At 40.5% G+C, this 1,150,674-nt stretch overlaps 8 protein-coding genes, 1 long non-coding RNA gene, 1 other non-coding gene and 1 pseudogene across 22 annotated transcripts; 6 read left to right on the top strand and 5 right to left on the bottom strand.

Moving 5' to 3' along the window:
- The first annotated feature begins 3,223 nt into the window (after positions 1–3,223).
- Positions 3,224–23,658, top strand: KBTBD2 (kelch repeat and BTB domain containing 2). Of its 3 annotated transcripts, XM_032871935.1 has the most exons (5): positions 3,621–3,796; positions 13,640–13,841; positions 13,956–14,147; positions 17,584–17,749; positions 20,938–23,658. In XM_032871935.1, the coding sequence occupies exons 3-5, from the start codon at positions 13,978–13,980 to the stop codon at positions 22,471–22,473; spliced, it is 1,872 nt and encodes a 623-aa protein (XP_032727826.1). In that variant the 5' UTR covers positions 3,621–3,796; positions 13,640–13,841; positions 13,956–13,977; the 3' UTR covers positions 22,474–23,658. The 3 variants fall into 3 exon arrangements, with proteins under 3 accessions (XP_032727818.1, XP_032727826.1, XP_032727808.1); XM_032871927.1 differs by lacking the exon at positions 3,621–3,796 and adding an exon at positions 3,224–3,285 and having other exon boundaries at positions 13,640–14,147; XM_032871917.1 differs by having other exon boundaries at positions 3,682–3,796; positions 13,640–14,147.
- Positions 23,659–25,728: 2,070 nt separating this feature from the next.
- On the bottom strand, positions 25,729–40,264 carry LOC116876075. Its single transcript, XR_004384319.1, has 4 exons — positions 40,001–40,264; positions 28,917–28,958; positions 27,659–27,717; positions 25,729–26,032 (listed from the first exon to the last, which is right to left on the bottom strand). It is a non-coding gene; the product is annotated as an uncharacterized LOC116876075 (long non-coding RNA).
- An 8,326-nt stretch (positions 40,265–48,590) lies between these two features.
- On the bottom strand, positions 48,591–109,952 carry AVL9 (AVL9 cell migration associated). 3 transcript variants are annotated; one of them, XM_032872063.1, is made up of 16 exons: positions 109,623–109,950; positions 85,457–85,577; positions 83,749–83,834; positions 80,910–80,981; positions 77,759–77,848; positions 76,373–76,439; positions 75,521–75,561; positions 74,753–74,791; positions 68,985–69,054; positions 68,143–68,678; positions 59,885–60,023; positions 58,567–58,782; positions 56,191–56,308; positions 52,758–52,811; positions 52,192–52,280; positions 48,591–49,731 (listed from the first exon to the last, which is right to left on the bottom strand). In XM_032872063.1, exons 1-16 carry the CDS (start codon positions 109,713–109,715, stop codon positions 49,616–49,618), a joined length of 1,947 nt encoding a protein of 648 aa, XP_032727954.1. In that variant the 5' UTR covers positions 109,716–109,950; the 3' UTR covers positions 48,591–49,615. The 3 variants fall into 3 exon arrangements, 2 of the variants coding, with proteins under 2 accessions (XP_032727954.1, XP_032727945.1); XM_032872054.1 differs by having other exon boundaries at positions 58,567–58,786; positions 59,889–60,023; positions 109,623–109,949; XR_004384327.1 differs by lacking the exons at positions 48,591–49,731; positions 52,192–52,280; positions 52,758–52,811 and adding an exon at positions 56,438–56,532 and having other exon boundaries at positions 56,262–56,308; positions 58,567–58,786; positions 59,889–60,023; positions 109,623–109,952.
- On the top strand, positions 94,891–95,620 carry LOC116872712 (annotated as a pseudogene).
- Positions 109,953–115,544: 5,592 nt separating the features above from the next.
- On the top strand, positions 115,545–118,550 carry LSM5 (LSM5 homolog, U6 small nuclear RNA and mRNA degradation associated). 2 transcript variants are annotated; one of them, XM_032872149.1, is made up of 5 exons: positions 115,545–115,649; positions 116,774–116,869; positions 117,130–117,157; positions 117,807–117,879; positions 118,298–118,550. In XM_032872149.1, exons 1-5 carry the CDS (start codon positions 115,604–115,606, stop codon positions 118,328–118,330), a joined length of 276 nt encoding a protein of 91 aa, XP_032728040.1. In that variant the 5' UTR covers positions 115,545–115,603; the 3' UTR covers positions 118,331–118,550. The 2 variants fall into 2 exon arrangements, with proteins under 2 accessions (XP_032728040.1, XP_032728041.1); XM_032872150.1 differs by lacking the exon at positions 115,545–115,649 and adding an exon at positions 116,468–116,564.
- Positions 118,551–243,481: 124,931 nt separating this feature from the next.
- PDE1C (phosphodiesterase 1C) lies at positions 243,482–739,257 on the top strand. 5 transcript variants are annotated; one of them, XM_032872082.1, is made up of 19 exons: positions 243,482–243,566; positions 329,813–329,863; positions 358,558–358,729; positions 631,952–632,065; positions 633,935–634,117; positions 635,082–635,148; positions 640,198–640,314; positions 642,483–642,623; positions 651,051–651,151; positions 653,664–653,792; positions 654,900–655,001; positions 655,556–655,676; positions 665,141–665,222; positions 668,587–668,707; positions 669,610–669,785; positions 678,001–678,231; positions 684,163–684,240; positions 720,978–721,046; positions 738,858–739,257. In XM_032872082.1, the coding sequence occupies exons 1-19, from the start codon at positions 243,482–243,484 to the stop codon at positions 739,025–739,027; spliced, it is 2,310 nt and encodes a 769-aa protein (XP_032727973.1). In that variant the 3' UTR covers positions 739,028–739,257. The 5 variants fall into 5 exon arrangements, with proteins under 5 accessions (XP_032727973.1, XP_032727984.1, XP_032728002.1 ...); XM_032872093.1 differs by lacking the exons at positions 243,482–243,566; positions 329,813–329,863; positions 358,558–358,729 and adding exons at positions 431,807–432,139; positions 432,775–432,877; positions 452,615–452,641; XM_032872111.1 differs by lacking the exons at positions 243,482–243,566; positions 329,813–329,863; positions 358,558–358,729 and adding exons at positions 432,173–432,195; positions 432,775–432,877; positions 452,615–452,641.
- Positions 478,722–519,676, bottom strand: LOC116876102 (60S ribosomal protein L35a-like). Of its 2 annotated transcripts, XM_032872142.1 has the most exons (4): positions 519,665–519,676; positions 500,396–500,781; positions 494,273–494,280; positions 478,722–478,732 (listed from the first exon to the last, which is right to left on the bottom strand). In XM_032872142.1, the coding sequence occupies exons 1-2, from the start codon at positions 519,667–519,669 to the stop codon at positions 500,412–500,414; spliced, it is 375 nt and encodes a 124-aa protein (XP_032728033.1). In that variant the 5' UTR covers positions 519,670–519,676; the 3' UTR covers positions 478,722–478,732; positions 494,273–494,280; positions 500,396–500,411. The 2 variants fall into 2 exon arrangements, with proteins under 2 accessions (XP_032728033.1, XP_032728023.1); XM_032872132.1 differs by lacking the exons at positions 478,722–478,732; positions 494,273–494,280 and having other exon boundaries at positions 500,364–500,781.
- LOC116879069 lies at positions 576,748–576,854 on the top strand. The gene has a single exon (XR_004384951.1). It is a non-coding gene; the product is annotated as a U6 spliceosomal RNA (small nuclear RNA).
- A 32,879-nt stretch (positions 739,258–772,136) lies between the features above and the next one.
- On the bottom strand, positions 772,137–790,822 carry PPP1R17 (protein phosphatase 1 regulatory subunit 17). 2 transcript variants are annotated; one of them, XM_032865621.1, is made up of 5 exons: positions 790,735–790,822; positions 784,970–785,076; positions 780,812–780,964; positions 779,142–779,294; positions 772,137–772,561 (listed from the first exon to the last, which is right to left on the bottom strand). In XM_032865621.1, exons 2-5 carry the CDS (start codon positions 785,049–785,051, stop codon positions 772,482–772,484), a joined length of 468 nt encoding a protein of 155 aa, XP_032721512.1. In that variant the 5' UTR covers positions 785,052–785,076; positions 790,735–790,822; the 3' UTR covers positions 772,137–772,481. The 2 variants fall into 2 exon arrangements, with proteins under 2 accessions (XP_032721512.1, XP_032721502.1); XM_032865611.1 differs by having other exon boundaries at positions 780,797–780,964.
- A 48,642-nt stretch (positions 790,823–839,464) lies between these two features.
- ITPRID1 (ITPR interacting domain containing 1) lies at positions 839,465–923,535 on the bottom strand. Its single transcript, XM_032872151.1, has 14 exons — positions 923,502–923,535; positions 911,220–911,401; positions 909,882–909,930; positions 909,509–909,552; positions 899,892–899,943; positions 896,988–897,074; positions 894,528–894,730; positions 890,767–891,341; positions 885,927–885,984; positions 848,839–848,921; positions 847,165–848,445; positions 841,211–841,338; positions 840,339–840,450; positions 839,465–839,862 (listed from the first exon to the last, which is right to left on the bottom strand). Exons 2-14 carry the CDS (start codon positions 911,377–911,379, stop codon positions 839,557–839,559), a joined length of 3,138 nt encoding a protein of 1,045 aa, XP_032728042.1. The 5' UTR covers positions 911,380–911,401; positions 923,502–923,535; the 3' UTR covers positions 839,465–839,556.
- A 155,148-nt stretch (positions 923,536–1,078,683) lies between these two features.
- On the top strand, positions 1,078,684–1,082,139 carry NEUROD6 (neuronal differentiation 6). Of its 2 annotated transcripts, none has more exons than XM_032872161.1 (2): positions 1,078,684–1,078,984; positions 1,080,449–1,082,139. In XM_032872161.1, exons 1-2 carry the CDS (start codon positions 1,078,967–1,078,969, stop codon positions 1,081,340–1,081,342), a joined length of 912 nt encoding a protein of 303 aa, XP_032728052.1. In that variant the 5' UTR covers positions 1,078,684–1,078,966; the 3' UTR covers positions 1,081,343–1,082,139. The 2 variants fall into 2 exon arrangements, with proteins under 2 accessions (XP_032728052.1, XP_032728048.1); XM_032872157.1 differs by having other exon boundaries at positions 1,078,695–1,078,984; positions 1,080,308–1,082,139.
- Positions 1,082,140–1,150,674: the final 68,535 nt, after the last annotated feature.

Raw genomic sequence — 1,150,674 nt, forward strand, 5'->3', positions numbered from 1 at the left:
CTGCCTCTCTGCCTACTTGTGATCTCTGTCTGTCAAATAAATAAATAAAATCTTCAAAAAATGTTAAAACTGATGCTTCAAGTATTAATGAATTCGCAGACTGCTATTTGTCTGATGCAGCATCCATTCCCAATGCTTTTCTGTCTTACAACTTTGAATTAGAGCTTGGAAAAAGTTAGGTCTTCATAGCTGCATTTGGCCAAATTATGGTTCCAGACATTGAGATGCATATGGAAGTCTGCTGAGTTGGGATATGAGGTGCTGTCTTGAGAAGGCTTCTACTTTTTGAAAAAATAAAAATAAGCATAGATGGGTTAGGCCACTCCTTTCCCTATCTTCCTGTCTTCAGTAAAGTATGAAGGCTAAAACTGCTGTGGCCATCCCACAACCATGAGAAATGTCAAAAGAATCACAGAAATTATGGCTCTGTTGTTTTTGAGCTGTTCAAACCAGGGTAGCTGACTACGTATAGACTTATGTGACCAAATAGTTTCTTACTCAAGTCAATGCGATGAAATTTTTTATTTGTAGTCAAATGCATCCCTAACTGTACAGCTATTAAAATGGCACCTTTTTAGTCCTCTCTTTCATCCTCACAATTAGCTACACTTCTGTAGTGACTGATATAACTGTCTAATCACCAAAACTAGAAAACTCAGCCATACCTCACTTATTTTCCCTTATCCTCTTATTAACCAAGTCTTGCTTATTTTATTTAGCTAGTTTTTTCTTTTTCTTCTTCTTCTTTTTTAAGATTTTATTTATCTGAGAGAGAGAGAGAGAGAGAGAGAGAGAGAATGTGCACAGCGGGGTGGAGGGGCAGAGGGAGAGAGAGAACCAGAGTCCCTGCTGAGCAGGGGGATGGACTTGGGGCTCAATCCCAGGACCCTGGTATGGTGACCTGAACTAAAGGCAGATGCTTAACTGACTGAAGCTTAACCCTGGCCACCCAGGGGCCCCATCTAGCTAGTTTCAAATCCATCTCTGCTTCACTATTCTCACTGCCACTGAGTTTGGACACTCTCTCCATCTTCTGTCTGGGCTATTAACAGCTTCCTAACTAGTTTCGCTACTTCGAGTCTGATTACCCATCACGCTTCAGAATGATTTTTCTAAAATTTTATCAAGATATTCTGCTTAAAAATCATAAATTGTTCTTTTGTCTACAGGATGAAACACAAACTCTTTTCTTTTTTATTTATTTATTTATTTATTTATTTATTTTATTTTTAAATTAACATATAATGTATTGGGGGTGCCTGGGTGGCTCAATGGGTTAAAGCCTCTGCCTTTGGCTGAAGTCATGATCCCAGGGTCCTGGAATCGAGCCTCGCCGTATTGGGCTCTCTGCTTAGCAGGGAGCCTGCTTCCCTTCCTCTCTCTCTGCCTGCCTCTGCCTACTTGGGATCTCTGTCTGTTAAATAAAAGAAAATCTTAAAAAAACAAAACAAAACATATAATGTATTATTAGCCCCAGGGGTACAGGTCTGTGAATCGTCAGGCTTATATACTTCACAGCACTCACCATAGGATATTCTTTTCTTCTTTTTTAAAGATTTTATTTATTTTATTTTCTAACATTTACTTATTTATTTATTTGACAGAGAAAGAGCGAGAGAGGGAATAAAGCAGGGGGAGTGACAGGGAGAAGTAGGCTCCCTGCTGAACAGGGAACCTGATGAAGGGCTCAAACCCATCTGGGATCATGACCTGAGCTGAAGGCAGACGTTTAACGACTGAGCCACCCAAGTGCCCCTATTTATTTATTTTTTAAAAATATTTTATTTATATATGTCAGAGAGAGCACAAGCAGGAGGGATAAAGGGAGAGGGAGAAAGAATCTCAAGCTAACTCCAGGGTCAGCATGGAGCCCAATGTGGGCTACATCTCATGACCCTGATATCATGACCTGAGCCCAACCAACAGTTGGTCCGTTAACCCACTGCACCATGCAGGCGCCACAACACAAACTCTTACCAAAGGTATCATTTGTGGTTTGTGCCTTCTTGTTCAGACTTTGCATCTCCAGGGTCCAATGTGGCACAGAATAGGTGCTCAAATGTGTTAAATGACTGAATCTGTTATATAGCTTCTCTGCTGTTTAATAGCAAACCACTTAAGCATTTAACCAGACTAAGCAGAATACCATACCTGGCACTCAATAAAGATTTGTTGAATGAACCTATTTTCTAAACTCTTCTGTAAAATCCTTTACCAGTATTCCCAAATACACACATCTTGGCGTACATTCAGTTGATCTAACCTAGCCTACAGGAAGAGGCTCTTTGGTAACTAAAGGCTTTTAGTTTATAATTAGTCATGTACATAGTCCAGATTGGGCTTGTGCCGAGAGTGTAAATTACAAAGGTAGGTGAGGTCTGTGTGGGCATTCCTGACAATTTTGCATCCATGAATAACTTCTATCAAATGAGAGAGCAAATCTACAACTTTCTGCTTGCTAGCAAGCTGTACCAAGTTAACCAAACCAGCGTGGGCCACAGCCATCTGCTGCTACAAAGGCTTAAGCTTGTGAAGCTGAAGGCGCTCCTTTGGAACTTGCTGGGGTGGGATGGGGTGGGGTGGGGTGGGGTGGGGTGGGATGGGGGGAGCAGGTAGCCACCGCATTGCAGCACAAACCTATCCGAGGGATTCATATACAGCTGCTTCCCTCCTCACCCTGACAACGGTTTCCTCCACTGAACCGCGGGCCCTTTCAGGTGCTGCTGTGAGGTTTTCCTTGGCCTTGAAAGACCTGGACAGAAGCCTTTCTAGATGAGATCGGGAAAGCCGACCCTGCTCTCAAAGTGGAAGGCGCATTTTGGAGAGCAGGGACTGAGGAGACAAAGCCCATTCAGTCAGCCTCCCAACGTCTCTCTTCTACCCGTGGTCTGACGTCTAGTCTTCCTCTTTCCTTATTCCTGACCCAACCTGAACATTTCTGTATTTCAACGGGGGGGGAAACAGCCTATGGCATAAAATTTCGTGCTTTGGTGTCTGGGTTTCCTATCACCGAATTTCTCGGGCCTCTCCGTGGGGCAGGCCAAGCCTAAAACCTCCGGCGTCCCAAGGCCGCCGGTCTCGGGGGCGACCACCACGCCGCGCACGCGCCCTCAGCGGGCTATCGGCTGACCTTCTCCGGGAAACCCCACCAAAAGCTCCTCCGCGTCACCTCGCACCGCCCCCTCCCTTCCTCCCTTTTCCGCTTCCTTTTTCGCGCTTGCGCGGACCCAATTGTTTTGGCTTTCCGGTGGGATCCAGCAAAGGAAAAGGGCGGGGGAAGCTAGGGTAAGGGCGGGAGAACGGGGAGGGGGATCCTCAAGAACCCGGGAAACTGCAAAACTGCCGCATGTGCCGCTGGGCGGGCGCGAGCGGCGGGAATTGAAACCTGGCGAAGCCTGGCTCACGGTCCGCTGGCCGCGCGTTCCCGGGCCGCGAAAGGGGCCCGCGAAGGGGGCGAGCGCGCGCCGCAGGGGCGGGGCGGGAGCGGCGAGCCGGGCGTCTCGCGGCCCGGCGGCTCCCGGGGGAGGAGTCTGGCGGTGGTCGGGCCGTGAGGAGCGTGCGGCGGCGCTCGTAGAGGACGCTGCTTTCCGCGCAGGACGGGCCGACAGAGGGAGGGCGCGAGGGGAAGCCGGAAGGAAGAGGCGGCGGCGCTAGGCTTCCTCGGGGGAGGCGGAGGCGAGACCCCGGCCCTGGCCTGGGCGGGAGGGCCACGCCCCCGCCGCCGCGCCCGAGGGGCCCAGTGTTTTCGGGGTCGCCGGCCGCACCGGATCCCAATCTTCCGGACCTGGGGACATGGGTGAGCAGGCGTCGCCAGCGCCGGGCGAGAGGGAGGGGCGGGCGGGGAGAGCCCGCGAAGACCTGTGGAGGAATTGGGGAAGGAGGGCAGCGGTGGGAGGGGGCTCGGCCCTTTGTGGCTCCGTGGGCGGGGGGGGGGCGCAGGGGGCGGCGGCGGCATCTTTCAAACCCGAGACGTTTCCGCCGCGGGCGGGGGAGGGGCGCGGGCAGCCGGCGCCGCCCTCCGCACCCTGCGGCGGCCCCTCCGCAGCCCGGCGCCGGGCTGGTGTGCGGGGCTGGGGCGGCGGGGTGCGCCGCTCGCGGGGGCGTTTCCGGCCCCGGGACCCCGGGCGGCGCCCTGGCCCCGGTTGGCGCCCGCCCTTGCCAAAATAAAGCTGTTTCCCTTAACGCCTCGCGACGGGTTTGCGAGATGGTGGGCCGGGGAAGGGCAAGCCCTTCCTTACATTTTTTTTTTTTTCCTTTACCGGTGCATCTGAAGTAAGCAAGAGATGTGTAGATTAACAGAGAGCCCATTAGGATCTAACGATTTTTAAAAAGCAGAAGCTGCCCTTTGAAACAAAATTGTGTACGTGTTTACTTCAGACTGTGAAATCGTTAACTTATTTGAACTCGACCACCTCCCTCTCCCCATGAATTGACAAACCATTAAGTATAAGAATATCCCTTGGTTTGACTTGAAGCAGTTATTCTGAGTTAACGTCTTCCCCTCCCTTGCCCCCCCCCACCCCCCGGCCCCCCCTCAGTTTAGCTATCGTAGGTCTTGTTTTACAGCGACCTCAAAGGGAGAGGAATGAATACACTCTTCATGGGCTACAGACCCTTAGATTGTCCGTTACCTCTGGTCCCTTCACGTAAAAATGGAAAACCCAAAATGTAAAATGAACTTTAAAAGGGCATGTTTGTATATAGTGCTTATCTTCTATATCACTCAGCCTTATAAAAATGTAGGGTACAAGGCTGGTCACGTGTTGTTTATACATGAATCTGTACGTCTGGCTCACTGAGCATTCAGGCATTCGGAAACAAAACCTGATCAGCAATGTGGTGTGACCAAAATTGTATTTTCTAATATTGAGGCAGCTAATAGGGTGGAATTTTTTTTTCTCCTTCCCTCCGAATTGTGACTTTTTGCCTGAATTTGGGTAATAATGGACTTCAAATCTCTTGTGATTGTGACTTATTTTAGTTAGCCTTTGGTAACTTTTTTTTTTTTTTTTCCCAGAAGGATTTTCTTTTCCCCTGACCTAAAGTAAATTGAGAAGTCAAACCAGTCTTTTGTTTTCTTGTCTTGAAATGTGAAATTTTGCTGTTCTTTTCATCTGGCAGCTAACTAATGTTAAGCCTACTTCTTCACTTTCACCTTTCGTTGGTCTAAGTGCTCATTGAAACCCCTTTAGTTTGGGTTCTGAAATCCTCAAGTCTGTGGGTAGACTGTATAGTACTATGACATTTCTGTTGAGCATCCCTTATAGTCCTCACTTTTCCACGTAGTGCTGTTTCCTCTGCACGGAGTTTTGTAGGAAGAGTTCAGAGTGTTGTAACTCTTCTCCCCTTTTTGTTTGCTGTTATAGGAAGTGTAAAGTCTGTTAACTTTATTCATGGGGCCTATGAGGAGGAGGGTGGGAATAGCTGTGTAATAGTTCCTAAGCCCACACAATTCTGTAGATTTTCTTTCTCCTAGTTAATGGAAATAATGAGCTATTCCATAAGAATCAAACATTGAACAGTGAATTCCTAGAAGTTTGAACGTAATCTGAAAAGCCAAAAGATTTTACACATTTATTTAGACGAGTTGTTTTTCTTATTGCCTAGCTTCCTAAGATTGGGGAAAAAGGATTTGTCCTACAGTCATAAAACACATGAATGAAAATGTCGAACTTCATTATATCTCAGTCTTATCGTTTTCAGTTTTGTGGAGTTTGAATAGAACAGGTAGTATTTGAGTATTAGAAATGACAGGTTGAGGTCACCTGGCTGGCTCATTTGGTTAAGCGACTGCCTTCCCTCAGGTCATGATACTGGAGTCCTGGAATCCAGTTCATGGGGCTCCCTGCTCAGTGGGGAGTCTGCTTCTCTCTCTGATCTTCCCTCCCCATGCTCTGTCTCTCATTCTCTCTCTCAAATAAATAAATAAAATCTAAAAACAATGAAATGACAGGTTGATTACAAGTAATTTTTTAAGTATTTGAAGATTACACCTGGTTTCCTTGCCAGGAATTTGCAGTACCTAGATTTCCTCAGTGTGAGAAGAAGGGATTGTTGTGGATTTGGAGAAAATGTAATTTAATGAGAGAAGCTTTTAAAATCTTGGCTTTCTTTGCTCTACTTCCATACCTCTGACAAGTGGTGACATGTAGTAGCTTCCATGGTAGGCAAAGGATTCTAAATATTCCTCAGTTTACTTTTTTTTTTTTTTCTCGGAAGAAACTGAGAAACTTTAGTAGTCATAATCATTGTTAACTGACTGTACCCTTAATGACTACACCAGTATGTTTGAATATCTGGGAAATATTTTCTTCTGCTGTTGTGATTGAAAAAAATAATTGACTTGGTGGAAAACGAAATCCCAGTGAGAACATTAAAGTCAGTTTTGCTTTGGTCTGCATTTCTCTAGTTTTCTTAAGTCATTGCAGAGCTGAAGAAAGAACGAAAAGCAATATCCAAAATAAAAGGACATACTATAATCATAGGATTATTCTGTCACGGGTGGCATCTCCTTTATGGTCTTGTATAATATTTTTGAAGTGAAATAACTTACTGATCATAATGTAGTACAGAAGCTTATACTTCTGATCTGAATTTACTTGATGGAGCCCTATAGAGTTTTCATTGTGGTCGGAAATGAAGAACCTAGGAATAGACCTGAGGTCTGATACTTGGTTAGAGTAGGGGAAGCTATACTGACATTTACCAAACTTGATAAATTCTTCAAAAGGCAAGGTGTTTGTTTTTTAATAGATGTTTGTCACAGCTCCAAAAAATTCTGTGTAGTGGTTGACCGTCATTCTAAAGACAGAGTACTTTTCCAGACATTCTCAACTGTCAGGGTGGTTTTGATAATTTGAAAGCAAACTTGCTGGCACCAATATTTTGTCCACCTTATGGAGAAACCTATCACTTCATTAATACGAACAGTGTTTTACTTTGTCACTGGTGCTTTCCGGTTCTCCTTTAGTTTGTTTTGTTTTGGTTTTGCACAGGCATCAGCCCTTTGAAGATTAGCCTTTGTTGAGCCAGTTTCATGATTTGTACCATCAAAATACTCCCTAAATCTTTGAATGTCTAAGATCCCTTTCATCCAGGGTAAAAAGAGAACTGTGTTTGAGTGCTGAGACCTTTTAACTGGGACGCCTGGACCTGGTACAGGTGTGGAGATTCAGGAGTTGGGAAAGTGCCACAAAAAGCCTAGCCAGTGAGTGCATTAATAAGTACAGCTGTAGATGTTTATGTAGTAGTGTAATGTGTCAGGCACTGGTCCTAAGATCTTTATGAAATTCATTTAATCAACTCATTGAGAAGAGTTCCATTTTTATCTTCCATTTCACTGATTACCATACTGTGGCACAGAAAGTAACTAATTTACAAAAGGTTACACAACTAGTAAGTTGAAGAATTGAGCTTTCACGACTCCACAGCTCATGCTCTTAATTTTTTGGCAATAACTTGACATTCAGAATGCCTTGGATCCTTTCCAAGAAAAAAGTTTTCTATCTTCTGTGTTGGCGATTGTGGCATTGAAAGATGCAGCACCATCTCAGTTAATGTGCAGTTGGGAAGCACTTTGTCCGGATGATGACCTACAGTCCGCTGCCCTTCCTCGATGTTCTTACTTCATCCTTTGTAGAATTTCTTTGCAGTCCTTCTTGGCAACCTCCTTCTCCTCTTTTTATTTCATTTAACATACACAGCTCAGTTAATGGCAAATTAATCTCATTTTTACATTCAGCAGTTATTTAATACTTTATTCTTTCCTTGATCTTCCAGGTTTTGCCTGGTTAACATTGGAAAAGCTTGCTTTCCTTCTGTTTGTGTTTCTGTGGCTGCTCAGTGGGAGGGTACTACAAATGACACACCTATGGGATGAAAAACTAGGTATCAAAGTGAAATTAGACACCCCTCACCCCCAATAAAATCCACTGCCATCAACCTCTGAAATCTTCGTGTTTGGAGTTATTTTTTAAAATTTCAACTTTTTCATGCCTTTCTCCAGTTAATCTTGGTTTCTACTCCTTTAATAACAATGTTCAGAATCTGTAAAATATATAGCTTATTGTTACTATTCTTTAATTGTGGTTAGCAGTATTTACTTTGTGTAGATTTTCTTTGTAAATACAGTTTTGGGTAAATTTTGACTTTTGAAGCCTGTGGACTTAAGCATCTTTTTTGTAGTACTGTTATTTTATAGTCACATTGATTATTTGAGGAAAACCTGTTGGAATAAGTTCCCATAAGAGGTGTTTCAGATTTTTAAATAGAGTTGTGTATATTAATCTGGATTGTTGACTGATTTAATCCTGATCACCTAATAGCTGTGTTTGTTTTGAAGCTGTTTTATGTGGTAGAATTCACTCAATAGAGAAAAAAAGTATTAGAACCCCAATTTTTTTTTTCGTTTTTCTTTCAGTCATAGTTTATAAAATTTCCTACTTCCATAGGTAGTCCTCAGATTTAAAAATAAGGTGGACTTTGTCCTCTAGTGTTTTGCAGGAAGTCAGTGGGTAGAGAATAGAAGAAGGGATCTCATCCTGTGTGTGGCATTCTGACTTTATTCAGTGCTGTTACTCTCTGCCATCAACCAGATCAGTAAAAACCATTGAATTGAGCCCATAACTTAGAAAAGGAAGTTATAATACCCATAATTTTTATATAAAAGTTCGTTGCACTTTTTCTGAATTTCATTATATTATGTTTGTACAACTCCCATTTAATTCTTACTCTGGTCAGCATTTTTCATTGTGGAATATGTTCTGATACTCTAATGACCAGCTTTAAAATACAGGATTTTAAAGCATATCTCTTGACACAAAAATTGTCTCTGACACATCTTGTGGTTCTCAAATGTATGCAGTTATTATTGTAGTTGATAAAATAGAAAATAGGTTGTGTTTCTGATTCTATAATATTTTTTCTCATTGTTTTTTCTTTATTTTTTTCAACAGATTATCTTGTAGAGGAATGTCCTTTATGTTTTTAACCTCAATAAAGGGTACTCACAGTACATAAAAGAGAAAGTGTTTCAGAAATCCACTAAACCTGCAGTAGGTGGAGAAAGCAGTTAGTTGTGTGATTAGGTAACAGTTCTTAAAATATTTTAGGTGAAAGTGGAATATATACAGGTTACATTAAGAATTACATTTAATTTGGGGCACCTGGGTGGCTCAGTGGGTTGGACCTCTGCCTTCGGCTTGGGTCGTGATCTCGGGGTCCTGGGATCAAGCCCCACGTTGGACTCTCTGCTCGGTGGGGAGCCTGCTTCTCCCTCTCTCCCTGCCTCTCTGCCTACTTGTGATTTCTGTCAAATAAATAAAATCTTAAAAAAAAATTACATTCAATTCAACTTTTAAGCATTTTAAGGCTTGTGCTTTTCTCCTGTTTTTGTGATCTAAAGGGAAAATACTCTTCTAGGAAAAACAACTTGAGTTATGCATTTTAATCACATACTCTTAATATTTGATCAAGAGGCAGTCTGAAGCAGAGATTGGTACATGTGGTCTGTAGCCTGTTTTTGGAAATAAGTTTTACTGAAACACAGTATGCCCGTTTGTTTACATACTGTCTTTTGCTGCTTTGGGGCTATACCAACAGAGTTAAGCATTTGGGACAGAGACTTTACAGCTTGCATATTCTCTAGAATATTTTGTCTTTGTTTAAGAGGAGAAAGTAGTATACCCTTTAAAAGTTTATTTTTCTAAAATAGATAATCATTGCGTATGTAAATTTAGAAGGCTTAAAAAAGGTCTTTAAGTTTTTCTGCTTTCTGTAGTGTGAACCACTGTTCGTAGTGGAGCCAAGTGCTAGCTACCTCCTTTGCTCATTTTACTTGTATTGCAATTTTTCTTATGATAGAGAATAAAATTTCTTATTCTTGTGTTATCAGAAGTTTGGACATGAAATTTCAAGATAGCTAGGTTTGTTTATTTTTTAAGATTTTTTTTATTTGTCAGAGAGAGCACAAGCAGGGGGAGCAGCAGGCAGAGGGAGAAGCAGATTCCCGGCTGAACAGGGAGCCTGATGCAGGACTCCATCACAGGACCTTGGGATCATGACCTGAGCCGAAGGCAGACGCTTAACTGACTGAGCCACCCAGGGGTCCCAAGATCGATAGATTTTAAGAAAAACGTTGTTTAGTTTTTTCTTTTCCTCTATATTTTGCACTTTTTAGTTCTTAAAATTCCTTACTTTCTTAAAAAAAAACTTTACATGACTTGTTTCACCTATTTGCTGCCGCCTTTTTAGCTTTTGTTTAGAATAACTAGTTTTAAAACTTTTTAAATGATAATCATGGTTTGGGCTATAGTCTGTAGTAAGAATAAATGCATATGGTGTTTTGGGGCTCTAGTGGTTGGCAACTCTCGGTCTGAGTACTTAAGAGTACAATGACCAGCACTTAATGAATACTCAGTAAACATTTGTTGAGTTAAACTTAAGCAGCCATTAATTTGTGATAAAAAATAATTTCTTGATTCCTGGGAATTAGTCTGTGGGTGCTAACTTCTGCAGATAACAGGATGTGTGACTTATTTTGAAGCTAATTTTAGGTATAACAGAATGGTATGTGACATCATACATTTATTAAAAAGGGAAAATTCATAAAATATGTCAAATCACTGATAATATAGTACAGACTGTAAAATATTTTTAGGATATTGATTTCAAGTTTTGTTTTTGGGAGAGGAGGAATCTTGTTATAGTAAATGGTTATGTTATGGTCATTTGAGGGTTGTTAGTTGATCATTTTAAGCTTTGCACCTTTTCACGTTTTTAGTTAATATATTTTGAAGTCTGTAGTCTCAAAAGTGACAGCTTTATTTTGAATTGTACTAGATACAGATCTGTTTAAATTATTAAACTTAATTACTTGATTTCTAAATTACTTACCTTTTCTGCCTCCTTTATTTTTATTTTTTTTAAAGATTTTATTTATTTGACAGAGAGACCACGAGAGAGGGGGAACACAAGCAGGGGGACTTGAGAGGGAGAAGCAGGCTTCCCGCTCAGCAGAGAGCCTGAGTGGGGCTCTATCCCAGGACTCTGGGATCATGATCTGAGCCGAAGGCAGCCGCTTAATGACGAAGCCACTCAGGCGCCCCTCTGCCTATTTTAGTATTAAGATATTGTAAATAAAAATTACCTTATCAGGAAGAAAGTGAACCTTAGATTACAAAGTAAGGCCTGGGAAATAAGGGTGCATAAAGCAGTCATAATGAGGATTACATAAAGTTGGCTCACAGTGTAATTTTTTAAAAGCAGACTTCACTTGTTTCAGTATGGTTTCCTGAGTAAGATTTTAAAAACTCAGATCTAGTAAAACCCAGACATAACAAATGAGCCCTGAAAGAGTCACAGCAAGAAATCAAGTCCCTACAAAAAATCAGGTCATGTTATGAAGTTAAAGAAATGACCAGAGGGAGAGGCTGTTCAGCTAATCTGCAAGGAATTCTGGGGTCTAGCAGTGTGATCCAAATCCATCCAGGCCCTGGCTACCAGTTCCTCTCACCTGGGGTAAATATGGATGAGGACAATTTTGGGTCTTGCAGCTAGGGTTAGGACTTCCCAGTTTATCAATGCATGCATTTCTGTAAGATAAATTTCTAGAGGTAGAATTGATAGATTGAGATACTGAACATTTACATTGCCAGATATTCTGCTTTCTGTAGTCATTCACTTGCAGTTCTGAAATTCAGAAAGCTCTTAAAATCAAGTTTGAAGAGAAGACTAACAAAACTCAACCTGAAGTAACATGAGGCTATTTCTAGTATTTTCACACTGTTCGTATTTCTCATAGAAAAGATCGTAATATGTTCAGTTATGGAGTGCTGCACCAGATTTCTTGAGAACGTCCGGAAATACATGATATATATACCATGTGTATATATCCGGAAATACATGATATATATACCATATATACCAGATATATTTACCTCTGTAAAACCTGAAAAATTCTAAATTCCAGAACATATCTAGCTCTAAGGGTTTTGAATAAGGGCATGTAGGTATGAATTGGCTTACACTGCTGTGTAAGAATACTCATTGTCCCACACCGTTACTAACACTGGATCTTGCATCATTGATAAGTGAAAACAGCCCATGATTTTAGGTATTATTAGCCTTAGAGGTTGTAGTAGTAGATGAGATTTATAGTGTAACTTCGAGATCTGGAAGAGCAAAGTCATTACCTTAAATGACCCAAAGTCTCACTCTGCCTTTGCACCTGTTTTAGTTACGTTTAGAATTAAGTTGGCTGGAAATTTGACAAGTGTATATCAAGTTAGCAATTCATGTAATAGTATAGTTTGGCAGGAAGTACAATGTGATCTTCTCTTTGACATATGGGAGATACTTTGTGAGAAAAAGTGTTAGTGGTAATATTTATAGGTTTCCTGTGAGTAGTACTTGATTTTTTGATTATGGGAACTAAGAGTTCTCTAATTAGAGAAGAAGTGATAGTTTTTAGCTATTTATTAATTCTGTATGGGTTTTACCTCTTTTCCTGATTTGTAACTCCTTTGCCATATGTTGTAATTACTGATTTCCAAATAATTTAAATAATTTAAATTTTATTTCAGCTGGAATTTCTTTTAATGAATGCTTTGCAATATAACATTTTTTCCTCTCAGGTGGTTAGTGAGTTGTTCCAACATTATTTGTTGAAATAAGGCAGTCTTTCATTTTAAAATGCTAGAGTTTAGTCTGTCTAATTTCTTATATTTTCTTGGGCTTTTTGTAGATTTGTAATATATATATATATTTTGTAATATATTTTAATATTTGATAAGAATCATGAGGAAAAACTTGCCCTCCCTTTCCCTCAAATATCTTGGCAACATTTGTGCATTCTTTTAGACAAATCTTTTGCAGATAGGATTTAGATTGGATTTGTCTTAAAGTTACACATTTTGGAGAGCGTTCATGTTTGTATAATATGGAGTCTTCCATGTAGTAACACATGTCTCTTTATCATGTTTAGTTTAAAAAAGTCTTTATCCCCAGTAAAATTGTATACTCAAAAAGATTTCTAGGATGGAACCACTGTGCAAAGATATATTGCATGTACTTCCCTTACTGGACTGAACTACACATATAAAAAACATAGTGTATGCTTTGGAAATAAACTAATGGAATCTATTTACCATATAGTTTAAGTAATTTAAGTATAAAACCTTTGTAAGTACATTTAGACTATATCCTGAAAATAAGGTTCTCCATGCAAGAGAAAGGGTTGTTGTTGTTTTTTTTGGTGTGTGTGTTTTTTTCCTCATAAATTATGGTCCTGTATTGCCACTAAACAATTATGAGATTTGGCTTTGCTGGTAATTTAAATTCTTTATTTTAAAATAACTTTAAAAATATGTGCTTATTGATGTGCTCCTTATTTTCTAGAATGTTTATATTTTGAAGAAAAGACAAAAAGTTCATTTAAAACTGTAAATGTTAATTTTTCAGTCTTTTTTATTTTAAATCTAATAGACTTTAAAATGGCCCTTTTCTCATGGTTCATTTTTATGGTAGTGTCTGTAGTTGAACTTCAAATAAATACAATTTATATATAAATCTGCCTTTTAAGCATTGTATCCTAAAAATGTACTGGCCTGGATACGCTGACCTTTTTTTTTTTTTTTTTTAGTTACTCCAGAGGATTCGCAGAACATAGGATGTTACTGCAAAATCTACCTCGTGTGTTACTCTCTTTAACTCATGAGCTGCACAACAATTGCGAATTTGAGCAAGACGGCTGCAGACCGTGTTGAAGAACTGAAGAACCTAATTAACACAGGATGACCTAGGAGTGATTCTAAGCGTATAACAAGATACTCATTAGCGAATGTGTCAGTCTTGATTCTGAATGCTGCAGATAACAGCAAGCAGAGTTTCTCCTTTTTTTATTTCTGAAGCATTCACTTGACCTTCCATCAGTGACTGACTTTTCCAATCTGTTCCAGGAGATATTAATGGAATACAGTCATGTCCACTCAAGACGAGAGGCAGATCAATACAGAATATGCTGTGTCCTTGTTGGAACAGTTAAAACTGTTCTATGAGCAGCAGTTGTTTACTGACATAGTGTTAATTGTTGAGGGCACTGAATTCCCTTGTCATAAGATGGTTCTTGCAACATGTAGCTCTTATTTTAGGTAAGTACTTTAATCTTACTTGGTTTTTAATTTCAAATGCAGAATGTCAGCTTATTTTAATGTTTTAGTAGGAATTCTTTTAAACGTTTAAGTTAAAAAGAAAAGATGTCTTAATGTTTTACTTAATTTTTCTATCCCAGTGGTGTAGTGCTTGCCAGATCACTTCCTTGCATGGAAAAGACAGGTGAAAGAAGTTTTTACAAAGGTTTAAATATAAGAAATTTGTTGAAATTAACTCAGGTGAAGTTTTAATTATGGGGAGTCAAAAAGATTGAAAGAGAAAGAAAAATTGAATAATTTTTATTTACCATTGAGATTTTAAAATACTACATTTAGAAAAGAGTAGTCATTGTTGATAGATATAAGTAGGCTTGAGAATAACTTTTAGAGGATCAATGTTGCTATTCAGATATGTTAAGGACTTTATTTCCTTAGGAAAAATGTTTTTTTTCATTCTTGGTTATTGTTATCATTTATGATATTGGCCTTACCAGACTCCTTGCCAGATTTAAATATTTAGTAATTAATAACATTGTTCTCTGTGCCTTAGAATTTAGAAGCTGATTATTTGTAATAGCAAATAAGTAAGTAAAGCATAACTTTACATTTTTATGATCTTCTGAAACTTTTAATCTTTTTTAGGGAGGTTTCTATTATGTGTTTTATGAGAGGAATAGAAGCAAAGGCATAGAAATTCTTTTGTGGTCTGCCCTTAGGTTGAATTTTTTTTAATATCTGAAAGGGACAGGGTGAGTAAAGATGAGTTAAATGTAGACCAGTATAATCCTTTCACAGATATTAGTGGCCATAAAGTGGAGATCAGCAGTGAAAGTTAATTTCTGCTGTTCTTTAGTGACAATTGTAGACAGGATTTGATTTTTTAAGGTTAACATACATGAAGGTGTAGAAATGTTGCATTTCTTAATGTAACATATCTCATGATTGCAGAAGCTGAGGCCCAAATGCTAATTACCTTTGCTGTGCCTGCAGTTGTTGCAGGTTAAACTGTGGAGTTTTCATGCAGTTTCAGACACTGATTTTCTTAGAAAGCTTAGCATATTTGCAGACAGGGGTTCTAAAACTTGGTTGATCATCAGACTCCTCAAGTGCTTCTACAGAGATTCTTGGATTTCAAACTAGAAGTTCTGATTTAGTGGGTCTGGGTTAAAATTTCAGAATTTTTTATGCTTAAGAGCTTCCTAAATGATTGTGATAGTTTCTTCTTCAGATCTATTGGCTTAGTTAGATGGTATTAGAAATTGGAGGTTATAGGTTGAGTCAATACCTAGGCTTATTAGCTCTCCCCTTTTGAAGATTTTTGAGAGAGAGTGAGAACGGGCACTGGGGCGGCGCGAGGGGAACAGAGAGGCTCTCCAGCAGACTCCCTGCTGGGTGCGGGGCCCGGTGCGGGGCTAAACCCAGGACCGTGATCTGAGCCAAAATTAAGAAAGATTCATCGGAGAAGTAAGAAGCAACAGTCGTACCGTGCTGCTTAAGACAAGAGAGCTTGGGTGTCAGAAAACTGGAACCAAGGGCAACACACAGCACAAAAGCAGTTAGGTAGTCACTGGCGTAGCTTAGAATGAGGAATAAGGACAACCTTTTCTCATTCTTTCTCTTTTTTTACCCTCACTGAACTTTACCTCAGGTTGGTCATTGGGATTCTTGGTGCATTTTTGAGTGTTTTAGTCCCCCTCAGATAACTTACTCACCTTTAACACATGTCACTTTGTAAATATAATTCATAGCCTGTTGCATTAATGCTTGACCTTCTCCAGAGTTTCAGTAATATTTAAATACTTAACTGATTGTTGATTATTTCCTTACCTTAAAGGTATCCAAAATTTAACTCCCCCTTTTCCCAGGATTAACTTGACCTTGCAATTCCTTGACCTTAAAATTTTTCTCTCAATGACTAGCAGTATTTTTTCAGGCACATAATTGGAAAATAAACACGTAGCTTTATTTCCCTCTCTACTCTGTTCATTTCCTCTGTTCAGAAAATCACTGGATCTTGATTCATTGTGATAGCTTTTGTATCCATTTCTGCCACCTTGGGGCAGGTTCTTCTTATTCCTGTTGCAGATTATTGCAGTAGACTCAGTGTTTTCCTGTCTCCAGCCTTTGGCCCTTGAGGTCAGTAGAGTAGTCGTCCTTAGAATACATTTTATCCTGCCGATAAATCCAGGCATGAAACCCTTCAGTGTTCTCCACTGTAAGGAGAAGCTCAGACACCTCCGTCTCTTATTAAAAGCCCTGTGACCTGACTGCCACTCATCTTCCCAGCTTGCTTTCCAGTCTCCTGCATGAGCTCTTACGTCCCTGGAAAAAACGGTCATGTTCTGCCGTGATTCACTAGTTTATCCATGTTGATGGCTTTCCTCATCTTGTCGTTGAGGAGCCTAAGCTAGGGCTATTGTGATACCCACTTTTGATCACATACAGATTTTTTTCTTGTATGCATGCAGTAATATTCTTCGCATTGTTCTTTTCATCTCTCACCTGTAGTGGGTGTTCTTTTTTTTTTTTTTTTAAGATTTTATTTATTTATTTGACAGGCAGAGATCACAAGTAGGCGGAGAGGCAGGCAGAGAGAGAGAGGAGGAAGCAGGCTCCCTGCTGAGCAGAGAGCCCAATGCGGGGCTTGATCCCAGGACCCTGGGATCATGACCTGAGCCAAAGGCAGAGGCTTTAACCCACTGAGCCACCCAGGCGCCCCAGTGGGTGTTCTACTTTTTCTCTACACCACCAGTTGCCTTTTTGGTATAGTTCCCTGTGTATAATACTTTTAGGAAACTACCATGTATATTTTTAGGGAATCATTTGAGCGAATGACATTTTTAACAGCTTTATTGAGTTATAATTTACATATCACAAAACCCACCCATTTTAAATGAATTTTAATATATTTACAGACATGCAGAACCATCTCTATCATCTAATTTGAAACATTTCACTCACCTTTGTGCCCCCTCACAGTCAGCCACCATTCTTACCCACAGTCCTGGGTAGCTTCTAATCTCTCTCCTGTCTCTATATTTGTTTTGGGGGGTGCTATTTCATATAAATGGAATCCTACAATATGTGGTCTTTTGTGTTTGGCTTCTTTCTTTGAGCATGTGGTGGAGGTTCATCTCTGTTGTAGTACGCATCAATACTTAGTTCCTTTTTATTGCTGAATAGTATTCCATTGTATGAATATAAAGAGTAAATGAATTTTGATGTTTTCACTCAGAATGGCATAACAGAATAGTCTGATACATCTTTGGCACTGAATTGTGCTTTTTTTTGCTGTCTCCCTCAACGCTTTCCCTAGAACATGTTCTTCAGCAAATACTCTAAATAAACATCCATGTTGTCTCGTTTCCTTTTTATGTCTGTGTTGGTTTTACTCTAAACCCTTAAGCTTTGTTTTCTCTCTCTCTCTCTCTGGTAGGGCCATGTTCATGAGTGGACTCAGTGAAAGCAAACAGACACACGTGCACCTGAGGAATGTGGATGCGGCCACCTTACAGATAATAATCGCTTACGCATACACGGGTAACTTGGCAATAAATGACAGCACTGTAGAACAGCTTTATGAAACCGCTTGCTTCCTGCAGGTAAGTAGGTCTTCCTGTTATATACATAAACTGTAGTTTATGTATTCAAGAGACATTGTTTCATAAGTGTTGTGTTACATCGATGTAATTTTCTTACTGCAGATTTTAGAAGGTAGGTTTTCTCTTTTTAAAATGTACAAGGGAGGGCGCCTGGCTGGCTCAGTTGGAAACACGGGCAGCTCTTGATGTCAGGGTCCTGGGTTTGGGCCCCATATTGGTGTAAAGATTCCTTAAATAAATAAATTTTAAAATAATGTATAAGGGAAAAACAATAGGATTTGATCAGCCAGTAAACTTCTTTAGTTTTATGATGGGAACTTAATTAAAAGATGGGTGAAAATTTCATACTGGTTTCACATTCTAATATACCTGAGAATATGGATTTCAAGTAAAAATTAAAAAAAAATTTTTTTTTTTAGGATTTATTTATTTGACAGAGATCACAAGTAGGCAGAGAGGCAGGCAGAGAGAGAGGAAGGGAAGCAGGCTCCCTGCTGAGCAGAGAGCCGGATGGCTGATGGCTCGATCCCAGGATCCTGAGATCATGACCTGAGCCGAAGGCAGAGGCTTTAACTCACTGAGCCACCCAGGCGCCCCTCAAGTAAAAATAATTTTTAAAAGTACTTACTAAAAAGTACTTATTAAATTTAAGCACTTCAGGGGTGCATTGGGCTCTCTGCTCAGCAGGGAGTCTGCTTCCCTCTCTCTGCTTGCCTCTCTGCCTACTTGTGATCTTTGTCTGTCAAATAAATAAAATCTTTTTAAAAAAAAACCCAAAACAAAACTGTAAGGGCTTCAATTTTTTTTTCCTAAAGCCAGAGATGTATTAATTTTTGATGGTATTACTTTTCACAGAAAATCTGAAATTTTTTAAAAAGGTTTTATTTATTTATTTGACAGAGATTACAAGGAGGCAGAGAGGCAGGCAGACAGACAGGAGGAAGCAGGCTCCCTGATGAGCAGAGAGCCTGACATGGGGCTTGATCCAGGACCCCCAGATATGACCTGAGCCGAAGGCAGAGGTTTAACCGACTGAGCCACTCAGGCGCCCCAAATCTGAAGTGTTTTTTTTTTTTTTTTAAAGATTTTATTTATTTATTTGACAGGCAGAGAGGCAGGCAGAGAGAGAGAGGAAGGGAAGCAGGCTTCCTGCTGAGTAGAGAGCCCGATGCGGGGCTCGATCCCAGGACCCTGAGACCATGACCTGAGCCGAAGGCAGAGGCTTAACCCACTGAGCCACCCCGGTGCCCCAAATATGAAGATTCTTATGGAAATTATCAGACTTTAAGTATTTATAATAGCCATGTGACTATATTTGAGCTATTAAGGAGAACTATTTAAAAAAGTGATCATTGATCCATTTACAGATGAACTATTTTACTCTATTTTCCTCTCAACATTTAAAAAACATTTAAGAGGAATATTAAAAAATATATTCCTCATTCCTTTCTCTTGTTTTGAAAGAACAGTTTGTACTTCAGAAACAGTTTCTCTGAGGGGAGAACCTTGACCCTAAAGGTTGTATTTGGGGAAAACAGGTCATGATACCTAATAGGTACTTCATAATGTGTGCTGCATTGAGTATGAATGACACTGAGTGAAATTCTGGGAACCAGAACTCAGTCCATGTTTTATACAGTGTCCTGCTGTACTTAAAACTCGGGAAATTGAGGTCCATAGTAGCTTCCTGGTGCTTTAGAATTAAAGGCATACATAACCTAATTCCAAACCTGAAAGGAGCAAATGCGTACAGTCTGCACGGTCTTTCCATAGTTTAAGTTTTCAGTAACCTTTTTTAGAACCAGAAGCTGAAATCAGGTATTTTTTAGAATTGCTAAAAAAAAAAAATTGAGGAATTTTAGAAAATTTGGGTTCCAGGGTACTTTATTACTGTAAATAGTGACACTGTTCCTTACAACTTTTTTCCTACCACGTTAATGAACTCTATATGCACATAGTTACCAAATGTAACACAGGACTCTCTTGGACTGGGCTGTCCTCTGACAAGAGGCTTTTTGTGACTACCAACATGACTTTCCATATTAACCAAAGAGAATGATAATGTTTTTATATGCCTGCTACTATTCTAATTTCTAATGTTTTATCTAGGTTAGAGGTTGTGCTTTATCTATAGATATATAGATATCATTAATCCTTATTATAATCATTGGTAAGGATCTCCCCATTGTATACAGGAGAAAGCTGAGGCTTAGAGGAGTAAACCTGCCTAATACTGCCTACGTACTGACCATACAGTCTAAGCACCCTGACTTCTCACTGTAAACTATTTCTAGTTACCTTGCTGTGGTATTTTAAGTAGAGTAGGTAGCACTCCTGTTTCAGCTGAGATCTACTTTTCCTTCTTAAAAAAAAAATCTAGGAAACAGAATGGCTAAGGTGGGTTATTTAAATATAATTTATAACGGCATATTAATGTATTTATTCCTTTGGTGACATAATCTTTCTAGGTAAGAAAGGCAGATAAGTACTTAGTCATTGTGCCTGGTTTTCTTGTTCTATGGTACTATCTTGTTCATGTTGAGGAAACCAGATTCTACTCAACAGTAATCATTTATAATAAATGATTATCATTTATCATTATAAATTTATGTACTGTGATTTACATTGTTTCCATTTGGTTTTATTAATTACATATTTTTAAAGCCTAGAAAAATACAGAACTTATGCATACATTTCCATACTTTTCCTTTAAGACCATTTATTGTTTTTTTTTTTTTTTAAAGATTTTATTTATTTATTTGACAGACAGAGATCACAAGTAGACGGAGAGGCAGGCAGAGAGAGAGAGAGGGAAGCAGGCTCCCTGCTGAGCAGAGAGCCTGATGTGGGCCTCGATCCCAGGACCCTGAGATCATGACCTGAGCCGAAGGCAGCGGCTTAATCCACTGAGCCACCCAGGCGCCCCAAGACCATTTATTGTTAAGAGCCTATTTTTAATGTTACACTGTTAGCTCCTAAATAGGATACTTAAGTAGGCCACTGGACAAGTAGTAGAAATGCAAAACTATTTTATTATTACTGGAAGGCATTATCTCTTTGCCCAAGCATACATATCTAAAAATAGAAACTATAGTATAGGAATTTGATTAATAATACTTGGATTTAAAAAAAAAAAACTTGCATTTTACATAAAAGTAAAATTTGTCTTTATCACCCCCCCATTTTAGGTAGAAGATGTATTACAGCGTTGTCGAGAATACTTAATTAAGAAAATAAATGCAGAGAATTGCGTGCGATTGTTGAGTTTTGCTGATCTGTTCAGTTGTGAGGAATTAAAACAAAGTGCTAAAAGAATGGTAGAGCACAAGTTCACTGCTGTGTATCACCAGGAAGCATTCATGCAGCTGTCACATGACCTACTGATAGACATCCTCAGTAGTGACAATTTAAATGTTGAAAAGGAGGAGACTGTTCGCGAAGCTGCTATGCTGTGGCTAGAGTACAACACAGAATCACGATCCCAGTATTTGTCTTCAGTTCTTAGCCAAATCAGAATTGATGCACTTTCCGAAGTAACACAGAGAGCTTGGTTTCAAGGCCTGCCGCCCAATGACAAGTCTGTAGTGGTTCAAGGTCTGTATAAGTCTATGCCGAAGTTTTTCAAACCAAGACTTGGAATGACTAAAGAGGAGATGATGATTTTCATTGAAGCATCTTCAGAAAATCCTTGTAGTCTTTACTCTTCTGTCTGTTACAGCCCCCAAGCAGAAAAAGTTTACAAGCTGTGTAGCCCACCAGCCGATTTGCATAAGGTTGGGACTGTTGTAACTCCTGATAATGACATCTATATAGCAGGGGGTCAAGTTCCTCTGAAAAACACAAAAACAAATCACAGTAAAACAAGCAAACTTCAAACTGCCTTCAGAACTGTGAATTGCTTTTATTGGTTTGATGCACAGCAAAATACCTGGTTTCCAAAGACCCCGATGCTTTTTGTCCGTATAAAGCCATCTCTGGTTTGCTGTGAAGGCTATATCTATGCAATTGGAGGAGACAGTGTAGGTGGAGAACTCAATCGGAGGACCGTGGAAAGATACGATACTGAGAAGGATGAGTGGACGATGGTAAGCCCTCTGCCTTGTGCGTGGCAGTGGAGTGCAGCAGTTGTGGTTCACGACTGCATTTATGTGATGACACTGAACCTCATGTACTGTTACTTTCCCAGGTCTGATTCATGGGTAGAAATGGCCATGAGACAGACTAGTAGGTCTTTTGCTTCGGCTGCGGCTTTTGGTGATAAAATTTTCTATATTGGAGGGTTGCACATTGCTACCAATTCTGGCATAAGGCTCCCCTCTGGCACTGTAGATGGGTCTTCAGTAACTGTGGAGATTTACGATGTGAACAAAAATGAGTGGAAAATGGCAGCCAACATCCCTGCTAAGAGGTACTCAGACCCCTGTGTTAGAGCTGTTGTGATCTCAAATTCTCTCTGTGTGTTTATGCGAGAAACCCACTTAAACGAGAGAGCTAAGTATGTCACCTACCAGTATGATCTGGAACTTGACAGGTGGTCTCTGCGGCAGCATATATCTGAACGTGTACTGTGGGACTTAGGGAGAGATTTTCGGTGCACTGTGGGGAAACTGTATCCATCCTGCCTTGAAGAATCTCCATGGAAACCACCAACTTACCTTTTTTCACCAGATGGGACCGAGGAGTTTGAACTGGATGGAGAAATGGTTGCACTACCACCTGTATAGCCAGCGAGTTGAGGGAGTGCACGCCTGATGTCTGTGCTTTGTCATTTTCTTTGCTAAACAGGAGAGGCTATGAAAGGACTAAATATGAGTACATAAAAGTCTATCTTTGATAAATTTTATTTTTATGCCCTACTTAATATTTGCATCAGTATAATATATATCTGTGAGTCTTACAGAAAGATATGCTTCCGTAATATGAAATAGATTATCCAATAATTGAGAAACTTCTACGTGTATCATGAGAGCATAAGAATCTGGATTATCTAATAACATTGTTAGCCCTGTGTTATGTACAGTTCAGAAAGTTCACTTATTAAAGTAGTTTCCTGTTCCTAGTGTGGTATATCACAAATTGTGCCGAGGTTATTTTAGTATATGTATTTCATTCCCGTGCTTCTGTTCTGAAGTCCTAGAATACTTTTTTTTTTTCGGTGTAATTAATTCAGCTGCACTTGACACTAGTGTCCATGTTGGTATAGAAATGTCAAAATCCTATACTATAGTTGAGGAAGATCTTCCATTTTATGGTATTGCACAGGGAAAGCTATGACTGCAGGATCAGTCTAACTATACTATTAGGTGCATGTATTCTCTCTTCACTAACTTATACTTGTCTATCTAGAATACAGGTCTTCCAATTAGCTGGTCATTTACCAGGTGTGGACTTAAGTTGCTGGGCTTGCAATAAGAATTGCTAGTCCCTCGTCGTGCGGGTCTGTGTGGAGCTTTAATCAGTAAATGCCTCCACTTTATTACATTAACATTGGCTCATGCATATAACTACCTGCTGCTGTTGTATTTCTCCATCTTAAAGATTTAGAGTGGGTTAACCAGGTCATTACATCCTAATTTAATAACAAGCATTACTGTAGAGTGACTGTGTATAGTTACCCATTAGCTGTCAGGGTGTGCGTGTGGTTTTTTTTTAACCTGTCGTGTGCGTGTGTGGGGGGGTAGGAGTAGAAAGGTGAACTGTTCAGGAATTCTCTGCACTAGCCGTGCAGATGAGCAGGTAACTAGTGCTGCTCTGGCATTAATCCAGGAACCACTAGCAGTAGCGGGGCGCCGCCAATCTAACATGAGCACAGGTGCTTCATGACAAACCTTACTAGCATGTTCAACTGCATCATGTTCTGGCACTGTATTTTGAATGACATTAATTTATTAAATAAATTGTATATATTCAATATCTGTTTTTCTTTTGTGATGGGAATGGTATAATGGTGTGCTTTTAGTTTTAATTTTGCTGGGTCAGTTTAGCTTGTTACAGGTGGTTCCCCCCCCCCCCCCGCCCAGAATTTAACATACCCATCCATCCATCTATCCTGCTTTCCTTTATTACTGTCTGATTTGAGCCTTACTGTATCAACATAAACTACACAGAAGAGACCATGCCTTTCAACCCTGGTCAGATTAGGATCCTCTGGAGTACTTTTAAATGCCTGAGCCTCCCCCGAACTGAAAGGGACCACAATTTCTGGTGGGTAGACCCATCAGGTATCTTTCAAAGCACTCACTCAAGATGATTCTTTTGTGCAGTCTCATTGAGAGCCGTTGAGTGAGGCCTTAAATAAGGATTGCAATAAGGATTTCCTTCTGGATGGCCAGTCTTCCTACAGCACATCTCAGTCATGTTCACAAACTGCCTCTCACTGCCTAGTGAATAAAGTCCCCAATTCATGAGCACATTTAAGCCTCTCTAATTTGAGTTTAAATTATTTTCACAGCCTTATCTTACATTATTTTTCCATAAACCTTAACTCCTAATCAGGCTTTTCCTATACTCTGCTGCCTTTGCCTGTGCTACTGGTCTACTCACAATAGTCTTTTCGTCCCTATTCTGCTTGTAGCTGTCTTTCTGTATTTAAGACCTACTTGGGGGAGTTTTTATATGAATGTTTCCCTGATAATCCACCTTTTACCCTGTGCTGAAGAGCGTCCCTTCTCACACGTCTTTAGTGCCTTTCACCGTGATGTGTTGATTGTTGATATAGCAGAGAGATTAGCACTCTCTGCTATAAAATGATCCATGTTTCTGAGAGTAGGAATTTTCTTACATACAGCTCCACCCCCCTACAGTGTAGCATTGTTGGTAATAAAAATGAACAAAAGCTGGTCCTATAAAGGCCTTATGTTTGAAATAGTCAAACCCAAAATATACCAATTTTTTAATTCTCATTAGGAGTTCCACTAAAAGTCATCTTCTTTCTTCACTTATCTCTCCATCCAGCTTAGATCCGTCCTCTTACTACTTCTGCCCCTTTCTTGGCAAGATCCTAGACTCCTTTGTTTTACTGTCATTATTTTATAACTGTGTGGCCAAACCCGAATCTCAGCTGAGTTCCGCTCAGTCTGCCTCTGTGTTGGGCTGCTGAGCATGGCCACAGAAAACCACATGGGGGCACAGGCTGGCGCCACTACAGAATTGGTGGTCCCCATCCTCAAAGGTCCTCAACAGGAGCAAGACACCCATCATTCAAGGCAATGTGAAACCTCCAGTCTTAACAAAATCTTCACCTTCCCCCAACTCTACAAGCAGATTAGTTCACAGGAAAAAATGGAAAACCTCCTGAACTGCATCACCTAATCTGTCTGTACCTGCCCCCACTACAAGTTCTTCCTCAGACTCCAAAAGAAAAGAAAAGAATCCAGGTCTGTACTAGAGACAACACCCTTTCCAAGCTCCTTACAGAGTCTGCTCTGTGGCTCCCAAACTGGCTTGTGCACCAGCATCCTGACAGGAACTGAAATACTCCCAGACTCTACCCAAACCTTGAACTTGAAGTAATCCTCCCTGAGTCTTACATAGCCATTGCGTTCCTTCACTATCTTCAACTTCTCTAAATGGGTCCTTTCCTTTCTTTAGATAGGACCAAACTTTTTTTTTTAAACAGGACCAAACTTTTTTTTTTAAACATCTTTTCATCCTCAACCCTCTTCTTTCTTTTCCCCCTCAAAAACTAATTCCTTGGGGCGCCTGGGTGGCTCAGTGGGTTAAAGCCTCTGCCTTCGGCTCAGGTCATGATCTCAGGGTCCTGGGATCGAGGCCCGCATCGGGCTCTCTGCTCAGTGGGGAGCCTGCTTTCTCCTCTCTCTCTCTATGCCTGCCTCTCTGCATACTTGTGATCTTTCTCTCTCTGTTTCAAATAAATGAATAAAATCTTAAAAAAAAAAAAACTAATTCCTTGCCGTTACTGTCTTTTGACACGGCATCTCACCATTTACCAGTGAACGTATGTGAGATTGGTTTCTGCCATTATCACGTCACTGAAACTTTGTAAGTTCAGATTCCACTTTGTTTGTTGACACATACTACTACTTTAAACTGCTGAATACTTCATTTGAAAGACTCTAAACTTGATTTGTGACGTTACACCCCTCTGGTTTTTTCCCTTACCTCTGGGGCCTTTGCTCAGATGCGGATTTCACCTCTAAGCAGCTCTTAAATCTTGATCTTATATTCATGTATCTTAAACAATGCTGTTTACTTCAATGACTTAAGTTGATTTTCTCTGGCCTAGATCTTCACCTTAGAGCCACATTTGGAATAGCTTGGTTGCTAAAACAAAGTGCCATTGACTAGGTGACTTATAAAGAACAGGAATTTGTTTCTCACAATTCCGGAAACTGGAAGTCTGAGATCAGGGTGCCAGCATGGCCCGGGTCTGGTGGGACCCTCTTCTGGGCCATACAGGCTGCCAACTGCTTGTATCCTCACATGGCAGAAAAAGATAAGGATACTAATGAGATCATGAGGGCTCCATCCTCATGACCTAATTACTTCCCATGACCTAATTACTTTCCAATACCATCAGGTTGAGATTTAGAGTTTCAGCAAATGAATTTGGGGAATGGGGGGAGGGGACATACTCCAGAATAAATAATCCAACTTAAATGTCTCAATGTTAGCTCAAATTCAGCATGTCTTAAGATCTTTCCCCACTCCCATCTCTCATGTGTATGGTTGAGGTTCCCTTAGTAAACAGCACTGTCATCCATCCTGCAGCTTAAGCAGAATCTTGGAAGTTAATTTGGCTTTTCCCTCCCTCTCACCTCCGTATCCTGTGAGTCACAAGGCCTTACAGTTTCCCTTAAAACATCTCTTGAACCTCTCCTCATTTCTAACACATTAATACAGAGGCCCTATCATCTCACCTGGAGAACTTAATTTCCTAAATCTCCTTTAAAAAAAAAACCAACCTGCTTCACTGAGCTCTAATTCACATGCCAAACAATAATTCAGTGGTCTTTATATACACAGTCATAGTCATGCAGTCACACAATCAAAGAACATCTCATGATCGCAAAAACCCATACTGAACTCTCCATTTCCCCCCCCAAATGATCTCTGCTGGTACTCTTTTTTTGCTCACACTTTCACTACATTGCAATCAACATAATCTTTTTCCAACAATTATGTCATATTTTTGCTTGGAACTTTTCTTGTCCTTGGAATGAAGTCCAAGATCCTTTCTGATTTACAGGGCCTTTAGAATATGATTTCTCCATACTCTTCTGGCCTCCATTTCTTCCTTACAGTTTACAAACTCACTAAATGGAGATTTTTAGTTATTTTAATAGACCGAGTCCTCTTTCACAAATGTTTTTATTTGCCTCACTCTTCCCCTTTGGTTAGATCTAAGGTAACCATATATTCTAATTTATACTTGTTTCCCCCTTGACTTTTAAAAAATTTTCCTGTTTGGGGGCACCTGGGTGGCTCAGTGGGTTAAGCCTCTGCCTTTGGCTCAGGTCATGATCCCAGGGTCCTGGGATTGAGCCCCGTATCAGGCTCTCTGCTTAATAGGGAGCCTTCTGCCTCCTCTCTCTCTGCCTGCCTCTGCCTAGTTGTGATCTCTCTCTCTCTCTCTCTCTGTCAAATAAATAACATCTTAAAAAAAATTAAAAATTTTCCTGTTTGGATGATAAAATACTATGGTAACCCCTGCCTAAATTCAATTTACATGTCAAGTAATCTTCTTTAGGTGACTGGCACATGGTAGACACAAAATAAAATCTATACAAAAGAGTGCATTAGGCACAAAGCGAATTTGAATTCAGGCCACTATTTTGGAATTGTAGTAATTGGTAGTAGAGTATTTCTGACACTATGGAGAAAGGATTTAACAAATTAACATCAAATGAGCTGGCATTGAAAAAGAAAAAGAAAGAAGAAAAAACTTACCAACATAAAGGATTTGACCAAGTAGATTTTATCCCAGGAATGAAAGGTTGATTTAACATCTGAAAATCACATAACATAACCTTATTAGCAAAATAAAGGAGAAGAATCATATGATCATCTCAGGAGACATAAAAATTTGACAAAATCCAATATCCATGTATGATAAGAACTCAGCAAATTAGAGAAGGATATTTGCTCAATCTGATAAAGAACATCTATGAAAAACCCAGAGCTAATACACTTAATGGTGAAAGACTGAAAACTTTCCCCCCTAAGATCAGGAACTAGACAAGGATGCTTTTATAACTTCTATGTGGAATTGTACTAGCCAAGGCAACAAGGTAAGAAATGGAAAAGGCAAACAGCTTAGAACTGAGAACAATAGCAACTAGAGTAACGGCAAGTATCCTTAAGTAAGGATGCAAGATCAATACATAAAAACAAAAATCAGCTGTATTTATGTATTATCAACCATAAAAATTCATTAACGATGACATAACAAAATTAAGAACAAATTTAACAGAAGATGTGTAAGACATTGATAACTACACAACATTGCTGAGCTTGACGAAGAGCTAAAGAAATAGAGCATGTTCACGGACTGAAAGAATCAATATTATTAAGATGGCAATTCTCTTTGAACTGATCTACAGATTCAATGTAATCCCTATCAAAATGCCAGTACACTTTTTTAATTTTTGATTTTAAAATTCTTCCAGAATAGCAAGGGAACTACAATAGCCAAAACCATTTTTACAAAAAGAACAAAGTTTGAACACCTACACAGAAAATTTCAGGTGTGCCTGGCTGGCTCAGCTCAGATAGGGAATGTGAATACTGATCTCAAAATTGTAGGTTTGAGCCCCACATTGGGTGAAGAGATTAAAAATAAAATCTTAAAAAAAATTCAAAATTTTACTATAATGAAGACAGTGTGGTACCGGCATGAGGACACAGAATATAACAGAACCCAGAAATATATTTTCATGTGTTTATGGTCCATTTTTTTTTTTAAAGATAGTATTTATTAGAGAGTGAAAGAACACAAACAGGGGAGGCCCAATCCTAGGACCCTGAAATCATGACCTGAGCCAAAGTGCAGATGCTTAACTGACAGCCACCCAGGTGCCCCTATGGTCAATTTTTTGACCAAAGTGCCAGGATAATTCAACAGGGAAAGACAGTCTTTTTAAAAAATGGTGCCTAAACAATTTTTTTCCCTTTACATTTTTATATATAGGAACATTCGCAGACTTACCAGAACATGGATGAGTTCCTCTAGGTCATATTGTGACACCTGCTGGTATATAAGAATACTTCAAGTTGTCAGTATTTCTAATACCTTTAGAGAGCTTTTATTTATGTATTTTAAAGATTTTGAGAGAGAGCGTGCATGCATGCATGAGTGGGGTTAATGGGCAGGCAGAGGAAGAGGGAGAAGCGAGCTCCCTGATGAGCAGGGAGCCTGATGTGGGCCTCAATCCTAGGACCCTGGGATCAATACCTGTGCCAAAGGCAGATGTTTAACCAACTGAGTCACCCAGGTGCCCCTCTTTAATGAGCTTTTAGAAATAAAAAGACTGGGATGCCTGGGTGGCTCAGTTGGTTGGGTGTCCAACTCTTGGTCTAGGTTCAGTTTGTGATCTCATGGGGCTCACACTCAGCAGGGAGTCTGCTTTAAGATTCTCTCCCTCTGCCCCTCCCCTACTCATGCATGGTCTAAAATATATTTTTTTAAAAAGTTAAAAAATTTGGGACACCTGGGTGGCACAGTCGGTTAAGCATTTGCCTTTGGCTCAGGGCATGACCCCAGGGTCCTGGGATTGAGTCCCACATCAGGCTCCTTGCTCAGAGGAAAGTCTGCCTCTCCCTCTGCCTCTCCTGCTCCTCCTGCTTGTGGTCTCTGACAAATAAATAAAATCTTAAAAACAATAAGAACTAGGGTGCCTGGGTGACTCAGTGAGTTAAAGCCTCTGTCGTCGGCCCAGGTCATGATCCCAGCGTCCTGGGATCGAGCCCTGCATTGGGCTCTCTGCTCAACTGGGAGCCTGCTTCCTCCTCTCTGCCTGCCTCTCTGCCTACTTGTGGTCTCTCTGGACTGACAGCCACCCAAATAAATAAAATCTTTAAACAAATAAACAAATAAATAAACAAAATCTTTAAAATAAATAAATAAAATCTTTTAAAAAATAACTAAAAAAAAATTTTAAAGACCAAGGGCTCTATTAGAAGTTGATCCTGTGAGATAAACAATGAACAGGGAAAGAAATGGCTAACGATATGGAAACATGCGCACCTCATTCATGTTAAGTGAAACAAAAAGATAAAACCAACAATGAGATAACTATTTCTCATATATTAAACTGGCAAAAATCCGAAAGTTTGACATACTGTTGTTGGAAAAACACTCACACTCATACATTGCTAATGGTCCTGCAAATTACCACTGCAGTGGTTGGGAATTTGACAATACTGGTAAAATTACTAATTCTTTCGACTAGCAATCCCGCATCTAGTGCTCGCTCCCAAAAACAAACTGGCAGAAAATGTTTTTTAAATGTAAATATGCACAAGGCTGTTATCCCTTACAACATTATTTGTAATAGCAAAAAGACCAGGAACAACTCAAATTTCTATCAGAAGAGGATTGGTTAAATAGTATCAAATCCATAGCTCCAGATTAAAAAGCAAAATGGAGAGAGAGTGTGTGTGTGTGTGGTAAAATATATCCTATTTTATGTGTATTTGCTTGTGTGTTTAAAGCAGAACAATAAATTACAAACGTTTTTAAACAGTTAACTAGAGAGAAAAGAAAGGAACACAACAAGGGACAAAAATTAAGTCATTTTGATACATCTAGTTTGGTAAATTTGACTTTGGAACTAGGTAAATACGTTACATAATTATAAAACAAAATTAAATTTAAAAACTTGAGGATGAAGCTAATGAATCTAAATTAGTATCCAGTGGGTGGCATAACCACACAAAAAGTAACTCTTAAAGCAGTAACTTATGCATCCCTAGTGGTATAAACCCTAAGGAAAAAAATCTCTGGGGTACCTGGGTGGTTCAGTTGGTTAAGCATCTGACCCTTGATCTCCACTCAGGTCTTGACATGAGTTCAAGGTCCAGGTGAGGCTCCATGCTGGCTGTGGAGCCTACATTAAAAATAAACAAAAATCGTTACCCGTCGTTAGCCACATTATCAGTGGTCGTGTTAGTATCCTGAGACTGTTGGGTATGTACCATGTATTAAAGTAAATGAGTAATAATCTAACTTGTTATTACTAGAATCTCTACAACTGGGATCCTCTGCATGGGAGAAGGAAATACCTAGGTACAATAGGGGGTAAGTCAAATCCTTGTGGCCTGAGTTTGCAGCGCAAGTACTTGCCTGCACTCACAATGCATCTTAAACAAAACCTGCTGAATAGGCCTGCAAATAACTTACCAGTCAGTGAGCAACTGATTCGCCTCTGGACTGAAGTTTTGAGGTAATATTTCCTACTAAATGGAACCACAGATTCTTGGAGAAAAGGTGGATTCTAGATATGCGGCAAGAAATGTACAAAGGAGGCTAGAAATCCCTTATACCAACTAGCGAGTTAGCGATCAGAGAATGTTGCAGTCATGCCAAAAGACTTGGGAACCAAGCAGCCAACAGGAACCACTGGCCAGGCCTGACCAGGGCACTATAGGATGGGAAACACCTAGGATTCAAGATAGCTGGAAAGGCCTGAGGGCCCACCAGGACAGCAGGGGCATTTGGGGTCTGCCAGCAGTCACCACGCAAAACCTCCTCAATGCCAGCCATAGGAACGTGGCTGGATGGCTGAGGGCAGGCCTCATCCCACTGGCCGGAAGGGCGGATGCCTAAGGGAAGATGTGGGGAGCAAGCTACTGCGTGACACAGCTCCTGGGATCAGTCCCTTGTCTGGCTTGTAGGGAGAGATGGGGGCCATAGAATTTCTTAAAAAAACAAACAAACAAACAAAAAACCAACCACTGGCCAAAGAGAGGAAAAGTGAGCAACAGTTAGAATAACTCCAATAAGAGGACGATAAACACGTTAAGAAATTTTTGAAAAATTAAAGCTTCTGAAACATAACACATATACATAACACATGGCCCTTCACATACTGTGGTTAATTTTCTCGGCCTTTTATCATTGTACTAGCAGCATTATTTGGGGGGGGGGGCAGTAAAATTCAAACATCAATAAATGTATTTGAAAGCAGATATTTTTCCCACACCAACCATATACTGTGTCATATAAATGTGTTGAAAACATTTCCTCGGGACGCCTGCGTGGCTCACCAGCTAAGCGTCTGCTTTGGCTCGGGTCATGATCCCAGGGTTCTGGGGTCAAGTCCTGCCTGGGGCTCACCACTCAGTAGGGAGTCTGCTTCTCCCTCTCCTTCTGTCCCTCCCCCTACTCTCTCTCTCAGAATCCTTTTTTTAAGAGTTTATTTACTTGACCGAGAGAGACACAGTGAGAGAAGGAACACAAGCCGGGGGAGTGGGAAAGGGAGAAGCAGGCTTCCCGCTGAGCAGGGAGCCCAAAGCAGGGCTCCATCCCAGCACCCTGGGATCATGACCTGAGCCAAAGGCAGACGCTTAATAACTGAGCAACACAGGCGCCCTCTCTCTCAAAATCTTAAAAAAATGTAATTTCTCTCTGTGAGGATGCCAGCTGTTTAATGGTACATAAAGGGACCTATTTTACCCTTAATCTACTGAAACTCCTACAGGACACCACTATATGTCTGTTTTTTTCCTGCTAAATGGTCTACTAAATATTTAACCTCTTTATCTTCTTCAGAAATTAAAACATTAGCATGAAAATTTTCAAACATTTTGCCTTAACTTTATTTGGAAAAAGTGTACGCATATTTGAATTATTAAACCCTAAATGACTTTATAGCAAAAGAAATATCATTAATCATCTAATGTGATGAATGTCAAAGACTCTATTCATGAGTTCCTGCCAAAATGTGGCAACTTATTAAAAAAAAACGCTTATGTAAAAGAAAACAAAACAAAACAAGAACAACCAAAAAACCGCACTCCAGTGGAATATATTAAATATGTTTAATCCACCAATTCATTTTCATAACCCACAAATAGTTGATCATTATTAGAGGATAAAACAAAGGGAAAAATTGAAGCATTTTATCCTTCTTTTTATATACAAACTAAATCATGCAGTAATAAAAGAATTGAGGGCAAATTTTTTCTTTATATTATATTCCAGCAATACATAAGGAAGAAATGACAGCATGAGACTATCATTACTTCTTATGGCAAAATGGACCTGGGCAATGATGACCAATGGCTGCTATTAAAAAAAAAAAAAAAGACAATTAGGTTGGTAGGGTAACAGCCTACCTATAGTCACCTTGCCCTTCTCCATCAAGACTGAATCTGATATAGTTTCTATACCCAAGTACTGGTTTATGAAAGCACAGATGTTAAAAGATCATGTTAAATTGTGCCAAGAGGATGCAATCAACAAAATCCAGATTTTGGGAAACTGCAGGACACAGGACTCAAATATCTTTTTTTTTTTTTTAATATTTTATTTATTTATTTGACAGAGATCACAAGTAGGCAGAGAAGCAGGCAGAGAGAGAGAGGAGGAAGCAGGCTCCCTGCTAAGCAGAAAGCCCGATGTGGGGCTCGATCCCAGGACCCTGAGATCATGACCTGAGCTGAAGGCAGAGGCTTAACCCACTGAGCCACCCAGGTGCCCCCAGGACTCAAATATCTTAACGAACTGAAAAAATATATAAAGTTGTGGAAGGAAGAACCTATAACAGAGACTTAAAAGATTTATCCACCAATAGCATTGTGTAGACTTTACCTTGGTCCTGATTCAAACAAAAAATAAATATGGCTTCACAAACACTTGCACACAAATGTTCATAGCAACGTTATTTATAATAGCCAAAAAGTGGGTAAATAAAATGTGGTATATCCATACACTGAAATTTAGAAAGAAAAAAAAAAAAGAATCAAGTAAGGGGTACCTGCGTGGCTCTGTTGGTTGAACGTCCAACTCTTGATTTCAGTTTAGGTCTTGATCTCAGGGTCATTGGTTCAAGCCCTGCCCTGGGCTCCACACTGGGTGTGGTGTCTACTTAAAATAATAATAATGAAGTACTTATTCATCCTCTAACATGGATCAGCCTTAAAAACTTTATGCTAAGTGGAGGAAGTCAGACAGAAAAGGCCATATAGTATTATTCCATTTATATGAAATGTCCATAATAGGTGAATCCATAGAATGTATCTTAGTGGTTGCCAGGGGATGCTTGGAAATGGGAAGTGACTGCTAATGGATACAGAGTTCCTATTTAGGGTGATGGAATTAAGATAGTGATGATGACCATACAACTTTAAGCCACTGCATTGTACACTTTATTTCTTTTTAAAGGATTTTGTTTATTTATTTGACAGAGAGAGATCACAAGTAGGCAGAGAGGCAGGCAGAAAGAGGGTGAAGCAGGTTCCCTGCAGAGCAGACAGCCCAATGCGGGGCTCGATTCCAGGACCCTGAGATCATGACCCAAGCCAAAGGCAGAGGCTTAACCCACTGAGCAACCCAGATGCCCCTGAATTGTACACGTTAAATGGGTGAATTTTACGCCATCTGAATTGTAGCCCAATAAAAAATAAGGCATTCATGAGACAAATGGAAATTTAAATACCGATTTGCTATCTGGTAACACCGTTATCAGCTTAAACATTAAAACATTTATCTTTTAGAGATACATCTTAAATATTTATGGATTAAATAGGATGCTAGGGTTTGCTTCAAAAATAATACAGGGTAGTTGGAAAATCAGGATTTTGCAGCTGTCAGAGTAAGAACTGAATCAGGCAAGAATCATCAATGGATGCAGTGATGATCCTAAAATATGACCGCAAATTCTTTGATAGTCTCCCTTCAAGAGTTGGTACTTAAAAAACAAAAACGTTGGAGCTTAATTCTTTCTTGTTAGGTGGCTTAGGCTTAGTCACTTCTAATGAGTAGACTGTAGTGGAAGTGAGTGTATGACCCCCACAACCCTCGGGGTCCGTCACAAAAGGCACTGCTCTCTCAGGATCACCTGCTCTAGAGGAAGCCAGTCCATGCCATGAGGGCACAGAAGTAACACTAAGGAGAGGTCCCTGAGGCAAGGAGTGACAGTTACAGCACCAACTTGCCAGATGTGGGAATGTAGCATCTTGGAAATGGATACTCCAGCCCCAAGCAAGCCTTCAGATGATGGCAACTTCTGGCCAACAATGAAATCTAATCTCACCAGAGCCACACATTGGGCTCCTTGCTCTACGGCGGAGCCTGCTTCTCCCTGTCCTCTGCCCCCCAACCCCGTCCCTCATGAATAAATGAAAAATCTTAAAAACAAAACAAAACAAAACAAAACCTGGGATACAAATGGGGTGGAGATAAAATTGACTCAGTGTTAAATTTACTGAAAGTGGTAACTGTACTCAATGGTATGTAAGAGACTATCCTTATTTTAAGGAAATACACAATGAAGTAGTTCAAGGTAAAGGACCAGGATATATGTAACTTAACCCCCAATAGGTGGGGAAAAAAGTGTGGGGAGAGGTGCATATGTGAGAGAGGCTGAGAAAGAACATATAAAGAAAGCAAATGAAATGTTAGTAACAGATGAACCTGAGTAAAGGATAGTAGGTGTTTGTTTTTGCTTTACTGTTTTCATTTTTATTACTTTCCTATATCCTTGAAATTACTTCCAAATAAAACGTTTTAAAAAATAATTCTGTGGGATGGAGGGAAAAAATGAGGGTAAAGACCAATTTAGATTGGCTATAAACTGACAACTATTGAAGCTGAATTGTATACTGTAAAAGGAGGTTCATTAAACTCTTCTGACTACTTCTGTGTTTGAAATCTGCCATAGAAAAAGGTGAATGGTAAGAGAATTGAACTGGGAAGATCCCAAGTGTCTCTTCCAGTGGTTCCATGGTCTAAGGGCATTAAAAAAATAATAATTATACATATTTTTTAAGCACATTCACAAGGTGTAACCATCAGCACCATCCATCTCCAGAACTTTTTATCTTGCAGAACTGAATCTCTGTACCCAGTCAGCAGTAACTCTCCCCCCCGCCCCGCCCTACTGCTTCTGGCAAGCACGCTTCTGCTGTCTGTCTCTGGGACTGGGACTACTCTAGGTACGTTACACAAGCGGAATGATACAGTATTTGTCCTTTTGTGACTGGCTTATTTCACTTAGCACCATGTCTCCAAGGTTCATCCACATAGCAGCACATGCAGAATTTCCTTCCTTTTAAAGGCAGAATAATATTCCATTGTGTGTATACCGCACATTTTGCTTATCCATTCAATCAGTGAGTGGACGCTGCTCGCTTCCACCCCTTGGGACTATCGTGGAAAACGCTGCCCTGAACATGGTACATGTGTACCTCCTGGAATCCCCACTTTCAATTATAAGCCTGGATTTTTACAAATTGTTAGAGAAAGAAAGTTATATTTTAAATTCCTCTTGCCATCTGTGATTTAGTCTGATGTTCTTAAGTGATCTTTAAAGGGGCAGTGATAATGCTTTTCCTGATAAAACAACAACACAGTCTTGACCACTGAAGCTGAGCTTTGGTTTCATTTCCAGTGAGTTCCTTCAGGTGCAGTGCTATTCACATGACTGTTTGAAAGTTGTTTCTGTTGGATTTGATAATAGAAACCTTGTTGTAGGTTTTGGACACTGGGTAAGCACAGGGTAAAATGACCAAAGCTAGTCAAGTTCATGAGAAAGGGCATGTGGGCCTGGTTTCTCTTTAGCCGCACAGTCCTCTCCTTTGAGGCCCGAGAACTATTCTCCCCGTGTACCCCAGGATGGTGGCACTTCTTCCCACTCGCCTCATGGGCTACATAATTGCATAGACCAGCATCGTGGGCCCTTTTCCACTTGGACGGTATTTTCTGGAACTGCTAGATTTCCAGATGAGAACTGTTTATTCTGGATCGGACTTAATTTGGTCAGCTGAATTCTCTTGGGTATGGAGAGTTTTTCTTACCCTTGGCCTACTTTCTGTGGTACTAAATATCCTTTTACAGTTTCACCCAGCACTTTGTAAAATAGAAACAGTTGAAATCACTGCTTTATTTTGCTTCCTGAGCTCCTTTTGCTCTTTCAGTACTCAATTACACTGCGCTTGGTAAGCTGTAACCACTGAGCCTGGCACTGGAAAGGAAGGTTTTGCTCATGTCACAATAGTCATCCACTGCCTCCTGTGTGCCAGGACCGGCCCCTCCTCCCCACCACTGGCCATTAGAGCACTAGCTAGTTAGCCCCCAGAACAGTAGTCATGGTGATGGAGACGCATCCAAGGCCTGAGAGGCTTCTACTCACAGGCAGTGTCTTCTCTACCTCCATATGTGCTTGGATCGTCCCCTCCCTCCAATGCAGTAGCCAGCTTCTCACACCAGTGTGGGGAAAACGGAGAAAAGATACAGGAAGAAGGAAGAAAAAATGCAGAGGGAAGCAAGTCAGATTCCTGCCCCCTATGAACCGCCTGTCTTTGGATAAGTTTCCCCCCGCCGCCTCTGTATTTTCATCTCTGCACTACCCCACTTTTCAGTGATTAACAGCCGTCTAACGTGACAGTGAGCACCGCACTTACTAGTATCACACTTAAGTATCATGGTTGTTTCCAAGTTTTCATTATTCGTTATAATGACACAGAACTCCATACACATACCTTTTCCTCCTCTTGGATTATTTCTTTGATATAAACTTAGGAACGGAATGTTGACCAATCTTAGGACAAGATTAAGTCCATTTAAAATGAGTTAGATGCTCACTTAATTAAGTTACAGGGCCATAAAAATGTTCACTCCAGCTTTAATGCCTGATCCTGCTTCTTAGAAGAGCATTTTTCTTTTCCTTAAGTAGCCTCCATGCCCAGCGTGGAACCCAGTGTGGGGTTTGAACTCACAACCCTGAGATCAAGAGTTGGACATTAACCGACCGAGCCACCCAGGTGCAAGGGCATCTCTTTCAAAGCAATGAAACAAGTATTAGCTTAACATTCAAACACACTCAAAAAAGCACTCTTTTGGAGTGTGGGAGCCTGATATTCTACAGGAAGCGTGGACACCTAAGGAAGGAAGGAATGGTCAAGTGCTGTGGGGAGGTGTCCACTTCAGTCAGAGTGGCCTTACTCATCACTCCTCCAAGACTTCAAGCAATTTCCCATCGGGGAAAGTAAGTTGGCCCTTGAACAGGAGTTTGAATTGTGTGGGTCCACTCATACATGGAGTATTTTGATATAGCACAGAACTGTAATGTATTATCTCTTCCTTATGATTTTCTTAATAATGTTTTCTTTTCCTTAGCTTACTTTACTCTAAGCATACAGCATACAATACATATAACAAACAAAATATACATTGATCAACTGTTTATGTTATCAGTAAGGCTAGAGGTCAACAGTAGGCAATAAGTAGAGTTTTGGGGGAGCTGAAAGTTAACACAAATTCTTTTTTTTTTTTTAAAGAATTTATTTATTTATTTGACAGATGGAGATTACAAGTAGGCAGAGAGGCAGGCAGAGAGAGAGGAGGAAGCAGGCTCCCTGCTGAGCAGAGAGCCTGATGTGGGGCTCGATCCCAGAACCCTGAGACCATGACCTGAGCTGAAGGCAGAGGCTTAACCCACTGAGCCACCCAGGTGCCCCCTAACACAAATTCTTGACTGCAGGGTGGAGGTGTCGGTGCCCCAATCCCTGATTTCTTCTTTTACTTCCTGTATTTGCCACTTAGGGGATTTCCTCCTCCTCACTCTCTTTTCCTTAATCCTGTATTCCCCAGGCACCTGGGTGGCTTATCTTTAAGCATCTGCCTTTAGCTCAGGTCATGATCCCAGGGTCCATTGGGCTCTCTGCTTGGCAGGAAGCCTGATTCTCCCTCTCCCACTCCCCTAGCTGTGTTCCCTCTCTTGCTTCGTCTCTCTATGTCAAATAAATAAAGAAAATCTTAAAAAACAAACAAACAAACAAACAAACAAACAAACCCCTCCTGTATCTCACCAAGAGTAACCCGGGTGGTTTTTATGCATCTCAGGCTCCTTCTGGCTTTAGCATCTCCAGAGACTGATTTCTTTCTTAGCTCTCCTCCATTATCACCTCTTACCCCTTTCTAAAGCTTTACTCACTCTTACCTGCTCCTTTTCTGCATCACAGGCCATGGGCCCCCCTGAGGGTGGGCTAAAAATCTGCTCTTACCTTTACTGCCTCTATTGAGAATCTTATCTTCTTCACTCACTCAAGAATAGAGAGAATGCCACTTCCTCCAGGAAGCCTTCTCTGGTTGTCCCAGCAGAAAGGAACGCCATGGCACTTTACTGGACCTCTTAACTCAACACTTTATACCAAATTTTTGAGCAGGTCTCCTCTTGTCTTCTGAACTTTAGACAGGATTATACTAAGTGATTTTGAATCTTTACTTGCTGCTGCTAGGGCTGTAGCAGAGGGGAGTTAAGTTTTTAGCTGTTAGGTTGTAAGTTAACATTTTTTTTGGACTCTTATACAGAGCATTTCAGTTCTCTAGCACCTTTATACTATGTCTTCATATATACACTGGCTCTCTGACATGTAGGTTTCTATGAACTGAGACAAAGCCCCCATGAACGACATTTTCAATACAGGAAATACATCCGCATACCCTAGAAATTGTGTTAGAAACTTTAGAAGCACAGCCTGCTCTTTAAGGGAGAAGAGTCACAGGATTTAATCTGGTGACTTAAAAGGGAACAAAAAACATGTTTCCCAGCCAGAGCAGTAGTGACTACTATCCTTCATTTACAACAAAGACCCAAAAGGAAAATTCTACGGATTCATTAAGCCCAGATACTCACAGCAGAGGAATTAATAGCACTCAGGATAAAAATGTTTTAAACTCTGAGTCTCAAAACAAGGGAGCTGTCACTAAGAGAAAAACATGCTTCAAAGGTGGGAAAACACCTTTAAGAATTTAAGATTTAAGAATTATAATCCTCCTGTCCCCGTGATTTTAAATAATAAAGTGGGTGAAACATGGGCGCCTGGGTGGCTCAGTGGGTTAAGCCACTGCCTTCAGCTGGGGTCATGATCTCAGGGCCCTGGGATCGAGTCCCGCGTCAGGCTCTCTGCTCAGCAGGGAGCCTGCTCCCTCCTCTCTCTCCGCCTGCCTCTCTGTCTACTTGTGATCTCTCTGTCAAATAAATAAATAAAATCTTAAAAAAAAAATAAAAAATAAATAAAGTGGGTGATACAAAGAAATGCTTTCATCTTTATCTGTTACAACCTTACCTGGGAATTTCCACTCCAAAGGCATCTAGTGGGCATGAATGATCGACGGAGGCCACGGAGGCAGTGCTGGTGTCTCATGAATGACCTTGCACAGGGGGGCCAGCACAGGGTCACTGCAGCTGAGGATGGTGTGGTTTAACTTCGGCCTCAGTGGATTCTAGGAAGTATGGCGGAGGGACCATCTTCTAGGGCACAGCCAGGAGGAGCAGGTGGAAAGGCTACTTTTCAAATTCTCTGCTCTCCTACTTTGACCTAATTATCCCACAGAGCAAAGCATGTGGTTCATCTGGGGAGTCGATCAGAAAAAAAAAAAAAAAAATTCATGAAGTGAATAGGAATGAGAATTCATGACGCAGATGGACTTTTCAAATATAGAAAGCACTCCCTCCCTGCTTGTAAACTGTGTGGAGGAAAAGTGAGTTTTACCCAAGTCTAAACCTATCCACACAGAGCTGGTGAGGCAGGTCTCTGGGTCTCCTGGTAGCCAAGAAGAGTTAAGTTAGATGCTGGAGTGTCCCCTGCACACCCTGAAATCAGTCAGACTTGCTTTTTCCTAACAAGCCCTACTAAACTTTGGCTGAATCAAAGAAAAACACATGTTCTCACGGTGATTGCTTTTTGATGGAGGGCAGCATCACAGGGCAGCATAGGCATACTTGGAAGAAGTGAATGTTCTTTGGTGTGCCTGGGACCTTAATGGCCAGGTCAGGATGGGGAGAACCCTGTGAGCCAGGAGAAGGGGTATAGACTGGTTCGAGAAGGCAGGGGGGAAACCTGGAACCGCTTCCTTGCTGGCCAGAGGCAGGTTGGGTGAGCCCTCTGTAGCTTACCACCTCTTCCCCCATCCCCACCTCGCCCCCACAACTTATCACCCAGGCTACAGGTCTCAACTTGGGCTCCCAGGGGAGGAAACTTCTACTTGTACCTGTCAGATGCAGCTGGCCATTGTGATGTGCTTGAACATACCCTTGCTTATGCCTGATCTGGCCCTCTTTGCCCTCTGTGGTAACTGCTCACCTGCCCTGCTGAACACCAAGCTCCAAGAGGGCCAGGAACCACGTGTGTGGCACGTGCTATGTGCATGCATAGTGGGCACTCAAAATACTGGATAGGGAGAAGACAGGGTTTAAAATGCAGTGTGGGGGTGCCTGGGTGGCTCAGTGGGTTGGGCCTCTGCCTTTGGCTCACGTCGTGATCTCAGGGTCCTGGGATCAAGCCCCGCATCAGGCTCTCTCCTCAGCAGGAAGCCTGCTTCCCCCCTCTTTCTGCCTGCCTCTCTGCCTACTTGTGATATGTCAAATAAATAAATAAAATCTTATAAAATCTTATAAAATCTTATAAAATAAAATAAAATAAATAAAATGCAGTATGAGTATGAGGGACTTTGGTTCATCTTAATAGTGGCTTCCCAGGGCAAGTAGCCAAAGATGTACAAATCTTGAGTCTCTGTGGAGGCCAGTGTGCCTCTGATGCAGTGTTAAAAGTTCTTAGGGTCTGTGGCTGCCCAGGACAGCTCGGGAAAACACTGGACCTCTATGTGATTGTAAGACTTGGGGAATGTCAGCCCTTCCGAGGAAAATAATGGAAGTTCCTTCATCCATCTCCATAAACCGGTACACAGAACCTGTAACAAAATGAGAAAAATTAAGACCCATTAAATTAGTACAACTCAGTTAATTATTTGATTTAAAAGATTCTCCTTTCCTCTGACCCTATGCTCTTCCCATGTTTTGGTATTAAGATGTCTTTGTATAAAATGATAATGGTAAGATAAATTAGTAGTCCTTACTTGGCAAAAGAAGAAATGCCAAAACTTTCTAGCCACACTGGGAAGTCGGGGTGGTGGGAGGTATTGGACTTCTACTCGAGATCACTCTAAAAAAGAAATTCCAGGTGTTCAGGTGAATAAATATGAAAGCCAAATTTTAAAGGCTGCTAGAAGATTATATAGAATATCATGACCTTGAGGTAGAGTAAGGTTTCTTAAATAAGACACAAGAACATATAATTTCCTCTAATCATAAGAGGAAAGATAGATTTAACTACATTAAGAATTCTAGTCATCAAAACATATCATAAAGAATGAAGACAAGACAGAATGAGATATCTGTAACATGCATAATTGACAGAGAAGTAATATCCAGAATACATACATATATATACACACAAAAACTCGTAGAACACTTAAGCAAATAAGAAACAGACAACCTCATAGATAAATGGGTAAGAGACGGGAACAGGCATTTCACAAAAGTAGAAATCTATATGGTTAATAAATAGATGAAAAAGTACTTACTCAACCTTATTAGTACTCAGGAAAATGCAAATTAAAAACTACAATGAGATAGCATTTCACACCCACCAGATCGGCAAAAATTTAAATTTCTTGTGATACCAAAGCGTGGGAGACACTGAAAAAATATCCAGCAGTTTCTCTCTCACATTTATACCCTAGAGAAACAGGTGCGCTGGGAATGCAAACCAGAACAGAGCAGCACCGCTGTTTCCATCAGGCCTGAACAGGAAACAGACAAGCCCGCCTACGGCAGACGATGAACTGTGGGACAGCCGCACAATGGCATGGGATTACAAAACACTGAAAGAGAAAAGTCCCCCCCAAAACAAAATTAACAAAGAAAGACCTAATACAAGGGGTTGATTCTATTTATGTAAGTTCAAAAATAAACAAAAAATAAACTATGCTGTTTGGGATACACACATAGGAAGGAGGGGGTACAATTATAAAGAAATGATTATCTCGAGAGTACAAAATACTTCGGGAGGAGGAATTATTATTACTGGAGAGACATGGGCTGGGTTTTTTTTTAGGTGCTAATACTCGGTTTCTTATGTGGGTTGTGGTTACATGAATGGTCGCTTTAGTTTTATTTTACTGTATGTCCCTTAATCTTTTCTGTATGTGTATTTCACTTGAGTTGCCTCTCTCTTGTTTTAAAAAGTGTTTTACTAATTGCAAATCTCCAAGCCTGGGAGCACCTATTCAGGTAGTGCTCAATAAATGCTGACCCCGAGTGTTTCAGAAAGGACTCAGAGTAGCCCCAGGGAGACTTTAAGGGAGAGAGGCTGGAGCTGGGCCTTCAACTGTGGGTTCTCTCAATAATGCTTCTCTGACAATTAGGGGGTGGGAAAGTGATACACAGTGAAGGTTTCAGTTGGCCAGGGGGCTTGAGGAGGCTAGGGGAGCAGTGGAGAAGCTAACAGGGCACGGGTTACCGTGTTCTAGGCTCTGCATGCCTCACTTAGGAATCTGGCCTTCATTCTGTAGACAGTAAGTAGACATTGAAGGTTACCATGGAATAATTAAAAATTCCATCACGTTTTAGGTCTCTGGGTGTGGAGGGAGGACTGGCAACAGGGAAACCAGTTAAGGGTCAGACACAACCCACTGGGAATGTGGAAGCAGAGGTAGGAGGAAATGGGACTGAGACATAAGACTCTGAAAGAACAGTGAGAACTTAGAGTAACTGACTTTTCCAAAAACTGCTTTTCTGTCCTTTTCTATTCTAAGCTAACTCTAGGGGTACAAAGAGGAACTCAAGATAGATTCTGCTATCCTCAAGATAGTTCTTAAGGAACTCAAGATAGATGCTTCCACCATGGAAGAGGAGGACTAGCAGACATCCTGCTAGGGCCTGACCTAAGTCTTTAAATTCCCTACAACTACTGAAGAGAAATGCCTGGGCAGGAAGCAGCAGGAAAAGGACAGGATGGCGGTCATAACCCAAACCAGACGAGCAGTCTAACGAACCCCAACATAATCATCACCTGGCTTCAACAATGATCAGTATTTCATCATGTGGCTTTCGTCATTCTCCCACAGTTTCAGTCCACATCTGTGTGCTCCAGGAGTGTGGCCGGGTCCAGTGAAAGATAAGACACATACACTGAAATGATCTCAATCTTGGTTCTTGTGTTGTGTTGGGACGTCAGCAGTTCAAACGCAGGTGTTCACCAGAAGAGCAAAGAGCACGACCATTCTGATCTCTGGCGCCAGGCTACTCCCTAGCTTCAGACTCCAGAATCACACAAAGTGTGTTTATGTGCAGTTCCCTAACCTCGTGGAGATGAAGCCCAGGCAGAGAAGACCTCTGTGAAGGGTTGTTCCTCGGAAAAAAAAACTGGCTCCACGACCATAGTTGTTCTAGATGTTACCAGATTAAATAACTGTCACTCCCATCCTATCAGAGTAAAGAAAAGGCAGTTGTGACCTCGGAGGTGAGGGGGAACTGTCCGCCTCAGCACCGCAGAGCCTGACGCCAGGTGACAGAGGTCCTTGGAAAAGGGGAGATGCCGGCAGTGCCCAGCTCCACTGTCCCCAAATACCTCATCATCTCCGGGGTGCTAATGGTCCATGTCAGAGAATACTGGGACCTTAAACTTAACCCCACACTCAAGGAAGGGCACCTTCCCCCGGGCGGGGGGCGGGCAAAGAAACTTATCTGCTTCTGTGAAGCGAGTCACAAAGCTCCTCTTTTGTAGAAGAGCTGTAAGAAAATCACAGTACATGGAAATACATACGAAAATATGCCAGGAGCCCTCAGTGGAAATGCCAAGGGCTATTCTGAAGCTTACCAGTCCAGGTGGGAAAACAGGCTGCTCTTGACAATGTTCTATTCCCCTGGGGGTTTCTGTCAGTGAGCATGGGATGGGATATTATCATGCCACCAATTGTGTGATAATAAAAAGTGTACTTTGTGCACTTAGCATTCGAGAGAAACTAAGGGGTTCTTCCCACAGGGGCCATCTCCTTAAAAACAGAGGCACCACCATAAGCAGTATTAAAATGAGCCATTAAATGAGCAACGGGTCCTCTGGTTCAGTCTGTGTGCTGGTTTCTTACATAAAGCTGGCACTGCTGTCCAACCGAGAAGCAGGCCAGAGACCACACTGACAACATGAAGTGCACTTCTAGAAAGACAGGCCAAGTCTGACTGTATGCAGGACAAACAGGATAATTTTATTCTTATTTTTCCTTAAAATAAAGATACAGTAGAAGTTTTACATTTCACTATGATTAGATGTGATTTATAATTTTAACATTTTTTTAAACAAATGACAACAGAAACAAAGAACTAGTACAAATTATAAAACTACTGGAGCAAAGAGGAACTATTTTTCCGATCAAAACATGTGCCACAGCTAAACCTCCTCAGAAAACTTTCTAAGATTTCTTAGCTAAACTTTCTTAGAGAGGGTTTGTGGGAAGCCTCTAATCTCAAATGTTTAACTGTTTTTGTAACCACTAAATGCCTTCACCAACTTGTTAATCAAATGCTTCTTAAACTTAGGAAACAATGACCAAGTGGCCTGAAACACATGTCTTGATCCCGTTTTTTTCCAGCTATAAATTATTAATATTTCAAGAAAACAAATATTTTCTAAGCACAGCAGCTGTCTTAAAAGACTTCAATTACCTTTTCTGGCTCAGTGCCTGGCTGAAATGTTCAAATGTTTATACTGCACATGAAAGTCTGAGCAGCACACTACGTGTATGTGAGAAGCCGACGAAAAGTAAGACTGGAAAAAGCCCCCTCAATTGTATCCCATTTACATGATTTAAATATATAGTTTCTATATCTTTAATTAATATAAGTAAAAAGGTAAACTTCAGAACAGCACAGAAATACAAATCATTAGAGTTTTACAAAATATACTCAACCCCTCTACGTGCACAATCGTTTAATTCTGGAGTTACCACACAAGGGAGGAGCTAATTTCTTCCCCTTCATAGGAAAGCAGGAAGTCATGTGTACAAAGTTATTTATACGAAAAGAATAAAGGTCCACATTCCTTTTCTTTGTCCTTGACAAATATTTATGGAATGTTAGAAATTATGACAAAACAATTCCAATGTCATGAAGTCCAAAGACCTGGAATGAAAAACTCCTAGCGGCATGCTGTGTCGCGTAGAAGGACAATCATCTTCTAGAAGCTGGGACTGCGCTCCCTGTCAGCCTCAGGGGCTACCACTGATTTGGGTGGAAAGGCCGCAAATGCTATGCCACCTCTGGTCAAAGAATCAGAGCATGCAAATGGTGATGTCATTTCAACAGTCCCAACCAACTGCCCAATGAAACGTGGGTGATATTTAGCAGCTACCATTCTAAAAGGCTACCTCCCGAAACTGCTGACACAGATAAAAGTTCATGCGGTTCAAGATCAGCTCACTGCCCCTCACAGAGCTGACTGCTCCCCAACTCATCATGAGGCCCAGATGGAAAAAAAAAAAAAAACCACTGGCTGGCTGTAACTTCCACAAAACAAAGTAAGAACAAAACCTGCCTGTCAGGGAGATAATGTTATAGCTTCATTTTAAAACCTGTAGTTAGTAGATTAAAATTCTAACTTCTTTGTAAAAGAATTCTTATAACCTTTAGCACATTAAATACTGCTCTCAAAATACCTTCATTCAGATTTTAAGTAACTTGTTTCTTAGCCTTGCAACTTCTAACTTGTCTACTTGTCTCCCTTCTAATACGTTTTCTCCTTGCCTTTCTAAAGTAAACTACTCTTAAAAAAAAAAAAAAAAGCAATGCTTAATATAGAACTCAGAAAGCAAGATAAGGTTGAGGAAATCACGTCATTTGCTCTGGTTCGCTGCCCGTGTATATTTCTGCTGTTTCTTAGAGCAAAAAGTAGATGAGGACTGTTTTAGAGCCTGGGCGCCAGCACGTCACTAGTGGATCTGGGGACGGGCTATTCACCCTGGTGACAAGGGTCAAATGCATACTCAAGGTAACTAGCCTCACTCTGACGTGCAACTTTTTCTATTCACTTAGCCCACGACAGGCAGTCGGTAGCCTTAACTCTTTTCCTTCCCTATGTAATCTGTCATTACAATGCCTTAGCAGGAACTAACTAATGCCAGGGACTTACTGCCAGCACTCCGTTGACTTACCTAGATGGCAGTGAGGCCAGCAGCAAGCTATAGATGCAGTCCATGTGCCTGGCACACCTTGGAAAAGCCTGGCTGACCCGAACTCCCTCAGGCCTACTTACAAATACTCAATTCTTAGACAGAAAAGCACTGGAGCAAGTATGGCCCAACGAAACATCCACCTTTACTACTGAGATGTCCAAAGATGGCCTAAGGTTGGCTCCCATCACTCAAAGAGCCAAAGAGGCTACAGCCTCTGGGGCTGGCCACTTAGCTGACACCTGGAATCCAAGGGACAAGCATGCAGGCTCATGCGACAAGGGCCAGGCTTCCTGACATCAAGTGTGCTGGCTGCCCCCGGGCCCCTGCCAACAACATATTAGCTTATGCTCCCTGAAAACTCCAATGCCTCCCAGAACCTGAAGGAAATATGGTTCAGTGTTTTGACTACTTCTCCAACAAAAGTTCTATCTTTTGAGATATTCAATTTATGTTGAAAGCCAGTTAAATAACCACCTTAAGAGTTGAACTCTTAACCAGAAACATTAACAGAAAGCTCATTAAAAGTATACATAAAAATGGGGAACAAGTGATCCTAAAGTGAAGTTAAACTACTTTTATTTCAGTGGGGTTTCAAAATGTGGATTGGCCTGCTTCTGAACAGTGAGAGATGGGAGTTTACCCTAAGCCCTCACACCATCCAAACTGGAGGATGGACGAGCAGTGTGCTGGCTCACCTGTCACGGTGCTCTCAGCTCTGTAAACTTTGGGCAGGTGAGAGGTAACAACTGCATACCAACACCAATGGCACAACCACACTATGACACTCCAACTAATGATGTGGCCTCATGAAACAAAATGTTAGAATGAATTCTTTAAGTGCAACACTGATTAAAGTACCTTTTAAGGTTTTGTTTGGTATTATTTTCTTCTCTTCAAATAATATTTCCTGAGAAGGCGGTTTCCCAGCAGAAGTGGAATTAAGAGAGTTCTCACCATAAACCCTTTCACTGATGATCACTGAATTTCTGAGTTATTGTCTCAAATGGAAATACACTTTCAGATTTGCTGGACTTGTGTTAAAACACAAATTGGAAAATTCAGAGATATTTAGAATTACGTCCCTATGTCCATTCCACATGCTCTAGAAAAATTTACTTCTTAAGTAAACACTTAATTTTTTAAAAAGATTTTATTTTTTTAAATAGGCTACACATCCAATGTGGGCTTGAACTCATGACCCTGAGATCAAGAGTCACATGATCTACCAACTGAGCCAGCCAGGTGCCCCGTTCTTAAGGGATAAATCAAATATAATCAAGTGTTCTCCTTAATTAAATGTTTTCCCAATACTCTATCATATGTAGATCATACTCACAATGTATTTTCCAAGTGTCCTTTGTTACTGAACAAGCAGTTTGTCCCCTGTTAAGTACTCCCTGAGAACACCCATCCAAAGTCCCCTTGAAAAGCAAATGAGAGCTGAGCACAGCAGATACAGGAGGTCCAGTTGTGTAAAAATCTTCAGTAGATAGCACACATACGCATGTATCTAAAGTGAAACCAGAGGTCCTTTGTGAAAACTGTGGCTGTGTTTTTCTTCTCTTGCCTCTTGGTTTTCTAAGCAAAGATGAGCAAAGATGAGATTTCTACTTAATATTTATGGATCATCTTGTTTTTCTTTTATAAATACTTTCATAAGGGGGTAGGGACTGATTACAGAACGATTTTCCATCAGGGAGTGGGAAGGCCAAATGCCTTGAAAAGCTGTATGAAGAGTAAGACTAAGAAAAAAACCTGTACATCTGTAAACACCCATGGAAAACTGTTCAAAAGAAGAAACAGAAGGCACAAACTGTGGGTTAAAAAAAATGCTTGTAGAAGACTGCAACATAATTAGGGTTGACAGAACTAACACCGAGGTCTTCCAGAGTCTCCACTGTAAATACACTCATGTTAACCTGCTTGAACACCATTGCAACTGGCACCATGCTATTTCGCTGCACACCCACCTGCACAGTTGGGAAGAGGAAGAAAGCACAGTGACACTCCTTGACACCTCAGAGCAAGTGTTTAGGACTGGGAAAGAATAAATTAAAAACATGAAACAAAACACTCCCATCCTCAGAACTACCACCTCTGGTTTTCATGTTTCTGGGAGGAAGTGAACTGATAAATATATTTTGTGGGCAGAAAACCAACAAAAAAAATCATCATATAACTCAGCAAAGTAATAACAAAGGGCTGGATTGTATGGCCCCTTAACTTTATAAACACATTTTAGGGCCAACTTGAGAGAAATTAGAATAGTAATATAACTTAATTTTAGCACATATAAATGACAGTTGGCCATCTGGATATTCAAACAGGAAAAGAGAACAAAATTTACATAAGTAAAAACTTGTCTAAAGTAAACAAATGTACACTATCAGAACTGAAAATTCATTAGAAGTTTCACTGTGTTTTAATCAGGCTCAGACTGAAATAAAAGTAGTCAATTTAAACCCCAACCTGGAAAGCCATCCCTGCTATGGCTGCGATTTCATCTTTCCAGCATCCTGCGACATTCAATTAGACAGAGGACAACTGTCCCTGTAAACAGTTCGACATCCTGGTCCCCTTGTGTGGACCTGTGGCCGATGAAGAGAACAGTCTGGGAGCAGCAGATGGGAGACATTTAAACCTAAGGAAGCGACAGCAGCCTCTGGACGCCTTGCTCAGGGCTTCCCGTCGGGGGGCTCAGTGAGACTCTGGGGGGCGGGACTGGTGAAAGTAGAAAGCCACGAAGACATAGCTGTCTTCGCGCTGGAAAAAGCTCCTCCAACTGACTGGCCTGGATGGAGAAGAGGGAAAAAACAAAAGGAAAAAAGTCTTCACTTTTATTAATAGATAGTGAAAGATCAATGCTAATCAATGAGTGTTAATTTACTGTAACATCAATATGTTAATAGTTACTAAAATACCATTTACATTCCTAGTTTCAAAACAATCCCTGTCTATGATGGTCTAGAAGGAAACTGGGTAACTTCGGGAAAAGAGCCTCCTCTCCTAACCATTCTGAAGGTGGTCAGCCGACCCTTCCCTTAATACCCACCAGGCTAGGCCAGTGGTTCTCAGCCCTGGCTGTGCATCAGAACCACTTGGGAGAGCCGAGAAAGAACCATGCACTCTGTAGCTTAAATCCGAGTTGATAACTGATAACCACCTACACAGGGAACAGTGGTTAGGCTACTTTCAGGAACTGTGCTTTTGTCATCTGAAATGATACTGCAATAAATGAAGATGTCAACTGCTCTATCTGCCTCAGGTAGGTTTTGTTTTAAAAAACCTTATCTCCAGGGGCGCCTGGGTGGCTCAGTGGGTTAAGCCTCTGCCTTTGGCTCAGTTCATGATCCCAGGGTCCTGGGATGGAGCCCCACATCGGGCTCCCTGCTCAGTGGTAAGCCTGCTTCTCCTTCTCCCTCTGACTGCTGCTCTGCCTACTTATGTTATCTCTCTGTCAAATAAATAAATAAAATATTAAAAAAAAACCCTTATCTTCAAAACTGATGCTTTAATTATTTAAGTTGAATCACATATTCCACTATTCTTAGAGGGAGTGTGGAAGAGAACTGGCCTTAGAACATAAACAGCAGGAGCATCACTAAAAATGAAGTAACGATTGACATCATACACTTATAACGAAGGAGAATTTTTCTTTTAAAAAAATAAGAAATCAAAAGAAATTAAATGCATAATATTATATGGAAATAAATGCTTACATATTAGATTCCATTCCCTTTAATGAAACGAACCCACTGATGGAGCTATGTGCTGTATGTCATTTAAAGGGATGGAACTGTATCACATATGTACTGTAGAGTACATATGTGATTCACTCACCCTGTCTATCTCTAGGGACACAGAATGTTAGAGCTAGGAGGCCTGCAGAGATCCCCGAGGTCCAGGGCTTTTGAACTGTGATCAGTAAGGGTTAGTCGACCTCTCCCAGAAGCTAAGGAAGGAGATGGCTCCTATTTTTACATATCGATATGACAAAGCAAATGTGGCAAAATGTAAATAACTGGCGAATCTGAGATAATTGGGAGCTCCTTGTACACTGTTGCACTATTTAAATTTGAAATTATGTAAAAAAAAAAAAAAAGTTAAAAATGTAGAAAAGGAATTAAGACTTTTTTTTAGAATGGATATGGAACAAACTTCAAAGTATTTTAACTGAAGAAAGCTAGATGCAGAAGAATGCATACAATAGCACGATACCATTTGTCTGGCTTTGGTTCTCAGGGTAATACCGGCCACATTAGAAGAACTGGGAGGGATGCCTGGGTGGCTCAGCCAGTTTAAGTGGCTGCCTTTGGCTCAGGTCATGATCCTTAGGTCCTGGGATCGAGTCCTACACTGACTCCTTGCTCACTGGGGAGCCTGCTTCTCCATCTGCCTGCCACTCCCCCTACTTGTATGCACGCACACGCTCTCTAAAATAAATAAATGAATAAATAAATGAACTGGGGAGGGCTACTTCTCATCCACTACTTTCTGAAAGAGTTTGTATAAAATTGGCATTATTCCTTTAATATTTGATAAAATTCATAATTGATGGCATCTTGGCCTGGATTAAATTAAAAAACCTGTGGCATGATTTTTAATTCGATTTATTTAAGAGATCTAGGACTATTTAAATTTTTGATTACTTATTGAATCAGTTTTGGCAATTTGAGTCTTCCAAAGAACTTGCATATTTCATCTAAATTGTCAAAAAACTGGCATAAAAATTATTCACAGTATTCCCTATAATCCTTTTAATTTCTGTAAGATGTATAGTGATGTCATCTTTTCCACTCCCAACACTGGTAATTTGTATCTTTTCTTATTAGTCTATTAAGGTTTTATTAATACTGTTAATCTTTTAAAAAATGACCTGTTAGTTTCACTGATTTCCTTCATTTTATGCTAATACCTTAGAAGACAGCATTCTCAGTGCCTACTTTATTACAGTGCTCTACTACTTATAAAAAATTGCAGGAAATGTTGAATCCTTGTAAACAGAACAGGGAACACATCAGAAAATTGGTATCTCCATCAGGTGTGGCAAAATTTGCTGAACTCAGATATTATCTGATGTCATAAGAATTTTCAGGAATAAGGTGAAAACGAAACCTTTGTATTCAACCATCTTGTATTATTATATGATACAAAGATTTCTACAACTTTATGATTTTATCAATGACACGCTGAGTACAGAGAAGAGATGTGTTACGATTCTAATCGGTTTCTATCTAAAGGCATGTCTTACCAACAGCTTTTCCTGTTTGTACAACATTTCGGCTGGTTGTGACCATGACGTTTCCAATTTTTTTGCCACGTTCACTGTTTTGAACAGAACTAAGTAAAGCAAAGAAGTTTTAGGTATATTACAAAAATTCACATATACCACACCCTATAACCACCCCCAAAATTGGATTATTGAGAAAAGAAGCTAAATTACTTATCATGCATCAATTAATTTAGTAAGCTTAGGGACGTAAACTTTCAGAAAATACTAAAATAACGTGCAGACGAACCAAAAAAGGCCATAAGGATGCATGGTTAATTCTTCCTACAGCTATGACTTGCTAAAGTTACTCCACCAGAATAAAAATGGCAAATTCTGTTATTAGTTCACACCATTCTCTATGAAACAGCAGTGTTTTCACTCTGAAACATACACACTGCTGAGCTAGAGAATGTTATGCACATATTTGGTTACTATTTGAAGCACAAGTCTATCAAGTGGAGAAAAACAATTCCTAATTAGCAATGAAACACATGGCATAAACTCAGTCATAAAAATTTTCCTAGTTTTTTTTCCTAAATACTCACTGTGAGAATCTTAACTTCATGTCTGACACGGAGTACTGGCCTTGAAAAGGATGGCTGTAAAACAAAGTTTGAGACTATTAGACTATGAATTTTACCAATAAAGCTGCAAAACAATGCTGTCACAAGGAAGCATCAGTAAACCTTGCAGGGGTGACTCAGCTGGATGGGTGTGTTCTGCACATGACAGCAGGAAATGGGGCTTTCAGCACAGATCATTACTCACAGTCTTGGGAGCCTCTTTGAGCTTATTTCCTCCCTTGTAAAATAGGTGTTTCTTTTCTTGGAGCGGGGGGTGAGAAAGAGGTTTGTGTTAATGCTACGCTAATGTTCCGATTTATTTGGTCTGGGGCTGGGGCTTAATCATCAGTGTTTTTAAAAAGCTCCCCAGGATAGTCAGGGTTAGTCACTACCTTAGGCCACGACCATGGACTGTACCTTGATTCTGGCTGTCTTATGAATGCATGCTATTGGTCATCTGGAGATTTGTGTACATCAGTAAAATCTGTACTTTCAGGAGTACCTGGGTGGCTCAGTGGGTTAAGCCTCTGCCTTCGGCTCGGGTCATTATCTCAGGGTCCTGGGATCGAGCCCCGCATCAGGCTCTCTGCTCAGTAGGGAGCCTGCTTCCCTCCACCACCCCCTGCCTGCCTCTCTGCCTGCTTGTGATCTGTCAAATAAATAAGTAAAATATTTAAAAAAAAAAAAAAAAAAAGAAATCTGTACTTCCTATCTGGAAAGCAACTAAAAATTTAGGTCTTAAAAATGTACAAAATGGGGGGCGCCTAGGTAGCTCAGATATTTCAGCGTCTGCCTTTGGCTCAGATCATGATCCCAGTGTCCTGGGATCAAGCCCTGCTCCCTGCCATGCAGGGAGCCCACATCTCCCTCACCCTTTACTGTTCCCCCTGCTTGTGTGCTCTGCTCTGTCAAATAAATCTTTAAAAAAAAAAAGGAGAAGAAGAAGAAGTACAAAAGGGAAGAAGTGTAGGTGTGCATATATAAATTCAGGCAACTAGACCAAAGTTGTACTGTAAAAGGAGTCAATAAATATCCACATTCTTATTTCACCCTGAGAGGTCTCTCTCAATGTCTAACAAAGACAGTGACCCTAATGAAATCTATAGCTACACTTATAAAAACACCAAAATGCTATTCATGGCTTTTTAAAAGACAGTAAGTTTCCTTATTGGCCATATTAAGCATATGGGATGCATTTACGTTTTCTGGATTCCTGACTCACAGGCTGACAGAACTGAGAGGACTTAATCGGCATTTCTTCATATTCCCAGGAAGCCCTGCCTCAAGGATGAAGCATACGGGCTGTTCACTAAGTTAGAGGACTGCCTCCTCTCCTCTTCTGAAGCTGGACAAAGGGTTTCATAGATCTCAAATCTTACAATTAGTTTGGAATACGTCCAAGTTATATCCCCTGACAAGTGAAGACTATCATTTCTTGTTTTTAATTTGGTGAAAATAATGAAAAACTGCTACTATATCTGCGTAATTTCCTTACCTATATATATCAGGTCTTTCTTCAGCTTTTTCTTCAATCTAAATAACCCCAATTTATTTACACATGTTTAAAAGTACAGGTTTATGTCCTTTAAAACCCATTCAGCTAAGCCTCTTACAGATCGGCATTAAAATATGACCAGGTTATCAGTACAGAGCATTGGGGGAAGAGACCTTCCAGGCTGCACTGTGAACAGTAGAGGTGGACCGTCAGTCACTACTCCCCACCCCGCCTCCCCCTCCTGCCCCGTGACAGTGAGGGCCACCAGGCAAAAAAACTCACATCTGTTTTTCTTCATCATTCTTTAAAACACAGACCTTGTGGTTAGTGAGGGAGAATACTTTGAACTCTAAGCTCTTTCATTTAATACTATTAAGATTTTTTTGCCTTTTAATTCTCTGTTTTTACCACATTCAAATGCCAATAGAGATTTTTGCTATAGCCCAGTGTGACAATTAAATTCACCAAAATCGTTGCTGAACCCAGTCATTTTTCTTGATAGATGATATAAAGTTTAACAGACATGTTCTTTAAAACCCGGCTATATTTCATCCTTGCAGATGCTTCCCTAAGTTACTTATGACATAAATATCTGGATTCTGTGTGGGGAGAGGGAATAGTCTTTATAGAACCGCTTAAATCATATCCGCAGTCTAGCTAAGTTAACCCTAGCTCCTAAATAATAGTCAGGACAAAGCTGATTTTTGTCCAACTCTCACCAAGAGGTATAAGTTTAAAATACAAATGAAAACATTCACTGTATACTTGTATCACTAAAAAAAATCATTTTAATCATGTAATTTAGAAAATAGGTCCCTAGGATGTATAGTAGTTCCCCCTTAACTGCGGAGGACACATTCTGAGACCCCAATGAATGTCTGAAGCCACAGACAGTACTGAATCCTATATGTTTTTTCCTATATATACATACCTACAGTAAAGTTTAATTTATAAATTAGGCAAAGCAAGAGATTAACAACGAATGATAACATACAACAATAACAGCAATACTCTATAATAAGTTATGTGAATGTAGTCTTTTCTCTCTCTTGGGAAATAGTTCTTACTGCACTGTACTCACCCTCCCTCTTCTTGTGATGATGTGGAATGGTAAAATGCCTAGCGATGAGATGAAGGGAGGTGAAGGGCATTTACTGTGATGTAGCGTTAGGTTACTACCGACCTTCTGATGATGTGTCATGAAAAGGATCATTTGCTTCAGGATTGCGGTTGACCCCAAGCAACTGAAACCGCGAAGAAGGGGAGGGATACTACGTACACATTCTATCAATGGAGAGACCTCCTTAGACTCTACTCTGTTCCATTCAAACAAGGCAACATGGCTTCATAATGGCCCCACTTCACAGCATGTTTAAATGTCTTTTGTGCCTATATGGATAAAGTCTGTCAACATTCAGTATTCTGACAGGTATTAAATTTTGCCGGATTTTAGAATCTGAGTTGGAAACTAAGTTTGACCACGCATCTAGGAATTCAAGTACCAACTTTAGTCTTTTCACACTTCATGTTTTAAAATAACCTCTCAGTCTCAACCAGTGGTATTTCCTTCAAGGGTTCTATCTTGTTTGACCATTCTGCTAAAGCAAAGATCCAGGGAAAGGGAGAGAACTATCATGTACTGAGCATCACCATGTGCCAGACTTCCTCTTCTGAATTATGCCAAGAGCTGGGAGAAATGTTAATCCTTCCAAAAATGTCTTGCGCTTTTTGTGTAAAAAGTAAGAATAGGGAAGCAGTTTTCAGCTGCTTCTCTGTATCTGGGATTTTATAATCGACTTAAGGAGATTTTTGGAGATGTTCACGTTGTCATCTAAGTTAAGATACAATCTTCTTTATACCGGGGCATACTTCATAAATCAACCATGTTATGTACCATCAATCCTCAGAGGATGTGCTTACTTCGGATTTATTTCTGCAAGTGCTGGATGCTTGTTGCTGTTCCACACCCTGTAGTTGTGAGTGTTTTTCCATGCCATAACAAAGGTTGTCCCATAGTCCGATAGTATCTTTTCATTATCTGTCAAGTAAATATTTGAAAGTTGAGCTGGTCTGTAGCCAGTCAGGGATATGAAGACTCCTAACCAAAACAGGTAAAGGAATGGCTTTATACCCCCCACCCCCATGCTTTTGGGGGGAGATAGCCTACCAGATTATCAGGAAACTTGGGTCTAGTTCCAGAAATCCTGTTAAGAAGCTATGTGGCCTTTGGCAAGTCACTTAATCACTCAGAACTTCATTTTCCTAACCAGAAAATAAGAGGGTTGAGCCAGATATATTCTAAGGTTCCTTACAATTCCAAAATATTTCCATGTTCTCCTTACCAAGGTTAGGAGGCATAGTATTATTTATGAAATGAAAACTGCAGACTGTGCAGTGAATAAATGTATTGATGTATATACATAGGGAGTAGGCAATAAGAGCACCTTTCTATCTTGCCACAAATGTTGTATTTCTTTGAAGAAAAATCAGAATGCATACATTAATTGGTTCTTTCAGTCACTGTTTTTTCTTCCTTGAATTTTTTCTTACTATTTGGTGAAACTCACTCTTTAATCCCCATGCATTTCACTGTCAAAATACTTAAGTAACAAAGGAATTTTCATATTTAATGCTGAAAACTTTTCGGCTTTTTCATTATCATGGGGAAGTTTTAATGCAGAGCACTTCTTCTGCTTGGAAGAGTAGAAAAGGTTTGGAGAACAGATTCAAATGTCTTTTGTTTCATATACTAATTGTAAGTTGCTTGCTTTGAAGGTGAAACAGGACTTTTGTTGCTGGGAAAGGAAGAGGATACACAGGATTCCAAATGCAACATTAAGGAACTACTTTTAAGAACATATTCCTCAAAGAGCTCCCTGGGCTGAATCTCCTTTGAACAGCAGCATGGGCCTGAGCCAGATTATACGAGTTTGATTCACAGCTCAGCCTCCACCAGAGGGATGATGAGTAAGCTATTTAACCTTACCAATGCCTCAATGCCTCTCCTGTAAAATGAAGAGGCCATGGTCTCTACCTCTCTACCTCCAGAATTGTTGTTGAAGATGAAATGAGTTAGTAGAAATAAAGTGTTCAAAACAAAACAGGTCCCTGCACATATGCAAAAAACAAAAAAACAAAAAAACAAAAAAAAACACCCAGTTACTGTTATTACTCAGCATTTATAGCTACCTAGGCAATTAGGTTTAAAAAGTAAATTACTCATGAAGCTAACATGACTGGTGGAGACTGGGGTTTCCTTCTTAGATTACTGAATGATTCTGAACTAGAGCATTTAATCTTGGTGTCTCAGCTGTTACATCTGTAGAAGAGGCAGATATTTAAAAATATCCTATTAACAAATAAGGAGTTGCTCCAGGGCTTTCCTTTACAGACGAAGCACACACCCAAAGCCTTGATTTCAAATGCCACACACACTTCATGAAGAACTAACCTGGGAGGGCACAGCACTGATGGGACAGTGTAAACACACCGCTACTGTGGAATTACATACTTACAGACGGCTACAATGGTAAATTTTAGGTTATGCGTATTTCACCACATTTTTAATAACTTCCCCCAAATAGTGGTTAATTAAAAAAAAGGAAAACCAGAAGCTTAACAATTTAACAGGAACAACAACAACCACCACCTACTAAGTATTTGCTACATGTCCACGGTGGTAGGCAACCATGTGCAAAAGCTCACTGTAGAGCTTCATTTTCTCTTTTTAGTATAGATTTCTTTCCCTATGGAAATGAAATGGTTTTAATACAGGAGTAGGTCTACCTTCACCTGCTCTATTTTAACTATTTAATAGAAACAGGATTTCTCAGAATGGAAAATCTGAAGGTTTAATCACTCGGAATGTGATTTCCAGTGATTTCTTTCATATTTCTTTTCTCCCTTTACATATCTTAAAAACATGTAAGCAATGTTTATAAACAGCCCCCAGATACTGACACATCCTTCTTTCCACATGGTCCTAAGCAGCCATGTAAAAGTGACCTGCTTTTACTGTCTTGATAGTTTTTCTTTGTAAGAGAAACATAAACATCAGTTTCAAAAAATATCTGGAATAGGATCCATTTTTGTAAAAGATCACCACAAATACCACAAAACTAAAATCCAACACCTATGCATAGAAAAAGGTCTGGAAGGTTATAAAATACTCAAAATGCTAATAGCAGTTATCTCTGTGTGAAGGAGTAACAGATAATTTTATAATGAAATTGTTTTCCTTATGCAATTCAAAACCTCATAAAGATTACAAAAGGAAAAAGCAGCTGTGCTCCTTACCTAACTGCAGTGTGGCAGCCAGGAGTGCGTGGATGTAGACTGCAAACTGGGCTCGGATCCACTCGTCACCTCCCTCCCAGCCTGTGCCATCCAGGAAGACATCATCCCGGTTCTCTGTCACGTGCCTCACTAAGTAATCTGCGAACCTGAGGTCTGCGGTGGTTGGGTTAAGCAGCTTCCTGAGTTCTGGATCATGGATCTGGATCAGAGCTTCTTCTACCTAGAGGGTACCCAGGTACAAGTCAGAGTCTGGGCATTCACGTGGACATCCATGCCATACTTTAAAGAGTAACTACTGGGAAGTTGAAGCTGGAAATAAAAAATATGAATAACAGCATTCTCAAAAAGTGAGGCTAAGAAAGAAACAGGTTTTTACACTGAAGTTTTTTTCTTTCTCTATTTAAGAAATCCTCATTTTCTTTTTAGAAAATATATGCACATTTTATTTTGAATTATAAAAGTAACTCGTTGATTGTAAATATCTTGGAAAACAGTAATGTAGAGTAAAAATCACCTTCGTCACACAACCAGAAATGAATACAATTAATAAGTGCAATTCCTAAAAATTCTTAAGTACCCAGATACTTTGGAATATTATTATGTAATATTTGATATACAAAGAGAAGTATGTAACATACAGGTTAGTTTTGAAGTAATATACACATATCCAAACAACTTCAGAACTAGAACGTAACCAATAATGTTGAGACAACTGTGTGGTCCCTCCATCTGTATCCTCTGCCTTGGAAGGTATCGACCTATTTTAATTCCTCAAAATTGGGATCCCAGATTTTTCATTTGTGATACTAGAAACATTTTCTGACAAAGCATGTTCTGGTACTTTTGACTAGAAACTATAAAAACCTAGGATGGGTAAAATTTCCTTTTTTTAATTACGTCTATTGTAAAACTAAACACGATCTAAATTTTTATCAGTTGATATCAAATATTTATCTGTAGCGCCTTCCTCCTGATATCAGGAACATATTAAAGGGGCTAAAAGTATTTAAACAATAAACACATTTTAATTATGAGATCTTAGTAGGACCAGACTGTCTGGCTTGCAACCTGGCTCACCCAATTACTAGCCGTTTGAACTCTCTGCTCCTTAGCTTCCACACGTGTAAGATAGGAAAAGCAACAATGCCTATCTCACAGGCTATTAGAATTACATCAGTTACTATACCTAAGGTGCACAGAATGCCTGGCACAGGAATTTTTACCTTTATTAGTGTTACTCCTATGCTGTCAGAATTCCAGTTAAGAAAAAAAAAAAAACAAGGACCAGCAGTGTCAAGGACACTGCTCATACTTAAGCCCACCTCCACAATGGCATCACTGAGGTGCTTCTGCTGGCGGAAAAGGATGTTAGTAGCCCCAGCAACGAATCCACGGACGGTGACATCGGAGAGAAGATGATGCTGCTGCAATGCCATGTAAGGCAAACACAGATATCCCTAAGAATCACAAGAGTGAGAGACAGCATCAGGAAAGTAACGGACAGCCACGCGGCTCTCTCAACTTCTGAACCCTGCCCACTGCCGTACCATCTCTAGTACAGTCCATCTCTGACTCACTTCAGTACTATTCCAGGGAAACCTCATGCTTTGACTACGCCAGTTAATTGCTTCTCTTTTCCATGAGTGGTGGTCTAACATTAAAATTGTCTTACTTTCGGCATCAGGGAAATACAAATCAAAACCACAATGAGATACCACCTCATACCAGTCAGAATGGCTAAAATTAACAAGTCCGGAAATGACAGATGCTGGCGAGGATGAGGAGAAAGGGGAACCCTCCTACACTGCTGGTGGGAATGCAAGCTGGTGCAACCACTCTGGAAAACAGCATGGAGGTTCCTCAAAATGTTGAAAATAGAACTACCCTATGACCCAGCAATTGCACTGCTGGGTATTTACCCTAAAGATACAAACGTAGTGATCCGAAGGGGCACGTGCACCCGAATGTTTATAGCAGCAATGTCTACAATAGCCAAACTATGGAAAGAACCTAGATGTCCATCAACAGACGAATGGATAAAGAAGATGTGGTATATATACACAATGGAATACTATGCAGCCATCAAAAGAAATGAAATCTTGCCATTTGCGACAACGTGGATGGAACTAGAGGGTATCATGCTTAGCGAAATAAGTCAATCAGAGAAAGACAACTATCATATGATCTCCCTGATATGAGGGAGAGGAGATGCAACATGGGGGGTTAAGGGGGTAGGAGAAGAGTAAATGAAGCAAGATGGGATTGGGAGGGAGATAAACCATAGGTGACTCTTAATCTCACAAAACAAACTGAGGGTTGCTAGGGGGAGGGGGGATGGGAGGGGGGGTGGGGTTATGGACATTGGGTAGGGTATGTGCTATGGTGAGTGCTGTGAAGTGTGTAAACCTGGAGATTCACAGACCTGCATCCCTGGGGAAAAAAAAATACATGTTTATAAAAAATAAAACAATGCAAAAAAAAATTGTCTTACTTTATTATTATTTTTTTAAGATTTTATTTATTTATTTGACAGAGAGAGATCACAAGTACGCAGAGAGGTAGGTAGAGAGAGAGAGAGAGAGGGAAGCAGACTCCCCGCTGAGCAGAGAGCCTCATGCGGGACTCGATCCCAGGACCCTGAGATCATGACCTGAGCCGAAGGCAGCAGCTTAACCACTGAGCCACCCAGGCACCCTTACTTTATTTTATTCTCAGGTCAGCTTAAAAGCTTCCACAGTAACTAAGGAACTGGACTTTTTCATTTGTGAAATGACATTTTAAGCCCATGAAATAGTATGCTATCTAGCAGAAAGCTGTTAGTTCTTCCAGAAAAATTTGAAAACACATAATCACCAACATATTGTTATGAGAATACCAAATGGCATTTGTTTTATTGCCCTATTGTTAGAAATCATGCACAAATATTTCAAGATATTTGCTCTTACATGTTTAAGGCAAAACAAAAAAAAAAAGACACTAGCAACAGTTGTATATTTAATTAACTTCTATTTGAACTGTATTTAAAAATACTGCCCTGAAAATGATAGCTGAACTGCCAAACCACAGCTGGCAATTAAGTGGACAAAAAGCAGCATATTTCCTGAGAATAAAGGTGTTAACACTTCAAAGATGCAATGAAGGAGGATATGGCTGGAAGAATCTTCTGCTGGAAGATTCTAAATTAAGACAGATTTCCAGTAAGTGGCACAACTTGTATATGCAGCGAGGAGGGCACACTTGTTAAACCCCTGAACTTGTTTTCAATCTCAAGTCCTGTGACAATATTACTTACTTCTTCTCACTGTAAAAAAAAAAAAAAAAAAAGAACCAAAGGCACTGAGCTAGAGAGCTTTATCTGGATGATGTGTTACTAATATTATGAGACAAATCTCTGACTATAGGAGGAGACATCTCTTTTGCTACTTCATGTTCTTCACTGTATCCTAGAACATGCATTGTACCTAACAGGTGGTTGTTAAATAAATACTTAATACGGGAGAGGAGACTTCCAAAAGTTGGAAGACAGGTTTAGTAACCTGATTTTATTCTTTTTCTTGACAATATCTTTCTCTGTTCAATAAAATGCTAACTAACAGAGGCAGCAAAAATAAACCCATGTCTATGCATTAGAGATACTCAATACAGTGCTTCTCAATCAACGCCCCTCTTGGGATTAAAGGCTGAAAGGACCTGGGCTCCTCATTTAACATCACTCAGTGGCTTTAAGGCTCAGGGTTCATGCTTTACTTTGTGAGCTACGTATTGAAAAACAACAGACTCCCCTTGTCCCCAGTTACCTATTTCCAAACATAAATATTATAATGTTGAAGGCTCTTTATATAATAGCATGAAAACAAAGAAGTGTTTTTTTTTTAAAAGATTTTATTGATTCATTTGTGTGTGTGAGTGAGAGAGAGAGAGAGAGAGAGAGCGAGCGAGCATGAGAGGAGAAAGGTCAGTGGGAGAAGCAGACTCCCTGCTGAGCAGAGAGCCTGATGCAGGACTCGATCCCAGGACTCCAGGATCATGACCTGAGCTGAAGGCAGTCGCCCAACCAACTGAGCCACCCAGGCGCCCCAGAAGTTTGTTTTTTAAACATCAATAAACACTTTTTAAAAAATTATACAAAAGTACATTCCCTAAAAAACTATACATATGCTCTTTGACCAGCATTCTACTTATAATTTATCCAGGTACAACTGCTCACATGTGAGATCTGTAGTTATTTATTGCAGCATTGTTTATTATAGTGAAAGACTGGAACCCTAACTACTCATAAGCGGGAAACTGAATAAATCACTCGTCTGCACAATGGAACATCTGGCAGCTATAAAGTGGGAGAAATTCACTTCCAAGGAATATTTGGTAAGAAAGATTAAAGGTATAAAAGTGAGGAGGGATGTCTGGGTGGCTCAGTTGGTTAAGCGCCTGCCTTCAGCTCAGGTCATGATCCCAAAGTGCTGGGACTGAGTCCCGAATCTGGCTCCCTGCTCAGTGGGAAGCCTTCTTCTCCCACTGCCTGCTGCTCCCCCACTGCCTGTGCTCTTTCTGGCAGATAAATAAATAAAACTTAAAAAAAAAAAAAAAAAAAGTAAGGAATAGTCTGCTATTTTGTATATAAAAGGAGGGGGAAATATCTACACATTTATGTATGCATAAAATACCCCCAAAGAAAGACACTGATAATGCTGGTGACCACTGGAGGAGAGGGCACCTGAATAGTAGGGGATGGAATGAGAGGGAGACTTTTTTATAGATGCTTTAGAATCTTTTGAATATTGAGCCATGTGAAAGTATTACATATTTATAAAATTAAGAGTTCAAAATGGCCTTAAAATTATGTCAATTACTTCTAAAAAATTGTAGTGTGTGTGTATATATGTACATATATATATATATATATATTTATATATTTATATATATATATATATAAAAGATTTCTATTTATTCATTTGAGAGAGAGAGAGAGAGAAAGCATGAGCCGGGGTAGGGGTGGGGGGAGAGGGAGAAGCAGAACCCCATTGAGCAGAGAGCTCAATGCGGGGCTTGATCCCAGGACCCCGGGATCATGACCCTCAAGAGCCGAAGGCAGACACCCAACCGAAAGCCATCCAGGTGCCCTGTGTCATACTTTTAATGATGATCTATTTTTCCTAAATTGTTTAAAGTTCCCTATTGTATTATAGCAGCAAGAGCTCAGGTCCTTTCACATAAAACAGCCTCCATACCCAAGCTTACTTCTGACTTTTCACTTTTCTAGGGTACTTTAATTTCCATATTTGGAGCTGTAGTGTAAGAGTAAAAAAAAAAACACCAAAAAACCCAAATAAACAAAGAAAACAACACAACAAAAAAATAACCACCAAAAAGGGCCTGAAACAGTATCTGCACATCCATGTTCAAAGCAGCAGCATTCGCCAATAGCCAAAGCGTGGAAGCAACCCAAATGTCCACTGACAGATGAATGGATAAACAAAGTGTGATATATACGTACACCAGATTATTATTCAGCCTTGAAAAGCATGGAAATGATGACATATGTTACAGCATGGATGAAGCCTGAGAACATTATGTTAAGTTAAATAGGCCAGTCACAAAAAGATTAACAATGTATGACTCCACTTAAAAAGGTGTTAGAGTAGTTAAATTCATAGAAACGAAAAGGGTGGTGGGCAGGGGTTGGGGGAATGGGGAGTTATTGTTTAATGGGTATAGAGTTTCAGTTCAAGATGAGAAATTTCTGGAGATCTACAGTACACCGATGTGAATTAACTTAACACTACTAAACTGCACACTTAAATATGGTACACAGGGCAGGGTGCCTGGCTGACCCAGTCAGTTAAACGGCTGACTCTTGCTTTAGGTTCGGGTCATGATCTCAGGGTCAGGAGACATAGCTCTGCATCTGGCTACAGACTGCATGTGGAGTCTGCTTGAAATTCTCTCTCTCCCTCTCCTTCTGCCCCTCCCCCCTTTAAAAAAGAGATAAACAGAGTAAATTTTATACACACACATGGATTTTTTTTAACCACAACTAAAAAACAAAAACTCCACACCTCAGCTTGGTAAACCTAGCAAAATTGTCACGAGCTAATTTGCTAAAGAGCTGCAAAAGCACACAGTGGGCCTTCTCTCTTGTGACCTGGAAGGGGGTAGTGTGTGATTAGGACTGGATGCCATTTTCTCAGCTCTCCTCTGGTCAGGGATGATAAACATGCTCATGAACTGGAAGCCTCCCTGTTACAGGGATGTCCCTTCTCTCCACAAGTTATCCAGAGTTTAAAGGTAATCCCTACCAAAATCTCAACCTGTTTGAGAACTTAAATTAATCCTAAAATTGATGTGGAAATGAAAAGGGCTAAGAAATGTTTACAAATCAATAGTAAGAGGCAAAGCCTTTTTTCTGCCTGACAGGATATACTTACGGGGGGAACTGCCCCAGGGATGGACAAATAAATCTACAGTACCAATGAAACAACAAGAAAAAGTCCAGAAAGACTCCTTCCTCAAACATACAGAGATTAGTTCCAGTTAATAAAAACCGAACTGTGAAAGTCAAAGCTATATAGCTTTAAGAGATAACCTAGTACACCGAGGTAGAGGGGGCTCCTTAAATAAGACCTCCAAGGCACTAACCATAAAGTAAAAAATGATAAACAAAAGGGTATTTAGAATATATGAAGTCCCTCAAATCAGTGACGAGGACAATCCAGTAGTTTTGAAAAAATACCACACAAGGGGGAATCTGAATGGTTAATAAGAATAGGAAAGATGTTCAATCTTAACAATAATAATTTTTTAAAAAGATTTTTATTTATTTGACAGAGAGCACAAGTAGGCAAAGTGATAGGCAGGGGGACAGGAGAAGCGGACTCTCAGCTGAGCAGAGAGTGGGGCTCGATCCCAGGACCCTGATATCATGACCTAAGCCAAAGGCAGACGCCCAACCAACTGAGCCACCCAGGCGCCCCTCAACAATAATTATTGAAAAAAATGCAAACCAAGAACTACAAAATACTGTCAGATTGGCTAAATATTAAAAAGTCTGACAATATCAAGTGTTGGTAAGAATGCAGAGCAGTTCCCTGTTGTGGGAATGGTGGAAATTCTCAGAACCGCTTCAGTAAACAACTGGGAATTTTAGTTAAGCTGAAAGCACTCATTCCACATGATCCAGTATTCCTGCTTTTAGGTACTGAATGCTCTACAAACTCTGGCATGTGTCTAGCAAGATTTCTGAAAAAGAATTTCAGAGCTTCTTTAGATGAATGGATAAAGAAGATATGGTCCATTTATACAATGGAATAATATGCCACCATCAGAAAGGATGAATGCCCAACTTTTGTACATGGATGGGACTGGAGGAGATTATGCTGACTGAAATAAGTCAAGCAGAGAAAGTCAATTATCATATGGTTTCACTTACGTGTGAAGCATAACGAATAACATGGAGGACATTAGGAGAAGGAAGGGGAAAGTGAATTGGGGGTAAATTGGAGCGGGAGACGAATCATGGAAGACTGTGGACTCAGAACAAACTGAGGGTTTTGGAGGGGAGAGGGGTGGGAGGATGAGTGACACTGGTGGTAGGTATTAAGGAGGGCACATATTGCATGGAGCACTGGGTATGGTGCATAACCAGTGAATCTTGGAACACTGAAAAAATTAAAAAAGAAAAAAAAAAGAATTTCATAGCAGCATTATTTGTATAGCCAGAAATTGGCAACAATGCGGTTGTCCACACAACTGATAAGCTTCAAAACAGCTAAAAATGAAAAACTACATAAGAATAATAAAATGCAGTATCATGCAAAAACATGACTGAAACTAAAAACAATGTCAAGAGAAAAAAAAATTTGTGGTTACACACACACACACACACACACACACACACACATATAAATAAATAATTTTATTTATTTGACAGAGACACAGTGAAAGAGGGAACCCAAGCAGAGGGAATGTGAAAGGGAGAAGCAGGCTTCCCACCGAGCAGGGAGCCCGATGTGGGGCTTGAGTCCAGGACCCTGGGATCATGACCTGAGCCAAAGACAGACATTTAATGACTGAGCCACCAAGGCGCTCCTGTGGTTCCACTTAAATAAGATTCATAATTTTTGGCTGGCCAGTAAAGGTATCTTTGATAACCTAAATTTGAAAATGGGAAAAGCTGCAAGCAAGCAAACCAAATATAAACTCAGAAGCGATACTTAAAGGAGATTAATACATGTGGCAGATAAAAAAAATCTGGTTTCTAACGACATATATTTTTAATTTTTTCATAAATTTATTGTTTTACTTAAAAAGTTACAAACTGATATTAAGATTTCTAAATTAAGTGATCTTCTTATGGAGGCAATTATATATTTAAAACACTGAAGGTACTAGATACATGTACTTTAAAAAAACAAAAAACAAAAAACAAAAAAACAAAAAACCTGGGGCACCTCAGTAGCTCAGTTGGTTGAGCATCTGACTCCAGGTTTTGGTTCAAGTCATAACCTCAGGGTCATGGGATCGAGCCCCACATCAGGGTCCCAGCTCAGCAAGAAGCCTGCTTCTCCCTCTATCACTCTCCCTGCTTGTGTTCCTTCTCTTGCTGTGTGTGTGTGTGTGTGTGTCTCTCTCTCTCAAATAAATAAAATCTTGAAAGAAAGAACAAAAGAAAGAAAAGAAACTTCATTATTTCAGTCATAAAGCAAATTAAGATAATTTCAGAATCCCCCAGCAGGCCATGAAATGAACAAAGCATTCTCTACTAACCATTCAGCAATACTGACTTGGGGCAAATACTTATTTATAAAGCTAGATAAACACAGGAAGAATTTATTATAGAGGAAGGAATACATACTCCAGTCACACTACCCATCTTTCTTTTCCACATAGTCTTATTTCATGCATAAAGGACAGTATTTAGAGAAAACCACAGAACTTTGCCCAAGTTACCAGAAAGATGTATCTGTCTTTCATGGTAGACTGCAAGATCACAGAAATAGATCACAGAAATAGAATTTAGAACTTAGCATGGCACCTGGCATATGTGACACTAAGGTCACAGATAACCACAGCACTATACATTATGTATTTTACAGTTTGAAGGAAAATTTTTAGACCTGAAAATGTGTTCAACACTATAAGTTAAATTCTAAAAGGGTTGTTGGGGACACCTGGGTGGCTCGGTCAGTTAAGCGTCCAAGTCTTGGTTGACTCAGGCCACTCAGCAGGGAGTCTACTTGAACATTATCTCCCTCTGCCCCTCCCCCTACTCTCTCTCTCTCAGAAAAACAAATTTTAAAATTTAAAAAAAAAATGGTGGTCAGATTCTTTAAGGGCCTTAGTAAGGAGGAACACTAGGGGCATCTGGGTGGCTCAGTTGGTTAAGCGTCCGATTCTTGATTTCAGCTCTGGTCACGATCTCAGGGTTGTGAGATTGTGCCCTACACTGGGCTCCTGGCTCAGTGGAAAGCCTGCTTGAGATTCTCTCTTCCTCTCTCTCTCTAGCCATCTCTCCATTCCTGTGTGCACTCTCTAACAAATAAATCTTAAACAAACACACACACACACACTAAACTTTACCTTTGTGAAGATGGCCAGGGGCATGCCATATTGGTCTTCTTCCAAACCAGAAATTAGCCCTGGTATCAGTACCACCTGGCCTGTATTAGCTTGAGGTTGTACAGTAATTGGAGGACTGTCTGAGGGCACAGACTCCTTTGGAAATGAGTTTGTCTGTTCTGACCCCTGTTCCCTTTCTTTCAAGGTAGGGTCCTCTAAGATGCTAGGATCCAAGGTCTCCCAGTCACTTTCTGAAGACTCTGGAGATGGGCGAGAAGGAGGTTTCAAATATTGACTGGTTTCATTGGGTTCCTGTCCTTTGCTGCTGTCATCTTCTACTTGGAGCAATGGTTCTTCGGTCTTAATGACAGCATCTCCTCCGTGGTTTCCTGTCATGATTTTCTTAACAGTTCCTGAGTTGGTATTTGAAATGTCAGGAACAGACATAGAAACAAAATCATCTGCAGGGTGATTATTTTCGTGAAGCCCAGCATCTTCAGACATACTCTTTCGGGGTCTGTACTGAGAACAGTCACTGAGACCATGTTCAATCATGCCTACGACATACAATATTGGAGAACAGCTTGGCTTCAATCAAGTGGGAAAAGATAAGAGTTGCATATTCCATTCTAAACAGTAGAACTCTCCTATAAAAATTTTAGTAAGTTCTGCTTGCACACATTTTAATTAAAAAAAAAAAAAAAGAAAAGAAAAATCTCATATAAGAGAAACCCAATGTCAAAAGAAAATCATGTCAAAATAAAAATGTTATCCCTAGCAAGTTTATTCTTAAAAATTTTAGCACTGAAAAATTTCTAATGAAAGTTAAACTAAAGAAAGAGTAGATACCGTTACCCTCTTACCTGGAAAAAGGGATAACACAGTCATCAGGGCACCCACCAATTTATTCACTGGAGAAATATAAAAGAGAACCTGAAATGGATTAAGTCAAGATTAAATTAGAAAATCCATGAATCTACAACATAAAAAAAGGGGGGGGGAGAGATAGAGAAGGAAAAATTCTTCTTTATAGAAGGATAACAGCTAAGACAGCATTAATGAAAGAATCAAAGAAATCACGCAGCACCTACCATGATTCAGTTGAAAATTACCAATGGAAACGAAAACTAATGTGAAAGGTTGCTGGGCAACAGGATATTCACATAGCTTCAAATTTACCATCCCACAGATTAGCTATTAGTGGCAAAGGGAAACACAAGTACCTCATTATGAAGAAATCTGGGGATTACCACTTTAATCAAATGATCAAGTTTTCCATTACCAATAATACTACAAATAGTTATGGATATCCTGGTGTGATAACTCTGAGAAGGACACACCTGTATAGTACGCTTGCCACACAAGTTTAATCTGAAACTAGTCAAAAGAAAATAATCAGACAAATCTAATAGGATTCTTTAAAAAAAAAAAAAAAAAGCCAATGCCATGAAAAACAAAAAGAAACCAAAAAAAGAGCAAGGTGGTAAAGCTGTTTGAGATTAAAGGATTAAAGAAAATTATAAGGCAAACATGATGCTTGGCTCCCTAGAAACAACCAGTTTATAGGACATTATTATAACATCTGAGGAAATTTGAAAATGGACTGCATTTCTTGAATGTGAAAACGGTATTTTGGTTATATGGAAATATACTTTTTTTTTTTAGGATTTTATTTATCCATTAGACAGACAGAGATCACAAGCAGGCAGAAAGGCAGGCAGAGAGAGAGGAAGGGAAGCAGGCTCCCCGCTGAGCAGAGAGCCCCATGCGGGGCTTGATCCCAGGACCCTGGGACCACAACCAGAGCCATAGGCAGAGGCTTTTTAATCCACTGAGCCACCCAGGCGCCCGAATATATTCTATTCTTAAGAAATACATCCTGGGGTGCCCGAGTGGCTCAGTGGGTTAAGCATCTGCCTTCAGCTCAGGTCTTGATCCTGGGGTCCTGGGACGGAGCCCCTTGTCAGACTCCCTGCTCAGCGGGGGGCCTGCTTCTCCTCAGTTGTTCCCGTCTTTCACTCTCAAATAAATCAATCAAATCTTTAAAAGAAAAAGGAAAAAAAAGAAACCTAGCTTAAAGTTTTTAGGAGTAAAGTACCATGACTTTAAAATTATTAGGATTGGCAGCAAGGTGGGAATGAACATACACAAAGCAATATAATGCAAAAGTGGCAAAATGTTAATCGTCAATATTGATCAAGTGTGTAAAAGTTCATTACAGTGTTTTTTCAACTTTTCTGTAGGTTTGACATTTTTCAGAGTAAAACTTGAGATAAAAATCAGAAACAGGATTAGATGTCTATTTTTATTTTATTTTTTTTTAAAGATTTTATTTATTTATTTGACAGAGAGAGATCACAAGTAGGCAGAGAGGCAGGCAGAGAGAGAGGAGGAAGCAGGCTTCCTGCCGAGCAGAGAGCCCGATGTGGGGCTCGATCCCAAGACCCTGGGATCATGACCTGAGCCGAAGGCAGAGGCTTTAATCTACTGAGCCACCCAGGCGCCCCAGGATTAGATGTTTAAAAGCAACATTTGGTAATCATTAAATTAGTTGGAAAAAAAACAAGCAAAGATTTGCTTAGGCGAGTTTTTTTTTTTTAAACAATTAAATCATTCAGTGACACAGAAGTGCTATTTGAGAGAAGAGAGCACCCACAATTGTCTATGCTTTCCTTACAGATGATCTTATTTAAGGAGTGCTTTCCAAATACAGAAAAACAAAATGTTGCATTAAAGGACATCCTTATTTCATCAATTCAATATAAAAAGAGTGTATCTGTGATTTGCCACATTAGATAAAGTTATATGATCATAAATGCCCTACATGTAGCTAGGCTAAGTACTATTTTGGAGGATTTTTGTTTTAGATACATATACCCATGTGTGCCCTGGGTTGCAATGCAAAATACTTTTTATTATCAACAGCAATAACAAAGTTTGAAACCTACAACTCAACAAGTAAAGAAACAAACAAAAAAACAAAAAAACACCACCAAAAAACCTGATTAAAATGGGCAAAGGACTTGAACAGACATTTCTTCAAAGAAAGTACACAAATGACCAATAAGCATATGAAAAGGTGCTTAACATTACTAACCATTAGGGAAATGCAAATCAAACAGGAGATACCACCTCACACCTATTAGGATGGTTACGATCAAAAAACTAAAAAATAACAAGTGTTGGTAAGAATGTAGAGACACTGGAATCCTTGTATACTGCTGACAGGAATATAAAATGGTTGCAGCCATTATGGAAAACAGTATGGTGGTTACTCAAAAAAAAATGAAAATAGAATTACCATCTGGCCCCGCAATACCACTTCCAGGTCTATACCCAAAAGAACTGGAAGCAGGGTTTTGAAGAAATGTATGCATACCAACATTCATAGTAACATTTTTCATGAGAGCCAAAAGGTGGAAGCAACCCAAGTGTCCCTCAGAGGGCAAACAGATAAACAAAATATGGTATGTACATACAATGGCTATTACTCAGCCCTTTTTATTTTTTTTAGAGGATTTTACTTATTTATTTGACAGACAGAGATCACAAGCAGGCAGAGAGGCAGGCAGAGAGAGAGGAAGGGAAGCAGGCTCCCTGCTGAGCAGAGAGCCCGATACGGGGCTCAATCCCAGGACCCTGAGATCATGACCTGAACCAGATGCAGAGGCTTTAACCCACTGAGCCACCCAGCTGCCCTTGCTCAGCCATTTTTTAAAAGGAGGGGAATTCTGACACATGTTATACAGGGATGAGCCTTGAGGACACTATGCTTAGTGAAGAAGCCAGTCACAAAAAGACAAAAACAGCATGATTTCACTTTTATAAGGAACTCAGACTAGCCAAATTCATAGAAACAGTAAGTAGAAGGGTCACTGTCAATGGAGAGGGAAAAATGGGAAGTTACTGTTTAATGAGTACAGTTCTAGTTTTGCATAATGAAGAGATTGTGAATGGATGGTAATGATAGAACACAGTGAATGTACTTAATGCCACTCAACTATATACTAAAAACTGGTTAAGATGATAAATTATGTGTTTTATGTATTTTACAATAATTAAAAACATTTTTAAAAAGTTAAAACATTGGGGTGCCTGGGTGGCTCAGTGGGTTAAGCCTCTGCCTTCGGCTCAGGTCATGGTCTCAGGGTCCTGGGATCGAGCCCCGCATCAGCCTCTCTGCTCAGTGGGGAGCCTGCTTCCCTTCCTCTCTCTCTCTGCCTGCCTCTCTGCCTACTTGTGATCTCTCTCTGTCAAATAAATAAATAAACTCTTAAAAAAAAAAGTTAAAACATTGCACGTATAGTATGTTAGATTCATCATTTTAAAAATTACCTTTTTTCTCTTTGAAGAAGAAATACATACTCATTAGACAAAACCAGCAAAGGATTTCCTTCTTAAAAATATAATCTAGGCTCACTTGGGTGGCTCAATCAGTTAAGTGTAACTCTTGATTTCTGCTCAGAAATCTTAGGGTCCTGAGATCGAGCCCTTTGTCGGGCTCTGAGCTCAGTGCGGAGTGTGCTTGAGATTCTTTCCTCTCCCCCTCTCCTTCTGCCCTTCTCCCCTGCTCATACTTTAAATAAATAAATAAATATATCTTGAATAAATAAAAATATAACCTATATTCTCACCAAATTGCTCATGTCTTTCCTTCCAGTCTCTTTTTATTTTTTTAAAAGATTTTTTTAATTTATTTGAGAGAGAGAGACAGAGAATGAGAGAGAGAGAGAACATGAGAGCAGAAAGGTCAGCAAGAGAAGCAGACTCCCTGCCGAGCAGGGAGCCGGATGTGGGACTCAATCCTGGGACTCCAGGATCATGACCTGAGCTGAAGGCAGTCGCTTAACCAGCTGAGCCACCCAGGCACTCTCCAGTCTCTTTTTAATGAATATATATTAATTTATAAAATTGGGATCATGGGCTTGATATGTACTTGGACAAACTTTCACATAACATTCAATGAAACATCTTTATAATAAAAAAATTCTCAGAATCTCTTTAGTCATTTGGAATCATACACAATATACAAGATGAACCAGTACTTATTCACTGATTACTCATTATTATAAATTATTCTGTGACAGAATGTCTTAGATGGAGCTTTGTGTCCAACTCACATTAATTCTGGAAAATCTCTAAAAGAAGAACTACTGGACCAAAGGAATAAACATTTTTAAGGTAACAAACCATACTGGACATTATAAATGGCTGACTTTCCAAGATCCATTCCACCCCTACTCCACTTAGCACAGTAATATGCTATAAAAAACTGGCCACAGATCCAAGGGCAGCTCCTGATTAGTCTAAACCAGAGGTCAGCAAACTTTTTCTATAAAGGGTCAAATATTAGGAATTCTTCCTGTGCAGGTGATATATATGGTCTCTGTCACAACTACTCAACTTTGCCACTATAGGGCAAAAGCAGCCATAAGCAGGAAGTAGAAGAATGGGAATAACCGTGTTCCAAAATAAAAATAGATGGTGGGCCAGATTTGGCCCTGGGGCCTAGTTTGTACACCCTTGGTCTAAAATCATGACAATCCAATCTCTTTGTACTAGAGAATGGCCTGGAAGCAGTTTAAACCAATTAGTATATGTACCTTTTTTTTTTTTTTTAAAGTATATGTATTTCTTTGGCAACAATTATTTGTCACTTCAGGTACATGGCTTATAGGTCTAAACAAACAGCAAAGGAAGATTCTTATTAAACGGTTTGGGAATAGGTATTTTTTCTTCCACCAACACCAATTATTATTGTTGTTTTTAGATTTCACTGATTGAAGGTTTTATTCATTTTAGAGAGCGAGCGAGCGAGCGAGCATGCTAGCAAGCAGGGGGAGGTACAAAGGCAGGGGGGGAGAGAGGGACAAGCAGACTTCCTGTGCTAAGCACAGAGCCCAATAGGGGCACTGGATCCCCCAACCTTGCAATTACAATCTGAGCCGAAATCAAAAGCTGACCACTTAACTGTGGTCGGCTGTTCAACTGACTTAGCCCACCCAGGCACCCCAATTTATTTATTTATTTGAGAGAGGGAGAGTGCACGTGCACCAGTGGGGGGAGGGGCAGTGGAAGAGCCTCTCAAGCAGACTCCCCACTCAGGAAGGAGCCTGACCCAGGGCTGGATCTCACAATCCTGAGATCATGACCTGAGCCAAAACCAAGAGTCTAAGACTCAACTGACTGAGCCACCCAGACACCCCTCTACCACCAGTTATAAGTGAGAGAGCATACAGACCAATTACTGTTGGCAGTTAACCTACACTACAAGGGACACCAGGCGCAGGATAAAGCTAGCACTGCAGACTGTGGAGCAAAGAGATGGAAAAAAATCTCAATAGTTAATTATACAGTAGAACCATTCAATCAATCAGCCATGAAGTCTGCAGTAACCTAATACATCATTTCACTATTATTTAAGTCTGTTTAAATTGGTTAATGTCAAACTGCCCCAGAGAAGACTAAACAAATTTATACTTCTGTGGTAGTAAACAAGAATATGTGCTTCAGTTTACCAAAATATGACAGGCAAAAAAGTCTTAATTTATACTTTACCATTAGTTTTAATTCTACATAGTATTTAAGGAATGTCAACCCATGTTAAATATTCCGTTCCTTCAAATCTCACCTTTTTTTCAAGAAGAATTAGTTTAAACAGGATTAAGACCTAAAGAAAAAATATTGTATTAAAATAAGAAACTCAAGCCTATTACTCATTTGCTTTTTCCCTTCCTCAAACACAACCATATATCATTTAATCAATAATATTAACTACAGTGCTTAAAACTACACTGAAAATTATGAACTTATACTGAAAATTTTAAAATTTTGTATTTACTAAGAACCACTTAAATCTCTAACAAATTATGCTTTTTGGAAGGAGTTATTGTTATTTTTCCTTGAAATATCTGCAAGCTCCTTCAAGGGAAGGGACTATTCATTGGATGTCCAGGGCACTGACACAGCAGATACTCAATACATGTATGTAAATGAATGATCAATGTGTGTATGTCCCAGTCAACATATCTTTAATAATAAAGATCACAAGACATAAGTATAGATATTTTATTAGAAAATCTTTCACTCTCAGAGCAACATATAAACTACTCTGTAAAATTAAAACATGTTCCTTTCTACTCTAATTTCATGACATCTGAAATTACAAAGACAAGAGAAAAAATAATCCTCTTCTGCACAGAAATAGACAGTATTCCTGTATTTTTAAAAACGTCTATCAGTTCTACCAACATTTTCAACTTTTATCATTATGAGAACTGTCTTAGAAGAAATAAAATATGGTATGCTACAATCTGTATTCAGCCTTGCAGCAAGAGAATATGCTCAGTTAAATGAACACAGGTTTAGAACATTATAAATTAAATAAAAGGTATCATACCTTGTGTCGAAAATGAAGCACAAGATCTCGAGGAGACAGACCTGCAATGTTACCAAAAAAGCTAATCTGTGATGACAACATATGGATTTTGTCAAAGAAAGTTTCTTCCCACCAAAGGAAAGGTAGGTAAAAATAGGAATAGTAAGAACATGGGAATATTAAAATATTTACATAATATCTGATTATGTAACATTTATGCTCAGCATTTATCAAATAACTGTTAACAGTCAAACACAGCAGGATCACAGTAACAGAAATGTTCTCATCCGCACTGCCCAACACCGCAGATACACATGGCCAATGAACATCTGAAATGCAGCAAGTATACTGACAAAAGGACTCTTTACCTTTATTTAACTTTTATTGATTCTAATCTAAATGTAAATAGCCACATGAGGCTAATGGCTACTTTATTAGCTTTTCATCACAGAAAGGATATTTACCAAGTACCTATTGAGCACCTTGGATACCAATGAATATTCTGGATTACCAAAACAGTATAAATCAAACAAAACCCCCAACTTGAACAATCTTAGCATGAAAAGAGCTGAGCAGTCATAACAGGGAACTGCATTACCATAAGAAAAAGAAAAAACTTCCCTTATTATTCTGAGAAGCAGAAATTTGCTTTATAGGATAATAGTTCTAAAAACTGCTACAATTATGTTATAACCTTTCTCAGTAGAAATAAAAAGAAGATATTTAAGGTATCAGCAACATCAAACATTGAAGAATTTAAATTTATATCCCATACAGAAATTTAACTTTGATTATGAAGTTTTACATGCAACTCGGTTTACCAAATGTAAAGAAATGAAGGCGTTTCTTCTGATTTGTAAAAAAGCAACTTACCAAGATATACTTGGGATCCTTCTAATGAAGTTCCTCCCAAGGAACTATTCATATGCTCATAAAGCTCCTATAAAATAGATTCAACTTAGAACATTTTACAATCATTTCAGACACTAAATTAGAAGTATGATGACCAGGAAAAAATTGGTTCTTTAACAGAGGCTGTTTGTTTTGACACTAACAATAGAAGTCTCTCTCCGAAACCTTACCAGTTTCCAGCACTCCCCTTCCTCTTCATTTTAGGGCTTATGAGTTCACTCACATGGTGGTATGGATTCTAGGCTAAGTTCCCTCTACTTTTCTTGCTAAACACCTAATTGTCCTATACTCACTAAAATCCAGGCGAGATCCATGTTCTGTACATTCATAGGAGCCCAAAGAAAAACATGCTAAAACAGTCATGTAGTCTGTTTTTTTTTGTTTGTTTTTTGCTTTGGGAGACTGGAACCAGAAAACTGATAAGCACATTGTGTAGTATATTAATAAGACAAGCAAATTTAGAGAAGCAATGCCATAGCAAAAGAGGTACTATCCACTAATAGAAACACTTATGTTAATTATAGTCATTTGTGGTCATTATTTCCTAATTAAAGGCAGTTTGGTTAAACTTAATAAATCTCAACTATACATTTTGGGCAGATCCTTGCCTTTCAATGTTACTTCCTTTTCTTTTCTCAATCTGCAAATCTTTGAGGGATTTTTTTTCTTTTTAAATTTTTATTTAAATTCTAGTTAGTTAATATACAGTGCAATATTGGTTTTAGAAGATTTCAGTGATTCATCATTTACATACAATAGCCAGTGCTCATCACAACAAATGCCCTCCTAAATACTGGGTACCCATCTAGCCCATCCCCCACGCACCTCCCTCCATCAACCCTCAGCAGTTTGTTCTCAATCCTTAAGAGTCTCTTATGGTTTGTTTCCCTCTCTCCCTTTTTCCCCTCCCCTTCCCATATGTTCTTTTGTTTCGCTTCTTAAATTCCACCATGAGTGAAATCATATGGTATTTTTCTCTGACTTCTTTTGCTTGGCATAATACATTCTAGCTCCATGCATGTCATTGCAAATGACAAGATTTCATACCACATCTTCTTTATCCATTCATCAATCAATGGACACCTGGCTCTTTCCATAGTTTGGCTATTGTTGATAATGCTGCTATAAATACATTTGGGATATACATACCCCTTCAAGTCTGTATTTATGTATCCTTTGGATAAATAACCAGTAGTGCAATTGCTGGATCATAGTAGGGTCAATGTTACTTTCAAAGAAGAATGTCTTTCTTAAGCTAACAAGATTATCTTCACAGTATTACTGATGAGAGTAACTGATTCATGAATCTGTTTTCAGCCAAATATATCTACAGAGGGATATAGTTACCTTTAGAATGGAAATTTGGGAAAAATCCTTCTCTTCAAAATATGCATGTGTAATGAGCTGAAGTTTTGCTTGAAGTAAGCCATAGAGAGGCTTAGAGAAAAAAAAATACTATTAGTTTGATAATAGTAACAAACAGACATCTTACAACTTTGTAATTGAAAGAACAGGGAGGAAAAACTCACTTCAACTTTAGTATCTTTATTATTCACAGCTAAAAGCTGTTAAATCACCTGTTCCAGCTCTATGGCTGCTGCCAGAAAGTGCCTGACACACTTCTGCTCTTATCACTCAGTGACATAACCTGGGCACAGAACCTCTTCACATTTGCTTACTGATGTTAACACTGACATATGAAAAGACAGTACATCTCATGCGGTTGTTTCCAGAATTAAGTGACACAGGTGAAAGCACTCAGAGTATCTGGCACTTGGAAAGCATTTAAACGCTGGCTATTACAAAATTTCAAGCATTCTAATTCTGAACTGTTCTGCTGGTGTGTGGTGACACTTAATCATCCTTATAATGGCCAGTTCTTGTTATCTAGTTGAACATTCATACTTAAACTAAGTTCATTTCCCTTTTTTGCATTCTACAGAGGCTTGGAACAACTAGTCTGTGTCCTTTATGAAAATATTCTTTTTCATCCTTCAACAAAATTATTCCTTAATTCTTATTTTTATTTAAGACCCTCTTCTACTATTTCCATCCTTTTTATTTTCAATGTTCTTTCCTAGATGTTTCCTGATTTCTGTGTTCTTCTAAGAATGCAGAGACCATGTTGTATATATACTCTAATTAATTAAAACAATACCGGAAGAGCTCCCCCCACCAATATCCCTGTTAATATATTATTACCATCTAAATTATTTAATATATGGGCATGTGGGTGGCTCAGTGGGTTAAGCCTCTGCCTTCCGCTCAGGGCATGATCTCAGAGTCCTGGGATCAAGCCCCCATCGGGCTCTCTGCTTGGCAGGGAGCCTGCTTCCCCCCCTCTCTCTGCCTGCCTTTCTGTCTACTTGTTATCTCTGTCTGTCAAATAAATAAATAAAATCTTAAAAAAAATAAAGTATAGTCACATTTTATATATTTTAAATATATATTTTATATATATTTCATGTTTTTATATATAAAGACTATAATCACTATGAACCACCAAACGCTTTTGCGTGAGCTAGCTCCCCCATCCCTTATGCTGTTTAAAGACAGCTAAAATCAGATTTTCACCCCAATTTTATCACATAATAAGTTTATGAGAGATCTATTTTCTCTCATCTTTATTTGTAAAATAAGAGCAATAAATACTTAGATCTCACTGCTTTTATATGAGGATTCAAATGACAATTACATCTAAAAAGTATCTGGTATAGGATTAATACCTGACCTACAGGGACCTGATGAATGGTATTTACTGTTATTATAATTCTTCTTTGAAGAAAGATTACTCAGGATGTCTTTCAGCATGTCACACTTGCTTTAATATCTGGTACTCCTATACCTTGATCATCTGGCCCAGTATAAAAAAAGTATTCACTGATGTCTACTTTTTAGGCTATCCTTCTGGAAACTATCTAGGTGCAATCTACCAATGTTCTGATAGTGGGGTTTTTAACAACCATTTTTTTTAAGAAGTCTATTCTTGTCCTCTATTTAAAATTATGATATTGGAAGCAATATCTGATCCTCAAAATCTTATTATTAAGTCTCACAGTATAAAACTATTATTATTTAGGGTTTTTTTTTAAACTTAGTAGTAAAAGCCCAAAGAAATCCTATTTTGCAAAATTCAACATATATTAAGCAAACTACATTTAAACTGTCTGTGGATATAAGAAATTGGACAAGACAGGGGCACCTAGGTGGCTCAGTCTGTTAAGCAACTGCCTTCAGCTTGGGACACGATCTCAGGATCCTGGCATCGAGCCCTGTCTTGGGTTCCCTGCTCAGTGGGGAGTCTGTTTCTCCCTCCCCTCTTCCTTCTGCACCCCCTCCCCAAGCTGTCTCTCAAATGGATAAAATCTTAAAAAAAAAAAAAAAAAAGAAAGAAAGAAAAGAAAGAAACTGGGAAATATAGAAGAAATAATTAAAACCTACATACATTTGGTGACTAAGCAAATCAAAGAGTCTCCATTTTGATTTAGGTTAAATGCAGAAACGTCTGTATTCAGTAATCATATAGCTATAAGATAATTAATATGACTGAGATCTAGATTTTCTCCCCATAAAGGAGATTTGGGAGATTATATTTACATGTAGAATTAGTCATTTGATGTTATTTGTAAAGGTGTTATTATCCCATTAGTTAAAAAAAAAAAAGGAACATTACAAATGATTTAACAAAGAGCTATGAAAAATAAGAGATGTTATATATTTTCTTCAAAAAATAAAAGTTAAAATATACACTTGCATCTGATCAACCTGTACACAGATGAAACAATTTTAAAGTACATCATTGTACAATTCATTATGTCATTTCTGTTCCTCAAAAATTTTGAGTTTTTTAAAGATTTTATTTAATTTTTAGAGAGTCCAGAGCATGCCCACAGGAGCACGGGGAGGAACAGAGGGACAGAGAATCCCAGACTGACTTCCTGCTGAGTGCAGAGCCCCACCCTGAGTTCAATCTCAAGTAATTCTGAAATCATGACCTGAGCTGAAATAAGAGCCAGACGCTTAACCCACTGAGCCACCCCAAGAGCCCCCCAAATTTTAAGTTTTTAAAGAGCAGGTTAAGGTTACAATTTTTCATAGCAAGAGTCATGTACTTTTAAATCATCAATAAAATCTGAGCGCTTATGATAATTTTGAGTTTTAGTAATACATTATTTACCCGAAGTCTTAAAAACAAAATAAAAACAGATAAATGAAATATATCAGCTACCTCATTTTGGTCAAGTGTCAACCTCTTTTCCGAATACCTAGCTAGGAGATTTCCTTCGTCTTATCTAGTTGTGGATAGAGGGGCAAATGAGAATAACACTGCTGAAAGGCAAAGAGAAAGAGGAGATGCACGACAATAAATAAGAGCCCCTAATGAATTTTAATCTATTACTGTTTCCATAAATCTCTTATTCTAATAGTGCCTTATTCTCATGTAAAAATCTGCCATGAATTTTTAACAAACACATTAACAAGTTATTTGGTCTCTTACCAACTTGCTTAGAACACAGACACTTTTCTGAACGGTCTCTCTGGTGATATCTGCTTGCCGTACTTTCAATGCCTATGTGAACAGTCATTATTAGAAATATTCCATAGAGATATTTTAAAATCATCATCTTTCAACATAATAGCAGGAAGATAGAAAAAATTTCTTACCTTTAGTTAAACTCCAAATATATTGAGAATCTCAGAAAATATTTATTGACTGAGTCAGCCAGGAAACTTTGTGCTAGAATCTGGTAGGCACTAGGAATGTAACCGTGAGAGATAATCCCTACTCTCAAGGAACTTACTGTATGATGGAGAATACTTTCTATGTAAGTTGCCACACCCATAATGCAAATCAAATGTCCTTGATTCTGGTTTGAAAATGGGCACCCTTTCAGAGACTACTCTTCCTGTGAGAAGAGGTTAGTTTAAGACATGACAAAAACTCCCAAGATGGAAGAACTGGCAACAGTTTTGTTAAGGTGGTTGTTCTTTTTTTCGTGTGCATTAGCAAATGCTACCCTGTGGAACACTAAACTTTATTCACTTTATTTATATATTTAACAGTTCTAAAGTATTTACTTCCTGCTTTGACCAAAAATGAAAAATACAGGAGCACTGACTGACTCCTCTTTAGGAGAAAAGGGTTATATGTGCAGCTACAGAGAGTTACGTTTCCTCCTTTACACACAAAGAAAAATATTAATAAAAAAGTGCTTCATTGATCGAAAAGGGCTAAGAGCTGCAAGCATTTATTCACACTGTACATCAGACCCAAGAAACCTGTATCATAACCTCTTGGCACCTGTTACTAGGAACTGCACAATCTTTAATTAGACTGACTTCTCCCCACCTGCACAGCCAGGCCATACAGAGTGTGGAGAAGATAAGGTGGTTATTCTATGCTGCCCGGACTTTATCCTGGCAAACTGGTACTGCAGCCCAGCCCTGAGCCTTGAGGATTCTGAGGATGACCACATGAGATGTCTATAGTTCTCTGCTAGTAAGGAACAAGCCTTCATTTGATCAACCTCAGATAATTCTTTGAGGGAAGTAAGAACTATTCTTCCCCTCTGTAGTGTACTACTGCCTGACACCTCCTTGGACCTGTCCTAAGGACAAAGGAACCTCAGTGTCTTCAACTGGCTGATGACTGACGACTCTTCATTAAACTAAGTCAAGGACGAGAGCTTTCCCTCAATCTGTTTTCTACCTCTCTGCCTTGATCGGACTCATCCATCAGGTCTCACTTTCACTCAAAGGGAATCAGTCTTTCTCCTACACTCTAGGTCCTTCTGGTACCTGTCTTATCCCTCTGGTTATCGGATGAGGATAGAAAAATTTGGGAGAAAATGGCAACCTCCATATACTGCGAGTGGCTCTGACCCAGGGGGTGAGGAAGACGGGCAGTATGAAATGCCATTTAAAGGCTATGCAGAGCATGACAACTGTTGTTAATGTTGACAGCTTTGGAGAATTTTACTAGTGCTTACACAACCTATAGGAGATGACGGTAAAAGGAACAGATATCCAAGAACAGGACTGGGTGGGGGGGCAATTCGGTTCATCTCAGAGAAACATTAAGGGTAACATTATACGAAGCAATCAAACATACAAAGCTATCAGACTAACTCTTACTCTCAGGTTTATCTTTATCTTTAAATCCAGTTACTCATTCCATAAATATTTTACTAGGTGTGTCCAACGTTCCAGGCCCTGTGCATGAAGGGCGATTTTACAGTCGTTAACTACTTTAAGGTGGAATTTACACCTGCCATTTATTTTGAAATGACTTAGGGAAAAATACAGACACATTCTCAAAGTGCTGTGCTAGAATGCTGACATTTGTTGAATCTAGATGGTGGGCATACAGGTGTTCATCATACAATTCTTTTATTTGCATGATTGAAGTGGTCATTATAAAAAGCTAACATAAATTTTTAAAAGATGAAGTTAATTATTCACCTGAGGAAGCTTTTAAAACTTATAATTGCCTAAGCTCTACTCCCATATATTCTAATTTAGTCACAGCAGAAGGAAAGGCCAGGTGTGTATTTAAAAAGTCTCCAGGTAATTCCGGTTAAAAATCACTGTTTTAGAGCAGTGGTGTGCAATATTGGCTACATAATGCAATCACCCGAGGAGCTTTTAAAAACTCCTGATAACCAGAACATTAAATCAAAGTTTCTGGAGCTGGGACCCAGTCAGCTCTAGTAGTTGAAGCTCTCCAGGTGACTCCAATGTACAATGACGTTGAGAAACACTCACTACTTTAGAGTATTAATGATGTCATGATAGGCAAGAGATTTTTACTCAGAGTATCTTCACCACAAAAAACTAGTGCTGCTCAGGAGCAAACCAGCATGAAAGGGGAAGCTACCCATCTTGGCTTAATTTATTAATTAGAGTTATTACAGTATTCAGGAATTGGCTGGCAGGTAATTTAAGAATCAACAAAACCATAGGTGTAGATAGTTAAGACAAAATGCACGTATTTCAAAGCTACTAAAGTACCTTCCACTAATTGTAAACAGCTGCTTAAAGAACAACATACATTATCACTTCATTTTTCTAAAATTATATACCAAACACTAGAAAAGAAAATTCAAGAACACTATAAAAGTTTAAATACAGTATTTTGAAGACAAATGGATAATTTAGGTATTGCTATATAAAAACAATGGGCAAAATGTTTTTTGGTAATTATAGTTACCCATGTCAACTTACAAAAACAGTAATGTGAATAAACTGGTACTACAGGGAAAACAACTTCAAATTGTTTATAAAAATCTAAAATAATATCAGTGTTTTGTTGTTATTGTTCATTGTAACTATCATACCTTGGCTTCAATTTGTCGATAGCAGGAGATACCATATACTGTGGCTCCATTTCCATTTCTGGGTGGCAAGTGAAAAAAGACAGTATCTAAGAGATACAAAGAAAAATGTAAATACCAAAGTGAATTATCCTTATTAATAAATAATGTAAACTGAAATATTATAATACAGTTAATTATAACCAAAATGATGATGTAATAAGGAACCCATGTCATACCTACTTCTAGCATCACTGGTTTCTTAGAATTCATCTTATTGCTTTACTATGTATTCAATCATGCACATTCTCAAAAAGCTCACAGGGCTGAATTATACAACAGGTTAAAACTGAAACTACAATTATTTATCTCAGAAAATACTTTATCAAACCATAAGAGATTCTTAATCATAGGAAACAAACTGAGGGTTGCTGGAGGGAAGGGGGTGGTGGGGAATGAAGTAACTGGGTGATGGACATTAAGGAGCACATGGGATCTAAGGAATACTGGGTATTATATAAGACTGATGAATCAATGACCTCTACCTCTGAAACTAATAATACATTATGTTAACTGAATTTAAATTTAAAAAATTTTAACAAAAAAGAATATACTTTATTTCAGATTGAAAGAGGCAGAGAATCATACAAACAAAAAGTAACACATGAATCTTGGATAGATCCAAGAAATTCTTAGAATAACTGGAGATATTTGAACACAGATTAGATAATTAAGACGATTACGGAATTACTATTAAATCTCTTAGCTGTCATAATGGTACTGGAAATTATCCTGAGGAATGAGCTTATTATTCTTAAGAGTGCATGCTGAAGTATTTAGAGGTAAACTGTCATAATGTCTGCAACATGGTGTTAGACTTTCAAATAGGAGAGGCAAAACTGTACACACACATAAATATAATTTGTGGGATATCCACTATACTACTCTTTCAATTTTTCTGTAGGTTGGGGCACCTGGGTGGCACAGTGGGTTCAGCCTCTGCCTTCGGCTCAGATCATGACCTCAGGGTCCTGGGATCGAGCCCCGAATCGGGCTCTCAGCTCAGCGGGAAGCCTGCTTCCCGCCCCCCTCTCTGCCTGCCTCTCTGCCTACTTGTGATCTCTGTCTGTCAAATAAATAAATAAAATCTTTTTAAAAAAATAAAAAAAAGATTTTATTTTTAAGTAATCCCTACACCCAACATGGAGCTTGAACTTACCCAAAATCAAGAGTTGCACGCTCTACCAATTAAGCCAGCCAGCCACGCCTTGCATGTTAACTTTTAAGCAGAGCATTGTAATAGCGGTGGTTCCAGGGTGGAGAGGTAATCCCAGGTGGGCACTGGAGTACTAATCAGTATGTCTGCAGCTAGAGCCCTAGTCAATTGGTAGCTAGTACAGCTAAGCCCTTTAGTTTCCCTCTGAAAGGAGTCTGAGGATAAATGCAAGAAGTGCTACCAGTAGCACATGTCCTAATCTGGCCACTTACTTTGCTCTCCTGGCAAAAGAATAGCTAATGCTCATTAACATTACCAACATAAACCCAGCACTCCTCTGGAAATCTTCTAGTGCATGACTAGTCATCTCTAAACAAGCATTTAAATATTTTATGTGTAGTCACAAGAAGCCAAAGGCCTTTCATTTACCAAAATACTTCGACTCTAAGATGTCTTGGTAAATTAGGAAAAAAAAAAAAAAAAAGGCACCTACTAATTGCTCCATTGTTTACATACCTTCCTGGTAGTTGTGTGCGCCATCTGGTAAGGCAAGGAAGGGCAAATACTTCCATTCTTCAGGTAAAGTGGGGCTGTCATGACCATCTCCTGGAATCAGGGGCGGGTAAGAGAATTCAACCTAAAATAGTAAGGAATATTAGCCAAAAGGTTTTATCATGACCAAGGGAGCATTTTATCCTGATAGGCAAAAATACTTTAAGAAAGATTGTTTAATTTGAGAGAGAGGGAGAAAACTCTCAAGCAGATTTCCCGCTGTGTGGAGTGCAACACGTGTGATCATGACCTGAGTCAGTATCTCAAGCCCACACCCACTGAGCCACTTGGGTGCCCTGGCAGCAACAATTTTTTAAGATTTATTTACTTTAGGGATGCCTGGGTGATTCAGTTGGTTAAGCGTCTGCCTTTGGCTCAGCTCAAGATCCTAGAGGGTCCTGGGATTGAGGCCCACACATCAGGCTCCTCGCTCAACAGGGAGCCTGCTTCTCCTTTTGCCTACCCTGCTTGTACTCACTCTCTCTGGTCTCTCTAGCAAATAAATAAACAAAATCTTAAAAAAAAAAATTTTACTTTAGAGAGAGCAAGAGAGTGCGCATGGGGAGGAGGGCAGAGGGAGAGAGAGAAAATCCCAAGTGGACTCCACATTTAGCTCAGAGCCAACAACAGGGCTGGATCTCATAACCCTAAGATTTCGATATGAGCCAAAATCAAGAGTCCAGTGCTCAACTAACTGAGCTATCCAGATGTCCCCTGGCAAAAATACTTTTAGACTGTGAATGACAGATGTAAGGATAAGCTACACTTACTGATGCCATTTGGCATTTTCAGCAAACCTACAATACATAAGAAGAAAAAAGGAGTAAGAGGAGGAAAGATTTGTAAGTCCTTTCCCCTGATTTAAAGGTGTTCAGATTTTAATATGCATAGGAGGATAGCAGGTAAAGTGGTAGTGACAAGACTGGAGATTTACATTTGTGAATTATCATCAAACAGCCATGAAGCCCTGAGAAAAACCAACATCCTACTAAATTGAATAGAAGAGATCCAACAAAGACGAATGAGAAGTTTGAGCCGAGATCTAGGTTTGCTTCTCATCAATTGGCTCCCTTGCTCATAATACTTGTAGCTCTGAGCTATATATGTATATTTTTAAAGATTTTATTTATTTGACAGAGAACACAAGTAGGCAGAGACACAGGCAGAAAGAGAGAGAGGAAGGGAAGCAGGCTCCCTGCTGAGCAGAGAGCCCGATGCGGGGCTCCATCCCAGGACCCTGGGATCATGACCTGAGCCAAAGGCAGAGGCTTTAACCCACAGAGCCACCCAGGCGCCTCTCTGAGCTATATTTTTGATGATGGGTTGGCAGGAGAATGGCAAGAGAATGGGTGGGCATTAATCAACGTTTCAGATAATTTTTTAATACTGAGAATTCATCAATGAAAAGTTCAATGAAATCTTTCCAACACTATGTCATTTAGAAATAACAGTTTTAGTACACTTTCAGTTTCCAATTACCTGAGTTAATCAGCATTTTCTCTGTGTTTCTATTTTTGTTATTTCAATGAGACTTTTGGAGAGGAAAGAAGAATTAAATGCACGGGATTTGGATTATTATATTGACTTAGAAGTTCTAGGTGATTTACATTTAATTTTCTTTCAAAATATATTTATACAGGGGCACCTGGGTGGCTCAGTGGGTTAAGCCTCCGCCTTCGGTTCAGGTCATGATCCCAGGGTCCTGGGGCTCTCTGCTCAGTGGGGAGCCTGCTTCCTCCTCTCCCTCTGCCTGCCTCTCTGCCTACTTGTGATCTCTGTCTGTCAAATAAATAAAATCTTTAAATATATATATATATTTATACAGGAATTTATAATGCAATAATAATAATACACGGTTGCTCCTTGAATATAGTTTTCAACCACACAGGTCAACATATAGGCAAATTTTAATATAGTACAGTACTGTATTTTCACTTCTGTACGATTTTAACATTTTCTTTCGCCCCCTTTATTGTAAGAATACAGTATATGACACAAATAATATCCAAAATATGTATTAATCAACTGTCCATGTTGTCACTGAGGCTTCCAGTCAACAGACTATTAGTAAAATTTTGGAGGAGTCAAAAGTTATACATGGCAGGGCGCCTGGGTGGCTCAGTGGGTTAAGCCTCTGCCTTCAGCTCAGGTCATGATCTCAGGGTCCTAGGATCAAGCCCCGCATCGGGCTCTCTGCTCAGCAGGGAGCCTGCTTCCCCCTCTCTCTGCCTGACTCTCTGCCTACTTGTGATCTCTCTCCCTGTCAAATAAATAAGATCTTAAAAAAAAAAAAAAAAGTTATACATGGCATCTCTAACTGCCACTTCGTTCAAGGGTCAATTGTATACACTAACGAACGTGAGATTAAGAATCACTTTTAGATCCTACCTTTAATGTGGAAAGATACGATGGTTTATCTTCCCACACTTTAGTGGAATGAATCAAGCTATCACTTGAGTCGCATGAGAATTACAAAAGGGCTTTCAAAATGACTTTTAAATAGGTGACCTAGTTCCATATTTACAATCCTTAAAGATACTCAAAATCCTTAATCCAAAATCCTTAAAGATACTTCTTTCACTGAGAAGACTCCCTCCCACCCCTGACACTACCACTCTAGCCATCTAGTCATCTTCTTGCCCCCACTTTCAGAAGAAATCACTGTTTTCAGTTTGAAAGGATTTTTTAAAGGTTTGGGTTATGGACGGACTAACTTTTCTCTCAGAGATCAGTCATTTAAGATTAATTGGCTGAAGGCTGAGTATAGATAATCTCAAATTACATTTCATGTTTCTCTGCATATTTTCTATGTATCACAGAGGTTTCACATATTGTGTGGAAGAAGGTGCAATGTGACAAAGAAGTAATGGAGACATATTCAAAGTTGATACTATGAAGCTGGTAGTTACAGAGTTAAAAAAAAAAAAAATCCCAATTCAGAATTACTTCAACACCAAAAAGCCAAAACAAAACCTAGAAATAAGGAAATAAATCATTATATTTTATGTAATCAACAACAAAGCCCAATATACACTTATTATTAAGAAGTCTGGGTAATTATTACAACATGTTTCCTTTTGGGAAGCCACTAACCTTAATGTATAGCTAGTTATTTAAAAAATGTTTAGTATAGTGTAAATATGCTTTTAAGTAAATACAAACATTCTGGACCCAAATTCTCACAAGTCCATCATGAAGTACGTTGCTCTTTATGTCCGAATGTTTAATATGAAATTCCAAAAGAAAGTAGAACAACAATGCTCAACCTCACTTTTAATGATGGAAATGCAATTTGGAATAAAATTTTTACTCATATATTGAAAAACATGAAAAAGATTATTATTTTGTGTTTACAAGAGTATGGGTAAATAAATAGGCTTGGCTACAGGAATGTGACTTGGTGCAACAGTTTGGAAGGCAATTTGGCAATACTATCAAATCAATAACACATACACCCTTTGATTCAGCAATTTCAGTTTTAGGAATTTATCCCACAGATACATGGATATATTCATACAGATATGTACAAAAATGTTCCTAGCAGGACTTATCATCACATTAAAATTGGAAACCTAAATATTCATAAGAGTGATTACACAAATTTTATATCTGTTCTATACAGTTGTTAAAAAGAATGTTAGAGTCACATATACTGATAAAGCAAGCTAGGTATGGTATGTAGTGTGGTAGGTAAAATAAAAGCCCTCCAGAAACGTCCATGTCTTATCCCTGAAATCTGTCTGTATGTTACCTTACAAAGCAAAAGGGACTTTGCAGACACAATTAAAGATCTTAAGATGGGGGTTATTGAGGTGGGCCACTGATTTCCCAAAGGTCTTTTTAAGAGAGAGGTGTCAAAGATATCTGAAGATGCTAAGCTTCAAGATGTTTTGAAGACTGAGGAGGGAACCATGAGCCAAGGATGGAAGGAGACTCTAAAAGGTAGGAAAAAAGCAAGAAAATCGATTTTCCCTAAGTGGCCTGAAGAAACACAGCCCTGCTTGATTTTAGCCCAGAGAAACCCATTTCTGATTTCTAACCTCCTGAATTCTATATTTGTGTTACTTTAAGTTGCTAAGTTTGTGGTAATTTATTACAGAGCAACAGAAAACTAATACATACTGTTGTTTAAAAAGCAAACACAGGGGCGCCTGGGTGGCTCAGTGGGTTAAATAAAGCCTCGGTCTTCGGCTCAGGTCATGATCCCAGGGTCCTGGGATCAAGCCCTGCATCGGGCTCTCTGCTCAGCAGGGAGCCTGCTCCCTCCTCTCTCTGCCTGCCTCTCTGCCTACTTGTAATCTGTCTGTGAAATAAATAAATAAAATCTTAAAAAAAAAAAAGCAAGCACAGTATCAGTAAATATAGTATAATCCTACATATACGATGATTCCATTTTTTTAAAAAACTGTACTACTGTATCTTTCTAAATCAGTTTGTTAAAAACTTGCTTGAGGGGCGCCTGGGTGGCTCAGTGGGTTAGGCCTCTGCCTTTGGCTCAGGTCATGATCCCAGGGTCCTGGGATCGAGCCCCACATCGGGCTCTCTGCTCAGTGGGGAGCCTGCTTCCTCCTCTCTCTGCCTGCCTCTCTGCCTACTTGTGATCTCTGTCTGTCAAATAAATAAAATAAATAAAATCTTAAAAAAAAAAAAACTTGCTTGAAAAGATACAAGCTTAACTGCTAACAGTTTACCTCTGGAGGGTGAATAGGGTTGGGGATTGGAGATAAAGGATATTCCTGATTTCTGTTTTTATTTAATGTCCATCTTCCTTTTTAGAAAAATTTCAAACTTACAGAGAAGTTGAAAGAATATAAACAACCTTATAAACTTCATCTATATTCACACACTGCTAATTTTTTGGCCACATGTGCTTTACAAACTGTGCTGCATGTGCATACACATAATTTTTCTGCATCACTTGGCAATAAACTGAGATTATAATTTACTTTTAAGTAAACTAGTATTTATTTTTAAATGGATATGCATTGCTTTTCGAGTTAAAAAAAGAAAGAAAGAAAAGAAAACCACAAACAGCTTCTAGCTTTTGAAGAAATCTTATTTCCATCCTAGACTCTTGGGACACAAAGATACATATACAGAGATACAGAAATCTGTCTTCTTTTCTGAAGATTTAGTTAACAAGTACCAACTTGTTTAAGCCGGAGTTTGATATCTGATGCTTTGCTATGTTCAATATATTCTTCCAACTCCTCATTCTACTGAATGAAGATGGTTTTTTTTGTATGACTCTAGCTGGAACTTAAAATGAAATCAACTCATAAAATTGTTGTTAAGTGTTGATACTACATATACTCCAAGAATTCCATGGCTAAAATTAGGTTGACTTTAGGCTGACTTGGGCCCAGAGTTCTTATAATACTGTTTCTTTGAGGTGTTAAAAGGAAACCCCCAGGCCCAAGCCACTTAGGCCAAGTCCTCAAACCGGGCTTAATACCTAACCTAATCATAAATTTCAACCTCCCTGAAAATGCAGTCTTAACTAGCGAGTCTGGAACTTTCTGATCATCACTCTTTCAGGTAATCTGTCATATCGGCCCTCTCTATCCTGCAAAGGAAGATGAAGAATTCACCTAACAGAACACCCTGCCTTTCTCCGAAGGGAAAGTGACCTGCCCTGGAATAATCCTTCCTTTTCTTTTGCGAATAACTTCCTTGCCCTACCCGCCTTCTATAAAATCCTTCCATTTTGTAAAACTCTTTGGAGTTCTCCACTACTTACTAGATAGGATGCTACCCCATTCAACAAATCGCTTAATAAAGCTAATTAGATCTTCACATTTACTCTGTTGAATTTTTGTTCCTTGACAGGGAGAATGTATTCAAAATTTCAGTTTTAGCATATGTGCTGCCAAAGCGAGCACTATATCCAAAATTTCAAACAGCTAACTTTTGGGACACAACTTTTTCATAAATTGTATACTGCCTGTACTGTGTTGTCAGCTCTCTCGAATTCTTTTCTTCGGCTGTGTTATCTGCTACCAACAAATTCTTGCCTTCGGAAACTGCTGAAGATGCTCATCAAGTTCAAAACAATTCACACAAACTCTGTTCTCTGTCTACACATACACAAAATTTTCATGGTGATTTAGTATCGTTTCAAGATTTAATCAATCCTCTATTGCTGAACACTTTTTTCAGGGTTTTTTTTTTTTCTTACATCTTTATAAACTGTTTAGTACTATTCAAGTAAGTCATAATAAAAAATATATACTGGGTCCTGTCCTTGGTTCTGGGCCTACAACTCCTAAAACCCTGGAATTTCATGGGTGAAGGGAGCACCTTTTGTTATTTACAAGACAATTTCAACTGTATCTGCGTTTATCTAACGAGGGGACTTTGTGGTGGTGGGTCTACTAAAAAGCCTAGGATGGGGCCTGGTCACCAGAAAGATAGACTTCCAGGAAGGACAGAGGGGCTAGAGATTATGTATAGTCACCAGTAACTAATGACTAAATCAATCACGCCTATGTAATGAAACTTCAATAAAATCCTCTAAACAGTGGGATTCAGGGAGATTCTGGCCTAGTGAAGACAATGAGGTACCAGGACGGTAGCATTTCCAGTGAGGTTATAGAAGCTCTGTACCCCAACCACCACACCTGGTCCTATGCATCTCTTTCATTTGGCTACTCCAGAGTTGTGTCTTTTATAATAAACCAGTAAAGGTAAGCAGTTTTCCTTAGTTCTAGTTGTTCCAGCAAATTACAGAACCTGAGATGAGGGTATGAGAACCCTTGAATTTGTAGCTAAACTGGAGAGAGGCACAGGCAGCCTGGGGACCCAGGACTGGCATCTCAAGTGAGGGTATTTTGGGGGACTGAGTCCTTAAACTTGTGGAGTTTGACACTAACTCTGGGAAGTTAGTGCAGAATAGGATTGAATTGTAGGATACCCAATTGGTGTCAGGGGAAAAACAAAACAAAAAAAGAATGTTATTTCCCAATCAACAGCTTAAGTCGTATAATCTTCATATTTTGAATACTGACCACTCTATATGTTCCCCTTTGGATATGTGCAAAATAATCCAGACAGACACAGTTCATGGCACAGAGGCTTAAGAGAAATTCTCCTGGAAGTTACCTGAGATTCTCAAGTAGTTGAATCAAAATGCAATATAGACAATAATGCTAATTAAACTAAGCAATACCATAAAAAGTAAAGGTAGCTATAGTAAGCTGTCTCAATGCGCAACTCTGGTGGGAACGACCAACAATACAGTTTACATGAAGGGCTCTCCCTGTAGCTACGTTGTGCAAAGTCTGTACAGATGTACATGACAGCCCTAAGTCTATGTGAAAAATCATTGACAAAACCAAAGTAAATCTCCAAAGACTAAAAAAAAAAAAAAAAAAAAAAAGAAAAGAAACAGAATGATTAATGATTATCATCCAGTAGGGTTTTACTATTAAATAATGACTATTTACAGCCCAAACTCTTAAGTTAAATTTAAGGATCAAAAAAAAGTATCTGGGGGCGCCTAGGTGGCTCAGCTGATTAAGCATCTGACTCTTGATTTCGGCTCAGGTGATGATCTCAGGGTTGTGAGATCTAGCCCTGCCTCTAGTGGAACTGGGCATAAAGCCTACTTAAGATTCTTTCTCTCCTTCTCTCTCTGCCCCTTCCCCACCTTAAAAAAAAAAAATGATCTAGTAGGACATCAGAACATACAATGCGTGACAGATATACCAATGTCTCCCCAAAAGGTGATGTTATTAAATCCTGCATATTTCAAGTATCTCTTTTTTTGTCAATTCCTGTTCACATGACTGAATTTATTTTTATCCCAATTAGTAATAGTAGTAGTTTACATACTTCCATGGTTATAACAGAAGAGAGGGAAAGAGACAACAGCTGATTTCTAAAACGTGAAAGCGGAATAAAGATGCTCTAATCACAGGGCGCCTGGGTGGCTCAGTTGTTAAGCGGCTGCTGTAGGCTCAGGTCATGATCCCAGGGTCCTGGGATTGAGCACCACATCAGGCTCCCTGTTCAGCAGAGAGCCTGCTTCTCTCCCACCCATTCCCCATGCTTGCGTTCCCTCTCTAACTCATTCTCTGTGAAACAAATAAATAAAATCCTTAAAAAAAAAAAAAAAAAAAGATGCTCTAATCTCAAGGAATAAAAAGAATTTTTCTAAAGGCTAAATGAACTGTGTAAGAATTGGTAATGTTTGTTCACACCATGAATGGTAAAAAATTACCACCCAAGGGCGCCTGGGTGGCTCAGAGGGTTAAGCCTCTGCCTTTGGCCTGGGTCATGATCTCAAGGTCCTGGAATCGAGCCCTGCATTGGGCCCTCTGCTCGGTGGGGAGCCTGCTTCTTCCTCTCTCTGCCTACTTGTGATCTCTGTAAAATAAATAAATAAAATCATAAAAAAAAAAAAATTACCACCCATTTTCAGAGTTTATAAAGCAAACTGTAAAGGTGTCCCCTCAGGACACCTGGCTGGCTAAGTCAGTAGAATATGTGACTCTTTATCTCAGGGTCATAAGTTCTAGCCCCACAATGGGCACGGAGCCTACTTAAAAAAAAAAAAAAAAAAAAAAAAAAAAAAAAAAGGTGTCCATTACTCAGATTGCATTCATGTGGTTCTCAGTATACAAAAGACTGAGAAAACAACAAAACAGTAACACAGTACCCTGGTGTGAACTCTGAGTACTTCAAAAGTATCCTCTGTTTGCTTTCTAACAATGAAATATCCATTCCACTATCAGGGAACGGTCCAACTAATAGAAGCCACCATGCCATACAGCACACAAATCAAACACATCTGTAGTGCTCACAGATACTGACGGCACAGAGGTATGCTTCCTAGAGATGCTGAGTCAGTGCTCTGCCTCTGCTCCCTTTCTAGGCACCTCAAGGATTCCACACACCCTTCACTCAGAAGCATGGGTGTTTGTTTTCTTAACAGTTAAAACACTTAGGCACCAAAGTCAAGGCCTTGTCCTATTTTTCTCTTTAAAGAAAAACATGTCTTCTACTAGAAGACATGTCTTCTCAAAGTTATTTGCTTTGCCAAATCTCTAGAAGAGTCAACATTACAAGAGAACTGGCACTTTACCTCTTTTAGTCTCTTAAAAAGTTGGCAAATGACTATACTTGTCATCTGTTTATTTCTGAAACAGACTGTGCTTAGCACTCTTCTACCTCAGCATGATACATTATTTTATAGTTTATAGTTTCATGAGCACTCTGGATGCCTAGAAAAATAAAGTGTATACTGTAAAAATGCAATGGTACTATTGAGCCCTAACAATTAAAACTAAGTTTTACCATTTTTAAAATTAAATGGAAACAAAACAAAAATTAAATGAAACAAGTATCTTAGTTTAAAATATGTGCTTTTTTATCTTTAAGTGAATAAAGGCTGCCAGTTCTATTTTTCCTAGAATTAAAGAACTATTATACTATTCCACATTCCTTTATTTAAGATGAGATACTTGGGCCTTTCAACTGGAACAGTCATCTCCCAGTAATTCACCAAAATGACTGACACAAAGGGAAAGAAGAGAGGCACCAGCTCTATTCTCTAGGCCTTTCAAAAATGCGGAGTTGTTCCTTTGGCCACATACATGCAAATCTACAAGAAAGGTGATATTGTGGACATGAACGGAATTGGCACTATTCAAAACAAAATGCCCCACAAACATTACCACGGCAACAGTGGAAGAGTCTACAGTGTTACCCAGCATGCTGTTGTCATTGTAGACAAACAAGGGCAAGATCTTGCCAAGAGAATTAATGTAAGTATTGGATATATATTTTTTCTTTCTAGGTAGGCTCTATGCTCAGCATGGAGCCCAATACAGGGCTTGAACTCAAGACCCTGAGAACTAGACAGGAGCCAAAATCAAGAGTCAGATGCCTAACTGAGGGAGCCACTAGGCGCCCCTATGTACCAAACATATTGAGCACTCAAAGAGCTGAGATAGCTTCCTAAAGCATGTGAAGGAAAATTATCAGAAAAAGGAAGCCAAAGAGAAAGGTACTTTGGTTCAGCTGAAGTGCTAGTCTGCTCCACCCAGAGAAGCACACTCTGTGAGAACCAATGGAAAGGAGTCTGAGCTGCTGGAACCCATTCTCTACAAATTCATTGCAGGATAAGTGTAAAAAAATTAAAAGACCTCAAGACTGTAAACAAAACAAAAAACAAAAAGACAGTTGAGGTACTTGGATTACTAAAAAAAACAAACAGATGATGTGTATTTTAATTTAAATAGAGAATTTTTTTAGGGGTGTCTTGCTGGCTTAGTTAGCAAAGCATGTGACTCAATCTCGGGTTCTTGAGTTTCTCTCTGTATCTCAAATAAATTTTTAAAAACAAAAGACTATTATATGGAAGAACAAGATATTTTGCTGGTATCAATATTAACTACATAATATGTGGGAAGCTGATTTTCATACTAAAGGCACTTAAGATTTCATTATCCTGTTTTTCTACTTTAAAACTACTGAAACTTTACATAAACATACACATTCATTAACATGAAGCTACATACACAGCCAATTAAAAGTCTATAGTAGACTTTACAAAGCCATGCTCTTTTTAAAATTATTTCTTCCAGAAAGGAAAAATCTTTAACTATATATAAAGAGTGAAATTGAGAAACTCTACTAGTAAATATTCATCTCCATTCACCTCAAATATATCTGAGAATATATAGCCTTATTATAGGGATTTGGCATTCTTTGAAATACCATTATTTGCAGATCTACAACTCACAAATCAGAAATGCCATCAGATATGGAAACAATGAATTTGTGTTTCAGAAAAATAAAGTGCCATTTATTTCCAATAATACCAGATTACTTTTGCAGTGCTACTTTATGTAAAACTTGGTAGGGACACCTGGGTGGCTCAGCTGGTTAAGCAGCTGCCTTCAGCTCAGGTCATGATCCCAGCGTCCGGGGATGGAGTCCCACATCGGGCTCCTTGCTCGGCGGGGAGCCTGCTTCTCTCTCTGCCTCTGCCTGCCATTCTGTCTGCCTGTGCTCGCTCTCTTTCCCTCTCTCTCTGACAAATAAATAAAATCTTAAAAAAAAAAAAAAACTTGGTAAAGATAGCTTCAAATGTATTTGCTAATTATGAGGTCTTACTCAAAAGTAAAAAAGTTTTGAAGGACCTGAAACATATTTTACTCTCTAGGATCCTTTTACATTACAGAAATCTAGAACTCCTATATTATCCTAGGTTCCAAATAAAATAAACACTTTGGTCATATAGCACAAATGTGTATAACTACATGGAAAAAAAACCAACTTTCATAAACTTAAACCTGATAATTAAGAAAAAAAAAAAAGCACTTAAATTTTAAAGTAAAATGTTTTATTTGTAATATCCCCAAACTGGGAACAACAATTCACATGTCCTTTAATAGGAGAAAGGGTCAAGGATGGCATACAAATACAATATTATACAGAAATTACTGACAAAATCAACATGGATCAATCTTAGACATAACACTGAGTGAAACAAATCAGACACAAGAGACACAAATCTATGGTGACATAGGTCAGAAGAGTGGTAACCTTCAGGCAAGTCATGACCAGGAGGAGGCGCCTGCCTGGAATTTCTGAAGTGCTGGAATTAATTGTCTCTTGATGTGGAGGGTGATTACACACGTGTGTACGTAAAAATCAATCAAACTGCACCCAGAAGTTGTGTGTACTTTATTGTTGATAAATTATACCTTAAGAAAATCAAATACTGCTAAACCTCAATTTACTTATCTATAAAAGAAGGCTAATGAAACCTTGGTGCATTGAGAGGAATAAATGGGATAATAAATATTTAATAGTACTCAGTATATAGCAAACATTCCATAAATGGCAGCTAATACTATCGCTAACGATATTTTCATAGAAGAGCAACGATAAATGGCATGGTCACTAAACCTTATATTGCTATAAATTCTTACTAGCTTTTTAAGTCATTCACAAAGGCAGGAATTATATTTAGGGCACGTTTTATGGAATTTAGAATTGTTGCTACAACTTGATTACACAGAGTGGAGGAAATCACTGTACTTAATGGAAATTTAGGCTTCCAGTTATACTAGCATCCAAGAGATATCTGGGTTTTTGTATTAAGCTATAGCTTTTATATTTCTGAAGATACCATGTTTATTTAACATAATACATAAAAAGCGGACATAAAAAATGAGCCAGTTTCTTTGAGCTATTCTTTTTCTCAATTATACTCTTAACACTCAAAATTCAAAGACTGCAAATGGAGAATTTTTGCTAAGTCTTAGCTCTGCACAAGTAGGAGTTTAAATGAAGAAAATCGTATGAATAATAGTTTTTGAAATAGCTTTTTTAAAGATTTTATTCATTTGAGAGAAAAAGAGAGCACAAGCATGGGGAGGGGCAGAAGGGGAAGGAGAAAGAGACACCCTGCTGATCAGGGAGCCTGATGAGGGACTTGATCCCAGGACCCTGAGATTATAACCTGAGCCGAAGGCAGATGTTTAACCCACTGAGCCACCCAGGCACCCGTGAAATAGCCCTTTCAAAAGTATTGAAGGATGCAGAATGGGGCACTTGGGTGGCTCAGTGGGTTTAAAGCATCTGCCTTCAGCTCAGGTCATGATCCCAGAGACCTGGGATTGAGCCCCGCATCAGGCTCTCTGCTCAGCAGGGAGCCTGCTTCTCCGCCTCTCTCTGCCTGCCTCTCTGCCTACTTGTGATCTCTGTCTGTCAAATAAATAAAATCTTAAAAAAAAAAAAAAGATGCAGAATTTTGTGGTTTTTTACAAGAAGAAAAGTTAAAAAAAAACCTTATTTTTAGGGATTTATTTTTAAGTAATCTCCACACCAGCATGGGGCTTGAACTCACAATCCCAAGATCAAGAGCTGCATGCTCTGTAGACTGAGCTAGCCCTAAAAAATAACTTTTAAGCACTTAGATTTGTTATTAAAAAGTATAAAAGGCTAAGATCTTAAGTGTACAGACTTCATTGATTTTGATGATTTATACAGCTCCAGGCAACTACTCCATCAAGACACAGAATTATTATCTCAGAAAGTTCCTCTGTTCAGACGGCTATAAACAAACACTAGTTCTGCCTGTTGAATTGAAGCATGTTTCTGAATGTAGTCTCTGATGATGGGTATTTAGCAAATGTTTTATTTCATTTTATAATAATGTAAGTGAAGGGGAATCTTAGCAATCACCTACTTAGAACCCTCATTTTATAGACAAAGAAACTGAAGTCCATAAACATCAGGCAACTTGCCCTAGGTTACACATCTAATAACCATTAGGGCCAAGCTAAAACTCGGGAATCTTAATTACCAGATACACTTTTCTATTACTCAAACAGAGAGTGATAAAAGAGAATCTATCAGAGCTGAATGTACAAAGGAATATTAGAAATATTATATACAAAGTTCCTCTATAATGGAAGAGATAGGACAAGGATTTGTATAAAACATGGTAGAATGACAGAAACCGGTCTTCTTTTTTTTTTTTTTTTTAAGATCTATTTGTTTATATCGGGGTGTGGGAGAGCAGAGGGAGAGGGAAACAGTCTTAAGCAGACTCGGGGCTGCGCGCGGAGCCCATGGTGGGGCTCAATCTCAGGACCTTGGTTCATGACCTGAGCAGAAACCCTGTTGGCTGCTTAACCACCTGAGCCACCCAGGTGCCCTGATACCACTTTTTTGGATGAGAGGAAAAAAATAGAGCATTGTTTATCTGTAGGTTATTGAAAATATATACAAAGATGATATCACAGTTTCAAAAACGATTTTCTTGCAGGAAAAAAATTACTTAGAAACTTCCTAACAAAAGATTTAAATAAATTTATTTTAATGAACTCTACCTTAACAATCTTTTATATGTAATTTTATTTTTTAACATTTTTTATTTTTATTTATTTATTTTTTTAAAAGATTTTATTCATTTGACTCAGAGAGAGAGATCACAAGGCAGAGAGGCGGGCAGAGAGAGAGGAGGAAGCAGGCTCCCTGCTGAGCAGAGAGCCGATGCAGGGCTCGATCACAGGACTCTGAGATCACGACCTGAGCCGAAGGCAGAGGCTTTAACCCACCGAGCCACCCAGGCGCCCCTATTTTTTTTTTTAACATTTTAAAAAAGATTTTCTATTTATTTATTTGACAGACAGAGATCACAAGCAGGCAGAGAGTCAGGCAGAGAGAGAGAAGGGGAAGCAGGCTCCCTGCGGGAGCCCGATGCAGGGCTCAATCCCAGGACCCTGAGATCATGACCTGAGCCGAAGGCAGAGGCTTAACACCCTGAGCCACCCAGGTGCCCCTAACATTTTTATACTGAATTTTCACATGGTAAAAAAGATTTCAACTTGTGGTAGTGCACTAACCCCATCAGAATCTAACAAATTACTGATTATCACCAGTGAAAGCCATGGGGGCAGGAACAGGTTTCATTAACAAACCTGCAGTAATTTCCTCATATATAAATACTTAATATACCCTGCAACAATGAGCATCAATTGGATGAAGAAACTGTAAATGCAGAAAACCGTATCTGAAATCTAACCCAAACATAGTTTATTCAGAAGTCAGACTTCTGACAATTACCTAGACCACTGTAAAGAACCAGAAATAAGCAAGAAAAGCAACTAACCAACTATCATAAAACAAGAAGGCTTTAGGTCTTCTTTAAAACCTATGATTAAGTCATTTTATTTCAGACACAGTTCTAATATATTTAGAACTGTGGGGTTTCTAATATATTTAGAACTGTGGGGTTTCCCAGTCTATGGAAGAAAAAAAGCAACAAGTAAGAAAGCAGGGAGGGAAAGCTGAAAACTGCAACTTCATGTTTGGGTCAACATTGAAGAGTGCCTGCTAACTTCTCAGTCATCAGGGCGCTCTATCAAAAACCCAGCAGGAGTCAGAAAGCATATGCTAAATATGTTAAAATAAACTGGGAATGCCACAGTACAAGTAACATTAGTTATGAAGGCAGAATCATCCAGACTAACTTATAACTTAAATTGTGTTCAGCATGTTCTGCTTCAAAATCTGTTTTACCAAGATCTCCATGAAAAAAAGATGGCTTAAAATGTAATCTCCATATTCAGGCAAAAAGGAGCAATGATTCCACCACAAGGATGTTCTTTGTAGCATTATTCAAAATAGCAAAAAAAGTGGAGTACCACCTGTGTTTCTAAAAAGGAGAAAAATTTAAGATTTCCACAAAATACTATTTAGCTACTTTAAAATGCTATAATTCAATATTTACTAATATGCAAGATACTAATGGCACAGTTACATAACAAGGCAGGTCATAGAACTTGATTACAGTATAATGTTTTTAGAAAAAGTTATGTGTATTTGTAAGGAAAAAAAAAGGAGGGATAGTCACCAAGGTCTTAAGACCAGATTTCTTTAGGATACAGGACTTTAAGTGTTAGTTTTCTTTTCTTTTTTTCCTCTTTTTTCACTTTTTTCACTTCTTTATTGGTGAGTACATATTATTTCTAATCCTAAGAAATGCTGTTTTTTTTTTAAACAACTGGAATGCTTTAAAAATTGCCCAAAATATCAATTTAAATAACATCCTCTAAAAATATCCCAAGAACAAATCACGCTTTTAACCTGATGGTATCTTTTTTTTTTTTAATTTTTAATTTTATTTATTTATTTGACAGACAGAGATCACAAGTAGGCAGAGAGACAGAGAGACAGGCAGAGAAAGAGGAAGGGAAGCAGGCTCCCGGCCAAGCAGAGAGCCCGATGCAGGGCTCGATCCCAGGACCCTGGGATCATGACCTGAGCCGAAAGCAGAGGCTTTAACCCACTGAGCCACCCAGGCGCCCCAACCTGATGGTATCTTAACCAAAGAACATAATAGGGCCAGTCTTTCTCAAAATTATGAAGACTCCTCTTTCTCTATGTCTTCATCTTCCTCTTGTAGTGCTCAACCCCCAGTAGACCATAGCTCTTCTGTAGACTTCCCTCATCTAGCAAAAATCCATGCTCCTCAAAGGATGTGAATCACATTATACCATAAGGAAGAAGGTTATTCACAAAACAAGCATTTTACTAGGGAATCGAAGACTTAAGCCAAAGAAATTTAGGCCCTATTAGGCACTTTCTAGCTACCTGGGAGGAATTAAAAGAAAACAAAAGAATCTTCCACTTATTTCTAAACTTCCATTACACAGGTTGACACCCATCCTGGTTAGCTAGGATGCCAAGGCCTAAAAGAAACTATTCCACTGCTAAGGTTCCAGCCCTGCAAAGTCATAGATTTTCACAATTTTGGTATATAAAAGCATGACTAAAATCAGACAAAAACCTCTACCAAACTAAACAAGTTCAAGAAATGAAAATGCCAGCAGAGGCTAGAAAATGAAATCTTGTTTCAGGACAGTTTCTCTGAGTAACTAAAAAGAATCTTTAGATTAATTATTCCTTCCCTAACCTCTAACTCCCCAAAAGTTTGTTCTTTCTGTCCCAAAGGGCTTCTATTCCAACAAGAATCACAAACAATACTCCAATGTTTCAGCATGGTCACCACAGGATTCCATCAACAGCAGGTGCCAAAACTGCACGCTTGTTGGGCATCCATTTGTCACCAAAACCTCAATGGGTCAGGGCTTGGCACTCTCACCCTAACATAAACCAACAACCCTCCCCCAATTTCCTCAATCCAGCCCTGAATCTGCAATGTAACATTCTGCTACTCATGGAGATTTTCCCATGGTCAGCCCACCCAGACCAAGAGGAAAGTGTCCTTTTCTCTTCCCTTCTTCAGTTGCTTTATTCACCTTGGAACTAGTATAAACATGAGTTCTAGTTCTTTCATAATTCTATTTTTTAAAGAAGTATAGCCAGGTAAATCAGGTTATTCAAGAATTTAAAACAGCTAGCCATGGGGCGCCTGGGTGGCTCAGTGGGTTAAAGCCTCTGCTTTCAGCTCAGGTCATGATCTCAGGGTCCTGGGATAGAGCCATCAGCCATCTGGCTCTCTGCTCAGCAGGGAGCCTGCTTCCTCCTCTCTCTCTCTCTGCCTGCCTCTCTGCCTACTTGTGATCTCTGTCTGTCAAATAAATAAAAATCTTAAAAAAAATAAAACAATAAAACAGCTAGCTATGTATACAAAACTATGAACTCTATCAGAACAGTGGTAAAAAATCAAGTAATAATTCCAACTTTTTATGGTACCACTTTGAAAAATAACGATTCCCTATTAATTTCAGTGTTTAAAAAAGTTCCAATCTGGGATGCCTGGCTGGCTCAGTCCATTAAGGAACCAACTCTTGATTTCGGCTCAGAACATGATCTCAGGGTTGTGTGATCAAGCTTGGCATGGAGTCTGCTTGAGATTCTCTTTCTCCTTCTCCCTCAGGCCTTCCCTCTCTTAAAAAAAAAAAAAAAAAGTTCTAATTTATTTTTGAAAGAACCTAAAAGTCTGATATTTATTTGGTTATTTTGCCAAAAGTCATGCTAATCTGACAAATACATTTTTCATATTTACCACCACAAATAAGGAACAAAAGTCTGGAACACATAATCTGTAACAAACTACTACAGATAAAGTGTCCATAAATTACACCACATCAAAAAGTTTTTGTTCTCTTATTATCCCCCACCAAGGTATTGCAGGTGAGCTTTTAAGGAAGACGAGTCCTTTAAAAAAAAAAAAAAAAAAAAAAAAAAAAAGGGAGGGGGTAAGAAGAGTCCTTTGCCAAATGATAAATTAAAAATAAAAAAAAAAGTTCAGCAAAAGAGTTGGAATGGATAAATACTTCAAAAACTATTTTAAATATCAGGTTAGTACTTTCACTTAAAATGATCTAAATGCTATGATCTAAATACTAGGTATATCAATAAACCAGAATAATCATCACTAGAAACTAACCTGTTAACCTATAGAATTCACTCCCACAAATCTAGGTGAAAAAATGATCAAGTGATAAACTTAGATGTTCATTTTAACTTAAAAGAAAGAATTTTTCGTTAAGATACATCTGAAGAGGGGAGCCTGGGTGGCTCGGTTGGTTAAGCACCAGCCTGAGGCTGAGGGCATGATCCCAGGGTGCTGGGTTCAAGCCCATATCGGGCTATCCACTCAACAGAGAGCCTAGTTCTCCCTCTTCCTGCTGCTCCCCCTGCTTGTCTTTCTCTCCCTCTTTCTGTCAAATAAATAAATGAAATCTTAAAAAAAAAAAAAAAAAAAAACCATCTGAAGGCCTGAAAGGCGGAAAAATGCAGGAAACAAGATGAATGATCATCTTCTATGTCTAGTTTGGGGATCTTCAACACAACTGTATTAGAAGATGCCTTTAACCTTGTGGTTCACGTGAAACTACCTGACTTCTTATCATATCACTACTGAGTACCTTTATAACAGAAGAGTCTACGAAGATTTATTTAGTACATCCTCCCATGTTAAGTTATCATGCTTATTAACCCAGCAGACTGCTGAAAGGCATTATTTTTAAATAAAGTTTTACTTCAGTGCACTTCAATGTAAAAATTACAATCCACAACTGAGTATGGGAATTTTCACCATGAATAATCTCAGGGCATGGAAAGAAGAGATCAACAAGACCAACAGCATTCTGAATACTTGGAAGAGTAGTTTAACAAAGCACACTTACACAGCCTAAAATAATCTGAAGTCAGAATCACAATTCAATGAGCCATGCACTTTAAATCCTTTACACCTGTAGTAAAATCTTAAACTGGAGAATAAAGTGGTTGATTAACCCATCCTGGGAGAAATCTTACGTTATAAGAGCCTCTGAAACACTATGTTGATTAAAGAAACAGCAGTCTCTAGAACATTCTAAGAATGCATGTAACGCACTCACTTTCCAAAACAATTGGATTTTAAAGGATTAAGAAAGAAGAGTTATAGGACATCTAAAACGACACTGAGGGGTGCCTGGCTGGCTCAGTCAGAAGAGCATTTGACTCTTTTTGTTTGTTTGGTTTTTAGATTTTATTTATTTGACAGAGAGAGAGATCACAAGTAGGCAGAGAGGCAGGCAGAGAGAGGGGGGGAAGCAGGCTCCCTGTTGAGCAGGGAGCCCAATGCGGGGCTAGATCTCAGGACCCTGAGAGGATGACCTGAGCCGAAGACAGATTATTAACCCACTGAGCCACCCAGGCGCCCCAGCATTTGACTCCTGATCTCAGGGTTGTGAGTTCAAGTCCCATGTTGAGTGTAGAGATTACAAAACAAAAACAAAAAACCTTAAAAAATAAAAAATAAAGACACTGATGTGCAGAAGTGAGGAAAATCCTCAAGAACAAATATTATATATACTTGGAAATTTTAGTACACTTTTTTTTATAATACTTTTCCATCTGGCAAAATCAACAATGTTCTCAATATTTTATAAAAATAAGACAAGAGGAAGGGCAATCAAAAAATGAAAAAAAAATACAGCTGAACTAGATTCCTATTTTTTGCAATACTATTACACATTTATTGGACAAATTAGGTCTCTGGCAAAAGTTTCATAGTTTTGACTGAACTGACCTGTCAGTTCTGTTGTCTGAGTGGACTGTGTTACCATTCCCTACACCCAACCTGGCTATACCACAAAGGGTTTCCAATGAAGGTTTTTTAGATTATACACTCACCCAACCTTAACTCTCTTTAGAGTCCAGAAATCACCTTGTCACCTATCCTACAAATCTTCATTAGAGGAATAAAAGAAAATTAACAGAAGATTACTAGTAAGCCAAAATTTTCCTGAGAAACAGAAGTTCTACTAAAATGTGTGACTCCTGTAAAAGCTAGAGAATACTCAATGTAAATCTAAAAATCACCTTTTTACTCACTGTGCATTTTGACTTTGACTACATATAGCAAATTCTTATCTGATTTGCAAAATGAGGTTCTTAGGTCTTTATTTTCTGCTATAAGAGAGGTAAGTAATTTTTAAGAGCTGCATTCTTTCAGTCAGCAGTAAGAAAATAACCTATTGGGAATGCAAACTGGCACGGTCACTGAAAACAGTATAAAGCTTCCTCAAAAAATTAAAAATAGAACTACCATATGACTTAGTAATCACATTACTGGGTATTTACCCAAAGAACACAAAAACACTAATTTGAAAAGTATTTGTACACCTATGTTAATTGCAGCATTACAACAACCAAATTATGGAAGCAATACTGATAGATGAACAGGTAAGAAAATGTGGTATATACATAATGGAATATTATTTAGCAATAAAAAAGAATGAAATTGTGCCATTTGCAAAAATGGATGGAGCTAAGTATATAATGATAATAAGTGAAATCAGACTGAGAAAGACAAATACCGTAAGATTTCACTCATATGTGGAATTTAAGAAACAAAACAAACAAAGGGGAAAAAAGATAAAACAAGAAAGAGACTCTATTGTAGAGAACAAACTGATGGTTACCAAAGTGGAGGTGGGTAGGTGGGTAAGTGAATAAAATAGGTGACGGGGATTTCGCTGTATTATAAATCCGGAACGAATACAACACTGTGTATTAATTATACTGGAGTTAAAACTTAAAACTTTAAAGAAGAGAAGAAACTATGCTAGATTTCTCATCTTTCAATGCACTGTGGCAGAATTCTTTATATTTTCTTCCACTCTATCAGCAACCCAGATGAACAGACACTACTCAACAAGTATATTTATTAAAAAATCATTGCCCTGGTCTTTGTGAAATATCATGTGCATTACAAAAAAAAAATACAAACATATATTTTTCCTTTTTCCTTTCTACTAAGCGCTTACAACCTAAAACTGCTATTAGAAGAGATAAAATTGATTACAAAGACTAGGGACATCCGGGTTTCAGTGTTATGGCTGAAGAGTCTCTCCTTAACCCAAATTTCCTTAGACTCCTCGGAACTCTCTCCTTAAATAGTGCCTCACTTGTTGGGCTTCCTTGTTTTCTGCATTATCTAATTTTATTTATTTTTTTTAAAGATTTTATTTATTTGACAGAGAGAGATCACAAGTAGGCAGAGAGGCAGACAGAGAGAGAGAGAGAGGGGAGGAAGCAGGCTCCCTGTGGAGCAGAGAGCCCGACACGGGGTTCAATCCCAGGACCCCGGGATCATGACCCGAGCCGAAGGCAGAGGCCTTAACCCACTGGGCCACCCAGGCGCCCCTGCATTATCTGATTTTAGCATGAATCCTTTTAGCTAGTTATAGCTAGAAACCCCCTTTACTCCTGATGTAGGAATTTTCCATCCACTGACCCTCCAACTCTACTCTTTGGCCATAAATGTCTCCTTTTCTTTGTATTCAGAGTTGAGCCCATGTGCTCGCTTCAGAAGCACATACATAACTGAGCCCAGTTTGTTTTTTTTTTTAAGATTTTTTAAAAATTATTTTGTCAGGTACAGAGAGAGAGAGCGCTTGCACACACAAGCAGGGGGAGCAGCAGGCAGAAGCAGGCTCCCTGCTGCTCGAGAGCCCAGTGTGGGACTCCATTTCAGGGGTCCTAGAATCATGACCTGAGCAGAAGGCAGACACTTAGCCAACTGAGCCACCCAGCTGTCCCAGTTCTATACTGAGGCCTCTCTTCCCCTATTAAAATAGCTCTCCTGAATCAAATGTTTTCATTGCTTTAACTATTGTCCAGTTCTGGTTTTTCTGACAGCACCAAACTAGCTAAGTGTTCTTAAGTTGCTTAATATTTTTGGGTTTCAGTTTACTCATCTGTAAACTGAAGGGAGATGAGAGTAGAATGAACTCTAGGGACCCATGCCAGGTCTAAAATTCTCATGAAGAAATCTGGTAGAGGAAAATGAGGTACAGCAAAACTGAGCGATCTGGACTTGCTCGAGGTCATGGGAGCTGTGAGGCCAGAACGTCATCCAGGTCTCCCGACTCCCACAACAGTGTTCATTTAACAAAACCAGCTGTCTTTACCTCAATGCTGAAACCAAAAGGCTAACAAATCCAGTGAAAGGCCATGGCATCCAGCAGTGCTACTTCAGCTGAAAGTGCCTCCTTCATTTTACAGTCTGTTGTTCAGTTTTCTTTAATCTCTAAGCAACACCACATTTGTTTCCTAAAATAATTTTTCTTTCTGGGAATATAAGCAATATTCCTTTTGACAATAAAACTGGTATAAAACATAATCCCGAATTTAGATGACAGCAAAAAATAAAAGATTTTATTCTCTCTCTTACCAATATTTCCTTCCTGTTTTTGGGATTTTATTTATATGCGAAAGAGAGAGAGAGCATTGGGGAGGGAGGGTCAGAGGGAGAAGCCAGCTCCCTGCTCAGCGAACCCAATTTGGGACTCCATTCTGGGACTGGGACTGGATCCTGGGACTCCAGGATCATGACCTGAGCTGAAGGCAGTCGCTTAACCAACTCAGCCACCCAAGTGTCCCTTTCTTCTTGTTTTTAAAAGTCCCAGTTTGGTTTGGAAGTGGGCCCCTACTTTTTTATCCTAAAAGACTCCTAAATGCCATACAGCTCAGCAGAATGAACACACTGATGGCAGAAGCAATTCTACATTTGACTCCAGGACTGTTCTGCAATGTGACATCAGCAAGATCAATTTACTTCCTCCAAGTTTCAGTTACTTCACCCATATCCAAAGTGAGTTATAAAATGATAATTAAGATCAAAGATGTGAAGTTTTAAAGTACGAAAAATCTTTAAGAAACAAAAAGAAATAAACAAGGAAAAAAAGAATCAAACCAAAAGGAAGAAAAAACAAAAAACAAAAAACAAAAGTCCAGACTCTTACCTACAGAGAACAAACTGGTGGCTATCAGAGGGAATGTGGGGGGGGGGAGGGGGGGATGGGTGAAACAGGTGAAGGGGATTAAGAACACACCTATATTGGTGAGCACTGAGTAGAGAATTGTGGAAATCACTGTATTGGACACCTGAAACTAATATAACACTACATTAATCAAATTAAAAATTTTAAAAGTATTAAAAATCTAATGAACATGGTGTTTGCATGCCAAGATACAATCTCAAATATCCACCCTCTTCTAAATATAAGGCCATGTTTTAAAAACATATACTCTACAGCTGCTACTTGGAATTTTTTTTAATACCACACTAAATAATGCCACTTTCTCTTCGGTGTCTTTCTATGCCATTTTCCCCTGAGAGACAAGGAACAAAATACCATACTACAAAGTTAAGCAATGGTTAGAATACATACAATCACAACTATCTATTCACTCCACTTTCCGTTACCATCCTCTAACGAATTTAAATTTTGCCAGCAAAAGTCTTCTAAAATATTTTATTTTCTGTGAAACGCAAGAAATGAAATGCTACATTACCTAGTAGTGGCAGTCAGTATTTTTAACACATTTCAATTTCCTGTTCGCTAGTACATTATGACATCATTGCCTTCCAGCGTTTGAGCTCATGAAATAATTCTGTTTGTTTTGTTCTCCTACCTCCAATGTATATACTGCAAACGTCCCATTGTTCCCGTTCACTATTTCAGTGAAGAAGCGTGATAAAAATGACTTTGTATTTGCACACTCCTCTGCCCGGTAAATATACCATCTCTTATCGCAACTGAACTGGAAAGGTCAATTTCTCACCAAAAGGCAAGATTTGGACAAGATCAAATAGCAAAACCAAGGCCCAGTGGGAAGGAGGGGGGGAGGAGTCAACACACCACCCAAACAGGACGGATTCTAGGGCTTCCACAGATCAACAAAGGAAGTTGATTTTCCCACGACGCCGCCCGGGCTTCAACCAACCCTAAACATTTGTGTGGAAGCCCACTGAGCTCATTACCTTGAAAATGAAGCCCAAGAGCTGAATTCTTGTAAAGGCTCCCATTACAGGTGGACGCCCGGAAAGTCAATGGAGGCTCAGATGAATGAGGAACTGAGTAGGGCTGACCTTCGATTCATCCTCCGACTCCACCAAGGAGCCTGAACACCTACCAACCCCAACATACCAACACAGAACTCCGCTGCTCAAAACAATTTCGGGGGCAGGAGAAAGAAGGGAGTGTGGGGAATGCGCCTCAGGTGCGCCGAGTGCGAGGAGCAGGTGTGAAGTTCAGAAGGGCCGAGGGCGCTTAAGACAGCACCGAGCCAAGCGGAGGGGAGCGGGCACCAGCGGCGCGCGACCGCACGAACGGCCGGGGGCGGATTCGAACCCCCTCCTCACCTGGCAGCCCTTCTTGTGATGAAAGCCGACCACCACGATGTGCAGTACGGGCCCCCGGGGGGCGCCATCGCCTCCCCGCCCGGCCTTCTCCATGGGCGGCCGCCGCGGGCCCGCAAGCCGCCGACTTCAACCGCCAAGGGCGGCGGGCCCGGCGAACCCCGCGGTCCCCAGGAGGACGGCGAGCGGCGGGTTTCAGGTGTCAGCAAGGGCGCCGCATGAGGGCCGCGCAGGCGGCCCGGAGGAGGCCGAGGCTCCCGCAGCTCCGTGCCGCCCCCCAGGGCCGCGGCCGCGGTACCCTCATCCGCTTCCGCTGCTTCCGGGCTGTCACCTGATGCGGCGGCCGCCGCCGGCGACGAGGGGCGGGGCAGGCCCCGGAGGGAACCTGACGGGGCGGGGCCTGGGTGTGGGGCGGGGTCCGAGAGGAGAGGGCATGGGGCGGGGGCGGGGCCTGCGGGGCCACAGGCACCTCTGTCGCCTGCCTTTTCCGGGCGACCTTAACACGCTTTTTTCCCCTTTGCCCTCTCTTTTTCCTCCTTAAAATCTCCGCCCCTTCCGTCCTCTTTCTTTAGCTTTCCTCCTTTTTAAACGTCTTTTCTTGTTCACTCTCTCTTATCCAATTTCTTCATTCATTTCCTTCGCCTCTCTGGCTTCGGTAACAGGGAGTCATATTGGTGGGGCTCTGTAACTGTGTATTCAACCTTTAAATTACTTGCTTCTCCAGGTTTTTTTCTTTTGCTTCGTTCTAGGTTTTTTTTTTCTTTCTTATTTAAGTATTATGTATAGGAGACTGGAAGCGTCTCAAGGCCTGCAGTAAAATATCCTGGACAATAAAGGAAGTTTACAAGGAGACCTGTAAATGATTATTCTGATTCCGATGTTTAAATATATATATATATATATATATATAATTTTCATTCTATCTTTTTTCTGGCTTTAGTACTGTGGTCAGTACAAAATATACGTGGTCTGTTGTCACCAGTATATCTAATGTCCTAACTGATTGTACTACAATTTTATTTTTAAAGACTGAAGGATAGGTGCCTGCTTCAAATAGAATTCGAGATTACTGCAATAATTGGCTGTGAAGTTTACCATTACCAGTTGCCTCTTAGTTTAGACAACCTTAGCAGGTGTTATTTTACACTCCTGGCCTTGTAATTTAAGGACTTGCATTCTAATTGAAGTATAGCTGAGAAAACCAGTAGGCTTCCTATAAAAGAATTTAGCTTCTATGATTCAGCAGGAGTGTGTTAATGCTAATAAAAATACTGTAGAAATCTTTCAAGGTGTTTCTACCATTTCCTTACTATATTAGAAAATTCTTGGTGTTGGTTCAGAACTGTATGTGAAATTATAGTATTCCCTGAATGCAGAATATCTTACAGTTTTTTTCCACCTGCCTCAATATTTTCCACAATTGGCATACCCCAAATTAAAGTCTAATAGAACAGTCTTTTTAAAAAGATTTAAGGGTAGGGCATTGGGGTGGCTCAGTCAGTTAAGTATCTGCCTTCTGCTCAGGTCTTGATCCCAAAGTCCTGGGATCTAGCCTAGCCCCCATTCCCTGCTCAGCGGGGAACTTGCTTCTCCCTCTCCCTCTGCTGCTCCCCCTGCTTGTGCTCTCTCTTTCACTGTCAAGTAAAAATCCCTTTAAAAGAACTTTATATCTACAGTGAATTACTTAATTCATTGTGCAGGAAACTCAGTTACAGCTTAAAAAAAAAAAAGATTTTATTTATTCATTTGACAGACAGAGATCACAAGCTGGCAGAGAGAGGGGAAGGGAAGCAGGCTCCCTGCTGAGCGGAGAGCTTGATGGGGGGCTCGATCCCAGGACCCTGAGATCATGACCTGAGCTGAAGGCCGAGGCTTTAACCCACTGAGCCACCCAGGTGCCCCTCAGTTACAGCTTTATAAAAATCTGTAACGCTTTGCATCCTAGACCTTCCAACTAAGATTAAATCATTTATTCATAACTATTATGTTGCTCAAATGCTTGAAAAGTATGTTATCAGGAAAACTGGGAGAGAAAGTAAACAAGGGAATTTCCAGAAAATTTTCCATCTCTAAATATATAGGCTGGTCACTTAATAGTCTAGAATGACAACCTTTACATTGTTTTTGTTTTTAAAAGATTTTATTTATTTATTTATTTGAGAAAGAGATAGCAAGAGAGAGCACAAGCAAGAGATGGGGAGAGGGAGAAGCAGACTCCCCACTGAGCAGGGAGCCTGACATGGGGCTTGATCCCAGGACCCTGGGATCATGGCCTGAGCTGAAAAAAGATGCTTAGTTGACTGAGCCACCCAGGTGCCCCTTACGTTGTTTTTTAAATGAACTGTATTAATATAGAATAAATTCACGAACAAGATATCATCTTTAGGGACAAATAGCTGTTGAGGAAAAAAAATAGAAATTTCTCCTTACTTTACATGTTGGAAGATTACCAAGATTGTAAATAACAGAATATTTTCTGAACATTATATTAAAAGGAAGCTTTTGCATGTATTTTTATGATGACATTTACCACCAGGGAAAAAATTAGAAGTGCTTCTCTGAACACATAATAAATTGAAGAGCCTCTTCAAGTTACCTACATTTTATTATGAATTATAGATTCTATTTTATGTCAGCTCTGTTAGTAAAAGCTAAGGGGAGAAAAACCCTGGAGACACAGAGCAATGACATGTTTTCAAGTTCATTAAAAATTCTCCATCTGGAATTGGACTGTTGTTTCTTTTTGTATTTTGCCTCAGGAGAGAACGTGATAAAATAAAACCACTCCGTGCAATCCCCATTAACTCTACTGTGTAAATGAACTATATCTCCTTTTTCAGAGTATAGAGAGACTTACTTCTTTATCAATAGTATTGAAAATTGCTAATGGAAAACAAAGTATTGATTTTCTGAAATTATATTTTTCCTGAATTTTAAAGTCTATTAAGTAGCGAGAGTGCTTTGAATTTGGTCCCTACTCTCATTATGGTGTGAAAATAAAACAAGAATAGAAATAGAAAAGAAAACCAGGAAAAGAAAAGGGCTTTACAAACAAATTTGGCATTACTTAGTCTTTAGAATCTTATGAAGATTAAGGAGAATATTGATGAGGATGAATAAATAGTGAGAATCAATTTAAAGAACATTTATTAGACCCTACAATACACCTGGAACTGTGGTAGGCACAGTGCATCAAAAGAAATTAAAGGGATGCGTTGCTCAGTTGGTTAAGCATCCGTCTTTGACTCAGGTCATGATCCCAGGGCCCTTGCTCAGTGGGGAGCCTCTTTCTCCCTCTGCCTGCTGCTCCCCCTGCTTGCCCTGCTTGTGTGCTCTCTCTTTCCTCACACAAATAAATAAAATCTTTAAAAAAAATTGTTGCCTCATCTATGTCTGGTTATGAAACAAGATAAATGTGAAACCAGCTAGCAATGCCAGCTTTTGTAGCACCTACTCTAAGCCAACCATCATGTTAATAAGTGTTAGAAAATAAAGATAAGCAATAACAGCTTACATTTAACAGATAGGCACCGTGTGTCAGTCTGCTAGCCATTTTTCATGGATTATTTCATTTAATCATAACAATCCCAAAGTAGATACTATTATCCTCATTTTTTTCCAGTGGGTAAATGGACACTTAGAAAGGTTAAATAACTTGCTGAAGGTCAAATAAATAGAAGGAATTGAAGTAGGGATAGGATCTGAACCAAAGTCACTTAACTTCAGAAAAAATGAATGTAATTGCTGTACTCTACTCCTTACCAAAATTCTTGACACTGAGGAAATCATGGTCTTTGGGGAGGGAGGTAACCCCCTATAAGGATAATTACAGGAGAATACATTGAGAGAATTTTAAGAACTGTTAACATTGTTGTGAAACAACGAGAAAGCTTGCCAAGTCTTCAGGTCAGAGAAACTTCACAGACGTGGTCACGTTTGAGCAGGTCTTGAAGGATGAGCAGGATTTTACCAGAACTTGGGGCTAGACCATCTGAAATGCAATAAAGTAAGATCATTAAGGACTGGAGTTAAAGGAAAACATTTGGGGAGGCAAGAGTTTTATGCCAAAGTTAGAAGAAGTATGTAAAATTGAAATAAAAGTGCAGCAAAATAGGTTTGGTGGTGGGCACATGCCAACTGCCCACGGTGTTCCCTCTGCTTGAAAGGCAGCTCCTGCCCCATTTCTGCCTATCCAGTTCTTTAACCCTCCAAGACTAGACTTCTATCAATTCCTTTGTGAAATTTCCCAAACTGCCTATGTGGGCAAGTTATCTAACCTCTCTGAGCATGAGGAATTCCATTTGAACACCTGTCTCACATGATAGTCATAAAAATTTTAATTAAGTGTATCTGTAAGTTTTCAGCCACACAGGAGGTGCTCAGTAGGTATGAAATGCAAACAAACAAACAAACAACACCCCAAAAAACCCAAAAATACAGAATTGGTTTGGTGTTTAGAAGTCTGAACCCTAGGAAGTTTAGAACTGAAGGAGCCATTTGTTAGGACTTCTGAATCTTGTTACCGACATTTCCTTAAATCATACCATAAATCTCTAGTTCTCTGGGGTCCCTGAAACTAAGAAGTCTTTTTGCTTTATATGCTAAATTTCATATGCCTTGTACATAATGTTTGGTAGTAATCTTTCTCCCCCCATTCATCCTTAAGCTCCTACAAGGGCAGAAGACATTGTAGTTGTTTTGTACACTGTTTTATACTCAGCAAAAATGCCAAATAGTGTGTAACTAAATGCATATTTGTTCAATCAAAATGATGGAGGCATTACAACTATCTGTTGTATGAACGAATGATGCTCTTTCTGGTCTCCTGTTTAGACTCTTCAGCTTTATGTTCCTGGGATACAAATATAAAACATACTTAATGCAAAGAATTTGCTTTCTATTCTTTTTAAAACAGAAGTGCAAGGGCGCCTGTGTGGCTCAGTGCTTAAGCCTCTGTCTTCGGCTCAAGTCATGATCCCAGAGTCCTGGGATGCAGCCCCAAATCCGGCTCCCCGCTCAGCGGGACGCCTGCTTTTCCTTCTACCACTTCACCTGCTTGTGTTCCCTCCTCACTGTGTCTCTGTCAAAAAAAAAAAAAAAAAAAAAAAAAAAAAAAAAATCTTGAACAAGTGCAGAAGCAGGTTTTCCTAAGTGCGAAGACATTAACAGAGAGTGACATCTGCTGGTTGCTTGTTAGACAAGACAGTGAGTGTTGAAAGTGAATACGTAGTCTGTAATAAATTAGACTCCTAGATATGACAAGGTAAGAATGATAAATAAGGTAGTAGAAAGAAAAAGAAAATGTATTTTAAATTTCCACCTTAGAAGAGTTAAAAAAATGCTGGTTGTGGGTTTTTAATTCACTGGACGCTTAAAAGAAGCCATAGATTCTTAGTCTCTCCTTATTTAAGTAGGCTGCACACCCAGCGTGGAGCCCAACTAGGGACTTGAACCCACAACCCGATATCAAGACCTAAGCTGATATCAAGAGTCGAAGGCTTAAGCTACTGAGCCACCCAGGCTCCCCAGGAGTAGATTCTTTCAAAAATGGTTTTTACAAAAACTGCAACACAGTGAATTGGTCGCGGAAAAAAATGAATCGGTTTGGTCTGCAGAAAGATCCTGGCTTGAGGTGAGATGCATCTTCATAGGGGGCAATAAGACGACTCAAAGGTTGCTGTGGTTTGCAAAACCTGGGTAACAGGAAGACTTTATTCACAAGGCAGGATATCTTTAACGTCTGTCGGAGCCTGGGGAAAGCGGGTAACTGCCGAGACTACACATTGTTCAGTGGACAGAAACTCTTCCCGGGAAAGAAGCGGCTGGGCGCGACTCCGCGGGCTGGTTGGATCGCACGTTCGGTCTCAGATTGGTCGAGCCTGCCCAGGCTGCGGGAAAGGTGGGGCGGGGGCGTGGAGCGGAAGCGCGCTCTTTCAAACTCGCCGTGCAAACGTCGGTGCGGGCAGGCCACTTCCGGCGTAGCCATGGCGGCTAACGCTACCACTAACCCGTCGCAGCTGCTGCCTCTAGGTAATCGTGGGGTTGGGGACCGGGCTGTTCAAGTTAAGTTTTGGGGGCCAAGGGGCTGAGGCTGAAGTAGCCCCTAGCCGAGTGTTGGGGGAAATGTGTCGAGGAAGTGCTTTACCCTCCGCTGCTAGTCCCTGGGCTCCCGAGTCTCTGTGGCCCCGGGCCGCCCAAGCGTTTTCAGCGTGGGTAGGGGTCCTTGAGGCGGGGACTTGTGACTCCCCAACCAAACGTAACCGGAAAGGTCCACGCTTAGTAATGTGTCGTCAGCCTTCCTTGTTGTGGGCTTGCCTCTACAGTCATGGGTAGCACACGCACTCCTCCACCTGGCGTTTAAGCACCCCAGGTAAGATCCTGTTGTATGGCTGGTTATTGAGAGAAGCACTGGCGCCTGGGATGAGCCTAAAAGAGATATCTGGAAACTGGTTTTGTTACTCAGTTAATGAGCCTCTGTGCACTAGACTCAATGGCTGGGCACTATTCGACAAATTTAAATCACACCCATTGTCTTCACATGGCACACAAACCATTGGAGGAGCTAGAACACTGGACAAGTAAACGTCATGCCAAGTAATGCTAAGCCAGCTAAAGAGATGTTCAAACTGCTGTCAGAGCACAGAAATAGTGACAGGAAGAAATCTCTGGTGAAGACAGCTGTGCCTAGCAAATTTGTGTCGATGAAGAGTTGATTGATTTATTAGAGGTGGCTGTGACTTAGAAGTTTTCATTCCTTCATTCCACAAACTCTTTTTGAATGCTTGGTGTATGCCAGGCATTGTCCATTGAGGATATAGTTATGGGAAAACAACCGCAGCCTCGGCTCTCATGGGACTAGACTCTGATGGTGGGGATTCATATGTTAATTAGGTAACCTAAAATAACATAAAATCATAAACCGTGATAAACTTCAACAAAGGAGAGGTAAGTGGTATAAAGAAAATTTTCGTTAATTATGCAACAGGGATATGTGCTATAAGATCTAAAGTTTTTGAATGAATTCTTGGTTTATCTTTCACCATATGCAAGTAAGAAGTGCCAGTAGCACTCAAGTATTTGTTGAAATAGTGAATAGGTAAAATAATCTTTTTCCTCCCCCCCTTTTCCCTTTTTTTTTTTTTTTAAATATATAGAGCTTGTGGACAAATGTATAGGATCAAGAATTCACATTGTGATGAAGAGTGATAAAGAAATTGTTGGCACACTTTTGGGATTTGATGACTTTGTCAGTATCCTTTTGAAAAGTGGTGGTGTGGGATTTCCTTGAGTATTTAAGAACAGAAGTAAGAATATCGACAGTATTTGCTGATTATTATAATAAAAATTTACTCTCAGCATGATAGTGTTCTAGGAGGTGTGTGTACTGAAAGAAGATAAAGTTCCTGCCAATTACAAGTATTTTGTATTTGAGCCATTGTATTAAACATTGTAATTAAAACTGAATAAAGGTAGAAGCCAGAGCAAATTTAACCTTGACAGCAAATTTCAGATATGGTACTGGAGGATGTCACTGAATTGTGAGTAGTATTAAAAATTAAAGAAATGGCTGGGGGGGATTTCTCTTTAAGTCAATTTTAGTATTAGTGAATTTAAAATGATTTATGAGAAAACATTGCCTGTTGGAAATACCTTAGAGATAGAAATTTTATCTACTGACTCTGGTAAAGTTGGATCCTGCAGTTATTACCATGTAATTATTAATGAGTTGTTAGGAAGTTAATGGAGACAGAGCTTTAACACAAAAGAAACTAAAAACAGCCAAGAATGTTTGGGCTCAGGCAAATCTAGGTACTGATAGAGCATTTAACTATAACATAAAGTATAAATGATGGCTCCATTATATTAGTTATAAAGATCACAACCAGTGTCTGCTTTCAAAATTGGGTTGATTACAGATTGGTTTAATAGTAAACATTCCATTTCATGTTTGATCTCCTTGGCAAGTTTCAGCTTCTTTTATGAAGATTGGCCCTAGTGGGTATGGATCTTAGGCCAGTCAGTTCACTATGTTGCTTTTGGTCATCCAGTGGATGACCTTTGTCCCCTAAAACCACAGATAGAATTGCTTGACCTCACATTTATTTATATTCAAGAATAACTTTTTAGGGATTAGAATGTTGACTTTGACTTTCATTGTTTATCTTGATTCTATTTTATTTCTTTTAGTGAAATCACACCAGAAGGAAGAAGGATCACTAAATTAGATCAAATTTTGCTAAATGGAAATAATATAACAATGGTAAGACAGTAAAGCTGTTTTCGTTGTTGTTGTTGTTGTTTTAGACATTAGCCCATTTTTTGTGAGGCAGGTATTACAGATTACCTGCCTCTACTAAATAAGTGTTCATGGCCCAGTGGCCTTTAAGTTGGGAAGAAGATGCTCTTGTGATCAAGGCTCTAAAGCTGAGCCGAAAATGACAGTAGGCTTGGAGATTAGTTTGCTTGGGCTTTTAAATCTTTTAGTTTGCCAAGAATTATTGTTTAGACGCTAAATATTAATTGATGATGTTGGGAATTGTAAACAGAAGCAATGACCTAGAGAAAATGGGAATGTGAGGGAGGAGCAGAGAGGCACAGTGGCTTTGATGGATGAGGAGGGGTTTTTAGATGGTGTGGGTGGTGGTGTTACTAATAAAGCTCTTTTTCCTTCTATGCAGCTGGTTCCTGGAGGAGAAGGTCCTGAAGTATGAATGGATTTCCTTGACTTAACTGTTTTGTGTTATAATGACAAGATGGAAATTTTTTTTTAACCTTTTAATGTTTGGATTCTGTAAAGCTAAGTTTCCCGTTAAAGGGAAATGTTTTGAAGATGCATTGTAAATGCCCATTTTTGTAAGTTAATCATTATTCTCTTGGAAAAAGAAGAACAGTTTGTTCTTTGAAGACTAAAATAAAAGTGTTTTTGGTTAACTGTCATTTTATTTTTTGTACTGCAATAACCAGCGTAACAAAGATTGTAGTTATTTTTTTTATTTTAACATACAATATATTATTTGTTTCAGGAGTGCAAGTCTGTGAATCATCAGTCTTAAACAATTCACAGCACTCACTATAGCACATACCCTCCCTAATGCCCATCACCCACCCACCTTATCCTTCCCATTCCCCTCCCCTCCAGCAACCCTCAGGCTGTTTCCTGAAATTAAGAGTCTCTAATGGTTTGTCTTCCTCCCTGTCCCATCTTGTTTGATTTTTTTTCCTTTCCCCTGCAACCTGCCCTGCCTCTCAAATTCCTCATGTCAGAGAGATCATATGATAATTGTCTTTCTGTGGTTGACTTATTTCACTTAGCAGAATACCCTCTAGTTCCATCCACATCATTGCAAATGGCGAGATTTCGGGGTTTTGATGGCTGCATAGTATTCCATTTGTGTGTGTGTGTGTATCACATCTTCTTTATCCATTCATCTGTTGATGGACATGTAGGCTCTTTCCATAGTTTGGCTATTGTGGACATTGCTATAAACATTCGGGTGCACGTGCCTCTTCAGATCACTACATTTGTATCTTTAGGGTAAATACCCAGTATTGCAGTTGACTGGATTGTAGGGTAGATCTATTTTCAACACTTTGAGGAACCTCCATACTGTTTTCCAGAGTGCCTGCACCAGCTTCCATTCCCACCAATAATGTAGGAGGGTTCCCCTTCTCTGCATCCTCACCAACACCTGTTGTTTCCTGACTGGCTAATTTTAGCCATTCTGACTGATGTGAGGTGGTATCTCACAGTGATTTTGATTTGTATTTCCCTGATGGCAAGTGATGTAGAGCACTTTTTCATGTGTCTGTTGGCCATTTCGATGTCTTTTTTGCTGAAGTGTCTGTTCATGTCTTCTGCCCATTTTTTTTTTTTTTTTGAGATTTTAATTAATTATTTGACAGACATGGTGAGAGAGGGACACAAGCAGGGGGAGTGGGAGAGGGAGAACAGGCTTCCCACAGAGCAGGGAGCCTGATGTGGGGCTTGATCCCAGGACCCGGGATCATGACCTGAGCTGAAGGCAGATGCTTAACAACTGAGCGACCCAGTGCCCCCTGCCCATTTCTTGATCGGATTATTTGTTCTTTGGGTGTTGAAATTGATAAGTTTTTTTATAGATTTTGGATACTAGCCCTTTGCAAATAACCTTCTCCCATTCTATTGGTTGTCTCTTGGTTTCGCTGACTGTTTTCTTTGCTGTGCAAAAGCTTTTGATCTTGATGAAGTCCCAATAGTTCATTTTTGCCCTTGCTTCTGGTGATGTTTTTTAGGAAGAAGTCACTGTGGCTGAGATCAAAGAGCTTGCTGCCTGTTTTCTCCTCAAGGATTTTGATGGATTCCTATCTCACATTGAGCTCTTTGATCCATTTTGAGTCTATTTTTGTGTGTGGTGTAAGGAAATGGTCCAGTTTTATTCTTCTGCATGTGTCTAATTTTCCCAACACCATTTGTTAAAGAAGCTGTCTTTTTTTCCATTGGACATTCTTTCCTGCTTTGTCGAAGATTAGTTGACCATAGAGTTGAGGGTCTATTTCTGGGCTCTCTCTTTTGTTCCATTGATCTATGTGTCTATTTTTGTGCCAGTGCCATACTGTCTTGATGATGACAGCTTTGTAATAGAGCTTGAAGTCTGGAATTGTGATGCTGCCAACTTTGGTTTTCTTTTTCAACATTCCTCTGACTTTTGGGTTTTTTTTCTGGTTCCATATAAACTTTAGGATTATTTGTTCCATTTCTTTGGGAAAAAAAAAAAAAAACAACTGATGGTATTTTGATAAGGATTGCATTAAGTGTGTAGATTGCTTTAGGTAACAGACATTTTCACAATATTTGTTCTAATCCATGAACATGAAATGTTTTTCCATTTCTTTGTGTTTTCCTCAATTTCTTTCATGAGTACTTTTTAGTTTTTTGAGTACAGATTCTTTGCCTCTGATTAGGTTTATTCCTAGGTATCTTACTGTTTTGGTTGCAATTGTAAATGGGATTGAATCCTTAATTTCTCTTCTGTCTTGCTGTTGGTATATCGAAATGCAACTGATTTTATTTCTCCAGAAAGAGATTCTCTAGCATCTTCCATACTTTTTTCAAGCCCAGCTAGCACCTTGATTGTCATTCTGAACTCTAGATCTGATATCTTACTAATGTCCGTATTGATTAGGTCCCTAGCCGTCGGTACTCTCTCTTGTTCTTTTTTTTTTTTTTTGAGGTGAGTTTTTCCCCCTTGTCATTTTATCCAGATAAGAATAGAGGAATGAGAGAACAAAATACTAAAATGGTAGCAATGACCCCAGAAAAATATACCCTAACCAAATCAAGAGACCCAAAACCAGGAGAAGAAAGGAGGAGGGAAAAAATATATATCTCTATATCTATATAGATAAATATATATGGTAAAGAGTGTGATCAGACTGGTGACTAGAACAAAGCCATGTACTAGATTTAGGATATACTTTGATCTGTTAGGAGAAAGTGTATCCCAAAATTTTGAAGAAAGAAAAACCTATATGTATACAAGAAAAAAGGTTAAATACAATGAAGGGATAGAATATGACTTTAACAATGAACATTAAAGATTTTTTTAAAAGGTACTGATAAGATAAAATAGTTAAAAAAACATTAAAATAGGAAAGTGGAAAAATTATAAAAAATAGAATAAGAAAAAATAAAATTAAAAAAATTTAACTTTGAAAGACTAAAGAATCATTGGAAAAAAGCCGTGAATTCCATATACTGTATTCCCATATTTCTGAGGTTTTACAGTTCTCATTGATCAGTGAACTTGGTCTTGGCTGGATGTTCTTGCCTATCTTCTAAGGGAGAGAGGCCTGTTGTAGTGATTCTCAAATGTTTTTGCCCAAGGCGGAATTGCACCGGCCTTGCCAGGGGCCAGGCTAAGTAGTCTCTTTGGTTTTGCTCTTAGAAGCTTTTGTTCCCTGAACGCTTCCCGTAGAGCTGTAGAGCTCTGGAGGATGGGGAATGAAGATGGCGGCCCCCCAATCTCCAGCTGGTGGGAGCTGAGAGCTAGGGGCCCAACTCCTCAATGCACCCTCAGAGAAAAGCAGTCAATCACTCCTTTCTCCCTGGTCTCTGGCCACACTCTGTGCTCACCCAGCTTGTGACTGAGCGTTTCTGTCTCTGGTGGCATGGCCCGTTTGGAGATTCCAAACCTTGCAGATTCCTGGAGGAGGAAGGAGGGGATCTTCTTGGCATTTGTGGAGTCCCTGCTCAAAGAGTAGTGGCCAGACTGTGCCTCAGATCATGGTTTAAGGTAACTTCGAGCTGAGAGCCCCTCCTCGGCTCCATCTCTGCAGCCGGCTTCCCCACTCTGACACCTTGGGGGGGGGGGGCTCTGCCACACTCAGACACCCCTGCTCTTTCTGTGACACCATGGGTCCTGAGATCACACTGTCCCTGCAAGGGCTCCACCCCCCATTTAGCTCCTGGACCCACGTCCCTCAGTGGAGCAGACTTCTAAAAGTTCTGATTTTGCGCTCCGCTGCTCCACCACGTGCTGGGAGCCGGCCCCTCCCCCGCATCTAACTTCCCATATGTCACCTAGGATTCATTTCTCCGCATGTCCTACCTTCCAGAGTGTGGTCACATTTCTGTTCCTAGAATCGCTGCTCTTCTCCTCTATCTCCTGTTGAGTTTGTAGGTGTTCGGAATGGTTTGATAATTATCTAGCTGAACTCCTGGGACCTGATGATATTAGGTCTCCTACTCCTCCGCCATCTTGCTCCTTGAGATTGTAGTTATTTTGTCACTTGTTTTCCTATAATTTTATGCCCATTTGCTTCCTCATTTACCTGACCATTTGATTCTCAAAAATTGTTCCAAACAAAATGACCAACTTTGACTTAAAACAGTTGCATTTAAAAAACTGTTACTTACAAAATTCAGTTTAAACTCTGGTGCCTTGAGATGAAGATTTTTCTACTGAATTCAAGTTCCATTAACTCCAATTAAAAACAAGCAAACTTTTAGTTATAAATAAGTCTTGGAGATGAAAAGTACAGCATAGGGAATATAGCATATAATATTGTTATGATATATGGTGACAGATGGTAACTACACATATTGTGGTGAGCATAGTGTAATATATAACATTTTTGAACCACTAAGTTATACACCTGAAACTAATAACATATATCGACTGTACTTCAATAATAAAAAAAGGCAAAATATATGGGTAATATACATAGATTGAAGAAATGGAGATAAGTAAAAAAGGAAATATTCATTACACTTTGCTGTATAGCCTCTTAGACTTTCTCAGTACACTCAATACATATTATTTTTACAAAAACGTGCTCATCCAGAATATACTGTTTTCTAGCCCCATTTAAGACCTTAAAAAATTTAATTGATGCACATCTTTCCATGTCAAATATTTCAATAATATTTGTGTTTGCATCATATTTCATTAAATGGTATACCATAATTTAGACTATTTTTAGTACTGGCCACAGTAGTCTAACTCTTTTTATGCTTTTATTTTTCTTAGAAGAAATTGATAATGTGAGGTTAAAGGGTACAGTAATGTTGCCAACAAATAGTTTCTATCATCCTGTACTTTATCAGCAGTTTTTCATGGTATTCTTCTTCTTTTATTTTTTTCATAGTGCTCTTTACATACTTCCCAGCATTGGCTATGTTCTGCCTTCTCCTCGCCTTGCTACTGTGATAGGCAAAACCTGGTATGTTTAAAGTTTTCTTTTGTACTCATTTGTATTTTATGAATTATTTATATGAGGCTTTGCCATTGAGATGCTTGTCTTTTTCTTACAAATTTGTAAGAATTGTTAAGAGGTTACTCATAGTCATGTATTTTGCAGGTAATTTTCCCAATTTATAGTTTGCCTTTTATTGGTACCTTTTTTTGACATAATGTATTTTTATGTAGTCATATGTTGACCTCATCTCTTAGGATTTTTGTTATTGGTACACATGGATTAGAAAGACCTTCTTGGGTATGATTCTATTTTTTGGTGCTTTATATATATATTTTTGGTATCTTTTAAATCTTGCATCCATCTTCAATTTTAGGGTTTCCATAACAAAAAATGATCCAGCTTTCTTTTTTCTTTATTTTTTAATCCAACTATATTTTCCAAAAAACAAAGCACGGCTTTGTGGTTTTGTTATGTTTTGTTTTGTTTCATTGTATAAATACTCCTACTGTGGCTGATTTCAAGCTGCCAATGGTTTAACAGCTAGCTTGCAAGGTTCCCCAAAGATACAAGGGTTGGTTCTCAGGAGCTACTAGGAGCCTATTTTGTTCCTTGCTCCCCCAACCTCTGACTCTTGCTAGAGAATATTTTCCTCCTGTTATTTCTTTCTCTTTGGAAGGGGATCAAATATAATAGTGCCCTCTTTTCACCTTTTTACTTATCACCCAATGGGAAATGGGTGGTCATATTCAGCTCTTAATTTTTTCCCTAGGAGTTAGCTACAAGGAGCTCATTTTCTTAACTTCAGCATGCTAGGAGTTTTAGAGAAGCCTGACTTCACTTAGGGAGGCATACAATTACTTTTGCAAGGTGGATGAGTCTGCTGGGGTTCTTACCTACAGATAAGTGGTATCTCTTAATCTAGTCTTTAACAGTAATAAAGATGATAGTATGACTCCCATCTGCTTCTGCTTTTGTCTTATGCTGCAGTTTGTTTAGAATGGGTACTACCGTAAATAAGGGTCTCTTGACCTTGACACTATTGACATTTTTGTCTGGATAATGCTTAGTTGTGTGGACCATCCTGTGCATTGAAGGATATTTAGCAGCATCCCTAGCCTTTACCCACTAGATGCCGATAGCATCCTTTCTCTTCTTCCCCAGTTGTGACAAAAATGGCTCCAGATGTTACCAAATGTCATCTGAGGGCAAAATAATCACCCGTGGTTGAAGATCACTGTTCTAAACAATAGGGATAGTAGTTATTGGACCCTTCAAAATTCCCAAATGTTTGGTGCATGGGTGAGGAGTACTGCATCTAGACAATAAATAAAAATTGGGAAGAAAATGCTGTGATTGAGTATTCCAGTGGGATAAAATGGGTGGTTTGAAGCTGAAATGATCTTGTATTAGGTGCTGACCATACAGGATTTTCACTTTGGCACGTTGCTGGTGAGTGGCTGTTTTCCCCCAGGTATTGTTTTCTCTCTGGAGGCACGGCTGCATGTGCTGGGCCCTAAAGTGGTGGTGAGGCCTCAGCAAAAATGAGAGCAGCAAAGGCAGAAGGTTTGCTGGCACTGATGACTTGTGTGAGTTTTTCCCTCAAATTTTGGTTTGAAAAACTATCAGAATCACTCAGAGACTAGCAAAGAACACCATGCTCCAGGCTTGTTGAAGGGCCTTGGGCCTTTGTAATTTTATAGTGGGTTCCCAAGTTCCCCTGATAATTCGAATCCTCACCAAAGCTTGAACTCCACTGTTTTAGAGTATAGACTGCTGCAGGGATAGTTTTTAAAGTGGGTATGATTGAAACATGGTTTGATGATAGAGATGAAAATCTGTATATGTTAGTGAATGGAACAGTTTTTGCTGCATTTAAACTGCAAGGCAGCCAAGTTCCTTGTGTACTATGGAGTACTAGTGGAGTTCTAGTTTACATTGTTAGTGCCAAGCCTTGGTAGGCAATGATTCATCTGCAGCCTCCAATGCCAGACTTTGGTCTGGACCAAGGAGGAATTTGTCCATAGGCAGGGGTAATGCTGTTCTTCCCCATACATCTCATAACCTTGAGTTTTGATGATTGCCAGATTTCTCCATTGTAAAGTTACAATTTCCTCCATTTTTACTAAATGTTCTGTGTGGTGATTATACAAGACCTTGCAAATACCCTGTTAGTCATCCCACTATAACCCACCAGTTTTTGTATTCATCAATGTTTCGTACTGAAATTAATTAGTTATTATTACTTAATAAGTAGATCATGTATTAGAAGGCAAGGTAGCAGACAGACTCACAGGGATAAGACAGGAAACTACTTGAAGGCGGTTGTTTCCAAGTATCACAAACAGAATAAGGACTAAATATTGAAACATTTTGACAGACTTAATCTACTTTATCCAAGACTGACCCTGACTCTTTGGTTGGTGCCCATTTTATTTTTAAATTTAAGAATGATCATGAATGACATAAACTGACCAGCAGAGGGCACTGTGGACCAGGCAGCGAGTTGCTGAAGTCCATGCTTCCAGGCTTTTGCCCTTTCCCCAGATCCTGCTTTTGGATTCAGATTTCTGGTCTTCCACTCTGTTGTACTTACTATTGGATCATACTTCAAGGGCAGGTAAAGGGTTGAATCCTTAATATTTTGCACTTATTTTTGACAAAGAAGAATCTTTTCACTCATATTTTCTATATGAGTGCCTTTTTTACTATAAAAATTATCTTTTAAAAAAATACTTATTTGAGAGAGTGTGTGCACGAGTAAGGGTGGGGAAGAGGGAGAGGGACAAGCAGACTCCACTGAGCTTGGAGCCTCATGTGAGAGCTTGATCTCATGATCCTGAATCATGACCTGAGCCAAAATCAAGAGTTGGATGCTTAACCAACTGAACCATCCAGGTACCCCTATAAAAAAATTATCTTTAAGTATAATGTTGTAGATAAAAACATGGGCTCCAGAATCAGACTTACCTGGACTCTAATCCCAATTAATACTTTATTAGTTGTGTGAGTTTAGGCGGCTACTTAATGTCTTTGGCCTCAATTACCTCATTCATAAATTGGGATTATGACCTCTTAGAGTTGTAAAAAATTAAGATAATATATGTAAAGTATCCAGTATAGTTTCAACCATATAGTAAGTGCTCAATAAATGGAAGTATCACTATTGTTTAAAGAGCTTCTGGATTAACTTATTTTTATCGTTTTCCATCACAGCATTTCCATTTCAACAATTCAGTCCATTTGCCTCTTAGTCTATAAAATTCTCTCTGAGAATTGAGCCTTTAGTTCTCTTTGAATCTTTAATCACAAAGCACAGTGCTTGGGCAAAGAGGCTCAAGTGCTACTTGTTGAATTAAGAGACATCAGATTAGAAAGCTTTTTTTTTTTCTTTAAGAATGAGATTGAGAAAGTGGCCTTTATTAATCAGAAAATGGCTGACCTTCCAAAGCAATTAGCTTTAAGTTTTAGAGGGAATAAAGGAGGCAGGGAGATTTCAAATTTTGTCCATGGTTATCATTAATTCATTAATAAAGCAATCATTTATCAAGCACTTACTTTGGGCCTGCCTTTCAGAAACTCACATCTTGGCCAGACAGCTAGGAGAGATCTCCCTAGTGTGGTACAGCATGAGGGATGCATTAGCTTTTGGAGTTGGAGCATGTGGAGAGGGCAGGGGTGGATTTGCTTGTGTGGGAGTGGGAAGCAAGAAAGGCCTTTTGTCTCATAATTGCTGCTCCTTGAGACATGGGTCACATTAACATGTCCTCATAGTAACCCTGTTATTTGTTATTAGTTTCAGCCAGCTTCATGGGTCAACATCTCATGAGGGTAGTACGAAAAGAGAAGGACCTTATTTTTCCCTTTACTGAATTGCCTGGAGAGCATCTCTTGGTGATTGCAGCTGGAAGTGTGACATTTAATTAGCGGAGTAAATTGAGTCAGGCAAGAGGCAGCCTGTGCCAGCAAGAGGGTGAGAAAATAATGGGGAAGAAGTGATATGCTCAGTGGGACAGTTTGGTTCAGGTTTTCATGTAGGTCCAGACTGGGTGTTCATATTGCCACAGGTGGAGATTGCAGAAGCTTAAGGAGTTTTCCATAGTGATAGGAACCACAAATGAACTAGAAATGGACCCCTAGAAATGGAGTGGGAAGAGGGGCTGTGGGTGCAAAAAGGAAGGGGAGAGTGATCACCTCCACTGCAAGTAGTCAGGAAAGGCTTTCCAGAAAAGATAATCATTGAGCTGAGTTTCAATGGTTGTTTGCCTGCTAAAGGGGAAAAACATTCTAGGTAGTGGGAATAGACTATGCCAAGGCACTGTAGCTTTCTTTTCTTTTTTTCTTCTTTTCTTCCTTCCTTCCTTCCTTCCTTCCTTTTTCTCTTTCTCTCTCTCTTTCTTTCTTTTAAGATTTTATTTATTTATTTGATGGAGAGAAAGGGGAGCAGCAGGAAGAAGGAGAGGGAGAAGCAGGCTCCCCACTGAGCAAGGAGCCCGATATGGGGCTCAATCCCAGGACCCTGGGATCATGACCTGAGCCGAAGGCAGACACTTAGCCAATGGCAGACGCTTAACGAGCTGAGCCACCCAGGCAAGCCAGCACTGAAGCTTTCTAAAATGCCCCAAAGATCTGATGCATCAGTGTTTTAAAACTCATATGATGGACGGCCACTTATGTCACCCAGACTCTAAAACTTATTCCACCTGTGGGCAGAATCTCTCCACTTAATAGGTGCTGAATTTCTGTAATCCCTATCTCTGAAAAATGAACCCCCCCCCGCCCCCCGCCGAGAGGGAGGTAACATGTTAAGTTTCTGCCCTGTGGCTTGTTCCACATCAGTCCCTCCTCATAAACTCAAAGCAGCAAAAATAGCTGGATATGTAAAAGGTTTGTGTTGAGTGGGTGTGTATTAAGGAGTGGTTTACATGGTTCAGGTTCAGGTATGATTTCAGGATAAGATGTCTTGCCAGACAGTCAGATTTATTTCACCCAAAGCTCTAGGAGGACTGGAGCTTTCTGAAGTTTCCAGGAATTTTTTTAAACATGGGTCCCTTGATCTAAGGGAAATATTTTTCCTGAAAGGTGAAGAGGCTCTGGTTTCTCCAGGAGGTTTTGGAGTTAACCACAGTTGGTTTTGCTCTTCTCTGTGTCACTTCCTAGCCATTTGAGATGAAGTGAGTTTCTTCTCTCTCTAGATCTCAGTTCTCATAGGTATGTGTATGTGTATATGTATGTAAAATTGGGAGGATATTATATATGACATAGGGCTGTTTTGAGCATTATCATGAGTCCATGTATGTACGGAACCTGGCCTATTATGGATACTTAGTACATGTTAGGTCTTGTCCTTTCCTGAACTATTGCTAGGGGCTGGCCTAATACACACTGTGGGGAAACCATTCCCCACCCGGTTACTGTTTGAATCCAGATAAAATCTAGTTAAAATGGACACCAGGAACATCTGAGAGAGGACATTGTGTTTGAGACGTGGAGGTTGAGGAGTCTGTGTGTGGATTGGATTCTGGGAACTGTAAAGGATGCTGTCAATGCCCCCTGCGATAGCCCTGAGGCCCACCATGGAGGTCATTTGTAACTTGGGTGGATGGTTCCCATGTCACACCAATGACCCAGTCAAGCACATGATTCTGTTTGAAGGTTTTCTCCAGCCTCATGAGCATGCTGTGCCTGGAAGTGCTGGGGAATTACTGTCCCCAGGAGTGGCTCTCAGCTAATGGGAATGGGAGTTGATGGATAAAAATCCAAGCTCTCTTGCTTCTAGGTAGGGACAATTCTCAGGTGTGCTCTGTGCAGTCTTTTGGAGGGTCCCCAGTGGGATGGAGCCCCAGTTGTCATAACAGCATCAACACATCCTGTCACACCAGGTAACACACTTCTCTGCTCCCCCACTTGCTTCCTGGGATGACCTCCAGAAGTACTTGTATGCAAATCATTCTGAGTTTCTACTAGCTGGGGCAGATCACATCATTCCCGTGGGCCTTCATGCTGCTCAGATCCAGGGCTTCTGTGTTATCCCTGTGAGTGACTCACATATAGAACCAAGAGAATATTGCAGACTAGAGGAACTGTCATCATTGCCCCCAAAGCAGGAGGCTGTATCATTCATGGACAGACTGAATGTGGCATTTGCCTTGCAACACAGAGAAAGAAGGAGAACCATGGAGATGGATGAGATGATTCTGGTTGGTGATTAATTAAAGATCAGGTGGCCATCCTCGTGGATGACATGATGAGCACAAAATGCTCTACTGCAGGCAAGAAAGCCACTAAAGTTTATGCCATTGTTACTCATGGAATCTTCTTGGGGGCAGCTATTTGCAGAGTTAGTAATGCCATCTCTGAGGCTGTCGACACCACACACACTGTTCTACAAGAGGACAGAACGGAACGCTGCTCTAAGATTCAAGTTATGGGTATTTCAATGATTCTGGCTGAGGCATTCCGAAGAGCGGACAGCAGTACCTGTCTCTTAGCCATGGCCCTTCATATCTCCAGAATATTGTGATTTCACCCATGATACTCTGAATCAAAGTTTTTTTTACTTTAGAATTCAGTAAAATACAGAACGATGACTATTAAAGCATCAGATTTCTGTTTTAAACTTTGGAGCACATCTCTGTGGTTTTACGATACAGTGGTTAGGGCTAGAGGAAGGTTTGTTTTCTTTTTAATTGAACTTGTCTTGAATGAGAAGTTTTGATGTCGTTTTGCCTTGTGGTGAAGGGGAAATTTTACCTTTGTTCTTATGAATATATATATATATATATATATATATATACACACATATATATACTCTGAAGCCACAGTCATAGAATTATGTAATTTTCTTATATAATCCCTTTGTGGAAATTCATAGTTTACATATTTCTGAGGTTGTCAAAGATAACTTCCTATTAAAGCACTTTGTGTATTAGTTTATGTGTAATTATAATATTATTTGGATAAAAATGATATTAGCTCTTTCTTTTTGAGTGTGCATTAGAAAATCATGAGATACCCTGAATATTGACTTTTTGAGTTCAAGTAAACTAGTTAGCAATTTTGCTTAATTTAAAGAGAATTTTATTTAGCTAAAAATGCCAATGAATCATTTATTTTCTAATAGACAAATCAGGGGCAATTTAATCATAACTAAATGCAGTTTTATGAATTGCCTCTAATGCAATTAGGACTATCACCACAACTTTTAAACTACCACGTCTAAAGACATGTGGTAACTACCCACACTTACATGAACTTCTGAATCTTAAAATTCCAAAGTTAAGTCCAGCAACAGAACTATTCTCTTCAAACTTACCGTCATATCGATGAACAATTTCTGATGGCCTTAGTGGGTTGCAAATTAAAGTTGGAAGACATACAGAACTCCCAGTTCTTTGAGGTGCACTGTAATATATCCTTCTGTTTTGTATTGTTTTCGTTTTGCATTGTATTTGACCCCCATCCTTCATTTTCCCCTCAATAATCTTATGTTGTAGATTTCCCTCAAAATAAAGACTACCTTAAATCCATTAGCACTTATTCAGTCTGATCTTCTTTTTTTTTTGCTTTTTGATAGAAGAAATGGGTAAATCTGCTATGAGTGCCTCTGAATGCATATTTAAACACTATCTTCTTTCTGTATTTATTTTATTCATATCAAATATACTTTTGTTTTTGTATTCTGAAGCAGCAAGTCTGTCAGAGAAATGATTATTTTAACTGCAGTTTTTATCTGAAAAATATAGATAAGAGAATGTCAAGAAAAAGGTATTGATAAGTAAATCTTAATTGTTTCATTAGGATAATGTTCAAAAATTGTCAAAAGTGATGGTGGGGAAAACCTCACTGAAGATTATGTTACCCACAGGCTGATAGTTTACTACAGTTCCCTAAGTGAGATGTCCTGCCACCTAGACAGCTAAAGAGAAGAGTTGAACTTTAGATAAACATTGGGTGGAATATCCAATCTGAGTAATTCAGATCAAAAATAAATGTGGGGATTTGCCTGGCTAGACAGAGCTTGGGAACTTCCATTCTGCTATATTTTAATAAAGGGAGAGAATATTTCCTCTGATCTAAATTCTGAATTGAAAATCAAAGCTATTTATCTAACAAATTTGAATAACATTTCCAGTTTTAATCTCTGATAGAGTAAGGTCAGAGTTAAAGCTAGTAAGTAGCATTTCGTTATTACTGAAGAACCAGTGTAGCGCTTTCAAGTGAGAATTTCTTTTAAATCTGACAAGCATTACGGTATAACAGCGCATCTCTGGAAAGAACTGGTTTAGCATGATGAAAGGATGATGGTTTGAAGCTGTGTAGTTTCTGTTATTTTTGAGAAACCTATGAACTCTGCATTTGGATATCTTTCCTTGGAGAAATGGAAATGTAGTTTTTGATCTATTTATGAAGACATCTTGACATGCAAATACAGACATGTTGACATGGCTATCACCAGTTGATTTAAAGATAAACATTTGGCTTTGAGTCTAAGAATATACTGAACTAGTTTTACAATAATGATTCTCAGACAGAAATTCTGACTTAAAAATCTGCACTGTCAGGTGCCTGGGTGGCTCAGTCAGTTAAGTGATTGCCTTCGGTTCAGGTCATGATCCTGGACTATCAGAATCGAGTCCCAAATCAGGATCCCTGCTCAGTGGGAGTCTGCTTCTCCCTCTGACCTACCCTCCCCATGTTCTCTTTCACTCTCTCTCTCTCTCTCAAATAAATAAAATACATTTTAAAAAAATCTGCCTTGTCTTTCCCTGGTTTGAGAATTTATTGTTCTACCATTACTTTACATTACTTTTGTATTCTGAGTATTTTATATACACTTGTGAATTAATTAGTATGGATTTGGCCATACTCAGGCCAAATTTTAAGACTTAGGGATTGTAATCCAACCAGGTTGATAAAGATCCTCTGTAAGCAGCTGATCCCAGGACTTCCCCAACTCTTGTTCCTCACTGGTCCAGAAGACCAGCCACATTTTCTGTTCATGTCGAACTCTGTTGAATTAGGAGAGACTCAGCCTCCATCTAGGGATGGGAAATATGAACATGCAAAACTCATTGAACCCCAAACTCAAATTATATAAAAAATTTATAGACATTCTTATTAAACCATATTATATGATGGCAACATCCAGGCATAGTGATTCCGTGGCGTCTGTATGGAATATGATGCTTCTCCAGTACCATGCTAAAGGTTTTTAATAAAATCATGTAACGAACCAAAAAAATGACAAAAAAGAACATCCCTTTCTCCTTAAGACTATCTTATTCCTTCTTACTGAGGGTGTCTTGGAAGTTGTTCCAGTCAAATGTTCTTCGTGAGTTGAAGGAGTGAAGAGGCATGCAGAACTATCTGGGATCTACACAGAAATCTGTACAAGAATGTTCATAGTGGCATTATTCCTAATAACCAAAAATGGAACAGCCCAGATGCCCACCAACAGATGATTGGATAACAAATAGTATATCCACACAATGGGATGCTACTGAGCCATGGAAAGGAATGAGGTGCTGATACAGGCTACCACATGGATGAACCTTGAAAACATTGCACTAGGAGAAAAAAGCCGAACACAAAAAGTCACATGTGATTCCTTTTATATAGTATATCCAGTATAGACAAATCCAGAGACAGAAAGCAAATTAGAGGTGACCAGGGGATTCGAGTAGGGGTGACTGAGGAATGACTTCTTAAATGGGTCCAGGGTGTTTTAATGCTGGTTGGAAAAGTTTAGAAACCAGAGAGAGCTGGTGGTTGCACAACATTGTGAATACACTGACTATAACTGATTATATACTTTAAACCAATAGTGCTTTTTTTTTTTTTTTAAAGATTTTACTTATTTATTTGAAAGAGAGAGAGAGAGCACAAGCTGGAGAAGGGGCAAAGAGAGAAGGAGAAGCAGACTCCCTGCTGAGCAGGGAACCTGAGGCAGGGCTTGATCCCAATACCCTGACATCCTGACCCGAGCTGAAGTCAGATGCATAATTGACTGAGACACCCAGGTGCCCCAAAACTGATTGTACACTTTAAAATAGCTAATTGTTTATTATGTGAATTTACCTCATTTAAGAAACAAAACAAAACAAAACAAAACAAAACAAAACAGCTTGGGAAGGTGTTCAAAAAATCTAAGCCTTGACCTTTCCCAGCCCCACATTGTGATTTGGCTCCTAGGGAGCATATTGACGTGCAAGCTCATGTTGTAAGTGACGTGAGGTGACTACCTGGCTTAGGGTGACTCATTATCATTTATTAAGCAACCTGGAGGCTTGAGAGCAGGGCATTTCGGGCAATTTGCTGATTCCTTTAGGCACTCTTAATGCTGAGCTCTGTGGGTAGCAAGAAACAGCATGTGATTAGAGCAGAAGCAATTACTCTTAGAAAAGCATCATTAATTTTAAAAGCTCTTGTCCTGAGCTATGTGGCTAAGTGGAGACAAATTAGGATGCTGTCTAGAAGAAAGAAAGTGTTTTCCCCTCTTGAGGAAAGAAAGGAAACTTAAAGTCATCTGCTCAAGTAGTTAATTCTTCAGGGGGTGGGAGTGGCAGGTTTGGGGTCTTGAGGGAGATTGGTGTTGCTTTAGTTGTAGGAGGCTTCGGGTTTGTGTCAATTCTACCGCAAACTGCTTCAGTTCTTTGTTGCTTTGTCTCTGTGGCAAGAAAGAGGAGCTGTTCCCATTTCCCACTTGCTTCCCACTTTCTGGAAGACAGACTTCCAGAGTCTTTCTTAGAGTCTAATTGGTAAGGAGGAAAGGGCAGGGAACCATTCTCAAAAGACCTGGTTTGTAGGGTTTGTTCTGGGATCCCTTTTTCAGGCCTTGCCCTTCAGTAAAGCAAAACAAAACAAAGCAAAACAAGATAATCTCCCAGGTTCTTATTTAGAACCAGATCCCGACAGGGTGCCTGGGTGGCTCAGTGGGTTAAAGCCTCTGCTTTTGGCTCAGGTTATGATCCCAGGGTCCTGGGATGAAGTCCTGCATCAGGCTCTCTGTTTAGCAGGGAGCCTGCTTCCCCTTCTCTCTGTGCCTGCCTCTCTGCCTACTTGTGATCTCTGTCAAATAAATAAATAAAACTAAAAAAAAAATAAAAAAAATAAAAGAAATGTTAAGGGGATGTCCTCATGTAGATGGAAGTTGATAGCAGAGGACATCTTGGAATGCCAGGAATGAATTAAAAAAAAAAAAAGCCATTTAAAAAAAAAAAAAAAAAAAAAAGAACCAGATCCTGAAATGCAAATTCTTACTAACAAGGAATTCGAAGCACTTGGACAATTGGAACTTTTACTCTTCATTTCTGAAATCCCAGCCTGACAGGATGTAAAAACCAAACCAAACCTCAACGAGTCTTTCTCTGAGGCTTAAAATAGTACATATTGAACACATAGTGTGTCCTAGGATTTGTGCTATGTTTTATAAAGATTATGTCATTGAATGATATTTTGAGCTATTACCATACCTACTTTACAGAACTAAGGTCCAAAGAAATTGCATAACAAACCTGAAATCTCGTAATCAGTATTTGAATGTAATTTTTTTTTTACTCCAAGTCTAGTGCTCTTTCTACATCACAATATAGCTGGCTTTGCTTTGGGAAATGACTGAGCTGCTGTATTTACACTTTTTCTTCCCACCCTTCTCCCCTTTCTAGTTCTAAAATAGAATTACGATTCCTTTAAAAGAAAAAAAAAAAAAACACCCAAACATCCAGTCTCTACAGTTCTATACCTCCTATTTCATTTTATAGCCCATAGTAACATGACTTCTGCCTCTTTCTTTCCAGTGTAACACTGCAAAAGAGCATTTCCAAAACACATGGGCATATTTAATTCCTATTCTTGCTGGACCTTTCCATGGTGATTGCATTGTTGGCCACGTCTTCCTCCTCCCCTGGTTGTCTGGTCTTGGTCTCTTCTGGCTTCTTTGCTCTCTGAATGTTCTTCCTCAGCCTCCTTTGAGGGCTCCTCTTTCATTAAAAGAATGATCAACAGTGGAAATATCCTGGCACTCTGAGGGAAGCCCCATTGCCACTCATAGTTACACAATGGTTGGACATCAGTGCATTTCCCAAAGTCTGGATGATTCAAGGTAGATAGCACACATACAGGACAATACCCAGGTTAGGTTGAGACCTTGTCTTCTTCGCTTCTGAATCATCATTGCTTGGCACATTATTGGTATAGAAAGGAATATATGCTGAATAAATAGAATGATGGGTGTAAGGGCCTATTTAGCCAGAGCAATTCCATCCGGTTAAACAGTGATTTTGTTGTTGATGCAGTAAAGCTTAAACTGACCCTGCCCCCCGCCCCCCTCAGGGAACTTACTTAAAAGCAAGTCCGGGAAACCAGTCCCAGGTAACAAAACCCAAATACAAGGGTGGGTCAGGCCAGGTGGAGACATCCAATCAGTGGGGCATGCATAGTGTCTCCCTAGCTACCAAGGAGTATGGGCCCCACGTTTTGGGCACCAATTCTGACCAAGGTGATAGGCTAGTTCAAAAATCTACTATAGGGTAAATTGTAACTCAATTGGTCACTTATGTGCGACCTAGCATGACTGTGCAGCTTTCTCTGTGTGTTATAATCTCATTGGCCACCTGTGTGTGGCCAGGCCCAACCACATGGCCTTTGCCCCTAAAAGCTAGTCTATAAGGCAGAGAGGGGTTGCCTCTTTGGAAGAGATGGCCCCAGCCGGTTGGTTTGATTCTCGATGCTTGGCACGAAATAAAGCTTTGCTTGACCTTCGCTTTGTATCAGTCTCACTCCTTTGATTACGGACCTAGCAATGGGTATATCACCAAACAGAGAGTGGGTCCATTCCATGTAGAGGGTGCAGAAGGTGCCTGTGAATGTGGCCAGAAGTATGTGGGGCTTTCCTAGGCAACTGTGAAGAGCACAGTGTGGCAATAACAGGGGGAAGGGCTGAAGAAACTGTTGATGATGAGGCTGGAAAGTATATAAAAAATGGTCAGACTTTGAAAGGGGAAAGAAAAGAAAAGATTACTGAGTATCTTTTTTTTTTTTTAAAGATTTTATTTATTTATTTGACAGAGATCACAAGTAGGCAGAGAGGCAGGCACAGAGAGAGGAGGAAGCAGGCTCCCTGCTGAGCAGAGAGCCCGATGCGGGGCTCCATCCCAGGACCCTGGGATCATGACCCGAGCCGAATGCAGAGGCTTTAACCCACTGAGCCACCCAGGTGCCCCGATTATTGAGTATCTTATAGAATGCTGGGCATTGTCCAGTGCACTCTTCCATATTATGTGGTTCTATAGTGGTCTGTGCCTCTCGCTCTCTTTGAGTTATTTCCAACCCTTTAAGTTATGCAACTTAAAGAGTAAGGCAAATGATTCTTGTCTATAGAAATGAAAATGAATTTTGTCAGGTGGAGATGCAATTGAATGCCCATCTCCTTCAACCCCAAAGGATACAGGTGGAAGGAAGCATCCAGTTTTGCTTCTGTTAACAAATTCAAAAGATACGCCTTTGGACTGGATTTTATTTTATTTTATTTTATTTTATTTTTTAAATAAATAATTTTTATTTTATTTTTTAAAAGATTTTATTTATTTATTTGACAGAGACACAGCAAGAGAGGGAACACAAGCAAGGGAAGTGAGAGAGGGAGGAGCAGGCTTCCTGCTGAGCAGGGAGCCTGATGTGGGGCTTGATCCCAGGACCCTGGAATCATGACCTGAGCCAAAGGCAGATGCTTAACAACTGAGCCACCTAGGCGCCCCTGGACTGGATTTTAACACCTTACCAGTTCCTTATTAATTAGTGGGCTGAATAAAATCTTTGACAGGTGTTCATTTGGTATTTGTATGAGAGTCATGATTTTACCCTTCATAAAAAAGTAATTTTAGTAAAAGTAGATGGGAGTTAAATTCTGAAGGGTCTTGAAAGACATTCTAGAGGGTTTAGATTTTATATAGTATTAGAGGCTTTTTAAAAAAAGATTTATTTACTTGAAAGAGAGAGAACAGGGTGAGGGACAGAGGTAGAGAGAATCTCAAGTAGACTCCCCACTGAGCGCAGAGCCTGATGCAGGGCTCTATCTCACGACCCTGAGATCATGACCCAAGCCAAAATCAAGAGTCAGATGTCCAACTGACTGAGCCCCAGTGTCAGAGCCTCTTAAAGCTAAAAGAAAATGGGTTTTATTTTGTGTTTTTGGGCTTTGGAGCACATGTGGTTGGGATGGAGAGACCAGCTCTTGGGCGATTCCCAGAGTCCAGGTAGGAGATGGTGAGAGATGGAATAGGACTGAGCACAAAACCTTAGCGTGTAGAATCATGCCTGCTGTTTTGTAAGCCCTTAATGAAAGAATAAAGAAATGGATAAATTAAGTACTAACTTTAGAAAAGAGACAGATCAGAGAAGCATTTCTGAAGATAAGTTTAATTAGACATACCCATTACCTTCCAGACTCAACAATTTAAAACTTCTGATTAAATTCTTTGGGTTTATATTTTCACTGACCCTTATTAATATGATTTTTTTTTTTTTAGGTAGCACCAAGTAATAAATCTTCTTAAGACATATTCTGACCCTCTTTACCTCAATTCTTTTTTTTTAATCTCATATCATTTTTTAAAAAAGATTTTATTTATTTATTTGACAGAGATCACAAGTAGGCAGAGAGGCAGGCAGAGAGAGAGGGGGAAGCAGGCTCCCCACGGAGCAGAGAGCCCGATGCGGGGCTCGATCCCAGAACCCTGGGATCATGACCTGAGCCAAAGGCAGAGGCTTTAACCCACTGAGCCACCCAGGCACTCCTCTTTACCTCAATTCTATATTCACTGTTACCAGGTGGTTTCTGGTGACTCTGAGAGTCTTTAGGCCATAGGGTATCACAGTTGTCCTCCATGAAGAGTATTATGCTCTTCAGAGAGATAAATGAAGAAATTGGCACTTTGATGTCTTGGTAGACAGTGAGCCCCCAGTGAACCCGGTGAACCACTTGTGGACTCTCCTCCCACATTGGCCTTGTGGCTTTTTTTTTTCTTTTTAATTTTTAAAAAGATTTTCTTTTTAAGTAATCTCTACCCTAATGTGGGGCTCAAACTCACAACCTTGAGCTAGAGTCACATGCTCTATAGACTGAGCCAGCCAGTGGCCCCTCCCTGTGGCTTTTTTGGCCAATAGGGAATTAGTAGGCATAAGAAAGGCAGAGGCTAGATACACAGCAGTACCTTGGGGCTTGTCCTCTGGACCACTCTGGCAACCGTATACCATGCTGTAATGAACATTAGGCTGCTCTGTTAGAGAGAATCCTCATGGGGAGGAGCTAGATTTGGAGATGTCACATGGAAAGAAAGACCATAGGAAGGAGAACCAGGGTCCTTAACTGAGTTCCCCACTAAATGTAAGCTGCATGAGTGACCCCAGCTACAGTCTCCCACAAACTTAAGAGAAATGATAAATTGTTATAGCTTTAAGTCAGTATGTTTTGGAGTGTGTGTGTGTGTGTTTCATATAGTGATAGAAAACTGAAACCAGGTGACAGCAGTTTGCCTAGAGGGCAACCAGGAAGAGTACATCTGACTGAAGTTCACTGTTTGAAATATTCTCAATCAGAGGCCTCAGTGATTCTGTTCAACCACAGTTCCAATCTCCAGGATGGCAACAAGGGCACCCTGTTTGTGAGCTCTTCCAGCTTCAGCACTCAGGTGGTTGAGGTCAGAGGGTCTTTGAGCACCTCATTTACTTTGTCCCCTGCCTTGTTCGGCCTGGGTCTCTCTGGAGGGAAAAGTAGCATGGCAAGCCCTGAGATACAGCAGATTCTAGAGGGATCCCAATAGTTGGCTGTCTATGTCAGACAGATGCCAGTAAAACTGGTTTCACCATAGCAAGCTCTCGAGGAGTTTGGGGGAATTGGGTCCATTTGGCTAATTATTCTTTTTTATTTATTTATTTTTATTTTTTAAAAAGATTTTATTTATTTATTCGACAGAGAGAGATCACAAGTAGGCAGAGAGGCAGAGAGAGAGGAGGAAGCAGGCTCCCCACCAAGGAGAGAGCCAGATGTGGGGCTCGATCCCAGGACCCCGAGATCATGACTTGAGCCGAAGGCAGAGGCTTTAACCCTCTGAGCCACCCAGGCGCCCCTGGCTAATTATTCTTGATATTTCTCTCTCGTTCTGTCTCTAGCTCTCTAACACACACACACACACACACACACACACACACACAGAAATTTGGAACACAAAATTAGAAGTAATGAAAATAAGGTATGACAGCCTGAAATGATTTGTCTTGTTCTTACTTTGAGTATATATTCATCTCACAGAGGTGGGAATTTTTAAAAATGATTTTATTGTTTAGATTAGAGAGAGAGAAAGCAGGGGGAGGGGCAGAAGGAGAGAAAGTCTCAAGCAAACTCCACACTGAGTGCAGAGCCCAACATGGGACTCGATCTCATGACCCCGAGATCATGACCTGAGCCAAAATAAAGGGTCAGACACTTAACTGACTAAACCACACAGGCGCCTAGACAGGGATTTTAATTGCAAAAGTTAGCTACTCTTGGGTGACCTAAAATGTGAATACGTGTCCAAAGATATAAAAATCAACTCTCTCTTTACAACATTGCCTATTAGGAATTACTCACTTTAATTTCTACCTTTTATTCCTTGTTCTCCTACTCACTCTACTTATCAACATCTATAATATTGAATGATAATTTTAGTTGCTTTGTTTGAAGAGTAATATTTGGTTATAGGTCCATGAATGGCTGTTGAGCCTTTGGCCGGGTGGATAACGCCAACTGAAGCAAAAGCAGACTACTCAGGGCAGTTTTGTAGAGGATCTGTGAAGGAAGGGCAAAGAGGGGAAATGGTGAGCTCCCAGAGTAGGTCTGGAAGTGTTAACCAAGGGAGAGTTGTTGGGGGTAAAGTCTGTGTGCTGAACCTCTCCACAAATCTGTTTCCATTTCTATGGACTCTTCAGTAAAATACCCTTGGCTAGTAAATTTGTTGTGGAATCAGTCTGTTTTGAGATTTATTGAAGTGCTGAGTCCTTGGGTGTGGGGTATAGCAGAGACTGTCCATGGAAATCCACAGCATCTGGGTGCCAAGGGTAATGTTTGTGGCAAGAACTCCAGTGGTGTAAATAGTAGAAACCGGTGCTCACACAGTGTGCCTACCCACTCTTTGAGAAGAGCACTCCTCTTCCGTGAGCAGGCCAAGAAGATTTGATTCATCAAGGACCAAGGTCTTACGGAGAGGGAGGGATAATGGGTAGGTTGGGAACAGGAGATGGAGCCACTGTTGCTTGTGTAATCTTGTTAAAAGAAACCTGATTTTGTTTGGAAGGCAACCACAGCCCCAAGACTGGCTTAAGCTGATCATAGCTAATCATGGGATTCATGGAATTCCACCCCTGCAACTTTTTTTTTTTTTTTTTTTTGCTAGTGATGCTGTTTAGGGAACTGGACACAGGACATGGTTCCAGCCAGTGAGTCATAAGGGGGGACATTTGCTGGGTGAATTCTAGGGTGCATATTTCCTCCCTAATATAAAAGAGAGATCTGTACTAAGAGAGGGACGCTTCCCACTAGTCCTCTTCCTTTCTGCTTGGATTGTTACTGTGTGAGGTTGCAATCCTTGGAGCTTTGACAGCGATCTTGTAACCCCAAGAAGAAGGTCAACACAATCACAGAGAGGCTGAACAACCTTGGAACTACCCTGCTCCAGACATTTTGTTAGGTGAGATGAACAAATATGCTTGTGGTTAAGCTACTGTTGATCAGGTTTTCTGTTACGTGCAGCAGATACAGACCCCAGGGAACCCCCACCCCTACCTTTTGTCATGGGCGAGATGACGTTGGGTGCTTTGGTGTTCTCCCCTTGCATGCAGAGTTGGGGATTTCCAAGTTGCAGCCAGAGGCAGCTGCAGAAGGGAGGTAGTGTCTGGGGCTGTGAAGGGTTTGCTGTCCTTGCTAGGCAGCAAACCGCCGACTAGTCCCTACAGGGCTCATGCCAGCACTCGTCACCCGCTTGTTCTTTCTCTCTCTCTGCTTCCTTTACCTTCATCTACACTCTCTCCGTTCTTCCTCCAGGAACCACATATGCCTGTGGGGGCAGTAGCCTCCAGAGAGAACCCTGAAGCAGCTCATGCTCCAGTTCACTGGAGTGTGTCCCACTTTGCCTAGGATCTTTTCAACCTAGACAAGGCTCCGTGACGCCCCCTTGGCTCATGGGTGTAGGGGCAGTGTATCACTTGCAAATCCTCAGATTCTGTCTGAGGAATGCCCCATGGTGTTGTGGTCTGGCCCCTTCTTTCACTCCCTGGCAGGTACCTGAAGCTCTAATGCGAGCTCTGGCTATAGCATCACCTAAAGGGCAAGTCATTTAACCTCTTTCCGTCACAGTTTCCACACAGCTGGCTAATTAGACCTCTATTTAATTGTTATTGTGGAGATGGAGGGGAGTGGAAATTCCCCCCTCTCAGTGGGGCATTGTCCTTCCTCCTATTTTGGCCTCCTGTACAGGTTTGGTGGCCCCTGGACTCCCTGCTGATGGCTGCAACCCAGCCCTCTCCTCACACCCTTGACCTGGTGACTCATCCTTTGTTTTTTAGGCCTTGATAGGGCTTGATAGTCTGTCGTGACCCTAGTTCTATTCTGAATGAACAGCTCTTTAGATAAACTGGCAAAAAAAGTTCTTTAGAAGTTAAAAAATAGAATAAACGCACAGAGATTCAAAACAATTCTGTCATTTTGAAAATGCTGCAGATTTGATAAATGGTGGGAGTTTGGCATAGCACAGTGGTTAAGAACATGCGTGGGTCTGAGTCAGAAAGACCTAGATTTGAACTTGCCTAAACTTGGACAGGTAGCTGAACCTCCCTGAGCCTGTTTCCTTGACCATAAAATGGGATTAGTACCAAACTGACCTTGCCATATTGTAGTGATGACCCGAGATGATGTATGCAGACGTGTTAATGTTTTCTATGGGCCAGCGCTGTACATACAGCCGGCATTGTACAGGTGAAAGACCTGAAGTGTAGAGGTGAGATAATGCCCCAACATCATGCAGCTGGTAAGTCATGGCACTGGGCTTTGAATCTAGGATATCTGTCACCAGAGGTTCTGCTGTAAACTGTAAGTCAAGTGCTGTATTAATATCCCCCAGCACATAGGAAGTGCCCAGGAAAGACTATGTCTGGGGCACCTCGGTGATTTAGGCAGTTAAGCATCTGCCTCTGACTCAGGTCATGATCCCAGGGTCCTGGGATCAAGCCCCACGTTGGGCTCCTGGCTCAGCAGAGAGCCTGCTTCTCCCTCTCCCTCTGCCTGCTGCTCTGCTGCTTGTGCTTTCTCTTGCTGTCAAATAAATAAAATCTTTAAGAAATAAAAAGAAAGACTACCTCTTATTATTATTATTTATAAATGCACATTAAGTCTGAAGTGTCATTAGATGAATTTGTTCAGAATTCCTTAAAATACTCCAAAGATGGTACAATAAGAATAATACAAGCTAGTAGATGCAAGGACACTGAAAAAAATGTTAAAAATTAGTTTTAGCTTTAAAACTTAATTTGTAATCATTTGCAAATCATTGCAGACATACTGAGGAGAGTCCCAAGGTCCTATGGTCAGATGTGGCCTGCCTGTTTGTTCTTGTGTATATCACTTTCTCCTAGGCTCTCAAACACCGTGTCAATGTTTCTGCCTTCCTGCTGGGCCCCACTCATGCCCATGATGGAGCCTGGTAGGTAGGCCCTGGGTGATAGACCGTTTCCCCCGGGGGCAGCTCTCTCCCTGGGCTGGTCACTGGCTGGGCCTGCCCCCTACCAGTCGCATGTAAGACCCGACCTGGTTTCATTGGTTCCACTTTTAAGTTTCTGTTCTAATGCACACTTGCATAAATCTTAGTTTATGATTTTGATAGCCAGTCTCAAATATGTGAGTTTATTAGGTGTAATTGCTAACTACTTCCTAGGCAGTAGCCCATTTAATTTGTACAATGAGATAGATACTCTTATTAAATCTAATCTTAATATAGACCTTCAAACTCTTTGTTTAAAATAAAAAAAAAACTAGCTAGAGTCATAGGTTTTAAAATAGCTTGTGCATGTGGGAGAAAAGGAAAGTGCCATTATTTTTTTTTTTCCTGGCTTAAAGAAAATTTACAAATATTTGTACCTCCCAGAAAACAAAGCTATCAATTTAAATATCATTACCAAGGCAATACATTATTAAGAAGGAAGACCAAGTAAAATTACAGACTTTATGAACTGAAAGCTTACTTTCACAATCTAGCTGTCTTAGAAGACTCCTTTGTTAGAAAAACCATTTGCAAAAGCAATTTTGTGATATAGACTCTTCATTGCTTTTCTGCAGCTGGAAGGGAGGCCAATCTTGTGGAGATTTCTTTCACCAGCTGTTGAGGGCATTTCTTTTCCACAGCCATGCCTGGTATTTTTCATTAGTCAGTACTGAGAGAAATAAAGGCTGGCCTGAGAAGCTTAGAGCCTATAATGAGCTCAGGAAAATGGTAGAATAGGATTATTGGCAAAGGGAATTTGGGCACTGTGCTGAGACAAAAATAGTCTCATTTTGCCCTTCCAGATCCACTCTTCCCTCTTTTTCATCCTGCTCTATGCTCTGGGATATCACGTTGCCCAATGAAATATAGGAGGCTCTGTTAAATTTGAATTTCAGTGAACAAATCCCTTTTGAATGAAAGTATGTCTCATGCATTATTTGGGACATACTTATACTAAAAACATTACTTGTTATTTATCTGAAAAGTTTTTAAAGATCATTTATTTGAGACTGAGACAGTGAGATGGAGAGAGAGAGAGAGAATAGAGGAAGCGGTAGAGAGAGAATCTTCAAGCAGACTTCCTGCTGAGCGTGGAACCTGATGCAGGGCTCCAACTCATGACCCATGAGATCATGACCTGAGCTGAAACTAATAGTTGATATCCAGCTGACTGAATCACCCAGGCACCCCTATTTATCTGAAATTTAAATTTGTTTGGGCACATGTAATTGTATTTGCTAAATCTGGCAACCATACTTGGGAGGCTGTTCTGTCTTTGCTCATTGACAGACTTCTGTTCTCTGGCTTCCCATTGGGTTTGATCAATGGGAAGCACTGGCAAGAGTGGGGGACGAGAGGAAAAGGAAGGAGTTGGGGTATTATTCTCCTCTGGCTTACTGCAGATTGACTGTCTCCCTCCAATGAAGCCACAGCTCTGAGGTTCTCTTTTAGACGTAGGATCCCCTGGTCTTTCTCACCCTGGGATATTGCACTATCCCTTGTTGGTTTCCCTGTACAGCTCACACCTTTGTAGATGAGAGCCTTTATTCAACTCTTGTTAAATTGTCCAGTTTGAGAGTGCCATCTGCTTCCAGGTGTACCCCAACTGATGTAATGTTTTACATCTAAAGAAAATACTGTTATTAACTCTATTTTGCAGATGAAAGCAATGAGGGTCAGAGAAAGGTTAAGTAACTTGCCCAGGGTTTCAGTGCTATAAATGGTGAAAACTAGGTAACAAACCTAAATTTGTCCTTTCCAAAGCTCAGTTTGCTACTATGCTGTGCTTTATTAATGAGCTTGATGTAACTCAAGGCCAGAGCTATGGGACAGGTTACATGAGCTTTATTGTTTATGCTTTTATACTAATATGCAAAATCAGAGACAGATGCTGTGAGGTCACTATACCCTTGGCCCTGATACTTTTCTCCTCCCTGTGCTGGGGGCCCTACTTTCCTGCCTTCTTGACTTGGGTTTGACCATATGACTTGCTTTGGCCCATAGATTGAGTCAGAAGTGATGGACGCCAGTGATAAAACTCAATGAACCCACAGGTCTTGTAAGATTCAAGAAGGACATACGTGTGGAGCAACCTGAAGTAGAGTAGGGAGTGAGAACCAGGCTCCAGGTGGAAGATTGGAGGTTCTGTCTAATCAGATTGGCACAGAGGTCTTCCCATTGCCTGGGATATGATAATTGCTGTTTTGCTGGTGTCATTCAATATTCATGAACATTTTTCTAAAAAGTCAACAAACTGGTTGTGGGAAGATGTTGCATCTTAGTTTAGTCTCTTTTTTATAGTTTTCACTTTTCTGGTTTGTAAGAGTGCAAGCAACAGTGAATCAAAGAAATCCTTAAATTAAAAAAAATAAGAAATTTCTTGGATTTATCATTTTGCTGGGTAGACTTTGAGAACTTTATCTTAACTGTCAGCAGAACAGATAAAAAAAACATTTCCTCAATCCAAGAGCCTTGCACTGCCTATGAAGGCATGAAATCTCTTCAGGAAGGTTATGTGTCAACAGCTCTTTGTAAGAAGCTCTAATTCCATCTCTACAAGAGATAAGGGATATCTCTACAAGAGATAAGGGATCATTGTACACTTTGTATGTACCCGTCTCCCCCACAGTGGCCACGCCATCTTTATCTTTTATTCAAAGCATCTGATGTAGTTCCTGGCATGTAGTGGTTGTCTGATGTCTGTGGCATTAAAGTGAATTGTAGTCTTTTGCATTTGAGAGATTAATATACAAACAGACAATGGTGAGACCATTTTTAAAAATACAACTTGGACCAGTTGTGTATAGCAACCAGTCCAGGAAACCAAATGACAACTCTTGTAGCAACTGGCCCCAAACAACCAAGACTTGATTAATAACCGCCAGCTTCTCTACTTTTTGCCCCTGCTTCTAATTCAGGACCAACTGGAGATGGCCAGATATGTTCCCCTAGCCAGTCACATAGGACACCCCATTTCTCATTAGCCTGCCTACAGTCTGAGCATGCAATAGCCTCCAGTCGCGCACAGCCACAGCCTTCCCCTTTTTCTACCAAAAGGCGTCTCCACTCCCTTGCCTGTTTTTTTTGTCTCTCCAAGGGTAAGTGATGGTAGCTGATGCCTTTGCTATAGTGAACCCTGCATTAATAGCCTCTGCTTATTCTCATATGGGTGCCCTTCATTTATTTTCACATATTTGGAGTAGCTGCTTCATTTCATGAATTGAAATAGGAAGATTTAAACTATTTTAATTAAAAGTAACAAACATTTATTGCATGCCCAGTATTATGTTGGGTGCCAGGCGTTTCCTCTTTAACAAGAAAATGGTTACTGTAATAATTTTAATTTCTAAAATTTAAAATTTAAAAAATAATTAAAACTTAAATATTTAACAATTTTTAGTATAATAATCACTGTGTTTTGTGACTTTATAAAAAATGTAGACTGATTTATCATTTATTAAATTATTTTATATTAAGATCTATTATAGGGACACCTGGGTGGCTCAGTGGGTTAAAGCCTCTGCCTTCGGCAAAGGTCATGATCGCAGGGTCCTGGGATCGAGCCCTGCATCGGGCTCTCTGCTCAGCAGGGAGCCTGCTTCCTCCTCTCTCTCTCTGCCTGCCTCTCTGCCTACTTGTGATTTCTGTCTGTCAAATAAATGAATAAATCTTAAAAAAAAAATAAAAAAGATCTATTATAATAGAAGTGCATGGGTAGGAACAAACCCCAAGTCACTTGAAATTTTACTGGCTTTTGGATCCAAAATATAAATTGCAATGCTAAATCTATGAAAGAAACTATATCTTGGATATGATCATGGCTACTATCCCTTAGTAAACTATTTCTGTAAATGGCTAGATAGTGAATATTTTTTGGCTTTGTGGGCCATACAGTCTCTTGTCTAAATGGCTCAACTCTACTGTTGCAACTATAGATAATATGGAAATGAATGTTGTTTTATTCCAATAAAACTTTGTGGACCCTGAAATTTGAATTTCATATACTTTTCACATGTATGAAATGTTCTTCCTCTTTTTATTTTTTCCCAAACATTTAAAAAATATTTAAAAAAAATTCTTAGCTCATAAGCCACATAAAAACAGATGACAGACCAGATTTGGCTCTGGGTCATTATTTGCCATGTAACATAGAAATACACTGAATTTCTTTCTTTTATTTTTTTTTAAAGATTTTATTTATTTATTTGACAGACAGAGATCACAAGTAGGCAGACAGGCAGGCAGAGAGAGAGGTGGAGGCAGGCTTCCTGCAGAGGAGAGAGCCCAATGCGGGGCTCGATCCCAGGACCCTGGGATCATGACCTGAGCCGAAGGCAGAGGCATAACCCACTGAGCCACCCAGGCGCCCCTACACTGAATTTCTTTTAACGTAATAGGATACAGATGATATTGAGATTAATCATTGCTTTTCCTACATATTTCTGCTTTTCCTATGTATTTCTACTTTTCCTATGAATTTCTGATCTTATATATCTTTCTATATGATATACTATAAAAGAATCTATCTTAGGAGGGATTGATTTATACACACATGCACATTTCATATAAAATTAAAAAATATTTTCACATACATATACTTCATATAATATGTATAATTAAAAAACATTATCATAATGTTTTCCTCTATCCATTGGTGTTCTTTAGAATTACGTTTCCTCTTTCTGATTTAGACTCTGGCTCACAATTGGGTGGGTAGGGATGAAACAGAACTATCAGCCCAGCACATGCAGATGTCCTTTAAAGTCTGAGGGAATTACAGACATTAGATTTCCTTTTCTAGCTTTATTTCCTACTACAGGGTAGCGACAACTAAGAGAAAGTGAAACACTCCTGCTAATAGCGTTTGGATTTCAATCATAGGACCTCAGGCAAAAATTCAACCACAGTAAAACCCATGGGTCCTTGCTGGCAAATTGGTGGCATACTGGCCTCTCTCTCTCCTTCCCTCTGTCTTTGACAGACACCTTTAATCTATTACTGTGTTCTTTCCTGCTCTGCGTGGATGTGGCTCCAGATTCCTGCTAAACACCCTGCTTCAGGCAGCCACTGCCAATCAAAAGCAGGCATAACAAATGAAACTGATTGGCCATGTCTCCTTTACTTTTGTCTCAATCTTGATCTAACAAAAGCTCTGTTGTTAAAAGTTTATCCTGTGAATGGTTGAAGACACTGGGAAGGAAGGCTCCTATGACTTACAGAGTTGGTCTTTTTTATTTCAGATCATGAAATCTAGTGTGTTTAGTTTGGGGTTTTTTTGGGTAGTTTAAAAACATTTATTATTCTTGGAAGTGATTCGATTTAATGTAATTTAACACAACTGAGGCAAAACATACGAACTTAAATAGAGTAAGAATAGATTAAAAATTCTGCATTTAGGTTCGAAGGTCCATGTACCAAATGAGGGAAGCAGCTTCCAGAAAACGGACTTGGAGTATTAGTACATAAGGATCTCAGAAGCCATTGTTGAAAGTCCAGGGTCTGCTAGATTATAGGAAGGAACAGTTCCAAAGTTTTCTATCTCGATTAGACCACCTCCAGATCATGGTCTTCAGTCTGGGAATTCAATTTTAAGAAAAACATTAAACAAGAAAACAATAACAACAACTAGAAAGTATTGAAAGGAGCACAACAAAGGAGGAAAACAAAGGCTCTGAGGAAAACAAAGGCTCTGAACAGCCTATAGTATGGGGAAGAGCTGAAGAAGTAGAAAACAGTTCACTTGAGTGAGAGAAGGCTTATGGAGCACAGCTGCTGTCTTTATCTATTTATAATTTTACCATCTAGAAGAAGGCACAGATCGACTTTGTATTGCTCTGGGAAGTCGTCCTTTGCTTCTTTTTTCTAAATAATCGCATTTAATAAAAATTGTAGTAAAATACACATAAAACGTACCATCTTAAATCATTCATAAGTGTGCAATTCAGCGGTATTAAATATATTCACATCATTGTACAATCTCCAGAACTTTTTCATCTAGTAAAACTGAAACTGTTCTCGTCAAACAACTCCCCAGGCCATGTTCCTCCCAGGCCTCGGCAACTGCCATTCTACTTTCTGCTCTGTGAGTTTGACTATTCTAGGTTCCTCATATAAGTGATATTATACAGTATTTATCTTTTTGTAACTGACCTGTTTCATTTAGCATAGTGTCCTCAAGGTTCATCCCTGTTGTAGCATATGTAAGAATTGCCTTCCTTTTTAAGGCTGAATAAGTCCATTGTCTGGGGGCGCCTGAGTGGCTCAGTGGGTTAAAGCCTCTGCCTTTGGCTCAGGTCATCATTCTGGGGTCCTGGAATAGAGCCCCGCGTCCAGCTCTCCACTCAGCGGGGAGCCTGCTTCCCTTTCACTCTCTGCCTCTGTGTGTCAAATAAATAAAAAAATAAAACTCTTTAAAAAACCCAACCAAACAAAAACCACTTCTTTTAAAAAAAGGTCCATTGTGAGTATATAGTACATATTTTTAAATCTATTCATCTCTTAATGGACATTTTGGTTGCTTCCAGGTTTCGGCTATTGTGATTAATGCTGCTGTGAACGCGGGTGTACAAATATCACTTGGAGCCCCTCCTTTCAATTCTTTTTTTTTTTTTTTAAAGATTTTCTTTATTTATTTCACAGACAGAAATCCCAAGTAGGCAGAGAGGCAGGCAGAGGGAGGAGGGGGGGAAACAGGCTTCCTGTCGAGCAGAGAGCCGGATGCGGGGATCAATCCCAAGACTCTGGGATCATGACCTGAGCCGAAGGCAGAGGCTTAACCCACCGAGCCACCCGGGCGCCCCCCACCTTTCAATTCTTGTGGGTATACCCCCAGAAGTGGTTTTGCTGAAGTGAAAAAAGTGGTTAACTTTTTTGAGGAGCCACAATCCTCTTTTTCATAGCAGCTATCTCATTTTACATTCTTACCAACAGTGCACAGGTTCCAATTTCTCCACATTCTCATTCGTACTTGTCATTTTCTGTCAGTTTTTTTTTTTTTTTTTTTTTTTTTTTTTTTTTTTACTAGCATCCCTCCTAATAGGAGTGAGGTGATATTCCAGTTGTGATGGGGAGTGTTTCTTAACCCATGGAACTCATGCTTCATTTGAAGGAAAATAAAATCTCAAGCCCTTTAAAATGTTACTTGGAATTTCAAAATTAATGGAATATCTAGTCCCAAAACAAATCCAAGCAATGGTCAATTTTAATGTGCTTTTCCCAATCACACAGACTTTTAAACCCCACCAGGGTGACCTTCCTCCTTCCCACAATAAACCTCTCCAGTAGAAAAGCTAGAGCAGGGTTTGGCAAACTATAGCTCACAGACCAAATCTAGCTTGTCTTCTGCTTTTGTACAGTTCTAGAGCTAAAAATAATTTTTTACATTTTTATTTTTTATTTATTTTTATTTGAGAGAGAGAAAGAGAATGAGCAGGAGGAGGGGTAGAGGGAGAGGGAGAGAATCTTTGCGCAGATTCCTGCTGAGCACGGAGTAGGAAGCGTGGCTCAATCCCATGACCCCAAGATTGCAACTTGAACTGAAACCAAGAGACTCAACCAACTGAGCCACCCAGGCACCCCTGATTTTTACATTTTTAAATAGTTAGGAAAAAAGAATCAGAAGAAGATTTTGTGACAAGTGAAAATTGTATGAAATTAAAATTTTAGTATCCATAAATAAAGTTTTGTTAGAACATAGTCATACATATGAATTGATGTATTGTGTATGACCACTTTTATGATCCAATTGCAGAGGTGAATAGCGTGACAGCAATTCTATGGCTCATGAAGCCAAAAATATTTGCTATTTGGCTCCTTACAGAAAAGTTTGCCGACCTCTGCCCTAGAGGAATGCTTTCTAAAGAATTTGTGCTCTAATCTGAAGTAATATAAATATAATTTATGTTGTGATCTGGGACATGGACACACAGCACCCTTAGACACAGAATGAATCAAAAGATTCATGAAACAGTTCCTGACTTTATTTATTGGGATACCTTCTAATTCTATTCTATTCTATTCTATTCTATTCTATTCTATTCTATTCTATTCCATTCCATTCCATTCCATTCCATTCCATCCCATCCCATCCCATCCCATCCCATCCCATCCCATCCCATATGAAACAAAGCCCAGTGGAAACCCACTAAATTCATTTCATGACCCAATGGCGGATTACAACTGCTTGAACAATTCTGCTGTAGATAACAGAACCAAAGCACAAAATGAAATGAGACTGATTTCAGCACAGTATCAAGACCAGCTTAAAAAACCTTTTTGTTATGGAAAATTTAAAAATATACAAAAATAGGGAGAATGGGATTAGTAACTCTCATGAGCCTATTACCCTGCTTCAATAATTACCCATTCACAGCCAATCTTGTTTCATGTCTATTCCCTTCATGCCTTCATCTGCGTTATTCTGAAGCAAATCCCAGACCTATCGTTTCATCCGTGAATATTTCAGAAGGTATCCTTAAAAGATAAGGATTGTTCATGGAAACGTAAGCATAAAATTTATGTAATCTAAAAAATTTACAATAATTCCTTAATACCATCAAATATCCAGACAGTTTTCATAATTTCCCAATTGTCACAGAAGTGTTTTAATAATAGTTTATTTGAATCAAGATCCAAATAAATTACATTACAATTGTTTAATTGTTTTAAAAATAGTTTTTATGTATAAGATTCTGCCCTACCTCCACTTGTAATTTATTTGTTGAAGAAACCAGTTGCTTATCCTGTAAAATTTCACAGTCTGGACTTTTGCTGATTGTAACTTTATGTTGCCATTAATCATGATCCTCTATTCCTTGTATTTCCAATAAATTGGTAGTAGATCTAGAGCTCTCATTAGATTTAGGTTTGATATTTTTGGCAAGACAGCTTCCTAGGTGGTGCTGTGAACTGACGTCAGGAGGCCTATACTGTTTGTTGGTCTTGTTTCTCTTGTACTCTTAGGGGCCACTGCAGATTATTGCCTAGAACATTAATAACGGCTTTTTAAAACATTTGTGCTAATTGGTAAGCAGACTACCTCAGAAAACAATAAGAGTCAGTTAACCAGTTCTCCTTAGGTTAATCTGTAACATTGACTGCATTTCAAATAACATTTCATCTTTTCAGGGGAAGTGATAAAAAGGTAAATCTAGAAAAAAAATTGTATAAGAAAATCGAAGGAGATTTTAGAAATTTATTAAAACTTATTAAGTTGCAGTAAATAAACTGTTCACAGGAGCAGGCTAGTAAATTAACATTTGTCCCATGTTATTTTTATAAAAGTGAAAAATGGCAATAACTTAAATGAGCAACATTAAGGTAGAGGTTAAGTATGTTATTGTGTGTCAAGAAATGAATAAACATATTATAGACATTTTAAGTTGTGTTTTATAAAAAATATAAATTAAGTATGAAGATGATATATTAAGGGAGAAAATCTGGTCTCAAAGTAGTATGTAATAATCTGATCCTCACTTCATAAAATATAGATATATTGGACTGGATATCTATGATTGGATGGGTATATATGATTGGGAGACACTATCCCAAAAATAATATAAGTCATATCTTAGATATTATCCTATGTAATACCACTAAAATAATGAACATATACTTTATGTTTTAATGGTGAGAGTAAGATAAAGTGTGGTGGGGTTAAATTTTATTCTTTTTTTTTTTTATGCTTTTCTGTAGTTTCTAAATTTTATCCCATGAAGGTATATCACTTTAATGATCGGTGAAAGAATATATTATAAAAAGTAATGAAAAAAAATAATGAACCCTCCATTACGGAGACATTAATTAGGGGCCTAAGTTGTGTTTTTGGTTTTTTTTTTAAAGATTTTTATTTATTTATTTGACAGAGAGAGAGAGAGAGAGGGAGCAAGTGAGAGAGGGAATACAAGCAGGTGGAGTGGGAGAGGGAGAAGCAGGCCTCCTGCTGAGCGATGCAGGGTTGTGGGGGCTCGATCCCAGGACCCTGGGACCATGACCTGAGCCGAAGGCAGACAGTTAATGACTGAGCCACCCAGGCACCTCAGGGACTGTAAGTTTTAATTTTACTTTTTTTCTTGGAGCCCTATAGAAGGAAGTCCTTCACTGGATGGTAAATGGGAACAGACAGATGGAATAGATAGGAAGATCCAACTTAAATTTTCTTTCTGATTTTTACAGTAGACAGAACAATTGTTGGATTCAGAGACCTGAGAGCCAGAGCTAGACTTGGGTCTTTTCTTACCACCACATAGGTTTGGGCTATCCATTTCAGCTTTTCAATTTTTATATTGTTTGGATCTAGAATAGGGTAGATAGTATCTTTAGCCTTTCTAATTTACTAGGATCCTACCATGACAAATGAAATAATGGAATATCTAGTGGGAAAACATCCTGTGTGTCATTGTTTTGAAGAACAATACTTGTGATGTTTATTCCTGTATTGTACCCAGAGGCTTAGCAATGCTGTCACAGTGCCAGTGCTCTGTGTCCCAGCCCTTTTCCACCTCTCACATTTCCCTGGAGCAGATCATCCTCTGACCTTTCAAGGTTGAGTTACGTGAATTTTTCCTTTTATTTGCCAATGCGTGTGGTTACCGCTCAGGCTTCTAGCATTGTATTATATTTCTATAGTCCCCACTTCCAGCATTGTATTATATTCCTATAGGCCCTCCTCCCACCCTGGGCAGGAGCCATGTCTAATCCTGTGTTTGGCTGACCATAAGAATGCTGTTGGTACCCCATCAATGTGAAAGGATCCTAGCTGAATTGCTTCTTTGCTCCTGTGTGTTCTGACTTGACTTGAATCATTCAGTTTCATGAGTTTGGGACCTTCTCTAGAGTGCTCTGAACTTTCTTGGGAATTGTTTAGGCCTCCTGAGCAGAGAGCAGTTAAAATAAGGCTGACAACACAACTTCTGTGAGTGAAGCTGGTGAAAATGTTAACTGTTGTGTTGGGATGAAATGGTGGCTGGGGTGGAAGATTTGGGCTCTACCTTGGGCTCTGCGACCCCTAACATGCTGCTGGCTCTAGTTACCCCAACTTGACCAAGGAGGAGGCTGGGGGCTATTGTCTGTCTAGAGCCTATGATTTCATTTATGACCTGGGTTCCATCTGGCCTTCGTAAGGTCTTGGGGAAATAATTTTCACATTTCTGAGCCTCAGTGTTCTCATCCGCAAAATGAGGATAATATTATTTATATCATAACATTGTTGTAAGGATTAAATGAGACAAACTATATATATTATCCAGAGTTGTGTCTAGTACCCGGTGGGTTCTCAAAGTATTCTTTCCTACCCTCTTTCCTACTTTACTCAGACAGGGGTATATTAATCTCCATAAAAAGCATTAACTAACTAAGGCTTAAAGTACTCTCTCATAGGGATACTTATAGTCTACAAGGGATTCTTTTTTCATTTTTATTATTTTTTAAAGATTTATTTACTTATTCATCAGAGAGAGAGAGAGAGAGAACTCTCACGGTTGATGGAGAGGGGCATGGGAGGGGGAGAGGGAATCTTAAGCAGATTCTGAGCCCATCACAGGGGTTGATGAGGGACTTGGCGCCAGGCTTCATCCAGAGTTCCACACATGGCTCTTACGGGGCTAGATCCCTTGACCCTGAGATCACAACCCAGAGATTACCACCTGAGTCAAAACCAAAAGTTGGGCACTTAAATGACTGTGCCACCCAGGTAGTCCTCCACAAGAGATTCTTAAAGATGATGTCAAAGAAAACAAATCTGAACTTAGTAAGGAGAGGCTTTATTTGAAGGATTGTTGCAAGCGGGGAGGGATTATTGCAATTGGGAGAATGCCCTGACCGTGAGATCTGCAAATGTCTAGAGTTAGGCAAAAGGGCTTTTTGTTTTCGTTTTTGGTTTTTTTTTTTTTTTAAGATTTTATTTATTTATTTGACAGAGAGATCACAAGTAGGCAGAGAGGCTGGCAGAGAGAGAGAGGGAAGCAGCTCCCTGCTGAGCAGAGGGCCTGATGTGGGGCTTGATTCCAGGACTCTGAGATCATGACCTGAGCTGAAGGCAGAGGCTTAACCCACTGAGCTACCCAGGTGCCCCTCATTTTTGTTTTTTAATACAGAGGAGTAAACAAAGCCAGAAAGAACTGGATGTAGTGTAGTGGGATGAAGGGGTGACAGTATCGGATAGTAGATCAGAGAATATTTTACCCTGAGCCCAGCCTTTTCTCAGGAGGGTTGTGTGCTGGCTCAGGATGAGAGCAGGCCAAAGTTCAGAGGTCTGGAGAAAGGAGGGAAGCTTAACTAAAGTTTGGTTAAGAAGCATTTTGTCCAGTTGATCAGTGGGAATGAAATAGTTCAGCTAATCATTTATGTGGCAAACAATGGAAATTTGGGGGATCAGTGTCCTAGCTTTGTCATAGGTAAATGAAGAGGCAACCTTGGGTCTTATCGAAGTCATTTGAAGAAGGGTGATTTTGTAGTAAGCCATTTTACAGAATATGGTAGGGCAGGGGACTTCTCAGCCTTCATTATTTTACAGGAGCACAGGGCTCAGGTAAAATTCAACACTGCCACTACTAAAACCTTCAGGATCCGAAGGCACCTAGTTGGTGTCATCTCTGCAGGATTTTGATGGGTAAGTCAGAAGGTCTTTCCAATGCTCCTCAATGCATACTCCGCAGAGCATCCACCAGTGGAAATCTGGAGGGAGACCTCCTGTCTTTCATGAATCAGGTCAGAGGCCTGGAAGAGGAAAGGCAAGGGCCATGAAAATATCACCTATAGCTAGCACATTCTCTTAACAGTTTCCTTTAACCATACAAAGCCCCCTTTTTTGAAATGCACGTGGAAAAAGAGGACTGTTTTAGTTTTCCAGGCTCATCTCTTCTCACTGACAAGAGAACTGGGAGATTCTGGTTATCAGCAGCAGCAACATCAACCAAACTCTGTTGATCTGAACCTCCCTCCAGGAGAAAGGTGTGTGTGTGTGTGCTAATGTGTGTCCTGGGAAAGGCCTGGGTTAGCTGGTATGGCAGAGAGAACTCTGGAGGCTTAGGGTAGCAGTTCTTTACCATCCCATTCAGAAATACTATGTTAGGTACTTTCACAAGAGGCACAGCCAAATGGAATATGTCACTTAGCCTAAGTCCAGAACATCTTACCTCTTTCCACACCTATCTTTATACTATTGCTAATGATGCCTATGTCAGGTTTGCGAGAAAATCAAGTCCAAGTGCAAGAATAGGGGAGGGGGGTGGGGTTAAGGACATTGGGGAAGGTATGTGCTATGGTGAGTGCTGTGAAGTTGTGAACCTGGCGATTCACAGACCTGTACCCCTGGGGATAAAAATACATTATATGTTTATAAAAAAATAAAAAATAAAAAAATAAAGATTAAAAAAAAAAAGAAAGAATAGGGAATGTCTACCCAGGGAGTTCCCTTTCTAAAAAGTCCTTTGCCCAGAGTGAGAATTTATACCAGGGACTATTAATCCATCAGGTGAGCAAGAGAAGAATGAAAAGTGATTAAAATTAAAAAAAAAATCAATATAGCCATACAGACATCTGGGTAAGTAGACCCTGTTGCATTCCTTTTGACTGCCCTGAGAAGATGAATTTGTAGTGTTAGGAGAGGTGAGAGGACACTGCATGGTCCTTATATGGTATGGGGATCATAGTGTGTGTTTCCTTAAATGGTAGAGGGTCCATAGATTTCAGCTTTTGCCCTCCTCACAGCAAACAATGCTAAGAACAGAGGATTGTGTTAGACCCAAAGGTGTCCTATTCAAGTTAATTCCCTGACTTATCTTCTCTAAATAGCAGTTGAGGATTTTACTTTACTTTATTTTATTTTTTAAAAAAAGATTTTATTTATTTATTTGTCGGAGAGGGAGGGAGAGAGCACAAGCAGGGGGAATGGCAGGCAGAGGGAGAAGCAGGTTCTCCGCTGGGCAAGGAGTGCAATGTGGGACTCAATCCCGGGACCCCTGGGATCATGACCTGAGCGTAAGGCAGATGCTTAACTGACTGAACCACCCAGGTGCCCCACAGTTGAAGATTTTAAAAACTTTTTTTCTCTTTTCATCTTGGGATTCATTGATCTGGAAGCTACCTCTGTGCTAATACTACTTTACATATACTTATTTGTATGCCATTTTACAGATGACAATGTCAAGTGTCATGCTGTCACAGAAAGGGCACTGAATGAGGAGGAAGGGAGGATGGATCCCAGGCCAATTGTGGAATCACTGATAAAGTCTTTCTTTTCACACACTTCAACCTTAGATATGCTGTGTATCACGCAGTTGTTTGACTTCACAGTTCAATGCTTGAAAACCTTTGAAATGGGAAGCAGTGTGGTAGGAGACTGGATCTAGAAAAAGGAGTCCCAGGGGCACCTGGGTGGCTCAGTCTTTAAGCATCTGCTTCGGCTCAGGTCATGATCCCAGGGTCCTGGGATCAAGCCCCTCATCAGGCTCCCTGTTCTGCGGGGAGCCTGCTTCTCCCTCTCCCACTCCCCCTGCTTGTGTTCCCTGTCTCCCTCTGTCTCTCTCTGTCAAATATAAATAAATAAATAAATAAATAATAAATAATAAAGGGGTCCCAGACATAAAACCCAACCCAACCACCAACTGGCTGCATAACCTTGGGTAAGACCTAAAACCTATCTGGGCAACAGGATTTTAGCTGAAACATAATACCAGGCTTCCCTTTCTGCTTCTGGTCCCACATTAGGTCTCACCACCTTTCCACAGCAATCAGAGAAAAGCTGGGGCCAGCTGTGTAGGCCTGTTAATATGGCCCCTGGATACTCTGGCTTCCCGTGTTGAAAGCCTCCAGGGCCAGCTGGCGTCTGCCTCCCTGGTTCCCTGCAAGGAATTATCTGAGTGGTCCCCCCTTGCGCCTCCACCATCCTCTGAGACTTCAAACCCTCCAGCCCCCAAAGTCTTGGTTTCCACAGAGGAAGGCGCCCAGGGTGAGGGCCAAGGGAGGAGGCATGCTGGGGAAGGGGACTGCCAAATCTTCAGGGACAGCTGCGAGCAGGGCTCCTCTAGAAAACACAGTCTGGAAGTGTAGTGACATTGGCTCTAAGAAGAGTAATTGAGAAGAAAACAAATGTAGGTTCCTCCTCTACCCTCACTAAACCCTCCAATCTTCCGGGGGGCAAAGGAGGCCCAGAAAGGAGCAGCAAGGACATGCCAGGCCCTTGGCCCCAGGTGAACCAACCAAGTACAGAAAATAGAGAAAAAAGTATCTCTCACTTTAATGCCACGCCTCTTCCTTCCCCCACCCTTCAGTAAGGTCTCTAGACTGCAGCTGCCCTCCGACCCCTCCAAGTTTCCTCATTTACCAGACTGTCGGGCACAGAAACGCCCAGATTGTTCTGGGTCCACTCTGGAGCACGCCTTCCCTTCAGCCTTCTCCTCCTCCGCCAGAAGGGGCTGCAACCCGCGGGGTCAGAGGCGGAGCAGAGACTGGGGGCGCTCCTGCTAGAGGAAGGTGTAAGTCTCTGGCAGGGAAGGGGTGTGGGTCCCTTGGGGAGACGTGGCCGCTCACCTGGGCCCAGAGTGGCCCGCTGAGATGGGCTCCTTCTCCTCTGCGCTGGCTCGGTCCCGCAGCTCTGTGGTGCACTTGGGCTCGTCGCCACCGCAGCGCGAGGAGCCACCCGCTGCTCCTGCTGCTCGAAGAGACACATTCGCCTTTCCCAAGACCCGGAGGCTAGGACCCCGGCGGGTAGCGACGCCCTATCCGCCGGCAGCCTGGGAGGCTCAGGCCGCGGCGCCCAGCCAGGAAGAGTGCGCGAAGTTAGCGAGTCCGGAGCTGTCCCCGGTGCTGAAGCGTGCAGAGAGTATGTCCCAGCCGGGCTCGCCCCGAAGCTGTAGCGCCACGGGTAAGTCCTTTTTTTGTATAGGGATGTAGGGAACGCAGGGAGCTGCTGCCTGGAGACCTGTGGGGTTCTTCTAACCACCAGGGGAAGAAACAAAGGCTCTGTTTCTCAACAGTACTTCCCTTTCCTTGTTCTCTTGCCCATAACTTTTTTTCTTTTTTTTTTTTTTTAACAAGTTAAGATTCATTTCTGGTTCAACAGTTATTTTGGAAGGACCATTTTTCACAGGGATTTAAACAATATATGCAAGGCAGTTTACACTGTAAGGATCCCTTTACCCAGCTTTGTACTGTCACCAGAATCACGCAGAGACGTCTTCCTTGTTGTCTTGGAAAGATAAGGATAAATGAGGCTCATCTTCCCATCTCCTTCCAAGAGAATTGGGAAAAGGACAGAAGATCCCTGTTTGTTTAAGACTTTGGTTCCATGTGTGAAGAAGGAAACCAGTATTTGAACTAGTCTCTTCTGAAGTGGCATGTGGTGCATGGTTGGGGGAAGACGTTGTTAAGGAAGGCATCAAGGGAGAGGTGGAAAAAGCACATAAGATTTGGGGTCAGGTGGACCTGAGTCTCCATCTGCTGCTTTCATTGTGATCTTGGGAAGGATGCTCTCTTTTAGCCTCAATTTTGTCATATGTGACATAGGGATGATAATAACTCGAACTCACTAGATAGCTGGAAAATCTAACCAAGACACAGTGCATGTAGAAGAACTTTGAAACTGCAAAATGCTATGCAAATATTCAGTATTATGCTGGAACCTGATCTCTGAACTCTTCAGCTGAAACTGAAGGGAATAGTGAAACTTTTCAATTTTTAGTTTAAGATGTTCAAAGACTCCATTTAATAGGACAGGTGCTATTGTGTGTAAATGGGCATAAAAGTCTTTAGTTGGTACATGTATTAAAAAAAAAACTCTCACACTAGTAAAGTTACTAAATACATCAGCTGGCCTTTTGTTTCATATGAATTCCCACTTTATCCCAGGCAAGGTTGTGATTATTCTCATTGCTGTTGTCTGTTGAGTTTTCAAAAAGGATTCAGTGTAATCAGTGGACAATGTTGCTTCCCCTAAGAGAAAAAGATGAGGTTGGTGGAGAGGTAGATTGGCTTACACATTGACTCATGAGAGGTAAGGATATGTGTATTCCTATTCCTTTGTGAATTTTCTTCTAAAAAATATTGTGAGTTTATTCATTAGCTTTTATTTGTTCTTAGGTCATTCAAACAACGTTCCTAAACAAAAATTATGAGAAGATATATACATACTGTCCTTGCAAGGACGGATTTATCATTTTAAAATATACTAGTCTTGGGACGCCTGGGTGGCTCAGTGGGTTATGCCTCTGCCTTTGGCTCAGGTCATGATCTCAGGGTCCTGGGATCAAGACCCGCATGGGGCTCTCTGCTCAGCAGGGATCCTGCTTCCCCCTCTCTCTCTGCCTGCTTCTCTGCCTACTTGTGATCTCTCTCTCTCTCTGTCAAATAAATAAATAAAATATTTAAAAAATAAAATTAAATATATCAGTCTTTTCCATCCATAGGACCTGTTTTTGTGGTATTAATGGAAAGAGAACCAGATTTGGAGTCAGGGTACCTGGGTTCTGCTAAGCCCTGCATCCTAGGGCAGGAGACCTGTAGTCTAAGCCTGTATTACCTGCTCTTTTAAAATGAGTACAATTAGGGGCTCTTGGGTAGCTTCGTTGGTTAAGTGCCTGCTTTCAGTTCAGGTCATGATCCTAGGGTCCTGGGATCAAGTCTCGCATTGGGTTCCCTGTTCACATTATCTTTCTCTGTCAAATAAATAAATAAAATATTAAAAAATAAAATAAAATGAGTACAAGTAGAGTTGTACCAACTCCCATGACATGAAACTCAAAGGAAATTATGGAGAAAAAATAATTTGTAAACTGTAAGTGCTATACAAATGTAAGGTATTATCAGAGTATCTGGAAGCTTAGTATTTTCTAATGTATAGGATGCAAACTTAATTTTTTATAATCTCATTATGGTCTATCATAGTTACATTGGATGGAATATGGAAGTCTGCTGTGAAACTCTTCAATATTAATTTGTGTGATATTAGTTGAATTACAAATATATATCTCTACAGAAGAATATTACCATATTTTTTTCCTCACACTTTTGATGATGTGGACAGAATATTTGGGTATCACAATTAATTCACACATTTATGGTGCCTGCAGACCAATTTCTAGGAATTTGCATTCAATTAATTTCTGCTCTGGTTTGATGAAAAAGCCTATAAATACTACTAACTTTAACTTTGATTGTATAAGAATTAATTTTTTCCATTCCTTCCATTTTATTTCATAAAGAATATCACCAATTAAAAATGATATTCTGAGTTTTATATCACCTAGGATATGTATGCAAAGTTATTCAATTTCTATATTTTGCTCTTTAAAAAGTTGGTATTTGAGCTTAAATCTTTGAAGTGTGGTGGGTTTAGATAGCTGGAATTGCAGATCAGGCTCAGTTTTATCATCTCTAAAAATGAAGGAAAAAAGACAAGGTTTATTTACATTCGCTTTAAGGGAATATTTAGTAACGAGTAACTTTTCGAGTAGCCAGAGGTAAAGGTTTATATACCAACTTAACAACAGCAACAAAAAAAGAGGGGTAGTTTAGGGCTTTAGTGGGCAAGTATGGAAGTTTCTACTGTGCTTTTTCGGTGCTAGTGGGCAGCACAAGAATTTTCACACTTCCCAGTGTTAAGTGTCAGTCTTTTCCTACTCTGGAAATGCCCTCAGAAAAGGAGGGCCAATTGCAACTATACTTTTGGGAGGCTCTGCTTAAGTTTAGACAATGTTTCTTACTACTGCCACTGAGCAGATGCTTTTAGTTTAAAGTAAATTTCATGTCATTTTGGTGGGCTATTAATTTCTTCATCAGCATTTGCCTAGAACTCAGTACTCTCATGTGTTAGAACCAGAGGTTCTCAAATTTTGGTGTTTATTATAATCACCTGGAGACCTAATTCTAGAGGCCCAGGTTTATAGGTATGGGATAGAGCTGGGAAGGGGGCGGTGGTTCTTAGTACTTTAACCAAATTTCCCAGGTGATTCTGTTACCACCAAAGTGTATATTACACTAACCAGGAGGCTGGTAAAACACAGAATCCTGGGCCCCTATCTCCAGAGTTTTTGATTAGTCAGTCTGGCAGGCAACATAAGAATTTCCCTTTCTAACAAGTTCCCAGATGCTGCTAATGCTGCTGGTCGGGGACATTTTTGAAAATCACTGGTCAATGCATAGAAACCACCTAGAAGGGTCACTATTCTTAGGTGTATCGTATTAGCCATAATTGAGTTCTAGATTTTGAACCTTGATGCGTACTATGGAGGAGAGAGAACATGGATGCGAGGTAGCTTTCATTTACCTAATCTTTCTGTTCTACCTGCCTAGCTCCTTAGTGCCACTGTCTTGTCAATTTCTAAAATATCAGGATAATTATGATTCTTTATCAGTTTAATTTGGATTTTTGTTTTTGGAATTTTTTAGCTGAATGAAACGGACTTACTGAGGAGGAAAATTCTTTACTTTTTAGGATTTTTCTGGCTAGTCTAAAAATTAGATTGACATGAGACAGATTAACAGGAGAAAATCACATTTAATTATGTACATACAGGGAATTCACATAAACATAAAAGATTCCAAAAACAGGCAAAATGATGTGTATATGTCACTCTGGACTAAGAAGAAAGGGGTAGGGTACAAAGGGAAGGAAGACAATTGAAAATGAACACAGTAAATGTCTGATAAACAAATGATTACTGGGCCATCTAGAAACAATGGGACATAGAGAGGAATTCTAACAAACAGATTTTTCCAGGATCCTCCCTGTCTACCATACCTAGATCATATTATACTGTAGTTATCTATGGTGATAGCTCCATTCCTGCAGCAGGTCATCTGTCTAAATTATTTTGGAAAGTTAGGAGGAGAGGTAAGAAATAAGAACTTCTTGGGTCTTTTATTTTTCAAGAATAATCAGCCTAAATTAATCCTCATTCTAAAGAGACACATTTTGGGGTGTCAAATTTTCTCCCCTGCAGATTGAGTAATGTGAAAATAAAACAAAACTCTGATCATTTTATTTTATTTTATTTTTTTTTAAGATTTTATTTATTTATTTGACAGAGAGATCACAAGCAGGCAGAGAGGCAGGCAGAGAGACAGGAGGAAGCAGGCTCCCTGCTGAGCAGAGAGCCCGATGCGGGGCTCGATCCCAGGACTCCGAGATCATGACCCGAGCCGAAGGCAGCGGCCTAACCCACTGAGCCACCCAGGCGCCCCAAAACTCTGATCATTTTAAAGATCAGTGGGTGGGTGGTGATGCCACTAGTGTCTTAATCTTCAACACTTCAACAGCATCTCCTTGGATATGTCCCTGTTCCAAGTTCAATTCACCGTTCAACCCAGTGGGGTGTGTGTGTGTGTGTTTTAATCTGCCTTCTAGGAGTGAGCAGTTAACATTAACACCGTTAATTTAAAGTTAATTTAAACCCAAGTTTATTTAAACATATGCAAGCAGCCTTCTAAAAACTTAGGTTAATGACAAGGAATACTGGTGTGCTGGGCGAGTGCTGGCCCCCATGGATCTGGCATTACTTTCAGGAATTGTCCTCCTCTGCCATACTGCCTTCCACTTCGGGAGGCAACCTGGGTCCCAGTGTCCTATCAAGTCTAAGAATTCTCCGAACCACTTTCCTTTCATTCTCTTTCCTAATAGTTACCGGAAGCATTGCTTTCAAAGGCAGTTCTTACCTTAGGTCAGAGTTGAGTAACCTCTTTATCCCTGAGGCCCTAGCAGTGTATTTGCTCCTGTTGGGTGGAAGACTTGGGGAAGAATGCTTCACAGCTTAGAAAACCCCTAGAGTGTCTTTATTATTTGATCTTCAGGACAAAGGTCCTGAGGTTGATGGGACAGATGGCCTTATTGTTCCCCTTTAATAAAGAAAGGGAATTGAAATAAACTTTTTATTCATTATTGATGACATGCTTTATCCTGGATCACTTGCAGTTAGTTAGATTTTCAGGTGGCCCATTGTTTCTTCCAGGAAGCATGGTGCCAGGGAAAGAGGTTCTGGAATCTTTTTTTTTTTTTTTTTTTATAATTTTATTTTTTATAAACATATATATATATATATATTTTTTCCCCCAGGGGTACAGGTCTGTGAATCTCCACGTTTACAAACTTCACAGCACTCACCATAGCACATACCCTACCCAATATCCATAACCCCCCCCCAACCCCCCTCTGCCCAGCAACCCTCAGTTTGTTTTGTGAGATTAAGAGTCACTTATGGTTTGTCTCCCTCCCAATCCCGAGGTTCTGGAATCTTAATCCCTGACCCTGACACTTCCTGGCTACCTGAATTGAACTTTCTCAGAGCCCATTTCCTTATGTGGAAATGGAAATAGAAATGGTATAGACCTCATTTCTATAAGGTAATTGATGTAAGGCATTTAACCCATGCTTATGATAATCATTTAGTAAATATTGACTATTCTTACAGATAAACGGACTCCCATAGCACAGGCAGAGCAAAGATAGAGACCTTTTGATTTCTAGTTCAGTTCTCTTTCCACAATGCCATATTGATTCTTCTGTGGAAATAGAACAATTAAGTGTGGTGAGGAAGGTAGGGAAAAGAAGGGTATAGAACCAGAGAAAGATTGAGGGCAGAGGGGAAGCAAGCCAAAAAGCACAAAGCAGTTCATTCATTTGATGTTAGAGGGTTGGGGTCCTAGCTCTCCCATTTTTGGGATAAGGACATAGATCCCACATACTTCTGTTATCCTTGGTGTTATGTTGTGTGTAATTTACTGTTCAACCCAGACAGTGATATGTGTGTGTGTGTGTTTTAATCTGCCTTCTAGGAGTGAGCAGTTAACATTAATACTGTGATCAGAAATAATAAGTATATTCCTAAATTCTTCAATTATTCCTTGAATTGCTCCAGCTATGTTATATCTAATTGCATTAAAGGATTTTAAAATCAGTGTAAAGGTTATTAGAAGTGATTTTTCATTGGTCAAAATGGGTAGTGCTTAAAGTATGTCAGTTGGTAAGATACATTGTCAGGCACTTCTGTGCTTTCATGAGTGAGGGATAGGAACATGGAGAGTCCACAGATGTGTACCAGCTCAAGTGGTACCCTCTCCTAGGTTTCTGATTTGGTTCTGTATTTTCCTCTTTGGCAGGAGATTTAGGGTTTGATCTTGCTTGGACTGCCATCTGGTCCTCCTGAAATATGGCTCATCCATGTGCAGTGGGTCAGAAACATAGTTTTCTGTGTGTCCAGGATGAGGAGCAGAACTGTAAATGTTGCGAGCACTGAGGACATGAGCCCATTTCAAGTTGTTTTTCCTTGTTTTAGCTGAGGAAACAGGTTCATGAAGACCAGATGACTTGCCCAAGATCGCAGAGCTACTAAAGAGCAAAGCTAGGATTTAAACTTGAAATTTGGTTGGAGAGATGATAAATCTAGGTGAAATAAAGGTGAACAGTGTCAGATGGACTTCAGTTAATTAAGTTGCATGGTATAGAACATAGCAATCTTTCTCAAAGTACGTTCAGAAACCCGTCTCAGAATTACTTGGGGTTTTTGTTAAAACACATTCTTCTGGGCCTACTGAGTCAGAATCTGACAGTGGAGCCTAGAAGTCTGCATTTTTACACACATACCGGGGGAATCTTATTTATACTAACTTTGAAAGCTGTTCCCCTTTGGTGTTCACAGCACCCTTTGGAGAGTCTAGGCACCTTGCTCATAGACAGATTCGGGCCTAACTGGGACCAAGTGAGATCATCGGTGTTTGAGGGCTTTGAAAGAGTGTGCATACATCAGACTTTGATTTGATTTTTGTGGAAGGGCCCAGACTAGGAAAATAAATGTGTATATTGGGCCAGAGCTGGCAGTAGCTGGACCTAATGAGCAAATATCACAAGAAAACTGCTGTGGGCTTTGTTCAAACTTGCCCTTCTCTGATGTCACTTGTGCTTCAAAATCCCTGAATCCGAGTAGAAGAAATAACATCATCTTTAGCAAGTTACTGATTTTAGTTTACAAAGGTTTTTTTGTTTTGTTTTTAGTGAAAATTGCCTGCTGAGGGAATGGAAGCTAACCTCCAGAGGAGCTTTCCTGAGTAGGAAGGGAACTCTTAGAGAGGCTGCTCTTTGCTCAGTTGCTCTCTGTCATGATCTCTCTCCACATCTACTATTTTTTTTAAAGATTTGTTTATTTATTTTAGTGGGGAGGAGGGGCAGAGGGAGAGGAGAGAGAGAGAATCTCAAGCAGGCTCCTCATCAGTGTGGTGCCTGATGTGGGGCTTGATCCCATGACCATGAGATACATGACCTGAGTGGAAATCAAGAGTTGGGGGCTTAACTGACTGAGCCATCCTGGTGCCCCTCACATCTACTATTTTTTGAATATCATTTTAGCTAGATGTATCTTACTCAACTTTCTGGAGGATACTAGAAAATTACTAATTTGAACAATATATGAATTAGAAGTCCAAATTCAGTGACAGACTCTTAACTCCCAACCCTTTCCACTCCCTAGGTTGCAGATTTCAGGAGGATTCCATCATATTGCCATTTTTTCCCTGCTACTTAGAGTGCTGGGCTTGTTACTGATGTCACATCTTCCTAATAGACCTCACTAAAAATGAAAGGAAACCTTAATAAACCTCAGTAAAACTGTGCAGAAGAAAGGAACCATAAAGATCAGTACATGTACAACCTATTCACTTAATCTTCTTGGTATCATGGCAAATTTTGCCTCTAGGCCAAATACTCCAAAAACTGGGTGGACCTCATTTCCATGCTGTTAAGAAGACTCAATGGGAGGGCTGTTTGGAAAAGGGTCTTCTTGACTTCTTAAGACCTATCTGGCTGTTTTTGTTGAATTCGTTCTTGGACTTTGACACCCTAACAATGAGTATTTTCTTCCAGTCACCAAGGCAAGAAGTGTTACTAATCAGAGAGCACCCCCTCCAGAATAAAGCCTCTATTGTGAAGGAAAAACTGAAGCTTAGTCTTAAAATATACGTGTTGCTTTATCTTCCTGTGTCTGAATCTTGTTATGTAATGGTGCTCTTTGGACAGCAAGCAATGAAGTTTTGTTTTGTTTGTAAATGATTGTCAATGTGTGGAGAAAAAAATTAAATCATTATATTTTATTATATTGGATTATATATTATTATATATAATCCAATATAATAAAATATAATATTTAATTTATATAATTATATATTATATAGAATATATAATAAATATATTATTATATATTATATATAATCCAATATAATAAAATATAATGATTTAATTTTATTATATAATATATATATTATAAATTATATATATTATATATTATAATATGTATTATATATTATACATATTATATATTATATTATATGTTATATATTATAATATATATTATAATATTGTAATACATACTATACATATACATATGTATACATATATATGTATATATGTATACATACTATAATATATAATATATATATTATATTATATTATATTGGAACAATAGAAACTAACATTTATTGATTACTATGTGCTAAGAAACTGTCCTATGCATTCTTTATGTACCAGCATTACACTACAAGGTGAGTACTGTGTTATCTCCTTTTTATAGATGAGGCACTAAGGCTAGGAGAATTAACCAAGGTCACATATTTAGTGAGTTCACACATCTGATGAGATCATGCATCTAGTGAGTGCTGGGGATGGGATTTGAACCCAGGTCTTAAGCACTGTGCTAAACTTTTAGACCAAGGCATCAGCAGCTTGAGGCTGATGAAAAAATTTGACCAATTTGTTATTGCCATAGTAGCAAATAGTATGTGAGGAAGACAATAATGCTGTAAAAGTTTCCCGAAGTACATTTATCATTATCTTTCATTATTGTATTGTTGTGGGCTAAATACAATGGTGAATATGTTGATAGGTTGACTATGGATAACATTCAAATTACTATGTTGGCTCAGATGATTTCTGGTTAAAATTAAAATAAGAATATAAATCTGTCTTATAGATATATATTTTTGATTATAAGATTATAAATTTATGATATCAAGAAAAATTTGAGTTAAAAGAAAAAGCTCCTAAAATATCATCTCTTTAATGAAACAGCTATTTTGGCATTTGTGTATACCTTCCTATTTTTTTGTTTATGGGCATAATATGACTTTTACCTAGTTGGGATTATAGTATTTTTTTTAAATAAAATTTTTCTTTGGGAGTTAATATTATTTAATTGTTAAAAGACCAGGCTCTAGGGGAACCTGGGTGGCTCAGTGGGTTAAAGCCTCTGCCTTCAGTTCGGGTCATGATCCCAGGGTCCTGGGATCGAGCCCCGCATCGGGCTCTCTGCTCAGCAGAGAGCAGGGAGCCTGCTTCCCCCCTCTCTCTCTGCCTGCCTCTCTGCCTGCTTGTCATCTCTGTCTGTCAAATAAATAAATAAAATCTTTAAAAAAAAAAAAAAAGAAAGACCAGGCTCTAGAGTGAGAATCCTGGTTCTCCCCTTATGAACTGTGTGGTCCTTGTCAAGTTACTTAAACTCTTTGAAGCTCAGATTCCTCATCTGTAAAATGGGGAGGCAAACAACTGGCTTTACTGGGTTGTTCTGTGGGTTTAAGGGTATAAAGCAAAGCTCCTTGCATGGTGTAAGGCACTGCTCAGTGGATATTAGCTATTATTTTTATTATTAGATGTTGAGGAAAAATTATTCTGCTACTTGTTAAAATAAAGTAGAAGGATTTTATTCAGGACTCTTGCAATAAGAATATTACAATACAATAATACAATATTACAATTGCACTAGGAATATTACAATTACAATAGAGAAAGAGTTCACTCCCAACTCTGGGTACAGCAAATATAAATGGGGATTTAGAGCTAACTAGCAGAGTGAGGGGTCAGTGACTAGAAATTACTAACTTTTACCAAATTACTACAAGGAGACATCAGGGGTAAGAGGATTTTTGTTAAACTGACCTAACAGGATTCTTGCTAAAGGCAGGAGAGAGATCTGGACATCAAAGAGAGGCATAAAGAACTTGATCAGATATCAAGAGTGATCAGCTATCAAAGGTCGGGGGATTCTTGCTAAAAATGCACTCTGCAGGCCTGGCAAGGACAGGAGGAACAGGGAAAGCCAAGGGTGAGACCTTATTGAGATAGAGACTCAGAGACGCCTAACTAAAGTTTGGTCAAGAGGTAAGTCTTCGACAATGTATGATTTTATTAGTAGGAGTGATGCATTTTTAGTACAACTTCCTTAGATCAATACTAAGCAGCAGTCAGTGCTTAAGAAAAGAAAAAAGCAGTGCTTTTGAAAGGAAATCAGTCAGACCTAGGATTAACTCCTGCTTTGTATCAGCCTTGCTGGGTGCCTCTTAGCTTTTCTCCTAGATGTGGGTGCCTATGCCACAGAAATGGTGGTTCCAGCTGGGAGCCTTGGGGCTCATGGTGAGAGCTTCTAGACTGAGTGGAACAATACAGGGCCTGAGGTGCCTGATGCTCATTAGAGGCCCAGAGCATTGGTCTTTTGGAGCTTCTACCCAGGTCATTCTGCCCTGAGAGGGGGCGGCAACATTTTCAAACATTCTTGTCCTTCTGACCCTTGGGCGAAGTGTGTTGGCCAGGAGAGTAAGGCATGGGTGGGGGTTTAAGGCTAGCTCCCATCTGTGGCTCTTAGTCTCTAGACTCTCACAAGTCAGTAGTTGCCCCTCCGTACCCCCCGCCCCCGCAACCCCGGGGTCACTCCTTCCGCAGCTCTTCATCGTCGGCGGATCCTTCTCACTCATTCCCTCACTCCACCTGTCCTGATTTACAGACATGTGTTCTGAGTCTATCATAGTGTGACTTGACCCCCCCCAAATATTTTTTTTCCAAAGAATATGTATAGACCCCCACCCTAAGCCTGAACCTTACCCCGTCTCCTGCCTTTTTCCTGGTGCGTCTTAGTCCCTGACAGTTTCCCTGAGCCTGTCATCCCAAGCCCACTTTCCCTTTACACTTTGAAGAAAATATAAGCTGGGTGAGGGTCAGGAATGGGTGGGGGCCGAGGGATGAGGCTAGATGATTAAATTGTTCATGCTACTTAGTCATGCTTAGTTAAAAAACACCTGGTCACTTCAATACAGCCACATCAAAATGTCACCTGGTTTCTCAGGAGGGAGTAACCACTTGGCCATATCCCTCTAGGGTTATATTTTGAGTTTCCTGGAGGAGCAGGGCAGGGATGTTTCCACATCTCTCCCTCCCTTCCAGGCCATCTCTCCCTATTTCCAGGGAATGTCCAGGGGTTCTTCTCACCCCTACCCATGAATATAAATCTCCAGGTCATTCCCAAGCACACTCTGAGCCTCTGCATCCCAACAGGAGGGAGAAAGAAAAGGAAGAAAGGAGGAGGGTTCTGGGGGGGACCTCTTGAACTTAGATCAAAGATACTCAGTGTGTCCTGCCAGCAACGCCCAGGCCCCCGTGTCCATATCAGCACCTGTCGGTGTATCTGTCTGTGCATGCCTAGAAGAACTCCAGGCCCCGATCCCTGGTACATCAGGTCACATCACAACCAAAGTCTGTGGGAGTGGAGCCGTTGGACACAGCACTGCAGGGGATGTGGCAGGGATGGGTGTGGACAGCACCACTCACTGGCCATACCCCCTTGCCCCTACCATCATCTTTTAGAAGTCTCAGATCCTTTCCCTAAGAGCAGTCCCTGCCTAAATCAGGGAAAAGCTGTTCTGCTGGGATTTTCACCTACCACATGACCTTGGAGATGACTAACCTGTAAATCAGTCATCAAGACTTTTTGCTCTTTCCGCTCTGTCACTTTTTCCACAGCCACACTAATTGTGGGCTCCCCAGGGAGAAGGAAAGGAGGCATGTCCTTGGTGCCCCTGCCTCTCCCCAGCCTCCTGCCTTTTGCTTTGTTATCATTAGTCCTGGGTTTCAGGCTCCACTGGGTACAGAAAAAGGAGAGGGAAAGAGGGCCAGTTAAGTAGGGGCCCCGGATCTCTGTTTCCAGACCCACACTGCTTCTCAAGCTGTCTTGGAATGGAAAGAAATGATAAGGCGAGTCCTTTTTTTTTTTTTTTTTCTTTTTGGGGAGGAGGCTGTAGAAGGAGAGGGAGAGGGAAAATCCTAAGCAGTCTCCCTGCCCAGCTCAGAGCCCCACATGGGGCTCGGTCCTTGGACCCTGAGATCATGACATGAGCAGAAATCAAGAGTCAGAGGCTTAACTGACTGAGTTACCCAGGTGACCCAGGAGCGTCCTCTTTATCCCCTTTAAGAAAATTCCTCAAAAAAATATTTTTTTAAGTGGCTTCCTTGGACATACAGACTTTGAAGGGCCTAGGAAAAAGTAACATGTGTACTATTAATATAGTTTTTTGTTACATTTATTAAAAATCTCGGGATGCCTGGGTGGCTTAGTCAGGTAAGCATCTGCCTTCGGCTCAGGTCATGATCCCAGGGTCCTGGGATGGAATCCCACATTAGGCTTCTTGCTCAGCATGGGAGCCTGATTCTCCCTCTGCCTGCTTTTCCAGAAGGAGGTGCCTGATGTCTACTGCTTCCCCTGTTGTGCTCTCTCTGTTTGACAAATAAAAAATCTAAAAAAAAAAAATCTCAAGTTGCAGAAAATTTAGAATATTACTTTTTCTACTGTTATACTTCATAAAACAATTTTACTTAATCTTTTACATGCATTTTTATCATTAGTATCATTGTGTTCTTTAAAGCCATTTTTGGGGTCATTTGACATTTTTCACAGCACATCATCTTTCCCCATGTCTAAGTTTCTAAAACAGAACTCTTTGAACCTGTAAATAGTGCTGTCGCTGGAAATTTGACAAGGCAGGCACTGACTGAAGTTTAGGTTTCAGTCACTCAGATTTATGTCTTTCCCCTTTTTGTGAAGTCTGAGTTCTATTCCACTGGGAAGGAGAGGCTGGAGAACTCAATTGTCAATCCTTCTTTACTGAGGACTAATTTTGTGCACGCATGAACAAAATCCTTGTTCAATAGTAGGGCATTCACAGCATTAATTTTTTTTAAGATTTTATTTATTTATTTGACAGACAGAGATCACAAGTAGGCAGAGAGGCAGGCAGAGAGAGAGAGGAAGGGAAGCAGGATCCCTGCTGAGCAGAGAGCCCAATGCGGGGCTCGATCGCAGGACCCTGAGACCATGACCTGAGCCGAAGGCAGAGGCTTAACCCACTGAACCACCCAGGCGCCCCCCCAGTAGTTATATTTATAATTACACTTTTATTACCCTTGGGACCAGGTTAAATTATAGCAGTGACGATGAGCCTTCTTATTTCTGACTTTATTATATTGCTGTCTTTAGAATAAGTGTATGTATGTGTATATATAATATATATGTGTATATGTATAATATATACACACATATGGAAAAGAATATTTGTTATATTAAGGAATATAATATCATATTAAGAATATATATGTGTGTGCATATATATTTATGCATCTCTCTCTATGTATATATGTATAAATACCCCCCCACAGAATTATCGAAGATTCCTATTTTATTAGGCTATTTATTTATCTTTTTTTCTCCACATTTTTATTTGAATTCCAGTTAGTTAACATGCAGTGTAATACTGGTTTCTGGTGCAGAATTTAGTGATTTATCATTTACATACAACCCCCACTGCCCATCACAACAAGTACCCTCCTTAATACCCATCACCCATTTCACCCATCCCCCTGCCCACCTCCCTTCTAGTAACCATCAGTGTGTTCTCTATACTTAAGAGTCTGTTTTTTGGTCTGTCTCTCTTTTCCCCCCCTCTATTTTCATTTTCTTTGTTTCTTAAATTTCACATATGAGTGAAATCATACGGTAGTTGTCTCTGTCTGACTGACTTTGTTTAGCATAATACACTCTAGCTCCATCCACATCATTGCAAATGGCAAAATTTCATTCTTTTTATGGCTGAGTAATATTCCATTGTGTGTGTGTGTATATATATATATATATATATATATATATACCACATCTTCTTTATCCATTCATCAGTTGAGAGACATTTGGGCTCTTTCCATAATTTGGTTATTGTTGGTGCTATAAACAGGGTGCCTATATCTCTTCAAATGAGTTTTTTTAAAAATATATTTTGGGTAAATACTCAGTAGTACAATTGTTGGATTATAGGATATTTGGCTTTTAAAAAAATCAAGACTACGGGTAGATGTTTGTCAAATGCCCTTTTAGCTCCTAAGAAATCAGTATGGCTTTTCTTCTTAGATCAATAAATTTGAATAATCAATACATCTCCTGATATTAAACAATCTCTGCTTCCTAGAATCAGCTTTACTTTGATAATACATATTATTGTTTTGATATGCCTTTGCCTTCTGTTGGTTAATATTTTATTTATGATTTTTGCATTGATATTAAGTAAAATTTGTCTTTAGTTTTTACTGTGTGTGGAATATTGAGTAGGTTTTGATATCAATGTAATACTCTTTTTACAGAAATAATTTAGAAATTTTTACTTCTATACTCTGGACAAATTTAAATACCATTGAAATTACCTGTCTTTGAAAGTTCGTATAATTCTGCCAGAAAAACCTTGGTCCTGGTGCTTCTTGGTGGGGGGGGGGGCTGTTTTTTGACAATTTCCTCTTTCTTCTCTAGAAACTAAAGCCACTCAAGATTTTTGGTTTCTTCTGAGAAATCTTTAGGCAAATTTTATTTTCCTAGAGAATTCTCTATTTCATTCAGGTTTTCAATGTATTTATTTAGGCTTGAGTGGTGTGTTATTTCTCTTTGAATTTTACTGAATGCTTAAGCAGGATGGGCTTGAGCTTCCCTACCAGTTTAATTAGTGGGCCACACACATTGCTTCCAGCCACCCCAAATTTCTAGTGTCCAGAGTCTGTGGACCTGTGCGTTTCTTCCCTCTGCATGCTGTTGCCTGCACATCACACCACTGCTGTCCCAACGAACACAGCTCTGATTCCATGGTTCCTTGAAGTACCACTAACCAAAAATTGTGGATATAGCAGTTTATAGAAAGTTTTTTTTAGAGATTTTTTTTTTAATTCATTTTGAGAGAGAGAGAGAAAGAGAGAGAGCGTGCATGAGAGAACATGAGCAGAGGGGTGGGGTGGAGGGAGAGGGAGCGGCAGATTCCCTGCTGAACCATCCCAGGGTCCTGGGATGGTGACCTGAATGGAAGGCAGATACTTAACCGACTGAAACACCCAGGCACCCTAGAGAGGAGATGAGCAACCTTGATCTCAACACAGCAAACAACTTAAAATTGTACATTAAACTCCTCTGTTATTTCCTTCACATCATCTCTTGGCCTACCTCTTGTTGTTTTGCTCTTTTCTCTTTCCAGCCTGGTATCATCTTCCCTGCCCATCAAAATTTTCCTACTTATTAGAGTGGGTTTTCTAGTTCTTTTAATCTCTCTCCTCTAGTTTTTATGGTAGAGCTTATCTTTTCGCAGTTAAGTACAACAGAACCCAGCAATAATGGTGCCCTGGGATGAAAAATTTCAGATATAACACAACTAACAACTTTCCTCCCTCTATGGAGCTGGATTTTAAATTCCAGTTACCTGGGGTGGGAGAGTGTGATGGGGGGTTGGGAGGGGAAGGGGGAAGTGACTCCTCTGTGACCATGTTGGATGTCCTCCGTTCAATGTGCACTAGCTGGTCAGGTACAGAGTCGGGGTCTTCCTGCCCTCTTCCCAGCCAGGTTACCCCCACCCTACACAGGGTTTTGACTAGACGGTGTTTTTTCCTGCCTGTCTCAGTCAAGAAAAACCAAACAGTTCTTTTTCTTTTTTTTTAAAGATTTTTATTTATTTATTTATTTATTTATTTGACAGAGAGAGATCACAAGTAGACAGAGAGAAGGGCAGAGAGAGAGAGGGAAGCAGGCTCCCTGCTGAGCAGAGAGCCCGATGCGGGACCCGATCCCAGGACCCTGAGATCATGACCTGAGCCGAAGGCAGAGGCTTTAACCCACTGAGCCACCCAGGCACCCCAACCAAACAGTTCTAAGGAGTACCTCTACAGTCCCATACGCATATGCATTATACGGTAACTGGAAACCCTTCTGAAAAATACTGCTTTTCATTAACCTTGCAATAATGCAACTTTAGCATTTCATGCAATTGGATTTTTTGAATTCCATTTTTTTTTTCATTATGGTGGGGTTTATTGTAAACATCAATACGTTTTGCTGAACAAGAGGAAGTCTGCAGCCAGCTTTGAATAGCATTTCTCCCCCCTCCTTCATACACTAGAAATAGAGGTCATCAGTGGCATCTGGGCAAGTTTGATGTTCTCCTCCTTAATGTTCTCTCTACAGTTTGTACCTGAATGTATTGTATTCGAGGATTTACTTTATTTTCCTTCTGCTAACCTAGGATCCCCTAGGAAGGGCTTTCTTTTCTTCAGTTTTTCAATCCCAGTGCCTGGTCCTGGATCTGGCTCACAGTAGGAGCTCAAGAGGTGTGGTGGAAGAATGCATAAGAGGCTGGGAGATTAATCAGTCTTTGGCTGTGAGAGGAGCTTGGTGGTGGAGATCTGGAAAGGCAATGAGTGGGTGGAGCCCGGATGCTTCTCCTGGTTTGGCCCTTGGGGGGGTAAGACACTTAGCTTCTCTGAGCCTTTATTCCTTTTTTATAAAATGAAAATAAAAATACCTGGAGTATCTATCTCATGGGGTTGTTGAGATTACCAAAGAATGTAATGGACATGAAAGGCACTTTGGAAAGTATACTGAGCTGCAGAAGCGTGATGACTCAATCGTTTGATGCATGGAAGATGGGCGTGCCTCTAATGGGTATACAACAATGCTAATAGGCTTCTGACTTCCGTCCGAGCTTTATGGCAGAATATGGATTCTGAAAAACTCATCTTATGAATTCCTAGAATAATTGATAAAGCACAGCGAACATCTCTTAAAATGCAGAGCTGAGCTTGTGGGAAGTTAAGAGAATCTCTTAGGGGAACCAAAGAAGTGCAATGGGGTTGCTGATTGAAGTAACCAGCCTTTAACCCCTCTGAGGGGAGGAGGTGGCAGGAGACAAGACCTCGGGCTCGGGTTAACTTGGGAATTGGGACTGAAACCCTGTATAAAGCAAGGACCCTCGTGACTGAATGTGCCAGAAGAAATTTTGTTCACCAGCAATAAGAAAAAAAAAATATAACAACACGTTATCTATTTTGTCCTGGGCTTGGGCAGAGGAAAAGAGCAATCTTTTTTAAGCCTTTGTTTCTGAAGGTCTGGTGTTGTTTGCGTTTGACATTACCTGTGTGCTCTGGGACACTATAGTGTTTGTAATACTCAATGTGTATAATATAAAAATGTGTACATTATAAAAATGTGTACATTCTTATAATATGTGCTAATGTGCAAAATAAAGTAGACTTGGTTGCTAGTGCCCTGGTCTCCAGGCAAAGGCAATGTAAGACCTTGCTTAACACAAGCCTGTGGGGCTCCCACAGATAAAGTCCTGCTGACATAAATGCTCTATTTAAAGTTGTAGGTACACAAACCATCTTTAGCTGAGATATTTCAAGTGAGTAAAGCAGGATGGATAGAAATATATTATTGTATGATCCCATTCTCAAAAGAACACCCTTTCTCGTCTCTCATCCTGTATGTACTCACATACAGCCCCTCCCTGTAAGTGTGGATATGATTCACTGAGCATAAACAAAGTACAGGCAACATATTGGTTGTCAGCAAGGGTGATCTAGAGTGGGTATATGATAGGAAGGGGGGCAAGGGGCAAGCCAAGATGGAAAAGAGGTCTACGCAATCCTGGTTCTTGCTTTCTTCCTCCCACCCATGCCATAAAACCCTCTGCAGGGTTTTGATGGGAGAGCGTGTCTCCCTGCTTCCAGAAAAATGAAACAAATCCAAGGAGCACCCCCAGCCCCTTGCCTATGGAGCAAATGGGCATGAAGAATATGTAGAGTCAGCAATGCCAGTGAACAAATAAATAACAGCTATTGGACATGAAGTTAAACACTAGTGTGGATGCTGTAATTAACAGTACCCATTTAGGGACTGCTTGCTTTGTGGCTGGCACTTTGTAAATCCTTTGCATGTATAACTCCTTCAGCCTTCATAACATAGGGATCATCCTGGTCCTATTTCAACCATGAGAAAAGGGAAGGGCACAGAGTCCAGAGAACGTGTCTAAGGTCACAGGGCCACCTCCCTGACTGGAGGCATCAGGATTCAGACCCTACAGCTCAATGCCCTATGCAGGGCCTTGGTCATTGGGCTAATACCTGTATGAGCATGGACGGCTGTATGCAATAGTGAAGATTTTTTTTCCAAGTTTTTATTTATTTATTTGACAGAGAGAGACACAATGAGAGAGGGAACACAAACAGGGGAAAAGGGGGAGGGGGAAGCAGGCTCCCCGCAGAATAGGGAGCCCAATGTGGGGCTCGATCCTAGGACCCTGAGATCATGACCCCAGCCAAAGACAGACACTGAATGACTGAGCCACCCAGGTGCCCCGACAGTGAAGATTTTTGTGTCGAGGGTGGTAACATGGGTACATTTTGAATTATTGTTGTTGTAATTTAATTTTTCTTAAACTTTCTACCTTTAAAAATAAGGAAGAAATGGAAAAAAGGGCATCTGTCATCTTTCACAGCCCTTTCCCCCACTCCCAGTACCTACCACAGTGTCTGGGAGGTATTATGTGAGAGTAGTTACCATGTGCATCATTGAATCTGTCCATATAAAAGGTGATTTAGGGGGCTCCCTGCCAAAGTATGGGGGTAGCAGAAGCGTTTATTGAATGGAGTCAGATTGAATCATGGAGTGGTTTCCCATTGATTGCGAATCAAATCAACAGCCGTGAAGGGCAAACCAAGCCAATAATCCTACAAATTTAGGGAGGACAAGAGTGTGATTGTTGCAACCTTCATGTTTCCATACCTCAGGCTGCTTTGAATGATTAAAGTGACGAGTGATTTTAGTGCTAGTTTACATTTATGATATGGCTTCTTCCTTCTGAGTGTCTCCAAGCCTTGAAGTACGTCTTGCTGGGTCTCACTGCTAGGGAGCAAGAGGGAAAGTGGCCAAGCAGGGGAGTGAGTGGTTTAGAACTCAGATGTAGAGTTCAGAAGAGGGCAAAGGGACCTTATGGATTTGGGGAAGTAGCATGCTGTCTCTGGCGGAGAAAGGGGGGAAATGAGGCCTTCAAGTCACACCGCCATCCAGGCAGCGTGGGACCCAGGTCTGCAGGTTTGCAATCTTCCTTCCGTGTCTTGGAGTTTCAAAAGTGTCAGTTTATTAATTTAGTTGCCATGTTATAGAACATTAATGGTCAGTAAATTCTCTCCTACACGGAGAGCTGAAATGTTTTCAGAAATTTGTGTGATGACCAAATTTGCGTGAAGTTCTAGGCTCCCACCTCTGCTTCGGGTGGGTCCTCCAGGCAGCTCTGAAACCCCTGCCCCCAAGGCCATGGGGTAGGGCAGGGCACAACCCACACGTTGTCTTCTACAGGCTCCCAGCTTTTCTGAGTACCTACTTTTCTTAGACGGGGCCCAACATGGTTAACTCGTTCTATAGCCTTATTCTGATGACTCACTTTTTAAAAAAAATTTTTATTAGCATATAATGTATTATTAGCCCCAGGGTTACAGGTCTGTGAATCGCCAGGTTTACACACTTCACAGCACTCACCATAGCACACACCCTCCCCAATGTCCCGAACTGATGACTCACTTTTGACACCTTTTTGGGGACTTACTGGAAGTTGGACAATAACTGCTGATATTTGCTGCGCCCAGGTGCTGTGCTTACATTTTGCAAGTGCTATTTATCTCCTTTTCGTAGATAAAACAACAGAGGCTCAGAGAGGGTGAGTGGGAGGCAGTAGAGTGCGGTCCTCAGGAGTCTGGAATTTAGAGTCAGATAAGGGGTTCATTTTAGGCAAATTATGCAGCCTTTTACTGTCTTGGTTCCCTGAGTTATTAAATGGGGATAATAATATCTCAATTGCATGACAGACATAAGGGTAAATAGATCATGTGTATCAAAGTGCTGAGCAGACTGCCTGATCCCTAGGAAATCCCTAATAAATGAGAGACACTATTAGTACTGAATAGTATGTGCTAAAGTCACATGCCAGCGAGATGATAAAATCAGAACTGGAACCCAGGTCTCCTTCAAGCTGAAGCCCACTGTGCTGAAATGCTGAACCGCTGCAGATTCTCCGACAAAGTCTAGTCACCCCCTCAGAAGCAGGAGTGGCCCCTTGAGCAGAGCTGTCTGCTCAGCTTGGGAGCTTTTTTTTTGCGTTTTGCTTTTTTTTTTTTTTTTTTTTGGCTTTTGCTCAAACCCTGAAGGTTGGTCTTCAAAGAGAGGGTCATGCACACCAGGGGAGCCCCAAGCAACCTGCTGGGGGTTGTACGAAAACATTAGAACTTCTACTTATGTTTATTTTGTTTTGTTCATCTGATTTACATTTCCATCTTACGAGTTTTATGAAGGTCATATTATGTTAGGACAACAGAGTGTGCCCATAATTTACAAATAAATGAATAAGGTATCTTGGGAGTGCATTCCAAAATATTTTTACAGGTTGGGGTGTACAATTAAAACCCTGGGGAGGCTCCTTGTTGAGATAATGGTGCAAGCAAGGTTATGACCATAAATTAGGTCAAGTCTATGGCAATTTTCAAAGGGTGAGCAACTGGGAAGTCTGTGTATACTGGGACCTCAGATGGAAAATTGATGACATTTTATCCAAGAACTACTTAGGCAAAGTGAAGGTGGGTTCTGAATCACAGTGAGGAGCCCAGGACATGTAGGTGACTCTGGCTTGGAAAGTACATGCGAGGGTGGGAGCTGCTCAGGAGTGACCCTAGAAGGGGACCTTCTGCAGTACGGCCCTCCCAATACATATGCTAACTAATAGCACATTCATGATCTCACTCAACTAACATTTGTGATTTGATTTTCACTATCTTGCTTGGAGTTAACCAACCAGTTGAAGCTATTCTGTGACAAAACCTTAAAATATCAGCAGGAAAGAGCTTTGAACACCTTTCTAGTTCAGTGGTTTCCAACCTCCCTAGTTCCCTGAAAAAAGGAAGGTTTCCATGGCCAAATTCTTGTTGGAATTGCTGGCAAGACATAGACTGGTTTACCCATTGCTGGGCTTCTCAGATGCATTGTTCTAGAAATGTGCTCTGTGACTCCAAGAGCAGAATCTAGCTTGATTTTCCCATTATTTTCCAACTCTCTTAATCACAGAGCACCCACCTACGTTCCCCCCACTCTTTTTTTTTTTTTTTTTTTTTTTGTATAGAGCATCTCTGTAGGAAACACTGGGGAAAAATGAACGAGGACATTCAGGTTTAGAGAAAGAAACTGATTTGTCAAAGGTCATGACTTGAGTAAGGCAGATAACTTCTGTGCCAGGTACTGTGGTATAAACCTGAGTAAGGCAGAGTCCTTTCTGTTGAGGGCTTCCACTCTTGTTGGGGACACAGTTGTAATATGGTGTGATTTTAGAGACACACACAGTGTGCTGTGCTTCTCGGAGGAGACAACAGTGAGCTCTCCAGGTTTAGAGCTCTGTCTAGGATATCAGGCGATTCCAGGACTTTAAAAAAAGAGTATCTTGTTCAGTTTGTATAAGGATTCCACGAAGTACTTGTGTCTGTTATTCCAATCATTCTACATCCACAAATTTAAAGATATAATGGGGAAAAGGCTTTAAGGAGAAGCAGTGGTGTACTGGAGATGGCTAGCAGGTTTGTCCAAACTAACTGTGCACCTGTGTCCCCAGTCCCTCCTTCTGTGACTTTCTGTGGGGGCTAAAAATCAGCCATGCCAAAGTACTTACACCATGGAAAACACTAGAAATCAAGGCCCCCCCACTCAGTTGTTAAACATTTGCCCCCATGCCACTGAACAAAGATGTTCACTATTTATAATAGTTACGAACTGGGTATAAACTAAGTATCTAGCAAGAGGACACATTAAATGATGTTTTTTTGTTTTACCTGAGGATGCTTTTCCAGTCATTCAAGTCAGGAGTGTTTTGAAGTTTTCCTCATAGAGGTTTTTTTCCCCTGGGAGTCCTTCTTATTACACCCTAACAATTTTTTTAAAAAAGATTTTATTTATTTATTTGACAGAGATCACAAGTAAGCAGAGAGGCAGGCAGAGAGAGGGGGAAGCAGGCTCCTTGTTGAGCAGAGAACCCGATGTGGGGCTTGATCCCAGGACACTGGGATCATGACCCAAGCCGAAGGCAGAGGCTTTCACCCACTGAGCCATCCAGGTGCCCCAATAACTTAACCATTTTTATTGTTACCAATTTTATTGTCTCTCAAATATCAATGGCTGTTCTTGGTGTTGATCATATTCTGCAAAACAACTTCCTCGTTGTTTTGCAGAAACAGTTCTAGCTAATTAAAATGCTTTTCCTTATATTGGCCCAATATTTTTTCCCTATAATTTATGACTTCACCACAGTTTTTAGTTTAGCTCAATTAGAATAACATATGAGAACTATAATTCCCCTTCTCAGCTTGCCAATAGGAGTTTAAGCCCATCTTTTTCAATTTTTAAAAAAAGATTTTATTTATTTATTTGACAGACAGAGATCACAAGTAGGCAGAGAGGCTGGAAGAGAGAGACAGGGGAAAGCAAGCTCCCTGCTGAGCAGAGAGCCCGATGCGGGGCTCAATCCCAGGACTCTGGGATCATGACCTGAGCCGAAGGCAGAGGCCTTAACCCACTGAGCCACCTAGGTGCCCCTCATTTTTTTAAGATTTTATTTATTTGGGGCACCTAGGTGGCTCAATGGGTTAATAAAGCCTCTGCCTTTGGCTCAGGAAGCCTGCTTCCTGTTCTCTCTCTCTGCTTGCCTCTCTGCCTACTTGTGATCTCTGTCTGTCAAATAAATAAATAAAATCTTTAAAGAAAAGATTTTATTTATTTATTTGAAAGAGAAAGAGAGAGAGAGAGAGAGAGAGCATGAACAAGGAGAGGGGCAGAGGAACAAGCAGACCTCTGCTGAGTGCAGAGCCTTCCTCGGAACTCAGATGCTCCAGACCTATCCTAATTGGCCTCTGTGTACCTGTTCACCTCTTCTACCTCTATTTCCTACTCTTACTATGCACCCTGGCAGCGTGGAATCACATAATTCCCCATACATCCCCTCCCTTTTCATGCCTCTGTGCTTCTCCTTATGCCTCTTCCTGTAGTCCTTGCCTCTTGATCTTTTTTTTTTTTTTTAAAGATTTTATTTATTTATTTGACAGACAGAGATCACAAGTAGGCAGAGAGGCAGGCAGAGAGAGAGGAGGAAGCAGGCTCCCTGCTGAGCAGAGAGCCCGATGCGGGGCTTGATCCCAGGACCCTGGGATCATGACCTGAGCCGAAGGCAGAGGCTTTAACCCACTGAGCCACCAAGGTACCCCGCCTCTTGATCTTTTTGATAAACTTTGAGTTCTCTCAGTTGAACAGACACCTCCTCTAAGAAACCTTCCCTGATTTCCCATCATATATCTACTTTCATAGCATAGTCTTCCCTTGACCTGTTTTGACTGGCACTTATTACATTGTGAGGTAATGTGTACTACATGTCTTTCCTTCCATAATGCTAGTTTCTCTCCATTCTTTTATTACTAGCATCTAGTACAGTTCCTGGTACATAGTATATACTCAAATTTATCTCCTTTTCCATTTTCTTCAAATTGTTGGAGATCCCTATCATGCTTCTCCTTCAGCTCCCTCTCCTCAGGTCTCTCTCTCTCTCTCTCTTTTTTTTAAAGATTTTATTTATTTATTTGACAGAGAGAGAGGGGAACACAAGCAGGGGGAATGGGAGAGGGAGAAGCAGGCTTCCCACTGAGCAGGGAGCCCAATGAGGGGCTCAATCCCAGGATTCTGATATCATGACCTGAGCCGAAGGCAGACACTTAAAGACTACGGCACCCAGGCACCCCTGTTCTCAACACTTTTAACAATTTCCCTTATGATATACATTCTGGATAATCTCCTATTGTTTGAAAAAAGAAATTTAACCAGAGAGACATTTCATAGTTTTCCACAACCTTTGCATCACTAGCAGACAATACACCTTAATTACCAAAACCCAGGGGTCCCAGTGGAGGGCCAGATAACCCAGAAGCTTTTTGTTACTTATTTCTCAACAATTAAATTTTCCACAAATAGCCTTGTACAAGGTCAGCTCTACACGATGTCATTTCTGAGTAATTAGTAACCTGCATCTTTTCTTGTATCATTATTAAGAAAAGCCTAACAGGTATACATTTCCCATAAGTATTGAATTGTTTGTGGCATTGGGAAAGTAGCTCATAAAACATTGGTTAAGGGAAGACATAAAATGGGGTGAGTGTTTACGATCTCCTGGCAACAATAAAGCAAAATATATGATTTGAGTGTTGGCACAAATTCAGGCAAAATTCTTGGCAGGAAATCTGAAGAGGCCTCCCAAATCAAGTTGCATTAGGGTTACGTTTTTAAATTTTATGTCTAGATGTTCTAACCATTATTGAGAGTGGTATTGAATTCTCCTTCTACTATTGTTGAGTTGTTGGTTTCTTCAATTCTGTCAATTTTTCCTTCATGTATTTTAGCGCTTTGTTTTTAAGTGAATATATCTTTGTTTTCAGTGAATATATCTTCTTGATGAATTGATCTCTTTATCATTATAAAATGTCCTTTTTTGGTTATGATAATGTTTTTTCTTAAAGTCTATTTTTGTCTGATGTTAGTATAACCACTCCAGCTTTTTCTGTGATTACTGTTTGCAAGGTATATCCTTTTTCCTCTTTATTATTTTTTTTCCTTACCTTCAACTTATTTGTGTTGAAAGGGAGGAAGAAATTTTCCTCTAAAATTCTTCTAGCTGGACTAAGAACCAAATTTACTTTTTAAGATTTTTCTCTTTAAGTTTAGTGTTTTATAGCTTGACTACAATGCATTTGGTATGATTTTCCTTCTGTTCATTCTGCTTAAAATTTACTGGTCAACCTGGAACCACTTTAAACTTAATGTTTGACTTAGGGTTTTTCTATCCTCACAGGTAGTGTAGATTCCAGTTCTGAATCCATATGAGTAAAGTCTTGTGATTAAGAATTCTCTAGGGTGGGGCGCCTGGGTGGCTCAGTGGGTTAAGCGTCTGCCTTCGGCTCAGGTCATGATCTCAGGGTCCTGGGATTGAGCCCCACATCGGGATCTCTGCTCAGCAGGGAGCCTGCTTCTCTCTCTCTATCTCTCTCTCTCGGCCTGCCTGTCTACTTGTGATCTCTCTCTGACTAATAAATAAATAAAATTTAAAAAAAAAAAGAATTCTCTAGGGTGATCCCTCTGCCCCTTTTTCATGATCTACTCAGAGTCAGGATCAAAACATTGACGATCTCCACTGTCTGCCCATGCTATGGGGAAGGTTTTTTTTCGTTTCTTTTTTTTAAAGATCTACTTCATACCATTGAGGATGGTGTTTTTTTGGAATTCCTGGTTTTCAGTGAGACCTCTAATTCAGCCTTCCACCTCATTCAAGTTCCATGCTTTATTTCCTGTACTCCTGTGCTCAAGAGGCCCATTAAAATCAGTCCGTAACCACCAGGGATGGACAGATGCCTCCAGAGAAAATGCCAGTTTTTAGTACTTGCATATCTCTCTGGATTTATGGTTTCTCATTGTTTCTAACTTCTGAGAATTTCTTTTACTTTTCTGCCAGCTCAGCCATGTAAGTGAAGGAGATTTAAAAATGTTTTACTAGCATTTTAGGTGTCCTGTGCTAGGAGTCTTTTTCCTTGACAACTACATCAGTCATATTGCAGAAAATGAAAGTCGGTCTATTCATTCAGCAGAATAGTCTGGCTATTACATGTGGATATGATCTTGATATCACTCCAGTGCAGCAGCCATGTGAGACTAACCATCTATTGAAGGGGCATAATATATACACATAATAAATTGATGTAGAGGGTATGATGGTTCTCTATAAAGAGTAAGAGGGGACACCAGGGCAGAAGTGGAGAGTCCAGGAAAATCTGACAAAAGCTGACTTGAGCTGGGATTTGAAAGGAAAGGGTAGAGAGACAAAGGAAAGAATGAAGGGAGCTGGGTCAGTAAAGGCATAGAGGTATGAAACAGCATCTTTCCAATCCCAAATCCAGAGCTCCTTGGCCATTCCAGTCTCTGGAACAGGTCTCAGGCCTGGTTTTGGGTGTTAAGGAGTTCCAGGCCAGGATGTGTCAGCAAGCAGTAACCTCATGCTTGGCCTGTTTGACTTTGTGCCTTGATTTCCATAATTAGTCTGATGCACAAGGCCAGTTTCCTTCTGTATTTGTTTTTAATTATTATTTTATTTTAAAAATTTAGATATAATTGACATATAACATCGTGTAAATTTAAGGTGTATAAGGTGTTGATTTGATCATATTGCAACATGATTATTACTGTAGCATTAGCTAACACCTCTAATATGTCATGTGAATTTTTGTGTATGTGTATGTGGTGAAAAAAATTGCGATCTGGTCTCTTAGCAACTTTGAAGTTTATTATACAGTATTGTTGACTATAATCCCTATGCTGTGCATTAGATAATTCTTGACTTATTTATCTGGTAGTTCTCAGGCTGTGTCCTTAGCAACCTCTCCCCAGTTTCTCTACCCACCCAGGCCCTACCATTCTACTATCTTTACAAGTTCAGCTTTTTTAGATTCCACATATAAGTGATATCAGGCAGTATTTGTCTTTCTCTGTCTCATGTACCTTACTTAACATAATACCCTTAAAGTCCATCCATGTTATTGCAAATGGCAGGATTTCCTTTCTCATGGCTGAATGATACTCCTTTGTATATACATATAAACCACATGTTCCTTATCCATTCATTCACTGATGGACACTTGGACTGTTTTTATATCCTGTCTATTGTGAATATTGGTACAATAAAAATGGGAGTGCTGACAATATTTCTGACATCTCTTTGAAATGTTTTCATTTCGTTTGGATATATAGCCAGAGGTGAGAAGGATGAATCATATGGTAGTTCTATTTTTACTTTTTTGAGGAAACTCCCTACTGTTTTCTGTAGTGATTGAACTATTTTTCATTTCCACCAATAGTGCACAAGGGTTCCCTTTTATCCACATTCTTGCCAACACTTGTTATATCTTCTCTTCTTGATGATAACCATCCTAACTGGTGTAAGGTGATGTGTCATCGTGCTTTTGATTTGCATGTTGCTAGTGATTAGTAATGTTGAGCATCTTTTCATGTACCTGTTGGCCATTTGGATGTCTTCTTTGGAAAAATGTCTATGTAGTTCCTCTTCCCATTTTTTAATCACATTGGTTTTTTCTGGTTGCTGTTCTGAGTTGTATTAGTTTTTTAAATATATTTTGGATATCAACTCCTTATCTGATATATGATTTACAAAAACTTCCACCCATTCTGTATGTTGTCTTTTCATTTTGTTGATTGTTTCTTTTGTTGTACAGAAGCTTCTTAGTTTAGTATAGTCCTATTTTTGATTTTTGCTTTCACTACTGTGCTGTAGGTGTTATATTAAAAAAAATCATTACCAATGTCAAGGAGCTTCTTCCCTATGTTTTCTCCCCAGAATTTTGTGGTCAGAACTTATGTTTAAGTCTTTAAAAAATTTCAGATTAATTTTTGTGAGTCATGTAAGATAGGGGTCCAATTTCATTTTTCTGCATTTGCTTTTCCAGTTTTTTCAACAACATTTGTTGAAGAGACTATTCTTTCCCTGTTGAGTGTTTTTGGCTCTTTTGTAAAATGTTAGTTGGCTATACATGCAGGGGTTTCTCCTGTATTTCTTGTTTCCCATACCTGCTCCTTTCTGGAGCTTATCTGACCTTCTGGGATTTAAATCCTGGCAAGTTCTTGCTGGTTCCCTCTGGGTATAGTACTTCATGTGACTATAACCTAGCTCCTTCTTTTTACTCTCTGCCAGGCATAGTGTCAGATAGCCTTTGTAATCTTCTCTCATTTCATTTTCTCAAACACTCTATGAAGGAGATTGTGTTTGGATTTCAGTGGACAGAAACAAAGTGCCAAGATGAGCTTCCCACCAGAACTCTGTCAGGGAGCACTCATGTTCCTAGCACACCCCTTCATGTTTGCTTTTGGGGGACCATGGGAGAGCAATGGTCATGCTCAAGAAGGGAAGTGCCGTGGAGCCGCCTGCCCCCTGCGCCTCACATTAAAGGTCTTTTGAAGGCTGTCAGAAGAAAGGAATCTGTAGCTCTAGTTTCTTTGGCATTATAGAGAAGCAAGAATAAGATCTACCTCCTGCTGGCTCCCAGATATATGTCTTTAGTCTAGAATTGCCTTCTGAACTACTGATCAGTATATTTAACTGCTTACTTGGTATCTGTACTTTGAATTTTCTGAGGAAGCTCAAAACCACTATGTGTATAAAGATGAGTTCATCTTCTCTCCTAAATTTGGCTTCTCCTTCTGGGTTTCAGTGTTGGTGAATGCTACCTTGATTCAGTCAGATGCCCAAGCCAGGGATCAGAGCAACATCCTTGCCTTCTTCTCCCTACAAATCCTGCAATAGTCCATTTCTGCTCATTTATTTCTGTTCCATTAGCCACTTCCCCAGCCCATTTCCCCACTATCATTCATCCAACTGGTGCCCCTGCCTCCTTTCTCCTGCTCTCTTCTCATCTCTTTTCCAAAACTAGCTAGAGTCACCACTTTAAAATCTTGGTACTCAAAGTGTGGTCAGAGGACCAGCACCAATGACATCACCTGGGAGTTCATTAGAAATGCGTTATCTTAGAATCCTAAAATCCCAGGCCCCACCTCAGATCTACTGAATCAGAATCTCCATTTAACAAAACCCTGAGGTAATACCTAAGTACATTAAGATTTGAGAAGCATAGCTCTAAAATGACTATCTAATGATGTGTCTGCCTTTTAAAAGGCCTTAAAGGCTCCCTACTGCCCTCAGGAAAATCCCCACTCCTTGAATGACCCCATAATGCCCTTTAAGAGCTCCCTGAGTACTTACACAGATTTGTCTCTCTCTCACTGCGTGTGACCTCTGAGCAACAGTCATTGAACTGCTCTCAGTTCTCTGGTAGACTGAAATCCATGGTTTTCCTTTGTATTTGCAAGTGATTTTTCTCTGTCTGGAATATTCTTTCTTTGAAACATTTCTTTCTCAAGGAAGCCCTTGTGACCTTCCATATCTAATTTGGTTTCCCTTTTATGTGGTCCCATGGTACTCTGGATTTCCCTTATCTTGCTAATTAATTTCTTTTTCAAATAACATTTATACAGCACCTGTCTGCATTGTGCTGAGATGCAAACCACTGAGAATATCTTGGATTGTAGATGCTTGTTTTATGCATGTCTTCCCCTCTAGACCCAAGGCTTGGTGTAGATGGAAACCATGTTTATCCACTTGTGAATACTTAGACCTAGCAGGGCAACTGGCATGACAGGGTACTCCGTAAGAGCTTATTAAATGAATGGGGAGCTCCAACTATACTGATGACGAGTATGGGATATAAAAGACCTATTCTGCGAGTTAAGAAGCTAATTTTGGTTTTTGAGCAGTCCTTTGTGGGTCCGAGCTTTTCAGATTTGTGCGTGACAGACTTTTATTTCCTTTGATTTGAGTGTGTCTTCTCAGTCTTTGGGAAACTGGTAAATGGAGGCAATGGGAAATATTATCTTATTTTAAAGATGCAGAGGGGTGTCTGGGTGGCTCAGTAGGTTAAGTCTCTGCCTTTGGCTCAGGTCATGATCTCGGGGTCCTGGGATTGAGCCCCGCATCAGGCTCTCTGCTTGGTGTGGAGCTTGCTTCCTCCTTTCTCTCTGCCTGCCTCTCTGTCTACTTGTGATCTCTCTCCTTTAAAAAAAAAAAAGATGCAGAAACTGAGGTTCAGGGAGGTTAAAAAACTTGCTAAAGTTTTTACTGGCTGTAAGAGTTAGACCTGGGATTCCCTCCCAGGAGGGGCTGACTCCAAAGATGAGGACTATTCCCAGAACCAGGACTTGAGTAAAGGTCAGGATGGCTGTTTCTGTCCTGAATGAATGAGTCAGTGAATCCATCATTCTGATAGTTGTTTTACTAGATCAGATACTTTACATTCAAAGGTCAACCATCTCTAACATCTGGTCTTTTCCATTAACAGCAGACTTTCCTTTGGCCCCTGCCATGTGGGATCTGAAGCCTCTTTTTCTCTCCATAGAATGCCAGATCTAAAGGAGACCTCTCTAAAGTCCAGTTGATTCCATTCTTTCTTTTCACCAAGGCTCAGAGACACAGAGAAATTTACCCAAAGTCACACACCAAGTGAGTGACAGAGCTGGTTTTCAAACCTGGACCTTTGAGTATTTAATTCAGAGCTCTACCCCCAGACTTTGCTACTTAGTTTGCAGTAGGTATGGCACAAATGCTCGTGTCACAGTGCTTGATAGTCTTGCGGTTGCTGCTCAGTGCTGGCAGCTCCTGCAGTGGATATAATGACTCAAGCCTCAGTCACAGGCAAGTCCCCTATAAGTTTTAGTAAGCAAAAGAGACGTTCATGTCTTGAGCTGTAATTATCCATTCAAATTCCTGCAATTAATGTCAAAGATAATAACTTGATAGTTATTATTAAATATAAATGTGGATAGTCCTGAGATGCCCCAGTGTAGCTGTCTATTAATTTTGAGTGGAGACATCAGCTGGCTGAGGTCTTGCCTCATGACTGTGTGTGCGCATGCGTGTGCGTGTGCGTGTGTGTGTGTGCACGCATGTATTTGAATGTAGCACTTAGACAGCCAGAGCAATGTATTTTGGAATTTCTATCCCCTGTTGTCTTTGAGGGGCATGAGGAGCAAGCAGACAAGTCCTCAGGCTAGAAGAGGTCTGCCTGGTGGCCGTGAGGAGGAGTAGAGAGAACACAGGTGCTCGCGTCAGACGGACTGGGTTCATATTCCCACCCTGACCTTTGGCAAATTTCTCAACTTTGTGAATTTGTAAAGTGGGTCTTAGAATGCCTGTCTCACAAGATTACGTAAGGTAATGTGTGGGAAGTTCTGTACACAGTGTCTGGCAGTTTCTAAGTGACGCAGGAATGGTTAATGAACTGTTGAGGAGGAACTGGTAATGTTACCCAGTAGGTAGGGGCTTGTGGAGGGACTTCTTCCCAAAGGCCAGCTTTGGAGGCAGTCATGGGCTGCCAGCCACGTTTCCAGGGGTCAGCTGCCTGAAGCTTGTCCTGATGCTCCTGGGATGGGCTTTGTTCAGACAGTCCAGATAGCACCCAAAGGCCTCTGGGTCTGTGGCACACTCAGAAGCCTTCTTGTCTCTGGGAAGGGGTCTGGCAGGACCCACTTCTGGGGACAAGGATTCTGGGCAGGTGGGCCAAGACAGAGACTTAGGACCCTTACTGAAGAGTAAAACAGATAAAACTACCAGAATTTGGGCCCAGGTCTCAGCAGGGCAGAGCCATGCAAGCAGAACTGGGGCCCAGATCAGAGGCACGTGCTGGATGGTGAGTCCAAGCAGGATGGGTCCTCAAAAACTCCTCCCGATTAGACACTGAGATCCTTAAGGGAGGCATATTGTGTGTTAAAAAGCAGGTGCTGGGCCAGACTACCTTCTTTCAAATCCTGGTTCTGCCATCTACCAGCTTTGAGATTTTAGGCAAGATACCCCACCTCTCTGTGCTTCAATTTCTTCTGTGAAATGGGAGTGATAATCATATCACTTATCTTGCAGTCTCTTTGGAGGATTGAATCAGTTCATTTATGTAAAGCACTCAAATCTGTGCTTGGCATATGGCGGTGTTCAGGAAAGATTTAGAAGGTCTTCTGTGTGCCAGCCACTGTTCTAGGCTCCAGGAACATGGCAGAAGACTAAATAAAGTTGCTTCTCTTGTGGAGCTGACGTTCTCCCGGTGGCAGTGGCAGTGGTGGTAGAAGGGGTCTGACAGACAATAAACAAATATACAAATGAATTTATACTGTTAAGGAATAATCTGTAAGGCAGGTAGGCAGGGCAAGAGGGTTGAAGAGGGGAGATATTTTAGGTAAAGTGGTCAGGGAAAGCCCCTCTGGCTAGAAGACTTGAAAAGAAACATGGGTAATTGAGAGAGTCGTGTGCACATTAGTTTTGTAGGCTAAAGAAAGAGTAACTGGGACACCCTGAGGTGGGAGCATGCTTGGGCATTGAAGGAACAGTAGGAAAACCAGTGTGGGGCAGGAGTGGAAGGAGCCAGCAGGATAGTGGGGGATGAGGCTGGAGAAGGTTGGAGCATGTCACACAGAGAGTCAGGGTAAACCACAGTGAGGACATTGGACTTATTATAAGGGAGATGGTATGCTTCGGTGGGTGGCAGGCAGTTAAGCAGAGCTGTGCAGGTTCATGTAGGGTGTACTGATAAACGACCTCTCTGGGGGGCCGAGTGGCCAGGAGACTGGTGACCTGGGGAGCAGTGGAGCAAAGTTCAATGCTACTGCCATAGAACAGGCAGAGAGAGTGGTGACTTGGATGAGAGAAAAGCAGTCGTGGGTGAACAGTACTCATTTTCTGCATGTAATTTGAAGGTAGAGCAGATGTGGAGAGAGAGCAGAGTCAAGGATGACCCCAACACCTGTGGTCTGAGCAGCTGGAAAGATGGAGTTACCATATCCCTCTGGAGTTGAAGAAGGTGGAGCGGAGGTGGGGGGAGGAGAAGGTGCTGAGGGGAGAGCATCCCTTCTGCTTTGGATGTGTTACATTTGAGCTGCCTCTGAGACATCTAATTGAGGTTTGCCAGGAAGCTTATTCAGGGGAGAGACTGGAACTGGAGGCGTGGAACGGAGACGTTGTCAGCGGTATGTGGGCAAGTTCACCTGGGAAGTGAGAATAGAGAGAGAAGAGATTTCCGGGGACTCATCCCTGGGGTACCCCAAAGTGGGAGGTCAGAAAGATAACAAGTCCTCAAAGGAGGCTGGAAAGGAATGGACAGTGAGGTGGGATGGGGAGAACCAGGCATGAGGGGTCTGGAAGGCAGTGGAATGCATGTTTCCAGAGGGAAGTAGAGATCAAACGGGTCACAGGCTGCTGGAGGCCCAGTGGAGTGAGAACTGAGGTTGACTATTGATGTGGGGTTGGAGTCATTGTTGAACTTGGTAAGAGGGTGTCAGTGGAGCCGTGGGGATGAAAGCCCAGTCAGGGCAGGCTCAAGGGAGGAAGGGAGGAGAGGAGAGGAAGCAGATCATTGGAATTCCAGTAACTGGAATGGTGTGCAGTTGAGCAAGAGAACTTTTTTTTTTTTTAATTAAATGACAGGGCAAATAACAGATTTGTGTGCTGCTCAGAATGATCCCGTAAAGAGGGGATGATGGTAATGCAGGGGATGGGGGCAATTGATAGGAGCCAAGTCCTTGAGTAGACAATAGAGATGGACCTGTGTGCCCCAGGGAGGGGCTGGCCTTAGACGATAGCTCACACCCCGCAAAGGAGGCCCTGGGGTTGGCTGGGTGTTTCCTGGGTGGGGAGAGACTGCCGTGACACAGTGAGTTCTGCAGAGAATGTTGGAAGACTCGTTCCAATGCTAAATTCTTTTTATAGCCTCAGATTTCTGGTCTTAGACGTACAGCGAATTTGATGAACTTATTACCGGAAACCAGACAGGGCAGCCACTAAGAGCAGCTGCAGGAAATTCTTGGCTTCCAAATTATGCAGTTGTCCATCAACAGCTCAATTAATGCTCTCAGGCAGCCAAGGGTTCGTCAGCTGTGTTTGCATTAAATAGGGTCAGGGAGAAACCCTCAGGAAAATGAATGAGATGAAAGTCCACTGTTGGGTTTATTTTCAGTTATTCTAGGCAACTCTTATAAGGGTGGGATCTTGGGCTGCTTTATTTCAGCATTGCTGAGAATTGACAGTCTGAGAGGATGGCCCTTCAAATAACGGACAACTTCCTGAAGCTTCAGGGACAAAAGTCTTGCTTTTCTTTCTTCTTCTTTTTTTTTTTTTTAAATTGGAAGGAAGGCAGTTTCTTTTTTTCAGGAATCCTGAGTTGTAGGAAGTTTCCGTTCACCAGCCCTAATTATGGCTTATAATAACATCGCAGGCCAGCTGGGTTAGCTGAGTGTCATTGTCCTGAAACAGGACATTTGGTGATTTTGCTGTGGGTGAGAATGCCTCTATGTTTCTGACATTGTTCTTTCTCACTGCAAGCCAGACCTCCCTTCTATGTCCTTTTCGTTTACAGCCCTAGTGATGGTCTTGGTTAGTGTCTCTGATCCTTGGGTCTTTGACTCAAGGGGTCTCTAGCTGTGGTATTCTTAGCTGTGTCCTATCAACTGGACTTGGGCCTCTGTGTGTCCTACCTACACGCCTCTCTCAATATGGCTGCTGAGTTTCTGGCTGCCAGTCCTATAATCTGATTGGCAGAGGGACAGTGCCCCAGGCCCCACCTAAGCCCTGATGAGATCCACCTGACTGTCTAGATCAGCCTCCTACCTGTATTGAAATTCTATACTGGGCCAGGCCTTCTGCTTGACAGAGGGACCAAGAGATGACTGGGACAGTCCCTCAGGGGGATCACAGGACAGTAGAGAGACCAGCCACAGGGAGAATTCAGAGAGAGAGAGCTTTTTCAGGGATCTGCAAGTCCTGGGATGGGGCTGGGGCTGGGGCTGAAGAGCACTGGAGATGGAGCTGGGAAGGAAGCAGGCCAGAGTCTGGACATCTTGCTGAGGGCAGTGGGGAGCCACTGAAGTTTTGAGAAGGCAAGTGACATGTCAGATTTGCATTTGAGATTTGCATGCAAGAATCTCTCTGGCTTCTGCTGCCTCCAGGAGTGTAGATTAGAGGGGGCAGGAAGACTGGTGAGCAGGCTTTGTTCATCTTTGCCTCTGCCTGAGCCAGGGAGGTAGCAGAGGGGATGTGGGGGCTGACATCAAGGAATGTAAATGCACTCCATTGGCAGGACTCGCAACTTGGCTTTAGGACATGATGCCACTGAGGTAACTTGCACAAATCCAATTACTTCCAGTCCCCATACAAACCCCTTACTCTCCCAATCACATGGGCTGAGCAGCCGTGTGAATTTAAATATTGCTTCTCCCTCCTAGAAATATTCTCTCTTTGTAGAGATTGGGGGATAGGATTATCTTCCTTTGTGGACTCTCGTGCACTAGAAATCATGACTCCAGTCTATGGGAGGTTGAGATAGAATGGAAGAGGAAACTCACATGCTGTTTGCTTGGTAAGAGGCAGTAGAATATGGCATTGGAGAGCATGAATTTTGTACCTAGAATACCTGGATTTGAATCCCAGCCCCACCACTTATTAGTGATTCTGGGTGAGTAACCTACCCTCCCTATGCCTCAATTTCTCCATCTCTAAAACAAGGATAATAATTGTAACCTATTTTATGATATTACCCCGAAGATTAAATGAAATAATACCTGTAAAATAGAACAGGGCTTTGCAAGCTAGGATTTAATACATTGTAGCTATTATTATTGGTAACTTGAAACATTTCAGGACAGGAGGCAAGCATGAAATGCTACTCAATGGCAAAGTAACTATAAAGACACCCACCAAAATAGTCCTTCCCCACTGGGGTACCAAAGAGGCAGGGCACGCCCATAGACTATTTAAACGTAGCTAATAGAAAGTGCACATTAGTCTGGGGCGAGTATCACAGGCTAACCAGGATATTGCAGTACACTGTGGTTATAACAGTGGTAGGAACAAAGTGCTTTGGGAAAATAGGAAGACATCAGTGCTGTTCCTGGTGGGAGGGCTGGGAACAGGCAAGGAAGTTAATCAGACTCCCACACTCCTTCCCAGAGACCTGCCTCACACACTTGTGACTGGATGGACCACCTCTGGCGAGCTCCCACTTTGCTCAGCTATTGAATGTCCTGGGGTCATTGTCTAAACCTTTCCATTTCACTTTCTAGATTGACTGGATAATGGGAAGGTAGGGGGAGGGATGGCAGTATCAAAGAACACAGTAACTTGTAGCTGGGTCCATGAAGGGGTGCCCAAACTACATGAATGCTTATGGGATCTTTTTTCTTTATTAAAATAAAAATTTTTTAAATAAGTAAGCTCCATGCAGGGCTCAAACTCATAACCATGAGATTGAGACCTGAGCTGAGATGAAGAGTTGATGCATAACCAACTGAGCCACTCAGATGCCCCTATAGGATCACCGGAAAGAAGTCATCGTATTTTTATGTTTCCACAAAGAGGCATGGGCTCAGGAAGCTCAAATGCTGATTTAGCCCATTAGATTAGCTGCCAGAGAGGGTGCCCCATGGAAAAGAGATGGCTTGAAGGTTAGGGAGAGAGAAAGGGCAGAGAATTCTCTGGCATGGTGGGTCTACCAAGAGCAGCAAGCATCCCTTCCAGGGGTAGAGGGCTCTGTGGTTAAAGACCTTGCCTGACCCTCCCTCCCAACAGCCCCAGGGGACAGGGGAGGGCAGAGGCAGAGGGCACTGCGTTTTATGAGAATTTGAGAAAGCATGATATAAAATATTACGAAAATCTTACTTTATTCATGAAATGAATGTGATTCTCTCAAGTGTTAAAAATCTATCAGGGATCCCAGAATTTCAAAGCTGGCTGGCAGATGGAAATGCCAGTGGTATTTATGCTAATGACCTGTGGCTGCCTGGGTTCAGCTGGTAAACAGAACTACCCACCACTATGCGTAAGGATTGGTTTGGAATTATTCAAGATTTAAATCATATCAGGTCTTCAAGATTACTGCCTTTGCATAAAAAAACAAGGTCCTATATTATCAAGATCCTAATTTGACAGATGTGAAAGAGGCTCGGGGAAGTTGTGTCTCGGGTGCAGTACATAAAGCTGTTGGCAGCAGAGCAAGGACTAGAAGCCAAGTTGCGTAACCCCAATACCAGGGCTTTTCCAAGGACAGCCTATAGCCAGGTTCCTCAGCCTGCACTATTTGATGTTTTGGGCTGGATTCTTTGTTGTGGGATCTGTCCTGGGAATTGCAGGATATTTGGCAATATCTCTGGCTTCTACTAGATGCTGGTAGAATGGAGACCCCTTCCCCTCTCTCCTTCACCCTCTCCAATCCCTTTAAGCCCTCCCCAAATTATCCTTTTTTATCATTTTATTTATTTATTTGACAGGCAGAGATCACAAGTAGACAGAGAGGCAGGCAGAGATAGAGAGAGGAGGAAGTAGGCTCCCTGCCAAGCAGAGAGCCCCATGCGGGGTTCTATCCCAGGACCCTGGGATCACAACCCAAGCTAAAGGCAGAGGCTTTAACCCACTGAGCCACCCAGGTGCCCCCCAAATTAACCTTTTTATCATCTATTTCCCCAAGGGACTCAGGAGTTACAAGGACTTTTGTAACCTGCCTGGTTCCTGGGAACTCAGTGGTGCTTGTCTACTATCAGGGATGATGTGTGCACTTATTGCGATAAGGACTGGGTAATGTATGGAATTATTGAATCACTATATTGTACACCTGAAACTAATATAATGCTGCGTGTTAATGATACTAGAGTAAAAATAAAAGAAAATTAAGGGACTTTATTTACCAAAAATTTGAGTTCATGTGATGTCAGGGATTCAGAATGTTTTCTATCTTGCTCAAAACCTTCCATCAATGGGGTTTACCTTTTGACATCTGTTCTGGTGACTATTGGTATATAACAAAACACTCCAAAACTTAGTAGTTTAAAACAACCATTTTATGATTCAGTGGATCAGGAATTGAGACAGACACAGAAGGCATGGTCTGTCTCTCTTCCATCATGTCCTGGGAGGGTCTCAGTTGGGAACACATGAAAGCTGGGTGACTCTTGACTGGAGGCTGGAATCATCTGGAGGCTCATTCACTTGCACGTCTGATGCCTGGAACGACTAGAAGACAGACTGCCTCTCCGCGTGGCGTGGGTGCCAGCATGGCAGCCTCCATGTGGCTGAACTTCTTTTTTTTTTTTAAGAATTTTTTTTTAAGATTTTATTTATTTATTTGACAGACAGAAATCACAAGTAGGCAGAGAGGCAGGCAGAGAGAGAGGGTGAGGCAGGCTCCCTGCCGAGCAGAGAACCCGATGTGGGGCTCGATCCCAGGACCCTGGGATCATGACCTGAGCTGAAGGCAGAGGCTTTAACCCACTGAGCCACCCAGGCACCCCAATGTGGCTGAACTTCTTACACAGTGGCTCCAACACCACATGTGAAGGCTCCAGCCCACAATCAGCTGCCTTTGATCTAGTCCTGGAAGTCACACAGCCTTACTTCTATGACACTCTATTAACTGAAGGAGTCACCAGTCCACTCAGATTCAAAGGGAGAGAACATTTCACTTTTCCATGGAAAGAGTGTCAAAGAGTTTTGTGGCCATTACTGAGGTATAATTCACATACTAAGTTATTCACCCACTTCAAATGTACAATTCAGGGGGGTTTAGTATATTCAAGAGTTGTGCAATCGCCACCACAATCAATATTAGACTATTTTCCTTACCTCAGAAAGAATTCCCTTATCCATTAGCAGTCACTCCCCATTTCCTCCCGGATTCCTGTTCCCTCTGCCCTAGGTAACCACCAATTCCTTTTCTGTCTTTATTGATTTGTCTATTTTGGACACCTCATAGACATGGAATCGTATAATATGTAGTCTTCTGCGACTGACTTCTCTCATAACATCATATTTGCGGGGTTCTTCCATGTTGTAGCACGTGTCAGCTCTTCATTCCTTCTCATGGCTGAATAATATTCCATTGTGTGTATACACCACAGTTCTTTACCCACTCAGTGCCTGGTGAGGGTCTGCTTTCTGGTTCATAGATGGCCAACTTCTTGCTGTTTCCTCAGATGATCAAAGGAGCAAGGGAATGCTCTGGAGTCTGTTTTCTAAGGCCATTAATTGCATTCATGAGGGTTCTACCTTCATGACCTGAGCACCTCCCAAAGGTCCCATCTCCTACTGACATCATGTCGAGTTTCGGGGGACACAGACCTTCAGGTGTAGACACAGACCTTCAGGTGGACACATCCACCCATGCCGTTCATTCAGTGAGTGTTGGCTGTGTACGTACCATAGTCAGGCATCCCACCAAATGCTGGGAATATAATGGGCAGCAAAAGCAGGTGTGATACCTAACTTCCTGAATATATAAGCCCAGGGGAGAGCAGGCATGTGTCAAATAATGACTCAAATGGTGGTTATTCACAAACTGAGAAGGGCTATGATTGAGGTTATGTAACAGGGAGGTTTAAGCTGGCTTGGAGAATCTGGGAAGACTTCCCAGAGGAAGTGAAATTTGAGTGGAGGTTGAAGGGATGCATAGGCGTGTGGTAGGTGAAAGCAAGTGATATTTTTTGGGGGGGAAGGAGAGCTAGGGTAGAGGATAGTATTCAAGACAGAGGAAGCTTTGTAAACAAAGAACCAGAGACTGAAAGGGGCAGAGCAAGGTGACGCGAAGTAATGTCCCCAGCATTAGATGAAGTGTGGCCCCTTTCTGAAGGCGGAGTCTGGTGTGACTACACCTGCTGCACACTATAAGCCGGCCCTGGGATTTTCCTTGGCCTACAAAGTTTTGACCTCACAGCATTCGAATGCACAAGAATCAGAGCAGTGCGGAATTTTCTCCCACAGCTTCCCTTTGAAGCCAAGTCAGATTACACAGGTTTTCAAAACAAAACCCGAACATTTGAGGAAGAGGTGGGCAAACTGATACTGCCTTTGTTGTCGTGTTTTGTCCTCTCCAAACCCACTGGATCCGTGCTGTTACCGCCTTTGGGAATGCTCACCATGGCAACAAATAGGTTTGTTTCGGGTCACTCCTCTTAGTAATCATATTCTATGCCCAGACACCTTATAGATCACAACTAAAATTAACATTTAGTGGACAATAGGAATGGCTCACTAGTTTTTTCTCTTCATTCCAGGTAGGTCAGTGCCCGTGTTCTAGCGTTGCCAGGCCAGGAAGGTGAGCTGAGAGGTTGGTCTTTTCCCTGTAAGTGGTGGTCACAGAACACCTAATGTGTGCCTGGTCCTTGCTGCACTCTGTGTGGGGTTTAGAGTCAGGAAAGACATCATCTTCGTTCCCACCCACCCACTCCCCAGGAATTTGCCATCAAGTAAGGAAACTCTATTTCATTAAAAAAATGAAATACCAACGTAAGTTCATCTGTAATTATAGCACAATTCAGAGGCAAGATGGACATGTGTGGGCCAGAGGATTGGAGAAGAGTGGCTTGCATGGGGTTTGAGTTGACTTTGAGGGATGGGTGGGTCGGATTTGGATGGGTGCTGGAGAGGAAGGAAGGCATTCCAGGTAGAAGGGACTGCATGAGCAAGGGTTCTGCAATGGGGAGGACATAGTTATGCCGGCGACAGTGAGGAAATGGAGCTGAATGGAGCAGAACAGAACGCAATGGTTTGGGTCAAAAATAAAACATTCAGTAACAATCCTTTACATTTGTACAGTTTACATTTAAATAATGTAAAAAGAATGGCCATTCATAGAGAGGTAGTATGGCACAATGGTTAAGAACGTAAGCTTTGGAGCTAGATTCTTTCATTCATTCTTTAACTGTTAACTGAGCCCTTACTATGTGCTAGGCACTGTTACAGGTATTGGAGATATAAATGTAACAAAACAGGAAAAATTTCCTGTTACAGAATTTACATTTTATTTTTATTTTTACAGGTGTGTTTAATTATTTGAGAGAGAGAGTGAGTGCACAAGCAGGGGGAGTGGGAGAGGGAGAAGCAGGCTCCCTGCTCAGCAGGGAGGCTGATAAGGGGCTTGATCCCAGGACCCTGGAATCATGACCCAAGCTGAAGGCAGACGCTTAGCTGATTGAACTACCTAGGTGCCCATAAGTTTCTGTTATGGAATTTAAATCCAGTGAGAGAGACAGATGATAAAAAAGTAAATAAGTATATAATATATACAATATGCATATAGATAACATGTATGTTATATACATGTGCACACACATATGTCTAATATTAAACAATGAAATATGCTATGGAGAGTAATAAAGCAAGTGTGCTGGATCTAAATCCCTACTTTGCTACTTACGAACTGTATGATCTTGAGCAAATTACTTAACTTTCCAGTATCTCAGTTTCATCCTCTGTAAAATGGGAATAATAATAGTCCTTGCTCATAGAGAAGTGAAGCTTCCGTGAGTTAATGTGTTAGCACTGAGCCCTGTACCAGGGGATGCTCTACGAATGTTGGCTGTGCTATGTGCCCAGCTCTCCTCTAGGCTCTGGGGGTGCAGCAGTCATCCATGCAGACCCAAGCCAGTCTCTGTTCCCCATGCAACCCCCCAGCACGCCCAAGTCTAGTCTTTTTACAGAGCCCAGCACGTCCTGATTTGATCCTGTGAAGCGGGAGTGGTCCAACTGTATTATCAGCTCCTCTTGCTACTGAAAACACTGCAGCTTGAGGAGTAAGCAGGTAAATGTGCTGGAGTGCAAGCTGGGAAGGGATAGGGGCTCTGATTTGATTCCAGTTATACCGTGCTGCTGCTCAGCATATAAGAATTGCTCCTTTCTGGGGAGCTCAGTCAGCTGAGTTTCAGACTCTTGATCTCAGCTCAGGTCTTGATCTCAGGGTCCTGAGGCCAAGCACCGTGCTGGGCTCTGTGCTGAGCATAGAGCCTACTTAAAAAAAAAAAAAGTTCCTTTTTGATCCCCACTTTCTCTGGCCTTGGAAGTTAACATTAAACTTCAAAAACTAAAAATGCCTGTTGGGATTGCGGAAGAAAAGATGCTGCTGTATTTGGTTAGCTTGTTCTAGAGAGTGTTGGCAGTCCCTTGATTTGGTTCGGGGACCTCTGAAAGAGACGTACTTTGGTGGTGGGCAGACACTGAGTGGGACGTGAAGGAGGAAGAAAGAGAACGAAACACAATACAAGATAAAATAAGACAGGAGTTGTGTCAGGCAGGTTCTCCTAGGGATGTAGGATGGCTCTGGTCAATGGCACAAAGCCCGTGGACTCCTGGTGGGGCCACTGCCTCTTCCCTGTAAGTGCCTTTGGGCAAATTTGAAAACCTGAGAATTGCTAATTAGAGACAAAACAGAAACTCATAATCACTGGAGGTCCCAGACGGAGCTGGACATTTCTGACATCTCGGGCATGAAGATGCGTATCTTCCCCAGTGAGCAGGATGAAAAGCCTGTGTAGACAAATGCCAACATTGCATCAGTCCTAAATCCCATGGAGTGCAGCCCTGAAGGTCCAGGCTCCAAAGATCTATGTTCTGACTGCGAAGGTGGGTCAATAAAGAGATGCAGGAGTCAGAGCACTGAAGTTCTTTCCAGGGAAGCAAAGGGAAGTGGGACCTGGTTCAAGTGAATTTGAAGTAAGTTTCTGCTGATCTTGGAACTTCCCCTAAACTGGCCACCCAGAATGGTCCACCTAATTCTGTTAGAACACCCCATTTCTATCCCAGCCTTTCCTAACACCTAAATTCCTCAAAGTCCACGAAGTTGAGTTTCCTCTTGCAATGTTTCTACTGAAGCCAGTGCCCAGAATCAATGACAGAAAGAAAATAATATGTATTTTAAAAGATGGGTCAAGTTTAAATTCAAGCATATGTTTTATTTTACATTTTCTCTGGAATACACACTATTAAGCCACATCACCATCTCCTAAGTTGTTTATACACAAATGATATGCTCCAAAGTCAAAACTGGCCTGGGGCCCCTGGGTGGTTCAGTTGGTTAGGCATCTGCCTTTGGCTCAGGTCATGATCTCAGGGTCCTGGGATGGAGCCCTGCATCAGGCTCCGTGCTCAGTGGGGAGTCTGCTTCCCCCTCTAGCACTGGCCCCTTCTTGTGCTCTCTCTCTTTCCCAAATAAATTTTTTTAAAAAAGTGAAAACAGGCCTTTGCATATTAGGATGTTTGTGTAGATCTTGACAAAGAAGATGTGTCATCCGGGGAGGGAGGATGTCCCCTCTAGGACTCTCCGTTCTGTGAGCATCCTGTCCTCTCCCATTTCTAATCCAGGCAGGAATTATTCCCTCTCTTAAGTATGGAAATGAGCCTAGAATACACTTATTCATCATTCATTTGTAAAGTAAATGAGTTTTCTATTCTGAAGTAGCAGGTGTAATTAATTCAGTATAAATCTGAGAAAACAAGGCTGGAATAACAGAAGAAGATGATTAGGTAACCAGGACACATTAAGTATAATAATTAACAAGCCATCAGCTAGTTCACAGGGGGAGGATTCTCAACAAACTGTGCATGGCACTCCTGTTGTGGATTTCTTTCACATTTATAGAATTTCCATGATAATTTGTGAGTATGCTCCTAGACTGTGTCCATCCAAACAAGATTCCGGATAATTTAAAACACCTAAGATAAGTACAAAGGACTTCAGTTTCCTCAGGGCCTGTGTCTTCTGGCTTTTGTGCTCAATTCATGTCCACTTTTTTTTTTTTTAAGATTTTATTTATTTGACAGAGATCACAAGTAGGCAGAGAGGCAGGCAGAGAGAGAGAGGAAGGGAAGCAGGCTCCCCGCTGAGTGGAGAGCCCGATGCGGGGCTTAATCCCAGGACCCTAAGATCATGACCTGAGCCGAAGGCAGAGGCTTTAATCCACTGAGCCACCGAGGCACCCCTCGTGTCCACTTTTAACAGCTTCCTAGTTAGCAAGGTTTTTTTTTTTTTTAAGATTTTATTTATTTATTTGACAGAGAGAGAGAGATCACAAGTAGGCAGAGAGTCAGGCAGAGAGAGAAGGGGAAGCAGGCTCTCTGCTCAGCAGGGATGCTGAGGCAGATGTGGGGCTCGATTCCACGACCCTGAGATCATGACCTGAGCCGAAGGCAGCGGCTTAATCCACAGAGCCACCCAAGCGCCCCAGCAAGGTTTTATTTCACTAAGCAGGCACTTATCTCTTGAAGTCATCAAGGCAAGATCATTGTAATTAACAAGGGGCAGAACGTTTTTACTTTGCTCTCCCAGTGTGTGGGGAACACGAGGTTTCCCAGGGAGACATTTCAGGGTCATTGGCAGTTGACCAGTATCTTGGATGAGAATACCTCTGATTTCCCGGAGTTCCAAAGTCGGAGGGCTGGCTGAAGCCCTGGTGATCATTTGCTCTAACATGCCATCCCTTTCCTCCACGATGTCCCTGACAATACCATCCACCCACTCTGAGATGGAACAGATCATTTTCCCCCATCTGATCTTGGTCCCCCAGTTATCCCTTCTGTGTGTCGTGGGTCCCAGATCTTAATCATAGTCATGTTTCAAGATCTTATCGGTGGAATTCCTTTCAATGAGGAACATATCCCAGTGAAATAAAAAATGATGGCCGTGGATTATACTATAAAATCAAGAGTATCGTGGGGGAACTTCAGAAATAAATTTGTGTCTTAGCTTAGATGGGACCTTCAAGAAAAGCCATCTCTATTACTTATAAAACCTTGAAACTCCTTTAGGAAACATCTATCTCATAAATTCGCAGTGATGAGCTTTAAGGTGTAATTAAGTTTCGTTTTTAATTCAGGTGACATTTGTTTTTGCCAGGCCCTGGGATCAATCAGGAGGCTGCAAAGAGAAATAAGTCATGGTCCCTGTGCTGGGTCTACCTGGAAGGCAGATGAATAAAGAGACGACCATAATACAGCATACTGGGAGATTCCTCCAAAGAGGAACAAAGGGGGAAGGAAATTCAGATGAGGGCGCATTCGTTCATCCAGGTGTGGATGGTCAGGGAAAGATGAGAGGTAGCCCTATTGATGTTGGAACTTGCTGTGTCCTGACGTGTCAGCGGGAGCTGTCCGGATTTGGCGAAGAAGCAGGAGCAGGGGAAGAGGACGGGGCCAGAGCGAGAACGCACTGTGATAATGCGCACGGAGATGCCTTCTCTTCGTTTTCAATAGAAATGCTTTCAGGCTCAAGGTGCTGCAGAGAGTGCCTGGAGCACGACTACCCCTCCTGCCCCTTCCCGCGTCTCCTGGGAAGTCGTGCGTGTTTTCCATTTACTGGGGATCTGCGGTTCGGGGTAGGGGAGGCTTAGCTTGCCGCAGGACGGGGATGCACCTAGAATCGTACCTCCTCTACATCCTAGTTAGTCGAAAGTTCAGAGCTCCCCTTATTAACCGCAAGTGCAGTTTTTCTGGATCAGCCCGTGACCTTTCTGCCATATCTAGAGTTCTCCCAGGAGGCCACAGGTCACCTTGAGGGCTACCCCCCTGGAGGGACTTGGAAAGTTCCTTGACATTTGAAAGTGAATTTGCCAGCCCTTGGAGCAGAGGGTTCGCTTGTTGTTTCTTTGATCGCATGACTCCCCCTGGTGGTTCTCTGTTAGAATAGCATCTTCGAGGAGGTGCGGGAGAAAAGGATTTAGAATTCATCTTTGTCACAAGTTCGCGCAAATAGCAGTTCTTGCTCACTTAGTGCTGTTTAATGTGGGAGGGGACAGTACAAGTGAGCTCACCTGCATATGACAGGGCCCATTTGATGGCGCACTTGGTTGAGTCGGGAACTTCAGGGTGTCACTGGTTTAGGATACATCCTTTCTGGCCTCCTACGGAGTCCCCGTCCCCCAGATATGGATCTGAAGCTGGATCCATTGTCTTTAGAAGACCGCTGTTAAAAAGCACACTCACGTTTTGGGTTAGACAGAAAGGGGGAGTCTTCATATGGGTAGAATAAAATCACATTTATTGAGCACCTATTATTGCCTGCCAGATACTGTTCTAGACTCCTTCCCATATCTTCCCATCTTTAGCTACCTATGCTGATGTTCCTGGGATAAAAATGATTTCAGACCCAGGCCCATTTCCCTGTAAGGTCATTTGCAGTCTTTAGACTATGGACGCTGATTTCAGTTCAGTAAACCCAGTTGCCATGTGTGCAGTCTACTCCCATGAACAGAGCAGCTCAGATGTTTTTATTATATTTAGGGTTGGACAAAATTAAGGATGCCTCCTTTGTGTCGCATCACACAAAGTGTATAGTTTTCAAGTGTATAGTCAAGTGTATAGTTTTCTCTTTTATAACCAATTACCATAAACAGAAGTTAAAAACAACATACATTTATTATTCCCCAGTTTCGGTGGGTTGGGAGGTCCCACTGCTGAGGATCTCATGAGACCACAGTCTAGATGTGGGCTGGAGAAGTGTCTGCTTCTGAGCTCAACCAGGTTGCTGGCAAAATTTATTTCCTTACGGCTTCCTGAAGACTCTGGCATTTTGCTGGCTTTCAGCTGAAGGCTGCCTTCATATCCTTGAAGCTACCCACCGTTCTTTGATATGTGAATTTCCTCAACATGGCGGCTTACTTTATCAAGCCCTCAAGGCGGATCCTTAACCTTAGGTAGGGCTCTGACCTGATTAAGTCAGGCCCACCCTCAATAACCTCCCCTTTGATTAACTCAAAATTAGCAGATACGGAACCCTAATTACATCTGCAAAATACCTTCATCTTTGTCATATTCTATTGGCTAGAAGAAAGTCACAGATTCTGCTTATAGTCAAGCAGATTACACAAGGCATGACCATGAGGGAGTAGGCATCCATGGGGGCCGTCTTAGAATTCTGCCTACTGTAATAAGATTGTTCTTTATTCTTTCTTATTACAATATCACGAAAACTGCCAGTCCATAAAGACAGACTAGCCCATAGAGTTCCACTCTTCCTCAGTTGTTCAAAAAATTCAGTATCTTGCGCTACCCGGTAGCACGTGTATTGTTCCACCTCTTGGCAGAAGCTGCCAAGGTGTTCAGTTGCCCAGGTGTTCTCAGCTTCAGGGCTAATAGTGTTTCCTTGGTCATAGGCCAAGGGGTCCTTGTGCTATGCAGCTGAGTCTCTGCTGCCTAACCAGGCTCCGTTACAAGATGTGAGTGTGGGTTATGGGAAATAGGGGTGAGGACTTTAGATACTCTTTTAAAAAACTTTATTGAGATATAATTTGCATACCATTAAAATTTATCCATTTTAAGCACACAGTTCAATGGGTTTTAGTACATTTATACATTCAAACCATCCCCACAAGCCAGTTTCAGAGTATTTCCATTACTATAAATGTTCCCTTGGGCCAATCGCCTTCAGTCTCTGCTCCTACTCCCCAGCTCCAGATCACTGCCGAACTGCCTTCAGCTCTACAGTTCTGCTCCCCCGTACCCCAAAATACAGAGATGGAGTCATGCACTATGTGGTCTTTGGTGCCTGGTTTCTTTTACCAAGCAGAATGTCTGTGTGGTTCGCGTTGCTGCATAACCATTACTCTGTTCCTCTTTATTACTGCATAGTATTCCTTCCAGGACTGGCTACATAATTTGTGGCCCAGTGCAAAGTGCAAATGGCAGATCCCTTATTCCAAAAGCAGGAAAAAGAGCCATTACAGCTTTTAAAGTGTACAACTTTCTCCTCTCTTCTGCAGTCTCTTTCTCAGCCTGTTGTGGTGTTTTTTATTTGCTATTGAGTGTTTGTACTGTGTTCCCTCAGGCATGGGGATACTGTGTCCCTGTGCACATGGCCCACTAGCAGCTGGTTTGCCTTTCCCATCAGCCATTGGACCAACATGCTGTGGCTTGGCTGAGGAGCAAGTTGAGGCAGGCATCTCTGTTTTGCATGGGCGCACTGCCTCAGCCTATGGTGACAGGTGACCCCCCAAGGGTTGCATTACCTCTCTGCTAGGATGAGCTAGGTACCTAGATCTGAAGCACGTTCCATTGGACTTCACTGACTGAACACAATTCAAGGATAAGTTTACTAGGAATTTCAAGAGAGTGACCATAGAACATTGAACCATAATTGTGGGGCCCTTCTAAGTGCGGGGCTGCATTCCCATGAAGCTGGCCCTCATTCCACTGTGTATTCTGTCATTTTGCTTATCTGTTCACCAGATGATGGACATTTAAGGTTCTAGTTTGTAGTCAATATGGGCATTTGCCTATGAAAGTCTTCGTGTGGACATATGTTTTCCCCCCTCCTGGTGGATACCGGGGAGTGTAATTGTTGGGTCATATGCTAAGTATGTTTTTAACTTTTTAAGAAACTGTCAAATTGTTTCCCTACATGGTTGTGCCATTTTACATTTCCTTTAACACTATCTGAGGGTTTCTTCACATCCTCACCAACACATACTATCTGCTTTTTAAAAAATTATTATCATAACCTTTCTGCTGGGGATGTGTGTGGTGGTATCTCATTATTATTTTGATTTCCATTTTGTTAATGACCAGTAATACTGAACATATTTTCATGTGTTTGTTTGCTATCCATAAATTTTCTCTGGTGGAATATCTATTAACATCTTTTCCCATTTGTTTTTAAAATTTTTTAAAAGATTTGTTTATTTCTTTTGGAGGGGAAGGACAGAAAGAATCTCAAGCAGACTGTGCACTGAGTACAGGGCTCTGTGCGGGGCTTGACCTTATGAGCCTGAGATTATCACCTGAGCTGAAGCCAAGAGTCAGACACTTAACCAGATGAGCCTCCCAGGGATCCCTCCTATTTGTTTTAAAATTGGGTTGTTTGTCACCTTATTGAGTTGTCAGACTTCAAAAAAGATATGCTCTGGATATAAGTCATTTCAGCTCTATGATTCGCAATTTTCTCCTGGCCTGTGACATGTCTTTATTTTCTTAATGGTGAATTTTGAAGAACAAAATTATTAATTTTAGTGAAGTCCAAGTTATCATTTTTTTTTCCTTTATGGTTCTTACTTTTGATGTCATCTGATTATTTATTACTCTTCAAGGAAGAAAATGGGGGCCAGAGAGTCACCATTCTTTTACTTGATTTGGGGCCCTGAAAGAGAGATTTCTCTTGATTATGTTATAGAAACGCACAGAGAAAATGAATGTAATTTTTAGATTAACACAGGCTTCACGGCCATCCTCTGTCCTCCTCCCCATTGTGGGCATGCTGCATGTACTTTGGGAGAGTCTCAGGGGTAGGGTAGGCTTAGGGGTGATGGAGAAGAGCCACAGTCTGACAGATACACTCTATGCACACAAAAAGGGAAAACATGTGGGAATTTCAGGGATTGGGGGATCCTCAGGTTCTGGATGAAGGATTTTTTTCAGCATGATCGTGTTAGGAGGGGAATAGTTTGAGGTGGAAGCTCTAGTTACTCTTTGTTTCAAAATCTAAGCACCATTCAAGGCTACTGACCAGACGCAACCTCATTTAGCTAAACACACACGTGGACAGTAGATGCAATCCTTGTAATGTAAATGACTGAGAAATGACTCAGGACATTGTTAGACTCTTATTATCTTCCTGTTAGCTTAAAAAATACTTACTGAACACCACATATACCAGGCACAGTTCTGGGCCCCAGAGATGCCTAAACAGGACAAAACAGACAACAGTCCTTGCTCTTGGGGAGTTCATATTCCGGGAGGAAGGAGACAGAGAAAACATAAAAAGGAGGGAAAATGATACAATGTAACAGAAGTGATAAATGTTGTGGGAAAAGATAGTAGGGGATGGGGGATCCGGGAAGCTGGAGACATTTAATAGTATACAGACAGGGTGGTGAGGGGAAAACTCAGCGAAGGGGATGCTATTTGAGGTGGGGAGTCCTATCTGGGGGAAAGAGCAAGAAAGGAGACCCCAAGAGGTGGTATGCCCTTCATGTTCAAGGCCTGATGCAGAGGTCAGGTAGAATGAGCAAGGAAGAGAGGAAACAACGAAGCAGGAGGCAAGCCAGAGAGAAACAGAACCAGTTATGGAGCCCTCAGAAACTGGCCAGACTTGAGCTCTTACAGAGAGTGAACCAGAAAAAATTTTGTGCAGCTATAATATCCACATTTCTGTTCCCTTCAGGGGTATAATAGTTACATTTTCCTCAAATGATTTCCCCCAAACAATATAACGAATTCAGTATGTCATTGAATAATAGTTAACATCTTAAAATGCAAAATGATACGGTGTGGATAATAACACAGACCAAATGGATCTCAAATGTTATTACAGAGCTGCCAAAAAGAAGAAAATACCAGCCTATGTACAAATGAATAAAACCAAAATACAAAAATGCATCTATTTTCTTTGAAATGGGTTTTAAATGGATTAATTAAAAACAGAGACTGTGGGAAATTACTAAAGATAATTTATTACAAAGGAGGCTATAAACGGGGACCCACTGTCTTACCACGAGGACAGATTTGAAGAGCAACTCAGCAGGGTGTGCAATGCAATTATTAGATACAAATAAGATGCACGCTTAAAGATATTTTTACACATACTGAGTAATATGGAGAAATGTGGATGGTAATTCAAACACAGTGTCTTCTTGTGCGGGAAAAGAGGTGTATCATGAACGTGCTAACTCTCCTTGAGACGCTGGCAGGGCCCACCCTTGGTGGCTTGTGAACCCAGCTCGTGGTCTATGAGAGAGGAAGAGGCTTGGCAACAAGCTCTAAGTCAGGAGGCAACATTACTGTACGGAAAAGGCGTAATAACCGATACTATCAGTTATTTAAATCAGAAAGGTCTCCAAGCTAGGGGGTCCTAAATTGCCAAAACTGGATCTTTAAATGTAAAGAAAAATCCTGTTCTAATCCGACTGGAGTAGACCCAGAAGTAATTCAGGTACAAATTGACCTGGTTTTGTCTTCCCTGACGTTCACCTTTGCCCAGCTTCGTCAGAAACTGTTTGTTGGCGCCCTCTGGTGGCAGGACCAAGCCGCAGACTAGTGACTGGCAACACTCTGGGGTTAACATTCCCTAACAGACCTTATATGATGAGGGATGCCTGGATCAACTTATCTCATGTAAAATCTAGAATTTCTCTTTGCTAAAGATGCATATTACAGAGTTTAGTAAAATCGCTCAAATGATAAATTGGGCTTAAGCACATAATGGGTTAAGTACAAAAATTTTGGTGGAACATTTCTCCATGATAATAATAGCTAATACTTTAGGTTCTTACTATTCTTTTTCTTTTTAAGATTTTATTTGGGAGAGTGAGAGAGAGAGAGTGAGAGCGCGCAAGCATGAGCAGGGAGGAGGAGCAGAGGGAGAGGAAGAGGCAGGCTCTCCACTGGGGAAGGAACCCAGTACAGGGCTCGATCCCAGGACCTTGGGGTCATGATCCTAGGACCTTGGGGTCATGACCTGAGCCCAAGGCAGACAGTTAACTGTCTGAGCCACCCAGGTACCCCTAGGCTCTTACTATTCTAAGTACTTAATATTTATTAACCCATTTAAGCCACACAACAACTCTATGAGGTCTATTATATTCCCATTTTACACAAGAGAAAACTGAGACCTCATTTTCACAAAGTCACACAGCCTAGTGAGTGGGAGAACTAGGATTTAACTCAGGAAGTCTTGTTCCAGACCCTGTGCTCCTAACCACCACTCTACATCATTGCTTATGTGGCTGAGCATACAAGTGGTTTTATGTGATGCCTTGATCTCTAGCATTGACTATCATTCTTTAAATAACTTTTCAAAAGCAAAACAAGATGATGTATTTGTACATATATTTTTGTGTATATATATATATATATGATTATATGTATGTATGCACACTCATATATATATATAAAACATATTTTAAGCAAAATATATCACCTAAAGACAGATACATAAAAGGGAGAATTATATATACAAACCTAGATAGCTTTGACTTTAATTATAAATTTTTAAAAATTTTTAAATTTTTTAAAAATTTATTTATTTATGTTAGAGAAACATGTAAGCATGAGTGGGAAGGGCAGAGGGAGAGGGGATCCTAAGCTGACTCCACATGGAGCATGGGGCCCCACACAGGGCTCGACCTCATGGCCCCAAGGTCACAACCTGAGCTGAAACCAAGAGTCAGGTGCTTAACCAACTGCACCACTCAGGCGTCCCATGACTTTGACTTTAAAAGAAAAATATTTGCAGATGTTTTTCTTTTTCTAGTGATGCATATATTCCCAATAATAACATTTGTTATCAATTTTTTGTTATCAATTATCTTAATGCTCTTCACATTGAGATTGATAATTGAAAATTCTACATGTCTTAATCTCTATTAGTCTAGCTTCTAGAGAGCAGAATTAGGGTATGATTCATCTCCGAGTGCTAGTAGTGGAGACTGTTTGCATTTGTTGAATGAATGAACAATGGAATGGACGAATCAATATATCTGCCAAACTTTTTGCACGGTAATGAGTATTCACAATACTGATAGCAAATGGTCCTGTAGTGTTTATGGTTCACAACTCTCCTAACTAGTTTATATACACTGACTCACCTTATCTGCAGCAACCTCATGAGGTAGTTACTATTATGCTCTTCATTTTATAGATAAGGAAACTGAGGCATGAAGGTTAGATAACTTGTTCAAGCTGGTAAGTGGCAGAACTAAGATTCAAACCGGGCAGTTTGGTCCTGGAGGGCATGAGGTCAGCCATCATGCCGCATGACTCGTGTAGACAGACTTGCACAGGCCTTGGCTGTGATGAGCGTGCTTATAGAGCTGCAAGGCTACACACCCAGGGGCTTTCTCTGTGCTTTGTGCTTCTGTGGGAAAAGTCCTGGGCAAGGACTCCCTTCAGCTCTGGGAAACTCAGACTTCCCATCCGCCCCCCCCCACCAAACTCACTGTGCACTTCTCATCCCCAAACAGACCCCTATTCTGTGTCCCTGTCTCAGCAAGTGGCAATAACAGGCTCTTGTCTGGGCCTCCTTTCTCCAGGGTTATCCCTGTCCCATTCAGGTTCCACACAGCATTTCAGAGTGATTAAAAAAAAAAAAAAAAAAAAGGACTTTTTTTTATCAAGCTGTTTTACGTTCACAGCAAAATTGCCTTGAAAACAAACACAAAGTGGGTAAAGCCAGGTTAAAGTCAGTAACCCCACACCTGCCCCCCTCCGAGCCACTGTGTTGCTGCTGGAGAAAGGGTCACAACCATGCCAGTGGGACCCATTTTACCTAGAAGATTGCAGACCCCAAACAGCCCCCCTTTACCCCCAGAAAGTCCCACGGTTCCCTATAAGCATTCTTCAACCTTGCTCATCTTCTCTACCAGCCTTGACCCCACAGCCTCCTCCAGCTGTGGCCTCGTCTCTATGGTCCTATTCAAAGCTAAAATTTGAAGTAGTTAGGTAGCTTCACTAGTGCCATTTCCTTACCCTGCATTCTCTCTTCTATCTACATTTCCACTGGCTTCTGTAGCTCATTCTACTGAAATGGCTTTAACAAGTCTCCAGTGCCATGTCTTACTACACACAGTTACTTAACTTATCAGCAAAATGTACAAAAAAATTTAAATGTTTTTCTTTCTTTTTTTTTAACTTTCCAAAAAAATTTTTAAATGTTTGTGAAATACACACAATACACAATTTGTCACCTTAACCATTCTAAAATGTACAGTTTAGTCATGTTAAGTACATTCACATTGTGCAACCAATATCCAGAACTTTTTGTCTTGCAAAACTGAAACTCTGTACCCATTGTTGTTGACTTGTATGACTGCCTTATATATGCTGGACTTTTTTTTTTTTTTTGCTCCTCCTCCTGTACATCCTGGACATTAACCTCTTTTCAGGTACATGATTTGCAAATATTTTCTCACATTCTTTAGGTTGTCTTTTCACTCGGTTCGTTGTCTTCTTTCATGCACAGAAGTTTAAAATGTTGATGTAGTACAATTGATCTATTTTGTTGTTGTTGTTGCCCATGCTTTTGGTGTCATATCCAAGACACCATTGCCAAACCAACGTCATGAAGCTTTTTTCCTGTATTCTCTTCTGAGAGCTTTGTTGTTATAGTCTAGCTCTTTGATCCATTTTGAGTTAATTTTGCTATGTGATACAAGACAAGGGTCCAGCTTCACGTTTTTTGTGTATTTTGTCAGTTCTCCCAGCGCCATTTGTTGAAAAGGCTTTACTCCCTCTTTTCTGAATCCTTTCTCTTCTTCTGCTCTGTGACTCCTCATGCTCCTGCTTTGCCTCTTACCTCAAAGACTCTTCCTTCTCCATCCATATTGCTGGTTCCTCTTCTTTTTGACCTCTGATCTACATAGGCTCAGTACATGTCTCTTGCCCCCTCCCTTCTCTGGGTGATCTCATCCAACCCTATGGCTTTAAACAGTGCCACCCTCCCTGCTCCATTCTCTCTGTCAATCCCAGATTCTGGACTTTAGGTTCACACATCCACTTGCCATTTCCATGTTTTTATTCTGATGTCTAATAGACATCATAGCCTCACATCTATTGATTACCTCATAGAATTCTGCCCATTCTTTTTTCACTCCCTTCTTTGCTGATTTTCCTCCAAGAAAGAATATGTATAGCAGTGAACGTTTTTAAATACCACCCCCCCATTTTACTGCTATAGTTTGGGTCTCCCAGCTGCCTGCCTTTGTAGCACCTGCTCTCTACTACGAAAGCACTCAGAATGTTAGCTGATTGTAATGGTTTGTTTCCAGTGATTGGCTCTCTCTCCAACTAAACTATTAGCACTAGGGTATGTGCCCACTTTGTTTGAGGTTGAATCTCTAGTGCTCAGCATAATGTCTAGTCCATAATAGAGGCTCCAAATGTACGCATCAATTGAACAAGTGAATTATTTGGCGGTGGGGTATGGGAGGTCTACAGGTTAGGAGACCAGAGTCAGGGAGCCTGTTCAGGAGTCTCTCTCGGTCAGAGGTAATAAATACCTGGGCCAGGGAAGTAGGAATATATTCTTTGGAAAGGAAGAAATATATCACGAAACATGAAAGCAGAATCTATGGAACACAAATGTCCAGGGATGGGGCAGGGGGGACGAGGACGCAGGACACTGGTGCTGAAAGTAGGCTTACAGGATGGGGTCAGGGACTTCTAAATCATGCTCACCAAAGTCGTTTGTTCCCGTGCTTCAGTACAGAATTCTCTTCTTTTCTATGGAAAGTTCCCTATAGGCAGTTCCTGGGAAAGTGTACTGGTGTCCAACATGTGAAGATTGCACAGGATATTTAAGTGTTGCTTGGGCAACTCTGTTCTCTGAGAGCTAACATGCACTTTCCGATCCCAAGTTATACCTTGTCTCTTATGTCCAGTCTTTGAGCATTTGGTTTTGGAATTTAGTCTACGTTTTTTAGCTTTTTTTCTTTTTTCTTCACAGATGTATACACATCAGCTTAAGCTCAGTGAACCCTCAGTTGAGAGAGTCCCTGATTCCAGCCCACATGATCGTTCCCATTTCTGTGTTGATTGTAGTAAGGTGATGAGACGTATGTTTCTAATCACTAGTTCCATCCTGTCATTTTCCCATTTTCTACACACTTACTTGACATAATAAGGGCAAAATGCAGTAAAATATTCAAATAAGTGCATAAACAATCTCTCTTTAATGGATACAAGTGGGGGTGCTGCTAAAATTGAACTATCAGCTGAAAGCTGGCATGACAACTTGAATGGTTTGCTTGTTGGATAATATACAAGAGATCCCCCACACTGAGGGCACCTTTGCTAAGCAGTGACCTGCTAGAAGGGAGTGAGGGAGTGTGGGAGATGGAACTCTACCTATATTTTAGGAAATTTGCTGATAGTTCCATATCATATCATTAATGGACTCTTGCTATTCTCAGACCCATTCCTTCCACTCACTGTGTTCATTTCTTTTATAAGAACTTGTTAGGGGGTGAATTGTGTCCCTCCAGAATTCACGTGTTGAAATCCTAACCCCTAGTACCTCAGAATGGGACTGTATTTGGAGACATGGCCTTTAAGGAAGTAAGTAAGGGAAAATGAGGTCATACGGATGGACCCCAATCCATTATGGCTTAGAAGAGGCAAAGAGAAGTCTTCTTCTTCTACGTGAAGACACAGGGAGGAGATGGCCGTCTGCAAGCCAAAGAAGGGGGCCCTAAAAGAAACCATCCCCGTCAACACCTTGACCTAGGACTTCACTATTTGAAAACAAATTTCTGTTGCTTAAGCCATCCAGTTGGTGGTACTTTGTTATGGCAGCTCTAGGAAACTAACACAGAGCTCTTTGATAGAATGTCACCAGCCTTGCTGAGACTTCTTGGCCAACTTCTGAGTCTCACAGGGTCTCTGCAAAGAGTGGTAGGGGAAGTGGAAAGGCAGCCCCTGCAGGGCCCATGTGAGGAACAGAGGTTGTGAGCAGTAGGACTTGTCCAGGGTCACATACAACGTAGAGGCCAGACTGTAGACTTAAGGTCACTCCGTAGAAGATTTGGATGGGTCAAATTTTAGTATGTTTGAAGAGAGGCTACTCAAGGCCTCAAGTCTTGAGTATGTCCATGCAACCACTTATATGAACAGGTGTTTATTTTTTCAGATTATATGATAATGTTCATCAACGTTTCCCAAGAATGGTCCAAATGCAAGAAGTTGTAAGGGAGAAAACAATGATAGAAGAGAGAAGAGTTTATGAATCTACCCTCAGATTTCTGCCAAGATGTAAAAAAAATAAAATAAAATAAAAAGAAGTAAAAGTCAATTACGAATCATTTTTAAAGAGAAGACTATTTTCTTGTCTCATTTTAAAAGTCAAGATATTTATGGTGTAAAATTTGAAAGGCAAAAGTTTAAAGAAAGAAATGTGTCTCCCTCAATCCTGCTGTTCAAAGATATCTCTTCTGAACACTGGAGTAGCTGTCTGTTCAAAATCTTATTCTAAGGCTGTGCAAATACCTATCTCTATCTTTGTATATCTCACAAAAGTGACATTACGCCTAGTATATACTATATTATAGCCTTTGTTTTTGCAGGCTCCACACTGGGTAGGGCCCAAAACCATGACCCTGAAATCAAGACCAGAGGTCAAGAGCTGGATGTTCAATTGACTGAGCCACCCAGGTCCCTGAGAAAACCCTTTTTAAAGGGTGTATTGTCTTCAGTTACCTTGAAACTAAGGATCTCGATTTAGGCAATCGCTACTGAAGTTATTCTTTCTCAGTAATTATATGTTGTCACTGGAGGTAGTTTAGTTTTACAGAAAGATAAAGTTTTTAATATTTTATTTATTTATTTGACAGAGAGTGAGATCACAGGTAGACAGAGAGGCAGGCAGAGAAAGAGGGGGAAGCAGGCTCCCTGCTGAGCAGAGAGCCTGATGCGGGGCTCGATCCCAGGACCCTGAGATGATGACCTGAGCCAAAGGCAGACTGAGCCACCAGGCGCTTCTACAGAAAGAAATCTGATTAAAATATGAAATTAAATAAAATGTATTTGATGACTTCTACAATTTTTTACTTCTTTTTTCATTGATTCGTTTATGGATGGTTCATCTTATTTGGACTTTTAGTGTGTGTACCTGAAAAGGTGTCTGTTCCATGAATTCAAATTTGAGGTTTCAATGCCCTTCCTCCTCATCTTTGTCTTCTTCTCCTTCTGAAATACAGGGCCTGTGGTATTTCTAAACTTTTTTGTTGTTGAAAATGTCCAGTCTATGAAGCAAGTTCAAAAGGCCTGACCTTTTGTTTTCATTAAATTATGGAGGAAATAGAGAAAGTTAATGTGTTTACTTTAAAATGAGAAGAGTCACAAGACAAAAAGCCTGCTGCATTGCTACGGTTGTTTAGTATCTGTTCAGGGCTGACTGAGTCCCTGCCCCGCACGTCCCTCTAAACGATTTCATTCAATGCTCACTGTAGTCTGACAATTTAGGTTGCATTTACTCCATTTTCTCTGGGCAGAAATGGAGTGGAAGAGGTTGACTCACTTGTGCAGGGGCACACGGGTGATGAGTGGTGGGTGCCAACGCATGTGTTTTTTCCATTATACAGCGCCATTTTTTCGATGACCAGAGCAGCTCCTCAAATAGTTTCGGGATGTCTTTAATGAGCATTTGGTGGTAAGGAGCATGTACACACAGGCCAGTAGTGATGATAAAATACTCAGGCTCATTTTGTGGGTGGCTATGGGAATCATTCTCATTGTTTTATAGTCATGAAACTGTATCATGTACAGTACATATCATGATGAGTAAATGCATGTGTGCGAACATAGTCTATATACGTGTACAAAAGACTGCCCTGAAAGGGACACAGCTATGCCTTCACAAACCTTCAAAATACAGCCAAATCCTATCGCCGAAACAAAAATTTGCAGCCAAATGCTGTAACAATAATATGTCAAGGCCAAACACTTAAAAAATGCACAGAAAATTAATATTCATAATTACAATGATTTTACTATTTATTATTGTTTTTTTATCTTCACTCTTTGGACTTGATGTTGGGCACTGATGGGCTGTGACCTTGGTTTACCTTGACTATGATTTTGGTTATTTGTTGCAGCGGTATCTCCTTTGACTGCCAGCTGTTTTTAAAGTCTATTTTTATTGATGTATAGGACAAATATATTTATTTTTTAAAAAGAGTTATTTGTTTATTTTAGAGAGAGAGAGAGTGTGTGTGTGTGTGCGTGTATGCAAACGCAGTGAGGGAGGGGCAGAGAGAGGGAGAGAGGAAGTCTGAAGTGCACTCCTCATTGAGCCCACAGCCAACTTGGGGCTCGATCTCATGAGGACTCTGAAATCAGGACCTGATGGGAAACCAAGAGTCGGATGCTGAACCAACTGGGCCATCCAAGGGCACCCAAATATGTTCAAATGTAGACAAATCACAAGGCACAGGCTGACAGATTTTCATGAAATGGACTTCACAGTGTAGCTGGCACCCAGATTAAGAAAAGGGATGTCACCAACATCAGAGAAACCTTGTACCCAGTCTTAGTTTCAACTGCCCTGCCTCCAATGGATTCCACTGTCCTGACTTTTGTCACCAGAGATTAGTTTTGCATGTTTGTAAAAGTCACATAAACTGAATTATAGAAAATACTGTTTTGCATTTTGTTTCATTTTTTTCTTTCTTTCTATCTTTCTTTCTTTCTTTCTTTAAAGATTTTATTTATTCATTTGAGACTGAGAGAAACAGAGAGAGCACGAGCAGGAGGAAAGAAAGAGGGAGAGGGAGAAGCAGGTTCCAGATGTGAGACTCGAGGTGGGGCTCCATCCCAGGACCTGGAGATCATGACCTGAGCCAAAGGCAGACGCTTAACTGACTGAGCCGCCCATGCGCCCCTTGTTTCATTTTTCCACATGATGTTTGTGAGATCCATCCACATCCTCTTATGTAGCCTATAGTCCTTTCTAGGTAGCATTCATTTGTTTCACTACCTCACAATTTGTTTTACCCATTCTCTTGTGGATAGACATTTGTGTTTTCCCCAGTTTTGATTGTGATGAATGGTGCCCATAAAAAATCCTCGTACATATCTTCTGTCACAAATATGTCCATATTTCCTCTGGATAAATGCCTAGGAATGGCTTGCTAAGCCAGAGGGCATGTGTACATTCAGCTTTAGTAGATGCTGGCAGATGCTTTTTTCCCCCAAAGTCACTATCTGTTTAAATCCTATAAATAATATGTGACTAATTTAGTTGCTTTGAATCTTTGTCAACACTTGGCATTGTTAATCTTTTTTATTTTAGCCATTTGGTGGGTATGCAGTTGTAGCTCATTATAGTTTTCTCTTGTGTTTATCTAATGACTAATGAAGTTGAGCACCTTCTTCAGAAAAAAAAATGTAGTTAGCATACAATGCAATACTGGTTGCTGGAGTCCAGCACATTTTTTCATATGTTTACTGGCAATTTGAGAATCCTTTTTGTGAAATGCCTGTTCAGATCTTTTGCTTACTTTTCTATTGGGTTGTCTACGTTTCTCTTATTTATTTATTAAACCATAATTGGCATATAATATTATATTAATTTCAGCTGTGCAACATAGTGATTTGATATTTCTATAACATTACAAAATGATTACCATGATAGGTCAAGTTATCATCTGTCACTATACAAAATTATTACAATATTATTGACTATATTACTTGTGCTGTACAGTACTATGTTTTTCTTACTGATTATAGGGATTCTTTATTAATATATACCCCAGATAATGTAGTGGCTGGTGGTAGCATGAAAGTCCTGAGATTCTGAAAGGTGTGGTATGGCGGGGGGTGGAGAGAACAGAAAGGGAGATTGTGGCCCCAGAATAAAACCTCACTTTCTTCTCCTCTCTGCCCTGACAGCCCTGATATTTTAGGTAGCAATGCCTTTAGTGCCTCTGGTGGCTCTGTGCTTCACCAAGGGGTAGGCTGGCCCTCCCTCTCGTCCTGTTAATCTGGGTTTCAAAGCCTCATATTCTGGGAATCTCTCCAGTATTATAAATTCACCATTTCAGGTGATTTTGTCTATTCCCAAACTTGGGAGTCATCTCCTTTTTTCTCACCTCTCCTCCAAGCTCTCACCTCTCCAGTCCCACTGCGTCCTGTTGATTCTATGTCCAAAGTAGGCATCCAATGAGATCACTTCACTCCTCTTCTACCAGCAGGACTTGGCTCAGGGCACATCATCTAGGCCAATGAGATGGCTTCCAAATGGACTTCCACCTGCTACAGTGAACTGTTTTGAAACATAAAATTTGTACCTTTCTTTACTGTTCTTTATTCTCTCTGTTATTATTCCTCATAATGCCTTCTCTTTCCTTCATAGCACTTATCATGATTGGTAATCACATGTTTCTTTCTGCCTCTGTTTTCGTGTCTTCTCCACCGACCTGTCAGTTCCATGAAGGGATCAGGCCTACTTTGTATATCAGGCATCTCAGTAAATAATTGTTGAATTTGAACATGAGTGATTGAATTAATGCCACATGTCAAATCTGAATCAAGCCCCCCGTGCTCCCTTCAAGAAGTCATCCATACTTCAAGGGTTGGAGCTCTCACTGCCCCATGGCCACCTACTCTATATTTGAAAGGAATGCAATTATACCTACCTTCAGTGTTCAGGAAGGAGGCAAAGTATGTAAGTTGAAGGAAGCCTAGGTCTTAGCAAGACTGAAAACAGGAAAACCGTCCCAAGGCACCAATGTCCTCACTTAATTAATTTAGTTGGAAAACTCCTCTCGGTTAGCAGATGCAGTTCTCTGCTCTTAGGCCTTAACCTCCCTCCCACCCATAGTGTTTCTAGGGAACTTGGTGCACTTCTGTTCTGGGGACAAAACAAGCTTGGGGGTTGATCCTGTTCCCATGCCCTGCTTCTGACCTCTTTTCTGGGACTGAGGTCTAGAGTGGAACAAATTATGGCCTGGTGCTCTGGAATGGGCTTCACCCGTCTCCCAGTGGCTCATCTCCTTACCCAAGTGTGTACTTAACACCCTCTCATCAAAGGTGCTGGCAGGGAAGGTAGAGGCTTAACCCACTGAGCCACCCAGGAGCCCCCAGCAGTGAATTCTTTAAGGACTGAAAGAATGCTGGCTATTCGCATCAATACCGTTGTCTACATTTGCACAATTACTGGTTTTACATGTTTTCAGATTAGTTGAGGCACCCTAGGGAGTCCTTCTAATTGTTCTGATCAATTACAAAATTGGTGGAGTTAATTTAGGGACATTTCCCAAAAGTGATTCCAGAGGAAAAATAATTTTTTCAATCAAGTCAAAGACTTCATAGCTGGGAAAGCTGATATAGGCCTATTTGTGCAGACCCGATAAATATAGATAACTAGGGTAGAGTAGTTTGGTCTTTAATTCCTGCTTCTCTACCCTCCCCCCCCCAAAAAAAAAGGTGCTGGCAGGGAGCTAGATATCCAAATGCATCGCTGGAAAGAGACAAGACTGCAGTTTGAAATTCTGGCTGTATTGAGGCCACGTCCCCAGTGTTTAGCTAGTCTATTAAGTAGTAATCTAACCCTGTGGTGATCTCAATTAATTTGATGTTTTCCCCAGTCCCCTTTAGATAGTCTGTGTTCAGTGCTGTGGGTTCACGAGCAATTTGAAATCCAGCACAAGAAAAGTCCTCCTCTGTTCTTTCTCCTTATACTCTCACAGTTCAAGGTCAAGGTGGAATCTATCAGTGTTACTAAACAAGGCCATGAGGCCAGAGAGATCTGGACTGAAGCTAAGTGGGACCCTGGCCAGCCACTTACTTTGCTGAGCCTCAACGTCCTCATCTGCAAAATGGAGAGAATACTTATCTCCAGGGCCATTGTGAAGATTAAGTAAGTTATAGAAGGTGTCCAGCACTGTGGCTAGCAGAGAGCAGGTGTCCTATTTGAGACAGCTCTTTTCCAGTCTCCCATCTTCTGGTAACAATGGCAAAGATGGCTTCTGAATCGATATGGTTGTTCTAGGAGATATCATATTTACTCTTGATTTCAGAACAGTATTTGTTGAATTGGTGTGGGTAGTGCCAGGCTCCTTGATGTCTCTGATCGGGGAGACAAAGGCAAGGTGTGGAAGGTGATTTCAGCAAATGAGCTAGAAACAGGTCCAGACCCTGAGGCTCTTAATAATCTATCTCCACTTTGTTCTCAATTCATTTCCACCGGTGTGGGTACAGAGGGCTTTAATTCCCTCCTACCCATAGCACAGGCCTGAATAATTAGAATCCCCCAAATACCCTACTTTATGTAGTAATTTCAGACATGTTCTTATCTGAGCCTTTTGTACAACACTGACAATAAATGAAAAAAGAAAAAGCAAAGATTTGGAGACAATTTACTGATTTTTCCTGAGTAGTAGAAGAACGGATGGCTATTTTTTTTTTTTATCAGATATCCACATGTGGCAAGTGATAACTTATTCACATTACTAGTAGAACTTCTCCCTCCTCACACAAACGTGCTGAATTAAAACACTGGGCAAAGTAATTTAAATGTTAAATTTAAATGTTACTGCACCTCTGAAGTAAGGGTGAATCTATATATAGTGGTCAAAAGTAGAAAGCAGAAGGCTCGAGGCATCTCAAGTTATCCATACATAAAACCTAATCAACAATTGAGAGGGAGCATTGATGTGTTTTTGGTTGCAAAATAGACAGGGATTATTCCATTCATAGTAGGTGCTCAGTAAATAGGGTCTACGTTGATGAATGATGCTTCTCTTCTGAACATCTCAGAATATTTTGCTTTATCTATTTTCCTCAGTGAGGAAGGGTTTAGATCCTCCCAAAACAGGGATACATTTATTAAATCCATCAGCTGATAAAAATTGATTGAGTTTCTCTTATGTGCTGAGCAAGGAGCCAGAGGCAGGGCTCAATCCCAGAACCCAAGGATCATGACCTGAGCCAAAGGTAGAGGCTTAAGTGACTGAGCCACCTAGGTGACCTGAGTCTGGGTTTGTTCTGAGTGTAATGGGAGCCATTGGAATGTTTTAAGAAGGGGAATAGTGCATTCTGATTTGTGTTTGAAAGGAATTTTTCTGGCTTTTATTTGGAGAGTGGACTGGAGGGAAGCAAAAGAGGAAGCAGGGAGATTAATTCAAAGGTTATTTAACAAGAACCTTTGGATGCCTGGGTGGCTCAGTAGGCTAAACCTCTGCCTTTGGCTCAGGTCCTGGTCCCAGGGTCCTGGGGTGGAGCCCTGCGTTGGGCTCCTTGCTCGGCAGGAAGTCCGCTTCTCCCTCTTCCGCCGCCTGCCACTCCCCCTGCTTGTGCTCTCTGTCTCTCTGTTCTTTATACATAAAATAAATAAATAAATACATAAAATCTAAAAAAAAAAAAAAAAACCACACACACACCAAAACCCTCCCCAAGAACCTCAGTGACGTGGCATTACATAGCACTTGAATGGCTAAAATGGAAAAAAGAGAATATAATATCAAGTATTGGCTAGGATGGAACTCTTTATACTATGATGAGAGTGTAAAATGATTTAACCATTTTGGAAAGCTGTCTGGCAGTATCTACTAAAGCTGAATGTATATATCACTTAGGAACCAGCAATTCCACTCTCGAGGATATGCTTAATAGAAATGCCTACAAATGTCTACATATGTGCACCAAGAGATGTGAAGGAAACATTCATGGCAGACTATTTCTAATAATCTCAAACTGGAAGCAATCCAAATATTCATTACAGTAGAATGGAAAAATAATCTGTGGCACATTCATCCAAAGGTATATAATTCAGCAGAGAGAATGAACTGTTTCTACATGTGAACAACATGGATGAGTCTCACAAGTAGAATTTTTTTAAAAAATCAAGTAACATAGAGTGTGGTGTTAGTTTTCAGCCGTAGAATCTAGTGATTCATCACTTACATGTAGCTCCCAGCACTCGTCCCAACAAGCACCCTCCTTAATGCCCATCACCCATTTAGCCCATTTCCCTACCCACCTCCACTCCAGAAACCCCGTTTGTTCTCTATAGTTAAGAGCCTCTTATGGTTTGCCTCCCTCTCTGTTTTTTATCTTATTTTTCCTTCACTTTCTCTTTTTCATCTGTTTTATTTTTTAAATTCCACGTATGAGTGAGAGCATATGATATTTGTCTTTCTCTGATTGGCTTATTTTGCTTAGCATAGCTTACTGTAGTTTTGTCCACATTGTTGCAAATGACAAGATTTCATTCTTTTTGATGGCTGAGTAATATTTCATTATATAATGTACACACACACATACACACACACACACACACACCCGTATCTTCTTTATCCATTCATCACTTGGTGGACATTTGGGCTCTTTCCATAATTTGGTTATTGTTGATAGTGCTGCTGTGAACACAGGGGTGCATGTACCCTTCGAATCAGTATTTTTATATACTTTGGGTAAATACCTAGTGGTGCAATTGCTGGGTCCTAGGGTAGTTCGATTATTAACTTTTTGCAGAGCCTCCATACTGTTTTCCAGAGTGGCTGCACCAGTTTGCATTCCCACCGACAGCATAAGAGGCTTCCCCTTTCTCTACATCCTTGCCAACAACTGTTGTTTTCTGAGCTTTTAACTTTAGCCATTCTGACAGGTGTGAGATGGTATCTCACTGTAGTTTTGATTTGTATTTCTCTGATGATGAATGATGTTGAGCATTTTTTCATGTGTCTGTTGTCCATTTGTATGTCTTCTTTGGAGAAGTGTCTGTTCATGTCTTCTGCCCATTTCTTAACTGGATTATTTATTTTTTTGATGTTGATTTTGATGAGTTCTTTAAGGATACTAGCCCTTTATCCGCTATGTCATTTGCAAAATCTTTTCCCTTTTTGTTGGTTGCCTTTTAGTTTTGTTGATTGTTTCCTTCACTTTGCAGAAGCTTTTTATCTTGATGAGGTCCCAATAGTTCATTTTTACTTTTGTTTCCCTTGCCTCTGGAGACGTGTCTAGCAAGAAGTTGCTGTGGCGGTCAAAGAGGTTGCTGCCTGTTTTCTCCTCTAGATAAACAAAATTTTGAGCAGAAGAAACCAGATGCCGAAGAAGCTGTATGATTCCATTTACATACATCTAAAAATAGTTGAGGGGCACCTGGGTGGCTCTGTTGGTTAAGCGTCAGACTCCTGATTTTGGCTCAGGTCATAATCACAGAGTTGTGAAATTGAGCCCCACTTTGGGCTCAACGCTGGGTGTGGACCCTAAAGAAGATTCTCCTTCTCCCTCTCCCTCTGTCCCTCCTCCCTCCTCTCTCTCCCCTCCTCTCTCTCCCTCTCTAAAAAGAGAGAGAGGGAGAGAGAGAGAGAGAAAAATAGTTGAAACTAATCTGTGTTGAAAGAAGTCCAGATTTTGGAATGGTGGTTCTTCACAAATTCCTATGACACTTTCCCAGTCTGTTGGTCACCCTTCCTAGGTGTGCTCAGGCAGATCACACTTTTGTGTCTTCTTCTGATTCCACATCTGTCTTTACTTCAACTGTGAGCTCCTTGAATGTGGACCTGTAGAGGCAGCTTTAGAGTAATGATTAATTGCCAGGGCTCTAGAGCTAGGCTGTCGGATCCAAATTCTGGTTCCATCACTGATGAACTGAGTAACACCAAGCAAGTTACTAAGTAACTCAGTTTACTTTATCTGCAGGGTTGGGTAACAGTAGGACATTCTTCATAGACAGCAAGGACTCAATAATGCAATATACATGCAAGTGCCCAAAATAATATTTGCCCTTAGTAAGGATTCACTGAAATCAACTATTATTGTAATCATGTTGTCTTCAAAACCCATCAGATGTCTGTCTGGCACATGGTTGTCTGGTACTGGTACATAGTTGATACATTTACTGTGTATATAAAATGCTAATTATATGAGCAGAAGCATAAATGGAGGTAGAGAAGAGAGTGATTTTTGTGAGCTGGGGTAAGGGGATTTGAACAACCGACACAGTTTGAAATGGGTCTTGAAATATTGGTAATGTGGACAGATAGGGAAGGTTAATGGTTAATTCAGCAGGCATTCATAACCTGTTCTCACAAAGTTAGGCCATTTGGTAAATATAGAAACTGAATGTGAAAAATAATTAGCATTAAGCTGATTTCATCTCAAGTTAGTAGCAGACCTGGTATCAAAATTCCATTTCTCTCTTCCCCGGTGTCTGCTGAGGTGTTACTAAGTGTTTTGCTCTAGGAATATAATAGATTTTAATTATTGGATGATGCACTTGAGAAAGCAGAAAGAAGTCAGGAACATTCTGTAACTCTGGGGCATCTACTTTACGCATCCTGGAGAAATTAACATAATATGCTTATGTTTCCACAGCCACCCAAAAGTAATTTTATGGTGACTTAGAGATTGCTTCCCTCTCCCACATCCATTGTCACTTTGCTTTTTGTGAATTATTTTTCCTTTTGGAACTCACCTGTGCTGTCTTCTGGCAAATCAAAGCCAAGCTAACAATGCATGGCTCTACTCTGTGATTGTGTTAAAAGAAAGGCTCCTTCACAGAAGAAGAGAGAGATATTAATTTGTCTTTTTGAGGATGTGCACACTGATTGTGGTTGACATAAAACTCTTTGAGGTTTTTATTCTTTTGTCGTTGGGCAATTGTTTCTTCAGCTAAGAGTAGATGAGGACTGCTGTATAAGAGGGATCAGGACTGTTCTGAAATTTATCTTAGTCCTCCCCCACTCCAAAATTCATAGCCTCTGGGGCAAGATGGAATTCACTTTGGATAGGACTCTCTGTCACTTGGTAGTGGTGCACCTTTGATTTTGAGCCTTACTTTCCTCTTCTGTGAATAGGGATTATGACCTTGTAGGTGGAATGGGTTTCAGTGAGATTGATTGCTGCGGTGACAGTATGAGGCAGAGCCCCGGAGGGGTGTAATAGGTGCTTAAGAAATGCTTTTTTCCTTGCTCTCACTTTCTTTTCTCCCTTTCTTCCTCCCTCCTTTCTCCTTCCTTCCTTCCTTCCTTCCTCCCCTCCCTCACTCCCTTCCTTCCTTTCCCTTCCTTCCTTACTTCCCTCCTTCCATCCTTTCTCTTTTCTTCTCTCTTTATTTTCATTTATTTATTAATTTTTATGTCATCTCTTTCTCCCAGAAAGTGTGTTACATGAACACATTTAAATCAACAGACATGTAAAAATTAACATGCAGATGAGACTCTCATTTCCTGAATGTGTGCAAGACTGTGGATGGACATGTTTGCACGTGTGAGCTTCCGGAGGGCATGCAGGTGCAAGTGTGGCAATATTCCTAGGATAATATCTTGCGTAGTACCTTCAAGACCACCTTTTTCTTCTCTTCTACTAAGCAAGCAAATCCATTAACCAAGAACAACAGAAAAAAGTAGCAGACTGGTCTGAAAGTGCATTGGACAAGAAAAACCCATTTTATTCTTATAAAATCTTTGATATTTGTGACACACATGATACCTGAAATTCAAAATACATAAAGGGTTGTCATTCTGAAAATATGCTATACACTGGGTGGTCTTAGTGAAACCCAAACCTCTGTGAACTGTACAAAATATTACTATACATAAGGTATGGTTAGTCAATAACCCATCAATTAGTAGGTTGAAGATTCTGTTTGGTAAATTTGAATTCATTGAGTTGACCTCAAATCACCTTGTCTTCTCCCCTCCAACCTCCACTTGGCTGGGCTGCGTGTAGGGAAACTTACTCTGTGTCCCAGGCTATGGCATTCTAGGGGATCTTTTATCTAGCCTCTTCATTTTGGTTTTGGGAATAATAAAATGTATAATTGTGTTTTATTTATTTATGCTCAGAAAGCATAAAAACTATATGAAACTGAGGGAAATACTTTTAGTCATCATAAAATATGTGCAATTAAACACCATATCAAGAAACATTTCTGCGGGAGTATTTTCACTTTAGAATGGACTTCTTAACTTTTCAGACTTTGAACCCACAGGGCTGGCAGTGGGGAGCAAGAATGTGCAGCAGACCTGTTGAAGGCTTGTGTTCAAATCCTGACTTTGCCACTTACGAGCTCTCTCATCTTAAACTTTCTAAGGTTTTTTATTTCTTTTATTTATTTATTTTTTTGGGGGGGTATTTGAAAAATGGGAGTCATTATAACTACCCAACAGAGTCGTGGCAAATGACATTCTACAGCAGAGTTTGGCCTGGTTTTCTATTCCTGCCTTCTCTGGACCAGTGCTCTCAGGATGCAGGAATATTTCCCACATGGTGTTCTCCAGGTGTCTGAAGGAAGCTCTGTTCACTTTCCCAGATGGTCCCTTTTTCTGGAATGGTTTGCCCATTGTCCATATGGCTCGGTCCCTTCATGTGCTGGTTGAAGAAACAGAAGTCGATAGCACGGGGGTGGGAGTGGGTGGGGGGGGGTTGGGGACACAGATGCCATCACCTGGAGAGAAAGAAGAAAAAAGGAGCCTGTAAGGTTTTATAGGCGAGATAAACACGACACCAGGTGAAGTGGGTGCAAGGCAAGATTTATTAAAGGCACTCTCCCACGAAGTTTCAGGGCTCAGGAGAAGGGGAGCCAGGAAAGTTGCCCCGGGATGAGATGGGCACCCTCAGGCGAGGTTCCTCGACTCTGGAAAGGGGAGTGGGGGAAGTCGCACTGGGAGGGAGTTGGTGGGGGTCTTTTATCTGTTTCCTGCATAGGTATCGGGTTACCTATGGAGACGTGACCTGGGCATACATCCTTTTGGCGGGAGAGTCAAAGGTTAAGGAAAGGTGGGGGAGGAGGCTGGAAGATGGGACCTGGCGGTCATTTCTAATGTTCCTCCTGCACTCCCGGAGCCCGCTGACCCAACAGAGCCTATAACAGAACACTTGGGAACAGCAGTGGTTAAGGGGCAGAGGGAGGGAGGAAGGCCAGCCAGGGGAGAGCAGGCATGGGAGTGCAGGAAAAAACAAAGTCAAAGGCCAGGCAGAGACATCCAGGATGTCCTCCTCTGGTTATCACCTGGGGCCTGACGAGATATTTCTTTTCTTGGCTGACAGAAGCCAGGAGTACAGCATCTGCAGAGGAGTGCCATAGCCCTGGGGAGACTGTGGAGAAACTCAAGGGTGCAGAAGAGCAAGGTAAGCCCCACAGAGCCGCACCTGACTTTGTTCAAAATCCTCCAAATGCTCTTCCTTCTGCTCTAGCCAAGCTCAAGGGAGCAGGACAAGTACAGTCAGTTCCACTGAAATGATGGCTCAACCAAGACTCAGACACAAATGCTTTTCTCAGCCGTTGCGGAGCTGGGATTTGAATCTAGGTGTCCTGAACCTCAGTCCTGAGCTCTTTGACTGGACTGGTTGTATCTTTCTGGAGACTTCTAAGCGTTTCCTGTTCGCAGGGAGCAAGGCTGCGCCTCGTGCTGGTATCTTGGCCTTGCCAAAGGCCTGGATGCAGGACTCTGCACTGTTTGTTTTTGTGAGAAAATACCCAGGCAAATGTGGTCCATTTTAACATTCTCATAGCCAGTCTCTTGATGATTTTTCGCCTTTACTCCTGGGCTCACTGCCCCTTTCCCTGGTCACTTCTGCCGGGTAAGTGAGGGTCCTTTCCTCCCAGTGAGAAGAAACCACAGGCAGCCCAAGAAGGTGCGTGCACTTCAGAGAACAGAGAAGACTCCTGCTCGCATATTACTTTCAGTCGTCCTCATCCTTGGTCACTTGTTCTCTTAGCATTTCCCCACTTTGTGTTCCTGCTGCCTTTCTGGTTTTTTAAAAAAAAATTATTTAAATTCAAGTTAGTTAACATATTGGTTTCAGGAGTAGAATTCAGTGATTCATCACTTCCATACTATGCCCATTGCTCATCACAAGTTCCCTCCTTAATGCCCATCACCCATCTACCCCACACCCTGCCGACCTCCCTCCAGCAGCCCTCAGTTTGTTTCCTATAGTTAAGTCTCTTATGATTTCTCTCCTTCTCTGTTTTTACCTTATTTTATTTTTCCTTCCCTTTCCCTATTTTCATCTGTTTTGTTTCCTCAGTTCCATATATGAATGAAATCATTTGGTATTTGTCTTTCTCTGACTTGTTTCACTTAGGATAATACACTCTAGCTCCATCCATGTCTTGGCAAATGGCAAGATTTCGTTCTTTTTGATGGCTGAAGCCTGTTGCGTTTATGTTAAGTGACCTTCCCAAGGGGTGCGGAGTGGAGCCTTGCCAACACACAGGCGCCCCCCAGCGGTGCTGGTGGGAGGCACAGCCATGAGGCCCATGTCCCCAGAGGCTCCAGTGTGGGGAAGAAGAACATGTGTTTCCCAAAGTTCCTGAGGCTGTGGGTAGTGGTGGTTTGGGGAGTGCTGGACACAGGGACACTGTGAGAGTTTGGAGTGTGGAAGGATTTCATCACACTCAGAAGGAGACTCGGTTCTGAGTCCAAGCATCCCTGAGTTAACCCCAGGTGTAAGGTCCTCTGATGTGTTCAGTGTTGCGGGTCACGTTGTCTCCTAGTGCCATTCCCCTCCTTGTTTATGTGAAAGGAGCACTGCAGTCATTCAGGCTTTTCAAGGAACTTTCTTCTGAGAGGTCAGGGTTTGTAAACAACTGAAGAAGTGTGGTGAATGCTGGAAATCACATGGAAGATCAGAAGTCCTGGAGGGACAATCGCACTACTAGTCATTAGGGCAGTCTATACCCCTCTTTGACCCTGTCCCTTTACCTACCACTTGCCACTCTTCACAGATGACTATGTCAGAGACTCCTGCAAAAGCATAGTGAAATGCGTATGGCTTGAAAACAAGGGGGGACACCTGGGTGGCTCAGTGGGTTAAGCCGCTGCCTTCGGCTCAGGTCATGATCCCAGGGTCCTGGGATCGAGTCCCGCATCAGGACGAGGAGCCTGTTTCTCTCTCTGCCTCTGCGTGCTACTCTGCCTGCTTGTGCATGCTCTCTCTCACTCTCTGACAAATAAATAAACTCTTTAAAAAAAATAAAAAAGAAAACAAGGGAATGGTGACAATAAGAACAGATACACTTACTGAGTCATTCCTACAGGCTGGACACTGCTCTAAGCACCTTTCACGTTTTAAGTCATTTATTCTCACAACAGCCAGATGAGGTACTGTGATCAGTCATGAGGAAACTGAGGTCAGATGGCCAGTGAGAGCAGGGCCAGAGTTGGACCCTGGCAATGGAGCGTGTGCTGTTCTTTGCAGTATTTTACTGTATGACTGTGAGGACGGGTGGGATGAAAATGATGCAAAATGATTAGGGTGAAAATGACACTAAGAATCTAAAAATAAATCCTATCACTTTTGTTTATAGTCTTTTATCACTCTATTTAAAAAAGGAGACTAGCATTGGGGTGCCTGGGTGGCTCAGCCATTAAGCAGCTGCCTTTGGCTCAGGTCATGATCCCAGTGTCCTGGGTTGGAGCCCCGCATGGGGCTCCAAGATCAGCGGGAAGCCTGCTTCTCCCTCTCGCTCTCCCATGCTTGTGTTCCCTCTCTTGCCGGGTCTCTCTCTGTCAAATAAATAAATAAAATCTTAAAAAAAAAATGAGACTAGTGTTAATGTTATCTCCTCCAGGAATTTGTGGGCTGAACTAAGAGTGCCCATCCTGTATCCCCCCCCCGCCAACTTCCCTCTGTCTTGGCACCGGCTATGACTATTTGTCGATTCATTCGAGGGTCAGCAGGTGTAAACTGTGAGCTGCCTGAAGGCAGGGACCAGGGAAGGTGGACTGTGGGGTTTAGATGTTGGACCTCTGGGCACTCATACAAATTTCTTCTAATTTTTCTTTCCCTTCCTATTTCTTCGAGACAGCTGGATGTCCCTCCCATGTTCCCAGGAGAGGCCCTGTTGAGAGGTTTCAGGGGTCCATCCGGGTATCAGGGATGGTGGTCTGTAGTCCTCTAAGCAACTGCTGATTTTAGGGCAAATCATCTTCATGGCATCTGGGATTTTCTCCTTTATTTTGGTACAGCAGGAAGCTGCAGGTGGTTAGTGCTAGGGGTCTGTGACGGTGCTGTGGAAGGGAACCACGGCTACTAATGATACTTGGGGGTGGGGGAGAAGCTTGGGAATTAGGTAAAGGCCCCCTCCCCCAGGGACGGAAACCTCAAGGGCAGCTCAAGGGCAGTTAACCTCAGGGACACAGTTCTGTATTCCAGGTGTGGGACTGGGAAAGGAAGAGGCCTCTAACTAGCCCCAGTCTCCTCCCTGCTTAGTTCTTTGGATTTTGTGAAAAAGGAAGAAGTTGAAAAAGTAAGAATGAGTGGAAGGGCCCTCAATCAGATGGGAGTGTCTGGAACTTTACACCTTTCAGAAGAAGAAGAGAGGCAGCCTAGCATGGTGGATGGAGGTCTGGAGAGGAGTCCGATTGGCCCCCATTTACATCTCACATCCACCTTGCTGTGGCTGGCCTTCATGTGCGAGCTGGGAATCATTGTGAGGGCTAAAGGCAATGTGGACCGGAGAGGGTCAGGCACAGTGACCTCAACAAATAGGAGCTGAAAATGAAGACAACTACTAGAAGGACTTGTTGGCTTTTCTCTTCCTTTTTTCAGTTTAATCACTGAATTACCACCTCATTTTCACCCTTTTCCATTTATTATTTCCAACACGTGCTTTTGCATTTCCAGTGCCCTTCAGTTTTCCTTGAGAGGCAATTTGGTTGTCACACATTCTTAGTTGATCCCATAACTATGTGCTCAGTGAAGGCTACGTGTCAATGACGATGCTTAGTGGTTTGCAGGATATCTTCAAAGTTGGAGAGAGAGAGTTAACGAAGCCAGGAGGCAACTCGTGGGAAAACAAGAAACCCAATCACCTCCATTCTTCTAAATGCCCTTTGCTGTCTAGAGAGGTGTTTTGTAAAAAAAAATTGGATTCCCAAATAGATGTGCAAGAATTTGTCACAATGGAAAAAAAATACCTTTTGGTAACTTAAATAGCTGACAAAAGCCTCTCAGCATAAATCATTAATACTCCCACCTGCTGCTAACTGTAGCTGCTTTTCTTTTCTCATGATAATAGAGACTGATTCTCTTGTAGAGTTTTGGGAGCAGCAACATAATCAACATCTGGAAAAATCTGCTTGTGACTCTAAGATTTCAGTCGTCTTGTCAAGATAGAGATTTGTGCTTTCCCTACCCTTGAAGAATTTTTTTAAAATTCATGATCACAGTTTACAATTTCAACCATCCAGGTGCGTAATCTATGTCTTTGGGCATCAGCTTGCCTTGTTTGGTGAACATGCCTGATATTTTATAAAGTACCAACGTAGAAGATGTTGCATTACTGATGATGTGGTAGCAGGATTTTTCCATTAGGTCCTGGTATGATGGAAAAATGAAATACCTTCTAAAAAGAGGAGCCAGAAGTTTTTAGGCAATGAACATGAATTCTTTTTTACCAATTCTTGTGGTAAAGATCGACCATCTTATCCTGGTCCATGGAGCATGTGGAGAGCATATCTTTGACTTAGAAGGCTGACATGTTCATTCCCATATTTCTGCTTGAAGCTACTGTTAGAACCAAAATACTCATGTATTCATTTAACCAGTATTAACTGCCTGCTAGGTGCTAGACGTTGTTCTAGGTGTTCGGAATGTATCAGCCAATGAAATAGACATTGACCTCATAAAGCTTAGGGATGGGTCATTGATCTGGCTCAGGATAATTTAGTTTAATATACATTTTATTTTATTATTATTTTTTAAGATTTACTTATTTATTTGAGAGAGAGAGAAGGGGAAGAGGGAGAGAGAGACTCCACAAGTGGACTCACTGCTGAGTGCAGAGCCCAACATGCAGCCTGATCCTAGGACCCTGAGATCATGACCTGAGCCAAAACCAAGAGCTGGATGCTTAACCGAGTGACCCACCCAGGCACCTCTAATATACATTTCAAATTATAAAATGTTTTAAACATGAGAATACTGGAATTAATTTAGATATCCACATCTGTACTGACAACTGATTTTAAAATGTATATTTTTCTTTCTTTTGTAATTATGGGCATAGTATAACATTTAGAGGACACATCAAAGAAGAAACTATATTTCACTGATGTTCCTGGGTGGGAAGCCACCAAGGGTGCAGCCAGCCTGTGTACATATGAACTAGGTCAAGCCTGAGCTCACCAGCTCTGGGAAACCAAGTTACCTATGACCCCAGCACCAGAATATAATCATCAGTACCATTTTGGTGTGTTTTCGTCCTGTCTTTCCAAAGTATGTTTTTACCTAATTGCAACCATATTGCATCCTACTTTGCAGTTTTTTCTTTTTTCTTAATGTAGTTAATCTTTACTCTAACTGTGTTGGTCTGTCACATTTTCTCCAAAACACCAGCATCCTTATCATTAACAGCAGCGGAGTCCACAAAAGTGGAGTGTGTGCGTGCGTGCGTGCGTGTGTGTGTATCTAGCTGTGTATATCTGTGTGGGTACATGTTTACTAGTGACAAAGAACATGTTTGCTATCCCGTTGGAGGTGAGTTACTAAGCTGGAAGAAAGTACGAGATGAATTTAGCTGCCAGTGAGCAACAGATGGAGGAGAATCTATTATAAGTCATTTTGTACTTGTAGTACGAAATAGTTGGATCCAAATTGGTGAACCCATTTTGGTGTCGGAAATCCTCTTTTGGGCTGCCTGTCTGTTTTCTTTAGTTCCAGCATTCCTGGCGCTCTTGATAATTCTGTTGCCAAGGTTGCAACTGAGAGGAGTTACTTTCTCCGGGGATTTCAGAACTGCAGTGAGACATTCTTAACTCCATAACACATTCTTGTTATTGGAGGTCTTGAAATGAGATGTATGCATAAAGTCCTTAGAACAGAGCCTGGCGCATGGTGGCCTGAGCCATGTTAGACCCCTAAGAAACTGTGCTCCCTTATCCACGTCCAAGTGCATATGGGAGCAGATTCTACCTATAACAGGTTGTCATTTGGGACCTATTGCTGTGCAAGTTGTTACCTTGGATGCTCTGTATTTATTCTAATCCCCTATTCCCCTGAGTCTCATCAAGCATGTTTGATGTGGCAAATATTGCTGGCCTACTAAGAATCATTCAGCAACTCTCTGTTATTCCTCTTGCCTCTTAACATACTGGCATTTTTCTGTTTTTATATATTTAGGTTTTCTAGTTACAGAAAGAAAAAGTCATATGCCACAAGAATCATGTCATTTTTAACTACTAAATGAATTATAATTTTGGCTTGCTTTCTAAAGTCAGAGCTATAACATACTATTAGAACTGTTTGTACTCTTAAACCTTCTCTAAATGATAATACCAGCAACAGAACACATGAAAAAGAGGTGTTTTTTCTGGGGCAAAACTTTAATTTATATGGTGGTGGTGGGCTTAGGTGCTTTGGTCAAGTGAGCCTCATCTTTATTTATTTTTTTTGAAAGATTTTATTTATTTATTTGACAGACAGAGATCACAAGTAGGCAGAGAAGCAGGCAGAGAGAGAGGGAAGCAGGCTCCCCACTGAGCAGAGAGCCCGATGCGGGGCTCTATCCTGGGACCCTGGGATCATGACCTGAGCCGAAGGCAGAGGCTTTAACCCACTGAGCCACCCAGGCACCCCAAGTGAGCCTGGTCTTAAGATTGAAATGTTATAACTCTCATTTGGGGGCAGATTTTTTTCCCTCAGCCCTAGCACAGGGGTATAAACTGTGTTAGCACCTGGTGACTTGGATGTCAAATTTGGTCAAAACAATGATAAGGATAGGGTTTCAAAGGATTCATGTTTACCAAACCCTCTTTTCTTTCTTAATTTCATTTCTCAGATACCCTCTTACATGTTGGTGGGGCCATATGACTGATTTTTGGCTAATGGAACGTGGGAGGAAGGGATATGTGTTTCTTTCAGGCCTAGTCCCTAAAATTCTTCTTCATGGTTTTCCATCTTTTTCTCTCCCTTCATCTGTCAGCTAGATGTGGGGCATCCATTGGAGGACCCTGGGAACCTAGGGGTCAGTGGAGTGACCCGGTGGAAGGAGTCTGGGCCCCTGAATCAGTCCAGTCCACAGTTACACACCTTCCCTACTCACTGTTGGGCTTTGTAATGAGCAAGAAATGAATCTTTATTATGGTGCCGGGCCACTGAGACTTTGGATATTTGTTACAGAGATTAGCTATGCAAACTAATTCAGGATGTGGCACATAGTAGGCACTATATATATATATATATATATATATATATATATATGTCATATATATATAATAGTCATATAAAGGACTATTATATATATTTATATACATGATTATTATGATTATTATTATTTTTCCTATGGGCCTCCAAGAAGCAACAGAATGTCAGATCCCTCTCAAGGAAGTCTGAAATGAGAAGAGTTGATAGGGTGTATCTAAGTGAAGCCCTTGAGAGGAAGTGAAGAGTCAAGAAGGAAACCCAAATACAGGTGGGGTTTGCAATGGAAGACATGGCCTTGAGTCAGGAGCCAGATGGAACCATCATGATGGAAACAGGTTGGAGTCGGACGCCAGATGGAACCATCATGATGGAAACAGGTTGGAGTCAGATGCCAGATGGAAACATCATGATGGAAAGAGGTTGGAAATAGACCAGGAATGTTTGGGATGAATATTGCAAACCAGTAGTGGTTTTTATCCCTGGCTTCTCACTGGAATCATCTAGTGAGCTTTTAAAAAATACCAGTGCTTGGACTTCCCATCCAAGACCAGTGAATCAGAATCTGTTTTGATGAATCTTGGTATGAATCTCTGTATGATTTCTAGTTCCAAGGTGATTTCAGCATGCTATTGGCATGAAGAACCACTGTTTTAAGTGGCAGTGAAGTGTCTGTGTTTTGCCTTTGTTGAGCAGTGGAAGTGGGTACCGACTAATCTTATAGCACACTAAATAAAGGTCAGAGGTAGTTGCAGCCAGAAGAAACTATGGCTCAAACACACCATTGCCCAAGATATCTATAACTATTTTTCCGGCAGAGATATAGAAGCTCAGCCCATGGGTTTGCCATGGTGTCTTCGGGTTCCACTGGGTCTGGGTGCTCTGGTCAGGGGACCAGACTTTGTCCCCATTCCATAGTTGTCATGAGCCATGTTCATGCTGTCCTGGGGAGTGATGGAGCTTCATGTCTATGAGCCTGGCTTTGTGAAGAGACAAAACAGCATGGAGTCAGTGGCCACTGTGGACCATGGGGCATAGTGACTGCTAGTAAAATATTATGCTTTTAAGGGTGTGGGCAATCACTTTCCTGAGCCACAAGGCATCTCTTTCCAGCAGCTGGAAAAAGATACTGGAGAGCCATTAAGGGAGCTCTCCAGAGTGAAGAGGATTGTTCAGCCAGAGAAGGAAGAGTGTGAGGAGATAAGAACTTCCAAGATGAGGGGTTTCCTGGTTACATGACAGTAAATGTATTAGCCAGAAAGCTGAGAAACAAATCAGGAGCAAGCTGTGTCCTGGATGCCCAGGAGCAAGAAGACATCTTAAGGAGACAGCTGTGGTCCACTGAGTTAATGCTGCCCGGAGACCTAGAAGATGGGGGCCACAGCACATCTACTAAATGCCCAGGTGTGCCAATGTGCAGATGACGGAAGTGTCGTATAATGGGGAGGCCACTGGACGCTGGCCTGTGTGCATGGGTGGAGAGTAACTGAGCATCTCCTCAGGTGCTGTCTGAACCACGCCTTGTCTAAGCTCCGGACTCCAGCTCTGAGGAGCCCTGCGAGTGTCTGCAGCTCAGCCGAGTGATAGAGGCCTAGAACCTATGGCTCATTGCTCCTGGCGTGACTGATTCTCTGGAGCTTGGACCCAGGGGTGAGAGGACCCTAAGCCTTGTTTCTCTTGCCTCCAAGTATGGATTATCTCAAACACTATATGTAAAAAACAAGCACAGAAGGGATCTAGTGTCCTAGTGATGAGGATAATGTTAAAAAAAATTTTACTGAAAGTTTACCATGACTCAGGTTCAGGGTAAGTCTTTTTTTAAAAAAGATTTATTTATTTATTTTGGAGAGAGAGAGAAAGAGTGCAGGAGGGGCAGAGGGAGAGGGAGAGAGGGAGAATCGTAAGCAGACTCCCTTGCTTAGTGTAAAGCCCTAGGTGTGACTCAGTCTCAGGGCTCCGAGTTCATGACCTGAGCCAAAATCAAGAGTTGCATGTTTAACGGACTGAGCCACCCAGGTGATCCTCAGAGTAAGTCTTTAACATAAATTATCATATTATAAATCACCTATTCCCTATGAGGTAAGTATTATGTCTCCATTTTACGGACTCAGTGTGGCTAAGCAATTTGTTCAAGGTCACACAGTTAGCAAGTAGAGGAGTTTTTGCTTTAGTTTATTAATTTTAAATGTTGCTAACCTGTTCATTATGGAGCTGTGTTTTGAACTGGCTCCAAATCTCATCATAGAGGAAGATAGATAAATGGCAGAGGGAGGGAATGCCTGGGAATGAGTCTCTTACCCCCATCATGTCACCTCTTGGCAGGAAACATTGCATATTACATCTGTGTTCACTCTTTAATTCGTTAAATCTAGTGAGGGCCTACTCTGGGCCAGCCATTGTGCTGGGCGTGGGATGGAAGATCCAACCCTGCTACCAGCAGCTCGTATCCTCACGGGATGACCAGCGTATAAAAAAGCAGTATGAATGCAGCATGATGGACATGCTGAATGGGGTCCTGGGGAGGCTCTGGGGACCGGCCACTCCCAGAGTGGCCACCTCCCTCCAGGAAGGACAGGCAGGAAATGCTTTCTGGAGGACCTAGGACATCAGTGGAGTCTTGAAGTTTGAGGAGGAGGTTTCTAGGCAAACCAAGTGGTCCGAGGGGAAAGAATATCTCAGGCTTGTATTCTGGATTATGTAAAATATATTCAAGACAGTCTTTTATGTCACTCTCATTCTCAAAGTCTCCAGACTACAAAGGCTATTGGAAAGATTTCCCCAAATTCTCGTTGCAAAAAATAATTTTTTTTTTTTTTTAAGATTTTATTTATTTGTCAGAGAGAGAGGGAGAGAGAGCGAGCACAGGCAGACAGAATGGCAGGCAGAGGCAGAGGGAGAAGCAGGCTCCCTGCAGAGCAAGGAACCCGATGCGGGACTCGATCCCAGGACGCTGGGATCATGACCTGAGCCGAAGGCAGCTGCTTAACCAACTGAGCCACCCAGGTGTCCCTGCAAAAAATAATTTGAATTTACTCTAATTTGCTACTTAATACTTTCTGACACTGAAGAATTTTTTGACACTGAAGGCAGGTACTGAAAAATAGTCACTTTCACAACTGGACTAATAACATATAAAACTAGAAAAAAGAGTAGACAGGGGGTTGTCCCTATCACAAAGCAAAATTGCCTTGTTGTGCAAATAGAATTTTGTAATCTCCATCAGGGCCTTCCAGGTGTCTTTCCGGTATGTTTCTTGGACCCTCAAAGGTGTAGGCACTTTCCTTTTTTTCTCCCTGTTTACATAGATGGTCTCTGCCATCCCTGGGCCTAATTCATATGAGAAATAAAGAATGGGCCCTAGGGAAGCAATAGGGTAGAAGCAAAATGAAACTGAGAGGGGTGTTAGTGACAGCTGAAGAGGACTTGCCTCCCTACATGCAGACTTTGTGAGGCTGCTCTCTCATTCAGATGCTCTGTTCCTGAGACTGTCTGGAACTTATTTTTCACGTAAAGTCCTCAAAGCCAGGGACCACTTCTTGGTTAGCATACTGCCCAACACATAGTTGGCATTCAATAATGATTGATTGATTCCTCCTTTTCTCTGTTCATTTCTTTTTCCTCTGTGTTCTGCTTTGAAGGAAGTATGTTTGGTGGACTAGTGAGCACTGCTGGTTGCAAGCAAGAAAAACTCCCTTATGCTGGGTCGTTCACAAAAAGGGAATATAGTATGAGGTATTTTATACCTCATAGGGAGGTATAAAAGGTATAAAAGGAAATATTAGTATGAGGGCATATTATGGAACTTGGGAGGGGTTGATTTTCAGATACTGGCTGGAATGGGTCTTGAGTGTCCTGAAATTAACCATCTTCCTTCCTTCCTTCCTTCCTCTCTCCCTCCCTTCTTTCCTTCCTTTCCTCCTTTAAAGATTTTATTTATTTATTTGAGAGAGAGAGAGAGTGAGTGAGTTAGTTCTTGTGGGCACGTGTGTGTGGGGAGGGGCAGAGGGGAAAGAGAGGGATAAGGGCCCTGTGTCATTCCCACAATCCTGAGATCATGACCTGACCCAAAATGAAGAGTCAGATACTTAACCGGCTGAGCCACACAGGCACCCTTGGAATGTGCTGGAACTTTCTTTTCACCTCTCATAATTCCTGTTCCCAGCAAATATACTCATTAGCTCCATCTAGATATTAGCAATTACAGCCCAAGGAGCAGGATTGCAGTTCAGAAACTTCATTGCCTACAGCTGTTTCTGTGATCATGTGAAGGCGAGGGGGGCCTCTCCCAGAATTTGGAATAGCTGTCAGACAGCTCAGTGGGCGTTCATGAGGGGTATTGGGGCAACTTGGGTTTACAATTCTTTGACCATTGGCTGTTGGGAGAATTCCAAATGGTAGACAGCCTCCTACCTGAGAATGGTTGAAATGTATTAACAAAATGTTGAAGAGCTGTCTTTTCTTTGGTATGACAGATAAAAAGTTATTTTTCTGGAAAGCTGACTTTTTGATAACATATGCTACATGCAGTGTCTCATCTTTTTCTAGACATTTTGACCAAGGAACAATAAATACATGCTATTAGCACTCTTTCTCATAAAAACCCCTGCACAGCGAGTTTCCAAGGACATGAGAGTAGTACCTGTGTCAAAGGAGTATCCCACCAGATTTTTACTATTTCGTATGTAGTTGTTACATTTTGAAGGACATGATTTCATCCATGAGCCATGAGCTGATTTAGGTACTGAGTTATTAAGATGAAGTAGGGTCATGCATTACCTCTTGGGAGAGATTCATCTTAATATAATTAATATTGGCCAAATACTGGATCAAGCTATGAATGTGTATATTGTTTTTTCCTTCCTTCCCTCATGATACATTTGTTGCTGTACCTTCCTCGTTAGAATCCACTCTAGTAGTTTAAAAAAAAAAAGATACTTCCTTTCCAAACTTATTTTGTTTTATTTTAGATTTAAATTTTATTTTATTTGAGAAAGAGTCTGCATGTGCACAAGCAGGGGGAGAGGTAGAGGGAGAGGGACAAGCGGACTTGCTGCTGAGCAGGGAGCCCCATGTGGCGCTCTATCCCAGGATCCTGAGATCATGACCTGAGCCTGAGGCAGACACTTAACTGATTGAGCCACCCAGGTGTCTCCCCTCAATTTATTTTAAAATAAATGTAATAAAACTAGAAGTTATCCAAGTCCAGACAGGTGTAGGATATTTACTGTAATCTAAGAGCAAACATTTTCTGTAAAGGGTCAGATAGTAAATATTTTTGGTTTTGCATGCCATACAGTCTTGGGCACAACTACTCAACTCTGCCTTTTGTTTTAAAAGCAAGCCATAGACAATATGTAAGTAAAAGGGTGTGTCAATGTTCTAACACTGAAATTTGAACTTCATATAGTTTTAACATGTTGGAAGACTTGGTCTTCTTTTGAATTTTTTTCGCTCACTTAAAAATGTGAGAGCCATTCCTCGCATGAAGACCACACAAACAGGTGACAGGTTGGATTTGTCCTGGTGGCCTTAGTCGGTCAACCCCTGCTCTGACAAAGGTTGCAGCATCCGTACATCTGCTTAGCTGTTTGGTTTAGTTTTCTTACCTCATAAGCATTCTTGACTGAGCATTTCTGAGCAAGCAAGTGAAAGCAATGCTTCTTCTGATCTTAGTCTCAAGCTCATTGTTTCTTGGCTTATGTAATGTGAGCACTCGGCTTCACTTGGTTTGTTGTGAGAGCTCCACACTGAGAAGGCTGCTTTGAGACTTTGCACTTGAAGCAATGCATTTAGTGGTTCTGTAGGTGTGCAATCTCTAAAACCAGGGAGAGAGGTAATGATTCTGGGGAGAAGCAGTTTAAAGACAGTTCTAATTGTTCAGGCAAGTTATTTTTACCAGTCTTTAGGGGACAGATAAATGATCACGTTGTTATTATTTTTATAGATTGTATTTCAAAAAGCTTTTCTGCTAAGAGTGATTAAATACCAAGTTTTAATTTCGCTCACTCAAGGAAAAATTTCCATTGCATTAGGGTTTTCTTTTTTCTTGATAATTTACTATAGGAGACTATCACATAGGGCTTTCAGGCTCCTCACTCCAGGATTTACAGTGACACAAAAGAAGGCAGGTGCTTCTGCTAAAGGTTTGGGAAAGTTCGAGAAATACAGGGGAATGGGAACTATTGGAAACTCCTTTTCATTACTTAATTAAAAAATATATCTAATATTTTAGGTAATATACATAAAAATGTTATATGTAAAATTTTCCTTATTTACAAAATTAATGGTGATAGCAATAACTAAAATATATTGTTGTCATGGAGAAGAAATTTCCAGTGTCTACATAATGAAAGTCGGGAGCCACCTGGCAATTGTAGTAACTGAATGCCCACTGTATGTCTGGGTTTCATCCTCTCACTTAATCCTCATGATAAGATGAGGAAAGCAAGACTCATGAAGGTCTAGCATCGTTCTCATGGTCACATAGCTGGTAGATGGTGGAATCAGATTTCAGACCCAAGTCTGTCTGTCTATAGATCCCTTTTGATGCTTTCATGTTGTAACCATTTCCGGTCTCAAGGAGTATCTTAGAGTCCAAGCAACCCCTGGCATCCAAGCTGAGATGTGTCATTATGTGTGACATGAGGTCCTTGTCACCTGTTGCCTTGTGGATCAATTAATCTTGCTATTGATCTAAGGATACTATCAATATGAATGTGGGTCTAGGTGTCTAGGTCTTTCCTGAGATAATTTATAACTGAAGTTCCAAGACATCTGACATAAAGAAAGAAACACCTATGTCTCTGAGAGTATATGGTTAATTGAAAGAGATTCAGTTCCCTGAGACATTCATTAACCTGGGGGCTTGAGAGTTTTATGAGTCCCCTGAAATTGTGTGTAGAACACTGCACATGTGTATATATGTGCCTTTTTTTGGAGAGGGTTTCTAATTTTAATTAGGTTCTGAAGACATGTGGACCCACTGCTCCCTCAACTCAACTGGAACCAATTAGGAACAAACCTGATTGCCTCTCTAAATATACTTGATTCTCTCTGATGGATAAGTGTTTATTAATTGTGTCAAATCCCATCACAGCAAATGAAGTTAAATTAATTGTAGTCTCCCAATAGTTTGAGCATAGCACTGTCATTCTACATGTGACACTGGGTGGACTCCACCGAGGGACTGGGCTCTGGTCTATTCACATGAGCTCCCTAGTCCCTGACATAGAACAGTGCAACTCTAAATCCTCAGTAACTGTTAGCTGGTCATTTCAGGTACTGGAAGGGCCAGTGATCGGTGTCAGAAAGTGATACTATGTCTAACCGCTGCAACTTTCTATCTGTAGGACCTTAATCAAGCCAAGCCTCTCTGAGGCTCAGTTTCCTCATCTGTAACAAGAGGGTTAGCTGTAGAACTGGTAAAATCTCTTACCTCCCTAAAGACCAGGAGTTAATTATTTGGCAAAGCCATACTGGAGAGAGCTGGGACGTGCCCTGAGGAATGGGCTAGAACACGGTTGTAAATCGAATACGTTCGAGCCTCTGTGTGAAAGCACGTGGCCACAAATATGGGTTGCTTTGATAATCATCTCTAGTGAGGGACCGCTGAGCAGTAATCTCCTGGGGCTCCCGGCTAGTTGAGGGGACATCTGCTGGGAGGAAGTGGGCGTGGCGATTTTCCTGACTTCCTTGTTTGGAGTAAACTTTGGCAGCATCTGACCGGCTTAGATGTTTGCTTTTCCATCTGTTGATGTGCTTTTTGGGAGCTCTGCTGCCTGCCAGAGAAAACGTCTAGAAGGAGCACGACGCCAGATCGGAGCCATTCCCTTGAGTCCCCAAACCCCACCAGCCCCCAGAGACGGGAAGGCGAAGTCGAGAGAGAAAACAGGGGAGCGCGCTGGCTTCGGCGCTCACAGAGAGTAGGGTGGAAAAGACAGGGATTTCCGCACCCGCTCAGCCCCCGTCCCCACGCTGGGGCGCGCGTCGCCTCCCTTTCCTAGCGCTCCACGCGCCCTATCTGGAACTTGGCACCGGGGATGGGGCAGTGGCGCCGCGCGCTGATCGCGCGGTGCGTCTAAAGCCTCGGCGGACTTGCAGCCACAGCGCCCGCTCCCGACGCTTCGGGCGGCAGGCGGCGGGGCTGCGGGGACCGTGCGCAGCGCGGCCGGGGGAGGGGACATCGCCGAGCGCGGGGCGCGGGCGCGGGGTTGCGCGCTGCGCGGCGGGGAAGCCCGGGACGCCGCCGGCCGAGCCATGACGGACGCCAGCAACAGGAAAGAGGGCTTCAAAAAATGCCGGAGCGCTACTTTCAGCATCGATGGCTACAGCTTCACCATCGGTGAGAACTTTGTACCCTCTGTCCGACTCCTGGCTCCTTTCCCCTGGCTGCGAGGGTCCTTCCTAAGCGGGGGCGGGAGGTGGTCAGGGGTCCGGCGGGGCCCCGGGGCTCTCGCGAGGGGAGCCTCGGGGAGCGGTGACAGGGCCAGGGAGCCGCGTGAGTGGGGGGTCGCCGCGCCCGGGGCTGTCCCCGCGGCTGTCCCCGCGGTGCCGCTCCCACCGCTCTGAGCCGGCAGCCTGCTGGAGCTGGTTTTCAGGGTTACCCCTTTCTGAACTGCTCCATTTCCTTGCTGCGACTTTAGCAACGTAAATCAGAGAGGAGAGATAGAGACAGGGATGGAGGCAGAGAAATGGAGAGATGGATCTAGAAATACTAAAAGAGGGAAGTCAGAGAGTGACAGAAAGACGTGGACACCATAGAAACTGAGACAGAGATACACAGAGACATTATGGAAACACCTAGATATCAGGTCAGAAACAGAGACAGAGACTAATAGAATGACAGAGAGGTGGGGATAGTGACAGAAACAAGAGATGCAGAAGCTGAAAGAGACAGACGCATAGAGATAAGAGTCAGAGACAGACTGAAGGACGGTTTTTACAAAAGTTTAAAGGAGGAGAAAGGGGCACAGGGAAAGGCAGGTGAGGGAAGTAAGGATGTATGTAAGAAGGCAGGGAGAGGGAGAGGGAAGAGGGGAAGAGAGAACCAGTCAGACAGGCACGGAATCCAGGCAGGGAGGGATGGATCATGTTACTGAAATGTTTGAGCAAAAGGGGTTCCCTGTCCTCTGGACTCGCTGTGGCTCTCTTTTCTTCGCTTCTGAAACCTGTTACCAAGAGGAGTGCTAGGGGGGCTATTAGAGGTAGCAGGATTAGCAGGCTGACCCTCTTGACGCTGAATTTCAAGAGAACAGTTCTGGATGCTTTCACTACTGGTCCCATGCTGTGCACTGTTTTGAAAGAACTGGCCAGAGATTGGCCCCTCATCTTCCCAGGAGGTGAACAAAACCAGGGAGGCTTCCTTTCTGGAATGTCAGAATTTGGAGAAACAGGGCAAAGCCAGGTGCCAAGGAGCTACTCCAGCATTTCTACTTCTGGGTATGCTCTGGTCACTGTGGCTTTAAATCTGAACTTAACCCCAAAACCTTTGAAAATGAGGTGGTATGTTAATTTGCTTTTTGGTGGGCTGCCCCTGCTTGCCATTGCAGCCGGAAATTGCCAGGGGCAAGAAGGTACCAATGGAGAGGAGATCATTTTTGGAATACTTTGTTCCTTTTAATGAAGTGGCCCAAGATTTCTGGGCCATGGACTGAACACGTTCCTTTCAGAATTAACTCTGAACTCCTTAGCCTGCTTCCCAGGGCTCCCCATTCTGGCTTGAGCTAGGGTTTCCTGCCTCAACTGTCACTTCAAACGTGTATCTTCCCCACACTCATCATTACTTGCCTTTACCCAGATTCCAGCCCTCAGAGCCCTTGCTCTGTTCAGCCAGGAATGCCATTTCCCTAACTCGGCTTTGAGAAATCTCATCTATCCTGTCTCTCACTGGCCACCTCCTGTGCTGTCCTTCTCCATCAGAAAGAAGTTGCCCCTCTGCACTCCCTTGGCCTCATTGTACTTTGTGAGAGCTCACACACTGTCCTGAGTTACTTAATTAGGTGCCTATGAAACTATGTCTAATTTATCTTTCACCCTCTAATGGTGATGGTGACTGCTTGGGAGTTTTTGTGAAAACGAATTTAACCTTGCCAAGGTCAAAGGGATTCATTAACAGGCAATTGTCATGTTAATGTTAGTTTTCTTGAATCTGGTAAGAAACCTTCTAAAAGTGATTTTTAAAGCTTTACTTGGTAGTTCCCTCTGAGATCTTCTAAAACGTGTGGCTTCTAAAACTCAGGTTTCTAGTGTGGTCCTTCTCCTCCTAACCCCTTTTGTCCTTTTGGTCCGGTCTTCAGAAGGAGAAATGATTTGGCACATTGGTATGGCCTGCAAGTTATAAGGGACCTCAAAAGTGAGCAGGTCACTTCCTGGTGAGAGAGCTGCCAACTTATTTCAGATCTTTGGACATTTATTCAGTTATTCCTTTCCATCTGTCCTCCTTCCCTCCTTCTTTCGAAAAGTGCTTACTGAATTTTACTATATTAAAAGATACAATTTAGTACAACACCTAGCACATGGTGCTCCTTCAATAAGTGGCAATTGTCATTCAAGGCCCTAAGTTAATATCTTGGGGGTAGTTGATGAAGATAAAAAGACTTAGAACCTGGTATTCAAGGAATTCGTACTCTTGAGGTGATGTGATCTGTCCATATATGACTTTTTACTAAGTAGAAACTTGTATGTGACTTTAGAGATATTTTAGAACTTTTAGGCCAGTATAGACATTTGAGAAAACACAGATCATCAAAAAGGAAGAAGAAAATCACTTGGGATTTTATCAGCAAATGCTAAAGATTATTAATGTATTTTTATATACTCCCAGTACTTTTTGTTGTATATACTTTTTAAAACAAAATGCAATGATAATATTTGGTAATCTATTTAACATCTTATTAGCTTTGCTTCATGTTATATGTAAAGCATTTGTTTAATCAATCTCCTATTGTTGGTTATTTAATGTCTTTTGATTTTTTTTCATTTTTCATAATAATGAAAAAGGACTAAATCTTAGAGAACATCCATAAGTACTTTTGAGAATACATTTCTAGAAGTATAATTGCTTGGTCCAAGACTATGTATATTTTTAGGGATTTAAAAAAATACATTTATTGCTCAACTAATCTCTGGAAATACCTACTTACACTCCTACCAGCAGTTTATCAAGCTGCTCATAGACTCTCATGAGTACCAGACACTTATAATTTCAAAAGAAGTTGCTGGTTTGAGAGTTGGACAGGAGTATCTCAATTCCATGTTATTTCACTTCTTTTGTAAAATTGTATTTTTATTTCCTTTGTCTATATGTTTTTCTTCTGAGTTATTTATCATTCATTTTAATTTGCAGATACTTTTAATTTATAGTGTATAATACATGTTAATTATACATATAATTAATATATTAATGATAGATAATATGTAAGTAATGATATAACATACAATTACTGTATATCAATCAATCACATAATTATATAATTAATATATATTAGTAATATACATTATACACGCACATGTCATTTTTTCTTTTAAGTTGGCTGGGCATGGAGCCCAAGATGGGGCTTGAACTCATGACCCTGAGATCAAGACCTGAGCTGAGATCAAGAGTCAGACACATAACTGACTAGTCATCCAGGTGCCCCAATGCATACATATGTGTCTCTGTGTGTGTATATATATACACCTATATACATATCCAGGTGATCCTTGAACAACATAGTTTTGAACTGCACTAGTCCACTTATACATGGATTTTTTCCCAATAAATACAGTTCAGTACTGTAAAATATATTTTCTCTTCCTTATGATTTTTCTGATAACATCTTCTTTTCTCTAGCTTACTTTATTGTTAAGACTATATTATGTTGTATATATAACATACAAAATGTAAGTTAATCAACTGTTTATCCTATCAGTAACGCTTTCAGTCAACAGTAGGCTATTACTAGTTAAGTTTTTAGGAAATCCAAGTTATATGTGGATTTTCAGTTGTGTGGTACATTGATACCTCTAACCTCCACATATTCAAGGGCCTTTCTCCCCACTTCCTCTCTTTATGTGTGTGTGTGTGTGTGTGTGTGTGTGTGTATGTATATATATACACACATAACTTGTGAGTGCCATATCATGTATATTACAAATATTTTTTTCAGGTAGGAGGACTCATATTCCTGCAACATCAGTATGTGGCAGTTAAGACTTGCTTTGAAACATACAGATATCTTGTAGTCCACACTCATGGTTGCCAGTGTTAGGGAGAAAAAATTTTTCTCTACCATTTAAGATTCTTCTAGCCGAACTAAGAATCAAACTGACATGAGACAGATGAACAGAAGAAAATAAAATTTAATTATGTACATACTGGGAATCCATACAGACATGAGATTCCAAAGACAGTCAGACAAAATGAGGTATATATGTCATCCTGAACTGAGGAGAAGGATGTAGGGTCTGAAACTTCAAAGGGAAGGAAAGCAATTCACAAGAAGATGGGAAAGAGTAAATGTTTTCCAAACAGATGTTTGCTGGGCCATTCAGAAACAATGGGGCATGGAGAGGAATTTTAATAAACAGACTTTGCTAAGTTCCTCTCTGTCTATCATCCCTAGTTCATAAAATACTGTAGTTATCTCTGGCTCTCTTCCTGGAGCAGGTCCTCTAAATTCTTTTATGTAGGGGGAAGGTCAAAGTTTCTTTCTAAGTCTTTTGGGCCTTGATTGTTTTCAGCTCAAAATAATCTGCATGCAAAAGTAGCTCATTTTGGGGGTGATCTGCCTTGGCCCCTACACCAACTAGTCACTTGGTTTCTGCAGGGTGGAGTAAGTAGACAGCCCCTCTCTCACCATGTGAGAGAAGATTCTTAATGAGATCTTGGTGCCTCCCAGATTGTTTCTTTTCAAAAGTGTCTGACATTGTCTTTGGGAACCACCTCCTGTTCTAGTCTAAATTAATAAATGCAGAATTTCTAGGTCAAGGGACTTTACTAAAAGAATTCATGTTATGGTACTGGCAACTCAAAAGATTCTTACTAGGGGAAGCTGATGAGGACAGTGGAGGTCTTAGGAGTTCTGTAGGAGGGGAAATGTGACCCACCCTGTGATAAGGTCAAGAATAAAATTTGGGGCACCTGGGTGGCTCAGTGGGTTGGGCCTCTGCCTTTGGCTCGGGTCATGGTCTCAGTGTCCTGGGGTCGAGTCCCGCATCAGGCTCTTGGCTTGGCGGAGAGCCTGCTTCCCTCTCTCTCTCTGCCTGCCTTTCTGCCTACTTGTGATTTCTCTCTCTGTGTGTCAAGTAAATGAATAAAATCTTAAAAAAAAAAAAAAAGAATAAAATTTGGAGGGCTACTGACAAAACTCTCTGTTGAATGGACATTTCTGCTCTAAGGGGAGGCATTGACTTCTGGTTCAGACTGGCAGGGAGAAGGCTTCAGCTGTGGTTCTCCATGGGGGTGATATACCCTAGGGGGTGTTTGGAATAATATGGTGCGCTTTTGGTAGTTGCATGGAGGGCGGCTGTGGACAAGCTCTAGAGACAGTGAGCAGAGTGCAGAGGAGTTCAATGTTTTACAGAGTGAGGTACAGCTCTTCACAATGGGGAATTTTCCTAAACACCAACAACACCCCCATGGAGAAAAACTATGAGAATTCCCTCTGATATGGAAGCCTGGGGCTCTTAAACAAGCCTTTTCCCTGGCTTTGGGACCTCTGGGACATTAATGGTCAAGGCGGCAGTGAGAACAGGTGCTGCCATATATCAAGCGTAGCTGTGCGGTTTGGACCAGGCTCTGATCTAGGTGCTTTACTCAGCTCATTTGATCACTTTTTGTAATTCTGGAAGTTATCTGTTATGACCCCATTTTAGGAGAAGAAACCCCTGAGAGACTCTGAGAGGGATAATTTGCTGGAAGTCACAAGCTAGGAAGTAGCGCAGTTGGGTTCAAACCACATCTGCTGTGACCCCTCAGCCCAGGGTTTGCCCCACACCATGCTGCCTCCCACAGTGGACTTTATTTCTGCCTACACCTTGGAACCAGCCTGTCATCCTGATGAAGAGAGACCAGGGAATTTGCCATGTCTGCTGGACCAGCCCAGGCTGGGGCAAAACCAGCAAGTATTGGAGCATTGTCACAGGTGGGGCAGGGCTGCTTCTGGGGGGAATATCAGGTTGAAGAAACAGGTGTTGTTAATCTGCTTCCCACCAGGGTTCCTCTTCAGCCTCATCATTCTGCATGTCATGATGCAAATGTTCTTATGTCCTCTTTATATAATTTTCTCAGGTCATGAAATCAGATGTGCAATCAACTGGTCTTGGAAATAAGACTATAAAGTTAAACATGTGCTATACCAGAAAGCCCCAACTGTCATCCGGCATTCGTGCTTTGAAAGTTCCATCCCTAGGAAACCACTGAATTTTCAACTGTAGCAAGTGATTATAATGATTAGTATTAATTCAAGCTGTATGTTGAAGTTCAAGCTTATTTGACTCTGGTGAGGTACTTGTGAACTAGCATTTGAGTATGGAACAAATGGGAGGAGTACAGTATTCGTGTTTTCCAGAAGAACTCTCCTGGTCTTTTGGGGCTTGGATATCTATTTGGGTTTTATTAAGGACATGCACAGAGTTTTACATTTCCCATGAGGCTGCCTAAAATATAAGCACACAGCCTTCCCCACAAAGTGAGGTATGTCTGCAAAAAACAAAAGCACTTTTTTTTTTTTTTTTTTAATGCTACCTGAGTGGGCCTCACTTAGTCTCTTTTGGTACTCCTTACCACTTACTCTACAGATGAGAAAATGGGGCTCCAGGAGGGCCCTCACTTCCTTTCTCCCCTCAGTGATGACCTCTAGGGTGTTGTAAGAAAATGGGTGAAGCCATGGGCTGGAAGGATGTGAAGTTGGTGGGGTATATGGCAAAGAAGCTGCTTCCTTCAAAAATGAATCTGGTGGTGTGGAAAATTCTAGGCCTGTACTGAAGCGGTGTTGCTAACAGAGGGATGTGCTTCCTGTAGCAACTGCCGCTGGCTCCCTTGCCCCTATGTTTCTCTCTGTAGGGTTGTCCCAGAGGAGGAAACATAAGGGGCCCCTAGACAGCAGAGGCCCAGGGGGCTGGGAATGAGGGTTCCTGTTCTGCCTTGGATTGTCGGAGCTGGGAGCCCATGCTAAGTGGAAAAGGTCTGCTGGTGGATGCTCCTATCACAGGGCTTCTTGGGTGGGCAGGGGTCTGTGGGAAACGAGCCAGGGTGACTTGGCTGTATGCCCTGGGGACGGGGCCCACTCTCCAGCCAAGGCGTAGAGGCCCCTGTCCTCCCTTGGTGCATATGGCTCAGGATTTTGTCAGTCCAGTGTGGTCTCTGGGGTCTCTTGGCTGAGTGTCCTGTCTCTTTCCATCTGCCTGCTGTCTGTCTGGGTGGAGGCAAGACTTTTGGGTATTGCCTGCTTGGCTGGGGGTGACAGTAGGAAGCAAAGAATTGAATAAGGATCCAAGGCAAAATACTCTACAGCCACTTCCCAGTACCCATGGCCCTAATTCCCTCCTCTTCCCATCTCTGAGAAGGCTGGAGCAGAGTGAGGGGAAGGGGTATGTGGAATGAGGGGTCATGCTGCCTGGGCCTTGCCATCTCTGTTCTGCCACCCATCTCCCGGACCCACTGTGCCTCTAGGGCAAATCATTCTCTGAGCCTCCGCTTCCTCGTATGTGAAATGCGGAGTGTGAGTCTTAGATATGGAGCTGTAGTGAGGATCAGGTGAAGTTATGTGAGAAAAAATTGCTTTAACTCTAAAATGCCATTCAAATGCTTCTTATTATTAAGGAAGACTTCATACTGGTTAAAATTTGTGCACCCCTCTTCCCAGCATTTATACTGCAACAAAGGGCAGCTGTATCTCTGGCTTGAAGAATGAGGCTCTTATGATGGGGTTCTGATTATCCGCTAGCAATAGGAGTACACAGTTTTAGGGATGGGTGTCAGTGGGGAGGTTGCATTTGTAGTGAGAAACCCTGGGCTTTGGGAGTCGTGCAAAGACTTATTGTCCTGGCCACGCAAGTTAGTTAGCTTCTCTGAGCCTCAGTTTCCTTCTTAGAACAAATGAGGTAGTACCACCTTCCTTGTGGGTAAACCATAGCATGGAGAGTGAGGTGCCATGCATAGTGCCTGCCTGTCACACTGTGTGTCTTTGCTTAGTGTCCCTTCCCTTTATCTGAAATCAGGCTGTGCCTAGAGCTGGCTGTGGCCGGGAGTGGATGCAGGTTGGTGGTATATGATCCTGAGGGTTGGTGGGTACCGTGTGGCAGGCTCAGTGGTGGGTCTGTCTGTGCTGGTGTGGGAATGAACACTAGGAAGAACAACCGTGCTGATCCCCAGCATAGGAACAAGAGCAAAGTGTGCACTGGGCACTCCTCTGCCATATCATGGACTGATGCCCCTCCCTGGGCCATACAGTGTACCTGGAATGTCTACCCAGCTTCCACGCATCTGGCAGAATCCACCTGGGCCATGGGGTAATTGGAGTAGTTCCAGAATTGTAGGAATGACCTTCTGAGCCAGGCCTGTGGATCTGTCCTGGGACATAGAAGAAAAAGGGGAGCAGGATGGTTAAATTGGACTTATTTGAGTGCAGAATATGACAAGCTCTGGAGTTAGACACTGGGTTTCATATTCTGAACCCCATCTTCCTTTTGTTGCAATCTTAGAGAGGTGACAACACATGGCTAAAGTTCGGTGTTGTAAGCTATAAGTAGACACGATAAATAGTATCTACCTTGCTGGGTTGGGATGTCAAATGAGATAAAATGCAAGTAGAGTTCCTAGGTGTTGTCTTAGTCCATTTGGGTTGCTGTAACAGAAAACTGCAGACCTGGTGGCTTCAACAACATGACTTCGTACAGTTCTGGAGGCTGGGAAGGTAACAGTGGATTTGGTGTCTGTTGAGGGCCTACTTCTCGCTGTGTCCTCATATGACAGAAGGGTCAAGGGACTTCTCTGGGTCTCTTTAAAAGGGTGCTAATCCTATTTCTGAGGGCTCCACCCTCATGACCTAATTAATTCCCAAAGGCCCCACTTTCTAACACTATCACATTGGGGATTAGTGTTCAACATATGAATTTTGGGGAGACACAAACACTCAGTCTATAGCACTATTATTATTGGAAGTTAATAAATATTTGCCAAATATAGCATGAACTAGACACTGTGGAAGAGCGGGAGAACCATGGGGGGAAAATGCCCAATTCCGGACTCAGAATTGAGAGCTGAGGTGAGTTTCTTACTACCTTGCTCTTTCATCCTGTGTGAGTCACTTAACACGGGCATCCGTTTGTCCATCTGTAAATGAACTGGTTGAGTAAGGCAATCTCTGTGGTTCCTGCCACTCGAGAAGGAGGTGAACCTTGAGTCCTAAGGTCCACCATAACTTACCCAGAGTGGGAAGGTGCAGGGGAATGGCTAAATGAGGTTTACTAGATTTCTGGTGAAAGATGCTTTGCAGAGTTCAGAACAAAGCAGGATAAATTGGATGTAAGACTAGTAGAGAGTTGGGTGCCTGGGTGGCTAAGTGGGTTAAGTCTCTGCCTTCAGCTCCGGTCATGATGCCAGGGGCCTGTTGTCGAGGCCCACATTGGGCTCTCTGCTCAGTAGGGAGCCTGCTTACCCCTCTCTCTTTACCTGCCTCTCTGCCTACTTGTTATCTCTCTCTCTGTGTCAAATAAATAAACAGGAAAAATCTTAAAAAAAAAAAAAAAGACTAGTAGAGAGTTAAAATTATTTTTGGAGTTAAGTAGCCTAGGTTGTGTGTGTATAATTTTGTGTGGTAATTCTGATTCACAGTGAGTCTGATGACCACTGAGGGAATCAAAGGCAAGAGACTGTCTATGCCTGGGCCTTCCAGCCATTCCACTTTTATGATATAAATCCTCGTGGGAAATGGGGCAAATGAGTGGAGATTTCCAAGTGTATGTTTATCAGTAGGGTTGGGTTTATTCTGATGGTATAGGAAGCCTTCATGGCTTCAATTCATGTTCCTAGATTTGTTTATTATGAACCATAAATGTGATAATAGATTTGTAGTTATGGGAGCATCTATCATGGGTTCTGCTTAATAAATGCTTGCTGGATTTGAGAGGCTCTTAACGGAGGTTAAGAGCATGGATTCTGGAACTTGACTACCTTGGTTTGAATTTTGGCTTCATAGTTTATTAGCTGTGTGATCTTGGACAAGTTACTTACCCTTTCTCAATGTGCTGCTCTGTTAAATGGATATAATTACATTACCTGTCTCCTGGGGTGTTAGAGGATTAAATGAGTTAATGTACATCAAGAACTTCAAACAGTACCTGGTACATAGTAAGTTCTGTATAAATGGTTGTTATAATATTGTTTTTGTGTTATTATTATATTCATGATACATATCCATAATGATGATATATTTCTATAATAATATTATCATGAAGATAATACTAATAACCAACTCTAAGTCCGGTTTCATCAAACACTTGTATATAGTGTTCTTTGAAAAGCTGTAATTATGACCTCGATCTTCTGCTTTCTGATATTCAAATTTGGCATATCCTGCCAAAAGGCATTCATTCACTTTTGTGTCCTTGGGCATTGGTGTCCTGATGCAGTACAGTTATTTTCAATGAATCCATGGTGGACCTACAAATTCTCCCATCTTTTCAACCAGTATCATATTTTAGGATTTAGTGTGTCACTTGTGATGGCTTTGCACGTGAGTCCCTAATTTCTAGGCCCTTTTTAGATGGTTAACTCTCCCAGGCCAGGATGGTAGGTGGAAAGGAGCGTGATGCAGGAGACTTGGGCTCTAGGCCCAGTGCTGACCTGTTCTGTCCCTGTGACTGTGGGAAAGATCACGAATCTCTTTGAACCTCGGGTTCTTCATTTGTAAATGGGGTTGGCAATTCCTTCTTTGTCGCATTGGGAGAATTCAATAGGATGAAGAATGTAAGAACCTAGCTCACTCTAGGTGCCCAATAATTGGTAGCTATTGGTTATGATGATGGAGAGGCCCTGCAATCAGGGAGCGGGCAAGGCTCCCAGGCCCACAGCTGCTTCCCTGGATGGTGCTCACCAGTCCGCTCCCTGGCTGCCTCCCACAGACCCCCACCAGCCACTTATGTTGAATGCTGGCAGGGCTGCAAGTCTGTCTTTGTTTTAGTATAGGGTTTCTGACCAGGCTGGTATCTGAGACTCCTGACTTACCCCAGCCGAGTGCTGGGTAATTGATGCCAGCTGCTCTGGGGAGAGCTGGTTGGCACTTCCTGTGCTGTTTGGCAGGCAGGCTCTGGAGTGTGTGGTGGGAGCTTGGCCTGAGAACCAGGCCTCCCCCAAGGAGCCCTGGGGAAGTGGGTTTTGGAAGTAAAGTTGTTGGAAGTTGGTTTTTACTTATGGACTTAAGAGTTTCTTCTCTTAACTCTTTCCTTTTTTTTTTTTTTTTAAATAGTCTTCATGCCAAATGTGGGGCTTAGTCTCAGGACCCTGAGATCAAGAGTCACATGCTCTACTGACTGAGCCAGCCAGGCACCCCTCTAAACTCTTTCCTATGCATACTTTCCCTTCCATCTCCCCTCCCTTAGTTCAGACCCTTCCCTTCACTCACTGAGTCTATTGGGATATTTCCAATTGGCCTCCCCTTCACACTCTTCTCAAAACAGCAGCTAAATCTTCTTTTGGAACATACAAGTGATCTCTTTGTCCTCCAGTTTAAAACTGCCCAGTAGCAAATTTCTGGGGAAGATGGCAGATCCTGTCCCATGGATACAACTAGAAAACACCCACATCAGTGTAAATAACCCAGAAAAAGACCCAAAGATGGACAGAACAGATTCCATAGCTAAATGAAGAGAAGCCACCTCATCAAAGTGGGTAGGAAAGGCAGAGATGTATTTGGGAGCTAAATGGACCCACAGGGACTGTCTACAGGAGGGAGAGATACTGCAGACTGAAAGAGAGGAGGGAAACCAAGCCTCACATCAGGCACCCCAGATATGGGGAACTTGCATGGGGTAGAGGAATCGCCACAATATTTGGTTTTGAAAACCAGAGGAGCCAAATTTCATGAATTCTTACAATCAGCAGGGCTTAACATTTGGAACTTTAAAAAATCAGTGGACTTAATTTTGGGAGAGCTGGATGGTGGTTAGGAAACGGGATCCCTGCCCTTAAAGAGACAGCACAACAGTCCTGGAGATACAGCATAGAAGGAGCAGTTTGGAAAACATCTGGTGTATACAGGTGGGAGATTTGTTTACTTACTCAGAGCATGTGTTGGAGGGACAGGAATCATTCAGAGACTCCTCCAGGAACTGAAGAGCTGGTCGGCACCATTTGACTCCCCTGCCCCCAGCCTAGACACACACAGACACCTGCAGGAACTAGTGTGATGCCAGTACTCACTGCCTAACTTGCTAACACTGCTTGCTCTGCCCCTGTGTGCTTTTTTTGGACAACGCCTCTGGACCTTTCTAGCACCATGCACTTTGCCCCCATGCTCTCCTGAGAACTCGCTCCCTCCAGCCTTGTGGTAGAAGTTTTTTTAAAGTAGCTCCAGTTCTCCTCTCACAAGAGACCTGTGCAAACCTTGCTAACACTGCACATTCTGCCCCCATGTTCTCCTGTAGTCCCTCCAAATTCCCCCTCTAATACGCTCTTGGCTAGAGCCTATCCAAAGTGGTACCCTAAGTCTGGCAGTGTGCAAGCAGCTCTAATGGGGGCCAGCACTGCTTTAAAGTGTCTCCTGCCGTGGGGAGATAACTACACACACAAGTCCAACTGCAGCCCCATCCGTGGGCTGGGGGCAGACATTTGGTCTGACTACAAGCACTGCCCCCAAAATGAAGGCTTCTCAAGAGACAACACAGGGAAAATGCCTTGTAGTTCAGTGCTACCGCATCTCTGGCCTGGTCTGACTCAGGTCAAGCCCAAGTGGCCCCACGCTGGCCCAGTAACAGCTCAGAGACCAAACCCTGCCTAGATCAGGCAAAGAGAGACATTGCACTCAACTGGACTGAAGGCAAATGCAACTCAGCCAGAACAGTGGGGTGCACACAACACACATAGGAGACATCCCTGAAGCACCAGGTTTGGGTGAACAGGGGACATTGCTTTGCAGGGCACTACAGGACCTCTTCTTCATAAGGCCACCACAGTAAAAGCAGAAGAGGTAGCTGACTTTTCTAACACAGGAACAGACACAGAGATTTAGACAAAATGGAAGACAGAGGAATAGGTCCCAAATGAAAGAACAGGACAAAATCACAGCAAGAGAGTAAATGGAAGAGAGATCAGTAACATACCTGACAGAGAATTTAAAGCAATGGTCATAAATATATTCACTGGACTTGAGAAGCATGGAGGACCTCAATGAGACCTTCAACAAAGAGACTGAAGACGTAAAAAGGAACCAATTAGAGATGAAGAACTCAATAACTGAAATTAAAATACACTAGATGGAATAAATAGAGTAGAGGAAGCAAAAGAATGGATTAGCAACCTGGAGGATGGAGTAATGGAAAAAAAAGGAGTGAGAAAAAAATAATAAAAAATGAAAATAGACTTAGGGAACTCAGTGACATTATCAAACATGATAAGATTTGGATTATAGGGATCGTAGAAGGAAAGAAAGAGAAAGATGCAGAAAATGTATTTGAGTAAATAATAGCTGAAAATCATCTGAATCTGGGGAAAGAAACAGAAATCTAGATTCAGGAGGCACAGAGAACCGCCAAAAACATCAACCCGAAGAGGTCCATATCAATACACATAGTAATTAAAATGGCAAAAAGTAGTGATAAGGAGAGAATTTTAAAAGCAGCAAGAGAAAAGAAAACAGTTACATACAAGGGAAACCTGATAAGGTGATCAGTGGATTTTCCAGCCATAACACTGCACACCAGAAGGGAGTGGCATGATATATCCAAAATGCTGAAAGAAAAATCTTGCAGCCAAGAATATTCTATCCAGCAAGATTATCATTCAGAATAGTAGGAGAGATAAAGAGTTTCCCAGACAAAGAAAAGTTAAAGAAATTCATGACCACCAAACCAATCCTAAAAGAAATGTCAAAGGGGACTTTTTGAGTGGAAGGAAAGACCATGAAAAGGAATAAGAAAATAGGAAGCATGAAAGCAGTAAAATTAAGTATATCTATAAATATCAGTCGAGGGATTCACAAAATAAAAGGATGTAAAGTAGGGGCACCTGGGTGGCTCAGTCATTAAGCATCTATCTTCAGCTCAGGTGATGATCCCAGAGTCCTGGGATCAAGCCCCACATCAGGCTCCCTGCTGAGTGGGAAGCCTGCTTCTCCCTCTCCCACTACCCTGCGTGTGTTTCCTCGCTGTGTCTCTCTATCAAATAAATAAGTAAAATCTTAAAAAAAATGATGTAAAATATAATACCACATATCTAAAACTGGGGAGAGGAAGAAAAAGAGTAAAGAATGGGTTCAAACTTAGGTGACCATCAATTTAATATAGATTGCTATATGCATAAGATGTTATATATAAATTGAATGGTAACCACGAATCAAAACCCAGTAATACATAGGCAAAAAATAAAGGGAAGGGAATCTGAGTGTATCACAAAAGAAAGTCAGCAAACCACAGCAGGGAAGAACAAGAGAAGAAAGGAACGGAGAACTACAAAACAACCATAAAACCGGTAATAAAATGGCAGTAAATACATACCTATCAGTAATTACTTTGAATGTAAATGGATTAAATGCTCCAACCAAAAGACATAAAATGAGAGAATGGATAAAATAGCAAGACCCAATTATATGCTGCCTACAAGAGACTCATTTCAGTCCTAAATATGTAGTTTGAAAGTGAAGGGATAGAAAAGCATTTATCATGCAAATGGAAGTGACAGAAAACCGGGATATCAATATTTAGACAAAATAGACTTTATTTATTTATTTTTTAAAAAAGATTATTTATTTATTTGTCAAAAAGAGAGAGCACAAGCAGGGGGAAAGGCAGGCAGAGGGAGAAGCAGGCTCCCTGCTGAGCAAGGAGCTCAATGTGAGACTCAATCCTAGGACCCTGGGATCATGACCTGAGCCAAAGGCAAATGTTTAACCAACTGAGCCACCCAGGCATCCCGACAAAATTGACTTTAAGATAGACCGTAATGAGACAAAGAAGGATAACTATATAAGAATAAGGGAAACAATCCAATGAGGAGATAAAACAATTGTAAATATTTATGCACTCAACATGGGGGCACATTTAAAAAGATCAAAGTCATTCCTTGTATCTTTTCTGACCACAACAATATGAAATTAGTAATCAACCATAAGAAAAAATCTGGAAAGAACACAAATACATGAAGGTTAGATAACACACTCCTAAACAATGAATGGGTCAACCAAGAAATCAATGAGGAAATAAGAAAAATAAAGAAATACATGAAGACAAATGAAAATGAAAATATAGTAGTCCAAAACCTTTGAGATGCAACAAAAGCTGTTCTAAGGGGGAACTTCATAGTGATACAGACCTCCCTCAAGAAGCATGAAAAATTTCAAATAGATACTCTGACTGTACACCTAAATGAGCTAGAGAAAGAAGAACACACAAAACCCCAAACCATCAAAAGGAAGGAAATGATAAAGATCAGAGCAGAAATGAATGAAATAGAAACTAAAAAAACCAGCAGAACAGATCAGTGAAACCAAGAGCTGTTTCTTTGAAAAGATCAATAAAATTGATAAGCCTTTAACTCACCTCATAAAAAAGAGAGAGAGAACTCAAATAAACAAAGTCAGAACTAAAAGAGAAATAACAACCGACACCACAGAAATACAAAAGATAAGACAATATTATGAAAAATTATATTCCAACAAGCTGGACAACTTAGAAGAAATGGATAAATTCCTAGAAATATATAATTTCTCAAAACTGGGTCAGGAAGAAATAGAAATTTGAGAAGACTGATTACCAGTGATGAAATGGAGTCAGTAATCAAAAAAGCTCCCAACAAACAAAAGTCCAGGATGAGATGACTTCAGAGGTGAATTCTACCAACATTTAAAGAAGAGTTAATACCTATTCTTTTCAAACTATTCTAAAAAATAGAAGAGGAGGAAAGCTTCTGAATACATACTATGAGGCCAGCATTATCCTGATATCAAAACGAGAAAAAGGGGCACCTGGGTGGTTCAGTGGCTTAAAGCCTCTGCCTTCGGCTTGGGTCATGATCCCAGGGTCCTGGGATCGAGCCATGCATCGGGCTCTCTGCTTGGCAGGGAGCCTGCTTCCTTCTCTCTCTCTCTCTCTGCCTGCCTCTCTGCCTACTTGTGATCTCTATCTATCAAATAAATAAATAAAATCTTTAAAAAAATGAGAAAAAGACACTACAAAAAAGGGGAATTATAGGCCGACATATCTGATGAACATAGACGTAGAAACTTACAATAAAATACTGGCAACCTGTATCCAACAATATATTTAAAAAATCATTCACCATGATCAAGTGAGATTTATTCCCAAGATGCAAGAGTGGTTCAATATTTGCAAATCAATCAACATGATACATCCACATCAACAAGAGAAAGAATAAAAACATATGATCATTTCAATAGATGCAGAAAAAACATTTGATTAGGTACAACATCCATTCAAGATCCATTCAAGATAAAAAACTCTCAACAAAGTAGGTCTGGAGGGAATATACCTCAACGTTATAAAGGCCATATGTGAAAAACCCGCAGCTAACAGCATACTCAAAGTGGAAAAACTGAGAGCTTTTCCACTAAGATCAGGACAATTCAAGGATGTCCATTCTCACCACTTTCATTCAACTTAGTACTAGAAGTCCTAACCACAGCAATGAGACAAGAGAAAGAAATAAAAGGCATCCAGACTAGTAAAGAAGAAGTAAAACTGTCACTATTTGCAGATGACATGACATTGGATATAGAAAATCCTAAAGACCCCATCAACATACTGATAGAACTGACAAATAGATTCAGTAAGGTAGCAGGATACACAATCAATATGTAGAAATCCATTGCATTTTTATGCACTAATAATGAAGAAGCCAAAAGAGAAATTAAGAAAATAATCCCATTTACAATTGCACCAAAAATAATAAAATGCCTTGGAATAAATGTAACCAAGGAGGTAAAAGACCTATACTCTGAAAACTATAAAACAATGATGAAAGAAACTGAAGACAGCACCAACAAATGGAAAGTTATTCCATGCTCATGGATTAGAAGAACAAATATTGTTAAAATGCCCATACAAAAACAATCTACAGATTTAATGCAATTCCTATCAAAATACTAACATCATTTTTTCACAAATCCTGAACAAATAATTCTAAAATTTATATGAAATCACCAAAGACCCTGGGTAGCCAAAGCAGTCTTGAAAAAGAAGAACAAAACTGGAGGCATCACAATCTCAGATTTCAAAATATACTACAAAGCTGTAGTAATCAAAATAGTATGGTACTGGCACAAAAATAGACACATAGATAAATAGAATAGAATAGAGTGCCCAGAAATAAACCCATGCATGTATGGTCAATTAGTCTTTGACAAAGGAGGCAAGAATATACTATGGGAAAAAGACAGTCTCTTTAACAAATGGTGTTGGGAAAACTGGACAGCTACATGCAGAAGAATACTGGACTACTTTCTTAACCATACACAAAAATTGGCTCAAAATGGGCTAAGGACCTAAATGTGAGACCTGAAACCATAAAAATCCTAGAAGAGAGCACAAACAATACTTTCTCCGACATCAGCTGTAGCAGCATTTTTCTAGACAGGTCTTCTGAGGCAGGGGAAACAATAGCAAAAAAACTACTGTGACTACATCAAAATAAAAAAGCTTCTCCACTACAGAGGAAATGTTAACAAAACAAAAAGACGATCTACTGATGGGAGAAGATATTTGCAAATGACATATCAAAAAAAGGTTAATAACCAAAATATAAAAAGAATGTATACAACTCAACACCAAAAAACCCAAACCCAAATAACCCAATTAAAAATGGGCAGAAGACATGAATAGGCATTTCTCCAAAGAAGACATATAGATGGCCAACAGACACATGAAAAGATGTTCAGTGTCACTAACCATCAGGGAAATGCAAGTCAAAACCATAATGATCTATCACCTTACACCTATCAGAATGTCTAAAATCAAACCCCACAAGAAACAACAAGTGTTGGTGAGGATGTAGAGAGAAAGAAACCCTTGTACATTGTTGGTGGGAATGCAAACTGGTATAGCCACTGTGGAAAATAGTCTGGAAGTTCCTCAGAATATTAAAAATAGAATTGCCATATGATCCAGTAATTCCACTGCTGGCTATTTACCCAAAGGATACTAAGACACTAATGCAAAAAGATACATACACCCAGGTGTTTTTTTTTTTCTTCAGCATTATTTGCAATAGCCGAATTATGGAAGCAGCCTAAGTGTCTACTGGTAGGTGAATGGATAAAGAAGATGGGAGATATATATAATGGAATATTACTCAGCCATTAAAAGGAATGGAATCTTGCAATTTCAACAGCATGGATGGATCTAGAGAGTATAATGCTAAGTGAAACAGTCCAGTCAGAGAAAGACAAATACCGTATGATTTCACTTATATGTGAAATTTAAGATACAAAACAAATGAACAAGGAAAAAAGGAGGCAAACAAACAAACAAAAAAACCAGACGCTTAACTATAGAGGACAAACTGATGGTTACCAGGCAGGAAGTGGGTGAGGGATGGGTGAAATAGGTGAAGGGGATTAAAAGTACAATTATCATGATGAGCCGTGAGTAAGGTACAGATTTGTTGGAGTTTTATATTTAAATGGGATCATACATGTTTTCTGTTACTTGCTTTTTAAAACATAGTTGTTGGGCACCTGGGTGGCTTAGTTGGTTAAGCCTCTGCCTTTGGCTCAGGTTGTGATCCTGGGGTCCTGGGATCAAGTCCCACATTGGTGGGGGGTGGGTCCCTGCTCAGCGGGGAGTCAGCTTCTCCTTCTGCTCCTCCCCTCAACCCTCACACTTGTGCTCTCTCTTTCTCAAAAATAAATAAAATCTAAAAAAACCCCAAAAAACACACCCCCAAACCTAATTGTGTATATGGACATTTAAAACCATTCTGCTTATTCTCTAACTTAGTACCTAGGTCCTCTTTCATGCTTATCTCAGTTTTCCTAATGCCCCCACTTTGTGATACCCCCAAGCCAGGTGAAACTTACCTGAGCATTTCACAGCATGGCCTGTTTGGACAGTGATGTCTGACCAGTTTTCTCTCTCTCTCTCAATCTCTCTCTCTCACACACACACACACACACACACACACACACACAAATACTCCACATACACTGATTCTCTCTCTCTCTCTCTCTAATTGAGCATTTGTGGTTTGCTAGGTACTATTCTAAGGGCTTTACAAGTACCTGCTCATTTAATTCCCTATTTTCTGATGAGGCAGGGAAACAAAGGCTCTTTCCTGGGAAGTAGAGAAACTAGGACGAGTCTGGGGTTTCTGAAGCTGCGGTGGTTATGTGTGAACCTGACTATACATGGGCAATGTCAGAGGAAGGGCTCTTCCTGTTCCTGTGGCGCATACCTTAGGTAAAAATTCAAAGCAGTTTGGGACATCTACCATTTCCTCTTCTCCCAAAGAGAGGGTTTATGACCTTGTAGGCTGGTAGACTGATACTAAAAAATAACATCCCTGGGCCAAGTGTTATCTGAGGGATTTATGAAGAATGAGGCTAACACAGGTAGGAAGGTCTCACTGCCTGCAGGAGTCAGCAAAGGCTTGGACTCAGTTTTTTTCAGTCTTGTCTTATCTTCCCCGCCCCCCGTCTTGTCTTATCTTTTTTCCCCCTTCCCTTCATTCAGTTTTATTGAGGTGCAATTTACATACCATAAAATTCACCCATGTTGAAAGTACAATTCATGATTTTTAGTAAATTTATGGAGTTGTGCAATAATCACTATGTATAACTACTCTACTGTTTTATTTTGAATAGTGTTCATTATATTGATATATACATTTGTGTATCCATTCGCCGGTTGATGGACACAGGTTATTTCTGTTTTTTTGTCTATTACAAATAATGTTGCTCTAAACATTCATGTACAGGTGTTTGTGTGAATATAGGTTTTCATTCTCTTGTGTGTGTTCCTAGGAGTGGAATTGCTAGATTGTATGGTAAATTAATGTTTAACTTTCAAGAAACTGCCAGACTGCTTTCCAAAGTGGCTGTACCATTTGACAATCCTACCAGCAATATATGAATCCTTGAGTAGAGTTTTAAAGAAGTAGGAATTAGCTAGATCTGTGTTTTTCAAATACTGCAGGCGTAGGCCTGACTGCAGAAGAACCAAAGGAGGACTTTGTTAAAGATTTCTGTTACCAGGAATTGGAGATCCTGATTTCTAGTTATGCAGTGGAGCCCAGGCATGCACATTTTAGAAAGCTTTCTAAGTAACTCTGATGTGCAGCTTTGTTTGGGAATCACTGGATTGGATGAAGTTAAGGATGGGATGGGCATGGGAGAATTTTGGGACATTCTAGGCAGAGAAAATGGCATGCAAAAATCCAGCATAATATGTCATTTAATGATTAGCAGCAGGAGTCTTGGGATTTCATATTCATTGTAGGAGAATTTATTTTGCATTCTGATATTGCAATTGATTCTCTCTGGCTTGCTGGGCAATCACTGCTATTTACTCTTCTTTTCTGTAGGTTGGAGGTGTATTAGGTTTTCTCTAATGGAAATGACAATATTTAAACATTCTAGGGAGACACAATATAGATCCCGTAGTTAAACACCTTGAGGCTTTAGTTTATGTCTGCTTCTGTGCAAGTTGCCTGGCTCCTTCTTCCCCCTGGTCCCTGTTAGTGGAAATTGCATTTACTGTCTGTGCCGACACTTGACCCCAGGTCTCTGGTGGCTGTCAGTCTGAGCTCTATAGAAGTGGGAGATTAAGGCCCTTTGTGAATAAAGAGCTGGAGTCTGTGGTAGGGCTGTTTGCAGAGTTGGATGCATGACGAGGGGAAACTTGTAGTAATTACTGAACAGATGCCCTTAATGAGGTCTCTGCTGGGTTTCCAGCTGGCAGTGAGAGCCCTGCATTGGGATGGGAACATCGCAGTCACTGGATCATTATGTGACATCACATCCTCCCCTTGTTGTCATAGCAGCTGTAATCATCCCCCTGAAAGTGTCCCTCAGGGTGAGGGCAAGACACATCTTTTTCCATTAATGGGAATCCATGGTGCTTTCTTCCATGTTAAGGAGAAAAAAACTAGCATGTTCCTGCTCTTTGAAAGGAGAAAAAGCTTAACAATTTTCAGCATGATTTTACTACTATTATTGCTACTATTTTAACAATTACTATGCATGTCATACATATTGATTATAGAGACATTTACAAAATAAAGAATGGCAAGGAGAACACAAAATCCTGCTTGTAATATCAATATGTACAGACAATCACTGTGAACATTTTGGTAATTTTTTTTTCTGCTTGAGTTTTAACACGTATGTACACTTACTATTGTTTAAATATGAGACCATTGCTGTATGGTTGTTTACCTTTCCCTAACAATGTATAATTAATATCATTTCATAGCAAAATCTTCTTCTTCAACAGAGTTTCTAAGGTATAGTGGTTATTTAGCTGATATCTGCTGTTGGATGTATATGTCCTTTCTGTTTTCTTGCCGTCATGAATACCATTCAGTGACTCTCATAATTTCTACATCTTTGTAAATCATTTTGCTTAAGGATTAATTCTTTGATGAAGTTGTTGAGTAGAAATATTTTTGAAGGTTTTGAAATGTATAATCTAACCTCCCACAATGTTGATCTAGTTTACAATTCCACACATAATGTGTAAGTTTGCCTGTTTACCTTTACTTACATTGGATCTTAACCTTTAAACTTGTACTCTGATATGTCAAACAATGGCGTGTAACTCTTTCGTTAATTTATTTGATTATTTTTGGGTTTGAACCCTTTTTTCTCATGTTCTTTTATAAGCAGCATCTGTACTTCTTTAATAAATATTCATAAAAATATTCATTTTTCTATTTGGGTTTCTCTTTTTTATCTTTAATAAATATTCATAAAAATATTCATTTTTCTATTTGGGTTTCTCTAATATAAAGCTTTTATATATTAAGGCTATTAAACTTTGGTGATATTTGCTGTAAGTAATTTTCAGCACTCGTAAATATCCCTTTTAACTTGATGTTCAGACATTATATTTTACTTATTTATTTATTTAAAAAAAATGTATTTATTTATTTGACAGACAGAGATCACAAGTAGGCAGAGAGGCAGGCAGAGAGAGTGGGGGAAGCAGGCGAGCAGAGAGCCCGATGCGGGGCTCGATCCCAGGAGCCTGGGATCATGACCTGAGCCGAAAGCAGAGGCTTTAACCCACTGAACCATTCAGGCACCCCCAGACATTATATTTTAAAATAAACCAAACAGGGGTGTCTCGGTGTCTCAGTGGGTTAAGCCTCTGCCTTCGGCTCAAGTCATGATCTCATGGTCCTGGGACTGAGCCCTGTATCCGGCTCTCTGCTCGCCTGCTTCCCCCTCTCTCTCTGCCTGCCTCTCTGCCTACTTGTGATCTCTCTCTCTGTGTCAAATAAATAAATGAAATCTTTAAACAAAATAAAATCAAACAATTTTTTCACTTATGTTCATGTTTAGAAAAACCTTTTACACTGAAGGGATTAGGAAAATTTGCATCTCTCTTTTCTTTTAGGACTGTATTTATCGCTTTATTTTCATAAAATCTTTAATTGAAATCTCTGAATCCATCTAAATTTTTTTTGTAATAAGGTAGAGATTTAATTTTTCCCCTCCAGATTATCCATTTTTCTCTGCACTAATGTAAAACATTAATTTCATAATATGATAATATTGACACACATCTACATATACACATTTGAGTCTTGTTTTGGAATTTCTATTTCCTTTTTCTTCCAGTCTTTTCCTATACTAGTGTGATGCTTTTTAGCTATTATAACTTTGTGATACATTTTAAGATCCAATATGGCAAGGCTATACTCATTCATCTTTTTCAAAATGTTCATGACTATACTTGCTCATTTTTTTTTTTCCTTGATGGACTTTAAATTTCTAGTTTAAAATTCCATTTAAGAGTCTTTAGGGGAACCTGGCGATTCACAGACCTCTACCCCTGGGGATAAAAATATATTATATGTCTATAAAAAATAAATAAATAAAAAAAAAAGAGTCTTTAGGGGAGTGCCATGGTGGCTCAGTCGATTAAGCATTTGACTCTTGATAGCTCATTTCTTTCCTTTTTAAAATATTTTATTTACTAATTTGTCAGAGAGAGAGAGAGAGTGAGCACAGGCAGACAGAGTGGCAGAGGGAAAAACATGCTCCCTGCAGAGTAAGGAGCCCGATGCGGGACTCGATCCCAGATTACTAATATCATGATTGGAACCGAAGGCAGCTGCTTAACCAACTGAGCCACCCAGGCATCCTTTCAGCTCATGTCTTAATCTCAGTTTGAGCCCTGTGTTGTGCTTCAGGCTGGGTGTGGAGCCTACTTAAACAAACAAACAAAAAGTCTTTAGGATTTTTAATAGGGATGTAGTTAAGAGCATGACCTAGCAACTCCCTAGGTGGTCTGATTCTAAATAAACTTTAAAAAATGTTACATGGCCACTGAGAAATAGAGCCTATTTTCTGTTTTCATGTATATCATGAAATATATTTATTAAATTAATTTAATTATATTGTAATTATATAATCCTAATTACCCAGAATAGTAAACATATTACTGCAATTATTCAGATCCTTATCTATTTTTTGACTTCTTGAGCTGATGAAGACTACTTGTTTATCAAAGCCTTCTCATTATTGTATCTTGTTCTTGTAAGTTTCTCTTTGCTTTTAGCTTTATATGTATTTTGGTACACTGTAAATTGTTTTGTAGAATTAATGAGAATTATATATTCACTTTAGTTTTACTCTTTTTCAATATAGATGGTTCTCTGGATATGTACCACTAAGTGGTTTTACCATTGTCTTTTTCAATTTTACACTATCCTTTGTGTGTGTGTTTGTATATGTGTGACTATATAATATTCTCATTATCAAAAATTCAAGTTAATCAGTCCTCTCCCATTTGCTTTCCAAAAACACAAAACTCCCTAAATTTATATCTGACATCTTGGTGAACACCCTTTACTTTATTGGGTGTGTGTGTACATGAACATACACATTCACAGTGTGCTCTGGGGTCATTCTGTACATGTTGGTATGTAATCTACATTTTTAAAAAAAATTTATTTATTTGACAGACAGAGATCACAAGTAGGCATAGAGGGAGGCAGAGAGAGGGGGAAGCAGGCTCTCTGCTCAGCAGAGAGCCTGAATTGGGGCTTGATCCCAGGACCTTGAGATCATGACCTGAGCCAAAGGCAGAGGCTTGACCCACTGAGCTACCCAGGCACCCCTGTAATCTACATTTTTTTCCACTTAAAACTATGTCATATTTTGGTTGCCATAAATAAAAAAACCTTTTTTTTTTAAAAGATTTTATTTATTTACTTGACAGACAGAGATTACAAGTCGGCAGAGAGGCAGGCAGAGAGAGCAGGGGAAAGCAGGCTCCCTGCTGAGCAGAGAGCCCGATGCGGGGCTCTATCCCAGGACTCTGGGACTATGACCTGAGCCGAAGGCAGAGGCTTTAACCTGCTGAGCCACCCAGGCGCCCCCAGGTGCCCCCCCAAAACCTGTTTTTAAATGAAGGTCTTGGTTTGAAATGTTTCTATTTTTCATCAGATCAAGAAATTAACTTTCTCATTTTTTCCCTTATCCTTTTTGTTTTACTCTATGTAGTATTTTGTTTTTCTTGCTCCACTTTGATCGTTTTAACACTTTAAATTGGGGAAATTTAATATAATTATCATTATAATTGTTATATTTGCCCTTTCTGACATGAACAATCTTTCTACTGAAAGAAAATGACAGGTTTCTTTTTTTCTTTTTTCTTTTTTGGTATATGGACTATATTTTCTTTTTCTTTTCTTTTCTTTTTTTTTTTTTAAGATTTTATTTATTTGTTTGACAGACAAAGATCACAGTAGACAGAGAGGCAAGCAGAGAGAGAGAGGGAAGCAGGCTCCCAACTGAGCAGAGAGCCCGATGTGAGGCTCAATCCCAGGACCCTGAGATCATGACCTGAGCTGAAGGCAGAGGCTTTAACCCACTGAGCCAACCAGGTGCACTGGACTCTATTTTCTTTACCTTTTCTCTAGTGTTTGGAAGACATGTTATAGTATTAGTTACCTTTCATTTTTCAGAAGCTCCTTTAATCAGCTTTTTCAGATAGGGTCACATGTGACATGGCACCTTTGGTGATAAGGTCCCCACTTCTTAGGCTATGTTGGTACAACCTGGGGCTTAAAAATCCAAATAGTTTTTTATATGATTCTTTTTAGCATTGTAGCTTTTTCTCTTTAGGTAAGTTTTATATCTGATTTTAAAAAAATAAGGTGATGGTTAATTTTATATGTCAACTAGAGTAGGCTAAATGATGCTCAGATAGCTCTGGGGGTGTTGTCTGTGAGGGTGTTTACAGAAGAGATAAGCATTTGAATTCATAGGCTGAGTATAGATCACCCTCCTCACTGCTGGTGGGCATCATTTAATTTGTTCCAGATAAGAAACTTCTTATGTTCATTATTGTGTGAGCCAATGCCTATAATAAATCTCTTACATATATCTGTATGTATCTAGTTGGTTCTGTATGTCTGGAGACCTCTAATACAAACCCCTTGAGATATAATATACCATACAATAACCTGCTTAATTAAACATTAAATTATTTTTTAGTAAAATTACAGAATTGTGCCACTGTCTTCACCATCTAATTTTTGAACATTTCCATCATCCCAAAAAGAACCCGTATACCCACTGACAGTCCCTGAACCCAGTTTCATGGCCAGTTTTCTGCAAATTGTTTATCTCTTTTAACTAGTTTTATTTCTCACGGCTGGTTACTTTTGTGCTTTTCTGGAACTCTTGTCTTAATCTTCAAATTGTTGGATTGCAAATTCAAGAAACTTTCTAGAAGCTCCTGTGTCTCTTAAGAGCTCATACATATCAATATACTTTCTTTCCTTTTTTTTTTTAAGATTTTATTTATTTGTCAGAGAGAGAGAGCAAGAGCGCACAATCAGAGGGAGTGGCAGGCAGAGGGAGAGGGAGAAGCAGAGTCCCTGCTGAGCAGAGATCCTGATGTGGGGGCTCTGTCCCAGGACCCTGGGACCATGACCTGAGTCTAAGACAGATGCTTAACTTACTGAGCCACCCAGCTGCCCCTCAAAATACCTTTCTGACAGAGCAGATAAATGGGTGGCATAAAATTGCTGGGTGGTAACTTTTTTCTTCTTCAGAATTCTATAGGCATTGATTCAGCATCTTTGGATTTAGCCTAGCATTGGAGAAATCTGAAGCCTGACTGATTTTTCATACTTTATAGGCAATCTGGCTTATCCTCTTGAGTGCTTATAGTTTTTTTTTTTTAATTAAAAAAAATATCCATGTAGTTAAATAGTTTTTAAGTGTAGGGATAGATGTGGGTCTCTCTCTCTCTCTCTCATTTTTTTTTTAAATTATGTTATATTAGTCACCATACAGTACATCATTATCGGTCTCTTTTCATGGACTTTTAGAGAAAGTCAAAGTTCTGTTTGATCTGCCTATGCAGTTCTTCAGGTTAGGAACGATTTCTTCTATGTATCATTGGTTATTACTTGTCTTCCATCTTCAGGAACACCCATTATCCCTGGACTGGCTTCCATTCTCTGTTTTCCATAACGAGAATCACTTTGATTTCCATGTTCTTTCCCTGACTTCCCTTTGATTTGACCACCAACTGGATTTTGTACATACAGTATCTGTTTTGTTTTTTAACTGTTTCTGGTGTGTATTGCTTCTGCTATTGAATTTTTATTTTCTCAGGGTCCTTCTTTTCCCTTCTGCACTTGTTTTCTTTGCAACTTTAATTGCATTTTAATTTCCATCTGCTCATGTTTATGCTTTCTCTCTCTTTTTTTTTTTTTGTCACATAGTCCGATCCCCTTATCATGCATGGGGCATGTTGGTGTTATTACTCCCAGCCCAGTTTCCTAATTCCATTAGGCCGTTGTCTGATGAGTCCTGCCTCGCTGCAGGGGCATCTTTCGTCTCCTCTATTGCTTGATTCCTTGGCACTCTGAATGTGAACAGCCACAGCCATCAGTGTGCATTGTCATCAAGGTTCATCCTGTTGGTGTACGGCCTTTATCTACAAGGAATTTACTGCGCTGTCACCAGGTCTCTTCTCACTCTCTCAGTGTTGTACTTTCTAGAATTTGTGTTTTCTGATTAGATTTGGAAGCAGTAGGGGGTGGAGTTGGTGATGACGATGAGGGAACAGAACCTGAGGCTGAGAGATGGAAGAGGAAGTTTGAAGCATCTTTATTTCTGTCCATCTCTTTCTCTCTCTCTGGTCTTATGGTCTGTTTCATTCATCAGAGGCAGGCTGTGTCAAGATCCTCAGGAGCTGTGCTTTCAATCCAGTGCCATCTACTTTATAATCCTCATCATTGCTCCCAGGTTCTGATACTGGGCTGTGGTCAGTTTTAGTTTTGTTGTGACTTTTTATCTTCTTCTTATTTGCTATTAGTGAGAATTTGGAGGCATCTGCATTGTGGCTCTATGCCATTTTGGGCCAGAAACATCATAGCCAGTTTCCTAAAACTTGTGCAAAAAATTTTAAATGCCGATTGGCAATTGTCGAAGACTGCAAAAGTGAGGTCTAGAGAGGATTAAAAAATATCTCTTCATATCTGAGTGGTGCCATATGTTGCTTATTGCAGGAAAACGTGGTGTGTATGCAATTTTTAAGTGATGTGTGGTGTAGGGATTTTTAATTTTTTTTAAAGAATGAGTCCAGGAACAGAATAGTGAACAACCATTTTTGATAAAAGCTAGGATTTTGTTCTCTCTGTGCTAATCAAAGTTTCATTTCCTAGTGCTTTCTTTCTCCAGTGGTGGTCGTAGGGGTCATAATAAGAAGTAACTGATGTTTGTTACTTGGTTCCTGTGGACCAGGTACTGTGTGAAGGCTTCACAGGTAGTAGTAGATCATTTAATCTTCACAACACTCTGAGAGGGCATTCTTCTCACAGAAAGGTTAAATGATTCGCCTAAGATCACAGAGCTTACGAGGGGCAGAACCAGAGTTGGAATCCAGCCTGTGTTGCTCAGGATCCCCAATTCCTAACTGTCACACAGCACCACCTCTCAAAATAGCTGTGTTTCCTGTAGTTAGCCAACCCCCTTCTAGATCCTGAGGTTCCATTTAACCCCTAACTGTAGGGCTTAATGTCTGCTTGCACTTGCGTTAAAATGCCTCTCATCTGTGTTAACAGAAGACCTGAAGATGATGTTTGAGAGGTTTAAACTTTTTCTCTCACTTGTTTTTTGAGTCGTGTTTAGATACCCATTAATACCTAGATAGGAAGAGACAAATGCTCATTTTAGTCTTGTTTGTGCTTGTTTTGTCAGTTCGGATACCTCCTTTCTTGTCTTTGCCTTTGTTTACTTTCTGTAAAGTGGGGCTGAGAATAGAAGTTACAGTGAAAATGAAAGCGCTCATGAGTCTAGAGTACTTACAACAGTGCTTGGTACATGGTAAATGATCAACAAACTTAGCTACTGTTGATAGTATTATTGCAATAAAATTTTCTGCTCTCATTATGGCCATTTATATTCCAAGTAAATGCAAATATGTTTGCATTTTCACAAATTGGATATCTTGCCATTTGTAGATAAGGTTTGCTAACTCAGTGAGCTGTCATCGACAATTAGAGGCTCTCCCTAAGTGAGCGTGGTTAGGTATCTGTCATTACGTCAATGAATTTGCTAGTTGTTTTCATCTATGCAAACGACTTCTTGTCTTGGACTTTTAGTTACACTAATGTACAAGTGATTTATCAGCTCTCTGTGGTCTTGAGGTTTGAGAGCGAGTGTATAAGTGAACCACTAGGGAAGCTCTACACTTTATTTCATTGCCCATTCCAGGAGCTGTTTGCAGGGGCAATCCAGGAAGACTTGTGGCTTTTGTTTTATTTTTCTTGATGTTCCCGCCAACTTGCAGTAGGGAAGTCTTAGGCTAGAGGCCAGGATACAGAATAGGGTTTTGGAGGATTCTCATATGAAAGATGGCTACAGTCAAATTGAACTGTTTGCCTGCTGTGGTATTTCTTTGTTTGATGCCAAATTCTTACTGTGAAATATGTTTCCAGGTTGACTTGCTTTCTCACTTTTGGTTCAGTAGGATTCATGGAGGAAGAGGCCATTTGTATGAGTGGCTGTGCAGATCGTGTGCCCACAAGAGGAGCTTGTATGACCTCCACTGACATCAGTGGGAGCAGGGCATGGGCATGTTGCAGAGAAGTTTTTATTTAGAAGTTTTTTTTTTTTTCTCATTTTAAACTCTGAAATATACATCAAGGAATAAAAGCTGATGAAATATATGAGCTTACTTTCCTTGCTAGAAATAAAAAGTGTGCTTATGTGGAAGAGAAACAACTTTTTTTTTTTTTTTTAAAGATTTTATGTATGTATTTAGAGAGAGAAAGTGTGAGTAGGGGAAGGGGCAGAAGGAGAGGGAGAAAATCTCAAGCAGACTCCCTGCTGAGTGAGGAGCTCCTCACGGGGGTTGATCTCAGGACCCTGAGAACATAACCTGAGCCACAACCAAGAATCAGTCTCTTAACCAACTGACCCACCCAAGCGCCCCAAGGAACAACTTTTTGAGCAGTAATCTCCCCAACCTGAGCTTGAATTCGTCATCTATGAAATTGAGGAATTTAGGTTGATCAGTGGCTTTTCAACAATTGGTAGAATCCTGGCGCTTAGAAAAGGTGCTGTAGGAATCAAGCAAATGTTTGATTAAAACATCAATTGTAAAATACACTTTTAACTTTTGAAAAAACTATTAAATACATTCACTTGTTCTACCAAATATACTAATTTTCTCAAACACGTTAACAATTGTAAACATGTTAATTTATGTTATAAGATTAGCTACTTTTCTAGTAGAACTTAGAATAAAGCTTCTGATATTTCAGTTTATTTGAAAATTATCCTGAGATTACAGGGTGAAGAGAAAAGCTTGTCCTTATTTATAAGTACAAATCTGATTTTTTTAAAATCCTGTGTAACCAATATAGTACCTGACAGAGAAATGCACTGGATACTGAAGCTCATATAATCCACAGGAATCCTCCTTAAATCCCAATCTGAAATTTTCACACCTGAAAACACGGCATCTAATTGACTTCATTGACCCACTTTATAATAAATATGTGAGTTTTACCTTTTAAATAAAATTATGATAATTAAATACCATTATATCCTTATTGGGGTTCTGGATACAATTCCATTTGAATAAAAGGTTCACTGCTAAAAATGTTTGAGACATTGTACTAGATGTTTCACAGTGTCCTTCTATTCCAAAACCCTCTTCAGATTTAACTTTACTGTAAGCCTTGCTGTTGTCCTTTGGCATATGTTCATTAAGTACACAATCCTCCATAACTCTCTTCTATAATGACAGGAGACAAGCCTCGGATCATGTCTTGAGATCTCTAGAAAAGAGAGAGAAGCATGAGTTGATATTCTAAGTGTATTATTCTCCTTAAGAACCCAAGAAAGTGGTGATACTAGGAATCAGTGTCTTTAGATTTGGGATACTGGCATATACGACTTCTGTGATCTAAGATTCTACCACAATTACAGTATTGATGCAACTGATTTTGTTAAGAGTCAGTTGGCTTCATGTTGACTAGAGACACAGCAATAGCCATGATACCCTCACAGATTGGTTATACTTGTCTTCAAAGGCAAAATTTGAATCCCCTGTTTTTCAAGGTTGTCCTCCTCTATCACCATGCCCATCTGTTCTGGCGACTGAGCCCTGAAATGAATTCCACCTAACTAACAAACAAATGCAAGGGGCAAAAGAAGAACTCCAGTGTATTCTGAAGTCGAGTACCAGTTCCCACTCTGACAACACTTTGTCCACTGTGGCTAAGGAAATAGTTGTGGGATGACATGTGTCCTCTGCTGTTACCCCAACATACTTTAAGAAGTACTGTAATTACAGGAAGTTCTTGGTTTATGTTTATGCACTGGCTCAAAGCACAGGACCAAGACTTTACCAATTAATTTTTATGGACAGCTTTGTTTTCCTCTAATATGTTTTGCAGAATGCTGGCTGCCTACTCCCCGGTTTATGGGATAGGCTGTGTACCCTCAGCCTCTGAGTAGGCACCCTTCTCCGTGTCTGTCATTGCTGCTGCTGCAACTGCTTTTGTTTTTTTGTAGCTAATGTTATTTGAGAGAGTCACTTCCTGGATGTGGTCCAAGCTTAAGTAGATTTCTTCATTGCCAGGTGTTGAGACATGTTCTGCTTAATAACCTAAAGACCACCAACCATACCTCCATCTTGAAGCAGATGCTACAGAAATTACTGATGAATTATTCCATACCTAATAACATGGGGTTATCTAAGCATATGGCATATGCTTAATAAATACTTATTGAAATTATAGGATGGACCTGTCCTCTTTTGCCCAATGTATTCTTTTACACTGTCATGTTTGAACTGTATGCCCAATGAAAATAGCTTTTATAAGCACCTGGGTGGCTTAGTCAGTTAAGTGTCTGACTCTTTTTTTTTTCTTTAAGTTTTATTGAGGGAGAGAGAGAGAGAGAGAATGAGCATGAGCTGGGGGAGGGGCAGATGGAGAGGGCTAGCGAGAATCTCAAGCAGACTTGGGGCTGAGCATGGAGCCCCATCCCACAACCCCGAGATCATGGCCTAAGCTGAAATCTAGAGTCCAGGATGCCTGAATGGCTCAGTATATTAAGCTTCCCACTCTTGATTTCAGCTTAGGTCATGATCTCAGGGTCCTGAGATGGAATCCTGCATGGGGCTCCCCACACGGTACAGTCTGCTTGAGATTCTCTGACTCCCTCTCCCTTTGTCCCTCCCCACCATGCTCACTCTATCTCATAAAAAATAGCTTTGCATTTCCGTTTTTGTTCTCCAGCTCATCGCTTAATGTGGCCATATGGCTGCATCAGCAGTTACTTCCTTAAATCTCATTGGCTAGAAGTAGGTCACATGCATAGACCAATCACTGGCTTCTTTGAAAGGCATTGTTATTGACTTAGACCATTCATGAATCAGTTCTTGGGCTGGGTCCAGTGCACCCAAACATAATCAGGATTCTGTCTGGTAGTCTTTGCAGGGAGAATGGCTGTTGGTTAGTCTAAAGTCTGACACAGGCAACCTAACTGACTGTTTTGCTGGTTGAAAGTCAAGATTTTTCCTATGTAATAAATCTTACTGCAGGCCATGAACTATGGCCATGAATCTTACTGCAGGCTTTGAGACTCTATTGATTTGTGCAAATAAGTGTGTTGAGTTTTCAGAATATAATTGAATGGGAGAATTCTATCTTCATTTGTTCAGTGAAAAATAACTTATCTTTTGCAATCTCCTCGTGAAACAGGTACCTGTTTATGTATATGGTCTGGTCCTGTGGGATGTTCAGAATGTTTGTCTTGGATGTGTGAGAATGTAATTGTTTCCTGGTCCAGCTGCATCTCCCAGCACAGGTCAGTCAAGCTGGGTTATGCAGTCTCCTACTGAGTCTGGGCCTCATCGTGCTTGGATGTACATCTTATTCCTTGCTGGTCCCGCTGTTCTAACCTGTAAGGCGAGTTTCCATTCTCTCTGGGCATAGAGAGCTCTCCAAGTTTCATTGTGCATTACTACCCTCCCCAGTTTATTAACTCAAGCTAACAAGCATCTTTGTATCTCAGGCAAGGTCCCTCCCAGGCTGAGATGCTGCAGGGATGAATGGGTTAAGACACAGTAGAGGTAACTTAGTGGCACTTGTTGCAGGTAGACCAGTGGGAGAAATGACACGTCTGCAGCACCCAGGCATTTTCCAGAAGAGGGCCTTGTGTATCTTGTCAGATTCTTCCATTACGGCTCCATCCTTTTATTTGCAACAGAAAGGCACCTGAGAAGCCTCCCCAGTCATTCTTGAAGGTGGAGCTAATAGACCACAAAAGGCTGTTCCCCTGACTGGTGTTCGTTTCACTTGCAAGCATTTTTCCATTTACCGTTATCCTATGGTGGAGGTCTTGGTGCGAAGTCAGGGAGGCATGGTGCACAACCTCTGACAGGTGTGCCAGCCCCTTCGTGCCCTGCCTATTTGTCAATAAGGTGAATTGGAGGAAACTGATATAGAGAGGTTATAGGCCTTCTGCTTTTATTGCTTAACAATATGTCCTAAACTCCCTTCCATATGAATGTATATAGATCCACATCATCATTTTTAACAAGTATACATTATTCTAATATACATTTATTATAGTTTAAGCAAGGCCTTGCTACTCAAAGTGTGGTTTGTGGGCCATATCGGAAACTTCTTAGTAATGCAGAATTTTGCCCCTAGCCAGAGACCTACTGGCTCAAAATCTGCAGTTTAACACAACCCCCAAGGGCTTCGAGTCACATTGAAATGGGTGAAGCATGGGTTTAATAAAGTCACCATTGTTGAACATTTAGGTTGCTTCCAGCATTTTAACTATAAACAACAACATGATAAACATTTAGCAGGCATTTTTATATATACTCATATACCGCTACTGTCCCAGCTGTCATGACAACCTGACTTTGGCAAGGTCGGGTTTCTAGTGTTTTATAACTCTTGGCCTCTTTCAGATCTCATGGGGAAGAATTCACAAGATATGAGAGGGTCTCTTCAAGTGAGAATAACAAATGGTTATCAGGGGTGCTGTCTGGTACTGCTCCCTCTCTTGGCCCCTCCTTGACCATCACTCAAGAATCCTTTCACCTGGCATGTGTTTGAGGATAGAGAGGAGGAGGAAGGTTTAGTTCAATGCTATTAATTATAAATAAATTATAAATAAATGTTATTTGAAATATCACCCATTATCCTAAGTGCATTAAAATACTAGATTCATTTTCCCCATTCCAGTGAAACGCTGGAATTCAAATCATTGATATTAAAAACAAGCTAATAAATTGCATTATAGGCAATTTTTTCCTTAATTTTTTTCTCCAGGCTTTCTTTGGGACATCAAGCTCATTAGTCTTTATTTTACATGAACCTAGTCAACAAATATTTACTGTGTCCCAGATGCCTTAACTCTCTTTTGGAACAAGGCAAGGTAGAAATAAATAAATGTAAAGCCCCCACATTTTAAAAGAAAAAATTACTCAGTAGTATTTTTCTGTTTCCTTTATATTCTATGCTTTATATATTATTCAATCCTTTTATCATTCCAGAAAGACAGGTGTCATTAGTCTCATTTTCTTTCTTTCTTTTTTTTTTTTTTTAAAGATTTTATTTATTTATTTGACAGAGATCACAGATAGGCAGAGAGGCAGGCAGAGAGAGAGAGGAGGAAGCAGGCTCCCCACTGAGCAGAGACCATGACTCAGGACTTGATCCCAGGACCCTAGGATCCTGACTTGAGCTGAAGGCAGAGGCTTAACCCACTGAACCACCCAGGGATACACCCCCCAGCCCCCCTTTTAAAAGATTTTATTTAGTCTCATTTTCTAGTAGAGGAACTGAGACTGGAGAAGTTGGTGATTTGCCTATTGCTATGGGTGGGGCATTTGGTGGGGCCAGGGTTTAGACCCAGGTCTGTCTCCAACTCCACTCCTCATCCTGTCACCAGGCCATACTGAGCCAGGCACCTTCCTAAGCCTTTTGGAAAAATGTAGGGAAGAAACATTTGGACACATCAAGACTGAACTGAACTTAAAATTTCCTACATCTGGTCTTACCCTAACTTCCTCAGTGCTGAGTCTAGGAAGGGATCTGCACAGCGTGGGCTCCTGACCTGGTGAGGCCCTCAGGGCCAAGATGACAGCCCCAGAAGCCTGCTCCTTTTCTGATCTCATTGGACCTACCACATCCATTGTGCTTGTCCTGATAGCATGCGAGCCTGACTTCCTTTACTGACAGGCACACTCATTACCTTTAGGACAGTTGTCCTCCCTAAGTCTTTCTGAGCCTCTGTTTCCACTTCCGTAAGACAGGGAGAATAATCCCTAATTTCATGGATGCATATAAAGGGCCTGAGAGCTCCATAAACTGGAGGCATCATAATTGGTGTTTGTGGTCAGCCCCTGCTGGGCAGAGAAATGAAGCCTGGATCAGGAGAAAAAGAAACAATTTCAGAAGGGATTTTCTCCCACTGTGACATTATATCCCTTTCTAGTCACTGACAGGGGTGTGAGAAGAGATCCCAGTTCAGGTGGATGGGGGTAATTTGCTGCAATGTTAGAGCATGAGAGAGAGATAGAGTTGGGGGGGGGGGTATTTTTTCTGTAGTTTGAGGGGAAAAGCACCTTTTGTTTTCTCCTTCTCTTCCAAGACATCCCTGCCTCCAATGCTTGATGGGTTCCACCCCTCCCCACTTTTCTCCACCTATTCTTTGCATGGAGATGCCCTCGGGTTTGGGTATCAGCCAACCCTGCTTTTCACAGTACTTGCTCTGAGTGTCCCAGTCATTCCAAGGTATTTGCGGCTACCCATATGCCAAACATTCCCAGAGTTTTCTCCTGAGCCCTGAGATCACTCTAAAACTCGGAAGCCATGCTCTTCACTGTTCACTTGACATCTCAACCCTACTGTCTCTAGAGGCATCCATGCCCCAAACTGACTGCACCCTTAACTCCTCCCTCTGCCCTTAGTTGAAAGAACCACAGTGTGTGATCTGGCCTGGGCACCCCTTTCCGACCACATCTTCTACCTGGGAAAGCCCTTCGGGTCTCTAACTTCGGAGTGTAATTGACCAGGACCTCTCTGCCCAGCTTGGCTTGGCAGGGGAGCTCAGGCTCCGCCCATAAGGCCTCTGGCAGCCAATGACTGGGTAGCAGGGAGGGAGCTGTGGGGCTCTTACTGCCTTTGGGGCTGGGTACTGGCCTGCCACACTTCTTTCAGATTATGGTGTAGCTCAGGGTGCTTTCAGCACTCCTTCTCTTCCTGCCTGCTCCCCACAGGTTGTGGTCACCTTCTCCAGCTCCCTCCCCCATTTATTCACAGGGATCTCAACTTGCAACATTCTTGCCCATATATCCCATTTTTGCATGGAGGACCGAGGCTAGCACACTATTATTCGAGCTCATTCTCCTCGCAGGGTCTTTGCCCTTGTAGTACCTTCTGGCTTGGATGTTCATTTTATCTATTATAGATAGGTATTGAAGATTTCATTCATGAAATGATGTCGGCAGTTGGCTTCAAAATCACGTATGCTTTTGTTTCTTTTGTTTTTCTGGCTTTCTCTCTTGCCATTCCCCTCCTCCCCTTGGAGAGGAGGTTCTCCAGATACTCCTACATATCTTTTAGGAGCTTGCTCAAATACCACCTCTTTCATGCAGCCTTCCCTGATGGTTCCATTAGATATGATATCTTTTTTCTGGGAACACACATAACATTGTATGTTCTTAATTTCTGACAGTATAATTCTGACCCATTTTTCAGTTATTTGGATATGTATCTATCTCTGCTAGTCAGGATTCTTTTAGTGATAGTGACTCAATTTAACTGACATCAGTGAAAAACTTTACATAGGGACTCATAAAACAGAAAACACCAAAGAGTAACCTAGATTTAGGCACAGCTGGAGTCCATGGCTCAAATTATGTCCTTGTGCCTGGTCTCTGTCTCTGTCTCTTTCCATCTCTTGGCTCTACTTTCCTGTGCATTGGCTTTACTCTTAGGCTAACTCTGTCTTGGTGGTGGCTTTCAGTTACATTATCCTTAAAACAAAAGAGAAAGAACATTCTTCTCTTTCCCTCTTATTTCAGGCCTATATCCCTATGATGTCGTATCTCTATGATAGAATTTTCTTGGCTTGAATTGGATCATGTGCCCCTCTCTCAATGTCTTCTGTCTGGGGAACATTTGGATACACTGGTTGGCCAAGCTTAAGTCAGGTTACCACCCCTAGAGCTGAAGGATGGGACCAGATTCATTCAGGCCTCAGCAACTGAGAGGAGTTCAGTGACTTGCTCATTAACTATTAGCAGCAATGTAATTATCTGGGCAAAAGGGCAGTGAGACAGAACAAGGTACTGATGAAATGAGTTCCCTTCTTTCTTATTTTTTCCTTGCTAATCTCGGTTTCCCTGGAGTGGTCCATCTTTTCAGTTTTGTTACCTGCTTAACTCCATTATTATTCTTAGAATTTTTTTAAAATTTATTTTTTATTGAGATATAATCAATATAACATTTTATTAGTTTTAGGTGTACAACATCTGTTACTACTCTTAATTTTGTATATCTGAATGAGTTCTTCATAAACTGGACTATTGCCCTTGCTTCTTGGCAAAGCCATCCCAGATTCCAGAGGGAAATGTAATTTGGATTAAAGAACAATAGGGGATATTGTAAGTGTGAGCTGGCAGAACAAAAAAGCATCTGTTTGGGCATTTTGGAAAAGCCTACTTGAAAAGGAAGGGAGAAGTGCAAAAGGCTTCTAGGCAGAATGTTAGTTAGAACTGTATGGTTGGTTTTTTTCTAGCTCCATGTTAGGCCCCCTCTGCTTCATCAACTTTAGGACAGCTAGAAGGAGGATAGGATCAATGTAGGCACTGAATGAGATCTCCCTTCCCAGCGGGCACAGTGTGATGAGAGCCCTGACAGCTTGGATCCGTTTTTGAGGAAATCAGAAACAAGTTTTGAAAGTAGCTGTGTAGAAAATGCATGGGTTTGGGAGTCAGAGGGACCTACATTCTCAGTGCAGTCATTTAGTAACTATTTGACTTTGGGTGTGTTAGCTAATCTCTTTGAGGCTCAGCGTGTTAATCTGGAAAGAAGGTGGTCATGAAGGGTCATTGAGGTATGTAGATAAAGGGCTTGAAGATAGTAGGGGCTTGATGAATGTTGGCTTCTTTTCCTTATTTGATAAACATGAACATCTTAAATAACCTCTGCAGTTTGCACACTAAATCTTCAACACCTGTCAGTGTTTTGGCGGTTCTCTATTCAGTGGTTCTCAATTGTTTGGAGTATAAAGGTATCCTAGCGATCTGGGGGCCATTTACAATCATCACTTTGCAAACATCATAGTAAAGTTTGGATCAGTCAAAAATGATTGGTGGATACTAAATCTAGAGGGTGGGTAGGATTTTGAGGAAGAGCAGGATATTTGCCTGGTCCTCAAACTTCTTGCAAGGAAGGAAATAAAACAGTAGGGATATTGAGAAAAATATTACATTACTTTTGACCAAGTGACCAAAATTAAAATGACCTGTGAGAGACAGATGGACATTGTGTGCCTCCAAATGTGAGACCGTAAGAAAGAAACACCAACTTTTCCACTGCTGTTTGCTTTGTTCAGTTACTCTCCTTCCCTTCACTCCCTCCCTCCCCGACCCTGACTCTGATTGTCACAGGCTTCCAGCTTTGGGCCAGACTCAAAGCCAAAGTCCTAACCACTGAAGTCTTCTCTGGTGAGATGACCATTGTCAGTGGGCCTGGAAATAGGAAGAAGGGTTAGGCCTAGTCCTCAGGGTCTGATGACACTTTTTGGGGGGACTAACCCAGTATTTAGGTGGAACAAAGGATTTCTGGCTGGGCGGAAGCTGGGCCATGCTGTGGTTTGTGTTGTGTGTTTATGCAGTGACATTGACAGGCGTGTGTAACGGAGGTTGTTGTGAAGAAAGCATGTGGGATAAATGGACTCACCCTCTTCATGCAGGCTGGAGGAGCTTGTTACGGTGACAAGTAGCCTCTGTAGACAGTGTTCTCTTTCTCTAGATTAATTGGATCTACCTAGGCTACTGTAGCAAGATCACAGGGTGGAAATGTGATGTTTGCTTCAGGAATTTCCCTTGGGGTGGATGAGAGAACAAATAAAATTCTGTAAGAGCAGTGTTTTTGTTTGTTTGCTTTGCTTTTAAAAGTTTCAGCCCAAGAGTAGTGAGAAAACCATTTTAAGTCAGATCCAGATTCAAGTCCAGGAAAGCCTCAGCACCCCTATGAGGACATGTAGAGTTTTGGGAGCTTGTCCAAGGTTCCCCAACTGTTGAGAGGTGGAGTTCAAGTTGAATCCACTGTTCTTACTCCAAGGCAGTGTCCTGTCTAGAGCAGAGACTTGGCCAGGCCCCGAGCACATGAGGCATTTGTCCTGTACCTTTGGGGCATTGTCCAGCTGTGCTCACCTGTGCTAGGACGCAGGTAGAATTTATTTATTTATTTTTTAAAAAAGATTTTATTTATTTATTTGACAGAGAGAGATCACAAGTAGGCAGAGAGGCAGGCAGAGAGAGAGAGGGGGGGAAGCAGGCTCCCTGCTGACCAGAGAGCCTGATGTGGGGCTCAATGTGGGGCTCGATGTGGAGCTCCATCCCAGGACCCTGGGATCATGACCTAAGCCGAAAGCAGAGGCTTTAACCCACTGAGCCACCCAGGCTCCCCATAGAGTTTAAGGAAACACTGATGAAGGCAGTGACTTGGGGTCTTGATGCTGCCCCTCACCAGCCTTGGCCTTCTCTTCCTCCCCTCTTAGAATGTGGGAAAGCAGTTTATCAAAACTTCTGTTTGGAGGAGAAAATTGCTGATAGCATCTCTGGGCCACAGGGAGTTAGGAAGCACATACCATATGAAATGTTACAAATTCAGGACTTCGTATGGAGAGGGTGGTTGGGTAATGGACCCTGGGGAGGGTATGTGCTATGGTGAGTGCTGTGAAGTGTGTAAGCCTGATGATTCACAGACCTGTACCTGTGGGGCAAACAATACATTGTATGTTAATAAAAAAAAATTTAGGACTTCAAGAATATCTTTTTCCCCTTGATAAATTTTACTGACTGCCTACCGTGTGCAGTGATCCATCAAGGTCCAAACTGTGGGGTGAGATGGATGAAACCTGCAGAACCCGCCATGTGCTGGGGGCACGGAGGATGTCCCCGTCTTCAGTCCTCAGAGTGGCTCCAAGCAGTAGATCCTTTTGTTTTCCAATTCACCAATGTGTAGACTGAGGCTCCAAGGGGATAACTGACTTGGGCCTACCAGGCTTTTCATAAAGCAAGAGCAAAAGCTGTTTCTGGAAGGAGCGGAGCCTTTCGAAGGATTCTTAAGAGTATGAGGACAGATGTTCTTTGGCTTGAATGAAAAAAACCGAAGGCTGCAAGCTTGTCCAAAATAAAGTTTCAAAAAGTTGGCTGCCTTATCCACTGGGCTTCCTGGAGCTTCTATGTGAGCCAGTCCCCAAATTGAGGCACTGACCTGGCTACTTTTTTTTTTTTTTCCAAACATCATTGTTCCTCAGGGACCCCAGAGTCTTAAATTCCCTTGCTGGCACAGGGCATGCTGGGCACACAGCTTGTTAATTGAGAATTCGCGAGAGGCATGCCCTTGCCCTCATCCCTCTGCATACCAGCCATCCCCAGGTCATGCCACATGTGGGGACCCAGCTCTCATGGGTGAGAAGGGAAGCACGTGGAAAATGTGTTGTTGAGAAACTGATTGTCAGGCTTTGTGTCTCGAAAAGGCAGGTTACCAGACAAGACAAGGGCTGATCTTGATCCCAGATTCAATGTAGACTCCATTGCATCTGGTTTGGAATGACTGTGATGGGTCGGCGCTTGTGCTAGCATATGAGTTAATTCTGAGAATTAGGTTTTATTATCCCATTATATAGAAGAGGAACACAGATTTTAAGTGGTTAGGGAACTTTACTGAGGTCCGCCAGCTGGTAGGAGACAGATAGCAAATTTGAATTCAGAGGCATTTGTCCTCTATCTTTGAGGCATTCATTAGTTCATCTGCTACCTCTGGAAACTCTGCTCAGGGGCCTGGTGTCTTTGAATTTGCCCATCTGGCTCCTTGGAGATCATCCAGCTTGCCCGAGCAGGTAGATGGAATGGGCAGCATGTATCCATCCCCATGGCTGTGGAACAGCCCTGGTGAGAGCTGGTCTCTGCCTGTCCCTCACAGAGGTGGTGTCAGGATGCAGTGAGGCTATTTGGTTCCACTCTCAGACACAGGAGGTGGCCAAGCAAAGTCAGAGGGCACCAGACAGAGCTTTACTGGTGAGTTGATGGCCAGGAGCAGCCGCTGTTCTGGGGCTCTAGCCTCATCAGGAGCCTATGCTGCGTTTGGGCAATGGAATGACATGTGAACTTGAGTGAGATTGTCTGTCCTGCTGCACAGCAGAGAGCCATGACCTCTTCTATGTCATGATAACATTATGAATTAGTAATAATAGTAATAATAGTAGTAATGGTGGTAACAATAATAAAAACCACTCATAGAATGAAGACAAGGTGCCAAGCACTGTTCTAAGCATCTTAGAAATATTAACTCATATTAATCCTCACAACAACACTTTAAAGTAGGTACAATTTTGATCTCTTTTGTAGATGAGAGTACTGAGGCACAGAGATGTCACATCATTTGTCCACGATCACACAGCAGATGAGGGAGCTGGGATTTGAGTTTAGGGAGTTGGTTTCTGGCACATCATTGAGGTGGCTATAAGTCTTCATTGAGCCACTGTCTTTCAGGCACCTGTCCAGGCCCAGAATAGAGGCGAAGCAGACACAGACAGCGACAGCAGGTGGTGGTAGTGCTGTTCCTCTTTCTAATTTGTTTGTTTTCCTCCGTGACCTGCCTTTTCTCTAACTTCCCTAAATTCTTATCTTTACTGTTTCTGGGTCCTCGTTCTTGCCTCAGTTCTGCATTGGCACAGGGTAGCCGGCCATCAAACTTGGGTTGGGGTGGCTTGTGTGTGAGTTCTTGGAAGTCAAGAACAGTATGCCTGATAATCCCAGCAGCAGCATGAAGCCCGATGCATAGAATATGCTTGTGGAGCGGAGAGGTGGATGGATGGACAGATGGAATGATGAATTTCAGCCCTGCTATTCAGTGAGCAACTTCAAAATGACCTTTCCTGGGTGAGGGAGGGGATGGACTGGCTAAAAGAAGGTAGAGACAAAGCAAGACACTGAAGTCAGAGACTGGGCTGAAATTGGCAAGAATGGCAGCTCTTACTGATTTGCAATTCATAAATTTGCAGTTTAGGGGCACCTGGGTGGCTCAGTTGTTGGACGTCTGCCTTCGGCTCAGGTCATGATCCCAGCATCCTGGGACTCCCTACTCAGTGGGAAGCCTGCTTTCCCTCTCCTAGTCCCCTTGCTTGTGTTCCCTCTCTTGCTGTGTCTCTCTCTGTCAAATAAATAAATAAAATCTTTAAAAAATACATTTGCAGTTTATATACACTGTCATATTTAATTCTCACAACAGCACATGCTAGAGGTAGAGCAGATGCTGTTAGTTCCATTGTACAGATGAGGAAACTGAGACCAGGAGGAACAGTGACTTGCCCAAGGTCACATTACTGTGTATTCAGTGTTTCTTTCACTGCTCCATGGGACTGACCCAGAGTAGGACAGGGGAGCCAGCTGAGCCTGAGTGGGGAACAGGAATTCCTTGGCAAGGCTGGTAGAGATGTTGGCAGAGAGAACTGGCTGCTTGTGGGAGAAATATAGCCCCTGGTGAGCTGGCTGCCTTTAGCCCCAGGGCTCATGCTCTGGAGAAAGGGAAGCTGGGATGTGGATGTCCAGGGCTTTTCCTCCAGACGGTGTGCTCTACTGTCCTTCTTCTGGGCCTTGCACTGCAACACCTGGCAGGACAGTCAGACTGCCTGGCCACGGTGGGAGCCCCTTCTCTATAACTCCAAACAGGATGTCTGTACTGAGCTTTGGGAAAACTCCATTAAACAAGCTCTTACACCTTATTTCCACTTGAGTGAAAGCCGGGAGATGTCTGGTTATTCAAGTTCAGATGCTCAGGTCTCTGAGCTGGACTTTTGCTGGGAACCCTACCTCATGTCAAGTGGCAAAACACGTTGGAACTAGGCTGGGCAATTCTTGTGAAATGCCTTTTGATGTCTTTCCCTCATCTTCTTCCTTGTGAATCACTCTGGGTCAGACTTTTACCAGCTTTTGCCTCCTGAGTGGTTTCCTTTCTTCTAAGCCTAGTCTTCCCATCCTTCCACAGCTGCCACAGAGATGACTGTGTCCCATCTCTGTTTCAGGTTTTTATGTTGCCTTATGTCCCTCATGAAAGATTGCTCACCATAGCCTACTAGGCCCCTTTGGCCTCGCCTCTCCCATCCATGTGTACCTAACTCTGGGCCCACAGTCATATGAGCCACGTCTCTCCCAAACTTGCCATCCATTATCCTGTGTCCATGTTCTTGTTTCTGTGGGGATGTCCCCTGTCTTCTTTCTCTGTTTCCTTCAGGGCTCACTGCAAATGTACCATCCTCAGTGAAGCTTTTCATACCTTTTACCTCCTGGCAGGCCGGACAAACATCCTTCCCTCTTCCATTTCCATAGCATTCGTAATATTTCCAGTGTTATATTTAAAATAATGCATTTTAGTCATTTGCTTGTGTCTGGCTCCCTGGATTTTCTCAGGGGCAGGAGAGAGGGCCTGTTCAGCTCAGTCCCTGGCCAGCACAAACCACAGCTCCTTCTGATGATGTTTCATAACTGATGACCGTGAAGCTGGATGCCAGTAGGGCAGTCCCCTACAGCTGCATTCTCTTTCCTTCTTCTCAAGGGTGGTGAAACGTCAAGGAACCCAGAGAACTGAGAATATTTCAGTAGAGGAAGGTGTTCATGCCTCTGTGTGTATGTGTGTGTGTGTGCGTGTGTGTGTGCCTGCATGTGTGCATGTGATACTTTCTGAAATTTGGGTTTCAGGACACTGGGATTCTACTTGTTTTACTGTCTTGGGAGCTCTTGGCTCTCTTAGTGCAAAGCTCCAGATTCCGTTTTTATTCCTTATGTGCCAGTCACTGAAAAACAGGTTCTCTTGAGCACTGCCCGTGGTGACTTTAGGGAACAGGTATTATTCTCATTGGAAAGATGAGGAAACTGAAGCCCAGGGTTGTTAGATAACTTGGCAGAGGTCACAGAGCTAGTATGTGGTGGCCCAGGGTTCATAGCCTGGATGCATTGGCCTCACCTGGAAGCTTGGGCAAAATGCAGATTTGTAGGTATGCACCAGACTCACTGAATCAGAACCTGCACAGGAGGCCTAGGAATCGCCTTGCAATAAGTTCTCCAGGTAGTTCTGATGCACACTCAAGTTTAAGAACTTTTGAGTATGGTCTAGCTGTATTCAAACTAAGCTCTTCTCCAGGCCTCTCCAAGGCCTGTCCTCATTCTCCTGCTTCCTTAGTGAGAAGGGGGAAGGGTGTGGGGCCAGACACCCAGACACAGAAATAAATCTGGGCAGGTTATTCTGGTGTCTTCCATCTGAGTGGCCTTGAATCCCATGAACTCATTCATGCTCTTAACAGCTTTGTGAGGTGACGTCAGCCACCATGGGGTCATGCTCTGGGCCCTTGCCAACCTCTGGTACCTCTTGTTATCAAGGCAGATAATTTCCAAAGCAGAGAGCCTTGGGTTTCATAACGTTTCTGGGAATAATTTGGCAATGGGAAAAGATTCAGTGTTTCGGCCACTTTAGACTGGCTGCTTTCAGTAGAGTCCTGAGGAGAAAGGGGAATTATTTCTTTGATTTTTTTCCTGGTCAGATTTCAGGATGTGCCTTTGACTTTGTGGGGCAGCCATGATGTCCTGAGAGAATTTCCTTGGCAGGAAAGTCCTTTTTGGAAGCATAGAGTTGATTGTAGGGCCCTAGAGCCCTCTCTAGGGCAAGACTTCTTGGAAGTAGGTAACTCCTTCTAGCGGGGATTTCTGAGGTCTCTTCTGCCTTCCTCTTGCTCACATGTGCATTTGCATACACACACGTTCACATGTGCACACACACACACGTGCACAACATACTCACACACCACATTCACCCAGTCTGGATGGATTTGCCCAAGTTGGTGCTGTCTCCGATGAATAGTAGAGCAAAAGTCAGGATCTTTCTCTTTGTCATCTGCCTAGAAAATAGCATTTATTTATTGCTTTTGGCCTATGGTGATACCAGTGAAGGAAGCCATTGGACATCCTTGTTTCATTTTAAAGTGTCTTCTCGTGAATATATGCAGAGGCCCTATTTCCCGGACTTGTCAGTACGAGTGAGATTGCAGTCGCAAGTGTCACTGGCTTTTGTCCCCACCTACGTAACATAGGACTTCCAGCCTCCTGAGAGTCTCACTGTTGATTCTGGAGATATCCATGAAAGAGTGTCAGGTGTATGCAACAATTTTTTTGTTCTTTTATAGTCATGACAACTGTGACTCACATTCACATGTGTTCTTGGAGTTGAGTCCAACTCAGATGCTCAGATATGGTCTCATTTCCTTGTTTCACTGGTGCACAAGGCCCTCTAGGGTTCCCCTATTCCTGTCCTGCCTTATACCCTTGCCCTTCTTTTTCTTTTTTCTAAGTAGTGAGCTACCTGTGGTTTCCAAAGGCATCATGATAATCCCTGTCTGTATGATGGTATTCTTAGACTTGTATGCTTGGGAATTTTTTTGATTTGTTTTCAAAGACCAGCTACCACCTCATCCAAGAATCCTTCTCTTACTCACTGACCCCCGGCTCCCAGAGCGGACACTGCCTCTTCTGGGTGCTCCAGTGTATATGTGTGTGTGTCTCTGTGTATGTATGTGTTTGTGTGTGTGTGGGTGTATCTGTGCAGCATTGTGTTTACCATGCAGCATTACCTTTAGTCACTTATACTTCATCTCCCATGTCTGTGACCTCAGTGTGCAGCTCAACACCTGGCCCATTGCTTGTGCCAGAAATGTTTGTCTGAATGACATCGAAACCAACTTTCCCTCAATCCTGCAAGTGAGCCAGAGGAGATATTATTGGCTCCATTTTGTAGATGTGAAACTGAGGTTTAGAGAGATGGCTTGATAAACCCTGGGTCTTCTAGCTGATACGTGATGCAGGTGGGTCCCAGGTACTTCCTGCCTAATGCAAAGGCCTCCGTTCTTGCTCCTGAGCTGAGCTGCCTCCTGGCCTTCCTTGAGCCCTTTCCTTCCTCAGCTGCATAAACTCAGTTGTCTTTTAGAAGTCATCAGGACCCCTTGGAAATCTGTCATTTTAAGAGAGATGAGAAAATACTAAAACAACAGCCCATTATAAGCAGATTCTCATTCCAAGTCTGGGGTTTCATTCATTACAGAGCATTTGCATGAAGAATGGCAGCTGTGTTCTCTGGCAGTCTGGGTAACACTGATCAGTCATCATGGGGTTTCAATAAAGGCCACTTTGGCTGTGGATGGCATAGAAAGGCTTTTTACAGAAATAGTAAAAAAGGGTCTTGTTATAAGGTCACCAATAAGATGGCCCTAAGGATTGTATTTAAATAAGATTTTGGAGTCTGGACGTATTAGGTTTTTGGAAGTGTGAATCCTACCTCCAAAGATGACCTTAGATCTCACTGAGCAACCTGTTTATAGGTTGATGCAAATATTAAGTATCATTTTTCTCTAAGGTATATCGTCTCATACCGAGATGCCTGCAGTAGCCCCGGTTGCCCCTCGCACCCAAACCTATTCCCCTTTCAGCCACGAGGATGATCTTTGAAGAACTCAATTCTGAATGTACCTTACCCATTCTTAAAGTCCTCTGATGGCTTCCTATCCAACATTGCTACTCAAAGTGTGGTCCCTGGACGGGTGCCTGTTTGTTATCAGTAAGCCATGACAAGTGACACAAATTGAGAGCAGGCATTTAAAATCTTTTATAGTAACTGGCAGAATTATTTTGTGTCTGTTTGGTCGTGAAAAAAATGGGGCTTGCATTTTGTATGTCTTTCAATTGTTAATTTTCTGGTAGTAAACTTTTATTGGTTTTAACAAAAGTATCAGCACATGACATACTGGAAATAATTTGAACAGCACTGGCCTGCTAAGCCTGAAGCCTCAGGCCCTGCCTGCCTCTCTAGATTTGGTTTTCGGTCTTCTCACATCCTCCCCACATGCATTTTCCCTCCACGTGGAGCTTTGCGAACGCTGTTCCTCCTGCTTAGAATGCCTCTTCCCTGCCTGTCCTCACAATGGATTTAATTTCTGCTTGTCCTCCACTCACAATTTTCCAAAGAAGTCTTTTTTCTTTTTCCTCCCAGACCAACTAGTCATATGCTCTCATTGTCCCTGGTTCTTCTTAGTACTTTACGAAACCATCATCAAATAATTGTACAATTTGTTGCTTAAAGCCTGTTTTTCCAGGAGAATATGTTCCATGAGGGAAGGAGCTGTGCCTGTTTCATGGTTTGTGCCCTGTAATTGTGAGATATTACACAGTGCCCCGCACAATGAAGAATCAATGGGAAAATGTGCTTGCTACACAATTTATATGATTGTATTAGCATAATTTTAAAACAAGAGAGGAGTTGCCTAAGCAGACAAATTAGACAGGAGGGGACACAGGTGATGATCTGTTTAACATAGAATTAGATGGTCACCCTCAAATAATTGGCAGTTACCTAAAAGATTCATAATCCCTAAGTGTCCGCTATATGGGGAAATACAAAATGGAATGCTCTCTGGAGACATTAGCCATCAGCTGCATTGTCTTTCCAACCCTGGGGCTGATTACATCAATCAGATGCAGTCTCAACTAAAAGAACTTCACCTTGGGGTGCCTGGGTGGCTCAGTGGGTTAAAGCCTCTGCCTTTGGCTCAGGTCATGATCCCAGGGTCCTGGGATCCAGTCCTGCATCGGGCTCTCTGCTCCCTGGGGAGCCTGCTTCCTCCTCTCTCTCTCTCTGCCTGCCTCTGTGCCTACTTGTGATCTCTTTCTGTCAAATAAATAATAAAATCTTAAAAAAAAAAACAGAAACAAAAAACTTCACCTTGGTTGGAGTGCAGAGAGGGAGGGATGAGGGAAGCAGCAGGTGACACACCTGGAGAGATGACTAGGACCAACCTTTGAGAGCAATCACAAGAACTCTGGACTCCATTGTAATAGCAAGGGGAGCTGCAAAATTTTAAGGGGTGTGGGGTAGAGAACAGAGAATGGGGAAAGGGCAAGAGGTTATAAATATTTTAATTATGCCTTTCTTATTCATGGGTGGATGGTTTAGTGTGTATATTATCCTCCTCTGAGCCAGGCAGCTCCTCTGTGCAGGTGCTGGGGAGAGAGCAATTCACTGACAAGGAAGAATCTTGAGGCTGGAGAGCAGTTAGGAGCCTGCTACAGTGGTCCCAAGAAGGAGCATGGCATTGGAATAGGAAACCAGGAGCATGCTGGCAGTGGTGGACTGGAAGTAGGCAGGCGGATGACAGGTAGAACCGACAGCATTTGGCGATGGATTTGTTGTAGAAGGTGAGGGAAAAGGAAGGAAGGATGATGGTGACCAGGTGCCCGGCCTGGAAAACCAGGTAAATGAGTCAGCTTTCCCCTGAGCTGAAGCTTCAGGCTGCTTTTGCTATGTTTAGATTGGGCCAACCCAGCTTCAGAGGTGCAGGCAGAGGTGGGTGGGTTGGAAGAGGGCCTACGGGGCATAGTCCCAGGCTGCCTGATTTAGGCCTGGGTCTGCCTGGACTGTGGACGTGTCAGCTGCAGGTGGGTGAATGCCAGCTCTCTCCAGCTGTGAGAGGCTAGGAAGGGCAGAAGCCACGGAGCAGAAATGGGCTGCTGGGGAATCTGCTACTACAATTTAAAGAATTTAGCATTAGCTGTGTGTGTGTTTGTGTGTGTGCATGCTGATAATCCATCATTTTCTTTATCTGCATCATGCTTCACTAAAGCACTTGACTTAATCCGGCTTGATTTATACAAATGTCACCATCTGGCACTAGATCATGCGTCTTTTCAATCAAAAGGAGCGGAATGATTCCATTCAGAAATGCAAGTCCATGACCAGACGCCTTCGTGGTGCGTTACAGCCAAGAACTTGTCATCAGCCTTTGAGGTATTTTTTAAGTAAAAAGCTTATTTGGATTAACTTTGAAACAGATTTCATGCAGGAAAAGGTCTCAGCAGTTTTAGGGGCTGTACTCTGCCCCGAATCGTCACGACAAACCCCAGGCAGCTGGGTGTGCTTAGGGAGGGACGTGGGTCATGCCGCTTTGGAGATGAGCCGTAAGAGGATGTGGCTACAGCATTATCAGGCGTAGTCATCATCCTCCAGCATTTTGTTAATAGCCCTCCCCGCACTGGGCAGGGAGCATGGACGTGGTTTAACAGGAAGTGCATCAGGCAGAGGTGATAAGCCGCTGGCAGGGTTTCTCACAGTGTGGTCTGTGGACCATCCATACCAGCATCAGCTGGGAAGGGGGCGGTGGGGTTCTGAGTTGGCCGGTCTAAGATGGACCACGGAAACTCTACTTTTAACAGGTGTTTCTGACACAGAGAACTGGAGAATCACTCCGAAAAGCCCACGCGTTTGAGTCAGACAGACCCCGGCTCCAGCCCTGCTCCTTCTTGACTGTGTGTGTGACCCAGGGTTACCACTCACTCTCAGCCTTCATCTGTAGAATGGGGACAGTAGCAGTGACTTACCCCAAAAATCAGTAGTTGAGAGGATCCAGTGAAGTACTGAACACAGACATTGGCAGGTGAGTGCCAGTAAGCAGGAGCTCTTGGGCCATTATGCAGCTTCTGCTAGGCCAGCTGACCTAGGGAGGCTCCTGTGTCTTACAACAATGCTGCAGAGTTGAAGATGCTGGGCGCATGGTGGAGTGGTAGCAAAGGCTCGTTTGACTTATGTATACCTTAATTCCCCTCTCTCTCTTATGTAATTTAAAATTCTCCAAGCTTATATTTTGCATATGCATTCTTTATTAAACACTGTCTTACTGCGTGCATTTACCTTGCACATTGTTTAGGACGGTATAGAGAAGACCAAAGAGACTGTACTTTACAATTGACTTAAGGGATTTTCAAAGGCAATCCTTGAGCACATGTGATCTTTGCTTTCTGAGCTAACTTTAGAGCCTCACCCCCACAGAAGGTGTGACTCCACTACTATCTTAAGACGCAATGATTGACTTATTTTTGTGCCTTTGACTTTTTTTTTATCTGCAAAATGGAAATAATCTCATGGATCGTTGGGTGGATACATGAGAGAGCGGTTGTGAAAGGTACTTAGTTCTTAAAAAGAAAAAGTTTTAAATTACTCCAAAGTAGAATTGACAAAAATAATCACCAGAGTAGTGGGATGGCTCTTTAAGAGCAACTCCAAGATGCTGTGAAATGTGTAAACCTGGCGATTCACAGACCTGTACCCCTGGGGATAAAAATATATTATATGTTCATAAAAAATAAAATTAAAAAAAAAAAAGCTGAAAAGCAATCCAAGAAACTGGGATTTTCTGTACCATAGTCAATTCTGTTCCATAACCTCCCTGGTATGGTTAAGACCCAGGTTATATACTTCCAGTGATGAAGGAGAACTTAACTGTCCCCCGTGGCAGCCACTTCCTTCCAGATATCTTTGATGATTGGACGTCTTTTTTTTTTTTTTTTGATAATGTTTTATAAAACATTAGACTCCCAACGGGCTCTCATGCATTAGCATTCAGAACATATACCCAACCCCTCTTCTGTATGACAGCCGCGTATATTGGAAGACTATGGATGCTTCTCTTCTTTACCATAAACCACTCTGCGGAGACTCCCACTTAACATGTCTCATGTCTGCTCTTCACATATGCAGTAGCAGTTAGGTACAAAAGGAAGCTTTTCATAAAGTCTTTTCTCTCCAGTTATTGTGTTTTCCAAGTGCTGGTGACATTTGGCCCATTGGTGTGGTTCAAAGTTAATGATGGTGCAGCCCCTGGGTCAGAGTACTGGCTGCAGCAGAGGGTCCTGGCGTGTCTGTTTGATGAGAGGTAGTACAGGTTGTTTGCAAGGGTTGCATTTTTCCTTTTGTACGTCTTACCTGTCCTTCAGGTCTTGGTAGAGCTTACCTTCTCCAGAGGTCTTCTGTCAGTCTGTTGTGTCCTCTGGCTTTTTATGTTCGTAATTCACTAGGTAAGCTTTTCTCCAGGTTCTAAAAAATCCCTTCTGCGACTGAACCAAGCTGTTGTTTTGGTTTTACATGTTTTCATTCTCCATACATTTATTTCTCAACTCCCCCACTACACTGTAAGTTCAGTTAAGGCCAGGACTCGGGCTTGTGTGTGTAAGTATTTCTAGTCCAGTGATTTTTCACGTTTTTGGTGTTCATTGATATGCTATGGATTTGAGGACTATTTGGTCTTTCCTTTGATACTAAATTCTCTTCCTCGGGGACCTCAGCCATTTGTTTCTGAGCAGTGGTTTCTGTGTGGAGTTCTTTATTATCTATAGCAAACTCCAGACTCCTATGTCCCATTGCCAATTGAATCTCAGATACAACATGTACAGTCCTAACTAATACCTTTTACTCCCTCACCCAGGCCACCCAAGCCTGCTACGAATGGCAGCATTCTTACTTCAATAGCCAGTGCTTGCCCTTGCCCACATAATATATTCAGTCTTTTTTTTTTTAAAGATTTTATTTATTTTCTTGACATATCACAAGTAGGCAGAGAGGCAGGCAGAGAGAGAGGAGGAAGCAAGCTCTCCTGGAGCAGAGAGCCCGATACGGGGCTTGATCCCAGGACCCTGGGATCATGACCTGAGCCGAAGGTAGAGGCTTAACCCACTGAGCCACCCAGGCACTCCTATATTCAGTTTTTGAACTGACTCAATTCAACTTTGGAAATGTCCGTGAAATCCATTCCCTCTTCTCTATCCTCCCTGTCATGCCTCCCTGGAGGCCTGCATTACTAACACGTAATTCACACATTCTTTTTCTTGGGTTTTCTTTTTGGCTACTTGTCATGACTTGAGCTCAGTGCTATCAATCTCCACTCTTGGTTTCTTCAAGTCATGTCTTTCCCAAAAGCCATCTGTGAATTCTTAATAATTTTGGAAATCCTGGGTTCAGTGTTTTTCAGACATAAGCATGGATCAGAATCTTGTTGGGGCGGAGGGGTGGCTCGGTTGGTTGAGCAGCTGCCTTCAGCTTGGCTCATGATCTTGGGGTCCTGGAACGAGTCCTGCATCCAGCTTCCTGATCAGCTGGGAATCTGCTTCTCCTTCTGCCCCACCCTGCTTGTGCTTTCCCTGTCTCTGTCTCTCTCTCAAATAAATAAATAAATAAATAAATAAAATCTTAAAAAAAAACCCAGATTCTTGGGACCCCCATTCCCTGAAAATCCCAATCCAGAATGTCTGGGTTGATCTGGGAATATGCAAGCTTCTTGGGTGATTTCAATGCAGGATGTGGGTTAATGGTACACTGAGAAATATTTGCCTGCTCCCATTTACAATATTTTTATCCACAGAGTCTTCTAATTCATGTGACATTTCTTAATCCGCAGATTTATGGAAACAAATGTTTGCTTTGGAGAACTAGGTATAAAATAACTATACTCACAGCGAGGTCTAAGATAGTCTCAGATGGTGGTTAATGGTTTTAGATATTCATGTGACAGAGAGGAACTTAAAATTGACATGATCTTCATGATGCCTCTTTCTAAAAGGTTTAGTGGACTGCCTGGGTGGTGCAGTTGGTTAAGCTTCTGGCTCTTGGTTTCGGCTCAGGTCATGATTTCAGGGTGGTGATCGAGCTCTTCCTCGGGCTCCGAGCTCAGCGTGGAGCCTGTTTCAGACTCTCTTCCCACTGTCCCTCCCCACCATGCAAGCTCTCTCTCCCTCTCTCTAAAGTAAATAAAAACATCTTTAAAAAGAACAGTTTTTGGTTTAGCACTATTATCAAGCTTCCTCTCTTCTGAAGTCCTATATCATCTTGTTTGTACCTCTTTTATGATGCCAACATCTTTTAAAAAAAAATCATTACATTCTCCATGTGTATTTGTAGGATGAAAGAATGCAACATCTCTTCCCTTTTGAGGAGTCCAAGTCTTTAGCTTAGGTCTGTTTAGTGGGTGACTGGGCAATGAAACTGTGAGAGTCCCATCTTTGAGGTTCTCCAGGAAAACACCACTTCTAGGGGGTGTGTTTCATGTATGGATGCGAAGAGTTTTCTAGTCATGTACATTTTAGAAACACCATATTTATTAGGTTTCTGTACAGCAGAACATTATGAGGCTTTTGTATGCCGATGTGCCCTGCATGTCTCTGGGATGGGAAGGCTGTTTGCAGGGTTAGCCAGAGTTATCTGGCAAAGCACTTTCCTATATGGACTACCTTGCTGCTACTCTATAGAATGTCTATTAGAAAACAGTGCTTCAAAGAAGACATCCAGGTGGCCAACAGACACATGAAAACGTGCTCCACATCAAGGAAACACAAATCAAAACCACAATGAGATACCACCTCACACCAGTCAGAATGGCTAAAATTAATAAGTCAGGAAACGACAGAGGCTGGCAAGGATGCAGAGAAAGGGGAACCCTCCTACACTGTTGGTGGGAATGCAAGCTGGTGCAGCCACTCTGGAAAACAGCATGGAGGTTCCTCAAAAAGTTGAAAATGGAGCTACCCTACGACTCAGCAATTGCATTACTGGGTATTTACTTCTAAAGATACAAATGTAGTGATCTGAAGGGGCATGTGCACCCAAATGTTTATAGCAGCAATGTCCACAATAGCCCGACTATGGAAAGAACCTAGATGTCCATCAACAGATGAATGGATGAAGAAGGTGTGGTGTATATATACAATGGAATACTATGCAGCCATCAAAAGAAATGAAATCTTGTCATTTGCGATGATGTGGATGGAACTAGAGGGTATTATGCTGAGCGAAATAAGTCAATCAGAGAAAGACAACTATCATATGATCTCCCTGATATGAGGAAGCTGAGAGGCAATGTGGGAGGTTTTGGGGGTAGGAAAGGAATAAAGGAAACAAGATGGGATTGGAAGGGAGAGAAACCATAAGAGACTCTTAATCTCACAAAACAAGCTGAGGGTTGCTTGGGGGAGGGGAGTAGGGAGAGGGTGGTTGGGTTATGGACATTGGGGAAGGTATGTGCTATAGTAACTGCTGTGCAGTGTGTAAACCTGGTGATTCACAGACTTGTACCCTTGGGGATAATAATATATTATGTTAATAAAAAAACAACAATAGCAAAAAAAACAGTGCTTCAGACTGAGGGAGCTGGTGTAGGTGAAAATACTAAATACCCACAAAGGAAAAAGGAACTAAAGTGGATTCCTTTTTCCACATTCAGTATCAGGGCTCACAGGCACCTGCTCTCAGAATGCTGCTTCAGTTCAGGACCAGCTAGACCAGACCAGGGCACATGGTTCTGGAATAATGAGAGAGCTCTTGAGGACAGGTTTCATGTGTGAGTTGGGCTTCATTGCCTTCAGGTGTACCAAAAGCGTTAAGACCAGCCTGGGCTCTTGCCCTGTTTCTTGTAATCTAGCACTACTGCTTGTCCCAGGCCCAGGGACTGGGTCCCCGACTGCCTCTGTGCTCCCTCCTTGGGCCTTACATGGCCACTTTTCCATGTTATTGTCCTTTCTCTTCCCCCATCTCTGCACAAAGGAAAAACACAACACTCATTCATTCCACAAATTGTGGGGGTTCTGCCTTTGTACCCTCCTTTAGGCCTCTTCCTCCTACATTTCCATCATTTGTCAGAAGGCAGAAGGAGCGTGCTGAGCGCGGGAGCGTGATGTTATCTTGTTTCTGTAAAGGAAGTGTGTCTCATAGTAACTTTTGTAAAATCTGTCTCCTTGGAAACCCACAGACACATAAATCCTCATCTGGAAAGGCTTTTGAGACATGCTTCATTCTTTCACCATTTCCAAAACTCTTAGGTCTGTCCTTCCTGATCAGGAATACTGAGACTTTCTTGTCCTCTTTGTCAGGTTGTAGTCCCCAGATTTCATGATTTCTTTTTGGGAAAGAAGATGATCAAGAAGACTATCACAGATTTAGTCCTAAAAGCTCAAAGGACTTTGCTCTTCACAATTACTCTCAAAAGCTGGTATCACTGTCCCCCATGTGTCCATGAAGAGGAACTAAAATTAGATAGATGACATCCTCCCAGGATAGAGGCAGGATTTGAACCTACTGACTCTTATCTCCAGCTGTTTGATCCTTAGAAGGACTCTTCCAGGCCCCACTATCACCACTTCCCACCTCAACTGCAATGTTGTTGAAGACCCCAGTGTCCTTCAGATCTGTGTGATGGATGGGGGACTCTATTTTGGTATTTCTAGTGTGCACTTTAAACCATTTTAAGTCCACCAGCATCATTTCCCATGACATGTGGGTCAAGGAAGGTGTGGATCATGAACACCCATTGATAATTTCCATATCCCATTTTAAACTAGTGTCACCAGCTTCCTCCTGCTCAAAAATGTCATCCCAAACAGGTGAACTATGAGGGCTCAAAGGACTAATCTGAGTGTTCCCCATGCTCCCTGCCTTGTGGGCCATGTGTGTATATCAGCAGAGGAAGACCAGCACTGCCAGCGTGTGGGGCCACCCCCCCTTCCCATGTTCACTGTAGGAAGCTCTTTATCTCAGAGCCATCTCCCTAAGAAATACATCATGCATATGTCCTTTGTGCAAGTGTGTAATGCCTGTGTGATCCAGGTAGGCCTCATTCTTCCTCCTCCTAACATTCTTCCTTTCCACTTCAGTTGCCCAAGAGATGATCTCTCCACACTTGTCCACCAGGAGTAACTCATTTGTGTCAGGCACTTTGGAAAGCCAAGATCCCAAGTCACCCATCACCTTCTTCCAGACACTCATCTCCATATGGCTCTTGTATCCTTTAACTGAACCAGTGTCTCTCTTCTCCCTGTTCCCTTCAACCTTCCACAGGGCCCAGTGGAACCCTCATTCTCCTATTTGTAAAAATCCCCTGTGTCCTCACTTTTCTCTGAATGGCTGGCTGCTTTGCCTCTTTGCTCCATCTAGAACTGAGCTGTCTTCAGAGGACATGGCTTCCACGGGGTGTTTTATTCTCCCATGCCCCACCAGGCCCAGAGGTGTGTACGTGAACAACTTCCTCCTCATCGCTGCTTCAGGCCACGGTTCTTGCCTCCTCCTGAAAAGCCCCCAGGTCTTGGGGAGCTCCTGCCTCAGTCTATACTACCCACGACTCCTTGTTATAATCTTGGGTAAACCATCTCCAGTCATTCCTTGAAGACTTTTTTTTTAGGGAACAGTTGGATATTCATTTGATTTTGCATTTCACAGCTTATAAAACCTTCATGTTGTGTCTCAGTCCTTATCAGAGCCCTCTAGGTGGGGACTCCTAGTTTACTATTTAAAAACAAAGATATTGAGAGAAAATGGTTCACAGCAGATTACAGAAATAGTCAAATAGTGGAACTTCAAATTCATCTTCTGTTTGAAGAGCCAGTGTGCCTTGTGAGACCCATGGGCTCTTCCAGTAAGGTGAATGCCTCATCTTTTATTCATGCATGTTCCCTCGCTACTAAACATAAGTGAAACCCAGAGTCCTTGAAATAAATACTTGTTTTCCTTCTGCATTTTTTCTGTTCGTTGTGGATAAAAGCTGCAATAGAGGGTGGGTGGGAGAGGTGTATGAACTGAGAAAATCTTAAGGAAGAGATTTTTGAAAATCACAGGTTTAGATCTGTCTTAGTTGCCATGCCATTACTTTAGTTACTGTTTATTAAATAGCATCATGTTATTTCTGATAATCTGACAAACTATTTGTAACCCCCGGTCCAGGATGATCCCCTAATTCTTCATTGTTTTTTTGCAAATATAATAGAGGAATATTTTTCTGTGAATATTGGATCTACAAATTCTGTTATTCTTCTCTTTTTTATTTTTTATTTATTTTTATTTATTTTTAAAGATTTTATTTATTTATTTGTCAGAGAGAGAGAGAGCGAGCGAGAGAGCACAGGCAGACAGAGTGGTAGAGGGAGAAGCAGGCTCCCTGCGGAGCAAGGAGCCTGACGCGGGACTCGATCCCAGGACCCTGAGATCATGACCTGAGCCGAAGGCAGCCAGCCGCTTAACCAACTGAGCCACCCAGGCGTCCCGATTCTTCTCTTTTTTAAAAAAATTATTTTTTATTTCCTTGAAGACTTTTATACACTCACTCTCATAGGCATACCCTAGGCTTTGTCATTACTGATCACTGTGTATCACCCCTCCCTCCATACCCCATTAACAACATCCTATTGCTTACTAATTCTTTTTTCCTTCCAGACCACTTCCAGGAGCAAGCCCATCTTAAAAAATTATTCAAGCCATTAGGAACGCCAAACTATTGACCCTACCTTTTCACTGACCAGCACCGTGTCAGGTCCTCTGTCCCCTTCTTACTCATCTTGTTTCCGTCGGCCACCATTGTAATCACTCCTTTGCGCTCAGCCTCTATTTCACTTGTTTGGCAACACCACGTAGCCATGTAATCCACTACGTCCGCCTACTCCCTGGCTGTGGAATGTGGATGAGAAAACATAACCATGCTGACTGTCTTATTTAAAAATTCATGACTGGGGCACCTGGGTGGCTCAGTCAGTTAAGCATCTGCCTTCGGCTCAGGTCATGATCCCAGAGTCCTGGGATTGAGCCCCGCATGGGGCTCCCTGCTCAGTGGGGAGTCTGCTTCTCCCTTTCCCTCTGACTCTGCCCCCCGCTCATGCTCTCTTTCTCTCAAATAAATAAAATCTTTAAAAAAAACTTAAAAAAATAAAAATTCATGACCATGTGAATCTCATATTGGACCCTTTTCCTACCTGGCAAATCTTAACGCTTATCTTCCCTTTGAGAGACAACTGTTGTATATCCTCTCACGTCTTCTCAAAATTTTTGCAAACCTTAGCACCTCCTCATTATCTACTGATGACCTTGCTTCTTATTTCTCTGAGAAAATAGAAGCAATCAGAAGAGAACTTCCACATGGTCCCATTGCCACATCTTCAACCTTTCTTGCATCGGTACTTGCATACCCTGCATTCATACTTTACACTTGCTGTTTCTCCGTGAATGCATTGTTTTGATACAGTGGATGGACTGTGTCTAAGGCCACTATCTCTACAGTGCAATGGTCCCTATATTCCCTCTGCCTTCTCAAGTACTTTGCTTGCAATTATCCCCCCTCCACAGCATCACCAATTTTTCTTTTTCTTTTGGATCACTTTCACTCGCATGCCAACATGCTTTAGTCTATCTTAAAAAAAAAAAAAAATCCTGTATGGACATAACGTTCTCCTCCAGTAATCACCCCATTTCTTGGATCTTCTTGATGGGAAGATTTCGCAATATAATTTTTACACGTGAGGACTTAGTTTTTGCTCTTCAGTCTGTGCCAAACCCACACTCCACCACAACTACAGTGACACTGCTTTTGTCAAGGTCATCACTTCCACATTGACCTCCACATTGGCCAAATCCATCCACCATCATATTTCATCCTCAGCAGCATTTGACATAGTTGCCCACTCCCTCCTTCTTAAAGCTCTCCTCCACCTGGCTTTGTATGCATGAATGAGTGTGTGTGTTTGTGTGTGTGTGTGTGTGTTAAAGATTTTATTTGAGAGAGAGAGCACAGGAGCAGGGGCAGAGAGAGAGGGAAAAGCAGACTTTTGATCCTTTTGAGACATGTGTCAGAGCACATCCTTGCTCAAGGCTACCTGATGGCCTTCCATGGTCTGGAGGGTCTTGTTCCCAGATCTCTCATTCAGTTCCAGACAAAGGGATTTCCTTGCTCTTTTTCTCCCCTCAGTTTCCCTTCTCTTCCACCTCTGCCCCGACCCACTGCAAGTCTCCATGTTATGGATCTCTGCTCAGATACTCCTTTATCAGAGACTCTCCTGACCATGCTATTTCAAATAGTACTGTTTCTATTTCTATCCCTTTAACTCTGTTTTGTTTTTCATTAGAGCGAATAATGCCATCTGATTTATTAAATATGTATTAGTTTGTTTTCTGCTTTCCCTTTATGAAGCTTCACAAGAGCTTTGACTTTTTTTGTTTGTTTGTTGTTGAATCCCCAGCCCCTGGAGCAGTGTCTGGTACATAGTCAACCCTCAGTTGATATTTGTAGAATGAGGGCAGGATCTTCTATCCTTAACCTAGATAATGATTCATTACCATCACATATTCTTTAAAAATTATGAAATATTTTAGGCCTACAGTGTATAGTGAATAATATAATGAACATCTGTATGCCTACCGTCAAATTAAAGGAATAAAATGCTACTCTGTTGGGATGGGCGCGTTTAGGTTGCTATATCAAACAGTTCTCAGATCTAAGTGGCTTAAGACAAAGAAACAAACAACAGGTTTTACCTCTCACTCATGCTTCACGTCCATACATGGGGGACAGAGGCCCAGTTCCAGGATCCAGGCTGTGGGTGTTGTTGTCAGTCATGCAAAGGGAGAGAAAGAGGACCAAGCACAATTTTACTCAAAGGCTGCCACCTACAAGTGACACTTCTGTATACATTTGCTTGGCAGAAGCAAATCACACATACCTGCCTAGCTCAACGGAGCAGGGACATGTGCTTAAGGGAGGAGAACTGAAATATTTGTTGTCAGTAGGCCTAGTGACTGTCAGTTACGCATTTTGTTAAAGCTCTCTGTGAACCACTTCCTGGCCCCATTTTTTCCCTATCTCTAGAAAACATCACAATACTTAGTTTGGTGGTATTTCATTGTGGTGTTAATTTTCATTTCCCTGATTATTAGTGAGATTGAACATCTTTTTGTGTTTATTAACCATTTTGGTTTCCTCTCTTGTGAGTTGCCTGTTTATATGACTTTACGAATTTAAAGAATTATTACATTATTTGTTGCTTTTGTATTGTTTTACTCGAATTCTTTGTGTAGTTTGGAGGCTAGCACTTTGCTTGATGGCTTATATTGTACTTTATTTACAGAATCTTTGAAACACTGTAGTTTCAAAATGCTTTATTATTTTTAAAACTCTTTTCTTTTATGGTTTGTGCTTTTTGCATCTCACTTAAGAAATCCTTTCCTCCTCTGAAGAAAAAACTTTTCTTTTGAAAGTTTTGCTTTTCATGTATAGGGCTTTATTTACCTGGAGATGAGAGTTGTAGATGGTATGAATAAGCCTTACTTTTCTCCAGTATAGAAAATAAATAGTTTCAGCACCTACTAATTTGCAATGCCTTTTCTGTCTGTCATATGTCAATTTTCCATATAGCAAATATTTCAGGACTCTTTATTCTATTCTATTCTTTGTGTCTCCTCTTGGGCCGATAACACATTCTTAATAGTTTCATAATTAAGTTCTAATATCTGGTAGAATGAGAATTATCTTCCCTCCCACCTCTGTTCTTCAAGATTGCTTTGGCTGTTTTTGGGCCGTTGTTCTGTTTTAAAAATTTTCGAACATGCTTGTCAAGTTCTATGGAAAACCTTGTTGGAATTTTGATTTATTTGTTCAACAACAATTATGTATCACTTACTCTATGCCAGGCACTGTTCTAAATGCTTTGCAAATACTTATTCAGTTAAAATGTATACTTTTATTTGGAGAGAACAGATATCTTTATGCTGCTGAGTTTTCCCATTCATGAACATGGCAAAGATCTGGCTTTCTTAAATATCTTTTAATAAAATTTTGTGATTTTCTCCATAATGCTCTTGATGTTTCAACTAGATTTAGTCCTTGGCACCTTGTAAATTTTTAGTGCTGTGGTAGAATATACCATTTGAAAAGTTACACTTCCTAATTGTCCATGGCTGGTGTAAAGGAATTCAATATAGATTCTTATTGTTAACCTTAAATCCAGCAAGTTTACTCAACTCTCTTACTAGTTCTAATTATTTGTGAATTTTCTAGGATTTCCTACGTGAAAATTATAACCTGTGCTGGTAGGACTCCTAATTGAGCCGACGTGGCGATAGTGGGTATGCTTATCTCATTCCTGACTTTCTTTCTTTCTTTCTCTCTTTCTTTTTTAAAGATTTTATTTATTTATTTGACAAAGATCAAGTAGGCAGAGAGGCAGGCAGAAGAGAGAGAGGGGGAAGCAGGCTCCCTGCTGAGCAGAGAGCCTGATCCCGATGCCAGGCTTGATCCCAGGACCCCGAGATCATGACCTGAGCTGAAGGCAGAGGCTTAACCCTCTGAGCCACCCAGATGCCCCCTCATTCCTGACTTTCAAGGGACTCCTTACTTTTCACCACTGAGAAGAATGTTTGCTGTCAGTGTCTGGTAGATTTGCTTTACCAGTTATGTAAGTTTCCTTCAATTTTTGTTTGTGGACAGATTTTTGTTTTTTGTTTTGAATTTTATTTTTGAAATTAGCACAGAATATTTCCTGGTGTATAGTTCTAGGTATTTTCACATGCTTAGATTTGTGTAAACACTGCTACAGTAAGGGTATCAAACAGTTCTATTACCCCCAAAACCCTTCAGCTATCCTTTTATAGTTAAACCTTCTCTCTAACCCTCACCTCTGGCAACCACTGATCTCTTCTCTGTCATATAATTTAATTTTTTTTGAGGATGCTACACGAATAGAATCATGTAGCATGTATCCTGTTGGGCCTGGCTTTTTTCACTCAGCAGAATGCGTGTGAGTTGTATCAAAGTTGCGTGTATCAGTTGCTTGCTGCTTTGTGTGTTTGAGTGGTATTTCTGTTGTATGGTCCTAACAGTCGCCCATTTACTCACTGAGGGGCATTTGGGTTGTTTCTGGTGTTTGATGATTGTGAATGGAGCTGCCATAAACATTCGTATACAGGTTTTTGTGTGATGTATGTAAATTTTTGTTCCTTTAGGCTAAATACTTATTATAGTAAGTGTATGTATAGCTTTGTAAGAAACTGCCAGAATGTTCTCCAGAACCATTTTGCGTTCTCACCAGCAATGTTTGAGAATTTCAGTGTTCTGCATCCTCACTAGCATCTAGTAAAGTCAATTTTTAAAAAAATTTTAGCCATTTTACTCATCCTAAGAGGTGTGTAATGGTATCTCATAATGGTTTAATTGCATTTCCCTGATGGCTAATGAGGTTGACCATCTTTTCTGTGTGCTTTGTAAGCTTGCTATATATTGTTTGCAGTGTAATGTCTAACTCTTTTGCCCAAATTTTTGTGTTGTTTCTTTTCTTACTATTGAATTTTTAAAACTGTGGTAAAATTTACCATTTTATCATTTCCAGAACTTTTACATCATCCCAAACAGAAATTTTATTCATTAAATAATAACTCTCTGGAATGCTTAGTCAGTTAAGTGTCTGCCTTTGGCTCAGGCCATAATCCCAGGGTCCTGGGTTTGAGTCCCCATCAGGCTCTTTGCTCCATAGGGAGCCCGTTTCTCCCTCTGCCTGCCACTCCCTCTGTTTGTGCTCACTCTCTCTCTCTGACACATAAATAAAATCTTTAGATAACAACTCGCCATTCCCTGTACCCCCCAGCTCTGAGTAACCTTTATTCTCCTTCCTATCTTTATGAATTTACCTATTCTAGGTTCCTCATATGAGTGGAATTATACAACATTTGTCCTTTTGCGTCTGGGTTTATTACTTAGCATAATTTTCAAGGTATATCATTTTTAAGGTATGTACGTGTTGAACCCTGGATCAGAATTTCATTGCTTTTTATGAATGACTAATTTTCCATATTATGCATAGTCCACATTCTGTTGATCCATCAACAGATGAATAATTGTGTTGTTTCCATCTTTTGGCTATTGGGAATAATGCTACTATAGACATTGGTATACAAGTATCTTGAGTCTCTGCTTTTAGGTATATACCTTGGAGTGGAATTATTGGGTCATGTGGTAATTCATGTTCAACTTTCTGAGGAACCTCCAGACTTTTCCTTAGTGGCTGTACCATTTTGCATTCCCACCAACAACTTACTACTCAGTTTTGAGAGTTCTTTTTTTAATATAGCCTGAATACAAGTCTTTGTTTGGGATGTGTCATTTACAAATATTTCCTTTTTAAAAAAAAAAAAAGAAGTTAAAAAATTTTTAAAGGGTTATTTATTTATTTATTTTAATTTATTTTATGTTTTTTTATACATGGTTTATTTATTTTTTTGAGAGAGAGAGAAAAAGACAATGTGTGAGTTGGGGGAAGGATAGAGGGAGAGGGAGAGAATCTCAAGCAGACTCCTTGTTGAGTGAGGAGCCCAATGCAAGGTTGGATCCCAGGACACTGAGATCATGACCTGAGCCAAAATCAGGAGTTGGACACTTCACTGACTGAGCCACCCAGGTGCCCCTGTACTTTTGGTGTCATATCAAGAAATTATTGCCAAGACCAATTTCAAGAAGGTTTTCCTCTATGATTTCTTCTAGGTGTTTCATGGTTTCAGGTCTTACCTATGACTCTTTAATTCTTTATGTGTTGATTTTTGTGTATGGTATAAGGTAAGGATCCAATTTCATTCTTTGCCTATAGATTTCTAGTTTTCCCAACAACATTTATTGAAAAGTCTATCCTTTTTCTATTGCATATGCTTGGCACTTTTGTCAAAGATCAGTTGATTGTATATTCATGGATTTATTTCTGGGTTTACTGTTCTATTCCATTTGTCTATATGTTTGTCTTTATGCTAATGTTCTTCTTTATCTCTGGTCATTTTCTTTTTATGAAGTCTGTTTTGTCTGACTAATACAACCACTCCTTTTCTAATGTAATCAGTTTTCTCATGGTATATCTTTTCTCACCCTTTTGATTTTAGCCTTTCTATAGCATTACATTTAAAATAAGTTTCTTGTAGACCTCATGGAGTTGAACTCTTTTAAAAATCCATTCTGGGGCACCTGGGTGGTTCAGTTGGTTAAGTGACCAACTCTTGGTTTTGGCTCTGGTAACGATCTCAGGGTCCTGAGATCAAGCCCCATGTTGGGCTCTGTGCTTGAAATTGCAATCTGCTTGGGATTCTCCCTCTCCCTCTGCCCCTCCCTTCACTGGTGCTCTCTCACTCTCTAAAATAAGTAAATAAAATATTTTAAAAAATCTGTTCTAATGATCTTTTTTAATTGGTGTATTTAGATATTTTGTACTTAATATATTATTGATATGTTTGAGTTTAAATCTATTTTATTATTTCTTTGGTTTGTTTTCTCTGTTTTTCTTTTTTGCTTTCTGTTTTCCGCTTACTTTTGCGTTATTTGAACACTTTTAGTCTCTCATTTTGTTTTCTCTGCATTGTTTTACTGAGACTGTCTATCTTTCTATTATTCAAGAGTAGTTGCCCTTCCTTGTTGGAGAATTTTCATAATAGCTGCTTTAAAATTTTTGCCAGATAATTCCAACAACTTATCATTGCAACATTGATGTCTGTTCATTGTTTTTACTCATGTTTATCATCATATCCAGAAAAATGTTTGAATTTTATCCTAAATATTAGAATATTGTGTGATGAGACTTTGGGTCTTATTTAAATCATAGGAATACTTTAGATATTTTTATTTTGGCAGATGGAACCAAGTTGTGTTCAGACTTAAAGTTCTGACTTGTTTTCTGTGGGTTGTGACTAGAATATCAGCTCTGTTTCCAAGCCTTGACAGTGTTACTTGGATTTGTCCCATGTGTACCACTCAGCAGTCAGTCTGGGTAGGTACTGGTCTATTGGTTCAGCTTTTAAGGTCTATACTAGTCTGTTAAGAGTCAGATTCATGGGCACCTGGGTGGCTCAGTGGGTTAAGCCTCTGTCTTCTGCTTGTTGGGTCCATGGTCAAAGGAACGAGTTTGATACAAAGTGAAGGTCAAGCAAAGCTTTATTTTGCGCCAAGCATTGAGAATCAAACTGACCAGCCAGGGCCATCTCTTGCAAAGATGTGACCTCTCTCTGCCTTACAGACTAGCTTTTAAAGGTAAAGGCCATGTGGTTGGGCCTGGCCACGCACAGGTGGCCAATCAGATTGTAACACAGAGAAAGCTGCACAGTCCTGCTAGGTCACACATAAGTGACCAATTGAATTACAATTAACCCTATAGTAGATATTTGAACTAGCCTATCACCTTGGTCAGAGTTGGCACCCAAAAGGCACCCAAAGGGCAGGGCCCATACTCCTTGGTAGCTAGGAGACAGCGCCCCCATTGATTGAATGCCTCCACCTGGCCTGACCTACCCTTGTATTTGGGCTTTGTTACCTGGGACTAGTTTCCGGGACTTGTTTTAAGTAAGTCCCCTGGGGGAAGGGTGGGGGCAGGAACAGTTTAAGTTTTACTGTATCGCTTTGGCTAAATAGGCCCTTACAGGCTCAGGTCATGATCTCAAGGTCCTGGGATGGAGTCCTGCATCGGGCTCTCTGCTTGGCAGGGAGCCTGCTTCCAACTCTCTCTCTCTCTCTCTCTGCCTGCCTCTCTGCCTATTCGTGATCTCTCTCTGTCAAATAAATAAATAAAATCTTAAAAAAAAAAAAGAGTCAGATTCATACACGTACTACTCAGAAATGAGCCTGGAAGCTCATACAGCTTTCACTGGTTTGTTTTCCTGAACTTCTCCACAGCTCCCCTCATACTTTATGGCTTCTTTAGGCTCCCCTTTTAGGTCTCTGGTGAGAAAGCTGGAACTTAATATTTAAGTTTCTGTAGTACTCACATCCCATGATTGCACCTGAATCCTAGGCCAAGGGGCGGGCAGGAAGGTAGAGGGAGAAAAATAATGCACTGGGGGTTTTATCACTCTCTTGGGACCACAGATCCTTTGATCAGAGAGGTAGATACTCCTCTTTTAGAGTTGTAAGGGCTTATGAGTATCTAGGGTCTGACATACAAGAGAATTCACAAAATAAGAAAAAAGATACATGGATTTTCCCTACTCAGACTATTAGAAGACTCATTTTCCAATCCTGTTCCAGTCCTGGAAGTATTCACCTAGAGTTCTCTTTTTTCATGGTGATGTCTACTTTGTATTCATTCTGATATCCACTTAACTGCCTTGAGGCATGGCCAGAGGACAATGCAAGAAAAATAGAAGAAAACCGAGAAAACTTACCACTGGTTTGGTGGTGCTTTGAATTGTTTCTTTTAATTTGCCTGCTATGGTTTACTTTTAGCATCCTCAGATAGGGGCTCCGGCATGTTACCCAGGTTTCGTAGTTGCCTCCAGTGGGAAAGGTAAGCTGGAGGGTGGGCTTCTTCCATCTTACTTACTTACTCATCCTTTTTGTTTTATTTTTATTTGTTTTCTTTTAATCATAAGTAAGCCTTGAGTTTTTTTTCAAAGTCTTTCCCTTCATCTGTTTAGATGATATTTTTGTTTTCTTTTTTTTTTTTTTTTGGATATTTTAATTTTCTTATATAATCTCCTAATATTCTAAAAGAGAGAGATTATGAGATGACTAGATTCTCTGGTATTATTCTTACAGTTCTTTGATAAGCATAATTCATTTAAGCTTTATAATAAAAAGGACATTTTTGTTTTCAGTTTGCTAACTGGTTTGAGTCTGGTGTTTATTTACTATTATTTCACCCATGTCCGTGTTCGTGTTAGTAACATCATGGAAATATTCTATTTTCCCATATTATCTTCCTCTTTTAAATAAATATTCCCCCCTGCCAGCTTTAAGATTTACTTAGCTCCTGTGAAATGGTAGGTTGGTTTGTACTTTACAAAAATTGGACTCTAAGTGTGAAGGAAGAGGTCAAACTAGAAGATAGCTGTGCAGAAACATCTGTTAGTGGTCACTAGAGCCCTTGTACAGATGTTGTGTGACAGCTCCCAGTATCAGTTTGCAGGTAATTCAATAGTCTCTTCTTTCCTGGGCTGTGAAGTGTGTGGAAACTGGGAGTCTGGAGTCTTGGGTTCTCCTCCTGCATGGTTCCGAACCAGCTGTGTATGGGAGAAGACTCAGGGACTCGTGTAGCAAAGTATGTGGACCAGGTTCACATAAGGTGGGAAGGACCATTTTCAGGGATATTTAAAATGTCATCTCCTGAATGTGGTTGACCCAGGACAGACCAGCTAAGTGATTTTAGGCAGTCATCCTGTCTCCCTGAACTCTGGTATCAAAGTGGGGATCTCTGTGACTCTAGAGGTCTTTAAGGCCATCATGCCTTTGAGCCTAAATTGGGCTCCATTGTCTGGAAAGGAAATTGGGAGGCCTTGTCGGGGTGGGAGGGTAAGAAAGGACCATTCATGAGGCAGCCCAACAGGAGCAGGGCCAAACAGCAGCCCCAAAGGGTGAAACACTTTAATTGGCATCTTCCACAGAACAGCAAATTGAGTGCTCGGATTTCCTCCCTGTGTTCTTTCTCCCTTGACTCCTCCTGTCACCCTGGCGGGAGCCTGGGCAGAACTGAGTTGCTGCCTGGGGGCCATCGCTGTGGTGTTCATGGGCTCCCACTGAGGCCTGTGCAGAATCTGAGCTCTCCCTTCAAGGTGGTTGCCAACTGCCTGGAGGGCCACTGGGGAGCACCTAGAAGCTTCCACTTAGCAACACTTTCCCTCCCAGGACCAGAAGGCCTGCAGAGGAATGCACTTCATGCTTATTCTGGAGAAACTTCTGAGCTCTGGCCCTTTCAGTTCCTACTTCCTTCCAACCCTCTTTTAAGCTTGGGCTTCAGAAAATTGTCTGGTGAGGGACACTTCCTTGAGATCCTTCACTCTCTGCCTCCACCTACAATCAAAAAAGTGATACTGATTGAAAAAAGAGTTGAGATGACTAGCTTAGATAATATAGCTCTGATTCTCTATGGTTGTTCTTAGAACAGCTTTCCAGTGGGGCCAGACCTACCTTCAGCTGCACGGTTGCAAGCCCCAGCTATGCTACAGCCAGCGGTATAATCTTGGGGAGTTCACTTCTCCTCTCTGGGCCTTGTATTCTTCCAATACAGAGGGAAGTTCTTGAGGTAGGTTATTGATTACCAACATCTTTTCCAGCAGCGATGGTCTAGAGGTCTGTGGCACCATCTTTGCCGGTTGAACTGTGAAGAACTTGATATGGAAATGCTTGAAGCTATCCCAAGGAAGGTAGAGGTCTGGTGGAAAGAGCAAGGGTTTTGGAGTCAGGTAGATGCAGGATCTAACCACTACTGACCAGGAGGTTGGTAGTTATCTTGTAGAACCATATATGCCTTTGTTTGAGTTGGAAAACTATACCTCTTCTGAAGTCACTTTTTTCTGCTCCCTAGAATTATGCAGTGCACATCCTGTCCAGCTATACATAGCTTTTGTCTGTGTCCCAGGGCAATTTATTTAACCTCTTTGGACCTCTGTTTACTCATCTGAAAAAAGAGGATAGTGATGCCTATCTTACAGGATGATGGTGAGGATAGACATATGTGTAAAATGCCCACAGCTCATACAGAGTAGTTGCCCTGGAAGTATAAATTTCCTTTTTATTTTTCCAGGAACAGTCTTCCTGAGATGTGGGCTTCAGGGCCCAAGGCACCTCCCCCTTCCGAAAGAGCAGCCTAGTGTTTCCAAGGTGGATTTGGAGCTTGGAATCACATCCTGTCAGTTTGCCTTAGATTCTGTGCTGTCTTGGGTGTTCATTCCAGGATGCCTTGGGATGCTGCCTCTGTTTGCCCTGAAGGAGAGAAAGGGGGCCCCCAGTGGCAGGGTGATCACCTAGGCACAGAGTAGCGTCACTGTTGCGAGGTAATGGGGAGGCTCAAGAGAGCAGAGGCCAGAAAGGAAGAATGGCACAGACCATGAGGAATTTCCCCTGGCCGAGGGTGGCCCTGGAGAGGAAAGACAGAGGCTGTTCATGCCTCCTCCTGTTCCACCTGGCAGGCAGGGCAGAAGCACTGGGTCACCCACTGAGTCGGGAGCTGGGATGGAGGCCACTGTGGCGCCTGGTTGAGGGGTCATGGATTTCTCCTAGCAGAGGTGTTGGGAAGAGTGCCAGCTCTGGTGTTAATTCGTCCTGCTTTGAATTTGGGGACTGCCACTTTTGTCCTTCCAAAATTCAAATGCTGAAGCCCAAAGTGATGGTATTTGGAAGTTTGTCTTTGGGAGGTAATTAGGTCATGAGAGTGTAGACCCCATGATTGGATTAGTGTCCTAAGAAGAGGAAGAGAGCAGCTTAGCTTGGTGGGTTTTGGCCCACAGTCTCTTTGAGGCCACATTCAAGACCGCAGCTGGGATTATAGGCCCCTGAAGCCTTCACTGGGGCTGGAGGACCTGCTTCCCTGTGGCTCACTCACGTGACTGGCCAGCTGTTGTTGGCTTTTGGTGGGAGGCCTCAGTTCTCCACCGTGGGGACGCTCTCCACAGGGCCGCCTGAGGATCCTCACGGTTTGACAGTCTGGCTCCCCCAGAGCAAGGGATCCATGACAAAGCAAGGTGTGAGTAGCGATGTTTTATGGCCAATACTTGGAAGTCACCCAGCACCCATTTACAGTAATCTGTTCATTGTGTGGTCTGTCCTGATGCACTGTGGGACGAGAACACACAAGGGTGTGAGCACAAGGAGGCATGGCTCAGGGGAACCATCTTGGAGGCTGATAGTGTGTTTCCACAACAGAATGAAGTGTTTTGGTGTTCAGCTGCATTCATTTATTTATGGTGTCCTTCTGTGCCCCAGCCACATGCCAGTCCTGTGTTAGGTGCTGGGAATGTGGCTGTGAATAGGACAGACAAGGTCCCTGCCTCATGGGACCCAGAGTCTAACTAGGAAGATAGATATTAATCCCCCAAATCATGATTCTATCACAGTTTTCATAAACACTGTAAAAGAAGGAAAGGAACGGAGTTCAATGAGAACATATGACACGGGGCTCATGTAGCCCGGGGCAGGGATGGAAGGTGTTTGTCTCTGAGAATGTCCTCCCCTCTGTGTTTCTGGGGCACTTTGCATTGAGGTCCACTGTGGTGCTGCTTCCGTTTTTTTTCTCCACCCCTAGCTCCCCAGCAAACAGTGAGCTCCTCAGGAGCAAAGATGTCACCTTGATGCAGCTCCGTGTCCCCAGTGCCTGGTCCCAAGCTGAACACACACTAGGGGTTCAGCGCGTGTGAGCTGAGTGACTGCACGATCTGACGCCTGCAGAGCCCTCTTCTCCTCAGAGGCTGTGTTTGGGGCCGGGGAGAGGGCAAGTGTGGAAGACGTAGGATCCAACTGAGGACGAAATAGAGCGAATCTGCCGCCCTCCTGTGCAGGTACTACTCTTTAATGGCCTCTGCCCCCTTGTGGCTGTTTCAGGAGCAGCATGGAAAGAGCCCCCAGAGTTGAATTCTGACTTGGAGACTAGGATCCGTTGGGGCCTAACTAGCGTCTGCTGTGGTGCATTGGGTTTTCTTGGCTTCTTCAGCTCATCCATCAATGGAAACTGGCTGTTTTGGCAGCAGTGAGAAGCATAGTCATTATCACTGAGCTCCTGCTTGTTGCATGCTTATTATGTGCTGGGCGCGGCAATGTGCGTTCTTGCCATCACGTTCCACTGCAGGGCCTTTGCATCTGCTGCCTGCTGTGCTTCTCTCTGGACATCCCCACCTCCTGTGGGTGCCTGCTCAGATTTTCTTCTCATCAGAGGCCCTACCTGACCATCATGTCTCCAGGTGCACCCTTCATCTTCTCAGCCCCCTTCATCATCAGGCCCCCTTCATCTTCTCACCTGGCTGTATTTCTAACCTTTATTGTACTAATCATATCTACTTATTTTAACTATGGACTCTGGGGGGCACCTGGGTGGCTCAGTGGGTTAAGAATCCAACTCTTGGTTTCTGCTCAGGTCATGATCTCAAGGTCCTGGGATCAAGCCCCACATTAGAGCTCTATGCTTAGCAGGGAATCTGCTTGAAATTCTCTCTCTCCCTCTCTACTCCTTCCTCCACTCATGCTCTCTCTTTCTAAAAATAAGTAAATAAATCTTAAAAAAATACGAACTCTTAGTCTTAGTCTGCTTAGGTTTCTATAACAAAAAAGCCATAGACTGGTGGGATTTAAACAACAAGCATTTATTTCTCACAGTTCTGGAGAATTGCACTTGGCTGGGAGTCCATGATCAAGGCACCAGTGGGTCCAGTTCTTAGGAAGGGCCCAGTTCCTGATTAGTAGATAGCTGCCTTCTTGTTGTATCCTCAGATAGCCAAGAAAGAGGGGGTGATCTCTTTTCCTCTTCTTATAAGGTCACTAATCCCATCATGGGGGCTCTACCCTCATGACCCATTCACCTCCCAAAGACCCCACCTCTATGATAGGGCTTCAGTGTATGAATTTTTGGGAGACACAAACATTCAGTTAATGGCACATAGAGAGATAAATAAAGGGGTCACAATGTTTGTCCAGGGGAGTGAAACATTAGAATTCTTTGTTTTAGTTGAAATATAAAATTTCATAGTGGGAACAGAAATTGTGTTGAAAGCCTCATCCCTTTATAATTTACAGAGTGTTTTCTTTTTCTTTTTTTAAAAAAATTTTAATTTTTTATTAACATATAATGTATTACTAGCCCCAGGGGTACAGGTCTGTGAATCGCCAGGTTTACACACTTCATAGCACATACCTTCCCCAATGTCCATAACCCCACCACCCTCTCCGCGCCCCCTGCAATCCTCTGTTTTGTGAGATTAAGAGTCTCTTGTGTTTTCTCTCCCTCCCGATCCCATCTTGTTTCATTTATTCTTTTCCTACCCCCCAAAACCCCCATGTTGCATCTCCACTTCCTCACATCAGGGAGATCATATGATAGTTGTCTTTCTCTGATTGACTTATTTCGCTAAGCATAATACCCTCTAGTTCCATCCACTTCATCACAAATGTCAAGATTTCATTTCTTTTGATGGCTGCATAGTATTCCAATATATATATATATATATATATATACCACATCTTCTTTATCCATTCATCTGTTGATGGACATCTAGGTTCTTTCCATAGTTTGGCTATTGTGGACAGTACTGCTGTAAACATTCGGGTGCACGTGCCCCTTCGGATCACTATGTTTGTATCTTTAGGGTAAATACCCAGTAGTGCAATTGCTGGGTCGTAGGGTAGCTCTATTTTCAACTTTTTGAGGAACCTCCATGCTGTTTTCCAGAGTGGTTGCACCTATAGAGTGTTTTCTTATGAGGTAGCTCATTTAGCCCTTTCTTAAAACAACATGAGGAACACGGGGCATGTATCCTGCCTTTAAAGCTGTTTTCTAGAAGCAGCTCTGGCCCTTAGAAGCTGAATGAGGGAGTCAGGACCAGGCAGAGAGAGGCTGGCATTCACATCGAGCCCTGGAATCCTGAATCCAGAGCTTTGTCTCTGTACCATGATAAACCACAATGACCATCAGGGTCTGCAGTCCTATGAAAATGACTCTCATGACACAGCTTTGCTAACACCCTTCCCAAAACAAGTAGACACAACTGTTGCCATTGGCTGTTCCCATTCCCTCTGTCCTTTCTTTCTAGGGTTCCCTTTTGCAGGGCTGTGCAGAGGCTAGCTGAGAAATAGGGAGAGGCTAAGGCAGTGTATTTTTTCAAATCTCAACACGAGCTTATATTTAATTTCGTTAGAGAGCTCTACTCTACTTCCCTAATCTAAAATATACACCCCTACAACCTTCCTCTCTCTTGAGAGTACCCTGGACTTTTCTGTCACAGTGCTCATTCGAATCCTTAACTAGACTCCAAGCTCATTAGCAGAAAAACCTTATGCGGAAGAAGGTGAAAACTACCACAGTCCACCAGGCAGTTGGGGGATGTGAGCTCAGTGTGTGTGCTGGGAAGAGTAAGAGGGAATTGTATAGGGAACAAACTGAGGGCTGCTGGAAGAGCGGTGGGTGGGGGATGGGGCGACGGGCATTAAGAAAGGCACTTGAAGTCATGAACACTGGGTGTTATATGTTACTGATGAATCACTCAATTCTACCCCTGAAACTAATAATCCAGTATATGTTAACTAAATGGAATTTAAATTAAAAAAATAAAAAAGGAATTCTGTAGAAACTACAAAGGGAGACAGAAGAAAACACATCAGGCTTGTCCCTTGAAGGTTTGTAATGTGCGTTCTAGAAGCACAGCGGCCACCTTTCCTCCCCTTACCGCAGTATGTCCTCTTAGTGGGGATGCTGTGGAAGTTTCATCCAGCCAGGCGGCCATGACGTGCTGAGCAACCGCCTTCTCTGAAAACGAGTAATGATCGGTTTGCCCTTAATGCCTCATCTCTTGCTCATTCACCAGTAGACTGTAGTATGGTTTAATAGTTTTTTTTTCTTAATTAATAGAGCTGGCCACCAACGGCCAGCTCCCTGGGAGTGCTCTTCATCTCCAGCTTGTCCTCTGCTACCTGCCCCCAGAGACCACAACTGGGTCCTCCTCGCCTCCTTTTCTAAGTCAGTTCTAACATAAGATCCCGTTAGAACATAAGTTCTAACATAAGACAAAAACACAGTTTTTGTCCATCTCTCAGTTTTTTCCTTATTAGTACTAAAACAAAAGGACCAGAGCAAGGTTTTGACCTCCTGTGATCCCAGAGTTATCTGGAACCAGAATCCCAAGATACCATTCCTACATTTCTGCAGAAGATGGTTTACTGAGATTCATGTGTCATGTGTGCACTTAGCTGTGAAGATAGGAAGAGGATTAAGAGTGTGTCCCTACTTTCATAGAACACACATACTGTTGGAAAGGTAGGCCTTAAAGAAATAATACTGACCCCATAATCTGCCTTTCATTGGGCGTCTCATCATGACTGTGGGCTAAGGTGGTGCTGAGTGTTTCCCACATTTCAGCTTTCACCTGGACAACCTTGAGAATAAGTGTTGTGACTTAAAAGTGCGCGTGAGGAAAATGACTTGGAGAGGTTTGGTAACACAGCAGAGGGGCCAGCATTCCAGAGGAGGTCCGTCTGACTGGAAAGCCTGCAGTCTCTCCACCTGTCATGACAGGAAGCTGGTGTCAGGAGGACAGGAGCTGGATCACAGAGTGACTTGTTCTTTCGGGGCAGTTGCATTTGGCTCGTGATGCGTGAATGGGCATCCGTTAGTTGGAGAAAGGGGAGAAGGACATGAAAGTCGAAGGAGGGCATGAATAAAAGCCTGAGGTAGAAAAGCGTCCAGAGTGGGACCCCAGGTAGCGAACTCAGGATGTGGGAAATGGTGGGGTCTGAGGCCAGAGCAGGGGGCTGGGGCCACAGTGTGTGGGACCTTGGCACCCGGGGTCGGACTCTATCCTGTGGAGCAGGCCGTGGGGAGACTACAGGTAATACACAAGATACGACAAGATGGAGGATTGAAAACTCAGAGGACTTCAGAAGCCAGGCAGTAACAAGCTAGGCAGTGGGCTGGTTCATTATTGCTGAGGGGGCTTTGGGCCAGGCATAATTCTGAGTTCTGGGGGTACAGAACATAAAGGTGCTGGAAGCTTCCTTCCGGGAGCTTATATCCTCTTGTGTCCATGTTTGTGATGGAGAAGTGTTTCAACTCTAGATACCGACAGGTGCTTGAGAGAGGGTGAGGGTCTGAGAAGGCTCTGGGGCCCTGCCATTGGGGTGGAGACCTGAAAGGTGAGGGGCTGCTGTGCAAAGGATGAGATCTGTAAGAGGCAGGGTATGAGGTAGCCCAGAGCAAGGCCCTGGAACTAGACTGCACAGTAATGAATCTGGTTCTGCCACTTACAAGCTATGTGGCCTTCGGGAAGTCACCTAACCTCCCTGTGCCTCAGGTACCTCTTCTGTTAAGTGGAGATAACAACAGCACTACCCCTTAGGGTTGTGAAGAGAACCACATGAGTTAGCACCTGTAAAATGTTTAGACTGGCCTCTGGGCATGGAAGGTCGTGGAAGGGGAGCGACGCTATTGGAATCCTTGTTACTGGTATAGCACAGCATTCCAAGCAGGAGGAGCAAGTGAGAAGGCACTGACGTGGGAGTAGCTTTGGTGGCTTTGGGAGGGAGAAAGGAGGCTACGGCAACGTGGTCAAGTAGCAGATGAGAGGAGATGAGGTTAGATCAGGGAAGGATGAGTAGGCAGTGATCTGAACACAGTGAGATGTGCTGGAGGGATGTAAGCAGGGAAGCCATGCAGTCTGATGGACTGGTGGCAGACGGAGAAGGAGCGAGAGTTGAATGGGAGAGCCTACGATGATGCTGGGGTCATCTAAACAAAGAACCCTGGGTGCTTGGGCCCCAGTTTTAGGAGAGGGGCTGGAAGGAGTGGTAGGAGTTAGGAGATATTTTAGAGGTAAGCACTATAGGCCTTATTGGCAGAAGGGCTATGGGTATGATGGAAGGAATGGAAATTATATAACTTCACACATTTTTGTCCTGATCAACTTTGGTGGGGAAAGGAGGGCCGAGGGGTGGTGGTGGCATTTACGGAGCTGAGAAAGCCTGGGAAGAGCAAGATTTCCGGGAGAAACACAGTCCTCTTTGGCCATGTGCCGTCTGAGAGTCCTAATGCACATGTAGGCAGCTGGGATGCAGCCCGGCTGGTGTGAGCATCAGGGATTCATGCCACGGTGGCCAGCTGTTCCCAAGGGAATTTAGACTTTTTACTTTTGAACACTTGCTTGCCAAACTCAGTACACCTGCCTCCAATTTGTGACTCTCCCTACCCCAAAGGGTTCCCAAACTTCCATCCAGTCAAGAAGATAAATTGCCAAGCCAGGAGCCTTTTCTGGGTTGGAAGTGGGGCTCTTTGGCGTCTGCAGAGGAGGAGAGGTCCTGGCAGCCTGCCGGTCTCTGTCCCAGGGCCTCTGTGGCTTCATGGCCGGACCTGGCTTCCTGCGCTCCTTCTCCAGCCCTTCACTCAGCCGCCATGTGTGCAGCAGGCCCTGCGCGAGGCTGGAGGGAAATCGTCTGGGCAGATATGGGCTCCACTGTGGGGAGCTCAGCCCAGTGGACATCTGAGTTCCTGTCCAAGGGTACAGTGACCTGTGACTAGTTTTATTTGTTCGATGCCTTTGATCGGCTCAGCCTGCAGCTGGTCAGTAACAGCATGATGATCTATGCTGCTGGACAGAACAGTGCCGGCAGCGTGTGCCTGAGCCAAGCTCGGAGCTGAGTGTGCACGCCAGTCCTTCGGGGCTCAGGGTCCTGCAAGGACCATGCATGAAGACGGAGCAGCTCCAGCGAGTGCCACCTGGATGTGGACTTCTTACCTGGGAACTGGGGAGCTCTTGGCTCATTTTGGGCTTTGCACCCTGCTGGCAGCATGCTCGGGGTGGGGAGCGGTTTTCTGGTTCAGCTCTGTTCTTTGTCAGGCCCATGGAGGGGTCTGAGCTTCCATCTCCCTCTCTGCTTGGGCCCCTTCTCACATGCATACCCTCAGCGTCCGTCCTTCAGTAGGTTTCAAAGTCACGCTGTGAACAGTTCTTTCTCACAAAACTGCTGAAAGAAACCGAGGGAATTGGACGTTAGATTCCATAGTGTATGTTTTCAAAACCATGCTGGCGCTTTCTCTTAGAAAGTGTGCTTGGCTGTTCCTTTTCCAAGTGGGCTATGTCCTTTAACGCCTCCCTATTCAGGGTGCGGTTCTGGGACCACACCATCGGCATCACCTGGGAGCTTGTTTGAAATGCAGAGTCTCAGGCCCCACGTCTTTTTAATCTGCATTTTGATAAGATCCTCAAGTGATTTTTATGCACAGTAAAGTCTGAGTTGAGGTGCTTCAGACAGCAGCCTTCTGGAAAATACTCAGTCTTGGACAGCTCCTGATTATATAGTCCAGGAGATGGTTCCCAGATGCCCTTTGTCTCCTGAGAAGATGGGGATCTGGCTTAGCCTGAAGGTCACTGTGAAGGTGAATGTTGTTCACCTGAAGGCGAATGTTGTTCAAGCAATGGGTGACTGAGGCTTACTTAAAATAACATGTATAGGGGCGCCTGGGTGGCACAGTCGGTTAAGCCTCTGCCTTCGGCTCAGGTCATGAACCCAGGGTCCTGGGATTGAGCCCTGCATTGGGCTCCCTGTTTATCGGAGAGAATGCTTGTCCCTCTTCCTCTGCCCTTCTGCCCTGCTCGTGCTCCCCCTTTCTCAAATAAATAAAATCTTAAAAAAAAAAAAAAAGACACACATATATTCTCCTCTTTTGGCAATGATTTAAGTGACTTGACTTCTGTGGGTGAAGGCTCCAGTTATTTTTGTCAAATGAGGGGGGCACTGGGTGTGTCAGTCTGAGGATGAGAGGACTTAAGTGGCTGAGGTCAAGACAGTTGTCATCGAATGTTTCATCATAACGAAGAGCCCTCTAAGATTGTACAGCGGGTTAAAGGTGAAGGAGCCTATCTCCAGAGGGGCTGTACTCCCATCCCTAGTGGTGATTCAGGCATGAGCTTGCTATCCTCTTGTCTGGGATATTGTACGGGATCCAAGCAGGACATGCAGAGTTGAATCAGATGCCTTTTAACCTGCATTCCAGCTTTGGTAACTTCAGAGGAAGGAGCAGAATGGCTCACAGAACTCAGTTTCAAGCCCAGCTTTCCCATTTACTGGCCCTGATTTGGACAAGTTACTTACCTTTCCTAAGCTTCAGTCCCCTCATCTGAACATAGGGATAATAATACTCACCTCATGGGCTCGTGTGAACATTTATGAAAATTATGGACGTAAAGTTCCTACCAGCGCCTGGCATGATGTGGGGGTGTAAGACATTTTCGCATCCCTGCTCTTCTTCTCTATACTTTTCTTTGCCTTGTCTGGAGTGAGCTCTAGTTAGTGAACAGTTTGGACAGCCAGCCTGATATTGGGTTTTAATCTCATACAGTTCTGATTCTTGTTCTTCTGTGAACAAGGACCTTTCATTTAGCATTTGGCAGAATTTGGATCAGGTCATGTTTTAATATTATGTTTCCCCAATTTGGCCTCAGGCTCTGTGAGGTTAGGGTCCAGTACCTTGACCAGGTGGTTTCCACAGAAATACCAGCACCATGATACATTTATTTTGTAACAATTCCAGTAATCTGTGTCAGGAAACTCCATGCCCGAGTTTGGGTCTCAGCTGGACTCCTGGCCACCCATGGGCCAGTAATGTCCATCCTTGCATCCAGCATAGCAACAGGAAATGGGGGATCCAGGGGGGACTCAACAGAGGTTAATCAGTTGTTTGATCTAAGTCACAGGAAGCCTTGGAAAGTCAGTTTGAAACACAACAACTTGGAAAGAGGGATCAGGAAAAGGAAGCAAGGAAGTGATTGAAATAAATAAAATTCAATTTTTCTTAATATCCCGTTTTGTTCCATAAAGGATGGGTGCCTACAGCAAAATAGAAATAAAATATAATTTGTGGAACGAGGTAGGATATAGGTAAATAAAAAATGTATAAAATCAGGGCCAGGGAAGAAAGAAATTCATTTCACGAGTCTTCCCATATGACCCAAATTCCTCCAAATTAAAAAAAAGAAAGTAAAGGAAAAATGTTTCCCAAGCAGTCTTCTCAGGTTGGCAAAGGCTTGTATAATTTTCCTTCTGTCTGTGTTTCACGGCAGGCCAGGCTGAGTGAACCAGTGAGCGTTCTGCCCTCTGGCAAACAAGCCTTGCCCTCTGTAAGGATTTGCCCGTTACCCTAGGAGAGAAAGGCCTGGAAGGTGTACCATCCCTGCCACTCTCAAATCATCAGCCCTGTTGAGTCATCACTACAAATTGGTTTTATTTTCTTTTGTGCAAGAGCTTGATTCAGAGTTGACTTGACAGCTAAATTGGCCCGGAAGGTATAATGAGGCGATGCTGAGCATCTCTGAATATAGAAGGGGGGGGAAGGAACAGGCTGAGGGGTGTTGATGTCTTTTATGTCATCTGGGCACCAATTCCAGCTGGATTGCAGAGCTCTGTTCTGTGTAAGGAACAGGAGAGCAGGGTGCATTCCTCTGTGAGCTCCTAACTTGAGGCTAAGTGGGGAGGAGACAAGGGCCTCTCCTACCAGGACTGGGTGGTAGTCGGGCTCAGCAAACAGTGGTAACACTCAGGTGCTGGGATGTGGCAGGCAGCACAGGGGTCAGGAGCACTGGCTCTGGAGTAACGGAGTACTGGATTCAGTTTCCAGATCTGCCACTCACTAGTTTCATCTCAGGCAATTTACTCAAGTTCTCAAAGACTCAGTTTCCGCATCTAGAAAACGGGAAAATAATAGCAATAACCTCAGAGAGTTGTTGTGAAGATAAAATTAGGTAATGAATGAGCAGAACTTCGTCTGATCCTTAGTTATTACACAGCTAGCATTTCTCATTTTAAGCAACCCCAATAATGTAATTTAGATAAGTGTTTAACTCAGTTATCTTTTTAAATTAGGCATGTTGTGGCCCTATTCTTTGATGTGCCATGTAAGCTGATAGACTTTCCCATGTGCCTGTCTGCCCTTCCCCTCCAGCCTCTCCCGTCCCACCCATTGCAGGCTTTGATCATATGTCAGACTGGGCTTCAGAAGCCTCCTTAACACACCACTTTTACATTTTTGTGCTTAAAATGGATCCTGGGGTTATCAGGCATTGGAAGCCAGACCCTTTACTTCCCCCTCAAACACACCACTGTTTGGGAGTTAAAGAGACTGACTACATCCCTTTTCCTGAGAATGCTGGGCTCGGAGCGGGAGACACGGGTATGTTTCCAACTCCGCTCCTTGGCTCTGGTCTGATCTTGGACAAGTCACTTGACCCCTTGGAATGTCAGTTGCTTCCCCTGTTAAAAAGAACAGGCCTCCTGGGGCTGTATTTGTGAGCTGTAGTGCTTCTCATGCCAACATGAATTTGATTCTTGTTCCTATTCCCTTGTCCCTATTTTCGCCCTAGGGAGGCTATAAGAGGGTTGGGGAGTCATCTGGTAGTTGGGGCTCTTACACGAACAAGGCAGTGAAGGTCGTTCCTTTGTGTCTGGCGTCTCCCTCTTCTGGATGCCATTGCTGTGAGTCCTGGCGCCTGTACCCGCCTCGCAGAAGGACCTCTCTCTACTGACGGTCTCTGGGCTTGTGCCAGGTAGGAGGTCCCGGGCAGGTGAACTCCTCCACTCTCTGGAGGCCAGTAGGTGGCTTTCGGGAGGGGGGGGCGGCTAGGGGTTTGAGGGAGGGGGCAGGCCTCAGTAAGACGTTTCTCTAGGTGCAGCCCTCTCCGGAGCATGGCTCCAGTGTGCCTGCCCCTCTTGGAAAGCAGAGAAGCCAAACGGAAAGAACGTGGACTTTGGAGCCAGGTACACCTGGCTTTGGATTGGAATTGGGCCACACAACTGTGGGTTCTTAGAAAAGTTACCTGACCTTTCTGAATTCCAGCGGCCTGAGTACGTTTCACATGGGAACTGCAGTCTTGGTGTGAAGGCAGGGGCCAGGACGGGTTGTTCACAGCCTTACCTGGTACCTGCAGTTGGGTCAGGACTTGATAAATATTGCCCAAAGTTTCTGAGGGCTGAATTGATACCTACAGTCCATGGAAGTGCTCACTGTGTGCTAGCGTCCTTCTACCTTCCTCCTCCACTTCTTCTAATTCTTGGCACCCATTGTACTCCAGGCAGTAGGTTGGTAGAAAGTTGGTCATCAGCTTGTATGATAAATATTGTGTGCCAGGCGTTTAGGCATTGGGGGTGGGGTAGAGAATCCATGCTCTGAGTTTGGCTCACATCCCCATGACCATGGGATCACGATCATGGCCTTCTTCTCTGGCGCTGGTCCGGAGAATCCATTGTAGTGGCAGGAGGAAAGCAAAATGCCCAATGAAGGAAGTACAGAGCCTACCAGAAGGCGACAGTGCTGTGGGGAGGGGTGGAGCAGGGAGGGGAATGGGCGCAGGGGAAGAGGGGGAGTTGGGAGTTGTGATCTTAGTCATGTGATCATGGAAGACCTTACTTAGAAGGGGACAACTAAGCAAATGTGATGATCTTGGGCCAAGTCTCTTGCTCCCCAGCATCGAGCCAGTTTTCCTTGCCGTTGCTTGGGTTTTTGCAAGCTGAAGGCAATGTAAGCACTTCTGAGCTTCGTCGTTTATAGTAACTTAGGAAGATGTCTAGAACCTCATTCTAAGGCTCTCTTCTCTGGGAGTCCCTTGTGCCTGGCTTTCTGGCCCACCAGGCTTCCCAAAGCACCTCCCCTCGAGAGGTTCCTGGGCTGGCCTCAGAGACTGTGGCAAAGCAGCAGACAGGCCACGCACTGGGCAGATTTCCTTTCAGGAAGCCAGACTCTGTTCCCGCTCGCTTGCTAACCGTGCTGTGGCCGTCGCACCCGGTACCCCAGCTGCGTTTATACTCGCCCAGGTGCCGGAGCTTCCAAAACAAGGGTGGTGGTGTTTTTGGGGCTACTTTTGGTTACAAAGCAGTGTGCACCTGCCCAGGCCACCACCACAACTGTTTGGACCACCCTCCCTTCTGTTCTGATGGCCTGGATTATTTGCAGCTGAGCTGGGACATCAGCGCACCCTCATGGCCAGGGGCTGGGGTGCTCATTGTTCTGAGTTAACTTCCTGTCTCTCCTGCCTCTCTCTCAGTGGTTTCCATGGCAAGCCCTTCCTTTCAGATTTGCTTCTGGCCATTTTGTTTTTTGGGGGGTGTGGGGACTGTGCACTATAACACACATATGAAGGGCATACTTCATTTACAGTGCTGCTTTTCTCATAGGAGTGTAGCTTCTGAGGAAATTGATTAAAACCCAGACTCCTGTCCCCACTTGGAGGGATTCTGATTCAGGGTTTCTGAGTTGGGACCAAGGAATCTGCATCATCATCATCATCATTATAGTTTTTAAGTCAGTTCCCAAGCTCATGGTAGATAGACCCAGACTGAAAGGCATCCCTTTCCCCCCTACCTTATTTGTATGTCAAGATGGAGTGAAGTCTACTATGGTAGTCCCCCCAGAGCTTTGTCTAGTGCTGGGCTTATAGTTGGTGCTCAGGACACCGGTGGAAGTTGGAGGCAATCTTTTTTTTTTTTTTTTTTTTTTTAAGATTTTTTAATTTATTTGACAGAGAGATCACAAGTAGGCAGAGCAGCAGGCAGAGAGAGAGAAACAGACTCCCTGCTGAGCAGAGAGCCTGATGTGGGGCTCAATCCCAGGACCCTGAGATCATGACTTGAGCCGAAAGCAGAGGCTTAACCCACTGAGCCACTCAGGTGCCCCTAAATCATTTTATAAGAAACCCTTCTCAATGTGAAGAGTTGCTCACTAATAGGTTCCCACAATTATGTTTGCAGTCTGAACAGTTGATTTTTTTCTTAATGCAGAGGCATATCTCTGTTCAGACTTTTGATGACAAAACAAAAGCATCCTGAAAAGAAGAACTGAGTAGGGGTGATAATTTTGAAGGAATTTGACCCACACCTTCCTTCCCGAATGTTGCTTTGGTAACGACGTGTGAAGTTACACTATCAGTGCCTCTCAGCTTCTCAGGGGGATCAGGGGGCCCCTTAACAGGTATGAATCTTGGGCCCCATCCCCAAGGCTCTGTTTCATTGGGCCAGGGTGTGGCCTAGGCATCAGGATTTTAAAAAGTTCCCTAGGAAATTCTCATGTGTGGCCAGGGCTGCAAATCCCTGACCTAGAAAGTGTGGAACTTCTTGTAGAGGAGAGTGGGAGACTTGTCTCTTGAATCTTAGAGGGAGTCCTCTTGGACTAGAGATGGAAAGTCCCCTGGATTTTGTGATCCAAGACTGCTCTGGAAACTGAATCTAAAACATAATTTGTATGAATAAATAGACATACACATACAGTATCTAAAATGTTAATGTATATCAAATAGTAGTTAATTGTTTTCTATTCCTTTAATAAAACATTTTTCTGATTATAAACGTGGTACACAACTACATAAACTATTAGGTTTATGCAGAAAAGTATAAAATAGGTTAAAAATCTCCCTAGATGTCAGCATACAGAAGAAATAACTATTAATACATCTCGTACACATCTTTCCACTCGTTTCTCTTTGCCTGTAGAGACATGCAGCCTAGACCTACAATTCAATGTCAATGGAATCAATGATATATACAGGTCTGGGTGTTTTGCCCAACAGTATGATATGAATAACTTTCCTTAAATCCTCATAATCACTTTTATGAGATTTTGCCAAATGCAAGCTCTAATTGGGTCTGATGAATGGAACATCTACTTTGCTGTTAAGACTTGCTGTATAGGGGCGCCTGGGGCTTAGTGGGTTAAGCCTCTGCCTTCGCCTCAGGTCCTAGTAATCTCAGGGTCCTGGGATCGAGGCCTGCATCAGGCTCTCTGCTCAGCAGGGAGCCTGCTTCCCCTTCTCTCTGCCTGCCTCTCTGCTTACTTGTGATCTCTCTCTGTCAAAAAAAAAAAAAAAAAAGGACTTGCTCTGTGTGTGTGTGTGTGTGTGTGTGTGTGTGTGTATATATATATGTATATATTTAAAATAAAGGGCAGACAGCAGAGGTTGAGGGCTCCTGTGTTGGTCGAGAAGCCTGGATGTGTCTGAGCAGTCGGTGGGCTGGGCACAGAGGGCTCAGCAAGCTTGGCCACAACCTCTTTTTGTAGTGTTGGTCTCTATTGAGTTTTAGTTTCATTATTTAGGCTTTTTTTTTTTTTTAAGGTTTTATTTATTTGACACAGAGATAGAGAGTACAAATAGGCAGAGCAGCAGGCAGAGGAAGAGGGAGAAGCAGGCTCTCCACTGAGCAGGTAGCCCGATGTGGGGCTCGATTCCAGGACCCTGAGATCATGACCTGAGCTGAAGGCAGCTGCTTAACCAATTGAGCCACCCAGGTGCCCCTCATTATTTAGGCCTTTTAAACAGTTTTTGTTTTCGTTTGCTTTGTGGACCATGCCGAGAATAGAGAACGTTGTCCAGTGCCAGTGGACAGAGTTGCCTCCTGAACAGGCAGGAGGCGGAACCACCTGGAGGGGGCGTCTCAGCGGTGATCCATTGCTGGGCCTTGGACTGGATAGCTATTCAGTTATTGAGAAAAGACAACAAGCTAAATTTTTATTTGAAATCTGTTGGCTTGCCTTTTTTGGGGGGAGGGGGGTGTAGGGGCAGAGGGAGAGAGAAACTTAAGTAGGGTCCATGCCCAGCACAGAGCCCGAAGTGGGGCTCAATCTCATGCCCCGAGATCATGACCTGAGCCAAAATACAGAGTTGGATGCTTAACCAACTGAGTCACCCTGGTGCCCCTGAAATCTCTTGCTTTTTAAATGTGGACTACTAATTGTTTAAAAACACTGTGGGGCCAAACAACACACCTGGGACTTTTTATAGTCCTCTGGGAGCCAGTCTTAGGTTCTTGGTCTACTAAGCCATCTGTGGCAGTGGTATGGATTTAGTCTACTTGATTTAGTTCTAAAAATATTGACCTATGTGTTATTCTACGTGGCACTTGCTCAGTGTTCAAAAGACTGGAAATACAAAGATGAAAAGTTACGCTCCTTGTCTTGGGTGGGGTACCTTGTAGTTGAGAGGAGCTATTCTCAAAGTATGGTCCCCAGGCCAGCTCCTCAGTATCAACTGGGAACTTGTCAGAAATGCACACTCTCAGGCCGCACCCCAGATTCACAGAATCAGAATTTACATTTTAGCAAATGCTAAAATGCAGTCTTTTTTTTTTTTTTTTTTTTTTTAAAAAAACAAAAAACAAAACATACCTTCCTGATGGTTCTGACTCCTTGCTGAAGTTTGAGAACCAGTGGTCTGGGAAGGGAGTTAAGTGTATGGACAGAGATCAATGGGATGGAGAAGTTGTGGTGAGAGTCAGGGAAGCTTTTCAGAAATAAATGACTCCACCTGAATCTTAAAGGATGAGTAGAAGTTGGCAGGTGAGGCACTGGGGAGAGGAGGGAGCAAAACGAATAAGAGTGAGGAGGAGAGAGTGTGTGTAGGGTTTGGGAATTGTCAGTTTAGAGCATGTGGATTCTCTGGCAAATAGAATGAGCTGAGAAGACTAGATGGGGCCAGGTGTTGCATACCAGGTCACATTAGCTGGATTAGGTCTTGTAAGTGTTGGGACATCACTGGAGACCTTGGAGTAAGGGAATGTGGCACTGGGTCTGCGTTTAGGAAAATAATACCACTGGCATGTTTCTTCCTGAGTAGAGACAACCCTCTTAATACTTCACTGGCCTACATCTGGATTCCTGCCTCTCCTGGTGTGATTTGGATCTGGGTCAGCAATTCCCATCCTTGGATGGGGTGGTGGGTAGAGGAGGGAAAAGCTCTTGCATGAGGAAACAGTCATTGCTGCATGTGAATTTGTGACTGCAATTGTCATATGTCACTGTGTCCCCTTCCTTCCCGCAGGGAAAATGCTCATTCTCCAAGCTGAACATTTTGGTGGATGCTAGTGTTTTCAGCAATGGCAGTGGTCTTTGTTTTCCTACTTTAAAAGCAGCTCATCAATTTCTGCAGCAAATATTTTTGGGAAAAAAACCCTTGTTCTGTTTTCTTTCCTTAGCGTTCTGTGGTGTTTAAAGAGGAAACCATTTGAACTCAAGGCCAGGGAAACTCATGTCTATACCTTACTAGGGCTTTCTTCTCCCTCCCTCTCTAGCCCTCTTTCTTTTTGAAATGCTGGGAGGTAGTGGGAGCAGGCTGCAATGTCATCTCCCCCTGCTGGTCATTTTGTGTAATGTCTTGTTGGTAATCTACAAAGCCAGCGCAGACAATGGGCCATGCAAATGACAGAAAAATAGACCCAGGTTGGATCCTTTAACTTTTAAAATTTGTCCACACGTAGTGCATTGTGAAATCCTTACCTTTGTGAGAGGGTGAAAGGATTTTTTTTTTCTCCTTCCATTCTTTGCACATTGATGTAGTGTTTACAAAGCAGTTATTTCTTTTGTGTGGCTACTGCAGCTTTGCATGCATTCATGATTACAGGAATCCCTTCTATTCTGCCACTTAGTGAGGTTTTTTTTTTTTGGTTTTTTTTTTTGTTTTGTTTTGTTTTGTTTTTTTGTAAGCTAAAATGAACAGGTTTTTCCAGTTAATTGCTTTGGGTGCTCTGTTCAACTTGACCACAAGTATCTGTGCCTGTTTACTCTGAGTATATAAAACAACCAAGCTGTAATCCTTATGAGCATTAAAGTGATATTTAATGTGAGTGAAACTTGTGTTTCTACTTGATGATCCATCTCTTTTTAATCACAAAGGTGGTGTTCATAGATAGGGGATTTTCATTATGACTCTATCCACATGATAAATTATATAGAGAGTTTTCAGAGGAGGGTGAAATGCCTTGCTGAGAAGCTTTAAGGGTAAGGTTTTTCTAGAGCAGATCTCTGAACAATTCCACTCCCCTCGCCCCTTTTAAACTTATCTGTTTGGGAGCATCTAAATTTAAGCAGCCTTCCTAATAAAAACTAATCTTGTTGTTACCTTCTAAAATCCTGTCTTGGCTTTGCCCCTGTATGCTGAGCAGATTGGATTTATGGGGTGGTTTACATTTATGTGTTTCAAGACAATCTGATAAGAGGAAGCTCAAACCCGCTTGGAACTCAGGCATTCTTGCCTCTTACCACGTAGGTGCAAGTCAGTTACCACCTCGAGGCATAATAAACTATGATACAAGAGATATTGTTTAGGTCCTCTCCAGCTTTATTCAAATGCACTCATCAAAATGATTAAGACATTTATCCTCATTTAGACATTGAGAGCAATCCCAGAAATAAGAGAAAGAGAGAAGTGAAGTTGCTTTTATTGTCTTACAAAGATCCTCAAACATAGTTTAATGTCAAATCAGCCAGAGGGTTAGCTGTAAATTGGCCGTGTTCTGTGGACTATGTGCCTTGTTCTTATTGCATTGTCTGCCTTTTTTTTTTCTCCAGTTGCAAATGAAGCTGGAGACAAGACCGCCAGACCCCTCGCCCGCTTCTCCCGTGAGTAGATCTTGTTTCACTCCTTTCCTGGGCTCCTTCAGAGGCCTTTTTTAACCTGCATGCTCTACCGCTGTAATCCTGCCAGGTGTCCGTAGAACACTGTCAATAAAAGAGTCATATAAAAAATATCTTCAGCGGGTTAATATTTCATTTGAGCCCCACTGCGGGTGAGCTATTCATTGCTCTTGCCTTTTCAATCCTTAGAACTGTGTGTGGTTTATCAAACTGTGCTCTAGTGTTTTGCTATTTCAAGTGGGGTCCTGGGAGCCACAGAACTAGCACGCCTGGGGAGTTTTAGAAATGCAGAGCCCCAGGCCCAAGGAATCAGAATTTGAATGGAACAAACCCCTAGGTGATTTCTGTGCAAGTTTGAGTTTGAGAACTGCCCATTGGGAATCCCTGCAGTGGAGGTGTTTTTTTTTTTTTTTTTTTTATGAGGATAGAGTGAGGAAGAGTATGTGAAATGCACATACTCGCCAAGGTCCACACATGTGTGAAACCGTCATCATCACCCAAAGTGATTTAGGGGCTGCCTCCACGGGGTTTCCCTCCTTTAGGTGACATTTTTGAAGCTCATATAGATTGAATGGTTTTCCTTGGGATCCCATAAGGGTCTTGGAGCTCCCCATCAATTTCTCTCAATTCTTCTGTCTCCAGGTCTTGATCATAATGGGAGAACAGGAGTCAAACGCTTCGCAGTGTTTTCTGTGCTAGTGTGATCAGCAAATCACACAGCCAATTAATGCTGTCCCTGGAATGAAAACCCAGATCCCAACAAGGGAGCAGAAATACCAGAGATTGAGCAGGGCTGGAGGTGTCCCCCAAGGCCTGGAGCAGAGAAATGGTGGGGCTGTCCATCGAAATGGATGGATTTTTCTTTCCAGCACCATCAGTACTAGCTGGCTTTTGCTTCAGGTAATTTCCCGGCTACTTTCTGGGCCTCAGTTTTCCCATCTGGAAACCAGAAAATTCATACCCATCTTCTCTCCTTTATAAAAAGGTTACCTACTTTTGAAGTCATGGCACACAAGTTCCCCATCACTGCATAGTTTGCATAAAGAAAATCAAGTCGTGAATATGGATACCACCAGAGTAAGCCTCAATGCCTAGAACTGAAAGTATCATTTCTCTCTCTACAGGGCCTTCTTCTAAATTCTGCCTTTCAGCTCTGCTGGGGAGGCTTCAAAATTTTTGAGACTGATTCCTAGAAATGGTTTTTATAGAACTGTAATAATACATGGTAATGCGAGAGCATTAAGTGCTCACATTTTAGAAGCTGTGAAATAAAACACTCGCTTCTCACTGCCCTCCTACCTGGAACCTTACTTCCCAAAATAAGTATCTCATCCCACAAGTCAACGAGAATGATGAATATGCTTTTAGTCTCTTTCTTTATCTCCCGAGCAGTAGTCAGGCAAATTAATAAGCCGAAATCGTAATCCAACCACTCTGCATGCCTTGTGGTGCTCCCACCTCTCTGAGGGTGCCTGGAGCTTTTTTTTTTTTTTTTTAGTGATTTTTTTTTTTTAAGATTTTATTTATTTATTTGAGAGAGAGAGCAGAGAGCATAAGCAGGGAGTCGGGAAGGGCAGAGGGAGAAGCAGACTCCCAGCAGAGCAGGGAACTTGATCCCAGGACTTGGAGATCATGACCTGAGCAGAAGGCAGAGGCTTAACCGATGAGCTGCCCAGGTGCTCCTGCCTGGTGCTTTGATGCTCACTGTGACCGGTAGGAAGGGGATGGACCAGGATCCTATCACCGTGAAGCCAGAATGACACCCAGAGCAGCTGGTCCCTTCCCAGATAGAAGAGGTTGACTTTGCTTGTAAATAGCTTCCACCACTTCTGAATTGTATGTCTGGGTTGGAAGGATGATATGTCACTTGAAAGCTTATTCATAGAAGATAAGTGAGGATGTAAACAAAATATACAGGCAAAAAGTAATTAGTGGCAAACCAGTAAAGTTGGGCTGTTTCTGGAACCAAAAAAAAAAAAAAAAAAAAAAAACTTCCAGAGTGTGCCATGTTTTGGGGGTGGTGGGGGGGATCAGATGGTATCATTAGTTCCTAAATCTTTTTGTAGCAGATAATAGAGGAAGAAAATTAGGTGGCCTTTAGGAAGAAAAAAAATACATATTTTTCTTTTTTTTTGGTGGAGGAACTGGGGATTGAACCTAGGACCTCATGCAGGAAAAAATAATTCTTAACGTAGTATTGTCTGACTGACACTTTGCTTAACTGCATTGAAAATAACCTTGATGCTGTGGTGGGGTGTGAATGAAATGTTCAGTTTGGGGAGATTGGAAGGATTTGGATGACAGACTTGTCTTTGGAGGTTTGAAGATGAATACTGCGACCTTCTCCAGTGTTGGCAGCCACTAACACACGTGTCAAACCCTGTGGTGTGCGCTGCCCAACATGGATGTCAGCCCAATGGGAGTGGGAAACAAGAACACAGGCTGGAAATGCTGTGAAAGCTGGACCCGCTGAGGTGGGGGAAGGGTGGTCTACAGAAGAGAGCTTAGGGCTGGAAGGAAGGAGCTGGCCCTGGGGCCTCACAAGTCATTCCAAGGTTTTCATTCCCCTGGCGGGTGGGGGTTCACATCCTGATTCCGATGCCCCTGGAATATGTGGCTCATTTCTGTATAGATTTTGCCCGTGCTTGAATCAATATACCCTTCTTGGCTTCCCTCCATTGCAAGAGATAAGCTGTGTTGATTCTATTAAGAAATCCTAAAGGAGAACCGGGGGAAGTAGAGGGTAGGAATCATGAAAACATCTAGCTTTTCTGAGCCCTGGTTTCTGATCCTGCTCTGGCCAGCTGGTCTACCAGCCTTGTAGGCCTCATTTGGTCGCTTCTGCAACACAGCCCATGCTGGGGTTTCTTCTTGGAATCCGTGTCTCTAAGTGGCTGACACGGCTACCAGGAGGCCCCTGGTGGACCGGTCACTGGCTGACACTGGGGCTGCTGAGGCAGATGTTGCCCTGATAGCCCGGGATAAATAACACGAAGCACAATGTCTGCACACTCAGTGCCCGGTAAGTACGGGAGATTGTCACTGTGTATTACCACCCTTCCTGTCCTCCTCCCTCCTCCCTCCTCTCGTTCATTTCCACCCTCCCTCCCTCCCTCCTTCTTTTCACATATATTTATTGAGGACTTGTCTATGGCAAGCCCTAGAGACACACACAGGAGTGAGTTTGTCTTCAGAGGGCCCATAGTCTGATCAGACGATGCAGAAGTAAATGGTTCCAATACAGCATGTGGAGGGAAACCCTAGAGATTGGTACCAGGAGCTACATGAACCAGATGGGGAAACCTCATCCGACCTGGAGTGGGAGTGGATTCAAGGGAGTCCTCCTGGAGGAGACAAGTATTAGCTGAGATTTAGGGAGGGAGCGGAAGTTAATAGGGAGAGAAGATAACTTCTTAAAAAAAAAAAGCGGGGGGGGGGGCAATACAACTTGTCAGGGACTAAAGGTTGCATGCAGTGCTCAGATGTGGCCACAGTGTGGCAGCAGAAGCCCAGAATTTGGTGTGCAAGGAGCCTTGAAGGAGGCAGGCATCCAGTGCCCCAGACTTTCAGGGAGGCAGCCAGGGCTTTGAAAGAGCCTGTGCAGCGGGAGGTCTGGCCTCAAAGCTTGTGTAGCTGGGCCGCTGCACTGTGGAGGTTTTCCTGCTTCGCTTTCTCCCCTGAGGTGAACTGTGGTTGAAGAGAAAATAGTGGAATCAAAAGCAGTAAGGCAGTGGAGCCCCATTTGACTTCTGCTTTTGGAGGTAAAAAGCCAGGTAGTGTTGAAAACAGATCATCCTATTGAAGAGCTGGAGTAGTCTCGGGGGATGGATGTTAAAGCAAAAGGAAGGTCACTTGCTGTTTTTGTACTGGGTGTGTAATCAGGGTGAATGATCCCTTTCCCTGGGTAGAGAATGGGGGGGGCAGATCGGGGTGTACACTGAGGGTGAGCTCTGGGATTGGGATAGAGAGGAGCCAGCACCTAGTACAGGATGATACCCATTGTGGAACCCCAGGGCAAGCTCAAAATCATATCCGACAGAGTGCTAGAGTCTGGCCAGAGAACTTTCTGAAATTGCTTGTAACAACTAAGTAGGAGGGTCTGTTGTAAGCATTAGGAGCTTGAGTTGGAGTTGGATGGGTTATGGAACCACGGTGATGAGAATAAGGAGAAGAGAAAGTGGGTGGGAGGAAGGGCTGAGAGATGCCACAGGCAGTGGGCTGTGGCTGGTGGCCGCGTGCTCAGTGTTTTGGGGGGCAGGGACTGTGGATGAGTCAGAGCCATTTAAAGGACACAGGATAGGGCAGGAACTAGATCTGGAGATTTTCTCATTTGTCTTCAACAGCCCTATTTCTAAAAAGTTCAGATCCTGTATGGAGCTCTAGGTCTTACCCCAGCAGCATTTAATGACCGAACATCTTCATTTCCCACTTGTTCCAGCAGAAACGGGAACTTTATCTTCAACAGTGGAAGCTCTAGAAATTCTATGCGCGAGGGACATAGGGGTAGCAATCTAGGTCAGTTTTCCTCAAAGTGGGGTCCTTGCAACTTGTGAGAAAGACAAGTACTTGGACCCCTTACCAGGTCTCCTGAAGCAGAAACTCGGGGTGGGTCCCAGCAAAAGCTATTGGTGATTCTAATGTACGCCAGTTTCCAAACCACCACTTCAGCTGTGATGGTGATGAGGGGGGTAGATGCAGAAGCCGGGGCGCAGAGCAGCACAGTGTTTTTGTTTATAGATCATGGAGTAATATAATTAGCATTTTTCTATAGCCACTTGTAGTTATATACACACACAACAGAGCAAATGTTAATTACTCTCATCAAAGAACAGTGTTTTATTTTTATTTTTTCAACTTTTAAAAAAGATTTTATTTATTTATTTGACAGACAGAGATCACAAGCAGGCAAGAGGCAAGAGGCAGAGAGAGAGGGGGAAGCAGGCTCCCTGCTGAGCAGAGAGCCCTATGCAGGGCTCAATCCCAGGACCCTGGGATCATGACCTGAGCTGAAGGCAGAGGCTTTAACCCACTGAGCCACCCAGGCACCCCAAGAATAGTGTTATTATTTTATTTTTATGGGGAGAGATTGTGGGGGAGGCCTGAAGGCGATTACGGGAAGAGAGTCTAAAGATACCCCTACTCAACCCTTAGACCTGGCACTCTCCGTGTCCTCTCTTGAATCTAATCTAATTCTCTTTTCTCTTTCTGAGGTCATCTCCTGCCTTCTCTTGGCCTTTCCCCCCTCACAGCAACATCATTGTAAGAGCAGTTTGGCTGGCCCCCTTGCCTCTTGCTTCCACCTCGAATCACCTGAGCCATCATCCTCAAACTCCCGTTTTTGTCATGACATGTTTGTGTTTCAGAACCGCAGACAGTTAACTCCCCAACTTCTGTTCAGCCAAGATACATCTGCCTGACCGCAGTGGGTTCCACATTCTATTGTACTCCTTGTCTCTTTCCTTTTCATCAAATCCAGTTGTTATCAGCCAAACAAACCTGTTTGTGTTTATGACAACAGACATACCAACCCATTATCTTACATTTGAACACTTTCAAGTTAGACTAGAGCTTACAGCTGATCCAGTCCAAAGCTCACCACCCATGTAAAATTTAAATCCTCTTTATGGCATCCCTGTCAGGGGGTCATGAGCTCTCCACAAGAACCCATCTAGTGGGGAAAACTCAACTTGGCCTGGAAAGGATTGAAGGTCACGGTCATAGTGAAGGCCTGGAATATGTATGTGTGTTTAGGGAACTGAGACTCACTTTGATTTTCTCTTTTTGAATGTATGGGATTGGGTCTTTGAATATATCCACTATGTTACTTGGTCCCCAATATGTTAGCCATTGGTTCACTGGTGGACTATATGGTGATACTATAAGTAACTTCTAGGAGCTTGTGGGTGATATGTAACCCAGGTGTCAGCTGGAAGCTCCTGGTCCATTGAGATCCAGGGAAATAGGCTCAGACTGCTACTGTGTGCCCTTTGGAAGTTCAGAGCAGTCCTCGGTGTTTTCTGTGAATACTGGGGATGGCCTAATATTCTCCTTGCCCTGATTTCCTACCTCTTTTGTTCCCTTCTACACGACTCTGGCTGTCTTCTTACCTGCTCTGAGATAGGCTCAGATGGGAAACAAAGCCCCTTTTCTTCTTTTGGAGTAACCAAAGGCTGTTGGTCAAAGCAGAACTTGAGCGAAGATGAGAAATCCACAGGAGAGATTACAATATCCAATTGTGTGAAGACAACTTTAATTCACAGTTCTGTTCTCATAGCCCTTTCATCCATCTCACCACCAGTAATTTCGTTAAAGACCACTTTGCCTATGTAGCTGCTGGTCTGCCGCCCCTCAATCCTTCTGTGCCTACCCTCCTCCACTTTTTGCCCTGTATTTCCATTTCCCTCCTGAGAACTGAGAGACACTCCTCCCAGTCTCTCACACACAGCAGCTTGATCATCACATTAGTTGTATTGGTATCTGCTGACACCTCTGCCCTCAGCACCACACCTCTACTCCTTTTGACTTATTATTATTATTTTTTAAGATTTTATTTATTTATCTGACAGGGAGATAGAGAGCACAAGTAGGCAGAAAGACAGGCAGAGAGAGAGGGGGAAGCAGGCTCTCCACTGAGCAGAGAGCCTGATGTGGGCTCCATCCCAGGACCCTGAGATCAGGACCTGAGCTGAAGGCAGAGGTTTAACCATCTGAGCCACCAGGAGTCTTGACTTATTTATTTATTTTTTCCTACATGCAGACTAATTTCTTTTTCCTTCGTGGGAATTATAGTCCAGCTTGTTGAGATAGTAACAAATATTTACTCCTTCCTACATGTGTACAAGCTTACACAATTTGAAAATCTGAATAGAAATTTTTTTGTGTATAATGTACCCTCAGGGAGGGCAAGGGAGACATAGGTTGAGTACTGCATGCCAAGCACCTCCTCTTTTCCTCTCTCAATGTATGCTCCTTTGAATAAAGTTAGGATGAAGTTTCTGGTTCCAGTGAAACATAGACTAGGATAGCCTGAAATCCTCTATTTTTCATGAGCATGTAGAAACGCTGAGTAAAATATTTTTTAAAATATTTTAAAATACATAATTAAACTTGCAATAAAGAAAGGGAACTCTGCAGGTGGAAATGAACGAGGAATTTAATATTAGTACAACAAGCTGTAAGCATGCCTGCTGATTCTGTAGGTATGCGGTGTGGGTGGGAGTGTTGCTGCCAAGGCCATGGGATCTGGTACATGGGGTAAGGATTTCAGGCCTTGGGCTCTGCAGGGTGAGGAGTTGGATCTGAGACTTCTGCCTGAACTTGGACTCTTAAAACTTAGAGGGAATGGACTACTTTCTTGAAAAACAGAAACTACTACAATTCATCAATTACGAAGTAGTTAATATCTTTATAACTATTAAGAAAATTGACTTAATAATTAAAAATGCCCCAATAGAAATCTCAGACCCAGTAAGTTTAGCTAGAAAGTTCTACCAAATTTCTAAAGAGAAGTTAACACCAATTTTATATAATCTCTTCCAGAAAACGAGGAGGAGGAAACATTTCCCAATTCATTTTATGAAGTTAGTAGTACCCGCATAGCAAAACCAGAGAAAGACGGCAGACCAATATCCTCATGAATGTAGATGTGAAGTTTTTAACATAATATTAGCAAAACAATTCCACAATATGTAAAAAGAATTATATACCATACGAAGTGGGTATGAAAATTTCTGTATTGAAAATTAATATAATTCACCATAGCGAGCTAAAGAAGAAAAATAATATGATCATATCAATTGATGCAGAAAAAACATTTGACAACATTCGGCATTCATGATAAAAACTCTCAGGGAAATAGGAATACAGGGGAATGTCCTCAATTTTTTAAAGAGCATCTATAAGAAACCCACAGCTAATGGTAGACTGATGCTTTCCGCCTAAAACTGGGAACAAGATGAGGATATCTGCTCACATTCTTTTATTCAATATTGTGTTGAAAGTTCTAGCCAGTGCAATAAGGGAAGAGAATGAAATAAAATGCATACAGATCAGAAATGAAGAAATCAAATTGTCTCTGTTGCAGAGGACATGATTATCTATGTAGAAAACTGTCAGGAATTTATAAAAAACCTTCTAGAACTGGGGTGCCTGGGTGGCTCAGTCAATTAAGCATCTGCCTTCAGCTGAGGTCATGATCCCAGGATCCTGGGATCGAGCCCTGCTCAGCGAGGAGCCTGCTTCTCTCTCTCCCTCTGCTGCTACCCCTGCTTGTGCTCTCTCTCTCTGTCAAATAAATAGATAAAATCTTTTAAAAAACCAAACCAAACCAAAACCTAGAACTAACAAGTGAGATCAGCAAGGTTATAGGATATAAGATAAACATAAAGAATTCAAAATTAAAAATACAGTAGTGTTTTCAATTGCTCAAGAAAAGTGAAATGTGTAGGGGTGCCTGGGTGGCTCAGCTGGTTAAGCAACTGACTCTTGATGTCATGTCAGGTCATGCTCTCAGGGTTGTGAAATTGAGCCCCTTGTCAGGCTTCACACTGGGCCGGAGCTTGCTTAAGATTCTCTCCCTCTGGCTTTGCTTCTTCCCCTTCTGTCTATCTCTCTCTCTAAAATGGAAAAAAAAAATGTGAAATGTGTAGATGTAAATCTAACAAAACATGTATAAGACTTACATGAGGAAAACTACACAATGGTGATGAAAGAAGTCAAAGAAAATCTAAATAAATGGAAAGAAATACATTCATGGGTTGGAAAACTCAATGTAGTGAAGATGTCAATTACCCCTAAATGGATAAACAGATTTAACAAATTCCTATGAAAATTCCAATGAGGGTTCCATAGACATAGACAAGATTATTTTAAAATTTATATGGAAATTCAAAGAAACTAGAATAGCTAAAACAATTTTAGAAAAGAAGAATGAGGTACAAGGATCAATCTGTTTGATTTCAGAGCTTAATGTACAACTACAGAAATAAAGACTAGGTAGTACTGGTCAAAAGATAGATTCATAGGTCAATGGGACACAGTAGAGAAGTCAGAAATAGATTCATACAAATATGCCCAACTGATTTTTGACAAAGGCACAAAAGCCGTTTAATAGAGCTAATATAGCCTTTTCAACAAACGGCGCTGGTGTGTTTGGACATCCACAGGCAAAAATACAAACCTTAACCTTAGTCTCAAACTATATATAAAAATTCACTTGAAATGGATTATGGGCTTAAACATAAAACATAATGCTATGAAACATTTATAAAAAGAAACAAAAAAAAAAATCATGGGATTATAGCACTAGGAGAGAAAGACCTGTCACCAAGGGCATGATCCATAAAAGGAAAAAAATCGATAAATTGGACTTCACCAATATTAGAAACCTTTGTTCTGTAAAAGGCCCTTTCAAGATGTTGAAAAGACAGGTTACAAGGTGGGAGAAAATTACTTGCAAACAATGTTGCTACCCAACAAAGTTCTATCATTACACTCTCTCTCTCTCTCTCTCTATATATATATATATATATATATATTTATTTATTTATTTATTTATTTATTTATTTTTTGGAGAGAGAGAGGGAGGGAGCACAAATGGGGGTGGGGAGCTGAGGGAGAAGCAGACTCCTCCCTGAGCAGGGAGCCTGATTGCAGGACTCAATCCCATGACCCTGGGATCATGACCTGAGCTAAGGCAGACACTTAACTGACTGAGCCATCCAGGTGCCCTAGCATTATAATATATAAAGAATTCTCAAAACTCAAAAGTAAAAAAGAAGACAACCCATTCAGAGTATGCCAAAAGGCAGGAAGAGACATTTTACCAAGGAAGGTACAATAGATGACAAATACTTGAAAAGTTGTTCAACTTTATTGGTCAATAGGGAAATGCAAATTAAAACCACAATGAGATACACTACCCATCTACCAGAATGGCTAAAATTAAAAAATAGTGACAACACCAAATCTTGCGAACTGCATTATTTATGCATTGCTGCCTAGGCCACTTTAAAAAAGTTTGGCCGTTTTTTAAAAAAAAATATACACCCAAGTACCATATGGTCCTGGAATAGCACTTCTGGGCATTTATTCCAGAGAAATGAAGACTTACATTCACACAAAAACCTGCACATGTGATCTCACACCTATTAGGATGGTTAGTATAAAAGAAAGAAACCCAAAAGTGTTGGCAAGAATCTGGAGAAATTGGAACCCTTGTGCACTACTGTTGGGAGCCCAAAGTGGTGCAGCCACTATGGAAAACAGTATGGCGGTTCCTTAAAAAATTAAAAATAGAATTACCATATGATCCAACAATTCTGCTTCTGGGTATATACCCCAAAGATTGAAAATAGGAGTTTGAACAGATATTTGTACAGTCCTGCTCCTAGCAGCCTTATTCACAGTGTAGGTGGAAGTGATCCAAGTGTCCATCAGTAGATGAATGGATAAACAAAATACCTCCAGACTAAAATGTCCGTACAATAGAATGTTAAAAAGGAAGGAAATTCTGACGCAAGCTACAACGTGGGTGCGTCTTGAGGACATTGTGCTAAGTGAAATATGCCAGCCACAGGATACTGTATGATTCTACTTTAATGAGGAACTTAGAGTAGCCAAATTCATGGAGACAGAAAACAGAATCACAACCATGGCAGGGACTGAGAGGAGGAGGCCATAACTTTCATGGGTACATAGCTCAGTTTGGCAAGATGGAAAGAATTTTGGAGGTGGATACAACGTGAATGTATTTAATGCCACAGAACTTGGTTACACAGAAAAATGGTGAAGATGGTAAATTTCTTTTCTTTTCTTTTTTAAGATTTTTAATTTATTTATATGACAGACAGAGATCACAAGTAGGCAGAGAAGCAGGCAGAGAGAGAGGAGGAAGCAGGCTCCCTGCTGAGCAGAGAGCCCGACGTGGTGGGGGGGGTGCTTGATTCCAGGACCCTGGGATCATGACCTGAGCTGATGGCAGAGGCTTTAACCCACTGAGCCACCCAGGCGTCCCCCTCACGTATCTTTTACTACAGTTTAGAAAGCCCCGCATGTGAATCATTAGAGAAGTTTTATTCATAATAGCCGCAAACTGGAAACAGCCCAGATTTATTTATCCAGTGTATGGTTCTATTCATACTGTGGTATACTGCTCAGCACTGAAGCGAATAGGCTACCGGTACATGCAACAGGATGTTGAATGAATCTGCATAAATCTCCAGAGAATTATGCTGAGTGGAAAAGCCAATCCCAAAAGGTCATATGGATACTGTATGATTCCAAGTACACCGTTATTGAGATGACGGAATTACAGAAATGGAGAGCAGGCTAGCGGTTGTGAGGAGCTAAGGAAGGAGGGGGCTGAGAGGAAGGTGGGCATGGCTATAGGCAGATGATAGGAAGGCTCTCCTGGCGGCTGTGTTCTGACGCAGCGCACCATCCTGGCTGTGATACTGTACTATAATATTACAGAATGTCACCACTGGGGGGAACTGGGTAAAGGGTACATGGGATCTTTTTATTATCTCTTGCAAGTGCATTTGAATTTATAATTTCTGAGAGTCAAAAGTTTAATTAAAATAAAAAAAAAACACTTTTAAGATGACTTTTCACAGCCTACAGAATTTGATCAAAATCTTTGACATGTCACACCAGGCCCTTCAAGAGATAATGGCCCGAGATGACTTCTCCTGTTAAGCCCTAACTCCTCATTTCAGCCTCAGAAAAATGAAATTAGTTGTCTTCTCATGCAGTTTCACTCCTCCATGCCTTTGTACATGTGGTTCCCTCTGCCTGAAATGTTCTCTCTCTCTGTTGATCCCCAAGCCAACCCATTCGTCTCTTAAAACTCTGTAATAGACCACCTTTTCTGTAAAGCCTAGCCTGACCCCTGGAACAAAATTATCATTCCCTGCTTTGTTTAGCTGTATTATAAATAAGCTATTTTATTTTATTTTATTTTTTAAGATTTTCTTTATTTATTTGACAGACAGAGATCACAAGTAGGCAGAGAGGCAGGCAGAGAGAGAGGGGGGGAGAAGCAGGCTCCCTGCTGAGCAGAGAGCCCGAAGCGGAGCTCGATCCCAGGACCCTGAGATCATGACCTGAGCCGAAGGCAGAGGCTTAACCCACTGAGCCACCCAGGTGCCCCATAAATAAGCTCTTTAATGACTGTCTCCCTACTAGATTTTTGAGTATCTTGAAAACAGAAACTGTGTCTTGCCAGTCAGTACACAGTAAGTGTTCAATAGATGTTTGTTCAATTGGGTTGAAAGCAGAGTGACTAGAACTGTTCCAGATCTGTAGCAATTTCAAACAAGGGGATAAAACCACTTATCACTGGGACAGTTCTTAGAGATTCATATTCAATTACCTGACTAGAAAAGAAGTCAGATGCATTTTAACTTATGGGACTTCCATGATCTTCCACTCTCAACTTCCTGTGATACTTTCTTTTCAACAACTATGGAGGCCTGCTGTGGCCAACCACTATGTCCTGTCCCTCTCCCCCAACTCCCCATAGGCGGGTAGACCAAGGAGATGAGTGGTTCCTGGCCTTGGCTAAGCCTTGGGTTGAAGCCCAGGGTGGACACATCTCGTTTTGTAGGCTATAAAATGTGCAACTATAGAGGTCATCATCCTGCCAATGAAGCTATGAACATCTCCCCTGCAGTTATGAAGTCCTGGGGAAAGTCTCCTGTTTAGAGCTGCAGGTCTTGGAACTTATGAAAGAATTGCCTAGTTTCCAGGCCAGTAAATTTTGTGAAGCCAGGTCCCCAGTCCCATTGGGCAACATTGGAAGAGAGGTCAAGGTGTGAAGCCACTTGTGTGAGAAACTGAAGAAAACCCATGCATGATACAATTGATTCCCAAGGAAGGAAGAAAACACTGAGAAGTTTATTGAAGTTTCTTAATGTGGTTTCTGTAGCCTCAGAAGCAGTTATCTTAGAAGCATATGAAAAAATTAATTTTGAAAGAACATTTTGGGTACACGAGTATAAAAATGAGTAAGTCACAGTTCTTTCCCTAAAGGAGCTTATCACCAACAAATGATCTATTGTCTTTATTTTGTTACCAGGGATGGCTAGTTTGGGCCAGAACGTGAAAGAGCTCTTCTCTGTGACTAATACATTACCCCAAAGTCTCTGTTTTTCTGGAATTCTTGATTAAAACACCAAATCTCCAAGCAATTACTTTCAAACACTTTATTTTTGATCACAGTACACATACCATTTCAACATGTCTAGGATGAATGTGGCACATTCTTCCAAGTGCTTAGAGCACTTTGATACATACTATATCACTGAATTCATTCCTACCAAGTTTTTATAATGAGGTTAAAAATCCGTGCTGGAACCTCCCAGAGGAATACTAGGCAGATTTATAAATGAATCATCCAGCAGATGGTAAAATTTGGATTTTTGCATGCTTTGCAGACATTAGCATATTTCAAGGTAGTTATGCATTGAAAAATTTTCATTTAATTATGGGGGTGGTGGTGTCTGAATTAGTGAACGTCTAAATTATGGCAAACTTAAAAAAGTGCTGTCTTTTAACTCTCAAGTACCTAACTTACACTGACCATTAACAAAGTCTTTGTCAAGTAGATTTCACTCTCAATAGATAAACTTCTCTTTTAATTAGTGTACTAAATGAATGCTGTCAAGGTTCTTGAAAACAGCCTCTCTTTAATCTTGTCTACATCATTACTCTGCTGAACAGACTCATTCTTCTGACGTATGACAAAGAGTAATTGAGACTTTTCCTCTTGGAATTGATGGTCTCCCTATATAGTGATTTACTCCACCATATGAATTTCTAAGTAGACTTTGAAAATTATGTGGGAGCTTTGCCCATCAATTGGGTAAAGACAGATGCAAGGCTTTACTCTGAAGCAGGTTGGGCACAATTTTTTTGTGCTCACTCTTTTGGCTTGGGTTATGCATTGCTTATTATGATAACTGTTTGGATAGAAATGTCAGTCTTACTCTCAGTTCTTTCTGCTGAATTTATTTGGAAGCCCAAGGAGACAGTGAGTGAAACCCAGAGTGACCTACATTCGTTGCCTTTTGGAAAACAATAATCTCTGTATGAGCCTTTTTGTATTCCTGAATGACCAAAGTAGGGTTAAGTCCAAAATAAAACTCTAGCCAAATATGAAGAACTAGGGAAGTGAAACACCGTCGTAAAGACGTTGGGAAGAAGTATCCTTCTGAAAAATGATTTAATGTAGAAGCCAAAAGGAAACATGTAAGTGCTACTTCGCATTCTCCATAAGAAGCAGGAAGACATATTTCACTCAGCATAATCTCTTCCAGTCCCGTCCATGTTGCTACAAAAGTTGGGTATTCATCCTTTCTGATGGAGGCATAATACTCCATAGTGTATATGGACCACATCTTCCTTATCCATTCGTCTGTTGAAGGGCATCTTGGTTCTTTCCACGTTTGGCAGCCATGGCCATGGCTGCTATAAACATTGGGGTACAGATGGCCCTTCTTTTCACTACATCTGTATCTTTGGGGTAAATACCCAGTAGTGCAATTGCAGGGTCATAGGGAAGTTCTATTTTTAATTTCTTGAGGAATCTTCACACTGTTCTCCAAAGAGGCTGCACCAACTTGCATTCCCACCAACAGTGTAAGAGGGTTCCCCTTTCTCCACATCCCCTCCAACACATGTTGTTTCCTGTCTTGCTAATTTTGGCCATTCTAACTGGTGTAAGGACTGGAAGAGATTATGCTGAGTGAAATAAGTCAAGCAGAGAGAGTCAATTATCAAATGGTTTCACTCATTTGTGGAGCATAACAAATAGCATGGAGGACATGGGGAGTTAGGAGAAGGGAGTTGGGGGAAATTGGAAGGGGAGGTGAACAATGAGAGACTATGGACTCTGAAAAACAATCTGAAGGGTTTGAAGAGGTGGGGGGTGGGAGGTTGGGGGAACCACGTGGTGGGTATTAGAGAGGGCACGGATTGCATGGAGCACTGGGTGTGGTACAAAAACAATGAATACTGTTATGCTGAAAATAAATTTAAAAAATGATTAAAAAAAAAGAATGACATCATGTCATTTGCAACCACTTGGATGGAAGCAGAGGTTTTATGATAGATGAAATAAGTCAGTCAGGGATAGTGAAATACCATATGATTTCACTCATATGTGGAAATTAAGAAACAAAACACATGAACATAGGGGAAGAGAAGGGAAAATAAAATAAGAGACGGAGGCAAACCATAAGTGACCCTTAACTGTAGAGAAAAAATTAAGGGTTGCTGGAAGGAAGGTCATTGTGAGATGGGTTAACTGGATGATGGGCTTTAAGGAGGGAATTTGATGTAATGAGCACAGGGTGTTATATGCAACTGATTAATCACTGAATTCTACCTCTGAAACCAATAATACAGTATATATTAATTAAATTGGATTTCAATAAATAAAATTTATTAAAAAAAAAAAGAAGCAGGAAGACATAGCCCTTCTAAGATAGGAGCAGAAAGCCATAAGAAAAGAAGAAGGTTGATTTTGAGTAAAGATGAAAAGAAAGTAAATATGCAAGCTAGGAACTAAAATTCACATTGAAATATAGAAATAACACTGAAAAAATTTAATTAAGGATTGGAAGACAAACTTGAGAAACAGTGTTTACACTATAGATGAAAATGATAAGCAATTGAAAATGAGACAAGATAATAGGAGGTCAGAGAAGAACCAACACATGTAAATGAATCATCGATGTTCTGAGACTAAAGCTAAACAAAATAATTGGAACAGAAGTAGTAATCAAAGATAAAGTTGAAGGCAACTTCCCTGAGTGGAAGAAAGGACTCAAGTTTCCATGTTGAAAAAGCTCATTGTATTCCAGAAAAATAAATTTAAAAATCAGTAAAAACAACTCACAATTCTAGATATGCTAGCAAAATATTTGGAATACGAAGATGAAAAAAAAATGTTTGCATACAAAAGAAAGAAAAACTATTAGACTTGGCTCCTAATTCTCTTCTATAGTGCATAAACAGCAGAAGATAATTAAGAAATATGAGTTTAATCTAAATTCAGTGAATCTGTACTTAAGTTGTTGTTCATGTGTATCTACCTCATTAACCATTCATTCTGGGAAAGAATTATTTGAGGGTATACTTCAAGCAATTGAAACATGAACAAAATAGGACTGACTGTTCCATGCAACGTAATTCTGGAGCACTTGAAATGTGGCTAGTGTTGTTGTTGTTTTTTGTTTTTTCTAGGATTTTATTTATTTATTTGACAGAGAGAGAGGTCACAAGTAAGCAGAGAGGCAGGCAGAGAGAGAGGTAAGCAGGCTCCCCGCTGGGCAGAGAGCCCGATGTGGGGTTCGATCCCAGGACCCTGGGAACATGACCCGAGCTGAAGGCAGAGGCCTCAACCCACTGAGCCACCCAGGCACCCTGAAATGTGGCCAGTGTTAACTGAGATAGGATGTAAGTGTAAAATATCCACTGGACTTTGGGAAAAAAAAAAAGAATAATACAAAACTTCATTAATATTTTTATATTGATTACATGTTAAAATGAAAATATTTTGGATTTATTGACTTAAAATGTGGGGTATGTATATCTTTTCAAATTATTATCATCATTTTCTTCAGACAAATGCCTAGAAGTGAAATTGCTGGATTATATGATAGTTGTATTTTTAGTATTTTGAGGAACCTCCATACTGTTTTCCACAGTGGCTGCACCAATGTACATTCCCACCAATAGTGCACAAGGGTTCTCTTTTCTCCACATCCTTGCCAACACTTGTTATCTCTTACCTTTTTGACAGTGACATGTGTGAGGTGATATCTCATTGCGGTTTTCATTTCCATTTCATTGATAATTAGTGATGTTGAGCATCTTTGCATGTAGCTGTAGACCATTTGCAAGTCTTCTTTTTAACTAATTTAAATTTTAATTGCTACATAGACTAATGACTACCATATTGGATAGCACAGCCCTTGGAAGTAATCAGAGAAGAAAACAAATAAATACTCAAACTCTTAACTGTATAGATGAAGAGTAAAATAGAAAATGCATAGAAATCTATGCTAAGGAATTTGAGTATCTCTAAAGAATGGCAGTTTTTAAAGGAAAATACTCCAAAAGAAATAGATATATGGAATTCAGCAATAGCATGTGATGACATTGAAAAAATTGTGAAGTAATTACTTTGCTAAAAATACTTTGGATCTCAAGAGTTTTATACGCAATTATATTCAAATATCAGGGAATAGGTTATTCCTGTGATGACAGCTACATAGAAGAAGAAAGAAAAGGCTAATCTTTATGAAGATAATTGCAAAAAGCTTAAAATAGAATTCTAGCAATGCAAACATATAAATATACAACATGACCAAATAGAATTTATTTGACTACTGCAAGGTGGCTTTACTATTACCAAGTGTTTTAATGTATAATCTAGATGTCGTACAGACATGGTGTTTCAGACATTTAAGCTCCATCCCACAACCAGTTTTAATTACTAAAATTCAATCAGTGAATTTTTCAGGGGTTCTCCAGGTTTCTTCTCCTTACTTGTCAGCATCATTTTCTGGGTCTGTTGAATTTTTTGGTACACTTTGTGTTTTGTAGATGTTGATTTACTTTTTTTCCCGGACAATAAACAAAAGAGACATAGCCTAGTCTTCATGATTTTCAAATCCTCTCCCCAATATCACTTTCATACAGCAACAAGTGAGTAAAACTGTTTTACTGTTTTGGAGAGATGGTTATGTTGCACTTCCACCCAGCATTTAACTTAAATGTGCATATCAGATTTAGATGTTCTTTGAAGGTTCTGCCGTTATTGCTGTCAGCTATGGTTCCAGCTTGGAGCCATCCTGCTGGACAGTTTCTGTTGTAGCCTTATTATAAATTTCCCTTCTATAATTGAGTTTGTGAATATCTATCCCCCAAAATAAAAATAAATCAGTGATGATGGCTTTATCATCCATTGAGATGATTGTGTGCTGTTTTCCCTCCCTCTCCCTCCTCCCCTCCTTCTTTTCCTTCTTTTCTGTTCTTTTTTCCTTCTTCTCTTTCCTTCTTATCTGTTCTCTTCTCACCTCTAAATTCTCTTTGTTTTATAGGCAAAATAGTGTAACTCTTTCTTTGTTGTCTCTTTTCAATTCATACCTTTAGGGCTTTTCACCTACTTTCCCCCCAACCCCTTGTTTTATGAAATTATTTTTCCAACAAAGTTCCTCAGAGGAAATTTGATTCCCTCTGGAAAATAAGTTTGTTTGTTTTTGTATTTTGCTATCAATACAACACATCAGTAGGTCAAACAGAGAGGGAGAGAGAGAGAGAGGGAGGGAGAGAGGGAGGGGAAATAATATATGATCACCTCAATAGATGATAAAGCCATTATCACTGATTTTTTTTTATTTTTTGGGATAGACATTGAAAACTCAATTATAAAAGGGAAATTTATAATAAGACTACAACAGAAAATTTTATAGACATTTCATAAATGGAAAATTAAGTGAAGCTAGCAGAATCATAAGATTGCTTGCTATTGCCAGGATGGTTCAAAATTCTTCTGAAAGTTTTAGCTGATGCAGTAAGACACAAAACGGAAATAAGAGGCATAACGATTAAAAAGAAGGGAAAACTATTGTAGATGGCATATGTGCTTAGGAAAACAAAAACAATGAAGCCAAGAAATCCTTAGAAAGAGTGAGAGTTTAGTAAGGAGAGACATTGTTAAGTAAATACAATAAATAAATAGCTATCTTATATCCCAGCAAAAACAATTTAGAAAGTGTAATCTAAAAACGTACTCTCTGGACAGGAGTAGGCAACCATATACACTGTCCACAAAAACAAAGAAAACCAAAACAAACAAAACAAAACAACTACGAAGAATTTCCAGAATCAAGGAAAACTAAACTTTACTGATGGAAATAAAAACCTTGAGTACATGCCAACCTTGTTGGCAGGTGACTGGAACCTGATACAAGCTATCTTAAGCTCAGAGTAGGGTGTGTTGGAAGGATACTGTTAGTAGTTCACAAACCTATGAAGAGCTGTGAAGTCTGAAGATAGGAGGGATTACAACCAGGGACATGACCCTCTCAGGATTCTTTTTTCCGGATTTCCTTAGGGTAGTTGCTTCATTTTCTTAGGCTTATTTAGTTATTGGGATGTGGTGTGGCTTGCACTAGCAACCTACTAAGAAAGAAAAAGGTACTTCCTTTTAGTTTCAGGGTGGAAAATACCAGGGAAGAGCTGTGATTATCGAAGCTTGGGTTGTATACCCCATCCCTGACTAATCACTGAAGCCAGTGGAGTAACATAGGCAAAAGCCCGTAAGAGTCATATGGAATGAGTAATGTGGGAGGGAATATTCTCAAAATAAAATGAGAGGGGCTGTTACAATAAGTGAGGAAAATGTACTTGGGTAAATAAATACAACTGGTCTTCCATACAGGAAGGACTACTCATCTACCTGGATGAGAGCATGCTATAGTGTTAAGATAATTATTCTTTTCCTTGAGAAATTAATTATAGTATTCTTAAGTACTGCCTTAGTATACACTCAAAAGGGAGAGTTCTCTTTAGAAATTGACAATGTGATTTTTAACTGAAGTTTTCTTAGAGACATAAGCAATTAAAAATAGCCAAAAGAGAGAAAGGAGGCGGTCTTGCACCATCGGATATTAATGGATACTGTGAAGTTATAACAAGTAAAGTAATGTGATCCACTCATTAAGAAAACAGGTTAATCTAATGGTATAGCTCAGAAAAAAACCCTAACATATTTGAGAATTTAGAATATGTCATTACAAGTGAAGTTGTATTCTTACATTTTGATAGAGGAGAATTTCTCACCCTGGTGTCTATGATATTAGAAATAGAGTTAAATTTAAAAACGTTTTAAAATTGCAGGAGAAAAAAATCTCTGAAATGTTTTCAAAATCAAGAATTAGTATGTTGGGGTGCCTGGGTGGCTCAGTGGGTTAAGCCTCTGCCTTCGGCTTGGGTCATGATCCCAGGGTCCTGGGATCGAGCCCCGCGTCGGGCTCTCTGCTCAGCGGGGAGCCTGCTTCCCCCTCTCTCTCTGCCTGTTGCTCTGCCTACTTGTGATCTCTGTCTGTCAAATAAATAAATAAATAAAATCTTTAAAAAAAAAGAATTAGTATGTTAAAAGTAACAGAACAGTGCCTCTGAGACTGATTTAAAGATATTCAAGTCTTTATCGATACCTTATTTTTTGCACTGTCATTGTTTTTAGTGAGCATAAAACTTCTCATCTGGGTTTCATTAAGTTCCTTCCTGACCTCTGTGCTCCAGCCCCAGTTTTCCTACCCAGTGGGAATTTCAGGACCCTTATCCTCTCAGAGGGAAAGGATACCTACGAAACCATGTCACAGATATTTTGAGAATCATTGATGGTTTCTAAGAAATTTTTTTCACCTTTTTGGAGATTTAACTCTCTTTCCTCTGTGCTTTTGCAGGACTCTAATTTCTCAGCCTTTTGCCAGCATAATCTTTGTGTATTTTTTTTTTTTTTTAAATCAGGAACTGAGTTGATAAGTCATTTGTCAGATTTAAATAGGATTACGGACCACATCACCTTGGGCTCCTTCTGCCAGCACTTCATCAGACTGCCACCATTAGACACACTTCAGAATGAATCTGTAGTTATTTCTGATTTAGATCCTTCTCATCTCATTTTCTTGCTTTCTTAGAAGTCTTTTCTCAACCCAATTAAACTCACCTTGCATTATTCATCTCCCCCTGCAGCCCAGACTTCCTTCTTTAAAGGAAGCTGCACACGGCTTCATGGAAGAGACTAAGCAACCTCAAGGCTCTCCCTAGCTGCAGATAGAGTGTATCTTATTTCTTTTGTAAAAGAATGCTTGTTTCATAATAGCAAATCTGTACTCTTCTGCTTGATCTACATTATGCATCTGTTTATTTGCTCATAAATAAAGTAGAAACAGTGTGGTGGATCACCTGGAGCCCTGGATTAGGAGAAGGAGAATTTTGGGTCAAAGAAGCAATCTGCTGTTTTCTAACTCCGTGGTCTAGGTCATTAGGTCTCTTGGAGTCTTAATTGTCCTAGTATTCAATAATATTTCAGTAATATTTACTTCCAAGGGTTGATTTGACGATTGAATAAGGTAACACAGGTGAGAGCCCTCTTTACAATGTCTAGCACATAGCAACTGTGGAACAGTATTTGTTACATCTTGTTCTCTTGATAATCTCCATGGTACAGATGCTGCCACCAGAGTTTATGAGTCTGGAAGATTTATAATCAATCTAGAGGTTTCCTGGGGTACACAAAAAGTTGTCTCTGTAAGGAGAAGGAAGAGGATTTATCGCAGAGACAGAGGGGAAATAACAGAAAAGGAGAATGTAATAAGCTTCAAATGAGAGTCAGGAACAAGTCAAGGGAGACAGGAAAGCTGGGGTGGGCGGGGGAGGGGAGCAGGCAGGAGCAGGTGACGTGGAGCAGGCTGAATGGAGTTGCTTGTTTCCTGCACCTGAGCCACATTATTTTTGGTACCCCAAAGGCTTAGTGTATCTATGATTTCCCTCATGGGGTTTTTGATATTATTGAGAGAGACCTGTGTGACTCTTATCTGTTTCCATATTTTTGCTTCTATTTAGTCAGGAACATTTCATGCCTTCAAAATCAGCTTAAAATAAATCAGAGCAGGGGAATTTTTATTTTTCATTTTGTCAGAGCAGACCATTCCAGTGCCCCTCGAGGGTGCTCTGCCCATATTTGTGGAAACTCAGAGGAAGAGTTGTTTCCTGCTCTCAGAGTTCAACTCCAAAAGGCCCACATCATATTGCCTTGGGAAGACGCATGGCAAGGGGCTGTTGTGATCCTTCTAAGGCAGGAAAAAGTAGCAGCTGGGATTCTGATTGTATTTTCTAGGATACAAAAACTGTGTGGGAACTCTATGCTTTGGGTACCTCTTGAACCCAGCTTCGCATCCTCTTGGCCCACTTTTTAAGCTCTAGCTGTACTGTTTTCTCTTTATTTATGTCCTGGGGATTCTCTGATGATGTGGGAATTGTCCCACAGTTATGCATAGATGACCCAGAAAGCCTAGGGAATTAATATCCTGTGGTGTTTTGCTTGTCCCTGGGAATAGAGCTTGCATATAAATGTTCCTTCTTCCTTTCCTCAGGAGGATAATTCTGAGCATCACTCACAGGTCTTCTGAAGATTTGACAGCTAGGGTACAAGGGGTAGGAGGGAGGAGTTAGGATTATTTTATTATTATAAGGTACTAACACTATACATGAAGTGGTATGGTGGTATTTGGAAGTGGACTTGGATTAACTGTAAATGTATGTTGTGAATCTAGGGAGACCACCAAAAAATAAAAATAAAAATAAAAAAAGAACTATAACCATTATGCTAAGAAGGAGAGAATGGAATCACGTAAGATGTTCAATTAAAATGACACAAGGCAGAAAAGTCATGAAAGACAAAAAGAGGAACAACAACAAAAAAGAGCAACAAATAAAAAGCAGTAATGAAGATGGCAGATATTAATCCAGTTATGTCAATACTCATTTGAATGTCAAGGGTCTGAATGTACGAGTTAAAGGACAGAGATTGTCAGAGTAGATCAGAAAATAAGAACCAACTATAATTGCCTATAAGAAACCCACTTTAAGGGCGCCTGGGTGGCTCAGTGGGTTAAGCCGCTGCCTTCGGCTCAGGTCATGATCTCAGGGTCCTGGGATCGAGTCCCGCATCGGGCTCTCTGCTCAGCAGAGAGCCTGCTTCCCTCTCTCTCTCTCTCTCTCTGCCTGCCTCTCTGTCTACTTGTGATCTCTCTCTGTCAAATCAATAAATAAAAAATCTTAAAAAAAAAAAAAGAAGCCCACTTTAAATATAAAAATATCTCCAAAGTCAAAGGAAACAAAAGCGAAAATGAACTTTTAGGACTTCATCAAGATAAAAAACTTCTGCACAGCAAAGGAAATAATCAACAAAACAAAGAGGCAACCCACAGAATGGTAGAAGATATTCGCAAATGACACTACAAACAAAGGGCTGATATCCAAGATCTATAAAGAAGTCCTCAAACTCAACACCCAAAAAACAGAGAATCATGTCAAAAAATGAGCAGAAGACACAAACAGACACTACTCCAAAGAAGACATACAAATGGCTAACAGACACATGAAAAAATGTTCATCATCATTAGCCATCAGGGAAATTCAAATCGAAACCAGATTGAGATACCACCTTATACCAGTTGGAATGGCCAAAATTAACAGAACAGGAAACAACAAGTGTTGGAAAGGATGTGGAGAAAGGGGAACCCTCTTACACTGTTGGTGGGAATGCAAGTTGGTATAGACACTTTGGAAAACAGTGTGGAAAATCCTTAAGAAATTAAAAATAGAGCTGCGCTATGACCCTGGAATTGCATGACTGGGTATTTACCCCAAAGGTACAGATGTAGTGAAAAGAAGGGCAATATGTACCCTAATGTTCATAGCAGCAATGGCCACAATCACCAAACTTGGAAAGAGCCAAGATGCCCTTCAACAGATGAATGGATAAAGAAGGTATGGTTCATATATACAGTGGAATATTACATAGCCATCAGAAAGGATGAATATCCAACTTTGCATCAGCATTGATGGGACTGGAGGAGATTATGCAGAGTGAAATAAGTAAAGCAGAGAAAGTCAATTATCATATGGTTTCACTTACTTGTGGAGCATAAGGAGTAACATGGAGGACATTAAGAGAAAAAAGGGAAAGTGAATTGGGGTAAATTGGAGGGTGAGATGAAGCATGAAAGACTGTGGACTCTGAGAAAAAAACTGAGGGTTTTGGAGGGTAGGAGGGTGAGCCTGGTAGTTGGTATTAAGGAGGGCATGTATTGCATGGAGCACTGAGTGTGGTGCCTAAACAATGAATCTTGGAACACTGAAAAAATAAAATTAAATTAAAAAATATAAAAACTCATATAGATTAAAAGTAAATTGGTGGAGAAGAATATGCAGTAGTAATAACTATATTAATTTCAAACAGAGAAGACTTCAAACAAGGAAAACTATCAGGGATAAAAGGGAATTGCTAATGATAGAGGGGTTAATTCTCTAAGAAGACCTAACAGTCCTTAATGTGTATATGCCTAACAACAGAGTGTCAAACTATGTGAGGCAAAAACTCATAGAATTGCATAAAGAAATAGGAGGTGAATTCACTATCATAGATGAAGACTTCAACACCCTTCTCTCAGAAATGGACAGATTCAGCAGACAGAAAATCACCAAGAATGTAGTTGGACTCACCACACCATCAATTTTGGTGGAACTGAAAATCTGTCTCTAAATCAGGGGCATTTATCTTTTTGTATTGAGTTATGGACCCCTTTGAAAATCTAATAACAAATCTGAAACCTCCCCTCAGAAACAAACACAAAGATTTATTTATCAAAAAGTTGCTATAAACTTTTAGAAGGACTTCCCTATCTCTGGGATTGGATAGTGAGAGGGAATATACCATAAAGTTATATATAGCAAGGGGTATGGGATTCCTTATGTGCACCAAGAGTGACCTGTATACTGAATATATACTAACTCTTGTATATATATATAGCACTCTTTATGTATATAGATGCTGTTTTAATGAATGAAATAAAATTTATTTAAAAAGAGAAAGAAGCCTGCACCATCAATCAACTGGATATAATCGATACCTGCAGTCTGTTTCCTCCAACAACAGTGGGATACACCACATTCTGGGTCATAAAATACATCTTAACAAAATTTAAAAAGAATAGAAATTATGCAGTGTCTATTCTTAGACCACAGTGGAATTAAACCAGAGGCCAAGAACATTCTCCATTTGAGACTCCTAATGGAGAGAGCGCTTAGGTCCCATGACCCTTCTGATTCATTCACTGAGAAAATGGTGAAAAAGCTATTATGAATTTGTTAGTGCTTATACATGAATTTGTAATTTGTTAATCGTCTATATATACTTAAAAATTAGTCATAAATATGTATAAGACTTTACTTCATCTACAGATCAGACGAATTCATGGACCCTTTCATATTACCATGCTATTCCTCACAAATTCACTGCTTTGTAGCATGCCAGCCTCCTTTCTCAAACACAGATAGAGCCTTAGTTCTTTTTTGTCTAAAGACTTTATAAATGACTAGCATTTTATTCAAGGTACTTTACAACTTGTCCAACCAGCCTTTGACCTTTTCTCTGGTCACCATCCTCTCTCACTTTGCTCCAGCCTTTACAAGCTACTTTGTTATCCTCTGAGCCTTTGCACATACTATTTGCACTGGGAATGTTCTGTTCTCTGTTTTTCACCTACTGAAGATCTGTTTCTGGTTTAGATCCATATCATATGTGATGTTATTTGTGTAGCTTTCCCCTGAGCCCTGAAGCAGTGTGGGTGAGCCCTCCCCTGTCTCCTAGAGCACTTCATTTGCCCTTAGTTATGGTGCATTGTGATTGCTTATGTGTTCATCTTTCTATTTCTGTGGGCCGGAATGGGACCTGGCATATTGAGGAAATTAAATATGTCTATATTGAATGAATAAAAAGAATGAAGGGAAATGGGCAGGGAGTTTATTGTAAGGTCTTCATTTAGATCAAATTTAAGAAAACAGGCTGCCTCTGTTGTTCTTCCTACTAGAACCAGACCTTAGTTAACATAGAACAGACCTTTATTGACATAGAACCAGACCTTCATTAATAGGACCAGATCTTATTAGGATATCTGTTTAGGACTTTAGAAATGCTGTACTGCATTTCAGGACTTGGAGGCATCTGTTGCTTGGCACTAGTGTGGTTTAATTTTCTCTTGATTAATACAAAGGCAGTTTGGATGTGGGATATCCCAAGGGGAACAGTCATAGCCATGGTCCTTGACAGAGTTGTTTGCTGACCCATATGTGTCCTTAGTGAAGGTTCAGAGATCTTTGTGAGATACTCCCCTTTGGGTATAAAGTTCTTTTGACCTTAGTGACAAAGCTGTCCTTTAGGTGATTTCTTCTGTTGTAGGCTGCTGGTAGCTGGTTAGAGCCTTGGGGAGGCATCCCCAAGTGCATACGGATTTATTCTCTGACCACCTATCACATGCATATGCATTAACTGGGAGTGGTTGTTACCCCTCTGTGCACACCCCCTCAAACCCCGTAAAGAGCCTTTACGTGAATTAGAAAAAGGTTCTCCCTTGGCACCAGTGAGGTAGAAAAAGCCAACCCCTTCTGGGTGCATGCACTCCATGGGTGCATGTTTTGACAACCCATTGGTATCTTTATGCAAGGATAAAAGCTTTCTTTCCTTTGGGAAGAGGATAACAAGCACAAGCCGATGGTAATCGGATAATAGCAATAGTAATACTCTCAGGCTCCACTTACAAATTTTTTTTTTGCTTATAGACTTCTTTATAATAGCTATTTTTATAGTATTTATTTGTATTTTTATAATAACTTTATATTTATATTTATTTTTTATAATTATATTTTTATATTTATATATTTTTAGTATTTAATTTATAGTAAATGAATAAAATTTATTTTTATTTTTATTTCTTATAGATTTTATTTATTTATCAGAGAGAGAGAGAGAGAGCACAAACAGGCAGAGCAACAGGCAGAGGGAGACGGAGAAGCAGACTTCCCACTGAGCAGGGAGTCCAATGTGGGGCTCAATCCCATGCCCTTGGGATCATGACCTGAACTGAAGGCAGACTCTTAATGAGTGAACCACCCAGGCACCCCAAGTAACTTTTTATTTTAGAACAGCTTTAGGTTTGCAGAAAATTTGCAAAGGTAGGATTGAGAGTTCCCAGATGCCCCATTCCCATTTCCCTTATTACTTATCTCATATTAATAGGTAATTTGTCATAATTAATGAACTAATAGTGATGAATTATTATTAACTAAAGTACCTACTTCATTCAGATTTCCTTAGTTTTTTTTTTTTAAGATTTTACTTATTTATTTATTTGACAGAGTTCACAAGTAGGCAGAGAGGCAGGCAGAGAGAGGAGGAAGCAGGCTCCCTGCTGAGCAGAGAGTCCGATGCGGGACTCGATCCCAGGACCCTGGGATCGTGACCTGAGCTGAAGGCAGAGGCTTAACCCACTGAACCAACCAGGCACCCCGGATTTCCTTAGTTTTTACCTAATGTCCTTTTACATTTCACGGTCCCATCAGGACACCACATTCCATTTAGTCATCATGTCTTCTTAGACTCCTCTGAACTGTGATAGTTTCTCAAACTTTCATTGTTCTTTGATAAACTCAGCAGTTTTGAGGAGTATTGGCCAGGTGTTCACAGTAAAGTTCACAGAGAATGTCCTTCATTTGGGGTTTGTCTGATGTTTTCTCCATGACTAGACTGGGTATTTGGATAGATTTTTATTATTATTTAGGTATGGTAGGACCAACAGATTCAGAGATGACTGCCATTGAAAAGATAGTTTTGTGATACTTGCAGATCCCCAAAAAGGGGGTACATGTCTCATCATGGAGGCCATGCAGAGGGGCACTGAGATAAGTTATAAGGCAGAGCTGGGGTGGAGGAAACTGTGGGCAAGTGACTTTATTGTGGCTTCTGTAGGGAGTAATGGGCAAGGCAGGGTAAGCAGGCTTAGGACTGGGTAATTTGAATAATTCAGTGGACTGTAGAGCATAGGAGCTGTCCCTAGTTGCTCTGCGGTGAGTGGGGCAAGTAAATGGTCGCCCAGAGTGCAAAAGCTCAGTAAGGGAGGTATTGTGGGGGTGGACTCTGGTTTGGTTGGTTTGTATTTGAAAAGCAAGGTGACTCAGATGCATTATTGAGCTGTCCAGAGCAAGGCATGTCTGGGATATACACATAGGACTGATGTTAAAACATCAGGTTGACAGAAGCTAGGAATATGCTTAATACACTGGGCCTATATGTTTTGGGAAGGAAGACCATAGAGGTGATGTGCCAGTCTCATCATATCCTATCAAGGCTACGTGATTTCGGTGTAACTTGTCCCTGTCAATGTTGCCCTTGATTGCCTGGCTGATCAGGCCCTATTTTGTGACAATATTACCACTTCATGTTTGCCTTTAATGTTCATCTCATATATTTGAAGTGTTTGTTGGGTAGAACATCAGTAAACATGCAGTGTAATTTCCTTGGGTCTTGATCTTCTAGAAGACTTAAACTGCCTAGAGTGAGCTCTGGGTTTTAGAGGTGGGGCCCTGTCTGAAGTGGGTGTCTCTACAGAATGGAGTCTTGAAGCTTGGTCCTTGCACATGCTGATTTCGTAAGGGACACTTGTGTCTGAACAGCCTTATTCTTCTCTAAAATGGTAATCTTTGTATACTTCCAGTTGTTCAATAAATATATATGTAAATGTCTACAGCTCTACCAGGAGTTGGAGTTGATCGCCCCTGAAATGAGACAAGATTGATATCCTTAATACTTAGCTATGGGTCAAAATATTCAGGATGTTAGCTTATTCTCTGCATTTAAATTTAAAACTTCCTGGTAGCTCCATAGGTTGCCTGACCAGTATCTTTTGGAACCCTCAGATGATGGTGGAGATCATGAGAAATATATGTTTCCCTCCTTTGCTTTTGAAAATCCTGAGTTGGGCAAGGCAGGATATGTTGTTGGTTGGTAATTGACGGCACACTTTTCTCCCCTCATACCTCAGGGTCTAAGTCGCAGAACTGTCTGTGGAACTCCCTCATCGACGGGCTCACAGGGAATGCCAAGGAAAAACCACGGCCAACGATTGTCCATGACCCCCGACCACCAGAAGAGATCCTAGCTGATGAATTGCCTCAGCTCGATAGCCCAGAAGCCTTGGTGAAGACATCTTTCAGGTTTGGTGGCTTGCAGTCAATTTGTTCCTTCTTATTTGCCGCAGAGTTATTTCAATCCAGTTGGGTGCGTCATTAGCGTGGCCAGCAAATTACCTCATTTCTCTGCACTGAGTAAATTAGAATTGATGAAGGAGTGTTGGAATTAATGCAAGCTGGAATTCTGGCTGGATTTCCTGAATGTAGTGAAGATGCTATCAGTAGTTAAGTTGCTGTCGGTATTTAATTGGTATTGGCATTTAAATGCTGAGGCAAAGGATTTACTGATGTTGGCAATTTGAATTGGATTAATGAGTCTTTTACTTCAAAGGAGGATGACGGATGGAGATAAGTGCACAGAGAAGCATGTGTGGGAATGAATTCAGCGCCATGCTTTTACATTCTATGGCTGGGGGAGGGTTTCCAGTCGTAAGACACATCAGAGCTGCTGCTTCCTGAAATGATCTGCAGAGGCTGCTGACTCTGTTCTTGTTCATCTTTTCGTCTTCCATCTAATGTAGGGACCTCTTGCATTTTCTTCCTATACTGGACTCTACTTCCTCATGACTCTGGCATTTACCTTTCTACCATGTCAAAGAAAAATCAATCTGAGTATGGGATGTGGTGGATAAAAGTAATTTCTTCCCTTGAATGGGTCTTTGAAGTCCACTTTTGAAATACACTGCAGGGCTGGTATCGGAAATTAAGGTTGATTTTTTTTTTTTTTTTTTTGTCAGCCTGCCTTCCTCCCGTCTTTCCTCCTTGTTACCCTAGTTTTATGTCTTTCACTTTTATTTCCATTATAGAAGGCTTTCATACTCTTCCCATGGCTAGCAGAACATAGAAACCTCACTTTTTCTCCTCCCATAAGCAACTCAGACAACTCTTGGCATCCATGAAAAATGTACTCTCTCTGGCATCCAGGTGATGTGTGTAATTGCTCAGTAAAAGCCATTTCATTGTGCGAAGCTTCTTAGTGTAGACTGAATTATAGATGAGCTCTGAAAAGCAGGGATGAATAGGTATTCGGATTTCTTTATGTAATGTGACTGATGCAGTGGTGGGGCAAGAATTACAAAGCAAATGCTTTTCTTTTTCTTACTAAAGGTTTGGTTACTGCATTGTGAGGTTTTACATAAAATAAAACCCACTCAGGTAGAGAGAAGTAACTTCCATGAACCTGTGACTCTTGGCACATGACTGTGGTGGGAGAGGGAAGGGCGAAAGGCTTTCTTGGGCTGTGTGTTCTCCTTTTGGAGTGTCTCTGGTGGAGTTCACCCCTTTACCTGGGGTCTTCTATAGCAGCTCTTCCAGCCCAGAACAGGTTCATTGTCCTCTTCAATGAACAGCTAAAGAGGCATTCTCATGAAAAGAACATCTCATTTGCTTTCCAATTCTATTACCAGCATCTCTCCTCGTGGCCTTCAGTGCTCTTTAATAGAGAAAATGTACTGATGGCCATGAACTTTATTTGATCTGCTGGTTGCGTTATGTATCAATGTCTGGGTTCCAGAAAAAAGATTCAGTTATGTTTGTTAAGGTTGGGACTTACTGTTGGTGCCTTGTAAGACTTGGTGCAGTAAGAAAAATGTGGCAGGTGTAAATATACCAACCCTTCAGCAATTGAAGCTAGAAATCCATTGGCATTTGTTATTCATTTATTTGTCTCCTTAATACAGCTGTGTGTTTTTCTGGCACCATCCTTTCTTCTGAAGAAGATAAGTGTTTTCCATGGCAATGCTAGAGGGTAAATATCCTCTAATGTCATTTTCCTTAACTGTGGTGGTCACATCAGTTGTGGGATTTGTTGTACATAAATTATCACAAGCAAAGTACTGACATGTGGGAACAGTTTATTTATCAAGAAATATATTAGATTAGAATCAAGGTTACCCATGTAGTAGTGCTGCTTGTTTTCTATGTGCTTTTTGGATTGCAAAGAAATGAGTTGTCACTGGATTTTAAATAAGGCTGATAAGAATGTATCACTTATGTGTTCTCTCTTGCCTCCCCACTCCCCCATTTCACATTTCACTTGAGTGAAAAAAACGTGAGACTTGCTGACTTCCTAATGCCAGTGACTCTGGGAAATCTAGGACGAATGGTTTGTTTTACCTGCACATTTTTAAATTTCAAGAGTGCATCAGTGATCAGTGCTCTTGGTCCCTGAGATAACTCTTTTTATTAAGAAGTAAAGTCTTACCTCTACTGAGGATGAAATGTTGGGCTCTTCTTTCTGACTCTGAAAAGTCAGAGCTGCTCAACCCCTGTAAGTGTGTGTGTGTGTGTGTGCGCACGTGTGTGTGTGCATGGGTGTATATAAACACATTTATGCACATCTGTATATACAGTTAAGGCATCTGGGCATGTGATTGTTAATATCCCGTCTTTCTCAATTATGGAGGGTATTCTTTGCTGAAGAGGAGCCTATGGTTCTCATCAATTTGCATTGTCTGTCCTCATAGCTACTCTGTAAGATTGTTACCACTGAGCAACATAGTGGCAACTTTGCACACTCCCTTCTCTTTCTCCTTGTTTCCACTTGGGGAGCCATTAGGAAACCTGGGTCATGAAATAGGGTCATCAGCTTTTATTATCAAATAAGATCTAAACTGCAGTGACAGTAAGCCCAATGTGCCAGATTATCAGGAAGTCTAGTCTTTTCTTGGGTGTTTGTCTCCCTAACTGTATCCAGGGACTCCAGACTTACTGACATTGGTTACAGACTCAGCCCTTAGCCTGCTCTGCCTCCTGTCACCAGCCAGGGCAATGGGGTCTCACACTAAAGGTGGACTTTTGGACCTCAGTGAAGTTCTAAGTCTGTGTCCAGTCCAGATCTCTTCTTTCTTCTGATGCCTCCTCCAGCTGGCTTCTGTTATCTTTTCCTGACACCTTATCTCAGCACCATCACAGTTTCTCAGACGTATGCTAATGATGTTGATCCTTAGAAGGAAGGGGTCAGTTGTTTCATATCACTTTCCCTAGAAATCTTTTCTAGCTCTCTGCAAGTATGTGGAGAAAATTACATACAAGCCACTCCCAGGACAAAGGAATGCATACTTGTATTTATGTTTGTATAATATTTCCATTCAAGTAATTCCTTCTCGATCAAAGAGACAGACTGCCTTAAAGATAGATTCTATTCACTATTTCCAGAGATAGGAAGTGTTTATAAATTTAAAAATGGTAGGTGTCTTTCAAAAAAACTTCAAGAGTTTTTATGTTTCAGTGTCCCCCCCCACCCCCGGCTCCGTATTGCAACAATAATGGTAGACTTCTTATATTGCCAGGCATGACCCTAACAACCCAAAGATGATGCCCATTTTAGAAATGGAGAAATTGGCCCAGAAAAGGAGAGCCCATAGTTCTGATTGAGTTCAAGCTCAAGCTAATAAGGACAGTTGCTTGCTAATCGCCAGTCATCAATGAAGCAGAAGCAAGGCATAGCTTGGGTAGGCTTTAGGTCTTACTTAGGCTTTAGCAGCCCCTGGAATCTCACCCCAAATAAAGGTATCCTCTATAAACTCACATAAAAGGCATGTCTGTCGGGGCACCTGGCTGGCTCAGTCAGAAGAGCATGCAGCTCTTGACTTTGGGGTTATTAGTTGGAGCCCCATGTTGGTCATACAGGTTACTTACAAAATAAGTATATAAACTTCTTTTTTTTTTTTTTTTTAAAGATTTTCTTTCTTTATTTGACAGACAGAGATCACAAGTAGGCAGAGAGGCAGGCAGAGAGAGAGGAGGAAGCAGGCTCCCCACTGAGCAGAGAGCCTGATGCGGGGCTCGATCCCAGGACCCTGGGATCATGACCTGAGCCAAAGGCAGAGGCTTGACCCACTGAGCCACCCAGGTGCCCCAGTATATAAACTTCTTAAAGAAACAAAATGATTGTGATGCAAACATGGCTTCAGGACACTCTTCTAACCAAACAGCCACTGGCGGCCAATACTCTGTTTATGTCAGTTAGCAATAATGCAAAGGGGTGTAGCAGAAACTGAGAACTTGACACACAGATTTAAAATAACGATTTTAGAAAATGAGAGGCACTGCCTCAATCCCCCAAGGCTTGTAAGTCAACAGTTGAGGTGTGTGCAAATGCCATCTCAATTCTGAATGCGTTCCCTGGCACTCTCCCTGCCAGTCCTCCTCTTTGCTGGGCAGCGGTGAGGAGGCAAAGGTCCCATGTCTCAGGGCAGACAGTTCAGCAGAGTCTTGAGGGGAAGACCAATGCATGAAGGGAAGGGACTCCTCATTACAGTCCAGGTTCAAATCCCAGCCAGTAACCCTGGCAGCTAACAGTTTTGTGTGGTTGTACTATGGACTTTAGTCTTTAGTCCTCATGAAAGGGGTATTCTAAGCTACCCAGGAAAATTCAACTTCTGAAAGTGGCTGTACTGGGCTTTATTTTTTCCTTTTTTAAAGATTTTATTTTTGGGGGGCACCTGGGTGGCTCAGTGGGTTAAAGCCTCTGTCTTCAGCTCGGGTAATGATCCTAGGGTCCTGGGATTGAGCCCCACATTGAGCTCTCTGCTCAGTGGGAATCCTGCTTCCTCCTCTCTCTCTCTCTGCCTGCCTCTCTGCCTACTTGTGATCTCTCTTTCTCTCTGTCAAATAAATAAATAAAATCTTTTTTAAAAGAGATTTTAGAGAATCATTGGACCAGATGATACTGAATATTCCTTGGAACTCTGATATATTTTGCTGTATTAGTTGGAGCAGGTCAGTGATCTCATCTGGCTTCAGTTTCTTCATCTTTGAAATAGGGATAAAGGTGCCCACTTCCCAGGATTGGTGGGAGGCTTTAAAGGAGGTAATGCAAATGAAAGACAAGCATACGCACAGTATGTGGCATCTGGATACTAATCTCTTTCTTTCAGCTCTCACTGGAAGCCTTCTATGCCTTTGAGCATGATACACATGGAGTAAATAGGATCAGACTTGGGTTTTGTGGCTCCAGAGGCAGACATTATGGGCTCTGAGAGTTTGCTAAGCTTCTGGCATGAAGAATCTGCTTTTAAGACCTGAGACTTTGGAAAAGAAGAAAGTGGGAAATTGGAAGGGGAGGTGAACCATGAGAGACTATATGGACTCTGAAAAACAATCTGAGGGTTTTGAAGGGGTGGGGGCTGGGAGGTTGCGGGAACCAGGTGGTGGGTATTAGAGAGGGCACGGATTGCATGGAGCACTGGGTGTGGTGCAAAAACAATGAATACTGTTACGCTGAAAATAAATAAATAAACAAACAAATAAATAAACAAACAAACAAATAAAAAAAAGAAGGTGGGAACTGTAACTTAAAAAAAAAAAAAGCATCATTGTCCATAAAGTAGACTACACCCTGATGCCTATTTCCTTCTTCCTCATGACATCTTTGAGCTTGTTGTTCTGTTCAAGTTTTTCTTTAAAGAGATGAGAGAGAAAACTGAACCTGGAACTTGAGGAAGAGAGACAAGCCCCACCAGTCTGATTAGTGACAGGACTCTGAGGGCCCAGAGAACAGGAAAGAGCTGGCTGCCAGTAGCCCTTTCTTTCCGCGGCCTCTAGTGTGCACAGTTGCAAAGGTGAGACCCAGTCCAAGTTGCACTGGGAGGCAAAGAAACCAATGTTTACTGAACATCTCCTATGGCCAGGAACCGGACATTCATTTGCTCCGTTAATCTCTCCAAACCAGGGCAAGGTGAGTATCGTAATCCCAGTTGTACAGGTCAGGAAACTGAGGTTCAGAGAGATGAAACAGTCTACCCAGAGTCACTCAGCAGGTGGCAGAGCTAGGAATTTCAGCCTGGTCCACCTGGCTCCAGAGCTATGCATCACCTTGGCTTCTGGGTCTGTCATTGGTGAGTAAGACAGTGTGATCGGTTCTACTAATTTGGATGTGGTGATTGGGATACATAGTTTGATGCTTCTCCTGTGAGACCTACACTGTTATTTTGTGCTAAATCCTTTCTCTAGTTCAGATTTATGTTTTTAAGCCGCCCATGCTTTTGGATAGGGCCCCTTTAAAGGCAGCGCTTCTCAAACTTTATGAATGAATTCCTTTAGGGATCCTGTTAAATGCAGATCCGGATTCAGTAGGTCTGGGCTGCAGCCTGGGAATGTGTACTTCAAACAAACTCTCAAGTGATGGGAGGCTCTGAGGACCACCCTCTGAGTGGAAGGGACTGGGCTTTGGACTGTCACAGATACCAGTTTGCAAATGCTCTTCTAACTCATGTGATCTGAGTCTCAGTTTCCTCATTTTACAAATGGAGACGAAATAACAACACAGGTCTTGGGGACTGTTGCTGGGATTAAGAGGGCTAATGAATGTGATGTAGCCATTAATTCCTTCTCTCCCAGTTTTCAAAACCCTCCACACCTTGACCCCTCTTTACATGCATGGATTGTGCAACGAACCGCAGGCTGGGAACAGGAGCCCTGTGGGTGCTTTCTGTGCAAGGCTATCCTGGCCTGACCTCCTTAGATGCTGGCAGAGATTCTGAAGCTGTCCAGGGCATGGGCCATCTCGGTTACTTCCCTTGAGCCATGTGACTCCCAACATGGGTTGAGTTACCAAGTTTTGATAATTTTGCATTTGGAAGAATAGCATGCTTGGTCCCCAGAGAATCACTGGGTTTTTAATGAGCTTCTCTTCCCACTGAGAATGGACTTATTTGGGCTTTGGCAAAAGTGTTCCCGATTCTATACATAGCTTACTAAGGATATGTTGCAGAGAGTAGAACTGCATTGAGCCAACGCCCTCCGCTATGGATGAGATTAAGGCCTTGTCAGATCCCATTTAACGGATTGTGTTTTCCATGCAGAATTAAATCGTTGAACTCATCCTCATTTTGGGTTTTGGCAGTCATTTTTCCACTAGGGGCTACTGCCAAGAAGCCAGTTTCTGACTTGATTACTTTCAGGAAATGTGCAATCTGGCTGATGATATGGTGTGGTGTGGGGCGGCGGCCCCTGCAGCTTCGGACCCCACCCCAGGATGAGTCATGGGTTAAAATTCCCAATTAGCTCATGGGAAGTCTGGTCACACATCTTCCTCTATCACCGTATGTTGGTCACCCACTGGGACTTTTAGGACACCTACTTCCCTGACTTAGTGCTGCCTCCCTGGAGTTGACATTTTCCCCTTCTGGTCTTTGCTAATCCTAATTGTAGAGTCTTCCTTAAGTTTGTTAAGGGGAAAAAAGGAAAGAATGAATTTAGAGAGTTGTTTTTTTTTTTTTTTTTTTTTTAATTCAGAGGAGTTTCTATTGCAAAGATGGCTTCCCATTAGGGAAATATTTAGGCTTCTTTTTGGTAAGTAAGTTTTTATGGACAGATTTTTTTAGTGTTGGAAATTAACAAAGTGTGGAACATGCAGACACTATTCCTCTTGTACTCTTCCTAGTCCTTTCATGGTATTTTGGGAAAGAGGGTATCTATCTTTGTGGCAGCCATGCGAATGCACCTTTCACATCTCCAAGCACAAGGAGTGTACTTGGCCCAAGGCCCGAGCTTCTGTATGAGAAAATTTGTTTTGGTGATGGCTGAGCCTGTGTTTCCCAAGGGTACTCTCAGCCAGTCACTGAGAGCATCAGAGATGCTAAGACTGGCCATTACTGGGAGACATGGGACTTCTCTAATGGTGACTTTGGTTTGAGGACTCCATGATGGCCTTGTTGAACTTTCTTTGGAACTGTCCCATACTCTAAGATATTTCCATTCAACCTTCCTTCCTTTTCTCCTTCACTGCGAGTCAGACCTGTATCCCAAGTGTGCCAGCCTCCCTGGCTTCTTCCCCATGTTCTCTTACAGATGGTTCCCTGATATATTTCTTGCAGGTCTAATCCTGTCTTGGTATCTATTTCTAAGAAGACCTGGGCTAACGCGGTCCCCTGTCTCACTGTGATCTTCTGCTGGCTTACGACTCTGGGCTCAGATCCGAGGCTTCTGGCCTCAAGATCCTGGGTCAGTCCCTCTATTTAATTTAACATTTTGTAGTTGATGTTGTGCCTTCCTCATGGGCTCTAGTGTTGGGGTAAATATGGGGCAGGCCACAATTTTCTTTATTTCTTTAGTATCTTGTACTTTTATTGCCTATAAAAGACTTTGTGAAACATTTGGATTCACTAGAGAAACTATAATATAAAGAGAGGGGAGAATTTTAAACCATACCCAAAATACATCTGTTTCTGTTGTCCAAGAGAAATGCTCAAAAATGTTGAACATCATGTATGATTTGTTTATGGACACACTCTGGTTTCCAGCCAGTGGACTTGTCTCCAGGGCTGAGTTCCCCCAGAGAGTGCATCCTTCCTCAGACCAGACACATTCTCACTGGACTATTGGGGAATCCAGACTTCCAAGCACAGAAATGGACTTTACCTGAGGTATCCTCAGCACCACAATGTATGCCCCTCAGAATAACTCCTAGAAGCACATTGTACAAAGTGTAAGTGACTCATCCTTAAATAACCCTACAGGGAGTATCAGGCAGTTTCAGTACTGTCAAGTGGGGGGTGGGGGTTGGGACACTCTGGGAACTTCTATTTCCCTGCCAGTGTGATGTGTGGACCAACCTCCTGTGCTTCCTGATTAGCAACAGGAACTTCTGCCTTAGGCCACACAGAGACCTAAAGTGTGCAGGGAATCCTTGATGTTCTGTCTCAAATGAAGGAAGGCCTCCCCACCCCCAACCCTCCTCTGGCAGTGCTTTGAGACTCGTTGGTTTCTGGTTATGATTCTAATACACTTCTGATTAGTTGGTCCAGATTCCTGCCCTTGGCTACTTTGTCTCCATGACAGCCTTATTGGTCAACTCTCCAGTCTCAGTCCAAGGTTATTTCTGAGGTTTAGCCTTAGGAGCTCATGGGAACATCTGGGGCCTGGCCAAACCACACAGAACCTAAGAGACAGCTTGGGAAAGCTAAAACCTAGCCTTCTACTACCTAATGTTACTGGCCACTGAGTGTACTTGGATGTAGACCTTTTTTGGTTTTGTGGGAGGATGTCTTTCTAGAGAGAGAAGAAGACATACAGCTCTCACCACTGCTTCTCTTCTGCTCTGGTTTCCCTTCTCCCTATAATCCTCTGAAAAAAGAAAAGCTGGACCTTGGTTTTCCACTTCTCCTACTTTATATTCTCCTCCTCCCCAAAACCAGGTGTTAGGCTTAGGCTTAATGGTAGATGAGGTAAAGAGACAGATTGGCCTACTGATATGGGACCCTACACTGGGAAATATCTCAAAAGCACCATATGTTATTTCTTATAAACTTTCTGTGATGAATGACTTTACTGTGTTTTTTTTTGCAGTAAAATTAAAGTATCTGAATAAAAATAAAGCTAAGCCCTTTAAAACTGTGTCCAGTGATAATGCAAATAGGATATCACTTGATTGGTTGTTGGTCCCTCTCCTCTGCAGTGGGGGCTCTTGGGTATATTATTATATCATAATAACATGACCCTGCATTTTACTCTACAGAAATTTTTTTTTTCCCTACTTACAGCATTCGGGCAGGGGTTCTGCCCTTGTAGCAGGGAAGGAACAGTTTCCTTCTTAATAGAAACTTTCTAATACCAGATGCTATCTTCCCATTCAAGTGCTCACTCTACACTTACATCCTGTGCTGTGCAATGGAGCCACATGGGGCACCCCCTTGGCCCTCACATTGATTAATGAATATGATGGCACTTGGTGTAACCACAAAACAGGCCACCTTGGATCATGGTGTCCGTGAAAGAGAAGCAAAAGGAGCAGTGTGAGCCAAGGTTTGGAGGCAGGAAGATAGGCTGAAGGAACTGGATTTGTGTGTAAGGCATCTGAGAGGGAGGCAGTATCGGAAAGGTAAAGTAGGAACCAAATATGGTAGGTTTACCGTGGGTGTAAGGTTCAGTTTTATTCCATAGACACAGATCTTTAGAGCTCTTATAAAATCTTCAGGGAAACAGAAAGAAGATTGCATTATCCATTAAGTTACAGAACTAGGAATTACATTTTCATGCCTCGGTCCCCTACACACAGAGCATCAAAACAAAGGTTTCTGACTTTCAGCAGAGATGGAAAAATGGAGCTAGAGAGAAGCATGGGGTCTAAATACTGAAGGTGCCTGGAGGATGTATATAGACAATTTGGGGAGGAAATTGAAAATATGTTTTTCCACATGGATTGGAACTGAGACCATTTTTTTTATTACTTCTAAATGCAGTGGTAGCTAATGGGTATTGACTAGACAGCCCCATATCTATAACCTACCTGCTCCTCATTTATTGATTACTTAACAGAAGTGTAGCCAGAAGTGAATTTGCTACAATAAATTACCTCCAGACCCTGGGGGTCAGCTTAATTGGGGAAGGATTGTTATTTGAACAAGAGCTGCAGACATACTTGTCCTCCTTTGGAAGAGGTGATAATTCTGGCTTCGGTGATATAGCTCAAGTAGTTGGAGGCAGGCACATTGCAAATTGCCCAAGAGTGTGACTTGAACACTCTGCAAAGTCAAAAACAGGAAGATGTGAATCCAGTTAACAGTCTTGGATTATGGGTCCCAAACTTTGATCTGTTCATCATTTTCATTCTTTGAAAATGGTCCAGATTTAGAATTAGAGAAGGGTATATGAAGGGGGTTTGAATTATATTTATTAAATTATGTGTTTCTCTAATACTTGGCTGATTATTCTGTCCTTGACTGTGACTAGTCATGTTATGGTTGAGTTTCCATGGTGGTTAAGTTTACAAGGGTAGCAATGAACAAAAAACTGTCCTGTCCACAAGTCCTGATATTTAAGAAATGACTTTGCATTTGTATTTTTTTAAACCTATTTCAAAAGTTTTTAAACCTCCAGAAAAGTTGCAGACCAGTAAAATGAAGAACTGTCTAACCTCTCCCTAGAGTCACATTTGCTTACTTGCTATCAACTATCTATCCCATGTCATCTCATCTTATATCATAATCTATCTTTTTTTTTCTGAATTTCTTGGCCTGAAGTTGGAGACATCATGATCTGTCAGCTTCAACTTGAATTTCTGTGGAATGAGACCATTTTCTTGCATGGCCACAGTAGAATTCTCAAGCTCAGGCAGCTTAGCATTAATATAATACAATTATTACATAATACTATATTCAGCCCATATTCTAGTTTCACCAAATGTTCCCATAATGTCTTTAATGGCAATCTTTCCTTCTGGCCCAGGACCCATTCCTGAAGCACACATTACACTGAGTCGTCACGTCTCATTGATCTCCTTTAATGTGAAGCAGTTTCTCAGCCTTTCTTCGTCTTCCATACGGTTCACATTTTGAACAAACTGGGCATGTGTTTTGTTTTGCGGAGTGTTGCTCTGTTAGGGATCGTATGATCATTGCCTCGGGGTTGGATTCAGGTTGTTCATGTTGACAGGAATACTATGTAAGTGGTGCTGTGTCCTCAGTGCGGCCTTAGTGGGGAGGATTGCTGATTGTTCCTGTTACTGTTGATATTAATCTTGAGCATTTGGTTAAGGTTGTTTCCCCCAATTTTCCACTAGAAAGTTACCTTTCCCCCTGAGTATGTAATGTTACCTGTGGGGAGATACTTTGAGACAATGCAGGTAGCCTCTTTGCTAACAAACATGTAGGCACTGGTTTTAGTACCACTTGATGATTCTTGCCTGAGTGAAAGGTTGTTTCTAACTCTGTCATCCTCTTTCCATCTATTAAATGACCGTTTGACTGTGGACAGGACATTTCCCTTCCCTTCCCTCTCTCCTTCCCTTTCTAGAGTATAGTATCATAACAGATTCTGGATTCTCGATGAAAGAGTCAAACAGATTCTTCTATCCAGTGTTTTATAAGTCATGTGTCTTCATTGCATCTGGAGCCCAGGGCTTTAATTACGAGAGAGGGGCTGCAAAGGCCAAGCAGAGGGGTAGTGGTCTTGCAGTCTCAAATGCATTAACTCTAATAGGTGGAAATAAGCTCTACCTGGAATATGAAGATGTGTAGCAGCAAATCCAGGGTGTAAACCCCTGCCCTAGTGGTAGGAGCTTTTTGGGGTCCTCTGATCTGGTGGAAGGCAGTGTCCTTACCTGGCCCTGTTGTTACTATAAGAATTAGTGGAAATTGCAGAGTGGAGAGAGTCGTGTGGAGTGGGTTGGGAAAGGCGTGGCTTAGCCAGAGAAAGGAGTTTGAATGTATTATTTGGGCTTGAGGCAGGGTCTCCAGTTCTTTCCCCTTCTCACCTCTTTTTGCCATGATCCTCCACTCTCTGCTTCCTGCTCCTGCTGGCCAGTATCAGATGATTCTACCAAACATCAGTCCAAAGAGCTGTTTGTATCTTACTGGTGAGTTGTAGTGGGAATATTTGAGCTTTGGGTTTAATCTAGCTTTACTTCTTGCTTTCTGTGTGACCTTGAACATGCAGCTTAAACTGAGGCTCTGTTTCTTCATCTGTTTTATGGGATTAGATATTCTTTTCCTCATGCGATCCCTGTGGGGAGTCTAGGAAAGCTACGCATGTTGGGCAGTGAGCACAGTTTCTGGCATCAGCAGGGGCTTGGTAATTAGTAGGTAATATGATTCAGCATCAGCATTCTGTTTAATGCTCTCAGAAGGTGTATACTTTGCTCTAGGTCCTGTGTGGTGTGAGAGAATTAACTTCATCTGACTTCAACAGGCATGTTTACATGTCCTTTAGCACTGAGTTGCAGTTTTGACATCTAGGACCTTTGAAGTAACCTCTACCTCTCTTTTGTTTCTGGAATTGTGCATCATCGTCATCATCATCATCATCATGATAGCTAACCTAGCCTACAGATGGAGATATAGGCATGAAGTAGTTAACTAATCCAAGCTCGTATCACCAGTGGGTAGGTCTGGGATTCAAAGCCAGATAGTCTGGCTTCAGAACCCACATTTTATTTATTTTTTGTTTTATTTATTTTATTTTATGTATGTATTTGAGAGAGAGAGTGAGAGAGAGAAGATGAACAGGGGGAAGGAGGGGGAGAGGGAAAGGGAGAAGCAGAGTCCCTGCTGAGCAGGGAGCTGGATATGGGGCTAAATTCCAGGATTCTGGGATCATGATCTGAGCCCAAGACAGACACTTAACTGACTGAGCCACCCAGGCACCCCAGAATCCACATTTTTGTCACCAGGCCACCTTGCTTTCTTAGTCTAGCATCAAGGAGTGGGTCTGTGTCTTCTGGTTTTGTTGTTATTGTAGACCTACTTTCCAGTTAAGTTCCCGATGCCTGCCTGCGTCCCTGCCATTCTGATCCAATGCTAGATGCCAACATTTGCCCGCTTACTTCATTTCCTGCCATTTCTTGGTTCCTGGGGTGGACTTTTACCACATCACCAACTGGCCTGCTGCCTTAGGCTTCATTCCCTGCTGGCCCCTTCCTCCTGCAGTACTTTATTCAGCCCGTGAATCCAGCTTTAGCTGCTCTTATCTGGAGACCTAGAAAGCCCTTCCTAAGACTTCCTACTCTCCCGGTTGTGAGTCTACACACCTGCCATCATAGGCCTTTCCACGAGCAACCACCAGCATCTCATTGCAGTCTTGCCAGAGCTCTTTCTCTCTAGGGACCGTGAACCACAGAGGTGTGCTCTGTGTACTCTGTGGAGGATGTGGGCCTGGCTGAGGAAGGTGGTGTAGAACTGGAGCTCGGAATCAGACAAAACTGGATTTCTGTCCCAACTGTGTCACTTACCACCCTGGAAAAGTTACTCTTCTGCTTCTCTTGCCCTCAGTGTTCTTTTCTGCAAAATGGAAATAGTGATGATGGAAGGGTGGAATGAAAAAGTATATGTAAAAACACTTAGCACAAAAACTCCTGAAATCTGATATCTAAGTATGGTCGGAGTCCAGGTAATCATAATGCATCAATGTCAACTTCCTTTTTGATAACATACTGTAGTGCGTATGATGATGACATTGGTGGAAGCTGGGTGATGGGTACATAGGAATTCTCTGTACTATTTTTGCAACTTATTGTGTATCTATAATAATTTTTAATAAAGGTTAAATAAACTTAGTATGGTCCCTAATACCTATTAATTGTAGTTTTAAAGATTACAAAATGTCACCATGAATTTTGTTGTTTGGCTTAAACTGACCTGATTGAGGTGTGTGTGTATGTGTGTATGGTGTCTGTGTGTGTATGTGGGAGAAGGAGGGAGAAGAAGGAGGGAAGGGAAGGAAGAGGGAAGGAGAGGGGAGGGAAAGGGAGAAATGGGGGGAGTCTACCTAAGAGAAAGTATAAAAAAATGAATTCTAAAGTTCTGTCCATTTTCCAACTTATTGAACAAAATCAATGGCATCACCAGCAACCACGAGTGGATTTGCTCTGTGCTGTAATTTCATCTTCTCCCAGTTGAAAACCTTACCGTTTACCTCACCCAGTGGTCTCTGTTCTCTTCAGATTTATTATCTACCTTCTATTTCAGTGGTTCTTCATCTAGGCTGCACAATATACTCACAAGTGATTAAACCAGCATCCGTGGGGTGGGGCCCAGGCAGCTGTAGGTTTTAAAAGTCTCTCTGGTTAAGCCGAGTACAGCAAGCCTGAGAACCACTGCTCTGCCTCTGCCTGCTTTCGTCTTCCCTTCATCCCCTATGTTTTCCCACATCCACATGGTCTTGGAATATTCAAATATTCCACAGGGCACCATTTCTCTGATGGCCGTTAAGGCCTTTTCTGACCATAGTCACCAGATACAGACTTTGCTCCCTTCCTACAGTATGTATCTGGAAAGGGCGTCTAGAGTTTTGGAATGATCACAGAATGAGCTCTCCCACCCCCCGAGACGCCATATGTCCATGCCATTTTCGATAACTGAAGTGTCACCAAATGTTCCTTGTGTTGTCTTTCTCCAAAAGCCAATTCAACAGAATGCAGGCAAGTTGCATGTTTTCTTTTGGGAATGTGATACGTGGAAGTTTTCAGAAGCCTGCTAGGCGCTGACAATTTTTACTTACTATTTCAGTGGCTGGTATGTTTTCACCACCTTTGGGATAAACTGATTTTGAGACATTGTCTCAGTTTCTTAGTCACCAGCCCTCCTTTCTTCATCTTTCCAAAAGGAGATTTTGTCATGAAAATAATGTGCTTACCTTGCAGAACATTTGACAAATGGTAAAAGAAAAAAAAAATCTTGAATATAATCCATGCTATCATTTTGGCATCTTTCCTGAAATCTTTCCATCTATGCCTTATTCTTACAGTGGTAGTTATGGTGTGGATACAGTTTTGTATCCTGTTTTTTTTTTTTTTTCACTGAACATTTTATCTTAAGCATTTTTCTATGTTGCCACATAATGTGTGTATGTGAATGTGTGTTGGGCAGTTAGGTTGTTCCCAGTTTTTCATTCTTGGAAAGAATGCTATGATAAAAAATCTTTGTGCATCTCGATATTGCCATATCTGAAGCTGCATCCTAAGGGTAGATAACTAAAAGTAGAAATACTGATTCAAAGGGAATCTTGATTCAAAAAACCACATCACAGAAGAGCCCTGAGTAGCCTCTTCCAATAGGGTTTCTTCCAGTAATTCTAATCAACACTGAATTCATTGGATTGAGTGTGATAGTGCTCATCTTTCACAGCTTGGAATTGAGTATTATTATTATTATCCCTAAGGTAGCCTGCCCTTTCATTAAAGCCATATGGTGCCTATGTGGACGGTTTCTGTGTCTTTTGCTAACATACTGTTCATGGGAGTAATACAGTCACTTTTTGTTCTGCTCCTAGTAGGTGTCAATATCATCCCTCTTTCACACATTAGCAAAGTAATGTTCAGAAGAAGTAAATAATTTGCATGTGGGCATACAACTGAGAAAGAGCAGAGCCAAGGGTTAAACCTATATCATTTTGGCCCCAGAGTCTTTGTGCCTTCCACTCCACTGACTCCCTGGCTGGGAGCAGCAGCACAGATAATGGGTTCATAAATTGTTCCTGGGGCAACGAGTTGGGGGCAAAGGAGAAGAGAGGACACGTGCCCAGGAAAGACCTTAGGATAGTTCTTGGCCTCAAGGAACATAGAGTTCAGTGAGAGAAATATAAAAGTAAATCAGTGGTTACTGTACTTTTACAAACAGCTTTATTAAGATATAATTGGTGTAGAAAAAAACTGTACATATTTAAATATTCAAATGGATGAGTTTAACATTTGTATACACCCGTGAAGCCAGTTGAGTTTGAATGGTTCCACCTGCCCCCTGGAAGCCCATCAGTAAACTGTGAGATTTTGTTATCTTGGTAGGGATCCTTCTGTATTTTAGCCTCTGCTTATCCTTGGGAAATCCTACTGACTTTAGAGCAAAGGTGGTCAGTTTCATAGGCACAGCAGCAGGGGAGGCTGGGAGTTTTGGAGAGTTTGGGAGCTGTCTTTGCCAGCCCCTGGCTTGCTGCAAGGACATTTCCTATTCCAAACTCTTTATCACTGAGGACTTAATGTGGCTGACTCTTAGAATAGTGTGAACAACATCTCCCAGAGCTGGGTGGCCATTATCCAAGCATGTAAGGTGACCCCACACTGATGTGGCCCAGTGTGAAGGGGGTCTCCTGGAAGGCAGCCAGGGCACTTTGGGAATATGAGCAGCTTTGCAGTGACAGTTGAGTTGTATCTGTTGCCTAGACTCATTTCTACAAAGCCGTGTGAACTTGGGCATTGAGCTAGACTGTCGCCGAGCAGTTGCCACATTTTTCCAAAGGGTGATGATAGTTCTTGACCCACCCAGTAGCTTAGATCAACAACTCAGAGTAAAGGATTATCTCCTTGATTATGAGTGGAAGCTCATTTTCTAGACAGAAAGTACGATATATATATATATAGATAGATATAGATATAGATATATAGATATATGTGTATATATATATGTATATATATATATATTTTTCTATTTCTATTTCTAAGTGATGCATGCTCATAGAAAAGGTAAAGGGAAAAATATCACCCGTTGTTCTTTCTTTTCATATTGTTAAAATTTGACTGATTTCCTCTTGGATGTGTTTAACTTCTCTTTAATCACGTATCATGTTCTAAAATTGAACATTGTAAACCTATCCAACATTTCTCCACATTTAAACTTTCATAAACATCAAAGAACTTTACATGTCACTTAGTGGATGTACCATAATTGAGCCAACCGTTTGTTGATTTGGACCCTGAAATTTTCCCAGTGTTTTTGCAAGTGTAATATAAGCAGCTCTGTGATAGACATCTTTGCATAAATAGATTTTTATAGATCTAGGGTAATTTATTTGGGTTAGATTCTCATATCCGAGGCAGAATTTGTGGAACTGCCCAGATGAGCAGTGTTTCTGTGATCAGAGGTCCTCTGGCTAATAGTGACTTTGTTGTCCTTCTTTGGACACTGTTCCAACCCTCCTTCACTCAGTATTTTCTTATCAAACAGATATTAACTGTAATCTCTTTGGTCTTAGAATGTTTTACCTTGACCCTTCCTTTAACTGGTGTGTAGGATCTATGTAATTTTGATACTCATGTTGTGTACTGACATAGGACATGGCAGAGAATCCTTTTTCACCTGTAGTGAGCATATTTTGTGTACTCTGCAGTTTTTAATTCAATTCAACATACATTATTTTGATCACTAAAGAGCAGCTGTTAGTCTGTTAAAGGAACTTTAATTGGGATTCAGAAAATCTAGGTTCAAAATCTGGCTCTGCCCTTTACTCTTGACCATAAACACAGCAACTGAGCTTCCTGAATCTTGTAATTTTGTTTTCCACCTGAAAAATTGAAATAATATCTTTCCAGTGGATATTTGTGAAGATGAGTAGATGATAGTAAACTCTTCAGTGTTATGTAAATGAAAGGTACAATTATTTTCATTTATGCAAACAGTTCTGTTGGATACCTAGGTGACACTAGGATGAGCAATTCATTCATTCATTTATTTAAAACACTTATTGAGTACTACAACGAACAAGGCAGTGATCTGGGTACCGAGCATACAGTGGTGAATAAGTCCCTCTAAGCCCTCAAGGAATTTTAAATCTAGTAGTGTAGACAGCTGGGTTGAGCTATATGGTAGCCATTTACTACATGTGACTTGTGCCGCCAAGCAACAGCTTTTTAAACTTCATTTACTTTTAATGAATTTAAATATAAGCTTTAAAATCAATGTAAAGCTTTAAGATCAATTGAGTTATGGAAAACTCCTACTGTTTTCCATTAAGAGTTATAACCGAACAACTTGAGTATGTGAATCTATATTTTCAGCTGTATACTTAAATCTAAACATAATTAGGTATTTCCAATGAAATTTTAGCCTCCATATTGAGATGTGCTACAAGAGTAAATTACGCTTATTTCTAGGATTTAATATATACAAAAAATAAAATACTAATAATTTTAATATTGCTTAGATGTTAAAATAATATTTTGGATACTTTAGGTTAAGACATATTATTAACTTACCTATTTTTACCTTAAATGTGACTACTGGAAAATTAGATATGTAGCTTGCACCATATTTCTAATGGCAGTGCTGAAGTGACTAAAGAGATCCATGATCACAGCATGAAATCTCAGGAAATCTAGTGCAGAGTGCACTGAAGGGCAAATGCTCTGGGAATTCTGGGGCCAGGAGACAATGAATCATTCCACTGGCAGGGGCTTTCAGAAGGGCTTCTTGGAACAATATCATTGACTGAGTGTTGAAGACAAGATATATGGTTTTATGGTTAGTTTTTGTGTGGATATAGCAAGTTCTAGTGAAAGGAAGTAGATTTTGCAAAAGAATGGTGGTCAGAGAGTTTGGAGCCTGGTATTAGGAAGTATAATGGCTTATTTATTAATTTTTCCCCCTTTTAACTTCCATCAGCTTTAGCTCTGCCTTATCTGAAGTTTCTGAGGTTCAAAGTCTTTTCATGCCCAGGCTAGGCCAAGGTGTCCTACAGTATCATCCAATCCCCCAGACGGCAATAGAAAATACAGAATTCCGGTCGTCACAATGCCTGGAGGTGAGAGTAGGGGAGGGTTTTAAGATCCTAAAGTACAAAAGACAGTTCCATACAAGGAGGAATTGTTTTGCCCCAGATGCCAATAGCAACGCCATGAGAACCTTCTGATATAACCAACTAAATTGCTTTGGGAGCTTTTTCTACTTCCCCCAAACTACCTACACATTTTCATTTCTCCCTATTTAAAATTCCTCCTTGGGAAAATCCAAGTAACTAAAAATCCAAAAGCTAGATGATAATTCAGTTCTCAGATTGGGGATACAGTTTTATTTAGTAATTTTTACTGAAAATAATGAGTACCAAAATGAAGTAGAAAAATCATGGTCCTAGGTGTCAGAAACCTGGAGTTTCAACCTTTCCTTTGCCAATAATCTGTTCCGTGATTTGGGACACGTCATTCAGTCTGACAGCATTTGTGAAATGGGATCAATAACACCTGTTTCAGAATTATTGTGAAAACAAAATAAATGGAGCTAAATGAATGTGTAAAGTGGTACAGTGCTATAAAACATGAAGGCACTCTTTTGAACAGTTATTAGTAATAATATCTTTACAGTAATTAATAATTGTGATTATGGCTATAATTAATAATGCCCACACAATCATTCATAACCACCTATAATCACCAACAATTATTGTTATAAGTTTTTATTTATTATATCTTAAATTACAATCAATAAGCAGTTATGGGGGAAAAAAACCACTCCTTTGAACCTGAGAGTAAGAATTTTGCTTAGACAGGAGTTCCCACATCTGTCCCAGTCATGTACTTCCTCCAGTGTGTATGTCTTAGCTGGTGGACAAGCAAAAGAGTTGGTGTGGGGGAGGGGGTGGAAATGCGGGACTTGGGAGCTGTCAGTCATCACTTTGGTGTTCTCCATTCAGTAAGTCGTGACATCCTGCAGGACCCCTGTAATTAGTTTCTCCTTTGCCATTCTCCCCAGCTATTAGTTTGGCTCAAGTCCTTGGCTCCTCTCACCTTTCTCTCATAATAGCCTTCCAACTGGCCTGTCTGCCTTTAGAATCTCATCTAATCCATCCTACATTTAAAAACCTTCAGTGGCTCCGCATTGCGTACAACATCTGTGCACAACTGAGGCACTGGGAGACATCGTTGAACCAAAGTAATTTGTTACTACTAATAATTAGAGAGCAGAGGTCTGTGAATAATTTATTCTCTTTTTGTTTTACTCTTTAAAAACCAATTAGAGCAAGGTTCACTGTATCATTGCTGTCTAGTGTGAGAGAGTAAGGGTGGAATTAGAGCTAATGCACGGAAAAAAAGTTCACAAATAACCCCCAGATATGCCTGCAGATGGTGTCATTCATCATTTATGTTGTGGGAGAAAATAGTTGAGAACCAGTAGCCTGAAGAATAAAATCCACATTCCTTTGCATATCCAAACAGGGATCCACATTCCTTTGCATATCCAAAAAGGGTCCTTATTTTGTTTTGATTTTTCCCTCCCATCACATCACCACTCCCGTCTTCCCACCCCCTGTGCTATTCCCCAGCCACATCAATTGTACTGACATTCGTCTCCTAGCCTGCGTGTGTTCTTTCTTCTGGTGGGAGCAGCCTCTGAGCTCCTTTCGGGAGACTGTTACTCTACTTGAGTCCACAGCGCTTGGGTGGGGCTGACCCCATCTTCAACCTTCCGGCTGGGTCTTGTATCCAGGCCTGGCTGCTGAAAGTACAGGATTGGAGATGGGAAGGTGCCTCTAGCCATTTCAATCAGAACCTGTGGTTTTGCAGAAATTATTGGAAGACTGGTACTGAGGTGGTAGGACGAATGTCTGGTGCTTCAAGGGTGATGTGTCTCCATGGGGAAAAGCCTACCGGGACATAAAGCTGACACAGAAGAGAGGAGTGCTGAGAGGCAGGTGGACACAAAGTCTTAGCAGCATCATTTGAGCCACTGGGTCCACCTGAAGCTGGATAAAGCTTGGTTTTATGGGCCAATACTGTGTCAGTCTGTTTGTCTCTTTCTCTATATTTTTTTTTAAAGATTTTATTTATTTATTTGACAGACAGAGATCACAAGTAGGCAGAGAAGCAGGCAGAGAGAGAGGAGGAAGCAGGCTCCCCACCAGGCAGAGAGTCTGATGTGGGGCTCGATCCCAGGACCCTGGGATCATGACCTGAGCCAAAGGCAGAGGCTTTAACTCACTGAGCCACCCAGGCGCCCCTCTCTCTATTTAAAAAAAAATTTATTTGTTTGCTTATTTATTTACTTAGAGGGAGTGTAGGTGAGGGGAGGAGTAGAGAGAGAGGAAGAGAGAGAATCTCAAGCAGACACGTGCTGAGTGTGAAGCCCGATGTGGGGCTTGAGCTCACCATCTTGAGATCATGGCCTGAGCCGAAATCAAGAGTTGGGCTCACTGAGTGAAATGCCCAGGTGCCCCTCAAACCAGCAGTATTCTATGTACCTGTCCAGGGCCGGGTCAGATATCCTCGCTTCCTTTCCATTCTACTTGGGCAGGATGCGTCTCCTCCTTGTTCCTACAGTTGAAGGTCACACATGTCATTGCACTTTGTCTTACAGTTAGCTACAGGTGTGTTGGAATTTCTGGCCCCTTACTGTGGGATGCTTGTTTTCAAATACTTGTTTTTTTTTTTTTTTTAAGATTTTATTTATTTATTTGACAGACAGAGATCACAAGTAGGCAGAGAGGCAGGCAGAGAGAGAGGGGGAAGCAGGCTCCCTGCCGAGCAGAGAGCCCAATGTGGGGCTGGATCCCAGGACCCTGGGATCATGACCTGAGCCGAAGGCAGAGGCTTTAACCCGCTGAGCCACCTAGGAGCCCCTTCAAATACTTTTTTATTTAAATTTATATTCCCAACACTTTGCACAGCTTTTGTGAATAGATGACAAATATTTATTGACCTGAATTTCATATAAAAAGAGAAATACTGAAAGGAAGAAGGATAGAGAGAGGAGAAAAAAGTGCCTTTCACCCTTTACAATGTGAGTCTTGGATGTGGTCCGTGGATAGAGGAAGATGGGAACAAGATGTTGAATAACAAGTTAAACCTATTTAATCTCTTTTTCTGGGAACTGTTTGTACTTGACAGCTGCAAAATATATGGTAGCCCGTAGATGGGAGGGATTTAGCATAGCACATGGGGACGGCAGGAAGAGAATGAAGTGATGATTCTTTCTAAGTTACATAAAGTCATGGTCAGCGATGCTGTGTCCTGCACAGCTGCGAAGCCTTACCAGCTGATGGGATGCTAGCTCTTGGAGGGTCTCTAAGTACTCTTGACCCTTCTCACTGTCCCCGAGTTCAGGCTGTGCCCACTAGACTGTTCCCATAGTCTTTTCACACATAGTTCATTTTGTGTGTTAGGTTAGAAGGACTCCTATAGAGTAGATCTGCTCCTATCACACCCTCACTTAAAAACCTTCAGTACCTGAGATAGAGGTTTACAACACTTAGGACTTGCTACAGTGGAGCCTGGTTTTTCTTTCACAGACTCATTCCCAGCACTCCCACCCTTCCCTGTAGTGTTCCGGGTAGAGTGAAGCATATGACAGTCTACTGTTGACCACGCCTTCCCTTAGGGACATCTCTCCACCTGGAAGATTCAGTTCCCGACTCTGCAACCCCCACAGTTGTCATTCTTTGAGGCCAGAGGCTAATACCAGCTTTTCCCCTTTCCACATTCTGAACTGCTCTAAAGTGTTTTGGTCAGTAGAGTTATTGATATATACATGCTGTATTAGGGTACTCTGGCAGCTGTCTAACACACAAACCTCCAATTCTAGCAGCTTACCACAGTAAAACTGTTTCTCATTTGGCCACCGTCCCATGGAGCTCGAGCATCTTTTGTTTGGCCTCGTCCTGTCAGAGACTAAGGAATCTGCGCATCTTCGTCATTAGCTTTACCACCTCGGAGGCCTTAGCTTCCAGTTGTCTGTCTGGACAGCAAGAGAGAAAGAGAGAGGATGCTGGATAGTGGGAAATATTTTAGAGGCTAGAGTGGGAAACGGTGTGTGTTGTTTCTACCTGTGCGCCACTGACCGGAGCTGGGTCAAACAGCACCAGGCTAAAAGCAAGGATGGCTGGGAAATGCAGGGTTTTGTTTTTGTTTTTGTTTTGTGTGATTTTGTGTGTGTATGTGTGTGTTTTTTCATGGGTCCTGGAAGAAGAAATGTGATTGGAGAGACTCTGACCTGTCACTGCCGCCTTCCTGGTGCAGAAGTTTGTCTCATCATTTCCACACCCCGTGGCATCTCTGTATACAGTAGCCTGAACATATCAGGCATCAGCGAAATTGACACCCTGAGGACCAGTGTGTGGGCAGGACTGTACACGCTAGTTTTTGCTATTTTAATTTTGCTTCCTTGCTCCTGAATAGGGACAAAATCTTGTGTGCCTTGTCCTTTTTGACCTTCCCCTCTACTTCTCTTCTTCTTCAACCTTTTCTTTTTTTTTTTTTTTAATTGAAGTATAGTTGACATTTTTTTTTTCCTTCTTCTTCCTACATTTTTCCTGCTTATCATCTAAAATTTTCCTATTTTCTTAGGGTGCTTGGGTGGCTTAGTCATTTAAGCCTCTGCTTTTGGTGCAGGTCCTGATCCCGGGGTCTTGAGATGGAGCCCTCTGTCATGTTGGGGACTCTCTGCTCCACAGGGAGTCTGCTTCTCCCTTTTCCCATCCCCCTGCTTGTGCTCTCTCTCTCTGAAATAAATAAAATCTTAAAATTTTTTTCCCTATTTTCTTTGCCTTTTTTTCCCCCCTTTGCCTTTTCTTAACTTACTTTTTATTCTCACTCAACACCTAATTGCAAAAGGCCAAAGTGCAGAGTCAAGAATGGATATGTGTGTGTTCTGGGTTGGGGGGAAGAGGGAAGCCGTTCTACTTTTATTCTCTTTTTTGGTGGCGGGGGGTGTTGGAGAGGTGTTAAATACACTTTTTACTTGGGAATTACTTTGAATTTATAGAAGAGTTACAAATGTGATACAGAGTGCCTCCACTTACCCCTCACTTGGTTTCCCCTAATCTTACATTTTGGTACTTTTGTCAAAACTTAAGAAACTAACATAGGTACATTTCTTTTAACTGAACTCCAAACTTTATTTGGATTTTGCCAATTTTTCTCCCAGCATCCTTTTCTCTGTTCTAGAATCCCATCCAGGATAACATATTACTTTTGATTTTCATGTCTCCTTAAGTCTTTTCTGGTCTATATTAGTTTTTGTCCTTGTTTTAGATGACCTTGACAGTTTTGAAGGCCAGATATTGTATAGACTATAGACTGTCCCTCAATTTGGATTTAATGTTTTTCTTATGATTAATTTGGGATTATATGTTTTGGGGAAGAAAACCATAGAAGTGAATTTCTTTCCTCATCACATCATATCTGGATACATGATATCATTCATTATGATAAACCCAATCACTTGTTTACATAGTACTTGTCAGATTTCTTCACTTCCTGTTTTCTCCTTTCCATACTGTTATACTTTGGATACCAGTCACAAAGTCCAACCCATACTCAAGGGGGAATGGGATTAAGCTCCACTTCCTGAAAGGAAGAGTATCTACTTAATATTATTTGGAGCATCCTATTCTTATGCTTCCTCACTTAAATGCTTTCAAAGTTCCTAAATAGATTTGAGTCTCCATGGCAGACATAAATCCTGGCCTCAAAAGCTATCTCCCTGACAACTAGATGAAGAGACTTGTACATTTTATTCTATAGGTGAGTGAGAGGGTCCATCCTTAGGAATCAAAACAAAGCAAGCAAATGAACCTATTACCATGTAATCATGCTGTGGAGTAGCACACCTTGGAGTTAGCAAATAACACATAATACTGCTTGACTCACTCACTGCCTTCATTATTCATGAACCCACATCCTTACTCTTGGGTAAAGTGGTGAGGCACCTAAGCTTTTCAAAATTACTCCCAACCTTTGTGGCAGGCCAAGACATTGAGGTGCTCTGTTAGCTGGCAAGGGAAGAGGGCAAGAGGGTGCAGCCACAATCCTGCCCCTCCTAGGCAGCTTATCCAGCATCAAGCATGTTAGAGGTGAATGGGAGGTAGAGTTTCTGGCTTCAAAGCCTGCTTTCTCAGCTGTCACACAAAGTATGAAGGGAATGCTTTTGAAATAAAAAATTGAAATGAATCACAGCTCTAATTGTTTCCCATTTATAATCATAGTTGGGTGAGATCAGTTAGGTGGATCACTTTATTCTACATGTGAGGATCTACAGATGATGGGAAAAGTAATACAACTCAGTTGTAACAGTGAGGCCACTTTAGGACTTAGCTGCTAATGCACAGCCTCATTGGGACATGCAGTTCTGAGAGACAGGAGCTGGAAGGGAATTAGGGGAGTTTCAGCATCAGGCACACCTGAGTTTCAATCCTGACGCTGCCATTTATTACTCAAGTGACATTTGCAACTTCATCTCTCTTGAGCCTCATATTTCTCAGCTGCAAAGTGGAATTAATAAAAATTTTCTTGGATGGTTGTTGCAAGGATTAAATGATATAATGCCTGTTAAATACCTACCTGGTACTTAACACATGGTGGTTGTGTCAGAATGCTTTTGGCCCAAGTAACAGAAAATCCAACCCAAAGTGGCCAAAGAATCAAAATCACAGAAATCAAAGAGTGGTAGTAGGATTATTCTAGGATTTTTTGGTACAGATGTTCAATATTGTCATTAAAATCCCAGGTTTTTTCCACCTTTCTGCTCTGTCCTCCTCAGCAGGATGTGTTAGTCCCAGAGTAGCTCCCCTCATAGTCATAATATGGCTGCTGAAGTTCCAGGCATCACATTAATAGATGAGAATCTTCAGAGGAACATGAGGTACCTCTTTATTGCCTTTCTTAAGAGTGAGAAACCATTTTCAAAAACAAACCCCATTCCCACCCTTCCTTTCCAAGTTGATTACTCTTCATGTCAACTGAGTTAACTAGAATTATACCGCAGATTTGTATCTAAATTGTGGGTTGCCCTAATCCACTCCTGGGCCTGTGTAATTGGTTTAGACCAATTAGAATCCCTTCCTGGGGCAAAGGCTGGTTCAGCCTTCTTAATGCAATAGCCACACTTTTATCTGAAAAGAAAAAAATCTAGATTCTCTTGAGAAGGAGGCACAGATGAAGATGTCAGAAATTTGGAGGTTCAGCAAACAAGGTTGCTGAGATAATTCATGAGGCTGGTCCTTGGACTTACTGGTTAAGATGGAGATATTTTTCCTTCCTTTTAAACCGGCCATTTGTAGAGTTGTAGAGTGTCAGGCTTTACAGAATTCTCTCTAAAGTGTATCTAAAGAATGGTTATTCCCTTGTCTTGAAGTCTTGAGTCTCTCCCTATAGCATGGCTGAATGGCTTCTGGAGAACCAACCTTGGGGTTATATCTTTTTTAAAATTTTTTATTTCTTTATTTCTTTTGAAAATCTTTTATTTATTTGTCTGAGACAGAGGGAGAGAGAATAAGCATCAGGCAGAGGGAAAAGCAAACCTCCTGCTGAGGACCTTGGGATCATGACTGAGCCAAAGGTAGATGCTTAACTGACTGAGCCACCCAGGTGTCCCTTATTATTATTATTATTTTTTAAGATTTTATATATTTATTTGTCAGAGAGAGAGTATGTTCACACATGCCAACCACAGGCAGAGGGAAAAGCAGTCTCTCTGCTGAGCATGGAGCCTTATGCAGGACTTGATCCCAGGATCATTCCCTGAGGTTGTATCTTAAAGTGATTATTTATATCAAAATTAATTGAAATTAAGCAAAATTACAAATTTAGCTCCTTAGTTGTACTAGGCACATTTCAAATGTTTAATAGCCACATGTGGCTAGTAGGTATAATATTGGACAGTATAAATTATGTAACATTGCCATTGCTGTAGAAAGTTCTACTGGACACCGGTGCTCTTGATTATTCTCCAGATTTTTTCACTTTTATAATTCTGAAGGAGTAAAAGGCTCAGGACTACTGATGTCAATATATGGATTTAAATAATTTGATTGGTAAATTGATTGGTTGAAAAATAGAACAGGGGTACCTGAGTGGCTCAGTCAGTTAAGTGCCTTTGGCTGAGGTCATGATCCCAGGGTCCTGGGATCAAGCCCCACATCAGGCTCCCTGCTCAGTGGAGAGTTTGCTTCTCCCTCTCCTTCTGCCTCTTCTCCCTACTCATGCTCTCTCTGTCTTTCAAATAAATAAATAAATAAATAAGTAAGTAAAATCTTTAAAAAGAGAAGAAAAATAGAACAAATAAGAATGATTTATGGGTCGACGTATAGAAATTCCTATCATAAGTTGTCAGTTGATCTATGTAAACTGTAATCATTGATTTTCAATGTGTCTACATTTGCAATATGAGTTTTAGTTGATTAGTATATAACATATTTTGTGCCTATTCATTTATGCCCACAAACCTCAACTCTTGGTATTCTGGGAATAATAGTCTCTGACTTTGTCATTTTCTCTCTTGGCTTGGTCTGCCCAGTACTTTGCAATTCCCAGTTGTTCATGCCTTCATCAACCAGAAGATGGGGAAAGGAGAGGGTATTAAATTCAAATAGTGAAAAATTAGAGCTTGTCAATGACTTGGGGAAAGGTTAGGAGGGGAGAACATTGGTCAAAATGAATTTGGGCCATCTCTTGATTTAATTATCTACTGGTATTATTAATAATAGTATCTTATATTGGAATATCCCTTTCATATTTGTTATTCCATTTAATTTTCACAACAAATCCATATAAGTTATCATATTATCCTCATTTTTAGACAAGAGACTAATTACTACTGTGTAATGTGGTACATTAGTTGAAGGTTACTTTTTTAAAATAAAATAAATACTTGGCTCAATAAAACTCTCACTGATCATACACAATATGTGTTTCATAAGATCATAAAACTAGAATTTGAACCCAGAACTCCTGATTCAAAATTCATTGTTATTTATATTATCCCAGCTTGCCTTTTATTGTTGTTCTCTATTATATCTTAGTATCTTTCTGCTTTGCCAGAGATATTTAACATGTGACCATGCTAAACTCTCATAGGAAGTTATGAAATACAAAATAAGTGGACTCAATTCATAAGTAATAATTGAAGGGCTTAGAGATCTTGACATGAAAGGTCTGCTAAATTATGATTATATAAAGAGGATATAAGCTATAATAGGATTTCCTTGATCAATCAGAAGTGTAAACACTAACGGATTGACACAAGCCCTCTTATTTATTGTAAGTGACCGTTACCATTTACGTGCTGGGATGATGTCAGAGGGAGTAGAGAGTATGAGTAGGAGATGGTGAGTTGAATGGATAGATAATCTGCCCTAATATATTCCCTGTTAATGTTTCCAGAGAGGAAACACTCTTTCAACTGATATAGACAAAACTTAAATAATAGGTCAAGTGAATTGGATAACAAATATTGAAATGGAGAATGATTATTGGCTCTTTCCATTACTTAATCTAATGATGAAAAGCCTAGGAGAACTCTCTGTCTGCTTCTTCTCCAGGGGACAGAGGAGATACAACAGCTGGCAATGAATCTGTCCCTCGCCTCGTTGATTATTCAGTTTTAGAGCCTTTATTTAACTGTAGTTGCTAATCAGGTTTTTTCCAGGCAGTCTTCACATTGCTTTTTAATAATGGGGATGCCCAAGCAAAGCATGTGACAGGGACTAATTTGATTGTATTGTCCAGAAAGTGGAGCATGGGCTCAAAGAGTGCTGCAATTGCACAGGCCTTGAAGAACCAGGTGATGCTGACGTTTTTCCTAATGGAGAATAAAGATGGAAAGTGCTAGGGCTGGAGGTGGACACTGGTCTATTTTTAGATTGCTGTGGATTGCTTGCTATGCATCTTTGCTTGCAGTATGAAAGCTGGTTTGTGGAAGCAAACTTCCCTTCACAATATGTATTGTGTTAAGTGTTTTGTAGGGTCTTTATTGAACGAGACCCTCAATTTATAAAAACACTATGATATTCTTATGCCACATCCTAGATTACTAGATACAGGAATAAAATGAAAGAAAGCAAGACTGAATGGGTGAATAGATGACTCTGTCAGTAAGGGTGAACTACGTGAAGAAAATACCGTGCTTTATAAAAGTAGGGCTTAAAGATTTTACTCATTTCTTTTTGAAAGAGAGAGAGACCATGAGTGGAGGAGAGGGGCAGAGGGAGAAGCAGACTCCTTGCTGAGCAGGGAGCCTGATGCGGGACTCAATTCCAGGACCTTGAATCATGACCTGAACCGAACGAAGGCAGAAGCTTAATCTACTGATCCACCCAGGCGCCCTATAAATGTGTGGTTTAAAAGGAAAGTCTTCTGGGTATAATTATTTCCTTCTTTTCTATTAAGGGCTGCTAAATACACAACACCAAACTACTTCCAATTAAACAAGTGAACTTTGCATGTCTTTTTCACATAAAGGCAACTTTTTGGAGAAGGAGGCGCAGACATTTTAGATTCTCTTAGGCCCAGACACTTCCTCTGTTTAATTATGATTCAGTAGAGATTTTTTTGTTGTTGTTGTTGAGATACAGTTGGCATATAACCTTACATTAGTTTCAGGTGAACACCATAATGATTAAATATTTGTATATGCATATTGTGAGTGATGTAGTGTAGATTTATTTTGGATACAAGGAACTGAGCGAAAGCTATGTCAACATGGATCAACATTTTAGTAACTTTAGCCTTACTATTATTGATATGTGCTTGTTTTGGCTCCTCTCTCTTTGTAACTAAATACACATTTTTGTCAGAAAGAGCCCTTTGATAAGATAAAATCCAAGATGGAAGGAAGTAACATTGAGTTATTTTAAACCAATTCATTCTTTAACAAATATTTTTGGGCATTTACTATATGCTGGACACTTCTGGGAACAGAGGAAGCAAAAATGGTTGAATGGACTAGGGTAAAGTTATTGGGGTTGACCACAGAGGGCTGTGCTTTCCTCTAAACCTCCCTTGAGATGTCTCACTTTTCATCACCACTGCAAGATGTTTTTCAAAGTATTCTTTCCAACAATCTACGGGACTTGTTATGAGAAGAGTTCTAGGAACACATTTTTCTGTTTCGCATCACATTTCCCTTGATGTTTTAGTGTTTCTTCTAGATTGGCATGTTGGGAAGCAATACTCAAGAACCTTAATCTGTTGTGAACTCCTTCTTCTTCTTCCTCTCCTCCTCCCCCCTCCTCCTCTTCCTCTCCCTTCCTCTTTTTTCCCTCCCCTCCCCCTTCCTCCTCCTTCTTCTCCCCCTCCCCCTCCCCCTTCTTCTTCCTCTTCTTCTTCTCCTCCTCCTCCTCCTCCTCTTTCTTCTTCTTCTTCTGACTTTAGGTCTCTGTATTAAGGTCTGCTGAATGGTTTTACTTAGGAGTAAGGCATAATGAATTTTGCAGTTTAGATGTTCCCTCTCATCAGAGTGGAGAATGAAGTCCTTGCCTCTCTTCTTGTCTTCTTTTCTTTCCTCAATCTCTTTAAGCTCTTGCACTTTTTCTCTAACCTCTTCATTGGACTGCTCTTGTCTGGGTTTTCACTGATTCCCGTGTTGCCAAATGTAATTGCTACTTCTTTGCCTTCATCTCACTTCGTCCATGCTACTATGCTGCATAGTTAATCATTTCCTTCTCAAAACACCTTTACTCTTGGCTCATGTGATCACCACATACGTCTGTGTTTTTATACCTCACTGGCCATTTTTTTCCTCAGTTACATCTACTGGCTCTCCATCCTGTACTTGACATCTCCATTTTAGGGAATCCCTTAGCTTAGTCTTCATCTTCTTCTCTGTCCTTACCTTAGGTGATTTTATCTGTCCCAGATCTTTGTCTTTTAACACTTAGACTATGATATACCTATATGTGGTTTTCTTGAATGTGTTATTCCTGGATATAAATTTTTCTGCCTGCACTGTTGTGTAAGTACGATTTTGTCTTTTAATAGATTTGGGAAATTCTGGCCACTTTTTCTATTATTTTCTTCTGGCCCAATTTCTTTCTGTTCTCCTGGGACTCCAACTACGTTTATGGAAGACTTTTGGAATTTCCCACAAGTCCCCAAGGCTCTTTTAATTTTTTCAGTATTTTTGCTGTTTTTACACTAGATGATTTCTATGAAATCTATCTTCAGATTCATTGAACTTCTTTGTCTGTCTCCCCCTACTATAAACTCCCTGAAGTTAGGGTCTTGTCTGTCTTGTTCCCTGATGTCTCCACTGTCTACAACATTGCCTGGAAGTGCTAAATACAGAATTGTTGAATGAATGAAGGAAAGAATGTGAAACCACTTGGAAGGTAATGTCTGTGGTTTAGAGACTAGGAGAAGCTGAACTTGGGCAATGGCAATTAGGAGGAAGAGAGGACAGGCCCAGGAAGATACCTTATCATGAGTCATATTATCAGATCAATTTGAAATTCAATATAAGTAAATTATCTTAAGGCAGAGAGTGAGTGAATTAGGCCTAAAAGCCTTATTGACTCTAATGAGATGGATTCATTAGGCCTCCTGAGGGTCACTAATGCATTAATGGGAGCCCAAGGCTCAACTCTGGTGCACAAGTGACCAAGCATACCTTAAGGATTTAAAATATTCATTTCATCCATCCAATGAATCAGTCAACCAACCAACAAATTATTATCCTTACTGAGAATTGGGTCCTGGGCCATATCCTAGAGATACAGAGGTGATTACTTTATGTTACTTTATGTTGTGAGACTAGTAGTGTCAGACATTCAGAATAATCAGTGCCATCTAGCATGATAAAATGCTCTAATAAGGGGGTTGTGCCAGGGGCTCTCACTCTGAGCATGAATATAAAAGATTCAGGAGATTTGAAAGGAGATGCTTGAGTTGTGACATTTGAAGGACAAGTGAATGCCTTTTAGACACCAAGGGGAAGGCTTATGGGGAAATTTACAAGGAGTTCATAACCTGTGGGAAAATTCCAGCACCCTCTGGTGGCGTGGAGCAGCCTTGATCCACCTAGATTTATCCTGACCTCCTCAACTTCAAGAGACTAAACGTGAAACGGGACTTAGATGCCTAATAAAAGTTAGCCATAGTAATGTTACTCACCATTGTTAGTGTAATGGTGACTGGGCAGAGCACGAGTTCAGAAGATGGTTTTGAAGACGCAAGAATGATTCATTAACGTCATTTTTTTTCTTTTGATCAATCACTACCTTGATAAAGAGAAGATTGAGAGCAATTATCTATTATATTTTAACAAACTGAAAATAATTTGTTTTCCTGTTATGAAACTGTTATGTTCCATGTTTATTAATAAACTGAATTTGGGGGCTCCTGGCTGGCTCAGTTGGAAGAAAGTGTAATTCTTGATCTTGGGGTTGTGAGTTCAAGCCCCATGTTGGATGTAGAGATTATTAAAAAACGCAAATAAACGTAAAAAAATATACTGAATTCGGTAAGCAAATAAGTATATATGAATATATTGAAATTAGCATAATAATAATCAAAAAGAAGAAAATTTAGAAGTAATTCTAATACCCAGCTATAATCACTGCAGTATCTTTTATATCTTTTTACTGTTGCTGTATGCTTTTCTCAAAAACAAACAATTTTATAATTTTAAATGTAATTTAAACTATAATTAAATTAATTATAATTATAAATATGTAATTTAATTTAAGTGATAATTATAAAGCAAGTCATAATTTGCTTCCTGCATGAATAGTGTATTAGGAACATCTGGAACATCTTTCCGTGTCAGTAAATGTGCATCTTCAGTACACTGTTCTCAACCATTTTTTTTACTCCAGCACAATTGAGGGATTAACTACAGTCTTGATAGTGATACTCAGTGTCAACTTTTTTTTAAGGGATCAAGAAATAGGATGGAGAGGAAGGAACAAAGATGGTCAGTTATGTAAAAAGAAGATCATGTGACAAATACTAATATGCTACACTTTTAATGATTGTGTAAATTATAATGTTTTAAAAACAAGTCCCCAGTTGTTGGTCATTTAGGTTATTTCTCATTTTTTAATCACAGTGTTTAATATTGATAAACATTTTTTTTAAGATTTTATTTATTTATTTGACAGAGAGAGAGATCATAAGCAGGCAGGGAGGCAGGCAGAGAGAGGAGGTTCTTCCGATAACTCTGTTGAACACACAGGTTACAGAACCAAACTGACCCAGATCAGACCAATCTATCACAGGAGAGGTAGGCAGACAGAGAGGAGGAAGCAGGCTCCCTGCTGAGCAGAGAACCTGACGTGGGGCTCAATCCCAGGACCCTGGGATCATGACCTGAGTTGAAGGCAGAAACTTTAACCCACTGAGCCACCCAGGCACGCTTTACTATAGCTTTGTATCTATTCTGGTTGGGTAAGTTTCATTTCGTTACTATTCTTTTTCCCAGAAACATTTTAATCAATGTATACATTTAATCTTTCAGCAAAAATTTCGAGTCTCTTTGCACATATCCCCCCAATCTTATTGAAATGGCATTAAGTGTATACATTATTTTAGGGATAATTTAGATCTTTACAATATTGAATCTTTTAGTTCAGGAGTTGGTGTGTTCTCTACTTATTTTAGTCTGCTTTTATGTTCTTCAAGAAGATTTTATCAATTTTTTGATATTGTTCTTGTTATGCTTGTTTCTAGGTATCTTATATTTATTGTTGATTAGAAAACCCCCACCTTCCTTCCACATTATATTATCTTCATTATTCTTGTTGTGTAGGAATATTATTATTTTTTGTAATGTATTTTGTTACTTTAATGAGTTCTTATTTGTTTTCTTTTGAGTTTTCCTGGTAGACAGTCATGGCATTTGCACATCAACCCAGAAATTTTTCTTCTATTATGTCTTTGATTTTTACTCTTGTTTCATTGCTTCTACTCTTTCTTTAGGGACTTCTATTATATTAAAGCACATTCTCAGTGTTTTTCTTTGCATTCTGAGGAGCTCTTAAGTTGGTTTCAATTCCTGCACCAGTTAGGGTTTTCTAAAGGTACAGAACGAATAGAATATATGTATCGATAGAGATTTATTGTAAGAAATTGGTTCATGTGATTATGGAGGCTGATAAGTCCTAAGATCTATAGTTGGCAAGTTGGTGACCCCAGAGAGTAGATGGTGTAGTTCCAGTCAAAATGCCGGCAGGCTTAAGATCCAGAAGAGGACTTTGAATCTAAGGGCAGAAAAGAACCCATGTCCCAGCTTAAGACTGTCAGGCAGAGGGAGTTCCCTCTTACTCTTGGGACACTCAGTTTTAGGCTGTTATGGAAACTGGAACCTTTCCTATTACATTGTTGCTTTTGTAAGACCCCTCTGGCAGCTCCCAGTAGGAGTCTGAAATGAAGCAAATCTGGAGATACGTTTAAGACTTTGCCTTAATCTGGGGCTTTTCAATGTCATTCTGTATGTTTCTAGCTGACAGTTTTGGCTTAGCAGCTTGAGTGTTCGCAGTCTCCCTTTATTTCTTCCAGTTCCCTGAGAATCCTCTTGAGCTTTCCGTAGACTTGGAATTTTAGTATAAACAGAGTATGTCCAAGTATGCCCATGTATGAATCAGTGTGGAAAGCAGGGATTCAGTGAGAAAGGGACAGAGGAGAAAATAAAAACTCATTTTTAGCTTGCCATTGAGACTGACACCTTTTAGCTCCCCAGTCTACATGTCTTGGACACCCTCTTATATATTATCTGGCTTGGCATTTTGTGCTACTCTCTATCCTGGAGGAGCCCTTCTAGAAGGAGTTCTGGGTAGGATCCAAAGTTAGTCATATCACTATAGCATCACAAATAGCATATAGTAACTGCAAAATGTTTTGACCTAGAGATACAAGAAATGTCATATTTTGTTTTATTTTTCTACATGAAATCAACCCTGGATTTAAACCCAACTAGCTATGATTGGTGAAGAATTCTAATGTTCATTTTTATTGGGGTTTTCTTCTGTATGGGATCATGCAAGGATCTCTGTAGTGATGTGTGTCTTGGGAAATGAAGGAAGGACTTGACTTTAAGTCCATGGTGGTCACCATCATTGGTGTCCTTCCATTTGTTCCTACATGCTCCAGTTGAGACCTGCTCCTTTATGTCTGTCAGGCTTTGATTTTATACTTGTCTGTGGTGATGCCACCAAGATCCCTCCTTGCAGGCATGACCATGATGCTATGCAGTCTCCCAGTTCCTCTTTACTTATCCCTTACTTCCTCATACACACTCACATAACATCTCAGGTTCTAGAAATCTAACCCTTAGAAATAAGACAAGTCTCTCTTCCTCTCGTTGCACCAGTGTCTATCTGCCCTCTGCTTAGAAAACTCTCCTAAATTATTGTCCTTCCCTGAAAGTAACAGAAACTAGCCCTCAAGAGCATAGAGACCAGCTCCCTCTTGGGAGGGGAAGGGGAGAATAGACTTAATTTTTTTGGCTAATGAGTTCACAACAACATCCTGCCCCCAAATTAAAAGCACGGTACCAATTTAACTTCTCAATAATTCATTGTATTCCAGAATTTCTATAGTCATTTAGCAGAAAAAGATGAGCAGTGGATTTTGAACACTTTTGACCACAACCTACTATAAGAAATATACTTCTGGCCACACTGGTCAAGAAAATATGAGAGAAGACAAATGAGCAATATTAGGAATGAAGGAGGGGACATCATATTGATCCTGGAACACACATGTGTATATGTGCCCCCATGTGTGTGCCCACATATGTGATAAACTGACCAACTGTTACATATTTGAAAGGCTTGAAGACACAAAGAGTTGAAGGAGTATTATATTGGAGTTGAAAGCTTAGGTTCTACTTATAGCTCTGGTAATAATTTTGAGCTCATCTCTCAACTGCAATGGACCTCAGCTTTACTGTGTACAGAAGAGTAAATCAACCTGTACCAGAGGCCCTGAGGCCCCAAAGAGATCATGGACACAGAATCCTCATACAAATTATGAAGTCCCATTTACATATGAGATCATTTTCCTTAGTTATTATTATTAGTGAAGTTTGGTCAAATAGCTTTTGGTAAAATAGTGTGGAAAGCCTAGCCAGCCAATGTGCTTGAGATTAATATTTTTTTTCTTGACCATTAAAACAAAATCTGTCTGAGGGGTTGGACAGAAAGAAAAATTATCATGTCAAGAGAGGTAGAAATTTCAAGGATGTTTTCCCTCTGATGGGCTTCCAGATGTATACTGAGCAAGAGTTTGATTTCTACATCTGCATACTCCCAGGAGCAGAGAGGCAGAGCTTTTCACTTGTGTAGTTGAGTAATAATTTGCAAATAAAAATGCTTTTCCCCATATGGTCGAGGAAGTCACAGTCAGATGAGGAGTGTTAGCACTCCCCTCTAATGGCTTAGCTTATTGCCATGAAATGGGCTATAGGGTGCTGTTGATGAACTTGTCCAGAGATGTGACTGAAGCTTGGTAAAGAAGTAACTATATGTTTGTAAGGAGCACAAGTTTTATAATTCCATAGTTTTGTAGTCCAAAGCAATAGCAAAAGAGGACACAAGTCACCTAATGGGGATTATGGAATGAAAGGTGTCAGACCAACCTCTCTTGTTCTGGTTTCCTCTCACTCTCTAGTTCACTGCTCCCTCAGCTCCTGGCTCCCTCAGCTCCAAGGTGACTGCACCTTCTGTGTTTCCCAGGGCTCATCATCACTCTCACCCCAGGTGGTGGAATGTGGAGAGGAAAGTACAGGTGGCAGAAAAACTCTGGCACCTTCTCCTTTGCTGTTTTACATATGTATGTGCCTATTATGAGCAGCCCCCCTGCCATTTGGGGAGGTCATTAAGGTGTTTACTTGGAATAAATCTGAAAACCCCTGCCTGCTTGGTTATTATGATGCATCAGCTTTAATCAGAAGCAGCAAGGGCACACTACTCACATCCCTTGAGAATAGCAGGTGTATTATCTTATGGGGTTTGCTGAGCACATTAAGAATGTCCTTTGGCAATGTGGTATGTATACCTCTGTAGTAGGAGAGAGAGCCATACATCAAATCTTCTACAAACTGAGTAGTGTATGAGGAGTGGCTTGCAAACCTAGGTGCAGAAGCAAAAGGAGGAATGGATTGATTAAAGTAATGTTATCAGAACATCACCTCAAGTTTCAAAATACCCTTTAGTTCCTCCCCAGAGATATGTGACATTTAAGGACAAAGCTTTCTTGACTCACACTTCTGTAATGTTTTAGGGAATTTAAGGGCTTGGTATAAGAATCTTCTTCTAGAACACCCTCATTCTCTCATTTTAATACTCCAATCTCATGGGTATATTTTTGCACTATTACTTGAGCAGTATCCATGCGTCTATGCCATTTTGTCCCCACTATATTGGTTCCTTAGTCATGTGTGGCTTTGCAAGATGGGCTTCTGACAAGTCACAGCTTTCCACTGTGCAAAGCCTTCTGGAAGGTGTAGTTCTTTCCTCTGATGGCTATTTTCTACAGAATTTGCCCATGCACCTTTCATCCTTTTTCTCTTCAGATAGTTGGGGACAAGGAAGAATCTAAGGGGGCAAAGGAATTGGAGAAATATGGTAAAGTAATTTACATTTATAATTGTATCCTATAATTAAGTTATCACACTGTTGTTGACTGACCATTTGGCACATTGCCTAGACTCATTGTTTTTTTTTTGGCTTATCTTCCTTTATTAGGAATATTTAGCCCCACCGAGTTTAGAAATTAGGAGATATAGTGAGCTTAATATTGCAAATCTTGGTTATGATTTTTTGTAGAAATTAATACTTCAAAGACAACTGGTGGCCAGTCTCATTTCTGAATATAGACACAAAATTTCTAAAAACATTATCAAATTGAATCTTGCAGCATCATGACCAAGTAAAGTCTATGCCAGATAAATTGATTTCAAAAGGCAACATCCATTTCTTTTTTTCCCCTAAGTTATTTTACTTTATTGTGTAAGAACACTTAACATGAGATCTACCTTCTTAGCAGATTTTTAAGTATAATGTTGGCAGTGTCCACTTCTGACTAAATCTCTTACAAAAATAGAAATAGAAGGACAAGTTATTTTTAGGACACAAAAAATGGTAACAAGGGAGGTTTTTCACGATTGGAAAGATGTATTATGAAGCTATAATGATTAAAACACTGTGTACAGATTTGAGTATAGATAAACATAGATGAAGAAAATAGAGTAAAAAGTCCAGAAATGGACCAATGTCTATATAAGAGTTGTTTATGTAGTAAAGAAGGCTTCTAATTGGTGGGTAAAGAATGGCTAATTCAATAAAATGTGTTGGAACCATTGGTGAAACATTTGTTAAGAATGAAGTTGGATCACTTATGTCATTCATACAATAAGCTTTAGAAGGAAAAAAATGTGAAAAGAAGAGTAAGAAGAAAGAAGTTGAAGAAACATGAGGAGGAGGAAGCGGAGGAAAATAACATGGAAGTAGGAGAAAAAATCATTTTGGAGATGAGGAAGGCTGAGTGGGGGGCTTTCCAGCAGCCTGCAGTGAGTACCTGGAATTGGGGGAAAACCCATGAGAAGACACATAACCTCATTGAGGGAGACGCGATCTTCAATATGGAGATTCGTTTATGATTCCCAGGGCGTTAAGAAAGTTTAGGTTCTGACGACTCCTCTTTCGGCAACAGAGAATTACGTGTTTTTTGGTTGAAGGATAATATTGTAGCCATGAATGAGTTCAAGCAGTATTGGGTGAAGATACCAAAATGAGGTTAGGAGAACATCAAGGAAATCCAGTTTTATTTATTTTCCTGTAAAATGGATAGGCAGGTAACTTATATGAGTTTATTACCAGATCTTGTTTTGTCTACCTTTCTCTCACCCTTACCATTCCTGTATTGACCAGCCCTGACAAGAGTGTGGGCACTGCACCCCGCACTCCCCACTTCTCAAGTTGTCTGTCATTGTTCTTATCTTGTCTTCTTAGCTCTGGACTCTTTTTCCTGCAGTTCTGGCTGCTATCTGATTGTAGTCGAAAGGTCTCCTGATCTGAACCTGGGTTTCCCCGACAGACTTGGACTTGGTGGGTTCGTGGCTCCCAACACTTCTGTGGCTCCAGAATAACCCAACTCCCAACCGTGGTGCCACAATCTCAGGCTAATTGGTTGTGACCTAGCTGTCCTTCCCTGCCACCTCATTCCACCTCTATGCCTTGCACCATATTGTATGGTGGTGGTAAGTTTCTAACAAATTTAAGACAACTGGCACCTCACACAGTTGTGTGTCTTTAAAATTCTATGAGGGTGCTGATAATTTTTAGAAGATTTCAGGATCTATAATCAAACCTACTATCTTTGGTATCTCAGTAACATCCTTACTGTCACTTCACACCTGCCCCTCTGCTCCAAGCTTAAAAATCTAGGGACTTTGCACTAGTGATGTATAATTTTAGTACTTTCTGGTTTCATTTGCTTACACTTTTCAGATTTTTAAGAGATTTCATCCTTTTGAGTCTGATTCAGAGAGTGTTCTTGAGTTTGCTGTGGGACAGAGAAGGAATGGGAAGAGCCCCTTACTCTCAGAAGCCTTGTCCTACCATCTGGTTACAAACCCTGTTTCCCACTGTGGTGTGTATGAAAGGCCTCACTACGAGTGTAATTTGTGTCAGTCCACTGCCTCCCAACAGCACCCTCCAGCTTTGTTTGCTTAAATGAGAGTACATTCAAAGTGAGATGTTTTATTTCCAGCAAATGTGTAGTTGTGCTTCAGGCCACTCTGAAATTTCTCTGGGGATTTTAAGGAGATTTTTAGTTTCCTCACAGGCAAAGTCATCTTCTAATAAGCTCAGTTGTTGCTTTCCCCACCTGTTCCTGAGAACTTAAAATGCAATAGTATGGAAAATACCACCCATCTACGGGGTTTTGTCAGATGGAAGTCTCTGAGAGGCTGCTGGTTTGGTGGCAGCGGCACCATCTTGAGGGACGGTGATTCATCAGCATCATTGTTACAGTGGTGTATAGATTGAGTGTCATCTCTCCCTTTAAATTAGGCAGAGAGAGAGGGAAAGGGCGGAAAGGGGAAGAGATGATGATGGAAAGGGCCAGTAGAGTGGGACTTGGGGGCCGAGCATGTAGCTGCCATCTTCTTTTGGTCAACCAAGGGAAAGACCCACTCTTCCTCAGGTGTCATGGTTTCTTCACACAAGGCAGCAGGGTTTTGTAAAGAAAACAGTGGTGATATATGTATCATCCTATGTGCTAAGCATTGTCCTAAACTCTGGATAATAGATTTCATTTAGTAGAAAGTTCCTGGGCTTTGAAGGTAGACACACCTGGATTTATCATTTGTGTGTTGTAGTCCTAGGTAAGCTACTTTTCTAAACCTCAGTTTCTTTACATATAACCTGACCCTGAGGGTAGTGAGAGAACGTGCTGTAACAATGGCCCGTGACAGTCCCTTCACGGCAATTTTGTTTTATGATCCTTCATCGATTTCTCTTGACTTGTGTTTGGCACAGCTCATCTCAGCCCCAAACATGGCCTCTTTGTGCACTTAAATATTACACTTCCCTTCTTTACACCTGATCTAAACATACTACTCTCCTTTCATGTAATGGTTTAGGGATTCCGTTTGGCTGTCCCTCCGTCCTGTGCACATTCACATGTCTATCTTAAAATGAAGAGCCTTACAGAGGGTAATGATCATCTCTCTGCCACTTCCTCTCTGCAGGGCCAGGCTATGGCCAGGCAGGGTTCAGTGGATAATGAATATACTTTGACAATTCTCTCAAAGCTTAATGGAGGTAGTGAGTGAAAATGCAGGCATACTTTCCCAGTTGGAACTGGCTCTCTGGTGGTTGCCTCAAGAATTGTGCTGAGCATTGCATAAGGTATAGAATTATGAAATCAGTTTGTTGTGCACCAGAAACTACTATAACATTGTATGTCAACTATACTTTAAACAACAACAACAGTATAATCTGCCCCCCCCAAAGCCAATTCAGGCATATGTATGAATATATCGGGAAAAACATGTGTTCCCATGGTGGTGAATTTACATTCTTGGTATTTATTTATTTAGAATGTTGCATGTACCAGGCATTGTTCTAGGCAGTGGGCATATAGCAGTGAACAAAACAGACAAAAGTCCCTGGTCATATTTGGCTCATATATACCCCTATAGCTAGGAGTAAATAAGTAACACATAGAGTGTGTCGTAGGAAGATGAGCTATAGAAGAGTCATGTTGGGAAAGGGAATGGGTGGAGAGTGCTGGAGTGAAATGAGGGGTCCTAATTTCAATTAAGGCTTCCCTGAGAAGGCAACTTTGAGCAGAGTCCTGAAGAGGTGAGGAAGTGAGTCCTACAGATAACTGAGAGGGAATTTCAGGCCAAGGGAAGGGCAACTGCAAAGTCCTAGAAGAGCGAGTTGGTTGAGGAACATCAAGGAGGATGAAGGGGTAGAGCAGAGTGAGTAGGGGAGGGGGAGGAAGGGGACGGCACATGAGGTCAGATGGGGGACCTTTGTAGGCCATTGTAAGACTTCACCTTTTACTCAGTGAGAGATGCGGGCCACTGGATGGTTTTGAGCAGGGGAGAGTCATGATGGAACTTCTATTCTAAAAGGATCGCTTTGACACCTCTTCTGAAGAGAGACTGAGGAGGGATAAAAGCAGAAGCAGGGAAACTAGAGAAGACGGAGCCTTAGAGTCAGGGTGAGACGTGGTGTATAGAGGCAGTGGAGGTGTAAGATGTGGTCAAGTTCTGGGTATATTTTCAAGGTAGAGCTAAAGAGATCTATGTATGTCCAGTGAGAGAAAGCAGGGATGTCAAAGTGGGAAAGGGCAAGTAGAAACAGTGGCCTGTGGCTCCAGAAGGCAGAAGTGGGGACAAAGAATATGATAGAGGGGCTGGTTCCAGCTCAGGAATTAAAGAAACAACAACCCAAACCTTACACTCAAAGCTGTCCAGTGAAGAAATGGACTGCCCTTACACTGGTGAAGCCTTGGTGCCTGGGGGAGACCCAGCCAAGGCCTGCCATCCTAGAGGGCTACTTGTGCATGGGAGGAGGGGTCAGCAAGCTCCTTCTGTGAAGGGTCAGATGGGAAATATTCTAGGCCTTCTGGGCCATGCAGTTTCCACACAACTACTCAGTTCCACCAGTGTAGCGTGAAAGCCATCATAGATAGTACCTGCGACTGGGTTCCAAAAAAATTTTAGTTACAAAAATAAGTAGTGGGCTGGATTTAGCCCATGGCTGTAGTTTGCTTATCCATGGACTAGAGGGTCACCAGAGTTCCCTTTCACCTCTACAATTCTGTTATTCCCTAAATAAAAAAAAAAAATTGTCTTCATTTCAGGCATATCTAAGTATAGACATTCAAGGTCCAAGCTCAGAAAGTATACATTTCATTTTGGGTTTGTTAACAAACTCTATTGACCAAGGTGAGCTCTTTGTTTCAAGTTGACAATGCAGTATTTTAAAAATATTCATAGTTCCTTAAGAAATAGAAGCTCATGCTACAAAAATCAGAAGATACCTCAGAAGACTTCTTCATTCTAAGAAGAAAAGACAAATCACTTTTTATCTCACCAAGCAGAGACAGCCATGGTTAAGATTTACTGAATAGTAAAATACCATATCTATACTATGCACCCTTCCAGACTTCTTCATTTAGGGCAGTGGCTCTCAACTGGGAACACTTTTGATCACCCCTACCCTCAGCTGCATTGGCAGTGTCTGGAGACATTTTGAGTGGTTCCAGCTGGGGGGTAGCTATTTACACCAAGTGGGTAGATGCCGGAGGCATTGTTAAACATTCCTACAGTGCACAGCCTAGTCCCCACAACCTTCATCTGGTCCAAAATGTTGATAGTACTGAGGCTGAGAAAGTTTATTATTTTTTTAATTTATGTATAGTTGACGCAGTAATTCAACATTTCCATACGTTAGGTTGTGCTCATGAACGTAGCTCCCATCTGTCACCATCAACACTATTACAATACCGTTGAGTATATTCTTTATGCTGTGACTTATTTCCATGACTTATTCATTCTGTAACTGGAAGCCTGTATCTCCCATGCCCCTACACCCATTTTACCCATACCCCACACTCCTTCCTTCTGACAACCATCAATTTGTTCTATTTCTAGGTCCAGTTCTGCTTTGTTTGTTAATTCATTTGTTTTATAACTGTACTTATATTAAAAAAGAAAAATGGAATCAAAAGTATATACTATTTTGTCGTATGTTCTCTGGCAAAGCAATAAGCCTCTATCCATCTGTCCATGTATCTAAACTCTCTGTTGTTATTAAAGCCTATGTTATCCTTTTCTTCATGTGGATGTATTTTGATTTTAAAAATCTCTTCCTTATTTTCAGATATTTAGATTATCTCCAGTTTTTGTTTTTGCTTTTGTGATCACAAATAACAGTATGAAGAGAACTCTTGTACATAAATATTGATGCATTTGGTGAGTTTTGTATCCCAATGACATATTGTGCCTACAATAGAGTGGGTACTTGATAAGTGTACCCCAAGGCTGAGCTTCCATGTCTCACTAATTCTTTTGCTCCAACAGTATTTGTGGCCAATTCCCTACATGTTCCTTTGGCCAAGGGGCCTTATTTTACCTCAACTCCTGGAATGTGGACCAGATGAATCAGAATATATGTGTGCCAGGCGTAAGGCTGAACTGAAGAGAAGGCACAAACATTGGAACGGGAGTGTATGGTAGCCAGTGGATTGCACTGAATGACTCAGATTCCATCTAAAATCTCCATGCTCTGGCACAACCCATAGGCCTGGTGCTGTGGGCATGGGTTGGTATCTGACAGAGGGGCCAGAGGGGCTGGAGGGGACCAGGGTTGATATCCGACAATGTGGGATGCAGGAAGAAACCATGGCTAGATTTTCTAAATTAGGAACATTAATGCTATTCATCTTATATGCTAATTAGCACAAAGAGGGAGCAAGTTGATATAGGTCTGGAGCCAAATGTTGACCTTTGTCATGGCATTAGGAATATTGTCAGGGCACAATAAACGCTTAGGAAAGGATTGGGGCTGAGGATCTTGCTTTTCTATAATTTTCTTCTGGAATCATGACCTGGACAAACCCTTTGAACCTTCACTATCTTCTGGATTGATCCTCTAATCTTTTTTTTAACCTTTTCTATTTTTGTTTATGTGGTTTTTTTTCTTTTTTACTATACTCTGTAGAAGAGTCCTTCAGCCTCTATTATGACACATTAATTCAATATTTAATTACTTTTATTGTATCTCTAATTTCCAAGAGTTATTTCTTACTTCCAGTTATTTCTTATTTCCTTATCTCACTGAAGGTAAATGTAATCTTTTTTTTTTTTTTTTTTTGCAGACAACATGCAGTCAGGTTTTGTGTTTTATTCGTTACAATAGTCTCTGTCTTTGAATTGCTGTACTTGTCCCATTCACATTTATTTATTTATATATTTTAAAAGATTTTATTTATTTATTTGACAGAGAGAGAGATCACAAGTAGCAGAGGGAGAGAGAAGGGAACAGGCTGCCTGCTGAGCAGAGAGCCTGATGCGGGACTTGATCCCAGGACCTGGGATCACAACCTGAGCCAAAGGCAGAGGCTTTAATTCACTGAGCCACCCAGGCGCCCGCCGCATTCACATTTAAAGTAATAATTGCTATAGTTGGATTAATATCTATCTTACTTACAACTTTTTTCTCTTCTTGTCCTTATTCCTTGTTTTTTTTTGTCTTCTAATTTTTTACCTTCTCCAGTTTTAATTGATCATTTTATATAATTGCATTTCCTCTTGTCTCAGTGTATCAACTTTATTTCTTTCAAAATTTTTTATTAGTGGTTACTCTAGAGTTTGCAATATGCATTTGCAATTAATTCAAGTCCACTTTTAAATGACACTGTGCTCATCACAGGTAGTGCAGGCACCTTATAACAAAAAATTCCCAATTCTTTCCTCCCATTCTTTATAACATCACTGTCATTTATTTTACTTAGCCATAAGCTGTAATTATCAAGTACATGATTACCATTATTATTTTGTACAAATTGTTATCTGTTAAACAAATTAAAAATAAGAAAAAAATATTTTATTTTAGCTCCATTCCTTCTCCACTGTATTATTTTTTAACTTATGTACATCCAGGTTTCTGACCTATCTCATTTTTCTTCTTTCTGAAGAATGTCTGAACATTTCTTACATGGTAGGTCTATTGGTGACAAATTCTCTCAATTATCATTTGTCTCAGAAAGTGTATTTCTCCTTTATTTTTGAAGAATGATGTTGCTGGATATAGAATTCTCTGTTGCTTTTTTCATTTAGCACCTTAAATGTTTTACTCCAGTTTCTTGCTTTACATGGTCTCTGAAGAGAAGTCCAGTGTACTTCTTTTTTGTTGTTTTTCTGTAGGTAGGTGAGATACCCCTCCCTTTGTTTCTTTCAAGATTTCCTCTTTGTCTTTGATTTCCTGAGTTTGATTATGATAAGTGTAGATTTTGGGTATTTATACTATTAAGTGTTTTTTGAGCTTCCTGGATCTGTGGTTCGGTGTTTATTGTTAATTTTGGAAAATTTTCAACCATTATTACTTCACATATTTTTTGTTTCTTTCTTTTCTTTCTGATATTTTCCTTATGTATATGTTAATCCCTTTGCATTTGTCCCACAGTTCTTTGATATTCTGTTCTCTTTCTTTCTTTTTTCTCTTTGCATTTAAGTTTTGGAAATATCTATTGACAGACATACGGTAAAGATCATTATTTTGTCTCTTCAGACTGTTTTGTCTTAGTATGGCTTATAATTTTTTTGTTAAAAACCATATATTATGTATCAGGTAAAGGGAATGGAGGTATATAGGCCTAATTTCTCTAAGAATTAGATTATGTTTACTGTAGCTGTGGTGTCAGAGGTGAAAATTTTCTCTCATGTGCTTTTGTCTCTTGTCCTTGGTTTCTCCTGGAGGTTCCATAAATGGAATCTGAGCCTTGTAGTTCTTTTAGCTGTAATCCCATTTCATTATAAAGAAGCCCTATTGATGTGGTGTGGGGGGAATGATAATTTTTTTTTAATTTAAAAATTTAATCTTACAAAATCTCTTTTTCCTCTCAGGCTTTCCCCTCTCATACCCTGTCTTTTACATTAGACGCTTCCTTTAGATTCTGATGCTACATTATTGGCTGTCCATATTTAAGAGAAGGGCACTAAAATGCCACTTAAAAGCTCTGTGTATGGGTGGAGAGAGAGTGGTAGGATGGTGCTTCTAGATTGTGGACTTTACCATCATTGGTTGAATTGTTTGCGGGGAAAACCTGTGATAGCAGTGTATTTCTTTTTTCTTTTCTTTCCTTTTCCTTGTCCTTTTCATTCCCTTTCCTTTCCTTTCTTTTCTTGGGCTAATGCAGATTGCACAGAGGAGAATTTTTATAAAAAAATTTTCAGTTTCCCTGAGGGTTGCTGGAGGGGAGGGAGTGGGAGGGATGGAGTGGCTGGATGATGGACATTGGTAAGGGTATGTGTTATGGTAAGTGCTGTGAATTATGTAAGACTGATGAATCACAGACCTGTACCCCTGAAACAAGTAATATATTATATGTTAATACAAAAATAAATAAACATTAAAATATCAATGGAAATGACTCTAATAAAAAATCCTAACAGCAAAGAAAAATTTTTTTCAGTTTTCTTTAGACCGCATTTGCATTTCTCTTTCCTTCATCCTCTCAGTATACGACATTATTGTTTTTCTTGATCACCACTATGCAGTGGCTTTATTTTGTCTTGATATGGGACCCAAGAAACAGGAAATCCAATTTAGGAAAGAAGTCAAGTTGAGCTGTGGGGGTAGCATATCCTGTATAGCTGCCTGAGAAAAAGAATACATTTTTTTTTTTTTTAAACCTTGTATGTCTGAAAATGTCTTTATTCTATTCTTATGCTTGTTTGAAATTTTAGCTATGCTTAGTTTTAGGTTGAGGAAGATATTTTTTTCCAAAACAAGTCATTGTTTTATTGCCTCTAAGTTCTTGGGTTATAACTGAAAGCTGCATGCTCCCTGATTCCAGTTCTTTTAATGTGAGCTGTGACCTTACCCTCCTCCCTGAAGTTTTTAGTATATTTTCTTTAGCCCTGGCATTCTGATATTTTATGATGGTATGCCTTGATATACGTCCTATTTCTCATCATGTTGCTCACTTTGAGGACCCTCTTAATCTAGGAACTTGTGTCTAGTTCTGGGAAATATTACTCTATATTCCTCTGGTAATTTCTTTCCATTATTCTCTTCCCTTGATCTGGAAACATTTGTAGTCAGATGTTAGATATTCTAGATTGTTCTCTTATTTTTAAAGATCTTTTCTATGATTTTCCATGTCTTTGTCTTTTTATTTTACTTTATATTAGATTTTTACAACCTTACCTTTTATCCTTTGTGTTGAATCTTTTAATTTTTTATAATATATATATATATATATATATATTTGCTTCTAATAGCTATTTTTTGACTTTTATCATGTTAAATAATTCCCTTAAATACATGACAAACATTGTCTGTCCATTCATATTTAAGAGCACTAAAGGCTAATAGCAAACCCTCTCTATGCGATTGGACTTTAAACCTCTTGAGCTTTACTGTAGGGTCATTGGGCAGCTTTCTGGCTGGTCCCTTTGGGGAATTCCATGTTAGTATCTAGGATATTTTCTCTGGAAAATATCTCTGGATATTTTCTCTTCTTCAGTTTCTCAAGAGTCTTCCAGCCTCCTGCTTGAGGAGGAGTGGGTGGGAGATATCTCTCTGACTGCCAGCACCATGGGAATAGAAAGCAGGCTAAGACCCTCAGCTCCATCTTCATCCATACTTTCCACTGAACTTGACTGCTCAGGTTTTGGGTTTTAGGATTCTGCAGGATGAATCACCTCACCCCTCTTGTGGAGGGGTACAAGTATTTTTTTGACTGTGGTATGCTCTGTTAGCATAGTCAGACTATACCCATTGCCCTTTCGGGCTTCCAGATAATCTATTGGAATCTTTTGCCCTCCCTTGTCTCCTTCACATTCTTTTTGTCCATTTTTATGCTTATGGGTGGAGTATTGGGTGGGAGAGTCAAGCTAATAAAACCCGAATATAATTGATTATATTAAACCAGTATCCCCTGGACTTGTACTTTTAGTCCAAGCAACTCTCTCTATCTGTAAGTGGCAACTGAGTTTTACCTGGCCTAGGCAGGAACTTCTCCCTTATTGAAAGGGACATGATTTTATATGGGTGGTCATGGGCTCCTCAACACTGGGGAAAACCCTACAATCCTGACTTCTCTATGTGAAGCAATTCCACGGAGGCCAAGGGAGGCTGAAAGGTCTCCATGGATACATGTTCTGCGTGAAGAATGTCTATAGTAAACCAGCTTCTCCAGGGCCTGCCTTTGGCAACAGGTGAGGGGCCCATGCCTCTGGCAGCGATCTCCCGGAGACCACACCAAAAACACAATTGTTAAACAGCAGTCACCTCAAAAGTCACTCTTTGCCCCTGTGTCTCCCTGTTGCTAGCATGTTATGCTGTAGAAGCAGTTGTCACTCCAGACCTCTCAGGAATGAGTACAGTTTTTCCCGAACTGTTGCCTCCTACCAGAAGGGAAGGGAAGGAGGGAAAGGAGTTGACATTGACTGCGGTAGGCAGCATGCCAGCTGCTTTATATAGGCTTGCTAATCTCATTCTTGTATAACAACCTTTTCAGAATAGTATTATTACCCTCATTTTGTAGAAGGGGAAGCTGAGATTCAGGGAGGTTAAATAGCTTGCCCAAGGGCATGGTGGCTAAGTGGCAGAATGGATATTTGAACCCAAGTTTGTCAAGCTCAAAAACTAGTAGACCTTTAGTAGACTACTGTGGAGGAGGATAATGAAGGGGCCTCTGTTCCCAGGAAAGCCAAAAGGAATCCTGCTTTGCGTTTAGAGAATGGGCTCAGTAAATGAGGTCTTAGTGAACAAATACAATAGAAGGGTTCCCTTTTTCTTATTATTTAAGAGCCTTAAGAATACCTGGTATTATAGATCATTGTTTAGAAGAATCCAGAAACTTAGATACCCAACCAACTTCGAGTTGCCTTTGACCAAGAAATATATCTTGAGGATCTGACCAAATTTTTATCATTATTTTCAAGTAATTCTCTCTGTGGGGAATCCATTGTAAGAATAACTTTGTTGGTTGATGTCACATTCATATGCTTGAAAAGCAGGTTGACCTTCTTTTGAGACAGTTTTTGAAAGGACATTTTTAAAAGTAACAGGGAAAAAAGCAGCTTATATTCAGGAGCAAGAGAATTTGGATGTGGACCTTCTTATTTTCCAGCACAATGGTTTAATGTTGAGCCTGGGATCCCATTGTAGGAAGTGACATCAAGTGTGACCAAAACATTCAGTTGATCCTGTATATTGTGCCATGTGGACATTACATTAGTAAGAACAAGGTAATGTTGAATCATATCAACCACTTCTTAAGGGTTTAAATTAGTTCGTGTTTGTCTAATTCTTTTTCTCCAGCACATTTGTTCAAGTATTGGGGACAACATAGGTACACCAGATCTGGCTAAGGTAGGGCTGTAGGTTGGGAGTAAATTGTTCAGCAAAGAGAAGATCAGGAGCAGGATAACAAGTGTGTGCCTACATGTGTTTGTGTATGCATCTGTGATCATCTCAGGCATTGTGTTGGATACTGTTTGGTGTTTTGGGATCACCTTTCTTATTCTGGCAAGTAGGTGGGTATGGATAAATCAGTCTAGATTAAAAGGGAAGGTTAATATCTGACTCTCTAAGGCATTATGTACTGTTTTAGGCAGGACTGAAGTCTTTACATGGCTTTCTGAAAAATTAAAATAAAAAATTGTCTTCACTTTTTCCTTAATTTAGTAGACATTGGCATTTGGGCATGAGTATGCAATTTAGGAGATAGTAGGTTAATAGCTACCAGGCAGGAATTTAATTTATGGTATTGGACGACTAATGGGAGCAAGTAGAACTGTGTGTTTATTTTCCTATCAAGCAGTGAATTTATACCACTGATTTCCTCAAACAAAAAGTTCTCTAGGAATGCCATATTAAAACATCCTGAAATTCGATGGGACATAGAAATGTTGCCTCCCTCCTTTCATTTCTTTCTTCCTTTTGTTCTGTCCACCTTAGCTGAGAAATGGCGATGTTCCACGTGCTGTGCTAGGTACCTGGGAGTGGAGTGGAGTCTGAGGGGTTGTTCCATGGTACAGACTCACATGCCAAGGAGACAGTCATATTTTTAAAAAGTACATTGTGAGTACAACTGACAGCAGGAGGTGGAAATAGGGATGCACCATGTTAACTAGACTTATGGTGGTCATCATCTCATACTACCTACAAATATCAAATCACTGTGTTGTACACCTAAAACTGATACAATGTTATATGTTGATTATATATTTCAATTATAAAACAAAGCAAAATGGAGAAAGAAACAGCAACACAAACCCTAAGCAAACAAACAACGAAGATTCAGAAGGTAGTACAACTGGTGTGATGGTCGTGGTGATGATGATGAAGGATGGAGGAATGAGATGGTGAAGGGCCGAGAAGAGCTCACTGGAGGGGTGCTAGTGAGCCGGCCAGGTCAAAGGAAGGCTCAGAGTGAACCAGGGGAAAATGTACCCACGTCAAAGGTAGGTGTGAGGGGAGGGTAGGCAGAGCAGGGGTCTCTAGCCAGTGGAGAGAGCATCCTCAGAGGCACGGTGGATGGTCTACTTGAGAACAAGCAGAGAGTCATGGGAGAGGAGGAGACTGAAGCAGCAGGCTTGTGGGGCCTTGAATGCATGTTCAGGACTCAGATGGGATTTTGGACAAGAGGGACCCTGCAGAGGTTTGGTGGTTTTTGTCTTTTTAATCAGTTAATTTAGTGTTTTTCTAATCATATAATATATACGGACTTATATAAAACATGCAAAAGTTTTCACAATTTATAGAACGTTAGAGTTAAAAAGGATCCAAAGTATCACTTCTCCACCTCTTTCTTCTAGATGACAGTATTAACACTGTAGAGGTGAAACACACATGAACAGCACGCAGAGGTTTAGGGGAAGCAAAATTGGATGTAGTCCAGGGTTCCTTATAAGGCCACAGATGACATTTCCTCCCTTGTGTACTTTCTTCTTCTTGAAACCAAATAATCTGTGTATAACTCTTTTTCTTTAAAGACTTAAACATTTTTTGGGTCTGGCTTATGTAATATACTTTATCTCACTCTTTTCATATTTATGTAAAAATATTTGAAAAGCTATTTTTTTTGTTGGTTTTATCCTTTCTGTGTATTTTCCAAGAGCAATTATTGCTGCTATAGCCATTTTTCAGAATAATTCAATGTTTCTTTCTCTCTTTATGGTTCTTGGGGCTCCTGGGTGGCTTAGTGGGTTAAGCCTCTGCCTTCGGCTCAGGTCATGATCCCCGGGTTCTGGGATAGAGCCCCACCCCGTATCAGGCTCTCCACTCAGCAGGGAGCCTGTTTCCCCCTCCCTCTCTGACTACCTCTCTGCCTACTTGTGATCTGCCTGTCAAATAAATAAATAAAATCTCTTTATTGTTCTAATGTAGTAGAGCATATACAATATAATATTTATCATTTTAACTCTTCTAGAGTGTTGAAGTCTGTGGTATTAAGTCATGCACATTGTTGTATAACTATCACTACTGTGCATATCCATGTACATTTTCATCTGGATCTGATTTTTCATCCTCTTAAACTGAAACTCAAAACTTCTCCCAGCCCCTGGCCTTACACTATCTCTATGAATCCCCCATATTTTTAATGAAAATTTTTAAATATGCAGTTAAGGTGATAGAATTGTACAGAGAACATAATATATGGACCACCTTCCCTCTGTAGTTAACAATTGCTTTATTTGCATTTCCACAGATCTGTTCACCTATTTCTCTGTCATCTATCAGTCCCTGTTATTTTTTCCCCTATGTTTTTTGATACATTCCAAAGTAAGTTGTAGACATCAGTATCTTTTCCCCTAAATACTGCAACATGTGTGTCTTACCAAGAGTTCAATATTTGTTTACAGCCATAAGTAGATATTTTAAATCTTAACACCAGGGACCAACTTCTTCAGGTAGTTCAGTGATTTAGAAAAAGAACTCGACCCCATGTGCTAGGGGAGATAAAATGGGAGTGATCTAGAGGAAATTACTCCAAGGTTTATAGCAGGCCCAAGATACATATAGATCCAGACTCACCCTAGAAAATCCTGAAGGATACTTAAACAGAATAAAACAGCAAACTAAAAACCTAGTGTAACTAAATCTCTCAAACTTAATGAAGCAAAAGGAGTAAAAGCTTTGGAATCAGAGAAATCTGGATCTTCATCTCAGATGCCCTATGTGCCCATCTTTCCACCCATCCTGCTTCGACGATGATTCATAAAGGATTTGGTGTGGTTTATAAAGGCCTAAGAAAAATAGACATTGAAATCTACATGGAGGGATCGTGTTAAGATCATTTGAACTTGAGTTTCCTGGCAGCAAATGCAATCATTTATGTAATTCTCATTGTCCATGAGAAGACAAACTCTCCAAGGTGAAGTCACATATCTTACGTGAATCCCATTTCTCTCATCTATAAGATGGGGAATACAAATTCTTATATGTCTCAGGATTGTGGTGAGAATTATGTGGGTCATTGCCTTTGAAGGGTCTGGCTCACTGCCTAACATACCTGTGCTTAGCAGTTGTCAGTCCCTCTCCCCTTTCCTGCCATGTTACCTTGAGACTTGTGCTCCTACTCAAAGTGGAGTGTGAGGAGTCCAGCAGAAGGGATGTTTTAGTTAGAGTCTCATAATTGAGGTTCTAGTGCCCATGGCAACTGTTTTCCTATTTACCCACACATTTCCCAGTGATAGCCTTAGTGTATTCTTTAACTGTTCATCTTTTCAGGGCGGGCAGAAGTTTGCTAGGGTGCTTCATTTTTTTTTTTTTTTCTTCTAAGATGCACCAACAGGGTAGAGCTATATGATTAAAAAAGCAAACAAAGAACACATTGTCATCAGCGTGGGATTCTTTGTTGATGGCTAAGAGCATTTCAACTTCCATTTACAGTTTTCCAAATGTTGGTATTAGAATGGAGGCATGATTTGCTGATCTTTGGGGGCCAGTCAGTGGGCAGCAGGCAAGATTGTTGGATAGTTCACCGTAGCTAGATTATTAAACGATTCCTCCAGTGCTTTAGGCATCTTGGCACTAGAGTTGGGCTGTCACTTGGCATTTCAATTTGCTTCTTGGCACATTGGTCTTCTGACAACACCGAATTCCAGGTTTACTCAACTTAGTTAATTCAGTAGATATATTTAGATGTTGTGATGGTTAATTTTGTGTTTCAACTTGATTGGACTATGAGGTGGCCAGACGTTTGGCCCGATATCATCCTGAGTTTGCCTATGGAGATGTTTCTGGATGAGATCAGCATTTGAATCAGTAGACTGAGTAAAGTAGATGTGGTGGTCTTCACCCAGTTAATTCAAGACCCGAGTAGAGCAAAATGCCTGAGTAAGAGGGAACTTCTCTTGCCTCCTGTTCCAGGGAGCTATTCCAGGTCTATTCTGGCCTTTGAACTTAGATTGAAATAATCTGTTTTCGGGTTCTCGAGGCTGCTGGCTTTCAGACTGGAACTTATAACATTGGCCCACCTGGGTCTCCAACTTGCCACCTACATATATATCTAGGGACTTCTCAGTTTCCATAATCTGGTGAGCCAATGCCTTGCAATAAATATACACATATTTGGTATATATCTGTACATAGAAAAATACACAGTTGTTATTTGAAGAGTGTGAGGTTTGGGGCACTGACCCCTGGCACCATTGAAAATCCACATATAACTTTATATTCTCCCCAAACTTAGCTACTACTAGCCTACTCTTGACTAGGAGACTTATCAGTAACATAAACGGTCAATTAACACACATTTTATGTGTTGTATATAGTATATACTGTATTCTTACAATAAGGCAAACTAGAGAAAATGTTAAGAAAATCATAAGGAATAGAAAAATGCATTTATAGTACTGCACTGTATCGAAAACAGTCTGTGCATAAGTGGACCCATGCGGTTCAAACCTGTTTTGTTTAGGGTCAACTGTATATACCTATATATGATTGTTTATAGATCCTATTCATTTGGTTTCTCTGGGAGTCTTTATTAATGCAGTAGCTTGGACTGGAACTGTCACTTCTATAAACATAGAGCATAGGTTATTTGCATAAGACATAGTGGGACGTTTTCCATATCATAGAAAAATAATAATTTTAAGGCATGAATTAATTGATTTTTGTTATGTGATGGTATTTATTGCCTTATGTAATACTCAATGTAGCCCTGCAAGGCATTTTAGAGCCAGTGAACAGGAGCAGAGCCAAGATTTTCATGTAGGTGTGTTTAATTCCCAAGCCTATGCTCTTTCTACCATGAAGAGAATCCTAGGATGTCAGGAGGAATAAATAGTTTATTCTCTTGGCAGGATTTAAGGCTCTATATGGCTTTATAGTTTAGGATTAAAAATTTTTGTTTTGGAGATATTTTAACATTTTCTGTTTAACATTCTGTTGTCTGACTTCAATCTGTATGATGGCTTGAAAAAAAAGTCTTCCAAAACAGTTAGTGCTTTCTTTCCTTGGCTTTGATTGAAGTGCCTCACCTGCTCAGTGACTGAATGAATTCACGAGGCTAGAACTGGATTCTCAAAGTTATATTGGGAGAGCATCAGTGCCTACAGGTGATTTGCCAAAAAAGGAAGTTAGTGGGGGTGTCCGTGGTCCATTAAGTTGGACCTACATAATATACCTCATTTTGGAGGTTCGTGATTGTACCTGAGAGTGTTAAGTTCTCAGATGTCCTCCGATAAAGATACCCTCTTCATATTTTGTAACTCAGCATTTCTAGAACTTATTTGACCCAAGGCCATTTATGATGCCAATTTAGAACCCATTGCAACATGGTATTATGGGAAATGCTGGCCTCAGTACGGGATGGATGTCTGCCCTTGGTACTTATTGAGGCTGGAGAGAGACCAGGTATGAAGGACCCTGTGTTGTGCTCCTCTGTAGGTACTTTACTTACAGCCTCGTTTGTGTAGGTCTCATTTGAGTGAAGGCCTGGAGGACATACACATTTGCATCAGGATAGTCAACACATGATGCACACTGTTCTAAAGTCCAAGACGCAGAAAGAGCAACATTCCCAGAAGTAGCAGTGTAATTGCAAACTTCGTGGATGGACATCCCTCTAGCAGCAGCACACTGGGTGCGTTGGAAGGTGGATGCAGAGCCATACATTGAAGCCCTAAGTGGGCTGGAGAACTAGGAGAACACATGCCTGCGTCTTGTTTGGTATTCCCCGACCCAGTGTGATTCTGGCCAAGGCCATAGCCTCTGCAGCTGCGCCCTGTGACACATCCTGCTGAGGGTGACACAGCTCTGTTACCATAGTCTGGGAGGAAGAAACTGTCCGTGAAGGGGGGACTTGATGCAAACCCGTAGAAGGTGATGGATCGGTCTGTCCTGGGAACATGGTTTTTGATTGTTGTCTGACTTCAGCGTCATCAGAAATGCCACCATGGTATGCTTTCTTTCCCAAGGAGATTTTCAATCTTCAGGCAGTCTAAGCACACAGAAGTCTCTTTGAGCAGCAGGAGTCTTTTTCTTAATGAAATAGCGAGATGATTTCAGCAGGCATTTATCTGACATTTCCTATATGTTCTGGAGGACAGACTAGCCCAGTCCTTGCCTTCAAAGAGTTTACTTAGTTTAGAGGAGGCAAGAGTGTCTTTTAAAGAAATAAGGACAATAAGGTAGCAGAAAGCTATGCAGACCTTAGCTGGAGATGGTGGATGGGTGAAAGGAGGAGTGTCTCCAATAGTGGGGTGGAAGGTATGACTTGAGGCCAGAACTGGGAAAGAGCCAGTCATTTAATGGAAATCCCAAGTACTGTGGCTGGAGTTTAAATGAGGTCACTCAGGTCACAGGGCTGGTGAGGAGAGGTGGGATCAGGGCCAGATAGCCTCTGTGCCATACTACATACATATCTGGGACCTTATCCTATGGTTGATAGGTAGTCACTGAAAGAATTAAAACATCATCATATCTACACTGTAGACAGAATGCTTGGACTCCTGTATGGGGAGATGCAAACAGATGAATAAATCATAAATAGGGCTCGGGACTCAGATTTATGTTCAGTTGGCAGTCTTACCCACTCGGAGGTGGTCTCCTTATTTGTTTAATAATAACAGCTTTGCCTCTTTCACAGCAATTTTTTTGGTTGCACTGAAATAAAACATGCGAACTTGTTTAGCACAAGAGAAGTAAATTACTTGGCTTGACGTAGTAAAAAAAACCAAAAAATCCCTCCACTATATTCAAGCCAAGTGTGATGCACTTCCTCTGTCTGCTTCTGTGGTTCAGTCATTCTTACAACAGCACATTGTTCCTCCTCCGTCATTCAAGAATTGGAAAAGTGGGGATAAAGAAGAACAAGGCATTGAGTTCTTCATGTGGGGATTTGAGTGGTCGTGTGCTGGAGGCGATTAGGCGATTGTTAGCATTTCTGCCCAACTCTGTGTTCCATGACATCATGTTGGTAACTTGAACCTGGCCATGGTGGGAGTATTTACACTGTAGAAATCAGCAAATGCTGCAAAGAAGGTCCCACCCTGCACCAATTAAACATTGACTGGCCCACTGTTGCAAGGGGGGACTTGCAGAGGCAAGAGCAGAGATAAGCAGGGGGAAGAGACTCCTGCTAGTGGAATCCCTTCCCATCTATTTCTGGCTCACAGTGACATATTCAACTCTCTTTGCCTTTTGGGCATTAGCCCTGAGATTGAGAGCTGAACCAGAGAATGTGCCTTCCTGTGCTCCCAGCCTTGCGGAGAAAGGTGTACAGTAGGGCTCTTCTGCCCCTTGGGTCCACCCTGCCAGCGGTGTCTAAAACACATAAGCTCGTGTCAAGGGCCTGTCACCCCAGGCACAGCTGGGCTGGCTGATCAAGGCTCACAGAGCCTAGTGCAACAGTTCCACTATATTGGCTTATTTTTACCCCTCAGTTTCTTTGATCAAGTCACTAGATGATAAAGAGGAGGAGGATGACTTCTGTGTCAACTGTCAAGGTCTAGGTCCCAGGACATCATACCAGTGAGACTCCTTGTAAAGAGAGACCTTTGCCATTTGACAGGTTATGTGACAACACTAGGCTTGGCTCAAAGTTGGCATAAATGTCTGTGGAATGAGTGAGGGAGCACTACTAGCAAGTGGGGCAATGCAGGCTTGGGAGAAATAACACCACTTTCCTGAGCGGTGGAATTTTATCTCAGGTAGCTGAACTCATTGATGTCCCCTTGGAAAGACATTGGGTAGATTGGTCAGGGGTATAAATTACAATGACTTGAGCAAGAGTTACAGTTGACATTTTGCAGCAAAGAGATGCAAAAGGCAACGGGTTGTGGGAACACTCACAACTGGCAAGCTTGCTGGGAGACAGCTGGAGAACTGATCCTCTTGTGGAGTTGAATGTGTAGGAAATTGGGGATTAATGTTCTGCAGCAAATTCTCACAAAGGACTCCCTCTTGTGATGGCAGAAGATTGGCTATTAACGGGGTGGGAAAGAAACCTGTTCTTCTTAAAGGCAGAACCCACTTTGGAGGCCATATTTACCTTAAATAAGAGTGTGCACTTTTAATTTTCCCAATGATGTTTTTAAATTTATTCTACTCAGTTTTCTAGGTATTCATGACATGATTGTATTTTTATGGGCATATTTTCATTTCAAGAGGCAATGAGGTACTCTCTTATGCTGGTTTGCCTGAGTCTTTCCTACATCTCCAACTGAAAGTCCTGCATCCTGGGGACCTTCTCAGTCCCAGGCACACGGGGGACAGCCAGTCATCCTAGAGCAGCTATGGTGGAAACTGTTATCTGTAGTCGGACATCTGTATGGCTTTACTGAGTCACTTTGGGCAAGTTGCTTGACCACTGTCACCAGAACAAGGGTCCAAATTATGCTGGCTTCCTAGGATGTTGTGTGGAATTCAGTAAAATAATAGTGCCATTCACGTAGTTGATGGGCAATGCGTTTTTTTTTTTTTTTCCTTCACAAATACAGTTTTTCTATCATCTGTCTTTTCCACTTTAGCTTTTTTTTTGTTGTTGTTTTTTAAAGTGAACCCTTGATGGAAATAAGTGGGAGGCTTACCCTCTGCAAACCCTTTTGCTTTAACCTCGTGTAGACTGTCTCCTTGGCTGTGCGGTGTGTTCCGGAAGTGAGCTCCACATTCACTTTTGATTGTGTCCAGGGCTGAGGGCTCGACATTTGCCTGGCAGCCCACGCTAACCAGGAATGCCTGTGTTTTTCATGGGAGGAGAGGGGACAGCCCTGGCTTCTCACTCTTGGTGTCAGATTCGGGTCACCTGGAAGTCAGCATCGGCCTGCAGCTCCCTGTTTCAGAGAGTTGTTTGGAAACACTCGTGGTCAGTGGCCAGCAGGAGCTCATTCCAGTACTGACCTGGCGTCCAACAGAGCGGGAGAGAAGGTCATGCAGCCTCAGATATGAGGATAGGGAGTGAGACAAAATAAACACTTTCTGGAGCTTGCTTTCTAACACTCAAAAGTGAAAAATGGAATTCTTCCTCTTTTCTCACAAGGCTAGGCACAAAAATTTCTCTCATGTAAAAAAGAAATATATTTGGAAACTGTATGGAAACCGTAAGCACATTATTGTTCTCAGGTTGGTTTTAAGGCCTTGAGAATAAGAGCAGGCTTTTTTTTTTTTTTTTGGCCTACTTAGAAGGTGGGGATGAGACTAACAGGTGTCAGTTTCATTTCTTGGGCCTGAAACCTTGGAGTCATCCTTAACTCCTCTCTTCTCTCACAAGTCCAGAGTATACTTCTCTCCATCTCCACTGCTGCCACCCTGGCCAAGCCACCATCATCTTTTGCCTGAAAAACTAGATTAGGCCTCTCACCTGATCTCTTCACCCCTACTCTCCATCCTCATGTCAACAGCCAAAATGGTCTTTGAACACGGAGGTCAGATCATGCCTCTGCCCCAATCCGTATTTACCATGAGTTCCCATTTCACCCTGAGTAAAAGCCATAGTCCTTACAATGATTGACATGAGGTCTTTCTGTAGCCTCTCATCCCCAACCTTACCTCCTATGACTTTTCCCCTGGTCTCCCGACTTATTCCTAGAGCTACAAGGTCTACTTCTGATTAGGGCTGGCCCCGTCTGTTCCCCTCCCTGGCATCCTCCTCTGCTTAGCGCATCCTCTCATCTCCTTCCAGGCTCTGCTCAAATCTCACCTTCCAGAGAGGCCACCGCTGACCACCCTGTGTGTGTGTACCTGTGTACCGTGGCCTGGCCTGGTCCCTCCACATGCCCCCAGCCCACCTACTCTGCTTCTCCTCTTTCCTGCAAGTCTTGCCAACATATCATTTGTGTATGTCTTTGATTTAGTCTCTCATACCAAATGTTCATCAAGACACAGGGGAAAGAGAATAGGCAGATCTGAGTTCAAATCCCACCTCTACTAGCCTTTATTTCCTGTCTGATTTATAGAAGTTGCTTAACCTCTGAGAGGCTCAGTTTCCTCTTCTGCAAAATAGTGACAATGAATTCACTCAGCAAGTAATTTGGTTGGGTTGGGGCGGCGGGGGGAGGACCAGCACTGTGAAAGGCACTGGGGAGGGAGAGGTGAATAGTAAGACACAGTCCTTGTTAATGCGATTGTAAAGAGGATTAAATGCACATATGCATATCATATACCTGGTAGAGAATTTGGCATGTATTTGGTGTTCATTAAATACAGTTCACTTTTTAGGGATGCCTGGTGGCTCAGTCAGTTAAGCATCTGCCTTCAGCTCCTGTCATTATCCCAGGGTCCTGGGATCGAGTTTCCTTCTCCTTTTAGTTCATATCATTTTCATTTAGTGCTAAGAAGAGTGAACTAGATTAGAACACACACACATACACACATGTCATTGAACCACAGTAGGATTTTGGCGAAAGGAGCCTGGAATTGCTCCAGGTGAGTACAAGAGTCTCCTTATATATGCAAATCGTAGCATATAGGTTTAATTTAAATAGACAGAAACTCTGTAGCTTTTATCAGATTCTCCAGGAGTGTCCTTGATCCATAAAAGTTTAAAACCACTCTAAAACCCCATGATTGGTCCACTATTCTGGGCTTCTCTAAACAAACATTTGTAATGGAAACTCTGAAATGATGATTAATTCCAGGGTGGAAGGTGGCTTTTGTGTGGTATTGGTGCTGAGCCCCCAGCTTCCTGGGGGGTGAGAGGAAAGCCTGTGTATGTCAAGGTCATTGCCTTTTGAATCCCTGGTGCCGCTGGAATTTAAAGGCTTGTTCTACGCAGATGAAACCAGCCCTGACATGGCTGGGATGACAGTGTGAGAAGTGTAAGCACAGGTGTTATGAATGCTTCATTAATCTGGGTTGAGTAGAGATCACAGAGGGCAGAGCCCCTCGGGCCCTATGCATAATTCCATGTTCTGATTTGGGAAGCCGGAGAAAAGGACTGCCCCAAAGGGAGATGAATGCAGAAGTGTTGCTATTATTATCATTATTATTACTATCATTATTATTTGTGTTATCGACCAGGAGCCTGCTGCTCATTTAGCTTTGTGCATTGCTGTCTGCTCTGGAACATGTCAGCTCAGCTCCCATCATTGTCTCTTCATTTGCATGTACCATTCCAGGAACACGCTTCCTTTTCATTTCTTGCAACAGAAGAATTAGATGAGAGGGATGAGAGAAGTTTAAAAGACAGGAAAACAGTGCCAAGAAAGTATTTTGTCCTGCCTTAATGAAGCAAGCCAGTACTATTTTTACTATGGTCTCTCCTCTGGAGGAAAATGCTGCAGAGGCAAAAGCAAGACCATGGAGTGGGTGAGAGAGGGTTTCCTGGGTGTGTGATATGTGGGATTTCTTTCTGGAGTCCCTCACTGTGTTCCCTGTTGGTCATTGGAAACCCCTGGGAAGAGAGCATGCCTCCCAGGAAACCAGTGGTGCAAGCTGTGCTGTGTCTTTCTGAAGGTGAGGCTCTCATCGTAGACCTTTAGATGAATGACTGACGCAGTTCCCATAATAATTAAAGGCTCTTTCCCCCCCAGCTTTATGGAGGTATAACTGACCAATAAAAGTTGTATATGTTTAAAGTGCACAATGTGATATTTTGATATATGTATACACTGTGAAAGGATTACTACAATCAAGCTAATTAACATACCTCTTCACATAATCACTTTTTTTTTGGGTGCTGAGAACACTTGAGATATACTCTCTTAGCAGTTGAACTCAGAAAAGCAGAGTGAAACAGTGGCTGCCAGGGATGATGAGGGGCAGGGGAATGGGGCAATGTTGGGCAGAGGTTTCTTGGTACAAACAATGTTCGTACAAAGTTTCGGTTACTCGGGATGATTACATCCTGGAGATCTAATGTGTAGCGCGGTGGCTTACAGTTAGTACTCCTATATTGTATACTTGAAATTTGCTAAGAGACTAGCTGTTAAGTTTCTCACTGCAAGGGCCTTCTCATTTCAGCATACTGCTACTGTCTGCCAGTGTGGTCTTGGGTCAGTGGTCGTGGCTCTCCTCTCCTCTCCCCGTTCTTGTCTGTAAAGCTACTTAAAGATGGCTGGAAATGATCTGCATTTGCAGTCATTGTACCGTTATCAGAGGGCTGTGGGTCAGAGGGCTGTTGGTTAACCAGACGCTTGGCATTAGCCTTCCAGCTTACACAAAAATACCTACTTTTGGGAGACACCATAGTGGGTAGGCCGATGACAGGCTTCGGTTTAAACCCAGTTCTGCCACTTACTAGGTGACCTCGGGCAAGTTAAGTTTCCTCTGAAGTTTTCAAGCATTGTCATGCTTACAAAGACGGTGATACAGACTACATATAGTAAACAGTAGCTATTCTTATTACTATACTGCTACTCTTACTATTACTAACTCACATTGGTAGCAAATATTTATTTTTGGGGAGAGGAGAGATTGGATATGTCCTTTGGACACTACGCAGGGTTAAGCCTGCCCTTTCCGGAACAGTGAAGGCTCTGTATGCACATGGCCTTTTAGAGCTATATTTTGACAACTGCTCAATTACCCAGATAGCTGAAAACTATGTCGGCCACGATCCCGATGCATTATTGATGTTGGCCCTTTTCTTCCAGCGGCATCGCCAGGTCCTTGTCAGTGGAGAATAGGAAGGGTATTCTCTCTCTCTTGTGTCCCTTGGAGGCAGGCCAGAGTGGAATCCTGCTCCAAGATGTTACTTCCCTTCAAAGGTGAAAAGCATGAGTCACAGCTGGTCGTCCCCCTGGGTTATTTCCGCGGGGCCCCTCCTCCGCACCATTTCACGGGTGATTAAGGACAGGCAAGCGCGCTCCACTGGGAGTGAGGACAGAGCCGGCGGTGGTGCAAAGAGGGATTTTCCTTCGCTGAGCAAACACCCAGCGACGTCACTGAGCCTCTGGGGCGCTATCAATTGCTGCGGTGAAAGGTGAAAGCGCCTTCCAAGGGGATATTGATTTGGCGTGATGGTTAGCAGCAGCTGGGACAAATGGAGCCTCCTCGCCGCTGCGGGCTTCTGGCCGACTTGGAGGACCTGGCCAATGAGAAAAGCCTGTTCTCAATGTTTGCAAATGCCAGGCGAGATGGGCTCAGCCAGCGGCACGAAATGACAGGGAGTCAGGCTGCTGCGAAGATGCCCAGAATAATGCGTTCACATGTACTTTTGGAGATCAAACTCTGATAAGCACTCAAATTTAAGCACCTGCTTAATTGGTTTAAAGAAAAGAGAAAGAAAAGTCCAATCACCACATTTTCAGAAGGTGGTTTGTTTGTTTGTTTTTGCCTTTAAATTTCTGTAGCCTTTTTTAGGAGTGGTTTTTTTTTTTCCCCTTTCTTTTCCCCCCCATTCCTCCCCCACCTCCTTTCCTTTATGTTTTAAGTGGTTTATGATGATGCATTTATTAGTCGTGGTTTCCGGGGCTAGATAGTAACTGTGGGCGGTAGGTGATCCCTGCAATTTTAATCAAATTTATAATCAGATTGAATGATAGAAGTCTCCCTGCCAAGATTCTGACATATGCACATTTTCATTTTGATGAGAATGTTGTTTCTAAGAGCCATAGTTATCAAATAAAGCTCCCGAGGTGACCAGCAGTAAATGACCAGCCTGCTGTCAGTAAACCCTTCACCAAGTTTGATTTTGCTGTGGGAGGTGGAGGGATTTTGAAAAGGTCATGCATGCATTAAAATTTCCTCTCTGACCAGCTGGTTCTAGAACAAAGAGATGGATAAATCCTGCAATAAATGAATAGGAAATGTGGTCCCACGTCCCAGCTATAGTAGTATCTTTAGGAATTGCTTGGAATTGATCTGGCAGAATGTTTTCTGATAGATTGGGTCATATATAGAGCAGCAGTACATGGGAAATGATTACTGTGGTCATTAAAATTGGAACCTCCGTGGCAAATGAGACAATTTCTGCCCCAGATGGAGAGGCTACTCCTGCTATGTTGTGTGGATGGGTGAAGGGTGGGGGCTGATTTTCACGAATGCTCTGTGGGCCTGAGTAGGCTCGGGAAATAGGAAATGGAATCTTTGTTATCTGGAGGCTGGTGCGGAAGGCTGTGTTTGGTGTGCCTATAGTGAAAGCAGAAGGGCTGCAAACAGGATCTTAATTGACAAGATTGGAGCTCTGTTCAAGGACTTGGTACTTTCTTTTCAGTGCTTTGGTTAAAATTTCTCAAGTGCTTCTGAAATCCCACTGAGGAGAATTATTTTCATTTCTTCACTTAGATTTAGCCCAGGCAACGGAGAAGCCACAGGACAGTGCCTGTGGGAGTCCACCCCCTTCCATGGCAGTCCTGGTGGCACATAGGGTTTTTAGAGCCTCTGGCTAAGATTTTCTTTGCATGCTAATTACTTTTCCAATTGTGCCCATAAATTTCCATGCCTCTCCATAAATCAGGTCCCACACCCTGCTTATAGGAGTCTGTTTATATCTCAGAAGTAAAAATATAAGCATATGCCAACTTCTGATGAATCTGTCAGTCTGTATGTAGGAAGGATTATGGGCCAGATCATGGTGGCTTCAGGGTCTTTTTTATTAGTATGAATCTGTCAAAAATGTATGGGTGGAAGGTATTCACGGGGACATTATTTTATTCTTCTGGATCTTAAAAATCCTTTCACTTCTGAGAATCAGAGGGAATAGAATGGGCCATTTAGGTGTCCTGGAGGACAATTTAAAAAATGCCCTCAGGAGCATTTCCCCTAATTTCCCTTGTGTCCTTAATCACACAAAAAGTAACATTTCACTTATCTGGACATACAGTTAACCTTTTATGCACCAAAATGGAACCTGGCCAGCGCCTTACTGCCTTTCCCCAAACCACCCCAAATTAGCTTCCCGTCAAGTTGAAGACGGATTTGTTCCCATGTCTCAGGTTTGCTCATTGAATATAGTTCCTATGGCAGGAATCGTTTTGGACTATAAATGAAATAAATTTCATAATCCTTCTCTGAGAAACCCAGTTGGTCATGGACCGTTTGTTCTGTTATAAGCTCAGGGACAGTGGCAGACAGGACACTTGTGATCTCTGCCCTCTGGGACACTAGTCTCATGAATCCTGTAGTAATACTACCAACAGGGAAATCACTTCATCACTGATTGGATTAGTTCAGTACTGTCACTGTGGGTTTGGATACTGGAACTCATGGGTCTAGATCTCTCCTCAGTTCAGGTCACTTTTTTTTTTTTTTTTGTAAAGATTTTTTTTTTGAAAGAGCAAGAGAAAGAGAGAGAGAGTTTGCGGAGGGAGGGGCAGAGGGAGAGGGAGTGAGAGAATCCTTGAGGTAGGGCTGGATCCCAGGACCCTGAGATCAAGACCTAATGGGAAATGTAGAGCGGGCCTCTTAACTGACAGCCCCACCCAATGCCCCAGGTTACTTTTTGAGATCATTTGCATTCTTACTCCTTTCCAAACACTCTTCTTGTAGCAACCAGAGTGACCCTTTACAAACACACCTCTTGGAATTCCTAAGTGATTTCTCCCTGTACTTCAGAGGAAAGCCACACTCAAATCTGCCCTCAGGGCTCTAGTACAGCACTACCTGGCTCCTCCCTGGCTCCTCCTCCTCCCCCTCCCTCTCCCCGCCCCCCCCAACTCTGCCCTTTGCCACATCACCCCAGCCACACCTAACTGCCCTTAAGCCCCTTCCCGCACCAGAATCTTTGCATCTGCTGTTCCCTCTTGTCAGAAATGTTTTCCTCCTTTCTGTTAGCTGGATGACTTCTTTATCTCCTTCAGATCTTGGCTCCCATGTCACCTGGAATTGCTTACAGAGGCCATTCTTGACCACACAGGTGAATTAAAGATGGCTCTGAAATCTGTGTCACTTTCTTCCCTCCCCACCCCCAGCCTTGGAAGGTAGAATTTATTTCTGCTGACCTTGAATCAGAGCTAGCACTGTGATTGCAAACAAATACAGTGGAAGTGATCCTGGCCCAGCCTTTGAGAGGAATGGCAACTTCCCCCCTTGGAACGCTTGCTCTCATAAGCCAAGACCCCACATGTGCGTGAAATCATATTCGATAGTATGTTTGCAAGTGCGTGAAAGACCCCCAAACAAGACCAGTGGAAGAACTGCCTGGTCAACCCTGAAATCATGAGAGGCAAAAAATTGTTGCTGTTGTTCTGAACCACTACATTTTAGAGGGTGGTTTGTTATAAAGCAGTAGTTGGTTGATGTCAACCTATTTATAAATAGGCCCCACCCCTATTGTTTTCTGTACTGGATTCTGTTTATTGTCTTTTTAGCATGGTTCATGATTTGTGATGATGTGTTTATTATCTGTTTCCCTAATTAGACTGACATTCCACGGCGGAGGCACTGGGTTTCTTATTGACTGCTGTATACCTCTCACCACAGAGTGCCTAGCACATAGTAAGCACTCAGCAAAGTTTGTTGAATGAATGAATGGATTTTCAAAGTCCTGGCATTTGTTTGTGACATTGGGTCTGTGTCATCCCACCCTCCCACTCCCTGTCCTGCTACAGAGATAAGAATCTGCAAATCTTTTTCTCTTGTGGCAGTTCAAAACAATTTTTTGAAAAAAAAATTATTATTCTTTATAAATTATACTTGTTAAATCAATTCTGCTTTGCATCTGCTACACACCTGCTCAACAGATTTTAACAGTTCCCTACCGATAAGAGCATAAAAGGATTAAGCTTCCATATGGTGGCCCCAGCCCACCTCAATGTCCAGCCTTTGCCGTCCCATCCCTGGGGCCCCCTACACCAGGCACACCCATTCCGTGCCATCACCTGTGCCACCACACGCATTTTCACTTTCCTGGAGTTTCTCTTCTCTATTTTTTTCCTTCAGGAAGCCTTTGCCAATGGCCTGTGCCTTTAGTGGGCATTCCTTCTTCTTATCTGTGAACAAACCATTGAGCCACATCCTTGGATAGGAGCAGGAGCCATTTTGAGATCTGGGAAGGAGGCTCAGGGATAATGGAGCACTGGTCCATGGCTTCTGCTCTCAGCTCTGCCACTGGGCCTTCTGCACTGGGCTTCATTGAAACTGGCTGGGCTACTTGTTCCTCTCCATATGATTAGCATCTTGGCTAAAAGGGTTGCTAAGGTCCCTTTCCGTGCCGAGGTTTTCCACATTCAAATTTGCTTCACAGCCATCGGAAGAACAACCCGCTGATTTATGTGCATTTGGGTCAGAATTTGGCTGCCTGTAGCATCAGCAGTTTTACATGAACGGAATTTTCAATTTCATTAGTACAGCCACGTTAATTCTGCTGGGTTGGCAGTGTCTTCTGAGAGGCAGAGTGGCCACGAGAGCGAGGAGTCAGGAAGCCGCGTGCTGTCGTGTTACCTGGCCACTAGCTGGAGGGTAGACCAGCGGAGGGAGGCCAGCAGATCTCTTGGACCTCATCCACTTCATTTCTAAACTGGGGATAAAAATAACATACTTCGCTCACTTTAGGATCGCTTTGAGGAACTCACTTGTATAATAATGGCAATGCCTTGGTAGGCCATTATCAAACTGTTACTGAAACAAAATTATTGGGGCACCTATTTATCAAGATAAAATGTCTCCTTTCGTTTACCTCGGGTCCCCTACCCACCCCAAGGTCCTGTACCATTTCTAGGTTCCTTGCCTTCATGTTCTATTGGGTGGATGAGATGGGGGAGGAACTCTACTGTGCTAGATGCTTAAGTGTTTAAGTGTTTAAGGCACTGGCCATACATTTTTTTTTTTAACTCCTTCCAAAAATCCTCTATGGGAGTTCTATTAGTCAGAATTTTTATGGTTTTCAGTGGCAGAAGTCTGATACAAGTTGTTTATTTGGTTCATCTAACTTTTGGGGGGAGGGGGTTGAACTTTTTAAAATTTTTTAATTTTTTAATTAACATATAATGTATTATTTGTTTCAGGGGTACAGGTCTGTGATTCATCTATCTTACACAATTCACAGCACTCACCATAGCATATATCCTCCCCACTTAAAAAGTCCATGGATAGCTCTGGCTTCAGGCATTGTAGGATCAAGGGGGCTCAAAAGATCCTTTAACCTTTGCTTCTTTGTGTCTGTAGCTATTCTCTCTGCTGTTCTCTCTGTTGGTGTCATTTTTTCTGGTATACTCTCTCTACATGGTAAAAAGATAACCCTGGGGCCAGGATAACTTCAAGCTTTATAATATTATCTCAAAGGAAAGATAAATAGACCCTCTCTCTTTCCCAGTGGCTGTATCAAATCTCTCATAGGGAACAAATGCTATAGTTACATGTCACCCTTTGGTCACTTTGTTTAGAGATACAGGGATGGCTCTGATTGACCAACTGAGGTTGTGTTTATTAGCGTCAAATCTAGCCAGTGGTCAGACTCCAGATTTTTCTGTAGCTTTTTTGGGGGCCCATGAAAAGTTTGTTTATCCCAGGCCAGGCTGTGGGTTTCAAAGGTATGTGAGAACTGAAGAGATCTGGCAGCCACTGAGCCCAACCTAGCCCATGGCCAGAGAAGGGAAGTATCTTATCCTAGGTCACGTGTGATTCAGTGCTATGCTTAGACCTCTACTTGCCTGTGCCACCTCCACTGGAAGCATTACATGAGTTTGTCACAGCAAGTGAAGGATCCTGCCAGAGAGAGGGGCAGAAACTGGTTCAGTGAGACCACACCTGAGCTGGGATTGCATCCTATTTCTTCTCCTGTCTGCTCCCCCTACCCCTCTTGGCCAAACTCTGGGTAGCTGAGATGGTAGCTACTCAGAGCCCCACTTCAGATGGGCCAGAGAATGGGAGTCCTCTGGCTTTAGTGGTTCACCCTTCTTCGTGTACTTCCTTTTTTCTGGTGGAAGTGGTTCCTGAGACTGAGTCTGCCCCAAATTATAAAATCAAAATGAGAAGGCATCAAAGGGAAAAGACAGTGTGACTGTCACCAGAGAGGCCCCTTGCCAGAAAGGGAAGCCGATGGGAGAGGAGAGCCTCCGCTGACAGTGTGTTATGGGGCTGGCTCACATCTGGTGTGAACGGGAAGGAGGAGCTGCGGTGCCTGGCGGTGCTACTTCCCATATCCTAAAGTCTTCCTAGAACTTCCCCCTCAGCAGACTCTTTGGATGATGCCACTGCCAAATCATGAAAAATGTAACAAGGGTGCTGGTGAGCTTCATGAAGGTTGAAGCAGGCAGTCCTGATCTCGAAGCTTCTCGAAGGGTTCTTTGGAGACAATGCCGTGTACTTTCTGGTTGTGTCTCTTTTCTTCGGGCAACTCTTCCTTCTTCGTAGGCCGAGGTGCTCATTTGTATTTGATAGTCGGATTCCTTTTATGGAACCCTGGTTATCATTTGCCCCACGGTTGTTGCATATGCCCCTGGCAGATTCCTGGAGAGCTGATCTCAGTGTATGATATGTATTCAGGGCAGCGGGCACCCTTGACATGGGACCATGCCTTCCTCTGCTTAGCATTACCCCTCATTCTCCGTCATCTGGGGAGAGCCTGAGTTTCTTCCATGACCATAGCCTGGCTGATCCTTCCAGCCTTTCCTCCTGTTCTTCTTAGTTATGCACTTACAGTCAAGCCACCTAAAATAGTTTGGGAGCAGCTGCACACCCCACACCTTCTCGTGCTTCTGTGTTTCTTTTCATGCAGTGTGCCCTTTCTGGAATCACCTGCCTTCACTCATCTTCCATGTAAGCAACTTCTCATCTGTTTTCAAGATCCGGTTTGAATGTCACCTCTGCTTTCCTATCCCACTCCCCCCAGCATCAGTGACCCTTCCTCTGTGTTCCTGCAGGCCCGCCCTCTCTGTTATCTATGCTTTTACTTACCTTTTTATGTGTCTGCAGGGACACAGAAAGGAAAGGAACAGGAGCTTTGCACTCTGGTCTGGGTTTAAAACCTGGCTCTGCCACTTGTTAACTGTATGTCTTTGCAAAAGGGATCTGACCCTTGAGAACCTCTTCTTGCCTTTACTTGTAAATGGGCATGAGGAACTCTTCTGAACTGTTTGGTTGAGGATGAAATGAAACAGCCTGTGAGGTGCTTAGCATGATGCTTGACAGAAGGTAGTAGTGTTCAGTAACAGGTAAAAGTAGTGATTGTGGGGCGCCTGGGTGGCTCAGTGGGTTAAAGCCTCTGCCTTCAGCTCAGGTCATGATTCCAGGGTCTTGGGATCGAGCCCCGCATCGGGCTCTCGGCTCGGCAGGGAGCCTGCTTCCTCCTCTCTCTCTCTCTCTCTCTCTCTCTCTGCCTGCCTCTCTGCCTACTTGTGATCTCTCTCTGTCAAATAAATAAATAAAAAATCTTAAAAAAAAAATCTTAAAAAAAAAAAAAAGTAGTGATTGTGGTTCTTATGATTATTATTGGGTTGTGATGTCCTAGAGATGAAAGGGACCTGAGGGCTCATTCTTCGCATATAAAGCCTGATGCCTGCTTCCTTGTCCGAGAGTCACTGAGCTTTTCCTTGAACTCTGCCACACAAAGGATCATCACTTTCTCTCTTATCTTTTGATACTTAATGCTGCTGATACAGAGGCTTGCCTAGTGCTTAGACAAAGTTACTCTATGTTTATTTGGGGAACTATTTTAAATTGGCAGTTATATTTATGTATATATGTATATGTATATGTATGTATATGTGCATTATATATTATATATGCATGTCTGTCTGTCTATCTTTTTTTCTATTTTCTATTTTCTATCTATTTCTATCTAAACATCTTATATGATGTTTCACCATATAAGATTTCCTAAAAAGTCTTACTGATAAAGCTGGGTAAGGAAGTCACAGTAGAAATTAACTTCCCAAGCAAAGTTGTGAGTGGCTTTACATTTCCTTAGATCTTTAGTTTCTCGGTGGGTTTGCATCTGTTTATTGCTTCTCTCTGTGTGGACTACCCATGGAAATTGTTGTTCATAATGTTGCTGCAACTGTCAAACATATCCTGTCTGTGATAGATAAAAAGAATAAAATCTGAGTAACATAATAACATGATGCATCTAATAGTACTAATACTTCATTGGCAGGAAGAAGACAAATTTTTCCTAATGTGGTTTAGAAACAACCCTGGATTAGGAGCAAGAAATCCTAAAATAGTTTACGGTACTTTGGCTTCAGTTTTCTCATCTGTAAAGTGGGAGTATTCATCACACAGAGATGGGATATAGAGAAGGCAGAGGTGGACTCTGTCCCTGAGAACTACGCATTTCCTCCCTGCCCTATTCAACCAGAGCAGCTCTTTCTTTAAATTTTCAACATGAAATAGCATTGGAGTCCCTTATAAAATGTTATTCTGAATAAAATATTCTGTCACTTAAAAATTTGTAAACTTCTACACCATATTATCTTTAAGGTCTCTCTGGCTCCAAAAACTATGTGTCTCTAAAATAAAGAAGAGTGATGTATCCTTACTAACTTTCTGATGCATGTTCAGTTTTAAAAAATGAAACAAAATTACTTTTCAGAAACTTATTTTTAAAAAAGATGTTGTTTATTTGACGGAGAGAGACACAGTGAGAGAGGGAACACAAGCAGAGGGAGTGGGAGAGGGAAAAGCAGGCTTTCTTCAGAGTAGGGAGCCCAATGCAAGGCTTGATCCCAGGACCCTGGTGTGGGGCTCCATCCCAGGACCCTAGGATCATGACCTGAGCCGAAGGCAGCTGCTTCACAACTGAGCCACCTAGGTGCCCCACTTTTTAGAAACTTTTTTTGAATAATATTTTTTGTCTTCCCTCTCTGATTGGTTTAATTGCAGTGGAAGGCTGTTCCTTTTCTTTTTCTTCTAAAATTTGCTCTTCTCTGACTTAATCCAAATCATACATCCAAAGAAAAGGTGATAGGTATGGTGGAGGACAGGAAGACAAATATGCTTTATTATTCCCTTTCATCTTTCATCCCAGGCCAGTCCTTGGAGAATCCATACCATAATTAAAATATGTTTTCAGCAACATGCATCTCCCTTTTCTGTAGTTCCTTCACCCCCCACACCCCGTTCTCTCCAGATGACCTTGTAGAATCATAAAGGTGGAACAGATGTAAAAAAATCTTTATACCTAAATTCTTCACTTGAACCATGTGGAAAATGGGACCCTGTGAGGGGGACAGATTTGTACTGGATAGGGTAATGAGCCATAACTCAAACACTGGTCTTTTCCAGGTCAGTTCATTTTCTAGTAGGTCTGGAAAACCTCCTGTGCTTTAGCTCTCTTATTGTAAAATAGGGATGATAAGAATAGTATTTGCCTATTAGAGTTGTTGCTAATATTATGTGAGTATAGAACCTTAGAGCAGTGCTTGGACTATAGACAGTTTTGGATACCTGTTTGCTGTTACTCTCATTACTACACTTCCATACTCTGACAGCAGGCTGCCCAAGGTGCAGAGAGATGGTAACCTCATTTGGAACCATGCTGCCTCCCTTCTTGCATCCCCAAAACAAGTTATTAAAATATGTCTTTTTTTTTTAAACATCTAGTTTTAGCAGGTTACTGCTCCCTGCTGGGTAACATTGGGTAGGTAATAGGTTCTTTTCAGATAAAAGAATTTCATGTTAACATGTTGACTGCTTAATGCTATCTTTGTCTGGTGGTAATGTGTTAACTCGGTGACTTATGTATGTGCTTCCAGAAAATCAAGGACTGACTTTCATGAGGTGACTTCAGATTGTGTGGTAGGCGAGTGTGTAAGCCATTTTCAATCAAATGGGTCAGTCATCTCACCTTGAGGAAGGCACTTTCTTCCACTGGAATGAATGGGGGTGGTCATGCCATTCCCATCACTCTCACTTCTAATTTCTGGAAAGTAAATGCCAACTACCAAATGGGTGAGCATTTAGGATTTAGACACTATCATTGTATTCCTTTATCAAGGTCATATGACTGTAACTTTACTGGAACAATGAGGAAAAACTAGCTCTTATCTTTATCACTATCTTACTTTTGAGAAGCAGGCATATAACTAACGGCTAGCCAAAGGATTCTGGGAGTGTGAATGAAAGAATCTGCCAGGGAGGGAAATATGGTTAAGGGGCAAGCTGCACCCAGAATCTCAGGAGCCCTGGGTCCCAGCTTTGAAATAGCCCTGGGAGGTGGTAGTGGCTTCATCTAGATGGGAGTTTGGCTGCAATCAACTGGAGCCAGGATCTTTTCTTTTTCCGTCTTTGGTCTCTCTCTTAATACCCCCTCCTTCCTCCCTACCCAACTCCATATCTGGTCCCATTCTTCCAGAGCACAGAGCTTTATTGACACTGTGAATGACCTAGGGGGACACAGTGAGTTGCCACTTTGTGGAGCTGAAACTCTTTCCCAGTCTCAACGCCTGCCCAACCATTGCGCCCCTGCAGGGACCTCTTGAGGAATATGTGGCATTAATCGATGGAACCTCCTACCTCCTCAGTGTTGGTTTATGTTTTCCTTCCCGGCACCCCCCCCCCGCCCCCATGCCCTCCCTCTACCCCATCATGGGTCGGGGAGGCGGGGAGGGACGGACAAATGAAGACTCTCATTAGTAAGAACATATCAGGACTTTTTAAGTGTGATGTGTGATTACTTTAATCTCTACCAATTGCTTTATTATTTCAAAATGGACCCGGGTCTCCGGCGGGCCTGTAGGTGAGCCGCACCTGAGAGCTGCCGGCGCGAACTCCGCGGAAGCTCGCCGCGCGGTTCTGCCCGCAGCCCTCTGGGGGGCCGAAGCCCTCGGTTCCCCGGGACGGCGCGCGGGGCACCTCGGGCGTCGTTTTGTGCGCGCCGGGGCGGTGCGTGGCGCGCGCGGGGCTCCCGGTCCGAGGCCCGAGCGTGTGCCCCGCGGACGGCGCTTCCCCGCGCGCCCCTCCCTCCGCGCCCGCGGGTGTCAGACCAGACGCCCAGCCCCGGCGCGCTGACAGACGACTTTTCTCAGTTGTCAGTTTTCTCGCTTGTCAGCAGAGCTGCTGGTAAGTGAAAGCAAACAAGAGACGGGGCGCGAACGCGGCGAGGCTGGGCAGAGAAGGTGGGACGGGAGGAAGGAAGCCGCGGGCCGCCCGCGGCTGGGGGCGAGGGGCGCGGGCCAGTGGGGTGCGCGGCCTCCAGGTCAAACCACTCCGCCCGCGCCAGCTCCCCCTTGGCGCTTCCCTTTCCCTCTCTCCCCTCTTTCCCTTCTCTCCCTTCAGTCTCCCCCTCCCTACCCGGTCTCCCTTTCTCCCCCAAATCCATCAGCTGCTACACTGATCGTTTCTGTGGCTTTGTCTTAAAAAAAAAAAAAAAAGGAAAGAAAGAAAGAAAGAAAAGAAAAAAAAAAAACAAAACAATCCGAGTAGGTCCGAGGTGCTTTCTCCTGGAGCAGGAGCACAATCCCTGTTCCTGGGAATTAGCTCGGAACCATGGCTGGTTCCTGCAGCTGCCTCCGGGAGGCACCTGGGCCGGGGGTCGCCCTTGCTGCGAGCCCGCAGTAAGTCCGGGTTTGGGGGCACAGAAAGTGACAGGCAAAGGCGCGCGGCGCCCGGCTGGGGCTCGAGGGCCGGACCCGCGAGGAGGCGGGGAGAGGGCCAGCCCAAACTCTCACAGCCTCACTCCCAGTGATAACCTGCAGCTATGGAGTCGCCAACCAAGGAGATTGAAGAATTTGAGAGCAACTCTCTGAAGTACCTGCAACCCGAACAGATCGAGAAAATCTGGCTTCGGCTCCGAGGGCTGTAAGTAAATCCATTTACTTCTCTTGCCCCGTTTCTCTCTGCAATCGGTATTTTACGACCCTGCTACAGCCATGACTGCTTACCCCCTTCCTGCAGGTCCCTTTAAATACAGCCCTAGACGTTCCACAACTGCTTCTCGGTTAATTACAGTCACTGCTACCTTCCCCCCCCCCCCCAAGAGACTTGGTTTTGTTGTTTTGTTTTGTTTTGAGTATTTTAGAATGCCTTGCTATTTCCAAAGCATACTTTCTTTGGGGGAAGGGGGAATGTCCTTAGATTTCAGTTGTAGTTAGCTCAATGTCCACAGAGATGTTTCTCATCTTTTTATCCAAGGAGGAAAGTCTGGGGGGACTCAGGCCACATACTGTTAATCAAAGGAAGATACTCTCTGCAAAATGCTTGCAAACATCTTGGCAGGTGGTCCAAGAACTTACCAACAGTTCAAATTCAACATTCATTCTGGCTGCTTAATTTTCCTCTTCCTTGCCCCCGTCTAGTTCAACTTCTGATATTTTCTTAGGATTCTTTCTATTGGGGAAATAATTACTAGAAGGTAGGGCTGTTTTTGGAGAAAGTGGGGGGTCAGAACAAATATTGGAATTTCCTTGCAATATTGGAATAGTGAAATAGCACATTTGCTTTCAGTACAGTGGCCAGAATTCTAGTTGGACTGATGGACAGAGATCTCTGAATTTTATTCACTTCATTGTTTCTGTCTGGTTTTGGGTGCTGAGGAGAGGTGTCCTTAAAATACATGGTATTTTCTGTGAGAAGATTTCATATATAATGAACAGCTGGTTACCCCCGTCAGGAGGCTGTAGTGATAGCTGTGCATTTACAGCTTGCCCCTCAGCTGACCAGGCAGATCCCCAAAACACCTTTCATAACTACCAGATATTCATTTCATGAGACATTTGGCATCAAATATCTAGTGCAGTTAAAACAACAACAAGAAAAACAACAACAGTTTTTTTCCAAGTATATTCTCCATTCTCTTCCTTATGGACAGTGATGGGAATACGAGCTCCCTGGCAGTTCGTTTTGCAGTAGTTGGTATGTTTGAAAGCGCGCATGCGCGCACGCACGCACACATACACACAACCCGAAACAAAATTAAAAAGGCGCTGATATAAGTTAGCTTCATCCTAGAGGAGACCATATCCCAACCGGGATGTTCAAAGTTTCTAAAGGGAAGGGATAGGCATATATGTTTTTTAAGGCATATATGTTTTCAATGGCACATTGAAAGCGCCATTTGTAAAAGTCCTTCCATCAGTAATTCAAGTGAGTTTCATTGTCACCGATCTACACAGGAAACCATGCCAAATAAGATGATTTTTGGGTTGTCTGGCTGCTGCAGACAGAGGCGGTACTTGGAGATCTTGTCTTTTTGGTTGGCAGGCTGTCCTGACATTGAGGTGCATTTGGGGTTTATAGTAAGCTCATGTCGTATGTCTGAACATTCCAACTGATCATATTGGGGTGCACACAGAAAATTGTTGTGTCTGCAAAGTTGGGGTCTGAGGTAGGCAACATCAAAGTGCTGCTGGGGGGGTCCCCTAAAATCTCAGCTGGAGGGACTTGTCCACACACATTCAGGAGCTGCTTCTCTCTGGCTGCTTTATAACTACAACCAACCCCATGGAGCTGCTCAGGCTAGAGGGGAGTGTTTGAGTAAATCAGCCAGGCTGAGCATGTGTGTGAAAAAGCATTTAGTGCTTATAACACACTGTCTTACTGCTTTCTGGTTCCGATCTTTTAGGCTTCTCTCCCCAAGGTGTTGGGGTGTGACATAACCACATTTTCGTTCTCTTGTCTTTTCCATCTACTCAGCATCCTGTGCCTTTGAACATAAAAGGTGTGGGTTGGTTCTTCTCCAAGTGTGTGTTTTTGAATTCCTCTCTTTACCCTTCCTACTGAAATGCCCTGCCTAAAAGCAATCTGAGGAGATCTGTTGCTCCACTTTCTATTTTGAAAAGGACATGTTACTATCGTTATTGTGACACACACACACACACACACACACACACACACATATATATATATATATATATATATAATTTTTTTTTACTACTATTAATGGTTCTTATTGACACTTAAAAAAAAACACACCAAAAAAACCCCAAACAGTAGTGCTATGATAAGTTGCTAAAGACTCTGGAAATCAAAGGCATGCTTATTTATACTATTTGGAATAACACTCTTGCAGTTCAAAAAATAGAAACTTACAGGAGGTGGAAGGGTATGTTTCTGTTTGTACACACAACAGATTGTCGTAAGAGAGAGGAAACAGCCCTTACAACATTTTAGAAAGACCAAATAGCCACAATTGGATTTTCACTATTACCTTGACTCCCTTATAGAAGGGGCTTTGTAGGCAAACACAGATAGTCAAGAATTTGGTTCAGTTTGTTTGAGAGCCATCTAAGTTCAGGACTTGATCATCTCATACCTGGATGGTTCAGTGGCATCAGTCTTCTTGTCAGTATCTTCTATATTCAGTCTACTGTTGAATTTTTCATCTCCTCTATTAGAACGTAAGTTCCTTGAGGATGGATACCTTGTGTGTCTTACTGCTATACCTCCAGGACAGAGAGCAGGGTCTGGCACATAGTAGATGTTCAATTAATAGATGATGAAGGAAACATAAAGAACCATATATGAACTTTTTAATAGTAAAAAGGAAGATAAATATATATTGGGGTCAGCTTAGAGGCCACATGACCTATCAACACTGTATTGCATGAAGTAGATAGGAGGCAGGTTTTGTTAACATCATTACCCAGGTTGGGCACAGAAATCTAAACTGAAGTAGGAACAGGGTAAGATGTGGGAAAGCCACAACCCAGGGCTGAATCCCACTCTTTGGTTTACCTAGGTTCTCTTTTTCCCTCCCCGTGTCCTCTCCCCTTTTGTGTACTGGCCAGGAGTGGTCCTTACCAGCAGAAAGAGGATTGTTATTGCTGTTCTTATCTGCCAAGAATCCACAGTGTAGGAGAATATAGGGGATGATCCTTTACGTGTTACAACCTCCACCCATCCCTCTTTCATGCTTTGTTTCCTTTTTTTTTTTTTAAGATTGTATTTAGTTAAGAGAGACAGAGAAATTCTGAGAGCGTGAGTGGGGGAGGTGGGAGAAGGCCGAGGGAGAAGGAGAAGCAGACTTCCAGCTGAGCAGCAAGCCCAGTGAGATCCCCTGGGATCATGACCTAGCTCAAAGCAGATGCTTGACCGACTGAACCATCCAGGCGCCCCCCCATGCTTTGTTTCTTTTCTCTTACACATCTCACCACCTAAAAGCTATGTATTTTGTTTACTTATTATTATGTAAATGTATTTTACATGTGTATTTATTTTATTTACTTATTATGTACTTTATTTACTTATTATGTTTATTGTCTGTCTCCTCCAACTGAAATATAAACTTCATGAGGACATAGTTTTTTGGACTGTTTTGATCACTGGTGCATCCCTGCACCTACAGTACTATCTGGTATATAGTAAATTCTCAATACGTATTTGAAACCTAGAGCCTGTTCACATATTTCTCTGGGAAAAAATTGGGAAAAACTTTTTTTTTTTTAAATATTTTTATTTATTTATTTGACAAAGATCATAAGTAGGCAGGGAGTGGGGGAAGCAGGCTCCATGCTGAGCAGAGAGTCTGATGCGGGGCTCAATCCCAGGATTCTGGGGATCATGACTTGAGCCAAAGGCAGAGGTTTAACCCACTGATCCGCCCAGACACCCCTGGGAAAAACACTTAATCTAGCCTTGTAACAACATCAAGATGCTAATAGCACATCGACTATCAGAAATGCAAATTTTAAACACTATCTACCCCTCTTGAGATTGCAAAACCCTTGCAAGTTTTGATGTTTACTGTAATGATGACTTTTATCTCCCTTGAGCAAGGTGCTGAACACCTGTGCATGGAGGCTGGCTGTGATTCGAGGCTTGTGGTATTCCTCAGTCTCCCTCTGCAGCCCTGCCACCATCTCATAACCATGTTCCTCTAAGCCAGGGGGAAACAAATACTACACACCTGAGCTTTTTAATGATCTCTGCCAAAGGGATGCTGTCCGCTTACCTTTCTGGGAGGAGCCTCTTTTTTCCCCCCCATTTCCATTTCAGTAGACCTCTGTTGTCCCCCAGTACCATTGTCATACCTCTTTCCTCTGTAGAGATGGTGGAATCTGAAAGAGCCCTTCCCAGTGGTTGTTTTGTCAGGGAATCTTCCTATCAGGGAAAATATGACAAGGGTGGCCCTTTATTCCTCTGGTGATGTCGGGGAACCTCAGGACTGTATAGGTTTGAGTCATGACTTGCACCTTGGGTCCTGATCAAGAGTTTTCCTATTGCCAGCCTGTTCTATGATGACAAAAAAATGTTTCTATGCTTTTTTTTTTTTTTTTTTAATTGAGAGCAAGCCAACAGGTTTCACTGACTCCTTGGCATTTATTGTCACAATTGTAGTTAAGCCATCATGTATTTATTTTGCCCAAGTATAATTAATTTTTTGCTTATGTGACACTATGAAGATGATTTCTTTTGCATTATCTAAAACAATATTATGATATAAAGGGAGGTAAATGGCTATTAAGGTAACAGACCAGCACTATTGATTTTTTGTATTCAGTGAGCTTTTTGACTCCCTAGTATGGTAATGGGCCCTGCCTCCCTCTACTCCCTACCCCTGGCTTGGGGATGAGCTCAATGTCCAGGACTAGCCAGTCTTAGGATTTCACCCTAGTGGCAACAGTGGTAGGTGTCAGATGTGGCAGGGAAACCAAGCAGAAGTGATAGAGTCCTTCATTGAGACTGCTCTCTTGGCTGTTGGGGAGTGCTGCTTTCCCTTCTGGGTTTTCCTGGTGGCTGCCACTGGGTCCACTTCCTACTTCATGGAGAAGACCTTTCTGTGATAGGGGACAGGAGAACCAACACTCAGAGAAAAGCAGTGGGGAGAACATGGAGTGGAAAGCCCTGGTCTGCTCCCAGAGGCCCCAGTTCCTACACCTGTTTCTCAGATTCTGGGCTCTCCCAGCTACAGGATCAATCGGGCTGTTTCTGCTTGGGTTGCTTGGAGTTTGATTTGTCTTAAGGAGTCTTCATTAATACCCCATTGAAGCAGAGAGCTTAAGTGACTCTTCCAAAGATGTGGGGAAAAGCCATAGGCAAAGAAGCCTGCATCTTTGCTTTCATATTTCTTATTTAATTAAGCCCTCTTATGCTGTATTTTCTCTGTACTCATCAGAAATTTTTAATAGTGCCGTCAATGTTCAGGCAACATTAGTTTACTCAATTAATATTTACTGAGTGTCTATTATATGCCAGGCACTTTGATAAGCTCTGGGTGTGCAAAAGCAGATAACATACCCGCCCTTCGGCCCTTGCCAAGCTAGCAGGAGAGACTGAAAGGAGAAGCTGGAAGTGCTGACTATAGTTACAGAGGAACGTACAGGGGCTCCTCCACCTGGGATGGAGAAGGTGCTGCAGGCTAGCAGTGAGCTGCAGATTTATTCTAGTAGAGTCCTCAGAGTCACGAGGAAGAAACTTGCACAGATCCTTCTCATTCATATCAGCCTTCTGCAAAGATGCGAAGAAGTCTTTTCAAAGATTTGAGGAAAACAAGGAATCCTCTAGTCAGCCCAGAATAAACCAGCCCAGAATTGTGAGCTGATTTTATGGAAAATGAGAAAAGCTGCTTCTACTTCCTAGGGATACAGCCTGAGTCCTAGTGCCCTTCTCTATGTTCATCTCTCACTGATAATTCCTAAAAGAGGAGGGTGTGGTTGGTTCCATCTGCTGTCCTCTAACATTGAGTTACTGGATAGAAATCTCTCAGGTCACCTCAAAAGGAGTTAGCCCCCAAATTGCTCCCTGGTCCCTCAGGGACCTCACAGGGTTACCTTCCCCTACAAATCAATTCCCAAGAACCTTAGTTACTTTCCTTGAAAGGTAAAAATGTGATATCCTCTTGCAGCATATCAAGTACAATATGGAGGGATAGATAGAACTAATGAATGAAGGTAACAGAGTGTGCAAAGTACAGAGGCACAGGAGATATTAGTATGTCAAGGAGGAGTGAGAGATAATGTTGGACAGGAAGGTATGGGCCAGGTAGTGATACATGTAATTTTGAAAAATTTTCTTTTTGTTTTATTCAAAACTATACATGCTTATAATTTAAGGAGGTAAGTACTTTAACACGTTTTCCTATGTTGCACATACATAGAAGTGTGTCCCACTCTCCACTTAGCTTGCAGAATCTTTTTTATTTTGATACATGTAATTTTAAGGAGTTTACATTTTATCCCTTACCTTATAATGAACTGTTAAAAGAGTTTAAGCTAGAGAATAAAGACTGAGACTTGAATTTTAGGATGGGCTATTCTGGAAGAAATGTGGAGGGCAGAGTGGTGATGGAATCTGAGGTCTGGAGAGCAGTTGGAGAGGATTCTTGAATTTAGGGTAGTGCCACTTAATTTTGGAGCAGAGAGAGAGAGAAGGAGAAGTTGGCTTCCAAGTTTGTTTTGGCTTGGATGTCTTAGTGAGTTTGTTGCCATTTGCCTTGTTAGGGGCCATGGAGAGAAGAACAGGCTTGGATAAAGCAGGATGATAAACTTGGGTTTGGACATGTTGAAATGGAGTTGCCTCTGGGAGATCCACGTAGCTATTGGTGATAGCAGTCTGGAACTGTGGAAAGACCTTTGGCCTGGAGCAGGAGGTCTGAGAGTCATGGTTCTAAGGTAAAGCCTTGAGAACAGATGGCCTAGGGAAGAAGGGCTTCACCCGACTCTCACTAATAAAGCAATGCCAAAAGAATAACCAAAAAAACTCTTTACGTCCACCAGACTACATATTTTAGCATATTAATGGATCCTTCCATTCTCTCATTTAATTGAAAATGTCAAGTGGCTGAGCATATTTTTGTAGAACTCCTATTATATACCAGATACTAGGAGCTTCAGAAGATATGTAGAAATATCAGGAGTAAAGCCCTGCTCTCAGTAAATTTAGAGTCTAGTTAAAGAGACAAGATAATTCTTTATACATGTGAGAAGTTAAAAAAAAACAATAGAAGTATGCACAGTAACTAATTTCTTATTAAGTGATATTGACACAGAGTCCTAGTGTTCTGAGAAGGAAGACATTCATGTGTGAGGAATTGTTTTTGTCTTTCTTTTCCTACTAAAGATCAAGTAAGTCTCATCTGAATACTTCCTTAATGTGTATTAAAGGGAAGAAAGAGGTGAATAGAAAAAGGGTAAGTAGGTTCTTACACTTAGAATGAAATTTTCTGTACTTGAATACTAATGCAGTATATTAGTACATGCTTGCTTGCTTAACATAATTTGGTTGTGCTGACTTATTAGCTAATTACAACTCAGTATTTATCACTTAAGTATTTATTATTTTGACCAACCTTTACAGCCTCTGTTGGCTGGGAAGCAGCCATAAGCAGAGAGATTTCTGCATTTCTAGCTTGATTTTCTATCTTTAATTTTCTTTGGCTCATAGAAGATGACTTGGTTCCAGTTTTCCCATATGGGGGGAAAGTGCTCACCTGACCTAACTCATGGCTTTTCAATAAAAGACTAAGAAAAATAATTGTTGAACATGAGACCCATAAGGTAGTCTGTAACGGCTTTAAGAATGGCCATCGCAGTTTCTCATCGGTAATAAAAAATGAATTCTACAACAAATAAAATACTCTATTCCTAGAGAAAGTGTACGGAGACCATGTGAAGCTTTGGTATTCTTCAGACTTACTGGAGTGTATTCTTTTGACAACTCTTGTTAAACAAAATAAATGAGCCTTCATGAGTGTATGAACATCCTAGATGTTTTTAGGTTGTGAAATAATGAAAAGCTTAAGAGAATTATTCAATCAAGAAGACATAATTTATAATTATAGGTAATGAATTTTATTTATATATTTGAATGAATACACATACGTCTATATGTAGGAAAGTCATCCATCACTCATTCACTAGGCAAACACTTTTCCTGGCACTTACCATGCACCGGGCACTAGAGAGTGGGAAGCAAGATAAAGGTTCCCTCTCTTTAGGGAACATTCAGTCTATTGGTGGAAGCAAATATTAAACATGTAATTCCACAAGTAATTATTTACATTGATGAGTGCCACAAAGAACTATAGGGCACTGTGGAAACATGTGAGGGGCTGAAATCTGGTCCAAGAATCAAGGAAGGCTTCTCTGAGGGAGATTTAAGCTGAGCTATGAAGAACAAGTTGGTATTAGTTAAGGAAAGAGGTGAAGGAGAGTATTCTAAGGTATTCAAAGCCTAGGAAAACAGCATGTGCAAAGAGCTAATTGAACATGGAAGCTCTGAAAAAAACAGGAGGGCCAAGTAGCTGTAGCCAAGACTCTATGGAGGTAGGAGGCTCAAGACACAGCTAGAGAGGGATCAGATCTTGCATTTTATTTTATTTTATTTTACTTATTTAATTTTTCTTTAGCCAAGGCAACAGAAGAGATGATTTATTATATAGATGTTACATTCAGCCACAAATGAAAACAGAATTAGTCCCAAAAGTCACAGGTCCAAGGCAAAGGACCAAAAGGAATTGTTTTGGTATGAACAAGGTGGGTCTCTCAAAGGTAATAATTGTGATCAGAGGGTGATGGATATTCTTGATCCATTGAATCAAACTCTAGAAAGTAGGCATGCAGTCCAACAATTGGTATTAGTATCCCTGGCCTCTGGCTTTCCTTATCTCTGCTCCTATGGCTTCTATGGGTGCATAAGCTCACGGTTTGCTTGGACCTCTGCCTCACCATCTTCTTTGATGCTTTAGCCTACACATTGGCTTCTTCCTTTACTTGGCTCTCATGGTATGGCAATTTCCAAGAAGAGGTGCTAAGGCCAAGAGGCTTCTTTTTTTAGACCAGGGGGTTTTAGCAATGGGAAGCCGTTGTAGGTCTGTAGGGATGGATTTGAGAGATTTTCAGGAGATAGACTCAACAGGACTTGGATATGGAAAATGAGAAAGAATGTGGAATCTAGGATGACTCCCAGTTTTTTGCTTCATTTCCAGATGCTATTTACTTAGATCAGGACCACTGAGGGGGAGCAAGATTGCAGGTTTTGTTGTGCATGGGAGCAGAATGAATGGAGATTAGAGGTAATGAGTTCAGTTTTGGACATATTGAATATGAGGGACCTATAAGATGTCCTTGAGGAGATATTGGGAAGGCATGAGCAGTTGGATAAGTGGGTCTGGAGATGAAAGTTCTGGATTGAAGGTATAATGGATAGCCCAACAAAGTAAGAAGAAAAAAAATTTGTATATTCGTATATACACATAGACATACACACATAAGAGAACACAGTTTAGTGTGACACCCAAATGGTCTGACAGAAGGTGCCAGAAGACTGTAAATTTATACGTATTTTCTCATTGGCATTTTTTTTTTTTTTTAATCCAGCGTATGGGAAAGGCCAGCTAGCCATTGCTGTACATAGCTTTGCTTGGAATCCTTATGTTGACTACTTGGTGCTATGCTCACCATAACATACATTTGGAGTAGAGACAGAAACCTGGAGGGTAGGAAGGATCATTCCCAATATTCTAAGGGTAGAAAGAGACCATGACCCAAGAAGCCAAATGGAATCCAGCCCCCCATTACAGACCTTCTGGGAAAACAGGGCATGAGCCAGGCAGTGAGACCCAAAGTGTGGAGCCCAGCCACCACCATACAGCCTGTTGAAGGTTGGCTGGGTGGGGGTTCTCTGGACTCTGCAGGAGGCCATCCTTTGTCTAAGCTTGCCCAGTGCTACCCTGTGGGGATAATGCTGTCCTAGAGGAGGCCTGTGATGGACACACCAGGTCTCTGTCTCTTGGGGCAGTGCATAGGTCCTGTTGTGGTCCTCACCCTCCATACTACATGTGCCTTGTTCACGGCCCTCTCTCTGCTCTTTAAGGTCTTCCCCAAATGGCCCTCCCTCCCTTCACTTTCATTCTCTTCCAGAGGGACCCAATATTCAAGATTCCGCTGAAGCTTTCCTTTCCCTTAAGGCCACCAGAAGAGTGAAAACTTAAACAATCAACGTAAGAATGCGTTGAATATTTTGGCTGAAAGTCACTATTGGACATCCAAAGAACATTAAGTTCTGTTTATCCAGATTCCAAACAACCAAAATGCTGAAATAACCAAGACTTTTCCTGCACTCTAGAGACACTCTGAGTAAATCCAGTAGTGAAAGATCAGTTTTTGAAAGCTACTTCCATGTGTGTTTTAGGAATAGTTCAAATTCAGACTAATATCTCACCCTTTTTCCCTCTACCTCTCTGACTCTTGTCTAAGTATGACTCTGACAGGTCTTATAATACCTTTAAAATACCTCCCCCGGAAGAATTTTATACTCAGTATACTAGTCCAGGTGGTTGCTATTTGGAAATCCCGTCTGCTAACTATGAGGTACCATAAACACTTTCATGAAGAGAGTCCTGTATTGCTTATTTGTGAAACAAAAGGATTCATTACTGTAAATTGAAGCCCCATAAATATTATTTAGAATTGTCATTCTTTCTATAAAACTATGGACTGAAATTAGTTATCGTTTAAAAAAAATGAAGGAATTGTTCAAAGTACCCATTTCTGGGAGTCTTTGGATAGTTGCAGTAAAGGTTATCCTCAAGGAGAATTTGGTTCCAATGTTCAACTCATTTCCATTGGCAGTAGAAGCTCAGAATGGTCCCTGTGAGCGCACCTGCCGCTTAATTTTTTTTCCCTTTTTTTCTGTATTTTGGATATTGGCCTCATTTCTACCACATTTAAATTGTTGAAATTTACAGAGTCTGTGTCCAGAGAAGAGCCTTATATGGATGATGTTACTGGGAGAGAAGGTTTTAGAGGAAATAGGAAAGACCTCTGCTCCCCAGGAGCTGGTATATTGACTTAAATTCCCCTGCTTTCTGCCAGAAGGAGGTTTTGATAAGAGCTGGGAGGAAGGGTCTAAGAGAGCAGGGAGGGAAGGAATACTACTGGAGTAGATGGGAAAGGCTTGGAAAAATTAGACCAGTCACTGACGTTAAACTTGGCAGAAGATAGAGTTTTTGTTCTGGCTAAATATGTATGGGGAAGAACAAAGTAGGGACCTGAAGCAACTCCCTGGAGAATTCAAGTTAAAAATTCTACCCCTCCCCTAATTGCAGGGATAGATCTATAAAGAGTAAGATGTTGTCTTAATCCTTTGGATTTATCCCCACTTAGGCAGTGTTGCACAGATATTAAGAAATATTTTTGTTTTCAGCCTTTCTCATTGATGTTTATCTAAACGGGAGCCAGGCGCCCAGGAAAGCGGTCACAAAAACCTCTTCCAGTCCCACCCACGCAGTTTTCTTGTACTTATAACACAGCCAGTCATTGTAAATGCGTGACCAGAGGGATAAATAACTTATGCAAAAAAGTACTACCTCAGGGCGCCTGGGTGGCTCAGTGGTTAAGCCTCTGCCGTTGGCTCAGGTCATGATCTTAGGATCCTGGGATCAAGCACCACATGGGGCTCTCTGCTCGGCGGGGAGCCTGCTTTCCTCTCTCTCTCTGTCTGCTGCTCTGCCTACTTGTGATCTTTATCTCTCTGTCAAATAAATAAATAAATAAGATCTTAAAAAAAAAAAGTACTACCTGGACTCCTACAAGCATGACATTTACTTTCTATTTTCTTTCTTGAAAAACCCTTTTCCATATTTTGTTGCTGGTGCCAGTAATTAGCTCACTGCCTCGCTTAAAGCAAGATGGGAATAATGCTTGGTCTGCTCAAAAAGCCTTGCTTTCCAGAGGAAGATTTCCGCTTTCTTTGGGGAGGGGTCCCATTTGGGGAGCTGTTGGACGGTAATTTGAGTGCTGGAATTTTTAACCCAGGCCCAGGAGAGAAGCAGGCATGCACAAGAGATTTGGATTTCTGTGTCTGGCCAGCTGTCTGCAGGCAGACAAGGGAGCTGAGGAGGGAGAACAAAGAAGAAACAGGGCTTCGAGAGAATGTGGGAGCATGGGGCACAGTGTGGATTAGCTGTGTGAGTTGGTGCTATTTCAGGTGGGGCTTTCTGTGGGGTTGTTCAGTTTGGATTAATCTTTCTCAAAGATTTCTCCTCTTTCCAGTGTCCAGCCAGCAGTAGATAGAAATATACTTGTTTCCAGGAGTGAGTTAAGAATTGATTGTCTTATTCACAGCTCTATTTCAGATTAGCATTCTCTCATTCTTCAGATTCACCACCCTTACCCCCAAACCTCACTTCTTCACTTGAATTTGATCTCATCACTTTGAGTTAAACATATTGCAATTTTGTACTTTGGGAGTTGCTGACCCTGAGTATGATTTTTCTTTACTAAGAAGGCTAAATGAAAGGGTGTGAGTCTGTGGGACAATTATCCCTAATAAAAAAGCGAGCAGAAAGATTTTCTAGAAGATTCACAGAAAAACAACCCTTTCCTAATTATTGGGTTATTCTAGGTGAAAGTGAGTTTATGTCTCTTCACTATTTTTTATTTTTTGTATTTCCTTAGATCTTTGGCCAAGCAGGAAAACAGAATCATTGCCTACATGGAGTTTCACTCTGCAGTTTATCAGTTAAGAAATATCTGAACTAGTAAGGGAAGAAAATCCCTCACTTTCTCTAATATCGTCTCCCCTTCCCCAATATTCTACAAGAAGGTGCCAGACAACTGCAATTTATATACACTTTCTTTTTTTTTTTAAAGATTTTATTTATTTGAAACAGAGAGAGAGATCACAAGTATGCAGAGAGGCAGGCATAGAGAGAGAGAGGAGAAAGCAGGCTCCCCGCTGAGCAGAGAGCCCGATGCAGGCCTTGATCCCAGGACCCTGAGATCATGACCTGAGCCGAAGGCAGAGGCTTAACCCACTGAGCCACCCAGGCGCCCTATATACACTTTCTTATTGGCGTTTACTTATTCAAAATGAGAAGTGCCATCTAGCAATCAATATACACATAGCTTTGCAAACCTAGGTTTTATTGTATGCATCATGGAAATGAAATCACCGGTAGGAATAAGAAGATACATACAAGGACCTTCCATTCTTAGCAACATGTAGAGGAGGTCCTACAAATGATTTAAGACATGTTCAGTAGAAGTTTCCAGATACCCAGTTCTGTTCAGTCTGCCCCCCATATGCCAATGAAAAATAAAACCAGAGGATCAGATGATCATTCAGATCCTTGCTCATTTCATGGATATTTGTGACATTTTATATTCGTCCACTTTCCCACAGGGAGTTGCATGTGACCTGAACTCCTGAGAACATTAGTGAACTCCACACAGTTAACTGAGTTTTGCTGTGCACTTTGTTTTTTCTGAGTCTGTCCCCCAGTCTCCACTCCCTTAAGGGAACTGAAGGCTGAGAACCAAGATTCCCAATGCTGTCTGTGCATTGGAGTGGTAGTGACCTTGGTAGGGTAGGATGGAGACAGGATCTGACAGGATCTGGACCAGAATGAGTCATCCTTGCCTGGAAGCACAGGAGAACACGGAAGGCAGAGCTCTAGTTCCCACTGTGCATGTTCAGTTGTTGTAAATTCAACTTCCCATACCAGAAAACCTTCTTGTGCCCAACTGGGAGGTATCTTGCTGTCAACTTGGAAACTCAGCACAAGTTTTATTTTTTTTTTAAAGCCAGCTTGTTTGAATATTAAGCCTATTTATAAACCTCATTATTGCAGCACCCATATGGCTCTTACTCAAAGATACTCACTTTGAAAAAGTGAAAGACTGCCAGCCAGCCTCTTCATAATTTAACATCAGTGCTTAATCAACTCTCACTTATCCAGGCTATCAGGAATGATTCCCAAATCATCTGTTTGACTTTGGAGTATGTGAAACTTAACATTTGTTTGATTGTGGGCATGCTCAGTACATTGGGAATGCCTAACCATCAAAAAGCAAATAAAGCCCTTCAGAAACATCCTCTCTCCCACCTCATTGTTTTTCGGTGCTGTTCCCTTGCAGTCTGTGCTCTGCCCCCAGGCAGGTCCAGGTTTACAGGGGACAGAATCACCCCTTTTACACTTGCTTTGTTTCATCCTTTCTCTCCCTGGCTGAAGCCAGGAGAGGTAAAATGAAACTCAGGGTCTAGAAACCTCTGCTAGATGACACAGCTATGGAGAGCTTTGGGGAACGTTTTTCAACATGGGTTGGGGAAGTCAGTGGTCTTTGCTCTTTGACAATGCTCCTGGCTCAGTTTTCACTTCTTCAGATGTGATCAGCTGGATGTAAATGGACTGAAGCCTTTGGGGGAGATTTTCCAGCTCCTCACTTCCCATTCTGTACACAGACACAGACATACACACAGTCATAGACCCACACACAGACACACACACATGCACACACCATTTGATAGTTGTTGGGCAATCCATGGTTCCATAGAAACATTCCAGGCTTAAACAGACTCTGATTTTCAGTGAAGACCAGGAATCTTCTAATTTGTCTAAGGGGTAAGTGGATATGGGTCAATCAGTGCTGGTTATAGTACATCATGTCTCTGCATTGACTTTCAACTTCAGGAGAGTGCGTAGGGATTCTTTGTAAGCAACTTACTGGGCTTCAGTTTTTAGGGAATTGTTGGTAAAAAGAATCTTTATCAAATGATAACTTTAGATATTTCTAAGGATTGTTTTGGTGTCCAGTTCATAAATATCCAGTTTTACTTTTTTTCCTCCTACCTTCTCAGCAATGGCCCTACTTCAACATTTGAGGGAAGTGTGTAAATCTGCTAGGTTAACTGGGACCACAGAGAGAGTAGGTGGCAAGGTGTATACCTACAGGGCTTGCGGGGAAAGCTGGACAGAGTTTCAGCTACTCCCCCTCTTAGCAAGACTCAGAATAGCACCTGCTTCCTCTCTGGTTCAGGTGTTCTTAAGGAGAGTTGCAAGTATTTAATTTTTTTTAAACCTTTAGGAAGCAATCTGCAACTTTTTTTCATTACTTTTTTAATGAATAAAGCCTTTTTATTTCCAAACAGAATTTGGAAACCTATTGAATTGAAATACCATTATTTTTGCAGTACTGTTATTAATACAGTAGCTGACCCTCAAACCCTTCCTTGGTACCCAGCACTGTGCTAAAGGCTCTTCGTTGTTCTTAACACTAGATTCTCACATCACCGTGTGAAGACGTTGTTATTATTGCCCAGCTTTTACAGGTAAGGAGACTGGTGGTTGGGAACCTGATGTCAGTTGCTTAAGGTCACATTGCTTATTAGGTGGAGTAAGTTGGGATATGGCTTTGAGCTCAGGCAAGGGATCTCAAGCATTGTGCTCTAATGTCTCTCAGAAGAGTGAGGAGGGCCGAACCTGTTCTGGGAAGTTTGCAAAGCAATACTCTAGACCTTCAGCGATGTGGTTTCCTTGGCCCAGCCTTGTGGAGATGACCCACCTTCTGCCTGAGCGTGAAGCCCTGCTGTCTCCATCTCCCACATGGCGAGCTTTGCCAGATCCCAGGGCATAACAGCTCCCGGTTATTCTCTACTTTTTACAGCAGCTCAGCCCAGCTATGTGAGTCTTGAGATTTGTGATCTGTTGTTTCAGGTTCCAAAAAATTGTAAATATGAAGTAAGTTTGAAAAACCAAAACAGAACATTTAAAAACATTCCTTTTGTCTTTCAGGTTATGAATCAGGAATAAATTCTTTTGAAGTTCTTAAAAACAAAAGGCCAAAAATAAACCGGGTTCTTCTCCAGTTCATTTCCTGCATTTGAAGGAAAGGACCCAGTTTGTTTTATTGTTGTTGGTTTTGTTTGTTTTTGTCTAGTGTCTAAGTTCCCTTTTGGCACCCTTTGACTTCTTTGCATACTTTTCTTGATTTTGAAGACTTCAGAGTTTGCTTTCTTTCTCAACCAGCTGAAGGTTCTGTATCCTTAGATAAGTTACTTAACCTCTCTGAGCCTCACTTCCATTAAGTGTAAGGTCAGGTAGACCTCCCAGGGTCCGTAGGTGTCAAAGTGAGTGAATTTGTATAATGGAATGGAACTGAGGAGATGCTCCACAACTGTGAGGCCTCCAGCCTCCTCTCATTATGTTTCTCCTGTGTGCAGAGAACTATGGCTATGGTAGGCGTCCTCACTGCTCATTGTAAATCATTGCTACACAAAAGGAAAATGAGTAGGAAGAAAGCATTTTTTGATCAGCTTCTTGACAAATCCACTTATTCATTCCCTGCTAATATATTGAGCAGCTGCCATTTGTCAATCACCATGTGAGGAAGGAGAGAAACACCAGCAGGTAGTGGACAAACCATCATTGCCATCAGTGTGACAGATCGTAACTACCTGGAGTGACAAATGCAGAGACATGGGTGAGCTCTGGCCAACATGGGGCATACAGAAGGGGCACTATCCAGTCTGGGAGACTATAGAAGGTTTTCAGGAGGAAGTGATGTCTTGGCTGAGAGCTGAAGGATAAGTAGGGCTCATTCAGTCCTTGCTGATCCTGCCCAGTCCAAATGATCTGTGAGTTGGATATTGAGTAGGGTAATTTCCAAAGAAGTATATTTTCTCTTGTACTTTAAGTGCTGACTTTCAACTCCAGTAGAAATTGACACTGTTTGGATTGGGTCTGTCTTGGTTCTGAAGTGTCCAAATGGGATAAGATGGGAAGAGAGCTCTTCAGGACGATGAAGCCAAAGATGGATTTAGGAAGGTGGGGAGTGAGTACCAAGAAGGTGGATAGTACTGCAAATCAAATTTTTGGACTTTCTTTGGATTTACCAAATGCACAGCCAGTATTTGATAAGTGTGAGGGGCAGCTATAAATGATTTATTTATTTTGCCAGGAGACACGTTGTGTGCCACCCATGTGCCATTTGATATGTAAGCCCTTGGAGTAGATACACAGATCCATGTAACAGGACCCCTGGCCTGAAGAAGCTCAAAATAAGGGGTAAAAGGATCTAAAATTTTCAGAATGCCTACAGGGCAGGCATGTACTTGGAAAATTCAGAACACTGTGTCCTCTGAGATTATTCTTTCTATTTTACAGATGTGGGTACTAAAGCTTAATTTAGCAGAGAGCGTGCCTGAGGTCTCACAACTGGGGGGGCAGAGGTGGGTAGTTGGGTTTTGAACCAAGTCTGTTACATCCCAAAGCCCTATTGTCTTTCTGCATAATAGGAGATGAGACAAGGCAATGCAAGAGGTAACCCCTTCTCCCAGGTATCATCTTTTTTTAAAAAAAAATATACATTGTATTACTTTTCCTACCTTTGTGCTCAGCACTTTTTAGCCTTATGGCCTGCTATCTCCTTCTATATCTGTCTGGGCTGGGCTGGTTTGAGGCCGCTAGACATACCCTCCTTTCCTGTTTGCCTCATACTTAAAGTATTTCTCCTTCTGAAATCCCAGCCATCAACCAGGACTACTTCTTCCACAACGCTTTCCAAGCCGCCCCCCTTGTGTTGGTTGTTATCATAACATCACACTTTTTAGGTACATATTTTAACTTCCATTTTTAGAATAATGATTCTTTCAGAGAGTGAATTTCAACAGTGCTATTATGGGGATTAGTGATCTATGAAGTGCTTGTTACTTGTAGGTGCTGAAAATGGAAGCTCTTCTTATTTTTGTCCATCTTTGATTATCTCAGTGCTCCCAGCAGTGACTTTGTATGGTTCTTGGCAAATGCTGGGGGAGTTCTGTGGAAGCCAACAACAAAGGTTGTCTTCTTCTGACCTTTGAAGGTACCCTCTGCTGATAGAATTAGTTGGGCTTCTGGTTCAAAGCCGGGGCATCCATCTGGCCTGACTGCCCCCTTCTCTTTGGTCTTTGCACACTCTCAATGGGTTATTTTTTGATCTTGCCTTAAGAGACTCCTTAGCCCAGTTTAGTAGACAGTAGTCTTAACAAGGGCTAAGGGCACAGGCAACACCCATAACACACTGTGGTCTATGCCTGTAGATAAATCCTCTGCCCTTGGCTACTGCCTAACGAGTGATTTGTTCCTGCTGACAGGGTCCAGGCACAATCTTTAGAGGGGGCACAAGACACTCTCTTAGGCACTCGGTTACTGTGGGGAACCACACAAGAATCTGCCTTTGTGGAGCTGACATTCATGAAGGTTATCTCATTTATTTCTTACCATAATGTCTTGAGAGAGGTTCTCTGATTATTCCCTCTTTATAGATGAAGAAACTGAGGTTTGGAGGGGTTAAATAACTGGTCTCATACTGTAGAGCTCAGTGCCAGAGTCAAGACTGGAACGCAGGGAGTTTGTTCTAAAGCCCAAGCTTTAACCCACTGTGTTAGTTGACCTTCCTCTCTTTATAGATGGTATAATCCAAACATAAATATCTTCATATATTTGCATAGTCTTATATGTATATATCTACATATGTGACTACATACATGTGTGAAATAATAGTAAAAATAGTAAATATAAAAGTAGTGATCCATTAATCTACTGCCCTGGGGTCATGGTTATCATTTTGGTGTTTCCTTTCAGATGCATATTTGGTGCATTAGGCAAGATCACCCTGTACGTTTCATGTTGCATGCTGTTTCCCTCACTTAACACTCAGCACCATTGTGCATATGTTCATTTGAACAGAGGTGTAACAGATCATAGTGATTCTGAATTTGAAAATCTATGCCCTTTTTAAAAAACGTGTGACAAATAGCTCTATGAGCAAATTAGTGGATTGGCTTCCTGGGTTGCAGTGACTGTAATGGGAATGCAGGTGTGGAACTAAGGACCACTGGGAAGCACTGTACTTTCTGGAGATGCTACCAGAAGGATGCATTTTCCTCTCCTAGTACTTACTTTCCTTGAATCCCATCCAGTAAAGAGCCTGTTCAAACTCCTTTAAGAGACTTCCAAGCCTGCAAAAAATGACACAAATCTGAAAACCATTGAGATGTTGGGATAATAAACTTGGTGGCCACTTCCCCTTGAATGCCACTATGACCTGGGTGAAATAGCCAGGGCCGATGTTATCTCTATTTGATAGATTAAGAAGCCCTATGCCCAGGAGATTTGTCCAAGGCTGAATAGCAGAAGTAGACTAGAATTCCAGCCACTTCTGTTCCTAGGGAAGTTTCTTCTAGGAACTAACCCACAGCTGCTGAGCCATTAGCAAGTTCCTACTGCTGCTCTCACCACTCCTTCTTCTAGACTTTCTCATTGTCCCTTTTCTCCTTTCTTCTCTGAAGAGCTTGTGTCTGATCTTAAGGCTTAGCTACATGATTACCTATTTTCATTGTAAAAGGCACATCCTTAAAGGGACTTCAGTGCTATATGGTGGAGGTAATAGTAATAATAGTGACAATACAAATAGCTAATGGTTATTGGCCATTTTATATGTGCCAGACAAAAGAAATGCTGTATGGGATCCTGCCCAGTTACTTCTCACTAAACCCATGAACCTAATAAATGGAGGGGCTGAGATTTGAAACCTTTAAAACCTGACTTCAACCCAGGTTCTATAGTGCTCTCAAAGGGGAAGAATGAATATAGGAAGGCAGAGCCCCTGAGCTCTTGGGATGCTATTTTTAAGTGTTAAGGCTGGTCATAGGCATCTGACCACAGTATCCCACAATAATCCAAAACTTTTAGCTGGGCTTTGAAACCCATAAGCCTCACAGAAAGAACCTCCCACAGAGTATTCCCCTTCGTGCCTGTCCCTGCTGAAGTTATCTTTTCTAATTCACTGCCTGCCACAAATTCTTTTCTGATGTGTGTTTATGCTTCTTTTCCTACAGGAGGAAATATAAGAAAACATCCCAGAGGTAAGAGTGTCTTTCTGAGAAAGGAGAGCTTGTTTGGTTGAGTCATTTGTGGCACAACTCTTCAGAAGCCTGGCTCACGGTGGACGTTCAGTGTAATGAACAGTCTCTTGGCTCGGTGCCTGCTTCATCTTTGGATCACTTCTGCTGCTGTAGTAAACATTGGTTGTAGACATTTAGTATGGTACCCTGAGTATCTATCTTCCCGTGAGAGTGGATCTGGTGGATGAAAAGGCCTGTTAACTATAGATCTGCCTATAGGAAGTGATTTTACTAAAATCTTGACCAGAGAGGGCCTGGGCTGGGAAGTGCTGAAGCTTTATGGATGGGAGCACAAAAGTATCTTTAAGCATTTGAATTCTCCTTTGCCTGCAATTCCTATTTGCCTCATTCTCTGATAAAATGTTGTTGAGCTCAAAGCATAGGTACAAATTCCTTTAAGGGCACTAATGGTCTTTTTTTTTTTTTTTTTTTTAACCATGGAAAAGGTAATTTAAAGTAGAATCATCTTTTATCATCCTCCATTACTTCATTTTATTGAGAAGAGTTGGGAAAGCACATTCCAAAGAAATAGAGTTGCTCAGATCTTTTGTTTGCCAAGCATTAGAAGCCCAGATTTCAGACTAAAAGGCTAGTGTCTGCTTTTCATTGATTGTATTTGATTTTGGTATTATGACATTAAACAGATTATATTCAGATAAAAAAAATCCCACCAATGTAATTAAAATCTGCCAGTCGGTTTCAGCAATGGTAGTTTCAGTCGGATGACCATTTTAATCTTACCTTTTCTCTTGAGCGTCATCTCAAGGTAGAGAGTCCTGTTCTGTGGTTTCCAAATAAAGTCAATAATCCACAGTAGTGTTGTTACTGTTTGATATGCAGTGTAGAGGTGCACACATCGTTGAGAGAAGATGAATACAACCTTAGGGTTTCCTAGCAGTTGCTATACTTTTCTAAATATAGTGAGCTTACACAGATGGCTAAATAATTCTGTCTTGTTCAGGTTCATTGGGTTCAGGGTAGTAATTGCGTGTGAACCACTGAACAGGATGTAAATTAATCACTCAGATTAGAGGGCGTAATAGTCATCAGTAGTAAAAGGTAATTTATCATTTTTACATGTAGTTAACCTGGGGTATGAAATAGTTCAAAGTTGCTTCAATTTTATTTGAAAAGAGATAAATAGACAGGTTAGAGGAGTTTTACAAGAGAGCAGCTCAAACCTGTCAAGTTTCAAATTACTATGTCGATTATTTTTGAAAACATATTTTTGCATATCTTACATGAATGCTGTCGCATTTTTTATTATGTCAATATAATAAAAAAATAGACTGTCTTGTTCCAGCTTCACTGAAGTCATGTAAAGTGCAAATTAATACAGGGTTGGTTTGGGCTCTTCTATTTTAAATCACATACATATTTCCTATGAAACTGATACATGTCTGCTAATCTCTCATTGATTACAAACCATCTCTAAACTTCTGGCTTGAAACAGCCGTTTTATTCTGCTTACAGTGATACGGGTCAGGAATTTAGGAAGGACTTGGCTGAGTGGTTTGAACTTGGTGCAGCTGGAGTGGGCTGCAGCTACTGGAGACGGAGGGTCCACTTCCAAGATTGCTTCTTCACGCACGTGTGCAGAGACTTGGTGCTCTTTGTTTCTTTCTCTCTTTGCACGTGGCTTTCATCCTCCAGCATGGAGCTTGGGCTTCTCAGTGCATGGTGGTCTCAGGGTGGTTGCACTTTTTGCTGCCTTCCTAGGCCCTATGTGTTCCAACAGACAGGAAGTGGAAGATGCTGGTCTCTTCATTACAACTTGGGTGCAGAAACTGGGGCAGTGTCACTTCTGTATTTTACTGGTGAAGGTATTACAGAACCCACTCAGATTCAAGAGAAGGGGACATAGATTATAGCTCTTGATGGAAGGGTGGTTACAGAAGTTGAGACTGTCTTCATTTACCAAACCTGTACCCTTTTTCAGATGATCTTGCTTGAGAACTTTTCTGGGGATCTGTAAATTTGGATGAAGTGGATACCTCATTTGATAAATGGTAGACACTTTTAAAGATGTCTTGATATCTCTGTCAGATGCTGGTCTGTTTGAATATACCCTTGTCTATTTGGTGATTCATTTGGACTGAGGGGAGCTGTAATTCCTTTTTCATGTTAGGGGCAAACATGCCAGTGTAAACTCAATGGGCTATTTGAATGCTAAGTGTCGTTATTTGACTTCAGTTAATAATTAGTCAGATAAACCTGGTGGCTTCATGTAGGGAAACTAAATGTTATATTAAAAAGCTTTCGATCTCATAGGTTTGCTTTGGACATTAGAAGAAAGAGAGTCCAGGATACAAAAATAATCTACCTTTGTTTAAACTTCTTGTGCTGGGCTTCATTTCATTTCACTTATGTATTTATTCACCTTTCAAAGCTGTGTTAAAGAAAAAACAAATCCTCTGGCTATCAAAGTCATCATCATTCTACTATACAGCTCAACTGAGGTAGGTGTCATTCTTTAAATATTTTATCAAGTACTAGGCAGATTTCAGTAGCCCAAGAGTATGTTATGATAGTGATTCTTCTGAATATCACTGTTAATATTAAAGGAAATGTACTCATTTCTTCCAAGGCCAGAATTTCAACCAAAAGAATGATGTTATAAAAACCCTTTACTGGGTTAGCAAGGGCACCAGTAAGTAGAAGATAAGATTCTCCCTGCACAGAAGCCCTTATTGGATTAGGCTTTACGTCAACACAATTAAGGAGAGCCATCCTTTTGCCTTGTGATTGAGTCTTGTCCATGAGGGCCAGTCATTCCAAGAGATTTGTTGAAGTGGTGACATGGTAATTTGACAGCTAGAGAGGATTACCCAGGAGAACTGCTTCCCCCTAAAATTCTCATCAGGTTGTTTTTAAATAGCAGCAACTTCAAGTTATCAGGTCTGGCTCTGAGAAGTTTGTATCTTTGAGAAAGAATGCCAGATCATGTACAAAATAATCACAAATACTTAGAAATAATCAAATACTTCTGGGCTGCCACTAAAGAAAGGATTTGCTATCAGAGATGGTGTTGTAAGCTGAATCTATGTTAGAAGTGTTTCCAGCACACCCACGCCCACACACATACACACACTCACACCTCTATTTTAGTGTGCCTGGAAATGCTGAGGTTGGTCAGCATAATCAGAGGCAGAGGTACAAATAATGATTTATCTACAAACCTCAAGGACCTCTGCAGACTCATGTGCAGTTTTCGTGTCTGGACTATGGAAATACTTAGGTCAGATGGTTAGGAGTTGGAGTTTTAAGCCACATCAGATAGTGAAAACTTCATTAGAATAAAGGTTTTTGATTTATCAGGTATAAATTCTAGGTTGGTGGGTGGGTTTGTTGATTGCTTGGTAGATTGTGAAATCTTAGTTAAGTTTAGATAGTGTAAGAAGTTCTGGCTCTGACTATATCTGATTTACTCATTTTATAAATCTAGACATTTCTGTGATGAGAAAACTTTTTGATAATCTAATCAGATTGATAGTCACATGTATATACGTTTTGACTCCCACAAAACTTAACTACTAATAGCTTATACTGTTGACTGCAAACCTTACCAATAATATAGTCAATCAACACCTACTTTGTATGTTATATATATTATATGCTGTATTCTTAACTTAAACTGAGAGAAAAGAAAATGTTATTGAGGAAGTTACAAAGAAGGAAAAACATTTATAATACTGTATTTAACTAAAAAAAAGATCTGTGTGTAAGTGGACATGTGCAATTCAAACTTGTGTTGTTCAAGGGTCATCTGCACAAGAAATTGCCTGTGAATTGTGACGCAAGAGGTACATGGTTTTGTAGTTAAGATATATGTGAAAAGCAAAATAGAATGTGGTACATGCTATAATAGATCTGAGTACTGAAGGTCATTGGGAACAACTGGGTCATTTGGGAAGGTATTTACATTATTATATACTCTTCTCTCACTAGACCACAAAAAGGGCTATAGTGTTGCTTCTTATACACGGTGCTTGGAAGTATGGGCATATTAAAGTCTAATAGGATAGCTGAGAATTGTTTCTCTCTGTTTTCTCCATGTTTTCATTTATCTTAAAGCTGTATGTTTTGCTGTTTCTTTAGGCTTTCTCTCAAAGGGGCAAATGTCTCAAAAACATTATGGACATTAGGAGGAAGACAGCCCAGGATAAAAACACGTGGAGATAATCGGTTAAGTGGATATCGCCCATGTAGATAACAGAGCGGCCTCTATCTGTTGCCAGGCAAAATAAGGAGTTATTTTTTCCTCCAAGTGTCTAATGCCTTCTTTCACTTGGATTTTTATGTGACTTAGTAATCACATTTGATGAGGCCAATAATTGATTAAATCCAGCGAATGATTCCCTTAGTCAGGTCTGCCTGTGCTGTCACGAATCAGCATGCTTAATGAGTCATCAGTAGAACCACCACCTTTGCAGTTAAGAATAGATTGTCGTGTGTGTGGTGGGGGTGGGGTGGGGTGGCAGAGGGGGTGGGAAGTGGATCTTACCCTCTGGGAAGGCTGCCTTCAAAGCAATTGTATCCTTGTATGAGCAAGTGCATCTTCTGCTGAGCTGTGCCCCTTTCTCATTCTGGGACATAGTAAGACTCATTGGTGAATTCTGAAGCTCTCTCAGCATCGCAGACATAAAATCAGTGGACTGTTGTCTCTTATGCAGTGAAAAATGACAGTCAGTTGAAGGGGATATAGGATAAAGCAAGGCACATAGTTTCGCATACTTATGAGTGCCCAATTTTGCGTACTCCTACTTACTTAGTAGTGTTGATATTTAGAGCCTGATTATTAGTAGTAAAATCAGACAAGGGAAACTTCTAAGTGGTGAAGTCCTTTGAAAAATATTTTCCTGTATTTGTGATGATTATGAAATTCTCAGAGTAGTAAGGACATGTGCATCAACTGTGAGAATATGTCCAATTTACATTCCAAGATTGCCAGCTGAGTCGAATTGACTTTCCAGTGAACGTACACCAGACAGATCAGCAAAGTGGTTTGGTTAGAGTACAGATCACAGATGGACACTGAGACTTATCCACAAAGGAGAATACCCAATGCAGTTAACATGGAAAATGGCCTACAGGTACTGAAATTTCAGGTGAAACACAACCCGGGGAAGAAGGGGGGGGGTGATGGAAGGTCTATATAGATAGTTTGGTCAGAGGTCAGGGTCACCCTCCTACTATATCAGCAGGAGCCTGGGGAGCACAGGTGCAGGGTTGTCGAGCCGGAGAGGTGGTGTAGGTGTAGCAGGAGTTAGGAACTAGGTGTAGGGAGAGAGGGCGCTGAGATACAGTAAGTAGCTCAGACACTGAGTCTGAGTAGTGTATCTAGATACTGGTAGCAGTAATGACTTTGTCGTTGAGCTGCTGTTTTCTGAGCCAAGAGGATCATCTAGGCACAATTCAGTCTTCATTTCTCTTCCATCTTCGTGTCTGATAATTACTACCATTCTCCCACTTGTCCAGGATTAACACTTTTTAGTCACTTCATATGAGCTTCTGTTGTGGTGTTTCTCCAACTTTAACTTTTGGTTCTTCTCCTTCCCCCATGTTAAACAGGTCTCTGACAGGTTGTTATGGGCTCTTCCTTCTCACTATTTTCATTCTCATGATCTTGCTCCCGTCTCATTACTCATCTCTTAAAGAGTATTGAATGGCTTTTCGTAACCACTCTTTTTACTCTGGTTTCTTCATTTCATTCCGCATACCCATGTCTGATTAATCTTTCCTCAGTGTCTCTGATGTGCTGTTTAAACAGCAATGGAACACCTCCATTAGCTTTCTTTTGACTAATAAAAACTGTCTTCTTGTTTAGGATTTTAAGGGTTTCTACAACTGCACCTACCTCACTTTCCTGCGTTGTCTCTGTTACTCCCTTCTGTTCCTTCCAAGTTCCAGTCAAGCTGAACTCCTCACTGACTGCCATCTTTGCCTTGCGTTTTCTGTCATCCTTCCTTCATTCATAACTTTCTGCTATTTTAAATGATCTCATTTTTACCTGTTGAAAGCCCGTGTTTTCTTGGAGATCCAATTCAAAAGTCATTTCTTTCCATGGAGCTTCTTAGATCATTCCGCCTAAAAGAGATCTTGCTCTTCCAGTTATTGCTGGTCTAATTCCATATGCAAGAAATAGCTGGGGGCGCGCCTGGGTGGCTCAGTGGGTTAAGCCTCTGCCTTTGGCTCAGGTCATGATCTCAGGGTCCTGGGATCGAGCCCCGCATCGGGCTCTCTGCTCAGCGGGGAGCCTGCTTCCCCCTCTCTCTCTGTCTGCCTCTCTGCCTACTTGTAATCTCTCTCTGTCAAATAGATAAATAAAATCTTTAAAAAAAAAAAAAGAGCTGGGTGCGGGTCATTCTTCTTGGCACTAGTGTGATTTTTTTTTGAGAAGGGAATATGCTCCCCAAAAGCATGGTGCGTTGGACATGATTGGTATTTGTTAAGTGTGGGTTGGCTTTATGAGTGAATCAGATTGGTATCCTCCGTATATTTTTACCTTGGGTCAGAACCAAAATCAGAATTACCAAGTGGAATTGTGGGTGAATAACCTCAGATTGATGAATGACTCATACTTATAAGTGGCTCTGCAGATCACCATATATTCCCACATCCAGACTCTCATTTAGTTCTCACACTGGCCAGAGTGGAGTCCTCTGAGGTCAGCAAGCTAGATGGCATGCATGGTCAAGAACAAGAAAGTGTTTAATCGCTTGGATCATCGACTCTGCTTTTTCTCTTCTATATGATTTCTGTCAATGTGGAACTTCACATTTGTGTGGAAACTGTTTTTGCTCTATTACCAACGCTTTAATCTTTATCTTTCCTCCATTTAAACTATTAATTCTAGAGATGTTTAGTGCCATGACAAGTGTATTTGCTTACAGTGCATTATTCTAAATATTTGATAACTGTGGTGTGCATCATTTGGCTGTTCTGTGGTATTTTGCCAAAATGGTTTTGAGAATCATTTTCTTAGGTTGTCTAATAAGATTTAAGTATGACTTTAAGACTTCAGTAGCACTCATGCTGGACATATTGCCTCAGAAGTTAAACCCGGACTTTTAAATTGCCTGGGTAGGCAAGTCTCTAATCCCTCCTAATCCCGGTGGCCTTCAATTCTAAAGAAGCAGAATTGACTTGATTGATTCAGTCATTGGTGAAGGCTTCCAAATTGGGGCCAAGTCCAACACACAACAGCAGCAGCCTAAGAGGCAGATTTTCGAGTCTCTGGAGACACTGGATCCAATAGTGTAGATCAGAGTTTCTTAAGCTTGACCTTATCGATACTTCCATTGTGAGGATAGCCTGTGCATCAGAGAATGTTTACGAATATCTCTGGCCTCTGCTCACTAAAGGCCAGTAACAATCCCTCATCCCCTACTTGTGATGACCAAAAAAGTCTCCTGGAAGACAAAAATCATCTCTGACTGAGAACCACTGGTATAGATGAAAAATTAAGAATCAGATTTTGATTTTGCTGCTAGTTTAGCTTTGCCAAATTACTCTACTCCTCTGTGGTCTCAGTGTCCTCATCTGTGAAGAGATTGAGGTTGAATATGAGGATTTTTCTGGTTCCTTTTGGCTCAAAAATGACCATTCTATGATTCTAAGTACTGAGGTCCTTCAAGAAGAAAGCCTAGACCACGAAACAACATTTGCCATGATGGCAAGAACTCTAGGACTTAAAATGAATCATGGGAGAGGAGCAGCATTGCAGGTGAGCGTGGAGGTCACCGAGCAGGTAACATAGACAGGCCCTACAGTGATGGTTCTCTGGCCACCAACCAGATCACCCTTGGTTTAGATATTTCTGATTTCACCTAAAGAATGTGAACTAATCATGAGAAAGACATTAAAAGATCAATTGCCAAAACATGGTCTTTTCCAAAAACATAGATATGTCTAAAGGGTACTCTATTGGTTAAATTTATTGTGTATCTACTCTGTACCAGGTTCTTCACATGCATTATCTTATTTAATCTAAACAATTATCCTGTTTTATGGATGAGGAACTCAGGGAAAATAGGTAACCTGACTGAGGTCACAAAGCAGAGAAGTGATTGGGCTAGGGTTTAAAGGCGGGACTTTGAGATCTATTCAAGTGGTTTCACAATATTTATTTATTTATTTATTTATTTATTTATTTATTTATTTTTAATTTTCAGGATAACAGTATTCCTTGTTTTTGTACCACACCCAGTGCTCCATGCAATCTGTGCCCTCTCTAATACCCATCACCTGGTTCCCCCAACCTCCCACCCCCTGCCGCTTCAAACCCCTCAGATTGTTTTTCAGAGTCCATAGTCTCTTATGGTTCTCCCCTTCCAATTACCCCTCAACTCCCTTCTCCTCTCTAACTCCCCTTGTCCTCCATGTTATTTGTTATGCTCCACAAATAAGTGAAACCATATGATAATTGACTCTCTCTGCTTGACTTATTTCACTCAGCATTTTCATAATTTTTTACAGCTCTGGAACTCTCTCACTCCCACCCCCAACCTCCCAAAGAAAGTAGCTTGAAGATGAATAAAATCAAAGGGTCAGAAAGAAATGTACTTTTGGAGTTCATTTCCCCACTTCGCCTATTGTTCTTTTTATCATTAGGACATTTTACGTTTGAAAGTTTTCGTATTTGCATTCAGCTCTCAGGGAAGTTGACACTCACGAAAGTTTAATGAAATCTTTAAGAAGCTTTCAGGAAAATTTAATGAAATCTTAAATACAAAAAACAAAAAACGACCCAACAAGCTATATTTAAATAGTGTGATTGAAGGCAGGGAAATTCACCTCTACCACCAGGTTCTTTTTTCAAAATCATTTATTTTAGTACAACAACTTAAAGTACTTTGAAGCAATATAATCAGTCATACATGAGTATGTAACTTTTTACGCATAAAAAGTAAACAACAGAAAGAAAATCAGAGAAAAGAAAACTTGTTCTGTTTTTTTCTATCCTCTGATTTAATAAGATAATGCCTTTTCAAAGTTCATGAGGTCACTGACTGAATTTTTCCCTTTGTCTCTCCATGAGTGGACTCATGCTCAGCTCTGGGTTGTATATTCCCATAACTTTGGGATGTCAGGCAGAGGGGACCTGAAGGAAACATTTTAAGCAAGCTGGAGGGAGTAGATTAAGCCGAGAAGATTTTTGGGAAGAGGCCTCTCTGTAGTCTTCGTTTATCCATGAAATCCAAGTCTTGGCATGAAACTTTTGTCATGTTTGGGTAGGTGCCCCTACTTACCTGAATCTGTTTCTTCTTCACCAGTAATAATTGGAAATAATAACACTTGCTTCCTAGAATTCTTGGGAGCTCAGAATGAAATGGGATATATGAAACCTTTGGAAATCTTTGGCACATGGCACAACATGGCACATGAATAGTGCTCAGTCACTTGAGAGCTTGGGAAATCCCTCACAGAGAAATCACAATTCCATGGCCACTGTGCAAAGAGCTTGCCCATCAACTGCACGCTTCTCTAAGGAAGCAGGAAGTAGGAGGAAGATAGGCCCTGCTTTTTAGACAGAGACTGTGTCTTATTTACTGATGGATGCGATCAGCATTAACAGTGATTGTTGAGTGTCTTTTGGGGCACATGTTACAGAATAGAAAGAAGGTTGGGGTAGGTAGGGCAGTGGAGCAAGCCACACAAAGTCAATAACCATTGAAACATGGCCCTTAATTTGGAAAAAAGTTTGAAATGGCCCAGTCTGGTGTGGTGTCATGGACAATCTTTCCACAGGAAGGATAGTTCATCTTCATATTTCACTTTTCAGTTTTGAGAGAAAATGTGTGTTCTTTAAGCCAGGACAGAATGAATAACACTGTATTTTACTGGTTGATAACATGTATTCTGGAATCAGCATGCCTGGCTTCTCACCCCAGCTTTACTGTTTCCTATGTATGACCTTAATTGCTTAATTTCTCTAAGCTAGTGGTTCTTAAGTGGTAGTGATTTCCCTCTCAGAGGCTATTTGGCAATGTCTGGAGGTATTTTTGGTTGTCACATCTGAGAGTGGGGTATTCTACTGGCATCTAGCAGACAGAGGGCAAGGATGCTGTTAAGTATCCTACAGTGCGCTGAACATCTCCACCATAACAAAGAATTATCTGGTCCAGGATGGGAGTGGTATGTATCAAGGTTGAGAAACCTTGCTCTAACCCTTATTTTCTTCATCTATACAAAGGAAGTAATAATAGTTCTTACCTATAAGGCTGTTGTCAGGGTTAAATGAAATAAAGATTGAAAGCATTAAGTGCACTTTCTGGCTTTTTGTAAAGGTAAAGAGTATTTTAGCTATTATTATTAATGTTACTATTTTGACCTATGGGTCATTGTTTATGTAGCACATTTATGAATTCTGTTTCATAGTTTAAGTAGTTGACATGTAGGATTTTATAGTGTATTAGATGCATTTAAGTTTTATAAGGAAAAAGAAATAAAGTCCTTCAAATCATGCATTGGAAGAGATTTTGAAATTGTTTTGAAGAGATAATATTGTTTGGTTTATGTAAGTACAGTAGACTGAAATAAATCAGAAATCATAAATTCTGTATGCTATTATATTCTGTTAGCCCTGAAAAAGCATAAAATCACAGATTTTAAAAGAAATATTTTGATATTGTTGCATATTGTTACATAGGAGGCAATAAAGCAAAACAAATTTACTGAGAAATAAAGTCCCATCTGTCACATGCATTATCAGTAAATCAATGAAAACTGGTAGCTACAAGGTAAGTCTCAATATAAATTGGAATGGATTCCTACTTTTACACCAGACTACAAAAATTTCCCTTGAGTTAAATACAAGTCCAGTAGCCAGTACAGTAGGTCTGAATACATAGCTCTACCTGGAATCACAGGCCACACTGCTTTCAGGTCTGGTGGCAGGGCTCTCTGTCACCAGAGCTGGGACTGTCCTGGTTGTCTTGTCCCAATTGTCTTGTTTCCCTTTTGCGTAAATTCAAAGGGAGGACTTATGGGATGACTTTCCCTAACCTTTAAGATGTGTTTCATCATTTAGATCATAATCAGGAGTTTCTTAGAGTTACAGGACAATTAGCCTAAGAAAAGAGCCATTATGGATTGTGAGGTCCGTGATCATTCTCTGCCTGTATGCCAGACTGATAATTCCAAGTAATTTTGCTGTGATTTTGCAGTAATTTTACTAATTTTCATGTCCTGTGTTGTTAGTAATAGTAACAGTAGAAATATATTTACTAGTCACCACGGTTTACTCATGACCCATTATCAAGAAAAAAAAAATAGATGGGGCGCCTCGGTGGCTCAGTCAGTTAGGTGTCTGACTCCTGGTTTTAGCTCAGGTCATAATCTGCCGCTCCCCACCCTCCATGCTCTCTCTCTCTTTCCCAAATAAATACATCTTAAAAAAATAGGAGAAAGAGAAAAAGAAAATGAACCCCTTTGGTAAGGCAAAGAGTGCCTGTTTGATGGGTAAACAGAAGCCTCATTCCCTCAGGGCTCATAGTACTGCTTGAGGGTGGGAACGAACATACTGCATAATAATATTATCAATGATGGTGGTGATGACGGTGATGGTGATGGTGGCAGTGATGGTGTTGGTGGTGCCCCATGCATACAGCTATTTATTAAGACTGTGGCTTATGCTCATTAGATCCCACTAACTTCAGACTTAACCTGTTTGCTTTTTATCTGCTTTTTTCCCCACTGCTGACTTCTCTGTATTGAGAGATGGGTTCCAAGAGCATGATTTGGGGATTTGACAGATAAGGTGCTGATGAAGCCATTGTGTAGCTTAAATAGCTTCCCATTGAGCATCATTATTTTGAATAGAAAGAAATTTTCCTTAAATGAGTCTCTTGTGTGGAGAAGGGTACTTTTGATCTTTAGATTGGTGGGGTGGATGATTCCCCCTCCTTGATATCCATGACTTCCACCTTTGGTTCCTGTGGGGTACTCTAGGGGCATAATTATGCCAGAAGTTTATTAACAAGGCAACATAACACTGACACTCAGAACATGGCTTTTGGGGTCTGAATGGCCTCAATGTAAATCTCATTTCCACCCCTCCTTAATTTTGTGATATTTCAGCTTGATAAGTATGCATATTCTCAAGGTGTGGGCTACTAATTGTTCCTAACTCTTAAGGTTGTTGATAAGGATTAAAGGACACAATGTATGTATGGTAGATGACCCAGTTCTAGGCATATAATAAGTGCCTAATAAATATTAGCTGTTAATATAATGCCTCCCTCCCTATAAAAATTAATGGCTATTGAATGAGACTTTTCCTCATAATAAAGAATGAGACCTTGCTAACTCTCTGCAATATTTGGCCTCCCTCAAGGACTTATTCTGCTTGTACAGGAGATTAATTCTTCAGGATCTCATTAGTCAAAGGAGTAGCTGGACTGGTGCCGGCAAATTATGGACAGAGGTGGGAGAATCTGCCTTGTGCTTCAGGACGATTCATAAAGTTGTGAAGATAAAGTACAGGTCTCTAGAAAGAGCCTAAAAGAAGGAATTCAACTGTTTAGTCAAAGATTCTAGGTGTTACCTGCTCTCTGCTATTCTCTTGGCCCCTGTATTTATCTTTTAAGATGTCCTGCCATGTCCATGTCAGGGGGCAGGGACCTACCATCCCTGCCAGAGATTTAAAAGAGGAAGTCAAGTTGCAAAATGAAAGCTAGTCCACATGGTTGCATTAACAATACTATTCAGAGGTTGAATGAAGAGCAAATTAGAATATTTAGTTTTAAAAGTGGGTTCTGGGGCACCGGCTCAGTGTCCTACTCTTGATTAGATTAATTAAATTAAATTAATTAAAATTAATAACCATTAATTTTGGCTATTAAATTAATTAAAATTAATAGCCATTAATTTTGGCTCAGGTCATGATCTCAGGGTCATGAGATCAAGCCCTGCGTGGGCTTCCACACTCAGTCTGCTTGAGATTCTCTCTCCATCTCCCTCTGCCCCTTCCCCACTTTCTCTTTCTCGCTCTAATGTATATAAAAAAGATAATGACTTCTGCCAAAAGTATTGAATAAAATAAAATCAGCATGTTTTATTGGTAGGTATAGATTTTGGCTTGTCTGACTTCATTCCTAGACTCTTCACTTTACTGTATACTTACTGAGTATCAGCTGGATGATGGTCAGGCACTGTGAGACATTAAAAAATAAAAATAAAAGGACTAAGATGTGGTTTCTACCCTCAAGGAGCCAAGGACATAATGGGAGAGAGAGAGAGGGACCCAGGCAGGTTATTTCAATATGAGGTTTTTCATAGAGGTACAGAGGAGTGCTCTGCTTAGTTTGGGGACTCAAGAAATCTTGTTGGAGAAGACCCTGAGCTGAGATTTAAGGGTGAATAAGAGAAAATAGCCAGATATGGAAAGTTTTTATGAGTATTTATTTAGAAGGAGTAACAGGAGCAGATACTTGATTTTAATAACTTTTGTTATCTGAGTCCCAGTCTCTGCTCTGGCTTGAGTGGGTTTTGGTATGCAAGGGTAGGGCAGGATCAGTATGCTATGGGTCTCCTAGGGGTGTGTCATGAATAGTAGTGAGCTGCTGCTCAGAGAAGTAGGTTATCACTTCTCTAAGGGCTGCAAGCAAAGCAAAGGAGACAATTAATAAAGATTTCTCTTTATTTGAAGGCATGTACTGTGGCCATCTGGACCCTGCGGACCACTTGCCTGTTAGAATGGCTCATCCCAAAGAAACCAAGAACTACTTCAAATAAAAAAGGCAGATAAAAAAAGAATCTCCTATATCTTTTGTAAGAGAGTAGAGATTAGAAGTAATGATGGAAAATGTTCTGTTCTCTATTTTCTCAGTTTTTATAAGGCTGCTCTTTTTTTTTTTTTTTCCGTTTTAGGTATTCTTATTTATTTTAATTACCTAAATAATTTCTGAATACATTTTCATTGTAAAAAAATCAAAAGATTAGAGATAAAGGCAAAGTTTCTTTAAATCATTGGTTAACCATGTTCTGTTTCCAGGTAACCATTGTTATGAACTTTTTTTTTTTTAAGATTTTATTTTTCATTTATTTGAGAGAGAGAGAGCATGAGAGGGAGGAGGGGTAGGGGACAAACAGACTCCTGGCTCAGCAGGGAGCCCAGTGGTGGACTCTATCCCAGGACCCTGGGATCATGACATGAGCCAAAGGCAGATGCTTAACTGACTGAGCACCAGGCACCCCTATTTATCAACTTTCTTATATTTCACTTTTATATGTTAGATAGAATTCATCAGTGAAACCATCTGGGCCTGGCCTGGGCTTCTTGTAGGAAGAACATATTCAAACATATTCAAAGTTCTCCAATGATATCAGAAACACCAGGAAGGTCTGTTAAAACACAGCTTGGTGAAACTCACCCCCAGAGTTCTGATTCTGTAAATCTGGGATGAGGTCTGAGGATTTCCATTTCAAAGTTCCCAGGTGTTGCTGATGCTGCTAGACTGAGGAACTGTTAGGGTACGGAGTTGACCACCCCTCAATTAGACAGAGAACACTCTAGATAATGCAAGTCACACAGAGAGGTTTATTTCCAGCTGGCTGGGGTCCAAGTATCTGCCCAGCGCAGCGGGTTTCAACAAGGACCCCGAGCACTCAAAGTCAAGGGTTTATATAGCATTTTCAAGGCACTTTTTCATAGCTACATACATCTCTTGCGCCCCACTTTGACAGTTTAACTTTGTTTAACTTTTTGCCACCCCGGTGTCACGCTGGGGTTAAGTGAGATTTAGGTTTAGAAGAATTTTCACCTTAATTACATTTCCTTTGGCCTCAGCCTCCTACAGTTTTATGGTGGGGAGGGCGACCTTTGGCCTCGAGGTACTGAGCCATTTGTCTCTGGACAATGGGTCATTGAAAAGATGGCCTTTTTGTTGTAAATCAACCAGGACATTTGCAAACCAAGGGAGATTCTGGTCTAGCAGGATTGTGATCTCTGCAAGTTAACTGTTTGTTTTTTCTTCAACATTTGGTCGCTGTAGCGCCATCACCTAACTGCCCTGGTGGTATATGATTAAGTTGTTTCCTAGGTTTTAGCTGCTTTCTCTTATCTCAAGTTATGTGCGCCCTGTGGGCTGGTTAGGGACGCTCAGTAAAATGGCTTCCCGGCCTTCAGGATGGCCATTCTTACGCTAACCCACTCTTACAGTGCAAGGTGCCAGCTTTTGCTTTGCCAAGATGGCCGTACTTATGTCAGGGCTAGACTCGAGGTGGGTACAGCCTTGTCTTTCTTGGCCTTCACGCCTGGAGCTGGTTTCTGGGACTTGTTTTTAAGTCCCCTGGGGGAAGGGGAGCAGGGACAGTAAAATAGGTCCTTACAGAACCACATTTGGATAATCACTGCCTTAATGGGTGTAGGGGTACTCTGATTTTCTCTTTTCCTTGGGTCATTCTTGGTAAGTTCTCTCAAAATTTGTTCATTTATCTATATTGTGATATTCATTGATATGATATTGCTTACCATCTTTTTAGTTTCTGCAAAATCTGCCGTGATACTCCTTCTTTTATTCTTAATAATGGTAATTTGTGCTTCGGCTCATTATTTTTTTCAGTCTTTTCCACTTGTTTATTATTACCTATTAATGTTTTAAAAAACCCAACTTTTCTCTCTCATCTTTTCTGTTGATGCTTTCTACTCTTATTTCTTTCTTCCTGCTTACTTTGGGTTTAATTTTCTAACTTCTTAAGATGAAACATAGAGCATTTACTTTAAACCTTTCATCTTTCTAATATAGATATTTAAGCTATACAGTTCCCGGTAAGTTATATAGTTCTTCCTCTGTATCTCTGTGTTGTCTATGCCTATAGTGTTATCACACTGGATTCTAGTTAGTTCGTCTCCCTAAGCATCCCATAAACTCCTTCATATAAAAGACCCTCTTAATCATTTTTTTGTTTCCCTAATAAATCCAGGATGACTATGTCAGAGCAAGTGGATGAGTGAATATGGTTGATCTGGTGGCTTAGATGCTTTCTCCTTTGTCCTTGTTTCTTACATATGTGGTTCTCAGACACAGGAGCACCATTTATGGAAGGAAAAGTCATTTTTGAAGCAAACTATGTGGGATTTGAGAAGTCCTTGTTTTGAAATACTGTTATAATAGGTGGCAGTAAGGCCTGCTTGGCACTCGGAGAACATTATTCCACTGCCTAAGTTGGTTGAATTTTCTCTGAGCTACCCCCTCTCTGGCATTTTCTTTGGAGTCCAGGCCGCTCTTCGTGCTCATTACCAAATGGGGTCAAAATGAAATTTCTCTCCCTTCAAGTCGGATTTCACAATTGACCAGGTACATTATGGCTGAAATGTGGGGCTGCTTTTTCCATTTCCACAGCAGCTGCTGGTGTGGATGGCTGTGAGAGGCCAGAACCGCCCTCTGCTAATGTACTTACATACTAGAACAGATATGGGCTGATCCCGTTGGAATTTTGCACTACTGGGTCTTCAGAGATTTAAACTCTCCCATGCATGGATTTTCTGGCTTTTCGCAACTTGTTCAAAGGAAGAAGCATTATGGTGTTTGTTTCTCCAGGGAAAATGGGAACTTCTTTGGAGCATTGAGCTTGGAGGCCCATCATTATACAAGCCATTTACAGTAAAGAGTTAATAACAAAATATTATTACTTTATTCTCAAACTTTTAAATCCATACCAGGGGTATAGATCTCAAAACAAGCACATAAACTAGGCCGAGGAGACATTAAACTTTGATTAGAAATCACAATGACTGTGATGATAATAATAATAGCTATGATGGTACAAGATAATACATGATAGTCATTGTATTCCTGGCACTAGGCTAAGTGCTTTCCTCATTTATCTTATTTAATTTTTGCTATAACCTGTGGTGTAGGTGCTTTTGTTGTTCCTATTTTATGGGTGAAAAAAAAGTCTTAGAGAACACAAGCATTTACCCAAGGTCAGAAAATAGTAGAAATTAGTTTCAGCTGAGGCCAGTTTGGCACTGAAGTCCTCTGCTGTCCTGCCTGTTTCTTTGACTCTGGGAGATGGCAGGATGGTGACAAAGTGGGGTTGTAACTGTGCTTGCACAACAGTCCATCATCAGGGCTGGTTTCAGTCATGCTGATACAGGTGACTTGGGCATTTGCTTAATTCCTCTGTTTAGTTTACCTGTGCATCGGAAACTGATGATGACTAGGGGCTACCTCGAACATACCTGGGGGAGAAAAGGAAAAATAATCCTTGTGGAGAATGAAGACCTTAATGAAAGCTGTACCAAAGGGAAGGATCTCCAGTTTGCTCAGCCGTTTCTTATGCTGCTCAGGGATGGCAGAATGCCAGCCTGGCATCTCTGTCCGAGGCACAGATCTGTGCTGGCACAAATCAGCACTTCTTCCTTTTTGTGAGATCTCTGATGAGATGTGCCTTGTGATCAAGTATAATTGAGGTGGTGGTGGTGGGGGGGAGTATCTAGAAGCTCCAGTCCCATCTGTGGGGCCACAGGAGGACTTGATTTCTCTTTCTGTCTGCTTTTAGAAGTTCATTGAGGAAACCAGTTTTTCCAGTTCTCTCCCTAAGATTCCTCTTTTTTTTTTTTTTCTTGCAAGAGGCTGATTTCCAGGTGCTCTAAATCAGCAAGTGGTTTTTCTGCCCACTGTGACCCACGATAAGAAACGATTTTATACTGTGACTAAGTGTGTGCTTACATACACATGCTCACACCCCCACACACTCACAACTGAAATAAAAGTTTATCTCACCACGAGTAATTAAACCTGATATCTCATATTCTATTCTATTAACATAGTAAACTGTTTTTATTACCCACTGATGGGTAGCAACCCATAATTTGAAAATTACTGGTGGTGATCAGTGGGTGCTGAAAATACGGGCATAAATTATATCCTTTTATGGATATATTTGAGTGTCCACGTCTACCCCAAATGCATTAGTAAATTCAAATGTGTGTTTTTTTCTAGGGATAACTTAACAACTCTCCAAGAGTCTTGGGGTTTTCTGCCAACCTAAATTAGAAGCAAGTTGTTTGAACCTCTCTCAGGTGGGTAGATCGAATCAAAAGAAATGGCCCACAGAGGAAGAGCATGGTAGAGTGTCACAGTGAAGGCCCAGGGCCCTTGGCCTTTGCCTGCCTATGTGGTTCGAAGGTAAACACAAAGTAGTGGGAGTGGCCTGTGTCTTAGGGAATCACTTCTTACTCTAATAAACCCCTGAGGATCTGCATTCTTTGGGAATTTGCAGTAGATAGCACTAGTAATGGAAAGCAAGATTTTTTTTTTTTTTCTTTCCCAAGTGCTGACAGGAGGAAGGATATTCATCCCTTTGATAACAAAAGGAATTGGGCTTCTCTGACGCAGGCACAGGGCAGCATGAAATGCAAATGTATTCCGTATTCCATATGCGTATCCATTCTTCACCCTGCCTTCCAGACTGTGAGTTCATTAAAACTACTGACTGAGTTCCAGGGTATGGAAGATGAAGCTGTCATTTGCTGTGTTCCATGGTTTGCTTCTCCCTTTTCTCTAAGCTCATTCATCTGTGGCTGAGTCACAAAGAAACAGCACATTCACCCCAGAGCATCCTGCACCCTAGGACCACTTGGCGACCTGACATTTATTTGATTCTGTTAGAATACAGTAGAGACAGAGTTTACCCTTCCTCTCTTGCCTCCTCCTCCTCCCTGTGGATTCAGTTCTCAGTTCACCATGGGAAGATGTAGCCTTGTTTGTTGATCTCAGTTGATGATGAGTTTTGAGAAGTCACCTTCTGAATTAATTGTGTTGCTGATGGAGTTTGTATTTTCCAGTTCATGGGCTGGTCTTCTCACACCTGCATCTCTCTGCTCACTCGTTAGCTCTTTGTGTACACATGCTTTCCTGCTGCATCGCTCCTGGGAACTCTGCAAACAGCACTTCTGAAACTTGGCTGTGATCACCTTAAATATGTTGTTGATAAAATGCAAATTTTGATCCAGTAGGTCTGGGGTGGAACTTGAGACTGCATTTCTACTGGGTGATGCTGATGCCCCTGGTCCCTGGCCCTTTGAATAATGAGGCTCCATAGGCCGGCATGTAGGTGCCTGAGAGGCCACTGTTGTGTGGATGTTTATTGGTTTCAATATGCAGTGTGTGACTAGGGGGTGGTAGATTTTAATCTATAATAAGAGAATCAGGAATCATCATTCCTTCTAGGTAGAGTTGTTATGTACCATCCAGTCTGATCACTCTTCTCTCTTTCGGGAATAAATGCCCTGTTTCCTATCAGGGGCTGTCTCTCTCCACTCCTGCAGCAGTAAATGGATCCATTGAGACCTTGATTCTTGCCTTGGAGTTGTGAGGACCAGAGTAGGCCCAGGTGGCCAAGAGTTGGGAAAATTCTCAGGGTGTGAGAGATTCTTGAGAGTGACATATTTAACCAGGAAAAAGCAGCCAGGGACTGTTGTGAAGTACCTGCTGATCTGGGACACCACCTGACAGTGGAGTGACAACAAATAACTTTGTTTTCCTCTTCAGGAAAGCTCCTCCAACACCCGCCCAATGACGCCCCCCCCCCCCCAAACACGAATGAAGTCAAACCCTTGCTGCAGCCTCTTCTTTCCAGGATAGCACATGGCTTTTCTCACTAGTGGTGGCATCGTGGATTTCTGCAACACATGATTAGAACTCTACACTACCACGATCAATTTAAGAGGGAGGATATCCTTTGATATTGCTGTAGCTTTGGCCCTAGAAGGAATCTCAGATGTCATCTGGTTCAGCCTCAGGTGAAGCAGCAAGCTCATATGGTGAAGGGTTGTGGTCAAGGTCAAGCAGCCTGCAACTAATAGCTTGACTTCCAAGAAAGTAGAAAACTGGTTTCACAATCTCTTGCTGTTTCTCCTCCAAGCAGTGCTGCTCCTGGATTACAGACCTATGGCTTTGGCTCTTCAGTGCAGATACTGTGACACTGAATCGGGTCTCCTTGCCCTGCTTCCTCCCATTCCTATGCCTCCTCCCGTGTGCATGCTCATGGACCCTTATGGTTGGAACAGGACCCTTCCGTTCTTCACACCAGATATACTAAATGCCGTGTCCTTGCCTTTGTTCCCTGTGTCCTGCTTAAGTCGTTGATTCTACTTATACATCAAGGCTCTGGTTAAATTCAATTTCTTTCTTGAATCCAAGATCACTAGCCTAAGTGTCAGGAGCCCCAAGTTCTAGTCCTTACCCCAAATAAGCTATGTAACATGGATAAGATCTTTATACCTCTGTGCCTCAGTTTCCTCATATGGGAGAGGAAATTTACCTTGATATTTTATGATTTCTTGATCTCCAATTCCACACCAACTACTCCTTTCTCAGAATGTTACCCTTGAGACGCTGTGGAGAAGGTGTTAGCTAGACCTGAGTTAGAATTTCAGCTCTGTTATTACAGCTGAATTACAGCTCTGGGGTCTGTGAATCGTCAGGTTTACACATTTCACAGCACTCACCATAGCACATACCTTCCCCAATGTCCATAACCCAATAAGATTTTATTTAATTCATCATTAACAAAGGAACGGATAAGAGGTTACAACAAGATTATCCACCATGAGCAAGTGGGATTTATCCATGGGATGCAAGGGTGGCTCAACATTTGCAAATGAATCGATGTGATAGAACAAATCAATAAGAGAAGAGAGAAGAACCACATGGTCCTCTCAATTGATGCAGAAGAAGCATTTGACAAGATACAGCATCCGTTCCTGATTAAAATGATTCAAAGTATAGGGATAGAGGGAACATTCCTCAACTTCATAAAATCTATCTATGAAAAACCCACAGCAAATATCATCCTCAGTGGGGAAAAGCTGAGAGCCTTCCCTTTGAGATCAGGAACATGACAAGGATGCCTACTCTTGCCACTGTTGTTCAACATAGTATTAGAATTCCTAGTAACAGCAATCAGTCAACAAGAAGAAATAAAAGGTATTCAAATTGGCAAAGAATAAGTCAAACTCTCTCTCTTCACTGATGACATGATACTTTATATGGAAAACCCAAAAGACTCCACCCCAAACTGCTAGAACTCATACAGCAATTCAGTAATGTGGCAGGATACAAAGTCAATGTACAGAAATCAGTTGCTTTCTTATACACTAATAATGAAACTATAGAAAGGGAAATTAGAGGATTGATTCCATTTACTATAGCACCAAGAACCATAAGATACCTGGGAATAAACCTAACCAAAGAGGTAAAGGATCTGTGCTTGAGGAACTACAGAACACTCATTAGAGAAATTGAAGAAGACACAAAAAGATGGAAGAGCATTCCATGTTCATGGATTGGAAGAATAAACGTTGTTAAAATGTCTATACTACCCAGAGCCTTCTATACTTTCAATGCCATCCTGATCAAAATTCCACTGGCATTTTTCAAAGAGCCAGAACAAACAATCCTAAAATTTGTATGGAACCAGAAGAGACCCTGAATTGCTACGGAAATGTTGAAAAGGAAAAACAAAACTGGGGGCATCACGTTGCCTGATTTCAAGCTTTCCTACAAAGCTGTGATCACCAAGATGTGGGAGGCCGCAATAAGGCTTGAGATGAGGACCAAACCAGGCCCCGACTTGTGCCTCCTTTAAAGTCTGAATAACCTAACAAAAGGTTTAGGACGGGAAAAGTTGAGTAGCACTGAGAAAGGGTCTGTGCTATGTGTTGTGCGCTCGCCTACGTGACTTCCCACATGCTTGCTAAACAAATGAGAACAATTTGGTTGGGGTCATAAGCTCATGGCTGGTCCTTGCTGCCCTAGTACAGCCCATACTTTACTTTCAGGTTTGCTGTATCAATACAGAACAATTGTACTGGTATCAGCCATTTGGCGTCAAGAGGTCTGCTTATAGTTAATTGGGAACTTGTGGTTGTTTAACTAGACACAGATGTATTGCTTCTCCTATTGTAATATCACTATATATATGGCCTTAATGCTTTGAATAAACTTAGTGCTGTTGGACATCCTCCTCAGTGCTCCTCCTGCCCCCATCTCTCTGCTTCTCGAGTTTTTTTCTTCATCCTCTTACCCTCACGTTCCTGGTCGATTTGTTGCGCCGGCCATGACACCAAGACAGTGTGGTACTGGCACAGAAACAGACACATAGACTAGTGGAACAGAGTAGAGAGCCCAGATATGGACCCTCAACTCTATGGTCAAATAATCTTTGACAAAGCAGGAAAAAATATACAGTGGAAAAAAGACAGTCTCTTCAACTGGTTCAAATGGTCATCCAAAGAACAGACCCATAGATTAGAAAGGTGCGAATGGAGGGCAGAGATTTTTGCAGGAGGGAAGTTGACTGCCTCCCTAGCAGACAGAATGTATCTGCATGTCTGTAGACAAGAATTATTTTGTATTGGGGTGGCTGGGTGGCTCGGTTGTTAAGCCTCTGCCTTCGGCTCAGGTCATGATCTCAGGGTCCTGGGATCGAGCCCCACATCAGGTTCTCTGCTCAACAGGAAGCCTTCTTCTCCCTCTTCCACTTCTCCTGCTTGTGTTCCCTCTCTTACTGGTCTCTCTCTGTCAAATAAATAAATGAGATCTTAAAAAAAAAAGAATTATTTTGTATTATTATCAGTTATCTACAATTTACAGAATTGTCAAAGGACTCAAAGGCTATAGGGGTTATGCCTCTTATGGTTAGGACAGAAGCAAGAGAGACAAACCACTTGGTCAACTTTAACACTTTTGCTTCAGGAGTACATGTCATGACTCACACTCCTGTGGGCAGAATGGTCTCATGGCCAAGTCCAACATCAGTGGGATTGAGAAAACCTCTCATAGGGGTAGAAGAGGTCTATGTAGCAAATGACAATAGCATCTAACACAGTTTGTGTTTATTTTATAAATTCTTAATCAGTTTTATTATAAAGTTAGCCAAAGACAAAGAGGAGCTGTGAATCATAGTTGCAATCCTGCATCAAGCTCAGCATCCAGTGGATTTCTCCATTTTATGTTTATTTCACAGTATTACCAAGACCTTGAGTCATACACAAGTAGAAGCATATGAATGTGTTCAGGTTTACATGAGAAGATTTTTGGAGATGTGAATTTTTAAAAAAATATGCAATTCAAAGGAACTACTTCTCTGTATTCAGGGACATATCCCCATGTTCAAATATCTACACAGATATGGTGGGAAAAGCTTTTTTCTTAGGCGAGCACAAATACCTAAGTGTGAGTGTGGTTGGTTCCAGTACATTAAATTTTGACTTGGGATAAACACATTTGAGAGTGTGCCTTTTTGATTTAAAATTCTTTTTTTTTCTATACAAGTAAAATATGAATATATTTGCCCTATAAAAAATTGAAATATTACTGGGAAAGCTAAAGCATTCAGTCTCCTTTAACTCTCCCTCTGTCCCTCCACCTATCCTGATCCCAGGTTCCTCCTGAGATATTAATAACTATTATCAGTATGGGGTGTATGTATTTAATATAATATGTATTTCTCAGCAACTTGCTTTTTCAATCAGTCATATCTTTGGTTTTTTAAAGATTTTATTTATTAATTTTAGAGGAAGAGAAAGAGAGTGGGAGAGAGCACAGAAGTTGGGGGAGAAGAAAGGGGAAAATAAGAGAATCTCAAGCAGACTCCCCATCAAGCACAGATCCTAACACGAGCTCTGTCTTATGGCCCTGATGTTACGACCTGAGCTGAAACCAAGAGTCAGATGCTTAACTGACTGAGCCACCCATATGCCCCCATATCTTGGAAATCTTTGTTAGCTCCTAAAAATTTATCTCTTTAGAAAATTAATAATATATCTAAGTCGTAGTTAATTGGGCTGCTTGCCTAATGGTAGGCATTTTGTTGTTTCCAGTTCTTTGCTATGATGAGTTATGCTGCAATCAAATAAGAAGGCCCATTATAGTGTTTATTAAGGGACCGTCTTTAAAATGCACAATCGCAATGGCTAAACTCTGTGCTTTCTTAGTTTTTCAGAGGTATTGGTGCATATAATTGGTGTTCATCAGTTTGAAAATCCCTTTTATAACATTTACATTATTATTTAAATCTAGGTCCCATTACCTGTTTGGGTAAAAGTCATTAAATGTGAAAATCTTGCTCTCAAACTCTTGATTCCTTGAGTTTATTTCTGTGAAATGCTGTGATATCTGCCCCCTTCCCCGCTGCCTTCTCTCCTCCATTCCATCTTTCGTCTCCTCCCACTCCTCACTTCACCTCCCTCTACTTTTTTTTTTTTTTTTGCAGGCCCCAAATAGCATCTCACATATTATTTCTTGATTTATTCTGCTTCTATAAGATCTTTAGATCATTGTAAAAACAGAACTATATACAAAATTACTTTGAATCCTAAAGATCAACTTGGGATCAAAAATTCTTTGTTTTTCCAAACAGGATGGGAAGGATATGAACTGGAAATAAAATTAACTACAACAATAATAAAACTGAGATTGAGCTGGTTTTCACATTAACGTGGATCTTAAACTTGTTTCTTATTGATTTGCACATATTGAAGGGGTGACTTAAGTGCTCTTCTTACTATGCTAAACTTTTTTTAAAAAAGATTTATTTATTTGAGAGAGATTGAGAGCGAGGGAGAAAAAGAGAATGTGAGTGCGCATGAGGGGAGGGGCATAGAAAGAGAATCTTCCAGCAGACTCCTCACTACACTCTGAGCCAACGAGGGGCTGGATCTCATGACCCTGAGATCATGACCTGAGCCGAAATCAGGAGTTGGACCAAGACACCCTACTCTGATGGACTTCTAGTAGCAAGAATAATAAGATATGTGAAGAGATTGAATAAGTGCATTTGAATTAATAAATAAACATTTGAGAAGGGGGAAGCATGGGATCTTTTAGATTTACACTGAAAGTCCAAAATCTCTGCTATTCCATATGGCAACCACTGGTCACAAGTGGCTATTGAATCCTTGAAATGTGGCAACCACTGCTGCATGTTGAAATGATAAACATTGGGATACCTTAAATAAGTAGTGAGATACACTGTTTTAAAATGTAGCTACTAGAAGATTTTAAATGCCCCCTGTGACTCTCAGTAAATTTCTACTGGACAACACTGCCGTAGCTGGGAACCAGGAGGAAAACTGTCCCTAGCCAGAATTACTTTTGCATTCCCTTCTTTGGTAAAGACATACTTAAGTTCTGATCCTACCCTTAGTCCCCAAAGATGATTAAGTTGAAATCCCAAGAGGACTTGCCTGTGCTTTTTTTCTGATTGGTTTTGAAGATTTAATACGGTTTCAGTGTAAGACTCATTATATCAGATTTTTGCTGCTCTGAAAACACGAAGTGAAGAATTGAAGGAAATGGTAATCACTACATTAGCCTAACAGATAAAAACAATTTCTTTTTGAAGTTTTTCTGTAGTAGATTATAATGCAGCTCATAACAGTGAGACTCATCTTGATAGAGATTCAGAGTTGTGATTTTTGATTGATAAAAATTCCTTACTTTAGCCTCTTTACCATTTTTGATAAGCTTCTTTGCCTTTGCAAAGAAAATTGAGGCAGTTACATTCATTTGTGACATATTTGGAGTCTTACCCTTTCCCATTTTGGTAAAGACAGCATTTCTTTGGATTGTTGTAACTTGATAACTATTCAAACACACACACACACACACACACACACACACACACACACACACGTTCTACCACTAATTCTGCATGTCAATATTTTTGGCTTGGCTTTTGTCAGTCCCTGAAGATTTTTTTTAAATAAATAATTTTATTTTTTAGTTTTACCTTCGCTGGAAAACTGAGTGTAAGGTACAGAGAATTCCCAAATGCCCCTGCCCCTACACACCTACAGCCTTCCCCACCATCAGCTTGATGAACCTACACTGATATATAAACATCACCCGAAGTCCATAGTTTATATTATGGTTCACTCTTGGCATTGTACGTCCTTCCATGTTTGGACAATGCATTATGACAGACATCCATTCATATGGAGTAATTTCATTGCCCTAAAAATCCTCTGTGTTTCATCTATTCATCCCGCCCTCCCCCAACCTCTGGCAGCCACTGATCCTTTTTACTGTTTCCATAGTGTCATCTTTTCCATAGTGTCATATGGTTGGAATCGTAAAGTGTATAGCATTTTCAGATTGACTTCTTCCACTTAGTAAAATGCATTTAAGATTCCTCCATGTCTTTTCATGGCTTGATAGCTCACTTCTCTTAGCACTGAATAATGTTCCATCATCTGGATGTACCACCGTTTATTTTTCCGTTTACCTACTAAAGGATGTCTTGTTGCTTCCAAATTCTGATAATGATGGATAAAGGTGCTATAAACATCTCTGTGCAGGTTTTTCTGTGAATGTAAGTTTTTGGTTCATTTGGGTAAATACCCAGGAACATGGTTGCCAAGTTATAAGATAAGAGTATATTTAGTTTTTTTTTTTTTTTAAGATTTTATTTATTTACTTGAGAGAGAGACAGTAAGAGAGCACATGAAAGGGGAGGAGGTCAGCGGGAGAAGCAGACTCCATGTGGAGCTGGGAGCCTGATGCGGGACTGATCCTGGGACTCTGGGATCATGAACTGAGACGAAGGCAGTCACTCAACCAACTGAGCCACCCAGGTTCCCATGTATGTTTAGTTTTTTAACAGACTTCTAAACCATCTTCCAAAGTGGCTGTACCATCTTGCATTATCATTAGCAATGAATGAGAGTTCCTATTGCTCCATATCCTTGCCAGCATTTGGTGTTGTCAGTGTTCAGGATTTTGGCTGTTCCACTAGGTGTGTGGTGGTGATGATTGCTTTCATAGGCCCAGATCAGTGAGTGTGGTTCAGTTGGAATTCTCTTGTCCCAGCAAAATACTGTTCTTAGAGGACTGAGGTATGTTCTTGATGTTCTGAAATGGACAGCGAGTCCCTTCTGTGGTGGCTATCGAAGGATGAGAGGAGATGCAGACCAGATGGGGCACCAACACTTCGTCTGACATGCAAGCTGTGGCTAGCTCTGCTCTGTGGGTGAACATAAGGAGAACACAGGCTATGCACTTGGCAAGGGGAAAAGTGGGAATGCTCAGTTTGAGCTGGAGACAGTCTTTGCTCCATTTGATGTGGATTCATTCTAACCATGGTTTCTGAATTATATTGGGAGGAGTGTGTGTGTGTGTATGTACAAATGAATGTTTGTGCGCATGTAGGGAGATATCGGTTACCTCAACGTGTAGCTTTTGTTCTCCAAGAGCAGCTTGTGTAACCAGCTGTCAGATGGAGGGCCCTGATTAGCGGAGCAAATTCCTGGGACAGTATTACAAGGAAACAGAAGCTGCCAGAACTTGGTTGGCCTGAAAAGACACAACTAGGTAGGTGTTATGATCCTCCTCCTTAAGATCGAAAAGAGAATGTACTTCCTTGTGAACAGAGCAGTGGAGTGGGGGCCTGTATCCTGACTGTGTGTGACCTTTGGCTGTAAGTACAGATTGGGAACTGCATCTATGACATGGGTGCTGAATATGTAATCGTGGACAGGCCAATCCGCGTCAACCAATAATTGACCTTAACTGTCCTCTCCCTGTTGTAGTGAAATCCCACCCGTGGCAGACCTACCTCATGGCTCTGCCTTATTTCTGACACTGTGAGAATTGGCTCACCCAAAGCTGCTATTCCTCCTCTCCCTGGCACTGCCCTTCTGCCTTCTGGTTGTCTGCCCTATCTTGGAAGCCTCAGCCAGCCCTGCTAGGATCAGTTCCTCATGTTCTGAGTGGTAGCAGGCAGCTGTTTCAGCGATGTCTTCAAGCCGTGAATACATACATGCTTCTAATTACCATCTTCATGCCCCATTGGTTTCTGCTAATTCCCGCCACCATTGTTTCCTACCTCCACCTCCTCTCCACCCCCTGGACCCTCGCCTTGGCTTTGAGGCTGTCCTTGTGCTTGACTTCTCTCTTATACTCTGTTTTTGGTGTCTGGCATCAGATGAATGTAAATAGATAGACACATTTAGAGATGGGAGAAAGTTTTCTGAAAAGATGGTAACTTTATATGAAGATGACTCTTAGCATGCTGCCCATTTTCTGCCTTGTCTGCTTTGACCCTTGAGGTCAGGGAGGATCCATTGCATTCTGGCTTCTAACAGCTGATTCTGGGACCATTTCCTGCTTTACTGGTTCTTGGCCTGCTCAACTGTTCCATTTAAACCTCCTGGATGGATTCCCTCATTGGGCTGGTACTTGAAGACATCACTTTCCTCGTGGCCTGTTTGCCATCTGTCCAGGTCATTACAATTCACTAAAAGGAACAAAAGGTGGGGGGATTATATGCACTGAGAGAAGTGAAATTGCAATTATCTTGGGACAGAGACCTCTGTAGAGAGCCTGAGTGATAAGTATTTTGAGCAGGATCTTGTTAAAATGCTACATTTCAGCCCTGTGGTTGAACTGTATATGGGATCCTGTGCTTCTGAGAGCTTACAGAACTGTGTCTTTCTGGTTTAGCAATTAAACTTAGGTCTCCTTAAAACAGATGCACCTAGATGAAATGAGCTCTGATTTTATGCTTAATCTTTGTTGTCTCTGATGGTTGTTGAAGGAGGAAGAAATAATATTTTCCAGGAAGGTCATGCAATAAGAGAGTAAGGAGAGAAGAATAAAAGCATAGAGAATTTTTTCTTTTTCTTTTTGCTCATTGGAAATAAAATTAATACACATGATCCCTGAGCAATATGGAGGTTAGGGGCACTGACCCATCCCATGGAATTGAAAATCTGCGTATAACTTCCAACTCCCTGAAAACTTTACTATTAATAGCCTACTGTTGACCAGAAGCCTAACTGATAATCAGTCAATTAATACATATTTGTATTAATTTTATGTATTATATGCTGTATTCTTACAATAAAGTAAGCTAGTGAAAAGAAAATGTTATTAAGAAAATCATAAGGAAGGGAAAATACATTTATGGAATTGTACTGTATCTATTAAAAAAGATTTTAAGTAGTAAAATAGTAAGTAGACCTGTGCAGTTCAAACTCATGTTGTTCAAGGGTCCACCATATTTCTTGAGTCCCAGCTCTGACTAAATACCATATATGCTTCTTTATTTTGCAGAACTACCTTATTAGGTTGTATGTGTCCCCATTGTAAAAAGGTATATTGAAAGCTTAAGACAACTTTGTAAATTGTTCCTCAAATCAAGTTTTCATCAATTTTTAAAAGTTTTTTAAAAAGATTTTTATTTATTTGAAAGAGAGAGAGAGAACTCAACCAGGGTAGATGCAGAGGGAGAACCAGATTCCCCCCTGAGCAGGGAGCCTAATGCAGTGCTTGATCCCAGGACCCTGAGATCATGACCTGGGCTGAGGTCAGATGCTTAACCAACTGAGCCATCCAGGTGCCCCTTAGCAATTTTCGATCTGCTAGGGATGTTACACATCTTCCTCCCTTCTCCTCTCACCCGTATTTTCTTCAAAAAAGCATATGTTTTATAGCTTATTTCTGCACTCAGTATTTATATTTTAGTAGAGATAAACCTCCTGACATGTACTGATATACATTGACCATATACTTTAAGAACTTGTAATGTTTAAATAATGATAGACTCATAGGCGTTTATGGAGAAATGTGCAGGGAAGTCTTGTGTATCCATCACCTAGTCTCTCCTAGTGGTACATGACTATGGTATGATCTCCAAAACAAGAAATTAACATTACTACAATCCATAGAGTTTATTCAGATTTTATCAGTTATGCATAAACTCTTTGCCCGTGTGTGAAGCTCTATGCAGTTTTGTCACATGTAGCTTTGTGTAATGAGCCTCACAATCAAAAGACTCTACTGTACCATTACCATGGGACACTTCCATGTTATTCCTTTGTAATCATACCCATCCTCTCTCCTCCATCCTTAATCCTTGGCAAATTCCTGATCTGTTCTTCATCTCTATACTTTTGTTATTTCATGAGTATGACATAAGTGGAATCATACAGTATATATCCTTTGAAGATTGGCTGTTTCTTCACTCGTAGAGTTTCTTCAAGTTTTATCTAAGTTACACATTATCAATACTTCATTTGTTTTTGATTGCTGAGGAGTAGTTCATGGTATGGATATACCACAGTTTGTTTGACAATTCGCTTATTGAAAGATAGTTTGGGTAGTTTTCAATCTGGGGCTGTTACAAATAAGGCTGTTATGAACATTTCTGTGCGAGTGCCTGCATGAAAAAGAGGTTAAGTTCTTCTGATGTATGTTTAAAAGTTCATTTGAGCTTAAGCACAGAAAAACTCATCGTGTTGTGTGGGAAGTTTGATGGCTTAATAATCATGGTTGAGGTTGTTTTTCAACAAAGAAAATCTTTAGCGAACATCATGGGTCAGAAGAGATTTCAACCATTGTAAGCTGTATGTTGAAGCTTTCAACTAATCCCGCTGGCTTTCATACTGATTTTGTTTTATCCATCTTATTCTAGAGTTAACCTTTCTGCCAGGACCAGTTGTATGGAAGTATGTTCTATTTTTTAGGCTTTTTGTTTGTTTGGTTTTGTTTTTGAAATAGAAATAATACAGCCACAAAAGCCAGCAGAAAAGTACTTTATTGAAAAATTGGTTGGCCAGTCTTTAATGTGTATATGTATTGGTGGGGAGTAGGTAGGCAAGAGGAAGAGTAGGAGCAAAGTCTTTTTGGGCTTGCTTTTAAATGTTAAGAAACAGAACAAAACAAAAGCAGAAATAAAAAGGAAGGCAAGAAAAGCAAACTCACAGTGGATTATAGTTTTGCTAATAGGAAAATAAGAATCAATTTCATATTGATTTCCCACATCCTTGAAATTAAAATAAAATGACATGCAAACACTATGAAATACATAAAATTTTGTCATTCATTTTTTTTTGTTCAAGTAGATCCAACTTAGTAGAAGAAGGCTTTCCAACAATATTCTTTACAAAGTGATAAATATGTAATTTGCAATTGATATCAGTGGATACATAGTAGAAACCATATTCATATTCTTCTTTTAAGTGCCAGGCCTAAGTGGATTCATTTGTTCATTTATTCATTTACTTACTCACTTAAATGATCTCCTAAATCATTACTAATACTTCTGCTGTATGAAGAAGGCCCTGAAGGGGCCCATCCCATATTGCAAGCTCCTCTTAAACCACTTTATTTCCCATTACCCCGTGATTTCTCACATTCAGGACTTCTTGGAACTACATTTGCCCCTTACAATCACTTGACTGAATTCTATGTTCTTCAAGGCCCACTTCAAATTATCTCCTCTATTGATTTGCTCCTGACTTTCCCTATCTAGAAATTATATAGCTTTCTTCTGATTTTCCTCAACATTTTATTTGTGATCCTTTAATATTTTCTGCTTTTAATTATGGTTATTATGTGTATGTCACATCTTTGCTACTCTGTTGTTAATTTCTTGAGTGCTGAGTTCCTCTTTGACCCTTCTTAGTATTTATTTGTTCTCTCCTCCTCTCCCTTTCCTTTCTTCCTGTCTCCCTCTGGCTCTTTCTTCTACCTTTTCATCCCTCTCTCTCACTGTTCATTTTTTTTTCCTCTCTCTTATAGGTATTCATTAAATATTTGCTGACCACCTGCTATGTGCTAGACACTATAATAGGGGCTCTGGATAGAGAGTATAAAAACACATATTAGACCCCTGGGGGTAGCTTGATTATATATTTAAGTTAAACATCAGGAATGAAAAAAAAAGATTTCTCTGATTATTAGAGAATCTAGAGACATCCTAAGAGAAAATGTATTGAATTTTCTTCTTCAGGTATTTTAAAGGAGTGTAAACTATTTTTTTTTTCCTGAGAGAGAAGTATGTAATATGGTCTTCCTTAATGGCAGTAGACTGAATAGTATCTATTTTATTCCTACATCCAGGATTCTGTGAATTTAAGAATGTTCCTAAGTTTTGTTGATAGACATCAAGTGGACCTCAGCTAATGATATAAACTGAAAATGTCAAATAAGACATGACTGGACTTCAAATCACGTGCTGAAATTACTTTTATTGGTGCACAAAATATTTCAGCCAAGCATTCCGGAAGCTCTGAAAACAAAAAAGACACACGGAAGTACAGAATAAGTATTTGATTTGCTTATCACTTACCTATGTGGGATCTAATTTGTATCTTGTCTCATGGCTAAGGTGCTTAATAAATGGCAAATAGGAATTGTGTCTATACAAGGTAAGATGTGTTTTCATGCCATTCTCCTTTTATTTATTTATTTTTTAAAGATTTTATTTGTTTATTTGAAATGGTGGGAGGGGGAGAGAGAGAGGGAGAGGGCAACCATAAGCAGGGGGAGTGGCCAGCAGGGGAGAAGCAGGCTTCCTGCTGAGTAGGCAGCCTGATGTGGGGTTTGATCCCAGGACCCTGGGACCATGACCTGAGCCAAAGACAGCCTCTTAACCAACTGAGCCACCCAGGTGCCCCACTGTCCTTTAACTCTTATCTGCCTTTCTGCCTTCTCTCAAAAAAAAAAAAAAAAAAAAAGAAAAGGAAAAAAAAAAATACTGTGGAGAGAATGCACTCAAAGCTGGGAACTTCTGCTGAGCATAATTTGTTTAGAGAGAAGTAAGTGCAGTAGAGATTTGTAGAGCAAAATCTACAACGCTGTCAGAAGTTCAATGCCTTGGATTTTACGTGAAGAATATAAGGAACTGGAAGAAGTCCATTTCCAAACAACAGAATCTCTAAGAAACCTTCCTTTCAATGCAGTGTGAGGAAGGCCTATGGAAGAATGAATGTGGGAATATCAAAGACATGGGCCTAGAAAATACAGAGTTAGGGCAACCTTTACTGACGGGCTTCATTTGGGATTAAATCAAGAGTGATATCACCCATAAAAAACTGATCAGAGTGCAAATTAGGAAAAGACTCTAGAAGGACGTATTGAGGAGTTGTTTCTAAAATTCTCTTACATACCCTCCTCAGATGTTAGTTTTGTGTTTGCCTCCTGTGTGTAGCTGGTTTCTAAGCGGGGCGGAGTATTTGGCAGCAGAGACACAGCCATAATGGCTTAACCAGACTGAGGGTATGGAAATTACTGCAGTGTAAAACATGGCTTCAAAGTTTATCTTATTGGTGGTTTTGATGAAAATGAGCAGTATATGATCTGTACTTTGTCAGGAAGATTTGGATTTGCTCCCCAGAGCAAAATTCTAGATTTGTGTGGAATTTGTCTGACGCAGACTGAACTCTTTGGGGCCTTGTTTGAATACACTTTATCCTCATACAGATTGCCAGGATTTGAGGCTCTCATGTGCTTTTCAGAAAATATAACTGCAATTTTACACTAAATGTCTTTACTCTGTAAAACCAAGAATCTGTGGGATTTTCCCCCGTCTGTCTTGATTTTAAAGTATCTGCAAATTTCTCTGCTTCAGGTATATGGGATTTGGCTCAAGTGCCTAATTTTTAGCAAAGAACCTACTAAAAATTTTGGTATTTTGGAGCCCCTTGTATCATTTTATGGACTATTTCAGAAAAACAAATTTAGAATTTATAAAATTAAATTACATTCTGTCAATAAAACTTAGGAACATGGTTTTTCTTAAATTCACTGAATCAGGGATCTGGGAGTGAAATGGATCCTAATCAATCTGCTGTCATTCAGGAAGACTCCATTTACATACCCCTCTCTAAGGAAAGAAAATAATTTACCTTCCTTTAAAACTTCAGATGTACTGAAGAGAGTCAGAGAGGGTACATGCATTGGGAGATAGACTACCTGGGGGCTGCTGGTCCTGCTGGCCAGCATAGACCCACTCCTCCCGTTACCAGTGTTTGCTATTAGTATATGAGCATTTAGCAAAGTGATTATAACTTGTATTGCACTTTTGAAAAGCACCCCATTGAGTGGGACCTGGGATCTGGCTCATGGATTAGAGTTTTCTATTAACCGCTTCCTTTTAGAAACACAAACCTCACCAAACCCTCTGCAACTGACTATACTTCAGTGATGTCCCCTCTCTTGAGATAAAAGGATTTCTTCATTCGCACATTGAGCTAGGGCCATTTGGAAGTCCTTGCATCTGGCAAAGGTTTCTGGGGCTGTTTCATTTCTGTGTGTTTGATTTCTCCTCTTCCTTGAGAACTCACAAGCCGGAAGCACTCTCTGCTAGGACCTGCCCATACTTCTTTAGTAGAAACAGGCGCTCCCTGGGAGTCACTTGCTGGGGTGCCCTGAGCTCAGCTGTGTCCTTCTTGTCCCTTGCCCAGCTAGGCTTTGTCAGGGCATGGGATTTGTTGGTGTCTTTATACTGCAGCACCCAGGATAACGCTTGGTAGATGGCCTTCCATGGACATTCTTGGGATAAAGCTCACTGAAGGTGTTCAGTGGGGCTAGCATGTCTGGGGGCTAAGGGAAGAAGACCAGGTTCTTCAGCAGTCAGACCCCTACTGCCTATGCTGACCAAGCTGACTACTTCGGACAGAAGAGAGGCCCTTGGATGGGGCAGGGACTGGGGCTCCCATGGCCCTAGAGTTAGTGGTCTTTGGGGTCTGCCACTGGCCCTCTTCATTCTCTTTCCTGACAACTCAGCTTCTCCCAGAACTTCCTCTGGTCTCTTCAGAATCGTGATTCCCAAATCCATATCCCTCCACCAGCTCTCTTCCCTGACCTTCAGACCTATATATCCAAACTTTGTCTTCACTTAGAAGTCTCATTGGCACCAAATTTAGGAAGTCCAAATCTAATGGGTTTAATACATTCCATTCCAAATTTTCTTCTCTTGCATATTGTTTATTTTGGTAAATGGCATCATCATCCATCTGGTTGCCAAAGCCAAAGCCTGGGGTTGTCCGTCCTTCCTCCAGTTTCTCTGTCCCATATATGAAGTTGTGTCGCATCAATTTGTAAGTACCTCTTGGATCGAGCTGCCTTTCTCTGCTCACACCATTAGTAGCACAGTTCGGGCTGCCATTTCTTACCTGGTAACCTCCAAATTCAGATATTTGCTTTTTATCATATTTCCTTTGGGTCATGTGTTGGTATCCTGAAGCCAGAGTAATCTTTCTAAAACACCATCCTCCAGTGTTGTAAGTTTTCTGTTTAATGGTTCTGTATCATTTTCCAATTAATATCTGAACTTCCTAACAGGGTACACCTGACCTCCCATGAAGAACCCTACTTGCCTTTTACCACCGAAGTGCACACTATCTTCTCCGACCATACTGCATGTACTTTATTTCCCCCAGACAATGTGTGGGTCTCTAGTCCTTGCATGTGTTCTATCTTCCCAGATCAATTCCTTCTTTCTCTAGCACTTTTGCTTGCTAACTCTGATTCATCCTCTAGTTCTCCATGTTTGCATCATTACTTCCACGATGCTTCCTTTTGCTAGCCTGCCACATGCTGCCATGTACCTTATACTTTGTCCATCTTGCATTAATGTGACTTGTGGTGCCCCTCCACTCAACTGTAAGCTTGATTAGGGTTTTTCTTATTAACATATAATGTATTATTTGTTTCAGGACTACAGGTCTGTGAATCATCAGTCTTACACAATTCACAGTGCTCACCACGGTGCATACCCTCCCCAGTGTCCATCACCCAGCCACCCCCATCCTTCCCATGCCCCTTCACTCCAGCAACCCTCGGTTTGTTTCCTGAGATTAAGAGGCTCTTATGGTTTGTTTCCCTATCTGGTTTTGTCTTATTTCATTTTTCCCTCCCTTCCCCTATGATACTCTGTCTTGTTTCTCAAATTCCTCATATCAATGAGATCATATGATAATTGTCTTTCTCTGATTGACTTATTTTGCTTAGCATAAATACCCTCTAGTTCCATCCATGTCATTGCAAATGGCAAGATTTCATTTTTTGATGGCTGCATAATATTCCATTATATCTATCTATCTATTTATCTATCTATCTATCTATCTATCTCACATCTTCTTTATCCAGTCCTCTGTCAATGGACATCCAGGACATCTAGGCTCTTTCCATAGTTTGGCTATTGTGGAAATTGCTGCTATAAACATTCGGGTGAACGTGCCCCTTTGGATCACTACTTTTGTATCTTTGGTGCAATTGCTGGGTCATAGGGTAGCTCTACTTTCAACTTTTTATGGAAACTCCATACTGTTTTCCAGAGTGGCTGCATCATCTTGCATTCCCACCAACAGTATAGGAGGGTCCCCCTTTTTCCGCATCCTCGCCAACACCTGTTGTTTCCTGGCTTGTTAATTTTAGACATTCTGACTGGTGTGACATGGTATCTCACTGTGGTTTTGATTTGTATTTCCCTGATGGGAAGTGATGTTGAGCACTTTTTCATGTGTCAATTGGCCATTTGGATGTCTTCTTTCCAGAAATGTCTGTTCCTCTCTTATGCGCATTTCTTGATTGGATTATTTGTTCTTTGGGTATTGAGCTTGATAAGCTCTTTATAGATTTTTGTTATTAGCCTTTTATCTGCTATGTCAATTGCAAATATCTTCTCCCATGCTGTAGGTTGTCTTTGGTTTTGTTGACTGTTTCCTTTGCTGTGCAGAAGCTTTTTATTTTGACGAAGTCCCAATAGTTCATTTTGCCCTTGCTTCCCTTACCTTTGGCGATGTTTATAGGAAGAAGTTGCTGTGGCTGAGATCGAAGAGGTTGCTGCCTGTGTTCTCCTCAAGGATTTTGATGGATTCCTATCTCACATAGGGGTATTTCATCCATTTTGAGTCTATTTTTGTGTGTGGTATAAGGAAATGTTCCAGTTTCATTTTTCTTCATGTGGCTATTTTCCCAACATCATTTGTTGAAAAGACTGTCTTTTTTCCATTGGACATTCCTTCCTGCCTTGTTGAAGATTAGTTGACCATAGAGTTGAGGGTCCATTTCTGGGCTGTCTCTTCTGTTCCATTGATCTGTGTGTCTGTTTTTGTGCCAGCACCAGACTGTCTTAATGATTATAGCTTTGTAATAGAGCTTGAATTCTCGAATTGTGATGTCATCAACTTTGGTTTTCTTTTTCAACATTCCTCTGGCTATTCAGGGTCTTTTCTTGTTCCATACAAATTTTAGGATTATTTGTTCCATTTCTTTGAAAAAAGTTGATGGTATTTTGGTAGATTGCATTAAATGTGTAGATTGCTCTAGGTAACATAGACATTTTCATAATATTTGTTTATCCAATCCATGAGCATGGAACATTTTTCCATTTCTTTCTGTCTTCCTGAGTTTCTTTCATGAGTATTCTATAATTTTCTGAGTACAGATTCTTTGCCTCTTTGGTTAGATTTATTCCTAGGTATCTTATGGTTTTGGGTGTAATTGTAAATGGAATTGACTCCTTAATTTCTCTTTCTTCTGTCTTGCTGTTGGTGTATAGAAATGCAACTGATTTCTGTGCATTGATTTTATATCCTGACACTTTACTGAATTCCTGTATAAGTTCTAGCAGTTTTGTAGTGGAGTCTTTTGGGTTTTCCACATAAAGTATAATATTATCTGCAAAGAGTGAGAGTTTGACTTCTTTGCTGATTTGGATGCCTTTTATTTCTTTTTGTTGTCTGATTGCTGAGGCTAGGACTTCTAGTACTATATTGAATAGCAGTGGTGATAGTGGACAGCTCTGCTATGTTCTGACCTTAGGGGGAAAGCTCTCAGTTTTTCCCCATTGAGAATTACATTCACTGTGTGTGTGGTGCAAGGAAAGGCTTTTCATAGATGGCTTTTATGATATTGAGGTGTGCATCCTCTATCCCTATACTGTGAAGAGTTTTAATGAAGAAGGATGCTGTACTTTGTCAAATGCTTTTTCTGCCTCTACTGAGAGTATCATATGGTTCTTGTTCTTTCTTTTATTAATGTATGGTATCACATTGCTTGATTTGCAGATGTTGAACCAAACTTGCAACCCAGGAATAAATCTGACTTGATCATAGTGAATAATCCTTTTAATGTGCTGTTGTATCCTCTTGGCTAGTATTTTGGTGAGAATTTTTGCATCCATGTTCATCAGGGATATAGGTCTATAATTCTTTTTGATGGGGTCTTTGTCTGGTTTTAGGATCAAGGTAATGCTGGCCTCATAAAACGAGTTTGGAAGTTTTCCTTCCATTTCTTTTTTTGGGGGAACAGTTTCAGGAGAATAGGTATTAATTCTTCTTTAAATGTTTGGTAGAATTCCCCTGGGCTCTTGTTTGTTGAGAGATTTTTTGATGACTGCCTCAATCTCCTTACTGGTTATGGGTCTCTTCAGGTTTTCTGTTTCTTCCTGGTTCAGTTTTGGTAGTTTATATGTTTCTAGGAATGCATCCATTTCTTTCAGATTGTCTAATTTGCTGGCATATAGTTGCTTATAATATATTCTTATAATTGTTTGTATTTCTTCGGTGTTGCTTCTGATCTCTCCTCTTTCCTTCACGATTTTATTAATTTGGGTCTTTTCTCTTTTCTTTTTGGTAATTCTGGCCAGAGGTTTATCAATCTTATTAAATTCTTATTTATTTGTTTGTTTATTTAATTTATTAAATAAATAATTAAATCTAATAAATAAATAAATTTATTTATAGATTTATTTAATAATTTATTAAATATGATTATATATAATCATATTTCAAGTATTATTTAGATATGATATGTTATATAATATATAGTAGTATATAATAGTAGTAGTATAATATATAGTAAGTATAATTATTATATACATATATTATATATATATTATATAATTATTTATTATTTATTTATTAAATTCTTTACTTTCCTGGTTGACCCACTCATTCTGTAGTAGGATGCTCTTTAGCCTCCATGTATTTGATTCTTTCCAACTTTTAATTAAGTTCTAGTTTCAGAACACGATAGTCTGAAAATATGCAGGGAATGATCGCAATCTTTTGGTACCGGTTGAGACCTGATTTGTGACCCAGGATGTGATCTATTCTGAAGAATGTTCTATGTGCACTAGAGAGGAGTGTGTATTCTGTTGCTTTGGGATGGAATGTTCTGAATGTATCTGTGAAGTTCATTTGGTCTAGTGTGTCATTTAAAGCCTTTATTTCCTTATTGATCTTTTTCTCAGATGATCTGTCCATTTCAGTGAGGAGAATGTTGAAGTCCCCTACTATTATTATATTTTTGTTGATGTGTTTCTTTGATTTTGTTATTTTAAAAAAAAATTTTTATTAACATATAATGTATTATTAGCCCCAGAGGTACAGGTCTGTGATTGTTAGGCTTATACACTTCGCAGCACTCACCATAGCACATACCCTCCCCAATGTCCATAACCCAATGATTTTGTTATTAATTGGCTTATATAATTGTCTGCTCCCATGTTAGGGGTAGATTAGGGTTTGCTATGCCTGGTTTAGCACAGGTGCTCAATAAAGAGTGAGTCATGGGGGAGGAGTCAGTCATGGGTGAATGTGAAAAGGAAGTGTCTGGAGCCTTAACTGTTCAGTAGGAGATCTTTTTAAACTATGTTTTTTTTTTTGCTTCTCTTTTAAGCTGCTGGCTCTTCCAAGGTCATGCTTAAGAAGTGAAGCTCAGAGTTGTCAGGGAATTAGAAAAATGTAGCTCAATACTAAAATATTCACCCATTTAACGTGTATAGTCAATACATTTCATGTATTCAGAATTGTGTGACTATGGCCAAAATTTAAGTTTGGAGCCTTTTTATCAATTGAAAGGGAAACCCGAGACCCATTTGTATTCATTCCTCATTCTTACCTCCCATTCTCCCTCAGCTCTAGGCAATCACTAATCTACTTTTTGCCTCTATATATTTGCCTTTTCCAGACATTTCATATAAATAAGATCATACAATATGTGGTCTTTGTGTTTGGCTTCTTTCACTTAGCATGATGTTTTTGAAATTCATAAATGTTGTAGCATGTATTAATATTTTACTCCATTTTATTGCCAAATAATATTTCATTGCATGAATGTACTAGAGTCTTTCTGTTCATTGGTTTGTTGACCTTTGGGTTATTTCCTCATTTTGGCTGTTATGCATTATGCTGCTTTGACCATTCCTATATAAGTTTTTATGTGGACATATTTTTAATGTTTTCATTTCTGCTGATTATATACCTCGGTGTAGAATTGCTGAGTCATGTGGTAACTCTGTGTTTAACATTTTGAGGATTGCCTAATAGTTTTCCAAAGCAGCTATAGCATATTAAATTCTCACTGGCAGTGAAAGAGGGTTTCAATTTCTCCACATTGTCTGCAACATTTGTTATTATCTGTCTTTTGGATTGTTGCCATCCTAGTGGATGTGAAGTAGTAGCTCATTGTGGTTTTTATTTGCATTTCCTTAATGGATAATGATATTGAGCATCTTTCCATGTGCCTACTGGCCATTTGTATATTTTCTTTGGAGACCTGTCTATTCAGATCTTTTGGCCTTTTTTAATTGGGTTATTTGAACTTTTTTGATTTTTAAGTTTTAAGAGTGCTTGATATGTTCTAGATACTAGTCTTTTAGCAAATGTATGATTTGGAAATACTCTTTTCCATTGTGGATGTTGTCCTTTGCTTTTTTGATGGTATTTTCTGAAGCACAAAGGCTTTTAATTTTGATGTTGTCCTGTTTATCAACTTTGTCTTTTGTCACTTATATTTTTGGTGTCATATTTAAGGAAATATTATCTAATCCAACTTTACAAGATTTACTCTTGTGTTTTTTTCTTCTCAGCGTTTTATAGTTTTAGCCCTTACTGTTAGGTAATTATGATCCCTTTTGAGTTAATTTTTGTGTGTGGTATAAGGTAGCACTCCTCCTTCATTCTTTTATATGCAGATAGCCAGTTGTTCCAGAACCATTTCTTGAGAAGACTTATTTTCTTATTGAATTTTCTTGGCACCCTTCTCACTGTCAAAGTATTTCTGTCTTAATTGTTTTCAGCATTATTATTTTATTTACCATATAAGTAACACGAGTACAAAATGACAATAATAATAATAATAACAACAATAATTAGCAGTACTGAGTCTTTACTAGGTGTCCTGAACTATTCTAGGAGAGTTACTATTTAGTACTCATAGTAATCTGTGAGGCAGTTATTATACCCATTTTCAGAAAGGAAGCAGAGGTATGGAGAACTTAAATAATTTGAAAAAGGACATACAGTTGGTAAGTGTTGGAGCCAGGATTTGAACTCAGTCAAGCTGACTCTACAGACTATGTTCTTAACCATTATGCTATCTCTGACTGTGTATTGTTCACAGGACACAAAAATTTGAAACAATCAAAATTCTACTTTCCAGAGAACTACTGTCAGCATTTTCATATACACAGTCTTCTAAATCTTCTTCATTGCAAAAGAATGTTATAACAATGGGATTAGACTACATACACATTCTTGAAATGGTTTTATTTACTTTATTTATTGATGTGTATATATATATATATATATTTAAAGATTTTATTTACTTCTTTGTCAGAGAGAGAGATTGATTTTATTTCTTTTATTTATTTATTAATTTTATTTATTTATTTAACTTATTTTAATTTATTTTAAAATTTATTTATTTTATTTATTTATTCATTTAATTTATTTTTAAATTTATTTTTATTATTATTTATTTTTTAATTTATTTTATTTATTTGTTTATTTTATTTATTTCTTTGTCAGAGAGAGAGAGAGAGATTGAGAGAGAAAGAGAGAGCACGAGCAGGGGGAACGGCAGGCAGAGGGACGAGCTGGCTCCTTGCCAAACAAGGAGCCGGGATCATGACCTGAGCCAAAGGCAGACACTGAATGGATTGAGCCACCCAGGTGTCCACACTTTATTGATATATTAGTAACTCTTCTTGTCCATGAATCTGCTTCTAAAGCATCATTCTTTTTTTTTTTTTTTAAGATTTTTATTTATTTATTTGACAGAGAGAGATCACAAGTAGACAGAGAAGCAGGCAGAGAGAGAGAGGGAAGCAGGCTCCCTGCTGAGCAGAGAGCCCGATGCGGGACTCGATCCCAGGACCCTGAGATCATGACCTGAGCCGAAGGCAGTGGCTTAACCCACTGAGCCACCCAGGCGCCCTAAAGCATCATTCTTTATGTCTGCATAATATTCTTCCATATGTTTGTACCATTATCGATTTAACCAATCCACTATTGTTAGACATTTAAGTTGTTCTAATTTTTCATTTTATAGACACTGTTCTGATGCATGCATTCTTTTATGTACTCTTCCAATTTTTTCCCTAGGATTATAAAAAATCCCTTTAGTGGAAATTTAAGGAACATGAAATCTTATAAAGATTTTAATACATAATGAAAAATTATTCTCTAGGAAATTCCTAAATGCTTACCTTTGATATTTGATATTTTATATTTTATATCTGATAGGTAACTCTGATCTAACATTGCTTTAGTGTGCATCTTTTTGATTATCAGATTGAACATATATCAGTAGTGACTATAAATTTTCATTTGTGAATTAGCTATTTGTATTTTGTCCATATTTCCAACTAAGAACTATTTATAGGCTAAAAAGTATGAATCCTGTGTTTTATTTTTTCTTTCCCTCTAGTTTATCATTGCTTTTAAAAATTTTCCTTATGATTTCTTTTGATGTATAGAAAATTAAATTTTTTAGTAGCAAAATCTATTAGCAAAACATATATCAGCCTTTTCCTTTATGGCATTTTTGTTTTTAAAAATAAGAGGTCAAGGGGCACCTGGGTGGCTCAGTGGGTTAGGGCCTCTGCCTAGGCTCAGGTCATGATCCCAGGGTCCTGGGATGGAGCCCCACATCGGGTTCTCTGCTCTGCAGGGAGCCTGCTTCCTCCTCTCTCTCTGCCTGCTTCTCTGCCTATTTGTGATCTCTGTCTGTCAAATTAAATAAATAAAATCTTAAAAAAAAAAAAATAAGAGATCAAAATATTGTTGCCAGTACCTGACTTCCATGTACTGAGGGAGGATATAAGAAATAAAAATAATTTTCCTTTATATTTCCCTGGCTTTTTTTATCTTAAACATTGGTTTTCTGGATTCCTTTAACTTACAGAGAAATAAAGCATCAGTTTTAACCATTTGGCATTAAAAATATTAGTGGTGAGACAGGCTGGAATGGAGAACTGGGGTCTCCTCTAAATTGTATGGTTTTCAGCAATATTTTCTTCTCCATGGTTTGTACTCATTTAAATTTGCTCCTAGCATTTAGATGCCATATCTTAAAACTCAACTGGATTGTATGAGGTAGTGTGGACTTTTTCAGAAACGTTGGTTAGGAAAATCTCAGACTATCTAATCCTGAACTTCATTCAAGTGCCATCTCAATACAACATGGGGATTTGGGATTTTCTGCCTGAATGAACTGGTTATTTCCCAAGCTGTGGAACAATTTCTGGCCTCCTAATCTGGTTTGTTGCGATGATGATGGCCACCAGACTGATTTCACCCAATTGATTTAGAAAATGGATTTTCCCCCATTTTTAATCTGTTTTTTTCCATATGTATAAATACATTTCTAATTTTGACTCTAGCTCTATGTCTGATTTATTCTTTTTTGGAGGACTAGAAATGTACCTGCCTTAATTAGAAGCTAATACTAAGTATTTTCTTTTGCAAAACACTGTGCTGAACACTTTATAAGCTTTATCTCACTTTATCCTCACAACAAAATATACTAGTTTTGTGCATGTTTTACCTAAGAGGAAACTGAGACTGAGTGAGATTAAGTAAGCGGCCCTAGATCAGAGAGCTAGGAAATAGCTCTATGGATTCAAACCCAGGTCTCAGACTGTATGTAGGGCTGTGCTGTAACACTTCTCAGGAGAGAAAAGGAGATAAAGAACTTTATTGACTTTAAGCCTAGTTGAAACCTTACCCATGTAGCGATAAACCTCAGTGCTTGTACAGATTGGAAACCATTATTATTATGTGACTACAATTGTAAACACTTGCAAACTAGGGGGTCACCATTTATACGTCAGTTAAGCATTTGATTCCTCATTTTTTGGCCATTTGTTCAGTAATACCTGTTTTGCCTCTATAAGTTCTAAATATACACATCTTGAAAGGTAGGGTTTTAGCAGCATGCTTTTAATTGAGATTCCTATGCAGAACTGTAGACCCTATCTCTTTCTGTGAACTGGGAAAAGACGTGCTAGGAATAAATGAGGACTTTCTAATCTCAGAGTTTAAGAAAAACTTTGATAAATTTCTTAAGGATATATAGTAAAATAAAAATTCTTGAAGGTTTTTGTTCCTAAATAGACCACATCTATAGGCATTATAACAATGTCACTTTTTCACTAACCATTGCTATAAGGTATGATCTCTTGAGTCAGATTATATCAGACGTGTCAATGACTATATAGTTTTTTTTTTTTTTAATGTTTTAAACTGTTTTCTTGTGGACTTGACATGTAATACCTTTTTTTTTTTTAATGCTTTTTGGATGTGAATTTTCCTCATTTTGTTTTCTAAAATCTCAGTAAAGTACTTGGCATCTTGCCTTTTTACTAAGTTTTACAGTGCTGAAAGACATCTTTCCAGGCTGGGTCTTCCACTCGCATATCATAAGGATGCTACCCAGGCCTGTCTCTTGTCTTTGCACAGCCCCATAGGCCCACCCATATGTTCCCATGCGAGGGACTGTCATTACTCATGCATTCTTTCTTGAGGGTCCAAGCTGCACAGATGTGAAAAGATCTTTAAGTTGAAAATTTTGAAGGGTGTGTGTGTGTGTGTGTGTGTAAAACTAGAAATGTAGTTTTGCCAACTGCAGTTGAGGAGGGATTATATAAGTATAAAGAAGCATTATTTTGCTGAGGCTGTATACATAAACCCATCGTGTTAATAATAGCAGGGTAGGTGACAGCGTATATTTGAAAATACAATTTTAAAGGATCAGAAAAACACACTTTGACTTTCTCCCAATACTCTTTGATTTAGCAAAACTCATTTACGTTAGCAGTCTGAAACATCGAATAGGAAAGTGGAGAACACTCAGCTTTCTAGGTTCTGAAAATATGGATTGTATGTCTTGTCTTTCAAGGTAGATTTTCTAGGAAGTTAAAAAGTAAGCATGAGTAACTTCATTATTGTTATTGTAAATAATAGTTACAATTTATTGAGTATTTCTTATTTTCAGACACTGCGTTAGATATCAGTCGATATCTACAATAGCCCTGGGAAGTAAGTGTTATGAATCACCATTTTGCAGTCAGAGAATGTGAGCCTCAGAGACAGACTTGCGTTAAGATAACAAAGCTAGAAAGAGATAGAGCAGGACTTGAAACAGAGACCATCTGAATGTGAAATGAGTATTTTAACATCAGCTTTATTGAGTGTAATTCACACACAATCAATTGTACTTATGTAAAGTGCACAATGTAAGTTTTAACATATGAATACACCCATGAACCCATTACCATATTCAAGATAAAGAAATATCTGTCACCTCTAAAACTTTGCTCACGATCCTTTTAATGCCTCCCTCTAGATCTGCCTTGCCTTTTTCTTTCTAAGTGTCCATTTCAGTTATCTGCTTTCTAGCAATATAGATTATTTGGCATTTCCTAGAATTTTATGTATATGGAGTCATACACTATGTACTCTTTTTAGACTGGCTTTCACTTAATATCACTGTTTTCAGAGTCATCCATGTAGCACGTATCAGGGCTTCCTTCTTTATATCGTGGAATATTATTCCATGCTATGGATTAAATGCCACAGTGTTTTTATTCATTCACTTCTCGATGGGCATTTGAACTGTTTTCAGGTGGGGCTATTACAAATAAAGTTGCTAAGAATATTATAGACAAGTTTTTGTGTGGACATAGACTTTCACTTTCGTAGACTAAATACCTAGAGGTGGGATGGCTAGATCATATGGTAGCTACATGTTTAAAGTTTTAAGAAACCACCAAACTATTTTCTAAGTGTGTGCAATCTTGTATTCCCACCAGCAGAGTACGAGAGTTCCAGTTACTGCATAGCTGTGAAGCACTCAGTCTTTTTAACTGTAGCTTTTCCAGTAGATGAGCTGTGGTATCTCATTGTGGTTTTAGTTTATAGTTCAGTATCATCTAATTATGTTGAACATTTTTTTCATGTACTTATTTGCCACTTGTATATCTTCTTTGATAAAATACCTGTTTACATCTGGTTCTCATTTTAAAGTTGTTAATTTATTATTGTTTTTGAAAGGTCTTTGTATAATTTAGAATCAAATTCTTTATCAGACTTGTGATTTGAAAATATTTTCTTGCACTCTGTGTCTTGCTCTTCATTTTCTTAACACTGTCTTTTGAAGAGTAGATGGTCTTAATTTCGATGCAATCTCATTTATCAATTTGTTGTTTTAATGGATTGTGATTTTGATGTCTATTTTAGATTGAATTATGTTTTCCCAAAAAAAGGTATATCCAGGGTACTTTTTGTGCCTCAGAATTTCACCTTATTTATACCTATTTATACCTATAGGGTCTTAACAGAGGGAATCAAATTAAGATGAGGTAATTAGGGTGGGCCCTAATCCAGTGTGTGACTGGTACCCTTATAAAATGGGGACTGATGTCCTAGAGAGATTGAAGTGCTTTCTGTGGGTCTTCTGAGGCAGGAACAGAGTAAATAGGGCCAGATCAGGTCACCTCATTCTGGACCCTGCCCTCCTGCCGCTTTGGATTCATTGACTTTCATAGTAAGGAGATTGTATGGTAGTTCAAGAATCCACCTTTGTCATCACATGTATTCCCACTGGGTTGCTGGGAAGGAATATCTTTGTTATTGCTTTAGCAGTGTGAGTGAGACGGGAAGGCTGATGGATGGACGCATACCCCGTGCTTGGGACCCACATCAGGGTCAGGGAAGGCAGTAGTTAGCTTTACTCATGGAAGATGATTTATAGAGACACAGGATAAACATGGCCATCTACAGGCCAAAGAAAGAGGCCTGGAACAGATCTTTCTCTCTCAGCCCTGAGGAAAAACAAACAAACAAACAAACAAACAAAGGGCTAATACCTTGATTTGGGACTTCTAGCCTTCAAAACTGTAAGACAATAAATTTTTGTCAATCCACCCAATTCATGGCACTTGCTTATGCCATAGCAAACTAATACAGTGTCATAAGGATTTTCTTTTATATGTTCTTTTAGAGGTTTTAGGATTTGCATTTACGTCTATGGTCTATTGTGAGCTGATTTTTATAGGTGGTGGTGAGGGTGGATTGAAGCTTAGATTTTTGTGTATGAATGTCTAATAGTTCCAGCCCCATTTGTTGAAAAGACTAGCCTTCCTCCACTGCATTGCAAGTATATCTTCGTTGAGAATCAGCTTTCTATATAGTTGTATGTTTATTTTAAGACCTTATTCTGTTCTGTTGCTCTGTTTGTCATCTTGATGTTAATGCCAAACTGTCTTTGTAATTAGCTATGAAATCAGGTTGCATTTCCAAAGTTTTGAAGATCTTTGCTCTTTTTCAAAGTTGTTTGCTATTTTAGAACTTTTCCACTTCCATATGAATTTTAGAATCAGTCTGTCAATTTCTACAAAAAAAAAAATCCCTCTCTAATTTTGATTTGGATTGTGTTGAATCTATAGATAAATTTGGGAGAGATTTGACAACTTAACAATATAGAATTTTCTGACCCATAAACAGTATATCTCACCATTATTTTAGGTTTCCTTTAATTTCTTTCAACAACATTTTGTAGTTTTTAGTATTCAGGTCTTAATCTCTTAACAGATTTATTGTTATCTCATATTTTTTGTGTTATTATAGAGGATATTATTATTATTATTATTTTTTACAAGAGAACAAATCTACACCTTTATTTACTTTTCATTCAATTTAAATCCTTGAGGGGTACAGCATCACACAGATTCTGTGGCCAATGGCTTTAGCAGGAAGGTTGCTTCGGAATTTGGCACGAACCATGCCGCTGTTTCCATGAGCATGAGTTACTTTTCCCCAGATTACTCTGGTTTTGTTTGGTTTGCCACCAGGAGTCACTGTGTTGTTCTTTGCTTTGTAAACGTAAGCACATCTCTTGCCTAGATAGAATTCCGTTTCATCTCGAGCATATACACCTTCGATTTTAAGAAGAGCTGTGTGCTCCCTCTGGTTGCGGAGACCCCGCTTATAGCCAGCAAAAATGGCCCTGGACCACAGCCTTCCAGACATTATTCGGCGTTTTAGAGGAGTCCTGTTTCCAGCAGGCCTCGACAGGCCCCAAGATGGCGGAAACTAAAGGATATTATTTTAATTTAAATTTAATTTTTATTTTATCCCCTAAGTGTACACATGCTTATGTCTTGATGTAAGAAGTTACTTCAGTGATGACTTGTATACAATGTAGTTTCAGTGAGGGAAGCACCAGGCTAAACACTTCTATCTCAGGGAAAGAAAAGTGTACTTGAAGTTCTTCTATACTAAGTGGCATTCTTTTTAAGTTTCAACTTCTTAATTGTTTATTTATAGTATATGGAAGTACAGTTCCTGCTTGTATAATGATCTTGTATCTTGTAAGCTTGCTGGACTGATTAGTTCTAGTAGCTTTTAGGTAGAGTCCATCAAGTTTTCAACGTAAAAGATCATGTTGTCCATAAAGGCAATTTTCTTTTTCCCTTCCAAAGTATACGTCTTTTATTTTTTTCCTCTTGCTTTAAGGTACTGGATACAATCTCCAGAATAATGTTGAATGGAAGTGGTGAGAATAGGGGCGCCTGGGTGACTCATTCACTAAGCATCTACCTTCGATTCAGGTCATGATCCCAGGGTCCTGGGATTGAGCTCTGCATGAGGACCCTGCTCGGTAGGGAGCCTGCTTCTCCCTCTCCCACTCTACCTGCTTGTGTTCCCTCTTTCGTTGTGTCTCTCTCTGTCAAATAAATAAATAAAAATTAAAAAAAAAAAGTAGTGAGAGGGGATAGCTTTATCTTTTTCCTGATCTTAGAAGGAAAGCATTCTTTCTTTTACCATTAAGTATGATGTTAGTTAGGAGTTAGCCAATTTTTTTCTGTAAAGAGAAAAATAGTAAATTTTTGGCTTTGAGGGCCGTATGGTTGTTGCTGTAACTTCTTGACTGTGCTGTTGCAGTAGAAACAGCTGTGTCTTCCTCACACATATGCACTGACATTATGTAGCTAGTTGCAGGTGGGTTTCTCTGCAGATCTCTGATGTTTTCTCTTTGTGCCATTCTTCTTTCTCAGGTAGTCTGTCCTGCACATTCTAGCTGCCTTGGTCTCTTCGGAATTTCACCTCTGTTTCCTAATTCGGGGAGTCCGCCAGGCTCCACCTGCGTTCCCAGTCCCTGCGCTGAGCCCTGGAAACTTTCTCAAGGCAGTAAGCTCTGGCAATCAGAGGGCTCCCCTTGTTTGTTTCCCACGTCTCAGGTCTCAGATACCACTCTTCATTGCCTGTTCTTTGTTGCCTTGATGTCTAGTGTCTTGAAAACCACTCAGTTACAGATTTGCCTATGTTTAGATTGTTTCTTGCCAGAGGGCAAATTTGATCAATGCTATTCCAGTTTGATTAGAAGCATCATTCCCCATATTTTTTCTCATAGCCTTGCCTTGTACTGTGTCTCTGTGAAGAGGCCATTTATCATCCAACTTGCAGGAATCTACAACCTTGAAGTGAAATAGCAGCTTGTTGGCAGCTAAGCCAATGGGGTAAGAGCCTAGGCCATTGATCAAATGGTACTAGACTACCCATAGCTGCCCCTTTTTATGTCTGATGGGTTGAACATCTGTGGACCAGGCATAAGTATCCGTAGGGTTGTGGCAAATGTCTGGAAAGGAGCTATTTTTTGCTGAATATTTATTGAAGGGATTCTGAGACAAAATGCTAAAAGCTACACTTGAATTGCTATCAGAAGATTCAATTTTTTTTTTAAAGATTTTATTTATTTATTTGTCAGAGAGAGAGAGAGATCACAAGTAGGCTGAGAGGCAGGCAGAGGCAGAGGGAGAAGCAGGTTCCCTGCCAAGCAAGGAGCCCGATGTGGGACTCGATCCCACGATGCTGGGATCATGACCTGAGCCAAAGGCAGCCGGTTAACCAACTGAGCCACCCAGGCGTCCCAGAAGATTCAATTTTTCCAAGAACAAGTTTCTGTCATTTACCTTGGAAATTTCTCTGAAACTCATTATTTAGTATTGTCATATTATATTAATTTTACTTTTCATGAAAATCTTTATATACAGGGAGTCTCAAAGAAATATATCTGGACTGAATATTACATATTCAACAAATATTTTTGAATTCCTGCTTTGCATGAGGTAGTGTTATAGGTATTGAGGGTATAGAAGTAAAAACGAAGTGACAATTTCTTCAAGCTTCATTCTAGTAGAGTGAGGCATAAAATAAAGTACATAAGTTAAATATATGGAACTGGCAGTGCTATGGAGAAAAATAAGGCCAGTTGAGACTGGGGATAGTGGTGTTGGTGTGCAAGCAAAAATAGTGAGGACAGGAAAGGCAAAGACCCAAAGTTGCTGATCGTTGTTTATATGACTATTTTGATTATCTTAGGATAAACCATCATGATATATGAAAAATAATCATTACAGTCATTTTACAGTTCCTTTCAGTGGCCTCTTTCCCCATGCTCCTGATCCCAGCCAAGAGAATTAGTGATACAACTTATCTGGTTTACAATATTCTAAAAGCAAGTGGGCTGAGGCTTATGTTGGAAACAAAGTACAATTAGGAGGCCAGTATGGTAGGTGTGCTGAGGTGGCTCTTTGGAGGAAAAGAGTTAATGGGGCATATGTGAGGATAAAGTTTGTTTCTTAGGACACAGGGCCTATGTATAGACAGAAGTATTGAACAGACAGCAGTAGGCAATTAACTCTGACACAGGTAAGTTCTATTTTTAAAACCTCTCTGGATCCTAATAGGCTTAATTAGGCAAACTTAATGGAAAAACAGGGTTGCTCATGGGATTCCAGATTCTGGACTCACTGTTTTAGTCATGATGCATGCACTTGAATATTATAAAAATAAGGCAAACCTTGGAGGACACGAAGCTTTGATTACACCAAGGATTATCATAGAAAGTGAGTGGGGAGGAGAGAAAGGGAGACCACCACCACTGAATGTGCCAGACACTGGACTCGTTCCTATTCTTGTCTTGCCATATGGCTACGAAGCAGGAGGGTGGCAGAGCTGGGATTGACGCTTGCCCAAGCTGACTTCGTATCACGCTGGCCCCTTTTTCTGACTGCACTGGGTGACCCCAAGGGCCACCACATCTTCCTCTCTCTCATGTCTGTTGGCCATATGTGTGTACTTTATTGCCAGTGCCAACCATGTTTCTCTTTCATACCCAACTTACCCATTTATGGAATTGTATCACGTTTTTCTGTCCATGAGCAGAAAGAGAACACTCCAATATGGAGCTCTTATCCTCGTATGGGAAACGGCATCAATCTGTTTTATAGGGTTAGCACCAGCTGTAGGTGATGGGCCTAGAAGGGAAGCCCTCTTTGAACATGAGACTTGTGATCCAGGGCACCCATCCAGTGGTGATGTCTAAAGGATCTGGGACCCAGGACATGTTTTATGTCCCCTACGTGGGACAACATTTTGTACTTAAGTGTGAATAAAATAGTTTTTCTAAATTAATCAATGTAAAAAATGTTAATTCTTCTGAAGGCATTATACCCAAAAGTGAAACTGCTTCACCAGTTTAATGTGCCAGAAGAATAAGAAAGGAGTCATTTTCAGGCAAAGAAGTAGAAATCAATTACCTGTAAAAGTTTTTAAATTCTTTTTTTGGGTGATTTTGTTTTTAGATTAAGTAAATGAAACCCCTGTGCCTTTTCTTACCTGATTTGCTTCCGTCAGAATCAGTGCCAAAAAAGAGGCAATAGACCTATCATTGATCTGCAGAAAGAAAATGCCACTAAAGAAGGGAGTAATGACATTTTGAAGAAGTGACTTTTGAAAAAAAGTTATCCTGGAAAAATCTGATTTAAGTCTGGCTTGACGATTTCAGTGTATCTGTGAGCACCAACTGAATTTGTGCAAAATGTCTTTAAAATGAGTGCATTCAAAGATGAGAAATCAGCTGTTGACTAGAAGCAATCCCCTAACTTCTGGCTTTATGCCAGAGTGCGAAGTGACTATTCTGAACTAGACCTTTCAAACATGCCGGCCAGTATGGAGCAGCAGCTTCTGGTGGGATTGGAGGAACTCCTTCTTTTATACTTTTATGAACAGGCCAATGAGGAGGAGAGGGAGCTCACTAATTGTGAGGTTTGCAGGATTTACCAGGATCTCAGCTTCCTTGTTCTGTTGTGAAGATGCAATGAAATGGTATGAGTAAGGGTTAGTGGGCACTTGATAAAAAAGGCTATTTATGGGGGGCGATGATGAAAGTTTATAAACTCAGGATTTGGATGAATCTAGTCTGATTCTTTGCACTTGAAGTTCAAGTTTCAAAAATGCACTATATCCTAGAAAGCTCTGTGGATTAGTAAAGCATTAGTAACAGTGACAACTTGTAGGATATGCACTTTGAGGCCAGGGAAGCAATGTTTTACATATTTTCATCCTCTATAGAAGCTGGCACCAATATGAAAATACAGTATGTGCTGACTAAAGAATTATTGATTATTGGAAATTTTTCTCTTATACCAACCTAGAATTTCTTACAAATGGCTCTTTGGATATATTGGGAAGTGTGTTTGGTTCCCAATAATTTGGTATTAAGGAGAATTTACCTGTGGTATATGTTTGGACTTTTTCTGTGGCATGTGATAGAAAACCCATCTTAAGCTAATATAAGAAAAAAAGAGATAGTTTATTAACCAGTGAATTAGAGAGAGAGTATGTTGGCTTTAGGTGTGGCTTGATCCAGGTGTTCAGATGAAGGCACCTAGGCCCACTGTCTCACTCTGTTTTCCCACATTCCTTCTCCACATAGGCTCTATTCTCTGCCAGGTTTAGCTATTGCCGGTAGGCCTCATGTACCTCCAGGTTCAGTCCCACAGACTGAAACATTATCTCTACTCACTCTTGTACAAATCCCAGGGCTTACTTGGACTGGAGAAGTTTGGGCACATGTCCATTCTGTAGCAGATCCTGTGAAGGAGTGGGTCAGTGTGCACTCTGCCCAGGTCTGAGTAAGATATTCTTTCCTGGAGCTGGCAGTCCGCTTCTCTCATAGCAGGAGGCCTGAAAGTGGGGATGCGAGGAGTGTATGACTGCCAGAACAAAGGGGGCGTGGACACCAGGTGACTGATTTACTGTAAATATTCCCTCCAACTGTGGGCCTTTCTAACTCACTTCTCCTCTGGTAAAGTTTAGAGGAAGGATATTATCCTTAATGAGATAATGACAATTTGAATTAATCTATTCTGTTATATGAGTCCTCTTTGTTTTGGGTATCTTGGAAGCCATTTAAACAACAGAGGCTCCCTCCAAGTGTCTAGACCATACTCAAGGGTCTCTCTGAAAAGAACTCTCTAGGGATCCAGGAAAACGAGAGATTTTGGTGCATGGAGTTGGTTTCAAGTTTTCACGATGCATCTTAGCTGTGACTTTCTAGAAAACTGAGCATGTGGTTCTCCCATAGAGCCCTGCAGAGGTGTGAACAGAACAGCCGCATTAAATTCTGTGCAAAAGACAATCTTTGCATGAAGCCCCTTCTCATCCATATTTCACCTCATCAGAAAGGTCTTCCTGATTCTTTTAAACAATATATCATTACCTGAAATGACCTTTTGTTTATTTTTTTTGTTAGTCTTTTCTCACTAACATTAAACTCCATAAAAGCAAAACATTCTTTTTTCTTTTCTTTTTTTTTGGATAGCCACAGTACCTGGGACAGCATGTGACACAAAGTAGGTACTCAACAAACAGTTACTAGGAAATGAATGAATGGCTCCAAGAACCAGTCTTCTACCTCCCTAGGACCAGACTGTTTTTTGTAAACATGAGGTTGGCTTAAGTAACTACAGTGGCTGAATCCAGCCATAGCTGTGTTGTTGTAATGGATGGGCCATGTAGCGTGACGAAGTCATTAAACTCCCAGTGTTTGTGCTTTATCCCAAAGACATATGACTGGCTTTAGGCAAGGAATGCATCTGGCTTCCATGATAGATGGGGCTTACAGTTAGACAATAAGCATTGTAGTATGGAGTGCTTGTCTTGAACCATACAATTTTATCTGAAGACAAACCATATAGAAATGGAATAAGGTTTACTATTGGTGCCTTCTTGGAGCTCCATCTTACAGCCTGCTTGACAGAGATACCAACTTGCAGAATTTTGCCAGAATGCCTGGAAAAGAGTTAGAGTTTCCTTTGCCAGTACCTCCACCCATGCCTCCCCACTCCCACCGAGCTGGGAGAACAAGGACTGATTTGAGAGATTGCCCTTGTTACAGGGGATCTACCTGTCCCCACTGCAGATAACCTGTTGATTGGGTCTCTGCATAGGTCTGTGGCAGCCCGGGCTTTTTTGATGAATTGTATTCATTTGGTCAAATGCGTGGGCTTAAACTTTGCAGAAATGAAGTTGAATGAACATCAAGAGGAGCTAGAGAGCTGATGGCTTAGCACACTGGTGGGACTCAGAGTACAAGTTAGTTTTATTTATAGATATTGCTTTTATGGCGAACTACCTAAAAAGACATCCACAAAATGAAAAGAAACTGAATTTCAATTTTTAAAAATATTGCTTGTAGTTATCAGTCTGTGAGTCTAAATGATTCAGAATTTTTCATTCCACTTTGACATTTTTAACAAACATGTATGAGCACCATCCAGGTGTTAAGCAGAGAAGATAAAAAATTGAATAAGGTACAACTGTTTTGCTTTCAGAAAACATTCAGTCTAGAAAGGAGGCAGATCTCCACATAACTCATTTGAGTATCTGTGATAAGTGGTATGATATAGTCTGTGCAAAATACCATAGGATGTGGCAAGTAATTCTTGGGGTGGAATGTGTGTGTGGTGTTTATGCTCTGGCTATGACTTTTTATCTCTAATAATAATAGAAACAGTAAACACAACCAATGTTCATTGAGTACTTGTTACCTCAGGCAGTTTTCTATTTACTTATTACCTTTATCTCATGTAATCCTTGTAGTGGACCTTATGTGATAGGTACCTAGATCATCCTCATTTTGCAAATGAAGAAGCTGAGGCTCACAGAGGATCGGCTTTGTCCCAGGTCATGTGGCAGAACCAGTACTTACCAAGGTGACTGTGAGCAGTGGGGGCTCAGCACCATGGGGCTTATGCTTTCATGTTGGTTGCCTGGATGCTTCCAGAAGTGCTCCCTGTGGAACAAAGGGGGTGGTTTTCTTCCCCTGTAGGTTATTCTGCTCTTATGGAATCCATGCACATGTATGTGCCCCTAAGGTGACTTTACTGGTATGAGGGTTAATTTTATGTGTTAACTTTGCTGGCCATGGGTATGTCTGTGAGGATGTTTCTGAATGAGATGAGCGTTTGAATTGGTGGACTCAGTCAAGTAGATTGCACTCCCCAATTGGGTGGGCCTCATCCAACTGGTTGAGGGTCTGAATTTTACAAAGCAGGTGGAGGGAGGAGGAATTTGCCTTTCTTTATCCTGCCTCACTGCTTGAGCTGGAATACGTCATCTCGTTTTCTCCTGCTTTTGGACTGGTTCTCAGGTTTGCAGACTGGAACTAAATGACACTGATGGCTTTCCTGGGTCTCCAGCTTGCAGGCAGCAGATTCTCCATGATTACATGAGCCAATTCCTTGTAATAAATCTCCTTTTATATATATGTATGTGTATATATGTATTATATGTGTGTAATCTCCCATTTGTTCAGTTTCACTGGAGAACTCTGGCTATTATAACCTGTCTCAGAGGAAAAAATCTTACTACATTTGTGTGTAATGAAATGATGTTTGTTGGTCTGATTTGGACAGCTCACTTAGTAGTCCCCACTCTGGTTCTCACTGGGTTTTCAGCATCAGTCTCAGTGCTGGCACTGAGCTCAATCTACTATGTTTTAATGTGCCCACCACAGCTGATGGAAGGTTCTACCTGGGAGCCTTGGGGACCTGGATTTTGAGCTCCTCCCCCAACTTTTTGACTTTTGGCTTCTCAACATGACCTCACTGGACCTTAGTTTCCACATCTGCAATGTGGAGATAAGGATGTGTTTGCTCCCTCACCCATGGGGGTGTTGGGCAGGGCAGTTAGTCCTGTGTGTATTGGTTCAGTTGCTTGATGATGATCTCTCCAGGAGGTGCCGTAAGCCAAGGCCAGTCCAGACAGGAGCTATTCTCATGGAGCTCACAGCCCCACTGGGGAGATCTGATGTACATGGATAAGGTTGAGAACAGTTACTACTACATACAGTTACTATACAAACAATTATATAATAATTATCAGTCACTAATTATACAATAGGTTATTTAAAAAAAAGATTTTATTTATTTATTGAGAGAAAGAGAGAGAGAAAGAGTGAGCAGGCAGAGGGGCCGAGGGAGAGAGAGAATCTCAAGCAGACTGTACACTGAGTATGGAGTCCCACGTGGGGCTCAGTCTCACGACCCTGAGATCCTGACCTGAGTGGAAGCCGAGAGTCGATCACTTAACTGACTGAGCCCCCCACGCATCCCTGCAAGTTTTGTTTTTACACATGATGATAGTAGTGGTGATAGGCAGCTATTACTTACCAACAACTTACTGTGTACCTGGAAGACATACTTTTATTTAAACATTAGAATGAACTCCTGAGATGGGATTTCTTATTCATTTTTTAAACTCATTAAAAAACATTTAAAGTAGGAGTACCTGGGTGGCTCAGGCATTAAGCATCTGCCTTCGGCTCAGGTCATGGTCCCAGGGTCCTGGGATTGAGCCCACATTGGGCTCCCTGCTCAGCAAGGAGCCTGCTTCTCCCTCTCCCATTCTCCCTACTTGTGTTCCCTCTCTTGCTGTCTCTCTGTCAAATAAATACAATCTTTAAAAAAAAAAAAGTTAAAGTAGTACATATGCGTGGTATAAAATTAAGATGTACAAAAACTACATTTATTGAAAAATTAGTCTCCTTTTCACTGTAGATCTCTCGGTCCTATTCTCCAAAGAAAACTCACTATAAACATTTTTTTGTAGCCTTCAAGAATTCTTACTCACATGGGCAATATACTTATATCCATTCTTTTGCACAGGTGTAATCATATTACATATAATTTTATACAAAAAAGACCAGCGTCTACCTCATTATTTTTGATAGTGATTAGTAATCTTTCTCAGAGAATCAGCAGGTTAAAAAATCATATTATGTGAAGGTGTTCTGTAAAAGTAAAAATATTAAAAAGTGACTATAACCATAAGAACTGGACAGCATATTAGAGCTCGAGCTAAGGGGCTTCATTAAAGGACTTTGGATTCTGGGGCAGCTTGATGATCCAATGGAGGGTGCAATGTGGCTTTCTGGGTGTGCAGGTGGGCACAGAGAGGGTTTACTGGGCATGTGTGTGTCCAGGGCTCATCTCGGACCCCTGCTCTATAATGAAAACACTGATTCCCATCCAGCTGGCTGGTATCTGAGGCTGGTGGGAGGGTCCCATGCTGGTTAGGATTGGCTAGGGACAGAGTGGGACAGAAGCAGCGAATGACAGAGACCTAGGAATACAAGGGTTGTCTTTTTGGGCCCCTGTCTTCCCACACCACTTTTCTGCTCTGTGTTTTTTGCTTTTTGTTTTTCTTTTTTCTAATTTCCACCCCTCCCTTTCCACCCATACTCGCACCAAACTTAACTGGTAAAATCCTGGTTTAACTTCAAAATCTTCCCCAACACCCTTGCAGCTCCTTCTTACAGTACTGGGAGTTTAGCAGGATAAGAGCTAACTTGTGAATTCTCATTACATTCCAGACAGCATTCTAAATTCTTTACATGAATTTACTCTTTGAATCCTTATCACAGCCCTGGAAGAGACTATATCCCTCTTTTATAGATGAGGAAGCCAGAGGCACAGAAAGGTCATACATTTGATGAGTGATGAAGCCCAGTTTCAAATTATGGCAGTCTGATTCAACGGTTTGACGTAATACCCCTAGTTGCTATTATTTGGTTTTTGCAATGACCTTGAGTAGGTGTGGTTGTCTCCATTGTCACAGATAGGAGGGAGAACTGGGTTTTCCAGGCAATTCTCATGTTCTTTCCCTTCCAACTTGCTGCTCTGTACAGACACCTCTGAGAGTAGAAGCCCTTGTGCCTGATCTACCCACCACTACTGGGGTCTCTTTCTTCTCCCAACAGTAGCCACGCTTGGCATTGCTCCTGGCAGATGGCAGGCACTCAGTAAGTAATTGTGGCACGATCAGTCGGTCTCTTGGCTGCTCTATGTGTGTGGGTTCCTTACGTCACCTAAACTTAGATGCATGTCTCACCATATATAATACTGAAACTATATATGGAAAGGTATAAAAACCTGTGATGACTTAATGTGGACATGCCACCCAGAGTTCATCTGAGTTCTTGTTTGAAAGTGTTTTTACGTTCATGTAGGAGGGCCATTCCCTCCATGTTCTTGACCTGGCATGTCATCAACAGAATGATGCGTCAGTGTCACATGGGCTTATCACGAGCTGTGTGGGAAGTGGCTGCGGGGTCCGAGAGCTATGAAACTGCAGGGATTCCTGGTGCTTCTCCCAGGCTCTGCTGTGCTCTGCTGAGTGTGGTTGGCGCAGATTCCCTGGCCGAACCCGTGCTGGGCTGTGTGGACCCTGTATGCGGGTTTGGATTGGGCTGTAGTAGGGTGTGTCAGTTATCCTGGCTCATTTAACCATGTGCATGTTGAACAGATGATGTGGTCTTATTGAAGGGCGTTTTTGCATATTAATGTGCCTGCATTTTGATTCTGAGCCCTTTATTTCCTTAGGACTATGCCCCTGAAGTTTATGCTTAGGTCTGAGAATGCATGTCAGTTCTAGCCATGCCGGCGTCTGATGTAACTGTCCCCTGGCACAGTACTGGGCACACAGTGAGCAACCATAAATATTGAGTGAATGAATGGTCATGTCTTTAGGGAGTAAGAAAGTTTTTGGTTAGGGAAGAGTTTCTGAAAATCCTCCAAGTGTATTGGTTCTTCTGTTACTGAACCCCAACATTTCCTTCATGTTTCAGTACTTGCAAATGATTCATGGTGTTCTGACAGCAGAGCCATTAGGAGGTGGCATAGTAACCTTGGCTGTGACCTTCTTGGTTGCAGTAGGTTTGCACAGAGAGTTGCTAAAATTAAACTGTTGCTTTGGCTTAGTGCTGTTGACCTGCTTTCATCATTTGAGAAAATGTGCAGATATTAGAAAATTTGCCAGGGGCTGGAATTTGGCTGTGGAAATGAATTTTGGATAATCCTCCTTTTCGCTAAAAGAACTTCTAGTATTACAATTTGCATATGTTAACCAAATTGTTAATTATGCACAAAGCAATGTGTATGGTGACTAAATTACCATATTTTTATTACAAATAGTCCTTTTCTGCTTTAGTCTTTTTAATTGTATTGTGAACTGTATACATGATCCTGTAGCATTCTTTTGTTGTTGTTTTTATTTTTTAAAAAAGATTTTATTTATTTATTTATTTTAATTTTTTTTTTATTTTCAGCATAACAGTATTCCTTGTTTTTGCACCACACCCAGTGCTCCATGCAATCCGTGCCCTCTCTAATACCCACCACTTGGTTCCCCCAACCTCCCACCCCCCCGCCCCTTCAAAACCCTCAGATTGTTTTTCAGAGTCCATAGTCTCTCATGGTTCACCTCCCCTTCCAATTTCCCCCAACTCCCTTCTCCTCTCTAACTCCCCTTGTCCTCCATGCTATTTGTTATTTATTTATTTGACAGAGATCACAAGTAGGCAGAGAGGCAGGCAGAGAGAGGGGGGAAGCAGGTTCCCTGCTGAGCAGAGAGCCCGATGCAGGGCTCGACCCCAGGACCCTGGGACCATGACCTGAGCTGAAGGCAGAGGCTTTAACCTACTGAGCCACCCAGCACCCCTTTTTTTGTTGTTTTTATAAAGATTTTATTTATTTATTTGATAGAGAGCAAGCGGGCACAAACAGGCAGAGGGGCAGAGGGTGAAGGAGAAACAGACTCACTGCTGAGCAGGGAGCCTGACACAGGGTTTGATCCGATGACCCTGGGATCATGCCCTGAGCCAAAGGCAGATGCTTAACCAACAGAGCCACCACGGCACCCCTATAGCATTCTTTAATTTAGTTTAACAGTTCTTTTGTGGATCACTAATATAAACTCACATCTGTACCTAGATGTGTACAAAGATAATTGATGATAATCCAGTGTATTACCTTGGCCTAGCACAGAGTCAGACACATGGGAAAGGATTGCTAAGTATTTAGTGATCCATCTAATATGTATATACACTTTTCTATCTGGTGATAGTGCTATTAAAATATATTTTAGCAGCCACACAAAAGTATTTTCTTTCTTTGTTTAAGTAGGTGATATTTATTCTTATATATTTCAAATTTAAATTATTGTTTCAGAGTTCTATGATACAGATTCTGGAATCCCAACTCATTCTTGTCTAAGCATCTGACAGGTTTATGATGTATGTTTTCTCTGAGACGAAGAACTGGCTTTGTCTATAATCGTGCCTATAGCCAGCCCTCCGTATGGAGGTGGGATGGCTCACTATCTGGGTGAGACCGTCAAAAAGATGTGAATCCCACCACTTGGCAGTGAGTCCTGTAGCAACTCCCAGACCATTGGTGAGACCACTGTGAATCTAAGAAGCCAGCCACCATTCCTTCAGTTTCTCCCAGTCTTATTGTTGCATCTGGCCAGCAATTTATTTGGACCATTGTAGAATCTTATCTACGCTCTCAGTAGAATGCCCTCAAGGGCATTAGGTCTCTAACTTTTGTCCCATCCACGTGGAGACCTGAAGCCAACCACTGTGAGTGGGGATGAGGAAAGGGAGATGGAACCAACATTTCTTCTCTACCTACTGGTCAGGTATTGTATGGGATCCTTTACCTGTGTTATCTCATTTGATCCTCATGACAACCTTATGAAGTAGGTACCAGCACCTTCATTTTAGAGTGAGGAATCAGAAGCTTCGTGTGCTTAAGTAGATTGACCAATGTCCTAATTACTAATTTGAACTCAGATTTGTCTCAGATTTGAACTCAAAACTTCTGTGCTGACTTGCTTCATGTAGCACTGTCATATTATGTTTTATTAATATTTGTCAATCTCTCCATCCATCTTTATAGTTTCATGCAATGAATTACTCCTAAATTCAGCGCCAGGAAGACCTATCTTTCTGTAAGCTGGTAATGCTCCCTTTTATTACATCGTGAGAGTTATTTTACTTCTCATGATTATCTTTCTGCTTGACTGGAGAGCCAAATTGAGTGCTCAGTTGTAATAGTCCCCATCTCTGATTTCTGGTACTTTTATCTCCCCTTTCTATCTAGAATTTTACTGCTCTCTATTCTCTTATTTTAACTGCCTTATAAACTTCCAAATTATTTCTCAAAGTTAAATTATCATAACATTTTTCAAACAGTTAAACCGTTTTACTCATCTTGGACATTAGCTTAACAATGTTCAACAATAAGGAGATACTGGATCCATTTAAGCAATACAATTTGTGTCTTGTCCTTCCACACACGTGTGTGTATAGAAGTGTATGCCAGGGCACGTGCACACAAACATTAAGAGGGCATGCCCTCTGAGCCTCCCATCTATGACCCGCATGGGTCTGTCCTGATATTTGTCTCACTGACTCTTCTTTTAGGATCTGATCAGAACCAACTGCACGGGGGCGCCTGGGTGGCTCAGTGGGTTGAGGCCTCTGCCTTCGGCTCAGGTCATGATCCTGGGGTCCTGGGATTGAGCCCCACATCGGGCTCTCTGCTCAGTGGGGAGCCTGCTTCCTCCTCTCTCTCTCTCTCTCTGCCTACTTGTGATCTCTGTCAAATGAAAAATAAAATCTAAAAAAAAAAAAAAAGAACCAACTGCACAGTGTGATGAAAGATCATCCATCCAAAGGACATTGTCCTTCTTACTCCTTAACTCCCCCATGTGAAAGCTGTTTTTAAAAAGGCATTTTCTGACTGTATGAAGACTTTACTCTAGGTCTGTGACCTTGAAATTTAGTTTTGGGTACCATTTTGGATGATTTGTAGTAAGTGTTTCAGGCTATAAATTACTATTCTAACGTGAGGGCTGGGGCTGGAGCAGGGCAGGAACAGGGTGGGAAACGCTTTCTCCCATACAGGGGCAAACCCGTGTAGTAATCACGATGGTTCTTCAGTGAATGCTGCTTCAGCCTCTGCTGTGAGGTAGACATTTCATGTTGCCAGCTTCACTCTCCAGATTGGGTTTCATACCCAGTCAGTGCATGGAGGAGTGTGTGTGTGTGTGTGTGTGTCCTGAAGCATAAGGAGGCAGATGGTTCTGAGGGCTGGCACAGAGTGGGAGCTTCCTGCTGAACAGATGTCCTTCTTGGGGTAATGCCGGCTGCCCACTGAACCCATGTTTTCTGGCATCGATCCCCATTACCAACGGTTCTTTCACCTTTGAATAGGCAGCCTGAACCTCAAGTACATGGCGGAGGAGGCGTGGTAGGAGACATGGACCAACCAGAAACTGGGAACAAATACAAACACATTTGCTTAGCCTAGATACTGGGGATAGTTCAGTACTGATGCTTTTTGTTTGTTTGGGTCCTAAGATTTGATGCTTTTGCTAGGAGACCAGTTGGTCTGTCGGCTATAAGCAGCACTGTATATAGATGCAAAACTCCCTCCATGAAGTTACAAAGTTGGGTAGAAAATCTATTCTTATTTGTAAGAAAGTGGTGAGCCAGTCTGTGTTTTCAATGCCAAAACCTAGAGGGAATGAAAAACAAATGAAAAACTCTGAAACAACTCCTTAGTTCATAATTAGGAACGTAATATAATTATGTTATAATTTTAAACATAATTTTAAAATGGCTTACTCTTACATGGATTTAGATGCACAGTTGAAAAATGTAAAAATGTTGGAGAAATATCCTCTACTGTAGAACAGGACTTCTGGGCACTGAAGGTGTGGAAGAGAATGAGTCACTGGAAGGTAGATGTATAAGCTTATATTTTGGCTCCTTAAAAATTGCAAAAATGGACTTGTCCATTTAGTATTTACAAAATAGACCTCCAACCAGAGGGGGCCTCACCGGCTCTCTTCCTTCCCTTTACCCTCCCACTATAATTCTAGGAGACCCTAGTTGTAGTTACCTGTAACTAAAAAGGATTCTCAGGGGAAAGAAAAAGCTGCCTTTCTGAGTAAGAAAAAAATACCCAAAATAGTATCTGGAAACAAGTGTATCCATGAAAAGGGCAAAGATCATCTGGGTATTTGGCTTTCTCTCCAGGATGATTCTGTTTATGAAAGCATTTCTAGATGTACTATCATAGTCCAGTCAGTCCTGCCATGTGGGTTTTTGTTTCAGGGGTGAAGTCACAAGACTGGTTGGTTCCTGCTACATTTTGACGGGACCAAGGATTCTGAGGTAATTTGGAGTCTTTGGTAAACAAGCACTTGCTAGCACCTGCTGCCATTGTTTTACAAGCCAGTTAGGAACAGTAACTAAGCAAGCTTCTAACAATCTTCAGTTACTGTTCCAGGGTTTGAATAAAGCTTAGGTTGAATTCACTTGTTTTGTAGATGGTCTTTCACCACCTGAGGATCCTGAAGTTTCCTGATCCCTAATTGTTGGACCTGTAAAATTTAATGGCTGAAAGAGAGTGGGAAAATGGTTCCTAGTTTCCTTCTGATTGTGATGAGGCTATCGAGAACTCACTTTTTGTAGTTCAAAGATACCATACATTGGATACTCCTAGTTGGATTTGGTAATCCAACTAGGTAGACAGGGAAAATTTTACCATTAGCCCTTCCTTATTAAAGGCGAGAACTAAGAGGTCAGAATGTCACCCAGCTCATCGATAGCAAATCTGCTCTCAAAACTAGTTTTTTTTTAATTTCTAAGTTCAGTGCTAGTTCCATTAAGCACATTAGCACTAAAAACTAGGAATTTCAATTCTGAAATGTTTTGATTATGAATGTGTCTAAAGTATTCATTCTTTTTGTAATAAGGCAGTTTAGGTAATATTAACACATATCCAGATCAGAAAACTAAGGCATACAGAAATCTGGGGGCTTGCTCAAGGCCATAAAATGAAATTAGAGGCAGAGCATCGAGAGAATTGTGGCCCTTCAACCACACACAGTGACTGTTGTTTGCATTTATATCGTTCTTCTTCCTATTTGGAGCACTTGCCGTAGCTCGTGATACTGAAGGAATTAGTCAATGGGACTTCAGTATCAGATAGCAACAGTGATTCGGGGACATCACGGACTTTCCACTTCCTGGTTTCCCTTCCTTGGGATGCTAATGATGCTAATGATTTATTCTGTCTTCTACATTGGGGAGTTGGGAAGACATTCAGATAAATTGGTCATATGCTTTTCAGCATAAACACTGTCCAACAAGGGAAAACTCAGGACTACTGCATTTGGCCAGTTACAAAAAGGTTTTTGTTTTTAAGAGATCAAGTTTGTCCATCATTTTCTTTTTACTGATAAGGAAAGAGACTGAGAGAGATGAAAAGACTTGTCAAGGCTGCAAGGTAAGTTAGTGTAAGTTTTAAGGTCATACATAAGCTAGTTTAAGCTTTAGGTTCAGCACTTAGGCCTTCCAATTTTCTGTTCTGTTCACTTTTTACTCTCTTACATCTTTGCATATATTAGCATTCCAATAATTTATTATTTTAATGTTCCTTACTGATTTGTAAGATTTTATGAGGCTCCTCACTGTAAAATTTCTTCCTTTAATTTCCCATACCCAAAGATTTTATATCTATAAAATATTACATTGTGAAATAGAGAAAAAAATTAGATTTGTAGAGGAAATCCATCCATTCTCCTGATTTCTAATTGATCACTTAGGACAGCTGAACATACATGCTCTGAGGGCCTGTGTCTCCCTTTCTTGTTTTTCCCCAAGCCAGGTCCTCTGGAACTATTTGCTCTCTACCCCTGGGGCTGGCTCAGACTATGATCCTTTGCATACCTCAAAATGTCTTTAAATCAGCCAGCTCAAGTGTTAGATTATCTATTGGGTTAAACATTCATACCGAGTGGTCAGGAATGATTATGTTAGAGTTCAAACAGTAAGCTCACAGATATTCTCAGTCTCAGACATAGCTGAGACATTCAAAACACTTTTTATTATCTCAGTATGAAGCCACTTAAATATTAACCAGCACATATTGGCTTGTATTGGAAAACACAAAAGCATAATTATTGGATAAGAAAACCTCCTCTAAGAGATGTTCCCAGAGCAACTGGCATAAACTAATTAGAGTTTAACTATTACGGACAATACACTAAGTAGGTACTGATTGTATGGTGTGAAGATTGGTGATCCAAACTTCATTGTGTTACATATAAAATGCCACTGGAGAATGGAAAACAATAAAACTTCAACTGATTATAATTGATATTTATACAGTGTCTTCCTCCCAAGATCCCGACAAGTGCTAGCAAGCCATCATTATCTGCCATCTCTGAGTGGTGACGAACAATAAGGGTTTAGCAGTTTTGCTTAAAAACAGAGTCACAGTTATTAATATTGGTGCCATAATATTTAGAAACGCTGTTATTTACACACCTATAATGTGTTTGCTATTAAGCTGTGAAATGCCCCCCTTTCCCCTGTGACTGTGAGCGCTGCTGCAGACACATGTGACTGAAGGCTGCAGGACTTTGTACTTGGCTGTCCCCTTCCCTCTGCACCCTTCTCAGACCCTCTCAGCCTGTGGATTGCCACTACATCTCAGGACCACCTCCCTGCCCCCCGAGAGAAGTCTCGCCCCACTTGATTGGGAGTTCCTGGGGTTTCTCATATGTGACGAAATAATTCTCTCATGGTTTTCCTCCCTGAAGCCTTCCTTCCCTGATGTTCATGGGGCTTGCTGGTGCTAGGCCCCAGTGCTTCAGTCATCCTGGCCCCATGGTGTTTCCTTTAGGAAAAGGTCTTCAGTGATGAGCTGGTGTAGATTCCTGATTCTCCTAAAAGTACAAACTCTGGTATCATCCCAGTGGGCACTGGGGTTCCCTGGGTGTCACTGAGCTGAAGCCACATTCACACCCTGGGTTTCCTTGTGAAATACCCTTGCAGCCTTTGAGCACAGCCCTCCTTTGCACTGGGCTCAGGCCTTGTGTGTGGGACCCCTCTGGGGGACAGTACTCTTTCTCTCTTTCACCCCCTACCCCAGGGCCTTTTTCAGGCCATGCAGATGAACTCATGGAAATCGATGTCTCTAGACTTGCCTCCTTATGCCTTTTCCAGATTAACCCAGAGGTCTGGAACCAACTAGAAACCCTATAATATATTACCAGCCACAAAGACGATGGCTTTGTGACTTTTAGAAGAAGCACTGTGATTCACACTCCAGTGGCCCAGGGACAGAATGGTGAGCAAGAATTCACAGGTTGTGTCAGTGGAAAAGGAAGCAGGCTGTTCAGGAGATTGCTTAGAGTTGGTGGAAAAATAAGCCAGTATTTACTGAGTTCTTACTATTCACTGGAACCATGTACTTAGTATTTACTGATTTTATGCACACAGGTACATATATACATAATACATATACATAATACACACACACACACACAAACACAAACACACAGATGCATTTCATTTAGTTCTTTTTTTCAGTCCTCCAGTAGAAGTCAGTTTCTTTATTGTCCAGGACAGATAACAGGTTCAGAAAGCAGAGGGAGGAATGGAAGGGAGCCAGTATTTACTGAGTGCCTACTTTGTGCCAGGCATTGTGGAAGTACACAGTATATGCTATCTTATTAATCCTTACAGCCATTGCCATTTTGTAGGTGAGGACATGGAGACACAGAGAATGTAATTTCTCGATGGCCACAAAGTTAGTAACTGATGAATCTGAGATTCTGACTCTGGTCTGTTAGAGTTCAAAGTCTTAGCTCTCTCCTTGGTGCAGCACAAGGGACCCAGAGACCTCACTTAACTCTGTACCCACATACCTGTTTCCAACCTTTGCCTCAGAGGCCCTAACCTCATTTACTTAATCAGAATCAGCACTCTAGGCCTCTGAATTTCACCTTTGCCTGTATTCTCTCCATGGAGATGTTGTTTGATGTGGTGACCAGAGCCTGTAGTGTAAGACTTTTGAGGGCTAGCCTGGGAAGCTAGGCACTGTTAGGTAGCATCTCTGTAGGGAAATGCATGTCACATTCCAATTAAATGTCTCACAAATAAACTTTGACTCTATAATACATATTCATTCATATATGAATGAGGGAGCTTCCCTCGCTATCTGGAGGCAGCTCAGAGTTGCTGGTAAAAAACATGTAAGAGGCTCCTTGGTAGAAGGAGGAAACAGTAGCAGTTCAAATATGAAATGAATATCATAGTAAGATCTCAATGATGTATTTTTTTTTTTTTTAAGAAAGAAGGTATAGGGAGAGGCAGAGGGGGAAGGAGAGTCTCAAGCAGACTCTGTCCTGAATGCAGAGCCCGATGCAGGGCTCGGTCCTACGACCCTGATATCATGACCTGAGCTGAAACCAGTAGTTGGACGCTTAACTGACTGAGCCACTGAAGCGCCTCGATGTATTAAATTTTTAAGTATGATTTTATTTATTTATTTTTAAAAAGATTTTATTTATTTGACAGACAGAGATCACAAGTAGACAGAGAGGCAGGCAGAGAGAGAGAGAGAGAGAGGAGGAAGCAGGCTCCCTGCTGAGCAGAGAGCCCGATGTGGGGCTCGATCCCAGGACCCTGAGATCATGACCTGAGCTGAAAGCAGAGGCTTTAACCCACTGAGCCACCCAGGTGCCCCTTAAGTATGATTTTAATTTAATTTTTTTCCTTGCATTTTGCCGCTCTAAGTGACTCGACAGCAGAGCAATTAATTTAATTTTGAAGCTGAATTAAGTTCGGTAGCCAGACTCACAAAAGCAGATACTTTTTTCTTTAAACCTAGTAGAATTCAAGTAAATCTATATTAATTTCACTTGTGATAAGGATTTCTCTGCTGTTGCAAGTTGGATGGATACTATTCCCATAATTCTCAAAATCAACCAGATTATCGAGGGTGTTTCCTTATCTAATTCCAATTTAGAATTAGGGGCTTGGTTTAGTGGTCCCTTCTTCTGAGAAGGCTTCATGCACCATATTTGCTTTTCTGTTCCTCTGTGCCTCCCACACCAGACTGCAAGCTCCTTGTGGGAGGGCCTCCTTCACACTCACCAGCTTCCCTGTTCCTGGCCCCGTGCCCAGTCCTCAGGAAGTCTTTACTATGTAATCGACTCTGTAAAAGACTTAGTTATTCCAATTTTGTTCTTCTAGTTGAGGAAGTTGAAACTCAGGACAGAATAGATAATTGAATATGATTGTATAGTAAAAAGTGATGGAGCATGCAGGAGAGAGTGTGAGCCCAGAAGAAGGCTGAAGGAGCTGGTCTCTGGATTATCATAGTTGGGGAGAGCAAAAGACAGTTCACCAGTCAGGGGCCAACAAGAGCTGTAATGAGCGGTGTCATTAAAGGGAAAAGGCGACAAAGGAGAAAGTAAATGTTCTCCAGATTAGCAGGGACAGTGGAGAATAAGAACGCGTGAAGTGTTTGGAAAACCATTGGACCAAAGGTGAAAACTTGTTTTATCTCTATACCTATACCTACATCTGTGTCTGTGTCTATATTCACATATCTATCAAAATAGAAAAGGAAAAGTTGGTTTATCAGGAAAATGTCAGTGTAGGATGTGTATGTAAATATGTATTATACATAAATAAATAAATAAAAACCCGATATGCATGTTTGTGAAAATGTTCTTGGTTTTATGGTAGGGAAATAATTGGAAATACCTGCCTGCCTAGGGTTTATAGCCACAGCACATGTTTAGCAAATACGTGTATGATGGTGAACTAGCTACTGGGTTGGGAGGAGACATACAGATTAGTACCATTCTTTCACTGATCTTAAAGAGTTACTAGCCAGAGAAGGAGGATATGCCCTGAACACAAATGAAAATAAAGCAGAATGAGAAAAATACCCTAAGTAAAGCCCCAAAACTTTAAACTTCATGTATATATATATGAAGAGGCCCAAATATGGAAGAAACTATACGAAGTTAGAATATATGTTAAAGATGATTCTTGAAGGATGGGCAGAAGTTCCACAGATGGAGGTGGAATGGAGAAAAGGCAGGTAAGACAAAGTCCTGTTAGGAGTTGCTGAGATTGCTTATATGGATTACATGAGCATATTTTAAATTAACTTACAGATGTTGGCATTGTTGGCATTGTTACAGTCATGGCTCTGGCTGGAAACCAATGGCAGACCCAAGGGTTTAACTCAGGGGCACTTAATAAAGGTACTCTTTACAGACAAATGGGCACAGTTAATAGAACCAAGAAGAGTAATGAGACACCCAGGGACTGGCAATGGTGGGAGACTGTCCCTGCCTGGGTCTTGATGGGGCAGGGGAGGGGTGAAGGAACTGAGGGCTGGAGATAGCTCAGAAAATTATGAAAGGAGCGGCCTCACCTGGTGCTGTCAGAACAATAGTGATCTCAGGATGTCATGTCCTAAGTACCCTGTCCACCCCAACTTCCTTCTTTTTCCACTCTCTGATCTTCTGCTGGTGCCTCCAACAGAAGCTCAGTGGGCAAGCGGAGGGCCACAGTGACTCCAGGTGAGTCATCTCCCAAAGGCACCCTGAGAAGGGTGTCGAATGGATCCAAGCTAGGAGATAGCCAACACAGATACAGAACATACTCCCCTCATGCCAGCGTGATACCGAAGGTTCATTATGGAACTGTTTACCACAGAGAAGAATTCAGCAAAAGATGGCCTTTTCATTCAAAAGGATTTTATTACAGAAGTTACCAGAAATAATCTCTTTTAAGTCTACTTTGTATGCTAATGAAGCTATAGTAAGTTTCGCTAGGAAAAAAAAAATTGTGATGATGCTTCGATAAGTTAGTTTTATTATGGAAGGGGATATTTTATTATCCAAGACCCTGTCCCTTCATTTCATCTGGTTATTTGCAGAGAGAGAACAAAGACCTTCTTAGGGATCAGAGCTGGAGCCGATTGTTTTCTCTTCAGGCCTGAGTGTGGGTTTCTCTTTAGGCAATTAAAAAAGTCCTAGAGCTCTGTAATATCTTCCAGGGCTCCAGAAAAGGAACGGAGGCAGAGATAAAATGAGCTCAGCTGGATGGGCCCACCCTGTTCTGGTTCCTAAATGCCCCTGGGAATGAATGCTTTAAAATTGCACATCCCATTTGCATCTCTCTGTTTACTTTTCTTTTCTTTTTTTTAAAGATTTTATTTATTTATTTGACAGAGATAGAGATCACAAGTAGGCAGAGAGGCAGGCAGAGAGAGAGAGGAGGAAGCAGGCTCCCCACTGAGCAGAGAGCCCGGTGCAGGGCTTGATCCCAGGACCCTGAGATCATGACCTGAGCAGAAGACAGAGGCTTTAACCCTCTGTTTACTTTTCTTAATCTCCTCGAGAATCCTTGGTTTATCAAGAACAGGTTATTTCTTTAGCAGGGATTTGCAGGTAAACAATTCAAAGATCTCTCTTTGTAAAAAATATTCTGTGAAATAAACATATGTATGAATAAATTTAAAACAAATAAATAAATAAATATCTAGTAGCTTAATCCCAATCTATCTAGGATTTTTTTCCCACATACCTGTTTAAGGTACAGAGTCAAGAAAATTTTAACAGTTCTGACTCCTATTCATTTGATTTAATCAGTGTTGACATTAAATGGTATAGATTTGAAATTTGTCTTGAAACAGATGCATTTCTCCCTAGTTTCTTTTTCCCTGGAAAATGGAAGCTCATAAAAGTGTTGTAATCATTCACTTTCAACAACTCTTCATCACTCCCCTTCCCTGTTTGTTCCTAGGCTGCTCCAGAAAATTACCACAAACTGAGTGGTTTAAAATAGGGACGTACTCTCATAGTTCTGTTGTCTGGAAGTCCAGAATCAAGGGTGGGCCACGCTCCGTCTGGTGGCTCTAGGGAAGAATCTCTCGTTGACTCTTCCATCTTCTGGCAGCTCCATACATCCCTTGGTTTGGGGCTGCAGGGCTCCAATGCCTGTCTCAGTCTTCACTCTGTGTCATTCCCATTTCTTATAAGGTCACCGGTCACTGGATTTAGGGCACACCTGAATCTAGTAGGATCTGACCTGATCCCTAACTAATTACATCTGCAAAGACTCTATTTCTAAAGAGGTCACTGTACTGAATCAAGTTCTCCCAAAATTCATGTCCACTGAAAACACAGGATGTGACTTCATTTGGAAATAGAGTCTTTGCAGGTATAATTAGTTAAGTTAACTGAGGTCATGCTAGACTAATGTGGGCCCTAAATCCAATGACTGGTATCTTTATTAGAAGGGGATGGTAGGTACCCTGAGAGAAGAAGGTATGTGAAGTAGGAGAGAGTGGGAAAATGCAGCTATAAACCAAGGAACAGGAAGGATTGTTGGGAACCTCTAGAATCTAGGAAGAGACAAGAAAGAATTCTTCTCAAGAATCTGTAGATAATATGGCCTGCCAACACCTGGATTTTGGGTTTCTGGGCTATAGAACTATGAGTGAATAAATGTCTGTTCTTTTAAACCAATGAGTTTGTGGCAATTTGTTGTGATGGTCCCTGAAAACTAGTAGTCTCATTCTGGCTTTCCAGATAGACATGAATCTGGGGGGGGGGCACTAGTCAATCCACTATCTTCCCTTCCCCTACTCCTCTTTGCCAGTTTTAAAACACTTGCTGAATGCCTGCTCTTACCAAGCACTGTGTCAAGTGAAGTGCCTGAAAAAATAAACCCAGGCCCTGCTTTCAAGGGGCTCACAGTCTAGTGAGGGGAAGAAAGACTTCTGAAGGGAACTATAACACTGAACTGTACCAAGTGCTGTGGTAGGGTGGAATGCAGAGAGGTATGGAAGAATGCAGGAATGCTATCACATTGGGAGTGTTGGGGTGTGTGGTGTGCATGCACACATGCATGCATTCGGGAGGACTCTTGGAAAAGTGACACTGTAACCAGTACCCAAACTGAGATCTAAAGGATGAATCACATTCCAGGAAACCAGGAAGCCAGAGTAGAGTATGCACTTTAGGAGTTTAGGAGAGCCATTGGTAGAGGACAGGTGGAGACTTGGCTGGGGTCACACCCTGCTTATGACAATTTCGGGATTCAGGGCAGGTGCCCTAATTCCAAAGCCATGTTGCTGGTGAAGAGGGAGATCTTGGGCAGCATCTGTAGCTGGGCAAGGCAAGGGTGGGCAGGGACTGACAGACTTAATTAGTCTGAGTGAGAATAAAGGGGTCTTAGGAAACATCTTGAGTTAAGGTGAAGAAAGGGAGCTGTCCAATGTATAAAAGCACCACTTTTCATTAGTGATTAATTCACCCAGCTTAAAAAGCATTTTTATATGAATGAGCTTCTTATTCAGCCCTTACGGCAACCTTACGGTGAGTTGGCTAGTGTTATTCTACCTATTATGTAAATGGGGAACAGGTTCTAAGGGAGGGTGCAGAGCAGAGACTGGATTTGATCTGATGTTGTAAATTGAAGTTCAAAATTCTTTTATTTTGGGGATAAGAAGATTCTCAAGGTTTTAGAGAAACCGTTCCGTTGGGGTCAATCATAAATTTAATTTACCCAATTATGTAAACAGACTTACTATCTAAAAAATGTGACCTAGGATCCTTTGTGTTTTAGTGGAGCAAAGAAGGATCATGAGAAAGCTCATTCCTTCCTTGTGAAGATGTGGTATCATTTCATGACCGCTGTAGTTCCAGTTGGCTGGTCTGCTCTCAGCCCTTGTCCCTGGACTGGTAAATCTTTCCTCAGAAGAGAAATTTTGCACTCATGGCTTGAGGGTATCTCAACAGCAGTCTCCCTGTTTTTTTTTTCTTTAAACATTGATTTTTGATCATTTCCCTATACTTCTCTCTACTCTTTTGCAGTAAGGGTCATCTTTCTTTCAGAGGGACCAAGGAATTGACCTGGGGGAGGGGGTTGAATGAACAGCTTCTCTGAAGGCCTGTGTCTTTTTAACTTGGTGAATTTCCTGTCTGAGGCTTCCATTTTGTATATTTTTGATTTACTGAAAATTTTCAGAGAGAAAGAGTTTGTATTCCTCTATGACAAGATCTACTTATGTCAACATTTGATTTAGCAGTCAGTGTTTTTATAAACCAAGGTTGTATACAGTCCACAAACTCAATCAATTTTTAAAAGATCATTGCACCGAAGGTGACCTCCCTTAGAAATTATTTCCCACAACTCTCTGGTGGAATCCCTAAACCTTTTAGGCAGAAACAGCTACATAATTTGCAGGACCCAGGGAAAATTAAAATGCAGGGGCCTGTTGTTCAAAAATTATTAAGAATTTCAGGACAATGACATCAGAACATTAAATCAAGTGCAGGGGCCCCTCTGACTGCAGGCTGATGAATCTGGCCCTGCTTCCAGGATGATCACCCAGGGTAAAGTGGTAGAGTGGAGGGTACAGGTGGGAGAAGGTAAGTCGAAGATGCTGAAGGCTGCCTAGAAGGAATAAGAAAAGAATATGGCAAAAAAAAAAAAAATACAGGGAAATAAAGGGATGGGGATGACAGACACTCAAAAGAGACGGAGAAGGAAGTGTAACGGCAAGATGGTATGGGAGAGAAGGAGAGGGAATGGACTAGATCATCTGGGTGCAGTTTACCCAACACATTGCCTCAAAGTCATTGCCTTTGGTTTCTCTTTCCTAAGGATCCTCGTACCATCTCCCAACCTGAGTATCACTTTCTCTTCGCTGAAGAGTCAGTGCAGAGTTTCTCAGCTCATGGAGACCTTTCTTGAATTCCTGGGCTGAGGGTGGGAGAGCAAGATGCTTTCAAGGCATCGCAGATAAGTCAGTACTTATCTGTACTCTACTTAGCTAGACTTCTCTTTTCCACCTCCCCACCCTCATGCTGAAGTACATTCAGAGTGTCTGTCTGCTGGAAGGCTTAGTGCTTCTCTGGGCTGGAAGGATGATTCTGGAAAACAGAATCTTTCTTCCATAGCAACCACTTACCTTGGTTATCGTTCTTATTGACTGATGAGAAACTCTCATCAGGTCAGGCTGTGTGTTTTTCATTGCTCTGTCTCCAGTGCCTAGCCGCATTGTACTGGTACATAGTAGGCATTCAATTAAGTATCTGTTTGTGTATGATCGAACATTTCAGATTATTATTGTTGGCTTACTCATTTATTTATATTATAGACTTTTGAGTTTTCCCCTGTGATGGTGACTTTATATCTTTATATCTTGTTTCTCTCCAAATTTACAGTGCATGAATGAATGAATGATTGGTGAATTCATTGATGAGGGTCACCAGAATGTGAGAAGGAAAAACGAGGCAGAAATTGCAGAGGGGAGAGGTGTTTCTAGGAACAGTGATTCTCGATCTTGGCCGTGCCTTGGGAATACCTAAGTAGCTTTTAAGAATCCCAGTGCTCAGATTGTATCCTAGAACTCTTAAATAGAAATCTCATGCATCACAATTTGTAAAAACTATCCAGGTGATTCAAACATGAAGTCAAATTTGGGAACTGCTAGTATTGATAATGACTCTGATCTCTTCAAGGAGGAAGGGGCTAAAACTTCATCTGTTCACATTGTTGTGAAGATTGGATAAGTCAACATGTACAAAACACTTTTCACAATGTCTGGTATTCAGTAACTCACCTGCATGTTATTCTTTTACTGAATGTATACTACAGGCCCTTCCATGTATGCTCACACATTCTCTTGCTCTGGTAGATAGGTGCTATCTTGCTATAGCAAAGCAACAAAGCTCAGAAAGGTTTAAAAACTTGACCAAAGTTTCCTGGCTGGCTGGTGCCCACATCCATCTGTGGCTGGCCTTTCTGTGACAGATACTACCACTGAGAAGTTGATAATCCTCAATTTATGTTTTTATAGAGGGCTTCTGGTAACTCGGTTTTTAAAGCCTTGTATATGCACTGAATACTTTTCTTCAACTAAGTTTGGTTGGGTTAGCCACACACTGAAGATTCATCTGCTTGTTGAGGATTTGTTTGCTAAGGTTAAGAAGCCCTCTTATTCTTACTTTTAAACTGTCTGTATAGTTTGTTTACTAATTCTATATGGTTTGGCCACTAATTTCCAAAACAACTTTTTGTATGGTTTGGTTATGAATTTTTTTTAAAGATTTTATTTATTTATTTGACAGATAGAGATCACAAGTAGGCAGAGAGGCAACTGAGAGAGAGAGAGGAGGAAGTAGGCTCCCTGCTGAGCAGAGAGCTCAGTGTGTGGCTCGATTCCAGGACCCTGGGATCATGACCTGAGCTGAAGACAGAGGTTTTAACCCACGGAGCCACCCAGGCGCCCCTGGTTATGAATTTCTGCCAGTATTATTTCTTTAGAACCAACTATAGCCAGCTGGGATGGCCATGGGCTGGGGGTGAAGGTTGCCAGAAAGGAGTGGGTAACATAGAAAGATGAAAATGGAAAAAAAATCCCAGAATAGAGCGTAATCAAAGCAGCCAAAAGGGAAGGTGGTGAGCTGAGAAGTGGGAAGCAAGAGAATGAAGGGGAAGAGGGAGGTCTGTGGAGAATAAGTTTTGGTACCCACAGTACCTCAGAGAAGTTCTTTGCACCTCTGCCAAGAGTTGCTCATTTTTTTTGCTTAGTTGGTTTTACAAACAAAATAAATAAGGTGTTAGCATTATAAATCAGAGGGCTATTTTATATAACCATTCTATAAATATTTATTGAGTAGCCTAACAGGAAAAAAAGATTAAAAAATGAAAATTTTATTAAAAATATGATACAGGGGCAGCTGGGTGGCTCAGTGGGTTAAGCATCTGCCTTTGGCTCAGATCCTGATCCCAGGGTCTTGGGATGGAACCCCGTGTCAGGCTCTCTGCTCAGTGAAGAGCCTGTTTCTCCCTCTGCTAATCCCCCTACTTGTTCTCTCTCTGTCAAATAAATAAATAAAATCTACAAAAAAAAATAATAGAGATTGGGGCACCTAGGTAGTTCAGTTGGTTAAGTGTCCGACTCTTAATTTCAGCTTAGGTCATGATCTTAGGGTAATAAGATCAAGCCCCACATTGGGCTCTACACTGGGTGTGGATCCAGCTTATGATTTTCTCTCACCCTCTGCCCACCCCCACTCTCAAAAAAAATTATACATATATAGATAGATAATAGAAATTGAGGCAGTAAATATTTTATATAAGTGAGGTTACAACTCAGGAAGAAAATATAAACTTTATATCCAAAAAACCCCAAAACATATCAAACAAAATTCTAAAAATCAGAAATTCAATTGGTATTTTAGATTTTTACATACACATACTTCTCCCATCTTTGAAAGATGAAATAGATATTAAGGAGATACTAATTTTCCTAAAAAATCTAGTTAAGAAAGAAAGAGCATGCATGCATGCATTTTTTAAAAGCAGTAAGACTACATCTCATTTTGAAACATCCATAAAACTTGATTACATTTTATCAAGTATTTCATTAAATTATCTATAAGTTAACTCAGAGGCCTTTCTAATGTTTGAATTAACTCTCATGTGTAGTGGAAGAAATAAGGAGGCATATGCACGATGCTATGGGACATAAGTTCTGCGCAGCAGCAGCAGTGTGTTTCCCTGTAAACCATGGCCCCTTTTGATTCTCGTTTCATTTTTTCTCTGGAACACTAGTTTCACTTTCTAGTAATAACAAATTATTTTGGGTTGTCAGGTCTGATAGTAAATGGAATTCATGTTTCAGTGCATTTACTTTTGTACTATCTTTTTATTATCTTATTTTATTTATTTTATCTTATTTTTAGAGGCGGGGAGGGAAAGGAGAGGTAGGAGAGAGATGATCTTTAGTAGGGTCCATGCCCACTGTGGAGCTTGAGGCAGGGCTTGATCTCACCACCCTGAGATCAGGACCTGAACCGAAATCAAGAGTTGGACATTTAATCTACTGAGTCATCCAGATGCCCCAACTTCCGTACTATCTTCTGTGGTGTGTTAGGGAGTCATCCATAAATTGGTTTTAATTGAGGCTCCCTCTATATCTCTGTCCTCCTGGACACTCTCCACCCTGGCTCTCATTTCCTTTCTTTGTGTAGAAGCTTCCATAAGACTCTTTTTGATTATTCATCCTTTTGGGAAATTTAAATTCACTAAGGAATATGTTGTCATTAGAATGTTCACCCATACATGTCTTTGAATCCGTGTAGCTAGGAGCAATTGGGAGATTTTCTGTCATTGTTTAACCCTGGGACAGTTAGTACTCTGACTTAAAAACAGTGTGGCAAGGACACTTAACATGAAGAGAGGGATGGGTTTAGAATATTTTAGTTGCTATTCTAGTATATGTCAATATGACATGATCTGCAAGAGGAAATTTCTCTAAAGAACTGAACTCTACACCAGTCACTTTGTTCATTCAGAAGAGGTATGAAGCAGTGTGGATTCCCATTTATTCAGGTGGCAGATATATGAATTTGGGGGGTAGGGCTGTATATGTATGAGTAGCTGATTTGTGTGAATATGCCCCAAATTTTTACAAATTTGTCCAAGTCTAAGTGTTTTATAAGTATCTTTTGAATTACTTTTTCTATTCTACTTTATTTCCAACTATTGATTTTGAAATTTTCTTTAAACATAAAGGAAAATTAAAAGATCAGTATAATGAACATTCTTATACCCCCATCTAGATTCAACAACTATTATAGTCAGTTGGTTCTTGATTTCAGTTAGGCAATTTGTGTGTGTGTGTGTGTGTGTGTGTGTGTGTGTGTGTATGTGTTTGTGTGTGTTATTCTCAGGCCCGTTTCAAAATCTATTGGTTTTGGCTTATACTCAAAATTATCCAAACTAAGAGGGACCCACTTCTGTCGTATATACACATGGGGAAAAAAAATGCGTGGAACCTTCTATAAATAGTATCTTCAATTTCAGGAATTTGTTATGCCTATTGATTCCAATGAGTATTCCTATGTTCTGTAAATTTATTCTGTAAATTCTGTAAATTATTTATTTTTATCCTTTCATCCTCTTTTGTATAGGCTACTGAGAGTTGACCACTAATTCTTCCTGAACACACAGTTTTTGACATTAAATTTCTGGTTGGTAACTTACCATAACCACTCCCAGGACAAAAGTCAGATTCATGTCATATGGAACTGTTCTTCATTCTTTTGAATTTGTACTAATGTGCTTGTTGACAAAGAGAGAAATATTTGAAAAGCAGAAAACCTTGGGATGACCTCTAATCCCAAGAGGTCATTGGAAGGGCTGCTTGTCCATGGCACCACTACTGAATGGCTGCCATGTCAGAAGTCAAGTTGAGAGCCATTGCCAGGACTGCTTTTGGTTCCTTAGAGGAGACACTTAACTTCCACATAATTCTGTTTGGATATTTTCAAGTAGAAAGAAGAGTGTACTGCTCTGTACTTCAGGTGGAAGATCAAAACAGTGAATGAGTTGTGTTTTACAGCATCAAAGGGGAAGGTAATATAATAGGCTATTTTTAAGACACTGACAAAAAATATGATATATTTGAGAATGATTGTTTTACTGGAACATCTAGAACAAAGTCTCAAATATGAAATGTACTCAGAAAAATTCCATTCTCATTCTGCTTACAAGGCATCAGTTTCATCTGTAAGATAGGGAACTTTCTTTTTTTCTGTCTCATTTTTAATTCTCAGATATAAAACTTTCTAAATTGCTTTGACATCATCAAAAGATAAAATATATGCAGTTAACACTTTCCCTGTTATCTCCTCTTTTATGTGTATTGACACATACCACTATATATAGTAGTATGTGTGTGTCATCTACTCAAGCTAAGAAAGTAGGCATGACTGTCTAGAAAAAGTGCTTATAGGCAGATATAGTTTTAAAACTATAAAGCATTGATAAAATGTTGTCACTTGAGGTAGTGGGGTAAAATGTAGCTCATAGTCCATTAGTCTTTATTCTTTTTTTTTTTTTTTAAAGATTTTATTTATTTATTTGAGAGAGAGAGAGCAAGCATGAGAGGGGAGAGGTCAGAGGGAGAAGAAAACACCCCGCCGAGCAGGGAGCCTGATGTGGGACTTGATCCCAGGACTCCAGGATCATGACCTGAGTCAAAGGCAGTTGCTTAACCAACTGAGCCATCCAGGTGCCCCAAAAATCTTTATTCTTGAGCAAAAGTATTATTGATCAAAATCCATAGAGATGACTTACTTTAGATTCATCATTATTGAGACATTTGAGTATGAAGCAAATTAATTTAATTTGAATTTTTCTTAGCAAAGAGTTTTATATTTAATGTATGTGAAATAAACCAGTTAAAGACAAGTGATATGTTATTAAAACTTACTTATAACCTTATCTACCAAATCTCAATGATCCATAAATTCATAGGTTTATAAATGCACAAAAGCAGAACTTAAGATTTAAAAATTTTTCTATACTCTTTGTCCCCCTGTTTATACAGGTGACATTGTATTCTTGGCTGTAGTTTGACTTATTATAAGGTTGCATTATTAGATATGCAAAGATGGCATATAGTTGCAAAGATAACTTAAAATTCAGTTTGACATTTAGTAGTCTCATAGAACAGAAGAAAAGACTTTAAGAAAGCATTAAGGATCAACAAGGTAGGTAGAATAATGCCTTCCCACAGCTGTCCACATACTAATCCCTGAAATCTGTGAATACATTACCAACATGGTTAAGTTAAGGATCTTGAGATGGGAATATTATCCTGGATTATCTAGTGGGCCACATGTAGCACAAGGCTACTCATACAAAGGAAGCAGAATATCAGAGACCAGGAGAGATTTGAAGATACCACGCCGGCTGGCTTTAGAATGGAGGAAGGGCTCGTAAGTCACGGAATGCAGGCTATCTGCGGAAGACGGAACAGACAAGGAAATGGATTCTCCACTAGAACCACCTCGAGTGCAACCCTGCTGATGTCTTCATTTTAGGCCAGTGAAACTTGTATTGCCCTTCTGAACTCCAGAACTATAAGATAAGAAATTTGTGTTGTTTCAAGCCACTAAGTTTGTGGAATTTGTTGCAGCAGAATAGGAAACTAATAGAGTCAGGAAGCAAGCTAGTCATAAGTATAAATGTTTTTTGACCAGGAAGGTGAAGGTGAAAACCTGCTTGCGGCTCATTTCATAGAGTATCAACCCAAAGGCCTTATGAAATATAGAAAAAACTAATCTTGCCACCCAGGATTTACTGAAGCCTTGGAATTCATCATCTGGGCGGTGTTAGACAAATTTAAAGTACTTTTATCAAGATTAGTCATCATAATTATATTAGTAGGTGGAAATTAAGCCGGAATTTAAATCATTCTGCACAGGATAAAGCTTTAACTTCCATACTTTTAAAAATCAAATATTATTTCTAAAAAATAATTACTTCCTGAAATCTTAATCCCTGATTCTTAAGGTTCGGTTTTTATCTGTGACTCACCTGAAACTTTGTGATGAGCTGGGTCTGTGCAGCTTTGTGCTGGGGTGCAAGCAGAACGCTAGGTTGAATTGCTGGAAGAAGCCAGTGTCTGTCTGGCTCGAAGCCTCATCATCTGCAGAGGAGAGGAGAGCTGACAGCTGTGGGGTACTTCCTGATGTCTGAGCTGGTATGAAGAAAGCTGCTTTTTCTTAAAGGAGCTCTCTCCTGGAACATTGACTTAGGCCTCCATCTCCTCGTCATAATTTATATGTTATTTCTCCTCCACCTTCAGGATAAGATGAGTTCTTTGAGGTCTTATTATTTAAAGAGTGTTGGTACTACCTGTCACCTGTCAGGAAGATGGAGACCAACATATGTTGTAGTTGTTGACCTGTGGCAAAACAATTATTGGGTCCAGTCAATTCTGCTGCTTGTATTTCTTCTTGGTTGATGTTTGGATTAATAAAGTAAGTCTTTATATTTTTTGGGTAGCTTTCATATGCAGATCTCAAAGCAAAGCATGTACATATTTTTTAATGCACTTTCAGGAAGCCTGGCAGGAAGCTAATGAGCATGTGAACTGTCTTCTTAATACATGTGGCTTACACGTGTGGACTCTGGAGTTAGGCTCCCCAGGTTTAAATCATGGCTCTGCCACTTACTGGCTGTGTGACTTCGAGCAAGTTACTTTACTTCTCTGTGTCCCTATTTCCCCAGATGGGGACAAGGACACTTTTTCATAAGATTATTTGAGGATTAGATGAGTTAATATGTGAAAAGCACCTAGAGTAGTACATAGCACTTTTTAAAAAAATAAAATGATGACTATCACTTACTTGAATTATTTAATCTCTATAACCTCCATATAATGAATTAGGGACTACTTTTAGTCCATTTTTCAGATGGAAACCAGCATACACTAAAGGAAAGAAGTTAAGATGTGAAATCTTGTTCAACTTCAGAGCAGTGCTCTTTGCGGCCAATCTATGCTGCCTCACCTACTTCTTTATTTCCATACAGTTACTCATGATAGCGAAGGCCCGTCATTTTTGAGTGCTGTTCTGATTGATGGATTAAAGACTCTAAGGTTTGATTTATTAACACCATCTGCCATGACTCCACAGTTGGGAAGGTGACTGCTCAGCATAGTCTCCTACACAAGGCTCAATATCTGTACCGGAGGATTTATTATTCCCATCCAGTCTTATAAGCAAATATGACTGGCTGTGCAGTATCATTTGGAGGCCAATACATATTCCAAAAGCAGTTTTGGAAATGAGATTTCATAATGTGGAAATACACCTAATCTTTCTGAATGCAATGAAACCACTGAATGAAAATAAAGAAACAATTTGGTTTAAAGAACTTCACAGACCATGACTCCTCTAGAAACACAGGGATGGATGAGTATGTCCTTGAAGGAGTAGGATCTCATTCATTTTTTGTAGGGATTCTGTTGAAAAGTGGAGATCTAAGAGTCTCAGTATCCCCAGCATCAGATAATTGGTTAGGAAAACTTTCCAGATTTTCTTCCTTTTTTAAGGCAGAACAATATTCCATTGTATGTACATACCACATTTTTTAATTGAAGTATAATTAACATACAGTATTATATTAGGTTCAGGTGTATAATGATTCAGCAAGTCTATAAATGGAACTCAGTGCTCATCAAGATAGTGTACTCTTAATCCCCATTATCTATTCTACACACCCCACCCCCCTCCCCTCTGGCAACCACCAATTTTCTGTTTTTACGAGTGGTTTCTTTTTTTCTTTGTTCATTTGTTTCTTAAATTCCACATTTGAGTGAAATAATGGTATTAGTCTTTTTCTGACTGACTTATTTCACTTAGCATTATACCCTCTAGATCTATCCATGTTGTTACAGATGGCTAGATCTCATTCTGTTTTGTGGCTGAGTAATATGCTAACATATCTTCCTTATCTATTCCTTTATTGTTGTACACTTGGGCTGCTTACACATCTTAGCTATTGTAAATAATGCTGCAGTAAACAGAAGTGCATATATCTCTTTTAATTAGTGTTTTCATTTTCTTTGGATAAATTCTCAGTAGTGGAATTACTGGATCATAAAATTATTGTTAATTTTTTTGAGGCGTCTCCATACTCTTTTTTACAGTGGCTGCGCCAATTTGTATTCTCACCAACAATAATTGAGGGTTCTTTTTTCTCCATATCCTTGCCAATGCTTGTAATTTCTTGTGTTTTTTATTTTAGCCTTTCTGATAGGTGTGAAGTGATATTGTGGTTTTTATTTGCATTTCCATGTTGATGAGTGATGTTGAGCATCTTTTCATGTGTCTGTGGGCCATCTACATGTCTTCTTTGGAAAAATGTCTATTCAGTTTTTCTGCCCATTTAAAAATTGGATTATTTGTTCTTTTGGTGTTGAGTTGTAAAGGTTCTTTATTTATTTTATCTATTAACCCCTTATCAGGTATATCATTTGCAGATATCTTGTCCCATTCAGTAGACTGCCTTTTTGTCTTGATGGTTTCCTTCACTGTACAAAAACTTTTTAGCTTGGTGTCATACCAATATTTTAATTTTGCTTTCATTTTTCTTGCCTGAGGAGACAGATCTAGAAAAATGTTTCTATGGCCAATGTTAAAAGGAATTACTGCCTGTTTTTTCTTCTAGGACTTTAATGGTTTCAGGTCCCACATGTAGGTATTTACTCTATTTTGAGTTTGTTTTTGTGTATGGTGTAAGTAAATGGTCTAGTTTCATTCTTTTGCATAGCTGTCCAGTTTTCCCAGCAACATTTGTTTAAGACACTGTCTTTTCTTCATGTATATTTTTCCCTCCTTGCTTTCTATTCTGTTCTATTGATTTGTACATATATATACATATACATATATATATATATATTTTTTTTTTTTTTTGCCAGTACCATACTATTTTGATTACTACAGCTCTGTAAACTATCTTGAAATCTGGGAATGTGTTATTTGTCTTTCTCACGATTGCTATGGATAGAGCACGTAGGTGGCTCAGTCAATTAAATGTCTGCCTTCGACTCAGATCTTGATCCCAGGGTCATGGGATCAAGCCCCACGTGGGTTCCCTGCTCAGCTGAGAGCCTTCTTTTCCCTCTCCCTCTGCCTCTCCCCACCCCCACACATGTGCTCTCTCTCTCTCTCTTGCTGTCTGTCTATCTCAAATAAATAAATAAATAAATAAAATCTTTAAAAAAATGTTTAAAAGATTGCTTTGGCTATTTGTATACCATATTTTCTTATCTATTGATGAACACTGGGTTGCTTCCATATCTTGGGTATTGTGAGTAGTGATACATTGAACATGGAAATGCTTGTATCTCTTCCAAATCCGGATTTCAGTTCTTTTTGATATATACCTATAACTGGGATTGCTGGACTACATGGTAGTACAATTTTAATTTTTTGAGGAACCTGCATCCTGTTTTCTACAGTGGTTACACCATTCTACATTTCCACTAGTAGTGTGCAAGATTTCCAAAATATGCTGTGCAAGATAAAAAAATTCTAGAAATCTGCCATGCAACATTGACCATTATGGTCAATGATAATATACTACACACTTGTAATTTGTTAGGAGGGTAAAACTCATGTTACATATGTATATTATATGTGTTATATATATATTTACATTAACAATATAAGTAATAGATATTTTAACCACAATTAAAAAAAAAAAAAGGAAAGAAAACACTCTGTTGTCTTGTATCCTAGGGCTGCATCTACGAGCTGCTGAAAAGTCTTGGCAGGAGAATGCATTCTCTTTCCACCCCATCTGATAGCCTTTAGCTCAGTCCTTTAGCCCCAGGGTCCAGGCCTCCTATTTTGTCTTATTCTCTGGCAAAGCTGGGCTTCTTACTGATTTCAGAGTTACAGGACCACCTCTGAGTAACCTGGCCTACTTAGCAAGCACACATTTCTCCCATCCTGACCCAGCTTCCAAAAAGACCAATTTGGTCTGCCTTAATGTCTGCTTAATGCTTTCTAATTTGACACTAATCTTCTAAACATCTGTACTCAATTTGAGTCTTCTGAAATGTACATTCTCTAAGTACCCATCAGTTAACATTATAATTTTGTGAAGCTTAGATGACAGAATTGGCTCCCTTGCTGCCTAGCTTCCATATGTAGATCTGACTTGGGAAGACTGCTTCCTCACTGGGGGGCCCCCGCAGGGAGACTGCTGAAATCCACGTTGAAAATTCTGGGCAGATGCCTTTTTCAGCCGAGGCAGGATAGGATGATGGTACAGAATACGAACTTTGGAGTTAGAGAGCCAGGGTTTGAACAGTAGTTCGGCAAATACTGGCTCTGTAGTCTTGGGCAATTTGTTTAACTTCTCTACGTTCAGGGTCTTCATCTCTAAAGTGGAGATGATGATATTTCTATTTCATTAGCTCTAGGGAGAATTAAGGAAGATGCCAGAAAAGATTTAACCCAGGGACTGGCTCATAATGAGCAGACAATTTGGGTACTTGTTGTTATTAATCAATATGGAGTCTTTATCTCTATTATTCTAACCTCGTGTTAAATGGTTTTATACAGGGTTCATTCATTAATTTATTTTGTAGCTGTTGAGCAACTATTATTTGCAACCTATTGGGGTCCCAGTGGTTAATAAGACAGAGATCTTTTCTCTCAAGCTCATGCTTTAGTGTACAGACGGAAAATCAGCACACGTATCAAATAAAATGAAGTCGGATTGGGCTAAGTGTTATTAATGGAAATAGTGTCATATGCTAGAGAGTAGCTGGAGTCAGATGTAGTTTTAATGTAGTTGATAGAGAAGAAAGGAGTAGGAAACAGAGAGCCAGTTTATATTTTCAAACAGGAAGCATCATATTCTTTATCTTTTACTTTTAACAAAGCCACAAGTTGTTACTTCTTCAAAGGATGTTTTAAATCAGATTAATTTTGAATGCCTTTAATATTTACTAAAAGGAAACACTTTTCCCTGCTACCTTTTTCCTCCTTTTGTACAGGTCATTTCACTTTTGAACAATCTGACGTGGCTTCCCTACCAGTGCCTGTGAGGGTAATATGTGCTGTTTCAAACTATGTAATAGTACACTCTGTAGATTACCCCCTTCTAAGCTATATTGTAATGAAGCAAGATCAGTAAATTGCAATAAAAGGTGATTGTTACATGGGGATGACTACTACATTTGGGGTCCATTTGCACCAGATTATTCTTTTTATTGTTATTATTACTTCCTATCTTCTTTACTCTCTTGTTGCCAAACTTGCTGTTGGCCACCAGTGAAACACCAAGGGGATCTTAAGGAACATTGCAGGCATCATTTTTTCCCCTTAGGTGTGTACCAGTCTCCATTCAGTTCCAAACTCAGATATCCTGGGTGGCTTTCTGGGTCTTTATTGATGCCACTTTTTGCTGTAGACTTCATTTGTAATGTTCCTCATCTTTATCTTCTTAGAACAAATTTACTGTGAATAAAAGTGACCCATTTCTTTTCAAATGTTTCATGTAGATGTTATAAATTTATAGTCAGGTTAATCATCAAATTTGTCCCTTCCCCCAAAGAGGTTTAATAATTTAATTTGATAGATGTTTTCAAAGATTTACTGCTGTAGGGAGACCAGTTAGGAGACTATCTGAATTATCCATATTTGGGACCATAGTGCTAGTGGGATTGGTGGCAGTGAGGTACAGATTCAACATACATTTTGGAGATAGACTTCGATGCTTGCTGATAGTTTGGTTATGGCTAAAGGGGAAAAGTACTAGTTAGGATGACTTAAGTAATATTGAATACTTAATGGAAATTCTGTATCTCCTAAGAGATGTTCATCTTAGTTCATTTCATATACCTATTATGAATTTAATCATCATTGACCCTGAATCTTTTGTTAACTTGCTGAAATTAAGGGCCCCAAAGCATTTCACTTATGCTCCTTTGTAGCATACATTCCACCTGCAGATCACAGGTTACTGCCTTCTAGACTGGCTCTTTCATCATCTCATACATCATTTGTTCAACAAATACTTGAGTGGTTGTTGAATAAATAAGTTTCTTCTTCCTATACTGGATTGCAAAGAGAGACCTCCATAATAATTCTTTTACTGTGGTAGTGTGCAATTACATATTATTTAACTTCCTAGGTTATATGCTAATTCTTTATTTGCTAAAATGTTAATTTTCCTTTGAAAGAGACCTGGCTATTGTCCATATATATTTCCCTGCCTTCTTACATATTGTTCTAAAGCAGAGGTTAGAATTTTCTTGACATATTATGGCCTCAGAAGAAACTTCTTTTATTGGAATAATCTCTACGGATGTGTAGTTTTAAAAGTAGATGGAGATGCTGTGGGATGTAAGACTGAATGCCCATTGGTCTTAGTTGTGATTTTTTTTGGTTGAACTTAGAGTTTGAATCGAGGTCTTTGACTTGGGTTTTTGACAGTTTTTTTTTTTAATCCATTCTTTTCATTGCTGCTAGCATAGTTTTTGACTTGTGTGCAGCAATCTTTATTCTTTTAGCTCTTTTCCACAATGGGTAACCATCTTGTTGTTAGCCCCTGTGTATCTGCCCATTATCTTTATAGGTCTGAGAAGGAAAGGATTGGTGCTAATTTTGGTAGAATTGCAGATGTCTTTGTCACCTTAAAGGAAAAAAAATATTTATAGACATTGACTGTGTGCCTTGGGGGTACACAAGAAGAAATGGCTAATTCTATCAAGAAGGTCAAAAATGCTTCCTAGAATAGGAATTAGGTTGATCTGTGTCTTTGAAACCGTTTGGTGTTCATCCGGCAGCTGCAGTACAGAAGACGGGAAGGCAGAAGGCAAATGAGCAAAGTGAGCAGATCGGTGTAAACCCACCTCAGATCTGCTGGAAATGGCAGGTTGTGCAGTAGATAGAAGCTAAGTGGAGTGGTGGATCAGAGGACTGGGGAACTCAGATGGTAAAAAAAGATAAGATGTGAGATAAGCAGGAATGCTTTCATGAGCTTGGGCTTTATTCCGAGGGCAACGGGGAGATTTTTTAAAAACAGCTTTATTGAGGTATACTTTACATATAAAATTCCTTTACTTGTACAGTTTGGTCATTTTCAGTCAATTTACAGAGTTGTACTACCATCACCACACAGTTTTAGAAAAATTCCATCACCCCCTTTTATGCCCCTATGCAGTCAGTCGGTTCCCACTTTATAGACTTATTAAGGCATTAGTTTGGCATTTCACTCAAGAATTCTAGGAGTGAGGTGGGGATTTGAGGGAGATAAGCCCAGAGTCTGGGTCTCTCTCCTTCCCTTTCTTTCTCCCTTTTGTCCATCAAGCTTGCATTTATTGGACACTTAGCATGCCCCAGTATATCCCAGTGGCCTCCTCCAGTCCCAGAGTAAATGTCACTCATGAACAGGGCTGTCGTCTATAGGGAGTGTGAGGGTGGTTTAGGTTGACAAAACATTTCAGTTTCCTCCTGGTTTACAAGAAACCACAATTCTGGAAATAGTTACCTATTAGAACAAAAAGATAATATTGGCCTAAAAAGGACAGTTTTATCTTGAGACCTATACTATTTTCAAATTTGCAAAAGATTTCCATTGTTCAGTGTAACTATGTTGTTTAGTTGTCTCATTTCTTTGTGTGTGTTTTCCCTTTTAATTAATTAAGTAGTGAAGAGATCTGCTTTCCGTATTTGAGAGTGTATTTGTCTTAATAAAAATCATTGAGCATACTGGTATGATTTAATAAATCACAGATATCTTTTACTATATGATTCTGGCTGGAAAAAAAAAGTATTGTTTTCACTAAGTACAGCTCCAGGTTAGACTCAGTTCTGAACAAAGAAAGTTATTAATATTTAGACTTACCTAAGCCATAATATCCAGCCCTAATATATTTTGAAGAAAAAATTTAAAGAAAAATTTAAAAGAAATACCTGGAATGAAGTTCTGCATTATTTCTTGTCTAATTTTTAAAGACCTTGTTCTTTTTGGTAATTGATTATACTACTACTTCTGTGTGTAGCAGAATACAAAGTCTCAGACTGCCTGAGTTTGAATCCTCAGCTCAGCCTTTTGCTAGCTCTGTGTCCCTGGGCAAGTTAATGAGGATAATAACACTTACCTAGTAGGATTATTTTGAGAATTGAATCAGTTAATGTTTGTCAAAGGGCTCATAAGTATCTGAAACAATGTAAATGCTATATTGTATTATATTTATAAATATAGGTATGTCTCTATATATCTATTAGACAGAAATTGATGTGCATTTTCTGTATGCAAAGACTTCCCAGTGCATAATATCAACAAACTTTGACTTTTTAAATATTAATCCTATTATATATTTTTGTCATTAGTGTTCAGAAGTTTAATTATGATGTGTCTCAGTGTGGATTTCTTTGAGTTTTTCCTGTTTGGGGTTCTCTCAGCTTTTTGAATCTGCAGATAAGTCTTTCAAAAAATTTGGGAAGTTTTCAGTAATTACTTCTTTGAATATGCTTTCAGGCCCTCTCTCTCCCTTCTGCTTCAGGAACTCTAATGATCTATTAGATATTTTGCTGTTGTTTCACTGGTGTCTCTTTCTATTGTTCTGTCTTCAAGATCACTTATTTTTTTCCTCTGTCTTATTCATTCTGCCATGGGCAAATTGAGTACTTCCAGAGAGCTATTGTTATTGCATTTTAAGTTCTGTAATTTACATTGAGTTCTTTATGTCTTTTTTTTTTTTTTTTTTTTGCATGAGATTTTCTATTTTTATTTGTTTCAGAGGCATTTGTAATCCCTTTATTACATTAAAAAAATGAAGCATTTCAATGCTGGATACTTAAAAATGCTTGTCAGAATTCAAATATCCAATTCATTTCGGTGTTGGCCTCCATTGGTTGTCTTTTCTCATTCAGGTTGTGATTTTTTGTATGGTCTGTGATTTTTAAAATTGTGTCCTGGACATTTGGATATTATGGTAGGAAGTTCTGGTTTCTATTTTAGCAGACAGTTGCCCTGTTTAGATTTAGAAATGCAGTTGGATTTATTTTGCTCATGACAATAAGAATAAGAATTATTCAAATACCTTACATGTTTGTCAGTACTTTCTGGACATTATAATTTCATTTGGTCCCCATAACAGTTCTGTGAGGTAGCAAAGGCTAGAACTGGCTAGGCTATAGCATCTCTCCCTGACACCATCATAAAGGAAGACTCTCAAGACCTAGAAAGGTAAAGGGACTTCTTTTCAGTCATATAGCTTATAGGAGCAAGCAGCAGGGCTGGGGATGGAGCCAGGATTTTTATTGTAATCTGGTCTTGACCCAGTGGGCTCATTTAGAGTGCCCCATTCTTCATCTCCATAGTTCTGTAGTATTGGAGCCTTTTGAATTGGAGGATCTGCTCAGGCTGCCATAAAAAATATATATATATACCACATAGATTGGGTGGCTTATATAACAGAAAGTTATTTTCTCACGATTCTGGAGGCTGGAAGTGTAAAATCTAGGTGCCAGCAGTATTGGTTTCCTGCGGCTTCTCTTCTTGGCTTGTGGATGGCTGCCCTCTTGTTTGCCTCTTTTCCTTGTCTTCCCCCTGTGCATGTGGCCCTGGTGTTCTAATTTCCTCTTCTTATAGGGATTTGGATTAGAGCCTGTGTTAACTGTCTCATTTTTAACTTAGTCACCTCTGTAAAGACCTTATCTCCCCAAACATTCACATTCTAAGGTACTGGAGGTTGGGATTTCAACACATGAGTTTCGAAGAGACACAGTTCAGCCTGTGATACGGGTAGGGAGGTTATCACGCACATCTTGACAAATTCTGACCTACTAGACACGACTGTGTTCATCAGTGAAGGGGTGCTGTGCAGAAAAAAACTGGGAACATTGGTTTTTGAAGTTTTGTTGCTTTCTTATTTCCTCTTTTTGTCATGAAGTGATTTAACCTAATTTCACTTTGTTCTTGTTTATCTTCTGTCCTTCTTTCCCTACCCTCTTTTCCAATCTAGGGAGCCAGAAGCTCACTGTATGGCCCAGACTGTTGTTATTTAGCTCTGTGACTTTTGCTAATGAGAGTCACCTCTATGGGCCAGAGTTTCTTTAGCTTTGAAAAGGTAGAGACTGAGTGAACTCTATGTCCATTACTTTTATTCCAAATGGAAATAATTCCATGATGTTATTGATATCTCATGCCAAATTTTCTTTTTCTCCTGTGCTTTGGCTTGGTACCACTACTTAGCTTTATCTATTCTTCTTTCAAAAAATGTAAATGACTTCTGTGAAAAAGATATGGGTAAAAGTCGACAAGTACATTTTATTTTATTTTATTTATTTTTTTTTAAAAAAGATTTTATTTATTTATTTGACGGAGAGAGAGATCACAAGCAGGCAGAGAGGCAGGCAGAGAGAGAGGAAGGGAAGCAGGCTCCCCGCCGAGCAGAAAGCCCGACGCGGGGCTTGATCCCAGGACTCCGGGATCATGACCCAAGCCTAAGGCAGAGGCTTTAACCCACTGAGCCACCCAGGCGCCCGACAAGTACATTTTAAATCACTACTATAACACTCAGATGAGGATATAGCATTTGTCAAATTGTTCGTACTGACAATTGTGAACATTTATTGAGCAATGACTATATGCCAGGTAGAGTTCCTCCTGTGGTGGCTGATTGCAATGGGTCTGGCATGGTTAATGCAAAGGTAGACAGGAAGGGGAGCTCTATGAAGAGAGGATGGAGTCCCATGATGTTCTTTTTGACTAATCAATAGAAAATTGATGTCACAGAAAATTGATAAGGACAAGGCAGGGTCCAAGCTTGCTGTTCTGATTAAGGCAGCAGGGATACCAAGTGGGGCCCTAGGCTAGATTCTCCAAGTGTGTGCAGAATCAGGTAGGGTCTGATGGGTGTAGGATGCTCAAGACATTGATGTGGAACAATGAGGGAGAGGTAATTAGATGGCAAAATGAGCCACATTTTGGGATGTCCAGGTGGACTCTTTTATTTATTTATCCATTCATTTATTCACTTAGCCATTTATCAAGTATTTATTTTTGCTTATATTCTAGGCAAGAACCTAAGAGCTAAGTAGGAGTTAGCAACAGGAAAGGGGACTATAACTATATGACAAAAAGGATGATTAGACCTGGATGAATAGAGTGTGCACGCAAGGTGGCACAGACAAGGAAGTGTACCTGAGGCTGCCCCCCACCCTTCTTTTTTAAAAAAAAAAAAAAAAGATTTACTTATTTGGAGTTGGAGGGGCAAAGGGGGAGAGTGGGAAGGTCTTCCCAGATTCTGCATTGAGCTCAGAGCACATGGGGCTTCATCTCAGGACCCTAAGATCATGACTTGAGTCAAAACCAAGCTAAAACGACTGTGCCACCTAGGTGCCCCGAGGCTACCCCTTTCTTCATGGATCCACTGGACTCCAAAATATTCTTATGGCACTCCTCTCTGAATGGAAGAACTTTTATAAGCCATCACTTAATCCTCAGTGAAATGCCCTAGCTTCTGGGGCAAAACCCAGCAGCTGTGTGGCTGTGTGGTACAATGTACAGGGCAGGAAATGGGTAAAAGTTCTGTATCCAGCTGACATTGCAGCTGGGAGTTGGGATTGGCAGAATATAATTATTGAAAGTGGCAAGTTGCCAAGTTCTCAGAGCTCATACTCTGTGCTTGCCTTGCCAGCTTGGAGCTTGTTGTCAGGACAAGCAATTGTCAAGACTACTGTTTTATTGCTCCCTTCCAAAATGGGAAATTTGCAATGATTCACTAATAATGTGGGGTCACTTATAAAATTGCTTCAAGTCATCAAAACTGATTACAGTCATGTGAAACACTATGGCACATTACTTTGGAGATTTCATCAAATGCGCCTAAGCTTCACATAGCAAATTGTGCACCAAAACAAAAACTATGAAAAGATCCGCAGAAACAGCAAAAAGGAAACACTGAAGCAAATACAAATTTGAGTCTTTGAAAACATACAGTATGCCTCTTTTGGATATTGCATCCAATATCCCTTGAGCTTGGAGGGTACAAATAAATGCCCATATAATTACTCTTTAACTGAGTAATTACATGCTTATTCATGCCCCGTGGATTGATTAGCAATTACACTTGGAATTGCTAGGGGAAAAATGAGACCTGTTAAAGTGGCTTCTGTCAGGTCCTAACTGAACATGGTTAAAAATGATGGCTTGCAAAATGACTCTGGTGGTATTTTGATAATGGTGGTTTCCAGAGTTTGAGGTTTATGGTAAACAGTTTCAGAAGGACTGAGAAAAACTGTGCTGGCTATAGTTTGGGCATATATATGTATTTTTTTTTTAAGTTCCCGTGAAGGGTCTTTCTCAGAATAAAGTTAAATTAGTATTTCTCAGAAGAAAGTTGAATTGTAGTTGGTGCTATGTTCAAGATTGGGTTTGGACCAACTAGGGTAATTGGGGTGAAGCTTTTGATGAGATGGAGAATCTTTTCAATTATTGTCAAAATAAGTCACCAAATGTATTTTTTGGTAATTGCCAGCTCTCCTTTAACAATGCTCCTCTTCCTTCTAAGAATGGCTATTTAATAATATTTGGTGGTAAACTTCCACTTTAAATTTCCATTGGCAAATGAGTGCTTTGTAAAGTACTGACAATGGGTCATCATGGTAGTTGGGTCCCTCATTGACTAACCCATGATTTTTGAGTTTGGGTATCAGTTCAGGTTTGGCAGGGAGCAGACTTCAACTCAGATGGGTTAAGAGCTTTTAATAAAGGAACAACTTACAAATGTAGGCCCAGGAGTAAGGGGATCACTGAGGGGGTGTTGGTGTACCCAGAAACTAGTAACAATGGGAAGTTATTACTACCCTTAGTTCTGAAGGCACAAGGAGAGGAATTAACATTATATGAAGCCATTAAGAGCAGGAACTATGGAAGAGGGGTCTCTAACAGGAGCTGGAGTTGTAGGAGGGTACCACCATTGCCAGAAAATGTAATTCAGAGGAAGAAGAAAGTGGAAATACCTGAACTTCTCTCCTCCTGACCTCTCACTCCTTGTTAGTGGTTCCCACTGGTCTTATCCAAACAGAACCCTACTAGTAAGGGAGTTCTGGCAATTTATCTTTAGGAGGAAGTCTTGTGTCATAAAGCAGGGCAGAGAAAGCAGGAGGATAACCCAGAACTGAAGTGGAGACAAACAGAAGAATCATCTTAGTAATAATGGCTGCTACCTATTACTAATAATGCCTGCCACCTATTGGATTCTTGTTATATGCCTGGCACTGTGCTAAGTGTGCTATGTATCTAATCCTCAGTGTCCCTAGACTCTTATCATATTCTATATACATAATCCTTTCAGACTCGGAGGTTTAGAATAGTTGTAGTATAACTGAGGTGCATGTACACAGGCTTGGGAGTATGCAGCTGGGTTCAAATACCACCTCTGATGCTTACTAGTGAAAAAAAAAAGTTTTCTGTATCTTATTGATGAAGAAGCTATCTCAAAGTGATTGAATAACTCACTCAAGATCATACATCTGGTAAACAGTAGAGCTGATATTTGAACCCTACCCTTATGTTCCCAAGCCTGTGTGTGTATGCTTCAGTTATGCTGTAACTACTCCAAGCCTTGGTTTTCAAATTGTGATACAGAGGTAATACACCCATCTGAGAAGGTCATTTTGAAGAAGAGCCTATGAAGTGTGAGCACAGTCCCAAGAGTATAGGAAATGCTCAGTAATGACTCATTCTCTTCCCATCCTCCCCTTTCGTCATCTTTCTAGATTAAAATGGAGAAAAAGGAAGTGTGGTCTGCAGCCCCATGTGGCTGGGATGCCTACTTTCTCAGTAGAGGTGGTGTGCTTTAAATGGTCTTTCCGCCTTATTCCTTCAAGGATTCTAATCCTAAACATCGGTTTAGTTCTAGTGATGTGTTGGACCAAGTGACCAAATAGAAATTCAGTGCAGGGAGCAAAGGCAGTTAATAAGTAACAGTGAAAATAGATGGCTCTACAAGTTGTTTATTTAACAATGCAATTTTCATTTCTTTGGAAAAGTGAAACCACAACAAATTCTCAACTTAAGAAAAGAGATTTGTGTCTAAAACAATTGAATAAATTAAGCCTCAAGAAAGAAGCCAGCCCTATGCTTTTTGACTTACCCATATCTTAGCAACATGGTTCAACCCAAGAAGCAGTTTCATAAGTCTGTTGTTCCCTTTCCTCCTTATCGTCAAGATTTTTCAGTAAGAGTATTATTGATTGTTTTCACTGTTTGAGGAGATACAGTGATAGATTTTAGTGGGTATTTGGAGTTCACCATAAAGATGTTATTCTGGTGTTATAGTATTAAAATCTCTGTGTTTATATTGGGTTCTTATCTTCTAACTGCCCATTGACTCAGTTATAACATAAGCTTGTTTATTTTGGTGGGATTTCTTTTGCCAGCTGAGCTTTCTAGGGACTTTCTTAACAAATAGCACAGGTGGACTCATGTTACACAATTTAGTATTTATTATCTCTGTAGGTGCTAACAGATTTTCATACATGAACTTTCAACCTCCTACCCATTTTGTAAACTCTCTTTCATGTCAAGGTCAGTGGTTTCAGGATTCTTTTATAACCTTCTAGTGTCTAATTCACTGGCAGAACAAATCAATAAGTAGATGCTCATTGATGTTTTTGTATCTGCACTATTTCTGTGTCTTGCAAGGAAACCAAATCAAATTAACTGCTAGTTACTCTTCCTTCCTCCATTTCCCCATGGCTTTTAATCCTTAATAGAAAATATCTTTGGTCTTTTTCTTAAATGTGACAGATTACCCTCAAAATTATAGGGAATCCTAAATAAATATATATATAAACAATAATATAACTGGGAGAAAAGAATCCCAGTCCTAAGTGCATCAAAACTAAAGAGTAAACTCAACAGGTTGTGGGCCGAGCTGAAGAACACTAGTTCTCTACTGTCAGAAGCTCTGAATAATTTGGGAAAAATTCATGTTTCTGAATGGGTAGACCTCCATTTTTTTTTTTTAAAGATTTCATTTATTTATTTGACAGAGAGAGAGACAGGGAGAGAGGGAACAGAAGCAGGGGGAGTGGGAGAGGGAGAAGCGGGCTTCCCACCGAGCAGGGAGCCCAGCGTGGGGCTTGATCCCAGGACCCTGGGATAATGACCTGAGCTGAAGGCAGATGCTTAATAACTGAGCCATCCAGGTGTCCCGACTTCAGATTTTAATATGGAAATGATTTCATTACTAAATAAATAAACAAATGAGCAAATATGTACCAAACAATATAGCCTAGTGATTCAGCATGACATTTGGTTTTAAATATCTGTAAAATGGGCTTAACACTTTTTTCTTACCTTTTTTTAGGTTACATTTTACAGTGAGATTAAAATAAGAATATCTATAAAATGCTTATGAGTGACTAGCATGGTAATTGATCCATAAATATAGGCAGTTATTCTTATTTTGGATTTATTATTACTTATATACATAGTGGTTAATGATGTTTATCTCTGTGGTAAGCATCTGGCTTGTTTTTTCTTCTTTGTATTTTCCAGTTTTTCAAATGCATTGCTTTTATAGTAAGAAGTTAACAGAAGTTGCCTTTAATCAGAGGGAAAAAGGAGAACCTAAAGACACCAAAAGCCAGATATTCTTTAACCGGGGGGCCAAATTTAATGGTGGAGTTGACCTGGTTATGGTCCCTGGTCAATTGGACCAGGCAAGTGGACCTGACTTTTCAGAAGACCCTTAATGTGCTGAGGTTCAACTTGTGGCCTGTCTCTGTTCTCAGGTAATTCCAGCTGACCTTGTATCTACACAACTCCTGATCTATATGTGTGGGTCTTGACTGGCATGGAGACAGGGAGGCATTAGATGGCAAATTCAGATGTGTAAGTGCTGAATCATTTGGCTCAGACCAGTCCTAGGGAGACATATCGCCCTTCTGGAACCCTCCCGTTGGTTTGCGGGCCTCCCATTTGTCAGCTACCTTCCCCTGTAGGGCTCCTTGAAATTAACGGTGTCATCTCCTCTTTCTTTTGTCTCCTGCTAATGGCTTCTCTCTGTTCTCTGACCAGAGAATTTTAAGGTCCCATTATTTTAGTTCTAATTTTGCACCTCCTCCATCCTTCTCTGACCCCCTCCAACCCACCGCACCCCCTCTGCAGCCCTTATGGAATACAGTTGAAACAGAAGTGAGTCACACCTCTGAGTGGAAAATGTGGCCCATAAGCCTATCCACTGCAAGGTTTATATTCTGTCTCCACAGAACTGTCATAAACTGGAAATCTTTGGTTTTCAACTATTACAAATAGCAACTGTTACAATGATTACCACGATTACAAAGGACTCCTTTTTATTGTGTGTAGACTCTTGGGGGTCATTGGCACTTACCAGCCAAGGTGAACTTGCTTTGAAAGATGTCTGCAATTTGGTGCTTACAGGGTAAAGAGATTTTAGGAGTAGCAACACTTTTGAAATATTATCTAGGCTCCTTTATTTAGAATTGGTTTGCTTTCAGTAAAAGGCCCAGGAGGTCAGTGGGAACAAAGTGCCTCTTTATTTTGTGCTATTTTGATGGAAAGGTGCTGGAAGGCTTTTGAGCATTTAGAAGCTGGCATTTGATTTCTAATTATGAAACTCTGGGCATGATAGAAAGGTAGACAGTATATCAGGAATTTTCTTTTGACATTTATGCTAGATGTTACTGGGATTATTGGCTGTAAGTTTGTTTTTGTGTCTTGAGATTTGAACTGTCTGTGGCTTAAGGGACATCTCAGCAACCTGAGGCAGGATTTGTTTTTGCAGATATCTACTTTCTTCTGTTCACATATTCATTAACTCCTTTTGTTGAGAAGAACAAAAGGAAATAAACTGATTTCTGGAGGGGTTTTTTTTTTTTTTGAAAAGATTTTATTTATTTATTTGAGAAAGAGAGAACAAGCAGGGGAAGGGGCAGAGGGAGAGGGAGAAGCAGACTCCCTGCTGAGCTCGATCTAGGGACCCTGTGATAATGATCTGAGCAGAAGGCCGACGCTTGACCAACTGAATCATCCAGGTGCCTCCTGGAGATATTTTTATTGGTGTTGGTTCATGCCTGAGTTTGGATGAAATGGTCTATTCTTGTTAACGTCAATGTTAAATATATCCATGTATGTAAATTCACATCCATATGTATACTATGCAGCATGTATATGCATGTACATGTATCTATGTTTGTGGGATGGGAAAATTCCAGCATGCCCCAGCATGATCCATTATGGAATTATAGATGGGTACCTGGGAGGGCGAATTTCTCAGTTTAGTTGAATAGTCTCTACCTATGATTTTATATGGTACAAGTCCCTTGTCCCATTTCCCCCCCTGTTCTTATCTGTCAAATGGGATTATTTTCTGTTTTCCTCAGAAGAATGGAGTGGAGATGAATGAGAGCATATCCCATACATTCTGAGACTGTTGCAGGGTTGCAGAGTTCTTGTCTCATGGGGTTGAAGAATGACTCTCATGGACACAAAAGGGTGAAGTGAAGTGAAAGTTTATTAGGTGAAGGAGATAGCATAAAGGAAAGAAAAAAGCTCTCTAGAGTGAAAGGGGTCCTGAATGGATTGCCACTGTGGGCTTTCGCTTATGGTCTTTTATTGAAAAGTGACTGGAAAGCTTGTGGCCTTGAAGTTCTTGTGCCATCTTGGTTTAAGCGAGGGCTATTGATAACATCCTTAATGGCTTACTTCTTTGAGTTCTGGTCATTTTTGGTGATTACAGTGTAGCTGCCAAATACATTCTCTAACATTCAGGGCCAGGTGGTCTGGTTTGTTCCTTTATCTCTGGTTTTGTATGCCTCAGCATTTCTCCACATCTGGGATTTCTCTGACCCTGGTCAAGGGAGTCAGGAGCCTCCTATCTCTCTCTGCCTATAGCTTAACCCTTTCCTTACTCAAGACCACATATAAAAAATATGAAATATGGATTTAGAGCTATATCATGCTCTTTAAAGAGAAATCTCAATATTACACCTTGTATATTTTATCACGTATATACAGAGAGACCTTATCCATATGCTCAGTGCTCAGTTATATATATGTACGTGTATATATACTGTATATATAATACTATATATAATACATATGAAATATCATATATATAGGCCATAGATAAAAATAATTTAATGATGGTGAAGAGTTTTGGATACATTTTGTTTTCTTTTTTCTCCATATACTGACAATATAAACTCAGATTAATTGTAGATCATTCATCTTTAACCTTAATTAACTTGTTGCCTCTCTAGGCAAATAGTTCATGCTTATTAAATAGAAAGTGATAACTATCTTTACTATTGCCTGAGAAGATGGCAGACAGAGAGTGTCAATTTGCTAGACAAAATTGGGAAAGGAGATGATAAAATTGAACATACAGATCTTGTTGTTGGGAAATGCGTGAATGGGAGTTCAGGAGAGCAGAAATTGTATGACTGACAAGGATCCTGTTGAGAGAGAGGAGCAATCCAGAATTTGCAAGCATTTTGCTAAATTTTGACCAATAATACCTGGTAAGACTCTGGAAAATGATGTAGTCACTCCTATATTTTAATTTTTTTAAGATCTTATTTTTATTTGTGAGGGCATGAGAGAGAGCATGAGAAAGAGCACAAGAAGGGGATAAGGATAGAGGGAGAAGCAGACCCCCTGTGGAGCAGGGAGCCCGACACGGGGCTTGATCCCAGGACTCTGGGATCATGACCTGAACTGAAGGCAGACGTTTAACTGACTCAGCCACTGAGGCACCCTTCCCATATTTTAATTTGATATGTAGATTTTATTTTATTTACTTTTTATTTTGAAATAATTACAAACTCATGGAGAATTTCTAGAGTAGTACAAAGAACACCCATATACCCTTCACCAAATTCATTGTTAATATTGTTAACATTTTGCCAGTTTTCTTCTTTATTCATTATCTGTTTGCCCATCTATCTACCTACCTATTTTTCCTTTGAACCATTTGAGGTTAAGTACTCCCTTATTCTTATATACTTCAGTGTACATTTCCAAAGAACAAGGACATTACCAACATAATCACAGAACAATTACCCAAGTCAAGAAGTTTGATAAAAAACCGTTATCACACTTACAGTTTTGCGTTCAAATTTCATTACTTGTCTTCATGCATAGCAGTTTCGTCTAGTCCAGGATCACCTATTGTAGGAATCCAAAAGAGTTCTTCCATCTTCCATTGTTTTCATGATCTTGACATTTTAAAGAATAAAGACTAGCTATTTTTCAAATATCCCTCAGCTTGGGTTCATCAGAAATTTCCTCATGATTAGATTCGGGTAATGCGTCTTTCACAGGAATTTCCCAGAAATGGTGTTGTGTCCTTGTCACTACGACACATTAGGAGTCACAGGATATCAGTTGTCCCATTGTTGGTCTGTTAACTTTGATCCCTTGGTTAAGATGGTATCCTGCAGATTTCTCCACTCTAGTTACCTTTTAATTTTAGTAAGTTGAAAACTGTTATTTCTAGTATATTGTAAATATTGATAGTTTAAAATGAAACTCATACATCACTCTTTAAAGTGTATACAACAGAATATTTGACTTAATTTGATATCTAGTATCATCTTTAAAAAAATAACACAAACAATTCTTCACCACTTGGAAACTCTATTCATTCCACTTCTCCTAAAGACTATTATCCTATGTTTAAACATCTCTTATTGATCACCCTATCACGGTGTCTTGAAAAATATGAATATTAATAAAACTGCATTTATTTTCAATTTCTTGTGACCATAAGTCTTTAAGTGTTAACCTTTTTTCCCCTCTGGATTGGGCTATCTTTAGAATTATTATTAGTATAAAGTTGACAAAAATTATGTGAATGAATTATAATTCTTAAAATAAATAATTGTTACGTGTAAATAGCAAAGCTATTAACAATTTGGACAAATATAGTTATGGTACTTCTATTAAACAAGGTGTTGAGGACTGCTATTTTGTCTTGTCTTTTTGTTTGTGACTTCTTGGGTTTTTACATGGTGGAAAGGAATGGTAGGAAGGAGAACCGGTAGGAAGTCTCAGCTGCAGAAAGATTAGTTCTGGGGACAGCTACACAGAGAAGTCAAGAATCTGGAAATTGATTTCCCAAGTAACTAAGCTCTCTGCTAGTTAATCCAATCCAAAGATTTCTCTAAAACTCAAAAATTCCATGGAGTCATCTAATGTCTGAAATATCATGAATACGCCCAAATTATTCCAAGGTCAGAAACTTGTACATAATTTTACAAAATGTGTCTGGGTGCACTGTGATATATATATAGATTATTTTGTGGATTTCCTGAAGCTGCACTAAACCAGAATATTTATTGAATGAGTACTACCATGCGCTGTGGTAGGCATTTTTTTTTTTTTTATACTTGATATATGAAGACTGGGAGTTACAAAATAGATAAATTAGGGCTGGATGTTCACATTGCAAAAGAGAATTTTGCAAAAGAAATAGTCATAGACTTTCTGTAAATAATGAGTACTCTTGACTACATGTTTAAATTTCTCTATTAAAAAAATCAGTTTACAGACAGTTCTTTAGGAATATTTTGACCATATATATGAAATTCACCTGAAGCAGCAAGTATTTATAAAAGATAAAACATGTCTAAATATGATTGCAGTTTTTAAGAGAAGCAATTACTAATGTTGATTGGAAGCTTACTAGGGTAAATTGATGAGACCTGGAAAAATTGCATGAGCCTGAATGAGGAAATTGAGATCAAGCCTTTCTTGTCTGTGTCACTTAGCTTGGCTCTAGCATGACTATAAGGTAATTTGTCATGCAGAAGTTTGGATAAGGAAGCATTGTTTGTACAACGTTAGCTTTAAAACAATTTGTAAACCAAAAAAACATTTCATTTAATCACTGACGTATATTCAAGGTTTAGAACACCTCAACGAATGAAAAGGCAACTTACTAGCATATCCAGTATTGCGGGTGGACCAAACTGGAGATCCATGGCTGGAAACAGTACTTTTAGTAATAATACCCAGTTGATTTTCAGTTATTTATCATGTAGATGGCAACTTGTTAAAAAATATAAAGCATATCAGGTCCTGATTGCTGCTCAGTGGCTTGATGGGGATGATGTTTTCTACCTGCTTTGCCCTTACCCCCTACCACTGCCAGCAGTAACCAAAGCCGCAGCTGGGAGGCGAACTGCTGAGAAAGTGCATTTTGGCTAAGCTACTCAGGAAGGGAGCAGTGTATGTAATGCTGCATAAAAACTGGCCTAATGTGGCCAATATTCCCCATTTTTAAAAAATGACAGCGCTTAAAAAAAAATGGCAGCGCTAAGGAAGTATTCTCTTATTAGATGTTATAGAGAACCAAACTAAATTTGCCAGTGATGTCACACACAGTTCCCTAATGCCGAGTCTCTTCCTTTTATCCTCTTGCTCTGCCTCTTGACTATGAACCCTGTGCATCAGCTCAGGGGGGGTTGGATGCGGTTGGTTCTTTCCATACAGGGGAGCTGTTTTCTGTAGCTGTTTTCAAGGTCATATAGAAAGACATTTTTGAATGATGGAATTAGGTGATGCTGGGGTTACTGGAAAAGGTTTCTGTTTATGCCTGATAACCCCAAGTTAGCTAATGTCCACAGTAGAAGAACAAATGGAAAACTGACCCATTACCCTTATGCTTGAAATGCCAAATACGAGTTGTGTAGGCACGTAGACATATCTTTATGTCTATATCAGAGGGGTTAACTGACTTGCCTATCTAGTGTGAAATGTAAGACTGGAGAAAATTATATGTGTTTAAAACTTCTATTTTAATAGCACTATGGTTTTAGCATGGGACATTTTCTTTTGTTTCTGTAAAAAGGATCATTAATAAAATTTCTCCCTTTTTATTCCTTAGTGTGCATATTGGCCAATTTTGCCTTGGGTGCTATCATATGTTCAGATTATGATCTCTCTGTAGAGAAATTATGTATGCTTATTAGGAAGAATATTTTATTCCAGGAGAAAAATCTCTTCTGCATGGTTGGACACGCCAATTTATGGAAGGGAAGCAGACACCTGTGCAAATATAAATTGGTTTCATTGTTTATCTGCTCATGATTTTGACTGACTGGCATTCAATTTTCTTTTTGTGGATTTTTTGAAAGACTCTTATAATTGGGATAAAAGTTAGGAATTTTTGTTTGGTTGTTGAGTCTTTGTTAGAAAACAAAGTTCATGTTTTGTTAGAAAACAAAGTTCATGAGTTAGTTTTAGTTTGAATTTTTGGTTGACTGACTCATTCTGAATTTTGTTTTCCCTTGGTGGCTATAGGTGATGTGGATAGGTAGGTTAAACAGAAACAAATTTCAGGACAGGATTCCCCAAAATGCGAGTTGAAGTGATTTAAAAGGTGACTCTGTGTTAAGAGAGAGAAAAACGTAATAATTATAAATGACTTCAGTCCAAACCCCAGTTAACAAATTTTCACTTCATTTAATTTATCTCTACCTACTGAGAGATTTAGAGAGCCTATTATTCTGGATAAAAGAGCTCACATACACCTATGGAAGTTTATTTTACTTGTAAATCTGTTAAGGAGCACATTCTGAGCATGCATCAAACTGTTTTATGTATTAAAACATTAAAAGTTACAAATATTTAAAAGTTTAAAGATCTTTAATCTTTCATGACTTGCTTTGTAAGACAAATTAATCATCTTCACCTGTGACCTGGCAAAACAAGCAAAGACAGGGAATATAAAAAACATGAAATGTCAAATTAGAGGTAAAAAGTGTCATTGTCTTTTTACAAAGGAAGAAACTGAGACATTGTGAAGGAATTTGCCCAGGGCTACTCATAATCAATATTTAAACTTACATTTATGACCCGCACTACAACTCTATTCTCTTATAATCACTTCCATCAAATAGTAATAGTTTGGTATGATAAGCCAAGCTCCTACAGATAAATGGAGAAAAGTGTAGGTAACTATTTCAGTAAGCCAGAGAGACAGATTCTTGGCAATCTTTATAGTATCTAAAAGCCAGGAATAGATCAGAGAATCAAATTTTTCACTAGAAATAAATAGACCTATTAAAAGACCCATCAAAAAGAAAAACTGTATAATAGAAAACTGAGATAGCAAATTAGACCAGTTAGGGTAATGCTAGCTGCTGTAACAAACACCAAACTGTCAGTGACATAGCATTACTGAAATTTACTTCTTCTTCACATGTTCCTTGTCATGTGGCCAAACTCCCAACTGGTGATTTCGGTGTCCAGGCTCTTTCTATCTTGGGGCACATCCTGTGAAATGTCCACATTCAGCCAGAAAAGTGGGGGAAATGAATGAAGAAGGGACAAGTGCTCCTTAAGATTCTTCGTCCTCATGTGACACACATGCCTTCTTTTGAGAAGTAGTTCCATAGTCTCACCTCCTTGCAAGCAGGTTGGGACAGGTGGCCGCTGGTCATGGAACCACTTTTCAACAACCCAACCCAACCATGAATGAGGGAGCATGAGTCTTTGGGAGATCCTCAGCCCCTGGCTACACAAACAGGACCTTCTTTAGCCCTCTAGACTTCACAGCAATAAGTTTTGCTTACTTATAGCAGAGGATTGAAATGGAGAATATATTTGGGAAAAGAACAAGGAAAGATGCTTAACTTCAAATGACAAAGTTTTAAATCATCACAGTTTAAAATGTTCCCTTCCTAATACTGTGTACCAAGGTACTAAGATACCCCATTCTGTAGTTCTACTTTTCCTATTTTGTTGTTGATATCTATCATCTATCTATCTATCTTTTTGCTTAATATTTTACAGACTCAAAAGAACAGTACTTATTGCCTTCTTTTTTCCCTTTCTTTTTCATGCAAGTTACCATGAAAATGATATCTGGGTTGTAGCTCTCAAAAAATGACAAGTCTTTTTAATGGCATCATCTGAGGTAGTTTCTACTGGTATTCTGATGTGTCAAATACATTTATCTTAACATGGAACTCCTGTGTCAAAGTACCTGGTAGGATGAATCGATATTTTCTCTGGAGAAACTCATTTGAAACAAAACCAAAATCTGAGCTTATAGAAGAAACCTAGAATGTAGAATTTCCCTAGTGAAGGTGTTCTTGTATAGAGCCATCAAATGCCCCATTTTGGGCTTCCAGTTTTGGCCCCTATACTTTCAGTAATTTTGCTGAGGATCTGTCCATACCAAACATACACAGTGGGGCAAATTATTTTGCATTTACTTGGAGACTAAAGAATCAAAACCTTGCTCTTTTTTTCTCAAGGTGTTCCCCCTGTGCCTTCAGAATGGAGTGTGGAAATTGGATGCAAATAGTGGAGTCCATTAAATTGAGTTAGGGATAGAACCTGCTGTGGTTACCAATCAAATAAGTACAGCTGCAAACCTGTGTTCTTGTTGGCCCAAACAAATTCAGGAAGATTGGTCAAAGATAGAATTAGCAAACATTTAGTTACTTTTGAAACAAATTTAATCTCTCTTTTTAAATGGCTGCCAGTTAATTCTAGCTTTCAAGCTATGATGGTTGATATAAGTATTTATTATCAACCAACAACATCATAGTTTTTGAATATCTACCATATGGAAAAACATGTAGGGCACACTATTGGAAATATCAACAATAATGAACATCATCTCCAAAACTGAGTACTCGTGGCTCATCTGCATTTCTAGATAGGTGCATGTCAAAATTTTAATAATACCAGCTGTAGTGCTTGTTTAATTTTTGTCAAAACTCATTTACATGTAGCCTCTCATTTTTAGTTTTTCAGGTCTTTTCAGTGTGAAGAGCAAGTATTATTAGTCCATTTTCTAGATGTGGAACTTGAAGCACAGGGAGGCATAGCAGTAGCCCTGCCAGTGATACATAGTGTGTGACATCCAGGACTAAAACAGAAATAGTACTTTTTCCATGAGACCTCTCTACCTCCCTATATAACAACATTTTATGAAAAATAAATCATTCCCTCATAGAGGTACATTCTTATACCTAAGTTGGGTAGGAATGCTTGAGTAAGTAGGAAAAGATAGTCAATAAAACTTGAGTGTTGGAGATAGATTAGAATATTAACTCTGCCATTTATTAGTTTTATGATCCTGAGGGAGTTACTTAGCTTCTCTGAGTCTTCGTTCTCCCTTCTATAAATACATAGATTTGTTGAGATTTATAAAACAATGTAAGGGGAACACAAAGCACAGTGCCTAGCACACAGTAAGCGCTCACTAGCTCTTACTATTCTATTGAGATATAACTGGTGTACATCACCATCTAAGTTTAAGATATATTGCATAATGGTTTGACTTACATATTTTGTGAGATGATTACCTCAATAAGTGCAGTTAGCATCCATCTTCTCATATAGATACAATATAAGAAAAAGCAAAAACCAAAAAAAGACTTTTTTCCCCTTGAGGAGAACTCTTCATATTCACTCTCTTAACGACTTTCTTGTATCTCACACAACAGTGTTCACTGCAGTTTTCACATTGTACATTACATCTCTAATACTCATTTGTCTTATAACAGAATGAGTCGATATTTTCTCAGAAGCTTGTACCTTTTGTCGATATTTTCTCAGAAGCTTGTACCTTTTGACCATCTTCCTCCAAATCCTCCTTCCCCAACTTCCTGCCTTGGGTAACCAAGGCAGGAAACTAATCTCTTTTTCTATAGGTTTGGTTGTATTATTTTGTTTTGTGTAATTCCATTTATAAGTGAAATCATAGAGTATTTATCTTCCTCTGTCTGACTAATTTCACTTAGCATAATGCCCTCAAGGCCCATCCATGTTGTTGCAAATGGCAGTTTTCTTTTTTTAATGGCTGAATAATATTTCATTGTATATGTATACCACAACTTCTTTATCCATTTATCCATTGGTGGACACTTAGATCATTGCTATGTCATGACTATTGTAAATGCTATTATGAATATGGGGATGCAAATACTTTTTGAGTTAGTGTTTTTATTTCCTTTGGCTATGTTCCCAGAAGTGGAATTGCTGGATTTTATGATAGTTCTATTTTTAATTGTTTGAAGAATCTCCATACTGTTTTCCATAGTGGCTATACCAGTTTAAGACCTACCAACAGGGGTGTCTGGGTGACTCAGTGGGTTAAGCCTCTGCCTTCAGCTCGCATCATGATCTCAGAATCTTGGGATCAAACCCCGCATCTGGCTCTCTGCTCACCAGGGGGCCTGCTTCCACCCCGCCCCCTGCCTGCCTCTCTGCTTACTTGTGATCTCTCTCTCTGTCAAATAAATAAATAAATAAAATCTTTAAAAAAAAAAAAAGTCCCACAACAGTGCAGAAGGGTTCCCTTTTCTCCAAATCCATGTCAGCATTTGTTATCATCTGTGTTTTTTAATGATGGCCATTTTAACAGGTGTGAGGTGATATCTTTTTGTGGTTTTGATGTGCATTTCCCTAATGACTAGAGGTGTTAAGCATGTTTTCAGGTACCTGTTGACCATTCATAAATTATTTTTGGAAAAATGTCTGTTTAGGTCTTTTGCCTATTTTTTAATTGGATTTTTTTCTGTTGAGTTGTATATGAGTTCTTTATATATTTTGGGTATTAGCCCCTTATAAGATATATGGTTTTCAAATAATTTTTTCCTCATTCCATAAGCTGTTCTTTAATATTTTGACTTTTTTTCTGTGTTGAAGCTTTTTGGTTTGATGCTTTTCCACTTGTTTATTTTTGGATATTTTTGCTTGTTTTTTGGGTGATGTATCCAAAAATCATTGCCAGGACCTGTTTTGAGGAGCTTCTTACCTATGTTGACTTCTAGGAGTTTCATAGTTTCAGGTCTTTAATCCATTTTGAATTAACTTTAGTAAGTGGTGTAAAATAGGGATCTAGTTTCATTCCTTTTAAAAAAATATATTTATTTATTTGAGAGAGAGAGAGAGAGAATGAGAAAGAGAGAGAAATGAGAAGGGACAAGTCAGAGGGAGAAACAGACTCCCCTCTGAGCAGGCAGCCCAGTGTGGGTGTGGGACTGGATCCTTGGATTCCAGGATCGTGACCTGAGCCGAAGGCAGTTTCTTAACCAACTGAGCCACACAGGGACTCCTCTAGTTTCATCTTTTTGCATATGAACATGAATGTCTATTTTGTCCGGCACCATTTATTGAAGAGACTGCCTTTTCTCCATTCAGTATTCTTCCCTCCTTTGTCAAATATTAATTTACAGTGTATAAACTTAGGTTTATTTCTGGGCTCTCAATTCTGTTCCTTTGGTCCTTCTGTCTGTTTTTATGACAGTACCAAACTGTTTTGATTACTATAGTTTTATAGTGTTGTTTGAAATTAGGAAGTATATTATTTTAATTTTAATATTTCAATTTATTTAAGGATTTCATAGCAGTGGTAAGGCAAGGAGAACTGTAAATTGGTATTTTCTGTGGAACACTAAAGGAAGCGTAGGTACTGAAACCTGGAAGGCACAGTGTCAAGGTTCTGTGTCCCATGGGTGGCGACAGTCCAGCTCTCTCACACACATGATTAAGCTTAGCTGCTCTTGGGATCAGGTGTTTAGTCAAGTAAAACAAAAACTATTCATCACAAAAACGACCCATGAGGGAGTGCTGGATAAATGAAGACTGCCAAATTGCGGTTAGTTATGAGGGGCCAATCTCAGCCTGCTGAGTGATGCCCACAGTTGGGATGAAGACCTTATAACTGTGCAGTAGCAACTGAAGCAACTGTTGATTTCACCATTTCTTCTTTGCCTCATTGCTCAGACCTACCTGGCTACTGGTACCTGCTGGACAAACAGTAGAGATAAATAGAGTAAACTTGGGGAGGGGAAGACAGCTTTACTGAAGGCTGAAAGAAGGGCCAGTGGCTGAACTGGCATATGTGTCTTGAGAGCTTTGGGATCTACTCTTCTTTGCATGTATTCATGGAAAATTTCTGGGTCAAATACATCTAATTTTAATAGGAATAGTAACTAAACACCTGGAGGTTACCATGCTGTCAGCGTATCCTGTAAGTTGGTGAACATTTTAACCTTTTCTAACTCTTTTTCAAGTTTAATTCTTACTGATTTTGTAAGTAGAATTTACTAGACTGGATTCTCTGGGCAGTGTCCATTGTAGATGGATTTTGTGGGGGATATCACAGTAATTTGCTGCGAATAATAAAACCATGAAGTTTCTGAATGATTTACTTAAATTGATGAGTGAACTCAAGCCATTCCTAAGCTCTTACTTTTCTTCAGATATACTTTTCAGGAGTGAGAGAAAAAGGGAGTGGAATGATAGCAAGAACACACACATATGTGTATGTATACTTAAACTGCACTCACACATACTGAAAATCTTTTCCAAAGAGAGCCCTTTTCTGATACATGATATTACATTGCTCTGTATATTTTTAAGGAGTTGTGGAAATTGCGATGGGCTTTGGGAGTGTACTTCAGTTTACTGAAATTGTACTTCAGTTTACTGAAATTGTGGTGGCCTATAGAAGTGTCTTTTAGTTTATCAAAATTGGGATAAGCTATGGGAGTATATTTCACAAAAAATTTATTGATTAATGGTCAGCTCTTAATAAGTCCTCTGAGGTTATTTTTTTTTTTAAGATTTTATTTATTTAACACACAGAGAGAGATCACAAGTGGGCAGAGAGGCAGGCAGAGGGGGAAGAAGAAGCAGGTTCCCTGCTGAGCAGAGAGCCTGACTCGGGGCTCGATCCCAGGGCTCCAAGATCATGACCTGAGCCAAAGGCAGAGGCTTAACCCACTGAGCCACCCAGGAGCCCCAAGTCATCAGTTTTTATATCAACACCCCCTTGAGCCCCTTGGGAGTAGAACTTGCATCTTCTTTATCTTTGCATACCTTGATGGATCAGAGTGCCAGTCAGATAGAGACATTTATAAATATCTGAATAGGAGTTTAGATTTTTTAACTTGGGGAAGGACAGCTTGAGGACTAGGTTAGTTAACTGTTACCAAAATAAAGCAAGAGAAACAGCCAAGAAACACTGTCTGCTCAAGCATATAGCTTTTCTTTATTAAGTGAGAGTGAAAAGACGTGCACATTTTTTTTTTCATGTGAAAGCTGAAAAATTATGCTTTGAAACATATGAAGCTTTTAAACTTCACTGGAGCAGGTCTTTATTTTTTTTTAAACTTTTTTTTTTTCTTTTTTAATTTGACAGACAGATCACAAGTAGGCAGAGAGGCAGGCAGAGAGAGACAGGAGGAGGAGGCAGGCTCCCTGCTGAGCAGAGAGCCCGATGCGGGGCTCGATCCCAGGACCCTGAGATCATGACCTGAGCCAAAGGCAGAGGCTTTAACCACTGAGCCACCCAGGTGCCCCTAAACTTTTCTTTATGTACATAATCTCTCACCCAACGTGGGGCTCAAACTCAGGACCCTCAGATCAAGAGTGGCATGCTCTTCTGACTGGACCAATCAGGGGCCCCTAGAGTAGCTCTTTAAAAATGTCAAACTCCAGTTAATCAGGAAAAAGAAAACTTACTAAGAATGTAAGCTAGCAAAAGTTATGATAACCCTTGGCTGCCTTTGGGAGCTCCATATGCTTAGGGTATATTGTTCATTTATCAGGCATCTGTGGGGAATCTAGTGCTCCACATAACTTAATTTTCTAGACTACCCCGTTACGTCAAATTAAGAGATGAAAATGCCTTATTTGGGGTGAAAATGTCTATAAAATGTTGAAACTCTCAATCCAGAGGACAATGAACCCAATTCAACTTTTTAATGCACATTTATTACCTCATTTATTTTATCCTACATTGTAAGATATACAATTACTGAATTTCATTAAAGGAAAGAAACACTATTATGTTAAAGAACACATCACTTCTAAGACTCATTTTGATTTCTTAAACATTAAAAAGTGAAGACATATATGTAAGAATAGAGGGAAAATGGTAGTAATTTTTTTTTTTTTAGACCAAACGGTGCAGGGTTATTGAATATAATTCATCAGTTTAAGACCCCAGACTCCATTGTTTGAGGAACTTTGCTTGTTGTAGGTTTTTGTTCATTCCCAATATAACCGCTCCTGGGGACAGCATGTCAGCCTGTTGCCCTTCCCCACCCTTAATATTTGCAATTTCCAATATGCTATGAGTGGTAAGTCAGTTTGTTACACAAGGTTAGGGCTAGCCGTAAAATTAGGGGGTTTCCAGTAAACTGCACTGATTTGAATGCATTGACTTGTAGGGTTCCTCCTTTGCTGTGCCCCAGTTTAGAGCTTGTCTTGGATCTTGGTTGTCAGATATGTGATTGCTATTAAACTACAATGTATAGCTTTAAAAAAAAAATCTTCCTCATCTAGATGACTAAGAAAGAGTACTAGGTGTTAGGATGATAATTAAAGCAAACAAACAATAACAACTCCCCCCAGAAAACCCACAAAAACAAAAATACCCCCTCCCATCTCCCCATCCCACTCCTGAGACAACTATCCTTCTCCTCCCAAAAAGTATAAGTAATATTGAAACATCAAGAACAGGGACAAGTAAGGAAAGAAAATTGGGAGCAAGAAGAGATCTGGAGAAGATATCCTGAAGTGGTAATTTTGAATACTACTTTATTTTATGCTTAATATGACAAGAGTGCTAATTGATTCACAGCCTTCATGGAGCTAAGTGAATGTAAAGGAATGAATCATTTCCAAATACTAAGAAAATAAAATTCAGCTATCACTTAAGTAATTGTTTTTAAACTTCAGCTATTTTCTTCAGCCAATACCTAAACTATTGTAAAAAAAAAGGAAACTGAACTGTACTTAAACAGAGTTTATCATTTACAACTTCTTTTCCTGGTTGCCAATCAGCTAAGATATCTATGTTTACTGAATAAGAGAGTTCCTATTAGTCAGATCCAAAGTACACATAACTGTATTGATAAGAGAGGACCTTTCAAATGAGTTATTGACACTGATATCTCTAGAGAAATTAGAATGTATCCTTATGTGGGTTTTTGAAAACATGACAGATGGTTTCCTATTGAGCTGGGTTGTTAGAAAGTCCTAGAGAGGGGTGCCTGGGTGGCTCAGTTGGTTAAGCATCTGACTCATGATTTTAGCTCAAGTCCCATGTTGGCTCCATGTTGGCTCCATGCTGGGCACGGAGCCTACTTAAAAAAATGAAAGTCCCAGAGAGAAGTTGTGGTTGAGGACTGGCAATGTTTCAGGTGCTGATCTGGTTAGTGTTGGGTTTAGCCTCTCAATCTTGTTGACATGATCCTGGAAATAGAGGTAACATTGTCCCTCACATTTTAATACCATCACTTGTGCATCTTATCGCATTTTCTTTAGACTTGTAACATAGCTAGAGTGGAGCTTCCCAGGTAAATGTACTTAGTATCTGGACTTAATCTCTTCTTAGGAATGTATGTTGAATTAATATGTTGTATATTGTCTCAACTATATTTTAAGCTCTTTGAAGTATTTGCATCTTTATATCTTCTACAATGACTTGATTGCAGTAAATGTTCAATCAGTATTTTGAGTAAATGCTAACTTAATTTTTTAAAAGCTATTTTGGGACAGGTACTATTAAAATATTTACTGATGGTGACCCTACATACGTGAAGATCACTGAAACGGCTTAATAAAATGGTATTTGGAGTTCTTGCTTAGCAGTGGTGAATGATTGGGGGCTTCTCCGATGATGAGTGGGTACTATGAAGATCTGGTTGACTTTGGAGGGATGTAGTGATGCCTTTGGATAGGAAAGAGACCCAGCCTAACTTGGCCTCAAAGACCTGCCAGTTGTTAAAAGTTATCATCATCATTATTATTTTATAGAGGTAAATCATGGATTTAATTCAAATATAATATGAAATAAATTCATGTGTCAATTTGGTTAAGCCACAGGACCCAGATATTTGGCCAAACATTATTCTAGATGTTTCTGATAAAATATTTTTTAGATGAGTACTCGCTTCGGCAGCACATATACTAAAATATTTTTTAGATGAGATTAACATTTAAATCAGTAGACTTTGAGCACAGCAGATTACTCTTCATCAGTTGATCTAATCAGTTAAGACTGAATAGAAAAAAGACTGACTTTCCTGAAGGAAGAGAGAGTTCTGCCAGTGGACTGCCTTTGGCCTTGAACTCATTAACTTTTTCCTTGGTCTTCAACCTGCTGGCCTACTCTGCAGATTTTGGACTTGTTGGACTCCACAGTCACATGAGCTAATCCCTCTCTATGTCCATCTTTATATACTACCTCTATCTTAATCTCTGTTCCTTTCTCTATGTCTACCCCTATCTCTACATCTACCTCAATCTATTTCTCTTTATAGACATATATTATATATATATGTATTACATATATGAAATATACACAAATACTCTCTCTATATACATATATATGAGCATATATATGTATATAGAGAGAGTATATATCTAATGAAAATTTAAAAAAACAAATACACACTATCTATCTATTGGTGGATCTATCATCTCCTAATGATTCTTTTTCTCTGGATCCCTGATACATGTGTCAGATATATTATTGAACTCATTTGTAAATGAGAGGACTAGTAAGATAATACAGCTCATTCAAAGGAGAGTTCAAAGTACCAAAACTTTGATAAACGATGTGTGTTTCAAGAAAAATTGCATGATTATTTGTGGATAATCCGGGCCTTGGAAGATGGTAAGATCAGTCATCCAATTTGAGAGATTTTATTTCTAAGCAAATTCCATTTGTGAGAGTGAGTGTGAATATACGTCATTGACACAGATTTAGTGACTGGATGAAGCTATTTATTATATTTGCTTCGCACCAAGTCTTACCACACATTGCTGATAGGGTTCCTGCGGCTATTCCACCTGAAAGAATTTGAAACTTTTATTTCCTGAAATTTGATTCTTCCATATTTAAGCAACCAAATCTGTTTGGTATCACTAGACCTTATATTTCTACAGCTAAACAGTGTGTCTACTTAATTTGAGGGTGAAGGATTATGAATTCCTAAATCCAGTTACAGAAGAAATTATAAATCATAAATGGCAAATCTTAATTTAAAAAAATCAAATAATAATGAAACACTAAAAGCAATAAAATGGTAAAATAATAACTTAGTCAAATTCTACTATTATGAAAATAATTCACAAAGAGCAAAGCAAAAGCTTGTAGTAAATATTCAAGAAAAGCAATTCATTCTAGCTGTTAATGCAAACAAGTGGCCACTACATTAATTTTCTATTGTTAAATTACCACAAACGTAACAGCTTAAAACAACACAGTCATTTTCTTGCTGGCTGCTGAGCACAGGTGGTGGTTCTCAGTTTCTAGAGGCTTCCCATGTACCTTAGTTTGTGGTTCCCTTCCTCTATCTTCAGAGCCAGCAGTGGTGGGCTGAATCCCTTTCATGCTTCACATTTCTCCTATCTCTTCTTCCACCTCATCTTCTGACTGCAACAGGAAAGGTTTCTCAGCTTCCAAAGGCTCCTTTGAGTATATTTGATCCTCCAGGGTAATCTAGGTTACTCCATTCTAAGATTCCTAGCCCTAAGCGTATCTGCAAATTCCCTTTGTGTATTCAAGGGTTCTGGGGATTAGCTTGTGGACATCTTTGGGATGGACCATTATTCTGCCAGCTCCTAGACAAATGGTGAATCATGTGCCACACATGTACTTGTTGACTTTAGGTGAATGTTTGAGCATGACTGTGATGGAGAGAGAACACCAACAATCAGTAAAATGAGGAAGTTTCAAAAAAGTTTGAAAGTGATAGAGGATGACTATTGATTGGTGTTGTTCTGGGGATTTGAAAAGTGGGGTTTGGCCTAAATGGAGTTTAAATACACAGTAAGGAGTTGTTTTAGTTGAGGGAAGGCCATTGGGACAAGAGGACAGCAGGCTGCGCTGGGAATGATATGCGCAGCTTCAGCTGGAGACTTCTGCTTGACCGCAGGATGTTGCTGTTGGGGTCACTTGTGAAGACTTAATAAATACAAATTTTGTCCTACTTGATGTTTTTTGGTGAGATTATTTTTTATCTAGCTGTCCATATCTTTAAGAAATAGTATTTTAGAGATTCCCCTATAGTTTTTCTGAGCATATTTTTTTTTCATGGTAGGGATCAACAAAGTCTTCTAATCAGTTTTGATCTCAATCTTTGAAACTTTGATCCTTTTCTAATGAAATGTATAGTTTATCTTTCCTTGAGAGAAAGCGCTCATGCACATGCCTCTGGAAAGAAGACTCCCTGTGTGTACAGAAATTCTGGGGAGAATGAATTAAGTATGTTGGAAGAATTACTCATTACTTAGGGGCTTATACCCCTGATCCTTGATGTTTATGAGACCATAATTGGTGGGCTTGCTTTTACCTTAAGATTTGAGTACTAAGTTTAGGTTGGCAGAAAATGAGGAGCTTGATATCTCCAGGTGTATTACCCTTGGCAATACAAATCAATTTACTTATCTGTTGCGTAAAAAAATACAAAATAGATCAACAATCAATATAGCTTTTTGTTGAACCAGACTTCCTTTGGAAAAGTGGCTCCCATAAACTTTCTGACTCCCAGATGTTTGGTGAACAAATACTCCAGGGCAGAGGTCAAATATGTGTTCTGAGCCTCACTGGGCTAGACTTCTGATATCCTTTTGATGTTGGGAACTAGACCATAGACATATAGCTCTTACTTATTACCTTACATGGAACTAATCTGGCAACATTTGTTCTGCATTTAGAGCATGCATGCTCTGAAGCTCAAAGCTTTCCAAATTGTTGAAAGACAAGGGTCTTTTTTAGAAGTAGCCTAACCAGGGGAACACACATAGATTAGGGATTTTTCATGCTTTCAGGCATTGGAATTTCCTTTTTACTGGGAGCCTGGTCCTGCCTGGCCCATCTCTATGGCTACAGCTACATATTCTCCACCAGTCATAGCCAATTGTATTTTTTTTTTTTTTAGCGTTATTGACATCTTGCTTAGCCTAGATGGTACATTTTTTTTAAATACATGCGCTTTTATTTTACTTTTTGTAATAGCTTTATTGAGATACGGTTTCGTGGGTTGATGCACATGTCCTAACTCACCAAATTATATACATTAAAAATGTGCAGTTTCTGTATATCAATAAGAACAGTAACAATAACATAAACCATGGTACAATTTTATTTTGTTTTTTTATAAAGATTTTATTTATTTATTTGACAGACAGAGATCATAAGTAGGCAGAGAGGCAGACAGAGAAGGGAAAGCAGGCTCCCTGCTGAGCAGAGAGCCTGATGCGGGGCTTGATCCCAGGACCCTGAGCCGAAGGCAAAGGCTTAACCCACTGAGCCACCCAGGTGCCCCTGTGATACAATTTTAAAAACGCATCTAAGTGACAAGAACCAGATTGTTAGATTTAACAGCAGAAAAAAAAAATTCCTTAGTGAATGAAGAAATCTTGTAATCACATGTGAGGATCAGCTGTATTGGATGAAATTTTAAAAGAGAACAATATAGATGGTGTTTATTTTTCACATTTGTACATGTCCCAAGGATAGCAGTCCCCCACATGAGATGGAATCCAGGCAATACCATGCTTTCTTACTACAACCTCCAGTGACTATCGCTTTCCTCTCAAAATGAGTGGTGTGCAAGAAGAATTATCTCAAGTTTCTAAATCAGATCCTTCTAATATTTTGCATCATCACTCACTTGAACAGCATCATTTGTTACCTATGAGACCAACAGCAGCACACATCCATTTAATACCCCTTGGATCAATTTCAATTCATGCCATTTTAGGGTATATTTCTTCTGGGAATTCAAATGGCTTTGACATCATTGTTCTGCCAGGTTCATAAATTATTAAGGGTCAAAACTTTAAAAATGCACCCTTTCCTGGGGGCAACTAGGGGCAGCATGAGGAAATTGGGTTATGATAAAAGGCTATTCGAAGGACACAAGTTGGGAGCTAGCAACCCTGAAACTGATACTGTTTCTGGAGAGGTTTGGAGGGATTCATGATTCAGACTGATACAAAACACAGTGCTTCATACTGCTTATGATTTCCCTCCTGAGCTTTGAAATGAGGTATCCACGCTTTTCAACCAGAGTCAGTGTTACACATCTGGCTCTTTTTACTATGGTTTCCTCAGGCTACTCTGGGAAGAGAAAAATGGGCTGTTCTTTTCTCCACCTTTAGAGAGATGTTTAGCTACTGTTTTTAAACATAATTGTAAAAGGAAACACAGAAAGGTAATCTACCTCCCCACTCTATATTCACATGAGTAGTGATATCTGTTTCACAGATAGATAGCTGATTCTCAGTTTTGCTGGAAATATTATTTCTTGTTTTGTGTATCTTGCTTTTTCAAGTATCAGCAGTATTTGTTGTATGATTTTGTCAAACAAAATCACTGAAAATACCACTAAATTGTGATTAACAGTTTTTAAAGCACTTTTATACACCAATCTTATTTGAGCTACATAGGAACACTCATGTTATCATTGTAAGATCACAAATGACAAACTCTTGACGTAAGAAGGTAAGGGATACCCCGGTTACTGCCTTAAAGAGCTATAGAGACAAAATTAGAAGCCAGATCCCAGGACAGCTTCAGTTCAGTGTTCTTTCTCCAAAATGTTGGAAAGTTTTCCATTAGGAATGACTGACAAGAGGGGGATGTTGGAAAGGTCACAAAATCCTTATTATTTACATATTAATGTAGTGTACAGATGTTATCTCTTACCTCCTCCCTGGATCTGTCAAGATCTGATTCAGTTCTGGGAGCAAGCAGTGTGGTAGGGCTGACAGGGGTGACTGTAGATGAAGGTTCCAAGGTAAGGATAGTTTCCTTTTCTGTGCTGTCCATAGAAACTTATGTGCCTTTGGCAAGAGTATCTTCTCTCTCATCATCTAGCATAGCTTCTGTGGGTTTTAGACCATTGGAATTGGTACTGATATCTTCTGCAAGATGATTAGCTTATTCTAGAGATAACTTATTCGAGAGACAGTGCTGGTGAGCAAGTCCTTCAGCTTTGAGTCGGTGGGTTTCTTGTCCCATGTGGAGGAGGCTCCCTTTAGGCTGCCATCTTTTCTTGCCCTTTACCATTGCTTTTTAGGGTTCTACTCAATGTACTTAGAGTACCATCTTAGGACTTCATTTCCAAGAGCTCACGATAGCCAGAGTTCAGGTCACCTTTGCTCTACTGTGGAATGTTCTGGTAAACTTGTGCCTTGGGAGGCTGCCATATGCTTGGGTGGACAGCTTAGGTAAGTGGCTGCTTAGTGTTTTGAAATGCCTGTTTCCATTCAGAAGATTGGGTATTTTGCTTATTCTCTGTCATATGCAGAACTGGGGCTTTAGCTGGAATTAATTTTATATTTGCAATTAACCCTGAATTTGTGTGTGGATGTGTGATGTAGAAGGTGTATGTATGTTCTGTTCTTGTAAGGGGTGAGATAGGCAGGGCAAATTTACCTGGAGAGAAGGGAAGGATGGAAATGACCTGGTTGGTCTATGTGGCTGGAAGAAGACCCAGTTAGGATGATCAGGGTTAAACTCTGGGTTCACTAGCCCACAGACAGTGACTGGTTTTCATTCACCTTTCATTCCTTACCAGAATTAGTGCTCAGTAAATGAGGACCATGGAGGGACCAAATGTTCATATGAAACAAGTTCCTGCTCAGGTTACTAGACACAGTCTTTGTCCTCCTCCAGGGAAGCTCTGATTTAGAATCCCTAATTTTAATCCCTAATCTTAATGCCTCCTCCTAATGTCTCCATGTGTTCTGTGGTATCCCTAGACTTCTCTGCTCCTGCTATTTCTCCTGCCCCCTCATCTTCTTCTCTCTCTCCTCAGGCTGTCCAGGTTAGCAAAGCTGGATTGAGTGTTCCCTAAGATCCCATTTTTTGTCTCAAACAGAAGCCTTTGCAGACATTTTTTTCCTAGTCTGGAAGTGGATGAATCAATAACCTACTGGGCAGGGAAGAACTGGATAATTATTCAGGGGAAAGCCTGATGCAGGTTTCTCCAGTCTGTTCTCCCAGTTACTGCTTCCATCTTAAGCAGTAAGTCTGCATCTACCTGAGAGTATGTCAGAAGAAAAAATATAGCCTAGACAACTCTACCTTTCCAGTACAGCATGGTTAGTCAGAGATAGAAGGAGGCAACTTGATACAATAGAAATGTCATGGGATTTGAAGTAAGACAGATGGGAGTGCAAATCCTGTCTCTGTTATTTATTAGCAGGAGCCTTGGGCAAATAACCCCACCCCTTTGACTCCCATTTTGCTCCTTGCGTGTAATAATTCTTCACCTGGAAGGTGACTGTGACAGAGAGAATATAGATGTAAAATCCCTGACACAGAGTATTTGAAAAGCAAATGGTATCTAGGATGATCATGATTAATAGTAACCTCTCACCTTGCTGTAAGTCTGATTTGTTTCAGGACTTTGGGTCTATTTGATCCCATTGTGATTTGAAACTGAGAATCAGACCTACATCCCAGCTCTCGGGTCAGAATTAGAGGGGTTATGAGACCACAGGCCAAGTCATCCAGAAGGCTTAGTCCCCCAGTGATCTACCAAGGAACATGGGAATGTGGGCTTTACAGAATGCATAACTCAACTACTTGCTTCTGGGTCTTAAAAATGAAAACAAGGGCTTTCTCCAGCCAACAGTTGGACATATCCCAGATAGTCTTGGAGACCCAGGCTGAGACTCTGCCCTGAAGTTAGAGGAACCCAAAAATGGTTGCTAGCCACCTTCATAGGAACCTCTCATGGACTGGAATCTTGTTTCAGTCCTCTGTGCTTCTCTAGGATCAAGCAAAGAAGTTGGAGAGAGGGGAAACTCAATGTTTGTTGACATTGGAGCTTCCAGTGAATAGCCAAGAGATAAAACACAATATTCATCTTTAAAGTCCTTTCATTAGAGAAAGTGTGCGTTCGTTCACAAAACACACATTTGAAGAGGGTAGGGATCAGTTTTTTGAGAAAGGGTGAGCATATTTTTCACTACTTGACAGATGGGAAGCTCAAAGCCTAGAAAGAACAGATATAGACCTGAGAGAGAGACCGTGGTTTGCTGACTCTTATTTCTAAGCTCTCTTTTTAGAACCCAGTATCTAGTGTCCCAGACAAACATGAGTCTGGGAATAGTTATATCCTGTCCTGGGACAGTGGGTCTGCCTGTTGCGTTCTGGGATGAGTATTTTCCCAGAGCAAAGACATTGGTTTGAAAAGTTGGGCTTCCTACTCACAGGGCCACAGTTATACTATCGGGGCTCTGACCTACTTTACTGCTTGAAAGAGGTGGTGGCCCTTGTCCAAGGCTTGACCTTCCTCTGCTCTGATTTGTTGTATTCTACATCTTCCTCTTTCTTAGATTCATTCTTTTGGTAATTGGAGAATTCTTTAATTCATGGCCTGTGGAGGCAAAGTCTTCTGAATGCTAGAAGGCTTGAAATATATATATAAATTTTTCCCTTTCTCTTTGAATGTCAGTTTGATGGGAACCAATTCAAAATAATATCCTATCCATACTCAATGAGAGTTGTCCTTTCTTTCCTCACACTCCAGTGTTGTCAGTGAGAAATTTGATATCAATACGTACCTTTGTAGGTAATCTGTTGTTTCTCTTTTCAAACTTGTACTATTTTACTCCTCACTAACTTTGATGTTCTGAAATTTCACCACAATATACAAGTAGAGTTTAATTAATCTTGCTTGACACTTGAACCCTTTTCAATTTGAAACTTGTGTTTTTAGCTCTGGGACTTGTGTTTTTAGCTCTGGGATTTATTCCCCCTAAAATTTCTTCACTTACTTTTTTCTCTCTGCTGTTTTTTTCTTCTCTCCTTCTGAACACCTGTTAGACATATATTGAAATATTTTGATCCATCCTCCTTGTTTCTTAACTTTTCTTTCATATTTTGGAGGTCTATTTTTTTTATATTAAAAATTTTTTATTTAATTTCTTTTCAGTGTAACAGAATTCATTGTTTATGCACCACGCCCAGTGCTCCATGCAATAGGTGCCCTCCATAATACCTACCACCTGGCTCCCCCAACCTCCTACCCCCCACCCCTTCAAAACCCTCAGATTGTTTTTCAGAGTCCATAGTCTCTCATGGTTCATCTCCCCTTCCAATTTCCCTCAACTCCCTTCTCCTCTCCATCTCCCTATGTCCTCCATGTTATTTGTTATGCTCCACAAAAAAAAAGTGAAACCATATGATAATTGACTATTTTTTAAAAAAATACCATTGAAGTACAGTGGACATACAATGTTTTATTCATTTCAGGTGTACAACATAGTGATTAATAATTCTATACAATACTCAATGCTCACCACAAGTGTAGCCACCATTTGTCACTGTACAATGTTTTAATACTGTTGACTAATTCCCCATGCCGTACTTTCTGTCTCTGTGACTTTTTTTTTTTTAAAGATTTTATTTATTTATTTGACAGAGAGAGAGCTCACAAGTAGACAGAGGCAGGCAGAGAGAGAAGAGGGGAAGCAGGCTCCCTGCTGAGCAGAGAGCCCGATGCGGGGCTCGATCCCAGGACCCTGGGATCATGACCTGAGCCGAAGGCAGAGGCTTTAACCCACTGAGCCACCCAGGCGCCCCTGTGACTTATTTTATAACTAGAAATTTGTACCTTTTAATTCCCTTCACCTATTTGCTCATTTCCTCACCTTACCCTTCTCCCTTCTGGCAACCACCAGTCTGTTCTCTATATTTATGAGTCTGTTTCTGGTGTTTTGTTGTTGTTGTTTGTTTTGTTTAGATTCTGCATATAAGTGAAATCATATGGCATTTGTTTTTCTCTGTCTGACATATTTCACTTAGCATAATGCCCCCTAGGTCCATTTCTTATTGCAGATGGCAAGATCTCACTCCTTTTTATGACTAATAGTACACATACACGCACACACATGCATATACACACAGAACTCTATATTTTTGTTCTGCATCCTGGAAGAGTTCCTTGACTTGTTATTTCTGTTTCCTAAATTACAAACTGCTATTTAGCCCCTCTATTCAGTTTTTTGTCCAATGATCAAAATTAATTTAAAAGATCTTAAATATATATATGGATCTCATAGATATCATATCCCATCTCTTGAAAATTGTCAGTGTTTTATTCTAAATTTATCTTTGCTCTATTTCCTCAGGTACTAGTTCTGTTGAGTTTGATGTTGGGTTTTCTAAGACATTTAGTGATTCTTGCTAATTTTTTTTCTTTGTATTTGAAAATCCCTATTTTCCTCTCTGCTTGACCTACCGTACTATATTTCCAGTTAATGTGGAGATGGTCATGCATTCTTTTGAAAATGTTTGCTGGTAACTTGTCTTCTGGGTATCAGGAAATTGCTGTCCTTCTTAGTGTCTGGTACACCCTCAGCCTCTCTGACTCTAGCCCCACACTCTCTGCTTTAGCCAGTGGGCACTGTCCCTGCTGTCTGTTGCTTAGCACAAGAGGAACAGTGGTGAAGCCTTAAATGGCAAGGAACTCCAAACCTGTCCCTGGTGAATACTTCAGGGGTTTCTCCTGGTATTCTGCCTCAGTTACCCATGAGTTGGCTTTCCCCAAATGTTTTTACTTTATAAGCAGTTCTTGCCTCTATTAATTTTGGGATGTGGTTTCATTCTGGTTTTGCTTCTGAGTTGGACTGTTATTATCTATGATATTTCCTTAAATTTTCTGTTTCACCATGGAAACTTTTCTTAGTTTGCAAGGATGTTTTGCACATTTAAAAATACATTTTTAGTTATTTCATGGGATTTTAAGGGGAAGGCAGGAAATATTTATGTGGTCCATCAGTCATCACTCTGCTTCTTCTCCATCCCCTTCCTGCCCTGCCATTTTTCTGTTTCCTATGCATGGAAGACATAGGCTTTTAAAAGTTTCTTTTTGATTGGTTACATCATCTATTGTAACATAATAAGAAATCTCATTGGAACCAGATGCTGATCAGAGTATAACACGACAATCTTTTTTTGTGATGGGCTGTGTTGGGGAGGGTCCTCTGAGGTAGCAGAAGTGTCTGAGTGCGACATTCCCTAGTCTCACTTTCTAGTGCAGGGATCAGCAAACTTTTCTGTAAAGGACTTGATAGTAAATATTTTAGGATTTATGAGCCACATAATCTCTGTCACAGTTACACATCTCTACTGTTATAGAATGAAAGTAGCCACAGACAGTATACAAAGAAGTCAGTTTCAAATAAAACTTCCTACGAAACCAGTCCAGTGGACAAATTTGACTTGAACAATAGTTTGCTGACCCTTGCTCTAGTGTAACTTGCTGATTCAGTTTGGGGTCTAGAGCATTATTTAGAATATAAACTATTTATTCAGATCAGAATTTTATGAGAAAGTTGATCCGTCAGGTAAACCCCACATATAGAATTTCAATATCAACATAATATTAGAAATGTCACTTATCTTTCTGTTTATGTTTTGAGTTATTTTCAAAGTCAAACATTACTGGAGAGCTTGAACAAGATTGTGGCCTGGGTCATATCTGAAAATACTGTTCTCTGATGGAGAATTGATAGATGTTAAGGAAGCTCTCTCATGAATACTCAGTTATGAATTTCTGAAATGCTGAAATGGAGAAGGACCAGCATCCTTCATACCCCATAAATAAACTCTGTGCAAGGACAAGTGTGGGTAAGAGCTGATGGTAGGGTAGAAATGACAGTAATGTGAATCTGCTGATAAATAAAAAGACTCTGAGAGCCACAGTGAAAAAGATGAGAGGCCATTTTGAAGGAAGCTACTTTGGCAAGAAAATGGCTTCTCTTCACTGCAGAGGAGTTTGTATAATAGTCCAGCCCTTCACTTTACATTTATGGAGTGGAAAGCCTTGCCTGAGGTGACATAGATGAATCAAGACTCAGACTAAGGCCTCTGATTTTCCAGCTTGTTGTCTGTTCCATGACAGACAATGTCAACAGATGCCTCAGATATCCTTAAGAGAAAAAAAGTAAAAAAAAAAAAAAAAAAAAAATCATTGGGGAAGATGAATTACAATCCCCCTTTGGCTGTAGTTTCTTTTCTGTTAGACATTTGGGGTGGAAATCATGATTCTCAGCTCTAACTATGGATTAGAATCACCTAGACAGCTTTAAAATAATTTCTACACACAGGTTCAATAGGAATCAAGTGAATCCGTCTTTCCAGGAGGGGCCTGGGCTTCAGGATTTTGAAAGTTCCCCATGTGATTCTAATATGTCGTCAGAGCTGGATAGCATTGGTCTGACATTCATAGCCTTTAGTTTGTGGGGAATCTCCTGGATTCAGTTTCTGTATTTCACTTTGTGGTGATGGTTGTGGACGGCTGAGCGTGCTTCTTCTTTATGAATTTCAGTTGGTCCTGAGTGGACTGTTTGGGAGTTGCCAAGACTTTTTATCTGCCTTGACCTTTATCATATACCATCTTATGTCTTCCCTCTTCCTTCCTTTCTATTTATTTTCATCAGTTTATATCATATTGCATTAGTCCATTTGGTAGAAAGGAGATAGTTACTGGCCTAAGCATGGCCTGATGAGTCAGGCAGGGTGAGAACTGTTCCTGCATGTCTTGAGGTGGCTCTCTGAAATCTTTATTTACCTTCCTCTATCACCTCCCTCTGATCAGTTCTTTCCCCTTAAAACTTCTTTGCTTTGTGCTCGCTTCGGCAGCACATATACTAAAATTGGAACGATACAGAGAAGATTAGCATGGCCCCTGCGCAAGGATGACACGCAAATTCGTGAAGCGTTCCATATTTTTGTTAAACCTGGCGATTCACAGACTTGTACCCCTGGGGAAAAAATATATTATATGTTTATAAAAAATAAAATAAAAAAAAATTCTTTGCTTTTCTCAGCTGTCAAATTTGTTTATTTGTTTCATATAAGACACTTGTCTTTGTCTCCTCTGTTCTCTGGCATTATGGGAATATAGTGATCATATCACTAAATATTAGAGAAGATCATATCATCAAATATTGAAAACAAAGCAAGGATTTTCCATTAACAGTTGTTTTCCTTTTAACTCTTGTCCAACTTTGTCAACTTAATGGATAGTAACCTTGAGAACTGAGTGAAATTGTGTATTCATCGTTCACCCAAGTCAGTGATGTGTAACTAAATAACCATGTACGTGAGTCAGCTACTTTCTTTACAAAGAAAGTGACTGTGTGTGTGTGACTTGAAAAAATAAAAAGTAGTCTGGCCACCTCAATAGTTTCGTCCCCGCATTGTTAGAGTAGTAATTTTAAATTAAAAGTTTTACTGGTGTTTGGGCTTGTTTAATTTGGACACTCTTAAAGGATTTAGATTATGTGTCCAGATTTTTCTGTGCAATACCTGAACATACATTTAGGAGCTAAAAATGCTTTAGTGCTGGTGGTAATGGTGTTGCTGAGGCCTTGATGTTGCTGTATTTACAATGCGCTGTAACCATTATGAAGATTAGAAATATAACCTAAATAGTTTATTCAATTATTCATTCAACAAAAATTTTAAATTATTGAGTACTTATATGTGGTAGGAGTTAATTACGAAGTATGAAGATAATTCAAAGTAGGTTTTTGTTAAAGCTTTGCAGTAAACTTTTGTCAAAGTTTTTGGCATTTGTGAGGTAGAGGTATATATATATAATTAAAATGAAAGTGTTCTAAAAGTAAATATTGTATTAGGTATAAAGGGATTTCCACCAGTAAAACTGAATCTGGCTTTAAGCTGTTTGACTGTTGACCCTCACTTTATCCAGTTGGTTTACTCTTTTTTGAGATATTTTACAGGATAAAAGCTACAAATTTTGGTAATCCTATTACCAAAATTTGTGACTAGTTTTGAAAACTGCAAATTCTAGTCCTCCACAAACCACATTTTATTTATTTATTTATTTATTATTTTATGGGGAGTGGGAGAGAGGGAGCTTGGAGGAATGGCAGAGGGAGAGGGAGTAAGAGAACTCAAGCCAGTTCCACACCCAGCACAGAGCCCAATGCAGGACTCAATCTCACAATCCCCAGATCACAACCTGTGCCGAAATCAAGAGTCAGATGCTTAACCAACTGAGCCACCCAGGGACCCCTACAAACCACTTTTAAATGTGTTAGATGCCTACTGATTTCTTTTTTTTTCTAGGATGCTAGATTAATAGCTACTGTTGAATAAAAATGATCTATCTTCCAAGATGACATTGCAAGGATCTCAAAATTGCTTGTAAGTCGTGTAAAAGGTGTTAGACTGTGTCTACACAGTAAGAAATGTGCGATGAGTAAATAGCCTGAGGGCTCAATCGATATAGATCTCCAGCCTGTATGATTAAGGATTAAAAAAAAGGGGCTTTTTTCCTCATCACAAGGGAGTTTGTTTTAAATGAAAACCGAATACCATTATAAATAAAGCAAGGTGGGTTTTGTTGTTTTTTTTAAAGGCAAAATGGAGAAATTCTTTATTTATCTTGTACTGTCCGGGAATGGAGTGCTCCATCTTTATGAGTTTTATAAAGAACTGAAATTTGCTACTACAAATGCCACTTATAAAAACTGTTTTGTACTGGACAGTCCTGAGAGTAATATCCATGTCCATTCTTAAGCATAATGTACTGAATAAAATGAGTTTCTTAATGGTTAATATTGTTAGCATTGACAGTTGGTAGTGAGCATAACTTAATGCGTATAAATATTTATTAGAGCAATAAATGGTTCTGGATGTCTTTTTTAAAAAAGATTTTTATTTTATTTATTTATATATTTTAGAGAGAGAGAATGTGCAGAGGTGGGGCGAGGTGCAGAGGAAGAGGGAAATAGAGAATCTTAAGCAGGCTCCACTCTTAGTGTGGAGCCTGATGTAGGTCTTCATCTCACGACCCTGAGATTATGACCTGAGCCGAAGTCGCGAATCAGATGCTTAACTAACTAAGCCACTCAGGCACCCCTAAAAAAGACTTTTTAAAAAGAGAATTTTATTTATTTACTTGAGAGAGAGCGAATGCATATGGAGAGCACAAGCGGGGGAGTGGCAAAGGGAGAGGGAGAAGCAGGCTCCCCACTGAGCAGAGAGTTCAGTTCCAGGACCCTGGGATCATGACCTGAGCTGAAGGCGGACACTTAATTAACAAACTGAGCCACAAACAGGCATCCCCCTGAAAAAGATTTTTAATTGTAAAAAAACACATCTTAACCATTTTATGTGTATAGTTTAGTAATGTTAAGTATATTCACATTGTTGTGCAACAAATCTCTAGACCTTTTCCTCTTGCAAAACTGAAACTCTATACCCATTAAACAACAACTTCTCATTTCTCTCTTCTCCCCCAGCCTTTGAAAACCACCATTCTACTTTGTTTCTATTAATTCAAACTACTTTAGATACCTCTTATAGGTAGAATCAGAGAGTAGTTGTCTTTTTTTTTTTTTAAGATTTTATGTATTTATTTGACAGAAAAATAGAGAGCACAAGTAGGCAGGGTGGCAGGCAGAGGGAGAGGGAAAAGCAGGCTCTCCACTGAGCAGGGAGCCCAGTGCAGCACTGGATCCCAGGACCCTGGGATCATGACCTGAGCTGAAGGCAGCCATTTAACCGACTGAGCCACCCAGGTGCCAAAGTGAGTATTTGTCTTTTTGTGATGGCTTATTTCACTTAGCATGGTGTCCTCAGTCTTTTTCCATGTCATAACCTGGAACAGAGTTTCCTTCTTTTGTTCCATTTTTATTGAGAAATAATTGACATGCAGTACTGAGTGTAAGGCATACAGCATGATGGTTTGAATTACATATATTGTGAAATGATTACTGTAATAGGCTTTACTAACATCCATTACCACATATAGATACAACAAAAAGAAAGAAGAAAAAAAATTTGTCCTTGTGATGAGAACTCTTAGGATTTATTCCTTCAACAGCTTTCTCGTATATCACACAGCAGTGTTAGCTATAATCATTATGTTGTACATTACATCCTTAGTACTTATTTGTCTTATATCTGGAAGTTTGTACCTTTTGAACATCTTCCTCCAATTCCTAGACCTCCTCCTCTGGTAACCACAAGTCTGATTCCTCTTTCTATGAGTTTGTTTTTGTTTATTTATTTATTTTTTTTTCAAGATTCCACATATAAACAAGAACATACAGTATTTGTCTTTCTCTGTCTTTTTTTTTTTTTTAAAGATTTTATTTATTTGACAGAGAGAGAGAAATCACAAGTAGGCAGAGAGGCAGGCAGAGAGAGAGAGGGGAGGAAGCAGGCTCCCTGCGGAGCAGAGAGCCCGATGTGGGGCTTGATCCCAGGACCCTGGGATCATGACCTGAGTAGAAGGCAGAGGCTTTAACCCACTGAGCCACCCAGGTGCCCCTGTCTTTCTCTGTCTTACTTATTTCACTTAGCATAAGGCACTCAGGGTCCATCCATGTTGTCACAAGTGGTAGGATTTTTTATGGCTAAATAATGCTCCATTGTGTGTTTATACACAACTTCTTTATTCATTCATCCACCAATGGACACATAAGTTGTTTCTATGTCTTGGCTATGAACATGAAGGTACAAATATCTTTTTGAGTTAGTGCTTTTATTTCATATGGATATATTCTCTGAAATGGAATTGTTGGCTCATATAGTATTTGTATTTTTAGTTTTTTTGAGGAACCTCCATATTGTTTTCAATGGTGGTTGTACCAACTTATAATTCTGCCCATAGTGCAGAAGTGTTCCCTTTTCTCCACATTCATGCCAGCATTTACCTCTTATCTTTTTGATAGTGGCCATCTAATGAGCATGAGATGATATCTTCTATGATCTTAATTTTTATTTCCATAATGACTAGTGATGTTGACTGTTGTTTCATGTACTTGTTGATCTTTCAAAGGCTGAATAATAATTCTATGGTATATATACACCATGTCTTATTTATTCATTTATTTTGTGGTCATCTGGGTTTCTTCCACCTCTTGGCTATTGCAAATAATGCTGTTACTGTAAATTCCCAATAATAGTGCATAAGGGTAAGAGTTCCACCGTCCCTACCAGCACTTATTTTTAGTTTTTGTTTTTGGTTTAGATAGTAGCCATCTTAACAGGTGGGATATCTCATTGTGGTTTTGATTTGTGTTTCTCTAATAATTAGTGATGTTGAGCATCTTTTAATATGGTCTTTGGCCATTTCTAAAACTTTGGACAAATGGGAAGTCCAGAATGTGTGTGTGTGTGTGTGTGTGTGTGTGTGTGTGTTTAATTAACCCCTTAACAGATACATGATTTGCAAATAATTTCACTTATTCTGGGTCCTGGATATTCTTTGATCAGTTTTTAATACATTGCCCATTATAAGGCTTTTAAATGTAACTCATTTCTTCATTCATTCATGGAACAAATATTTACAGTACCAGCACTATTCATATGCCTGACTTTAGTTTGCTCTCTATCCACTTTCTATTTCCTTGTCTCTAACTTCCTATGAGCTTTTAAACCAGAGAAGTTCTTACACTTATGCAAAATATGAGTTCATAGCTCTACAAAGCTCTGAATAACTTGCTTGTTATCATCACCTTCATGAAGTTTAGTACCTGAACCTAGTGTGGGGAATTCTCTTGACCCTTCCTATTTGTGTACTTGCTTATGTATGTTTCTGATTCCTATTAAGTTTGAGATTAATACTTTTCTCTCTTGGAAGGAATAGAATTAGAGTGCCATAAGTATAGTTTTTTAGAGCACATTGTTGAGTTTCCTTTCTGTAGATCTTTTCGTTAAAATCTCTAGGAAAGAGAATTTAAGTTTTTATCAACAATTGGCAGAAACCGTCCTTCTTTCTACTTGGGTTTTGTTGTTGTTGTTGTTGTTGTTGTTTTTGTGTGGGTAGCATCAGTATTAATGTAGTTTGGGTGTGGTGAAACTTGTTATTCTCTATGTCAGCGTATCAGTGAGCTTTATGGGCCATTCCCTAATTCATCAAGGCTATTTGTCAAATATACAGCCATATGTGATTCAGTCTTTGGTCTTTCAAACCAAAAGATTATATTTATATTTATATTTATATTTATACAAATACATATAGGACAAGTTTTTTTTTCTTCTTTCTTTTTGTTGTATCTGTAAGTGATGATGGATGACGGATTTGTACCTTCATGTTCATAGCCAAGAGGTTTGAAAAAAAACCAAACTGATCCTTTGTCAGACCACATGTCTCATATTTTTGGTTTGCAGAGTAGGTCACTGTAAATGTATATAATGAGAAATAATGGAAACATGGACAGAGGTTGCTGCCTCTATCCCATGGAAGATATTCTTTCCTATGTTCCCCTATAATGAAGTCCCCTCCCCTCTATCAAAATGTGAGAAGTGGTGGGGTGTCTGGGTGGCTCAGTTGATTAAGTGTCTGACTTTTGATTTCATTTCATGTCTTAATCTCAGGGTCATGAGTTCAAACCCACTCTGGGTGTGGAGCCTACTTAAAAGAAAAAAAATAAAAAGTGAGAAGTGGGGATAATAGGCGTTTGTTGTCCTCACTTCTCCCCAACCCATGCTCAGTGCAGTGAGCATTGCAGAAGCTACTATTATTGCTAGAAATGTCTTTCTTCCCTACCCATTGCCCCTTGGTGAGGTTATGCCTTGATAAATAGGAGACTGCAGAGGTTACGAAACTTTAGTACAAAGGATCCCAGAACCCTATTCTTGGGACTATCATATCATTTTATTTTGTATTGTTCTTAGCACATGTACCTGAACTTTAATTCATTTTATCCTTCCCTGTGCCTCAACCAGATCTTAAATACCTCGAGCCAAGGAACTAAATAATATTTGTCATTACATCTGTCTCCAGGGCCTAGCTCTGCACCTGACACAGAGTGGTTGCTTGTGAATAAACAAATAAATGAATGAATGTGCCCCCCGCTATCATTGGAACCTTTCTCTGACCTTGGCGTTGCTGGCTTTTCATTTGTACTGAGAGCTGATTTATAGGTTTTCCTTTCAGAAATATAAACTTCAGTGTGAAAAGCAAAAGTCAGAGGAGAATGAACTTGTGCCCTGAAAATCAGTAAGAGGGAACTTCTGTAAGAGCGAGAAGTATGGGCCTGGGGCAAGGGGCAGAGCTGAAATAACTGACTTGATTTGTTAAGGAAACGGGAGAATGCCCAGGGCCCAGGGTTGACAGCCAAACATTTTTTATTTTAAAGTATTGATTTCAGTTAAACAAAGAAGTTTCATGTTAGTATATGAACCTTTTTATTCCTTTCCATCTACCCAGGATGCCTTCTCTTCACTATTTCAACCACTCAGCATTTTAAACTTTATAGACCCACCATATATAGATAAAACTTTATCCATTGGCTCTTTTTTTTTTCCCCCAAAAGATTTTGTTTATTCCTCTGAGAAAGAGAGTAGAGAGCATAAGCAGATGGGTTGGGGGAGAGAAGGGAAGAGGGGGAGGGAGACACAGACTCCTCACTGAGCAGGGAGCCTGATGTGGGTTTCGATTCCAGGACCCCGAGATCCTGACCTGAGCCAAAGGCAGACGCTTAATAACTGAACCGCTGAGGTGCCCCTATCTATTGACTCTTACTAAGAACGCATTTGAGCTTTTGTTGCCTGTCATAAGAGAAGGTTATGGGATAAAATGAATCCATTCACTTGACATTTTTATCCTCACATGTGTGATCCAGAAATGAGGTTTTTAGTTTAAAAATGCAGTATTATCATTGCATTTTAAATATGAAATAGTACATAATCATTTACTTTCCTTTTTTTCTCCCCCACTGAAATCACGTGTTTATATTATCAGAAAGGGAATTTAGTATTTGAGGACTCTATTTCTTGTAGAGCTAGACCCTCATAGTCATCTTGCCCATGGTGATCCTACAGACAACGGAAGGTGAGACTGGCTGTCAGTCACCCTGAGAACAGCAAGTGCTACCAGCGACTTTTAGTGAAGGTTCTGGTCACAAACAGGCTCTTAAGAGAATGGTGACATAAGAAAAACAATCCTCTTCTGCATCCATACTACAAATCAGATAATTTTTGAGTACTTTTGCTATTAACATTTTGATTGTGAGACAAGAGAGTTTTACCATATAAACCTGACATCAACTCACATAAACGAGTGTAATTTTTTTTACTGGGTGTGCTATCTGAATTTATTGGAGATTTTTATGTCAGAAATTTTCCACTTCAAAGAGGTTGTGTTGTAAATATAAATTAGTTTCAATGAGAAACATGCTACACAGATAAGGGTGCCACTGGACTAAATGGCAGAATTACATTAATTATTATGTTGTTTTCTGAATTATACTTACCAATGAAAATATTGTTAATGACCTAAAACAAATAGTCTTAGAGAGCTATACAATTACTATTTGATTTAAGTAGACGCATTTTAAAAAAACTGAATTATTTTTGAAACTGGTGTCATTCTCACAGCAGAGATGGGCATTAAATAAAGCATTCTTTTTCATGCTGTGAAAAGTTCTCCTTACGTTTCATGGAGTCAGAACATTGTGCCACCCAGGAGATATGAGTCTTTTGGCAGATACTAAAGTTCTAAAAACTTTTGAGAAAATTCCATATTTTTTTCTGTACTGTGGAAAAGCATAAATGGAACAAAGCATGTTCAAGTGCCTTGAAAAAGTAAAATTCATTCTTTGGGCATGGTTTTTTGAAGTCATCCTAAAACTGTTACATACTTGTTTAACATAATAGACCTACTGGCTGTGCTTGGCATAAAAATCTGTTATTTAGGTAGAAAGTTTCCTTTTATTTATTTTTTTATTTTTTAAAAGATTTTGTTTATTTATTTTTTAGGAGAGAGAGTGTGTGGGTGGGTGGGCGGGGAGAGGCAGGGGGAGGGGCTAAGAATCTCAAGCAGACTCCCTGCTGAGCATGAAGCCCGGTGTGGGGCTCAATCCCAGGACCTTGAGATCATGACCTGAGCTGAAACCAAGAGTTGGATGCTCAACTGACTGAGCCCCCAGGTACCCCCAAAGTTTCTCTTAATATGGTAATTGGTGTTAGGGCACCTGGGTGGCTCAATGGGTTAAAGCCTCTGCCTTCAGCTTAGGTCACGATCTCAGAGTCCTGGGATTGAGGCCCGCATCGGGCCCTCTGCTTGGCAGGGAGCCTGCTTTCTCCTCTCTCTCTGCCTACTTGTGATCTCTGTCTGTCAAAGTAAATTTTGAATAAAATCTTTTAAAAAAATATGATAATCGGTGTTGAAAAGCAAAAGACTCCTCAGTTCTGGGAAATGAATTAGAAACTGTTCTTTCATGTCAATGGTTATTATGGCATCACTTCCAGAAGTAAGTACTTAGGTATTAACCCCATCCATGTTTTAATAAATTGGAAATACTGTATAGATATACTGGTTTACTATTTTATCAGATTGTTAGTTTTCTGTCATAGCTCTTTCAGAGGCTATGTTCTAAAATGCTCATAGGTTTGCATTCCCTTTTTTCAAGTAAAGATTTTATATGTGTGTATTTTTTTTTTAAGATTTATTTATTTGAGAGAGAGACAGAGAGGGAAAGAGCTGGGGGAGAGGGCACGGGGTAAAGAAACTCCAAGCAGACTCTATGCTGGGTGTAGAGCCCCATGTGGGGCTTGATCTCAAGACCCTGAGATCCCAACCCGAGCTAAAACTGAGAATTGGATGCTTAACCAACTGTGCCACCCAGGCGCCCCTCACTTTCAACTTACATATTTAACACACTGATAGTCTGCTATACTATAAACTATAAAACTATAGTTTGCTGAGTTGCTGATTTGTGCTGAGATCTGAGTTAGGGACTCTCATATGTTTCATTTAGCTAATTCTCATGACAATGCCATACGTAGGCTGGAACATTAGCATTTACAAATCTCTGAGTTGGAAAACATTTTATATCATAGGCCCTTGAATGACTCACTGAAAAAGGAAAAGCATTTGAAGACCCACAGTTGGCAAGTACGCAAATGTCAGGCTGTATATGTGTGTTTAACTGCACACACACAAGCATGCATGTAGGGTAAATATAACGTATTCTATTCATCCATCACGAATACAAGATAGAGTATTCTGTTGATAAGCTGCTATGTGTAGTAACAAGTATGCTTGTGTCTCACATTATAGCTGTTTTGAGAGGACTGGCAGCCTTGCACCTGAGTGGGCAGGAGGAGAGAAATTTACAATATATTTAAGACATAAAGCACAGAGTGTGCACATATGCACACATGGAGATGGGGGTTGTGGTGCATATGTGTGTGAGTCTGTGTGATTTTGCATGTTTGCTAAATCTCTAATCATTTATTGAATTCTAATTTTACATGAAAATTTAGCCCTAAGATTTAAAATATATTTGAATATTAGGTAAAATTATGAAAACTTGTGGTTTTTAAAATAATTTTTTCTCATTTTCAGTGATAACGATGTCTACTTTAGACAATGGTGCTTGTAACTTAAACACTTTTTAAATTATGAAATGTAGATGTATATGGTAAAAAAATGCAAACACTGTGATGAAAATTAAGTTTCCCTTCTACCACAAAGGGGCCCCACTCCCCAGAGATTGTCAGTGGTTCCTGGTGCATTGTTCTAAAAGTTTTCCCTGTACTGATGTGCACATACAAATATAAATATAGATATAAATAATTTTTAAAAGTGCAAATGAAAGATACTTTGCACATGATCATACTGCTATTTTTTCCCCTTGAGTTTCCCCCCTAGCATCCTGTATAGATTTTCCTCATTCTTTTTGGACAATATGGAATTTTATTGTACCGATGACCTAATGTCTTAACTAGAATCTCACACATAACAGACACTGAATAAACATGTGCTGACTTAATAAGTTAAATAGTTGATTTAGTTATTCCTCCCACTGATGAAGAGGGACAGCTGACTGATAACAGACATATTTAGGGAAAAAAAAACTAATAATGAATCAAACTAATAATGAGGTTCAACTCAGCCTTATAGACCTTTATCCTTTGGAGTCCACTTATTGGTGGGGCTCTATTTAAAGAAATTCTTCAGCTCTGATCCCAGTAGTAATGAATCTCTCTCTCTCTCTCTCTCTCTCTCTCTCACACACACACACACACACACACACACAGATAGAAATGTCTCTTCTTAAGAGAGCTGCTTCAGGCATATGAACACATTTTCAACCAGGTATTTTCTATAAATCCAGCTGACTGAGCCATACATTTGGAATTTTTCATTGTTGTCTGAATTAAGGACTGTTTTTTTTTCTGCTCTGCAGTAAGAGCTCTTTGGTTAATATAGTTTGATTGGGGTTGATTGGACACTGAGGTTCCATCTTCTTTCTGCATCTCACAAAGGTATGGTTCATACGTAGATCTGTGATATGTCACCTTTCACTCATTTGTTTCCCATCTTTAATATATTTTGCCGTTTGGGGTAGTGTGTATCAACTGACTTGGCAAATGTAATCAAATAAATTATACTTCAAAAAGAGCACTATTGACATATAAAATAGTTATGGGGATCTAAGACTCTTCTATTTGCTGATGGTCTTGTGCTTGAACTTTACTCTTTTGGTTCCTAAAATTATTTTAGTGAGAGGACCACATTGTCTCCAAGGCACCTGCCTTTCCCCCTGGGGAGAACGCAGTGTTTTGGACTTTCTAGTTGCTTCCAGAAGCAGAACAGAGCGTGAACCACTGCCCTTCTCCTTGAATAGAAAAGGCATTAGAGCAAACAATGTCACAGTGCCCTCCTTCTGAACCCTGCCTATATATAAATGTGGAGTCCCCAAAAGGAAGGAGCAGCTGCTGGATCAGTGCAGGAAATGAAGAGGCTCTTTACATAGACCAGGTGCCTATGGCTCCCATTGATTTGTTGATCAAAGCTGTCTGAAATGCTGCGAGGCAGGGATTTATCAGTGCCAGTCATGTGCCCGCAGGCGACAAGCCAGTCCCTTCTGTTTCCTAGGTTGGAATCCAAAGGTGGTCACATGGGAAGAATGAGAAATGCTTGTCAGCTCAGAGGAATCTTCTACTGAGCTTTGCTGCAAATTGAAGGGGGTCTCTACTTGTTTGGGGGAAGAACCTAGATAACTTTCTTTACTGAACATACCCAGAACAGTGCTAGCCAAGGTGATAGGAACCTTCACACTTATGTTTCAAAACTCAGGTTTCTACTGACTTAAAATCAGAGCTACTTAGTAATGGGATCCTGTGTAATAGAAAAAATTCACCTTAGGAAGTTGGGACTATTGCATTACACTTGTTACTGAGAGGATACCTCGTTGAAAACACTGTACTCGGATGACCTTGCCTTGGCTTTGCTGAGACCAAATCCCACTTCTGATCTGCAAGGTCCTAACTTTTCCACGTCTACACTTCTTGGAGTCGTATACTGTATGCCACAAACATATACGGTTGACATAAAATATTCTCAAGTTATTTATAAGTGAAATGTCATTTTAATTTTACGTAAGGGTAGCTGGTCTCTTCCTTGTTACTTAGGAGAGAGAGAATTATTAACCATCATTAAATAAACTCTGGCAGCCACTCACCCTGAACCAGTGGTTCTTGACTCTGGCCGCTCCTTAGAATTACTGGGGGAGCTTTGAAAATGCTAGTGCCTTGGGGCTACTCATCTATCCCCCAACTTGCACCCCTCCCATAAATTCCAATTTAACTGGTCTGGCTGAGTACTGGGTATCCATAGTCTTTAAAAGTCCTCCAAATGATGCTAGCGTGCAGCCACTGTGTTTGAATCATGCTGTGCGGCTCAGGTGAGAAGCAGCTCAATCCAAAATCAGAAGGGCAGTTCAGAGCAGTTGCCACCAGAATTATTGATTTTGGGACCCACGTTTAATATCTCTGTTGGCTTTCTCTGTTTAGAGAACCTTAATGCATGTTGCTGGGACCTCCCTCCTGTGCCTCAGTGTCAGCTGCTCCCAGTACCCCTCCCACGTCTCTCTGCCCCAGTCGATTCAGCATATGTCCCTGGTCTATGTTTAGTCGTAGCTTCCCAAACATACACTCCCAGTTTGATGCAAATGCGCCCAAGCTGACAGAAACGTCTTTATAGAGAGAGAGACACATGGGAAGAAAGAAAGAAAGAAAGAAAGAAAGAGCAGAGGCTTCCAATTCTGGGACAGCGGACCCACTTTCCCAATCATCGTTATACATTGTGTAGTCTGTTACATTCTTTCAAGGACTTTTAGTAATGATTTTTTTATATAAAACTCATTCTTGACTGTACACTTCTATCTTGAAGAGTAACATCTTTTTTCTCTTTTGCTTATAAACCACTAAGTGAATGATTTTATTTGCTTCTACTGTTTCTCTAAGCATAGCTGTCAGCCTGTACTATTGTAAAAATGTCCCATAAACAGGATGCCATTCCTACATTTTGTCCACCCACATCACTTTGTTATATCCTCATTTGCTTCAAATACCCTAATGTAATTTGGTTAACTGTAAGAGAGAGATATGCCAGGGAAGTTTTATGATGGCCTGTGCTTCGATTAAAGGCTTCAGAATACATTTTACCTCTGAAATATGTTGCTTAAAGAAAATAAACATTTATCCGTATTCAGAAAAATAGGCATACAGCAAAGTTAGTAGGATTACAGCCTCCAGACTGGCAGTTTTGGAATGTAAATTCAGAATTAAAACTCTATAAAAGCTGTATCGCTATGCAAATGATGGAGAAAAAAAGGACTATTAAATTATAAGCAAAATCTGGCTCTAATTTCTCAGAGCATTCTTGCCTGGGGCAATGAGGTTTTACATTTTAAAAGCTCCATTCTGTTGGTGTTTCCAGAGCATTTCCCTAAGATTGTTAAATAGAGTCTACAGAAAATAATCTGAAGTATTTGTAAGAGGGGTCATGGCCATCTCACAGGAAGTATTTAAAGAAAAGTTAAATACTACCAATGTAGACTCCCTTTTCATTTTCCTTGCCATGGAATTTCATATGGATATTGAGGTAATATAATAAAGACGTAAAGAAAGAGGTGACCTTTGGAGGCTGACTGGATTCAGACTGTAGTTCTACCAGTCCTCAGCTGTGAGACTTTGGCAAACTATTTTTTAGCCTTTCCTAATTCCAATTTTTCACCTCTACCTTGAGTATTAACAATATGGATCTCATATAGTTGTGAGGGTTAAATTAGTTAATATAGTTCAAACATTTGGCATAGTGCCTGATAGAAAATAAATGCTCAACAGATAGCTATTATTTAAGTAGTTAAATATTATAATCACTAATAATAAAAGAAGATTGATTTTTTAAAACTTTATTTCATTTTTTAGATTTATTTGTTTATTTTAGAGGGGATGGAGGGACAGAGGGAAAGAAGGTCTTACTTAAGCAGACTTCACGCTGAGTGCGGAGCCTGACTCAATCTCATGACTATGAGATCACGACCTGATCTGAAACCAAGAATCGGCTGCTTAACCAATTGTGCCATCCAGGTGCCCCCAGATTTATTTTCTTGATTCCACTGAGGAATGAAGACTAACCTTTCACCAAGAAAAAATAAAACTCAGACGCTGGACCAAGATGGCATCAGAGGAGGGTCCTGAATTCCTTCTTTCCAATGATGCACCAAATAGTGTAGGTACCTGTGGAGCAATTGCCTCTGAAAGAAAATCCAGAAACTTGGTTGAGTGACTCCTAGACTAGACATCAGGCAACTGAAAAAAATACTTGTGTCAAATTGGATAGTATAAGCTGAAACACACTCTTGTTATAAATCCTACCACTGGCACGGCATATACAGTAATGGAGAGAAAACATCCAGCTCCCAGCCTCTCCCCAAGGTACAGAGGGTTTGGATCACATATCTAGCACTTCAATTTTTAAGGCTACTACTGCAGAGGGACAGGCCCCCAATCACACAGCTCTGAAAGCCAACAGGACTTGCATTGATGAGTCCCATAAGACTGTAGCAAACAAAGAATCAGTCGTTAACAGGGAGCATGCACTGGCAGCTGGCTATCCCCGCAGGGCTTAGAACAGAGGGAACGGATAAAAATGCCCACCTCCCAGTCTTTCTCTGGAAGGGGTTCGATTGCATACTTTAGGTTGCATACTTTACAAGTGCTCCCTGAGGGTCTGGATTATAACTACCATGGTACTAACTGAGCTCCTTCCTTGAGCCCAAAAGAGGTCACATCCTCTCACTTGGTCCAACCAAATAAAGCAAGTTGCCAGCATCTTTCTGGAAGGAGCTTGTTCACACCTCTGGCTCCCCAACTTTTATGACTACTGCCTGAGGAATAGGTCCCTCATCACCCAGCTCTGATAACCAACAGGACTTGCATTTATGAGTCCCACGGGACTATAGCAAACAAAGAAGGAGCTTTTATTCATTTTTTAATTTATTTTTTATTATTTTTTAAATTTCTTTTCAGCATAACAGAATTCATTGTTTATGCACCACACCCAGTGCTCCATGCAATACGTGCCCTCCATAATACCCACCACCTGGATCCCCCAACCTCCCACCCCCCACCCATTCAAAACCCTCAGATTGTTTTTCAGAGTCCATAGTCTCTCATGGTTCATCTCCCCTTCCAATTTCCCTCAACTCTCTTCTCCTCTCCCTCTCCCTATGTCCTCCATGTTATTTGTTATGCTCCACAAATAAGTGAAACCATATGGTAATGACTCTCTCTGCTTGACTTATTTCACTCAGCATAATCTCTTCCAGTCCCGTCCATGTAGATACAAAAGTTGGGTATAGGAGCACCCCCTGTGGCTATATACCTGGGCTCAGTGCAGAGGGCAAAGGCAAAAATGTCCTTCTCCCAGTTTCCTCCTAGAACAGGTTTGACTGCATAGTTTCCCAGCTGCTGCCTGAGGGTATGGCTTCTGGTCAGCCAGCGTCTGGGTGCCAACTACAGATCCTCCCCGTTGGGACACTGATGAATCTTGGCACACACTCAACTATTGGGAGCTACTAAGAAAACAGATGGTAGCTTGGACCATCACAGAAGTTTGAGAGGCAAACAGGAGCTCCGGCTAGGCTGATCCACAAAGTTCATTTCCTGCAGGAGACCAATCTGTCAAGACTGGGAAGATGACTGTTTTATCTAATGTACAACACAGAGAGTTAAGGAAAAGAAAGAAACAGGAATATGTTGCAAACAAAAGAACAAGGTGAACCTCCAGAAACCTTAATGAAATGGAGATAAATGATTTACAGAATAGAGAATTCAAAATAATGGTAACAAACGTATTTGCCAAAGCCAGGAATGGAATGTGTGAACAAAGGTAGAAATGTGACAGAGATAGAAAATCTAAAAAACAAAAATAAATAAAACAAATTTTATTTTAAATAAAACATAAATAAATAACAAACAAAAATACATAAATTTAAAGTACCAAACAGAAATAAAAAGGATGAAGAATACAACAACTGAATTGAAAATTGAGTAGAGAGTTTCAACCACAGCCTCGATCAAGGGGAGGGAAGCATGTAGTATTCTTTTCTCAGGTCATCTTTACTCCATGAACTGTACCCTTGTTACTCCACATATGAAATACTGTCTATTAAGGATTATATGGGTTATGCCCTGAGATTATGACTCAGGTATTTATGTTTTCTTAAGTGTTACTCCCTATTTTTAGTTTCTTAATCAGATAGTAAATAATTGGCCAGATAGTCAAATTAGAACTCAGAGATTTATCTGTAAACCCCGCCATAATATATGACTTATTTATAGCAGTGCTGCTGGTCATCATTAGTTACATGTAATCTGATCCATGGAAACAGAGGAACAAGAAAGAAGAAAAGGAATGCTGTTCACTTTTTAAATGTTAGTCCCACCTTCGAAATCAGCCATCTTGGGTCAGATAGATCTAGATTATAGTGGTATGCTCTAGTATAGAGGAGACATCTGGCCAAATATGGCGGATTAAACACATGGGTATACCTCTGCTCCTTCACAAAACTGTTGCATATGATAGCAAAGCAACGAAGAAGACATAAATGTACAAGAACAGAAGGGGAGAGGAAATACTGGGGAAAAAGGGATGTCAACAAAAATTTGAGAGCTGGAAATTGCATGAACTGATCCTAACAGTCATAGCATGCTGGACACATCAGAAAAGCCTTCAGAGAGGGAAGGCAGAGAGGAACCAGTTCATACTGGCTGCAGAACAACAGAAAGACTATGCAGGAACTGGGGCCACAAAGAAGCCCTGAAGGACTAGTTCACCGTCTTCATACGAGCAGTCAGACATCCAGGTCCTCTCTGCAACATGCACAAGTTGCATCTCACCCTCTTTGTCCCTCTTCCTCCTCCCTCCCCCTCTCCTCTCCTCATCTCTGTCTTCCTCTTTACTCTGGGTTGAAGAAATCACTGGATTTTCATGGGTCTATAGAGCTGGCCTGGGCATACATGCGTCATATATACGTATATAGAAATGAATAATACGTTGCCTCAGAGTTGGCTGTTTGATACAAATTTTGTTCCATGTGGGGTATTCCATTTCCAAAACTCTGAAGCCACAATGGCATGGACGTGTAACACAAACTGTCCCTGTCTTGCTTGACTGTAGGACACTGAGACTACAGGTGAGGTAGGGGGTTCTGATTAATCTTTAATTGATAGCTGTCATTGAAATAGAAAATGAGCATGTTAAAAAATCAGTAGTTACTCATGGATCTGTTTGATACAATAAATCAGTAAATGAATTTACATTCTAATTAAGGAGGTCCAATCACCTTGACCTCTTAGAAATCTTCTAGGGCTTAATATTGGAAAGGACTTCAATATTCAATATCTCTGAAGGTCTTTGATGTATGGGGTTGTGGGGAGCACTGATATTTATATTATTTATAGTATTTTTATTTCCACATGGTTTAAATCAGGGCAATGATTTGAATCTAAACTATTCAATATATCATTTCTAACAAAGGCTTTTCCAGAACAGAGGTTATAGATATTTTTAACAGGTCCTTTGGCAAGGCTTTGATGTTTAATTATCAAAACATGATTGAAGAGTAATGTATTACTTGATTTAAGAGTATAGCTATTTGGAAGAAATGGAGAATTATGAAGAGCAGATCAATAGCTTGCCAGGTCCTGAATGCAGGTTCAATGTAGTAACTTGGGAAAAAAGAACTTTATTGATTTGATTTCTATTTTTTTTAAAAAACATGTTTTTTAGGGTTTTTCAGGGGGGATGTTTTGCTCTTTGCTTTTTGTTTTTTGTTTTTTACATTCAGTTGCTATATGAAAAAGCAACTTACCCGAATGCAATATCAAGACAATTAATGTCATTAAATGAAATATTTCTTTAGCAGGATTATTCAGGAAGCCAGAGAATTAAAACTACTCTACAAAGACTTGGTTTTGGCAGTGTAATTAATGTAATGCTCAGGAACTCGTAAGTCTGACTCATTTATACTTGGGTTGACATTAATTTGCTTTAAAGAGGAATACTCATCTATGATTGTTGCATTGGTAAAAGGTCATAAAATCTTGAAGGTGCCTGAAAACCCTTAAAATGATATTGATGACTATAAAACTTTTCTTTTTCTTTAAGATAATCCCTGGGATTTTAGAACACATGAGGTAACATATCTTCTATTCATAAAAAAGAGAATTATTCCTACCAAAATGAACTCTCTGTTTATCTTGTGATTGTATTTGAGATGGGTCGTAGATCAGGATTGAGGCCATTTATTTCTCTACCTGTGGCTTTTCCTGTTCAGGAGAGCTGCCTCACTTTGAGCTGCTGGACCTCCATAGGGCCATTTATGTTTCTGTCCATAACCGGTAGTGGGGTTCTTCCTCAGGTCGGCTGTGAAGTATAGACTTTTAGCATGAGGACTGGCAGCAAAATAATAACGTTACACCCTCTCAGCATCACATCCATACATTTCCCTTTACCAACCAGGTGTTAGAGGAAACTGGTCTGGTGACTCTAGAAAGAGGTATGAATAAATGGAATGGGAACTGATAGTGTCATTGTAGGCCATATAATAGAGTAGTCCCTCAATATTATGCTTCACACTTATCACAATTTAATATAGAGTAATGTTTTTACTGTCTATACCCCACCCACCTCCCCCCTACCAAATGTGAGCTCCACAAAACAGTGCTTTTTTTCCATTTTATAGTGGTCTCCTTATACCTGAAACAGTCTGGCACAAGGCTGCTTAATAAATATATGATGAATGAGCATGCCTAAGCTACCCTATGACATGCCCTTGCCCAAGGAGAAGTAAATTATGTAAAACATAAAGTCTGCGTAAATACATTGGTTCTTATATCAGGAAAACAGTATGGTATGAAGATGGTGCATAAAACCAACAGCAGTACAGGCTTTTGACTTTCTTGCATTTTTGGCTCTTTTAGTGACTCTATGTCTTTAAGTAGGCCATTTGATTTCTATGGTGTGATTTTCTACAGCTATATGATAGACATAATATTTCTAGATATCTTTGGTAAGTACTCAGTAATTCAATTTTATTGGACAACCACTTATTGCCTGAGATACGCAAATCACCCTTTACGTCTGAGGGGTTTTAAGAATGAAATAGACACAGTCTGAATCTTCAGGGATCCTGCAGCTTACTGGAAGAAGTCAACAATAATAGTAATAGTAATACTAATAATAACACTTATAGGGCATGTATTATCTGACAGATACTTGTAAATTTCTAAGTTTTATATACCTAAAAACTTATAAAATATTAATGTTTAAAATAGTAACAAAATATATATAATTTGGTCTTTATAGTTTCTCTGTGGTGGATATAAATGTTATTCTCCTTTTACAGATAAGGAAACCAAAATACAGAGTAGACATTTAGGCTAAGCAAGCCCAGACAAAAATTCTATGGATTCAATGAAATGTGAAGGATATATGGTTATCATTAATCCCCCAAATAAAGAAGTAGCATCATCTAGGCCAATTTTGTCAATATCAAAACTGAACGTTGGGCAGACTTTCCTAGTGAAGTAACTTGGCAGCAGACAATAGGCCCAGTGGGCAGGCAGGGATTTTTAGGAAGATAAAGCAATTTTCAGTCAAGACCTAGGCGAAAGGGCTGTAACTTCAAGCCGAAACTTGAATATTGGTAAAACTCAAGACGAAGGCCAAGACTGGATCTGGGACTCTTGGGGAACATCTAGGTTGGGCTGATATGACAGAGATTGGAACATGGAAGGACACCTCTTATTGGCTAAGGCAGGATCTTAATAAAGGACCCAGGTTCGGAGCCCACAGATCAGTCTTCACAGCAATTAGATGACTTTCGATTATATTCTTGAGGGACCTTAAATCTCATCCTGGGTGGCAAATGGGTTGGTTTAAGAGGGATAATAATGAGTGAATGAAAGTCATCTTGGTGCTAAATAGAGCTAAATGAATTGGAGATATTTAGGGACAGACAGACAGACATATCATTGTTACATAGTAAGGTTTTTTGTGGTATTGGATTTATTCTTGAGCAAAACCCTCTCATAGCTTCAGAGAAGTAGTAACTGTCTCGTGATTCAACTGGGGTGTTTTCTTCTCAACTCTTTTCATCTGGACAGCGTTTTTTGTATCATCGATGCTGACAGGAAGCATTTAAAGTCGAAGAAAAACTTTGAGATAAACCTAAGTTACATTTGTTTATGTGGCATGAGCATCTTTCGCCAAAGTTGAAGCAATTCTTTTTATGTATTTGGTAGTTTAGTATTCACCCTTTGTAATGATTGAAGAAGACAGCTGATAATAGGGGAAAAAGGAATGAATTCGCAGAATTCACATCTCCTTGCCTTGAAAACACATATTTAGTGTGAGTTCACTATAGTTAAAGATGTATTATGTTAGATCTGCTCTTTGCTTTCCCTAGATTCCTCTTCTTATCCTGACCAGTATAAGCATCCCTATTTAATATACAAATAGAAAAGCAAGATATATGTTGACATTTGGGTGTAAATGGATCAAATTGGACATAGAATTGCTAAATTCTTCCCTGAACTCCTTGTCATCAAGTGTTTCTTTCCTGCCTATGCTTATTTTTACACATATAATCCAAACTCTTATCTTTATCTTGACATAAGGTTTTCCAGTGATAATCTCTATCTTCTCTAGACTATATTTTAACTAAGATCTTAGCCTTTGACTTTTTTTGTAGTTGTTTTGGCAATATTTGTATAATTAATTCATACTTGGTATAGAACCAACTTTGAATCTGACTTGTAAATCAGATTGAGCTGCTTAAAAATTATCTGAGTGACTTGGAGCCAATCTGAGTTATGTTTGTATGAATTTATTTTAGCTGGTACGCTTTTCTTTTTGTTTTTGCCTTGGACCTAAACCAGACTAACTGTATGGAGTGTCAGTGAGAAAGAATGAGGATAATTGCTGGTTTAAAAATATAACTGCTGTGGATTTAACTGACGTACAACCCTGAGATGTAGGCGGAACATAGCAAGCTGAAGGGTGATTAATGAAGTGGACTGTGCAGGTTCTTTTTGAAAAACGTTGCTCCTTGTGCTCATGAGCAGGCACGTCAAAGCAGCTCACAAATGCTGCTCAGTAGCCACAGCCAGACTGGTTTTTGGAGGCTAGGACTGGAGAACTCTGTGTAAGGACGAATACTAATTTGTCCTTGCTTCCTCAAAAGGCATGCCAGTGCCATCTCTTGAAATGATTTTAGACCGTTCTTGTCTTTGTCCCAGATCACAAGTTCCAGACTTGATCTGACCACTTGGGTTGCCTTTATACTTCAAATCACCCCACTCCTTTCCCTGTTCAGATTCTGGTGTCTTATCTGCTATTCTTGAGATCATCCACAGTCACATCTCTGATTTGACCCCTGCTGCTTAACTTCTGCCTTTGTGACTCCAGACTTTGGGTTTATCTTCCTGGCCCAAGGTTGATTGTTACCATTAGCCTCTCTGCTCCTGTGTGACCCAATTGGCCACAACTTATTACTTATGGTGTTTTATTTCCCCAGCTTACTCCATAATAAAATGGAACCAGACACAACTGTTGTAAAGCATTGGCTAGTACCTTGGAGATAGCCTTTCTTTTAAACAGGCTCAAATTTCATTGAAAAAAAATTTTTTTTCATTGAAAATTTTTATTGAAATTTCATGTGACTGGCTGTGTGCCTACCATGTAGAGAGCTAAAGTGAAAGTTGAAAACAGGGCTTCTGAATTATAGACAGTGTGGGACAAAATGCAAACTCAAATGTATGCATCCTCTGTGATGATGACAATGAACCCTTACCCCTACCCCTTTTCAGGGGGAGAAAGCTGAGGTCCACGATGTTTGTGTCCTTGTTGTTATGTGGTAGATCAACAGGGTTGGGAACACATCTCAGTCCCTGAGCTCTGGTGTCTCTTGATCATCAAAGCTGGTTGAAATAGGAAATACTTGGTCTAGCCAACCACTTAGGCTCAAGAAGATAAAAAACAAGCCCAGCTATGTAGGCAAACATTTGAGTACTCATCTGTGAAACACAAGCATTATCAGTGACGATCTGTTAAACATGTTTCTGTGTACAAGAAAAAAAACATTTTTTTCATATTATTTGTAGCCAGCCAACTCTGTTGCCTTTTTAAAAACAGCCCCGTTGAATGCATCCTGCTGTTTTTCAGGGAACTCCCTGTCTCAAAGACCAAAATAATTTTTTTAATTATCTATGTTTTAACATACCGTGATATGAAAATAGTACTTTCTCTCTCAAAGGTAAATTTCATTTTAGAAATACATGTTTATCCAAATGGAAAGAAAATCTGTATGTAGGCACCTGAGTGGCTCAGTTGTTAAGCATCTGTCTTTGGCTCCAATCATGATCCCAGGATCCTGGGATCGAGCCCTACATCAGGCTCCCAGCTGAGTGGAGAATGTCCTTCTCCCTCTCCCACTTCTCCTGCTTGTGGTCCAGCTCTCGCTGTGTCTCTGTCAAATAAATAATTTAAATCTTAAAAAACAAAAACAAAGAAAAAAAATGAAAAAGAAAAAGAAAACTTGTATGTTAAGTCAAAATATTCTGAATATTTATGGTAATAACTGTGTGGCTAGGGGACTATAAGATTAACTAGGTTTGAAATAGAATTCTTCCTTCTCATTCCTTATTTCAGAATTAATAGGTTTTGTTGATTTTTATCCTCCTTCTGACCATAGGGACTTGTATATTCTTCTGTTGGTCTGTTAACATTATGTCTACCTCTGTACAGTAACCCTTTGCTTCCTAGAAACCAATGGATTTAAATTTTGATTAAAAGAAAACATGTCAAATTTAATGCTACCTACCTGAACAGGAACAACAGAGAAGATAAAAGCTCCTGCCACACTTCAGTCATGCTGAGAAGGAGAGAAAGGGAAACCAATTTTGCTTCCTCTGAAGGCATAGATCGCAGGCAGCACACTTCATTTACTTTTAATTTTTTTAAAGATCTATTTATTTATCTTGAGAAAGAGAGAGAGAACACGTGCAGGAAGGTTGGGGGAGGGGAGGGAGAGGGAGGGGAGAATCCCAGGCAGACTCCCTGCTGAGCATGGAGCCCCATGCGTGCCTTGACCTCATGACCCTGAGATCCTGACCTGAGCCAAAATCAAGAGTCGGCTGCTTAACCCACTGAACCACCCAGGCACCCCAATCGGCAGTGCACTGTAAAAGAAGTAAACAAGGAAACTCAGTGGCTAGGTTGAGATGTAAGCATTGGGTTTCCACATGGATTTCTTAGTTGACTTGAGGGAAGGTTATTTACCTTCTCTTAGCTTCAGTTTTCCCATTTGTAATATGGGCATATTAACAGTACCTAGCTAACCAAAGATTGATGTGAAAGGTTTCAGTGTCATGAGCACATCTAGTGCACAATGAACCTGATTTATTATTTACTATTGTAGAGGGAACTGAGGGGGAGCACTCCCTGGCTGACACCTCCTGGGGTGGGCAGAAGTGGATTTCAGGGTGTATCAGAGGGGCTGATACAGGAATGACCTTAGGGAAGTTAACAGCACATGCTCCCTTCTTTGGAGACAGGCAAGCAGGGTGAGGTTTGCTTTCGCAGTTATGGCAACTCATGTAAAATACCATAGTTAACTTAGAGGATTCCGGGAGCCAGCTTAGAGGTTGTGTGATTACTCAGCTCCTTGAGATTGTCCTGTTCCTGATGGTTATACACCAGGCCCAAAAGGTGACAGGGACCATCATAGATACCATAGAGGCCTCTCTCAATTTTCAAAGGGCTAAATTTCTGTAAATGTATGTTTGCTAGTTTATGTGTGTGTGTGTGTGTGTATGTATAAACTAATCAAAAATGATGGCCTAATTCCATCCTCCTCCTCTGAATATACGTTAAGCAATTGGCTTTATATTTTTGCTGGGTTTAGGCTTGGTATTTTGATGTGAGTATTCTGTTTAAAAATTAGGCTGACAGGGGTGCCTGAGTGGCTCAGTCATTAAGCGTCTGCCTTCAGCTCAGGTCATGATCCCAGGACCCTGGGATGGAGCCCTGCATCAGGCTCCCTGCAAGGTGGGAAACCTGCTTCTCCCTCTCCCACTCCCCCTGCTGGTGTTTCCTCTCTCACTGTGTCTCTCTCTGTCAAATAAATTAATTAATTAACTTTAAAAGAAAAAATTAGGCTGACAAATTGGAAACCAGCCTCTCAAGCTAACCTGAAAACCTACCTCAATTGTTTTTAGAATTGGTTTTCTCATGATCACAAAGAGTTATCTGTTGTTTGCATAAACCAGGTATTGCATTCTTCTAAGTGTTTTATAACAATTGCATGAGATGGGGACTCTGTTTTCCGTCTTGACAGAGGAGGACGCTGAAGCAGGGGAAAATTCAGTAGCTCAAACTCATACCGTTTTTGAGTGGCAGAGCTGGGCTTGAAACCTAGGCCATCAAGCTGTAGAAGCCGTGCACTCACCCATCACATCTGTGGCCTCTCAACTTACAGGCTTTTGAGAACTGATGGGTCTTCTCATCAGAACATATTGCAATCAAGTCATGTTATTTATTTGCCTGGATTTTACCATGCTACTAGCTTTTGAAAAGCCTCTGCTTGATTTCCTCATTTGGCCCAACTGAGGCAAGCAGGTGGTTCCCATTATCTGTGCCGGGGGTGTCAGGTGGAGCTGGTACAGGGCAGCAGCAAGGGAGCAGGGAATGCTCCACTTGCGAAAGGCTGATTGGGGGTAGGGGATAAATGCTTTCCGCACCTCCAGAGGTGCTTCTAAACTCCAGTTCACCTAAACTGAAGGAGAACTTCAGTGAACAGAAATAGGACATGGCAAAAGGATGGAAAGAATACTGCCTGAAGGACTGTGCAGAATTAAAATGGGGGAAGGCAGTAAAAGCAGGGTAAAAATAAAAGAAGAAATCAGGAGGAAGGACCATCTTATGGGAGAAAAGTTAAGCTAAGCAGTGGTCTTGATTTTTGGAGAGGACCCAACTTTTTTCTGGCTGTAGTGGAATTACCCTACATATGTCTTCATTTTTAGAGACACAATGATTAAACATACCCCAAAGAAAATGATTCTCAGTCAGGAGAGATTTTGCCTACCAGGGGGCATTGACAATGCCTGGAAACATTTTGGGTTGTCACAACTGGGGGCTGGGTGCTACTGTCACTAAGTAGGTAGTGGCCAGGGATACCACTGAATATCCAACAGTGCACAAGGCAGCCCTTCACAACAAAGAACTAGACCAACATGTAAATAACAGTGCCAAATTTGAGAAACTCTACTCTAGAGCTAGACTGCCAGGGTTCAAGTTTTGGCTCTGTCCCTTACTCTTTCTTTGGTCTTGGGAAACGTACTTAGCCTCTGTGCATCAGTTTTCTTCATCTGTAAAATGAGCTGAAGACCCACCCAGTTTCATTTAAAATAAGCTGTGAAATGTAAGATAAGCTTTCATTTTACGGAAGATAAATCGGTGCAAAATAAGTCATTCTGTAGATTGTACAATATATTTCTGTTTCAGATATATTAAAATGTGGAAATAAGTGTGTAGAATTGATGATAAATGGTATGATCTGTTAGTAGGATTTTAGAAAGATTAAGTAGGTTTGTGTTCTTAGGTGGTTCTTAGCTCATACGTGGTAGGTACTATATGAGCTTTAGGAGTAATGGGGAATGAAGAAAGAAGGTTTCCTTCTCCTTCCCTCTCTTTCCCTCTTTGGTGTTAATGAACCTAAAAGTGCCAGTACCCTGGGGGCTTTATCTCTAACATAACATACATTCTGGATGCTGGTTATCAGCTCCAAGTGGAACAGAATGAGGGAGCCAAGTATGACGCCCAAGAGAGTCCAGGCAGTTGATGGTCAAGGGTGTGATAGAAAAGGTGGCCAGGCTCATTCCTCAAATAAGAGGGCATGAGGCCTTATTTAGAAAGTTCAAGGGGTGTGTTTTGATAGTAGACGATGTCCAGGGATCTGTGTGTTCTCTGACAATGATTTGATCAAATCACTGATCACCAGTGTGTAGAAATAGCCATAATGGCCAAAAGCCATCTACTTACTTAGTTATAATTAGACACTGACATCCTGGGTAACCAACTAAGAGGACTTAGGCCACATTTTTTTTTTTTGAAGTTTTTATCTTTGACAGGCTCATTTTCCTATTTCTCAGCGGTGATAACCATGTTTTCATATTTCAGTGGTTAGGTCAGAATTCAGTGGAATTCTGAGTGAAAGAGTTACACAGTTTGTATGTGTGAAGTGCTGTCTTAAAAATGAGAAATTCACGTGGAACTTCTAAAGAATAAAAGGCTCTCAAGTAATTACTTATCAGGATCTGTAGTTTCCGTGCTAGAGTCTCACATCCTTTGTACCCCAACCATTGCAAGCGAAAAATCTAAGAGAGCACAAGAGAACCATCAGTTGAATCAACTCATTCGTTCACTTGCTCATTCACTTAGAAGACATTTTCTTGTGTACCTACTATGTTATAGTCACTGGAGTTATAGGGATGAGTAGCAGTTTAGAGTGTTTATTAAAAATTCACATAATTGTGTTTTGTTCTTCTTTAAAATTTATTTTTCATTAAAATGGTGCTAGGAACCCCTAGCTGTTGCTAAGTTTTATGTTGCTTCCAATATAAAGTCACTAAACCCCTTAGCAACAGCTGTGTGTTTCTTGAGTAGAGGCTGATAAACCGACTAGAATCACTACAACTCTTTGCCATGTAAGAACTCAAGAGTCATTCTGTCAGTCAGGGCTCAACTGGAGAAATGCATGCCATAGGAGATATGTATTAGATTGTGATTGCTAGGGACAGTCTTACTCAATTCTGGGGGCTGCCAGGTGAGATCCAGATATGCAGGCCATCAGGCAGGGCAGCCTGGAACTCTTTGACATGGTTGAAGCTGCTATCCAGCAGCAAAGTTTCTTCTGGGGAGACTCAGTTCTGCTTCTAAAGCCTTTCAACTGGTCCACTTGTCTAGTATAATCTCCTTTATTTAAAGTCTACTGATTATGGACTTGTATCATACCTACCTTCACATCAACACCTAGATCAGTGTTTGGTGGAATAATTGGGAACCAGCCTAGCCAAGCTGACACCTCAGAAAGACCATCACAGGGCACCTGCGTCGCTCAGTGGCTAAGCCACTGCTTTTGGCTCAGGTCATGATCCCAGAGTCCTGGGATTGAGTCCCATATCAGGCTTCCCCTGCTCTGCAGGGAGCCTGCTTCTCTCTCTCCCTCTGCCTGCCACTCCCCCTGCTTGTGCTCTCTCTATGTCAAATAAATAAATAAAATCTTAAAAAAAAAAAAAGACCACCACAGAAATGTTTGAAAAAATTTGTTTTAAACTGTGTATTTTAATGGATAAGTAATGGCCAGATTATCTCAGTCTACTATTAATTTTCTAGAAGTACTTTGACATTGTTACATTATTTGGACTGAATTTATAAAACATCACAATTAGTTGATAAAAATCAATGAAAGGAGAAAACAGAGGCATTTTTGCGCCAAGTTTTTTGATGCAAACTGTCAAATTTGATGCATTTTGCATCAGTTTAGTCAATTTGTAAACTAAGATGTAAAAGGTGTGTCATGGGCGCCTGGGTGGCTCAGTGGGTTAAGCCGCTGCCTTCGGCTCAGGTCATGATCTCAGGGTCCTGGGATCGAGTCCCGCATCGGGCTCTCTGCTCATCAGGGAGCCTGCTTCCCTCTCTCTCTCTGCCTGCCTCTCTGTCTACTTGTGATCTCTGTCTGTCAAATAAATAAATAAAATCTTAAAAAAAAAAAATAAAAGGTGTGTCATTAGTTGCGTTAGCATTTTGAGGACGATCTGTGGCTTCTAATATTTCTTTTCATCATTTAGCTCATTCATTGGATGCCAGTCTCCATAGTATTGGGCATGGTCTTGGGATCTAATTTTAACTTGGTAAACATACAACTCAATATTTAAAAATATTCTATCTCTAAGGAATATGGTCACAGTATTTGTGTTTTAGTATGTCTTATTCATCTGTTCGGTCATTTGATAAATCATCCAATCTATGTTATTTATTGAATTACATAATGGTTAAAAACACTGGCTCTTGAGTCACATGCCATCACTTTCTAGGTGTGTGACCTTGGAAAAGTTATGTACACTGAGCCATTTTTTTCCTTGTGAAATAATAATAATAATATAACTACTTTGTAGATTTGTTTGGAGGACTAACTGAGGTTATCCTGCAAAGTCAGTGTTTCCTTCTTGAAGTCATGGACCTGATTTTCAATCTCTGTTCATCTTGGCACAGCACAGGGACTGACTGACAGAGGCATACAAACTGACCATAACAACACACCGTGATGTGTCTGTTAATGGTGGCTGTCCTGAGCGTGGCAGAAGTCCCTAGAGTGAGAATACCTGCATATTCTTACTGTGGTGAGGTGTTTCGTCATCCAGTCCTCACATGGTGAACCTTAGCCCCGCTCTCAAAATTTGGCATCGAGATTAATGACACGATAAAAGAGGAACTGTTCCACCAAGGAGTTGAAATTAAAGAAAGAAAATTATATTGAAACTTTTCATGGAAAGTCAGGTCCATGACCTCCAGAAGTAAATTTAAAGATCCTAAAGAAATTTCTAAGTTACAGAGCAATATTACTAGATGATTGAATATTACCTTCTCAGAGATTGACCTACTGAGGGTTGTCACATGAAATCCAGATTATCTGTATACTGTAATTAAATCATTGTATGGTTATGGGCCCATTTTAACTTTGTCTTTAAATTAGATGTAAATTAAATTTTACATCTTCCCCTTTTACCTGCCCCCCCTTTTTTTCTGTACACTCATCTATTTCTCTCATAAGGTTTTATTTTGCTCTAGTTCTTTGGCTGCATATAAATACTTCCTGACTTGTAGGAGTAATTTTTACCTGTTCCCAGGTGATTGCTGGCATTGAAAGTAAATGACTCTGTCAAGTATATTTCCAAAGAACTTCTGCACAGAGAACTTAACTTACTTTATGAATACCTTCATATAAGAGATATATTTTCCATCTTTGTATAATAAATCTGCTTATATCTTTGGGATATTTTTTCATATAATACAGATTTTATTGTTTTTTATTAGATTACTTTTCACCTTAAAATAAATTGCCTACCAATGAGTTGCAATACATTAACTTTCAATGAAGAATGAAATGAAAGGGAGGAATATAAAATTATAAATAGGAGTATGAATGGCATTATCCTAACAACAGGAGACTTATCATAGTCTAGTTTGTGGGGCATGTGATTACATTTCCCGTCATTGTTCACAGGCAGACCACCTCACAGACTTCATATAATCCTTTTGTTAGGCTTGTGTTCCATAAAATGGGACTCAAACACCTGCTTCCCATAAAGTTTTACAGGTTCTAATTTATTAAATACCATTTATGCTTGCTGATTTTTCTTGGTGATAGTCTTTGTATAGAATGAGTTATGAGTCACAGTTGACCTTATCTATGGAGGCCTATATGTGTTGGGAAGGAAGGAATGGTGCCCAGGAATGCAGATGAGGCCAGATTACTGTATAATATGATTGGATGCCATTTTTCTTGCTCTTAGCTTCCTTGGACAAGGATATTTATCTTGCTCAGAACTTTCCACCCTCTGAGGTTAGTTCTGACTCTATACACACATACACACACGCGCGCGCGCGTGCAAATTCTCATGATGTATTAGGAGGTTGTTGGCTCATTCTCAAAACCTATTCTTGCTCATCAGTTTAACTCTTTTTAAAATATCGTCTTGCATCATAGTTATTTATATACCTAGCAGAGTGCCTGGCACAAAGTACACACATATGTGCATGCATACACATAGCAGCCACTGGGCATTTAGAAACACTCTGCTAACTACTCTACATGCATTATTTTATATAATTATCACCAAACCTGTGAAGCAAATACTCTTATCATCCCTATCTTATCAAAGAAGAAATGAAAATACTGGGAATTTGAAAAACTTGTACAAAGTCATTTGACTAATAAACAAAAAAGCTAGATCTTGGAACAGAAGACTTTATATCCCATTGGCCACATGCTAGACTGCTGGGCAAACCCTTGTCTTGTTCACTTACTGTTTTATGACCGAATGCCTCTGCCCCTCAGTGAACTGGAAACTTCTTGCACCTTTTCTCTTAGTAGCCCATACGCACCTGCCGTAGCTCGGCAGCAGCAAATGCTGTTATCTCAACAATACACTTGACCAAGGGCATGGGGATTTTGGATTGACACCTCTTCCGATATCAAGCCCAAACCAAGAAAAGTGTATGTCACTGCACAGCTGATTTATTTAAAGCAAAGGCAAAGATGGATTTGCAGAATGACCCGGTATCCGTGTAGTAGTTTATACTGTAATATAGAAAGTTAACACACTCTTGGAATTGAAGAGACAAGTTGACACTCCACGTTGACACTTAGGAGATAATAACTAACTAGAATCTCATGATTCTTACACTGTTAAAAGAACCTGAAAAAATTGAAAGATTTATGTAAGAATGAGATGACTGAAGGTGTTACATGTGGTGTTTGTGAGGAAATAATGTGGGAATACTTAGCATAAAGAGAAGTTATGGTTAGATAATGACTTCAAATATATGAAGATTTTTGGAGAAATGTGATAGTGATCAATCACTTTACACTTAAGAGAATATGTACTTAAAGTAAAATGTTTGGCTTGCCAATTATTATTCATCCAACATATTTACTTAATGTCCACTATGATCCTAGCACTACAAAGGAAATTTCAACCATAAGGGATTTAAAAGAAAAAAAATGTGCACACATTAAGTTATATAGTTCCCACTTTCCATTTAAAATGACAAATTATTTCCCTGGTTCTAGAATGTAGAAGGAATTGGGATGCCTGGGTGGCTCAGTCAGTCAAGCATCTGACTCTTGAGTTCATGTCTTGATCTCAGGGTTGTGAGTTCAAGCCTTCCATTGGGCTTAAAAAACAAAATTAAAAATGTAGAAGAAATTTATTTCACAGATAATTTTGCAACAAAAGACATAATTTTTTCAAATAGACATTTCCATCTCTAAGAATTTTCTAAAAATAGGTGGCATAACATTTTATCTTAATTTGATATTTTTTTCAAGAAGTAAAGATAGCAAAGTCCAGGTCTACTGATATTTAATTATATAATATAGTGATAACACTTCGCTAGTCTATAAGAATAGAGTTGTTCGTTCTTATTTGTACATCTGAAACCACATAGAATACTGTCAATTTGTGACCTATTTGCTCTTGTTTCCTTGGGTCTAGAATAACGTATAGCACATTGGCAATCTTCAAATGTTAATTAAATCAAATTAATTAAATAAAGTGCAAACAATCATTGGAGATCTTGCACTGAATTTGCGCTGTTAGGCTGTGAGCAACATGAGACCAAGGTCCATGTCATAGATTCCTCTGTTGTTCTCCACAGTGTCTAACAGAATATCTAGCCTAGAGTAAGTATGTTCATTCATCATTCACTATATGAAAGAATGCAATAAAGAAGTCTTAGCATAGATTTTACCAAGTTTTTCAACTGAATAATAATTCAGATAACACATTTGACTGCTGTTTAAAATGCTCCTAGTTTGTGATGATAGAAAAAATAAAGCATCTCATCAACAAATATGGTCAGTTGACAAAGCTTCCAAAGGGTTTCCGTAAGTCCTCTAAAGTGTATTAATTCCAGTGATGAACCATAGAGGTTAGGATGCATAATTTACTGTTAAAGTATTAATTTTGCTCACTTTAGTTGACATGGCAGGTCTTTATTGAGTTGGATCTTTCTCAAAAGAATAATGGAAGTTCAGTGATTGTTGGGAAAAATTCTTATTCTTATCCATTTCTATAGTGAGTTGAAGCAGTACTTAGCAGTAATCAGTAGGAGAAAAATTATACATTGAACCTGCTTCCTTCATATTTGTGTGTCCAGACACACTAGACTTAGATATTTTTAAGAAGTGAGTGGAGATGTGATATCTTCTTTTAGGAGAATCTGAAGAATCTAAAAAATTAACAGTTGTTGCAGGACCCTAAATTTAAGGCCTTTACATTTAAGAGAAATTTCTTTAATTGTATACAATTTTTTTCACTTTCAGTGATTTTGCTTGCAAATTTCATATTGTCTCCAAATCCAAATTTTACTGTTACCCCTAATGAGAAATGCTAAAAGTTTCCTTAGAATTATTAGTTCATTAAAGTTTAAAGTTGTTTCTCTTTGCTTTTTCATTATGTTCTGTGCTTCTCTTTGATGCTTATCACATCAAGAATGGGAGGGATGGGGTGGCTGGGTGATGGACACTGGGGAGGGTATGTGCTATGGTGGGTGCTGTGAGTTGTGTAAGACTGATGAATCACAGACCTATATCTCAAAACAAATAATACATTATATGTTAATAATAAAAAAAGGAAATGAAATGGTTTATTTACTAATGCCTGGTCCTGCATCATGAGAGGCTGAATTCTGCTTCCATCCTGGATTGGTGTGGAGCTCTAATGACAAGCATTCCCCAAAAGACTACACATAGAGTCTGCTATGTTCCTGTACTCTGAGAAGGTTGCCATGAAATTCAGAACATTCTCACTGTCTGAGTTTTCTTTTGAGTGTAAGTTCATTGCTCTACTTACATGTTTAAGTATAAGCAGGGAAACCAAGATTGAGAGTCAGAATAGGTTTAAGGGGGAAATAACCACTTACTGTCTTCTCTTAATCTTATTTTTCTAAATTATAGAGATAACCAAAGAAGAACTGATTATTACATAAGCAATAATGCTGGCCCCTTGATTAAAGCTGTACATGTAATTTCCTAGCTGTCCCATGGGAAGCTGTAAAAATGTGATTAGATTGTAATAATAAATGAGTTTGACCAATTGTTTTCCTGTTTGACTCAGGCTGCTATTTTTGGAGAAACCTCCCCTAAGGAAATAGTCTTCCCTTTACGTGCTCTCATTTGGAAAGCTTTGGCAAAAGAATGGACTATTCTGAAACTTAAATTCTTAACTAGTATAACATAATGTAGAGACTGACTAAAGTGTCTAGGACTCAAAGATTGACAAGTTCTACAGTGAATATAAATGCAAGAATTGAGCTAAGAATCTGACTTTGTGGTATTTGATTGCCATTTACAATTGACTGGAGTACTGATGCATAAAAAGTTCATTCATTAGAATTCCTTACTGAGTGAATTAATTTATCAGTGGTGTACATAAGATTAAAAATTTTTCCATGTATTTCCTGGCATATTTGTAAAAATAGGATCCTTGTGGTACCTATAGAAAAGAAAATACAATTTGTTAGACGTTTTAGTCATCACATATATCTTCACATATTTTCTGTGCTCTATGGAAATACTTATTTTAGTATTTTAAAAGTTTCTTTGTAGAATCCCAGATGCCAATATTTGCAGAAGCTTTATTTTCATATCAAAAAGTTCTTTTTTTCTTAAAAAATTTAAATATTGGGCACCTGGGTGGCTCAGTGGGTTAAGCCTCTGCCTTTGACTCAGGTCATGATCTCAGGGTCCCGGGATCGAGCCCTGCATTGCATCAGGCTCTCTGCTCAGCAGCGAGCATGCTTCCCCCTCATCTCTCTACTTGCTGCTCTGCCTACTTGTGATCTCTCTCTCTGTCAAATAAATAAATAAAATCTTTTAAAAATTTAAATATTTCCTTTAGATATGGAATTATTTCATAAAAAGACAGTTCCTTATTAGTACATTAACTCCTTGCTATTGATTACTTCCTTAAGGTTCGTGGTATAGCTTTGGCCTTATTTACCCATTAGTCCATAAAGTTATTTGTTCAAATGAAATATGAAATATCCCAATATGTAACAGAAAACACAATATAACACTTTGATTTTAGAATTAAGACGTACTTTTAGGTTTTTTCAGCATGTCATTTGGGAAGGCTAAGAAAGATCTATTATGTGGATTCTATAAGTTATCTGGTAACTATGTATACTTACCCATTTCACTTTGTGTGTGTGTGTGTATACGTATATATGTTATATATATAACATATATAACATATAATTATATATAACATATATAACATATAATTATATATAACATATATAACATATAACATATATATAACATATATACGTACACACACACATGATTATGTTATATTAGTCACCATTCAGTACATCATTAGTTGGATCTGTCTGTCACCTTGATGTGGTGATAGTATCACAGGTATTTGCCTCTGCCCAAACTCATCAGACTGTTCACATTAAATATGTCTACATCTTTGCAAATCAGTTATATATCAATAAAGCTTTAAAAATAAAATAAACAAGAGAATCAATTAATTAAGTAGAAAGTATGGTCTGCTAGTGACTTTTTGTTCTTTAGCTTATTTTATATTGGCATTTATTTATTTATTTATATTTTTATTTTTTTAGCTTTTTTTTTTTAAATTTAATTTATTTTTTCAGTGTTCCAAGATTCATTGTTTATGCACCACACTCAGTGCTCCATGCAATCCATGCCCTCCTTAACACCCACCACCAGGCTCACCCATCCCCCCACCCCCTCCCCTTTAAAACCCTCAGTTTGTTTCTCAGAATCCACAGTCTCTCATGATTCACCTCCCCCTCCGATTTCCTCCCCTTCACTTTTTCTTTACTTCTCCTAATGTTCTCCATGTTATTCTTACGTTCCTCAAGTAAGTGAAACCATATGATAATTGACTTTCTCTGCTTGACTTATTTCACTCAGCATAATCTCCTCCAGTCATGTCCATGTTGATACAAAAGTTGAATTCATCCTTTCTGTTGGAGACATAATATTCCATTGTATATATGGACCACATCTTCTTTATCTATTCATCCGTTGAAGAGCATCTTGGCTCTTTCCACAGTTTGGCAACTGTGACCATTGCTGCTATGAACATTGGGGTACATATGGCCCTTCTTTTCACTACATCTGTATCTTTGGGGTAAATACCCAGTAGTGCAATTGCAGGGTCATAGGGTAGCTCTAGTTTTAATTTTTTGAGGAATCTCCACACTGTTTTCCAAAGTGTCTGTACCAACTTGCATTCCCACCAACAGTGTAAAAGGGCTCCCCTTTCTCCACATCCTCTCCAACATTTGTTGTTTCCTGTTTTGTTAATTTTTGCTATTCTAACTGGTGTAAGGTGGTATCTCAATGTGGTTTTTAAAAATTTATTTTTTATTTTTTCAGCGTAACAGTATTCATTATTTTTGCACCACACCCAGTGCTCCATGTAATCCGTTCCCTGTCCAATACCCACCACCTGGATCAGTGGTTTTGATTTGAATTTCCCTTATAGCTAATGATGATGCTCATTTTTTCATGTGTTGCATTTTTTTTAAATTGAAGGGACAGATTGCCAATGGCATTGCTTTTCTCCAATAAGATCTCTAAGTGCAGATAACTAAACTTTTGTTTTCTTTGGAGCAAGGTTTCTTGGCATTACTCACATTTCAAGTCAAGTAATCCTCCGTTGTGGTGGGCTGTCCTGTGTATTACATGGTTAGCGGGATCCCTGGCCACTAGTACACTAGATGCTGGCAACACTCTTGTTACAAACAGAATTTCGCCAGACATTGCTAACTTTCCTGTGGGCAACAAAATCACCCTTGCTTGAGAGTCACTGCTGAGGCCGAGGCAGTAATGTGTACATTCAAGAGTCAAGTTTAGTCTAATGGAAGCCTTTGGGCAAAATGAAATAGGTAATAGATTAACCTGCTTCCTGTCACTTGTCCGGGGAAATACAGGAATGCTCATTTCTAAGGGTTTACACATTTTTTCATCACTCTTTCCTCTCCTGCATCGTTCTTTGCCCCCCTCCTTTCTTTCCTCACTTTCTTCTTTCGGCCTCTTTTCCTTCTCTCTGTCCCAACATCTTTCTCATACAGATATAAAATCTGTAATTTTTTTTAAATACTTCTGTTAATAACTGGGATTTAGGGATCTTCTGAGACTTGCAATATTGGTTGCCACTTCTTGATGCTTTATTATCTACAGTCAGGATTGACTGGTGTAAATGGGACATCTGTGATCTTGGTAAAGACTGGAGCCATGAACAATGCTATGCTAAGGGCAATCTGGCAAGAGGCTAGACTGCATGAATGATGGAAAGCTTCGGAGTTGCTAGGCAGAGAAGCAGAGAGGATCAAACATGACTTCTTTACTATTCTATATTAGAAACACAAATAACTTCCTTCAGTTAAAATCTAATTGGAACAGAGGGGAGCCATTCCAGTTAAAGATGATAATCTTATATCAAGCCCTTTATTACCTCCCTTTCTAAAATTTCCATTGAAAATCCAAGGAATAAAAAAATGAAATGAAATATATATCTATGCAAATGTATTTACATTGCCTTTCAAACAGTCTTACCAGGTATTTGGGAAAGTCCAGAGAAGTGGGCATGCTCTTGTTCTGCTGGTGGAAAAGAGAAGATTGCTATATATTTTTTAGTGGCGGCTTTAGCGATATAAGCATCAAAGAGTTGAGAAATATTCTTTTCCTTTAATCCTGATACTTGACTTCTAAATTTTATCCTCATAAAAAGTGCACAAAAATACAGCCATAAAAATTTTATTTAAATACATTTTATAATAGCAAAAATTAGAAACAACCTGAATGCCCTCCATTAATAGAGTGATTATATAAATTATGGTATATATTTAGTGACAAACTGTGTTATTGTTAAAATTATGTTGGAGAAAAACATTTATAGTATGGGGAGAGATTTGCAGCCTATTAGGTAAAAAACATTCTTCCAAATAATTTGTGTAAAGCAGTCCAAAAAATCATGACTTAGAAAAATCTATCTATGGGTATATGATAAAATATTAAAAATTACTATCTCTAGGTAGAACAATTTGATGTGACTTTTATTTTCTCTTATTTTGTAATAGGCATTTTATAGATTTTCTGTAATGACCAGGTATTCTTTTTGAAATAAAACAAAGTTTGTAAAATTTAAGAAAGCCTAATGGGGTACTATACAGGGAATGCCAATGACAACTGTGCGTATCATTTATGAAATACTATTTCATTTGGAATCTTCTCTGATATTTTTTTAAAGAACATAAACTAGGGAGAACTTTATTTTTATCTCACATTTGTACATGTGTTACAGTAAACACAAAAGAAAACAAAACCAACCCTAAGTTGCTTAGAAGAATGTTATGAAAATTTTAAATAAAACCCAAGAAAAATTTCTCAGTTTGTGTTAAAAAAATGTTCTGTGGTGGGTAAACAACTTATTATTGGTTGTCTGACTAGTAGAAAAGAAAGGAGTAAAATATTAACGCATATCAAGTTATTCATAGTTTTGACAGAAATTCTTCTAACCAAAAGCATGTGAATGAGGGAGAATAACTAGGATATGGTTGTTCTGTGTTTAATTCAGGAACAATATTCCAAATGTGAGAACTGGCAGTCATAATGAAATGCACATTTGTCCTTATAAGTTATGTTAGCCAGTCATCCAGGAGTGTCCAAAGAGAGAAAGAAAAAATACTAGAGATAAGTCATAGGAGACAAAGGGAGAGAATTTTTTGAATTATTCTTCTATCATTGCAGAAGTAAAAATGAATTACATCAGAATATCTGAGACCACCTTTCTTATTTAACTTATGAAATCTTTGGTTAATCAAGTGATAATGTCACAATACTAGAGAAAAGTGGATGAAATGTTCTTAAAATAGAAAGCTGGTTCAGGGAGAGTCACATGTTGTGGTTACTGCTTTGCTGCCATAAATGCATAGTCTTGCATCTTTTTTGCTCCTTATCTTTTTCTCTTGCTATATGATAGAAAATTTTAAGTGCATGAAGAGGAGGGAAACTGTCTTGTGGTATAATTGTCATTTCACCCCAAGTTTGCCAGAGCCCTTGGCAGAGCAGTGCTCCCCAAATCCCATACGATAGAACCTTCAAGCCCTGAAGGGTTTCAAAGAAAAACACAAATCGTTTTGTCAGATCTGGGGGGGAAATACCTTACACAGTAGTCTTACCTCAGAGAGTCTTGAGTGAGTGTCGCATCCATGGTAAAAGATCTAAGAAGACAAACACCGATGTTTGCCTAACTGTCTAACCTGGATTTTCACAACATTTCCATCCAGAAGTCTCTTTGTGACAATGTCTGGTAACATCCCGTGGGCCAGGTGTCCTGTGAAAAACCACTTAGTAATGCCAATCAAGATGATTCGAACCACACAAGGCCATTTAATTAATCAGAGTATTTGTCTGAAAGTGTTACCACCACCCTACAAGGTCAGAATTATCAGCATGATTTTGTTCATTTCATACTTTGGTCTAAAATCTGCCCTGGGTTTCTGTATTTTTAAAAGCACCCAGGAAATTCAAATTCAGTGTTGGCTTTGGGAATCATTGCACTAACATAAATTTTAGGATAATGTCCATACAATGATCAACTTCACTACTGTAATAGTAGTACTACTGCTATTGCTTCTTCAAAACACTTTCTTTCCTGCTTATCTCGTTGTCACTGCCTGTTGACTCACTGCCATGGTGGCAAATAGATCACAAAAATGTGAAGGACAGTATGTTCAATGAAGGTGAGTTAGCTGCTCTCATTCTTAGACATCAGTAAGAACGAATCCTTACCATGTGGACCACAAGGGCCAGTAAGAAGTCTCTAAGAATAAGAAACCATTCTGGTTATAAAATCAAGTAGTTGGATGATCCATCTTCCCCGGCCTTCCCCACTTGTGTCCATTCTCTGTGTGGGTCCTGCTCCCCCTCCCCACTGTGGTCTGGGAGCAGACATCTCCCAGCTCTCTGCAGAAGCCTCAGCATTGGTGCCCAGACACCCGCTCCTCTAGCATCTGGACATCTGATCTTGTCTTGGGCACCTCCCCTTTGGAGGGAAACACTAATAGGTTTGTAATGTCTTTCTGCCTTTGCATTCATCCCTGTGAAAGGACTCCAGAGCTTTGCCCAGGGCTAAATATTCGTGACCTGTTTGAAATGACCACCAGAGAGTCACTCTCCAAAGTAGGGGGGTGGTCTTGTCCCACATCTGCCCTCTACTCCTGAGATTCAGGTAGGATAGAAAAATGAAAATAACAAGAACTGCCCTGTTTAACTCGTGTTCTGTCCTTTTGGGATCCCTTCCCCTCTTACAGACCACATTTTGGAGTAGAAGAAACTTTCAGAAAAGGTCTTCCTAATGTTTTCTTCCCTGTGCCTTCATCTGTTTGACACAGTGTCCGCTACTACCCATAGCACATCGTCTAAAGTGGACACTACCGACCTGCCTCCTTCCTTTATTGTTCTTCCGCTTTCTCTGGAAAGGGAGCAGGGCTGTTGGCTGGCAATTGCCCTATTGATGGCCTAGGGAGACATAAATAGTATACTGGACTCATGGTTACTGCCTTTTCAAGTGGGACCAAAGGCATTATATTCCCAAATATGAAGGGAAGAAATTCAGGAAATCACTTGGAAATTATTTCATATGTCTCCCCTCCCCCTTCTCAGAATACCTATTTTAAAGTGCTCTCTTTTCCTAAGTTGGAGATGGAGGGTCCCGTGAACTTTGCCACTGATTGCTTTCAACTTTGGGTTTCTTGGTGTTCTTTAGAAATTGAAATCAACAAGTTCAGACCTTATAATTTTTCTTTAATGCCCAAAGCAATCTATTTTAAGACTTCACGTATTCTGTAGAATTTATCTCTTGGTGCCTGCCTCCCCTACCAGACTGTACCCTCAAGATGCATGTCTACACCTGTGGAGCCTTGTCTGACCTCTACTAGGAATAAATTCCCTCTTGTGTGTGCTCCAGCAATATTTGGTTATAGCTCTGGCCCAGGATTTGCCAAAGAAGATTATGGTGGTTTTGCATGGAGCTCCCATGCCAGGTGTGAGTGCCTTAGGAGTGGGCATGGTGCTGCACCTGTTTCTCACATGCCGCGACTGCCTCTGAGGAGTTGCTCAGCACAGTGAGTGTAGATGGGCAGTGGATAGAAGGCAGAGGATTTCTCACAGTATCCTCAAGATGGGCAAAGAAACTGTGGCTTCTGTACTTCCTGTGTATGATCTGATCTTCTTCATAAGCTTTCTACTCTGCTGGGTCTGGGTCTGTAATGGGGTATACCTGTGTGTGTGTGTGTGTGTGTGTGTGTGTGTGTGTGTATGTGTGTGTCTGTGAGAGAGAGAGAACCTATAATACAATTTATGAAACTCCACCCAATCTAATAATTTAGATGGTCCTTTTAGGTGACTCCTGTTTAAAAATATCTAAATACTTAGACTTACAGATTTCCATATTTCTTTTCCTGTTGCTCTCCAGGACAGCATGGGCTTTATGGTCTTACCTTGTTCTCTGGCTCCTCTTCTCTCTCTTGTCCACTTGGTCACTGCAAATCTCTAGCTAAGGTCTGTATTTCTCCCCAGCATTTCAGCCCTGCTCTGCTCCTGGGATGCTGCGATCTCATTGAGGCCTGGCTGTAATTCCCACTTGGTTCCTATGGCCCTCACCCACGGCAACAGTCTTGGTAGTCCCACCAGTCAGCTTTGTCAGCTGTCCCGTGTCCTTATGCAGGGCACAGGGGGACCTCTCACACCTCCCTTCTTCCCACCCAGGAGCTGAGGGAGACTCCTGGGTGTCTCCTGTCTTGCTCTAACTGTCATCCAGGAGCTGCTTGTACTGTGATGTGCTGGGTTGGTGTGAGAATGGCCTGGGTGTCACTGCAAGGAGTCATTCCCTTGCCAAGTCCACAGAAGGCTAAATGACACTGTCCCCCTGACTTGTCCAACAGCCGCTCACCTCAAGATTTTGGCCAAGCACACAATGTATGTCCTAGGCTCTTTCCACCACTTCCTGGGGACCTGTCACGGTGAGAATGGCCGTTGGCAGCAGTTGGTGGAATTGGGAAGGGGGAAGATGAAAACACAACATTGTCTTTTTTGTGATGATCTTTTTTGTGAATCCAGGCAGTAGATTTCCCTACACAAAGGGGAACTAGGGTTTTAGGGAAGGGAGGTCTAAAGCAGTAGGTCACTTGGGCCACAGGTTTTACCTTTCCAGCTCTGATCTGATGGTGTCTTTGTGGAGGGAAATGTAAGAATGCAAGGGCTAGGAGAAAAGGGTGAGAAGGAATCCACACCTGGTCCGTAGCAAGTGATGGTAAATAGCCCAGAACCAAAGCACACACAGAAGTGGCTGTTCCCTGAGCCATATGAGGGTGACTCTCCATTTCAAAGAGCTGTCCCCAACTATAGCAGAGATGCTTTTGTTGTTCTTAGTTCACACTAGCACTGGGGCCAATCCCAGCCACTTCTCTGGTTCCACAGGGACACCTGTCATCAGGTCTGGCTGGCCTTCGGTCCTGTGGACAGAGCAGGTGTCCCCTCAGCTGCTCTACCAGGTCAGGGATATCCCCAAGCCCCAGTTGTGTGGGTTTGCAGTTCCTTGAAAGAAAAAACTTCTCCAGAAATCTTCGATAGCATAGGTGTGACCTCACCACCACTTCCTCGAGACTTGACAGATCTCACGTACTCTTCCAAAGTCAGGATGGAGTGTTGAACGTTTTGTGATTCCCTTAGTGTCTCTGTTTCCTTTGACAGAGAATCATCAAATGGGACTGTTTCCTCTGCATTTTAGTCCTAAGCAAGAGCCTGGAGCTCAACAAAGCTTTTCTGAAAAAAGTTCTTTTCACATTCAATAATAAAACATATTACAACACCACAGAAGCTCAAGTGTCATTAAAAAAGTTTTACAGAGTACGTACTGAGTTTTAGAAGGTTTTCAGAATGTGACATGAGGAAGTCCTAGTGCCATAGGGGCTCACATTGCTCATGAGGGGAGAAGTCCAAAGCACAGGAAAGTATTTTTAAACCATAAAAATCACCCCCATGAACCCTGAGAAATAGTTTACTTGGGGTAAGCTAAGGTTTACTTGCAGGGTAAGCAATATCCCTATTAATCCATCAGTATTTGCTTTGATTGCTGCTAATTCCTTGTAAATCAACTGTCCCTGTAAATTCTGACAGAAAATAGCTAACAGAGCATGAGCTGTGTTCCTAAATAGTTATGGGAGTTGGGTCCTGTCTTAGCATTTACCTTATTTAGCTACCTGCGCTATAGCAAGTTTGTGTTTCCAGCCATAGAGAGGGTGGGACATGATTCCAATAGAAGAGAAAGCAGAACAAATCCCAGCCCTCAAGTACAAAGCCAGGGAGTTAATGCTGGTGAGGGAGATGATAATGCCTGAATAAAAAGTCTTCTCAACTCTTTTTTTTTTTTTGGTATTAAAATATATCAAAAGAATGGAGAATCTTGTGGCTTTTGACACATTCAGTTATTAGAATGTGCTGGAGCAGACAGACAATGAATGATAATGCACCACAGGTCCAGATCCCTACCTGCCCCCCCCCCCAGAGCTATTACAGAATGATTTACAGTTGGCAGGAAATTGAGCGGTAATTATGTGGAAAACAAACTTCAAATGTTAATAATATGCAAATTGGTTTCCTGTTTGATTGGAAATGACTATACAGTACAACACAGTCGCTGTGACGGGTTCTTTCACACTCCTGCCTACTTACCCTCACTCCATCAGCCTCATGCCTAGCTCTGAATTTCCTTCTTCACAGACCCTCCTGGTCAGCCTGCCTTAGTGAAATCAGCCTCAGAATGAGACAGACTTGTGAAGATGAACTGGAGAGGGAGAGCAGAAATGCAAGGAGAGAAGGTGCCTCATACCTCAGAACTCTTTAGGGATCATGGCCAGGAAAGGTGGAACCTGGGACCATTTAGGCAAGTCACTGGAGTTCTGCCCTCGTCTTGTTAGTGTGCCGACCATCCGCTAGCATCTCTGTTTCTTCAGCTGATTCTGAGAATCTCCAGCATGAAATTGCTTCGAGTCATTCTCTGGTTCTTACAATGCTCTGAACACCACTGGTTGTAAGCCCTTGTTGGATCCTCTCCAAGGCCATCAGACAGTTAACAGCCCAGCTGTGAACATTTCTCCCTTCCTCTGCTGTTACCAAGCAGAAGGATCTGAGAGGTAGATAGTAAACCCACCGCATGAACAGAGAGACCCTATAAAACCAGCCAGGGTAAGGACAACCTAAGTCCAGCCTGTTACCACCAGTATTCCATTACACTGCAGGGCTGTGTCCCTTTTTCTTTTCTTTTCTTTTCTTTTTTTTTTTAAGATTTTATTTAATTATTTGACAGACAGAGATCACAAGTAGACAGAGAGGCAGGCAGAGAGAGAGAGGGGGAAGCAGGCTCCCCGCTGAGCAGAGAGCCCAATGAGGGGCTCGATCCCAGGACGCTGGGATCATGACCTGAGCCGAGGGCAGAGGCTTTAACCTACTGAGCCACCCAGGCGCCCCTGTGTCCCTTTTTCTAAATTAAACTTTTTTCTGTTGAGATAGATGCAGATTATTACAAGAAATAATAGGGGGAGATTTCCCACATACTTTTTTACGAAGCTCCCCCAGTGGGAACATTTTGTAAAACTGTAGTACAACCAGGATATTGACATGAGTACAATCTGCTTATCTTCCTCGATCCCCCATTTTTATTGTATTTGTGTATGCACATCTGTTGAGTTCTATGAAACTTTATTACCCATGTAGGTCTATGCATTTTTACCACACTCAGGATCCAGGATAGTGCCCTCACCACAGGCTCCTTTTATGTTCCCATCTTTGTCCCACTCTCTGCCCTTCCCACTCCTGCAACCACTAACCTGTTCATTTCACAATCCTGTCATTTCAAGAATGCGATACGAATGGAATCCTTTAGTATGTAACTTTTGGGATTGCCTTTTTTCACTCAGGGTAATTTCCTTGAGAACGATCTCACTTTTATCAGAAAGGTTGGGAAGTTATCTCATAATCAGCATGATTATGTTTCTCAGTTTAGTAGGATTATAAAGTTATTTCATATACAGTATATTATATTACAGTATATTATAAAGTTATTTCATATACAGCATCCCATTTGATCCTCTCAACAAGGTAGAAAGAAAAGAGTTAAAAGGAAAACAAGTGGAGGTGACAGGATTCCATGTTCCAGCTGTGGCCGAGGTTGGCTGGCTCTCCAGCAAACCAGCTCCCTCACCCCCCACACAGCCAGACTACATCCTCTAGCTTTTCTCCCAGAAAGGCATGGCCATGCGATTGGTTTCTGGACAATGGGAAGTGACCAGTGGTGATGAATTTCAATTCTAGCCTGGTTCAAAAAACCCTCCCACTTGTGTCCTTCCACATTCTCTTTCCTTCTGTGGCCATCTTGGAACCTATGTTGAGCTTGATGGAGCCACGAGGTTGAGACAAACAACCCTGATTGAACTTTCCTGAATCTCTTGACCTTTAGAGCTGTGAGTCACCAGATGTATGGGGGTGGCCACTGTGGATTTGGAGGCAGTGGAAGGGAGGGAACAATTGCAGATGGTAACACTTCCTTTCCTACCATTTCCTCCCGGGCCTGGTGGGGCTGCCTCCTGTCCTAGCCCAAGGACACGCACTGCACTGTCCTCACACAAAGCACCCTTGACTCACCTTGGGAGTGTCTCAAGATTTTTTGGGGGGGTTGTTTTTTTATTTCTTTTGTCTGTGTGTGTTTTATTATTTTTTTTATTTCTATAGTTCTGGAATTAATCTTAAGGAAGGGAGCTGGGCAAACTCAGCATCTTGTTAGCCATTCTTTGTAGGTTTTTATCCATGAATTCATTTTATTTATTTCTGTTATAAAACCAAAAGTGTGTGTGGTGGGGGAAGTAATCCTGCATTTATCTTATTAAAATATACTATGTTTCTAGTATGGTAGAATTTCTGTGATTTTGCTGGGTGAGTGAGCTTTAGCTTCTCTGGATAATCATACAATGCAATGCAATTCAGACTGAATAAGGAGCTGAGTTCAAGGAAGGAAAACGAGGGAGCCATGGGGCTGGGTTGACTCTCAAGATGTAGAAAAGCATGTTTGTGTGTGGTTTCAACCTGCCTAAATCTTCCACAGACTTTCCTCTAATGTTTGCTCATTTCCCTTTTCTCATTACCACCATTCAAAGATGTTTTTAGTTCTTCTCATTCCTTTGGTCTATCGAAACAGATGTTTTTGAAGTGGCACGGTTATCCGCAGACAGAAGTGATGGCGATTCTTTGCACATGAATAGCTGCAAATGAAAAATAGCTTCTAGAACTTACCTATTGGCAGCCTGGCAGGATTTCATCTTCCCCCTGCACAGTCCTCAGCATGGCCTGTGGTGGATTCTGAATGATGCTCTGGGTTTTCTTCTTCATTCTTTGTATTTCTTTTTCCTGAAGAAAGTAGGCCAATAAAGTGGGTTCTTACTAGCATCCTTTCCTCATAAGCTCTGCCCGAGAAGAGTCATAACTTTAGAGAGGCAGTGTTTTCTTTCAGTAATAAAGATTTTCTTAGCCTGTGTGTCTTGCACCTTTTTTTTTTTTTTTTTTTTTTTTTTGCGCTGTCTCCTTTTAACAGAATGTGTGAGTTGAGTGACAGTTATAACAAGTTGAGGGATAAACTGGTTTTGAGGAAATATTTCTCTAGAAGACCAAGAATGACTACAGGGGGCCCCTTTCTCAAGCTGCATTACATTACTACAAGAACTCCTGCAGGAGGACAGTCAATATTGGAAACTCAAAGTGAACTGAAGCTTTAACCTTGGGTCATAATATTTCCTGAAAGACCATCAAAATAGAAACCTTCTCTTGACCTGAACAGCGTTTTCTGTCTAGTGTTGCTAGTGAGCTGGCATGCGTGTGCACACATGCTCACTCCCTCTCTCACCCACAAACATGCATCCTGAAAGGAGATATACTCTGTAGAACAGAAAGCAGAAAAAGACTGACTGTGCAGGTATGTTTCATGGTGTAGCTTCGTGAAAACAAAAGGAATGCAAATATTCATCATCCACAGTAACCAAGAGAGTATATAGCAATACCTTTGAGTAGGCATCCAAAGAATGGGCCCATGCTGATGGACCAGAACAGTCACATGGAGAACAGGATAATTCAAAAGCAGTTCGTGTTTAGCTGTTTTAATTATTCTTGTGCAGGTTCCCTTGCCTGCTTATGTTGTGCGTGTATTAATATAAAAGGACAGGTGCACATCCTTAGACATAACCGGTTGGATGTTGAGAGGAGAAGGCTGGAATAGCGCGGTGGTAGAGGGACATAGGCCCAGAATTGAAAACTTTATAAGACTTGGTATTTGGGAGTATACATTCTTCAGCTTTGTTCCTTTTTATTCAGAACCATATTGGGTATATTTGGTTGCATTTCCAAATAAATTTTAGAATTAGCCTGTCGGTTTCCACCAGATGACCTGCGGAGAATTTATTTGGGATTAGTTTGTGTCTATAGATGAGTTTAGGCAGAATTCATATTTCTTAAATACTGAGGTTTAAATTTCATGAACGTGGATTATTCTTTAATTTATTTAGGCCATTTATATATCTCTTAAAAATATTTTATAGTTTTTCTCTATAGAGTTCTTTTTTGTCTTTTATAAGGTTTATTTCTGTATACTTTTTATTATGATTTTTTGTAGTAGTACCCTTTTCCAGTTGTTTATTGCTATTTATTCAGTGACTTTGCTAAATTCATCTTTTAATCACAATGTTTCCTTTGTAAATTATTTTAGATATCCTGTCTATGTATGATTTCATCTGCATTAATAATTTTATTTTTTCCTTTGTAGGCTGTATACATTTTATTTCTTCTCTTTTCTTTCTTGAGCTGGGTGAGAACTTCCCATGCAGGCTTGAAGGGAAGTAGTGGTAATAGATGTCCCCATGGTTAGTTAGCTAGCTCAACAGGAAAAGTTACTGTATTTTAGTATTATGTATTATGATGTTTGTTGTAGTATTTTGGTTTTAAAGACCTGGTATCAGATGTAGAAAATCTACTTTTTCGCCTTCTTTGGGAAGATATCTATTGTGAATAGGTGTTTCATCAAATACTTTTTCTAAATCTGTTTTGAAGATTGTATCAAGTGATTTTTTTCCCTTTCATTCCTTTTAAAATAATGAATAGTATTTATTCGTTGATTTAAAATATTAAAACAAGCTTGCATTCTTGCAAAGTGTGCTTGGTGTTTGCTTTCCATTTTATTTATCTCTGGATTTAATTTACTAAAAATTTTGTTTAGGATTTTTGCATCTATGTTTATGAGAGACTGGTCTGTAATTCTTTTCTTATAACATTCTCTTTTGGTTTTGGAAGCAAAAGTGTGAGCTGGAAAATGTTTCCTTTTTTGTTTTTCTCTGGAAGATTGTGTTATTTCCTCTTTGAATGGTTTAGATGAATTCATTGATAAAGTGATTTAGCACTGTAGTTTTCCTGGTAGTAAAATATTAAACTGTGTATTCAGTTTCTTCAATAGATAGAAGTCTTTTTATGGTATCTTTTTTCTTATGTCTGTTTTGAAAAATTTTCATGGATTTTAAAGTTTCATCTAAATTTTTAAATGTATCTGCACAAAAGTATTTATATTTTTTAGTACTTTTTAAAATGTCTGTAGGATATGTAGTAATGGTCTCTCTTTTATCCTTGTTATTTGTGCTTTTTTTTTTTTTTTGGACTTGATCAGTCTTGTTTGAGTTATCCATTTCATTATACTTTTCAATTATTTGAATTATTGAGTATTCAATTAAACTTTCTTTAGTTACCTAGCTTTTGGCTTCACTGATTTTTTTTTTAAGATTTTATTTATTTATTTGAGAGAGGGAGAGAGCATACAAGAAGAGAGGAGGCACAGAGAAGAAGGAGAAAGAGACTCCCTGAAGAGCAGGGAGCCTGATACGGGCTTGATCCCGGGACCCTGAGATCATGACCTGAGCTGAAGGCAGACATCTAAAAGCTTAAGCCACCCTGGTGCCCCGATTTTTGTTATTGTTGTTGTTGTTATTTTGACTTTGTTGATTTTCTAGGTATAAGTTTGTTTTCTACTTAATGAAGTTTTGTTTACTGTGTTTATTTTTTGCTTTCATTTTTTTAAAAGATTTTATTTATTTATTTGAAAGAGAGAGAATGAGAGAGAGAGCATAAGTAGAGAAATGTCAGCGGGAGAAGTAGACTCCTTGTCAAGCAGGGAGCCCAGTGCAGGACCCGATCCCAGAACTCCAGGATCATGACCTGAGCCGAAGGTAGTTGTCCAACCAACTGAGCCACCCAGGCACCCTATCATTTTTTTAATTAACTTGTTCTTTTTCTGTTTCTTAAGATGGATTAATTTATTCTTTTCCTAATTTCTTCAGATGGATAATGAAATCACTTATTTTCAGATTTTTTTCCTTTTCTAATATATTTAGTTAAGTCTATATATTCCCTCTTAGCACTGCTTTGCTTGTATGCTGCAAGTTTTGATGTATGATTTTTCATTAATATTTAGAATTATTTTCTCATTTAGTCTTTGACCCATGATTATTTAGAAGTATATTCCCAAATTTTCAAACATTTAGAATATTTTCTTCCTTTCTTTCTAAGATTTTATTTATTTGAGAGAGAGCAAGAGAGAGCATGAGTGGGGTGGGGGGACGGAAAAGGAAGGGGCAGAGGAAGAAGCAGGTGGGACTTGATCCTAGGATCCTGAGATCATGAACTCAGCTGAAGGTAGACTTAACCAAGTCTACCTGGAGCCACCCAGGCACCCCCAAACATTTAGAATATTTTAAATCACTTTTGTTATTGATTGCAGCCTGACTTCCACTGTTGTTAAAGAACACTGTCTGATTTCAGTTGCTTGGAATTTGTTGAGATTTTTTGCTATGATCCAGCCTATGTTCAGTTTTGATAACTGTTACTTATACACTTGAAGAGAGTATTGTATTCTGCAACTGGGTGTAGTGTTCAGTATGTGTTTAATTAGGTCAGTTTTCTTAGTGATGCTATTTAAAGTCTATAACCTTATTTTTTTTTACTCGTTAACGACTTATACAGAGAAGTATGTTAAAATATAGATCTGCACTTAGACACCTGGTTTTTTTCTTATGTGAAAGAGTAATTAGAGCCCAATTACCTATTTAAATCTATTTGAATGTCTGCCTAAGCATGTATTATTAGGAACCATAAAAACAAAATTGTCTTTTACTTATGAGATTAGCAAAAGGTAAAAGTTACATAACTAGTCTATTTTTGCCAGTCATCATTTTGATGGTGTTCTTGCTTTTGGTTTGGAGGTAACTAAATCAGGAAGCCACATGCCTAAAATAAGTCCTTTTTCAGAAACTATGCAAAGCAGTAATCCATACTACCACCAAACTCTTGCAGCATCCTACCATGGGGCTATCACATGGGAGACGATATTCGTACTGCACTGTTCAGGCTGCAAGACAAACCTCATTATAACAAAAATGTATAGAATTTTCCCATTTGTTAAGGACCGGCTCTCCTCTACTCTGTGGCTAGATCGATCTTTTAAAATGCAGATTTTATCATACCATTCCCCCACCCGATTTAAAAATTCTCCAGGGGATCTCCAATATCTCCAGGAGAAAATTAAATTTCTTCAGCTTGGCATGATAAGCCCACCAGGGTCTAGTTTCTTTCTGCCTTCTTCTAATGTCTTATCTCTTCACATATCCTCAAGCTCCAGCTACCCATGGAATTCCCTGCATGGATCACAGTCCTCTGGCTGTTCTCTCAGCCCAGAGTTTGCCATTTTTTTTTTTTTTAATCCCATCTTGCTTGCCTGGCTGATACTTACGTGGGCTCCAGTGGCTCTGACGTCAGGTCCTCAAGGGAGGGCCTTGTGTTTTGTATATGCTTTCTTAGCACCCTCACGGCCTCTGTCATCATGCTTTGCTATACCTCAAGGTAGGGGCCGATGAGCCTTCATCTTCCCTAAGTAAGGGAAGGCACTGCATTTTCTCTTTCTGGATAGTTAGAGACTGTCACAGTGCCTGCACCCAGAAAGCACACAGCAAATATTGAATGAGTGTTTCAAGGGCAGCCATCTTAATTAATTATAAAAACAAACAAGTGACCAGAAAAACACTCAGATGGCGTTAAAGCATACGCCTGAAGGTCACTTAGAGTATCCCATTTGGAGGAATTGTTTTAATTTTCTTTCTATGGCATTTAGGTAAGTGACAGAGGGATGGGAGTGACATGGAGGAAACAGGTGTGTGAAAAGTACACAAGAGACGCCTTTGCCTTACAAATACACGGATGTGATAAGCTGGAGCATTGAGGTTTTTATTCAAAAGAATTTGTAGGACTCATGATTCACTGAGACATGTACGGGAAGTGTTTTAAAAGATCCAGTTCCCTTTTATGTTCTTTCAAACTAAACAAAGCCTGTCGTTGGCCACCCAGGCATTTTAGGAGTTACTCACCATTCTCAGAGGGAATGACCTTGGGCAGAAAGGACAGATATAAGAAAACACGTTTCCTGGCTTTTTATTCCAATTTATTTTTGATCCATAGGCTTTTCTGATTATTTCATTGTAGTCGTGTGTAAAGCTCAGCGCATGTGTATGCTTTCAAGGCATAGTATTGTAGGGTTTTCAGGACCTTACTAGGGTGGGGAATAGTGCCTAGTTCATTGTAGGGCAATTTTCTGGGTTACGAAGTTGAGTCATAAAGTTATCCTGGGGTGTCCAGTTGGTTCAGTCTGGTTAAACAACTAGCTCTTGATCTCAGCTCAGGTCTCCATCTCAGGGTCACGAGATCAAGCCCTGCGCTGAGCTCCACACTGGCTATGCTATGGAATCTACTTAAAAAAAGAAAAACTTGGGGCACCTGAGTGGCTCAGTCATTGGATGTCTGCCTTTGGCTTGGGTCATGATTCCAGTGTCCCGGGATTGAGCCCCGCATTGGGCTCCCTGCTGCGCAGGAAGCCTGCTTCTCCCTCTCCCCCTCCTTCTGCTTGTGTCCCTGCTCTCACTCTCTCTCTCTCTCTCTTTGTCAAATAAATAAATAAAATCTTAAAAGAAAAAAAAGGAAAAAGTTATTTCATAATAAAATCAACCCCCTTCGTCCTAGAAATTATCTTTGTGCAAAAAAAGAAGATGTTCTCTTTTCTATTCCAACAGCCTTTTCAAATTCCAAAATACAGTGTTCAGCCTTTCCTTCCTTAGTTCCTCTCTTGTGACGCTTTTATGCATTTCAGATAATTGCATAGTCTCAAGGTAACTCAGCATCTGGGACTTGCCCTGGGCTTGAGGGCACAGAAAACTGAAGAAGCATAGCATTTCATCATATGTCTTGTAGCCAGGAAGCCTGTAGAAAACAGTGTCTGTGGAGAAATGGAGGACTCACGTAAGGCTGCCGTGGCTCATCCACAACGAAATTACATGCTATCCTAACAGAAAGGCGTGTTGCCAAAGTTTGAAAGCATAAGCTATTCCTAAAATGGTGTTGCACTTCTATATTGGAACTATTATCTGGCAGCCATGGTGACAGAAATGGATGGAGTGCTGGAAACTATGAACATTCACTTAGAAGAGGAACTTTATTATTGTTATTGTTGTATATTTCCTTTTCCTCTCCTTCAACCTTCTCCCTCCCTCTCTTGCTTTAGGTGCCTGAACCAGAATTATTTATGAATAGTATTAAATAGCTAGTTATATGGCATACAGCTTACCATGGGATCTGTCCTTGGGGACATAGGCTTTTAGGTGAAATGAACCCACATGATAAAACATCCAGATGATTTCAGGAGGAGAGCAAAGGAAGGCATCGGAGCCTTCCTGCCTTAGCTAGTGTTCTCCAGGGTTAACAAAAATGCTTTATAACGTGGCTATGAGATACTTTATTAGACGGCTATTTTCAGGCAATCCTTCTTAAGATGGATTCAGATCTAGGGAAAACCTAAACTGTGATGGAAAATAGGGGAGGATGCCCCCTTATTCCCAGAAACTTCAGGAATTTTCAAAATTTTTGAATCTAGTTGGTGTCAGTGGAGAAAGGGCCCATTTGAAACTTTTTCATTCACGAAGCAGCAATTTCACCAAGAGGTAGGTGGTAGGTGGGGAAGGATGGGGCATCATGTTCCAGGAGTGATAAAGAGGAGAGAGTGGACTGAGGGACCAATGGAGGAACACCCACCTGAATGCTCTCTTCGAGCCCAACAATACTTGACAATAGGACATCTGGAACCTTCTAGGGCTTGTGTGACAGCTGCATAAAGCATAATGCCAGCAGCTATGTGGGCAGGGACAGGTATGGATTGTACCTGGTGGGTGCCAGTCCAAATAGGAGCTTGTTGTCTAAAAAGTTGGTCACCATTTACCTTTTTTTTTTTTATAGTTCATGTAGTCTTTCTATTGTCATATTTTGTTTCTTTGTAATTTCTTTTCTTGTCTCAGTAGATTTGCTTTTTTATTACATTATGATTTCAGCTTTCACCTTTGTTTCACAGATCCACGTTTTCTTGAATTTTATTGAACACAAAGTAGATGTTCCCTAAAATTTACCATTAGTACATTTGTTGCAATTAGTACATTTTATTTTCAAAAGTGAGTCCTGGGCACCTGGGTGGCTCAGTGGGTTAAAGCCTCTGCCTTCAGCTCAGGTCACGATCTCAGGGTCCTGGGATCGAGCCCCATATCGGGCTCTCTGCTCAGCAGGGAGCCTGCTTCCCCCTCTCTCTCTGCCTGCCTCTCTGCCTACTTGTGATCTCTGTCTCTCTGTCAAATAAATAAATAAATAAAATCTTAAAAAAAAAAAGTGAGTCCTTTCTCTGCATTTTGAGTGTGGTATTCTCTGCATTCTTGAATGCTGAAATCTTTTTGTTGAGATATATATATTTATTTCTGTTTGGTTGTTTTTGAATAAAGAGAGGTGGATGTCAGCTGGGTGTTCTCCATAAACACAGTGGGTGTGTTCTAGGTTTCCTTTATGTCTGCCAGGGTGTTGATAGAACCTTTTACTCATCTCACAAGCCGAGAAACGGGAGTAGATATGAATTTTTAGCACTTTTTATGTATCCTAAAGATACTTCATTCTATATTATTTCTTCTCTGGATTTATAGGTGGACAGGATCACCTGGTTCTTATTTTTATTAATGTTATATTTGCCTAGTCATTTTTTTTCTTTTTGTCGTTTTTCCTCTTAGTTTTCTCAATCTCTCAATAGAGAGTCATGTCAATTCCTGGTAGAATCTTCAAGCCCCAAATGAAGGGAGAAAATTTTTAAAATCCTTAAATTTACCCTCATTTTACTTTGCTATTTGAGAGTCCAGACAGCTTGGGGGTGGTTGGGCCCCTGGAGGTGAGAGTCAAAATCAGAGGCAAACCTAGCCAGGAATGTGTTTTGCTAAAGAGCTTCCAAACCTTATTTGGAATAGATCTCAGGGCTCACAGCTACAATCTCCCCATTCTTTGGCAGACTGGCCGTCCACTCTGTGTGAGTGACTGGTAAGCCATTCCATGCCAACTCCCTGTCTTGCTGTCCCTGAAACCCAGAACACTTCCTAATGGGAACCACAGGGCTGATCCTCACCTCTGGGCCCACAGAGGACTCTGCTGGTTTCCTTTGTCTACTTCCCTGTTAACATGTTGGAGAGTCTTAAGTCAGGTAGTGACCACGCTCAATCTAATTTTTTTTTTTTCTATTTTACGTTGTTGAAATCCCTGGGAATTCCTTTTGTATGGCTGATCGTACTGTTTAAGGTGGATCCAGAGTTTTTCCTCAGTCTTTACTGCTGATCATTTTCATGGAGATCTGGAGGGGAATAATTTACACCTTGCCACGAAGTAAACTATCCTCACTTAGGACGGCAAATCTTGAGAATATTTTGAAGTCAGGAAAGTGCAAACAGGCTTGGGAGATGGAGACTTGATACTAATCTTAAGTATATTGCTAGAATGTTTCCCATTTGGTTGCCTGGGATCATCAAGGTCACTAAATAACAACAATGACAATGAAGGTAACAATTGCCTTTAGAAAAACAACCAGGAAAGGGGAAATGTTGGTCAAAGAATATAGACTTAGTTTTGAGGTGAATAAATTCTGGGGATCTAATGTGTTTTGGTGATTATAATTAGCAAGTTATTAGTTTCAAATATTGTATACTTGAAAGTCGCTAAGAGTAAATCTTTAATGTTCTCACCATGACAAGTTATAATTGTCTGAGATGATGGATGTGTTAACTAACCTTATTGTGGTAAGTGTTTTGCAATATATATGTGTATCCTATCACCATGTTGTACACCTTACACAATGTGATATGTTAATCATATTAAATAAAGCTCAAAAAACCTCATGTTTGATGTGAATATATTAATATCAGTTTGATTTAACTTTATATCAACTTAGAAAATTTGGTGGTTGGATCTCCTTCATTTAGCTGACACTCAGGGAAGTTAAATATCTTACCTGGTATAACATAGCTAATATGTTGTGATGTGGGGCTCAAACCCAAGGTTGTCCTCAAAGCTCCTGTTCTTCCCTTTGCTGGCCATCAAACAGCCCAAGGTGTTCTCCAACCTCCACATCTCTGATTTTTACAGTGTTCTCAGTTACTGGACTTTGATCATCTGTTGTTATTTTTTTGCTCTCATATATACTAACCCCTTCCCTGTGGGGATAATGTTGATATAAATGAAAGGGCCTGTTTTGTCATTTCTCTTACACTTTCTGGAACACTTGACTAGCAGGGCGGAAGATCCTGTCTTCAGTACTTTGCTTTACCGTCCAGCCACTCTCTCTCTCTTTTTTTTCCCTTAAATCTGAGGTATTTATCTACCCCTAGAGGAATTCCTCCTGCCTAGTAAAGTAATTTATCTTTGTGTATTCCTTATGTAGCCTCTGTGGGTATTTTGGTGCTCTGAATCTCTTCACCTGTTTTGGAATATGCATTGACCCTGAGGTTGCTCATGCAGGCTCAAGAAGTTGGTCATGGCTGAACAAACATAGTATGATTTTTTTTTTTAAGATTTTATTTATTTATTTCACAGAGAGAGATCACAAGTAGGCAGAGAGGCAGGCAGAGAGAGAGATAGAGGAAGCAGGTTCTCCGCTGAGCAGAGAGCCCGATGCGGGACTCGATCCCAGGACCCTGAGATCATGACCTGAGCCGAAGGCAGAGGCTTAACCCACTGAGCCACCCAGGCGCCCCCATAGTATGATTTTTAACATAGCAGAATCTCAAGTGGTATTTGGTGACGTTGGTGTGGTTCATGCTTTATTATATCCAATTAAAATTAAAAAAATTGAAATTAGAGAAGCAGCAAAATCATTGCTAATTTAGGGAATTCTTAGAAAGATAAAAGACAGCTAGAAGGACTTGGGGGTGGTCTGTGCCTGGTGGATGAGAACATTGTTGTTCTTGCTTCACAGTGGCAAAAACGTATATATTTCTTTTATAATTTGCTCCTTTGAGAAATGCTGGTCAGCTCCATCATTATTAGATTTCTATTTTCCTTCCAGGTAAATTGGAATAAATAAAAATACTCTGTGCCTGTAAAATGTGTTGCTGGGATTGTAGGATTATTCATGGTCTTCTCTATTCTAATTTAGTTCTGTCTTTTCTCCCCCTAGGTTACGATCTTTAGTCAAACAATTAGAGAGAGGCGAGGCTTCGGTGGTAGATCTTAAGAAGAATTTGGAATATGCAGCCACAGTGCTTGAATCTGTGTACATTGATGAAACCAGGTAAGCAAAACATGTCGAAAAGTTAGTACACTGAGGGTCGGTTTTCTGTTATGTGGCTTTTCTGAAATGTCCCCCTTGGCCTGTAATGGGGTACCACTGAAATGGTGGGTGATGGAGCTTCGTTTTCCACAAAATGAAATTTGGACCTCTCTCCTAGCCTCTGTGCCTCCTCATGGGAGAGAGAGCTAACTAAACTTTTCTTACATGGCCATTGTGATAATGAAATAAGATAATGGAAGAGGAGAAAAAGTGATTTTTAAAAACATGGTAAGATTTCTTCTCAGGTGTAGAGTTCCACTGTAATAATTGCACACTGTTAGCCTCAGCCTAAAAATTGTGTTCATGTGTTAATTCACATTGTCTGTCAATGGAGGTTCCTGAAGTGACTGTAAAGCATTTTTCCTCTTAAGGACCCAGAATTCCTCCTTTGATCTTGTACATTACCAATTTTCTTAATAGACTCTTCCCACCTGAATTACTGAAAGGTATTAAAGCACTGCCTGTCACCAAATTCATCTGAAAGGAGCAAAAGAGCTTTTCTTTTGAAAAATGTTGACATGGTGAATTTGCAAGGCTTTTCTTCTCTTTCCTAATTCAGGCTCCTCTTTCAGGCTTAATTTCTCTATGCCAGATTCCAATCTGAAAGGATTTCTCACTAATCTGAGGAGTATGCACGTGGTTTAGTTTTTGGTGACTTCCTTGGTTTAATTAATTTAAGGAAATTTGATAGCATCATTTTTCCAATGTTACATTTTATCCATCCTCCAATTGATGTGTCTAAAGGAAAAAATAAAAAACAAAAAACCCAACAACCTTTTTTAAAAACTCTTTTACTGATACCTGATTACAGTTTATTTTTAGTAGGGCTTAATATAAGTATAAAATACAATTTTATTATAACTTACCATTATTTATGTTCTCTTCTGGTGGTTTGACCTAGGAACAAATTTGAAAAATCAGCTAAGCATATCTTACAGATGACTTAAATCACTGAGCTCAAATAAAGAACTGCATTATTTTGGAAATTTTGCTTGTATTTAGAATTTACATTTCTGTACTGTTCTATCAAAGTAGAATGAATATCAATTGACATCATTTCCGTTTATTACCACAGAGGACTGGGTTGATGTGATTTGGGTAATATTTTACAAAGTCTTTCTTTTTCTTTTAAAAATCTTTAATTTTTTAAAAAATTATTTTTATTTTATCTTAAATTTATTTTTATTAAAGATTTATTTTATTTATGTATAACTGATGTATAACTTTGTATAGCTTTAAGTTGTACAATGAGTTGAGTTAAGGCATTTATATATTGTAATATAATTACCACCAGAGTATTAGCTAACACCTCTATCATGCCACAGAATCATAATTATTTTGTTGTGGTGGGAACAATTAAGATCTAGTCTCTTAGCAACTTTGAAGTTTGTGATACAGTATTATTATCTATAGCAAAGTCTTTAAATGTTCTTTTTTTTTTTTTTTTAAACACAAACTAACACCACATCGTCCATCTAAGCAAAGCTCCCTGTGAATGCATTATTAAATGGAAGATTTAGATCCCATTCAAATTCCACAAGATACTGGGGGCTCCTTAGTGGAGTGGGTCTGGGACCCACAGCCTGAGATGGAGCATACTTGACTTTCTCTGGTTTCTTTGTTTCTTTGTACAGTCTGGTAGAGCAAACCATCCTGAAACACAATGGTAACTTTTATAAGCATTACCAAAAAGGGGCTGCGTTTTTTGTGGCCATTTTTGTTCGGTTTCTTTGTACCTGTGTATTCAGGTGGGGTGGAAAGGAGCAGCTGTTCTGAGAGCTCCAACTGCAGGTGTAATCTCAGTGTCCTGGTTGTGTTTCCTATGTTCAGGAGACTTCTGGATACGGAGGATGAGCTCAGTGACATTCAGTCGGATGCAGTGCCTTCTGAGGTCCGAGACTGGCTGGCCTCCACCTTCACCAGGCAGATGGGGATGATGCTCAGAAGGAGCGAGGAGAAGCCACGGTTTAAGAGCATTGTCCATGCAGTGCAGGCTGGGATATTTGTGGAGAGGTAAGGAGGGCTGCCATTCAGTGACCAAAGCAGCAAAAAGGACACCAGTTTCCAATAACTGGAAGCTTTGCTTTGATGTAATTTTTGTATCTTTATAGACACTGAAAATGCTGGTGGAAACAGGTAGTCTTGAAGGAGAGATTGCAAAAACGTATTTGTTTCATCTTTGTAGCATCATTGGGACAATTCTTTGCCTTTGCTCAGAACTCCTTTTGTTGACTAGAAAATATTTGGTGTCAGTTCAGTCTCCCATTTTTAAAAAAAAAACATCATCTAATCCATCGTCCTTTGACATACATGGAACAGGGCAGGGATGCCTTGAGGTTGTTGACCTGGGGGGGTGACAGTTTATTTAAAGGCTTTGAGTTCCCCATGATGCTTTCCAGTTTTGTTAGCCATTTTGCTCTTTAAATTAAATTGCCCCCTTCCCCAGAAACAGATTCCAGAAATTGCTTTAGTTTTCCTACGATCATTATTTCACAAATCAATTTATTGTTCCTGTAATCCTTATTGTACATTTACAGGTCTTAGAAATGCCACATTCAGTTCAAAGGTCACCTGGGACATTTTCCTTCTTGTTTTTGAGAGTTCTAAAGAACAAGGTCTTCCAAATGAGTTGCCCATAGGTGTTCCTCATTCAGGTTAAAGTACTCCTTTGCATACTGTCTATGCTGTACTATAATTCACTTCTGGCAGAAGAAGTGACCCATTTTAATAACTGAATTTCCAATTTGAGGCCCATTGATTAATTTTTGTTTGTTTCCAATGATTCATGTATTTGGGATTGCTTTAATTTCTCTCGAATGTAACTCTGTCTGAGGTCACTTGAATGACTGTGAAAAAGGTTATAAAAAACGGTTTCTTGGTTCACCGGCTGACCCAACTTCTCGTATTTGTCAGTATTTAGTGTAAGTCTTCTTCATAAGAAATAATACTGCATTTTCCCCCCCTCTGACTTTGCCAGAATGTATAGAAGAACATCAAACATGGTTGGACTGAGCTACCCACCAGCTGTTATTGAAGCATTAAAGGTAATACCAAAAAAAATCTGACATGGTATCTTATAAGAGGTACAGTTATATTTGTTGTTAGAAAACAAAAGGCTTTCGTTTATGGTTCACTTACAGGTTTCCCAGTCATTCCTGACTTATTCTTTCATTGTTTTTTACTTACCTGTTCTTACAGTATCATGATCTTTTTGCCTTTGACTTGCTAATTTTTTTTCAGACTGTGTGGGTCTCATGCCTTTCTACATCACCATGGATGGGGTGGGGTCTTTGATGGGATCATAGTTGTATCATTATCTGATTATCTACTCTAAGTCCATTTTGTAGATGAAGAAACGGAGACTTAGTGAGATTTTTAAAAAGATACAGTTAACTAGAGCCAGAAGAACTAAGGTCTGATACCGGAGTTCCAATCACATAGTAAGTGTTCAATAACATTTTCCTCCGTGAATGTGTGTCCCCCGAACCTATATATGCTCCTGTTTACCCAAGACTCTCACGGAGCCCGAAAGTTCCATGGGAAGTTACACAGGTATTTGAGTTTCAATGAGCTAAATCTTGCAGAATTACTCCCACTCAGGCAAGCTTTTAGAATTGTATAGAATATTCTCTAAGAGCCTCAAAGTGTCTGTATTCCTCTTAGGGCTGGATCAGTTCAGGTTGGAGGTTGGAGGCTGTCCTGGCTGTGTGAAAGCTGATTTGGCTTCTGGATTTGAGTATGGGGGCTGTGCTAAGGGTCAGGATCACCTGGCCAGTTGACACTGCATGGTATCTATACACGGAATCATGTCATCCATTTGCTTAGGGAGATCCTAGCATATGGATGCGTTTGTGTGTGTTAAGATGGATTTATTTATTTATTTATTTATTTATTTATTTTTAAGATTTTGTTTATTTATTTGACAGAGAGACTGCGAGAGAGGGAACACAAGCAGGGGGAGTGGGAGAGGGAGAAGCAGGCTTCCTGGGGAGCAGGGAGCCTGATACGAGACTCAATCCCAGGACCCTGGGATCATGCATGACCTGAGCCGAAGGCAGACGCCTAATGACTGATGTACCCAGGCACCCCTTATTTATTTAGTTTAGAGAAAGAGAGAAAAAGAGCATAAGCAGGAGGAACAGAGGGAGAGGGAGAAAAAACCTCAAACAGATTTCCTGCTGAGTGTGGAACCCAACATGTGGCTCAATACCATGACCTTGAGCTGAAACAGAGTAGGGCCCTTAACCAACTGCCCGCCCCAGGCGCCCCCATTCTTACTATTGTTGTGGCTACTGTTGTCTATCTCTGTAATCTGAAACATGTATTACATGATACTTAAATTACCTACTTATGGAATCAGGGTTGGGAGAGCTTCATGATCAACTTAATGTCAAGAAAGACTTTTAGGGCCATTTTGATTTTGTATTTCAGTCTCTTTCTCTTGCCTAAAGACATTCACTAGTTAAATTTGTTAGACCCTATATTCAAATTGCCAGTTGTCCATTTTCTGTCTCTTAACTCATCCTAAGAACAGAAAAGTTGCTCAAGAAGGATGCAGCAAGAAGACATGTTTCTTCTCACTCCTCTTCAGTACCCCCACCAGTGCCCAGTGCACCAGTGTAATTTACAGCCACATTTGCCATGTAATCAGTGAAATCACTGCATGAGATCTGATGTTTCATAACACCCGCTAGGAAGCTGCATTGATTTTCATAACTGAACCCAAATCATTCAATGAAAGTCTTCGGGACATTAAAAGAATCCTTTATCTTTAATTTCTTCTCTTGCCATGAACATAAATACAGGTGGTTATACAAGTATTAAGACATTTATAAAAATATTCCTCTGGATTGAAGCATCTTTTCTGTGCAAAATAACTGAAAAAGATGTGGAGCGACCGGGGGATATGAAGGTCACTCTCAGATGCCCACATGTTGTCTTTCTGAGGAGAAAGGAACCTACCTAGATGATTCAGACCAAGATTAAATGCTGCTTATCTTAAGTACCCTTAAGTTAACTCCCTGAACGGCTACCCTTCTGCAGAAGTATTGCTGATCATGCGCATAAGTCTAGAGCTGCGTTTTCTCCTGAGCCTGGCCCCTGTTTACTGGGGGATTTTAAGATCTTTTTACAAGATAGTATTTCCCACCCCCCCAGTCTCTGGTTTTATCTGCAGTGGATTGAAGATGAGTTGGCAGAATCGCACAGATATTTTCTTTCTTTCTTTCTTTCTTTTTTTTCTTTCTGTTTTTAGGTAGTACCTGTTTAAGAAACGGTTATTTCTACTTCACTGCCAGCAGTTTATATGAACTGGCCATTGCTTTCTTCTATTACAAGAAAGTCCCCCCCCCAACTGAGAGAGTATAATTCAGTAAAATAACTGTCATGCCACAGTCATATTAACCTTTGTGATTAATGTAAGAACAGGGCATGAAATCACATTTAAGTAGGAGAATATCTACCACCACCACTTTTAATTTTTTCCATCCAATATATTCTAACTTCTGATTTGGGGGGGTCTTATCTCTAGGCTTTTGAGGTGGGGGTACTGGAATTGTAGAAGTGTGTTGTTGTTTACAAGGTGTCTGTTGTGTGACTTAAAAAGAGATACCCTTGGTAGACTCTAGGTTTAAAGTGGGAGGAAAAGAGGAGGTTCAGACTTCCATTACATTAGACTGACAGGAAGTTCCTGAAGTTTTTCCTCGGGAATGGGACTTGGGCCATGTCTGGTAAGAGAAGAAGAATGGCTTAAGATGGTTAAAGACGGTTAAACTCGGTCCTTGTTAAAAAGGCAGATTCTAGGTCCCAGGCCAGGATTCTGGAAGTCCCTCAGCTGAGAATCAACATTTTTTCCCTGAGCACTTCAAGTGGTTCTGTAGAACATTAAAATTTGAGAATCACAGCGAAGGCCGTGATTAAAAATCACATAAAATGAGTAGCGGGACAGAACATCCAAGTGACTATTCACACTCATCCTGTTTCTCTAAGTCCTGAGATCCTGAATCGATTGTGACTTCTTACTGTGATCATTTCTCTATTTTCAGTGATAGCTCTCCTCTTTTTTATTCATTCTGGAGAAGAAGAGTAAACATTGCAGATGTGACAAAATGTTTTCTCATCTGTTGAGTTGTCAGTGGACTTTTCCTTAGGACTAATGGATGTCATGACAACATCAATTATAGTAGCTAAGGTGAAGCTTTAGGTCTTGGGTTAATCCTAAAGGGCCCCACTGTCTATGGCCTAGGCCCTATTGGGGTATGTAGGGCATGAGGCTTGGGTCACAGCATGTATTCATTGAGTTTATAATCTCATCTATTGACAATGATATCACTGTTGACAATGATGTCAGTGGTGTTACTACCTAGTTCTGGTACCAAATGGCATTAGACACTTCCTTAAAAGTGGGGGAAGTAACACCTATATGTAGGCTTATGAGGATGAGCAAACGTATATAAACCCTTTTCACTCTGCCTGGCACAGACAGTGTGCTCAGCTTGTAGCTATTTCTTTAGTTGTTATAATGGAGGAGAAATGTTAGAAGGCTGAGGTGAGGTTACCACTAAGAGTCAACTGAAACAAGCCAGTTGAAAGCCTTTCGGAAAAGTTTGGCTTTCCCTATATATACTTCAGTTTTCCTGTGCCCTCCTGTCCATGAGGGAGACCCTTAATAACCTTGGGATGATCTTCAGTGGTTGGGATGTTTGAGGGAGGACAGGGTTGGGATAGATGGATGATGTTGGAATGCACTGAGGGCTGAGGTAAGAGCCCCTCAGTCCAGCAGTTCCAGAAGAGTCTCTTCCAGGGAACCATCTGACTTTTCCTGGACTCTGTGTGGTCTCACATGTGTCCTTGTGTGGTCTCACATATGTCCACTTATGACAGCACACTTTCTATAACTACTGAAAGTGAAACTCTTATTTTTCTTCTTTTTTTTGGGTAAGATTTTATTTATTTGTTAGAGAAGGAGAACAGGGGGAACAGCAGGCAGAGGGAGAAGCAGGCTCCCTGCTGAAGAAGGAGTCCAATGTGGGACTCGATCCCAGGACCCTGAGATCATGACCTGAACCAAAGGCAGGCATTTAACTGACTGAGCCACCCAGGCATCCCTGAAAGTGAAACTCTTGACACAAGAAAACCAAATGACTGTTGCTTTGGCTGCTGCTTAAACACACCTTTGTTTACTGTATCCACCGGTAGCTGGTTGTAAGTCAAAGACACATCAGACAATGTTTACATCTATTTTGGAGTAGCTATTTATAGACAAATAAGGCTTTGAACTTAAAGACTGATGTGTGAGGAGTGCGTTCAGCTTAGCTCTCAGTTTTACTTTTTTTAGTAAAGTGACTGACAGATTTGAGGACTAGGTTCACAGATCAGTGACGCCAGAAGAGGTCACATTTTCCTGTTTTGTGAAATGAAGGCTTTTTCCATGGTTTTAGCTCAGCAGTTTGAACTGAAGGGACACATGATTTGTGTTCCGCATTGAACATGTTTCTGAAGACTTTTAAGTGGATTAACATAATCAACTGTGGGCTAAGAGGAAGTCAGGAGGTAATAGTAAGGGACTGGCGAGATGTTTGCAATAGGGAAGCACTTTAGGTTGTCATGAAGTGAAATAGACGTTTGAAATTCAGCAGTGGTAGTGACAGGCTTAATGGAAAGAGCCTGAGCTTAGGCGTCTGTTGACCATGTTTGTGTCCTGATCCCATCCCTAGCAGTGCCCTTGTGATAGGTCTTAGGGAAATTAACTTCTCAGTTTTCTCATCTGTAAGATGTGACTAATAACACCTGCCATTTAGATTCGTTTTCAGGATACATTATGTATTTATCACTGATCACAATGCCTCACATATGGTAGGCACTCAATAAATTATAGTTGTTCTTATAAGTAGTAAGACTATTTAATTATGTTATTAGTAAATGCTATGTGGGTCTGCCAAGCTGGGAAAAGTTTGAGGGCAGAAATGGTGTTAGAGTCTTGGGCTGTGAAATCCTGGGTGAAGGTTGTGGGGCGACTCCCCAAGTGGGGAGACAGGTATCTGTACAAGTGGCTGGGGACTTAATGCATTCTTTCTCCTTTCCCTGCCATGCAGGATGTGGACAAGTGGTCCTTTGATGTCTTTTCCCTCAATGAGGCCAGCGGGGATCATGCACTGAAATTCATTTTTTATGAATTACTCACCCGTTATGATCTGATCAGCCGTTTCAAGGTCAGTGCCTACTTTTAAAAAATGCATGCGTTTGTCCATCTCTCTCTCCCTCTCTCTCTCTTTTTTTTTTTTTTTTAAAGATTTTATTTGTGTACTTTAGAGAGAGTGAGTGAGAAAGCAGGAGTTTGTTGGGGAAGGGGAGGCAGAACTGGACTCCCCACTGAGTAGGGAGCCCAATACGGGGCGTGATCCAAGGACTCAAGGATCATGACCTGAGCCAAAGGCGAGTGTCCAGATGCCCCACATTTGTCCATCCTTCCATGACTTTTGGGCTAAGACCAGGGGAGTCCTTTTAATATAGACTGAAGACTGCTGTGGGACATGGGAAGCATCATCCAGACTGCCGTTGCCCTGAAGTCTGTGGTGGTGGGAATGTGTCCTTAAGCCCCCGCCGGGTGGGGCTCGCAGCAGGCGAGAGGATGGATCTGCACAGTTTGGTCCCAGTCTTCCTAGAAGTACAGCCCGAAGTGTGGGCTAGCGGGACTCCTCGCAGATCTCATTTCAGCCTGATGTCGTGTACTGTCCATCACCACTGGCATGGAGACAGTAACGGAGACAGACTGAGCATCTGCTGTCTCTGCAAACTTTTTTTCCCACCCCTTGGCTCAAGCGTAGACAAATGCTCTCACTTATCATCCATGACAGGTCACTGGTATTTCCCAGCCATTCATACTTCAAATTAATTCTTCAACTTTAAGTAAAGAACATGAATCGTTTCCAGCGTTCAATCCCCTCTGCTTTGTAATACCACCGACTCTAGGAGTCAGGCCAGGTTCTCCAGGGCATCTGTGCATTTGTCTGGTGACATCTCTCCTATCGTGCTCTTCAGACTTCTCTCATCATGGGGGTGAGCCTTTGGAAAATGCAGGGTTTTTTTTTTTAACAAAACGTATTGATTTCTCTAGACAGCATGGTTCTTTATCATTTTCCTAAGGACCGTGTACTTGGGAGCATGTTTCCTACATAGCCATAAATGCTCTATTTATGGTTCTTAATTTCTTTGTGTCAGAAATGGGCCTGAGAATCTGGTGGGTGCGCAGGACCCTTCCCACAGAACAAAGCGTGTGCACATATGCACACCTTTACCTGTCATTTTCTTGGCTCACGGATCTCTCATGAACAGCCCCGGGAACCTGGGCTTATTGGATATTCATTTTTAAAACTGATAATGAATTAATCTCTGACATAGGAGAGGCAATATTTAAATTTTTAAGAATCCACAAATGGTAAATATGGAAGGAGCTGCTCAAGGAAGAACATGTTATAGACTCTGCTGAAGCATTACAGTAAAGCATTTTCCTGATATATATTTTTTTCTTCCTAACGTGCTTATTGGTCTCCTGGAACCCATGCCCTCTCTTTTTCCCCCAGGGTTGTATTTGGTAACTAACCCTAAGCCAAGGAATTAACCCAAAGAGGAAATACGATGAATGTTTTCAGGGTTCCCTTCTTTTGTACAGGCATTTTGTAGTTGTTCCTTATTTTCTGCCACATAGAAAATGAAAGTACCTATAGTATATGTATTTGAGACAGAAAAGGAATTGGGCTAATTGGAAATACTATTCCAAAAATTGCAGTGCAATAATTATAAATTGCCAAGCAATAGACATAAGAACACAGTCTGTTTCTGTTCTTGTACAGAATAGGCTATCACATGTTTTGTTTTGTTTTTTAACGAGTGTCCAGTGCATACAATCACTTCTTCTAGAGGGCCAGTTTTCAGGAGGTGGCAGCTCGTGTTTGTTTTGCAGCCATTACAACTTTAGATTTTTATGTACTTTATGTTTTCCCAAAAATACATGAGCTGTGCTACCCAGTATGTATCCGTTTATTTCTCAAGAAATAAAAGACTCAAACCTTTGCTAGAAAAAGAGATGAACACATACTCTTCTGCTCTAAATATCTTTGAGGTGATTCTGGGGTTCTGGACTGAGAACAACAAAGAAAAACCATTCACAGGTCAGACTGTTCTTAACCTAGGGACTTCCTATGAGATTTTCAAATCATCGCTAATTTCTTCAGTAGTTTTTGCTAATTTTGAAAAGTTCCAGTCTCTTCATGCGTAATGTTATGCTTCCAGAAAGATGCCGCTTGAGTGACTTCGACTTCTGCTTCCTCACTTAAAGCTACAAAACCACTGACTACTTAACCTTACTGCTCTCTTTCAGATCCCCATTTCTGCCCTTGTCTCATTTGTGGAGGCTCTGGAAGTAGGATACAATAAGCATAAAAATCCATACCACAATTTAATGCATGCCGCCGATGTTACACAGACTGTGCATTACCTCCTTTATAAGACAGGAGTGGCGGTAAGTACTGATAGGAACTCAAAGATGACACAAAAGATGTGATGATGATTCTATTTTTTTTGTTTTTGTTTTTAAAGATTTTATTTATTTATTTGACAGAGATCACAAGTAGATAGAGAGGCAGGCGGTGGGCGGTGGGGAAGCAGGCTCCCCACTGAGCGGAGAGCCTGAAGCAGGGCTCAATCCCAGGACCCTGAGATCATGACCTGAGCTGAAGGCAGAGGCTTAACCCACTGAGCTACCCAGACACCCCATGATGATTCTTCTTATTGGAGGCTATTCCTATTCTGATGTGGTTGGGCCCACAAGAAGTGCACTGAGGCGTGGACTTCCTGCTCCCCAAGAGTTGTCTAACCAATCACTGAAGGTCTTGGAGTTCCTTGTAGCCTCTGATATTTTCTTCATCCTGGACTTAATTATATAAATATGTGGTAGTGACTTGCGTCTTTATTAGGCTATGACCAAATTAAATATAATTAAATATAGTTCTTGAAATATAGTTCTAGAAATTTCTAGAACTAAATATGTATTTCCAGATATGGAGAGTGGTACTATTAACCTCTTGCTATGGTCAGTCACAGCGCTATCCATGCATACTGAAATCGTATCAAGTGTGCCTGGTGACCACATTGCACAAAGTTAGCTTTTAGTTAAAACCATTTGATCTTCTTCATAAGGATTACAGTTTTTTCTTATCCTATTTTTTGTGTGTTCAATATGTTTGACCTTAGGGGCAATCTTTACTTCTAATCATCTGCAATTTTTCTTACTTGTTTTGACCCAACATTTCAGCTCTTTAGATGTCTTTGAATCTCTGTTCTGTAATCCATTGTATGAACTGCCTGTTTAACGTGGTTATCTGTCCCTTTGCTCTCTTTACCTTCATGAAAGCTGTTAATTTTACAAGATACAGCTATTAGTGACAAACAGCTTGTTCTCTGTTTTAGGTCTCTATGAGTTTTTCCTTTGAAATCTTCAGAGTCGACATCAAGGTAGACATTGTTTGGTTATGGTTATTAATTAGCCCATAAACTCAACACATTTGTTATTTTTTTCTCTAGGGCATGTTGAAAGGCTTGGTCTAATATCTCACTGAATTAAAAATGGAACACAGTGGGAGGAGTGTGGGCTTTGGAGGTAGATATAGTGGGATATAAATCCTTGAGTAGTTACTTCTTAGATTTAGTGACCTATGATAAATTGCTTAAATCTCTGAGGCAGGATTTCCTCATTTTTAAAATGGTGAAAAATATTCTATCTTGTAGAAAAACTGTGACGGTTAGGAATAAACTATCAGAAATAGGAGGTGCTCTGTCTGTCTCGTGAAGGAAGCTCAACAGTTAGAAATTGTTTTAAGTGAAACTTTGCTGAATTTTCCCAAAACCTCTCAACAATTTTCAGTTCTTCCTTATTATAAAGCTGGCGTCTTGAAAATATTATTTTAAAATTTTAAGAAATATTTTATTTGTTTATTTGACAGAGAGAGACACAGAGAGGGAACACAAGCCAAGGGAGTGGGAGAGGAAGAAGCAGGCTTCCTGTGGAGCAGGGAACCCGATGTAGGGCTCCATCCCAGGATCTTGGGATCATGACCTGAGCCGAAGGCAGACACTTAACAACTGAGCCACCCAGGCATCCTGAAATATTATTTTAAAAAGTTATAATTTTTTAAAAAAGCTATACTTTTTAAAAATTATAGAAACACTATCAAGGGGACCTGTTTAATGTGATAAAAAATTTCTGTCAGAAGCATAGAGCAGACTTAGTTAATGGTGGTTCCTGGAAAACATTGGATCAAAACAGGGATGGCTACACTAATGTTGTTATTGAGCATTTTTCTGGAGGTCTCAGAAAATGCAATCTAGTATCTAAAAAAGTTGAAGTATCCTGTGAAAATAGTTTGACCATCTCTTAAAAAATCAAGAAAATCAACTACAAATTATTAGATCAAATAAAAGGCCTCAATCAGATGTCGATAAAATAACTGTCCTAGGGGACCTGGGGGGCTCAGTTAGTTGAGTGTCTGCCTTCAGCTCAGGTCATGACCTCAGGGTCCTGGGATCAACCCTCCCTTCAGGCTCCTTGCTCAGCGGGGAGTCTGCTTCTCCCTCTGCCCCACCCCTCCACTAATTCTCTCTCTCTCACAAATAAATTAATAAAATCTTAAAAAAATAAAAAGCTGTCTTAGACATTGGAAATTAACAAGTATAATAAAGGAACATACCTTCCAGAGAGGTTTTTTTTAAAAAACTGATAAATTACTAATGAAGAACTTAAAAATTGATAAAAAGGAAACTATAAAGCTAAAGAGCAGTAAAACAATGTTAAAATAAGAAAGGAAATACATTATGTTTTTAATGCAAAGCTTCAGTATTATATAGATGTCAATTTTCTTCAAACTATTCTGTAAATTCAAAGCAATACCAATAAAGACTAATGAAACATAATAAGCTGAGTCTGAAATTTATGTAAAATAGATATTTCACAACTTTAGAAAAAAACGGTCTTGAAAAAGACAATGTATGCTGTGATGATGTAGTTCTTATTCTACTAGTGTTAAAATATCTATTGAAGCTATAGTAATAAAGATAGGGTGGTATTTGTACAAAAATCACTAAATATATGAATGAACTAGACACAAATATTTATTGAGCACAGTTTTGATTTAGACATGTTGAGTTTCAGGTCCTTATTAGACATCATTGTGGAAGTGTCAAGCAGGAAGAGAACCAATGGAATCTAGAGCTCTGGGAAGAGGTCAGGGATGGACATGTATATTAGGCAATGTTAGCCCTATCAATATTATAGAAAGATGGAATTAATTGAGATCGTCTAAAAAGTGAGTGTGAATAGAGAAGTAGTAGGGGCTCTGAAGTGAGTCCTGGGGCAACCTAAAGTTTAAAATGGAGGTAAGAAATTAGAGCCAACAATAGTAACTAAAACAGAGTGGTCAGTGATGTTAGAATAAAAGCCAACAGAGTGTGGTGTCATGGAAGCCAAGGCGAGTAAGTGCTTCAAAAGAGAATAGTGAATTGTGTGGGACATGACAAAATGTCAAGTAGGATGAGGATAGATAAGTGATCACTGTCTTTGGCCACATGGAAGTCATTAGTGCCCTTGACAGGAGTGGTCTCAGGGCTTTGGTGAGGGTAGACCACTGACTAGAGTATAATGAAGAAAGAATTCAAGTGAGAATGTAAGGACAAGTCTCTAGACAACAACATTACAGGGAAAAATGACTCAGTTCAAAAAATGTTTTGGGAACTATGGTTCATTGGGAAAGAAAAGAATGTTTTTGTTCTACTTTAAAACAATCACCAAATTTTGGGAAAATGAATTAAAGATTTGAATACAAAAACATTTGATCATATTAGAAGAATATATATGAGTATGTTTATTTCCTTGAAACAGGAAAATCTTTGTTATATAAGTCTCAAAACACAAGTTATATAAAAATATTGATCAAACTGAATGTATTAAAATTAAAACCTATAGGATAAAAAGAATCACCATAATGATGTAAGTACTTGAGGAAGATATAGGATTAAGATCCAGATTATATAAAGGAATCAACAAGAAAATGACAGAAATTCAGTAAAAAAATAGGAGGAAACCCATTCACAGAGTTAAGATTGCCCTGTTATAAAGTCTCTGTCATAGGCAGAATTTTGTCTTTCCCCTCCCCTGCCCCCAGTTTATATTGTTGGAAGTCCTAATCTCCAATGCCTCAGAATGTGACTGCATTTGGAGGGAGGGTCTTTAAAGAGGTACTTTAGGTCACATGGGTGGTCCTGATCCAGTGTGACTGCTGTCCTTATACAAGGAGGAGATTAAGATTACAGACATGCTCAGGCACAGAGGAAAGACCATGTGATGACACAGCACAAAGATGACCATCTGCAACCTGGAAGAGGGCTCTCACCCAAACTGACCCTGCCAATACTTTGATTGTGGACTTCTAGCCTCCAGACTATGAGAAAATAAACTTCTGTGGTTTAAGCTGCCTAGTGGGTGGCATTTTGTTATGGCAGCCAAACGGAGAAGCGGAGTTAGGATTTGATCCCAGGACTGACTTCTCTCTCTCTCTCTCTTTTTTAAAGATTTTATTTATAACACCATGCATTTAAATATTTAGCCATACTTCTACAACGCCTGTGGTCAAAAAAAAAAAAAAAAAAAAAAGGCGTGCCTGATATTCTTACACCTCAGTCAGTATCCTCATGTGATACTTGCAGGTATCCTGGTGAAGATGAGCATAGACGGACAAATGCACTTTGGGCTCATCTATTTAACATATATTTAGTTAGTACCTGCTGTGTACAGCGTACTATGGAGATAAAAAGTGAATCATACACAGCTTTTCTAGCCCTCAGGAAAAACTCCCAAGTATTTATGCTAATGCAAGTTATCATTAACGTGAATGTTACAGCAGCCAACGATTGTGACGTTCAGCATGCTGTTCTTAAACGAGCGCATTTGCCATTGAATTTTCATTATCAATTCAGGCCATATTCAGAATCATTCTTAAATATAGAAACTACTTCCCACTCACTCTCTCTTAGAAATGCAGCTCAAAACAAACTGCTTTCCTTGCAAGCTTCCAGAAACAGTGGGGAGCATCCTGATGAATGGAGAATATATTGTGACTCTAACCTTTCATTACAAACCAGGAGGGGGAAATGCTTTAAATCATTTCAGTTTTATAAACTGTAAGACACATAGGGAATCAAAACATCCCATTGATAAAGTGATGTCTGGGCTGCAACATCAACAGTATTACTCATTGTAATCCATTTATATTACTCATTATTGCTTTACTTAGACGCCAAGAAGATGTTTGAATCCTTTCAGAATTATTTCGCCCACTTTTAAGGGAAAAATCCTTGAACAGAATTAGACTGAAAAGTTGTTGATTGAATAAATATGAATCAGACTTTGAGCTCTAGTCAAATTTTGATTTAGGTCAAAGGATTCCAAACTCCAAAGCCATCCCTTGGCCCCTTTCATTGCTTTTGTTAGGCAAGTGCCATTAATTTTCCTTTTGCTTGTTTATTATTATTTTTTTTTTTTTAGAGGGGAGAGGCTGTGTATCTTGTTCTTTTGATCATATCTGTCATCATCATATTTACACGGGAAACACTAAATGGCTAAGGAGTGCTTAATAATTTTATCAATGTTTGTGGTCAGTAGAATTTTGGCCCCCATGACCTTTGCCCTCTGTTGTAACACTAATGTTGCATTAGATGGCAAAACACAAATACAGTGAAGGTTACTAATCCAAGGACCGGTAAAATCTAGGGAGATGATTCCCCAGGTGGGCCCAGTGTAATCTTGTGGGTCCTTGAAAGTCCAGAGGCAGGACACAGGAGCTGCAAGGACTCAGCCAGCTGTTGCCAGCTTGAAGATGGAGGGAGCCAAGTGGATGGAAAGTCTGAGAAGGAAATGAAATTTGCCAATGCCCTGAATGTACCTGGAAACAGATTTTTCCACAGCGCTTCCAGAAAAGAACACAGGCCTGCCAACAACTTGATTTCAGCCATGTGAGGTCCTCACTGGAAAAAATCCAGCCACACTCTGCTGCCTCCTGACCTCCAGAACTTTTGTGCCAATAAATGGGAGATGTTCTTTGAGCCTTAAGTTTGTGGCAATTTAAGGTAACAATAGGAAACTAATACAGGGGTGGAAACATTACTAAAGAATCTGTCATTCACATACAAAACCTGCAACTTGTGAAAAATGTCCCCTCAAGCAGTTTTGCCCATGTTGCTTTCCTTCACTGTCCACTACCACCCCTTGCCCCCATGCCCATGCGCACAGGGCTTACTTCCTGAAGTCCATCACTACCAGTTGTCCCTGTCATTGAATTCGTTGTGACACTCATTTTATGTGGATAGGAAATACTGATTGAACCTGTGGCTTGTACCTTGTCACGCTTTGATAAGTCTGGAATAAAATTCATGCTATATTTAATTGCTTCTTATGGATTGTCACAAAATCTTCTGGATTCACAGTAATTAACTGGGAAAAGATAAGAAAATCTGGACCATATTAAAATATGAAGCCTTGCAGGGCGACTGGGTGGTTCAGTCAGTTAAGTGTCTGCCTTCAGCTGAGGTCATGATCTCTGGGTCCTGAGCTTCCTGCCCAGTGGGGAACCTGCTTCTCCCTCTCCCTTTGTCCCTGTCCTCCCCCAGTCCCTGCGCATGCGCTCTCTCTCTCTCTCTCTCAAATAAGTGAAGCCTAGTTTCCCTCAAAAGAACTTCTCCATCTCTGTCTCTTTTAATGATGCTATTTAATGCCACCCATCATTTTTTTGTTTTGTGTTGTTTTGTATTTTGGTCACTCAGGCTAGGAATGTTAGGGTCATCTTTAATTCATTCTTCTCCTTGACTGCAACTTCTTCCTCCCTCCCATATTCAGTTAATTGCTAAGCCATATGAATTCTAGCTTCATACTGTCTATACATCCTCTACGGACTTTCCCATGCAAAAGTACTGCTCTGGTTTCTCTCCCTCAGTGGCACGCTGATCGTGTTGCCCTCTTGCTCATTGCCTGTTGGATCCAATTTGTGTTCCTCACTCTGGCTTTTAATGCCTAACACCACAGGGCTCTAATTAGCTCTAACTGCCACTCCACTAAAGGGACTCATTTCCTTACCCATGATGAATCCCCTTTTGACACTGGGACTAGCTCATGTGTTCATTCTTATGGAAATGTCCACTGCCCTTTCTTGTTTGGTCCATTCTTCAGGGCCCATCTGTGAAGATCTTCTTTATCTTTTCTTTTCTTTTTCTTTTTTACTTTCTCTTTTTCTCTCTTTCCTCCCTCCCTTCCCCTCCCCACTTTCCTTCCTTCCTTCCTTGCCAGGTACCATCTGTCCTTTCTTCTTATCCTCAAACAGCAGAACCAATTTCTAAGCATCCACAGGGTTTGTTGAAAAGCAAGGGTGTTAAAATGACTTTTACAGGCTATGGTTTTATTTTTTGTTGTTGCTTATTTAAAGCATTTGTTGATTTTGGTTTATTGGAAGTGGGCTACACCTAAGATAGGATCTTATTAGTATATTTGGGTAAATTGGAGAAGTCACACTGATATTTATAATGTGAGAACTGTAATTATGTAGTTATTTAGACACCTGCTGTCTGGGTTGATGCTCTGTGATTCAGATTTGTTTAGATGGTATATTGGCTCTCAGTCATAATCTTTTTATTGATTGATTTATTGATTTCACAATAGAAAAAAAATCTGCCCTTTTATTTATTTATTTATTTATCCATGAGTTTAAATCCTTGAAGGGTATAGCATAGCACGGGTTCTATGTCCAAAGGCCTTAGCAGGAAGTTTGCTTTGGAATTTGGCATGAGTTATGTCACTGTTTCCATGAGCATGAGTTACCTTTCCTCGGATGACTTGGGTTTTGTTGGGTTCGCCACCAGGGGTCACCTTTTCCTTTGTACACATGAGCACTCTCTTGCCTAGACAGAATTCGGTTTCATCTTGGGTATAAGCACTTCCAGAGACCTTACTTAGAGCCAACAGAAACGGCCTCAGGCTATAGTGTTCCAGACATATTTGTCATTTTAGAAGTTCTATTCCAAGCAGGGCTCAACGGGTTCCAAGATAACCTCATAATCTTATTTTAAGGTTAAGTTAAGTTAACTTTGTTAAGTTAACTTTGCATAAGTTTGGAGAAAGAGCTATGCTGGTGGTGAGGGGGTAGGTAAAGGGAGTTGAGGCTGATGGGTGGGGACAGAGTACTGGGGAAGTATTGAAAGAAATGGCCAAAATGGAAAAATTGTGTGTGTGTGTGTGTGTGTGTGTGTATAAAACCAAGAACATGTGTAATATAAGCTGCCAGACAATGCTGCCTCTGGTGGTCCAGGGAACACAATTTGAGAACCTTGGACTGTAGTCAGTTTTGGTGGCATGGTTGGGGGGGGGTGTCTCTTCAAACATCAGGGTACATAAAGCAGAAGGCCAGGTTTATCTTTTCTTCTGTCTACGTACAACCACTTTGTAGTAGATATACATTAGGTTTTCTGTTACTCTTAATTCTTGGTATTATGTTGAAAATGTTAATATATTTTTTTTCCATGTCTACCAGGTATCTTGGAATTTAGGAAAGAATACATGAGGGTTTTTAAAGTCTTCATGTTCCTTGTTTTTTGCTTCCTTGGGAAAAAAACAAAGCAAAACAAACAACTACTAGTTAGCTTTTTCAACCTTGCTGGGCATGCTACTTCGAGATACCATATTCCTCAGTCTCCACATAGGGGAAAAAAAGAAATTCCGTCTGTCAGAAAACGTGTGTTTGGCGGTAGCTTGTCAGCTGCAGGGTGGAAAGGCAGTGACGCGGGTGTGTTGTCAGCAAGCTGAAGACTGTGTTGGAGAAAGAGACAGATTATCTGATTGCAATATCCCTTTCAGAACTGGCTGACAGAGCTGGAGATCTTTGCTATCATCTTCTCAGCTGCCATCCACGACTATGAGCACACCGGAACCACCAACAATTTCCACATTCAGACACGGTGAGGATGTTGGATGTTTGGAGAGGAGGCAGGAGGGGGCAGGGATAGAGTTTGAGAAGTCAGAAAGGTATCAGTCACCCTTGTTTGGCATGGTTACTCTGTTTTGCTTTTCTGAAAAAGATAACTTTTCCACAAGAGATCAACCTGGTCAGCTTCGGTCAAGATTTAGAGTTTGAGAAGGCATCTGCTCCCAGTGCTCCTGCGTTATCCCCATGAAATACGGATATCCTCTTCTTCTCTACTGGAATGCTAGCTCTTTGTTTCCTTATGTATTGTGCACACTCTACATGTCTCTACTACATGACAGAACAGTTGGCACAAAGGTGCAGAGGCCAGGTAGACCGAATTAGTAAGGATGGGCTGGGATCGGGATGTTTCTGTCCACACGTACAATACCTGAGCCTTCTTGCCCTGTGACCTCTGGAATTCTGGGGACACTCTTCTCATCCTTCCTGATTTCATCCCTGCTGTCTTTAGTACTTACATTGCTCCCTGGCAGAGGGCTTGGGGAGCTGGGTTGTCTCATGCAGACCGCCTTCACCATCGATCTGTGTATCCACTATGATGAACTGCAGAGATAAACCCACATCTCTGTGGGGGGAATTAAGTATGGGTTCAAGTGCCCAACTCTGAACCTCTTGTCTATAACAGATATCGCTAATCAACTTTTTTTCTTGACCAAGCTTTGTATTTATCCTTAGTATTCCTCTCAGCACAGAATTCCAGACAAGCAGTACCATTCACTTGTCTTTTCCATTTAGGATGAATCCTTATCTGTCCTGTCCTAGCCTAAGAACTTGCCTTCGCTTAAGATGGTTCTAGGAAGCTGGAGAGACTCTGATAGTAGGGTTAATTGGGCCTTGACATAGTAATCAAAAGAAGCTAGAATTTGGGGGAAGGTGGCATGGCTAAGAGGAAGAATGGAGCAGGGAGAGATGAGAATTTGAATAAATACTTGAGGTTTCACTTGAAAAAAGCAGGTGCCCATGCCAGATAGGTTTGTGTTCATTAAATCAATCTACATGTATTTAATGAACCCAACACTTTACTGTGGGGAACACAAAAGAAGACAGTATTGTCTGATCTCTGTTCAGAAGGGGAATTTCAATAGAATGGCAGCAGACAAAAGGATGTAAGCCGCTAGTTTCATTGTCTGCCTCCAGCTTCCTCACACAGAAGAGCCCAGCTGCTGGGAAGCAGCCTTTTGTGGTTCTGTGGCAAGGGCTTTAAATACAGGGAATGCCATGGAGCAGCTCTGTTTCGTGGATGTCTACAAGTGGAATCTTTGCTCTGAGGACAGAGGCTGTGGTGAACAGCACCTGCTGAAGGAAGAGAGGTGTGTGGAGCAACTGTGCCTGGGTCTTTGCTGGAGCCCAATACCAAAACCCATCTCCACTCAGAGGAAATGGCTTAATTACAGCAGCTGGAAAAGAGCTTAATGTCACAAAATGCACATCAGTTGGAGCCTGTCTTCACAGATACATGATCAGATCTCTCACCACAGGGATTGCACATTTTGTGTTATCTCCATAGGAGTGAGGAAATTCCAGTGGATTCAGTTATGCTTGCTTTGGAATAAAATTTAAGCATTGGCCTTCTTTAACAGAACTTTATTCAAAGCGTCTCAGCCTGTGTGAGCCCCATACAGAGAACTAAATCTGTAAGCAGGTTCTTTGTCCTTTGATGGTATGTTAAGCCTAATACTTTAAAGCTATGCTAGATATATCCCAAAGGTTGGCCAATGACAGGCACAAGTTATTGGGGGGAGCAATGGCTGAATGGTCAAAAGGCCTTGCCTTCATCTCAACCCTGCCATGTAGGCACTGTGGGGCTCTCTGAAGTCATTTTACATCACTGAGACTCAGCTTCCTTGATGAGAAACAAATAAGCTATAATCATCTAAGTTTTAACTGAATTGAAGATATTGAAAGAGTGTACAGCTCTGTGTTTGGTGCAGTGGTCTGTGAGGAAGTGACTAGCAACTGTCCTATAATCCTATATTCTTTACTCTCAATCTTACACATATGTCTTCCATATGGCAAAATGTTAAGGTCAAGGTACTACTACCAGAGGAACTTGGCAAACTGTACCTACCAGGTGGCACATGTTCAGAGAATTATAACGATAATAAATTAATTCTTTCATTGAATAAAATTTTTAAAAACTAAAGGCATTCCAGAAAATAGAAGGAAGTTTGAGTTGACCAACGTTTTATGAAATCCCCTATGCTAGTGGTAGAAATCATTGAAGTCTGGTTATGGAACAGCTTTCAGAGAGTTCTCAGTGGGATATCACATATTTCATGTTAACATATTGACATTAAAATACCTTGCATATATCTATTGATAATTTGTACTGCTGGTTTTAGCTTATTGGTTGGCATAAGTGACATGGGGGCAAAGATAATTGTTAAACATAGGAAAAAAGATGGTGTGTTCTAGCTTGAAAGAGTTACCTGAAAAATCTCAACCATTTAACATCCTGAATTATTTTTGCTTGGCTTTCTGTTCAGGTCTGATCCTGCTATTCTGTACAACGATAGGTCTGTATTAGAAAATCACCATTTAAGTGCGGCTTATCGCCTTCTGCAAGAAGATGAGGAAATGAATATTTTGATCAACCTCTCAAAGGATGACTGGAGGTAAGGATGAGACAGGAGAGAGATTTGGAGGCCAGGAAAGGAACCATGAGGAGGGATGAAGTATGTTGCTTTTGGAGAAATAGTACCACTTGAACTGTTTATGTCACCCTTTCTCTCTCCTCCTTTCTCCTTATCCCATCTCCCTCATTCCCTCCTCTTCACCCCTCCTCTCCCTTTTCTCTATCTCCCCTTTCTCTCTCCTCCCTGCCTTCGCTCTCTCTCTTTCTTTTTTTCTTAACACAATTATTTAAATATATCATAGGCACTTTGGAAATACTTGCTTCTTGTTACGTTAGGAAACTTGTATTGCTTTTGTCTTAGCTTCTTAAATCTGGGTTTTTTTCTTTTAACCTTTGTTTTTCGCCTTCTATTAGATTTGAACTTCTCTTAAAAATCTTTCCAGACTTGCTAAGGAAATTATTTTGATACTCAGAACAAATCATGGGTACCTAATTCTGTTGCCTAAATGACATTGTGTGTCTTTGAATGAATTTAGGCACACCTGAGCTTGAATACGGACACAATCACTAGTTGTATGACATTTAGGAAGTTATTTAACCCCTTCACACTGTTGTAAAATTTAATTTCTAGAAAACAGATAACAAAATATACCTCATGGTTTGGTTAATGTTATAATAAACTATATAATCCATTGAAAATGCTTAGCACACATTGTGATGTATATATCAGGCCTGCAAGTTTTTTGTAGCTACAAATACAGGTCAAGGTATTTCAAAGATTAGAGGCAAAACCATTCAAAGCCATTCAAAGTTCTGAATCTACTGCAGTGCAAACAGTACCTATATTTTAATTAAGTAATCAACTATTCATTGACTATCTTTGTGTCAGCCATTATGTAAAGATCCGGAGAAATAAGCTATACTGTGTGATATGTATGTTCCACATGTCATATTCCTAGTAAATGATTTCCTTAATTCTTAACCTTCACTTATTCCTCATTAAAAAAAAAAGTCCACCTAAAAGGCTCAAGTTGATTAGAATTGTCACCACTAATTAACTGCTTTTGCTTAGAAGTGGCAAAAAACGAATTTTTACTTTCCATTTTTTTACTTGCATGTTTCTCTCTCCATGGGGTGTCTCTGAAAGGGAGTTTCGGACCTTGGTAATTGAGATGGTGATGGCCACGGACATGTCCTGTCATTTCCAACAGATCAAAGCAATGAAGACTGCTTTGCAACAGCCAGAAGCGTGAGTGGACCTGTGACATCATGAGTTTTCATAGGTGTTTGAACTGGTACTTGTCCATGTTGTCGTACCTTCTTCAGAGAGCTTCCCTGAATGGTCTCATGAAGTGGGCTGGTGGAGGAGAGAACCTGACAGTTGTACTTGTCACATGTAGATTTTCATCAGGGTTGAAATAAATCATAGGGCCAGTAACAATTTGCCCCCAGTTAAGAATTTAAAAGAATTCTTTGTGGGAAACTAAGCCATCAAAGATTCACTTGGTACAGGGGCAACAAAAGTCTGTGAGTGACTCGTAGATCCCTGATGTTTTTTTGAACGATGCAGTCATTCCAGAAATTGTTTTGAGTCGGTTTATGAGGTGTCCAGCTCAGTAAGCATGGAGACCAAGCTGATGAATGTCCCAGCTGTAGGATGAAATGATGCTTTCCCCCCAGTTCAGCCGATGTGGGGTTTGAGATGGGAGAATGGAAGAGATTAAGAAATTAATGATTTCTAAAAACTCTTATTGAGGTTCTGAAAATTTGGTTATCACGTGTCTGGGTCGTTTGCATTTTTAGAATTGAAAAGCCGAAAGCATTATCTCTGATGTTGCACACGGCAGACATTAGCCATCCCGCAAAAGCATGGGAGCTCCATCATCGCTGGACAATGTCACTCCTGGAGGAATTCTTCAGACAGGTATCTTGTTGTACTACTCCCCAAGGCCATCAGCCCTATCGAGATAGTTTCTGAGTATTCTATTTCAGCAATACTATAATAAGACAACTGGCATTACAATCATTTTCTTTGGGGAGGAAGGGTTGATAGCTTTTTTTTTTTTTTTTTTTTTAAATTTCCTGGCCTCTTGCTCATGTGATGTTTGACTCTTACCTAAATTTTGGTTCTCAGAACATTATGGTGTTTCTGTCCTATGCATTTCTGTTTGGGAAAAAAAATTTCTCTTTGTCAGTTTCTTGTCAAAATGTCGCCTGGGTACTTCCCTTTTACTCATTGTGCTAATGGGCTGACAAAATGATGGTTGTTTTTGCATCATTGTGTGGGATTAAGAGGTTAATCTTTAACTTATAATGATCTATTATAATAGATTATGTTGTTTCTTTGGAGCAGATAAGCCATGTTGTCAAATTCCATGTTGTCAAAAAAGTGAGGTGTGGCAATTTTTTTTTTAAGATTTTTATTTATTTATTTGACAGAGAGAGAGAGAGATCACAAGTAGGCAGTGAGAGAGGGGAAGCAGGCTCCCCACTGAGCAGAGAGCCCGATGTGGGACTCGATCCCAGGACCCCGAGATGATGACCTGAGCTGAAGGCAGAGGCTTAACCCACTGAGCCACCCAGGCGTTCCGAGGTGTGGCAATTTGTGGTCAGGAAACCACTAGAAGCTACTGTGAATTATGTTTAAACATACTACCTCCTAAAACTCAGGGTTGTGTTTTCTAAAAGGGTAGCCAGAGTTTTTCGTGAGTAGGCAATGCTTTTAAAAAATTTTTTTAAAAAGGTACACAGAAGTAGAGAAATCAGGAAGTTAATATGTAGTATCAAAACTGGTATCTTCTCAAGAAGAGCTGCCTTTAAAACATGTGCTTCAAGACATGAGGTCCTGAGATTGAAGGCAAGATGACTTGCAGACTGGGGGGTCTCCATGATAGAAATTCACATCAGTACAGTTAATTTAGTTACTTCTGACACTTCTTGAAGAGTGGTGCACGTCGTGGACTAGGAGACCTCTGAGACCAAACAAAACACTGCTCATGACACTGGTCTCAACCTTGTCCCCTAACCTGACAAGAGATGGGCTCTTTCAGTGGTTACTCGATTTCTGGAAGCAAATTTCTCCTGTGATTACTCTTATTCCATGATTCTGGTTTGAATGGAGAAATTATAAAAGGCATCTGTACGTGTGTGTTTTTTCTTCTGAAACTGTACACAGTATCTAGTGATGAGGTGGGACCAGAATCAACAGCGTATTCAACAAAGTCCAGAAGACCCTTACTGGAGTTTTAGTTCCAACTGCTTCATGGGGCTAATGGAATCCCTCTGCTAGTTCCCAATGGTCTTATCTGTGACTTGTGTTTTAGGAGGTGGTGGCAGCAAGGAGTTAGGGGAAGATTGGGCCAGATGTTTCCTTCGGATCCTTCTGGCATTAAATGTTCTATACTCCCTCCTGTGCATCTCAACACCTGCACATACATGCTCCCCTAAGCTGTTATGTGAATATACCATCAGGTACCCTATCCTGCATATGGCTATTTCCCCGTGCAAGGTCATTGCTTGGTCTCAGACTTGTTCTCAAGAAGAACCCAGTGGTGCACAAGGACAGGAGGGCCTTGTATAATACAAGAATGACTCTGCCATTTTTCTGGAAGCTATTTTTCTAATATTAATGAGAGGATTTTCTGTAAATAAGACCATTATCATATGCTTTCTTTAATATTGCTTGTGTAATAACAACCCCTATGTCTGGGAGTATTTAATCTACAGCCAAAGGGAGGTGATAGCCAACTCATAAAAGTTTGAGATATTGAAGTGATTCCTTCTTTTAATTGTGAGTGGATATGAGAAATTTCTTAAATATGTGCACATTTTTTTTCCCATAAAGGAAACTTTGTTTGCATACACATATGCTGGAATTGAATGAAAAGGTGCTAGAGGCAATGTGAAAATAACCTTATTGAATTTCTTGCCTATTGGGAATAGAATGTTAGCTCATTGGACTGGAACTATTTTTTAGTAATTATGATTCAGTAAATTATATTTATTGACTTAGTATTTTAACCCAGATGCCATAAGCCATTGTAAGTAACCCATATAGGAGAAATGTTGCCTCAGCTCTTAACTATAGATTTTAAATCAGACAGTTCAAATGGGAAATCTCAACAGGACTGTAGAGTCTTTGAAAGTATTATATTTGAAAGTTGGGTTGTAATTCAAAATAAGGGCATAGCCTCAGTGCTGATAGACCAGACCTCCCATACTTTGCTAAAAGAGTAAGTTACATCTTCAGTATTATAACCATATTTTACAAAATCCAAGCTGTGGCCTTGGGGTGCTTCTCAATGAAATATTGACTTTAAAGAAGTATAAGTTTGCCTTTTTGGTAAATACATGCTATAAAAGTCTTGAGGTTCATTTCTCTTATATTGCTGTTCATGTTTGTACTTTGCAAACGTCCCCTACAGTTCTTTTAATATCCTCTTTGTCTGTAGTTATTTTCCCATTTCCAATTCTCATTTCATGTATTAGTGTTTCTCCCCTTGCTTCTCTATGAAATTAGCTAATCATTTGATTATTTTGTTTCTATTTTATAATACCTTAATTGAAGTTTTCATTTTTACTAATTCATTTCTTCTGCTTGAGCTTATTTTGTTCTTTTGCCAGCTCCCTGAGTTGGATGCTCTATTCACTTATCTCATTCTGCCTGTTTAGTATTAGAAAATATAAGGGTGGGAGTTTGTCTTTTTCTTATGAATCGCATAGATTCTGATATGCAGTATTTTCACAATCATTCCTTTCTAAACATTCTGTAATTTTGGTGTAGATTTTTCTTTTACCCAAGAGTTGGTTCAGATAGTGGTGTTTATTTATATGATTTTCCAATGGTAGGCTCTTCTGCTTTCTAGTTTTGTAATTAATTTGTGGCTTATTGAAATTCGATCAATAATTTTTTCATTGCTTGGATTTTATTGTGAATCATTTGTCAGCTACTGTATAATCAGTTTTGTGAATGTTCACTGCTCTTGAAAAGTAGATTTATTTTCTACTTATAGGGTATAGAATTCAAACAATACCCCATACATCTACCTTATGAATTATGTCATTTAGGTATTTTATATATCATTTAAAAAATTTGATCTTTTGTAGGATGACAGATGTCTCTTTTCTTTTTTCTTTCTGCACAGTGTGAATGTTGATTCTATGTTATTTGGTTCTTGGATATTCATAACTATTAGATCGTCATAATTTATTGTACCCTTTATCATTATAAAGCCTGCTTCTTTGCCTCCTCTAATGCTTTTACCTAGAATTCAAATTTGACTTGTTTTAAGAATATGAGCCTTGTCTCTGCATAGGTTTTAGCCTTTCAGAGATACTTTGGTTTGGGTGTGCATTTTAAACACTGTATATAGTTGAGGCTTTTTATGAGTCCATCTAAGATTCTTTTATTATTTGAAATCAGCTATTTTCATACCTATTGAAATGACAGGAACATTTGATCTTAGGCACCATCATATTTTATATTATGCTTTCTGTTTTTATAGCTTCTTCATAAATAGTTCATTATAGATGTGCCATTTGCCTTGTCCTATATTAATTTCTTCTGATGACTTGGAAGTTTTATATTATGTTTTTAGCTCTTCCAGTGGCTAAATTGATAATAAAAATTTTATGTCCTCTATTTATTTAGATAGTATCTAATGACTCCTTGTTATAAAAAATAGTAAACTTCTACTTCCTCTCTCCTCTTCCCCAGCACCTGATTTTTGTAGGTCTTATTAACTTGTTTAATTCTTGTAGTCTGTCCTTTATTATTTAAGTATAGCTCTATTTTTTATATGTCAGGTTTAGATGATATATTCTTATGTCCAACAGATAAGACAGCTGGTGTTTATTCATTACCTCCCAACACCATTCCTCATTTTCCTTTCCATAACATAATTAACTCCTTGTTACTATTTGTTGGCTTTATTATTTCCAAGTTGTTCTGATTTTTTAAATGAGTGTTCTATGGCGTGTATGACATGCTGCTTACAAAAGATACACCTTAAACAAGGTGACTCAGAAAGGTAGAAAACACATCTGTCAAGAACATAATTTTCTAGTTATTCAGTTCTCCTTAGTGTTGGTACTTTGGCCCTGGTTGATCATCCTTCGGTTGGCCAAGGTTGTTCCTTGGGTGGTTTCTTCTAGAAGAGCTAATGAAACCACACATTTGCATACTTGCCCATTTTTGTACTGCTCTTGTACTTGGGCCATAGTTTGCTTGGGTAAAACTTTTTTTTTTTTTTTTGAATCAAACTTTTTTCCCCTGCGGCCTTTTTTAGATTTCAGTCAAATGTCTTCTACTTGTGGATATTGCTATGGAGAGGTTGGAGGCCCTGCTGTAATTATTTTCATATCTAGGTGATACAAGTTTTTGCTTATGTGCCCTAAAGGATTATTTCTTTATCTTTGAAGCCCACTGACATTACTAAAATATATTTCAATAATGATTGCTCTATAATAGCTATTCTTGGGAACTGGGCATGTTCTTTACTTCTGTAGATTCAAGTTACGTTGATTTCATCTTTGAATGCTTTCCTTTTCCATTTGTTAAGTTCTCTTCTTTAGGGAAAACAGTTATTCATATGTTGACTCTCTTTTGTTTCTCATCCATGTGTATGTTTTTCCTTTAAGCCTTCTTTAACTCTTTGATCAGTGGTCTTTGTTTGGCCTGCTTTTTACATTCCTGACCTCCATACCCCTTAATGTGTTTTCATCAAGAACAGTTCTTCTTTGTAATGCTGCCAGTGCAGTCTTCTTTTATGCAGTGGTTCTGTTTTTCCTCTTCCATATCTTTCCTGAGCTCTGCTAGCTCCTGTTTCCCTGAGCCCTTGTTCTTGATAATTTCAGGCATTTCTTTCTGTTCATGACAACATGTTTGGTCATCACTTGGTGGCACTGTTTTTTCTGTTGTTTCCTATTGTTTTTCTTGTTTGTTTGTTTGTTTCTTCCTTTATTCCCTTTTATTTCTTTATTTGAAATATATTTTCACAGGGTTTTTTTGTTGGTAGTGATGGTAGTGCTGCTTCTTCTTCCTCCTCATCCTTCTCCTTTTTCTCCTCCTCCTTCTTCATTTTTAAAATTATTCTTATTTACTATTGTTGAATGAAATGCATTATTTTTAAACTATTTGCAGGAGGTATATGCCAGGGAGAAACCAGAGCAGCAATATTCTAAACTGCTCTTCATGGTTTGTTATGAGGCTTCTGTGATGTGTGTGTGTGTGTGTGTGTGTGTGTGTGTGTGTGAATCTTTACTTCTTTACTTCTTCCCAGACAGCAGTAGGCAACAATTGCAGGGCTGCTCACAATTCAGACTCTGCCATCCATCATCCTCTTGCCATGCCTATGTGTTTCCTCATCCAGTGTCTCCTTTTCTACTATTCCTAGGGACTAAGTAGGGCCCAGGGTTGCTCCTCACACCAGAAAGAACCAGGAGAACTAACTCTTCAAGTTTTACCTGAGATCTGGAGCCCTAGGCCTCTTCTCTGGGGGTCTTATTTCACTCCTCTCCAATATTCACAACATTTGGCAGCCATTCCTCATCTAGTTAGATTTGAAATTACAGATTTTTCCTAACATTTGTGTTTCTGTTTCTTGCTATCCTGTTTTGAGAGGATAATTTCTGAGAAGAAAAGACACAGATGTCTTCACTATATTATCTTAAACCCAAAATTACAACAATTTTTCTTATACCTCCTACTTGTAATTTCTTCCCCTGGGAAGGAAGAGTATACATTGCTGTGATTTTTTTTTTTTTCTGTGATGCTTTTGTTACCCTCTCCAAAGAGATACTTTTTCTTCACACTACCTGAGAAGACTCACTTGAAATGTCACCTCCCCTGTGAACTTACAATATGGAAATAATCTTTGTTTTTCTTGATTGGCTTGTTTCTTACATACAGCTTCTGTAAGAAACCCCAAAGTGAATAATGACACACATCAAATGGAAGTTTATTACCCATTCATGTAAAGCACAGGACAAGTGTTTCTTGACTGGCAGATAGTTTACAATCAGCAGTGATTTTAGACCCAGACTCTACATGGCTTCCATGTTGCTTGTCTACGTCAAGCCAGCAGAAAAGGGAAGAACGTGGAGAAGTAGGCAGAGGAGATTTTATATGCCAGAAGTTTGGTGGAAGTATGACCCCCATCTCCTCTCATTTTATTATATAGCACTAACTGGCAGAGATCCTGGGAAATATAGTATAGCTGTGTGGACAGGAAATAAAGAAGGAAAAGGAGGGAGGCCTTATGAATGGCCAACTGCCTGACTGTTGCCCCAGCTTGCCTGTCATAAATGTCTATGTAGCCGAAGAACTTGAGTGTTTCTAATCAAATTCATCTCTTTCATTCAACAAAATGCATTGTGCTCCTTTTACAGATTGACTATGTGACTTTATTAGTCTTAACTCCTATGGTAGGAATAATAGTTACTTATTTTTCTGTATTGTCCTTGAAGAAAAATATAAGTTAGTAAAAAAAAAAAAATCCGTTGTGCTGAGACTTTTGCCCTTTTAAAAAATATTGACATCTTCAGTAAAAGGAAAGGGTATGAATAATTCCACACAGGCCAGTAGTTATAGAGTCATAAAATATTGTTTCAGTCAAGTTGAATTCACCTGTAGAAGTACATCCTTCCATATTACTTTCTGCACATTTTTCCAATTCAAAAATGTATCCATTCTCCAAAGGAAATTCAATGACTACTATTTTAAAATAGGCATTTAATAGCTCAATTAAACCCAAAAGATGTAAGTGATGTGGAGATGTGGTAAGGACAAGTCCATGGGATAAGAAGTTATTTAATAGCTTGTACTTTTTCACTAATACAAGCCAAATTAATGCATATACTTTAATAGCCAAGTGGTTAGTGTTCACCACCTCTTCTTCTTGATCACCCCTGTAAAAATGTACCCAAAAACCAACTTGTATCCCTGCTTCATAGGGAATAAGAGTGGGTTTTATTTGCTTTAGCTGAGCTGTCCTGCTAAACCATCAACAACAGTTTATTTTGTTTTTAATTTTTATTTTTTTTTAATTTCTTTTCAGCGTAACAGTATTCATTGTTTTTGCACCACACCCAGTGCTCCATACAATACGTGCCCTCCCTAATACCCATCACCTTGTTCCCCCAACCTCCCACCCCCCGCCCCTTCAAGACCCTCAGGTTGTTTTTCAGGGTTGTTTTTCAGTCTCTCATGGTTCACCTCCCCTTACAGTTTCCCTCAACTTCCTTCTCCTCTCCATCTCCACATGTCCTCCATGTTATTTGTTATGCTCCACAAATAAGTGAAACCATATGATAATTGACTCTCTCTGCTTGACTTATTTCACTCAGCATAATCTCTTCCAGTCCCGTCCATGTTGCTACAAAAGTTGGGTATTCATCCTTTCTGATGGAGGCATAATACTCCATAGTGTATATGGACCACATCTTCCTTATCCATTCGTCCGTTGAAGGGCATCTTGGTTCTTTCCACAGTTTGGCGACTGTGGCCATTGCTGCTATGAACATTGGGGTACAGATGGCCCTTATTTTCACCACATCTGTATCTTTGGGGTAAATACCCAGTAGTGCAATTGCAGGGTCATAGGGAAGCTCTATTTTTAATTTCTTGAGGAATCTCCACACTGTTCTCCAAAGTGGCTGCACCAACTTGCATTCCCACCAACAGTGTAAGAGGGTTCCCCTTTCTCCACATCCCCTCCAACACATGTTGTTTCCTGTCTTGCTAATTTTGGCCATTCTAACTGGTGTAAGGTGGTATCTCAATGTGGTTTTAATTTGAATCTCCCTGATGGCTAGTGATGATGAACATTTTTTCATGTGTCTGATAGCCATTTCAACAACAGTTTATGTTACAAATACTCTTCCTTCTCTTCATCCTGCCCAAGTAGAAATAGCTCAGGAGTAAATTATTTTTATCCTGCCACTTGAGAGATAAAACAGTCTTCAGCAGGGTGTACTCAGAAATGGAGGAGCCATTGTGTCCCATGGGAACAGGAAAGTGTGCAGAAGGAACTGAGCCACTTCAGGACTGTTCCTGAGGCCCTTGGATGTCCCCACCACCTATTGTGACCACATCACTCAGCTTCCTCAGACGCCCATTCCTTTTCCTTCCTTTCAGTAGATGTTCTCTCTGTGTGTGTGTGTGTGTGTGTGTGTGTGTGTGTGTGCACCCGTGTCTTTTCTCTTTGATAGCATGCCTTAGAAAGAAAAAGTATTTAGTTTTTGAACCTGGTCTAGTTTTTGTTGTTATTACTTTTTATGTACTATTGATTTATTGGTAATATGTATTATAATCAGAGTGTATTTGGTATAACAAATTGGCTAAATGTTTCTCAACTCTTGACATCAATATTAGAGATACCTAAGATACCTAATATTAGAGAAACAATAATAGTTCTTTTATTTATTTATATGTATTTCTCACCTAATCCTCATCATAACCTGATGTGATAGGGGTTATTATCCATACTTTATAGAACATAAAACTGAAATGTAGAGAGGGAAAATAAACTTGCTGTTATCACACAGGTAGAGGGAGAAAGGCCAGATTCAAGCTGAGGGCAGTAGCCATTAACCTGAGCAGATTCTATCTTAGTAAAATGAATCAGCACAACTTCACTACTGCGAGAAGGGTGCCATATTCTCCCTTTCCTCTAGCTGTGTGACTAAAGCATGGAGCTTTTCGTCCAGGTTTTCAAAAACCATCTCCCTCATTATTTAGACTTTCATAATACTTACTTGTTATAGTGGTGTTTCTCGGTGAGCTTGAGAATATATTGACTAGAGAATTATTATTGTCCAGCTTGAGAAACAGAAGCAGTCATTTACTCTGTCTCTTTTTTGGTCCACATTCCATATGGACCAAGCCCTGTGCTCAAGACCCTGGAAGCACTTACCCTAGTTGTGTGTAGCATTAGGTAGCAGCACTGGGGGTATAAGTCCAAATGAGTCCAGTTTGAATTTGTGTCTTGGCCACTGCCCACAAGTGGGGGAGCTTCACTGGCTCAAGAAAGGCTGCAGACTGACACAACAACTCAAGAACACATAGGAATTCTGACTGCCGTGTTGGCTCTGGGCCACAGGACGCAATGGCTTTTCTTATTTTCCTCGGGGGACCTTTTGCTGCCTGATGAGGCTTCCTATACAACACCATGTGCCTATGCAGTTGGATGGAATGATTGGACCCCAGAGGGCTTCAGCTTCTTGGTGTCTTTTATACAAAGGAGTAGGCCCCAAAAGGATTTCTTACATAATGTAATTGTAATAATTATAATAAAGACCAGTGGCCTTTGTGGCAGTTGAAGTTGCTAAATAAAATCTGGGCAGCTTCACCTACTGATCTGAATTTACTATGACCTCCTGTTTTTCTAGGGTGACAGAGAAGCAGAGCTGGGGCTGCCCTTTTCTCCTCTGTGTGATCGAAAGTCAACGATGGTTGCTCAGTCGCAAGTGGGTATGTGTTGACAGCCCTTTGGATGGAAAGAAAAAACAGTGGGGTGCCTAGAAGTAAGCTCAGATGCTCCCAGTGGTTCTTTGGCTGGGAACCTGGCTCCATTCTGCTGTATTGTGCTCATGGCTCTGGCTGGTTGGGTTGATGGAGCTGCTCCCCCCATCCTACTCCCTGGAATGTGGCTGGTTTGTGGGAAGATTAGACAGTGATGCTCTGCTATCTCTGTTATTCCCCACTAAGAGCAAAAGGGGCCTCAACTTTCTAGTGCAATGACAAGAATCAGTGGCAAGAAGCCCATTCTATTTCAGCCTCTCCATTCTGCATGCAATACCGGAAGTCTCCCTGGCATTGCTCCTCAATGATGCTTCCTCTCCTTATTTCCAGGACAGTCCCATTTCCTGGATGACCCTACTTCTAGGAAGGGTTCATTTTAAATGTTTCCTTCTTTTTAGAAATGTTTTAGCACCTTTTTTTGGTGAAGATAATTTTATAGTGCTGATAACCATAATATGTGTGCATTACAAAAATTCTCACATATGAGAGAGGGTACCAGTATCACACATAAATTAGCTATCAGCAGTGCTCTTCACTTGGAAGAGTCTGAAATCACTTAAAAAAGAAATTCAAAGATTTACTGCTTTTTTTCCTGCTTATATTTTGAGTACTCATTCCTTTTTTTCATAATAATATATTGAGTTTCTGTGAGGTGCCAGGTGCTAATGGGCAATAAAACAGATGTTATAAAAAAACAAATACAAATTATGTATGGTGTCTGCTCCCAAAGACATTGAACCAGTGTTGGGCCGTAGGTAGGACGTTAGGAAAACAGAAGCTGTGTGAGTGTTACAGTACTAAGGTAGAGTTTTGTACATGGCACACTTGGGTACGCAACAGAGTGTGTGGACCGTTAGAGGCAGAAAGACTTGTTGAAGGGTAATATTTGAGTTGGGGCTTAAGAAATAAGTAGGTAGTTATCTAGTTAGATGGTGTTGTTGGTTAGAGGTGTGTAAAGGGTGAGTGGAAGGGCATTCCAGGTAAGGGATTAGCATATACTGAGCAGGGAAATTTAAAATAGTCTTGTATGGTCAGGGCATTACAAACAGCTCCATACGGCTGGAGTAGTGGGCAAAGTATAGGATGAAGAGAGCGACATGTCTGGAGAGAAAATCAGGGCATATCTAAAGAATTTTAAACAAGATTTAAAAATATATAAATCGATGCTTTAGAATAAGAGTCTGCAAACTGTAGCCTGGGGACTAAATCTGGCCTACCACTTGATCCTATAAATGGTTTTATTATAACACAGCTAAGCTCATTCATTTGCAAATTGTCTGCGGCTACTTTTACACTACAGTGAGAGAGTTAAGGAGTTGTCATAGATTTGGCCCACAGAACCTAAAATATTCACTGCCTGGTCCTTTGCAGAAAGTTTGTTAACCGCAGTCTTAGAAAAATTTTCTATCAGTAGCTGGGAGGGTTCTGAGTTAGACTAGAGGCAAGGAAATCAGCCTGGTGCCTTCTGCAGGATTATAAGGAAACAATGATGGGTGATAGGATGGAGGGAGGACAGAGATTTTCCAGGAGAGGGGTAGCATGTAATATATTAAGGATTCAGCTGGATGCAAAACTAAGGTGAAGGCAGCAATCCAGACTAAGTGGTTGGACCATGGTCCCATTATAAGGGATGGAGGGGAAGCTAGTAATTTAGTTTTGGTTTGGACCTGTTGACTTTAACTTGAATGAAAACAAAAAGGTGAAAACAGTGTCATGAAACACTTCAGTTTCAGCTTAAGCCAAATTTATAAAATTAGACTGCAATTAACTGTCATACAAAGTTGGCCATCAGTGTTTCCTTATCAGGATACTATGGGTATTTGGGACAATGCTTGTTTTGCCAATTACATTGTAAGGTTTTTAGCATCCTTCATTGCTGGGCATTAAGTGCCAGGATCACCCCCTCCTCAGTCATGAAAACCAAATAGCATTTGTACAAAACACCATATTTCCTTTGATTGGTATTTCATTTCCTTCCAACTTCCATGTGGCTGTGTAATGAACCACCACCAGTAGTTTCAGATCATATATTTTCTACTACTATGTCACAGAATACCCAGGCATTTTTGGGTCATTGAGACAGTGTCTCTAACCTAACATCAATTCTCTCCCCAACATGGCAATATCTCCAAGTTCCAGTTCCAGATCCAGATCTGACCCCTCTCCCAGTTTCCAACCCTCATTCTTCTGGTTCTGCTTGCCCTCTCTCATCTGGATATGTCCCTGGCACATCATTCAGCAGATCTAAGACTGAGTCCATCGTCCTTTACCCTGGCCACAGTTTCCCCATCATCCCTCTGTTCTCTGCTTTGCTGTGGGAGGTCTCTGACAATTCCCACTTAGAAGCAGCACCCCCCCCACTGTGCTTGCACCTGTGCCTCCGTGACACCCCCGTCTTTCACTAGCACTAAATCCCGCCTTCCTTACCTTTCCTTCAAGCTGTTGCAACAGCTTCTAAAATGATTTTCCCAGCTTCAGCCTCTTCTGCTCTCTTCCCTCATGTCCATCTTGCCTGATTAACTTTCCCAAAGAATAATGAAAAAAATCTAACTGTGATTCTCTCTAAACATCTCAAGGGGCTTCTAGTACACATTCTAGGTCACACCCAACTCCTTAGGCAGATCCTTAGGAACCTCCCTCCCTGAGCTGGTGACTACCTGCCTTCCCAAACTTTCCCCTCTCCAACTCCAAAAATATCCTTAAGCCCCAGTCATTCCTGAGACACATCCTACATTTTCGCCATCCTCATCACTTGGCTTATCCTACCTCTTCCACCTCAAGTGAAGAGACTTAGGGCTCAGCTCAAACATCACAACCTCCATAAAGCTGTTCATAGGCCTCTCAGTGGGAAGGAAAATATTCTCCCTCCCTTACCTTCCCAGGGGCCATCTTTGGGCTTCTCTTTGTCCTTTTCCATGTACTCTAGGGGTCATTTTTGTGCTTAGTTAATCTCTCTTATAACGCCTTAAGGGTAGGCAGGTTGTGATCTACATCTTTGTCTCACAGGCAGCACCGACTACAGCATTTGTTGGATGGAGGGGGCGGGTTGAATATGTGTTTCTTAATCACTCGATTGAGCTAGCTATTAGAAAGTCATAGAAAAGTTATGTAAGAGAAATGGAACTGACTCACGATATTCAACTCAAGGCACATGTTAAATGAATAAAGACCAACTTCCTCTCTCCTAATCTGATCTGGAGTTCCTCTGTGGATAAATTTTAAAAGAAAGTTAAGATTCATCAGTTTCCATAGGAAAATATGGAAAGGCCCAATTAACATGTAGTTTCTCTGAGGTGTTGCTGTCTCTCTTCAGGTTTTATTGATTTCATTGTGGAGCCCACCTTCACTGTGCTCACGGACATGACTGAGAAGATTGTGAGCCCTTTAATTGATGAAACCTCCCAAACTGGCGGGACAGGACAAAGGCGTTCAAGGTGAGTGGAGAAACTTGAAGGATGGGGGTCAGATCAGCCTGTCTGTGAGGACAGAGTTGTTCCTTTGGGAGAGATGGGGGTATTTTATGATGATGTTTGCCCTCCCTCTCTTGTAAGGGGGATGTCTGCCTCTTTCTTTTTCTCAGAGGAATGGAAGCTGGACTGTCTGTGCTCTCCAGGCTGGCCTGGAAGGGAGTGACCAAGATTCACACCATGACTGGTGGGTTTCCAGTGCTGGTCCTCTACCCTTCTCTCTCTTTTGGTGCTTTTGCTCATGGCAGCACCCATCACGGCACTTTGACCTTCTGGGCCTAGGCGGTCCTTGCTCCCCATATAGCAAAAAGAAAGTACCCCTGATCAGAATTCTCACAAGAAATGAAACTGACTTTAATTTCTAGGTTTAGGAGAAGAAGGAAGTGGAGAAAGGAAAAAGAACCTGGGGTCAGAGGCACTCCAGTATGGGGTGGGGGCCTGGAGCTGGAGCAAAAGAGGTACAAGTGACTGGGTAACTTGGAAAAGTGGTCAGTGTCAAAGCAGGTAGGTATAGTGGGGAACCAGGTAGAAACCCCGTTTCAAACGGGTTAATTTCAGAGAACTGAAGACAGAGAATTCATGTGAGAGAACTCTAGTCATATTGAATAAGAGGATACCAATCAGCAGAGAAGAAATATGGGGAAAAGCAACCCTCATGAGGCTGAAACCTTGATTTTTTTTTTTTCCTGCTGAAAATACAGAATTTCCTATTTGTCACATATGGAAAATAGGAATCGCAAATTTCAGGACCCAGGAATTTGGCAACACAACTCGAGGAGTGTTAGCTACTCCTTCTTGGGCTCACTCCTTGGCATACATTTTTTTTTAAACACTCACCGTCCCCTTTGGTGTGACTTTGTGTCCTCCAGTTTGAACAGCATCAGTTCAGCGGATGCAAAGCGGTCGGGTGTGAAGAGCACTGGCTCGGAAGGAAGCGCCCCCATCAACAGTTCTGTCATCCCCGTTGACTATAAGAGTTTTAAGACAACTTGGACTGAGGTGGTGCACATCAACCGAGAGAGATGGAGGGCCAAGGTGCCCAAAGGTAACATGCTACTGGGGAATCTTCCAGGGGATCTGTCCAGACCCACTTAGAAAACAAGGCATTGCTACCCCTGATTTATAGGAATTACAAAGGAAACACAATCTCAGGATCTGGATTCAAATGGCTTGACTGGTAGGGTCCAGTGTGTGTAGCACTCAGTGCACAGTAGAATAAGGCAAGCTCCCACTTCAGCATGACCTTTGTGCTATCTGACTAAATTCTTCTTGTCGGTGTGGAGATCCTACCATGGATGGGCGTTATTTCTTGGTTTCTGCGAGACCACCTTGTCATTCTCATTTCATGTCATGTGACATAAGGATGAGGCCTACTTTCTTCCTTTATCTGAGTAAAGCCTGGCCAATAGCCACCTCTAACTTTACACTGGGATAGAAGGAACTGTAATATCCTTTCGAGCATTTTTAGCCCCCTTTCATGTTCTCAACTTATCTTCAGTCATGACTCAGGGACCTTCTGAGACCAGACAAAATTTAGGTCTCTTACTCTTCCGCCATCTTGCTCCTCCCCTCAGACTGATCTGAGATGAAGGTAGCTTGTAGGCAAAATTCACTGAGGCCAACATCAAAATTCAGATGAGAAAAGTCAGGACTCTTGTTACTATAGATAAAAAAGACTGAAATCCTTGTGCTTCTTGACAGCTGAAATCCGTTTGCTCATACACATACTCATGTTTCTCGAACACATACTACACGATCCATACGTACGACATGCTCAGCCTGTAGCCTAGGGAGGAACATGTACGTGGGATAGGGGTACAATGCCATGGCACTGGATTCTAGGGAGAGACGCAAACATAGATGGCTTTTGGAGCTCAGGGAGGGGACTGACCGCAGTGGGATTTGTGGAGGTGAGACTTCAACAATAGTCAGTGTTTGTTAACATCTACCGAATGCCTCCTACGTGCTGAGAGTATGGAGATGAAGCACAGACATCCTGGTCCTCAGAGCTTACCGTCTCCTGAGGGCAGGGGGCATTCCCACAGAGTTTCCTCCAAGGGGAGGATGGAAGTTCAGTCAAGGATTTGCGCTTGTCGCCAGCACCCATTGGCCCTGGGCCCCAGGCCCTCATTACAAGAAAGGAGAGTTTTATCCTCAAACACAACCCTGACACATTTATCAACCAGGGCCTGCACAGCAAGTCGAAGGAAGTGTGGGAGAGGCCGGGCAGGACAAGTTCTGGATCTGGAGGCCCCTCATACATCAGGGGCTGCTTCTAGTGTGGGACAGAAGAGACCCATCCCACTGCTGCAGTTGTTTAAAAGCCAGCTCCTGTGGCTTGTCCACAGAATCCTGCCCGAGTGGTTGCTCATTTCAGGTGGGGCAAAGGGTTTGTATTTATTGGCACTTTTAAGGCTTAATTGGGCCCTTATCATTTCAGGACAGAGCTACGGAGCCAACACCTCTTCCATATTTTAAATGTAGCTTCTCCCAGTCTATTCCAATGCTTGAAACATTTAAATTCTCCCTGTTGGCAGAGCTTGCAAGCAGCAATTGCGGCTACTACATCATCTCAAAAGAAGCGCTCTCTTATAATCAATTACACTCATTACATACGAAAATCCAATTCCCAACAACACACAGTCTAAAGAGGTACTTCAAAATAATTTGTTTGCAGTTCTCTGGCTTACTTAAGTTACCTTCAGAAACTGATCACCAAGGGGAGCCATAGCCGGCTTCTTTTCCAGGGGAAAACTGGCCCTTTGAGAATGTTGTAAATAAACGCTAATAATTACAAAATGTTAGGTATGCTGATTGTGATATGGTTAAGCTATTTTGGAAGCATAAAGGGACTTGTCCCTAAATCTAGGGTGTTTGAGAAGGCATCTTGTAGCCAGGACTTCAAGGATGCCTGAGGTTGAGTCCTGCAGGAGGTATTAGATTTTAAAATGGGAAACAAGGAGAAAAGAGATGGATGGAGGCACAAAGCCTGGGTTATATATGTTTCGTGGGAAGATAGTTTGAATATCAAAGCAAATTTCAGTTAGTGGGGAAATGGAGAATTGAATCCCTACTTGCACTGGGCTCTTTGGCAGATTCATGTAGATTCTTTAAGAAAATTACCTTCTGAGGGTGATAATAGATATCACAGAGTTGATGCAAAGAACAGAAATAGATTTGCAAAGCACTGAGAATGGAGCCTGCATGTGGTTAGTGCCTGATAACTCATAGCGGTTATTTTAAAAAAGCTGGAAAAGAAAGTTGAGGTTGGAATGCAGAGTTAAGAAGATGGTGCTAAAAATACCAACCTATATCTAATACTCTATCTTACCGTTTTCAGCCTCCCAGGAATGCTGTTGACTAGTTCACTGGTGCTGAGAGATCCATTTACATCTTTCTTTCCACTGGTGGTTAGTTTGTACTTGATTATCCCAGGCTGTTTTGCTCTCGTTCTTTTCTATCAGAAAACCGCAATTTTAAGAAAGTCTGACCTGCATGGGGCACTTGAACATATCTTGTTATTAAATTGATTAGAATGGGATCTAAAGTCTTAGTTTTATTAACCAACCTGATAGACAAAGCTTGCTAGACCGCAACCCATGGTTGTTAGAAATGATTAAATCAGTATTTCTTAACAGCTCTCAGGGCTGAAAATTATTACTCCCCAAGATATGTAGGCATAATAATTTGTAAGTCTGATCAATATTGATCAATTTTTTTCAGTATTTAATACTTTATAAACATTTTTTTTCTGGTGTGAAAATATGTGTTTAGGTTATAATGCTGAAATACAAATATATGTGTAAAGAAAAAAATAAAAATCACTCCTAACCTCTTCAGCCAGATATTGGTGAAATTCGGATATAATTCTTTTTAATTTTATTTATCATGCATATATATTTATATAACTAAAACTTTATATTTTGTTTTACTATTTCTATTTTAAGAATTTTATCTTGATATTGAATATTCTCAGAAAGTATGATTTAAATGGCTGCATTTTATGTAACACTCCTCTATTTCTGCACATTTTGGTTGTCAATTCTTCATTATTATATATAACACAGTTATAAACATACAAGTTCAAAAGTCTTTGAACCTGCCTCTGATTACTTACCTAGGATAAATTTCTAGATGTGGAATTCTTCTGTCAAAGTAAATGAAAAACTATAAAGCTCTTGATATGTATTATCAAATTTCTCTCTGGAAAGTTTCTTCTTCTTTTTTTTTTTTTTTTTTTTTTAACTAATGCCTTCCAAAAGAAGTGGGAGTTATTCCCAATAGAAGTGGGAGGTATTCCCCCTTCATTTTTCTCATTAGGATGTGTATATTTTTATTATTGATTCATAATAACTCTTTACATATAAAGGATGGCAATTCTTCAATTGACAAAATATCTTGGCAGTTTCTGTCATATCTAGTTTGTCATATGCCTTTTAATTTTTTGTCATATGCCTTTTAATTATGTTCTTTTTTGATAAGTATAGTCACCATCTGTCAACTTACAACATTCTTGTAGTATTATTGAGTATATTTCCTATGCTGTAGTTTTTATCTCCATGATTTATTTATTTTGTAACTGGAAGTTTGTACCTTTTTAACCTCCTTTATCTATTTTGCCCTTCCCCTTACCCATTAGCTAGCTTTGTTCATGGTCTTTTTAAATATATCCTATTTGGGGGGTGCCTAGGTGGCTTAGATGGTTAAGGTCTGTCTTGATCATGATCAAGACATGATCAAGATCATGATCTCTAGGTCCTGGGATCAAGCCACATATCAGGCTCCCAGCTCAGTGGAGAGTCTGCTTCTCCCTCCCCCCTTCCTCTCCCCCTGCTTGTGTTCTAATGAATAAATACAAAATCTTTAAATACATCCTATTTTATTTTCCCAGAGATTATCTTTACATTTTTATTGACTTATGTGTCTATCAATGTAAATATGAAATCGTATATAATGACACTCTTTGCAAATGCTGAGATATTTATTGAATTTTTATTTATTTCTTCCATAATCGATCAGTTTTTGTTGAGATACCACAAGATTTGTAATCTGAGTGATTATAAGTAAATTGTTATTTTTTAATTAACTTAACCTTAATATTACTTTTAATATTTGCTTCAAGTTTTATATCTAGCTTAACAACAATTTTTTTTAACACTAAGATTTACTAGTTTTATTGCACATCATTTATGTATTTTCCTCATTCTTGAGGATCTAATACTGGTTGAATTTTTCTCCCAGCTGGAGGACTTTTTGGCTTCCATTTTTAGAAAGACCCCGTGTGAACACCTTCTGAGTCCTTAAATATATAGAAGTATTTTGTTGTTGTTTTTGTATATAACAAAGAGTTAACTATTCAAAATTCATATAGTATTTTGGTTGTTTGTTTTTCTGTTAGTCAGTTTCTCTCCTTTTCTTTCTCTCTCTCTCTGTAGGTAGTTTAAGTAGGCAATTCAGAAAATTATATCAAGGGATAACTAGTTCAATACCATTTTTAACCAAGAGACTATAAGTCATTATTCAGAAAGGGAAGTTGAACAAAGAAATCAATGTACTTCTCCCAGAATGTATAGGCATTCAGTGTGGAATAGAACCAGCTCTCAAGAGGAATGAGAATTATGGATCATGAGGGCTCTGCTCTGCCTTGCTCTACCTTAACTCATTAGCTGCTTGTTTGGGCCATTTTCATTGTGAGACAAATCACCATAGATAGTCTGAAACAGGAAGCAAAAGGAAATGGAATTAAACTCTACTAGTCTAGAAGCCTACCAGTATGACTTAGATGCCTAAAGATGATAGATGCCTAAAACTAAGAGCTGAAAACTTAATTCTATCTATATTATCCTCAGAACCTTGTAGCACATACAAATTAATTGTACACTTAACCTACTTTTTCTCTTTGTAAGAAAGGTTTAGGTATATTAATAATTTCACCCTGAAAATATGTGGCACAAACATACTTCCTGTCAATTTTTTTTCTCATTTACATGCTTGCTTGTTTTTGTTTGTTCGTTTTAAAGATTTTATTTATTTATTTGACAGAGAGAGACATAGCAGAAGAGGGAATACAAGCAGGGGCAGAGGAAGAGGGAGAAGCAGGCTTCCCGCCAAGCAGGGAGCCCAATGCAGGGCTCAATCCCAGGACCCTATGATCATGACCTGAGCTGAAGGCAGACGCTTAACGACTGAGCCACCCAGGTGCCCCTGTTTTTGTCTATTTAGAGTAGTATCACTAGGTGCTGATGGCTTGTCACCCTAATATCATATATTTCAAAGACTCAAGGAGAGATGCAAGTAGAGAAGTAGAAGAACATTGCAGAGCCACCTGCTGGAACACAATTGCCACAGGGAAAGGAGTCATGTAGTGGAACAGGTCACCTAGGATCTGATCATGATGTCGTAGGAGCTACCATCATTAATGCAAGCATTAGTCACCTGCTGTCCACAGTAGTTGAGCAAAACCAGATTTGTTTCTAAAATGGACCTTCTCCCAGGTTTTTTTCTGCTGGATTTTCCATAAAAAATTGTTCTGACTCAGTTGTCAAATGAATTTTTTTTGCTCAGATAATATTTTATGCTCTTCTGTAGCAAACCAGAATTTAACAACTTCAGTTTTTATCAAGTTCCTTTTAACTTGAGGATATTTTGAGTGTTGGAAGCTTGCCACAGCTACAGTGGGGATTCTGTGAGAGGACTATGAGTTATTTAACCTGGTACTTGAATTTGAATGAAAATTCCCCTCCCTATCACTTTTCCTCTGTGTGGTGAATACATCATCTTTTTACTCACCTATATTAGTGGTTAAGGAAACCAACATTTGTCAAATGGCTAGCTCCCCCAGGATAGGACTTTAGAGTTTGTACACTTTCTGTATTTTACACAGGCCTGGATTACAGATGATGGAATAGGTACAAGTCAGGTTCATTGGCAGATAGGGGGAACCATACCCTGTGTTTCATTTAGTTAACAGATACTCCATGTGTATCTGCTATGTGCCAGGTGCTGTACCAAGCACTGGAATTCAGTGATGGAGATGACATTTAACCTCTGTCCTCAGGGCACTGTGGGAGGATGAGAGGAAGTCAGGGTGAATATTCTATGGGGCCTTCTGTGACCCTGTAGTCCAATGAGAATACCATCTCAGCATCTGCAAGGGCATTCTCTTACCCTTTAGTTGCACCTTTCTGTAGAAGTCAGAAGACAAATTATACTCTATATGTGCATAATTATTTAATTTTGTAAAGAAATCTTTACATACCTTTTCATTATAAAGTATAAATGCATCTTGTTGGGTAGCAGAATGTCAGGAAATATTGAATGGCAAACATTTAAAATTTAAATCCATGCTTGTCCATACTGATTGCATATTAGAATCATCTGGAGAGCATGTAAAATATCCTACCCTTGCCCCTCTCCCTCCACAATATGATTTAATGTGTCTGGGGTGAGGCCAGGGCATTGAATTGGATGGGTTGGAAGGATGAATCAATGAAAAGATTAATGAAAACTTCATAAGATATTAAGGAGGACATTTGAGCCAGGCAGATGTAGGGGGAGGAAAAGCAAAATGAAGCTGGAGAGCAAAGACATCCATAAAATACAATGCCATAAAGCCCCACGAACATATGAACTGGATCAGATTTGGGCTTTTGTGATCTTAAGCAGCTAGGACAAGGGGAGACATAACCACCCTGGTGCCCATTAGATTACAAACAAACTTGTTGTCTGTGAAGGCTAGTTTTTTTAGGAGCAAGACTAACCAAGGAAAATAAAGAGGACCCTTGATAATGAGATGTGGGATATTTTTAACCCATCTGGAGAAAAAAAATGCAGTAGTGCTTTTTAGAATGGATGGCACAATCTGGAAGGCCTTTTGAATCAGTTGGATGTTAAACGGGCTGAGTCTGTCCCGTAAGGGAGGACTGGTCTCTGTTAGGTGCGTGTCACTTCCTACAGCCCAGCACCTCTTCATTGCCTCAACCCCCCTGTAATACCTCAGCTCTGCCTGTCCTTGGTTGTTTGACCACTTCATCTGTCGACAACCGCTTCTAGATCCGTGTTAGCCATACTGACTAACTCAGAATCCCTTGAACATACCAAGCTCATTCTGACCTCATGGCCTTGACGTTTTCTATGTCCTTGGCCTGGAATGTTAGTTTCCCTGATTATTTCATGGCTGGCAATTCATCATTAAGAATTTGTCAGGTAGCACTCTCTTTACCTCCTAATCTAATGCCACCTCCTCCCTTACGCTGATCCTGTTCCTTCATAGTACTTTGCTTTCCTTTTTGCTTTACCTTTTTCACCACCTGAAATCATCTTACTGACTGGTTTACTTAATTATGGTCTTTTCAGTTCCCATAAGTCTTGTTTGCTCCTACATTCCCAGTGCCTAAAATGGTACTTGATACTGTCACTCCTCAATAAATATGTTGAATGAATGAACCAATCTTTTCATGAATACTTGATTATATGCAATGATGCTCTGTTTTTGATGTCAGACCTTGAGAGTCAGACCTTTTCAGAGTAAGGAGAATTGGAAATAAGGCTGACATCCTCTCATTAAAGGGGAAGATCCAGACCAGGGTACCTGCCCAAACTAAAGGCTACCTTTAATCTTGTGGACAGTTTGAAGACTGTGCTTTTTGTAAGGCCTAATTATTCTCTTCCTACTTTTAATTTCACAAACAGTGACCTGAAACGGTGGCGGTTATTTTTCCTGTCTTTCTGTTTTGTCATCAGTTGTTTGTATTTAAACTCCAGAGCCTAAGCGAATCTCCATGAAACTCCCGATTTCTACTGAGGCCATGGGAGGGTTTTGTAGTGTCCCTGAGCCTTGACTTCACATTTCTAAAAGAGGTTTTTAATAATGGTAGCTACCGCCTACGTCTGTTTTGAGTATGAAAAAGTAATCCTTAGAAAGCGCTTAGCATAATACCTGTCAAAGAGGACACACTCAAGAGAAGTTATTGATGATAAATATTGAAAATGCCAATTGTTATATTGGTTTATTATTATTATCCTTATTATTATTACTTTCTCCCTGCCCCTTCTGCTCACCCACTATTTCCAGAAATGACATCACCAGGAACCGATTTTATTGGTTTCCTGAATATGGACACTAATCTCACTTGAATTAACCAGAAATAGACCCCAAACACTCAGTGCAAATATTTGTTTTTGTTTAAAGAGGCAGTTCTCCTAATAGCATGGCTTCTTTTCATCTTTTCTGTGCCTTTCCTGACTTGCCATGGGAACAGAGGAGAAGGCCAAGAAGGAAGCAGAGGAAAAAGCTCGCCTGGCTGCAGAGGAGAAGCAAAAGGAAATGGAAGCCAAAAGCCAGGCTGAAGAAGGCGCAGCTGGCAAAGCCGAGAAAAAGACATCTGGGGAAGCTAAGAATCCAGTCAATGGAACGCGTACGAACAAAAGCGACAACGCTCGTGGGAAAAATTCCAAAGCTGAGAAGTCCTCAGGAGAAAAACAACAGAATGGTGAGTACAGTTTCACTGGTGAAAGGCTCTTTTCAGGGTGTTAATGATGTGATGAATGGAAACTGGCAAATAACCGCACCTAGGAGGATGGCCCTCGGAGCCTCGTCTCTGCTGCCCCCCCCCCCCCCGCCGAGCTGCTGCTCATCACACCTCACTGGGTCATGGATTCCATTAGGATCCCATCAAAAGCAGCCAGAGGCTGGCTTGGGCCTTTCTCTCTGGGGAGATTTATGCTTGTCAGACCTTTCCCAGCTGTTCTGGAGACTCTGGTCAGTGCTGGCCTGTCCACTGGGGAAGTAACTATTACCAATCTGAGCACATTCCTGAGTGCTTACTGCCCAGATGCGTGGATGGAAAGTGTCTTCCATATGTACCCTCCCTCTAGCCGGCAGGGCTGGGACTCAGGTCTGTGTGTCTGTAGGTGAATAAATATATACATTAGAATGACCACCTGTCCCCTTTGCCTGGGGACTGAGGAGCTTCCTGCATCTAGAGCTTTAGATTCTAAAACCAGAAAAGTACCAGCCAAACCCGGATGATCTAGTCATCACCTTAAATGCACTGTGCTTGACGCTGAGAATTTAGAAGTAGAAAGGCCACAGGAAGTCCACAATCTCATAGAGGACATGGACATCCTTAGAAATAATTCTGAGCAAGTAACAGTCATGGCAAGGCAGCCAAACTTAGCTCAAGGATCATGTCAAAAAAGAGACATTGGCCTTCTTGTGTCTGAGGCTCGTAGAATGGAGAAATGTCCAAGAAAGCTTCAGGGACTGGTGGTGCCTGAGCCGTTTTCAATGCTGAACTTCGCTGGTCGGATGGGGGGGGTGGGGACTTCTTCACCAGAGGGACCAAGACAAGCTGAGGCACAGGGCATGGAATGGTTACCTTGTTTAGGGAAGAGCAGGAAGTTCAGAGTCTCTGGAACTTTCAAGGGCCCGGTTGTAGCAAGGTAGTTTTGCAGTCTGACAGACTTGGATTCGAGGCACAACTGTGCCTCTCACTTCTTGGTGGCCTTGATCAGGTTACTTAGCCTTCTACTGGCTCTGTGAAGTGTGCAGAGTAATACCAGCTCACGGCAGGGCCACTTATGAGCCTCCAATAATGAGAATGAGAGCCGGAACAATGACAACAATAGAATAATTAGCATTTATTGACTATCGACCAGATGCTCTTTTAAGTACTCTCTTTACTTGTTTATTCTCTTATCCGCCTGGTAGGCCACTCTGTAGCTATTATGCAACATAGTCTGAATAAATGAGGAATATGTAGAAGATGCTTAGCACAACACTCTCCAATTATTTTTACAATGAACATATAGAACATGTAGAATCAGAAAACAGTATTTTAATACATATGATAATGTTAATGACTCATATCATGTTCTAAGAGCTTTGCATAAATTCCCTCAAGTAACCGTGTGAGCTCCCCAGGAGGTAGAAAAAACTTGTCCAGTTTCTCAGCAACCTGGTTCTGGAGACTGCTCCTAAGTAGCTTTGTCTTCAAGTGCATCATTGTCCAGAAAGTATGTTCAATTATATAAGAATTTATGATATACCCGTTGGAGTTTTTAGAGGGCAGTGCATAAGACCCCCTCTTGTCCCCTCCGGAGGTCAGAACCAACGAAGAGAGAGATACCAGAATCAGAAAGTCAGTGGTCAACATATTAGTTCTCTTGCACCTGGAGTTGAATTGGAAAGTGTGACTTGGTCTGCTGAGCACATGGGCTTCTTCACACATCTGCCTTGAAGTGAGCTTAGCCAACCAGATACTGGCAGGGCAGGCGGGCCTAGGACCTGCCACCTCATTCTCACCCCAGGACCCGAGCACCCCAGCACCCCCAGAAGGTTGCTTCTGGAGTGATGCAAAAAGTGTGTGTCTTGTAGAAAACACATCTCGGAGGGAGCTGGGAACTAGAGAAATGGGTGGCTGAACTGAACTTTGCATTCTCAAACTCCTCCTAGATGAGCCTCTCCTTCTCAAAGGAGGAGTATGGAAGGGCTCCTGAGAGAGGCAAGATATGTTTCTTCCCTACTTTTTCTTTCTTTTAGGAAAGTGGGTTAAAATGCCTTTTCCTTCATAAAAGTAATATGAATAGCATATTGAATGCTTAATATATGCCAGACATTGTACATGAGATTCTACCTACATTAAGTCATTTAAAAATGCCAACAATCCTCTGAGGTAGATATACTGATTCCCGTTTTGCAGATGAGGAAACAGAAACTCAGAGAGTTTAAATCACTTGCTTACGGTCAAGCAGCCACTAAGTAGAGATTTCAAGTCAAATTCAGGTCTGGGTCCAAATTCTGTGTTTCGTTATCACCATGTCCATTCTATTAGCAAGTTTTGGTGCTATTGGGGAGAGTGGGAAATCAGAGGAATATTGAGGCTCAGTCGAGGTCCACGAGAAGCTTATAATCTCTTCCAGGGTTTGGTGTACTTTTTCTGTAAAGGATCAGATAGTAAATATTGTAGACTTTGAGAGCCATGCCGTCTCTACTGCAACTGCTTAACACTCCTGTTTTAGTGCAAAAGCAGCCACAGATAACATATAAACAAGTGAACATGGCTGAATTCCAATAAAAATTTGTTTCTAAAAATGCAAGTTTAAATTCTATATACTTTTCAAATACCATTAAATATTCTTCTCTTTTTTTCAACCATTTAATCATATAAAAACTATTCTTAGTTTTGGGACCATATAAGACCAGGCACTGGGAGCACGTTTGGCTCATGGGCCAGAGTTTACCAACCCCTGGTCTGGTCAGGGAGAGAAACCAATGAACATAAACATGCCAGTCATAGAGAGGGTTATACATTCTATGAGATAGGTATAAACAAATACCTAGAGAGAGCAGAGGTGGCAGAAATCAGTTCTGAAGACCATTAGAGGGAGAGCCTGAAAGAAACAAACAGGAGCCTGAGTTTTCGACTAGGCTGGGTTGATTTCACAACTGTGTTTATTTCCCAAAGTAATCAACAGTCTGCCATTTCCCTTAAAAATTAAGTATTAAATGAGAGATGGGAAAAGAAGTCAATTTTAAGCAATAATAAGAAAGGCTAATGGTGGTTCAGGACTGTGTTACAGCAGCCTAATGAAAATGATTTATAACTGTGCAGAAAGGCTCTTTTGTTTCCCCTGTTTATTGAGTAACAGCTCACATCAGCCATTACTCCATATACAACCCATGGGAAATTACTTAATGGATTCTGTTCAAGGAACATCATCAAACAAACATGTGTCACTTTCCCATCATCCTTCTTTGTGGTCTCCTAAGATACTTCTGGGATGGAACCAGAGGACGGTGGTTAAGTGGAGGTTCTAGAGGTGTTCTCATCAGCCACTAGGAGATCCCCTAAGCTTTGGTCTCCATCAAGTTACTTCCTTTCTCAGCCTCCCCAAGCCTGACTGAGGACAAGGCAGGCTGCCCACAGGCTGTTGGCTGGCAAATTGAACCTCTCCTGCGACTTCTGGAAGACATCCTGGTCTTGTTGCAGCTGTGGATAAAGCTCCAGTCCAGGGAAACCTTGAAGGCATAAAGTATTGTGCATTAGGGTGTAAAGGCTCATTTAAAAAAGAAAGACATTTTTCTGCAGGGAATTAGTTTGACTACAGGGCTCAAGATCCTTGATTCCATCTCTGGATCCTTAAAAGAAGTAGGAGCCAGTATTTGGAATGTTCCGAGGGACTTCCAAAGGAATCCTCTTTTTGGCCACTGATGGTGGTAAAGGGTGATGAGTATGTCCTTCACTTGAATTCCTCCTGCTTACACTCTGGCTGGAGTTGACCCCCTTTCCCTTTAATCCCTTCAGCCAGTTAATCCCATTTCAGAATTAAGAGTAAGAGGAAACTTGGGGAGTTTATTGACTCCTAACTTAGCTTAGGATTTATCAAATTCCTTTGGAAGATACTTACTTTGTCAAATATATCACAACCCAAAATGGTCTTGAATCGTCCTTAGATAACCAATTCTTTATAAATGTGTGGGCCAAAAGCATTTAAAAATGGCAGCAATAAATAGAAGCCTGAAATTGGAAACTTGAGCTTCGTAGGGAAGTTAGAGCCTAGCTTCTAGAATCAGACCCATCTATGTATAATGTGGTAGATTGCTTTATTTATGCCTTAGGTTCTGTAGCCATAGAACAGAGATGGTGATAGAAGTTTCGTATCCATTCTTCACAAGTTGGTTTGAACAAATCACTTTGTGGAAAGATCAGTTGGCCATCTCTGTAAAAACTGTCAGACAGATGGCTTAAACCAGATCTACGGCTGCCAACAGGAACAGTTTTGCTGCTGGAAGGAGCCACACATGCAAGGTTATGGGCAGAGGCGGGGCCCAGGGTGGTGTACAAACCACTGGCAGGCGGCCGGCGTGCTGCTCAACACAGCAGGATGGACCAGCGTGTGACTCAGTGGCTACAGGGAAGCCAGAGGAAAACTCACCCTTGGAAAACATCCTCAATCATTTGATGAGTTTGTTATTCTGCAAATTGATTGTTTTGTGAATTAAACTGTGATGAATTTGTCTACTTTCCATCGTAGTACCTTCACAACGGGGTTGTTAGAAGAATTTAATGAAACGATGCAGGCAATATGTCTGGCACAAAGAAAGCAGGAAAGATAAGACCCTGCTTTCTCCTTCCTGGCTGCAATTATTCTTAGGGTCTTCTTGCTTCAAGAAGTTTGAGTATTTTAGTTGTAAATTGTTCTGGGTTTTATGCAGGCTAAAAAGAAAGATGCCGCTAGTAAGACTGTAAGAAAAATTTCCAAAAGTTGAGAATAAGGCTGGGGAAAGGATGCCATGTCCTTTCAATGTCATAGTGGCAAACTGTTGAACAGACATGGCCAGGGATTATGTAATTATCTTAGACAGGGGTCGGCAAGAAGTCTTCTGTGTCGGCCCAGCCAGTAACTCGTCCTGGTTTTGCCTGTCTCTGTCACAACTATGCAGCGCTTATCACTACGGCGTGGAAGCAGCCACAGACAGTATGTAAATGAATGCATGTGACTATTTCCAATGATCTCTGTTTCCAGATTGGCCCCCGGGCTACAGGTGGATGACTCCTGCTTTAGGAGAACATGACTGTTTAACTTTGTCATTTACTATTGACACAAGCCTAGGTACTGCGAAGTTGTGTGGTAACTTACAGATTTTTGACTGTTAGAAGAGATGACCCCCTTGCCCACCGGTTATGATTTTATTGCCCTGAGGACATAGCCAGTTTTATTTCTAACACAGCAATCTCATTTTAAAGGTTTTCTAAAAGGCCTCTAAATACCCATTTCCTTAAATGCCCTTGGCACCATCCTTACTATCTCTCTGATTCTTTCGTGAATGAATTAAGTTTTTGACACATGTTTATTCTACATCTGTTTGCATAGTGTTTCTGAACACTTACAAATTATATTTCGACAAGCTCGTTACTTAGAATACCGTTTATAACTCCGTTTTAGAGTTCAAATATCATTGCGTGGTGTGCCAGAGATCACATTCACTACCTTAAATACGTTTGTCCTTATAGTAGGTCTGTAAAGTAGCTATTATTATCGCCATTTTGCAGATGAGGAAACTGACACCTATAGAACTTGAGTAGCTATGAGCTGGCATAGTTTACATTTGACCTAAGTTTTTCTGCTCTCCACAGCCCAATAATAAAGCTGAACTTCTTTTCTCAAAAATAAACATTATTGGCTCAAGTGCTCAAGTTGTTTAACAGGAACTTTGTCTTAATTTCTGGATCATAATCTAACTTTTAAGACCTAATATATGGTTTAAAAAGGTATTTACATTCAGACATGTACCCCCTCATGACTAAAATTATGTACTTTTTTTCTTTTTCATCTTTTTACCTTGACAAGTTTAGGACTATTTATAACTTCCCTTTTAGCTGTATACATATGCTGTTTGTCATGTTTATTACTTTCAGGTGACGTGAAAAATGGTCAAAATAAGACAGACAGGAAGGATCAATCCAATGTCGGAAGTGATTCAAAGAAAGCAGATGGTAAGAGCATAATTCCCATTATATTTTTCCATAAAATGTGCAATTTAATGCAGGTTTGTTAGAATTACACCTAGAATTGAATTGTGATTGTTAATATAGTCTTATATTATACTGTGAAAAATCCCTTCACTACATGTAGGGAGTATTCCATCCCTATTTCAGCAATTTACAGATTAGCATTGTGTCTCTTCCCCTCTGCCATCCTTTGCTCCATCTCAAATGCATTCTATACTCTCTCTCTTCACTACTTGCCATTTTTTCATTTTCACTTTAAAGTTGCCTCAGGACTTACTGTTTGGAATGGAATGGACTACGAGTCTTTGGTTGTGAATTGTGCAGCATAAATGGGAAGTGCTCCATGTTTTCAGTTTTAGCATTTTCTCTTTTAATGAGGAATTACTGCTTTTGGTAAGAAGAGAAATCTGCTCGGTGTTATCACTGTGTTGGGAGGCCCACATGTTGGAGAATGTGCATAGTTGTAGAATGCAGGTTGGTCAGCAAGAACAAGTCTCAAAGGCGAGTTCCGAATGGCAATCCCCACCAAACTAGTTAGACTGAACCTACCTTGTTATGTGCTCCATGAACATTGCTTTTACTTTTCACAAAGAGCATTCTACTCTCTCTAAAGCCTGAAAAGTTCAGATTATATTATCCTTCAGACTTTGTACTAGCCTACTGAGAAAACTGTTCTCACCTTTTATATCAACCTCCTGTTTCATTTGTAACATGGGCTTATTCTTGGCGACTCCTTCATACATGTACATGATATTAAACTGAACATGCATGCTTACTTCGGCAGCACATATACTAAAACTGAAAATGCAAGCTTCTAGAGTTAGCGGTTTGTGTTAAGAGTCCCAGATGCTTTTGAATCATACCTCGCTAGAGACATTGCATTGGATGCTAAGCTGTTCTTTGATGGTTTGGTTTTAATGTCATTGAAGGACAGCTGCTGAGTATCCAGATTGAGGAGTAAGAAGAAATTTGAACACAACTCCACCTATTAAAAAGGAAGCAGCCCCTCTAGCTTTCATCTCTAAGCCACTGTGACAGGCTTTCTTTACTCATATGCACGAAATCAGTTCTCAAGACTTTTCTTTTAAGCTCATTCAATAATTCACTCCAGGTGTCTTATCACATAATTCCTAGGGAACACCCATGTGCAGTTTTTCACCGAATTGTTTATGCAAATGGAAACCATATATCTAATAAAAATAAAAATAAATAGCTCCTTGAATGATTGTGACTAAGACATGAATTACACAGAGACAAAACAGAATTCAAGGGGCGCCTGGGTGGCTCAGTGGGTTAAGCTTCTGTCTTCAGCTCAGGTCATGATCTTGGGATTCTGGGAGCGATCCCCACATTGGGCTCTCTGCTCAGCAGGGAGCCTGCTTCCCTCTCTCTCTGCCTGCTGCTCTGCCTACTTGTGATCTCTCTCTCTCTCTTTCAAATAAATAAATAAAATCTTAAAAAAAACAACAACCCACAAAAAAACCCCCAGAATTCAAAATGACAGTTATCCTAGCCAAACTTTATTATGGGTAAGGTTTATTGCCAGATATCATTAAACCCAAGTCAAGGTAACACAAGCCAGAACATGTACAGTAGAGGAGAATGGTGTTAGATATAAACCCAGCACCTGGACACCTGACCCATCCTGCACCCAGTGACTAGCCCATCTGAATTCCTACAGCATAAAAGTGCAGAGTAAGTCCCAAATCTTTAATATGGGATCTTGTTGCATTTTTATATTGTGCTACAAATATCTATAATATACATACATCATCTGTTATGATGGTGTCATGTGGGCTTGTGAGTTAAATTTTATTACCTTCATTAAGCACTTTTATTTTACCGGTGCCATTTGTAATTGAATTGTCCCCAAGTATTTAAAATAATTAAACAGATTTTTTAAAAAAGAGGGGTGTGGGAAGGGATCAACAGATATTATGTTCTATTGAACAAATAAATGTAAAGCTTGATTGCTTAATGAACACGATTCTGGATCCCACTGGACAATGAAAAGCATTCAATAAATAAAGAAGAGATATTTTCTGATGTCTATTCCTTTTCCCCTCCATAACTCTAACTTTACTCTGCTTCCAGTGGGTCAGGTGTGTTTATACTAGCAAGCTTATACACAAACTTGGACATGAACAACTTTCTATTTTAATTTCATTGATGGGCTAATGTGACATCAGTCGTTCTCACTGCTTTGATATCATAAGGACACAGATCACTGGGCTTCCGTTACTTGTGCTATCTTGGCCAAAAATCTTTCCCAGGACTAAAGCCATTCTTGGTGGCATGAAATGGAATAGATTTTGATCAGCCTCATTTATCTCTTCACCTTTGGTCATCAAAAGTCTCTACTTAAGGAAGAATTTTAAGTGATATATGGATCAGAGGGTACATCGATTATTAAAAGCTGCCTAGTGGGCGCCTGGGTGGCTCAGTGGGTTGAGCCGCTGCCTTCGGCTCGGGTCATGATCTCAGGGTCCTGGGATCGAGTCCCGCATCGGGCTCTCTGCTCAGCGGGGAGCCTGCTTCCTCCTCTCTCTCTGCCTGCCTCTCTGCCTACTTGTGATCTCTCTCTGTCAAATAAATAAATAAAATCTTAAAAAAAAAAAAAAACTTTTAAAAGCTGCCTAGTAATAACTATATACATTTTGAACATTTCTTTTTAATAGATCCTATTACATTTGATGATGAGAGGTAGTTTAACTATTGTTAATGCCTCTCCCCCTAATACAAGCTTTGGGAGCCGGGGTGACCAGCTCTGTCTAATTTTTGAGAGGGAGTATCCAAGCCCAATTCAGTGCCCAGTATGACCAAACCCACTATGGTTTGAAGTTAGAACATTGTACCCATTCAGAAAGAAACCTGATGGAAACTGGACCACAGTTGGTTATTCACAAACTCCACTGAGCTGAGGCACACACAGAGGGAAGGGGTGTGTGCTAAAAGCATAAATTATATCCTGGCATAGTGAAAACATTGCAGTTGAACATTATCTCTGTCAGGCTACTGAGGTACTACTTAGTATCCTGCAGCACTGATTTTCAAACTGGCTTCAAAGAATGAATGTCCTTTGAAACTACATTGTTTACTCTTAGGGAGAAATGTACTAACATAAAAAGATCGGGGCCTCTGAGCCAAGATTCTCTCAGGGCCTAAACTTTTACAGTGTCACTGGGAGACTGGCGGGGTGCCAGTGAATGAATTATTTTCAGTGTGTTTTTAGTCATGTTTGAAACAGCATAGTCTCTTGGACCTGCCATAATTTTTTATAGTTGCCCAGAAATATAAATTTGCTTTTAACTTTGACTACATTAAAGAGATATAAGAGATAGCCACCATTTGTGTCTCTCAAAAGATTGATTATATGATATAACATATAAGATATAAGAGATAGCCACCATTTGTGTCTCTCAAAAGATTGATTATAATTAGGCCCTATGGGGTTGTTTGCCAAGTCCCAGAGAGAGAGTTCAGCAGGAATTTCTCCTTCACTGAATGTTCTGGAAATTGGAGTGTTTAAGAGTGTTCATGAAATTTAAAAGTCAACTGTGTAGAGTGAAAAGAGTGGACAAAAGACCATCTATGTACCTCTGCTTCTGCCAAATAGGACTAATAAGAATTAGATTCACCCTTTCACCTGAAACAATAATAATCATAATAAAAGACAACTTACGTGGAAAAATAGTTTTCAAGATACTGGACGTTAAGAAATGAAGAACAGTAATCTCCAAGAAATAGGAAACAAATGATATAATACCTATGATTGCTCCAGCTTACTCCTTTGAGAGGATTTCCAAGCAACATATGAGGGAGAACCGAGGCAGACCTGATAGACTTCTTGAGTTGAAGAGTTGAATCAGGGTCTGGGGAGAGCCATTGTGGCTCAAGTTAACAAGATAAAGTACCAGAGAGGGGAGAGCTGTAGAGATATAGAACTCCAGAAATCTAAAGAGTAGTCATTCATCAGAGTCCTGATTGACCCATACAGATAAGAAACTACCTGAGATCAGGAAAGAACCATTCAAGAGGATTAGAGGGAATGGTTCTAATGTTCACACTTCATATAAGGCAAGAAAAGTGCCTATTCCCAATAGCCAGACTTGAATACCTCATAATTTAAAGGGAATTGGGTAGAAGCCACCTTAAAAAAAAAAATTGTCTTATTTTGTTAGTTGGGGAGTAAATAGTTGTAAGCTAAATGCTGCTTTGGTCTCACCTAATAAACCTTGAAAACAAGACATAAAAGGATCAAAGTGTTTCCAAATAACTGCACCCCAAAGTTCGTGTATAGGAATACAAAAGTATCCAGTACCCAACAAGGTAAAATTCACCATATCCAATATCCCATCAAAAACTACTGGATGTGCAAAGAAGCAAGAAAATACTATGCATAATAAGAGAGAGAGAGAGAGAGAACTGAAACAGAAGTTAGAATAGCAGACAAGAATATTAAAGCAGTTCTTATAACTATAACCCATATGTTTGAAAGTTGATTAGGGATATGGGAGATATAAAGAAGGGAAAATCGAACTTCTAGAAATAAGCACTATAATGTATGATTTAGAAAACATACTGGATGGTATTAGCTAAAAACATCGGATGAAATTAATAATAAGTGAAAATAATAAGATGAAAATAATAATAAGAGATTAGACATTGTAGAAGAAAAGAATAGTGAAAAACTATCCAAAATAAAACAGAAAAAAATTGTAAAGAGCAACAGTGAATTTTAGGACATCTTCAACAGCCTAATGTATGTAACTGGAGTTCCTAACATAAAGAAGAGAGAGGAAGAAAGAAAAATATTTGATGAAGTAATTTACTTGGGCAAAGCAAATTTTGCCCAATGATAAAAACTACAAATGCACAGACTCAAGAAGCTCAGTAAAGCCCAAGCACAAGAAATTTGATAAAATTACACCAAAACATGTCATAATCACATTATTCAAAACCAGTAATGAAGAGAAAATTTAAAAACAGCAAGAAGGATAAAAATTTTCATGTACAATTGAACAAAGATGAGGATAACTATAGATTTCTTATCAGAAACAATGCAAGTGAGAAGACAGTGGAGCAACATCTTTAACATGCTGAAAGAATAAAATAATTCAATTAAGAATTCTATACCCAGGGAGGAGTCAAGATAGCGGAGAAGTAGCAGGCTGAGACTACTTCAGGTAGCGGGAGATCAGCTAGATAGCTTATCTAAAGATTGCAAACACCTACAAATCCAACGGGAGATCGAAGAGAAGAAGAACAGCAATTCTAGAAACAGAAAATCAACCACTTTCTGAAAGGTAGGACTGGTGGAGAAGTGAATCCAAAGGGACGGGAAGATAGACCGCGGGGGGAGGGGCCGGCTCCCGGCAAGCGGCGGAGCAACGGAGCACAAAAGCAGGAATTTTAAAAGTCTATTCCGCTGAGAGACATCGCTCCAGAGGCTTAACTGGGGTGAAGCCCACACGGGGCCAGTGTGGCCTCAGGTCCCGCAGGGTCACAGAAGGATCGGGGTGTCTGAGTGTCGCAGAGCTCGCAGGTATTAGAACAGGGAAGCCGGCTACAGAGACGGAGCCGAGGAGTGAGCTCTCAGCTCGGGGTTACCTTGAACCGGTCGCAGGCTCGGTGAGCTCGGAGCGCGGCCGGAGGCCAGGCAGACGGGAGTAATTGGACGCTGTTCCCTGAGGGCGCACTGAGGAGTGGGACCCCGAGCTCTCGGCTCCTCCAGGCTAGAGACTAGGAGGCCGCCATCTTCATTCCCATCCTCCGGACTCTACGGAAAGCGCTCAGGGAACAAAAGCTCCCAAAAGCAAACCCGAGCGGATTACTCAGCCCGGCCCCTGGTAAGGGCGGTGCAACTCCGCCGGGGGCAAAGACACTTGAGAATCACTACAACAGGCCCCTTCCCCAGAAGATCAACAAGAAACCCAGCCAGGACCAAGTTCACTTATGAGGAGTGCAGTTTCAATACCAAGGAGAGCAGCGGAATTCCAGAGGAGGAGAAAGCAAAGCACGGAACTCATGGCTTTCTCCCCATGATTCTTTAGCTTTGTAGTTAATTTAATTTTTTTTTCTTTTTCAATTTTTTTCTCTTCTTCTGCTAAATTTTTTTAAACTTTTACCCTTTTCTTTTTTAACGTTTTTTAACTAGTTTATCTAATATATATATTTTTTCCTTTTTATATTTTTTTCATTATTGGTTTTCTTTTTTTATTTGTTTCTTTTTTCTTTTTTCTTTCTTTTTTCTTTTTTTTTCTTTCTGAACCTCTTTTTATCCCCTTCGCCCCCCCTCACGATTTGGGATCTCTTCTGATTTGGCTAAAGCATATTTTCCTGGGGTTGTTGCCACCCTTTTAGTATTTTACTTACTCCTTCATATACTCTTATCTGGACAAAATGACAAGGCGGAAAAATTCACTACAAAAAAAAGAACAAGAGGCAGTACCAAAGGCTAAGGACCTAATCAATACAGACATTGGTAATATGTCAGATTTAGAGTTCAGAATGACTATTCTCAAGGTTCTAGCTGGGCTCGAAAAAGGCATGGAAGATATTAGAGAAACCCTCTCGGGAGATATAAAAGCCCTTTCTGGAGAAATAAAAGAACTAAAATCTAATCAAGTTGAAATAAAAAAAGCTATTAATGAGGTGCAATCAAAAATGGAGGCTCTCACTGCTAGGATAAATGAGGCAGAAGAAAGAATTAGCGATATAGAAGACCAAATGACAGAGAATAAGGAAGCTGAACAAAAGAGGGACAAACAACTACTGGACCACGAGGGCAGAATTCGAGAGATAAGTGACACCATAAGACGAAACAACATTAGAATAATTGGGATTCCAGAAGAAGAAGAAAGAGAGAGGGGAGCAGAAGGTATATTGGAGAGAATTATTGGAGAGAATTTCCCCAATATAGCAAAGGGAACAAGCATCAAAATCCAGGAGGCTCAGAGAACCCCCCTCAAAATCAATAAGAATAGGTCCACACCCCGTCACCTAATAGTCAAATTTACAAGTCTTAGTGACAAAGAGAAAATCCTGAAAGCAGCCCGGGAGAAGAAGTCTGTAACATACAATGGTAAAAATATTAGATTGGCAGCAGACTTATCCACAGAGACCTGGCAGGCCAGAAAGAGCTGGCATGATATATTCAGAGTACTAAACGAGAAAAACATGCAGCCAAGAATACTATATCCAGCTAGGCTATCATTGAAAATAGAAGGAGAGATTAAAAGCTTCCAGGACAAACAAAAACTGAAAGAATTTGCAAACACCAAGCCAGCTCTACAGGAAATATTGAAAGGGGTCCTCTAAGCAAAGAGAGAACCTAAAAGTGGTAGATCAGAAAGGAACAGAAACAATATACAATAGCAGTCACCTTACAGGCAATACAATGGCACTAAATTCATATCTCTCAATAGTTACCCTGAATGTTAATGGGCTAAATGCCCCAATCAAAAGACACAGGGTATCAGAATGGATAAAAAAACAAAACCCATCTATATGTTGCCTACAAGAAACTCATTTTAAACCCGAAGACACTTTCAGATTTAAAGTGAGGGGGTGGAAAAGAATTTACCATGCTAATGGACATCAGAAGAAAGCAGGAGTGGCAATCCTTATATCAGATCACTTAGATTTTAAAACAAAGACTATAATAAGAGATGAAGATGGACACTATATCATACTCAAAGGATCTGTCCAACAAGAAGATCTAACAATTGTAAATATCTATGCCCCTAACGTGGGAGCAGACAACTATATAAACCAATTAATAACAAAATCAAAGAAACACATCGACAATCATACAATAATAGTAGGGGACTTTAACATTCCCCTCACTGAAACGGACAGATCATCCAAGCAAAAGATCAACAAGGAAATAAAGGCCTTAAATGACACACTGGACCAGATGGACATCACAGATATATTCAGAACATTTCATCCCAAAGCAACAGAATACACATTCTTCTCTAGTGCACATGGAACATTCTCCAGAATAGATCACATCCTTGGTTCTAAATCAGGTCTTAACTGTTATCAAAAAATTGGGATCATTCCCTGCTTATTTTCAGACCACAATGCTCTGAAGCTAGAACTCAATCGCAAGAGGAAATTTGGAAAGAACCCAAATATATGGCGACTAAACAGCATCCTTCTAAAGAATGAATGGGTCAACCAGGAAATTAAAGAAGAATTGAAAAAATTCATGGAAACAAATGATAATGAAAACACAACGGTTCAAAATCTGTGGGACACAACAAAGGCAGTCCTGAGAGGAAAATATATAGCCTTTCTCAAGAAACAAGAAAGGTCTCAGGTACACAACCTAACCCTACACCTAAAGGAGCTGGAGAAAGAACAAGAAAGAAACCCTAAACCCAGCAGGAGAAGAGAAATCATAAAGATCAGAGCAGAAATCAATGAAATAGAAACCAAAAAAACAATAGAACAAATCAACGAAACTAGGAGCTGGTTCTTTGAAAGAATTAATAAGATTGGTAAGCCCCTGGCCAGACTTATCAAAAAGAAAAGAGAAAGGACCCAAATCAATAAAATCATGAATGAAAGAGGAGAGATCACAACTAACACCAAAGGAATACAGACAATTATAAGAACATATTATGAGCAACTCTATGCCAACAAATTTGACAATCTGGAAGAAATGGATGCATTCCTAGAGACATATAAACTACCACAACTGAACCAGGAAGAAATAGAAAGCCTGAACAGACCCATAACCAGTAAGGAGATTGAAACCGTCATCAAAAATCTCCAAACAAACAAAAGCCCAAGGCCAGATGGCTTCCCGGGGGAATTCTACCAAACATTTAAAGAAGAACTAATTCCTATTCTCCTGAGACTGTTCCAAAAAATAGAAATGGAAGGAAAACTTCCAAACTCATTTTATGAGGCCAGCATCACCTTGATCCCCAAACCAGACAAGGATCCCATCAAAAAAGAGAACTACAGACCAATATCCTTGATGAACACAGATGAGAAAATTCTCACCAAAATACTAGCCAATAGGATTCAACAGTACATTAAAAGGATTATTCACCACGACCAAGTGGGATTTATTCCAGGGCTGCAAGGTTGGTTCAACATCCGCAAATCAATCAATGTGATACAACACATTAATAAAAGAAAAAACAGGAACCATATGATACTCTCCATAGACGCTGAAAAAGCATTTGACAAAGTACAGCATCCCTTCCTGATCAAAACTCTTCAAAGTGTAGGGATAGAGGGCACATACCTCAATATTATCAAAGCCATCTATGAAAAACCCATCGCAAATATCATTCTCAATGGAGAAAAACTGAAAGCTTTTCCGCTAAGGTCAGGAACACGGCAGGGATGTCCGTTATCACCACTGCTATTCAACATAGTACTAGAAGTCCTAGCCTCAGCAATCAGACAACAAAAAGAAATTAAAGGCATCCAAATCGGCAAAGAAGAAGTCAAACTATCACTCTTCGCAGATGATATGATACTATATGTGGAAAACCCAAAAGACTCCACTCCAAAACTGCTAGAACTTGTACAGGAATTCAGTAATGTGTCAGGATATAAAATCAATGCACAGAAATCAGTCGCATTTCTCTACACCAACAAGACAGAAGAAAGAGAAATTAAGGAGCCCATCCCATTTACAATTGCACCCAAAACTATAAGATACCTAGGAATAAACCTAACCAAAGAGACTAAGAATCTCTACACAGAAAACTCTAAAGTACTCATGAAAGAAATTGAGGAAGACACAAAGAAATGGAAAAATGTTCCATGCTCCTGGATTGGAAGAATAAATATTGTGAAAATGTCTATGCTACCTAAAGCAATCTACACATTTAATGCAATTCCTATCAAAGTACCATCCATTTTTTTCAAAGAAATGGAACAAATAATCCTAAAATTTATATGGAACCAGAAAAGACCGCGAATAGCCAAAGAAATATTGAAAAAGAAAGCCAGAGTTGGTGGCATCACAATTCCGGACTTCAAACTCTATTACAAAGCTGTCATCATCAAGACAGCATGGTACTGGCACAAAAACAGACACATAGATCAATGGAACAGAATAGAGAGCCCAGAAATAGACCCTCAACTCTATGGTCAACTAATCTTCGACAAAGCAGGAAAGAATGTCCAGTGGAAAAAAGACAGCCTCTTCAATAAATGGTGTTGGGAAAATTGGACAGCCACATGCAGAAAAATGAAATTGGATCATTTTCTTACACCACACACGAAAATAGATTCAAAATGGATGAAGGACCTCAATGTGAGAAAGGAATCCATCAACATCCTTGAGGAGAACACAGGCAGCAACCTCTTCGACCTCAGCTGCAGCAACATCTTCCTAGGAACATCGCCAAAGGCAAGGGAAGCAAGGGCAAAAATGAACTATTGGGATTTTATCAAGATCAAAAGCTTTTGCACAGCAAAGGAAACAGTTCACAAAACCAAAAGACAACTGACAGAATGGGAGAAGATATTTGCAAATGACATATCAGATAAAGGGCTAGTGTCCAGAATCTATAAAGAACTTAGCAAACTCAACACCCAAAGAACAAATAATCCAATCAAGAAATGGGCAGAAGACATGAACAGACATTTCTGCAAAGAAGACATCCAGATGGCCAACAGACACATGAAAAAGTGCTCCATATCACTCGGCATCAGGGAAATACAAATCAAAACCACAATGAGATACCACCTCACACCAGTCAGAATGGCTAAAATTAACAAGTCCGGAAATGACAGATGCTGGCGAGAATGCGGAGAAAGGGGAACCCTCCTACACTGTTGGTGGGAATGCAAGCTGGTGCAACCACTCTGGAAAACAACATGGAGGTTCCTCAAAATGTTGAAAATAGAACTACCCTATGACCCAGCAATTGCACTGCTGGGTATTAACCCTAAAGATACAAACGTAGTGATCCGAAGGGGCACGTGCACCCGAATGTTTATAGCAGCAATGTCTACAATAGCCAAACTATGGAAAGAACCTAGATGTCCATCAACAGACGAATGGATAAAGAAGATGTGGTATATATATACAATGGAATACTATGCAGCCATCAAAAGAAATGAAATCTTGCCATTTGCGACAACGTGGATGGAACTAGAGGGTATCATGCTTAGCGAAATAAGTCAATCGGAGAAAGACAACTATCATATGATCTCCCTGATATGAGGGAGAGGAGATGCAACATGGGGGGTTAATGTGGTAGGAGAAGAGTAAATGAAACAAGTTGGGATTGGGAGGGAGATAAACCATAAGTGACTCTTAATCTCACAAAACAAACTGAGGGTTGCTGGGCAGAGAGGGGTTGGGAGGGGGGGGGTTATGGACATTGGGTAGGGTATGTGCTATGGTGAGTGCTGTGAAGTTTGTAAACGTGGAGATTCACAGACCTGTACCCCTGGGGGGGAAAAATATATATATATATATATATATATATGTTTATAAAAAATAAAATTATAAAAAAAAAAGAATTCTATACCCAGAAAAAATATCTTCCAGATATTAAAAGCTGAAAGAAGTCATCACTGGTGGACCCCACAATATAAGAAATGTTAATGAAAGGGAGTAGGGTAACTATGCCAGTTGGAAATATGGACCTGCCCAAAAGAATGAGGCACATGAAAAATGGTAACTAGATGGATAAAGATCATTGCCTATTTGAGCAATATAATAGTAATACAGTAATACATCATCTGATTTTTAACACATACAACTGAAGGGTACATGTATGGTGCCTTTGGTTAGGTGGCTGACTCTCGGTCTCAGCTTAGGTGGCAATCTCAGGGTCATAAGATCAAGTCCCACATTGGGTGTCATGCTCAGTGTAGAGTCTGCTTGAGATTCTTTCTCCCTCTCCCTCTGCTCCTCCTGCGTATTCTCTCTCTCTCAAATAAATAAATCAGTAAATCTTAAAAAATAACATATATGACTGAAGTAGCATAAAACAATAGCATAAACAGACAATAGCATAAAAAGCTGGGAAGGGAGAAATGGAAGTACATGATTGTAAAGTTCTACTATACATGAAGTGACATAATATCATTTGAAAGTTGATTGTGGTAAATTAAGAGCATATACTATAAACTCTAAAGCAACTAAAATAACAAAACAAAGACTTATAGCTAATAAGCCAACAAAAGAGATAAAATGGAATTGTAAAAATACTTAATCTGCAAGAAGGTTAAAAAAAAGATAAGAAGGGAACAAAGAACATATGAGACAAATAGGAAACAAATAGCAAGATCACAGACTTAAAACTAAACATATCAGTTATGACATTAAATGTCCTAAAGACCCCAATAAAAAAAACAGAGATTTTCAGATTATAAAACACAATTATAGTCTGCCTTTATTAAAAAAAAAAAAACCCAAAACACAAATAGCCCAAAAGTAAAAGGATGACAATTGTTATATCAAGGTAACTAATAAAAAGAAAACTTGAATGGCTGCATTAATAGCTGACAAGGTAGATTTCATTGCAAACCCTATCACCAGAGATAAAGAAGTTCATTTCATGATAAAGTTGTCCATTTATAAAGATGATATAATAATCCTTTATGCACTGAATTACACAAAATTAACTGAAAAAAATATTTTTTAAAAATTTTAAGATTTTATTTGTTTGGGGGAGAGAGAGAGAGAGAGAGTGAGTGAATGCATGAGTTAGGGGAGGATCAGACACCCTGTTGAGCAGGGAGCTGAGGGCTTGATCCCAGGATCCTGGGATCATGACCTGAGCTGAAAGTAGATGTTTAACTAACTGAGTCATCCAGGCACCCTCAGAAAAAAAAAAAAAAAAAAAAAAAAAAAATTTAATCCATAATTTTATTCAGAGACATTATCATTCCTCTCTCAATCATTGATAGAATAAACAGATGTAAAATCAGCAAGGAAAGGAATATTTGAATAACACTACCAACCAACTTCACCTAAGTGGCATCCCTAGAATACCCAACCATAGAGAACACACATTCTTTTCAAGTGCATGCGGAAGAACATTTATCAATATAGACCAGATTGCGGGGGTATAGCTCAGTGGTAGAGCATTTGACTGCAATATAGACCAGATTGTGAGTTATAAAATAAGTCCCAATAAATTGAAAAGGATCCAAGTCATACAAAGCATATTTATAGGTCATTGTGAAATTAAATTGGCATAAGGATATTCATATTATTTTAGTATCCTTTTAATTTTTGTAGAATATATCATGACAATCTATCATTTTTTTATATTGGTAATTTGTCTTTTTTCTCTTTTTTCCCCTTACCAGTCTTGCTAGAGGATAAGTTTTACTAATTATTGTTATTAATATTTCTCATTGTTTTTCTGTTTTTATTTCATTGATTCCTTATCTTTTTATTTTTTTTCTTCTGCTTTCTTTGAGTTGAGTTTGCCTTATTTTCTAGCTTTTTTTAAGGTGGAAGCTAACATGATTAATTTGAGATTTTTTTTCTAATGTAGGCATTAAGTGCTGTAAATTTCTCTCTAAGTACCACTTTAATAGTATGCCATAAATATTAACATGCTCTATTCACATTTAGTTCAAAATACTTTCTAAAATTTCTATTTTAATTTTTACATTGATTTAAGAATTATTTAGAAGCATAGTATTTAGTTGCCAAATATTGGGGGATTTTCCAGAGATAGTGGAAATGTAAGTCCTCTCCAAATTGATCTACAGATTCATGCAATTCAATTATCCTAGCAGGGTTTTTTTTTGGGGGGGGGGTTAGAAATTAGCAAACCAATTATAAAATTTATGTGGAAGTAAAGCTTAGTAATGAAAGCAGCATGGTATTAGCATCACGATAAACAAATGGGTCAATAGAATAGAGAGTCCAGAAGTAGATCCACATGTCATGGACAACTTACTATGAAAAAGGCATTCCATGAAGAAAGGTAGTCATTAACAAATGGTGATGGAATAATTCATTATTGATATGCAAAATTATCTCCTATATTTTACATCATATGCAAACATCAAAATCATAAACCTAAATTGAAAATGTTAAATTATAAGACTCAAGGTTAAGAAAACAGGAAGGACCCTTTGCAATCTCAAGTTAGGCAAATGTTTTCTAGGTATGACACCAAAAGTACGAACCATAAGAGAAGAAGCTGATAAATTATACTTTAATAAATTAAGAACATCTGCTCTTCAGAAGCTTCTATTAGGAGAATGAAAAGACAGCCCACAGACCTGGGGACAATATTTACAAAGCCTCTATGTTTTAAAAGAGTTATATCCAAAATATATAAAGAAACTTCAATGTTCAATAATAAGAAAATAAACAACTTCATTAAAGACATGCAAAAGATTTAATCATTTCACAAAGAAGAGACGTACAGCTAGCAAATAGATACATTAAGGAGATCATGGATATCAGTAGGAAATACAAATTAAAAGCCAAATTAAAAACCATAATGAGAGAAAACAAAACAAAACTTTTATGTGGGGAGATGATTTTACACTTGTATATTATATTCACCCAATAATTTCTTAGTTCTCAACTTCCCTTTGCCTGTTATGACACAACTTTGTCAGCTCATTTCCTAATAGCCACTCTTTCTGTGTATTTCTTAAGTTGCTCCTTGTCTTGTCTTTAGGCTCTCAATACAGGAAACATGAAAGGCAATTGAGCCAATATTCTTGTTAGTTCCTGTAGAACAACTACTTGAAATTAAAAGTCCTGTAGTATACATTCACGAATTTGCTTGTGATGTGATTCTTCACAAGACTGGTATCTCATGACCTTGACTTACTGCAGGGCTCACAAGAGTCAACCAAAGAATGATTGTGTTTTTCCTGTTTTCTAACTAGATGATCCTACCAGAGTAGTTTGAAAGTGGGTAAATAAATGGAATGGATGACTCTGACTCTGTTAGATGCCTTTGGTTCTGTTATAATAGATGCACCAGTTTATAAAAGCAGCGGAAGGATATAGTCTGAACCTTTTACACTTGAGTTGTACTTGGTGTTCTTATTTTTCAGCTGACATTGAAAATATTTCGTTAGTTGCTTTAAGGGTGGAGTGTCATGACTTGCTTTGCAGTGGAGTTGGTAGTAAGAGATAGATAGGGCCTGCCCAGGCCTGGAGGTGTGCCCTTCTCTGGAAATCCAGGGAGGAAACAGTCCAAAAGCAGGTGCCTGGAGAAGGTGCGTGAAGAACTGAGACGCATGTCTGTCTTTACAGCAAAGATAGTGTCTGACTTAGTTCATGTTCAGAGATTTGAGAAGCAAAAAACACACTGGCACGTAGATCATTATTCAGGAGGCATGCCTTTGTTGAGACCATCATCAGTTTTCATGTCTGTATAAATACTTGTACCCCAGTATTCTCTTCTCAGGGAATCATGCTCACCTCATTCGTTCTTCCAAGTATTTTTTTCCCACACTACTCAGGACAGTAGTTGTTAGGCTGTCTTTATATACCAGAATAAAGAACTGCCCTATTTCAAATCTATCAAAACCATAGCTTGTAAGTCAATGCCTCCTTTTATTTCCTCATTGTTCCAATCAATGCTGTTTCTTCCCACAGGGCTTCTTAGTATCATTTGCAGCTGATGCTGTCTGTGCCTTGGTCCATGCAGAGCTATAGAAGCAATTGAACGCTTTTGCCCACCTTCAGTATACTCGTATTTAAATCAATCCCATACATCTTACCTAGCCACGGGGAACTTTATAGGCATTTATATTTATTTAATATTTTCTTCAAGTTTTGATAGATTGATTTGTTTCTAAGCAGCTGTCAATATGATTTTATTCAGAATCTTAATGGGTTACAAGTCTTAGAGGGCAGTGTCTTAATGGCCATCTTAGTTGAAACTTCTGTCCCAATTTGTTTTACATAAGGTACACATAAGACAATTTAGTAATAGAAGAGGTAATGGAGTCTTGAAAATTCTTGACATAGGATTTGTGACATGAAGCCCACTTTGTGGATTTTCATTCATTTTGTTTTATATGTAAGAATTATCTTATCTGGAAAAACAAAACAAAACAAAACATCAATCCCTTCATTTGGGAGCCTACACTATGCATGATGTTGTAAAGGAGAACAGCTGATTAGCAAGAAGGGCTCCACACAATGGAAAAGGAGTTTCATATTGACAGTAAATGAAGAGTTGGTTATGCTGCAAAAGATCTGTTGACACCAGCACCAACACTCCTAACCAATGTATGGTTTTGACTGCTAATTTACTGATGTACAATATGTACTGGAATACTCCTGTCAACCGGCTAGTCAGTGGTTTCTTTCTGCTGAAGGAAAACCTACCTGGGAACTCAAATCATATCAGAAAGTTGCTTGACAAGCTGAGAATGTAAGGAGAGTTAGTTGATGAAGTGTAAATTCAAGGTAGAATATCTTGATACATCTGTCTCCACCATTGGGATAGACTTGCCAAGAAAAATAGTATGGCGGCCATCTTGCATGCCCTATATTCTGACAGTGAAAGAGGCACTCCTCCTTGGCACCTCTCTTTCTAGTCTCCTTTTTGACCACAAATTCAGCCATCAGATAGGTTGATATTTTGGAGTAGATGATCATTCTTGTTTACTTTTAGTTCTTTGTGATTGCATTTCTGGACCTTAATCTTGAAGAAACCTCTTTGTTTTTAAGGCATTGTTTTTGATTCCCCACCATAGGCCACCAGATTTTCATGACCTTTATAAATCTCCACAGGTACGATCAGATTATGAACCGTAATGAGTAAAAAGAGCCAAGGATGGTGAGCAGTTCTGATAACACTAGTTGTTACCCTGTCCTTTCCTCTCACATCCAAGGCAGTACTACTGTAACAATAACCTTAAGTCCTTCCTAATTTACTTTAAGTACAGAACCTATAAAACTTTAGTATTTAACTGCTTTTAGCAATGAATGATTTGCAATACACCTCACTATTGATCATGCCACTGAAGTCAACCTCTGCTGTCTTGAGGTAGTTTTTATAAATAGCTAATCCCATCTTTTGGGTATTTTATTTGTTTCCTTCTCAGAGGATAACAGTTTTTTTCTTAGTTTTGGGAAGATATTGCACTGTAGTCCTTTATGTATTGACAAAAAGCTGCCTATTCCTTTAATGAAGAATTTTCCTTCAGCATGAGAATCCAGCATCTTTATGAGTTATTTTCCATGAGTGTACAGGGACCAAACATCTGGAGTCCCCTGAGTCCCGGTTAAGATAAGTCATCATAACAACACATGTTCTGATTAATACCCCATTTCCCTTAGCCATTTGTTCATGAAAACTCCTGTGACCTATTTACTTAACAAATGTATGTGTATATACTAACATATGGAGCATCAACAGTGAAGAAATGATATGGTTTAGCAAGAAAAGCTGTGAGATACTTGTTTTTCAAAACATCTTACATCCTTATTTTCTCAAGTAGTAAGATAACCCAAGGGTCTAAACCATGTACTCCCATATCCCTGTCAAAGGAAAACTACAAAAAGTTTGATAAATGCAGGAGAGGATTGCAAAATTATTTCTTAGCTGCCTCTTATTCTCATGTAACCTCACTAATTAGATTTTAAAGGGTTTTGTTGCAAAACATTTTGATTGATATACTTAAGTGTTATTTTCTAGTTATTTTCAGAAGCTGTGCTGTAGGTTGACCCAATAAGAGTTATTGTGAGTTCAGCAACACTGAAACCCAACACAGTTGTTTTTTGGATGGATTTGGAGGAAGACTAGTAACCATTCCATGATATGTGGATAGGACGTGGTCAAATGGGGTGAACTAAATAATGTTCCTGCTCTTTTTACTACCGACTTATATTCTTGAGAGCTTGGAGGTACAAAGGCTATTACTTACACAGGGTTCTAGTATCGGTGAGTCACAGTGAATCAGAACAGTTAGCTCTTTCGGTTACCAACATGCATTTCAAACCAATATAAACTTCCAGGTTTAGTGAATATCTTTGTGCTTCTCAAGGAGAAGGTATAATAGGTATCCTCATGATGGAATATAAAGGAACATGTGGCATGCTACTACCATCATCCTCCTGTCCACTTTTGTGCTTTTGGAATTCACATTTGTAGTATTGAAACAGTAACTGAAATATATATAGTATATACATGTGTATGTATATTGCATATATAGGTGATATAATCTATATAATACAATGTAGGATTGGTGGGTTTAAAACAATTAAATTGTGTTATACCAAAGAAAACTTCTGAAGACAATTCATGCTTTTTACATTGCCATTTAGATTCCAGTCTCTTACCAAATAACTACATAATAGAAATGTCAAATAAAAGTATATTAGGTACACTTTGGTAATGACAAAATTAATCTTTTTAAACAACTTTTCCCTTGAAATTACTGGTATATAAGCTTTCGTTGTTTCACTTTATCTTCTAGACATTTCGTTACACTCTTAATGTACCATTGTATTTTTAAAGGAACCCAGTCTGACAGAAAGGATTATAATTTTGGAACTGTGGAAAATGTGATTTTTCCCCCTCAACACTGATGTTCAGGATTAAAAATAACTTCTTAGTATTCATGAAATAAATATTTATCTATTTTCCCCCTAAAAATTTAGATTTTGTCAGATTCTACACAGGGAATGGGAGGAACACAAGTAACAATGCATTTGTCAAAAGAAACTCTATTAACATTATAAAAAAATTCATTAAAATAACAGCTGCCTTTGCAATAAATATGTGCCAATTTCAGGAGCTAGCACTGTCTACATTGTTAACGCCATTTCTTTTCTAGACACCCACACACTAGGAGAACCTTTAAAAATGCAGTATCAAGCAAGTATCGAAGCTTCCTCTTTGTGTTTATTCTTAGCATTCTCCACAGAAGGGCACCACAATCTTTAAGTGACATCTGTATTTCATAAGTATTAGCCCTCTATCATACATGCTATTTTTATTTTCTACTCTGGAGCCACAGTGAAAACTTGAGAAAAAAATATTTCTTTCTTCTTTCACTTACTTTGAATCTTATATTGCTTTTCCTGAACTAATAAAATTGAGAAAACATTAAGAGCAGTCATAATGTTTCAGGTCTAAAATTCTAGCCTCACTTTCTCTGAAGGACTTCCTTGGTCTCTATGGTCTCTGGCTTCTTGTTGGCTTCAAAAACAGCAGATTCAAAGACTAGTCAGAAATAAAAACTTTCATATGCAGACAATTCTAGGTTGTCTCACCGGCACCAAGGAGTGGTATGGGCTGCTGCTGCCTGCTGTTTACTTACCTCTCAAGAGTGGGGCAGGCCTGGGAGCACTTACAGAGGCAAATGTTTTCATTGTTTCCTTAGGCATTAAAGTACTAATTTCTTAATAAGAGACAAACAACAGTAAAACACCTTGGACAGTGTGGGGCAGAGAGGGAGAGTTATTCACAGAATTTTAGTTTGGAAAGACCATGCTGTGTAAAGGGAAAGAGAAGGCAGAAAAGTTAGAGATTAAAACTTTAATACCATCATTATTCTCAGTGATAGCACAGATGCCATGAATCAAAAGAAAAGAAAAAATTGGGCGAGGGTTGGAGCTAAAAACTGCCATCTTTTGTTCTGTTCTTATTCTGTGAATTTGGATCAAATGGGTAAATTTTAAGATCTCATTGTGTTGGCATAGGCAAGGTTTCAGGAAGTTAATATTCCCGTAAATTTACTTACTTACTTTGTCTGTCCATCTGTGAATCCATCCATCCATCCATCCACCCATCTATCTTAGCAGGGCTGTAGCATTAGTATTACATGCAGTGAAATTAACTTAAAACAATCATACTGTAATCATATCTGTTATCATTTGGGGCAGGGAGAAAGCAGGCAGTGTATGTTTTTGGATATTTAGGGATAACCATTTAAAATAGCACTTAAGACCTAAAACAGTGAAATCTCTGGATAAATTCTAACAGCTATATCTAAAATAACATTTGTTTTTAGCATTTCCTCATTATTAAAAAACCTAACGAAACCAGAACCCACAGAAATTCTACTAGACATCTAAAATTGGGTTTGATTTTGCCACATTTATTCTTCCTTTCCATTGCTTACTGTATTTTGTTGTTTTCATAGAAAGTTGACTCCATAAGGAGGCAGCTATGGTAGAGTTTCTGGAACTCGAAAATCTGGTTTGAATCCCAGCTCTGTTCTCAGCCAAGTCAGCTTATTTCTTTGAGCTTGGATGATAGTTGAATCAGGGTGTAAAAAATCAAAACCAAGAAAAATGAAAAAGAAAAGTGTTTACAGTTGTTTTTCAAGCCTGGTGCCAGATTCGTAGATGATCTAGGAATAAACATTATGACAGATAAACACATTTTAAGAGTCAAATCACGTTAAATTGAAATTTAAGCCTCTTCTTAAAACAATTATCTTTAAACCGAATGGTTTCAGACAGCATCTCCACTTACCTGTAGGAGGGGTAGAGTGGGAAGAGTGGAATAAACAAGGCCACACTGTTGTCAATTTCCACCTCCTTTATTCTCCAAATGAAGTTGCTGAAACATTTTTTGTTGTGCATTTCATTGGAGTAAATACGGTTCTGTGAATTCATACAGCCTGTGCCTCAGGATTTCTGAATCCTCCATGGCTGCCCCTTTGAGAGATGCAAGAAGTCTTTGGTCAAGGGGCGGGCGGATCGGTGGATGGCACTCCCTTAGATATTTTCTCGCAGTATCCCAAGTTAGGTGAAGATATTTTCCATTTCTGCTTATAGATCATAAATAGGTGGCTGAGTTTAACTGCTTTTTGTGGCCTCCAAAAAGCCAATGTAGATTTACAATCAATGAAATTCAGAGACCCTAGAACAAAAAAATAATTCTTTATCTCAGTTAAATACAGAGTGGCCACTTACTTGTCTTCAGGAACCTATTTTCCTAATGCTTTGTGGTCTTACCCAATTTTAGCTTAAAATGCTTGTCCAATTTTAGTTTAAACTGAAAGCTAAGACGCAAAACCCAACCACAACAGAGCAAATATAGGACACTCAGAGGAATTGTGGAATGAGTAGGGAGCAAGCCTGATTTACAGACCACATCAAAGCCACATGTACGACAGGTGCCCCTTCTCCGGGTGTTAGTCTCTACAGTGGGGCAAATTCTCCAAAGGAAATACATGCTTTTGACATATCCTACCTTATTATTGAATAAAATATAAAATAAATACATTTTTTGTTTTCTTCTTAAATTTTGTTTCCTGCTATGAAAAGATTTTCAAAAAGGGTGGTGAGAGACTTCCTACCCGTCATTATGCTTCTGTATCTGTCCTATCTACCTGATACTTATTTAATTCACTTCCTTTCAATTAAAAAATAACTTGTTGAGCATGTGCAATGTGTCAGGCATTGTAATATATGCAAAGAGTTAGGAAGATAAGTGATGTTTCTCCTGCCCTCAAGGAACCTACATCTTGTAGGTAGCTGTGATAGGAGACACCTTACAGCAAATGCCCTAAGAGATTTAGAAACAGAAGCTACTTTTGGGAGAACCTGTGTTTGGGAAGGCTAGGAAGTCATGCAGGTCCCAGACCCAGCTACAGAGCAGCTTTTACTGTTGGTTGTACTTAATGAACACAGGTGCAGCTTAGACACACGATTCCTTTATTTACCTCTTCCCTCCATCCCTTGACCAGAAGACAGCGGAGGGGAGGGTGGACATCCACAGCCGGTCACTTCCCATCTCATTCAGTAGCAATGACTGGAAAAGGATAAAGATCTTCTTTCAAAGGCCTCTGGGGTCCATTAAGGTCCTAGATGGACTTCTTTCCATCTCTGGAACCCCACAGGCTGGACAGCTGGCTACCGTTCACAGAGGCTTCATGAAAGAAGATGTGAATCACTTCCCTTGTTGGCTAATTGAGGCTCACTGGTGTAACAGTGGTCCTTGTCAGCTCTCCCTAGCATCCTTCCAACCAATGGGTCATTTATTAAACAATCAACCTCAGACTTATATCATCATAATAAAATTGGATTTTATATTTGGGGGGCTGGGGACATCTCCTAGGGTAGTTAGTGCTATGATGACTGTCTGAAAGGAGTCATTACATATGACCTCAAATGCATAATGGCAGGGCCAAAGCACTCAGGAGGAGGCCTGCCTTGCAACTGCCACCCAGACCAAATTGTGCAGGCGATCAGAACCAGGGGGAAATTTCTAGTCCTTGATTTCGGGTTTTATTTCACCCCTTTCCCTCACTGGCAAGTTCCAGAGAGGCAAGTCATGACTTCCCTCAACTGCTGGTGCCAGTATCAGACTAAACTGGTCAGAAGTTTTTCTCTTTTCTGTTACTTCTGCCAAATGGGTGAAGGTGCTGATGGAGAGTAAACATACATGGAACCAAAATGAAGAAAGAGGAGCAACAGGAGGATCGATCATATCAGTGACTCCTGGAAAATTGAAAATTGATAGTAATTTCAAAAGATCAGATAGGGCTCTCCTTTTTCTCAACTAGGTCGCTGCCTAATTTGAACTACTTCTCATTTAGGACAGTATCTCAGTCTTTCAAGTTGAATAGGAAATGTTGCTTATCCACAAGTGACTCCTAACATTTCTGTAGGAAAATGGTGTTATCCTTAAAATCTAAGCCACTGTACTCCTCTCCCTGCACAGGAGGGAACCATCTCTAACTATAAGGCATGATAACTTACAGACCCTGCAACATTCATGGGAAGCAATAACATATGCTTTTTGTTTGTCTGCTGGCTTTTTAGAAATTCTGTCCAAGCCTAGTGAGCTTGCATGGGATAGAGTATGCCACGTGGGAAAAAAAAAAAAATCCAGTACTGTCTATTTCCATCAACTTAGTCCTGTTTCCATCTTTGTCTTCCTCCTCCACCACCTCACTCTGGGTCCAGTAGAGAAGTCAGGTGATTTACCCGTCTGAATAATTATTTCACTTGGGATACATCTTGCTTTAAATCTTGTTGGGGAAGCTTCTGAGGGGTAGGTGGGTGTCAAAAATTCTAAGAGAGAAACATTGCTTCTAGTATGGAAATGGTTGGGATTTGATGAATCCAATTTCTTCCAATCCCACTGACCCCTGAGGCATATTGGCCAGATCCGGCAGGCACTGTCATCTTGGTTCAAAATAAGGTATTTTAGTATCCATATTGCATGAACCAAATGTTTGATGATGAAGTTGAAAGTAACTATTAAGATTTCGAATGTAACCAGTTAGTTTAAAATTCTCCACGGAGAGTTTCCCTTTATGAACAGAGCAAACGATGCTACAAAGGAGACAGCAATGACTAGTATGGAAATGTTTAACTGATCCTCCCCTCCCCCCCTTATTTTTGTTCCTCAGATTTTTTTTCTCCTCAGACCCGGCGGGTGGAGAAGGGTGGGGGGAAAGGCAGCATTGACACTTTTCTTTTTCTTTTTCTTTTTTTCAGATTCAGAAGAGTAAAACACACCTCACATACCATAAAAGAGGCTGCCAGTGTCTTGCATCATTTTAGCTAAGCTTCTTCATTCTCCTTCTCCTCCTTCCACAGAGACCCCTATCTGGGGAAGGTGTCCAACTTTCAGAAACCAGCCCCCACACACACACACTTGGCCTTCCCTCATGCCACCTCTTTCCAAGAGATGGCTCTCTGGGAGCTGGTTTAAGGTCTAAGAACTCTGGGGAAATCCTCCCCCAAGCAAACCAACCAACTTGAGCTTTTTGCACAAACAGAAACAAAACGTGAAGGGACTTCCTCAGAATTCTTTGCTAATAATGCCCTGGCTTTCAAGGCACCTGTCTGGCCCGATGAGGATGGACATCCTGGATATGCTGAGGGAGGCCTGAAAAAGCCACATGCACAGTAATTGCCATCTTACTACTGTCGATGCCGTTCCTTTAAATTGTTATTTTTTTAACTGGCTACTGATGGTGGATACAGCCATGCTGGCCCTTCATCACAGCTAAGATGATGACTCCAGTCTCTGGTTGTTTCTTTCCTGAGTCTGGAACATTCTTTTTCTCCAGTTTTCTTTCAGACTTAAAAATTGTTCTTAAGCTTGTCTTTCCATTTATATAGGACATTCTTTTTTTTTTTTTTGAAGAGATTATCCTATAGGACTCTATTTGTAAATGCTTAATTTATCTGTGCTTTCATTAATAGAAACCTGAATGTTTCCGCTGATGACCATACTGTTTAGGTGGGAGACACATTGTTTTCATTGGGTAGCATCCATGACTAAATGGTTACTGAAATTTTTACCACTCGGGTCCTCTTCTTTTGGATATTTATGATTTCACTTAATCACTCTTCTTTCTATTCAGGGAAATGCTAAAGGAATTAGTATCAGGGAGATATGTCAAATAACTCTTCTCATTTTAGTGAGTCTTTCAAAATAACACATAGGAGATAATTAACAGCACAAGCCAAAAGAAAGCATCGTGGATGTAGCATGGAAAGAGAATAAAGATTCACTCCCTGAATTCAAGTCAAAAATGGGATCCAGTGGAATCTAAGTAAGGGTAATTTTATGAGTCTAAATGGTGTGATTTGGATAAAACTGATTCTTAAAAGGTGGTTATGGTTCCCAAAGGAATCTTTGAGTCCTTCCCAAGGGGAAACCCCATGACTCTGCTGGTGATGGAGTGGGGGTTAATCATAGGAAGAGAGAGAGAAAGCTAGATGGTAGGCTTACGTGTATTCCCCATTGCAGATTTAATTTCTACATTAAGAACACCAAAACAAACATTTAAAAAATCTTCTTATTACTAAAGCAAAACGTTGCTATTTCTTCAGACAGAAAGGAGACTGTGTATGTAGTCTACAGGGCCTCTTGCCCCACTGAAATATTCCCCAACAGAAAGAGCTGAAGAACTCTTGCATCAAATGCCCAGTTTGTACTGACATTTAAACACAGTTCTCTGGTCAGCTTTACATTTTGCCTTGTAATAACACATATTTTTCTGTTGCTCCCTCTGCCTTTGGAACAGTGACCACAATAAATAATGTGGTCACAAATTCAAACCAGGGGCCTAATAGGTTGAGTAAATGAGTAAAGCAAGCCATGTAATATCAGAGTTACTGTGATCAATGGCAGTTGGTACCAGTGAGGCAGTAAGGAGCAGTAGGGACTGTGAGGAGTTGGAGCTGTCTGTATGTTGAGGTGTGTCTTATGGAAACAGGGCAGTTACTAGTCAGCAACAGGATTAGTGCTATGTAGGAAAGGTGGTCCTAGATACCTGGGATTTTATATAAACCCTCTCCAAATATTTAAATACTGGCAATGAGTTCAGAAATCTCCAAAGACTGTGCTGGTTGAAAAAAGTATGCCTAGGACCCGCACACCATCCATGGGATATCGGGATGCAAACTATGCTCTTTGAGGTGTTATGGTTTTGTATAGGAAGGAAATACAACCAGGGCATGTCCAGTTTTTCATCTTGGAACCTGAACTTTATACCTCATTTCTGTTCTGTACTTTTGTATGTAGAGCTTTGCAGCCGGTCAAAAATAGAAAGCTTACAACTTCCCTTTTATACTCAACAAGTGAGACTAAACAAGATCTGAAGAAGAAACAGGAATATAGCCATTTTTTCTAGCAACAATAAAGACATGGTAATGTTTTCCATTTGCTTTAAGTCACTAATTAGCTGAAAAAGAATGGGAAGAGAGTTTCATTCAGTATAGAACTCTGCTTGGAATTCTCATTATGGAGAAGCAAAACTCCATGTAACTCATCTTTAAGGGGCATCGAGTAAAACTGCAAAATTATCAACTTTTTGAAAATATAAACCAATGTATTATTGTAATATTAATTAATACTGGAGTTGATAAAACATTGACATTATGATCCCCAGTCAGTATTGACTGGAAGAACAATATTTCCAAAGCTCTGGTGCACTTTCTGTGGTCTTTCTGTTCTCTTGAAACAGCTTCCAAAGGAGCAGCGATATGGGATACACGTTATTCCCTTTTTTGGAGTCTGGCATCTTACTCAGTATTACACTGTCAGGCAGAAAGCAAGGGCTTACACACCTGAATTAAGAATTGATCAGCAGTAAAGGGACATTTCCACCATAGACAAACCATAGTTTCTACCTGTCCCTGGGTGCAACACTTTCCAAATGAAGTTGACCCTGAAGTTTGGGAGACCCTATGTCACCAAAGAGCTCCACATCCAGGTTTTGTGGATGTGGTAAGTTTTGAGACATAACAACCGATCCATTGGGAGGTCTTCATTCCATCTTTTATTCATGCTAACCTTTCTTGGGTTATGAGCCCTAATAACTTACAGCAGCAGGCAAGAGATTCATTTCTAGCCCATTAAATTTAAATGGATTTTCTTCCATTACCCATTTCATTCTTGGAGCTTTTCAAAACTATTAAAAACATCTGACAGGATCCCATTAAAAGCCTATTACACTTAAACAGGAAAATAGTATCTACACATCTGAGAGCCAAAGAAGAATCTAGCATGGCTGTTTATTCCATTTGCAGAACTAAAGCCACTGTATTGTATTTTCCACCTAGAACCATGCCTTTAGTAAATTTGGAGAGTGAACAAGTCAAGAGCAACATTATGATGGGATATGAGGCAGAAGGCAGACGAACAGATGGAGACCAATTTTGTAATCCTAATCCACATTTTGGGAGTAAGAACACTGGTCTTTTTGTATCCCTTTGTGATGGATCACTTTTCTTTAGATACATGATAGATAAATAGATAGATAGATAGATAGATAGATAGAATATATATTTTCTTCTATTCTTCACCATTGAGCAGAGACATGATAAACATGACTTCATAATGTCCTCTCTGTACTATAGGGAAAAACAAAAGAAAAAAAGCAGTAAGTCTTTTTCTCATAATGAGAGAGAGATTCTAAGATTAAAGCCTATGTATGCAGTATTATGTCCCCAATAAAGGATATTCCAGTTGGAGACGTTGTTCTGATTCTGAGATCCCCACACATCCCGACGGGAGTGGCAGTGCTGCTCCCTCCACCCCAACCACCACTGAACACGGCCCAGAGACAGTCAGCATTCAGGAAGCGGGTGCACAACCGTCTAGCTGTGTTCCGCTATCCACCTGTGAGTGCCAACAAAGCCCAACATCTCCTACATGCCGAGCATATCGCTAAAGGCTTACTTTCCAAAGATATGCAGACATACCCTAGTGACATGAGGAGCTTATCATAAGGGATAGAAATTGCAGGTGGTTTGGGGAAAATTGTCAGAACAAGTTTATGAAAAAAATAAAAATAAAATAAAAATTTCTCCATGGCTTTCAGATTTAAGAAAAATAAAATAAAAACAGAACAAAACAGGATTTATCTGAAATTGTTCTTCCAAAAGGGATGATGACACCAATCTATATGAAATTCCAGTGAACTTATTTGTAATCCAAGTTGAAATAGTTAAAATCCAAAGTGGACGGTCTTGCAGCAAATAGGAGATCCTATATGTGCAGCGTGGGGAATCATGGCCCAATTTTGCTCTGCTGATCTTATGGTTGGTACAGCCCTGAACCACAGAAAATTGGACATTAAAGAACATAATGGTGCAATAATGATGTTATATTAGATCTTATGTGTGGATAAATGGAAAGTAATACTTATGATTCATCAATATTGCTCCAGCATTAAAGGCCTCATTATCACTTAGAAAGTGAACTCTAAAAAAAATTGTAATGAATGGCACAATATTTCTATGAAACATCCCTCTGAGAACTGGGGACACATTACCCCTGCCAAGAACAGATTTCAGTTAAGACTTCCTCTCGTCAAAGACCCTGAGCATTGGAGTGAGAGTAGATTAGAATGGTGGCAGAGCCACCTAGAACATTTGACAGATTTCAGTTAATTTGGGTTCAGAGAGGTTAGAAAAAGATGGGAAGTAGTCCTTTGGATGTTCTCGACATTTGTAAGAGACTGCATACTTCTCTAGGAAAGTCTGCAGTCGTCAAAGATTGTTCCATTGAAAGAACACCTTGTTTTTATGTTAAACAAGGGTGGGTACGTGGGAGATGGAGACTGAAAAATTCATGGAAATCCATTTAAACATTATTACTTTCTGGTTCTTTTAACTAATCTGCCCCCACCTCTCCCATTTTTCATTAAGATATTGTAGATGTACTTGAGATGAATTTACATTTATCCTGTTCCCCAGGTAGAAGAGGATCCACACTGGCCATGGCTGGCTTCCCTCAATGAACTTGGACCCAGCGTAGATTGCTATCCACTGAGCCAGGAGAAGCAGGGGGTGGTGTGTGGGTCCTTTCAACACCCTAGGGGCACACTTATTCAACCTCCTTTGGGAAGAGCGTGCATCTCTGGAGATACATGCTGGCTGGAGCAGGCCAGGGGGTGCCCTCATGGAGACTCCCACCTTTGGTCGGCTTCAGCCATGATCACTGAACCCATGTATTTTCATGGGAGCGGCCTTCTTAACCTGCAGAAGAATTTCTCTGCCAGGTTATGGTGCAGGGCAATTCATTTAAAATAAAGCTCATTAAAACCCAGTAGCTATGGATTGGCTTTTAAGTAGATTGCCTTGGAGGCACGTTATTGTAGAGTCTTTGCTTCTTTGTCATGATCTATCTTGGGGTAGGTATTTGTATACTTGTGTCCTTGTCTTTGAGTGGGTATAAGTATGATGGTACAGAGACAGAGTCACACACCAATATACATAGATTTATAGTAAAAACTTACAGCTGTAGGTATCGTCCAGTAGCTGATTCTAGAGATAGAACTGTAGACTATACATTTTCCTTTATTTCTTGCTTTGATATTTTTATACGATTTTATATGCTGTAAAAAATTTTTAAAAAATATTTGCTATTTTCATTTGTAGAGCTCAGTTGGGTTTTTATCAGCTCTGGTGCCCACTGTACAGCCTGCTTCCTCCCCCTACCTAATTTAAGAGTCTTCTCCCTTTTTCATACCTTTCTTTTACCTTTCCCTTCTTTTCTTCTCCCATTTTCTACCTTCATAACTCCTTCGTTCGCCTCTGTCCAGGCAAGCCACTCTGCCTGTGGTATCACTTTAGCATAAGGAAACACAAAATAATGGGGGAAAGAGAAGCATCTTCTTCCAGTGGAATTAACATGAGGAAATGTCAGGTGCCAAGGATGGGATAGGTAGCTGTGGAGTAGGGAAAAGATTGAGGAAAGGAAGCAGGAAAAAGAAAATCCTCATGGGAGATCAGTTACCCAAAGCAAGATGAGTCACTCTGAGGCTAATGTAATGCCGTCACCTTCCCTCAGTAGAGAGCGCAAGAATGGCTGGTGCTCACCAGGGTCTGTAGCACCTCTTCTGGCATGGGCGCTGGCCCTGTGTGAATGGATAACTCAGCTCATCTCAGCTTTAGACTTTGTTGCTGTTCAGCTGGATTTGTGAGAGGTGTCTGGACTAATACCGGGAATGTTTAACAAGACTCAAAAGAGGGAGGCAAGCAGAACCAAAACCCCCAAGCTCAGTCCAAATCATGCCAAATAAGTACTTCTTTGAGGGATAAGGAGGAGATTTCTGGGTGTGTTCTAAGAATGCTCCTCCAAAAGGGAAGATGGTAAAATGTATTTATGTTTGTTTTTATAATGGTGAGAGGATGTACTTCCATGATGTAAAATAGCTCTCTAGCAGATAAAAAGCAGGTTGCAATTTGCATTTGTATATCACAGGGCAAGAGAATGGCCATCCATTCTGAAGAAGAGTGTTTTGTTCCCTATGATGCTGGTTTGTATGAAAACAAACTATTCAAATACCATAGCATCACACCTCGAAATGCAAAAATTATTCCTCAATATTCATGTAAAACAGAAATGCTAAACTGCTCTCAATAAACTCAAGATGTGTTTCTTGTAAATTTCTATTGCACAGATGAGGCTGACAGTCTGTCGATGTATAATTTCCCCCATCATCTAGTAATGAATAAGTACCTGTATGTTCTTCTGATTACCAAATAAAAACAAATGAGTTAATCTCTTGGTTGGAATTTGAAAAATCAAATGCCGTTTTTTTCTTTCTTTTCATGTTTTCTGCTGTTGTCTGTGTTCTGTCCCAGATATGGGGCTGCCCAAGAGCTCACTCAACCATCTGTCTCTTTTGTATTCCTCCGAACGCCACGTAATACTCATACCAAGTGCCTTTGCCTGCACCCTAGAAGTTACACAGTAAAGCTTGACTCATGTCATCTTTTCTGAGGGACGAGGTGGATGGGTTATGAAAAGCTCCTCAGGTCTTAAGAAGTGTCAGCATTCATGGAATGAAGCTGGCCTCCATATGTTTCATTTTCTTCTGGGTACAATGACATGGTTTGACAATCCCATGATGCCAGTTTTCAAATTCCAGGCCTTTCATCTTTCTTTCTCTCTTGAAGGGCCTACCTGGCAATATTTTATTTCTCTCCAGCAGTGGACATGAGGGGTCTGACTAGGGAATAGTCATTACCCCTGTTTGTGGGTGTACTAGTGATTTACATCCAGGATGGCACCCAGCCTGCCTCCTTCTCACTGGCCACGAAGAGGGACTTGTCTAGCAGGGAGGATGCGTCTGACACAGATGGCACCCCCTGCCCAGCCACCTCCCTATGCTGTTCCTGTATAGAACCCCACTGGATTATTACCCTGACAAAGAGGGCAGTGACAGCCCTCCAAAGTGGCTGTTTTTGCCATGCACTGAAACATATTTTTTAAAATTCTTTTTCTGAAACCTGAAACAGAACTTACTCATTTTTAAAAACAGAAAACTATAATAAAATTAAATTCACCTGTAATACCCCATCCAACAATCATTCGCTGTCAGTTCTTTCCTCATTTCCGTATGGTTTTTGCTTTGTGGAGGCCATACAGTGCTGTATATTTACTTTTGTGTTTTGGTTTGTTCGCATAACATTGGATTATAAGCACTGTCCCATTAAAAAAAAAAACCCTCTTTATTAATATAATTTCAGTAGCAAAATAATAATTCACTTGGCTCTAGCACAGTTTGCTTAACCAACTCTCTGCTGTTGGACAATTAAGTCACACATATTTCATGTTTATTTACTTATTTGTTTTGCCATTGTAAATAATATAGCAGGGAAGTTCTTTGTATATAAGGCTCTGTTGCATTTCTGAATATCTCCATTGGATGAATTCATAGATGTACGTACAGCTACAGAGTCAAAGCTTGTGAACATTCGTTTGACTCGTCATTTGCTGGCCCAGTTCCAAAGCATGTTCACCTATTAAAACAGCTATATCTAAAAAGCATATAGTGTTGCCTGTCTGAATAGCTCTTGTGGTTTTAGTCATTGTTCTCTGTGATGAACAGAGATTTGGTTATAAAGCAGGCATGGTATCACAGTGGGTGTATGGGGCAGGAAAAAAGGAATATGCGGTGCTAATTGATATACTATTGGAAAATGACTCTTGGGGAAGTATGGCTGGGTTTGAAGCCCTCCAAACTCCTTCAGTGTTGCCCCAGCCCTGAGCAGAACGTGGACTTCTCCTGATGCTCTTCTGTCAAGGATGGGAAGGGGCAGAACTGGGGACTTGTCCCAAGACAGCAGGCAGTGTCTTGTTACCTTCTGCTGCACCCGAAGTGGAACACTGAGGTGTTAGAAGATGTGCTGAGCCGTAGAGATCAGAGGTTGTGGGTATCTCAAAGGCAGATATTGCAAAATGCTAAAAGAAAGGGATTGAAAATGCCCAGTAGGGTGATGAACACTTTTCCTACTTCCGTCTTTCAGCACCGCCCCTACCCGTGGGATCTGTCTGCTGGCTTGTAACAACATTCCTGCTGTTGCCCCATTACTAATGATGACGCTCGATCTCAAGGGCTCTTAAAATACCCTTTCCTGGCAGGCTTGGCGGTGCTCACCCTGTTTTGCTGAAGGGAAATGATTTGTTCGACATCAAGCTGCGTATCCCTGGGGTTTACTGCTAACCTCTCAGTCCTGAGTCTTAGGTGTGTGTATCTGCCCCAAGGTCGGTTGTCACTTCCATCAGTGTCCTCTGCTCCAGACACTTGATGAATTGGTTTCATTGCCCTTCAGCTGAACCAACCAAGGACATTAATTTGAAATATCTGTGAGCTATGCATTTGTCAAAAGATACTTCCAGTCACACAGGCTGCAGTGATGACATTTCTGCCCCGAGCTGACTGATTTGGTTGTTTATTCTTTGAACATTCACATGCCGTGGGTCAAGGACAATGTGATCTGTGACCTTAAAATGCTTATCTTCCAAAGATAACATATTAGCGACTCTACACACGCACAAACACACACCCCTTTCTTTCGAATATGAACTAATAATAAACACTGTATCGCACAGCAGTTTGCTAGGCACTTGTACGTGTGAACTCTGACTTGATCCTCACAATTGTATCCTGAAATGAATGTTCCTGGATTTTTAGAGAGGAAAATGAAACTTGGAAATGTCAGCCCTGATGTAGTTGTTTACTCATGGTTTCATTTTACCTACTTCATTTATAAAATATTGTGGAATTCTAAAATCACATCAACGTCATCAATTTTAACAAAATTTAAGAAAGCAGAATAAAATCAGAGACAGAAAGGAGCTAGCGTAGATGGAGTATGTTAGTGTGTGGTCATGCAGGCTGAATTGCCCCCCGCTCCCCAGTTCCCAGCATTATGTCATAAATTGGATCTGAGTTTCCTGGAAACCTAAATAAAAATGAAAAGAAACCATGTAAAAGATTCACATCATCTATGAGGATCAAGCACCTTGGTTGTTCAGAAGCAAGAGCGCTTGCCCTGACGACTGAAATACCGTTGTTAGGTATTCACTGAGTGTGCGTTTCTCACTCATGGCCACAGAGCAGGCTCAATGGGGAGCCTGAGAAATGCCCATGCCTGGGCCCCACTCCAAACCCACTAAACAGCATTTCTGGGGAGAAGTGCCTGGGTATCAGCATATTTTCTTTACAACTCCCCAGACGATCCCAATGTGTAGCCAGGATTTAAAAGCCCAGACAGTGAGTTCCCAGTCACTCACAGAGGAGCATCCCAAGTAGATTTCTGCAATAAATCCCAGAGAGGGTTCTCTGAGTCCCAAGATGTTCTGCTGGCGTGGTGGAATAGTAGGGCACAGTTTGGAAGCTGATCTGGACTTAGACTAGATCTTCCAGCTAGTGTCTCTGATGTTTTCCTTGGGAATGGGAACGAGGGAAGGGGTTGAGTTTTAGAACACGAAACTTACAAAAGTTGAATATTATTTCCACAAATGGAACTGTGAGTCAAGTGTAGGTAATTTGGTGGCTACGGTGTGGAAAATGGTTTCAGGAACACAACCTCAATGAATAGGGAGCCAGTGGGAGGTTGACTCAGACTCTAAGCACCCACGGTGGTCCGTGATGTCACCTAAAGGGTTGGGGAAACTGCAAACAGGTATTTTATATGTCTCCACCTGCTACCTGTTTGTGACTCATGATTAGGAGAGGCATGGATGATTTCTCCCTTTACCTGATATATTGGGCATTTCATCAAGCACACAGAGAAACTAATTCCCTGTCTAGAGGGCTTGCAATCTTACTGTTCCACTGTGCAAGGCTCCCAGAAGTTCGCATCTCATTCAGCGCCTGCAAAGAACATACTAAGGGAATGAAAAGGTGCCAGCCTCAAGAAAACTGCAGACATTTAAAAGATCATCGTAGGTGATTTAAAAAAAAAATTGCACCAAGCATTTCTATGAAATCACCTGGTACTAGGGAATGTTTCTACAAGTAAGAACACTGGAAGCTTGTCATTCAGTGCTTTGCAAGTTTTCAAGTGCTCACATAGGCAACATTACGTTTGATCTCCCAGGTTCACAAGAGTATCCGTAGAAAGTGGAGTGCCATATTTTCCAACAGTGAGACAAGAAAAAGGAAATTTCTTTCAGGCGCAGTTTTCCAAGCCTGCCTGAAAATCAGAATCACCTGGGGCACTTGTCAAATATCCAGGCCCTTCAGGAAATCCTGGCTCACCAGTGCTCAGTTGGGCTTGAAAATCTGGTTTAGTTTTTCCTTTTTATTAAAATTATTGTTTAGGTTTTTCTCATCCTTAGGCAAATTTAGGATAACTGCATTTGAAGGAATTCTGGATAAGGGGTTAGTCAAAAAACAGCAAGAATCTTGGGGAAGAGTTTCTCTGGGTTTGAACTCTGAAGGATCCTGGCTTAAGGATTGCCCCAGACACTCAGTAGCTTTCTGCAAATTGTTTAAACTCATTTTGTTTCCAAATTCCACAAAATGGGAATTATTTTACCATCAGAGAGTTAGTATCAGAAAAGGTAACTAATGTACATTTTAATGTCTATAGCGAATATGGTGCTTAGAACAGAGTAATTATGTGACGGGCAGCAGTGACTATTACTAATGACCAAGTGGTCAAATTGTGAATCCCCGCTCTGAATAAAAAAACCTGAACCCAGCCTCCATCCTAAAGCAATGGTTCTCAACTGAGGGCAATTTTGCTCCTAGGGAATATTTATCGTTGTCAGAGGTCCAGAGGACATTTTTGATGATCACGACAGGGGAAGTGCTACTGACACCTAGTGGTCGAGGCCAGGAATGCAGCTAAACATCCTACTATGCCCGGAACAGCCTACTCCTGTGGCCCAGGTGTGCTGCTGCTGAGAAACCCTATCCTAAAGGGACAAACAGACAAGGACAGCGTTTCGTGAGCAGAGGGATAAATGCTTTGAGTCCATAGCGTCCTCGTGTAAATGCAGATTCAGTTGAACCCAGAGGCACTTGTCGTGGATCAGAAGGGGCTCTGGACAATGTCAGAAGCATGGATCTGCATCCTGGTAGTACCCCTGATCAGGGCTGACTGTAGGATATGGTATGAATCAGACCCCCTGGAGTTGTGCAATAAGGCAGCCCTGGACCTGACCCAGAGCATCACTTTGGGCAAATCTTTTCAACTCGGGTGTCGGAGACACCTCATTCTCCCAATGGTCATTAGACCCACCTGGGGAACTTGTTGACAGGCAAACTTCTAGCTCTGTTCCCTGGATATTTCACTTTAGGAGACTCAGGAAAGGGCCCTGGAGGCCATATTTATAAAATTTTCCTCAGGGACTTTGAAATCATGGTCATAGCCAGGTTTGGGCTCTCTGATTTCCCTGCCAACTCTGATATTCAGGGCACATACAAGACCTGGACAAGGGACGTGAAGTTCTGCCAGATATAGCTTGTCTCACCTCATGCACATTAACCTTTTTTGTGGCTCTGAGGTATTTGGATTCATTTTGTGTTTTCTATTTTTACTATTAGTCCTCCTCCCACTATTAACACCACTCTCCCCACTACGGCCAATAATAATAATAATGATAATAAACACAGAATGTCAAGCGTAGTACCCTGTTCTTTAAGACTAAAATGAAGCTGTCTCAAGCACTATCCTGGGGGTGATTCTCCACATCTCACCAGTGACTCGGGTTCACTTCCAGCCCCAAGTTCCTGCTTCCTCAGATGTAGATCAATCCACGGGTCATCTTGTTATCTTTTACCCAGGACTGTGGTGACTCACGCAGTTTCTCAATGAACACAACCTCCATAGACCCCAGGCCTGTCTGTGCCAAGTAGACTTTACAAAAAGATTGCATAGGGTCAGGGGACTTGTAACACGAATAACCATAAATCATGTGTATCTTCTGTTTAAGAATTCTCTCTGTACCTCTGCCGGGCTCAGACTCCAGGCGTCTGCCATGTTGCTGGCTTCCGAAATCCAGGCCTCTTTTGCCCCACTGTGGATGGCAAAATAAAGAAAGAAATGAATGAATGAGTAAATAATCTTTGTATACATGTATATATGTAAGATATATATGTATCTATGTGAATGTGTTTTGATATGTGCATGTCTGTGTCTATATAATATGTATGTGAACATACGTGTGTATACACTCACACACACACACTTACTTACACATTTATGTAAATGTTCTTTTGCACAACAACTCAGCCCTCCCTTCATTTTGCTATCCTTCCTGATCCTCACTCCGGGGTCTGCCTTTTCACTCCCTCATGGCCCACAAAACCATTTGTATGAACAGAGATAGATAATCCGTTTCCCAGTGGGTGTTCTGATGCCAGCAACAGGGAGCTCACAGACCCCGATAACCCAGCGTTTTTGTAACCTCCTGCACACTCTCACATACCAAGGTCCCTTTCATCCTCACCAGAACGCGTGGAGGTCACTGTGTGATTTCCCTCCTTGTGCAGATGAAGACTTGAGCTTCCAAAGACTCACGTTAATTGTGTGAGGTCCAGCAGAGTGTAAAGGCTATAGGGACAACCCCTACCCCCACCGCTGCCCATGCCCGATTCCTCGATTCTAAACTGAGAACTTTCCCATCCACAACAGCAGATCTTTACCCCGAACGCACATGAACATCATCTGGGGGACTTTAAAAATACTGATGCCAGGGTTCCGCCCTAGTACAATGAAGACAGAATCTGGGGGTGGTGCGTGGGCAATTGTATATTGTATATTTAGATCCACTCCCTGGTGGATCTAAAGTGCGGCCCTCCTCCATGGTGTGTTGGTCCCTAACATACCAACCTACCAACCAGGAGACCGAGAGCCATCATGCACACAGAAGTAAAGGCCGAGTTCCTGGCTCTTCTGGGCCACGGGATGCATGATGTTCCCATGAGCTCACCCAGCCTTCTCCCAAATGTTTTCAGACCCAAACATTTGGATCATTTGATAGTGTTTCAGATGAGCATTTCCCATCCAACAGGTCTGTCCATGATCCTGCTCTTCCTTACCCCTCTTTTCCTCTTTCCAGGCACAAAGAAGCGCTCTCATGGCTCACCAGCCCCAAGCACTAGCTCCACAAGTCGCCTCACCTTGCCAGGTGGGTAAATGGCACCACACCATAATCATAGCAATCACAGGGAACAGAGAGGACTGGTTTCTCTGATGGACGGGGACTCCGGTCCCTTATCTCTCTAGTCCACCCCACGTTATCAGAGAGATTTTGCCTCTGTCATCAACATTTGTAATATTCTTTCAGGGATGAACATAAGGTACCCATATGTGGCTCATAATCTTTCCTGCTCATTGATGGAAAGAGTAGAATCTTGTTCTTTCTGGATGTTCGTCTGGACATGCTATAGAAGAACTTCTTTGAGAGGCAGATGGTACAGGGGAGGGAGTATTAGCCTTTGTGAGAGACTTGGGTTCAAATCCCGGCTTTGCCTTGTTCACATTGTGCAAGCTCACTACACTTACTCAGCTTCTCGGACCTCTGCTTCTCATCCGTCTGCGTGACAATAAGGATTAGAAGTAATGCTTGTAAATTTAGCATAGTACTGACTTGTGTCTAATCTCTACTACTGAGAAATATGGAAGTAATGTATGGTCTGTATTGGGTATCAGCTGACATTTACCAGAAATTCTTAAGCATTCATGATGATCCTGTGTATTTACTATTTAATATGAAGGGCACCTGTTGGTCATTTCATCTCCAGGTATAGGCTTATTTTCTCTACCATAATTTAGTGTTTACAAGTAAAACTTGGAAGAACACATTTGTTTTGGAGGAAGGAGAGGTCATAAATAGAGACACTGGCAAATTTGAAAAATAGCAAAAATTCTAAGAAGGATAAATGTTAATAATGCTAGCAATTGGAAGACACATTTGTTTAGGAGGAAGGAGAGGTCATAAATAGAGACAGTGGCAAATTTGAAAAATAACAAACATTATAAGAAGGAAAAATGTTAGTAATGCTAGCAAGTGGAGCTAACCAAAATTGCCTGTCCTTCCAGTCTTTATTAAATACTTTTTTTCCTAGATTGGAATCTTATTCTACATAGAATTTTGTTTCCTCCTTTTTAAAACTTACTATTACATTATAGTTTCCCTGTGTTATTAAATATTAAGTAATATTTCAGAGACTAACATTTTGTATTATACCACAATTTATTTATATATTCATTGATAAATTTGGCCTTTATGTAGCTTATATTTTTGTTATTATAAATAACCTTATATTCCTGTACAAAAATCTTCTTCTGTGTCAGTAAGTATGGATTTGGGATAGATTCCTATAGGGAGGATTACTAGCTCAAAGAATTTATATGTGTTTAGACACATTATTGTCAAAGTGATTTCCAGGAAGGTAGTATTATTTTATACTTTTAGTGGTGAGTTTGCCTTTCACTATGCTCTTGCTAATGCTAACATTAATACTTTACCAATCTGATAAGAGAAAAAATTATATTCCTATGCAGTGTGCATTCATTTTACCATTTGAAACAAAGAATCTCTTTTCTAATGTTAATTTGTCATTTTGCATTTCTTCTTTTGGGAATTGCTGAATTTCCTCCATTCTGAGAGGGATGGTGCCTTGCATTTTAGTCCCTCAGCAGTAGGAATGTCTTGCAAGCCATGTTGTGATATAACTGAATGAGCAGCATTGTTTTCTTGGCTGTACATGAAATAATACTTCACTTTACAATCAGTGGTTAGATGAAATATAATCTTTATTTGTTTGCTTTTTCAACTTCCACTTCTGTAGCTCCCCTACCGTAGTCCAAAAACTGGACTCCGTGTCCACTGAGTAGCCCTTGAGCTTTCTTGCCACTGTCACTCTACCTGGAATACTCCTTACCCTTTTCTTTTTCTGGATAATTTCTCTTTCTGGTCTTTCCAAATCATCTGGGTAGAATTAGTAGTGACATATAATGATTCGCTTGTAAATCTCTTTATCCATTTACAGGTGGCTTTTCCAAGGGTGGGACTGTCTTTTTTTTTTTTTTTTTCCCCCAGTGCCTGTCAAGGTGACAAGCATGCATTGGTTGCTCATTAGTGTCTATATGACTAGGTATGTGGGTGTGTGAGTGAGAACTACCCAATTTCATTTATGACTGTATAGAAGGTAAACACCTTCAGAAAAGACTCTTTCAAACTTGGAGATGTACTAACTATACTAACTTGCTTTTTAGTATTGATAGGACCTTGCTCTGTGGTCTCTGGAAGCCTCTTTCATCTTGTTCCTGCTTGTGGTTTTGGTGTTTTTAGGACTAGAAACATTAGGAGGAAAACAGCTCCAAACCAAACAAATGCAGTGTGTTTTGATGGTGTTTGTTTTTCTCTGTAAGGTTATAACATTCCTGGGTCACATGGCACCTCTGACATCATTCTGGACAGCTGATCTTGTTCTCACTGGCTGTGCTGGGGGCCTGTCGTTGGCCTGCTAGTTTTCTAAGGCTTATGAGTCAGAGTTGCTGCCATCTTGTCTTTGGCCTTAGTGCGTCAATTGAAACTGATCCTAAGTTGGGTGTCTTAGGCACTGAATCTGACCATTCCAAACCCTGCAGAAGTGGAGTGGGTAGTTCTCAAAGCACGTGACATAATTAACTGTGCTTTGTCTAGCAGACACTCTTCACAACACTCATTACAATGGCCAGCTTGCTACTTCTTCCTACCTCAGGAATACCATGTTGCCTCCGCTGACTCAAATGCTTCTACCACAAACTCTTGGTGTAGGCTGTCAAGCAATTTAAAATATCATGTTTAAGGATAGTCAAAGAGCCAAACAGAGGGATACTAACCCTTGAAAAACAATACAATAAAATTATTCAGAAAAAAAAACGCAAGAACAGAGATATGCAAAAGAAGTCATTCGAAATCTGAAATTTCAAAAAGCTAACAGGCATATAATCACTGGAACTTAGAAAAAGAAAGGAAAAACAATGTGAAACACAGCCGAAAAGAGAATTAATGTTGTCCTTAGGACTTAAGAGCAGGGAACCAAGACAGGGAACCATATCAAAAAATGAAAGAGCATGAACCATAAGACTTTTTAGAAGATTATACAGAGATAAATGTTTATGACCTTGGATTAGACAGTGACTTCTTAGATATGACGCCTGAAACTCAAATGAAAAATATATAACACAACTTCATTAAAGATAAAAATTCTGTGTTTCAAGGGACACTATTAAGAAAGTGGAAAAGAAGTCCACAGAATGGAAGAATATATTTGAAAATCATGTATCTGATAAGGATCTAGTATCCAGAATATGTAAAGAATGTTTATAAATCAACAATAAAAAGATAAATAACCCAATTGAAAAGAGGAATGAGGATTTAAATAAACATATTTCCAAAAAAGATACAAATGGAACATGAAAAGATACTCAACATCATTAGTCATTAGGGAAATGCAAATCAAAACCATAATGACATGCTACTGTACATGTACTAGAATTGAGACAATAATAGCAAGTGTGACGATGATATGGAGAAATTACTAGCCTTGTACATTGCTCCTGGGGATGTAAAATGGTGCAGCAACTTTGGAAAAGAGTTTTGTAGTTTCTCAAGAAGTTAAACATGCAGTGACCAAATGACACAGCAATTCTGCTCCTAGGTATATTCCTAAGAGAATTGAAAAGATATGTTTACAAAAAATACTTATCTGCAGATATTCAAAGCAGTATTCATAATAGCTAAAAAAGTGGAGAGAAACTAAATGTCTACCAAGTGATGAATATATAAACCAAATGTGCTAATCTATACAATAGCTTTTTTAAAAAGATTTTATTTATTTATGTGAGAGAGAGAGAGCACAAGCTGGGAGGAAGGCAAAGGGAGCGGGTGGGGCAGACTCCCTACTGAGCAGGAAGCCTAATGTGAGGCTCCATCTCAGGACCCTGAGACCATGACCTGAGCTGAAGGCAGATGCTTAACTGAATGAGCCACCCAGGCGCCCCCATACAATAGATTATTATCTATTACCTATCTAAAGGACTGAAGTATTGATACATTCTACAACATGGATGAACCATGAAAACATTTGCTAAGTGAAAGAAGCCAGGCACAAAAGGCTGCATATTTTATGATTCATTTATGTGAAATATACAGAATAGGCTTACCTAAAAGAGAAAATAGATTAAAAGCTTGAGGAGAGAGAAGAATGAAGAGTGAATTCTCATGGGTATGGGATTTCTTTTCGTAGTGATGGAAATGTTTTGGAATTAGATATTGGTGATGGCTGCACAACCCTGTGAGTATGGTAATTGAACTGTACATTTCAAGTGATGAATTTTATGGTGTGTGAATTATATCTCAATAAAAAATGAAAGAGCATGGAAGATAGATAAATGGCTCTAAAGACTCACCTTAGGTGGAAAACGCAGCTCAGCTGCCATGCCTAAATAAAACCAAATGCATATCTAATGTTATTGTGTGAGGTTGCCAAAAATTAACTCAAAAATGAGAAATTCTTTAATGTCATGAGAAGCTGGTTATATTCAAGCAGGTCACTTAAAATAAAGTGACAACCAAATAATGGCAAAATTTGCATTGGTAATAGTAGATGCCAGAAGATAATGAAAATGTATCTACCATGTGTTGAGGGAAAGTAAACCAACATATAATAACTAAAACAGTTCAATTATTAATTATGAGTGAAGGCAAAGTAAAAACATTTTCAGGTTTACAATGACATGGTTTACCAACTGCAGACTTCATTAAAAGTAAGATTAAGGGGTATACATTAAAAAATAAACAACAAAGCAAAGTGTATCTTCTTGCATCTTGAGATACAAGAATAAATGGCATATATACAAGTAAATAAAACATTTTGGTAAATTTGAGCAAATAGTTATAAAAAATAATGTCCAATTTCCAGCTTACAGCTGGAAAGAGGCTTATTCAGTGGAAAGTTAAGGACTGCTAAAATCTATTTTGTGTTTGGGCAGAATTTTGTAATTTTGTAACTTTTTAACACAAAGGATCATCAATAAAATAATTGATATATACCCTATAACATTTAAATGGGGGAACTGAACAACAAAGGGAATATAAAAATGTATCAACTTAATAGAAGACAGAAAGGAAGAAAAGGAATAAAGAATGATTACAAAATTAGATGGTAGAATCAAATACAAAACAAAACGAAAATTAGGTAGTAGAATCAAGTCCAAAAATATCAGTAATAATAGTAATTGCAAATGGCCTAAATTCTGGTATTAAAATATGAGAGATTATTTTTTTAAATTTTTTATTTCTTTTCAGCATAACAGTATTCATTGTTTTTGCACCACACCCAGTGCTCCATGCAATCCGTGCCCTCTCTAATACCCACCACCTGGTTCCCCCAACCTCCCACCCCCTGTCCCTTCAAAACCCTCAGATTGTTTTTCAGAGTCCATAGTCTCTCGTGGTTCACCTCCCCTTCCAATTTCCCTCAACTCCCTTCTCCTCTCCATCTCCCCTTGTCCTCCATGTTATTTGTTATGCTCCATAAATAAGTGATTATCTGATTAGATAAGGAAAGCAAAATCCAATTCTATCCTGCTTTTAAGTGCACACCTTTAAGAAAAACCTACAGAAAGAAAGTTTGCTAACATATTGCTAAAGAAATTCTATCCGAAATAAAAAAGTACTTCTTTGAAAAACTTGTCCATTTTAACATCTGTACAGCAGTCTGTTATATCAATGAGCCAAAGAATGTTTCATCATTCTCCTGTTGACAGTTATTTTTCATTTTTTGCTATTATAAACAAAGCTTCATGTAATGTACAACAAGAAAAGCAAGTTGCAACAAGATATATACCATCTAACACAATTTATATTATCCCTTAAAACAAGCAAAAATATTAGCTATTTAACAGATACATATAACAATGCAATAATTGAGTGTTTATATGCACAGGGATATCAAATTCTAGATGATGCCTTTTGTGTGGTGAGGGGGAAGAGAAGTATCCTGGAAGAGTGTACTGGGTACTTTCTCTATTTGTGACATTTAATCTCCTTAAATAAACTTATGAGCTAATATGCAAAATGTTAAAATTTGATTAAATCATTTTGAAAATACATGAGAACTTGACATTATTATTATCCATACTTTTCTATATGCTCAAAATATTATGTATTAAGAATTTTAAGTGACAAACCTATCGCTGTGTCCTACAACAGTTTTGTTTAGTTTCATCCACATAAATGTGATTTCACATATATTTCGGAGAAATTTAAGGTTTTCCCTTTCTAACATATTGGGAAAGATGGGTGTTGGTATATGAGGATTCAGATATGAAGAAAGCCCGCTGGTAACATGTTTCAATCCAGAAGCCACCAGAGACCATTTCATTAAGGAACTGCTTGTGTGGCTTCCAAAATTATCAAAGGGGTCGTCCTAAAGCTCCAGCAACTGGGAAACTCTCCTGGGGACAGCATCTTGATCCATTGCATATCTATAGCAAAGTGACTCTCATGTAGTAAAGTAATAGCACCTGCAGCAGACTTTTTTCTAGAACAACCTTCCGCTATGCCTTATGAGGTCTGTGAACCCAATCACACTCCATGGGTGGGCTGGAAATGGTGGAGAGCTGAGGAAATGTCGGCTCTCACTGGAGGAGTGGCCCAGAGCTTCAGCACTACTCACAGTCATGACCGCTAATGATGGAGCCTAGTCAGTGACTGACTTCTGAGCAGATTCCCCAGGGTGCCTCAGTCACGTCACTATCTGGAAGCGATCCTTAGACGGAAAGGTATAGTACCATCACGTTTGCTGAAGCAGATAGCTGATGGCTCCTGTGTGCGTGCGGCTGCTGGCGTGCATCCTAGTGTTGGCGTAGATGCAGCTCTGCTTCTGATCTCCATGCCTGACGTAGAAAGAGTTTGTGTGTAGAGATGCCAGCTGGCTTGCAATGACATTGTCGTGTGTCCTATTCTAGGGGACTACGGATAAAACGTCCATCCAGAGGCTTCCTCAGAAGAGAACTGACCAGCTCTGAGGTCTGAAGACATTTTAGGAAGCTTATGATTTTTTTATTATTATTATTAAACCAAGACCAAGTATTATATGTATTATAAGTAATGAGTGGTAAACTTCAAAAAGTAACCTCCGATCTCCCTAATACAGGTTTTTAACAATAAGTACTTTGATTTGTATTGCACATCTATTAACTATCAGGGATAATGCTGGATTCTTAACATGCATTACCTTATTTAATCCTCATGACAACTCTCTAAGGAAGGTACCTTATCTCCATTTCACAAATTAGGGAACTGGAGCCTAATTGGTAAGCAGCTTGCCAGAAGTTAGCAGGCAGCAAGGCAAGGCAAGCCCATGCTTTTTGCTTGAGTTTCATTGCTCCTGGGTAAAGACTGATGTCAAATAGTCCGTACTGTAAGCACCTTCCTTACTCTGCCCGGGGATTAGACCAATTACCCCTGCACTAATTTTTCAGGTGCAGCCGTGGGTGCAGAGGGATCCTGCGCTGTCTTTTAAGTGAAGATTCCATTGAGTGATCTCTTTGTAATTCTTTTATCTTGAGTTCAGTTTGAGGGATGGCCATTGTCATTCTTTCTGTAGATTGGATCAAAACTCATTTGTGACGTATTGATTTAGCACTTGAAAGCTTCAGAAACCTGGTGAAATTTAGCTTTTCAGGCTTCTTCTAGGATAGGTCCTTGCAGGTATGAACAAAGGGCAGAGTTCCTGACTGAGCCTTACACTACCCATTTCATATGCCTATGTGGACAATTGCACACATGGATGGAAAAAGCTTAAGGAGAAGACTTAGTTTTTCTCCAAGGTATTTTTCTCATTTGAAACAGCATGCCTCACATACATTGGGTCTGCTGGGGCAAACAAAGAGAAAGAGCTAAACTGAAGATGATCCGTCCTTGAGAGAGGACTTTCTCATTCTTTGTTTGATTAATTAAAATAGTCATTTATCAAATGGAACAATTAATCATTAAATGGTCAGGTCGCAGGGCATTGAATCGCCAGCCATTGTCTAAGAAGAGAGCTTGTTTTCCAGCCTACTTAATTGTTCCTCCTCTTTCACCTCTTTGTCAGAGGGAAAGTGGTTCGAACACCCTGCCTCGGTGCCTCTCCAGAATCTAGGAAGACCTGTAGAAACCAGCCGAGGTTGTAGTGTTTGTCTAACGCAGGAGTGTTCGGGCTTCAGACTGGAGACTTCAAAGGGAAGGAACTTGCTGACTCCCTTCCTGGAGCAACCCTGGGCAGCAAATCTGGGTATCAAGACATTGTGGAGGCAAGAAGGAACAATCAGGGTGTGTAGATGCCCATCAACTTTGCCAGTTGGTGGTTATTCTAAGTGACTCATTTATTCTTTGGTAAGCGGGAGGTTTATGAAGGTTACCAAATGTGACACAGAGTAGTTCACTCATTCATTAAATATTTCTTAGCACCGTTACCAGTTCTGTGAGTAGGTTCTGGGAATGCAAGTGTGCCTAATACCCTGGTATGTAGCTAGGATTGATTATCTGTGGGGTAAAGCATGAAGAAGCATTGAAAAAAACCAGGGTGTCCTTGATTTAAGAATAGCTGCCAATGAAGGTGACTTGAAGAATGTTTATGCTTCAGCATAATAAATGCAAAGATTCCTAAGAATCAAAAGTGCCCTTGTTATTTTCCCAATTGCATCAAGATTAGAAAACAGGGACTGAAACTTCTTTCATCCTGGTTGGTTATCTAAGTCACACTTCCCGTCCCAGCCAGGATTTCCAGCACTCACTCACATTCATGGTTAGGCTTTGTCCATCATGATTGCATGAACATCCATATTTGTACATTGTATAAATAGTTTAGAATGTGGGCTAGATGTTTTTGTTTTGCTTCAAATGACAATTAGTTCCAGTAAAGTGGTTTCCTCAGGTAGCGGATATATACGTCCATATATACATGCACATTTTGGATGATTAGTTTTCCGTGAATCAGAATGACGTGTTCTCTGCCAAGTGCTCACAAATAAATTGATTAAGTTAACCTCTTCATTGTTTGGTAAGGTCTTCCAGGTAGTGTTAGTCAGTTGTGCGGAGAATTGTATGACTTTTCTACTCTAGAATAAGAAATCCATCATGGAGGGCACCATTAAAAGGCCCTCAGTGAGGATCATTCACCGCTGTGCTATGGGATAATGGTTGCCACATACGACAACGACATCCTGGCAGTCCAGAAGTTTACAAGGTACTGTATATACATGATCTCATTTACATTATGTACACATGATCTCATTTACATCCCCTTTAAAATCCTCACAGCACCATGCATATTCTTCCCATTTTACAGAGAAAAAACAAAAACAAAAAACCCGAGTTCCAGGATAGTTTATCTCCTTAGAATCTTACAGCGAGTAATAGCTTAACCCAGTGATGTGCTGTCCCAACCCATGCTTCTCTTATAATAATACCATACCACCTGTTCAATTCTTTTTTTCAATATTTTTATTTATTTATTTGTCAGAGAGAAAGAGAAAGAGTGCACAAGGAAGGGGAGTGGCAGGCAGAGAAGCAGGCTCCCTGCTGAGCAAGGAGCCTGATGGAGGACTTGACACTAGGGTCCTGGGATCATGACCTGAAACGAAGGTACAAGCCACCCAGACATCCCTCATGGGTTCAATTCTTGTCGCAGATCTTAGCACATGGCCAAGGGTTGGAAGCACCTGCAGGTAATGATAAGATCTTGCCAGCTGCCCCAGGCATCCCTCAATACCAAAGTGTAAGCTGACTTAGTCTCAAAACCAACTTGGCACTCAAGCCAGTGCTTCTCTACCTGGGTACACATTAGAGTCACTGGACATGACCAACATACCGATGCTTGGGTTCCATCTTAAAATACTGGATTGCTTCAGAGACTCCTGGGGGCAGGAGTCGGTAAACTTTAAAGCTTTCCAGGTGATCTGAGGTGCAGCCAGGGTTGAGAGCTGCAGGTGGAAGCAAACAGCTTCGGGCTGGATGAAGGGCAACAAAACCATGTGGTTTATCTTTTCCCTATGGGACATAGGTTCCTCTGGGGGCCTGGAAATGCTGACGGGGTCATCTATCTATCTTAGGTAGTGGTTTGGTTCATGCAGTGTCATCTCAGCTCCTTCTAGGTAGCTTCTCAGTTTCTGTGCTCATTGCTCTGAGAAGTGAAAATATGGAACCAGGTGTGCCTGGGTGGCTCAGTCGGTTAAGCGTTTGCCTTCACTTCAGGTCATGATCCCAGGGTCCTGGGGTTGAGCCCTGCATCAGGCTCCCTGCTCAGTGGGGACTCTGCTTTTCCCTCTCCCTCTGCCCCTCCTCCCCCTCTTTGTGTTCTCTCTATCAAATAAATAAATAAAAACTTAAAAAAAAAAGAAAGAAAATATGGAACCAGTGGATTATTTAGCATTCTCATTTTTGAGGTGAAATCCTTAGAGAGCCAAGCATCTTTTAAAATATAGATGATGGATTTCATTATTGCAGTTTTTTTTAAATGTTTTTTATTTATTTGTCAAGGAGAGAGAGCAGAGCAAGCAAGAGAGAACCCGAGTGGGGGAGGGGAGAAGGAGACACAGACTCCCCACTGAGCAGGGAGCCTGATGTTGACGTGGAGCTCGATCCCAGGACCCAGGATCATGACCTGATCTGAAGGCAGGTGCTCAACTGACTGAACCACCCACGTGCCCATCATTATTCTTGTTTTAATATAAAATACACCTTGAAGAGTTTAAGAGTAGACAACAGTACATCTAATGTGCCTAGTATATGAGTGATTTTCTGGCTGGGTTAATGTTGCTAAATTGTGTTGCTACAAAAGGAAGAGACACCGAGCTGTGAGGCCTCAGTATAATGCTGTTTGTGTCTTGAGGAGACAGATGAATTCCCTAACTGGGAAAGCGTGTTGCTGCTGAATTTTCCTGGCAGTTGCAAACCTTCCAGGAAGGGATGGAAAGCAAGAGCAAGGCAGCACCTACTACGTGCCCATACCATGTTGACGGCTCCACATGCGTGATTCCTTTCCTTCTCATCATAGCTCTCTGCGGTGAGACTTCTCAGCTCTATTTTCTAAGTGGGAAACTGAAATCGTGTGCCCACAGCATAGATGGGTAGAGACAGAACTGATTCTGGCCCCTTCCAAGGATGGGGCAGCTGCAATCAGGGATGTAAAAACACCGAAAACTATAGAGGACGGAGACCCTGCTGCTGGTCTCCTTAAACAGCAGAGCCTTGGGTTTCTAAAAGGTTGTTATGTTTCACTTCCATTTTTTAAAGCATCTCATGGGAAGCCTAGATGATGAACAAGAACCAAGTCTATTTTTCTGTTGAAACAAATTAGTATCTTCCACTCACCCCTTAAGGAAAAGACGAGCTTGGAAAGCCAATTTAGCCAAATGCTAGAGGTTTAAAGGGAATGCTTCTGCCTTGGGAATGCGATGAACCCTTCCTGATTCAGTCCTCTGTGAAGCTGATGCTAACATTGAATGGAGACTTTTGGCTGATTTTGTGTTTTCTCATGAGCTCACCTTCAAAATGTCACTAATTCATGCCAAATTAGCTAATGTGGCTGATCTGGTCAGAATCAGACATAAGCCTGGTTTGGAATTCCAGATAATCTGAAAAGATATCCCAGAAAGAAGCTAGAAAGCGTCCAGAAGGGAGACAAATCCAGAGACATAGAGAAACATCAGGCAGATTATCTCAAACTGAGCAACACCTTAACTCGCAGCCCAAAATCAGTCCTGCAAGAAATGTCAGTGCCTGTCCTAGAAGTCTTCTGGCATCTGTCTGTTCAGGGTTTAGTCCCACTTTATCCACCGGGAGTTACCCTTGGACATGACCACTATTACGACGATGATCTTAAGAGAATTTGTCATGGACTGAAGGCATTCTTTAAGCCAGACACTGTAGGAAATCCTTGACACACCCAGTCTGGCTGAGTCATCCCAGCAGTCCTGCAAGATAGACAGCACTGGTACACCCGGGCTACAGAGGAGAAATGTGGAGCTTACAGGTGAAGTGACCTGCCCAGGAAAACAAAAACAAAAACAAAAACAAAACAAACAGGAATGGTAGAAGCAGGCTTTAAAACTAGATTTCCACCTGCAAAGGTCTCACTCTTATCTTACTCCTCAGTCAAACATCAGGAACGTGCTCTTTGGTCTTATTTTTTCCTTTCCCACAAGTGAGATTTATTTAGAAAACAGTGGCTCATCTCAGGGTTGGCTGTTCTTGGTACGGGTCTTACAATCCTCAAATGATAGCACCAAAGTTGCTTTCTCCAACAAAAGAATGCCTTTTCATTCCTCAGAGCTTTTGTCTTCATGGTAGACCCGACAAGAAGAACAAAATGTGGTGGGCAGGAGTGGCTGTGGGAGAGCATAATTGTGAAGACCACACGTAACCTTAACAGATTCATGTAAGACTTCTCCCCACCCCAGGCAGTTTGTTGTGATCAAACTACAGCAGCAACATTAGCTTGCTCTCCACAGTTTCCACAACACTTTCAGTGTGTGCAAAACATTGGTACTATTGTTTCCTTTGTGAAGATAAGGAAGGAGACATTTGGAGAGACCAAAACAGTAGCTCTCAACCTCACACACAGTGAGATTATCTGAAGAGCTTTAAAAACTCCTGAGGTCTCAGGCAAACCCGCATAGATTCTGCATTCATTGATCTGGGGTACGACCTGAGTATTGGGATTTTTAAAAGCTCCCTAGGTGGTTCTCACATGCGGCCGGGGTAAGGACCACCCAGTTAAGCACTCACCCAAGATCCTGGAGCTCTGCTTGGTTTGACTGCTCATCAACAGTCGTGACTTCTGGGATTCCTGTTAACATTCCAACCTGGCCTAAGTGAAGGGAGGATAAAAGCAGTTACTTAAGAGACCTTTATATAATTCCTTCCTGAGCTATGACCACAAATTATATTAAGTGTGTGTCTGTTGGGGGAGATGATTTGCTTTTGCTTTGGGGGGGAAGTGTGACTGAAGCTACTAACGAGCATGTTCAAGAATCCTGTATATTACACAGATTATATACTCAAACACTGAAAGTAGAAATGAGGTACAATTTTGACTCTCATAACTTATCATGGTAATTATTAAAACTTACTCTGAACTTCAGTGCAAAGTTGCTTTAAATATCGGGTGAAAGCTCTGAAGTTGAGCCGCTTGGACGTGAATCCAGAATCCAGACTTCCTGCATATCAGTTGTGTAGGCTTTGGTGCGTTCCTTAAGTTCTCTAAGCCCCAGTTTTCCTTGCCCCAAAAGGGGGTGATAACAGCACTTGCTTCATAGGATTGTAGAGAAGATTCACATTAAATTCTTAGCATTGTGCCTAGTAAACAATGTGTGGTCTAATGTTATAACTATCTTACCGCGGTGAATCCCGACACGAAAATGACAATTTGGTTCTTTCATCATTCTGTCCTTGATGGAGCTGATGTTAGCATTCCAATCCCTTGCAATTCAAAACTCGTGAATGATTTTTGTACATTTTTTTATAAGAACTTTCCATCAGGCAGATACTGCAAGTAGACCTGCTTTTAGAAATGAAATGTATGGCAGTGGGATTTTATTCCTCATGTAAAACAACATTTCAGAGGCAACAAATGATTACTTTTTAGTGTGTGTGTGTGTGTGTGTGTGTGTGTGTGTGAATGCGTAGAAAAAGTCTAGAATGGAAATGTTTTCTTCCCCCAAAGGTGGTATCATGATATTATCTTTGAAAGGGCAGAAAACATATGTCCAACACTTCTTATTTTAAGAAGGTGCTAATATTCGAATTTATTCAGAAGTTAAGAGCAGACCAAGTTGCTGCTCTCAGAGGTAGGGTTCTGCAACAGAGATTCAGAAATTCTCCACACGGAGTTGCCACTGCCGCATGAGAGAGATTGGGGAAGATCCCCGTGAAGTCAGAGAGGATGGAAGGAACAGAGACAGATCCTCACACAGATTGTTACTAAACTCATGGAGATTAGGCAGGACAGACAGTAGGTGAGGACTGGTGATAGTTCTGCGCAGCCTGCTTTCACTTAGTACTAAACAACAAGGTGTGCTGAAGTAAGGATTTCCGATAGTATATGATATGACACCGTAAGGTAAGGATGAGGAATTAGGCCAGTCTTTTCTGCTGGACACTGTGAGGTGTCCCTGTAAAGAAATTCCCTAAGCTAATAAAATGGAGAAAAACCACATGCTGTTGGCTTCTCTCCAGGATTCCTAACACACATCCCCACTACTTAGGTGTCTGAGAGGTCCTGCCATGGAGATAGTAGTTTAAACCCAGTAAGTTTTGACTAAGGAACCTCCCTGTCCCCCAACAATACCTGTCACACTCACAACTTTATTGAAGGGTATTTTGAGAAACAAAGCGCTTTAAAAACCCTCTTTTACATCGCAATACCTGAACTATCAACTATATTAATTTGATTTAGGACTAATCTCAATCTATTTTTCTGAAGAATAATTCTATACACTCGTCTCCCACACCACAAGAAAAGTAACCATCAAGCAAAATGGTCTCAAAGACCTCTCAAAGAGGCAGAGAGGGAAAAACAGATAGGTTGGTGGTGGCCGAGGAAAGGGAGAAGATCATACACACTTTTGGGAGAACTGTGGTGTTCACGAGAAAGGTGATTTAAACAAATGGGGATTAAAACTCCTCAAAGAGCATTGCTTTTATGAAAAACAAATACTGTATGTAATTGTGAAATAAAGGATGGTGATGTATCGATTTTTGTCTTGCACTTTTCTTTTCCTAAGTACATTTGAAAGTAATATAGATAATGACTCCCAAATCCAGGATCTGTGCAATGATATGTACCTTTGTCAAATCTTCATTAGCTAATTAGACCATTTCCAGCAAGTAAATTGCTTTAAGAGATGAGAGCAGATTTTGTGAATATGTCCCCAAGATTTAAAAAAAAAATATGGTCTAACTTGCTAATAATCAAGCATATGGAGAGACGGGATTCTATGCCCAGTTTGGTTCTTCTTCTCTACCCCCAGAGAAGGAGAGGTGGATTTTGACACTACTGCTTGGGTTCAGGTGTGGGACGTGTGTAGTCGTTGAAAGCAGAAGGATCAGATCCTCTTCCAGTATCTTGGGAATAGCCAGTAGACAAATAAAAGAGCCCTAGGAGGCCAGGCCAGCGCCCCAGAACAAAGGTCTCCACTAAATTCAAGATGGTGTCCTTATCCCCGGTTCTCCCATTTTGCTCTGTCATCAAATCACATTCCCCTGCAGACCGGAAAGGCAATCAATGCCTATAAAACAGCACTGTATGAATTTTTCTTTTTTTCCAACATTTTGAGTAAGGGCGACAGCAGGCATATAAGTATTTCCACAATCTTGGTGGGAAGCCGATCTCTATCAGCAGGTTCAACTCTATTTGCAGTGACTCTGGTGGCAAGGGGAGTTTTTGTTCAGACAATCAGAATGCCAGCAAACGGTAACTGCTCCTTCATGCTGAGAAGTGGGAAATTCAATAATGCTTTGGCTGGGTTCATGCTGAGTAGCAAAAATAGAATGAATATGGAGAGGGACTGTGACTTGAAGAGCAGTAAATCAGCTAGGCCAGACGTTTGCAACAAGCAGCTTTTAATCTGAAGTCTCTCTTGTTACTACCCCATTATCCAGGGTAACAGGGCTGTTTTTGTACTTGTTCCTAGAGTGTTTTGTGCTGTTTACCGTAAAACTCAGAATTAAGTGCTCTGAGGTCTTTAAAAAAACAAAACAAAACAAAACACCTCTCTTTTCTTCTTCATATTATGTCACTACCAGACCATTTGCTGCTAGTCTTTACTACGAGTTAGCCTAACTGAGAAGGCAAAGTTGGTGTGGATATTACAGTAGTAATAGTGTCCCTTATTAGACCTGAACAGTTTTTTCTTCTGTAAGCAAAGTGACAAGTCTCAGTGGGGGGGTCACTAGAATGGAAGTCCCAGAACAGCAGGGATTTCGGTCTGTTTTCTTCACTGTTCTGTCAGCAACACCTAAGTGCTCTAAGAAGTCAATGAATGACCGTTAGTCTACAGACGGGGAAAAGTCTAGTCAGCTCTGAGCTCTCTGAGACGTCTCATACTAAAGCTCCAAGTGACGTCAGGTCTGCTGGCTTTTTGTTACATATGATCTTGCAGAATAGTTCTGACGTATGATTCTATGGAAGAGATTTTTAGCAGTATGTTTTTTTTTCAGAACTCGCATCAGCAAAACCTGATCCACATAGAGAAATTAGAAAATGGAAACAACCAACCAAAAACCATGTTTAAACTCCTCAGAGATAACCGCTGCTATGATATAACTGTATGACCTTCTGGATTTTCTTATGCGCATATTGATACATGCTGTAATGAGATTAGATTATATTTATTGCCTTTTTGATTTAACAGGATTACACGAACATCTGTTTTTACTAACAGACATCTATATGGCTTTTCTGTAGTATCGCAGTAGTGTATTTTAAGAATGTACCAGAACTTAACCAACCCCTATGATTGTACATTTAAGTTGTTTCTGGTCTTTTGCTTGACCATATTGGAAGAGAGTTGTGGAACTGGTTTTCACAAGGGTAACCTTTTGTATCATGGATCTGTCCCCCAGTCTGAGCCCTTCAAGCTGACCCACCTGTGTATTACCTTTCTTTGCCCACCCTGTGTTGTTAGAATCACTTCACCTCAAACAAGTGTTTGAGGAAATGACTCAGCACCAGCCCTGTCCTTCATACCTTTTACCTAATTACTCTACCTCATCAGTTTGCGATGATCATTTAACCTGGTTTTCCCTTTATTCATTCTTACACTGTCTCACTGACAATGCTCTCCAGGAGGACCAAGGAGAAGAGATGGTGCCAGTGGTGGGGGGCAGAGCACAAGGGGCACAGGGAAGAGGGATCAGTTAACACTTTATGTCTTTATGTGGCTTGACTGCTCGTTTCTTTTTATCACTGAATAATATCCCATTGTATAGATGTTCTACAATGTGTTTATGCAATTAACTATTGAAGGAATTCCTGGCTTACGGTTTTGGGCAATTAGGAATTAACTTCTATAAAACTCATGTACAGATTTTTATGTGGACATCAGTTTTCAAATCAGCTGGGTAAATACCTAGCAGCATAACTGTTGGATCGTGTGGTAAAACCATGACCGGCTTCCTAAGAGACTGTCAAAGTGTCTTCCAAAGTGACTGTAATACTTTACATCCCCTCCAGCGAGGAAGGGAGTCATGTCGCTCCTTGTCGTTCCCAGTGACGGGTGTCACCCACTCTGGTTTGGATTTTATCTGTCCCGATAGGTGTGTCGTGTGTATCATTGCTGTTTTAATCTGCAGCTGTGGCTTTCTGGCCGTGTGCATCTCTTCCTCAGTGAGGAGTCGGTTCAGATCGTTTGCTCCTTTGTAAACTGGGTTGTTGATTTCTCTTTACTGAATTTTAAGAGTTTTAAAAAATATTTTGGAGACAAGACTTTTATATATGTGTTTGGCAAATACTTCTCAGTGCTGTCTTTTTTTTTTTTTTTTTAATCACTTCTGGATCATGTGCCACTTTGCAGCCCTAAAAGCTCACATCTGGTGCTAAATGCTGGTCGGTCCTACGGCTCTGCTCACCTGTTTGCTTTGCTATTCCCAAAAGTGATCCCACTGTTCCCTTTCACTTCCTTCACTCGATCCACTCATTGTCAGAAAACATTCATCTTCCAGCATCCTCGTTGTCTCTCTCTAGGAACTTGTCTTTCTTTATTTTAAGTAAATGACCGAGGTGAGAATGTGTTTATTCATCTTTCTGTAGTGAGAGCCCCAGAGAGGGTCCCACTTGTCTGTTTCCTGCTTTGAAAGGAAACAGGTCTGGGGAGAGCCAATGGCCCATGGTGTTTAGGTGGTGCCACGTCATTAGTGAGGCTAATGGTTGTCTGTCTTCCTTTGCATGGCCGCCAGTCATCAAGGCTCCTCTGCGCCATTTTAAACGCCCTGCTTACGCATCTAGCTCCTACGCACCTTCAGTCCCAAAGAAAACCGATGACCATCCTGCGAGGTACAAGATGCTGGATCAGAGGATCAAAATGAAAAAGATTCAGAATATCTCCCATAACTGGAACAGAAAGTAGGTCACGGGGAAGAGAGGGAGTGAAGGAGAGGCCCACACCTCTGCCTGTCGGCTCTCACCAGCCAGAGTGGGATACGCTTCTAAGACCCTTGGAGGCTTTGGGGGCTGGTGCTTTTATAGTCAACTCCAGCAAGGCAAAGTGAAGGCCATGTGTGACTCTCCCCTTTGTCATTTTGTTATGGACCCATCCATCAGTGGATCTGGGAGTCAACACAGACTCCAGCAGTAAGAGGGTAGGTAGTCTCATATGGCTTTTATTTGTATATATATACAAATAAACTATATTTATATATAAATATAAATATATTTATATTCAAAGTCTAAATCAGACCCCAGTTAAAATGATGTATCCTCTTTAGAAAATTCCTCCCACTGACACTTCTTTTATCCCTAGAAGTTGACTTGCCCCGGTAAGAATATTGTTATAATAATCATCGTATTTAAGAAATGCACTTTTGGGGTGCCTGGGTGGCTCAGTCGGTTAAAGCCTCCGCCTTCGGCTCAGGTCATGATCCCAGGGTCCTGGGATCGAGCCCCACGTGGGGCTCTCTGCTCAGCAGGGAAACTGCTTCCCCCCACCACACCCTCTGCCTGCCTCTCTGTCTACTTGTGAGCTCTCTCTGTCAAATAAATAAATAAAATCTTTAAAAAAATGCACTTTTAAAAACAGCTTTTCCAATTTTAAACACAATAGGAAAAGATGTTTTTAGATGTACATTTCTTAAATACGGTGACTATGACAATATTTAAAATTCAGGCAAATATGTAACTTTCAAAGTAAAGCCATTAAAATTAAAAGCTCTGTTTCTGAATGTAACAATCAGAGGGATAAGAAGACTGATGAACAGTTGAGTTCATGGAGAATTCTGAACTGAGGCTCCACAAAGCAGATACAAGTCAAAAATAAAGACCCTTGCTTTGGTTGTCATTGGATGCTTCATGCCCGATGGCCTCATTTTGTACCTTTAGAGACATGAGAGTTTTCAGGAGACACATTTTGGCTCTACTTCTTCTAATTTGTTACTTTCACTTACAGTTGATGATGCTAGAAATCAATGGGATGCCCATGCCTCAGAGACTCCAGGTTTGAGATCTGCCCCAGGAGATGTCCCTTTGGTCTTGTGGGCCTGGGGCAGGAGGGTGTAAATTCCTGAACCTAATTTGAATCCCTTCCTTGCAGATTTTTGTCCATTAATTGGACAAGTTGGAGATACCTCTAAGTTAAATTCCAGATCAGTTTCCCAGCAGACCCTATAGCTGTGGCCCTTGGATCCCCAAGGATCCCCAGTTGCTCTCACAGGTCTTGCTGGAACGGAAGTCGATAACTCACCTCTCTTCACTGTGGCATTTTTAGCTCTTCTGAATCTCTCCTGGACTTTTGACTTTGGGACTAAAATCACACAAAATGGTAAGGAAACGTCCAAGGCCAGAAATAGCTTTTGATCTCTTCAGAAATGCTCTGGTGCAGTGGAAAACTTTAGGTTTGCTATCCAGCGGGCCTGATCGCCAGTCCTGTCCCGTCTATAACTAGTTGCATTTCCTCGGTCTAATGGCATAATCTTTAAAAGCCTAAGTTTGCTTAACTAGAAAGTGGGCATAAACGCACGACCTTTTGTGGTGAAGACTGAGGGTAACATAGGTTTGGATTGTTATCGCTGAACTCAGTGAGTGACCAGAGCACGTCTGGAAAGGACTCTCGGGCACCCCTGCAAAGAAAGAGCTGTGCACGGACGGTCCCAGCATCTGCGGTCTGATTCTAAAGGGTTTCATGTGCTCTCCTTCCCCCTCTCGCCCCAGCTCCCTTCCCCAAACCACAGTTATGCAAGCTGAGCCAGCTCCAGAGTTTAGGGCCCACCATGCTACTGAGCAATTTACTTACAACATGCTTGACGATGGTATTTCAGGGAAATTTAATTACTCTACCAAAAGAAAAATCACTGTGACTTTTGGTTAGGAAAGCAATTGCAATTCTTAACTCCCAGCTTGGTGCTGGAGCAAAAGGATCCTTCTGTGGGCTCTTCCGCCTGAAGTAGGTTAGCTCTGCAGGTAATTCCTCCCTGTTTGTCTCCAGATGCCTCCATGCTTGCTTCACAGAGCCATGTAGGCACACAGGGAAACTGCCCACGGGTAGCGGCCTCCTGGCGACCCAGTGCATCATCAGTGATGTTCCTCAAATCTCCCCCATTTCTTCCAGTCTTAGACATTGAGACATAAAGGTGACTGTGCTTTCTCCACTGTGCTTCTTGACTTTAGAAGCCATGATCCTAGGGACGAAGTTTGGCTCATTCTGTATGTGTTTATTCCCAGATGCTGTTTTTCAGCTTTGGCTAATATGTGGATGGAACAAATGTACAGCTATTGGGATTCTGCTTTGCTTGTAAAATGCCTACCATGTTTTTTGCATGATGGATTGTATAGAAATGCCAGATTATATTCTTATAGCAAATAAAAAGATGCTTTTAAAGGACTTTCTTGTATGATTCGCCTTTTTCTTCTCCAGGATTCTGGGATTCATTTGGAAAGAGTTAGATTTTCCCTATGCCTGGCACGATTCAGTCCTGAATATCTCGTTAAGATGAATGACACAACAAGCTTCTCAGTCGGGTTCCTGATTGTATAGGTGGTAGGTGTTTTTAAAACCACCTTGTCCCTATACCGCAAACCCAATCGATTACTTTGTTAGTACGAGTTACGCATAATACCAGCTAGTCTGTAGGTAAACACCTGTGTGATTAACTCAGTTTCTGTCATTCCAGGCGAAGCTATGTAGTTGGAAAGAACTGACATTCTGAGGCTAGAAAAACCTACCATTAAATCTTGGCTCCCTTTTGTTTGCTCTGGGAGCTCCAGCAAGTTTTGGAATTCCTCTGAACCTCAGTTTCCTCGGCCGTAAACTGCTAGTAGTAATAGCCCCTGGCTCGGCACAGCGCAGGGCTGAGAATACGGTGAGGGCATCACTAAATAGGCGCTACTATCTCTTGGAGAAAGAGTAGAGTGTAGTAAAAAGTCAGGCTTTTGAGTTAGAGAGCCATGTCCCTTACTAGTTCTGTGGCCTCAGGGACGTTGGTCAGATTCTGTATCTTCAGTAAAAAGAAGTTAATAATTTAACTAATAATTTGATTAATAATAGCTAGCCACCTGGCTGTTCTCCCAGGTACCGATTTCTGCCTCACACTGCACTTCAGTCTTTAATGTGCATTTCAGCATTCGGTTGGAAATCTGACATCCCGGCCCTCAGCTCTGCCTTCGCCTGTGTTTCCCCTCACCCTTGGCGTTCACGGGCTTCCATCTTTTATCTGTTACGGCTCCTTCTCACTCTCGTGTTCCGCATCTTTGCACCCTTGACCACCCCTGGCACCTTACTCATACAGTTCTGTCCCTCATCTGTTCCCGGTCATCCCATCTCATCTGCCACACCGAATCCCTTAATTTTTCCAAATTTCCACCAACACTAGCCTATGGCATACAAGGGACGTTGCCCAGATGATGGCACAACAGGACAACTACATAAATTAAAAATCCAACAAAAATATCAGCTAGTCTCGGATTTCTCATGGTCGTGTCTTCCTTAGACACCGATTTCCCTGTGTCTTCTTGGATCTCTCCTTCTACGAAGACCTTTCTCCCCTCTTGAACTTTAAATTCCTGTGAATGTGCAGAGCAGTGCATCTCTTACTCCTGACACCACACAAGCTCAAGGCATTTTTAAAGCTTATGAACTCACTCTGCTGCACAAAGGGCATTTACTCTGGGTCCTGCTCCTATAAGCACAGAAAACTGACAGAAGCTTCAAATGGTATTTTGTTTTTCTTTGTAATATAATCCAAGCACAGCTACCTTGTAATATAATCCAATTCTTAGGCAGGCCCAGTCCCTGTAAGAAAAGGGCAGTATAAATTATTCTCTCCATCTTCCTACCACACCTCTGCCAAGAAAAAGTCTACAAGTGTTCTGGAGGCTTTGGCCGGGGGCAGGGGGGGGGTGTTGGGGTTTTTTTTGTTTGTTTGTTTTTTGTGTTTCCATCTGGTAGTAATACTAATTTCACATGGGTAGGGCAGTGACTGTCACTCATAGGTGCTCAGAGAACGCTGATTTCTTTCTCTTCCTACCTCTTTCTACCCCAAGCCAGTTAAACCTTCCCAGGAACTCATCCACTGAGATTTTGAAATAGGGAGGGTCCTCCAGCGCTCTTATTGTTATGATTTATAATTCCTGTGAGGTAGAGGGGAAAAGTGGAGATAGTTGATAACCACTATTTTAAGTATAGGATTTCCATAAAGATCCATGTTCTTGGGACACTCAGGGGGCTCAGTCAGTTAAGCATCTACCTTTGGCTCAGGTCACGATCCCAGGGTCCTGGGATCGAGTCCCACATCAGGTTCCTTCCTCAGTGGGGAGCCTGCTTCTCCCTCTGCCTCTGCCTGCTGCTCCCCCTGCTTGTGCTCTCTTTCTGTCTCTGACAAATAAAAAAATAAAATCTTTAAAAAAAATTCCATGTTCCTAAGACAGATGGAAGGCCACTTATTTACCTGCGAAGTTTGAATTTATTTCCTCATTGACTGCCAACTTCACTTGATCAATTACACTCTCTTTGATCCATTTCCAATCCAAAAAACCCCCAAAACTATTGGGCTGACATCTTGATTTATTGGGAGTCTGTCAAGTTAGATGTGAGGATTTGTTAGGACTGGGAGTTTCATGTGGGTGAAGGATTAATGATTTGGCTCCAGGTGCCCAGGGAAAGGCCAGGAGAGCCAGAGAAGTTTCTGCAGTATGGTAGATGTAGGTGGTAGCCTTTCCTGGTGGTACGGTTTAAAGACTAATTTAGGAGATTTATGAGCATTCATTATGCTTTTTTTATATTTAAAGAACATGAAAACTGCTTTTGGGGACTAGCAAGTGATAGTAACTACAGAATACTGTATTCAATTGTGTATTTTAATGCTCAGCTTGGATTCTCTGTGCATGTTCTGTGGCATGCTTTGTTTTGTACACTTGAGGAAGAGCTCCAGCTGACCCGTGCTTATAGAGGCACCCTGCCTAGAAACCAGCCATTATGGAAACAATTCATTTATGATTATTGCCCTTTTAGCATCTCTTATGACTTACTGGGTAAAAAAGATTCCACACTTTAAGGCACAATGGTAAAAGGATATTAAGTAAAGGTAACACAGAGACAAATATCCAATTACAGCTGCTAAAAACTAAAATTATATAACACTGCTCTAGCCCAATAGATTAAAATTTAGTTAATATTTTTTGAGAACCCACTAAGACCCAACCACTTTAATATGTACTAATATATTTAAATTTTTTAAATGATTTTATTTATTTATTTATTTGAAAGAGAGAGAGAGAGAGAGAGAGAGAGAGAGAGAGAATGAGAGCATACATGCATTTGCACAAAAGCCAGGGGTGGGGGTGGGGAGAACAGAGGGAGAGGGAGAGAGAGAATCCCAAGCAGATTCCATGCTGAGCTCAGAGGTTGATGATGCAGGGCTCGATCTCCTAACTCTGAGATCAAGACCTGAGCCGAAATCAAGAGTCGGATGTTCAAGCTCAACTGGCTGAGCCACCTAGGTGCCCCATAATATAGTTAATTCTCGACAAACTTGTGTGGGAGTATATATTGTTTCCACCTGCTGTGTTGCCTGCACACTTGATGTACCTCTTTGCTGAACCTGCTAACTGTCCTTATGCATCTTCTGTCACTTGGCATGCTCTCATATGGCTCCAACACAGAAGCCAGCACCAGCAAACATAGCACAATCATTCCCAAACCAGATTGGTGGTATCTCTTTCCAACTCGGACCAGTATTGTGCCCTTTGTTGAAACTTTGTCATGAAGCTTTGCCAGAAGAAGCCCCACAACTGCGCTAACTTGACCACTCACACACGTGTAGCTCAGTCTTTCATGGACCAGCACTCACTGAATGCATCTTCCTCACCTCCCATCAATTAACCCAAGTGGATGGCCCTTTCCTCCACTTCCTGCTTCCTTTTCCCCGTCCTCTCAACTAGAGCATTGAGAAAACACAGTCCATGGGGAAAACGCATTCCTTAGTTATTTGGCTTCCATCCCCTGTGGGTATCTGACTCTATACCAACCTTTTATTTGTCCCTGATGTCTTAGAGAAAGACATATTTCTTTTCCTCTTTAAAACCAGCTCCCACTACTGAACCGTATCCCTCTTCTACTGGCCAAATAGGCTTACATTTGATTCTCGTGCAGAAAACCAGCAATGAAATTCAACAATCAAGTGAACAGGTATCCAAACGGCCGAAGGACAATGACATTTCCACAGGCTTGTTCCCTTTGAATTTTGGAAGCTTTTCACATTGCTGCCCGCACCACTTCATCTAGAAGCTCTCCTCCGTTCACCTGTGAGCACTGCACTCTCCTGCTTTGTCTTCGTCTCTTTACTTCATGGCTGGACTAGCGGCTAACCACTTCTCCTTCTCAGAGGACTTTTCCCAAGATCATGCCATCACACTTCTCAGCTTTCTTCCCATAATTGTATCTTTTCTCAGGATTTTAAGGACCAACTCCTTCTGCATGACTTCCAACTCTACAGATCGGTCGCTATTGCTTCTCAAGCCTGCACAAGCATTCCCAACTTCCTGTTGGACTTCTTCATCGGAATATCTTAAGGTTCTGTAGCCTCACTTTCAAACTCTTCTCCAGCTCCCACAGTGTGCTCCTCCGGATGTCTGTATTTCTGTTATTGCTCCTCCCATTTTTTTAGCCACCCATTCTCAAAGTCATCTATCTTCTTTATTTCTCCAAATCAGTTTTCACATTTTGTCACTGATACTTCTCTGGAATTCTGCTACCAGCTCCAGATCTCTTCGTTAGGAATTATGGCTTTTCATAGCGAGAAATGATACTCCCTCTCACGTCAGACACCTCCAAGTTCCAGAAAAACCAACTTCTGATGACCAATGGTAGAGGCTCTATCAAGAAACACATGAAGAACAAGTCTCTGCCAGTGTGCGTCTTCCCCAGTGGGAGAAGTGTACCCACTGCTGTCTCATCCATGGGGCTCTTCACAGACTGAGGTTCAGCACCTGTCCATGAGGGCTGGCAAGTTTGCAGAGAGCTCTGCCCAGTATCCTGTACAAGATCTCCCTTGCCCTCTTCCTCCCCAGCCACACTCAGAGGTCAGATGAATGCCAAAACATTCGAATTCAAAGATTCTAGGACCTAAAGGCATGCGGGTATCACTGGGTGATTCTGTTTAATGAATGAATATATGGAGAAGGTATTAATTGGGCCTTTTCCAGAAGACAAAGTTCCTTATGAAATGACACCCATCACCAGCAGCACTATTTGATACTACTCACTTTCACTTGGAACTATTTCCTGACTGAACTAGGCCTGTTCTCATGTATGTTCACATCACTCTTTTTATGCAATTCCTTCCACATCTTATGAAAATCTTAGTTATTCAAGACCCAACAGAAAATTTCATCTTCTCTGGGTCACATGCTCTGATCCCTTTGTCTAGAATTGGTCTTTTACCTCGGTTATCCCTCAGAATGCTCTATTTCGCTTCTTAATGACACTTGAGGGATGCTGCCTCAAAGCACACAGATCTTCATTCTTTCTTACTATATTATCATCTTCGGGAGAGCAGAGACCATCCTCCCCACGCCACTTTCTCATATTTATGTTTGCAACAAACACAGTGGTTCATATAAAATACGTCCTCAAAATTGTGATGGCTGAAGATGGCCAAACCAGAGTAAGCCAGAGTTAGAAAATGTGTCAATATGTGACTAACACATTACCACACCTCCTCTAGTCACTTACGACACACATTACTAATCAATCAATGTACCTTTTCTCATCAAGTCCAGACATAGCCTGAAAAGGTTTCCCAACACAGAGCTCCATGAAATTGGTTCAAATGTACTGGAGTTTCTAGTCTGTTAAAATCAATGTATCATGCATTGATGAAGATATAACCCCGTTTCGCTTTTACTCTAATTCTCTGCTGATTCAATATCACTTTATGTGTCAAAATCTCAGTTGATTCAGAAAAAGAAGTATACGTTTAAAGATTGAAGTATCATTATACTTTTCTAAAAAACAAAACAAACAAACAAACAAACAAAAAACAAAACAAAACAAAAAAAACCCCACCTACTTTGTTGCTCCTATGTGTCTCTGTTTCTTCAGACTCAAAATTCCTGGAGTAGAATGGAATACTGCTCTAGACCCTGTAGTCTCACGCTTAAAAGTAGGTCGTTCACGTAGGCCCTTCTGTCCCACAAACACTGACCTATGGGGGGCCCACAAGACCCAGAGTTTTGGAAACAAATATCAGAGTGCGATCTCATCATTTCCTAAAACAGGTTAAAAATGCCTGGGGCGGTTGTGTTGCATTGGACAACACAGTTGTGTTTTCAGTCAATGGTCTTCCACCTGAAGGGAATGTGAATAAGCCAAATGCAACGTGTCACTGAAAGGGCATGCTGCCTTGCCCATTTCTGTTGATGGGGCTGAAGCCGCCATGAGCTGGTGGCACAAGACTGTGGGTGAGGCTCACTCTGAGAAAACCTAGGGGTTTAGTTTTGTGGCTTGGAGTTAGGGACCTGATCGCACTCACTTCTTATGCTGTGCTGCCACCTGGCGGCTTCTAGAGGCGTGAGCTGTTTGCTGAGTTCCCAGATCATTTCACGGGGATGGTTTTTAGGGGCATGAATGTTGAATCTTCTTGGATTCGAAAGAGCGGGCAGGTTGCAGAGAATACCATGCTCGCTCTGATAATGCTGCTACACTTCTGTACAGGTGGAGTCTACTGTCAAACACAGGGCATAGGTTCTTGAATAGTTTCATTGTTAAAATTATATATATGAATATAAAACTGTATATTAAATATAAATATAAATGAGAAGGATCCTTATCCTATGAAGAAAATATAGTTGGGGGAAATACTGGGAAACAAATTATAGAAATCCTGATAAATATAATAAAGACAGAACTCTAGGGGTACCTGGGTGGCTTAGTTGGTTGGGCATCTGACTTCAGCTCTGGTCATGGTCCCGGGATCGAGTCCCACCTCAGGCCTCTCTGCTCAGTGGGGAGTCGGCTTCTCCCTCTCACTCTCCTTCTGTGCTATCTCTCTCTCAAATAAATAAAATCTTTTTTAAAAACTTAAGACAGATCTCTAAATAAAAGACAATGTCCACGACATTTTGTATAGGAGAATAAAGAACACGTTTATTTCTAACACCATTTAATTATATTGCCATTACAGCACCATTAATTTCTATTGATTATCCCTAGTATGCTCGCAGGCTGGCACAATCTCTATTTTGAAGCCCTTTCCTTATCTTTGCTGGAGAAGCTGTGAAAGTTAATATTCAATTGCCCAGTTTTCTTTCATTTAAGGGTGGCCAGGTGACACAGTTTTTCCTAATGAGATATAAAGCTGTCTCTTCCAATTCTTCTTGCCTGGAATACAGACTTTAACCTGGATATGCAGCAGCCATTTTAGGTTCATGAGGCAGTGATGAGCATGGAGATGAAACCCAGCATGTTAACTGGAGGGGAGCAGAAAGACAGAAAGAGCTGTGTCCCCGATTACATCACTGAACCACTACACCATCCCTTGGAACTTAACTGCTGTGTGAGAAAAATAAACTATTTCTTTGAGTTACTGTTAAGTTCCCATTTCTCTTGCTACGTCTGAGGCCTATTCTTAACTAAGTAAAAGACCCTGCTTCCCTGAAGTTTCATTAAATATTTGTTTTACTTTTTTGCAGGACAGAATTGTGTGTGTGTGTGTGTGTGTGTGTGTGTACAGAGCTGATACAATCTTTTTGCTCCAGTTGTTGACACCATTGAAAACACAAGCTGCCATTTTTGCTTTTATTCCTGTTGCCTTCTTCATCTTACTTGCTTGTGGGAGGGCAGTTGCAGGCATCTGATGGGTAGATAGGAATGAAAAAACTGAAGGTTAGGTAGGGGAGGGGAGGGGACAGTGCAGAACAAAAAGCATACACCTGGTAAAATGCGAAGAGGTGCTCATTACCAGAGCACAGTGACCAGTGGTGAGGCTGGCCTGAGAGGAAGTTCTCTGACGAGCCAGGGCTGATCACGTCGTGCTCCTAGAGGCAGAATGAAGATTGTGGACGTGATTCTGAAGGTAAGAGGAAGGTTTAAAATTTCTTTTACCACAGTTCCAGTGGGATAAAGTTCTTATTTTACAAAGATCACCATCGCTGGAGAATGGAGAATAGCCTAGAAAGGGTAAAGAGAGAAAACCGGGAAGCTAATAAAGAGACCATAGGAGTGGGGAGGAATCGAGGCGAGGCTAGGAATGGTGTTGGAAACAGCAAGGTAGGTCGAGTTGATTCTAACTTGAAAAGTAGGACCAACAGATGAGGGCTGGGGTGTTGAGGGAGGAGTGTCTACATGAGTGAGGGCAAATGAAGGCAGCGGTCTCCGAAATGGATGCACATGAGGGCAGGATGGAAGGGAGAGGTGAAGAAGAAGCATCAAGGGACAGAATGGAAACTGGTTATTCCATTAAGACACACAATTAGGAGTTTGATTTGCCAGTTGGGAGCTCAGAAGAAGATTTGCGCTAGAGCTGGATATTCCCCATCGCATAATCTTGAAATGTTCATGGTCTACTTGCTCTTACCTCAATGATACTTAGCATTACGTTTGGTGGTATAGGTGGGTTCTGTGACATTAAGCTTCAAGAACGTGGGAAGCAAAGATCTTAGTTAGGGCCAATGCTGTGTTTCAGTGAAGGAAGATTGGGGAGTGTGTTTTGAATTCAGTTAAAATATAATCCTAAAGTCCTGATTCATAAGAAATTTGTAATTTCGTTGTTGTTGTGGTTGTTTAAGATTCTCTTTATTAATTTGAGAGGGGGACAGAGCAAGCACTTGAGCTCAGGAGTAGGGGCGGGAGGTAGGGAGAAGCAGACTCTCCACGAGCAGGGAGCCTGATGTGGGATTCAATTCCAGGACCCTGGGATCATGAACTGAGCTGAAGTCAGATGTTTGACTGACTGAGCCACCCAGGCACCCAAGAAATCTGTAGTTACTAAAAGAACAGAAACGGCAGAGTCTAGACAGCGATCATCAAATAAGACCTTAGGAAGATATTGGCTTATTGGTTGATGTTAACAACTGATTGATAGCAGCAGAGCAGACAGCCTTAGGGATTTTCCTGAGCAAACAGAAGTCCTGTGAGATGTTTGTTCCTTATTGGTTTCTCAGTGGAATACGTAGGATGTAGGCTCTCATTGTCCTCGAATATATACATGCCCCATGCTGCTTTCATTTTCTTTATTCATGCCTCTTGTTCCTGGCTTGGAGCACCATTCATTCATTGTTTTATTGGACAGTATTGATTGAATCCCTTCACTGTGCTGTGTTCTGGAGCTATGCAACCTTGGCGGAGTGGCAGTCCTCGGTCCTCATGGAGCTCTCATCCAGTGGGTGGGTAGCTTTATGAACAAACCCTACCAAACAGTATGATGCATGAGATCTGGGCTCCAGCTGTGAATAAAGTGTTTCCAGAACAGAAAGAGTTGTTAACTCCAAGGCATGCTTTGGAAGGGCCAGGGCATGGATGACCTGCCTCCCACCTTCTTCCCCGTCTCCCCTGCAGCCAGTTCCTACCCCAGATCCTTTTCACTCCACTTGTACTAAATTCTTCTTTATCTCCCGCTCAGTCCTTTTCTTCTTGGCCCTTTGCTAAGCCACATACCAGGGGGATATGGGTACGACTGCCCAGGAGGGAGAGAAACCGTTGCTGGATGCAAGTTTCTGTAAAGACAGTCCCCTGGTTAGGAGAATCTAAAAGATGAAAATGAATAGAAATAACTGAAGATAAACCAGAAACTAAAAATTAAAAATAAGGTATAAACGGACGCTTAGGTGGCTCAGTGGGTTAAGCTTCTGCCTTTGGCTCAGGTCATGATCTCCTGGGATCGAACCCCGCATGGGGCTCTCTGCTCAGTGGGGAGCCTGCTTCCCCCTCTCTCTCTGCCTGCTGCTCTGCTTACTTGTGATCTCTCTCTGTGTCAAATAAATAAAAAAAAAAATCTAAAAAAAAAAAGATATGAAGTAGTTAAAAACAGAGTAGAATAAAACTGAAGGAGCTTAAGAGTCCAAAAAAAAAAAAAAAGAGTCCTTACTAATAAAAGAGTGAGAAAACTAATAATACTGAAAATAATTGGATGTATTTAGGTTTAGAGCGGAAAAGGCTAAAACTTAAAGATATAATACATATTATATAGCCATAAAAATGTACAATTTTGATGGTAATGTGTTTCTTAATGAGACAATAAATCTTTTTTTCTTCATTAGATTATGGCCCCATTGATAAATATTATCTATTGCTGGAATGATACACTCTCATTTTTAGCATTGAGACAATGTTTGAGAAAACTGGTTCACATAAATAAAGATGTGGAAATAGACGAAGTTTTATTGAAGTTCTTTAAATCTTTGAACTTCATGTGCGTAATGTGCCAAAAATAAGCACTGGTAATCTAGCACCAAATAATTATTCTGACAGTTTAAATAGGTCCTATTTCAACTTTGCTGCCAGTGAAATAGTGAAAATGACACAAGTTGAAAAGATCTATAAGCCAGACATTAGAGTGACTCACCTGCTCAGTTTTTTCAGGTGCACCAAAAAGTTTTACCCAGACTCTGAAAAACGGACAGGCAGGGCTAGTAGAGAGAAGTAGGTAGGGGGCGCCATGATGAGGCTCTCAGAAATCCCCAAAATAAGGAGGTGTAAGAAAACCTGGAATGCACCAGACCACCCTGCCCTAAGTGTCTGAAGGGGAAGTCTGATTTAGGACAGTCTCCTGTGGTCAACAGAAAATAACCAGACCCTAAAAAGAAGGAAGCCATTAAAGATGTTATCACTAGTCCTTAATCAGTGGTGTTGCTAGTAGAGAAGTCAAAAAGATTTAAGTCTCCTGGTTAACTTTCGGTAAAAAACCAACCCTATAAGTCCTCAGTGCCAACCCTGCTGGGACCCCTCTCAGTCTTGAGAGTTTTTCCCCTGTAGCCTCACCTAATAAACTTCTATCACTTTACTCACTCTGGTTTGCTCACGAGATTCATTCTCCGACTTCGTTTGACAAGAACCTAGTTCTCCTGCTTTAACTCCTCCATTAAGAGTCTACATGTTAGTCAATCACCACTTGGGAAAAGAGAAACCCTCATTATAACATGCCTTCGTCAATATTATTCTTTTTTGGGGGCACATCAAAGCGTGGGGTGGTGGGTGACTTTGTTGCCCACATCCCCCCAAAGAAAGGGAGTTCCCCAAAGCAACAGGAAGGGAGTTCGCATGTCTCATTGGGACCCTTCAGAGCAAAATGTTCAAGACAGAAGGCTTTGCTTAGCACTTCGATGGGTCTTCCGTGGCTGACGGACATTCTGTGGTGAGCCTTCCTCTCACAGACTGAGATGGAAAATGGACACCCATGCAAACATGCAGACCAGTTCTCAGGCAGCTCAGTTTTAGGGATGAGAGTAAAGTTAAAAGTTGGGAAAAGAAGTCTTGTAGAATGTCCTGTGTCCATGTGCCACTTGGGAAATCTTTGTGCTGCACATGGAGGGGCACATCCCGTTCGAGGACTGCTGTTTGAAACTCTCAGCTGGGGCCTGCTTGGTCACTTTTGGGTAAGGATAGTAATTCTAGGATTTTACACATTTTCCTGGAGGAAGGGAGATGAGGGGCACTGAGGCAGACAGTTTGCCAAACTGGTTTTCTTTTCTTCTGGCCACCCGCTAGACTTTGTTTCTCAGAATCCCTTGCAATCACGTGGCCTGTGTGACTAATTTCTGGACAATAGAACTCAGGGAAGTGACGCCTACATCTCCAGCTCTTTCCCAAAACCTTCTGCACAATTCTCAACAATTTCTCTGTGGCCATATCAGCTGCTGGATGCAGTGAGCGGTGTGGTGGAGGGTGCTGAGGCTAGGGGTGAGTGGAACCTTGAGATGGAAGGTGCCTGAATGAGCACAGGGGAGAGTCTTCTCCTCCTCTCCCCCAGTCCTCTTGCAGGGCCACCAACCCACGCTGCCCTGTGGTGTGACAGGAAGCAATGTTTTCATGTAATAACCCACGGAGACTTGGGGCTCTTTATTTCAGAACTTGGCACTCCCCCCAACAATCAATGTTTACTTTCAAATTTCTGCAAACTGTGTATTCAAAACCATGCAAAGCTTTACTTTCTTTTGTAGCGTATGGATTCTGGCTGGTGATAAATTGATCTACATGCCTTACTACTGTATTTGCGCTTTAGGTTTTTTATTTGGGGTCAGATGGAAAGGGCAAGCCTGCTGGTCTCTAGATTACTGAATCTGCTTATTTCTAAAATACCTCTGGAGTTCTTTTATGGTTTTTGATATTTTATTTCACTCCTATCATTAACAGGATAAAGTTTTATTTACATCCAAAGACTTTACAAAAGGAAGGCATATCAGGTACATAGACACACATATCTATATTCATGTAAGGATATATTTTTTCTCTAATTTTTGTGGATGGTACTGTAAGTAAAAAATGTGATTTTTAATATTGTTGAATTCATGGTGACTTTTTCTAGTTACATATTTTTTTTTAAACAATGTTTTCTAAAAGTTGAAGTTTTTTCATATGAAAATGAGACATTTCTAATACTAATATGGATCGGGGGAGATGGGGCACAGAAGGGGGATTGGAAGAGAAACTCCAGTCCAATGAAAAAGCACCTACTAGGTTTTCAGGCTTTATAATCTCTTTATTTAACCTATATAATACTCCACTGAGGCAAGCCAGACTTAAAACTCCTGTCCATTTCTCTCCTTATTAATGATGACCAAAATCAGAGTATTTTGGAATAGTTATTGCAGAAAAAATAGATACACGTTTAGGCTTTAGACTTATTATTCTAAGCTATGAAGTCTTTGAAGTGGAGATGATATTTCATATATGAGAAAATGAATTCAGACTATTATTTGGGGAAGGTCAGTTTGAACTACTGAAAAGCCAAATTCTTTTTTTTTAACAGCTAAATTCTTGATTCTAGGTTTCAAAAGTCATAGTTTTATTATATAGGAATATAAAGAGACCAAACTCGGTTAGCGGTGGTAATGATTGTTAATTTTTTTCCTGCAATTAAGGTAGAATCAGACGAGTTGTTACAATGAACAAATAATTCGTAACTAGAACATCACCTGCACTAAGTGGTCCCCCCCTTTTTTTTTTAAGTAAACACCATATCCAACATGGGGCTTGAACTCAGGGCCCCACAATCAAGAGTCACATACTCTACCCACTGAGCCAGCCAGGTACCCCTAAGTGGCCACTATTTTTTTTTTTTTAAAGATTTTATTTATTTATTTGACAGAGAGAGAGATCACAAGTAGGCAGAGACAGAGGGGGAAGCAGGCATTCTGCTCAGCAGGGATGCTGAGGCAGATGCGGGGCTCAATCCCAGGACTCTGAGATCATGACCTGAGCAGAAAGCAGCGGCTTAATCCACTGAGCCACCCAGGCACCCCCTAAGGGGCCACTTTTAAAGAGCCCCAAGGCTGGCCCTGTCCTGCCTGTCCTCTTGCATCTTTTCATACCATTGTCCACACTTTGCCAAGTTCCATTTCTTCACAGGGCTTCCCTCCAAATAAGCTATTCTCATTTTGTAGAATATCATCCTGGTTCAATCCCACTCATACCACTGACACACACACACACACACACACACACACACACACACACACTTCTTTTGTGCACCCATTCTCTTAATTCTTTTAATTTCTAATTAAAAATTTTTACAAAGCCGAAATAAGTCTCAACCTATCTAAAGGATCACAAGAATCTGAATATTCCAAATCCGCATTTGTGGGGTATTGAAGACACACACATTTGCCGGGCAACTGCAATGTGAACTTCTTCCAGCAGGTGGCGGTGGTGTGTAGGAAGAAAAGAAGCGCTCTGCGACAGGGGTCTTCAAGATCGACAAGAGGCTGGCTGGAAACCTTCTCTTTGAGTCTGCAATCATGTATTGGGCTCCTCTACTTTTCAGGCACCGCCCTAAGTGTGCAGTGGATCCAGTAGGAGTGAGGCAGGGTCACCTGGCTGAAGACCGCACAGTCTTAGGGGAGAATGTACCCTTGTCTATCAGGCAGGCCATTCATTCTGCTGCTTTTGAAAAACAACTCAAAACCAAATCCCACACCTTGCACACTGCTGGTGGGAATGTAAAATGGTACAGCTGCCGTGGAAAACAGTAGAGTAGCTCCTCAAAAAATTAAAAATAAAATAACTATATGATCCAACTCCACTTCTGGGTATATACTTAAAAGAATCAAAAGCAGGAAGCAACCCAAGAATCCGTAGACAGAAGGACAGATAAGCAAACTGTGGTATAGCCACGTAATGGACTTTTATTCAGCCTTAAAAAAGCAGGAAATTCTGCCACAAGCGACAGCATGAATGAACCTTGAGGACATTATGCTAAGGGACACAAGCCAGTTCCAAAAAGATGAGAATTGTATGATGGCATTGGTACGAAGTACTGCAGAGAATCAAGTCATCAAATTCAGGAGACAGACAGGAAGAATGGTGGTCGCCAAAGGCTGGGGGAGGGGGAATGAGGAGTTACCACTTAATGGGTATAGAATTTCAGTTTAACAAGATGAAGAGAGTTCTGGAGGTGGACGCTGGTGATGACTGCACAATGCAAGACCACCGAACTGTATGTGTAAAAATGGTTAAAATGGTAACTGTGTGTATTTTACCACACACACACACACACACACACACACACACATCCTTCCAAAGCAAGTCCTCTGCCCCAAATGCCTGCAGCATTTGCCATCATTGTAGGGACACAACGAAATTCCTAAGGCAAACCTATACACATTTTCAGGAAGCACCCCTCAGTATAAGACCTGTAAAGTGCGTATTTGTAATGCCTTGGCTATTGTAATAGATGTGATCATCGATCAAATTTGATTTCCTCAGCAATTGTGACCCTTCACAGGGGCAGGAGAAAAAAAAAAGGCAAAAAGAACAATTGTTTACTGACTATCTATCTGGGCCAGGCTTTCTATTGTGTTATCTCATTTAACTTTTATTACCACCTCAAAGAGCCAGGATCTGGTCATTATTCTCACTCCGCAGGTAAAGAAACAGAGGCTCAAACTTTGGGATATAACCCAAGATCCAGAACTGGTAAATGTCAAGAAGGTGGGGGGGGGGTGCGAATTCTGACTCCAGGAGGTACTCGCTGTGTGGTCTGGTTAGGAGCCTGGAGTCCTGGTTTTGCTTATGGTGCCCTTTGGACACTGAATGCAGAGCTTTTCAAATGTGAATGGAGTGTATGAGGATGCCCTGGGGCCGTCTGGCCTGGTGAAAAATCCAGTTCTGGACTGGGTTGGGCAGATGATTCTATGATTCTCCTGAGCTCCCAGGTGACAGCAAGGTGCTGGAGCACTGTTCTAGGAGCCAGGCTTTCCTCTGCAGAGGTTCCCAGACTGTCTGTCTCAGGAGCTTTTTCTCAGGACTCCAAGCCAAAAGACATTCCTCTTCCAAGTTTTAGGTTATTTGCTTCACACAACGTATTGGGCGCTCTGGTCTTATAACTTAGTATCCATTTGAACAAATTGTATAGATAAATTGAAGGAAAACTGTGGTAAATTAATTCTATTCTTAAATAACTGCCGTTACTTGCCAGTAGGATATAGGTGCGCCCCAGCCCTGCACAACTTCTCACACCTTGGAATCAGTGTGGACACCACCACCCTCATTTCCTGTCCCATATCAGTATTTTGTGTGTGATACTCTTTAGCACAACTGTCAAAAACTCAGCTTCAAAAAGATAAGACATCCTGAAATTGTGAACCGCCTGGCGCTGGTAGTATCAAGTATTGCTGTGTTTCCCTCAGAAATTAAAATATCCCACTGCACCGCAGGGTTCCTTGGTGCACAGTTTGGGAAGCATAGCTTTAATGCACTCTTAATTGTATTAAAGAACAGTAGGGAGGAGCCTGGAGAAGACTTCTGATTGGGAGCCAAGGGACTCTTTCAGGAAATTACTTTGTGACCTCAGCAGGTTGCCAGGGTCTTGGGACCCTTTTCTGACCAGAGCAGGGACTGATGAGGGTACGGAAGGCAAGGTGAGGATAAAGCAGAAGTTGAAACCCCACAGCCCTGCCCCCCCAAATGGGATATGTGTGACATTCCTCACTCCTGGCTGCCCTAAAGCTAAGGCAAGGAAAACGAATAGTCAACTAGTAGAGATCACAGTCCTGCCAGACTTGAGTCTCCCTCAGCTGACACAAGTCCTGGTGATTGACAAGGAAGAAGCTTTCATATCAATAGCCTGTCTTCCAGAGACCCATAACTCAGTTTCCTGAAGGCCTAACATCACCCTTCCCCCCATAAAATTGAGGGAGGCTGAGGCAGAAGGAAATGTAAATAAAATTGAATTTCTTTGAAACCTGCAGCCCATTGATAAGGACCTGTGATAGCAGGAAGGAGACCTTGCTCCAGGAAGCTCCCAACTCTCCTACTGTTAATGCCTTACTAGAGGGGTAAACAGCCTTAACTTGACAATGGCCAGGCCTCCAGGATCCTGTGAGTCTTCTTTAACATATGAAAATTCTTTCTCAGAAACCTCCCTTTTTCCCTACCACCCCAACCCCCTAGCATATAATCAGCCGTCCCTCACAGCTCCCTTCCAGCACAGCTCCCTTCCAGCAGCTCTTTCTGCCCACGGTCCCGTCCCTGAGATTTAATAAACCACCATTTTGCACTAAAGATGCCTCAAGAATTCTTTCTTGGTTGTCGGTTCCAGACCTCACCCCACCACACCTCACATCAACTCTCACAGTGCCTTCTTCGCAGTAGTTGCTCAATAAAGAGCTGGACATTCAACACCTTTTAAAAACATCTTCATTTCCAGGAGGCTGGGGAGGGTGGAGATTTTTTTTATTTTGAAATATCTGAAACATTTTCATATGTGAAAGAAGCATGCCGGTGTTTTACTAGTAATTTTGAAAGGATGCGTACATAGTGGAGACATTTGTCCCATCGAATTCCAGAAGGACAGGAATATTAATAAGCAATGGACAAGAACTCAAAACAAAAGAGTCGAGTCCAGTTCCAGGACAAGTGCTGACCACCTGTGCAGATTTGGGCAAGTCACTGGGTTCTCCTTACATTGGTTTCTTTATCTGTTTCCTGGGAATTATCATAGCTGCTCTCTCCCATGGGATATTTAAGAAGGTACTGCATAGGAGTGGACTTTTTGGATTGGGAATTCTAGCCATCATGGCCATGGTCCTCTCTCCATCCCCTCTGCAGAGCATTGACATGACTGTGTCCTATGTTCAACAGATGTCATCAGCTCCCAAAAGCCTGAACCAGGAGGGAGATCCCTGCCCAAGGTCACTATTTTAATGCTGGGGCTCAAATGCTATCCAGGTAATTTGGAAGGAGCCATCAGGAGTGGACAAGGAAACCCTCAATCTCTATCCATTTGAGAGGTAACAAATTAGGCATTATAAGTCAATTTATTTAATGAATATTGATTCTCTTTTGGGACAGAAACTTTCACCTTCATCTGAGGAAGAAAAGAAAATGGATGTCAGCAGAATGCCAACTACTTTTCTTCTTTTGCAGGGGACAACCATATGGAATGACTTGCCCTTAGGATGGAAATTCCAAACTCAGAGCCTGACATGTGTCCCTAAAACAAGAGACGCACCTTAGAATCTCACCTCAATATCAGGATGAATCACTGGTCCCACCCACCCAACTCAGCTGTCCTCCTCTCCCCTAATCAATGAGGCCTCAGGGCTCGACCAAACCTATCTTGCGAGAATCAGATTCAAGAACATCTAGCAATTAATCCCCAATGTCTCCCTTGGGTTGACAGTTTCACTATTCTTGATTTTAGCCATATCGTTAAATTTAAAATAGACCAAACACAAATGGTGGGACTGAAGAGTTCAAAGTGTCTGGTTGTGTAAGTCAGAGTTCTTTAGAGGAACCAGTGACAGAGATACAAATTTAAGGAATTGGCTCATGGATCGTGGGGTTTGACATGTTTGAAATCTGCAGGGCAGGTCGGCAGGCTTGAACCTCAGGCAGTGTTTCTATGCTGCCATCTGGAGGCCAAATTTCTTCTTCTTTGGGAAACTTCAGTTTTTGTTCTTAAGGCCTTCAACTGACTAAACAAGTTCCACTTACATTATGCTTTACTCAAAATCTGTTGACTTCGGTGTTAATCACATCTTAATAATACTTTCTCAGCAACATCTGTACTAGTGTTTGTTCACCCGACTGGGCACCAGAGCCTACCCAGGTAGACAAATAAAATTAAGCCTCACCATTGGTGTTCAAAAATGACTGAGTCCCTTAAAAACAGCCCCAAATCAGCTACTTATCATAATTCCGCTGCTACCACTGTAAGATGAATAAAACCTAGAGGGAGAAAAAAGAGGAACTTTTCCAGGTAAGTGTCTTAAGGAAATGAAATACTCAGGTCCCTCCTCCAACATCCCATATCTGGGCTTGTTGACCCCACACCATGAGTGAGAACATCTGAGTGGGTGTGGGAACATCTGTCTGTGTGTGCTCACCAAAAGGCGATCAATCTTTGGGTTGATGTACCCTTTACAGCAATACTTCCTTCTCCACTAGGGCAAGTCCCTTCTGAATAACACCCTGCTTTTTCGGATTTGGAATTGAAGGAGGTTATGGAACTCTGGGAAAATAAACAATGCAAACAGACAATCAGGGAAAGGAAATGTCCTCCATTCCCCTTCCTGCCCCCTCCCTGAGCCAGAATATGGACCAAATCAACCCCTGACAAGAGGTGAATTTGGTGGAAGTCTGGCAAATGCAAGGGGTTCCTGGAAATATTTTGCCTTAGTGCTTAGTGAAAAATGCCATTCTCCACCCCACCCCCAAACATGTGGTACTTAGTTGTATTAGGAGGTGATTTCTGACTAACGATGGGTGGGAGCTTCTGGGAAGAGCTAAGCTATCCCACACCTTGATCTCTCAGGCTCTCATTCCGTCCTTAGGGGCTTGAAGGTTCTCGTGGGCTTCCCGAATCTTGGTTAGGGTCTTGCAGGACCCGTGAGCATGCCGATGCCTCTCCTGCCTCCCTGAGGCACTCCCCACTGGGCCGGAAACACGAACCATTTAGTGTCATTCCTTCCTCCAAGACCATCCAAAGGCTTCCCATCAACAGGACAATGAAGGCCTATTTCCTCTGGGGGCCTGCACAGCCCTCCAGGATGTGCCCACCTGCATTTGGCCAGTTTCATTACCCCGAAACTCCTTGCATTTTTTATCTCTTTAGATCTTACCAGGCTATTTCTGGTCTATTTCTTTTGTTGTTTCCTTCCTCTGCTGTGTTGTTTCCTCTTTCATCCACCCTTCCTATCCGTTTTCCTCTGTCATCTCATCCTTAAGCCTTTTCTGGGCCACTCCTAGGTGTGACCGCTGCCCCCGAATGGGTACCTGGTATTACAGGCATCACAGCGAATCCTATGGACTTCTGTGTTTCCCCTTCCTCACAGAGGACAGAAATTATTCAGCCTCCTTGCAGCAGCTAATAAAGTCCTTGCCCCAGAGTGTGCAGGCACCTCTTCAGTTGAAAAACTAAAAAGGGGTACTCTGCAAATGCTAATTTAACTGAGCTGGTGGGGAAGCCCAGTTCTTTCCCACACTTGCAGGGCTCATGGACTGAAATAAACAGCGTGCTGTTAGGGGACAGCTCAGAGGTCAGAGAGGCAGAAGGGTGGTGGGGTGACAGGTGGATGGGAACAAGGGCTGGCATGGCACTGGGTGACCCTGAGGGGCCTGGAGGGGGCGTGGCTGGAAGCCTGGTGAAGGGAATGAGGAGGAAGTAGAGTGGAGAGAGCAGAAATTGAACCCAAGAATTGAGGTTGGAGGTCAGTGATTCTGAAACATTTCTGTAGAGCTGAAAGGATCAGAGTGTGTATGTGTGTGTGTGTGTGTGTGTGTGTGTGTGTGTGTTGAGTATGGGCTCTTGTGCCTGCACACATATGTGTGATTTCATGTAGCACAGTATCTGTTGGTGAGACCACAGACACCAAGAGAAAGTGGGGAGGAGAAATGAACTAAAACTGAATTAATATCTCGAGGAACAAGAGGCTTCTAAAGCAGATCTCAATTACTTGTCCCATCAACCTGGCAAAGAAGGTCTAACCAAATCGTTTTTACAGACAAAGACATTGAGGCGAAGGGAGGCTGAGGAACTTGCCACAGAAAGCGTAGCTGGTGAATGACCAAGCTGTTAGTCATACTAGTCATACCCCCGGGATGTAGTTCAGAGTTCCCCATTGCATTACATGTCCTCCCCAGGTGTCTCTCTGTGCTTGAAAATTAGGTGTGCAGGCTTTTTCTACAGAATGGTTCTGGTGAAAGTTTAAATTGCTTTGCCTCCTCTAGTGGACTCCATCAGAAAAACATAACTATTCTGGATCGTGGATTAAAGAGGAAATCTCTAGTATTTTTCCTCTGAGCCCCAGCATCTCTCGCTTGCCTGATCCTGTTCTCTTTACTGGACTGAACTTAGGGTCTGGAGCTGGCCTTCAGCCAACATTCTGGACAGGCATCTTTGAGGTTATAGTCTTCCCTTTCTCCAGTGCCCTTGGTGTGAGCAGCTTTTCCTTGATGTGGAAGAGTAAGTCACTTACCGGGTCCTTTGGATTCAGATTTAGTAGGTTTTGCTGAGGCTAAATTTATTACTACTGTTAAATTGAAAAAGGATCATGCAAGCGGTGAAAATGCAAAAACCTCTTTTATTCTTTTCTCTTTCTGGCTCCTCACCCCATGGCTACTCTGTGCGTGCTTGTGGTGTATTAGGAGTTGAGGTTTTATGAAATTTGTCACTCATGCCAGAGTGAAGCGTTTGGTAAGGATCGAATGGAATTTATTCACTCCAAGTGAACTCCGACTGAGCACGTCCCCAGGGTCTCTGGGCCAGGGGGAGCCATGCCAGGAAGTCCCGAGTAAAAGATCAACGTTGTTCAACAGAATGCATAAAGAAAACCAACTTTTACTAAAAAGCTTCTATTATTTTGTACCTCCTTTATGAACCTCTTTGCTTTTGCTCGTGTGCCCCTAGGACTGAAGTGCTTGCCTTCCATTCTTTTTTTTTTTTCAAAGCAAGCTCAGATGTCACCTCCTTTGTGAGTTCTTCTAAGACCTCCCTGGCAACACTTAGCCTCTCCCTAACCCCAACTCTTCCAGGTCCCGGAACCGACATTTATCTAGCACATAGGAGGTCATCATGTTTTGCTGACAGCTTCCTCTAGGATGATGTGAGTTCTGGGAAGCCTGGGACCATGTCTTACTTTATCGCTGAACCCTCAGTGCTCAGAAAACAGCAGATGATCCCTAAATACCCAAGGAATGCAGGAATAAATTAATATAACCCCCAGAAGTTCCAAATAGAAAACTGCTCCTAAGGACTCTGACATAGGTTCCAAAATGACACAGTCAGACCCCGAGCCAGATCCTCCCAGCGTTTTGAGAGAGTTTCACCTGGTTAACACTCACGTAGCCTTTAGACCTCGGTGCAAATATCATTCCTTCAAGGAAGACTTTTCTGACCACCTCCCCTCCAAGATGAGGCCAGGCTCCCTGGTTATAAGTTCCCATAACCCTGGCTTAGTCAGTATAAATACTTAATTGAATTATTTATGTTTGATCCCATCCTCCTGGACTCAAAACTCCTGGTGAGCACTTTCCACCGCTGTGTCTGGTGTGTGTCCTGTCCCTGTGTTCAAGAGGTGTTTGTTGAATGGATGTAGTTATTAAATTTTACACCAAAAGAAGAACATAGAACTTTGAGTCCAAGACCGTGACAGCAGTGTGGTTGACCAGACCTTGGGCTCTGGAAGGACAGGTTGGAGTGAAGTGAGAGCAGCGTGCCTTCAGTCCACATGGAGGGAGGGTGTGGGGGCTGGGGCTGGGCGGAGGGCCGGAGGGCACCTGTGTGGGGCTTACAGAGGGCGGGCCTGAAGCATACGCAGGGAGGGGAGGGGCAAGTCCAAGGCTGAGGCAGGTACAAAAGCAGTCTGCCAGAAGAAGTCCTTATCCGCAGAGGGACACAGCACCTTCTCAGGGATTTTGGTACAAAGATGACAGGGTTCAAACCCCAGGGGTTATACTTACTAGTCGTGTGAGACTTGGGCTCTTACTTTTCTGAGACTGTTTCCCCTTCCTGCCTCCTGTGAGTGGGACTGTTGTGAGGAGGACGAAACGGGGCCCATGTTGGCAAGCATCCAGCACAGGGCCGTTGTCAGAGGGTCTCATCTCTCCAATTCCTCCCCTTTCAGCTGAGTCTTCTCTGTGCAACCATGGCTGTGGCTGGTCACTAAGACCAAAAGCATCTGAGCACAGGTTTGCCTGTTGATTGGAGTTTCCTGTCCAGAGCATTCCCAAGCGTTGTTGGAAATCTAATTCCATTATTGTGGTTTTTTAACATCTGGCGTTTCACTTGGAGTTTCTAAACTCTCCTTCCTGTCTCTGCCCCATGAAGAATGCTAAGGTATCTTCCAACTTAAAATCACCTGCTTCTCTATACCCAGTCCAACTGCTTGGATGGTAGATTGTTTCCATCCACAGCCTCCCAAATTAGGTACCTTTATATTTCAAACCTTTGCTCCGTATTAGAGTAGGCACTGTCCACATGTGGCTATTAACATTTAAATTAATCAAAATGGAAAAATTGCATATTGAGTTCCTTAGTCTCCCCAGCCACATTTCAAGTGCTCAGGAGATAGAAGGTGGCTAGTGCCCACCATACTGAACATCAGAGACCTAGAGCATTTCCATCAATACAGAGAGCCCGGTTGGTCAGTATGGGCCGGCATTGTTCCAGATAATTGGATGTCATTTGCTCATACAAAGCGCCACGATAAAGGAGCCGTGTTGTTGAGAGCCAATCGTGTCTGAATGGTGAACGTAATTTCTGTTCTGGAATTCTCTTTCTGTTGACCTCTCCTCCTACTACTCCTGATTCAAGTTGAGCTTGCAATGAAATGGGCCACAGAACCTTCTGCCTTTTGCCAAGTATTGTGTATTGGAGGTTGGTTAGAGAGAAGATTTGGGGTGAGATTTATATGGTATGCTCATATACACAAGCACACAATTGAGGGATTGATCATGGAGCCTATGTCTTTAAATCTCTTGCGACAAATCAAGAATACTCTTTTTTTCCCCCTCTAAAATTAATATCTGAGGCCAATGGGAATTTTATTGCAGAGGCGGGGTTTGGTAAAATCAGGCATGGATTTTCCTTTACTCCGCTCTAGCTGAAGTAATGCTTGACAGTACTAAAAAGTATAAATATTTCTACTGTTGGCAAACGTACACGGCTCCTTCACCAAATACCCAAATGGAGAAAAAAATAAAATAAAATAAAAGCTTCCTCTCTGTTTTGGGTCGTTAGAGCAAAGCTCTAGGAGGGGATTTATAACTACACAGTTACAAATTATGAATGTGCATTTGTTCAAGAACTACACCCTGTTGATTTGCTATTTCGTTTTTTTATTGCTGGCTTTTTGCTTTGCTCTGTAGGAGACGGGCTGCGGATTTGGCGGCTGCTCAGACTGAGGAATCACCAGGGACAATGTTCCTATTCAGAAATGCATGGGGTATATCAAAGACAGAGCTTGCAAACATGTATATTAAAACCCATACATTACCCACACAATGAAAACCTGCATCCCACTCAACACGGGAGGCTTGGGGCTGAGTGTGAACCAAGGACTCTCACGTTGGAGGCGGTTGAAGGAATGCTTGTCCTCCCTAATTATCTTGTTCCTGTGCTTTCTAACCCTGCTCAGCAAAGTCCTCAGGTTTCCCTAAAGGCTAAAGAAGGTGATGGGGAGGGAGGGAGGAGAGTGGAAATGGGAGGCTTCCCACCATACTCTCACTTAGCACCTCTGCCGCTATGTGTTCTACATATTAGACTCCCCAGTATCATTTCCTTGCAAAAAAAAGAATCCCTCAAACCCTTGACAATGAAAGCAAGAGGCTTTCCTGGGGGATTAAGGGATTTAAGGAAGGGTAGAACTGACCATAGTGCTTGTTTCCTTTCTGAATAGAAGCCTTAGAGCAGGGGCACCTGGGTGGCTCAGTGGGTTAAAGCCTCTGCCTTTGGCTCAGGTCATGATCCCAGGGTCCTGGAATCGAGCCCTGCATCGGGCTCTCTGCTCAGCGGAGAGCCTGCTTCCTCCACTTTCTGCCTGCCTCTCTGCCTACTTGTGATCTCTGTCGGTCCAATAAATAAATAAAATCTTTAAAAAGAAAAAAAAAAAAAGAAGAAGAAGCCTTAGAGCAGTGGAGATTGACCAGGATGCCTGGAACCCTTCACGTGTAGGATGGCTCATTTCAGCAAATGTGTGGAATTCATTTTTGTTGCTACTACTGTCTGTCAGATGGAGCACAGAACCATGTGGTTGAACACAGAGCCACGTGGTTGCGTGCTGGGATGGGTAGGGAGGGCAACGTGTGACTGGGGAAAGAATGAAGGGATCACAAGTCAAGAAAAGAGCTGTTTCCCGGAATGCATGAGAATTGACACCAAGACATTGTAATAGCATTGACCAGGCCAGTAAAGTGTTGTATAAAGGACAACCTCGTCAGCACTGCAGAAATTAGGGAAGATGTCTTTTTAAAAATTTCCTGAAGCAGGTACTCCTGTCTTATTAATGTTCACTTTTTATTTTATTTTATTTTATTTTTAAAGATTTTATTTTTTTTTTGACAGAGATCACAAGTAGGCGGAGAGGCAGGCAGAGAGAGAGGAAGGGAAGCAGGCTTCCTGTTGAGCAGAGAGCCTGATGCGGGGTTCGATCCCAGGACCCCAAGATCATGACCTGAGCCGAAGGCAGAGGCTTTAACCCACTGAGCCACCCAGGCGCCGCAATGTTCACTTTTTAATTTCATCAATCATGCTGCTAAAGAAGCCAGTCAGTGAAAGGGGGGATGACAGATGATACTGGAGTATCACTGCAAAAAATGGTGAAAGATTTGCCTCGGCTCATAGAAGCTCCCTTGCCCTTAGCACAGGCAGTATCTGTCTCTCAGGCACCTTGAGGGGCAGACTTACTAGGAAGCAAATGAAGCTATTCGTGGCCCCCTGCTGGTAATGGACGGTCCATTTGCTGTTCAGGTTGTGGTTCTAGAGCTCTTAAGAGCAGTCTGGACTTGACTATCCTCACTCTGGAGGGTGTTTCAGACACTTTCCCCTAAGATGGTCCCAGGACCCAGGACCAGCCCGGAGTGGGTACCCTGGGGGCCTGGCCACAGCTACAAGTTGAAAAAGTTTCTCTACAGCAGTCATTCCTCCACACCCGGCTGCCATGATCATAGCATAAGGCAGGCAGTTGGTCCTTAGCTGTACAAAACTGTCAAAAGATTAGGACTTTTTGTAACAGGAGGTCCTAGAAAACCTTCTGGCAAATGTGAATTCTTCTAAGACTCAGGCACAGGTGAGCATGGGCTCTGAGGGCCTTGATCCCAGAGGACAAGCCGACTCACCTAGACGTTACCTGGAACAACAGGGATGACTTGGGCCTTGATGAGTCTCAGTCCACACTGTTCCTGTTTACCTCAGCCAGTTAAGGCATTTGATGTACAAGGAGGCTTGCGTTCTCAGTGGCGTGACCCACAAGACCTTGGGCTAGAGACAGAGGGATGGACGAAAACTCTGCAGGCCCAAGGTCAAGGCTGATGGGAACTACATCTTATAGCTCATGGCTCCTAGCCTAAGCTGTTCTGTAAAGTCCACAGACTGGAAAAGGGACTCAAAGTACACAGAAGTTCCTTCTGTGATGAGGAAAAAAAAAAAAAAAAAAGATGCCTTAACATATAATCAATGAGGAACCCAATTGCTATTGAAATAATAATAATAATGATAATAATACACATATATGAATAATAAACTGTTCCCACTAATTACATGGTCAAACCAACATCTTAACTTTTGTCTAGTCATTTTACCAGTTCTCAAACCTGAAGGATGATGGGCATTTTCTCCTCATTCTGCATAACCACTAGGGGGAGCACGTAAGTCGACAATGCAGCCTCTCGTAAAAGCAGAGACCCTTGGTGCTGGAACCCAGCGACCCCTCCCAACCCCTCATGCTGGAAGTGCCCTACTCCAGCGTCTGTGAGGTCACCTCTTAAGCCATGAGGTTACTGGGCAGCTGCCCTTCCCTCCGACTCCACCGTTGATTCTGAGCAGAGAGGACTTGATAACAGCAAACCCTGCTCTTGGGGAGGTGGGCTGCGCATTGAGAGAACTCTCTGCAGCCAACTGGAAGACCTGGGGTCCCGAGCACAGCCCAGCTTGTTGTAGCTGGTGTTTGCATTCAGCTGTAGTGACTATCTGGTCCTTTGCAAGAGTCAGTGACCTTGTGTGCCTCCAGGCGGGCATATGGCGCGGCAGCCTTGCGCTATGGGGCTTGGCTGCTGGCGAAGTTCATTCACCCACTTATTCACTTGCTGATATTTCTTGAGCATTTAGATCACGCTAAACTCTATGCCAGGTACAGGGTGGAAGGGGTGCAGAATCAGATGGGGGAGAGGGGTGAGTGAGGAGGGTCCCTGGCGGCGGCAGGACACTGTGGTGTCGTACATATTAGGGGGCACCACACATGTTAGGAACTGTCACGAGACCAATGCCCCCCGAGACCAGAGGGTGGAGGGAGCAGTCCCAGGCTCCAGATCTTTGCTTTCATTTTAAGCCAGGAGAAGACGTTAAGAAGAGGTCTAACATGGTCAGATTTGTGTTTTGAAAAAGGTCACTCTGGGGTGCCTGGTGGTTTAGTCGTTAAGGGTCCGTCTTCTGCTCAGGTCATGATCCCAGGCTCCTGGGATGGAGCCCCAGTCGGAGTATGTCTATGTCGGATCCTCTGCTCAGTGGGGACTCCCTCTGCCTCTGCTTGCTGCTCCCCCTACTTGTGCTCACTTGCTCTCTGTCAAATAAATACATAAATTCTTAAAAAAAAAAAACAAAAAACCCAAAAACCCAGAACAAAGAAAAATGTCACTCTGGCTGCAAAGCAGAGAATGGATAATATGGGAGCTGGAGTGGAATAAGAAGACAAAAATCATCTGCTCACCACCCTAAAGCATAGGGTCTGCTCCCCATCATCAAATTTTGGGTGTCCGGAAGTTGAACATATTACTTATGTACTTACTCAAAAATTAAACTCCACAGAGAGGGTGGGGAAAAGTCACTAAAAGGAGCCATTTATGTATTGCATTTTTATCTGGGTCACTGAAAAATCTCCTTCTTTAACCTTCTCTGACATCCAGACACTGCTTTTAGGGGGGTTTTCAGAACAATTTCATACTCTACAAAGAGCGCTGCGCTAGGAGTTCAGAGACCTGAATTCCCATCTTGGCCTCTCCTCCAAGTCTATCTCCCTGGCTCATTAACTTTCTTATAATGGCTTTTGAGGATGAAATAAGATGACAGAGGGAAAAGGGCAAACAAACACTAAGGCTCAGAGCATGCTGTTCCTTTCGTGAAAGACCTTATTTAAGTAGCGTTTAATACATTTTAAATATACTTTATATATGATTCAGTGGATAAATATTAAAGTATGTATTATTCTTCTGAAGCTCTCACATAAGGACAAGAGGATCTGGAGTTTGCTGTTTTATCCAACCCTGAAAATTCACATTTAGCCTCAGGAGGAAGAGTGACATTGGTGAGGATGGGTGTGATGCGTTCCCTTTTCTTTTTCTTCTTCTAGGTGAGTCCCCTGAAGAATGAGGGCTCTCATCTTATTGGCAGGATCTGCTACTGTAAGTTACCTACCCTTTTCTTCTTGTGAAAGGCAAGCTGATACCTGGGATTTTCGAGGGCAGAGCTCCTTCAACTGTGAACACATTTATGCATAAAGAGTCTTTTGCCTTGATTTTGCGGGTCAGGGACTACAGTCCTCCCAGGGATCTGAAACCTCCGTACAGAGACGAACCCCTCAAAGCCAGTTCAAAGCAGTCCTGTGTCTAGGCGAGTGGGAGGAGAATATTCTCTGCTCATCAAATTCTCTGCCTTAGAGAGTTTTTGAGTAACATTTTCACACTTGACCAATCACAAGTGGCAAGGGAGCATCATTTCCGCAAGATGACAGAGGGTCTACAAAGTCCATCATGGAACTAGCCTCTTACCCTCAGCTAGGAAAAGTAAGGGCTCGACGAACATGCTATCTCAGTCTATCCTTGTTTTAAGAATCAGCCCAGGACGATACAGGCTTGAGAGGGAGAATTCACTTCATCGGAGTTAAAAGGGAACACTGCTTGAGTCCTTTATGGTTCTATCCCCATCCTTCAGCACCAGATCCTTTTTGCCTCTCCTAGTTGATAATTAAACATGTGAAGGAGGCTGTGTGATCTCAGGCAATAGCTTTTAAAGAGGGTCTGGATTTCAAGAAAGGCACCAGTCCTGTTCTGGTTTTTGAACTTGAATTTTTTTTTAAAAATTTTTATTTTTTTAAAAGATTTTATTTATTTATTTGACAGAGAGAGGCAGCGAGAGAGGGAACGCAAACAGGGGGAGTGGGAGAGGGAGAAGCAGGCCCCCTGCTGAGCAGGGAGCCCGATGTAGGGCTTGATTCCAGGACTCTGGGATCCTGACCTGAGCCGAAGGCAGATGCTTAAAGACTGAGCCACCCAGGCTCCCCATCGTTGGTGCTTTTGAAAGAGAGCTAAGTGTCTCAGGTCTGGTGCCTCCTCATGTCAGGTAGCCTGGGGTTGGTGGATGCCTTTGGAAGGGACAAATGGCCAAATGGTTTGCCAGTTCTGTTGGGGTGCCTTTAATCTGGGCTTTCTTTCTGAATGGGCTCTAGTGTAATGCTTTTATTTTCTTAATTATATTTTGTTGCTGGTGGGAAGTTATTCACAATACACCAAGAACTATTTTCATCAGAATGTATCCTCATTATTAAGCCTCTACTTTACCCACCCAGAAAAAGGTCACATGGGTCAAGGAGAGTAAGGGAGATTAGACTTCAATCCAAATCACCCCTGTGATGTCCAGGGTTGGTTGGAAGTTTGCTTGTCTTTGTCCTCATTGCTTGGTAAATGCTCCTTGGCAGCTAGAACTGTTACTAAGGCCATTCCCAGAAAGAGGAGGGCTGGTCTTTCAGTTAAGCCTGCATGAGCCATGGTATCTCCTTATTAGAAGTCCTTCTTTAGGTGCTGAGTCTTCGGCTCAAATTCTATGTAACAGCTATGCATTTAATACCCAGGCAGTGGGGATTTGGCAATAGAAAAGGCTCTGAGAATCTCTTAAAATTATCCTGTGTTACAGATCAATCCATTTTTTTTTCCACTTACGAAGCCCTTTGCCATACATTATCTCATTTAATTCTCAAACCATCAAGAAAACAAAATAGGGATTATTATTTTCATTTTCAAGATAAAGACACAGAGATCTCTGACACTTGCTCAGTGTCACACTGTTGGGATCGGAGCCCAAGGCCTTCGTCTCTGCAATGGTCAGTCTGCTCTCCTCACCACCCAGACCTCAGGATCAGGTTGGGCTTTCCCAGTCTGGCCGTGAGTTTATCGAGTATGTTCTGCAGTCATGGCCACAGGGATGCACCGGGCTTATCAGCAAATCTGACAGCACAAGACTGCCTCTGGGTTTTTCTAGGCAGAATCCCTTGGTAAAAATTGCTTCCGGTGGTGATATAATCTAACCCTATTCTGTGCATTAACTGCCTTAGGCTTTTTTAAAGAATTTATGGTGGCTGTTGCACTGCTTACACCTAAACCAGTAGCCTGAACACCCCCTGACACGGTGACTGAGGCCACTGAAAGTGAAAGGGGAGCCCTGGGATCAAAGAGGTGAGAGATCAGGGGGAACACCAAGCCTTCACCAGAGGCTCCAAACCCAAATGTGAAGGCTGGTCGGTGAAGTCAGCGGGTGACGTAATCCAGCGGGGGCAGAGGGCGAGTCAAATGTGCGCTCCTTATGAAAGGGTGTCCGGTGCCCAGCATCAGCTGACAGGTGTCATGCTTCTAATCAGGCCCAAGGTTGTCAGATCTTGTGGTGTTTTTCTAAGAGGATCTGGAAATCTAGAATCTGATGCAAATTCTCCTGATTGGATTGTTAAATATTAATAGCGGATTCGAACCTTGTTAAGCCCAGGTGGGTCAAAAGCAAACAAATCAATCCTGTGACTCTCTTTTGCAAACTCTTCTCTTTATATTTGCAAGTAAATAATTTTTAGAAGAAATGCACCAGGACAGAAAGATGTGGTCAGAAGCATTTTTATTTTCAGAAGTGTCCTGCATCTTTTCCACATTTGTGAGAAAGCCTCTTGGAGCCAGGGTGTGGACAGAGCTTGGAAATGACCATTTTTAGGCAAGATATGTTTGAATAGGCCCCTTTCTACTTTTGAACAACAATTTTTGCCTTTCCCTATGTCTGTTGTCTGTTGGATGATGCAAAGTCTCCCTACAGCTGCCACAGACAGCAGGCTGGAGCAGAGGTTCTGTACAGACCCCTGCTCAGGAGCGAACACTACATCTTTCCTTCCCATCCAAGAAAGCATGGGGGGCCTACATAAGTGAGAATGCTAAACATATGGGAGTGGACTTCCACTGGCCTTAATTAATTTTTTAAAAGTAAATTCATCACAAATAATATTCTATCATTAGCAATGGTTCACGTGTGACCAACTCACAAATCTCAGGACAACGTGGTTAAGAGATGTTTCAAAAAATAAAAATAAATAGGATATGTTGCTAAGCTTCTCAGTAGACCAGCACTCCCTATATCTCTGGCATTTTCAGCCAATGCATGATTTCAGCCAATACGGTGACGCCCCTGGTTCACTCACCGTTATGGGATTGGTTACAAGGACCTTGGAAATGTCACCAGAGACACTTGGACTCTTGAGGAAAGACAAAAGAGATAAAAGACCATGTTCTCCAAAGCAATCAGTGAGTCTGCACCCAAACATTCTCGGCTCTCTAACTGGCAACAGGCTGTCTGCACTTGAACTGCTGTTTGGATAATGTGAAGTCAAGACCTGCCCACCAGCATAAACCAAGAAAAGCATTTCCATGCTGTTCGTATTCTTTGCTCCATGGATTGATCCAGAAGATGCAGAAACCGAACACTAGAGCTTCCCTGTTACCTCCTAATTTAGAATGATCTGTTCCCTTTTCAACTGCCTCAGAAAATGAAAATTCAAGAGGTGGGAATAGAAACTAGATTCAAGAAAGAGGAGCGAGACAAAGAGGACCTGGCAATCTGATACAGCGTGCCTCTTGGGGGAAAGTTGTCTGGATCTCAAAGGCGGACTATCACAAAATGAGAGCAAAAGCAAGTCTATTTTTTTCTAGGTTGCCACCGGGAACCAATCTAACCTATTTACAAGTGGTCTCAGGGGAACTCTCTTTAAATAGCTATCTTGTCACCATCCTTTTCGTCATCTTCCATGATCACTTTGGGTCTCTCGTCTCTGAGCAGTGTCACACCTGCAAAACAAAGCACCGATCTGCGATTAAGTGCCTCTAATGAAAATATTAGACAACCTTCCAGCACAGACACAGAGCACAAGAGCATGGCAACCCAGAAATCCCTTAGCGTCTGCGGAGCTAAGTGTTAAAGGTGCTGCCTGAGTCAGGGCTCTGGGTGCCTTACTTGGCCTGCCCAGAGGAGCTGTGACTCAATGAGCCACCATTCTGGTGACCAGGAGATGCTTGACCTGGGAGTCAGAGGCAACGTTGACCTCCCAGTCCACGGTCTGCATTTAAGCTTGCAGACCAGGAAGACGAGAGGCAAACAGGCTTTGGAATCCACCTGCTTTGGACCTCTCATTCTGCCACTCATCCAGTCTGGGTTGGGCCAGATAACACTTTCACACTTGAATTTTCTTGGATAGAAAAGGAGTGCCCTGATACTTATGTAAAGGGTTATTGTGCCACCTGAACGAGATACATAGACAGTGTTGAGCCACACCTGTGAGCCCGAGTCCCCTTCTCCTTTCCCTTCACATGGGCTAGTTCAGTTCCCCTTTCAAAGGAATGGGTCAGCAGCAGGAAGTCAGAATTAAATATGTTCTTCTAACACCTGGGGAAAAGATTGAGCTGGGGCTCTGGACATGTCATTCCTAAATGTCAGGACTGGTGGGTGATAAAGTTTACATGGTTCAGAGCAAAAGGAGAAGTTCAAGGAAGCGCAGTGAGTGCTCATAAAGTTCTGTGGCTATAATTTGAAAAGGTTGTTCTTCGTTTTTATTTGATTTTCTTCTTTGGGAATGAAAATATCCTTTCTTTTTGGAAATTTTAGGAGCATCAGATGGTTGTTTTTTTAGTAGTCTTACTAGGCAAAATTCAAAACTCTCCCTGTGTTGGGCTCCAATATAGTTTATGTTTTAAAAGTTTACCAGTTGTTGGAATTCAGAGGACTGAGCACAGTTTTCTGGACTGATCAGCCCAGTGAAGACCACCCAAGGAGGCTGGGTGGTTCTGCTCATCCTGTAAATTATGAAGTAGGGCCATTTTAATAAAAAGACAAAGGAAGCTATGATTCAAGGCGAGTCCTCCATGATTTCTGTCATCCTCTCCTGGCAACCACCACTGCCTTGCATTGCCCCCACATTCTCACAATTAGAGACCTTTCCATTCATTAAGCATTTTACAAAGATCTAAACATGAGGGTAGAAAGCTGTGCACCACAAGAGGCCTTTCTACAACACTGGACTCCATTCAAGAGTGGCAAATTAATGAAAACTATGTGTTGATCTTAATGACTATTCATTTGATTCAGTTCCTAGTTTGTTCATATGGGTTCTTTACCAATTAGCTGATATTTATTGGAGGAGAAAAACAATTTCAAGAGTCTGGTTAAAACTGAGGATTTTGCATAAATCACTTACGAAACACAGTGGGAGATATTTTCTCTTCTACCAGCTGCAAGGAGGTTTGGATTTTTATTTGGAATTAAGGCTATCATGGTAGGAGAACAGAAGTAAACTAATGCTAAGTCCCCAACCTTTCCATCCTGATTTCCTTGATATCTTTTCACATTAAGCCAGATTTGAGTTGATTCAAAGTGGGGAAGAGTATTTAAATTGCCAGATCCCAGGGCACTTGGTTGGCTCGCATGGTTAAGCATCTGCCTTCAACTCAGGTCACTGTCTCTGGGTCTTGGGATAGAGCCTCATGTAGGGCTCCCAGCTCAGCGGGGAGTCTGCCTCTCCCTCTCCCTCTCCCCCTGCCCATGCTCTCTCTCTCTCTCTGTATCTCTCTGTCTCAAATGAATAAATAAAATCTTAAGAAAAATAAATTTCCAGATCCCAGTCAAATTTCTGATTATTTGGGGTATTGTTGAAACCTAGTCAGATGAGCATCTGGGCCAAAAAAAAAAAAAAAAAAAAGTCCTAGGATTTCAGGGAAGGGAGGAGCCTGTTTAGTCATCAAGGTCAGCCCTTCCCAGAGTAGGCTAGGCTTTCCACAGGGACACAGGAGGTGATTTCAAGTGGAAAGTGAACTAGCATTTGTATTGGTAGAATTAAGCATTCTTTTTAGAGGCTGAAATCAGTGACTCCTTTGTCATCAATACATTTTTATTCTTGATGCTTCAGATCTTCGACTTTGTTCCTTTGAAGATGAATGAGGTTGATATACACTAAGGTCTGATTACCTTAGTCCTGATCCTCTGTTCTGTGGGAAGCAGAGATGTGTCATTGAAGGAATGTACACTAGAGCCAGAAAGCTTTGCCCTCCTTGGCTGTCATTTGACTTTAAGAAAGTCACTTAACCTGTCTGAGTCTCAGTTTATTCATCTGCGAAACTGGAGAAAAAAAATAAATCCTATCTCCCCCAGGGGGTGACGCTGCCTGGTAGACATAGACCAACATTCTTCAATGCTTCCAACACACTTTTACATGAACCTCCAGTAAAGCATGTTTCACACTGCAGGAATCACTGGGCAATACAACCATCTCCCCTACCGAACCCTGAGGTTCTTAAAGGATATTCTAGCATCTAGTGCAAGGGTTAGGGTACAGTAGGGGTTTGGAAAATGTCAGTTTCTACCCTTCCACTCTCTGTGGAGGAGAGTTTATGGAACTTGGCTGTTTGTTAGAACCTGGTATGTTTTTAAGGCCAAAGCTTTCAGTCCCAGGTCTCTAAGGGTCAAGAGTTAGCCTTGTAGCAAGCTGTTTTAGGCCATGATCCCATTCAGAGCTGGTCACCTGCATTACAGATGTATGCCTCTGATCTAGGGAGCTGGGGCTAAGACACCTCCTATCCTGGCAAGCCACAGCAAAGAGAACACTCGATTCCCAGCAGGACAGAGGAGGTGTCACTTTCAAAGGACACAACAGTCCCCTTTCACCAAGTATATTATTGAGCTTTGATTTCCAAATATTCATAGCTCATGGGACAATTTTCCAAAAAGCTTCTTTTCAATGCTTCTGGCCTCATGATTCTTTACTTTCTCTGGTTCCCTTTGCCACAGAGCTTAACTAAAGACTTCTTTTTCCTTTAAGCAGGTCTCAGCTACTTAGATCTTACTAATCATAACCCAGTGAACCCTGCCATGTAGTCGCCAAGATGGGGGGCCCTGGCAAATGTGGGCCAAGTTGGGAACAAACGTTAGGTTGGCAAGGAAGCCGGAGATGACTTCTCACTGAGGAGTTGCCTGGCAGTTGGAACCTGTCAAATAAGCTCATTAACCTAGGGGAATGAAGGTAGTTAGCAAGAGATTTAGAAGAGAGAGATAATCCTTGTCCAGTCTTCACTTGCCAAGGGCTAATGAGAGGAGATGTCTCCAGAGTGCATTTGTCTGTGAGTTCCTCTCAACACCCTTATTAGAACCAATATGAGTCTCTCTGAACATCTGCCGAAGGCTCTATCCTTATCAGCTTAACTAGCATTTCGATTACTGCCAAATCTTTAGATACTAAAAGGCTCTTCAAAAATAAAGTGCTTCAGCTAATATGCTAATAAAAGCTAGAGTCATAGAACACCATCTATAATTGCAAATACAACACAGAGATTTGCTGATTCAAGGAATTCCATAATGTGTATAGAGTCCATGAATATACAGCCTCCCTCTCCAACTCTGTGTGCTTTGCCTTGTTTAAGAAACATTTTTTTTTATTCAACTAGGAAGCTGCTCTCCTAAGATGTAGATATTGGGATGCAGGCAGCATCCACGGCCAGATAAATAGGGCTCAACATTCTAGGAAGTCCCTTGAATCAGTGGGTTTATATGGAAAGGTAAAACACTGTGGCTAGGAACATTCTTACCTTTAGAAATGATTTGAGTAATCTCAAGGAATATAAGGCTGAGGGGAATGGAAGGAAACTGACATTTACTGAGGACATTCAAAAATCCAGTATCTGTGCTAAGTGCTTTATGTGCTTTATTTAATTATGTTAACAATCCTGGGAGACAGATTTTATGGTCCTCCTTTCAGAGAAGGATGAAATGAAGGAGGCTCTTTTGTTTATGCTAGTTGCCCAGGGTCACAAAGCTAGAATGATCAGAACCAGAGATCAAACTTAAACCTTCTTGCTGTGTGCTAAGGTGACTCTCTGCCCATAAATATTTTTGTTCCACTACCAAGTCTTCCCCTAGGAGGACTTCAACAAAAACAAATGCAAAAATAGGTAAAAAATAAAATCTCCCAATGAAGAACTTGCAACTGCAGAATTGCGATTCCAAATAGAATATCAAATCAACAGATACTTATTGAGCATTGTTATATAGAAGGGACCGGACTAGATATCAAGGTCAATACTAGCACAGTTCTCATGAATTCATCAAATGTAAGTCAACGTTAAGGACAGCTATGATAATGGCAGCAAGAGCCATGAAGACCATACTGAAACAGATGACAAAAATCTTGGTATTTGCATGCTCATGTCTACCACAGAGTTAGTTGAGAATGGAAAGGATTCATTTTGGACTTGGAGGAGTCTGTTAGCAGAGGCTCTGAACTGGTTGAGTCTTGAAAGGTGACTGGAACCAGGACAGAAGCAGAGCTTAGGGGGGAAATGTGTGGTGTGTCGGAGGATCAGTGCGGGTAGGAATGTATGTCGCTTATGAGAAGCGTGTTTGAGGCAGTTCAGATCCTGCCACTTGGTCCTCAGTCCATTTCTCCAGAGAAGTGCCTCCTCAGGCCCCATGCCTCTTTGCCTGGATCTGCTCCACAGAAATCAGCAACCTTGTCTGCACCCCTGACTGCCTATTCATGATGTCTTCTTCTTAGTCTTCTTTCATTTTTTTCTTTATTAAATAAAATAATTAGCAAACATAGTTCTATAACACAAAATCTCATCTCCTCCCAAAGTGTCCCTTCTCGAGTGCCATAGTGCTGAAAGTCCCAACTATACCACAGTACAGTGAGAAACTGCCCACAGGAGGCACAGACCTGGCTTAGAGCTTCAGCTCTGCCACTCATTGCGTTTGATCTTGAACATAATTTGGTCCATTTATCTGTCCACCTAATCATCTCATCATCAATCCAACCAATCAGCCAAGAAGCTATCCATCCATCAATGCCATCTTTCAGTTTCTTTATCTGTAAAGGGAGTTAATAGCTACTTTTCTTGCGTTATTTAGCTGATTTTAAAAAATCCATGAGACATACCAAACTCAGTATCTAATATTTAGTAGGGTCTCAATAAACATGAGTACATTTTCTTCTCTGCCACCTCCCTCTAAATATCTATATAAAACTCACACACATGCACACACATACTCACTCTCAGTCTAATGATCTAATCATGAGTGTACATGTCTTATTCCCTAACCTCCCCATAAAATTGTCAGGGAGAAGACTACACTTCACATACTGGCTGCTGTATATAGCCTTGGGCTGTGCACAGAGTTCGGCAAGATTTGGGGGTTTGATTCGACACATATTAATATAGCTCTCATGAAGACGATACTTTTGGGATTAAAAAAAAGTGATATCTTGCCATTTGCAACTGCATGGATGGAACTAGAGGGTATCATGCTAAGTGAAATAAGTCAATCAGAGAAAGACAATTATCATATGATTTCACTTCTACATGGAATTTAAGAAACAAAACAGAGAATCATAGGGAAAGAGAGGGAAAAATAAAACAAGACAAAATCAGAGAGGGAGATAAACCATAAGAGACTCTTAATCATAGGAAACAAACTGAGGGGTGCTGGAGGGAAGGGGGGTGGAGGGATGCAGTAACTGGGTGATGGACACTAAGGAGGCATGTGATGTATGAGCACTGGGTATTATACAAGATTGATGAATCATTGAACTCTACCTTTGAAGCTAATAATACATTATATGATCATTAATTGAACTTAAATAAAATAAAATTTAAAAAATAAAATAAGTTAACTTTATTATGGGAGTTTTCAAAATAGAACTATGTATTTAATACTTGTTAACATTCTGTCATTTTTGTTTTATCTAATTGTCTTTATTTTTGAGTATTGTAAAGCAAACTCCCTCTAACATTTCCATATATAGCTCTAACACTAAAAGCTTTTTAAAACAGTAACTAAACTGCCATTATCATACCAGAAAAAATTAACAATAAATACACAATTTCATCTAAAAAAAAAAAAGATGATACTTTCAGGAATCATTTCTAGAGTTTGCTACTAAAGGTAGCTCTCACTATTTCTACGCCTCACTTTCTCTCTCTCTCTCTCTCTCTGTCTCTCACAGTGAAGATCTGGTCAATACATCCAGCCAGGTGTCGGGAGAATCAGCCAACATTTGTAGGATGCATGATCCATGGAAGGCTGGGGAGGAGGAGATTTCAACTCTTTTCAAGGACCCACTGACATTTCTATTTCATTGGCTCAGTGGACCTGCCCAGATCTGCTGAAGCACAAGGAATGCTCTGAAACCCCCCACCCCAGTTCCAAGTCAGTCCTTGGGGAGCTGCCAGAGAAAGTAAGCCTGAAAGGCAGCAGTAAACTCTGCTACCCCCACAGAGTGCTTCTGGGTGACACAGGACAGAGGCCATGCCCGTGGTACCTCCAGATGGCAGGGCTCCTGAGCTGTTCCCATCACCCCCTGCAAATGCCTTGCATCAGCTCTTTTACCTGCTGCAAAGGGGGACACATGCAGGGCAGGTGTGTCTTTTCTCCTTGGTTTTTTCGGTTCCAGGTCAGTGTTATGAAGAGCTGGACTCATCTTGCCTGTTGGGTGTCTCTCCTGAATGTCGTATCTCTTAATTAAGTGTTCTGAAAGCACACCTGCATGGTTAGGGGAACAGAGGGAGAAACACGGTCAAATACGTCTATCCTGGGATGCCTGGGTGGTTCAGCAGGTTAAAGCCTCTGCCTTTGGCTCAAGTCATGATCCCAGGGTCCTGGGATCGAGCCCCGCATCGGGCTCTCTGCTCGGCAGGGAGCCTGCTTCCCTTCCTCTCTCTCTGCCTGTCTCTCTGCCTACTTGTGATCTCTGTCTGTCAAATAAATAAATAAATAAAATAAAAATAATACAGCTATCCTGATACGTAAGGACGATGCATGCATATTTGCACATATCCCTAGTGATGGTAGTCAACATAGCTTTTCAAACTTATTTTAACAAGAACTTTTTTTATATTAGAAATTCACATCTATTGAATCTATGATACAAAGGGTTTTGCATGCCTGATTTTATTTTAGCCTCACAAAACCTGGAGGAATTTAATATTACTACCACTATCACCTATCTGGGGAAGGCGAGGCAAAGCAAACACGCCCACAGTGACACAGCTTGTAGGGGGCCAAGCCAGGAAGCCAGCCCAGGTCTGTCCTCCTCCGAGGTCCATCCTCGTGAGGGTGGTGGATCATTTGCTTCTCTGTAAGCCATATGCTCGGCTCTTCAGTGACCTCCCTGCCTTCTCACTTCTCCCACACATGGCATTTCTCTCCATCATTTACAAACTCCCTGAAAATAGCCTCTTCTATATAACTTTCCACAATCCACTGCCCAGGCTGAACTCCTGAGGTCCTTCTGGAAGGACGTCATTACAGCCTTACAGCTTACTGCATATTTCAGCCATTTGTGTGTTTCCATTATTTCTCAGAGGACTGACAGTTCCTTCTCAGGAAGCTCTGTGTTCCATTTGTTTTGTCTCCCTCCAAGTGGCTTGTGAGTGGAGAGAACATTACATCAGTGGCCCAGAGGGAAGGAGAGAAGGAAATAAGAACACACAAAACTCTGGGGAAACGAGAGAGTCACACATCACACATGAGGTTGTTACAGAGACATGTTGGCTGTTCCCCAGACCATTTTGCTTTTCTCCTGGGCACACAGCTGGGCGACATCTCTCTGCTGCCCTCGCAGTCAGGGGACATTTGTGGGTCACTTTCGGGTGGGCCAGCCTTCCAGTCTATTCTGCCCCTCCCCCCAACCCCGCCACCTCTCCTACTTCCTTCGTCCCCCTGCCTGCCAGATGCTGATGCTCATGGTGACTTTGAATGCCATGTGCCAGTGATGTCCGAACTCTCATCAGCTGGAGTCCCTGAATTACCATTTGGAGCAGAACCTGCCTCCCCAGCTCGCACTACTGATGAGTGAAAAAAACCCTTGCGTTGTACCGCTAACATTTTGGAATTCGTTTTCTATAGCAGCTGGCCATATTGTAACGAAGATAGGTGCAGGGATAGTACCAGTGATTTAAAAACACCCAAATAGGTAAGGAAATTTTTCTAAGATCAATGTGATCTAGTGGTAGTGGTTCCCCCTCACAGACATGCAAACCGACCTTGTTGTCCATTACCTGGTATAAAAGGTGGGATGTGCAATGCTGGTGTATCTTTTCTCCTTGGCTTCTTTTGGTCTAACTCAACATTCAGGGCAACCTGTGCATTTTTTCCCTTTCTTGGCTTCTTTTTGAGATCACAGTCTTTAATGAGCTGGTCTGAAAGGTCATCTGATTTTGATAGGATGCAAAGAAAAAAAAAGAATATAACATGAGTAAGGTTTACACACAAACTGGTTGGTTTCCAATTACTTGTAGAAGCCATTTGGTCTGAAAAAGAAAAGGATTTATATATTTTGGGCTAGTCTACAGAGGACCTTCATAGTCTTGCACAAATATATAGAATTAGACAGAAAACTGGAATCGTCTATGAGACTCCAAATGACGAGAGCTCTAGGGGCTGGACAATCAAAGCAAAGAAGAACAGTTAGGCAAGTCAGAGTGGGCTTGAGTTAAATTTCTCATAGAATAGGTTCTCTGTGCTAAATGCCCTTTAATATCCTTTGTTCAAGGCTTGCTCTCTTGAAGACTGCATGGGCTGGTGCAGAGCCATGCATGCTCTTTAGTCTTTGGGGAAGGTTCTCTGCAAATTCCTCACCTGCCTTCATTTCTGGGGCCAGCCGGGTCACACTGACCATTCACACTTGCCTTCAGCATTGGTCTCTTCATTCACTTCCCCCCTGGCTTTGCAATTCTCCCATTTGCCCATCCTCACTCCAGGTCCTCTTGTCTTCTTACTCAGCTCTTTACCTTCCTCCGTGCCCAGAGCTCATGAAGCTTGGATTCTGCATCATATCCATCAGATGTCAGTGTGTGCGATAAGTCCAATCTGATCACTCCTCGCCCATGAGAGTATGTTCTCTGCTCCATCCAACTCCTCAATGCTTTGGGTGATGGCGTGCTTCTTTGAGCGTCTCTGTCATTGTTCTAGACAATGACACTTTTTATTTTTTTAAATTTCTTTTCTGCGTAACAGTATTCATTGTTTTTGCACCACACCTAGTGCTCCATGCAATATGTGCCCTCCTTAATACCCACCCTGGCTCCCCCAACCTCCCATCCCCCACCCCTTCAGAACCCTCAGGTTGTTTTTCGGAGTCCATAGTCTCTCATGGTTCACCTCCCCTTCCAATTTCCCTCAACTCGCTTCTCCTCTCCATCTCCCCATGTCCTCCATGTTAACAATGACACTTGTTTAATCTATCATGGTTTATCTCCTGCTCTTGATGGAGCCTTCTTGGAGATTAAGGATTATATCCTTTTGATAATTTAATTCTTAATTGCCTCTCCCTCCCATAAATGCGTCTTGAATGGATAAGTGGTATGGACTTATCTGAGTTCAATTGCGGACTCTGTCACTTACTAGTTCTGAGAACTTGGCCCTTAATTTCTAGGAACTTTAATATTGTCTCAACTTCTTAAGTGGGGATAATTTTAAATCAGTGTGTGTGTCTTTGTGTGTGTGTGTGTGTGTATGTGTATGACAGAGACAGAGAGAGATGACTACATTTGGTAAATGTTGAAAAGCAGTTGTTACATTTGATATATTTTAGATCCTCAAGAGAATGTTCACTCTGGTCATTGCTCACCCTCTAACCTTCTACAGGGTCCAAAGGAAGGTCGACCTCCCTGCCCTGTCTCCATAAGTCTTCCCAGTCTTAGGCATCCTTTCTCATTTTCTGGATATCTACAGGATTTTTGCTCATGTAGCACTTTTTCTGCATAAGTCTTCTCTGCCTTCTTTGATGACAGATATCTTGTATTTTATCCCCTTGAAAAAATTAATAAATATTTGTTGAATGTATGCTTGAATGAATGACCTCAAGCATGCTATGAATAAGGAGATAGTCCATTAAGGTTCAAAGAAGCCACAGACAATGAAGCTGTCTGCCTTCTCTGGAAACTCACTATGGTCTGGTTACCGTCTGGTACATCTACAACTGTGAATGAATTGGGGGAAATTTAGAGATTAACTCGATCTTTCCAGCCCCTTCTTCATTTCCTTCTTCCCCTCCTTTCTTTTTTTCTTGGTTCCTTTTTTTTTTAAAGATAGATTTATATTTTTATTTATTTAAAGATTTTATTTATTTATTTGACAGACAGAGAGCACAGGTAGGCAGAGTGCCAGGCAGAGGGAGAGGGAGAAGCAGGCTCTCTGCTGAGCAGGGAGCTTGATGCAGGGCTCGATCCCAGGATCCTGGGATCATGACCTGAGCTGAAGGCAGTTGCTTAACTTACTGAGTCACTCAGGTGCCCCAGGTTTATTTATTTGAGAGAGAGAGAGAGAGAGAGAGAGAGAGACAGAATGCATGAGCTTCGGGGAGGGACAGAGGGAGAGAATCTTTGAGTAGACTCCCTGCTGAGCGTTGAGCCCAATCCTGGGACCCCCGAGATCATGACCTGAGTAGAAATCAAAAGTCAGGTCCTTAACTGACTGAGTCACCCAAGTGCCCCTCTCTCTATTTCTTTTTATGAAAATATTCATGTCAGTGTCTTTAAAATATGGAGGATTAAATGTGTCAAACCTGTTCACTTCAGTTTTGTGGGTCTAGAGACAACCTGTGTCATTCATAATGTATTTATTTGACAAAAACTGATGAAGCTCGTCCTCTATGCCAGGCCTTGAGCAAGATTCTAGGACTAAAAAGACAAATAAGAAATAGTTCTTCTTTTGAAGTTGCTATGGTCTATTGGGCTTTATGTCTGGACAGTCCTTTGTTTTAGAAAACCCAATATACATGAGAAAACCACCATTAGAAATACTTAGTAACCACACATTATTATGCTTCCATCATCCAAAGATCACAGTACATAACCAAAAAATCAAACAACATGATTCTCTTCAGCCATATTTAATAGTAATAAATATTTCCTTTCTCCTAAAGGATTTGAATAAATCCATCCAATCATTTCAATTTAATAAACATTTATTGAGATCATACTGCATGTAAGGCACTGAACCATATGCTTTTAAGGTTACATATACAAGAAAAAAGAGGTGAGAGGGGAACTTAATTGAGTACTGCTTATATACTAGATGATTTCACATCCTTTAGTGTAAAAAATTCTTTATTTAACTTCAATTTCATCAACATACACTATATTATTATTTTCAGGGGTAGAATTTAGTGATTCATCAGTTGCATACAACACCCAGTACCCAGTGCTCATTCCATCAAGTGCCCCCCTTAATGCCCATCATCCCATCACCCCATCCCTAACCCTCCTCCCCTATGTTTCTTAAGGCCTGGCTGAAAATGCAACTTTAAAAAATTTATTGCCCCATAGCACAGTTAACTTCTCCCTGTATCATACATACCATAGACGTTTGTTGAACGAATACATATTGCTCAGAATGGGTGCTGCCCAGCTGTGGGGTCTCTGTAAGTACAGGCTGGATGTGGACCAGTCATGGGTCACCCTTCTACCCCAGGATACGACTCAATGCACAGTACAGGGAGCAAGAGATTTGCTACGATTTTGACTTTTACTTCCATTGCACTTTTTCCCCACTTTTGGAGAAATCCTAAACATAAACTATCTTGATGGCAAATGGGGAGAGGGGAGAGGCGGGGTGGGGGGGAGTCATAACCAGGCGAGACATAAACAAAGGCTATGAATATGCAAAAAGCCCATCCATCAAAAGTCTGAGTGTCTCATTTTTAGAAATGGGTAGAGGCAGAAGTGTTTCTGGTATTTTCATTACAAAGGTTATGCAAAAAGTCAGTTCTGGGAAGGAAACAGATTGACAATAAAGCAGAAAAAGGCTATTTAAAATTCTGTCTTGATAGGCAAAGAGAGATATTTGAAATATTTTATTGGCACGGCACATGGGGTGTAACTGTGCCGACAAATACTGGAAACAAACGTGCTGCCACGTTCCATTTATTGCCTCAAAAATGCTCTGCCTGGGACTCCATCAGACCCAAAAAAGAGGACAATGCCTTTTCTCGCTTTTTCTAACTCTAATGAACCTCTCTCTAGTGCCTCCACTAATATTTACATGGCAGACCCCACAGAGTCATGGCTATTTGCCTGTCCATCTGGTGTTGGTTGTCACCAGAAGGCCCGCATGATCAGGTTTCAGGGGGCCTCCCTCTGACATGCCTGAAAACCCAATGGCAGAGGCCCCTCCTTTCTGACTTCTGCTACTGCCATTCCCACTGGAGCTCTTACCTAAGTGGTCACAACGAGGGTCTAGCTTGTCCAGTCTGTCTTCTGAGAGCTCCAATGGCTGCATCTGCTCAGTGGACATCATCGAAGGAGGTGTTTCTTCTCCAGCACTACGGAAGCATAAGAAACAAGCCTACTAGTGTGTCCTCTGCTCATTTGTTCACTTGTGAAATAAGTATATTTATTGAGCACTTACTATTGTGTTTTCAATTTAATCCTATTTTTCAAATCTGCTTCTCTTACTTACCTACTAGAAGCTCTAACTTAAGATTTAAGTCAAAATAAGTGAAACAACACACACAAACACACATACACACACATGGATTTGTTGGTAATCGTCATGCATCAAATGTTCAATATTTATCTTCTTTCAGAAGCACTGTGGGAGTTTCAGAATGAATACTTGTCAATTCTGAATTAGAAATGAGTTAGCTGAGAATTACAGAAAATCTTGATTAACTCTTGCTTATATTTTTCTATTGAGTTCTGTGTAATAAGATTATGCCTTCTTCTCGGATGAAGAAACCAAGAATCAGAAAACACAATTAATTTGTTTAGTCACATAACTATTAAATAGCCAAGATCCAAGTTACTAAATAGCCTGGATCCAAATCTAGTTCTGAAGATTTCCAGTAGACACGCAAGACTCTCAGGCCGTGATTCCACTGAACATAAATTGAACCAAGCTTCTGGTTTTCTATCATTAAGTGCTATGTTTTATATGCACATGCGCATTAAATATATGTAGCATGTATGTAAATATTGCATTACACATATATAGCATGCAATGTACACTGTAAAATAACTACAAAGTAAAGAGATTTCCTCCCTATCCATATTCCAGGCGGTAAAGTCCTGGTAGGAAAAAAAATCTAACTCTTGAAATGGATCCTTATTATTTTCTCCTTAGAGAGTTCTGACATTAGAGCAAGTCTGCTCCCCCCATTTTTCCTAAACCACAAATCCATTGAACTTTCCAGAGCTATTAGTTGTAGCCCTTGTCCAGGAGGAGTGGAAATCCGGAATGGACATGTGTCAGGTCTGAATGAGAAATGCATTAGTTGAGACTTACAGAATTTGATTCTGTTTCTTTCTGATAATTTATTACTCATGTCCCATCATAATAAGAAGGCTTAGAGAGGAATAAGATTCAAATGACCCAAACTGATCCTTTTTTCTTAAGATTCCTGGATCACTGGTCTATGGATGAACACAGAGACCAGTGGTGTTAACATTTTGAGTAGAATGAGTTCAACTCCGTCGTCTTCTGAAGAATAAGCCAGTTTTCTCCAGGAAGCCTGGAGGGCCTCTCCCCCTACCAGCTGAGATCACTGCATAGCAGATGGAGCTGTTCATAGCTTCCTTGACCCTGGCTTTTAGTGTTACTCTGAGCACACTGATTGTACTGAGTGACTTTAGCATAAATCAATTCTGACCATTGCGTTAGTGTCTGTATAGAGACTGCCAGCTCCCCGGGAACAGAAGGAGGTATGTGGCTCACTTGGGAGGCTAGCTCCCACCTGCTTGAGTAGAGGGGGGAGCTATGGGACCATCAGTCCGGATGAGTGGGCTCAATGCTGAGGCCTCCAGGCGAAGTGACAGCCTCAAATACGGCCTGTGCACCTACTTAGCTATATCTTCCTCCTCTTTGGGCAGAAAATCAAGAGCTCTGTCCTTGACTTTGTGCTGAAAGTCACCCCACAGAGGACCTAGTCAAAAAATACTCATTCTCCAGAAAGTCAGCTGAGGCTCAAAAAGATTGAAGTCACCTAGTATTAGTGTCATGCTCAGAGTCAGAGTAATTGTTTGAACCCAGGCCTCCTGCCTTCTACTCTAGGTCCCATCTGGCAATGGTCCCCCTCTTGTTTTCTTCACCCACAGTCAGCTCTTCTTTGTACTTGGGTCATATGGCTTCTTCTGTGTGCCCAATAGTGGGTTATTTAATCTGAATCTGAGTTTTGAGTTCCAGTGGATCCAGGTAAAATTTCAACCCTCTACCTAAAAAACTGTATGACTTCGGTGAAGAAATCTTTGGGATGTAGTGAGGGTGAATGGAGCCCAATTACAATATAATCACATTTGCCCTTTCTTCTTACAAGCGACAGCCGCTGTGCTAGAATGAGTGAAAGCTAGTTAGCATCTTTGTGGTGCACCCATAGCTGGGCACCCAAGGACATGGGTCCCTTTCTGTCCCCCTATCCCATTCCTATCCTCCATTTTCCTATCCGTAAAATAGAGATATCAATATCTACCCCACCGAGTTACTCTAAGGGTTAACTAGAACAGCTCCCTGCTTTGTACACTGTGCGTACTCAGTCTATGACAGTCATTGTTCTGTAGCTGATGAAGTCCAGCTTGTATAAGCAAAAAGTACTAAAAATAATCGAATCTTTCATTTTCGTCTAGATACCAAACCACAGGAGAGCCAGGCTTCATTGGAGCAAAACAGCTTTCAGAGTACTGGACTTGAGAGAGAGAGAGAGAGAGAGAGAGAGAGGCGTCCCCCTAACAGGGGAGTCGTGCCAGTGTCCGAAGTCCCTGGACAAGGCAAGGACCCACGCTTTCCCCCCAAGATAGTACCTAGTGTCCACGGGGAAACAACAGTGGTTTAAACCAGTGTGATTGCAAGGGTGCCAGCAGTGGACTGCCCAGCCTCCGTGCGTTAGGGGGCTGAAAGATGGTTTTCAGATTGGGGCTTTTACAGCAAAAAAATACTCTGAGCTGGGCAAGGGTGTGTTTGCCCAGGGGATTAGAAGAGACTTTTATGGTGGATGATGTCATTAAGCTCTTCTGGGCAGAGAAGTTGCACACAGAGAAAGGAACAAATACGCAAGGAGATGGAGGTTTGGTGTAGTGTCACCTTAGTAACTGTCGCTTTACCTGCCTGTTGAGCGTTACTGTAAGATGACCCCGTCTCCCCACCCGCTCACCACTCCTCTCCTCAGGGAGAAGGGCTGCGCTTGGTGAGTGAAAACACTGTTAGACGTGAGCCAGTCTAATTCTTGAACTAAGAAATGGAATATTTGGGGGCCTCCTGGGTGGCTCAGTTGCTTAAGCATCTGCTTTCGGCTCAGGTCATGATCCCAGGGTTCTGGGATCCAGTCCTACATCAGGCTCCCTGCTCAGCGGGGAGCCTTTTTCTCCCTCTGCCTGCTGCTCCCCCTGCTTATGCTCTCTCTCTCTCTCTCTGGCAAATAAATGAACAAATCTTAAAAAAAAAAAAAAGAAATGGAATATTTCCACTTATGATTCCTGATCCTGCCCATGCTTTCCTTTCATTAATTTAGCCTCCCTACTCCATGCACTGGCCAGAGGACCCTGCTCTGGTCATTCTGCCTAGGAAGATTTCATCGTCTCCCTCAGCAGCTCTCTGTTCAGGAGCTTCTGAAATGCTGGCTCTTCTTGCATTCCTAAATTCCTGGTCCCTCAGGTGTTCAGATTCCAACCAGGGGGCTAGCCCCCCCCTTCCTTAAAGATTTTATTTATGTATTTGACAGAGAGAGAGAGAGATCACAAGTAGGCAGAGCAGCAGGCAGAGAGAAAGGGGGAAGCGGGGCTCAATCCCAGGACCCTGAGATCATGACCTGAGCAGAAGGCAGAGGCTTAACCCATTGAGCCACCCAGGCGCCCCAGTTTAGGGCCCTTCGTACGTGGTACCTTGTGGGGATTGCATGAACTGTTCTCTAGCACAAAGGTTTGCGACCCTTTAACCTTCTCTTGCGGTTTCTTGTGTGCCTGGTGAGATCTCTGGATTTTAACAATCACACAGTGACATATGTGGATGCCGTTGTGCTCCCCTCCCTCCCCTGGAAAACATGGGGCCATGTCAGCCATGGGAATCAGGAAATATTTCCTACATGACCCTCTTAAGAGGGGTCGCAGGAAACCCCACCGTCACACCCACTACTTCCATAGCAAAAATATGAACATGTGCACCAAATGCCATGAATAAAAACTACACCAAGGTTCATATCCTCTCAGCTCAGGTCTTGCTATCAGATACATTTATGTTGAGTTTAAGAACAATTAAGAACTTCTGGTCTTCAGAGTTTTTCAGATTTCTCAATTAGAGAATAAAGGATGGTGGGTCTGTATTAACTTTCTCGATGCCATTTGAGAGAATGAGGACGGCTTGGTGTAGCATGTGTAGGAGGGAAACCAAGCAATAGGCTTTCAGGGGTTTGAGGAGGTTTTCAGGACCCGATATTAAATATTAGCAACTTCCTCTTGCTAATTTTTACCTTCCTTTTCACAAGAGACAAAGCCCTTCTTCTCACAGAGAGACACTTGCAAATTCAAATACCACTGAGGGAGGGGCTACAGTAACTGACATCACACAACACACAGGTCACCTGTGCATTGAATGGCAAGAGTCACCCTTTCTTTTGAGAATAGGACCTGGAACACCAGGGACCTGGGAAGGAACTCCAGAAGAATGCAGAAGGACAGACAAGGCAGGGCGGCTGCTGAAGCTGAGGACAGTGTGGGGGGAGCCCACCTCCACCAGCACAGAGCCCGCTCCTGGTTTAGGGCAGGAGTGCCAGTTCCTCAGCTAAAAACATCCATCAGTTCAATCTGAGGTCGGAAGTGAGTCTGGGCATTTTGTCCTTCTTGATACCGAGTACGTTCCTTAGTTGGATGTTAGAATATGAAGTTTAACTCAAGGTCACTGACAGCAAGCATTTGGTGCAATATGGGATAGAAGCAAATATTTGATTACCTGTACCACTCTCTAGCTGGGTGAACTTGGAAAAGTGGTATGCCCTCCTGGAAACTTAGTTTCCACATCTGTAAAGTGGGCTGATGGTGGCTTTTCTCCAGGACTGAGAGTATTCACAATACACTGTGTGTAAGGTTCCAGCCCAGATCCCAGCACATGCTGACACTTCAAGAAGTGTAGGTTGCTTTGTTTGTTCTTTGCATCCTCCCTTTGTGATTATGACGTGTATATCTCAACTGAACCATTGGAACCATCTCCTTGCCCCATCTCTGGCCTTCTCTGAAGCTAGTAATGAGATTAGTGCGATCCAAGCTTCCAAGCTACAAACCAATGGGGGACACCCCCCCACCCTGCCCCACTTTCCAAGTTTGGCGAACGTGGTACTACTGATTGTCAGGAGCGAGCTGACACTTGGCTTAGTAGTAATGAAATTTCAAAAAATTCTAAAGAATTTCCCCAAAGTAATCAATTCTGGACTTACTCGATGGAATAAAAAGTTAGAAGGTTATGACCACAGTCCAATGTGGTGTCTGATGATGTACAATTCATATCCTTTGTCAAATCTCTTTTTAACTAGAGGATTGAATTCAGGTCAAAAAGTACTACATTTTAAAATCAAGTTTGTTCATTAAAAGACAAATGTGCAGTATTCCTCCTAGGAGTGACTCTTCCTTGAAGTAGGGCATGGAAAGGGTTTTTTACTAAGCACACTCTCCCCAGCCTCCTTCACCTTTTGAATACACAGATATACCAATGTTCCTCTGGAAACTTAGCAACTGAATTTGCGAAAATTCTGACTCTCACAGAATTCAGGATTCTACCTTCCTTAGAAAAAAATGTCTTGAGGGTGATAACTTTCCCTGTTCCCATCTAGCCCCAGCTTAGCCTTGCTCCAGAAAGCTCACTCCTGCCCCCACCCCCTACCCACCACCCTTGCTCCACCAGCTGCAGCCCTCTTTGTCCCAGCAACCATAAAGAACCTGTAACTTATTGGGAATTTGCTTTTCTTGCCATGAAAGTTCTTGGAGTAAAAATCGGAGGCACTTACCAATGAGTGCAGGCGCTGGGATGAGGCGAGAGATGGGGAGGGCAAGCCTTCTCCCTGAAGCTGGGCAGGCTTTTCTACAGCAGTGGCTGCTGCCGGGCTCCAGCTCCTCTTATCTAGGGACCAGCTGCTGCTGTTGCCATGGGGATGCTCCGTTTCACAGGCGCCAGGGCAAGGGGGATGGAGAGGGAAAGAGGACTGATCTCGCTGCCACTGTTCCCGACTGCAATAATTGTCCGTTTCAAAAACACAATATGGAGTTGTGCTTTGAGTACCTAGTTTGCAAGGCTGGAGAGATCCAGACAAGCCAGCTAGACACTTTAATCTCTGAAACCACCCTATGTAGTAAGGTTTTTGGTGCCTTTTTTGGGGGGAGGAGGGGGCTGATTTTGCAAATACAGTAGATGGGGCACAGTCAGATTAAGTGACTTGCCCAAAAGGTACCACAGCTGATTTTAATGCTTTAATCTACTTGAGTTTAAATTCCAAGTACTTTCACTCACCACCTGGGCCTCCTGGAGTAGTATCAGGGTGAGAATAGTAGCAAGCAATCACTGACATTTACAGTAGGCTTCAGGTGTGCTAATCACTCTTCTTTACATCTACCAAATCATTGCCAGAGAAGCAGCTGTTCGCATCCCCATTTCACGGATGGGGCGCTGAGTTGATAAATCATTGCGCAAGACCTCTCTGCTAGTAAATGGTAAGGCCAGAGTTTGAGCTGGGCAATGGGATCTAGAGTCCATGCTCTTAACCAGTTTGCAGTACTGCTCGCCCAAGAGAGCATTTCACGGTGAAGAAAGCAGCCCTCACTATCTGGGGTGGGATGTAGAGGCCAGAGAAAATATGCTCCTTCAAAGGAATGAAAGCAAATGTTCTAATATGAGGAATTCCCATGCACTTCAGGAAAGGGCAGGGGGAGCAAAAGGTGTTGAAGCGAGGCTGGTGGTGTGATGTGCTGTCATATAGAGAGGAAGGGTCTGTGTTTGGGGCAAGCTCACTGGAGGAAATGTCCTATGCTGACCGGAGGAGCAGTTTGTAGTCAGTGGTCTGGGCATGAAGAGTAGGGCAGTTAGTCTAGGGGATGAGGTAGGGATCAGTGGGAGGGGCTTGAGATCCCTGAGGGCAGCCAAAAGACCACCCACCAATGAGGCCCGAGAGATGGATTCAAGGTACAGTGCAATCCACACATGGGGTTTCCTCTCCTTCCAGAGGCTGTAGGCAGCATGGGTCTCGAGAAGCCACCCGCTGGCTTCAATCACCTGTTATCACCAGTACTGAGTGGTTGACTCCCTCTTTCCATTTGCCACCATCCCAAATAATAGGACTGGAACCATATGAAACTCAACCTGAAGTTGACTCCTAGGGTTAGAATTTATTCAGAAGTCATGGTCACAAATCTGCAGGGAGCAGGCTTCCTTGTTAGAGCCGTTTGTCTTGGTCCTTCTTGGAATCTCCTGGAGAAAGATGGAGGCTGCCAATGCTCCTGGCTAGGAAGGGAGGCTCTGGATGCTAAGAGAAAGTCCCTAGAAACAACTCTCTGTTCTCAACTGCCTACTTTATCTTCTTATCAATAGCCTTTTTGGCCAGTGGGTTAGCAACATCTTCGTTTCCAAACCTGAGTGGAAAAAATACACTTTCTTCCTAAACTCTTCACTTCTTTTTTAAAATTAAACATTTTTTGAGATAATTTAGATTCATATGCAGTTATAAGAAATAATACAGATAAGTCTTCTGTACCCTTTAAGCAATTTCTTCCAGTGGTGCTATCTTGCAAGACTATAGGAAGTATCCCAAGTGGTATATTGGTGCTGATACAGTCAAGATATCGGATGATCCCATCACCACAAGAATCCCCCATGTTGCTCTTAACTAGTCACACCCACCTGCCTCCCCTACTGTTCCTCATTCTCCCTGCTTCCACTGACCCCTTAACTCCCCCAACTACTGATCTAGTCTCCATTTCTATACTGTTGGTGTTTCCAAAATATTATATGCATGGAATCATATAGTATGAAATTTTTTGGATTTGGCTTTTTCTCCCCACTCAGCATTATTCCTGGTGATTCATCCAAATTGTTTCATGCATCAATAATTTGCTCCTTTTTAATTACTGCCTGATTTTCCATGGTATGTGCTAACACATAACCATATACCTGTTGTAGAGCATCTGAGTTGTTCCTAGTGCTTGGCTATTACAAATAAAGCTGTTATAAAAATTCATGTACAGGCTTTTGTATGAACAGAAGTATTCATTTCTCTGAGATAAATGCCCAGGAGTGCAATTGCTGGCTTGCATGGCAGTTGCATGTTCAATTTTATAAGAAACCGCCAACTTGTTTTCCAAAGTGGCTCCCCCATTTTCTATTTCCACCAGCCACTTAGGAGCGATGCATATTTGCCAGCATTCGGTGTTGTTAGACTTGTTTAAAGTCATTCTCATAGGTATAGGTGTAGTGGTGTCTCACTGTGGTTTTAGTTTGCATGCTCCTGTAGACTAATGATGTTAAACCTCTTTTCCTGGACTTATTTGCTATCTGGACGTTTCTTTGGTGAAACATCTCTTTATGTCTTTTGCCCGTTTTTTCACTGGATTGTTTGTCTTTTTACTATTGAGCTTTAAAATTTCCTTACGTATTCTAGATACTCGTCCTTTCTAAGAAGTACAGTTTTACAAATATTTTCTCCCAGTTTAGGGAGTTGTCTTTTCAAACTCCTAACAGCATGTTTCATAGAGTTCAAGTTTTAAATTTATATCAAATCTCATTTACCATACATTTATTGATAAATTTTAAAACACAGATAGTTGAGAATATTTCCAAAGCTCTTCAGAGAAGCTGGACTGTGTTAGGAATTTTAAAATACTCTTTCTTCACTTAATTTCCCCAACTCAAGGAAATCTTTCAAAGAGAGAAAAGAGTATGAGTTCCTTATTTCCCTTTGGACAGATATGTGTACTTATTCCAAGTTCAGGTTGTTGTGGTGGCGTTTTTTTTTTTTTTTTTTCCCAGGGCTTTCTACACGTACTTTAATCCATTATGCCCACCACCCCCCTTTTAAAGCAGATGTAAACAGCAACTGAGATGGCAGATGGTAATGTAAATCTATACCTCAGAGAGCTCTAAGTAACAGCCACATATGTGCAGTGTTGAAGTCATAGACCCCTTGGCCTACAGCGCTCCCAGTGTAAGTGCAAAGAGCCATTGTATCCACGACATGATTTGTAGGTCCAAGAACCCTCTGATGTGTGGCTCATTTGGCTTCTGGCTTCATTCCTGATGGTTGCCTAATGGTAACTAGCTTTAAATGAATATATTTTCATATTAATCACAAATATTCAATCTTTATGAATGAGAATGATCACAGTGATGAACATTTCCAGATAATTTATCTTAGTCAATAGCTATCAAGTGTGCACTTGAAATATTTGCCTTCTGAAATCAATCTAAGGCCGTTTCTGTGCTGAGGGGTGATGGGGCTCCAGTTTCTCAATCAAGGGAGAGAGAGAAAGAGAGAGCGAGAGAGCATGAAAGCAAGCTCAATGAAAATTTTGCAGGCGCTGGTTTTATCCCAGACATCTTGCTAGATCTCTTTGGTTGTCTCTTTTAGCACTTAGAGAGGAGAAATAACTGTTTTGGATCAATATCTTCTGGTAAATAAGTGTCTATGTTCTTGCTTTGGGCAGCTCTGAACACCTTTTAGCTCTTTGTAACAGAAGATTATTTGAATTGATCAATAACAAACTCTGATATCATTTATTCTCATTGGATTAAAAATTAAAATATAAAACACGCTTTATGTTTCATAAATAAACTGACAAATACTTAGTAAGTGCTTGTTGAAATAAGAGGTCATGTTATTAATTTATTTGAGATTATTGTAGATACACATGAAATAATACAGACTCCTTTCTCTATTGTCTTTTGTGCTATCATTTGTTGGTTTTGCTATCTAACAGTGCTGACCTTGTATAATGATTTGGGAAGTATTCCTGTTTTTTTTTTTTTTAATTTTTTAATTTTTTTATTTCCTGGAAGAAACTATGATAAGCTCATGTCATTCTATTCAAATGTTTAGTAGATTTTCCATTAAAACCACCTGGGCCCAAAAATTTATTTGGGGAGCCTTCAAATTACAAATTCAATTTCATTACTGATTCCAGTGCTGTTTCATCTTGGTTAAATTTTGGCAGTTGGTAGTTTTCAAGGATTGGTCCATTTTTTCTAAGTTATTGAATGTATGAGCCTAAGTTCCTCCTTTATTATCTTTTCAATGGCTGTAGAATATGTAGAGATACTCCCTATATCATTCTTGATACTGGTGATTTTGCCTTCTATTTGTCAGTCTAGCTAAAGGCCTATCAATTTTATTGATTCCCCCCCCCAAAGAACTAGTTTTGTTTTATTGATTTTCTCTATTATTCTCCCTTTTTTCAATTTCATTGATTTCTCCTCTTCTGTGTATTACCTCTCTTTTTCTGCTTGTTTTGGATTTATCTTGTCCTTCTTTTACTAGTTTCTTGAGGTAGGAACTTAGGTTACTGATTTGAGAACTTTATCCATTTTGAATGTAAGTACTAATGATATAAATTTCCCTCTAACACTGCTTTAGCTGCATTCCACATATTTTGATTTGCTGTAGCTTTATTTCTATTTTATTGTATGTACTTAAAGTTTTTTGACACTTCCTTTTTGACCCATAGGTTGTTTAAAAAAGGTTAAAATAGGTTGTTCAAAAGTTATTTCATTTCCACATGTTTGCAGGTTTTCCTATTGTCTTTTTGTTGTTGATTTCCAGTTTGATTTTATTGTAGTCGGAGAGCACACTTTGCATAATTTCAATTCTTTAAATTTGGAGGTTTGTTTTATGGCCCCCAAAATAGTCTAGCTTGGTGAGGGTTCTATGATTTCTTGAAAAAAATGTGGAGGGAGTGTTCTCTGTTTTTCAATTAGATATTTTTGGTTGATTGTGTTGTTCGGATCTTCAAGTTCTTTGGTAACTTTTTGTCTAGTTGCAGAGATGGGAGTGTTGAAGTCTCCAACTTTTATTGTGGATTTGTCTATTTCTCCTTTCCATTCTATTAGTTTGTGCCTTATGTATCTGAGACTGTCATTTGTTGCTGAGGCAATGAGGATCGTTATATCTTCCTGATATATTAATCTTGTTATTATTTGTAATGCTCCTTTTTGTTTCTAGTAGATTTTTGTTGTTGTTGTGAGGTTTATTTTGTCATATTAATATAGACACTTCTGTTTTTTAATAATTGCTTGTGGTGCATATCTTCTTCCATCTGTCTACATTTAACTTATTTATATTGTTGAACTGGAAGTGAATTGGAAGCAACATATAGTGGGTAAAGATTCTTCAGATCTCTGTTATTTGATATATTTAGACCATTTACATTTAAGACAATTATTGATAGATTAACATTTAACTCTGATATTTTATTATTTGTTTTCTTTTTATTTCTTCTGATTCTTGTTCCTCTGTTTCTGTTTTCTTGCCTTTCCTTCAGGTCAGTTGAGCATGTTTTAGGATTCCACCTTCATTTGTTTAGAAACTGAACATATCTCTGTATTAGTCAGGATTCTCCAGAGAAAAAGAACCAACATACATATAGAAGGTTTTTTTTTTTTTTTTTAAGGAATTGGCTCATGTAGTTATGGAGGCTAGCATGTTTAAAATATTCAGGGTGGGCTATGAGACTAGAGACTCAGTATATTCAAGTCTAAAGGCTACCTGCCAGCACTTAGGGGAGGTTATTTTTGTTCTGTTTGAGCTATGAACTGATTGGAGATGGCTCATTCACATTGTGGAGTCAAAGTCCACTGTCTTAAATGTTATTCTCAGACATAAACACTCATAAAAACACCCAGAAACATTCAGAATATAATAGTCTACTAGTATCAACACTAACGTTTCAAGCGAAGTGTGAAAACCTGAGTTTCACTTAGGTCCCTTCCCTTTCCCATTTTTAAACATGGGATTGTCTTGAATACCAAATGGTGTTCTAATTTTTGTTTTAATCATCAAATATTATTCATAAAACTCATAAGGAAAAATTTAGGTTTTTATAAGTGCCCATATTTCTACTCTTTCTATTGTTCTTTCTTCTTTCCTGATGCTCTGAGATTCTTTCTTTTATCATTTCTTTCTTGTTAGAAGAACTTCCTTAGGTTAAATTTTAAAGAATATATTTGCTAGCAACACAGTCTTTTAGTTTTCCATTGTCTGAGAGCACGTTTATTTCCCTCTAATTCCTGAAGGATAATATCACCAGGTATAGAGTTTGAAATGGATATATATTTTTTCAATTCAGTCCTTGAAGACTATTATGCTACTTCCTGTGGCATCTGTGGTTTCAGATGAGAAATTCACTATCATTTAAATTGGTCTTGCCCCATGTGTGATTTGTCATTTCTTTCTGGTTGCTGTCAAGATTTTTCCTATGCCATATAGTTTGGAAATTATAACTTGGTGCAATGCCTGGTATTAAGTTAACCCCTGGTTAGGGAGTTAAACATGAATAAGATTTGGTCCCTACCATCTAGGAGCTTGTAATCTGGTAGAAATGAGGGGAAATTGGCATAGAAAAAATGATGGACACACTGTCCATTCTAGCAGATATGAGCTAAATGCTGTGGGATCATCAGGAAAGAAGCAAGGATCTGTTTCTTTGAAGATAATTTGAGGTCTTTGAAAAACGGGAAGACTGATTTTGAATGAAAGGCAGAACAAGATAATCTAAATGAAGGAATAATAACCTATTCAGCTATCCATCCATCCATCCAACTATCCATCCATCCATCCATCCATCCAGCTGAACACTGAGGAATTATGTTCAGAAAGTGTGTTAGGTACTGCAGGTACAGTGGGAAATAAAATACAGTGGCAGGTACAATGTCACCACAGTCTCAAAGTTCCTTACTTGGAATATGGCAGGGGTGACAGCCAAGACTGCCAAGTTTTGAAAGTTGGAAGAATGTATCAATTATTTACCTGTCCTTCTGAGAAAGAACAAGAAGTTGCAGTCTTTCTGTAGGGACAGTGTTATATACAGTTTCAAGAATCATCAAATTTTAAGTAAAGCTGTGAACTATTTCTGATATTTTGGCCTCAATGATGATCTCTCCCCAGAATTATGGGTGAATTGCATTTAAATGGGATGGGTTGGTCCCTACTTTCCAATGTGTATTGGCTGTCTGAATGTCTCTGATGATGTGACACTCAGCTGACACTGAACCTGACATTGAAGTCTTCTGGTGCTTGACTGGGTATTCGATTTATCCTACCTCCCCATTTTCCACACATACCATATCTTTTATCTCTCTCTCTCTCACTTTTTTTTTTTAATCTCTACCTTGATTTTCTCTTATTTCTTGCAGCTGATTCAGTTCTAAGCTTTGATCCACTTAGATGCTTGTTTATCTAGTCTCCAGTCTTCTATCTGGCTTATATCAATTTGTCTTATCCAGTAGAGAGTTAGAGCTGTGATGTCCTTAAGCCTCATTCTGACAAAAAGGGCCATCGTCCCATTGACATTGAGCAGCATTTTGACCCCATGGGACATAATCACACTGACTGATTTTGAGCATTATTCTGATTGAAACTTCATTCACTTTGACCTAGCTACCTTTTATTAAGTTCCTATTTCAATCTCCTAACTATATTCTGGTTAATTCTCATCACATCGGTATCAGGTATATGTTATTTTATGTTACAGATTTAAAACCTGACTTTCAGAGGCCTAGATCACTTGTCAATGCTGAAAAGAGCAAAAGAGTGATTTGAACCCAGGTCTTTCCTGAGTCAGTGTTCTTCCCTCTATGTTGCTCTTTAATGAATGTGAAACTTCCTAGCTGCATTGGTGGCCTCTCCATGCTTCATGCTCTTGTAGTCCCCTGCATCAATGAAACAGACCAATCTGATCTGTCACTTGTTCCCTTCTGAAAACCAAGCTGATTTTATTCTTTTTGAGTAATATGCTCTCAAAGCTGGACATCTGGCTACTGTATAAAATGGTGATCACCACTCAGCTGAACAACAAGGGAGCCATGTGGCTTTTATTCGGTTCCTAATCCAAAGCTTTGCTTGAATATTAATTCTGTCATGGCTTCTCTGATGCTCGATTAAGTAAGTGTACTGAAGATGAAAAACATGCTGAAAATATGCTGACTAATGCAGCTCTAAGTCATCAAGGGCGCCTGAGTGCTCTCTGGTCACTGGTTATCTCTTACAGCCCGCGAGAATGAATAGGCCTGTGGAGAATGGATTCATCACCATTTCCATGCTTGCCTCCTTCCAGCTAAGCTGTTATGAGTTCTCCAAAGCTGAGACCTGCCTGAATCCTGAGAAACCTCCACCAGAGGCAGGAAAATAAAGGAACTGAGCCTAATTCCCACTGTGTCACCAAAGCCTGGCAAATGTTACTGCAAGTGTTCATATAAGGCTGCCTTGTTGGAGGAAACCAGCAAGGGAATTGGTGTCAGCTACCAGATGGTAATAGTGGCAGACGTGCCACACTGTTTATGGGGGCTTCTAAACACAGAGGGAGCCAGCACATATATTTTCCCGAAGGGCACATAGAATTTTAAGGTATGTGCAATGTAGTTTAAAGCTTCTGTTGCTCAGGGAGAAGTAGTTAAATGAAGGGTGATCATGTTTGAATTGTGCTACAAAAACATTAATAAGTAAGTTCATTAACTCTATGAGCATAAGGAAAAGTGTTGACTAAGGTTTTTACGATGTGGAACTTTTTTTTTTTTAAGTTTTGGGACTTTGCCTCTTTAATTTCAACTGCATGAAAAATGACACACAATTTAGGAATATGTGAAAGCAAATTTTAAACTCAGCATGTATTTCAAATAGCAGCTATAACTTCTGCACTTGGTTTCAAGGAAATTACATGCCTCATATTACTACCCTCATAAAGCCCAGTGGGAAACTCTCCAGACTGTTGCCAATGAGGAGGTCAGCTATGTGATTTCTGGCAAAGCCCTCTAGGCAGAGCTCTGGCCCCTCCTCCTGTCTACCCTGGCCTAGAATGCCTGCAGAAGAGTGGTCCTGGGGTGCACTCTGGTGGGAAGGGAAGGTTAGAAGATCTGCTTCTAAGTGGCATTTGCAAGCAAGCATGAGGTTATTACCACATTGTACGTTCATTTGGGTTTGGATTGATGACGCACACAGTGTAGAGACTAAGTCAACCAGCTCCTGACTCATCTAGTGTTTCCAGAAAAACTTTTCTCACATTCCCACCACAATACAGAACGTTGCAATGATACCAATTGTCTTTGAGGTCAATTTCAAACATCTACAACTAGGATCACAGTTCATTTGATCTGATTCTGTATTACCTCTCCAACCTGTTCAACCACTACTGAGTACATGATTTCCTCAGTCTTCCCCACGTACATTCTTGTCTTGAGCATATAACATTCTAGGAAAGAAAGCACAAGATGTGCAATCAGAGAAAACTGGGTTTAGATTCTATCCTGTCTAGTTACACTCAAGAACACAAGCAATTTAGTTTCTGAGACTCGAGTCTCCCAGCTTTAAAATGAAGGCAGTAATACGGGACTGTGATCAGCATTAAGAGAGAGAATACCAGAGACATATCTGATATGCTTGGCTTACTGCAGTAACCTAACAAATATTCCTCCTCTTCCCTTTCCTTTGCTTCGTCTTTTATTCTCACATTCCCATTCATAGTAAAACCAAGTTTAATTGGTTTTAAGATAAGAATCTACTGGATCAACTTAGACAAAAGCTGTATCCGGAGGTTCAGCAGAACTTGGAAAATCATGTGTGAGAACATCTATAAGAGGTTAGAACTCCATGACTATTCAAAGTGCATTCATTAAAATTGAAATTGAGGAGAGACTTCTGCTGCCAGTTAGGCTATAGAATGTTGCAAGGTCTTAACAATGAGAATAAACAAGATAAACCACAAAAATCATAGTTGTTGTTTTTTTAACCTTGACTCCAGAGAGTCAAGGAGGCGAAGGAAGCTAAATGAGCTGAAAATCAGAGAAAGTGATAAATCTTTCCTAGGAGAAAATAGAGGAATGGCTACCTTTATCACTGGGGAAGGGAGAGGAGAAAGAATAATTCATTGTAGGTGAAAAGAATTCATAATGACTGGGTATGAGCTGGGGGTGGTGATAGTGGTGAATTAGAATCCTGAAAAGCCCTGGCCAGAGAGCACTACACTTTCCCAAGGGTTTGCCTTGAGTGCAAGAGGATAAGTAGTGTGCTGAGGGCTGGAGGAAAACAAAATATTCTACTTAAGACTCTTGGCACCTTCTCTAAGTTAAATGCAGTGGTCCACTCCACTGATAGCTATGTGCGGGGCAGGAGAGTGAAGGAAATTTTCCTTGAGTCACCCAGACCATCCCTTAATACAAGGCAGGAACCTACAGAAAGCAAGGAGCAGAGCAGGAAAACCATGAGAAATCACTCCAGTGCACTTCAGGCCATCACCAAGTATCCTTTAGAGCCTATGAAAGACGAGAATTGGGGCAGCGGGATGGAGAGAGATCTTACAGAAATGCACACAACCAGAAGGACTGAAAGGCAAAGAGAAGCCCTCAGTGACTCAAGCTGAGAGCTGAACTGTTGAGCAGGGAGAGCTCTCCTGTGGTGCTAAAGGGGAGCAGCTGGACAGTGAATCTTAAAGAGATCTTGAAGTCATTAATGCATCGAGCCCAAATCCTGGTGAAGAGAAGGTCCTTATACTACCCTGAAAATATCTGGAGTCAGTGGTGAATGAAAGCTATAACTAAGCCCCACACCAGCTTAACCTCAAATTAGATTTATTTAGACCCCCATGTTATGGCATAACAGAAGAATATGTGTGCGTTTTCCTTGGGGGCAAATATGTATTTTTTAAGGATTTTATTTATTTATTTATTTGAGAAAGGGCAAGAGAGCACAAGCAGCGGGAGCTGCAGATGGACAGGGAGAAGCAGGTTCCCCTCTCAGCAGGAAGCCCAATGTGGGTCTCCAACCCAGGACCTGGGGATATGACCTGAGCCAAAGGTAGATGCTTAACTAACTGAGCTACTCAGGTGCCCATTTCCTCAGGGCAAATATTATTTGCTTCAGTCTCTTCTGTTCTTTTACCCATGATATCTGGCATATAATAAAAAAAAGTGACGCATGCAAAAAGGCAAAAAAATATGACATATGGAAACAGTAAACATGTAAATAAAATAAAATACCATTATTTTTTCCGTTTCTTTCTTTCTTTCTTCTTTCTTTCCTTCCTTCCTTCTTTCTTTCTTTCTTTCTTTCTTTCTTTCTTTCTTTCTTTCTTTCTTTCTTTCTTTCTTTCTTTTTCTGAGAGAGAGAAAGCCTGAGTGCAGTGGGAGGAGGAAAAGGAGAAGACAGAGAAAATCTCAAGCCGACTCCATGCCTCCAAACCCAGTGTGGAGCTCAAGGTAAGGCTTGATCGTACAACCCTAAGATCATGAACTGACCTGAAATCAAGAGTCTGATGCTTAACTGACTGAGCCACCCAGGCACCTATATTTTTCTCATTTCTTAATTTTTTTTAATTTTTTATTTTTTCAGCATAACAGTATTCATTATTTTTGTACCACACCCAGTGCTCCATGCAATCCGTGCCCTCTACAATACCCACCACCTGGATCCCCCAACCTCCCACCCTCCGTCCCTTCAAAACCCTCAGACTGTTTTTCAGAGTCCATAGTCTCTCATGGTTCACCTCCCCTTCCAATTTCCCTCAACTCCCTTCTCCTCTCCATCTCCCCTTGTCCTCCATGCTATTTGTTATGCTCCACAAATAAGTGAAACCATATGATAATTGACTCTCTCTGCTTGACTTATTTCACTCAGCATAATCTCTTCCAGTCCCATTCATGTTGCTACAAAAGTTGGGTATTCATCCTTTCTGATGGAGGCATAATACTCCATAGTGTATATGGACCACATCTTCCTTATCCATTCATCTGTTGGAGGGCATCTTGGTTCTTTCCACAGTTTGGTGACCGTGGCCATTGCTGCTATAAACACTGGGGTACAGATGGCCCTTTTTTTCCCCTACATCTGTATCTTTGGGGTGAATACCCAGTAGTGCAATTGCAGGGTCATAGGGAAGTTCTATTTTTAATTTCTTGAGGAATCTCCACACTGTTTTCCAAAGTGGCTGCACCAACTTGCATTCCCACCAACAGTGTAAGAGGGTTCCCCTTTCTCCAAATCCTCTCCAACACATGTTGTTTCCTGTCTTGCTAATTTTGGCCATTCTAACTGGTGTAAGGTGGTATCTCAATGTGGTTTTAATTTGAATCTCCCTGATGGCTAGTGATGATGAACATTTTTTCATGTGTCTGATAGCCATTTGTATGTCTTCATTGGAGAAGTGTCTGTTCATATCTTCTGCCCATTTTTTGATATGATTGTCTGTTTTGTGTGTGTTGAGTTTCAGGAGTTCTTTATAGATCCTGGATATCATTTCTTAATTTTTAAAGTGACAATTGGATACTGAAAACGTAAAGAATAACTATTATTGAGATTATATCATATAGAAGTAAAGTGTCTGACTATACACTAACAAAGGTTGAAGGACAGGTAACAGGAAGAATAGTATTGTAAGGTTTTTACATTAGATGTAAAATGACGTGATATAATTTGAAAGTAGATTGTAATACATTAAAGTTGCATATTATAAACCATAGAGCAACACCTTAAAAAAACAAGTTGGTGTGCCTAATAAATTGAGAGAAATGATAAAATGGAATCCCAAGAAATAATTAATTCAAAAGAAGGCAGGAATTGAGAGAAAGTGGAACAAAGAACAGAGGGGCTACTTAGTAAATATTAAGATTATAGAATTAAAATGGACAATATTTTAATTAGAATAAATGTGAATGAAATGAACTCTTAAAAGGCAGAGATTGTCCAACTGTATAAAAAAGAAAGGTCAAACTGTATATGTTTTATAAGACACAGACTTTAAATATAAAGGAACAAATAAAACAAAAGCAAAAATTGGGGAAAATATATCAGACAAAGAGTAAGCTTAAGAAAGTTCAGATTAGAATATTAATATCAGAAAAGTAGACTTGAGGACAAGAAGAATCATCAGAGATAAAGAGGGACATTTCATAATGATAAAAGGTCAACTAATTAAGAATACACATAAGTTGTAAGTGTGTAGATATCTAGTAACAGGGTTTAATGAAACAATAACTGATGGAAATAGAGGAAAAATAGAGAAATCCATAAGTATAGTTAGATATTTTAACAATATAGTTAGAGGGGCGCCTGGGTGGCTCAGTGGGTTAAAGCCTCTGCCTTCAGCTCAGGTCATGATCCCAGGGTCCTGGGATCGAGCCCCGCATCGGGCTTTCTGCTCAGCGGGGAGCCTGCTTCCTCCTCTCTCGGCCTACCTCCCTGCCTACTTGTGATCTCTGTCAAATAAATAAAATCTTTAAAAAAAAAAAAAACAGTATAGTTAGAGATTTAACCCTCTCTCAGTAATTGATAGTACATGTAGAAAAACAATCAATAACAATTCAGAGGATTTGAATAACACTATCAACCAAATTAAATTAATGGACATTTTAAAACATTCCACTCAACAACACATTCTTTTCAAGTTCATATGGAATATTACCAATATAGACTATATATTGAACCATAAACACACACACACACACAACTTAATTTCTTTTCTTTTTTTAAGATTTTATTTATTTATTTGACAGAGATCACAAGTTGGCAGAGAGGCAGGCAGAGAGAGAGGAGGAAGCAGGCTCCCTGCTGAGCAGAGAGCCCGATGTGGGGCTTGATCCCAGGACCCTGAGATCATGACCTGAGCTGAAGGCAGAGGATTTAACCGTCTGAGCCACCCAGGCACCCCACACAACTTAATTTCTAAGGATTGAAATAATACAGAGTATATTTTCTAGCCACAGTGTAATGAAATTAGAAATAAAGAATCCAAAATATTTGGAAAACCCTCCAATACTTGACAATTAAGACACAAATCTCAAAATTGTCTATTAGTCTAGAAATAGAAATCAAAGACAACTATTTTGTACTGAATGATAAAAATATATCAATATTTGTAGAGTGTCATTAAAGCAATGCTTAGAGGACAGAAATTACCAAAATGGATGCAAGAGAAAAAAAAAACTAGAAAATCTGACTAGCCCTTTGTCTATAAGGAAATTTAATTCATAATTAAAATCTTGCGCGCGTGCGTGCATGCGCGCGCGCACACACACACAGCCTGCCAGTCCAGATGGCTTCACCACCAAATTTACCAACATTGAAGATGGAAATAATACCGAGTTTACATAAAATCTTTCAGAAAATAGAAGGAAGGGAACACTTCCCAAAACATTTCATAGGGCCAGAATAATTTTCATACAAAAACTAGGCAAGGATATTACAAGAAAAGAAAACTATCAACCAGTGTAGCATCCAGGAGCATGTTCATGGATTGGATGACTTAGTATTGTTAAGAAGTCTGTTTTCCCCTGTCTATATAAAGATTCAATGCAATTCCCATTCAAAACCCTAAAATTTGAGAGACCAAAAAACAATCTTGAAAAAGAACAAAGTTGGAGGACTTACACTACTTGATTTTATTGTTATTTTATTTTTTTAAAAGCTTAATTTATTTGAGAGAGAGAGAGAAAGAGACAGTGAGAGAGCTGTGGGGGAGGGGCAGAGGGAAAGAGAGTCTTAACTCTGCACTGAACTCAGAGCCCGACACGGGGCTTGATCTCATGACCCTGAGATCACAACAGGGCTGAAACCAAGAGTTGGACACATAGCTGAGTGTGCCACCCAGGCACCCCTTGATTTTAAGACTTACTGTAAAGCTACCATAATCAAGGCAGTGTTCTATTGCTGTGGACTGGTGTTCCTCAACCTTGGCACTACTGACATTTTGGCCAGATAATTCTTTGTCGTAGGCATTGTCGTAAACACTATAGGATTGTTAAACAGCATCTCTAGCCACTATCTACTAGATGTCAGTAGCCACCCCCTCTCTGAATTGTGACAGACTAAATTTATCCTTACGTCACCAAGTGGCTCCCTCTCTCAGTCCCTCCAGGGGTGGAGAAAAGTCACTCTGGTTGAGAACCACTGGCATAGAAATAGCAGAGAGAGATAAATTGACTGCAGAAACCGATCAGACAGATCCACACTTATATCACTAATTGACTTTTGACAAGGCTGCCAAAGAAGTTCAATGAGAAGACTTTTCAATAAATTTTCAATCGCATCACTCATCAAAGACTCAAAGCAGGGGTGCCTGGATGGCTCAGTGGATTAAAGCCTCTGCCTTCGGCTCAGGTCATGATCTCAGGGTCCTGGGATCGAGCCCCGCATCGGGCTCTCTGCTCATCAGGGAGCCTGCTTCCCCCCTCCCCGCTGCCTGCCTCTCTGTCTACTTGTGATCTCTGTCAAATAAATAAATAAAATCTTTAAAAAAAAAAAGACTCAAAGCAGAAACAGCCCAATGTCTACCAACAGGAAAAAGGATAAAGAAATTATGTCATACTTATACCATCGAATGCTACACTATGGTAAAAAGGAGTAAACAACCATTATACCAAACAATATAAATGAACCTCAAATGAACCTCTTTATATAAGATATAAATGAATATAAATGAACCTCTTTGTTGGTCAAAGAATCCAGCTCACATAGCATATGATTATATTTTACATGATATTCAAGAATAGACAAATCTAATTTATGATGAAAAAATTGGGAAGTTGCTTATCGTAGGAAGGTTGCTAACTGAGCATAGGAAACTTTCTGGGAGTGATGTAAATATTCTATATCTTATTTTGGAAAAGATTCCTAGAAGTGACATGATTGGATCAAAGGAAAAATACATGACACTGTGGTCTACATTACAGATTTTTCCTGCAAGTTTTTACTTAAATTCCAGTTAGTTAACATACAGTGTAATATTAGTTTTAGGTGTCAAAATTAGTGATTCATCACTTACATACAGTACTCAGTGCTCATCACTAGTGGCTTCCTTAATGTCCATCACCTCTTTAACCTATCCTGTTCATCTCCCCTCCAGTAACCCTCAGTTTGTTCTCCTTAGTTAAGAGTCTATGTCTTGGTTTGTCTCTCTTTCCCCGCTCTATTCATTTATTTTGTTTCTTAGATTCCACATGAGACAAATCATATGGTAATGGTTATCTGTCTTTCTCTGACAATTTATTTTGCATAGCATAATACCCTCTAGCTCTATCCACATTGCAAATGGCAAGATTTCATTCTTCTTTATGGCCAAGTAATATTTCATTATATACTATATATCCATCTATAGATGTAGATATAGATATAGATATAGATAGATATCCCTCACATCTTCTTTATCCATTTATCAGTGGATGAACATTTGGGCTCTTTTCATAATCAGGCTAATGTTGGTAATGCTTCTATAAATATCAGGGTGCATGGATCCCTTCAGATCAGTATTTTTGTATCCTTTGGGTAAATACCTAGTAGTGCAATTCCTGGGTCATAGCGTAGTTCTATTTTTAACTTTTTGAGGAACCTCTTACTGTTTTCCAGAGTGGCTGCACCAGTTTGTGTTCCCACCATCAGGTGTCGACGAGGATGTGGAGAAAGGGGAACCCTTCATATTACACATTTATGGTCACACTGGTACTGTTAAAAGAAGTGTCCATTTTCTCATAACCAATTAACAGACTTACTGTCAAATTTATGGATTTTTGCCAAAATGGCATCTCAATACATTCCTAATTTCTTTCATTTGAGTGAAGTTGAATATTCTTTTATATAGTTAAGAGATATTTGTATTTCTATCCTGTGAGCAATCAATTCATACTTCTGATGACACTTTTCTCAGTAGCTCTTATGTTAGGATTATTTCCTCTTCATCTACAGAAGTTGCAAATACATTTTTCAAGCTTGCCATTTATTCTTAAATTTGTTTCTTTTTTGCCATGTAGAAACTTTTTAAAAAGTTATGTATTCAAATTTGTCAGTATTTTCCTTATTGCTTCTGGAATTTATATCATAGGAAATATTTCTCCACTTCCAGATCATAGAGTAATTCTCTAATTGTTAAAAAAATATTTTTATGGATTGTTTTTTTACATTTAAGCATCTGATTCACTTAGAAATTGGGCTACCCTAGAAAAAATGGATTTGATTTCATCATTTTCCATATGACTGTCTAGTTATCCACTTATTTCTTGTATCCTTTCACTCTTCACCCTGTACTTTGAGGTATCACCTTTACATATACACATACACCTATATACAACTACATATATATATGCATATACATGTATGTGTAGTTTTATGTATATGCATATATATGTAGTTTATAATATATTATAATACCTAGTAAGACTCTCCCCTTCTCTCATTGTTTTTATATTTTAGGGGTTTGCTGACTATCCTTGTTTGTTTATTTTTTCCAAAAAACTCTATTTAATTTGCCTACCTCCAGAAAAGTGGCATTTTCACAGGAATGGAATGAAATATATAAATAATTTAGGAGGGAACCGACATCATATCTTTATGAGGTTCAAATCTACTCTTTTTTTTTGTCTTTTAGGACTGTCTTACATTTATTCTCATATGGCTTTTGAATATTTCTTGTTAAATTTATGCTTTAGCATATGTAAGTTTATTTTTGCTACTGTAGATGAGAATTTTTCTTTTTATTATGTCTTCTAGCTAGTTTTTTTCTTGTACCTATGAAAGGTATTGATTTTTACATGTTAATTTTATAATTGTTATTGTATTAAACTCTCTTGTGGTTTTGCAGTTTTCCTATCAATTCTTTGAGTTTCTCAGATATATAATTATGTCATCTGTAAGTAGAGATTTCTCTATCTCTTTTTTTGCAATTCATGCATTTTCTAATTCTTTTTCTCTCTCTCTTTTTTAAGATTTTATTTATTTATTTGACAGAGATAGACACAGTGAGAGAGGGAACACAAGGAGGGAGAGTGGCGGCGGAGGGAGAAGCAGGCTTCCTGCTTGAGCAAGGAGCCTGATGTGGGGCTCAATCCCAGGACCCTGGGGTCATGACCTGACCATGGCAGATGCTTAACCACTGAGCCACCCAGGGGCCCCTCTTTTTCTCTTTATCAACAGTGGGGGGTGACCTGATCACGTGGAGGGCAGTGGGCAGCAAAAGAATTCACCCAAGGCAGAACAAAGGAGATAGGAGTTTATTTGACTCTACCACGAGGGAGTTGTGGACAGCAAAGCAAAAACTGCCAGGAGGCAGTGGTGGGGGACTGTAGTTAAGAGGGAAGGGAGGAATGGGAATACATGGAATTTTCCTTTTTTGATACCTGTGCTTGGTGTTAAGTAGTCCGTCAGTCAGCTAAGGCTTATCAATATTTTGTGGTGAGTTCCCTAATAAGCCTATTTGCATTCACCCTGGTGGCCACTATGGGCCCCTTTACCTTATTCAGGCTTCCATTGTTCAAGCCTGTTAACTAAAAGCAGCCCCTACAAATAGAATTTGCTGCTAAAATATGAAAATGATGTTTAATAGTTGAGGAGATAGTAGGCTTTGTTGCTCCTGACACTGGAAGGAAAATCTAGAAATTTTCCGAAATGTGGGGGTACTACATTGGCTACTGAGTTGAATTATTAAGGGAGTATCCATTAATTTTTGTATTTATTTATTTATTTATTTATTTATCCTGCTAGTAGGAAGATTTTTTTTTTAAATTAAAATATAATGTATTATTTGTTTCAGGGGTACAGGTCTGTGAATCATCAGTCTTACACAATTCACAGCATTTACCATAGCACATACCCTCCCTAATGTCCATAACCTAGATACCTTAATCCCTCCTCCCCCCCAACCCGCCCCCCAGCAGCCCTCAGTTTGTTTTGTGAGATTGAGAGCTTCTTATGGCTTGTGTCCCTCCCTGGTCCCACCTTGTTTCATTTTTTCCCTCCCTACCTCTCATGACCCCCAGCTTGCCTCTCAAATTCCTCACATCAGAGAGATCACATGCTACTTGTCTTTCTGTGATTGACTTGTTTTGGTTAGCATAATACCTTCTAGTTCCATCCACGTCATTGCAAATGGCAAGATTTCGGGTTTTTTTGACGGCTGTATAGTATTCTATTGCATATATATACCACACCTTCTTTATCCATTCATCTGTTGATGGACATTTAGGTTCTTTCCATAGTTTAGTTATTGTGGACATTGGTGTTATAAACATTTGGGTGCATGTGCCTCTTCGGATCACTACATTTGTATCTTTGGGGTAAATACTCAGTAGTGAGATTGCTGGGTCATAGGGCAGCTCTATTTTCAAATTTTTGAGCAACCTCCATACTGTTTTCCAGAGTGGCTGCACCAACATGCATTCCCACCAATAGTGTAGGAGGGTTCACCTTTCTCTGCATCCTCACCAACATCTGTCATTTACTGACCTGTTAATTTTAGCCATTCTGACTGGTGTGAAGTGGTATCTCACTGTAGTTTTGATTTGTATCTCCTTGATGCTGTGATGTGGAGCACTTTTTTGTGTGTCTGCTGGCCATTTGGATGTCTTCTTTGCAGAAATGTCTGTTGATGTCTCCTGCCCATTTCTTGATTGGATTATTTGTTCTTTGGGTGTTGAGTTTGATAAGTTCTTTATAGATTTTGGATACTAGCCCTTTATCTAATATGTCATTTGCAAATATTTTCTCCCATTCTGTTGGTTGTCTTCTGGTTTTGTTTACTATTTCCTTTGCTGTGCAAAAGATTTTGATCTTGATGAACTTCCAATAGTTCATTTTTGCTCTTGCTTTCCTTGCCTTTGGTGATGTTTCTAGGAAGAAGTTGCTGCAGCTGAGGCCAGGGAGGTTGCTGCCTGTGTTCTGCTCAAGGATTTTGATGGATTCCTGTCTCACATTGAGGTCTTCCATCCATTTTGAGTCTATTTTTGTGTGTGGTGTAAAGAAATTGTCTAGTTTCATTCTTCTGCATGTGGGTGTCCAATTTTCCCAACACCAATTGCTGAAGAGACTTTTTTCCATTGGACATTCATTCCTGCTTTGTCGAAAATTAGTTGACCACAGAGTTGAGGGTCCATTTCTGGGCTCTCTATTCTGTTCCATTGGGTGCATGTGCCTCTTCGGATCACTACATCTGTGTATCTATTTTTGTGTCAGTACCATACTGTCTTGATAATGACAGCTTTGTAATAGAGCTTGAAGTCTGGAATTGTGATGTCGCCAACTTTGGTTTTCTTTTTCAATATTCCTCTGGCTATTCGAGGTCTTTTCTGTTTCCATATAAATCTTAGGATTACTATCTCTTTGGAAAAAATTGATGGTATTTTGATAGGGATTGCATTAAATGTGTAGATTGCTTTAGGTAGCATAGACATTTTCACAATATTTGTTCTTCTAATCCATGAGCATGGAACATTTTTCCATTTCTGTCTTCCTCAATTTCTTTCATGAGTACTTTATAGTTTTCTGAGTATAAACTCTTTGCCTCTTTGGTTAGGTTTATTCCTAGGTATCTTATGGTTTTGGGTGTAATTGTAAATGGGATCAACTCCTTAATTTCTCTTTCTTCTGTCTTGCTGTTGGTATATAGAAATGCAACTGGTTTCTGTGCATTGATTTTATATCCTGACACTTACTGAATTCCTATATGAGTTCTAGCAGTTTTGGACAAGTTCTAGCAGATTTGGAGTGGATTCTTTCAGGTTTTCCACATAAAGTATCATATCATCTGCAAAGAGTGAGAGTTTGACTTCTTTGCCAATTCGGATGCATTTTATTTCTTTTTGTTTTCTGATTGTTGAGGCTTGGACTTCTAGTACTATGTTGAATAGCAGTGGTGATAGTGGACAATCCTGCCATGTTCCTCGCCTTAGGGGAAAAGCTCTCAGTTTTTCGCCATTGAGAATGATGTTCACTGTGGGTTTTTCATAGATGGCTTTTATGCTATTGAGGTATGTGGCTTCTATGCCTACACTTTGAAAAGTGTTCAAGAAAGGATGCTGTACTCTGTCAAATGCTTTTTCAGTATCTATTGAGAGTATCATATGGTTCTTGTTCTTTCTTTTATTAATGTATTGTGTCACACTGATTGATTTGTGGATGTTGAACCAACCTTGAAGCCCAGGAATAAATCCCACTTGGTTGTGGTGAATAATCCTTTTAATGTACTGTTGGATCCTATTGGCTAGTATTTTGGTGAGAATTTTTGCATCTGTGTTTATCAAGGATATTGGCCTGTAATTCTCCCTTTTGATGGGGTCTTTGGTTTTGGGATCAAGGTAATGCTGGTCTCATAAAATGAGTTTGCAAGTTTTCCTTCCATTTCTATTTTTTGAAAAGTTGCAGGAGAACAGGTATTAATTCTTCTTTAAATGTTTGGTAGACTTCCCCTGGGCAGCCAACAGGCCCTGGGCTCTTGTTTGTTGGGAGGTTTTTGATGACTGCTTCAATCTCCTTACTGGTAATGGGCCCGCTCAGGTTTTCTATTTCTTTCTGGTTCAGTTTTGGTAGTTTATATGTCTCTAGGAATGCATCCCTTTCTTCCAGATTGTCAAATTTGCTGGTGTATAGTTGCTCATAATATGTTCTTATAATTGTTTGTATTTCTTTGGTGTTGGTTGTGATCTCTCCTCTATCATTCATGATTTTGTTAATTTGGGTCCTTTCTCTTTTCTTTTTGATAAGTCTGGCCAGGGGTTTATCAATCTTATTAATTCTTTCAAAGAACAAGGTCCTAGTTTCATTGATTTGTTCTACTGTTCTTTTGCTTTCTTTTTCATTGATTTCTGCTCTGATCTTTATTATTTCTCTTCTCCTGCTGGTTTTAGGCTTTCTTTGCTGTTCTTTTGCCAGCTCCTTTAGGTGTAAGGTTAGATTGTGTACTTGAGTCCTTTCTTGTTTCTTGAGAAAGTCTTGTATTGCAATATACTTTCCTCTAAGGACTGCCTTTACTGTGTTCCAAAGATTTTCAGCAGTTGTGCTTTCATTATCATTTGTTTCCATGAATTTTTTCAGTTCTTCTTTAATTTCCTGGTTGACCTATTCATTCTTTAGTAGGATGCTCTTTAGCCTCCATGTATTCAAATTCTTTCCAACTTTCCTCTTGTGATTGAGTTCTAGTTTCAAAGCATTGTGGTCTGAAAATATGCAGGGAATGATCCCAGTCTTTTGGTACTGGTTGAGACCTGATTTTTGACCCAGGATGTGATCTATTCTGGAGAATATTCTATGTGCACTAGAGAAGAATGTGTATTCTGTTGCTTTGGGGTGGAATGTTTTAAGTATATCTGTGATGTCCATCTGGTCCATTGTGTCATTTAAAGCCTTTATTTCCTTGTTGATCTTTTGCTGAGATGAGCTGTCCTTTTCAGTGAGGGGAGTGTTAAAGTCCCCTACTATTATTGTATTATTGTCAATGTGTTTCTATGATTTTGTTATTAATCGGTTTATATAATTGGCTGCTCCCATGTTAGGGGCATAGATATTTAAAATTGTTAGATCTTCTTGTTGGACAGACTCTTTAAGTGTGATATAGTGTTCTTCCTCATCTCTTATTATAGTCTTTGGCCTAAAATCTAATTTATCTGATATAAGGATTGCCATCCCAGTTTTCTTTTGATGTCCATCAGCATGGTAAATTGTTTTTCACCCCTCACTTTAAGTCTGGAGGTGTCCTTGGGTTTAAAATGAGTGTCTTGTAGACAGCATATGGACTTTTTATCCCTTCTGATACCCTGTGTCTTTTGATTGGGGCAGTTAGCCCATTTACATTCAGGGTAACTATTGAAAGATATGACTTTAGTGCCATTGCATTGCCTGTAAGGTGACTGTTACTGTATATTGTCTCTCTTCCTTTCTGGTCTGTTACTTTTAGGCTCTCTCTCTGTTTAGAGGACCCCTTTCAATATTTCCTGTAGGGCTGGTTTGGTGTTTTCAAATTCTTTTAGTTTTTGTGACTTGGAAGATTTTTATCTCTCCTTCTATTTCCAGTGACAACCTAGATGGTTTTAGTAATTCTTGGCTGCACATTTTTCTCATTTAGTGCTCTGAATATATCATGCCAGTCCTTTCTGGCCTGCCAGGTCTCTGTGGATAGGTCTGCTGCCAATCTAATATTTCTACCATTGTAAGTTACAAACCTCTTTTCCTGAGCTGCTTTCAAGGTTTTCTCTTTGTCACTAAGACTTATAAGTTTTACTATTAGATAATGGGGTGTTGACCTATTTTTATTGATTTTGAGGGGAGTTCTCTGTGTCTCCTGGATTTTGATGCTTGTTCCCTTCACCAAATTAGGGAAATTCTCTATTACAATTTGCTCCAATATACATTCTGCCCCCTCTTTTTTCTTCTTCTAGGGTTCTAATTATTCTAATATTGTTTTGTCTTAGGGTATCACTTATCTCTCGAATTCTCCCTTCATGATCCAGTAGTTGTTTATCTCTCTTTTGCTCAACTTCTTTATTCTCCATAATTTGGTCTTCTATATCACTAATTCTCTCTTCTGTTTCATTTACCCTAGTCATAAGAGAATCAATTTTTCATTGCACCTCATTAATAGCTTTTTTGATTTCAACTTGGTTAGATTTTAGTTATTTTATATCTCCAGGAAGGCATTTTATTTCTCCAGAAAAGGATTCTCTAGTATCATCCATGCTTTTTTCATACCCAGCTATTACTTTGGTAATCATTATTCTAAACTGTAGTTCTGACATCTTACTAATGTCCATATTGATTATGTCCCTAGCCATCAGTACCATCTCTTGTTGTTGTTGTTGTTTTTGGTGGTGAGTTTTTCTGCCTTGTCATTTTATCCAGATAAGAATAGATGAATGAGAGAACAAAATACTAAAAGGGTAGCAACAACCTCAGAAAAATATACACTAACAAATTGGAGGAGGCCCCAAACCAGGGAGAGAATAAAGGAGGTTAAAAAAAGAAAAGAAAAGAAAAGAAAACAAATATATGACTGGTGAATAGAACAGAGCCACACATTTGATTTTGGATGTATTTTGGTCTGTTAGAAGAAACTGCCTCCCAATTGTTAAAGAAAGAAAAACTTATATATATATGTGTATATATATATATATATATATATATATATACACAAAAATAAGAGTAAACATGATGAAGGGATGCAATATGAATGTAAAGATGAAAATCTTAAAAGATTCTAAAAAAGGAATTGGTAAGATAAGAAGTAGGTTGAATTAAAAAAAAAAAGCGGGGGGAGAATGTGATCAGGCTGGAAACTAGAACAAAGCCATGAGCTAGATTTAGAGTATATTTTGATTTGTTAGGAGAAACTGTATCCCAAAATTTAAAAAAAAGAAAGACTTATATGTATATAAGAAATAAGTTTAAATACAATGAAGAGGTAGAATATTACTATAATAATGAAAATTTAGAAAGATTTTTCAAAAGGTATTGATAAGATAAAATAGTTAAAAATCGTTAAAAGAGGAAAGAGAAAAATTTAAAAAATAGAAAAAGAAAAAATAAAATTAAAAAAATTTAACTTTGAAAGACTAAGGAATCATGGGGAAAAAAGCCATGAATTCTATGTGCTGTATTCCTCTAGCTCTGGAGTTCCACAGTTCTCATTGGTCAATGAACTTGGTCTTGGCTGGATGTTCTTGCTGATCTTCTGGGATACGGGCCTGTTGCAGTGATTCTCAAATGTCTTTACCCATGGCGGAATTGCACCACCCTTACCAGTGTCCAGGCTACGTAATCTGCTCGGTTTTGCTCTTGTTAGCTTTTGTTCCCTGAATGCTTTCCGTACAGCTTTGGAGGACAGGAATGAAGATGGCAGCCTCCTAATCTCCGGCCATAGGAGCCAAGAGCTCAGTGCCCCACTCCTCAGTGCGCCCTCAGAGAAAAGCAGTCAATCCCTCCCATCTCCTGGTCTCCGGCCACACTCCATGCTCACCTGGCCCATGACCAAACATTTCTATGTCTGGTGCACAGCCCTGTTTGGAGTCTCTAAACCCAGCCAATTCCTGCAATGTGCTTCCATGCCACTCCTCCTGGAAGAGGAAGTTGAGTCTCCCCAGATCTGCTACTTGTGGGGTCCCTGCTCTAAGAGCAGAGGCATGACTGCGCCTCAGATCACGGTTTAAGGTAACCCTGAGCTGCAAGGGCACTCCTCAGCTCCGTCTCTGTAGCCAGCTTCCTGCTCTGATACCTGGAGGCTTTGCTGCACTCAGGCACCTCCAGTTTTTTGTGACCCTGTGGGTCCTGAGATCACACTGTCCCTGAGAGGGCTCCACCCCCTGCTTAGCCTCTGGAGTGATGTCCCTCAGTGGAGCTGACTTCTAAAAGTTCTGATTTTGCTCCACTGCTCTACCACTTGCTGGAAGATGCCCCCCCACCCACCCATCTATCTTCCCATATATTGCTTCGGATTCACTTCTCTGCACGTCCTACCTTCCAGAAAGTGGTCACTTTTCTGTTCCTAGAATTGTTGTTGTACTTCTCTTCAATCTCCTGTTGAGTTTGTAGGTGTTCAGGATGATTTGATAAATATCTAGCTGAACTCCTGGAGCCTGATGATATTCAGGTCTCCTGTTCCTCTGCCATCTTGCTCCTCTAATTCTTGTAGTATTGAGTGTTTTTTTTTTTTTTAATGAATGAATTCCGAGTTTCATAATTACTTTTTCTGCATCTATGAAGATAAAAATATAATTTTCCTCCTTAACTTTATTGGTATGCTGAGTTATTTTAAAAGACTTTCTAATATTTAATAAGCTTTCCATTCCTGGGAGGGGAGACCACATAGACTATATAATTTTTTTATTGGGCCACTGGATTCTATTGGCTAATAGTTTAAGATGTTTGCATTGATATTCATAAGTGAGAATGGTTTAATTTTCTTTGGCTATAATCTTTTTCCAGTTTTTGTGTCAATCTGCTTCCTTCACAGCTGAGTTTGGAAGTTTTCTCTCTTTGTGTTCTGTAAGAATTTAAATAACATTACTATTATTTCATCTTTTAAAAGTTTGGTAGAATTTCCTTGTGAAACTTTCTGGTTCTGGTGCTTCTTCCAGGGAGAGTCCATAGAACTATTTTCTCTTTGTCTCCCATGGGAATTATCTTTTTTATGTTTTCTATCTCTGCATGGTTAATTTTGCTGCTACATCACTTATAAAATTATTCATTTCAATTTGGGGTTCCAAATTTATACAGAGAGCTGTGCAAAACTGGGGTGACCATAAAAATCATTTTCCAATTGAGATCTAAAGTGTGTGATCACTGGAAGCAATGCTGGGACAACAAGGTGGAACAAATGGTCATCCTCTGCAGTCATTCCTTATGATTTGTTCAAAGACCCTGATTGATGTTACTTCTCCTTTGTCATTTTCCCACCTTGCCTTGCTTTTCTTTAATTATCTGGCTAATGTTTTGTCTCTTTCATTTATTTCATTCAGAGCAACAGCTTTGTATTTATCTGATAATTCTAGTATTTTCCTTTTTATTGACTCGTTAAGATTTGTTTTTGTCTTATTAGTTCCTTCTTTTGGCTTTATTTTGGTTTACTATTTTTTTCCTTCTAGTTCTTAGAATTGGTAGTTAATTTATATGTACACATTGTACTTTTATGTGTATATGTTCTTGCATATGTATGCTTATTTATTTACCTAACACACACATATGTAATTTTCCCTCTCACTAGTGCTTTAACTTTACATCATAGCTTCTGATGTGTAATGTTTTCATTTTTGTTATTTCTAAGAACTTCCATGATTTTGTTTTGCATTTCCTCCTTGGATTAGGAGTTAATGGTGCATGTGTTTGCATGTGTGTGTTTATATCTCTTAAAACTACTATTATTTGAAATTGGTTTCTAGTTTTATTTCACTGGAGTCAAAGAATGATCTTTGTACCATATCCACCCTTGGGAGTTTATTGAGATTTACTTTGTGGCCTAAACTCTGGCCAATTTTCCTGAATGCTACATATGTACTTGAAATGAAAATGTATTTTTTTATTGTCAGTCTTCAGAGTTTGCATGGGATGTGTCCTTGACTCTGGGTCACCCACTATTTTTCTCTGATCACTTGTTGATAGCCCTCAGCTCGGTTACACTGCCGTACCTCTTGCTTTTTGCCATGGGATTCTCTGCTGCTGCTGTGTGGAGCATGGCCAGGAGCCTGCTCAGCATTCTAGCATGTGTGCAAACCTAGAAGCACTGTGGTATTAACAAGGCATTCAGATCTTCTGGGGCAACTCTGGGAGGTGGGAAACAGGGGTGAAATATTCTCTTCCATGTCTCAGGCAATTGATTCTGAGATACATTCCCTATACATGGCTTTCCAGATGGGTACCTTGTCACTTGCTTTCTTGTGTTGTTGTCAGTGGATTTTGACTTTGCTATTCTCTTGTCTTGTCTTTTTTTTTTTTTAAATGGGTAATTTAGTAAGATTCAGAAACTACACCTCCACTGCTGATATTTTCTCATAGTTTTTCTTATAAATTTAACATATGTTTCTATCCCTCACCAATACATTCTTTTTGCATACTTATGGAGCCTAGGTAAGTACAACTGTATTGTTGGTATTCTGCAGCAATTTGTTTTTGTTTTTGTTTTTTTAAAGCTTTTTCAGATTCACTTGTGATGTATATAGTTGGATATATCAGTTAAGGGACTGACAAACGAGTACCACTCTAGGTATGAAATAGAAGAAATTTAATACAGGGCATTGGTTTCATGGAGGATGAAGAGCCAAAAACTAGAGGATGATGAAGCAAGCCAGCTATTAGTAACAGCACAAGGACCCTCCACCACTAGAGTGGGAAGGACATAGGGGGAGTCTACTCTGAGTTCTCTGTGGGCTTGCCTGAAACAGAAGGCAGCCTAAAGCAGCAAGTATGTGGCCTTGGCCTCATTGCCACCTTCTAAATTTCATGTCAGTGCACTTAATTGATTAGACCAAATTTGTACTCTGTTTCTTAGCTACTGGGAGTCTGAGAATTTTTGTTCTTGTTTTTTATTTTTTTTTAAGATTTTATTTATTTACTTGACAGATAAGAGATCACAAGTAGGCAGAGAGGCAGGCAGACAGAGAGGGGGAAGCAGGGTCCCTGCTGAGCAGAGAGCCCGATGTGGGGCCCGATCCCAGGATACTGGGATCATGATCCGAGCCGAAGGCAGAGGCTTTAACCTACTGAGCCACCCAGGTGTCCCTTGTTTTGTTTTGTTTTGTTTTAGATAAGATTTGTGCAGCGCAGGGATACACATCAGAGAAAAGTGGAAATGGAGTCTGAGCATCAGTCAACTACATCTTCAAAAACTTGTACAGGCTTGTCTTCCCACCTAAGTCCTTAATTCATCAGGTCTTATGCTGTCAGGAAGGAACCTTATTTTATTTTTCCACATGAATAACCAATTGTCCAAGTACCATTTCTTGAAAATCTATTCTTCCTCTACTGGTCTGCAATGCTATTTTAATCATAAGTGAAGTTTCTGTGTACGTGTGGTTTGTTTCTGGCTTCTCCATTCTGTTCTTTTGGTCAGTTTGTCTATCTCTGTACCAACTCCACACTGTATTGATGAATATATCTTATATATTTTTTGATATCTAGCAATATTCCCTAATCTTGATCCTTTCAGAAGTGTTTTAGCTCTTCTTTGGGATTTTGCTTTTCTTTTCTCTTTTCCAATATTTTATTATTTACATTTCCAAACATATAAAAAGTTGAAAGCATTCTACAGGGAATATGCATTATACCTATTATCCTAATTTTTTTTTTAAGATTTTATTTATTTATTTGACAGAGAGAGATCACAAGCAGGCAGAGAGGCAGGCAGAGAGAGAGGAGGAAGCAGGCTCCCTGCTGAGCAGAGAGCCCGATGCGGGGCTCGATCCCAGGACTCTGAGATCATGACCTGAGCTGAAGGCAGCGGCTTAACCCACTGAGCCACCCAGGCGCCCCCTATTATCCTAATTTATCCAGATTTTATCATTAACATTTTGTTATACTTGCCTTATCATATAGCTATCCTTCTATTTATCCCTTTATCCTTCGATCAGCACATATTCTGATGAATTTCAAAGTATGTTGTAGATAGTAATAGGCAAAACTGATGTATGATGGAAAAAAATATCAGCCCCAAATGGCCAATGACTTGGTAATTACCTTCCCTTTCCCTAATTTTTGCCCAGCTTCAACACAGGACCAACCAGATAAAGACAAATATGTTCCCCAAAACCAATCATATAGATGACCCATTTGTAGCTAGTTCATTTCCAGGTTCACCATGCCAACAACTCCCACCCAGAGCACACTTGAAGGCTTCCCTTTATTTCACTACAAAGCTTTCATTTACCCATCTGCCCTCGAGTCACTGCCAAACCCAAGTGATGGTGGCTCACTCCCTTGTAGTAGGCTCTGAAGTGAACAGTCTTTGCTCGCTCTCATGGGAGGGCCCCTCATTTATTTCCACACTTCCAAACGTGTGCAAAGAATGTGAATAGATGATTAAAAGCCACAAAAGAAAAAAAGAAAGAAGAAGAAAAGAAAAAAAGAGTGAAAAGTATGTATGTTTGATTTCACTACTATTCAGATAAATGCAAACCAAGCTCACATACCAGACTGGTAAAGTTAAATGAATGCTAGTGTCTTATCATGAAGAGACTATGGAGGAAGGTCATTGTTGGTGAGTTTATGTGGGGTACTTTGTAGAAGGGGATACTTTGGCCGCATGTATGTAAAGCTCTAAAAATGTTCATATTTTGGTCCTGAAATTGAACTTTTATTAATGTAATCTACCAAAACTGTCTGTCCTATGTACAAAGAGACCTATTTCATTGTTAGTAAGAAGGAAATAGGAGAAGCAAGCTGTATGTCAACTTAAAGAATTAGCAGCGGCATGGGCGTGCTATGAAGGCGCACACACGAGTTGTGTCTTTCTACAATGTCAGCTTTATTCAGTCATAAAGCAAGGAAAACACAATTATAAAGCAGGTTTAGGATCCCAAACTCAATGACATTTCACCATGTGATTAATTTGGCTTCTTACACAGCATACAAAGCAGGACAGAAGACAAGTCACACAGCAAACAAGATAACACGGGGGACAGGAAGTTAACAGATCAAACACGAAGTCGTCTGTGGGTGCACAGTTGAGATAAGGCCTTGGTCTGGTCCGGGTCAGCTCTCAGCACTGACTGCTTCTGATGTTCAAGCAGGAAGGACCTGAGTTCCGCTCAGAGATCCATCCATCAGAGCTGTCAGCAGCAGCTGCCTTTTTGCAGTGGTCAGACGGAGAGGGGCAGTGTCTGAAGAATCTGACAGTTTGCTACCCCAAATCCTCCTTTTTAAAAGGGATTTCATCAGTCTTGGGCTTCTGTAGACCAATTCTGCTTCTGCTTTGTTGTCAATTCTGGGCTGTCATCAGCTGGTGCTGGTCTCCATGATATCTGGTAACCAAGTACCCTTACTGCTTGAATCATTGCTGACATTGGTCCCCGCTTGACAAGGGTGACTCCATTTTGCTCTCCACAAGTAGTATTGGCAAATAGTTTGTAATTGCAATGTTCATGTATACAATTATGTAATTTTTTGAAAGGTCACACATGTACTTTTACTTCTTGGTAAAGTATATCTCCCGCCCCTTACCACCCAGTTTTGTTTTTTGTTTTACATTAACACTTGGGCATTAATCTGAGACTTTTTGACACAGGAGAGGGGACTAATAATGCCTAGAATAAAAAAGTCATTTCTTAGCTTTGAACATTTTAAAGTGCCTATCAAGATAAAAATAAAAACAGGACTTTAGGAAAGAAAATAAAAATACTAATTTTCTAGAAAATTCTCAAACTATATTTTCACAAATTGAGCATCAATCCTTGGAGCATGAAAGAGTGGAGGTTATGATAAAAAGAATGTTCCAATTTCACATCATGTACAAAAGTCCTTGTGGGATTAGGGGTGGAAGAAGCTAGGAGACAAATAAGAGGGGAAAATTAATTCAGTTTTTGTGGGTTTTGTGCCCTACTTCTGGTATCTCCTGGGTCCCTGTTAGATCTCTGGGATTCCTTGACAGTGGTTTGGGAATCTCAGAACTTAGGGGACTTACAGCTTGCTTCCCATTTGAGCTTCTGGTTGACCAGCTATGTGTCTGTCCATGGCTATATCTTTTTATGTCCCATGGCTATATGGAATGGGCACAACAGCAATGCCAGTATGGTAGACTTAGGTGGACAGAGGGTCTGAGAGAGGGTCCCATGATTCCCTTCAGCCCAGGCATGATGTTGAAGACAGCCAGACATTCCAGTGTGCCCCAGTTTGGTGATGGGAGGCAGGGTATAGAGTGGGGAATGCATATTATGTTCAGAGTCAGTATCATCTTGGCACTGTTGGGTCCCCCCAAAAATGGGTACCCCAATAATGGATCCGTGATTAAAGGAGCGAGACTGATACAAAGTGAAAGTCAAGCAAAGCTTTATTTCGCGTCAAGCATCAAGAATCAAACCGACCGTCAAACAGACTGGTCAGGGCCGCCCTTTACAGAGAGGGCGACCCCTCCCTGTTTTCCAGACTAACTTTTATAGAGCAAAGGCCATGTGGTTGGGCCTGGCCACACACAGGTGGCCAATGAAATTGTAACACACAGAGACGGCTGCACAGTCATGCTAGGTGACCGATTGAATTACAATTTACCCCAGTAGACATTGGAACCAGCCTATCACCTTGTTCAGAACTGGCGCCCAAAAGGTGCCTAAAGGGTGGGGCCCACACTCCTTGGTAGCAGGAGACAGTATGCGCCCCCACTGATTGAATACCTCCACCTGGCCTGACCCACCCTTGTACTTGGACTTTGTTACCTGGGACTGGTTTCCGGGACTTGTTTTTAAGTAAGTTCCCCTGGGGGGGGAGGGTGCAGAGTCAATTTACGTTTTACAACAAAATGGCAGTTCAACCGGGGTGGGCCGCTCTGGCTGAATAGGCCCTTACAGCACAAGGGAATGACTGACCAGTGAGGGGCAATGGGGCTTTGTGACAAACGTGGTACGATAGTCTCATAGCAGATCATAGACAGGGCCTGGGCCTGAAGTTCTCAAGTTTCTTGAGAGTCCACTTTAAAGCCTGGCTTGATTTCTCTAGAACACAAGCAATAATAAGACAAAAGTTATCAGAGAGATTTGGGCAAAACAAAGTTCACAGGGAGATGTGCAGCATCATAAAAGAGAAACTGGAGGAAAATTGCACTGAAGCGGGGGCAGGTTTAGAATGAATAAACAGACTCTAAAATAATTACAATCACCAGTGCATAGGTGTGGCTTAATCTTTGGAGGAGTGGGCATGGGGTATAAGGATATTTGGAGCTGGTTGAAACCCAAGGTATCAAATCACTCACAATTTCAAGGTTGATTGGCTCTTGACACAGAAATATCTGGGTTAACTGGAAAGACACCTTGGGACCCGTCGCGGGATGGGAGGGGGGCTGGAGGAGGAGTCCAAAGTGAGAGTCAGACATTCCAAGGTTGAGCATAGTATTCTGCTGAGCAGACCTCCTCTATGAGATAAAATGAAGAACTCAAAAGGAGGGGCAGGGCAGGGGGTTGGAGAAAAGAAGGGGCATTTTGTGCTCTTTTATTTTTAAATTTTATTTTATAATCTAAATGTCTGTAAGCAGCAATTTAGGCCTGGGGAAAGTGCCCACTGAAAAATTGCGTTGAATAGCAGACCTCAAATCTCATTACATGAGTAATGGTCTAACAAAGCCTGCCTATTCTTTGCCACCCACTTGAGCTTGTACAATGCAAATAATCCCTTAGGCCAGAAGAGGAATCTAATGCAAATGCTGTTTTTCTACAGATGCCTTATTGTTCCTTTTCCAAATACAACCCTGAAGACTATAGTTTGTTTGTGATGTAGGAAAATCATTTGGCTGCTGTGAGCTAGGAAATTGGTGTGGAAAGAGTTGTCACAGACACATGAAGTGGCCTGTGTTTTACTTTGACAGTGCTATTTGGAGTGAAGAAGCAGGTTTTGATACTAAATTGGGATAATACCATTTTTATAAGGACGACTTATATAAAAGTAGTCTAAATTTTTCTTTATTAATAGATTGTTCTCCTGTGACCAGTGACGTACAACTTATTAGAGGTACTAAAGGTTAACAGAGGGTCAAATATTTTGGCTAGTGTCTTTTTCTGGGATAACTCATGAGAACTGTTCTGCTAAATATAGAGTGACCTTGTTTTTTTGTTTATGATAAAAAGAAGAGAAGAGCAGAAAAGAATAGATAAGGGAAGGGAAAAAAAGGAAAGGAAAGAAAGAAGAAATCTACTACACTTCTGAGTTTGCCCAAACTGCCATAATAGGTCTTGGCTGGCCTCCCTGCTTCCCTTTATGCTCCCAAGTCAATCACCTCAAGGTTGTCAGACTCCTCTTATCATGCCTCACATCCTGTCACTATTGTACTTCAAACCCTCTGATGGCTTCTCATTACATTCAAAATAAAATCCAAGCTTCCCACTCTGGCTTAATAGATCCTATCTGACCCGGTCTCTACTTGCTTCTCCTTCCCCTAATAGCTCCAGCCTAACTTTCTCTCTGTTCCTTAAATAGGCCAGATTTATTCCCAGCTCAGGTGGCTTGTTTGCTGTCCTGTCCCTGGAAACATTCTGCCTCAGGCGTTTGCATAATTGCCATATTATTTTTTTTAACACTTCCTTGGCATATAATTTACATACGATACAAGTAAACAATTTAATGGTTGTTAGTATATTTACCATCACCCATAATCTCATTTCAGGATATTTTTTTGCCTCCAAAAGAAATCTTGTACCCATTAACAGTCATCTCCATTCCCTGCCTCCTTCTCCAGCCCTAGACAATTTATAATCTAAGTTCTGCCTCTACAGATTTGCTTATCTTGGATTTTTTACATAAATGGGATCATAAAATATATGGTCTTTCCTGACTGGCTTCTCTCACTTAGAATGTAGTCAAGGTTCACCCATGTTGCAGCACATATTAGTAGTACTTTGTTACTTTGTTCTTTTTTATTGCTGAAGAGTGGCTCCTGGTACTGATATACCACGTTTTGTCTACACATTCATCAGTGGATAGTAATTTGTGCTGTTTTTACTTTTTGGCTCTTATGAACAGTGCTTCTGTGAACGTTCATGCACAAGTCTTTGTGTGGACATATGTTTTCATTTTCCTGGGTAGACAGAAGTGGACCTGCTGGCTCAAAAGGTAATCATGGGTTTAGCATGTTGAGCAATTGTTTTCTTTTCTTTTCTTTTTTTTTTTTTTAAGATGTGAACCTTCAATTTTTTATTTTTTAAACCTGTTTCATATTTTTATTTACTTTTTATTCTTTTTTTTTTTTTTGATGTAGTGTTCTGTAGTGGCTGCACTATTTTCCATTTCCACCAGGAATGTAAGAGGGCTCCAATTTCTTTACATTCTTGCCAACATATATGTCATCTGGTTTTGTCCCGTTATTCCGGTCTGTACTCCAGTGACGGAGCTGGTCCATCTTGGTGACCAGTACAATAAAACCTCTACAGTCACCATCATGTACTTTTATGTGTTGATTACTTAAAAGCACTTATTTGAAATGTTGCTATTTTTGTTTACTTGTTTATTGTCTATTTGTACCCTAACCTTACCCATCAGAATGTAAGTGACGTAAAAGAAGATGTTGTCCGTATTGTTCTGTATGTTTGTGACTCTGCAATGCTGCCTGGCATATAATATGTGCTGAATTGCTATTTAATGAATAGACCAGTAAAGTAAGTAAAAGAACTAAAATAAATTAGTAAAGTAACATAATTATCAAAGCAAGTTTGGGAGAATTTCCTTGAAATATACATTGACAGGAGACAGAGACTCTGCCTTTGATATAATCTGTGGAATCCCAAGGGTTGTTTCAGAAGTGTGTGTTTAATGTTATAAGAGAACGCGACACTGTTTCAAAACAGCTATAGCAGTGTGCATTCCCACCAGGAATGTAGGAAACTTTCAGTAGCTCCACATCCTTGCTGGTACTTAGTCTTGTCAATTTATTATCAGTATTGTTGTTATGGTTATTAACGTCATTCTAGTAGGTGTGTTCTGCTAGGTCATTGTGTGTGTGTGTGTGTGTGTGTGTGTGTGTGTGTTTTAATTGTGGTTTTAATTTGCCTTTTTAAATGACTAATAATTTGAGTCTTTTTTCATGTGCTTATTTGCCATCCATATGTTATTTTATTTGAGGTATATGTTTGAATCTTATGGTTGGTTTTTTGTTTTGTTTTGTTTTGTTTTCCCCAACTGGGTTGTTTTCTAATTGGGTCATGGCAGTGCTTAACATATTTTGAATGCCAGTTCTTTATTAGATACGTATTTTCTAAGTATTTCTTCCCTATCTACAGCATGTCTTCATTTTCTTTCTTCTTTTTAGAATTTATTTTTATTTTTTCAATTTCTTTTTAGTTGGACCCTGGTATTATTCTCTCTCTCTTTCTAACAATCAACTTTATTTTTTAGGTACATTTTTGACTTATGGAAAAATTGTGAAGATGGTACAGAAAGTTCTTCCTATATGTCTGAACCCAGTTTCCCCTATTATTAACAGTTTCTATTAGCTTGGTGCATTTCTTTCTTTCCTTTTTTTTTAGTTTGTCAGTAATTTTTTCATTTGTGAGAGTTTAGAAAATTTCACCTTTATGACTCAACTAACGAACAAATGTTGATACATTATTACAAACCAAAGTCTGTACTTTATTCAGAAGTCTACATTTTTATTTCCTTAGTGTTTACCTGATGTTATTTTTTGGATCCAGCATCCCATTCAGTGTAGCACGTTATAGTTGGTCCTTGGTCTTTTGGTAGGTTCCTCTTGGCTGTGACAATTTCCCAGTTTCTTTGTTTTGATGTCTTTGATGTTTTGAAAAGTACTGGTGAGATATTTTGTAGAATTCCCTTGAACTGACATTTTTCTAATGTCTTCCTCATGATTGGGTTGAGGTTATATGTTCTTAGAAGGAAGACCATGGAAGTGAAGTGTCACTTTCATGATATCATTTAAGGATATATAATATCAAACACACATTATCACTGCCGAGGCTGCCCTTGATCTCTGAGGCTGAGACAGTATATGTCAGGTTTTTCTATGTCAAGTTATTTCTTTTTCCTCTTTTCTGTATTGTGTTGTCTTGAAGGTTTTACTGTGCACACCCCACAGTTGCACATGAGACAGTTAAATAAAGTCCACCTCCTTGAGAATGGAGTGTCTACTTACATTATCTGAAATTCTTCTGCATGGGTGTATTATCTCTTCTTCCCATTTATTTATTCATTCTAATCATTTACTTAGGTTGATGTGAACTTGTGGGTATTTATTTTATAATTAGAGTTACAATCAAGATGACTTTATTTATTTTGTTGCTCAAATTGTTCTATCTTTTGCCACTGAGATCTTTTTCAATTGGTCCAATGTCCCTTTGACACATCCCCATGCAATCAGAATGTTTTTGAACACTTGCTTACTTTCTGACATCACAAGATGCTCCAGGCTAATCTTATCTATTTCCCGCCCCAGTCCTAAAATCAGCCATTTCTCTAAGCAGTCCTATTTTCTTTCATTGGAGAATGATCCTAGGATCTAAGGTCTCTATGCTTGGTGTGATTATTGCTATTAGAATGCTTCTAAGTCCTTTCAGCTGATTAGGCATGAGGACATGTATGTTTGCATCTATGTTTATAAGGGATATTGATCAGACTAATTTTTTTCTTGGAATATCTTTTTAAAAATTTTTGATATCAGGTTATAAAACCAATACACAAAATTAATAACCTTCATATAAACAACAACAACAACAACAACAACAAAACCCCAAAATCATTTCCCACTCAAGCTCTGTCACAAGAGAGACAAGGTGGGAGGTTGTCTCTCCTTGAATTTTGAGTTTCTTGTTTGCCCTGTGATCTCAGCTCTCTGAGAAGCTTACAAAAATTACAATTTTTATCTGGCTTTCCTCACTGTTAAGGGATTTTTCTTGTTTTTGTTTTTGGTATTTATTTATTTAGCATTCTAGGAAGAAGGGAATCTCTCAAAAATCAATCCCTAATGTAGCTAACTGGTTCTGAATTCAGACATTTCATGGGGAAATGAGTCACAATCCAGGGAATAAGTTCACATTCCCAGTCTCTACTCTTATTCTTGAGACTAGAGCAGAGGTTTGAATGTTATGGGGACACTCTGGGATACAGGGCCAGTCTGCATAATGTAGACTAGAACAGAAGGTGGATCCTGGGGTGACATCAACATCTGTAGCTAAGGGATGTAATTTCTTTAAAAAAATTAGTGGGAATTCTCATGGAGAAGTTTTGAGAAGGTGTGAGAAAAAGTCAAATCCTGAGGGCAGGCGAGCAAGGACACCATCTGGTAGGCATACCGTGAAGAGACCTCCTAAGAAGTCCTTAACTTGTGAGATTAGGAGAAAAGTAAAATTTGGCATGCATGTTTAAAATAATTTCCCTATAAATCTAATTCCTTAGAGATTACTTATACCAATAGTTCTCAAACCTATGTACACATTAAAATTACTCCGAGTATTTTTATAAAATGCCAGTCCTTAGTTCCCATCCTGGACCAATTATATAAACATGTCTGGGTGTTTTTTTCTAGGCAATGGTAGCTTTTTGAAAACCTCAGATCATTTTAATGGGCAGTCATATTGACAATCACTGACTAGAAGTTTTTCTATAATCTGAAAAGCTAATATAGACATGAGGTCCTAAAGGTAAAGGAAACCTGTCCATACTACGTTCTGCTTTGAAGCAGGCCCCTGGGAGAGAGTGAGTTTACAATAAGGGGAATTCAGGTAGCAAGTTCCAGGTGCTAGAGAAGCAAGTGGGGGCCTAGAATGGAGAAAAAAATCTTTGACATAGATTATAGAATATGGATTGAGGTTGGTTACCTGCAACCAGGAGGAAACTCCTCCTATTTAAAGGGAGCTGTAACCATGAAGGAAGAGTTAGAACACTGTGACTTGGGTTACACTCACTTTATTAAAGACTTGCCATATGTCCTATTATCTTTTTCTCAACTTCTCCACTGTCTGGTAAAAATGATGATCCTGGGCTCAGAAACCTTGCTGTGGATAGGGAGGTTTCGAAAGGTCTAAGCAAAGAAGTAACATGGACAGGTTATTGGCTGTATGTGTTTTCCTCCCCAGACTAAAAATTCCTTGATGGGTTAGACTGTGCCTTATTTATGTATATCCAATATCTGTAGATACATGATTAGCTAATTTTCCTGTCCATTTACTCATCAAAGTCTTTATGAACTTGTTATGTTTCAGGCAGTGGTTTAGGCCTGTGGATAAAATATGGAGTAGACAGACTAGTCTTTCCCCTATAAATCTTACATTCTAGTAAGGGAGATAGTCACTGACCAAGATAGTTATTGAACAAGTAAATGAATACAAATCCAGATAGTAAATGTTATGAAGAAAACAAAGTAGGTTAAATGTACAGAGCATATATAGAGATATTTGCAGGAAGAAACCCTATTTTGGATAGGGCTAGTAAGGGAAGCCTTTCTGAAGACATCTGAAGATCTGAATGAAAAAGTACCACCTATATGAATGTCTGGGGAAAGTGGAATAGCAAATGCAAAGAGGAAACAGCAAGGGAATTCCCCTGGAAGTGAGAGTGCCCTTAATATGTTCAGGCATTGGCAAGACAATCCATGAAATTGAATCACAGTGAGAAAGGGAGAGAGTGGCATGAAATGAACTCTTGGACATATGCAAGACTGGGTCATGTAGAGCAATGCAGATCTTGGTAAGGAGCTGACATTTAATTATAAATATACTGAAAAACTATTGGAAATTCTTATTCAGGGGAGCAAAGTACCTGATTTGTCTTTAAGGGACTACTCTGGTCATTGGGTGGCAAGTGAATAACATGAAAGAACGAAATATCATTAGGACACTCTCTTATGAACATGAATGTCTTGGTTAGGTGAGGTAGATTGAGTGTTCCAAGACACAGGATGGAAAAATATTCCATTCAGCCATATCTCTGGGACATCATCATGATCTAAAAGGACTCAATTAATCTCTTTGAAGGGAAAAGTTCCTCTGAGATGCAATTCCTGTTGGATGATGTCCCATGCTGTTGGCAAGAGTCTATAAAACACCATCTCAGACACAGTAATCCAGGAGGACCCAGGCACTGCATCTTAATTGCTGTCATCATAAACAGTTGCATCTGGTTGCTGGAGTGCCAGACACATGAGTCCGTGTTCCATACCTATGGTAACTGGAACATCATTTTCTATTATGTTCTATTTTGTTCTGACAGACAAATGATTAATTAGCACAATCAGCATCTCTCCTTGAAAATGGCCATGGATCAGTGTGTTCCTCTCCATCATGTAATTGAATCAGAGCCCACACACCTGTTTCCACTTCCTTTAAACAAACACCTGCCCAATAACCAACACAAAGCAATATTAAATCTCAACCTGTCTTGTGCATAAGTACATCTTTCAACTTGACCTAATCAATGCTGAAAGCTATGAAAACATGGGTCTCAGAGAAGACTGCTGCCTGATCCTCACATGTAATCAGAGCGTCTGCAGCTCTGACCCCATTCAGGGGGCTGCGTGACAGAGCTAGCCATGGCTATATTGCGGAGCGATTCAGAGTTTGGCTCTGGGGTCAGAGCAGCCTAGGGTCATACTTGGTTTTCCAGTTGTGTGACATTGAGCAAGTCACTTAACCCCCATAAGTCTCTGTTTCCTCATCTATAAACTGGGGATAATGGTGTTTTTTGACAAATGTTTGTTGCTTTTCTACATGTAAATCATGCATACAAAGTTTTAACCTTTTTAGCACATAGTAAACAACTGTTGTTAGCATTATTTACTATAATAAAAGAATATGAAGAACAATTAGATTGGCAAATTTTAGTTCTGGTTAAGATGGAGTAGATGCATGCCACTCTAGCTTTTCTGCAGATGACAACAAAAAGTCCTGAACAGAATATATGAAACACCATCTGAGGACTCTGAAGCATATATAGTAACAAGTTAACTGGGGAGGAGACTAAAAAACTCAAAGAACATCTATGGAGAAGAGTTTCTGTTTCTTCTTTCCTCCCATATTTCCTGGCATAGATTCCAGGGAAACCTGAATCTTGAAACTGTGCAGTAGGTGTTATTAGAAATTGTTGCAAGAAAAATTCTCCCTCTTAGGCTAGAAAGTTAGGAAAGGAGACCCTGGGAAAGAGAGATCATTACCTCTTCAAGCCCTATTTGAGATGTGTCAGAGTAATGAAGTGGCATTCCCATGGTAGTGGCAAGAGCAGTGACAGTGGTGGTGTTCTAGGAAAAACAGCTATGGCAGCACATGGTTGGAAGACTCTTTCCTCTTGCTGCTCTACTCTGAGATAGATCTATTTTCAGGAAGTTCCATACAGTGCATTGATGCTAAAACAATGGTTTTCCAGGTAGAGCCATGAAAAGGAGCTCCTGGGAATCAGTGAATATGGTGGCTTCACAGAAGGGAGGTAGCTGTAGAAAGGGATCCTTTAAATCTCTGTATACAAAGACTTGGGTTCATCACGAGTTGTGCATGCATAGAACTTGATCATAAACAACAGAGCAAATACTCTGAGAGCTGAACTTTAGTGTAGACCACTACCCAGGTTTTTAGACTGAGCCCTGAATGGTGCATGCACAGGGTAGGCCAGATATTACAGAAAGGTTGTAAATACTAAATTGAAACTGAGCTACAGTGTGCAAGTGGGTAAGGACTGTGGTCTGAACCTAGCTAGGTTGGTTGCCTACTAAAGCAAACAAACAAAACAAAACAAAACAAGACACTCCCCAGAAATTTTTTATCCAAAGTTAAACGCAGAACCCAGAGTTTCCTAGCATAATATGAAAATGTCTGGGATACAATCCAAAATTACTCGAGATACAAAGAAACCAAGGGAAAAAGTAATCAACAAGCACAAATTCCGAGATGACCCAGATGTGGGAATTATTGAACAAAGTTTTTAAAGAGCCTCTTATAATGATGTACATGGAATAAGGCTGAACCTCTTGAAAATGGAAAGATAGAAATTCTCAGGCAAAAAACAGAAGTGATATCAAGAACCAAATGGAAATTTTGAATGGATAGATACTATAATAGAAATAGAAAGTCCACTGTAGGACCACCAAAGCAGAATGGAGATGAGAAAGAAAAGAATCAATAAATTTGATGGTAGATCAATAAAGATTATCCAATCTGGAAAACATAGAAGAAAAAAAGTTTGATAAAATATACACAGAGCCTCAAAGAACTGTGGGACAGTATCAGAGCTTCTTACTTGAGTGTTATCGTAACCCTGGAAGGTAAGGAGAAAGAAATGGTGCAGAAATTTATTTGAAAAGATAATGGCTGAAAATTTTCCAGATTTTATAAAGGAACATATATTTGCAGATGCAAAAAGTTCGTCAAACTTCAGATAAGATAAACTTGAAGAAAGCCATGCACTGACTCATCATAAAGAACAGAAACTAAAAGCAAAAAATCTTGAAAAGGCCAGATGAAAACAACACATAAGGAATCAGTAATTCAAATGAAGGAAGCTTTCTCATCAGAAATCATGAAGGCAAAGCAAAAAAATGGAAAAGGAAATAGTGGAATAACATTTTAAACTGTTGTAAGAAAAATAACTGTCTATGCATATTTCCACGCCCACTAAAAGTATCACTCAGGAATTTAGTTCTGAGATCAGTTCCCATATATTAAAATATGTTTATTTTTTCACCAAATGCCCCTATCATGTTCTGATTACAGTTCTCTGTACAAGCAATTTCAGAAAAATAAGGACTCAACCTCTCACTTTAAGAAACTTACTGTAAAGTCTGGGGAAAGGTGGAGATGTGAGCAATTAAGTGCCATGTAGAGTTTGGAATTAAGTTTGGAGTCCATAGAGGGGACTCTGGAGACACAAAGGACAACATAGTTGTCTCTCTATTCAGGCAAAAAGAGGGAACCAGGTATAGTTTTAACAGGAGATTATGGTGAATATTCAAAGATATGTCTCAATGCTGGACACCTATTGTGTTTCTTAAATCATATTAACTACACACTTGTAAAATAGTCCCTCTTATCTTAAGATTTAAAAAAGAAAAACACAGATATACTGTGACTCTGGTACATTGTCATAAACAAATAAGCAATTATTGAAGGATAACAGGAATAAAAAAAAAGTGCAGGTACAATTTAAGAATTGTTGTCATTCACTCCCATTTTCTTGGTGAAGCACTGAGTTCTTGGAGTACCCAAAGGGAAAATTCTTCAGTGTGATTCTAATAAGAAATCATCTCCAATGTGGACGGCTTTTTTACTTAACGTGGGGCAGAATCAGAAGGGCACATCCCATACTAAACTTCTGGTCTACTAAAACTACCATGTTTTAAAATTAGACTACTAGAGACTGAGTTTAGATAGAGAAAGGTGCCATAAGTTTAGGTAAAGAAAGGTGGCATCCATATTTTGCCTTCTGCTTATACTCTCTCAATTTTCAAAAAAGCAATTAGACATCATTTTTAGTAACCCATAATCCCTCAAATTATGGCTGCTCTTGGTTGTTTTAATTACAATTTGAAATTAGATTTGCAACCCACCAACCCACAATAAAACACTTTGAAGCTTTTCTTCTCAAAGAGAAACTACTTTCTATCTTTAAACTCTACACAAATGTCCCATTTTATTTGACTAGTGTTGTACTACAGAAACGGATGACTTTCTTAATAAAGAAAAAACAGTTTAATAGAGCAGGTTTCATGTCATTAGGAAGTCTTCTGATCTTTTTTTTCCCCTCAACAGAATTATTTCCTTTTGAAGACAAAATAACTCTGGTCTTGCAGACAAAAATCCACATATACAGTAATATCTGTTAAAATCTAATGGGACACTTTTCTGAGAAATGTTTATCTGTGGACAAAAAAATATATTTTCCTAGACAAATCTATACAGCCTATGCATATGCTGTGGTTCAAAGCAGCCTTCAAGGTTTTATCTTTTTGTCTCCATCATGCAACCTGGGTCTTCACTCATGCATAACAAAACCAAGGAAAATACGTGACTTGAGTTCCCAATATTGTTTCTCAAGTCAGTCTTCTCTATTCAAATCTATGGCTTTGAATACAGAGATGGCATCTGGATAGAATGAAATTAATACAGGGAAGCGACACTTGTCCTTTGATATAGAAGGGGTTAAGCTGTTCCCTTTCCAATTTCTAAATTTGATAATAAACAGGTAGTATGGTTTTACTTTTTCCTTCTTGTTCATTGAAACAAAATGGCTCCAACACTGAATTGGGGTTCAGAATTAAAGAGAGTGTTGTTTTAACTTCCTACAAATATTTATTGCAATAATCTCCTCTGTTTTTCAAATACATGGCCTGTGTTCTCCTGAATATAGTCAACTAGAATACAGGCAACTTTCAAAGAAAGAGAAATTAGGATCTTGGGACTTGATGGTAGAACAGAAAGATGCCCCAGAAAATCATTCAGAGGCTGCAAAGGGGTTCTAGCCATTATTCCTGTCAGTGGGACAAGTAGTAGTAAGCTAAGAGTTTTTAGGATGCTAGGTTCTTGAGGATTCCTATGTGGTGGAAGCCATTTCCTTGTATAAAAGCAACTCAGAGTCTGTATCTGACTGTAAGAGTCCTGTTTGATTAGCATAGTACCATGCTTTTCAAACTTTTCTATAGTAAGGAGAGGATTTTTTTTTTTTTTAAGAAAAATCTCTGCTGAAGCCCACTACGTAATGTAGTCAGGAGCAGGGCTATTCTGGTTGATTTGGACCCATCAGTGGGCTCCCCATAAGCCCCAAATCTTGGCAGAGCCATAAAGGGGAACCACTGGCAAAGCAGGGAATCAGAGAGTCAACTCAGTCTCCAATTAGTTTCCAGAACTTAGACAATTTACAGTCTTTTTGAGCATGTGTGTGTGCGTGTGTATTCATTCTTGACTTTCAGGATGGTTGTGAAGAAAAGTGATAATGCACATACAATGTCTAGCCCAATACCTTGCATGGAAGTAGGTATTAAGGAGTTTCCGCTCTTCTTATTATTGTCATCAGAATCTTAATCATACTGAGCCATACTCGGTATGGAATCCTACTGAACCGTATTCCAGGCTCGTTCTAAAGGACTATATATGTATTCACTCTGATAATTTATACATGGTGACCCTGAAGCTTGGGGATTAAGAAGTTTACCCAACACAGATAATAAGTAGTAGAGTTGGGTTTAAGCTTCAGACCCTGGATTTAACTCCAGAGCTTGAGCTCCTACCCCCAGCATGCAGTTGCTTCTTAATAAAGCACAAGACTCAGTGTGTGCTTGTGAGGTCAGCCTCTCCATTTCTTAGCTTTCTCATCATTCAGGTGGGGAATACTTCCTTTAGCATTGTGAGACTCAAATGAGGTAAAAGTTTGTCACAGGCAAAGACTCCTATTTTTGTGTAAACAAATGGTGACCTGTATGGTCTGTCCATCCGTTTTATCCAGTTTGATCATATAAACTGGTAACAACCAAATCTTCGTTTCCATCTATTTGTGTGGAAGCAACTCAGGTAAAAAACACCTCTGAACTTCGTCAAATTACATCTGGACTCCAAAGTGGAATCTTATTTAGCTTTAAGCTAGGTTCTGAGAAGAAAAATTTTCTGAGCCTGGGGGTGCCTGGGGGGGCTCAGTTGGTTGAGTGGTTGAGCATTGGACTCTTGGTTTCAGCTGAGGTTGCATCTTCGTCTTGGGGGTTGTGGGATCTAGCCCTGCATTGGGCTTCACACTCAGCAGGGAGTCTGCTTCTCCCTCTCCCTCTGCCCTTCCCCCTGCTCTCTCTCTCTCAGATGAATAAATAATCTTAAAAAAACCTTTTTTTTCCAAGCCTAGTGAGCAGTTTTGCTGTGAACCCATGTTTGAGAACAAGAGATTATAAGGTAAGTGCTTAGTATGGGACATTGTTTATCACCTTGAATAAAGAGGCCAGCAAAGGATGCCTGAAGGTTCAAGGTGGAAGGCATTTACTTTGCTTCAACATTCGCTCCATAACCGTAATGTTTTATGATATTTTAGGTTGAGTACACTGATATTGGAGTGAAACACTGTAGCTGCTATAAATAGTATGATATGCACATGAATTTTAGAAGCTTATTTATGGAAACGGTGGAAGAATGCAAGGGGAGATCATAAGGTCAGAGTATTTGAGTTACCTAAATGTGTGTTGTAGATTCTGTCCTTGAGAAACTTGCTTCATATCCTCATGTACTATAAATAATACTCAAAACACCCAGTTTTACATTTACATTTAATATTTACACCATAAAGGAAATTTGTCTAATTGTTTATCTTTCTAGAATGTTTGTGCTGTGTCCTAGTGGTGGGAGAACTATATACATTTAGAAGACTACTTACATATCCATAATTTTTGTCATGGGCTATTTTATACAGACATTTTCCTCCAAGAGAAGGAAGGTGTTAAATAGAAGAAACAAATAATCCTTATCCTGACCTACTGATCAAATATGTGTATTTAATCTGGTTTGTCAAATTTGGAATAGGACTTCTGGGAAAGGAAGGAAAACAGAACAAAGTCATCTGTTTACTACTTCTTTATACATAAAGATGAAATGAAAGAACTGATGAGCAAGGTAGAAGTCAATGCTAAAAAAATAGAAATGAAGTCTACACATCATTTTTATTTCTCCTCTCTCCCAGTTTCCTAATTCAATTGTTGTCAATGAATCATGAAAGACTTCTTTAGCTAAGAGGGGTGGTATAGAAAGAAAAATGGGAAATAAAAGAGAGTCCTTGGAAAACAACAAGAACAGTTGAATTGTAAGGTGGCCTTTTCATCCAGAGCAACAATTTTAACTGCATATTAGAATAATTTGGGGAGCTGTTAAAATTTGTGGGTAGCTGGATCCCATCCCTGGGGATTCTTGTTTAATTGATCTGGGGTGGGGTTTCAATGTCAGTATTTTTTAAATCTCCCCAGTGGGTCTAAAGGGTATTCAGGATAGAGAACCCCTGGGGACACTAGCAGTTACTTCATAGATCGCCAGGTGGCCTGGGCTTCTAGAGGTTTCATGTTTATGGGAAGAAGGACATGAACTACAGAAGATGATATTTGGAAGTAGTGTTGGCAATCAGGTCATGATGGGCTGAAGACAGCAAAAGTTCTGGGTTGATGGGCAGCTCCCTACATCTTGGTTCCCCTTTGGTGCTCTTTGTTGGAGAGTTTGGAGAATAAACAAAGAAATACCATGAGATGTTTAGTGATCCTTAAGAGATTTCAGATGTTACCCTTCATCTGAAGGCAATGGGTCTTTTTTGCCTCCCCCTTCACATCTGAAGTCATCTCCAGAAATTATGGCAAGCTTTTCAAAGTCTACATTGGAAAAATGGAGATAAACAAGGATGCCTAGCGTCTGACCCAGGGAAAGAGTAAAAAATTTAAGTTTAATTTAAATTTAAGTTTAAGTTTAGAAAGGGAAAAAAATTTGAGGGGTACCATATACATACGTAATGTACATATGCACATATATATGCAGTATATCAGGAGCCAAGTTAGGGCTGGAAGCTGAACCATGATGCAGGAGCCAAAAGATGGATGTGGTCCAGGGAAATGAGGCAGCAGAATGCAGGAGGTGGCATACAGCTTGTTTGGGGCAAGACTGCTCTAGGCAGGATAATCCTGGGACTTCTCTCTAGTTCTCTAGAATAGCCTAAAAGGACTCCCTGGCTACTCACCCTAGGCCAGGGTATTATGACTCAAGTGATGACCAAGGGAGACCACTTTGGCAGAGGCCAGTATAGCTCAGAGAGAAGGAAGCTAGAGGCAATTAGAAGGCCCCTCAGTTGGGTGTTCACCAAGTAGTAGGTTCTGAGGGGGCTTGTGGGAATGACACTGTAGCAGTACCCTCAGTGTTGATGTGATCATTGATTCTGAGGGAAGAGGATGAAGGAGGACTAGGAGACAACATGAATTTGTGGCTCTGAGTCTACACATCAAGGAGAACGATAATGCCGTGGACAGAAAGTATCAGGAAGATGAACCGATTCTGGGAAATGACAGGATCAGGTTGGAGGCTGAGTGAGACAGACAGGCAAGTCTTCCAAGTGCAAATATGTTATAGAGAGTAGAGAATGCTGGGCAGGAATTCTGGAGAGGGCAGGAACTGGAGACGGGTGCTTGTAGATTGCACATATTGGGAAAATTGGTGTGGAGAGAGAAAAAAAAGAAAATTAAGGATGGAAGGGGAATGTTCCCAGTCTGAGAAAGGGCAGTCAACAGAGGAAACTGGAATGGTCCACAGGGTAGGAGGCTTCCACTGAAGCCAAAGGGTTTTCAAAAAGCAAAGAGGATGAAGAATGATACAGGCTAGGAGGCCCAATCTGGTAGTGGCTAGTTTCCAAAGAAATAGCTTCTGAGTTTCCCTTCTAGGAAGTGACCTCCACTGGCCCATCTCCTACACATTATAACTTCTCTCAAGGGATTACTTTTTCCATGAAGTTCTTCTGACTGTTCCTTTCTTCTTTCATTCCCCTTTTCTTAGAACTCCTCCAGGGCTTTAAGACTGCCAGTGCATCGCGTGTTTCAATGGGGGGCGGTGGTGGTTCCCAAGCCTCTCCAGCTGCGTGGAAGGAACTCGACACTTTGCTTCTTACCACAGGGATTACACCAACAGCCTCGTCCCTGGGAGCACTGCCTAGCGGCAGGTCCCCAACCGCTGCTCCCCACAGGCAGTCAGTGGGATTTTTAAATGTAAACCAGACTATCTGACAATCCTGCTTAAAGCCTGTAATGGCTTCCACAAGGAAGAAGAATCCTGGTTCTCAGACCCCAGCATACAGTCAGCCTATGGACATCCTCGCCCTCCACGCTCCCATCACTCATGTGCTCAGCAACTTTGGCTGGTTCTGCCTCAGGGCCTTTAAACTTTCCATTCCTTCTGCTTTCAAGGTTCTTCCCTCAGAATTTCACGTGGCTTCCTCTTCCTCACCATCCAGGTTTTAGCCCAATAGCCTCCTTTCAGCAAGGCCCTGCCCGTCACCTTGAGGAATTCTGTATGCTTCTCTTCCACACCACCCCCTACATAGTTCACACGCTGTCTTCTCCATGGCATTTGTCAATGTTGAAGTTATCTTGTTGGTTGTTCTTCTTTTCTCCGCTCTCCATCCAGCTATTTATGAGTCGAATGTCTGTCTTGTTTACAACTGTCCTGACCCAGGATCTCCTGGGTCATGGTGGGAGCTTCATCAATGCTTCCAGGGGCCGACTGCCTCAGGCCATTGGACAGGCTGGCCCTTCTGAGCCCTGGATTTTCTTTCCCTCTTCTGTTGTCACTTCCTCAACCAGGCACTCCTGACAGCTTGATCTCAGTCAGATTCCCTGCTATGTTCTCTTTCATAAAACCCTGCGATTTTCCTTAAATCTCTTTCACAGTTTTCAAATCCATATGTCTTTATGTATCCACATTCTATCTTACCCAATAGACTCCATGTTTCTGCAGGGCAAAGACTGTCTATCATTTATATCTAGAGATATGTATACATATTTTGACCCCCATGTATTCCCTGTGCCAGACACATAGTAGGTGCTCACTTATTATGTATTGAATAAATATTGAAATATTGAGTTTCTCCTGGGTTGAAATACAGAGTAGAATATTCTTAAAAAGAGCCAAAGCAGGTTGACAGACACTTCTGGGGGGGCCATTTAGATTTCCTTGTCTGGCTGGAATGTGCTCTTACACTTTGCAGGAAGGTCATCAAAACCACTCTGATCTAGAGGAAGACATTTGTACCCTTATCTCCAATAGGACAATTTGACAAGGGGGCTGGGCCTGACTCTGCCCCAGCTGGAGGAGACATCCTGGTTCTGCTCTCCAAGGTGGGTGAAGGGAAGGCAGGTAAATGGGTCACCCTTGAGCTGAGAGTTTGCTGGCCATCTCGGGAAGGAAAGGCAACCCGGGGGGCCATGGCTGGGTGGACTTTAGCACATGAAGTCTGCTCATTCTTTTCTTCTGTCCAATTACAGTCATTCAGGTTTGGAAAGTGTTCAGTGAGTTCCTCTGTGAGAAGCTCAAAGTGCTAAATGGAAGATAAGAACAAGAAGAGTGAGCAGCTTACCATATTGGCACCAAACAGTTAAGCCAGACTTGTGGGAAAGGTGCTCCTGGGTGGGGAATTCTCTAGAGTGGGCTCTGTGAGCTGGCAGCAAATTCTGGCAGTGGCTAAGCCAACTCAAAAGTTGTGTTTCTTATTCTCATTGGGAAAATGGCCAATAATAATTATAATTATAATAATTATTGTTAATATGTATTGCTTATTTACAGGGCAGAAGGAAAGATTGGCATAGCAATTAGACGACCTGAGTTCTAATCCTCAAGTGCCAGCAACTAGCCATGTGACCTTGAGCAAAGGCTTCAATGTCTTTATATTTAAAATGAAGATGTTGGCACATAATCCTAGAATCTGAAAGGATCGCACAATCAGGTTTCTGATCTAATGCATCCCTCCGGCGGTCTGCAGGATGGAGTCAAGTGTCACCCTCCACCGCCCCGTACCAATAGAATCTCGTCTTTGATCTGCTGAGCCCGCTCTCCAAACTGAAACGCCAGCTCCTCCACCTGCTGCTGCAGGGCCCAGCGGAGAGTCTGCAGCTGTTTGGCCTCCTGCCTGCAGTTAAAGAACAGAGATTGACCACATTTCCCATCATCTCCAAGCTCCAAGCTCAGTCCTCCATCGTCCCTCTCAAAAGGTAGGTCACGCCTCTGACATCTCTTACAAGGGACTGTCACCTTCTCTATTTGTATCAGATATGGTATATCACCAGGGCAGGTGTTCTTTCTTTTTTAAACAACTGTATTGTAGAATAATTTGTATACCCAGAGTTTACCTATTTTAACAGTCCAATGCAATGATTTTTAATAAATTTGCCAAGTTGCATCACTCACCACTGGTCAGTTTGGGATAGCTTCCATCTGCCCAATAAAAACTCCCATGCCCCTTTATGGTTAATCCCTATTTCCACCCCTCAGGCCCAGGCAGCAGCTAATCTATGTTTGGGGCATAAGCTTTTCAGCTATGTGAAAATAATGCAGATTTCCAAAACTCTAATAACCTCCAACACTTACATTTGCATAAGCCCCATTCACATCAATGGAAAATATCCTGCTGGCTATCCCCCATCTTCTCAGCTGACTGCCCATCTTCTGACCTCAAATAGCCTTGGCCTTAAAGAGTAAGTGTTGCTATCTCACAAATAGCTCTCATGGATTCCTACTGCGAAAGCAAGAACAAGAACAGGAAAGCCAAGGAAAGGGACTCATTTCTCATTAGTCCTGCTCCTGGGTGCTCATCTGTCCTGCCCTGATTACTTTTCCTTGCTTCAGGTGTGTGGGCTCTACTTACTTTTATGACTCTCTTTGATAATTACCTTTCCTCCTCTGACATGTCCCTGCAAAAGAGTGCCTGCTGTCCTGTAAGGTGCTGTTCAATTTCCTCCAAATGCTCCTGGAAACTCTGGCACACCATCTTCATCACTTCCATCTCCTGGACTGTGCACTGAGAACAATTAGAAAGAGCTGAAAAGGAAGTCCTTTCTGATTCACAGCAAAATCTCACGATGGTGGAGCCTGCCTGCCCCCCAAGGGCTCCTTGTCTACAGTGAAGCCCCATCGCTGAGGCAAGGGAAAGAATAGATGGAAAGCCCAGCCTCTGGCTTCTCCGGGTGAGCAGAGGCAATATTTACCTGGGACAGAAGGACAGCAGTTGGTTGTTGACTGGCTCTTGGAGACATTATGTCCCGGAGACAGGACGGCTGTCTGAAGAACTAGGTGATGTCAGGGTACAAAGACACAGATAAGGAAATCAGGGGAAAAGTGTTGGAGAGATGGCTTGTGCTTAGGAAAGCTGAGTCCTGTTAAATCTTGTTTAACGCGGGCATTGAATATTGCCTCACTCTGAATCTCAATAACGTTGAACACATCTGTCCCAATGCTATGTGTTTGATTAGAGAAAGTCTGCTTAGAATAATATATGTATATATGTACATATATATATATATATGTTTGTTTGTTTGTTTATTTATTTATTTATCAGTCTTAGCCCTGCTTAACCACAGTCCCTGATGGTGAAATCTGCAGGATCAGCTCCATGTGGCTAACAAGCTCACCCAGAGTAAGGGAGGCATCAGTTAGGCATCCTACTCTCTTTGTGAATTGGAATCTAGAATTAAACTCTGTCTATGCTCCCCATCCTGCTCCTTATTGTTCCTGATGTGAATGGTTCTTTATTTTTATTTTTTTAATTAACATATAATGTATTATTTGTTTCAGGGGTACAGGTCTGTGATTTATCAGCCTTTCGCAATTCACAGCACTCACCATAACACACACCCTCTCCAATGTCCATCACTCAGCCACCCATCCCTCTCACCCCCCTCCCCTCCAGCAACCCTCAATTTGTTTCCTGAGAGTAGGAGTCTCTTAAGGTTTTTTCTCCTTCTCTGGTTTCGTCTTGTTTCATTTTTCCCTCCCTTCCCCTATGATCCTCTGTCTTGTTTCTCATATTCCTATCAGAGAGCTCATCTGATAATTGTCTTTCTCTGATTGACTTATTTTGCTTAGCATAATACCCTCTAGTTCCATTTACATCTTTGCAAATGGCAAGATTTCAGTTTTTTATTTGATGGCTGCATAGTATTCCATTGTATATACACACCACATTTTCTTTATCCATTCGTCTGTGAATCATTCTTTAAATTGTTTTTAAATTTCTCTGTGTGACTCTGCTTCTGCCGTGGTGTCCTAATTTGTGTATCTTCCTGAAGCCCCTAAGTCCAGTCCATTTGTTGAGAACCTGATGATTTGCTGAGTTCTTACTAGATATCCGCCTTCTTTTCCAGCCCAGGTTGGATCATGCTTTGAACAGATGCATGAAGGTGACTGGGTGGCTCAGTCGCTTAAGCATCTGATCCCAGGAGCCTGAGATCCCAGGAACCTGAGATCAAGTCCCATATGAGGTTCTCTATTCTGCAGGGAGTCTGTTTCTCTCTCTGCCCCTCCCACCACTCATTCTCTCTCTCTGTCAAATAAATAAATAAATAAATAAATAAATAAAGATGCATGATCTAGAACCCCAACATCTCCACCCATCTGACTTTAAGTGACATTAATGCTTGTTAGATCCTAATGCTTTCTCTACCATGCGTATGGGTTTGGCTCTCCTCCCCACCGCCCAGAGTAGCATAGCAGAGGCTGTTAGTTGCCTGCTCACTGTTTTTTTCCCCTTTATTCACATGAAGAGACTTCTAATATCTTAGGGTAACAATGTGTCTAACAAATGACATTTCCCAGCATCCCCTGCAGTAGGATGGCAATGAGATCAAAGTGGAAAGCGTGGGGTGGGGCTTCTGGAAAGTTCTTGAAAGGAAACTAGTTTTTCTGGCAGCTGTCTTTCAAGCTTATCTTCTTCTTCCTTCCATGGAGACCAGTCTTACAGCTATGTTAATTCCTCTTAGCCCTGTTTTAAGGAAGTCCCAGATTTCTTACTTTTCTCCCCCAAACCCCATGGCCAAGATCCTTGGAGCTTCACTTCTACTTTTACTGGAATTGTCATAATGGAAATACTTTCCTACAAGTGATGTTCTTATACTGAAAACTCCTCATCATTTTGATCTGAGAGTTTGGTTTGATTCTGTCCCCTAACTTTTATGTATGAATAATATATTTTACATGGCAAAACTCTCTAATTACTTTTGCTTCAGTGTGAGCGCATTTGAACCAGTTAGAGGAGTATCTGAGGTGTTATTGATGTTGGCAAGCATGCTTGAAAGGGGACTACAATTATGGCTCTTGAAACCAGAAAAGATCTTCGAGACGATGAAGGGCTTTTTTTATAGAGAGGTGTTCTGACACAGAATGGCAAACTGACTTGTCCAAGGTCCAAAAGATTTCAAGCCTGAGTCATATCTTTTCTTCTCCAGATCTAACTGAGTCACAGTAGTGTGCCTGGACACGGGGACAAGCTATTTGTCGCTTAGGACTGAGCTGGCTGAATGGTCCTAGTAGATTTCCTACAGGCCGACCAAACTCTAGGGATGGAAATATGGTGCTCAAGTAGGCTGAGCATTAGAAACATTAAAGTTTACGCTTCATCTAGTTATTCTGGGGTAACTCTTTGTGATTGGAAGGCACAGGGGTCTGGGATTCAGGAGTACTGATAGCTGGCCCGGAGGGTGTGAGGTGGAAGATTCTGAAACACTGCCATCTCCTGGTCATTTGGAAGTACTAAAAGTACATTTCAGTTCTAGAACAGGTATAGTAGTTTTCAGAAAAAAGGAAACACTAGGCAAGCAAAAAAAAAAAATAAATAAAAGGGCTGTTTGGAACTCTTTCTTCCAATGTAAGTGCTGGGTTATAACCTAAAGTCAATTCAAGGTCTACTTGACTGACCCAAGTCCATTAAAACAAACTTTAACTTCAATAATAAGAGCAATACCATGAGAAAACATTGAAATGCCACTTTTGAATCGGTTCATCTTATTTTTTAAGCTGTGTATGCTTTTTACTTAAATCTAAATCATCAACATTATAGAAGAATTTTCTAATATCCAAAAATCTAATTTCAGATGTTCTTATTTTCTTGTATAGAAAGTATTTTTTAATTGCTAAATTATTATGAAGAATTCACATATACATAAGAATTAATCCGAGGGGCATCTGGGTGGCTCAGTGGGTTAAGCCTCTGCCTTCAGCTCAGGTCATGATCTCAGGGTCCTGGAATCGAGCCCCACATCGGGCTCTCTGCTCGGCGGGGAGCCTGCTTTCCCCTCTCTCTCTGCCTGCCACTCTGCCTACTTGTGATCTCTGTCTGTCAAATAAATAAATAAAATCTTTAAAAGAAAAAAAGAATTAATCCTATCAACAAACCATGGTGACCCACAAGACCACCAAAATAACATTTACCAGTAAGTCAAGTGAATCTCTGCACTGTTATGCACTCCTCTCTAAGGGGAGGAGGTGGGAATGTTTTTCTGAGTCTTTTACCTAAACTTGCTCTTACTTTCAACACCTTCTTGGAATGGGTGGTAGATAGTATCTATCCCTGCCTATAATCTTCACTTAGTCCAAATTCATTTCCAGATTTTTTTTAATAAATAATTTTTGTAACCCTAGTTAGCAGCTGGCATCTGATTTAGAGATATTTTTCTCCAGAATATTAGTTGGGCCTTACAAACCCAGGCTCACTCACCACAGATACCTTTTCTCTCTGTTCCTGAGTATGTTCTTTGGCTTAAGAAGCCTGCTCTTGTGCACAAATGCAATCCCCCATTTTCACTTGCTTTTCTGCTGGTCTCTATGTGCCTGTGTGTGCACCTGCCCACAAGTATAATAATGCACATGTAAAAAGACTGTTTTCTTTGAGTGTATGTTTGCGGTTCCTCGAATCTAAGTAAGGAGAAATGCATTGTCATCTAATAAAACCTGAGATAGTACGTATTTCAGGGTGTATAATCTCAGATAAATTCGATTCCAAATGCCTGAAACCTTGCAATTTGAAAAATGATGAGTAAATCACTTATCTTTCATTGATTCTCTTTCTATGTTTATATAACATTTATGCAGATTTCTAGATGTTGCAGGACTAGGTAGTAATTGCCTTGTCTTTCACATAATCACTTTCTCATGTTGCCATTACACTTCTTCAGATTTAGATATTTTAAAGCTAGACACACCATTGCCTGGGGTATGTTGTCCAAGAATCTGGTGTCAGCTAAATCTGAATTAGCATCTGAATTAACCACTTATTAGTAGAGGAAGTTGGAAACTTATACTCTCTTGATTCTAGGTTCCTCATTTGTAAAAGAGGGAGGACTTGGCATATGTATGAGGGACTCAGGATTTATGGTATGGGTGAAAATGAGGGTTATGCAACATATGGTAAATAAAGTGATTAGCATAGGCACCCAATAAATAAATAAATGTGGAATTAAAAGAATGGGAAGGTAACCCATCAGGCCTCGAACAGTAGGTGCTTAATAAATAACAGTTGCCTTCCACTCTCCTTTGAACAGCTGTGCCACCTTTCTGTTTTTTCACTTTCAATACAGGTGATTTCATGTGTGATGCTCTTAATTTTTTTTAAGAAAAAAAGCCTAGATCATTTCTCACCTTGAGAATCAAGGAAGAGGGGACACAGGAAGGACTCACTAAATGCTTATTGATTTATCAGGGGCTGAACAGGTTGGGGGTCAGGCAGTTTTCAGTAAACTCAACGTCCACTTTTAAATAAACTCACCCACGATGGAGCAGGAGTCCCTCCATTTGACATGGAGCTTCTAGAGAAGCTCTAGATTCAAGAGCTGAACAATAATAAAATAATGATAAAAATGAGTAAGAAGAACAGGAGTCACTCAATTAGCATTTTCTAGGGCCTTCTGTGGGCTGGGCACTGGGCTGAGCATCTGCGCATGCCGAGTGCTTTACAAGCTTTCTCTCGCTTAATCCTAAAACAATCCTGTGTCTGTGGCATTAAGAGTCTCCCTATTTGGGGTGCCTGGGTGGCTCAGTGGGTTAAAGCCTCTGCCTTCGGCTCAGGTCATGATCTCAGGGTCCTGGGATTGAGCCCCGCATCAGGGCTCTCTGCTCAGCAGGGAGCCTGCTTCCTCCCTCTCTCTCTGCCTGCCTCTTTGACTACTTGTGATCTCTGTCAAGTGAATAAATAAAATCTTAAAAAAAATTTTATTAAAAAAAAAAGAGTCTCCCTATTTTGCAAAGCAGGAACTAGAATCAAGAGAGATGTAATAATGGCTTGTGCAAGATTATTCAGCTAAGTGAATTTAAGACAGAGAATTGTTCAGTTAGACTGAACTGGAGATGAGGTACAGATGCGTTAATATTTATAACCTTACACGTGAACTTATTGTTCTATACCCCTCTGTCATATGAGGATTAATAATGAAATTTGCCTCCTTACTTCCGGAGGGGATTGGATGCATCAGATAAGAAGAAATTTGTGAGAGGGGAGCCTGGGTGGCTCAGTGGGTTAAGCCACTGCCTTTGGCTCCGGTCATGATCTCAGGGTCCTGGGATCGAGCCCCGCATTGGGCTCTCTGCTCAGCGGGGAGCCTGCTTCCCTTCCTCTCTCTGCCTGCCTCTCTGCCTACTTGTGATCTCTATGTCAAATAAATAAGTAAAATCCTTAAAAAAAAGAAGAGAAATTTGTGAGAATATGTAGTAAGCTATAAAGCACTCTACAGATATTACTCATGATTTGAGATGGAAGGGTTTGCGCTGAGAGCTCACATTTGGGTGGCCTGAACATTCTCCCTGAGGTGGTGTTGCTCCAGCGGCCTTCCGCCCTGTCTTGGCAGAGAGGAATACTTACTGAGCACAGCTCCTTCACTGCGGTGTCCTGAAGGACATTCAAAGTCTTCATGAACTGGGCTTCCAGATGGTGATGGGAGCACAGGCAGTGTCTATAGGCTGAAGACACAGGGCTGGGGCTCTGCCTCTCTGAATGGCAGTGGGGCTGGTGATGGCAGCAGACACAGCCGTGGGTGAGTTCAGCATGGCAGATGCCTGGTGGGCAAATATAAGAGAAGCCTGTGTCCAGAGAGACAGATTTGGTGAGGCGCCGGGCCTTGTTACTCTGCCCTGAACAGCAGTGCCAGGGTCTAAGCTCACGTATATCGGCCTGAACAGAAACATCACGGCACTGTCTTGATTTTGTCTCCAGTCCTGGTTCTGCTGTGGGAGCAAGGTCACCCACGGTGCATTCTAAAGTTGTTCCTTTAGAATCAGTCCCCAAAGCCCCAGCATCCGGAGCAGCCGATGCCAGGTTGGAGGACATCTGGATTGTCACCAACTTGGAACCAGCAGCGTTTGAGTCAGCGTTTGGAGGAAGCTTTCCCCTCTCAGATTCTGCTTGATGTGGTATTTGACCCAAAGCACGACATACTGTCTTTGCGTGGGGAGTATCTCCAGTGGGTTTGTCGAGGTGGGGAATGAACTTTGCAGACATTTGAATAAGGTCAACTGTATAGGAGGTGACATTACTGGGCCTGGGGACATGCTGTGGTGGGCTCTCTCCTGTCACGGAGGTACCATTGGTGTCAGGACAGGTTGCCTCAGCGTCTACATGAAGAGGCTTGTTGTGAGCAGAATCAGCTCCCCGTGGTCTTTGGGACTTGCAGTGGTGGCTTTGCACGGATGTTTCCTCAGCTACCTCAAGATTCAGAAACCCATCCTTCGCTTCTGTGCTGTGGGGCAGCCTAAACCCCAGAGGACAGTCCCACCTGGAGCTAGCTGGACGCACCAGGGCCTCAGTTCCAGTTTGGGGCCTGGGCAAGTCCTGCCTTGGATGGCTGTCTTTCCTTGGGTGTTCTCCCCCTCTGGTGGTCCTGTCAAGGGCTGTATATGGGGTCAATGGCTCTGGAGGCTTCTCCATATCCTCAAACAGAGACTCTTCCTCCACTGTAGATGTTGAGGCCTTTTCTTCCATGACACTCCAGTCTTGATTTGAAAAGGCTCTGTTCACCATACTCTTGGAATCAGATTCATCTGAATCTTGCTGGCAGTCCTGGGGTGGCACTAAGCACTGGCTCTGATCCCTTGGCTCTCTACATCCATTCTCAATAGGACTCTGGCTGCTTGGCAAGGAAGGCATCTGTGTGAGAAACCAGGATAAAGGCAAATGGGTCAGGACGGTGGGGAAGGGGTTGGTTTAAGATGTGCTTGGGTCTGTCCCTTGTCATTACCCTTGACTTAGGGGTCCGGAGATAAAAGTTACAAACTCAGGTTTCCATTAGGTCACACTTTAAATAAGCCCTTCCGTCTATGAAGCTCGCTTCCTTGTTTGGTAAAATCAAAAGAAAATAAGAAAGAAAGGAATGCTAAGCTTTCTGGCACCTTGTTTGGTGTGACTCCAATCCCCCGCCCCTTGGGTACCTGTGGTGCATGTCTTCTACAGGCTGGCTGCCCTTCCCAAATACGGCAGTGTGGTGTGCTTTCTGCTTATCTTTCCTTTTACTCCTATTCCAACCCACCAGTGGCCCTCTACCTGCAAGGAGAATGGTTCCAGGGGGTCATCCAGGAATCCGCTGCTGTCGGACTGGAAGCTGTTTTCTCTGTTCACTGTGGCATCTGTGGAAAGAAGTCACGAGGCCTGGGGTCAGTGAAGGGAAGTGGGGTGGCAGGAGGACTGAGATCAAACCCTCTTTGTGCCAGACAGGCCATAGATCCTCAATAAATGCCCAATGCATGGAGATAGAGATGAGTGGGGGAATTCCAAGTGTCTATTTTCTAGATTGTCAGAGGGTCCAGGTAAAACTGGGTCACTGGTTTCCTGATACAAGGAGTAAGACACAAAATAAAAGAGAAAGGATGACCATCTCTTAAGACAAAATAGCAAATGGTTGCAGATGCATCTTTAATAAGGGGAAGAAAATCCAGAAGGAAATGCATAGCCCTTAAATGCCATGCTGACAACACAATAAAAACAAAATGTATATATCTCTGTATATATTTTGCAATGAACTGAATATTATGCAACCCCCTACCCCCAATCATACATTGAAATCCTAACTCCCATGGTAATGGTATTAGGAGGCGGGGCCTTCAGGGAGTGACAGATAAGGAGAGCAGAACTCTCATTAGTGGGGTTACTACTTTGTAAAATACCTTAAAAGAAGACCCCAGAGAGGAGAACTCCCTTGCCCCTTCTACCATGTAAGAACACAGTGAGAAGATGACCATCTGTGGACAAGGAAGTGGGTTCTCATGAGACACTGAAACTGCCAGCACCTTGTCCTTGAACTTCTAGCCTCTAGAACTGTGAAAAATAAATTCCTATTGTTCATAAGCCACCGTGTCCATAGTATTCTGTTACAGCAGCTCTGTCTAAGACATATATATTCTTCTTTTTTTTTTTAACTAAATGTTAGATAAGAACCTTACTAGCTTCATCTGCACTCTATATGACTATAAGGCCATGTTCATGTTTTAGACTGCTTCTCCTGTCATTGCAAAAGGCTAGAAGGAGCAAAGAAAGAACTACATGAAGTGAGGGCAGGTAACAATTCTGTAAATATGAGCATCTGGAAATTCTAAATCTATCTGAACTTTTACCATAGATATTATGTTATATTAGCAGGGGTGGGGGATATGGGTGGCTACTAGAGGATGAACCTGCTAAAGATTAAATTGGAAGATTTTTTTCTCTTACCTAATGAGAAATACTTTATGGGCTAGAAGAGGAAGTCGCCTGGGAGGAGGGTAATTGGAGTATAGCCCTTCTTCTACAAGAAGTAGAAAGAGGACCCTTGGGGCACGTGGTTGGCTCAGTCAGTTAAGCGTCTGTTTTCGGCTCAGGTCATGATCTCAGGGTCTTGGGATTGAGTCCTGCATCAGGCTCCCTGCTCAGTGGGGAGTCTGCTTCTCCCTCTCCTTCTGGCTGCAACTCCCCAACCTCTCTCTTTCCCCCTTGCTATATCTCTCTCATCATTTCTCTCTCTGTATCAAATAAAAATCAAAGGATATAAATTTCAACAGCTGAATCCTAGACACATGGAAGAAATTTGAAAAAACAATGTCTTTGGATCTTGTTATTACCTCTCTTACTGTATAGATAAGGGTAAAATATGGAAAATATTGACTGGTCATTGACCTAAAGAAGACTTCTGCTTCTGGCAAGCTGAAGTAATAAGAACTAGATTTTCCTCCCACCTGAAACAACTAAGAAACTGGACAAAGTGTGTGAAAAACAGTTTGAAGAATATGGGCATCAGGCAATTAAAAATGGGTGTCCCTGAGATGTAGGAGTAAATAATGCGAGCCGTATAATCACCCAGCTTCCTGCCTTGAGATAGTTTATAGGCTGTGGTGTAGCGAGGGAGGGCCGACCCAGGCAGAACCTGGCAGATACTCTGAGTTGAAGAGTCTGGAATGACTGAGCCAGCTAGAGTTTCAGGGAAGAGTGGGAGAGAGGAGAGATCTTCACAGAGAGAACTCACAGAAACCCTCCTGAGTATTTAGCTGGGGGCTGAACTGCTCATGTGTGTGAAGAAACACCACAGGCTGGGGAAAGAATCACTGGAGAGGCTTAGAAGACACAGTGCCTAGGAGTCCCCAGGCTGGGAATAGTGCATGCTTCTATCAGCCAGACTCCAAAACCTCACAATTCCCAGAGCACTGGTGGGGCAGAGTACTCATAGGGGTCTTGCTTTAGGATTGAGGAATAATTAGGCCTAGAATGAGCATTTCCCCCACACCACATATCTTAAAAGTGAGACTTGAAAAGACTTGAAAGGACCAAATAACTCAACTGTGTCCCAGACCTAAGCTCAAGCGCATTTATAGAAATAAAGTAATATCTAGCCTCCACAAGGTAAAATCTATAATATCTGGCATCTAACAAAAAATACCAGGCATGTAAAGAAGCAAAAAAAATATGACCCATAGTGAGGGAAAAAAACCCAGTCAACTGAAACCAATCTAGAACTGACAATGTTAGAATTCACAAGAAAGGACTTTAAAGCAATTATTATGACTATAGTCCATATGTTTAAGAAGCTAGAAGAGAGATTAACTATGTTAAGGGGAGACTGCTAGATATAAAAAATACTCAAATTGAAATTCTAGAGATGAAAACACGATGTCTCAGGCAAAATTTATACTGGATAGGATTAATAGCATTTTAGAAATTGTAGAAGAAAAAATAGTGAAATTGAAGACATAACAGTAGAAACTACTCCAAATCAGAAACAGAGATTCAAGGAAAAAATAAATAAGTAAATAAAAAGAACATCAGTGAGCTGTGGGACACGTCACATAGCTGAATATATAGGTCCCTGGAATGTCCCAAAGAGAATGGGAGACACTGGAAGAAATGTTTCGAAGAAAAGTTTGTTTCAAGATGTTCGGCAAACCCCAAGCACAAAAAATATGAAGGAAACTATACCAAGGCACATCAGAATAAAACTGTCCAAACACCAATGATAAAGAAACATCTTAAAATCAGCCAGAGACAAAAAGACACATTATACATAAGGGAAACAAAGTCAAGGAAAGCAGTGAGTTTCTCACTGGAAATGATCCCAGAGAGAAGACAGTGGGATGACATCTTTAAAGTACCGAAAGAAAAAAAGTGTCTGTAAGTTTGTTTGTTTATTTAAAGATTTTATTTATTTTTTTGATAGAGAGAGACACAGCGAGAGAGGGAACACAAGCAGGGGGAGTGGGGGAGGGAGAAGCAGGCTTCCCGCCAAGCAGAGAGCCCATTGAGGGGTTTGATCCAGGACCCCGGGATCATGACCTGAGCCGAGGGCAGACGCTTAATGACAGCCACCCCAGCACCCCTGGGTAAGTTGCTGTTTTTGTTTTTTGATATTTATTTACTTAGAGAGAAAGAGAGCTTGCACAGGGGGTATGGGCAGAGGGAGAGAGAGAGAGAAAGAATCTCCAGCAGGCTCACTGCTGAGTGCAGAGCCGATGCAGGGTTGGATCCCAGGACCTCGAGATCATAACCTGAGCTGATATCAAGAGTTGGGTGCTTAACTGACCAAGCCATCCACATGCCCTGAGTGTGGATACATTTTTTAGAGATTTTTAAAAAAATTCTCTAAATCTTTTAAAATAACAACAGACTATTTAAACAAAAAATAATAATACTGTAGTGTGAGGTTTATAGCAAAGACTTAGAAGCATAAAAGGAAAAACCCCCCCCCCCCCAAAGAAAACACCTGTTATAAAATTGAGTAGTTTGTGTGGAAGTAACTCCCTGTGAGGTTTTCCTTTGACTATGATGTACAATCTTTATAGAGGCTTTAGCCTGGCTAATAGAATATTTGTTTACTTGTTGTCAAAGGAAATAGTGTATACCCATTGTGTATTTATTATAGGACGTTTACTTGTGTAATATTTACACAATATGATGTAATATTTAAGACTTCACGGCTCTTGTTATAATGAGTTATAAAACTCTTCCAGCTCCCTTTAAAGTTAGAAAAAAATCACCTATTTTTCTTCTTATAACATCTATGGATATGAAATCAGTGGTGATTATGGCAGAAACCTTTGAAATGGCCAGAGCAGAATATACAATATTTTTTTGGTACTCTACGAAGGGCTCTGGCCACTTCCTTTGGAACCCCTCCACTGAACAGCCTCACCAAGTGGGCAGCTCCTCCTCATGAGTTTTCCACACAACCTCCCATCTCAGTTTCTGTGCTGGTGACCCACGGCAGCTTTTCTACTTGGCCCCCAAAGCCTGTTTGCCGTAGACAGACCACGGAACAGGAGGGAGCAAGATGGGACTGACTGTACCCCGCACTCTCCATCCCCAACCATATAAGTGTCAGGGGGCCCAGAGATATTCAGCAGCAGGGTTGAAACTTGCAGAAGGATGGACAAAACAGCTTTGAAACCTCTTCTATCTATATGTTTTGGTGCAAGATTTGCACGGTAAGCTGTGAAGGACTCCCAGTATGTCATTATCTTTTACACTTTCAAGATGATCCCTAAGCAATTATTCTAATATAAGCTTCATCTAAAATGGTCACTCTTACCCTTCTTACAACCTTTTTTTTTAATTTATTTAACAGACAGAGATCAAGAGTAGGCAGAGAGACAGGCAGAGAGAGAGAGGAGAAAGCAGGCTCCCTGCTGAGCAGAGAACCCCATGCGGGGCTAGATCCTAGGACCCCTGGATCATGACCTGAGCTGAAGGCAGAGGTTTTAACCCACTGAGCCACCCGGGCGCCCCTCCCCCCTTCTTACAACCTTAAGATGAAATTATACATTCGAGCACCAGAACAGAACTCTATGTCAGAGTTCATTCCTCCACGTGCTGGTTGGTCCATGCCAATCTGGTCCAAATGAAAATAAACCACCACCAAAGTAAAGGGTCCCTAAAAGATAGAAAGAGTGATTTCCTCTAGGAAGGATGTGTTTAAATTATAACTGTTGCCATCAGTTAATGGCACTAGTGTAAAGCACAACGAACAAGAACAAATAACAAAAATAACCTCCAAAACTCATTGAAGTGAATTTGTGAAACAATCAGATTTTGAGAGCCTTTCTGTGATGGTGAGATCAAGTGGTGGGATTGGGCATAGTTCGCCCAGGACTAGAGGCTTGATTATCTTGTATTTTAGAAGTCAAATACATGCATCTGAATCATTTAGAGAGCGTTACCAAGCAAAGTGTGGGCCAATTTACAGATGGTTTAGTTTCTTCAGAGAACTAAAAATCCTTCCCCGCCTATAAACCACCCTTTCAGCAACTAGATGGAAAAACTCCTCAAAAATGGGTTTGAGTGTCCTAAATATTCTCTTAGGTTGTGGCAGTTAAATGATACGAAGGATGAGACACTTCCTCGCTCAGGATGGCTACAATAGATTAAACAAACAGACTAATGCAAATGTGCTTTGCTTGTCCTGCCCATGTCCTCACACGGAGAGGCATGACTTAAGGGAAGGCAGTAAGGCATCTAGCTAAGAGCAACGGAAGTAGCACCAGTGCCTACCTGCCAACCCAGCCCAGTGCCTGAAACCTTCTAGGCTAACTAAGACTGGGAGAATTTTAGAAGCCTCATCAATGGGATTTTCCACAGGCTTTTAATATACTCAAGGAGCTACAGTTCTTCCTTACTTCCCTAGATTAGGGCCTTGACTTCCCACATCACCTCTACCTACCAGTCCTTTTGTCCTAGCTGAATCTAATTATTCAAACCCCCCACTACTGGAGGGATCCTGCTCCAAACCACCACCAATCCCCTTATGGGTTTGTCATGTCCCTCGAAACAGCTGGCTCCCTTACTCTGCCAATCCCATACTTCCAGGCGGGCGGGGGCTTCTCTGCAGGGTAGGCTACTGAGATCCAAGCCGGACCCTTAACTGAGTCATTTAGAAAATCTGGAACCAGATCTACTGGATTCAGAGTCTGACTCTGCTGCTGACTAGCGGTGTGATTTTGGGCATGCCACTTAAGTCCGCGTGGAGTGTTTCCTCACGCGGAAAAGAATAAATGCGGGGAGGATGGGTCACTTGAGGGGCTGCAGCGAGGATACTATCTAATAAGATATACTAGATATATGAACACTTCAGGCACAGGAAAAGATGATCTAATCACGTATATAAATTTTTGCTGCAGAACATCTTAATATTATCAATTAGAACTCAATCACGATGAATATCATTGTTAAATATCATTCTTGTGTACTATTATTCCTATCAGTATTTGTTAGAAATGACCTTTTCCAGCACAGGCCTGTCTTCCCAGAGTCAGATTTTACCCTCCCAGTTAGGTGGACCCCGCCTGGGCTGGACCCCTTTGCTGCCTAAATTTGCAACCTTTCCGCCCGCGAGGAGACCGATGCCTCAGGCACTTTGTCCAAATAATCAGCAGGTGGCAGCATTACACCAACCACAGGACTGAGGAGCCCGGACCCTGCCCAGAGTCCCCGGAATGGCTGTAAGTTGCCGTTCCTGAGCTGCTTGCTTACTTGAGCTGAGTTGATAATAAAGACTTTTGAATCCTAAGTAGAGAGTTTTAAGGTTAGTGTAGTTTGAGTTCCCAGAGGCTCAGGAAATAGAAAGTCTATGGAATCAAAACATAAATGAGGGAGGGAGAAAAGGACAAGACGTCTTTGGGGGTGCACCATAAGCTGGAGCTGTGTAGAGCAAAAGAAATAGTCCAGCCTTAGCCTGGGGCTCACTGTCTACACTGATCTATGCTGTTTCACGGATTTCTCTGCCATGGTCCCCTCTCTTCTGTTCCCCCAGTGGTAGAAAATTCTGTGACAGTGCTGGTGAAGTTGAGTCACAGAACAAGTTATCTTGGAACTGGACTGGACATTATAGATTATGCAAACTCAAACAGGGCAGGTGGCATAAAGCTTGTTAAGCAGCTAGGATGCAAGACAATAGGGACGGTGTGGACTGCCTGGATGCCAGAGGGTGTGTTCCCCTGAAGGCATTTTAAAAAGTAATTTTAAATGTTTAATTTAAATGTTAATTTAAATTTAATTTAAATGTTTGGTAGAACAAACAAAGTTCTCTATGGGCCACAGTCCGTCCTCCAGATTGGAAGTTAGGATGGTACCAACGATCATCCAAAGTAGGAATCCCTTCCAGAACATTCCTTACAGGTGGCCATCTAGCTAGTGATTATACATTTGTGGTACAGAGACCTACTTCTCTCTGGTCAGAACATATCATACTTTTTACGAAATGCTTCTTTATATTGAGCTGAATCTACAATTGATTTTTCCATTCACCGGTCATAGTTTGATCCAAGGAGTAATACAGAACATGTTTAACCCTTTTTCCTCAAGACAGATCGCTTGTACTCTGCAGGCCTTTCTTCCTCAGCTTAAATCTCCCCAGAGCCTTTAAATCAACCCTCACAGGGCAGTTTTCAAGTTATTGTGTCTTGGGCTTTTCAGTTAAGTGCTTATCTATCTAGTCATGTTTGCCATAAAATCCAGCACTCAGAACTAGATTTAGGAGTTAGGATAGGGTCTGACCAACATGGAACAGAGGACTGCCCTTTGCCTAGTCAGAAGCTGAGCGCCCAGTGTTGGATTATACACTAAGCTCAGTCTCTATTTTGTTCTCTTGTGAAATTGAATCTAGCTCAGTCGAGACTACATTTCTATGGCCTCAAGATTATTTTGATCTTCATTCTGAAATCTGTTTGTGTCATCTGGGGCCTTGCCACCCGTTCTTGCTGTGGGCCAAGCCTCTGCTAATACTCTGAAGAGAATAGGCCACACCACACAGCCTGGGATTGGTTTACTGCAAACCTCCATTTTATTGTTTTCCACATTTCACAAATGTTACTGGGCGCCTGTGGGGTCCTACGCGGTTCTAGAAATTCCAGCATAATGTCAACAAAGATACCCACTCTCACAGAGCTTACATTTATCTTGACTCTGATCCTAGAACTGAAGAATGGTTGAGAACATTCGTGACTGTGGCAAATATTCCTGAAGCAATTTAATTCTTCCTTCTATGCCAAGCATACTTGGGCGGAGGAGTTCCTATCCTACAAAAATTTCTACATAAGGTTTTCATAATTTCCACAAGTGCCCTGCTGACATTTTTGTTTTAATTTCTTTCTTATTATCTGGGGATTCTTCCTTCCTTCCTCCCCCACCCCTTCTCTCTCTCTCTTTTTTTTTTCTTTTTCTTTTTTCCCTTTCCTTCCTCCTTCTTTTCTCTCTCCCTCTGTTTGTGTATTGCTCCTGGTTTAGCAGTTTGTCCTCTGTTCTTTTTTTTTTTTTTTTTAAGATTTTATTTATTTGAGAGAGAGAGCAGGAGAAGTGGAGGGTCAGAGGGAGAAGCTGACTCCCTGCTGAGCACAGAGCCTGATGCAGAACTGGGTCCTGGGACTCCAGGGTCATGACCTGAGCTGAAGGCTGTTGCTTAACCAACTGAGGCACCCAGGTGCCCTGTCCTCTGTTCTTTAGTGAGAATTACCCTCCTTCATCATTACAAAAGAGAAAAAGAAGAAGAAAAGAAGTTGCTTCTGTAAACTGCTTCTTTTGGCTTAATACCGTTAGTTGTTTTTTAGGATCATATATAGTATGTGGTGGTGAAGAAAATTTGGAAAATGAAAAAATGTCAATAAGAAAATAAAAATCACTTATCATCTAAGGATGAAGGAAAATAACAAGACTGTGTCTATAGATCTTTCAATCCAGCCCAGTTTCTTTGTGCAAATGTATGTGTGTATTTTGTAAAATAAAAATAATACACAATTTATAATTTGCTTTTTTGCATACATATGTGAGTTTTTCTTTATCAAAAGTTCTTTATAATGTGTGTGTGCACATGTGTGTGTTTGCAAGCATGTGCATTTCTGTTTTGGACTGTGGTGTCATGACTGGATTGCTGTGTAGAACATAACTGGACAGGCTTCTGTCTTTGTTTCTATGTCCTCAAGCAGCATGGAGAACTGATGTAGTATTACTTCCTTAAACTTGTAAAAGAGCTCAGCGTTAAAACCACTAACCATGGTACATTTTAAAAGATGAAATTCTTTGACAACTTTTAATTTCGACAATAAGTACTGATATTTCAGGATTCCTACTTCTTGGATTAGTGGTATTTCTTTTTCTTATTTATTTTCCAATGCCCTCAGTCAAATGATTTATTTATTTTCATTCTGAGGTCTCTAAAAAGAGAAAAGACTATGTCTATGCCTCTTAAGATAGCTTTGGCCTTATTTCCTAGATTTTTGTAAAAATTCCATTCTATCTAATGGTAGTGCTATCATTCTTCTTTTCCTTTTCTTTTTCTTTTAAAAGATTTTATTTATTTATTTGACAGAGAGAGAGAGAGAGAGATCATAAGTAGGCAGAGAGTCAGGCAGAGAGAGGGGGAAAGCAGGCTCCCTGCTGAGCAGAGAGCCCGATACAGGGCTAAATCCCAGGACCTTGAGATCTTGACCTGAGCTGAAGGCAGAGACTTAACCCACTGAGCCACCCAGGTGCTCCTTGTTTTCCTTTTCTTTTTCTTTTTCGCACTGGCATGCTTTTTTGATATATTTCTGCCCATTCATTTTTCCTTTAGTTTTTCTGTGATTCCTTATTTTAAATGTGGCTAACAGTTTTACAAAATTTATTTATTTTATTTTATATATATATTTTTTATTTTATATATTTTAAGTAAGTTCCACACCCAGTGTGGAGGCCAACATGGGGCTTGAACTCACCATGCTTCGGTCAAGACCTGATCTAAGATCAAGAGTCACTCAACCAACTGAGCCACCTAATCTCCCCATAAATGCGGATAACATTTTTTAAAGGACCTTTGAGTCTTTTCCTTTGTTAGGGGCATTTATTCCATCTATAGCTATTTTCATAAGAATGTACTGGGTCTTACTGCTTGTAATTTTATGTTTTCTATTTTTAGAACTGGGATTGATGTAGCTAATATGTGGCACACTTGACGCATATCTGAAAATAAGCATCACTAATAGTCCATAACAGTCTTTTCTGCTGAGCTGGAATCCAGCCTCAGAATATTTATCAGTTCAACATTACCAATGGCTAATATAAATCAATGAAAATTGGGACACACGTTATAATCTATATTTGCTATCTTACTGTTGTATTAATAAACCCCAAACTTCACATTTAAATAGACCTGATTTTGAACTGCACCATAAACAGCTATCTCAGAGACTTAAATGAGGATTAAAGGAGGTAATTTAAAATATTTAGCATAGTTCTTTATTATCCAAATGTTCAAAATGTGGCTATTTGGCCTCAATATTTGGTAGTATTATTAATATAATTAATTTTTCATGTTTATTCTTTTGCCATGTGGACTATATTTTCAATGATTGCTTTTCCCCTCTGGTAATTCACAAGGCATGTAGAGTGTTTTTAAACTTAATTGGTGAAAACTTAAAAAAATCCAAGCATTTCAAACTGCAATTATCAACATCAAGAATTAAGCAGTATCTATTGACTCCCCAGTTAATCAGTATTTGCTGACAATTTTATTCTCTTCTATATTCAGCTTTTTCTCTTATACATTCAGCTTTCAGATATGATCTAGGATTTTAGATCCAGGATATTATTGTTGAATTCTTTTATTCATGTTTCTTCTCTTTCAAGATTTTTCATGGTATTTGCATTATGCTTATATGATTTATGATTCCTGAGACTTTGCTAATCTGAAATGAGGCTTTACTAAAAATATGACAACTCTGAAGGGTATAGAATTCTTAAGCTACAAAATTTCCACTTTAAACTGTGCCCCCATTATCTCTGGGCATCTAATAAGAGGTTGTTTGTTGAGAAGTAAGTGAGCATGAAAACCTCTCTATTGGTCCCACTGTCTGACCTTGGTATTTTTAATGCCTAATTCACACTGCTTCCTCTGGCATCATTTCAATACCATTTTCTTAAAAACTGTCATATCAACAAATTACCTTAACAACTGTTGAAAAGGACACTTTAGAGTAATATATTCACAGAGAGTGACTTGTGATGTTTCTCTCTGCTCCCTCCTTCCCACAAGCTATGTTCTTACCCACAGGAGAAAAGAAGCCAGTGTGCCTGGAGCTAAGTGGCATAAAGTAATTAAGGGTTTGGTCATGCAGAATTTTGGAATGAAACAAGTTAGAAGTCTAATTCAATTAAATATTTCTAAAACAGAACATTTCTATGAATCTATAAAGATTCTATGAATCTATAAAAATCTATAAAAATTGCAATATTTCAATACACATATCTTCTTTGTGTACATAGATCCTTACTTATTAGATGTTCCTGAGTCAAAAAAGAGGAGCACAGATCCAGTTTTTTTAATAGCAACCCTGCATTCACTGTCTTGGGAGAATGTAATGACACATTTAAATTTAGATCCAGTGCTTATCTTATATTTGAAAAGAAAAAATTAGAAGTTTCCAGGGTGAAATGAACGATGTCCCCATCACCATTTGAGACAATGGGTGGATTGCAAATTTTGTAATACCAGGTTCTTTGGAATTTTTAGTTTCTGTACTGATTCGACTACCACAGGCCTAGAGACAAGCAGTCCCAATGATTTTTTTTGTATCTTTTTTTTCCTCCTTGTGAAGCACTCTGGGAGCAAACATTATTGTTGCTTGAGTTAACCTGATATGCAGGTGATTATGTCAAATCCTCAGACAGTAGGAGGAGGTAGTCCTTTCATGTGGTAGCTTACTTCATCAAAAGTAATAATCCAGGATTAAGAAAAGGGAAAAAATTTTGATTCACCAAGCTGGAGAAGTAAGATTTTCTTCAAGAGTCAGCTTATGATTTTTATCTAGATGCAGTCTAGGGGACATATGTGGGACTCATGGCTGCATCAGGGACAAAGGGGGACTCTTAGGGAAGCCAGATGTGTGCTGGTTGCTTTCCATTTGCTTTTCCTTGCCTCCACTGCCTCACTCTGGTCATTCTCTGTCCCATCTGTGCTCCAAGATTGCACTTGTGTTCAGTCCTTGGGAGGTGCCAATAGAAGTAGGAGGTAGAAGGGCAGGAGAAAGAACATGGCACATTTATTCACCCACTTCCTTCAGGGTGTTTTTTGAAAGTGGCTGCATTCCTTTACAGTAAGAGTCTTGATGAGGTGTTCTCTCTTTGTGTGTGCACATGTGTGTTCTCTTTTCAGCCTTGCACTTTTACCTGGCTCCAGCAGCATGATTCTTTCCCTTTGTCTTTTCAGACAAGGCCTTCTACTCTTATTAGCCTTGGAGTGCTTCCCCATCTCTTCGTGGCCCCTTGAATCCAGCCCACCTTGGCAAATAGTTCCTTTTCAAACTTTTTCAGTCAAAACCTTTGAATATACTTTCTCTTTCTTACCTGAATGATAGACACAATACAATCAATCAGACAACTAAAAATTCCTTGCCATGATTAACTTTGACAGAGTATTGTATTCTTTCCTTTAATCCTGAGTAATCTGCTTTTTAAGAAAAACACAGTTTGGGTCTTTAGAGACCTCAGCTCACTCAAGTTTGGAGAAAAGATGAACAGAGAATTGGGCATTGTCTTCCATATCTGTTATATCTACCTACTCTCTTCTATTTGTCCTGTTTATGTTGATGATTCTCTAAAGAATATCTTCCATGTCAGCTTTTTCTTTTCTGTTTTGCAATACTCATGTTCTTTTTTATTACTCCCAAGTCATTTTAAATTCTGATAAAATTATTTCATACATATTCTCATTCATTTAACAACAACCACTTACTGAATGGCTGCTTTGTGCCAGGTACTGGATGAACAGTGAGAAGAATTGAAAGATGCAACCCAGGCTTTGATGAGCTTGTCCAGTGGAAGAGCCATAGATTAAGGATAGAGTAGATGCTAAACAAAAATTCTAATACTGCCTTTTTATTTATTTTGATAGCAATGAAAAATATCCCAGGATATTTTTCCAAAGCTATGTTTTTTAGAAACACACAATTCACAAAATATGGCTTTTAAGCAATAAAAATCATCGTAAAACTGATGATTAGCTATCTTCTAGAAGAAGCTTGCCCTATTTGTTCATTCATTCCACAAATATTTACCTAATGAGGGCATACTGTGTGTTAGTGTACTAGATGCAGGCGATACATGGCGAATAGAACCATGCTTCTCCTCTCCGAAGCTCAGTTCGATGTTCTGAAAATGAACTTTGAGGATGTTAGTGGCCCTTACAAAGAATAAGCTGTCTTATAACAAGAGTTCGGGAGCACATTTAAAACTAAGCCCTTTTATCTGGGGCCCCAACAGCACTGGCTGCTCCAGTAGAGCATGATTTCATTGACATGGGAAAACTGGATTCAAGTGCTAAAAACTATTCAGAAGAGAAATCCTGAGAAATCACTACAGGAGGGAACTCAAATAAAGCTGTTCTTTGCAATATTCATGATAGCAAAGGGAAGCATGATAACAAACGGAAAGGTCAACCACAGATCGGTAAATAGTAAAATAGAAACAAGAAATGTATTAGGAAAACTTATTTCTATCTAGTAGCACCAGTTTGGTGACCGCAATTTAAAATGTTACTAATGGCATGGAGGACAATTAAATGAAGGGCAGAAATCGGAGTGGGAGAGGAACCAAGAGAGACTATGGGCTCTGAGAAACAAACTGAGGGTTTCAGAAGGGCAGGGGGTGGGTGGATGGGTGAGATCAGTGATCAGTAATAAGGAGGGCATGGATTGCTAGAGCACTGAGTGTTGTACACGAACAATGAATCTTGGAACACTGCATCAAAAACTAATGATGTACTGTATGGTGATGAACATCACATCATAAAAAAATTATAATATAAAAATAAATAAATAAATAAAATGTTACTAATGGCAGTTCTCAGAACATAAGGTTATCACCCAAACTTAAAATGTTAATTGTGGTCATAAGGTAGCCTATTTGCAAATCGCCCTTTCAAAAGGAGTCATGCAGTTGGTCTCATGTCAAACAAGCAATTTTCATATCTTTAGCTGCATGAAATATCCTCGATTGCTTTATGTGATGCTATGATTTTTTTTCCTGGACTCTGCTCACACGAAAGGAAAACCAGAAGACGCATGCACAGTAACAGATTTGGAGGCTGAATTCTTTTTTTTTTTCCCTTGGTAGAACATGTTTTTGCCAAGATTACAACCCACTTGAACTTCTGTCTGTTCTTTGATTTTAGAATCAACTTGGGCTCCTTTTAACACTGGAAAAATCACAGATTGAGCCATAGATAAAGATTCTGAGCAAAGTTTTCTGAAGGTTTTTATCATCACTAAATATCTGTAAATAAACTTCTTGTTAATATTTAGTGTAGCTGAATCTGAAATGCAGTGTTTTAATTTAAGGTGAGATCATTTTATTTTGATTAAGCATTTATAACATAAATTCCTAAAGGAAAAGATTTTTATTTTTTATTTTTATTTTTTGAGGAAAAGATTTTTAAAAAGACATCCTAAGAAAAGCCTACTCTGGTTTTTTAAATATTTAAAGAAGACGCTTTATTTAAAAACCTGTTTGGTTGCCAACATACGTATTTTTAAATATTTGCTCTGTGCCAGGCACTAAGGTAAATTAGGGGGATTGAAGAGAAGTCAGACACTATTCTTAACCTCGAAATGCTGTGGTATAGTGGATTTACCGGCTTAACCTTGGCTTTGTACATATAGTTTCAACAAAGAATAAATTAGGATCGTGTTATACAGAGAATTTGTTAATCATTAAATAACCAGAATTGAAGATTCAAAACTGAGAGTCTTGGGTCTGGTTTTAACTAATTATCACTGGCACTTGGAGCAAATCACTAACATCATGGGCCTTTGTTTCCCCCTCTATGAAAGTATGAGGGTTGGCCTAGAGATGTAGACATGAAGCCCTTTATCTTATAATGACAAAAATTTGATTGCCTGAAGATAAGCATGACCCCAATTCTGCCTTTAAATATCTAACATGATCATGCATATTGGCTCAACATGGTTCCCCGAAGCCTACAGAGATAGAGAAAGAATACTTTGCATGTATTTACAGACAAAGAAAAGGAGAGGGGAACTAAATCTCTTTTAAAATACTAATAAAGGGATCGAGGTGATGCTGGCCTCATAAAATGAGTTTGGAAGTTTTCCTTCCATTTCTATTTTTTGGAACAGTTTCAGGAGAATAGGAATTAGTTCTTCTTTAAATGTTTGGGAGAATAAAGGAAACAAGATGGGATTGGGAGGGAGACAAACCATAAGTGACTCTTAATCTCACAAAACAAACAGAGTTGCTGGGGGGAGGGGGGTTGGGAGAAGGGGGGTGGGGTTATGGACATTGGGGAGGGTATGTGCTATGGTGAGTGCTGTGAAGTGTGTAAACCTGGTACAGACCTGTACCCCTGGGGATAAAAATATATGTTTATAAAAAATAAAAAATAAATAAATAAAAATAAAATACTAATAAAGGGGCACCTGGGTGGCTCAGTGGGTTAAAGCCTCCGCCTTCGGCTCAGGTCATGATCCCAGGGTCCTGGGATGGAGCCCCGCATCGGGCTCTCTGCTCAGCAGGGAGCCTGCTTCCTCCTCTCTCTCTGCCTGCTTCTCTGCCTACTTGTAACCTCTGCCTGTCAAATAAATAAATAAAAATCTTTAAAAAAATACTAATAAAATATTATGGTTAAAATGAAAAAATTAAAGATAATGTGAGTATATTTTAGAAATTAGGAGAAGACAATGGCAAACACAGAGACAGGGAACAGTGGAGGAGGGATTTCCTCTCTCCGCCATACTATATATAAGGCAATGGGCAGTTGGGTAGTCCAGAGTGACTTCTGAAATACTTTGTGATTTCATGTGATAAACCATCTTATCCGTTTTGGCTTCTAATAGAATGCAATCTGCATCAGCAAAGCACATTTTATAATAAAGTTATTTACAGCATGGAATCTGGGCAGAGCATGGCATTTGGAGTCAGAAAGTTCTGGGCTTTGTCCTGATGCCAATACTTGCCAGCTGGGTGAACTTGAGCAAGTTCCTTAACTTTTACGAGTACTGATTTCCTCGTTCACAATTTAGAAATAACTGTGGGTAAGTCTTGATCCTCAACTATAATTATGGTGTTCTACATTATAACCCAATTAAGGAAGGCAAGTTTCTGAAAATCTGCTTCTGGCCTTTTTTTGGCTCCCTTTGGCTTTCTTGGCTCAAGACCTTTTCCAACATCATGTCTACCTTCTTTTAGGAGAAGAATCTCCTGGAGGCATTTTGTCTTGGAAGTGAGCAATGGATAAGCAAAAAAAAAAAAAAAAAAAAAAAAAAAATTCTGTACCTCACCTTTCTTGACCAAAGGTTTTGTGAAATGTGGGTACCCAGAGGTGGCGACACCCTGATGCCTCCAACAGGATTGTTATCTCAGAAGAAAAGGACATGAGATGGAACTCCAAGGAATCATGGACACTTGTCCCATGAGCAGCCCCAGTTATTTGTTATGGGCTATTGGTCCTATTGTAGGGGAAGAGGGGCAAATTGTGCGGTGACTGGAAAGATAAACACAAAGCAGAAACGCTCTTGGGTTTGGAGAACTGGTTACACTATTGATCTTGGTAGGGACATCACAGCCTTGCTCCTGTAGCACTAAGGCGTTCAAGAGGGCATGACAATTCCTAAGGTCTGTGAGCAACATGGCTTCTGCCTTCTCCAGGTTTCCTTAGGATGACTGGAAGGCTATAACAAGCAGGGAATGTCTGAAGAGATATACAAATTCTGAAACCACAATAAATATAAGTGCGCTCCTGAAGTTCTTTTCCCACCATTTCCCTTGCTAAAATAGAAAAGGGACTATATTTTCTTCTTCTGCAGTGATTTGCATTGTTAGAAGTAAATTTAAGCAAGGAGCCTGGGATTGAGGCCCACTTTGGGCTCCTTGTTCAGTGGGGAGCCTGCTTCTCCCTCTCCCTCTGCCACTCCCCCTGCTTGTGCTTGCTCTCTCCCTCTGTCAAATGAACAAATAAAATCTTAAAAAAGGAAAGAAAGAAAATGAGACATTGAATTACTTGGAAAGTAAAGGATTTGCCCAAAGAACAACTGTTGATGGAGGAGACCAATTGGGATGACTTATCTCTGAAATAATTTTGTGTGATCTCTTAATTTCTACTCACAATGAAGTTTTCTTCACAAAAACCAAGATGGTTCTGATTTTGTGCTAATAACACATTTTCTTTCAATTAAATTGTTGGGGATACCTGGTTGGGATTTCAATGCCCATCTTGCTTAACTTAGAAATCCTTAATACTGCACAGAAGTAGGATACCTTTGGGCAACCTAACTGTAAGGCTGATTTCATCATAGGTTCTCAATGAACACTTGAGACAGAGAAACTCCATTACACAAATCACCCTCTCCGCAAAGGTCTACCACTTCTTAATCATTGGTGTTATCTCCATCCTAATAAGAGCAATGCTTTGCATCTGCTGAGGGTATAGGAGTAATCATAAGATCTTCTCTTCTCTAGGCCTTTCTTCCTGCAAGATGCCAAATGCTCTACATATTGAACAAGTCAATAGACCAATTGTGCCAGTACAGGCACACCCACTACTGATTCACACCTATCTCTGGGGCAGCTCCCTGCAGCTCTTTCCCATCCCACAGTGGTGCCCAGGAGTAGTTGATTTAAAAGGGAAGAAGAATGCCACTCAGAACAGAAGCAACAGGGGCCTGGAGGAAGAGCAGACATAATTATCTAGATTGGAACCAGGCCAGTGACACCATCTACACAAACAACCAAGATTAAAATCATTGCATTTATCAATGGATTGCACAGGTTTTGAAAGGCAAAAAAGAAGGCAGGGGAAGTTGGGGAGTCTGACAGTTGTTTAAAAGACAAGCTAATGTGTTTATGCTGTTGCATATGCATTTTAGAAACCTTCCTGGTCTTGTGTTTTTTGTCTCATTCACTTGTGCATAATCCTTATGCTGTTTCTTGCTTTGGGCACAGAGGAAATCAGAAAAAAGCCATTGAAAACTACTCTTCCGGTTATCTGGGGGAATCTACTGTGTGACTTAAGCTACTAACTATTTTCAGAGCTAAAATAACAGGTACTGCCTGTGGACTCAATGAGATGATGAAAAAAAATTAGATCTTTGTTGCTGTGTGGAAAGGTGTGTTAAAAAGTGTATTACCTCCTTCTCATCACGGTACCACTCCTCAGTCCCCTATGTTTGTTTGTTTGTTTTTTTCTGGGAATACATCTTAATAAAACACTTTAACACAAACCTTTCCCCAAGGTCAGTTTCTGAGACAAACAGTAACGATGATTCATAACTGAGCTCTAGAACCTGCCTGTTAAAAAATCTGATTATTGAAAGCAAAAAGCCCGGATACGTAAATATTTATCACTGGGCCCTGAAGGGCTTACCATAAATATAATAAATAAAGAAAAATAAATTAACAATGACTTACATTTTTAAAAAAATCAAGAAATGCCAAAATCGAAAGACAGGATCCATTAAAGATGATGCTATTGATACATTGATAACAAACCACAATTCTTGAAATTTGCAAGAATTCCAACAATTTACATGTCTGTATTATAAGAGGCATTTTGTAACACTGTCAAAGCAGGCCTCTTAACAGAAAACTGAGTTAGAATTCCCAGGACAGTTTAACATACTACTTGTATTAGTTTTTACTTCGATACTTAGAATATTACTAGTAACAGTCTTGATCTTACCTGAAGTTTAAAGTGGAAGCAATTACACATGCTTTATTCATAAGCATCAGAGAAAGGATTTCCATTTTTTAAATCAGTTAATGTTTCATGTTCCTTAAACGAGTAAGGACAATACATTGATAATCACTGATCATGTCTTTATATCTTTGTTCATAGAAATGACAGAAGAGGACTTGCAAATGATCTGTGGGATGAATCCATAGTCATAACAATATTACTAATAGCTACCATTTCCTGTTTGCTGTTACTGCTTGTGATGTTCCCTACATGCCCTCTCTCATTCTTGCAACTGGCAAGTTAGGTAAATTTTATCATGCCCATCATGAAAATAGAACATTGACGTTTGTGGGCCTCAGATAACTTATCATTGGTCACACAAATAATACATGTGACCTGACCTTTTTCCAAAAAAGTACACATATCAAATTTTTGGTGTTTTCTCCAGTCAGTCCAATATCCATACCCAAAGAAGAAATGAGAATATATTGGCCGTATGTATTTGATGAACCCCTATCACTTTATTTTTCTAAGGGTTAATTCTGGACGATGGTAACTGCTACAATTTTGCTAATCAATATATATGTCCTGGAAGCTATCTTATTCTCCTTTCAAAAATTAATCTAAGATTAACTTGAACCAAGTTACATTTTCAAGCCTGCAGCTTATAGCTAAAATATCCATCTAGTCCCTTGGATGATGGGGATGGACACTCTTAGCAGTGGACCCTCAGTGAGATCCAGTGTCCATCCCTGCCATTCTATGCCAGGGGACAAGAAAGGACAATTCAGGATTTCTTGTGATCTGAAAGCAGAAAAGCAGCTGCTAAGTCAGGAGTTTTCTCAGTGGTTCTTTCTGGAGTTGGTTTCAAAATAGAAGCAATGACTTCTCTAAAGTCAGGTGACAATGATGTCTGATACTGTCTCCTCAGAAAATATTCCTTAATTATCCAATAAAATATACCTCCATGGGCCAGGACACTCTAAACTATATTATCCCATTTTATATTTTTATAACCTTTAAAAATATCTAAAATGATCTTATTAGTTAATTCATTCCATAAATATTTATTGAACACCAATTATGTACCAGGATCTGCATATGTCCTAAGGATCTGGGGATACAGTGTTGAGCCACACAGAGAAAATTACTATATTCATGAGGCGTATATACCTATTAATTATATGTCATCTTTTCTTTTTGTAGAGGCATTGTCGGTATTATTTACAGCTCTGGACACACAATGGGTGCCTAATAAATATTTGTTAAATGATTAGAAAAGGTATAAAGCCTCAGACCTGTGTGCAGAATTATTTTTCAGATAAGCAAACGAGCTCAAGTCTCATAGTCCCTTCCACACCCTCCTCCCCTCCAAAAGCGAAGGTATCTACTTCCAGCCTTCCCTGGTAAAGGATCCTTTATTGGACACATCCCTGGTCTCATCTCCCTAGCCCTTTATCTTAAATGCTTAAGAAGATCTTGGAGGTTGTATCGGTTACTTTAAGCATTGCATGTTTGATACTAAACAATGATCGAACACTCCATCCTACCTGGGAGCAAGGACACTGAATGGTGTATTGAAGAAATCTCTAAACGTTTTCATATAGGAGACCTGGATTCAGTGCCTAACCTTGGTGCACACTAACGGATTATTCTCTGGCAAATCGCTTAACTTCTCTGAGCCAACATCTGGAACCTAAAAAAGATACTAAGCCTGACTGCTTGAGCAATCGCACAGGTGATGTGAAGAACAAACCTATGAGCTAGAGAATATCGAACCCCTTACTAACTGACAAGAAGGACACCAATGAAACTTAATATCTTTATGTTGTACAAAGGGCAACAAAGAGTTCAAAATGATACCTGCAATTTAAATTAAAAAAAAAAGATACCTGAATTTCTGAGGCGCCATTTTTCAAATTCAGAAATGTCCAGTGTGTTATTGGGTATATAACATAAATATAAACATAACCACTGGATCTGGCTTCAGACTGAAACAAAACAGACTGCTGATCATATGGGAATTTAAAATAAAGATGGCCTTGACTAAGAATATCTTTCCTTCTGGTGTGTCTTACTACCTGATATTCTACTAGTAGCAAATTTAAAATCCATTGTTACTGAAAAATAACACAAACGTAGGACTGGGCTAAAATGTCAGAATGAACACATAATTTTTTTCTTTCAATTATCCTACTAAAGCTCCAGTAAAGAAATGTTTTATTACAAAGACATAAAAGGAGAGAAGTACTTCTAGACCTCCAAACCCTGTTACTCCATGAAAGCAACATGAACACTGGCAAGAATTGTCAAAATTGACTCTTTCAGGACTCTAGAAATTAATCAAAGTCCTTCAACAATCTAAGGAATATATATTCAAGAAAAAAGTAGCTGAATATAAGTAAGAACCATGCACTTTGTGGCATCTTACCTTACCTGAATCCTGTCATCCTCTCCCCAGCTCTATCTACATTAGCCCTAAAACCCAGGACCCCTGGAGTAATGAGAGCTATGAAAACCAACAGCTCTAGCATTTATTGGAGAAAACAAAAGGGATGCAAAAGCCCCATTCCTAGAGAACTGTCACTATTGAACCTGTGTGGCAGGTCTCCAGTAGGACTATGAAATGGCATAGCTGCTTTGGAAAATGATTTGACAATTGTTCAAAATGTTAAACAGAGAGCTACCGTATGGCCCAGTAATCTCACTCCTAGGTACATTCCCAGAGGAATAAAAATGTATGTCTACACAAAACCTTATACATAAATGTTCAAAGAAGCATATTCATAATAGCCAAAATGTGGGAACTACCCAAATGTCTATCAGCTGATGAGTGGATAAAATAAATGTGACATATCCATGTATTAGGATATTATTCATCAATAGCAAAAGGAATAAAGTATGGATACATGCTATATCGTGGATGAAACTCAAAAGTGTTATGCTAAGTGAAAGAAGTCAGTCACAGAAGATCACAAATTCCATGACATGAAATGCCAGAATTGACACTGAAACAAAAAGTAGATTAGCAATTGTCATAGGGAGTGAGAGCATCAGAAATGAAGAGGTGACTGATCATGGGTATGGAGCTTATTTTTGGGGTGATGAAAGTCTTCTAAAATTAGTGATGGTGGTTAGTCACACAACTGTGAATACACTAAAACCTTTGAATTGGTACATATTATAAGGGTGAATTTTATCATATATAAAGTATATCTCAATAAAGTTATTATAAAAATAAATTGAAGAAAAATAAAAACGCATGAGGGGAGAACAAGAAGGAGATGCAAACACCTAACTTTAAGAATAGCATATGTCGGGGCTCTTGGGGGGCTCAGTCATTAAGTGTCTGCCTTTGGCTCAGGTCATGATTTCAGGGTCCTGGTTTTGAGCCCCACATCGGGCTCCCTGCTCAGCAGGGGGCCTGCTTCTCCCTCTCCAACTCCCCCTGCTTGTGTTGCTTCTCTCGCTGTGGCTGTGGCTATGTCTCTTTCTGTCAAATAAATAAATAAAATCTTTAAAAAAAATAGCATATGTCTTGGTAAGCTACTAGAGATATTCCTCCATCAGAGGAAGGCATCCCACGAGACAGAGAAGTATAAAAAAAAAAAAAATTAGGGATCCAACAAAGATTCAATCCAACTTTTTAGAAAAGGTAAACAGGAGAGCAAATCTGAGAAAAGCAGACTAGTTTGTTAGTGCCACTATATAAATTATTGAATTTTCAGAATGAGAAAAAAGTGTTAAAAATTATTAACACATAATTTGAAATTGAAGGCATGTATTTATGACTAAAATGGACCCTGGACACAGAGTCCAGTGTATAGAAATAGGCTCACACATATCATTATGAAATTTCAGAACACTAGAAACAATGAGAAAATCTTTAAATTTTTAACAAGACAGAAAAATAAAACAGGGTTCAACTTGGCTTTAGACTTCCTAACAGTTTAACACTGGAAGCAAGAAAACAGTGGAGGAAAGCCTTCAGAATTTTGCAGGAAATGAACGTAGAATTTGATGCTGAGCCAATTTATTAATCAAGTGTGAGGGCAGGATAAGGACATTTTAAGATACACAATTAAGAAATTTACCCTTTTTGCATACATCTGAAGAAGTCACTAGAAATATCCTTCCATCAAAGTGAAGGCCTCCATCAAGACAGAGAAGTACCAAACAAAAACAAAAACAAAACTGGAGATCCAATGAAGATAAAACCCAAAGGAATTTCCAAGGTGATGTTGCCAAGATATCCTAGCACGACAACTATGCACCAGGCATGAAAGGGCCACCATCTGATGGGAATGGCACAGTGAGGTCAGGACTTTGTTCTCTGATTCTAAATCCTTTTTATCTAATGAAATTGGTAGAGGATGTTCTATGAACAAAACAAAACAACAAAACACAAAAGGAGAATTCAAAGAGAGAAGACTTGAGCTCTAGGAAAGAGAGAATCTAACCCGAGAAAAAGGCAAAAGAAAAAAAATCTCAAGGTTGACTGCTTCATAGCAGGCTTAGAAATCGTCCCAACCAGAGGAAAAAAAGAATGGAAATTACCGTAAGGGTAGATGCCAAAGAGTAAATTGAAATTATTAGATTTGCTAGTCTACATGAGGTAAAATTTTACTTAAAAAAATATTGAGAAGGTATTGGAAAGTATGAAAGAGTTGGCACTAATTACACAGGAAAATAAACAACAAGAAAAAAATGCTTTCCCAGAAATATCTTGGTCCATATCTCTTATTCAGTATCTCTATGTAAACCTCCAGTTTTCTTCAATTTCCCTGATGAACTCCTCTGTTGATACAATAGTTGATATAAATAATTGAAAATGAGAGTCTGATGGACACAAAAAATCTTTTCTTTCTCTAAATTCAAAGCTCTTTTTCCATATCATGTCAGACCAACAGAAGCTATGATAGTGGATTGCATTATCTTTGCAAAGTTTTATCCGTGTGACCTCGGTTTCATTTCAGCCTCAGGGGATTGGCCATCATGAGTTTCTGTCCATCCATCTGTCTTGTATCATTGCAGACATTTCTAGACGAGCTTGAATGTCTTTTTATTATAAACAGAAGTACAGCTCCTGGGAAATTTTTGTCCATCTCATTCACCCATTGAACAAACCGTTTGCAGCTTCTAATAGGTGTCAGGCGCCCACTAGGTTAAGAGGGTATATGTGTCAGGGTCTTCCAACTGCTAGGAAATCACAATTTGTTCACTTTCCAGTTAACAAAGAGCAAATAATGGTTTTTGAAATAGCCTTCTCATTTAGAATATAAGAATGTATACTCAGTATTATTCATGAAAATAATAGAAACAATGATAAAAAACTGAACTTTGAAATTCCCTGGAGACCATTTCTACATATTTTTAAAAGAGAGTCATTTAATGCAAAGGGAGTATCTATAACTTCATACCACGTTATACTTTATAAAATAAATTGTAAAGCCCATTGGTTACAGCATCAGACCCCGATCAAGGTTAAACCTGTGGGACTGCCATGCAGGTGGGCAAATTGCACATGCTGCAGGAAATAGACCATGTCAGATACGATCGTTGACGTCTGTGTGGGCACCAGAAGCCGACTAGAGTTGGCAGCGGAAGAAACCAATCAAAATCTCAGCTGCTCTGGCCCTGTGCCTCTCTCTAACCTCTCTACCCAGGAAGAAGAATGAGCCTTACCTCTGGCTTCAACTTGCCAGGGAAGGCCGGGAGGGGTAGATGCCAACTCTCCTTCCAAGATGAGAACAACCAGAATAGGATCAGTGATGGAAGGAAACATCCTAACCCTCCAAGCCTTTTCTAGCACGGGTTTCCTTTTCATTGGGGTACCCTGTTTGCTCAACCTTTTCTAGAGCCTCATGCTTACAGAATGCTGTTTGCTACAGCAGACAAGAACTGGAACTTCCTTCTGACAGGTAGTGGAAAAGGAGCTGGGAAGCTGTGACTTCCCCCTTGTGCTTTCCCAAGCCACTGATCTGCAGACTACCTCATAAAACCTGGAACTTTAAACCCCCCCCCCCCCCCGCCACACACACACCTCCTTTTAATTAATGGCCTAGTTTCTTGATTAATGGCCTTGTTAATTAATGGCCTTGTTTCACCTTGAAAGGTTTTACAGGAGCGCTTGGAAGATGACCAAAGGGACACAGAAAGGAGTAGAGGAGAAGTGGGAGAGCTGAGCTGGGGTAGGAATAGGAGATAAAACACAAGAGAAAGAGCATTTGAAACACATCCTCTTCCTTCATCTTTGCTTCCATCACCTACCTTGGCCACACCCTCCCTTCCCTGCGTGATCACCAATCCCGGATCGAAAACATCAGTGAGAGACTGATTTTGGAATCTCCTTCCAAACCAATCTCTCAGGCTAAAATGAAATAAAGCGTTCTTGGTTTCATACCTGGCATGGACTATCTTCTGAAAACACTTCGAAACACATCTCTTGTTAAACCAAAAAATTTTATAAGGAGCATGGCAAAGAACGTTCCTGTTTATTTTCATATCTAGCATAGTTCTGTGGGGTTTTGAATAATAATATTATAATATTAACATAATAATAATTATTATTATGATGATTAAGTCTGAATTTAAATAGACTCAATTCTTGGTTAAGTCCTAAACTTTACTTTGTTCCCTTTGTTGGTGTGGACGATTTCAACCACGTAAATATACTCTGATTTTAATATTTCCTTAGAGATACGGCAGTGTTTTCTCTATTGAATTATCACACGACTTCTACCTACCTTTTTAGATTATGGGGGCATCTTGGCGATTTTAACATAAGAACGTTAAAATTTTTGCTAGGGAAACAGAGGAGTGTTTTAGTAAAAATAAAAGCTTGGGGTCAGACAGAACTGTGAACCCCAGCTCCGTCCCTCACTATCTGAGCTAGATTGATCCAGATTACTTATCCTCTCTGAGCTCGGTTTTCTCATCTATAAAATGGTAGTAAAATCCACCTACCCCCATGGCTGTTTTGAGGATAAATTAAGAATGTAAAGTGCTTTGTAGAGTGCTTGGCACACTGAATGCTCAGTGAAGATATCTGTTTATTCCTGAAACCCATTCCCCATGCTCACCCCTCTGCAGATGTGATGCCAACCCTTAGCTATGAAATGCATGGAGAGAATCCTTAAAAGAAGTAACAGTCTTATTAGGGACATATGTCTTACACCAGCTAACTACAATTCAAGGAAAACTGTGTTAAGGCCTGGAGTAAAGGCATATGTCAAAATTTAGGGGAGCAATGAAGAAGATATATCCCCAGGGAACAGGTTTCTTGCAGGAAGTGATAGAAGAGTTATCACCAAACGGAGACACTGAGGATGGGTGATATTTGGCAGGTGGAATAGGAGATTGGGTGGATTCCATGAAAAAGAAGAAATGCACTGCAGAGATGGAAATGTGGGGAATGTTGGAGGACGCTGAGCAACCCAGTACATGCAGTACAGGCTATGGGAGAGGTAGCGAGACCACAGGATGGACTGGGGCCAGAATGGGACAGTCCCTGAATTCCATCTTAAGGAGATTCACATTCATACAGAGACAACTGAGAGAAATAATTAAAAAAAAAATTATGAATAAACATGACAGCATCCTTAAAGACACAAAAGCTACCAAAGACGTGTAGGGTGTTGTATCTACTGAACTTTGCATCAAGCAACTGCCCCTTTCATTCCATCGTGGATAATACCAGGCTTTGCACCATTAGAACATACTCAGTCAATTAAGAAAAGTACTGATTGCCGGCTGCAAAATATCCCCATGGTGCCAAAATGTCTGTGGAGTGGGTGGGGAGAGGGAGGGAAGGTGTGATAATTAAAAGAATTGTTACTTGCGATGTCACAGGAGCCAATGTGTTAACTCCGCATGCTGGGAAGCTAGAGTGCTCCCAGCTGCCACGGGGAGGGAGGATGTGGTTTGATCCCTGGCACCACTCGTTGGGACAAGATGAATCACAAATGTGTTAATAGTGAGGTTCCATGTCATAATGTGCCAGATGGAGGTGGTTACATCTCTGATTGATTGCCTCCTGGCCAAGACAGGGGTTTTCCAGAAGGCAAAATTGGCACTGGAGTTCTAAGGATCAGCAGGTCTTTATTTTGGTCAATGTGGACCTGACATTCTCGACTTTATGAAGTGCGCCTTCCCTCAAGACACGGGCAGCCAGAAACAGTATGTGGATGAGGAAAGAGGGCATGAGGGTGTGACACATGGAAGAAAGAGTTTTGTGCTGGACAGAGGTCCTCTGGCTGACCTTGGCCTCTCAGGCATCCCCGGTGGCCGGGGGTGTGGGGTGCGGGCAGTGGGCAGCGGAGCAGCGCTGAAAATAAGGGACTGGGGTGTGGGTGGGGAGTCACCAAAAATGCCCTGCTTGCAAATGAATGAAATAACTGGAAAGGGAGAGAGAAAGTCAAGGAAGGAAAGGATCCAGAGAAGGAGCTTCGGACACCAAACTCCCAAAGCAGCAGAGTCCGGGAGCCAGGCTGAGACCACCGGGTGGGACCACTGAGCAGGGCATTGCAAGGTGACCTTCCCGCCTCTTCCCTCCCACTAACCCCGACCAACCGAGGGACCATAACCACCCAGCTCTTTGTTGTGGTGGTTTCCTTCCCCGGATGCAAGCTTCCAACTATAAACAGCCAACTACAAGGGCAATAACTGTGGCGTCCTACTGGGAACCAAGGCAGCCTCTCGTGCAGGCGCTGGGTCCTAATACAGGACAGTGAATAAAGCTTCATTACCGAACAATGGAGTTAGCTGCCAGAGCCTACAGATTTGAATAAACAACAAATAAGCAACATCTGCTCCAGCATATGTGTACGGTAAAAAAAAAAAGTCACAAAATAAAAGAATTTGTAAATGCCAAAAGCAACACTAAAGTGCCAGTGCTACTGTAGAGTGAATTTTTAATTGCACATGCAAAGAGGCAGGCTGTGGGTATTAGTCTCACATATGTCTTGTTGCTGCCAACCTGGGAGTATAGATGAATTTAATTAAATAAGGATTATCCCTTCTCCCCAGTACAATTACTTATTTATAACAATGATAAAATTGCCTAATAAAAAAATTGTAATATTTCAAAAACAAGCCCAGAAAACACCCTGCTTTCTGTGTAAGTCGTTCAGGGCTGTTTGAGTTTGAGTGTGTCTTTTAAAATTAAGTCTTTGCCTACTGCCAAGGAAGGAAAAAACAAACAACAACCCTTATCATAAAGCCTGCTGCCGTTAAACAGCCAGAGACGGCATTACGGAGAAATATAAAGAAGACACAGAGCAGCATGGGAATTGCCTTTCGTGGGGCGCGTAGAAAATTAAGCAATTGGACTCAAATGGAGGCCAGGCGACTGAGCCAAGGGACAGGACCACTGAGGCTCGGGCTCCCCCAGAGCGCTGGTCCTAATCTGTTTTTCTGAGCAGGCAGTCACCGGTGATCAATCAGTTCCCTTTAGTTTGGCTATCCCTCTTCCCTGCGTGCTAATTCTCTGAAAACAAGGAACACTACCCAAACCAAACAAACAACAAAAGAGATGGGCACTCCAGCCCCTCTTCTCAGTGCCAGCAGAGTTCATTTTTTACCTCCAAGTTAGCAACCTACATCATCGGGGAGGCCAGTGGCGACAATCCAAGTATGAAACTGTAGATGGGAAAGTAGAGTCATGTGTAAATTACCACGGAAACCAGTATCTTCTGAGTCTCGTCATCTAAGTTAATCTTTGAGCAATTTTGTTGCCGAAATAGCTTTTCTGCCCTAGAAGTTAAGGCAAGTGCTAAGAGCTTATGACCAGGTGCATTGTCTCAAAGTTAATTCAGAAGCCAGCCAGAAATGAAAGGCAGTCAGGGGCTCTGGGGTGTGTGGCTGTGGGCAGTTACACCATCTCGCCACCACAGTGTTCTCATCTGTGCAATGGGAAGAGTAGTGATCGAATCCACCTCCAAGGGAGGATTCGATGCAGTAACACATGTAAAGTGCCTGGAATGGCATCTGGCATGGAGTAAGTGCTCAATAAATGTTGCCAAGAATTTAAAGGGATGCTTTAGCAAGGCACGCAAATCTGCACTTGGCTCTTTTCTGGGTGTTAGTAGATTTCGATTTATCTCCTGCTTTTATTTCGTGACACATCGCAATTTTAATTCAATAATTAATTGGTTTCTCTTGAAATTCACAAGCTCCATGAGACTAACTTCTGTTTTGCTTTGATTTGTATCCCCAGCACCTAGACCAGGTTCTTACATGTATAAGCGCTCATTAAATATTCATTGAATGAGTGAATTCAGTATGGAAGGAGAACTAGATTTGAATTCAAAAGATCTTGACCCGAATTTTGGTCCTTCTTTTTTGCCAGCTGTGTAAACCCAGGCAAGTTGCTTAATCTGTTGATGTTTTTATCTCTAAAGAGGAAAGAGTGGTATGGTGACTATATTAAATAATGTAATTGAAATGGCTCAGGACACTGCAAAAGTGGGTATCAAATATAAATTGTTAATTAACAACGAACTGCTTCCTAATAATAATTGTAATTGATTAAAATATTGAATTAAGCAACAGACTCCGTGTATATTCAGGGAAAACAACTTTCTGAGAGATGTTGCTGGAATGTGTGCAAAACCAAAATAAATTAAGTCTACATTACTTAGGACTAAGTGCAACCTGCAAAAAGAAAGCACCAATTCATAGATTTGAAAGGAAGATACATATTGGATATAGTCCTAATTTACAAATACTGAAATTCATGCCAGTAAAATCATTAAAAATACCATGTGCTGCATTTTAAGATAATCATTATACTCTGCCCACAGTCCACCATTGCAACATTAAATCACCACTGGTGAATTCGAATAGAAACTCTTCCAGCTAAGGTAAGAGAAGTTTAGATGGTGTCATGCATGGGGTTCCCTGATGGGTCAGGCACTGTGCGAGGTATGGGGATGGCAGGTAAATGAGACAAGATTCCTACTCTCAAGCAGAGCATAATTTAGTGTAAAGGAGAGAGGCATAAGCAAATGGTTAATGGTTTTCCAGGTGAGTCCTGTAGAGGTGTTATTTACCAAAGCTAACAATAGCATATAGGGAGAGCTTATAGGCTGAGAAGAGAAAGGAGGAATAGTTGTAGGGACTGCGGAATTTGCCTGCTTAAGAAAAGAGAATGGGCTGTTTTTGGTGTTCTTCTAAATTAGAATATCAGCCCCTTTGAAATAACAGGGAGATAAGAGAAAGGGACAGAATCAGAATGAGAAATCGAAAGAGAATAAACAGAATTTAGTGGTAACTGATGAGGAAGACTGCAAGGCCAACTAGGAGACAGAATATAAGAGATCTCTTCAAAGCTACCTTTTTTCAAATCTGCTTTGGAGAAAAATCCTATTAGCAGAACTTTAATAATTTAGCTCTCACTCAATCCCCAAATACACCCAATTTGTAAAAATGAACATTTAGCATTATCTTGGTTGAGTGATTATTTATTTTGTTGTGGACAAATTAGCAAATACAGAGAAGAAAAAGAAGGAAAAACCAGATGTCTCTTATCATCTAGACTGCCATCGTTTATCCATGTACACTTAGGCATTCTCTATTTTTTTTTTTTTTTGTGGGAACTTGAGGGTTAGAAACTTGTATTAAAAAATTTAACTTATAGCATATAAAATATTAAAAAAAAGAAAAAGAAAAAATACTACCTGAGACCCATCACCATGAGATGGTCACCAAACTGTTAACTGTAGTTTAAATCATATGCAATTTTTTAAAAAAGATTTTGCTTATTTATTTGAGAGAGAGAGAGAGAGAGAGAGAGCACAAGCAGAGGGAGCAGCAGGCAGAGAGAGAGGGAGAACAAGACCCCCTGTTGAGCAGGGAGCCAGATGCCCGGCTCGATCCCAGGATCCCAGGATCATGATCTAAGCCAAAGGCAGATGCTTAACCGACTAAGCCACCCAGGTGCCCCTCCTGATGCAATTTTTATGTGTATTATATAGATTATATATGTAATTTTATATAATCAAATTGAGAGATTTTTCTGTAAAAACATTTTATTTTATGACTTGTTAAAAACCATTGTGGCATGAAATACCAGTTCTCATTTTTGATGACCGCATGATACTCCATATAATGTATCATGATTTACTTAAACAATCCTTTATATTGGACATCGAGGCAGTTCTAATTTTTTTGCACCTCTTTATAATTGCCTTAGGATAATTTCCAAGAGGACATACCCAGGTAGGAAGAGAAACACTGCTGCAAAGCTTCTGATACATATTGTTGCATATTGCCTTCCAGAAAGCAATGTGTATTCTTCCCAATATTATGTTATATGACTTCTGAAATCTCTATCAATGTATTAACTCATTTGCCTATTTTAGTGTATATTTCTTAGATTACTACTGAGGTTGAAAACTGCTTCATTTGCAATAGCTTATTTAATAAAATTCCTATTGACATCTTTATTTTTTGTTCAATTCTCTTGCACTGGGAAATTTCAAACATGTACAAAGTATAGAAAATAGCATGACATGCATTCATTCCTTGTAACCACCTACCAGTTCTATTAAAATTTAACATTTTTCCATAGTTACTTTAGATTTTTTTTAAAAGGAAACATTACAGATACAGTAGTGTTATTTACCTGGTTTTATCCCTTCCTAATCCCATTGCCATCCCCTTACCTTTCTCCCCAGAGTTAACAGGATCCTGAATTTGGTGTTTATATTTCCACTCTACATTTTTGTGCTTTTACTTGGTATATGCATTAGTAATACCAAGTGTTGCTAAGGTAAATATATTTTATATATTACATGCACCTAATTGTGATTTATTTATCCCCACCTTATATATGTGATATTTTTTCATATGGACGAATTAACTTGTTTGTTTATCATCATTGTGGTATATTATATTCTACTCTGCGACAATGCTATGATATCATTAACCTTGTTCTTATTGATTTGATTGCCTTTAGGTTGTTTTAAGTTTTTCACTATTTCACTATTTTCACTATTTAAGTTTTTCACTATTTTGGTGTTGCAAAAAATGTTTTTATAAGTTCATTCATCTGCGTATATGTGAGGATTTCCCTAGGGCATATGCTGCAAATGAAATGGCTGAGTCAAAGTGTCCGTGGATCTTTTTTATTTGATTTTTAAACTTCTTTGTACAATGGCTGTACTTTAATGGTTTCCTCATTGGTTATTGGTGGTGTGAAAATAATATTGATTTTTACATTTTGCTCTTGCATTCGACAAACTTGCCAGACTTTATTAATCTATGAATATGTCTCTTAATTCTCTTGGGATTTCTATGTAGACAATTATTTTGTCTGCAAGTGTGGACAGTTTTTTTTTTTAAGATTTTTATCTTAAAAATAGAGAGAAACAGGCTCCCTGCTGAGCAGAGTGCCTGATGCAGGGCTTGATCCCAGGACTCTGAGATCATGACCTGAGCTTTAACCCACTGAGCCACCCAGGTGCCCCATGCACAGTTTTTAAGTTTACTTACACCTTACTTTCATGGTGTTGTAGTTCTGCTTTGACCTTTAGTTTGATGCTGAATAAAAAGAGTGTCAACAGATTTTTTTTTTGGTTGAATAGGATTTCCTTGAAGGTTTCGTTGTTAGGATTGATACTTGCTATCAAGATTTAATAGACACCACTTAAAGTAAGAAAATTTCCTTCTATTTCTACTTGCAAAGAGTTTTTGTTCATCCTTTATTGTTTATGATGAAAGTACACTCTCAGCTTGTCATTTACCTTTAAATTTTTTATGATTGTTTTTCATGCATAGATGTTCAATGTTAGGTAGTGAAAACTGATTAATTTAATTAGATATTGCATTTTAAGCCACATTTTAAAAATAGTTTCCTATTCCAAAATCATATACAATTCATCTGCATTTATATTTTTAGCCCTGTGATAATTTGAGTGTGTTTTTTGCATTTAGTTGTCTATATGAAATTTCATTCATCTAAATTTCTGTTGGTAAACAGTGAAATATTTTGTAAGTACACATATATTTTTCATAAGCTATCAAATTGATCATATCATTTATTTCCTCTAATAATTTATCATTGTAGTTGATAAATTAGTTTTTCAATTTTTGAAACACTGAAATCTTCAAATGAAAGCTAGTTTTCAAGGATTAGTGTACTTTTAATGTTTTACTGCATTTAAAGATTTTTTTTTAAATTTATTTGACAGACAGAGATCACAATTAGGCAGAGAGGCAGGCAAAGAGAGAGAGAGGAGGAAGCAGCCTCCCTGCCGAGCAAAGACCCCAATGTGGGGCAGGATGCTGGGATCGTGACCTGAGCCAAAGGCAGAGGCTTTAAGCCACTGAGCCACCCAGGCACCCCTGTTTTACTGCATTTAAATCCTCATTACTTTATTGAAAAATGTTTATATCTGTATTCATAAGTAAAAATGATCAATTTTCTGAGCTATCTTAGTCAATTTTGAAATCAAAATTTTGTTTTGTTTTGTTTTTAATCTAAAAGGAACTGGAAAGATTTATGAATGTTTACATTGTCTGGAAGATTTATAAAGAAGGGCAATTATCTCTTGAAAAACTGAGAGTCTACCCATGTAACTGTTTTGGTTTTATTTTGGCATTATTCATTGCTGTTCTTAGAGAGAGTTTTTGGTAAACTCAAGTTTTGTTTGTTTTCCCCCCTTTTCTGGTATTAGTTTACTTAACAGTTATATTATGTTACTTTGTTAATTTTTTGTTTTAAAATAGATATGTATATACAAATATTGACAACATAATACCAGTATAAAATTTGGTAGTATAAATACATACATTTTCTAAAATATCATCCATATTAATTATCCCTGATTTTAATTATACCACTTGTATTGGTATTAGTATTCCTTTAAAATTTAAACATGGTTTTGCATATATATAACTTCTTTTCTATATCTGTGGTTCTGTCTTTTCTCTAATTTTGTCTTATCTAATTTTGTTTGCACACCTTTCTCTCTTCTGTTGTTTGACAGCTTCTATTGTTTTTATTCCCCACACAAAAAAACTAGTGCTTGATTTTACTTACCAAATTTTTTTTTTTTCTGATTTCTACATGATTAATTTCTGGCTTATTAACTTCTAACTTCTAATTATGTTTATTTTATTGTTTTTATGATGATTTCGTGATCCAAGTAATTAATTTTAGTTTTTACTTGTTTGATAATGAAAGCAATTAATGCTATGAATTTGCCTCAGATTACTGCTTCTGTTCCAGTTCTTCAATTTTATATGAAACATTCATCATTATTATTGAAATGATCTGAACTTATAGTTCTAAATGAGCAACTTCTGCACTCTTTGTAGGATGGAGAACTCAGTCCCCAAGTTCTGGATTTAGTGTTTTGTTTTGTTAGGAGGAGGAAGTGTTACTTATATTTTTATTTTTGAATTAAAATATTACTGCATTTATCCATGTTAAGGTGGCCTATACATAATATGGGCATATGTAAGGAATCAATGAGATAATCTTTGTGTTTATAAATTGTTAGCTCTTTTAATAAAATATACCAAGAACACTGAGAAAGAACACTTGTTTCAATATTTTCTATTATACTCATGTTATCAATTATAATATTAATACATTATCTGTCACTTTTACTATATCATGTTTGGTCTGCAGAAAACTGAGGGGAATATGAAAATCTTTCAATTTTGGAAGAGATGTTGGTCAAAGGATACAAAGTTACAATTATGTACGATGGATAAATCTAGGGGTCTAAGGTACCTGGTGACTATAGTCAATAATACTGTATTTAATATTGAAAATTTGCTGAAAGAGTAGATTTCAGGTGTACTTACCACACACACAAAATGGAAACTGTGTGAAGAGATGATATGCTAAGTAGCTTGATTACGGTAATCATTTCAATATGCATATGTACATTGAATCATCATGTTTCATACCTCAAATACACACAATATTTATTTAAAAATTAAAAAATAAGAAGTGTCCAAAAGTTTTGGACTGGTTGTCATGGGGAGCAGAGATTTAGTAACAACAAAATCTCCCATTTTTATTGTGTCAATTTCCTATAGTATTACCAGAATTTTTTGCTAAATAGTGTTATGAAAATAACATATGCACATGATAACAAAAGAAAATTAAAAGATGCGAATTAATTTAAAACATGTTAGTTTCCCTTCTGTTAAGTCACTTCTATTAGCAGTTCCTTATATATTCTTCCAGAAGCATTCTGTGCATACTTTCTTCCCTCAGTAGAAATAAGTAACTTTTTTAATAAAAAGAGGTGTCTCTATAAAATATTTTGCACATTTTTTTCTCATTTAACAACTGTATATCTCAGAGACCTCAACACATAAATATCTGCTTTATTTTTCAAAGTGAAGTCTGAGTAGATTTTAATGTAAAAATGTACCATAATTACTTAAAGCTAATTTATACTTTTGGGTCAGTAGGCTGCTTCTAGCTGTTTGTTATTATAAATATATTTTTGCAGTCAAAATCCTTGTGTATACACTGGGGTCTACAGATGGCTCAAACTGCAGAACTGGAATAGTTGCATACATTTACAATTATGTGACATTGACAGAGTATACTTCGAGTAATTATTATGATTTTAACTGACAACCAACAATGGGTAGGTTTGTTTCACATTTTTACTATCTCTTGGTACTACTAAACTTGAAATACTTGTGACCTAGAACCACAGTTATGATTATTTGTCATGGTTCTTCGGGTTGACTCAGCTCAGCTGTGTGGTTATTGGATTGTCTCATGTGGTGGCAGATAGATGACATCTGGTGGGGGAGATGGTCATCTGAAAGTTTGACTGGGTTGAACATCTAGGTTGCCTCACACAGAGGTTCAGTCAAGGGTGTCTACCACAGTGGACATTCCCATGTGGTTTGGGATTTTCACGACATGAAGGCTGGGTTCCCAGAGGAAATGTTCCAGAGCAAGTATCTCAAGAGCCAGGAACCAAGCCAGGTGGGTTAAGGGCTACACTCTAGACATAACACAGTATCACTTCTGCTATATCCTATTGGTCAAAATAGTCCATGTACTATCATTTTTGAAAGAAGTCATCTTTTTTAACTTTGAGTCAAAATTCATTCCTTGATATTCATATACAGATACATATACAAATTCATTCACATATATAGTTGGTTCATATATATAATGAATTCATTCATTCATTTATACATATATACATAAAAGTAATCCTTTTCTCTTTTTCCCATTAAGAGAAATAACAAAAAATTTTTTCCCTGTCCTAATTTTTCTTGGGTTAATGACACTGTTTTTGAAAGTAATAAATTGTATTTGCTTTACTTTAGTTTAGATTTTCTCCACTGGGCTAACCTTCACCCATTTTACTTCGCTCTCTGAATTTGAAATTAAATGTAGGCTAGTGCTTTTGCCTAACTTCCCAAATCATTTTTTGGAATGATTGGGGAGACTTACATGATATCAGCAGACCTCTTAATTGCATGTCAAGGAAGGAAGCTCCTATTGGCACAGGGACCTCCAGCTTCATTGAGAAGCATTCAATTAGATGGAAAACAGATGCTTATTTTTGTCTTATAAACCTCAATGCAGGTTATGTGGTAATTACTTCGAAGAGCAGGATAACAATTTATGTAATCAGCAGGACCCTATAATTACTAATGCATAATTTCTAAACAGCATTTAGCAAAATGAGGCCCATACATACACTTCGTAATGAAAAAGATGTGTTTGACACCACACTAAATTAAATTAAAAATTTGCATATTTTCTTCCAGGAAATGCACTAGCTTCATCTGCTTTATTTTGCTTCACTAATCCCTGTCTACTTTTAGCTCTGTTATAGGATCATGGAAATGCTGAATCACAATGATGGCTGAATGGAAGCATAAGAATGAGGAGTAGAGAAAGCCCTCCTTCTCCGCTGTCTAGGATTCTATAACAGGATTCTGAGAGATTATTTGGAAAGTGACATCCAGGCTACTTTTTTCCACAGAGAGTTAATAGGAAGGTCCTACCATCACTTAATTTAGAATGTAAGGGCAAGCAGAGAACTTAAAAAATTACCTCCACTTCCCTAAGGGCCAGTACAATGATATGATTTTTGACACATCGAGCAGTTGTCAGTAGAAGTTAGAAAGTATTCACTCAGTTAGTCCCAGTCCTATGTGGAATCCCTTCCGCTCTCTTGATCAAATCACACAGAGCTAATCTGAGAAAACTGCATATTGCATCAGCCCCAGGGCTGTGGGATGTGTCTGTAGTAAGTCGTTTGAAATTTACATGTACATTGGCATTGCTAGTAGGTTTTCAATAGTAGTAGGTAGAAATAATAATGGCAGTAAATAACAGTAGTAGAAGCCATGCCATTTTCTGAAGATTATTTAAACTCTACATATTAAGAAAGTTGAGTACTAGTTATTTACATTCTCTTTCTGAAAGGCCATTGATGACTTTGCACACAGTGCTAAATCTTACCTGTAATTCCTGATGTCAAGTCAGGAGGATTACCAGTCTCTTCCTCAAAGCTCTGGACCTGAGACACCAAAATACATCAATCTCATTAGGAATGCTTTCATAATAAATTCACTTCATTTGTTTAATCAACATATAATGACTGCCTCCTGGCTACTGCTAAGAGGATTAACCATGACTTCTGAACTCAAAGAGCTTACAAGTCCTCTGTAGGCAAATGGCATGTACAAGGCACTCAGGGTAAAGACTAAAGGAACTAAAGGAGATCAGGAGAGAGAAATGGGGGAATCACTTCCCGGTGGGAGGAACAGAGACCCTGTGTGGAAGATGTAGCATTTGAGTAAATCAGAAATAATAATAATATTATTATTCTAGATTTTTTTTTTCTCCTAAAGAGCTTTAAATATATTTGGAGAAAGCAAGTTATTTTCCACATTTAATTTTATCTCTCTAAGGGATTTATTTATGACTTGGTAAATTTATGGAGAGCAATTCAGAAAATTCACAACTCAGTTGCTATACGGAGCTTAGATAGCTCAAAGAAAATTGGTTTTCCAAATTGATAGAGCAGAATTTCTTTTAAAATTCTTTTCACAAATTAATAAATATTACTCTATTATGAGTAAAATTATAGTTAAAACAAAATAATAAATATTTTTTTACAAGTAATAATATAGATTACTATAGAAGCTGGATAAATTAAAAAAATTAAAGAAGGTAAGAAAACAGTGACTGTTAATATTTTGGAATGTGTATTTGCAGGTTTCTTTTTTAATATTTTTTTCCTAAATGTAGTTATATAATCAAAAATTTTCACTCAAAACTTAGAAGGGGAACTTTTTCTCACTTGTAAGATTTCTTTGAAAATACCATTTTTAATGACTTTACAATAGACCATATTTGGAAGCTACATTAATTTACTTACTGGTTCCCCTAATGTTGGACTATTTCCTGAATTTTGCAAATAAAAGTAATTAATAATGGTGAGATGAGTATCCTTGTACAGAAATCTTTTTCTACATGTCATATTATTTATTTGGACTGATGTCTGTACAGTGAAAGCAGAATCAAAGGACATTTAAACATTATGGTACATGTGGCCAAAAATGACCTCTAACTCAGGAAGAGAGGACCACAAGGATATAGCCCAATGATGTAAGAAAGACTATTTATTCCTTCTTTTTAATTCTTCATCTCTTTCCTTCAAAAAAGTTATTTATACTTATAATTAATTAGACATACTTCTTACCATTATTTTTATTAGTTTTGTAACTCAAACCAGCATTAATCACGGAAGTTTTTAAGTACAATAAGAAAATTCTTTTGCTCTGATTATTAGCATGGAGAAAAGCCCATTTAGTGTGATGTGAAGTATGTATTGACGTGTTGAGAAATAACCCTCAAACAACAACATTTCAACAATTTAAAATGAAAACTGAGTGTATTTTTGGGTTATTCCGCCTGAGCCAAACTAATTAACACATTTTTAAAAATTAAAAATAAAGAAATAATTATTAACTTTGGAAACATTTTCCACCTAATCAGGATGCTGACTGGCATTGTTTAATAATATGGGCAATATTCTCACATAGGAGTTCTAGAGTGCAGGATCCCTGTATGGAAGTCAGAGGGAGATTAAAATGCTTTATTTTGGATATCAAGAAGCATCTTACATTGACTTTACAATTGTATATGCTTCATCAGTATTAAATGCTCAGTATGTTTAGGAGTTAAAAAAGAAAGGAACAGACTCAGTTTTACTAAGTAAACTTAAACACAAAAATATGTTGATTTGTGCATTAAAAAAATCTATGCATAATTTTCTTAAAATCATGGTTTTGAAAAGTGAGCCAAATATTGCCAAATTCATCCTTCAGTAGGATGTTAGGGAAAGCATCATAGATTGATCTGGAGGAAAATTTTGGCCAATTCCAGTTGAAATTCTGATACCTAGATATTTAAGGACATTGGCTCATGTTTTAAATGCCATGAAAATCTGCCAATTTCACACATATTTTTCATTTCTTATAATTGTTATAAGAAATTATTTATTAAAAAATGACTATTAAATCTGGCATTAGCTCCTGTTTAAGATGCAACCTACCCAAGCTTCATGTACTCATCCATTGGTATCGAGTGAAACAAGCATTTTTCTCCCAGACTGGGATGAGGATGTAATATTTTAAATATTTTTTAGAAAACCAAAATTCAAGTAGTGAGTTTCTTTTATATTGTTTTGGGGGTTCTCTCTGCCTTAGATACAGAGACAGCCTCTCACACACACCAATCTGGGCAAATATTAAAGAAACACCATAAACAAAGTTGGCTATGTAGTTCAACAGAATATTTTGTTTCTCTATGGATGCCACCCACTGACTAAATTAATGTTATTAAATACTCTTCACGTTGATTTACTCATTCATAAATATTTACTGAGTACCTACTATATGCCTAAAAGCACATGAGTTTGTTTTCTTTCATTTTGGTGTCTGAGTTTCTTCCCACCTCCACATACACTACTAGATTGCTTTTCGTTGAATAAGTGTCATTTATGAATATCTGAAAGTGTATCATGAAAGAATTGACATTCTTTTCTCAGTCTTTTTTATGCTGAATATGATATAGCATAATATCATATAATCTCTCCCTGTACTCTCACATATAGGTAGTATCTAATGGACATTATATTCCTCAGTCTAGCCTGAAGCATAAAAAACTTTGTTTAAGGGACAGTAGCATTTGTGTGGCCTGCCAACAGGCTGAAGATGGTGACATTTCTTATTTAGATAGTAGGTGATATAGCAGACTGACAAATGGATTGCAGATTTTCTTGATATTCTTTATAGAACTTCAAGTATTAGCTTGGTAATTAAATAATCTTTGCAAGATTGAATTAAAAGAAAATAATTTTTCTTAGTGCCACATCAGTTTATCTTCAAATCAGGGCATGAGACCAAAGTCTGCTTTTCTCTCCATTTGTAATCTTTATTCATTTGTAGGCTACTGGTTTACATTCAGATTAATATTTCAAGGTTCTTTTTAAAAATATTTTAAGGTTCTTGAAATCATTTCGAACACAAGACATGTACACGTATAAACATATATACATACGTATTAGGAGCATTGACAGCTAGGTATTTTGAGGCAACTGTTTTATCTCTGTTGCCTGGGGAGGGCTACTCAAAGGCATATACACCTACTTTCTCTTCTTTTAGGGCAATGGGTAAGCCTTACTTCCCCCAAGTTCGCTGGTCCTCTCAGTCCCCTGGCAGGTTAAGAACCTCTTTTTTTTGCTCCTCAGATATTCCAGACATGTCTGGAGTGATATAAAAGTTTACCAGTAGAGCTGGACCTCTCCCTGCATGTTACTGGTTTCTATGCCCATCCCTGTCACTGCACAGAGGTTCCCTTGGGGGAAGAGTCTGCCTCCACCCCCAACCCCTTAGAGAGTCTTGCTTGTCCCAGGCTCAAAGGAAAGGTGGGCCCACCTTGGCATTTCCATAAAAATATCCTGCCCCACTTCTGGATAATTTACATGATAAAGGGGAAGTTTTTGCTCTTTTGTTCTTCCTTGTCATTATATTAAAGAGTAGAGAAATGTGTGAAAATGTGTATTTTTTTTTTTTTAAAGACTGAGGAATGGATGGAGGTGTCCTCTAAATGGGGGTGAAAATCAGCACAAGTGAGGGAAGGTAAAGATGAAGGAGCACATTGCAAAATATGTTGTTGTTCTTGTTTTGTTGAACAAAAACTCTTTATTGACCAATGTTAGCCTTCTCCCACTCAGGAGAGAGAAGCCTGTGGGGTTACAAGGCTCTCACCATGGGTGGATGGGAAATTAACGGTCTGGAGAGGAGAAAACAGGCAGTGTGAAGAGGCACGAGTGGGCAAAGGGCCTATAAAAATAAAATCTTTTCCCTGTCACATGTTTCACGCCCATGTTTTAAGAACAGAATGTATGGTGACCAGGTGGCATAAGATGTGGTAAAAAGGATGGAGGCAAGAAGTCACTTGATGTGTGAACTTCAGTCAACCCACAAAAGCCATGCCAAAGGGCGCTGTGTCATGGTGCAGTCCAGGGAGAATCAGAAATGGGAGAAATACGCCTACGCCTCAGCCTCAAATGCATTCATACCTTTCTGGAGTTGAGTCATGGCGGCATAGAACGAGGCTGACGATGCCAAAAGCACAGGCGCCTGAAGAAGGTGGGATCAGCCCCAGAAAGGTGTATTGGCTTAGGAATGAGGCTGATGCAGTGAGTTCTTTTTGCACAGAATGGTGAATATATATATTTGTGCAAGGGAGGTCAAGTTATGTGACTATCAATAAATTCCAAAGCAAGCAAACAAATAAAATACTAGTCCTGTAAAATCAAAACCAAACCCAAGTCCCTACTTCTTTGTCCAAGACCCTGCACGAGGCATCATGGGGAAACTATTTCCAAGACACATCTTAAGGCCAAAACCTTGTCCTTGGGGAGCTGACAGACCAGCAAGGGAGATATCATAGACACACATGTACAGTCTGTTATACAAATGCTCCCTACCAAGGCTGTGAGAACCCAGAGTGGAAGTGGTGGGCAATTTCATTGAGTGGGAAGTAGCTGAACTGACCCTCTAAGATGGTGAAACAAGGGAAGTTAGAGAGTGGATGGAAGCAAGCTAGAATGGCCTTAAATGTCCTAGACAAAAAAAACAAAACAAAACAAGAACAGGAGTTTGGACCAATAATATATAACCCTGAGGAAGTTAAAAGATTAAGGGGTCAACTGAATGTAGTAGGCAGAAAATGCCTTGGGGAGGGTTGTTCCCTTAGAAGTTGAACGCGTCGGTATAACACTGACCTCTTCCAATTCAAAGGAGTCCAGTGCTTCTCTTGCAAGATGAGACAAGCTCTTGAGCTTGTTAGTTTGAATGGAGTGTACCTTTTCAGTTCTGTCCTTGACTGAGCCCTCAGATGTACAGGAAAGAGGAGCCCTCTTAGCCAATGGGGATGAGCGAGGCCATTGTTTGCTCACAAGAGCTTGGGGAGCATGACAGGGCACCAAATCATTGCAGGCTTGGAGAGACAAGTGTTCTGCCAAAGGAAACAAATGGCTTTGGTCATGGTTGTTTGTCACAACTGGTAACTCTGCTCCACACCCTCCTGATTTTGCAGAGGTGATGGAAAATTTGCCCCTCATCTTCAGTGACTCTGGTGCTTCTGGGCTATAATCTCTCTTAATGCTCTGCTTTGAAGTTCTCTTGAAAAGTTTACCCATTCTCTTCTGATGTCCATTGGCTTCACTCACTGAGGTTCTTTGCACATTTTCCCCTCTGTCTTCCTCTTCATCTTTGTTCTGCAGGATGTTAACATTATTCAGCAAAGATGAGAAGGCATCGGCTACATGGTCCAGGATCTCCAGCTGTTGGAAACGACCTGAACAATACAACGAACATAGAATTTTTAGACTGGGTCCTTTCCATGAAACTGCATAAATGTAGTCAAAATTGAAAAAGTTGGTGACATATGTGATTTTCAAGGTCGGATGGACTACAAGTTCTTGAAGCTCTTGAACTTTTTCTCAATACATGCCACTGGTTATTATGGAGGTGATTCCCCAACATAAGGAGATGCTGTTGTGTCATGCAGAAAGAGAACACCTCTTATATTTAAATATAAATATAAATATAAATATTTAAATTCATATATGCCTGTAGTTTTTATGTGTGAATTCATAAAAACTATAGGTGAGGATGAATCTGAATCTTGTATATTAAACTAAATGACAAAGAATGAACCTAGCTCTTTCATATGGGGTGAATTTACATATTCCTCCATGGATTTAGGTAGTAGATATCCTAATCATCAGCTCCATCATCTCCACCTACACTGTCACTTAGAGTTTGCAAAGATCATGGAATATGGAGTCAGAAGGCCTGGTTCCAAATCCCAGGTCAACCAATCACTGCAAGTGTGATGTCAGAGTAAATGAATTAATAGAAATATGGTGCCTAGCACCTGTGCCAAGCATATAATAAATGGTCAGTTTCCTCATCTGGAGAAAGAGGGTAATAATACCCATCTATGTGTCCCTCACATCTGTGTAGAAAGCACAATGTTGTACAAATACCAGTAGTTAGAGTTATAAATGTGTAAGTCTCAGGACAGGAATATATTGTCCTCAACCGTCCAAAAGAAAACAACCATTAATGTGAAAATCCATTTGCCTTTTTACATGAACCAGCTCTTCAACTTGTAAGTCTTTCTGGATGGCTCATTTAGGCAATACGCAAATTTTGACTTCATTATCATATGGATGGGACCCAGTGCAGCTAGTGGGACACATTGCCACTTTGAGAGAAAATAGTGAAAAACAGCTTTAGTATCTCCAGATAATAAAACCAAAATGATGGAAAAAAAAACATTTTGCTTTTATTACACAGGCTTTTTCTCAAGCCCAGTGATAGCATGCCAGGTTGCACAGCTCAACAGTGGTCAAGGGTCATGTTGGTGGGTAAGGACGCTGGCCTCTGTTCTGTTGTTTGCACCAGCAGAGCAATGCTACTGACTTTCCCATGAGCATATCCTTCCACCTACCTGCTCCCTTCACCAGAAAGGGGGACAGTGACTACTGATCCTTCTACTTTAAAAACTGTGATAGACTTTTTGCAGAAGATCATGACATTCTTTTAAGACCAAGAGGAACTCTTAGGTTCTGGGTACTTTTAGAAGCATTCTGATTGCATTTTCAGAATGCAATCTTTTTAGTTGAAACTAAATCTTTTTTTTGTGAGCCCCAGGGTATGACTGAATCATAATTGTACTTCTATGATTGTCTTAACATCCATCCCATAGCAGAATTTTTATACTTAGACCAAGATAAAATCTATCCATTTAACTGGTTAAGTTAATTCAAAGAACACCATCTTGTGGTATTAGATGTATGGGAGTTTTTTGTTTTGTTTTGTTTTGTTTTGTTTCTTGTTTGTTTGTTTTTGCCTTTGGGGAGATTGAGCAATGAACCAATTGATTGTCATCCCTTTGAATTTGAAGCTATTTTAGTGACTCTGAATGAGACATACTTTCCCTTCTGTTTCTAGAAGAATCAACTAATTTTATTATTGCTTGTTTTACATTTGACCATCTCAGTTTTCTTGAATCAAAAGTGTCCAGGTAAGTGTTCAGTGAGAACAGTTAGTGTGCATTATTAGCACAGTGTTGATGGTGGAAATAAGAGTAGGGGCACAATCACAAGACTAGGGACCATGTCTGGGGTCTTCTATAATCCGTGTGTCAATTTCAACTGCAAAATGTTTACTTCACAGCTCAGGTCATACACTCCCCAAATAACAAGAAGTGTTGTTATTGTCTCCAAAAAAAGAATTGATCTAAGAACTTGCATCTCCCTACGGCTTGGAGGACGAGACCACAAAGGATACTAATTTCCTCTAAAAGGTAAAGAAACATGGCATTGCAACACCTTCGGGGATATATATATACTCTTTTTTAAAAAATTGCAGCTGAGATTTGAGACCCATTTCACCCACATGAAAATGGGGAAACAGAGACTAAAATGAAAAATCTGAGATATTTGTTTGAGAAAAACACTTTATCTCACTTGACTTTCATGAATTTATTTAAAGAATGTATTTCAGAAACAGAATTTTGGCATTTTCTCCAGTCCAGAATTCTGCTAACTCTATCTCATGGAAGAGATGCTCTTCAATGCTCCTCCAAGAGGGGGTTTCGTATTTAAATAATTTTGAAAATGCTGCCTGGTATCTTCTCTAGGAGATTGAGAGTGCACTTGGGCATATTAAGCAAATTCTGAAGTAAATAAACCTGTTCAACTGCCAGGTATCTTTCCCCCAAGTTACTTGAGCATAGTACAAACGCTCCAAAGAACATTCTGGTAATCTCCTAGAGAAAAGTATTCCATTGACCACCAGTTGGGGGAAAAAAAAATAGCAGCATGCATGATAATGAAGAGGGTTAGGCAGAGTTAGTCCACAAATCTGGAGATGTGACAGTTTCACACCTACCACTTATAGCTCATAGTGGAATAAGAAATGTTCCTAGCCTCAGACAAGAGGAAATTAAGGTTTTACCTTGTGACTGGTGATAAGATTTGTCAGCTCCTGGTTCCTCTGCCCCTGGGGTATGTGATTATGGTATATACTAGTGCTGTTCAGTGGTATGGCTTTTTTTTTTTTTTCCTGGACATATGGTGAGATGGCACATTCTTAACCCTTTAGAGTTAAGTGTGGCCATGTGACTGATTATGGACAAATAAATCTGACAATGATATCACTGGGTAAATTCTGAGCAGAAAGAGGTAAGAGACAAGTATGACTCTTCATTTCTACCTTTTCTTTGTTATTGCAACCAGTGACATTCCAGATGACAGGGCCAAGTCCACATAGGAGGACAACATGGAGATATTTCCTTTCCCCAAAACACTCACATGAACCTGCAGCAGACACTTCTCTGTTCTAGGCTGCTGCAAGAGAGGGGCGATTGCTACAGCACACATTTTCCAGAGAGTTCCTCCTGATACTGTGGCTCTCATCTGGACACTCAGCCCCCTTGCTGAGATTCGGAAACCAAGCAGCCCCCACTTACTGTACAAGTCAGGGTTCTCAATGTTCATTCGCTGCTTTTGAGCTTCAAGGAAGACCCGGATGTTGATTCCTCTGGCGGCTGAACTACAACCCAGGAATCTGGCTGGGACTTGTGTGCAGGTGTCGGGCTCATCTGCACCAAACCCCAGATCCAAGAGAATCTCCACCGGATCTTCTTCCCAAAATTCCAGCCATTCAGGAATGCTGTGGTAAAAATATGAATATCTTTATCCGGTAACAGTTCGCTTAACAAAATCTGGTCTTTTTTCTAGTCACCTGCCCTTCCTGCCCCCACTCCTGCCCCCGTCTTCCAGAAACTGAGTAAAGAGGAATCTAAATAGACAACAAGATGGTGTGTCTACCAGAGCTCATACGTACTTATTTAAGGGACAGTCCATCACTTCCACTCAGGGACTGCTTGTCTGTACTTCCTGTGCAAGAGCCATGAGTTTATTTGCCTGACTTTCCATTTCATAATAGGCAAATGTTACATTAGGTAGGGCAGGGAGATTGTGGGTCAGAAGCCAGAAGCGATACACTGATAACCACAAAGAAATGGTAGTTTATGGCAATAGGAAACAGAAGAAAAAAAAAAAACACAAAAACCTGTAGGGAGTGGAACTCAAAAAAGAATGTTTTTAAAGAGAATCAATCTGGGAGCCTCATCAGCTACACAGATCTGCTGACCATAGTGCGAAATGCAGACTTCAAGGACTGATACAAGGAATGATTTTCAGTCCCAAAGTAGAATTAAAATATGTTCTGTTTTTTTGTTTTTTGGGTTTTTTTTTTTTGGACATGGGTGAGAAATAAGACATGGTTTCTTCAAATTGTTTGACTCAGTTTTGGCTTCGTTTGATTTAGTTTTGGCTTAGTTTGACTCAGTTTATTATTATTAAAATAATAAACTTTGGTTATCTGGAAATTCTATTTATGTCTACCAACTCTTCCCAATTATTGACCTTCTCCTTGGTGACTGTGCTCTTGACCTTTTAGAACTCATGGACCGTATGGGAAGCAGAACTTTTGATAAGGTTTTCCTAGGTTTGCTTATCTCTTTTGTTGCAAGTCCCTGTTTGCCTATACTTTCCACGCAACCCTAAGGAGTTTATTTGAGATAGTTTGGGTGATTTACTTTCATGACTTCATCATTTAAATTGGATTAATTACAATTCATTTATTTAGCCATTCACACATTGAGCAACAGTCACCTGTAGTCTCCCTGGGCAGTCCCAGTTACCACACATTACCCAACATCACGTTCACACTTTCTTATGTAACATAGAGATAGGGTGCTTTGCCTCCCGATTCGATCAAGGAAGAAAAGACAAGCCAAAAACTCTCACTGGAGGGCTTAAATGGCTGAGGTTGGATATCCTAATCATTGGAATAACTGGAGAACAGGGGTACCAATCCCTTGATATCTTTTTTTAATTTTTAATTATTATTATTTTTTTAATAAACATATAATATATAATTAGCCCCAAGGGTACAGGTCTGTGAATCGCCAGGTTTACACACTTCACAACACTCACCATAGCACATACCCTCCCCAATGTCCATAACCCCACCACCCTCTCCCTGCCCCCCTCCCCCCATCCCTTGATATCTTAACATAAAAAAGTTTCAAGGGAGAAAAAAATTCTTGCAAGAAGTCTAAATTGCATCTGAAAGGTTTAATCTGTGATCATATTGACCTAATTGTACACATTTTTATCCTGCCCATTTATACAAATATTTATTAAACATTTATCACATTCTATGCTCTCTGTTAGTCACCCATGGCACAAAAAGGAACAGGGCATAGTTCTGCCTTTCAGAGGCTTACAACCTCATGTCTAAGAATGTATTTATTGATTGATTTGTCACTAAACATATTTTTAATATCATTAACTCTTCTTATTTATATTTAATTATGCAAGAAACACATACATATATTCACCTTGTTAAAAAATTATTATATTATACATAAAGCTCTCTTTCCCCTTAGCCATTACACCTATCAATCCTGACTCCTTTCCTGCTAAATTTATATTTATCTTTCTAGATATTTTTCTGTTACATATATACTTTTTAGTTGTCACTGCTTCACTCTATAAATAGTAGCATACTCTATGTATCTTTCCACATCTTGCTTTTTTCCTCTGAAAAATATGACTCAAAGATTGTTCTAAGTTAATGTATATAGTTCTCTCTGCCTATTCCTTTTATCATTGTATAGAATTCCATAAAATGGGTTGGACAATGGTCTGTTTGGCCATCTCCCCATGGACAGATATTTAGTTCGATGTCACTGAATCTTTTACCTTGTTCTTGCAAGTTGGAATTTTGAAAATCCTTTATTCATTCTCTCATCTGTTCATTCAGCAAGTTATTTCTCAAGGGCCTATTTATAATTTCATAAAATCCACTGCCACACCGAATGATTTCTCTGGTTGACAAGTGCCTGGAAATCACATACCTTTGTGGGAGACTTGCAGCAGAATGGCAAGAGTTGAAACTGGTCCCTCTGGAAAGGGTGGGAGTTTCTGAAAACGGATGCAGAGATCTACAGTCGGGGAAAATACCAACGATGAGATGTGTTGATTTAGATAGTCCCCTGGGAGATCATTGTGAATCTTTCCCTTCCAGGGCGAACATTTGCATTTCCTCCTCATTTCTAATAATCCCATAATGGCCACACCTTTGGGGAAGAGAGAGCATGCAGTGGAGAAGCTGCTCCTCTTTCCAAGAGTGTCTTGTTACAGAAGGTGTGAGAATTTAAGTGTTAGGTGCCCGCTAGTGCTCATTATAAAGGTGACAGAATGTCTCACTTTTGACAGATGGCAAATCATTGGGGAACCTTTCAGGAACAGAGCTCTGCTAGGCACCAACTTTCTGAAGAAGTTAAAATTGTGTGGTGAAAGAGGTACGGCGAGCTGTCACTGACATGACTCTGTCTTAATTCCCATAATGGTGAAGGGTTCCATATTTCACGGTTCACAATCTTTCAGTGCTGTCTCCCGGGCTCCAGGGGCCATCCATATGCAATAGTAACCAACTCTTCTACTACCACAAAAAAAAGTATCACTCTATCCAAAGAGGCCTGCCTTGCAAGTCCTTTGGAAGCACTTCCAAACAGAATGAAACCCTGTTGTCACATAGTTCAGTGTTACAGAGCTCGGATATAGCATCGACACATCCATCCTCATCAGTCATAACAGCCAGGAGGCACGAGATTGGAATTAAGTAAAGAACACCATGTAGATATCAAGTTTCCCTAAGAGACCAAGTTGTCTTGAATTTGCCTTAGTCCCCGTCCCACAGGTAGTCAGAATAGCTGGTTTTTGCCTCTTCGTTCAATTGCTTCTCCACATTAAGGTGGAGAAAGTATATGTTTCTGAACAATAAAGACTCTGGTTTTAACAGATGGTTGAGTTTGCTGGGAGCCCTGAAGAGATGCAGAAGATATCCTTTTATTTATTGCCTCCCCTCAGCTTGTATTAAGCCTGCCATATTTCTGTTTCATTCTGGGTTTGAGGATCACGCCTCCCTTTGTAACGTTCATCAGAGCCACTCAGAAACTGTGCAGGCCTAGGATCCAGGAGAATCCCTGTATAGTCACGGTTCTAAGCAAACCAGGAGAGCAGGAGTAAGTCACTGACCTTGGCTTTCATTTTCCTCTTCAACAAAATTTCCTCTTCAAAAAAAGTTGCCTGAGAGACTTCTGGGGTCCCTTAGGGCTCTCTGATTCTGTGGGCAACAAATATAGCTAATCTGCTAAGAGGGGAAAACTGATAAAGTAGCATTTTGATTGTGAATTGGTGGGACTCACAGGGAGACAGTATTGAATATTTGGTCTTCAATGAGTTGAGATTATCTTGAAAATGCAAGGGTGGCTGAGGCATGGGAGCAGAGTTCCCAACCTCAAAAAGCTCGCAGTCTATGCCAGTGGTTCTTAAACCAGAATGTTTCTCAGAATCATCTGAAGGGTTTGCAAAAACACAGATTTCTGAACCCTACTTCCAGATTCCCTGACTCAGAGTGTCTGGGATGGGCCTCAAAAATTCTCAAGGCTATTAAGTTTTGAGGTAATGCTGTTTTCCCCACTGTCAGGCACCACCTTGAGACTTAGTCTACCCTCATATTAAGAGATTCTCACTGCTTTCTACCTGTAACATTGGAAATCTTATGCGCAGGTGACCCTTGAACAACATGGGGGCTAGGGGCACTGACCCCCACCATAGTCAAAAATCTATGTATAAGTTTGGACTCGCGGATACTTAATGACTAATAACCTACTGTTGACCGAAAACCTTACTGAGAAGAGTCAACTAGCACATATTTTATATGTCATATACAAAAAATTGTCCTTACAATAAAGTAACTAGAGAAAAGAGAACGTTATGAAGAAAATCAAAAGGAAAACACATTTATAGTACTGTATTCTACTTATAAAAAATCTGCATAGCAAAATACGTCAGTTGGAGAAGGACAAATACCATGTGATTTCACTCATATGTGGAACTGAAGACACAGAACAAATGAACAAACAAAGGAAAAAAAGATAAACATAAAGTCCCAGACTCTTATATATAGGGCAGGTGAGTGCCAGGAAGGGTGAAAGAGAATTAAGAGTATGCTTATCTTGATGAGCACTGAGAAATGTAGAGAATTAGTGAGTCGTTACATTGTACACCAAAAACCAAAACTGTGCGGTAATTATACTTGAATTTGAAAAGAAGTCTGCATGTAGGTGGACCCACACAGTTCAAAGCCATGTTGTTCAGAAGTCAACTGTCTTATTGCCCAGTGAAGAGCATGGTGATGAACAACACTGACAATGTGAGAATACGAAAGCTCCTCTTTCATGAACAGGTATTTCTGGACAGTTGTCTTATAGTCAAATGCCTTTTATGCATGTGTTTTCTTTTTCTTTTTTTTTAAGATTTTATTTATTTACTTGAGAGAGAGAGAGAAAGAGAGAGAGAACATGAGAGGAGAGGGTCAGAGGGAGAAGCAGACTCCCTGCTGAGCAGGGAGCCTGATGTGGGACTCGATCCTGGGACTCCAGGATCATGATCTGAGTTGAAGGTGGTCGCTTAACCAAATGAACTACCCAGGCACCCCATGCATGTGTTTTAATTAAATTCCTTCCCCACCCCCATGCCAGCGTTCGTTGATTGAATTTGCTCACCCGTTTATGACACTGAAAGAACCTCTATCTCTCTCAAGGGTCGTGAAAGCATTGTAGGTGCTGTGGCTAAACCAGTGACAAGATCCCAAGCTCCATGGTGGTATTAAGAAGTCTCCTCACTTCCATTTCATTTGTGAAAGATGTGGCTCTAAAATACTAGAGTGAAACCACACGGGTCCCACCACCTACCTCATGTAGTCCTTCACGGCCATGTGCACCATTTCTTGTTCATGTAAAGAAACTGTAACAAAGAAAGATTGGAATTAATCAAAGCCTCATTTCTTATAAGGAGCTTCATTTCCTTTAAGATAGAAGATTTTCTGGTCCTCGTCTGAATGAAGATAGGATTGATTTCCGTATCTGAGATGGTATCAGCATGAGGTAGAAGGCATCCCTGCAGCGAATAAGACAGAATGTAATTAATGGCTAAATGGTGTAACAACCACGTGAAGAAATGTACTTGTTCAGTCAAGATGGAAGTCGGTGGCAAAGGAAGTAGCCTGCGAAGGTTTCATGGAGAAACTGGTACGTGTCTTGGATTTTTAAGAAGGGGTAGAATTTGATAGATGGAAAAGAGGTGTGGCCAAGCACAAAGTGTGTCTGTAGCAAGTCTGATGAGAGCATAGAGCATTTTGGAAGACTCACTCGAGGTCCACAAGATGAAGGAGTGAGTGTGGGGACAAGCAAAAGGATACACGGAGGACCCCACAGTTGTCCAGCACCCGCCACGCATTTCTATCTCCTAATCCTCATGACAGTCTTAAATTTAGGACCTATCCTGATTTTTCAGATTAGGAAGCAGACTCACAGGAGTCGAGTAATGAGCCCAGGATCACGCAGTCAAAAGTAGCAGATCTGGGAATACATCGTCACCTTGGTGATTGATTATAGCAATAACAGTATCATTTATTTAATGTTAACTTTATAGGAGACAGTGGGCTAAGCATGTTGCATGCACCGTCCCTTTTAATTCGTACGGCAAATCTATGAAATAGGTATTATGAATCCCCACTTAACAGAGAAGCAAACTGAGGCTCAGAGAGATTAAATGTATTCCGCACGGCCAGCAGGATACCACAGCTTATTTTTATTTGTTGCTGTTGTTTCTTTTCAAAACACCACACTGCCAACAGCATGTCCGTAGCTTATTTGAAAACCAGAAAGAGGAGTTTATATGTATGTGTCGGGACATGGATTTTGAGCACACAAATAAATGTGAGAGAGACGATGCCGACAGTCCATTTGTCTGGTTAGTGGTGCTGAAGACAGACTAGAAGAGCTCAGTACTGGGAGGCTCCAGAATGAGCCGTGGCAGCCTTCAGGATCTGTGTCATGATGTAATGCTGCGGTAGCAGACGTATGCAGAGGGAAACCTTCAGAACATGGGCCAGTTCCTCCGAAAGTTCACCAGCCTTCTCATTTCCTCTCACAGTGGCTTTTTCTGGGTGCGAATGTGTGACATGTATAAAACTGGAAATGTCGCCACCCAGCACTCCCGTAAGAACGTATAAAATTTTCGCTGTAAGAAATACATGCAGGTGGGGAGAAATTTTAGAAAAACAAGCCTAAATGATTGAAACATTAAAAAAAAAAAAAGGTTGAAAATAATAAAGGGCTCCTCAGTCTAGAGCCAGAGTTCTTGTCTGGGTAGGATACTACGAACAGATCTCTAGGTATCTGTGACCTTGCCTCTGAGTGCCAAATTTTGAGGGTGGAGATAAGAACATGTGTAGTTTCCAGTTGTTTTTTCAAAGGCTCAGTGACCCTGCTGAATGGGACAAGAACAGTGGTCTAGAAAGATAAAGACTTGAAGCATATCATGAGGTATGCGCAGACAGTGAGTTCTTAACTAAGCCCAGAACATACAACTACAGTTTTAAAAGGTAGCGAGGGTGCAGTTTCCATGAATGTCTGCCCTATGGAACAAATAGAACTCTGTCGCCTGAGAGTCACAGGGAGTGAAAAACATAAACCCATGATGTGCCTTTCCAGCGCTGGGACCAAGCAGTTGAGAGTCTCACAAGACAGAATGAAAGTATTATTCCTTGCCTGTTGGAGTGTTTGTTGGGTTTTAGTTTAGTTCAGTTGTTGTTGTTGTTTTCCCACTTTGCTAATTTGTAAGATAAACTTCCTGGGGTTGTCAGGGTTGGGTCCTTGTTCCCTCTGTCCCTTTTCAATGATGAACCTGAACCAAGAGGCACCAGCTGGCGGCCCAGTTCTCGCCAGTCCTGGGATTCCTAGAATTTCCTTACAACTCCAAGATAGGACAGCGTCAGCCCAGATCTCTTCGGAAAGCAATGCATCGGAGGCCACATGTGCAGCAAACATGTGCAGTCTCCATCCTACTCACTTGGTTCATTAGCGGTTATCCACCTGGCTCCCGGGAGCATTTGAGTCTGCTGCCTCTGAGCACAGGAATTTGACACCTAGGGAATGCCACCACGGGACAGACAAACTGTTCCTGGTACCCTGCATTTCCTCAAGCTTCTGTAGGCATAGTGCTCCAGGCTGAAAGCGAGACACCTGTGAAGTGTGCCTGTATCCATCCCATAAGGCCTTGTCTGCTAGGGTCTCCTTACCTCCTTCTTGTGTCTCTAATGGTTCGGTCTCAATATTTTTCTCCAATTTTTTTTTTCCTTCTATGACAGTCTTAGTAGGTTTTTAAAACCAGATTTTACTCTTTAAAAGCAATGGTGGATGGATGATGCAAAAGGAAAGAAAGAAAGAAAGAAAGAAAGAAAGAAAGACAGAAGAAAGAAAGAAAAAAAAAATAATAATAATGTCCTCCTCTCCCCAAGGCTCAAGGCTCATAAGGGTTGAGTTGGAAGAGAATCAAAGTGAGAAAAAAGTCCTCCGCTTTACTTTACTACATCCCATCGCATGGGTTAAAATGCCAGTTCTGAGTCTCCAGCCGCCCTCCCGACTGTGAGGTGGACTTCTGCCATCTGAGGCAGCAGACACCACACTTAACCCTGCAAACTGTATTACTGTGGAAGATGTAGTGAGATATGCAGAAGGCACTAATTAGCACCTTTATTGGCTTAGAAAGCATTTTTTATTTTGGTTTTCCTAAGCATTTCTGACTGATTCATGGAAGACATTTGGTTCTTTGGAATATCGTCCAATAGACTAATCAAATTACATTTTCACAGGGCTCTAAAATAATAGCATTCTGCAGCTTTCTGTATATTTAACTCCTGCATGACCAAGACGCGGAGCAGAGGCCCTCAGCAGCGTTTATTTCTCCCAGTTTGTTCATGATTTCAATCTACACTCTTACAAAATAAAAGATTCTTCCTTCTCCCTGACACTCAGCCTCAAGACCTTGAAGCCAACCATACTCTGCTCTTCTCCGCTCGCCTAGCTGCTTATTTCCCGGATGCAGCTGACTCCTCCTTTCTCTTCCAGCATGGAGCCCCAGCCCCAGAGACCTCAAGCCTGAGTTCTCAACAGCGTCTTCCCAAGATGTGCCCCTTCTTTCCTCTTGCCAAGATAAACAGCGGAATCTGTCATCTTTCTCCTCAGAAACCATTCATAACTCACTCTAATAGACATGGCAAGTGTGTAACACGCCTGGTTCAATTCCCCAGCGCTGCACCTATGGCAACTATCACTAATTATTCATGACCTTCTGTTCAGGTGAACAAAGATACAGTCTTGAAATCCTCCTAACACAGACCCCAGTAACGACTACCTCTCCTTTGACTAGAACCTGAAATGATCGTCATACATCAAGTGTGGTTCTCTCTTTCTGGATTTTAAGGCGTTTACAACCAGACAACACCCTATTTACCAGAAGAATTTCCACCTTTGTTCCCCAGCATGAAGCCATTTCTCTAGTCTGACCGCCTTCTATATGCTTTCCTGCACACATTTGGTTTTCTTTTCATTCTGTGCCTTTATTCTAGCTTCTTGAACCAAGTGACATTGTCTTCCTTTGCCTCTTTGTTTTTTTTTTTTTCAGAACCACATTGCTCTTTGACTAGCTCAAGTCACTCTTCTTTGAAGATTTCCCAATCTGACTCACATCAGCTTCATTATGGACCAGTTGTACGAAGGTCTTTTGTTGACTAGCTTTGGGGAAATCAGATGTGTTAGAGATTGTTCCTACCTCAGCGGGATTTACAATTTTGTTAGTGAGGCCGCTCGTATCCCTAATAATTTGAGGAAGCACGGACCAAGTACCGTATGGGTAGAACCCAGCACGGATGTGGCAGGTGTGCAGAAGAGAACTTGAGGCTCTTAGTGCAGGTGTCAGGAAGCCCCTTATAGAGAATGGGGGACCTGAGGCATGGCTCAAAAGAAGGCGAGAGGAGAACAGAACAAGAAAGACTTTAAGCAGGAGGAGGCATTGGATGAAGAAAGATGAAGCATCGGGATGGCAATGAAAGGGGATAAGACAAGAGGGTCTTGTGAAACATGGGCACAGTTATGTTAAGATTGCAACGGTCCTGGGAAGTCAGAGTGACATATGTAAGAGCAGGGGCCATGCATTCTACATCTTTGTATTCTCCACCAGCACAGTGCTTTCTTTTTTTAGAGAGACAGTGTGTGCAGAGGGAGAGATAATCCCAAGCAGACTGCATGCCCAGTGGAGAGCCCAACATGGGGCTTGATCTCACGACACTGAGATCATGACCTGAGCTGAAATCAAGGTCAGATCCTCAACTGACTGAGCCACCCAGGTGCCTCTCTACCGGCACAGTTCTTGGCTCTGGGTGCTTTTGTTTGATAAGCATTAAAGGAGCATCTCTTATGTTCTACTGGATTTGCATCGACCTCATCTTATAGGCCACAGATTTTAGAATTTGATTTTGTAGTTCTTATTGAATAAATTCCTTCTGGAAAGGTATAACTTTATTGCTCAAGGACCTCTCTGGGGATTGGAGAAGAAATATCTAAATATCAAAAGGACATATGAATTAACCACCTGCCAAGTAATCAATGGATCCAAGGCGATCTTTGACAAAAGCTTTTTTTTTCTGTAAACATAGGATCTGTTTTTTCTCCCCTCACAGTTATGCGTGGCTATGTTATTAAACAAGCACACATTTTATAAAGCTCCCCAGTGACACAGGCATTCATGTAGGTGTCTGTCCCAGCAGGGTAACTCCAATGTACTCTCACAAGACAAAGGTGTCGAAGTCTAATTTGTTTCCCGGTGGTGGAAATGGGCTTGTCAAAAACCAACTCCTCTCCCTAGGCTTTCTTATACACAAATATGGAATCTGGGATTAGGAAGAATCAGCAGCCTAAGACAGGCCTTCACATCCATGACCATGTACCGTTTAGCACCCCAATTGACCTCAAAGAGGTTCCAACTGTCCGTTGTGTTTGTGGTTATAGGAATGTCCACAGATCCTCAGAGAGCACAAACTGAGAGTCAAACTTGTGTTTGCTTATGTTGTTGGTGACAATATGAGAAGCTGATCTGCACCAGGGGTGGTGGTTCTCAGAAATGTAAAAGCCAAAAAATGGAAGGATGCCCATAAGGGTCTTCCCTGTAAGTCACGCATGTGCACTGAGCAGACAAGGCTCTGGAGATACTAAGAAGACTGCCAGACCACTCAGCCAAGATGGCCAATATTTGTCAGAAGACAGGACAGACAGTGAGACACCATCCTTTGTGAAAATACTTCAGTGAGTCATGGGAGGCAAGCAGCCAACCAACTTTCTTGTGGCTTTTCAGAGGAATTATTTGATGCACCTTTTTTTTTTTTGAGCTCCAGATATGATCATTTTACATTTCCAAAGACACTACTCAATTGACATAAAAAAATTAGTTCTACTCTAAAAAATGTAAATTCTGGAGGACTGTGTTGTGGCTCTGAAGACAGGTGCATCAGAGCCAGATGACCTGGAGAGAGAAGTACACGCCAGTAAACTCGGCCACAATGCTCACCCTCTGACTTTCCTCTCAGGGCGATAGATGCAGGCCTTGCTTTCCTGCTGGGGGCTCCCGTGCGTAGCACACAGAGTAAATGACCTGGGCCTCTGGAGAGGCAATGTGGCTACTGAGTCAGACAGATCCAAATTCAAATCTTGACCCCCTTACCTACTCACTGGCCTACTTTGGGCAAGTTACTTAACCTTTCTGAGTCTCATTTTTCTGCTTGCAAAAGTTAGTGACTGTAATTTTTACCTTGGGAGATCTCGGTTTGGGTAAATGAGATAATATAGGTGAGGTACCTAGGCTGTGTGCCCTTCACACATATTCCTTTCTCTCCCCTCTTAGTTCTCCTGACAAAGATGCTGAAGTGGCCAGGGTTAAGGCTTTCATCTAGCATAATGGTACTGAGCACAATGGGAAATGGGCCAGCCAGATTCTAGGGTTTTTTTGCTGGTTTTTTTGCTTGTTTTTTTGTTTTTGTTTTTTAAGGATTTTACTTATTTATTTGACAGACAGAGATCAAGTAGGCAGAGAGGCAGGCAGAGAGAGAGAGGGAAGCAGGCTCCCCGTTGAGCAGAGAGCCCGGTGCGGGACTGGATCCCAAGACCCTGAGATCATGACCTGAGCCGAAGGCAGAGGCTTTAACCCACTGAGCCACTCAGGCGCCCCGGGCCAGATTCTAGTTTAATAAAAATGAGACTTTAGGTGGCCACAGAGCAGCATGAAAGCCAGAGTCACCATAGAAGTCCAACACCCCAACTTGGCCATCTCTAAACTCACCGGGAATTCAGCAATAGGACTCCTAAAGCCTTATGTCAACTACCCCCTCCCCATTTTATTTGGGACTCAGTCCAAGATCAGGAGGCCACTAGAATGCTTCCTATAGAGGGCCCTGTGTCATCTATAAGATGAGCAGCCACTTGGATCTGGTTGCTGCTTCATTGTATGAAGGGCTCAGGCATGATCAATGAGGAAAACCAGCCTTAGAATACATTCTACTTGTACTGGGTTGAATCAAACTTCTGTATCAGAAATCTTATTTTATTTTTAAAAAAATTTTTTAAGATTTTATTTATTTTTTTTTGAGAGAAGAGAGAGAGAGAGAGCGCACAAGTGGGGTAAGGGGCAGAGAGAGAAGCAGACTCCCCTCCAAGCAGGAAGCCTGATGTGGGACTCGATCCCAGGACCCCGAGATCATGACTTGAGTTGAAGGCAGATGCTTAACTGACTGAGCCACCCAGGCACCCCTGAAATCTCATTTTAGAATGTGTCTTTTATTTAGAAATAGGGTTTTTGTAGATATAATTAGTAAAGGTGAGGTCATACTGGATTAGGGTGGGTCTTATGTCCTTATGAAAAGACAAACACTTTCCCCCCACAGGGAGAAGCAGCTGTGTGGAGATGGAGGCAGAGAACGGAGGACTGTCACCACAAGCCAAGGAATGCCCAGAATTTCCGGGAGCCACCTGCCGCTAGGAAGAGGCAAGGGAGGATTCTTCTCTAGACCCTTCAGAGAGTGAATGAACTTATCACCACACCTTGATTTCAGACTTCCAGCCTCCAGAACTGTGAGAGAATAAATTTCTGTTCAAAGCCACCAAGTCAGTGGTAATTTGGTACGGCGTCCCTAGGAACGAATGTACCACTCTGGGTCATGCTAGGATTGCACGTGTTGTTCTGGGATTTTCCCTCAGGTCGTGACCCCTCTTTTCTCTTCTCTTCAGTTTCTTTTCATCTCACCACAGTTTTTCTCCTTGCCATCCTCACCACAACCAGCTTGTCCTGTTCTAGCTTCCACATGTTTTCAGTATGACCGCTGGCTTCTCTGAACTCCTCATTTATTGGTCTCATAGTGGCTGTGACCAGCACGCAGAGGGCTGATAGGACGCTGGGCTTCGAGTTCCTCTGCCCCCTTCTAACCGGCTGGGCCCCCAAGTCACTGTGCTTGATCACTCTGTGGCCCAGAATCTTCATCTGCAAAGCTCAGATGAATACCAGCCTTGATCCCACACAGGTTACTGAGTTTAAAATATGATAGATCATAAAGAGCTTTGTAAAAGTGAAGGCTCAATTAAACTTGTAAGAGGCTACTCCATTATTATTAAAACCCTCGCTGAAGATAAAGGACCTGGCAAGTGGGAACTGTGCATTTCTGCTGGGCTAGCCCTTCTTTCCTCCAGCTTTGCACCTCCTGTCTGTGCCTTTACACTTCATCGACTTGATTCAGAGGTGGAAAGACCATGGTGTCTCATGGTGTCTCTTTCTGGGAAGTGAAGCTTTTAATAATACAGTTACTGACAACCCCAGAGTTAGTACCAGGCCTCCCACCATGCCCTGGGCAAGATGAAACATCAGGGGGATCTGACATCTCATCCTGGCTACATTTCTCAAGTCCTTGTCTTCCTTTCCCTTCCCTTCCCTTCTTTTTCCCTTTTCCTTTCCTTTCTTTTCCTTTCCTTTCCTTTCCTTTCCTTTCCTTTCCTTTCCTTTCCTTTCCTTTCTTTCTTCCTTCCTTTCTTTCTTTTTCAAGATTTTATTTTTAAGTAATAAATACCCAGTGTGGGCCTAGAACTCACAACCCCAAGATCAAGTCACATGCTCTACCAATGAAGCCAGCCAGGCACCCCAAGTTCTTGCCTTTTCTTGATTCTCTACTACTATAAATAGAGAATTCAGTTTATTGGCAAACATCTTCAGAGATTTGGGGATCGTGGAAATTTTATATTTAAAAAAAAATAAAGAAGCTTGGAGAAAGAGGAAATTTCAATGATATACTTGGTTTTTTGTTTTTATTTTCAGTAAAAAAAAAAAAAAGTCTAAATTTAAGCTAGTTTGTAGCCAGTGGTCAATCTTAATTTAAGATGTCAGTGAAGGAAGTGAAATAATTAAAACCAGCCAAGTAAGTAACCAGTAGACTAATAGTTTTCCCCTCTAATCATTAAACTCCTAATTTATGTCATTTTTTTACATACATTATTTATGGTGTTTCCTCAGTTTTAAAACACGCATTTTGTCACATTTTAACATCTATGAAATTAGGAAGTGTCTTGTAGTCAGTGTTGCCTTTCATTTATAATTGCCAGGGCTTGCTGTTTCATTTTCCTGAGTAGTACTTAATATGTGAATGTATTTTTCTTCCTTCCTTCCTTCTTTCCTTCCTTCCTTCCTTTCTCTCTCTCTTTTCCTTTCATTTTTAAGTACTCTCTACACCCAAGGTGAGGCTCAAACTCACAACCACAAGATCAAGTGTCACATGTTCCACCAACTAAGCCAGCCAGGGTAGGGGTAGGGGGCACTGTGAGTGTGTCTTATAATTGTATTTCTATGAAATACAGTATTTTCTTTAAAGAATGTGGGAACTGTGAGATCTGCAATTAATTTCTTTTTCTTTTTATAATATTCTTATCAAATCTCAGTGTAACAAGTGTGATACATTCTCTGCGTCAGAAATACATACTTCCACTGTTTGCCATAGAATTCAGTCATCTGTTCTTTTTGAGAACAAATGCACCATTAGAAAGGGAGGATATAATTTTGAGACTGGAGAATAGAAAGAAACTAGATTTAGACATAAAAGTACCATACAGTGAGAGGAAAAGTTAGACAATTGCATTTCCATAATTACATCCTTGCAAAATGTCTTCATAGAACCCAGTGTGTTTTCTGGTAGAGTCTGAGATAATGATGTGGCAGGAGGCCTGGTTTGCAGCCCCACAGGCTGCTGATGACCCCCTATCCTTCCTGAGACTCTGATTTATATATCAAACAAAGCAATTGAGCTGGATGGTTTTTGAGATCCATTACATTTCTAGAAAGCTCTGATAATTCTCATTTTAAGAAGATTTATTCACATAAATGTTTTAATAATTTTACTCAGGTCCACAAAGCCTAAATGCTTCTGGTTCTCTTGTCTTACCAGTGTGGTCGATGACTTGCTGAAAGTTTTCATTTACAGAGACCCTATAAAGAAACAAAAATATTGAGAGTCAAACAATGTGTACAACTCAATTATACTAAATTGCATTTTAATTAAACAGATGAGAGTAAATGCAAAGCTAGGCTTTATTATGGGGGTACTTTTTAAAAGCAATCAACAGCCAGGGACTGGAACAGTATTCTCTTGAGTACTTTCAAATTGATATATAACTTTTGCAATAATAGAGAGATCCTTCATACACTCAGTTAAAATGAAAAGGTAGGCCTGTCTCACCTTGCCCCAGAAGAGTTACCCACATTGTTTTCACAGATTTTTGCAAGAGATATGTATAAAGGCACGAAGAAACACTTACAAGAATCCAGAGTCCAGCCACTGCTGAATACTTGCTTGTTTGGAATCTTCTATGAAGGGGAAAGAAACAGACCATCAATCAAAGCACACCAGCTAAAATAACGCTACCCCATTATCCAGCCACCACCCATAGCTCTATTTCCTACATAGTTAGGCACATGTTCTAGAAGCATATTCAGTTATTTTCCCAAGGCAAAACTTCCTGCTTTCCATAATCAGTCTTTCCTGAGAATGAAGTATAAACTTGCCAAATGACTGACATCAAAACAGAAAGAGAGAAGAAAGAAAGAAAGAAAGAAAGAAAGAAAGAGAAAGTGTGAAAAGGAAAAAGAATAACACCGAAGTACAACAGATGTCAGAATAATTTTTAAATTACCTTAGTGTGAACATGAAGAGTGAAAAAGCATACCAGACTTTTGTCTTTCTCTTGTCGGATATAGATCACCATGGACCCTCTCCTTATTGAATCACAACGTTTACCTAAGGCAGCTATAGCCAGTGATGTGTATTTGCAAGGAGTTCTCTGCCAGGTTCTAAACCAAATTTGCATTCATTCCAGGGACAAATTGCACTACAGTCCCAGGATTGCCAAAGGCACCCTGTGTTAAAGTCTTTTAAGGTGGATCTTTGTCACTGGCTTAACCAATAGTCGAAGGGCAAAAAGGAGAGGATAGAAAAGCAGTATTTCCCAATAAATATTTCTTTCCTTTCTGGTTGGCTACAGGCTACTCTGGGCTGATTTTCTTTGACTTTATCCCACCGAACAGTGAAGTACCTGACTTAGCCCCTCACAAGGGGTCTGGTGAACCAGAAAGGCCAAGTAGGCATGCAAGGTGCTTATTTTTCAATTTAGGGACTCTAGAGAGGTAGAATGAATTGGGTGGTGGGCAAAGAAGAAATACCATCAGTTATATCACTGCGGAGGGAAAAGTGTTTTCCTACTTACGACTCTTTGAACTATTAAAATTATTATGGACGCTTCATGCAAGACCCAGCAAAAAGAGCCTTTCAATAGAATGTTTGATGTTCTGAAGGAAGCGTCATGTCTCTGGCACGGATTCCATGTGCCCCTTCAGGGTCCTGAGGAACTTGAGATGAGGGGACCTTGGAGTAGAAAGGGAGAAGTTGGTCTATTTCCATCAAGAAGATGTGTGTTTTAAATGTGTGTGGGTGGAAGTCAGAAGTGCCCATTTCATAGAAGTTTGTAGCCTCCTGCCAGGAACACTGGTATCTTCAAAGACAAGTGTTTGTTCCAGAATCATCTGTCCCCAGCCAAGCCCCCACAACCCTCAGCACCCGCAGCAGAATGTTTTTAATAGCCCTGAGGGCCTGTTCTCACCCAGTGTGGGGATGGTGACACTCTGGCTTTCCTCCTCAGAGCCAGGAGGCAGCTGCTCATCTAGGGGAGCCCACACCCTCTTGGTGGACCTCAGGATCTCTCTCCTGCTCTTTTCTTGGCCTCCTTGGGAGTTGCCGGAACCATGTGACCTCTCCGCCATTGTGAGAGAGCAGTTCGGTAAACTAAAACATGAAGACAAACAAATCAGACCCCACAAGCCCGGTTTCTGGCTTGATTCAGTGAGAAGGAGAAGCCAGAGCGCTCGTAGGCCACCGCAGTCTTCCGGAACTTGGCTCACCCATCTGATCAGAGTTCCCAGTCTCAGTGAGGAAGAATGGTTCCCTCTCAGTGGAGCGGCAGCTGGAGACTGGGGACTAATGTGGCCTCACCTGTTGTCAGGCCACATCCACCCTCTGGTGAATCCAATTGGGTGGTTGGCGATGTGGACGGAGAGCAAAGAAATTGTGGACTGGGAAGGCACTCCAGCCAGGAAGAAAGATCGAAAGTGTTGATTAACATAATCAGTATCCTTGAAGTTTATCAACAGTTACATCTATAAAAATATTTTCAGAGAACCCAAAATGTAAGAAATAAGGACTTTGCAACAGGTCAACCTGGATGAGTCTCCCCTCTGCAACTTGTTGGGTGGCCTTGTGTAAATGATATAATCTTCCTACATTCTCTTATTTCTTAGTTGGGTATAAATTGTACTGAGTGGTAATTACTGTTGACCTCAGTGAGTACTTATGATGTGCTAGAATCTATGCTGAATTCTATGCATCCATTACCTAATAATTGCCAACAAAGGAAGCAATCTAACTGCCACAATTTCATTGTAAATTGGAAAAGCAGAGGGGTTGCATACCCAAGACAACCCAATAACGAGCACTCAAACCAGGCACTGGACTCCAAGCATATTCCTGTGATTAGTAAGCTAGACCATCTAACCGATAGGATGGTTGGGACAGTTAGAATATTAATAAATATATTATGCATACGGCTCAAGAAAATATTGACCACCCCCATTTTCTCATTTAACCTTTGTTAATATCATTATGAAGCTTGCAGGGTAAGAGGAGGGGACAGAAGCTTAGAGCAGAGGAGTAAACTGTTGCAGCTCCCCAGATTATCAGGACATTAAGAAAGAGGGCCTCCTTCTCACTCATCAATCTGTCTCCAGTATTTGACTGAATTCCCAGCACAGAATAGATACTAAATAAATACATATAGAGCTAAAGTATCAAAGCTCGGTTTCAAAACCACACTTTCTGACTAAATCCTTTCCATGGCATCTACTTGAATTTGCATTCATTTATGCTTCAAGTTTAGAGAAATGACTAAGTAGTCAAATACCTATTTCAGCAGCATGTCTTGCATCCCTAAACTCACCCATAATCACTGGCCCCATGACTTAAACCATCTTTTGTGATCAGTATTTAATCAAGGCAAGTCATTCAGATATATTGTAAACATTTGAATATTTTCTTTTAAGTATATGCAAGCGTTCTTGCTGCAGTTGGTAGAGTTTCCTTCCCTGCTTCACACATTAGAATTCTGTAATGCAACTGAAGGATAAATATACATTTATTGTTACAATAGTAAATTACTGCAAAAATCAATGACAATGGTGATGACTGTTCATTTTATGATCAAAAAAGCAAATACTAAGAAATTTCAATTGTGGACAGGTGAGATCTAAATTAACAGTGAGTCTTTTAGTCAGCCAACTTTAGAAAGTTAAATTTTGGAGGGTGCCTGAGTGGCTCAGTCAGTTGAGCATCCGATACTTTATTTAGGCTCAAGTCAGGTCATGATATCTGGGTTGTGGGATCAAACCCCACTTTGGGCTATAAGTTCAGCAGGGGATCTGCTTGAGATTTTCTCTCTCTGTCTCTCTCTCCCTCTGCCCACCTGCAAGGGTTCTCTCTGTCTCTGTCTCTCTCTAAAATAAATAAATGAATCTTAAAAAAAAAAAAAAGAAAGTGAACTCTCAGAATATTCTATGGGAACAAAAAAAGTTAAAAAAATTTCAAACACAAGACAAAAATAATAAAATAATAAAAGGCAAAAATGATACAGATAAGATTATATTTCTAACTTTTGTTTGGTATAGTAGGATGCATAACACTAGACCAAATCAACTTTAGGAATTGCATTTAATTTCTGGCTATTTAATTTTACACACGCTTTGGCTCTTTTGAGTAAAAAAAAGTCCTCTTTGGCAATGCCAAGCATCTTGCGTGTGTATTCAACTCCAACAATGCACAATTTCAAAAGGAAGGAAAATCTCCAAAATCGTGCTCAACAAGATTCATGAGAGCTCAGACTCAGTAAGTGCTCAGAGTTTGAAGAAAAGAATAATGATTTATGGAAAAATAAGATACCCCAGAGAGTCCTGCTCCTCCACCAACCTCGGCGGTAAGTGGGGTCATATTTAGCACAAAAGCTTCCGCTCCGTAGTGGGGGCGGGAGTTCTCAAGCAGCTGAATTCCTCAAATTGCTGCGTCTGTACTACAATGTCCAATTTTAACCGAGCTACCACCTTTTTTCAAAAAGAACGCTGTAAAAATCATCAAAGTTTTCGATAAAACTGCTGCTTTATTGGTCTGTCCCCAAACTTCCGTTCTAAAATGGCACGTTTGACCTTAGCCACCAGGCTCGCACAACCGGTGAGGATATGCTCCCTGCCAGCGCGGTGGTAGTTGGCTTTAGAGCAGTAAAAGCCTGCCAAGAAAAGTGGGAACCTTTGCTAAAGGCGAGGGTCAGGGACCAGTTTGTAAAGAAAAACCCTTTTGATCCGGTCTGTTTCAGTGAATCCCTTTCCGCTTAGTAAACAAATCTGCTTTGGATTCTTCAATGCTCATGCTGGATGCTCCAGTGTCCTTCCTTTGACCTCCACTGGCTTGACCTGAAGAGCAGTTCTTTGTAAAGGGACAGGGATCAGGTGGCAGGTTTCGGGATGTGGTCTCTGCCCAATCCTCTGATTAACCCCTTTATCTCCAGGATCATTTGGAACCAAATTCTTGCCAATGCTGACTTGGTCCAAAGTGAATCTTCATCTCAGATTATGTTGCCGTCTGTGCCTGAAGGTCCCTTCCCTGTCTTCAGATCCTTTCTATCCTAATTATAATGCCATTAACCCTTATGTATATAAAGAACTTCCTTTAACGTGGGAAATTTCTTATATTATCATGTTTAATTTAAAAAGAGGATGAAAAACAATATATGCAGCAAGAACTCAATTTTGTAAAAACAAAACTAAAGTGAAGTGTTTTGAAAAGACAAAAAAGAGAAATGTACTGAAATATTATCAATTTCCGATTTTTTAAAATACTCACAATGAGAAAGAAAATTGGTGTTGTTACATTAACTTTACATGACATTTTCTTTCACTTGAGCAAAGGCAACCATGTATGTGAAGCTTTCAGCCCACAGTGAAATCACAGAATTTGATACTTTGATTCTTGAAGCAGGGACAATGGTTACATTCTTGTCCTCTGGGGTTATTTAACTCTTTTCACCTCTCTGCAAACAGGTTATCTTGCCAAACAGCTTGTTCAGACTGGAGAATAGGGACTGTGCCTTATTTATCTGTGTGTTTCCCATAGATCCCAGCACAGAACTCTGCCCAGGGTAAATAATCTGTAACTGTAAACTGATTGCTTGGTTATTTGGTAAGGGGACACCAGCTGCTTTAGCCAGCATTCTTGGTTCTTATGTGGTTAAAAGAATAAATGTTTTCAGGTTAGATAACTCCAGATTTTAATCTCAGCTCTGCTGCTTTTCTGACATCTCCTTGGGGAAATTTTCAAACATCTCTGATAATCTATTTCTTCATCTCTGTAATTAGTAGGAAATAACCACTTCATATGGCTGTTGGAAAAAAATTAATGCAAAATGTATATAAAACAATCAATACCCATATTGATCAGTTTTTTTTTCTTTCTTTATGTTGCCTCTCTATGTCACTTTCATGTCAATAACCATCAAGTATAGGAAAAGAGTCACCAGTCAATGTAATAGTTGTGTTCTTTTTCCATAGGAGATCAATTCGGCACTCATAGTTTGTGGATAACCTGTGTCATCTTGAGATTACTTAGTTTGAATAATTGTGAAGATATAGTTGGAGAGTATGAGAATAAAATATTTCTGTGATCATGAGAATTCAGATTTACCTGAGACTAGAGACTCATGTAAGAGTTTGGAAATACCTTCAACTACAGTCTTAATTTCAAGGTTATAATTGATAATTGTAGGCTGTAGTTCTAGCCTTGGCCCCACTTGTGAAGGAGACCTGTGCTCAAGAAGAGAACATCATAATGGGAAAAAAAATTCCACAAGCATTCTGGGTCCACAGGAGTCTCACCATCCCTGTGTCTCTACAATGGATCCTCATCATGGCTGCCTCTATTCAAGCCTTCTGTTAAAATCTCAAATGGTGAGCACCTGGGTGGCTCAATGGGTTAAGCCTCTGCCTTCGGCTCAGGTCATGGTCTCAGGGTCCTGGGATCGAGCCCCGAGTCGGGCTCTTTGCTCAGCAGGGAGCCTGCTTCCCCCGCCCCCTTTTCTGCCTGCCTTTCTGCCTACTTGTGATTTCTCTATCAAATAAATAAATAAAATAAAAAAAAAACCAAAACGATCTCAAATGGTGTCCTGGCTTCCTTGCTCCCCTCCACCTGCCATTACAATGACTTTCACCAGCAGAAAAATTCAGAAGTCTATATAGAGCCATATGCTCCATGCAGACCTGTCCCTTTCCCAGTTGTGACATCACTCACAGAGGTTTAAAAAGGAAGCCTTGAGAGCCCCACGTGCTCTGAAAAAGATGATTACCATAAGCCTTAATATCACTCACTTCCTTCCAAAGACTAAGATACCAGTCCTGGGAGGCTAACACTTTAAGAGAACTGATTCATACTTCTTACTCTTGGAGACCATAGGACTAATCCCATCATGCCCTTGAACCATGCTCCTGTGGCAGTGGACGTTGCCTCATCTGGCCCAATCTCCACCTTCTCCAGGCACTCCCAAACCCTGTGCCCTCTGGAATTCAGCGACTGTCACCTACCAAATCCCTTTTATCCTAAGCTCTTCATCGAATGTCCCTTCATGCCCTTTTTCTAATTGAAACCTGAACATGGTTTCCTTCGCCTCTTTCTCAGGCTGTGGCTTTTTTTTTTTTTTTTTTTTTCCCCCGAATAAGGACCATAATCTTGGAGATAGTATAGAGTTCCTCCATGTTCCTCAATGATGCTTTCAGATCTCATTTCCTCTCTCCTTCAAAGCATAAGCTCTCAGACTGTGTTGTCATCAACATCCAGGACACTCACCCTCATTTACTGAAAATGGAATGGTATTTCTGTCATCCTCCTGGAAGATTTCATTGTCAATCTAGATGACCCATCAACACCTGACCACTGAGTTCAGTAATCTTCCCACTTTCAGTATCCCTTCCTTCCACTCAGTTCCCATGGTCATACTTCATCACTATAAATGAACAACCTCTAAATTCCCAATTTCAAGCATCCTTTGTCACCTCTATTTTACTCACAAACTTTGCTTAGATACCATTTTCCTTCCCTATTGGATTGTTTCTTTAAGCTTAGAACATGCTATCATGTCTCTCATCTTAAAATTATTCTCCTTTGACCCTTCAACTTCTCTCCAACTCCTACTCTAGTTTTCTATTTTTCTCAAGGTGATTCCTGAATTCATATTTCCACATCTTAGAATAGAGGATCTAAGCTTCAGAATGGGGTATTCCTAGTCACTTGACATCTTCACTTGGATACTTACATTTTTAACATAATATGTTCTTTCCTTGACTTTTGCTTGATCCCCTGTATAACTGCCTTTATTCCATTGGTCCCCATCTCAATAAATGGTGTACACTATTCAGGCAGTTGTTCAGGCCAAGAACTTATGAGTCTTCCTTAGTTCCTCTATTCCTTTTACATCTCACATCAAGTCACTTAAAAGTGGGTGAGAGAGAGGCCCTTACAGTATATCTCACATTGACCTCTGCTGCTGTTAAATATATGTGAATGAGAACTTATAGTCTCATTTGGATCACATAGCAAAAGCTCCCACGTACAGACCTATCCACACCTCCCACTCTCTTATTACCCACCCCAATCAGTATGCTAACACTTAACTATCTGTTCTTATCATTTCAGAATTTTCAGTAGTTTACCGCTTCCTCTTAATGGAAACAATCTTTTCATTTTCTTTCTTCCTTCCTTTCTTTCTTTCTTTCTTTCTTTCTTTCTTCCTTTCTTTCTTTTTAATATATCTTGCTCTCTCAGATATCCTCCTATCTCACTCAAGGCTTTTTTTCTCAAGATCTTTAGTTGGCTTTTCTAAATTTTTTTTAGAGTGGGGGAAGGGGCAGAGAGAGTGAGAGAGAGAATCTTTTTTTTTTTTTTAAAGATTTTATTTATTTATTTGACAGATAGAGATAGAGATCACAAGTAGGCAGAGAGGCAGGCAGTGAGAGAGAGGAGGAGGAGGCAGGTTCCCTGCTGAGCAGAGAGCCCGATGTGGGGCTCGATCCCAGGACACTGGGACCATGACCTGAGCCGAAGGCAGAGGCTTTAACCCACTGAGCCACCCAGGCGCCCCTGAGAGAGAGAATCTTAAGCAGGCTCCATGCCCAGTACAGAGCCTGACATGCAGCTTGATCTCACCACCCTCAGATCATGACGTGAGTTGAGATCAAGAGTCAGATTCTTAACTGACTGGGCCACCCAGGAACCCATGACTTTCCTAAATTTTGAGTATTCAAACCTCAGCCCACTCTTATCTCCATTTACATGATCTCCCTATGTGAGTATGGCTTTTATTGCTCCTCGATCTAATAGTTTAGTATAAATCACTATAAAGTATGTTCACATTGTTTTATAAGTTTGTACTTACAATTCTGTTTGACCATGTAAGATTTTCTTCAGGACAGAGATCTTAGCTCTCCTATCATAATTGTAGGATAATGTACTCAATATATGTTTGCTGAATAAATTAATGTTTAAATAGATGCTAGCAAGGAATTGAGAAGTATCATTGCAAGTTTGGTTATGAAATCCTTGATAAAACTTCGATATTCAGCAATGTTAAAGGTACAACTTGCCAAGAATAGCTATGTGGTATCAGAAAACAATGTAATCTGAACTAGAAAAATTATCAGATTATTATTTTTTTACAAGATTTTATTTATTTATTTGTCAGAGAGATAGAGAGAGTACAGGCAGGCAGAGTGGCAGGTAGAGGCAGAGGGAGAAGCAGGCTCCCTGCGGAGCAAGGAGCCCGATGTGGGACTCGATCCCAGGACCCTGAGATCATGACCTGAGCCGAAGGCAGCCGCTTAACCAACTGAGCCACCCAGGCATCCCCAAATGATCAGATTATTATACAGATACATATATATTTGCACACATACATGCACATATATTTCAATATATATTCACTATATAAATATATATACTACCTCCACTTTGAAGCAAAATTTTCTGGACTATCACTTGAGGTCCACTTCCACTATTTCAACCAAGATTATCTGAGTAAATACCTTCTTATGTGCCTTCCACAAGCTAACAGCAGATGAAAGATCTTAACTCATCACCAGGGAAACAAAAGGTAATTTATTTTAATTAATCAACAAACAGTTCATTGGTTGCATGACATTGGGTATGTGGTTTCAAGTTGTCATGGAATGTAATTTCTTCTTGCATGACATAAGAAAAATGGATGAAATGAGATGATTCCATAAGATGATTATTCTATTTCTAGCCTCCACATAACCTATTTGTTGACCAATGGAGCTCACATTTAAAAAATATTTTAGGGGCGCCTGGGGAGCTCAGTGAGGTAAGCCTCTGCCTTTGGCTCAGGTCATGATCTCAGGGTCCTGGGATGGAGCCCTGCATTGGGCTCTCTGCACAGCAGGGAGCCTACTTCCCCCTCTCTCTCTTGCCTGCCTCTCTGCCTACTTGTGATCTCTCTCTCTCTGTTAAATAAATAAATAAAATCTTTATAAATAAATAAATAAATAAATACATAAAAATATTTTAAAGGTATGGCCATCAAAACTATACAAGGGATAAGAGTAAAACACTGTTCCTATTACTTAGGAGACAACTCAAAAACTCGAGCAATAAAGCCAGGCCAGGAATGCCCTGCTGCTCTTCCTCCCTGTCCAAGTATCAAAGTCCCATAAATATGGGTAAAGATTTGCAAGTGATTCAGTGAAGTAGAAGCAGAGCCTAGAGAATAGTGTGTTCTGTCAACACTCTGCTAGGAGGAACACGCAGTCTGTGATGATTTGCTCCGTGGGTGGCTTCCTCCCACTGTGAAATATGTGAAGGGTGCTCTCTCCTGCCATTTAGGAGCAAGCTAGATTTAAAGACAAGGCAGTTGCACCCAAGTTGGAATCCAGAATCAGTTCTCTCAGACTCGGAGTTTTCATCTTTTGCTGGTGAAATAAGCAAAAGAGTATTAAGATGACAGTCAAGAACCATATATACAGCTTCCTAGAAACGTGAAATGCCTTTGAGGCTGGGAACACTGAATCAACAGATTCACCTACTGCGAGCCCTGTTCCAATCCCTTTCCAACTTCAAGGAGATTTTTTTTCTTCTCAATGATTCTTTCTTTTTTCGTTATTCCTACTCTTGTCTTCTCCATATTTGCCTTGCCTCATCCTGGGGAAGGAGAATGAAAGGTGGTGGGGCTATCTTCCATTCCTGTAACATCACCATCCAGGTTCCTTCGTGTACATCCTATTCTGGATGCGCAGACCTGTTTGTTGTTTTCAGCGTGCCCTCCTCTCTGCTGCTACGGGGTGCAGATCCCTCTGCTGGTGCTGCTTTTCCCTCTTTCCTGGATACCATTCCACTGAGTTCAGATAGAACTCATTCCGTAGAACTTTCTTTCCTTATCACTCTCCACTCTCATCCTAGCCCTCTTCTGGCACTCCCAGCAACCTGCACAACTCCTTATGAAAGCACTTTTCACACTCAGTTTATTTACACTTCTGCCCTTCCCACTCAACTAAATGGACCCCCTGGAGACAAGGACCGAGACTTTTGTTTTTTTTTTTTTATCCTTGGCACTTAGCCTAGACCATGAGTAATAATGGGGGATCAGACATGACTGTTAATAAATGAATGATTTTTCTGATACTGGACTCTTGTTTTTGTTCTCAGGAGGTGAGAATTATGACTTACCTTCACAGTCTCTGTCATATCAGAGACAGTAATGTGCACTTGTCATTCCTCATAAAAATGCATTGTATGCATGAACTATTACATAAATGCAATAATTCATATTAGATATTAGTATATCTACTAATTCAATGAAACATCTTACTGTCTATGGTATACAAAGAAACTTTGAGGAGCTTACAGTCCTTTATAAAAAATAGTACTTATTAACTATATTGTGAAGTAGAATATAATATGCATTTTAAGAGAAGTATAAAACAACTATTCTCAAATATTAAAGGAGGAAAATGCTCATTTAGGGACATAAAAAAGGTTCCTTTGAAGGGGAAGTATTGACTCTGGCTCTTGAAGATGGGTAATGGATAGGCAAACATTCCAGACAGGGGGATTAAAATGCATGTGAACAATTATAGCATAAATTTCACCAAAGGGCTATTCAGCAGTGGATTTGCAACAATTAAACAGCTGTTCTTCAATGTTAGCTTACTGAAATCACAAGTCATCTTATCTGATAGAGCAATGATTAATATTTTGTGTCTACTTGACTGGGCTGGGGATGCCCAGATATCTGTCTAGTCATGATTTCTGGGTGTGTCTATGAGGGTGCTTCCAGAACAATTAGCACTTAAATCAGAAGACTGAGTAAAGCAGATTGTTATCCCCAGTGTGGACAGGAATTATTCAATCTGTTGAGGCCTGAAAAGAAGAAAAAGGTGGAAAGAAATTTTTCCTTCTCTCTGCCTGACTGTTGAGCTGGGACATCAGAATCCTCATGCTATAGAACTGGGGTTTACACCATTGATGCTCCTGGCTCTCAAGCTTCACACTCAGACTGGACTACACCACTGGCTTTTCTGGGTCTCCAGCTTGCACATGGAAGGTCATAGAACTTCTCAGGCTCTACAATTGTGTGAGCAACAATAGGTAGGTAGATGGATAGACAGATGATAGATATAAATTCCTTACTCCCTCTCTCTCTAATTAAATATATGGAATTATTTTAATATGACATATATATATATATATATATATATTAGCTCACTTCTCTGGAGAATCTGACCAACCAATGCAGATGGCTATTTCTCTTAAAAATACTCTTAATTGGACTATATAATACCTTCCTTCTATACACTTTTCCTAATACCTTTAAAAAATAACTGATCAATTTGCTTTAAGATTTTCAGGGTGTACAAGGCACCTGGGTGGCTCAGGGGATTAAGCATCTGCCTTTGGCTCAGGTCACCATCCAGGTGTTCTGGGATCGAGCTCTGCATTGGGCTCCCTGCTCAGCGGGAAGTCTGCTTCTTCCTCTGACCTACCCCACCCCCCACTTCGCCATGCTCTCTCTCTCACTCTGTCTCAAATAAATAAAGTCTTTAAAATATAATTTAAAAAGATTTTCAGGTGTGCACATCTCAAGTTTCAAAACATACTGTTACACAATAAAAATTGCATCATATTTCAGTCTAATAGGAAACCGTCATAATGGTTAAATTCTTGACTACAATGAGAATGTGTTCCATCCAAGAACACACAGACATAGCTAGCAGTGAAGAGAAGAGAACAAGATTTAAGCTAGCCCCTGGGTCTAAATCCTCTTTCCAACCTGGATTATTCACAAAGGCATATTCTAACATATTCTTTACTCCTCTGACATCAAAGATGTCATCATCTTTGCTTTCCCACCATGATCATAATCATAAAAATCTCAGGGAACATAGAGAAGAAAGTAGATATTATTCCTTATAAGTGATTATGAGAAACTGTCCTGATATTACAACTTTATAGCTGTTAAGTATGTTGAGAAGACAAATCCTATCCCAGATAGAAATCTATATATGCAGAAATAGGTTACCTATGCATTGTTGGAAGGATTCCTGAATTAAGGCAGGTAAACTTCTTATTATTTTTAGAACTGTGTGTGAATTTATAGTTATTTCTGAATTTAGGATTTAATGGAAAAAATACAAAGCAAAACAAACAAAAGACCCCTACAACAATTCATCAAAATGAGTTCCAACAGTGTTAAGGATTTAATGTGAAAAAAATGAAATGAAAATAGGCCTCAAAGAAAATATTGGTAAATGTTTTTCTAATCTTGAGGTGGTGAAAGCTTATGGTGAAATGACACCAAAGGCAATGAAGGAAAATTGCAATGGATTTAACCAGTTAAGAGTTTAAAAATTTCCTATGGCAAAAATAATAAAAATGTCAAAATGCTAAAAGATCTATAAAAATGTTGACAGTATACGTGACATGAAAGGCGTTTTTATCCTTGATGTACGACATGCGATTATTAATCAATAAAATGAAGACACATAGAAGTAGAAACAATGTAATGAGGCAATTCAAAAGTAGGAAATCAGGGCACCTGGGTGGCTCATTCAGTTAAGTGTTCAACTTCTGACTTCAGCTCAGGTCTCTGTCTTAGGGTTGTGAGTTCAAGCCCCACGTTGGGCACGAAGCCTAGTTAAAATGGGGGGAGCATGTACAAAGGGCTGAAGAATGTAAATGTAGTGAAGCTTATAAATATTCAAGGAAATGAAGACTAAAAAGACAATAGGTTACCATATTAGATTCTCAGAAATCTTATCTCCTATCTTATCTCCTATCTTCCTAGAAGATAGGAAATTGACACTCATCATTGTGGAAATATTAATTAGGGAAACCTCCTGGAGAGCTCAGATAATGTGTACTAATATCTAAAGGAGGCAGACCTGTGGGGAGATGAGAAAGCTATTCTTAGAGAATCCCAACAAATAATGATAGAAGGAATGACAGAGTTAGAAAATCATCCTCTGAACCAAATCGTGGTAATAAGTACCAGAGAAAATGACACACGAGTCCCACTAGTTACAATAGAAAGTAAAAATAACTTCTTCCTCTTACCTCAGAAACATTGCTTGACATGGTATTCACAACCAAAGGGAAGTAAACTAAGAATTTTGAGCCTAGAGCATTCCCATCCTCTGTATTTTTTACCTTTCTGTGTTAATGGCAGCCACCCAGGTAGTCATGGGAGTGCGGAAATCATCCAGGCCAGAATCCATGCAATTAGATCGCTTACCTTATTGCTTACAGTCTTTCTTCCTGGGCATCACCGGGTCACACTGCTGCGGGTACAGAAGGTTCAGATCATACCATAGCTGCCCTCCCATTCCAACAGACAGAAAATGAGAACAGAGGACTGAGACCCTTCCCCCACAGGCTGGAAACAAACAAATGGTAAGAATGACTCTACCAGAAGAAAGGAATTTTGGCAGAGAAGTGGCCCTTGCAACTTGCTGTGGTTGTTCTCAGAAAGTGTCTGCTTCTATTTGGACGCCTTCCTGTCTCCTTGAGCATCACAGCTGCTAACACTAAAAAGTCCTTGTGAACACAGAAGTAGGTTTCTATCTGCTCCTGTTTAGGAGCTAGACATGGAAAGCCAGGGCAGTGGGTTTGCCCAAATCTACAGTCAAGCTGGGGATAAAGATACAGAGGAATTCTCTCTAGTCTCCCCTCCAAGAAAGCTGAAAATAGTTAGAAATGGCAGGAGAGATTGGTAGCAAGTCCTGGACTCAGGGGAGGAGTGTGGGGGAAGGAATACAATGGCTCCAGTTGTGTTTTTATTTCTCTGAACCCTCGGGCTGTTCCTTTAAAGCCCTTGACTGTTGGCAGTAACATCAGGTCTGAATGCAGGGCTGGAAAGTACTTCACTGAGGAAGTAAGGCAAACTTGTCTTCATTTGGTTACCATGGTTATGGTACTGTGTGTAACCAACCCGACAATTTGCATTGCAAACCATCACTGGAGATGAGGACAGTAGAATTTGATATTCCAGGTGGAGAGACTCAATTCCCAGGAAGTTCTATTGGAAAGTTCAGAGGAAACAAAACATAAACATACGTGCATATTCCCAAACCCATAAAGAAGGGACCAAGCTGTCAGGGCTAACAGTCAGTCCTACCTTCCATGGGATTTCAGTATTTGTGAAGAATTTTAATTGAAAGATCAGACAATCCCACTTTAGAAAGGTAAATAAGCACAATAGCAGCTTCATTTTTAAAAAATTAAATTTCACAGTCGCATTCACCATGCACCCTTATAAAGGACACAACACTAAAGCACTATTTAAAAATGATTCTGGGGCACCTGGGTGGCTCAGTGGGTTAGGGCCTCTGCCTTCGGCTCAGGTCATGGTCTCAGGGTCCTGGGATCGAGGCCCGCATTGGGCTCTCTGCTCAGTGGGGAGCGAGCCTGCTTCCCCTTCCTCTCTCTCTGCCTGCCTCTCTGCCTACTTGTGATCTCTGTCAAGTGAATAAATGAAATCTTTTTTTTTTTTAAGATTTTATTTATTTATTTGAAAGACAGAGAAAGACACATCCTTTTCCTCCTGTGGCACCCACTGCCCATTTATCTTTGAGAAGATCAGAACCTGGGCGCCTGGATGGCTCAGTGGGTTAAGCGTCTGCCTTCAGCTCAGGTCATGACCTCAGAGTCCTGAGATCAAGGCCCACATCGGGCTCTCTGCTCAGCGGGGAGCCTACTTCCCCACTCTCTCTCTGGTTACTTGTGATCTCTCTCTCTCTCTGTCAAGTAAATTAATAAAATCTTAAAAAAAAAAAAAAAAGAAAAAGAAGATCAGAACCTCTGCATCACTTATTAGGATATGACAGTCTTGGACAAAAGCTAATTGAGGAAACATATGTTAATTGAAATACTATGTCCAGAACTACACTTAGAAGATGAAATCCTTATTTTAACAGTTTTCATCTCAGAAGATTTTTTCAAAAATGGTTTTTTAAATAAAAATGGGCATGCACTTATATCCACAAAGAAGCCCTCAATTACCTATATTTTGATTATCCATTAATTACATATGTATTTATTTATGTAGCTCATTTATTGAGACTGGCCGTACACATGCATGGAAATCTGCATTTGAAAATAGGAAAATAGGAGCCTATCTAAACATAGCTCCTACAAGAAAGGTCTTGGGAAAATCAATTCCTCTTCAGATCCATAGTCAAATCAGAAAAAAAGAAATGTGTACATCACTGAATTAAAAAAAACAAACAACCTTTCTGCATGAAAATTAAAGAAGATATAATAGTGAAAAAGTTGGGTACCTGGGTGGCTCAGTGGGTTAAGCCTCAGCCTTCAGCTCAGGCCATGATCCCAGGGTCCTGGGATAGAGCCCCACATCGGGCCCCCTGCTCTGCAAGGAGCCTGCTTCCCCCAACCCCTCTGCCTGCCTCTCTGCCTACTTGTGATCTCTCTCTCTCTCTGTCAAATAAATAAATAAAATCTTTTTAAAAAATAGTGAGAAAGTCTGTGAAACTTTGAAATGCCAATTGATAGCCAGTGCATTGTTATGCTAAGAACAGCCTCCCAAATAGAACACTTCCTGCAGGGTCTGTCCTTCAGATTGCAGAAGAATATCGCTCAGGCACAAATAGATACTTAACAGTGAGTGAACAGAGTTCACTCTCTGAGGGAAGAGGCAAAAAAGTAGATCAAAATGACAATAGAGAAAAAAAATGACAATAGAGTTGCTAAGTTTTTCTGGAGAAAAAGAAAGTATTGTGGGACCTTATAGGTAGGATTCTTGGCCCAGCTTTGGGGGTTTGGAAAAAACATCCTGGAAAATATCAAGTCGAAGCCTGGTCCTAACAGAGAATACAAATTAGTGGAGGAGGTGAGGGAAAAGGGAGGCAAACTAAAAGGCGGAGTTTCTCCGGTTAGCGGAGAGGTGAGAGTAGAACAAAAGTGAGATTGGATAAGTGATGCCATGCAGTTTCCATATTTTCAATAAGTAGGTCATTCTCATAGCCTTGACTTTTTTGGATTAACCCAGTAATCTTGTAATGGAATGTCAAGGATAAAAGGAAAATGAGACCCGGAAAAGCTAAGTGATTTCACAGTTTTGCAAAATGATTTTTTGGTATATTATGCACTAGAACTAAGGTGTCAGGAAGCCTCTGTGTAATGCTTCTACCATTAATGGGTCATCCTGGGAAAACAGGCTAAAAGAAACCCAGTTATCAGGTGAGTTCACCAGTAAACCCCTTTGTCTGGGATAGCCTTCTTAAAGTGCCAGTAAGTAAACGTTAACCCCTACGTTCTGCATGGGGTGGGAGGAAGGTAGACGGAACAGCATGTGCGTGGGACAAGAGAGGGAATGGTCCACTTGAAGAATTGCAAGAATCTAGGTATGGCTACTGCGAAAACTATGAAGAGGTGTTTCAAGTCATTGAGCTGGAGAGAGAAGGCGTCACTGGATCGTGAAAGATGTCATGTGCTATTAAGAGCTTTAAACTTTATTCTGAGGGTAGTGGGAAGTGACATGATCAAATTTATATTTTAAAAATGTTCTCTTGCTTCAATATGGAGAATGGAATAAGTGGAAGGAACTGAACTGAAAGATGGGAGCCTGGGAGCCAGAGATATAATTGTGACTACAATCATGGCCCCAAGATTAGAAATAAAAATGTGAGTAACTTGGGACTCATGTGGGAGAAAAAAAATCAGTAGGTTTCATTAATTGTCCACTGTGTAGGGGGAGACAGTGGTCAAAGATTTTTCTCAGGTTTCTAACTTGGGCAAGTGGTTGGTACTTGCCAAATGGTAGAAACCATTTCTTTATTGAACAGGGATTACAGAAGGAGGAGTCAGTTTATGGAGGGATCTAGCGTGTTTTGTTTTGCAAATGTAGCTTGAGGTTTCCGTAGAAACCCTGAGAGGAAGTATCAATATGCCTCTTGGATACTAAGTCCAGAGTTCAGTAGTGAAGGCTGACACACTGGGGCAGCCACAGACTGGCTCCTACGTGAACCAAGGTGACAGATGAATTCATTAAAGGATGGAGTCTGGAGTGAGAGGAGAATCTAGACCATGATGATGAGGAAAAGAGTTAAGAATGCCAAAGCAGAAGCAGACGTGGGCTCTAAAGAACTGAAACCTTTGACTTACATGAGAAGCCACATTATAATCATGTTGCTTGGAGTAGAGAATAGAGTCGGAGGCATTGTTGAAATGTCTACTGGGAGTAAACTCTCATAGGGAGAGACAACAGTCAAAGGGCTAGTAAAAGGCCTGTCAGACCTGAATGAGCATGGGAGTTGCTGGAGAGAGCTCTCTAGTCCATCAGTAGATCTGGGGTAGAATCAGAAAATTGGCATTTTTTCCTCAAGTTTCCAGAACAGAGCAGATGTAGTGAATCCCAACAACAGCATTTCAGAATCGTTGTCTCTGGTGGGCTAATCCTTCCCCCTGGTTGAGCTCTGACCAGTTTTCCTTCTTGTCATTGTTCTTCTACACACACACTCACCTTCTTTTATTAAACATTTAAAAAGACAATTGATTAGGCTAGAAGAGTGCTACAATTCCCACTTTCACCCTCAGAAAACTGCTTTTGCAGAGAAGAAGTGAATTAGTGAACAGGTGAAGAGGTGGATTGGAATAGTGGTGGGTTAATGCTCAGAGACAAAGCCTGGGGTAGGGAGAGAAAGCTTCAGCCTTCCCAGAATCTTCATCTGACCCACATTCTTTACCAAGACCCATTGAAGTGTTTCCTGTTTTATAAAAAAGATATGTCAACATAACTTCAAAGATATACTCACTCTCATTTCAAGCTAGTCCTTTCCATATAGAGTTCTGTATTTAGGAGTTGTGATAAAAATAAGATGATAAGATGATGGTAATAATGGCCACTATTTATTTTTTACTTGTGCTAAATCCCACACTAAAAGTTTTACAAGATTTTCTTACTTGATTCTCCCAAGAAACTTAGGAGGAAGTCATTCTTTTTTTCTTTTTCTTTCTTTCTTTCTTTTTTTTTTTTTAAGATTTATTTATTTGACGGGGAAGGTGGTGGAAGGAGAAGGTAAGAAAGAGGGGAGGGGCAGAAGGAGGGGGAGAGAGAATCTCAAGCAGACTACCCATTTAGCATGGAGCCTGACGTGGGGCTCGATCCCAGGACCCTGAGATCGTGACCTGAGCTAAAATCGAGTGGGATGATTAATTGAGCTACCCAGGTACCCCAAGGTAGAAGTCATTCTTATCTTCATCTTGTAGATGAAGAAACTGAGGTTCATAGATATTAAAACAATTAGTCCTCAGTCACGTAAGTCATATGGATAGAAGCAGGGGGCAGGCACATCTATCTCTATCTGACCCCCAAATTCATATTCTTAATAATTATACATATTTCCACAGCTCAAAAAGGAATATGCAAACAGCTCCTATACACTTTCCAAAATTATTAGTTCAAGGAAGAGAAGCGTATCTTTTGAGAGATGTCAGTTTTCCAAGTAGATTTAGCCCTGGGCTCATCAAGCTGAGTCAGAGAGATGGTTGTCATATCTGCTGAGAGAGTTTCTATGCAGTTCCAAGAACCTGGTTGAACAGAGACAAGAGCTAAAGGTAGCCTTTCCTTCCTCCCACATTTATGCAAATATGCTCCAGTTCAATAGTTTTGTGCATTCCCAAGGAGCCAGAAACTTATGAGAAATATAATCTCCATGTACAGTACAATTAAATGATGATTGGGACTGATTTATAAGTTAGAAAGCTACAAAAATAAATGGGAGGCAATTCTTTCCTAAGTAATCCTTAGCAGATAATATAAATCTAGACGCTAATGCTTGTTATGAGATGAAGTGACCCCAAATAGCTCTATATTCCACGAGATGGACATTAAGATGGGATTTCATTTTAGGAAGACATTTAACAATGCTTTTTATATTTTAGCCCTTAGAGCTAAATTGGACGCATCGTGACTGCTCAACAAATATTTGTCATTCATTCTCATCTCAATAATCCTGCTAGATCAGTTCAGTCTTCCCACAGTGAAGATCCAGATTAAAAGCTGCCTCTACTATGAAGGAGACTTCCTCCCCACCCCCCATTTTCCTCTCATTTTATTAATGCTGGTCCCGGAGCACTTAACACGTTGTGCCTGTTATTAGACCACTGAGTCAACTGGAACTGATTTTGCCAACGAGACCTTGGCCATGTCTGCAGACATTTTTTTGTCACAGTGGGGTGGAGGACACCAATGGAATCTAATGGCCAGAGGCCAAGGAGACTGTTCAATATGCTGAACACAGCAGGACAGCTACCCTCCCCCAACAACAAAAATTTTTTCAGTTCCAAGTATCAAAAGAGTGTTGAGACCCCCATACTACACAAAAGAGAAGTATAAATTGCTTAGGACTCAGGGCCCCAAGGGCTTAGTCCCAGCGCTGGTTCCAACGTGTACTATACGTGAGACCTTGTAGGTCTCAATCCCTGAGACTCTGTATTCTCACCAGTAAAATGTAAATGTTCATTTCATAGGTGTTCCCTCACACAATTATTGTAGGCATCACTGGCCGTAATGTATGAAAAATATTCTTTAAACTGACTAAAATCACGTTAGATGCATGGTGATTGGTATGTATGACGACCATCATAATAATCATCATGCAGGCAGTTTGGATACATGACTTTAGAGCTCAGTAATGAAAGAAGCTCGATTTCAAATCTAAGTAGAATCTTATTAGTTTTAATTTCATCTCAACAGGTATTTATTGAGCAATATCTCTCAGATAGCGTTCTTCCAGGTACTACAGATAATAAAAATAAGATATTCTCCCTGAATTAAGGAGCTCTCTTTTTAGGATGGAAATAAAGGCATAAACAAAAAGTTATAATACTATGGGAAATAATCTAAGATAACAGAGGATAGGTGAATAAAGTTTTTTAGAAGCAGAGCAATTCAAAATATATTTTAAAAGTTTATGGGCTGCGTTATTGCTGGCAACAACAATAAAAACCCTTTCTTTACTCTCTCCCTTTACTGAACCCCATGGGGGAAAATGTACATTCTTATGACTTAGATTACCCACTCTACAGAGGATGAAAGTTGGCAAGAAAACTGAAATTGCTTTCTAACAATGAATATGTTAAATCTGACCATATAGGAAAGTAACACAATGGAGGCAGCTCCCTAATCTTTACTCCTGAAATGGGACCACTAGCCATGACGCAAAACAGCTGTATACACTGTGAATTGCTTATCACTGTAATTGAGGTATAAAATGCTTTCAGAATGCAAAGGAACGGTATTTGAGGAAAGTGTTCTAGGACACTCCAGACAGCTGGATCATCATCTCATTTCTTGTGCTCATAAGAAATAATTAACTGATCAATAAATAAAGGTCTGATGAACTGAACCAATGTGACATGGTAATATAGGAAGGGGGCACTAGTTTTAGTCCTTCCTCTACCAAGTTTGATTGGAAGGGAGAGTGCCAAATATTCAGAGACATTTCATAGAAAACAGTAAATGGAGTCATTTTGCCTACACATTGTCTTGAGAACTGAAAAATATCAGGATCACTAGATAGCTGTTATATTAGTTATCTTACGTTATATTAGATATATTTGGACACTATCCCTGTCATGTTCCTTTCCATGAATGTAGTCAGCATTGTCCACTCTAGTGGTTCCAAGCCATTTTAGTCTAAAGGTTTCTTCAGTAGTTCAAGAAGAACCACCACCCTTACAACTACCATTTCTGTCAACAAGCCTCACAAAGTAAGAAAAAAGTCCAGATTTCTGACACAATCCTAATGAGGGATAGTGTATTTGTTACTATTTTGCAACAGGAACACACTGAATATGACACAGTTTGAGGTCATCTAAGATCTCTCATGGATGTAGTCCAGGAGAATATCATATTTTTGTGGACTTTACCTCCAGGAAACCCACCAGGTCCTCACAGTGAAGATGTAAGAAAGATCCCTTCATGGTTTTGAGAGAAGGAGAGGAAAAGTAATCATTATGAAATATGTTCAGATCCTTCTCCACAGCAAAGGTCTACTTTCCAGGGGAAAAAGGCTTTGCCAGAACTTTACCCCAATTTAAGGGAAGAGAATTGTGGAAGAGAATTTCTCCTTTATTAGACCATTTTAGCCTTGTCTCACCTAAGGGGGGAAAAAAAAAAACATAGTTAACAGTGGTCAGATCTCCAAGAATATAGACTGGGAATGCTGCTGCCAGGTAGGGCAACTATGGGCAGGAGGGGAAAGGTTATCCCACTAGAGAAACACTTGTGAAAATCACAGCCCTAACACATAGGCCGTTTAAGACTAGATCTAATCAGAATATTATAGAACGCTTCCTCTCCCCAACATTTATCCAATACACGAACAGGGTTCCTATATAATACTACTGGGTTACAGTGAAAGAGTTGCAATCTCTGTCTCTCTCTTTTTCTCCAAGGAAGACCGAAGTCAAAATAGGAGCCCAAAACTAAGACACTAGAGGAATTTGAAACTTCTGGTACTTAGAGCTATAGCAATCATTAAACATAGGTCAACTTCTAGTTTGATTAACATAAATTCTCACACCAAAAGCTGTTTACCTCAGTTCCTATTACCTGAGACAACATGTATGACTTTCAACAAAAATTTACAAAACACATCAGAGCCAAGAAAAAAACATAGTCTGAGGAGACAATATAATCATTAGAAACAAACTCAGGTATGACACAGATGTTGGAATGATCAGATATACAGTGTAAAATAACTATGATTAATGTGTTAAGGGTATAATGGAAAAAGTAGACAGCATGCAAAAAAGGATGGGTCATGTAAGCAGAGAGAAGGAAACTTTAAGAAAAAAATCAAAAGGAAATTCTAGAAATAATATATATTGCAGCAAAAATGAAAAATGCTTTTGATGAAATCATTAGTAGACTCACACAGCCATGGAAAGGATCTGTGAGCTCAAAGATAGATCAGGAGAAACTTCCTAAACTGAAAGTCAAAGAAGAAAAAGAATGAAATCTAAAATAGAACATTCAAGTACTATGGGACAATTCAAGGATGTGCCATATACGATTTTAATATCAGAAAGCAAAGAGAGAACAGAGCAGAAAAAAAATATTTAAATAAAAGCCGAGAACTTTCCAAAATTAATGACAGACTCCAAACCACAGATTCAGGAAATTCAGAGGACACCAGGTAGGATAAATGTGAGAAAACCACACCTACCTATATCATCTTCACACCATAGAAACCTAAAAACAAAAAGAAAATTTTGAAAGGAGCCAGAGGAGGGGAAATGTACCTAGAAAGGAACGAGGGTAAGAATCACAACAGACTTCTTATCAGAAGCTGTGGAAACAAAACGGGAGTGAAGGGAAATATTTCAAATATTGAATGAAAATCCCCCTCCCAAATTAGAACTCTATCCACTAAAATTATTTTTCAAATGAAGGGAAAGTAAAGACATTCTCAGAAACACAAAAATTGGGAAAATTCATCACGTGTGGAACTGTCCTGAAACAAATGTTAAGAGAGTGTCTTTGGGTAGAAGGAAAATGATCTAGGTCCAAAATTTGGATCTATAAAAGAAAAGAGAATGATGGAAGAATAAAAGATAAAGGTGGAATAAAATGTTTTGTTTTTCATACTCTTAGTCGATCCAAAATATAACTGTTGGAAATAATAATAGTAACAATATATTGGGTGATTATAACATACAGATAAGTGAAATAAATACAGTAGTATCACAAACGGGATAGGAGGGAGGAACTGGGACTATTCCATACAGATACAGAAGGTATCTGTATGACAAAGGAAGTAGTATAGTGTTATTTAAAGTGAATTTAGATTAGAGGTGGCTGGGTGGCACAGTTAGTTAAGCATCAGACTCCTGGTTTGGGTTCATGCCATGATCTTGGGGTCCTGATCTCCTGTGAGATCGAGCCCCACGTAGGCTCGGGGCTCAGCACAGAGTCTGCTTCAGTTTCTCTCTCTCTCTCCCTTTGCCCCTCTCCCCTGTGCTATCTTTCTCGAAGAGAAAATTTATTTATTTAAAATTTATTAAATTATTTAAAATTTATTTATTTATTTATAATTTATAATTTATAAATAAATCTTTAAAAAATTGAAGTGAATTTAGATTAAAATGTGTATTATAAACTCTAGGGAAATCACTAAAAATATTTTAGAATAAATATAACTGATAAGCTAAGAGAAGAACTATAGAATCATATAAAATGCTCAATAAAACCAAAGAAAGCAGAAAAAGAGGGAGGGAAAAAAAAACAAGGAACAAGTGCAGCCAATAGAAAACAATTACAAACACAGTAGATACTAATCCAATTATATCAATAATCTCTTTAAATGTGAATGGTCTAAATACACCAGTTAAAAAACAAATACTGTCAGAGTGGATTAAAAAAACAAGCCCTGATTATATACTGTCTACAAGAAATGTACTTTAAATATAAAGACTCAGATAAATTAAAAGTAAAAGGGATGGAAAAAGATCTACCACACTAATCAAAGAAAGCTGAATTAGCTGTGTTTATTTCCAACAAAGCTGACTTCAGAGCGAGGGAGATTATCAGGGATAAAGACGGGCATTATATGATTATAAAGGTTTAAATTCTTTAAGAAGTCATAACAATCTTGTGTATGCACCTAATACAAGAGCATCAAAACACATGATGTGAAAACTGACAGCACTTAAAACAGGAATAGACAAATTTACTATCATAGTTAGAGACTTCAACATTCCTCTTTCAGTAACTGATACACAAAGCAGGCAGAAAATCAGTAAGGGTATTGATAGCCAGAACAACACTATTAACCAACTTGATCCAAATAGCATTTATAGAAAACTGCATCCAACTACTGAAGATTATGCATTCTTCTCAAGCTCACATGGGACATTCAGCAAGATCGACCACATTCTGGGCTATATAATACAGTCACAAGATGAGATAAATGTAAAGACTTTATAGGTTTACAAGACTAGAAATCACACAAAACATGTTCTCATGCACAATGGAATCAAACTAGAAATTAAAAACAGAAAAAACCTGGGAAATTTCAAAATAGAGATTAAACAACAGAATTCTAAGCAACATAACATGAGTTAAAGAAGAAATCTCAAGATAAATTTTAAAATATTTTGAGCCAAATGAAAACGAAAACACGAAAGTATAAAAGCAGTGTTTAGAACGGAATTTATGGTACCTATTTTAGAAAAAATAAAGATAAAAAATGGACAGACTAAGCTTCTACCTTAGAAAACTAGGGAAAGAAGAGCAACATAAGCCTAAAGCAAGCAGGAGAAAAGAAATAATAAAAATGACAGTGAAAATCAATGAGGTTGAGAACAGGAAAATACTAGAAAAAAATTAATGAAACCAAAGCCATTTCTTTGAAAAGATTAATAAAAGGGATAAATCTCTAGCCAGGCTGAGAATAAAAGGGAAAAGACACAAATGTAAGGCAGGAGCCAGATTTCTCACAGTTGGAGTGGAAATTTACAAGTAAAAAGGGGAAGAGGTGGCAGTGACCCAGGTGGTAAGGGATTAGACTCGGGGACATCAGAATTAACTCATGATTAGCTTACTGTAGATACAGATGGTTACATAAGGGCATATTATAGGTATGTCTGTATACAAGGGTCGACAGACACATATATATTTCCTCCTTCTGTCAGCTGAGAAGGCCTAGAAGCGAAATACCCCACCATTAATAAGCATGCCTAGTATCTAGAACTTGGTTTCTGATACCATTCTTCAATAAAAGGAAACAGTGCTCCTTGAGAGCTGACTGATTCTAGGGTGGGAAATATAAAACATGAACTTACAGCTCTTGACAGTGCTAGAAAGTAAGGAAATGCTAGACACACACAGACACACACGCACACACACACACACACACACACACACTGATGTGTAATGTCGGAGATCCAAAAACCATCTGGGGAAAAAAAAGCCTCCTAAGGGCCAAAGCTGGTACAATTTGAGCACACACTGAATCAAACAGCATTAGATCAAGACCAAAATTTAAAATAACTAGCCATGAGTCCTCACTGATATAAATGAGTGATTAAATAAATAAATAATTGTGGGAAAAGAGACCAATCTCCCATGCAGAAGAATTCCAAATAGTTTAGGTTGATACACCACCTTCTAAATTCCCACTCCTTGGAGGTGGGCTATGCATAGTGACTTTCTTTTAGAGGGTAAAGTGTAAGGTGTGTTTGGGGAGTAACTTTACAGTAGAGACACCAGGCAGACGGTACCTGTGCCGGGTAATCAAGGTCAGCATCGGCATCGATATCATGTCGACTGTTATGTAGCTTTGACCCAATATGAGTAGAGTGCTACTTCACCTCTGAGCTCTTCCTCCGCCACACTCATAACCCTACTCGAATCACGAGACAAATCCCAGAGAAATTCCAGCTGAGGGATAGTCTACAAAATGCTTGGTCACTATTCTTTAAAAAAAAATGCCAAAGTCATCAAAAACAAGGGAAGTCTGAGAAACTGTGTCAGTCAAGAGGAGCCCAAGAAAATGTGACAATAAAATGTAATGTCACATCCTTCATGGGATTATGGAACAGAAAAAAGAGCATCAGTTACAAACTAAGGGAATGTAACCATGGACTTTTGTTACCAATAATGTATCAATATTGGTTCATTGATTGTAACAAATGTGCACACCCATGTCAGATGTTAATAATAGGGAAAATAGATCTGGGAGACTCTCTGTACTACCTTTGCAATTTTTCTATATATCTCAAGTTATTAAAAAATAAAAAGTTTTATTTATGTGGAAATTGACCTAGATGGCATTTAGTGTATCCACTCCAATGCTGAGATTTAGTGACTTTAAATAAGATATCTGTGAGAGTGCGTTGTGACAACTAGTAGCAGGAGATTTTATATATATGTGTGTATATATATATATATATATATATATATATATATCCATTAAAATTATACATCTATTGAGAGACTGGAAATCCATATGTATACGTATATGCACATATCTACATAGAGATATAATAGCACTATAATCTCTGGACACTATCATTCCGATTATGCACAATCTTTATTTTCTTCATTTCATTGTGACAGTATTTTAAAAACAATTTACCTGGTGCCTACGTGGCTTCGTTGGTTAAGTGTCTGCCTTCAGCTCAGGTCAAGATCCCAGAGTCCCAGGATCCAGTCCCCCATGAGGTTCCCTGCTCTGTGGGGAGTCTGCTTCTCCCTCTGTCTTTCACCCTGCTTGTGCTCTCTCTTTCTCTCTCTCTCTCTCTCAAATAAATAAATAAAATCTTAAAAAAAAAGAAAAACAATTTACCAAGGACACAATTATTTTTGTCAACTAAAGAGAAGTTAATGGAAGTTTTTATTTTGAAAAACAATGAGTATCCATGGTGAGTGGGGCCTGTTGGGGCTGTGTGTCCTTCCTCCAAACTCAGCTAGCACCTTGTGCTTACCTCTGTCATTGTATTTATGAGAAACTGCTTTATATGTTTACATTATTTGTCTGTCTTCCTTCCGAAATTACAAAATTCTCCAGGAAAAAAAAAAAATCCGTACTCCTACCACCTTAGAAAGCCTGGCACGCATGCTGTGTCCTTGGGGGCACAGGCAGAGGGCAACACTGTGTGAGGTCTTGGACAAGTGACTGCTTGAGTTTCTTCACATGAAAATGCAGAATGCGGGCTACTGCCATCTCTGGGGCTCCTTCCAGATCTAGGATTCAAGATTCTTTTCCCATCTCAATGAATTGGGCATAATTTCACAAAACAGGAACTCTAGGGAGATTATGTGACTTGCCCAAATTCTTTTGCATCTTCTGGAAGGGGATGGAAGATCGAGATTCAGGAAATGTCGGCTCTGTGGGAATGGGCTCAGAAAGCCTTTTTCTGTAAGTTTTAAATAATTTATTATCTGCAGTTAAATTTGTCTTTGAAAATTTACAAATGCCTGAACAAACCAGAATGGTTAAAATATGAAAGGATTAAATACGAGGATAATTATTTTGTAAGATCTTTGTGAATATGTTTTTTAAATTTTCTACACTATGCAGAGAAGCTCTGTGTGATGAAGTGAGCGTATTGCTCTATGTGTGTCTCTCAGATGATGCTGCTTTTTCCTGGGACCCAAGGAGTAAGGAAGAATGATGGAAAAGCACGATTCACTGTCTACACCTCTAAAAGTCACACTCTGAGGCTTTTCCAGCTTCAGTGATTCTGCCCTGTCTTGATCAGCAATATTCTCCAGCTATCCCACTCCTATCCTCAGTGACTCTGATTGCTTGGAACCACTAGCTCACATAAAAAAGCCCATGGCAGCTGTATTTGTCTCCTACTGAGCTGTAACAAATTACTACAAATTTGATTGAAGGCAACACACATTTATCATCTTACAGTTTTGGAGGTCAGAGGTCTAAAATCGGTGTCATTAGGCTCAAATCAAGGCGTTAGCAAGGCTGCATTCCATTCTGGGGGCCCCGGGGGAGAACCCATTTCCTTGCCTTTCCCACCTTCTAGAAGCTGCCCACCATTGCGTGCTCAAGACTGCGCCTCCAGCTTCAAAGCCAGCAGGGTGGCATCTTTGGAGCTGTCTGACACGGACCCTCTGCCTGTGTCATCACATCTCCTCTCTAACGTTGACTCTCCTGCCCCTCTTGGACAAGGACCCTGTGATCACCCTGGGCCCACCCAGATAATTCCAGAGAATCTTCCCATCTCAAGACTCCAAGTCATATCTCTGAAGTCCTTTCTGATTCGTAAGGTAATGTGTTGACATCTTTGCTACAGGGGCCATGATTCTGTCTAGTATATATCCATCTTTCCTTTCCTAGCCAGTGGAGTGGACATCTCTTGTGTGAAACCCTATTTTCATGTAACCTCTGAGTCAGGCATCTTTGGTACCAGTCACATCTTGTCCCAGAGAAGTCACTGCTTTGTTGGTTCCATAAAGCTTGCCCTTTTAGAAAGTGTAAAAGGATACATGAGGCTCTAATTATAGCCTTGTGAGCATATGATACTTTTGTATCAGGCAGAATTTGTTTTTTTCCTTAAGAGTATAGCTTTGGTGGGACACACTTAGATTTAAATCTGGGCTCCACCCTCTATGATCTCTGTCACTTAGAGTGGGTGGCTTGCTTTTTTCCGAGCTTTGCTATCTCTGACTCAACCACAACTCCTGTCATCCTTATACTATATCCTCCCCCATCCCTGAGATTTCTCTCTTGAGATTTGAAGGATAGCCAGGGTGTCTTAAATTACATAGTAAGGGACATAATTGAACTTCATAGACTTTAACAGAAACAAGCAGAAAACAAACAAGATCATATAATGTGGGTGGGCTTTTTCTATGAAGCCTAAAGTTTGACTTATTCAAATCCTGTTTCTGAAAACATTTTTAATTCTTATTTTCTAGAACCTATAAACACCTACCAAAAAAAACCTTGAAAAAGTACCTAAAGTTCTAGTAAGACCCTAAGGTGATGAAATATTATGCACATTATAAAATATGATGTTTATAAAAAGGAGTTTACTATTAATCTTCTGGGCCCTTTCACTCCTTGCCTCACCCTGTGTCTCTAGGATTCTCTGTATCTTGTTCAAGTTGTCCTCCGTGCCCCATGGTTTTGGGGGTCCAGCTCCTTTTTCCTTTTTTTGAAAAGAAAATTAAACTAAGTTCCCAAAGTATTCCTGTCCTTCCCCAATGTCCCTTTTTATTAATATTATATTGAATTGGTTAAAAACTCAATGTTTAATTAGGAGCCTAGTATATTATTAGCAATATACTTTATTAAGGATTGATTATATATAATCAATATACATATATATGTGTGTATATATATACATATATATATATATATATATATATGTATATATATACACTTATTTTTTTTCTTAGCACAATGTCTTTGGTGTCTTATAACATGAAATAGAAAACAGTCAGCCCCATCTGCAAAGGAGAACTCCTTGATCACATTCTTGGGATCTGTGCCCTAATTGTTTCTTTCTCTCTTCTCATTCACATTCCCTCTTTCAGTTATTTTTTTCTTTATGTAAGAAAAGCAACACTTTGGCTCATTGCCAACATTTTGAACAACACAATGTATATAACACAAAGTGGGAAAATGTTCCCATCCTCTCGATCTTGTGAAGTAATCATGATAAAAAGTGTTGCCAATTTTGGCCTCCAGGATGTTTCATCTGTATACACCTGCTGGACATTATGCCATGACCAAGTGTGTAGATCTGACTTATGTTTTAGTGGCCACGTAGGTGTCCATTGCACGGACGTATCACAATTTGTTTCTCTCGAGTGCTCTCTTTACTGTTGCCGCAGAAAGCAGATTGTTTGTCTCATTGCATTTATCACTCCATGTATTTTTCAGGGGAGAAGCACCAAAAAGGAACGCAAATGCAGCCCTAGAGCTATTTCCTTCAAAAAAAAAAAAAAAAATCCTTTCTCCCAAACCCTCTCACTTCTTGATCTCTCATCATAGAGAAGTTGAGGGAGTGGCCCAGGAAAGTTATTATTTAGCAACGTATTATCCACCATGAATAAACAATTATTAGGGCACTTCTGTGAGAATACCCCGGGAATGGTGATGTCAGAACCAGGAGCAGGGGGAGGGAGCCCTGTGCTGACTTTAGAAAAATATCTGCTGAAAATAGTTACTTTTATTATGCAGCAAGACAGACAGATACACACACATATATAAAACAAAGGTTTTTGTGTTCCCATATGTTGATATACAAATATATTGGAACATTCAATTTCATTAGTCTTAGCATATTTCATTAATTAACAACTTATATCTGCTAAAGATGAGGTACCAAAACATCATTCTGCTTAGGGCATGCTGAACATTGTTCTGAATGACATCCTCACACAAAAATATCACCATCTGCAAACCAGAAATGGAGCATCATGCTTACAGGGGGTTCTTATCTTTTCTTTTCTTTTCTACTTGTCTCTTTCTCTCTCTGTCTCTCCCTTCCCCTCCCCCGAGTCAGCCAGCTCTCATGACCACACCATGTCAATTCCTAGCAACAGCTCTAGATTATGATCATCAGTGATGTGTCTCGACCCACAGAGAGACTCAGACTTCATTCTCCTCCTTTTGTCTTCTCAGGGAACTCTTCAGCTGCTGTATCACTGACAGGATTTCTCATCGTTCTACACGTTTCTAACAAAGGCAGTCTCATCCATGTCACCTGCATGCAACCCAAGCCTGTTAGCTTGGTCACAGTCAAAAGAGACTTATAAATACTTATAAACAAAAAGTACTTAGAAATAGGAAGAGGGAAAGAAGAAGGAGACTTTCTGTGTCCCTTCTGTAGTGACCAGGAAGAGTATTTAGGTTGCTAAGACACAAAGAGAAGTTCTTGAAGAACAGTCTTACCTCCGCCCGGTGGCATAGAGCTCAGGGGACAAGCAAAGCCCATCCCCTAAGGAAGCCAATCATCACAGCCCCCGCCACCGGCCCCCATCCACCTGCAAAGAAAGATCCACTCCTGAACTGACCGACAGTTGTGTACCTGGACAGTTCCTAAAGGAAACAGTGTAGCATTTGCCTAATCTTGCATAATATTTTCATAATCCACGCCCATTTGTCCCAAGGAAAAACCTGTTTCCTGATCTTTTTGTATCAGGAGACATTCCAAACAAGGGGCTGAGACAGTGAGCTCCTTCAGACAAAGGATCCGAATTAGAGGAGATTTCCTATATGTGTGGGCACCACAAGATTTGGGGAGGTTTACTTCAAGCCAGGCCCAGGACTAGAGAAAGAAGTGAAGAACAAATCACTCTCCTCTCCCCAAGGATCTTGCAGACTTTGGAGGGGTCACAATTAGTATCTCCCATGGAGAAATGTTGAGGACACAGTGAGAGAGGGGACATATTATCAACTGGGTATCTGGGAAGGATTCACCAAGGAGTAGTGTCTGCAATGGGTTTTGAAGCATGAGTAGGAGTTCTCCTACTGAATGAGGATTGAGCTAGGCTTGGGGTGGTGGGAAAGATGTTGAAAGCGAAGAGATCAGTATACAAGGGTAATAAATTATTGAACAGGATGATACATTTGAGGAACTGCAAAGTCTTCTGTATGGCAGAAACCGAGTATGTGGAAGCAAAGGGGAGAGATGAGGCCGAAGAAGTAGGAAGTCTCACATCATGGGCTGATTTACAACTTAGAAAGTAACAACTGTGAATTTGGGTACTATAATGACTCTACATTTTACTGGCTGAACTTAGCATATTATTTGTAATTGCAAGGGGGAAGCATTGAAGGGAGGAGTTTGATGTATATTTAGTTACTCTGTGTGCTCAGAAAATGGGTGGTCTGGTTGGTCAAACGACCAACCTTGAATTAGGTCACTGAATACCAGCTTCCAAATAATTAGAATAATTAAAGTCCATTAAATATTAAAGCTGCCATTAGTACATGTGAATACTCCTTTGACACTTCAGAAGGAACTTCAAGACTTCAGAAAGGGTCAGAACTGTAATCATCATGACTCCCACTCTGTGTGAGGTCCAAGGTAATTGCCAACAAGGTCCATGAGGGAGGATGTGAACTTAGGATTCTCCTATTTTAAAAATCACTTGCATTTAGAATATTTTTATACTTTATGTGCTGTGAAGCCTCCTGACAGATTGAATTTGAGCCAATGTAATACGTGAAGCACTGCACTAATAATGTTAATACAAACAAATAATCAGAATAAACCACATTTCCCCACGTGATCTAGTAAACATATGGTCTTGTGGTTGAAACTTGGCAAGTTAATTGTCATAAGAACCCTGAAAGGAAGGTGGAATGAATTGGTAATTCTATCCCTAGGTCAGATCTCTGTCCTTGATATTTCCCTGTTCCCACAGACTGGCAAACCCTTAAAATAGCAAGTACATTCTATTGTTAGCATTTCTTCCCCCAGTGAAATTGCATTAATGATTATAATTTGCTCCATTGGTATTGGTTTTACAGCTTCATTTAAATGCATCCATTATTTTACTTTGTTTTTAAAGACCTGTTAGATACCTAGGGCAGGAGAGATTTTTTTTTCCTTTTTCTTTCTATATTTAACATGTAAGAAGCTAAGACTCAGAAAGGTGGTTGCTTTGTCCAAGGATACATAACCTGAACTCCGGACTACAATGGATGCTTCTACCTCCAGAATCTGAATTCCCGTTTTCAAAATATCATATGGCCTCAAGGACATGACTTACTCACTTACTCAGTTTATTTATTTATTTTTAAAAATTAACATATAATGTATTATTTGCCCCAGGGGTACAGGTCTGTGAATTGTCAGGCTTACACATTTCATAGCACTCACCATAGCACATACCCTCCCCAATGCTCATAACCCAGCCACCCTATCCTTCCTTCCCCCTCCCCTCCAGCAACCCTCAGTTTGTTTCCTGAGATTAAGTTACTCACCAGTCTAAACACTGCTTGTGTTCCTAACACTGTCTTAATTAAAACCTCACATCAGACTTGCATTATAGATGCTATAGTTATTCCCATTTTGCAGATGAGGAACCTGAGACATGGAAAAATTAGGGAACACAAACTCTCAATGGAGGAATTAGGATTCAAACCCCAGTACTTGCTTCACTCCAGAGTCTCTGCTCTTAATTACAGCCAGTAGGCACCCTCCAAAGTAGCTAATTTCCCTTCCCTGATGCCATTACTGTACCTTGCAGTTTTACTACAATATCACTTGTCTCTGTGGCTTTCTTCCCCACTGAACTTGAAGATTCTGGACAGCAGAGCCAATGACTTCATTATTTTTGTTTGTAGCCTTGTATTTGTTAAGCCCCGAAAATATTACCCTGTATTTCCTGTCTTCTAATCTCAGTTAACGACATAATCATTGACTCAAATTCCAAGCCAGAGATGTGGCATTATTTTAGATTTTTCCTTTCTTCCTCACTCCTGTCACAACCAAGCCCTGCCAATTCTTCTTCCTTAACTCCTCTCAGATTTGTCCTTTCCTCGCTCTCCATCAGTACTACCTGTTCAAGCCAGCACATTTCTGGATCGTATCAGCCACGTTGCTGGTCTTCTTGCCTCCTTAGGTCCTCTCATTCCAGTCTATCGTCACAGCTAGTCATGATCCAACCACGTCACTCACTTACTCAACATCAGACTCATTGGAACAACCTGAAGGTCGTTTCTGTTTTTTGTTTTCCTCACTCATCACACCTATGTAGATTTTGCTTCCTTCCTAGATCAAGAAGAACTTCCCTTTACTTCTTCGCTTGTGGAGTTCCCACTTATCATATAAGACTCAAGTCTATTTATTTTACTTATCCATTCCACCACTGATAAAATCTCAGCTGGGCTGCAGCACTGCCCTGTCGCCTGCGATTAAATTTTGAGCATTCATGTTCATGTCTCTCATGGCAGGCGTTTATGACGTTGTATATGAGTTTATCTGGGATATATACTTTGTAGTCAGAGGTCAGAATCAGAGTCAGTTAGGCAAAGTCACAGAGGCTAGTCTAGAGTCACGGATTAGTGAGAAGGGTAACTCAGATATGGTCAACCTTACATTTTACTTTGTTTTTTGGGTAAATGATGTACCTATGATTGAAGAACATGGTGTTGTGAATGATCACAGCTCTCCTGGGTCTCTTTTTAGCTCAGGATACTTCCAAAGTTTTGAGGTCTCAGCTAGCCTTGAAGAGTGAGGGCCAAACCATAGCTGAGAGGCCCAGAGCTTGGGCTATCTTCTTTGTTATTTTGTTCTTTGTAAGGTGGGCATGGCTAACACCAACATCTATGAACCACCCTATTACCACAAAGGGAATTGTATGCCATAGAAGAATTGAATGATCTGGTTGCTTTTCTGTTGTTTTTTTTCCTTATGGTATTACTGCTCCTTCTCATCTCTACAGGTCAGGCCATTGCCTACCTTAGATGGTTTATGCATTTCTTATTTGACCCAGGTCTGCCGCATTGCTCTCCAGAATGGTGTTGCCTTGTCCGTACTCCCACCAGGGTTCAGGAAGTGATCTCCTTTCCTAAGCATTTGCTAACTCTAGGTGGTATCTGATTTTCACTTAGATGGACAGAAGTGGTATGTCCGCATTATTTTAATTTTTACTTCTCTTGTTACACTTTGACTAACAAAGTTGAGAATCTCTTCCACTACTTTTATCTTTCCAGGCTTTCCTTTCTTTGAACTATAGCATCATAACCTTTGCCTATTTTTCTACTGTGTTCGTTTTTGTTTCTGGTTGATTCATAAGAGTCCCTTGTATTTTCTAGATTAATCCCTTGTTGGTTTTTGAGGTTGCAAATATGTTCTCCTAATCTGCTATCCATATGTTAACATAATCTATAGAGCGGTTCGTTGAACAGAGGTCTTTAATTTTGATGTTGTCAAATCCAATTTTTGCCTTCTGGTTTGTGCTTTGGGGTTCTTATTTAAGAAGTACTTATCCACCAGGTGATTAAATAAATTATCATGCCCCCCATTCATTTTATAGCTTTACCTTTAATATATAGGTCTTTTAAACCCCTGGAGTTCACTCTAATATTCAGTATAAAGTGTGGACCCAAACTTATTTTTTATGCATATGATAAGCCAGTTTCCTGAATATCATCTACTGAACAATCTTCAATCAATCCACTTCTTATTCTTCCTGTTTGTGGAAGCATTTCTTTACTATATCGAATCTTTGTGTGCATGTGTCTCTATCTCTCTGCCTCCCTCTTTGTCTCTCTCTGTCTCTGTCTCTCTGCTTGTCTCTGTCTATATAGATAGATTTTATAATATCTATCTATCTATCTATCTATCTATCTATCTATCTATCTATCTCACACATCCTGTTCATTCTGTTTCACTGAAGAACCCTGGCTAATAAACTAGTATAGAAGAATGGTATTGATATCACTGTTTATTTTTTAATTTATTTTTTAATTTATTTTTTAATAACATATAATGTATTGTTTTCCCCAGGTGTACAGGTCTGTCCATCATCAGGCTTACACATTTCACAGTACTCACCATAGCATATACCCTTCCCAGTGCCCTTGGCCCAGCCACCTTATCCCTCCTCCCCCCAGCAACCCTCAGTTTGTTTTGTGAGATTAAGAGTCTCTTATAGTTTGTCTCCCTCCCAGTCCCATCTTGTTTCATTTTTTCCTTCCCTACACCCCACAACCCCCCCCGCCTGCCTCTCAAATTCCTCATATCAGAGAGATCATACTATAATTGTCTTTCGCTGATTGACTTATTACATTCAGTATAATACCCTCTAGTTCCATCCATGTCGTTGCAAATGGCAAGATTTCATTTCTTTTGATGGCTGCATGGTATTCCATTATATCTATCTATCTATCTATATATGCACCACATCTTCTTTATCCATTCATCTGTTGATGGACATCTAGGCTCTTTCCATAGTTTGGCTATTGTGGACATTGCTGCTATAAACATTCAGGTGCACGTGGCCCTTCAGATCACTACATCTGTATCTTTGAGGTAAATACCCAGTAGTGCAAATGCTGAGTCATAGGGTAGCTCTATTCTCAACTTTTTGAGGAAACTCCATGATGTTTTTTCCAGAGTGGCTGTACCAGCTTGCATTCCTATCAACAGTGGTATTGATATATAGTACCTAAGTTTGTACCTGACAATCTTTGGAACTCTATTATTACCATATTTTGAAAATTCTGTTACACTTTCTGTGCAGATGAGCCTGCAATTTACAGTAATAGCCATGTTGTCCCTTTATATTCATAGCTTTTTTTCTTTTTTCTTCCTCCATTAATTATTATTATTTTTTTTCTCATCTCATTGGCCAGAACTTCTAACACTATTTTAAACAACACGGTAGTAGTGATAGTGGGTGTATCCTTGTGTTATTTCCTACATTAAAAGGATCAAGTCTGTATTTCTTTGTTGTACATGTTTCCTGGATGTCTTTAATATGTAGACTTTATCAAGTTAAGGCGATGATCTTCTAATTCTAGTTTTCAAATGATTTCTCTGAGTTAGTCTTCCTTTCAGGTATTAATTTCCCAAGATAAATCCTCACTGATTATGATGTATTACATTAGAAATACATTAAGTTTTCCATTAGCTAATACCTAATTTGAACTTTTAATCTGTTTTTAAGTGAAATGTCCACATAATTTCCATTTCTTGTTCTTCTCTAGCCTTGATATTACAAATATACTAGCCTCATGAATTATTTAATTACCTTTCCTTCTTTAAAAAAACAAAAACAAAAACATTATTTAAAAATAGATAGAACTCTTTTTAAAAGTCATCTGGGCCTGAGGCTTTCTGCTGGCAAAAGCAGAGTGGAGGTACAAGTATTTAAACATTTCTTTGATAATGGGATTTATTCAAGTTTTCTATTTATTCTTGTGGTATTTAATTTTTGTATTTTATATGTTTCTTGATATGCATTTGTCTCAAGTTTTTCAAGTTGTTACCTGTAGTTTCTCTGATATTCTATCAAACTGTAAGAGCTTTCCACTTTGTCCATAGTTATTTCTCAAATTTCTAAAATATTTTGCAGATAAGCATTTTTAAATTAAATTTTTAAAAATTCAAGTATAATTAATGTGCAGATAAACATTTTTAATTTTCTGATTAGTCTTACCAAATACCTCTAGTTTATAAGTCTTTGAAAAGAAACCAAGTTATGGTTTTATTCATCTTCTGTATTGCTCTTTTATTCTATACTCCATTTATTTCTGCTCTAATCTTTATTATTTCTTCTTTCCTCCTTCTAGGGTTTACTTTCTTGCTTTATATCTACCTTCTTGAATTATATATTAGATCACTTGTTTTCAACCTATCAGGCTTATTGATCATATATTTAAAATTACAGTCATTCTTTTAAATAATTATAAACATTTTAGTTTCCATGATGCCAATGATATGAAATTAATTGATGAATCATACTTGAATTTTTGTGAATTTTCTGTGTAATATTGTAAGTAGTGTGAGCTTCTCTTTTGCAAGCTCTTTGTATAGCTATTAGTTCTCACATTCCTTACATATCTTTTTTTTTTTTAAGATTTTTATTTATTTATTTGACAGAGAGAGAGCACAAACAGGGGGAGCAGCAGGCAGAAGGAGAGGGAGAAGGAGGCTTCCTGCTGAGCATGGAGCCCAACATGGGACCTGAGAGTATCTTTTTTAATGTTCAAGGTTAAGTGAGAATTTAACTGGATATAAAATTCTAGACTGAATCTTTTCTTTAAAGCTTTTGAAATTACATTCCATTGTATACTTGCATAGTGTTGTGATTGAAATCTTCTATCTCTCAGATTATTATTCTTCTGTAGATTATCTTTTTCTGCTCAGAAGGTTTCAGAACTTTCTCTTTTCTTTCATGTTCTTAAATTTCACCACAACTGTAACAAATTTTATACCTTAAAACTCTTCTTTATGAATTCTTGTTCTGGCTTCATTTTTCCAACCTCCTTCTCTATCCCCTGTGAGAATATTCATTGAATAGTTATTGCACATTCATTTGTTAATTTGGCACTTAATATGTGCTAGGTACTGGCTGGAAATACGGCTGGGACAAATCATGTCCCACTGAATTATATTATACCAGGGGGAGCAAACAAATAATCAAATAAATATATGTCAGGTGTTATAAGCACAGAAAAGAAATCTGAAACAAAGAAAGGAATAGGAAATGTGTGTGAAAATCCTATTTTTAAACCTTTTATTTTGACATAATTTCCTTCTTAGAGAAAACTTATAAAAATAGTACAAAGAATGTATACAGGCCATTTACCCCCTATCCTTATTCTTTTTTAAAAAGATTTATTTATTTATTAGAGAGAAAGAGAGAGAGCATGGGGAGGGGCAGAGGGAGAGGGAGAGAATCCTCATGCAGACTCCCCATTGAGTGGGGAGCCTGAAGTAAGGCTTGATCTCACACGAACCTGAGATCATGACCTGAGCCGAAGCCAAGAGTTGGTTGCCCAAATGACTGAGCTACCAGGAGCGCCACTGCCCCAAATTCCTTATTCTTAACATTTTGTCACATTTGCTGTTCTCTCTCTCTCTCTCTCTTTGAGTTTAGGTATCTTTATTTAGCTATCAATCTACAGATACAGGTGGATTTATAGATATACAGGTCTAAGTCACCTGAAAGAAAATTATGGACATGATACCTCCTTATCCCAAAAGACTGCAGTGTTAATACATACCACTATATGGTAATACAGTGATCAAAATCAGGAAATTCATATTGATAAAATACTATTATCTAATCTATAGCCCTTACTGAGAATTCACTAGTTGTTCCCCAAATGTCCTTTAAAACAAAAGAAAATTTTAGATAATGAGTTGCATTCAGTTATTATGTCTCTTTATTCCTTTCATCTGGAACATCTGTAAGTATTTTAAATATAGTGGGAACAACATTTTAAAGAATTAAATTGCAGGATGTCCCTCAGTTTGGGTTGTCTAATATTTCCCCATGATTAGATTCAGGTTATGCATTTTTGTATGAATACCACTGAAGTGTTTCTGTCTACTGTATTCCTCTCAGTGCATTGTGTCAAGAGTCAAATGAAATCAATTTGTCCCATTACTGGTGATGTTAACAGTGATAATTTTAAGGAGATGTCTTGCCAGATAGGTAGACATTTTCCCCTGGTCTATCAGTATTCCTGTATTCAGTGTATGCTGTTCAAGTTGTTGTCTTCTTCTTTTTTTTTTTTTTAAGGATTTTTTTATTTTGTTGAAATGTAATTGCTAGGTGAACAGACATACATTTTTTTAAAAGATTTTATTTATTTATTTGAAAGACATTTATTTATTATCTGAGCAGAGAGCCCCATTTGGGGCTCGATCCTAGGACCCTGGGATCATGACCTGAGCCGAAGGCAGAGGCTTTAACCCACTTAGCCACCCAGGTGCCCCCAGACCTGCATTTTTTAAAAGATTTATTTATTTATTTATTTATTTTAGAGAGAGAGAGTGAAGGTAGGAGCAGAGGGAGAGAATCTTTGGCAGACTCCCGACTCAGCAAGGAGCCCAAAAGTGCCTTGATCTCATGACTCATGAGATCATGACCTGAGCCGAAACCAAGAGCTGGATGCTTAACTCACCAAACCACCCAGGTGCCCCTGCTGCCTTCCTTTTAATGTTCCTTGCTCTTTAGCTACCTTGATGTTTTTCCCTCTGAATTCATAGTCCTTTTGATAGAGTGCACAATTCGACTGGCGGTATGAACCTATGGAAAAGAGTAAAAGCTTGGATGCTTCCTTATGTCCACAAGAGTTTAAATGGTGAGGATGAAGGAAGGCCTCTTGGTCAGATGGATGAGTCACTTGACCTCTCTTTTTACCTGTGTGCTGACTCTGCTCCTTTTCAATGCTTCTCTCATTCACTTGTCATCGTCTCACCAACACCTTGGGGTCAAAGAAGGTGGTAATTAAGGAAGAAAACTCAATTACTGATTGGCCCAGTTGTCATGCATCTGTTGCTATTGGCCCTGTGGCCTGCCTCCAGCCCTACTGTGGCCAGGTGTCCCCTCACCTCAACTGGGCTGGTTGCTGATTTGTGTCTTTTAGAGGTGGTGGGGTGAACAGTAATCTGCCCAGGGTAGAGTAGGGAGAAAAAAAGAGCACGTGTGAAATCCTCTTCCCTACCTAGTGGCTCATCCATGGTTGTTGTTCCTTCTGTTATCCAGGAATTCCGTGGGTTTTCGTGTAGGTTGGTCGGGGCTGTCTTTCTCGATCATCTGGGGTCATTCCAGGGCTCAGTCTCAGAAAGAGGGCCACAGGCCATGTTACTTTTCATCCCGTGTAGTGATTTTATGAGGATTAAGTGAATTCATTATATAAAAGCACCTGGAAAACAGTGTGTCACCAGTAAATGGTATCCACTACTAGTATTATTATATGAATATTATTATTATCATAATTCATAATAACCTTTAATTTTGCATAATAATAAATACTCTCACCAACATTTGAGACCCCATTCTGGATGAAAAGATGCAAGATGTATTCCATATAGGCCTTGCTTTGTGGCCCATGACCCAAACTACTGAGTATTCCAGTGTGCGTAGCAGAAGGGGAATACACCCACTTGAAACAGAGAGGGTCCACAAAGCCTCAGAAAGGAAAGGGTTTCTAAAGTCTTTGTGAGTTTGCCAATATCTCTTACTCGATTTGGCAGAGAGGCAACTGACAGGGATGAGCATCTGTCTTGAGGAAAAGTAGGGCCAAGACTGTAACCAGAGAGCCTGATGGGCACCCAGAGTGACACTGATGTTGGACCCGACGACACCACATTGTGATTTGGTGGGAAGAGCAAGAAGACAGAGACAAAGAGAAGACATGAAATGGGGAACATAGTAGGGACTCCATAAATTTGGATTGTACTGATTGTTCTGGATTTAAGAACTGGACCAGCCCCTTATGAGCTCTGTGGCATTGGCAAGTTATCTAATTCTTTGATCCTCAGGTTCCTTATCTGCCAAATGGGGATAATAATGTCATGCTTGCCTGCCTCAGAGGGTGGTTTTGAGGTGCAAAAGATCAATAGATAATTCAGTTGCTTTGAAAACAGTCCAAATGCATTGTATTGATAGCTTGGCACCTGCATTAGAAGATTTCATTGTGGCACAGAGACCCACGGTGAGCTACAGACCAGTGGAAGGCGTCTCTCAATCCTGAACACAGTCAGATGGCATGGTTGAATCTGGTACTTTTTAATTACTGATGCATCCCTGATCACTGGGCTCAAGTTCATTTGCTAATTTCTTCTTCAGGGCTGAAAACACATGCTCTGACTACTACAACCCCTACCCCTTCCCCCCTGCCAAAGGGAGTTTCGTTTACCCTGAGTTTAGAGGTGAATTAATCATACCAGTTACTCACAGTCTAATTTCCCTCAGCTGAAGCCAAGTATTTTAGGCCACTGGCCAAACATTGTGGCTAGAGAACGGCACAGGTGGAATTCAGTTATGATGATGTTATTCCATTTTGGTGAGGTAGGGAGCAGTGCTGCCTGATGATAGAGAGCATTATATTTCCCCCAGAAAAAGAAAAAGGTGTTGGCCTCCTTAAATAAAGAGGCTATCCTGGGCTTTCATTTTCATATAATTTACCTGTAGAAGATTTCCCCATATGCACAAACTTTTTTTTTTTTAAAGATTTTATTTATTTATTTTTGTCAGTAAGGGAGAGCACAAGCAGAGGGAACAGCAGGCAGAAGGAGAAGCAAGCTCCCCATTGAGCAAGGAGCCGGATGTGGGACCCTGGGATCATGACCTGTGCCAAAGGCAGACATTTAACTGACTGAGCCATCCAGGCATCCGCATATGCACAACTTTCCCTTCTCTCCTTTCCTGCTTCGATCAAACCTGAATGGACCTGCAACTTTGCACAGAGCAGTGATGTTGAGTAAACTATGTTTTTACAACTTCAAAATCATAGGCCACTCTGTGAAGATCCTAGAGGTTTGTTGAAAGAGCAGGAGTAGCAGTAAACATTTCCCAGGGAAAGGCATTAAGACATTACCAATTTCCATTCTCCTCTCCCATTGTTTTAGGAAGTTGAGCTCTTCTCATGGAAGCAGAGCTGGAAGCCCAGCTTATGAGGACAATGTGTGCAGTATGGGGAACAAGGCTTTCTGACTTTCAGTCCCAGGAAATATGATTCCACAGTATCTCTCCCTCCCCATTCCCCATATGTCTTCCACGGTGATGGACTCGGGAACATCAGTTCTCCCCACCACGATTTACCAGAGGTCATGCAAGTCATAACTAGTGAAGTTTGTGTGCAAACCGAGGCCTTTCTTTTTTCAAAGCTGAGAGGTTTGAACCACGATATCACTGTGCTAAGGTGTTTTATGTGTGCGGCTCACACAGGTCAACAGCCTGTTCAAAGCTTCTCTTCCTTTACCTACCTGAAACCCACACCAAAGGGACCACACTTCTTCACTTGATAATCAAGACAAAATTGTACCTTTATGCATAATAAGGTGGGTTGTTTAAAATGAAGAAAGTTCTGGAAAAATTTTGAATTGTTACCACACACCTTCCTCTCAGGCTCCAATATTTTCAGTAAACATTTACTAAATGTCTATTGTATTCTTCAGTTTGTGTTAGGAGATAAAGAAACTCGAAATATGAGCAATTAGAGCCAGTCATAGACAAAAACTACGGTTTTCACTTCCTGTGTTAGGAGTTCCAACACCCAAGTCCTAGCAAAGGGGCCTAGCAACAGGAACAGCATTGCAACTCAAGACCAACTTACATATTTTTTTTTTCACTCTACAAATCACTAAACATTATGGTTCAACAAAGCAATATCTCTAGAACTTTCAATGTCCAGGATGCATCAGCACTGTGCTCAAGAACTGTTTAAGAATAAAACCATTCTTCTCCTTTGAAAAACTCTGTGGAATTATTCCCTTTAGGCTTGTGAACTATGGGGCAGCACATCAAGGCCACAGTAGGAAGCTGATGGACACTTGAGATGTAAGGAAGCAAAGTCACCCCAAAGCACCCAGCCTGAGCACAGCCAAGGGGCTCTCCTTGGCATGTCAGCTCCTACAGGCCTGGGACCCATACTACAGGCATCTCCACCACCTAACACTTGGAGAAGAGCCAGAAACCAGGGCCTGAACTTCTGGGAAGATTTGACAGTCTTTGACGGACTGGGTTTCCAGCTTAAATAGAGAACAATAAATACTTCAGAGAAGTTTGTGGGTGGCACGCCAAGATACATATTTCCCTTACCAGTCAAGGCTCACCCTTTGGGGGCAGGAAAGGAATGTTTATAAGATGGGTGGCAGTTGGGCAAATGTTTGCTGTTTCTTTCATTCTCTATAGGACACTTGCTCTTTTGAAGTCAAATTTCTCTCAGGTATATAAAATATTTTACATCACTTACAAAAGCAAGTTGAGCTGAAGGGTGAGGCACTGCTGGGTAAGAGGAGCTATTAAGAAAACAAAGAAACAAACCAACCCAGTCTTCTGTAAAATTTCACAACTGACCTTTCCTTTTTTTTTTTTTTTTAAGATTTTATTTATTTATTTGACAGAGAGAGAGAGAGATCACAAATAGGCAGAGAGGCAGGCAGAGAGAGGGGGGAAGCAGGCTCCACGCTGAGCAGAGAGCCCGATGCAGGGCTCGATCCCAGGACCCCAAGATCATGACCTGAGCCGAAGGCAGAGGCTTAACCCACTGAGCCACCCAGGCGCCCCACAACTGACCTTTCCTTAAGCCAATGACGTGACATCCTCTCCAACACTTATCCATCTCTGAGATCAGAGCAGTCATCTTCCAAAGACTTTCAACAGTTGGCCCTTGAACTGAAAAACAAAATCGAAAAACTCAACCTGGTTTATTTGGAAAATTTGCTTTTCCTTTACTGGTGCCTTCATACATTAACCTTTTGTTATCAAATTCTAGTGTCATTGCGTTAGGCAGCAGTCAGGACGCTGAAGCCTATACTATATGCCTTCTTTGGGATTTTTGATTCTCTGTATATGAGTTTATGTGTAACTGATTTGTGTACATGGGAACACGAGGTTATCAGACTCCCAGTTTGTAAGGACGTAAATGTGAAATGTATATTTAAGATTATCTGTATTAGTTATGTTACTCACATCACCTAAAATCTTGCTTGTAACTTTATATATATATATACAATATTGTGCACCTCAACCGACAAAGAATTTTTAAATAGGCCAGGCTGTATCCAGACCCACTCCTTTTATGTTATGACTTCTTCATTCTTGCAGTCCTAATTTTGCTTACCTTCTTGTTTAATTGGAATGGGTCAGCAAATAATTCTATCAAGTGGGATACGTGTGTCATTAATATATTTTATGAGGGATTTATCCGAAGACATATTTCTATTGCCTTCTCAAAATTGACTGAATCTAAAATTCTTGAGTTTAAAAACTGTTCATTGACAGAGAAAAAAGCACTGCTTTATTGTCTACTGACATTTAAGGTTACAAATGAGAAACTGAGCTAAATTAATGTTTGTTTCCTTGAGGAAAACCTGTTTCTCTTATTTGGATCATAATTGATTTTTATCTTTATCCTAGTTGTTTGTCTTTATCCAAAGGCCTAGCTGTGTGTGTCTTTTCTTTGACTTCACATAGAATATGCAGAAAATGCTCTTTTATTATAATTTTATGTCTTTTCTACTTTTTCCAGGGTTTCATTCAGAAATAATAATAATTTGCAAGTTGGCCATCTATATTTGTCTTTAGTGTCTATAGCCTTTTTTTTTCATATTTTTCATATTGGCTCTGTTTTCTGGAAGAAAATCACAGATTTGTCATTCATATCACTGCTGATTTTTTTTTACACATCAGTTCTACTCTTCTCCAATGTAAAATTTAATGCTGCTACGTCTTTTAAGATTCTTTAAAATTCTCTATTATCTCATTTAAATCTATTTTAATCCCATGCTCCAACCTTTTAACCTCAATCTGTTCTCCCTTGATGGCTCCTGCTGGTGTTTCACATAGACCATGTCTTTTTTCTTCATGCTGAATAATAACCTAACTGCTTCCCAAAATTTTCCTTCAGATCATGAAGGGATGATTTGTAGAAATATCTTCCTTTCCTTTTTTTCTCCAATGATATGCTAGATGAGTCTTTGGCTGTTATTTGCTTTCATGGTCCCCACACTGCTCTCTTACTGCTATTGTCTATCCTTCAAGAAAGATGAGATCTAGTCATTCCCCATATTTATTTTCACACAGGGTATTTCCATTTACTGATTTCCCTTCTCCAATCTAAAGTGCAAGGGCAAGTCAATGAGCTCATCTTCCAGATCCTTGATCAGTTTCTTCTGAGAAGCTTTTAGCCCGTGGATAGTCCTCCTGCTATTCTCCTGCCTTAGTTCTCTCAGGCTACACTCCCAAACAATATGTGAAAATCGCTCATGCCGAGCTTGCTGTGCTTTATAAGTTTCCTTCCTCAGCCCTGGGCTTCACTTATTTCTTTATAAGCTATCTTTTTAAAAAATGTTTATTTTTTTTAGAGAGAGAGTGGGGAGAGGGGCAGAGAGAGAGAGACAGAGAGAGAGAGAGAGAGAGAGAGAATCTCAAGCAGACTCCACACTCAGCATGGATCCCAACACAGGGCTTGATCTCATGACCCTGAGATTATGACCTGAGCCAAAATCAAGGGTCAGATGCTCAACTGACTGAATCACTCAGCTGCCTCATTCACTATTTTCTTCATAAAATGGAACTTTCTAGAAAGTACTCTGCCCAAGTCCTGCCCTCTGCACCTCTTACATGAGTCCACCACCCCCTACCCCGCCCCACCGCCTGCCTGTCTGCCTAATTGTGATCTCTCTCTGTCGAATAAATAAATAAAATCTTTAGGGGCACCTGGGTGGCCCAGTCATTAAGCGGCTGCCTTCAGCTCAGGTCATGATCCCAGGGTCTTGGGATCGAGCCCCACATCAGGCTTCCTGCTAAGCAGGAAGCCTGCTACTCCCTCTTCCACTTCCCCTAAGTGTGTTCCCTCTCTCACTGTGTCTCTCTCCGTTAAATAAATAAAATTTAAAACAATTAAAAAATAAAATGTGCATTTAAAAAAAACAAAAAAGGGGCACCTGGGTGGCTCAGTGGGTTAAGCCTCTGCCTTTGGTTCAGGTCATGGGCCTTAGGTCTCTGCCTTAGAGTTTAAAAAGTAGAAAATGAAGGATTGGAGAGTATATACACTGCTAGTCTTGTGGGTACAGTCCTAGTTCTTAAATCTGCAGGAGATAATATGGAAGGAAGGGAACACCTATTATTTCTTTAATCACACTATTTCATTACATTAAAGCAGGTCATGACACAAACTGGTCTCCTTTTTCTGAAATAATTCCATTTGTGTTTTATTTAGTAATAAGGCATTCCAAATCTTGATAATAAGTTGTCTATAAGTCTCAGTTTCTAATGCTTTGGATTTTCTCTTATTCTGCCTCTTCCCGAGTATTTTAGTAAGAAGGTGGGAGAGACTATATTGGGAGTTACTTACCAAGCAACAGTCTGAACAATTCCGTAATGATCAATTTTTAGTAACCCTTTGGGAAAGATGGTTAAAATCATTGAGTCATTGGACATTAATCTGTTAGAAAGCTTAAATGCCATATGGTCCATCTATCTGAGATACTGAAATGTGGTAGAAGAACTTATGCCCCAGCAGACTCTCCAAAATCTGCAATTCTATTGGAGGAGATCCTAAAATTTTCCTATTAGCCTCTATCTCTACCCCTTGGCTATAGGTCAGGGGCATATATGCAATGCTTCAGAGAAGCTAGGTACCAATCCCTTTGCCAGCTTTCCTAAGAGAAGCTGATACAATCTGTCATATCTCAGCCTTTCGTTTCATTTTTCCATACCAGGAGTTGGATTCATGTTTCTACCTTCCTCCATCCCCATCCCAACTCCCAGCACTTCCAGGAACTCATGCCGAATCCCTAACAATGTGATTTCCCATCACATTTCCATTTGCAATATTCGTATAATAAAGGGTAAGAAGAAAAGTTGGGACAGTCATTGCGCTCAGTAGGGAAAGCAAGTGAAGTGACAGAATTTGTTTATCTGTATTCACCTTCTTCCTGTTCTCAGTTAGACGTGGTGGTAGCACTAAGACTTTCAGGCTCTCTCTTTCTTTTTGCTTCTGTTATGTGCACAGACACACCACACCAAACACACACACACACACACACACACACACACACACACACATCCACACAAAGAAAGCATTAATCATTGGCTATTCCTGCCATGGCCTTGATTGTCTCATAAAAGCAGAATAAACCAGAGTCTCACAATGTAAAGTCCAAGGTCTATGGAATGTTCATCCATATTACATGGAAACCAAGAGCAATCCTTGCACAGTAAGAGCAACAATGCAGACTCACGGGGAAAGGCTTGGTGATCGAATACATTTGGTGAGTGTTGACTGAGCATGAATAGACCAGACCCTGTAAGCAGAAATTCTGCAGCTCTTTCCTGAGCTGATGGGCACAAGAATCTCTAAAGCCATGGAAAAGTAAGAAGTATTTCCCACCTTACTGAAACATGATTATTACACAGTGTATACCCAGAGCAAGTTTTAGAAGCATGGACTAAACACCTTCCCCACTTTTCCCCAGAGCTTCCAGATTTGGGGGCTATGGAGTCCTGACAGCTTATATTAAAACCAGATTCCGCTCATCCCTATGTGGCCTCTGTTAAGTTGGTAAACCACTCTCAGCTTTAGTTTCCTTTTCCACAAGAATTTAAATAATAATGTGTTTCATGAGGTCATTGTGAGGATTAAATGATAAGTCCACTCAAGTGCCTAGCAGAAGGCCTGTCTCCTTTCCCCTAAATGACAGTGAATTTGATGGACCCTACCCAAAAGGCACAGATCTCTAGCAACTGGCTGGTCCCCGAAGAAAATCTCCCATGGTCCCCCAAACCTCCATAAGTTTGCCAAACTGCCCAAACATTTTGTATATTGGACATTTATATCAGAGCATTGAGGACTGTGTAAAATGCAGAGGCTCTTGCGAAGTCATGAGAACACTTAATGCTACTGTGTGAGTCAGCCTCTCAGATTAACATCTCCTAACCAACAAGGCCCCGAGGGAGAGCAGCAGCTGAGAGATACAGTGCGTAAGGGCCTACCTTAGGGATGCAGCGTTTGAATCCCTGCTCTATAGCTCATTGGTTGGGGATAGGACTGAATAATGTATGAATATCTTAGTGCAATGCCTAATGCATTATAGGTACTTATTTAAAAGGATGTATGTTTCATTATTACTAGAAACTCATTAAGTGAGCAATGACTCAGGGCCGGACACTGGGGGTACAGTTCTTACTCTCCTTACAGGGATGTGTTCACTAAGTCCAGCCATTGTTTATGTAATATTAGGTCCTCCAAACCTTGGAAGTCACTCTAATCCGTGTTCTTCCATCCAGTGATCGAATCCGCTCCACCTAGTTCCCTAAAGATCACCCAGGTTCTGCTGGACACCTAAATGATGAGGAAGATCTCTCCATTTTCCAAGATAGCTGATTCCATGTTCAGAGGCTGTAATGGTCAAATCTCCTCTCTTAAGGGGGAACGTGGGTATCCAACACTGCCAATTGTGCTTTACGAAAATAACTTCCATGCACATTTCAAATAACCCTGACCCATGTTAAAATCACAGCCAGCACATTTTCCCCTGTCCTTTTTTAAACAGTAATTCATAGCTAAAACACTCCTCTTTACCTGCCATTCCTTTTGCCTGGTACCACTAGTGACCTCCGCCCTCCTTTTGTTTCCAATAGAGCTGATGCCACAACATCTGGCATGATTAACTACGATGTCCGTTCGGCTGCTTGATTAACTGCAAAGTCCACTTGCCCTCCTGAGCTGCAAGGACTCCCTTCCCATTGTCATCACGGGGTGCAGCCTTGGCAGTTTACGCTCATGTCAGCGGGGAGGTCCGCTCCCCTTGGGGACAGTTGGCTGTTTATTGCTGCCCAGCAGGAACAGCAGGAGGAGAGCTGCCTGTCCTTAGCTTCATCTGGGCCCTCATGGCCTGTGTCCAAAGGAGCCACAGGATTTCTGTTTTCCCCTCAGTGAGGGGAAGTGGGGATGGGATAGGCATGTTAAGGATCTTGGAAAATTCTTTCTTCTATATTTGGAAGGGACAGATTCAAGCCCCGGATTACTTGAGGTAAATTTTCTACCAGAATTAATGTGGGCGAATGCTCCGCCTCTGCTCCTATCTTTTGCCTTCCCTATGCCCGGACTCAACCCCCACTTGGAGGTCAAGGACCCATTCCACCAAGTCTCCTTTTCTTCCCTGCCTTCCCCTCACTTTTCTAACGTGGGTGGGCAAATCACTGGGTTGGCTGAGAAGGCAAATGAGATGTTGGAGGAATGTCCAGTCTCATTTTCAAAGCTATTATTTCAAGGCTATTATTAGCTTCAGTGACTGGGCTCAAATTCTGGTTTTGCCCTTTGCTAACGGTGTGACTTGGGCCAAGTTAATTCCCAAATGACTCTGGAAGACAGGTGTTGATAACCCATTTAGAGAAGAGAAAACTGTGACGCAAAGACAGTGACTTAACTAAAATCAAAAAGCAAAAGTGTTTCCAAGGTAAGTTCTTAAGTTTGAGTCTAAAATCCATTCTCTGTTACTTGACCAAGCTCTCTGATCAACGAATAGATGCTGAATGAATTCATGCCAGTTGGCAGATAAGACTCTTCCAGATCACCCATTCATGGATTTTCCTTGTCAGTGACAGGTTTTGCCAGCAGAGTTCTCTGTTCTTTTCAGTGATATTGACATAGGAACCAGCTTCCAAGGGGACTGAGTTTGAGATCAATGTCCATTTTGCCTACGGGTCAAGTTATCTAACTTTTTTGAGCCTCAACTTTCTTATCTAAGAAGTGAAAAAATGACACTTCTCCCATAGGTAGTATCAGAATTAAAGCATGATGGCTAAGCAATTTATACAAGTACATTACAAGTGTTGTTGTCCTTGCCAAGATGCATCCAGTTCCTTGGGAGCAGGAGCTTCTGGGCCATCTGAGCTACCCTTTTGCCAGAATGATAAGAGTGTGTAGAGAAAATGGTAGAGTCTTCACTTTCAGCTTCCAGTAGAAAATGAGTAGTCTTGGTTCTTCTTGACACTCAGTCATAAAAAAAAACCCTATTCCTGTTGCAGTGTGCAGAAAACAATGAGGGAACAACTAGTCTTTGAGGCAAGTCATTCATGAACATCCCTCAGCCCCAGGCAGGAGTGGGCAATCTGGGTTTTCTAGAATGAGAAAATTTGGCAGCTCAGCCCGGGGTTAGGAACAATGACGATTTCTGTCGATATAGTCGGTCGCAGATCGTGTGTTCATTTGATAGCATTTTTGATCAATGGATCATCTTCCTCTATTACTCTACCATCATTATTCATTGTTTTTTTTTTCCCCAGTGATGTTGATATAAGAAACATCTAAATTGTTCCAGGCTCTACAGCTAGAGTAGTGAACAAAACCAATGAGACCCTCACATGGAATGGACCTTCTAGCAGAGGGAGGTAAACAATAAATAATCAAGCAAATGAATGGTAGTGTTACCAAAAAAATAAAATACAATAAGATGATGGCCTTGAAAGGGATTGGTTCAAAAGATCCTTCAGATCGGGTAGTAGGAAAAGGCATTCTGAAGAGATGAGACTTGGATGACAAGAAGGAATTAACCAGTGAGCTGGTGATTCACCATTTACCCCCATCCATGCCCTATTCTTCCCTGACTCCCTTCCCATCTGGTTTGCAAAGGGATTTGGCCAAAGGAGACACGAAGAGGCAGGAGGAGGGAGAGTTGGGACACGGCATCTCCTGCTTTTTCCTTGCTTAGCACCTGAGTGTTTATACCCTGGGGGGAGACTGTGGCCCTCCCCAGCTGTGGCTTCCCTGGAGTGCCACCCATAGCTCCAGCTCTGTGACTGGGAGCCTCTCATCCTAGCCTCAGTCCCCTGGCCTTAGAGGGAACAATGGCTTCTCGTTTCTGCTCGCTCCTCGGTTTCTCAGTTTTCCTAGGTGTTCCCTTAAGCATATCCATACATCTATCCCTTCATTATAATCTTTGCATTAAGAAATTTGGGATGAGGGGTGCCTGGGTAGCTCAGTGGGTTAAGCCTCTGCCTTCGCCTCAAGTTGTGATCTCAGGGTGCTGGGATCGAGCCCCGCATTGGGCTCTCTGCTCAGCAGGGAGCCTGTTTCCTCTCTCTCTCTGCCTGCTTCTCTGCCTGCTTGTGATCTCTCTCTCTCTGTGTCAAATAAATAAAATAAAATCTTAAAAAAAAAAAAAGAAATTCGGGGTGAAATCTGCTCCTTGCTGGAATCTAAACCCATATACCTTGTGGAGATGAAGGGACCAAGCATTCAAGGCAGAGAGTACACCATTATGTTATGGACAAAATGAAGAGGATGACACTGTTCTTCGTGTGATTTTTAAAATAGATTAGAAGTGCGGTTACATGTTTAATCTTCATTTAAGTCCCATGACCACACAGAAATTTTGGGTAGGTATTATTCTCATTTTACAAACTGGGAACTTGGAACTTTGAGAGATAAATGACTTGCCACAGTGTGACATGGATGGTCAATATGAGAGCCTTATCTCCAATACAGGTTTCTGGCTTCAAGTTCAGGTTCTTTTCCCCCTCATCTGTCCCTTAGCAGGCAGATGAACCAGGGAATCCAGGGGCATTTCTTGAGGACCAGGCTACTATCTTCAGGAGCAGCTCGCAGAGCCTGTCACACTTAACTAATTGCCAACCAGAATCTTGGTTTCAGTCATAGAGTCACTTGAAGCTTCAGAACTCCAAAACCTCCTCCCAAGATCAGAAGTGATGAGGACAATCATCAAGTCTCATAGTGACAGCCACATAATTAAAGTCTTCAAGTTGATACCTCTGTTCCAGAGTATATGCATTCCTCCCCTTACTCAAAACATTTCTTTCTCCTAAAGACGTGAAAGTAGCCACAAATAATCGATTTTAAACAAACTGGAGAAGCTAGATATTTATTAGAATCATTTGATAGGAAAAACGTATTAATAAAATTATTTTGATATGCAAATAACTAGTGCCTACTTAGTGAGTTTTGAAGTTGAGAATTTTGTATAAATGGTTCTCCTAAAGTGTGCACGCCATCCTTGTCACAATGCAGCCTTTATGAGCGATTTCATGTAAATCTCGGGCTAGCAGAATTTATTCTTAAAAGTGGAGTAAGCCACAGAAAAACCCAATCTCCGGCAGTAGATCATTGCTTCCAAGACTTCCACAAGCCACTTTGCTCATTAACTTATCATTCGAGCTTAAAATATCTCCAGGCATTTCTGCGATACCCCCATAGTTAGTCCTCTGGGGGTTTCCGAGCCATATTGAACATCTGGATTTTGCAGCGAATCCTAAAGGTCACCAGATTCAGAGTGGTAGAAGTAGATGGATAGATGGGCACATGACACCAAGACAAACAGCTCCTGCTGGCCCAGGCCAGCCTCTGGAAGTTTCCACACATTGAGATAGATGCATTGTTATGTGAATGGATTGTTAGATGGCTTTGGAAAAAATCAGCGTTTCCTTTTCTTTCTCTCCCATTTGGCATTTTGGAGCCTGCTGTCAGGATTCACACCGATTTTTGGCTTGGGTTTCTAGAGGGTTCCCCCCCCCCCCACTACAGTTGAGCTTAAAGAAAAATAGCGCAAAGAAATTGTTAAGAAGAAAGGAAATCATGGTCCAGATGGTTTTGAAGAACTCGAAATTGACCCAGAGCCCAAGAAAAGGCCTTTTATTTATAGAACATCGAGGAAAGTGGTATTCCTTTTATTTGGTCATAAAAGCTACAACTGAAACTGCTCTGAACATCCCTAAGAATGCACTCCAGTGTGTGTGTGTGTGTGTGTGTGTGTGTGTGTGTGTGTGTGTATCTGTGAAGAGATGATACATATATACACATATATAACCACTCCTAGGAATCTCATAGAATCTGTGAAGAATACCGACTTAACAATCTTTGAATTTGCTTTCCCCGATGATAAAGGGCATCTCAAAACACTGAGAAATGATAGAACTCAGTCTCCCAGTGGTAAAAAGTTTCTGACAGATCCACTTTGGGAAGCACAGACTTTCCCTCGTGGTATTTAAAATACAGAATTGTTGGGGCGCCTGGGTGGCTCAGTCGTTAAGTGTCTGCTTTCAGCTTGGGTCATGATCTCAGAGTCCTGGGATCAAGTCCCGTATCTGGCTCTCTGCTCAGCGGGAAGCCTGCTTCTCTCTCTCCCACTTCCCCTGCTTGTGTTCCCTCTCTCGCTGTGTCTATCTCTGTCAAATAAATAAAAATCTTTTAAAAAAAAGAAATAAAAATAAAATATAGAATTGTTGAATCCTTGCATGGTATACCTGAAAGTAATTTACCACTGTATGTTATCTCTACTGGAATTAACACTTAAAAATTTTTAAAAATAAGAAAAGAAGAAATAAAATAGGTCGAGGCAGATGAAGTCCTGGGCAATGTGGGAATGCAGGAAAGGAGAGTCCGGCATGTGGTGGGCAGCTGAGGAGGCTATAGCTGTGATGCCTTCATGGTTACAGGTCATGGAAACCATATTCAAGTAAGTATTAGCAAAACAATAAGGAAAAAAGATTGATTATTAGGCTTCTGGGGCAATAAAGGAAGCAAGGCAGTGTGGAAGGGCCAGGGCCTGGGATGTGGGACTCAGCACAGTCCCGACTGCCAATCCATCCCTCCTTTACACCAGCCCCTCTGCTTTTGACTCCACTGTGCACACAAATTTTCTCCTGAAGGCAGAGAACGTGCTCACAGTTGGTGTCTAAGCACCAAAGGCACATTGTCCTCCTGTTGGTTCCAGTTAGAATAAACCTCAGAGAAACAATCTGACCAGTGCAGCTTGGATCACACATTCTTCCCTTCACCAGTCACCTGGGCCAAGCCGATCATGCCGCCCAGCCTGCTTCCCCAGAATCAGAGTCTGCGCAAAAATAAGTAGCAGTGGAAGGAGGGGCAGCTAAGGGAGACAGCGGGGGCAGTACCCGCACGGATGAACACGATGTCCACCACACAGCGACTGCAGGCTGCCTTGTGTTCACCACACTTACTATCCCAAATAATATACATTTCAAAGATGGGACAAACATTTTAAAGTTGGGGACATCTTCTCATTGCATTTTGGGTGGCGTGTGAAGAGCTCACCCCAGCCTGCAGACGCTGCAAGAGGTGGCATATCGCCTCCCAGCCTGGGGACACTGGTGTCCCTCCTCTGTACAATCACACCGATCTTTTTCCAGGTCCCGGAGCACAGCAGGTTCTTTCCCTCCTGTGCAGTTAACGCATTTTATACCGTCTGCCTAGAAAGGCTTCTCCCTTGCTGTTCGCACGGTTGAGACCTTGTCAAACTTCAGGGCTCCTGTCTTCGGAGAAATCTTCCCTGAACCCTCTGTTTAAGTAAGCCTTGCTTTGAAATTTATCAGAGCACTTCGTTTAGTTTTTATGCTACTTCATCAGGCTGGGTCGATATATTGATTTGCTCGTGTCCTTGTTCATTGGGCCTGATAGACTGTAAGTGTAGTAAGGGGTGGGGGCCATGTCTGGTTCTCTCATTGCTACGTTCCCAGCATCAGTGAATGTTCCCACCCGTAGTAGGGGCTCATAAGTATTCACCGAATGAAGAGATGAATGATGGAGATGGATATATTGGCCAGTGCAATGCAGCAGCAAGCAAGGAATAAAAAGGGAAAATGAAATCCAGCCCGAAACGGAAGAAGCAGGATTCTGAGTGGATCCTGATGGGCAGGGCGGGACACACACAGGGCTCCTTTGCTTGCAACACCAGGGGGCGCCATTTGCATAGACTACAAGGATACTGGGGGGCCCAGATCATATCCTCCCACAGTTTGGTCCATGCCACTTTAGGAACAAATAAATCCCATCTAGAAAGTCACACACCTTCTGAGCTGTTTCAAACTGGAGATCAGTGCTTAAATCATCTGTGGTGAAGGACTGGTTTTGTAAGATGATTTCCAAACTGTTGCTCACCAAAACTTTTATAAACTATAATAAAAATGAATTGCTAAAAAAGAAAGAAACAGAAGACATGCAAGATAAAAATCCCAAACTCGTAAATAGGTTGAACAGATATAAAATCACTCTGTCCTATTATTATAAAAATATACAAACACTTTTAATTTCTGTAATTAGCTTATTGCAGACCCACACTGGTTTATAGATCAAAACGGGTCTTCAAGCCAGGATCAAGCATCGATGCTTTCAGGTACTGAAGTCCAAGTGAAAGACGAGGCTCAAGGCCACGTGCAGGTTAACCCCCTGCATGGAATTCTCCCAGTCACCCTGTGAGAAGAGCAGGATGAAAAGTGAGTTGTAAGGGCAGGGCCAGAAACTGTTTTTTATTAAATTTTAGAATGTATTCACCATGCGGTTCTTTCGCATTAATTTTGACCTCTAAAAACTATGATGTTAAATAATATTTTCTTGATTACTGAGTTTTTGGTGTCCCCTGCAATTTTTTGTCCAAAAGGAAGTCTTTTATTATTATTATTATTATATTTTTAAAAGATTTTATTTATTTGACAGAGAGAGAGAAACAGGGAGAGAGGGAACACAAGCAGGGGGAGTGGGAGAGGCAGAAGCAGGTTTCCCACCGAGCAGGGACCCCAATGCGGGGCTCAATCCCAGGATGCTGGGATCATGACCTGAGCCGAAGGCAGATGCCTAGTGACTGAGCCACTCAGGTGCCCCAAAGCAAAGTCTTTATTCACCTCTCCCTGGTCCTGGCCTGGAGGAAGGGCAAAAGACTTATTGTTGTATATACAGAAAACTAGGCTAAAAGAGCTTAATGGTTCAGTGAGTAAGTCAGGAGCAGTGAGCAGGGGCTGGGGGCGAGAAGAACTTGAATATGAGGTCAAGGAATAGAGATTTTATCTGGAGTTACTGGGGCATTCTAGAAGTGACACAGTCAGAGTTAACATTTGGAAAGTTCACTCTGAGTGCAAGAGGGTGATTCGATAGACTGGAGTGGGCCGAACTGGAGACAGGTGCCCAGTTAACGGGAGGTTGCAGCAGTCCAGGGGAAAGAAGAGTAAGAAAGTGGAGATTTGGAGAGAGTTCCTATACTGGCATTTTCAGGTTCAAGAGAAGAATGAAATCAGCCTGCTACTCCCCATCCATGCCCCGCTGTGCTCGCGAGGATAAGGAAAGACATAGCACAGGTCTACTGGAGAAACCGAGCAATATATAACCGTACACGGAGAGGGATAAGGGGGAAAACAGTGAGAATCTGGAGTGTGGAAAACGGGTGCAAGGAGACATGGCAATACAAAAAACTGGTAAAGGAGAGAGCAGAAGGCAGGCAGCATCTGCGTGCTCAAGGACAGGAGGAAGGAGGAAGGCGGGAGTAGGCGGAAACAGCAGTCAGATTCGCAGCAGCACTAAAATTGTCCCTGCCACTTGGCAGGAGTCAGTTCAGATGTCCCAGATCCAAGAGCCAGGCTCTTTTTCTCATTCATGCAACTGCACAAGGAACAAGTCGTTGAGACTCGTGGACCAAAGGATCCCTTGGTAAATATCACTTCTACCCTCCGGGGTGTTTTAAGCCCTCGAAGCTTTGTTTATCAAAGTGATGACAATGACAAAGGGTTATTTCTGCCCGAGTGAACTATAAGAAATTTCGTCTGTCTGATTAAAAAAAAAAAAAAGTTTCTAAAGCACAGTTCAAACATGTGCCATGCCGTTTAGGAAAAATTTATTTAGAATTGAAATTAACACATAAATGGATACTATGATTCAATCTTTAGAGACCCAAAATGGTACTGTTTCCCTTATTGACTATTTTTATAATGGAAAAATGAGGCTCCTGATACTATGGACAACTTCACAATCCTCTCAACTTTCTCCACTCAGTTGTGTATTTATTTTTGTATTTGTTGTGCATATGCACTATGCAATTGTTGATTTAAAAATCCTGGAGGGCAGAAAGGGAAGGAATTATTATTCTCATTTTGCAGAAGTGAAAACTGAGGCCCAGAGCTCTGCCAAGATTTGCCCAAGGTCACACATTTGTTAATTATCAGAGCTGAGCCAGGATCCCAGCTGTTTTAACAAACAACATTCTTTCCACCATTCCACCCTAAGCAGCCTGTGTTGTGTGGCTTTTCCGGAAATGCAGCCTGATGACCATTTCATCATTTTCTCCCGAAGATCTGCTCATGGATCATTGTGAACCATACTCCAATTGTCTCCTGTAGGACGTGGTGGCAGAGCCATGAGCTTGGAGTCAAAAGGCTTAGATGCTCCCAGAGGGCGACCTACCAACCCCATGGTCTCAAAATATTGAACCCTGGGAGTCTGTTTCCTTAACTGAAAACTGGTGGCAGCTGTCCCTATTTGTTGTAAGGTGTTATTGTCCAGCAGGAAGGGGATGGACAGAGGGATGGGACACAGGGTCCAGCAAATGCTATTGGAGAAAAAACAGAGAAAGAATCCCAGGGTATTTGGGGTCCCTAAGGGGGATCAGACCCCACTAGGATGTATGAACATGAAAGAGGGCATGGAAAAATAAGTTAGAATTAGCATGAGTTCTGTAAGTGTCTGGAAGACAGAAGAAAAGTTCACTCCTTGAGCACTCACTTTGTGCCAAGGACTGTGCTAGACCCTTTGAGGGTACACTATTGTTTCCATGACTGTTTTTGACCACATCCTATGTGCCTATGTGCTGAGCACTGTTGTAGGTGTTGGGGACACCCAAGGGAGGAGATAGAGATCTGATGGCCCTGGAGGCTTACCTCTTCCCTTTAATGGCTTAACAATGAGAGTTAGCTCACTGGGACCAAGGCAGACTTTCTAATGAGGACAGTTCTCTATCAGGTTGTCCACTCCACACCCTGAAAACTCTCTAGAACTTCAAGGTAGTGGCAGCTTTCTCTCTACCAGAGCCACGGTGCACCTGACCTCAGCACTGTGCTCTGGGATAATGAACCTTGAATGATCATGTATATTCAATTCTCCTTCTGCTTGTAATTTTCCCCAACATGCACCAGTTTGTATCACAGGATACTGGTGGTATACTCAGTGCCTTTGCTGCAGAACACAAAGACACTACTCTCATGAAACTAACATTCCTGTGGACGAGGTGGACAGTGAACAATTAAATAAAATAGACTCTGTCATTGACTCCTTCCAACTTGACTACAAGTGCTCAGGTTGAAGCCTGCAGGAAACCCGGGTCTCACACCCAAACATGGCTGACGCTCTCACCTGGGTGCATGTTCTCAGCTACTCTTGTGTCTTCGATGACCACCTACAGGCTTGATGAATCCTCTAAGGCTTTATCAGCAGCCAATGTCTCCCTTCTGAGCACCAGACTCATCCCTTCCACTGCTTCCCAGAAGTCTCCCCATGTGTTCAAGAAGCTCTATACATGCCTCCTTCCTTACCATCTTCAGGCTTCCCTGACACAGGCACCATCCATCTTGCCACCCAGGCTATGAACCATCTTGTCCTCATCATCTTCCTACCACCAGTCTGTCACTGTGACCTGTGGAGCCTCACATTTCTGGTCTCTTCCTGTCTCTCTTTCTCCACCCCATCTGCCTTACATCCAGCCCCAAGATCTGAGGTCATGCTTGCCATAGTTTGCTAACCACTCCTCTTGCAATGACCCTTCTCTCCAGTCCTCCCTCCACCTGCACAACAGTGGTCTCCTCAGAGGACACATTGAAGCAGATTGCTCTCCAGCTTCCAAGAGCTTGTAGGAAATGGGCCCAACTCCCAAATGGATCTTGGCTTTCCCTTTCCCATCTCCCTTCTGGCTCCTCTCCCTAGAATTGACCTATGCTCTGACCCCACCAAACTTCTCACCAATCTCCAAACACAACTTGCCATCTGAGATAGCCAAGCCTGCAGACACTTCCTAGGCGCCCTGCCCCCTCACCAGCCTAAAGATCCCAGCCCTTTCCCAAGATGCACCTGCATGTGGCTTCTTTTAAAATGCCTTCCCTGGGGCACCTGAGTGGCTCAGTCATTAAGCATCTGCCTTTGGCTCAGATCATGTTCCCAGGGTTCTGGGATCGAACCCCGCATTGAGTTCTCCACTCCACAGGAAGACTGCTTCTCCCTCTCCCACTCACCCTGCTTATATTCTCTCTCTCGCTGTCTCTCTCTCTCTCTGTGCCAAACAAATAAATAAAATCCAAATAAATAAATAAATAAATAAAAATAAATGCCTTTCCAACTTCCCCCACCTAGAGAGTCTGGGTTCTCCAAACACTTAGAAAGATAAACCTTAATAGTTTTTTTTTTCTATATGCCCATTTTCCCACTAGACTGTGAACATTTTAAAGAGCTCTTTGTATGCTTAAGACTTAGAAATTGGTATGTAATATTAATAAAAATAACAATAAATGATCTATCATTGCCTAGCACTTAACAGTGTTCCCAGCAGTAAGTTTGTGTCTATGAATGTGTCTTCACAATGTTCACAAGAATCCTGTGAGGTAACTGTTATCATTTTTCCCATTTTACAGATAAAGAAATGGAAGAAAATATGTTAACTGACTAGGCAAATATCATATAGCTAGTACGTGGCAAACCTGGATTTTGAACTTCGGACCAGAATCCTTGGTCTTTACCACTAAGTTGACTGCGTTGCACAGGGCACTCTGCAAACTTTGGTTGTGGCTGGTTGACGGATTGGAGCTCATCTAACCCTGACCACTTTCAGAAGGTACCTTCTCTGGATACTCTCACACTGTGGGTGGGGCTTCAACATATGAATTTGGGGTGTGGGGAGAACATAATTCAGTCCATAATGCTTCTCTGATCCAGGAAGTGGGCATAATAGATTATTTGGGAAAACAAAGTATAATTAAATAAGGATATATATAGATATGTATATGCATGTATATATATATACACACATATATAGATGTATATATTTATATACTATGAGCTATATAATATATAATGATTTAATGTATTTACGTATATGTATTTTATATGTATTTAATACACCTTTATAAGGAGTGGATATCTGGCTTTAAATAGATTAGTTTCTTAGATTTTATCTCCTTACTTTTGTGGCCTGTCCACTAGCAGGTGACGAAATAACTCAGGTACTAACTCCTCATCCAGTCCTCTTCCAGACCAAATACAGGGTTGTTGGTCCATGGGAAGTGTCTGGCTTGTTCAAATCCACAAACATTTTCCCTGAAAGTACTTAAATGTTTCAGGGACTATGCTGGACCCACATGGGGCAGGGAAAGGGGGCAAAGGTATTCAGCTCCACACCCGTGCTGCTGTCTAGTTTAATGGTATTTCAGCTAAATGGAACACAGGTTCAAAAAGAAGAAATTGACCAACCTAAGGTCGGATGCTAGGAGTCAATAAAGAGAGAAAAGGAAGGGCAGATGAGAAGAAAAGCTGGAGATCTTCCCTCCTGCACTCCCTCTTTTGCCACTGCCCTCCACAAAAAGAGGAACTGGCATAAAACCATCTAATAGGCAAAGAAAGATTTGTATAATTTCCTAATAAAATGGTAAAGGTTGGCCTGACTCTAGTCAGCTGAGTGTTCTCGCCCCGCTGTTGGCCAGGCTCAGAAGGAAAGCATTGCACCGAGGAAGTTCGGGCATGAATTTTATCCCTCCCCAAACAGTTCTGAGCAATAGAAGGAGAGGCATTACTATGAAGTTTTAAAACTCGTACTACTTTGAAATGATCACGTAAGAACTGTCACAGGGGAATGCAGCAAGACTGCGATTTCTCCTTGTTTTACACCACAGGACTGAAAAGGGAGTTGAAGGAGATTAATTACATTCCCTGCTAATCAATGCAAAGACATATTTTTCTGCTTCTCCATCTCATAATTTTTATTTCATCTAGTTTGGGCTTTTTTAGGGTTGCCAGATGTCCCAGTTTCAGTGGGACAATCCTGCGTTTTGAAGGTACGTCCCATCTGCTCTTGAAAATATTTCTGTTCACTGCTCTCCCGTGGACTGTAGGGTTTTTAGAGCTGCCAGCCAGAGTACGGCTGCTGGAGAGAGGATGATAAATTATTGTAACACTCTAAAAAAAATTACTCACATCCACCAGCACCCCACCTTAGCGATGTTGTGAATTAATTCTGTGGGAATCTTTGTCATGAAAGGTGAATCTCTAAGGTGCCCTATGGGAATCTGAAGCTCTTTCCACAGTGGCTCAGAGAAGATAGAAGATGTAGGCAGGGCGGGATAGGATGCAGGGAATGATTCCTGGACTTGCCTTTGCAACACCTGCCATTTTCTCTGCCATTTTCACCAGAAGAGTAACTTTGGGCAGTTAGTGAAGAGAAGCAACTATATTTTGAGCACCTATGGCCTACCTGACTTGAGTTCAAGTATCTGATGCAGTTCCAAAATAATATTGGATTGCATCGGTTTATACCCATTGTATAGGTGAGAATGTTGAGGCTCAGATGCATACAAATCCAGAAATCCACAGTGTCAAACTCCATGCTCTTTTCCTTATAGATGGAAGGAAATTCTCTTTGTCTATTAAGCAGGGATAATCATAGCCTATACCTTGCAAACTATGAATCGGAAGTTGGTGAACAGATTCTCTAAAGTCTCCTCCAGAGCTCCTATAAGCTGGTTGTGGGAACTTGTTGGCTAAGGCCTTGTCTGTGAGATGCTTGAAAAGAACAAGTTCCACCAAGCAAAACTTCTTAGTGTTGGTCTAAGTCCTTTTGAACCTGACCTCAGACTGGATGTCAAGGCCGGCACTATCCGAGATAAGCTCTGCCATGTCAGGGCAATGAAACCACCTTCTCTTCATCTTTTGTATTCTTACATCCCTCATGTCTCTTCACTGAGGCATTGAAACCTGCCCTTTAATTCTGCTATCACCGGAGCTCAGCCACTCACGACATTATGAACAGCTGTCGTAACTTACCCAGAGGAAGCTTAGCCTATTTATTTTAATGGAACAAGTCTCTAACAGCAGAGGCCAGGCTGGGCAAACACAGAGGGTGGTTGCTGTCCCAGGTAAATCCTAGGAGAGAGGCATCACAGGGAAGCCATGTCACCACAAGAGAATGTTCTGGAATCCTGTGGGAAAGGCACGGGATGATTTCCCTAATATGCACTGCATGGTTTCCATCACACCAATAGCTGGATGTTTTTGCCAGGCCCATGGCTTTCTTATTGTCATCCTCGATAGAAAAGCCTCAATGGAAAGAGAGTCAATAATCTTCAATGTGGGCCTTTGTCAGTGTATCTAAGGAACAAATGTGCAAGTGGCAGAGAGATCCTAAAATACCGCTAGCACGTCAGCTGTCATCACTTTGGATGTCTTGCTGGCAGCGCATCACACAGCCTACTCATTTTCTTGTTTTCCTGCTCCTGCCCTTCAGAAGGCATTTTCTCCCAGGAACGATGAGCATCTTTTTCTTAGATTTCAGTTCCTTGCATTATCCTTCCACACCTCCCTCTGTCCTTTGTGTGGGGTTAAGAGTTTTTACCTAGCAGGCAATAGAAGTGCTTCAGGGGGTAAATAAAGCCCTTGCAATTTTTCCCAAAGCCCAGGTCCATAGGCATATTCCATCAGAGTCTCCAAAGACCTTTAAGACATGGAAGTGATTAAGAGCTAATGCCTTACTATATCCCTTTCCCTGGAGTTGTAGGGCCAAACACACCAATCTGGGTGGGAAGTAGGAATCCCAGCCCATGTTCTATTGATGGAGAGAAGAAAAAAGTTATTTCTAATCCTAATTCCTATATTACAACAAGGAAATGTCTAGAGCACCGGATGCCTCTGTTTCTCAGCTATAAAATGGGCTCAGTCTGTCTCTCACGGACTCCATGGCCCTTTGTTTCCCACGCAGCCGGGTCTCCGGAGCCCTGGACTTTCTTTCCAGTTCTGCATACGTCACACGCTCATGGTCTTGGATGATGTCACATGTGGTTTCTCTACTCCTGACCTTTACTACTAGGCCCATCCCCTGCACAATGGTAATGCATTTACGTGCTGGTGTCCCCTCTGTGTGCAGTGTCCTGGGGAGTGGTGGCCGTGGCTTCCTCATTCCGCACCAGCGGCCAGCGGTGGAAATGAAGGAAGGAAGGGACTCGTCGAGTTGTTGGTAGGGTTCAGTGCATCCGAATGCCCACACACCCAGCCACCTTGCTATAGAAAGAAAGAACGAATAAGACCAGCATGGCGTGCATTTCTAATGGCACAGAGAAGGCAGGGCTCTGTGGGTAACCTCACTGCCTTCCGGCTCCTAGTGTGTAGAACAGCTTATTAAAAAGACACAATTCTAAGCACTGCCAGTGGAGATTCTAATCCCACTTGGGATGGGGCACCCGAAAGTGCACTTTTAATACATTCCCAGGTGGTCCTGTAAGGTTTGGTGTGCCAAGGGCATTGGGGACAGACATTTGTGCAGGGAGAGACAACTATCTTTCCTGAGATAGAAAAGGGTCCCCAGAGGTAAGGAATCATTAGATTTCCTTGACTGTCCTCTGGAAGGCGCTGTGCAGAAGCATCTGTGAAATAGCAGGTGGCTGGCTGGGCTCTGGAAAACTCCATCCTTGGGGCTGGCCCCCAGGTGGGTCTTCTGGTGTGGGCTCAGGATTGCCAAGACCAGAGGTTCATATGAGGCAATGTCTGGCAAGTATGAGGTTCTCATCCAGATTTCTCTGGAGAGAGCCTTATTTCAATACAGGAACAAGAGTCTGGGTGCCCCCGGTGTTTATCACTTCTCACACAAAGAAAGGAGTTCAGAATGGCTGGGATAAGGGGTTTAGTTACTTTTCCCTCCTTGACTGTTATTTTTAATTACAGAAGCAGTGCATGCTTTTGTAGATTATTTAAAAAAGCATATAAACAAAAAGAAATGTTTAAAAGTCACCTGAAATCACACCACCCACAGATAACCACTGTTAACATTTAGAGCATATCCTTAAAAGGATACTGTTTGGTAACTTGCTTTTTGTAACTTAACAATATAGCAAGAACATTTTCTGGGCTAGCAACCACATATAAATAATTTTTAATGTTACATAATATTACAGTATTTCATTTATAGACGGACCACGGTTTATTTAACCAATTAAATTTATTGTGGGCATTAAAGTTCTTCACATGTGCATTCTCTCTCTCTCTGTTTCTCTTTCTGTCTCTGTGTCTCTTTGTCTCTCTGTCTCTGCTTTTCCTTGGTCCTGCTTCCTCCCCTCTCCATCCTTCCTCTCTCTTTAAGTATCTTTGGCTTTTAAGGGCAACTCTACTGTCACATTGTTACTGTTACTCACTGCCACATTCTTAGAGTTTGTCCAGTGATTTCATAAAGTATAAATTCCTAGAAATAGTATGTCTGGGATTACGGATATATAGTTAATAGTTTGTAGTTCTTGCTGCTCTCTGGAAAGGTTGCCCATTTCACTCACATCACCAGTGAATGGAAGGGAAAGAGGGACCTCCCTAAAGAGACACTTTCTGCAACTTGTCCTACTGCTAGTGCAGCCAACCATACGTTCTAGGGTGGGCAAGGGAATTGTGGCTGCAGAATGCCTTCACAGAGGGGCCGTTGATTCTGTCTTGTTCTAACAGAGCAGCTCTTCCCTCTTGGGCTTGGGAATGTAGACATTTACTGGAACTACTCCAGTATTACTCAAGAAGAGACATATGGGCAAGGTAGTGGTGAGGCTGCAGGGTGTGGCTAGTGTAACCTGAGCATCAACCCCATTATCTCTTCCTCTTTCTTTGGAACAATGATAATGACTGTCTTTTCCTCCTGTCACACTGAATTGCCCAGGTATGGGCAGTGGAAGGGGGATTGGGACCGCACTCTTTGCCTAGGGTAGATAATGAGCAACCAAAAACATTCATAGGCAAAATGTTGGAAGCCACCTCATTGCAACAGAAGAAAATGGAGAAGAGGTGTACCGTGGTCAAAGCTGAATCTCCATATGACCATGAGGTAAAGGTGGAACAAGCCCAATGTGACAAAAGGGAACACAAAAGCCAGAGCCAAAGACCAAGAAGTAAAAAGAGGTAGAAAAGTTGCCAAGGGATACCAGAGACAGCAATCTGAATTGGATACAGAGTTCAGAAACTGAAGCCATGAGTCCAGGAGCAAGGACAGGTGAGCAGAGGGCCTGGGCACAGTCCGGCTTTGAATTTGCTTTGATCAGCCTACATGAATGTGAATGAATCACATACAGCTCCCATCTTCCCAACAAACTCACAAGTCTCCTACCCAAAGGCCTAAGGGTAGAGCGAACTGGCAGATACAGCCAGATCCTCCAAGTGCACAATATTATGGTCATTATGAAATGCCAAGCAGTAGAAAAGACGTTTGGCAGCCAGGGTCAAAGGGATTATCCTATAGAATTAAACAAAAAACTATCAAGGAAGAAAGGTACCAGGCTAGGGATCTACAGACACAATACGCAAACACCCCCTCCCATTTGCCAGCTCTGCTCCACTCCACTGGAAGCAGGGAAAGGCCCAGATTCAGAGACCTAGTGCGAGGCCTAGCAGGCATTTGAGTCCATGTTCTGGGGATGACATGGGGCTGGGTATGGGTAGGGAGAGACCACACCCTTGTACACCCTGCCTGGTGTCCACCATATGAATATATATGTTCCACCATTAAAAAAAAAACAAAAAACCACTAATTAAATTTGTTTCCCAAGTTGTTTTCACAGAATTTTGTATTCTGTAACAACACAATGTTGGGTGAAAAGAAAGCAGAATACAAAATTATGTGTAGGGTATAATTTCAACCCTGCAAAAATGTTTTTACACAGACACACACGGACACACACACACAAACACACACACAGGTATTAGAAGGAAATAGACCAATATTTTAACGGTATAAGGGAAATTTTGAACTTTGATCTATTTTATCAGCTGATATTGGCCACTCTCTATCATCCATTCTAAGTCTCCAGTTTAAGGGGGCAGGAAACAGCCACCCCTGTACGACTAGCTTCATAAGTCCCGAGTGGACACCAGGCAGGAGCATCAGTGGGATCCAGAAAATAAAAGAAGAGGCCATAGCAATGAGTGGAGCAAAGTCACGTCCTCAGCCAAATACCAGTGAGAACAATTGTCCCTTCTGTAACTTTCTCTCATTTCTTCTCTTTGTTATCTCTGCTTTCCCCTGTAATATTTTTATTTGTTACACTGTTTGTGCCCTTTCATAATCAAGGTAGATATTAGCCAATTAACTAATTTGTTACAATGAAGTAGGCATGGCAAACAATGTCAGTAGGGATATAATGATTGCATTTAGGTCAATTGAAGAGTAAACGGCAGATAGTTCCTATCCCATGATGCAGATTTAGCCATTTTCATGTAATCTGTGTTTGTAATTCACTAGTTGGAAAACACCTCCAAGTATCGTTAAAAGGAGATATCCAAACTGGGGGGGACCCAACTGTGCGATGAAGCAGTTTGGATGGAGCAGAAAAGATCAGGCATAATGAGCAAAGATATGGGTTTGGTCCCAGCACCCACCCACCCGTACCAGATTGTAGGCTGTGTGATGTGGGATCAGTCACATATACTCTCTGAGCCTCAGTTTTCTCATTTGTTAAATGCGAATGTCCTCCCCATCCTCTAGGTAAATAAAAATGATACAAAATGAGTGCTCGCATACCCAGAACCAAGAAGGGAGCTGCCAGTTGCTCCCCTTTACCCACATCTCCTCAACTTCCAAACCAGGTTAATGCAATTATTATTCCTAAGAAGATGCCCTCTGCTAATGCAGAGGTCCCTGGCAGAGAGCCTGGAAATGTGAGCCATTCTTGCCTTCCTTCACACCTCTACCTGCGTCAGGTCTGGATTTCTTTCCACGAAAATCTTTATTAACATTCCCCTCCCAGCCCAAAGCTTTCACTTTGCTGAGTACCGTACCTGTTCCCTTATTAGTCCAAGGTGGGTGCCAAACCTCACCTTTTAGAAGAAATGAATTAATGTTCAGAAATACCATCACTTAATGAGAATATTTTCTTCACTTGACAACAGTAAAAAGGAACAAAGCTGTTGTTGCTCATAAGATATATATTCCGTGAACTCCAAATTTCCAAAGTTGAATTTGTCTGGTTTGAATAACCATATTCAGTAATTCATCTTTTCTTGTAGCAATTCTTTCTTTCTATGAAAAGAGTCTTCTGCTTGACCATCAAGCTAGATTGGACAATCTTTATTCTTCCTTTCCCCCCCAGAGTTTCCAGCCTCTAGAAAGCTCTAAATCTACTTGATAAGCACCTGAAATATTAATATCCCTTGTGAACTGCCGTTCCATAAACTAATTTTTGATATAACAATTCACAAAGCAACCCTTAGCAAATCCGTTTGCCTGCAGACCTGCTCAGAGCTCACCTAGTCCAGGTGGTCCAGAAGAAGGTCTTCCAAGGGAACTGGCCATTCTCCTAACATTGACAGCATTCACATTAACACTGACAAGCTCTGCAACAGCATCACCGTTTCAAATACTTTCAAAGAACAGTGGAGGCTGAGCCTTCAAGAGAACTCCTGCAATTGTGAAGACCCCCTGCCTTTGCCCACTGCCACTTTCTCCCATGTTCCATTTCCATATGCAAGTCCTCCTGAGCCACCATTGTCAAGTCTGCTCAGAGTGGAGAAGACCCCAAAACACTTCGATTTAACCTTCCAGTATATTTAAGAAAATAAACCAAGTAATCGAGATGACACTATGCATGAACGCCAGGACCTTGACACAGTGCTTACCAGGCCCGCGGCCTAACAGAGGCTGCACGCTGGCTACACACTTTCTGTTGGCCAAGTCTCAGCTTAGACACAGGGTTCATCTTCCTCTGGAAGAGAGTGGTGCTCCCCAAATGTCTTTGTCTTCTGAAAGTAGGAATGAAGCTTCAGACTCAGGGATTTCCCCAGCTTCAAACATCTCTCCCAGACTAAGTCTTAGGGCAGGGCTGAAAGTCCAGGGGTGTCACCTTCATGGCCTTGCCTTTGTTCTCGTCCCCCAGGGAGATTGGGCTCTCCTGGACACCTCCACTGCATCTCACGCTTTCTCAGCAACGTGAGTGAGCAGAATGGGGGATCAGATGGCTTGATCCTTTGTATCTTTAAACCAGAGAAGGAGCGAGAGAGACAGGGTGACAGCATGTGTGTATTTTCACTTCTATTACCCCATCCACTTCCCCACCTACCTGGGTCTGGCTTCTGGCCCCTGAACAGCTCTTCTGGTTCTGGTGGTGGCCTCTCTGCTCCTTATTCTAAGGAATCCCATCATGACTTTATGGCACCCGCTAGTTTGTTTCGGCACCACTGACCATTTCTTCTTCCTAAAAGAATCTCTTCCTTTGGTGTCTGCTCTCAGCACAAGGGAAGAATTCCTCCCACTTCTGGGCCCCGCTTCTGAGTCCCACAGGCAGGACTATGTTCTGCAAAGAGTGACCACTGTGCTCTTACCTCTCCCATTTCTCTTTGCTTGGTCTGTGGTCAAGATGTCAATCACCAGTGATACACAGGTGACTTCAGACATTTCCTTTAGTCTCTAAATGCGTGTGCCCAAAAGATTACTTATGACAGCTCTTTAGAGACATCTCAAAGGCACTTTGGATTCAACCATTTGTGTGCTTCTGAAATCAAACTTATGATTCACACCATGAACTTGGTCTTCTTCTAGTGTTTCCTTTGTCAGTGAATGGCCAGAATTCACCATGTTCCTCCCCTTCCAAGAAGGATGGCATATGATGCTCTCTCTTCCATGTTAGTATGTGTTATATAAATATATACAATGTATAAACATATGTGTTCATTTTTACCAGTTGTCAAATATACAGAAATGAATCTCATTTTATCACTTGCTAAATTTCAGAGTCTTAATGACCATTTTCATTTATGGACTGAGGTAAATAAAAATCACTTATTACAAAGAAATGGACTTGGTGTTCAATTCTGTACAAGTAAAATATTTAACTCCACACACTGCAGTTCTTTCCATTGTAATTATTGTAATTACAGCCTAAATTGTAATCCACCATTGCAGATAATCAGTTGAATTTTCTTTTTCTATTTCTTATTTCCCCACTCAGTGGACAGCTGCTGACACTGATGCTTGTTTTGAGGGAATATTAGCCAGAATTTTCTGTTGCCACAGATCAGGCAATAAATTAGGTTACCTCCTAATTTAAACATGACGATTAGAAAGGACTGCATATGCTGATCTATTTTAGTTGAAATAGAAACGTGATAAAAAGATCCCAGAGGCCCCACTTCTCACTTTTACCCAGATATAACCCTCAAGTGCAACTTCATCTCTCCAAACACTTTCTAAATATTTATCTTACCATTTACTTTCACCTTCTATACCCAGGACCAGCTATATAATTTGCAAGGTCGAGTGCAAAATGAAAATGCAGGGCCCCTTGTTAAAAACTATTAAGAATTTCAAGATGGTGCCAGCTACACATTAAATTAAGTTTGGGGCCCATCCAGGCATGGGGCACAGGTCACACACCCATGAGCAGACTGTGTGTATAAATTTTACAGAATTTTCTTTTAATTCCTTATACTCCAAACACCACATCTCCAACTGTTCTGACATGTGTATACCTTCTTCAGCTTTTTCCTACGTTATCGCACCCATTTTTATACCTTCATTTGTTAAACACTGAAGGAGTGTCTCCCATATGCCAGGAGATGTGCTGGGAAGCTGGAGATGCAGAGATATTTTGGTTGATGAATCTTATCCTCCGGGGCCCAGAGTCATTCTCCAAAGGACATTAGGTACCAACCTTTGAGCTGAAGTCCCTTCATGAGATTGCAGAGGTGTTGCCATCCTTTTGCTTTTTTGATGGTCAATAAATGTTTGATATGAAGTTCAAGTGCATTCCTAGTAAAAAGCAAATTATATCAAATGAGATATCACTACCATTGAATTATATTAGTAAAAATTTAAAAGAAACTATAATTCTCAAGATATTCAAGGGTGCCTTGCTCACATTTACATTTTAGGGTGTAATCCGACAATATTTATTAATTTTTAAAGTACTATCTAATTATGTTTCCTTCTTCTGATTTCCCACACAGATATGTTAACACACATGCAGAAAAACCTATGCAGAATGTTAAAGATGGAAGAGAGAAAGGTGTTCATTACAATACTTTTACACTGTGAGGGAAAAAAATGGAAACAGTGATGCTCATCAAAAAAACGTTAGGTAAGTAAATTATAGTTTGTACAAGCAGAGGAATTTATGTAGCTAATAGGAAGAATGGTATAGATTCTTTTTTTGCTGATAGGATGCCCAAGGTATCATCATGAAGTGATCAAAGCAAATTACAGAATAGTTTATGGAGTATGGTACCATTTGTGCTCTGAAAAAATAATGTTCAGCTCTTCCAGCAAGCATATCCAGAGCTATGTCTGTGTCCGATACAGGCTCGACACCGTCTGCAGGGCAGAAAAAATGATAACCTCAGTGCTTCTGGGGAACAAGGTTGGCCGCTTTGGGCAGAGAAGGAGAAGACATTTACTATTTACTCTGTTTCTTGATTTAAACTGAAAATGAATTTTTACTTCTTTCATAATTAAAAAACACTCAGTTAAAGACAACTCAGAGTCACTAAGTCTATTTTCCCTTTCCATCCTTTACCTTTTATATCATTTTGGAAAAGACAGAAAGAAATAGTTAATAGTTGAGAAATCTAAGAAGCCCTGACATCTACCATCAGAAGGACGTGGCTCAGCCTCTGTCCTAACAGCAGGATTGGTCTCGAGTGATAGCCACACAGTTCTTACTCACTGCACCGTCCGTCCTTGGAAACCTTCTAACTGTAGTACATGGGCAGAACCAGTCTTTTTATTTCTGGAATGAAAATAAACTCGACCCAACCATAGTCTTTTTTTTTTTTTTAAGATTTTATATATTTATTTGTCAGAGAGAGAGAGAGAGAGAACCGCAGGCAGAGGGAGAAGCAGACTCCCAGCTGAGCAGGGATCCCAATGTGGGACTCGATCCCAGGATTCCGGGATCATGACCCCAGCTGAAAGCAGATGCTTAACCGACTAAGTCCCCTGCCACCCCAGCATCCCTTGACCCAACCAAGTCTTAAAAGAAGACTCTTTAGCACTGAAAGTTCTTTATGTCCCTCTAGCCTTGGTGAAAATCATTTACATGGGATATTTTTTCATCAAATGCCCATAAACCTCTATAAGGAAACTCTGGGAATTGCCTCCCTGCTCAGCAACCCAGCTGCTGCTGCTGCTTCTGCTTTCCTTCCACCTGACTTTCCCAGAATCCACTGGCACTGGGGACTAGATTAAGCTGCAAGAGTGACTGACCCCTAAATCTTGGTGGCTTCCAGCCTCAGTGATCTGTTCTCACTCATGCTACACATCCGTCCTCAGTGGCTACACTCAGTCTAAGGTCCTCTAAGGTCACTCTAAGGGACTCGAAGTTCTCACCTTCACTCCAGGTCCCAGATGATGAACAGTCTCCACCTGGAACATTATAACCTCCAACTGTTACCACAGCAGAAAAGAGAAAGGATGTCAAGTCCACAGGGATCTAGATCTCCCACCCACAAGTGTTGGACATTACCTTTCTTCAGCCTGCACTGGTCAACATGACTCTTATGGTCAGGCCTAATCAAGAGACGAATATCTAGTTCTCCTGCAGGCAGGGGTGGTGAATAGGGTTAATAATAACATAAAGAAATGGAGACAATGATCAGGCCCACACTGAGAGCAATACCAAGATTTAAAATAAAGGGTCAGCAATGGGGAATAAGCAATATAGCAAAGCAGAGAGGCTAAGGCAGTCAGAAAGCGTTTTTTTTTTTTTTCCTATTTTCTCCTTTTTCTTTTTCTTTTTTTTTTTTGTTGTTATGGTAAAATATACATAACATAAATTTGACCATTTTCAATGTACCGTTCAGTGGTATTGCACACTGTGCAACCATCACCACCGTCCATCTCCATAATTCTTTTCATCTTGTAAAATTGAAACTCTGGTCTTTAAACTTTGAATTTGGATCTTTTCCCGAGCTAGCAATACACAGTATGAGTCTCTTCCACGGTGCTGGGCCATGACAGCAAGCCTTAGCTCCCAGTCAGCCACGCAACCACAAAAGTAAACAGGTGATGCACACATCACCATTCTGTACCCACACAACCATTCTGATTGGCCCTTTCAGTAATGTATTCAATACACTGAAGGAGATATTCAGCACTTTACTGTAAGGTGGGCTTTGTGTTAGAGGACTTTGACCACATGTAGGCTAATGTAAGGGTTCTAAGCACACTGAAGGTAGGCAAGGGTGAGCTGTGAAGTTCAGTAGTTAAGATGTGTTCCAGACTTACAATATTTTCGACTTGCAATGGGTTTATTGGGATGAAACCCCAGCATAAGTTGAGGAAGATCCATACCACATTTTGCTTATCAATTTCATCGATGCCCACTTAGGTTGCTTCCATGTTTTAGCTATTGCAAATAATGCTACTATGTACATGGGTTCAAACAGACCTTTGAGATCCCGCTTGCAGTTCTTTGGGTTATATACCTGCAAATGGAATGGCTGGGTCATATGGTAATTTGACTTTTCATTTTTTGAGGAAACACCTTACTGTTTTCCACAGTGGCTGTGCCGTTTTACATTCTTACCGGGAGTGCACTATGTGTGGGGTTTGTGTTTAAGTTATTTTCCCAAAGCAGCATGAAAGGACACATTCCCCCTTAACAGGGTGAGGTCTCCAGACTGGCAGACCCTGTATCACAGTAATCATCTTCCCTACTAATTACATCTGTTCAGATTTTCTATTTCCTCATGATTTAATGTTGACAGGTTTTGTGTTTCAAGGAATTTGTGTATTTCATCCAGGTTATCCAATTTGTTGGCATACGATTGTTTATGGTACTCCCTTAAAATCAGTTCTGTTTATGTGGAACTAGTAGTAATACCACTTTAACATTTGATTTTAGTAATTTGTGTCTTTTTTTCTCTTTTTTTCATAATTCTTCTAGCTAAAGGTTTGTCAGTTTTGTTGATTTCAAAGAACCAACTTGGTCTCACTGATTTTCTCTATTATTATCCCAAAATTCTATTTCATTTTTCTCTACGTGATCTTTATTATTTCCTTCCTTCTGCTAGCTTTGGGTTTAGTCAGTTTTTTTTCCTACTTCTTTAAGTTATAAAGTTAGGTTTTGATTTGAGATCTTTTTTGTTCTAATGTAGGCATGTGTAGTTGTAAATTTCTCCCTTAACGTTGCTTTTGCCGTATCCCATTAGTTTTGGTATGTTGTGTTTTAATTTTTATTCATCGCTAAGTGGTTTCTAATTTCCCTTGTGATTTCTTCTTTGATCCATAGGTAGTTGAAGATTGTGTTGTTTAGTTTCCACAAATCTCTGACTTTCCCAGTTTTATTTCTGCTCTCAATTTCTAACTTCACCCAGTTGTAGTTGGAGAAGATACTTCGTATAATATATACCTTTTTAAATTATTGGTATTTAGTTGTGGCCTAATGTATCTTCTATCCTGGAAATGTTCATTCCCTTAGGAATAACGTGTATGATGTTGCTGGGTAGATTGTTCTGTGTATGTCTGTTAGATCTCGTTGGTTTATTGTGTTGTGTAAGTCCTCTATTTCCTTACTTATCTTCTGTCTGGTTGTTCTATCCATTATTGAGAGTGGGAATTGAAGTCTGTAACTATTAATGCAGAACTGTATTCCTCCCTTCAACTTTGTTAGTTTTTTTTTCTTTATTTTGATGGCCTGTTATAAGGTACATAGATGTTTGTAATTTTTATATCTTTTTGCTTTATTGATCTTTTATTAATATATAATGTCCTTCCTTGTCTCTTGTGAACATTTTGATTTAAAGTCTGTTTGGTTTGATACTGGTACAACCACTCTGCTCTCTTTAGGTTACAGTTTTCATAGAATACCTTTTTCCATCTTTTCATTTTCATTTATTTATACCAAGTATCAAGGATCAGCCTGAAGAATAAACTTAAGGTCTTTTCAGATTTTCTGAACCGGAACCTTTTCCTCCACACGTGTGGTCACTTTCTAAATTTCACCATGTATGCATTTGCTTTTTTTTTTTTTTTAAGAGAATCTTAAGCAGTCTCCCTACCCATCACAATTTGATCTCATGACCCTGAGATCATGACCCAACCGCAAATCAAAAGTCAGATGCTTAGCTGACTGGGCCACCCAAGCACCCCCGCATTTGATTTTGAATGTCCTAGGCTTTAATGTCTGGTTTCTAAAAGAGGAAGAGGGAAAAAGGAAAGGATGCTGGCCCTTTAAATCTCCTGAAAGTCATTTCAGCCAGAAGGAGAAAAATTCACGCAATGGAAAGTGCCATGTTCCTGCCACAACATAGGCCACCTACCTCTTTGCCTATACCTCTGTGATCAGAAACAGCAGTCAGCAGTCAGAGCACAGATCTCTGCTATATGTGGAATAGTGTTCTTTTTGCTCCCCCTGGCTCCTGAAAGCTGTGTGTGGGCTGCCCCAGGAGCACATGTCCACTGTGGCAGTGAAGATGGGAGATGAGTAGCTCCTATTGTGAGAGCTAATATTGATGGAAATTAATGGCAAATTACCTTTCAAAACTTCCCCCGGAAGTTACAAACTTCCTATAGATTCAGGAATCCCAGAAGAGTTATATTAGACAAGTTCTGCTAGGCAATTGTTGTCTACGTGAGGACCCAGATTCCTGGTGTTTCCTACTCAACCATCTTCCCAGAATGCTTTCTCCAGCAGAAAGTTTGAGTTTTTTAACATTTTATTTTAACTTTTGATGAAAGATCACATACTAGCTTTTGCAAAATGGAAGAGATAAGAAAATGTTCTAAAGAAGTAGCATAGTTCAGTGAAGATCAAGAGACTAAGAATCCAGAAATTTTATTTGCACTCGTTTGTTTTATCCTCTGTAGCAGTACTATCAGTAGAGATATAGTGTGAGCCACATACATAATTAAATTTTTAGCAACCACATTAAAACAAAGTACAAATAAACAGGTAAAAGTAACTTTAATTTTATTTAATTCAATATATCCAAAATATTATTTCGACATACAATCAATATAAAACTTATTGATGAAATATTTGCATTTTTTCATACTGTCTTTGAAATCTAATGTGTATTTTACATATAGAGCACATCTCAATTTAGATGCTAAATATTCCTCAGGAGTAATTGATTTGTATTTAGATTTCATGACGTTTATAGTTGGAAAGTAGATTAACAGAGCCAAGTTGGTCTAGCCACACTTAGAATTTTCCAATAACTGAATCAACATTAGTTTTTAAATTTAAATGATAAAAATAAAATAATATTTAAAATTCAGTTTTTCAGTGTCTCTACCTGCACAGTGGCTATGTGTGACTCATGTCTACCATATAGGACACTACAGATTTAGGATGTCACTTTGGAAAGGTCTGTTCCCATCTTGAAAATCAGTTTCGCCATGTGATAATTAGACTAGTTTATCTCCGATGTCACTTGTTGGTTTACCATTTGGTAATTCAAAGTGACGAAAATGAAAACACCACCACCACGACCCCGCCACCCGCCGCCCGGCCACTGAATTACAGAGCATTTCAGAATCTCCACTTTATATCTCTGAACAATTTCCTGGCTGGTTTCCACATCGATGAGTTTTAGACATTTCTGAGTGTATTTCAAAACCTCGTTTGCTAATTATAAGTGAATAGATCCTACAAAATTAAAAAAATATATGGTTGTTAAATTAACCTTGATGTTATACTACCATATTCTTCAAATGCTTCTGCTTTTTTTGATATATATTTAAGTGTTTGCCCCTACGTTTTTGGAAATGTGCAAGGTGACTTTGCCAGAATCAGGAAGGCCCAGGAACAACACAAGCCATCACCCACTGCTTCCCTCTCTCATTATTCATCTGCTCAAGGACAGTTTTTTTCTATCTCCACATGAGTATGTTTTCTACTTCACCTACCCATCCATATGAATTAAAATTTAGTTCTAATTTTCTCTATTACTTAAGAAGCCAAGAAAGTAAGTTGAAAATTGCATGTATACTACTTTCATTTTAGATAACCATGCAATAACAATTCGCACATGGATCATACTTTATAAAGTTCAAAAATTTTTATATGATCTCACTTGACCATGCAACGTTCAAGTCAATTTGAACAAAAGGAAGAGAGGAGTTTAAAATCATGCACCCAATGCAGAGATTCACCTGTATTAGAGCAACAGTTTCCTAAGCGTCAGCCAAGTACTCTAAAACATCACCTTGAATCTCCTGTCTTCAGTTTGGTTGGGGCTGACGTGACACTAATTCCACATAGCATATAACCAACTCTCAACTTAGGCACTTTTCCCTTGTGCTCAGGATGTTCTATGATCCAAAGAGCAGCCTCTGGAAAGGCAGGATATCATTCTATTTTTTCAGAGGATACACTTTCAGCAAGTTCATTCTAGAACACAGCCTTGAATTCAAAATCAGAAGAAATAAACTGAAAACTTGATTATTTGATATGAATAATAAGTGATTAAGTAGGTCAGCAGGTGCTTCTGTTTCCAAGAAGATGCTACTTGTAAGTTTCCACCGTGCAAAACAATGGGGGTTCATTTTTAAAACCAGGTTCCGAATAGAAAGGTCACTCTTTCCCTCCAATGGATGCTTTCGCACAAGAAAAGACCATGGGAAGCAACAGAGTACAGAGGCACAGTCAAGGACAGTAGACCGTCCTCTTTGAGCACAGGGAAAGGATGAGGTGAGGTTCTCCAGAGGTCACTGAGTGGGACACTGACTCTCCAGTCTGTGTTTTCAGCACACTTCCAAGCATGTGATAAAACAAGTGAACAGAGAAATAAAAGAAACAATGTCACCTCACTGCCATAGTCACTTGAGAGAACACAGACAGAAAATTCAGGTTAACAAGACAGAGAGCTATAGCTTCTCCCAGCCATTCCAGGACGATAAAGCACATTAAAGTTACATTAATAAAAATTGCCTTGGAGCAAGAAAGGGATATTATGAAAAAAGTTATGAAAAAATGATGATTACAAAAAATTAACAGTATCTGTGATGATGATGATGATGGAAATGAGGGCAAGATGTGGATTTACTCTCTTCTTTGTATTGCTTACTTGCATTTAGTGAACTGAAACAGACCTGAGAATGAAGGTCTGGGGCAGGTCATCATGATTATTCTGGCCTGGACATTGAGACAAAGTCTTGCTCTTCTTACTCCTCTGTGGCTGTCTGGGTCATCTTCAGACTGGCCTTTCCTAGCTATTGGAGAGGGAAGATACTTGAGGACTTGAGATTCAGAGGCTCAGGAGGAAGGGGCAGTAGCGGTCGCTGAAGTCCCTTTATCCTAGGTCAGCATCTGGTGCATGGTGCAGTCTAAGTCCTGGACTTGGGTCCCCTATAAGCTGCTCCACAATGTGATTCCCAATACAAGTGCCGGCTTGCTTTGGGGTATCCCCTCTCCCGGCCTTGTCTTCAGCATGGATTGTGTACATGGGAGCCGTGTTCTGGCAGAACAAACCTGGGTGATGGGTCCCTGGAAACTTTGGTGAACCTCCAAGAGACCCAAGCAGTACATGCAGAGGACTAGAATATGGAGTAGCTGACTCCCATGTTGTGGCACGTCCTGCTGGCATTAGGAGGGGACTCCAGTGCCCTGTTTCCAAGCCTATCCATACACCTCGAGTATTGCCTCAAGAACCAGCCAGGAGAAAGGACAAAGAGGCTGTGTATTTAAGTCTCTGGGCCAAAGATCCTTATTTCAACCAGAGCAGCTATCCTTTAACTGGTTCATATATTGGCCATCTGACATTTTATTTGAGTAAAGAATTCTGTAGCACAAACAACAAACAACATAACACAAACCAGGTCTGAGAACCACCATTTTCATGTTTCTATCCCTAATGGAAAACTGTACCAGCCATATCTTCTTACTTTCTATATACTGATACGTTGACATTGGGGGTCATCACGGACCCCAGAGGGACTATGCCAGCATCAGTCAATTCCTAGAGGTGGTTAATGACTCAGCCAGGAGTAAGCCTTTCATAGGCAAACCAAACAATAACCCCAATCAAAGTATTTATTAGGGCCTCACATTCCCAGCTATGATTTCCCTGCCCTAATTACTCCAGAGCCAGGTACCAGAGCATTAGGGGCAGCCCTCTATGCCCCAGAGCCAGCTGAAATTATTCCCAGGAACCAACCCTAAATCTGCTCAGCATGCCTTGCCTCTTCCTTCCCATGGAAACCACAGGAAAAGTTCTTGCCCAAAGTTCTACGCACCTCCTCCTCCTCCAACCCTGGCTACCCTATCTTGTTCCCTCTGCCTCCTGCCTGACCTCAGGGCTCCTCAGTATAGGCCTGCAGGGCACACCAAGCTTCCTATTTCCAGGGAACTGTATGCAGTTTTTAGCTTCATGGCCCAGCCATTTCTGTGTCTGCGTGTCTTTCTATACTTGACTCAAATGAATCCCAGTTAGCCTTAAAACACAAAATACAGCCCCAGGCCTGGTGAGCAATGGCCCATGTATTGTTAGTAGGATCTGGTATTAGCAGGAGAAGGAATTTTTTTGGATGAGAACAGCTTGTTCAGGAACCTTAAGCAGCTAGGCAGTTGCCTTCTTAGTGGGTAAATTCCCATAGCAAAAACACAGCTGGCGTGGGGCTGGTTTCTAGGATCAGGGAAGGCTCTCCTAACCAGCAGAGTTTGACGTGCTGCTTGAGGCCTTTTGGACTGAAGGGCTCAGCCAGGGGTGGTTGGCCTGGTGCTAGCTAGTGTAATCTCTTAATCCTTTCTCCTACCTCTCAGCGATGGTCAAGAGGCTGATGAGCTCCTTCAAAGATGTAGAGTCAAGGACTATGACGACATGCATGTTGCTGTTATGATTAAATTAGCAGGGTTGTCCAAGGCAAGGGAATTTAAATATATCACAGATGTTTGGGGACTGGGGGATGTTTGGGATACTAAGAATAAAGGTGGGCATTCAGGAGAAAGGAAGCAGAGTTTTTTTAAGGATGCTTGGAAGAGTTCCTCTCCTTGGGAGGACAGTTGTATCTCTGTGATTAGGTCACAACAGGGACTCTTGGGTGGGGATGATTTGGTCCCCACCCCCTGCCCCAGAGGACATTTGGAAACGTCTGGGGACAGCTGTGATTGTTCTTCCAAGTGTGTGGGGCGTGCCTCTGGCATCTAAGTTGTCAATGGCAGTGATGTTGTTAAACATCCTACAATATAGAGATCAGCCCCGCCCCCGACAAAAAGTATCCAGTCCAAAATGTTGATAGTGGTGAGGTTTAGAAACAAACCCTAAGCTAGGGGGTGGGGACGCGCTGGAGAGAAGATTGCATTCGCTGGAAGGGGATAGAAGTGTTGGGCTGATTTGACAGTAGAAGGCCCTACAAATGCTAAGCTATGGAGGCTGAGATTCGAGCCTGGAAATAAAGGATAAGGGGCCACTTGGCCAATGCTTCTCATGTTTCATCTGCCTGAGTCTGGGCAGGAGCCTAATTCATGGGGCAGCCTAGTTGGCCAGTGCCTCACGGTTTTGTGGGGGCAAAAGGCTCCCATTATTAAAGGTTTTATCTCTTTTCCTACACCTACAGCTCTTGGGCACCAAAAGATGGCTGCGCCCCTAGGAGCAAGGACCCCGCAGCTTACACAGTCTACCTGCCAACTACCCTGTCATGCTCTCCCTCACAAGGGACTGTGTGCTTGCTGCATAAGCTCTCTCTCACCTCTGCACCTCTGTGGGGGTAGTCGCTTCTCCTCTGCCTGGATTGTTACTCTTTCCCCTTCCAGGCTTGGCTCATGAGTCACTCCTCCAGGAAGCCTTCCATGAAACACACACACACACACACACACACACACACACACTTTCCCAGGGAAGGCGCCCTACACCTGTGCTCCCAAGGCATTTTCGGCTCACCTCCACCAGATTCAGAATCATGCTACACCAGAGTGAGATTTTTGGTCTCACAACTTCAAACACCAGGAGCCTCCTTGAACACAGTGACTGTTGTAGTTTCTTCTGGACCTCCAGCACCTAGAATGATGCCTACCCCAATGAGTATGAATTTAGTTGCTTGAAGGCAGGAGACTGGATAAAATGACCTCTACAGGCTCTTTTTGACCTTCAGGCCAAAAGGTCAGAGGTCAAAGAAAATCTTTCATCTATAGCTGTGCGATACAAACAAAAAACTCTCCTATGAGAGAAGAGCCAGAGTGGCAATAAGGCCCTATCTTTGTCTTACCTAGAGAGGCCTCAATCCAAAATGCCAGCCTGAAAGCCCTTTTTTTTTTTCCCGAGGATGTGTTAAGAGCTCTCGTTCCCAGCCTGGCACTGACGTAGTTAAATCTGCACCATTTGCTGTGTGAGGCTTTGATTCTGCTGACTTTATTTCAAGCAATCAAAAATATCTAATTTGCATTCACATTCACATCAGTGGCCCATATGTTAGCCCTGCTTAAAAGCTATAGGCTTGCATTCATTATGAAAGACTTGGCTCTCCTTCCTTATCTTTTCACTTGAAAATTATTGAGATACTGTCGCTACAAAGGGTTATATTTAGCGAAGACACAGCATTTCCGTGTGCGTATGTGTCTCTGCCCATATCTGTGTGTCTGAAGGGATCTGGTATTTGCATCTTCCTCCAAAATATCTGATAACTTTCAAAACGGGAAGAGGAAGAGCCATATCTTTCTGTAGCCATTTTATATGTGACAGCGCTGCCTCCTACCTAAGGCATCATTAAAATACCGCGTTGCAATATGCCGGGGCACATGATTCTAGACCACACACTGAGCCCTGATAAGCAGGCCCCTCTGGAGAGCTGCAATGAGAAATTCAGTTTCTTGAGAAGGAGCCTGGCCAGGGTTTGCTCCTGGGATTCAATCACATCTCAATTAGATGGCACTCACCGGTGGAAGGGCTAGTCTCTGTATTCTTCTACTTCTCAAATTTTACTGAGTCCCTACTATGTGATAAGCAGTCTTCTTTGTAAAGCTCCAGAGATCTGCGATGAAGGGTTTCTGCCAACAAGGAACTTACAAGGAAAAAGGACAGAGGAGGGTGAACTTTCTGACAATTATGACTATTGGGGAAATGCTAGAGTATTGGAGGAGAGCACGCGGGGAGCACCAAAAGGGGTAAGGGGTTCTTCCTGGAGAGTCAGAGCAGTGGGCAGGATGAGATGAGAAGGGAGGTCATCACAGAGCTGGGCGCCTCTGACCAGCATGCTCGTGAAGGAGCTTGTCGCTGTGGGTGGAACAGCAGGAGGAAGAGCAGGGTCTGAGTCCATCTTTGGTGGACTCCCTGGCAGGTTCTGACCCCACCCCTGACTGTGGCATAAATGAGAGATGCAGTGACTGGGGTGTGTCTGACCCATTCCCCCATGCCCTTCAGGCAAGACACCAGCAAAATGGTTGCCTAATAGGGAGACTGGGGACGGAAGTCAAGAGAAATCTATGTTTGACCTGCTTGGATTTTTCCTGCTCTGCATAGGTCTTACCATTTTTTTTTTAAAGATTTTATTCATTTATTTGACAGAGAGATCACAAGTAGGCAGAGAGGCAGGCAGAGAGAGAGGGGGAAGCAGGCTCCTTGCTGAGCAGAGACCGACGCGGGGCTCGATCCCAGGACCCTGAGACATGACCTGAGCCGAAGGCAGAGGCTTAACCCACTGAACCACCCAGGCGCCCCAGGACAAATTAGACACTTTGAATTGATGAATTCTAAGTATCATTCCATTTCAAAAGTTTTTATCAATAAGGATGCTAAGTAGAGGAACCGTATCAAGGCGTCAAGTCAAAAAGGCCAAAGAAAGCCAAGGGGATTGAAGAGCATGTACATGTATTCAATACTTTAATCCCAGTGCCAACAAGCCCCTCCCAGCTGCTCTGGACTGGTGGACACCCAGTGAGCTGGGATGCATATCGAGAAACACAGGGCTGGAGGACGAGGCTCATAGAGGGTGCAGTGCAGGGGGCCATGAGAGATGCAGTGGGAGAGCAGTTCGGTTTCTGCTGTAGTGAAGGGAGGCCTCCTTGCTGAAGCCTCAGCCAATATAAACCTAGTCCCCAAGGACAGGTAAGAAGCACATGCACACAGCTCTGCAAATTGCTAAGAATTGCTCACTTTGGGAGGAACCCAGGCTGAAACAGAAAGGAAGCTGGGCCACCCCTGGGCCTGGTCTGGGACACCATTTGCCTCCTGTATCAGGGAATGTTGTCCCTTCTAGTTGTGCAGGGCAAATCTGTCCAATGATTCTGAAAAGTGGTGTGAGAGAAGGAAGCTTCTAGCACATTCGGAGGGTGGAGATTTAGGGGAGGAGATAGAATGGTATTCTCCTTTGCAATTCCTGGAAATCACGTTTCCTAAGTGTCCAACTATACCCAAGTGTCCCCTAGTGCTCACTGGCCCCTTCTTGCTTTTACTGAAAGGAATGTTCTAACAGGGTGTGTGGCTGTCCAGCTAGAAACTACACTTCCCTGACACTCTTGCTCACATTAGGCTAATGAGGTCCGAATGCAAGTGGTTGTGTATCTTCTGGGTCATCGCCTTAAAGACAGACTGCTTGTCCTGGATCCCTCTTTTCCTCTCCAGCTGTCTGGAAAAGAGTGATGCTGGAGGGAACTTTGAAGGTTACGTGTCGAAGATGGCTAAGTCACATGAGAGAGTTTCAGCATTTTGGAGCCTCTTTGTTATAGCCATTTACCAATACTGCAGGACCACTAAAATTTATACAAATAATCCACGTTAAATATAAAGATCCTAGATCTCAATACTAAGAGATCATTATTAATATTTTAATATGTATGCTTCTAGATTTTTCTGTGTATTATATATATACATACATATATGTATATAGATAACATAACTTATATATTTCTAACATGTATTTCTAATACATATATATTCCTAATAACACTAATGCATTTATAACATACATACATACTACTTTGCAACTTATTATTCTTACCTAACAACGTCTCATGAAAATAAAGGACTACAATGTCATGGAATGCCTGCATGATAGTCCACGGTTTGGGTGTTTCATAAACCATCTAGATAAACCTTTGGGCCTGTACCTTTGTGTGTTATAATTCAGTGAATAAGATCATTGACTTTGGGGTAAGAGAGACATAGGTTCTGCCAAGTCAAGTCTTTGGACTTCAAACAAGTCACTCTAAGTCTCAGTTTTTGATTTTGTCAAATGGGGATGATAATGGTACACACTTTATGAGGTTGCTGTGAAACGAAATGATCCAGTATCTATAAATATACTAATGCTGGTCCTGGTACATAGTAAACACCCCGTGAGTATTAGCTGTAATAGTAATAAATAGCATTCATCTTCTTCTATCTTTGCATACCTATTATTTCTCCAAAGTCCTTGAAAATAAAAATTCCTATTCCTTGTATTTTCTCATTGGGTGAGCCTATACGAGCCAGGCAGCTTGCACTGTGGCTGGCTTGTCCTAAGGCTGCTGGGCAGAGGCCAGTTCCACCCACAGGCCATTAAGCGAAGTGTATCCCTGCTGTGATTTCCCAACTCCCTCCTGTTCATATCATCTCAAGCCCAGGGTTGAATCAAGGTTTCTGAACTCTCCTTGCTGGTCTCCTGCCTTTGTGTCCCCCTGTTCTTCTTTTGTTTGTTTCAATTTTTTATTTAAATTCTAGTTAGTTGGGGCATCTGGGTGGCTCAGTGGGTTAAGCCTCTGTCTTTGGCTCAGGTCATGATCTCAGGGTCCTGGGATCAAGCCCCACATCGGGCTCTCTGCTCAGCAGGGAGCCTACTTCCCCTCTCTCTCTGCCTGCCTTTCTGCCTACTTGTGATCTCTCTCTCTCACTGTGTCAAATAAATAAAATAAAATAAATTCTAGTTAGTTAACATATCACGTAATATTCGTTTCAGGAGTAGAATTCAGTGATTCATCATGTCCATATTGTGAGCACCTATTTATCCAGAGCGACTCCATCTTGGTTAAAGTCATTTTGTTGTTTGTGCAGTAAAACTTAAACTGACCCTGCCCCTCCCCACCACAAGAGGAACTTACTTAGAAGCAAGTATGGGAAGCCAGTAAAAATATGGTCAGCTAGTTCCTAATAACAGAGCCCAGAATACAAGGCCAGGTCAGCCAGTTCCTGATAACAGAGCCCAGAATACAAGGACGAGTCAGGCCAGGGGGAGACATCCAATCAGTAAAACACACGTACTGTCTCCTTAACCACCAGAGAATGTAAACTCCGCCTTTTGGGTGCCAAACTAGGGCGCCAATTCTGACCAGAGTAATAGGTCAGTTCAAACAACTACTATAGGGTAAATTGTTATTCAATTGGCCACCTGCGTGTGACCTAACATGACTATGCAATGTTACAACCTTATTGGCCACCTATGTGTGGCCAGGCTTTTGCTCTATAAAAGTTAGTCTGTGAGGCTGGGAGGGGTCTCTCTCCTCGGAGGTGGCCCTGGCCTGTCAGTCTGACTTCTAATGCTTGGCATGAAATAAAGCTTTAAATAACTTTCACTTTGTCTCAGTCTCGTTTCGTTTAATAATGGACCTAACACGTATAACACACCCTGCTCATCACAGCACGTACCCTCCTTAATGTCCATCACCCATGTAGCCCAAGCCCCTGCCTACCTCTCTCCATCAACCCTCAGTTTGTTCTCTGGAGGTAAGAATCTGTTCTACAGTTTACTTCTCTCTTTTGTTCCCTTATGTTCATCTGTTTCATTTCTCAAATCCACTGTTTTTCTTTGTTTTAAGAAGTCCTATTTATCCTTCAGTGCTCTGATTAAATGACCTCCTTACCCCCCTCCCCTCCACTCTCCGCATCTCTGTAATAACAACCATCTCAGCCTGCTCAGTCTGAATCAAAGAGCAAGAAATGCGAGTCGATCTACCAGCTCTGCTCAGATTGCCTGAGAATCCTGACTTTACCATTCACAGTATGACTTTGGGTAAGTTATTTAGTTTCTTCCTGCCTCATTTCTTTCATTTGTAAAATGGGGATAATAGTATTTTATCTCATAGGGTTGCCACATGAAACAAATGTTATGTCTGTAAAGTGCTTGGTGTAGATTTTGGAACACAGTAAGCTTTAAAAAAAGTACTTTTATTATTAGTAGTAGCAATAGTAGAAGAAAGAGGAGGAGAAAGAGGAGGAGGAGGCGGAGAAAAAAAGGAGGAGGAAGAGAAGGAGGAGGAAGAGGAGGAGGAGGGGGAGGAGGAGGTTATAGTGGTGGTAAGTGACACCTCCTACAGCCCTGCTCAGGGAAACAGCCCTGGACACTATTTGCATTGGGATGGCCACTAGGATTGGAGGAGAGATTAGGCAAGAAGGTGCATGGATATGGCAGAGACATAGACTGTGTGTCCTGGTTTGAAATGATGATATACATGAATTACCTATTTTCATTTTAAATCTGAACAGAACCACAGATGAAAGTTGTCAGTGATAGGAGGGCAATTTCTTTTTACAACTGTACAGATGAATCAGAGGAGTTAACAGGAAGCAGAAAGCAGAGCGAAACAGATGCCTAGAGAAAATCAGAGAGAGAAAGAGAGAACAAGCACAAATCTGCAGTCTCTGTGAAAGGTTGTCCGGGTTCCTGGCCACTTCCCAGTTCCCAGTTCCAGTCCCCAGGAGTCCTGGCTATACTTTGGTTTCTGTCCTTTGATTTCCGTAGTAAGTGTCCTTTGTGTGAGTTTACAATAAATGTACCCATTTTGAAACTAGACTGAAGGACTCTCTGTTCTACTCATCAAAAAAAGCTCAATACAAACCAGTTGCAGGTCTCATGTTCCACCTTTAAACTGAAGGCTGTAAGCGTCTTTATTATTTTTTTTAAAGATTTTATTTATTTATTTGACAGACAGAGATCACAGGTAGGGGGAGAGGTAGACAGAGAGAGAAGAGGAAGCAGGCTCCCTGCCGAGCAGAGAGCCTGATGCAGGGCTGGATCCCAGGACCCTGAGATCATGACCTGAGCCGCAGGCAGAGGCTTAGCCCACTGAGCCACCCAGGCGCCCCTGTAAGTGTCTTTAAAGCAAAGGGTGAAATCAGTGTTTCTACTTAAAAGATATTTCAAAGATATTAAAAAAAGAGAGAGAAATAATTAACATGCACATGTGAACCCAATAATTAGCCTTAGCAGTTGTAGAGTTAAATAGTTTTGCCATCTTTGCCTCATAATTTTTAAAAAGAAATAAAGCACTCAGTACAGATGAAACTTCAGAGATACTCATCCTCAGTCTTATTGCCCATCCTTCTCGAAAGCAGCCGCCATCATGATTTTGGTATGTATCACCCACATGTGAGATAAATTATTTTGCATTATTTAAACTTTACAAAAATGGTATCATTCTGCAACTTCAGCATGTTATGTTTTTAAAAGTTATGTAGTCAACTCTACAGATAAGTGGAAATTTTCTCTTTCCAAATCATGCATCTCTCTCCCTGCCCTCATAATTTAGACATAATATTCGCATGCCTTCCCCTCCCCCCACTATCTGATCCAAATGTTGAACATCTTTTCACTTTCCTTACAATTCAAACGTCACCCTTCAGATACATTTGCTAGCAGGAGCTTTATTCTCTCCTATGTTTGTCGCTTGTCTTTCCTGCCATCAAATTAGTCATCCAAGTATATTATAATTGTTCGCATATCTATCTCACGCACTAAATGTTGAAGTCTTGGAATGGGGTCAACAAACTTTTTCTGCAAAGGCCAAGACAGTAAATATTTTAGGCTCTGTGGGCCATAAAGTCTCTACCACAACTACTCAGCTCTGCTGTTGGAGTGGAAAAGCAGCCATAGATGACGGTATCATACAAATGGGCATGCCCGCGCTGCAACAGAACTTTATTTATCAACACTGAAATCTGAGTTGAATATATTCTTCTCTTGACTTTTTCTGACTATTTAAATATGTGAAAACAATTCTTAGCTCGCAAGCAGTATAAAACCAGATAGTGAGCTGAATCTGGCCCATGGGTTATAATTGCCAACACTCACCCCAGAGGCTGTGATCGTGTCTTTCCAGCTTTGCATCTCTGTTGCCCATCCTGGTGCCTGGCACAGTATATGCTCAATAAACCTGATTCAAATCAATGAATAAAGAAAGGGAAGAGCACAGGCAACAGGAGTATAGGCATGTCTGTTCTCTCTGTGCACGTGGTTTAGGACCCAGGACTTATCAGCGTTGTGAACAGAGCACACACAGAGCCCAGGACAGACATCCTCTAGGGCTCTCTTCTCAGCTGGTAGAAGTGCTGAAAGCAGTTCAGAGTCGGGTCAGGATTTCCAAAAGAGCCCAAACTAAAAGGCAATGCCCAGTTGTGGAGATGAGCTGGATGGGGAAGAGGGGCCCCTAGGAGCTGGGCATATGTGGACTCAGAACAGCCCACCCTAAGGTTAAGGCTGGGAGGTTAATCAGCCGCTGCGCCAGCAGCTGCTACACCCTCTTATTTCTCTCCTGCAGCTGCTGGCAATGGCGTCCTGAGTCCTTGAGAGAACAGCTCGGGAGAGGAGGCTCATGCGAGATGACAGGAAGAGTCAGTCTACTAGAGGGGATGGGATGGAGTCAGAGAAAACTGTGAGATGGCTGGCGCATGGCCAGAATGACAGAAGTCTTATAAACCAGGCAGGGAGTGTGAGACATGAGATATGATGACAGAGTTGGAGCCATGAAAGTTTTTTATTGGGGTGAAGATAGGATTTAAGAAAGTTTTGTCGTCATTTATAGGATTTAGAGAGACCCAAATTAAAAAAAAAAAGAAAGTTGGGGGGGTCTCTTGAGTACATGTGGGTGTGACATGATGAAGTTTGGCAAGGAAAATGAAGAAAAGGATGGTTTTAAAGAAACTTCAAAGGAACAACCATTAAAACTCTGTATATCCTCAGTGAGTGCAGAGAGATAAAACAAAGATGATACCAAGATTTTGTGGCTAGCTGATTGAAAAATATGTAATTACTTTCTGAAAAAGAGACAAGAGGTGAAGAAGGGGAGGGGAACAAATTTGAGACCTAGGTCTTAGTTTCTGCTAGGAGAGTCTGAGATGACAATGATAAATTCAAAGAGTGGTATCTGTTAGGCATCAAAGTTAGAATCAAAGTTAGAATCGGACATGAGGGGGTCATGGTGGTATGCTAGGAAGTGCTTACCCACCGGCTCTCCAGCAGCAAAAGCACTCTGATCTGTCGTACTTGCCATTGCCCAGGGTACAACAGCTCATTCCTGGGCTGATTGTAAGCTACCAGTCTGATGTCACAGAACACAGATTGGGAAAAGCAGCCAGAAGGGGACTTCTGGGAGCTGGGGTCAGCCAGGAGACAGCATTGGGAGATGGCAGGGGTGGATATTTGAAAACCAAAGGAAATGTAAAGCTGGGAGAACCCTTAAAAATCTTGGGCTCAGTCCTTCGTTTTATAAAGACAAAAGTGAGACTAACAATAGGACATAGGACAGAGCTGAGTTCCTGAAAGTAGTAGGATGGTTTGGAGGCGGAAGAGCAGATCATTGGGGGTTCTGCCATTATACACCCGGACAGAGTGTGTGCTGCAAAAACAATCCATTTGAAGAGTGAGAAATTTATGACATCTATAGTGAGAGAAATAGAATTCCCAATGATGATCAGTAACCACAGAAGGATAATAGGGTTGGTGGCAGTTTTCTGTTTAGGTTTTGATTTATCTATGGTCTGTTTTTCTTAGCTACCAGCACAGATGCTAAGGTTCTAAGTTTGCATGGGCACTCAAGTTGACACGTTCTGACAACAAATCAAAAGAAGGAAATGATCTTTGGGGGTGTTTACCTGGGAGTCGTAAGAGAAGGCTGTGAAACCCATTACCTCTCAGGTTCCACTGAGAGCCTCCCAACATCCAGGGGCATGGTGGGAGCTCAGCTATTGTCTTTATGTCGGTGGGGGACATCTGCTTACTTCCTCATCATGATGTCCAAAACTTGACTTGTAAGGAGGCTTCCCAAGAAACACAGATGTCACACATACAGCTGTATGGTCTTACCTGCTCCTTAGACATGGAGGAGTTACAGGTCACATCAAGTCCTCAAGTTCAAGGAAAGTTCGATCAGTATTTTTTCTTTTGTTAACTTCAGTTTCAATGAGGTGACAGTTCTCAGTCATCTCAACACATTGGCCCTGTCTTGCTCTGGTCTTCGGGAAATGAAGGCCCATGCAACTTCATGATGTTGAGTTTTACCCCGAAAGTCTCCTTGAAATGTCGCTTCAGCCTCCCTTCTTATCCTGAGGGTTTTGTTTTGTTTGTTTGTTTTTTGACAAACTGAGGTGCTGTGAGAACTTTATTCTACGGAGAGGGGAGTATCCTCTTATTTATACATTACCGATTTCTTTCAACTTTTCAGAAATGAAGAAAATCCCGTTTCCCTTTAAGACTTTGACCTAGGTGAGATCAGACCCTATAGTCCACTGATAGATCTCATAAGCCAGTATTGATCTGCCGTCAGAAACTTACAAGGCCATTTAAGTGGTTTGTTTGTTTGTTTTTTTAAGATTTTATTTATTTATTTGACAGGCAGAGATCACAAGTAGGCAGAGAGGCAGTCAGAGAGAGGAAGAAGCAGGCTCCCCGCTGAGCAGAGAGCCCGACGCAGGGATCTATCCTGGGACCCTGGGATCATGACCTGAGCTGAAGGTAGAGACTTTAACCCACTGAGCCACCCAGGCGCCCCCATTTAAGTGTTTATGAAGACTGAATGATTCACCAGGCCTACTTTGATCTTGCCAATAAAATCGTTTATAGGGAAGCATTTGCAGTCTTGCATGCCAATACTTGTGTCAGTCAGATCTTTGAAACCCAATTATAACTCACTCATTCTTATTGGGAGTCCCCAATAAGAACTGCTCAATCAGCAAAGAGTCAACTTGTTAGTTAAAATTGCTACTTTACTCCTGTAATCCAAATTAAACTGGCCCTTTGGTGGTGGCCTTAAGCCTTGTTTCATCACACATGAAATACACGCACATCTACAAGAGCTTTAAACAGTAAGAAAACTCTGTTCTAAAGGTTTTCTTAGAACTGAGCAGTATGTCATGGGAGGAATTATGCTTTATTTGATATACCCAACTTTTATAAAAACCTGAACTAGATAGCAAGTTTCCCTGTCTCTTTTCTTCCTTAAACTCCCTCTGCTCACTACTCCTCCCCTCGCTCTCACATTGGTCTTCTGGCCTTCTTTCTGATCATTTCCCTCTCTGCCTGCTCTGGCCCAAATGTGTGTATCTCCCCACAATTCACATGTTGGAATCCTAATGCTCAGTGTGATGGTGTTGGGAGGTTGGCCCCTGCGGGTGAAGGTGCTTTAGGTCATGAGGGTGGAGCCACCGTGAATGAGATCAGTGCTCTTATTTAAAAAAAAAAAAAAAAAAGACACCACAGAGCTGCCTTGCTCCTTCTGCCACATGGGGACATCCTGGGAGGTCTACAACCCAGAAGACAGCCCTCATCAACCATGCTGGCACCCTAATCTTGGACTTCCAGCCTCCGGAACTGTGAGAAACAAATTTCTGTTGTTTATAAGCCACCCAGCCTGTGGTATTTTGTTATAGCAGCCCAAATGGACTAAGACAGTGACCATCTTTTTTGTTAAGGAAAGCAATCTGGTCCTTCCTTAAATCTCCTCAAAACCTCTTCATGTGAAAGAAAATGTGGTAAATATTTTTAATTTTTTGTCCTGTCCATAAAAATACTTTGTCATGATTGTTGTGTAAACAAATAGTTTTCTCTTCAACCAAATCACTGATATAACCTGTGAAGTGACTTGCTGTTGCTCCTTCTCCTCCTCGTTTCTTGTCTTCCACAGAATGTGTCCCCAGGTTCCCTAGAGAGAGAGGGGAGCAGCTTCACTGTATTATCTGTAAGCTCTTGCCTAAAAGCTGATCAGGGGTCTATGCCAAGGACAGATAGTCCTGATCTCATAGAAGAAGAGGGAAGCAGGGATTCCCCTTTCCTCCAAGTGAAAGCAGATTGTGTTACCATAGTGGTAGGTCATGAAATCACGGTAGTAGGTCATAGTGGTGTGTGTGGTTTTTTTAAAGAAATATGGCAGAATAAAATATCAGAGTTCATTAGATAGGCAGGATGAATAAAATGTGAAATATTTATTTCAGTTATAACTAACGTAAAATGTATTTCTCATTATGAATTGCAAGTCAAAAATATTTGAAAAGTTTGAAAGTTTGAAAGTCACTGCTTTAGGTAATGTTTCACTTGAGAGGCTCAAAGATTGTTACCAACTCTGTAGAGTAGACTGAGGTTGGGGAATTAGGCTTATCTACTCTGGCTCTTCCCCCCTCCCCCCAGTATGTCCTCCCATGACATACTGCTCTGGCTCTTCCCTGTCCAGTACAAAAGCAGATCTTCCCCCTTCCCAGAGGGTTCTCGAATATTCTCTCCCAGGCTTTTAGAGGGTGTTGCACTGCAGTTTTTCTCACGGCCAAACTTTCTTCTCCACATCCCACAGCCTTCTCCTTTAAACTGCACCCTCCACAGAGGGTCCCGTTCTGTCTCCCATTTTGCTCAACCGGAACTCACCATTCCTATCCACCAAACTGATTAAAACTCAGCCAGCATTAAAATCTTCAAGTAGATTACATATTTAATAGCCTTTGGTGTCAAATATCTGCCTCTCAAGGGTTGATGAGCTCTGGTGTTCCTGATGGTGTGTGCATGTGTTTGCCTGGAGGGAGAAAACTCTCCCCTAGGCAGTGCTTCTCCAACTGTAATGGAGATGTTGGCTTACTGCAGATTCTGATTTTGGGCATCTAGAGCGGGACCTGAGATTCTGCATTTCCATCATGTTTCCGGTGGTGTCACATGCCACTGGTATTTGCACCATGCTTTGAGAAATAAGGCTTAGCACACTCAACATGAAACATGTTTGGCCACCACTAGAATTAACTCCCTACTAACACCCCCTTCTTTTCTAGTATACATAAGAAATCTACATCCCACCTATTAACATAATTTTGACTAAGAAGATTCAGACATCCTTCCTATTCTGAATTCTCTCCCACAGGACCAGTGCATCTCCAGGAAGTTAATAACACAGAGCACTGTGCCCAATCTGCTTCATCCCTTTCCCTGGGGATGGAAGCTTTGGAGAAGTCCAGGTTTGCCATGCCACATTTACGTCTGCTGTCCCAATTAGCACTGGTAGGTTAGAGTCTCCTCTTAGGCTGTTTCTGATGCCATTGTTTACAATATGAACTCACACACATATGCACACACATTTATTTTAACAGCTCTGAGAACTGTGTCATCTGATTATCGTAAGCCAGGTGGTAAGCTTGAAATTATTGTGCTTGCCTGTGTGTGAGAAAACATGTTATTAGTGGTGGAATAACCAAACAGTTCCAATTCTTGGACCCTTCAGTCAACAAAGCATTTGTTGAGGGCTGTGAGTTCCAGTAGTTGCCTGAAAACCACCAGCTGACACATTCTGGTTAAGACCAAGAAACTGCCAGGGTCAGAATCTGCAGATGGATATCAGTAGCTTAGAAAACACCAGAACCCAAAGCAGTGGGCTCTTGAGATAGCGCTCTGAAGACTGTGGGTGAGGACAAGGGAGCATCAGCAACACTGAGCTGAAAAGTCACTCAGAAGATTTCAATTTGGAAGAAGCTTTGTATTATTTTGCTTGACTATTCCTTTGATGTGCACACACGAGCACACACACACACACAGTGTAATTTCAGGAATCTATATTTAAATAAGTCTAAAAGAACTATGTCAGTATATCAAACAAAAATTCCAATTAGATAAGAAAGTATTTTATCATGGTTTGTAAACTTTTTTTGGTTGTTTCTTAGTGGTACATAAAATAAGGTTCATCTCCCATTCGATGGCATCTTCAATTGATGGAACATGGAATTACATTTTGAACCACATTTCCTCACTTCTGATATATCCAGGGCCCCAAATCATGACTAATCTGGGATCATGATCCACCTTCCCTAGTTCTTGGCCATTCCATTCCCTCCCATATATCAGAGTGCTTGTGCTAAGGCACCATGCCCTGAGCAGTGGACTCTGTCTTTTACCCAGTAGAATGTCTTATATGTAGCGCCATTCAGTAGCATTTTTTTTCTGAGTAAAGGAATGAATGGATGATATGATGAACAGGTAAGCATTCAAAGTAACATGGCTTACGCTTTCCTAGAAGTGATGACCAGTAAGTACCAACTTCAATGTCAGAAAAAGACAAATCTCTCCTTTCTTCTACACCAATGGAATGGGACCAAAATGTAGGTCAAGAGGCAGAGTAACTCATCTTTCATGAAGATATCACTGTTTAATGTCATTTGAAAAATATGAATGAAGAAGAAAAAATAATCCATGCTTCACCAAACCCATTTAAATTTAATTAGCATGGTAAAAAGAAAGGAACTTTATTTGTGAAGGATTATTATACCTTTTTACACAGAGGAGTGCATTTTCTCTTTAATTTGTGCATGGAATCTCTAAAGATGACAGCATGCACAACCTCAGCTCTAGATACATTCAAGCCAGTACCCAAGACACTCTCCAAGCTTTCAGGAGGCTCATCAGTGATGGAAATGTGTCACTTTCGCCTAAGGCAATGTCATTGCTCAGGGGAAAGTAAAGCACAAGTGTTAGGTCAAGGGAGTTGTATACAGAGAACACCCAAGGGCATAAGGGGTTTCTTCAAAGAAATGTGTAAGAGGAACTGAGTGAAAGTATGCAAATTGCTTTGAAAATGAGATGAGAAAGTCTTTGGGAACTCTGTGAAGCCCTTGATAAACCCATAGCTCCAAAGCCTCATTTACATGCCAATTAATTAGGGAACCCTTGTAAGGAAGGCAGAATCCTTGGATTGAAAACAAAACTGCAGCAGGGCTTGAGCCCTATCCTGTAAATAATCAATAACCAGTTTGATAAACCAGTATTATACAAAGATTTTCAGCTCCAGATTTGGGGAAAACAACTTTATGGAAAAAGAGAAATCATGGAAACTCATCAGTTGGCCACCAAGAGAAAAATAGAATAACTCAACTCAAGAAAAGACTTTTAGTTACGGTCTACATCCCCACCAAAAGTAGTTGGGTTGTCCACTTAATCAAACTCAAGAATTGTCCTGATGTGGGAGTGCCATACAATTTTTGCCCCTGTATTATACCTCTTTTCTCAAATGGCTGAATCCTCCTAAGGTGGAGGTAAGAGACTGATAGGGAGGAGGTAGGGAGGGAGAGGAGCAATAGTTTACTAGTCCACAGTAATGGAATGACCTAAGAAATTCTTCACAACTCAGCAGCAATATCTATGCAACACTCACAGAGCTCATATTTCAAGTCCCAAACTGCCACCCCACTGGCTTCGAATGAAGGAGAGCCCTGGGCAGAGAGTTTGAGGAGAAAGAGAATCTAGTGATTCATCCACTTGCATTGATAGGAACCAATGGAAAAAGTATCAGAGGTTCTGTCCCTATCCTGGCTCTGTCTCCAGCTACACATGTGTTGCTGGAAGACCAGTTCGCATCTCTGAGTCTCCGTTTCTTCGTATTTAAAATGAAAATATATGAGCAGATTACAAGACCTTACAGATGTGTCATGCTGTAGGCCACTCCTGCTCTCAAGGAATTCAATTTTAGTCAGTAAAAAAAATTACAAACTACAAGTGCAAACTAGAAATTAGTGAGTCCTCAGAGGGAGGAATAACAAGTCCTGTAAGTGTGCAATGGAAAAAGAAATTTCAAGGAGGCTTAAGTGAACATTCACGGCCTGAGTGTCTTTTAGAATGGGTAGGATTTTGATTTTTAGAGAAGTAAGGGAAAACTCGGTCTCCTTGGAGAAGGGTCATGTCTGCCTTGCCATGATATCCCCTGGTAAAAAGCATCACAAGTTCCCAGTAGCTCCTGTCACACGAGGGGATAAGGAATATGGAATAAGGGAGAAGGTCCCAATGTGGAAATAACGTTTCTGTCTACACGGAGTACTTTTTGACATGCGAACAGTATTTGTATTTCTCACCTCACTGCTTCCTGATGCCAAGCCTGGGAGATGCCAGTGCAAGAAGCTATTATAACCCCTTTGATGGAGGAGAGCCTTTATGACTGGCCTGGATCCTTGCTGTGGTTAAGGACAGAGCTGAGCATGCTCATGTTATGTCTCTCCTCCCTCCTTCCACTGTCTGACAATCTTCCCATGAGCATCTGTTCCTTCAAATGTACATAGTGGCTAGATTATAAAGTCACTTATATATAAATCCCATCAAAGGTAGTCCCCCCAACAGTCTTCATGTGAGAACACTGAAGTTTAGAGGGACTAATCACTGTGCAAGTGCTAAATGATGTAGAAGATTCTCTAGTAGAAGCTATGAAAGAGACCAGATGATTTCTTTCCTTGGCAGCTTAAAAGGCAGAGGGACATGGAATCACAGGTGGAACTAAAACTCTTGGCTGGCAGCTCTCTTCAATATTTCAAGGTTGTCATAGATCAAAGAGGTAATATTTGCTTGCTTTTCTACTTCTAAAAAGGGACAACAAGAACCAGTCAACTTGATAAGAGTGTGACAGATTCCCACTCAAGTTAAGGAAGAATTTTTTTCAATGTTTTCCATTTGTAGAGGAAACACAAGAAGATCTGAAGAAAATTCAAAACACAAAGAAAAATAGTAACTCTTCCTAATCCCATAATCTAAAAATATATTAATATTTCAGGATATTTCTTCCTGTCATTTTTCAATGAGTATGTATGATTAAATAATTGAGATCATACTGTACATAAAATATTGCATGCTCTTTTTTCACTCAACATCATATCATCTTATAAGCATTTTTTTCCAGCTCATTAAAAGCTCTTCATAAACATAATTTAATGGCTACATAATATTCAATTGTATGACTACATCACAATTTATTTAAGTAATGCCCTATTTTGGGACATTTATGTTGTACATAATTTTGGGCTATTATAAAGTAATGTTTCAATGAAAATCTCTTGTGCATAAATCTTGTTGCATAGTTTTTTGAATTTTATAGGCTAGATTTTTAGGAGTTGAATTACTTAATAAAAAGTGTGATTATCTTTAAGACATTGATACATATTGCCATTTTCCCTTCATGAAATTTGTACTAATTAACCTCTGCCTCCTCACTTTTTTCCCCTTGGTATTCAAGACGCCGCATGCAGGGGAAGGGAGGGAAAAACAGAATGGGAAGAAATCAGAAAAGGAGACAAACAATGAGAGACTCTTAACTATGGAAAAGGAACACGGTTGCTGGAAGGGAGTGGAGGCGGGCAATGGGCGAGTGGGTGATGGGAATTAAGGAGGGCATGCGATGTGAAGAGCCCTGGTGTATATGCAACTGATGAACTCTTGAATTCTACATCTGAAACTAATGATGTTCTATATGTTGGCTAATTGAATTTAATTTTAAAAAGACTCTTCATACTTCTGTTTTTATTTTTCCTTCTTCACTGATTATTCCTTCTCAATTCATTTTGCTTGCCATTTCTTTTCTGTTTGGCCCCTAAATATCAGAGGGTAACAGGACTCTCTCTGGCCCTCCTTTTTCTTTGCTATTAATATACTTTCCCTACATTAATTAAAACAGTCCCCTTGGTTTTGAAAACCAAATAAAACTTCTCAATTTATATCTCCACCATGACCTTTTCCTGCAACTTGAACCTAGTATATCCAATTGCTTGGATATATCAACCTCGACACACCCAAACTCCTGATTTTCCTCCCAACCCATTCCAATCTGCCTCTTCATAAGCCTTTCCCATCTCAGCTATTGGAAATACTGTCAATTCAGTTGTTCCTAAAGGGAGTTTTCATTGAGCCTTTCCTCTTCTTCATCTACCATATCAAATCTGCCAGCAGCTCCTACCAACCTTCTCTCCAAAACCATTCCTAATCTGATTCCCTCTGACCCTATTTCCCCAACCTCATCCAACTTACTATAGTCTTTTGCCTCCTTGGAGATCTCACTTTCTAAATGAAATCACCATTTTCAATCTTGCTATGCCTACATTTCATTGTCCACTTAATAGCCACTTTTTTCATTTATGCATTCTGCCAACAAATATTTTTGAGCATCTGCTACATACTGGGTACTCTTCTAAGCACTGGGATATAACAGGAAATAAAGTGTCAACCTCAAGGGACTTATATCAAATTGAGTAGTATAGAGGATAAAAAAATGTAGGAATTATTTATTTTTTAAAAGATTTTATTTATTTATTTGAGAGAGAAAGTACGTGGGGGAGGGGCAGAAGAAGAGGGAGAAGGAGAATCCTAAGCAGACTCCACACTGAGCACTGAGACAGGGCTCAATTTCATGACCCTAAGATCATGACCTGGGCTGTAATCAAGAATCAGATGCATAACTGACTGAGCCACCTGGCACCCCAACAAAATGTAGAATTCAAAAGGAAAGTTTGGGAGTGGACCAAATTGCTACTTCACCTTGGGTAGTCAGGAAAAGTCCTTCTAATGAGACATTTTCACAGAGACCAGAGAGGAAAGAGAGAATGTGCCATATACACATCTTGGGGAATGATTACTGGCAGAATATATACTGATTGCAAAGGCAGGAACAAATGTGGAATATTCAAGGGACATGCACATTAAAGATCTTTATGTTGATATGGGATGGTTCAACCCTGCTCAGGGTAAAGTCTACCACATCCCACAGAGTGTGTAATAAACAGGCTTTACTGGGGAATCTTACAAGTGAGAGATCCACGGGATTAGATGAGGCACACAACCCCTGCCCCACATCTCATGGAAAGGTGTGTTGGGCTCGGGCACACAGTGGGTTTGTGCCCCAATGGAAGGACCTAATTTCCTGTGAGAATGACCTTCTCGGTGGGTAATAAACATTGCTTGAAGTCAGGCAGGTAGGGTTTAGGTGCCAGGTGTTTATGGAAGTTTTTGGTTTCACGACAATTTGTAGCCCTTCCTGCCAGGAAAAGGAAGCCATTATTCCCACGAGGAGCTAAGTTTTGGGACAGCCCCTCCTGCCAGAACCAAGGTAGTCCCAATTACCTCATTGTCCAAGTAGCCCCAAATGAGCATCTATGCCATTTTTGAACTCCTACTTATTAAACCATATCAAAGAACAGCAAGGAAGCCAGTGGTTTTGGAGCGGGAAGGGGGAGGAGGAGAGGAAAGTGAGGGAGAGATGAGAAGAGAATGACAGTGGGAGGGGTGGAGGGGATTCTTGAGCTTGCAAGCCACTGCAAAGATTCTGTGCCCCCATGTGAGGCCTTTACTCTTGTCACTAAGGACAACATGTCAACATTCCACTCCAGGGCTTCTCACAAATGACGTTAATCTCTCCTGAATCATCAGTTCTCCCTTTCTCTCTTTCTCTCTCTACCGGATCATGCAAACATGCAATTATTCTCCAGTTTCCAAAATCCCTCCTTTGACTCCAGACCTCCTGTCTCCATCAGCAACATGCCCTGAAAAGTGTAACGGACTGAAACTCTCACTACCCCATGCTTTCTGGCTTCTGGTTAAGTATGCCCATGGGGAGAGGGTTGCCAGATTTAACACCAACAATAAAATACAAGACACCCAGTTGGAATTTTAGATAAACAAGAAATATTTTTTTTAGTAGAAGTATATTTAAGTATCGCACTTATACTAAAAAGAATTCATGGTTTATCTGAAATTCAAATTTAACTGGGTGCCCTATATTTTATCTGGCAACCCTGCATGGAAGTCAGTGAGGAGATTGGAGGGTAGGGAGGAGAAAGGGGGTATTCTGTTCCCCACCACTCCAACAGTGTAGTTGTTTCTGGGGTCCTCTGCCTGATCCCTCAACCCCGTCAGGCAGCCCATCTCCCAGGGCTGCAGTGCTCAGTGTTACTATAACAGTTCCCAGTCCTGCCGCTTCAGAGCCAGAGAGGGTCTTCCTGTTCCTGCTAATTACTGGGCCCCCCACATACCTGTATTTCTATGAATGCTGCCCCTTCCACGAATGCTGCCCACACCTCTGTGAATCATCTTTCTTAATCTTTCTTCAGTTTCCCACTTTGAGTTCCCTGTCCTCCACTGGCACGGTTATCCACACCTGTTTATTTCCCCTGACTTGGGCATTTCTTTCTCTGGGCCAAGATGGTGACTTGTGTACTGCACTCAGCACTAGTACACATTTGAAGTATTTGTTGACTAGGTGAATATAATTCCTTCATTCACATGGATTTATTGGGTCAGTGGTTCTCATGGTGTGGTCCTTGGACTTTGGCTAATTTAATAATCATCATGTGGGAACTCCTTAGAACTACAAATTCTCAGATCCATGATGGGCCTATCAAATCAGAGATTCTGGAGGTGGGCTCAGAAATCTTTGTTTCAACAAACACTCCAGGGCATTCTAATATCTGCTAAATTTGAGAATCATGAGGGTAAGAAATGGGAATATTGTATTGAACAAAATGACAAGGTCCCCAGATTCATGGTAATTATCAGTATGTCAGACACATTTGCACGCATTTATCTTAACTAACTTTAATTGACTGCATCTAAATATAGTTTGCCTACTCATACTTGTGAATGTTTCCCCTCTGTGATTCATAGCCTGGGCTTGCCCTCTGTATGAAATCCCTGGAAAATTTCCAACAGACCCTTCCTGAATCTGACTTGATGTAAACTGAGCTTTGCCAGTTTAGAGAAGCTGAATTCTCCACCTCCAACTAAACTTATTGCTAGCAACATGGGGGACAAAAGATCTGACAGCAAATAATGGAAAATCTGCAGAATCGTCCCATAATCTCGTACTGCTTTCACATGTCCTACTTGATATTAAAAATCCAAAGTAAAAACCTGAATCAGGTGTAAAACATGTTTGTGATTATATAATCCTAAAAAAAACCCTCCATTTTACATATAAACCTAAGATATTTTTGCACCATTTATTATGCTCTGTATTTTCCAGGATTGCAACTATTATGCAAGTTGAGGGCACGTGGTACTCTGGTGTGTTCTTGTCTCAAGTGCTGTTCATCATTTCCAAAAATCATACCACCAATGGATGTCTGAGTTTCCAACACAACACATCTTTGTCAGTCACATTTGTGGCTACTGTATTCACTGTGATTCTACAAATAGGAAAAAATATCTGACTATATTATGTCTTCTAGCACAGTATGTCTCAGACTCATGAGTTTCCTGGGGATGGTATTACAACCAGATCCTCACTCAGTAAGTTTGGGCTGGGACCTGAGATTCTGCTTTTCCAACAAGCTCCCAGCTATTATTATTGATGCTGTTGGCCCATGGACCACACTTGAGTAGTGAGTTTCTAATGTAACTGTGCCCCACCACTTGTATATTGAAATATATATTATTTTACTATTAACACCTTTCATGTCTCTTTTATGTTGTAATGAGTGCATTAAATCAATTAAATATGTAGGTTAATTTAATTCTTTATGGATTTCATTTCATAATAATAAAGCAAACAATACAAAAACTCAATATTTTTTTAAAGGGGTGCAAAATCTTACAGAGCTGAGAATATTAGTCCAAATTTTCAAGGTCATCAAGTATCTTTGAGATGTGGGTGACTTAGAGATAGGAGACCTAAACCAGTCTCTGCATGGGACTTGTCCTAGAAAGAAGGTAAGGAATGGGCATTTCTCAATTCAAACCAAGCAAACTCAAAGAAAGCTTTTCTGGGGATTTAGGGGAAAGAAGCTTCCTCATTTTTATGAGAGTGGATCTAGGATGAGAGCATTTTTCTCACTTCCTCTGGAGATTATGGAGAAAAGGGCTAAGGTCTGGAACTGTTAGAGCTGTTTCACTACCAGTGAGAAGACAAAGCTAGCATGTGGTGTGGGAGGAGGAGAGAACAGGCAAGTACAGACAAATGGAGCCAAGCCTCTGGATTATGTCTATCCTGAAGCCCATCGATTTGTCATGGTATGTGATGTTTGAGCCAATAAAATGTTCTTTGTTTAAGTCATTAGGAGGTAAGTTCTCTGTGCTGATAAGACATCAAAGTGGAGTGTCAAGAAGATGGAAACCAGGGGAGTTATCTGGGCTTAGAGATTCACATTTAGGGGACAGCAGTGCAAAGATCGTTTTTAAATCCATAGGACAGAATAAACTCACCTAAGAAGAGACAATTGCTAGAGAACAGAAGAGGCTTAGGATTCAAACCCAAGGAACTAAAAACTTGAGACTCTGGATGGACGATGATAGACACAGAGTGGCCAGCAGTGAGCCAGGAGAACCAGCAGACTACTGCCATTGCTAGCAAGGAAAACTCTTATGAGGGCACTTGGTTTTCTAAGCTTTTGCCAATACAGTGTGATGTTTGGTTTCATTTTCTCCCCACCACTCTTTATAACATCTTCCCTAGACTCAACACTTGCCAAAGCTCTCATGCAAATGGGAATTGTTTTCATGTAAAAATCAATTAATATGCATGAAATGGATTATTTTAGTGTTTGAATTATATCCCCCCAAAACACATTTTAGAACTCTACAAAACAGTGTGAATACAAATTCCTCTTTCTTTCTCTCACATGGGGAAGTCCCTGTTGAAAACAACAACAAACGCGTGTAGTACATTTCTAGAATTCACTAAGTCTGTGTGCAGGGTGCTGGCTCCTTTTCAGTACACAAGTATGGAAAGGTGATTGGACACAGAACTGGGGACCATGCGGAGCTCGAGGAGCCTCCTCTGTACTTCTCTAGAGAAAAAGAGAAGAGGTAGAGGAGCATGACAGACAGGGAGGGTGGAAACAGCAACTGGCAATTGCTAAGAAGAAGATGAAGGTGAAAATCCTTAAGAAACGTTGAGTCCTTTTTTAGTCCACTATATCCTGAATAGAAACTCCCTGTTTAACATTTGTTTGATTTCTAAAAATCACCTCCCAAAGTAGTTCATCTTTGGCATGTCGCTGTCTCACCAAGACTTGTATTGTTCACTTGGACTATCATTCTCTCTTATGTCCTGGCAATTTCTCTGGGAGCCTCACTCTGTCCCCAGTGACACAACAATTGTGCCCTTCCCCATACTACTTCCTTCCCCACTTGTTTCAGATATGTGCCTTCAACCCTGAACATTCCATCACAAAAAGGTGACATACTTTGTATCATGTCCCATTCAACTAAATAGATTTCCAATAGCCTGCTATCTATACACACACACACACACACACACACACACACCTCACATTGCTCCTAAACAATCAACAATTTGTTCTAGAAAGGAACTAGACTTCATACCAAACACATCACTGAAATTGTTTTCCCATGACTCTTTTGTGGTATTTTTAAAACAGCAATTGTGAACTTGTGGTTCCTTAGCTATATTTAGTTGACAGTCATGTTTTATTTGTCCCATAAATTGTTTTTGAAAATATGTATTTTAAAACTTAGGACATTTTAACATAAAAATCCAGGCTGTTTGTTTTCCTTGCAAACTCAAAAGATCTGGCAACCATGTGGGTTCCATTCTCACATGGTAATAATTGGACATACTCTGTGGTTCACCATAGTCCTCACCATTCCCTAATGTCTCCATGACCTAAAGGTCATGTGACATATGCCATTTAGCATGATGCTTGTATCATGTCTTCTCTTTTTGTAGAGAAATAGTTCTCTGTATCTACATCTCTATCAAAAGTGGTAAACAAAGGACAACATGTTTAAAGAAAAATAAGCTTGGATTGCTTTTTTTTTTTTTTGGTGGCAGTGAAAACCATCCCTTTGTGTTTTAAAGCAAATGCAGTGCTATTTTACTTGGGTTTTTTTAATCACCTCAATGTCCCTTTGTATAGTGTCTATATATGAGATGTTGCCTTTCAGCACTGTCTCCAATTAGTACAAAGGAGCCATAAAATTCCTCAAAACAAAACATTTCATTAACTTAAATATTAAATATGTTTTTCAATGCATTTTCAACATGTGGGTAAAAACAAGTTGGGGGGGGGGTCATGAAATTAAATAATAATACACCAGATTATCCCTGGGACAGCTCAGAACCGAAGCCTTCTGAGAATAGACAATCTTCTGTCATCACTTCACAACTGCATACCTCAATATGCTCATAATTTAAATTCTGAGGATATAAGAAATGTGAATCTGTTTACTCTTATGGAGAAAAGAAACTCTACAACTGTGAAGTATTCTAATGGAATAGGAATGGGTTTCTTTTTTTATAACAATAAATCTAAACCTTTACTTGTATTTAAAGTGGTGTTTTGAAAATTGGAAAAAAGCACTGAAATTAAAAAAAAAAAAACCAACCTGGTGAACATACTTGTCTTTAATTTCTTTGCAATCCAAGACCTCAGTTTAAAAGAAAAAAAATTAAGAAAGAAAAAATGAGAAAGTAATTGCTATGTTTCATTAGGAATTTTAGTAGCAATTCTTCTGTTCAAAACTTATTCATTTGAATTAAGATTACGAAGAGCACATTACTTCTTAATGGTGGCATGTGACAGTTATCTCTCTAAAAGAATGATCTCATTCAGGCACATGCTTTCCATTAAATATTTGTTTGTATATTGGCTTTCTGTTGTTCCTTTTAGTCTCCTCAAATCTCCTCTAGGAGAAGGAGGGGTATCAATTATACAAAAGGGTATATTGCAACTTTTTTCTAAGTGGGAATGGAGGGATGCGGGGAAGGAAACTAAGATTTGAGTCCTTGTGAAGTGAAAGAAATTCTGTCACATACTCTCATATCATTTGTTTAACTCTTCCAACTCATTGAACAATCTTGTGAAGTCAGTATTATCCTGGCTTTTTTATATGAAGAGGAACCTTGCTTTTCAACACACAATGAATATTTAGGGGAGATAAGAGCAACTCCAGGGTCATGTGGACTTCAATTTCCCCACTTTCCACTTCATAGAAATAAAACCCAGAAATAGAACATTGACACTTGCCTTCTGGCACAGTGAACATGGACCTGGAAAACAAGGGCAGAAAGAAAGGAAGATGCAGACCTGGGCAGGTAAGGAAAAAGGGGCAATGGATTCAGCCCGTAATTCACCTTTCATGAGTACAGAAACAGTTCTGTGTTATTTAAGATGTTCAATCTGTAATTTGTTTTTGGATCTTAAACTAGGAAAATTCTGAAAGAGCCCAGTTTAATAAAGGATCCCAACAGAGAGAATATCAAGGGGCTGGGAGTTGAAATAGCCTTAAAAAATTAACCTCAAGGCTCTGACCTGATGCTGTCCTGGCCATGGGGCCTCCTGAGGGCAGAGGGTCCAAGAGGAGGGCAGGATTCTCTGCAAAACGGATAAAAGGGACCAGTTCTCCCCCTCCTTGCAAAACAGTGGTTCTCAAGCTTGTCTGCACCTTTGAATCACCGGGGAGACTTGAAAAAATTCGAGACCCTATCCCCATGAAATCCCAATTGAATTGGGCTAGAAGGTGGCTTGGCTATGTGGGGTCTTTAAAAAAGCCTTGCTGGTGATTCTAACGTACAGCCAGGACTGAGACCTGCTCAGAAAGGAAGAATATCTTCACTACGTATGGCCCTCCTCAGCCAAAGAGGCCTGTGTCCTGGCTGTGGAAGGTGACTGACAGTAAATCACACCCAAGAATACCTTTGTTTCCCAGTGGTATCTAAAAATACAGAAAATCAGTGAACAATCATTAGTAATTCTCAGCCCGCTATGGGATCTATGTCTCTTTTGGGACTCCCTGGAGATGTGACTGCACAATCTTCTCACCTGGGGGCACAGTCTTGCATCTCAGAGTGTGGTCCTGGGTCCACAGCAGCATCAGCATCACCTGGGAGCTGGTTTCGGGGATGCTGAGTCTCAGGCTCTGCCCAGACTTACTACACGAGATTGGGTATTTCAACAAGACCCCAGGACATGTTGCAGTTTGAGAGGCATTGTTGTTAGAAAAATAACATGTATTCATTAATTTTTTGGTAAATTATTTAAATTTAGCTATTTTTTTAAAGATTTTATTTATTTGAGAGAGAGACAGTGAGAGAGAGCATGAGCGAGGAGAAGGTCAGAGAGAGAAGCAGACTCCCCGCGGAGTCGGGAGCCCGATGCGGGACTCGATTCCGGGACTCCAGGATCATGACCTGAGCCGAAGGCAGTCGTCCAACCAACTGAGCCACCCAGGCATCCCTAAATTTAGCTATTAAAACTGACATGCATCCACACAGTACAGTAGGAATAAATATTTTAAAATCAGGACAGGAAAAAAATACCTATTAGAAGAGGATATTAAGAATAAGAGCATAGATAATTAAATCATAAGGAACCTTTGAGTGAAATTGTTAAGCACAAATTTGAATTTAAATTTCCTAGACTCCAAAAAGGAAAATATACAGTTCGTATTACCCAAGGGCAGCTGGAATTGTTTTTCACAGTGCTTCAAAGGGCACCACGTTTTGGTGAATAGTATCTTTAATAAGCACCAACGTGAAGTCAAAGACATTCTGCTCATGCTACTTTCTAAATGTCTTCAGAAGACAGTTACCTAACATCACCAGCTCTTAGCCTCATCATTTCCAAGACGGGAATAATACTTTCAATCCTACCAGATTATTTTGAGGACTAATTGCAGACAGTATGATATGTCCCACTTCTTTGGGCTCAGAGTGAATTCACACTTTGGTTTTGATTCCAATAAAGTCAGTCAAAGTCTACTCTTACTACCTGAATCACAGCGTTCCGTTTTGAGGAAAAAAAGACATGGGTCTTACCCTAACAGGTATCAAATCTTACTGAAATCTATAATCATTAGAAGAATATTATGTTGGTTCAGAGACACAGACATAGATTAATGGATTATGAAAGTGACAAAAAGCAGACCTATAGGTGTATCAGAACTTGAAATAGAACACAGGGGGCATTATAAAGCAGTAGAGGAGATGATGTTCTTTTCCATAAATGATAGTTTGACATGTGGAAATTCTATATCACACATTATACAAAAATAAATTCTACTTGAGTTTAACAATTAAATGGGAGAATGTGAGAAATTAGAAATTAATCAAACTCTCTCTCATCTCTCTTTCTAGAGAAAGAGGAATCTCATATCTCTCTCCCTAGAGAGAGATGATAGATAGATAGATAGATAGATGGTAGATGTAGAGAAAGAGGAAGAAAAAAATTAAAACAAATGAACAAGATCTTGTTCTGAATCAAATGGATACCTTTAAAAAGTTAATGTTGGGTGAAATTGAAGACAGAAACATAGAATATGTTGACATTTATGTAAATTTTAAACACATCACTACTTTATATCATTTATGGACACACACATGTATAGCAACAGAAAAACATGGCTAAGCAGTTTTGTTCCACCTGTAGAAGACAAGGAAGGAGGAAGCAGAGAAGAAGGAAAGGGAACAAACATGGGATCAAAATGGACTTGAGCTGTCTGAGTAATTTTTTGGTTTTTAATCTGAAGTAAATACGCTACAACCTCAATGCTTGTTAAATCTGGGTATTGGATATATAATTATTTATTTTATTCTCTAAACTTTTGTGTAGTTGAAATTGTTCTTAGTTTTGTTTTATTTTTATAGTTCTCTTCCAAGGCCTCATATTCTTGGTGAATAGTATCTTTAATAAGATAAAGATAAAGTAAATAAGATAAAGTAAATAAGATAAAGATAGTATCTTTAATAAGAACTTCTTATTAATTTAATAAGAACTTCTCTCCAAGAACTTTGGAGACTTATCTCTTTCCAAGACCATGTGAGTAACTTAGCTCAGGAAGAGGAAGCTGGTAATTGTGTTCCTTCCCAGAGGGGTTCCATGGGAGAGGTGACAAAGCTGCAGGCACGTGGTGTCTCTGACGAGCCATCAGGCCGATTCTGTGTCATTCTCTCTAGAGCCCAAGGCCTGGCAGCTGAGAAACTCAGGCTGTGCTTCTGTGCAGTCATCCCCCCACCCCCCACAGCTCCTTCCACCATCCGGCATGGGCCACGTGCGTGCACAGGGGAATGAGCCCCAAGCTGCAGAGAAAGAACAAGTGTCAGACCCCACAGCTCACATCTCCCCTGCTCCTGGGCACAGCTTGGCCAGTCCACACACCCTGGCACAGCCCGTCCCCAGCACAGGCCCAACTGTTCCCCAGGGGTGTCCTGGAAGGAAGGCGGGTCTTCTCGTCTGTCTGTCCATCTCTGTATCTTAGTATGGGCCCAGCTCTCTGTCCTTTCTTCTGTCCCTCCCTCCATGTCTATCTGGAAACCCCAACCACAGTGGAAGCCTCTGTGTCCCAAGTCCTATCTCAAGAGCTGGCCTCCTTTCTGTGTCCCCTAAAAGGTGACATCTCCTCCAGGAAAAATCCCAGGAGGGTAGAGTTTGCTAAATAAGAAATCTAAGGTACACTTGCTTAATAATTGTGAAAGCAGTCATTACATGTGAAGACAAAACCCAGAACCACAGAGCTGGTTTCATTCAGCCATCAGTGGGCTCCACAGGACCGTTTCAGGGGCCCTGACCTCTAGTCCTTCTATTTATGTCAGACTTTCTCACCTGGAGCTACAAGGACTTAGGAATCCTCATGGAAGGAATTGGACTGGCTCACTGACAGCTTGGTGATATGCTCAGAAAGTACTTTCTCTGGCCACTGCTTCTGTCACTCAACAATGATCTAGATGGTTCTTCCCTCAGACTCAGTCCCTTGAGTCTGGGAAGCAAGCCAGTCCCTTCTTAGCACCTGGGGCTGGCCCTAGAGATCAGTGCAGTTCTGTGATGAAATGGAGGTTTCTGGGGCTTTTGCCCGGTGACACTTTTGTCATTTGTCTAATCTGTTCCTCTCTTCCTTATTCATCTTTCCCAAGGCATGCCCACTTTAGTTTTATGATTGTATTAGCTGCCATGAGGCCTCTAAGTGGGTACTATGGACCTGAACGTGAAGACTTAGTCCAGCTCTGTTTGTGAATATAAAACTTCTCATTTCTTCTGTCTCAGAGCTTGTGACCCCTGTTGAGCCACCTACTGAATTCCCTTTTCTTATTTGGTGATTGCCTCTTATTCACAGTTCACTTGCAAAGAGACAGAGCCCTAGTCCTGACCTAGCTCCTTCCCCATCTCAGATTCCCTTGGATGACTTCCCACAGCTAAGCCTCTAGGGTGTCATTAGTAAGAACCCTCTCTCCACTGTTTTACAAATGAATAAGATTGTGTACATATAATTATACATGTATACGTTTCTTATCAAAATAATTTTCTTACTCATCTAGATATTTCTGAATATATATCAAGTGCCAAGCACATAAAATCTTACCACTCTTTGTTAACTGGCTAATCAGTATCAATAATATATATGAATGTCAGTGGCATGGTTGAATGTTCATGAGTCCCATATAGATATAGGCGGTAGTATGGTTATTTCTAGTTTTGATAGGAAGATATCTATATGTGTAACAATGTGGCATATGACTGTACTTATAATTGAATCATTACACACCACTGTGGGTCGAGTAATGTAAAGGCATTCTAAAATGTGATTTGAATGCAGGAGACCTTTGAGGAATCAGGAGACTGGAACCTGAATTTTACATGAACCCCACCCATTTCAAGTTTGTGTGGTAGACCTGGAAGCTGTTGTGTTCATCTGATGATTTTAAACTTGGTTCCCTAAACCATCGGCCACGCTACTTTGGCGTTACAGCCTAGTGTTACGATTAAGCTTACCCACTTTGGGTATGCATCTGGCTTTGCCACTTTCTACCTGTGTGACCTTAGGCAAGTAAATGAATACTTGTCTATCTCATTTCCTCCTTCGGAAAATGGTGGGAACAACAGACCAACCTCCTAGGTTCATTGTGAGGACAGCTGGTACAAGGAAAATCACTTAGCATAGCATTGGCAAATAGCATTCAATAAATCACTAGGATCATCACCATCACTGAGATTTTCATTTAAAAGGAATAGCTAGTCTTCACTGTATACAGGATTCAGGGGCTCTAAGCCTGGGGATGGGGCAAAAAACTGATAAAAACAGGGAGGAGTCTCTCTGGTCCCAAATAGTGGGCTGGAGTTCAGGGAAGAGCCCCAAGCCCACTGGAGACCTGGCAAGTTGGGCCAGGAAAGGGGGCAGAAGTCCTGCCTGGAGGAGGAGTCGTGGGGAGGGCTTATTGCACATGGAAGACTGCCACCAGGAAGGAAGATGCTCCCTCCGCACCATGGGTCATCCCTTACCATCTACAGGTGGTAAGACCAATTTAAGCCTCACTGAATGGTGGCCCTGAGGTTTTCGCTCTATTTTCTGCCTTGGCTGTGAACCAGCACTATGCTTTGTTCCAGAGATGGGGGCCAAATTGTAGACAAAACTCTAAAAGTCATAGAATAACATCATGGATAAAATCATAGGCCTTGGTGCTAGGTAGCGTCATGGCTAAGCTCTGCCACTTTGTCATGAATGGCTTCTAAATTGTTGCCTTGAGGAGTAGATGAGATAATCTCTCCGAAGTCCTTGGCCTCGTATTTGCCCTATGGCAATGATCATAACCTAGTGGGCTAACTGTTGTCACTATTATTATTTAGTCTGGTAATGATGAGGGAGATGAAGATGATGAACATGATGATGGAGAGAATGCGGGAAGAGGCCAAGGGAGGGGAATAAGGATGAGACCTTCCCCAGTGATGGAAAAAGAGGTAAAGATTTAATCAATTTTTAATCAAGTAAAATGAACCCCCCAAATGGGACATAGTTCGTCTGGCACAAGCGATCTCTCCCAGACGCAGGACTCTCATGGTTCTGAATTAGTTTGTGGGGCACACTTCTTCCCACAACCCCTGAAAGACCTGTTTAGCTGCAATGGGCTAAAGGCCCACATCAGACTCTGCACTCAGGAAACAAAATTTAAAACGCAAGGAGAAAAGGTTTAAATAACAGAGCTGACAGCCGAGAGTTACGTTCCCACACCTTTGGCACTGTGTACAGATCTTTGACATTTCACCAAAGCTAAATGTTCCATCTCTAGAACCTGACTCGTTCTTTACTATTTTTATTGTGTTGCAGCTTAAAAAAAAATGCCAATTAAGTTAAACTAAACCGTCGCACAATCAGCTTCTATAATTACCAGCAATGCTTTATGATAGGTTCAAGCAAACAGAGGGTTTGATTTTTTTTTTTTTTTTTTTTTGCCAGAGTTGTAGTTTCTTTTTGTAGAAACAATTATCCTGGCAGTGCTTCCCAGCAAAGGGAACACATAGCCCGAAGCCATTGCATATTTCATTTTCAGTCCAGCAGTTTTAGAGTTCTCGCTTTTCCTAGTGACTGTTCAGTGGGAGGAAAAGACAACCAAGGCTCTGGGCATCTCGCAAGGCAGGCGGCGAGGCCACAGGGAGCTGGACAAAAAGAATGCTGCCCCGTTTTGGTGCCTCCAGCTTCCCACATTCACCCACAGGATGGAGTAATGACAGGTTAAGGTCCAGTCCCCCAACAAAATTCATGTACGCCTTCTCCAGCAACAGATGTCACAAGGCATAAGGATACAAAATCTAATGGTATATTGACTAACATTAACAATGAATGGCGAAAGACACGTAATAACTTGCATTGGGAATATATTGGGTTTTAACTCCCATACCATCACCTCCTGGTTGAGTGACCAGTCTCAGATTTCCCAACTGTGAAGATAGGGTTACCAGTAGCATTTAGCTCACAGAGCTATTTTGAAGATTAGGTAAGCTAATGGGTGGACTCATTGATTCAACAAATATTTATTGAGTAGTTACTATGTGTCAGATGCTGTTCTAGGTGCTGGGGATACAACCATGAGCAAAGCAAACAAAACAGGCCAAAGGATTTCAAGGGAAGATTAGCTAAGACACTGCTCAGCACATAATAAGCACAAGAAAAATATTAGCTATTTTTAATGTGATATTATTTCACTTTTACATATGGATTTTATTTTTGTTATTGGTACCTATTATATTTTACACACACCATAGTAGTGTATTTTATTATTGCCACATTACATATGGGAAAACTGAAGTTCAGAGAGCCCAAGGAATTTGTACAAGGTCGTATAATTAATACGTAGGTCAAGTTTCAAACCTGAGTTTATGGGACTTGGGTCCATGTACTTCCAACTCAGAGCACAGTGTTGATTTTTAATGAGTCCGGGCTCTAAGTCTCTCAGCTACGATCCGCTTGGACTCAACATTTCTCTTGTTTCTAGATCGTGGTATGATGATATGATCCAATTCTTCATCATACATGGTGATCAGAAGCTAAATGTATGCATCATCCTTTACCTGGAGAGAAAATCAGGATAGAAGTAGTGAAGAAAACGTCAGACTCCAGTAATCCTAAGGAAGAGCATTTCTATAATTACAGTGATTGGACTTTGCTATGGGTTACAGTAAGAGCTAGCATAATCGGTGGTGAGTTTCTTGTTCTTGAAATGTTCAAGAAGTCAAAGAAGTATTGAAGTAGAATATAATCCAGGGGATTTATATATCTGTTAGGGAGTTGGTCCAGATTTCCTACTTCCCAACCTGGCTGACCTGAAGAAGCTTTCAAAGACTGATAAAAACACAGATTCTCTACGCTCCTTTCCAGAGTTACAGAATATCTGGAGTATTTAGTATTTAGCTCAGAGAACTGTCTTTCTGATTAGGTCAGCTAATTTATTTATTATTTATTTATTAACAAACTTTTATTTAACGAATTTATTTAATGTATTTACTTATATTTATTTAACAAATATTTATCAGTTATTTAGCAAATATTTATTTATTTAACAAATATTGATTGATTGATTTAACAAATATTTATTTAACAAATATTTATTGAACATTTACTATGTGCCAGGTCCTGTCTTAAGAGTTGGGGATATAACAATGAACAAAACAGTCCTTCACCTAAAGGAGCTTAGAGGAAGATGTCCAGTGCAGATCTCAGCACATAGTAAGCATGTGATGAATATTAGCTTTATTTATTTATTTATTTATATGAATATTAGTATTATTTAGTTAAATAGATTCATTAGACATCTCTGGTCTTCTAATGTAGCCTGTCCTTAGATATTTTGAACTGAAGGATCAGCTCTGGGGTGTGACCCTTTTGGGTCTTAGGAATGGTACCTAGCACAAAAACTCTCCAAGTATTTCTTGACTGGGTGATGAGAACACACCACCAGTGTTTCTTCATCTGCATCACTGAGTTGTAGAGAAGCTGAAGACAAAAGCATGAACTGGAGCTTTCTGGGAGCACCACAGACTTCTAGTTTCTGGACTCCTGGGGGGCAGGATCCACCTCTGTTCCTGCTTTGTCCCCACAGTTTCTAGGAAACCTCCTCATGCAAAACTGGTTATCAAAGAAGTTTATTTAGAGAATGGATAAATAAATTAAGGCAGTGTTTTCTCACCTGCCAAATCATAAGGTTCATCCAGAACCCTTTAAAATACTGATTCTTGTTACCCACGCCAGGCCTTCCAAGTCAGAATTTCAAGGTGAGAGGTCTCTAGGAATCAGTATCTTCAACAACTGGCCTTTCTGAGGACCCGTGATGTCAGGAATGTTAGGGATACACTGATGTAAGCTGAAATTCCCTGGGTTGGCTAGACTTGAGGACGCTCTCAAGTGGGTTGACCATCAGGGACACTGGTTTGGAAACCAATTCCCATGCTGGGTTTTTCCCGCTCATTTCGGAAGCTGCCATCCATGTGGAGACCAGGAGTGACAGTGGCTCATGCTGAATTAGGCACTTGAGCTTAATTCACCTTGTTTTTCTGTCTCTTTCTCCTCTGTGCTAAGCACCTATTTTAGAAGAATTTCCAAAGAGGCCTCTGAAATGCTCATTTTAAGAAAGGGAGAGAAGCTGTAAGAAATGCACCTTCTTTTTTTTTCCGCTAAAATCAAAACCTGCATTTTCTCCTTCTCCCACTGATTAGAATCTCAGCATTCCACCAAGACAATCTCCAAAAAAGGAAAAGCAAATGAGCAGGGCTGTTTCTGAGGATATGAAATACTTTACAATTAAATAAGGTACGGTCGGGCTTGGGGCTGATCACCGGTGATGGGTAGGTTTCTGCGAGGCTGCAAATGAATTCAGCGCGGGACAGCGTTCCAAATGGCTCCTACAAGCTTTCCCTTTATTATTTTTATTTGGTTATGTGCTGACTCTCATCCAGAATTGCACTTAATGTCCTAGTCTGAAGTTGTTGAAATGGCCCCCCATGGCATAGTGTGACAGTGAAAGGATATTGCCTTTGGAAGCTGCTAATGGTCCATGAAAAAGAAACAGCAGCAAACAGGAAAGCAATGCTCCAAAATAATGTCAGATAAAAATATTCACGTCTTCGTTTTCATGTCCATTTATTGAGAGAGAGGCATGATCCCAGGGAAGGCAAGCATTTCCAAAACAGGCAAAGGTAGAAAGAATGCAGGCACCCAAGGTTTAAAATACACCCACATTCACACATACATTTTTCTACAGTTCATAATTAAAAGACAGAATTTACATTTGGAAGCCTAATTGAGCTCCAGACTGAGCACAGAAGGGAAAGAGCTCTGGGGCTATCATGGTAAGAATGGTGGTCAGCTGTGGGCAGGATCCTTAATTCCTTTATCTAACCCATCTGCACGGGCACTTAGGATACACCAGGCCATGTGCTAGGAGCTGGGGATGGGGAAGTGAGTAAAGTGGGTCCCCCACCTCCAGAAGGAGCCCCCATTGGTGGGGAAGAGAAGCTCAACACACATCTTCTGGTAACTTAACAGGTCAAAACAAAATACCGGAGGGGCCCAGTAGCATTCAGAATTCAAGGAAGAGCTGGTATTGGAAGTTGTACATTGCCAAGAAAAGGTGAAGAGAGGTTTTGGGTAGGGAGAGTGGAGAGTGGTAAGAATGTTCTAGGCTGAGGGAAAGTTAGGTGCAAAGACACAGCATGGATAAGGGGTTGATGAGTGGATAGAGTTTTGAGATGTTCAATGTGGAAGAAGCAAGGGGTGCTCATGGGAAGAAGGTCCAGTAAAGCTAAGGCAGAGAGAAGGGGGAGATGGGCAGCAGAGACACTTAGAGAGAACTCGTCAGACGCCGTACAAGTCTACAAGCACAAACAGCCAGAGAACCCTTCACTAATGATGAGGGCACCCACATACTCTCCTCTTGCTCTTAGGAAGTGTTCGGCTTTGGTCTTGAATGAGAGTATGTGAGAAAACATGTATTACCTTTTGGCTTCTAGAATGTGACCTCCATTACATTTGCCTCCCACCAACACTCTCAAAGGGAAGATGGGAAGACATTCCATCCAGAAACAATTTCTTACTAGAAGAGAATAAAAAGTAATCAACATCATCATTTGAAACTCAGTTATGTGGCAATTTTATCGTCCATAACAACAGATATATATTAAATACTTAATATGTACCAGATTCTACTGTGATTTTTAATGTCTTATTTTATTAAATCCCTCCAGTCACATTATAAGAGAAGTACCTCTTTTCTTCTTGTTGTATAGGTTGAGGAAACTGAGTCACAGAGAAATTATAAGTCCAGACCTCACAGCTAGTTCATCTGGTCCAAAGGACTTCAGAACATGGTCTTCAGCTAGGATAGAGAAGAGAAATAAATGGCAAGAGAGCCTAAAAATATTCTGAGAGGCTGAGGTAAATCAGTATATATTTATGTTAATTAACAAAAGTTATTCATTAAACCCCTTTCCTCCTTCTTCCTCCCACCATCCCCACACATGATTTATATGACTTGAGTATGTTCTGAAGTACAGTTATTTTGGTAAGGATTACAAGACATTTTGGCATCAATTCAGAAATGTCATGATTTATTAAAGATTAATGGATAGAGGGATGAAACACCCGAGTCTTAGTCTTAGTTCTGTTACTAATTAACTATATAATTTTGTCAAACCAATTGCTTTCCTTTTCTGGATTCAGTTTCCCCACCTGTGAAGTGCATTGAGGTGAGAAGCTACTGAGGTTTCCTGGAAGGTTAGTTAAGGAGGAAGATGTTAGTCAAGACAGAAGCCAGGACCCAAGACCACAATCAGTGGTTCCATGTTCATGCCTCTTAGATAATCACAAATTTTCTTTCTCCTTTCTCCTTTTAGACTATAGTTGAGATGAGTCAGTATACATATTTAAGAAGACTCAAAAATTTATTGGCTGATCACTGAATATGCTTTTATAGATATGGTAGACTTATTCCAGGGTACTTTTGCATGAGATTAACTAATTTGAACGAATCTAAACTTGTACTGTCCAATATGAGAGCCACTAGCCACATGTGGCTACAAGCTCTTGAAATGTGCTTGGTGAAGATGGGCTGAAAATATAAACACACATCAGACTTTAAAGATTTAGTTGGGAAAAAAAAATGTAAACTATCTCAACAATTTTTACAGTGATTACAGATTGAATTTCCAGTTCTCAAGAAACAAAATATACATTCAATGAATCAATAAACAGAAGTAATTGAGGGATGGTATACAGGGGCATTCATGTACACACAGTTCAGAGGGTTGAAAATAACAAAAGCCTTTATAGTCTTCAGTGGATGAACATAAGTAAATATAAAAATGTCTTCAAATTAAATTTAAATGTGCATCTAACTGACCTAGTGTCTTAGTCTGCCCATGATCCCATAACAAAGCACCACAGACCGGGTGGCTTAAAAAACAGAAATTCATTTCTCACCGTTCAGGGGGCTACAGGTCTGAGATCAAGATGTTGACAATTCCATTCCTGCAAAGGGTTTGCTTCCTGGTTTGTAGCTGGCCATGTTCTTGCTACATCTTCACATGACCTTTCCTTTGTACACACACACATACACACATGGAGATCCTCTTCTTTTACAAGAATAGCAGTCCCATTGGGTTAGGGCCCTGCCTTTATACCCTCATTGACCCTTAATTACTTTCCAAAGATCCCGTCTCTAAATATGATCCCATTGTGGGTTAGGGCTTCAGCAGGAATCTTCGGCCAGAAAACAATTCAGTCCATAACACTCAGTGTGGCTATCCTTTGTTGGAAGGTGTAGGATAATTCACTTCGTAAGCACCTACATTGTTGCCTAGAAATAAAATATTTTAATTTTACAGGGTAACCATAAGTTGGCAGTTTCAATCTTGAGTATTTTTTCATCTCCTCTTCTTCCCAATACAACAACAACAATAATAAAATAATAATAATAACATTTAGGAGGAAAAATATTACCCTAAGAGACAGCCATGTTTACTGTGTAGTGATTTCCCAACAGAAATTAATTCCAAGCAAATTTACATTCTACATTTAAAGAAGGTATAAATAATTCATATTTTCATATCATCAGCACTGTGCATTTCCTACACCAGGGTACCTGTAATTTTTTCAGCTTATCTGTTCTAAATTTTGGTTCCATAGCTCATTATCACATTGTTTGTGCTTCTGTTCCAAGGTGGTAATTTAATAGCCTTCCATAGAATTATGTTCAATTAAAATGTTTTCGGTTTTAACATTCAAAACCTTTTTAGTTTTTAATTTAATTGCTGTAACTTCGTTTGTATGTATCATTGACATACCTTATTTGCTCACTGCACTCACACAAATACCAAACCTTCCGACTACAGGAAACCTTGGACACCTAGGAGTGGGTCCAGCATCTTCTCCCTCTGCACCATGTGATTCATTCATACCAGCCTCTTGGAAGGGACTGATTCAGCAACATTTTCCATCTAACATCTTCAGCATTTTGATTCTACAGTCTCTTTAATGGGCTGCACAGTGCAGAAAACGGAGTTGAATTTTTTTTTTAACTCCTGTTGCTTTTCTGAAAAGCCCAAGAAGCCTATTTATATCACAGTGCTACATTCAGCATCAGTCTGCATGTTACATATTCATGGCATAGATCTAGATAGATTTACAAGCAAGAACCCAGGGAATTCCAAGCTGTAAACTGCAGAAACCACACTGACTTCTTCACAAAAGTTTGCAAATTGTAGGTTGTGGTTTTCATTAGGGAAGCTGTCTAAAAGTTGCAAAAGCATTTCATCTACTACCTACAATGCTTTCACTTTAAGTGAAAGTATTTCAAAGAGGACATGACATGCCTTGAGTTATAAAAAAAAAGTCAAGTGGGCTAGAAAAGGTAAGATATAGAATTTTAAGTCCAATTTCACTTATTGCACCTAAGAAGTGGTGAAAAGTTTAATACTTTCCCTGGTGATCTATGTGTCAAATAATTGTGACAAAAATAATAAAATGATAATTCATGGAAGCAAACAAATCACCTACTGGCCCTCTGGAGGTGGTAAAGCCACTGAACCCTGAGGTTTCCAAGATTACAGCACAAGTGACTCCTGCAGAGAAGACTCGCTGGCCCAGGATTTCCGCTAATGCCCCAAGAACCTACTAATCACCACTAAGCTGCTTGAATTTTGTCTACCCCTCTTAATGGGTAAATATGAATGAGGAACATGGAGGTCAGACATGTTGTAAGACAATTCTAGGGCAGCTGAAAGGCAAGGGAGGGATGTGATGGGGCTGTGGACTCATGACTTGGGAGTATGAAATACACCTTGCCTATTTACTGAAGGTAGCAAAACCCACAGCACAGGCCTTCTTGATACTCCCATGAACCTTATTACTAATGCAGTGACTTCCGGGAGTCCTGGCTACAATTGCTTGCAGAAGGATGAGTCTCTCTCACTGGAATGTCTGGGTCAAGTTGCCCACAGGTACTAAGAGCTCCTTTGGTTCTTGCTAAGTTGCCATCTTATTTGAAAGGATCAAAAGCCCACAATTTATGAGGTTATAAATACAGACCTTTGAAAATATGGGGATGGGTGGGCTTAAAGCACTGTAATAATTCCATTTTCTTAATCCAAAAAGGAAAATGACTGTAATTAGGCTGAGTTGTCTGCCAAGTTTCAGCCTGGAGGGACTATTTTGGCCAAGATATAAACCCCTGAGAATAGAGGCTCATAATGGACGCATCAAATCACACTTAACTATGGCAGAACAAGTAGCTGTTTTATAATATGATCACTCAATGATCATGCCTTATGTTAGCATTTTAATTAAAATAAAGAATACTTCCTCCTTTTTACTGTCTATCACCCTCTTCTCAGATATTATTATCAGTTAAGACATTTAGATTAACCAACAAAAAATCTTTGAAGTACAAAAGTAGAAATGAAACCTCACCTTCATCATGTCCCGACTTACAAGATACCTTCATCAAGGCAGACTGGGAGGAAAAGAAAAAAAAAAAATGGGTAATATAAGCCTCAAGAAAAATTCAGGTTTTGGTGTGTTCATGCCTCAATCTATGCAGTGTGAATCTCAAATTCACTGGGGATATAGAGAATTTAATTTTTAGGGAAGTTGAGTATAGTTTAATTAATTATAGCTACGGAGCACTAACTGGAACCTTAATGACTTGAGAGAATGAATTCACCTCCCAGTGAGACTAACCTCCACTCAGGGAAAATTTACACAGAGGAAAATCAAAATGATTATTAAATGAAATTACTCAGTACAGTCAGAAACTGCAGCTACACCACGATTTCATGTCCCATCCAATGGGGACCTCCAAAGCCAAGTGGCACCTGGTTTACAGTTCTAAATCACAGCTTAGATGAAAGCTTGTAACAGTGGCAAAGCTTATCCTGAAAGGTAATCACATCTTAGTATCTAAGGGTAATTTCCATGTGTGATGAACAGGGTATTATTCAAAATACTATCATCCAGACATGAACATAAATCAACCAAGATAGATGCTGGCCATGAACAGACTCTAATAGTCATAGTGGGAGGTACTGGGCAAACATCAGTTATACAGAAGGGGGAATGGGGTTAAAAGGAATCTACCCAGGCTTCGTTAAAGGAGGCTTTATGAAACCAAATGAGACCATGAGCAAAGAGGAAGGAGAAAGATGCTGTCTATCCCCTGACCTGGCACTCTGATGCCTACATCTGTGAAAGAATGAGACATCCCCTCTACTTCCATGCTGTTGAAGTCCTTTGGAAGGTGGCTGGAGGATAAATGCCTGACAAGATCCCTATCTTGTCTTCCCACATCCCCACAGGGGCTGAAAATTCCAGAAAAAATCCAAGACTAGAAAAGGAGCTAAGGGAGGGCCAATGGTGGTATGCTGCATTCAAAACAAAGCATTCCCAGTCAGAGACACAAGCAAGGAGAAACCTAGAAGTAGCAATTTTGAAAAAGAGGAATAAAGTTGAGAGACCCCATGATTTTAAAAGCTATTATAGAACTCTAGAAGACAAGACAATATGGTAACGGTATAATAATAGACATACTGACATATTCCATAACAACAGAATAGAATTGAGAATCTAGAAATGGACCCTCCCATTTATGGTCAATTGATTTTCAACAAAGGTGCAAGACAAATTAATGGGGGAAAGATTAGTCTTTTCAACAAATGGTGCTGGAACAATTGGATATCTGCATGCAAGGGAATGAATTTGGACCCCTAACTCATACCATACACAAAAATTAACTCAAAAGGATCATAAGCTTCATTGTAAGAGCTTCAACTATAAAACTCTTAGAAAAAAAAAAAACATAAAAGTAAATCACTGTCACTTAGGTTAGACAATGGTCTCTTATGCCTTAAGCATTGTCACTTAATGACAAAGCAAAAAAACTTCATCAAAAGGATGAACTTTTGTGCATCAAATGACACCAGAAAGAAATTGAACAGACAACCCATATAATAGGACAAAATATCTTCAAATTATATCTCTGACAAGAAACCTGTGTCCTGAATATGTATACCATATAGAATTCTCACAACTCAACAATAAGAAGTCAAATAACCAAATCAAAAATGTGCAAAGCCTCTGCATAGATAGTTTTCCAAAGAAGAGATATAAATGTCCAATAAATATACAAAGAGATACTCAACATTGTTAGTCATTAGGGAAATGCAATGTAAAAGTACAATGAAATGTCACTTTATACTTGCCAAAGTGGCTAAAATAAAGACTGACAATAGCAAGTGTCGACAAGAATGTGGAGGAATTAGAACTCTTCTTTTCTGCTGTGAGAATGTGAAATGGTTCAGTCTCTTTGCAAAACAGTTTGATACTTTCTCAAAAAGTTAAACATAAAGTTATCCTAATACCCAATAATTCCACTCCAAGCTATGTATACTCCTAAGAGAAATGAAACATACTCACACAAAGCTTTCACATGAAAGCTCATGATAGCCCCACAGTGGGCACAAATCTAATATCCATCAATGGCATGGTAATTCTATGAAATAGATAAATAAAATATAGTGCATTCAAACAATGGGATATTATTCAGCAACAAAATGAATGAAGTACTCCTACCTGCTACAACGTGGATGAAACTTGAAAACATTGCACTACGTGAAAGAAGTAATTGTAAAGGCCGTCTATTATATAATTCTATCTATATGAAATTTCTTAGAATAGGCAAATCCATAGAGACAGAAAGTAGATTATGGTTTCCAGGCACTGGGAAGAGGAAGGGAATGAAGAGTGATGGCTAATGTGAATGGAGTTTCCTTTTGAGGTCATGAACATGTTCTACAACAGATTGTTGTAGCAATGGAAGGACAGTTTCATGAATACACTAAACATCACTAAAGTACACACTTTCAATGCAGGAATTTTATGCTATGTAAGATATGTCTTAATGAAGCTTTAGAAAATAAATACAGGGTTTGAATGGGAAACTTCATGATTTGAGGCAAAGTTGGGTTTTTACATGTGAAAACATGGAACTAGAGTTTCAGATACATAGGAAATTTTAAAATGTACTCTTTAAAATATTAATTGATTATCTACTTCAACTAATCTCAGAAGAGGTCAAAAAAGAGGAATTCGGCAAGACTGTTGCCTGTCCAATACTGATTTTCCCTTTCTAATTGTGTTCATGTTAGTGTGTCCATCAAAAAGCCACAAGTCTTCCTGGAAGAGGGGTGTGTGCAGGAGCTGGCTGGGTCGGACATAGTTCTGGCCAATGAGATGTAAGCAGAGGGCACTGAGGGCTTCTGTGAAGGTATTGCTCTCCTGATACATGGACAGCCTTCCTTCCTTCCCAAGGCCCTTCCTTCATAACTGTTGAATCCAATGCAGCCACCTTGGAGAAAATAGACCACATTCCAGGGATGGTATTAAAGATCCTGAGTAGCCAATGATATTGTGAAGCTTCTATACCAATTCTGATTTCCCTACATTTAGACTTCTTGTTAACCAAAAGAACACAAATAGCTATCTTGTTTAAGCAACTATTATTTAAGTTTTCTGCTACACATTGCTGAGTTTACTCTCCAGCTAACAAAGGTTATGAAACAGTGAGTTTAAGTATTGCAACCAGTTAAGTTAGAAATAAGCCTAGGGGGTCCCTCCTCTGGGTGGCTCAGTCAGTTAGTCTGCCTTTAGCTCAGGCCATGATCCCAGGGTCCCGGGATCAAACCCAGAGGCTTCTCCCTCACCCCCAGGGCTTGTGATCTCTCTCTATCTCTTTTGTTATGTCTCTCTCTCAAATAAATAAATTAAATTAAATTAAATTAAATTAAATTAAAAGAAGGAAGCCTGAAGAACATTTGAAAATCTAGCTAAAACAATGAATATACTGAAATATATATATATATATATATATATATAAAGGAAGAACTAATAATGTAATGCATTTTTGTGTATTTCCTTTTAGAGTCATGAACATGTTCTAAAATAAATCTTGGTGATGGGCACATAGCTCTATGAATATGTTGAAAACCAATGAACTGCATGATACAGAATATTGTATTCTGATATAAATCTCAAATATTCATATAAGTCAGGTAACAGGAGTGTGATTAAATATAACAAAAGGGAAAGTTGGGAATTAATCATTACTTCTCTTAAATAATGAGATATTGAAGATTTAATTCAATTTTTGAATCTTATAGGAAAAACAGGTTAAAATTTTTTTTCAACAAACATTAACTAATAGTAGAAATTCTAAGAGAGGAGAAAAAGGAAAGAAACTATCTACTATATAATGCTAAAAGATAAAAAAGGGGAGAAGCATAATGAGAGGATTAAAATCAATTATAATAATCTAAAAGTCACATTTCAGATTGCTTTAAAAAATCATAATTTTTACTTCCAATAGACATATTGCAGCAGACAAGAGTTAGTTGGTTAATTAGTCAGATATTTCCGACTCATTCTTCTTTATCTTCTACCAGAGACTCTAGAATAGATAAATACTTTCTAGCCTCATTTGCAGCTATGGCTGGTCATGTCATACAGTTCTAGTTAAGGACAGGGAATTGTGGGGTGTCTTGGAAAGTTTTTACTTTTCACATGGAAGAAACTAACATAATAATGGTGCCATTCTTACCCTTTGTCTTGGCTTGGAAATTGTTGTGATGTCTAGAGCTGCAGTATCCATCTTGCAAACACGAGGCAACAAAGTAACATGCTAAAAATGGATGGCATATGAAAAGAATCTATGGCCTTAGATGTCTTAAAAGGCAAAACAAAACAAAATAGAAGAGCAAAAGACACTATTTTTATTTGCTTAAGCTTTGGTTAGTTCTGATTTCTGACTTATGGCTAAAAACATTCTTTGCTGATCTTTACAACATACACAAAATAAAATGACAGAAAAAGCTTTAAATTAATGGAGTGTGTCATAGTAAGCAATAGCAACACAAAGAACCTGTTTTATGTTAATATAAGAAAGAATGAAAGAAAAAGTCTTGAATAGAGGGCCTTGTTTATATCAATAAAGAACAAGTGTTATAAATGTTAGGAATAAATCAATGAGTAAAAGTAACAAAGAAAAGTTTATTGAAATATGGAAAACACTTGGAATCAATATAAAAATATTTTATAGAAAAATAGAAGTAGTAGCTTTTTAAAAAACTTTCTTCTAAATAAAATATATGATAAGGTCCATAGAATTAATAAACTAATGCAACAATTGTTTTTTTTGTTAAGACCAATGAAATAGGCAATTCTAAGATGAGTAAAAATTATATATTAAAAAAAACAGAAATGTGCAACATTCACAATTAGACTAGAAAGTATGAATAAGAGACTATAACACCTGTAAGTGAATACTAACTAAGATTCTTTGAAACTAAATGTAAAGATGCAGATAAAATGAGTAACTTTCTAAAGAAATGTAAATGACCAAAATCTAAGCAAAGAAGAAAATTTGAATATATCAATAATCATGGACAAAATTGAGAACATTCCAAGAATCACTTAGCTCAGATGGTTTTATAGGCCTCACTGTAGACCCTGTAAAAAGTAGATACATTTTATATAACTCTGGGACATATTAAGAGATGGAAATTCCTCAAATGATGTTAGTAAGGTAGCAAAGCCTTGACACTAAAAAAATGTTAAGTTGCACAACACTGATGGTAAATGTCACTTGCTAATAGAGAAACTAAGACCCTAATTAAAAATTAGCATATATAAGACTATATACATCATGGCCAAAAAATAGTTCAGCTAGAAACTGAAGAATGAATTAACATTTTGAAATTAATGTAATCCATGCTGATAATAGCCAAAGAAACAAAAAGCATGTAATCACTTTGGAAAATGCTGCATATATATGCAAGCCTGTTTTAAAAAAAGAAAAAAATATAAAAATAGAAGAAATCTGTAAGTAAATGGGATAAAGGAGAGCACTTTCCATGCATGGCAAAACTGGAGTATGAATGGCAAATGGTTTTCTCTGCCTTTGCTCATTCCTGCCAGTTGGCAGTAGCTGTAGGTAGCTGTCAGAGCAGAGGTATGGTGCTCTGCAGAAAGAGTTCTGAGATTGAGTCCCAGTTTCCACCATATTAGTGCAAGGTTGGGGAGGGCCAGAACATTTCATGATGTCATGAAATCAAGACTAAGATTAGGATTTTCATTTTCATGGTATTACTTAACGTTTTCTGAAAGTTCTATCAAATATAATAATTGCTGGAAAGAAGGGGAAAATGTTACCATTATTTCTAATGAAGCCCCTTAGCTTAAGTTAATTCAGGACGTGTTAAGTGGAGATTACTGTTACATTGGTTCATACAGCAGAGGGATGTGATGAAAACCAACCTGAGTGCTGCATCAGCCATGTAAGAGCAGGGAGCCGGCCACCGGTAATGCACAGAAGGAGGCAGCTCACCCTGTCCTTCCTCCTTTAAGCCTGCCCCACCATGGGAAGAAAGTACCTCCAGCAAATCTGGCCCCAAACTGTCTCTACTGGAGGATGTTTCCAAGGAATTATGGACTTACTAAGCATGAGGAATCCAAAAAATAAGGAGGTAATTTATTGTTATGGGAAGATCAAGACCTAGCAAGCAAGAGTCCTGGATCCTGGCCCACCTTTGCTGGGTAGTCTTGAGAATATCAGTTGACTTTTGTGGTCATCATCTACAACATAAGCAGTCTTTAGGGAAAAAATCAATAACTCACCTACTTTTCTACTATGTAACCACATCCTTCACTGGCAAAAATAAATGCACTTTCTAGTCAACTGAGCCCAGAAGCTGTTCATACCAAAGCTCATCGCATTGTTATTATTATAATCACATTATTTTTGAGAAAATACGTGTAGGATAACAATCTTGATCTCTGATTTTGCTAAATAAAGACTTTTCATATAGTCTGTGCTAAATGTGTTGAATGCCAAGTTATTATCTGAATGGAGTTCTATTTGGCAACTGGTTTAATCAACTGTTTCACAATTTGTCATGTATTTATGCCAGTTCAGTTGGGTGTCTGACAATAGGAAATTTACTTTTAAAGGCTGTGATCGTTGTATGAGTGGCATCACTCTTTCGACTCCTAAATTAAGTATCCTGAATTTGAACAATAATGCCCCATCTACCAATAAATGAGCAAACAAATAAATAGATAAATAAATGGCCTTAGTTTTTCAGGAGCAAAGGAAAGAAATAAATGTCTTTTCCTCAGCAGCACCTCTTAATTACTCCATCAAAATCATGAGGTAGTATTTTCGCAGTCACTTTTGAATGTGTCACATTTGGTAATTATTATATAACTTCCTTTCAAACGCACTCCTACACTCACTGTGCACGCAAGGTGATTTTTAACACCCCTCTTTCTTTTAAAAAAAATAAGATTTTATTTATTTATTTGACAGAGAGTGAGAGACGGCGAGAGAGGTGGGAGAGGGAGAAGCATGCCCAACACCGAGCTTGATCTCAGGATCCTGGGATCATGACCTGAGCCGAAGGCAGACACTTAACACTCAGCCACCCAGGCGCCCCAGCACCACTCATTCTGTTTCTGCAGGAATTTCCAAAGACACCCTTGAGAAGATTTGGAATAATGGAAAGCTAAGGCATAATAATATGTCTAGTTCACTTCGAGTGAGACTTTGCAGTGTTTGAGTTGATGCTCTAAGTGTAAAGAGTGGTGAAGAATGCAGACTTGCAAACAAAGTTCGGTTTTGTGCCTTCCTTTTCTCACCTGCCAAGGAACGGACACAGCATGTCTCTCACGCCGTTGTTATGAATAAAGTAATACATACAGCATTTGGAATAGTGCCTCGCCCACAAAGGCAAGCTGCTCGTTTTAAGTGGGTGATCTCATTTCCTTCTCACAACAGCTCTAGAGTGGAGCCATGAGCGTCTTCCTTTCATAGCCGAGGAAAGGTTAAAGGTTAAGGGACCATCAGAGGCTACACAGGACTCAGGATAAGGAGGTGAACCCCCATTCAATGGTTCTTTGTGGCCTCACTTCTATTTTATTCTAGCCATTGTGTGAGAGAGCAAGGCTCAGAGCAGAAATGCTAATGTCCCTTGTGACCTCAAACATGAGGACCCCATTTCCAGATTTCACCCAGTCTTAAATTCCTTAAACTCTCCAAATTTCCTTAGAAGTCTTGCCTAGAAGTTGTTAATTTTACAATTCTCCTCTAAACTGATAATAAGGTTTTCAATTCTTCCATAGTTGGAAGCTCAAAAACAGAGAGAATCCCTTAGAATAAGATAGTAAAGACAATCATCTATATACAGCTTATGGAAAACAAATAGCTTTTAGACCAAAAAAATTATATTTATCAGGTGGCTTACACATACATATATTTTACCCTTTCATTCTATGACCTAAATTTGGCAGGATGATGTAGCTTTTGGAATGGGAGTAAAGCTTTTAGGCAAAAGAGAAAGTAATAAATATCTCACTCATTATTTATCACTTTAATCCCCTGGAGAAATAAAAAAGTCAAGTAACTGACCTGACATGTTCATGTTCTATAAGAATGTCAAGATTTGTGAAAACAAAGATCTTATAAAGATGATGAGCACATATATAATCTCAATACAAAATCAATATGACTCTCCAGGTGAAGGTCAATATTAACAGAAATGTGGTTAAGAGCTAAACATGCTCTTGAACTGAAGAATTTGGAAGAGTATAAATGATTTGGAAGGAAGGAGAGTCAGAGTCTGGAAGAGTAGGAAGAATAAAAGGTTTTGTCCTTCTGCCCACTCCTTGTATCTATCACTACTCAATGTCAAAGGACTGCTTATCTCATGCCCCTCTTTAGATCCACTGAAGGTGAGGACAGAGCTCTGTGGCACAGCTCGTGGACTCCCTGCCAATATGGCTGCCTTTGCAGTGATACCACCTTGGCATGAGAGAAAACAAATGCCTAGATCTGTCTGGATGGAGACATTCTTCTCCTGGCCTCTATTTCAGCTTCACCATTAGTTGGGCCTCTGTTTACCTCTCTGGATCTCCCACATCTCAGCATCTTATTTATCCTCTGTCCCTCACCTCAGTTATACTCCAAGGAAGATGGGTCCGAGGTCATTAAAGATGATTATATCTTCTACACTTTGAACGTATATCCCTCTGCTCCAGTTTATTTCATCATGTTATTGTACTATAGATCAGAGAGAACATTGAACCAACAGGATTGACACAGGCTGACATCATTCATGAAGATTTTTATGAATTTTCAGAACATAAAACAAATGAGGTTATGAGCTTAAACTATCTATGTACAGGCCGTATTGATTTTGTGTTGCTGTGTTCTGTTTTATCATTTCCACTCTGTTTCATGGCCAACAACCACACCTTGACCCTGCAACACATTCTCTTGTCCAAACCATCTCCTTTGATGGCAGTGCGAGATACCACAATAGAGTCAATTGTGCCAAAACCTCTCATTATGTAGAAAAATAGCTAGGCACAAAACTCTTGAGTCAGGGGCATTTGTTATTTTGTTTGGAAGGTAATCCTTTCTTGTCTAGTTCCCCACATAAGCATTGTTCAAGAGTTACATTTAAAAACACTTGAATGGAGGCAGAGGTCAAGTGTCTCACTTTCTGGAACCAAACCCAGTGCCCTGGCACATAAAGCTGTTTAGGGAATGGTGACGCTCACGGGCACCCGGGTGGCTCAGTTGGTTGAGCAGCTACCTTCAACTCCCGTCATGATCCCAGGGTCCTGGGATCGACGAGCCCTGCATCCGGCTCCCTGTTCGGCAGAGAGCCTACTTCTCTCTCTCCCTCTGCCTGCTGCTCTGCTTACTTGTGCTCTCTCTGTGTCAAATAAATAAATAAAATATTAAAAAAAAAAAGAATAGTGACCCCCCCAGCCTAAGTATATTCCAAAAGCTCATGTTTGAGCTGCTGTATGACTTCCAGAATGTTCCCATTCTATCAGTCCATCGTGACTGGAGTCCATAGTTTCTTCTGAGAAAGACTATGAAATTTATGTGATTTCAAATGTCCAAAGAAAGTATTTACTCATGCATGATGGTCCCTCCCTCTCCCCCTTCCTTCTTGCCTCTTGTTACCTTCTTTCTCTCATTCTTTATTCATGTGTGATTATATTAATTTTCAATGAATAAAAAGCTACTAATTCAGAAATGTACTGTGTACCTAACCTCATTCTGGATTTAAAAATAAGAACTCTTAGTTTTCTAAAAATGTTGCTTTGGTTGTCGTTACAATTACATCCAATTTCACCGTGCTGGTGAAGACACTGCTAAAATCATCATTTGGTACTAAGAAACACCAGAGATGCTTGTTTGTTTGTTTGTTTGTTTGTTTGTTTTTTAATAAATAGTTCCAACATTTTAACTTAGAAAATTTTTAAGTAAAATATTTAAAAAGTACTCTGGGCAACATGAAGAAAAACAAAAGAGAGCTGGAATGACTTGTAACCTCCATACAGAAGGAAACAGTTGATCCACAAGTCTGCTCATGTTGACGCAGAGAGATCTGCAAAGACATCATTATGATGGCTGAGTGCAGTTGATTGAATATAGTACAAGGAAAGGGAAGCATTGCGGGGGAAAAGCAAGAATATTTGGCTAGAGAGATTCAGGGAGCAGGTCAGGGGATGGGGAGAGGAAAAGATGCTGAGAAAAAAGTGAGAAAGTGTGAAAGCTGTTTATTCCATATTCTATACACTACAAAGGTTGGGTGAACCCCCGCTAATAACAAATCCATATATGTGACATGCGGCTAACCGTAGTCTAAGAATGACATAAATGATAGCTAGACACGTATAAAGAGGGAAAAATAGGTGACAAGCCCTCTAGAGAGGAACTAGAATGTGAAATGTGGAATGGAGGGGCCTGGGAAGTATCACTTAGGATGCAAAGGTAGCCCGGGTTCGCACAGCCACACCAGTCTGGGAAGAGTCCATTTTTCTCTGGCTCGACCTTTACCTACTACTTGGTAGAAATTTGAGCATGACCTCAAATACCTCCATATTGGTTCCTGGGTCTTTACAGCTAGTGCATCTGTCATTCTTATCTCCTCCTGCTCCTGCTGCTGTGTATGGTACATCTGCTGCGGACAGGACCCAGAGCTTCTGAAGGAGGTGGTCCCACGTCTCCCATAGCTTCTTGCCATGTCTACCACTTGTGCCAACGCTGAGGCTGCCATGTAGACAGTGTCTACCTCACTATGTGCCACACCTGATACCTGGGCAACCACACAGCGGTGCTGACTTCTGCTCATGCCAACTTCAAGCCCTTGTTCTGCTTCGTACTTGTTCTATATTAGACTGCTTTTCCTGAGATGAGGCAGAAGTCATGAGACGGGCCACAGGACAGTCCATGTGATGGACACCACTGTAGCCAGAATCACCCATCCCCTTGCATGACAACCTCAAACAGACCCCAAACATCGCTTCTGCATTGGTATAAATTCCTTCTTGGGAGGGCCTCTGTACAGACCCTTCCAAATAAGTCTCTGAATAGTAATGACTACTGCACTTTGACCTATTGCCAGCACTGAATTTCGGAGGAGTTTTCTTTAGTGAACCAATAATCCTTTGGGATGGAAATTATCTCCCCTTAACACATGAGGAAACTGAGGCTCAGAGAGGTGAGAGCCTCGCCCAACACTTGTCAGCCAGGATATTATGGAGTCTGGATTTATATTCAGGTCTTCTGTGCTCCAAGAATGAAACTCTTAACAGCTAGACACAGTGGGTTTCAGAGGTAATGCCACACTGACAGGGGTCCTGATGCAGGGTGCAGGGCTGTCCCTTGCTTGGGTTTAAAGCTACTACATTCCTTTAAATGGAATGCCCAAGGAAAGGGACATGGTAAAATAATTTATTCTGCCTCAGAGCTTATGGTATCCCTTGACAACTTTTGATTCCTATGGACCAGTCCCAATCACACCGCTAGCAGCAACTTTGTATGAAGTAGAGAGAAGTGGCATGTTACAAGTCTGGAAAGTCCCAAAACTGAATTAGCATAATACATGCATACCGGTAATGTGGGCTTCCTTATAGTAATAGTGTATGCTCATGTCAGAAATGTTTTTTTTTAATATTTCAGTTTTATAAGACAATTAGCTACAAAGAACATGGCCATAGGAAATTAGATGTCATTGTTTGACGCTGCTTTATGGAGTGGAAACAGTGTAAATTTTAATTCCATGACCTGAACGGTTCTAAGTAAGACAGCAGAGAATAATCATTCTACCTGATGTTTGGAAGGAACTAGACAGGGGTAAACGTGTATCTGAGTTTGTAAGAAGCTGTAAATGACAGTCAAAATATGTGCAAACGTTTGTCTCACATGTAGAGAAGAAAACAACTGACCATGCAGATTCCAGGTATAAACCAGCAATGGCAAAAGTATAGAATGAATCTGTTTTGTCCACTTCCCTAAGTTTGCTTCACTTCCCCTCATGATGTTCTCACTTACAACAAGGTTCTATGCTCAGGTGTAAAGCCCAAGACTAAAAATTCTTTAAGAAACATGTCCCAGGGGCACCTGGGTGGCTCAGTGTGTTAAAGCCTCTGCCTTCGACTCAGGTCATGATCTCAGGTCCTGGGATCGAGCCCCGCATCAGACTCTCTGCTCAGCAGGGAGCCTGCTTCTTCCTCTCTCTCTGCCTGACTCTCTGCCTGCTTGTGATCTCTCTCTCTGTCAAATAAATAAATAAAATCTTTATGAAAAATAAATAAATAAACATATCCCAGAGGCAACTGGGTGGCTCAGTCAGTTAAGTGTCCAATTCTTGGTTTCAGCTCAGGGATCAAGCCCCTGCATCAGGCTCTGTGCTCAGCAGCAGAGTCTGCTGAAATTTCCTCTCCCTCTCCCTCTGCAGCCCCACACCTGGCCTTGCTCACATGTTCATTCTCTCTCTCTCTCTCAAATATATAAATCTTAAAAAAGAAAGAAACATATCCCAATATGTGAAATTCCAAGCACCATGAGAGGTGTCTTATACCCTTGTTTTCACACCTTGGGGACAATTCCCTTCTTTAATTTCATCACAGTAGATACTCTTTCTTTATGAATATGCTGATGTTCCTCAATGAATAGGTTAACTTAGTTTTGCCCTGATTAGCTGTATTTCTATCATATTTGCTTTATGTATTTCAAATCTACACACATTTAGAATGACTGCATCTTCCTAAATGGATTGAGTCTTTTATTTTTTATAAAAGGGTGTTACTTTATAGGACTCGAATATATCTTTTTCTATATTTTGACTTCCATTTACAGCATCCTATTTTTAAGATGTTTCTTTTGTAAGTAGCATATGGTGGTTGTTTTTTAATCTGCTTGGATAATCCTTATGCTTTCACTGGAGGATAATAGTACCACTGTATTTTGTAACGTGTGCTTTGGTACTGGTGCCCCATGCCCAAGGCCCACCTCCGACCTGAGGTGCAGCTTTTGTGAGCAATCCTGAAACATCCTGACAGTGTCCCACCTCAGGCACCCACTGTGCATCCTATGGTCCTTATGTTTCCTTGTGTGTGTGCTTTTCATCTATTTTTCTATATTTGAATGCCGACATTTTCTACTGGCCTTGTTTCCAGTTCTCTAATCGTTTCCTTGGCTGTATTTAATTTGTTATTGAACCCATCTGTTTATTTCTTAATTTAATTAATTTCTTATATATCGTTAAGTTCTAGAATTCCCATGTGATTTTTAAAAAATATACATTATAGTTGCCTGGGGAAATCCCTCATCATTATTTTCTTGAACTCACTAATTAGTTATTTAAAAGTCTGTGCTGAATAACTCTAGTATCTGGATCACCTGTAGCCTTATTGCTCTTTTTTTCCCTCAGTTTTTCATTATTTCTTCTTTTCCTAATTATGTTTGAGATTTTTTTGTTAAATGCAGACAGTGTGTATGAAAACAATTCAAGGTTCAGAGTGATGTTATTTTCTTTCAGAGATAATTTATTTTGCTTCTGGATGGCAGGTAGGTAGGCACAGTGTCTTTTAGTCCAATATGGAAGTTAGCTGATTTCCATTGTTAGGGCTGGTTAAATTCTGTTAACTCATAGTTCTTACATACAGTCCTTCAGGTATCCAAACTGACTCCAGGTGATAGCTGGAGATGTTTACCAGGACTTGCACTCACAGACGGCCTTGAATTCCAATTTTCTTGTCTCCCCAAAGTTCTGCCCACCTTCTCAACCTCTCAGCCTCAGTCTCTTAGAAATTGGCAGATTCCTGGAAGGGAATTGGTCATACCTCCATGTTTGGGGCACCAGGACCAGGGTCCTGGTGCCCCAAACCCCAGCTATCTTCTGACTGGCCTGACTGAACCCTGATATTTACATATATTCTGATACATGTACATGTGTGTGTGTTCACACACATATGCACATATGTCTACACACGTGTACATACACATGTGTATATACACATGTACACATATATATACATCATCTCCAGCCTTTCTAGTTGTTCTAGGTGAGAGGGTCTGTCCACTGCGTTAATCCCTCACGTAGTCAGAGATGGAATTGTCCATCTCCATGGGTCAGCGCTGTGGGAGACCATTGACGTTGTATTGTAGCCCTAAGTTCACCTAGCTCATCAGACTGAATCTGCATCCAGGGCACTGTGGAACCTCAGGCATTGATTTCACCTCTATGTGTCCTATGTCCCAAAAAAGAGGTTCAGCCGCACAACCTCTCAGGTCTGCCCCAGCCATGCCGTGCTAGAATTCTGTTCTGCTGATTCGCAACATGATCTTTATTTAAATAATGAAGTACAACTGGGATTCAGAAGTCACTGGCCAGTCAATCTAAAAATAATTTGCTAACCTTGCATTTTAAAACTTCACTGGTGTTTCTTAGTATTTCCTTGTGAGACTTCCCTTTAGATCTCAGATAGTAAGGGAAACAGCAGACCACTGTTAACCCATAGGCCTATTAGCAATTTTGCCTTCCTGGGATAAACACTTCTTGGTTGTATCTTTTTTGCATATGTTACTTTGGTTTGACCATAACTTATTCAGGACTTTTTTGGGTCTATGTTAGCATGTGCGTCTGGCCCAGTTTCCTTTTCTTATGCTATCCTTGTCGGTTTCCTGCATCAAGGTTATTTACCAGGCCCACGGAGGCAGGTGGTATCTTTTTCTCTTGTTTTATTTTCTGGAACAGTTGGATAAGACAGACGCTTTCACTTCCTTGGCACTCTGATAAAACTGAGTGTGGTAGTTTGGGGAGTAGGTCTTCATTAATGCTTTAAATTCTTTGAAGATTTTAGGGTTTTCTACTAATTTTCCAGCCAACTCTGGCAATTTTTCCACTTCACCTAAATTTTAAAATCTATTGGCCTGAAGGTTTCCAAGATATCCTCTTATGATTTATTTGATTTTCATCATAGTTGTGACCCCTCTGCATTTCTAATATGAGTTTCTTTTCTTTTTCCTGAACGATATAATTTTTTTATTAAAAAAAAGATAGGGGCACCTGGGTGGCTCAGTGGGTCTTAAGCCTCTGCCTTTGGCTCAGGTCATGATCCCAGGGTCCTGGCATCGAGCCCTGCATCGGGCTTTCTGCTCAGCAGGGAGCCTGTTTCCGGCTCTCTCTCTGCCTGCCTCTCTGCCTACTTGTGATCTCTCTCTGTGTCAAATAAATAAACAAAATCTTTAAAAAAAAATGGTAACATTTTTTTCAATATCTTTAAAGAACTGGACTTAATTTTGTTGATCCTCTCCATTGTATGATTAGTTCCTGTATCATTAACTTTTTTTACTAGTTTATTTATTCCATTTCCTTGGATTTACATTTTAAACTGAAATCTTAGCTCATTTGTTTATAACCTTTGTTAATTTCTAACATAAGTTTATAAGTCTGTATTAAAGTGAGTCATGAAATTATGACAGAAAATAGTATATTCAAATGAATCAATTGATAAAAGCTTAATAAAGGAATTATTTTGAAGTTGTGGAGAGAGTTAACAAGTCTATTTCATATAATGAAGTCTAAATATCAGATCTGTCTATCCTACAATTGTGTGCCGTTGGGAAGCTTTATACCCACTTTCCCATTCTCATTCTGCCATCTTATTCTGTCTCATATCTTAGGTCTAACTTGTTTTTAACTACCTTACCACTCTTTAGTTGTTTTTGTTGCAGTTTTGCTTTTATAGTCATTTTATTTAGATTTACATATTTGTTTCCATGTGATTTCATTCTTCTCCTGGTCTTTCTGGGCCAATTTCCTTCTTTCTAAAATTTAGCCTTTATTTAGTATTCCTTTCGATGAGGGTCTGTGAGTGGTAAACAGAGTCACTTATTACATTTGTATTGTTTTGTCATTTTGATGACAACTTAGGTCGATTATTCAGCATGGAGTTTCCTCATTATGTTTTTGGTACATGCAGGATCCCTCACTACTGTGGTGTAGGCATAAGATTTCAAGTTTTCATGAGCGACTTTCTTCTTTTACAGGGCAAACTCTTTTGCCCCTTTGTCAGACCCCGGAGTGGAGATTTTCTAGATGCTGAGGTCAGGTATAACTTTGACACTGGAAGCTTTATATGTAGAGCACTCTTCTTGTTTCTTTGTTCTGGTTGGGCTATAGCCCATCTCCTGCCCTTCATAGATAGCCAAACTCCACGTGTCCATCCCAAGATCGTCTATTCATTCTGAAAAATCTATAAGCTGCTCCAGGATTATCTTCTGTTTACTATTCATGCTTCATGCCTCTTTTCATTTTTATGACCTCCCTTTTTCATTTAATGTCTTGCATGTTCATCACATTAACTGCTATATTGTATTTCACTTTACAAATATGCCACATTTTATTTCTCTATGCTCCTGTTCATGGACACATTGGCTCTTTCAAACCTAAACTATGTTCTCCTTGGACATGCTGTCTGTATACCAACATGAGAGTGTGTCTAGAATATATTCTGAAAAGTGAAATTTCTGGGTCATAAGCCATATACATCTTCACCCCAGCTAGATTTTGCCATTGTGTTTTCAAAGTGGTTGTAGTAATCGATAGTCCCACCAGCAGTACGTGAGTGTGTCTGTGGTCCCACATTCTCGCCAATACTTTGCATCCTTAGTCTTTTTGTCTTTTTGCCAGTCTGACAGGTGTGAAGTCTTGTGGCTTATTTACATTTATCCTGATTACTGATGAGGTTGAGCATTTTTCATTTGTTTCTTTATACCTTTCTTTCTTTGTTTTTTTTTTAAATTTTATTTATTTATTTGACAGAGAGAGGTCACAAGTAGGCAGAGAGAGAGGGGGAAGCAGGCTCCCCGCTGAGCAGAGAGCCTGATGTGGGGCTCGATCCCAGGACCCTGAGATCATGACCTGAGCCGAAGGCAGAGGCTTAATCCACTGAGCCACCCAGGCGCCCTCTTTCTTTGTTTTTTGAGAGAGAGAAAGTGTGTGTGTGATAGAGAGAGAGTGAGGGGAGGGGCAGAGGGAGAAGGAGAGAGAGAGCTCCAAGCAGACTTCCCACTGAGCACGGAGCCCCACATAAGGCTCAGACCTCATGACCCTGAGATCATGACCTGACCCAAAATCAAGAGTCAGATGTTTAACCAACCAAGCCACCCAGCTGCCACTACTCCTTCATTTCTTTCCTCATTTTTCTATTTTAAATTTTTTCTTCTTATTGATTTATAAATATATATTCTGGAGGCTAATATACAGGGTTATGCAAGTTAGAAATATCTTTTCCAGTCTGTGGGTTGTCTTTGCAAATTTTTTTTTTTTTGCCTTTTGGTGAAAATAAAATTTTAGTATTAATGATGTTAAAATGGTCCATCTTTTTCTTTAGGTCCTCCATTATTTGAGAATGTTTAAGAATTTTTTTTTTCCTACTCCAACTTCATAAAACATCATCCTGGATTTTCTTCCAAACATTTAACTTTTTGCATTTCATTTTTAACTCCATCTTTATGTTTGGCATGAGGAAGGAATTCAATTTTATATTTTACTCTACGGGTAATCATCAGATTCTGTCTTGGTAAGAACTGGGATCGATTTTTGTGAATGGTCCATTGAGGAAAAATGAGCCAGTATTGAGCAACCTTCAGTAATTTGTTACAAACAGCAAGATTTGGAGCAAAGTCTTTCTAAGGACTATTTTTAAACACCTCAAGTTTAGCTCTTCTACTGAGTCTTTGTCTGAAAACCTTTCTGTAAGACAAATAGTTAAGTGGCTCTTCTCTCCGCAAGCTAACACTGAATTTTTCTACTTATTAGCAAGTATTTCTTTTTACTGGGATATCTATGTGCCCTCCAATTTCCCCCACTAAACTGTGGCACCTTCGGGTAGAGGGCAGAGCCTTCCGATCTTTGCATCCCGGTGCCTTACATGTAATAGATACTAAACGTTTGGCAGATTAATGAATTAATGAGCATATTTGGAGCACTCAGAGGGGAGCTTGGAAGAGCCGCAGACGGCTTGCTTAATGCTGGATAGAATCCTGTGCAAATTCTTTACTCTTCTCATTCCTGCGTCTAAAAATCGGGGAAGAGAAAGATATTCTAAACTGTGCAATAATTAGTTCTAGAAGTATCTTGTCCTAGGCTTTTGTGAATTAATTTGGGAAGCAGCACAATGCCCCATTTACTTTCATTTTTCTTTTAAAGAGAGGCAGAGAAACATCATGCATACAAAAAGCTGCATTAGGCGGAATCCGGCTCCAAGTGGTTAAAGAGTTACAATCCAATCCTGTGCACATGATTCTAATCTTTTTTCATTTGTTTTATCCCAATGATTAGTTATTTTATACTGCACGCTTTTTTTTACCTGCCTTAACATATTTGAACTCTGTAAAATTCTCCTTTGCACATGAGTTAGTGTGAAATTTATTACCATATTCTTTCCACTTATTAAAAGGGATGTGCTCTACAAATATGACTGTAGTGCAGATTTATTATTTACATCCCAAGCCCTAGCCTTCATAACTACTTAATATGGATAAGGTGTTTAGTTTTCCAATGGAGTCCAGCTGCATCACTGGAATCAAACTTGTAATTGCCTCTTTGGGATTTAAAACCATTATAGTTGTGCTTTTATGTTCTCTTTTGTTTTGCTTGAATCACTTTTTCAGGTCTATGAAGTACAGCTGGCACAATAAAAGTTTGATCAATGCATAACCAATGCAGTGTATATTTCTTCCAGAAATATAAAACCCAGGTGAAAAATGTTAATCTATGAAAATTATCTTTGTCAGCTACTTATTCTTGGCATTTAAATGGGTTTCGATCTCGAGGTGAGGACTGAACTTGGATTTCTGTGTGAAAGTTTTGCGACTTTGCCCATGTTGTTTGTGGAGGTGGATGGTAGGGGTAGTAGGATGGAGGCTTTCTGTTGCCAAAAGAAGACTTTTTTTCGTCTATAAGATGATCTATGTTCAGATTGGTTAAATAATGTTTACTTGATTGTCTTACATGTTCTCTTGATTAGAAAATGGGGACAATGAAGTATTTTTTCCTTTGTTCAGGGGGGCAGATAGCACACAAATTTTTTAAAATATAAACATTGCATTTATAAAGAAATACCTTTCAAAAACCCTTACCATTTAAAACTGAGTACTAGCTTTTTTATTTTTTTTTTTGAGACAAAGAACTGAGGCTAGCTGGTTTCACTTGAAGGTAATATGATTTCAAAACGGTGTGATTGTCTCTAATTTCTAAGTGCAATCAGGGTTAATCATAGACAGATGTTCACCATTAACTCCAAATTTCTTTGTTCTTGTCCATTAAAATTAGCTATATTTTGAAGGAAACACAAAGCTGTGTCCATGGCTCCTCCTCCAAGGAAAAAGAAAACATATATGCCGGTATGAAAAATATGACGGTGATAACCATTGCCTTAAAAGCTCTGGTTCCATCACTTCTGCCACCTGGAATCAACCTGACTGTAACACAGATGTGTCTGTCAAATCTGTCCCCAGCCCTTCCTGTCTGTGCATGTTCTCGCTTCCAGGGCACATGGGTCCCTTTGCTCTTCCTCTTTATCTTAAATCAGAACCTTGGAAAGAATTGATATTAGTCATTTACTTAATAGTGTAAACTAAAGGCATTCTTCTATCTTTTCCTTGACATAAAAAGTCTGGAAGCTATTACTGTGGAATGAATTGAACTGCTTTATCCCTAGATAGATACATTAAAGCAGGTGCTCAGGAGAGCAGGGAGAGAGACACCATCCCAGTTTCCACAACACTTAGGCAGCCCTGAGTTGGGACTAGGGAGAGGAAAGTGAGGCACTTGCCTTGGGTGTGAAATTTATGGGGGCGCACACGTGCACACCCAAAAACTTAGTAATCAAGATAAATATTGTGCGGCAAAATGTAAAAAATAAGTTTTGGTATTTTGTTCATCTCAGCTAGTCATACACACTTAACATTGATCCTGAGGTGAATAATTCACCTGTGGCCTGGTCCTGCGTGGTAGTCCTGTTCCAAACATGTTTTAGAAACTACTTCTAAGCCCAGTATGTGCCTAGTGCCTCTGACACGAAGGACAGTCCAAACTAGGCTCTCCCCACGGAGGGTAGATAACCAGCTCATCGTATGGGCACTGAGAGAAGTGTTCATTGTCATGGCATGCCAGGCCAAAACCAAATGATCAATAAATATTTTGAAATAGGATTGAATGAATGAATTCATGAATTCATGTTTGGTATTATTAGTGCCTAGATGAAAAAGAGACTTCTTAATGGGCTTCCTAAATGAAGGTTGCTTCCAATTGGGTTGGCTACATTTTTGGAAAGAAACTTAAGTAACAATAAACCTTAACACAAAAATCTTATTATTTAAGTCACTGTAATATAAGTTAGATATGTAAGCTGGAACCATAAATATAAAAAAAAAGGATCTTCAGTTTTTTATATAATGCAAATGTCATAAAGGAGTTGTTTTTAGTAATCATACTGCCTTTTAATTTTGAGATGAACTAGGGTAATTTTACTTCTTGGAGAAAAAAGGACACTTTTTGGATAGCAAACTATATTGTAGATCTACTGATTTTTATACCTATGGAATGATAAGAACCTAGCTTCAAAACCTTTATTCAACCAAGATTAGACCCATTTTCATCTGCCTTGAAATATTGCATTGAATATTAAGGAAGCAATGTCTGTGTTACCTAATTAGTTCACTAGTTAGAGCACAGAAATATTTATATTATAGGTAGTCAATCAAGTTTTATAGAGATATTATAGAAATAATAAAGGGTATCAGATGATATAAAGTGGTGGAAAACCCAAGAATCACTAACGTAGCATTTGCTTAAACGTCCAAGCTTCGTATATTTAAATATACAGAAGTCTGGCGCTCTTGGAATTCAGTTTAAATAAAACAGCTAAAACACATGATGGAGACTTGGTTCAGGAAGAGCTGGGTATTTATATCACTTCCTTTGTTTACCTGTGCCTGGAGCTCTCATCTACCTCTCCCTGCCCTGCTGGAATTTGACCAAACCCCCTCTTAGAAAGAAGCAGGCTTCTTTTATTTTATCTGTGGCTCAGTCAAGCACAGTCAAATTCATTGAGCAATGTCATTGGTCCCAGCAGGGCAGAGAGGAATATGGAGGGAGGACCAGGCAGAAGGGCTGAGGTAGGTAAAGGTCCGGAAAGCATTTCCAGGTAAGATGTGGGCGTGGGGTGTGGTGTTTGAATGTTCGGGGTCTGGCCGGAATCACAGAAATGCGTGGAGACTACAGTGGGCTGAGAAAGCAGGCAGGGTACCATCATGTGAGGTCTTAAGTTTTCATTTTCTTCTGAAATGTATGTGGCTATTGAAAGATTTCAAACACACGTTCCCGCCTGCAGTTTGGAAGGCTTCCTTGGGGCAGGAGCTCAAAATGGGTGGGGGTTGGGAGGAGGCGAAGCCAAGAGGCTACCACTAGTATGCTGAAGGTCACAATAATTTGGATGACAGCGGAGAGTGATGTGAACTAGGATAGAGGCTGGGGGACGGAAAAGAGGGCACAGAGCACATTCTGGTTAGAGTAGGTATGTATTTCTACTAAAAATACCTTTGTGGATGGCAAGCTCCAAAGGAAGCAAGCTAAACAAGAGATGGCAAATGATTGAAGTTTGTTAAACTCTGTAAAATTTCACTATGAATTTCAAGCAATCCGTTTCAGATAAATGGAGGTTTGGATCATAGTCATAACATAGATGTGTGCTGAACAGGTAGAGTCAGACCCAGGGAAGAAGCACATTGGTAATTGTGCCCTACAGTGAAGCTTTGTCTGAGCTCTGACAGCCCACATAAAACTTAGTCCTGCTGTTTGGCCCACAACCTATTCCACTGGATTAAAAAATAATAATAATTTTTAAAAATTAAAAAAAATTAATTAAAAAAAATCTCTTCCAACAGATATGTTCACAAGTTCTATTTCATACAGATTTATTTATTTATTTAGGTTTGAAAAAACATTACTTTGTGGAATGTAGTGATGATTACACTAAAATACCTAAAATACCTAAATATAGACCCAGTGACAGAGCATAAGCCCAAGAGTAGACATCATAGGTCCCATTCTATGGGTGCCATACCTGATGGTGAATGTTTCCAGACTGTTGTTTCAATCATCTCAAAAACATCTAGGATGGCACCCCTTCAGGGACAGGCAAAGAAAAAGTCTTCTGACTACATCCTTCCTTTAACAAGCATCCACTGGGATGCTCTCTGCAGCTAGAGAAGTTGCTGGAGCACTCGTGAAGGATTTGCTGGTAGATAGCCCTCTTTCTTCCCCTACTCTTCTGCCTCCCCCAAAATACAATGATCCTTAGCGGAGGGAACGTTCTTTGATAATGGACATACACTCTTTCTGTCCCAAAGAGCAGCCACACTGTGTTTATAAGGCTCCCCTGCGGCAGGCATAATTGTCACTGTTGCATGAAGTGCTTATCTCAACTCCAGGAGGAAGATCTCAGATACTTGCACATGTGTCAGATGGACCAGCAGGCTCTCCGCACATACATGTGTGTATGTACAGCATTGAGCACCGAGGCAGGTACCTGCATCACGTCCTTCGGCTCAGGTCCGATTTCAGGGCCAGCTCATCTAATGTCAGACTCACCTACCCTCAGTGACACCATGGATCTCTACCTTCTGTCCCAGGGCCTTCTACACTCTGTGCAAAAGTGCATCCCCTTCGGAGGCACCCCACATGAGATGGGGACCAGTAGTTAAATGACCTAGCTTCTTGTCCCCGGAGACCCTTCTGAGGAGGCCTCACTGGAATTGAGGTGGTGCTCATCAACCCTTCCATAACATCGCCTTACATTGGCTTTTCCTTGTTCCTGCCACACTCACCCTTACCCCCACTCCTGCTTGCTCCATGCTTTCCAAATAAGCTGCTGTACCCAAGTCCTTATCTCTGGCTTTGTCTGGAGGAATTCCAACCCAAACAAAAGCTATGCCTAGCACATAGTAGGTTCTCAACTAATGCAAAACTCTTGACCCCTTCTTCTTCCCACTGTGAACATGAGAACTCTGAGGCTCAGGGGCACTGAGTAACTTGCCCAAGACCACACAGCCTGAAAATGACAGAGAATTCAAATCAAAGCTGCTTTCTGGTGGTTTCTAGTTCAAAAACTGGCTTTTGCTCTGTCCTGAGTAAACCAATGAGGACCCCTAGTGGTGCAAGTAAGATGGACATAGAGGAACTGAAAGCAGTGTCTTGAAACAATCCAACACCATTCAGGGGAGAGGTGTGAGATCCAGGTCTGCACCCTGGTCTCTGGGAGAAGTCCAGCTAGCAAGTTACAAGCAGGCCCCAAGCAAGGCTCCATCCAGCATAGCTTCACACCACGGAGCTGTCCCCAAAGTGAGCATTTCTCTTTCTTGTAGAAGAAAGATGAACACCTTATTCCTGGGTTTCCAAGGGAGGTTTCTTTTTCTAGATCTTATACCTCCCTTTCCTGGTTTGGATAAGTTCAAAGCTTTCTTGCCCCCACTAATTGGCTTATTTGTCTACCTCGGAAGTGAGGGAGAGCCCTGACCCCAGACTGAGCACCAGTGAAGGGGAGGGTGGGGAAGGAGGACAAGGTCTACATCAAACCCACAATTTGCTGTGTTGGAACATCCTGTCCCCAGGCTGGGCACAGATGCCCCGGCCCTCCATAGCGCAGCCCATTATGAGAAACAACTCTCATCCGCACTCTTTTCAGAAACCAGCCCACAGGCATCACTGCAGAGGTGTTTGGTGAGTAACCTCCTGATCCCCCCATGAAGTCAACCATTCTGCTCCTAATGTGCCACCCACATCCTACTACAACTAGGACTCTTTATTGTCCATGCTCTGTAGCCAGCTGTGTCACACTTACTTCTGGGAAGCTTGGGTACATGGAGCCATTGTTCTGAGCAGACCCTTTCAAGAGCTATGGGCTTTGCTCTGTGGTGAGGAAGCAGATGGTGCCGATGGAGACCCAGTGACAGAGCATAAGCCCAAGAGTAGACATCATGGGTGGACTGGCCCGGCACAGGGTGAGGGAGTAAGAAGGAAGCAGAATCTGGGTTGACTAGTCTTTACTGGTCTTTTTATGCCAGCTGCAGAATCCACCCTTTTCTCTTTTACTAGCTCCCCACATAAGGTATGGCCCAAGTGTCAGGAGTCCCTGCTCTCCGTGAAAGCAGGGCAGTCTCACCACATCCTCCCTCCCCTAGGACTGCCTGCTTATAAGCAAGATTGCTTACAGACAGATAACTTGGGGGAAGTGTAAAACAAAATAAGCTAAGTGCAAAGGGCAGATATGAAACAGATTTTTTTCAGGGTTCCAACTGTGGTAGATATTATAAGCAGAACAGATTTCATATGGAAGACATTGACAAGGAATAAACATAGTGCCCAAAGCTAGCGTTTTCAAGGATTTGCTTCTTTGAATGTAAGCGTTTTTTTTTTTTTTTAAAGCCACACACATTCTTATTAAACAATAGGCAGCAAAATCTCTCCCCCAAAATGGCAAAGCCAGATCAAACCTAGGTATGGGTTACCTGTATTTGCAAGACCTGCTTCAAAAATCCCATTTCAATTTGCTATGAAAGCATGTGCTGCCCTAGCGTTCTAATCTATGTTGAAAACTCAAAGGTTAAAGAGACTTGGCTGAATTTGTCTTAAGATATATCCTTTGTTCTGATTCAATCATTTATTTGAATTTAATATTTTAAAGAACTTTTCAAACAGACTTCACAAAGCCCTGTTACCATCAGTTCCATATTTATTATTTAATATTTAACTGGGGAGATTTGTCAAAACCCTTAAGAATTAATGGTTGCAAACTTGTGGAGTGAAAAGATTTGTGGAGGAAACCATTTGCTGACAATAGGGGGACGCTGCCCCTCAGGCTGGGCCACCACCACAATGTGAATGCACTCTTGCTGGGGGGTCTAGTGACATGGTTAGCCCATCTCCCCGGAAAAGGCAGGAAGTACAGTGGCCTTTAAATGAATGTTTTAATGTGTTTGACTTCTGAACTCAGCTTGCACCATAAGACAAGGTGGGAGTAAGAGCAAAGAATTTGAATGCAAGTCATAAACAAACTATCACTTCTGGTCTTTTCCAGACCTCTGGAGACAGTCCCAGGGGTCCAGTGCCACCAACCACACTAGAATGTACCTCTGCCTCAAAGATCTTAGGACTTGGGGGGGAAGTGATTTTTGATCTTCAAGATCCATGGGTGGTGTCTATATTTTTATGATGCCAAATGTCAAAAAGAAAACCCAAAGCCTGCATACTTATATATAGGCAAATGGGTCACATCACAGAGATGATGGATCATCGTGATTCCCAAATTGTTCACTCAGACATTACTGTGTCCTGCAGACCAACAAGGTTGTTAGGTGGAAATTGTCATAGCTCTCAACAGCCTTTACAGTCATTCAGTAATTTTGATTAATGGCCTCAACTATGCAAAGTCCCTGAACATAAAAAGAGGTGAAGATCTGTTAGCAGCAAGCCAAGAATGTCATAGGATGAATGCCAGACATGAAGCTGACTAGGTTGAGATTGAGGAACGGAATACCCAGGGTGAAATTTCTGGCTGTGGAAGGATGTACTTTCCTAAGAGGAAGGTGAGTCACCGGCCTAGCCTCACACATATCCCTGACCAATGAGAATAGGGGCTAGGGTAATGGGTGGGCCATGGGAACAAATCTCAATTTTATGAATGATGCTAGGAAATAGTGCCGTTTATGAGCTACCCACCTCTCTCTGAACTTATACTTGGCCAGTTGGAGTGCAAAGCTAATGTGCAGTCACTATAAATGACACCAGTAGAGACCACAATGGCCTATGGGGCTGTCTCCACCTCTAATCTGGAGTAGCCAGCTTCTTCAAGCAAGAGTGAGGGACACAGAGTCAGCAGGGTGAAAAGAAAGCCCTGACAGGGGCTCCCAGAAAGTATGAACAGGATGACAACAGGGGTCATCCCCATCTTGCTGCCTGGGCTGCGTGGGGCCGGCCAGACACTAAGGGACACCAAGAAGAAAGTCATGGGCTCCAGAACTCAGAATTCCTTGTCTCAAGCATCTGGAACCTCTATCTGCCACAATAAGAGTTCCCCAACCATGAGCTATTGTCATTCTTTTTGTCTGGAACTAAAATACCTGTGAATGGTGATTTATAAAACTGCCAACGAAGCCATCACAATGCTTTAAAATAAATAAGCATCAATCTCCGCTTCGACCCTCAAAGGTAAACATTCACCAGACAAATGAAAAGATTCGCTGGGCCAAAAGAAGCAGCAGAGTCAAATTCCCAAAACGATACCGATTTATGACAAAAAAAAAACTTGTAAACATTGTACGTTCGAAGTTGCATGTTTGGTTTCTATGACAATATATCCTGGGTCCGGTCAGTATATTGCAGTTGCATCTCTAGAAGGGAAAAATCCACTGCCAGGAGAGAATGCTTTCAGATGAAAAGCAGGATTTTCAAAGCAGAAGTGCAGGTGCAGCGGTGAGCAACAGAACAGGGAGTGCAGAAAAGGGAATCCCTGAACTGGGAGACAGCTTCAGAGCTTTGCGCAGAACTCAGTGGGAAAGGACACACAGAATAAACGCTAAGCAGAGAGAGATCAGCGACATGGATGCTAGAGCCATAAGACGATGGGAAAAACACCAGAAAATAAAAATACATGGGAGAATGAATTGTCTAAGAAATAACAACAGAAAGATTCCTGTGTTGAAAAAATGCTAGATGAATCTGGATTTCATGGGTCCATTCCACCAGCTAGGAAGAAAGATACAAACCCACACGCAGACACACAGACACAGACACACTCAAGTTCTAGTTATGGTTTTCTATTGGAAAGACAAAGAAAAAAATCTATATATATATATATATATATATCTAGGCATGAGTAATTTTTTTGAAAATGGTATTCCAAGAAGAAGAAGAAGAAAAAAAAAAAGATCAAAACTCAAAGCCAGAAACTAATTGGGAGGAACATGCAAAGAAATTTGAAGAAAAACTTCAAAACAAATCCTGTGCCATTTATGTTTGAAGGCAAGATAAAGGGTTTTTTTTATATGCAAGTGCTAAAAATGCTGATCACCCACATACCCTTTCTGAAAAATGTCCTCAGAAAGTATTTCAGTTCATTGAGAAAGGTATCAAAATAAAGAATTTAAATATACGTCAAATGTTGTTTAAAACAAATGGCAGTGACCAACGGGAGCAGTCAAGTACCGACTTACTAGTAAACAATTTTTACTATGAATCTAAGCTATGCAAGCGTTGAACACAATTCTGGAAAGCAGAGCTACAAACTGTATTTCAAGAAATGGATCTCAGAACCCCCAATTATTTAAACATCAACTGAGAATTGGAAATGGGAAGAGATAATAAAAGCAAAAGTATCTTCTCTCACAGGAAAGTGGAGGTGGGAAATTAGCAGAAATTGATTAAATCCTAATGCTGATAAAGATTGATGCAAATATTTTCAATAAAAAGATAATGAGTACTAGAGAACAATAAGTGTAGAACAAACCACTAGTGGAAAGAGCTGTAAGCAAGAAAGATAACAAAGGAAAAGGGAGGCTCACAAACATAAAATAGGATGACATATAAATGTAAAAAAGACTGAACTGAAAACAATTCAGAATGTCCCACAACATAAGACTGGTTGAATAAATTGTGGCATTTCCATTCCCACAACTGAATACTCTGCAGCCATAAAAATGAGATTGTTCATTTTGAAAAAGTGTCACCAATGAGTGACAAACATGTGCACACATACACACACACATATACACACACAGCAGCGAGGGGTTGACTGCACTTTTGTTAAACAAATACCAGGTGCTTCTCAACGTATTTATCGACCAGGGAAGCACGGACTCTAACCAACCAGAAGGAGCCTTAACCCACTGGTCCAGATGCAGCATCAATGCAAACCCCAGCAACACCAGGGACAAGTGTGTAGAGAAGTACGAATGTACATAAACACAGCTCTAGACGTAGCAACAGATAAAAGTCTGGAAGGATGTAATCCTAAATGTTCATGGTGGTCATCTTTGGGTAGAAAGATTTTCATTTTGGGGGGTAGGGTGATTTTCATTTTTCTTTATTCTAAAACATGAATACAAAAGAATGTGTTTGAAAAGGGCATAGATTTTAAATTGCTTTTCCTGGAAACCTAAGGCATTTCCTTTTATAAGCAGCAGAACCTGTTTTCAGATGAGGCGGCTACAGGATGGAGGTACAGAAGAGAGTTTCTTGTGATAAGCCCGCTGGTCATTTTAGGACATGACATTCTTAACCTCAGCTCAGCGTCATCCTTTAACTTCAGAAGAATTGCAAAGAAATGGTGAGATCAAAAACAAAACAAAACTCGGTCATTTCCCATTCGAAACATGGGCTAGGAAAAATAATCTGTTGAAAAATATCTCCTCTTCGAGAAAAGTACAACTCAAACACATTACACATCTAATATATGGTGCAGGGTTTCTAATGTAATTTTCTGAAGAAAACATGTTTACATTTTTTTCCCGTTTCACCTTTGTAAAGCGTTAAGAACATTTATTTTTTTCTTTCGGATGGAATTTTGAAGGTTCAGTGCTGCAGATTTTGAACCATACCCTTTTGTATTCTTAAAAATCTGCATCACTATTCACGTTCATCAGTCTAATTATGATCTAAGATTGTTAGTGCTCTCAGGCTCTCATATTAAATAAATAATCAGCCCAGCTCTTTCCCCTTTGGGCCCCACAGAGCACAGCCATATGCCCTGCAGAGCGGAGGGTAGGAATTCTTCCACACACATAAACCCAGAGGGGCCTCACAGACCTTTCCTGAGGCTATTCCCAGACCAGCAGGTTGGAGGATTCTGCTGAAGAACTGTTAATCATCACAAGCCAAGGAACATTCAAACTTCGTTTATTTTGTTTTATCTTTGAGAAAATAATCTCCAAATTGTGTTCACCTCAAGACAGAAAGTAAGAAAACTGAGCCACACTGGGGAAGATGGGGGCTGTCACAAGCATGGGAAACACTTTGGGGTCCACCAGTCCATCAATGAGCATCTCTCGTACACATATGATTGGGCAAATTGTCCTTACTAACAGGGCATAGACGAAGACATAAGTTGTTTATAGTTTATTAACACACACTGAAATATCATAAGAAGGAAAACGTGCTTCAGAGAGAGGGTGAGTTTAGTCATGTTTCAAAACTTTAAAGTATGCATCCTTTGATCTAGCAATCTTTTTCTACATATCATTCTACAGATCTACCTCCACATGGGTGAAATCTTGTACATACAAGGATATTAATTGCAACATCATTTGTGGTAGCAGAAAAATGGGGAAAAATGGAATGTCCACCAATTGGTGGCTAATATAAAAACAATGACTGTGCTCTGATATGGTGGAAAACACGCAGGCTTAAAAAATGTGGCATAATTTTTATGTATCAGTATGTGAAGAGTAAGATGCAGAAGAGCATTATGGTATGCTGTCATTCATTTGTATTTGGGAAAAGACACACATGTGCCTGTGTATGTGCACATGCGCACACGTGTACGCACGCACACACACATACACCCTATCTCTGTATCTTTGGGAGGAGGCACAGGGTTAGCGGATGCCACTGGAGAGGGGAATCAAGGAAGGAGCTTCATTTTTTATTAATTTTCCTGTGTAGTCTTAAAATTTCATACCATGGACATGTGTCTGACAGTCCAGTTTTTCAAAAAATCTAAAAGTAAAGAATTTCTATAAATAACAAAAGATCAAGAACTAAAGTCACATAGAAAGCAGGTGGGAGGTGAGGAATGGGCGCTGAGCTGCCTGACTGCAAAGCCCTGGCACCCACAGTGTGGGTGATAAAACCATTACTCTGCTTTTGCCCACGAAGAAACGGATGCCATGAGATTAGATGCCTTTCCCAAGATCTCCAAACCTCCAGTGGCTGAGCTAGAGCGTGACAGCCAGTTGCCCAGCTGTGATGATAGCAGCTTCCTCTTTATTGCTTACACATCAAATCCCACACAGAGGAGGCACAATAGAGAGGAAGGAGCATGGGGAATTAAAGTAGAAATACCTTCTTGAGAAGGAGAAGGAAGTGAAGGGACGTTGAACACGTGAGGATTTCACTCTTAACCACCATGGCTCCTTCCTCTCATCTCCCAATCACTAAGTAGCACTTGGCACCTACCCAACAAAAAGGCAAGACTGTCCATGAGTAACAGTTATTGTTACCTTAACTAAACTGGAAGTCCCTGAAGGCTGCAGCTGTCCATCCATCCATCCATCCATCCATTCATTCATTCATTTGGCAAATACTTCCTTTTTTTTTTTTTTTAAAGATTTTATATACGTGTTTGACAGAGAGAGAGAGAACACAAACAGAGGGAGAAGGGGAGAGAGAAGCAGGCTCTCCATGGAGCAGTGGGCCCAATATGGGGCTCAATTGCAGGACCCTGGGATCATGACCTGAGCTGAAGGCAGACTCTTAACCCACTGAGCCACCCAGGTGCCCCACGGCAAATACTTCTTAAATGTTCTCTCTGGGTATAAAGCTATTAGCACAGAGGTAAGTCAGACATAGCCTCTTATCCTCCAAGAATTCACCGTCTAATTGGGAGAGACCATTTCCATGCATCACTTGCACGTCATTCTCTCCCCCACAGCGGGTAGCTGGTAACACAGTAGGTCTCCAATAAGAATTCATGAAATAAATCGAGGGCTCATCGTTCCTAGACATGTGGAAGACAGTTCCCTCCCCTACCAGCTCTTCCTCACCTCCCTCCTGCTGAGCCCCCTCCCCCGATACAGTTTCTTCAATGCGCCCCTAAACCTGAATGATAAAACTTTTCATTCAAGGGCGCAGGAAAGCAAGATGATCATTTTGGCTTAAATTAACAACGATAACAACAAAACCCTTGAAAACATTGGATCACAAGCTGTAGCATTCCAGCAAAGAAATGTGGTTCCCTCTCTATATTCTCATTTTATTTATAAGTGTTTTGCTGCAAAGTGGGTGAACCGCCGAGCTCCGTGTCACAGCCTGCAGCACCGCAAACCGGCTTTTTCTGAAGCTCATAATGTGATAATTAAATTGCTAACAGGCACCTTAGTGATGGCATTTGCTGAAGATGTGAAAGCCCTCTCACAATTGCACCTTTCTGGAGGGGACTCATCAGTAGAGGCACAGTGATCAACTCAGGGTGTCTTTTTATATATATATGTATATATATATATTTTTTTTTTTTCTTCCATGAGTACATTAAATTTTTATGTGGAGTGAAATGGGACAGGACTTGTTTCCCTTCCACTGCACAATGATTTATTACCCAAAAAAGACCGCAGAACTAATTAGCAGAGTAATTAATTAATATAAATTTGCATATTTGCATTTGCAATTAGTGCAGCCGACTGATTAGTCTGAAAATGAGAAGTTTGACTCATTAGATGTTAGTGTCTGCTGGACCAGAAAGCGGCTGCCAGATGAGGCGGAAAAGGGTGGAATAAGCATGTGTGTTTCTTTTGTTAGAAGAATGCAGAATATGCTCAGATATCTGGGGCCAGACATCAGGGCTTGCAATTTGAAAAAAAAATAAATTATTTGCTTCCATTTCTGCTACTCAATGTTCCTTGCCCTTTTGCCTACAGCAAGTTATTCCAACCAACCCTGGAAGCCAGCGTGCCCCTCAGAGTGGGCTCCTCCTATTCCCCAAAGGCAGAGGGGTCTCTGTTGTTTGTGGACCAGCAGATCTGTCCTGGTTTGATGTCCCAGGAATTTGACTCCTGCACCCAATTCAGTGGTTCTGTCAAAACAGTTCTCCAGTGTTGATGAGGACCCTCAAGGGACTGCGTGAGTAGACTACCTTCCCTTCAGGGGCTTCTCCTGATTGCCATCCCTTTGTTCCTCCAGCTGAGAGCTAAGCTCAAAGCTCTCCCAGCTAGTTGACTGAGTGAATCCATTTCTGCAGAATGACACAGGGCAAATAAACTATAAACACTCCCACAGATGCACAGACACACAGACATCAAATAACAAGCATTAAGCACCCATGGTAAAATGAGAGATCGGCTCACAAATTTCCAGGCAGGTTGGTGGAAAGCCTGAATGGGACATAGTATGTGGTTGTGACTTCCCTAAATCTATTTTCAAGGGAAGGATGCACATGGCAATACGAGAGAGCCTGACCTGTTATGAATGTCTTCTTTAGGAATAAGGGATATTTTTAGTCTCAAGTCACACCAAAAGGGAAATCAAATTATTTCGTTTGTTTCCTTAACATTCTTTCTAAAAATGAAATGTACTGTATATACTTCCCTTGATGTTCATGAATCTTTTATGGATGCCAAAAGCAATTTCTGAGAATATGTCATATTGGCCCAATCCTATAGATTCTTCGTGGATGGAAAATTGTCACTGAGCTTTGTCAATTTATGAAAGAACTTTCTGAACCACACAATTGGTTATGTTGTGGCTCAACTCCTGCCCTCAAGAGATTCTAGAAAGAAAACATACATGCGTCTTGTATCAGAGTTGCACTTTTATTTTGCTTTTGCATTATATTTTTCAGGTTCAAATAACATCAAATGCCTCCTCCTACCACCAAACCCTAAGCCAGGGCTTCCACACTGATGGGAAGCCATAGCGGTCCTGGGGGGCTCACTCCACCTTTTGTCCTCTAAAGCACCTTGTTCTTGACTTGGACACCCTGCTTGCCAGAGAGCACTATAACCATTTCTTTATACCTTTCTCTCACTCCTTAAACTGAGCACATTTTTTGCCATGGCTGTCTTATATCTGTACCTTGGTACCTGAGAGCCTAGAACACTACCTGGTACATAGCAGATAAGAAGTGTTAAATCACGGCGGGAACAAATCAATGAAGGTATTGATGGTTTGACTATAGAATGGATTTATCCAGGGATTTGCCCAGGAGAGAAAGGAAGCACAAAGCACAGGCAAGGAAATGGGTAAGAAGAAATGCAGTCAAACAGAGTGAAAGAGAATGAAAATGACCAGTGGACCAGTGTAGTTTCGAGGTCCAACCTTTACTTGGGGTCCACGCTTCACTTCTCTTGGTTTTTGCCTCTCTCAGTGCTTAGGAAAGAATCTCTGGCACTTCCTAGATGTTTGGCAGAGACCGATATTGGGTTCTTTGGCATTGTATAACAAACGACGCCACCTTTTCTACATGTAGGTTAAAAATAAAGATAAAATTTAGACACATAGCCTGACTCTTATTTTTAACCACAACCTAAAGCTAACATTTAACTAGTAGTCCTGAAAGAATTGATATTATAAACACATGTAAAAAACTTAATGGCAAGGCAAAAGGCCTGATGTGGTGTGTGAATCTACATGTCTCCTTATCGAATGTTTTTCCTTATCGAAAGGAAACAAACCTATTTTGACATTACCAAGTATTATTTTTTTTGTTGTTCTGCTTTAATGCACCTTCCCTAATAGACCCCCATCAGGTCTTTTCCAACACTATATTCTCCCATCCCCAGGGCAGGGGCCTAGCAGGATGCCCGTAACGTGGGCCGTACTGGGTCAGGGAGGAGCAGAATTTAATCCAGTGACCTGGATTAACTTAGACATTATTTCTACCTAGCATGCCTGATAATAACGTCCCCACGTATCTTAAGAAACACTTGGAGCATATCCTGGGTTATAAACCATTTTTCCAGTACAAATTTTCGTACACAAATACTGCACCAGTCATCACTCAGTCACTTATTTCTTTGTTGGTCTGTCTGTTTGTTTTAAATTTATTCTCCACATATCTCCAAGAAGATTTGAGGTAGCAATCGCACTGAACATTTTTATATCCTTTGTAAAGCAATTCACCATTTAAAAAGATTCCTTGTTTCCTAACAGTGCCATAATACATATGATAAAATATATCTTTATATTTGTTTTCTATAAACTGCATGGTTTATTTTCTAGAAATGTATCACAGATATATTGAGAGGACACCAGCAACGATGGATGGCAATACCTTCTGTCTTTATCACTGGAATAGAGGAAAAATAAAGTCATATCTCAGAAAATGTACGGTAAGAATAGCTATAATTGTCCATTCCATATTTGCTTGTTGAGAAAACGAGGAGTGATTTTTATACTTGTCTGAAAACATAAATTAGGACTTGCTTATCCATGTAGTCATTTCCAAATGAGACAGGAAAATATGGACTCATGCATTACTACCGTCCAAACACGGCACTTTTGCGCAAAGACTTTGTTTCTCTGGTTTTGTCTTTTTATTCTCCTAGTCAAACAGTGACCAGAAACAAAAGAGGTTTAATTGTGCGGGTGGCTCCTTAGATATAGGAAGTTACAACCCAAAGGGGACGCATGGCTCTGGTAATGACAGAAACTTTTTCGTGCCCTGGTAACTTATAACACTGATTTTTTGAAAGAATCATTCCAGATCATTAGTCCATTAGGTGAATTAAACACTTGGCTATTTTCGTAAAACACATCTCAGGCTTTTAACATTTCTCGAAAAGAGAGACACTTAAGCCCCTTGCGGGGCCCAAGTCTTTAGCAACTGCACATCTCTGTGGGTTTGCCTTCCCGGGTACTCGCAGACAGGCGGGATCCCTCTGACCACGGACCTTTAACGTTTAAAATGTATTTTGTGAATTCATCCTCTCTTTCACAAACTATAAGGTTTAATAGCGATTAACACTAGACCACAGCACTTTCAAATTAACAATAGCCCTGCCAGTTCTAATTGGTATTCTAATTAGCCCAACCGATTCAACTAATTAAGAACATTAAACTTTTTAACAAAGGCTATCTTGCTTTGTGTGTTGTAAAATGGAATTTAAGAGGGGTGGAGATGGTGGGGGAAGGGTGGAAAGAAAAAAGCTGGATTTCCATTACTGGCAGGTGGAGGAGGAGCAGCCCAGAGTCTGGAGAAAGGGGGTGGGGAAGGGCTGATGCTTGATGGAGGGAGGGGTCAAGGCAGCCTTTGCATCCGAGGTGGGTGAGAACAGGTTCACAGAGTGAGGCTACCCTACAGTCCGGGTCCCTGCTGAGACTTCTCAGGGGTGGTATCAAGGAGCAGGCGGCCCTGTGTCGGTTCACAATGAAGTGGAACCATAAACCGTCCAGCTTTATGGACAGTATGAACTTTGTTACAATGAAGGAGATTGGGGCAGCACAACTGAACCTGCAATTTCAAACTGTGTTTAACTGAAATCTCAGATTTTCAGGACACCTCCGTGCTGTGGTAAACTCGGCAATGGAGCAGGGTGAGCAGCGCAGGCCGTGCTAGGGATGGCTGGGTTTAGGGTGAAAACCAAAAACGTGGCCTCACACTCGCATTCCCTCTTTCTCTCGTTCCATATCTCATCCATCACTAGCTTCTGCGCCTTCTTCCTTCAAAACAGATGCCAATTCTGGAGACTTCTCTCACTTCCTACACAGAACCGCTCCCATCCAAGTCACCAGGGCCGGCATGCAAGGAGGTGCGCACTCCCAAGATTGTAGTCCCAGGAGCATGACCCCAAGGATAAGTGCCTCCTCCAGCTTAGGACCCCAGGTGCCTTCCTTGCTTCACCTCATCATGGCTCTGTCTCTGCCATCATCTTTCACCTTGACACCTGCGATAGCCTCATGACAGACCTCCTCCTTACTTCAGCTCCCTTAAGCCTACTCTCCAACAGCAGCTCAAAGCAGCTCCAACGACTGCCCATCATGGTTCAGAGGAAGTTCAGAATCCTCATCATTGCACACCAAGTCCTATGTGATCTGCAACTAACTACCTCTTTGGCAATCTTTCTTGGTTTTTCTCTTCCTTAGTCACTACACTCCAGGCAGGAGGGCTCCCCTGGGGTGAACCAAAGAGCCAGGGCTGTCCTTGCTACAGGCTGTAGAGGGTACCTTGTCCGCAGAGAATTTTAAAACATTAAAACTGACATAGTGGTCTGCTTTTCATGGTCACCATTTTCTACCCATTCTAAGCCATGCCAGTGAAAATATCAATCTCCGCAAAATAGCGGTCTCTTGTTATTCTGAGTCTGTGCTGTCCAACATACTAGCTACTGAGCACTTCAGATGGGACCCGAGTTACTGACAAACTAAATTTTAAATTTTACTTAATAAATTAAGAACTGACACTCGATTCAACTACTGGAAAACATTTAAGAAAGTTTCTTAACAACTCGTGTATGTGAATCTGTTTTCTGCTGTAAATTTGATGAAATCTAAATCCAGATTGAGTACTTCTGATGGAAACTAAGCATACCAATGGAGATGTGCTTCAGTGTTAAAATACATTCCAGAATTCAAAAACTTAGTACAAATGTAAAGAATATAAAACACATCATTAATTAATTTTTATATTGAACACATGTTGAAATGATATTTTAGTTATGTTAGAGGGGAGTGAAACATCATACTAAAATTAATTTCACCTGTTTCTTTTGCTTTTTTTTTTTACTATAGATACCAGAAAATTTTAAATTACATATGTGGCTCACATTATATTTGGAAAGTACTGGTCTAAGTTCTAAACCAGGGTATGCAAATTACTGCCTATAGGCAAAATTCAGTCTACCATCTGTTTTTGTACAGACCAAGAGCTAAGAACACTTTTGCCTCTTTAAATAGTTGAAAAATACCAAAATAAGAACCAAGATTTTATGACATGTAAAACTGTATGAAATTCAAATTTCCGTGTCCATAAATAAAGTTTTATTAGAACCCAAGCACTCTCATTTGTTTGTATGTTGTCTATGGCTGCTTTCACATTATAACAGCAAAACAGATCCCAGGACCTGCAAAGCCTTTAAGTATTTACTATCTGTCTTTTTAGAGAACAAATTTATCCACCCTTGTTTTAAGAATTGATTCAGTTGCTATGGAGTTTTGATATATGTTCTAAAGGAAAGTAAATTCAGAGAATTCCTAGTTACATAGCTGGCCCCTGACACACATAGAACTATAAACCGGGCATGTGGACACAAAGAAAAAAAGCACAGGTACTTTACTGGAGAATCGTGACAGTTAGATAATGTAATAAAGCACCCAAGAGAGGCTAACACTTAGAAGCACCAAATAAATGCTCTTCCCAAAACACAGCCTCCCGAGGAGCTTATCTAATTCCAGAAGAGGAGACAGATAGGTAAGCAGGCAATTATAACTTCTCATGGCAAGTGTAGCTGTCCAGGTACTTCGAAGGCGGTATCTAACATGGTCTCAGGGGAAATACCAATCAGTGGACCTTCAGACTGACTCTGTTTGCCTCTCTGGTTGGCCACTTGGGTAACACAATTATCACTCATCTCCAATTCTGAAAGCCCTGTGCATAATGTTTGTCAATACTGTTAGTGATACGTACCAGAAATTCCAACCAGAATTTTTTTAAGTGAATTAATTGTTCCCATAACTAAAAGTCTGGTGTAGGACTTGCTTCAGACATGGCTTGATCCAGGTGCTCAAAAATGCCATCGGGAATTTGTCCCTGCCAGGTCTTGACTCCTCCCACTCAGTGTGTGCATTCTTCTCAATCAGCCTCCCCTCAGGAGTGGCCAAGATGGCACCCGCAGCTCCAGGCTGACGTTCTTCCAGCTCAGCAGCCTCAGTGGAAAGGAAGGGCCTTTTTCTAATAATTCCATCAAAAGCCTGGGGCTGATTCTCATTGGGATGACATGGGTCATAAGCTAGTCTGCTAGCAATCATTCCATGTTAGGGGAAAGAATTTGCTCATCGGCCACACCTGGCCCCTGAGTCTAGCCTATGCTTTAGGGTGCAGCCAGCCCCATGGGGGTCATGGGGAAAGACAGTGAGGAGGTTTCATCAACCAAAGAAAAGAGGAGCATTTTTGCCAAAATGCTTAACTGACTCTTGGCGCTCAGAAGCAGATGGTACTTAAAATAATAAACCAACAATTAAAGTATTCTAGAAACTTAAAAAAAGTAACTAAAGCTGTGATTTGTTAAATAAGAACAGCTTCTTCTACATTGTTCGGAAGTTAGACTTAACCAGGTAATTGTCTTAATATAGAAAAAGAAAAAATATAGCAGGTAAATATATTTGGCCACAACTTTCTTTTTAAAGAAATTTGCCTTCTTTGGGAAAATCATATATATGAGATATGTACAATTCTAATGACAGAACAATAGATTAATTTTACATTTTCATCTCCATTTACAGTTTTTTAAAGAATGATTCTAGATTTTATGCCAGCTATTTCTAAGAAATCATATTTATTCATCAGGATACGTGGATGTATCTATGTATATATATGTGTATTTCTGTGTGTGAATTGTAAAACAAAAATAAATGAACAAAATGTTCCCTTTTAAAACATAATTTTTTAAGTAATTGATAACCCATACTTTTTTCCTGTCTTCTTTTGCTAGACCAAAAATGAATGAGGCCCCTCCATAAAATTTGGGGGGCACCTATTATGAACTGAATATGTGTCCCCCAAAATTCATATCCTGAAGACCTAACTCCCAATGAGATGGTATTTGCAGATGTGACTCTTTGGGAAGTAATTAGGATTAGATTAAGTCGCCCTTGCGACTTAATGTGGCCATCATGCAGGGATTAGTGGCCTTATAAGAAGAGAAAAAGATGTCCCCCTCAATTCCTCTCTCTCTCTACTCTCCATACCAACCCCGACCTCCGGCTCCCATATGTGTACAGACCAAAGGCCATGTAATGACACAGCAAGAAGGTGGCTGTCTGCAAGCCTGGAAGAGCATCTCCCTCATCAGAAACTGAATTTGCCAGCACATTGATCTTGGACTTCCAGGCTTCCTATGAGAAGTAAACTTTTGTTGTATAAGCCACCCAGTTTAGGGTATTTTATTCCAGCAGCCTGAGAAAACTAAGACAGCACCAAAATCTAGATAAATAACATCCATAATACAATGTTTTAAAAATTGAAAATTAATGCAAAAATACACAATGAAAAAAATACCAAAATTTAATGTTCTCTTTGGCCAACTCTAGTGACCTTGCTTCTGCTTTTGACCTTTGGGTATCCAAAGATAGTCCTGATTATTAATTAGCCTTTGGAAACTCCTGGGGTTTTCTGGGTGAGGACTCTCCATATTTTGGCATTGAGGATGGTGCATCAGCAGGGCTGAATTCATGGGGTGCCACCTGTGTGCCCTGTGCTAGGTTTAATGATCTGCTGATGCCATCTTGAAATTTTTCATTACTTCTGAATAAGGGGTCCACATCTTCATTTTGTTCTGGGTTCCACAAATGATGTAGCCAGCCCTGTACACTTGCTTTAGGTGTCCTTCATTCAACAATAAGGAAAAATCCACAATTCCACAGACCCCATATTGTAAACTCCATCTCCAACTAAACATAATCCAGTCAAAAAAGGGAGCCAGTAAAACACTTGAGATAAAAGAGAAAGGTGTATGTCTCCCTGCTATGTATTCCCCACCACAGAAGCCAGGAACAAAAGAGAAGAGGATAGTAAAGCAAATCAGTAAGGCAGATTCAAAATATCCATCATACTCAACATAAATAAAGACACATTGGCCTTTGTAGGGTATTAGGTGCATCCCATCAGAAATTTCAGTCCTGTGAGAAACTCCAGCAGAAAAGGAAACCACTCAGTGGAACAATAAGTTTGGGACATGCTCCTCCCATCCTGCTCTTGGAGAGTCATAATGTGCACCGATATACAGAAGAACCCAACAGAACATGCGTTAAAGAAAACAAACATCTTCAACCATGCAACTTTCTCTCTCTCTCTTTTTTGAGTGATTCCTATTAATAGTTTACAGAGCGTTCTTTGGGCAACACTTTATTAGTGCATGGCATATTAATCAGAGAGTGTATTTTGGGAGGAAAAAACAACTTGAGTTCCAAGAATAGAGGAAGCATAGAGAGTTGCCAGGTAAAATACAGGATGCCCAGTTAAATTTGAATTTCAGATAGACAATGAATACTTTTTTAGCATAAGTTTGTCCCACACCTAAATATATCTAAAATACAAATTCAGCTGAGTGTTCTGCATTTTGATTCGCTAAATCTGGCAATTTCAGTAGCATACCTATTCTGCCATATCCCCACACCAGGTGTATTTCATACGCACAGTGGGTGGCTTATGAAAACTGGAAGGTGGAGAAAGTGGAAGAGGCAGACACTTGCCCAGACTCTTCAGGTCCTTGTGGGTTAGTGGGTAACTCCCAAAGCGCAGGGATTCTCAACCCTGTGGAGATTTAAAAAATGCTCTCGGCCAAGCCCTATCTCCAATGACAGGTGGACTTCTCCATCAGGCACAATACCCAAGAATAAAAATGAATATAATCAACCTTGTATTATAGTTTCTTTATACCAACACAATCATCAAATATTTTTATTATTTTTAATAATAAAACACCCCCACCTATCTGATTGCCTCTTTTCATTTAGTTATGACTAGAATTCCCATGGAAAATAAGAGTAAGTTTTCTCCTGAGGAATAGTTAAAAACCAAATGCTCAAAAGGCCTGAAGAGTTACATTTTAGATTTGCATTTCAATCTGTCTATTTTTGCCATAGAGAAATTATAATTCTACAGGTAGGAAGGTCGATTTCACCCCAGTTCCGAAAGGGCTATTGTATCATTATTGCCATCACCACTAAAAATGTTTAGGGTCATTTCAGACCAAGAAGAGACAGACGATCTTGCCTATGCTTCAGCAATGTCTCTACGTGAATCTAAATGCCCCTGAAGACCAGGAGCACCTCCAGGGCAAGCACCAGGTTTGAATCATTTGCCATGCTAGACATTCAGTAACCATAGTCGTGGAAGTACATGCCATCATTAAGTGTCCTCTCTGGCCTTTAATTCATTCATTTCTATTTCACTTCCAGCACTGAGTCTTGCTCGGCCCCCTCCCAACCTGGACTGTTTGTAAGAGAAATGCTAATCTGGAAAGGCTTCTGCTTTGGAGAACAGAGATTCATTATTAATATCGTGGATTTCCCATTCCTTATCAGTCCACCAAATGTATGTGGTGCCTCAGTCGCCAAGTAACCAGCAGGGCCAGATGGAGCATGACAGAGGATGGTTCCTTCCACTCTTTTAATGTCAACCATCTCCAAAAAAAAAAAGGTAGGAGTGGAAAAAGTCGAGCTAGCGTAATGCAAGTTAGCATCGTCTCTGACAAGCCAAACTTGCATTCTGTGAATGGTAGACGGTCCAGCTGGGGAAGGCTTAATCTTCAGATCAAAAGGATAATGATAGATTTCCTCCAGAAAATGACACTGGGCAATCAAAGAATTCAAAGCCATGTGCCGCAATCTTAGACTGGATCTTGAACCAATATTGGTGGCCAAAATGAACTGCAAACTGCTTAGTGGGAAAAGTTACTGTGGCTTTTGAAAGAAATAATTAGCACTGGAGAAGCCTTTTTGGATAAAGAGCCAGAAAGGAGATAGCTGGGTTCAGTCTTCACATACAGACTGCATAAAATTATGGCAAATCATTATTGCCACGACATTGACTCTTGCTTTCTGAAGGATTTTTGCTCCTTAAAGAATTATATAATCTAGTGTCTAACTTACTATACATGGGGCATGCAGCTCTTTGTCACTGACTTATTACCTCATTGCTTAGCCATGGTGCTAATGAAGCAAAGATCACAGCTTTGATTGACAGATGGGTCTCATTGCTTTAAGGTGTTCTGCAGCCAAATGTGCTGTGCTGCCCCCAATCGATTCAATTCTGCTATCAATATTTATTGAGTCCCTACTACGTACAGATCAGCACGTTGTGTGACACGGGACTACAAAACAAAATGAAACAGACATCCGGGATAGTTTTTGTCCTCGCAATCTAGTGGGGGGGACAGATGCATTCACAAATAGATACACTACAAAGCAAATTATGCTAAGCACAATTGTAGAAGCACAAAGTGTAGTAGGAAATCAGAGGAGAAAGATTAATTCCAACCCATGAGGATGTGAATGGATCGCCACGAATTTATCACCACCCAGGAACAACAACTTACCACATATGTTATAATAACAGTGGGCTAGGATTGCTATTTTAAAACACAAATGAAAAATATATTGTAATTAGATGAAATTCGCCAGCCAAACAGAGCAAACCAACCAGAAGTCTAAAATACAAAAAGGCAAATAATGATTTGGGCTTTTGCATTTTGTGCAGGATTATTTAGCTGCTTATTTTATTGCTATAGGTGTGGACCATGATTTTTTATTTTTTAATGTGATCTGGAGGTTATAAGACTTCCCTGCATATGGCAGATCCCAGGGCAAATATGTGCATCCCCTGGGGAATGATTGGATCATGCCTGTGTGCTTTTGAATCTGTGGCATTAGCAAAGTTAGCCTTTCAACCTAATACTTTAGTTTCCAAAGTCATCTCTGGGCTTAGATCAGCAAGCATGTGAACATTAGGACTAAAAAAAAAAAAAAAAACTTTCTATCTTTTGGTTATGTAGTGTATTCTTCTATCAAAGCTGCTAAGAGATTCACAAGTAGGTAGGGACAAAGAGCAAAGCTTTTGGTGTTTCTCTTGGAAAGAAATGGAGTATACACAGCCATGAAGTTCGAATCTCTAAAAGATCTGTTGGCCCATTCCGCCTTAAATCAGAAGTTACTTGTCCTTAAGATGTTGCTATCTTTCCTGGGGTAAGGTGTGGAAATTGCAAGCAGATATCTGTAATGTTTTCAGAACTGGTTCAACTGACATCATAATATGTGCTCCCCATCTATACCCCAAATGCTCGAGTAACCAGAGGTCTCTGCCATAGACAGGAGCCTTTCCTTCACAAAGAGTTGAGAAATTATTTCACATAAATGCTTTATACTCAATTCTTCCCAGCCCCATTCTTATTTTAAAATAATCTGTCATATAATAGTGCAGTGCCCACCATGTACCAGGAACTGTTCTAGCCACCTACATCTAACAACCAACCTATAAGGTAAGAATAGAATTATCCCCATTTGACAGATGGAAACACTGAAGAATAGAACCTTGCTCAGAGTCAACCAGCTAGAAGATGGCAGCACCAGGGAGCCTGGCTCCAGACGCCATGCTTGACTCACTACACTAGTCATGCTCATGTATAAAGTCCTCATATAGTTGCTGTAAGAATTATATAACATACACAGAAAAGCTAACACAAAGAAAGTATTCAAAAATATTGGGCAATAGTCCATTGATCAAATATTAGCCTCTGTAATTTAGCTATTGTGTTTTAAAACTTAAGATGTGGTATGCTGTAAGTGCAAGTATTCTGAAATGTGTTCTTGGCAAAACTACTGCATAGTCTTAAATTGGTACTGAGTTCCCAAAGGATGTTGGATAAACAAAGAAGGGAGTCATCTGTTTGATACTCTGCACTGTACTCTGCCCTTCGGGCTTCTCGGTACTCTAGGTTTGTTACTTTTCTTTCCTCAGTGGGACTCTAGATTCCTTGAAGAAAAGGATTATCTCTTCTACTCTTTCTTTCTCCAATCAGAGTGGCTTGATGCATTGGAATCTTTCAGTAATGATTTGTAGATTGGTAATCAATACTCTCCTCGATTAGAAGACAGGAGTCCATAAACTTGGGATAATGTTATTGATCTTATGTAATGATTTTAGAACATGGGTGCTTGTCATGTGGATAATTACTAAAAATTAACTTTTTGTCAATGTCTTATTTTAGACTTCTCTTAAAAATCATACATGCAGAACACACATAAGCATTTCTGTTGGATATATACCTAGGAATGGAATACACCTAATGTATATATGTTCACTAAAAAATATGTACTAGAATAGCATGACTTATAGCATCCTCAAACTAGAAACTGTCCAAACATCTGTCAACAATAGAATGGAGAAACAGATTGTGGTCTAGTCACACAATTGAGTACTGTACAGCAATGAGAGTGAACAACCTATAATTTTGTACAAAAACATGGGCAAAGGGCACAGACAAAATATTGAGATAAAAAGTCAGATCCAAAATCTATTTAATATAAAAATGATTCTATTTATTTAAAATGCAAAATAAACAAAACCTATTAGAGCTGTTGGAAGTCAGGACAGTGGCTGCTCTTGGGGAGATGTAGTTGGTATGTTGAAGGGTCAGGAAGGAAGATTTTCTTGATGGGGATCTTACTAAACAGATATGTTCAGTTTATCAGAATTAATCAAGCCACGTGCTTATTGTCCATATGCATTTTAGTCTCTAGTAGACTTCAAATAAAAGTAAAGAAAAAAAAAAACCCCTACCTACCCATACTTGCAAGCTCTCTACTCAAATTTTTCTTCATTCCCTGCCAACAACCTCTCTTATCACAGTGAGCTCACATTGTTTCTAATTAGACTATTGGGGACATATTTTATGTGCTAATTCTACTTGAACTTCCTTGACAGGTGGGGCTCTTGATTATTTACCTTTACTTTCCCTTACAATGTCTATAGTGGTAACATAGAAAAAGTGTTTTGTTGAGTGAATGAAAAAGAAGGAAAAACAACTCCTTTTCCTGAAGGAACAGACATGAATAGATGACTAAGTGGATGAATGAATGATACATAGCTATTAAACAGCAGGATCAGGATTTTAATGAACAGCTCACCCCTTCTAGAATCTCACTGTCATGACAATTGCAATCATTGTCAGATGAATCCATCATACATGGCAGTCTACTGACCTATCTGTAAACCTCAATCTAAAATACAAATGTATGATAAAAAGCTTAAGTCACCAAATATATTAATGGGATGATTCTTCATTTTGTGAATAGGTTCATGGTTAAGTTTCTCTACTCCATCTAATATTTAGCATTTATTCAGGATTTGTTATGTACTAGAAACAGTTCTAGGCAGTTTTTGACATTTGATTATTTAATTCCTAAGGTCAACAAGTGTAGTTGGTAAAAAACTAGAATTTTGACTCACACAGTCCCAGGTCCAAATCATGATCCCTTCACTGAAACGTGGAACAGTCCTGGGTACGTTAGCGAAGTTCTCTGGGCTGCAGCTTCAGGGCTTCTACAGTGGAGACAATCCCATCTACCTTATTGCAAGGATCCCAGGAGGCCATGTACGTGAAGAACCTGGCCTGGTGCTTGGCGGATTGCAGTGGAGGAGCACGGTTCATCGTCACCATGGCCAGAGGATAGGTCACTTCCCCACATCCTATCCACACCCATCCGTCCCTACGTTCCGGACAGTCTCTCTCCAAAATACGTTTCTAGGCTTCCTCCCTTCATTTCCTTCACCCCACCCTAAGCTAGGCCATGGTCAGCCCCTCGTGATCTGTCCACTCATATAGACTTTGTAAATCCGCTCCCTGCTTCTTTTTCTCTTTCCAACTCTTCTCAGCCAGCGTCATCTTTTCAAATCTTTAACTTCCTGAAGTCCTCCCATGACTTCCAGTGAAATAAATTCTAAATACGTTCCATGACCTATACGATCTGGTAGGATCTGATCCCTACTCTCGCTGTTGTTTCCCCCCTAACATTCGACACGGCACACATGCTCGTGCCTCTGCTTGCTACTCAGTCTTCATGACTCAGCTTGAAAGGTGACTCAGAAAGGGCTTCCCAGATACCTGAATCAAGCAAGGTGTCCCGTGATTCTCTGTAGCCACCAATACATAAATTTCACATTTCTGTGATACCTATTTATTGCCTGTCTTCCCCCTCTAGACCTGTACCTCCCAAAGGCTTGTCATATCTGTTCCACATGCCATCGAATGGCCATCACTAGGGCATTGTGTTAGCAAGTGTTGAGTGCTATGGAGAAAAGCAAAACTGGAAAGCAGATAGGAGGGACACAATATAAAGTAGGATGGTCATAGGGGACCTCCTTGACAGGGAGCAATTGAGCAGAGACTTGAGGGATGTGGCATGGGGATACTCAGGAGAAGGAGTCCAGGTAGAAGTAAGAGCAAGGATCTCGACGGGACATGCCTGGGAGTGGGAAGAACAGCCAGGGCCATTGTGGCTGGAGCTGAGTGTGTGGAGGGGAGAGCAGTAGAAGTCGGGAACAGAAAGACCAGAAAAAGCCTCTGGGCCTCTATGAGGACTTGGCTTTGACTCTGGGGGAGGGGAAACCACTGCAGGATTTTGAGCATAGAGGAACGCAGTCTGATTTATGTTCTAACCACATGCCTCTGGCTGCTGAGTTGAGGCTCTGTACCGGATATAAGGGGCCAGGAGTGAAAACCCAGAAGCTATTTGGGCCAGGTGAGAGACGATGGTGGTTTGGATGAAGGAAGGTGTGGTGGAATTACCAAGAAGTGGTCAGATTCTAGATGTAATTCTAAGGTAGTACTGAGAGGATTTGCTGACATACTGGTTCTAGGATGTAAGAGCAAGGAAGGAGTCAAGCATGACTCCAAAACTGATATTCAATAAACCTTTGTTGAATGGATGAATGGGTGAATAAGTGAATGAATGAATGACACAGAGCCATTAAGGGGCAGGATCAGGATTTCAGGCAAGTTTAGTAAGACATCAAAATAGTCACTGCGACTCTTAACCTTTCAGAATCCAACAGAGGGTCTTTCTTTAGAAAAATGCACATATGCACATACATGCCAAATTTGCACATAATCTTAGGAAGCTCCAGAACTTCTTGGAATCCATCCAGAAACCCCCTGTTAAGAGAGACTGCATGTCATCCTATAAGCATGTAACTTAGAACTTGACTTTCAAAATGAGGTTTGCATGAAACCTTTGCAAAACATCTCTTGCCTGAAGTTCCCACTCCAATCTTAAAGTGGATTAATGTAACAGAAAAGAGACAAATTGTACTTCTGCTTTCTATGCTTAAAAATAACCATCACAACACACATTATTGGAATATAACTCTAATTTCTAAGTCAGTATCGTAAAAAGTCATAATCAGGGTCAATAAATCATTCTTTCTACTTGTAAAAGACTAAAGGAAACTACACATTTTCTTACAGTAACATCACAAAACTTAATAAAGCACCTTCTTTACGAATGGCTGGAACTATAACAACTCAGTCCAATACTGGTCTTCTCATACTGATAGGAGTTTAACCGGCAGATTTAGAGGACTTTATTTAATAACAAGTTAGAAAACAAATTTAATACATGCCGTTGAGGGAGTCAAATAGAAAGTATGCTCCATGGAAGAAAAATAATAAAATGTATTTCTGGAAAGAACAGCAGTACCGTTTTGTGCAAAGGCTAAAATAAAAGATCGGATGGTGCTATGTTTTGTGAATTGCATAAACAACCATATAATTACTGCAAAATAATAGTACAATGCTGTTTACTCTTCACCCTGAAGTAAACCTGTAAAAACAATTCAAATGTTGCCCTCAAATTTCCAGATTATCTGTTGGAGCTAAGTAATCCTTGCATGTGTGTATATATTTATAATATACACATACCTATACATACACACATGCATATACATATGTATATATGCTAATATAATATATATACACATACACATATATTATAAAACATTTAGACATCTATGTTCAAATCATACTTTTAAGCCCTCTAAGTCTTCAAGGGGAATAAGGTGGTTTTACATTTTGCCTTATATTTTCAATACTTTTATTTAATACCAAAGGGCTGTTTCCCAAAGTCGGTTGCTCTGCCACAGCCATAAAACTCTTTCAAGCCACAGGGGATGACAGAGTTAAAACTCTAAAAGATTAACACAGGGCTCACTCACAGGCTTACCCGCTGCCCTGAAGCATTTGTCTAAGAGCTTAAAAAAAAGGGCAATAGAGAAAATTGTACAAAATCTATCTCAGAAACACCCTACTTCTAGGGGAAAAAAACTCTGGTCCTGAGGTTTTGCTGCCTGACCCTGCCCGGGTCTGCATTCTGTTGCCTTACTCTCTAGGAGACCTGAGAAAAATGCCTGTCATGTTCCAGACTGATCTCTTAGGTGATGAGAGGAGTGTGAAAGGGAAGTCAATAGAATCCTCCTTTGCTATGACACAGGTACTCACTGGATGACCTACAAATAACAGTCCTTCAGCCTTGATTGAGACGTCTGGCTTCTATTGCCTCACAATGAATCAAGTTATATCTACATTTTCTGTGGGTCACTTTTATAAATGAAATACGAGGGATTACCCAGTGAAAGCAAGACAGAGGCAGACAGACAGACATTGGACACATTAAAAATATAAATATATAAAATGTCTTGGCCCCAGAAGCAAAGATCGTATCAGTTAAATCAGTATCAAATTGAGTTAAGATGTAAATTTTGGTGTGCAGGGATTACTAGAAAATGAGAAAATATATTATAGAAATGGGGATAATACACTCCCCATACTTGCAGTCTTCGACTATAATTCAGAATGTATTTCTGTTTGGAGTATTGGTGTTAACATGCTTTCTTAGCAGAGAGTAGAACAGCCGTTATGGTGTATGTTATGAATGCATATTAACAGCAAAGGCATTTGCATATCTGGAACTATAGTAGAAAATGCATAACAAAATTTCTTTTGAAAGATTATTGTACAAACACACCGAATCCTTGCTAGATCTTGACATAACAACTTTTTGTCCTCCCCGCCTTTTTTTTTTGTTTGTTTGAAAAGGAAATCTGGGACATTCAAACAATAGATTAATACTCTGCAAACCTCAACACAGATTCTATCCCCCCTTCACCCCACCTCACCACCACCACGAAAGGTTTTTATTTCATGTTCAAAGGCAGAAATAGAACAGTCCCAAATGTTTTCATCAAAAAACTGTTTCTCATTTGTCTGTGCATTGGAAAGATAAAATATAAAGTCTATCTTTGCAATGAGCTACATTGGTGCTAATTTTCTACTAACATGTCATGTTAGCATTCCTTGGATTTTGATTCTCATGTTTGTGATGCCCGTAATATAATGCAGCTTCTGGAGACTTCGCAAGTTTAGAACATGGTACGATATGTAAAATGAGTGACAGGCTTTGTGGCTCCTGACTCTTGATACTTATGCCCTTTCACATTTCAAAAATTAAGCTATACGTGAGGACAAACAAAAGTCTGCATCTGCTCTTCCTGTAGAAACTCTCTGTTTTGAAGTAAAAAGTGTGTGTAGTTTTGAACCAAAGGCTATATGAAATAATCTCAGTGCACCCATGACCAGTAATATCCCCTTAAACAACACATTTTGAAATGCCTTTGGTGTGTCTGACTTTTTAAAAAGGTAATCGAGGCCAATCTACTTCACTTAACTTATTAATTTATAGGCTTATTTTTCTTTTAAATTTGCAATTTTAGCAGACCATCGAGAGAAAAAAATTATTTTCTTTTACCTAGCATAATTCTCCTTTTTACTATCTTCCCCATCTTTTCTAGAACTGTCCAGGCAAAGCTGAATAACTTCGAGGGGGACGGGAATGAGTGGGATATGACAGGAGCAAAACTGAATTAAATTTGAGGCCCCCAATGCCAATTTGGAACCAAAGTGCATTAAAGCAGCAGAATTCTAAACCTTTCAAAACTAGGATTTATAAGGGGAATGCTAACACAGATTCAACAGTTACAACTCTGCCAGGGATTACTTTAATACCAAAAGCATACTGTCTCACTTTATAGAAAGAGATTATTCAGTTGTCAAACAACAAAGGTTGTATTTGTCCATTTTTAAACTTTTTTAAGTGCACTTTTTACTTTACTGACGGGCAATTCTGAAATAAAATAAAACGCTCTCTTTCTTTCTTTCTTTCTTTTTTTGCAAGGGAACAGGGTGACAGGGGAGCAGAGAAAAGGAGAGGAAGGTGGAGTTTGCCTCTGGTTTCACAGTTTATTTTATCAATAAGGCCCTGCCAGTTTCGCTTAACTCTTTCTACCCCACTTTCGTTAAGATACTAAAAGTGGGGAGTGGGGAAAAAGAGGAATATTAATAAATCTGGCAAAGAAAAACAATCGGACAGTGATACAAGAATGAGGAGACTTTTAAATTGGGTGTTAGTCTAGAGGGGGGAAAATGTGAGGAGAAGATTTTTAAGAGAAAGGGAAAAAGAAATCTGAGGGCTTCAGAAAACAGAAAAGCTAATCTGATTAAAATACTCAGCAGAATGCCAGGGAGAGCAAGACAAAAACCTCAGAACTATTTTTTATATTTATTGTGTATGAACTGAAATGAGAAAGAACAAGCAAGTTCACGCTGGAAAGAGACTGGGACAATGCTAGAGTGGAGTTGTGACTTTTTGGTAGAGGACACGAGAATGGAGTTTGAAATCTTTCACAGGGGACTTGCAGACGTCTCTGCATTTGATATAGATAAAGAATCTCTCTGAAAAGTTGTTGAAAGGTACCAGCAAGTGTAGAAAGGGGAGCGTCGGAAGATGTCTTTCAGACCCCAGATGGAGAGACTGTTCTTTTATTCCAAATTCCCAAGAAGCACAGAAGTCGTACATGTTAATAAGAGAACACACAGACACACACCCATAAGTTACATGCCATGAAACAAAACAAGGAAATAAGGAGACCTTTGTTGATCCCTGTTCGCTGACACAAATCTTAGTTTGCTTAAGCATCTCAAGACCCTTTTCCCGATTTCAGCTCCTCCTCACGGCTTTCTCTCCCTGGGTACCCAGGTGCACGAACGGGATGGTGATCTTTACAAAACATCAATATCAACAACAACAAAAACCTCTCGCTCACACAAAAGCCCACCTTGTAAATGAATGGAATATTAACGACTACCTAATAGTTACACCGTTGACAGGGCGAAACTGAACACTAACACAGCTATCTCTCCAGACTGCCACTGAAGCCGAAGCAGCTCGAGGAGAAACGCACCTACTGTATGTGAAATGCTGGTGCAGATTTTTTCCCTATCAGTCTAACCTTCTGTGTTGATGCATGAATGCTGGTACCCACTTACAGGGATGCCAGATGATCAGTGCAGAATGAAGGTCCCAAGAGAGAGGATCACATGGTTCTCTCTGCCCTGTGACGTCACTAGCAGATGGCATGGGTACCAGCTCTGGCAGTTGGCATCAATGTCACTTTTTAGAGATCAATGAGATAGTGCAGATATACACAGATCTAGAGACTCCAGGAGACGATGCGACACTCAGCCTGAAAAGATTTGGAAGATACAAAATGAAAACTGATTATTGAATGAAATTAAAACCTAAGGTAATATAAATAAAGATCTACTTCAATTGATGCTGGCTTTGCATGCAAGTATTTAAAGATACAGTGTCACTGTCTTATAGTATTTATATGCTCTTTGCCATCTATAACTTCTTATCATATTTCATTCTTATGATGTAATTGTCACATACTTTCACTGCTATTATGTAACACTGCAAGTATGTGGACATTACTAAGAGTTTGTGTGTGTGTGTGTGTGTATGTGCGTGTGCTGAGGGGGCTGGAGATTGTTAAATTGAAAAGTCTCTGTTTTAACGTGCCTATTTGTTTGAAGACTTTAGATGAAAATACTTGCTGCTTCACCAAACGAAAGCCAAAATTGCATTTGAAACACAAATTATTTTCCCCTTTCATTCGGGATTCTGAACACACGTGCACAATTGCAGTCAGAATCCTTAGACCGTTCCTGTCAGATATTAGCTAGAGGGAGACTTCTGTGGCTCGTAGAACAAAAACACTATGAGAGTGGTTTTTTGTCCAGGATGATTTGAACAGCAGCAAACAGACGATTGCATTTGGAAAAATTGTAAATGTAAAAGCAGTCTTAACATTTTCTTTGATTAAAAAAAAATGCCAGTGATTTTTATTTTTTTTTAATTTATTTATGGAGTTTATTCCAAATTAGCCCCAACCCCCTCCCCCCCTTTTTTTGTGAAGGCTGGGAAAATAGTGCTCTTTTACATATTTCTTCACTAATCAGAAAGAAATTAGTTTAAAAACATTGGCTCTGGTTAATCTTTTCTTTAAATTTGTAAATGTCAATAGCCATTTATCTAAATTTGCAGTTATATAATACAGCAGATAAAGTTAAGGCTTATTTCTTTTTCTAAAACAAAACAAAACAAAACACCTCACAAATCTGTCAGCTAATGGAGAGATAACACTTTTTTATTTTAAAAACTGGGGTCTCTTCTCATTTGGTACTCAGGGGAATTGGAATTAATGAAATTCTACATTGCTATACCATGTTTTGCATTTGCTTGAATTCCATGGTCCTTTTTGTGCATTAAAACCAGTTTAAAATCAAAGGGAAGTGGAAATGGTGGTAGCATTATCATAAATGCTTCTTGTCTTATTTTCTTTTGATAACTTGTCTATAAAAATCTATCCTATTGCATATGCCAATTTTTTTTATAATTACTAGTCTGCACAAACTCAAAGATTCTATTTAATGTAAAAACTAGGTCCAAGAATTAGTCTTATTCACATGTTTTTGTATTCTTATGAATAAGTCATTAAATATGCTTTAAGTGTATAAACTTTAAAAATGAAAAAACTTTAAATATTGTGCTGGCATTTTTTCAGGTAATTTAAGATTAGAGAACCATGTTAACACTACCGTTTGATGAGTCTGTTGTAATGCCAGAATCCCAGATGTGCAGAAAGTTTTCTAGAGAATGTGAGGACCAGAAGCAAATTAAGAAACCAGAAAGCTTTTCCAAACAGATTGTCCTTCGAGGAAAGAGCATCAAAAGGGCCCCAGGAGAAGAAACTGAGAAGGAAGAAGAGGAAGAAGACAGGGAAGAGGAAGATGAAAATGGCTTGCCCAGAAGGAGGGGTCTTAGGAAAAAAAAGACGACCAAGCTCCGACTGGAGAGGGTCAAGTTCAGGAGACAGGAAGCTAATGCACGTGAGAGAAACAGGATGCACGGCCTCAACGATGCTCTGGACAATTTAAGAAAAGTGGTCCCCTGTTATTCCAAAACCCAAAAACTATCCAAAATAGAAACTTTACGACTGGCCAAAAACTACATCTGGGCACTTTCTGAAATTCTGAGAATCGGCAAGAGACCTGATCTGCTCACGTTCGTCCAAAACTTATGCAAAGGTCTTTCCCAGCCAACTACAAACTTGGTGGCAGGCTGCTTGCAGCTCAACGCCAGGAGTTTCCTGATGGGTCAGGGTGGGGAGGCTGCGCACCACACAAGGTCGCCCTACTCTACTTTCTACCCTCCCTACCACAGCCCTGAGCTCACCACTCCCCCAGGGCATGGAACTCTTGATAATTCCAAGTCCATGAAACCCTACAATTATTGCAGTGCATATGAATCCTTCTATGAAAGCACCTCCCCTGAGTGTGCCAGCCCTCAGTTTGAAGGTCCCTTAAGTCCTCCCCCAATTAACTATAATGGGATATTTTCCCTGAAGCAAGAAGAAACCTTGGACTATGGCAAAAATTACAATTACGGCATGCATTACTGTGCAGTGCCACCCAGGGGTCCCCTTGGGCAGGGTGCCATGTTCAGGTTGCCCACCGACAGCCACTTCCCTTACGACTTACATCTGCGCAGCCAATCTCTCACCATGCAAGATGAATTAAATGCAGTTTTTCATAATTAATGAGGAAAATGAAAATAAACAGTGGTCATTCACCTCCCCCGTCTAATTAAGACAAAGCAGATGCTTGTGGGCTGAGTAATTGGCACAACTCTATCTGAGGTGTTTACTAGTTCCTGAGGTGTGTTTCAACTATTGTGAGAATTTTCTATGTAATAATAAATCTCTTTTCATATGAGAACTTCTTTTCCTTTCCTTTTGTCTGTAAAGCACTGTGATTCTGTTTTTACTGGAAGGATTTTTTTCCCCTTGTTTTATTTTCTTTTAAATTCACTTAATTTGTTTGAACAAGGTGTCTAAGAATATACTGTTGAATAAAGACATGCACACAGCATAACTCAGTGTCTATTTCAGTTGTACAGTAATTATAAAAATGCATGTTATTAAAATCGGATGAATAAAATGATGTGTTTATAATTACTAGCAATTATATATTATGTATCTCTGAAAATTGAAAATATTGAGAATAACACGAAGGTGACATTGATATTGGAAAATGCATTTGAGTATGTGCAACAATATAAAAAGCTATGCAATTTTCTTTTTATTAAGGATGAATCTAAATGCATTCAATTGGTAACTATTCCTCTTCAAGTATTGCAGATGGGGCAACATGATATTTGGGTGGACGGTGTCATGATTTGGGAACAATTATTTCAATCGTAAAGAAAAATTTTTCAGCACTTGTTTTGTATTATTCAGAAATTATCTGTACAGGTTTGTTATCACAATGTATACTTGTGTTTTTCCACCCCACATTTTTAAAGCAATTAAACATAGATATTTACACTCCTAAAGGACATCTATTAGCTGTGATATTTTTGCACGATACTTATTATTTCCTGGTACGCAGCTGCTTTCTGTCTCTAACACTCCCTTCTCCCCATTTCAGAAATATTTCTGGATCTCAACCGTACAAGGTAAAACAAATTTCTTAAACAAAATGGCCAAAGCGCTTACAAGAATTTTTTTTTTTTTCTAAGTATGTTAAATGAAAGAAGAGGAGCCCATGAGGGTTAAACATCCTGGGGAAACAATGATAAATCCTGGTAACCTTCAGCTCCAGCCGAAATTCGGTGGCAAATTTCCAGCAAACACCAAGAGTGGATGTTAAAAATGGAAGGTTTTACTCTGCTCGGTTTAAATAAGTCTGGCCGATTAGAGGCTAAATTCTATGTGATTAAAAGTTTCCTGACAAAAGGCCACCAAACACCTACTTGAATAGCTAGCGCCTGGGGAGCTCACCCTCTTAGGCAGAACTGAGCCCCTTCTAGAATAAAAACCAAGGTGGCAGTGACCTCCCTCCAGCTGCCCTCTTACGCAGGTTTGCCCCCCAGGGGGAGCAGGGCAACAGCTGCGAAGGCCGGCAAAGTTAGCAGAAATGGGTCCTGCGGTGGCGGGACAGAGCCGGTCGGGTGGGCCCGGGCAGGGGGTCCGCGCTCACCGCCGCCCGGCGCTGCCCACTCCTGTGCCCCGCAGGCACCGCCCGGGCCGGCGGAGGCCCGACGGCTTTTCTCGGGCGGCTCTTGAAGAGGACAGAGGCGGCTTCGCGCCCCCACACTTGTCACCCGGGCACAGGGGCACAGGCTGCACTGACCGTGGCTTGCCCGCAGTGGGCGCCCTGGGGCCGGGGGCCTTGCGAGCAGCTCCCGAGCCGACCTCGCCGGCCAGGAAAAGGGCTGCGCGCTCCGGGGAACCGGCGGGCCCGGATGCCACGGTCTGAAGCTGGGAGGAGACGACCTCCTGGGGCCAGGACCCTAGAGGCTGGAAAGGGCGTCGCCTCTTCACCCGCCCCGTCTACCGCAGTGGGGGAAGCGGCGGCGGCCGCGGCCGCTCCAGTTTGCCCAAATTCCGTGGAAATCTGCCCCCGTCCTGCCCTCGCACGCCTGCGGGACTTCTAGAGCCCAGGCTGCTTTCAGGCTGCTTTCTCCAGGGGCAGCGACTCTCCAGCTCCCCCCGCGTTAGCGCGCACCGCAGACGCGGTCGGAGGGGTAAAGGTGCCCAAGCAGCTGCTGGCGCAGGACTTGGCTGGTTTCGAACGGGCCCTTCTAAACGGTGGTGACAGCACCTGTTCATTCCAATCCCGCGAGGGCATGAAGTCGGGGAAAGAGGAGGAAGTGTGCCCTCTAGGGGTGGAGAGAAGTTTGCCCGAGGTAGGGAGCCATCAGTCTCCTGTCTGTCCGACCCAGCAGTGACTCGCCCGCGTCCTCGCAGACGCGCACAAAACTTGCCTTCTCCGGGACTGTGTCCAGGATTGCCAGGCCTCTTTAAAGCCCCTTAGACACTGGGAGTCTGATCACTGCTCACCCCGTCTGAGCGAAAAGCAAGAAAGTGAGGAAGCATCTGGAACGAGAAGAAGCTGACTTGAAAAATTAAGGCATTTGTTTAGTCACTAACAGAGTAAGTGCGGTCTCCCCCACCTTGTTCCAAGGTGACCCGCTGCCTGACTGTGAACAGCTCTGCGCGGGCTAAGTCTCCTTTGTCCAGACAGGCTTTGAAGACTACGGTCTTCCCAAGGTCGCAAAGCCATGTTGGAAGTAGAGACCGTCACAGGAGATGCATTCTTCCCTCTCCCTTCTGGCAACACGGGAACGCTAAGGAAAAAAGCAGCTGGCTGAATGTGTGCGGAAGAAGCAAACATGCAGAAGTGTCTTATCTCCTGCTTTGTTTGAAATGAACTCAAGCAAAAGCGTGGGCTTTTCCGGCACAGACCACAGAGATCATGAAATTTCTTCTATAGTTTGGGTGCACAAACCCGATGTGGGCGCTCTCCTCTGCCGGGCTGCTGAGATCTGGGATACTATGTTGTGTGTTAGTAGGGTGTGTGGGACTGCTCCCTGTGATTTAATTATCCTTTGCGTCCCACTTTGCGTCCCTATCCTTTGATGACCCCTGGTATGGGAACCACCCAGCTGGTCCCCTTTGCACTAACCAAGGTCCGGGTGTCAGTTCTCTTCCTCAGCAGGGCTGTCCCTGTTCCCCGGGGACTGCAATCTTGAGAAATCACGACTCGTTCTTTCACATACCAACATTGCAGATGCTATTCATTGCAGAATCTTGCCTTTTAAGGTCTGACTCCAATAGAAGGGGAAATAGGATAGTATAGAAAGTATACTTCAGGACTGGGAAGTCTTAGGAGTCAGATTTGGGTCAAAATTCTGTGTCACCATGAACCCCTTATTACAACCTCAGGGAGACAGCATACAGAAGCCAAAAAGTCAGGATGCCTTCATTCCTTGCTCTCTTTCTGACCTTCTGCTTTCCTCATCTCCCAACATGAAAGGATGAAAGGCCTTTCTGTTTTCTGAATCTTTTAAATAATTACTGCCTTTCACATGGAGAGGCATCTCTTTTGAGTTGAATTATGTGAATATTACATTTATTTTTTATATTATAAATCTTGTGTCTCTCTGTTTGTCCTTTCTCCTATGTCAGGACTTGATTAATAGGTAAATACATAGATAGACTCAGATACAGGTATACCCTCAACAAAATAAAACAAGTAGTAGGTAGTACAGGATTGAAATGACTGTCCAGGGGCACCAGAGGCCTAGGTTCCTTTTACCTCCATTAACCTTAGTGTGGTGCTTCCATTTTCAAATTTGCCTCATGGCCCAAAATGGCTGTTGGGGTACTAACCATCATGTCTTCATTCCAATTATGGAGAAGGGAAGGGGATGGCAAAATGTGTCCCATCCACCTGATCAGAGCCTTCTAGAAAGTGTTTATGACTTCTACTTAATATCTCACTGACCACCTCCAGATTTTAAAGAAGCTGGGAAATATATCCTTTTATCAGAACATAGTGCCACCTGTAAGTAAGAAAGAAGAAGATGTGTGTTAGTCAGGCACTTACTAGGCCTCCCTTTCCAGACTCTGAATCCTCAAGAGGTTGGGCCTTATCTTATATGCTGTGTGGACCACCTTAGCAGTCTGCCTCGAATATCACGGGTTCTCAATAAGATTTTTAATTGTTTCCAAAATGCTCCCCACAGTTCAGGAGGCCTATGTTGTTGCCAGACATGTCTTCCATCCAGGTGCTAATGGGACACACAGCACAGCACGCCTCCACTGGACCACTGCTGAAGTACATGCATTCTTCATCAGTGCCCTCATGGGGTTGTCTTGAACCATGCTGAACTTTTCCCCCCACACTGCACTACCCTGGCCTCAAACCTGACACATTCTGCATGTGGAATCACTTGCCTTAGCCAGAAGTTTCAGTCTACTGGACAGGAGATTGTCTTAGTTATCCTCTTTGTAGTATGGTGAGCCCCATCTGTGAACCCCATCTTTACACGCATTTTCCCTTGCCAGCTGTGTGTGTCTGGGCTTGCTTACTTCTTTCCAGGACCAGTGCCTTTCACTCTGCTGTCTACCAAATCCTTCTTCTCCTCTCTGAGAACGTATCCTTTGCCCAAGCATTCTGTTTCCTGTTTCTACTATCTCTTTCCCATCTGACTACATAAATCTGTGTTACACATGCTCTCTTAGCTCCCCAGCTTGTGTATTCTAAGTACTTTAATTCTTACACCCAGTCCTCCTTCCTCCCTGTAAACTGCATGACTTCAGGCCTCTTGCTCTGTTGGAAGGCATGGAAGGCCAGGGTTTCCTGTATCCCCAGGTCCCCAAATTGTCTGTGCTGATGCCCCCTCTACTGAGGCATCCCACGGCTGGTGATGTACCCCAGCAACCCACCTCTGACCTCCATGTAATGTCTCATGGGCATCTGCCCTCTCCCTTGGAACTGCTTTCACTCCCTCATCACCTGTCTGTGGGTCTCTGGCCTAGAAGAAACAACATGTTCTCATTTTAAAGGAAAGGCAGAGCACTCAGGCTCCTGATAAGGGTCTTCAGCTTTAATCACTCAGCTCTCTTGGTCCCAGGGCCCTCAGCCATCCCAGAGAGTAGATTCAAGCAAAACCTGATGCTCTATGCAAAGCTACTGCAGCCTCCCTTCCCTCTGGCCATTTCTCACTTGGCCTCACTGCATCTGTTACCTTCCCTACTTGTGGGGTCTCCCCTCTCTCCCTCAGGGACCCTGTTTCTTATTCAGTCTCCCAAATTAGGACAAGGTTCAAGTTCTTACATTGAGTAGCTATACAGCAGGAGATGGAAGGGGAGGGTCTACACCCTGTCCTCTCATTCTAGATGTGTAACGCAGTGCTCTAACCTCGGCAGATACTTGGCTGAGGATGTAAGACTTCCCTCCCAAACTGAAGAACTAAAATGGAACAACAACAACAGAATACCTCTCTTCATCCTAAAGCCCCACCTAGCCTCTTGCTCTCTTTCCTTCCCAGTTGAAACTTTCCAATAAGGGCTTGACACAAAATGTCACACCTTCTTTACCGCCCTGTCTCTTTGCTCTGCTGCAGTACTTCCTCCACCGCCACCATCCAACAGAGACTGCATATGTTGTCATATTTACTCCGACACCTATGGTATCCTTTGAACAAAGCATACTGATGTTTAAACATGAAAGCGTGTAAAAACTGGGGATAAAAAGAATTGAGAGAGCAGGTTGGAAAAGCTGACAAGAGATCTCATTATAGGAAGCCCTGGGTGCCAATGAAGGGGATGTGCAAGATCACCTGAGGGCAAAGCCTGAGGGCCCAGCTTTGTCCAGCTGCGTCCATTAGCTTTGCGAGTGAGGGCAAGGACACGACTTTGTAGATTCTTGGTTTCTGATAAAAGAAGAATCATGAGAAGTAACACAAGTTACTGATGTCCAGTGACTGTCTTTCAGACCTTCTCTTTCCTTGCTCCCTGGCTGCCCCTGCCCTCCCTAGCTAGTGTGGGTCACCTCATACTTTGGTTACTCTTCTTCTGTCTCCTTTACCAGCTCTTCTTCCTTCTCTCATCTTCTCTGGGCACCGCCACTGAATCTGTCTTCATTGTCCTATGGATCCTACTTCTCCTCCTGGGTCCCTTACTTGAGGACTACCAGACCTGTACTTCAGGCCACCAAATGCCTCCACTTAGTGATCCCGTTGTCCTCTAAAGCTCAACATGTGGACAGTAGAGCCCTCTCCAAAACACTACCACTCCTGCTAGCTGTTTCCAGAACTTTCTTGCAATGTGTATGAAAAAAAGATATTAAATATTTCTCATTTTTCCTTCTCTTTCTGGCCCCTGTACTTTCAAGTTAGTTTCCATGTTCTGCTGATTTCCTCTTATCGCTTCACCTCCATATTAAAACTGAAAACAACTTTGATGTCATATAGTACTTTAGAATTTACAAAATGCTTTTCACATATTCATCTTTTTTAGTTCCAGGAACTTCAGCATTAGGTGTTAATTTATATCATCCTTATTTTCCTTGGAAACCAAATCAGCAGAGTCATGTCACTTTCCCATGGGCACAACACTAATGGACAAAGGTGGACAAAACCTGTCCTGAGGTTTTTCATCCCTAGGCTGTATTCCACAGTCCCTAATTTGGCACCCAATGCCTCGTGGGTGGGATCTGTAGTCCACTTCTCCAAACTGATATCCCATTTCATTATCAATGGTTTTCACCTGCTTTTTAAAACAACATTAGTATGCTTTGTTCAAATGGTAACTTAGGAGTTAGTGGACACATCAAAAAGGTTTCTGATCCTGGTAAAGACAAGACTGGAGGGCCTGGAACCAAGACACCCTCATGTGTGTTCTAGCTCCTGAGATATCTCTGAGGAGCAAGATTAGACCACTTCTGTACTACAGGAAAATGTCCCTGAGATTGAACTTGTTTGTTGCACCTCTATCTGCCTTTGGGTCTCATGCTGTTCCACCTCTTTGGGATGTCCTCATTTCTAGTTTCCACTTTCTCAAATTCACATGTACTTCAAGGCCACCTCCTATACGAAGGCTCCCAGAGCCCGCTAATCTGTAGGGCATCATGCTGCTCTGAAGTCACATCTCTGTTGTTTCAGTTACATAGTTGTCATCTAAATCTTTGCTGCCTAAATGTTATTGTATTCAAAATCTTACTTAGGTTTCATATTGCTGTGTAACATATAGATAGGACTAGATTGTATACTCCCTGAAGGCAGGGACGATATTTAATCCTTTTTGTGTCTGTATAGTACATACGTTCATTAAGTACTGGATTCAGTGGTTGTGATTGGGGAGATAAGCTCTGGCTTTGTTACAGAAGAACATCATGAATCAGAGACAGAACAGCAGAGACCTCTCACATCCAACAACAACTGACACTAAGGATCAGATTTTCACCTAAAAAGTGAGAATAATAACACATATGTCATCAGGTTGTGAAGATAAAATGTGATCACTTAGGAAAAGTACTAGCTCACTTCCTGGTGCAGAGCAAGCACGCAGCCGATGAAACCAGCTATTGTCCTTATTATTAACATAGTATCAACATACTGACTCCTACTAAATCTGAACAACATGAACAACAATTTTTTAAAATACAGGTTAGATGCAAGTAGCATGTTGTGATACAATTTAGGCTAGTGAACTTAATCAATATAATTTTAGTATATTATAGAACATAATTCTATTATATGTAAAATATAACAAATTGTATTTACAGAATAAAAGATAGACTCCCTCACACAAAATCACCAACCTGTCTTAGAGAACATTAGGGTAGTGTTTTGGCAATTCCTTCATGCCTTCAATAAGACCTCAGAATAACAGGTCATGGTCTTCATGTGTTTTCATCCTCAAGAGAGGCAAAAAGTGGAGGATACAATGAGAGGAGTTGTTGATTTAACAATTATTTATTGAGTCCCTGCTCTGATGAGTCACACACTGCTCTAGGTGGTAAGGACACAGTGAGGAAAAGAGGAGGCCAGCTCCCCATTCTCGTGGAGTTTCTGGTGTAGTAAGGATGCCTATGAGTCCCCCACCCAGGGAGCACTGCTGTCAGGGGTGCCATCTGGCTCCAATGCTGTAGAAGGTGTTGGGAGAGGGGTAGACACACATGTGAGCAAGACAGGGTGCTCCCTGTTCTCTTGGGGTCTGAATAACCAAGACAAAAGAACACCCATTCAACAAATATCTATTAATAAATTACTGTTTTTTAGACTCTGCACTAGGGGGGCACCTGGGTGGCTCGGTGGGTTAAGCCTCTCTGCCTTCAGCTCAGGTCATGATCTCAGGGTCCAGGGATGAAGCCCCGCATCGGGCTCTCTGCTCAGCAGGGAGCCTGCTTCCCCCACCCCCTGCCTGCCTCTCTGCCTACTTGTGATCTCTGTCTGTCAAATAAATAAATAAAATCTTAAAGAAAATTTATTCTTTGCACTAGGTATAAAGTGTACAAAAAATGAAAAAGACGTGGCTAAGAACCGGGAATCCAACAAGACAGAAGCATTATATAGTTAAATATAAATGACTAAATTAAAGGCATTACTGGAGGAGACAGAAATGGAGGCAGAATCTGCTTATTCTGGGCCAGGCCACGGGGGAGGCAGAACCAGGAGTTTCCTGTAGGAAATGCTCTAGTTAGAGACGTTTCACAGGTGGACCAGTGTGAGAGGGTATACGGTGGGAATGCCTCTTTCCTCTTCCTGTTATTTCCATCCAAATGGAAAGGTCTAACATTCTTGGCTTTGCAGTAGCTTCTAAACCCCTTCTCTGGGGAAGAAATTGATCTCTAAATTGATTAGAGGATGTTGTCAAAGAACACTGGGCATGTGTGCCTCAGCCCCTCCTCCTTTCCATCCTCCCTTGGTCCCTAGAGTTCTAAGTTAAGAAATGATAGAGGTCCTGCAGTCTTCTGGGGTCTTCCAGTGTTTCCTATGATCACTTGAAACAGTCTTCCCCTTTCTAGAGTTGTGTTAGCAAGCTCATTTAGCTCACACTCAAAGCAAAATTCTCTAACTTTAACCTCATCAATTATAAGGTTGATCTTTGACTTTCATCTGCCTATTTCTTATCATATTAAGCAGCTGTTACTTATTTGGAAGCCCCTCTGAGACTCTAACAGAAGGGAGTTTCAGGCAGAAATGTTCAGCTGGAAAGAGGAAGGTGCAAATCAATTCTGGAGTTCCAAGTCCAGTTTGACAGGGATGTTTGGAGTGAGCTGGGATTGGCCTGAGGTGGGCCTGGACTCGCCGGCCAAGCCAACACCATGGAAAGCCTCGCAGGTCTGTGGGGGAGTCTGCTGGAGGGTCTTTCCGGAGGAGCACATCAGCTGATGTGCACTGTGGGAGGGTCCCCGGGAACTGGACCCAGGGGAACCTGTCAGGAAACAGCTCCAATGCAAGATGACTGTGGACGAGAAAGGAAGGGAGAGGCCTAAGGAGTGATGAACAGAGAGAAATCATTGCTGGTGACTGCCTGGACCTCGAAGTGAGGAAGAGAGGAGAGGCTGAAGAACAGGTAGACATCTGTGGTCTGTTTGTAACTTGCTGAGATTAAGTGCCTTGTGCTCACTCCCAGTCTCATGGAGGAGTAGGCGGTCCAATGGCAGCTCTCTAAGTCTGGAGTTCAAGAGAGGGGTCTGTGCTGCAATCAGACATTGGGGCTACTTCCCATGAAAGAGAGAGGAAATGAATGTGAATGAATATTTGTTGAAACTATTGCATGACTAGCCTTATGTAATACTTTTTCACATTTTGTCTCATGTATCTCTCCTAGCAGTTCAGGGAGATGGGTTTGGTATGGGCAATCCATTGTACAGATAACTTCATTCCATTGAAGTTCAGAGCAGCGAAGCAACTTATCTAAGCTCATTTAATGTCTAAGAACAGTAACCGGTAGATCTGGGATTCCATGTAGGTTTGCCTGACCAGCAACCTCCCCAGCTTCCCATGAAACTCATTCTCCCCCAGAGAATTACAGTAGCTCACATTCAATGAGGCATCATCAAGGTGGCTCTCATCCAAGGGCTTTATATCTACTTTCTCTTTTAATCCTCCCAACAACCTGTGGGGTACATACTATCATTTGTCCCCCTCAGAAAACCGAGGCACACAAACCAGCCCAAGGTCACACAGTTTGTAAGCAGTGGGATGAAAGATCAACCCAAGTGAGTTGGGCCCCAGAACCTACAGTCTCCACCACCAAACTAAATAGCTTCCCTTAAGACCACCGACCACAATTTTCAAAGTTTTGCGCTGACATGAAAGCATGATTAGTTTTAATCCAACAGAAGGGAGGAAATTGGAAGTTACACGATAGAGACAAATCACCTATGAAATTGGGACAGGGGGTGGGCAGGGAAACACTTGCAACAGTGCAGTTCCCACTTGGCTGTAGTGCCGTGGGGGCCGCTCCTGGGTAGGAACACACCCATTGTTTACCAAAAAACTTCTCCAGTTTGAGCAAAATCATTTTCTCTCTAAAACTTTGGTGTTGGGGGAAATAGTAAATGCACTCTTAAGCTTTCAAAATGACAATCTAGCATTACTTAAAAGTCTACAAATTTGTTCCTAAATGTATTTAAATCTTACCAGCGAACATGATGCTTGGTTATTAAAAAGTAATTCTGGAGAAATTAGCTTGCAGCTACAAAATTAATATAATTCATTTATTACTTGCAGCCACAAATCAAGATGCTGTTAACACTGCTACACACAATTTAATATGCACAGTAAGTTTCCATATGGCTTCAATTTTAGGTTTCTGGTCAGTCCATTGAATCATTTACGGAACAGGCCAGCATGTCAAGTCAGAGGGCACTTGACTTAATGGAAATGTGAAACACTGGCTTTCAAATTCTGGAATTAGAGGTTTGGTTTATTTCTTATTTTCATCATGTTAGACAAATATATATTTTTAAAGCTATAGGCCTACTATAACACGGACATTTAATGATAGAGAAAAACCAAAGCACTTAATCATGAATACTAACCAAGACCCAAGACTCTTCTTCTTCTTCTCTTTTTTTTTGGCTCCCAGTTTCTTTCTAATTCACTGTTTTTCCTCAGAAGATGAAGAAGAAGGAGAAACACACACACATACCCTACTCATTTAAAAAAGTTGAGATAAAAGAATTTGTCCAGAGTTTAAGACTTCTTTTTCATGATCCTGCCAGAATTGATAGGTAGCTTATGTTTCATAGCTAGATTTCATGCCTAGATGAGAAGGAGTTCAAGTTCCCTAATGAATGAGATACCTAACTTGCATTATTCTAGATGAGAAATAAATATAATAATTGCTTTCATTTCTCAGGCTCAAAAGAGAAAAGTAAGCCGAGAGAAAACCCTGTCACCTGTGACTTCCTCTAGTGTTAAGTGTTCTTGGGAACTTGTGTCTCATGGACCGGCGCCATGGAGTACCCCAATTTATTTTGTGCTGGACAAGTGCTTTTCTTCCTTTACCATCCTCATTCTGAAGACTGGTTGAACAGACCAGATGAATCGAACCACTTTCCTTCCAGACTTTGTCCTGGAAAGAATCTCTTCATCAATCACAATGAAGTCTGTGGTTAAGTCACTACATTTCACTCTAGAAATCTTGCCAGAGATGTTTTTCCTGCCACTTGTCAAAAGTTAAACTTACAAAGGAAACTGATGATTGGGGGGAAAAAAAACCCTAAGTGACAGAGTTCGCTTCTCAACTTTATATTTGGCAGTGGCACCTTTTTGCTTCTGTTATATACAGAAGGAGGGGCTGTTTGAGGGGGGAGAAAGGCAGGAGCTAGAATACAGAAGGGCAGTAAACCGTTGCTTGGATCTGTACTAGACAAGGATGTTCCTGCTAGAAAAGGGGGCAAGGCTACGTGAAAGAAACAAGCCCAAAGGGTTTTTGTTCTCAAATGGACGTGAAGCTGGACATCTTTGTAGAAGTCGTCTGTGTTTTGATCCGAAGCTAGAAAATATGAAGTGATTAGAAAAGAAACACTCTATGAAGATCAGTGAAGAAATAGAACATTAGAAATTAGAAATAGAACATTGATAACCAGTAACAACTAGTGAAAAAAATTTGTTATGATAATGAGCCCTCCCACCTGAATGACACCTGTGTTATTTTGCATAGATTTTCACAATCATCCTTTGGGTAGATTGTGGCAAATAAATGTAATTGCCAGTCTCGAATCTAGAAAAACAGAGAAATTAGGTGACTCGCCCAAACTCACCCTGTTAGCAAGTGGCAGAATTTAAATTAGATCTTAGACTTTCAAACTCCAGTTCCACAGGCTGTCCATAGCATGGCTCAAAAAGTCTTGGCCAAAACAAACAAACAAACAAACAAAAGACACTGGTTAAGAAAACCTTAGAAAAAAAGAAAATATGAGAAAGAAAACCTGAATTATGGCTTCCCTTTGTCCTTCCCAATCTGAAAATGCATTACCCATCCCTCTCTTGACTTCTTGGGATATTTACTCCATCATCTGCTCATATGGTACTTATTCCCTTTATGAAGATTAAAGATTCCATATTATGTCCGTGTAAAGCCATATGCTCTATCAAATTGCAAATCCTGGTCATACTGTTGACTCACAGAACTCAGTATAGCACTCAACACAATGTCTTGCACACAGCAGGTGCTCAATAAAAGTTTGTTTAACTGAATCCATTCATTCTGTACGCCGAAAGTTCCCTATGTGTTTATCAAGTGCTATTCCTGTCGTAGAAGATGAGAATGAGTCTAATTTGTGTTTAGTATCAGTTTGAAATGCTAATTTCTTGCCTGGTTTCTGAATACCAACTATCCAGGCCACCATGTGGAATCTGACATATAGACAGTGCAAAAAGGCACCCCACCGCCTGAATAAAAGATAACTGTATTTTGCATGCATTGTTTTCTCCAGGGGATCCCAGAAGGAAGTAGAATCTCTTTTAAGGTCTTCTGATAAGTTTAGAAAAAGCAGGCACTGCCCCTTTAAGAAACCATTTCTGCCAAAAGGTTGGTCAGAGGTCAGGCTATAAAACTGCAAGATTAGTACAAGTACTAGTGAGTACACTTTCCTAGTTGTTTGTTAATGGAAGGAAAAACTCAGCTTCAAAGGGCAGAAAGCTAGGCAGGAAAATAATGAGGTGGAGGAGAATTACTCCCTTCTGATTGGAAAAGGATCATTAGGAGGGAATCACACTGAGGAGCCCTAGTGGGGCTCTGATCTCTCCCTTCCAGCTTTCCCTAAGTGATGTGGGGCAGAAAACCACGTGCATCTGAAAGCTGAACAAAATACCAAGCCCAGTTCCTGTGTAGAGGACAGAGAGGACCTGTGTGGTTGGATACACAGAACTGAATTGCAAGCAAGAGAGAGGGGAGACCAAAGGGGGAAGGTCCCAGCATCTGCAGGGATTGCTGGCCCACTTGTCCTAAAACCCAGATGGTTGGGACATTTTAGCATTGAGAACTGTGGACTCTCACCTCCTCTATCCATGCCTATGTGAGGCACAGAATCTGATGAAATTTGGAGGGACCCACAGCAGTTACTTGACAAGGGTTGAAGAGCAGATGAGAAGGTATCTGATTGTTTCTAGGATTATATTAACAATGTGTCCTCATTGTATCATTCTCTAAGTGTTACATAACACAAACAATAGTGCTTAGAATTTTAAATAGCTGGGCAATAAGAATTCATCCTTTTGTTGAAAATGTCACTGTTCTTCTCTTCCCAAAGAGAATAATTTTTTTTCATCCAAGAATGATTTCTTTTTTAGGAATATGACAGATTCTGTCTACATTATCAGAAGCATATTAAGCGCTTGACTCCACCAGCCCAAGGTGGCCTTAGTCTGTAAGATCACCGTGGTCTGCTCCATTCTGCAGGGAGGCATTAGGGAAATGTTGTTCAGCGATGGCGACTAAGCACCTATCACTGGGAGCACTGAGGTGTGCTTCTACTTGCTCAAGCCCCATGTTCTACTTTGTAGTGGATCCTCCAGAAGCTTGGAGCAGCATTTGCTCTGCTTCTCCACCTCCCAGGCTTGGCGATCCTGGGAACCCTGAATGTTGATGCCAAAGCTCCTTCAACAATCTTCCCAGAATCCAACAATTTTTAGCAGACAGATGTCCTAGTGCACTTTCTTGACACACCGAATGGAATTTCTAAATTGTATGACTAGATTAGGCCTTTCAAGTTTTGCTTGCTTGACAAGTTTTTCACTATTTGACACTTGACAAGATGTGACAAGTTTTTCAATATTATTTTGAACAGTACAAGTATTGCATATTCACTGTAGAACATCTACGTTATAAATCTTGCTCTCTTGACAAATACGCCTGCCTAATGCATGGGAGGGCCTAGTTCAAAGCGAGAATACTCTGACCCCTTGGAGTTTTTCCTTGGACCCTGCAATGTGGGGAAAGCCATCCCCCAGATGCTAGTCTGTCCCCTGTTCTACCTCCCCACCCCAGTTCCACTTGACCATCATTTGAGTTGAGTAAGTATGCTCCACACAGTGAGTGGTCAAGCCAGCAGGTCAGTGGCCCAGGAATTCAGGAGAAGAATTCTGGGCCCTGGTACCTGGAGCATGTTATCCACTCTCCAGTGGGTATCTGTGCCAGGACTCAAGGTGGGTATCTGTCCTTGACTCTCTGTCCTTCTGCCTGTCTCTCATATGGCTTCTTCTTACAGATGAAGATTTGGGGAAGTTCACTTAGGGATCATTTATGTTGGAGTTACTAGGATATCTTCCTGTGGTTCTCAGTCACTTCATGCTACTGCTGCCAGCTTTCTCTGTAGTATTAGCTTCCTGGAATAGTCCTGCTACCTACATCCTGACCTAAATGGGGAATGAAGGTGCAGCACCAGAAGCCTCATGTCCTACAGTACCCAGCAGTGTGGTAATGGGGGAAAATAAGAAACCAGAAACTAGTCAGTGGGAAGTCCTACCAATGACTGGATATATGTAATTGTTAAGTGAAACTTTCTGTCTCATCTCAGTCTGGTCAAATGAAAGTGCTCCTGTCCAGAGTGGATCTGGTAAGGCAGTATATCCAAGTATAAATGCACCTTACAACTCCCCCTTTTTTGGATACAATGGCTTATTTGATAAAACTTATAAAATACCATCTGAACTAAAGTTTCTAAAGGCATTTTAGGATGTTCAATAAGGCAAGTGATAAATTACAAAATCTTGATTTGAACATACATGAAATACATCTTCTTTGCTAATCCTTAAAATCATTTGTACACACACACACACACACACACACACACACACAACACATAGAGAACCAAGTTGGATAAAAATGATGGGTCATCATTTTTGGTGATACTGTGATCAACTATAGTGGAAGAAAGACTGGCTCAGCTTTCTATCCTGTTAAAAATTATATTACCAAATTGTTGTTCTGTGAAGAGAGGATCAATAATTATAATAATCATATAGCCAAAAACTGTAGGAGGGAAATGTATTTTTAAGTTGTCAACAAGTTAACTATTGAAAATATTGTGTGTGTGTGTGTGTGTGTACTTGGATGTCTTAATGTTTTTAGTATTTTCCAGCTTTTTAAAAAAATCTATAAAGTACCTTAAGTAAATATTCATTTTGAACCTAATTTTGTATTTTTCATTTTGCATCCTTTTTGTTAAAGATCTTCCACCCTCACCCAGCCTCCTCCCCATACAGCTCCAGAATCCACACACCTAGGTGTGCCACTGGCTCCAGGGTTAGAGTAGATGAGCAAGTGCAAGGAGTCCCTAGATCTGCAGGTTGGATTAAGGTCCAGAAAGGCAGAGTGACAGCCAGAGAGTTTAAAGGAATAGAGAAGGTATTCTTTAAATCAAATTAGAAGTCATGATCATTGAGTAGAAGTCAATATATTCAGAATAATAGAAGGAAAAAGTCAATATAAACTAAGTGTTTGAATTACAGATATCTTTAAAGACTTTTTTAAATTATTTGTTGGAGAGAGAAAGAGCACAAGCAGGGGGATAGGTAGGTAGAGGAAGAAGCAGGCTCCCCACTTAGCAGGAAGCCCGATGCGGGACTTGATCCCAGGACCCCAGGTTCATGACCTGAGAGGAAGGCAGACACTAAACCGATTGAGCCACCCACATGCCCCTAATTACAGATATTTTTAATAGAAATATGCTTTATCTTCTTTCAAGTATGTAAGAGAAGACTAAATTAGTTTAATAAAACATTTGGGTATACATATTCTTTAGTTAATGACTAAAATATAATTAATTTGTTATGTGGGACCATTTATTATATTTACATGTAAATAGTTAACATATAGACTTACAAACATACCATGTTATTTTTTTAAAGCAAGTGGTATATGAGCGCACACTGTACCTTCATCCCATGGGTTACGATTCTGGCTTCCTTGCTTACTATCTATATGACCTTGGGCAGGCAACTTACTTTCTCCGGCCCTCAGTTTTCTTCCTTGTATATCTTGCTGATGAGTAGCTCCAGCCTCATGGAACTGATGTGACAATTAAGTGAGATAATACATGGACAACGCTGAAAGCAGCGCGCAGCCCAGAATCAGTGCTGAATTCATATTACCTCTAACTTGCTAATCAAACACCTCCTTTATAGATCATGATAAAATGAATTTCAACCAAGCCAGGATGAGATACTATAAAACCCGAATCAGATGGTAGGCAAATCAGCTTGACTGAACAAATTGTTTCATCTTTAGCCCAGTCACATCGTGGCAGAGTTTCTGACAGGTCATGCAGTGTTAGGCTGATGGGAGAACATGGCAAGAAGGAGATTAAATTAGTCATGAGCGTAGCAAGTGATTGATATCATCTGTAACCCTCTAGGATTTTTCAGCATTACCATGCTGACCAATTTAAAGCATGGCATTTACTCTCTAGGTCAGATGTTTGAATTCTAGATTTACATGGACTGACTTCCATCCACCTGACAATATATGGAAAAGAATTAAAGCAACAGAATAAAATTCTAAGTGGTTAATTGTCATGGCAATAAAACTGAAATAGATTTTTCATGTGATCATAGTACAAGATTCCAAGTATTGTAAGTGATGTCCAAAAATATATATTTAAGAGTTTTCTGCTGTAAAGCAATTCTATTGCAAATTAGCAAGTTGTAGTAAGAAAATATTAGCATTTCCCCTTTTTATCTTTACAATACAGTCCTTCACTTGAAAAATTATCTTTGGGCCTATGATAATGATGTCTTAGAAAAAGAAACAATAAATGCTGGCATTAAGCAAAAGGCTTAGTATTTTTTTCAGCCACAGAATCAATGACTGTCTAGAGAATAACATGTGATGTTCATTGCACAAAGATTTCTTAAAAAGACTATTAGCACCATAAGCTTTCATGGATTTTTTAAAATAACAATTTCCTACTAAAACACAAAAGAAATTAATAGAAGTAATTTAAGCCAGATTCAAAAATAAAGAAGAGATAAGAACTGGATAGTTCCTCTTAATGTGCCTATCTTCCACAAGAAACTTAGCTCAAAAGTAGCATACTCCTCAATCTTGAGTCAGGAAATGTGGAATGGATGGGGAGGTCCACTGTTACATATCATTCTACTTAATACTGACCCATAGTACTTTATGTGATTCATACTATTTCATTAAAGTTGTGTTTGCTGATCACTGGCATAGCATGGGCAGTGCTACAGTTAAATTCTGTTCTGTTAAGTTACAGTTATGGTTATAATGGAGCCAGAACTAAGTCCTGTAAAAAAAGAATAGAGGAAGAAATTAAAAATAGAGCTTCCCTATGACCCTGCAATTGCACTACTGGGTATTTACCCCAAAGATACAGATGTAGTGAAAGGAAGGGCCATCTGTACCTCAATGTTTATAGGAGCAATGACCACGGTCGCCAAACTGTGGAAAGAACCAAGATGCCCTTCAATGGATGAATGGATAAGGAAGATGTGGTCCATATACACTATGGAGTATTATGCCTCCATCAGAAAGGATGAATACCCAACTTTTGTAGCAACATGGACGGGACTGGAAGAGATTATGCTGAGTGAAATAAGTCAAGCAGAGAGAGTCAAGTATCATATGGTTTCACTTATTTGTGGAGCATAACAAATATCATGGAGGACATGGGGAGATGAAGAGAAGGGAGTTGAGGGAAATTGGAAGTGGGGGTGAACCATGAGAGACTATGGACTCTGAAAAACAACCCAAGGATTTTGAAGGGGTTGGGGGTAGGAGGATGGGGGAGCCAGGTGGTGGGTATTAGAGAGGTCACGGATTGCATGGAGCACTGGGTGTGGTGCAAAAACAATGAATACTGTTAGGCTGAAAAGAAATTTTTTAAAAAAAGGAAAAAAAAAGATTTCTAATTCAAGATGACCGAGGTCATGTGTTGCCAACACTCTCTCCTCAAATTCCATTTAAAATGCAGGAAGAGATTTTAAAAATTAAATACACAACAACACTTGAAAGCTGGAAAACGTAGTGCCAACAGATCAGAACAGAGAAAATTTTCTCAAACACGTAACACAGAGAGAGAGAGAAAATACAACTGAAAAACCTATAATCACTTTAAATAAAAGAGAAAACTTCCTGGTCCAGATGAGTTTCCCCTACAGAAACCCTAGGAACTCCAAACTCAGCAACAGCAGAGTCTGGAGAAGGAAGACAGGAGAGACTGCCTAGTTAACAAATCAGGTGACAAGAAAAATGTTAGAGCAGCTCCATAATCTTGTGCTTCTGGATTTAGCACTTGACTGTGGATTAAATTCTGGAGCACCCTCTGACTTCAGAATTCTGAGGGGGCGGACCTAACAACAATTAGCATGGGGCAGTAGAAGCCAGCAGCACTCCAGTAGACCTATGGTCACTGAAAATTAGTCTCTAAGCCCAGAGCTAAAACCACCTGTACACTTGAAAGCAAAGCCTGTCCTGACCTGCCATGTGTCCTCTTACTCCATTCAGCCAGCAGGAACTTTCCAAACCAGACTCAAATTCATGGGTCAGACAGGAGGTTTCAGTTGAGCTGAGGAAATAACTCTTCTTGACAATATTGTTTAAATTAGAACCACATCTATAATATGAACAGACCGCAGAGTCACCAAACATCCAAGAAAAACGATAGCATGAAAGAGACATAATACTTAGCAAACTTTAGAACTGCATCCAGAGAACACAGAATTAACACTGAAAACAAAAGAAAACTGAGTAGATTATCCTCCAAGAGATTTGTAAAGCCATCACATTTATAAATTTTAAAATAAATAGCAGGCTATGATAAGAAATAAGCAATGAGAACTCATATTAATTAAAAACAAATTGTTAAAAATATCAACAGTTCATCTGAAACACAAAGTGCATGGCATTGAACATCAAAGCAGAGTTCTAGAACAATGTTCATGCAGTGTTAGTCACCTTCTCTCCTATTGGAAAAGAGACGGACTGGAGGAGCATGGGACAGTTCAGGGCAAGGAATCATTTAGTTTGGCTACATGGCAGTATGAAAAGTGAGTGTAGTGGGAGATCCTGCTGTCGCATGGATTAGCAGATGGCCAGGGAGAAACTAAGGTTGCCCCAGGGCTGGTGGAGAGTCAGTTACTGGGAAATGTGGCAACAAGGGGAGCAGGTCCAAGGTAGCTATCTGGTTAAGCCTCAGCTGCCTTTATCTTCCTTTCACTGTGAGCTAATCCAGGGAGAGCCCACAAATAAAACAGAAAACATCTGGCTGTATATTCTGAGTGAAGGAGCAAGAGCAAACTGTTTTCTAGCAGCCGCACCTCCCTGCAGATAAGGGCTAAGGATCCAGGGAGGCTGCCTGACCCACAATGGAAAGAATGTCCCAGTCTTAGGCTCAGCAACACTGTGGAGTAAAAGCTAACTAGCCATAGGCATTCACCCATCTTCCAAAGGTATCCCACTCCACAGTATTGCTCTTGCCAAAAGAAAAGCCCCCACCCAAGCCAGACTTCAAATAAACCCATTTCTGTTAAATGGACACAATGTTCCAGTGAAAGGAACTTACCCCAGGACACCGGCCGCGAGAGCTGTGTAGGCAATAGAAGCGCATTTACACTCGCGTCATTGGTAAGAGCAGCAACAGTGCTAGGCTGGTAAACGTTTTGTTTTGGTTTTGTTTTTTTTTTTTTTTTTTAGATTTTATTTATTTATTTGATAGAGGTTACAAGTAGGCAGAGAGGCAGGCAGAGAGGCAGGCAGAAAGAGAGAGGAAGCGAAGCAGGCTCCTTCGGGGCTTGATCCCAGGACTCTGGGATCATGACCTAAGCCGGAGGCAGAGGCTTTAACCCACTGAGCCACCCAGGTGGCGCCCCTAGGCTGGTAAACGTTTAACAGCTAACTCTGCAGGGGAAAAGCCTTGATTGTGGCATTTGCCATGTTTTGTTTTGTAAATACTCCCACCTCGGAAAACAACAACAACAACGTCAAACTATCCATACAAAGGCACTGAGTGTGGTGCTGGGAGGAGATGCTTGGCCACATCCCCTCACAGTGGTGTACAGATGTACAGATCACTCCCATGTTGACGCTGGCCCTTCACACAAAAGCCCCACAACCTGCTGTGATCTTTTGGACCCAAAGTGCATCTTCCTAAAAAAAAAAAAAAAATTACAGACACTTAAAAATTATTGATCTTTCACTCTTTTGACAGTCAGCCAGCTCCTTGTCAGCATCCTTTGAAACGTACTTGGTTAACACTCTTTACCACTGAAATGGAACTCGACCATTTAAGCAGGTGTTTAGGTGAGACTGTGGATGTCTCCAAGAATGATCCATAGCAAACCAATTCAGAAACCTATTAAAATGACACAAAACAGGGGGAAAAAATCCCCCTCTGCTTCTAAAAACCCGGAGACAAATCTGGACTCTATTCCACTATTTTCCCAAAGCTAGAAAGAAAGTAACTAGTTCATAAATTCCATCAGGAGCTTGGGGATTTTTGATGTAATGAGTTTTACAGTTTCAGAGGAGAATGCTTTGCTAATAATTATGTAACAGTAATTAAATCTGAAAAAGGCTGTACTCTAACTATGTTGATTTATTGCAGCTCCTACAAAGTACTCCTCCAGCGTGCATTGGAGTGTGCGCTGCCTCCCTCCAGTTTTCTTTAAATTCTCACAGAGCACTGGGTCACAGATGGTCTGAGCTGCTATATTTTCCCTATTAAATTCCTAATAATCTTTTTCTGAGGCTGAGTCATGGAAGCCTGGGGATTTCTCATTTTAATTAGAAGGTTTAAGGAGCTAACTCTGTTTGAAATTTTCTCCTAGGAGAGATGGGTGCAGGTGATCCCATTCAGAAGAATGACACAGTAGCGTGGCCAGGACGAATTTCCATATTAGATTGCAGCTTGCTTGGCTCGGCTCCTATTTCTGAGGTTGATGATGCATTGTCTGAATCTGAAGAATAAACTTTGGAAAATAGGGTTATTTGGGGATTATTCTTTTTGGGGACATATTTTGGCATTTGGTTCCCATCCCTACTTTGCATATAGAGCAGTGATTCAGGGATGTGAATTATTTGTTCTTCCTGGTGAAGTTTTTAAATCATATCACTCTGAGCCAAAGTCACTAGGGAACAGATTTGAGGCCCATTTGTCCATCTTTATCCCCATCGTTTTCTCCCTTTGGCCCTTTCAGACTTGGTTTTTAAATCTTCCAAGTTTTGGGACAACCTCCTATTCAATCTGATCTTTTGTGTTTAGTTTTGTTAGCAAAAGAATGTGTGTGAATAGACAGGACAAGCTACTTAGAATACATAATACCCATAATTTATTGAGTAACCAGAGAGTAACATTCAGGATGAGCCATAGAGCTGAAATAGGATTATCTTTTGGAGTTGACCAATGTTTGATCGTTTTTTCCTTGTTGTTTTTTGGTTTTTTGGTTTTGTTTGGCTTTGTTTTGTTTTGTTTTGGTAGAAAGCCTGTTATGTAATACAGAGTATGTGGAGCTAGGCACCATTCCCTTGATATTATAATGTACAAAAAAGAAAATGCTTCTTATAAGACAGCTGTTCAAGTTTTGTCTGTCTCCATCGCAAGGCTGGTTTCTCTGCTTTTGTGAAATAATGAGCACCTCATGCTTTGAATGTGGCAAGATCCAGAGAAGAAGAGCCACATGATCTGCCACCCCCACCTCCACGGTTTTCATGTGGGCATCTGCAAGGGAACGAGCAACCATTGCATCTTATAAAACTAAAAAGTATAAGCAGAATGAATGCAACATTTAAAAAATAGATTTTGTAAGTGTAGAATGTTGCTGGATTTTTAGTTCATTGAAGCCCCCCCAGAAAAAGACCCCTCTCCACACACTATTACATCAAAATGGAGCTCTGCTTTCTGTCTGTATTATTAATTCTCTGGCCCCTTCATGTTCAGCTAATTGAGTCATTTCAAAGTTTGAGAAGTATCTTCACTTAGTTATTACCAATCTTCAATGATTATTTTTGTGGCTTTATATTTTTCGTAGCAATTAATTAGGTTTCTCAGGATAGCTCCTAGTCTTTATGGTCATAGTTTTATATGTAAATATATTTTTATTTTATATTCTATACCTGTGGAGAAGGAAATATTAAATTATAGATTTTTTTTTCATTCCCCCTGTTAGGATATGTGTCATTTGCCTTGTGTTAAAATTCAATCAAGAAAGGAAGTAATAGTTCCCACGCTAAATTCTGGGTTACACCAGAAGGTTAAAAGAGTAGAGACATGTACAGCTTGAGAATATGATACTGAAAAAAATTGTTTTGAAGGCTTTTAAGGATCTTTAATCCTTAAGAATAAATTTTTCTCAGATAGCTGCAGCCCAAGCTGATGTTTTTAGAATGTGCTGGCTAGAGCCATATGTTTGGTGATTCTATTGGTGAAATGTGTGGACAAGGTGGCTGAGGACTGCCAGACTGCCACTGTGTGAGCAGGTTGGCCTGCATTGATGGGTGTGGATAATCCTGTCATAATAGGCAAAATGACACCCGCACTGTCATCGTGTGGGAAAATCCAACCACCTTAGCTCCTAAAGGCCAGATTTAGAAAAGAGGAGCAATTTTGCATACCTCATTCACAAAATGGCTAGAGAGGAAACTAAACTGTATGAAATGGTTGGATAAAAATGTATGTGGGTATATGGAGGTCGAAAGCATCTCAAGTTGTAGATGTTTATCCACGTTTTCAGGTTAATGACTAAAAGCTTTCTCTGACATTCCCCAGATCCCCTGCTACCAAACCTCGTCAAGGGAAGGGAGCACACTCTCTGAGCCTTTGGGCAGGGAAGAGTTAAGGGCTTTATGCCTGCGACCAGGTTCTTGAAGGAGTTAAACAAGAAAATGTTTCAGACTTCTGATTAATGGCCAGGGACATTCCAAGCTGCTTTGCCTACCTCAGCAGTACATGACTGGTACAGCGGGGTAATATCTAATAACTAATCTTTGACACAAGAATTAAGTCATTTTGCAAGAAAGCAGATCATTAGAAGCCAAATTGAATTATAAGTAATACTATCTCTGTAGAGGATTGTAAATTAATTGGTTTTTAACAATAACATTTCTGTGTTTTATTAAAGCAACGTAAGAATTTGGTGAAGAAGCGAGCACGGCAGACAAACAGGCCAGGTGCCGGCGATGCAAATGAAATGGATGACAGATGGCGAGTAGCACGCTCACTCACTGCGCGTGTATAATGGATAGAGGTAATCAAATTCCTCTGTGAATTGGTGACTTTCTTTACATCAGGAACTTGAACACGGGCTCCCTTACACATCTCTCTACCCTGCGCTCAGCATGCACATGTGCACGCGCATACACACCACCCTTTCATTACATATACATACGTCCTAATTATAGCCTACGTTAGTATCAGAAAGATGGGCTATAACTCTATTTACATAACACCACACGCAAATATCATTCCGCCAAATCAACCTGTATACACTAAACAACAGATTTGTCTGATGAGAACACCACACTCAGGAAACAAAGCAACCTGTTTCCATGAAAGAAGTTCCACTCAGTAACAGAAGTGATACTTAGACCAAGAGGCTGGGTGTCAGTGGGGAATAATTACTTCTAGCTCCTTACCTTGATTTTTCCAGGAATATCCTTGAAAACTGAGGAGAATTCTGATGGGTTTCCTTTTGGCATTCAAATAATGGTTGAGGAGTCTCAACACTCAAAGAAACTGCTGATCCAAGTCAACTATTGGATTTACAGGTTGTAATGGAACTGATTTGTCTCCTCCCCATGCTGCTACCAAAGAGATTGCTTTATGTTACTGCTTCTTCTGAAAAAGGAAAACTACTCAGCTAATTCAAGGACACAAATTCACATCCCACGAGAGATACAGAGTACTATCCCTCAGGATTGTAATATATGAACACCCAGATTGCTGAGAGTTACCTCGCATGGACTCAAATCTGTAATTCCAGTCCTATCCTGGCTTTATTCCCTTCTTTCTAACTCCTCATTGGACATTTCCATTTATTTTTTTAAATGTCTCTTCAACATCAGTATGCCCCAATCTTACATGTATAGGCCTTTTCTTTTTTTCCCCCTCAAAACCATGTTCATATGGCAAGTATCCTTTCTCTGACCTCCATTTTATAGACTTGAAATTCTGGAATTTTGCTCTCTTCTTTATACCTCATGTACAGTCAAAATACAACACCTATTGATTGTTCTTCTAAAACATCCTAACTTTTATCATTTCCTCCACCGTTCCACTTCTGGATTCTAAATAGGGCATCATGGCTAGACAGCTTCATCTGCTTTCTGTATACTTTCCTCAGACTCTGTCTCTTACATCTCCCACTTTCCCTGTTCCCCTCCCAACTAGTCTCCCCTACACACTGTTTCCATGGCTTTTTCCCACTCATCCAATCCTTTGCTGGCTACCAGCCTTCTCCAGATAGTCCCAGTTCACATTGGCTCTCACAGGATGTACAATTTGCTCAGTTAGGACCAGTCTCCAGCCATCTCTGCAGTGCCATGTTTACTGTGGGTCAACCTACCATGATCCCCACAGCCACCATGTTCCTTCATCCTCAGGATCTTCACACATGCTATTCTTTGCTTGGGAGGCCCCTGATCTGTTTTCCCTTCCCCTGACTTTGTCAGGGCTGGCTCCAACTCCCTTCTCTGTGAGGATTTCCTTGACTATCCTCTCTGAATCCACACATTCAGGAGCCCATTATTTAGTCCATCATTATTTGCTCTTTTAAACTGTTTTCTGATTGCTTCCCTTGTGATGATGGAGTCTGCCCAACTATACTGGGAGTCATTTGAGATCAAGGATTATAAGTTGCATATGTCTATACCCATAGCCATTGGCACATACTCCATAGTGTTCAGAAGCCATCATGTCTGCTTTCTTACTGTGTAGCAGGTACCAGGCCAACAGGCCTATAGCACTCTCACTCTTTGGGAGCAACTGACCACCCGGTTCACCTCACCGCCCCTTCTCCCTGTACCTTTGAGATTTGATTCTCACCATGGTCTTGTCTTTGACTATACCCCTTACTGGGTGCCCTGCCTTAGGTAAGCCACTTTCTGGCTGACTTTGGTCCTGGAACCTGTACTCTTTGTCCTTTGAGGAATCTGCTTGGAAAATCTACCCTTATGAGTACTGAGCAATAATAAGTATCTAATTAGTGTGTGTTCATCAACGTGTTGTTTCAGGGAAAAATACATCTCTTTCTCTGTGATTTGTAGGCTATGGCATAAGTTTACCAGATCATTCTGAAGTACACTTTATTTACATATATATATATATATATATACATATGCCTGCCAGAACACCTCCATACACCGGGCCTTAAATTTGATTCCAAGAAGTAAAAATGACATTTGCCTTGCAGGATTCTGTGCTTAAGGCAGCAGAAAGCACTAGAGTTTGGCCTGGTGGTACTAATTTTGTGTTGACTCCTCCTAAGGGAATAATATGCTTTTGGACTGTTTCTGATTTCCTATTAGATGGCATTAAAGGAAGTATATTATATCCTGAACCTAAAAGGATCAGCTCTTTAATAAACCAAATTGACCTTTCTGCTTTTTCCCCAAGGGGATTGGGGTCTTCTTCCATGCCTTGAAGCCCCCTCTCTGCCTTGCTAACAAATTGATTTTGTGACTGTTTTGTTTTGTTTTGTTTTTACATAACAACCACATATATGGTGAAGAGTAATGACAAAAAGTCATATTCCTGGGCAACTGGATATCGCCAGATGAGACGATAAATATGATTTGTCGAATTACAGAGGTAGCTCCTGTTCTGCTGGGTGTGTGTTTCAGCATCAACATCTTGGCAAAGAGATGATGTCACCAGAGTCATAAGGCAAGTGGCAGACCACCTGTTAAGCATCCAGTCACAAGTCAAAACCAAGAGCCCTGAGTCTAAAATGTCCCCTTTTAAGTCTCATGATTCCAGTATGAAGATATACTGTTTTCAACAAAAATCTTTTTATCACGAAAACTCTATGTTAAGGATGATCAAATATTGGAAGACTTGGTGTTTTCATACTTTCCTGTAGTCACTGCATTTATCCTGGTTCATACTTCTGGAAATGGACAACCTTTCAACATACAGACAATTCAAACACTCACAATCCTGTGGCATGAATGAACTACGTAAATATTCTAAATGAAACATAGATGGGTATACATGTGGCTTTTGTGGGGCTGTATAAGAGTAACTGATATATGGGAAATATTCTGAACCTCACTGACCTTTCTTGTGGCCAACCAAAGCCTAGATTTTGATTTATTGTAACTGTAATGCTCAGTTTTAGCACCTTGTGCTCTTACTAAAGATTAAATTTACTTATATCCTTTAGATGTGCTCCCTCTCTGATAATTTTGGCCTTTCTTTTGCACAGGAGAAATTCTGTAACTGAGTTCCAAAGCCTCTCCTTCCTAATGCATCTGTAAACAGCTGCAGCTCCCTGTTCAATATTGGCTGCAGCTGCCATAATGCCCCAGAAGGACGAGCAAATGGAGAGAGCTCCCCTTAATTGCCTTGCCACCCCCGATTGAATTTATGTTTTGTTTTTAAGTAACATTTTGTTGCATTTGCATTACTGAAATTACCAGGTTACAGTAAACTATATTCCCAAATCAATGTCCCCCCAAAGAAAGCAGACATGAACTTTATCACCAACAACAAATTCAATTTTCACATTACCTACTGACAAAGAAGCTTGTGCCAACAACACTTGCGGATTCCTGAAAAGTCCGCCAAACAAGAGGAAATCCACAAATCTTAGATTATCTCATAGTTTTGCTTTCTATTTAACTATTGCTTTCACCTACAGGTAAAAACTGATCTTCATATGCTTTGTTTTTATTTCAAAATCAGATAGGGTGACACATAAAGATAATCCCAACTGGAACCCTCATGCATTGCTGGTGGGAATGTAAAATGGCGCAGGCTTTATGGAAAACCATTTGGCAGTTCCTCAAAAAGTTAAACATAAAATTACCATATGATCTGCCAGTTCTGCTCGTAGGTATATACCCAAAAGAATTATAAACAGGGACTCAAACAGATACTTGTACACCAATGCTCATGGCAGCATTATTCAAAATAGCCAAAAGGTAGAAACAGCCCAAATGTCCATCGACAAATGAATGAATAAACACAATGTGGTATATACACATAATGGAATACTATGGAGCCACAAAAATGAATGAAATTTGGATACATGCTACAACATGGATGAATCCTGAAAACATTATGCTAAGTAAAATAAGCCAGGCACAAAAGGGTGAATACATGATTATGCTTATGTCATGTGCCTAGAATAGGAAAATTCATAGAGACAGAAAGCAGAGGAGAGGTTACCAGGATCTGAAGAGAGGGACAATGAGGAATTACTGCTTAATGAGCACAGAGTTTCTCTTAGGGGTAATGAAAAATTTCTAGTGGTAATGTGATAATGGCTACAGCACTGAATTATATATTCAAAAATGGTTAAAGTTTCATGTTATGTTATGTATATTTTTTCACAATAAAGTTATTGCCAAATATCCAGAGTTTAAAGTTGTGTTGTATACATTTTGATGTGAATTCTATTAAGAAATGAAGTAAGTCAACATATCAGGTTCAAGTTGATAAATTTCTAAAATATTTGTCAAAGATAAAACTAGAATTAAGAAATGTTCTTTAATGTCTTTGTTGCATTTCTCTTCATGGTTTGTAGAGATACATATATACACATAAAACATTGCTCTGTAATTTTAAATGTGTTACATACCTTTGAGTTTGTGACTTGTCTTTCATTTTCTTTATAGTGTTTGTGAATAAATTTAAAAATTTAATACCGAGAATATTTTGTGCTTCATCCAAAAAAGTCAGAAAGACTTTTCTTCCCTATTGTGAAGTCAAAAAGATAATATTAGATACTTATTTTCAAGCTTTTATTGTGTGTCTTTCATGATTAAATTCAGTAATTGAATGTTGTACATGGTGTGAGGTAGGATTAAGCTTCATTTTTTTCCACATAGAAAACCAGTTGTTCCCCTACACATTTACTGAATTCTCTGTCTTTCCTCCCAAGAACCTAAAATGTTTCTGTCTTCTATAACAATTTTGTATATACATATGTCTATTTCTGTACTCCCTCTTCTGTTCCATTCATCAGTCTCTTCCTGTGTCAGTACTATACTGTCTTAATTACTCAGTTTTATAAACCTTGACACCAAGTACAGCAAGTTCTTCTTCCCCTCTCTTCTGTAATACTTTGATTCTTTTTGGTTCTATGGTCTTACATATAAATTTTAGAATTTGCTTCTCAGGCTCCATGAAAAATACTCTTAATTAAGTGTTTGTTTGGAAATTAATTAAATTTCTTTGGAAAGACTTAATATCTTTACAATATTGGGCTTATGCTATCATAAACGTGAACTACTTACCATTTTTTAGCCTTCTTTAGTGCTTTTAAAGATTAATAATTTTCTCTATACAGGTCTGTGTATATTTTGTTAGATTTATTCTTATGTTCTTTATAGTTTGTTGTTATAAATATAAGGCTTTTTATTTGCATTTTCTAACTATGATTGGCATTTATTGTTTTGTATATTGATTTTTAATTAACAACTTAGATTTTATGATATCTAATAATTTGTGGATTATTTTGGGTTTTCTAGAAATATTCTATTATCTATAAATGGTGACACTTTTGTTTTTCTTTTCTAGCCTTATGACTTCAAATTTTTTTCCTTATCTTATTTCAACAAGTAGGATTTCCAAAACAAGGTAAAATAGGATACAAGAATGGGCATCCTTATCTTTTTCTGATATAAAGGGACCTCTTTTAAAGTTTTCCCATAAAGAATGATGTTTGTTGCAGTTTGGGACAAATATCCATTTTTTAATGATTTTACTTATTTATTTGAAAGGGATGGGGGCAGAGGGAGAGGGAACAGCAGACTCCCTGCTGAGCAGGGAGCCCAACATAGGGCTGGATCCCAAGACCCTGGGAACATGACCTGAACTGAAGGCAGATGCTTAACCAATTGAGCCAACCAGGTGCCCTGGGAAAAATATTTCTGATTTGCTATGGATTTTTTAAAAATATTGTATTTATTTATTGGATAGACAGAGATCACAAGTAGGCAGAGAGGCAGGCAGAGAGAGAAAGGAAGGCAAGCAGGCTCCTTGCTGAGCAGAGAGCCTGATGCGGAACTTGATCCCACGACCCTGGGATCATGACCTGAGCCGAAGGCAGAGGCTTTAACCCACTGAGCCACCCAGGCACTCCTATGGATTTTTAATAATAAAAAGGTATTGAATGTTATCAGTGTTATTGCATTTTCTCCTTTTATTGAGATGATCATATATTTCTTCTATTTTAATATATTAATGTGAATGCTAATAATAATTTTAGAATGTCTAAAACTAAAAAATCTGATAAAAATAATTATTCTACTTTAGGTAACTAAAACATAGAACAAACTAAAACAACAGCATAAAATTTAAGGAATAATTGGTATTGAAGTGTTCTAAGGTCCTTTTTATCTTTCAGGAAAGGAATTACTATATTAGGAGTTACTAACTTAAAATGGATATTTGTTAAATAAGGGATCCTTAGAGATTGGATTCACAGTATATCTGCTCCTTAAAAATGTACTTCCTTAGATTCACCTCAGTTAGAAGAAATTATTACTCTGATTTTTTTTTATATGCATAAGCATATCTTTTGCCCTACAGCTTCCCTCCCCCTCTCCGGTGATGTCACTTCTGTATATGAAGGTCATATTTTGTATAGCTTTCTCTTGTTACAATCTTAAATGTCTGCCTCAGATGGGGTCAAAGCTGTCCCCTGCTACTCTGGAAGTGTTTGAGAATCAGAAATATTTAAATCTCATAATATATAAAAGTTCGAAGAATTTGTTATCAAAATCTATCATTTAAATGACATACTTAAGAATCACTAAATTAGGGGCGCCTGGGTGGCTCAGTGGGTTGAAGCCTCTGTCTTCGGCTCAGGTCATGATCCCAGGATTCTGGGATCGAGCCCCACATCGGGCTCTCTGCTCAGCGGGGAGCCTGCTTCCTCCTCTCTCTCTCTCTGCCTGCCTCTCTGCCTACTTGTGATCTCTGTCTGTCAAATAAATAACTAAATAAAATCTTTAAAAAAAAAAAAAAAAGAATCACTAAATTATTTTCCATTTGAATTCTTTCAAACTGTATTTCTTCTTGAGCTGCAGACAAGTAACAATAATTTTACATGGAAAAACAAGATAATACAGAGCTATGGGCCAAGGGTCTTCTCAGTTAAAAGAGACTTTTGAGGCTCAGTTGGTTAAGCAGCTGCCTTTGGCTCAGGTCGTGATTTCAGGGTCCTGGGATCGGGCCCTGCATTGTACTCTCCACTAAGCAGAGAGTCTGCTTCTTCCTCTGCCCCTCCCTCTGTGATCTCTCTCGCTTTCTTTGTCTCAAATAAATAAGTCAAATCTATGAATAAATGAATGAATGAATGATACTTGAGTGTCCCAAAAGTCTGGTTTAGGCAAACCAGTCGTAAAAGACATTTTGGGGATAATTTTTAAAATTTCAAAAATGGACTGGGTATTACTTGATATCAGTGAATTATTGCCAGTTTTGTCAGATGTAACAATAGTTTTGTGATTAGGTAGATACATGGAATCCTTTTTTATATGTGCCTATTAGGTTATGGGTGAAATGTCATGATGTCTACAACTAACATAAAAATACTTAAATAAAAATAAAAAAGTTAATGATGCAAATATGGCAAAATGTTAACAGTTGTTAAAGTTAGGTGCTTTGTTCTTTATTACACTTCATTATACTTTTCTATATTCTTGCAACTTCCCATAAGAAAATAAGACAAGATTTTAGGTACTAAATAATAAAGGGAAAATACTGTGTTAGGCAATGGCTGAGATATCCCAAATATCCCCACCACCTAGTATTCACACTGTTGTGTAATCCCCTCCCCTTGAGTGTGGGCTGGACTTTGTGAGTCACTTCTAATGGACAGAATAGGGCAAAAGTGATAGAATGTCATTTCTGAGACTAGATAACACAAAGACTCTGGCTTTTGACTCACCATCTCGTTTCTCTCTCCCAGGCACTCTCCCGTCCTCTCTTTCTCCTTTCTCCCTACCCTCCCTCTGGGAAAAGCCAGCTGCCATGTCCTGAGCTACCCTATGGAAAGGCCCAGAGGCAGGGGACTGAGGCCTCTAGCCAACAGCCTGGGAGGAACTGAGGCATGCCAAAAGCCAGTGAATGACCTTGGAAGAAATCTCCTCTGAGTCAAGTTTCGAGATGACTACAACCTCGTGAAAAACTCAGAGCCAGAGGACCAGTTGAACAGTTCTGGGTTCCTGACTCACAGAAGCTATGATGTAGTAGAAGTTTGTTGTTGTAAGCTGCTAAATTTGGGGGTAATCTGGAATGCAGCAATAGATAAATGATACGAATATTATGAGAAAAAAAGAGGCTAAACCCACAACATTGCTAGAGGCATTTGGAAGCGTTGTGATTTCAATTCTGTTTTCAATAAAGAGCTCCTCCTATTTCAGGAGTTAATCAATTTGGTGGGAAAGGAAAGTCCATGTGGTCATAGAAAATGATTGCTAGAAATTAAGGAACACTAAACTACCATTCTGTGAAAAAACACATCTATTAACTGATAATTAAATCAATAAGCATTTATAAGACACCTACAATTTGCGCAGCAGTGTTTTAGATGACAGAATGAGAACCGCATAATTAAAAGATAGCCCCTACCACTGATGGAACTGGAGTCTATCCATGCATAAACTACTCGCTGAGATTACGCAAGGCAGGTTTTGAAGCCATTTTCATGCTTCCAGGCCATCTGGATACCTCACGTGGAAACTCCAAATGGACAACTCAGCTTCTAAGATTTGGTTAGCTTACTTCTAGAAATTAGTTTATATAAGAGGAGGAGCTGCAATTAAGCACCCACGTCTGGCAGCGTCTGTGTACTATGGTGGCGTAAGCAAAGATGTGGGGCCGATCTGCTTTCACCTTCTCTTTAAAATAATCATGAAGACCCACTAAGAGGAGAACATCTGTGACAATCATGAAGGAACCAATATTCACTGAGCCCCTACTGTGTGCTACGGACTGTGTTATATGCAGCACAACAGAGGTGAATACACTAGACGTGGACCCTGCCCTCACTAAGCTTATCCTGTCATGGAAGATGCTCAAATAAATTCCAACTATGTGCTACCCTGCATAGGAGGAGGGAAAAGCATAACGTGGGGAGAACACTTCACTGAGGAAGTTTAAGTCAAACTGTGACCTGAAGGATAAAGAGAAATGAGAATATATCCAGCATTTCTAAAGGCCTGTTGTCCCGGGCCGTGGCCCCGAAGACACAGAAAGCCCAATGTGGCTGGAGTGGAGGGAGTATGAGGACAGAGGTGGGGGCAGAGGAGGATGGACAGAATCCTGCTACCAGGAGAGAATATTATATCTTATCAGAAACACAATGGGAAGCCTCTGAAGGGACTGGAGAGGGGGTGACCTGGTCTGGTTTTAGACAGTTAGTAGATTGGTTAGTACATCACCCTGGCGACTGTGTGGGAGAAAGGTCAGGAGAAGCTGCAGTGGAGTGAAGGGCTGACCTCTGGATTACGGGAGCAACCGTCTATTAGGACTGTACCTCCTCTATCCTGTCTTATTCCCATTGTGTTCTAAACTACCTTTTTTTTGTCTTCCACATTCTGAAAGAATTTACTGAATTCATCTCTTAATGTGCTAATTCAATTTTCTGAAGTACCCAATTCTCTGTCTGGATTACAGATAAAAATTTTACAATTGTGCTTTTCATCTTAACATACTCTTCAAAAATCTCAAAACTACATTTTCTTCATGCCTATGTTGTCTAGTTCCATGTGTGCAAGATATCTTCCATCTTTTAGAAACAATTTTGTTGGCTTTTTTGTAGTTGTTTACAAAATCACAAGACATCTTCACATGAGGAAAAACTAGAAAACACAAACAAGCAAAATGAGGAAAATAAACCATAGTTTTAATTGCACACTTCAGAGATAGTCAATGTATGCCTACAGGGTTTTAAGTTCTGTGCCCTTTTATTGTCTGTCTTCTTTGACTTAAAATACATCACAAAAATCTTTCCATGTGAATGTCCATCTCCAATATATTTTAAAGCTGAATAATATTTGTGTTTATGTGCTGTCATTTCAAGCAGTATCCTCTTTTCCTACCTACCCCCAAAATGCTATAATTTCCCATGGGTATTCTTTCAACACCTCCTTTTTACTGGTTGTAATGTCCTTGAGGGAGTTTACTATTCTCATGGCTTTAAGGATCATTTAAATTAAATAATGCAACCACAAAACCATACCCTCAGCCCAAACCATTTTCTACTTAACTTCAGACTCATGCTTAGCTACTGCCCAATAGATCCATCCAGATACCCTACAGCAATCTTTCTTCAATGTTAGCACATGTTAGAATCACCTGGAAGGTTGTGCAAACAGATTGCTGGGCCCTGCCCCAAGGATGTTTGGTTTGGTGCATCTCAGGTGAAGCCCAAAGATATGCTTTCCTAGCAAGCTCCTGAGTAATGTCACTTTTCCTTAGGGGATCACACTTGAGAATCACTGTCATATGGACATCTCAAATTCAGAATATGTAAACAGAAATCATCCTCTTCACCCTTAATGATTCTCACCCTTGCTTTTGACATTTTTGTTGCGATATGAAATTCACATAGAAACATGTCCATATCATATGTGTACTGTTCAATGTATTTTTCATAAAATGAATGCTCATGTGTACCTAGTCCTTAGATCAAGAAACAGAATCGTCAGCACCCCCAAAAGCCACTTCATAGCCATTACAATTGCTACACCCCATCTACCAAACTGATTTCAGACATCCTGGATTGATTTTTGCCTAGCCCTGTAGTGATACAAACAGTGAGTGCTTCTTTGTATCTGCCTTCCTTCTCTCAATTTTATTATTACATGTGGTGTTGATTTTATCCACGTTTGTGCCTGTCAGGCACACAAAAAAGGTTAGGCATATTCTAGTCTCCCCTTTGTCCCCACTCTCACACCCATCTATGACCAGGTCCATCAAGCTAACTCATAATTATGTTTTTGACTTATCCCCAGAAAGCCTCCAAAAGGGCTCTAATCACCTCTCAGGGGAATTGTTAAGATATTCTGTCAACTGGCTTCCATGCCTCCATTCTCTTGGTCCTTTCAGTTTTGTGCCAATTCAGTCATTTAAAATGAATGACATTCTTCTTGTCACTCTCTTTGCCTTAAAAGTGAAGCACCAGGAGCAAGTTTTCAAATATCACTTTTCCTTTCTTCCTGAAATTTCATTCTGTCTCACCACAAATGGGGATGGTCCATATGGCAGAAACAAGCTTTACAGTTTTCTTCTTCTACTCAGGAGAGCAAACTATTCCCCTTTGTTCCAGTTAAAAAAAAAAATCCTGGAGAAGGATGTTGATTGGCTCAAACTAGGTCAGCTGATCAATTCTGAATATCCAGGGTCTATCCAGACCAGAAAGCAGAGGCATGGCTGTGGGAAACTCGCATTAGGTGTGGCATCAACAATAAGCACACACTGGAGCCCATACAAGCCATGTAATGGCAGTTCCAGAAGGGTGAATTTAAGTGGGCAGAGGGGAAACAAAGTCCAAAAATAAAAAAGAAATATGCCAAAATACTTGAGTCATCAGATCTAAAAGGTCCTGGGCAGGAATACTGAAACACACTTCACTCATATCATAATGGCATTTCCAAATGCTAAGGATAAATGGCAAGTGAACCAGAAGAGAAGTGGACTACATACTATGACATAGAGAAATGTTCACAAGTTATAAGGAAACAGGAGTTTTCCCTCAGAATTCTGACTTGAATAGGCTGTTACTCAAACAAGAGTGGGAAAGTATGACATTTGTGGACAAAGACTGAAAATGTACCACCTATGTCCCTTTTCTGGGAGAAAAAAACTTTTAGGTCCCAAGGAAAATCATCGAGTCAGTCACTCCTTAACAACAACAAAAAAGACTCTGAATACAGAGCTCAAGACGGGGAAAGCAAAGATACAATGACGAGCAATACGGCCTTTAAAATATGTAACTAAGTCAAACAATGGTAGTTAGTGGAGTTGTGAAGCTTAATGCTACTATTTAGGCAAGTACCTAAAAGTAAAAGACACTAAGTCAAAAGTATATTGAAACTAAAACAATTGGGAGGAGGACAGGTAGAAGGTAAATAAAAGCATATGAATATGCTTTTATTTGTGAAGGGAAGGGCAGTTTTATAAACACTATTAAATCCTTGTCCAAAAACATTGTTAAATTCTAATCCATTTGCTCAAAAACTTAAATCAGCAAACTATAGCCCAAGGGTAAGCTGACTGTTGAAGTAAATAACGTTTTATTGGAAGCAAGGCTGGGGCTGAAGGAAGGCCTCTCAACGGAGACACAAGGTGTGCAGTGCAGGGTTGGGTTCTTATTTATTTAAAACCTTGATATATGGTTCATGGTGGACTTTTTGTATTAATTTTGACTTTTTATTTATTGCAGGAACATACTTTTAAATCTTGAGTGTTGAGCATCCTCCTAAATTTTGCATTCACTGTCTCTCACTTACCTCACTCTGGTCCTAGCTGTACATCAAAATTTTTGAAGGAATAAATGAAACAGAGAAAAGTGGTCAGTCCTTTAAAACCACCGAAAAAATAAAGGGAAATAACAACACACACACACACACACACACACACACACACACACACATATACACTGGGGGAAAATTGATAAGAAATGTATACCATATAAAACTGATGATAAGAAAACAGAGGAAATAGTAAGCTCAGAGATGGAAAAAGTACATCAAAAAAGAGGAATATTTGATAATATAGATATAAGTACTTTTTTACTTGATACGCAAAATTTATTGAGACATCTATGAAAACATTATTCTATATCAGATATACAGATATACCATTTACCATCAATACTTGTAATTTATACATCATCTTCAGCTGAAAGACAAGGAAATTTATATAAAACTTTTAAGTGCTTTCCATTTTTATTAAGATAAAATTAGAAGTTCTCTCAGCCTCTCCTAGGCTCCTAAATAAATTTGGTTTTTGAGCCCTCTCTCAAGCCAACTACCTGCCTTCCCTATATTCAAATGTACCAGACTGCTCCCATCTAGGGTGGTTCCCCCACAAGAGCCATGTCCTCTTGTCACTGGCCTCCTTAACCTGGCTTAACTTTAGTGATCCTTCAAGACTCAGCCAAAATACCACAGTCTCAGGGAGGCTAGTTGTGGACCCATACTAAGATCCATCCCTCTGTTCTGCATCTCCTGGCACCATTGATTCTTTGTCCATGACATTGCTCATACCTTCCAAATATTCAGCTTATAATGAGGGCAGGGACTGTATATTGTCCACAGCTTTTTGACCTAGTGACTTAGCATAGCAACTTGTACATAGCCTCTGCCTAGTAAATTATTTCTTGCTGAATGACTGCAATTAGATATTTACTATTATGTTTTCACAATTTATTTACTATCCATATCCCAGTCCCATAGAATTTTCATTGCAATATTTTTAGTATTTATTTATAGCTGATAGAGTAAATACCTCCCACTAGTTCTTTTTAAAAATTCTCTTGACAACTGGTACATATTTAGAACCAGCTTGTCCTGGTCCAAAGAGAAGCAAACAGAAAAGACAGTTGGGATTCTGGTTGTAATTGCATCACATATCTATATTCATCTGGGAAAGACCAACATTTGCATGACATTGTTTCCTGTCTAGCCAGGATGCACTTTCCCCAGTGAGGGCACCTCCCAGGGTATATTCATAACCTTCAGTTGGTTGGTGAATTTTAGGGGTTTTGGTTATCCCCATGGGAGAGGACAGACAGGGAAGTCAGGTAACCCTTCTCCCAACACAGTACACAAATATGCCACAAAAGCATAGAGAAGTGGACCATAGTCTCAAGAGAGCTTTTACTTTCCTCACACTTCATCCTAGGAGTTCCTTAATTTTATCTTGTCCTTGGGTGCTCTTATGCCAGCACGATCTTTCCCATTGCTCATACACCAAAGCACCAGCATTAGCAACACCTTGGAACTCAGACTGAGACTCTACTATCCTTTTTTTTTTTAATTTTATTTATTTATTTGACAGAGATCACAAATAGGCAGAGAGGTAGGCGGGGTGCGGGGTGGGGGGAGCAGGCTCCCCGCTGAGCAGAGAGCCCAATGTGGGGCTCGATCCCAGGATCCTGGGATCACGACCTGAGCCAAAGGCAGAGGCTTTAACCCACTGAGCCACCCAGGCGCTCTGAACCTCTACTATTCTAAGTGAACATCCTAGTTAGAGGAAATCAAGCATGGTTCACCTTTACCACCTGAAATCTTATTTACCCTGGACTGTAATGACTGGTAAGTCTGGAGGCAGACACATTTTCTAAACAATGGAAATTCTCTAACTCAATTAGCCAGGATGAACACAATAAAGGAAGGGCAGAGGTCTGGCAGTCATAAGCATTCTGCCTTCAGATGTCTCCAGGAATGAGTCTGATGAAGGAGCATAAGTTGGCAGTTTTCTGCTTCTTTTGACTTTTCTGTACATTTTATTTTGCTATTAGAAAACCAAATGTTTAATCATATTATAACCCCAAGATCCATTTATCCTGGTCTTGCTCTATGTCCTTCAGAAAAGTCACACACCACAGTGGAGATTCATCTTACATAACGATTGATTTCCAAACCCTGCATCATGGTGACAATTGCTTATGGTCAAAATTATTCTTGAAAATCCTTTTAAGTGCCCCTGAAGAACAATATGCAGATGTAATATCTTACAATAAATTCAATACAGTCAGCTTTTCTTTCAGGATTGAAACAGATTGCTGTTTCTCAACTTGAACACCCAGGAAAGGACTTGGCCTGTATTTGGGAGCTTCATTGCATGAAATATACGTATCTTCAAAAAGAAGCATGTATAGCATGGAGTAAGTTTAATTTAATTTGTATATGATAAACGGGCATATGATATGACTTCACTATATTTCTCCTTATGTAGATTTTTTATTAAATATATTCCTAAGTACCTTATTGTTTCTGTAGGCATTACGAGTGAGATCTGATTTTTCATTTCAATTTTTTTGCCAATTATAGCTAGCAAATGGGAACGCTGCTGATTCTGTGTGTTTCCTGTGCTCCTCTAATTTAATAAATTCTTTTAGTGCTATTAATAGTCTTATAATGGATGCTCTTTCTTTTGCAGGTATAAAGTCAGACAATCATACCAACAGTTAATAAGAGTTTCTCCTGTATTCCAATATTTATATGCTGCTCATTTTGTTTTCTCATATTATGACATTTGCTTGAACCTTCAGAATGTCTAAAAAACAATGATGACAATGGGCATCTTATTTCTTTAATTTAACAGGGAATACTTTTATTTTCTTCCTACTATAAGTACCACTCTCGGCTCCTGACAAATTATCTTCATGATTTTTGAGAAGTTTCCTTATATACATTGTAATAAATATAAATTCAATGTTTATGATAAATCATGAATGACTACTTCTTGTTTAAAAAGGCTATACAAAGATTACTAGACAGGGTCTACCAAGAGGCAAATAAGTTTATTGATTAAGTTAGATGTATTTGCCATGCTCTCAGGTGTTGGAAAATATACTCAGACTATCTTTCATAATAAGGATTTATTTTTAAGCATATCCAAGAATATGTACTGGCATGGAACAGATCCTCTGAAGTTATGTCCACTTGCTTCCCAGGCTCAGATAGATAGCACAGAGGAGAGGACCTAGAAACATATTTCAGAGTTTCTTAGAGGTTGACTAGCTTTAATTAATTTAATTAATTTAATATTTTTTATTATGTTCAGTAAGCCACAGTACGGTACATCATTAGTTTTGATAGATTTAATTTCTTTCAAATTGCTGGGTGTTTAAACTTTTTAAAAGAAGATCTGATGGGATGGGTTTAGTCACCCAGTACTTAGCAGACTTTGACTGCAAACCAATTCAGAGTTGACTAACCTTTTTTTTTTTTAAATCTACATTTATATGCTCTTATAAGTTTCCTTATGGCTAACACTCGAACCACCAATCTAATCAGTTGTAAGCATATCCAACCTATGTTCTATTAGATATAGAGACACATAAAAAGCAACTAGTTTGGTCCACTTTTATACAAGATAGTTATGTGTGGCAGATCTGAGGCTTCATGAATATGGTAAGTATTCTGCCCTCTGTATTAGGTTGAATCTCAGATGCTGTGTAGGATGTTTATAATAAAATGGAATTTAATGAACTAGATTTTTGAGGTAAAATGTTTATTGTTTCATTTGGGCATTTTATAGAAAGCAATGCAACAAATAATAGTTCACATAATGACTTAATCATATAACAGTAGGTGAAGTCTTATTTTACCAAATCTTAATGTATTAAAATAATATGGACATCTATCATGTGGGTTTGGTTTCTATATGTTAAAAAATTATTTTTTGATATTTGGGTTACAATAATAGCACCTTCTGATTTATTGGAAATAGATAATGATCTTTCTACTCTCTATTACATTTAAATAGATGTGTATACAACTAATATGCTGAGATATTTGATTTAAGGCTATGTGCCCCAGCTCCTATATCTGTTCTTTTTTTTCCACCAGAGTTATATATTTATCTTCTTTGTATATATTCTCACCATATGTTACATAAAGCAGCAGAAATGTCAATGCTATCATTGCTGTTAAACAGCAAAGTACTTAGTCTTTATACTAAAATTAATCAATTGCCATGCTTGTCACCATATAAATATTATTTGAGTATTTATAATTAATTACTCTCTATGTATAAAAGATTTTTTAGCTCCCTTCTTGCTGTCTCAGCCCCTTAGCAGTGAAAGATGAAGCCAACCATCAAGACAGCAAGCTGTCAAATTTCTAGACCCCCAAACCTATCCTTAAAATCTACCACACTGAGAGAATAAGCCCTACCATCTCCCAAGCCTAGAGTTGGCTTTTAATCAGTTATGGCCAAAGAACCAAGGCAGAGATCTGAATTCACAAAAGCACTGACTATAATACCATCAGGGGAAGCAACACTTGGAGAACAATACATCTGGAGGAACAAATCACTCTGGAATCAATGAGTCCACATGCTTGCCTGTCCAGTAAAATCTTTTATTTGTGACTCAAGACCACATGCTCTCATCTCTGTCTTTTATCCTTTGCATATCACCATCTTGCTGATGACTCCCAAGACACTTTCCTAAGACAGGGCAGTAAGTCTATGTGTTTCTCTATCACTAATGTCTATTTAATTCATTTGTACCTGGCTTTTATTCATTTTAATGTCATGGTCATGAATGAATGTTCTAGAATTGAGGAGATAAGAAGTGATACCTACAGAATTCAGTGTTAGCTGCAACTGCTCCACTGCCCCAAATTTCACCTGTGTTCTGGACTCACATGAAGCTTACAGTTTGAAGCATGAAAGCACTCAGTGGGCTCCTTAGCTAACTCATTCTTCCCAACATTGTCACAGAATTTGTGACTTACCATATCCTATTTCTGCCCCCAAAACTAATATATTTCCCCCTTCCAATAAAATAAATATTTCACTGAGTCAAAACTACTCAATAATATTTATGAAAATATGTAGATTTCCCATTATTAGCTTTTAGTTAAATTCTGTACTCTGTGTGTGTGTGTGTGTGTGTGTGTGTGTGTGTGTGTTTGTGTGTGTGTTTTTTTCTGGAAATACTGCCTTTATCTTACAATTAGTAGTATTATCAGTTTACTTATGATCCTATTCATCCATAAGTCCACCCACCATTACTGCATGCCTACTGGGTGCTAAATATTTTGCTAGGCAAAGTTAGTGTCATTTAACCTCTTTTCTACAAATGGACTCCAGCTCAACAAATCCCAGGCATCAGGAACCTGAAGAAGAACTACAACAAGTAACATCCTATTCAAACTGCTTAAGATCAAGGAAAAAGAGAAATATTAAGAGCAGCCAGAGAAAAACTCATAGGATATAAAGTAAAATAGATAAGAATGACAGCAAACTTCTTGTCAGAAACAATGCAAACCAGAAGTCAGTAGAACAATGTTTTTAACATATTATAAGGAAAAAATTATCAATCTGGAATTCCATACCCAGCAAAAAATCTGTCAGTATTGAAGGGAGAAATAGAGACTTTTGCAGACATACAAAAGGTGAGAGAAATCATTATCCACAGATCTACACTACTAGAAATATGAAAGGAAATCGTTTAGGCAGCAGGAAAATGATCAATGATACCAGACAGAAATCTGGAGCTACAAAAGGAATAAAGAGCATCAGAAATAGTAAAGATGTGACTAAATATAAAACTTTTTTGTTACTCATAAAATTTCTTTGAAAGAGACTTGATTGTTTAAAACAAAAAAATAAAGTCAATGTATCCAAATATTTATAATATAGGTATAAGAAAGATATACAACCAATACAGCACACAGGAGAGGAGGGAGGGTGAATATATACAATTGTAAAGTTCTTACCTCTGTACAAAGTAACATAATATTACTTGAAGGTAGACTGTGTGAAGTTAAAGATGTATACTATAAATACTAACACAACCACTAAAACAAACAGAATTATAGTGAATGAGCCAATAAAAGAGATAAAATGGAATCGTAAAAAATCATTAATCAAAAGAAGGCAGAAAAGGTGGAAACATGGAACAAAGAACAGATGGGAGAAATATATCCTATTCTGAGGGAATAATCTAAAACACAAAAGTTAGAAACAAAGGTGTTTATCATGACATTGTCTATCATACGAAACACTAAAAACAACCTACGTGATAATAGGGAAATGGCTAGTAAATGACAGGATGGAATACCATGCAGACACTAAAACTGTTGTTTACAAAGAGCTTGTAATAACATGAGAAAATGCTGATGTTATAAAGTAAATTGAATTAAGGAAGAATATAAAATTTTATAGTGAGCATTACCTCAACTACAAAAACTATGATAGAAAAAGGGCCAGAAAAAAAACTAGATGGTGTAACAGTGGTGATTTTTTTCTTACTAACATTTTTTTTCAATTTTCTATAATAAGCTCATAGTCCTTTCATAATCTGGGGGGGGGGGGAAGCCCAGTAATTAAACTCTTAAATTTTGTCCGGTTTTGTGCTAGACCCATGCACAGGATTATCTCATGACTCCCACAACAGCCTTGCCAAAAGAGAGAGAAAAGTTTTCGTATGTTTTTAGATATGGAAATTGAATCTCGGAGAGTTTGCTTTGGTTCGTGTACCAAGTTAGTGTCAGACTGTTGGCAGTTATTCTGTCTTCTGAATATGTTTAATTATTTTACTTGGGTATTAGAAAACTTGGTATATATTTGTTGCAGAAGGAATGATAAGAAATGGCATGTAATTCTCTTTGTGTATATTTGCTCTTCAATTTGGGGGATAAAAGATGTAAGACACAAGTCCTTTGCTTGATGGAGTTTAAGACTTATAAAAAGATTTTATGCACTGAACAATAAAAACAAATATCAACTTGCTGTTTGGAAAGTCCCTCTGCTCGGTAGTATTCTAAAATACAGAACACCGGTGTACTGTTGATATGCTGGGCATGCTGGTATTCATGTTTACCAAATAAATAAAATAAATACATGGATTGTTAATTATTATCCTTAATCACAGAATAATTTGTTATTTATCCCAACATAATTGAACCGGGTGCTAAATACTTTTACTATTCATAAAGGCAGAAAAATCCAGTTTTAAAATATCCCAGGTATTAAACTTGAAAGAATGATCTGTTCCAACATCAAATAACCTAAAGAAATCTGCATGCTGTTATTTATGGCCTGCAAGCACATATTTATGGCATTTACACTCGAGTGTTCTTCATGTGTTGAATCCTCTAGCGAAAGAACTCTGATCTGATGCAAAATATTGTTTTTGTTTCTGAATACCGGCTGCCTGGACAGCAGACACAATGCTTCTACTCCGCTGAAAAATCTGAAGCTACAAAGATGATTTTCAGAATTAAGGGCAACTCACAGCTGAAAATTATACCTTTGGGCAAAGGGCCAACTTGGGATGCGTTTCACTCCGATTTGGAGCCATGCCAGAGTCCCTCAGTCCCATTTGTTCGGTTTTATAGCTCACAAACAAAAAGGAGATACTGAGAGTGAGCGGAAATGTAGCTGCTCGGAAGTCAGGATTTAAGGTCTTGCTAAGATTCGTGTTAACATGTAGAGCGGCATGATGACAACAAGAATCACTGGGCATTCTCGAACAACCAAGCAGAACAGGACTCTAGAAGGAAGGCTGCTTGTTAGTGGGACCGCGTCAGCGTCTCTTCTATGCACCAGCCAGCGGGCATCGCCGAAGGAGCGTGGGAGGGGCTGGGATGCTTGTGGAAGCAGGACCACATTCTGATGTTAGCACGAACACCAGGATTTGTCCTAATGGCCTCGCAGGTTGACAAGACCCGTTTCTAAAATAAACGCATGGTGCAATTTCACCTGATTACCATATGACAATCGTTGTTTATTTTCACCGTGGACTTACATAACAGCTAAAGATCAAGCTGATCGAACTTGACGGTTTTCCTCAAAATAACTTTATTAATACTATTAGTTTTTTAGGCTGCGGATAAAAGAAATCCTGGCCTCATTTTTCATTATGAACCTCATTTGGGGAACAAATTTAGTTTCCTGTGTTTTTCAGTTTAACAAGAGCTGAGGTTTTGGGGAGAATGTTACAACTTTTAAAAGAACTGACTGAAGAAAATACAAACAAGAAGAGTAAAAATTATTCTGAGTTAGCCACTTCTGACATTTTAGGGTATTAATAACCTGCCACATATTGGTATGTACACACACCATATATATATATATACATATATATATATATCCTACCATATACACTTATGGATATTAATATCCTGCCATATATCTATATGGACATAAAAATATATTTTTGTGCAGAAGTGGATCATTCTGCTGTGCAATGTGTGTTTTGTTTTGTTTTGTTTTCTTTCACTTAACCATATATCCTGAACAGCTTTCCATAGACTACTATTTTAAGCTTAGGTAAAGAAAGACTTTGAGGATCCCTTTTTGAATAGGCTTTAAATGGAATGTGAGTAACATAGTGGAAACTGCTTCTTCCTCAAATAGGCTCTAGACATGATTTGTAATACAAGAAATTTAAATGGCTGTCACGCTTGCAATATGTAACACAGATATTTAAAATCTCAGTATCTGAAGACCTTCAGACCTGTGTTGGAGTACCAGTCCTACCCAGCTGTGTGACCTTTGGAAAATTAAATAAGCTTTCTAAGTTTAGACTAAAAATTTCATAAGGATTAGGGAGATACTGTATATTCCTGCTTACCACCAAAATACAATTGATAGCTAGCACTTATTTATTCTTTTATGCTATTTTAAAAATCATTTAATTGATCATACCCTCCTGCCACTTCCAGAAAACTCATAGATTTTCATTTGAACTTGTGGTGAACATATACCTTAATTTAAGCGAGATTTTCCATCTTATAATATTCAGGCTTCCCTACTTGCTTCAAGTAGTCCTTCATGTACCTTAAAGAAGTGGCTCCAATCCAGGTGGGTTATTTTTCCCTCATATAGGTACTAAACATCTCCTGTTATTTCTTTCCCTAGATACTTTTTATTTCCACTATTTTAAACACGACCATTTTTCCAATGTATTTTCTTTTTTAAAATTAATTAATTAATTTTAAAAATATTTTATTTATTTATTTGACAGAGAGAGAGAGAGATCACAAGCAGGCAGAGAGGCAGGCAGATAGAGGGGGAAGCAGGCTCCCCGCCAAGCAGAGGCCAATGCGGGACTTGACCTCAGGACCCTGAGATCATGACCTGAGCTGAAGGCAGAGGCCCAACCCACTGAGCCACCCAGGCGCCCCTCCAATGTATTTTCTACTGATGATCAATGGCATAGAGAAAAGCTATTACATTTAATTTTTTAGCTTGTTACATATTAAGTAAATAAACTCAGAACAGTCCACCAATACTCTTGGTAGAAGTTCACATCATCTATAAGTAATGATTTTTCTATATATTCCCTTATGAAACTTTCATTTACTTCTGTTTCATATCTATTGCATTGGCTAGACTTCACAAAAATATTCAGTAATACTAGAAATAGTAGGAATTTTTGCTTAATCTTGGTTTTAATGGGAATTCCTCCATGTACTGTGAGCTATTGTTTTGAATAAATATTCTTTAAAAGGTAAAAGAAGTTTCCCACTATTTCTGGTTTTCTTGGATTTTTTAAATTAGTGATAGACATTAAATATTTTTAAGTGCTTATATACAGCATCAATTATGATGATTTTATGTTGTTTCCTTTGATATATTGATTTAACAGATCAATAGAGTTCCTAACACTAAGGTATTCCTTCTAGAATAAAACCTATCTAACTAGGATGTATTATTTGATAGACTGCTCTATTCAGTTTAGAAATATTTTATTTTTAATTACTTAATTGATATTAATAAGAGTATACAATCTCTAGTTTTTGTGTTAGATCTATCTTTATCAGATTTTGATATTTCTGTTACATGAGTTTCTGAGAATGGTTTAGGAAGTTTTTCATCCTTTCATCTGACCTGGGATAGTTAAGTGATTTAGGAATGGTGTATCCTTGGAAAGCTAGATCACTATCTGGGTTGTGGCATTTTTAATGGTTAATATTCAACTAATGAATTTTCTGATTGATTTTATGATTATTTGCTTAAGTCTTCTCCTCTTCTTCTGCTGATTTAAAATTTGTCATATATTTACTTTACTTTCATTTTTAGTTTAAAATTTTTTGTTTTATTTCTCTTTTCCACTATTCCTTGTTTACTATTTTATATTCAGCTTTTACCTTTATTATTGCTTTTCTGCCAACTTCTTCTGTGTTTTAAAAACTGCTTATATTCTATAATTAGTTTTCAGTCTTCCCTTTCCTTCAGTTTATTGCATCCTAACATCTTGCTTTTGAGTTCATTTTCCTTCTTTCTTTTAATTTAAATTAGCAAATGTATAGTACATCATTAGTTTTTGATATAATGTTTAGTGATTCATTAGTTGTGTGTACATACATTCATTTTCCTTCCTGCTGAGGTATAAGTATTTAGTGATTCTTTAAAGGAGGGTCCATGAATAGTGCATGCACTTGGTCTGAGCGACTGAAAGTGTCTTATTTACCTCTCATTTTATGGGACTACAGTTTAGATAAGCAGGGAATTCTAGGTCAACAGCTATTTCCTCATGGCACACTGAAGATGTTATTCTATGGTCCTATAATACCTATGGTTGCTGACAAGAAGTCTGCAATACCTCTGATGATTGCTTCTTTACAGACTGCCTTTTCTCTCTGGCAGCCTGTAAAATTTTCTCACTTGCCTAGGTGTTCTGCAGTTCCACTGTGATGCGAATCAGACAGAATTTGTTTTTACTTAACCTTTTTAGGACTCTACCTATGTTCCTTCACTCTGAAATCTCATGTGTTTCTTCAATTATGGAAACTTATCAGTCTTCACTTATTTCAACATGCCTCTAACCTATAGCCTGGACTCTTGCCATGCAGAACTACTATTATATAAATTGAACTCCTTCATTTCTCCAAGACTCTTACCTTCCCTTTCATATTTAAATCTCTTGTTTCCTTTCTGAGCTGCATTTGATTTATTTCCCAAGATCCAGATTTCATTTCACTAACTCCACATTCACCTGTATGTAAGCTCCTTTTGAATCTAGCTATTGAATATTTTAAAATTATTTTTCAATGACTATATTTTTGTCTCTAGAATTTCCATCTGTTCCTTATTCAAACTTGCCTGTTCTTTTTTTTTTATGTAATCTAAATTTTGTTGTATGTATCCCATGATCTCTTTAACTATTTTTAAAAATATTTATTTTAAAGTCTCTTTCTAATTGACGTACTATCTTTTGTCCCTCCAATGTAATTTCTGCTCTTTAATATACTGGTTAACCATCTAGCATGAATGGCATTGAAATTAAGAAATCCTGGGCGCCTGGGTGGCTCAGTGGGTTAAGCCTCTGCCTTCGGCTCAGGTCATGATCTCAGGGTCCTGGGATCGAGTCCCGCATCGGGCTCTCTGCTCAGCAGGGAACCTTCTTCCCTCTCTCTCTCTCTCTGCCTGCCTCTCTGTCTACTTGTGATCTCTCTCTGTCAAATCAATAAATAAAATCTTAAAAAAAAAAAAGAAATCCTTTTGAGGGCTCTTAAAAATAGAAACATTGAATTTGGCCGGGTGGGGGGGGTGTCCTTCATTCATCCATGTCGGGCCTCTTAAGGAACAGCCTAAACTCCAGGAACTATAGTCTTCAACCCACAGGCCCTATAATCCATAGGAAGTTTATGAATCTATAACCATTGAGTTTTATAGACTGAACAAATACGTTTATTGCCATATGTATCTGTTTAATGTCTGCCCCTCCTGAGTGACCATGAGAGGTGACACAAACCTTGTTTATTGTCTGATTCACTGTCTTATCTGCACTCAGTAAATATCATTAAATGAGTAAGTCATTTAATGATATTTATTTTAACAATACTTAATAATAGTATGCATTTAACAATAATAACAATAATAGTATGAATTAACAAAAATGTCATCTTTAACAATAATAGTATGAATTAATGTTATTTAACAATAATAGCATGTATTAACAAAAATGTCAGCTGGGAACGTTCAAGAGTGACATGAAATCAGCAGTTTATGGCCAAGACCTTGAAAGCCTTCTTCGAGACTTCTGCAAATTTCTGAGAAGCTTACAGTGTCCAGTCCTTTCCTGCATCTTTACTGTCTAAAATGTTTACTGCTTCAACCCAGCATGACACCTACCTCCTTCTCTAGTGTTCACATCATGCATTTCTGAGCTCACTAAGCAACTGAACTCTGTAGAGGGGTGGAGAAAGGAAGGAAGGGTCATTTCAGACACTAAATAATTCTCCTTTTTTGCTAGACTCTCCTCTCTCTATCCTTTCTCTGCTTTTGCACCCTCCTTCTTCTCCATTGCATCTTCTTGCACTACCTCCCAAAGTTCAAACTTCTCTCTGTGTGTTACGGAGATCAGTGTCCTCCTCACCCGCCAACACTCCTGTCCTCTGCATTTCTACCACTGTCCCTTACATACTCATCAGGCTATTTTCCCAAAGTGAACTCCGTAGAAATAATCCTGGTGCTAGTTCTATCTTTACCTAGCCTAACTTTTAAGATAAAAATGTCTCAGTCTTGTTATACTTACTTAGATAGTAATATGATTAATGTAATACAAATTAATTTTCAAGTCCTCCTCAAATTCATAGCAACTTTTTATCATTATGCATCTGCTGAACAACAAAGATTAAAAATTGACAACTGCTGTTGTGCAAGTAGATCTGCGTAGTCATTAGTGTCATTTACCCAATATTTCTGGTTCTCTCCTCGTTCTGAGCCCATACAAAGTTTATACATCTTGGCCCTCCTGTTATGGGGAGCATTGTATGACTAGCTGTGGTGAGCGAGTTGTGAAAATAAGTGCTGGCTGCCCCTTCTGAGCCAGGCTTTCATTGTCAGTGGGAGACCCTCTAGTGTTCTGCTCTTCCCTCTGCTTCTGTGATCAGAGTTGATGGCTGCTCCATCAGCCCGGCTGCCAGAGTAAGGAGAATGATCAGGGGCCCCCATTGGTTCAAGGTGGACAGTAGTGTGATCCAGAAAGAAAGTTGGTGGTTTGATGTCAATGACATTTTGAAGCTGTTGGTACTACATAGCATAGCCTATCCAGGGTGATATAATTTATAGTGTGTTTTGACATTTGAAAGAACTTTTCATATGTGAAAAGATTGTGATCCACTTTCTGACTAGCTGACAGCCATCATGACCTCTGCAATCCTAGGACAGGGGATGATGCAGAGCATATTTAGCCTGCTTGGGTCTGCACTAGTCCTATTCCACAAATATTACCATAAACTCTTTAAGAACATAGGAGGTCTTTTATTTTGCTGTAATCCTCTACCCTACTCTTAATTTACATTACAGTGGTCAGTATATAAATATACTCTAAAATTTTAATTGGCTTATTTACAACTTGGTTCTTTCCATAAAACCTTCTGAGTATAATATAACCAAAATCACTAACAAAAATGTAAATTAAATAGAAGTAAAAAATTAAGATTATAGAAAAAAAGGTGACTGAAATTACATTGGTGTATAAGTTTATGAACCCTAATTGCAACTCAGTGATTCTAATTTGGCATCCATGACAAAAAGAGAAATAAGACATGCTATGTAGCTTTTCTTGTAAGTAGACAGGATTCCAGGCTTTTAGAGGGAGGCACAAGGGATTATGGAGGGGTAAAAAAGCATGTCATAAATTAGAAAATAAGGTTAAGGTAAAGGAACCACCACTTCCAATTTTGTCCTGCAGAGTGAAAAATATGCAAGATGGGCAGACTCTACTAGGTTATCAATCTCAAATGTCAGGATATTTGAGAAAGGTACAAGTAGCCAGGGGCCATATTTTTTAAAAAATGTGATTTAAATGTCTAGTTTTTGTATGTTAAAAATGAATCCCATTCTTTTTTGCCCTTATCTATTTATTTTTTATTTATTTATTTATTTATTTTATTTTTATTTTTTTTTTTTATAGTGAGAGAGTGAGAGGGCACAAGCAAAGAGGAGGCAGAGGGAGAGGGAGAGAAAGAATCTTAAGCAGGCTCCACACTCAGTACGGAGCCCCACCTGGAGCTCTATCTCACCACCTGAGCCAAATCATAACCTGAGCCAAAATCAAGTCAGTCACTTAACCCACTGAACCACCCAGCCAGCCCTTTCTTTGTCCTTATCTAATACTAAACTGACAAAGCAGATCAGGAAATCTTTATGTAATAACAGATTGTTATTTCCCTGGCACAAACTACAACGAGAATTGCTCTAAGACAGCAGAACATAGCTTTTTCTTAGTGTGAGTACACATGCATGTGTGTGCCCGTTTCTTTTCTTTTCTCTTCTTTTTTGATGAAGTTGCTTCAGTTACAAACAGTATCAGAAGATCATTTAAATATGTGTTTAGGTAACAGCTCTATTCTTTTGAACAACATAGAAGCTAGAAACCCTATAAGAAATGAATATGAAGGGGAAAAAACAGAATCTTTCTTAAAGAAATGAGCAGAATATATCAGATGGAGTAATATTAAACTATTGAATAAGAGAGAAGTATTAAATAAACAAACACAGACATTAATCCCTCACCATTCATTTATTCAACAAGTATTTGTGGGATGCTAGGCACAGCTCTAGGCTTTGGGGATGCGCTGGTGAACAAAAGGGACAAAAATCCCTGTGCTCATGGAATTTACATTCTGGAAAGTAGAAGGGACCCAGATAATAAATAAATCATAAAATATGTTAGAAAGCGATAAGTGCCATGGAGGAAAGGAGAGCAGGGAAAGGGGTTCGGGAGTGGGAGGTACAATTTGTCCCTACCATCTGGACTAACCCCTGAAACATAGAAGAGTGTTTGAAAAGACAGTAGTTAAGAGTTCCACGTGTCTGAGTCACAAGCATGTGGTTAGTATTTGAATCTTTAAAAGCACCTTTGGGGTGCCAACAAAGCATAAAGAAGACAAGGATTTGATTTTGATTTATTTCTATTAATTTCCTGGGGGAGAGGTCTTAATGGAAGTTAAGTAATTGAGCAGCAAAGAACTTGTTTTTATTTGTTCATTTTTCTCTTTTTCAGTCACGGGGAGCACAGGGCACTCTTAACTTTTTTTGCCCTCTTGGCACTCTTTATGCATCTTCTAGTATTGGTACCCTGATTTTTCTTTGGAAAGCTGCCCGTCCCCAGTCTTGGTCCCTGTGGCATGACTGGACCTACACTCCTGTCTCCAAGTCCTATCCCATTACCATGTTTCAGCTCCTTAGTCAGAGCATTTGGTTCAGGGGTATTGCTCAGGAGAGCCCAGAAAAGCCCTGAAATCCAGCCTGTGCTATTGGGAAAAGGGCATGACCTTCTCTCTGGATATTTGAACTTAGCATGATGTAAGCCTAGGGTGCTGGGGCCATGATGAAGGAAGAGTCTGCCAGAGAAAAGGCCAACAGGCAGGGGCAGAGAGAGTGCTGAGGACCCTATAGGAGGGCATGATCTACCTATAATCTACCTACATGTGACAAGGCTTCATTTCAAAGAGGCGATAAGTTCTCTTTTTATGTTAAATGACTTTCCCTTTGGTTTACTTATTAGCTTGTTCATTCTGAAAATATTTGCTAAGTACCTAGCTTATGTGCAAGGCACCATTGTAAGTGCTGGTGATATAGCAGTGAGCAAGACACTTGCCCTTATGAGATGGATAACACGCATACATATCAATGAACTAACAGAGTGCCAAAATTGAAGACCCAGACAGAGAAACCAGGCAGGGTAATGGGAAAGAAAGTATTTGGGGGGTAGTTTAGAAAGGGACATTAGGGAAGGCCTCTGTGAGAAGAGACCTAAATAAATGAGGGGTAAAATCCTCTCTATGTGTTTGGGGAAGATCATTTTAGGAGAGATAGAAAGTCCAAACTAAGAAGGAAAAGTGTGTTGTGTATCTGAGGAAGAACAAGAAGTCCATTGTGGAGTGCCTAACATAAGGCATGATAATCTTTCTTTCACTGACTCTCTGACCACCATTTATTCAACTTCCACTATATGCAAAACTAGGTAGTGCTATTGAAAGTATAGATACAACTTATGCAGAGATATGACAAAGCTGAGACATCAGTGAAATACTTAAAACTTTCTTTGACTTTGGTTTTATGACTCAATGCTGCAAAAAGTGCCCTTCATCTGGTTTTGCCCACAAGACCAGAAAGTTCTGATGAGGCCAGCTTGAGCCCAGCCATTTTGACACTACTGTTTGATTATCTCACCACTGCCAGTTTCTGCTGCTTGCTTACCTTACTGCTGCCAATTTTACAACAACTCTGATTTTTCAGCCAATTTGTTTATTCATCATTTCATTTCCTGGCCTTTGTCAGAGGTACCTGTAATGTGTAAAAGGAGATAATGTGTTTAGGTGAGGAACAGAGTCTTGGCAGAGTCTCACTGGGGATTTTTTGAGAGAAAGCACGAATGTGGAGATGGGGTGCTTGGTGAAAATTAATGAGTAGTGATTGGAGTGAGGAAGATAAAATCAAGAATTTTTTGGCAAGAGGAGAAAACACCCAATGTTTTCATATCAACCTCACACCTTTCTCCCTAAAAGGCAAATTATAAAACTTTCAGCTATTAAGTGTTCCTGCTGAGTTTCTCCAACCACCAACAATAGAACACCACAGAGTACCAAGTCATGTGTGTGACGGTCCTCCCTATATTAACAGTGCCACATACAACTCACTCTGGGCATTTTAATTAGTAGCCACATCCTGCTTAGTTGCTTAAGAAAAGTACTTTTTTTTGGTTTCGTTTTGTGAAATGAGCTGAAGTACACAAAGAAGTTGATTAAGCGGATAGAATGGTTTCCGCAAAATGGTGGCATCAAAATGTTGGAATAAAAAATTGAAATCTAAATGCCACATGTTTCCCTGAGCACCGGGATTTTTTATTTTAATTGTAAGATACTGTAGACTCATTCTAGGTATTAATCTACCAGTAAAAGTGTTTCCCAATGCGAATAGTTTATTCTTCAAATAAATAGGATGATCTTGGTTTACAATAAAGTTAGTAGGCCCTGCTCAATGGTAAAAGACTGAAATCTCTCCCTAAGATCAGGAACAAGAAAAGAATGCCTGCTTTCACTGCTGCTCTTCAACACCATACTGGAGCCATTAGAAGAATAAGAGAAACAAAGGCATCCAAATTGAGAAGGAAGAAGTAATACTCTGTATTCATGGGTGAGATCATCAGATATATACATAAGAAATTCCAAAGAAGCCACATAATGGCTAGTTACTATAGTGAATATACAAATTTGGAGAAAGTTTCAGGGTAAAAGAACACAAAAATCAGTTGTGGTTCTATAGACCAGCAATGAAAAATCCAGAAAGGAAATTAGGAAAGCAATTCCATTTGTAACGACATCTAAAATAATTAAATTCTTAGAAATGAATCTAACAATGAAAGTGAAAAAACTTCTATGGCGAAAACTATAAAACATCACTGAGAGAAAATAAAGAGGACATAGTAAACAGAAAGACATCTCAGGTTCATGGATAGGAAGATGTAACATTGTTACAAGTTCACTAATACCCAAAATGATTTACAGATTCAGTGTAATTACTATCAAAATTTCAATAACCTTGGGGCACCTAGGTAGTTCAGTCAGGTAAGTGTCCCACTTTTGATTTCAATTCAGGTCATGATCTCAGGGTCATGAAATCTAGCCCTGCATCAGGTTCTCTACTCAGCACAGAGTCTGCTTGAGATTCTCTCACCCTCTCCTCTGCCCTTACCACTCCTTCTCTCTCTCTCAAATAAATAAATAATTTTTCTTTCAGGAATGGAAAAGCTGATCTTCAAATTCAGGTGGAACCACAAGGGACCCTAAATAACCAGAACAATCTGAAAGAGAAGAGTATAGCTGGAGGGTTCACACCCTTGGCTTCAAAACTTACTGCAAAACTCTAGTACTTGAAACAGTGTGGGGTACTAGAGTACAAAAGACATATGGATCAATGGACTAAAATAGCCCAGAAATAAACTCTCACGTAAATGGTCAATTGATTTTTGACAAGGGTTCTAAGACCATTTAATAGGTAAAGCACAGTCTTTTCAAGAAGTGGTGTGTTGGGAAGTCTGGATATCCACATGCAAAATGTAACTCCACATGTATACCTACCATATATAAAAGTTAACTAAAAATGTATCAAAGAACCAAAAAGCCAAAACTGAAAAGCTTTTAGAAGAAAACACTGGGGAAAATCTTTGTAACATTGAATTTGTTAACAACTTCACAAATTTGATTAAAAAAAAACCACCTTTAATAAAAGAATATATGGATAAATTGGACTTCATCAAAATTAGAACCTTTATGAATCCAAAGATACTATCAAGAGAGTGTAAAGACAATTTACCAAATGTGAGAAAATATTTATAAAAAACATACCTAATAGGGGATTAATATCCAGAATATTTTTTTAAACTCCCACAATTCAACAACAAAACAACCCAATTAAAAAATGGACAAAGGAACTGAGTAGACACTTCTCCAAAGAAGGTGTACACTTGTCTAATAAAAACATGAAGAAATGTTTAACATCACTAACTGCTATGGTCTGAATGTTTCAATTTCCCTAATATTCATATGTTGAAATCCTAATGCCCAATATGATGGTATAATGTGGTGGAGCCACTCAAAGGTGCCTAGGTCATGAGGCTGGAGCCTTCATGTATGAAATTAACACCTTCATGGAAGAGCTTCCACAGAGATCCTTAGCCCCTTCTGCCATGGGAGTCTGCAACTTGGAAGAGTCCCCTCACCCAACCAACCAGCACCCTGATCTTAGACTTCCAGCCTCCAGAGCTGTGAGAAACAAATTTCTGTTGTTTAAAACCCACCCAGCCTATGGCATTTTGTTGTAGGAGCCTGAATGCACTAAGGGAGTAATCGTTAGAGGAATGCAAGTCAAAAGCACAATAAGAGAGCACTTCAAACCTGATTATAGGATGGTTGTAACCAAGAAAGAAAAAATAAAGTGAACTGAAAAGTGTTGGTGAGGACATGACATGAAGAGATGCCCACTTCATACACAGTAGGGAGGAATGCAAAAATGGTGCAGCCACTGTGGAAAACAGTTTGGCAATTTCTTGACTGGTTAAACCTAAAACCACCATACGACCCACCTGTTCCACTCCATGATACTCATTCGGAAGAACTGAAAACAAAGATATGAATAAATTTGTGCACGATGCCTGTAGCACTATTCACAATAGCCAAAAGGTGGAAATATTGTGTATCCATTAGCAGATGAATGGAGAAACAATAAAATATAACATGGACTATTATTCAGCCATAAAAAGGAATGAAATTTTGTGTATGGTACAACATGGATGGACCTTGAGAACATTATGCTTGGTGAAAATAAGCCAAACACTGAAGTACAAATATTATATGATTTCACTTACATGAATTACTTAGAAAAGCCACATTCAGTGAGATAGGAAGTAGAAGAGAGGTTACCAGGGGCTGAGAGGAGGAGGGAGGATTGTGAAAAGGCACTGAATTTTGGTTGGAGATGATGAAAAGATTTGGGGTATAGATAGTGGAAATGGTTATGCAACATTGTAAATGTATTTAATGTCACTGAATAGTACACTTAACTATTGGTTAAAATAAGTAATATGTTATATATACTATGCCACAATAAGAAAAAGTTAAATGGGTTGATTTTATCAGAGGCTTTTATAATGAATTTTGAATTGCCAAAAGGGGGAAGCATAAGATACAGTGACTTTTTATTTTTTTCCAGAAAATGTTATGTTAATTTAGTGGAATATACTCTGGGAAATGTTGATCACAAATCTATAGAGGAGTTTGTTAACTTGAGACTTTAATCATATTAAATGATGTTCAATCTCTCCCACAATAAGAGTAATGCAAATTAAAACTATAATGAGATACTATTATTTTCATGAGAGATCATTATTTTTAGCTACTGGATTGGTGAATACCAAAATTAAGATAACACCATGTTGTTAAGCTGTGAGAAAATAAGCATGCTCGTAACATGTTTAGAATATAAATTAGTAGAAGTTCTATGAAGAATAATATGGCAATGTATATCAAAACACAAATGCATATTCCCTTTGACCAAGTAATTCCATTCTAGGAATTTTAATAACATATATTTGCCCATATGTGAAGTAATGGACATATGAGTTTACACACTGCTTTGTGGTTTGCAATAACAGATATAAGAAACAAACTGAATATCCATAAGTGGGGAGTACATAAAGACATTGCAGAGTATCCATACAATGATATACTATGTAGCTGGACAAGAAAAGAAAAAGACACTCATCTTGTGCTAGGTAATCGGGGATTAATTCATAACAGACCGAATCTCTCACTAAGAAAAACTAAATTAGCTGGATTAACAAGAAATTTGAAGACCATAGAGAGGTACCAAAGTGGCCAGAAGGTGAAAGGCCAAAGTCCTGGATAGAAGGGAAACCGAGATGCCTCAGGTGGTCTGCCACCCTGCACAGGGTACAGGAAAAGAAGCTGGGAGATGAGCCAAAAGAAGTGACTGAGAAACCAGGGAAACTGAGGGGAGCTTTCAGCAAACTCAAGATCTGGTGAGAATGAAAGTGGAGTAAGGGCTGCTGAGATGCCCCAGGGCTGAGGATCTAGGAGAAAGGCAGCGACTGACAGTGTGCAGCTTTCCCTTGATGCACTCACTGATGCCTCCCTGCTTTGCTGGGCCAAGAGAGTTTTATTTTGCTCTGTGGGCTGCACAGAGTGGCAGCCAAGAAGTGTAGAGTTTTTGGAGAATTTCTTTTTACTGACATTCGGGGCCTTCCGAGAAAAGAACTATGATAAACACCCCAAGTTTTCCTTTGGGATCCCTGAAAACCACATGCTAGGAATTAAATGAAAGCAGAGATAGACCAGGCATTACAAATCACTGGGTAGAAAAACAGGACAATGTCTTGAATAGGGACATCACCAAAGAGGATATCCAAATGGCTAGGAAACACGTGAGAAGAAACTCTATATCATTATTCATCCAGGAAATGTAAATTCAGCAATGAGCCAGAAGCACATACCTTTTAGAATGGCTCAAATTAAAAACACTGATATTAAGTAATCACCAAGTTTAGGCAAGAATGTAACAACTGGAATTTTGATAAACTGCTGGTGGCAATGTAAATTGTTACAATCACATTGGAAAACTGGCCTTATTTGCTAAAGTTAAATATGTACATATACTCTAACCTAGAAATTTCATTTCTAGAGTTTACACCAAACAGAAAAAATCATGTACATATGTTCACCAAAAGACATAGACAAAAATGTTATATTGGTACTTTTTTGACTATTGTCAATAGTACCAAAATAACATTGTTGTCATGATGTCAAATGAAAAAGCAGACTGCCCAAAAAGTAGTATGTGATGTATGGTTTCATTTACACAAAATGCAAAAACCAACTACTGGTGATTGTGATTGATTATAAAAATAGCCACAACACGTTGAAGGCCTTGCTTTGAGGTGGAGAATCACCCCTTGAAATTAGGCTGGCCTCCCGAATTGCTTTGACAGATACAACGTGACCAATGGATGTATCCATGAAGCCTGGGCCTTGTAACAGTAATAAGCTATTACAATTCTGCCCCTAGAAGGACAAGCCTGACTTGGCCCCTCGGAGGGCTTACACGGAGGAAAACTGACATCCCAGTTAGAAGTCAGCCAGCCCCCCAGCAATCTAGGAGACACATGCAGGAGGGTGCTCTCACCCCAAGATTAGCTGAGCCTCGTCTAGATCAACAGAAATTCCCAGTTGAGCTGAGCCAAAGCTGCCAACCCACAGAATTGTAAATGACTATTGTCTTAAGCCACTAAATTTTGGAGTGGTTGGTTACACAGAAGATTTAACTGATACAGAGAGTCATGAAGGAAGTAGCAGTAGTGATTGGGAGATTGGCTCACAGGGGCTTCTGAGGTGCTTATAATATTCTATTTCCTGATTCAGATGTTGATAACACACATGCATACAGTGTTAAGATTCATTGAGCTGTGATATATATATATATTCATGTGATATATACATTCATGTTCTGTGATATATAATTATTAATCATATTAACTACATAAATATTAATATTAATAATATATTATTACATATATTCTTAACATTATTAATAATATATTAAAATATTTAATTTAAAAAGTAAAATAAAATCTTCATCCCACCAAGGTGGGATAATCTTTTAGATATATTGGTAAGAAACTGGAATCCTTGAGGTCAAACCTAAACTTACTGTTCATAATCAATTGCAATCTTTGAAGAAAATGGTGCTTCTACAATAAGTAGTTTATGTCAATGCTCACTGTGAGATTTTTTTTGAAATCCAAAAATTCATGATTTTTAAATTTTAGGGGGAAAAATTAAAGCTAGGATTATCATTTACTCATTAAATTTTTTTTTTTTAATGAAGAATTTAGTTCTGATGTGCTCAGCCTAGTGGATCAACAACAACAAAAATACTGCCATATCTAGAACAGGTGTTTTTATAATTGTGATACATTTGTTGGAGTTTTTGCCATGCACACTGATTCTCAAAGCCATGCTGCTTTTTAAAACAAACAGAAAGCTTTATTGAGGTCTGTAGGAATCGCTGATCTATAAATATTCCTCAACCAAAGTTCTTCAAAGACCTAAGCACTTTGCAAAGCCTGTGCAAAAGCCAGAATGGGAACTCCATTCCAGCTTCTCATTTCTGCCTTCTCTGGTGTCCAGAAACAGAGATGGCCACTGTGTCCATCAAGAATCCATTCACAGCCCTCATCTCTTGCCCATCTGTCCCTCAAAACTTAGCTGAAGATCTCTCTCCTCTGTAAAGTTTATCTTGATTCTCCAAGAAACATATGCTGCTGTCCATTCCCCCCATGATAGCAATTGTCTTAACATATTATAATGGTCTCCCTGGTAGGCTGTGGATAAGTTCATGGAGGCAGAAACCATGACTTATCTGTGTAAGCCTAGAAGCATTTAAATGTTGGGTCCTAATATAAAATAGATGTTTTGTCAATATTATTTAATGAGTGAATTTGTCCAAGTTCTAGGCTGAAATGAGAAAATATATTACCTTTGCAAAACAGAATGATTCCATACTGAAATATTCAAAGTGTGCTTTCTTTCCTAAGGATGCAAACCAACTTAAAACTTGATATATGGCAAAATAGTTGCTATTATAGAAGCCACACATTATCTGAATCAAGCAGTTTGATCTTCCAACAGTGGGCACAAGACAAAGAGTTTCCATCTCTTTCTAGGTTTCACATGCACTGTTAGAAGAAGCTGGTAGGATTAAGCACAAGCCTGAGTTGGCAAGAAAGCTAGCAGCATGCTGGCATACTGAGAAATCAGTAAAGAGGGTAGGAGGGTTTCTCCATCTCATTACCACTGTCAATGAGTTGTAAAGGAAATGGAAGATGAAGGAGAGGGACCTAGACCCAAAGCTCCCCTGCAAGAGGTCTCATGGTCTGCCCCAGAGGAAAGGCCACTCCCCATGCCTTGTTCCCCTCAAGCTGGAACCAGATGGTGTTTGGGGCTTGCCATAGTACCCACAGCCTCCTGCAGAACCCCAGCTGTGGCCTATCATTGGGAAGCTGCAAACTTACCTTAGGAATTTGGCCAGGAGATACCTGAGGCTTTCATCAGCTGCAGGCATCTGGCAGTGCTCCCCGAAGCCCCTCTGATCTCCCCTGCAGCCTCTCCCTGATCACCAGTAAAAGGGATGCCCATCCAAGAACCATGATTAAGCACCAGAATTTAACACACCCTACTTCTGTTGTTATTACTCCTGGGCTCACCCTGCTACTTCCAGAGAATTACACTGGCAACCCAGATACCTTACTGCTCTTTCACTGATGCATGGGATCATACAAGAGCTCACTGGGCTCCAGATTCATTCATTCATATAAAGAACAGGCAACCTAAATCTTGCAAAGTACTTGAGCCCCTGAACAGCACAGGCAATGGCCATACCTGTTGAGAGATGATCCGGGACACTTCCCACAAGCTCCAATATGGCACGGTGTGACTATTCAGCGTGGTTTCCTCCCCATCTCCCCTCTTAATTTACCACTCCTTCCTTTGCCCACCTCTCTAGTATATTTCTTAGTTAGCCTTTGTATCTACATTGATATGTCTGTGTAGACACCATGACATGTAAAAAATATAGAAGTTTTTTTGTGTGTGTATGTGTATTTTAAATTATATTCATGGCATTATGATGTTAATCTGTTCCCATTTCTATGTCACCCCATAGTTGAAAACTAACCATGTTGCTACATGTAAACTCAGTCCATGACTGAGTGGTACATACCACTTTTTGTCTATGCATTCCCCGGTGATCTTCAACTCCTTCAAACTACTTCAAACTGTGCTGCTAGGAATCTGAGCTGAGTTGGCTTCCTAACTTTGAAGTCAGCCTTGGCACAGAATCATATTCAGGGATGTCCTGTTTTAACAAACTGAAATAATTGAAAGGCTGTTTAAGTATTTAAATATATTCTTTTCCCTGTTTAAATCTCTTTTAAACTATCACCCAAACCTGCCTTTAGAAATTTGGGTGTGTTCCACCGCTACCCTCTCCCTTTTCTGGGTCATTCTTTCCTCCCTGGGTTAGTTTCTCTTCTGTTTCCAAAAGAACACATCCTTTAGTTTCTGGCTCCTTTCCGGCCCTTGTCATCCCTATAACACCACCTTAGCCAGGAGCCAAGTAGTGAGAGGGACAAAAGGGGAAAGGCTGATATTAACCTTTTCCCCAGACTTTTTTGTTTTCTTGACTCTCCATTAGCTTTCTCTGTAATAAATGACAGTGCTGACTAGGGAGTTTTGCTAATTACTATTACTGTCCTCTCTTTTGTCCAGTTGAGAAGATATTTTAGAATGACATGTGACCATTGGTAATATGCATGAACTTATTCTTGGTGACTTTAAAAGAACTGAATGCATGTCCACTTGACATACCACAACAGATAACCCAGACTTTCATGAGGAGCCTTGACACCAATCAGTACCTACCTCCCTAAGTAATACCTGCACTGCCCTCTCCCATAGTACTCCCAAGGCCCTGCCTCTGCTCTAATACTACAGCATAACAATTCTTACTTTCTAACATACTCTATACAGTATGTATTGATCAGGTTTAGGTCACTGTCTGCCACCACTTTCCTCCTTAAGAGCAAGTTTCTGTGTCCACCACATTCTCTGATGTATCCTAAGCACCAAGAATGGTGCATGCCTAGAGTGGAGTACAGATCTTTGAGAATGAAGGTATGAAGGAGTGGCTGATTTCCACTGCTTCCTGGCCATTGTATGGTTCTTTTTCTGGGACACTTTCACAAATCCTGCAGAAAGTCCTTCTCTGGGAATGCCAGCTTCTTCCTCTCTCAATTTTCCTCCAAGTGGCCACTCATGGCAACCTCCTCAGTGCTTGCAATTGGAGGGGCCCTTTCTGCTAGTTTCTTCATCTAGAAGGAAGCTCTCCTTAGTGGAGTTCATTTTCAAATAACCTTCAAGCCCAGTCTCTGTCAAGGGACCTGTGATTGATCTGTGGGTACTATGACCCCAATGTGGCACAATTTGCTTTCAAGGGCATCCTCTTCCCTTGCTTGATGCTAGGCAGATGTCTCCTACCATCTTTAAATTGAGTCTTCAGGCATGTGACACCACCAGATCCCTCTGTCTCCAGGGTTCAAATTCTTCAGCTCTTTCTAAGGAGGTGTTTGAAGAAGAGAGCACACTCTTCTCTTCCCCATGGGGGTTGGAGACAGTGGGAACGATACTAAATTCTAGAAAATGTCTCCAAAATTCTATCACCTGGCCTCCTCATCTTCTACTCATACATTCAAGGAGCCACTTTAAATGTTCAGACATCACCTTTTGCATGTCCTGTATATCTGGGACATACTCATACTAAAATTAGGTATTATTTATCTGAAATTCAAATTCAACTGGGGCATGCTTCATTTTACTTGGTAAACTTACATATAGTGGGTATAGACCTTGTGTTGAAATAAAGACTACTTAACACCTAATGTTCTTCTTTGGCCTTTGGGCCTCAAAGAAAGGGCAATAATACCAAATAAGTCCATCCACAGAACAACATCTAAACCACATGGCACTTATCATGTATAATTTTTCTCATATGGATCACACTTTGCTTCCTTCTCTCACTCTATAGCCACACAGCCAGGCTATTCTATTCATTTTTTAAATTCATCTAATAGAATGGATTCATCAGATGCAATTTGATGCATCTTTACCTAAAGTTCATACCTTTAGGAGAAGCTATATTATACCTTTTTATGTAGTGGAGGCAGGCATTCATCATACCAGACTTCATTCTCAGGCAAATTTCTCTCTTCTGTGGAAAACTGTTTGCCCAAATATTCAGAGCATTCAAGCCCATTATTATTTGAGAACTGGCCTGCCTATGCCTGACCTCAGGTGTCTTTTGAAGAACTTTCCAAGCAGAAGTCCCCGTCCCCTCCAGGGCAAGAAATGAAACTGTGGCTTCTTAAATAAATGGATCAGCTTTAAGTGACACCTGGCCTTTCTCAGTGTCTCATTACAAATTCTTTGAAGACACAGAAAGATGAAAATGCATAACATCAGTGAAAGCTAGAACAATGAATCTGCTTCCAAAACTAGGAGAATCTGGCTCTAACACCAGGTAACTGTAACTATAATCAGACTCATAAGCACCATGCCACAAGGGGGGACACCTTGTGCTTTCCTTCTAAAGAGAAGAAATCCTGTACAGCTGAAAGAAGGGAGAAAAATCTTTTGTTTCTCCTCCACTGCATGATGCTTTGTTGAGAAACACGTGAACTGCACCTACCAGAGAACTAGCTGGCTAGCCCCTCACTGAGCTCGTGTTAATTTTTTTTTTAGGACAGCCAGATGGTAATTTCTCATTTCAGTCACTCCCACCTCACCCCCATCTACATCCAGAGACTTCAACTCTTCAGAAAACACCTGGGCAAGACTGGGGTTGTGGGCTACCAGCATAGTAGTCTCCATAAATAAACACTATGGGCCTGGGAGTAGATAGAAATAGAAGCAGTGAAAACCAGGGCTATAGTTTTCCATGTGGTCCATCTGTTCCATGTGCTGGAGAGCCAGCGATGGACGTAGGAGTGGATCCCATTTCTGTCTGAGGGAGCAAAACTAGACAGGAAATGTGTGAGGCACTGGGCTCACCAACCTACCTACCATCTGTGACTCCAGGAAAGAGACTCAGCCTCTGCAGAAGTGGTCAGAGCACAGGGGCTGGGGGCCCCTCCCATGGTGGGTTTCCTGGGTGAGGATGGAAACAGTGAAAAGCAGGGGGACCACCTACTGGAGTACTCAGAAAAAGAATATGTCCAGACATTTTAGCTCAAGGAAGTGAAAGAAAAAGTCCTAAGTTGTTTGTGTTTCAAAAGATGATGAGATGTGATGGAAAAAGAAGGTTAGCGAGCGAAGAGACCTGCAAGCAATAAGATGAGAAGAAAGTAGGGTTTACTGAAGTTGAAAATGCCGTAAGGAAACCAAAAATTTCAGAAAGCAGAAATAGCAGAATTGGCATTGACATACTGAATAAGTAATGTGGAGGACAAACTTGAGAATTCGTTATAGAATAAAGAGGAAAAAGACAAAAATGGAAACGGGAAGAAAGGCAAATGATGGATACAGATATTCAAAACAGAGATCTAACTGAAGATCTAGGTGATGCTCTACATGGAAATATCGGTGAGTCAATTAAAAAACCGATGGATCAAAGTTCAAGAATTCTGTCTATACAGGACAGCACAGCAAAGTTAACAGGAAGGACAGAAGTTGAGAGAAGATTGTTGAATTGCTTAAACTGACAAAGAGATTACCACCCAGAAGTGCAAAGACAGATGAATGAATGAATGAAATAATAAACAAACAAACATCCTGACCAGAAAGTGGGTAAAGGATGTGTAAACTTAATTCATTACAAGAGGAAACCGAAGTGACTAATAAGAACATGAAATGAAGTCCAGCCTCACAGGAAATCACAGAGATGTAATTCAAAACAAGACTCTTCACCTGTCCAAACAGCAAAAACAGGAAAGTTCAATTATATGTTAAAAAGTGCTGGGGTGCCTGGGTGGCTCAGGCAGTTAAGCGTCCAACTCTTGATTTTGGCTGAGGTGGTGATCTCAGTATCATGGGATCGAGCCCCAGGTTGGACTCTGTGCTCGGCAGGGAGTCTACTTGAAATTCTCTTTTTCTGTCCCTTCGCTGTCCTCTCTCTCTTTCTTTCTAATAAATAAATAAATCTTTAAAAAAAAAAAAAGTGCTGGTGAGGATGAGGAGAAAGGATGGGATTATAGATGACCTTCTGGAGTGCTGTCTGGCCGTGAATAACATGTATGGTTGCCCTTTGATGCATGACTATCAGCAGAACAAGCAGGAGATGATGGAGGAGGAGAAAGACACTGGGAGAGAGGGACACAACGAGGAGCAAAGAAAATAGAAAAGTCTTAATTGTTGAGGAAGAAGAAAGTAAAAGGAGGAACAGAATTGGGAGAAATAAGCCAAAGCCGCCTTTGTTTTCTTTTTACTTTTCTGTACTTTTCATTTTTAATAATGAATTTTATAATATGTATGTATTATACATGAATTTTATAATACATTATACATTCACATCAAAAAGAAGTTATTTTTTAAGCATCCATAATCCCACCACCCGAGGTTTATAACTACTGTTAACATTTGGTATATTTCTTTTGGAACATTTTCTGTGCATAAGCACTTTCCCAAATCATTAAATATTCTTCAAAAATGATTTCACCATTTTTAAAGATTGCATAGCATTACATCAATTGAACGTACCATAATAATTTCTAATGTGTTCCCATTATAGAAAATATATGCTATTTTCAAATTTTAAAACTACAAATAAATAGTTTTTACACAAACTTTATTAGCATTCCTGATCACTTTATGGATGTGGAATGACTGTTCAAACACTTTTTTGGTTTTGTTTTGTTTTTTCGAGGGTGGGAGCAGCTAGAGGGAGAGAAAGAATCTTAAGCAGTCTCCACACCCAGCATGGAGCCTGACACAGGCCTCGATCTCTAACCTTGAGATGATGACTGGAGTCAAAATCAAGAGTCAGATGCTTAATCTACTGAGCCACCCAGATGCTCCCCCACTCCCTTTTATTAGAGAGAGAGAGAAAGACAGAGACCCTGCTTAAACATTTTTCAGTCTTTTTATTCCATATTATCCTTTTATCTTCAAAAACAATTATAGCAGTTAATACTTTCTCCTATCTTGTCAAATCTCCATGTATCATAATCAAACTTATATTTTAAATTAACTAAATTAACTAAATTAACTAATGGGATCTTATAACATTGTTTGAATTTGCCTTTTTTTATTGGTAGTAATTGTAAAATTTTATACTTGCAGGCCATCTGTTTGTTCTCCACCAAATCTGGGTGAAAGCATCACCTTCTCATGGGCCAGTGACCACCTGATACAGAATTACCATCTGCAGCCTAATCTCACCAGTCCCCACACTCCCCACTCCCTTTGCCTTTTACTTTGCCACAGACATTACCACCTTCTTGTATACTTTAAAATGTATCTATTCATTGTTTTTATTCTTCATTTTCGTGTGTCTGTCTTCTTCTACTTTTATGTAACTTTCTCAAGAGTAAAGATTGTTGTGTTTTGCTCACTGAAATACCACAAGATTCTAGAAGACGGCTTCGCCCATGGAAGGCTCTCAATAAATGTCTTATTTTGTTTAATGAATATTACCAAACTTTCTTAAAAAAGTATTTAGTCCTCCAGTACGTGAGCAGGTAAATAAGCTATGGTACATCCTCAAAGTAGAACATTAATCTATGATAAAAAAGAAATGAGCTAGTAAACCATGAAAAGACACAGGAGAAATTGAAATGCATGTTGCTAAGTGAGAGAAGCCAGTATGCGAAGGCACCATACTGAATCATTCCCACTGTATGACACTCTGGAACAGGAAAAAGTAGAGGTAGCAAAAAGACTGATGGTCTCTATCAGCACAAGGGAAGGAAAGAAGGGATGACCAGGTGGAGCACAGGAACTACCTGTATGATACTGTATTGGTGGACGTATGGCATTACCCATTGGTCAAAACCCTTATAACTACCTAACACAAAGAGGGAACCCAGATATAAACTACGGACTTGAGTTAATAATAATGTATCAGTATTGGTTCACCAGTGATGACAAATGCACCACACCAATACAAGTGGGGCTAATAGGAGGACCTGTGAGAAGAAGAGGAGCAAGGTGTATGAGAGCCCGGCACTTTTTATGCAGTCCTTCTGTAAGCTTAAAACTCTAAAAACTAAAAAAGAACAATTATTAATTTTAAAGCAAACAAAATGTCTGCATTTTCTCCTAGTTTTCCTATATTTTGCTTCTTTTACCTGTAAATCTTTATGCTATCTGGGAATCGTCTATAGCATGAAATGAGAAACTAAATTTAATTGAGAAATTATCAACCAACTTCTGCAGCAGCAACACCCATTCTTACATTTATGTGTGACTCCATTTCACATTAAGTCTTTAGGTATAAATATGCTTGTAATATTCTAGTCTCTCTTGGATTATTCTTGCAATGTATAGTAAGGTTTTAAAATGTATAACTTTTAATATATTTTAAAAACTGACATTACTGGTTTCTTCTAATTGCTCTTCTTTATTACTTTGGTTCTTTGCTACTTTTTTCCATTTATCTTCCAGCTGAACTTCAGAAACACTTTCTCAAGTTCTGAACTGGGGTTTTAAATAGCATTGTGTTTAATCGATAGCTTGATATGTTTTACAATATTGAATGATCTCATTCAGGAATGAAGCAGATCTCTGAACTTACACATCTTCTGTATATTCATTTTTCTTAATTTGGGCTGTTTAATTCATATATATTTTTGTGAAGTTTATTTCTAACTTGTATTTTGTTAGTCTGTTAAATGTTTCCCATATTCTTCAAAATTGATCACCATTATTCATGTAGTATATATAGTCATTTTCAATATATTTATTTTTTAGCTTCAGTTATATTTCTCGTTAGTTTAATAGTTTGTCCCAGTTGGTGCTCTTGTATTTTCAGAGCTGACTCATAGTCTGTAAAATCGTCATCTTGTCTTTTCATTTTTGTGTGCTGCATCTTTTTCTTTCCCTTTTTTTTTTTTTTCCTTTTTGGTCTTACTGCACTGGCTCACACTTTGCAGAATAGCAGAATAATGTAAATAATCATGAAGCAGATGCCTCCTTATTGCATTTCCTAATTTAAAGTAAAAGCCCATGCACAAGTAGCTGGTGGTGTCGCTTGAAATTAGTTCCAGTAGGTACTGTGTGTTCATGCACATGCACACACACACACCAAAAAATATTAAAAAACATATAGTACACAAGTTTATTACTTGAAAAACATACAGGAGCTATTAATATTCTAATGAAATAGTGACCTTTTTTTTTTAAAGGCTTTATTTATTTATTTGACAGACAGAGATCACAAGCAGGCAGAGAGGCAGGCAGAGAGAGCAGGGGAGAAGCACTGAGCTTTCCACTAATGCTAAAAGCTCAATGAAGCTCTGATGGAGGCCTCCCCAATGCACAAACCTTCAGTCTCGTTGGGGACACACACAGTAAAGACAAAATAACAGCTCTGCGGAGTAGAGTGACCAAGGAACACAGAAGAGGGGAGACTAATCCAGGCGAGCAGATTGGAGTTGGCAAGAAAGTTTTTCTGGCCCTAACAATGGACTTCTAAAAGGTATTAACTTGGCACTCTGGGGAGGGGCTGGGGGAATGGCGGCTGACAGCAGAGATGGCTACTCCACGCAAAGAAGGAGAAAACATGCGGCATAGCAGAGAAACTGCAATAATTGAGACGTGAGCCATAGAAGGTTCTTGAAGCCAGGGAGTGACATGACACCGAGTTGTGTTTTAGAAATCCCTGCCCTGGCTGCAGGAGAGAGAAAGGGCACGAGGCAGACAAACCTGGCACCCAGGAGGCCCAGTCAGCAGGCTGATGTACTATCAAGGCAAAGGCGGCCAGCGTGTCTTTGAAAAGGATTAGGGAATAAACCAAGCCATTTCTCTGCTTCCTTCAGGTTGTATTGCTGCTTTCATTCATGTGATTAAAAAATAGATGCCTTGGCTATCTTCTCTCAGCTGTCTGTAGAAATGCCTTCCAGAAACCTTGAACACAACCCTACAGTCATAGCTTTTAATTTGCAGTCAGGGTAAGAAATAGGACACAGAGGCCCTTTGTCTACCACAAAATTTCTACTGTGTTTCAATGTCTCTTATAGACAGAAACGTGTAATAATTCATGTCAGAATTAAGCCAAAAACCTATTTCTTACCTTACAAAATTTTATTTTTTTATTTTATTGTATTAAAGTAAGATGTGACTATTATTTTTTGCTCTTCTTTCCTTCTTTCTTAGCAGTGAGAAGCTGACTGCTAAGGTTTTAACTCAGTTATAATAGACTTTCTTAGATTCTCTCACCCTTTTACCAAGTTTTTGCTTCTTAGTCTTTTATTTTCTTTTTATTATCAAATTGTATTTTTTTTTATTTTTCTAAGATTTTTATTTTTTTATTTGACCGAGAGAGAGAGAAAGAGACAGCACAACCAGGGGGAGCATCAGGCAGAGGAAGAGGAAGAAGCAGACTACCCTCTGAGTAGGAAGCCTAATGTGGGGCTCCATCCCAAGACCCTGGGGTCATTACCTGAGCCAAAGGCAGATGCTTAACTGACTGAGCCACCCAGGCCCCAAAACTGTATTTTTTAATATGATAAACTTTAATCCTTTACAGAATATTTTTGAGAAGGATGAGGGGAGAGAAAAATTTTCACCTATCATTTTTTGTGGGGAAATGATAATAATAATAAATTATTGTTAATAATAAATATTGTCCTCATTTAAGAGTCAGAGAAGTTAAGTAACTTGCCTGTGGGCACATTCATTCACTATTCTATAGTGAATTTTGGGACCAGGATTTACATCTATGTCTTCTGGGGCACCTGGGTGGCTCAGTTGGTTAAGCATCCAACTCTGGATTTCAGCTCAATTCAGATCTCAGAGTTGTAAGATGGAGCCCCACATTGGGCTCCATGTTCAGCATGGAGTCTGCTTGAGATTTTCTCTCTCCCTCTAGACTGCCATCAACTGGCTCCCTCACTCTCTCTCTCTCTCTTTCTCTCCCCCTCTAAAATAAATAAATAAATAAA

The sequence above is a fragment of the Lontra canadensis genome, unplaced genomic scaffold (genome assembly GCF_010015895.1).
Source record: "Lontra canadensis isolate GAN:19392208 unplaced genomic scaffold, GSC_riverotter_1.0 scaffold2, whole genome shotgun sequence".
Classification (NCBI taxonomy): Eukaryota; Metazoa; Chordata; class Mammalia; order Carnivora; family Mustelidae; genus Lontra; species Lontra canadensis.

Excerpts from the sequence above, each read along its gene's own strand:
- KBTBD2 (XM_032871927.1), top strand. The coding sequence starts at position 13,978 with ATGTCCACTCAAGACGAGAGGCAGATCAATACAGAATATGCTGTGTCC. Across the intron at positions 14,148-17,583 it reads ACATGTAGCTCTTATTTTAG|GGCCATGTTCATGAGTGGAC; the intron begins GTAAGTACTTTA and ends TCTCTCTGGTAG. Across the intron at positions 17,750-20,937 it reads AAACCGCTTGCTTCCTGCAG|GTAGAAGATGTATTACAGCG; the intron begins GTAAGTAGGTCT and ends CCCCCATTTTAG.
- AVL9 (XM_032872063.1), bottom strand. The coding sequence starts at position 109,715 with ATGGAGAAGGCCGGGCGGGGAGGCGATGGCGCCCCCCGGGGGCCCGTA. Across the intron at positions 74,792-75,520 it reads TGCTTCATTTTCGACACAAG|GTCTTAATCCTGTTTAAACT; the intron begins GTATGATACCTT and ends TTTTTTCTTTAG. Across the intron at positions 68,679-68,984 it reads TGTGTTATCCCTTTTTCCAG|GCATGATTGAACATGGTCTC; the intron begins GTAAGAGGGTAA and ends TGTATGTCGTAG.
- LSM5 (XM_032872149.1), top strand. The coding sequence starts at position 115,604 with ATGGCGGCTAACGCTACCACTAACCCGTCGCAGCTGCTGCCTCTAG. Across the intron at positions 115,650-116,773 it reads GTCGCAGCTGCTGCCTCTAG|AGCTTGTGGACAAATGTATA; the intron begins GTAATCGTGGGG and ends TTAAATATATAG. Across the intron at positions 116,870-117,129 it reads GGGATTTGATGACTTTGTCA|ATATGGTACTGGAGGATGTC; the intron begins GTATCCTTTTGA and ends AGCAAATTTCAG.
- PDE1C (XM_032872082.1), top strand. The coding sequence starts at position 243,482 with ATGACGGACGCCAGCAACAGGAAAGAGGGCTTCAAAAAATGCCGGAGC. Across the intron at positions 358,730-631,951 it reads TTGGTGAAGACATCTTTCAG|GTTACGATCTTTAGTCAAAC; the intron begins GTTTGGTGGCTT and ends TTCTCCCCCTAG. Across the intron at positions 684,241-720,977 it reads TGATTCAAAGAAAGCAGATG|GCACAAAGAAGCGCTCTCAT; the intron begins GTAAGAGCATAA and ends TCCTCTTTCCAG.
- PPP1R17 (XM_032865611.1), bottom strand. The coding sequence starts at position 785,051 with ATGATGTCCACTGAGCAGATGCAGCCATTGGAGCTCTCAGAAGACAGA. Across the intron at positions 780,965-784,969 it reads CCCTCGTTGTGACCACTTAG|ATGACCTTTCAGACCAGCTC; the intron begins GTAAGAGCTCCA and ends TATCAAAATCAG. Across the intron at positions 779,295-780,796 it reads ACCAGGTAATGGACAACAAG|GTGTGCTTTCAGAACACTTA; the intron begins GTCGGTTTGCAT and ends CTAACCATGCAG.
- ITPRID1 (XM_032872151.1), bottom strand. The coding sequence starts at position 911,379 with ATGGCGGAGAGGTCACATGGTTCCGGCAACTCCCAAGGAGGCCAAGAA. Across the intron at positions 899,944-909,508 it reads GCAAGTCATCGACCACACTG|TTTCTTTACATGAACAAGAA; the intron begins GTAAGACAAGAG and ends TCTTTGTTACAG. Across the intron at positions 840,451-841,210 it reads GACATGTCAGAGGAGGAAAG|GCAGGAGGCCAAACAGCTGC; the intron begins GTAATTATCAAA and ends CTTTAACTGCAG.
- NEUROD6 (XM_032872157.1), top strand. The coding sequence starts at position 1,080,329 with ATGTTAACACTACCGTTTGATGAGTCTGTTGTAATGCCAGAATCCCAG.